Source organism: Microtus pennsylvanicus, chromosome 6 (assembly GCF_037038515.1).
Source record: "Microtus pennsylvanicus isolate mMicPen1 chromosome 6, mMicPen1.hap1, whole genome shotgun sequence".
Classification (NCBI taxonomy): domain Eukaryota; kingdom Metazoa; phylum Chordata; class Mammalia; order Rodentia; family Cricetidae; genus Microtus; species Microtus pennsylvanicus.
In genome coordinates this window covers 47429974-48583406 of record NC_134584.1, presented here as the reverse complement: position 1 = coordinate 48583406, position 1153433 = coordinate 47429974, and the positions used below count along the sequence as shown (strand labels likewise).

Sequence of the window (1153433 nt, the reverse complement as noted above, 5' to 3'; positions counted from 1 at the left end):
CTGTTAACCAAAACAGAGGGGTTGGCTTTCAGCGGCCCCCAGTGAGAATGGTGTTGGGCACTGGGATGAGGCTGACTCTCAGGGAAACCCAGACTCTGGTGGCAATACGCCTTTCTGGCTTGCTATCCACCCACCTGCGATACACCTAGCCTCGCTATGACAGAGAGCCAAACAGGCCTTGGGAAGGGTGCAGATGTGCATCAGTTTTCCCCAGTGGGAAAACGCAACATTCTGGTAACGTCATTCCCATCTGGAATGACGGTGAGGAGGAGTTAGACAGGGCTTGGCACTCAACATTACGTGGATGAGCCCCCTCCCCACAAACACATGGCAAGCAGAGGTTCAAGAGACTGCAGTGAGATACCCACGCCATATTGTGAGGCTAAGAGAGTTGATCCTGTGGGACATAGTAATTAATGGTATGAATTTCAGGGAATGATGGGAAAGTCTTTTTGATTATAATGTGCCAAGACTATGCTGGAACATTGTTAATTATTTCATTTAATCTTCCCAATGTTTCTGGGAAGTTGATGATGTCATCCCCATTTTATGGACAAGTAACATCAGACTCAGAGGGGTTAAAAGCCTGCCTGTGATTGGGCAGATGGCAGACGAGCAGTAATCATGGTGATGTAACCTTCCAATTCAGGCACCAAAGGTTACCTTTGCCTTAGTCCAAACAAATAACCCTTCTTACACTTTGGCCTTGAAGTCTTTCAGGGAAGAAAAGAAAACTTGAATCCTGATAGCAGTGGCAGGTGAGGCAGGGGCTAGAGGTGGACTCATAGTTTCTTGTATTGTTCCATGTAAAAGTGAATTTCTTTCTGTTTTTTAGATTTGATTTTTGTGATAATTTTATTTTTTCCCTTTTTATTGATTTTATTGAGCTATGCATTTTCTCTGCTCCCCGCCTTTCCTCTCCCCTTCCCTTCAACCCTCTCCCATGGTTCCCATGCTCCCAATTTACTCAGGAGAGCTTGTCTTTTTCTACTTCCCATGAAGATTAGATCTATGTATGTCTCTCTTAGGGTCCTCTTTGTTGTCTAGGTTCTCTGGGATTGTGATTTGTAGGCTGGTTTTTCTTTGCTTTATGTCTTAAAGCCACTTATGAGTGAGTACATATTTGCATTTCTAGCTCTGGGTTACTTCACTCAATATAATGTTTTCTAGATCTATCCATTTGCCTGCAAATTTCAAGATGTCATTAATTTTTTTTTCTGCCGTGTAATACTCTATTGTGTAAATATACCACATTTGCCTTATCCATTCTGTGGTTGAGAGGCATTTAGGTTGTTTCCAGGTTCTGGTTATGACAAACAATGCTGCTATGAACATAGTTGAGCACATGTTCTTGTGGCACAATTGAGCATCCTTTGGGTATATACTAAAAAGTGGTATTGCTGGGTCTTGAGGAAGGTTGTTTCCTAATTTTCTGAGAAATTGCCACACTGACATCCAAAGGGGCTGTACCAGCTTGCATTCCCACCATCAATGCAGAAGTGTTCCCTTTTCCCCACAACCTCTCCAGCATAAGTTGTCATCAGTATTTTTTAATTTTGTTCATTCTTACAGGTATAAGATGGAACCTCAGAGTTGTTTCTATTTCTCTGATGACTACGGATGTTGAGCATTTCCTTAAGTGTCTTTCAGCCATTTTAGGTTCCTCTGTTGTGAGTTCTCTGTTTAGGTCTGTACTCCATTTTTTTACTGGATTATGTGATCTTTTGTTGTCCAATTTTTTTAGTTCTTTGTATATTTTGGAGACCAGCCCTGTGTCTGATGTGGGGTTGGTAAAGATCTTTTCCCATTCTGTAGGCTGTCATTTTGTCTTATTGACTGTGTCCTTTGCTTTACAGAAGCTTTTCAGTTTCAGCAGGTCCCATTGATTAACTATTTCTCTCAGTGTCTGTGCTACTGGGGTTATATTTAGGAAGTGGTCTCCTATGACAATGTATTCAAGTGTATTTTCCACTTTCTCTTCTATGAGGTTCAGGGTGGCTGGCTTTATGTTGAGGTCTTTGATCCATTTGGACTTGAGTTTTGTACATGGTGATAGATATGGTTCTATTTTCATTCTTCTACCTGTTCATATCCAGTTATGCATAACAGCTATTGTCTATTGCCTCCTGTTTTAACCTTTAAAAAATGAAAATGTTGCAATTAATTCCATCATGTATTTGTTTGCTATAACATAGAAAACTGAATTTCTCTTTGTAAATGTAATGGACCACTGACTGGGAGACATGTTTGGACTTTGCACTAAATCTCTGATGATTCCTGAGTACAAATGGCTCAAAGAATGGATCTGCACGGGTTATGTGGATACCAACTAGAGAAGCACAAGGCTACCCATTACTGAAGTTACAGTGAGTTAGATGAGCATGTGCAATCTACAGATGTGTTTTCAAAGTGCAGTAGAAAGCTGGGCTTAAGACTGAAAGGCTTCTGATTTCCAAAGGAAGTAGCGAAACACCATAATAAGGAGACAGCAACGGCATCAGATAAGGCTGGGATTGGAATCTGGACTCCAGTATCTGCCAGATGTATGCTTTAGGCAAGTTACTTAACTTTTCCAAGCCTGAGTATCCTAATGTGCAGGAAGGAGTTAATTATACCCATCTCTGGAGGGGCATTTTAAACATTAAGTTAGCTAGTGCGTAGAAAGCACTTAGCCGAGAGCCAGTATTCATTAAACAATCATAAAGGGTGGTTACTGCTCTTATTGCCATGGGGCCTCTGGGAGGCGAGTGGAAATGAACCCTGAAGCAGTTTCATTCTGTAGCCCCTCTCTCTGGGCTCCCTCCTTCTCTGCTTGGCCTCAGCAACAGAAGGTGATAGGAGAGCTGCCTGCCAAAGATGATGGACTTTTGATGAGCCGTTTCCTCCCGCAGCAAATCAGAAAGCTTGAGCTTCCTATTTCCTGCCTGTGGCTTTCTGCACCCCGGGAAGACAGTCAACGGCGCTAATGTGTCTTACTCCTCTAACTGCTCTGCAGGTGTTGGGTAATGAGCATGCGCTGGTTTTGGCTGCCACAGAGGTTCACCTAGGGGGTCTCCTTAGGACTGGGTAGCAACACACGTTACAGTTCGGAACTGGGTCTGTTGGAAATATGATGAAAAGATGATAACAAGAGGGTGAATGTCATACAAAGAAAGGAAACGAAATAAGGAAATACGCACAAGAGAGGAGTGGCACTGCCAACCCTCCTTTGTAGGTCATGCAGTCATTTATGATGATAGTAATTGAGTCCCGACAGGCCTTTCGTCTCGCAACTGTGACATGTCACAGGGCAGGGCTAGGAACAGCCTTTCTTCCCTGGGCTATATCACAACACTGACTAATGTTTCTGTCCTCGTTATCTAAGCATAATCACTATTCTCTTTATCAAAATACATTGATTTACTTTCTGTCCGAAAAAGCATTGCATTAGAAAATGTTATGGAGTCACCTCTCTGCCTTAACATGATGCCAGCCAATGGCGGGCAACTCTGAATCCAGCAGATTGCTCAAACAAGCAGCAGGGCCGTGCATTCCTTTTGTGTCTTGTAGCTCAGGACGCTTTTAATCGATGGACCTTTTAAATTTTGCCAGATGATTTGGTTCCCACAACTACCATTCTTGTGGTGCAAAGGGCCTGAAACTATTTCATTCGTGGCAATAAAAACAGAGTTACAGGGCAGAGAAGCCATGCTTGTGAGTGGATCTCCTTATTTTGGAGGGGGAAGCATCTCCTCTGATGAGAATCAGCTCTTCAGCCAAGTGAACCCCGGGAAGTGATGGGGAAGTTGTTAAGCAAGAGAGTTAATTTTGAATCTGGATTATTGCATGCTCTGACTTCACTGGGACTGAGTGCATCACGGCCTGTGTTAGTGAGCAGCAATTAGGAATGGTCAATACAAGGGGGTTGCCCCTGTGGACTTTGCTAGAGATAAACACACTGATATAGAAATTACCGGACACTGCACTTAGACCTGATCATTCTCTGATTCCCATTCATAGACACATCCATCCCAAAGACCCTTATGTCTGACCTGTACTTCTGAGTCAAGCTCTCTCTCTTTCTCTCTCTCTCTCTCTCTCTCTCTCTCTCTCTCTTTCTTCTCATTCACTTAAAATAAGCAAAGAACTCATAATCTAATTGTTTTTATATGTTTTAAACTCAAATTTCCCTGGTTAGCTTTGGCTTTGTGCTCGGGGAAGCATCTTCCATGATTTTCTGTTTCTCTCAGTTCTCCTTACATCTACCCTTCTACGTTGTTTTGCAGAAACATATTTATGAATGTGTTCCTATTATCTTCAAAAAGCTGAAACCAATTTTTCTCGTTAAATTTGTCTGACATTGGGTAAAGTAACATTCTTTCAAAGACAAAAGTTATCATTCTCAGAGCATATGGTTTTCCTTAGCACATTGATTAGCGGTGTGGTTAATACCAGAGCAAATAGCACTTGAAATGTTCTATATATAGTCAACACCATAACATCAGCAACAACAATATGTTTTGATAGGGCGAGGTTCCTCCGTCAATACAATACAGCTCACTCTCTGCCAGGCACGTTAACATGCTTCATGCTGGTAACTGTTTACTTAATTTTGAAACTACTGGTATCTTTAAAGGCTAAAAAACACTATATTAAAATCTGCAAGCCAGGCAGTGGTGGCGCACACCTTTAATCCCAGCACTCGGAAGGAAGAGGCAAGTGGATCTCTGTGAATTTGAGGCCATCCTGGTCTACAAGAGTTAGTTCCAGGACAGGCCTCAAAGCTACAGAGAAACCCTGTTTTGAAAAACAAACAAAAAAAATAAAAAAATACAAAATAAATTTAAAAATCTGCCATTACAGAGTTGTTAGTCACTGTGAAAAGGACAGCCTGGTGCCTGGTGTCTCTACTGTACTGAGAGTATACTCAATGTTCTAACAAATGCCAGGCCATCTTTCAGAAGCTATCTAGAATCTCTCACTTGAAAAACAAAAACAAGCAAACTATGCCCCCTAAATATCCTTAACCCCTCTCTTACTGAACTCCTTGTCAATATTCCTCTCTTTCTCCTCTCATGGCTTTTCACAGGCAAAGCACCAAAGAGACTTGTGTGTTTTTGCTGCTGTTTGCCTTCTTCCCATGTTCTCTCTAATCCACTCAAGTATAAGCTGCAAACTCCACTTCTTCTGCTGTAGTCACCAGTGACCTATTTATTGTGAGACTCGATGAATAGTTGTGTCCCTTATCTTATCTGGCCTTTCAGCAGCTTTTGAACTTGGCCACATACAGTAATACGTTTTCTTCCCCTCCTCTGGGACCTCACACCCTTCCAGCTTTCCTGCTATGTCTTAGATGTGTCTATCTCTTTTCCAGACTACTGAATGTTGGACTCACCGTATGTGGGCTATTAGTCCTCCTCTATTCTATACTTTTCTCACACGTCTGAAAGACTGACACTTCAGTTTCCTCTCTATTGACAAAGCAGAAACTTGCATCTCAGGACAAGATAGTTCATCTGGACATCCATCTGCCTCCTTGATATTTCTTCTTGAATTCCTGGAGATTACTTAAGTTTAATGAGGATGAACCTGCATTTATAAACATTTTCCCCCACACTCTTGATTAATGAAAGTGTAAGCAAAGACTGTTCTTATGTTTCATGGCCACCCAGACCCAAATAATCACACAGAAACTATATTAATTAGAACACTGTTTGGTCAGTGGTTCATGCATATTTCTCGCTAGCTCTTACATCTTAAATTAACCAATTTCTATTAATCTATGTATCACCATGAGGCTTTTGCCTACCGGTAAGGTTCTGGTGTACTTCTCCTTTGGCATCTTAATTCTTTATCATGACATCTCCCTGATTCTACTTACTCTCTCTCATTATCTCTGTTCACATTTCCCACTTGGTTGCTCTCTGCTAATCCATTGACTGAAACAGCTTTATTCATCAACCAATAAAAGCAACACATATACAGAAGGACATCCCACATCACTTCCCCTTTTCTGTCTAATTAAAAAGGAAGATTTTAACTTTAACATAGTAAAATTATATATACAAAACAGTTATCAAGCAAGAATTATAGGTACAATATTTAATCTATTTTTATCTGGGAAGTTTCATATATAATTAATCTTTTATCATAACTAAGGAAAGCTAAAACTACAAGTATATATTTTTCAACTCCAAGAAAAACTCCAGAAGGATATATTACCTAAGAAAACAGAAAATGCATTGTAATCAGCTTCCAAAACTTTAGAATTTACAGAGACATCTTGCTGCTTGGATAGTCACCCAAAGTTATTCTGTAACATTGGGACATCCATCTTTAGCCTACAGACCCATAGTATCCAACAGACTTTTCAATGAAGCAAGAAATTTGAAGATCTGTTCTTCCTTGTAATGGCAGAGTTCATCAGTTGCTTTCTTCTGTGTCCTGCAGAATGTCTGGCAGTTACTTCTATTAAACAGGAACCCTGAAGGACCATCCCATCTTTTGGATAGTTCAACAGTCACTTTCTCTGAGTCCTGCATGGCCAGTTCATATAGCATGCCATCAACAGAACAGGCAAGAGCAGTTTCTTGCCCAAATGGCTATCCTTGTCACATTGAAGGCGAATTCCATAACGAGGTTCTTCAGTGCCCATCAACCTCTCTGAAATAACTGGTGCTGCTAGAAGCAGACTTGTGTCACTGTTGAGAAAAATCTAAGTTCTAAAAAACCTTTTAAATGCCATAGTCTCTAGGTCTTTGAAGTGTTTAAGATTATCTAACTGAAATATATCTCTGTATTAGCTAGAAAACCTAACATGACTAAAAGTTTGATTATTGTAGTTGTCTGTTAATCTGTATTTCTTAATTATACATTACATTTTTAAATGATTACACAAATGCATAATACTGTAAACAAGAGCAGAAATACATATACATAGTGTAATAAAATCGACCTTAAATTTTACCAATAGAGCAAGATTCATACCAATGCAAAGTATTCATTTCTATATCATATCCCCCATTTTTTTTGAAAAAATTGACTCTGACCATTAATCCCACTTATAGTCAACCCCTTTAAAATGTAAATAAACATTTACAAATGATCTTAGTTTTCTCTAAACTGCTTCCTGTTGTTTATTGGATGAATATTTTCAGGATTCATGGAGACCTTTCAGGGGCTCTTGTTCCATCAAGCCATGCTAGCCTGGAAGGAATTCACAGGTTCCCATCCTCTAGTGGAAACTAAAGCAGAACTACTTTTCCAAAGTAATATGTCTTTGGACTCAAGTTATGAAGCCAAAATACATTTAAGATATATGTTTGTTTAACTTAGAAGCCTCCACAATCAAATGTCTCTCTGTAGTCAAAAAATTCAAAGAAATACAATAATATACATAATCCAGACTCTCTCTCTTTATTCTATCTTTATGTCTCTTATTTTTTAAACAGTGTTATTTTTTTAATATTTATTTTATTACCTTCACTCCTTCAATCTATGACTGTCTGTACTCTTGTCTATACTCTTTTTTTTCCTTTCTCCCAAGCCTACACACATTTATCAAATACTATTACCCATTCAGGAGTCTTTTTGATTTGAATCTGTCTTTATTGCATATCTGTAATCATTTTCTAACTAGAAGCACTTTTTAAAAAAATGCTAAAGGGGCATAACTAGGACCAGTTCCACAGTCCTGTCTGTTGGCTCCACCCAGTCCAACATGGCAGAGATATGTTCATCCCCTTTGCAAGCCATTCTTACCACCCTAGCTCCAGGGCTGCAGTGGGTCTATGTTGCTATTAAGCAACTAGTAGAACACTGCTCACAAACTCCATTTAAGTACAGGATGTGAAAGAGCCAGAGACATTTGTACTACCAGCACATACCAGGAAGCCTTCTCTTAAAGAAACCATGTAGTTTTTGCTGCTAATGCTGAGTCAGGAAGCAGTCTCTTCAAGGAGCCATTTGTAAAGGGAAACTGCACGTTCATGCTGTTCATGCTGGTTGTGATTCTATGTATGTTTTTGCTTCTTTCTTTTCCCTGGACAAAGACAATACTTGATATTTGTTCTTATTGTATATAATTTTATATTAGGCTTAGAACTCTTTTATTTAGACAAAAGGGGAAGGTTTTGTGGAAACTTCTTCAATCAATATCCTTTAAGATACTGGCCCACTCTAAATGCAGATGAAAAGTATGTGCTGTTCTCTTTGGTGCTGGACTTTGTCCTCCCAGTGCACATAGAGGACTGAAGATCACTACCCTTACTGTGAGTTTATCCCCAAATAGATATACCTTTATTATGCTCAATTCTGGGCTATTTTGAAACTCTTTGGTATGGCAACAAAAATGTCTTGAACAGGTGAAATTGCTACAAGGTAGAGACCAGTTCCTTTAGATATTCTCTTTTCTCAACAAATATACCATGGGAGGCACCTGCCCCTAAATAAATTAATGTTCTATTTTTTTTTTAAAGAATGCCTTCTTCAGGTGAACCCAAGGAAAAACATATAGTTATCCTCTTGGATAAGGGAAGTAGACAAAACTGCCGGGGAGAAAAGTGGGATCTTGGGGGTGGGGTGGGATGGGGGTTAGGGGAGACGGGGAGAGAAAAGGTAGAAGGGAAGGAGGGGGGACTTGGGGAAACAGGAGGATCGGGATAAAGGAAGGTTGGATAGGGGAGCACGGAACCACAATTCTTAGTTAAGGGACCCACTTTAGGGTGGGCAGGAGACTTGACCCTAGAGGGGCTCCCAGGTGCCCAAGCTGAGGTCCCCAGTTAGTTCCCTGGGCAGCTGAGGATAGGGAACCTGAAATGACCCTACCCTAGAGCAATACTGACGAATATCTTGCATATTATCCTAGAACTTGCATCTGGCGATGGATGGAGATAGAGACAGAGACCCACACTGGAGCACTGGACTGAGCTCCCAAGGTCCCAATGAGGAGCAGAAGGAGTGAGAACATGAGCAAAGATGTCGGGACCACGAGGAGTGCACCTACCCACTGAGACAGTGGAGATGATCTACTGGGAGCTCACCAAGGCCAGCTGGACTGTTACCAAAAAAAGCATGGGATAAAACTGGACTCTCGGAACATGGCGAACAATGAGGGCTGATGAGACGCCAAGGACAATGGCACGCGGTTTTGATCCTACGTAATGTGCTGGCTTGGTGGGAGCCTAGCCAGTCTGGATGTTCACCTTCCTAGATATGGATGGAGGGGGGAGGACCTAGGACTTTCCACAGGGCAGGGAACCCTGACAGCTCTTTGGACTGGAAAGGGAGGGGGAGAGGAGTGGGGGGAAGGGGAGAGGGGTGGGAGGAGGGGGAGAAGAGTGGGAGGAGGGGGAGAAGAGTGGGAGGAGGGGGAGGGAAATGGGAGGCTGGGAGGAGGTGGAAATTTGTTTTTTTTCTTTTCTTTATTCTCCTTTTATCAATAAAAAAAATTTTAAAAAAAGAATGCCTTCTTCATGTCTATACCTTAGTAATTCCATATAGTACCTAGTCAGTGAGTAAAACAATGGCCTAAATACAAGTGGAAGATGTGCTCTTACCAAGTCCTGTTACTTTAGATTCACAAGGAACATATACCTCCATACACAGGCATTCCCTATAGAGCCTGAAATTCCCTTTAGAGTTTAGAATTCTCACAGAAAAATGGTGTTCCATTATTTAATGGCCAACTCACGTGAGAAATGCCAACTAATCTGAATCCTACATGTTTACTCTTACATACCTGTCTTATCCCAATACATGTGGACTCCTTATGGCAGGGAGATTTCCAAAGAAATACCAAGATTGTTGATCCAAAGGGTGATGAACTGGTGGTCATGGAACATCCTGGCCTGGGTTCTATCAGTGCTGCTTATTCTTCAGACTTGTAAAAAAAAAAAGTCAGAGCTATGCTCTAAAAGAGCTGAAGTAAAATAAACCTTTCTCTTTGTTTCCTACATATTTTAATGATAATTTTTAAACTACGACTATAAAACAAGTATTCATTATAAGAGATAGTTTGAAAGCACAACAGAATACAATGTATATTTCATTACTTATTGTTTAAATGTTTCTCTCCAGTTATATACAACTACATGTAACTATTGTGGATTTCCTTATTTTGTTAAAAGTAGAGTTAACCCACATATAATCTAGAGAATTCCTATTTTAATATAGAATATAGTAACTTTGAGATGTGGACAGTTTTCTCAGATTTACTTTGCAAAGGTTTCAGTTTCAATGTCATCTTCAGTATGCTAGACCCTCAGTTGCCTTTAAACATTTCCATTTCTGCTTGCTACTTTTCTCTCTGGCCATGTTCCTGGGCCCTTGTCATCAGTCACATTCAGACACACGGAAAAGGTAAGAATAATGCAGTCGCTGCCCAGTAAGATTTGTAGAGTCACAGTGCGCTCAAAGGTGCACTTCAGCCTTTGAAGCACATATTAATGCTAAAAATTATTTTCTTTGTTGTTGTCATGTCATTGTTCTTTTGCCTCCTCTACTTGTATTTCCTTTATGGTGGCTCTGGAAGATGAGATTATAGCAGATGTAAGGGGAGCTGGCAGCACAGTATGACGGAGAGGAGGGTGACATGTGAGGTGACCATGAATGAGGTTTTCTGCACTTTGATGAGAGGTAGCTCCAGGGGCGGTTAGGTACCAGAAACACACATGATCAAAATGACAGTGTAGTGAAGTCAGAATTTAACTGAGAAATTGCCATTTCAGGGAATTACCATCTTGCTTGTATTGTTTCCAAGGTCTTCTCTGTAATTGTCAACTTGGTTGGTTTGAGAAATGCCTAGATAAGTAAAGAACGCCTATGCTGGGTGTGCAAGGGCATTTCCAGAGAGAGCTGACCATGAAGGAAGATCTGCCTTGAATGAGGATGGTCCCACTGATGCTCTGGATTTTTTCGGAAAGACTAAAAGAGTGAAAAAGAGAGAGGGGGCCTCATGGCCAATTTAACTGTTCTATCTGCTTCGAAGCTCCCCTATCCACTTTGTCACCATGGTTTCCTGCCAAGTGCCCAGGGCCAAACAACCATGGACAGGGCCCTCTGAAATGATGAAGCAAAGTGATTCTTTTTCTCCTTTTATTTCTTTCTTTCGGGCTATTATTGTTCACAGGGCTTGGTTAATTTAACTAAGTAATATATCTATACTGACTGACTGATAATGGAATCAATGGTCCTTTTTATGAGTTACTTAAATATTTGTTTATAAAAATTTATTTTTATTATCTTAAAAATAATGTATGTCTGTGTCTGGGAGTGCAGGTGTCCATGGAAGCCAGGGACATGATGTCCTACTGGAGCTGGAGTTACAGGTGCTTGTGAGATGCTTGGCATGGGTGGTGGGAACCACCAGACCTGGGTCCCCTGCAGGAGCAACATGTGCTCTTACCTGTGGAGCCATCTTTCACACCCCTAAATTAATAGGTATTTTTTAAAATAACAGGGTAAATGCACCCACCTATGCTATTTGATAAACAACTGATATAACCATTCATGTCTGCCTGTCTAGAAATTCTTTAGAAAGAACCCCATTATAATTGAGAATTATTGGCATTGCTGGTGGTTGTCAGTGCTTCAGCTGATTGTTGGTATTAACAGAACCATGAATTCATATAGGCAAAGTGTAGGGGTGACAGTATCAAAGTATTTGTGTCCTTTCCTGCAAGGATATCTGTGTTAAACAGAGGCCTGAGGAGGGAAAAGCAAAGTCATTCATTTGTTGGAATGGCTGCCCACAATCTCAGACTCATTTTACTTTCTTTAAAAACAAAATTATTCTTTAATTTATTTTGATGTAATAATTATGGCACTTCTATCTTCCTTTTCCTCCCTCCAAACCTATTCTTAGATCCTTTCTTGCTCTCTTTCAAATTCATGGCCTCTTTTTTTATTAATTGTTGGAACATACAGATATGTGTGTGTGCACACATGCACATACATGCGTGTGCATGCAAACACACACAATATATATAAGTACAACATTCTAATCTGCAAAATGTTACTCACACACATATACTATCAGGGCTGATCATGCAATATTTGATAATTAATTGGTGTGCTCCCCCAGGGAAGACTATTTCTTTTGCTATCAGCATTCCTTAAACACCTTTCTGTAGGGTTGAAGTCTCTTGAGCTTCTCCCACACCTACGTTATGTACAAAATCATTTATAGTGTTGCCTTGTTCCGCCCATGTTTAGGCAGACATGTTGGTGAAGATTTCTATGGGAATAACTTCTGACATTCCTAGAGATGATCTCACAGCAAGCTCCCTGTTCTGCTGGCTCCTATACCCTTTCTGCCTCCTTTTCCAGAATGATCCCTGAGCCTTGGGTATGGGTGCTGTCTTGTGTGTATATATGTATATCCTTTGAGCCCGGGTTCTTCATTTGATTTGCTGTGGTTTTCTATAATAGTCTCCATTTGAGACAAAGAGGACAGATTCACTTGACACCTTGCCCGAGAGCTTAGGATGACCAGATTTTGCTTTTGAGAATGTATCATTGTTGGCAGGTATTCACAACACCCATTTCCTTTTGTGCTGGGCATCAATCTAAGGTTACCTATTCCAGCCTTTCTAGAAGCTGACCATGAATCATCCTCAACAGAGCATGTGCAGACATGTGGCTGGGGTCAGCATGACCTCTCTGATCTCTTTTTCTCTTTGGCTGGGTAGCTGTGAAGGACTCTGAGCTCTTATAGATTGAAGGAGCTGTAAAATGGAAGGCATCTAAGTCTTCAGATCTCTTCCTGAAAGACTATGTACTACAAACTTGAACTGTTACGTTGGTCACAGGTAAACTTCACTTCTGTAATGCCAGAAATATGCTTGGAATTAGCAGTTAGGGTTAGCTTACCTAGGGCAGATACCAAAATAATACCGTGTGTGTGTGTGTGTGTGTGTGCATATTTCCCTAGGCATTGCTATACAGTCCTACACCATAAAATGACCCAGACCACTGCTTATGGGACCACACTCTGCCTATCTTTATTTCCTTCAATGTATCATTTCTTTTTCCTCTTCCTTTTCACTAGGCAAGTTATTGCCTAAACTCAATATGCATTTTCACTTCTCTTTATTTTTATTGTGTGTGTGTGTGTGTGTGTGTATGTGTGTGTGTGTGTGTGTATTCTTTAGTATCTGACTGGAGTTCCTTTCTCTTACCTACCTGTTAAATAAACCAACAGCCCAGATTCCCTCAAGAACTACTTTAAATGTCACTTGCTCTCCGAAGCCACTCAAATGTCCCTGTCCTCTTGTTTTCCCTCTCCTTCCATCCATTTATCTGCCCAGCCAGTCATTTATCAAGCCTCTGCTGAGCACAGCGATGTGTCGGTTCCCAAACAGTGGCAACCTAAAGATGAATGATGGTATTATTATTCTAGACAAGGAATTCGAGATACAGTTGGACTGGACCGTCACAAGTGCACAGAAATGTCTGTGGAATGAGTGAATCTATGTCCCAAAACAGCCCAGCAGGAGGTGGGTGTCTGAGGAAGTTGGTGCTGATCCCAGCTATAAAGTAGAAATATGCTTGGAATAAAAGACAAAGGAAATTGAGGTAGAGGATATGGTACCCACCCGAGCATAAAACATGACCTGATGCATTTGGGAAACTCGGGGTGCAACTGCAGCTGAAGTGGCAAACGTGGTGGCAGGGATGAAAAATGACCAGTGGACAGGTTAGTGCTTCTTCTATATCTGTCCCACGAGTCCACACCATTACAGCAGACTTTAGCATCTCTTGGACCCAAGGACAGCAGCTAATTCTTGTCTCTGTGTCCTGGGCTATTTTCTTTTCTTTTTTACTGATATTGATGGGAAGCAACCAAGAAACAAAAATATTAATTACTAATCTTTAGAGGTGAGGTGATTCGCAGCAAGCAATAATTAGAGTCAGCGTTTATGCTGGCAAACACTATAAAGGCAGGAGAAATGCGGTTGATGGAATAGCCATGTGCTCGCCCAAGGCCAGCGTGTGTTGCATTTTGGTATTTTTCCTTTCACAAAGCAGCGGTCACAAATTACAGTTGATCAACCTGGAGAGGATGTGAGCTGAGCTGCAGCAGATCAGAGAGAAACCTTGTGGGGGTGATGAGAGGAGCCGAGTGCTGTCAAAAATCACCTGATGCCAAGTAGAATGGACCCCAAGTAGAAGCTGAAGATAACTTATTTGTACTTCCAAGAAAATACAAACAAAGGCCCACTATTTGAGGCTGAGTGTTGGGAGCTGTAAACCCCCCAGATCCTGAGTTTCTGGTGAACAACTTGTAATGCTTGCAGCTGCTCTCAGCACAAGACCCTCAAGAGTTCCTGATGGCAGGGGAGTGGTTTCTGGTGGGTTTGGCTAGGGCATGGCTATCAGTAAAGGATCCCTATATAAGCTGTCCCTGGATACAATAAAGGAGGCAATCTTGGGGCATTCTGACATCAAGGATGACCCTGTCTCTGTGTGTCTTTGTGTGTTTCAAGCTCCAGCCCCTTGCCTGGTTCACGAACTGTAGGGCAGCACATAGAGCGCAGATGAGCGTTGTGTGCTACAGCTGAGTTCCAAGGAAGAGAAAGAGAGAAAAATGAGCTTTGCTTGTAATGTATGTCTCGAATATAAGCAGCAAACGCCCCAAACCCTAGAAAGGCAATTTCTTTCATTCCCTTTCCGAAAACACAGTGATATGGGCTAAGTATAAAGAATTAGGGTAAAGGGGAAATTGTGAAAGAAACTCACTAACTGGTGGCAACACAATTAATTCTTATGGTATATCCCTCAAACACCTTTTTTTTTGTTGATGTTGTTGTTTATTTTTTGTTTTTCGAGACAGGGTTTCCCTGTGTAACAGTCCTAGCTGTCCTGGAACTAGCTCTTGTAGACCAGGCTGGCCTTGAACTCACCAGTGATTCACCTGCCTCTGCCTCCCGAGTGCTGGATTAAAGGCTTGCACCACCACTGCCCAGCTCCTCCAAACACCTTTAAACAGACACATACATGAACACACATGTTTGTGCATATGTTTTATGATGGAAATCACATTAGATGTGCTGTTTTGTTTTGAATTTTTATGTTCTTTACATTTGTGGCTTTTAAACTTCCTCTGCACTTGTGCTGGAATACTCGCACACGTGTGCATATTCATGTGTGCACAAACATGAGCATAGCTTCCTGTGGAAGCCAGAGGACAGCTTCAGGTGCCCTTCTTCAGGAACTACCCACTTGTCTTTTGGGACAGGGTATCTCAGTGACTTGGAATGCACCAAGTAGTCTAGATGGCTGTGCAGTGAGCCTCCCAAATCTGCATGTCCTATAGCAGTGCTGATATCACAAGCATATATCACCATGCCTAGCTTTAAAAAGAATTAGCATGTTCAATCCAGGTCAAGAACTTTACTGACTACAACACTTTGGCAGCCCCATTGGTCATGTTTCTGCTGTAATTCAGGTTACCTTGATCTCATATAAATAAACATTTTGTCCACTATCTAAGGAGGTAAGAAAACTTCCCCTATTTTGGTTTTAAATACAGGAAGGTGGAAAAAAAAAAGGTTTTTCTCGGTCCATGACCACAGCCCTGTTCTGTGCAGATCTGAGGTTGACTCTTATACTATAGCCATAAGCAGGCATGAGCTGGGTGGTTCTAGATCAGCAGGTGCACTGGCACCTGGCCTCACCCAAGGCTCTTTGGAATGCACACAGGTTTAAGTTGCTGGGCAGAGAGCCAACGAAATGGGAGGAAGAGGCACGGGAGAGAGATAAGCCCCATTCTAGGCACAAAGGGTTACAGGTGGTTCTAAAAGAGATGGGAAATCATCACCGAGTGAAGATCCCTGGGATCTAACAAGAACTGGGGAGGGAACAGAAAGATTATACAGAAGAGAATGAAACTATGAACATAATTAAAAAACAAAAGCCTTAAAAAGGTAGACTTTTAAAAAGACTTAATAAATAGAAAATCCTTGACAAGAAAGATTACCAAAAAGGCATGAAGTACAGACATGTTAGGAAGTTGAGGGATCTATAATACAGACAGGGTAGTAGAATGAATTGGTTATGAACGAAAATTGGGGAAATGGCAACAAAAAGTTGTTCTCTTTAAGACAAAAACTTAAGACTGGCGTAGAAGGAAGAAAAGGCTGGAAAACCCTAGAACTATTTTATGAATCCAATCAACTTGAAGCTGAAAGTGCTTCAGAGTGTGGGCACTAGTGACAGGCGGTGCTGTCCAGACGCCAAGCCCGTCCAGGTTGAAACATTCAGCCGAGGCTAGAATAGAGCGAGTGAGCTGTGCAAAGGCCTGGAAACAAGACTACAAATGTGAGACTGTGCAAGTGCAAAGTGTCTGAGGGAGCAGGAGTGAGAACAATGAAAAGGAAGAAATAAAATAACACCAATGACACCAGCGCTAAATATTCGAGTCTGCAAGACAGCTCAGCAGGTAACAGCGCTTGCTGACAGATCTGCCAAGTTGAGTTTGATCCTTGGAACTCACATGGTAAGAGAGAACCGGTTCCTGCAATTTGTTGTCTGTGCTCTATATACATGCTGTGGCTTGTACACACACACACACACACACACACACACAGAGAGAGAGAGAGAGAGACAGAGAGACAGAGAGACAGAGACAGAGAGAATGAATGAGTAAATATGTATAATTAGAATCTAAAATGTGAATTTCAGACACTTACAAATTTATGACAGCTAACAGTCACTGAGTTTTGCCATGTCCTGGCCACACAGCTGGGTCTTACATAATTGACATTAGTCAAATATCCAAAGAAGGTTAACGTCATCATGTTTTGTAGAAGAGACGGCTCAATCCTAGTGAGATTAAATGGCACAGACACAGACACAGCTAGAACAGACTTATCTAGGACTCAAACCTGATATCTCGGTATACGGTTGAATGACTTGTGAAATCTCTATGAAGAAACGGCCCCAAAGAACTCTGGTCTGGAGCAGTGGCTGTACAATCATGGCCTCATGGCCCCTGAGCCAGCAGCGTCACCTGGAAACCTGTCAGACAGGAAAATTCTCAAATTCTTCTTGGCCTCATTCCAGACCTACCAGATCAGACAATCTAGGACTGGGGGCCACTGACACCCCCATGCATTTTTGTATTTTGACAAATGCTGCAGGGATGAGCTCTATTTTAGTGCAACCAGGAAACAGGAAACTGATAAAGACCACACCAAATAAGGACTTAGGCAGTCTTGTGGAAGCTGAATCTCATTAGCCCCTTCCTCTTAGATAATATATTTGCTTTGTGTTTTATTTTTTATTACATTTATTTATGTATTTATTCTCTGTGTGTGGCATGCCTGTGTACACATGACAATTGACATGGATCAGTTCTATTCTTCCACCATGTGGATTTCATGGACTGAACTCTGGTCTTCAGGCTTGGCAGCCTTGCAGAACCTTCTAGTCAGTTTTTCCCCCCATGGTCTCATTTTTTAGACCAGTTTGGCCTCAAACTTGCAATTTTCCTGCTTTATCATCCCCACGTCTGCAATTTTAAGTATGAGCCACCACACTTGACTCTTCTAAGTGACAATGTCTATTATCTCTTAAGCTTGAATCTCTTACTCATAAAAAGAGGCTAATTAAAGCATTTACCTTTGCGTTTTTGTGGGACTTGAATAAGATTAATACAAATATTAATAAACTCATACCTGACTCACAGTAAATTTCTTTGTTGTCGATCTTCACTGTCAACTTAGCTGGAATGGTTTAGGGTGTGGGCTTCTGGGCATGCCTTTGAATGCATTTCCAGAAAGTTCTACCTGGGGTAGGATGCCCTACAGAGAATGTGGGGCAGCATCGTCTCATGGGCTAGGTGCTGGGCTGGATAAAAATGGTTAAAGGAGAAAGGTAGAGGAGCACCAACACTCTCCTCTCTGTTTCCTGACTGCGGGCACACTGAGCAGCTGCCTCACACCACTGGGTCACAGCTGAGGTCGCTCTTCCCATCATACCGCCACCACAGTGGAAGGCACCATCACCCTGTGAGCCCCAACAAACTCTGCCTTCAGGAAGTTGCTTTGATCAGGCAGTTTGTCACATCAAGAAACATCAGTGATGTGATGTTAATGTCCCCTTTACCTTTCTTTAGGCATCCTGGGTCCCTGCTGTGCTCTACTGCAGGACTGGGCAGATGTCCCTAACTGGAGCTAAGAGCAGTAGTCAGGTTTAGATTCAGATGAGCTACAAGAGATCATTTGCTAAAGCAGTAGAGGTGGGGTAGGGGAGAAAATGAAGATCTAAGAGCTGTTTATAATACAATGGTTGATGTTGATTCTTTTGCCTGATCAGATGTGTAGAAGAGTAAGGCTGAGAGTCACAGAGGTTTCTGGACCTCTAGTTTGGCTGATAGATGGATCACTATTGTAGTGGAACAAGAACTTAAGGATGGTATGGGAAATTCTTCTGTATATGTGTTGCTTTTATTGGTTAATAAAGAAGCTGCTTTTGGCCAATGGCTGAACAGAACATAGCAGGCTGGAAGAGATGAATAGGGAGAGAGTAGGCAGAGTCAGAGATGCCATGTAGCTGCAAGAGTAGAAAGACGAGAGCCACCAGTTGGAACCATGCCTCGTGGTAAAATATAAAATAATAGGAATAAGTTAATTTAAGATGTAAGAGCTTGTTAGAAATACACTAATCATTGGCCAAACACTATTGCAAATAATATAGTTTCTGTGTGATTATACTGAGTCAGGGTGGTCGGGAAATGAACTACTGGCCTCCGACAACATAGGGAAATCATATATTTGGGCAATGATTGCATGTTAATATTAAGCAAATGAGTTTATAGGAGGTTGTTGGCATGTGTGAATGTGTGTGTATGCTGTATGAGTGAGAGAGAGACAGAGACAGAGAGACAGAGACAGAGAGATAGGGGAGAATATAATGTCAGGGTGACAACCTGGTTGTCTTTGTTCTTTGTAACTGAAATTACTGTCTCCTTTCTGTGGGTACCAGTGTGACAGAAATGGATATGGATGCCACTTGGTGGATCAGGCACTGCTGGTAATACTGCATTCCACAGACATCCATCACCCACAGGCAGGTCTAAGGACAGCACAAACACAAAGAACTGCCATCAGGCGCGAGAATGTGGGGAGGCAATGAAGCCATCACTAATGAGGAGGCTAACGAAGTGGATGAACGGTGGAAACCAATGAGGCAAAGCCTACCTCCCTAAAAAACTGAGCAAAGTAAGAAAGAAGGTGTGCCAAATCATGGCTTATCTAAGTCTGGACTAGTTTTCACCTACACCATCCCCTGGTGTCATCTACACCACCCCTGGCATGGTCAATGGTCAAATTATGGGGTAGCATCATCAATTCACTTTGTTCACTGTATTATATTAAGCACCCATCAATGAAGGACCAGGCACCCTATAAGATGCCGAGAATAAAGTGTTCATTACTACTCTTATCATCACTTCTGTTGACCACGTCTCACATATGAAATACCTTGAGGTGCTATTATCTATTTAAAACTGCTTGTATTGTAAAAGCATGATCCCTGAACCCAATGTCATTTTATCTGCTATTCTTTTTTGCTGTCCAGATAGTCATGGTGGGTCTGGGTCACTGTCAACCACTTTCTTTAGTACCAACAATATTCAAGACACAGGAACACAGAGCTTAGGGATTTGTGCTGATATTTTGTTTGTGATCTAACAAAGAAAGCTTGCCTGAAGATCAGAGTAGGAACATAGGCACGAGTTAGCCACAGAAGCAGGGCAGTGGTGGCACACACCTTTAATCTCCACCCTTGGGAGGCAGAGGCAGACGGATCTCTGTGAGTTCAAGGCCAGTCCAGTCTAAAAGAGAAACAGAGCCAGGCAGTGGTGGCTCAACACCTTTAATCTAAGTACTTGGGAGTCACACACATTTAATCCCAGCACTAGGGAGGTGGAGACAGGAAGGGATACAGCTGGGTGAGGAGGTGAATATAAGGTGGCAAGAGAAAGGAGTTGAAGACATTCAGTCTGAGGACTCTAGAGACAGGAAACCCTATTCAGTCTGAGGATTTTGTAGAGGTAAAAACTAATGGCTAAGTGCTCTGCTTCTCTGATTTTTCAGCTTTCACCCCATTATATAGAACTCTGTGTTTTTATTATTAAGAACAATTAGAATTTGCACGACAGGGATCTCTTGGCCAGGCTTCCTGTTGTACCTGCGGACTCATCCACAGATACAAGGGGCTCTGAAATAACAGAACCAATATAGCTGCTCCTATGATTAAAACAGTGCTAAATGATGGAATATTCTTCATAGTTGTGGTAGAAACATTATTCCACTCTGATTCTGGCTTTCCTTCCTTAGATGAGTTAGTGTTCTTACAGCCCGTCTAGTCTGAGTAACTTACTAACTTCCCTAGAAAAGAGGTCAAGAATTTGTGCTCTATATTTTCAGAAAAATATTTTCCTGTTACTGTTGTATTGTATCCAGTATCAATGAGGCAACATCCTCACTGGTCCTTTGCACCTGAGAGCTCTGAGTGAGCTGTAAATAGGTGTTAGGTGATGTTGTTGTTGATGGTGGTGGTGGTGGTGGTGGTGTGTGTGTGTGTGTGTGTGTGTGTGTGTGTGTGTGTGTGTGAAACACATGAAAGTTCAGTCTTCAGAGTTTTCTCCTGGTGTGGAAGACAAGCCCCACTAACAGCCTTTCTTTGGACTCTTTTGGCTGTGTAGATACCCTGACACAGGTCTGTTTACCATCAGAATATGAACAGTTATTTCTGGTGCTTGGGACTATTGAGTTCTAGCCTGTCATGAGTTCTAGTCTGTCACTTTGCTTCACAACTGATGTCTCTACAAAGCATGCCAGACTCAATTTCTTTTTTTTTGAAATTTTGTGTGTGTTGTGGAATATTCCTTTACACTGTGTAAAGAAATACACCAGAAAATGGAAAGATCTTCCTTGCTCCTGGATTGGGAGGATCAACATAGTAAAAATGGCAATTCTACCAAAAGCAATCTATAGATTCAATGCAATCCCCATCAAAATCCCATCAAAATTCTTCACAGATCTGGAGAAGACAATAACCAATTTTATATGGAAAAACAAAAAACCCAGGATAGCCAAAACAATCTTATACAACAAAGGAGCATCTGGAGGAATTACCATCCCTGACTTCAAACTCTACTACAGAGCTACAGTATTGAAAACAGCTTGGTATTGGCATAAAAACAGAGAAGTCGACCAATGGAATCGAATAGAAGACCCTGACATTAACCCACAAACCTATGAACACCTGATTTTCGATAAAGGAGCTAAAAGTATACAATGGAAAAAAGAAAGCATCTTCAACAAATTGTGCTGGCAAAACTGGATGTCAACCTGTAGAAGAATGAAAATAGATCCATATCTATCACCATGCACAAAACTCAAGTCCAAATGGATTAAAGACCTCAATATCAGTCTGAACACACTGAACCTGATAGAAGAGAAAGTGGGAAGTACTCTACAACACATGGGCACAGGAGACCACTTCTTACGTATAACCCCAGCAGCACAGACATTAAGGACCTCATTGAATAAATGGGACCTCCTGAGACTGAGAAGCTTCTGTAAAGCAAAGGACACTGTCGCTAAGACACAAAGGCAACCCACTAACTGGGAGAAGATCTTCACCAACCCCGCAACTGACAAAGGTCTGATCTCCAAAATATATAAAGAACTCAAGAAACTAGACCGTAAAAGGCTAATCAACCCAATTATAAAATGGGGCATTGAGCTGAACAGAGAATTCTCAACAGAAGAACTTCAAATGGCCAAAAGACACTTAAGGTCATGCTCAACTTCCTTAGCGATCAGGGAAATGCAAATCAAAACAACTTTAAGATACCATCTTACACCTGTTAGAATGGCTAAAATAAAAACCACCAATGATAGCCTTTGTTGGAGAGGTTGTGGAGAAAGGGATACACTCATCCATTGCTGGTGGGAATGCAAACTTGTGCAACCACTTTGGAAAGCAGTATGGTGGTTTCTCAGGAAATTCGGGATCAACTTACCCCTGGACCCAGCAATACCACTCTTGGGAATATATCCAAGAGAGGCCTTATCATACAACAAAAGTATATGCTCTACGATGTTCATAGCAGCATTGTTTGTGATAGCCAGAACCTGGAAACAACCTAGATGCCCTTCAATGGAAGAATGGATGAAGAAAGTATGGAATTTATACATATTAGAGTACTACTCAGCAATAAAAAACAAGGACTTCTTGAATTTTGCATGCAAATGGATGGAAATAGAAAACACTATCCTGAGTGAGGTAAGCCAGACCCAAAAAGAGGATCATGGGATGTACTCACTCATATTTGGTTTCTAGCCATAAACCAAGGACATTGAGCCTATAATAAGTGATCCTAGAGAAGCTAAATAAGGAGAACCCAAAGAAAAACATATAGGCATCCTCCTGAATATTAACCTTCATCAGGTGATGAAAGGAGACAGAGACAGAGACCCAAATTGGAGCACAGGACTGAAATCCAAGGTCCAAATCAGGAGCAGAAGGAGAGAGAGCACGAGCAAGGAACTCAGGACCGCGAGGGGTGCACCCACACACTGACACAATGGGGATGTTCTATTGGGAACTCACCAAGGCCAGCTGGCCTGGGTCTGAAAAAGCCTGGGATAAATCCGGACTCGCTGAACATAGCGGACAGTGAGGACTACTGAGAACTCAAGATCAATGGCAATGGGTTTCTGATCCTACTGCACGTACTGACTTTGGGGGAGCCTAGGCAGTTTGGATGCTCAACTTACTAGACCTGGATGGAGGTGGGGGTTCCTTGGACTTCCCACAGGACAGGGAACCCTGATTGCTTTTCGGGCTGAGGGGCAGGGACTTAATTGGGGGAGGGAGAGGGAAATGGGAGGCGGTGGCGGGGAAGAGACAGAAATCTTTAATAAATAAATAAATTAAAAAAAAATAAAATAAAGAAATTTTGTGTGTGTTGTGGAATATTCCTTTACACTGTGTAAAGAAATGTCACTGTGATTGGTTTAATAAAAAGCTAAATGCCTGATAGCTAAGGCAGGATTTTAGAGGCAAAGAGAACACTGGAAAGAAGAAGGGTGGAGAAGCCAGACAAATGTGGAATGAGTCAGACACACAAATTGGGATAGAGGTAAAAGTCACATGGTAGAACATAGGTTAACTAAAAATAAGGGTTGATTTAAGTTATAGGAACTAGTAAGTAACAAGCCTAAGCTATCAGCCAGGCTCTCATAATTAATAAGAAGTCTCCATATGGTTATTTGAGGGATGGCAGAGAAAAATCTGCCCACAAATACAACCAAACATGAGGCTCAAACCCATGAATCTCTTGCTTTACCAACTGAGAAACTCCATTAAATACCCCAGAAGGATATACTCTTACCTGAATAAGTGAGGTTCATTGCAAGTTACTTCCAAAAATATAGGAATGAGCAGGTAAAAGGCACTGTCAACTTTATAAGTCTGTTTAGACTAAATAATCAAACTTTAATAAATCCCTATGTGTGATGTATGAAGGATGACATGTAATAATGTTATGAGGACTCTGTAGCCAACAGATTTATCAAGTCTGATCTTATCTCAACAGAGCTGTTCCTAAATCAGGGGATCAGCTTACATGTCAACTGTCCTGTAGTTTTGTTTTGTTTTTTTGTTTTTTACTTCCTCCCCCATGTCTCTAGTTAAGATATTCAGGAAATCTCTCTCGGTCAAATCTGATCTCTATTAATCTGGAAGGAATCCACAACCTTTCATCTCCCATGGAAACAAAAGCAAACCTCTCCCCCAATGCAACATATTGCCTGGCTTTCATTTTGAAGTTAAGACATTTGTAAAATATATAGGTTGGTTTAATGTGCTTGAGAGATGGCTCAGAGGTTAAGAACACTGACTGCTCTTCCAAAGGTCCTGAGTTCAAGTCCCTGTCAACAACATGGTGACTCACAACCATTTTTAATGAGTTCTGGTGCCCTCTTGAGGAAGAGACTTAGTCAGTCATCTTTATCAACTTAGACCATGAAACACAATATGGATAAGTTCAACAGAACCACTGCCCATACATGCCCCAGCAATAAAACAACAACAAAAACAACAAAAAAAAACAAAGTCTCTTAGCAGCTGTTTTTTTTTTTTTGTACACTACTAGCATTTTAAAGAATTAACGTTAACAAGACACCATATAAGATCCAGACCCCCTGTATACTTTCCATCTTTACATGGCTTTTTAAATTAATCTGCTTTCTCTTTAAAGACTTTATACTTGATTATTTTTAAACTATTTTTTTTCTATTTTTGTATGTACCAATTTTTTTCCTTAAGCCTACACACATTGTTAAACACACTGTAACTCATTTAGAGGGTTTTTGTGGTTGTTGTTTGTTTGTTTTCTGTCTGAACCTGTTTTCTTGCTTATCTGTAACCCTTTTTGACTGCACAAGCAAAACCTTAAGCTGCCATGTGGCTTAGTTCATGGTGTATTGGTAGCTCAAGCATGCAGCTGGCATGAGAGACAAGAGACAAGGAAGCCATGTTTGACTCTGTTTGTGTGTTTAGAGCCTTTTAAAAAACTTTCTCAGGTCTAATATGAATATATATGGTTGGACGTTGGGTGCCATTTGTAGGCAGATTTTTCTGTCCATCCCTTAGCTCACAAATCATTACACAGAGACTTATTATGAAAGCTCAGCCAATATTTTAGACTTGTTACTAACTCTTACAACTTAAATTTACTTTTTGTCTCATGGCTTTATTTTATTTTATTTATTTATGTTTTTTTTGAAACATAAATAATACAGGGTTTCTCTGTAGCTTTGGGGCCTGTCCTGGAGTTAGGTCTTGTAGACCAGACTGGCCTTGAACTCACAGAGATCTGCCCACCTCTGCCTCCTGAGTACTGGGATCAAAGGCGTGCGCCACCACCGCCCAGCATCTTGTGGCTTTATTACCTTTATTTGTCCTGCCCATGCTGCTTCCTCTTTATCTGGCTGGTGATTCTCTGCCTCTCTACCCTTCTTCCCCACATCCTCTCTGCTCCCCAAATCCTGCTTAGCTATCGGCCGCGCAGCTTTTTATTAAAGCAATCTGAGTGACAAGTCTTCACAGTGTAGAAAAAGATTATTCCACAAGTGTGTATGTGCATTGGGGGGGGGGGGTGTATGGTGTGTGTGATTATCTGTGTGTGTATTCATATGTGTAATCTCGGGTGTGGATCTACTATGACCCTTGAATGGAGGGCAGAGGACAACCTTGGATGTCTCTTCTCACCTTCCATTTTGTTTGAGACAAGGTCTTTTACTGGTCCTTGAGCTTCCAGGGAATCTGGCTGTCTCTGTCTCCAATCCCAGTGCAGGAGTGAAGGAATTACAAATGTAGTAACACACACACACACACACACACACACACACACACACACACACACACTACCTCAGCCAACGCTACATGGGTTCTGGGGTTCTAAACGCAGATTCTTGTGCTTGCATGACAAGTGCCTCCCTCCCTCAGCCATCTGCTCAGCCCCTCAACCTAGATTTCTGGCTTAAGGCTTTTCTTCACACACCACAGGTTCAGGCTCTGGGTACCTGGGCATCTGCATCCATTGTCCACTCCTTTGGCTATTGCTGCCCCATACTTTTACTGTGTTTTCCCATTTCTCAGATCAGAACTTGTGGGTAAAATTGCACAAGTAGTCCTTCACTGGCCCAAAGAAGGCTGGTTACCCATTTGTCAGCTGAGAAAGAGATTGTATAATTACTGAAGATTATGCATTTCTTGCAATTTTCTGTACTCTCAAAACACTCCAATGATAAGGCAAAGAGAAGGGTCCTGACCTGCTCTGCCTTTTCAGCTTAGCACTTGCTGTTGTTTAGATGCATACATACCCAAGTTCTATTGGCCTCTGACTTTGTTGTAGGAGGTTATATGAGCTAAACAAAATGAATGGGAACTGTGTGTTGTAAGCACGAGACATTATTTCTGTCAATTTTGGCTGCCAACAAAATGCCAGGCAAATTAGAAAATAATAGCTACCATTGCAAATGAGAATAAGTTATAAAATAAACTTTTTATGCCTGGAGAAAAGCTCTCCCTTTGCCTTAGCAGGGCAGCACTGGGGCCTTTGCTGGGTCTTGGTACCAGGAATCACATAAACAACCATTTGCACACCCTGGGAATCCAAGTGTGCTCTTTTCCCGGGGTCTGCATCCTTTACCTCGACAGCAATAGAGGAAGAGTTTTTAATCAGATTTATTTTATACACAGCAACTGCCTGTTTTGTCAGCAGGAAAGAAACCCAGTCAAATGGATATTCTCCTAAAAAGCAGTGTAAGCAGTTTTAAAATTAAATTGCACCTCGGAAGGCTCAGCTTTCTTCCACTTCTCCTGCTTCCCCCAGAACTCACCGCACAGACTTGGCACTGTTTGCCCTCCATTGTTTAGCGTGCTGGCAGGAACCCATGGGAAGGAGAAAAGCTGTTGTCCAATTGAGCTCTAATGTCTATGTTCAAGCCCCCGTTTAATGTCTTAAAGAAGCAAAGGCATCAAGTAGATTTAACTTGTCTCCACGGTACTTCCTGCTCTTTCCCAGCTGTGCTTGGGAGAGTCCAGACAGGGCACTGAAGGCGAAAGCGTATCACAGGGTTTATAGAAGGTTGTCCCTTTAGGGCTGGAAGGTGTGCCAAACCGGGATGGAAAATCATGGAAAAAAATACATCACAATTACAGAGGCCAGTAAGTGGGAGACCCAGAAATTTAAGAGTGTAGATGTAGTATACGTTTGAAGATCAGCATAAAATCAAGGCCAAATCTGAGTGTGAAATTATGGATATCTATGCCATAACTCAAAGAGAGGGAGAGAAGTACAGGGTGTGAGGAAGGTCAGAGCTTGGGGGGGGGATTGCCCTTACTTGGTGTTTTTAATCTTATTTAGCCCCCATAGACCAGAAGCACTGTCCTCTTCACCTACATTCTAGGATGAGCGCAATCTGCTTTATCCTTCTTATTTCCCTAAATACGTCTTTTGTCTCTAACACCTTCCCAGACATACACAGAGAAACATTTAATTAACTATCTGGGCCTGCCTTCAGGCCAGTCAAGTTGATAAAATTAGCCACCACTAGGCTGGGGCGATGACTCAGTAGCTAAACTGCTCCTGTTTAAGCACAAAGAATTGAGTTGACATCCCCACCACCTACGTAAAAGTCAGGAATGGAGGTGTCTATCTATAACACCAGGGTTGGAGCTGGGCCAGAGACATAGGGATTCTGGGAACTCGCTGGCCAGCTAGACTCACAGAAAGCTCCAGATAGGAAGAAGTTGTCTCAAAAAAAAAAAAAAAATAAGAGTGAAGGAGAAAATACCCCAAACCCCCACTATGTGAGCACAGGTGGATGAATGTGTCTGCTGTACACACACACACACACACACACACATCGAGACTCACAAATTAGTCATTACCTGGAGGCACTAAGGGCATGGAAGCAGTGATTGTAAATTCATTGATTCAGTAAAGTGCAGAACCAGGTAAATTCACGGAAGACACAGGGTGTTATCAGACTAATGTGTATCATGCCCAGCTTACTGCTGGAGAGTGCCCCCTGACCTCACAGCCCTCCAGCCAAAGCAGCTGATCTTGGTCAGTCACCATTGCACTGCCCCATCACACCCTGGATCTGGACAATATGCCATGTGCTGGCCATGAACTTGTTTCCCTGTTTCATGCAAAAACCACTAGAGCAGCATCTGTGCCTGGACAGTGCATCCCAGAGCCTAGCAGCATCATAATACAATTAACACAATCGTGCACGAACTGTTTGCCCATACAGGGGAAGTCCTTGTACATGGACTAATTCATCTCATCCTGACTGCAAACTAAGAAAGCTCTATTATTCTTCCCTTCCATAGGGAAGAAAACTGAAGGTAGACAAGTCTGTGATTTTCTGGGGCATACAGCTCATTAAGTGCTGGTTCGAGAATTCAAACCTGAAGAATTTGACTGTGGAGTTCATGGGTTCAATTCCTTTGATATATAGTCTTCTAGGTTTCTGTCTGTTAATGGTCGTTTTGCTTTATTTCCCCAATAACGGATAGCATTCTGTGTTCTGACCACAAGTAAGAAAATAGTGAGTTTGGCATCCATAATGGGGATGTCTATAGAACACAGATTCTGTAAGACATATACGTGGGTAGCTCCTAACATGGGACACATGTCTTGCCAAAAATAAAACTTATTGTAGATGTGATCATAGCAGCCAAGGCATTGCATGGCATTAGAACTGATTAACAAAGATAAAACAGACCCAAGTGCAGATGGGAACTTAGTCTCTGGCAAAGATGGCATTTAGTTAATATTAAAAGAATGTTTATTTAGTAAACAGTGCAGAAATATCCAGAAAACAAAACAACCCCCAAAAAAACCTGTAATATACCATACATAAAAATCAGATGGGCTGCATAGCAAAATATATAAATTGAAAAAAAAAAGTATTGCCAGAAATTTAGGGGGACTCTGCTGGTAGAGTCATGGTTTGGAAAAGACCCTGAAGAAGATAAAATCATAGAATTTATTCAGAGAAATGCTTACTGCCACAGAGGAAAATTTAACATATTTTACAGGAGATGTAATTAAATTGAAATATAATAAGAAACAATTTCTTATATGAGTGCGTTCGGTTCTCTAGTATGTAAAAGTATTTGTAAAATTCTCTATTTTTGAAATGCACAGAGAGGGCATCCTAAGGAAAGACAAAAATCTCACTAGAGAGAGAGGATGCTGAGCCTATTCCAACCATTTACCACCAAAACCGTTTCAGGGCTGGAAAGGGTCTGAAAACAATAGTCATGGTCATCATTTGTGAGAAAAAATTATATTAGACATTGTTGTGGCTTTCAAACATATTGGAGCCTTTGTGGAGACAAGAGCACAGGGCAAGAGGAATTTGCAGTGAGAAGATGAGAAGCTGGATATCTAATATCTATTAGAGAAACAGTTTAAGGAACGAGCGTGGATAGATACCCTGGCCCCAGTGGTATACATGTAGTATACTTGAGGCTATCGTTGTTATGAGAGCACTCAGGCAAAGTGTGAAGACACGGAAAAGGAAGGGCCGAGGATGGAATCGTGAAGGTCGTGATCTCTTACTAGGTCCAAAGAAGAATACTCAGGTAAGGTGGTAGAGCCCTGTAGGTCCAATCATTTCAACTGTCATTTTAACTAACTCTTCTTACTTGGATTGACAGCAGGCAGGGGATGTACCCTAGTACCTTTTCTTTATTCTGTTTTCATGTTTCCTCTTTAGCTCTGTTCTCCCAGGAGCACAGTCTAAGGACAGTTGCTAGAGACACTGCTCCTTGAGTTCACATTCTGGCTATATGACTCGCTAGGTGTGCGACATCAGGAATATTTACAGAATCCCTCTGCTCTTTAGTGTTACTGTCATGAAAATTGAGTTAATGCAGGCTTATCACTTAGAACATTAGCATTAGGATTATGGAGTTAATTCATGCTCATCACTTAGAATACTCACCATTAGGATTATTGCTAGTAAAGAGTCCCCATGCTGCTAAGTTATAAGCACTGTCTTATTTGACTTCAGTGGATCTGAAAAACTCTTAGTGGTAAACCCTCTAACTTTTTCCTTCTTGACTTTTACAGATGGGGAAGACGAACTTGTCAGGGCTCAGAATGTGGCCACATGTGAAGCAGGCAACTAGAGATACAGCCACAAATCCTGTTGGTGTCTGCCTAACCCCACCGCTCACTTTTAAGTTACTCTGCTCCTCTCACGATCAGTGCAAAAGAGCATCTTGTTTACATAGCATGGTGTAAGGTCACGATGTGGCCTGGGTATCTTTTTTTTTTCTCCCAAAAGTTATCTACAGTTATCTTCACTTGTCCATAAAGAAATCTCACATGCTATTTTTTCTTCCACCTCACACAATATTCTACTTTGTGGAAGGATGCTCCAGGTCTTCTGAGGTGTCAGTTTCCAGCAGTATTCTTTAAGATCTGGACCCATGTCATCCTTCTACCGCAAGTGGTCTCTGGTAGACGGAAGATGGAAATGCGTATTGTTCACACATCTTACAACCCACAGATGGCTGCAGAGACTTTCCACAGCTCCATGAGTAAAGCTAGCTAATTTTCTTCATGGGTGATGTCTGGTCTGACTCTAAAATCATTTTTCTTTTCTGGAGGGTGGATAATGTTGCTCCCTTGAGGAATAAGTTTCTAAATGAAACTGCCAGTGCCAGGCATAGCCTATCTCCCCATGAATTGCTGATCAGGGATCCCCCATGTGCTCCCAGACAAGATAGACTATTGCCATTGTTCTTGGTTGCCCCCCAGAACTAGATGACTTTTTGCTGAAGAATCCACATAACTTAAACCCAGGACACAAAGTTGTCAAGCTTGACTTAATCAGGGAATATTCTCCTTGCTGGCTAGCATTCTCTGTGCAAGAAGACCCTATTCAGGATACGGAGGGAGAAGAGTCATGCATGGTCCTCCTACCCAGCTATGAATACTTTACACTACATATCTGCCAGGCAGGATATGCCTACTGGTATGACTGTGGTATGACTGTTTTGGGGGATAATCAATTGCTTGCTGATTGAATTTGAGGTCTGCTCCATGGGAGAAATACATGCCCAGTAGGATTTACCTGCTTACATTCATGTATTTGTAGAGGTCATGGACTATAGGGAGCAATTTACTGTTAATGTTCCACTAAATGGACATAGTCAAACTGCCTTTTGAGCATTTTTCTTTACCCATAGATTAAAATTAGTGCTACTCTTGGCCGTGGTTAGGGGAGCTTGTTGGTGCAGTTAGTAAAGAGTGAATGCAGACACTGGAAACTGGTCCAAGTACGGCAAATAGGTGACTATGGAGTGCTCAGTCCTGATTGGGGCATTTATGTCACAGTCCCCAAGGCCACAGAACACTGTGGAAGAGGAAGCTATAGGACTCTAACACAGGAAGGTAAGGAGTGCTGTCAAATGCTGTCTGCCATCAAAGACACAGCTGTTGCATACTGTGTTGCTGTGGTCAACCTCTTAAGAACTGCACAAAAAAAATGGGGAACTAAATTGGAAGGAGTATCAACAGGGCTCAGAGGCATATGAGAGAGGATAAGTTAGATGATTGGGATCACAATACATGGTATATATTTATGAAATTGTCAAAAATTAAAAACAGTATTTTTTCTCATTCCCTGTGTATTGTGGATGCTATCCCTTTAGCTCTTGTCTAGTCTATTAAAACCAACACTCTGTATTTCATGCCTATATCTATTTCACCCCGCATGTTGCAGGTCAGCAGCTGACCTAGGCTTTGGAGAAGTTGGAGAGAGGTGGGTTTTGTTTCTCGTTTTCTCTTGTGATGCATTACTTCGATCTACCCGGAGGCTGTTTGCACTGTGCTGTCTCTAGGGGACTCTCACTCTTCTTGCCTGGAGCTGCCCTGATTCTCTGGTCTGGGCTCATGAACAGCTCTAATTCAATTTACAATGCAGTTACATAACTGTTCCCAGTCTCCAGTTGACCTTGATGTCAAGCAGCGGTCAAGTTGTACCAGCCCAGAGAAAGTGGGAGGACTCTCTGGTCAGCCCTTGAGAACATTTTCGCTGGGGTTCTGGAATGGAATGTGGCAGAGCAAGGCCAAACCTGATCATTAAATTATTCAGAAAGGTTGAAAGTAAGAGATGTCGATTTTTGAAGAATAGACACTGTTGACTTTTCGGGCACTCCGGTGACACTTGGGGTCCCGCTAGTTATTCTCTGACCAGAGAGGAAGGAAAAGGGCATATCTTCTCCCTTCATGAACTGCTGCAAGCAGATGAGCCTTTTGGCCTCAATAGAAGTTCTCCAAGGAGTCTTCAGCTTGGAAGCCACCCCAGGATAGACTTCCAGGACATTCTTTTCCCAAGTCCTGGTTCTACTCAGTTCTAAATAGTGGCAGGAATAACTAAGTTTTGATACATTTCTTTCTGGTCTTAATAAAACCCGAGATCCAGGGGTTTCAATAAGAGTGTGAAATTGCCAACTAAAGGCTAGTGAAATTGTCAAACATTCAGCATGTTTGAAAGTTCTCAGGGAAGAGGCTCTTTATTTATTCCGTTCTCTTTTGTCTCCTCACACTACAAACATCATCCAACATGGACAAGTCCTTGGAATATTTGCCTAATGAAGTATAACACAGGCATAATACTATTTATGAGGTTTGGGAACTGACTTTTTTTCAAGTCAATTTGGCAAAGGCAATTTTCTGGGGATTTTTGGATTTGATTTTTCGATGTCTTAATCTTATTTGAATTTGATGCAAAAATAACGCTAGATGAATATTGTACAGAGGTGCACACAGGTCCAAGTACATGTAGGTATGCTTTTTAAGTAAAGGTTTTCAATGCTTGGTATTAAACAAAGGACTATACATGTGAGCCAGGTGCTGTGCTACTGAGCCCTGTCTCTGACTTTATAAAAATCATGACTAATGGTTGTTACTGGTAGCTCACCTGTAGCAAACACATAGTAGACTGTGAAGTCTAGAGACTTCAACACAATTCTTTATCAGCCAGATTGCAACCAATGTTCTGGCTGTAAATAATTATGAATCTTTCAAATTCCCTACTTTTATTCTATATGACAGTCTAAATCCCCCTGTCATTGGTATGCTCAATAGTACATTTTAGAATTGATGAAAACCAATTTGAAATTAAAGGCTTATGATTTAGTAACTTAAAAGAAAGTTTCTACACTAAATAATTTCTTGAATCTTTTTCCCCAAAAGGAACAAATATGTCAACACATATACTGTTAGTTTTTCTAGCAATGCATAGCCCAGAAACAAGCACAAGAGAACCACTGAATCAATGTCTAATTAACTAAATTGAACTAACTGGAAATGAATAATTTCCTGCATACTGTGTATTAGCATACACACAACAACTTCAATATATCATTTTGAAATAAACATTTTAACTAGATGACTTTCTTCATAAAACCTTCAATGTTGACAAAATATCAAAGAATAGCCTACACATACTTTTTGAATAAAAAAAAAAAACAAGTTTAAACTTGTCATTCCAACTTAGAGACCCAAAGGAATTTCCAGAAATGTCAAGTCTTTGAAGCAAATGGTGACAGTCTTCTCGTAGATTTCGTTTCCAAAGATCTCTCCACTTCAAAGTATATCAATTGCTCAAGCCTTGCTTTGCAGAATCCCCAATACCCACACGCATCTCATAACGTCCCTTATGTTTGCAATTACAAAGGATATTTCACGACAGCTTGTTTGTTTGTTTATAGAAATGTCAAGTCACTCAGCACGTTGTAGTACAGAATGCCCACCCCTCATGGTTCTCAGGCATGTCTGCATGTCCTGGAATTATTGCTTTACCATGAGCTGGGGCCGCATCCACCCAGTCAGGCTGTTCTTAATTGCTTCATTTTCACAACACAGAGTCTTATGAAGTATATTTTATTTGCAGCAGGGAAAGAGTTTTAAAACTTTCTTTCTACTTCACACTGAGAATAAGTGTGAAGAAAGCAGATGGAAAATAATGAGTTTCTTCAGTACCATGTTGGCGGCAGAAATATTAAAAAAAAACCCTCTACCTTTTCTTCATATTTCAGCAATGTCAAAATTCTTTTTTGAGTGAGTTTGACTCTTGTTAGCTACCCGTCATTCCTGTTTGGGTAGACTAGATCACTAGATGAGATGCTACCCTATCACACTGCCCAGAGAATGATTATCTTAAACATGGATAAAATAAACTGTTCTCTCTCTCTCTCTCTCTCTCTCTCTCTCTCTCTCTCTCTCTCTCTCTCTCTGTGTGTGTGTGTGTGTGTGTGTGTGTACCAGGGACTTAACCTAGGCTTTTTCTTCTACATGGAACTAGCCAAGTCCTTCGCTGCCGATCTACATCCTCAGCCTAAGTGTATGACTTCTATTTTCTATCCATCCTCATCCCCTGCCTGGATACTCACAAAAAGAGTCCTTAAAAAAGGAAATGTACAGTGGAAACATCAATAAACAGCTACAACAAAACCCCAAATAAATGAACAACCACCCTACAAGAATAACCTTAAACTAAAATAACAAAAAGAAATAATGGATTACCACAACTAAATAGGTTAACTTAGAATAAGAAATGACCGAAGAAAATTAATGTAAGGTGTCTAAATAGCTATTAATTTAGATGTGAGAGTAACCTGAGGCTTATATGTTTAGGCTCATAGCAAAAAGATTAGACCTAACTAAAAATCAGGAGCCATCCCCAAACCTCTGAATCACTCCTAATTTTCCCCAAGATTTACTTTGTAGAGAGATGAGATTCTACTCTCTGAGAAAATGCAGCCCCTATCTTCTTTGTTTTGCTTTGTTTTCCTTTGCCTATTTTCAAGTTGGGATTTGGGTAACAAAGGCAGTTTATCTCCAATCTTTCAGGTTATTTTGATTTAATTGATTAATTTTCCATTACTCTTGTGTATGTCAAGCTCCACAGAATGTGTGGAGGTCAGAGGATGACTTAGGGAAACTGGTTCTCTCCATGATAATGTGGGTCCTGGGGATCAAACCTGGGACTTCAGCCTCGGCAAAGAGTGCCCTTATCTGTTGAAGCACCTGGCCAATTCTTTATTTTAAAACACATTTTGTCAATTAATGTTCGTGTGTATATAAAACATAAAGCAAATATTTAGTCATGATTATTGGATCAGATGCTGTCATCTCTAAAAGGAAAGGGAAAATGAGTTTAAAGGAAGAAGTTGAAGGGTTTCATTGTTGAAGGGATGTTTAAGGAATACATGATTCCTGAACTCAAGTCTCTGAACAATGTATTCTTGTTTTCAAATGAAACAGGGCAAGAGGCAAGTTGGGCTAAAGAAGGTAGCAAGGACAGCAAGAAAGTCTATTGGACAAAGTGAACAGAGTGTTACCAATCCAACACGGAACTCCTTTCAAGCCAGACATCTTTAACTCTTTGGAGGGGGTGATGACTTGACCTTTAATGGAGTTTAAGTTTGGCTTTCGTAAACAAAAGCTGTACTCTCAATAATGCTCCAAGGTTTACAGAAAAGAATTGAATTATGAATTTAAATTCATGAAATTCTTAGGAGACAATTTTAGTTCATTGGAGTTTTAAGGGAGTCTACCTGTATTGTTTGTAGGCTAAGACCTGAGTCAAAACAGTCTTCAAAACAAACAATATCAAAACGAAAAGACAAACTCAGGCCAAGGTTGACCAAGTTATGACTTTTCAAAGAGTGGCCACCACTCTTCTGCTCCACACCTGCTCTTTCCTAAGAATATATCTATGATTCTACGTATAATCAAATCCCTACCACTGGAGCTTGGGCAGCCAGCTCTGGCTTCAAGTTACAAGAGTGATCAGGCAGGCTCGAGGTAGCCAGTAGTCAGTAGGTAGAGGCCCAAGTGTGATTATGTCTATATTGACAAAAATTAAAGACTTCAAGTAGCTATGTAGTTAATACTCCTCTCACTACATGGCTTTAGCATGGATGCCACTTACTTAGAGATATAATTAACAAACACGCACATTACGTATGTTACATGTAATCTCTTATATTTAATGGCTATTTTAGAAGAAACTTTGGCTCTATCAGGCAATCATTTCTTTACAATGCCTTTAAACTAGTACAGGATAAAGTGCCACACTTGTGTGGCAGTTAAGCATACTTTGGAAATATCTCTAAAAGAAAGGAATGGAGCTGAGCAAAGCTAATACTATTTCAGGGATGACAAAGAAAGGAGAGGAATTGGGGGATGTGGCTGGTGGGGTGTGATGAAGCCACGGTAACATATCATGTGCACATTTGAAGTGCGGCACCCACAGATGCACATGTGCAGTGTAGAACAGGTAACATACAGTGTATGACACAGAATACAGCACATTTGTGCCTTTTTCGTGGCTTAGGCAGATAGCTCTTCCTGAGAAGCAGTGGCCAGGAGAGTCAGGGGGAGATAAGTCAGGTGACGGTCAGTGAAGAGAACACACTTTTCCAATAGGACAGTCCTCCATCTTCTCTGAGGGAATTTTCATATCCCGGGATGATCTCACATCTAACTGTGCCTTTTCTCTGTTGAGATCTGTGTTTACCAGGATCGCGATGTGTGTGGCGATCAAGGAGCATGACAGACTTCACAAGACCCTTGAGTGTGCTTCACCCCAAACTGGAAAATGTCCGTTGTGTTTTATGATGATGGATAAGCACTGGCCAACTGCCTTTCACCCAGGGTGACTCACTGAACTTATGCTTCTAAAAGGGAGGAAGAACAAGAGCCTGAAAGAAATTGTTCGAGAGTGGTACAACCATTTGCAAAGAAAACCAAACGGAAAAGCAACCAAACTCCGCGCAGCAACTTTGTTCTTAGGAACTAATTAATCATGCTGTCCGGGGGAGCCTGTCTAGCACTTGGCTTCCTGAGGTCTAAAAAAACAAATAGAATCGTGAAGAACAGAGTGTAGTGCGTGGCAGGTGTTTTTCTTTACTCTTTTTTATTTTTCTTAAAACAAAGGCAGCGATGCACTGGGGCGCCCGTAATTGAAGTTGTAAAACCAGGCAAAGTGTTTAGGCATTTTTTCTCAGCACTGAACTATGGCACGATAGTTTTTATTTAGATTGTATCTTGTATTTAAATATCTTTTCTCCAAAACAACAATAACAAAACCCTTAATTCCAGGTTGCCAACAACACTGGACTTCGGTCACGGTGGCGGACACTGGGAGTTAAATATGAGACAAATCTTTTTGTTTTCACTTCTCCTTGTGACCCTCCTGCCCATATTGTAAATTTTCCTGATGAAAATGGTGAGTCAATCTGGACACAGGGAAATCTCATATCTGGACGTGAGAACTCACAGGGCTTTCCTCAGTCCGGAGCCTGCCAGGCAGTACCCTTCTATTCGCCTGAAAGATAACCATGGCTCATTCGAAGACGTATTGTTCGCGAAGGAGGGCGATGAATGCCGGCTGTGTGGCAAAGTGCTTAGAACAGCTTCATTACTCTGCTTATTAGCGGTTCCTCCTTCCTGCCAACCCCTCACTCCCAGCGAGGCTGCTAAGAGGGATCCTGAGAAATGCGCTTCTGACCAGTTGTTCCTCCTCGACTTTGCTCTCTTCCTGATGATGAACGCAATCGTGTCTGCTCTAGCTTTTCTTCTGATTTCCTTACTTCTCCTGTCTACCGGGGGAGACACAGTGGAGACAGCAGCCTAGGTGCGAGCGAGCACGGCGACAAAGCCAAGCGAGTGGTGAGGAAAGCGGCTGCCAAACTCCATAGAGGACTCTCTCCTTTCTCCTGTGCTAAAGGAACTGCGCACCACAGGGCTGGCCTCAGACTTCAGTTTTCATAGTAGGGGTTAATTTATCTCATTCAGGTAATAGGTTTCTCACGTGTCTCTTCCTGCAGTCTTGTCGTTCTGATGGGAGTGTGTCTTCTTGGGCTCTCTCCTCCATGGAGTATAACCGTGTATATTATATATGTGCATTAGGGTCTGTGGGGGCAAATTCTGCCAACTTTGCTGAGCTGAAGATTTTCTGGAGACCTGGTGGAGCACTGTTTTGGTGTGTCTGTGAAGGTGTTTCAAGAGAACAGCTTGTGGGTAACAGACTCGATAACAAAGATCTGCCTTCAACATAGGCAGACGGAAGCATTGAACAGGGGCCCCGAAAGAAGAAAAGCAGAGGCTGTACATGCATGTCTGTTTCCTATCTGCAGACTGTGGAAGGCTGGGCCCCCTGACATTTGGACTCTGTTACTGAAAGTGTACACTTCCTGAGCCCTCAAGATGTTGGCATCAGACTGAGTTACAGAACCTGCTTCTCTGAGACTTGCTCTGAGCCAGGCTCCTGGCTCCCCTAGCTCACTAATCAACCCTTCATGCTTATGTCCCTAAAATATGTCCCAATGGCTCTTAGGAGGACCTTGAATAGCATAAAATCCAAGGTTGGCCCATCTATTCAGAAACATCTTCTGGTTGGGTACAGAGAGCCCAGTGCTAAAGATCAAAATCCCCATAGGAATCAACAAAAGTGATCTGCTTTTAAAATGAGAAGGAAAAAAAATGTGAAATTATAGGTCAGAACTAATGTCCAATATGTAGTATTAGCATGTTAATATTTTAAAGAGGGTTATTTGTTTCATTCCATGTGTATGAATACTTTACCTGTATGTATGTGCACGCACCACAGGCTTGCGGAGGTCAGAAGAGGGCAGTGGATCTCTTGGAAGCTCAGTGACAGGAGATTGTGGACCCTGTGTGGGTGCTGAGGACCCCATTGCATTCCTCTACAAGAGCAGCAAGCCCTGTTAACTTGTAAGCCATCTCTTAAGACCCTAATGATATGCTCTTTTTTATACCTACACAATTATGAAATAAATTTACTGTCCTATTTTGAGAGGCTTACCAAACAAAGATTCTCAAAATTTATAAAGATCATAGCGTGGTCAGAGGCCAAGCTCTCCCCACCCCTCTTGTTCAGCTCAGATGCACCAGGCACATCTGTGTGGGATGTGCATTAAAGCAAACCTACCTTGATATTGATCTGATGTATAATTCCTATGCAATGCTTTCTAGGCATCTGTAATGGGCATTTGCTGTCTATTCACAAACCACCTTTGTGGTTTTCTTTTATTTCCCTTTACGTCTATCTGCTATTGGTACTTCACAGCTGTTTTCTCTCAAGTTAAAGCTGGTTGGGAGCAGAGGTGTTTTAGTCTCTCACATTCACTAAAAGCTTTCTCCAGATGATGAGGGAGACCATTTCCTGACTTTCTGTCTCCTTACATCTGTCTTGGAAGTTTTTTGGGTTGGACTTTATTTTCACTAGAAAATGAAGACTTGTGTGGATTCCAAGGACTTTAGAACCAACCTAGGGTTGAGCAAATATGGAGCCTTGGCTTCAAAAAGAAATTGAGCTCTAACAAAGTCCTCTTTCTCATGGTCCTTTCCCATCCTTGGTCCCAGTGATCAGTTAGTGGTGTGGCACATATCTAAGGCATTTCACCACAACTTATTAATTTTAAACCTGTATGCCTGGATCTGAGAGTCATAAGGCAAAGACCCAGGTTTGCAGCATGATAGTGTAATACTTGGTGACGATTTTAAGACTAGTTGTATCCCCTCCACATTCATACGAATGTCACTTTGGAATCAGGTTACCGCCGATGTGATTAGGATAAGCTGAAATCATTCCGGTGGGCCCAGGGCCAATATCACTAGTGCTTTATAAGCAAGGGAGATTTGGGCACAGGCACAAACACTAAGGGGAAATGCCACATGAGGAAGAAGGCATGGATCAGACAAAGAGCCCAAGATGGGCGACTGTCTAATTCAGTCTAGACAAGAGGCACAGAATAGGCGCTCCCTCACCAAGCTGTATAGGAGCCAAACCTTCTCTCATCATCTTCATGAACTCCTAGCCTTGTCTTAGGGTCTCTACTGATATGATAAAACACCATGACCCCAAATCAACTTGAAGAAGAAAGAGTTTATTTCTCTTTTCCTTCCCCAGCACAGTCCATTACTGAAGGAAGTCAGGGCAGGAACCTGGAAGCAGGAGCTGATGCAGTGGCCATGGAGGAGGGCCGATTACTGGTTTACTCCCTATGGCTTGCTCAGTTTGCTTTCCTATATACTCCCACTATCACCTACTCAGAGACAGCATCACTCACAAACGAGCTGGGCCCTTCTACATCAATCACTAATCAAGAAAATATGCCACAGCCTTGCCCACAGACCAATCTACTGGGGCATTATCTCAATGGAGGTTCCCGCTTCCAAGATGACTCTAACTTGTGCCAAGCTGGCATGAAACCAATCATCGCGAACCTCCACACCTGTGGGACAATACTTTGCTGCTGGCGGTAGCGTTCATTTTGTGGTACATCATCATGTCAATCCTAGGAAGCTAATGTGGTCCTCGCAGTCACCGCACAAAACACTCAAACCAAGCAATTATTAGGAAGCAAACACAAGCTTCCAAAGGCATTTATTCTAAGAAACAAATATGAAAAGTGACCCAAAGGTGACATCCTGGCAAATGTTTTCATTGTGAAAAGTGAGTTGCTGCTGGAAATTAAGTAGGGCAAGCTCCCTTTGGTTTTGCTCATCCGTATTGGAAAGGGAGCGAAGTTGTTTTTTTCCGTTAACACCTCCTGCTATTTCCCTCTCTGGCCTGGGTGGTGAGCACGCCACGGTCAGCCCTCTTCATACCACTCTGCTGTGGTCACGGTTGGCGGTGACTTGATGCTGGATTTGGTGTGGCCCTTTCAACAGACTCATGTACTGGCAGATAGCCCCTTGCCACACAGAGGAATTTTTTGACCAGGTTGTAGTAATTTTCAATGAAAGGATAAACATACACGGAACTCTCTGTACTTTTTATTGTAGAAACGTTCAATATTTAGCCCTCAAATGATACATCACACTCACCTCTAAATTGCTTGGTAGGAAAACACTTTAAATGTGATATGTAGGCCTCCAAATAGACAATGGAGGGGCTTAAGTTCAGCTCTGAAGATAAAGGAGACTTTGTAGATCCTTGTATGATTTCCTAAATGGTGTGGTACATTCTTCTGTCTTCAGATATTACTGGTAAAGTTTAGTCTGCTTACTTAAAAGCATCCAAGAACAAGTGATTTCCTAACATAACCTAACCTAGAATTTTCAAAAGCATCCTATGTGAATACCCATTCCATCACAAAGAAGGCAGAAAAAACTACTATAATTAAGTGTATAGTCAAACTATGAATTAGGTACAAAACCTGATTCAGAATCAACAGTCTGGATATTTATTTGTGAAGAAAAACCAAACTTAGAATCAAGAATAAAGGCTGAGGTTGGAGAATTTGTGTTGTGAAAGAGAAATAAATAAGAAGATGCTCATAATTTGTTCCCCATTCATTCACTCATTGTATTAGTTAATATTCTCATGACTCTGATAGCAAAACTTGAGACTGTACAACTATAGTTATAAAGTAAAGGGTGTTAAAATCATATTGCTTTAGCAATATACATTCCTCTAGATTTCTCAACTCTACTCTTCAGGAGTCAACTCTTGGGTATCACTAGTCCCACTTCTACTGTTTCATAGTCTATGGAAAATAAGGTCATGAAACAAAGATTTTCATATGCTAGAAAAATATGCTTTTACACTCTAGGAACACTCATAATTTCATCTTGCTTTAGTGACTCGGAAAGGCAATGCTAGGAGAACACTATTTTGCAGTTGGTTTAGTGAATTTACCATTTCCTTAAAGGACTTGGTGAGTCTATAAAATGTGATATGACTTTATTTGGCTTAAAGTGCCAGGAAAATTTAGAATTTAGTATGCATTGGCTTTTTATTCTTTAAAAATAACTGTGAGTCCCAGAAAGATGGGAACAAATACAGAGACCTTCAGTTGGACAGTATGCAAAGTGGAGACCTTGGAAAACTCATCCCTAAATGGGCATCTCCATCAAATCCCCCCTCCTCAGCGTTCAAAGATCCATGCAGAGGAGAAGGCAGATAGAGTGAAAAGCCAGAGATAGAGGACACCCAAGGCCCTCTGTATTGTCTGGATTTGTGTCAACTTGACGCAAGCTAGAGCTATCAGAGAAGAAGGAGCCTCAACTGAGAAATGCCTCCATGAGATCCAGATGTACGGCATTTTCTTAATTAGTGATCAGTTGGGGAGGGCCCAGCCCATGGTGGGTGGTGCCATCCCTAAGATGATGGTCCTGAGTTCTATATGAAGGCAGGCTGAGCCAGCCAAGTGGAGTAAGCCAGTAAGCAGTGCTCCTTCAGGGCCTCTCTGTCAACTTCTCCCTCCAGGATCCTGCCTGTTTTAGTTCCTGTCCTCTCTTCCTTCAATAACAAACAGCAATATGGAAGTGCAAGCCAAATAAACCCCTTTCTTCCCAACTTACTTTTTTGTCATGGCATTTTGTCTCACTTGCAAATGAAAAATTAGTTTTCTTCAAGAGAATCATAGTTTGGAAACAGATCCCTCTTAAGGGGAGGTATGCTCCACGCCTAGCAGTAGATGCTCAGTAGAAAATACAACAACATCCTTGGAGGCACTTTGTCTCATAATGTTAAGCCAGAGAAATTTTTTGTTAATTTTCTTTTGTTTTATTCTACCTTAAATATCCTCTGCATAAATACTATGACTTCTAATTTGGGGTTTTTATAGGATTTCTATGTATGTGAGTATGTGTGTCTCTGTATCTATATGCATTTCTTGTGCTTTTTATTTGACTCTTTTTTTTAATTTGCTTATTTTTACCCAATTTATATATTTTTTTAATTTATCTTATTTTACTATTACTCCTTAGATACTAGTTTTATTCTAATAGACAGAAAGGGTGTGTATCCAGATGGAAAGGGAGGTTTGGAGGAACTGGGAGTAGAGGGGACACCTTCATCAAAATATAGTGTAGTAGAAAAAAGTTTATTTTCAATAAAAGAAACAAAACCATGAAAAAATTATGTCAAGTCACCCTTTTTATCTTTGCTTTTAAGCTTTTTAAATGTTATATATAAATCTGTATGTAGACCCAAGGCCCTCAGGCAAAATTACAGCTGCATAAGAATTTGAAAAGTAGAGGTATAAGAGGGCAACCCTGAGGGAGTAGGCCAGAACCAGAGACCTCTGCAGGTCTGGACCTGAGTCTGGGACCTCTGAGGGAGTAGACCAGAGCCAGAGACCTTTGTGGGATGGGTCTGATCCAGGGACTTCCACATGAGCAGGCCCAGACCAGGGACATTTAGGGAAACAGGTCTGAGCCAGCAACATAGGCTGAAGCAGGCCTGAGGCAGTGAACTCCACAGAGGCAGGTACAAGTGAACAACTGCTGAGGGAGTAGATTGGAGTCAGGGACCTCTGCTGTCCACGCCAGAGTCTGATACCTCTGAGGGAGTAAGCCTGAGCCAGGACTTCTACCAGAGTGGGTCCAAGGCAACAACTTCAGCAGAAAAAGACCCAAGCAATCAATCTCGCCGGGAGCAGGCCTGAACTACTCCTGGCATTGCAGAGTAAACTTTGTGAGCATTGAGCAACCTCCAGGAACAGGGAGTGACCAATGGGGTGACTGGATCCATGGCCCTAACTGCACCACGAGGAGCAACCATCTGAGCTTTGAATCTACTGGCACCTGGAAGACTGATCACCAGAGTCACAGACAGCACAACTACATGAATTAGAGAAAAATATGGGTAGACAAGGTAAGAATACATGTAACACAACAAAGAGCAACATAACACCAGTAAAAAACTAGTGACCCTACAACAGGAAGACTTGAACAACCAAATATAGATGAAACAGAAGGAAATGACCTAAAAAGTAACTTTAGAAGAATGTTTGAGGCCCTTTAAGGGAAAATGAAAATTTCCTCAAAGAAATGGAGGAAAAGACAAGCAAAAAAAAAGAAGACATCAAAAAATCCCTTAAAGAAAACCAAGAAAAAGCAATCAAACATATAAAAGAAACGATTCAAGACTTGAAAACTGAAATAGAGACACTAAAGAAAACACAAGCTGAGGGAATTATAGAAATAGAAATCATGAGAAACCAACCAGGAACCAAAATGCAGGGATAAACAACAGAATACAAGAGATGGAAGAGAGATTCTCAAGTGCTGAAGATACAATAGAGGAAATAGACTCATTGGTCAAAGAAAACATTAAATCTAACAAAAGCTTAATTCAAAATATCCAGGAAATATGGACACCATGAAAAGATCAAACCTAAGAATAATAGGTATAGAAGAAGGAGAAGTCCAACTCAAATGCACAGAAAATATATTTAACAAAATCATAGAAGAAAACTTTACCAACCTAAAGAAAGATATGCCTATGAAGATACAAGAAGCTTACAGAATACCAAATAGACTGGATCAAAAAAGTCCCCTCACCACACGATAATCAAAACACTAAACATACAGAGTAAAGAAAGAATATTAAGAGCTGCAAAGGAAAAAGGCCAACTAACATATAAAGGCAGACCTATCAGAATTACACCTGATTTCTCAATGGAAACAAAGATAGCCAGAAGATCCTGGTCAAGCATTATGCAGGCATTAAGAGACCACAGTTGCCAGTCAGACTACTATACCCAGAAAAACTTTCAATCACCATAGAAGGACAAAACAAGATATTCCAAGACAAAACTAGATTTAACCAATACCTAACCACAAACCCAGCACTATACAAAATATTAGAAGGAAAACTCCAACCCAAGGAAGTTGGCTACATCAACAAAAACACAGACAATAGATGATTTCACAGCAGCAAATCCCAAAGAAGGGGAAAACACACAAAATAACATCACCAACAATGAAAACTAAAATAACAGGAGATAGCAATCACTGATCATTAATATCCCTTAATATAAATGAATTCAACTCACCTATAAAGAGACACAGGCTAACAGATTGGATATGAAAACAGAATCTATCCTTCTACTGCTTACAAGAAACACACCTCAACCTCAAAGATAGACATCGCCTCAGAATAAAGGGTTGGGAAAAAATATAACAATCAACTGGACCTAAGAAACAAGCTGGTGTAGCTATCTTAATATCTAACAAAATAGACTTCAAACTAAAATCAAAAGATATAAAGAAGACATTTAATATTAGGCACAGGAAAAAATCCATCAAAAGAAAATCTCAATACTGAACATCTATGCTCTGAATACAAGGGCACCCTCATATGTAAAAGAAACACTTCTAAAGCTTAAAGCACACATTAACTCCACAAACTAATAGTGGGAGGCTTCAACACTCCACTCTCACAACTGGATAGGTCAGTCATACAACAAATGAAGAGAAATAAGGGAGCTAACGGATGCTTTGACTCAAATGGACTTAAGAGAAATCTATAGACTATTCCATCCAGATATAAAAGAATATACCTTCTTCTCAGCACCTCATGGAATCTTATCAAAAACTGACCACATAGCAGATAATAAAACAAACCTCAACAGCTATAAAACGTTGGCATGACCTTATGTATCTTATCAGATCACCATGGCTTAAAATTAGAATTCAATAGCAATACTAATTCTAGGAAGCCCACAAACACATGGAAATTAAACAATGCTCACCTGAGTCAAGGAAGAAATAAAGGAAGAAATTAAAGACTTCCTAAAACTCAGTAAAAATGACCACACAACATACTCAAATTTATGGGACACAATGAAAGGAGTGTTAAGAGAAAAGATCATAGCACTAAATGCCTACATAAAGAAGCTGGAAAAATCCCACACTAGTGAATTAATGTAATATTTGAAAACTAGAACAAAAAGAAACAAACTTACCCAGGAGAACTAGATGGCAGGAAATAATCAAATTGAGAGCTGCAATCAACAAAATAGAAACAAAGAAAACAATACAAAGAATCAATGAGACAAAGAGTTGGTTCTTCGAGAAAATCATCAAAATAGACAAACCTTTATCCAAACTAACCAAAAGGCAGAGAGAGTATATTCAAATTAACAAAATCAGAAATGAAAAGGGGAACATAATAACAGACACAGGGGAAATTCAGAGAATAATTAGGTCATATTTCAAAATGATCTAATTTTCTACTCCACAAAAGTGGAAAACTTAAAGGAAATGGATGACTTTCTGGATAAATATCACTTACCAAAATTAAGAACAGATAAGCAAATTAAATAGACCTATAACTGTTAAAAAATAGAAACAGTCTTCAAAAGTCTGCCAACCAAAAAAAGTCCAGGACCAGATGATTTCAGCTCAGAATTCTACAAGATTTTCAAAGAAGAACTAATACCAATACTCTTCAAATTGCTAGACCCAATAGAAATAGAAGAAACATTGCCTTTTTATGAGGCTATAATTACCCTGATATCCAAATCGCATAAAGACAGAAAATTACAGACCAATATCACTCATGAGTATATATACTAAATAAATATGGACTAATATACTAAATAAAATATGGGCAAATCAAATCCAAGAACACATCAGAGCCATCATCCACCATGATCAAGTCGGCTTCATCCCAGAGATGCAGGGATAGTTCAATATACAAAAATCTGTCAATGTAATCTACCATATAAACAAACTGAAAAATAAAAACCACATGATCATCTCATTAAATGCCAAAAAAGTCTTCAACAAAATACAACATCTCTTCATGATAAAAGTCTTGGAGAGAGCAGGGATACAAGGAACATACCTACACATAATAAAGGCAATATATAGCAAGCCAACAGCCACCATCAAACTAAATGGAAAGAAACTCACAGTGATACCACTGAAATCAGGAACAAGACAAAGTTTCCCACTCTCTCCATATCTATTGTATATAGTTCTTGAAATTCTAACTAGAGCAATAAGATAACAAAACGAGATCAAGAGGATACAAATTGGAAAAGAAGTCAAATTCTCACTTTTTTTCTGATGATATGATAGTTTACATAAGTGACCCCAAAAATTCTACAAAGGAACTTCTACAACTCATAAATACTATTAGTAATGTAGCAGGATACAAGATTAACCCAAAAAATCAGTAGCCCTCCTTTATACAGATGATAAATGGGGTGAGAAAGAAATCAAAGAAACATCACCCTTCACAATAGCCACAAATAGCATAAAATATCTTGGAGTAAGCCTTAACAAACAAGACCTGTATGATAAGAACTTTAAATTTTTGAAGATAGAAATTGAAGAAGACAGTGGAAAATGGGAAGATCTCCCATGCTCTTGGGTAGGTAGAATTAACATAGTAAAAATGATAATCTTATCAAAAGCAATCTACAGATTCAATGCAATGCCCAGCAAAATCATAGCAAAATTTTTCACAGACTCGACTTCATATGGAAAAGCAAACAGCCCAGGATAGTCAAAACAATCCTGTACAATAAAGGAACTTCTGCAGGCATCACAATCCCGGACTTCATACTCTACTACAGAGCTATAGTACTGAAAACAGCTGGATATTGGCATAAAAACAGACAGGAGGACAAGTGGAACCAAATTGAAGATCCAGTTATTAATCCACACACCTTCGAACACCCAATTTTTGACAAAGAAGCAAAAATAAAATAAAATAAAATAAAATGGACAAAAGAAAGCATACTTAACAAATGGTGCTGGCATAACTGGATATCAACATGTAGAAGAAAGAAAATAGACCAATATCAAAACTCAAGTCCAAATGGATCAAAGACCTCAACATAAAGCCAGCCACACTGAATCTTATGGAAGAGAGAGTGGAAAATACACTTGAACACATTGTTACAGGAGACCACTTCCTAAATATAACCCCAGTAGCACAGACACTGAGAGAAACAGTTAATCAATGGGACCTCCTGAAACTGAAAAGTTTCTGTAAAGCAATGGACATGGTCAACAAGACAAAATGACAACCTACAGAATGGGAAAAGATCTTTAATAACCCCACATCAGACAGAGGGCTGATCTCCAAAATATACAAAGAACTCAAGAAATTGGTCATCAAAAAAAAATAATCCAATTAAAAAATGGGATGCAGACCTAAACAGAGAGCTCTCAACAGAGAAATCTAAAATGGCTGAAAGATACTTAAGAAAAAGCTCAACATTCTTAGCCATCAGAGAAATGCAAATCAAAACTCTGAGATTCCATCTTACACCTGTAAGAATGGCCAAGATCAGAAACACTGATGACAACTCATGCTGGAGCAGTTGTAGGGTAAATGGAACACTTTTGCATTTCTGGTGGAAGTGCAAATTGGTACAGCCCCTTTGGATATCAATATGGCGATTTCTCAGGAAATTAGGAAATATCATATTGAGTGAGTGTAGTAATAGGGGGCGGCGGCAGGGTTGCGTCCCCAAATCCCCAGCCGCCTGGCTCGGCTCGGCTAGCTTATGCCCCAAATAATTACACGGACACTGTATTCTTTTAAACACTGCTCTGGCCCATTTCTAATCATCTGTGTAGCGCCCCTAGGTGCGCTTACCGGGAAGATTCTAAGCCTAAGTCCATCGTGGGTCGGAGCTTCATAGCGTGCGTCTTCCCTGGAGCAGGTAGCATGGCGTCTCCCCTGAGGTGTCTGCTCCGGAGAGCAGAGCTGTGGAGTCTGACCTCACTTCCTCTTCCTCCCGGCATTCTGTTCTGTTTACTCCACCCACCTAAGGGTGGGCCTATCCAATGGGCCTAGCAGTTTCTTTATTGCTTAACCAAGGAAATCAACAGATTGATATATGACACTCCCCCATCAAGTGAGGTAACCCAGACCCAGAAAGACAAATATTGTAAGTACTCACTCATAAATGGCTTTTAGACATAAAGCAAAGAAAATCAGCCTATAATTCACAAACCCAGAGGACCTAGACAACAATGGGGACTCTAAAAGAGATATACAAGGATCTAGTCTACATGCGAAATAGAAAAAGACAAGATCTCCAGAGTAAATTGGGAGCATGGGCACTATGGGAGAGGGTTGAAGGGGAGGGGAGAGGAGGATGGGATTGGAGCAGAGAAAAATGTATAGCTCAATAAAATTAATTAATTAATTAAGAGAGAGAGAGAGAGAGAGAGAGAGACAGACAGAGAGAGAAGGATTCCCCCTCCCCCCAAAAAAGAATTTGAAAAGTAGATTCAGAATTTTCTATAGATGTACAAGGTCATGCTAAATTCTCAGACTTTTTTTGTTGTTAATTAGGCAAATGATGTATTTTTTTTTATAATACAAGCTCCAGGGAAGGAAGTTTAGCTCATGAATTTTCAATATAGTTTGCATATGAACAAAACTATATCTACAAAGATATTGAATGCATTGTGGTTCGTAGTAGAAAAAACTTATAAAGAACCTAAATCAAGGGGCTTGAGAGATGGCTCTGTGATTAAGAACACTTGCTGCTCTTCAGAAGACTAGAGTTTGACTCCTAGCACCTATGTTGGGCAGCGTACAACTACTTGTGTCCCTAGCTCCAGAGATTCCTATCCCCATTTTGGTCTCAGAGGACATACACATATTTGGAATGCATTCTCACAGATATATGCATATTCACATGCAAATAAAAATAATAAAGTGAAATTAAAAAGGAACCCAAACTTGCAAAATTACAGACCTGTTAGTTAAATTACAGTTTATTTTTATGCAAGTGACTCTTCATCAACTTAATGGGTATCTGTCTGTACCCATTGATATAGGCAAAAACATTCTCCAAATGGACTGAGAAGTGGATAAGTGGTATATGGACCTATGGATACTAAATGTGAAAGAAGACTGCGTGCAGCAAAGAGAGAATCTAGCTGCCTAGAGTGAGGAAGAAATTTGTTTTTAAACTATAAAATAATGTGTTGTTGGGTTTTCATTAAAATTATGTTTCAATATTACTTAAAATAAAACCCTAAAATTCTCATTTTCATGTCAGGTAAAAATTGTAGATATAATAGCTTTCCATTGAATTAGGAAGAAATAGAGAAAAAATATGAATAGTGTCTTTTATCTTGAGAGAACTGAAACTATCTGTACTTTAAAAATTGTAGTCTGACCATTAATCCAAGTGGATTTTTTTTTGGGGGGGAGGTTTCAAGACAGGATTTCTCTGTAGCTTTGAAGCCTGTCCCGGAACTAGCTCTTGTAGCCCAGGCTGGCCTCAAACTCATAGAGATCTGCCTGTCTCTGCCTCCCGAGTGCTGGGATAAAAGGCGTGTGCCACCACCACCCAGCCTGACCATTAATCCAATATCTTTGTGTAATCTGTAACAAGAAGGATTGAGAAATAGAAAAATCTTAAATATATTGTGTGATGCTTATGAACTGCATCTGTGGTCAGAATGGCCCAGTAACTGCATTAGTGCAGTTGTGACATAGATAACTTGGCATAACCAGCAGCTCTCTAGTTGGGCATAACACCCACTCAACAAGAGGGATACTATGCCTAGTACTGGAAACTTAGCTAACTACTCCTGCTGTGAAATCCTGGTTATTGTAGGAGAATCTATAATTACTCATTTACTAAACCAGCATAATCCCTAACCACACTCTAAACATTCATCCTTCTACCAACAGATAAATGTAGTCTTCACCCTTCCTCAATGAAATTTCTCTTTGCAATAGAAGGGTAATGCTACAGAAAACTATAATCAATTAAAATGGAGACTTGTGGAGCCCAGTCCCAATGGATACATCTACAAAACACTCTGCACCTAAGGCTCCGGTAACATTGCAGAAGAGGGGGCAGAAAGACAATAAAAGCTAGAGGATCAAAGAGTTTGGTGTGAGATTGTCTTTTATAGTAATATAAAAAGCTACACATATAAACTCTCACCAACATGGCCTTTCAAATGTGAGCTGAACAGGGATGCCACCAATGAATATGTCAAACGATTGAGAAAAGCCCAACAAGGCCCCACCCTACACAAACATCTACAGGCAGCTGAAGAAAGCTGGGATAGGGAAAGACGGTCTTCTCCAGAAAAAAAAAAGACCAACTGGTTGTCCAGGGCCAAACCCCTGAAAACATACATACAGGTAACATTGTATGAACTCAATGGGTTATATTTAGGGAGACAAGAAATACATATATGCAAGTATCAACAGCTATTTAACAAAAAGAGGTTATGAATTTGAAAGAATGTGGGCAGGGTTTGGAGGGCAGAAAGGGAAGGGAGAAAGGCAATTAAATTATATTCTCAATATTAAACAGAAATATTCAGAGGATTAAGTGCATTTGCAAAATAAGTACCAAAATGAATGTCCCCCTGGGGAAAACTAATTAGTCACTGGCTTGTGTCATGGTTTGGGACACCTAAGTGTTAGCATGTGACACCTGGGCTGTGTGATTCCACAACTAACAGAAAAAATGCTACGCTGATCTTTTACTTAAGCTGCTGTGACAAGCTAGAGATTAATTAAAATTATTGAGATGCTGGTCTTCCCTGCGTACTTGACTCTCTCTTTTTTCTTAGTAGTTACTTGTTCTGTTGTCGGTTATTATTTAATAAAGGAGACTTAGCAATAGAGATGACCTCATATTTCCAGTCAGGACAGAATTATGTATTCACATTTTTTTGTAGCTCAAATGTTTCAAACAACGACAGAAATTTTAAAGAGAACATTTTTTTTTAAAAAAATCAAAACATGAAAGAAATAGTTAAAAATCATTAATATGATCAAAATGAGTTAGACATCTTCACAGATTAGAAGTTAACCAGCTGCTGATGAGAGGCCCTTGGCTGGGCACAGCTGGGTCTCTGGCTGCTCTACTGAGAGAATACCAAATGCTTGTGAGGCAATGGTGACGAGAATGGCCTGATGCCAAGGTTGAGAAAATGAGTCTGAAAACTGGACTTCCTTCAGAGGCTGGAATAGATTCACCAGGAGGTTAAAGTAAAATTCCTCCCATCGTGTTGAATGTCTAGATTCATAAAGCTATGTGAATAGAAAGACAGGAAGGAGAACTAGAGAGCTCTAGAAGTCAGGCTTCTAGTCCACTGTAGATAATGGACAACTAATATTTTCAATATTTGTTTAGCATACACGGCCCAAAAAGTAAACCTAAGGCCTGAATCTGAATTCTTAGTAGGGACGTACTGTGGGAACTCCTTCAGCCAATACCTTCAAGAGACAATTGGATGGGATAATAGGTAGATTAGTGTGAGCTTACTCACACTAATAATAATCGTGAGTAATTGAATGAATACTTATGAGCTATTATTTATAGACAATTTATATTGGTATAGATTCTTATATATTGATACAAATTCAAATTATATTTGTTAGATTGAACATGTTCCTATTTCTGTTTACAAAATTTGTACACCTATGCAAAGTTATTTTGTCATATTGTATGCATGCATGGTTCTACCTCTGCTTAAGACATTTTATATACTGATACAATTTTAAGATATATTTATCATATTTCACTATACATTTCTACCTCTGGTCAAGATACTTTTACATTGTTTACGTTTTGAGGTCATTGTCCCCATTTGCTGCACAGTTGTTTAAAGATTGTTTAATATTCTAATATGAGGCCTTACTCTTTAAGCTATATAGATATTAAGAATTATAGGTCAATAGTCATACATGTTCATCACACTTAGACTAATCAAGTTCTTTCAGTACATAGAGATTGTATTCTGCATAGATAGGTAATCTTCAATCACTTCAAAGAACTGTAGACTATGGCATTTAAATAACTTATGGTTCTGTTGACATGAGACATGATTGCTCCTGGCAGCATCCATCTATTCCCAAGAGAATGTTGGGCACAGAAGACACTCCACTTTGAGCTTGCTTTCTTCTTGGAAAAACAGGCCATTGGGCAAAGATTGCTCATGCTTTGACCACCGACAAAATGCACAGTGTCCAGACAGGACAAGCAGGATACAAGAAAAAAGACTGCCAAACCTTGCCTAGACAGGGTAAAATGGTTTTGAAATTTTTTTCTGCCCTGCAAAATGTCTGATAGTTCTCTCATGGAGCAGGAACCCAAAGGACTGTCTCTCACCTTCTTTCGAAGGCTATCGGCTGAAGGAGTTTCCACAGCAGGAAAGGAAAATGGTAATGATAGAACTGGTAGACAAGTAAGATGGCTTCCCATGCCCAGGCAAGCAACAGAAGTAAAATGAAGCAATAAAAAACACTGCTACTCAAGATGAACCTTGAATGGAGGCACCACACGTCACAGGAGCCCAGAATGCTGGCTGGATTGGTTACTTTGCTATTGCTCTAATAAAACATTGGATAAAGGCCACTGAGAAGGAAAGATTCATTTTGCCCCACAGTTTGCTAATACAGACCATTAAAGCCCCCAGTTGGAACGGGAGGCCGCTGGGTATAGTGTGTCCACAGTCAGGAAGTAGAGAGCTGTTCATGACTGAACTTGGCTTACCCTCTGCTTTTCAGTATAGGACCTGAGCCCAGGAAATGACACTGTCCATGTTTAGGTGAGTTCTACCACCACCACTGACCTAATCTAAAAGAGTTCTTACATACATACCCAGAGATTTGTCACCAATATGATTCAAGATCCTGTCAAATTGACTGTTTGTATAAACCCTATATTGGCCCAATCGGTCGTTGAAGTATTATTTCTCTAAATACAAAAAAATAAATGAAAACAGTGCAGATATCTGAAAGAAAGTTTAGTGTTAGCATACAAGGATGTTTATAGTGATACAGGAAGAATATATCCGCCCAAATGCTAAGTAAAAATGGTCAAAATTAGAGAGTTAGTCATTTAAAAAGTAATCTTAAGGATGCGGTCTAGGACATGGCAGAGAGAGAGAGGCATAGCTTTCAGTTCTGGGCTGCAGTAGAGTGCCTGCATAAAATTCATGAGGCCGTGGAGTCTATACCCATTGCCACAAAAGCAAACTTAAACAAACATACAAGCAAACACTAAAAGATCAAACAAAAATAAAGTTTAAAGTTCCTCATGCTGTGGTGACCCCCAATGCTAAAGTTATTTTTGTTGGTACTTCATAACTGTAATTTTGCTACTGTTATGTATCGCAATGTAGATATCTGTGTTTTCTGATGGTCTTAGGTGACCCCATGAAAAAGTCACTCAATCCCCACAAAGGAATAGTGACCACAGGTTGAGAACCGCTGCCCTGGACCATTATGCAGTACTGGATATTAATAGTCTAAAATACTTTATCATTCATAGCCATTAATACTTCCTGAGAACAAAGGAACCCCAAGGGACAGCGCAAGACACAAAGAACCCAGGCAGTTGTGGAAACCAGTGATGTCCTTCAGTGGGGCAGACTGTATTTTCTAAGTGTCACAGAGACGTTTCCAGTCCACACAGCTGCAGTCCTTGCTGAATGCCCACCTGGATCATGTCTTCCATTCCTGCCCTTGACCTGAGAGTGGAAGATGTTATGAGGGGAACACTGTGTGACTAGCGACCCAAGCGAGAGTGGGGGATGTTATGAGGGGAACACTGTGTGACTAGCGACCCAAGCGAGAGTGGGGGATGTTATGAGGGGAACACTGTGTGACTAGCGACCCAAGCGAGAGTGGAAGATGTTATGAGGGGAACACTGTGTGACTAGCGACCCAAGCGAGAGTGGGGGATGTTATGAGGGGAACACTGTGTGACTAGCGACCCAAGCGAGAGTGGAAGATGTTATGAGGGGAACACTGTGTGACTAGCGACCCAAGCAATGTCACTCTGTTCAGGCGTGTCTTTCTTTGGGCACTTACCCTGGGCACTCAACCACTAAGCCATGAGGAGGCTCAATCTAGTCCATTCAGAAAACCCACACAGAAAAAAGACAAGGAGAAAAACTGAGGCTCCCAAAAACCAGTCCAATTCCATGGTGCCCTGATAGATTTGCTGATGTACAGAATTCATATTTTGGAGCAATTTCTCTTGCTTAAGATTTGAAGAACAATCGGAATATTTCACTATTGGCTGTAAAGAATTTTAGAAAACAGGGCATAGTAAGTAGAACTTGTTAAGTGTTTTTTGTTGTTGCCTTGTTTTGTCTTTTATTTTTGCTTGATTTCAGAGAGAGATAAAGATTTAATAAATTTGGACTTTGATAACTTTTCATAGTTAAGTTTCTATGCTAATTTTTTAAACAACCATTACAAAAAGAAAGATTTAAGCAAAGCAATTCAGATAAGCAATGAGAGCAAGGGGGAAGGGGGCAGGGAGGGAGGGAGGGAAGGAGAGAGAGAGGCAGAGCGGGAGAGAAAGAGGTAATAATAGGAACTTCATAAACCTTCACAGAGTGCAACGGTGTAAGACCAATGTCCTGGCAGTTCAGGATTCTCACAGCCCTGGGCTGTGGTGAGTGACAGGCCAGGCCCTCACACACCTCAGGGTTTTAAGCAGGTGCAGAAAATGGTGATCTTTTCAGTTCTGAGATTTACTCAGTTCACTTTACCCTTTAGAGCTAAAGGATAATTACAGGCAGAGTCAAAAGAGCAAGAGGCAATGCCTTTTATCCCATTCCGTATCATAAGCTATAAAATAGCAAGCCTTCAAATCCACTCTCTACCAGAAAAACATGGTAGGAAATAATTATGAGTAGTTCATTTTAAATCCTAAGAAGAGAATGGTCCAGAGTTACCTCATCTAGGCTTTGCTGTTTGGTAATCTTTATTTTTATCAATCTACTCTGCATACAGAATAGCTGCCATGTGTCCAGACAACACTGGGTTCAAATTGCTCACCTCTGTTCTCTTTCTCTCAGACCCTCGCCATGGGACTCTGCAGTGGGCAAGAATGAGCACCCTGCAGAACAGTCTAGACCGGGGAGTGAGAAGACAGCCATGTTTCTGTTTCTTTTCTTTGAAATCTAGAATTTCTGTTCCATTTATTGTCATATCTGTGCCAGTGGGATCCATAAACTGTAACTACCAGATCAGTGAAAACTGGAAGGCAGGCCAGAGAGAAGCCATGACTTCAGTCAGGGACGCCTGGCACTGGCGCCTGTTTTGGTGGTATTGTTGTCTGCTTCTGCTTTTTGGATTTAGTATTTTTAAGAAAACAGAACTTCCTACATTCATTAAAGTACCATGCTAAAGAACACTATTGATTTTTCTAGGTTAGTTACTGCTTTTGTTTCCTTCTGAAAATTAGCTTCCTGTGTGGTGCTTACTAAATCAAGTTGGCACTAGGGTAACCTTGTCTCTGGTTGCTAGAAAGGCCTTGGTACATAGCAAACACAATAATGTTTGATAAACCAATGAACTCTCCAGTTGAGAAAAGAATTCTAGCCTAGTATTCCCCATAGAGTGACTTCCTAAGGGATGTTACAGAAGGAGAGGAAAACCCAAGATCTGGCCCTGGTCCTCCTAGCTGACCCCATGCCCTTTCTAGAACCTCACACTTTCTGAACACAGGATGCAATTCAGTCTTCGGATGCCTTCCTGGCTGGCCTGTCCTGTGCTCACAGATTTGGATGAAATGGCAACTACTGTTTCTGGTAGTTATGAAGCAAGAGGACCATGATACAGTGGCGTTGATGCTTTCCAACAACATTAATGACAAAAGCTGCTCGAAGATACAGGCATGTGGTCCAGGCATGGTTCTCAGTCTGGTGCCTTTGGCAACTATAGTAATTCTCTATGTAAAGGAGACAGTTTGCTGTTTCTACAACACAGAAGCCAAACAGACATAACATGTAACAACAATAGAAAGCAAATAGCGTGATGCTAATACGCTTTCCTTGAGGTAGCCCCAGACATTAACCTTGGGAGAGGATTTCCTTCTTGCCACTATGTAGACATTTATTTCTTTAATTAATATGATATGCCTTTCCTGTTCAGTGCCTCTATTAAGAACTCAGTACTCTTGGGGACATTACAGCCCATTGGGGGGAGGCGATTATTTTGCTCGTCTTCATCATTATTTCTACCAACTTTACAAACATTGCATTTACAGCACAAGGACCTCTGGAGAACACTAAAAATCAGGTAGTCACGAAAGGACAAGGGATGACTAATACCCCAGTTCCCTGGTAATTTTCTTGGAATAGCCCATTAGTAAGGATTTCCAGATTCATTGGTCAGGATGTATTCGTCTCCTTTCATCCTCACCTTTGAAAGGTCACACATTTTCTCTTCCACTTATTGTCCAACACACTAGAAAGGCAGGAGAGAAGAGCTGCACGGACAGCTGAACAGGATTGTTGACTATGATCAACAAAGACCCTCAGTGTGTGCACAGGAAACAAAGCCATCTCTGTGTGGAAAGCATGGGCCGAGCCGCCCCAGCTGGGCAGGTCAGATCAGCTCCATCTGTCTCTTTGTTTCTCTAGAGCCTCTTCAGGATTCTGTTGAACCTGCTGCTTTCCACACTTCTCCGGCCATCCCGCCACCCCATCACCTCAGGAACAATGGCAGGAAGGGCTCCTCTGTCATTGCTGTGAGGTCATTTATTTGAGTTTTTCTAAAACAATCTCCCCACATTTTTAGGTCATAAATTAAGAAAAGATTCAGATATGATTTTCCAGGGTCTAGCTGATAAATGAAGTCATCACCCCACACCAAGGAAACGAGAGAGAGAGAGAGAGAGAGAGAGAGAGAGAGAGAGAGAGAGAGACCACCGCAGATATCTACAACCAACATATCTCCAGAGCATAGAGCTCTGGAGCCCAATGGATACATCTACAAAACACACCCATACCTACCTTAATAATCCTCTCTGAGATCCTACTGAACCTGGAGATACTGCAGAACATTCAAAGAGCCAGAGGTTCAGGGAGTCTGCTGTGAGTCTGTGTCTTCTAGCAATGTCAGAAGCTACACCCATAAAGTCTCCCTAGTATGACTGTCCAAACATGAGCTGAACCAAGACAGCAGGAATAAAGATGCCAAAGTGGACAGGGAAATACCACAAGGCTTCAACTATACACAAAGAACTACGGGCAGCTAAAGATGCTGAGAGTAGAGGAAATGAGGTTCCCCAGGGAAGAGCGCACCAATAATAAGAGTAATCCAATAATAATAATAATAATAATAATAATAATAGTCATCCAATACCAAAAGGTCTTCCATGAAAACATACATACAGGTAACATATGGACTGAGCAGGTTGTACTTAGTCATACACATACATGTAACAACAGTTAATTTTAAAAATAAAAAAACGGTCATGAATTTTAAAAAGAGAAAGGATAGGTATATGACAGGGTTTGTGAAAAGGAAAGGGAAGGAGAAAATGATGTAAATATATTTTAATCTCAAAAACAAAAGAAATCTTAAAAAGGATTCCAACATGTACCCTTACCTACAAATGATGGTTATATCCTATTTATTTTACACTATACATTGCTTTGTGCTGTGTGCTCAATTTTATGCTATACATTATTTACTCTATAAAGCACACAAAATGTTAATGAAATAAAGAGAAAGGCATGAATAGATATCAGATAGTAGTTTTTCTTATATATTTTCTGGAAGCCAAAACAAATCTCATGTGTTTGTCTCCAACTTTAGAGGCTGCCCAGTAAGTGGTAGCTGGGAGCCCACTGACCAGGTGCAAAGGCCAGTGTGAGGCGACACTATTTTTTTTTTTTGACATATGTCAATCAAGAATGTGATGAGTCAACTTTGCCATATTAGGAGAAGTTAGGACCATCAGGAAAGAGTGCTGGAGAGCAAACTCAACTCATGCCGCAACCGTGTCGTTAGCAGGTTCTATACCTCTAAGCAAACCCTTTAAACTCTGACTTCATCATTGATGAAAAACAAGAACTTTCTTACCCATTTCCTCTTGGCCACAAACAGCAAGCAAAGCGATGGGTATGGAAGAGTTTGTGAAGGGCTACACACACTACAAAGGTGCTTTAGCTATTGCTCTTCCTATATTTGTAAAGATCTTTATTTGGTATATTTCTAAAGGAGTGGGTTGCACCCACTCCTGTTGTTCATTGTATCAGTAAGGCTTGTTTTTGAAATGACTTCCCTCCTGTGTTCCCTACACTGAAGCATAAATAACCCTTGGTGAAAAGTTTTAGATTTTAGTGTTTCATGAATCTCTTTCTGAATTGTTCAGTTGGCCCAAGTTTACCTGCACCTTTGGAAGACTGGGTCACAGGTGAGAAGGACAGAAGTTCACCAGCAGTAGGTGGCCACTGAACTCTTAAAATTTTGTGGGTGAAACTGAGGGAACTTGAAGTTTGTAATAACCTAAGTACATGAATATGTTTTTCTTTCACCTTGAACTTCATGAATTTGATAAATGTCAAACACTAATGTGATTTATCCAAATTGAGATATACTGTAAGTATAAAATATATATTTTATTCTGAGCACTGAACATGAAAAAACTAATTTTACATATTTGTCAAACTTCTGAAAACATTATTTTGGATATAGTAAATTGAATAAAACATACCATTAAATTGTTTCTCTTTCTGTTTTTTCATTTTTTGAGTTTTTAAAAATTTATTCTTTGAAATTAAAAAATTACGTTTTTCCCTTTCCCTTTTCTCCCTCCAATCTCTCTCATGTACACTCCTCCCCTTGCTCTCATGATTTAATAGCTTCTGTCCTCTTTTCTGTTGTTACATACTACATATTTGTGTGTCTATATACATATATGTGCACATATATAGATTATTAGTTATATAAATATAACCTGTAGGTATATGATAATTTGATTTCAGGGCCAACCACGTGGTGCTGGGTAACCAGCTGGAGCACTCCTCCAGGGAAGACTGTTTTCTCCAGCTCCAGCCTCCCTTCCTTGCCTGTAGTTCTTTGTCCAGGGCTGGGAAGACTTCTCACTTCCATTTTATCATGTCCATTGCTGTCATCCTTGTTCCGGTCCTGTTTAGGCAGCCATGCTGTTGAGAGCATTTCATGGGTGTAGCTTCCTTGACATTTTGAGGAGACAAAACTCCCAGGGGCTCGTAAGACCATGGATCTGAAAGGAGACTCTGCCCCCGCCACTGTACTAAACCAGCATGAATCATAACTGCATTCTAAATATTTATCCTTACCCCACAGACAAGGGGGGTTCTCACCACCATCAACACAGAAACTTCTCTTTGAAACAAACAGACACCATTACAGAAACCCACAGCCAATCAAACTGTGGAGAACAAGTGATCGTGAGCAGCCCAGCCCCAGCTGATCCATCCACCACACAACTGCTGCACCCAAGGCTCCAGGAGCAATGAAGAAGAGGGGGCCGGAATGAGTCACACACAGAGGATGTCATTTCATTTTTTGTTTTGTTTTTTAATATGACTACAAGAAAGTTGGAGTTCTATATATTTGGCTCACAGTATTTGTCCTTGGATACTGTTGACCAAGGGGCAAGGGTGCTTTGCTTTGTTTTTGAGAAAAGGTCTCACTATGAAGCCCAGGGTTACCTTAAGCAACCAGCAACCAGCCCGACCCAGCCTACCGTGTGCTGAGCCTACAGGAGGGAAAACACTAGTCCCAGCATGTGGAGAGAAGAATTTCATTTGGATGGCGCCATGCTTCTCTTTCCCAGAAGGCCGAGCTCCCCCCTTGGATGAGCTGCCTTGGAATTGTGTCTATTTCTTGTATATAGTGTTGGGTTTCCTACAGAGGATTCTCATTTCCCAGCGCATCAGCTACTTTACCAAGGCTGTGTTCAACTTCATCCCACGCTTTTGCTTACTTCTCTAACTTGATTCCTCTTTTCACAAGTTCCCTCCCTTCCCTTTCTACTTTTCTAGAGTTCTAGGAGTCAGAAGCAAGAGAGAAGTGTGCAGAATGTGTCTTTCTGCATGTGATGCTTATTTCAGTTAAAATGATGTATTCATTTTTCCATAAACAATACAATTTCATTCTTCTTAGTGACATATGTGTTTCTTTTTAATGGTGTGTGTATATGTGTGTGGTATGTGTATATCTGCGGTTGTGTGCTTGGTATGTATGTGTAATCAGTATGTGGTCTGTATGGTGTATGTATGTGCTATGTGTGTGGTGTGTGTGGTTGTGTTGTGGTGTGGTATGTGTGTGTGTGGTGTGGTGTGTATGTGTGGTACGTATGCAGTCTGTGTGGTGTATGTGTGTGGTATATGTGTGTTGTGAAACACGATTAATAAAAACTCAGGGTCAGAAATTGGGGTTCAAGCTGAAGATCCGAAAACAAAAACAGCCAGTCACTGGCTCTTACCTCCACTTCAGTCTGAAATGGCGGTCCTGCCTCCCAGAATCTCAGAAGGAGACTGTGTCTGAGAGCTGTCATCCCCTGTCTTCTATTCCTCTCTAGGGGTGGGATTAAAGGCGGGCACCACTAGGACTAAAGGCATGCACCACCTGATTTCCACGACAACTAGGGTGGCTACTACAATTAAAGGTGTGTGTCGTTGTGGCTACTAGGATTAAAGGTGTGTGTTATATAACCTGGTTTGTAAAATTGACCACTGGGGATGTTTTACTTTCAGATCTTCAGTCAGTCTTTATTAAAATACAATTGAAACGCCTCTGCCGTGGTGGAGGTGGTGTGAGAGTGTGTGTGTGTGTGTGTGTGTGTGTGTGTGTGGTATGCATATGGTATATGATGTGTATGTGTGCGTGTGTTGAACTTTTTCTCTAGCCACTCATCTCTTTTGAGACACAAAAGCTGATTCTACATTTAGCTATTGTGAATGGCTAGAATAAAGATATATTTCTGTGATGTGTTGTCTTAGAATCCCTTAGCTATAGACCTAGAAGTGGTTTATCTGGATCATGTGAAAGTTTTATTTTTGATTTTTTGGGGAACAGCTATACTGGTTTCCACAGTGGTTGGAATAATTCGTATTTTCACCAGCAGTGTACAAGGGTTCCCTTTCCTCACATCCTCTCTAGGATTTGTTCTTTCATGACAGCCATTCTGTCAAAGAGGAAGTGGAAATGACAGTGGTTTTAACTTGAATTTCACTGGTACCTAAGGATGACGACTTTTTTTCATACTTTTCTTTTGGCTATTAGTATTTTATCCTTATGAGAACTGTCTGTTAATTCGACCAACCTGCTTATTGGTTGAGTTGTTCGGATTTTTCATGTTTAGTTTGTTGAGTTCATTATATATTCTAGACATGTACTCTCTGTCAGGTTTAAAGCTAGCAGAAAGTCATCCCATTCTGTAGGCTGTCAGAATGAGCTACTTTTGCACCTCAAAATTCCTACTTTTGAAGTCAGTAATGCCTTCCCCCATATGCAAACCATACTCTCTTATGTTCTATGGCTGTGACGAAACATCATGACCAAAGCAACTTGGGGAGGAAAGGGTTTATTTAGCTTACACTTCCACAGCGCTTTTCATCATTCAAGGAAGTCATACTAGGAACTCAAGCTCTGCATCATTCAAGGAAGCTGATGCAGAGGTCCTGGAGAGGTGGTGCTTACTGGCTTGCTTCTTGAGGCTCGCTCAGCCTGCTGTCTTATAAAACCCAGAACCCACAATGGGCTGGACCCTTTCCCATCAACCGCTAATTAAGAAAATGCCCTGCAGTCTTATCTGCAGCTGGATCTTATAGAGGCATTTTCTTGATTGAGGTTGTGTCCTCTCAGATGACTCCAGCATGTGTCAGGTTGACGTGAAACTCTCCAGCAGACATGCGTTCTGGGGGTGGGAGCTCTATGCTCTTTTGCTTCTCACCTGGCAACTGCATCTCAAAGCCATGCCCATTCTCCATGGTGCTTAACGGACACGATGGCTCCCTTTTCTCTCTTCCACAGCAGGAAAATCTGAAGTTGTTGCAGTTTGTTCATCTTGACCCTTTCCATAGCCAGACAGTCCATCAGCAGCTGCCGTGTTTAGGATCTGCTAAGACTCTGCCTATCCACCCTACTCATGTTCTCGGAACCAGGAGTCTTTATTCCCATGTCTCATCTCAACATCTTCAAAATCACTTCTGGGAATGCACATTTCAGAAATCATCTGCCTAAAATAGATACCCACCCACCATTCTCCGTTTAACTAATTTCAAAGACTACACATCGGTTACAGAGTTCTGGCTGGTTCGCCAGATCTACCAGATCTGTGGCAACTGGCACCCATCCGCTCACCGTACAACTTCATCTCCTGCTGTTTCCTGCCCCAGAATGTTCTTAAAGCACACCAGCTCTTTATGACGTGCTGGGTCGTCATTCTGTGCTGTCTATAACTTCCCATCTGGTGCAGGGTCTCTTCAAGGTGCAGTTTAGTTATAATTTGCCACAAGAAGACTTCTTTATACCTGTAGGTGGAACTAGCATGCTTTTTCATGGCACGGAAGAAGGTTTCTGGTTTCATACAGAGAAGCTTCTAAAATATCTCGCTGTGTATCTGCCAAGATCTATCAGAGTTCAGGACTTGAAGATGCAATCCCCAAACATTGAACATCGCAGTCTTATTGCTATTATTGTCTGATTTTTGGAGACAGAGTCTCACTGTGAAACCCCAAATGAGCTTGAACTCCCAAGCACCCGCCTCTGCCTCCCCAATGCAAAGATTCTAGGTCTGTAGCATTATGTCTAGGTATCAGCTGATTGCTGTTAGATGCTTAGTGAAGTGAGTCCAAAGGCAGCTTCCCCCTAGATTGGGGTGGGAAGCCTTTACGGCTGTTGTGAGTGACAAAATGGGAGTAAGAAGAAAGTGGCCACATTTCTAATTGAAAGAAAATAATCTTGACTGAGAGACATATACACTCAGTTAACCAGTGAATACAGAGTGCAGGGGACACTCTGGCAGTCTGAAAGCTGGGGCCTGCTTCCAGTACCCCATTACTCATGGAGCATGTGTTCTTCTTAGGATGTTGTGGAATCCCTGTACCTTTAATTTTACCTCTTACATTTGAATTTTTTTTTCAGATTTTACCTGTGTAAAACAATTGTGAGTTCATGAAATAGAATTTTTAAAAGTTCACACAGGTCTGATTTTGTTTGTGATTAAAACACAACCTGGAGGATATAAGAGGAAACCAACCCATCAACCCTTGGTGTGAAGAAAAGGAACTGAAGGCCTGAATTACCTAATAATTGTTTGGAGAACGTTTTCTTATGACTTTTCAAGGTACCAACAAAATCCTGGTGGTTGCCTGGTGGTTACCACGTACTAGCTCTTTGTTTACTGCCCAGGACCCAGTGGGGGCGATTTCTGTATCAGCACTGCAGGCTTTGCTTAACTGTGTGTTACTCTGCAGCGGCAGCCATTTTTCATTCTGATTGTCCCTCCTATGAGGCCGTGTTAGTTTGAATGACTGTTGTTTAGTCTCACACTTTATTGAGACGTTTAAAAATGTTATCTAAGTGACGAATGTCAAAGCATCACCCTCCTGGAGCACCTTGGTCAAGGGAATCAACATCACGGCAGTTGACTCTTAACGCCATAGGCTTGGGTTTGGTTGTGCGGTAGAGCCAGGCCAGTTTGAGGAGTGCTGGTCCTGGGACTTCAGGTTTTCTAAGCCAAATATGCAGCTGACTAGGCAAGTTAGTGGCAGGAAGGCACACCCAAAAGGCTTGCAAATCCCCTTTGACCTACATAGATTTCACAGGTACTCGATTAGTTAGCCAAAGGCTTACGAAAGAGTCTGCTCAGGTCTCTGGTGCCCAGAGGCATGTGAAACTGTGACCAAGCAGGTGTTCCCACAGTGAGACATGGAGGCACCATAACTCAGCCCAGGAAACACAGCGGCCACTCCCTCCCTTCTCACACTTCTGGGCAGAAAATTCGCCCTAGGAAAATACAGTGTGAGCTGGCATAGCAAGATATAGTAGGCAGAGAAGCAATGACAGGAGAAAGAGCAACGGGGTCAAGACTAATAGCAGAGCAGCCGAGAAGAGGCGAGCCTGACAACCATGCATTATGTTGTCAAATGCTAAACCAAGTGACTCCCACTCTCTTTCAGACTGTGGGAAAAAGAGGCTGTGAGCGGAGTTGGGTTCCCACATCATTCCTGGGTGACCATACCTCTTCCCTTGTGAAGCGGATGAGATATTACATCAGCTTGAGACATGGACAGGGATCAAGGTAGAAAGGCTCGGACGAAGGGAAAATGGTAAATATTGAAATATGAAATAGGTTCATTCATTTGCAAAATGCATACTTTCCCCCAAAACCGTCTTCTTCACAGCCCATGCATCCTGAGCTTCCTGAGGAGCTGCCTGCATTGCCATGCGTTCTCTCTCATATACGACATAGTAAGCGAGAGAAACACACACGCACACTGGCATGCCAGATGTCTGCTGCACAAAGGGCCCAGCTGTGGATGCTCACCAGCTGTTGCCACAAAAGGGTTCCCCAGCGGAAACGAGCAGCTTCTATACAGAATGCAGTGTGCCCTCTGCTGAACCCCACTGTACGGGGGCTGGCGAGACCTCCAAGGGGGAAACTTCAGCTGCCAGTTTGATTTCTGTTCAAACACTGAGTCTCTGCAGGAGGCTCTGCACATCTTCCATGATGGGAAGACAGTTAGGGACCACTGCCTTGTTGTCAGCCACCATTCTTTCTTGGGTGCCCTAGGGCTGTCTTAGCACTCATATCTCACACAGTCACCATGGCAATGCTGGCAGGGAGCTTGGTGTTCCTCTGCTTTCTATGCTAGCCACACCAGCCTTCTTCTTCCCTGTGTGAACTCATGTCCCACCTTATCCTGAAGTTCTACACTAAGGGGCAACACAGCGGCTCAGGTTCTGCCTGCCCTATCTGCAAACTGCATCAAGGTCCCCCTTCAATCCATCCCACCCCCAATCCCTGCATGTTCTTTCCAATGGCATTGGCTTAGTTTCCTTCAAGAGTTTTATAACTACCTGAAAATATAGCCTTCCAGCTGGAGAGAGGGCTCAGCAGTTAAGAGCACTGGCTCCTCTTCCAGAAGTCCTAGATTTGATTCCCAGCACCACACGTGGATTCGCCACCATCCGTGAAAACGGTCCCTGAAGTTCTGACTCCCCATTCTGGCTTCCTTAGGTTTCAGAAATGTACACTCTGCACAGACCTAAACGTAGGCCAAACATACACATAAAATAAAATTAAAATAAAAAACTACAATTTTTCTCTGGTTCTTTGGATGTTGCTGTGCCTTGCGGTGCCTGTCTTGACTTCTAGTGAAGAGCTCTGTCCTGATGTACAGCTACTTCTGAATGAATGAATGACTGCTTGGGATGAGTTGATTGGCTTGGTCTGCATGACTCAGTTAGGCAGGGAGGAAGAAATGACTCAGCCAGGTCTTTGGATTTCAAATTCCATGCTTTTTCTTGTACACATTGCCTCTATTGCAACACATACATTTGGTTTCAGTGTTTATTCCTGGGAAAATAAACTAACTGAGACGGGAAGCATAAGGCTCCTGTCACCGTCTCATGAGCTGGAACTTGCAGATTAGTGTTTTCTTCTTCAGTTTCTCAGTCGAAGGCAGTAGTTTCAGTAAGAGGATGCAAAAACTGGACATCCCTCCCCACTGCCTCGGCAGCCATGGATGCTGCAAGGCCTCCATGAATTTGGGCTGTTTGCAACCAGCTCCCAAAAGTGAGTAGTGTCGTGAGTAGCCCTGAGGATGGCAGAGCCTTGCTGTTTCAATGTCGAGTGAGAGGATTATAATCCTAACCAAAGCCTGATGCTCACAGTCTCTGCTTGTGGACTGTCCTGCATGGTGCCCACAGTCTCTGCGTGTGGACTGTCCCGACTCCTCCATCTGCCTGGCAGATGAAATCTCTCCCTTCTGACAGCTGCAACACTTGATTAATACTTTTTATATCTCTTTCCTCACAGGACACATGCATATAAAAGATTAAACGTAATTTTAGACTCTATTATTTATTAAGTATGCATTAAGGATTTATAGTATCATATTAAGAACTTTTCATATGTAGAGTGATAATGTACTCATTATGTAAAATTTGGGATATTATACTAAGTGAGAATACCATTCATAACCTCATTCAAATTTATAGATGAAGTATGAAATCATTTAATCAAGCTCAGAAAGAAAAAGTTTACTGAAATTGTATTTCATATTTCATGATCATATTTTATAAAATTCATAGTCTAATTTGTGAAGAATGAGCATGTTTGTAATATTTAGTTTCATGTCTATAATCATATTATATATTCCAATTTTTGAATTTAATAAGATATCTCACTACAGATGTGCATAAATTATAAATCTACATTTATTCACAACACATGTTAAATACATGAAAAAAATTCAGAACTTTCCTAGGGTTTAAAAAGACTCATGTGCCTGAGTACCATATATAGAGAGAAGTGTACATTGAATAGTAGGTTAATCATTTTGTACACAGTTTTGCTATGTCTTTGAACTTGAAATTTTTGGTAGCTCTATTTTCCTCTATTATATGACTAGTAGCATACAATAAATAATATTTAATTATTGCCCTATTGGTGGCTCTTTTGTAGTTTCTAATTTTGCTCCCAGCATTGGACTGGAGAGATGGCTCAGTAGATAAGGTGCTTGCATGAATACATGAGGACCAGCGTACAAATCCCCAGGGCCCACATACCAGCTGGGAAGAATGGGGCAGACCCTCTTATCACATCATTCAGAAGGTGGAAACCAAGAGTTCCTAGAACAAACTGACTAGCTAGGTAACCCAGCATTGGTGAGCTCTGGGTTCAGAAAGACTCCCTGAGTCAATGAAATAAAGAGCTATTCAGGAAGGAACCCAGTATCATCCGCACACACATGCATACACACACCACACACACACATACATGCATGCATGCTCACATGCATACACACCACACACGTACCTACACACATACAACTTTTTAAATAATTGAAACTATCATTTATGGTTGTCATATGTACCTCTGATTACTTCCTCTAGATTAAAAGATTGAAATACCTGAATTTCTTAAGAAGTCTTGATACATTCCTACACACACTGTCTTGAGCTAACTAAATAGTTACCATTCACGATAGCTGAGACTTAGAGTGTTCCCTAAAAACCCATGTGTTCAAGGCTTGATCCTGAACCAAGGGAGTGGGGCCTTGTGGGATCCTTAGACCACTGTGGCTATACTTAAAGGGGACTCTGGGTTCCCTGACTCTTCTTTCTTTTTGCTTTTGGGCCATGATGTCTTTGCTCCACTGGACTATCCGACTATCATGCACTGAGCCCTGGCATTCCACCGAGAAGAGGACTAAACACAATGTTCAACTAATCCTAAATGAGAGCTTGAAAACTGGGAGCCAAAGAAACCAACAAAAAACCCTTTCCCTTTATAAACTCAGTACAGAAAGTTGCCTAGAAAACTGTTGACCACTGTTGTGTTGGGTGTGTCTAATGCACAGGGAAGCACAGCAACGAACTTCTACTTTAGCTCACGTTTTATTTCAAAGGAACTAAGCCTGGGACACAGGTAAGCAAGGGTCACTTGTGCTCCCACCACATCCTGGTCTTTGGCTCCCGGAAGCGACTTGACTGTGGTTGTTTTCTCATGGAGACAGCAAGTGGTGTGCTGGGGAGGGGGACTGGCTCTGTGCCAGTGTTGTCTGCATTCTGTAGCCTAGCAACCTCCACTGCAGGCCACTTCAAGGCACCAGTAGGTGTGACTGAGCAGAGAGCTGGGAAGGGATGAGTCAGGGTACTCTTGCAAATCAAAGCTTCAACATCTGGTGCTCCAGCGGAGGAACACAGACTGGTGGTTCCACGGTGAGTTTGGGCTTGGCCCGGATTATTGCGCCCCTCATCCTGCCACCTACTAGCCTTGTGGTGTGGGCAGGCATATCAAACGCATGGTTTTTTTAAAGGTCTTTAATTTTGAAGTTTAAACAAGATTATTAAGCTCTTTGACAGTTTCTGGTTACAGTAGACCATATGATACCAGCATTGTGTACTTATTTATATTTTTGTGAATCATGTTCCTATTCTTTGACCATTTATATTTCAGAAAGTTACGGTTCTTATTCATTTCATTGCATTAGCCGTTAGAAATTCCCATCTTCCTTCACGTGCATGTCTTCTCATTTTTGTATGCTTTCCAAAAGGCAGAAGCTACACACATGTATTTAGAGGACTTTATCGTTCCTTTTGTGATGCTTCCAACTCTAGGAAAACAGTTTGTATCATCAGACAACATGCAAACATTTCTCCAGCTCTTTAATATGTATTTATTTGTTGTATAAATTCGTGGATAAATGTTTGTACATGTGTACATACCATTGCAACAGAGAATCCCTGTCTTGAAAAACAAAAATATGTACACACACACACTGTGGACCCATATTTCGATATGGCACAAAAGCCATTAGCCTGGTCCGAGCTGACCATGTAGCTCTGCAGACAAGCTGTCTCTGCCCCTAACAAAGGCCAGGATGCCTGCTCCTAGCTTCTTTTGTTAAGATGTGGATTACCTGAGAAGAGATGTTTGACTGAAGCTGATGACTTAAGAGCTCAGATATTTGGTGCTTCTTTCCTTTGTAATTTGGAAGGAAGTCTTATAGAGATGCTAATTCAGGGCCTACCTGACTGCTAGATGCCGATGTGATTTGAGCCCAGGCACTTGGCTGCCTAAGGAATGGCATAATGTGTTTTCCCCTTTCCCCCCCACTCAATTTGGTGTGGGTATATAAAAGGTTTGGACAATAAACGGAAAATCTGGCCATTTTCCATGATGACGGTGTAAGCTGTGTCGGTTCTTTTCCTCGCGACTCCGTTCCAGCCGGTTTGAGGAATTAGGGAATTTATGTTGGACCCTCACGGGCCACGACAACACACACACATGCATTTATTTATATATGTATGTATAAATATATAAATACATTAAAAGACTATATGGATACTTCTTGAAAAATGGTTGTCAACCTGTAGTTTGTGACCCCTTTGGAGAGGTTCAAATGACATTTTCATAGGGGTTGCCTAAGACCATTGGAAATATCAGATATTTATTTGCATTACAATTCATAACAGTGGTGAAGTTATAGTCATAAAGTATCAACCAAAATAATTTTTTGGTTGGGGGTCACCACAGACAGCATGAGGAACTGTATTAAAAGGTCACAGAATTAAGAAGGTTGAGAATAACTGTTCTAGACACTATGCATGTTTTATATATATATATATTTATATATATATATTACACATCTATATGAAACATTAATGAAAAGTATATAAAATACTAAAAATCATAATGAGACATAAAATAAGTAGAATATTTACATACACAAAAAAATCTGTGAACAGAAATTTTTGTATAAAACTAGTTCCTTTGGTCCTATTCTAAAGTTACTTACAGAAACCTTAAATTTAGACATTTGTGGAGAATCACGTTTCTCTTGACTGCGAATTTCTTGGAACCGGAACCTTACTTCTCTATGTACTGCTTTGTTACTGGTCAAATGACTCACATATTTTGAAAAATTGAACTCAATTTCTCTGCTTCTTATGTGGAATAAGTGGGCTCCTCTGTAAGGAAATGTTTTCTATTTTCCCCAAGGGTTGCTTTATTCCTTTACTCTGACTTCACCTCCTATTAGAAGGAATGCCACTGATAGTCTGGAGGGAAGAGTACGCGGGGAATGTTCCAGCACAGCTTTCGTCTTGTGCACACAAAGGTGCAGCTTTATGAGTTAAGAATTATGCCTTAGAGTTTGAGAATTAGTATTTTGGTGTTACTTTGTGTTAGACCCTTTTGTCACAAAGGATTCTAAAGGCATAAAGAGATCATCTATCTGACAGCAGCTTCTACAATGGGGTGCCATAAACCCAGGTTAAAACTCCCCGATGTATTTATTTGACATCAAAGATTTATGCTGCCTGTGGCTATGTAGTTAGACAATTATTCAGTAAGTTTAATTGGTATAGATGATCTACATGACTTACTAAATCCTATTAGGATCTTTAATGCTATTTTTAGTTTAATTATTTTCAAAGTATTTATTACTGTTATTCAGAGTCCCCTGAATATGCCTTAGATATTTCCAAAATAATATACATCATATTGTCTCTACATATGCATGCAAGCTTTAAAACCAATTCAATATTTCAATTAAAATGTAATTAGAAAAATAAAGTAATATAAAATGAGATAGTTATTTATGTTGGTATGCAAATGAGCCATATGTTTTTCTACCCATGAGCAAGTCAGATATGTGTTTGTGTGAATAAATGTGTTAATTTTCTCAAGTGCATTGATTTTATAAACATTTTAGAAGACACACTTCAAAAGATATGGATATATAATGGCATTGACCATTTTTAAATTTTTAGTAATTAAAATGTATGTTTATCAGTTTAAGCATTGCCAAAATGTACAGTTTAGCAATGGTAAATATATTCACTTGTTCTACATTCAATTTCCAGAACTTTCTCACATTTTGGAAAACTTCTCATTTATCCTGCTCCAGTCCCTGAGAACCAACAATGAACTTTCTTTTTCTATGAATTTGCTTACTCTAGATATTTGAGATAAGTGATATATGCAAGACTCATATTTTTGTAACTAGATTATTTCACTTAAAATAATGTCAAGATTGTTGAGATGGCTGCAAAATTTCCCTTCTCTACATTTCCGAATAACATACTGGCACATGTTTTAGTGGGTCCCACATTTCTCTGTTCAGTCATCTACCTCTCAATGACTATTGAGTTGCTATAAGCAGAGCTGTTATAAATAGGGATACGCATATTTCTCTTTGAGACCCTGTTTTCAAATCTTTGGACATGTATCCAGAAGGAGAATTGCTGGGAAATACAGTTTGCAATTCGACCAACGTAGCAAGTATACTATTTCACAGTCTCGCTAGCAACATCCACATTTCATTTTCTCTCCTTTCTAACCAACATGTTACATCCTGGGGCTTTCCATTTTTATAACAAGTGACTCAGTGTTACATCCTCCTGTTGTTAGAGATGTTGAGCATCTTTTAATAGACATTAGCCATGTATGTACCACTTGCGGAGAAATGTCTACTCATGTACTTTGTTCATCTTTCATTAGGTTATTTATTTGTATATTGTTACTTCCAAAGACCCAACAAGGACCCTTTTATAGCTCAAGTAATTCTACACTCATTTCCTTCGCCTTCCCTTTTTCTGGGCTGTCTCATAGCGTTTGTGAGAACTTTTCTCCTCCCTCTATTTAACCAGAAATTATCTTCCAAGTAATGTTTCTGTCAACTAGTCTACTAGACATGCATGGATTTTCTTTGGCTTTCCTTTTGCCTGTGTAATCAGGTGAACTGTGCTGTAGTAATTAATTGTTCTACATAATTTTACTATTTCCCCAGGGTGATAAACTCTTTTAGGAGTTGCATTCTTATGTTTTCAAAATTGTACATCATCTGTAGATAAAAGCTACGATAATTATTTTTAGAAGCAAAGCATGATTTTACTGACCTGCATATTCAAATCTCTGGACTCAGTTCAGCACACAAACTTTCCTAAGTCACAGGCCATCATCTAACAGAAGACTTCTGCCGGTGGCTCTCCTTAAATGAATTTCAGACTGAGTTATTTATCTTCCCTGCATCAGAAATCCAGCAAACAACATCTGCATCTCTCTTTTTGGGAATTTCTTAAATGAACTGACTGCTCAATGAATCCAAAATCTTTCAAAACACACACACAGACAGACAGAGAGACAGAGAGACATAGAGACAGAGAGAGACAGAGAGAGAGAGAGACAGAGAGAGAGAGAGACAGAGAGAGAGACAGAGAGAGAGAGAGACAGAGAGAGAGACAGAGAGAGAGAGAGAGAGAGAGAGAGAGAGAACAAAGGAGGAGATTCTCAGCCTGCCACTGAGATGAAACAGCTTTACAGGTAAATCTCCAAACAGCAAGCTGTGCAGCAGGTAAAATTAAAGTGTTTGGAAGGGATTCAACCAGGAAGGAACCAAGTTGCAGATCCTCCCTCAGTAGTGTGTACTATATACATTGAAGTCTTTTTATAAGAATAGAGATTCCCTTCAATGTCGCCTTTATGAAATAGGTTACATTTATGATAACCCAAAAATAAGCTGACTGTTCGCCGCTCTATCAGTTATCAGCAACTCCAGCTGCCTCTCTGTCCAGCTGCACTTTCTCTCAAATCTTCCTCATTGCTTGCAGATGCCAAAGCCTCCTAGAGGACTAAAGAACCCCCAGGTCACTCACCCCTTTATTGCAATCCAGTCATGCAATTAACAGAGAGTTTTCATAAAATATATACCCAAAGGGCACAACATCTTGAATAAACATGAGTCAAACACAATGCAAGAATTTCCAGGAAAAATATAAAATCTTGTACATTCCAGCAAAACAGCTAAACCAAGGGGTTAGAGAGAACTGAGGCCTGAGGTCATGTTTTCTTTTCTTTTCTTTTTTTTTAACTTTTTTTTTTTCTCAGACTATGCTTGACCCAAGGATCCCTTGGTTCTGAACGACTGAACTGCGATGTCTGGTCAGAAACTGAGTCCTTCAGAGACTAAGGGACATGACCCATACCATGTCTACTTGTTAATTACACAGACATGCTTAGAACTAACCCCAACCACCCAAGCCACAGCCCATAGCTCCTTCATGCCACTCCGTGCAGATCTTAGATTTAAATCCTGAATTGCTCTTACTGCCACTGTTTCTTCATTCCTTTCCCTTAAGTACTTTAATGTGCTGTCCCCACCATGGCATGCAGTAGTAGCCAGTTAACTTTGCCCTTGTATTTATTTCCCAATACTGTATTAGTTCCATAGCTCTGCTGTTTCCTGTGAGTATAGAGATTGGAACAGAAACTGTTCAATGAAATCAAAGGTAAGATATATGAAGCCAAGCAGTGCTGAATGGTTGTACAAAAGCCTGTGCGAAAGAGTCCCTAGGAGCCATTTGCTGGCAATACATCTGAGGCACGGAGCTCACTACCTTAATGGCAGGGTGCAATCATGTATTCGCAAATAGGGAGGATTCAAGGCAAAGCGGAAGAGATCAACTATGAAGGTTGAGGAAATGCTTCTATCACTATGGGGGTGTGGCATACATTAACTTTTAAATTTGTATTGTCCAATATGGTAGCTGCATGCCACGTGGGCTATTTAAAGGCCAATCATTACAAAGGGATGGAATTTAATAATTCAGTTCATGCCACACAAGAGCACTCAGCTCTACCTGGGTTTTTCTTTTAGGCTACTAACCAGCTCCTAAATCATGACATGGAGCCATAATATTAGTTTGAATGGTTGGCCTTATCTTATGCTCATTTCTTGCTAGCTCTTATAACTTAACCTGTTTCTCTTTATCTACATTTCACCTCAGGACTTTTTACTTTCTTTCTGTATATCTTACTTTCCTGCTGTCTCCATGGCTGCCTGGCAGCTGTCTGGCTTCTGGCCCTGGCCTTGTTCCTCTCCTTCTCCTCATTCTGGTCTCTCTTCTCTCTTGTTCTTCTCTCAAGCCTAGGCTAGACTTCCATTTATCTGCTCTGCCTGCTGGTCTCTCTTGTCTAGCCATTGAGCATTCAGCTATTTATCAGCCCAGTCTGGTGCCTTAGGCAGGCAAGGTGCAATAGCAACACATCTTCACATGACTGCAGCATAAACAAATGTAACACACCTTTACACAGTTAAAGTAATATTCCACAGCATAAACACATGTAACTAATCTTCACATAGTTAAATAGTCCACAACTTTTCTCTCCTTTTTGTCTGAATAAAACGACAGGTTTTAACTTGAACATAGTAAGACTACACACAGTAAGAACAGTTATTCTGTAACACTCAGCTAGCTGCTGCTGTACTGGACCACACAGATGTGGGGCACGTTCGGCGTTCAAGGAAGTTTACCTAGGAAGAAATGAGAGGAGGAGCACAGATGGGGTGGTTGGGGCACGGTTGGGGCACGTAAGCACATGCTGGATTCCAGTCCTGAGTGCGATGATGTGAGCAGATGGGATCTCTGGGAGGTGATGAAGTGAGAAGGGAGGAATCTTCAGGAGTAGAAGCAGTGCCCAGAGAGCTCTCTGACTCCCTTTCTACAAGTTGACTTAGGGGAGAAGATGGCCATCTATGAACTGTGACGAAGTCCTTACCAGATACTGAAACTGGTGCCTTGCTCTTGGACCTCCAAACTTCAGAACTATGAAAACTCCAAACTTGTCATTTAAGTCACCTAGACTATGATATTTTTGCTACACTGGTCATTGAACGCTTACAGAAATGTTTATCAAGAAAAGACTGTGCCAGGTGAAGGGAAGTGAGATAGATGCGATGTACTGGACAGACAGAGCCATGGAAAGATCCTGAATTTGTAAGACCTTGTTTTGCTACTATAAACCTTGGCACAAATTAAAAAAAAATGATGCTTCTTTGGGCAGAAGCATCCCAGTGGTTTTGGCTCAAGGGTATCTGTGGTACTTGGTAGTATTCCCAAGCTCCAGTGAATGCCCCTCATCCTTGCACATATGAGTAGCCCTAGCTGAACTTGGTTGCTTATCAAGACAAAACAAAACAAAATAACTGACCCCGCCCCCAAAAACAATCTCCAAAACTAAAAAGACATGAAGTTGAAGATGGGAGGGAGACATGATTAGGGGATAAAGACTCAGAGGGGAAATGAGAATGGACATAATCATACTTCATTCATACACACACACACACACATATATACATATGGATGCTCACTACACAAATCTGACAGCCTGAGTTTGATTCCTGGAACCCATGGTGGAAGCAGAGGACTGATTCCTGGCCATTGTCCTCTGACGTCCACATGAGCAACACAGCCCATGTGCACCTGCATTCACACACGTGTGTCCACACACATGCACACAAATAAACAAATAAATAAAAGAGCAAACATTTAAATGAAAAGAATTTTTTTTAAAAAATGCTCCCTTATGCCCTTGCTAGTTAAAGCTAAGAGATCAAGATTCCCTTTTAAAGCAGCGTGCTTAAGCACGTGGTTCTAGATATGTGTGCAAAAGGATTGCTTTCCCCCAAATCCAGAGAAAGAGCTGCAGTTGCCTGGCCCCTGTAGCAAAAGGAGCCACAAGCTGTGTTGCAGGTGGGAGCTTCCTCTGCTCACACTCACTCATTGTGCCCCGGGGAGGCATGGGGTGTGAAATAATTCAATGCAACAATGCTTTTTGTATAGCGGTGGCAGACTGTTTATTTTCCAAAGGTCAGCTTGGAAAGGGTGTCATTGAATTGTAGAGTCGTACACATGAAAATCAGTTCAAGTAGTGACCTCCTGCAGGGGGTCTCAGTACGGGACCTGCTCCATTCAGCAGCATAGTTAGAAAATGGACTCCTCTCACTAATAATATGTAACTGTTCAGAGCCTAAAAAAATGACCTGTCTTTCCCACTTGGGAATTAATTTTCAGTAACAAAAATGTAGAAAGGTCCTGCCAGTGAAGCTGATCCCAGATCCTAGCCACAGTCCTTATTGGGTTTGTGCTGTTGAGTAACCTGGCCTCTCTAAGCTCTCATTTGTTCTGGAACATAGAGTACACATTGGATAAAACCCATGTTAGAACTCCTGTTTCTGCTACAGAAGCCTTGTAGAGACTTCATGTTCTTTGCTGTCAGATGCACATGAGACCCTGGACAAAACGAGAAATACTGTTTTCTAAGAGGCTGGATATTAGACATTGAAGAATTAGTGGCTCATGGAGTATGGGGTGCAAACTACGAGAGACCTGGAACTTCTCTGCATGACTATCAGGGGCTACTAGTCATGGAGGAGACAGGTAGCTCTGGAGATCCAGCTGTGTGCCAGCAAACTCCTGAACTGAAGAGACAGAAACAAGGATCGGGGTAACTATGGCAGCTGAGGTTCATAAGACCGCTTTGAGAAGAGTCTCAGAGAAAGACAGCTCTGGAGGACAGCAATGTAGCCCTTGTTGACTTCGCTATACACAAGCAAAGAAAATGACTGAGGTGGGGAGGGAACTAGAAGATGGATGGGAGGTAAGGGGATGGAGTGCTCACACAGGGTCTGAAGAGCCTCTTTCTATTAGACGGCAGAAGATTCCGTCACCTGCAGAAGGTCCAAGTACTCAGAAGAATCCTGTGTCACCAGGGAGGAAAACTAGCCCTGAGTTTTACATGGCTTTGGCTGTTCTTAACAAACCCTAAAAGAAACATGTGGAAGAAATTATTTCCTAATAACTGTCTTTCAGAACAGACATGAGGATATTTATAGGAATATAAAATATTCGTCATCTGGAAAAGGTAATATTCACAATCCCCGACATTAAAAAAATGCAAGGTATAAAAAATGTTAACAAAATACCTTTACCTATTCCTGTCTCCTGGTTTCTTTTGGAAAGTGGAGGGCCGTGCACCTCAGATTACAGTTTATAATAATAATATGACCCATGACAAGAAGATCAGTCCATCAAAGCTTACCATTAACCCATATAGATGTCAGGATTTGAAAAAAGCTGTGGGACCTGTGCTGTGTATTTTTAAAAATTAAGTAGTGGTGAGAGTGTGTGTGTGTGTGTGTGTGTGCGCGCGCGCGCGCACATATGTGTGTGTGTGCATGCATGTGCACGCAGACAGGCAGAGAACGGGAGGAAGGGAGGGAGTGAATGAGAGAATGAATTAGATTCATCAGAAGAGAACAGTGAGCTTGAAGACATAGTAATATAAAACATCCAACTAAGCACACACATGTGAGCATGCATGCACATACATGCGTGTGCACAACAAACACACACAGGCACACAGTCATATACACAGACATGCACACAAGCACAGACACATACAGGAGCTCACACACACATGCAAACACACAGACATACAAACAGACACATGGATACATGTACACACAAACACACACTCAGACATACAGATATACACATAAGCATACACACTTACAGGAGCTCACACCTGTCTGCAACACTTAACATTAAACCATGCATTAATTTTGAGATATGAAGACAACCTCAAGCAACCTGAAGGAGTACTAACTTCAGTAAAGGTTTTTTTGCCCTTATCCAAATATAAGCACAGACACAGGGATCTTCTTTTATCCATTTGGCCAGAACAATCCTCTGATTATTTCACTTACAATCCCTCTGAAAACTTCTGTAGTCCAACTTAAAATATGTTCATAGTAAATAGATTCTGTTTTGCTTTTGCTGTCAGAAATAAACATACTTTAGCACAGAAACAATCCCCTGTGCATTTTCACACTCACAATCATACCCCTACACACTCAGGCCTTTCCTGGGGGTTTGCAAATACCCCTGACCTTCTTGGAGCTTTCGCCATAACAAAGCTGAAGTTTCTTTGACCATTTCCTCTCCTGTTTATATATGTCAGGCTTTCAAAAGATTTTAAAGAATGGCTTAGCCACACCTAGGGAAAATATACATTTCTTTTCATGACTTGGCTGAAGGCCAACACATTTAAGTGTGCATTTAAATGTGTCCGTGCTCTCAAGTGTGAACTGTATTAGCAACTTAAGAAGATTTTGATTAAGACTCACTTTTGTGTCTGAAAGAAAGAAAAGAAGGCAAGCAGGAAGGAAGGAACGAACAAAGGAAGGAAGGAACGAAGGAAAGAAAGAAAGAAAGAAAGAAAGAAAGAAAGAAAGAAAGAAAGAAAGAAAGAAAGAAAGAAAGAAAGATAGCAGGTGAGCCCTATCATCTTTCCATTTTCCTTAGCTCTTGTTGTATATGGTATTTGTTGCCTGTAGTATCTCTCTCTCTTTCTCTCTCTCTCTCTCTCTCTCTCTCTCTCTCTCTCTCTCTCTCTCTCTCTCTCTCTCTGTGTGTGTGTGTGTGTGTGTGTGTGTGTGTGTGTGTGAGTGTGTGTATATTTCATTGATGCATCTCTGGGTAACATCTGGTATCTGGCAAGTTAGCTAAACAGCAATCTTCACTTCTGTACCCTTATTTATTCTTTACAAGTTTTAGAGGACAGTAATTGAATAAAGACTTCCTACACATCAGGAATAATTTGCTCCTAAAAACAATTCACTTAAACTCTTAGGCTGGGGTCACCAGAAGCAGACCCTCATGTGAAATTTTGTCTGTAAGTGATTTGTTGACGGCATGCAAGAAATTTAGGTAATAGAGAAGGGCAGGGGGAGACAAGTGAGGGTGTAATTCCAGGTAGATTCCTAAGGAGGCTGGCTCCCATTTGATCCTCTAGATGCTAAAGTGTAGAGGAACTTGGACAGAGGCGCCCAGCTCATTCTTCTCCTCTGTGTCTGTGGCCTGAGCATCCATGCTCTTTCAGAAGTCAGTCTGAGCATCCATGCTCTTTCAGAAGTCAGTCTGAGCATCCATGCTCTTTCAGAAGTCAGTTACTTGTTGATGGTGGCTTGAGAGTCTGAAAACCCTAGTTCCTTCCAATTTCCTGAATGTCTAAATGATGACATTCCAGATCAGTACAAATAAAACCACAGATACCACTGAAACACCAAGGGCATCCCAGGGCATCTGGCCAGAGTACTGGCTGTGTCTCTGGAACTTATGAATCCATCAGGCACTTTTTGGGGTACGTGACAGTTTTCAGTGCTGGGAACAAAGTCAAAAGTCAAGTGAACTCCCTCACTACCCATTGTAGTTACAGTTAAAATGGAATTGAGAAAGAAAGCCTGGCTTTTCAGCCAATAATCACAAGCAGAACATTACAAACTGTAAAATAGTATCAAAAAATTATCAAGTGCATTTATTAGAGGAGCGTGATTCAGTCTTTGAGTCATGAAGTGGTTTTCTGAGGAAGAGAATCCACAGGTCCCAATTTGGTTTTCTTGATGTATGATGAAAACTTACATTGTGTTTTCTAACTTTTTTGCTAGACATAAATCTTTTGCATACTAACAGACATTTTAACAAAATTCCCAAAGTAAAAATAAACCTCCATGGAAGCCTTCAAATAGTATGTAGGTGAAAGGAGATATCATGGTCACATTATGGCTATATACCATTATGTTTGTGTATAATAAACATATCACACAAATATAAGTACCACACTCAAATAATAAAAATTTGTAATATATATTTATGTAATAACATACTGTTATATATTATAAAATATATAAATTACAGTGTATATAAAATATGTCATATATATATATATATATATATATCACTTTCATTTTTTCCCTTTCATTTAGTGGTGAAAACCAAGCTGATCCTGTATCTTAGATATTCACAACAGTGCTACAACTAAAAATAAGTATACAGGATCTCTTTTGCATGCTAATTAGTTTCATTTGACTATATACTCAGGAGCTAGATAGTTGTAGCATTGAGAAATGTTCTGGAATATTATTTTAACTAAGCAAGGATGTGTTGCATTTGTATCTGCTGCAGAATATTACTCTAACTGTGCAAAGGTGTGTTACTTTATAATGCTTAATTTGTTTAATTATGTAACAGTGTGTTGTGTTTCTTTCACTTTGCCTGCCTAAGGCACCTGATTGGCCTAATAAAGAGCTGACTGGCCAATAACTAGGCAGAAAAAGGATAGGCAGGGCTGCCAGGCAGATAGAATAAATAAGAGTAAGAAATCTAGGCTCAAGGAACAGTAGAAAGAGGAACTAGAGAAGGGAATGAGGGAGATCATGCCCGGGCAATAAGCCAAACAACCACCAGCCAGGCAGGACACTAGAAACAGTGAAAGTAACATACATAGAAGGAAAGAATAGTAAAAAGTCCCAAAGAAAAAGGCAGATAAAGAGAAACAGGCTAATTTAAATTAAAAAAGCTAGCCAGAAATGACCCTGAGTCAGGCTGAGCATTCAAAACTAATCAGCTTCTGTGTCACAATTTGGGAGCTGGTTGGTGGCTCAAAAGAAAAAGCCTAGTACAGAGTAGATCTATTTTTCGTTTTTGAGGAATCTCTACTGTTTTCCACAATAGCTTTATAATTACATTCCCATCAATTGTATCTAAAAAAAATCCCTTTCCTTCTCATTCTGCCAACTTTAGTGATTTTTGAGGTTCTGCTAGTGTCTCTTCTCCCTGGGTTTTGATGATATCTTCTTGTCTTTTTGTTCCACTTGTGTCTGGTGACTTGACTTCTCTATGGAATATTTGTATTAGCAACTTTTCTATTCTTTTCAGGGCACAGAGTAAATCTTAACTCCTCTGAGTCTGAGTTCCTTGAGAGTTATCGTTTTCTTTCAGCCTTTGGCACTTTACCTGGATTCCCGTTTCCCACCTCTTATTGTGGATTATCTTTTTGGTGTTTAAACTATTTTTTAAGAGTAGTTGTTTCTTTCTTTTTTTTTTTCAAGAGCTTCACAATACTTGTACTTGAGTGAATTTCATTCAAGTTCATGCGGAGAAAATTCCTTAAAGCAGATCAATGGCCCCAGTCCAGGTCTTATTCAAAAGCAGTAAGTTGGGTGAAGACAATGCAGTCCGGGACTGCAAAGACAATGTAGGTCTTTGGCTCTTTGACTTTTCTATTTATAAAGTGTTGCTATGCTTCCCACTTACTTCCCTCATAGCGAAAGGACTGTGAGCTTTCCTCTGTGGAGAGGAGCGTGGCTCAAGGCACGTAGTAAATTCCCGCCGATTACTCGATTAGCTTTAAAGTCGCCAGACTATTTCAGAGCCTCCAGTATTCTCTACGTCACTGGCTTTATTGCAAGCGCGTCCTCCTTCCTAACTCACAGAGAGGCCCTTTCAGTCTTTCGCTGGGCGTGCAATGCTCTGTGAACAGTGACAGAAGCCGTGTACAACGGCAAAGATGTGTGCTCCCATCTATCCTCATGATGGAAGTGATAGAGGCCATGAACTGAGGAGCTCAACACTAAGCAGGCGTTTTGCTTATTATGAAAGATTTTCTTTGACTAAGAGAGAATTAAATTTCAAGCATCCTTGAGCCCTTGAATGTTGTTTTCCTTTTCCAAAGCATCGTTTCATTTTATAGCTGCCTGGGTAAATTTTTGCTAGCCCAAGTAGGAAAAATATTTCTGCCACAGCATTTGTCTTCTTTTCTGAAGTGGAAACAGGAAGGTTCAAAGGACGCTGACATCTCCAGTCTCCACGAGGAGGTGAGTTTTCTCACGTAAAAATCACCAAGATTGAAAAACAAACAAGAATGTTGATGGGATCCCATGCTACGTTGCAGTGCACTGCTGCATGCTTTATTAAAAAAAAAGTAAAAAATAATGATATAATCAGGAAAAGAAAAGAGAATATCATTCAGCAAACAATGAAATGTGTCCTCTGAAGAGGACAGCCTTGATTTTCCACAGCTCAAGCTGGTCTGGAATGAAATGATGAAGGTTTGCACAGTACAAGCCCAAGCACAGTTTCCTCCCGTGTCAGATCCCTCATCTCAGAACTTGACATTCTTGGTCCCTAGGGGGTGTTTTTCCTGGTAAAGAAGCCATGTGCATATCGCTTGTGATTTCTCTGCAGTAATAAAGAAATCAGTGTGTAAAACTATTCCAATCAAAGCTATAGAGACACATTCTTTTATATAAACCACCACCACAGCCAAGTGAAAGGCAACAGCTTTTGAGGCTGACGTTTTTCTCAAACTTCTGAGCATTTCTTTTAATGCGTTTGCAAAATGAACTTAGCGCTTGGCCTGAGAATAGTTTAGAGGGAGGGGTCAGTTTGAAAGAATGCTCTGGAAGGCTTCACATACTTAATGAATCTGTCGCCCTGATACATTTGGCAAGTATTCTTCCTCCTTCAAAGCCTCAGAGAAGAGCAAAGTTTCCATCAACTGGCAGGAGTTGGGGCGAATTAGGCACAGACATCATCCATGACTGTTCCCACTCTTCTCTCTGGGACTTACCTTTTGGTTCTTTTGCCCTCTGAGGACACTAGTCAGATTCTAACAGGATAGTATTCTCTACTGGCTCAACTCAGCAGCCAACTGGCAGACAGTATCTAGGGCCATTAACAAATAAAAAAAAGTATCATTTTCTTTTGATTAATGTGAAATTGGAAAATGGGAGTCAATGACTGATCGCAGACTTTACAAGCCAGAGATTAAGAAATCCCTCCTCACACTAAGAAAGACATAGAAAATGGTAACATATTGCAGAAGGGATTCTTTGGAGAAAAAAAACAATTGAATCAGTGGTGATATTTTAAAAGGGGGAAAAAAAGAAGGTAAACAAAACATCAAACTAATTAAAAGAACATCATAATACCCAGTGCCTTGGAAGAAAAAAAATTTACCATTGTTCCACTGTCAGCATGATAGGAAGGACTGGAGGGGTGCTCACAGTTTCAGAGTACTGGATGCTCTTTTAGGAAATCTGGATTTGATTCCCAGCACCCATACGACCAGTCACAACCATCGTAACTTTAGTTCCAAGAGGATCCATTGCCCTCTTCTGGTCTCCACGGGTACTACATGCACAAAATACACAGAGACATGCAGGCAAAACACTGACATGGATAAAAATATAAAATAAAATAGTCAACACCACACACCCAGTAAGATTGAGTGGGAGGAAGGTAAAATTACAAGCAGTTTTCCAATATTCTTATCATTAAAAGGGAAAATTATATGACCCTTGAAGATATGCTCTCACTGGTCAACGGGGATAGCAGGAAAGCGCCTCAGTGTGAAATGGCAAATAAATAAATAAATAAATAAATAAATGAGTTAATGGGACTCTGTTTCTAAAGACACAGCCCACTGTGTTCTTTTCTTACCTATCTCCATTTGCCATCTGCCTTCATGTATGTCTTTTTCATGACATAAAAGTGCACCTGGTCTAGGTACAAGGTTGGCTTTTGAACTAAGATTCACAGGGAACAGTGGCTTTCCAGGCTGGAACGGGCCTCTTCTTTCATTGAGCAGTTTGCACACAATGTCTGGGACACAGACTCCCAAGAGTTTGTGTCTAACAGTTACTTTCTCTGGTCTAACAGAACTGTCCTGGCTCCTGCCAGCATGGTATCTTTCCTGCCAGGGACAGTGGAACAAAGGGCCCAGTCTCCTTTCTTTAAGCTTAGGTTTCATCTTACTCAACACTTTCATTCATGCCTATTTGATCGAAACTTGGTCATATGACCACACTAAGCTGAAAAGGAGTCTGGGAATTGTAGTCTTTTAACTCCCAATTCTAGGGCCAAGGTTAAATTAGTGTGTATACTCTTATTTCTGTTCCATTCTCGTGCGGGTTTTGAATGTGTTGCTTGGATTTCAGAGCTTTTGTTGCTTTTGGGATAAAACTTTTTCAGATATGACTTGGCCTCCATTGCTAGTATTTCAGCAGCTTTCCAGTTACTCCTCAACACTATGAGGTAGCCCATATCAAACAATTAGCATAGCCTTCTCAGTTCCTCCCTGTTGAACATCTTGGTGTTAGACTAAAATTTATCTTTTTATCTTTTTTGCTTGTTATAAAAGTTGGCAAGACGCTCAAGTTTCAGTGGACATTGTCCTTTAGAGACTAAAGTGATGGACTCGCTAGCTGACTGTGTATATAATGTTTGTGGCACCGGAGACAAATTTGGTGACTTTAAGGGACAGCTAGAGAAGTCTTTGGAAAGATGAAAAGTATCAGAGAGAAAACAAATCACCAAAAAGGGGCCAGCCTTCATGTACTGTGATGTTCCAAGAGCAGAAAGAAGCAGGACAGTAGATTGAGCTTTATCCCTTAGCATTTTTCCATCTCGCAGGCATGCTTCCTGTATGCAGATCCTCAAAGCTAGAAGAGTTAGAATTTGTATGGTTTCAATAATTATGTTAAACTGGAAACTGTCAACTGAGAAGACGTATGTCTAAAGTGTAAAAAGTTAAAGAAAGCATGTAGAAAATATAACAAATAAACTAAAGGCTAAGTGGACACTTTAATTAAAAATGTTTTCTTTGTTTTTTACTGCTGAGTAATACTCTAATATGTATATATTCCATACTTTCTTCATCCATTCTTCCGTTGAAGGGCATCTAGGTTGTTTCCAGTTTCTGGCTATTACAAACAATGCTGCCATGAACATAGTTGAGCATATACTTTTGTTGTATGATAGGGCCTCTCTTGGGTATATTCCCAAGAGTGGTATTGCTGGATCCAGGGGTAGGTTGACTCAGGACCGCGAGGGGTGCACCCACACACTGAGACAATGGGGATGTTCTATCTGGAACTCACCAAGGCCAGCTGGCCTGGGTCTGAAAAAGCATGGGATAAATCCGGACTAGCTGAACATAGAGGACAATGAGGAATACTGAGAACTCAAGAACAATCGCAGTGGGTTTTTGATCCTACTGCATGTACTGGCTTTGGGGGAGCCTAGGCCGTTTGGATGCTCACCTTAGGAGACCTGGATAGAGGTGGGCGGTCCTTGGGCTTCCCACAGGTCAGGGAACTCTGATTGCTCTTCGAGCAGATGAGGGAGGGTGACTTGATCGGGGGAGGGGGAGGGAAATGGGAGGCGGTTGCGGGGAGGAGGCAGAAATCCTTAATAAATAAATAAATTAAAAAAAATGTTTTCTTTATCAAGTTTTGATAAGCAGGGATTTAGAGATAGAGTTCTACCTCTGCTTAGACTTCTTGAGAATCACTATGCCATTCCTCTGGATCTGTATTCTTACTATGTATCTGCTAAATATTCACAAGTACTTTGACTCATATTTGGATTTTTAAATTTTGTATAAGAATTGCCAACTTTTGCTAACTTGAGCATTGTTTTTACAATATAGCCTTTTTTGATTTAATAGTTTAAAATTATTTGGGGCTGGCTAGATGGTTCATCAGGCAAAGGCATTTGCTGTGCAGGCTGTCAACCTAAGTTCAGTCCCTAAAACCTACATAAAAGTAAAAGAAAAGGAGACAAGAGTTGCCTTTTCACCTCCTCATTCACCCTCAGACACTTGTTCCCCCTCACATACATTACACAAAAGAATAATAATAAACATCTTTAAAAATGAAGTTTCTATAGGCTTGTTCAATATACATATTAATAACAATAATAAGTCATCAAGTGTTTATCCGTTTCTCCACTAAAGGGGAGTTAAAGGATTGATGGAGGAAGGTCATTGGTTAATTAAATAAAGAAACTGCTTGCCCTGATAGGTTAGAACATAGGTAGGTGGAGTAAACAGAACAGAATGCTGGGAAGAAGAGGAAGTGAGCTCAGAGATGCCATGCTCCCCTCTCCCGGGAAGACGCATTAGCTTTGCTCTCTGAGGCACACGCGATGAAGCCAGGATGGACGTAGGCTAGAATCTTCCCCGTAAGTGCACCTTGGGATGCTACACACATTATTAGAAATGGGCTAGTCCAGGTGCGAGAGTTAGCCAAGAAGAGGCTAGATATAATGGGCCAAGCAGTGCTTAAAAGAATACAGTGTCCGTGTAATTATTTCAGGGCATAAGCTAGCAGGCGGCCAGGGTGCTGGGGACGCAGCCCCACCGCTCCTATTACTACAAAGGATTTCCATACTTGTGTTACTAAAGACATGACTGGGGAACACCGCTGTGTGTTTATTTACCCACGTTTGCCAGCTTTCTGTAGCAGACATCTAGAGATGAAGATTTCACACTGCAGCAAATACACTCTCCTGTTGATTGACTGCATATTGCTAAATGATTGTCTCAAACTGTTTAATCATTACTGTTCTACAATCAAAACATTAGGGTGAGGGGATTTTATATTATACATAATTTACCTCAAAAAGGAAAAAATGTTCTAAAATATTTAGAACTTATAAACAACAAAATACCATATATTATTAAAGCTAAATACATTATTTTACAGTTTTGTTTTTCAGTCCAAGTTATATGTACAATTACTTGATATACGTTCATTCACTAGGAGGTTGCATAATTCTGTTGCATAATAAATGGTAAAATGTGTGTGTGTGTGTGTGTACATTAGGTACAACACATAAATAGGCTAGTGTATTCACACCCCCAAGGATGTTTTTTAGGTGTAGTCATGCCTCTATACAAACTTAAACATGCCTCATTCTGACACAGCCAACTAACATACATCACATGTTGTACCCTCTTCCTTTGCTACTTGTAACTCTCAGTATGAAACAAGAAAGCTGGCTCCTGCTAGCTGCCATTTGGGTACAATTTCGATGGTGTCAGGATTGTTACAGTGCACCATTACCAGGCAGGACTGTATCAACTAGACTACAGCATTGCATACAGGTTTTTTCTAGTCACTTTCAGAATTGGTCAGCTTCGATCCTTTTTCCAGCACTCCCTTCAGTGACAGTGCTGTCAACACTGATATCACAGTGCTCTATTACACACAGAATGCCCCTCTAGACCCCCTTGACCTCCTGCAAGATTTCTACAAATTGCATATGTTACAATTTGTCCTTGTGTGTGAATGTCTACTGCTTTAGTTACAGGCAGAGCACATGCATATACCACTATCATATATAAGTTCTCAATGACCTCCCAAAGTGTCTTTAGTTATATCCTCTCATAAACTAAGCTCTTGGCAAGCACTCCTCAGTTTATTGTCTTTGTACCCCTTTTAAGAATGTCATATCCTTGGAGGCATTCAGTGCCAATCCCTTTACAATTGATTTCTTTCATGTAACAATATGTTGGCAAGTCTGCATGTGTGTTCATGACTCATCTCTCTCTCTTTTGCCTGTTCACTCACTCACCTGATCTTGTTTATTGCTAAATAATATTCCTTAGTTTAGTCATTCATCAATTAAAACATATTTTGGTTACTTTTAATTTTGATTCATTATGAATAAAACTCTTATAAACATCCACGTGCAGTTTTATGTGGGTGAATTTTAAAAATATGTTGGATGAACCCTTGATTAGGAGGCATTACTGTGCTGTGGTCTGAGCACATTTAATCTTACAAGAGCCTGTCTAACTGCTTTCCAATAGCACTGCCGTCTAGCATTTCTGCCAGGATTGAATGTAAGTCATTTGCTCTGGATCATCACCCATTACTATTGCTATTGCTCTTCTTATAGCCACTCTAGTTGGTGCCTTACTGTTTTGTTTGAATTCACACTGTCTTGCTGAGCCAGGGCACTGCTCTTACAGATGCTCTCTGCATGTCTTTCTTGGTGAGGACTTAGCCCTATCTTTTGTTTACTTTTAAATCGAGCTCTTCGGGTTCTTAGAGCTGAGCTTCAAGCATTCTTTGTATGTTTTAGATACATCCTTTTATACAGATATACATGTTGCAAATATTTTCCTTCCATTAATGCCTTGCCTTTCCATTTTCTTAACAGAATCTTTCACAAAGCAGACTTAAAGAAAACATTTAATAATGATCTACTCATCAGCTTCATTCTTTCAGTGGTCATGCTCTGAGAGTCACAGCTTAAAATGTCATTGCCAAATCACAGACGTTTTCCCAATTTTCTTCTAGATGCTTTCCGTTTTTTTTTCAGTTTATGTTTGTCTCTGAGATTCATGTTGACTTAACCTTTGTTAAAGATGTCAGAGTTTGCTTTTGTTTTTTGAAGTGAGGTCTTCCTAGGTACTCCAGGCTGGCTTTGACTTTGCAATCCTTCTGCCCCTACCTTATAAAAATTGAGATTGCAGACATAAGCCACCCTAACTGGCTTGCAGGTTTATTTTTATACACAAAAGCAGGCTTGATTTTATGCACATGGCTGTGCACTTGCTGAGGTCAAGCACTGGCTGCTTAGAAGAATCTCTCCTCCACTGCACTCCTTTCCCAGTCAGTGTTGGCCTTGGTGTGGCCTTTCTATCCTATCTGCTCTTTCACCAATGCCAGAATTTTTAACTTCACCTTAAAAACTAGGTAACATGAGCTCTCCAAGTTGGTTCTTTTCCACCAGGTTCCTTCCTTCTTTTGTTTCTTTATCTAATCCCCTTGCTCCCTGCTTACACTTGCCAGAAAGCGTTAGATTTGTAACCCTTTCCTGAAGTCCTGCTTTATGGAAGACAGGTCTGATAGGGACTGAATGTTTATGTCCCCTCAAATCCATATGTTTAATTCTTCAAGGATAAATGAGATTGAAGAGTTTATGCTCTGAGACAATAGAATTAGAGAGATTCCTATTTCACCATTTTTTTTTCTCTCTCTTACTTTTGGTTGTTTTTTTTTTTTCCTGTGACACTCTATCTTCCATGTGACCCTCATAGAAGTCAAATGCATAGAGCCTATTGTTCTTTGATTTTCAGGCAGCAAAAGTGTGAGCCAGACCAACTTCTTTTCTTTGAATGATATCAATGGCCATATCAATAAAAATCAGGTTAATGATTTGATGGAATTTTCCTCAGGACCCTGTGTTATGACAGTCAATATCCAGAGTAGACTGAACTCATGCCCAGAAATAAGAAGTAACAAAAGCACAGATGTTCAGCAAGTTGACCCCAGGAGTTCTGATGAAGGCCAAACCATGCAGGTGTTTGTGGTTGTCTGTCACTGGTTTCTCGAAACTTCTGGCACATAGCGAGTTTTTGCATTATTTTGGGATCCATGAAGAGCTTCTGCTGGAGTGAGGTTACACGGGGCTTGAGTGAATAAAGGAGCAGCAAATGTAGACCTTCTTGGGCCTGAGCAGACCTGCATCCCCAGGAAATACTGACGAGGTCAGTGTGGATAGGGTTCAGTGGGGGAAGAGAGCAATGGTGAAGACATTGACGGGGTAGCATGGTGGCCAGGACTCTAGCTTTCGTGACATCGAGCAGAGGGGGCTTCCTTCCTTTCTAATGGGTTCACTCTCTCTGTTGTGTTGAGAACAATGGCTGCCGATAGGGAGGTCTTCCTGTTATTTTGACAAGTGAAAATGGGGCTTACAACAGAACAGCAATCGGTATGGGAAGAAACAGAGGATTCTGCCCCCATTTTAACTAATTTATTCCATTAGTGTTTATTGAGTCTCCATTCTGTTGACTGCTGTAATCCTAGTACAAGAAATGTTATGCTGTGCAAAAAAATAATCCTCTCCCAACCTACTACCCCTTCTCCTGGATGTGTCCTTTTTTAAGAAGGGAAGATTTGGGGTTAGGCTTGGGTAGCATAGACATAAACAGATTAGTCAAATACCACCAGAAGAACACATAATATAAACCAAACCAAGGAGTGTCTCATGAAAGCTAGCCAGACAGGTAGATGGAGGCACTTTGCCTCTCTAGGTTGCGTATTGAGGAAAGTCGGCATGCTCAGTTGTCACTGTGAACTATTGATTGGGAGCAATGGGGAGAAGGCAGCCAAGAGAAGTTCTGCTGGATGACTGCCCAAGCAATGTAACTGCATGCTCATGCAGAGAAAATTATCTCCTGACTCGGCCAGCTCAAGAAAGATGTGAACATATGTGGCTAGGTAGCATGGCTTGAAACTGTACTGACCTGGATAGTAGAAGTCAGTCAAGGAAGGAAGACCACACAAGGTCTTAAGGGCCACAATACAGAATCTGAAATTTTCCAAATATTTTAGAAAGCTATAGAGAGTGTCAGTGTAGAAATGGTAGGATTTACTTGACAGTTTTCGAGATCTATTATGCTGAAGATACAAGTACTGAGCTCCCAAGCGTGCTTGGAAATCTGAACAAGGGTTCAGGAGCAAAGACAGGCTTGACAAAAACAGTTGAGGGATCACTAGTATGGATGGTTTTGGAAGAAGAAGTAAATGAAGTGACTTCCAGGATAAGTGTGAGTGGAGAGTGAGAGCCTAGAGTACAGCCCTGCTCAATCCCAGGGACCACCCATGTATCTATGTCATGGCAAGGCTCTCCTCTTCTCCCTCTTTTCTCCTCCATCCACTACCACCAGATAATTATCCCCACCATTCTACTGAGTCTGCGCCTTGTGGTCACCATTCCTTCCTCGAAGTACAAAGTAAACGAGTTAAGAGAAGACCCCATAGGAGACAGGAGTCTGGATGAGAACTAGCACAAGACCAAAGTACAGTGCTTCCCAAGAGCAGACACCCAACACACTGAGTAGTGAAAAGGTGAGGTGGCCAGGGGACCTTATCATATCTTTGTGAGAAAATGTTACAAGGTTGGCATTTGGCATCTCACCTTCTTTCTGTTTGTCTGTTTCTACTCATGTTTGTCCCTGTATTCTACTACAGACCCTTGTCAAGTTGGGCTTCTCCCAAGTTCCAGAGGTTTAGCAACCCACCTGCTTCTACTGTCAAACTTTCCAGACACTATCTTCTGACTCCTAGACCCAACCTTTAATCTGTGCTTCAAATATATGTAGTTCCTATCACCCCATCTCTAGGCCATGCATCTTATGGTAACTTGAAGTTGTGCCCGACCTCACCTTCCAACATGATAGTTACTAATTCACTACTTAACTCATCATCCTGTCATAATATTTTTAATTCAAGATGATAATGTATAAGCACTGAGCTGAAATCCTTGGGACAGTTTCCCTTCAAGAAATAGCAAACTTAAAAGGTACATAGATTTGGGAAAATATATAACTTATGAATGAATTGATCTGACACCAGACTCTCTCTGTATTAGTAAGGCTCTCACTGTATAAGCAAGCCCATGTGTGGTATGGAACAATTCTGTATTCTGTCAATTATGTTTTAATAAACACTGATTGGTTAATAGTTAGGCAGGAAGTGTAGGCGGAACAACCAGACAGGAAGTAGAGGCAAGTCAAGGAGCACAGGAGAATTCTGGGAAGGAGGAAGCCCATTCCTCTGCAGTCCTGCCCAGACACAGAAGAAGAAAGATGTGATCTACCCCACTGAAAAAGGTACTGAGCCATGTGGCTAACATATACTAGAATAATGGGCCAATATAAGTTATAAGAGCTAATAAGAAGCCGGAGCTAATTAGCCAATCAGTTTATAACTAATGTAGACTCTCTGTGTGATTTTCGTTGGGGCTTACCGGCTGTGGGAACTAGGCAGGAAAGAAACCCCAACAAGCAGGCCCTCATGTTATACATGTGCTCATTTTTTTTTTTACCTCTCAGAATTAATATAATCAGTGAAAGAAGTAGTGAGTGGGGTTACCAAGAAAGTATAAGAAGCTCTTTCTTACGTGTCATACCAAGAATGACCAAATCAAAGGTCAACAGACAAAGGGCTCCATTGCTTAGTTATAACCTCTGTACCCCGTGCTGGGCAAAGTGAGATAAAAATAAACTATGGAGTATGTCATTTGGAGCTAAAATATAGGTGCCATGCTCATCTTGAAAAACAGCATCATTATTTTGAGGTTATAATTTTATACATTTATTGAGCTTTGTAGGCTATTATTTATCTGAATCTTTTAATGCATTGAATTTCATCTTTCTAAAAATTTTTATAGGTTTAAATTCAAGTCCTAAGGATCTTAAAATGAAATTGATGCCTACCTAGAAATAGATTCAGTATAGGTATAACTATTTTATTCGAGACCATACTAAAATGGGATGGGCTTCAAATCCAATATATTTTAAAAGGGAGAAAATGTGTCTATACAGAAAGGTAGGTGAGAGACACAGAACAGACTCTCTCTAGAACCTTCAGAAGGAACCCACATCATGGAAACCTTGATCTTGGATTTCTGGGACAATTAATTTTGTTGTTTAAACTACACAGAAAGCTGCGGTGCTGTTGTTACTGCAGCCCTCACAGACTAATGCAGACCCTGGGCAGAGTCAAGTGACATTCTTCACATTATTGTAGCAATGTTTTCAGTTTCATTTTAATAAAAGTACAGCCCAGTTTGTTCATGCTTTGGAAGTACACCAGCACGAACTCTCACCCCCTTACCACTCCCCCACCCTGCAAAATCCTCGCTGGATGAGAAAACAAGCTGAGGGCTGGAGAGCTGTGTGTGCCTACACATGCTCCTTTTGCTTAAGAAACCCCAAAGAGTGCACTTCATGCGCAAAGGAGCTGAGGAAAGAAAATCCCATAGAAAACGAACACTCGCTCCTGCTGCTGCGACACCACTGTCGTATCAGACACGAAAATTAAGTAGCAATTATGCGAATGCCGTCTAGTCAGCTGCTAGTGATAGACAAAGAGACATAGCTGTGTTTTGAGTAATTGGCTGGGTGTGTGCAGCATGCATTCAAAAACCATGTCAGGACATTTTTGCATATCAGAAAACAATCTCATTAACACATTTCATGAGACACTTGTGTAGTCATCGAATTTTAATTATCCCAGAGGCCTTGGACAAGGCATGCAGCACAAACCACCCAGTAATAGAAGTAATAAATAACCTCTATATGGCCATAGGTGGTAACCATCTCATGGTTTCCCCTTTATTGATATTGCAGCACTGCTTTATTTAAGTAATTACTTTTCTATAATGTGAGTAAAATGTATTTGTGGAATTATGGGTCACAGACAGTAGAGAGCCACCATTCAGCTGACACAGTGGAATCTAGTGACAAGGGTAATGGGGATGAGGCAAAGATGAAAGAAAAACACTAATTTCTTCCGTTTTGCACTGTGGCTTGAAAAACTCTGCTTTGAAATTTTTATAAAACCCGAACAACAAACCCGCTCAAACAACAGTTACCTCTGTGCACACTTGACCTGGTTGCTTGATTTTAGGGAACAGATGATCAATGTGACTCCTTTGCGGACCATACTTATTCGAGTCGCCCCACCCTCACCCCACCAGGACATAGTTGAAGACACCTGAGCAATCATATAGCTCAGAATGGCATATCTACCCGGGCAGGCTCCAGCCCATCTTGTTTCCAATACCTGTTGGTTGAAAATCATTGAACCGTGACTCGCAGAGTTCTTGCTCAACACCCAAGGGTTTAGAAACATAACTGTCATTTTCATAGCTGGATCTGCAGGCAACGTGGAGTCTGTTATGATGGGTGAGGAGTGTTCAGCTCATCCAAGATATGATTGGCAGAGCTGCAGTACTTCAGGGCGGTTCCTCCCAATGTTTATGGAACACTATGTTTTGCACTGTGGCTTGAAGAACACTGTGTGCAGCCTATCCAAGTCCTTTGTGGGGCTGCCTGAGCTGGGAGATGCTTCCACTTTCCCCACGAGGGCCAGTCTTTGTCTTACCCAAGTCTCTTTACTGCTGAAGAGGCAGCAAAGAAGACATACTGAGAATGAGATTTGAAGTGCTTTGGATTGTAAATTGAGAATGATTTTCTAATAGAAAAAACATCTTTGGAGACTTTTAAATCACAAGATAGAACTCGATCCATTTTAGAATACCTATGTCAGTACACCTAAAAGGCATTTTAAAAAAAAATGTGAACATTCACAATGGTACTACATGTTTCAGAACTCTGTGTTCCTGTGTTCCGTTATTGGGAAATCCCTATGGCTCTTTGTGGGAAGTTTTTCCAGTCTTTAATCATAGAGTTCACAGCTCACTTGTAGGCACCCTTTTTTTGACCATTTTTGCTATTGATTCTTTTTAACCTCCTCTTCCTTCTCTGTTTGTCAATTCTAAAGCTGGTTTTATGAAATGCATTCAGATAGTTTTCAAGTGGGCAAAGGACTGAAGCTTTTAAGTGTAGCTTTGCACCAAGGTGGTCCCAAAATTGAAGAAAGACATCCCTGTCCGCCCCAATCCCTTCCCAAAGACGAAGGGTGTTGGAAGCAGTGAGACCCCAGATCCTGAATTTCTTGTAATCCCCTGATCTGAGTGCCTACAGCTGCTCTGAGCACGAGACCTTCAGGAGTTCCTGATGGCAGGAAAGTGGTTTCTGGTGGGTTTGGCTGGGGCGTGGCTATCTCTATATAATCTGCCCCTGAACACAATAAAGGGGGCGTTCTTGGGGAATTCAAGGATGATCCATGTCGTTGTCTCTCTGTCTGCGTGAGTCTGAGTATTTTAACCTCCAGCCCTCTTGCCCGATGCTCGCGAACTGGGTGCCAGCACACAAAGCGCAGACACGGGGGAGCAGTGCGCGGCAGAAGGGTCTGAATATGAGAGGCAGTTCTGAAATGTGAACCACACACAAACGAAGCCTTTTCTGTTGCCTATGTCTATTGACCTTAAACACTGAGGTTCTGAAGACTCATGTCCTTGAAAAATTCACCCATCAAGGGAATCAATTTGAACGTTTGTTTCATCCCCCTTTCCCCATGACCCAGAGTCTGTCAGAAGACCGAAAGCAGCACACTGAGCAGTGTGGATGTTAAAGCTGACAGATGCCAAGTCAAATAGGCTGTGAAGACACTCTGTGACACGAGGGTAGCCAAAGTCAGCACGCTGCTCATACCTGTTGGGGAACAGAGGGCAAAAGTTCAGCTGGCTCCGGACTGTGACTCTCCTCATACTGTCAATCAAACTGGGCCCAGGAGACTAAATCGAAATTTAATTTTTACACCATAAAACTAAGTAAAATAAAATAAAACATATAGTCCCAAAAATATTTTAACAGTTTTCTGTTTTCAACCTTAATTTGCTCACGTGAATAGGAAGCCACCCACTTGTGTGTCTTATATTGAGTTGTTGGACTTACATGTTGAAAATACTGTTTTTATGTTCATACATAAGCAGAAATATGAGAAAAACAGAAATGTGTATTTACACAGGAAACATTTGCTGAGAAGGAAACATTAATGGATGAGGAAATCCAGATTAACATAGAGGCAAAGCTATGTCAACCTCAAACCCAAGCTCTGATGGGATACAACACTCTGATGAGCCAAAATTAGGCTTCAAGATTCCTCAACTATCCCGCTTTCAACTAAATCCTGAATTATTTGTGGTAACTATTGGTTTGGCTGGATGAAAAGCAAGTAAAGGAGAATGGTATGTCTATAGCCATGCTTCTTGTCTTTGTAGATTTGTCTGTTGAGTGGTAGGGGAGTTAGGGTTAATGGTTCTAGACAACTGAAAAGAATTGGAATATCTTGTGCTTGTTTAGGCTCGTACTCACTTGATATCTAATGGAAAAGACAAAATAATAAGAATTCAGAGATAAACCTTTTGTATCTCATCAGTTCTAAAAACTCTTTCATTAAGTGTCAGTACTGTACCATTCTTTCATGAGCTCCCTCCCGCCACACACCAACACACACACATGCATACACACATACATACACGCATGCACACATACACACACACACTCACACACACAAAGGGCATGCTATGTTCCAGGTGTTATTGTTGGCTCAGAGTTAAATGGCACTGTGAAGAATTTGGTAGATGAACTTGGCTTCATAAAGTTCTCTTAGTGGGGAAAGAATGGTATCAGATATGTCAGTAAGAGCATGCTGTAGGGTATCTGACAGAAAAAGTACTAGGCCTGAAGATTAAATAAAAATGTTGCATGGGGGTTGTCAGCAATGGTGAGTTAAATCCCACAAGGTAGGCAGATAAGACATACTTGAAAAGAAATTACTGAGCAAAAAATTTAAGGGAAGCCGAACCAGATGTGGATATTTGCAGAGAAGTATTCCAAGCAGAAGAAATTGGAACAGCAAATAAAAGGCCTAAGCTTGCACGAGACAGCATTTACCAACACCAACCACCTCCAGCCATTCTCTTAGGAAAAACAATACCTAAAATAAAATCTGACTTGGATATGTGTTGTAGGGGCCTGCTTGTTCGTTTTCCTGGCTGCCCAGACTCCTGAAATAATCACACAGAAGCTATATTATTTAAATCACTGCTTGGCCCATTAGCTCTAGCTTCTTATTGACTAACTCCTACATAATAATTTAACCCCCATCTCCATTAATCTGTGTATCGCCATATGGCAGTGGCTTAGCAGCAAAGTTCTGGCATCTGTGTCCAGCAGGGTTACATGGCTTCTCCTCACCTCACTCTGCCTTCTTTTCAGCATTCAGTTTAGTTTCCCCTTGTAGCTCTACTCTTTTGCCCTATCACAGGCCAAGACAGTTTCTTTATTAACCAATGGTATTCCCAGCATACAGAGGGGAATCCCACATCAAATATGTATTGCTCTACACTAACGATGTGATGTGTTGGACTCAGTAGGTAATGATTATAGTTAACAGTATGTGGTACATCATCTTGTTTAGTTTTTTTTTGTTTTTATTTCATATGATGATGTGCAAAAAGTTTCTTTCTGAAAATACATAATCTAAATGTTTACAGACTGAAATATAAAGGCTGTCTGTTCACCCTTCCTAGTTTTACTTATCATTCAGCAAATGACCTCTAGATCCAAGACAAAGCTCATCTAATAGTTTGATAAACACTCGCAAACCCTTCTTAGTGCATTTACACATACATGACTATGAACATGTTACTTGTTCATGAATATGATAATACTGCACATTTTCTTCAATGGCTTGCGTTTCTTTCTTGGCATAGTTGGATATATTTCTGTTTAGAGGAAGATCCATTCCATTATTCAATGGAAGTGTCATATTTCATGGTAAAGATTTACCATAAATTATTTATATTCTGCACTGATGCACTTTAAAAAGTCACAAAAAATTATATCCTATTCAACTCATGAAGAACATATGTAAGTGACTGACTGAAATAAATATTCATAATTTTTAGTAGAAGTATATGTAGTTTTATATAACAACTATTGAAATTTAACATGTAATTTATAGTACACCTCAAATATACAATATAATAACCTTAGTATATATATCATGTAATGACTTTAATATATTTAGAGTTGTGTTCAATCATTACTACAAGTAATTTGAGAAAAAATTTAATTAAAACACTTTTCCATACAATATACTTTCATCAAAATCTTTTCCCTCCTCCAACCACTCTCGGATCTTCCTTATTTTCCTATCCATTCAAGTTCATGTTTTGCCTCTTTTTCTCTCTCAAAACAAACAAAACAAAAAAATCAAAATCAATCAAACAAACAAACAGCTAATAAGACTCATTTGTTCTAGGTCTATTTAGGCTGTTGACTTCATGGATTAATTTTGATGTTTGGCTGAGTCTGAAATTCATCTATTTTTTTTTTTTAGGTTTTCCAACTAAATGAAGGACCCATTTTAGAAATTGTCCCTTATAATATCCTGAGTTTCTTTGCTGTGTGTTACAATGTTCCCCTGCTCATTTCTGATTTTGTTAATTTGGGTCCTCTTTGTTCTTCTTTTGGTTAGTTGGAACATGGATCTGTCAATCTTGCTATCTTTGCAGAGTCAGCTCTTGTTTTCACTAATTCTTTGTATTGTTTTGTTTGTTTCTACTTCATTGGTTTCTGCTCTGATTCTTATTATTTCTTGCCATTGACTGGGCTTGGATTTGGTTTGTTCTTGTTTTTCCACATTTTTGAGTTGTGACATTAATCTATTTATTTGTGGTCTTTCTGATTTTTAAATGTAGTCACGTAGAACTATAAATTTTCCTAATAGGACTGTTTTCAATGTGTCCCAAAGGTTTTGTTGTGTTGTGTTTTTATTTTCATTTATGTCCATGAAACTCTTTTATTTCTTTCTTGATTTCATTTTAACCCATTCATCATTCAGTGATGAGTTGTTTAATCTTCATGAGTTCATGTATTTAGATATTTGTTTACTGTCAATTTTAAGTTTTATAATTGTCATGCGGTCAGATAGAATGATTTCAAACTTTCTGAATTTGTAAATTTTGTTTTGTGTCCAGGTTGTGATCTGTTTTAGAAAATCTTCCATTTGCTGCTGAGTAAAATGTATATTGGTGTTTGGGTGGAATATCTGTTAAGTTCATTTCATGTCTGATATCAACTATTTCTGAGATTGTCTGCTTATTTCGTGTCCAGATAATATCTCTATTGAAGAACGAGGGTATTGAAATCACTTATGATTAACTGATTGATATTAATCTGTGTCTTTAAATCCACTAATATATTTTCTATGAAATCGGGCATCCCAGGGTTTGATACATGTATGTTTAGGTTAGTAATGTCTACTTGATGGATATTTCCCATGGTTAGAATAAAATGTCCTTCTCTATTTCTTCTTATTAGTTTTGTTTAAGTCAATTTTGTTAGATACTAGAATGGTAGTACCTGCCTAATACCTGGTTCCATTTCATTGGAGTACTTTTATCTATCCTTTTTGTTAAGAAAGTGCCTATCTTTTTTAAATTGATTTTATTGAGCTATATATTTTTCTCTGCTCCCCTGCCTTCCTCTTCCCTCCCCTTCAACCTTCTCCTATGATCCTCATGCTTCCAATTTACTTAGGACATCTTGTCTTTTTGTACTTTCCATGTATATTAGATTCTTGTATGTTTCTCTTACAGTCCTCATTGATGTCTAAGTTCTCTGGGATTGGGAATTGTAGGCTGGTTTTCTTTGCTTTATGTCTAAAAGCCACTTATGAGTGAGTACATATGCTATTTGTCTTTCTCGTTCTGGGTTACCTCACTCATTATGATATTTTCTGGATCCAACCATTTGCTCGCAAATTTCAAGTTGTCATTATTTATTTTTTCTGCTGTGTAGTACTCCATTGTATTAATGTACCACATTTTCCTCATCCATTCTTTGGTTGAGGGTCATTAAGGTTGTTTCCAGGTTCTGGTCATGACAAACAATGCTGCTATGAACATAGTTGAACACACATCCTTGTGGTACTAATGACCATTCTTTGGGTATATACCCAAAACTCATATTGCTGGATCTTGAGGAAGGTTGCTTACTAATCTTCTGAGAAATGGCCACACTGATACCCAAAGAGACTGTAACAATTTTCACTCCCACCAGCAATGGAGGAGTGTTCCCTTTACCCCACATCCTCTCCAGCATAAGTTGTCATCAATGCTTTTGATCTTGGCCATTCTTACAGGTGTAAGATGGGATCTCAGAGTTGTTTTAATTTGCATTTCTCTGATGGCTAAGGATGTTGAAAATTTCCTTAAGTGTCTTTCAGCCATTTTAGATTCCTCTGTTGAGAGGTCTCTGTTTAGGTCTATACCCCATTTTTTATTGGATTATTTGTTCTTTTAATGACCAATTTCTTGATTTCTTTGTATATTTTGGAGATCATCCCTCTGTCCGATGTGGGGTTGGTGAAGATCTTTTCCCATTCTGTAGGTTGTTGTTTTGTCTTGTTGACTGTGTTCTTTGCTTCACAGAAGCTTTTCATTTTCAGGAAGTTCCATTGATTAATTGTTTCTCTTAGTGTCTGTGCTACTGGGGTTATATTTAGGAAGTCGGTCCCTGTGCCAATGAGTTCAAGTGTACTTCCCACTTTCTCTTCTGTGAGGTTCAGTGTGGCTGGCAATATGTTGTGGAAAATTTTTCTTTCTCTTTCAATTATGGCAAATAGTTTTGCTTGGTGCCTTAGTTTAGGATAGCTATCATAGTCATTTAGGTCTTGGAATGCATTGCTCTAGGCTCTTCTGGCTTTCAAAGCTTCCACTGAGAATTCAGCTGTTATTAAGATGGTGTTTCTTTATATGTGACATGATTTTTTCTTTTGTAGCTTTCAATACATTTTCAATGTTTTAAGTATGAAATACATAGTGATTTTCTTTTCTGGTCTAGTCTATTTGGTGTTCTGTATGTTCCTTCTATCTATATGGCTGTGTTTTTTCTTCTATGATCTTATCGAAGCTCTCATATATTGACTTGACATTCTTCTCCCTCATTTATGCTGTAAATTAGAGATTTGGTTTTTGTTGTGGTGTCCAGTATTTCCTAAGTATTTTAAAAAATATTTTATATCCTTTGTTTACTTGGTCTAGCTCCTCTATTTTTAAGTCTTGATATATATGTTCTGCTTAAGTCATTATGCTTGAATGGCTTTCCCTTGACTTTTCTATTTCAGTTATTGGGTTTTTAAAGTCTGTCTGTATTTCAACTTGAGTTCTCTTCAATGTCTTTATCCATTAGGTAGGATTCATGGAAAGGGCCCTGGATTTAGATCCTGGGTTAGATCTAGGGGTTGAGAAGGGGATATGGATAAGAAGAGTCAGTAAGCCTTACTGGGCTATACCCTGGAGAAGGAATAATATGTCTGTTTATATGCCAATGCAGTATTTTTAATTACTATAGCTCTGTAGTATAACTTGAAATCCAGAATACTGGTATATCCAGAACTTCTTTTGTAATTAAGGATTGTTTTACCATTCTGGAATTTTGTGTTTCCATGTGAAGCTAAGCTAAAGATTGTTTTCTAGTTTCTGTGAGGAAGTGTGTTGAAGTTTTCTCTAGGATAGCTTTGAATCTGTAGATCGCATTTGGTAGTATGGCCATTTTTGCTTTCTTAGTCTTACCAATCCATGAGAATGGGAGATATTTTCATCGTCTGATGACTTCTTCAATTTTTTCAAGGTCTTAATGTTCTTATTATATTATACAATCTTTTACTTGCTTGGCCAGAGTTATTGCAAGATTTTTTCCCTTTTTATTTTGGCATTTTATTTATTTATTTACTTAATCATTTGTTTGTTTATTGTACATCCTGACTGCAGCCTCCTTTCCCTCTTCTCTCTCCCCTCCCTCCTCCTTCTAACCCACTCTCAACCCATTCCTCCTCTGTTTCTGCTTGAAAGGGCAAGGCCTCCCATGGATTTCAACAAAGCTTAGTATATCAAATTATGGGAAGACGAATCCCCTCCTTTTGTATTAAGTCTGGGCAAGGCAATTCCATTTGAGGAATACATTCTCAAGATCTGAGCAGAGTGTTAGGGACAGCTCTGTTCCCATTGTTAGAAGTATCACAAGGAGACCAAGCCATACAACTATCACAATATGCAGTGGGCCTAGATTGGTCTCATACAGATTCCCTGGTTCTTGGTTCAGACTCAGTGAGTTCCCACGAATGAGGTTAGTTGTTTCCATGGGTTTTCTTGTGATGTTTTTGACTCCTCTGTCTCTCACAATCCTTCCTCCCTCTCTTCAGCAGGACTTCATGAGCTCAGCCTAATTTTGGCTATGGGTCTCTGCATCTGTTTCCAACAGTTACTGGATGAAGGCTCTCTGATGACACTTGGAGTGGTCATGAATCTGCCACAGGAGCTACATAGCCACTATTGCTAGGAGCCTTAGCTGGGGTCATTCTTGTAGATTCATATTTTTTTTTAACGCTATCATGAAAGATATTGTTTCCCTGATTTCTTTCTTGGTATGTTTATCATTTGTGTATAGAAAGTCTTCTGATTCCTTTTGTGCATTTTTTTTAATTTACCAGTTTGTTAAAAGTTTTTTTTTTATCACCTGTAGAGTTTTTCTGATGAGTCTTTAGGGTCTTTACTTATAGAATCATATCATCTGCAAATAAGGATACTTTGACTTCTTCCTTTCCTGTTTGTATTCTCTTGATCTCCTGCAGTTGTCTTATTGCTCTAGCTATGACTTCAAGTGCTATATAGGCTAGGTATGGAGAGAGTAGATATCCTTATTTTGCTCCTAATTTTAAAAGAAATGCTTTGAGTTTCTCTACATTTAGCAAGATGTTGTCTGTGGGCTTGATGGGAATTGCCTTTATTATCTTGAGGTATGTTTCTCCATCTCCAGTTTCTTTCTGGGCTTTATCATAAAGGGGATTTTGGATTTTGTCAAAAGCCTTTTGTTCATTTAATTAGACGATCATGTGGTCTTTGCCATTTAGTCTGTTTATGTAGTGGATTACATTTATTGATTTATGCGTGTTAAAGTATTCCATGTCTCTACAATGAAGCCAACTTGATGATGGCAGGATGGTAGATAATCCTTTGGAGTGTTCTTGAACTTGGTTTGCAAATATTTTAGTCAAAATGTTTGTATCCATGTTCTATAACCCCCCCACACACACCACCTTTTGTTGGTCTTTGTGTAGTTTTGCCATGAGTAATGGTGGCTTTAATTAAAAAATAGAAAATATTCATTCTCTTTCTACTTTGTGGAATAATTTTAAAAAATATTGGCATTAGTTCTTGGAATTTCTGGTAGAATTCTGTACTTACTCCATCTGGTCCTCAGTTTTGTTTTGTTGCTTGTTTGGGAGATTATAAATTACTGCTTCTATTTCACTGGGGTTATGGGTCTGTTTAAGTTTTTTATTTCATCTTAATTTAACTTTGGTAGATCATATATATCAAGAAATATGCTCTTTATTTTATGTTCTCCATTTCAAATGAAATACAGATTTTAAATTATGTCTGTATAGTTCCCTAAGTTTCTTCAGGAACTGTTGTAATGTCTCCTTTTCATATTTCATTTTACTGATTTAGATTCTCTCTGTTTCTTATTTAATTTAACTAAAGTTTAGTCAGTCTTATTGAATTTTTTCAAAGTATTAATTTTATTGATTATTTGCATTGTTTTTTGTTTGACTCTATTCCATTGATTTTGGCCTTCAGTTTGATTATTTCTTCCTACTTTTCTATTTTTGTATATTATTTTTTCTTGTTTTTCTAGAGTTTCCAAGTATGTGAATAGTTATTAATATGATATTTTTTTTCTCTTTCTTTCTTTCTTTCTTTCTTTCTTTCTTTCTTTCTTTCTCTTTAAATGAAGACTCTTAGTGCTATGAACTTACCTCTTAGAATTGTCTTCATATGTCCCATAGTTTTGTATATGTTGTATTTTCATTTTCATTCAGTTCTAAAAAAGATTTTAATGCCCTTCTTGATTTGTGTCTTGATCTATTTTCTATTCATTATGGATTTATTTGGCTTGTATCAGTTTGTATAGTTTCTGCTACTTTAATGTTGTTAATATCCAGCTTTAAATCCATGGTTATCTGATGGAATTCAGGGTGGTTTTTATTTTCTTCAATTTTTTTTTATATCTGTATGTGACAAATTTTGGAAACAGTTCCATAAGCTGCTGAGAAGAAAGTATGTTTATAAGAAATATATTTATAATTGGGTAACATGTCCTGTTAAGTCTATTTGATTTATGACATTATTTAACTCATATTTAAATTTCCATATTTAGTTTTTGTTTGGATGACATTTAGTGATAGTGGCATAATGAAATCAACTATTGTCACTCTGTGAGGTCAATATGTGATTTTAGCTATAGCAGTGTTTCTTTCATGAACTTGGCTGCTCCTGGGTTTGGTGAATATAGATTTGAATTTGTAATGTCCTCTTGGAGATTTTTTTTCTTTAATAAGTTTGAAGTGTCTTTTCCTATTTCTTTTGATTTTTTTTTCTTGAAGTCTATTTTGTCAAATACTGAAAGGGCTAGGCCTGCTCACTTTTTTGGGTTCTTTTCTTAGAATGCCCTTTTCCATTGTTTTACCCTAAAGTGAAATCTGTTCTTGATGGTGAAGTGTTTTCCTTAGATGCAACAGAAAAATGGATCCTGTTTTCTAGTCTGTAGTGATTAGGATGAGAATGGCCCTATAGGCTCATATGAATGCTTGGTCCCCAGTTAGTAGAACTATTTGGGAAGGATTAGAAGGTGTGTCCTTGTTAGAGGAGGTGTGTCCTTGTTAGAGGGGGTGTGTCCTTGTTGGAGGATTTTTACAAATTTTATATTTTAAAGTATTCTAATAAATATCATCAAATAATGTTCCCAAGCTATTACACACATTCCCATTACATGATCGTTTAAAATATTGAAACATTTGCACAAAACAAGGTATGTTTCATAATTTGCTCTCCAAGTGCCCTCAAAGTTAGTTGAAATCATGATACTTTTGTGAAGCTCATAATATGATTATTAGTGCCTTTATTTAATGCTGTGTATATATGATATGCTACATTTTTAAAATTTCCAAAATGTGATCATTGCTACATTGTAATTTAGCTGTTATTTCTCTCTCTTTGTCAGGGGGAAGTAAGAGTTGGATTATGTAATATTCTTAGCCAACATTGGATGGAAAATAAAGGATTAGGATTACCAGACTCCCTCTATCAGCACACCCTGTTCCTGAGGCTAAAGGAAATTGGTCTGAATCCAGTTTTCCTTCCTCTCTTCCTGCCTTGGAAATTGTCTTAGGATTCACCAAAAGTCATGCCCAGAATGTTCATGACCACTCTAAGCTGTCCTTTTCTATCTCCTCTCTGACCTTAATCCCAGTCCAAGCAACATCTCATAACTAGACAAAGCACACATTGATTCAGCCCCAAGTGAGCTTCCTGATCAGTAGAAGACGCTCGGAGCCTGCTACACTTGAAGCAAGTGCGTGGAAGCTTTCACAATTCCCAATCAGCCCTTCATTTCCTATTGTCTTGGCAGGTACAGCCCAAGCATGTTTCTAATTGTGTTGCCCTTGTTTTCTCCAAGATTCCATTAGATTATGTCAAAGAAAAATAAAAGCATAATGAGAGTAGTATGTGCGAAAATGATAGCCAGAAAGAGAGCGAACCAGTTGCCACATTTTATAAATTCTTTGGAAACTCTGCCTTTATTTTCATAAAATACAGACATTGTAATCATCTTATTAGGTAATATTAAAGTGGTGTAAATAAAATCTAAAACACATGGACCAGTCAGGTTGTGAACTCCATGAGTACCGACACTGTGACATGATCTGTTTTCTCTCTACAATGTGTGGTGCATGGTTGGGGGTTTGAGATACTCCCATTGTCTTTCCCAGTTGAATTAGTGAAACTTGAAGCAAGTTCTAAAAATGACATCTTTACCAACTATTACTAAATTTGAGCCCTTTTATTTACCTTCTAAAGGTTCTATTCCTACTTTTTTCCAGACATTGATTATACTGTGACTCTTTTATACAGGCGTCTTTTATGGAGCTGGGAATACCAAAGTCCCCTTAACAGGCACAAGATCTGATTTAGTGGATAACTTCAATAAACAAATAGTCAAAAGATAAATATCATTTGATTAAATTGTCACTCATCGCTCAGTAGCAAGAATGTAAGGCAGGGACAACATAGAGCCTCCAGACTGTGCAATGATATCCAGGCATAGCAAGGGTCTCTTGTACTGATGTGTTCATAATCCTTTACAGTGGCTTTTTAGATGTGAAGAGACCTCCATGATCACAGAAACTCTTATTTAAAAAACAAACAAACAAGCATGTAATTGAGGTGGCTTACAGTTTGGAGGTTTAGTTCATCATCATCATCATCATCATTATCATCATTATCATCATCATGGGAAGCAAGCAGCATGCAGACAGACATGGTGCTGGAGAAGTAGCTAAGAGTTCTGCATCTAGATCTTCAGGCAGTGGGAAGAGATCAACACTGGGCCTGCCTTGAGCTTTTGAAACCTCAAAGCCTACCCTCAGTGGTACACTTCCTCCCACAGGGCCATTCCACCTACACTAACAAGGCCATACCTCCTAATAGTACCACTGCCTGGTGACCAAGCATTCAAATCTATGAGCCGATGGGGCGGCCGTGGGGTGGGGGTGAGGGATTTTTATTCAAATCACTGCAATTGTGCCTTTAGCTGAGTCAGGAACTTTCTGGCAGCCTATGCATACACTGTTGCCCTCTTACTGCTGCCTGAACTCTATAGAAGTCTCTGACTGTGTGGAACTGTAAAAGTCTTCATCTCTATTTGTCATCGGCGTTTTAGCCACAGCCCAGAGCAAACCAAGGCTATAGATGAGGGATTTCAACAGCATCTATAATATCTAACTTTATGGGATCTGCCTGAGGCTCTCAGGGATAGGGGTTAAGGTACTGACATGGAGTGTGTGACAAGCCACATGGTACAGATATTCATTAGAGGCATTGTGGACATGTAAGTGTCAACATCTTGAAGAGGTCAAAATGGGCCATTTCTACTAAATCTGAAAAATATTGATCATATTTTTCCCCTAGTCCCACCCACTCTCTTATTTCATGAAATTAATCAAACTGGTTTAGTGTTAAGGCAACATTTAGCATACTCTACCCCAAATTAACCAAAGAGGAAGTATTACTTGGAAGGGCCAGTTTCTGGGCATCTATAGATAAAATTACTTAATAAACCTTGCGGAGTGGGGGGTCCAGTTCCAAGAGTAAGAGCAACTATACTAATTTGGAAACAATGTATGCTCTTTTAGACTAGACTTCACTAATGTAAGACACTTGATTTTGTTGCTAATAACTGCAACACACTTTCTTGTTGAAATAGGAGAGGCTCCCCTTTGCTTGGAATTCTATACAGAAATGTCTTAACATGTTGCCTTTTCCTTTGCGACTCTTCCCACAGTCAGAACAACAGTTTTTCTATAGCTCTTATTCTGAATTCTATAGCTCTTATCCAACAACACTTGGTTGGAACTCAGAATTGTGGAAACAAACTTAGAATTCTTCAAAAGAAGGATCTTAGAGATCATCTTATTTATACAATGATAAACAGGCTATGACAATTAGTTTCGAGGAAACAGGAATCGGATGTGAAAACACCAAGTTCTGTTTCATTGTATATATGCATGTGTATAGACTACCCATCAATCTAATCTGTGTCTAGAAATCTGTATCTCAGAGATTGATGTTCAGATATAATCAAAAGAAACACATTTATTTCTCAGGTCCAGTGAGCTACCTACCCACCCACCTCAGTGGTTTTTTCTGAAGCATGTATTAGACCTCTAATGACCTATTTATATAACTATGACAGTCTATTAGCTTAGGAACTTGAGGGTCTTCTCAATTTTATGAAGTCCAGCCCGTCTGCTCTTGCTGAAGTTCAATATTTTAATGTTATCAATACCACACAGAAATGTATGTTCAAAATTGACTCTAGGAATCCCTACCTTTTAGGAAGAGATCTATATTCTTTCTGTGGCTTTGTTATGCAGAAAATATCCTTGTTCTTAGAGAGTTTGCAAGCCTGCCTGGTTAGTCAAGATAACTGAACTGGGTTTATAAAACCAAGTCCACTGGCTAAGCTTTAAAGTCTTCTTGCATCTATCCTACAGTACATAGCATTAACAAGACGGTTGCAGATGAACTCATGTACCCAGTGGCCTAATGTCCTACTTGCTTGGCATTCTAATGTAGATAGATAATCTGTTAAAGTTTGTTGGCAATGGGCAAGAAGGACAAATCATCAGTTTAGAAGAATATACAGGGTTTTTTTTTTTTTTGGAGTGTTTCTGGGAAAGATGTTTGGAAATTCTTTAAGCAAGAGGTAAGGAAAATGATGAGGCGCCAGTATGAGTTCTCATCACTTGGACTTGTATTTCCCATAGTTGGTTATGAATGAATCTTTCTGGGGATAGCTGGAGAGATGAAAAGCCCTGGCTGATGGATCAGTTCACTCTGCGAGTTCATTCTATGCATAAAACTAACTAGACAGTCATTTACTCAGATTCCAGACTTTAGAAGTTACAACCATATAGACATTTCATATCAGAAAATTCTATATCTGGGACCACAGCAATAGAGCACAAGTCACATTTATCCTTTCTGATATTCTCAGTCTCAAGGGTAAGACATTCCAAAGAGGAGATATCAAGTCAATTCCTCATGACAAGTTCTCTCTCTCTCTCTCTCTCTCTCTCTCTCTCTCTCTCTCTCTCTCTCTCTCCATCTCCCTCTCCCCCTCTCCCTGCCTCCCTCCCTTCCTACTTTTCTTCTTTTCTTTTCTTTTTCTGGGGTGGGAATTGTTTCAAGACAGGGTTTCTCTGTGTAGCTTTGGAGCCTGTCCTGGAACTCACTCTGTAGACCAGGATGGCCTCAGACTCACAGAGATCCACCTGCCTCTGTCTCCCGAGTGCTGTTATTAAGGGCACACTCCATCAGCACCCAGCAACAGGTATATTCTTGATTCCCAAGGTCAGAGGGTCCGTCTCAGCCCCATCTGGCTTGCCTAGCTTATCAAAGCTCTATCTGTCAGAACCACTGCTCCCGTGCCTTCCATGCCTCAGACATTGCTCAGCCTCCCTTGCTGAGCTTCTCTCCCATTTCCCTTCAGTTGTACTCTGAGGGTTCATTTTTAGCTCATGACTTAACTCTTTCATGAGCTCCCCCCCCACACACACACACAAAGCAGCAGAATGCAGAATGCTTGGATACAGAATGAGGCAGGTCTGATTTTTACTTTAACTATGCTGTCTCTTAGCAGTAACACATTGAGTAAGGTATACAGGTTCTCAGGATATCACTTGCAGGATGCCTGGAAAGAACTGTCTTTTCCCTTCATTTAAAGTGCACATGAAGCTAGCTAAAGATTCTCTTAAAGCTGAAAGCACACTGCTGGACAGATAATAAGCATGTGTTAGCTAGCTCTTATCTTTGTTTGGGGGAAAATAGTAATGGAATAATAATTGAGAGAGAAATAATATCAAGTGTCAAGCTGGCCTAGAGCCCTTGAGCCACTTCCTTCTAGGCTCAGTAAATGATGACCATGCCTTTGTGTTTAGGATGTTTGCTGGCTCCTAATGACTGCTCTATTTGCATTGCGTACTTAGCAATCCTTTCTCCATTGGCTCTGGATAGGTTCTCATGGGATCTGTCTTTTTCTCTGGCTAATCTAAGCATCTATGGGAATTTGAACTCTTTTCAAGCATCACCTTGCAGGTGGCTCTTACCAGGAGAGTTACTGTGCTGAGGTGACATTAGGCGGCATAGTGAGAAATGTCCTCCGGCCATATGGTGTGACAAATGTCATGAGGTAATTGCTTCCTTTATTCCAAGCCTGCTTGCCAGGAACTCAGTGCCACCCTCTGTAACACACAGCACTAGTGGCTTAACCCACTTGGGGTGCTCCAACCCTGGGCTTGCTTTGTCCTCATGGTCCAACAGGTCTGGGGGTTCCCAGTATAAGCCCACTAAACACAGCATTCTCGTTGTATCTTGTTTACCTTTGCCTCTATTACTAGTTCTTAGAAGAGACTTTTCCTAATGTAGTTGCATGTGACTGTTCTTTTAGCATTAGTTGCTAACAAGCATCTTAAAGACTTGACTGTAATCATTTATAAGAGTTTTGGCCCCTAAAGTGTTACTTTAAAATATCATAAATTTTTGTTTCTTTGTTCTGGTGCACATCTAATTTATGTCATGGTGAACTTCAGTGACATGGATGCTAATATGCGCTGTCCTTCTTTTGATAGCGATATTACTTAATTAATCAAATACTTTTATCAGTGTTTGATCCAATCATTTTCCTTATAAGGAGTCCATACACAAAAAAGATCTTAAATAGTCTATTTTTTTTGATTAAGAGAAAACAACAAGAAAGAAAAATAATTCAACCTTAATTTCTTTTCCCTTCTTCCCTTCCTTTCTTTCTCCTCCCACTCTTTCCTTTCTTTTCCTTTCTGTCTCTCTTCCTTCCTCCTTCCTTCCTTTTCTTTCTTTCATCCTCATTTCTTCCCTTCCTTCTAACTTCCGAGGGTATTACTGTATAGCACAGGTTGGCCTCTGGCATAGTCTCCTCCTATTTCAGTTCATGTCTCGGTGCTAAGACCACATTCAGCACCGCGCCTATAACTTCCTACAGCTGTCACTTATTAGTTGACTGATTGTCTCTTTTGATATTTTATAGTAGGGCACAGATGCAAATTACCAAATGCAGTGGAAAAAGATCAGCAAAAGGAAGAGGACTAAAGCATCCATGTGTCATGTTACGTACAAGTTCAGAGTTACTAAGGCTTAAGATTTCCAGAGTGCTAATCAAGGAAATACTTTGTGATGGTTAATATAGATAATCAACTGGATAGGAACTAGTGTCACCTTGGGGAAAAATCTCGGAATATTTATGTAAGGGGTTTTCGGAATCATATTATCGAGGTTGGAAGACCTACCCTAAATGTAACCCCATGTCATGGTCTGTGATCCCTTGCTGCATCCAAAGTACAATGCTAGCCAAGCAGAAGTTGCACTACGCTGTGTTCCTGACTGCAGACAGATGTGCCAGCAGGCCCACACTCTTTCTACATAGCTGTTTTTGTCCAAAGGGTCTTCCCAACTAAAATCGACCTCTCAAAATCCACCACTTATTTTGTCACACAAGTAAAGTAAGCATATGCACAAAACAAAACAATCAATATGCCACATTACTACAGACACTCCTGATTCACTCCACCAAGGTTTCTGTTGTAACAGAAATTCTTTAATTAATAAAGACCACGGATGGTGACATTGAGACCTGCACTCTCAAGGGCTGAATGTCTTTCTTCATGCAAAGAATGCTAATTGCTTTTTATCTCAAGACTTTCATTCATTTTATGGATTTGTTTGAGTATCTTTCGTCATCACCTTTTTAGGAAATTTTGGAGAATGTCATTATGTGGGGGCATATGGACGTGTGTATGAAAATGTACACATGTTACAAAAAATGCTCATTCTCAGTTCCACATCTGCTACTTTCTTATCAGCACGGCACATGTGCGCTTGTAAGACCTGAATGTTTCTTTGGGTAAAGATGTCTCAGAGGCTTTTTCTCCCACGATTATTAAAGCTATGGAACTCACATAATCTGGATTTTCTTCGCCCTCTTCAAAGTACTGGCAAAAGAAACTCCCTGCTGACACTCTGGGTAGCAAAGTCTCCGGTTTCTTACTGGGATTTGATCATGTTTTTCTGTGGTTGTCATGTCATGTTTCTCTGGCTTTTGGAGAGTGTTAAGATGTCACTAAGATATATATTCCTTGCATTCTTAATCATCTGTTTCCTTGATGTTTCAAGATATGCTTTTATATTCCTCTGTGATGACACTAGGGAAAGAAAAAAATGCAAAAGAGAAAAGTCACAGACACTACAGTACTGTGCTATTTTTTGTCTTGTTGCATGCTAGGGTCATATGGGAAGAGGAGAGAGACTTCGATTGTTTCCTTCAGATCATTCTGTCTTGGGCTGTATAGGAAAGCAGGCTGAGCAAGCCATGAGAAGAAGCTTCTTAAGCACTCCTCTATGGTCTTTGTTCCAGCTCTTGCCTTCAGGTTTCTGCTTGAGTCCCTCCCCTGACTTTCCTTCGTGATGGACTGTAAGCTGAAAGATGAAACAAACCCTTTCTTCCAAATGTTGCTTTTGGTCGTGATGTTTATCACAGTGATTGGAAGCAACCTAGGCTACTATACCCTCATTCCCCTCTCCAGAGTGTGAGAATCTGCCAGAGACCCAGATGACATCTTAATAGGTAGGCACGCAGAGAAAAACATTGATAGGGGCAGCAGTAACAATGGTGGACTCATCAATGAAGGAAGCAGATTTTCTCCTTCACAGAAACTTTATATTTGGCATATGGAAGTTGGATTTCTGCGGGAAAACAGTCAAAGGGGAGGGAGGAATATTTACCCGAGAAAGTTCCAGCCTTCTTGTCAGAACTGATTCCCAGTTAGAGATCACCCACTTGATGCTCAGAAGAGCGCTTCCGTTTACAGCGTGTGCTAATTGTTAGATAGACAGGAAGAAACAGGATCTCTCTCTCAGCAGTGGTTTTGCTTATTTTTATCTCCGGAGGATATTTTCCTACTTTAATAAGTGTCAGGATCCTTGCGCGCGGTCTATTTTCTCAACAAACTGCCAGGTTTTAAAATTCAACAGAACGTGGAGTTGCTGCAATCTTTCACTTTTGAGCTCCGTGTGGTGGACACCATCCTGCAACTACAGAGAATTCAAGGGGAGGCAGGTCACACCGCACAGGGGAAGAAGCAGCCCTGTGACCAGGTGGCTAATGGGTGTTATAGGAACAGAGCGACATCACCGCAGGAAGACATCATGCTCACAAGCGCTCACACCCTGGAGAACAAGACCTTGCCAGAACCTGCTGAGACCAGCACAGCTTTCTGGTTCATTATAATGTATGTCTATGTAATTTGTGGCAATTATGCATCTGGCATGATGACACGACCCGTATGGAAACCTTGTTTCAGGACAGAATAGGGAAATCTGAGACATTTACCAATCCATTCTGGATACCATGGGCCTTTTCCTCCTTTTAGTTCCTAATAGTAGTTCACTGTGTCTGCAGATGAAAGCTGATGTCCCAACGCTCTGGTTTCGCTACAACTCACACTCTGAGAGTGTGTGAACTCACCCTTTCTGAGGTCACAGAGACACAGACAACTTCACATTGCCACCCTCAGGGGCCTCCGCAGGTTCCCCTAGCCTTTTAGAGACCTCACCTCAGGCCCAGGGAGGATTTGTTGCTCTGATACTAAAAATGATTTCATGAATAATCATTATAACAAAGGCGAGTTGGAAATCTCATTGATGACTGTTTTTCGTATAAGCTTCAACACTAGGTTTAAGAGAAAGGGAAGCACACAAAAGGAGGACATACCCAAGTGGGGGTAGGCACCACCCAAAGATGTGCACAGTGTGAGTCTGGGGCTCAAAGGGAGAGTAAACAATTCATTGTCTTAGCATTAATCACCTATAACCTCTGGTGACTCTCCAGTTGCATCTTAAAAGGTTGCTAGGAAACATGTCTTCTCATTCCTGCTCTGACTCTTCTGATAAAAGAGATGTAAGAAGCACCCTAAGAGATGCTTAAGATGCAGTTATCATCAGTTACAGTCAAACCGCAAGTCGCTAAGGCTGCACAAGGATTTAACACAAATCTTTTCCTCATATTAGGGCTTCCAGTGAGAGTCTTAGGAAATCGTAGGTTGATGGCTGGGAAGGGAGAAAGACAGCAGTTAATTGTGCTGGAATTCTTGCTCTGCTGCCAGCAAAGGCTTCAACCTGACTCTGGAGAGAAGGGCCTCACTCCCTTCCCATGTCCTCAACACGCGTTCTGCCTTTCTACCCTGTCTCATGCGTTGTGATGTCTTCTTACACTCTGTAATAAATCTCTCTGCCAATTCCTCACTACTTTCTCTCCAAACTGTTTCTCAGATAATCAAAAGAATCGAGAAATACTGAGTACTGGCCCCTCTCTGTCCAATTTCCTTATCTTTCCCTGGAAACTTCCTAGCCTGCAGGCTTCTTTGGGAACAAAAGAGATTGTCCTTTCTCAACTAGCAGGATCGATGGCTCTGAATAGCTCAGAAATAATGCTCCCTACCCAGAAACTATCCATGGAAAAAAGTAGCCTCGTTCACTTTTATACCTCTTCCCCAGAGGTAACCTGACCCTACCGAGTGGCCTCCTTGCTCAATGCAGGACACCCCCGAAATGTTATTAATGTGCCACAGAGTCCACTGAGACCAGCTAAGCCTCAATTGTAACCACACGTTAAACTTTTCTCCCCTGCAGCCTCATTCTTCTTGTTTCTCTGCAATTTTTTTCCATTCAAAGCTTCACATGCATGTCTATTTTTCTGGGAAAGAAATAAAAATAGTTGCTATTGGGAGTGGTTCTAAGAAATACATGATAAATTGTAGTTTTAAGCTTTATTGCCTGTCTATGAGCTGGAAGTCAGGAACCTGCAAATTGTTAAAGGTAAAATACTAATATTCCCCTAGTACACCATAATGGTGCAATTGTTTCTGCTGGTGCTACAGGTGAAACAGATTGAAATGCCAGCTGGAATAGATGCACTGCTTGGTGAATATCTCTGGTGAGTTTATAAGTAGCAGAGAAGTAATAATAAGGGGTGCATGGATTTGAATGTCTGCTTTTGTCCGTCCATGGACTAGAGGTGGATGGCAAAGCGTCGAGGAAGACTAGAGCAGAGGCAAACACTGGGAAAGGCTTTCTACAAACACAGAAAGAGACTCACCTTCTGCAACTAAAAGAAAGAACCAAATCTACCACTTAATACTAATGGAATTCACAGTCCAAATCTTTTCTCTCACAGAAATCGGTCACCAGGTCTGGGTCTGTAGCTTAGATCGGATCTCATCAGCGGAAAGCTACACATGCTTCAGTAAGAAAACACTCATGGCACCATAGCGGGAGTGTATAGGAATGAGCTGGACCCAACTAAGATTCCACATGGAGAAAGGAGCTGCGATGAAATGTCGTGGGGCTTGTTTGGCATCGGGTCTTACAAGCAGCAATAGCTTGGCATTGCTCAGCATCTCATGGGCACCGAGAAGAGTGGTGATATCTGGTGGGTAGTAATGGGGTCCAGTAGCAAGACTGACTCAGGGAGTCAGCTGATCATTTCTCCACCCATCAAAAGCATATTATGAAGAGATCTGCCAATCAGTGATTGACAGAGAGTCCTTGAACTGTACTAAAATATGCATTGTAGTTAGTAAGAAAGCCAAAGTTGAAATGTATGCAAGTGACCATCTTCAGTCCAAGAAACGGAGTAGCAAACCTGTACATACTCTATTAGAACATCAGATGTTTAGCAGTATCACTATTAGGAGGTGTGGTTTTGTTGGAGTAGATACAGTCTTGTTGGAGGAAGTGTGTCACTGTGGAGGGGGGCTTTGAGGTCCCATCTGTGCTCAAGATATTGTTCAGTGTCTCAGACCATTTCCTGTTGCCTGCAGGATGTAAACTTCTCAGCTCCTTCTCCAGCACCATGACTACCTACACGCTGCCATGCCCCACCATGATGATAATGGACTAAACCTCTGAGACTGTGAGATACCCAATTAAATGTTCTCCTTTCCAAGAGTTGCCGCGGTCATGGTGTCTCTTCACAGCAACAGAAACCCTAAGACACCACCCTCATCTTTGTTTGCCTCTCGTTCTGCTGGTACTGAAAGAATAAAGGTTGCAAATGAGAATGAATATCACTGATCCCGCCAAACATTAATCCCAATAGTAAATCTTATGCTTGATCGATCAACATGACCCCGGGAATATCATTTGGCAATTTCATTCTTCTTTCCTAGTCATATCCAATAAGTGATGAAAAAGCTCTTCCCATGTATGAAAGAAGGTCATTTACAATCTGGCTTCTGGGCATTCTCAGCTTTCTACTCCTCCATCAGAACATGGCTTCGACATTGTGCAGAATATTACATTGAACCGCTGTGCTAATATTATGCAGATTGGATTTGAAGAACATTTGTAATACTTTCATATCTGAGTGCAAGTGATAAACCTGATAAAGACTTGAATTCATTTCATATTAATGAAGCTTGTAAGAGGCCAGAAGCTCAAGTTAATGCTTAGGAAACTTCCATGAAGTTTCAGCAACGCCGCTTTCTAAACATGAGCTGAACAAAGACAGTAACAATAGGCTTGCTGCAGGGGATAGGGAAAAGACCAGGAGGCCTCAGCCCGACACAACAAACTACAGCAACTAAGGAGCTTTGAGAGTGGAGAAACAATCTTCCTGGGGAAGAGCACACCAACTGATTATCCAATACCAAACGGTCAGCCCTGAAAACATACACACAGGTGACTTATATAGAATGAGCGAGGTTATATTTATGTATTTAGGAATACATATGTACATATATGCATGTAATAACAATTGATGAAATAGAAGTCACGAATATGGAAGAGAGCAAGGAGGAGTATATGGGAGGACTGGGGGGAGAAAAGGGAAGGGGCAATGCTTTTGCACATTTGTGTGTGCGTGCATATATGTGTGTACGTGTGCATGTGTGTGCATGCCTGCTGTATGTACTCGTATGGAGGGATTCTACTTGTGAACTTTGAGAAGAGTCTTTTCAGAAACTGTCAACATTGTTTCTAACATGAAGTGCTCTTTAAATTTTTCCAGCTATGAAAGGACCACACATGATTCCTCCACTTACAAATCCAGGTTCTGATAGCTGTGTAAACTGATCGTCCTAGAAATTTTCACTACTTGATGGCAGCCAAATAACTCTTTAACAATATTCATTTAATGTCTCATTCAATTGCTGTTTGAATTGTTAAGTAACTATATGGCATGCAACATGGTTTAAATATACTAATCCAACAATAATAAAAGATAACTTATGAATCTACCTCTAAAAGGCAGTTTAGGGTTTAGAAGTATTTTCATAGGAAAAAAAATTACTTTAGTACTTTAGGAAAAATTAAAAAGTAAAAGATAAACCATAAGAGAGAAACACATAAATATGATAATAAAATTTCATTTTACACCTACTGGACCATGTACTGAAAAAATGCTACAGATAGTAAGAAATTGGTGAAGATATGAAACACTGAAAATGCTGTTGGAAATCTGAAACAATTTCTCTTTAAAACAGGCTGATAGTTCTCGAAGAGATTAAACCTATATTTGCTATATAACTCAAAAATGAAAACATATATCTGCACAAACATTTACGTATTAATGTTCATAGTAGCATCATTCAAGGCTTGCTGGGAAGGGCGAGAAGACCAGTGGGAGAGAGATGGTGGAGGATAACTGAGGATGAAAAAGATCAAAATATGGCCATGCATGAAAAATGTCATTGTGAAACCAGTGATTAGGAGTATTAGTAGATGCTAATAAAACATTTGAAAACATTGTTCAAACGAGTACAAGAGAGGACATAGCTCAAATGTTCATCAATGCACAAATATACTTTTAAAAACACGGTATACCTATACAATAAAGCATTATGTAGCAATAAAAATAAATGAATTAGTGACACTACAACACTGAGCAGGGGTTTAGGCAAGCAGAAACACCTCATGTTGCATGATTCACTTACATGAAATGTAGGATGGATGAAAATTATAACTGACATAAAGTTGATTGCTGGGTGCCCAGGATTTCTGGTTATCCGGAAATGGGGAGCGACGGGTCACTGGTGTGTGCATTTTCTTTTAAGGTGATGGAAATGTTCAGATATGGATTTTTTTTTATGATTGAATATTTTTTATTAATTTTTAGTGTTAATTTCTTTTTTTTCTCTGAAATGAAAGATGCATCTATTTAAAGCTTTCTTTTTTTTATTGATAAAAGGAGAATAAAGAAAAAAAAGAAAAAAAAAACAAATTTCCACCTCCTCCCAGCCTCCCATTTCCCTCCCCCTCCTCCCATTCTTCTCCCCCTCCTCCCACCCCTCTCCCCTTCCCCCCACTTTTCTCCCCCTCCCTCTCCAGTCCAAAGAGCAGTCAGGGTTCCCTGCCCTGTGGTAAGTCCTAGGTCCTCACCCCTCTGTCCATATCTAGGAAGGTGAACATCCAAACTGGCTAGGCTCCCAGATATGGATTTTTGATGATTTCACAGCTCCAGCAATGCAGTAAAGAAAGATTCATAGGAAAAAGAACTGTCAAATATGTGGACTTGGCTTTGTGGAAAACATATGTCAAATGGGTTGCTATCAAGCCTGATAGGAGAGACAGAGACTCAGAATATGAGAAGGGCACAGTGGTGGCTGGACGTATATGGAGGAAATGTCACTGTGACAGCGACAATTGGCAGTAGGCTCCAAGGAGCACAAGGAAGAAGCTGTCAGATGACCTACAATGGGACAATGAGCTCCTCACCTCATTGGTGATTAAAACTGAATTATGATGAAGAGGTTTCTGTTTAGCAAAGGGATAAAAATATATTTTATAATAGTAGACGTATAACATAATATAGAAATAAATTACATGTTGCAAAATGTTGTATATCAATTGTCCATGAATTGTGGGGAGAAAATATCTTCTTATGAAAACAAAGGAGAACAAACAATGGGAAGCTCTTACTTTAAAATTAAAATGTCCTCTTAGTTACAGATGCTGCTGTAGTTATCAACAAAAACCCATGCATTGAATGTGACTCACACTGAACTTAAACTCTAACAGTACTCGGCAATAGCCTACATGGTGTTATTTGAATGAATTGCTATGCATATCTATCAGGTCAGGTCAGTGGAACAGTAATGTCTGCTTCCTGTGGTCATCCACACAGGAGCCAGTCTTTGCTCAGAGGCTCTCTCTCTTCAGAGGGACTGAGACTGTACCATTTTAGAAGACGGGGAACAGCAATCCGTGGCAGGCAGGTCTTGTTGAGCCCACCCACAGTGGAATCCCGCACAACAGCTGCCCATGGGATGAGCTCTTAAGGCATAAGGCAAAATTAAAAGATTTTTCACTTCGGCACTGAAACAAAAACTATTTTTAAATCTGATTTTAAACTCTTGAATTATAATCAGCTTGTATCAGTTATTTCAGATTCCAGGCCCACAGGCTTTTAATTATTTAGGAAACAGGGTGGCATTTATTGAAAGAAAACCAGATCTTTAAATAGCATTGTCCTAGAGTGTGTTAACAAAACACCAAGGAAATTAATTATTGCATACTAAGCCCCACTATTGAGCACTTCCCTAATTCCAGATACTCTTCTAAATACTTGGTGTATGTCATCTCATTCAACCCAATGGGAACATTTGCAAATGAGGAAAATTAGACTCATCTAAAAGTAATTATACCAGATTGTGTGTGTGTGTGTTTGTCACTAATAAAAACTACTGACAGAAACAAACCTAAAGGAGGAAATGGAACTTGAACTTGGAGAGAGATTTCTATCTTCCGCTGTGAGGAAAGTATGGCCACAGAAGCATAAGGAAAAGGCTCCCTCCCAGGGCTGTAGACAGGAAGCATGAAGCACAGGCTGGCACCTTCAAACCCCTCCCCACTTGGTGACCTAACTCAGCCAGACCTCACCTGCTAAAGACCCCACAGCTGTCACAATAGGGTGCTGAAAGTTTGTCAGGAAGATTCAAGATTCAAATCTTACTAGTGAAAGGTTTGCCCAAGGTCATACAACAGAAAGTAACAAAGGAAGACAGACTATGAAACCTAGAAACAGGGTTTCTGAGACTGTGATGTTAGACAAAACAAACAAACAAATAAAAAGCAAAATGAAACATAAACAGTTGGCTATTTTTCAGATAATTGACTCTTCTAACAAGTACAGAGTTGGGCATGATGGAAACTCGTCTAAAAGTGTAAGTCTTCGCAGTAAAATGTAAGTGGACTAAATGCATAATTAAAATAGCAGATGTGAAAACTTTGAGATTAAAACCTATCCACAGCACAGATCATATTTTAAAATACTATTCTCCCATGAACATTACAAGAGGTACTAAAGAGAACTGGAAAGAACAATGGAATATTGAAGGAAGGGACTTAGAAAGGGAGAGCGCGTTCCTGGAGCTCCCTACAAGGTCTTTGATGGAGTAGGTCTTTGTTCCCATTCTGGCAGGTATCAGGGCCTGTGTTCTGGGTTAAGGTCAGAATGGCGCTTCTACTGTGACATCTCAGCCATGTTAAGATCAGGGGCGGGTTACAGCATCGTTGCTGGCTCAATTTCTACTTTTGTCATAGTGTTGACGAAATGTGGGCTCACGTGCACATTCTGGGCTCAGTTGACTAACTTTTTTTCATCCACCTTTATGAGAATAATGAGATTAGATGATTTTCCTTATCCCCCTCCCATCAGATTTTAGTACTAATATTATATCACCCTTACCCGTCAACTAGGTGTCCTTTTAAAAAAATTTTCTCCTTGTGAAATTCCACAAAACAATTATCATTATTCACTTATATCATTCCAAATATTTATCTCCTATCTTAGTATCTTTTTGTTTTTTTGTTATTATTTCTATGATTAAATTACCCTGACCAATATAAATTAAGGGAGAAACGACTTAATTTGGCTCATGACTCTGGGTGACAATCCATCCAGACAGGGAAGCCATGATGACAGGCGGTTGAGAGCCAGTGGCGTTACATTCACCTCCAGTTGCAGAGAGCAATGAATGTGTGCATGTTAGTAGTCAACCTCCTTTCTCCACTCTTATATAGCCCCTGATTTCCTGCCTAGGGAATGGTGCTTCCCACCCTTGGTGGATTTTCTTACCCCAACTAATGTAATCAAGATAATCCCCACAGAAAGGCTCTGAGATAATTTTAGATTTTCTCAGACCTCAGATGAGGAGCAAGCTCTGTGGGCATTTAAAAATTCTCTGACAAATTATAATTTATGGAATTATGATGTACAAAGGGATATTGCCATTAAGTAGTTTGGAATACCTGAATAAAGTTCATTAATATGTCCACCACCTCAGATACCTAGCGTTGATGTTCTGAAATACACAGTTGACTCGCCCCCATTTTGTATCCCCTGACAAACCTTCTTTCTCCTCTGCCCCCAGGGACTGCCACACTACTCTTAATTTGTGTGAGATTGGTTATTTTAGATAGTTTACATTCTACTTCCTAAATGAAAATACTGATTATTTATCTAATTTTATGTTTAATATCTTTTGTTAGAATTAATGTTTTCCTTTTTTCTATTATTTTCTTAAAATAAAAGCATTTATTATAGATTTTTTTTATTTTCTAAGAGTAAATTTTTCCTAAAACTGTTTTTTGAATATAGTACTTTTTATTCTTTGATCTTATATTTTTTTTTCAGAAATCTCACTTTTTCCATTTACTAAGAAAGAAGATAACTATAACATAAGTGTCCTATGCCAATGTGGTGGTCTATAGACTCATGTGTTTGAATGCTTGACCCACAGAGAGCAGCAGTATTAGGAGGTATGGTCTTATTGGAGGAGGTGTGGCCTTGCTGGAGGAAGTGCATCACTGTGGGGGCAGACTTGAAAGCCACATATGCTCAAGCTGTACCCAGTACAGAGTGCCTCCTTCTGCTGCCTGAATATCAACAATTCCCAGCTCCTTCTCCAGCACCATGTCTGCCTTTACTCTGCCATGGCCCGACACGATGATAATGGGCTAAACCTCTGAAACCGTAAGCCAGCCCTAAGGAAATGCTTTCCGTTGTAAGAGTTGCCATGGTAATGGTGTCTCTTCACAGCAATAGAAACCCAAACAAAGGTACCCAACATAAAAACAACAAATGAAAACATGGATGGAGTATTCTTGCATTTCCTTTCCCTTTCCTAGGGTGGGCTTCCTGTCTTTCTGTACAGTTTAGACTGAAGGTCACACTAGCACAAACTATTCTCCACCCCAAATATTGTGCAGCCTTTGATTGAGACATAGCTGGGAATACTGAGTTGTTTTAATCAAACAACTTTATGGTTATGCATCTTTCCCACACATTCCTAAAACTATTACTTTGGCTCCAGTTCCAGTGAGTTGAGAGACTGTTCTCTTGTATTCAGTAGACTCTGAGGTCTCAACATAATGGTTCAAATTTAAACAAACTCCCACTATCCTTCCCTTTCATGTGGTGAGAGAATGTGTCATTTTTTTTTACCCTTTCGGCCACCACTTCCTCTCCACATCCTTCATTGCATTTGTGGCTGTCATACTCTAAGCAGCAGACATTCTTCCATGGGGGTTGAGTCTCATCTCTTCAGCAACCATTTTCTAGAAATTATTTTCCTGACATCACCATCAAGACCTTTCCTAGCAGAGATCGGTGCAGTAAAAGACACCTAAACTTCTTCAAGGCCTGTGTGATATCCAGCTCAGTGGATCCCAGATGCTGTAGTGCCTCCCAGGGCTTTAGTCCAAGTCTTTTTCAAAGGTTATGTAGGAGAATTTTCCAGAATTCATTTCAGGCATCAGGACATTTGCTACATCATTGTTCTCTCAGATTTGTGGTGGGTTTTTCTTAGCTTAGGTTCATTTTTTTTCTGATAGGAATGATGGAAGCTTTACATCCAATATTGACGTCATCACTGTAACTCAGTACTGAGGTGATTTTTCTAGATGCTGCTGCTTCTGTTTAGCTGTTTTAAGTAGATTTTGATAGGTAATGGGGGAAGACCACTGAAATTGCTCTGCTTTTCTTTGCTAAATTCTTGAAGTTTTGTTTTGTTGTTTTTCTCCATCTCTTTTATTCCTATTTAAATTATTTTTGCTGTGTGCCAATTCCAGAGATATTTTGTCAAATATATGCTTATTAACTTGTCTATAACTCCTATGCACATGTGTCCCTTTATAAAATATGCAAGTATCTCATAAAATTGCAATCTATTTTATTTTTTATTATTTGAGAATTTCATACATGTGTATAATGAGTTTTAACCAGGTCCACCCATTTACGCTTCCCTCCAATTCTTCTATCCCTCCACCACTTTTTCCAATTTCATGTGCTTACAAAAACACTGATTTTAACTAGTACTATCAGTATGATCATCTACAGGTACATGGGCAGCTTTACAGGGGCCACATACTTGAATAAAATTGATCTTCTGTCCCCAGCATCTACCAATTGCCAGTACCTCCTTGGGATGGGGTAGGAATTCATACTCTCTCCCATCTGTGTTGAGATTTTGGCTGACCTGTTCTCAGCCTGCTGTGAGTCCACACTGGAGTGGCACTTGTCATATCTGGCAATCCTCTTTTGCCACAGGTGCCCACTACTCCCAGCCATTACAGTTTCCTCCCGCCCTTTGTGATGCTCCATGAGCCTTTCAAGGAGATGGGGTGTAACCGATCCATTTACATCTTAGAACTCAAGAGTCTGTTACTCTTTGCACTTGATCAATTTTGGGTCTCTGTGCTAATCACAACCAATTAACTATAAGAAAAGCCTCTCTGGTGAGAATTGGGAGATGTATTCACCAATGGATAAAAAGATACGAACCTAGGGGGCAATTTGTAACTATGTGTATTTATCATAAGAGTAGTATTAAGTTTTTCTTTAGGGCCTATGGCCCAGGAAGTCATAAATTTTGTTTTTTGTCCTTTTGATGATTCCAGCCATGAGTTCCATCTTATGGAACAGACCTTATATCAAATTATAAGTTAATGTTTGCTTCCACATTTGTGCCACTATCACACTAGTGGGTATATATTGCTAGTCTAGTCATTATTTTAGACCACAGGGTGCACAGTTGGGTCAAACTCTTGATAACCTCTCTCTTCTAGTAGAGTACATACTATTTTCTAGCACTCTGAGAGCCATCCAGTAGGAAAGAAAATTTCAGTTTGACACCAGCTCGAATTTTCCATACCCTAGGACTTAAGTATGTGATACCTTTAGCAAAAGGGTCTTACCATCAAACTCAGGAGAGTAGCTAAGAGCAATAGGAAAGGCCTATAGTATTTTTGGGAGAGGGGTATCTTTGGGATCCTACTAACCAACAATTCAAAAGACTCATACCTGGCCTGACCTGGTGGTATCTCAGGAAAGCATTATTTTACCACTATAAAGCACCTCCATGTATCTCTCTCTCTCTCTGTATATATATGCATATGTGTATGTATGTATATATATGAGTGTGTGTATACACATACACATATTTTAGTTGATGTCCATATGGCATTTTATAAGGTTGTCAGTCATCCTTCTGCCACTCCCTCCTCTAGTCTGCCCTTCTATCCTCAACCCTATTTAAACTTTCTTGTTCTAGAATGTGACGGCGATCTGGCTGCAACATCTGTTGTCCCATTGATCTCTAGGGTTGATTCTGTTGATACGGATGGCTGGGGTGTTCTCCACTTCCTCCCTTTCTGCATCATGTGAATCCCTGCTAAAGTTGCAAACTTGGTTAAATAGGATGACCTTCCTTGGTGGAGGAGGACCGGTCTTCCATCGGGGTGTATCGGTAGCTGTGCTCTCCCACTAGAACCTCTAAACAAACTCTCAGGTTCTTATATTTTTGACATTAAAGATTATGAGTCAGTTTTTATTTTAATGAACCCTCCATGGACCTGAACTTTATTGGGTGTGATATCCTTAGACAATGCATCACTTTCTTTATGTGTTTAATAAATGTGGCTTTTCATAAGTTAGATTTTAATAAATATGGAGCTTAACTACAGCTATAGCAATACACTTCCCAACTTGCTCACTTTTTTCTTCTTCTTGTTGTCTTGAATTAAGCAATTATACCGTTTCACATATGCAGAAATCTTCTCCTGGGAATAATATTGCAACTTACTTTGCCAATAAAATTTCTGTTGCAGCACTATGGCAGGAAGTAATTTTAGCGTTTTCCACTGGAAGTGAGTGCATTCCTCTAAGGTTTCCACTGCATACATTGAATATACACACGTAAGAAATCTACTGAAACTGAATGGGAACTAGGATGCTGGAAGATACTTTCTGGAAGATACACTATGTTCATAACATTGTCTTCCTTTAAGCCATCTCTTTCATGGAGGGGAAAATATAGGACTAGGAAAAGGTAACAGTGAAGATAGTTCATTAAAAGACACATTCTTTCTCCATCCCTTTTAGTTTTCTAATGCTCAACTACAAAACTAAGGAGTAATGGAGTATCATAGCTAAGGGAGTAATGGTTGTATTATAATAACTTAACTGATACAGTGCAGCTCCCAGCATAGACTCAAGTCTTTCTACAGCTTTGCCAAATGACCCCGGACCTTCTAGACATGGATAGCCTATGAAAATGAAAGCTGAAATAATGCCGGTTGCTTCTGAGAACACTGTAGGGAAGATACGTTGATCCTTATATAACCAGGGGAAACTCATTCAGTTCAATTCTGGGATACAGTTGGTAATCTAAAACCAATTGTGCTATCAACATTATTGCACTGTATGTAGTAAGGGGCCGCTTGTTCATTCCCAGTTACCCAGATCATGAAATAATCACTCAGAAACTATATTATTTGCAATACTGTTTAGCCAATAGCTTAAGCATATTGCTAGGCAGCACTTATGTCATTGGTTAACCCATTTCCATTATTTTATATTTTACCATGGGATTCATGGCCTATCAGCAAGGTTCCAGCTGGCAGCTCACATCTTTCTCATGGCATCTCTCATGGCTGGCCTCATGGCATCTCTCTGACTCCACATTTTTTCTCCTACATTCAGTTTAGTTTTCCTGCCTTGCTCTACTCTGCTAAGCCACTGGCCAAAATAGATACTTTATTCATTAACCAATAAAAGCAATACATATACAGAAGGACTTCCTACACCAACTGTACATATGACACCCATTGTTAATCAATTTGTGTGCAATTCTACCTCTCAACAGAACATTCTAGAAACTGCTTCCAGTCAAGTAGAGTCAACATGTAAGATATCATTATTCTGCAGCCTATGCCCTAAATGTTTGCTCAGTACCTATAGTGTGTTAAAGCTGAAACACCTAAGAGGATTTGTCAGGCCCTGTGGTGCTCCCCAGTTGTGTTTAGTGATGGATGCCCTGACATCATCCTTGAGGACACGAGACTAATAAGAACACCTCGAGAAACTTCAAGGCATAACTTCTATGAAACATTCTTGACTTGTTTTAATTACTCTTAGTTTTAATTACAACTGGTTCATTATTGAGATAGAACACTAAAATTCTTTTACACGAGTGACACTTGGGAAAGGTGGATGAAGAAGGCATGTAAGCGGTTTTGAGAAAGACTTCTGAAAACTTTCCATGTCCCTTCTCTGACTTGCTCTAACTTGTCATATTGAGGACAGTCAAGTTTACCTCACATCAGAACTTAAGAACACCTTGCTAGAAAAAAAAGCACACTTCTAGGTTCTTGGTAAAGGATGCATAGATTTTCATCTGCAATTGATGCATAATATTTGCATAGACCTATGACATACATTATTATAATTTACTATGCACAGTAATGATCAAGTTGAGTAGTCAGGCTTTCCAGCTTCTCAAACAGAAATCATTTCTTTGAATTAAGCATCTTAAATTCTCTTCTAGTCATTTGGAAACATAGTAAATTCTGCAGACTGTATCATGCACTATTTCTTATATCCAAAATAGAGAGTGTTTGGAAGAATGCATTTTTTGTCACTTTTCCTGCTACATATAAAACAAATATTCAATGTCAAGACTCCAAAATAGAGGAAGAAAGTTAGTAGTATTTGTGCATATCTATTTTAAATCCAAATTGTATTTGCCCCAAAGTTCCATTTTTTATAGTCATTTCCTGCTCTGGAGCCCATTTTGCCTACTGACTAAAGTTTTCTGAGGCCTAGAAGTTTCTTTCTTACCAAACCTGTTCAAACTCTAAAACCATAAAAGCAAAATTAGGACATTATTTTTAAAACAGATTTGATTTTTTTAAAAAAAAACTTTCCATGAGAAACAAAGATAAATTTTTGTTTGGAATGAGGCCTGGAAACTCGAACTAGAACAAAAGAAATGTCCAGCTTCATCAATCTCCAGTCTTCTCTGCAATGTCAGAAAAATGTCTTTTGTTGTCTCTTTGTTCTCCTCTTTTGTTGAATATTGCCCGGTGTTCTTTCTCTGCCTGTACATCTTCATCCATCCTGCCATAAAAAATAGAATGATGTTTTAGGAATTTGTTGAAACAGAATTACATCATCGGTAGCCAGCTAACAGCAATGAGCCTTATTATTGGCTCCGACATGTTTCATATTAGCTTCTGCTCCGTGTCTGCATTGCTGCTACTGATAATTCCGTGGGGGAGAATGAACAGGCCGTCCCTCTCTATGATGCTGCTACATTTTAGCATGACTCGCTTGCCTGCAGAGGGCGAGACTTTAGGAGCTGTGTTTTCTGACACCAGTCACCTGCTCACATTCTCCAGTGGAACAGCCTCTCTTCAGTGCGCGCTCTGTTCTAGAACATTGGTCAGGACTTCCTCTGTCCCTCTTTGCATGGTGAGAAAGAACTGCCTGCTGCCTCATCTTTCTGGGAATCCTGAACGTTCTAGATGGGCAGTGTTGTCCTCACCTGTGTCGAGACAGAAACTGTTTCGTCTTAAAGGAAGGAAACGGGGCCGATGTGCCTTTTCTACGGAAACAATGTGAGACAATGAAGGAACAGAATGGGTAACTCCCCGCTGGAACTGAAGAGTGGAGACTGCTGAGCCCATGTGTGATCAGTGAAGGGGTGGGGGAGGAGACTCCCACAAGGTTCTTCTTTCTTATTTTAGTTTTGGTTTGGTTTGGTTTGGTTTGGTTTTTCCTCATCAAAAACAGGGAGGAATGGAAGGCTCTTTTGGGCAATGTTTCCAAGAGAGCCTCCAAAGTCCTGAAACCCAAGATCCTAGAAGAACTGCCCATCTCTTTCCAAAGGCACAGCCATAGTGACCCTTAAAGCTTCTATCACCTCCCCCCCCCCCAAAAAAAAAGGCATTTCGCATGCTCAGCTGGTTAAATGACTATTCATCTCATGTCTCGTGGTCTGTAGTTATTGTTCCAAAATCAGGGTCGCGTGCAGGTACAGACCCGGTTCAAAGCCAGGAGGAGGAACATGAAACTGCCGTATCTGCTTGATCTCTTTTGAGCGAGCGAAGAAAGAGCGATGAGCACGCCCTCATTGCATTCCTCGCGTCTTGGATCAACAAAGGAGCCGTGCCAAATGTCAGATTAAATATTCCACAGCTGAAGTGTTTGCACAACTTTCCAGTGGCTACCATTTAAAGCAAGAAAAACAGTGATGGGCCTTAAAAAGAATTACCCTTCCTTTGACATGCTCACGGTGTTCTGCCAGCAATTGCTCCAACTTGGAAGGCCAGGCCATGCATGTCTTATCCACCGACCATGGGCGCCAGCTGGCGAATGCAGCCTCGGGTATCCATTCCCTCTAGGGGCATGAAGCCCTAGTGTGTGCCCCACAGGCCGCAGCTGCGCTGCTGCCTTGTTACACCTGTGACTGTGCTGGCTGAGGAGCTGTTCATTACAAGGAGAAATTTCCTGATTCTTGAAGTCTCTTGTCATGTTTCCACAATGAGTTTGCACTCTGTGCTGCCTGTGTTTTCAGTTTGGGTTGGCTCTGTGGGACCTCTGGGGAAACTCTAGAGACAGATCTTTTATTGAAACAAAATAATAAGTCTGAACAAATCAGTCATATTCTCGTTGGCTCTGGCAGGAACAATATTCTTTTCATCTTTATATTTCTACAGGATTGCTTAAGAGACGATGCCCTACCCCCTCCGACCCCGCCAGGTTATGTGAAGGACAAGAAAGAACAGAAGGTGCAGAACTACTCCGAGAAATCAAGGTTTTCATGTATCCCCAATTACCTTTCCCCATAATCTAAGGAAGAACTTTTTTCTCCCCTGCTTCTCCTACAAGGAAACAGACGTGCCGAGCATCATTCTCCTGGGCACAGTAGCATAGCTCACAGCAGTAGCTGTGAATTCTGACATGTGTATTGTGCTCTCGGTGATCTAGAGCAAGTCGCTTCCTCTCTCTGCTCCCGTTTCCTCCCCCTGAAAAATAGAAATCGTAAGAGAAATCCTTTGCCGACTCTCACACAGAATCGTGAGTATGTAAAGTGATTGCAGGAGCAGAGGGTGAGCCCGTCCAGCCACCAGACAGACCACAGACAAGTGTGGCTCCTTCCTCAGCAGCTGCTGCGGTCATCTCTGGAAGTCATTCTCTTTCTCTGTGTTCTCTATGGCAAGGTGGAAGGCAACCGGGGTCTTGGAAGAGAAGTTGTGTATCCTTTCTGAAATGTACTTCTCCAAAATAAGAGAGGTGGCTCAGTTGTGAAGAGTACTTACTCCAGTTGCCAAGGACCGGCTTCTGTTCTCAGCACCTACAGAGGATGGCTGGAACCACCAGAAAATTCAGCTCTTTGAGATTTGATTCTCTCTTTGACCTCTCTGGGCACCTGGAGACATGCGATTCATATAAATTCACACACATAATCACATAAATAGATGTAAGTATTATAAAAGCATTTTGCCCATGGAGGTGAAACTAGGCCAGAAGCTCTGGCTCATATTTCAGAGTCTGCAGAAAAAGCTGCCCCTGACAGGAGTATCAAGTGGAGGGGTTCCCCATGAACGATGGAGAGGCTTCGGGGTTCTGTCCTCTCATTTCCCAGGTGACCCATGTGGATCAAGAATGGAAAGCCCAAAGTTGTTGGATGATGTATTTTCTTATGACAGTTGAGGTCTGGTTTAGTCCCTGTTGGAGCTTAACTGGTCATGAAAATGGCGATCCGTCATCACAGGGCCTGTTGACATGATGCTTCAAGAACCCACACAGGGGCTTGGCACGTGCCAGCTGTGGTGGTCCTTGGATTCAAAGACAAGTCAGAAAGGGAACCTTTCCTTCCCAAGTCAGGCTACAGGATACAGAAGGCTGGCTGTCCTCATGTTTAGATCCTACGCTCTCCAGAATCCATTCAGAATAACTTTTTTCATATGTCCTTATTAGCTGACACAGAATCAGAAATTTTTGAAGCTTTGTCATAAGAGTTCAATAATTTCCATTACCAATCCTCAATAAGGAATCAAAAGCAGAAAGGAAGAGGGAGGTTTACAATGCAGCCACTGGGTTAATCACTTGAACTTATCCTTCTCCTGCTGAGATATCAGGGGCTGAAATTGTCCCAATACACCCATCCCCTCCCCAGGGAATTACAAGGAAAAGAGCTGAATGCCAGCTCCATCTTTGCCTCTGACAAGCCATGTAATCTTAGCGAAGCTCACTCATCTAGTCTCAGCCATACTTTTGTCTGGGAAAGGGTGAAGATGAAGACTATTCAAGCTATAAGTTTGTCGTTCAGACATGAATTGAACAATGCTCACAGAAGCCCTTTTGTGCGCAGAAGACATGTTTATTTATGTTGCATCTCGTAATTTTACTTTTTTGTGTTTTAGACAAAATTTCCTGTGAAATTTTTCGGTTTAATTGTCTTCCTGTATAGCCCATGTTTATAAATGCTTCAATAAAGGGGGGGGGTGGTAGAAAAGAATAGCACCAGGGAAACATTTCTTACCCCACGTCCATGAAGGGCCTTAAATGTGATGAATGAAACTGTCTTTCTAAGGACCTATGCAGTGTGCGGTGTTCCCAGGGTTGGAGATCTAGGAGGCTCTCAATTTGAACTACTCTCTACTTGACTTCAAAGAGTAGTTTCTTAACTACAATCCTCTCAGTGTAGAAATTAGGAGCACATTACTAATTTGGAATACAGACAGGAGACACTCACTGTTGATGAGAAACTGGCATGTGCTAGTTTCTGGTTGTAGCTGTTACTGTCCTATCACTGTGAAGAATGACTGACAAAATCAACACAGGGGAAGATGGATTTATGTTTGCCGATCATTTAAGAAGGGGTATGATCCATCATGTCAGGAAGGCTTCATGGCAGAAAGCATGAGGCAGGCATAAGGTCATCCAGCCAGGAAGCAGAGAGATGAATGCCGGCGTGCTTGCTCTCTCCTTTTCTCAAAAAATATTTATTTATTTATTTATTATGTATACAATATTCCATTTGTGTGTATGCCTGCAGGCCAGAAGAGGGCACCAGACTCCATTACAGATGGTTGTGAGCTACCATGTGGTTGCTGGGAATTGAATTCAGGACCTTTGGAAGAAGAGGCAATGCTCTTAACCTCTGAGCCATCTCTCCAGCCCCTCCTTTTCTCTTTTGCATTCAGTCTCTGACTCCAGCCTAATGGCTTACGCTGCCTACATTTAGGGTGGTTACACCTTCTTCAGTCATAGCTCTCTGAAAATGCCGTCGACAGACACATGCAGAGGTGTGTCAGCCAGGAATTTCAAATCCAGACAAGTTAAAATGAAGATTAGCCACCACACAGGCTTTGCTTTGAGGGTTAGATAAGCATTACAAATATATGTCTATGGATGGATATTTACTGCCCTAAGCAACAATCCAGTGAAAATGTAAAACGCTGGGTGAAAACATAGTGTCTTTTTACAATCCTCTTTGCTAACAGGGCCCATCTCCTCTGAAGTGGCCCAAGAGCTATGTCACTATCACCCCTTCCTGATATAACCTCAGCTCTGAATTCCCAGAGTCCTTTGGAAAGATCATTTTATGAGCCAGTCTCTTGCCCGGGACCTTTGGCTGCACCTCTGCCTAGAACATTATCCTCCCCAAATCCTGATTAACTTGTGTTTATTTGTTTGATAAAATATATTCACAAAGGTTACTTGGGGGTGAAGTGATTTCTTCTAGTTTACAGTTTCAGTCCACCAGCAGGCAAGACCCAGTGGCCTGAGGTAACTGGTCACATTACAGCCTCAACCAGATGAGGAGAAGAGAGAGAGAGAGAGAGAGAGAGAGAGAGAGAGAGAGAGAGAGCGCTTCCTGTATAGATTCGAGCCCCCATTAAGTGACCCACCCCACCCCAGTGCACATTAACATGTCTAGTGTTTTTGTCCTTGCTCAACTTCTGTTTAGGCAGTCATGGTGGTGGGACTTTGTGGATGTAACTTCTGTCTTTACTGGGAGACAAAGTTTCACAGCGAACCCCCTGGCTATCCAGCTCTTAAAGTATGTTTGCCTCCTGTTCCTCAAAGTTAGCTGAGCCTTCAGTGTGGGAGTTGTATTTCAGATGTATGGGTTGGGACTAGGCTGTACAACTCTTCATTTTGATTGGTTGTTGTCTCTGTTTCAGAGAAGTTTCATTGATGAGGGTGAGGACTATGCTGATCTGGGTCAATAAAGGCAAGTATTTAGAATGCAGATATGGGTTATGCTGCTTTAGGAAAATGCGAGTTGTAGGTTCTCCTCCCAGGTCTATGACATCACTAGCCCTGGGTAGCTGGCTAGATTTCAAGTACCAGACACGATTGCCCTTCTGGTGAGCAGGTCTAAAGTCCAAAAAGAGAGATCCTGGTTGCTGCCAAGGGGTGCTTGCCAGTACTGCACCTTAGGGTTATTGCATCATGCTAGTCATTGTTGTGGTTTAAAGAGTCACAGCCAGGCGGGATTGTGGTTTTCTGCCTCCTGGCTATCCCTCTGAGGTACAAGTTAAATCCCTATTGCTAAAGATGCTGGACCTTTCTTTGTTGCTTTGCACAAACTCCCCCCGCACCCCATTACATTTTACCTATTTTTCTTTAGGGCACTTCTTACCTCTGGGCATATTATTTAATATTATATATTTGTTTTGCTGTTTTCTCCTTATTTTATAGTTCTGGGCATTAAACCTGACAGGCAAGTTCTCTACCACTGGGTTATATCTTTACTCCCATTATAGATTTATCTCGCTCAGATAGAAGTTCTACACAATCAGGAGACTTCTATTTTTTGTTGTTATCTGAGTAACTAATTCAGGTTTACATATCTGTAGGTCATTACATAATACTTAGATTTTGTCTGGTGATTGTAGATCTATAGGCATTTTGCTAAATACAGTATTTTATTTGTGACTTGTATCAGTATTAAATGTGTTGGAACTTTTATTTTTGTGCATTTCAGCAGGACCATAGGCTTAGGGTCTTTAGCCAAGGCTTCTTAAGCTCTTCCCACTAGCAATACCCACCTTTTTTATTCCCCCCCCCAAAAAATTTTAAGATATCCCAGCTATCGGGGTGCCTGGTCACTTTACCCATTGCTAGGACAAATATCTTGGCAAAACAACTTCAATGATAAACAGTTCACTTGGCTTGTAGTTCCAGAGAACAGTCCATCATAGCTTAGAAGCCACGGCAACAGGAGCTCGAACTATCTGGTCACAGAGCGTCTGCAGCCAGGAAGCAGAAGGAGCTGAATGTGCTCAGATTGCTTCCCTCTTTATGTTTGATCCAGAACCCCAGCCCACAGAAATGATGACACCTGTATTTAGCGCTCACCTTCCTATTGTCTTTAACCTAATTAAGATAAGCCCTCACAGGCTTGCCCAGACATCACAGGTCAACACAGAGGTTTGTCCCACAGATGGTTCTAGATCATGTCATCTCGACAATCAATATTAACTATCAAGGCAGGTATATGCAATAGTTCACAAATCAAGCATTAACTAACAATAAGTTGTGAAGAAATTTATTTTAAGATAATTTTTGGTATCCATATAATTTATCACTTATTACAATGAAAACGAAACTTCATGCTAATGATATAGGTATGCTTGTTTACTTTTTTGCATAAATGATTAATTATAGGCTGCATATTTGATCCTACAGGGTCAAAAGCAATTTGGAATTGATGGGTATTTTGGCTTTTATAAATAATCAGTTCTAGGATTCCTGCTCCATGTACGAAACAACAGAAGTGTGCTTAGAAGCATTACAAAGTTGATGGAAATTCTGTCCCATCCTAATCCCAGCACTATTTAATATTTTTAAATTAAATTCAACTCAAAAACAATGTTTAAAGATTTCCCAAATAATTAGATGTATGTGTCTAAGTGTGGGTGTGTGTATAAGAGTACAGTGTCCTCATAGGCCAGAAGAGGATATCAAATTCCCTAGAACTGGAGTTACAGGCAGCTCACAGCTGCCTGACATGGGTGCTGGGAACTAAACACTGGTATTCTGCAAAAACAGTATACATTTTCAGTCTCTGAGCAAGCTAGATCTCCAGGCCTGAAACAACAAGGTTTTAAATCAAAGAATCTAATACAATCTAATTCAAAGATGAACTAGTGTGGAACTTATACGTAGGTGAATGATGCTAGGAAACATGTTAAAACTCTTTGTTTCCATAAAGGACCATGCTTTGATAGTCACAGACAACTTCCTGTGTACAGTAAAAACACTACAATTCATTCCTTAGCGCAAACTCCAGGCTGACCCAGCACTTAAGGCAGTGTTTGCTCATGTTACATGAATCACAGCATATGTCCCAGTAAGAAGTACACTTGCCTTTTCCCCCCAGAACCAAGGCTACAGCAAAGCCACTCAACATTGCTGAGTGTTGTCGAAACATCTTGGCTTTGCCACACATGTGCTTTACAAATACATTTTGCTGTTCCATGTTCAGAAATCTTGCACTGTTGCCAATTTTTGCGGCCATCTCCATATCCAGCTACTGCATATGGGATTACGACCTACGGGTAAGAAGCTGTTGGTTTAACATTCATTTCTCACTCTTCGAGAGGATGAGAAACTGAAGAGCAGAATATCATCCGATTCATCCCTGGTGAGATCTACTTCCTGACTTTCAAGCAAGTGCCTTCTCACAGTGTGTTTTCTCCCACGCTGAAGAGACCGGCACACTCTCCCTCTTTGTATAAGGGTCCCAACTCCAGGATGGGTGCTCCACCTCCATGACTTTGTCTCTCTCTTAGTCTCCTGAGAGTACCACCTCACTGGAAGTTAGGGTACTGGCCCCTGCATCTGGGGGGAGACACATCTGGGGGAGATACAAAACAAAAGCTCAGCTAAACATATTGAGTTTTTCAAGGTCAGTAAATTCATGAGTAAGATAAGATGCCCAGCAAGTAGTGACGTCTGTTCAGTGTTCCCGCTCTACCTGGGTCATCGCCCACTAATAACTGCTGCTTGGGGAACCGCATGACCCAGCACAAGGAAGCAGCTCTCCCTTCTGTGGTAGGGGCCTTTCTTCAACTACCAGCATGAGTGGAGATTGCAGCTTCCTTTTGTTTTCTTTTCTAAAAATTAGCATTTGAGGCTGGGAAGATAGTTGGCAAAATGCTCACCACCTAAACACGACGTTCTGAGTTTGAATCTCCTGTACTCATATAAAGCCAGATATGTGTAATAGAGCACATGCCTGTAATTCCAGCACTGGGGAGGCAAAGACAGGAAAATCCCTGTTGCTTGCTAACTAATCAGTCTAGCCGGGTCCTTGAACTTTGCTTGATTGACAGACTCTGTTTCAAAAGATAAGAGTGATGGAAGAAGACATCTCCTGTCAACCTCTGGCCTCCAAACACATACATGTATACATGCCTTCACATTCACAGAAACACGTACGCACATAAATACACACAACACACACGCGCACGATTCAGCACGGCTTCACAGCTTACTTTATAGTAGAAATTCTGCCTTCAAACTGTTATCCCATTTTCCTCTAAGTTGGAGAAATTGGAACCTCTGATGTAGAATATCATAAACAGGACACACTGTTCCTAAAGGAGGAGGAGTAGGATTGAATCTCAGATAATCTTGTCTCTCTGCTCACTCACAATGCTGGCTGGTTATCCATGCAGCCACAGAGAACTGTCTTGTGCTCTTCCTATTGGAGTTACTTACTGTAGTAAGCTTCTGCTGGGATTGAGCCCTCTTTGTCCACGTAACATCAGAAGGTGCACTTCTGTGGATTTCCAGCCCTATTAGCTATTCCTGTCTTCCAGGATTAAAAGTGCGAGTAGTTATTTCTGCCCATTCGGTGCCTGTGGAGACCTATTGGGAACGGGACTTCTAAAAGGCAAAAAAGACCGGAAGGCTGTGCTGCAAAGCCATTTTTGCTGATAATAAGTGAAATCTCTAGAGCCACAGAGAACTCATACATCTTCTGAAACATTGAAGGTGTTTATGCCCAAGATAAAACTTAATTCTACTTTGCCAAGAGTTGTGTTTATGTGTTTAAAACAACAGCAACAACAAAGCTACCACCACAACAAGACAACACAGTGACTCCTAGATGCCAGCAGAACAAAGCCAGAGGAATTTGGGGAAAAGAAATACCCCCTTGGAAACAGTGGCATGGTTCAAATACCAAAATGGCCTTCCTAATGTAAAGTAAATAAATAAAAGTGGATTTGCATTCTTGTTATTAAAAATGGCAAATATATTTATATATATATACACACACAAACAAATATTGTTTTTTCGTAATACTTTAAGGTGGCTTTTTTTGCTGAGTCAGGTGAAGTCTTTAGTCCCCGCTTATTTCTGTGACTTGTCAGGAAACCTCCGAATCCTAGAACCTTCAAAAAAAAGTCAACTAAGATTCTAAATGCAGTGAGGTTTATCCACCGCAACCTCTACATCTATTTTTAACAGAAATAAAAATTTCCTTCTAATATAACCTATCACCACAGTGACACTCTGAAACAAGTCCTTCCTCTTCCTAAATGGAAATAAGAGATAGACTAGAAAGGGAGCTTGCAGCCCAGAAACTCTCTTTTCTATGTTTGCTATTAAGGAAGGGGCTGAGCAGTGGTACTGCACCCCTGTAAATCCAGCACTCCGGAGGCAGAGGTAGAAGGATCTCTGAGGGCCAGGCCAGCCTGGGCTACTGCAACCAGAGATACACAGAGAAACCATGTTTAAAAAAACCAAAAAGAAAAAATAAATAAAAGGAAGAGGAGGAGGAGAAGGAGAAAGAGGAGGATGTGGAGGAAGACAAGGAGAAGGGAAAGGAGGAGGGAGGGGGAAGATCATTGCTTGGGTGTCATGAAGATTAACACAAGCCCAAAGTTGCATTCGAGTTAGTGTATCTGTATGCATAGCACGATGCTTCATTCTCTGTAATCACATTCCCTGTTCTGTCCTCTCTGGGGCCAAAGCACAAAGAGTCAGAATCCACAGCAACAAAACCCAAATGTTCTTCAGTTGATCACAATAAAAACATAATGAATATGGAACATTAAATTCACTCAGTAACCCTGGCACTCAACATATGTGGCAGATTAGCTCATACCTAGTGTGACATAAAGTGAAAACTCACCTCAGAAGGCCTGGCACTGTGATGCCAAGAATGTCATCACTCTTGGCACCGCTCCTTGGAAGCAGACTCATCTGTAATCTCGGTTGGGGGAGAAGGGAAGAAACACTGGACCGTCACAGCTAACATGCCCGCTGTAGCTTTTGTAACTACAATATGTAAAGTCTGGACAGGGAGAATGCTAAGTCCCTCTTAAGCACCAATGTTCTCAGAAGATCTGATTTTCTCTAGATGTAATCCACTCTTCTGCCAAAGCCAATTGTATTTTCTCCCTTCACAGAAACTCAAACCACTTTATGTGGAATAAGCTTCTTAATATGATTTCCCTATGCAGCAAAACAAAATGATTTGTTTGGGGTTCCGAATCAACTCCAGCAAATCAAGGTTAGGACAAGAATTCAATTATATTATTTTTTGGCATTGAATCCTGGACTTGAGCTCCACCATCACACAGACTCTAATCTGTCATTCCACCTCACATTAACCTCAGAAACTGGAGAAGCCACTAGAACACTGAGGCATATATAGGTCAATTTTATTGCTAGCAAATCTAGAAATGCTAGGAAATTCGTGTTTTCAAACTAACTTCTCTTTAACTCTCACAAGCTTTGCTGCTTGACAAATCTAGATTTCCATAAATTGAATTTACTTAAATTTATGTACACTTATGAGTAAACAACACAATCACATTCAATAAAGCCACATAATTCTTCATAGGGTATTGGTGGTTTGTGTTTAGAGGACAAAGCAGTCCATGGAGGTCTGTCATTAGCACTGATTTTAATAGCAAAGGACCGCGTCAATGATGGCACTTCCATCCTAAAAATACTTAAGTATCATGTTTATCCATCTCTGGGTGGTTCCAAAACGTGATTGTATGGCAGTGAGGTGGGCTTAGTAGATGCATTTTTAAATTTTTATTTTATTTGTGATTGACAAACACAACTCCATATTCTTATAGAATGTGATATTATCTTATGATACATGCATACCCTGTGGAATGAGTAAAGAAGGCTGGTTAGCATACCCACCTCCCCACATACTTAATATTGTTTTTGTAGTAAAAACACCCGAAGTCTTCTGTAGTACCTAGTAGTCACTAGATTGTGCAGTAGAACACAAGTGTTGGTTCTTTCCAATGGGACTTTCTTCTTCGAGGCTCGCAGTTTTCCTTTGCCATGATCATGTCCCTGGCAATCGTCCTTTTACTCTTTATTTTGGTGACTCTGACTACATTAGACACCACTGAGAAATGAGAACACATAGTATTTGTCTCTCTGTGCCTGCTTATCACGTAGCATAGCGCTGCCTGGGTTGATCACACGTTGCTGAAAGTGGCAGAATTTCCTTCTATTTTTAAAACTTGAATAGCCCCTCATTGTGTGTATATGCCACATTTTTGTTCGTCCAGTCCATTCATGTGCTGACGGACACTGAGTGATCTCACATCTTGGCTATTGTGAACAACGCTGCAAGGAATGAAGGAGTGCTCGTTGATATACCGGCTTCATTTCCTCTGCAAGCACACCAGAAGGACTATTACTGTGTCACGGGGAAGTTTACTTTGAGACCCTGTCCCATTATGTGCCACAGGATGTCTTGAACTTGCTCTGCAACCCAGGCTGGCCTTAGACCTGTGCTCTTCCTCCCTCTGTTTCCCAGGGACTGGAAATTCAGGCACGCATGCACTCCAAACTCAGTTCAGTAAGTCTCTTTGCAATTCTTTGGAGAAGTCTTCACACTATTGCCCACAATGACTACACTAATTTATATTCACCAAAATAAGAGACAAGGGTCTCTTCTCACCACTTCCTCACGGGTCCTTATCTTTCATCTTAAAGTCTTTAGGAGATTCACTATTGAATACAAATAAAAACAAAATGTAGAAAATATTGGGCAAGAGGACCACTTAGTGCTTTAGAATGTGAAGTGTTTTTGCTGAGGGCTCCAGTTCTGTTCCCAACACCCATGATGGGTAGCTCATAATTTCTTGTAACTCCAGCTCCAAGAGAGAGCCAACACAGGTACCTATATTCATTTGGCACAGGTACTTGAAAACCCATAGATTAGTGCAGCTCTCAGATCCCATCAGAGAAGTTTCCATGTATGGTAGATGATAGTTAACCCAAAAACTCACAACCAATTAAAATTTCGGAAATAAGTTTTAATGAAGCACGCAGACACAAATAGAATATGTCCATTACAGCCTCTCTACAAGGCTGGGTGATCATTGAAGAAGAAGGGAATGAAAATGTGGTACATTTACACAGTGGAGTACCACTCAGTGGTAAAAAAACAAAAAACAAAATGGCACCTTGAAATTTGCTGGCAAATGGATGGAACTAGAAAAAAAGCTATCCAGAGCAAGGTAACCTAGATGCAGAAAGATATAGTATGTATCCATTCATAAGTTTTATCAGACATAAAGCAAAGGATAACCAGCCTACAGCCCACAACCCCAGAGAAGCTAGCATCCTCGTGCAGAAACAGATGGAAGCAGATGCAGAGATCCACAACTAACCAGTGGACAGATCCCAAAGTACAATCAAAGAGAGGGAGAAACAATAATGGAACAAAGGGGTCAAGACCATGATGGAGAAACCCACAGAATCAGCTGACCCAAGTCAGTGGGAGCTCACTGACTCTAAGCTGACAACTGAGGAACCTGCATAGGACTGAACTAGGCTCCCTGGATGTGGGTGACAATGTTGAGGTTTGGGCAGTGTATGGGGCCACCGACAGTGGGACCAGTGGGACCAGGATCTAACCCTAGAGCATGAACTGACTTTTTAAAAAAAATTAAAAAGAACATGAGGTTGAAAGAGTTTGGAGCTGTAGGAAGTGTATCTGGGAAGAGGTAGAGGAGGAAGTAGTGGTAAAAATGATCCAAACACATTGCAAGAGATTCTCAAACCAAAAAGTACCTGGAAATGGTATCTCACTTTTTTTTTTTTTATAAACTCAGCCTTCAGGAGGTAGAGCAGTGATTTCTGAAGTTTCAAGGCCAGCCTGGACTACATGTGAGTTCTAGGTCAAGACAGGGCTTACATATTAAGACCCTATCTCAAGTGATAATAATAATGATGATGGTGAATGATGATAAATATTATTTCCCATTATTGACTAGAGAAAAAAATGAAGATGACTTCAGATGCAAGCAACAAAATTCTGAAGCAAAATATCTTCTATGAGAGAGATTTATTATATCATATAACAAGAAATCTCATCTCTGCAAGAAGAGATGTGGTGTCTTCCATTGCCAAGAGATTGGCTGAGTTCAATGAAAGAACACGTATTTAAAAAAAAAAAACCTGTCAAATAGTACGTGAGAGTGTCGATAAGGAAAGGCAGAAAGTAGCAAAGCAGGAATATGTTCCCGTCACCAGGTTTCTCCCACTTCCGCTTCTACTTTAGGAAAAGAGCTCGTTCCTAGCCACCAAAGACTTATCTTTACAATGAAAATAATTCAGCCTAAGTGTCTCTTGGGAATATATTGCTCTCATTTCCTCATTTCAGAAATCCTATTCAGCCAAGCATGAAGATAACTAAGAGTCTTTTCTGTGAGAAGAGAGCACCATTAATTTCAAAATAGCTTTATTTACTGCCACCAAACATAATGAGAACATTCATCCTTAATGACTCACCGGCCATCTCATAAGCTTCCTCATTCACGTAGGCAGGACTCACCAAAATCCATGAAGAAAGGCAGCAACGGTGTCTTTAGACTGTCCCCAGTTCTCAGTAGCCAGTCAGGTTCTATTTCAGAGTTCAGATGTGAATGCTCAAGCCAAGAACCCCCTTTGACATGCCTTGGAGGACCAACCTCTTTGGGGCTTTTTTGTTGGTTTGTTTTGGTTTTGCTTTGTTTGAGACAGGGTCTATCAGTTTAACCTTGGCTATTCTGGAACTAGCTCTGTAGGCCAGGTTGGCCTCATACTCACAGAGATCTGCCTGCCTCTGCCTCCCACATGCTGGGATTAAAGGTGTGCGCCACCACTGTCCGTTCCAGGACCATTCTCTTGCTGTCCCAGGACCATCCTCTTTGACCCTATAATAATGGTCATGAGATTCAATTTGCAACTTAGGATAAAAGATTATGAACTTGCAATCATTTTGTTTGTTTTCTTCCTTTAATTCTTATTAATCTGCTCTGTTACATGGATTTTGGACAAACTAATAGGCCCAAAGGAGCTTGGAATGTATTACCAGACCACCAACCCAAAGTCTGAAAAAGCCAGCAGGTACTATCTGAGACCTACAGTAGGGATGCCCCTGCTTTGTTATAAATTGCCTACCTGATGTTTTCACAACATATGTGTCTATGAGGGGTCCTATGCAATCTTTCTTTTTCACTTATAAATATTTTGATTTATTCTTTGAAAATTCCATATATGTATATATAACATATTTTTATCACATCTGTCCATCAACACTACCTTCCTCCAACTCTCCCTAGTGCATCACATCCTATCTCCCCCCAAACTTGATGTCTTCCTTTGGTTGTTGTTGTTGCTACCAACTTCTTGAGTCAGGTCAGTACTGCCTATATATGCATGAATGTGGCCCAAATCCCTGGGACATGGACAACCTAGCGGCACCCATAACCCCCAAAAAGAGTGACTCTCTCTTCCTCAGAAACTTCCAACTACCAATATTTCCCTGTAAAACATAGAGCCTGGGGCCCCTTTTCATTCGTGTTGTGATTTTTCCTGGCTTCATCTTGTGTAGGTCTTGCGTAGGTACTACAGCGAATGTATGTTGATGTGTGCAAAAACCATGTCACGACCAGAAGTCAGCATTTCATAGCTCCCTTCATCAGCTGTCATCTCTCATATTTTCTACCACTATTCTCCAGTGTTCCCTGATGGTGATGGGGGGGGAAGAGTTGGGGGAGTAACATACATGATTCATTACAGCTAAGGGCTCACAGTTTCTTGTGCTTGCACTTTGACTAGTAATGAGACTCAACATTAACCACTGCCCACTATAAAAAGAAGCTTCCCTGACCAAAGCTGAGATCAGGAAAAACCTACAGATATAAGCCATAATCCTGATTTACTTAGAAGATAGTTGGACACCACGATTCTGAAGGAAAAAAAAATCTCTCTTTCTTGTTTTTTTAACCTAGAATATGAATAGATAAGGTCTCTTATTTTCCAGAGAACCAACAAGATTTCTACACCCAGTCAGGGCAGGTAGCACTCAGTTCTCTGGCACATAGTCAGCGGAGCATGGGTACTAACACTGGTGGGTGATGAAGAAGATGTCAAGTAACCCACCATGCAGGTCGGATACCCCAGCATCTTGGGACTCATCTCCTTGCCTGGGGTGTGGGGTGATTTTGTCATAAAAATAATGCAAACTGTCTAACTTACTTCATCTATAATTGATCCCTATACGCTAGGATTCTCAAGTGGGTTTTATTGAAAGAAGAAGTAAATATATTTGATCTTTAGAAGTGAAATGAGGTGGCTGGGAAATGAAAGAGAGTGGGATTTGGTCCCCAGTCAGATACAAATGCTTAGCTCTCCCACCTCCCAGCTTCAGCGTTGGGTAGGCTTTAAGTAGTAGAGGGATTCGTGGAAAGGAAGCTAATGGGAAATAATCTTCAAAAGATATGGATATATAGACACAAATTTAGTATTTAGTGAGCACTCTCTGTGTACCTATTGACTTATGCATGTTCTTATTTAAACCTTTTAAGAAAGTGACCATTTCTATTATCATTGTGTCTATATATTTTATTTAATTTGATTGTATGCATTTATTGTATTCATCATACAGTGTTCCATAAGAACCTTTTTATCAGTATATTTTACTTGATTTTCATTTAACTGTGCACAGTACTGTGCTGTATAAGGACACTTTCTCATAAGTGTACCTTGCACAATGAGCAAGTTCTCCCCATAGTCCAATACCATCCTCTTCCTCCCCATCTCCTTAATCCTTTAGTTCCTTTCAACAGTTTTCCTTATACCTTCATGGTATATATCTACATCCATGATTTTATTCATACATATAAATTTAGCAATAACGAATGATATTTGTCTTTCTCAGACTTGTTTAATTAATTTATTTTTTGTTTAATTTATTAATATATTCATCTACACTTGTATCAAATTTCCTGCTATCAATATAGCTTCATTATTCTTACAGCTGAAAATATACCATTGTGCGTTTTCGTTGCCCATTCCTCTGTTGTCTGACAGCTATATTTTTCCCATAACTTAGCTATACTGACTAGCTCTGCAGGAACAATGAGATGCAAGTAAGTATCTGTGATGTGTTGACTTGGAATCCTTTGGATAAACATCCAGGAGTGGTGTATCTGGATCACATTGTAGGTCTATTTCCATATTTTGAGAACTTCCACACTGATTTCCACATGGCCAAACTAATTTACATCCCCTCCAGCATTTGCTGTTTTTTCCTTGGTGACTGACAAAAGTTTCAGCATAATATTAATGTGAATTTTTATTATGGCTGAATGTGTTTTTCATATTTGCTAGCCATTTGAGTTTCCTCTTTTAAGAACATTTTACTGGCTCGTTAGCCAATCGACTTGTTTGGTTTCTTGTTGCTAGCGTTTTGAGTTCCTTATGTATTCTTTTTTTGTATTTTTTTATTTATTTTTTTTATTTTCGAGACAGGGTTTCTCGGTAGCTTTTTGGGTTTTGTCCTGGAACTAGCTCTTCTAGACCAGGCTGGCCTCGAACTCACAGAGATCCGCCTGCCTCTGCCTCCCGAGTGCTGGGATTAAAGGCGTGCCCCACCACCGCCCGGCTCCTTGTGTATTCTAATATTAATCCCCTGTCAGATGCAGACTAACAGATATTTTCATTGTATTTTTTTCTATAGAGGAAAAGCAAAGCGAGAGAAGAAGACAAAAACTAGATGGCTTACGGTAAAGTTCTAATATGAAAGTAACAAAGAGGAATCAATTAACTTTGGATATTCCTATTTAATCCATATTTGTTGGTTTTCTCCTTTTCTTTCCACTTTCATGAAATGAAACAGTTTATAAAAATTTTCATAAAATTTAACTTGGTGAAACTTGACAACATTCAATCTGTTCTAAACTCTATGATCTATGCATTCTGTTTTCTTCTGGGGCAGTGGTTTCAGGAGTGTGTTTAGAACAGGGAACTGGGAGTAAGTACTTCTACCCACGTCTTTATCCTTTGCAAACACAATATACACAGAATTCAATTCACTGAAGAATTCTCTCCCAGCATCTTGTGAACTGTGGACCTATTTTTAGTAACTTAGGGCAGCTTTCTAAGACAGCCATGCCAGGACTGGGGGCAGGGAACAATCACAAAACAGTTTTATCTCCTATCTCAGACCTCCAGTTATATAAAATGACTGCTCCCTAAGTCTTCCATAAATGTTCTTGGTGCATTGCTCTTTGGGTCATTACTCCATGTGTTCCCATGGGGTATGGAATGTACTGAAAACCCCTGTGACAGGAGGCCCTGGGGCTGTGTCCCAGAGATGACATAACTCACTCAGGGTGTCAGCACTTCAGACAGCCACACAGTCAAAGACAGTGCTTTTCCAGAAGACCCACTGTGTCAGTGAGGTGGGCAGAGGCTGGCCCAAACACACTCTATGCAATGAAGTCAGCCCAGCACTCAGGTGACAGCCTGTGAATTGTGACCAGTCTAAAGCTTGAGAGTAAGTACCTAAAAGTTTTCACAGGAGTTTCAAAGTAAATTTTTATGCTCCTTTATTTAATAGCAGAAAGAAATGGGAGGCTTACATTTTGTGTCGGTTGTTCCATTTCATAAGCTATTTTTGATCTCTACATTTAACTTCCTAGTTCTTCGTGTATCTGTCCGTCTTTTGGAGAGTGTGCATCTTCATTGTTGCATGCTGGATTTTGCTATATTATTTTACATGCTGAGGGCCCTAAGTGACACTCTGAGGGACCAGGCTGATGCCCAAGGGATGTGCCTCACCTCTAGTCAGGACTGAAATCGCAGCAAGACTCGACTTTTTTATTTCACATGTGTCTTAGACTTGTGGCTGCTACAGCAAAAATAATACAGGCCAGGAAATTAATAAGAATAGAAATAACTCATTTGTTATAACTCTGAAGGCTGGAAAGAACAAGCTCAAGACCCTGGTGTGGCCTGTCTGGCAACGCCTTCTTGCTACAGTCTCGTATATAAGGGGTGAATGCTATATTCTTAGCACGCAAAGGAGACTAAAGACAAGAGCATCATGAAAACTAGTTCATCCAAGCCTCTTATAGTCACGAATCTCTTTCATGAGAGTTCTACCTTTGTGACTTGATCACATCTCAAGGCTATACTTGTTACTACTGCCACACTGAAGTGTAAGTTTGGGCATTTCAGAATATATGAGGAGACACATCCATTCAAGTCCCCGTAGGGCATGGACATTATGACATATGCAAAATAGCATTTTCAAACAAAAGGTTGGTGGTGAGATAAAATCACAGAGATGGGTGCAACTTGTGGTAGAGTTCAAGTTTACCGTGCATGAGGTAAACTTCAATCTTCAGCTTCAGTGAGAAAAGAAAAAATAAAATATTCTACCCCAAAATGGTGAGTGTTCCCCCACAGGAGACTTGAGAATCACTGTTCCTAAGAGGTCTGAGACAGAAAAAGTTCAAAGGGAGGGGACATTGGATGAGCTTTCTGTCCAGGATTAAAGAGGACAGGCAATGGATTTCCAGAACCTGGTTCTTATTTTTATGTTTTTCTGGTGTCCTATTGGGCTACCTGTGGTGAAATGCTGGCTGATGTCTGTGCACTGGGCCTCCCAGGGAGAGAGCCAAACTGATAGAGAGGGACCAGTGTCCTTGAGCACTGAGTCCTAGGGAGAGAGTTCAGGGAAGTGGTGAGGTCCGGCTGCTCTGGAGAGGAACTAAAGGGTGTGGCTGTGGTCTATGGGGAGGAAGAATGGCAATATCAGTTCAGGACACATGGCTCGGCTTGGAAAAGAGACCGCTACTGAACAATGTGTTTAAGATCACACACTCATTAGGAAAATGCATTCGTAGTTCCAAGTATATATGTATAGAATTTTCCAGAAGGATATGAGAGAACTATGAACACCGGTTGCCTCTGGGTGGTCAGATTTATGAGTGCTTTTGCTTTCTGCCTTTGTAACTTCCCATATCCATTCTGTCTTTGCAATGGGTGGAGACATTTTCTGGAATAGGGCTCAGGCTAAGAAAGTCATTTTGATTCACAGATGCTAAAACCTTGAGAGGAGATTCAGCCAAGATTTCAGGCACTCACTTTTAATTTCGTTTGGGGAGACTGATACACCAATTAGTTCATATTCTGTCACTGCTTGATCTCTTCTGTTTGGAAGATCAGCGATCAGAACAGCAGTTTTCGCATTACCAGATAGTAACATGTGACTCTTACGTGCTAGAGAACCTTCTCATTCGCGCTGGTCAGACGAGACTAGGAAGGGCATTCTGGTAATTAAGGTCACTAGACTTTGTCATTTGACAAATCCCGAAGTCCAGTTCTAATCCCATTCACCCACGCCGTGGACAGAAGGAATAACCGCTGAAGCCTAACCGTCCCTTCCCTCCAGCCGCAGACGCTGTGAGGCTTTGTATTATTAATGCCCTGCTGCACACTCCAGCCCTTAGAAGCTGCCGGGGTGTGCAGCCCTGAAAGAGACACTCACTGATGAGCTCCGAGGAGGTTATCCCTGGGCTAATCACCATCACCAGAACGGCACAGAATGTTCTGTGACAGGAGAATATCTACCATGAAACAACACAATTAATCAAGACAGGGCATGCATGTGGTGACCATGCAATAGAAGCAGCTGCTGTCAACTCCTCGGCTGGCACCATGTCGTCCTGCGGATGAGCCAATGCCCCGAGGAGCAGGTTGGCAGCTCTTGTAGGGATCCTAATCTCCTGTTGCCACACAGACCCTGTATGGTTGGTTGCCTCACTCTAGGGTTGGCTTGGCCGGAAAGGGTGATTTTGTTATCTTAGGAATCTTCTGCGGCCACCCTTCCAGCACATTCTGAGAGGGCGAAAAATTGTTTCAACTTCTTTCTCACTTTTCCCCCTTCTTTTTCTAATTTTGATGGTGATTCTGAGGTGTGATGGCTCCAAAGGCAATCTCACAAGATCAACCACTTTCCCATGCATTAGCACTAACCCTGGAACCTTCTATGGTTATTACAATGATATCACACACAGTTTTTAAAAACGTGGGAATGTATTCACCTCAAGTGAACATTGTGAAAAAGAACAGCTTTGAAATACAGCTCCTTGAGCTCCAGGAAGAACACCAACAATAAATATGGTAAGGATCTATTTGTTCTAAAAGATGGAATGAATTTAGAGACCTAATGTTGCTTTGGTGTGCTCTTCCCTGAGGAGGACTATTTCCCCTACTCACGGCATTCCTAAGCTGCCTGCAGGTCTTTGTGTAGTGTGGAGGCCATTCCCCCTGCACATCAGCCTGTCTATTGTTATCCTTATTCAGCTCTCGTCTAGAAACGATGAGAGCTCAATAAAAATAAATTAAAAAAATATATAAAAAAAAGAAACGATGTTGGGGAGACTGTGTGTGTGTAGCTTCTGACATCCCTGCAAACATACACACAAATAACATTATACAGATAGAGCAGGTTGTATCTGTATTTAAATATGTATACATATTTAAGGATATATGTGTATATGTATGTATGTAACAATAACTCATGAAAAAGAGGCTATGAATTTGAAAAAGATCAAGAAAGAGTATATGGGAGGATTTGGAGGGAAAAAGCAAGGGAGAAATGATCTGATAATATAGTAATAATATATAATTATTTTTTTTAAAAGGAAGAGAGTAGACATCCGATTCTTGTTGGTCTGTTTTTCTTGTGCTTTCTCCTATAAGTCTTTCTACATTTTTTATATTTTCTAAAACAGAACCATACTGCTTCCTACAGAGTAGACCTGGCACCAGCTAAGTTTAGAGCTATTCCCAAGCCGTCTGTACTATCTCTCTTGGTATCATTTTAATAGCGTCAGGTATTTTTCTACACTTGTTCTATACTCTAATATGAGGCTTTTAGATTGTTCAACCATGTCACATTTTCCTCAAGCTAATATTTTACACGTACCTTAACCTTATCCATCCAAATGAAGAACTTTTTATCAAAATAAGCAAAGTCAGAAAACAAAACAAAATAAGCAAACAAATAAACAACACACACACACACACACACACACACCTCCAAAGGAGAGATGATACCATGGAGCAAGATTTGCTTTTCTCAGAGTTCTGCAGGAAGGTTTTGAAAGAGTCAGCCTGGGCCGAAGGGTCACTTCCTTAGGGAAGACTGTTCCCTCTCTTTTCCCTGACACCAGGAAGGAAAAGCTAACAATTGGCATTCATACCCTGCTCAGAGTTTTGGATGAAGTTTTGCACGTAATAAAAAGGATACAACAAGAAACCCTGTCGGTCTGGTGCCCTAATGACAAAAACATTCTTTCCCCACATCAGAGATAGGGATCCCAGAGGCAAGGGACAAGGAACCTCATCATATCTTCTGGTCAACCTCAAGGCAAGCACTGTCCCCCATTACCAGGTCTAAGACAGGGTGGTGTCCTTAGGACAGCACTAATAGTAGGTGTTGCCATCTCTATCCAGGGTCAGCAAACTATATTCCACAAGTCACAACTCAACTGTAGCTTGCTTCTGAGAATAGCTTTACAGAAAAAATGTCATTTTTGTTTGAGTATATATTGCCTTTCTTTTCCAACACAGAGGCAACATTTAAGAGCTCTGTGTTTCCTAGAAAGTCTGAAATGTTGGTTGTTTGTCCCTCAACGTAAAACACTTGCTATCCCAGAGCAGAGCTCAGAGAAGGATATCTCAGCTTCCACCAAGGCATGGTATGCCAGGCACAGAGCACAATACAAACAGAAGGATGAGGAGTAAGTAACTGAACTTCTAAAAATGCTACTTCAAAGGTACCATAACTGTGGGGATCCTTTAGCTGTATAAGGAACACTGCAACGTAAGCAGCTTATCGTCTACAGAAGTTATCAGCCAAAGTGGCAAAGCAAAGTGGGGAGCATGCTCAGTGGGTAAGGTACTTGCTGCCCAAGTCAAACATAAATAATGGTCCAAGTTGGATCTCTAGCACTCACGGTGACTTGATTCCCCTGCAACCCTGGTGCTAGCTGGGGAATGAGATGCAGACACAAGTTTCTAGTGTGGTTTCAGTGGTCGCTCAGTGTAACTGAAATGACAAGCTTCAGGTCAATAAGAGGCTTTGTCTTAACAATAAGGAAGAAAGCCACAGACCGGTGGTTTTCCACCCTCCTAACGCTTCGACCTTTTAATACAGCTCTTCCTGTTGTAGCACCTTCACCCTGCACCACGAACTTATTTTCATCGCTACTTCAGAACTGTATTTTGCTACTGAGCAGGGTCTCAGTTCCTAAGACCATCAGAAATATGTGTCTTCCTATGTTTGCAACCCAGACGTTGATAGCCACTGCAAGAGAGGAAGAGACCCAGTGTTATTACCTGACTTCCAAAAATGTAAACGTGGGTGAGATCACCAACACACAGTTACATACTTAACAAACTTATACACCATACACACACACACACACACACACACACACACACACACGCCAAATGAGCCATTTAAGGATAAGCTACTGGATTTTAACTGTTAAAACAGGCATTAAGTTCATTGTGTAGTTTTCACATTAAAACACACCATGAACATCAAACATTTGAGGACTCTTAGAGTGTCTGGGTATCATTTGTATAAACTTGCCAGTAGTTCCTTCCAGGTTGGACAAGGAGGGAGTCAGAGAGAGAATGTTTGAACACTCACTTAACATTCATTTTCTACAGGACTTTGGGTTTTGAGTGTTTGTTTCTCTTTCATGACTCTTTTTTTTTTGATTTTGCTTAATTTCATTATTAACCAATTTAGCTAAAACAGATATTTTGATGTAAGAAGTCTCTGTGGCAGAAACTGACCTCCTATACTAGCTCACACTGCCTCATGGTGCCCAGCTGTGGCTGTCCACGGCTGCCATCTTGTAAAGCCCTGCCGGGTGGATGCCTTTACAACAGCACAGCCCTAGATTTTAAAAGTGGAGACAGGAAAAGCTGAATGGGCTGGCTGAATTCACACCAAGAGCAGAGACTGCAGGAAAGGTAAGACGTCCCCATGAGCCGTGATATTTCTGAGACTCTAATCAACTGAAGAGATGCCAGCTGAGGGAGAGTAGAGAAAAAGGAAAGGCCCTTGTGCCTTGTCTAGAGGCCCTAGAATCCAGGTTTTCTCAGTAAGCAGCCATACACCTCAGTCACTTCGTCACTCCGTGACTCGGGAGTAGCGAAGGGAAGAAGCCATCAGTAACCAGGCAGCAGTCCTCCCAGGCAAAGGTCGGAAGTAGAGAGAAGTCCACTCCTCTAATCTAATTTTGAGACGTGAAGCGTTCTTCAGAATCCAGGAAATGAACGCATCGTTCTGCCTTGTGAATTTTCACCCACCCTCCTTCCTCCAGAAGAAAGGATAGAATTGTAAGGGCTCAGAACTTAGTGGAAACGTTGCTTGCTTTTATAGTGGGATGGCAATGAGAGCACCAGCCAGGATGCTTTGGGGAATTCTACTTTCTACACATCCTCACTCCCCATTAGCAAAAGAATTGAGCTGGCACTTATGCCCTCTAACAGCTCCCATGAGGACAGCTCTGACCAGAGCTCATTACTCACTGGTGACGTGAGAGCCAAGCACATGGCTTCTGGCCAGGCACACTCTAATCTGTGAGGTCACACTGGACATCCCAGGGTCAGGGTAACCCACAGCACTGGGAAGCCTCTGCCATTTCAGCTTTTGCTCCTCCCAGCAGGAGATGGCCCTGCAGAGACAGAGGGAAGAGCAGAGGCTGCCAATCCCAGCTACTCTGTAGCCCCGTGTTCCCCCACACCCTGAATGGCTCTGGCTTCAAAGTCAGCTGTCCCAGACGTTCAGTACCATCTCACCAATTTCCCACTGGGATGCTTGATTTCTGCCCTTGGCCTCCCTTGATTGCCTTGCTCACACAGCAGACACAGACGCCAAGGCCCAGGTAGGCTATTGTCACATCCATGGCTTCTTCTCTGACCCGTGCGACCAGGGTGTTTATTTCTCGTACCTGGCCTACAGTCTCCATCTCGCACCGTAGGCTAACACCTGATTCTCGGTTCACTGCTCACCGTGCAGACTTTTGTGGGTGCAGCACCCAATTCCTACCCGACAGAAGGCAAGGTAAACATCCACGAGGTCTTCATGACTTATCAGATCATGGGATACAGTCTAGCTCAAAAATGAAAAATTATGTGAAATGGTAATTATAATTATTTGAATTAAATTAATTAAAATAAAGCTTAATGGCATTTTAAAAATTAAATAACATCGAAAAAATCGGGAAACACAATATGTAATCATTTCTTGAAAAAATATTCTTTTTTCAAAGTGAAAATAAATTTCTTTTCATACAATGTATTCTGATTATGGTTTCCCCTCCTTCAACTCCCTCCCCCAGCTCTCCACACATTCAAATTCACACCTTTCCTTTCTCTCATTAGAATACAAACAGGTTTCTAAATAATAATAATAAGATAAAGTAAAAAGCAAACAAACCAGGATAGAATAAAGCAAACTGGAAAAAAGATCCAATGAATAACGACAAGAAACACACGTAATCTTGGAGACTTACGTTCACACACAGAAATCGTGAAAACACTGGAAACCATAACGTATATGCAAAAGCTCTATAAGGAAAAAAAATGAAAAAATAATGCCTGGACAAGGCATTATGAGACAAGAAATCTCCAAGAATGCCATTGAGTTCTTTTTGTGTTAGCCGTCTACTGCTGGGCTCCGGGCCCGCCCTTAGGTGTGGTTTGCATACCCAGTAAGACTCCATTGAAGAAGACTCTATTTTGCTTTGCCAGTGCTTATCAATAGGAGATAGTTCCGGGTTAAGGATGGGGGCTTGTGTTCACCTACCCTCTGAGTGCCGGACCCCATCTGGTACAGACCAATGAGGGCCCTATGCATGCTGCCACAGTCTCTGAGAATGGATAGGTGTGGGCCTTCTTTCCTTGGTGTCCTCCACACCCTACAATCTTTCTACATCCTCCTCTGCAGGGTCCCCTGCACTTGGGAGGAAAATTTGACGGAGAATCCCATTTAGAACTAAGTGTTCCAAGGTGGCTCACTCTCGGCACGTTGTCCAATTGGGTCTCTGTATTTGTTTCCATCTGTTGAAGAAGAAAGCTTCTCTGATGTTGGCTGATCAAGACACGCGTTTGATTCCCTAGTCAGGGTGGAGTGGGGGGGGGGGCTGGGTCCACCAGGAGGACTTGCAGAACCCCTGATTTCCTGGTAGAGAGTATTAGCAGCTGAGACCTGTGTCCACAATTTATTGTTACAGCTTGAACGGCAATGAAAAAGTCAATATAAACTTTTCCCTTATTAAGGGGTATTATAAAAAATTTAAATTTAGTCTTCTCTTAAGTAAGGAAGAGTTTATCTCCGATTATTTCCATAAGGCACTGAACAGAACATGACAGAGTAGCAACTGACGTTTTGAAGATTTTTTTTTCTGAGATTATTCCCAACCACAGTGCTCTTTATTCTCCCAGTGGCATACAGAAATCAAAGCTCCAAGATGTAATATTGATGAAGCCTTCAGTGACAACCAAGATGAAGGAAAAACTTGAAACTACAAAATCCTTCCTTGTTTTTATTTTTAAAAACCGTTTTGAATGTATGGATGTTGGCCTGTATGTGTGCCTGTGCTCTGTGTTTTTGGAGTGTTCATGGAGGTCAGGAAAGGATGTCAGGAACCAGTGTTAACAAATGGTTATGAACAACCGTATAGGTGCCGGCAATGGAACTTGGGTCCTCTGGAACAGCAGTCAATGCTCATAACCACAAATCCTTTATATTTTAATAAGAAAAGATTTGAGGAACTGATTCTGTATTTGAGGTGATTTTGCAAAATTCCCCATGCAGTTTAATCATAGTATAGCACCGAGGCTAACAAATGAATATCACTACAGAGGAATAGGAGAGGAACTACACTCCCACCATCATCATAGGACATGTATCCAGAGTGGAAAGTTTCCACTGGGAGGGAGGGCTCTCTCCCAAACTGGCACCCACTCTGTGATGGACAGTTTACTTGACAAAGAACAGTACCCAAAGATCTTGGGATTTAGCAAACTATGTGGAGAAAGCCAAAAGGTGATGTGAGATGTCCTTCTGTATATATGTTGCTTTTATGGGTTAATGAATAAAGCAGCTTTGGCCTATGGCAGGGCAGAATAGCCAGGCTGGAAGGTATATATAGAAATAGTAGGCAGAGTCAGGGAGATGCCATGTAGCTGCTGAAAGAGTCAGATGCCAGAACCTTACCCAGTCAGCCACGGTCTTGTAGCGATACACAAAATAATAGAAACGGGTTAATTTAAGATGTAAGAGTTAGTTAATAAGAAGCCTGAGCTATTGGCCAAACTGTTGTAATTAATATAGTTTCTGTGTGATTATTCGGGTCTGAGCAGCAGGGAAACAGATGTGCGGGCCCCACCTACAAAGACGGAGACCTAGAGGTTTTGTCCTTGCTTTGCTACACAGTAAAGAAAATCTGATTATTTTTGTCTCATCCCATGTATCTGTGAAAGGCTCTGTGAAAAGGCAACTTTATAAGCATATTCTACCATTCACAAGAGGCTAAGAGGTTCAACTGCCCTCGAAAAGAAGACAGCAGGGGCAGGGTGAATACAGAAAGAGCAAAGAAAAGTAAAATAATAAGATGGTAGAGAGAGAAAAGGTGGGCTACTTTGAAACCTACAAAGATAGCGAGAGCCCGCTTGTTAAATGGAGCATCTCTTAAGAGGTATGGATCCTCTGAAAGTAGCACAGACTTTCCTCCAATAACCTCAACCATACCAGCTTTACTGAAATATAACTGACTATAAAATTATACTCAAAACACATAGTTTGAAAAATTCCGACATACATCATTTCTGAAGCCATCATCACAAAGTAACGAACACTCACTGGTATCAAAAGTGACCTCATTCTTGCTTGTGACCACTCCTTCCCAACACTCCCCTTCCTGTGTTCAAGGAAGTGCTGTTGTGTCTTGTAAGTAAGTTTCCATTTTTTTTTTTTGAAGTTTGTATGCATGGACCATACATCTTTTTTTTTTTTTTGACCTTTCAATCACTTTAATGCTACAGGAATTAGTAAAGGAATTTTTTTTGCATTCATATTCTTTTTGTTTTTTATTGAGAAAAGGAGAAAAAAAAACAAGTTTCCACCTCCTCCCAGCCTCCCATTTCCCTCCCCCTCTTCCCACCCTTCTCCCCCTCCTCCCACCCTTCTACCCCTCCCCCCACTCCTTTCCCCCTCCCTCTCCAGTCCAAAGAGCAGTCAGCGTTTTCTGCCCTGTGGTAAGTCCTAGGTCCTCCCCCCTCCGTCCATATCTAGGAGGGTGAACATCCAAACTGGCTGGGCTCCCACAAAGCCAGCACATTACGTAGGATCAAAACCCCATGCCATTGTCCTTTGCGTCTCATCAGCCCTCATTGTTCGCCATGTTCAGAGAGTCCAGTTTTATCCCATGCTTTTTCAGTCACAGTCCAGCTGGCCTTGGTGAGCTCCCAATAGATCAGCTCCACTGTCTCAGTGGGTGGGTGCACCCCTCGTGGTCCCGACTTCTTTGCTCATGTTCTCCCTCCTTCTGCTCCTCATTGGGACCTTGGGAGCTCAGTCCAGTGCTCCAGTGTGGGTCTCTGTCTCTATCTCCATCCATCACCAGATGAAGGTTCTATGGTCCTCATCCATTGCTGGTGGGAATGCAATCTTGTGCAACCACTATGGAAGTCACTGTTCCGGTTTCTCAGGAAATTCGGGATCAACCTACCCCTGGACCCAGCAATACCACTCTTGGGAATATACCCAAGAGATGCCCTATCATATGACAAAAGCATTTGTTCAACTATGTTCATAGCAGTATTATTTGTAATAGCCAGAACCTGGAAACAACCTAGATGCCCTTCAATGGAAGAATGGATGAAGAAAGTAAGGAATATATACACATTAGAGTACTACGCTGCAGTAAAAAACAATGACTTCTCGAATTTTTCATACAAATGGATGGAAATAGAAAACACTATCCTGAGTGAGGTATCCCAGTCCCAAAAAGATGAACATGGGATGTACTCACTCATAATTGGTTTCTAGCCTTAAATAAGGGTCACAGAGTCTACAATAGGTGAATCTAAAGAAGCTAAGTAAGAAGGGGAACCCAAGGAAAAACATATAATTATCCCCTTGGCTAAGGGAAGTAGACAAAATTTCTGGGGAGAAAATTGGGATCTTGGGGCTGGGGTGGGATGGGGGTAAGGGGAGATGGGGAGAGAAAAGTTAGAAGGGAAGGAGGTGGGGCCTTGGTGGAACAGGAGGATTGGGATAAAGGAAGGTTGGACAGGGGAGCATGGAACCACAATTCTTAGTTAAGGGAGCCACTTTAGGTTTGGCAAGAGACCTGACCCTAGAGGGGCTCCCAGGTGCCCAAGCCGAGGTCCCCAGTTAGTTCCTTGGGCAGCTGAGGATAGGGAACCTGAAATGACCCTATCCTAGAGCAATACTGGACCATACATCTTATATCTGGATTCTTTTATTTATTTTAGGATTCACCTCTATTTTAATCTATGATGTAGTCTCATTTCTTTCCTTGCTAAGTAACACTGCATAGATACACTACAATTTGTCTATTCATTATGGATGCTTGGATTGTGTTCCATTTTTCATAACCATTAATATTTCTGCCTCTGTAGAATATGTTCTTTATATTTTCTAAGACATGGTCTCAATCCATGACACAGGATGGTTTCAAACTCATGGTGATCCTTGCGCTTTAGCTTCCCAAATATTGCTATTACAGGTATGAGCCACCACACATGACCATATGCCTTAAAAATACAGTTTAATAGTTGAGTGCTGGGCCCTACACTAGGATCAACAAACCAGATCAAGTTAGTGCAGAATCATTCATTTCAGGTGCCACATATTCAGAGTGAACTTAAAAATAGGCCAGTCTTCAACAAAACAGGAATTATACTGGAACTAGTAGAAAGGGGCACACTCCACCTGGGCTGGCATCCCAAGAAAATTATACCTTCCCTTTCACAAATGCAGTGCTGTGGAACTGTGACTATCACAGAAGGCAATTATACCAGGAAACACTGTCTGCTAATATCTTGTTCCTTGACGACAGCTTTCATTTCTTTTGATTTTCTTCCCCTTCTTCTTCTTCTTCTTCTTCTTCTTCTTCTTCTTCTTCTTCTTCTTCTTCTTCTTCTTCTTCTTCTTCTTCTTCTTCTTCTTCTTCTTCTTCTTCTTCTTCTTCTTCCCTTCCCCTTCCCCTCCTCCTCATCCTCCTCCTCCTTCTCCTTCTCTGTCTCCTTCTCCTTCTTTTATTATTTTGGATTTTTGAGACAGAGTTTTTCTGTAGCTTTGGAACCTGTCCTGGAATTTGCTCTGTAAACCAGGCTGTCCTTGAACTCACAGAGATCCATCTGCCTCTGCCTCTCAAGTGCTGGGATTAAAGGCATGCACCCCCCCCCCCGGCCTTTCATTTCTTTTGAGTAAGCATCTTGGAGTCCCATGGCTACATCATGTTGTATCTACAAATTTATTTAAAGAGTTAAAAGACTTCTTTCATTCTTTTCCAAAGCAGTGGTACCATTGTCTAGTCCCCTAGTGGTATGTAATTGTCTCCTTGTCACAGATCATCTCCAGCTCTTGGTATGATTAATTTCTGTCTAATTCTACTCAGTGTACAGTGACATCTCTGTGTTTTTGACTTGATTCACCTGGTAACAAATGACCTTCTTCACGGTTCCTTTCTTACTTCTTTTCTGATTTTGGTGGACTATCTTTTTAGCTTTTCAGTCCAGTGTTTAATTGATTGAATAATTTCCTTCCTGTTGAATTCTGAGCTCTTTAAACATCCTGTGTACCAGGTACATCATCTACACGTGTTTCCTCCCACATTCAGCTTTGTTTTTCAGCTTTTTAATGATGTTTTCTAAGAACATAAGCTTTTAATTTAATGGAGTCCAACTTTTCAATTTATTCTTTAATAGACTGAGTTCTGGTGTCCTGGCTAAAACAAAAATCTTTGGCTAAAAGATTACAAAGACCTTCAATTACAGTTTCTTTTGCAAGTTTTATAATGTAGAATTTTCTGTCTAGGTAAATGAACAATTCTGAGCTCAAGTTTATATATGGGTTTAGTTGTAGATTAAAGTTTATTTGTTCATATGAATATCCAAGTGTTGATAAGACTAGTATGATCTATTGAAAGCTATTTTTATATTAAATTGCCTTTTTTGATTTGTTAAACTCCCTTGATGAGGGTCTTTGTGGATGGACTTTTGGATTCTCTATTCTGTTATATTGGTTTGTTTGTCAGGCTTTGTAACACTACCACAATGCCCTAAACTTGATTACTACAGCTTGAAATTAAGTCATATTAACCTTCCATCTGCTTTGTCAAAGTTGTTTTGCATACTATGTATTTTGTATTTACTTATTAATTTTAAAATTAAATTTTTAGTATAAATATTTTTATTGAGGTAGAAATTAATCTATAGCTTAATTAGGAAGACATTGACATGAGGCTAGAAATTGACTATTGTCGTTCATACAATGTGTCTCTCCCTTTACTTAGATATGCTTCAGCTTCTCTCTGCACACAGAACATTCTCATCTTTTACTAGATTTGTTTATAAGTATTTATTTTGTTGCTTTTCAAAATGTTAGCTTTCCTTTGTTTTAGAAGTAATGTGTGCTATACCCAGAGCTTTATTAAGGCAAACACTCTTCCATTGTACTCATAACCTGGGGTTTTGCTGTTGCTGTTATTGTTGTTTAGATTTGTATTTAGAGACAAGTTTCTCATCAAGATTCCCAGGTTGGCCTTGAACACACATTGCAGTTAGTCCTAGCAGGCCGTGACCTTATGATGTTTCTCTTTCGCAGCCTCATAAGCAGTGGGATTATGAGCCTGTACCGCTATGCCTAGATTGATGATATTTTAAGTGGGTGCTTTTCAAATTTCACTTGTTAATGTGTTAATTCACACACAGGTTCTATCAGCTTGTGTGCGTGTGTGCACACACGCACGTGCGTGCATCCTATCAGATTTGGTGCATAGCTCACCATCTCATCCCTGAATTCTGTAAATAAGCAACATATTTTGGGTTCCCTCATTCATTCATTTGTATTTTCTTGGTCTTGCTATCTTCTCTAATGCTCAGTGTTTAGAAATGACGAGAAATCTCCATGGTGTCTTCCTGACCCTATGCCATAAGCTATTTCTTAAGTGTTGTTACCTTTCTTCACTTATACCTGAAGCTCTAATATATGCTGAGTTGAGCCCATAGCATGGCACTGCTAATGGATTCCCTTCCATGAGGCAGCGGTCATCTGGAGATCATGACTCAGTGTTCCTATCTTTAGAAAGGAAGTTTTGTACAATGCTAGTATGCAAAATGATCGATCATGTAATCAATGGTGACTACTACTGGGAACTTTAAAACGGGGCCAGTAGAAATAATGACTATGACATTTGTGGCAGTTTCTCACACAATGCTGATGGCAGTTTGGTGCTAAGTGCCTTTCCTCCTGTGAGTGACAGACGTGTGTCTGTTGATTGAAGCACCAGGGATCAAGGAGTTGTTTTCTTGCCCTTCTGTTTTGTTTAAATGTTCTTTTGTAAACAATCTCTCTGGAGGACACAGGGCAGCTTCGAAGGAAGGAACTGCTCAGGGCAGCTAGGATGCCATGCTTTATTTCCCTTCCGCTATACATTCATTTAGAGATAACAGGTCATTATAAAATCTAATTTCATGCTCATTTTTTGCCTAGCTATCAAAATATGTTCTTTTATATTGTTAACAAGGAATCTGAACCAAGGAAAAATGACACAAATCAAAAGAAAGTTTATTTTTTCTAGTCAAAGGAAATATAATCCTAGTTTCAAAACTAACATGTTCTTCTGCAATCCTTTTGAAAGTGTGTATGTGGAGCGGGAGATATCAATATTCGGCTTCAATGCCTTCATACTTAAAAGGGGTAGATTGGGCTCTATAATTTAACTGCCAAATCCGACATTCATATCCATCTGGACATTTTTAAAAGGATTCTTGAGCCAGTCAGAATTGGCAGTTGGTTGTATAATCACACCTGCATATGGTGCGGAATTTATTTTTTTAATAGGCAACTGTTAGAGCATGAAAGTATTGCTTGGTGTGCCTGTACTGAGAACCCAGGCTTCAACATGTCTGCACGTGTGAATGATTATATTATATTTTAAAGCTCTCTGTTAACAGGCTTTTGTTCTTTATTGCCTACAAATCAAATTAGTTGAGGATAAAGTTCATTTTAAAATCATTTGGAAAAATGTTTTGGTATTCTAAAACTTTCTTTGTTCCAAACTTTTGCAAAAAGAAAAGGAAAAGCCACAAATCCCCAGAACCAGTGGAAGAAAAATGCATAAAGCCAAAAATAAATTAAATGTGATAAACACCTATACTAGAGGAGAATGCAAGTAGATCCATGTCTGTCTGTGTGTGCCAAGCTCCATTCAGATCCAACCCTCTGTACACAGAGATAATCTTCCATACTCATGCATCTGGGGAGAGTCTTGGCTTCAGTGAGATTGCATTTGCCTCGGTGAAAGGTGAGACACCAATTCCCTTCTCACACTTCCCTCACAGGTACAAGTCTATCCACACATCACCAGATGTGTTTCGTCCAGAAACAGAGCCAGGATATGGTGGGGTTAGACTTCAAGATGACTTCGAAAGGACACAAAAATAATTGGGAAGGAAACATGCTGCCAGAAAGGGAGCCAGGGAGAAGCTATCAAGAATCTCATTTGCTTTTTTGTTGTTGTTGTTGGTGGTGGTGGTGGTGGTCAGTGGAATCGAGATTGGGGAAAGCATAGAGATGGTCTAAAAAGATCACTTCTCATCCTCTTGCTCAGGGTGACCCGCTTCCTTAAACCAGCACTCACTGTGTGGAAGACTGGTAGAGACTGACCACGAGAGCCCATCCAAAGAGCTTTTCCAGGGGCTTTTTGGTAATCTCCAACCAGCGCAGAAGGGGATACTTAAAACACAAAAATTAAAAATTGTATTTCAGGCCCAGAATAACGCGTCTGTAGGTAACTTCTGTCTCACATGTGCATGAAACCTGTGGTTATTCTTTGATCACGCGAGGGCTTTCTTTCTCTTCCCTATCCCAATCACTCTCTCTCTTTCCCTGATTTCACTCTTCCTCTCTGGCCACACCTTTGCTGCTGACATCAAAAGGCTGCACTACCCTTTCAAGAGAAGAACATACTTTTGGTAGATTAGAGACTTCTAAGGCTTCTATAATCAGAGAGCATCACTTGAAAATAAAACCATATTTTCCAAAATAAATTTGATTGTCTTTTCTGTTGGATACAATGCTGGTCATATGAAATGTTGGGAAGAAATTCATACTTGGTTCTGACCCCCATGAAAAGAATGGTGGAAAAAAATTATTTTATGATATTTCTTAAGCAGGCAGTGAAGAAATTCTTCCTACATTCCCCAAAGGGAAGTGTTTTTAGGACATGGGTAGGGCAAGTGTCAACACAGAGCATTTTGTAATCATCACAAATCTGACTTGAGCACTCAAGCTTGGAAGGGGTGAGTGCTAATGGAAAGGGTGGGGCTAACATTTGGAAAAAGAGTTGGTATTAGCTAGGGTCATGCATTTGGACCAAGTAGTAATTACTCTTATGAGTAATTTTTGTTTCTGATGATAAAATTCCAATTCTAACTAGAAGGAAAGGGGTTCATACTATACAAAACGGTTCGATTCTGTTACTTCATGAACAAGGAAAAGTTGACAAGGACAGTATTTATAAAAATTTATAAATTATAAATTTATCTAATAAAGGTGGATCAAGCTCGACCAAACAATAAAACTGCTTCAGCAGTTTTAATGAGAAAAAGCGTTAAATATTTACAGAATGAGTAGAAGGGATGTAGGCCAATCAAGTTGCAGGAAGGGGTTGAGCCACACAGCAGAACCTGCTCTCTCCTTCAGGCCTGGCCTCAAGTCTCTGGGAAAGAAGTTTACTTCTGATCCAACCTCAGACTCCGGTTCCACTACACACTGTCTGAAATCCACCCCAGAGCAGTGGGGGTGCTACCTCTTAACACCTGTGGATAAGTCAGGGATGATTACTAAAACTCCTCAACTACAGGATGTCCCTACTTAGGGTCACATTTTCATGCATCATGTGTGTCTTCCAAACCATGCTGACTTCTCTGCTTGGAGAAAGCCAGACCATGGAAAGATAAGTTAGCCGGGAAACACAATAGTTTGTTCCTGTTCTCTAGTGTGATATTAGGGAGTGGTTCTCAACTTTGCTGCGTATTAAAACTACTTTCAGAATCCAACAGCCAAGTCCATAATGCATACAGATGTTCGTTGGTCCCTGCTGAGTCTATAAGCTCACTATATAAGTTGAAAACACACTGAGCCAAAATGTGTTCAATCCATGTATTTTTGCCTAGACCCCACAGCTTAGCCCGTACAGCACAATGCAAAGCAGAGGTTGGTTTCCCTCATGAGCATGGGATGCAGAGTTGTGACTCCATGTTAAGAAAGTACTGTATCTCACGTCACAGGCTCAGAGAAAGATACAAATTCAGAGTTTGAAATAGAATGTTAACTCCAACCTATTTAGAATTTTTAAAAAATCCTAAATTAAATCATTGAAAGTTGAGGACACTCTAAATGGAAATCTCTAGGAATTCAGAGTGCTTTGTTTTTGCTTTTGCTTTTAAATTACTGCAGGTGAGACCAATGCAGAGTCACTACTGAACCAGAGGTGGATAAGGCATGACTTCTCAATGCTATTGTACAGACATAAAATCTGGACCATTTGTAGTCCAGAATCTGACTCTACTGGTCTGACTTAGAGCCCAGGATTCTGCATAAGCCCCGAGGTGATTCTATCAGCTGTTTGGTGCTGACAAGGCTGAGCCACACCATTGGGCAGCAGGAGTTCTCAAAGTAATGGGGTGCCAGATTATTCAAGGGCTTGTTAAAATGTCTGATTCGGAGAGTGTGTGGAGAAGCCCAAGAATTTGAATTTCTCACCAGTTCTCAGACGGTGATCAAGCCACTGTTCTGGAACCCATAGCTTCAACTGATGCAAAGCTTGCTACAATGGGTTGGGATGGAGCTGAGCCTTCCAATTGCTCTTTCTACAACAGGTGGCCACCATGTGGTGTTGTTAATGAATTCAAAGAAACTTGAAGCCAACAAACTGAGGGGGACTCCGAGAAGAAACTGGAGTACAATTATTTACATCAAACCTTGTTAACCTTTGTCTTTCTCCCATCCATAAATTACTGGCAAGTTATCTGAAGGGAGTCCCAGGAGTATGTAGCTGGATGGCAGAAGTAAATAAAAGAAAAAAAAAGAACATTAGTCATCTATGTTCCAATAAATAAGATGGTTTATCGCCACTCTTTCGTCTTTCAAAAATTAGGGCAGTATCAAAATGATAAATGCATGGCAGAAGTGAACAATCTGTCACACGGTTTCCAGGGAAGGAGATTTTGAGTGACCTCCAGCCTACTGATAATTAATTCAACACACATCAGATGTTTGGTGCTTGTGCCTTCTCTTCTGTGCATTCTGGAGGAACAATTCCTGAATCAGCACCCAGTTTTTAAAAGGAGTTTATCATAAACAGGAAAGAAACAATGGTTATTGGGCAATAATAGTCTTTAAATGAGGTGCTTCATTTTAAATTGCTGTGTCAGAGTTTTATTCAAAATTATGATTTGGGCATGATTTTATACATCTTCATCCTCTTCTTTTTCCTACACGCCCATAATATTGACAGGGTACTGGAGACCCAAGACAAAGGTTCACTCACTCATATGGTTCTCGGATAAGCAAAATGAACCAGAATAAACTGTCATGAACTGAGAATCTATGACTCATATTTATGATGAACAGAGATTGTTACCCTCCCCTGCCACCAAGGGAATACAATTATACTATGTAGAAAGAAAGAAGAACAAGTAATTTTTGATTCTATTTTCATTCTCAACTTAAAATAATCAAAACGTTTCTCCACCAATATCTAGTAGTCTCTCTGACATTAGCAGATGGTCTATGAATATGGCTATTGTACTCTTGGCCTTGAATACCAAAACATATATGATGGTTTTCTTTCCCCACAATATCCCTGAAAGAGGGGCATCTGCTTGTTTGTTGTCTTGTTTTGTTGTTGGGAGGGAGTTGTTCCTTCGTTGTTGGTTTTTTCATAGTAACCAAGTTTCTGATTCTCTAAATACCAGTGGGTTGATATGATTGAAAACCTCACTCACTACTGATAATTAACTCCCTCTCTTGCCTCTTTCCACTCTGTATAAAACCATAATTAACAATATAATGATTATCTTTGGATGATAAAAATCTAATCTGAAATATTACATATATGTTACTCGGTCATCAAAGGCTTGAGTTTCCTGAATCAAGTCAGACTTGCATAGTATGAGGTTATTGCATTGACTCTACAAGTTAGGTGCTGACACCAACAAAGCTTCCTATTGACCTGCTACTGGAGGAAAGGATGGAGAAAACCTGAGAATGAAACCAAGGCTCCATATTTCAGTTTCTCCTTCCAGTACCAGTCCTGACCTCTGCATGGAGGCAAACACAACAGAAGAGAAACAGTGTGGGAGAGCATATTTTAGGAGAATCGGGTGGTTCACATTGACATGTGCGACTTCATCTATCTACTCAAAGTCAAGAGCAACCCAAACCCTTTGGAGGGACCCCAGTCTACGGCTTGACAACAGCACAGTATAATACAGAATGGCAGGGTTGGAAAGGTGGTGGGAAGCCACTGATACAGAAATAGTTGGTTACATAGCCTTAATAGAGTATGCACAAGTCCAGGAAGGTCCTGTGTAGTCTACGAGGGACACTAAAGTTCATAAGAATATGGAAAGGAAAAGGCAAGAAACAGATGGATAATGCTGAGAGAAAGACTCCAAAAGACCAAAGTACTCTCCAAAGGTCCTATCATCAAACTTCAGGGGCATCCAATCAAGTAGGCAGGGTAGCTGTCCCTGCCTTGACAACCCACAAATCATGACAATTGTTTAGTCAGATAATCTAATCACAAGGTTACATGAAAAATAAGTATGCTATTTGGAAGAGGAAAGGCTATAGGTCAGCATGTGGATAAGGATTTATCTGAGTAAAAATAAAACCTGATACTGTGCTAATGATTGAACAGCCCAAGGGACAAGATGTGCCAATGGTATGCGGAGGAGGGTGACTGTCACAGACAGGAAGGTGAACGCAGGAACCTTTGCCCCAAGATCTTGCCGTAGGAAACAGACTCAGAATCAGGATGGCAGTTTGTAATTGAGAAAGATGCTGTTGAAAAAGATTTTTGCTGATACCCAAGACCTATTGCCAATTCAGCGTTCACACATCAGATGCTGGGAGCTGTTATCAACACCATGTCGCAAGAAAACTTGGTTGAAAGAAAAAAAAACTTTTAATTTTTATCAGGTTAACACTGCTTATTATTTTCTTTTTTAAGGCAAGATAGCCCTACAGGATGCAATTGCAGATGAGAACCCCTTGCGAGAGGTAAGCATTTTGTTACAGTTTGGAGACTTCACCTGGGTACCATCGACACATCGGAATAGACAATGCTGAGGTGTACAGGGCTGTCATCTAAAGAAAGTGCATAGCGGACAATGAGGACTACTGAGAACTCAAGAACAATGGCAATGGGTTTCTGATCCTACTGCACGCACTGGCTTTGTGGGAGCCTAGGCAGGTTGGATGCTCAACTTACTAGACCTGGATGGAGGTGGGGGTTCCTTGGACTTCCCACAGGACAGGGAACCCTGATTGCTTTTCGGGCTGGGGGGAGACTTAATTGGGGGAGGGGGAGGGAAATGGGAGGCGGTGGCGGGGAAGAGACAGAAATCTTTAATAAATAAATAAATTTAAAAAAAAAACAAAAAAAAAGTGCAGAAGCATCTTTGGCCTTTATATGCTCACTCATTCTTGCTAGTCACATGTCTTCTGTAGTAGTTTTCAAAAATTCTCCAGACATTTGGAATCAGGGAAGGTTTTATCTCCAACAGGATTTGGCTGTGCATGTTTCTTTTGACACTCCTAGGTCTTTTGTGTTTCCATAGGAATTTTAAGATTATTTTTTCAATCTCAGTGAAGAACAGCGGTAGGATTTTGATGGGAATTCTATTGAATCTGTAAGTTACTTATGGTACAATGGCCATTTTCACAACATCAAGTCTAGGGATCCATGAGATGGGGGGGGGTTGTCTTTCTAACTCCTGGCATCTTCTTTAATTATTTTTCTCAGTGTGCTGGTTAGCATCAGTCAACTTGACACAAACTGAGTCACCTGGGAACAGAGAACTTCAGTTGAGTAATTGTCACGTCCAGACTGGTCTAGGGGCAGGCATGTCTTTGACACATGTTCTTGATTGCGGGTTGATGTGTGAGGGCTCAGTCTCCTATAGGCAGAACCATACCTTGGCAGGAGACCCTGAGCAGTATACAAAAAGAATATAAGCAAATTCAAGGAAAGCAAGCTAGTTAACTTTGTTTCGTCATGGTCTCTGCTTCAGTTCCTGCCGCTAGGTTCCTTCCTTGAGCTCCTGCCTTGGTTTCCCTTGATGATGGACTGGAACATTTACCACAAATAAACACTTTGCTACCCCAAGTTGTCTTGGCTACAGTTTTTTTTTTATCACATTGAAAGAAATCAAATTAGAGCAAGGTCTTAATTTTTATTATACAAGTCCTTCACCTTCTTGGTTAGCCTTTAAATGGGGAGAGGAAGGGGGTGAGTGGGAAGGATATAGGTGAAAGCATGAGGAAGTCTAATTTAAAAAGTCCTCCAGACATTTCCGAATAACTTCTGGGGAAAACAGATTCAAAATGTTCTTTATTGAGAATATTGGGTTGAAGAAATAGAAGGGAGGAAATTGCTCTCATATGTCAGAGCTTCAGACCCCACCAAGGTAAACTCATATGAGACAGAGAAATGTGTGGGATGCCAACTCGGATATAAACCCTGATGTGAGGTTTACGGAAGATGGGGACAGTCTTGGATAGTCTAGAACAAATGGACCCCTCTGTAGCTTCTCAATAGACAGAGATGCAGTCCTGGTTAGCACAGTGACCCACCTTCCCAGAGGGAAGCCATGAATCTTGCAAATTCTTGGCCCTGTGTGCGGGCTGTGGGAGCTGAGATTAATAGCTGACAAGTCTCGGTCTTTTAAAATTATGCGATCTGTTTCTGCTGTTCAAAAGCCTTGTGGGATATTCAAAGTAAATTCTCACAGCCATTGACATTTAAAACTGCAAAGAAAAGGGAGGAGAGAGAGAGAGAGAGAGAGAGAGAGAGAGAGAGAGAGAGAGAGAGAGAGAGCACATACTCCTTGAAGCGAGCTTGTAACCTGTTGGAAATCCCATCCACACCACACAGTGAGGAGTATGATCATCGTCCAAAGGTCCAAAGGTGTCTCTGGTAAAGTATTGGTCAGCATCTCTGATCTTGAGAAGTATCACGGAACAAAGGTAGAGAGGGCTAGGGAAATTAAAAGCTCTAGAATCTTTTGTTTTTCTATTAATTTTAGTATATAATGTCTTTGGTAATGTTTTTATATCAAACATTTAAAAAACAAAACCAAAAAGAATTCTTTGCTTCTGAATCAAACTTTAAGATGATTAAGTTACACTGGTGTAACTTAGCAATATCATGATGTCTCAGAGAGCTGTCACGTGCTCTCTTTTCTGCCCCAATCTCTCCCTTTATCTCTGGCTGCTGCATAGTGATTGATAGCACTGGCTACTGAGGACTCATGCATCACATATTAGGCATTTTCAAGATCAAACTACAACTTTCCCCATCCGCAATCTCAGCAACATGTTTGGAACCTTCTTCAGCCTAGGATGAAGCTAACACTGTCGTGAGGTATAGGCATGGTTTCATAGTGCCTATCAAGCACATGATGGGAACTGTGTGCCGAGATAGTTGAAGACATTGAAACCCACCTTTTCAGGTCATTCTGATGAAATGACGTTTTCATTTTTTTAAATGAAACAGAACTCACTAGAAAAAAATGCCTTCCCGCCTCCACGAAGCCTCCCCAACCTGCCACTTAGTAGAGTCTGCATTCCATCATTCTGGGCATAACTCAGAAACAGCCCCTTCTGATTGCACAAGAGAAGGTACTTCAGTGGCTGAAATGATGGGGGATTGATAGCCACCTTCTCTCACTCATTCATTATCCACTCATTCACTCTTTACTTTTTTGGTATACTGATTTAGCCACAAGCACTGTGTGCTTTGTGGATAGACAATGACTAAGACCCATGATGCACCTGCCATCCCAGACTGATGGGAAGGCCTGGCGCTAATGATCACCATTCTGTTGGGAAAGCTTTTGCTCTTCCAACTCTTTTTATCCATAAAATAATGGTCCAGGATTTTATAAAAGACAATTTCTTTCAGAGGTGTCATTTTATGAGGTGACCATAGTAACTAGGTCAAAATATTTGCTTATTGTATAGACTGATTCAATTTAGTACTCCAATAAATTTGTGTTGAAATCTCAATTCACAGTACCTCAGAATGCAGCAAATTGAAGCTAGATCCCTTGCAGAACTGATTAGAGGAAAATAAGGTCATTAGCACAGACCCTAACTCAATGTAACTGATGTCCTTATATGTACAAGAAAATTGGACACTGATTCATCACAGACAGAAGACAGGGAGATGGTTACTTATGAGTAAAGTTGATATTTAGGAGAACACATCCTCTCCTGTACTGGGATCTTCAACCCCTCCTCTCACCCCCTGAATGTGAAACAGTAAGTTTCCTCAGTTTGTGTGATTTTGCTATGACAACTGAAACAAACTAATACAGTGTATACAAAGACTTGTTCCAAAGCACTTTAAAGAGATAGACAGGATAGAAACTAGAGCCCAGACGATGTGAAAGCAACTCAAATTTGTTTTCAATATCATCTGATAGCACAAGTGTTGGAGATGCTCTGTAAAGCCTTCAACTCACCTATGATACTTTCTAGTGTTTTCTCATGTGCTATTTGCTTTCATCAATAAGAGAAACATGTAAGTCAAGCCAACAAATCCCCTTTTAATATGCAGTGAACACACATACACACTCATCCTTTCAGTTCTGATCCTTTAAAGACCACTGACTAATACAGATTGCGGTACCAGAGAGTGAGGTATTAGTGTGTGGCCTGGCCATGTTGGTTTTTGGAAGGATTATAGAAAGATTTTGGAGCTTTGGGCTGAAAATACACTAAGTGCTCAGCATCTAGAGGGCTACTCCACAAAAGATTAGAGGAAGAAGAAGGATAGAAATGTGGATTAAAGTTATGTGTTTATGCTTCCTAGTTGACAAGGGATAGAGCACCAGAGTTAGCTTCACTTGTCGATTTGACACAACACAGAATCACCTGCTAAGAGGAAACCTTAATTGCCTGCATCAGATTGGCCTGTTGATATGTCTACGAGGCATTGTGATTATTAGTTGATGTAGGAGAGCATAGTCTATGATAGGTAGAACCATCTCTAGGCGTGTGAATCTCTGCTATAGGAGAAAGCTATGTGAACAAGCCGGAGGAAACAAGCCAGTAAGCAGTGTTTTTCCATCAAGATTTCCTCTTCAGTTCTTTCTTCTTAGCTCCCCATTAAGTCTCTGCTATGACAACCTCAATGAGAGACTGTGACACAGAAATGTAACCAAATAAACGCTTTCCTCTCGCATGTTGCTCTTAGTTATAGTATTTATCACCACCACAGAAAGCAAATTGGAATTCCAGTGTAGGTTGGCTACAACCTTACTGAAGAGCCACTGTTAGTCAACAGTTGCTGGAGGGAGGAAGAAGGAGAGAACTGTGGTTTCTGTTTTATATAGTGATATAGACACTGTTGGATTCCTCAAGCTTTAGTGGGTGCCACACTCACGAACATAGAGAGAGACAACACTAACTCGATGTAGTAAATTATCTAAGAAAAGACATAAATTGGGAGGGTGTTAATTGAGGAGAGATAGAGAGAGTTGGAGAAGAGGAATTGGGGTATAAATGATCACATTGTATTGCATATATGTAATACATTTTCAAAAATAAAGACAAAAACTGAAACCAAACACTTTTTGATATATATATATATATATATATATATATATATATATATATATATATATATATATATGTAGAAGCACTTTGGTTCACCTGACAAATTACTGGGAAAGAAGAATGCAGGGTTAGAATTGTCCTTCTGCTTCTTCGAAATTACTCCCTATTGTCCTTCTTTTTCCCTAACCTTTTAATAAATTTGTGACATGGGGAAATATAATTGCAAACACATTTGATATGTTAGAAATATCATACATGTGTAAAACTAAGAAAAATTGTATATTCTTTCTCAAGATTTTTAAACTTTGAAGAAAATTAAATAAAATATCTATATATATTTTAAAAAAACAACTGTTCCAGTGTTTTTGTCAGAAAAGCCTACTAGTATAATTCCACACCAACAACTCCTCAACAATGGGGTGCTATTGTCCCGGTGGAATAATGCAGTGCTGATTGGTGAACTAATGGATTTTGTTCTTGTTTCAACTTCTCTTGCTTCTTGGTGTAGATTTCTGAGGAAATACACTAAGGTCAATTTGCAGAGTTGAAAGAAGCTGGGGAAAGCTCTCTAGAAACCACAATGATCTAGAAGCCTTGAGCTATTCAGAAGGCACACATTAAGAAAAAAAACCTACTAGGCAGACAGGGCGCTAGAAGGACATTTAAAAGAGGGTGGCTTGTGAATTCAATGCAGAAGTCTTATTATCATCAACGTTTGCATTCACACTAATGTTGTCGGGTGGAGGACATGGACAGCAGATTAATGGTTAGGTTCCAGATTCCCCAACCAGTATTCAGAAGCTATCCTAGAAGTATGGCAACCACCTCAATATCAATCCCATCAGTTCTTGAGATGGTCTACTGACACAGGTGTGGTGGTTTGAATGGGTATGGCACCAATAGACTTTTGTGTTTGAATGTTTGGCCCATTGGGAGTGGCACTATTTGGAGGTGTGACTTTGTTGGTCAATATGGAGGCTACTATTTGAGGTCTTATATGCTCAAGCTATGCTCAGTGTGGCACACAGTCTCCTGCTGCTTCAGCTCCTTCTCCAGGACCAGGTCTACCAGCATGATACCATACTTTCCTTTATAATGGTAATGGACTAAATCTCTGAAACTGTAAGACAGCCCCAATGAAATGTTTTCCTTTATAAGAGTTGCTATGGTCCAAAACTGGAAAATGCAAAAGAAATGGACAGGTTTTTAGATAAGTACCATATACCAAAGCTAAACCAAGACTAGGTGAACAATCTAAATAGACCTGTTAGTCGCGAAGAATTAGAAACTGTTATCAAAATCTCGCTTCCAAAAAAAGGCCAGGACCAGAAGGTTTCAATGCAGAATTCTACCAGAACTTCCAAGAGACCTAATACCTATACTCCTTAATGTATTTCACAATATAGAAATAGAAGAGTCATTGCCAAATTCCTTTTATGAAGCTACAGTTACTCTGATACCAAAACCACACAAAGACCCAACAAAGAAAGAGAATTACAGGCCTACATGACTCATGAACATGGACACAAAAATTCTCAATAAAATACTGGCAAACCGAATCCAAGAACGCATTAGAAAAATTATCCATTATGATCAAGTAGGCTTCATCCCAGAGATGCAGGGCTGGTTCAACATACGAAAATCTATCAATGTAATCCACCATATAAATAAACTGAAAGAAAAAAAACCATATGATCATTTCATTAGATGCTGAAAAAGCATTCGACAAAATTCAACACCCCTTTATGATAAAGGTGTTGGAGAGATTAGGGATACAAGGGTCATACCTAAATATAATAAAAGCTATTTACAGCAAGCTGACAGCTAGCATTAAGTTAAACGGAGAAAAACTCAAAGCCATCCCACTAAAATCAAGAACAGGACAAGGATGTCCACTCTCTCCATACCTCTTCAATATAGTGCTTGAAGTTCTAGCAATAGCAATAAGGCAACATAAGGAGATCAAGGGGATTCGTATTGGAAAGGAAGAAGTTAAGCTTTAGTTATTTGCAGATGATATGATAGTATACATAAGCGACCCCAAAAACTCAACCAAAGAACTCCTACAGCTGATAAACACCTTTGGTAATGTGGCAGGATACAAGATCAACTCCAAAAAATCAGTTGCCTTCCTATACACTAAGGATAAGGAAGCAGAGAGGGAAATCAGAGAAGCATCACCTTTCATGATGGACACAAATAGCATAAAATATCTTGGGGCAAGGAAGTGAAAGATCTATTTGACAAGAACTATAAGTCTTTGAAGAAAGGAATTGAAGAGGACACAAGACAATGGAAGGACATCCCTTGCTCTTGGATTGGGAGGATCAACATAGTAAAAATGGCAGTTCTACCAAAAGCAATCTATAAATTCAAGCAATCCCCATCAAAATCCCATCAAAATTCTTCATAGATCTGGAGAAGACAATAATCAACTTTATATAGAAAAACAAAAACCCAGGATAGCCAAAACAATCTTATACAATAAAGGAACTTCTGGAGGCATTACCATCCCTGACTTCAAACTCTATTACAGAGCTAGAGTATTGAAAACAGCTTGGTATTGGCATAAAGACAGAGAAGTCGACCAATGGAATCGAATAGAAGACCCGGATTTTAACCCACAAACCTATGAACACCTGATTTTCGATAAAGGAGCTAAATATACAATGGAAAAAAGAGAGCATTTTCAACAAATTGTGCTGGCAAAACTGGATGTCAACCTGTAGAAGAATGAAAATAGATCCATATCTATCACCATGCACAAAACTCAAGTCCAAATGGATTAAAGACCTCAATATCAGTCTGAACACACAGAACCTGATAGAAGAGAAAGTGGGAAACACTCTACAGCACATGGGCACAGGAGACTACTTCCTACGTATAACCCCAACAGCACAGACACTAAGGGCATCATTGAATAAATGGGGCCTCCTGAAACTGAGAAGCTTCTGTAAAGCAAAAAACACTGTCACTAAGACAAAAAGGCAACCCACTGACTGGGAGAAGATCTTCACCAACCCCACAACTGACAAAGATCTGATCTCCAAAATATATAAAGAACTCAAGAAACTAGCCTGTAAAAGGCTAATCAACCCAATTATAAAATGGGGCACTGAGCTGAACAGAGAATTCTCAACAGAAGAAGTTCAAATGGCCAAAAGACACTTAAGGTCATGCTCAACTTCCTTAACAATCAAGGAAATGCAAATCAAGACAACTTTAAGATATCATCTTACACCTGTCAGAATGGCTAAAATCAAAAACACCAATGATAGCCTTTGCTGGAGAGGTTGTGGAGAAAGGGGTACACTCATCCATTGCTGGTGGGAATGCAAACTTGTGCAACCACTTTGGAAAGCAGGAAATTCGGGATCAACCTACCCCTGGACCCAGCAATGCCACTCTTGGGAATATACCCAAGAGATGCCCTATGATACAACAAAAGTATATGCTCAACTATGTTCATAGCAGTATTATTTGTAATAGCCAGAACCTGGAAACAACCTAGATGCCCTTCAATGGAATAATGGATGAAGAAAGTACGGAATATATACATATTAGAGTACTACTCAGCAGTAAAAAGCAAGGACTTCTTGAATTTTGCATACAAATGCATGGAAATAGAAAACACTATCCTGAGTGAGGTAAGCCAGACCCAAAAAGAGGAACATGGGATGTACTCACTCATATTTGGTTTCTAGCCATGAATAAAGGACATTGAGCCTATAATTTGTGATCCTAGAGAAGCTAAATAAGAACGTGAACCCAAAGAAAAACATATAGATATCCTCCTGAATATTAACCTTCATCAGGCGATGAAAGGAGACAGAGACAGAGACCCACATTGGAGCACCAGACTGAAATCTCAAGTTCCAAATCACGAGCAGATGGAGAGAGAGCACGAGCAAGGAACTCAGGACCACGAAGGGTGCACCCACACACTGAGACAATGGGGATGTTCTATCGGGAACTCACTAAGGCCAGCTTGCCCGGGTCTGAAAAAGCATGGGATAAAACCAGACTCGCTGAACATAGTGGACAATGAGGACTACTGAGAACTCAAGAACAATGGCAATGGGTTTTTGATCCTACTACACGTACTTGCTTTGTGGGAGCCTAGGCAGTTTGGATGCTCACCTTACTAGACCTGGATGGAGGTGGGTGGTCTTTAGACTTCCCACAGGGCAGGGAACCCTGATTGCTCTTTGGGCTGACGAGGGAGGGGGACTTTATTGGGGGAGGGGGAGGGAAATGGGAGGCGGTGGCAGGGAGGAGGCAGAAATTTTTAATTAATAAATAAATTAATAAAAAAATTTAAAAAAGAGTGGCTGTGGTTACAGTGTCTCACCACACCATTAGAAACCCTAAGACATCAGGAGACCTAGCTCCTAGGTTTGTCCCCTTCAATGGTTGGAAGCCTATTCAGAGCTGCAAATACCTTCTTGTTTGAAGGATATGCAGAAATGCATGATGGGAAAATATTATTAACTGGATTAAATTGCTTTCCACAGATTCCTCTGCTTTTGTTACTTTTCTCTTTCATCATTCCAAATTAATCTCTCTACTGTATCCAACTTGATCCTGCTAAATACCTGGCCTTTCCTCAAATCCTTCCCCAGTTTCTTAAGATAAATAGCCTTGGACAAGTGTTATGATATACCTCTAGGCATATTTCAGATCATTCAGCTCACCAATCCCTTACCCTTTTCTCTGTTCTGCACTAGCTGGACTTTTCCTGTTTCCCTCAGCAGTAGGTCATGCAGGCTCTTAGTTCTGGATTTTAACATGATGTTCTCTCTATTTGATCACTGCAACTGTATTGACTTCACAATATACACGGCACACACATATCATGGATATACACACACAGCGCACACACATGCAAAACACATACATAACACACACACCCATACAGCACACACAAACACACAAGCACACCACACACATTCATTCACACATCACGCATGCAGACAACACACACAACATTTACACACATAATACACACACTAACATCGAACACAAATATGCACACATAACACACACATCAAGCACACACACAACACACTCATCATGCACATATAAAACATATACATATCATGTACACACATAATATATATCATTCACACAAATGCAACTCACAAATCATCCGCATATCATGCATGCACACATACAACATACACACAAAACAAACACAACAAACATACATCACACACAACACAGGTGTACACATATCATGCACATACACACACAGTGTACATGCCTGGAAACTACACTTAGGAGAAGTGATATGGGAGTGATTTCTTATTAATAAAGAAACTGCCTAGACCCATTTGATAGGCCAACCCTTAGGTAGGTGGAGAAAACAGAACAGAATGCTGGGAGAAAGAACCTGAGTCAGTGAGTTGCCATGATTCTCCCACTCCAGACAGATGCAGGTTAAGATCATTCCTGGTAAGCCAGCTCGTGGGCTAAACAGATTATTAGAAATGGGCTAGTCCAGGTGCGAGAGTTAGCCAAGAAAAGGCTAGATATAATGGGCCAAGCGGTGTTTAAAAGAATACAGTTTCCGTGTAATTATTTTGGATAAAGCTAGCCGTGGGGGCAGCCGGGTGCCGGGGATGCAGCCCGCCGCTCATATTTCAACAGAGTGGTGCCCAGACGTGATGGACTAAATCCACTTAAAAACCTGAGAGAGCTTAATTTTAAACAGAGAAAAAACAGAGTTTAACGCAGAGTTTTGCTCTTTGTTGGTGGCGTGCTTTAGAGAGATTTCCTGATTCGGCATCAGCAGCAGAAAAAACGCTGTGTCATTTTAAAGCACAGCTTCTTGGGGCTGTGCTGCCAGTGTGAACTCTGGCTTTAAAGCATTTCAATGGATTTTATGGGACTGGATGTTTGTGTTCCCGCTTGGGATCAGAAGGAAAGTGCTCTGAGATGGTGCCGATGGCTCAGCGCTCCCTGCCTGCACCTGGGCAGAAGGCAGAATCAGGCTTAGGCAGGCGGAAGAGCATGGCGGATTCCCGCCGACATAAGGAGACATGTTTTCACACTGTGCAGTGCTCTGCGTGTCAGATTTGGCTGTAACTTGGATAAAAAGAGTTTCTGTGCTGCATGCTCAGTCTCAGAATTAAACGGCTGAGTGCGGCTCCAACGTGGACTTGCTGTGTGCCTGGAACTGTGTGCAGCTCAGGGGCACCAAATAGATCTGAGGCAGGAGCAACTGCTCCATGCTGAACTGGGCTGGTGGGCAGGAACTACCGTAATTACTATAAAAACAGTGCAGTTAAGGTTTCAATTGTGCAGGACACAGGCGGTACCGTATTACCTGTACATGGTGCAACTTAAGTTTTTAAGAACTGCTTAACATTTTAAGAAATGCTCCTGGATAGTAAAAAAATATTACAGATTCACAATAAAACAGATTCAGACATAAAAGACCACACGGTTGGATGAATGTACGTAGGCTTGAGAGAAAGAAGAAAAAGAATATAGAGAATAAAGTTAATGGTTTTAAAAAAAAAGGTAAAGTCTTTAAAGAAACAGAGTACAGATAGTTAAGAGATTAAAAGAAATAAAGAAAAATAAGCCACGTAAAAATGAAAAGTTCACAGAGAGTCTGGATTATGTACATTGTGTTTTCTTTAAAATTTTTGACTGTGAAGGAGCTAAGTACAGAGAGACATTTCATTACATGGGCTGCCAAGCTAAACCAGAATGGATATAAGGGTATTACGATTTCAAAATTTGGGTTTAAGGATATGATGCTTTGGAAAGGGTCTTCTTTTGTTTTCACAGAGCACCAGACCCTGTGGATTTCTTCTATTCCAATTTGGTATGATAGACCACACCCTCCTGAAAGGTTGCTGTAACACCCTCAAAAAATTGCTTTGCTCAACTACCAACTGAGATGACCCTGGCACACAGGTTACCCCATAAAAAATATGATTAACAGCGCCCCCATTCAGCAGGAAGCAGTTTGGAGAGAAAAAACTGTGCCCATGTTCCCAAATATGGTTTATAAATGTTCTTTTACATTTAAAGGGAGAAATGATATAGGTATGAATAATTTGCATTGGTATGGATTTTAAGGTCAATTTTGTTATATGTATATGTATTTCTGATATTGATTAAGGTATTGTGATTGTGTAGTTCATTTAAAATGTAATGTATAATTAGGAAATATAGGTTGTTGATGGATAATCATAAATAATAGTCAAGTTTGTAGCCATGTCACTTAGATTTTCTAGATATATAGAGATATATTTCAGATAGGCATTCTTCATATCTTTCAAAGGCTGCAGAATATGGCATTTAAAATATTTTAATAACTTAGGGTTTTTCATTACAATGAGACACTCTGCTCCTGGCAGCACCAATCTACTTCAAGAGGAAGATGGACATCAAAGAGGATCCTTATGGAGTTTGATAGCCATTTGGGCAAGAAACTGTTCTTGCCTGGACTATTGCATAAACTGGACACAGAGGACCCGCAGAGAGAGGACTAATGAACTTGCCTAAAGGTGAAATGATCTTTCGGGGTTCCTGATTCATGAAAGAGTCTGCAAGACATTCTTCAGGACAAGCAGATAGTAAATGCCTTTGAAATTTCCTGCTTCATGGAAATGTCTGCTGGAAACTATGGGCCTGTAGGCCAAAGATGGATGCCCCAATGGTACAGAGGAACTTTGGGTGACTGTACAGGCAGCAAGATGTCTCTGTCATTTCTAGAGTTTTTAAAGTTGCTTACTTTTTGTTTGCTTAGGTAATATTGTATTCTTCTGGAGTCTTTGATGGAGTTGCAGAATAGATAGATAGTTATAGTTATAGTTTTCCATTGTTATGATAAAAGATAAAATAGATATATTGTAACTGTAATTCTTGATAACTGTTTTTTATATGTAATTTTACTATGTTAAAGTTAAAGCCTTTCTTTTTTGTTTAAACAGAAAAAGGGGAAATGATATGGGAGTGATTTCTTATTAATAAAGAAACTGCCTAGACCCATTTGATAGGCCAACCCTTAGGTAGGCAGAGAAAACAGAACAGAATGCTGGGAGAAAGAAGCTGAGTCAATGAGTTGCCATAATTTGCCCACTCCAGCAGACACAGGTTAAGATCATTCCTGGTAAGCCAGCTCGTGAGCTAAACAGATTATTAGAAATGGGCTAGTCCAGGTGCGAGAGTTAGCCGAGAAAAGTCTAGATATAATGGGCCAAGCGGTGTTTAAAAGAATACAGTTTCCGTGTAATTATTTTGGATAAAGCTAGCCGTGGGGGCGGCCGGGTGCCGGGGACACAGCCCACTGCTCATATTTCAACAGAGAAGGGTCTTACATGGTTTACTCAGCATTGTTTTCCAGAGTTTGATGGATTAGTATAGAGGAGTAGATAATTTTTTTGTCATACTGGAGAGTCAATAGATGTTGGTAACCTTTTAATTTTAGTTCCCTTTATTCCTTTTTTGTTTTGATTTGGCATCAATACTTGAATTAAATAAGCTTTTCCTTTTTGAATCTCTTAAAAGGGCTCCTTGCTATCACCCCAGTCCACCTTTGCTAGCAGAAACTTTAACAAAACCAGAGCAGCAATACTCAGAAGAAAGCCGAGGGATAAATAGCATATAAAAACAAAACTTTTTCTGAGGATTATGAGAGTGGTATGGAAATGTGACTCATGAAGAAGATGAAGGAATCAATAAAGGAACATGTTTCATCAAATGCTGAACTCCATCATGTAATGGGCATAATGCTGAGGACAGTGTAGTCGGTGCTGAGAACTGGGTATGTGGTGCTGAGAACTGGGTAGGTGGTGCTGAGAACTAGGTAGGTGGTACTGAGAACTAGGTAGGTGGTGCTGAGAACTAGGTAGGTGGTGCTGAGAACTAGGTAGGTGGTACTGAGAACTAGGTAGGTGGTGCTGAGAACTAGGTAGGTGGTGCTGAGAACTAGGTAGGTGGTGCTGAGAACTGGGTATGTGGTGCTGAGAACTAGGTAGGTGGTGCTGAGAACTAGGTAGGTGGTGCTGAGAACTAGGTAGGTGGTGCTGAGAACTAGGTAGGTGGTGATGAGAACTAGGTATGTGGTACTGAGAACTGGGTAGGTGATACTGAGGATTGGGTAGGTGGTGCTGAGAACTAAGTAGGTGATACTGAGGATTGGGTAGGTGATACTGAGAACTGGGTAGGTGGTGCTGAGAACTAAGTAGGTGATACTGAGGATTGGGTAGGTGATACTGAGAACTGGGTAGGTGGTGCTGAGAACTAAGTAGGTGATACTGAGGATTGGGTAGGTGGTGCTGAGAACTGGGTAGGTGATACTGAGGACGGGTAGGTGGTGCTGAGAACTAAGTAGGTGATACTGAGGATTGGGTAGGTGGTGCTTAGCTAGGGAGAATGGTCTCACCCCCAAAAGCTTGGGCTTTAGGTGAGAATTCATATACAGAGAATTCATTTCATTTTGACTGGGGTAAAAGGAAAAGCTTTGTACTGGTGTGTGTGTGTGTGTGTGTGTGTGTGTGTGTGTGTGTGTTAATTAGGCCACCCAGCACATCCCAGCCTAGAATGAGTTAATGCTTCCTTCATAAATAGATGTCTTAGCTGAGATTTGAAAGATTGTGGGGGGCTGAGCAACTAGAATATGAAGAAGAGGGTTCCTGGCTATATGCCAAAAGCCTGATGTGGGGAAATAATGACAGGCTACAAGGAAGAGAATGTCAGCATGATGGGAGCAGATGGGAGAGATGTGCTCTGAAGTGAGCAAGGAGGACTAGGCAGGGTCCTGTTCTTCAAAGGGCATGCTACAGATAGGAGCTTTATCCCAAGCATAAATGAAAACAAGTGTTTTAAGCTACATAATGAAACAAGCAGGTCTGTGTTGTACAGACCCTCATCATGCCTAGGATGGAAAATGTTCTAGTCAGGCAGATATCAGTGTAGGAACTCATGCAGAAGATCACTATGGGGCATCAAGTAATGGCACACGGCACATGATCAACGATGCAGCAGAGCAGTTGAAGGATGGCAGATGAACAGAAGAGAGTCTTAGTAATCACCAAAGGTCCTAGGATTTGTGCAGATAAAGGAGAAAAAAATAAAAGCATATATGTCTGTGGAATGAATGAATGGCTTTCCATTTATACTGCTTAGCCCACTTTATGTTAAATGTAAAGTATTAGACTCAAGCAGAGACAGAATTTATTTTTGCTAACACTGCAAAGCCTGTATGAGGGGGAAATCAGGTTGCTTTTTTTGTACTTCTTCCTCTTGCCAGCTCCCTTTCTCAAGATCCACTCAGAGGAAGGAAATGAAGAGGCAGTATTACTTAGGACACCACCATGGCTGAGGACTGCTGTTTGTCTTGCCGGTACTAAGTGAGTCCTAGGACTTTTGCAGTACAGATGTGCATTTACAGGTTTCTGGACTCCTAAGCCAGGCACACACATGCCAAGAGGAAATAGCCAGGGCCTTTTTGGTGAAAAGATTTAGTAATGACTTAACCTTGCTCACCAACATCCCTTTAGCACCTACAATGAGGGTGCTCTAGCCACTGATGATTACTCTTCTGCCTAGGTTACTTCTTGGCACAGATGCCAGCAAGCCTAGGTAATCTGCAAGAGATGTTCACCTTTTTGCCATTCTGTGTGGCACAAGTCCTGACTGCTTAGTCTTTACCTTTCTTAGCTCTACCAACTGTCAGAGGCCATGGAAATATACAGCATACGACAAGTGGTAATTCAGATGTCATTGAAGGGGGTTAATCCTGTCTAGGCCAGGCCTGCAGAATCATCAACTCTGGAAACTTTTGCTCACTTTCGCTAAAGCAGCTTGGTGTCTCCCCAGTACCTGCACTGTGGTGTGCAATCTCATTTGATGTGCATATGTAATCTCTCAATTACATCTCAATCTTATGGGCACATATATCTGTAGGTGGTCAGGAAGATGACTTTTCATTTCACCATATAATTTTGATATATAGAAAATATACTAGGACATGCTTCATAACTAGACCTATTTGTCCTACAAGGACTGTAGATACTTAAAAGTTTGCTTTGTTCCTTTTGCTCAGACTAACTGCACACAATTAGCTCACTTTCACCTCAGAGCAAGTTCAAACAAGACTAAAGGCTTTCTGTAAATAGACCATAACTTTAAAACCTTACAGCTATGCACAAGATCAGAGTCACAGGTGTCTAACCAGGTTGCTACACAAAACACCCTAAGAAAAGCATGTCGATTCTTCACTTGCCAAGTCTGCTAACAATAAGCCTATGTCTCAAAGTTTGTCATTGTGCACTGTGCACCCCCTGTCTGGCCACTGTCTTACTCCTGAAACCTGGAAACCCTCGTGTGGCCATGGTAAATGTCTCGGCTCCTTATTTGCTTACCCTAGGAATGTGCTTTTGATCAACGAGAGATGATAACTCTTGTGATATTTTTTCTTTCTTTTTTAATTACTTAATTAATTAATTTATTTATTAAAGATTTCTTTCTCTTCCCCTCCACCGTCTCCCATTTCCCTCCCCCTCCCCCAATAAAGTCCCCCTCCCTCTTCAGCCCAAAGAGCAATCAGGGGTTCCCTGCCCTGTGGGAAGTCCAAGGACCACCCATCTCCATCCAGGTCTAGTAAGGTGAGCATCCAAACTGCCTAGGCTCCCACAAAGCCAGTACATGCAGTAAGATCAAAAACCCATTGCCATTGTTCTTGAGTTCTCAGTAGTCCTCATTGTCCTCTATGTTCAGCGAGTCCAGTTTTATTCCAGGCTTTTTCAGACCCGGGCCAGCTGGTCTTGGTGAGTTCCCAATAGAACATCCCCTTTGTTTCAATGTGTGGTTGCACCCCTCGCGGTCCTAAGTTCCTTGCTCATGCTCTCTCTCCTTCAAAGCCTCCTAAATAGAGAGAACGTTTGGAGGCTTGAAAAAGAAGAACCTATGAGGAATTAAAACTAGGGCAGGAGAATTAGAATAAAAGCAGAACAATAAAGAGACTGATTCAGAAAAGCACCGAGTGAAACTGTGAGAGTTCATCCCCAGATACTCTAAGAAAAAAGTTCCTTCTGCTTGTGGTAGCATCCAGTCTGAATCCTGAAGAGGGTCTCGGGGATGGACCCCAAGGGACTTTGTTAACTATCACTTTCCAGTTCTTTGTCTTTGTAACATATAGCCTGGGGCAAACAAGCCATTCTGCTAACTATATAGCTTCCTGAGGGATCTATAACACAGAAGAACCCAATTCATATGGAGGCTGTACTACAGACTACCCTTCATTGGTTCAAGGAAGTTCAAGCATCCATCTTATTGCCTTCATGTGAAGACAGGTCAGAATTCCCTAGAAAAACACTGATTGTGTAGCTTACTACACTCTCCTCCTAGCCTTCTGTCTATAATGTTACAGGAATGTTGTTGGCTGGATAGAACTAATTCTGGGTCCTCCTAAGAAGACTTTTGAATAGAAAGAAAGCTTCTCATGATGGCAATCTTCTTCACTATAGAAATCACATTCTTGGTGTGTTTGGCCTTTATTTTAACCTTAGCCACACTGCAGGAACACAGAATAATGCCCCTTTAAACTCATTTCTTTTTATTTAAGTTTTTGAGATTATTTGAGAATTCCATATGTGAGCACCATATATCATTTCCACTCTTCCCCCTCCCCCTCTAGCTCCTCCTATGCCTTGCTCACTCCCTTTAAAGCTCATGACTTGTATTCCACCCTATTCTCCTTATAATCTACTGACTCTACTTAGTGCTGCCCTTATGTAAGTGTTTAGGCCTGACTACTATGGATTAGATAACCTATCAGGAGACTCATCCCTGAAGAATACTGGGTCTCCCTTTCTCTGTAGCCATTGATTGCCCTTAGATCTTCATTACAAGGTGGGGCTTTGAGAAGTTTCCCCAACCACACTGTCAAGTGGTATTGCCATTGTGTTGGGCTCATTTAATCAGCTTTCTTATTAAAGTTTCATAGGTGCAGCATTTTTGTCCTGCACAATGTTCCCCGAGTTTTATGTGTACAGATTGTATCGTCTGTGAGCTATACTTATCTGTGGGTATAAGGATTTAGAATATAGTTAAGAATTATATTGTTTAGGGAAATGACAGTAGTGTGTACATCCACGGTTCTCATCTAGTGCTTATGATCCCTCCAACCATGGGTAGCTCGCTGGGTTCATGGTTACAGGTATAAAGTCCCTCCTACTAAGTGAGTCCTTAGTTAAATTAAATGGCTGTTAGATGCCCCAAAGGTATAAATGTCTATAGTGTCTTATTTATATCTTGCCGTGCTGGTTGTTGTTATAGTTCATAGACTTCACTGTAAGGTAGGAGTATCTATTGATTATTTTCCTCCCTTGGCAACTTGTGTAGAACCCTCAGATACTCTGAGAGATATTCCCTGTAGGGTGGGCTTTCTCCTCAGGTCAGGTCCAGCTCCATTCCTCCAAGTCCTGTGTCTAAAGTACCATCAGCAATGCAGTCTTTTCTTTGAGTTCTGGGAGGCGACCAAAGGCAATAGCAATACTCTATATTGTTTTGGGAGTCTCTTGGGCCTAACTGACCAACAACTTGAAGGAATATTCCCCATGCCTGTCACTGTAGTTTTCATAGATATACTATGGCTCTTAGGGGCAACATTATTATCCCATGTAGCACAACTCCATTTAAACCATATATGTTATTATGTCATATATTAATAAAGCTTATAAAATAATGTTTTTCTGTGACTTTTACAAACAGTCTTAAGGTTATTTATCTCTTTCCTCCCTCTTCCTCTGTATTGCTCTCTTTTCCTCCTCTCCAGTTAATGTGGCCTGCCTAGGGTTTCCCACTTCCCTGTCATAATGAGCTTTATCCTATGCTCCTCTCTAGAGCTCCCTTCATTCCCTCACCAAATGGTCCCTTTCCACTTTCCTGGCTTCCGTGGCTACTGGAGGTCATATACTCACCCGAAAGAGTCAGAGCTGCTATGCCCAGATGAGAGACTATGTAGCCTTTGTCTCTCTCAGTGCGGATTAACTCACTCAATATACTAAAATGAAATCACAAAATTCCAGGTAGATAGAAGAAAGTGCCTTTTTATAGGCTCTCATAATTCAAACCGGGATTAACTTAAATTCTTCCCAAAATGTAAAAAGCTAAAGCAGATCATCCACTGTGGGCTGGAAGGAGGGTATACAGAGTGTTAAGAGGCCCCATGAAGATCACCCCTCTCTCCCTTTCTAAACACGCTCCCTACCACAATAGTGGAACTTAAGATGTTCTTTCTGAAGTTGGAGCAGGAGGGGTGAGCCCAGACCTGTCCCTTAAATCCACTTTACTGTAGGCTTTTGATCAGTATAAGGTACACTAGGGTGTTGAGATCAGGGAACTATGATAGAGTTAAAGGTGTGAGGAACAGGAGGGAGGTGGGAACAATCCAAAGACAATCAAGTTGTCACTCAGATGGGTCTGCAGGAGAAACAATGCCCCACTGCAGAAAGAGCTGGTGAGTCCTGGTGACCAAGCATATTAGGAAACTGCAGTAAAGTGACCATTTACCACTGTAATGAGAACGAGCTGAATTTCCTCAGCCTGGAGGAGCTCTCACTTTTGTTTGTGTTATTTCCCTTCCAATTTGCGACATCTTGAACGACGACTAATTGCTGTTTTCTGATAGAATATTTCTTTCTCACAAAAAGCGCCTTCCATGGAAATCAGTGAATAATCCCCAAGTGCTCTCAACGGGAAAGGGGGTGGTGACAAGGACGGGAAAGTAATTGCACGCCTCACACCTGCCTCCTGAAATTCATTAGCAGCTCCTGCTACCCTGACATCTTCTTTGAGGGTGTTGGAAACAATTGCACAATTGTTCCGCCTGGCCCTGTTGTCTATGATGCCGGCACTGAAGTGGCCCAGACACTGGAAGGGTTTGAGACACACAGCCTGTTCTCAGGCAGACACAGACGAGGTCTCGGCGTGCCATTCATTCTGAGTTCTCATCACTTCTCCAAAGCGAAGCACCTGTTTTTTGCTTCACAGGGCCAGACCAACACAAAACTATCAAATTAATTAACACTCGAAGGAAAAAGAACTCTGAAAACTGATTGTACTTTTAAAGTTATTTCACAAACAGAAGTTTTTCATAGAAACCAACGTGGGTGCTATAATTTAGCTTGAAGAAATACTTCATTTTTTTTTTAGAGCAAAATGACAAACACCAACAGGGAGGTTGAGCCCTCACAAAGAAGAGGTACATTTCCCTTTCCATATCCAGCTCTACTAACTTCCTCAGATACTGTGTGTGGATCCCATTTCCAACTCAGTAGGCCTACGGTTTTTAACCATGGTTGTTGAATAGAAGGATCTCTAGACTCACCAAGGAGACAAACCACTGGCGTTATGTGAGGGAGTTTCTAGAATGAGTTAACCGCCATGGAACGGCTCACCATACATGCATGCAGTACCATTGCATGGGCCTAGAGTGAATGAAAGCGAGAAGCCAAGTGGAGGCCCAACATTCACTCCTCTCTGCTTCCTGAATGTGACAATCATGTGACCAGCTCCCTCACACTCCTCCTGTCATGCTTTCTCCACACTGCTGGATTGTACTGAAACTCTAACGCAAACAAACAAACAACAAACGTCAGTTGCCCTTCCAGGTATTTTTGTCATAAGAAGGAAGAAAGGAACCAGGGCAGGGTACTGCTGCTTAGGGAGGCTTTGGCAGTTCCGCCACAGTGTACTTCATCGAGCTCACTCCGTCCATGGTACTCCTCCAGCCTGCATGGAAGCTGCCCAGATGTGGAAGTTGATTCCCTGCTCCCATCACAGACTGCCCTTCCAGGTTCAGGTCTTTGTGAACAATACTTTACAGATGAGGACAGGGTGATAATCACTATTACTACCCACAATGCTGTGTGCTTTAAAATGCCACCTGGAAAAAAATAGATACTGATTTAAGCACCAATTTTATAGTGTGAAATTAAGGCTTAGAGAAATTGACTAAAAACTGACTCTCTCTTTATCTCAGAAGTTCCATCATAACAAAATTTGTTCAAAGGTCATATGGTGAGCCACACCAAGAATCCCAGAGAAAAATATCTGAGAAGAGAGACCAGATTATTCATATCAAGGGTTCAAGTAAATCTGGTTAATACGTCTGAATGTAATTCAAAACATAATGTCCCGGGTGCAGATAGGGATAAAGAATAAGTAGTTGATATCTTCAGATGCCTGGTAATATTCATTTCAGCTGCAGAGAAAATTAGCCTGTAATAAAGAGAATCAGCTACAGTACCCTAGGACACTGTAGTCATGAAAGAATCAGTGGCTAGAAGTGTTAAAAAGGGCCAGAGAGATACTTACCACGCCAGGAGAAGTGGGGAGCTGAGATGGGCTTAGAACACTCACTGAGATTTCCACCAAGGAACAAGAAAGCAAAGGGGCATTCTGATGCAAGTTCCTCTGTGCGGCTGAATGGGACACTGGCCTTGGTCCTCTTCATCTCAGAAGGATGCTTTTTGAGGCTCTGGTGGCTCTCCCTGGTGCTCTCTCTAATTGGTCTTATATCCAGTCTTAACAATGCTGTCGGTTCTACCTGGCTTGAACTTTATTAACCTTTTTACTAAAACAGAAATTGGGCAGTTTTTCTTTCTTCCTTTCGTTGTTTCTTTCTTTCTTTCTTTCTTTTTTTGTGTGCATTTCACTGTTCACAGAATCCTTGAGCCTTGTGTTGATCATCAGTGTGAGTGAGGAGAATGAGGTTTCTCAAGAAAACACCATTGTCAACTCCAGCTAGGCTTCTTGAGGATGGCTGTGTTTGTCTAATCCTTTTCCTTTCACTTAAGTACAGTGTATGTGTTAGTCATTCTATGATATTCTCCACCGTATATATGTATGATGTATTTCTATGATTTCCCCCGCCATTTTACCCTAACCAAATACAATTTTAGAACTACTCTGTCTCCAAAATTCTTTTCATCATGGTCTCTGCTGTGTAGTAAGTGCCCCGGCATCGTTAATCTCACTCTTGCCTTTGGCTTTCCCTCCCGCACTTTGTGGATGAAGGGTCTGTAGTACAGGGTTAAGAAATCTTAACACAGATCTGAGGCAACAACATAGTCTGTTAAGTGTTTTGCTGTATCAACTTGATGACTTGAGTTCAGACCAGCACACATATAAAAATCAGGCATGACGGTTCGCTTCTGTAACCCCAGCGCTTCATGGGCAGAACCAGGAAAGGAGCCGGAGCTCTCTGATCAGCCTGCTCAGCTGAATTTATGAGGTACAGGTTCAGTGAGAGATCCTGTCTCAAAAAAAAATAAGGTGGACAAAAAAGATAGCAGAGAAACAGAGCACACTCGACCTATGGAGAGAGAGAGGTAGAACTGGAGACGTGACGGTGGTGACTAGTGAGAAAGGACCCAGATCCACACGCTGGCATTATCTAGGAGGTCAGCAGGATGATGTATGACAGCCTGAAGCGCATGCAGAGGCACACCAAACCTCCAAACCTCCAAACCTGCCATCTGGCTGCGGGATCTCCCTGGCTCTGGGCAACAATGGAGGCCTGAGATGAGGAAAAACTCACTGTCCAGATTGGAACTCCTCGAAGGATCCCCCGCCCCCAATAGCCCAAGATACCACTCGAGGTCATATTAGTGTCCACAGTCCATGTTGCTGTCCCAGGTTGCGTTAACTTGAGATTCATGTGGATGTATGTAGTCTATGGCACTACCTGACTCCTGAATGATGTGCTCAGGCTTAGTTGCCTCAGGGCACCAAGCTGAAGTGAGTGCATGTTTGAGACCACGTCAAGGCTTTGTGGTCCATGCAGCCAGTGAGGGCCATGAGTGGGTCAGTGGTCTTGATACAGCCAAGGGCTGCGTTGATCTCTATGGTCTGTGTTCCCACCAAAGCACATGCAGACCCCTGTGGGCCCTGCCCAAAATGCTGACCCTGGACGATGCTATGGACTCTGAAGCTGACGGGCAGATCCCTAGAAAACTGGCCTCACACCCCACCTGCCTATGAAACATGTGGCAGCATATAAACAGGAGGGAAGAGCTGATCCTGCCCTTCAGCATCCCACAGCAATGAAGAGAAGGTGGTGGTCAAGGATGTGGGTGCCGGAGAGCTGTCTCTCGCCACCACAGGGCTCTCCTCGGTTGATGGGTTTTGGCTTTGATGCAGGCAGAAAGACTCAGGGTCCTTAGGGGGGGCTGGCCACGAGGAATTTGGCTACACTCCAGTGAATATATGGCCAACACAAAGTGGACTTTTGGGGAGAGGGAACAGGGTAGTGGGTGTCCATGGAAGGACTGGGTGGTGAGCATGATCTGGGTCCACAGATGGCTTTCAAGTTGTTTTGAAAATAATCCTCTTGAAACTTTGAGGTCAATGTTGTATCTTGACTAAATATACAAATAAACTTGTTTATTCAACAAGGTGGAGAGTGACTAAGGAAGGCACGGTACTTCAACCCCTAGCCTATACACTCATGTGCTTATGAGACAGATAAATTCTGTCTCTGTAGATTTTAAAACATTGGCCCCACATAAGAAATCTGAACCGGTACAGAGCCTGCCCCTGCTATTAGTTATTTTTCATTTTTCGGGTAGTTTCCGTTTTATTTTCACACTATGTATACATTGTGTCTTTATTTATCTATATTACCTAGGCATGATTGTTTCATGAGAATACGCATAAGGAATTGTCTTTCTGAGACTGGCTTTCTTACTGTGCTTATCCCTGACTGTATGGATGCAAATAGAACCTCTCCCACATTCTCTTTCTCTCAGGCTGTCCCTCCTGTGCTCGCCTGTGTGTGTCTCTCACCTCCTGTCTTCCTCCTCTCCTCTTCCCATTCTTCCTTCCCACACTGTCTCCACCCTCCTTTCCTCCTTTGTTTTGTAAATATGTAACGTACAGTGAAATGTTACATATTTGAAGCATGTTGTACACAGTGGTAGGTTTCCACCACCAACAGCATACAGAACTTGTCACTCTACAACCTCTTTTTGGCCCCTTTCACGGCCCCTCTCCGATAACTCTCTGCCTCTGGGAATTCATTCCTGAATTTAATAATGTTAACTTACAAGCAACTTATATTTTAATTAATTAAGTAAGTAATTAATAATAAATAAATTTTCTTTTCCAAAACATTATATAAATGTTATCACATAGTATAGAGCCTTGTAAAACCTCCAAATGAAATTCACTCTTTACTGGGTGTGGCGGCTCATATCTGTAATCCCTCCATTTGGAGGCTGATGCAGGAAGAATGCTGTGAGTTAGAGATGAGACTACTTTTAGGGCACTCCAAACCAGCTGGAATTGCAGACTCAATAAAAGATAATAATAAAGAGGAAAATTGATATAGATATGAATAATTTGCATTAGTATAGATTTTGTTTTATTGATAGCATTGATACTAGTAAAGCTTGTAGTCATGTTAGTTAGATTTTCTAGATATATAGAGATATATTTTAGATAGACATTCTTCATGTCTTTCAAAGATTACAGAATAGGACATTTAATGTTTTAATAACTGAGGACTTTTCATGACAATGAGACACTCTGCTCCTGGCAGCACCAATCTACTTCAAGAGGAAGATGGGCATCGAAGAGGATCCTTATGGAGTTTGATAGCCATTTGGGCAAGAAACTGCTCTTGCCTGGACTATTTCATAAACTGAACACAGAGAACCCACAGAGAGAGGACTACTGAACTTGCCTAAGGTGAGATGATCTTTTGGGGTTCCTGATTCATGAAAGAGTCTGCGAGACATTCTGCAGGACACAACAGATAGTGACTGAACTGACTTTGAATTTTCCTGCTTTATGGAAATGTCTGCTGGATACCAAGGGCCTAAAGGCTGAAGATGGATGCCCCAATGGTACAGAGGAACTTTGGGTGACTGTCCAGGCAGCAAGATGTCTCTGTCATTTCTAGAGTTTTAAAAGTTGTTTTTTTCTTGTTTGCTTATGTAGTATTGTATCTTTCTGGAGTCTTTGATGGAGTTAAGAATAGTTAGTTATAGTTATAGTTTTCCTTAGTTATGATAAAGATTATTGTAACTTTTACTTGATAACTTTTGTTATATGTAATTTTGCTATGTTAAGGTTAAAGCCTTCCTTTTTTTGTTTAAACAGAAAAAGGGGAAGTGATGTGGGAGTGTCATATATCAATCTGTTGATTTCATTGGCTAAGCAATAAAGAAACTGCTAGGCCCATTGGATAGGCCCACCCTTAGGTGGGTGGAGTAAACAGAACAGAATGCCGGGAGGAATAGGAAGTGAGCTCAGACTCGACAGCTCTCCTCTCCAGAGCAGACGCCTTCAGAGAGACGCCATGCTACCTGTTCCAGGGAAGACACACGCTATGAAGCTCCCACCCAGGATGGACTTAGGCTAGAATCTTCCCGGTAAGCGCACCTAGGGGCGCTACACAGATGATTAGAAATGGGCCAGAGCAGTGTTTAAAAGAATACAGTGTCTGTGTAATTATTTGGGGCATAAGCTAGCCGAGCCAGGCGGCTGGGGATTTGGGGACGCAACCCTGCCGCCGCGCCATATTACTACAGAAAATGTGTGTTGGGCAGCAACACTTAGCACATTCACGAGACTGAGCAGGTGCCAGAGATAAGCACGTTTAGAGCAATTCCAAGAGTCCACAACAAATTCTGTGACTATCCACACTCACCCCATTATCCTCTCCCCCAGCCCCCAGAACCCGCTAATCCATCACCAAAGATTTGGTTACACTAAAAATTTCATATAAATAGAATCCCAGAGTACATGATCTTTTATGTCTATCTTCATTTACTTTGCCCAGGGCTTTCAGATTCAGCTATATTGTAGTTTGAATGAGCATTTTGTTTCTTTAAAGGCTGTATGACATTCCATTCCATGAAAACACATTTTATTTTATTCATACAACAGTTGATGGACATTGTTTCTTGTGCTTTGGGGGTTAAATTGTGCGTATCTGAACATTCTTACACTCATTTTGTTGTGAGCAAATGTTTTCTATTCTTTGGGAGTGTGTTTGTTTTCTTGGACAACTGACAAAAGTTAAAAAGTGCTGAGCCACTTTTTATTTCCACCAGCAAAGTAGATTCCTACTTTTCTCCAATTGGTTGTTGCCACCCTTCCTTTTACTCCAGCCATCCCGGGGAACAGCAGATCATACTTTACCATAGGTTTCACTTACATTCACCTAATGATCAATGATGATATTGAGCATGTTTTATGTTCCAGTTGACCATTTATATACCTTCTTTAAAGAAATGCCAAAAATATTTTGTTCCTATTACAAATTGGATTTATTAAAAATATTTTCCTTTCTTAAGACTTTTTTTCTGACATTCTCACTATGTGAAGCTTGGAAACTTCCTTCATATTGCATGTCTGTTTGTTGTTGGGCACTAACCCACACATAAATAAACTTTAGCTTTTTAATCCATACATCATTTAAAGATTTGTAGTACGTTCAGTTTGAAGCAATCAGGAATGAAGGTACTATAAACATTTTTGCACAGTTTTTCTTCATGCATATGTTTTCATTTACCAAGGGCAAAAGACTCAGGAGTAGGATTGGTAGTATATATAACATATACATACGGAAAGTATATACCGAGCTTTATCAGAAACAAACTGATTTCCAGAGTAGCTGCAGTGTTGGAGGGAGCAGGCCCTTTATTTGTTCCAGCTGCCCCCCTAGCTTACACTCGAGATAACCACACAGAAACTGTTTTAATCAAAACACCGCTTGGCCATTAGCTCTAACTCTTACATATTAGTTTAACCCATTTCTATCAATCTGTGTATCACCATGAGGTCATGGCCTACCAGAAAAGTTTCATCACATCTACCTCTGGCCACGGATCCATGGCATCTCTCGGACTCTGCTTTCTTCCTCCCAGCATTCAGTTCTGTCTTTGCCACCTACCTAAGTTCTGCCCTATCAGCTAGGGCAAGGCAGTTTCTTTATTCATTAACCAATGAAAGCAACACACAAATAGAAGGAATTCCTACACCACTGCACCATTTTGCATTATCAACAAGAATGTGAGAAAACTCATTTTTTCAAAGTTCCATGCCACAACTCAGTTATTCAAGGTTTTAAAAATTCTGAGCACTGCAGGACACTGATAACAGTACTCCACTGTGCTTTCAATTTGCCTATGAAAACACTGAATATTATTGGCCTTTCTCCTTTTCATTGCTTCACTAGAGAATGTTTATTGCCTGAGAGGAGTGTTATGCCTGTGGTGTTTTACATGAGATATCTGCCATAATCCTTGGGCATCTGCATACTTGGTCTTCAGTTGGTGGAAACATTTGGGAACAATTAGATGGTGTGGCCTTGTAAGAGAAGGTTTGTCACTGGATGCTGGCTTTAAAGTTTCCAAAGACTCAACTCATTCCCTGTGTTTTCCCTCTACCAAGCGCTTGTGGATCGAGATGTAAGCTCTCATGATGTGGGAGAATTGTCTGTATTCTGACAATCATGTTTTAAAATAAACGCTGATTGGCCAGGCAGGAAGTATAGGTGGGTCAACCAGACAGGAAGTAGAGGCAGGGTGATGAGAACAGGAGAATTCTGGGAAGGAGGAAGCCCATTCCTTCCAGTCCAGCCCAGACCACTTAAGAAACAACATGTGTCCTACCCCACATGGGTACCTAGCCATGTGGCTAGCATATATAAGAACAATGGGTTAATATAAGCTACAAGAGCTAATAAGAAGCCTGAGCTAATGGGCCAATCAGTTTTATAAATTATAGAGACCTCTGTGTGATTTTCTTTGGGATTGCTGGCTTGGGGTACCAGGTGGGACAGAAACCCAACAAGCCAGCACCTCATGTTACACTCTCAGCTGTTCTTGCTTTTGCTATTCCATCCTGGAGTCAAACCCTCTGAAACCATAAGCCCAAAGTAATGCTTTCCTCTTATAAGTTCTCTTAGTCATGGTGTTTGACCACAGCAACAGGAAAGAGACTAATAAAATGCTTATAGGAAAACTGGATATAAATTAAAGTGACTTCCCTTCTTTCTTTTAATGTCTCTATCATTCTTGTTTCATCTTATTGGCTCTTTTTCTAGTACATTTGTTACAGCACTGGTATGTCTTTAATAGAGTCTACAGTCCAGGATCGACATTCTGTGTTAGACATTCTATGGGTTTTGATAAGCAGACATGGTATATCCTACACTATAGAACCATATAGAAGTTTCTCAACCCTAGAAACCTTTTATGCTCTACCCATTCATCCCTCTCTTCCCTTCCTTCTTTGACTGGTGGCAACACTTGACCTGTTCCTTTTGTTTTTGTCTTTGTTTGTTTGTTTTGCACTTGTTTATTTATTTTTATAAAGAAAATCTTTTCTCCTTTTACATACCAATCCCAGTCTCCACTCCTTCCCCTCCTCCTACCCTCCCTACCTTCTCCCACTCCATACCCCACACACTCCTCAGAGAGGGTAAGATTTCCCATGGGGAGTCAACAAAGCACTTGACATTTTTTTATTTGTTTGTTTTTATTTTCCCTATTTACTATTTCCATGGTTTTAATTCGTCCCAAAAAGCCATATCGTTGATATTATTTGGCAGCTTTCCTTTTTGGGATGGTTTCTTTCATTTAGAAACATACGTTTCTTCCATGTGATTTTGTGCCTTGATAGTTCCTTATTTTATTGCTGAATAGTATATACTGTGTTGCATAGATACCAAGGTTAGCCATTGTCTGTTAAAGGACATTTGTTTTTTGCTTCCAATTTTTAATGGTCATGAGTAAAGCTGGAAAAATCATTCATGTGCTTTCTTTTCAGTCGATTTAGTTAAAATGAGAAGAATAAATATTGGATCATATGGTAAAAACATATTTACTTTACAAAGACAAAAAATATCTCCCAAAATGGCCTTACTATTTCGCATTCTTATTATCAGTAAATGAGAGTTTCTGTTGCCATGTGACTTATCAACATTTATTAGGCTGTCAGTATTTTAGATTTTTGCCATGTTGACAGGTTTGTAGAAGTTCATTGTTTAATTTACACCTCATTTAAAACTCACATGTTATTTACATTTGTGGAACCCTTATTTGAAATGAAATGCTTGAGACCTTTAATTTTGTTTTATTTATTTATTATTCTGGATTTGGAATATTTGCCAATTTGTAATGAGGTACCTTGAAGATGGGGCCTAAGTGCACCCATAAATTCATTTATTATTTATTGTCTTAGTAAGCAGTTCTATTGCTGTGCTAAAACACCATGACCAAGGCAAGTTATATATGAAAGCATTTACTTGGAAGCTTACTTATAATTTCAGAGAGTTAGCCCATGATCACCATGGTAGGGGGCAGGCAGCAAGCAGACATGAGAGCTTCTATCTGATCCACAAGTGGGAGGCAGAGAGAGAGATAGAGAGAGACTGAGCCTGGGGTAGGCTTTTGAAATCTCAAAGCCAATCCCCAGTGACAAGTGACACATTTTCTCCAGCAAGGCCATGCATCCTAATCCTTACAGTTCCACTAACTAGGACCAAGCATGTATGTATATATATGGTGTCTATGGTATCTATTTAAGTCATCACTCCCATATGGCCTAGCCTACAATTAAGTTAATATAACATATAGAACAAAACTACATCTTAAATCCATCCCATCACATGAGGTTAAGGATGGAATTTCCTGTTTGGGTTCCTGCCAGTGTCACTCTTGGGCGTGTGGATTCAGGATATCAGATGAGGAATTCTGCTGGTGCCAAGCATGATGTGTATGCTTACTAGACTTGCTTATCTTCTGTGGATCCGGTAAATCTTTGGCCCAGTTTTTAATTAGGCGGTATGTTTTCTCATTGTTAAGTTTTAGGAGTTCCACCGTCATGGTGGCTCACGCCTTTAATCCCAGTACTTGGGAGGCAGAAACAGATGAATCTATGTGAGTTTGAGGCCAGCCTGGTCTACAGAGCTAATTTGAGAGCCGCCAGGGCTGTTGCACAGAGAAACTCTATCTCGGGGTTGGGGCAGGGAGAAAGAAAGAAAAAAGAAAATGCAACAACAATAACAACAATAAAACTTTGAAGAGTTCCATGTAAACCGGAAACTAGGCTTTTAACATTTTAACAGATGTGCTCTTTGTAAGAAATTTCTCCCATTTTTACCCATTCTGTGGCTTGTTTTCCAGTTCTTTTATGAAACCTTCTTTGCATAGTCAAAGGCTTGAGTTTTCACCAAGCGCAGTTGGCAGACTTTCTTTACGGTCATAGGACATAGTTTTTGTTTTTGTTTTTTTTTTTCATTATTTATTAAAGATTTCTGCCTCCTCCCAGCCACTGCCTCCCATTTCCCTCCCCCTCCCCCGTTCAAGTTCCCCTCCCTCATCAGCCCAAAGAGCAATCAGGGTTCCCTGCCCTGTGGGAAGTCCAAGGACCACCCACCTCCATCCAGGTCTAGTAAGGTGAGCATCCAAACTGCCTAGGCTTCCACAAAGCCATTCCGCGCAGTAGGATCAAAAACCCATTGCCATTGTTCTTGAGTTCTCAGTAGTCCTCATTGTCCGCTATGTTCAGCGAGTCCGGTTTTATCCCATGCTTTTTCAGACCCAGGCCAGCTGGCCTTGGTGAGTTCCTGATAGAACATCCCCATTGTCTCAGTGTGTGGGTGCACCCCTCGCGGTCCTGAGTTCCTTGCTTGTGCTCTCTCTCCATCTGCTCCTGATTTGGACCTTGAGATTTCAGTCCGGTGCTCCAATGTGGGTCTCTGTCTCAGTCTCCTTTCATCGCAAAAAGGCCAGCACCAGGCCAAGATTGACAAGGTCACCAGAACTTTCTGCTCTCTTATTTGATTGGACTTAGAAGTATTATAGCTCCGAATTGTGTGTTGGCTCTCTGATGCATGCTGAGTTCCGTGCTGTGAAAATCACTTCTCTATAAAGATTGCCTCCCACTCTGCTGCAGCCCCGCTCCACCGAGCTGCCCTTGCCTCTTATCAATGACCGGTCTGTCTGCATGTGTCTCTTCTTAGGCCTCTGCTTAGTTTCATTGAAAAACTCATCTTTGCTTTCCAATACTGAATTCTGAATTACTGTGCAAAAGCGACTCAGATCAGGTAATGCAGATGTCCTAAATCTTTTGTGTTTCCTGACAAACTTCAAAATAAAATGGGTAATGATCACACAGAAACATGCTAGGGTTTTGACTGAAAGTTTTTTAAATTGATAGGTCAATTGGAAAAAGAAATCTCGATATTTTGATAGTGATGAGCCCTATTTTATGTGTATAGAAGGTGTCTCAATTCATTCAGATTTTCATTTTTTTAAAAAAATCGGGAGTTGTAGTTTTTCTTACACCCGTCCTGTACATTTGTTACGTTTAAATCTAACTACACAATTTAAAAATGTTTAATTCCAATTGTTTATTGCTGGTATTCAAAAAAGTAATGGATTTCCATATATTAACCTATAGTCAGTTGTTAATTCTAGGAAGCTTTTTCTATGACTTGGAATTTAGCAGTTGTATTATATGCAGCTTTCAGTCTTTCTTCTCCGTCTATATACCTTATATTTCTCTTACCTTATTGCCTCAACTATTGTATCCAAAATACAGTTCCCAACAGAAAAAGCAAGACCAGATTCTTAGCCCTGTTTCTGATCCTAGAAGAAAAGCACCCATGTTATGTATGATGTAGTTTGTTTTTAAGCCAATGTTATTCATTATAAAGCTTTCTCCTTTTCACTTTCTGAGAGGTTTTAAGTGTCATTAGGCTCTTTCAAAACCACAAATGGCTCTTGGATTTTGGCAAATGTACTTTCTGCATCTATTAAAATGATCATATGATTTTTTTTTCTTTAGCCTCTTGTCATGATGGATGACATTAATTTTCTTAATGTTGAATTAGCCTTGCAAACCTGTAATAAAGTCGCTTGGGCAATGTGTGTGGTGATTCTTAAACTCTGTTGCCTGTGGCATGTGTGTGTCTTCGGGAGATAGGATTCCGCTTGTGGTTTTCTTTCTTTTAGTATCGCGCCACGATTTTCGTGGCAGACTGATGACAGAGTGAGTGAGAACGCAGTCTTTCTCCTTATTTTTCTGGTAGAGAGATCATAAAGATTGATGCAGTTTCTTCTTTAATTATTTGCTAGAATTCGCTAGCGACCCTATCATGTTTGGTGCTTTCTCGTCGAAAGCTTATTAACTATTGTTTCAATTTATTTTAATAAGTATTGACCTAAACAAATGATCTATTTTTTCACATCAAAGTTCTTATATTTTTTAAATTTCAAGAAATTGATCCATTTCATCTAGATTATTAAATTTGTTGTTATAGAGTCATTTGTAATATTCTTTCATCGTCTTTTAATGTCTGTGTAATCAATACTTATTATACCTTTTTCATGTCTGATATAGCAGTTTATGTTTTTTTATCTAAGCTGGCCTTGCTAGGAGCTTATCAACTTCATTGATCTTTGGAAAGAACTAACTTTGGTTTGGTTTGCTTTCTCTGTTGATTTGTTATTCTTAATTTCATTGATTCCCACTCTAATTTTAATTATTTCTTTTTTCCTGTATGAATCAAATTTAAATTGATCTTCTCCTACATTTTTTAAGTTGCAACTTAGACATCTGATTTTTAGACACTTTTTTTTTTTGATCTGCTCATTTCATGCTGGTGATTTCCCTCGAAGGACCATCTTTAGAGTATCACAGGTAGGGTGACAAAAGTTACTTTAATTTTCTTGTAGTTCAAAGAAGTTTTAAATCTCTCTTAAGACTGTTGACACATTTGTTAGATGTGTATTACTCAGTCCTCAAGTATTTGGGGGATTACTTAAACATCTTTTTCATCTTTTCTCAATTCCGTGGTAGCTTGAAACTCTATTTGCTGTGATTTATATTCTTTTCGATTCAGTGTGTTTTATGGGCCAACAAGAAGCCTACCTTAGTGAGTGTTTTATGTGAGCTTGAGAACTCAAAATAAATGATGACATAGGCATACATATTGCTACTTATAGTGGTGACAAGTTTATGTGAATTGTGCCTCTTAATAGTTTTCATTAAAATATAATATACATGCAGTAAAATTTAAATACCCTAGATGTATATGTCAATAAACTTTTATAAAGTGAGCACACCTGTGTAAGCGATATCTATATCAAGTGGAACAACAGTCCAAGGACTCCATGACGAATACATGAGGCTTACCACTCATGGGTTTCCTCGACAGGTTGGGTGGGTGCAGTGTCTTCAGGGGGTTAGAGTCTGTGAGACAGATAGAAAAGGAGACATCTGGGAAACCACACACTTCTGTCAAAGCTGACGTGAGCAGTGAACTCGATTCATCCTTTCTCTCTCCTCTCATAGGGTCTAGATGCCCCTCCCTCTCAGACAGCACATGTATCAGTCTAAGTGATTTACTTAACAGTAACCTCTGGCTTTATCCTTGTACGAACTCTAGTACTCATGATTGTCACTCTATCGTTGACAAAATATCCCACCCACAGTTGCAGCTAATGACCCAGTAAATCTCTTTGGATCCTGTGGAATCATGGCTCTGTTAGGCAACAACAAAATTGACTTCCTCTTTTTGACCCGGATCCAGAGTCATTTTTTCTTGCTTATGACCTAGCAGAATGGTCAGACCCCAAATTATGTAAGTCGGAAGGGAAGGCTGGCAAGTCAGTATTTGTAGTTTTCTGTTTACAAGGATTTTTATTGTGTTCCCGGGTAAAACCACTGCTCCTCTGGAAACAAAAGCTCTGTCCGCACTAGGCTGTGCTCTAATGTGCAAACCAATAGTTGAGTCAATAATTACCTTTAATCACATTTAAACTTTTATTTCTTAGTCCCATTGGTCACGTTTCAAGTGTTCTATAGCCATGCATGCTGCCTGTTTATCTTATTAGAAAATGTATGTTTTCATTGTAATTAATATAGTTTCTGTGTGGTTATTTGGGTCCGAGCAGTCAGGAAACGAATGATCAGCCTCCTTTTGCACATACTCTGTGAAGAAGATATGGACAGAGCAGGCGTTGTCTGATCTCATTTCTTCAAGGACTATGTTTACCATTTAGTTCATTTCTAATACAGATTTAAACCCTTTAATTAAATTCATTAGGTGAAATATTTGCTCAGCTGTGCAGGTTGATTCAAATCTAGAAATGTGCCACAGAGAAGTTTTTATAAAAGGGAATGCAATTTGTCCAATAGCTTAGGTATATTCCTGACCAACTCTTATATCTTAAATTAACCAATTTCTATTAATCTATGTATCACCATGAAGCTGTGGCCTACTGTTAAGATTTTCCATTGTCTTTCTCCTTTGTCAGCTACATGGCATCTCTTTGACTCTGTTTACTCTCTGTCACTTTCTCTATCTTGGTTCTGATTGGCCAAAACAACTTTATTCCTTAGCCAATAAAAGCAACATATATAAAGAAGAAAAAAAAGAAAATGTATATTTTCATCATTGTAGAAAAGTGTACTGCCCAGCACTGCTCTAGATTCACGTGCTCTAACCAGTTGGAGACATAGCCAGGGCCATTTAATGGCAATTTGTTCATGTTATACATCTTTTTTTGTGTGTGTGTGTACACATTGGTTTTATTGTAACAAAGCAACTTGTACACTTCAACATTTAAAATGAGCATCTTTTCCTTCCAGTGAAAACCAAAAAACTAAAAATAAAAAAAAATTAAAAATAAAGTTACAACAGAGAATGTGAACTCCAAATAAACCCCTACAGGTTCTGCTGATTCTCCCATTGAGTGGTAGGGCTCGAGTCATCTTACATCTTAACTTGAAATTCCAATCCTCCTGCCTCCACCTCACAGCTGTGCAGAATCTGACAATTTCTGAACTACAGTAGTAGGAAAGTTGATCATGGATTCTATAGCCGTATCTTCTTCACCTAAAGTAGCTCTCTTAATGTGACATAAGATCAACTAACCAAATGTTTTGTGTGTCTTGATTTTGGTGATGGCTTAGGAACATAATTAGAAGTCAGATGCATCCTACATAGGACAATTCATGACTTTTACTAATGAGTACAGGGTCTTGTTATCTTGTCATCAAGTGGATTTTCTTCTTAAGACATGCAATCATATCACGGGCTCAGAATTACTCAGCTGACATGAGGTCAGACTCTCATCAATGACAGTAACTAGGTCCTAATTGATACAGAAGACTTTCCACCCTTTAGTCCACATGTCTTTCATTTCTTTATTACTTTTTATATAAAGCGATTTCTTTGCATAGTTGCGTTGTTTTTGCTCTAAGATACTGGAGTGCAAAGCTTGGGTTCAGACTACTTAATGAACCCTGGTTTTGAGGTCCTTTGTAAAAAAAAAAACTTTTTATTGATTCTTTGTGAATTTCATAACCTGCCCCTTAATCCCACTCATTTCCCCATCCTACTATATCTGCCCTCTGCCTTTGCAACCTCTCCTAAAAAAGAAAACAAAGGTAAAAATTGGAGAAAAGAAAAGAAAATCGCACCACAGGAGCTGTGGTGTGCCACAGTGTGTCACACCGTATACCCATTGGATCAAACAACTTTCCTTGCAAGTGTCCATGGCGATGAGTCATTGATGTAGTTCGAGGCCTCAGGCTTCTGATACACTACCAATACTGGATTTTCATCAGGACTCCTCTTGGATATCCTGTGGTTGCCCTCAGTCATGGAGATCCAACAACTTTGGTTCTATAGCATTGGCCCCTTCATGCATTCTAGAAGTTCATGGAGAGGTTTGGTGATGAGGTGGGCCAACTCAAAGCCATGGGTCTGGGCCTGGGTTGTACTAAGTTGGTCAGCCCACCGACTCTCCTGCACCTACTCCACCAGGGCAGCTCTCCCACCATGCCCTGGTGAGGGGTGAGGACAGATCTCCTGCCTGTGGCAGCTGGCAAAGGGTAGGAACATCTCTCCCACTCTCATGCCCCAAATGCCAGCTCTCTCAAGCCTATGTCACCAATGCCACCTCTACTACACTGCCTAGGTGAGGTGCCCACTCTCCTAATTGCTACAGTCAACAAGGGGCAGGGCCAGCTCTTTCACACAGCCAGTAAGGGATGGGATCAGTTCTCCAATGCCCATATAACTAGGGCCAGCTCTCAAACACTGCCCAGGAAGAGGACAGAGACCGCTCTGCCGTCTGTCACAGGTGGTAAAAGGCAGTATTATCTCTCCTTTGTCCAAGCCATCAGGGCCAGTTCTACCTTGCTATAGAGGTGAGGCATAGGGCACGGGGCTGCTCTCTGGAGTGCTGCAGCCTGTGAGGGGTGGGGCCAGCTCTCCAGCTCTCATGCCTCCAGGGTTAAGGCACGTTTCCAGTGATGTTTTAAAATAATTGTTATTGAATTCCTTCTTTGATAACTTTACCCCTATCTAAAGTATGTTCTAAAGGCATATCCCCCTCTATAATCTCTCTCCCTTACTCTTAGTATCCTGCACACAGCTGCTGCTCCTTCCTACAAATCCTTCGTGTGTGTGTGTGTGTGTGTGTGTGTGTGTGTGTGTGTGTGTGTGTGTATTGGTGCTACACCTTTGGATTGGTTTAACAATAATAACTAGAATGGGTGTGTTTATGGGAACAAGATGTGGCCACTCTCTGGCTTAGGGTCCATCTGATTTTTGTCTATTTATAAAAAGAATTCCCAAGTAAATGAACCACTTGTTCCTGGCCTCTCTCATTAAAGTACAGATCTTATATCTGTTACTATTTAGAAGGAGAAAATGCTACCTGTAATTTATCAAAAATCTAAACAGCTGCAATCTGACGGTGTTCGTGTAGTCAATATTAAGTAAATACATATGAGCAATGATTATATGACACAAACATGGGGACCTGAGATTTAAACTCAATGGCTTTTACTTCCATTTTAATTTCTCAATATATTAGACTTTTCCAAGTTCTCTTTGTGTTCTCCAACTTTTCTAAGGTGGCCTGGACAGCAGATTCTGTTGCTATAGCTCCTTCACGCCTCTCAAACCTTTAGTGCTAAATCTATTGGAATCCCATACTTTTTTCCCTTAAAAGTTTGAAATCAGTTACTTTGAAAGCTGGCTTCCATTCTTTAAAAATTACTAGCTTGAAACCCATAGAGTGATTAAAAGCATCATGACATTTTCTGCATCAGATAAAAAGTGGACAGGAAAATCATGTCCAAGTCTCCAATTCTACACATGTGACTCATCTTTAAACCACAGTTAAGTGTTCACTTCGGACTCGCTCCACTCATTAGCCAGGCATGTCAGTACACTCGCTCTGCGCATCAGACTCTGGGTCATTTAGGCATTTCATGGAAACGAGGGCATGAATCCCTCTTGTATCATAGTAATCATGGCCATTAATCAACAACATTTATTATGAACGCAGTGTTGGCTCTTACCACTTGGCTGCCCACCAATTAAAACATTTTCTTTCTCTTATGTTTTAGGTAGCAGTCATGGGGCCGCTAATACTCCAAGGCAGCTTATTTCATACGCTAGATTTCTCTACATGGAAGAGCTCATTTCTGGAGACACGATAGACTAACTTCAGCACACAGAGAAATCAATTTCAAACTGACCATGGAACATTGTCCCTTCTGGATAGTTTTAATTATGCCAGAAGGTACTGTGCAGGCTTCTAGATGAGCAGAGACTTCAATGACTTTACCTAGCATTGGAACCTGCATGCTTAATACTGATCAGTAAGGATGTGCTGCGCTGGGCAGCAGATGCCTGACTGATTGAATTTGAGGCTTTATTATGGAAAGAAATTTTATGCCTATCATTATAACCATTGCCAAAATTCCATTGCTGGGGAGGTCATGGGTCCTAGGGTAGAACCTGCTATTTGCTATTTTACTAAATGCCCATGATGTCAAATTGCCCTATGAATATGTATGTTTATTCCCATAGACCAGGACTATTCTAAATCCTGGTTAAAGAAGCTACTTTATGCAGTGGACATCTGTCTGTGGAGAGATGCATAAACGGTCAACATACTAAGAACAAGAGATCAGGGTTTCAGTCCTAAGTGTAAGTGAGACATCTAAATTAACCCCACAAATGCCAAGGCTCATGCAACATCATGGAAGAGGAGATGAAAAAATGTAATAGTCAGAAGGTACTGTGTAATGTTACCCTTCTAGACATGACATGGCTAGTGCCTACATGAATTTACACCAGCCATGGTTACCTGAACAAGATGAAGTCAGCAAAAATCAAGACATAGATGAGGTACATTATCTCCATCCCTACCCTTTCCGGAGCTCTATTCGCAGTGGATAGGTGAAGGCAAATCATTCTTTGCTGAGGATATGACTATTGGTAGGTTTCCATTGATCCAACAGATGATCCTATACACATGTATACATATATAGGCAGCAGTAACTAGATTTAGTGGGCTATTTAAAAATGACATGAAATGAGGAGAAACTAGAACATATAGAGGAGGTAAGTGGGGAGAAAATATGATTGTATTTTGCATTATTCTTGAATGAAATTCTCAAAAATGAAAGAAAAAAAGCAAAATAGGTCTTACAATGGACAGTTGAATGGTGTACCTAGGAATATATTCAGAATAAATGAATCATTATCTGCTAGGAATTTTAATTTATTTCTATTCAGAATAAATGTGTCCTTTTCTGTCAGCTAAGAGTATTTTAACCAAATTTCTAGGGAATGAGTTATTATGTTTTTATTTTTTTCCCTAATACCTATTTCTTGGTAGGTAATTGAAGCGGTCTTTAGTTTCCCTAGGCCTAATTCTGTTATTAGACTTCTATCTTAAGAAAGCCAGAAATTAATAAAACTTCTTATGTTGCCTTCTAAGAACATAAAAAGTTACATCAAAAACAATATACCTTTTGTGGAACTATTTGAGGAATATTGTCTCATCCTTAAAAATTTGCTAAAATTCAATAGTGAATCCATACCCTGGGCTTTTCTCTCTGGAGAGAGTTTGAATAAGTGCTTTGACCTCACTGCATGGTATGTGTCTCTTTATATTGTTTATAGCTTCCTGATTGAAGTTAGTTAGGACATATGTGTTTAGGAATGTATACTTTGTAGATTTTTAATTTTATGAAATCGTGCCTATTCTTTCCTTTGTGTAATTTGCCTTAGGAATTTGTGTTCCTATTTATATGTTTTTAAAACCAACTTTTCTATTGGGTCTATGTGTTTTCTTTAGTTTCTGTCTCATCATTTTATGCCTCCCTCTTTATTGTTTCTCCCAGCATTGTATTTAGATTTAGCCTGTTCTTGTTTTACCCGTTCCTTGAGGCATATCCCTAGGTCATTTAATTCATTTCTCTAAGTTTTTAATGTAAACATAGAGAGCTGTAAACCTTCCTCTTAGAACTGCCTTATCCATATCCCAGGGATTCTAACAAGCTGTGCTGTACTTTCAATTCAGTTCTAGGAATGTTTAATCATAGTCCTGCATCAGTGTCTCAGAAAACACCATTGAAAAGGGGGCAAAAGGACTATGAGAGCCTGAATACCAGAAAGATTGCTTTGAAACAGTCTTTCCAAGAAATGACTGCATAAACAAGATGGGGCTTTCAATGATTCCAGCCCTAGACAAAGAACTGTGGGCAACTAGTGAGTGCTAGAAGAGGGAGAATTTAATTAAAAATTAAAACTGTATGAAAAATTTGAAAAGATGGTATGGGATGTATATACAATGGAATTCTATTTAGCTCTAAAGGAAAACGAGCAAATGGGAAGTCTTTGCTTGAGAGTTGTCCTGCGCATACATGTAGGGAAGATACTCAAGTATTGACTTGCACATTCACAGAGGGAAAATGATTGTATGCTGACTTGGGTAATACATGTAGGGAAAATACTCAGACTGAGTGGCACCCACCAGAAGGAAGTTTCTACCGTGACCACAAATGGCCAAAACCTGGAAAATTTATTGCCAGTATCTGGAGATTAATGACCTGCTGACACACCAAACATTGTGTGGCATCCTCAGAAAGGCATCTGTGAGTACTGAGGAACAGTTTATGCTAACACAAAGGCAATAAATATCAAACCAAGAGTCAAACTGATTCCAAGTAAGTTTATTTCTACAACAACAACCCACCACAACACCCCAAACACTATACTTGGGAAACGGCTTTTAAAATGAGGAACACAAGAAGAGTCCTGTGGTGATATTTTGGTGTGTTATAACAAATAAAGCTTGCCTGAAGATCAGACTGTAGAGCTAGCCACAAGAGTTAGCCCTAGAGGCCAGGCAGTGGTGGCACACATCTTTAATTCCAGCACTTGAGAGGCAGAGGCAGATGAATCCCTAAATTCAAAGCCACTCTGGGCTACACGAGATTGATCCAGTCTAAAAGAGAAACGAGCCAGGTGGTGACGGCTCACGCCTTTAATCCCAGTATTTGGGAGTCACATGCCTTTAATCCCAGCACTAGGGAGGTGGAGACAGGAAGGAGTAAGGCTGGGCAGAGGGAGGAATTTAAGGCAGGAGGAGACCAGAGCCCACAGCATTCAGTCTGAGGATTCATAGAGATAGTATCTTGCACATTTTGTCTGAGCATTTAAAGAGGTAAGAACTCTAGTGGTTGGCTGCTCCGCTTTTCTGATCTCTCAGCTTTCACCCCCTAATATCTGAATCTGGATTTCTATTACTAAGAGCAATTAGAATTTATTTCCTAAACCTAAGTGCCTATGAGATTCTGAGTCAAAACAAGAAGCCATTGCACAACAGCATGGAGCATTAAGATGTATCAGTCTCAGTAATAAACAAATTTGATGTGATGAAATTCTTCTGTTATATTCTGTTATGGAGAAATCATTTTTAACTCCACTATAACAGTACAAAGTATTAAGGATAACTATAATCACAAAATTGTTAATGTTCACCAATGCTGAAAGTCAATTTTTTATATCAATAACAAAGCATTTAGGGGGAGCAAGACAGTACAATTTTTGAACATATTTTTATAAAAATGTTTTATGTAACTGTCATACCAACTATGAATAAGAACTAGTAGACGCAAAATAGATAAATGAAAATAATGAGCTTATCACAATGAAATCAGAGAATCATAAAGGAGGAGTTTTTTTTTTAAGCAGTAGCATAGAAGAATTACAAAATGGGCAACAGAATAGTTAACAAAATTACAATACCAAGAGCTCACATCTCAGTGATTACCCCGAGTATGAATAGATTATTCTGACTTAAGAATAGTGGATTTTTAAAAGAGGAAATTATCTGCTGAGGCGGATGTTCATGTCTTAGCATCCTTGAATGTAAGGTGTGCTCTATGAAAAATTTTAAGGATAATTTTAGAAAAACCTTGTCGACTATAGAGTAGCATTCTGCAAAAGACTTTCTTAGAGAATGAAAAAAAATGAAGAAAAAAAGAAAGAACAGAAAAGTTCTACAAAGTAAAAGCTCTTTGCCCTGAAACTTGATTCTGAGGCAGCATAAAGATGAAATATTAGCTGTAAAAAATATTGCTAGTCTGTGACCAGGAGACAATGGCATGGAGGCCAACGAGTGGAATATTGAAAATGAAAATGGGGATAGATATGATCACATTTAATTGCATGCATATATACAATTCTCAAAAAAAAAACTGAAAAAATGCAGAGAAGAACCACACAGCAAGGTATTTTTAGATTCATTTACTTAATACTTTTTTGGGCTGCCAAATGAAACATGAATCCCCTTAGCTCTAGATAAAGTACTAAGTACATAGGAAGTATACTTGGTTCTAAGTCGTTGGCCATCAGGTTCCTGCTTCTAGGGACCAATTATAAACTATGACCTTAGATATCTTCATCATGAGGTTAAAACTCCTTCAACATATATGTCCCTCTGCATCCTCTCCTGCACCTCTAGGCTCTGGTGTGCTAGATGGATGCATCTATCTCCCTGTTGTACCAGTGTGCAGACCTTCGGGTCTCTCTTTTCCTGTTTCCCTCTGACTCTGTTTAAATGCAGCACTTTCAACTGCATTCTTTCCATTGCGTTCACGCCTCACCTCTTCGTTACTCAGCTGACTTAATGCTGGGCGGACTTATCTTTCTTCCTTTGCCATCCAGACTGAAGAACTACTCATGCTATTTCTGATGCCCACTCACCAGCTTGTCACATGACCTCTGAATGCAACACAGGATATGTGTATATACGGAACCATAGCAATCCTAGTAGGAAAATAATAGCTCAAGTTAAAAATAAACCAAATGAATAAAATATAAAGACATTAGGCTTAGTACTGTGATTTGGGACAAATTAATAAATAAAAGAAATTTTAGTGACTTTTTATTCACTTATTTATTTAAAGTTATTTATTGTGAGCCTGTGCTGGGCCAGTCACATTGTTATGTGTTTAGATCAACAAAACCATCTACATGAAAGTAGTTTACACTTTATCTGATAAGGTACACCATGATTCAGTTCTTGTAAAAATTCCTTATAAAGTCAAAATTAGCAATATCTGTGATGAGTGTAGCATATTGCCATTGTTCAATAAATACTAGTTTTCCTTTAGTAAATGAACAAAGAACATTAATAACAAATGGAGCAAAAGCTTTCAATCCCACTTGTAGAAACGTGCCATTCCTAATTGGCAGTCTCCCCATCAATGAGGTTCTCATGACTGCTTCTTCCTCAGTTGTTCTTTGCTGGATGCCCTTATACTCTGATTTGATGATTCCACCTCTGTTTGCTTGCTCCCAATCCAGAGTGCTCCAGTCATCTGTAGTAAGAGCAGCGGGCTGCATTCCACCGCCCGGCTCCCAGCCACCAGCTAGCTTTACACCCGAAATAACAGCACACAAATTATATTCTTTTAAACACTGCTTGGCCCATTAGCTCTATCCTCTTACTGGCTAACTCTCACATCTTGATTAACCCATTTTTATTAATGAGTGTAGCACTACGAGGTGGTGGTTACTGGGAAGGATATTAACCTGCATCCATCTTGGAGAGGAGAGCTATATCGTCTCTCTCACTTCCCTTCTTCCCAGCATTCTGTTCTGTCTACTCTGCCTATCTAAGCTGCTGCCCTATCAAAAGCCAAGGCAGGTTCTTTATTAACCAATGAAAGTAACACATAGACAAATGACCCTCCTCCATCAGTCATCTTCTCTGACTTTTGCCTGCATCCAATTTGATGATGTTTTGCGGTTGACTGATTCATCTCTAGGCTGCTAGCTATTTGTTCTCATATGTTTCCTCGCTACATGCTAAATAAACTCATACATTTGAAACTGAAGTTGCAGCTATCATAGATCATTCTCTGGCTGTACAGAAAATATGTATTTAACTATAATTTGCAAGAAAAAATATCAGATTTAAATTAGCATTTATAGCTTAATAAATCTACTTACATAAATAAATTTGCTAATTGAAAAGAAACAAGTCACATCATGTTCCCAAATTAGAGTTTTCAAATCACATTTCTACATGTAGCTAAGTCCTTGAAATTTTCTATGGGATAGGATAGAAGTGCATCTAAATTCATTGTTGGCATTGAATCAATACTTGAAGCATTTTGGATAATTGTAATCCACAAGAGGGAGATGAAGCTTGTAAGCAACAAAATGCCAACGGAGCAGAAATGGCTAATTAGATATTTCAGCTATATGATGACAGCTTAACAAGGAATGTGCTAACAAACATTTTGTGCCTATTCAGCAAGGCCTTGGAGACGTAAAGTGAAGCAAACACAGCCCTTTGCACATTGGTCTGAGAGGGCATGGCAGACACAAAAGTGATAATGCAGAGTTTTCCAGAATTTAGCTAGTGCTCAGGGAAGAAGAGATCAGGTCATGGTATTCAGGTTTACATTGGACATCCAAGCTTACACATCATGGAGAAATCCTGTTTCAAGTGCAATCCCACTGAAAAAGTAATGGTTTTGATTAAATAGAACAGAATTTAACTCCTCTCGTCTCCACTATGCACCGGGAACACACGAGGTCAGAACCAGAAGCCATGCAAAGAACACAGTGTTCTCACTCTGAAATGCCAGAAAAGTGTAGGGTCACACGACAAAGAAAAGAAGCCCTTTTCCGTTTGCACACAGCCTGATACAAGCTTCTTGCACAGTTTACTGAAACCAATAAAATATCCATAGCAATGGAATGGATGCTGTCCAAACTTGTTTGAAGTGAATTTTAAGTAAATGTGTGGGCAGGAAGATTTTTCCATAGCCTCGGGCACGTCAAGGGAGAAAGCAATGGGGTTCAAACAGAACAAGAAGATCTTGGACTAGGAAAAGCAGGAGGCATTCAGCCTGGAAATATAGTGGAGTATATTTGTTATTTTAGACAAACCAGACTGGCCTTTTCATGAGGTGGGAACACATATTAACAATAAATGTCTTGATGTGTATTTCGTGAGAAAAGGATACATATTAATGTTTATACATGTGATTATTCATTATAGTTATGTTCCAGCTCCAGTCACTAGGTCTCAATTATTCATTACATTGTGGCTTTACTTCTCACTTACTAATCCTGCTTTGGTCTTTATGGGATCCTGAGTTGAAAAAGCAATCTAGGACATGTTAGAGCCAGATTGGATTGAGCTGACCTGTGTTTTTGACTCAGTGTGTCAAAAAGAACAACCAGGAGTGGCTAAGAGACAGTTGCAGCCAATGTTTAGTGGTTTCTGAACAGCAAGGTTACCTAGCTGCCTTTTTCTAGCCTTCACCAGCTTTGGCATTTCTGTCATCCAATCCAGGCCCCATCAACAGTACCTCTTTCACACCTGCCTAGCAAACGGCCTTCCATGCAGGGCGGCGTTGTCATGTCATCCCTTTCCTTGGCACTCATGAATATTCAACCTATTCATAAGCTTATTCTATGTGAATTTCCTGAAGCATTTGTTATGATCCATATTTTGAAACCAACTGAGGTATGAAGAGGGAGAGAGACTGAGAAAGATCGAAACAGACATTTTAATCTACCTGGCTAGGTAGATTTTGAACACACGAAGGTTAGTTCTTTGTTCACAGTTTAGAGACTATTAGAAACTAAGTATACAAACTGATATATTATAAAATTGTTCCAATTAAAGATTCACAACGCATATTCAAGTACCAAGGCTGCTGGGAGAAGCAGAAGAAGCACCATGGAGCCCTTTGATATGCAACAGAACAGGTAGGAATCATGTCAGGTGGAGAAAGAGCATTTCAGACAACATTGGCACAGGCACTCTATTGTTGTGAAATATTATTTTTAGGTGTGTTATATTTGTTTATGCTGTGGAACATTTGTTTAATGATGCAAAGATGTGTTGCATTTGTTTAACTCTGTGAAGCTGTGCTACTTTGCCTGTCTAAAACACCTGATTGGTTTAATAAAGAGCTGAATGGTCAATAGTGAGGCAGGAGAAAAAAATAGGTGGGTCTGGAAAGCAGAGAGAATAAATAGGAGGACAAATTTTGGAGAAAAGAAGGAGTGAGAAAGAGGAGAAGAGGAAGACTCCAGGGGCTAGCCAAACAGCCAAACAAACAGCCAAACAGCCAAACAAACAGCCAAACAGCCAAACAACAGCCAAACAGCCAAACAAACAGCCAAACAGCCAAACAAACAGCCAAACAGCCAAACAAACAGCCAAACAAACAGCCAAACAACAGCCAAACAGCCAAACAAACAGCCAAACAACAGCCAAACAGCCAAACAAACAGCCAAACAAACAGCCAAACAGCCAAACAAACAGCCAAACAGCCAAACAAACAGCCAAACAAACAGCCAAACAACAGCCAAACAGCCAAACAACAGCCAAACAGCCAAACAGCCAGCCACATAGTAAGAGTGAAAGTAAGATAGACGGAAGAAAGAGAAAGGAAACAGCCCAGAGGCAAAAGGTAGATAGGTTAAGTTAAGAAAAGCTAACTAAACTGAGCCGTGGTGGCACACACCTTTAATCCCAGAACTCAGGAGGCAGGCAGATCTCTGCGAGTTTGAGGCCAGCCTGGGCTACAAGAGCTAGTTCCAGGACAGGCTCCAAAGCTACAGAGAAACCCTGTCTTGAAAAACAAACAAAGAAAATCTAACTAGAAATAAGCCAAGCTAATGGCTGGGCATTTATAATTAAGAATAAGCACTCATGTGTGATTGATTTGGGAGCTGGGTGCTGGGCCCCCAAAAGAACCAAAGAGGTAAAGAACAAAAGAGTAAAAACAACCAACTATACTCTAAAGTCTGTCTTAGTGTAAAGAGAGGGGGTGGGAGTGATAAGAAGTGAAGGCAGCATGACGGGCGTTGGCCATGAAAAGCCGGGAAGAATGTGTCGGACTGGTGGAATGGGCCATGGACAAACCAGCTTATTCTATTTGACCATAAATACAAGGTATGCTTTTATTTTCAGAATATATTTTTTATTTATTATTCACAATTACCTTCCTTTAATCTAGTCTTAAGATGTACCGCATAATATAAATATGAATATGTAAAATAGGGGCAAAGCAAAGATCACCACAGTACACATATGCCCCACTTCCCTAGCTTGAGAAATGTTCGTATTCTCTGCAATGTCCTTCCGGGCTCTTTCCCCTGCCTTCTTCTGGAAGAGCAGGCAGTGTTCTTGACGGCTGAGTCATCTCTTTTTGGTTTGTAATTTGCATACCATAAAGTTTCACATTTACAAAGTTTTTATTTATTTATTCTATTATTTTTAAACAAGTTCCCACATAGCCCAAGATGGCTTCAAATTTCCTGGCCTGGAACTCTATCCTCCCATAGTAAGTCTCCCATCATTGGGATTATCATCATGGGCCATTCAGCTACATTCACTTTTTTTCTTAAAATTTCATTACACTTTTACTTATTTACTTTGTGTATGTGTGTAAAAATGTGTGCTAAGGCTCACATATACAGGTCCGGAGAACAACTTCTAGGAGTCTGTCCTTTCCTTCTACATTCTGGTTTCACTGAACCAAACTTGCATCATCAGGCTTGGTAGAAGCTACTCCTTATCCCTTGAGCAATACTGCAGTCCGTAGGTTCCTCTTTTTGTTATTTAAAGACTGTACACCTTCCTGTATAAATAGATAAGGAACTGAGACCACGGTCAAAAGTCAAACTTAATTAATTCCAAAGCCCACACTCTCTCTATTTAAGTCCTGTCTCCCTATGGAAATTAAGCTTTTCTTCACAGAATGGTGCCCTTCTCTAAACATCTTTGTAACTTTTAAAACAGGAGATGACAGTCCATGTTTTCTATTCCAACATCTTTCTTTTACATTAAAAAAAAAAAGGTTGAGATACGGGCGAGTTTAATGGTGTTAATACTTGGTTAGTCACGAGTCCCGATTCTCACCCTAGTCTGACTCAGAGAACAATGCCTTTACCCTAGATTTGTCTCTGTCTTACCTCCCAGGGACCAGTTGTCCATTATGCCAATGTCACTAGCTTAGAATTTTGCACCCTGTGGCACAGAGAGTCTGCACGGAGCTGCTGCAAAGAAGAGCGCTGAAGTTGGGATCCTGGCATTTGTGCAATCTTGTGAGGGTTATTATAACATATTACATCTTCTTTCTTGCTGCTGTAGTATTTATTTTGAGGGCTTGGGGGCATATAGTTACTTAATGTTTAATGGACTAATTATCAATCATCTGAGCCAAGAGATGTGTCCAATTAAAGTCTGAGTCACTGGGAGCTCAATTTAAGATTCAGGAATCTTGTTGGCAGTAGATCAAAGGTACTGTTTCAAGGAACTCTAAAATGAGAAGAAGAAAAAGCCTTGCTTTTGTCTTCTCTAAGAATCCAGAGATTGCTACAAAAATTAAAGCACCTTAAACCAGAGCCTGAGTACACAGAACACAAAACGGAAGAGGTTGAATGCTTTCTCCAGGGGCCTGTTATATTTACAGCCTTGTGGAGAAAGGAGTCTCCTTAAAGGTTTGTATCCCAGGCACCAGCATCACTCTTCAGGCAGTGACTTCCAAGCTTTAAGTGATTAACTCTTCTTTCCTCCCCAATGCCTTATCTGTTTGGCATTCTGAGTGAACCACCTATGGAGATGGAGCAGAATGCACAGCCAAAGGCCATTGGATTTCTAAGTATTCAAGTGAGACAGGACTTCAAAGACTGCTTGAGCCAACTCTGTTTACAAATAAGGAAACAGAGACCGAGAAAATTATTTATTAAAGGTCACAGATAAAGAGAGTGGACACACAGTTCTTCATATTACAGCAGTACTTTATTAACCGATAGTCCATATACAAAATGCCTTGCCTTCCACGGAGATGCTGTCTGTCTGAACATCCCCCTGAGTCCATTGATGTGTATAGCCTCAAGCCTTGCTTTTGTCTCAGTGCTTTTGCTGATAAAGGGGAAATGAGAGAGCTTGTCTGAAAGAAAGGAATGATAGAGCATAACACTCAAAAAAAAAAAAAAAAGAAATACATAGGGGGAACGAGCGGTTTTGCTACTCACACTCTACCTTTATTTAGTCCATGGTATCTGGAGTTTATTTGACCACAGTTTTCTTTCTTTCTCTTTTGTACATACCCACTGTTATCCATCAGCGTTATATACTGTGGAACAGAAGTACGTCACTGAGGAATTTCTTTTACATCTGGTTAACTTGATCAGCTTTTCACAAGAAATGAAGCTCTGCTTACGTGTGCCTGGAAGATCAGCAGCATCAGGGGCGTTAATACATTTTCCACCTCTGTGTAGCTGACTGGGAGTAACAGTGACTGGGAAGTATGGCGAGTCCACGACATTTAACAAATGTCCAACAGGCCCCTTAACAGACATGTGCCACTAAATGTATTCCAGAGAGCTGTAACTAGGTGATAGTGTTAGATCTTCACTTCCACCCTTTAAAGGGGAAATCACCTCAAGCTTTATGCCAATATTCTATTGGACTTTTAAGACAAATTATTTTATATCAAACATAATTCCATTCATCCTTATAGCAACCAATATTTGTAGATGTATTGAAATTTCTATTGAGTAACTTCTGTCTGAAGGCAGTTTTTTATTCTTTCATAAATGATATTTATTTAGCTCCCTTTGTGAACATACCAGACAAAGAATTACAGAATAACCTTACAGTCTAGTAGGGGAGAGAATGACTCAATCAACAAATAAACAGGCAGATAGACCAATGTAAACATAAGGTCATCTTATGCACATATATGGGTAAACTTAGATAATTCCAGGTGACAATAAGGGTTATGGAATTCTAAAAGGTCACAAATATGATAGGAATTGAGACAGTGATGTCATTTTCAATAAAGTGACCAGGGAAAAGAACTAGGAAACCTTCAGAGCACATGGCTCTCTAAATGTTGGAAGAGGATGGCTTGGGGCTAGGTTTGAGCTTTAGATTCTTATTTTGTTTTCACATTAGGTTTGAGCTTTAGGTTAAGATAAAAAGGATGTCTTACTCTGTCGCCTGTTTATTAACTTCCTAAGGTCTCAGTCTCAACCATGCTCCAGTACCTAACTGGTTTTGTTGGTCATGTATCTGTGGTGACATCAGCAGGAGCTGTGCGGTGGGTAGCTGTGACCAGGTCACCTGCTTCCCTTCAGTATGTCTCAGTTCTGTGTGTCAACTTGAGGGCACACCAACATCCCCAACTCCCAGGCTTTCCACAGTGTGAGCATCCTTCCCATAGGTGCTAGAGGCCATCTGGATGCTGTGTAAGTGCTTGATAAGAAAGGCGGGGCTTCAGCTTCAAACACCACTGCCAGTCCCATTGAGTTCTCACAAGATCTTTCCCAATCTGTCCAAGAAGAGTCTCAATTCAATGACACCTTCTAACAGAGAGTAGCACTGAGGTCAGACACTCGGACAATCATACTTAGCCAGGATTGAACAGTAATGGTTTGTTGTTCTTATATTTATCCCATTTAACATAAAAGCAAGAAAATGGAGAGATTTAAAGAGACTGTTTAGCAAACAGGAGATGTCAGATGTGAGGGGTGTCAAGGTAGACTCTGAACCGCTGCAGACAAGAAATTACCCTTGCCTCACAAATGCTGAGGTAAACATTAGACTGGCTTAGATATAACTATCGCTAGACAATGAATTTCTCCAAAAAGCCATCATTTTCTAGTTTCTATCTCTATACTATAGATGAATATTTCTGACTGGATCTACATTCTTCCTCAAGGTAATTCTAGTCTTTTATCAGCCAATATGTAGTTAAAGACCTTGCTGAACCTTCAAGCTTCCCTGAACCTCTTGAAAACTACCCCTCCAATAAAAACCATGATGTGTTATATTCCCTTTATTGTCCTTTCGATAACACTGATAATGTTTGTAAAGTGATCCATGGGGATCAGAAGATGCTATTGCAGTTTTGATTTCACCAAAGGCTAAGGATTAGAATACTCAATGCTGTTATTCTGTCCTAGGAGGGGTTGAAAAATTCATCCCAAGGCCAAAGTATTGTTAAGTAGGTCAAGTTTGCCAGCTGAACAAGCCCATCCCTTGAGTTTCATGTCCACAGATGGGACACAAAATCTCCTGAGGTTGAAGTGACATTAAAATATCTCCCTGGATTATCTATCCATTCCCCAAGCCTCAGGGTCACAGATAGAACACAAGAAGTACTGCTGTTAAGATGGTGTGAGCTAGGTCTCCCTAAGTTTAAGCATGGCCAATGTTATGCTCAAGAAGGGCCTAGACCTCCTTGGCCATGCGTCTTCTTAAGTCACCTCATTCTGTTCTAACAACGTGACTGATGAAAGAGTGGCTTGGTAACCTGAAAACTTGACATAAATCATATTATTATAGAGAAATTAACACATTAAGAGACTAAGCATCTTCTATTTCCCCTCATTTAAACACAACCCCCTCTAGCAATAATTTTTTTCCACAGATGATTTATACTATCAACAATAGTAAAGATAATTGCAGAAAAAATTGGTGACATCAATGAATCTATCTATTATATTCCCAATGAAGCAAGGCTGGATTAAATTTCCAGTTGCCGTAAATCCATTACTGGACAGGATTACAAACCAGTATTTGAGGAGCCAGGAGTAGATTATTCTTGTGGTCACTTTGTTTCCTACCTTCTTCCACAAGTAGAGTACAGATTGGTAAACACCAAGACCAATGGAGCCACAATGACTCTTAGGAAAAGAACCATCTTTTCTTCTGAGTAAACATAGATTAGTGCTGGCTCACTTTTTATTTTGTTTGATTTATGGTTTATCATTATTATTGTGGTTTTTTCCCTGTTTGGCTTTTTTGTTTGTTTTGTGTTGGACATTGGCCTTGCAGTTCATCCCCAGGACATAATCCAAAGAAAAATTAGTTTTTGGACTAGCTCCACATGGGGTATCTACAAAGGCCTACCATGTACCTTGGATGACTTTCAATTTCTCCAAAGCCATCTGGAGTCTTTAAAGTTGTCATTGTTTAAAGAAGCTTCAGCATCAGGATAGAGCATGTCAAGTCTCAGGAGAAAAGAAAGGAATGAGATTGAAGGTAGCCAACAGATGTGGGAAATCCAGCACAGCCCTCTTCAGCACCTTGCTCCACCTGCCTTTCCTCTCCTGATGCTACCACACACGTCACCTGCCTTGATTTGGAGAAAGCATGGCTGTCTCCTTTGCTAGCAATTTCTCCTTCCTATAACTCTATCTTGTCATTTAAGCCATCCCTTCTCTGCATTTCCCCTAATATCCTAAGTGTAAATGTCAAGTTTAGTCCTGAATTTATAACCAGATCGTTTTTATTTGTCCAAGCCTGTCTTACCAAATGCTGGTGCTATTGCTGGTTTGCTAGTGGTTCCTTCTCCTGTCAGGCATGTATATGCTTTTACATTTCTTCTTTCTGGGGACCTTGTGCTCTGATTCCCATTCCATCCCTGCCCCATATCTACAGAGCTCAAGATTTGAGTCTCTTTTCACACCTCTCATTGCATGCTTCAACATCTGCCATATCCTACCTCTCATTCCCTGCATCCCTCTTGCTTCTGACCTGAAACTGATTTCTGTTCACCAGCATAGGTAAAAAGCCCTGATGTTCTCTTTTTAGCCTTAACTAATTTTGATCCTTTAGCAAATGGGTATTTTAGGAAGTAAGGCTTAATTTTAACTGAAATTTCTTTGTAAAACTAAAAAATAAAAGTACAATTCCAAGAAGAGTCAAGCCAGTTTAACCCAGCCATGTTTCTCAGTGAACTCAAGTATAGGGTAATTTACCATAACAGAACATATTTAATAAAAAAAGTCCTGCCTCTACCATGAGAGCTCCACAAATATTGCTCAGGAGAGAAGGGTACATTCAGTTCAAAGTCTTTCCTATTTAGATAATGTGATATCAATTGGTAGAAGCTAAAAATAGAGCTTCCTGAAAAGGTTTGACTTTAATTTCTGTCATTGGAGATGAGACATAAAAGTTTGGTAGCCTCCTGGGAATATTCAAAACAATAAAAATAAAAGTACTTCTCAAACATAAGGTGGCTAAAAGGCACATTTAAGTTTTGAAAACATTTTATGCTATATGTCACTTATAAAAATCCATGGGCCCTACCATAAAATTGAATATACTTATGAGCTTTGAACTGTTATAGTAAGATAGTCAAAGTCCCAAGTATGGAGAACAATCTTTCAAAGCATAAAGTACTGTCAATAACGAATTCACTCATCATTTTTCACTATTTTTGGGTGCTAATAGAAATATTTAAGCATCTCTCTGTCTTCAAGGTTTTATTGAGGTTATTGAACTATATAATCTGACTAGATTATAAGTCAATATCATTAAAATGACCTGCAAAAAAGTCCATTTGAGATTATCTTGTTCCTTAGTCTTCAATGGATTTCAACTCTCATAATTTAAAAATATAAAGTTAAGAGAATTGAAATTCTGAATGTGGCAGCTATGTCACGATGTGCATTCAAGATGGGGAGTCATCTCAGGCATTCTGGAAGAATAATGTTTGAAGATGAAGGGCTTGATAAACATGAATGATGCCCATTCCCTCCCACTTCAATTTTGAATGAGTCATCCCTGTGACCACTCACAAGGTCCTTAATAATTACTCAATGCTCTGTGGCCATGTAAAATTTGACTATAGTTTGGGAACACCAGGAGTTCTAACTAGGTTCTGTAAAAGCTAAATGTTTGTTGTATTTCAGTCTTTTCTTTCCTTGGTGCCTTGATGAAGAAGAAAAATACCTCCACAGTTACTGAGTTGAACAGTAACAAGTACCTATGATCACAAGGCCCTACAATTTCCCCAAGACTGGGAAGATAGATTTTATACTTTGTTAAAGTGGTGTTTCATTGAGTCATTTCCTCACTAAGGGTCTGAGTTACTTTTTAGAAATAGAATCAAATCAATAAAAAATTGACTAAACTCTACTGGGATCTTTACTACATAATCATTATTAAACAGTAAGGATTTTATGTGGATAGAAGTTTCTGTCCTGCTTAGTCCCACAGCTGTTCAGTCCCAAAGAAACACACAGAGGCTTATGTTAATTATAAACTGTTTGGCCTGTTAGCTCAGGCTTATTATTAGCTTGCTTTTACAGCTTAAATTAACCCATAATTCTTGTTTATCTTTAGCCATCTTGCATCCTCTGTGTTTGGCTAACAACTGCATCTCTGCTTTTCTTCCCAGAATTCTCTTTATCTGCTTGTCCCACCTATACTTCCTACTTGACTACTGACTAATCAACATTTTATTAAACCAATATGAGTGACAAATCTTTACAGTGTACAAAAGCATTATCCCATAATAGTTTTATTTGGGGAGGTGGGTGGAAACCAATTGTATTTTTTTACAATTAACAATATCTTTCTCATAATCTCAAAACTCCCAAGGATTTGAAATCTATTCTTTATACATAATAAGAAGAATCATGGATGAACTGTGGATTTTTTTTCATAGGAAAAACAGAGATTAAGATATAAAACATTAATATCATACTTAAGAGAGTATTGATGAGTATAAAATATCACAACTTGAACAGTTTTGTGGTTAACCTGAATGGGGCAGGGAGGAAATGAAGAGGAGACAGACACACCAACCAATACATGAACAAAAAAACTGGGTTTACATGGGCCATGTGATCTGATAGAGATGCACCAGCAACAGCCTTAAAGCTGAGTATTTTATGTATCTGGATTGAGGAGGCAGGTTTATTATACATAGCTGAACAAGGAGAAGGTGGTAAGATATCTCTGTCGGGGAACAGTTTTATGCTGCAAACATACTGTCAAACTGTTGGCATCCTTACAGGGACCTGGATGTGGCTTTGTTATTTCCCTGATCTTGGGAAAGTTTTGCCATGGTTTGAAGCATTGGAATCCATGTCATGGCCATATACTTAACAATATACATTCACTTGGACTTTATCAGCTCCCCACAATAAAACAGAATGTCTGGTTCAGAGTCCTGTCTCACGTGTCCTCTGTGCAAGAGGATGTTTCTGGTACTACTACTACAACTACTACTACTACTACTACTTATTATTATTATTATTATTCCTCCTCTTCTTCCTCTTCTTTTTAAACATCAGATTGAACATTAGATGCTCAATATACAGGACTTTCTTCATAATTATGCTATGCAAATGTAAACATCTTCACATTTTGACAAAACATCAAAAAGGGAGCATATTAACCTTAGGTAGCTTGAAAAGTAATTGAATTTAGCTAGATGACAATGAAATTGATACTTCTCTAAGTACTTCAGAAGGGTCAAGGAAATATGAAGTTGTTTACATTTGGAACTATATTTTGAGAAACGAAATAATAGAAACTAATAATATGAAGAGCAACAACCAAATGTCCCTGTAACATATTCACTGTTTTTCTTGTCACTGTGACCAAATGTTTGGATGCAGCACAAAAGGAAGGTTTGGTATCAGCAGATACCCATTCATTCTACTTGGGGTAACTTCATGGAGGGAGTTTGCAGTACAGGAGCTTGTGACATGGCTTGTTTACAGCTTCATGGATCAAGAAGCAAAGAATGTAAGCAGAAGCAAAGCTGGGCTACAATTTCAAAGATCTAGCCCAGCAACTCACCTCCAACCATCCATTTTCTGCCTACCAAAGGCTTCGCAATGGGCCAAAAAAGTACCACCAGCTGACAACCAGTTGTTCAAACACAGTTCACGGAGGACATTTTACATTTAAACCATAATGGATGACGATGATTCTTTTTTGCTAAATTATTCTGCTATAAAAGAATGAGCTAATAGTAGAAACTTTGAAAGATAATCCAACTAACTAGTCATAATATTTAGTAATTTATAAATGCTATGTAAAACACTCTTGCTTCTTCTTCATCCTTCTCTCCTTCCTCTTCTCTCTCCTCTTCTTCTTCCTTTTCCTCAACTCCTCCTCCTCCAAAAAAGTATTAGAGTAAAATAAACATAATATGATCTAAGACTAAGTCCAGTAAAACAATATATAGACAAAAATAGTTTGAAGTATTTTTGATAGTTTGCTTTTCAGTGGAAGGATGAGCCTTTACTTTTTTATTTTCCTAAGTATTTTTTATTTCCATATTTTCTAGATAGAACGTTTGTAACTTTTAACACAAAGGGAAAAAAGTGTTTTACTCACTATCTGCCTATGTGCTGCTTCTCTGTGGAGCACCTGACTTGGTGATAGGTGAAAACATACATTCGGGTCCCAGAACCACCCACATCAGGATCTTCCTAGGCATCTGTATGTTGGAAACCACACATTTCTAGTGAGCATCCTAGGTCGTGACTGGAGAGGGTTCAGGATGCTGTAGATAAGGTAATGAACCCAGAGGATGCGTTTGGAAACTAGTTTAAGAAACTGCTATTGGGCCATGTTAGAGGCATACTATTGTATTGTATCTGTCTACACCTCCTGAGCTGAAGGGCTTCTGTAAGATGAGAATTAAGAAGGAGAAATAGATTAGCTAGTGGATAAAAACAGGCTGGGGGGACGCTAACATTTATCCTTATAGCTAAGTACTTCTCAAATCTGGCAGTCACCAGGGATGCTGTTCATCACAGTTGACCTCCTTGTACCACCATTACTGGCACCAGCTGAGAGACTGTTAATAAGCAGAATCTCAAGCTCGGAGTAGGAGGGTCATCTATCTATGTGTTACCTTCATTGCGTAATAAAGAAACTGTCTTGGCTTTTTGATAGAGCAAAATTTAGATAGGTGGAGTAGACCATACAGAATGCTGGGAGAAAGAAAGCAGAGTCAGACAGACACCATGAAGCTCCAGCCAGAGATGGACGTAGGTTAGAATCTTCCCAGTAAGCCACCACTTCGTGGTGTTGCACAGATGATTAGAAATGGGTTAATCAAGATGTGAGAATTAGCCAATAAGAGGCTAGAACTAATGAGCTAGGCAGTATTTAAATGAATATAGTTTCCTTGTAATTATTTCAGGTAAAGCTAGCTGGGCGGCCGGGAGCAGGGCAGGACGAAAAGCAGCCCACGCTCCCCTATTACAACACAAGCTAAGCCTATGGAGTTGTCATCTGCCTTTTACTGTGATGTTTGGATGACTTGCGTATCTCTTAAGTAATTGATACCTTCCATTAACATGTACCTGCATTGCTAACTCCTTAAACCCATTTATGCATTGATTGGAATTTGCTTCTTTTTTTGCTTTGTAACATTTATATTCATCATCTTACCACTAAATGCATTAGAGAAATCTGTGAATGAATGGTACCTGGTATTGACAATCTGGCAAAAAGTGTGTTTGGCGTTACTACCAAGTTTATAAAAAAGTAACTCTACATTCATTCTCTCCATATTCTTTCACAGTGCACACATTCTTCCTTGTGTCTGAAAAAGTCTTCTCTTACTGTTTACTTATGTTCTAAATGATCAGGTCTCATATTAAAAGCTATTTCTTAAGTCAAGCATCACGGTACATGCCTTTAATCTCAGCACACAGGAAGCAGAATCAGGTGGATCTCTGTAAATTCAAAGCCAGCCTGGTCTACATAGTGAGTAGCAAAACAACCAGAGCTAAGTTATGACCCTGCCTCAAAAAAAATTTTTTTTCTTCAAATTTCTTCAAATACTATTCCTTTTTATACATTTTTGTTTATTTATATTTTACATATGAGCACTTTGTATGCATAAATGAATGCCAGAAGAAGGCATTAGGTCCTATTATAGATGGTTGTGAGCCAGGCCCTATATAGCTGGCATGTGGGTGCTGGAAATTGAACTCAGGAGCTCTGGAAAGCAGCCAGAGCTCTTAACCACTGAGCCTTCTCTACAGCCCCCTCAAATATTCTTCTATTTTTTTCCATTTTAAGTTAGGCTCCCTGGTGTCCTGGATAATGTTAGTTGTCAGTTTGACACACCTGGGAAGTGAAAACCTTCATCAAAATGACCTATGGGCTCTGGAATGTTTTCTTTATTGCTAATTTATGTAGACAGGGCCATCCCACTGCAGGGGTACCATCCTTAGAAAGGTAGACATGGACAGGCAGACATGGGGTAGAAGGGTAGCTGAACATGAACCTGGGGATAGAAGTAAGCAGTATCATCCATGGGTCCTGCTTCTGCTTGAGCTCCTGCCCTGACTTGGCTCAGTGATGAGGTTTACCTGGAAGTGTAAGATGACATAAACTCCCTCCTCCCCAAGTCTATGCTTTGTTACAATAGCAACAAGCAAACCAGAGCATCTACCAGTATCCTGTTGCTTCAGCTAGCAGGTGCTCACAATGGGTCTAGAAAAAAAAAAAGATCAGCTATTCTCTGTTGCAAGAGACACCAAGACGCACCTGGGAAATCAGCATTATTAACTATGATACTGATCTATTTCTTAGTATTTTGTTTTTAATTTTTAGCCATTCAACCAAAGACTAGGTTAAAGTCTTCTGCGACACCTCTACTTTAAGTCAGTTTCCCCTTGATTTCTAATAACATAAGAAAACATTCCTCCTTTCTAATAAGGTAATCAGTCTACACAGCAAGGTAAATACATCCAAACATATTTGTTAGTGAAGATTTCTATATTTTATCATAAATTTGATCCTTAATCAATGTAACAACATAACTCTCTTAGCTTATTTGTAGTAACCTCTACCTTTTATGCTAAGACAGGCATTTCTACTTGATCCTAGCATTTGTCTGATATGGCTCTGCCTTCCTTTGGTTTTTATTGTTTTGGCTATATTTTAACTTAAGAGCCTGTGTCTTTTATTCAGAAAGTTATTGTCCTTCGTATTTGTTTCTGCAATCAAGAGTTAGTCTAATGTTAAATGTAAAGCTATTATATTAATAATTTATTGGACAGGATGGGGGATTTTGGAGGAATAGACAGATTAACATAGCCTGTCAGGGAGATTAGGCATGGAGAAACAGAATATGAAGGGAACAAGGATAGAGCACGTGTTCAAAGATAAAGCTTGCTAAACAAGCTTAAAAAGCCACAAGCAATTGAGAGAGGATTGACGTTCAATTCCTAAGTCAACAACTGCCTGACATTTTCACCACACTAGGAAAAGAAGAAGGAAGATGCAGAGCAAATGACGGGTATAATTTCCTTAAGAGTCCTCTCCCACACCTTTTTCTCTCTTCCTTTCCACTTCCAATCTGTTCACTTCCTCTTTCTTCCTCCAGTCCACACGTACTCATAAAGTTATTAACACTTGTATCGGGAGAGATCTGGGCACACAACAAGCATTCCTTCTCTGTAAAACATCTGCGGCTTGTTGATCACTAGAGCTAATCCCCTAGAACAGCCTGCCCTACGCAGTACTGTTCAATCCCTAAATACAGATCCCTGCATCTGCAGGCATGCATAGATGCTTCACTCATTCTGTGCAGCGTATTTGACAAACTCAAGCATATTTAACCCAGATTTTTTCTTAATTCAGTGCTTTTTGGGGCTTACAAAAGAATGACCTCAACACAAATCCCCTAAACACAAACAACCCTCCCCCCCCCCAAACAATGTGAGCTATGGTTTCTTTTTTGCTTCATGTTTAATTCATGCTGTAGGAATATAGCCTTTGAAGGAAAACCTTTCTTTAAAGGCTGTTTTTTTTCTCCTCCTTCTCCTCCTCCTCCTCCTCCTCCTCCTCTTCCTCCTCCTCTTCTTTTTCTTCTTCTTCTTTTCTTCTTCTTCTTCTTCTTCTTCTTCTTCTTCTTCTTCTTCTTCTTCTCTTCTTCTTCTTCTTCTTCTTCTTCTTCTTCTTCATCTTCCTCTTCCTCTTCTTTTACTAGAACCAAATACTTAAATTTAACTGACTTTAAATGAATAAGGATGCCAATAGTACTTATTTGTAAAGTGCTTCCCCTCCTAATGGTTTGATTGTTTTTGAAAGAAGATCCACTGGGAGAAGATTTTCACCAACCCCGCAACTGACAAAGGTCTGATCTCCAAAATATGTAAAGAAATGAAGAAACTAGACCGTAAAAGGCTAATCAACCCAATTATAAAATGGGGCACTGAGCAGAACAGAGAATTCTCAACAGAAAAACTTCAAATGGCCAAAAGACACTTAAGGTCATGCTCAACTTTCTTAACAATCAAGGAAATGCAAATCAAGACAACTTTAAGATATCATCTTACACCTGTCAGAATGGCTAAAATAAAAAACACCAATGATAGCCTTTGCTGGAGAGGTTGTGGAGAAAGGGGTACACTCATCCATTGCTGGTGGGAATGCAAACTTGTGCAACCACTCTGGAAAGCAGTGTTTCGGTTTCTCAGGAAATTCGGGATCAACCTACCCCTGGATCTAGCAATACAACTCTTGGGAATATACCCAAGAGAGGCCCTATCATACAACAAAAGCATATGCTCAACTATGTTCATGGAAGCATTGTTTGTAATAGCCAGAACCTGGAAACAACCTAGATGCCCTTCAACGGAAGAATGGATGAAGAAAGTATGGAATATATACATATTAGAGTATTACTCAGCAGTAAAAAACAAGGACTTCTTGAATTTTGCATACAAATGGATGGAAATAGAAAACACTATCCTGAGTGAGGTAAGCCAGACCCAAAAAGAGGAACATGGGATGTATTCACTCATATTTGGTTTCTAGCCATAAATAAAGGACATTGAGCTTATAATTCATGTTCCTAGAGAAGCTAAGTAAGGTGAATCCAAAGACAAACACATAGGCATCCTCATGAATATTAACCTTCATCAGGCGATGAAAGGAGACAGAGACAGAGACCCACATTGGAGCACCAGACAGAAATCTCAAGGTCCAAATCAGGAGCAGTAGGAGACAGAGCACGAGCAAGGAACTCAGGCCCGCGAGGGGTGCACCCACACACTGAGACAATGGGGATGTTCTATCCGGAACTCACCAAGGCCAGCTGGCCTGGGTCTGAAAAAGCATGGGATAAATCCGGACTAGCTGAACATAGCGGACAATGAGGACTACTGAGAACTCAAGAACAATCGCAGTAGGTTTTTGATCCTACTGCACGTACTGGCTTTGTGGGAGCCTAGGCAGTTTGGATGCTCACCTTATGAGACCTGGATATAGGTGGGCGGTCCTTGGGCTTCCCACAGGTCAGGGAACCCTGATTGCTCTTGGAGCAGATGAGGGAGGGGAACTTGGTCGGGGGAGGGGGAGGGAAATGGGAGGCGGTTGCGGGGAGGAGGCAGAAATCCTTAATAAATAAATAAATTTAAAAAAAAAGAAGATCCACATTGAGTGCTTATGCATATATTTTTTTTCTAAAGTTGCCTTTCCAGTTCCAGTCTGGTGACCAGAATAAGTTTGTACAATGGAAGCAACGTGGATCCAGATGCTTTTCAGTGCAGGGCCTAATTGTGCCTTTTTTCAGTGACTGAACTTAGAGATGCCACTCAATCCCTTGGACTCCAGTTTCTTGATTTCCCAACTCTAAAACAGAAGTGCTATCCTCAGGATTGTTTAGGACTGACTGAGATAGTGTCCTGTGCTTGTTTACCATGGGGAGATAAGATAAAATTATTTACTGTGGAAGAAAGCAGCCTGCACAGCAGAAACGGAGCCAGAACTAGCCATGGCTCTCACATTCCTATTTTATTACTTGCCAGTTGCATGAACATAAGCTAAATCCTTCCCTGCTCTGTGCTCTGTTCTGTGCAATCTGTAAACAGGGAAAATACAGCTAACCAGCCGGAGATTTGCTGTAAGGATTCAAATTCGTGTATATAAGGCATTTGATGATGTCTTCTATAAAGAAGATGCTTGTACATCTTACATGTTACCACTACACCGGAAACATCCAAACAGTTTTGAGTGAAACCTAAGTAAAGCATTATAAAAAAAGAGATGTGTTGTTGCTTTTCCTCCTCCAGACAGAAGGATAAGATCAGTGGAAACAAAAATGAATCATTTTAGGGATAGAAGTGTACACATCCAGTTTAATGTCCTGGCTTGTTTTCCAGAACGTTTCATTTGATTCAGCCCTGCTGCCTTTTCTACCAGGCTCCTCATGACTCTTTTAGAAGAGACCAGGGTCCCTCATGAACCTCAAAGATCTCAAAGTCTTTCTCCTCCTGTTTTCATTGCTCTATAAGCAAATCACATAAAAAATAGTTACACATGGACTTAACATCAGTGATGTCAGTTTTTGATTTTTTTCATATTCTAAGCCTAATACAATGAAATTCCAAAATTAAGCAAGTTTATAGTCCCAGGTTACAAAGAGAAACTCTTTTATCTTGGAGAAATATGATGACCATGGAAACACGGCATAGTTCAGAAAATACCCTTCCTCACTGTTGCTGCTTGGTGCAGCCTAGCAACCATCCAGAGTTGTTCAGAGAGAAAAGCGGAAGGAGCAGAAATGTCTGTGATACTTGGAATAAGCCGTCCATTAGTACAAATCAGTGCAATGGCCACTAGGAACACTTCCACTGAGGACGACTGTAGTCCGTCGGTAGCTGGGCATGAGGAGGAAGGCCTGCTGTCCCAGCACTTGAGAGGTGGGGTCAGCTACATAGCGGCTCTAACTTAATTAGTTAATTCATTAATTCTAAATAAGAAACAAGTAAAATCCTTCCTCTCCACCTGTGGTACCTATTTGCCTATTATCCTATGTTCAGCCCTTCCCCCATATACTTTAAAACAATTTTCCTCTCAAACTCACAAGAGATTGAATCATCTCTCCATAATTCTAAAATTATAATCATATGTTTGAAGCTAAATGCTGGTTAGATCTCTTATTCCAAATTGAATTAGTTCTCAAAGGCGATTCCAAATGAGTGATAACCATATGCTCGCCTCTCAGCAACAGGCACGCAAAGCTATTTCTAGGTTGTTACTTATTATGCAAACAGAAGAAACAGAAGTAGGTCCATTCGGGGGGTAGGGAGTTTCTCCTGTGTCATACTGACCACTAGAAAAAAAATCTAGACTAGGAAGCATGGCAACAGACATAATTCCTGGACAAATTATATCAGTAACACCTGCAGATCATATATAAAAACACCAAGACAGAAGCCAGAAAGGGGCCTTGGAGCACAGCCAAGCCCCAGTCTCAGAGGCCACATTTAGCGCCAGTGAAGCAGCACCGACCCGAGTTTGAATGTGATGGATGGGCCCTGCAAGGCACGGCCAGCTCATCCGTCATCAGAGCTGTTGCTCGCAGGTGCCTGTTGGTATGGCAGTGGGGGATGGAAGGAGAGGATACATTTCCACGGCACTGCAAAGCTATTAATACCTCTGGTTAGGAAACTCTTATACTTTCTCTTCTCTTAATGTACCAGAGCAATGTGGCAGCTTCTGTATACACAGGGAGAATCACTGCTTTATGTGATGGTGGGGAAAAAGGCAGAATGAGGAATCCCTCCTTCCAAAAATGAAAAGACCAGATGACGCAAAGGCATTCAAATGGCAGCGCCACCTCGTACCACCTTCAGAACTCCATTTCAGCTGGATAGAAAAGTAAATACACAAGGCCCACCTATAAATCTCTATGGGAAGAGCATGGAGAGAGTCACTTTTCAATTTCTGAATCCAATTCACAGTCACTTTCCAAATCCCAACTTGTATACACAATAAATAGCATGACATCAAATCTCAACTTTCCGAGTGAGCAACTCAGAGATGTTTAGCACAGGCAGAGTGAGGCAGCCACCTCCACTCTTCAGTATTAGATTAGCGGCTCCAACTCAGTGAAATCCTTGCACACTCCAGGCAGGTGCCCATTGGCTCTTCGCCTCTCTCCTTGACACCTCTGGAGGATCTCATTTCAGAGAAGTGTCCAATAGTTGGTGGTTTGGGACATCCTTCTTGCCTTTGGCACTGTTTCTGACGTTGATCTATGCTGCAGCATGCAGCAGTAATTGTATTAGTTAGAAGTATCATCGTTGAGACAGATACCTGACAGCAACAATCAGAGAGCGAAAGGTTCGTTTTAGTTCACGCTTCCAGTGGTTTATTCCAGGGTCTGCTGGTTCCGTGCTTTGGAGATGAAGCAAGAATCACAGTGGAAGAATGTGATAATGGAGAATTCCTCACCTTGTAGTAACCAGGAAACAGAGGAGATAGAATGGACCAGATACATGTAACCCCCAAGATATGTCTCCTACTATTAACTATTTCCCCCCAGCTGGGCTTTTATTTATTTGTTTGATGTTTATTTTATTTTATATGTATGGGTGTTTTGTCTGTGTACCGCATGCATGCCTGCCAGAATAGGGTGTCAGTGCCCCTGAAACTGGAATTACAGATGATGGCGAACCATTATGTGGGAGCTGGGAATTGAACCTTGTTCCTCTGCAAGAATAACAAGTGTTCTTAATTCCTGACCCATCTCTCCAAGCCCCGGGTTTTATCATATGGTAACCTAAGAAGAGCTGCTGAACTGTGTTAATCAATTTTTCTACCAGCAAAATATGAGGCTTTCACTGTCCCCATAGACCTGTCAACATTTGTGGGCTGTCTGTCTTCTTAAGCCTTATTAGATGCTTTAGTCAGTGACGGTGAAGGTGGAACTGTCTCCTGTTGCTTTGATTTGTATTTTCTGATGTGGAAGGATAGAGAGCATCATTCACCTCCTTAATGGTCATCATCTCGGCAGAAGTGTGATTCAAATCCTTCGCCCCCATTTCAACGTTGGGTGGCCCTTTTATCTTTATTACAAAAGATAAGACTCATTATTAAATATACAGTCTTCACATTTCCCCCTCCATTTTCTGCCTCTTCTAGCCATTTCTTATGATTGTGTTCAATGAGGCACAGAAATTTTGAATTCTGATGAAGTATGATTTCCCCTGTCTTGGTACTTGCTGTATTGCGTCCAAGAAACCAGTGCCTGAGCAAGGGGCACAAAGGTTTACCCCCAGATTCCTGTCTGAGAGCTTTGGAGGTGTGGTTCTGAGAGCTTCATCCTCTCTGGAGTTGATGTCTGCATACAGGGGAAGCTTGGGCTTTTAGAGGAGGCTGACCAGGTTTCAGAGTCATTTGTTGGCAAGTCTGTTGCCTTCACTGAATAATTCTGACACCCTGTTGAATATGAAATGGGCATCAATATTAAAATTAATCTCTGTGCTTTAAACCCCACTTATTAGCTGTGTGTCCATTATCACGGCAGGGCTGTGCTGTAGGATATTGCAGCATCAATGTGGTGTTAAGGTGTTTGGAAACTGAAAAGACCAAGATCTTCAACGATCGTCTTCATTTTTAAAATTATTTTGGCTATGCTGAGTTTATTGAAATTATAGGATTAGGTTTCCAATCCCTACAGAAAAGTCAACTTGAATTTTGGTAGAAATTTCCTTCAGCTTGTAGACCATATCAGGAAAACATACCACTTAACTATATTAACTCATCTAGCCCACGACCTTGGAATACCATCCTATTTTTGGGGGGGCTTGTTTTATTTGCTATTTGTTTGTTAGATTGTTTTAGTTTTTGTTTTTTAAGGCAGGGTTTCTCTCTTTAGCTTTGGCAGTCCTGGAACTCACTTTATCCACCAGGCTGGCTTTGAACTCATAGAGATCGGCCTACCTCTGCTTCTCAAGTGCAGGAATCAAAGGTACGTGCACCCAACTGCCAGGCTACCATTCTACTTTCGCATATATCTTCTAAAAATTCTTTCAGTAAATTTGTGTATAATTATGCATGCCTTACACTGCTTTTCTCAAATAAATCCCTAATGTAATATGATTGTTTTCTTAATCCTATTTCGGATTGCTCATTGAAAAGGAATCATTTACGATATGGCTTCTCTATTCTGAAACCTTGCTATCTCAGCTTGTCTCATTGGGTTTTTAAAGCATTTTTGGTGATTTTGTATATTAGAGAGTGTCTTGTTGGCAAAAGGCAATGACTTTCTTTATGTATTTATTTCCAACTCCCAATATCCAATGTATTTGTTTATTTCCAAACTCTTGTGATTTTGAACATGTGAGATTGTCTTATTTGTAGAAAGCGATGGCTTTGCTTATTTGTTTGTTCATTTCAAATTTCAATGCTATTGTGGTTTGAGTGCAAAAGGTCTCCTACCAGCCCGTGTGTTTGCACAGCTGCTTTCCAGCTTGTAGCCATTTTTAGAGGGACACACAGCTAGCAAAGGTGGATCTGTGGCGCAGCACTTTTAGGACAATGGCCCAGTCCTACTTCTAGTCTCAACTCTGCTCCCTGATGTGCCAAACTGTGGGGAGCTTCTGCTGCATGGTCTCACTCCTGTGACGGTTCCTGCGTCTTGATAGAATGAAACCATGAGCCAAAATTGATCTGTCTCCCCTTAAGTTGCATCTGTCTTGTATATTGTTACAGTCTGCAAAACTACTCATCAAGTTTTTATTTTTCCGTTTTGTTGTTTATATTCTTTTGCCGATAACCCTTAGTTAGAGCCTAGACCAGGCAGATACAAACATGTTAATGTTCTTCCTAATTTTGAAGTGAAAGCATTGAGTATTCCACCATCAGATCTGGTGCTAGATATGGGTTTGGACAAATGTCCTCCCACAAGTGAAGGGGTTTTCTATTGGTATTTAAATGTTTGACGATCTACAGAGAATTCTTCAAGAAAACGTAAATTTCGGTAGTGAGACAAACTGAAAGATACTAACGTTTTTGTTATTTAAAAGGTATCACGCGAAAAAGAAACTCATGAAATTCTTTGAAGATATTTGAAATGTATACTAACAAAAAATAATGGTTGGGTTTTTTTTTCTCCCCCCCCCCCAGAATATTTACGAGACTCATCTAATCTGATTGGATTATACCTGTGATTTAGTTAAATCCTTCCTTTTACCAGAAAGATGTTTGTAAAATTTAAGGGCTTAGAAATGTCAAACATTGGGACTCAACAAGTAAAGCAGATAAAATCTGCACCTGGGGCAGAAACTGGGAAACCTAGGTCATGGCTTGCGCGGGTATCTCCTTCGGGTGCCTTTCCCCAGTCTAGTGATGTCTCCATGAAACCCTATAGATCCAGGTCTTGACATCTGGAAGTCAAGGATAGGACTGGAGACAGGGAAGGACTCACTCCAGCTGTTCATCTTACAGAGGAAACTCACCATGTGCTGCCCGATGACACAGCTGGTTCAGGCCACATGTGGCTATTAATAGTGCATTCATCTTCACAACTTAGCTTTTCAATGAACTTTGGGATAATCGCTAACCCAGAGCTTCCATCTTCCAGAATTTTCTAATATCTAAGTAATTCCAGAATTTCAAGATGTGTAGGTGTGTGTGTGTGCATGCACATGCATGCACACATGACATGTGGCTGGAACATATATTTATAATAGAAATGGTTATACTATATACACTGTATACTACACTAATAGCTTATACTATATCATGCATATTTGTCATTAAAAATTGGGCACTATATAGAGTTAAAGGTAACTGGGTCACTTCCGTGTCCATAAAAACAGTGAGCAGCTATTACAGGTTAAGGGGAAAATGCTGTTTCTTCTCTCCTGAGTCAATGGTTTCAGTGGTTCAAACTTGAAAAATTAATATCATTACCTACCAGGGAAATTTCTTTCTCTTATGAAAATTAGCTATGTAAATCAAATGAATCACCTCCTGTATGGAAGAGGCTCTATATGTCACTCCTGATGGCTTTGGGACAGCTCAGGCATCTATGGCAACCCAACTGGAAGAACTAAGCGGTTTCCTCACAGCCTTTTCTTCATGGTGATATAAATTCAAACTGTTCTGGGGGTGTGGCACAGGCATTCTGAGTGTGAACTCGGAGTCTTTTTCTGCTTGAAGGATTTCCTCAAGGGGTGGTAGAGAACTGCTGTTTTAAGCATTAGTTCCAATCGTGGCATTTTCTCAGGTCCCACTGGAAAGGAGTGAGTTGATAAAGGGGTGGGGGTGTACACAGTGAGGATGCACCAACTAGCTATGCCTCACCTTGTTCAGTGACTTAGCCCAACCTCCCGCATAGGCATGGGGCCACTCTTCCTCATTAGTCTCTATACCCACAGCTTCATGGTTTTGTGGTTTTTCATCTCTCTTTTCCAGATGTACTGACATCATAGTTTGCTCTTGTCCCCAGGCATCTTTGTGCTCAGGGTACCCATCTTCACAGTAGCATCATGGCATGTGAAACAATTTGAGGAGAAAGGAAGGAAGAGGGGAGGGAATAAGATTGTTGCTCCCCATTTTGGTTCAGGTTCAACTAGACAAAGATACATGAAGAAATAAGTCAATGTTTCTAAAGAGCAGTTCAATTATAGGTTAAAAAAAAACTTTGCAATAAAGCCTTTAGAATATTTCCCACTCCATAGAATTCTATATAAAATCTGAACAAACAGTTGCTTTTAAGTAAAACAAAAATGCGTTCAACCAAAACAAACCTTTCTACATTTTCAAAAATAAAACGACTAATGATGAATTTCTATTAGAAGCCACTGATTTCATTTGTTTCAAAGTGCATGCTGTGAGAGGAGTGTTCTATGATGAGATTTCATTTAATTCCCACCCTTTTGCCATTTTTTTTCAAATCTATATTCATGTAACACATATTTTCACTTAACTTGACATGACAGCCTGCATTTTCTCACCGGTTTGTTCAGGTTGACTTAAAATACATCCAGATAGCTTGTGGATGATGCAATTGTATTGACGTGTTGTAAAGTAAGAATTCTCATCAAGAAATGTTTAAGGTTGTTTATGTGTACTATTTGCTGATTTTTCTTGCAAGACCTTATGACAGGAAGAATAATTTCTTCTCTCTATAGAATAAATCAAATATGCATTGCCAATACACAGATACTCATACCCACCAGCCAATAGGCTGACTCACTGGAATTTATACTTATGATAAAGTCATTCGTAAAAAACAAATTCAAGCTGTTTAGGGATGACAATCCCATATTCAAGTCAGTCCATGAATGGGCTGCACCGTGGTTGCTGTGAATATTTGATCATGTAAATATTCCCCCCAAAGGCTGTGCTTGACAAACCTGACGGGAGGGAAGGAGGTAGCTGGGGCCAGACAACATTGCACGCCAAATGTGCTGACTGAAGAGAACAAGCAGTTTTGTCTGGGACCCAGAGGCCCTGGCAGCAATCAAGGGAGCTTCTGTCATTGGTGGCAAAACAAAGTTTGGGTTTTTATTTTTCATTGTTTTTTTTTTTTTGAAAGGGGATGAGTATCATCATTTTTTAACATTGGCTCCTTTGTGGAACAGGCGGTCTGTTAGCACACATTTTCAGAATCCCTTCAGAAGGAAAACTAAATAGAAATGTGGCTACATGCTAATTACCCAAAAACATGGTGCACCAGATGGCCCCCAAGGTCTGCTTCAGTCGAGTAGGTAAATAATGCTTCCCAGCCCTTTTGTCCCCTCTGTAAGCCAGATTCTGAATTCTTTTCCCTCCAGTTACTGTTAATGCAAGACGTAAACAGGAAACTAGAAAGATGCATTTTATAAGAGCAGAGCACAGGGATGAAGGTAAACATTTTTCTCTCTTGCTAGATCCTAGATTCAGAATTATTTTGTCCAGAAAAAGTAAAGGAAATATAATGTTGAAGTATGAGTTGGGCCTTCTGCCAAAGAACAAACATGAGACGGTTTATTTTTCCAAAGATGCTTGATGTTTGGGCCTTGTGTATCTCTCTGAGAGAGGTGTGTCAGTTTTAAACTTCAGGATTCCTCTAGCTGGGCTGTGTAATGAGCCTTCTTTTATAACTTTAGGGAGATTTGAAAATTCATTAAGTCAATAAATAGAGCGCTGGTCAGTTCCAAGAAAAACAAAACTCACACTTTTCAAGTCTCGCTCTGCTGAGTTGCATATACGTGATAAATTCAGCAAGACATTTCATTTACTGCATATGACCTCGGAGCATGCCACAGTGGAGAACATTAACGTCAGTAATATATATGCAAACTCAAAGGGCCTGGCAGTCATCTGAGACTCTGGCCTTGGGTGTCCCGTGTCTTGTAGCTCCCCTCTCTTTTCCCTCCCCAAGCAGGTCACCGGATTCACAATCGCCGCTCCAAAGGGAACATAAGAGAAATGGGAAGCAGAAACAATGTGTAGATTCTCAGGATTTATATTCCAAATCCCTCGGGTCATCAGAGATTCTAGAGCCTCAGAAGATAAACCACTTGGACAAAGTGGCCAGAAAATATGGCTTCTCTACCAGAAGGAAGGACTCCTGTGTTCAGACTCTGCCATTCCAGAACTATCAGACCAGATGGGACCAGACAGACAGAAAAGAATCATGGCTTCCCCCTAGGGCTGGTGATGTGGGTGATTAAGACTGGATCAGAACATGGAACCTAAAGCCACGCCTTGCATATTTGAGGGCAAATACACCTGCTAGTCATTACTGATTTGGTTACTTCATTATTTATACTTAAAATACTGGGGAGTGAACCCAAGAGCTCTCACACGCTAGGCAAGTGCTCTTCCCCTAAAGCTACAGCCACAGTACCAGACAATGCTCTTTGTAAAGGTTTGTGTTATAACCATTTCACACACTTGTAAAGCTAGGGAAAGAGGGAGGAAAGACAAGAGGAATATCCAACTCGATAGTTACCATGTTCCTGCCTTCTCAGGACAAATAGGGTCTCAAAATGTAAATAAAAATGAGCTTTAGAAAAATTAAAAATCTACTTGCAAGCTTGAGTTTGTTCATGGCAGGTCATAACTACTGCATCTCCTGCCCTCCCTCCCTCCATCACTGTGCTTCTGATTCTAAGCAGAGTTTGGAACTTCGAGTTTTGCCTTTCAGAATGCAAACATAAATCTCAAATTCATTGTGACACATCCACTTCTTTCTTTTTTTACACCAACATATTATTTTTATTGATTATTTTGGAGTTACACATAATTCACCTCAATCACATTCACTTCCCAGTCTTCCCAGGCCACCCTCCCACTCTTGTGACCTCCTCTCCCCCAAAAAAAGAAAAGGTAAAAAAAGACAAAAAAAAATACTAAGTCCAATTTGTGTTGCCCATATACTCAATGGAGCATGGTCAAATGCCCAGTGGCTAGCCTACTAAAGCAAACTCAGTCCTTTCCCACCAGAAGTCATCAGCTATGAAGAACTACACTTCAGGATCCCTTGTCACAATGTTTAGGATTCTCTTCAATGGCTTCCTGTCAAGACTGTTTCTTTTTGTGGGGACAGTTAGAGGAAGGGAAAGATTTTGTCAGAGAAAACTTCTGTCTTTTATTCTCAACTGTGAGTCTACAGTTATCGATGCTACTGCAAAAGAAGCTTCCTTGCTCTTTATAGTCAACAGATCATAGAATTCCAACTGATTTCTGGTGATAGCGTGGACCAGAGACATCCACATGGCCTCAGGTATCAGCAAGACCATGAACCTCAGCATAGACTCTGGTCACAGCACAGGACATTAAACATGGACATCAACATGACCTTTGGTGGTAGCATCTACAGTGGCAACAAGGCCTTTTGCACAGACCATGGGCATCCATGGGGCATCCATGTGGCCTCCTGCAGCAGCATGGACCTCAAGAGGGCCTCAGGCGCAAAGGGCTTGCACACCACCATTTCTTTCTTTCCTTCTCAAGTCTCCCTGTGGCTTGATTAGGGTTGATTATTTTATTTCTTAGTGCAATCTAGCATTTTTGAGGGAATTCAAGTAAAATGTAACTGGAAAACAGAGTTCAGATCAAAAACTCTCCTTTTGGGAGTTTTCTAAGACTATAAAATGAAATACATTTTTAATAGGAAAATTCTTGATTCCTGTCTTTCCAAGAGAAAGAGTTTAGTGGAGAGATGGTTTAAGTAGAAGTTTATTGAGCAATACAAAGTGTAGACTCCAAAGAGAGATGGCAGTGGGCTGCTCCAGAGAGGGGGAACAGTCTAGATTCTACATGATTCATTTTAAAGACATTTTGATGAATACTTATGAAAGTTAGTGGCATATTTGTAGGGTAAAGGTCACATGATCCTTTTTCCTTCTAAAATTTGGGTGGCCCTGAGCTCCCACTTAGGGTATTTCTTTTCATAATCTTTTAGGGAAGGCCACAAAAAGGGGTGGTCAGCCCACAACATGAGTGATATTATAATAAAACTAGGGTCTTTTGAGGATGCAGATCCTTTATTAGTAAAGCTGTTGAGAGCTGGAAAAGTATCCCAGTACCCTAGTTTCTGATATAGTGGGAGCAACCAATGTAACTCGGAGAATGTTTAACTTTAAGGTGTCTTCTAATCCTCACAAGAGACACAACTCTGAGGGTACCACTGAGGTTTGCCTTGGCCACATCAAATCAAATCATGCCTTGCCTACGAAGTGTCTCTACATTCCATTGAAAACTATGGACAAGAATCCTCCTTTTGTTTTGTTTTGTTTTGTTTTGTTTTTTTGAGACAGGGTTTCTTTGTATAAAGGCCCTAGCTATCCTGGAACTCACTCTGTAGACCAGTCTGACCTTGAACTCACAGAGATCTACTTTGCCTCTGCCCCCTGAGTGCTGGAATTAAAGGCATGCACCACCACCACCCAGCTCAGAAATCATCTCTTTTTTATGAGGGTCATAAACCATCAGTTTTTAAACAATAAAGGAAAGCAAGCAAATCAACTTTTTAGAAAAGAAAGCAAGGATAAGACTTGACTGTCTATAAGATGATAATTTGGGGGAATATTTTTACTGAAAAAAATTAAAGATTTTTAAATAACCCAGCATTAAAAAGTAGTGGAAAAGATGAGCTTTTTTTGTTGTGGTGGTGATTGTTTCTTTTATGGCATCAGCAATATCTTTCAATTTAGTTTAAGTCACCTTAGTATTAAGTGGCCCTTAATACTACATAATGAGAATCCACAATAAGCTTGGGTTTTCTTTTTGCATGGCTAAGAGTATAGCTCAGGTTCCAGAACAAAACTCAACAACTTTATTGAAATAAAAACGAGACAGGTGAGTTCAAAGCTTGCTGTCTGATTTTCTTTCTTTCTTTCTTTCTTTCTTTCTTTCTTTCTTTCTTTCTTTCTTTCTTTCTTTCTTTATTTATTTAAATACTTATTAAAGATTTCTGCCTCCTCCCCGCCACCGCCTCCCATTTCCCTCCCCCTCCCCCCATCAAGTCACCCTCCCTCATCAGCCCAAAGAGCAATCAGGGTTCCCTGCCCTGTGGAAGTCCAAGGACCACCCACTTCCATCCAGGTTTAGTAAGGTGAGCATCCAAACTGCCTAGGCTCCCACAAAGCCAGTACGCGCAGTAGGATCAAAAACCCACTGCGATTGTTCTTGAGTTCTCAGTAGTCCTCATTGTCCTCTATGTTCAGAGAGTCCGGTTTTATCCCATGCTTTTTCAGACCCAGGCCAGCTGGCCTTGGTGAGTTCCCGATAGAACATCCCCATTGTCTCAGTGTGTGGGTGCACCCCTCGCGGTCCTGAGTTCCTTGCTCGTGCTCCCTCTCCTTCTGCTCCTGATTTGGACCTTGGGATTTCAGTCCGGTGCTCCAATGTGGGTCTCTGTCTCTGTCTCCTTTCATCGCCTGATGAAGGTTAATATCCAGGAGGATGCCTATTGTTTCTAAAGCTCGCTCCATGGTTCTCCACGCATTGGAGCGTATATCACCATGCCACCGCACTTTTCTCTTCCTCAAAGATGGCTCCTCTGGACCACGTGGGCCGACTTTCCCTCCTGCTTCCCTTGCTACTCCAACAGATCCAGAAATGATTCGGTCTTCTCTGCTTCATCTTTAACACTTGGGTTTACTCCAAGCTCATCGCCCAAACAGATTTTACCCACCGCTCTCCCTCTAGCCCATTCCACTGGCTCTCTTTTTTGCCTATCGAAGTCCCAATGACTCTTCGGCGCATGCTTCCAGTGCAGACCTGTCTCTGAATACTGGATCTCTATGCTAACTTTTACATTGTTCCATTGTTCTTGCATGTACTACGTTACAGGCTATCCATGTGTGGCTTTTTATTTATTTTTTTATTCTGATATTCAAATAATAGCAAATCCTTATAAAGTTTTTACTAATAAAACATAATCATTTCAGCCCTTTTCCAGTTCTCCCTCCTTCACTACCTCTTTTATCACATTGCATCACCAAGAAAGGACATATTTTTACCAATCTGGTAATCTTAATTTTCATACTAGCCCAGTAAATTTGCTTGCTATGCATAGATATTGAAAACTCTGTCTAGAGTGCCTTAGGTAACAAGGATGAGAATTTTGAGATGCTTAGGTCAGGTTTACATTTGCACCTCTTTTTTATGTTTCTTTTGTCACATTTCTACATACCTCTTGGCTGTACCCTAAGTTCAATTACCTAAACCTAAGCTCACAATTTTCTTGTCTCATACCCATTCACCATTCACAAAGCATGGTCCCTGGCCTCTCTTTTCTGTTTGGTCATTCAGTTGGCTCATTGGTTTTATTATTTTCTTCAGAATTACCTGGAGTTTTGTGGAAGAGATTTAAAATTTTTAATGTATGTATTTGAATGCTTTGCCTGAATGAATGTATGTCTCCCATGTGCATGCTTGGTTTCTATGGAGTTATGGATAATTTCAAACCACCATGTTGATGCTGGGAATTGAACCGAGGTCCTCTGCTAGAACAACCAGTATTCTTAACTGCTGAGCAATTTTACCAATCAATGTTGTTTACATTTTTTAAAGTAGCTGAATGTCCCATGTATTTATACATTGTATACTGATTAGGTTCAGATACTACTACCTCTCTCTAACTCTTCCTAGAGCCCTACCTCTCTCTCAAGTTCATGGTCTCCTTGTACTTTTCTTTTTTTACAAATAAACCGTGAGTCAAATTAGAGCTGCTCGTATACACATGGGTATTTTTAATTGCTATAAAAGTACATTTATTCCCTGACAAAACATGGGCTCGCTTTAAACACCACTTCATCTTTCATGATTTGTATCTAATCAGCCCCCAAATTTTGCCTATGTGATCCATAAATCCCCATCACCACAGGCTCAACATCTGGTTCCACATTTGTTACCCACCAAACCAACCTGCGGTGTTTAATCTTGATTGGCAGCTGGATAGAATGTAGGATCACCATGGAAACAAACTTCTGGGCTTATCTGTGGGAGAATCTGTAGAGGACTAACTGAGGTGGAAAGACCCACCCTAAATATGGGCATCACTCTTCCATGAGCTCATGTCCCAGACTTAAAGAAAGTGATGACCCGAGCATGAGAGTTCAAGGCTAACTGCTCCCTGACTAAGGATGCACAATGACAGGACTCTTCATGTGATGCGGCCAAGCTTTGCCGGTCATCATGTACTGTTCCTTCTGACCATGAGCCAACATGAACCACATGCTGGATAGTTTTACGTCACTTGACCCAAGCTAAAGTCATCTGAGGGAAATTAAGAAAATGTCTCCATAAGGTCGGGCTTGCAGGCAAGCCTGTAGGGCATTTTCTTAACTAGTGATTGATAGAGGAGGGTCCAGCCCGTTGTGGGTGGGGTCATCCCTGGGATGGTGGTCCTGGGGTCTATAAGGAAGCAGGCTGAGCAAGAAGAAAGCCAGTAAGCAGCGTCCCTTCATGACCTCTGCATCAGCTCCTGGCTCTAGAGTCCTGCCCTGCTTGAGTTCCTGTCCTGACTCCCTTTGATGATGAACAGTGATGGGGAAGTGCAAGGGAAGTAAACACTGTCCTCTTCTAGCTGCTTTGGTCATGGGGTTTATCACAGCAGCAATGACCTTGACTAAGACGACCCCTTCTGTCCTTAAGGGTTTTGGTCTGGTAGTTTGTCACTATAGTGACAATAAAGTTGTCTACTGGACAGGCATCACACATATTTACCAAAAACACCATCAGAAAGTGCTCATGCCAGATCATGGCATTTCTGTCCTTTATTGATTTATCATTTGTCTAAGAAGATGCTGAAATATGGTTCATATGGCTTCTGTGGCTCTCTGTCAAATCCTTGTGGCCTCTTGTGCTAATACTTAGTCTACGGTCATACTAGTTTTCTCTCTGTTTTTCAGTGAGTCGCCATTCCTTTCTGTCACTGAGCCTTCCAACCACTGTCCCCACTTTTTTGGAACTCTTTTTATCTTCCACATTATTCTACACAGTTCTGCTTATAATCCACAAACACAAGCTCATGGCTCAGAGCCCATATCAATGACACAAATTATTCCAAGTCTCACTTCTTATATTTTTTCTTCACATTTTGGGTCTCTTTGCGTATTTTAAATTTATCATCCTGTACTAATTTCAATGGAATGTATAAATTTTTTCTACCAGACAAAAATCCCCAGCAAGGCATAAACAGTGTCCCCTCTTAATGGCTCCTGTGCCTAGAACATAGCAGGCTCATAAACACTTATGAAACGAAACTCGGTATGACATTTAGTAGGTAACCTACTTAGTTCACTTAGGCTTTCATTCCTGGAAATTAGGGACATTAGCACCGGCTTAGAGTCAGGTTACATTTCTTCAGGCTAGTAAGGACTCATGCCCGGCTGTCTTCTGTGGCTTCAGAGGCACTTTAAATAGTTGAAGGAGCTAAGGCTGTTTTCCAGTGGAGCATCCCCAGGGGACAGCAATGTGACACTTAATCTCTTGGCCTTCTCCCATCCTTCTAACTGCCCAAGAGTCCTCAGTGGCGGTCCAAGCACCACGAAGCAAGATCCCTGGGAATTTTTTTTTTTTCAAACCGTTTCTCTGTGTATTTCCAAACACTGTTGCTTTAATTGATCCGAGTTTACAGGACTGGATTCTAATTTCAAGACAACTCCCCAAACAACCCACCACAGAACAGACCATTAGAATTACTGTAGGTATAATTAAAATGCCTTTGCATTCTAATATTGTCTCTCCCTCCCTTGCTCCCACCCACAATTGGTTTTCTCTACCAACAAAGAAACAGCTGTATGAGCAACAGGCTTCTGTCTGCGAGCTCCCATCTGCGGTTTCCTTTACACTTGTGCCAAGCAGATCTGGAAAGCTAAAACACACCCTCTGTTCAATTCTACTCTCTTCCAGCTCTCTGTGCGCACCCAAACAATATCTGAAAGATCCCTAAGTTTTCCTCTCAACTTAGCCTCCCAAATCAGTACTTCCAAGAAGGTCAGGGTGAGTTCTTATACCCCTTTGGTCTTCTGATCAATGTTATTGTCTAGAATTCAAAAGCAGTTGAGTGAGGGACAAAAGCCAGAGGATAGGATGATCCTGTTATCTGAAAAATGGATTGTCAGTGCTCAGGTAGTAAAAGTGTTGCGATGATGCTTCACTCAGCAGAGGAGAACACAGTAAGAGGAAAAAGGGAAGACATGCTGAGGTAGAGAGTCTTCGAGCAGCCGTTAACCAGTTAACCCTGAGACCTCTTTCATTCTCCACCATCCAACTTCCATGACATACTCATAAAGCGAGTTCATCCCTGGTCCCTTTAGCAAATTAAAGTCTGGGGGTGGGAAGCATCCAGCCGTCACAGTGCTGCTCCTGGTCCCTCTGCTACCGCTTTTTACTGATTTCTAGATGGTCAGTGCTTGCAGCTGTTGTCTGTGACCATTGCTGGCTGACACAGGCTCTAAGCATTCCAACATGCCTTTATGTCTAATTCAATTGCTAGCCTCCTTCTCGTCTTTAAAAACTTCAGTTCAAGTACCACCTCTTTGTAGAGCTCTCCCCTGATGCCATCAGGAAGAATCAAGCACTTAAATAGTACTTGGCTTTCCCTTTAATTGTTAATGTTTATCAATAATGCATCTCCAACCATAAGGCATGACTTTTATTTACAAGTCAAAATACTTAATGGACTATGGCTTTCCTCTTTGACTATTTTAGGCTGGCAAGTAATTCAGTGCTTCTAAAGCATGAATAGATGAATGAATGCATTTTGTTTCTTAGTGTTTATTAATTTCTTAATAGTTCAGTAAAATACACCAACAGCATTAACTTTCTGCAACATTGTATGATACCCATTGGCCTAAGTGTTCGTCATAACCTACCAATGATAGTATTGCTGATGGTAATACTTGACAAGAGTAGAAATTAAGTACAATGACCAACTTGAGTTCTCAATTTGGTCCATCATTTCTGTCATCTCTCTGGTTACACTTTTACTATTTTAAATATAAGGAACCCATTTAAACTGTATGAATGTGCAAGTTTCCTTTCCTTTGCCTAACTTTAATTTTTCCCAAATAAGGCTTATAGGATTGGTATGCCAGTTTCCAAGAATACTGAACACTGTACGTGGCAATGTAATTTTTTTTATAATGCCCAACACATACTAAGTATCAAATCTCACTTATCTGCCATTTTTAAGGACATTACAAAGCTGACATCAGTTTGATTTTTCCACTGTTATCCCTATATCTCTATTCTTACAAAGCTGTTAACTATAAAGAAATCATCAGAAGGCAGGAAATGAGAGGGAAATTGTGAAAGAAAAGTGGCCTAAAACCAGAAAATTCATCTTTGAAGAGTCCTAATATATTTGATTTCTATCAGATCCACATGCAGCTTTTGCAGAAGGGGTATCATTACTCACAATATGTCACTTCTTTGAAAGCGGAGGGCCTGACACATCTCCCAGCTGAAAAGACTTATCACCCTAATAAAGAGTTTCTGGGGCAGCCTGCCATAGAAGCAGCCTGGAAGAGGAGCCCCTTGCAGTTGTCCAGCATCAGCACCCATTGTTCACATGCATGCATGCATGCACAGATATCACATCCTCACATCTCCATGAGGGAGGGAACGCTTAAGATTTTGGTTAAATGCTTAGTTTTACAATTGTAGGGTTTTTGTTATTTGTTTTTTTGCTAAAATTAATAGGCAAAAGGCTATAAAAAGTGGTCACATTTATACATACTTTTTGATGAGTGAGCCAACCGGTCCTTTATTTCTGCCTTGTCATAAAAAATGCAATGTCTGTATCCACAAAAGGTCAGTGGTACATCAGGAAAAGCAAAGCAAATTCATCCTTAAGATTGTCATCTTACTTTCATACTCAGATACGGCTCAGATGTAGGGTGTTCCTCTAGTATTTAGGTGCTGTCTGTTGCCATGATAAGACACTTTGATCAGAACTAACTTAGAGAATGATGAGTTTATGTGAATTTCCAGTTCTAGAGGGAGAGTCCATAATCTCTAAGAGAGGCTCAGCAGCATGGGCCCAGAGAAGGAAGCTGAGAGATTACATCTTCAACTACAAGCATGAAACAGAGAGCAAGCTGGAAATACAGTGAAGCTGTAAATTCTCAAAGCCGACCTGAAATGACTTACTTCCTCCAGCAAGGCCATATTACCTCTCTAAACAGTGTTACCAACTGGGAACCGAATATTTAAATACAAGAGTACAAATACTTCAAAGAGGACATTTTCATTTAAGTCACCACATTTAGCATGTCCAGTGCCTTCTTTATTAACTGCTTACAACACTGCCAGACTATCATCATATGTTGCAAGGAGGAGGCCACTTGTTCATTTACCAGCTGTCCAGAACAAAACTAATCACACAGACTGTATTAATTAAATCACTGCTTGGCCCATTAGCTCTAGCTTCTTATTGGCCAACTCTTATATTAATTTAACCAATTTCTATTAATTTGTGTATCACCATGTGGCAGTGGCTTACTGGCAAAGATTCAGCATGTTTGCCTCTGCCCATGGATCTATGGCACCTCTCTGATTCTGTCTTCTTCCTCCCAGCATTCCGTTTAGTTTTCTCTGCCTAGGTTTGTTCCCGTACAGCTCTGTTATAGGCCCAAAGCAGTTCCTTTATTAAGCAATGAAAACAACACATAGACAAAAGGACCTCCTATACCATTCATACACATACATATACAAATAGTATATCTATATATCTTCATGAAAGAGAACATGGGAGGCAGAGGCAGGCAGATCTCTGATTCAAGGCCATCCTGGTCAACATAGTGAGTTCTAGGACAGCCAGAGCTATGCGGAGAAACTGTGTCCCAAAAAACCAAGAAAGAAACAGAGACATACAAAATGAGAGACAAACAGAGAAAACATATAAAAGCCATGGTTAAACATCTTAGATGTGAAGCCCTGATGTAGACAGAAGTTTCTGTCCCACCTGATCCCATAGTTGTTCAGTTCCAAAGAAACACACAGAGGCTTATACTAATTATAAAATGTTTGGACAGTTAACTCAAGCTTATTATTAACTAACTTTTACAACTTAAGTTGACCCATAATTTTTATCTATATTTAGCCACATGACTTGGTACCTTTATTCAGTGAGACATTCTCATCTTACTTCCTCTGCATCTGGTTGCTGACTGTGTCTCTTCTTTTCATCTTCACAGAATTCTCTTAGTCTGGTTGCTCCTCCTACAGTTCCTGCCTGGCTACTTGCCAATCAGCATTTTATTAAGCCAGTACAAGTGACAAATCTTTACAGGGTACAAGAACATTATCTCACACCACTTCTCTATTTTTTCTTTTCAAAACAAGAACTCTGAATCTAATCTCCTTTGTTTAGCTTTTTCCATGACCATTATCAATAACAACTTGTAACCAACACTCTAAACAAAGACAAACATCCATAATCCATTTTGGGGAATGCTAGTGTAGTTTTCTAGGCTACTTCCTGCTGATTGGAGGGGCTGATAATCTTATGGAGACCTAAAGAAAATCTAGAATTATGGTCAAGTCCTGACTGGAGTATTCTGTAAGCCTGGATCATCTCAGTCAGCAGTCTTGAGGCTGATCTGGATGTGGAACTCAGAGGAAACTGCAACAGAGATACTCTGAAATGAAGGACCATCTGGGCTATCTGTTCCTATTGGAGATTTTTCAGGGGGTCTGCCTTGGTCAAATCTTATTTTTCTTAACTCACAATGAATCCACAGCCTCTGATTTCCTGTGGAAACATAAGCAAAACCTCTTCTCCAAAATAACATACTTTTGACTTAAATTTTGAAGTCAAGGTAATATATATATTATTCCAATTATATATATATATATATATATATATATATATATATATATATATATATCCAGAAACATTTATAAACAAACAAAAAAGCATAGTTTCTATTTACATCTTGAAGAAACAGAATATCAAGGAAGGTTTCCTAGATGAAGAGGCCAATAACCTGGCCTTGGAGCATGAACAGGAGACACTGCTCACTTCTAGACAGACTGCTACCAAACAGAAGGATTTGTATGTATGCCCAATGGCAGCATAGCCAATGGTGTAACATGCCCAATGAACCACAAAATGCATGGCCATTATGTGCACTAGGGTAGTTTGGGATCATAGAAGGGGAGAGAAAGAAGAAGACAGCTTAATATCATACACAACCTTATGTGCTAAAGAAGTTATACTTCTTCATGAAAGCTACTGAAAGCCATTAAAGAAGAAATCAGAAAGGGACATAACCAGATTTGTGTATTGTTAGATCACACCATTTTATTTGTAGAGAAGGTCTTGGTACCATAATCATAGACAATCAAACTTTGTCCTCCAGAGTAAAGGCTCTTGTCGCACCACATGTGGATATACACAACCCCACATGTGGATGGTAGTGGCAATAGCTTCTCAGAACATCCCTCACTTGAATTCTCAGTAACACATTAACACAGACTGGGTTCAAGAAGATGAAATGCAGGCTGCTATAATAATTTAAACATGCGATGTGGTACTCAGCAAGGGTGGCATGGTGTAGAGGAGCTGGCCACTTCCACCTGAGTATTAAAGTTCTTCTTAGTCTCCTGGTGATAACCTAGTTTTCAATCTTGGCACTGTTTCTTCCTGTGCTTCTGATGTGAGCATCTCTAAGGGTCACTGTTACACTGCACAAAGAGCTTTGTGTATATGCCAATTATTATTGCTACAGTACAGGCAGATAGCATGAGGTTCATATTACAGTTAGAACCACTAAAAACTCATGGAATTTAAGTTGGCTTATCAAATTCACAGAGTTGAATGAAATGAGCAAATAAGTCCATGAACAGTATATTTAGGGTCACTTAATTAGAATTTACGCTTTATGGAATAAATGTTTTGCAATATGGTCAATGATTATTTCTAGTTTTTATTCTTTCATAAACAGTGCTATAAAGCACACTTTTGAGCCTCTGTGTGATAGTTTCTAGAGTGAAACTTATGGATATGAGCGGCAGTTATCTTATAGACATATACTGCAATATTGAGGAAGACTACATCAGTTCTATTTTAGAAACTGTTCTCAAATTAGCATTGTTGGATTCTGTGCTTGGTTTCCCTGCATATGGGAAAAGAAACCAAGATCTTTTATTGTATTTTTATTTATATAACGGACATTTATTGTGTTTTCCTAATCTTAAACCATCTCCATATTACTTGAGTAAATCTCACTGGTTCATACTTCTCTAAGTATCAATGGAGTCTGTTATATGGCATTTAATTTTATTTAAAGCTCTATATCAGTACAGGTAAGTTAGATGAATTTGCCATTTATTTGTTTTCTTCTACTATCCGTGTCTGCATTGAAGTTCACTGCAATATGTACCTCATGAAAACGGGGACTTGATTTGATCCTGTGGTAGGTACTAGGGATGACCTTCTTTGCTGTCTGCTTGCGTTTTCAGTACTCTGGCACCTCTGCTGCTTCCAGAGTAAGGGATCCATTAGAAGGCACTGGTGTGGAAGTGGCCATCTAAAAACTATTGAAATGTGTGTATAATGAATCTCAAGCTCTCCTCTGCTAGTGCAGAGCCACCTGGAAGTCCATGCCCAGCTCCCCCTTCCAGCACACATCCTCTGTGTCCTTCTCAGGAACAGTGTTTTTCAAAGACATTCCTCTTTCCTCGTTATCACACCCTGACTTTCCTCAAAACATAAGTCTTTGGAATCCAAAGCAAAAAAGTGTTTGGATAATCATGCACTGGAGCAAATCTGAAGAATAGCCCAACAAAGCAGCAGTGGAGTGGTAGATGCCAAACACGGAGTAAGGGTCTTAAAAATATGTTTCTGGTCTACAGTTCTTCTCTCCCAGCCTCACCACCATGACCACACTTTCCAGTCTCCAAACAAGTTCAAAGGATTACTCTTTATTCTTACTTTTAGCTCTTGAAAAAGTATCACTTCTCGTTCGTCTTCTTTTTTTCTTTTTACTTAAAATGCCAGTCAACAAGATCAGATTGTCACGATACTTAATTATGACTGTCTCCAGCTAAATAATGACGGCCTTTGCCATTTCTGAGCTTCTGTGTAAGAATTTAGGGATTGGCTTTTCAAATGTGTTCCATTTTAAAAGAAAGCATAAGCTCAAACTTTTGATGAAAATGTGGCTTTCATTACTTCCCTTTGACATTAAATAATCTTAAATTTTAGAACATTCTTTTTATCTTGAATTGAGACCACATCAGAATAATGGTGAGGGGATGGGGTGGGGAAGCTTCTCCTTCAGTAGCAAGTCTACAGATGTGAAATCAAAGCTGTGTCTATCAGATAACTTCCAACAATGCCAGATTGCTTCTTCTGTTTCCCCCTCATCTTCAGAATAAAAAAGAATTATGTGTTGCTCACTAACAACCAATTAAGAAGCTTTTATTATCAACCTCCTGTGAAAAACTGGCCAAAGAGACGTGGGACATCTTTTGTTGCTTCAGAGGACAACAGAAGTTCCAATTAAAATCTGAATGCTTAACATTTAAAACTATCAACCCATATAATATCCCTGATGTATCTTCTTCAAATGAACAATCCCAAACTCTGGGCCATGAAAATCTTTTTGATGATTTTAATTTAGACATTCAATACTAATTATTATTTCCATTATTGTTGTTCCTGTTCAGCTGATGCTTAGGAGGCTGTATTAGTGAGAATTTGAGTGTATAGCTTCTGGCATTCCTAAGAGACACAATCACTCGGAAAACTTTGTGGTCCTCTAGCTCTTCTAACCCTTCTGCCTCCTTTTTTTACAGTGTTCCCTAAGCCTTAGGTTCCAGAGTTATGCTGCAGATATATCTGTTGGGACTGGGCTCCACAACTCTGCATTTTGATTGATTGTGATTTTCTGCCCTGGTCTCTCTGTCTGTAGCAAAAAGATGTTTCATTGATAATCGGTGATAGCTACATTTTTCTGTGGGTATAAGGACAAATATTTAGAATGTAGTTGGGATTGGGATGGGTTAGTAAAGTGGTAGTTGTATATTATCCTGCAAGATCTATGACTTCAGTAGCCCTGGGACGTTGGAGATGTCCAGTTCTATGCATGATTTTTCTCTTGAGCAAATCTCAAGCCCAATTATGGACGTGTTGGTTACTACAATGATACGTATGCCACTAGTGCACCATTAAGGTTATTGTGTCATGCTAGTCAAAAAAAGCCCAGGAGGCCTCAGCCCTATACAAAATATTACAGGCAACAGAGGAATGTCAAGAACTGGAGAAATTGTCTACTGCAGGGAAGAGAACATCAACTGCTTATGAAATATCAAATAATTATTCCTGAAAATATACATGCAACTAATATTTCATAGGGTGAGCAAGGTTTACTTATGCATTTAGAACTATATGTATTTACATGTAAGCATTGACAACAGTTAATGAGAGGAGAGGCCATGTATTTGAGAGAGAATCAAGAGTAGTGTATGGGAGGGTTTGGAAAGAGGAAAGGCAAGGAGGAGATCTTGTAATTATATTATAATCTCAAAGGTTAAAAATAATTTTAAAAATAGTAATTACCAAGAGATTTAACTGGCTTTCTCTTCCTTCAAAGAGAACTACACATAAACCACCCACTATAACAGAAGGAATATAACTATCGTATCCTAATAGATGATGACAAAAGGAAAGGAGTTAGTAGATATTTAAATTTTCTCTCCCTCAGCTTCCACAGCTCTCCCTCAATAACCCAATAAACTTCATGTACCAAATACCTCCAGTAAAATCACCCATCTTACTTCTTTAGCACAAAGCTATGTAGTATGAAGACGTTTGTCGTTATTCATTCTCCTTGGCAATAGGACAAAGGGTAAATCTATAATGATTGCATAGAGAATATAATTAAGCTAACTAAACAAAGAAAACCTAAAGACTGAAGTAGCATCACAATAGAGGGTTGAAGAAGAATATAAAGGAAGGATAAACTACCAGGCTTCCAAATATCTGCACTGTATTTTCTTTCTTACCACTCCTTTCCAACGTGAGTTAAAATACATCTATTCTAACCAGGAAGAGCCAATTATGTAAATCTGTCTTTTTAACATAGTATGTTAACCATGGCCTTGAGAAAGAGCGGGCAGATGGCAAGGACCGTGGGAGAGCTGCCGTAAAATGAAAACCTCAGAGACCAGAGGGATCCCTGTACACGAGGGGAATGTCCCAGGCTCCTCACTGAAACAGCCTCCTCTTTGTGTTATTAGCCATTTTTATAGAGCAGCGCAAATGAGCAATGACGAGCTGGGCCCATCAGGAGTTTTAGCTTCCAAAGCACCGTCCAGCTCCGATGTTAATAATTTAGAATGGTTGCACGTCCTGAAGAAAAGGGTGGTTCTTCTCACAGAGGTCAGAGTTTGCCAACTGTATTCATTTCTGGATGCACAGCCTCATCTTCTTCCCAGGGGCAAAGATTGCAGCCACTTTCCCATGGTCTTTACTAACCGGTACCATGGGGCTCGTTTGTACATGACCGTGATGTTGACCATGCATCCTCTGCTCGCATCCACACTACCATCTTCTGTGGAGTTGGGTGGACAAGCTCTGAGTGGAATTATTTTTTTTTTTGACAGACTATGTTTCTCCTACACAGCTTTTATTGAAAAGCAAAGGCTTTCTCTCTAATTGCTATCTTCCCCATCTTCCAATGCTGTCTTACCTTCTCCCCCAACACCTGGCCTAACATAATTAGAGTGACATCCTCCTTACATTTCTCCCTGGACCCTGAAGAATAATGATGGAAACTCTCCCTGGTAGAAATGAAAGGATTTTGCATAACACTGAACACAAGAGGATATGGTTTTAGCCTGAAAATAGATACGTTAGGAAAATAAAGCAAATGAGGTAAAATGAAAAGTAGCCTGAACTTGAATTTTGGATATGATGAAGGGGTATGTCAAGCAGTGGGACGCGGATATCCCCAACACCCTTCATCTCCTCTGCTCTTCTGCTGAACAACTTGTCCTTCATGATGATGGGGTGTCTAGGGAGCCTTCCCTTTCCCAGAACTTTGTGGTTGCCCATTGCACCACGTGGGTGATAGGAAGGCTCCAGTCTTATTTTTTTTTTTTTTTGCAGCCCTTCCCTGTGTCTGCTCACTGATGAGTGTCCACAGTTTATCCAGGGTGACAGCTGAGCAGAAGTTCTGGTTCCCCTTTAAGTGATAACGCCTCAGGCCAGCCTTTGAAAAGTCACTTGGATTATATTTGTCAACGCTGATGCAGCGCGTTCTCTCTCTCTCTCTCTCTCTCTCTCTCTCTCTCTCTCTCTCTCTCTCTCTCTCTCTCTCTCTCTCTCTCTCCTCTCTTCCAGGGTTTTCCTATAGATTGTAGTTCACATAGCCACAGCTTCCTAATCTCAGAGTTTTTGTGTCTACCTCTGTCTGGATGGTATGGTGATCGCTGAAAAGAAAGATGGTTTCGTTCTTAAACAGAGCTTGAATATCTGGTTATCCGTTGGGGAGAAAAATGAGGTGGCCCTTTAATTACCACCAAATGTAAAAATTAGTTCCATATGGATTAAAGACTTGTGCAAAAAATTTTAAAATAATAAAAAATCTTTTTAAAATGCCCCAAAGCAAGGGAGACTGTCTTAACCAATTCTGGAAATCCAGACACACAAAAGAAAGTGTAACTATATTTAATTCCCTAAAACTTTAAAATGTGTTTGGAAAAGCGATTACACTAGGAAAAATATTTACAAAACATATGGCAGAGAAATGGTTGATAAGTTTATGATGTAAAGAGCTATTATAAGTGAGCAACAATGAGGAGAATGATTCCATAGATGCTGTGACAGTAAATGCAGTTGGCAGAAAGCTATCAAAAGGTGTTCAATCCAGCTGAAGCCACAACACCATAATGTATGTTCCCAAGACTGCCAAATAAGAAGCACAATAGCTACTTTTGGCAGAGATACATGAAAACTTTGAATATATTGCTCCTGTAAATTGGAAGTGTGAGTCTTGGTTGCAAGACAATCTGGCAACATCTATAAAAGTGAAGATCTATTATAGTTCATACAATTTCACTTTTATAAATTTATTTCATAGAAATAATAGCAACAATATGTAAAAAAAGATGTATTAACAAACCATTTGAAATCATTCCAGTGGGAAAATTAGTATTTATCAAAGGAAAAATGTTTAAATACGTGTCATTAAACCAAAAAACCATATTTGGCTATATTAGAAAGGGCAGGCTAGATGATGTGAACTAATCAATTAAACCCACTTATGGCTTAGCAAGGAAGCCAAGACTCAGAGACTTCATGTGATGGAGCCCTTTTTAATAAAGAAGAAGATAAAATAGTAGTGTGTGGATGATTGCGTGTTTTTAAAAATAGCAGCTTTATTGACACAATTCATCTTTTCAAAGCACACGATTCAGCACGCCATTTATTTTAACAATCATTTTTTATGCTCTCATGGGAAACTACCAGCAGAAGCCTGGGGCACCAAAATGCTGCCTCTCTATGCACAAGAGGGAAGCTCCGAGGCCTTGGGCTCTCACTGTGTGAACACACAGCCTTATGGGATGGGCACTGGATGTCCGTGGTTGTGGTCACCATGCTCCATGACAGAGGTCAAAAAACTAGGCTATGTCTCCCATTGAGCTTCTCACTGCTCAACTTGAAGGGAACACTCCCATTTTCTGAACAAATCAAAGAAGACAAGACAGGGCTCAGAATTCGACTCCCTGCTCATTTCAAATGGTTTCTGTATTCTGACATCCCGTTCTTTCATCTCTGCCTTGACCCCAGAAGGGCATGTATTTACCAGCTGGAGCAGATCACCGTGACACATGGCACCATTCCAGGAGCGCCCACCCCTTCTCCCAGAACTAGGAAGAGAGGAGTTCTGGCCTCCCAAGATCAAAATCATTCAAGTACTTCAACAAATATTAAACAATCACTCTTGCTTTCTCCCTGACTAGATAGTTCACTGTCAGCCCTTATTGAGGAGGTCCAGGGATGAGAACTAAGGCCACATATCAGGAGGGAGTGGGCATTCAACCCAGGCAGTGAGAACCCCCACCTTCAAAAGCAGGGTCAGTGGAAGGAGAAGCCGTATCTAGTTCCTCTGTCCCACTCTTGTAGTACATGGAGAGCAGTCCTGGACGGCCCTTGATAGATGAATTCTGCTGCAGAGATCCCCTCTGGGGCAGAATCCCCTGTTTAAGGCTTAACTAGAATGAAGAGAAAGAGAAAGAAGACATTAGAGAAAGCCCTTTCTGAATCTCTTCCTACACAAGAACAGCAATGGTTTACAACCGTGTATACTGCCTCTGGCTGTCTCATAGAGGACAGCCTGGGAAGGAAACAGGAAGAAAGGAGCTCATGACTGTCCACCCACTCTGGTTTCTAATAGAGGCTGCCCCTGGGCTACCAGGAAACCCACACACAAGCTACAAGATACATCACATTTGTTTAAGACAAAGGTCCTAAACTTTACTCCCAAGCTGATCCCCAAGTCTCATTTGGCTCATATATATATATATATATATATATATATATATATATATATATACTGAGTTGGAAGGATAGGCCTACCGAAGCCAGATCATGTGGCCTTACCAAGCTAGTGGAGAGGTTGAAGCAAAGTGATTTTTAAAAAAAGATGTATTTATTTATTTATTTTATGTATATGTGTGTTCTATCTGCATGTTTGCCTTTATGCCAGAAGAAGTCATTAAGTCATTAGATGCCATTAAAAATGGTTGTGAGCCACTCTGTGGGTGCTGGGAATTGAACTCAGGGCCTCTGAATGAGCTATCAGTGCTCTTAACCACCGAGTCATCTCTCCAGCCCCTCAAAGAGTGTTTTTATACATTGAATAGGAGCCACGGAATACCAAACCAGCCATGCTAAGGTGGCTGAGGCTCTGCAGAATATTCTGGCCCAAGAGATGAGAGTGACCTTTACCTGCTGCGAATGATAAGCTAAAGCTGGCATACTTAGGGGTACAGCAAGGGGGCAAGAAGAAGAGTTGCCGTGAGGGCCTATACTCCAGGTCGAGACCCTGCTACCCAGTGTGCATCACAACAAGAGGCCGGACAAGATAGAAGAGTGGAGAGGAAGACATGCAGGAGTGATTGTGGGATTGATTCAAGGGACTGTATCCATACCTAAAAGGAAGGTCAAATGATTTGTGATAAAAGTACAATATTATGCTAGAATGTACACTGAGCAAATTTTTTCCTTTACTGCTAAACCACAATGATGGCACAAGGGCTAAAGCATGAACAAAAGTTCTTTCTGGAAAGCCAAGGGGAAGAGCCAGAACCCCTGATGGATAACACTGAGCCAAGCCCCTTTCCCTTGGGCTGCTATCAACTGTATCTCCATGAACCTCAGGAAAGCCTCTGCTTGTAGATTCTGATTTCTGGCCTCTTTCTGCATAGTTGGGGTACACATCGTAAGACAAGGGTCCATGGGAATCCTTCTAGCCACTCTCAGATTCCAAAAAAATGTGAGGGGAACCATTGCCAAAGGCAATGTTCTTAGTGTCCTGCTCCCCAGAGGAGAGAAGACATAGGGGCGCTTCTAGAAATTAGCTTAGCAACAAATGGTGACCTCCACAACCTCAGATGGCACACTGAAAATGGCTCCTTTTCCTGGGTTTCCATCCCTTTTCCTGGCCCATTTCCCCCTTACCTTGGTTAGATTTTGTGTCTTGGCTAAACTAAGATGTTCTTGCTCCCCCCCCCCCCCGCCTTTTTCTTTTCAAACCACAAGTGATCCACACAGGAGCCAAAACCCCTAAGTGAAGAATATAACAGAGCAGCGAGCGTTTTAAACAAAATCATTTTGGGGAGCGGAAGAAAAGCCAGGAGGTCGGAAGTTGATTCCCGAGGTTTCTGTGCTGGTCTCCACCTCAGCCCCGGCCTGCTGGGATTATCACATTACAGGAAGGGCTTGTGCCAAGGCCAGAACAGCACTTCTTAGCTGCTATTATCCTCTGAATGGGCTCAGTAGAGCCTGCATAGTCCAAACAACAGGGAGACTCTGTGCTCTGTGGACATTGGTCCTTCAAAGGGGCTGTGTTTTCCCAGAGGGGAAGTTATTGAAATATAAAAGGTTTGTTGCCCCAATGAAGAGAGACACCATGGAGCTTGGACAAAAGACCCTTAGACATGTCATATAGTTCAGTTGGAGGCAATAGGCTCTAACAGCCAAGCTCTAAGTGATGCTTAGTAAAACAAGACCCAAACAGCATAGTGCAAAGGGATGAGGCACCAAGGGCATTGTGCACAAACCTGGCATCTCGCATCACAGGAAGGACTGTGGCTATGAAACCAAATTCCACTCCTGAGTTCCTTGTCAGTCATCAGAGTCAAGGCTAAGGTGCTTAGCCCAGTCATGAATAAGCCTGAGTTGGCGCGTAGATCTGACAAGGGTACTAGCAACGCTGGCTGGAAAGGATTTATGGGATGTCACTTCCAGCCTCATGTAAGGAAGATGTTACTAAAGACAAAGGCGACAAGTGGTGAAAATTTATGGAATGTACAAGATTCTGTAAAGTCAATAGCCTCTGGAAAGCTGAGGAAGAGTGTGAATCTGGGTACCGGTTTGACCAAGAGGAGGGTGCTCAGTCCAGTGGAGATGAAACCTACAAGTGACTGTGTGTCACCTAGATGGGTGCTGGGGACTGAACTTGGCTCTTCTGGAAGAACTGCAAGTGCCCTTAACCACTGAGCTATCTCTCCAGCCCCATTAACTTATCTACATAGTAAAAATGTTCTGTTCTGTCTTAAGTATTACACTCGTGTGTGTGTATGTGTGTGTGTGTGTGTATGCATTATGATACTGTCTTTTAATTTGAGTGTTTGCTAATTTTACATTAAATGTGATTGGTGTTACAGCTGAGGTCATTTTAACCAGCTTGCCTTTCATTTTCTCTTTGCATAATCTTCTCTTTGATCATATATTATTCTGTTCCTTATTTGTTTTGAATTAAGCACATACTTTTATTAGCTATCACATTCCCCTTACTGGCTTTTAGCTGTATTTTTGTATTGTTTTTAATTGTTATTCTGCAAATGAAAGAACCACTCAAAACGCATTATTGTTTAAAAGTTTTCCTCCCTCCCTTTGCCTTTTGTTATCATTTTCACATATTACACATCTACATGTTTAACCCTAAGATGAATATTCACTTTGTTTTTTGCCTTAAAAAAAGAGGTCACTTTTGCTCCTCCTTAGATGTATCCTTTCTGGTACCCCCTCTTCCTACCAGGTGACCTGTGTTCTGATAAGATCATGGTTAGTTGAGATGTGACTTTACCCCCCAGGAATCCTCATCCTGGGATCAGGATCTCAGTGTGGTGGTGCTGAGGTAGAAACTTGAAGAGATGGAACCTAGGGGAAGATGGTCAGGTCATTAGGAGCTACCATCAGAAGGGATACAGGCGATTCTCTTGAGACCTTGACTAATGGTTAATTCCTAGGAGGGTTGAATTGCTATGAGAGAGTAACCCTGCTTCCCAAATTTCTCCATCTCTGACTTCCTGCCCCTCAATTCTGAGATCTTGCTTTCTCCTTCCCCTGCTCCTGCCATGATATCGTGAAACAGGCAGGGGGCCTCCCCAACATCTGAAACAAGGCAGTCACTTGATGCTAGAACACCGGTTTGTCAAACTGCAGAGTAAGTCAATAAATACTCCCTCTTTCTTTTCACAAAGAACCCAGTATTGTGATTGTTGTTATCGCAATAGACAGTGGACAGTATAAATCATGTCCCTTTGTCAGACAGATTTCTTTTCATGTCCCCATAGAATAGATCTAATAGTATGAATCGCCTGGGCCTTTGAAAAGGAGCCTGTGCTTTCTTACTGGGAGTGCTGCATATGGAGTTGAGATGTTTGCATTCTTCAGGCAAGCCGCTCTGAGGTGGAGATTAGCATGCAGAGTTTATTGCCTCAAGTCTTCTCTTTTCAGAGGCTGAGGCACCAAGAGCTACTTGGCCTGTAACACAGTAATTTTGCCACTGTAAGACAGCCTGTCTAAGCCCGCTATCATTGCTGAATGTCTGCAGACTTGCTTCAACTGACTGCCTTCTCTTCCTCCCCTCCCCAAATACCTACAACCTGACCTCCAACTGTGTCTCCACTGGGACTGCTCTAGCCAAGACCAAGACAACAGCCCACAGTTAAAACAACCCAATGCAAGACCAAACTCTGGCAACACCTATACAAATTTAAAATATTTATATTCATTCACCCAGCAAGTTTACTGTAAAAACTGCAGACAAGCAAAGACTACACACACAAATGTCCTCTGCAGGTTGCTTGTAATAGCAAAACGTTAGGAACCATTTAAATGTCCATCAATAAAAGACTGGCTACATAGCAAAGGCTATTTAATAAAAGCCTGGCAAATGCTTGCGGCTGAGCGGATAAAAGAGTAAACAGTTACCATGACATACGCTTTTTGGGGTTAAAGTTTCAAGGCTTTCCTAAGACAAATTTTATTAAAGTTAAAAATAAAATCCCCCCAAAAATCATTGTTCCTGTTGAGGTAAGTGTGATAGTCACTAAAGAAAAACTTTTGGGAAAATCAGACCCACGAGAAATAGAAGTGGATATGTAACAAGAGTAGAAAGTCACTTCGGACCACCCACCAACTTGCTAATGTTTTATAGTTTATTGAGAGTGGGTATCTCTTCTCTCTCTCTCTCTCTCTCTCTCTCTCTCTCTCTCTCTCTCTCTCCCTCCCTCCCTCCCTCCCTCTCTCTCTCTCTCTCTCTCTCTCTCTCTCTCTCTCTCTCTCTCACACACACACACACACACAAACACACACCTTACTGAGTCTATTTTGCTTTGTCCCTACTCACATGTGTTTAAGGCTGGCTACTTGGGATTGGATAACTGAGGGCTTGCTCCTCGAGAAGATGGAGCCTCGTTTTCTCAGCAGCCACTGACTGTCATTAGCTTGCATCTAGGGCTTGTGGAATGCCTTCTAGCCACTTTGGCATATTGACAGGTATTATCAATATGCGGGTCTTGTTTAGGCCACCAAATTGTTGTGATTTCATGTATATAACATCCTGATGGTGTTTGAAAGACATTATCTAGGATCAAGAGTTTTGGTCTTAAAATCTTTCTGACACCTCTTTCCTGATCCTCTCTGAGCCTTGGATGTAGGGGCTACATCGTAGCCAGAGGCATGGAAGAGTCTAATACCTTTCATAAGGTACAATTGACATAAAAGGACTTCAGCTATTTACTGTAAACAACAAGACATGTGTTTATGCCCGGAAAAACGCTGACGCTCTTTTATAATCTATGGTCTGCCCTCTGTATTTTCCATTTTCCTAAGAAACCATTGATCCGTCTTGACACTGAAGACTGATCTGTTTCTTAAACTTTTTATGAGTGGAAATACACAGGCTTCCACAATGAGTCACGCCTGGCTTCTTCTAGAACTATCGAGACTCGGCTATGTTGTATATTTCTAGTCTTTCTTCTTTTGTTGGGTAGTTTTCCAGGATACGTATGAGCAAAGTCAGGGAATAGGAACAGGAAGCAACTTAAAGAAACTAGGTCCCAATCATAAGTAAAATCAGCCAAACTCAGTAAGACAAAATCTCATGTCCCTCAAATGTAAAACCAGATATAATTTTTGATAGGTATAAATGATAAAGATCTTGACATATACAAGGCATATATGAAATGATCATAAAATGGAATGACAACATTGAGAGAGGAGTAAGCAGTGTTGACTGGAGATGGGTGAGTCAAATAATACATGTAGTATGAAAACAGAAGGGGAACTCCTGGAGAACAAAGGGGAATATCATGAGGATCCAGGGGGAGGGGGAGGCAACAGTCTTAGAACAAAGATGGTTCACACTTGACCTCTTACAAAAGAAGAGGAAGAGGAGGAGAAAGAAGAGGTAGAGAAAAAAGGAGGAGGAGGAGGAAGAGGAGAAGGAGGAAGATGAGGAGGAGGAAGAATTAAGTTCCAGAGAGGAGTAAGCTTTGCTGAGGGTGACCCAAGAGCCAAGACAGACTACTTCTTAACTCCTTGAGAATGAACATGGAAAGCTTGCCACCCCCCATAAGTTTTTCCATCTGTTTCATTGATATCTGCTTTGACTGTACTACTTCTTCCCTTGGTTTACTTCATGTCTAATATACTCCCTCTTTCTTGAATTTCAAATCACTTTTTAATTTCTTTTGTGAACATGAGACTTGTAAGTTGTGAAAGAAATACAGATTTTAGGTCAAAACTGCTTGTGAATTTAGAATCTTTTCCTATCACTATTTCCTTAGCTTAATCCTCGTATGGTAAAATAACTTACCCTGTGTACTTTGAATCCCTTTAAATTTGTTAAAATTTGGTTTGTCATATTTTCTGCTGTAAATTAAATAAGGCTACAAAGACAATACTATCAAGTTCATGAAAATAAAGGATTCTGCCCAACATCAGCAGACTAGTCTTTTGGTGAGCAAACAGCATTATTTGATACCTGGTATGGGAAGTCCTTTTGTATATGTGTTGCTTTTATTGGTTAAGGAATAAAGAAACTGCTTTGGCCTGTGATAGGGCAGAGTAGAGCTAGGCAGGAAAGCTAAGCTGAATGCTGAGAGAAAGTAGGCAGAGTCAGTAAGAAGCCATTTAGCCACCAGAGGTTCTATGAGCTGCCAGCCAGAACCTTCCAGAGAAAACCACAAACCTCGTGGTAAAATTAAAAATAATAGAAATGGGTTAATTTAATATGTAAGAGCTTGCTAGGAATATACTAGTGTCATTGACCAAAAAGTGTTATAATTAATACAGTTTCTGTGTGAATATTTTGGGTCAGGACAGCCAGGAATGATGAACAGCCTCTGACTACATATACCTAACACTGTAAGCCTTTTGTAGCCTAGCTTGTTTTTTTATTTTATCATTCTATCACTTATTAGAGGACAATATTAATGTATAAAACTATAATAATGGACTTGTCTATCTTTACAATTCTACCAACTTGTCTTATGTATTTTGAAAATATGTTAATAAGTTCACTAAATGTTCCCACCTGTATGTCTTCTTGATGAATTAACCACTTAATCACTGTATACTGACTTCTTTATTCCTGAAACTCTTTACTTTGAGATATAATTCCAATTCTAATATAGCCATTCAATCTTCCTTTTGACTAGTGTAACACTGCATATCTTTTCTCACAATTTTCCCTACAAAATGGTTACATTTTCACATTCAAGATAAATTTCATTCAAGTAGATGTTTTCCTTTTTATTTAATTTGATTCCTATATTCTGTGTGTACCAACATGGCTATGTGTTGATTACATTGAAATCTTGATATTTCATTTTTAAGAATGTTTGTTATATAGTTCCTCATCTCATTTCCTATTTTAAAGCTTAATTTAAGTCTATGCATCAGTTATATTTTCTCTTACGTAACAAACTACCTTACAAAAGCAATTTAAAGGGTTGAAGGCTTAGTTTGGCTCAGGGTTTGATGGCGCATTCCATCATGGCTGGAAAGTCATGGAGGCTGGTTTGTTCAGCAGCTGGTCACATTACATCCATAGTCAACCAGCAAAGGGAGGACTGCTAACACTCAAAGGGCTTCCTTCTTCCAATTCAGTGCATAACCACGACCACGGATCGTGCCTCAACTGTAACTTCAGTTCCATCTACCTTTTCTAAACCACTAACTTTCTCTTACAAATTAAAACATGACTTTTAATTGTTACTTTGGAATATTCCAAATATACCTAAAGTATACATTAGGAAGATATTTATCATAGTTATTAGATATCTGTTATAATATGTTCTAAAATATTATTTTCCTTTAATAAAATTATTTACCATCAAAAATTGAGTAGAAACATCTACTGTGTTTTGATAATTAGAAAGAAACCTTAAGAGCAATGAAGTATTTAACAAAGCACTACTGTGAGGTGCCCTATCATAAGATAACACAAGCTGGTCAACATTAGAAAGTAGAGAATACAATTCTGGGCTGGCAGGCAAGCACAGGGGTAAAGAGGCTTGCTGTCAATTCTATCCCAGGACCCAAGCGGTGGAAGAGAGAAACAAGCCCTGCAAGTTGACCTCTGATCTACACGGGCATCCTGTCACATGTTTGGGTACATGAATGCACACGCGAGCACATATGCCAAATAAATGAATATGCAATGTAGTTTGTAAAAAGAAAAAATAATTCCCCAAATGTGAAAGAGTTGAAATAGAAAACAATTCTACACTAAGAACAGAAAGGCTCAGGAGAAAATACGCGACTCACCTCAGGCATTCCAAACTAGGCCAGCAGCATTGCTCGCCAGGCCAGTCCTTTAGGTCCAGGAAGCAGGAAAATATCTAAAACACGGGAAGAAACCTTCAGGTGTTGTGTCTGTCTGTTAGGAGCTATTCAAGTCCTTTCACGCTTTTCTTGAGAATACTGAAGTCTTCGTGGGAATCATGGCCAGTGTCTAAACCAGAGCAATGCTGGTCTCTGAGGCCCCACAAATAATGTAATTGCGCTTATAGTGCCTTTCAATGCTGTAATCTTAGGGATAAATTTCTGACTCTTTTCTAACCAAGCGGGCAGAGCTAACCAAATTCTCTAGTTGTTGTCAGTGAGAAATGCTTCCCACAGCTCTCTCATGACACACACTCAGTTTTAGAGCCCACTTAGAACTTGACAACCCTCACGCTTATCTCCTTCTGCACTCTGCCCCGCTATGTGATGGATTGTGGCTAAGAAAAATGCCTAGCCAACCTCTATCTGAACTGAAACTGCTTTGTCATGTGGTGACTTGAACGATGTTTTAAATCTAGAGTATATCTCAGAGATCAGTGGTTAGGAAAGGCTCCACACAATAGGCCTTTATCTTTTCTCCTGGATCATTAGTTCTCAAAGTTGGGCCAACTACACTGTTAAAATGGGAGTTCATGGGCTTTGCTGGACCGCACAGTGGAGAAATCAGCTTGGAACACAGCAGTCAATGTCTTACCCTTTTGCATGATTTCAAGATTCTAAAGAATGCTAGAGGCTGATTTGGGAAATGCTTTGCCTGTTAGGCCTGATTCGGGACTTTGAAGACCTACTTATAAGGGAAAATAACTTTTTAAGAATTATGGCCAGCATCTATCTAAAATGATTTCTTCCAGGGTGAATTTGTGGACACGTTCCACTGTTATTTATCCTCATTATCTATGAGATGTGAGAATTCTAACACTTATCCAAACTCTGTGGCTGATTAACCAACACAGTAACATCAAGGAGCAAAACCTATCCTTCAGTGTCCTCTGAGTTACTAGGGGACTAGCTGCAGATGACTCAGCTCTACGTTTAAAAAAAAAAGTGCTCTGAATAACTTTTCATTACACACTGCCACCTGATACAGACTCTATGGAGTATGACCATGACTTTGTACTCACACCGCCACCACTAGATCCATTAAATCTTAGAATCCTCTGATGTAGAAGAATATTCTGTCGTTACGATACACTAAAAATAGAGTTTGAGATGACCACATCTGAAATTTCAACAGCAGAGAGAATAGAGGTCAATAATTTTGGAGCACACAGTGAAGGGACTCCAGCCAGCTCCAACACAGAAACGTAGTCCTCGCAGGCCTTGCTTTTCTCTTCCATTTCCTCTGCCTTTCTAAAACCAAGCAATTACATTCCTAAAGCTAGCCACCAAGGTCTGTTCTCTCCTGACTGCCAAGGTTCAGTATCAAAGGATGAAATCCAACCCTCAAAAGTCTGTTTTGGCTCGCCTAATTCACATGCCCAATTAAAATTAAACACCTTATCCTAACACAGGTCCTCCACCTTTCCCCTTATAAACTGCCATTTTCTATAGGCCATGTCTGCCCCCTCTCTATCCTTTGTACCACTCTGGGACAAATACTTTTTTCCCTTCTCCCTTGTTCCCGTACCCTTTTTCTTTGTCCTCTATCTCTGTCTTTATCTCTTATTCCTTGCCCTCTGTCCCTCTGAGATAAATCTCCTCTGTGCTGAGAACTTGGTTTTAGGGATCCTGAACTGATACCAATTCTTTCATCCTGTCTAGAGATTATAGAAATCTATAGATGGTCAACTTAACTTTGTTGAGTCCACAGTCTAACACAAGGATGCACTTTAGAAAAGACAAATGGAATGCACTTTGGTAAAAAGAAACAAAATTTGAAAGGAAACTTGGGTCTACTGTTAATTATACAGGAAAAGACATCAGAAGGGATGTGAAATAAAAACACTTTTGTTTCAGAGTTGTCACTAGGATGCTAAGAAAAATTTGAGCGCATCTTGTCTTTAATCTTTGGAGCAGGGTATTTTTATTACATATCCCAGTTAGAGTTTGGGTTTGTGTTACTCACACAGCAAATTGAAGAAAATAGCTCATCTTGGCTCCAGCCTTAGAAAAGACCTTTCTGATTGCAGATGAGGGAGAAGAAAACTAACTAACCATCAGTCTTTCCCAAGCTGAACACTCAAGAGAAACATTAATGTTGTGTTTTACATCAGTAAGTTTTCATATCGCTTGTTACACAGCAATAAATACATAGAGATGACGTCTCAAGCTTTGTCCTCTGGGTGAACACAAATAAAAAACGGTGACACAGGAGACACAGCTTAGTCTGACAGAGTTAAATATGATGGCTGACCCTTAGGTTCTAATCCATTTTGCTTCCCAGAAAATATAATTAAATAAGACTTATGTTGTTATAGAGACAACCACCAATTTGTACCAATGGTATTCATTACATTGTTCTGGTCTGCATATTTCTATTGTGATAACACTGACCAAAATGAACTTGGGGGAGGAGAAAGTTTATTTTAGCTTTTAAGTTCTAGTCCGTTAGTGATGTGGGAGTGTCATATATCAATCTGTTAATTTCATTGGTTAAGCAATAAAGAAACTGCTTTGGCCCTGATAGGTTAAAACATAGGTGGGAGGAGTAAACAGAACAGAATGCTGGGAGGAAGAGGAAGTGAGCTCAGACTGACAGCTCTGCTCTCTGGAGCAGAGACACCATGCTGCCCACTCCCGGGCAGACACACGCGATGAAGCTCCGACCCAGATGGACGTAGCCTAGAATCTCCTTGGTAAGCCACCTCGTGGGCTACACTAGAAATGGGCTAGTCCAGGTGCGAGAGTTAGCTGAGAAGAGGCTAGATAGAAATGGGCCAAGCAATGTTTAAAAGAATACAGTTTCCATGTAATTATTTCGGGTAAAGCTAGCCGGGTGGCGGGACGCAGCCTGACTCGCCGCTCTTAGCCATGCGGGTGGCCAGGTGCCGGGAAAGTAGCCCCGCCGCTCATATTACTACACGTTATCAAGGAGGCTAAGACAAAAGCTCAAGTCAAGAACCTGGAGGTAAGAACTGAAATAGAGCCCAAGGAGGAAAGCAGTTGAGTGGTTTGCTTCCTCTGGCTTATTCAGTTACCTTACATATATAAATCAGGGTAACTGCCTAAAAATGGTACCATCCAAAATGTGCCATACCCTTTCAAATCAGTCAATCTTTCAGTAACTCAGGACTTCTCTTCCAGAGAACCCAGGTTTAAATTCTGTATCATGGACAATAAAAACCTAGTGACAGATATTTGGGTTCAAGCTGAAGATAAATAAAGCAAAGCAGCCAAGCCACTAGAGAGCTCTTACCTCTATGAAATCTTCAGACTGAAGAGAGTGAGTTCTTGTCTCATCCCACCTTATATTCCTCTCTAGTGCTGGGATTAAAGGTGTGCACCACCACTACCCAGCCTCTATGGCTAACTAGTGTGGCTGCTGAGATTAAAGGTGTGTGCAACTACTACCTGGCCTGTATTGTTGACTAGTGTGGCTAGCTTTGCACTCTGATCTTCAGACAGGCTTTATTTGTTAAATAATAAACAAAATATGACTATATTTTCCCTTTTTATCTAATATAAAAAGATTATAACTAATATAAAGACAGCCCACAGAATGGGGAAAGATTTTCATCAACTCCACATTCGACAGAGGTCTGATTTCCAAAATATATAAAGAATTCAAGAAACTAGATATCAACAAACTAAATAATATGATTAAAATATAGGGTACAATCTAAACAGTGAATTCTCAACAGAAAAAATCTCAAATGGTCGAGAAACAGAACAGCCTAGTGAGATTCAAACATGCAATAGATTTCTAACCGGAAGTTTCAAACTCTTCCACACACACACACACACACACACACACACACACACACACACGCCATAAAATACATGCTCAGAACTATCACAGACCACTGTCTGAAACTAATATCTGTGCCAGTTTGATTTCTGTTGCTGTGATAAAGCACTGATTGCCCAATCCGAAACCTGGTGGAGGGAAGATTACTTTGGAGTACAGGGTATAGCACATCATCAAGAGAACTCAAGACAGGAACCTGGAGATAGGTTCACTGAAACAGACTGCCACATCCTGCACAGCTCAGTACTGGACCCCTGATTAGGAGTGGTGAGAGAACACCGAAAAGGCAGACACACAGACATGTACACAGAAAAGCCAGGGGCAGATGGGTTGTGCATGCTCTAATGGAGTCTCACCAACACCACCGTGGTCCCTCACCTATCCACACTCAGAACTTCAGTGTGTTCATTATCTACATCATGGGGAGGTTCTTATGCATAGCTAGTCTTGGTAGGAAGTCTCTAGAGTGGAGAAGTCTCAGTCTGTAAGCACTCACAAGGAGGAAGCTGCAATGGCTTCTTTTCTACACATTGATCAGTTGCCTTATCATGGCAGTGTCCAGGTCAACAATACACATTCACTCATGACTTCACTCACTCTCAACTTCCTCTGTTCTCTGGAGTAGAGACCCGGGAAGACCACTGCTTACTGGCATGCTTCTCTTGCTGCTCAGCTACCATTCTTAAATAGCCTGGTCCCCTTGCCATGGATAGCACTAACCAAGAAGGGCTAGAGCCTCCCACGTCAATGAGCAAACAGTTATTGCTCCAGCACCATGTCTGCTTGCATTCTGTCTGTCATGATGGTCATAGACTCTAACCCTCTGGGACTCTGATCCCCAGATGAAATGCTTTTTTCATCGTTTATATTTAAAACTAATCCCTTCCACCTTTTCCGCAGTGACCAGGTTTTCTGAAATAAAAGGGTTCACCTTCCTGTGAGGAAAACTAGCAACGGCTATCATACTTACAGCACTTCCAGCTGACAAAGGATGGCCGTGAACTCCTTGGCATTCAGCCTGTAGTTGCTTACCTACGAAGCCTCCAGCCCTGGGGATCTTTTGCCAAACTAGGATTCTCCTCATTGCGTAGCTCTTGTCCTAAACAAAGTAAATAAAAATCTGGAGAAGCTGTGTGTGGAGTTGATCAAAATGGGAGTTTAGAACAGCTGGGTTAATATTTGGGGGCCCAGCCTCCTAGAAGCCTGCAGTGATTCATGTCACTTGGCTTGGTTTCCCCAGCTGCATGACCTGTGTGGCATGAATTTGAATCCACGTTTTCTAACCTCTGTGGCCTTGACTTAGGACCATCAGCACTGAGCCTTCTCCCCCCCCCCCCTTCGCATTAGCGCTCCTCCTGGCTACATGCTGGGTGACAACCAGGCCAAGGGGGAAACCTGGTTAAGTTCACAGAACAGGCGTTTTCTCAGTATATCTCCACCAAAAGAATAGCCCAAAGAGTTCAAATGTAAATAGCTCTGAGGTAAAAAGCAACCAGTAACTGAGCTTTTTCATCAACTCCATAATTTCTGACCAACCACCTAAAATTGTCAAAGCAATCACATTTCATGTAGGTAGGCAAAAAGAAAAGGGAGTCATATTGAATGGCTCTTTCTATGAGTCCTACCGAAGCAAAAGTGCTGTCCAGGTTGGAATATGTCTAGGCCCTGTGTTAAAATAATGGTTATTCTCCTAAGATTTAGAGGATGCAGTAAGTTTTCTTTGGCACACAGACCATGAATAATTCATTGTTTTGCCCCTACGAGTCAGCACAGTAACTAAGAGAAGGTATATTTAAATAGTAAAAGTCAGGTTCAGGCAGGTTCATCTGGAAGAATTCTCTAATGACATCCTAATGTTATAGAAGCTGTTTCTGAAACATGTGTGTGTGTGCATGCACACACCACACACCACACACACACACACACACACACACACACACACGGCCCAAAGGTCTTTAAGTAATAAGCATTATTCCTACTATTAGTTGTAGGGAAATGTTTGCGAGTCTTAGGGCCCCCTTTGTTAGAAAGATCCCTAAGAATTTTTAGATGTCATTCTTAGGACACTAGCAAAAATTTAAAGTTCTGGCAGAAGGCCTTTCTCCGAGAACTATAGAATTCAAACAGAAGCCTCAGTCTTGCCTAGCAGCTGTGTGTGATAAAACGCTGATACTGAAGCTGCCCTCCCCCACACAATGTGAGGGGGTGCTTTTGTCTCCCAGAGAAAACATTTTCAGAAGCATTTTGCCACAGTCTTCCCTTTCTCAAATTCCAATGGCAAATAAATATTAGTCCCTATGGGCTCATAAAGATCTCAGAGTCTAAAACAAACAACCCGTGGGACAACGTTCAATGCGATGCATGTAGACACCAATTGAAGTGGCTGCGGTTATTGGAGGAGTTATGAATGGCCAAAAACTTGCCTTTCAAAAGAACGTGTCCAGTGACGATGATATCAAGTCTTAAAAAACCAGAAAGCCTGAGACCGTTCTGACCTGAGACTCAAAAATCAATAGAGGACTCACCGTGAAGGGAAACAGATTCCTTTTGTAGCTGGAGAATAAAATGCTGGCTAGGAAGGCACGGAAAGGTCCACCTGGCACTGGGCACCATGTGTGAAAGCCAGGTGTGCCGATTCATACCTATGATTCCAGCAATCGGGAGGCTGGGAAAGAAGGGTTGTTTCAATATGCCTGCCAGTCTCATCCACACAGCAGGTTCCAAGCTAGTTTCAGCTACTAGGAGAAAGCAAGAGAGAGAGAAAGAGAGAGACAGAGACAGACAGACAGACGGACAGAGACAGACAGACAGAGAGAGACAGAGAGAGCGACAGAGACAGACAGAGACATAGAGAGGAGGGAGAAAAGGAGGAAGAAGATAAAGGGGACTAAGAGAAGGGAAGGAAAACGAGATAGCAGAGGAGGAAAGGAGACAATGCTATCTGATTTTAAAAAGAAACTAGGTCTTTTTCAAATTATTCAATACTATCTGTTGTATACCCATATAAACCTGTGCTAATCAGAGGGGATGAGCAACATGAAAAATAATTGAGATTGGACCTGCAGCTTTTAACATTGACTTGGAAAACTCCAGGCATTGCATGTTGAAGGCATTATGACTTCCACAAAACCTGACCAGTGAGCAGTGAACTCATGAAGTCCAAACTGGCTCCAGTGCCGACTGACATGTTTGATATTATTGCTATTACATTATTATTATTATTATTATTACTATTCTTATTCACAGCTGATTAGAGGATTCTACCTGTGCAAGAGAAACCATGCTCAAGTACACATGAATATTGTGGGTTAGCTCTTTAAAGTATGTGTTGTGTGCCAGACTTTTTCTGAGGAGATTCAGCATGAACACATCCGCTCACCTCAGATAGGGTACCTACTGAAAGGATCGGTGGGTGTCAGCTCAGGACACCCAAGACCAAGTTCAGCACAAGGGAGATGTATTTGGTCCAGAAGGACAACCGACAGGGAATAAGATACAAAGCGAGGAGATACAGGATGACAGAGAAGGTGTGTGTGTCTAATATCGTTTTCATCCAAATCCTCAGGGTAATGTGAAGACCTAACCACATCAAAGGCCCCCTAGGTGTGTGTTCTTTTCCTATCCCACCCAGTGAGAAAAATCTCACTTGAGTCTAAGCCAGTGGGTCTTGAATTCAAATACATCACAAACTCAGTAAAATAAAGACAGTGCTGTTAGATTTTATAATTCTAAATTTACCTGGGCCATAACACTGTGCTAAAATTATACCTTTGTTCATATAGTCAGCTTATATTTTTCTATATTAGGGGAATCAGAAATTACCTCAAAATGAGAAATATAGCCAGAAATTTGAATGTATTGACACGGGGTAAAATTGGTATTTCATGTGACTCTTGTGATGAGTTTTCTAAATTTCCAGGATTGGGACATTTTATCCCCTGGGAATCATTGTCTAAAAATCCTCTTTGGGAGGTCAGAGCAGTTACTTCAGAGGCAAGAGTGGTATTTTTAAGTCTACAAAGAGCAAATATTTCTACAGAATATTAAAAGGTATCTAATAATAGTAAATAAAATATACTTGATTTCAATTATTCAGTATGTTTCTTAGCCCCTCCATGATCTCTGTATTGGCATTGTCTTTCTGTTACTGAGTTTGGGATGTACATAAATTCAAGGCATACTGAGACCCACTGGCTTAGACTCAAGTGAGATTTCTCTCACTGGGGTAGGAAAAGAACACACATCTAGGGGGCCTTTGATGTGGTTAGGTCTTCACATTACCCTGGGTATTTGGATGAAAAAAGATATTTGAAACACACACCAGCTGCTCTGGATACCATGGAACCATCACTGAGTTGCGTCTTGGCTTACTGCGGCTTTCCCTATTGACATTCACACTGGGACTTGAAACATCCCAGCGCGGATCTTACTGCGTGTGTTAATTTGACCTAGAAACAGTCTCATGCAAATATGCTCACAAGATATTAATACTGGAAACCTAAGACCCTTAGATCTGGTTCCATGGTTAAAACAGGATTCATATTTAATAAATAAACTTCTCGGCTCGTTAACAGTTGTCCCACTTCAAATGTCCTGCCACATATTAGACGGAAGAGAACATTGCGTTCTGCAGGAGACAGCTTTGGTCCAGCCATGTGTGGAGATTCAGTTATCAGGTCAACTTGATTTACTTCTGAACTTCTGCACCCATCAAGGCGGAAGGCTACATCTGGAAGTTGCTCTAAGTATCAAAAGTATAGCCACTGAAAATTAGGTCTAGGAAGGGCAATGGCCAGGACTGGAAGCTTCTATCATGCAGACACCAGGGAAACTATTCAAGATAGCAAGCCATTAAACAAAGAATTTTGATAATAAACACTTATATTGCATTTAGTTCTTCTTGAAAAAGTGCAATATAAATAAACCCATGAAGAAACCCAATATTGTCTGAGTTTAGTTGCTTCTAGTTATGAGCCATTTATTTTCTCAATTGGCGCTAATTCTGTGTTTTCTTATCGTTTATATTATCCAACCCCCCCAAACTGATGGCGTGTCTAGTTAAGGGTCTTCTTTTATTGTAGGCCACTCGTTTTCTTCATATTTGTTACAGAAAAAGCATTACTGGCTATATTCTGTTAGCTGCACTTTAGAAACCACCCTATTCCGAATCTTCAGACACTTATTGCTTCTATGCATAAAGCCCGTCCCCATCCCGGGCCACGCAGAGCATCCAGGACCTGTTAAGCCTGTGGTGACCTCTGCATACAATCAGGGCTGAGTTTTGGTTTGCACTGCAAATTGACTCAATGACTAGAGTTGCTTGTGCAGATCCATTTTCCCCACTAACACCCGCTTTTCTTCTTAGTCTTCTTCTCTTTCTACCACAAAAGAGTTTGCTGACTCAGTGTTCTTGAAGGAACATGGGTCTGCCCAGTGGTCTCTAAACTTCTGAAAAAATGAATTAATTGGTTGAGATTGAGAGGAGGGTAGCAAAGGGAGCTAAGAAATAGGATACAGCATTGTCCTGGGAGTTGGGAGAGCTAGGTGCTGATTTTGTCCTTAACATCCCAGCACCTCCCAGGAAAAACACTTTCACCTTTCACAAAATTACCCCAATATTTGGATAATGTGGAAAATTTGCAATCTCTCCCTTCTCAACAAGATTGTCGGTTAAGTTATTTTTTGAAATAATATCGTACCTAGGTATCTCATTCAGTTCATACAAAGCAAAGCCTTTGGTCTCCTGAAAGAACAGTATCTAGGGAACTCCTACTATGAGTTTCATTAATTCAGTGACTATGAGAAACCCAGCCTGCTCTAATAACCTGCCTGTCACCTTCACAAGATTATTTTCTAGTTCCTTCCAAACCCCTGCCTTATATATCCAGTAAGTGTGCTTTTATTAGACTAGCTCCTTTTCTTTATGAAATAAAAGTAAGACAATGAACATATTATAAAGACCCGAGGGCAGAAAGCCCAGAAGCAAGGGTATGGTAACGCAGGAATATGCTTGAATCATCTTCCTTTTATAAATGGCGCAGGGAGATAGCAAGACTAAGCTAGCTCCTAAAATACAGTTTTAGACAAAAGAAGAAAAAAAACTACTCTCTATACAATTAAAAATTTCATGTACAGATAAATGATGATTTAAAAGAGCCATTTAAATTAGTAAGTAAGTAAACGAGGAAGTGGAGGAGAAATACAAGAATAGTAAGAGGAATAGTCACTGGTCACAGTATCCTTTCTTTTGAGATTATTAATCTAACAACATGTGATATGTTTCACTGACAGCTTGACTCCAATCAGCAAGCTCCTCTTTGTTTCGTTTCTAAGAATGCCCTTGTAGTTGATTCATGACAAACTTTTACAAAACCTTCATATGTTAAGTGCATCCAGCAAGGCTACAGGTGATGAAGCTGAGACACAGGAATCAATTGTATTTCTCTATCCATAAAGCAAACAATTGAAAGCCAAACTTTATTACCAACTAAAATAACAATAAAATAAAATATCAAGTATGATACTCTTCTGTATACATCTTTTTACACCTGCCACACTTCCTTGCAGTGATGAACTGGACCCTAAAACCATGAACTAAAACAGTCCCTTCCTTCTTTAAGTTGCTTTTGCCAGGTATGTCATCACATCACGGTGAAAGTAATTACTACACCTTCTCAGCCTCTTTTCTCCGGGTGTTTCTTCTGCCTACATATCACCCTTATGTAGAGTGTCTCACTGGCTTTGACTTTTTAGGTGTTATTATTGTTTTGCTTTCTTAGCCATTTTCTTCATTCTACTTTTGTAAAAAAGAAGAAAAAAAACACAAGAAAAAAACCAAAAAACATGGAGTATTGCCATGACTGTTAAGTGATGTAAATTAATAGAACAAGGAGTTCCTTCACTTCCTCATCTTAAGCTTTATATATACACCATTTGTGATGGGTGATCTTGTTAAGGGGTTATTTTGAAACAAATTCCAGGAATATGTCCCAAATTTAGTACATACCTAGTTCTGTTTCTTATAACTCCCTTGGAAATGGTAAAGAATAAAAATTGCCAGTTGATTTTAGCCAATTTGGTTTTTGTGTTTTATTATGGAAATTTCTGAAGGATGCAGATCCAGATCTAATTAAATCATTTCTCTGATTGATTTTATTGCCAAGTGAATTATATTAAATTCAGATTCATAAATCAAAATAATCATTCAGCTAAAAGTCAGCCTCACTGGAGATAAATAACCTTTTGAAAATGAGTAATGTCCAATAGTGCTAACCCATAAGGAATATACAATGAAGTCATCATTAATTTGTCAGCCATGTAATTGGGAAGCATATTTAATTAGTTATTTACGGGCCCTAAAGAAGGAAGGCTGCCGATTATAATCCCAGTCTCCATGTCTTGTTCTTTGTTTCATTTCTGAAAAGACGTTTTTTAAGACACTTCTCAGAAGAACTGCACAAGATCAAGCCAGTCAACATGTAGCATAGAGTGGGAGGAACTGAGCCCCCACCTCTCATTGAGGAGCTATCCATAGTTGAGGACTTTGGGGTGCAGAGAGTCAGTTATCTTTAAGGATCTGGTCCCTACTAGGCCAACCATGCTCTAGTGAATGTCTCCATACCCTAGAGTACATGGGTAGAGCAGGCTATTGGGTGGGCTATTTTTAAAAGAAAAAAAAAGATGGTAGATTCTCCTCCAAGAGTCCATGCACTTATAACACCAAGTTCCGCCTTGTCACTGGCACAGAAGCAACAAAGCCAAATTCTCATGGACACACACTTCTGAAATCATGAACCAAAACCTACTTCATCCTTAGAAGATGTTTTTCTTTAGCACTCTGTCACAGAGATGGACAACTGAGAAACGAAATCTCTCAGAGCAAGCCTGAGTTGCCCTGCTCCTCTTCAGTAGGGGAGCAAGTGCGTGCATGGCCTCGAGGCCCTTTCAGAGATACATTATCTTCACCTGCACTATCTTCCTCTGACCGATTACAGCATCCCTTCTAAAGGACATCGCTAAATTTAAAGTGCTTCAAATCACATGTTTGCCACAGACTAAAACATTCTGGCCCAGAAAACTGTGCTCTCCGTTGGCGTGACATAAGCACCGGCCTTGGCTGTACCCAATTTAGATATCAGAAACTTGTTCCATCTGCGCTGTGTTTATCCATTATACTCATTCGCTTTTCGCACGTACTCTCCCAATTATCCACCAATTCAGTCCATTAACTTGGGCTCCGCTGGCATAAATACATCACCTATAGCATTTACCTGCACTCGGGTGGGGCTTTCAAGGGCCTCTCGCAGGCTTTGGGTTGTGTCTATTTCCCCTCTTCCTGCTCAATTTTGTACTTAGCACTCATCACAGAAATGAATGCCGCGGCGGCAGACAAATGTATTGGCAAGAACCTAACTGCACAATTGGCCATTTAGCCCTGAAAAACATAATAATGGCTGCAAAATGGATCTGGGCCACGGGGCAGAAGCCATCCTTTAGCTTCATTCGGCAGAGCACCTGCTAGAGAGCCAACGCGGTAACAAATTGTATCACGATGGGATGCTCTAGGTCTGTCTGCCACTTACCGACCTATTATTCTTGATAACAGCAGCGCTTTCCAAAGGGAACGATGTTTCTCCCACAGCAGATCGAGGGGATTTAGAAAAAAATGTCCTATCATCCTATTTGAAAGGCCAATAAAGTAATCATCCCATTTTTCTGTGTTGTTGGGACCTTGAGAGATAATTATTAATTACTGTCGTTAGCCACTGGGCAGCTGTAGAATTAATGTTTTTAAATTACACTAAGGTACATCTGTCTTGTTTTGTGCAGAAATTATCCTATTCTGACATTTGGAAAGAGGACCTGTCTGACAGCCCTGACTTACACACACTTTTCTCACGCATCTCAAGATGTTCCCCATTGCCCCCCTTCCAGGGACCATTTTTTTTTCATAAGGATCCTGAAGGCTGAAATGTAATCTATTTATCTTTTTACGACACCCATAATATCCTGTATTTCATTATACATATCTCAGTTGTGATAAGAAACATATCTCAACACATGAGACAACTCCGGCGCTTGCCAACATAAACAGGATTATTTTGCACTATAGAAAATAAATCATTTGGTAATGATTCAAAGCCTGATAAGAGAACCACCAAATTAATAAGACTCTTACCAAGAAGCAAACCCTTGGGAACCATGACCACTCGTTTGGCAGCTCCATGTGAACAGGATCTTTCTTGATGTGACCAGATGGGGGTCTAATAGACGAATTGATGATTTCTCCACAGGGGTTAGGCAAGAGGCAAGCCATAGCCAGCTGTTCTGGCTGACAGCGCACACATTACCATTCACCAGTCAAGCTCACTGAAAAGCAGACGGAAGTAAGAACCGCTAGTTAAGTAAGTACCAGTCTGCATGTCTCTCCTGTTTGTTACTCAGAACATCTGCATTTTATCCATGGAGCCAGTGTGCACAGCTAAAAGATTCTATTTCCTAGTCTCTCTGGAACTTGACGTGACTAGATGAAAGAGGAAGTAACTGGGTGGGGCTAAAGAAGGACCTGACACCCCAAGGAGGATGCCCTGTCCATCACACCTTGCACTTAGTGCGAACCAGCACTCTGGAGGCCACCTGGGACCGTGTTGAATATGAAGGAGAGGTGCCAAGGATGAAAATGAAGATTAAGAGGAGACCGGACCCACAAGAACTATGGTGCTAAATTTTTGATCTCTAGATCTCTCATAGGGAAGAAAAAAGAAAATTATAGCGTGTGTGTGTTATGCATATTTGTGCACATTGTGTGTAGATGCCCATGCTGATGAATGCTCTTGCAGAGGCCAGAGGTCGATGTTCAGTTTCTTCCTCTTTTTTTCTCCTCCTTATTTTGTGAAACAATATCTCCCCCGAACCTAAAATTTGCTGTTCAGCTAGACTGGTTTCCCAGCACAGACCCTGTGCCCACTGCCCTCTACACTGGGGTTATTGGTGTGTGACAGGATTCCACATGGGTGCTGAGGATCTGAACTCAGGTCTTTATGGTTGTATAGCTCGGCACCTGCCTCAGCAAGCCTAGCCTCCCAAGTCCCAGAAATCTGTGTCTTTTTCACATCATAGTTGTTTATGGCAAAAATATTTTGCCAGCGCTCTTGTTGGCCAGTCAGTAATCACACTGTGAGTATTGCACATGTCTTAGACTATGACTTACAATTCCGTAGCAGAAACTGAGGTCATTGTTGCCTTCTGTCTTAAAACGTGCTTTAAGAAATGTAATAAACAGTGAGCAAATTAAATATTAAAACTTCTTTTGAAAATACACAGATACTCAGATAGTTCTGTCTCGCTACCAGTTTCCATGTGACGTTTTGTTTTATTGCTGATGAGGTTAAAAGGTCACTGGAAAAGAAACTGTTTACTTCATGAACTTTGTAATCTATAGGAACTTTCCAGCTGTGTCATGATCATACTCATGTTCACTGATGACCTCTTACAGCTGGAGGTCACCTTGCACTTCTGTGAGCTGCCTATTCTCATCCTATATAGTAGATGCTCCTGGCTAGCCGCAGAGACCTTGGGCTTTTATAGCAGAGACTCAGGGTAAGTGCAAGGATCAGGGTTCAATATGACAAGCAGAACACAGCAGCCAAGGCTGCATGGATACTTTTCTTCTTAATATTCACTTTATGGTCCGTTTTATAGAGGCGCATGGTTTACATACAGTTAGTTTCATTTCAAGGGTACAGTTGAGTGAGTTTTGACAAATGTGTATAGCTATGGTAACACTAGCTCAAGTGTGATACAAAACACTTCAAACAGGTCCCAGCAACCTCCCACGCCATTGACAGTATTAGTCCCCGGTAATCACCGCTGTGTTTTCTGTTGTTGCTGGATATTTTTGCTTATTTTGAAATTTCATGTAAATGGAAACATAAAGCACTTCCTCTTTTTGGTTTGTCTTTTAGCATTGATCATGTTGTTTCTGAGATTCCACTAGGGATTGGGGTCTATTTAGATTCATTCCTTTGGATCCTAACCTAAATAAGATTTACTGTAAATAAGTGTAACTATCTGAAATAATATAGAGGGAAGTAGCTGTAGCCCATCTGGAGGAAGTCTAGTAGCGGGATTAGTCGTTTTGTTTTAATCCCGCAATGCTAACTCTCCCTTGCCCCTCTGAAGCACAGTCATTTTCATTGCTTAGCATCATGCAAAGGAATTGAGATGAGGGATGTTGATGCCAGCACTGACACACACACACACACACACACACACACACACACACACACACACACACACACACACTGCAGGATTAGCCATCACCCTACCCAGAGAGAACAGGTTACATGGCCACCAGCAGATAAACAAATAAAAGCATGCACAGTCAAAACAAGGCTATTTGGCCTTCAAAGGCAGCAGGTTCTGCAATGTCTGACTATGTCACTGAAACTTGAGCACCGCTGAAGCCAGGGAGGCGGGTCAGTCACAGGAAGAAACTTGCCAGACTTCCTTAACAGGAGGTCTTTGGAACAGTTCAAATCGTAGAATCTAAGTGTGAAACGTTAGTTTCTGAGGTTGAGGAGACAGCAAAGTGAAGGATTGTTAATTGTGTTGGTTAGTATCTACTGTCAACTTGATCTAGAAGCTCACATGAGCCCACCCGCTGATCATACCTGCGAGGGATTTTCCTGCTTAGATTAATTAAAATGGAACCTTCCCATCTACTGATGAATCTGCCTATCCTGGGTTTGTTGTTGTTGATGATGATGATGAGGAGGATGCCATCCTTTGCTGACATCTGAATCCAGTCCTCTGATATGGACTGAAGTCCAGTGGCTCCCTGGAATTGTTGGGGCCACTGACATCTGATAGAGACTGCCGAAGCATCCAGACTCAGACTGAACAGCTTTCGGGTTTCTGCCCTCTGAGTTTAAAGGCAGCCATTGCTGGACTGGTCTCACTGCAAGCCCTAATATGTATTCATTCTCTAGGTTCTGTTCCTCCAGAGAACCCTGACCACACACCAATGACGGCACATCAGAGTTCCAGTTAAGCAAGATGGATAAAATTTAGACACACACTGTACTTATTGTCAGTGACACATTGCCATAGCACATTGAGTTAAATATTCTTAACACAAAAAAATCAGAGCATAAGTATTTTATAATTAATTCTTGATTGTGTATTGACTGATATGTTTCTAGTATTTTTTACTAATTTAAACTGTTATGAATATTTGCATTTATATGCTGTTGAGGGATATATGCTTTCTGGAAAATCAACATCTAGTAGTGGAATTTCTTGGTCATCTAATAATTTTTTTCAGAAACTCCCAATTGTTTCCTAAGTTGACTGCTCTATCTGCTGGCACCAGCAGTAAGAAATAAGGATTCCTTGGCCCTCAGTCTTAGCAATGCCTGTGTCTGTCTGTCCTGATAGTCTAATGATAAGTGGTACTAGCATCACACTGAAGTTTTAGCCTATACATTTTCAAGTCACTCGCCAATGGTTGTTGTCTTTCCATGCCCAACCGGCGATTCATAAATTCTTTTGTAAAACGCATTTTTAAAATGTTGCTCAGTTTTCATTCCTTTGCCCTTTCTTATTATGCTCTAAGGCATTTTTCTGTATTCTAGACTCAAGGCTTCCTTCTACAACAGCATTTCCTCCTTGTCTCTAAAGCTGCCCCGCTCATTTCTTCAGTGTCCATTATGATAAACCCATTCTGTAAATTTGGATATCACGAATTTACTTTTTCCACTCCAGAAGGCCACACTTTTCTGTCTGTTCTCCGGCACGTTATGTTTCCAGGTCACGCTGAACTATGGCATATTTGATAAGGCCTGTGCAATGATCTTTCAGCGGCCATGTTGTTTCCATCATCTCCGTCACTCCTAGGTCTGATGACCGAGCCTGAATTTGCTCCGTTCAATCTCTAATTGTTGGTCCTATGCTCCGAATCCTACTTTTCTGAGGAGCTGAGCTGTGCTACCCTTCTTCATAGCAGTGCCTCTCAACCTGTGGGTCGTGTCCCCTTTTTTGGGGTTGAATGACCCTTTCACGGGGGTCACCTAAGACCATTGGACAACAGATATTTACATTACGATTCAGAACAGAAGCAAAATTACAGTTCTGAAGTAGCAATGAAAATAATTTTATGATTGCAGGTGGGGAGGGGGGTCATCCTAACATGAAAAACTGCATTAAAGGGTCACAGCTTTAGGAAAGCTGAGAACCACTGCTTTAAAGCATGTGTCTTTTAATAGTTCAGTCAATTACACTGAAAGGATCGACTTAGTCCTTTTGAACTTGTTTCTTGGCGTTCTTTGAAGGAGTCTAGCATTGGGTATTGCTGAAGTTTGGCCAGAGGGAGCCTCTGCTAAAGTCTCCCCGTATCTAGCGAGTGTCTCCATCCAGGCTGGCGAACACTAGACTGTTTCCCAGCTCCACCTGACCTTTTGTAACTGGGCTGCTTGCAGATGCCAGATCTCTTCTTGTCTCCAAGCGCCACCCTGTGTAGGAACCCGGCTTAGTTTTAATCCCAAACTCAAGAACCCCTCTTCTTTCCCACAAGCAACTGCCCCTTTTTGGGGGGACCTAGGCCCACTACATCCAATTGCCTCAGTTTCCACTCTAATCTGTTACCTCAATTCAGATGCTCTACTCTGCTTCCATCTCTGATTAGGAAGAACACTTTCAGATGGAAAACCCGGTCTGCTCGAAGGCTCAGCTTGGTGTTTCTCCTGTAACAGGGTACCATCCTGCTTGTGGTTTCTATCTAAAAGCAGGCGCTTAGATTTTCTTTTTCAGATTTCTACTTATTTCCACTGGACAAGAAAGCCATTACTAATCTCACCTCTGTGACCGGAAGTTTGTCCTAGAAGAATTATTTTCTTGCCTATGATTCTGGGTTGTGATGGTTACTGAGAAGACGACCATTTGTTATGTGACGGAAGTGGGTACAGGCAAAAAGAAACTCTAAAGACAACTTGTCAGCCATTATGATAGCTTGAATGTAACTGGCCCCCTTAATCTCACATGGAGTAGTAGCACTGTTAAGAGATGTGTTTTGTTGGAGGAAGTGCATCACTGTAGGGGCGGGCTTTGAAGTTTCCTATGCTCAGGATACCGCCCTGTATCTCATGCACTTCTGGTTGCCTACAAGATGTAGGACCCTCGGCTCAAACAAACATCACGTCTGCCTGCACGCTGCCATGATCCCCACCATGATGATAACTAACTGAACCTCTGCCACTGTAAGCCAGCCCCAATTCTGTCACGCACCGCGCCCCCTTGTCGGTGCTCTGTTTGCTTAGACCCAGTTCGGGAGCTTCGGCAAGGGGGCTGGAGGTTGAGAATACAGACGCAGAGACAGACCGACAAGCAGACCTTCAAACGCTGGTTCAGAAAGCCCCTAGAATGCCCCCTTTATTGTGTTCAGGGGCAGATTATATAGAGATAGCCACGTCCCAGCCAAACTCACCAGAAACCACTCTCCTGCCATCAGGAATTCCTGAAGGTCTCGTGCTCAGAGCAGCTGTAGGCACTCAGATCAGGGGAAAACAAGTTGCTTACAAGAAATTCAGGATCTGGGGTCTCACTGCTCCCAACAAATTGCGTGTAGGAATTGCTATGGTCAAGGGCATTCGCAGAAAAAAAAGAAAAAAAAACTAAGACAGCCGTGTTTCCTTTAAAGAAAGGACTTCTAAAATCCTTTCACATTTGCTTCTGAAAATGTTTATGAACCAGTCAGTCATACCGAGAAGAACAATCCATGGTAGTGGTGTATATATTCAATTATAAAGACAGTGTAACTAGTTCAAAGAACAGAAATGAGAGGGGGAAATGGACGAAAAAAAAAAAACAAAAACAAAAAACAAGGGCACTCATTAGTCCGCCCCTTAAGGGTGTAGGATGGAGATAAGCTAAGCATGTAAAGGCAGCCTTGTGCAAGAACTTTCAAATAGGCCAGCTGTGTCCAATGGGGAAATCACCAAAGTCTGCCCCGATTGTGCTCACGTCGAATCAGTCTGCACAGACTCCCAGGATACATTGTCCTCCTAACCAGCATTGCAGCTCTACTCTGTAGATGAGTTAATATCAACTAAGGTCCTGTGGAAATGGCAATGGCCTTCACAGCCATCCTCGATAGTAGCAGTAATAGTCTGCTGGAACCCTAACCCAAATTCCCAGTGGCTGTTATCAAAACAGCTCTGGGAGTCAATTAAAATTTATAAAGAAAGTGACTGTCACGGGTTTCCACGTAACCTTTGCCCAGTTAAACTTGCCTAACCCAGAGGCGACATCCAATGATACTATTTTATACTTAGATTTTCTATTTTAATAAGATGCCAGCAGGGCTGGCAGATGTTGCAATATATGAGGGGATGTGTTCCAGGCCATAAATCTGCAGTTAGACAGTCAGGACATCACGAAGAAAATGTGCCTCGTTCACTCCAAGGTAATCATAGCCTCTAAGATTTTATGACTAATTATAAATGCGCACAGATATTTGTGGTCCACCAGGACAAACATCGTGTAGCATAATTCACAAAGACATTAACCTTGCACATTCTTATGGAACTGAGAGAACATTTCGGCATCATGAATATTTTATATCTACCATACCAGATGGCTATATGACTGGCTAAAAAGAAAAAAAATCCTCACCTATTCTGGTCACAGCTGAGTCACGCGTTGCATGTACTAGCTTGAGAACATGATTTAATACCTCCATAGACTTGAGTCTGTTTCTAAATTGATTTCATTATGCAAACTACCAAACAACCTGGTAGAAGAAAGGAAAAACAGAAGTTAGTGCCGGAGAAGGGACTATCTAATGTGTGTTGAAGGGAAACTCTTTTTCTCATTAAAAAGGGACATTTATTATACAAAGTAAAATGAACAATTTTCAATATCTTCTGATATCTATTTCATGTTTAAGCTTTCCCAGTCTTCTGACAACTGTGTTCATGTTACCAAAGCACTATAAACATATCCACCCTCCTTACCGTCTTTATGCCCCTTCCTCCCCCGCCTCTCTTCCTTCCTCACTGGCTCCTCTCCTATCTCTATGCCATTTTTGCACACAGGTCTTCTTCAGACAACCACAGTCACAGTGTTCATGATTGCTTCAGCCATGTCACTTCCAGAAGCCGTCAGAAAAAACAATATGGCACAATTGCACCGCACAAATCTCCCCCAGGGACACTAGATTGGAGAGTAAAAGCTGAAGAAAGAAGCAAACATGGCTCTAACTTCTTCCAATTTTTAAGAAAACCAAGAGCCATCAATCATTCTCACTTCTACCTGGCAAATACAATTACTATGGATTATCAGATAGTAATAAAATTATACGAAGAAATGCCATGTAGCTGGGTAATTGAGTTTAATATTAAATATAAGACTTAGAAAAGAATGTGACTAAAAGAAAACATTCAGTGCAGAATACAAAGGGTAAATTTCTTTTTTTATGTGTCTGTGCGCGCACACCTATGTGTATACATATGAGGAGGGCAGAGACTAGCCATTAGTGATTTCCTCAAGTGCTCCCTCATTGCTCTCTGTAGAATGACCTCTAGCTGAGTCAGCGAGCCCCGTGAATTATCCTCTTTTGGCCTTTCCAGAACTAGCATGACATGAACAATAATAGCCTTTTCTGTGGGCCCTGGGTATTGAACCCGGGTTTATTTGCTGGCATAACAATTACTTTTACTGACTGAGCCAATTCCCCAGTCCCAAGATTCATTTCTTAAAGCAAAAAATATTTTTAAAGTAATATTCTCATTTCTAGCTCACTTAACAACTGCGTTCTGTTTTCACATTCTCATAGTGCCTTAGTTCATCCCTCAAATAAGACCAATGTCCCAATACTATAAGGTAAGGATTTTATTAATTGCATATACATGTAATTAATGCATATATATAATACAATATATAAAGTACGCATGTTATATAACATTTAAAAATTATTTATTTTGAGAAATGTTATTACTGTTTTCCTAATCTCTTAGCAAAGTAGCAGTATATTAAGTAAGTACATTACATTGTGCTTAAATATATTAAACACAATGCCAGGTGTTTAATACAGTGTTTGGAGAAATAAATGCTAAGCAATGGGATCTTTTGACCAATTTCTCCCATTCTGATCTATTCCCAATGTTTCCAGCCCCCCCCCCCCCCGCCTGCCCCCGGTTATTTAAAGCTGTCCTCAGTCTGCTCAGACAGTTATGCCTATCCAACCATAGAGAGCTGGGGAGAACAGGACTGTGAAAATTATGTCTAATTGATCAAAATTCAGTCTATCCTGGAAAGCTTTCTTTGCAAAGCCTATGCAAAAGATGCTGTCTGATTCCAACTGGAGACATGAATAAACCTCTGGGTTCATTGCTGAATGTGACTCAGCTTCCATTTGAAGAGAAACTGGGGCATCTGCCCAGTCCCTAAGATATGTGCACTACAATCTACATGACCAGAACCCTGACGCTTCTGTTTGAATGTCTGTCTCCATGGTAGTAAGATAGAGCCAATAGTAATGATAACAGTGTCGGAATTACTCATAATAAAGAAAAATAACTGTCCAGTAAGTACTTCAACTTCCGGGGCAGCAGTACATGGCTTATCCTTTCTGTTCTGAGACCTTGTGCTTGTGAGGATCACTTCTTCTAGGAACCATGTAGCTTGCACACTCTTCCCACAGGGACAAGATGTTCCATGTGCTAATCCAAGGGTTTACAATTTCTAGTCAAGTAATTTAGGGGAATGGGATAAAATGTTACTCATTTTTTCTATTTCTTTAAAGGAGTAAAGTTCTTGGCTGCCATTTTAATGCTATGGATTTGAAAATCAGGAGAGTCAATTTCCAGCCAGACACTGTTTTTGAGTATGGCATTTAATCCTTGCTCTATACTGTCTCGGGATGCCCAGCTACAAAATCTTGGGGCACATTTTTCTAAATATGAATTCTAGAAAGATCGCCTGAATCAAGAAAGGGCTTGATGAGAATGGATTAGGTGGCCTCTAGAGCCTTATTCATAAGAAATATTTTGCTTGAAACATTTTTATTTTATTTTATTTTATTGGTTTTTCGAGACAGGGTTTCTCTGTGGTTTTGGAGCCTGTCCTGGAACTAGCTCTTGTAGACCAGGCTGGTCTCGAACTCACAAAGATCCGCCTGCCTCTGCCTCCCAAGTGCTGGGATTAAAGGCGTGCGCCACCACCACCTGGCTGCTTGAAACATTTTTAATGAGTCATGGTTAGCATGATAAGGTAAAGGAGCAAGTTTCCCAGGATTGGCAATAGATAGTCTTCTAACTTAAGGTTAAGGATCTTTCATAAGATGCAGCTGACATTCATTTTAACTAGCAGTTCTAAGAAAAACAACCTTCGGGGGAGGGGCTAGAACCCCATCTATCTTACACAGCATCCTTCCTCAACAGGCACTGGAGAGAGCTAAGCAGTTCTGTATAGTGCAGTTAGCATCCCCAGCTGGTAGGCTGTGCTCTCTCACCCAAAGCCTGATCTTGAAAATAGCTGAGCTTAGGTAAACAGGAGAAATAGATTTCTCCTACTATGTAGGAGACCTTTCTTATCATATGACATACACGACAAAACCCATGAAAACTATTTCCAGTATCTAATATATCATATCGTATATATGAATAAATACATAAATATAACCTGCAGAATCCTTTTAGTAATTGTGTATTATATTACTTCAGGGATGACCGTTTGGTATTGAATAACCAAATAGGGGTATCCTCCCTTGGGAAGACTAATCCCTCCTCTCTCAACAGTTGTTAGTTGCCTATATCTCTTCATCCAAGGGAGGGGATTTTTTTTATTACATCATTCCTTTCGGTTGTTCTGTCCTTTGTTTTCAGCATAGCCAGGAATAATTTGTAAGTCATGATTAAATAAGTCCTACAGAGATGAAATTACGAAATGCTTCAAGATACGAGAAAGTAAGGCTACTAGGAATTCATAAATGCATCTTAGACTTGCAAAGGAGTCCACAGAATGCCTAGTAATAATCTAATCCTGTATGAAATTCATTTAATAATAATTTAAAGGTTTTTCTTTGCTCTTTAGAAGATCTCTAAGGAAAATTAAATAAAAATCGCAAAATAGACTGGGCCAGGGATCAGATAGGTAACCTTCATATCCTCACATCTCCCTCCTCTCCTCCAAGCCCAATCCCCTGGGCTCACCCCCAGTGCCATAGAAAACCTACTGTAGTTTCCCCTTCCTCTGCGCCCCCATTCCCAGGGGACTAAGCAGCAGATCCTGATGTCACACCCCACTTCCTTCCCTCCTGTAGACCCCTTTAACAAGACAGGCACACATATGAGTGACGAGAAAAAGAATGAGTTGGATGGCCCATGGCCTCTTCAGAGGTCGCTGAATACCTGAAGTAAAATGCAGTTTTTGGCTAGAAAAAATTAACAAGGTGGAATTTTAAAACCTGGATCTATGCCATAAATGACAATATCTAGTATTTGAAAACATGATAATACATGTACTCCCCCAAAAGAAATGATTTTTAATTTCCAACTTCAAAAGTATACTCCCAGAGACAGTGTCTACCTTGCTTTTTCCTCAATAGTCACTTTTCTCGAACACTCTAGACATCCTAAATTACTATCCCAGTCAGGGACTATCATGTCAAGAGTAATTGATTTTACAGAGTCTAAGCTGAACAATCTGAATGGTTTTCTAAAATTAACCTTATTAACAGAACCTTTTAAAAGCTCTCTACATTATTTTCTTTCCACACACTCCAACCAACAGGTAAACGATGAGAGCAGTCAGTTATGTCAAACCTGTAACAAAGAGTTTATGTGTAGCAAAGACTGAAGTGACAGAGAAGGCCAAAGCTAGCTCTTTGCTTCTCCTGTTGATGAACAAATTGCTGGCTCTTCACATACTGACAGCAGTAAGCTTAGTTCTTAACATCATTCTATTTAAAAATAGATCATTGTTTAAAGGCATAATTTGTAAAACAAGATAACCAAATTAAATATTAAACAAATAGATACGCACACATATATGTATATTTAATTTCTTAGAAAGTATTTATGCTTTTAACAATGGAAGCAGGTAGGGTAAATGCAGATCTTACCTCCTCTACCTCACCTCCAAATCCAATCCTTTGGTCTCATCCCCAGACGAGCAGTAGAGCCCTGCCTTGGTCTCACCCCTATCCCTGCTTCCACCTCCAGAGGATCACATAGGTCCTTCCCCTCCAACTTTCTTCCCCTCCTCACTCATTGCTTTATCCAGTCCCCAACTCCAGCAGGCATTCTGTAGAGAACTGTAAGCAACTTCAGTCAGGGAAGCATGTAGTCCAATTTAGATCACCAAGTCTCTCTCCTCTAAATCCAATCCCCTAGTCTCAGCCCCAGCTCTGCAGTAGACTGCTGTGGCTTATCCTCATTGTTTGCCCCCATACTGAAGGGACTAAACAGATCCTGGTAATTCTCTTTCCTCCCTCATGGGGACACTTCCTAAGTATCAGCTCCCAATATTTAGAAATACATTTTACCTAGAACTGCCAGTGACAATACCTATCAGGATCTCAGAAGAATTCTCTACCAGGCAGCACATGGCCACGTGTAGCAAGAAGCAGAGAGCAACGTAAGACAAGGAGCAAAACACCCACTCAACAAAGACAAGACCAGATATCAACACCCAGAATGCAACCTTCCCAAAGCCAGATGCCCAGACACCAGAGTGAAAATACAATCAGCAGCATCCAGGATAATATGTCTCCACTACAGCTCAGCAATCATACAACAGGAGTCCCTAAAATGGCAAGAAACTGAAGCACAAGACAAAGACTTTAAAATAGCCTTTATGACCATGATGAAGGACCTTAAAGAGGAAATAAATAAATCACTAAAAGAAATCTATGAAGACACAAACAGTGGAAGGAAATGGACAAAACAGATCAAGACCTGAAAGTGGAAATAGAACCAACAAACTGAGAAAAATCTGGAAATGAGTAATTTAGGAGCTCCAACAGGAAATGAGGAGGTGAGCTTAACCAACAGGAGACCAGAGATGGAGGAGAGAATCTCAGGCATGAAGACAGGTAAAAGAAATGGGTACCTAGGTCAAAAAAATGTCAAAACTAAACAAATCCAGGCACAAAACATCCAGGAAATCTGAGACACTATGAAAAAGCCAAATTTATGAATAATATGAATAAAGGAAGTAGAAGAAAAGCGGGCCAAAAGCACAGAAAATATTCCAACAAAGTAAAAAAAAAAAAATCCTGAACCTAAAGAAGGAGGTGCTCATCAAGATACAGACAGAACCATCAAGTAGACTGGACCAGAAAAGAAAGTCCCCATGTCACACAGTAAAAACAGTAAACATACAGAACAAAGAATATTGAAAGTAGTGAAAGACAAAGACCAAAAACCGTATAAAGCAGACTTACTAGAATAACATCTGACTTTTCCAATGGAGACTCTAAAGACAAGAAGGCCTGGATGGGGCTCTACAAACTCAAAGAGACCATAGATGCCAGCCCAGACTACTTACTCTGCCCAGCAAAACTTTCAAATACAAGAGATGGAGAAAGAAAGACATGCTATAGTAAGGACCAGATTTAAACAGTGTGTATTTATAAATTCAGTCCTACAGAAAGCATTAGAAGGAAAACTTCAACCAAAGAGTTCAACCACACCCTAAAAAATATAAAGAATAAATAATATCAAGCCAGAAAATCAAATGAATGGAGAAAAAGCCCACAGCGCCACAATAAAATAACAGAAGTCAGCAAACACTGCTCATCAATAACACTCAATGTCAAAGGTCTCAATTCCCTAATTAAAAACAAACAGCCTAACATAATAGATCTTAAATAGGGCCCACTCTTCTACTGCATCCAAGAAACACACCTCTTATCAAGTCTTACAATCATAAAAACTCCTCAACATGGAGATTGAAAAACCAGAATTGGGTCCTATGTGCTGTATCAATTCACCTAATGAGTCCTGCTGAAACAGGTCAGATGGAGAAACGAGCTTGCACAGGAAGCCCTGCCTTTGCATTTCCAACCCCACCTTGAACTGGAGCCATTGTCCTGGATTCTCCCATAATCCCCATTCTCACCAAGTCCCACGTGTAGACCCAGGTGGTCTGCTTGCCAGGACCACTAGGAGAAGTCCTCCATGTACTAGGAGAGTCCTTGCTCACAACTGGAGACTTGCTTCACAGGGCTTGCCTTCCAACCATGGGGGCAGCCTCCTGCCAATCTGGTGCCATGGCAGAGAGGACTCCAAGGACTAGAAATGATCTGAGCATGGTTCAATGTCTTTCTTTCCTTTTGTTCACATTTTGTCTGCTCTTTGGCCATTTTGGTCTTGGTTTAACAATGAGAAACAAGAGGCAGGTCTATCAGGTTATAGGAAGTTCTCCTGCCAGGAAGTAATCACTTTCCTGAAAGTAATTCCAATTTTGTACACCTTTGTGCAACCTCAGAAATGACCTCCAACCCTCTGGCATATAAGTGGAATGTGTTGTTCCACCAGGCTTGGCCATGAGAACATAAGATCCTTTGCCATCACTTCATCTTTCTTTCCATAGATCATATCAAAACATGTACACGTGAAATTCCCTCTTTAAATGCCACCTAGCTCTTAACCTTTATTTAAAAAACGTTACAAAAATGTCTTCTCTCTGCCCTGCAAGAAGCATGTGGCATTAAGACATTCCTTTATGCTGTGAAAGACATACATTGAGGAATATAGGATGTTAGAACATCACATTTAACTCTACAAGCAAGAAGATGGCTGCATGATTTAGTCAAAATCCTCACTCACGAGACCAGAGGAGCTTTATATTTGGCTCAGCATCTTACCACCCTACCCCAATCCTGTCACCCATGTCTATCAACAGTGGGACTTTCGAACCTGTCAAAATCTTTCTCTACTCCTATGAAACACTGGTGTTAGTTATCTGAACTACACATCTCATTAGATACATTATCCATGTCATACATTCTAATTGAAAGATTCATCTTTTATAATATTAGTCAGCAATTTTTAAAATTCTAATCATTTTACTAAGGAAAAATAATCTGGTGCTGCATGAAGAACAGTATTTAAAAGGGGCTGCCTGCTGCACACCTTTACAGAAAAGACTAGTGGGCGGTGACTGCAGACGGGTAGGAAGAAAGATTCCTTTGTTCTACGGTAAGGGCTGTTCATTGTGTTTACAGCGGTAAGTGCATGACTCTACATGTGGAACAAGTGCTCTTAGAACAAAATGCATCAGGACAGAATACTCACAGAAGCTGCTTATTTGTATGATGCAAACATGCATTTCCGGGTTTAGTAATGAATTCTAGTTACATAAAGTGTTGCCATGGAGAATAGAGATCAGGTGGCTATTTTTACACCTTGTAAGTCTATAGCTACTTCGAAATAAAAACTTAATGGAAAGTGTAGAGTACATTTGATAATTTGTCTTTCTTGGGATAAGCCAAAGGCTTATTCTCTGCTATAAAATGTTTACTTGATAAATCTAGACACATTTTTCATTGTCCTTGCTTGGTCTCCTGTCGAAATGCTGAGCTATAGTCAAACTTATACTTGTTTACATATATGCATGCTTGTATATATTATGCTTACATATATGCATGTGTATATCAGAGGCGAGGACCCACATATGAAGGTGAATGTGTTTTATTTTGTTTTGCTAAGTTTGGGGTCATTTCACTTAATATTATACTTTGCCAGCCCATCCATTTTCCTGCAAATTTCATAACTGCATCTTTATTTGAGGCTCCATAGTATTCCATTTTTGTATATGTACCACATTTTCATATCCATTCAAATGCTGATGGACACTGAGGTTGTTTCTACATCCTTGCTATCATAAATAGAGCAGCCATCAACAATCATGTGCCAATATCTCTATAACAGGACATAGAGCTCTCTGGCCATATGTCTAGAAGTGGAATAGCTGAGTCATATGCTAGTTCCAGTCTTTAATTTTTTGAGGAACCTCCAAACTGACTTCCACAATAGGTGTATTAGTATGCACCTTCACCAGCGGTGAATAAGGCTCCCTCTTTCCCCATGTCTTCTCCAGCACTTGTCAGACATATTGATAATGGCGGTTATGACTATGGTGAGATAATTTAATTTGAAAAAGTCAGCAGGGATCACAGTCAGCTTTGCTAACCACAGGTCATCCTTTAAAACTCAAGCTAAATGCTACCAAGAGAAACACCCACACGGGGAAATTGAAGCAGGCATTTGGACTGACTTGTAAACACAAACTCCCTCAAACTCTGAAACGCTGTCATGAGATTTATGGCCCAGTCCAGGGCCACGAGGCCTCTTGAGAGGGTTTCTTTGCTTTAAGTCTTCTCCATGCACACATCCCATTTCTTCTCAGCGTGCTCTTCTCTCTTTTCCTCCTTCACTTGGTAAAACCTGCCCAATGCTTCTGGGTGGTGGCTGGATTTCTCCTTAAAAAGCTGGACTTCGTGCAGCCTTCCCTGAGCACCACAGGTTGGGTCACGGATTTGAGATGTGTGGCGGAAGAATTCCAGAAGGGTGTGTCTCCTCAGCTGGCTCTCTTCTGAAATGACTGCACAAAGTCAGAGTTGACTTTCGTGTGTTCAGTAACTGTGTGAGCACCTGGAGGACTCCAGCTGCGGCTCAGCCTGCTGTTGAGATGAACCCTGAGCAAACCCTACATTGCTAGCATGGTAGTGTGTGTGTTCAGCAGTGGGAACAGGAGCAGAAGAGAGATGAGGACACGGGTTAAGAACGAATTGGGAAAGTCTAGAGTTCTGCGGAGTAAATAAGGAACTTCTCTCCGCCTTAGCGTTTCTCTATATAGCAAGACCAGCGCTTGGACAGCCCAATGACTCTAATGCCATTGTTGGAAACATTGTAGTATATTCAGCAAATAATCCATGAGATGAAGAGAATTTATTTCTCTGATGATAGCTCGTTATTGTAAGTCAAATGGTTAGGGTTTAAGAGTTTTAAGGAGAGATGTGGGAAGACAACTGTCTTTCTGATTCTGTTCATAAGTAGACACATGCGTTACATCCCTGCCCTCTTGATCCAGGCCACAGTCACAGTCTCCAGACTAATTCTCAGAGTTGTGCTGCTAAAAACTGGAATAGCGAGAAATGGTTGACAACTCGGGGCCCTTCTTTGTGCTCAGTCCATACTGAAAAATTTTTAAAATATAAAAAGTGTACTCTAGGCTCCAGAGATGCCTTGTCAATTACAGTGGGGGGGGGGGATGTTTTCCTATCTTGATCTGCCTTTACACGGTAAGATTTATTGCCTGTGGAGGCCTCTGGATCACCCCAGTCATATAAACAGGAAGCATACTTCGAAATAAAGAAGAGGAGAAAAATGCCTGAAGCCAGCCAAGCACCAAAAGTACATTGTATAAGAACAATTAGTGTGTTGCTAAATTCCTATTTCCCAGGATTATGTGACTGTGGACTTCCAGTTGGTCTGAATGTGTACTGAGTTCATGAAAACCAGTCCTGGAGTCTCATAGTGGGCGTGCACAGGTTTAAGGTTAAATGGAGTAGGTGTGGCCTGTGGTAGACACTCAAGTGAGATTTTAACCAGCTGAGGTAAAGTTCCCGCGTGATAGGGAGGCGTAACAGTGGAGCACCATGGAAACACAACCAGCACCTGGACAGTATACAGGGTACCAGGAAGCCAGACACCGAGTCAAACTCGATGACATTATGGCAGACTGTGAGGCTGCAGGACAATAATGGAGAGAAGGTTTGGCCTATGTTGACACAGACAATTCTTACCCCACCCCCACCCCACTTCACAAAAAACAAAAGAGAACATGAACAAATGTAACATTTTTCTAGCTCTAAATATTTTATCTTTCCACATACAATACATGCTTTCCTGTGTGAAGTTACATATATTTGGCTACTCTTAAATGTCTATTTAATTGTCTCCTACCAATAGATACCAAAGGTTACAGGTTACACAGGGATTTTAATATTACAGTAGTTCTAAATATTACTCTGATGAGGGCTTTTGTCTCTCTGATTTCTCCTTTGAACTTTTATGCTCGACAGTGCCAAAGTCCTAGGACTATGCTTTCATCGAATAACACTGAAATTTGTCTCCAAGAGTTAGTTATTGAGTACAAAAGTAATCTGTTTTCAACAAGTAGGCTAAGAATATGGGGCACCATAGATACACGCACAAATAAGAGGAGGCCAGCTCCTGTTTGATGTGGCTAGTTTGATGGGATATAGATGAGTGGATAGAATCTATAGATACACTATGATTAAAGTGCATGAAGGGCCTGCCATGTTGTGGAAATTTTAGGAAAGGTTTTCTCAGAAAAAAACAAAAAGCAAAAATGATCTGAGTCGGAACCAGATGATTTAAGAGTAAGTAGGTGAGCATGGAGAGTTTGTGCTGAATGAGAGAGGGGAGGAGAGAAGAGAAAGGAGGAGTAGGAGAGAGAAGAAGGAAGAAGTAGTGGAAGGAAGAGAATACGAGAGAGAGAGGGAGAGAGACCATTTGGTACAATAAGAGCAAAACCAAGTATGCAAATTGGCCTCCATGGGATAATGATGTTAGAAAAACAGTACCAATCACACAAATAAGAGCCTTACCTTAAGAATTTTGTATTTAATTTCGGAGGATATAAGTGGACCTAAAGATATGAGGTGAGTTTAGTTTGTTTGTTTGTTTGATCAATCTATTTTCAAAATGAGAGATCTACTATTTCAGAAGATAGGAGAGTTCTAGAATGTGTCCACAGAAATGAGCTGCTGAAATAGAGGCAAAAGCAATCAGTAAGTTAAGAATATTTGAGACCAAGGTCTACATGGATATTGATGTGGTAAGCAAGACTGTAACTCATGTGAAGGGTTGAGTCAAGAAATGAATGAGAGCTTCCTGGTATGGACTTTGAAACATAAATACTTTCACAGAAGTGTGATTGTGCAGTGACTTGGAAGTGGGAGCAGGCATGTAGAAGGACACATTTAATTTGGAGACACTGGTATGTGGTCCCTGGAAAGAGGGAATAACCTATCAGGAGAGAGTGAGTGGGATTTTCCGAGATCTAAGAGATTTCAGTCATTGAAATAAACTGGAAACAGTCAGGAAATGCAGAAAAAGGAACATCAGTGAGGAGAACGGGATTGAAAATCAATTAGAAAAAGGCAAGTGGGGAGAAAAAAACAGCAAGAAGTAAAGGGGAGAAGCCCATAGAATGGGCTCATGGATAAACTGATGTTTGGGAACGGTAGGGATGAAAGAGGCAGAAAGAAGGTGCATCATGGGATGTTACTCCAACAACTACTAAGGCTTACCTAAAACAGTTGGCCATCACCCTTCACCCAGCTGGCAGATCAAGGAAATGGAATGAAAAGAAACATTAAAGTATTACAAGTAGGAGTTTGTGGGGGGAAACTGAGAAGAATTGGTGCTGTAAGTCTTCCAAAGTAACGGAAGTGTAAGGAGGGGGGCAAGACTCTTCCTGAGCCTGTTTGCTTCCTCCTGTGTCTCATTTTCCTACCATTGTGCTCTCGGGGACAGCGGATCATGTGAGTGTGCTTGTTGTTTATTTTCAGTGGCTATTAAGAAGTTCAAAAACAACTTCGGTCTGCTTTTATCACCTTTTAAACTGTACATGTGTTTGGGAAAAGAAATACATCCTAGATTCCAAATTAACTTTTAGTAGTCTTTCTGCCTCCAATCATTAATTTTCCTTACTTAATTCCCCCATTATGATTATTTTTAAAGATATGTCCAGTCCACTTTCTTTAAAAAGAGCCTATGCTTAAATATAAAACATTTTAATCAGTGATTACTTCAAGTTTCACACAAAGAACATACTTAAGTACCCAGTTGCCAACACTTGAGAATGAGAATTGATTGCAATAATGCTTTTAAGTGCACTAATGTTTCCAGAATTCATGCGTGCTGCCAGATTTGTATCTTGTACATTATTTAACATTGATATGTAAGTGGCTCAGACAGGTTTAGATTCAAAATTTCCATATGCCTCATTATCATTATGAGGCACAAAACCAAGTACTTTTGAGGGTCATAAGGAATACTACTAATAATTATTCCAGAGAATAAATATATACTAGGACATATATTGATCAACTTTAAGATTGCCATTTTTACTATATTAATTCTGACTACTCAAGAGCATGGGAGGTCTTTCATCTATCTGGTGTCTTCTTCAATTTCTTTCTTCAAACATTTAAAGTTTCCAATTTGTATCCCCTTGTTCTCCGTTTGGTGTCTTATTGCTCTAACTAGGACCTCAAGAACTATATTGAATAGATATGGAGAAAGAGGACAACCTTGTCTTGTTCCTGATTTCAGTGAAATTGCTGGGTGTTTCTCTCCATTTAGTTTGATGTTGGCTGTTGGCTTGCTGTATATAGCCTTAATTATGCTTAGGTATGTTCCTATATTGATCAACTTTAAACATGCACTTATGTTCAAAATTACTTCAGTTCTCTAAAGAAAACCTCAGCTTTCTTGTCTTTGACCAATTTTTGATGGAGGAAGGTCATTGGTTAAGTAATAAAGAAACTGCTTGGCCCCATAGGTTAAAACATAGGTGGGAGGAGTAAACAGAACAGAATGCTGGGAGGAAGAGGAAGTGAGCTCAGAGACGCCATGCTCCCCTCTCCCGGGCAGATGTGATAGCTCTGCTCTCTGAGGCAGAATCTTCCCAGTAAGCGCACCTCAGTACTACACACTTTATTAAAAATGGGCTAGTCCAGGTGCGAGAGTTAGCCGAAAAGAGGCTAGATATAATGGGCCAAGCAGTGTTTAAAATAATACAATTTGTGTGTTGTTATTTTGGGGCATAAGCTAGCAGGCGGCCAGGGTGCTGGGGACGCAGCCCCGCAGCTCCCTGTCTCAACAAATTTTATTTGATTTTATTTACAGGAATGGAGATTTTTATGGGACAGGACTGAATTCCAATGGCATTTGGAATGTTCATCAGGGTTTACTGACTTTGGAAAAGGGATTATAAAGCTACTAATAGTGATGGATGTGAACTCTGCACCAGTCAGTCAAACAACTGCTTAGCCCATTAAACATGTGGTACCTAGAGATAGGGAGTGATTGAATCCTGACGGGCTCTTCTATTTTTTTAAATTTTTTTTTATTGAGAAAAGGAAAGAAAACAAGTTTCTGCCTCCTCCCAGCCTCCCGTTTCCCTCCCCCCTCCCACCCTTCTCCCCCTCCTCCCACCCTTCTCCCCATCCTCCCACTCCTCTCCCCCTCCCTCTCCAGTCCAAAGAGCAGTCAGGGTTCCCTGCCCTGTGGTAAGTCCTAGGTCCTCCCCTCTCCGTCCATATCTAGGAAGGTGAACATCCAAACTGGCTAGGCTCCCACCAAGCCAGCACATTAAGTAGGATCAAAACCCCATGCCATTGTCCTTGGCTTCTCATCAGCCCTCATTGTTTGCCATGTTCAGAGAGTCCAGTTTTATCCCATGCTTTTTCAGTCACAGTCCAGCTGGCCTTGGTGAGCTCCCAATAGATCAGCTCCACTGTCTCAGTGGGTGGGTGCACCCCTCGTGGTCCTGACTTCTTTGCTCATGTTCTCCCTCCTTCTGCTCCTCATTGGGACCTTGGGAGCTCAGTCCAGTGTTCCAGTGTGGGTCTCTGTCTCTATCTCCATCCATCACCAGATGAAGGTTCTATGGTGATATGCAAGTTATTCATCAGTATTGCTATAGGATAGGGTCATTTTAGGTTCCCTATCCTCAGCTGCCCAAAAAACTAAATGGGGACATCGCCTTGGGCTCCTGGGAGCCACTATAGGTTCAAGTCTCTTGCCAACCCTAAGGTGGCTCCCTTAACTAAGAATTGTGCTTCCATGCTCCCCTATCCAACCTTCCTTTATCCCAATCCTCCTGTTTCCCCAAGTTCCCCCCATCCTTCCCTTCTCCCTTTTCTCTCCCCATCTCCCCTTACCCCCATCCCACCCCACCCCCAAAATCCCAATTTTCTCCCCAGCAATTTTGTCTCCTTCCCATAGCCAAGAGGATAACTATCTGTTTTTCCTTTGGTTCACCTTCTTACTTAGCTACTTTAGGTTCACCAATTGTAGACTCCGTGACCCTTATTTATGGCTAGAAACCAATTATGAGTGAGTACATCCCATGTTCATCTTTTAGGGTCTGGGTTACCTCACTCAGTATAGTGTTTTCTATTTCCATCCATTTACATGCAAAATTCGAGAAGTCATTGTTTTTTACCGCAGCGTAGAACTCTAATGTGTATATATTCCACACTTTCTTCATCCATTCTTCCATTGAAGGGCATGTAGGTTGTTTCCAGGTTCTGGCTATTACAAATAATACTGCTATGAACATAGTTGAACAAATGCTCTTGTCATATGATAGGGCATCTCTTGGGTATATTCCCAGGAGTGGTATTGCTGGGTCCAGGGGTAGGTTGATCCCGAATTTCCTGAGAAACCGAAACACTGATTTCCAAAGTGGTTACACAAGATTGCATTCCCACCAGCAATGGATGAGTGTACCCCTTCCTCCACAGCCTCTCCAGCAAAGGCTATCATTGGAGTTTTTTATTTTATCCATTCTGACAGGTGTAAGATGATATCTCAAAGTTGTTTTGATTTGCATTTCCCTGATCGCTAAGGAGGTTGAGCATGACCTTAAGTGTCTTTTGGCCATTTGAACTTCTTCTGTTGAGAATTCTCTGTTCAGTTCAGTTCCCCATTTTTTAATTGGGTTCATTAGCATTTTAAAGTCTAGTTTCTTGAGTTCTCTATATATTTTGGAGATCAGACCTTTGTCTGTTGCGGGGTTGGTGAAGATCTTCTCCCAGTCAGTAGGTTGCCTTTTTGTCTTAGTGACAGTGTCCTTTGCTTTACAGAAGCTTCTCAGTTTTAGTAGGTCCCATTTATTCAATGTTGCCCTTAATGTCTGTGCTTCTGGGGTTATACATAGGAAGCGATCTCCTGTGCCCATCTGTTGTAAGGTACTTCCCACTTTCTCTTCTATCAGGTTCAATGTGTTCTGACTGATATTGAGGTCTTTAATCCATTTGGACTTGAGTTTTGTGCATGGTGATAGATATGGGTCTATTTTCATTCTTCTACAGATTGACATCCAGTAATGCCAGCACCATTTGTTGAAGATGCTTTCTTTCTTCCATTGTATACTTTTAGCTCCTTTATCGAAAATGAGGTGTTCATAGGTTTGTGGGTTAAAATCCGGATCTTCTATACGATTCCATTGGTCGACTTCTCTGTTTTTATGCCAGTACCACACTGTTTTCATCACTGTAGCTCTGTAATAGAGTTTGAAGTCAGGGATGGTAATGCCTCCAGAAGATCCTTTATTGTATAGGATTGTTTTGGCTATCCTGGGTTTTTTGTTTTTCCATATAAAGTTGATTATTGTCCTCTCAAGATCTGTGAAGAATTTGATGGGACCTTGATGGGGATTGCATTTAATCTATAAATTGCCTTTGGTAGAATTGCCATTTTTACTACTGACGGCTCTTCTGCTGTCTTCTCTGGACCACTGAAATTTCTTTCACTTGATTGCATCTGCTCAATAAGAAAGAAAGACCCATGAGTTAGAAGCACATGGAGTAAAATAGCACGTGGACCCTATGAACCACGTAGGGGTTGAATCATTGGATTCGATTATGGCTTACTGTGAGCTAACAGAAAAGTACAACAGTGACCACTGGGAAAGTCAGCTCACCCCAGAGTCTAGTCACCTATGTGTCACCACAAGTAGCTTGTTGGTTCTCATTCCTGTCTTCCACTGAAGACAGAGGGGGAAAAAAAGAGCTCAGGACAGCTAGGGGATGGTAGAGACCAGAGAGAATTTCTGATAGAAATATGTACTTGTAAGTTTCTCTTCCTGAACGGAATCCCCAAGACCACCCACCCTGGAAAGATTTTCCCAGCGCTCAAATTTGGGCACTTTCATTCAGTGTATTTTAAAAAAGTATGTGATTGCTGCCCTGCTGCCCCCTTTAGGAGATGGCTCTAACTGCTTGCTGAATGCTTAGCCTATTTCTGACAATCATTCTGCTGTCCCCTCTCCTCCTAGGACGTGTGCTTCAGGGTCACAGTGACCCAGATAAGAATTCTTATCTTTGTACTGGTACAGCTGAGGAACATTTGGTTCCCAAGAAGTTTGCAGGGCCAGGAGAGAGTCAGTCCCACGAATGTAAACAAACAAACAAACTGGCTGAATGTGGAGCTGAAACTCAAAGGGACACCAAGAATTGATGTCATAGCAAAGCAAAGCGAATAGGTACCTATTAGGAATAAATTGTGGCAAGCTGGCTCGTGCACCTGGGTAATTCCATCACTCTGAGCCTTTCTGTATATTTGATGTCAACTCATTTTTCACATCTGTTCAAATTCAAGAACAGCCCAGATGGTTTGGATTACGTTGATTGAGACTTGTCTCTCTTCATATTGCTAAAAGTTAAAATAAAAAATGTACAAACTTGAGATTAAAGTTATTTAACAAGTATCAATTCCCTATACAAATATGAGAGCATAACATATCATAGTTACGTATTTATATAATTTTAAATTTATTATATATTCATAAAATTTAAGTTTATTAATGTTGATAACAGTGGGGAATGGTGTAACCTTTAAAAAAGTGCCAGCTCTATTATAAGAGTAATCTCTCAAGCATTTTGCCTCATTTCTTTGTTAGTTTTGAGTAAGATCATTAATCCACCACAAAGAAAGGTAACTCCGAGGCAGCTGAGACTAGAAAAAAATTAGCTTTAAGATATATTTCATTACTTGTGTGTTCTTTTCCTTACAAGTCTGCTCTTCCTTAACATCAAATATTATCCTCTTTTGTCTTCTCTGGAATTAGTACACTACACTCACACTTACACTTGTTACACACACACACACACACGTATACCTTACACACTGACCTCTGCCTATGTAAGGAGTACATGTGATTTTCCATCAGAGCTTGGGTCAGACTCGCTAGTTTTCACAATCAGTTCACAAGGGCAGAACTCCCATGGAGTCCATCACACCGCTCTGAAAACTGAAACTACATGGTGAAAATAAGTCGGAAAATTTACTTAAGAATACAACTGATGAGTGAAAAAGCCACAATTTAAGTCAGGATTTTTAGCCTCCCAAACCTAAAACTCCTAAATTTATTAATGGCATTCCCTAAGTGGGCCAATACAAATATTTTTATTCTTATAGCATGTGTAAAACAGATTAGCATTGAGGAGACTCCAATTAAAGGCTTCTCTAACTTCCTGCTCCTCCAGGAGATGTCTTAACAAACATGTGGTTGATATTAAAAACTCAGAGCTTCTGACATGACATTTAATAGTAATAAATTCTCCTCCATACTTTGGCCTCATGGCTCCAGTGTGTGTCCTTTGCCCTCAGTCCTGAAGTCTCTTCTGTGGAAATGGATTCCCATTGTTTCCACATTAGAATTCTATATTTCATTAAAAGAAGGAAATAATATTTGAATTTTCCTATATGTGGTAAATAATATTGTAACAAGGCATAAAGTTTGTTCTCTTATGGTTTTGCAAAGTATTCCTTTGGCTTATTCAGACAATATGTAAGTCATCAGAATTTCTCCAAGTAAATTATCTTTTCTTCATCATGTATAAGTAGCCTCAAGCTTCATTTCTCAAGAATAATATAAAGCATTAGAAATTAAGCAGGGAACATTGTTAATGCAGACTTCTTCATGATAATCAATCCAATGGACAGCTATTGTCCTGGCCCAAACCAATCAGAAAGTGTTCATTGGTCTAATGCAGCAAGTCCCCAGGTCTTTAAAATCTCACTATGCTTCTGCAGTACTTGACTGTATCTAAAGGACCTCAGAAGGTCTCCTTCTGAGACTCAAAGATAACTTTCAAATCATTTCCAAAATTATCATAAGCTGCAGCTTCTCCAACAAGAATAAAGGCAAAGCCTTCCATTGTCCCCTTGACTTACTTCTAGGGTGCTGGAATAAGCACACTGAGGAGATTCCAGCGCTCTCCTCACAGGGCTTCAGCTTCATTCCTTTCACGTGTGTCCTCAACTGTCAAGAAAATGATGCCTCGTGCTTATTTTAACCTCAGTTACAAAGGAACTTTGACGAGGACGCACTGAGAAATGATTAGCTATATTAATCATTGAACACTATATAAGAAAAGAGAAAAAATAGAATATTATATTTTTTCCCAGACAAAAATGTGTACTTAAGACAAATTTTCAAAGGACATTCCTTCCCTACCCAAATAGGTCAGTGGGGAAAGAAGCCCACATCTCACTGGTTAGCTCCACAGCCAGTGCGGGGGCTCCCAGTCTCTTCTTAGGCAAGGTTTCCTCCAAGCTGACAAGATGCTGGGGACAAGACCGGAAGCCTGGAGGAGTCTTCTTAGCCTAAAGGTTAAGCTATTCTCCTGTTCTTTCACGTATCAGTCTCAAAATGTAAAACAAAGACTACAGTAATCATATATTCACAGTTATCCTGAGAATAAAATCAGGTACTATGGCTTGGTGCTTAATACAGGCATAAGTAAGTAGTTCCTTAAATATAGTTTATTATTTTTATATGAACCCTTAGTGCTAAGAAAGGGGCACACTGTATAAAGGCTGAAAGGAGATTAACGAAATAGAAAAGGTTAAATTGGGGTGGAGGATGGGAGGATGGGGTAGATTACAGACTAGTGAAAGGTCATAACACTGATGACCTTTCCAAAGAGTCATTTGTAGATTTTGGGATACTACTTACTATGCTAGAAGTTTCAAACACACACACACACACACACACACACACACAGATCTATCTATCTCTCTATTTATCTATCTATCTAGATATAATATATTAATTTTTTATTAGTTATTTGAGAATTTTGTGAATATATAGAGAGATGACATAATTGTTATAAATATTATGTTGACAAATTATATATTCAAATACATATATACATATATGTGATTTTACAACCATCATCAGAGACTAGAAGACTCTTCTGTTTGCAGCCAACAGTGGTTAGCACAGAAACCCACAACTGGCCAAGGTGCAGTGAATAAGAGACTTCAGAATGTTCAGTCCTAAACAGGACGCCTGTACCATACCCCTTCTTCCCAAGGTTCAGGATTCATTATGACAGAAGGGAGAGAAAGACTGTAAGAGCCAGGGTCAGTGGAGGAGTACAGGAAAGAGTGCCCCCGGAGCACCACAGGGCAGCTGCACACAGGAACTCACAGCCACTGTCACAGCAGGCACAAGCCCCAGGAAAGCTCAGGCCCTACCAAGATCACCACAAAGAGAGGAAGCAGGCATGAAGCCACGCCCCCAGACAAAAAGCTATTTTAGAAGAGGGAGTGTCAGTTCTCTCAAAGAAAGACACCACTTGCCATTGAGGTCACGTGTCCAGTATACTGCAAGTACAAATTTGTCTTGATGGGTGTGGAAGAAAGAACACAGGGGTGAGCAGGAGATGGGGGAATCTGAAGAAAGTAAATATGATCAAAACACGTTGCACAAAATTCTCAAAGAAATATTAAAAAACTAATACGTTTGGGGTGTTTATTAACAAAACTAATGTTAAGACTATATTGAGATCATGAACTAGGTAGCATTTTCAACTATTTTTCTTCCTTGCAATAAAATTATCTACTATTTATAATACACCTAAACAGCTTATAATGTTGTATGAAATATATTCTCTGCTTAAATGACAGATATCAGTCTGAATATTTAACCTAAATATTATGAGTAAAAGTACTTTTTCCATTTCTTCAAATGTAAGCAGAGAATCAGTCATAAACTTGAATAAATGACACAGCACATTGTAATATCAAGGATCTTACCAAATCCTACAGAAACTATGACAGAAAGTAACCTGAAAGTATTGAGGGGTTTTCAGCTGGTTCAGGCTATACCACACTGGGTCAGGAATCCCTTGAATATATAAGAACAAGCAGTCGTGTCAAAAACGCCATTTCGTTTGTCTAAGCCGTCCATCATACTCCTTCACCTCTGAAGATTTATACTCGCAAAGTTCAGGTACCCAGCCATTTTTCATTTATGATGTGCAAGATTTTGAAGGTTGCAAACACTCCAAAGAGGAAGAAGTTCTTCTGGGTGGTCTTGGGATGGGGTCAGGGGGAGAGATCCAATTAGAAATGACATAGCAAAAAAAAAAAAAAAAAAAAACGGGGCAAGGTTTTAATCTGAAAACAGAAACAATGTTTCTGACCCGACAGAGCTATGATATGATAGAGTTCAAAAGCAAATGAATGACGTCAGTGATGCAAAGTAATTTGATGAGACCAAATGAAGAGTTTTAATTCCACACACAAGATTAATGCATTTCTCCTGGTTGAAGGCGAGAGAATTGAAAAGAATCAGACATTTATCTGACTGTGAGTGTGAAATGAGAATGACCAAGAGCAAGCGTTGACGTTTCTGATCATGGTTCCACTTCAGGCTTAGAAAGACAGCCCGCTAGTGAACAGAGCCAGGCAAGAGCTAGCAAGAATCTCCACTTTTCTCTGGCTTGGAACAGTTAACACAGAAGCCAATGAGACCAGGAAACCAGAGCAATCTTCTTCCACAACTAATATTTTGGATAGAGAAATCCTGAACCATTCCTAACCTAGCAGTAGAAGTATATGAAGAGCTTGAGAGGCATGAGAGAGAGAGACAGAAACAGAGACAAAGATAGAGAGACAGAGAGGAAGAGAGAGAGAGAGAGAGAGAGAGAGAGAGAGAGAGAGAGAGAGAGAGAGAGAGAGAGAGCTGTGTAGCCAACACGAATGTATCAGAAAAGAGAGAGTAGAAGTCATTGCCAGGTAGTCAGAAAACATCTATAAAGGGTCCATAAGGAGAAGCTAATCCAGCTACTCTGGGAGAAAAGCATAAGGCATGATGGGAAAGGACTTGTCAGGGGAAGACTGAAAAGAGTAAGAATCAGGTCTTGTGTGAGTGAATGAAGTAGCATTCTAAAATGCTTGGTCTCGGGTAATAGATGATACCTTCATCACTACTCTGAGCTCTTTCCTCCCTTGCCCTCCCCAAGTAGAAGTCACTGGTGAAGAAGGGAATAAAAGGTAGAATTAGAGTTTGTGATTTTGATTCCCAGAGCTTTGAATTGTACACAATTAGCACAACACGTAAGGAAGCAAAGGGAGGCTAGAAAACGGGAACAGAGAACATGAGGAGGAAAACTAACGAAGGGAAATCAGTAGGGATCTGTGGGAAAAGTAGGAAAAGGGAAGGGGTACAGACCTCAAGGGAAAGGGTTGACCAAGGGCCCAAAGCTCTTGGAACGTTTCCAAACACAAAACATATGGATGAGGAAATAAATAATAGCAATTTCTATCTCTGAAATGAACAGAGTTCTCCATTTCCTGTGGAAAATTGGAGCGATCTCAAAACACTGGCTGTGTTGCATTTGTTTTTCCTTACAAACGTTCGGCTGCAAGATGCTAATGCTAAATAATCTCCCTGCTTTAATTTGCAGTCTCAGCTCCATTCCAGAAGAGTTTCCCCTGTTCTAATTTTAGAACTCTACATTCTGAGAATTGGGATCCTGGAGGTGAATGGGGCCAGCCCTTATCTGATTCATAGAAACCAGGCCTCTTGAGGAGTGGATCCTGCCTATGGGAATCAATTAAGCAACGCGGTCCACACCCTATGTATCCCCAGTGGGGTGATAGCCTGGGTAATTGGCCAAGGTCTCTGATTGAGAAACGTAGATTTCACATCCCAGCTCTCCAGGCACTGTAGTGAGCCACCACATGGAAACCCGGGGCTCCGCGACACTAGCAACGATCCATACTATTCAGATAGCCCTCGAAAAGTTACGCATCAGGGCTCCCCTAGGCATTAGCCTTGTCTATGATTCTCACTGTAGACACTATCAGTAATGTGTCTCCTGCTCTGAAAATTAGGATACAAGCCTCACTCAACAACAACGACAACAAAACGTATGGGGCTTATTTAAAATCACACAGCAAGGAAGCTTTCCTAACTTCAGGTCCACTTTTTGCAAAAACACAAAAGCATTTGCCAAGGCAACCTTTACTATAAAACATTACATTGTATGGCATCAAAGAAATTACCAGAAAAATAGAAAATTTAAATACACTGAAAGACGCATGTATTAATGGTTAATCTGACTGAATATGTTTGCTTTTCACTACATATATGTATATATCAAATAGATAGATGATAGATAAATAAATAGATAGATATCGATATATGTATAAGTACTGTATACATATAGTGAATCTACTCTGTCTTGTTTAATACTACAAACATGCCATTTGAAACTGGTATTTTAAGGAAAATTTTGCAAGAAGTTTGTGTAGAATTTAAGATATTGGGAATACAAGAGAAGCATACATATTCCATGAGACCAAATCAGACCTTTCGAGCCTGTAGTAGTAAAGACCCTTTGTTGCGATAGTTTGGTATATGACTGACACCCTTACTAGGACAGAAAGCCTGACAAAAGAACCTTAAAGAAGGAAGAGTTCATTGTGGCTCACAATTTGAGAGTGAGCTCTGTAGTGACAAAGAAGTCTGGCAGCAGAATGTGAACCAACCCGCATGTTCTACACCCCGCAAGGAGCAGAGCCGGAGAAGCGCTGGTGCTCAGCTCTCTCTCACATCCAGTCTGAGACGGCAGCCTGTGAATGATGCTGCCTGTGTTTGTGGGGATCACCTCACCTCGGTTTAATATACACATTTCCTCACAGACACATGCAAACGCTTGTCTCCTGTGCGACTGTGTGCAAGCATGAGAACCCAGGTTCAAATCTCCAGCAGGTAAAAATCCAGGCATGGCTGTGGGTGCCTGTAACTACACACATACACACACACACACACAAACACACACATACATGTGTGTGCTCACACATGCACGCACACACATGGGTGTCAGCGGAGAAAGAATGGTATATGCTTATATGATGTTTTACAAGGCACATACCTAAAAACTTTCCAGAACATCATTTTGAAATTAAGTGTCAATATTTACACAGTAAAAAGATCATGAATCCCAGTCACCTTTCTTCCACTTGCTTGCCATATCCCCAGAAAAAAAAAAAGAGGATCAGAAAGAACTTCTCTGAAATGTTATTTATAAAATTTCAAAAGCACGTCTCCGAATTGCAACTCTCAGCAGAAAGAAATCACTAGTCTGGTTCGCTTGGGACCTAAAACTCTTGAAATTGGGAGCAAAGACTTTGCATTCACTGATTTGAACCCAGTGATGCCATGGAACAATTTCACTGAAGTATTTCAGGGCCGCAGTTCTGAGTAGAAGGTAAAAAATAAGTAGGACCTCGTGGTATGCATTGCTTCACTGGGCACTTCATGGAAGTCAGATTTCATACCCTCTGGGGAATGAATGTCCGTTTAGGACCTGAGACTCACAGCCCCAGAGAACAAAGCCATTCCAGGACTTACTTCAAAGCGACTCACAGGGGCAGAGCTTACATAGCGTTAAGGCCATGGATACTCCAAATCAGTAGGTATCTTAAGTCAGTCATGCCAATATTGCTAGCTAGGTAATAAAAGTGAAAATAATCCAATTTGGGGAGTTCCATTGTTCCTTCTCTTCCAAGCAGGGAGAAATGACATTATTATCTGTGGTGTTGACTGTTGAGATCGGAGCCTCAGAACTTTTGCGTGAGGCTTAAATCAAGCGCATTTAACAAGGGTCAAAGTGGGAGCCTGGGGCAGGGGTGAGAAAAGTTCACATGAACCTATCCCAATTTGGTTCATATTGCTTGCTCTGGTGTTTAATTAACGACCATGTGACATACTTTGAAAATAGCAGTGTCTGCAACTCCCTTAACAACGCAGAGCCCAGGACTTCCTCCTGTCTGCCATCAAGGTTCATTTTGAACTCCAGTTCCGTGAATCACACAAACACATTCTGTTATGGGGGCTGAAACATGTTTGTGCACCCCAGGGACTAACTGTGCTGTGCAATAGGAATGTGGAATGGGGACAGGTCAGAACCTAATAACTGGGCAAGCTTGTCATAGTCACAGTGCACAGCAAATCATCTGAAGCCAGGCTTACATGCCCTGTAATAACACCAAGGAACAGCAGACTTAAAAGAAGAGGCCCTGCAGAGGTCTCAGCATCGGCATGAAAATTAAAGAACAGAAAGGATAAAAAAAAAAAAGAATAATTACCCAGTGCCTTCACTTTTGTATTCTATAAAAGGATTTTAATGTCATTTTCTCAGAAGCATGCCTAATCCATTCGTAACCTGAAAAAAAATACACTTTACATCAGAGGAAGGTAAAATACTTCCTAAATTGAAAAACCCCCATGGGAAAACCGGCTTCTTTCTAGCTGGCTGCCTGTTTGCTTCCACGAGCTTGCTTTGAGTCAATACTGCTACTGTTGACACACAGAAGAAAAGGAATTGCTAAATGACACATAAAGAGTTGGTGTTGCTCCGCAATGCTAAAGGTATAAAAGCATAAAGCCCTGCTACCCAGCCTGCTACGTTAGCTCCAAGGAAAGCCTTTAGACTTGAAATGAAATTCGATGGTGTGACTTAAGTGTCTGTTTCCAAAACACTGAGAAGTATTTCCCACTTCAAAAATCTTCTTGATGTGTCTTTTCTGACCCTCATCTTCTATTCTCCCAATCTCAACCATTTCAAATTAAAGTATAATAAAAGTTGCCTGTTTTATTGATTTTTAACTAATATTTTGTCAGCATTGCTTTTTGTCTTATATCTTATGGCAAATAAGATTATCTCTATTGTGGCTTAAATACTAGAGGTTTTTCTGGACATGGCTATTGTGGAGAAATACACTTGTAATACAGATAATTCAACTTTGAAATAATGTCTAAACAAGACATGTTACAAAGAGGTTCAATCTGACTATTAAAGAACCTGACAGAATATCAGAATGTCCTATGCATTAAGAACTAGTGAAAGTACCAAGTTCCCAAGCGAACTTGATTGTCTCTTTCTTGTCATCAAAAGCCACACTGAAAGTGGGATGGTGACATGCTGAATTTGGGGAGAGGTGACCTAAGACCAAACATTAGTTTTGCCACATAATAGCTGTAAAAAAAAATTAATTCAAAAAAAAAAAACCAGAAACAAGTCATTTGGATTTTTTTTTTATGCCTGGACTTCTTTTCCTACAGGATGAATGACGATAAAGCCCTGTCATAGGGATGTAATGGAATTACAGTGGCCACTGTCTTGTAAACCTCATAGAACAAATCCTCAAGTACACAAAACTTGAACAAATATGCTAAGGATTCTGACTCTAATTATAATATTAGAAACCAGAAGGCCTTCCCTTTTCTGTCTCTCTCTCCAAAACTCACTGGAAGTTGAGTAAAGCAGGGAGCCTGGGAAAGATCTGGTGACACTCAGAGAGAGGTATGACGTGTATTGCGACTGAGGTCTGGGTAAGTTGAAAGGGAGGGCTGGTCTCTAATGCAGCCACTAGCAAACACCCAGTGTTAACAGGGGCTTGGATTAACCTGGCTGCTACAGGAATGAAGACAGGCAGATTGGGCCTGAAGATACCATAAACTCTAAGAGGAACATTGGGAGTCATTCCCTTCCCAGCACTCAGGCACAGTCTTCATATAGTTCAAAGGTCAACCAGTTGTAGGAAAGCCTACATTGTTCTGTAGCCAACTACTCTGTTTCCCCAAACCCAGCCTTTTTCTAATATCCACTACACTTCAAAAGAAACTGGAGTGTGAGATCACTAAGATCCTTTGTAGTTCTTAGGTAATGCTATTTGGGGTAGGTTAAACATCATTTTAAAAGTAGTTTCCTTAATATATGTCAAGATGATAGAGGCTAGATGGGAGGAGTATTGGTACTCAGTGCAACACTCTTCACGAAGAAGACAATCACAGCAAAGAGTGAAATTTGAACATTTAATTGAAATAGAAGATGAGAGATAAGCATTTTATTTTCTTAATTTTGTCAATAGCTTAAGAATTTGATCATTAAAAAGCAGCCAGAAATGTGATCCAAAATGGGAGGAAAGTAACATATGATAAATATAAGAAAATACACCAGAGTGTCTGTTAAAAGTTTGTTTTGGTTTGTCTTAGTCGGGGTTTCTATTGCTGTGGTAACACACTGTGACCAAAAGCAACCTGGGGAGGAAAGGGTTTGTTTTGCTCACACTCCCACATCACTGCTCATCACTGAAGGAAGTCAGGGCAGAAGCTCAGACAGGGCAGGGACCTGGAGGTGGAAACTGGCTTTCTCCTCATAGCTTGCTCAGTTTGCTTGCTTGCTTTTTGTTCGTTTGTTTTTGGTTTTTTGTTTTGTTTTGTTTTGTTTTTTGAGACAGAGACAGTCCTAGTTGCCCTGGAACTCTCTCTGTAGTCAGGCTGACCTTGAACTCACAGAGTTCCACCCATCTGCCTCCCAAGCATTGGGATTAAAGACTTGCAGCACCACCGCCACCTGGCCAGTGTGCTTTCTTATAGACCCCAGGACCATTTACCCAGGAGTGGCACCACCCACAAACGGAGATTCCTGACTAACACAATTGACCAAAGGCTACACCTGAAGCCTACTGGTGGTGTTCGGGATAAATGCCCTCCCTTCGCTGATACTCAGCTGTGTTCTCGTCACTCTCATTTTGAAACGGAATTTGACCTCTGCCCACCACAAAAATCGCAGAACATTCTGGTGACTTAATTTATTCATTCACTCTATTAGTAAGCTGTCTACCACTGTGGCAGAATACCTTTAAAAATGATGGATGTGTAAAAAGGTTCTTTTACTCATAATTTTAGATATTTCTGTCTATGATCTTGCTCTGTTTCTAGGCTGTGGTGAGGAAAAACTTGATGGGAGCAACTCTGTTCACTTCATGGTAAGAAGCCATGGGAGCCAGGGACAAGATACAAACCCTAAGGTCACACCCTTCCCACAGATCTGTTCCCCTCAATTATGTATCAACTCCCACACGCCTACCACATCCCAACAGGCCATCAAATTATAAGCTCAGGCATGAGTCAGCCTGTTGAGGACACCAGAGCCATTATGAGCCAGTCATTTCCCCACAGCCCCAATCCTAACCATTTCTGTCCTTGAGAACCATTCTCAGGGCACGAGCCTAAACCCAGACACTCACTTCCTGTGCCAAGTGAAACAAGAGTCTGAGAAGGCCAATGGTTAAATAATGGCAGGTGGGCTTGTATTGTTTACAGTTGCATTTAAAAGAAGAGGCTATGGTTTCGCATTCTCTCTTCTTCACAATAGCAAAGCTTTAGGGAAAATTAAGCACCCTCTCCAGTGATTAGCTCCTATAGAATCCAGTCACCTAGGAGTTTCTCTGTTCTTCTGTGTATCTTTCCTACAGTGGGCTAGACAGCCTATTCAGCCTCCTCATGGGTGTTTGCTGGTGTGATGGCTTCATATGGAAGCAAGAAAAAGGGCCACAGGGAGAGATTACTAATTGGCTGTTATTAAGTAGCGGAGTCGTTAGTTACACTACAATCTAGTAACCCTAAGATATTTGTGAGAACATCTATAATTAGGTAACTTATGTAAAATAATCTCCCATTATTTGACCTTCTTATGATCAGGTGCAGGAGAGATTCCGAAAAGACAAACAGGAAACCGAGTAATCCAGAGACAGCCTTTCCAATAGAGCAATCTCTATTTACAAATAAGCTGAGATTATAAGATCTAGTGAGCGACAAAGGGATGTCCATCTGCCTCCAGCAACCGTGCAACGCTCACCGCTCAGCAGTCCCAAAAGATCTTGAAAGGCTAATCCGCCCTCTCCACGCTAAACTTCCAGGGGAATTTTACATGATTGTTACCTAGTCCAGCTCCCAGGTGACCTCTGCAGGCTTTTTGCCTCAGGTTTGAATTTGGCCTTCCATCTTTTTTAGGTCCTCGCCAGTTGAACGCTAACAAATAAATACAACCCCTTTCTCTAAGATGTCTTTACCTATGGCTCGTTGTCCTTAGGTCTACACTGGATCATGCTGATAGATCATATAAAGATAGCTCTTAGTGATATGCCTCGTGGATGTGTCCACGATGATCCCATTTTGCATGTATGCAAACAGTGGCAGTTTCTGTTGGTAAAACGACTGCAACTGCTTCCGAGAGGCACCCCCAAAGATGCACAGGAGAATTCCCTTGTGTGACCTCTCAGCCAATTACATTTGGCTACAGATTTCTTGACCTGGAGGCTCTTGAAACACCCAAATACAGGCCAAATGGTATCCATCAGGCTGTCCTCATTCATTTCCACCTACAGGAAATGACAAACAGCATAAAACAGCCAGGAGAGAAAACACACCAAATGTAATTTTTCTTGAGCAAAGACATCATGGCCAAAGAGAATATCAGCACATTTTCCTTACAAACAAGTAAATGTGCATTTAAAAGTCAAAATTCCAGTCAGCTTTGGTCTCCTTTTGCTTTCCTTTAGAGCAGTGGTTCTCGACCTATAGGTCATGACGCCTTTGGGGGTTGAGTTATCCTCTCACAGGGGCCACCTAAGTACATTGGGAAAACAAACATTTGCATTACAATTAATAACAGTAGCAAAATTACAGTTATGACAGCAATGAAAATAATTGTATGGTTGGAGGTCACCAGGACATGAGGAACTGTATTAAAGGGTCACAGCATTAGGATGGTTGAGAACCATTGTCTGAGAGGCACAGTTCTTTCTTGTTTTGAAGGACCCGTCCCTTCATTAACTAGGTAGTCACCAACTCTCACACTTCTAGAAAGAAACATCAAGCAACCTACTGGCCCCTACTGACTTCAGTAGACACCTTTTAAGTAGTAGGCCAGACACAAGAACAGGATGTCCGTTCGATGCCCCCACTGATTGCCTTTTATAAAGCGGAATGAAAGGGGATTTCAGAAGGTCTTCAGAGACAGAGCTAGGATGCCACATAAGCACATTTCATATTCAAGTTTGCTGGGCCAATAATCTGTTCTCCCAGAGGTCACAGGAGGGAGCCAACAGAAGGCCCAGTCCAAGGACGAGCAGCCTGGCTGATCTCTGCCCTGAGCTACTCCTGGGCAGAGCCTGCCAGAGGATCTAAAATCCCATTAAAAACACATTTCTTCAGGGTAAGTCAGTACTTTTTCCTAAATAACCTCTTTATAAATTAATCCAAATGTTAGGGAAGAGAGGTTATAATACATGATTGATCTGTAAAATCATTTTGAAATTCTATTCCGAGCTCCCTACTACCCAGATTGGAAAAAGTGTATGGGGTTTGCTTTTAGTTTTTTTCCTCAGTAACTATGTGTACACAAAACATTATATCCTTCTGAGTGATGCTGGCCTCATTTCAGAAAACAGAGGAATAATATTTACTGCCCTAGACTGTTGTGCACATTCATTCAACAAACATTTATTGAACCCTACTGGGTGCCTGATACAGCATTACACAAAACAGGCAACATCCTCACCCTCCTGGAGCAGAGGATAGCAAGGAGGCAAGAATTAAGATTGGAGACAATAAGTAAATACTACCAGGTAGAAACAGTTATAAACCATATAAATGCGGCTATAAAGAGCATCTTCACATAATTAACAATGGCTTCCAAATCCAAAGCTATTTGATGCAATAACCATTCTGGAAGGAGACTCACATTCAGAATCTCCAAGGCAAGAATATGTTCACATTTCCTATAAAAGCAATGAAACACCAGCTAGGTGGCTAGAGAAGAGTGGGGAAGAAAATAAGTACCAAGTTCACGTCAGCGAAATAGAGGTGAGGACACTCTAGGCTTTGGCTGCCAATGTAGGGACTTTGGAGTTCACTCTGCATCAGGGGGCCTCATATTTACAGAATAGGGCATGGTTAGACTTATGTCAGGGAAGCAATCCTGGCTTCGTTGATGTGGAAAGGTGAGGGCAGAAGCAGTGAGTTCACTAGGGAGACCAAGGAAACAGTCTTGAGAGGGCAGGTACGGCAATGACTTGTGCAGGGTCATAGCAGAGGGACGCAAGTAGTGGCTTTTGCTGGAGATGCCCAGAAGGTGGAAGGGCTAGGTAGACAGGAGAAAACCAAGTTCAGAGTCCGGCACAATAGGCGCTCTGTATGTGTTTGCTTTAATTTCCACACAAAACCTACTGATGCACTCAACTTTTGTCAGTCACATATCAATAAAGTTGAAAAAAAATCAGATCTACTTTCTTAGTACGTTTTAAGTACGTCTTATTATTAACAGTTGCCTTTATGCTGTACACTGACACTCCAGAACTTGTTCGTGTTGTCTAGCTGACACTGTGGACCCTCTGAACACAGTCAGCATCTTCCTGCTTCCCTGTGCGGCTAGTGACCACCACCCTACTCCCTGTTTCTATGAGTATTGCTTTGGAAAATTTAAAGATTATGGGATATTTGTCTTTCTATGTCTGGCTTATTTCACTTAACGTGATTTCTTCCAGATTTATCCATGTTGTTGCAAGTAACAAAGTTGTTTTTTTACACTGAATGGCAGACTCTACTATTGGGAATCATGCTACAATGAACACAGAATACAAATAGTTCTTTGATAGTTCTTCATTTCGTTTGGCCAATACCCAGAGATAGCACCACCAGATTTTAGGAAAACTGTCATAGTATTTGAAGATCCCTCACCTTATTTGCTACCATACACAATAATTTCCATGCTCCCCAGTGGTGTTTTAAAGGTAAATAATATCAACCAAAGTCACGCATTCTCAGATAAAGAGAGAAAAAAATTGCATGTGCATCTTCTTCATCCTCTGTGGGCTCCAGTCAGTAATATACTCATCTGTAGGTGCGTTATCACATGTGGGAGAGAGAACATGAAATGCTAAGTGTTAGGAGATGAAAGAGACCGAACACAGGTAATGTGAGAGAGGACATAAAGCCATTTGTTCTTCTAACTCTAACTCCGTCATGGAGTTTTCATTTTTGGTAGTGGATAAGTCTATAAAAATACACCTTACTGTGAAATTCACTGCAAAGTTATCCAACGTGCATACTAAAATGGCTACTCAATTTGTAAAGATGTTCGCTAAGAGGTATGGACATCAGGTGTGGTTACTTTTGTGTGTGTGTTTTTATTGTCAGGGTTTGTGATAAAGTTCATAAAATTTCAAAACTAATGTTCTGGAGAAAACTCAGTGTTATTAAAAAATCAGTTTTTACTAAGTAGAGAAAATAGAGGGAAATATATCAAATGATATATATCAAATACAAATATATTTATCAAATACAAATATATCAAATAGCTAATAGCTACATATGAGATCTAAAATATTGATTTCTATTTTCTCAATATATTTATTCACTATATAAGCTTTCCATATTTTCTACAACACAGGTAAAAACTGTCATAGGGTCCTCATACCCACTGCACAGTGTGTTATCATCCGTTCCCAGTGGCCTTTCAGCTGTGGATGTTGAACAAGGAGATTGTATATAGTTGATGAGACACACTAAACCCACTAAGTAGGATGTGGCAGACATTTAGCTCAGGCTGGAAAGTTCTGTTAGTTTTACTGAAAGCAAAATAAGCATGCATTTCCAGAAGGTGGAAAGCAATCAGTGAAGCTAGCAAATGTTTTCTAGACAGCTTCCTGAAGTTTTAAGCCTCTTCTATAAGGCCATTGAAGATTTTAGGTTAATCCTAGCTAATAAGGATGGCAGTTTGCAAAGTCAGGTGAAAAGAGATGATTTCTGTAAACCTTTAACTTGGGGGCTGTTTTTAACCCATGGGGATGATGTCTATGTGGTCAGGGCAAAAGGCTGGGCTCAGTGCGGGTCAGATGTGAGAGTAAAGAACTCTATGATTTAAACAGCACCTCTGATCCCATGAATCCCAAAGCAGTTTTAAGTTGAAAGCAATCTGGAAAAGTGATTTGATGTGTAACAAATTCAAAGATACTCAGATAACTTTCCCAACATACCCTAAAACACAAGCCAAAATGACTTAAACTAGCAATCAAATTAACAATTCAAATTAATGATTTAAAAAAGTCAGTTTTGTGTGAAATTATATGTGTGCTATACATGTATTTAAGAAAGTGTGTGTGTGTGTGTATCTGTGTGTGTGTGTGTGTGTGTGTGTGTGTGTAAATGAATAGATTGATCATCTGGTCGGCAGTTCACAAGTACATGCGTGCACACACAAAACAAACAGCAGTTGCAGAACTCAGCAGTGAACATGATAGAAACATAATTATTCTGTCATCTCAAAGATATTTAAGCTTCGAGAACCTTTGCTCGCATAATCTCCTTCTAGGGTCTTTGGGGACCTTAGGAATATGTTCATTTGACTGTATTATTTTGATAAAACTTTTACTTTTTCTTAAGGAGATTTTCTGATATTGTTTGTGATTTGGGCCATGAGCAACATTAACAATACATGGCTGGAGGGAGAGATTAGAAGTTGCAGTGTGCACTCACTGGGTGTTAAATACGTACTGGACCAATAATAGATGAATTAAAATCTGAAAAAATTCCCAGACATTCAATTTCCAGAGAACTCTATCCGCTCCATCCCTTGATTAGGGTGAAGTTAGTTCAGTTTGTACTTGGTTCCCACCAAAGACTGGTTCATTAGGTCACAGCTATGGGCACAGGGACAGCGATAATGAAAAAGAGAGGCTGTTTTCCAGTTGGCTTCTCCTTCCCCTCTTTGCTGACTTGATGACATTATACTTTATTAGTAAGTACCCTGTAGCTTTAAGTGCTTCTCAACATATTTCATTTGATAAGGGCATGTTATGAAGACCATTTTATAGACCAGAAACGATTGAGAAATGTTGGGTGACAATGCAGGTCATATGGCAAAGAATGCAGAATGGTCGCATGAGACTGGGCTTTCTAACAACTCCCTTGGTGACCTTTCCCCTCCTGCATCCCTCGAAGCAGTGTAAGAGGCAAAAGCCAAGCACTGCTCCCTCATAACACACATTAACTCCAGATTATTATAAAAGCTACACTGGGGAGTTGGGGTGGGAGTGGCTGCTCCATGGCGAATCTTTCTCTTGCCTTGTACTGGGACAGCATCAACAAATAAGCCCTCCCCAGTGCAAAGAGAAAGCTTCCAAAATGAATGCTTGGTATCTAGAATAAAGGCATTGTCTTTCACACCACCAAACGGTCGTTTTCTGGCTTCTCAAGACTTCTCCTCTTTATGTGTCTTCATAAACATTTCCATATTTTGAAGAATGTGATCTTTTCTGGACTCTGGTCCCATCCCACTGCATATGGAAGCCATGAGCAATACAATTGTAATGTCAAAGCAAAAACACTCATCACCATCAAATCCTATTAAAATAATGAAGCTGACTATGAGGAGGGCCAAAGAGGCAGTCAGGCCAATTGTCCCCAAGTCCTCCACCTACAGGAATTTGTTTCCTATCCTGACTCAGAGGAAAAAGTCCTTAGACTCAGTCTGGGTCAACGGAAAAGGAAAGGTGACAGATATGAAAATGATTTCCAGAGAACAGGCAGGTCATGGCTCAGCCCCTGTGTCTCTACCATTGCTTTCGTAGTCTTCCAAGGTCTTCATTCCTTCTTTTTCTCTATTAATGGCTACTAATAAAGGGGTTTCAATGACGCCTTTAACATACCAAATTTATTTTTTTTTCCTTTATCGTATTCTCAGGCTCCCCTGGCTGGTTGCTATGGTCTGAACATTTGTCTCCCCATAGGTTGCATATTAAAATTCTCACCCCGAGATGATGGTGTTAGCTGCTGTGACTGTGTTAGGTGACAAGATCACGAGAAAAGAACTTTCATGATGGGATCTGGGCATTAGTAAAGGACACCCCTGGGAGTCACCCTGCCTCCTCCACCATGTGACAACGTACCATCTGCAAACCAAAAGAGATACCCTTGCCAGACACTGAGTCTATCAGTTTTGATTTTAGCGTTCCCATCGTTTACAACTGTGAGAAGCAAGACCTGGTCTTCATAAGTCGCTAAGTTTGTGGTACATCATGACAGAGGTCCAAGCAAACTGAGATTGTGGCCCTCTTACCCTATCGACCTCTTTCTGAAACCCACAGGCCAGTGGCCTCTAGGCCTCATGCAGATCTGGTTCCTGCCTCACTTTCCTCCTCTTCTCTTTTTCCTCTTGATCTACTTAAAGGATCTGCTCATCCTGCATCTCTGTTTAGCTCTTTTCTCCACCCAGGGTGCCAACAATAACAAAGAGATATAAAACCCAGGAGTTCTCTCCAGCAGCCTTATCTGAAAGATAAGCCATGAGTTCCTACTTGCAAATATGTTTCCCGGATTTATTTCAAAAAATACATGAGAGCAAGGCAAGGGTCAGCAGCAATTTTCTTTGGGTAGAGGCAGGCATATTTTCATGCTTAATGAGGTTGTCAAAGGAATCAGTGAAAACTCACAAACTCATTGCCAAAATCTTCCCCAAGGATGGAGCCAATACTGAAGCTTTTGAACTGTATCATTGATAGACCAAATATGAAGGACTCAAGATTCATAGGAGCACATGGTTGATTTGTTTGTCTAATAACCAGATGCATATTGCTGATCAGTCAAAAGCTAGATTGATACATAATTAAGAACACATTTTGTCAGTTGGCACTCTGTGGAGATCAGCATGTTTATCTGACAGAAGGGCAATATAACTAATGAATTTCTGATTAATGAAGTTAGAACCTCAAAGAGGAATATACTTACCAGCAGGGCATCCCATTTCCACAGGACCTCAGAGCCATGTCCCTTGGCCAGGAAGAAATACAGCAGTTACTTCTTAAATGCTTTGTTGATCTGACAAAAGTAGAGATAAACTTATGGTTTTCTCAATAAAATATTCACTGAAAGTTAATGAATAGCCCTTAGTATATGGCTCCCTTTATGACTCATTTATACAGCAAGCTAAACTGAGTATATTCGTTTCATTTCTATTCCTGTGATAAAACTCCATCACCACCGCAACTTGTAGAAGAAACAGAGCTGCTAGAGTTCATGGCGACAGGAAGACAAAGCATCAAGTGATAGCCATGGCAATGGGAACAGGAAGCTGGGAGCTTATGTCTTGAACCACAAGCACAGAACCGAGAGAGGAAGCTAGAAGTAGTGTGAGCCTTTACACTTTAAAAGTCTGTCTCTAGTGACATACTTCCTCCAGAAGGCCCACCGGCTAAACCTACCCACACAGTGCCCCCAACTGAGGACTAAGTATTCAAAGGCCCTGGACTATGGGGGACAGTTACCATTCAAATTACCACACTAACTGAATTCTGATGATACTATAAGAAATGTAAATTAGAAATAATTCCTATTGACAAGACAATGACAGTTATGCTGAAACATGCTCTTAAATGACGAAAGTAAATGACACAAGAACCACATAGATAAAAGACTCCACTTCAGGTTTTTAGCTGTCAGGACAGAAGGATTACTTTTACTGCCAGTGAGTAGAGGCCATGGAAGTGCAGAGAGATTAGGGGACAAAGTACCATTTGCTGTGCCTTGACTTTCCTAATTCGTTCATTCAGTGGACAGTTAACTTGCTCAAAGTACAAGACCTGGGAGATATGGCTGACAAAACACACAGGGATCAAGTAAGTCCCTATGCAGTTCTGGGTCCCATCAGGAAAGCACATGAAAGGGAAAAAATAGAAAATAACATACTGGAAGTTGTAACTTGGCCATATTTGGGAAGGCTAGCATTCTTCTATGTCCTATATGCTTTCATTTTCCTAGGCAGGAAGCCCTAGACTCTGACTGTGAGTTTTTCACTACTTGCAAAAACAACAAAGTAAGATCCATTCATTAGCCAAAGACAATATTGGTGTTTAAGTTAACAGGAACCTTTCTCTACAGAGAGGGGAAAAATATCTGGAATAACTGAACATATGCTGATAATTCTGCTGGCTACGAATGTGGCTTCAGACTAAACACTAGGCAATGTATCTTATAAGACATGATAATCCTCTTTACAAAAGCCAGACAAACATATGACGTGCCCATATTAAGTCCCTAAGCCTCTTGATTGATAAACCCCAATGTTTGGCTTTTAAGGCCATTGGGCTGGGCCCAGACTCATGGTTGCACATAATAAAAGATAATTCTCTAATTATGCCACATAAGCAGAAGAATAATATCCATACCTCTTAATTCATTTACCTCAGTTATCAAAAACAAATTCATTGATAAATCATTTTAAATGTACTGGTTGGTCTCTGCATAAACTGGAAATTCCTTTATAAAATAACCAGGGTTCCTCTATTATTGTAGAATTATTATGTAATGATTTTTTTTTTAAAAAAATCCAACTTTTCCTATAGCCTAAATAAATTTCAAAAAAAAAATAATGTGCTTGGGCCAATGATACATTTCCCTGGTTACCATGGAGGTTCTTGCATATAGACCTGAATACTTGAGTTTGAACCCTAGATCCCACAAGGCAGCTAGGGAGAATAGATTGAGCTCCACACACATAATATAAATTCTATCCCCTGCACTTACTTATACCTAAACCAATGTACACAAAATATTAATAAAATAAATGAAACTTGTTGCTTACTTGATTGATTGACTGATTGATTTTCTTATTTTTTCATTACTTCAGCAAAAATTTGTTGTGGTGTGTTGAAAACTGTACTCACAAAGCAGGATTAGAAAGCATAGCCTCTGCCTTCAAGAGCAATTACCACACAGGACTTTACCAAGTAGCCCAAGCGGAAATGGATCTTAAGGAAGACAGTGTCACCCGTGCTGGCCATGAATATACTAGGGTAATATAACAGGTAAAATAAGAAAGCCCAGAGTCTTATGGTAAGAACAATTAAGAAATTCTCATGTTTAGGGCTTGCTTAAATTACACATTAATTTAATTTGATCCTTTTTCCTACCATTTCATTAGGTTTTTTTTTTTCCCTTTTGCATTGTTTGACAGCTTCATACACCTTGTTTTAGTTTCCGTTCTATTGTTGTGAAGAGACACCATGACCACAGCAACTCTTATAAAGAAAAACATTTAATTGGGGCTGGCTTACAGTTCAGAGGTTTAGTCCATTATTGTCATGGCAGGAGGCATCATGGATGCAGGCAGACATGATGCTGGGGAAGTAGCTAAGTGTTCTGTAGCTGGATCCACAGGCAGCAAAAAGTGGCTGAGCCAATCCCTCTAACGATGCTACACCTACTGCATCAAGGCCACATCTCCAGATAACACCACTCCCTAGGAACCGATGGGGGCCATTTTCCTCCAAATCACCATATGTTTGTATAATGAATTTTAGTAATTTCACCCCTTATCCCCCGTTCCTCATCTCCATCTCTCGCTATTGCCACCCTTTTCAACAAGTCTCTATGTGCTCTGCTGAATTTAGCTGGAGTTACTTGTCCTACCATAAGTGGGAAGAAACTCAGTGGAACAAGAGAGATCATCTGCAGCTATACTACAGAAGAAAGTAACACTCCTCCCCTCCCCAATGAGTTTTATTCTGAGTATTTTTGGGTTCTGAGGAAAGGCTAAAGCTAGAGAGCACTGAACATGAGATCTAAGCATTCTGGTCCAATGGTCCTAGAGGGCTCGTCTTCAAGCTGTGTTCCAAAGCTTATGTGAAAACAGCCTTGTCTTCTCTGGATGAAGAGATCAATTCTTAATAAATCCTGAAAGCATATATATAGGACAAAGAGAAGGAGAGAAGATAGTCATTCTGCTGCACAGATATCCCAGAATGACCGCCAAACAGGCATTGATTGTGTGGATACAAAATACAACTTGGCGACTTGATGTGCTTCGTTCCGTTATAAGGAAGAGAGACAGCACTGGCTCTCAGCCACGAGATAATGAACATGCTTCCTTGCTCAGCACCTTGCTGTCCCCATACCAATACCCTTGGCAAGAATGATCTATTGGGATATTGTGCATCCTAACACTGAAGTCGAAAAGGTAAAAAATGTGACAGAAAGGGCCTGAACTTAGGACAAGTGGGGAATGGTGCTTGCTCCAAGACCAGCACTCAATCAACTATTTGGCGTTTGAGCTAGTCATGAATGATATTTTGCTAAATGAGCTGTAAATCAGAAAGGAAATGAACTCTGAGTCACCTTGAGGCAGATCCAAAGCACTTCAAGTGAACACTACCACTCTGCCAACTTGGAGAGACCAAGAGCCAAGAAATTTCATAGGTATCATATCTGCTGTGCAGAACTAGTGAAAAATCCCCTTCTCCTGTCCCCATCCTATATTACCAGAATGTCCTCTGCTGCACTGGCTAGGAAGACAGTGGGCTGTTTGTTCATGTTTATTTTTTTATTATTATTAGTTCATATTAATTTATCTTTGACTCCTCATTGCACGCTTTGATAAATTTTGAAATGCATGATTTTTTGTTTGCTTGTTTTTGAAACAGGGTCTATGTAGTTTTGTAGCCTGTCCTGGGACTCACTCTGTAGAACAGGCTGGCTTCGAACTCACACAGATCCTCCTGCCTCTGCCTCCCAAGTGCTGGGATTAAAGGCGTGCACCACGACTGGGCGAAACTCATGACTTTATATAACCACTACCCTGGTAGAACCACAGAACATTCTCTTGTCCTTTATACCCCAAGATTTTTCCCCACTGTTGCCCCCACTCAGTTTGCACCCACAGAGGTAGGGCAGCAAAGATTTCTATAACCATAGGACATGTGAATCCATAGAACTCCATGGCTTTCATGACTTTACCTTACATGCTTTCTGCGTCTGGTTTCTCTCCTCCATATACTGCTTATACTGTGTTTTACACATCCTGTTGGGCTGTTGCTAGTTCTAGGCTAGCAAGAATAAGGCTGCTATAAATATACTTGACTAATTCTTTGTAGGGGATAGGTATGTTCATTTCTCACAGGCCAGGATCACAGAATAGGTAGATGTACAACTTAATAAAATTATTTAAAAGTTGAAGCAATTTTTCCTTTAGAAGTTGCAGCACTAAGCCTCCCATGAACGGTGTATGAGGCTGTAGTTGCTTCACATTGTCAGCAAAGCTGGCTGTAAATCCATCATTCTAACCGTATCCCACCTGGGAGATAAAGAGTATCTCATCCTGGCTTCACACTACAGTCCCCTAGTCACTAATTGAATAGATGAGTTTTTATATTTATGGTTTCCTCTGTAAGGCATCTGTCAAAATTGTTCACCCAGTGTTAAACTGCATTTTATTATTGACTTATAGGGATTCTTTATTGTTTATTCTCTGATCTGAATATAAGACCTTTGTCAGTTAGACATTTTTATAAATGTTCCCTGTCAACCCTCGACTTGCCTATTTAGTATTTGGTGGATCTTCTTTATGATATGAAAGACAAAATTTATTCAGTTTGCTTAGCATTTTTCTACACAATGTCCCATTATCCTAGACTATATGTTGAAAGTATTTTCTTTCGTTATTGAATTACTTGAAAAATTTTAAATCAGTTACAGAGCTCTGCGATGATTGCTGAACTCACTTTGCTCCATCAGCCCAGTTTTCTAACCATAATCCTTACTGCTCTGTTTCCTTTATCACTCTGGTCCAGCCTAAAGTCAGGGAAGCCAAATTTTTTAACTGTGTTCTATTCTGGATGCTTTGTACTTTTTACATAAATGTTAGTATCAAGTTGTTAATTTTATATAAACAATACTAATTTTTAATCTATATTATATTGAATTGTTGGAGAAAAGAGAAATATCACATAGTATCATCATATGAGCCAATTTATCTAATCTCTTATTTTACCTATGAGGAGGAAAGGAGGGAGGGAGGAGAGAGAGAGAGAGAGAGAGAGAGAGAGAGAGAGAGAGAGAGAGAGAGAGAGAGACTGAGACTTCTTCCTGGTTCTTACTCTTTGTAGAACTCTGACCACTATGTATGTAAATGTCCCCTCAGAATCCATGAGGAAGAATGGATTCCAAATCCCACTAGGATACTAAAACTCCTTCTCTATAACTGGCATAATATTTGTTAGTGTGAATAACCTATGCACAACCTGCAATTTCCTTTATATCTTCTTTAGATCACTTCTCATTCCAACTACAATCTGCATCACGCAAACAATCATGGTATATTATCTAGCAGATAACGACAAGAACAAAGACTAAATGTGCTCAGCACGTATGACATTCCTTTCGCACTGTTTTTGATCCACAGTTGGTGGAATCCATGGATACAGAATCCATGAATATAGAATACCAACTGTATGCACATGTATCTTTTACATACTTAATCATTATCTAAATAATTTCACATGTAAACAAATTTTACTCTAATCCCTTGTTTATCTGCATCCCACAAAGTTTATTGTTGTTATTTGTTTGTTTGCAGGCGTCTGAGTTCTTATTGGACCCACTGACAAATATGCTGCTTAATTCCCAAACACTTTTGGCTTCCCTAAGCATCTCTCACTCATTGATTTTTTTCCCTTAATTTAAAAAACAATAATTAAAATAGCATATCATTTCCACCTTTCTTCCTTTTAACCCTGGTCATGTCCCCTTACTCCTTCTCAAATTCATGGTCTCTTTTTCTTTGATTATTTTTATTCACATATATATGTATATATAATATATACATATATATAAACATACCCTGTTGAGATCAGTTAGTGGGCTCATCCCTGGGGAAAACTGATTCTCCCTGTCTCAGTAGTCACTGGCTGCTTGTAGTTCTTTATCTAGGAGTGGAACCCCTTGAGCGTTTCCCCCATCCACACTTGCATGCCTATCAGAGTCGTCATCGTCTTGGTCTTATTCAGGCAACCAATATTGTTGCAGTATTTTGGGTGTAGCTTTCCTGTCATTTCTAAGACACAACCTCATAGCAGATTTCCTGGTCCTCTAGTGCTTACAATCTCTCTGCCTCACCTCCCCACATGTGTCCTGAACCTTCTGTGTAGGAGTTATTTATATTGTGTGTGATATCATCAACTGGAGTCGGGCACCCCGTGATCACTTGTGCCCTGTCTTTTTGCCCAGGCTATCATTTTCTGTGATGGTCTCCATCTGCTGCAAAGAGAAGTTAGCTTCCTTGACAAAGGGTCAAAGCTACACTTAGCAAAGAAAAGTAATTCTCAAAACTCATTTATTGATTACTAATGCAAGTCTGACATAGTAAGAGTCAAGTTGTTTTACAATTTTACATCATTTATTTATTTGTTTGTTTATCTTGGTAAGCCAGTGAGGTTTTGTTGGGGTTATTAACAGAAGATGGATAGGTAAGGGGTTACTTAAAGAAGCCGGGGGGACACCATTGGACTGCCGAGAACTCTTTCCCTGAGTGATGACTCTCTCAAGAAAGTTTGTTGCATCTCTGAAGCTCTCTTCTCAACTGGCAGCCTGCTCAGCAGTAGGAGACTGCAGGGTGGCTCTTCAGTCTCCTCTCCCATGAGCTCTTTGATCCTTTTCTCTGCTAGGGAAAGGTCCTTGGGAATCTTTCATGTTTCTATGACCTTTTGTTTATCTCCTGAGTCCCCTGAGCATCTCCATCCCTCCTGGAGGGCATATTTCAATTAGAAGGAAACTGTCATACAACAGAAACCACGGAAGTCACACTTACTGGTAATTGGAGTGGGGCCTTGGGTTGGTAAGGAGGATTAGCTAAATTCATGAGGGTGGAGTGTACATGGTAACACTGGTGGCCTTATGAAAAGGGACAAAGAGACCAAGGCTGGCTGCATCGTTTATTTTACAGCTCAGCACATGAATGTTGCTATATGTTCTATGTAATATTGCAAAGAATGTTTATCAATATGTACTTTATAAATGTTCATTTGTTCAAGATGTGTAGTTTTGTTCAAATCATATAATCACATGTGTGGGTTGTGTTGTTTATACAACTATGATATAGCATCTGCACATGCTGTAAGTCTAAAATTGATTCATATTTTATTTCAATTACTTGTCTTTTAAGCAAAGTAATTGATATAAAATCTTTTCTTTATATTTATCTAACTTTTTTTCTGGCATTATATACTCCCTGCAGATATGAATGTTTAGGTGATATCGCTTAATAGTAGTTATAAACTATTGTCTCAGGTAGAAGTAATAAACACACATTCATTCATTTTAATAGTTCCTGTAGCATGATTAATAAAAACCCAGAGACAGATATTGGGGTTCAACCTGAAAATCAGAAAAGCAAAACAGTCAGCCACTGACTCTTATCTCTACCTCAGTCTGAAATGGCGATCCTGCCTCCAGGAATCTCAGAATGAGACTGTGTGTGAGAGCTGCCTCTTCCCATTTTATATTCCTCTCTAGGGCTGGGATTAAAGGCATGTGCCCCTACTGCCTGATTTCTATGGCAAACTAGTTTGGTTACTGGGATTAAACGCATGTGTCACCACTGCCTGGTCTGTAAGGCTAACCAGTGGGGCTGTTTTACTCTCTGATCTTTAGGCAAGCTTTATTTATTAAAATACAAATGAAATATCACTACAAGTTCCTGTAACAGTACCAAAGTTGGAGTATCTGAATTTTGAGGGGTTAGTTCCCATCATGATTGAGTTAGCAGTCCCTTCACCCCATGAAACAGAGAAGCATTTTTTCAGTGGTTTATTTTTATTGTATGTGCATTGGTGTATGTAGGAGAGTGTCAGAACCTCTGGACTTAGAATTTCAGACAATTTATGGGTTCTGGGAATTGAACTTGGGTCCTCTGGAAGAACAGCCAGTGATCTTAACCACTGAGCCATCTCTCCAACCCCTTCAGACAAGCATTTCTTTATGGCCATACTTCTGGGCATTTTAGACCACCACTTGATTTTGTACACAGGGATTGTTGCCATGCATGTGCTTTGGTTTTGAAGCATAAGAAGAAAGACAGGGAGGAAGAAGAGAGGGTGAGAAAGAGACTTTGGTTTGGATAGGCATCACAGGCTGATTCCATGCCCTTCCTTGGAACGTTGAATATATGCTTTTCAGAGCCTGATTAAGCCAATCGTATGATTTGTTACATTGCAGTGACTCATTAAGTGCTCTTGTGTGATAGATCAAAGTATTAGAGGTTGTGCAATTGGCTGTAATTAGTATGAACACTAATAGCTCAAGAAGACAAGAAAAGGAAGTTCACTTGAGGACTGAAAGCAATCACTTTCTGAAGGAGACAGTTTTATGCTAGACTTCATGCATATCCTGCGTGAGAAAGGTTTGCAACTCAAAGAGCCCAGTTACCTGCCTTGCTCCCCTGATTCTACTTAACAGTTGTTCCAGAACATTTTACAGCCATTCAGCACTCTGCATCGATTTCCCTGCCTGAGCTGAGAAAATACGATCACACAATGTTCTCTTGTTTGATGTTTCAAGGAGAAAGTATAATTACGCTCTTGAAATGTTGAAATGTTTCAATTTTATTTGTTCTATAGCCATGGCCAGATAGGAAACATTTTTTTTTTAAAGACGAAAGGAACTTTTCTATTCTTTATTTCTAATCCGATGGAGAAAACACAAAATGTCTTCATTTACATGAGTGATACAGGTAAATAATGATCTATAATTTCTCAGGGTGGCTTGATTGACCGATGTCATCTTTGTGTAAATTGGCAGACAGTAGTTAAGAAAACAACATGGATGCTGCTTGGGCCGACTGGGTAGGGCTTAGAGATACAGGGCTACCTTAGTTAGGGTTTCTATTGCTGGGGTAAAACACCATGACCAAAACCACGATGGTCACTAGAGGAAGTCAGGTCAGGAAGTCCAGACAGGAACCTGGAGGCAGGAACTGAAACACAGGCCGTGAAGGAAAGCTGCTAACTGGCTTGCTGGTTCATGGCTCACTTAGCCCACTCTCCTATACGACTGACTTAGAACCCTTCTGCATATGGTTGTCCCGCCCGCAGTAGGCTGGGCCTTTCAGAATCAATCATTAATCAAGAAAAGGCTTAATGACTTGCCTCTCAGCCTGCCTTATAAAGGAATTTTCTCAGGTGAGAGTCCTCTTGCTAAATGACACTAACTTGTATCAATATGGAAAAATATGAATTGGAACAAATATGAATTCGTGGCATTATAGGAGCAGCAACCTCACAGCCCCCAGAGTTCTGCTGTAAACATTTGCTTCAGCACAGATCCCAGAGACTACATGGATGTATAAAAGCTACATATAATATCAGTTACTGAAGCCTTAGTAAATAGTTTGTGAAGATCCTGTATTTAAATTTTCAACTTAGGCCAATTAAAAGCAGCAATAAAATGTCCTCAGACTTTTAATCCTGATATGAGAAAATTCTTTTTTTAAACTTAAATCAGATACAAATTGGAAGAAAAGGAAGAATTTCTCAGACTCAGGAGATGAAAGAGCACAGATAATGCCTATTAACTCCTTCTAACAGATTTTTATTGTTGAGATTTGGTGCCAGCTGAGGACAATTTTATCCCTTGAGTTGCCTCAATCCTGGCATCATTGTTGACTCTTGTGTTTTGTCTCTAACCAATGGCAGGAAATACTATTGCTTCAAATACATCTGGAACTTGTCCAGTTCTTATGGGTGCCATTTGGTCTCACTACCCACGTACCATCTTCTCAGCAGATTCCTGCATCTTCCCGTTTCCAATTTTTACTTCTCTACAGCCAAAGCTCAACCCAACATCTGGAGCAACACCCCAACATCTGGAGCAAGCATTTTAAAATCAGTGTAGATCTGCTCAAAACTCTGCAGTGGTTTTGTTTGTTTCCTTTTCTTAAAGGTGCAGAAGCCAAAGCTAAATCTCTGGACTTGGATGCATGGCTTACATCAACCGACAGCTGACCTCCAGTGTCATGCCGCTGGGTGGCACAGACTCCATGTTATGCTTATAATATACAGGACAGAATAAGGTACTCCCTAGATCCAGAGGGTGATGGGGCTTTATGAGGTCAAAAGGTCTTCATCTCTTCCCTGTGACTGACTGCTTCATTCTCCCTGATAGATAATAGAAATTCAAGCAAGACCATATAACTTTAATCTTTGTTGGCTAACAACAACATATATTGCTGGAGATTTTTATATTTAAAAGTATGTGAACTTCTCTTCTTGCCAGTAAACTTGAGCAAATAAAGAGTGTAAAGAGAGAAGAAAGCACAATAAAAAAATCTTACACAATAAAGACTACAAACTTTAGCTGAAACAGTTTTATGAAGGGCCCAAACTTAAAATGATTCATATCAAACATTTAATGGCCGTATAAAAATTCAACATAAAAATAATAGTATATGTTTATTGCAGCAATTCAATACATAAATATTTTTTCATTTAATTTCAAACTTTTTATAATCAAGTTTTTTTTCTTAAAGAAACCATTACCTTCCTTTCCCAAAACACATGGTTTTGCAGCTTGATATATATTATATGCTTCTGCTGAGCCATAGTTAAATTTAAAACAGACTTCAGTGAAAAATGAATTTAACTTTTTAGACTCAATTCCATTCTTTATTTAGACTAAGGCTATTTGTCAAAACCTAATTATAGATTTCTATAAAATATTTGAATGTGAAAGAAAAAACATAATGTCTGATTATGTCTCTAAGTCATACTTACATACATAAATATATACATACATGCTTACTGAGCAAGGCTTTGCATGTTTGCTTTACTGTTTGAGATTACTGTCAAAGTCCCTACACTCTTCCATAGGAAGAAACAAAATACTCCTTCCCAAGTATGAATTTGCATAAGTGTTTTCCTAGGTTTTCTTCGTTTTTACATTGAAACTAGGAGAGGAAAAATGAGTGCTAAGATCTGAAACTGTTGAAATCCTTGCTTCAAGACAGGCACTGTGCTCAGTACACACAGGCCATGAATTAGTTCCTGAAAGGCCTCAAAATAAGCAGAGAGGTTAATAGATAAGAGAGGTGAAGACTGAGAATCTGAACTCTCACCCCTGGGGCACGCAGCAGTATAGGGCAGAGCAGCCCTGCAGGAAGCAGCTTGGCCTGAGGAACAGTGTCTTGTAGTATTTAGAAGCCTGGGAATCTGCAGACAGCCAGGATAGCGTTCAAGTCAATGAAGGCTAGCTACCAACCACCTCACTTTCACTTTCAACAATATTAAATAATGGCTTTAGACTCAAAATAAGAACTAGGGTTTACTCAAAAGGAATTTCCAGAACTCAGAGACTCTGATCAATTATCTCTTTGATTTAAAGAAGTTGTCTACAGAACACTACTTCCATGTTCTAACCGGCTTTTGTTTTTTACAAATGTTTTTCATGCTTTCAGTAACTAGGCTTTAGTTTCATCTTCAGAGGCCTGTAACTGGGAGGCAAAAGCAAGGAGAGCACAAGTTCCAATGAGACAGCACAGACCCTATTTCAAATAAAAAGGAGAAAATGCTAAATTAATGCTTGTCTAGCATAAGCAAAACCCTAGGCATAAGCCAAGTTCTAAAAAATTGATTAAAAATTAGGTATGTATTAAATATGAAATATAAAGCATATAATATACATATACACACATATAAAAGAATCTAAAATATACACACACATGCACATGTACAGACACACATACACACATACATACACACACAGAGAGATTCTTTTATTAAAAATTTATCTATTTTAGTGAAAAAAAATTCTCCTACATAGCCCAAGCTGGCCCTAGCCATGGCCTCCTAAATACTAGCTAGGTTCCTAGGCATGTGCCACCACTACCAGTTAAAAAAAAAAATCCTTTCTTTTTTTTTGTAAAATAAATGAAAATTACTAGTTTCCTTTTTCCCTTCCTTCCTTTCTTCTTCCCTCCTTTTTTTTTTCATTCTAGAACATGGAAGAATGACCAGAGAGAGACAGCTGCTGAAGGAAACACAACAGAGCATGACACTGTGCACCCACCTCGTAGGAAATCACATCCCTTTGGTGTCCCGGAGTCATTTTAGAGCGTGAGAGATGAGGCAGATATCAAGAACTTTCCTAGGATAGAACCAAAGCAGCAGTCAGAAGGTATGGGAACTGAGAAGTTCTAGATAGGGGCAGTATGGAAACTGAGAAGTTCTGTACTGGGGTGGTATGAAAATTGAGAAGTTCTAGATATGGGTAGTATGGGAAATAAAATGCTCTAGATGGGAGTGGCAATGAAACTGAGTCAACGGACATATCTGGACACACATAGAAGTTAGGGGAAATTGTCTTCATTTATCAAACAGCTTGTGACCTAGAAAAGATGACAAGTACCATCTTCTGTGTAAACCCCATCAGGTTCATGGCAGCTGCTTGAAGACCCTGTTCTCTGGGAACTTAATGATGGGGCATTACAAAGACTTTTCTATCTCACAGGACATAAAGTAGGAAGGAAATACACACCATGTATTCCCTTGTTATTGGCTGTAGGACAAAAGAAAGAGACAAACAGCTATGAAGACCGTGCTGTGTACCACATGTGTCTCACACCTCTTATTGAATAGTAATGAATCCACTGATGTAACAATCAGAAGCTATGTTTTGGAGACAAAAGAAAACATTTCTCTGATCAAGTATCTTGCAGCCACTTACTAAAAGAGGGGAGGGAGTCCTAACAGAGCCACAGGAAAGTGGAGGCACTACTATGCCTGACCATTTACATACAAGAAAAGTGTGTGGGTTGGTGCTTGCCACTCAAGAAGGACCTGGGCATTCAGTGGCCTCACATCCCACTGCATCCAGTATTCCCAAAGCTCTTCATTCTTGGATGTGATGTACATTCTGGATTCTTAATTTTCTTCCATCAAGATGCACTTTTAAATAAATCTTTCCCTTTGCACATTATTAGAAAATTTGAAATACAGTTTCCACAAATTTTCTCATTGCCCTTCCTGGAATAAGAGGCTATTTTAGAGAACCAGAGAAGAAAGCATGCTCTCCCAGAAGGACAGAACTCATTACCAGCTCTGTCAGTACCTGGGCCTGCATCTTGCTTTAGCCCTGCTTCCCTCTGGGCCTCTGTTTCCACCACAGAAAGTTGTGCTCACAAATGCTGCAATTTCTCCAAGTTCAAAACCTACCCTCAATATAAAAAGTCAAGAAGGTGGGGCTGGAGAGATGGCTCAGGGGTTAAGAGCACTGGCTGTTCTTCCAGAGGTCCTGAGTTCAATTCCCAGCAACCACATTGTGGCTCACAACAATCTGTAATGAGATCTGGCGCCCTCTTCTGACATGCGGGCATACATGGAGGCAGAATGTTGTATACATCATAAATAAATAAGTCCTTGGGCTTCCCACAGGTCAGGGAACCCTTATTGCTCTTAGAGCAGATGAGGGAGGGTGACTTGATTGGGGGAGGGGGAGGGAAATGGGAGGCGGTTGCGGGGAGGAGGCAGAAATCCTTAATAAAGAAAGAAAGAAAGAAAGAAAGAAAGAAAGAAAGAAAGAAAGAAAGAAAGAAAGAAAGAAAGAAAAAAAGAAAGAAAGAAAGAAAAAAAACTGTACTCTCCTCACTACTTTTCAGTAAATTTAAACTGCTTTTTCAAATAATTGGTTAATTTTGCTTTGTGATGTTTTTATTTACTAGCAATAAATAAACTTAGAATAAAGTTCAAAAAAAAAAATAAAAAATAAAAAAAGTCAAGAAGGTTTTGCTATACTAAGCCTAACTGATATGGGGGGTGATGTATGCTGTGAATATGTTTTATTGCCATTGGCTAATACAGAAGTTTCTTTTGGCCAATGGCTTAATAGAGTAAAGCCAGGCTGAAAGAGATATATAGAGAGGGTAGGCAGAGTCAGGGAGAAGCCATGTAGCTGCCAGAGAGAGAAGCATTGGAACCTTGCTGGTAAGCCACAGATTAATAGAAATGGGTTAATTTAAGATATAGACTGTATAGAAAGACACTTAAGCTGTTGTCCAAACAGTTTTGCAGTTAATACAGATTTCTGTGTGATTATTTCGGGAGTCTGGGCATCTGAGAAACAAATGAACAGCCTCCTATACACCTAACAACAGAAACGCTGGTAGGAAACAAAGAATAAATCTTTCCTTTGTTTCTTTTTGTCCAAATCATGAGAAACATTTTAGGACTTGTTTGCTTCCTGGTACCTGAAAGTTTTTGTTAGCGCCAGAGATCCAAAGACAGGCATCCATTCACTCGGGATTTACATGCCAAGCCCTGACAAGGAAAAGAGGGTTATTTAAAGTTGTATCCATCAAGCATGAGACTGTTCTACACTTCTGAATAATGATAGTGCTTAAGTTAAATATAGGGCACCAAGGGACAATGATCCTAAAAGTTATCCGGATAAACTTCTGTGGACGATAAGGAAGGCATGTTACTTCTTGTAGGACCACAGAGGAAGTCTGAGTAGTCTCGACTCATCAAAGCATATGAGCTGACCTTCAGAAGGAAGCCATGATTGGAGACAGGAAAGAATGAGCACTAAGGAGGAGATGCAGGATGGCCCACTATCAGCAAAGCTCAGAGGCTGGAATGCGCATGATGGAAGACAAAGAAAGGCTTGTTTGGGATGTGCTCACAGATCCTGGGAGGAAGTGGTGGTAGACAAAGGAGGTGAGAGTTTTATTATTTATATCCTATGCTTTTTTAAAGGAAAACAAAATCCAGTCATCTTCCTGATTAAGGATTAGTGGGATGTCAGGTATATTGAGAAGATGCCAGGAATAAGGAGGAGAATTAGAATTGCTTCCAAGACCCACCAAGAACTAACAAGAACCTAGCCCGGTACTATTACAGGCACAATGGCAAAAGATGTAAGAAGAGGTAATAATTATAATATCTACTAACATCTATGACATGTTTCTTCTGTACTGAGATGTGACTAGCTCACTTAAATTTCACAAATAATCCAAGAAGGGAAGTTTTATGACTTTGCTTTTGCATATAGAAAAACAGAGGCAAAGAAAGATTTTGAAAGACTTCCTGTGTTCAGTGCTGATGCATTCTGGAGCACGGTTTCTCTGCAGAAATGAGACTGATATCACAGGCCTGCTGATCGGTGACCTCTGAGAACCATAACTTGTATCAGAATTAGGAACATTTTCAATGCATATAATCATCCAGCCTAATTGTTCACTTTCCTGGATTCCAAGCTGTCTGGGAGCTTAGCAAGCCTCACCTATGGTGTCACCAGGAAGTCATTTCTAAAAGCAATTGATCGTGGGGGCTGTGATGTAATGAACAGATTGATTCATTGAAAGATTAGCAGTATAATGGCTTGCTTGACAGGTGAGATGAGAGGCACCAGGCAAGTGACATACACCTTTAATCCCAGCATGTGGGAGGCAGAAGCAGGTGGATCTCTGTGAGTTCAATGCCAGTCTGGTCTACAAAGTGAGTTCCAGGACAGTCAGGGCTACACAGAGAAACCCTGCTTCCAAATCAAAAAATAAATGTTTTTAAGAAATGAAAGAGAGAGAGACGGGGGGAGAAGGGTGCTGGACCTTTTGGAGGGGAAAGTCACTGGGATGCAAATATGAGGATTTTATCTTTCCCTGAACCCTTTCTAAACTCCCCTTCCTGTGCTTCCTGTCAGCTCTTGGGTAAAGAAGCCCCTTCCATATAATGCCCCCACCTTGCACAGTCCCAGAAACACAGAGCCAAGGGCAGAACCCACTGAAACCGTGAACAAAAATGAATTCTCCTTCCCTTTAGTTGTTGCACGTGTTTCATCACAGAAAAAATAAAACTGGCAGATACTCTGGATAAATAGGATACATAACTGATTAAAATGAACAGCCATGCTTACCCGGAGCCTGTGCCCACGTCTTCAGGTAGTCAGTGGTAAATGGTGAGCTCCACCGTGCAAAGAGCATTGGCCCTCCCTCCCCTGCCTGAGTGAGGAGTCCTTGTGTGAGTTCTGCTGGGGAAGAGTTCTCACCTAGCCCTACTGTGTGGTGGCTAATTTTGTCCCACTTTATGGGAAGGGATGAGGCTTTCTTATCTTTATCCCACATACGCCAAAGATGTCCATAGAAATCTCTCCCCAGTTTCTCTCAGCCGGTCAAACTGGCTCACAGACCTTCCTCTTTCCCTGGGTAGCATAAGACCAGCTTAAGCAGAACCAATGACAAGGAATACCCCATCCCCGCAGAAATACCACATCCCTGCAGAAGGACCACATCCCCGCAGAAGGACCACATTCCCGCAGAGGAACCACATCCCCGCAGAAATACCACATCCCCGCAGAAGGACCACATCCCCGCAGAAATACCACATCTCCGCAGAAATACCACATCCCCGCAGAAGGACCACATTCCCGCAGAGGAACCACATCCCCGCAGAAATACCACATCCCCGCAGAAGGACCACATCCCCGCAGAAATACCACATCTCCGCAGAAATACCACATCCCCGCAGAAATACCACATCCCCGCAGAAATACCACATCCCCGCAGAAATACCACATTGCCGCAGAAGGACCACATTTCCGCAGAAATACCACATCCCCGCCTAAGGAGGGGAGTTGGGGGCTTATCTTCCACTCTAACCTCCCCTACTTCTCAGAGCTAAGACTTGCAGAAATAAGCAGTCCCACTATGGAAAAACACATCAGTATTTACACAGTCGTTCCTCCATTTCCTTTCTCATTTATTTTATTGCATTTTGTTACTACCTAGCAATGACCAAAGCAACAGGAATGAGGCAACAAAAGAGAAATGCACCAAGTGATTGAGATTTAATGGTATCCATTTCTAGAAACTGAAATAAATGTTAGCTATGTAAATTTCAAAATACACACCGTTGCCCTAGCAGCAGCCTTCCCTGAGTTACTTGCCCTGTTCTCTAGCTCTCTCACACCGATGTTCCAGCCAGTGAAGTTCTGTACAGCAAAGAACATTGCTGTCCTATGATGGGACACTTTTAATTTCTAGCAGGGAAAATAAGCTATCGTCACAATACTGCTCTTCAAGTAAATGTATTGTATGTGTAATTATAAATATCTACTAATCTGTTTTAAATTGGCCCAATAATTATTGCTCCTAAAATTATGGCAATGAAACAGCTTCTGCATTTTGAAAAGCTAATCTTGACAGCAGGTGATTTTTGTGCCACTGTAAGTTTTCCAGTAAAGATCATTATCAGTTAATTGTGAGTAGCAGCTGCTTGGAATGCATATTCTTTCATGACAATGGCTTGATTGATTATTGGAGTTCCCATGGCACTATGTTGAGGATTCTCGTCCACTGGGATTTGAAAAAGACACCATCGAAATCTTTAGTATTAACTCACATTAACTCTTTCTGTCATGAACTGGCTACATAGGAACATTTTGGAGGTTAAAAAATATATAGATCTAAACAAGGCAATTCTGTATGGCTTTAGTAAGATTTCTACACTTCTATGAATGTACTTGAGCACATGTCCTTATGGTATTATTGAGCATCCTTTGGATATATTCTCAAAATTGGTATTTTGGGTCTTGAGGTAGGTTGCTTCCTAATTTTCTGAGAAATCACCATACTGATTTCCAAGAAGTCTGTACAAGTTTTCACTCCCACCAGAAATGGAGGAGTGCTCCCTCTACCCCACATCCTCTCTATTAGAAGCTGACATCAGTGTTTTTGATCTTGGCCATTCTGACAGGTGTGAGATGGAATCTCAGAGTTATTTTGATTTGCATTTCTCTTACGGCTAAGGATGTTGAGCATTTTTTTAAGTGTCTTTCAGCTATTTTAGAATCAGCTATTGAGAGTTCTCTGTTTAGGTCTGTACCCCATTTTTTATTGGATTATTTTTTTCTTTTCATGACCAAGTTCTTGAGTTCTTTGTGTATTTTGGAGATCAGCCCTCTGTCCAATGTAGGGTTAGTGAAGACCTTTTCTATTCTGTAGGCTGCTCAATTGTGTTCATAGTAACATTATTTGTAATAGCTAGAACCTGGAAACAAACTAAATGCCTCTCAACTGAAGAATGGATGAAGAAGATGTGGTACATTTACACAATGGAGTACTAGACAGCAGAAAAAAATAATGACAACTTGAAATTTGGAGGCAAATGGATGGATCATATTGAATGAGGTAACCCAGAAACCTAAAGACAAATATACTATATATGTACTCTTAAGTGGTTTTTAGGCATAAATAAAAAAATTAAAAAACAGCCTAAAATTTACAACCCCAGAAAACCTAGACAACCAAGAGGACCCTAAGAGAAACATTCATGGATCTAATCTACATGGGAAGTATGAAAAGACAAGATCTCCTAAGTAAATTGGGAGCATGTGGATCATGGGAGAGGGTAGAAGGGGAGGGGAAAGAAAGGGAGGGAAGTGGAGAAAAATATATAGCTCAATAAAAACAAGAAAAAATTAAAAATAAAATATGCACAAAATGTTATAAGTAAAAATCAGAAAAATAAAACATAAAAAGATTTTTCCACTTCTTGCTCAAAACCAGATATTCTTTGAAAACAACTAATTTAGGCTAAATATTTTATCTGAAAGATATTTTTGTGTTTAAAGAAGAACAGGGGTTCTGCAGATTTAAAAGAACAAAACCTAAGATGATATATCCCCGACATACCACAACTTGAGGAGGAACTGACCCCTCTTAGGAGTGCAGAACACACAACCAATGTGAAATGGCCAGATATAGATGCTCAGTCTTCAACCTCACCCAGTGCGTAGGTCGCAGGAGGCAGGTACTTGCTGATGAACATATGTTTGCCTCTGAGACAGGGATGCAGCTGAACACAGTAATCTCAGAGATGCTCTATCCTCTTTGGGAGCCAATTCCCAGCAGAACACGAATATCTGGCATTGCCTCTGTCCTAGCCCTACTCCCCTTTCTTCTTAAGGGGGTCCAGCTGCATGACCTTTGGAAAGCCCCATAATTCCACTCCAAACATCTGCCACATCCATGAAATTATGTGACAGTATAACCTGATCTTGTGAAAACCTACTTTAAGGGTTTAGAAGAGACATCCTCATGTGTTAGGCTTACAGTGTAGGCCAGTGTCTCAGCCCACCCTTTCACAGTGTTGGGGAGCCGTCGGAAAGTCTTTCCTAAGACTATTGGAAAGCACAGGTATTTACATTACAATTCATAACAGTAGCAAAATTACAGTTATGAAGTAGCAATGAAAATAATTTTATGGTTGGGGGGGGGGGTCACCACAACATGAGGAACTGTGTTAAAGGGTTGCAGCACTAGGAAGACTGGGAGCCTCTGGTATAGACTATCTCAGAACATTGTCCATAGAGTGTACGTCCTTACTAAACATCTCCACAGGACCAGGCACCTTGCTGGGTAAGGATCAAACACCACACCTACCCTCTAAAGCTGAGGTCAGCACACTGCTCTTTGGTGCTGCATGGTTTTGCTTTGTTTTTGTCTGCTTGTGCCTGTCTTAGTTAGGATCTATCATTGCCATAATGCACCATGACCAAAAAGAAACATAAGGGAGGGAAGGGACTGACTTAACTTAGAGTTTCACATCACAGTTCATCAGCAAGTCAGGACAGGAACTCATCCAGGGCAGGGTCCCAGAGGCAGGAGCTGATGCAGAGGCCATAAAGGGGTGTTGCTTACCAGCTTGTTCCACATGGCATTCTGAGTGTGTTCTTATAGAACCCAGGACCATCAGTCCAGGAACATCACTACCCACAACGAGCTTGCCCCTCCCCATCAATCACTAGTCAAGAAATGCCCTACTGGCCTGCCTACAGCCCAATCTTATGGAGACATTTTCTTGATTGAATTTTTTTTCTCAGACGATTTTAGCTTGTACCAAGTGGACATAAGACTAATCAGCACAGGCCCCAAATTAATAATAACTTATGTTTTAGAAGGATTTTAAAGAAAAACAAAAACTGGTAAAGGTATGCAAAATCTACATTTTGCACTTACTAGGATTTTGTTTTGCTTTGTTTGATTGTTTGTTTAGAATAAGTTCTGTATGTCCTAGTTCTATAAAGAAATGATTGGGTCAGGACGGTGGAGAAGATGCAACATAAGGGGTTATATTTGATCAAGGATTCATGGGGTTGGTTAGACTTCATCAGTCTCAAAAGACAAAGTGGGATAAAGAAAGGAAACAAAACCTCTGTTCAGACAGTAGGAAGGTGAATCTCAGAGTTTGTTGTCAATCTGTTGCTTGATCCCGACAATTCTGTGTGTAGGAGGTGGGGTCGGGTGGGGAGGGCCCTGGGAGGGAACAAGGAATATTGTGAAGGGCCTCACAATTTGCCTGAAGACTAGAGTAAGAGTAAATAGTTATCACCAAAGATTTTTAAAAGATTGAAAAACTATAGCCAATATTCAGACAATGGTACAAAAATGGATTATAAAGAAAGTTCAACTTTGACCATGTATGGAATAATAGGAACCAGATCTAACTTTCTACCAGAAACAACTTTAGAAAACAATCTAGATAAAATACAGGAGTCAAGTTTTTCAGAGATTGACAACAGGCAGTTGCCCCAAGTCTGTCTGGGGGAGAAGTTCTAGAGTTCTAGGTTTCAGAACAATAGGACAAAGAGAGTCTGCAATGAGGAGAAAAATGAACCGATAACAACCAGAAAGAAGAGCAATGACAGAATTTGTGACGTCTGTTTAAATTTCAGCCTTTATTCCAGATTTTCAAGTACTGAAGAAGCAGAGGCCCACTTGCGCACCCTCGCCGTGCCCATGACATTGCATAGACAAGACACTGAGCTTTTGAAGATGAAAGACAAAAGGGAGAGCAAAACATACACTGGGGAGGAATCACAACAACCAGGCACTATGGGAAGCCATCTCAGATGAAGCTGAGTGGGTGTACATGTATCAGCTGGATGCTCTCCTGAGTCAAGCATCTAGAGCCTTTTTAATTCAGTCATGCCCCGAATAAAGCCATTATTCAGACAGGTATGTCATTCCAGGGTGGGATAAGAAGAAAAGACCACAGGCTTCAGATAGCAGAAATAGGAAAACAGTGGTGGTTGGGTGGGGGGCACAGTTTTGTGCTGCAGGCTATCCTCCCACTGCTTTGCTCGGCCATAGGAAGATACTCTTGACTCTCTGGGAATCCCTCCTCATCCTCTCCTGATTACACGGGCTGCCATCTGTGATTTTACAGCTCACAAGAGAAAACAGGCCATGATAGGAGCTCTGTTCTCATAAGAAATGGATTGCTTGCTTGGGAAGCGATAGAAGCAAACACTAGTACCATCTACTTCATCTCTAATCATTTGGGGGATAGACTAACACCAAGAAAACAATTTAACGGCATTGCCCAGGGAGAGAGGTAGAATAAAAGAGCAGAAGAAAATTGATAGGTGTGTGTTCCCCAGAGGACAGAAGTGATGACTGAGGGATCTGAGAAACTGAAGATTCGCCAGCCACTTAAAATAGTGTGCTTCTCAGACCCTTAATAAGGCAGGCTTCCTTTTGAGTTTTGAAAGCTCTGGTGGTTTTTATTTTTATTGTCTCTCGCATTGAGCAGCTTTCTTCTGGATTCCCTTGCCTTACTGCAAGCTTTCATCCGCTTCCAAGGCATTCACAGAGCTTGGACCTCCTGCACAACGCTCCTCAAAGGGATTCTGCACTCAGTTAGAAATGCAAGGAGACAGAGAAGTTTAAGTCTAGAACAACTGCTATTTTAGGAATCACAGCATGCAATTCAGGAGAACGGAATGACTCCAAAGAGGCAACCCTTCCCCCCATCAAGGGAGTGTAACAATAACCCGTAAAAAGTAATTAAACTATTCCTAGTAGACTCCAAAGAGGTCACAAGAATTTAATTACAAACTTCATAGTTACATCATGAAAATTTACACCGACCCCGGAGACAAGAAGTCACCAAGTCGGAGAGGACTTAGTCACACAGCACATCTTGATGTCCCTCACGAGGAATCACTAGAGGCCTTCCACAGAAGCATCTTTCAGCACTTCTGAAGAGCTTTTACAGTAACCCATTCAAAGGCCCCGCAACGAACCCCGGAGACACCGATGAGGGGGTAAAGCTTCTGTTGTTGATCTGCCATGAGGACATCTAGGCTGGTCAGAATCATCAGAGCATCAGCCTGTGGCTATGCCAAGCAAAACACATTCAATACGTCAAAGGAGAAAGAGGGGAAGGGTCTTTCCAAAGATGCATTTCTTTCTATTGCATCGGGTAAATGTTTTGCCTGCATGCATGCTTGTGCACCACATGCATCCTTGGTACCCATGGCATGTAATAAAGAACATATAAAACTCTAATTCCACAAGCAACCAAGAGTTGTAACTCACTATTGAACCTCTGCGGAAGCTTGCCATCATTTGAATTGGAGCTATTTGCTGTATGCACTTCCCACATATGGTTCCTCCTCACTAATGAGAGGGCCCAGCCAGTGTTCGAAACACAGGCACTTCTGAACAGACTAGAGTATATTCTTTCAACTGAAAAGTTTTATGGGTTTTGGCCTTTAATAACATGTATATTCAATGCTACCCATTGAACACTCAGACATACATTGTTGTGTCTTATTAAAGGTTTCACTAAATTATTAGCCTTTGACAGAGTGTATGTTGCCGTGGGGTAGGTATTTCATTTCCTCTTGACCTAACTTGCCTTCCCTAGGTGTTCAGCTTAGAGTGACTACAGAGTTCTACTCTTTCTCCCTCCTTTTCCTCCCTTCCTCTACAATCCAGTTTTAAAAGGATTCAGGCTCCAAAATTTTATTCATAACCTTGGATTTAAGCCAATTTTTTTTCTCTTCATATAGTGTCTGAAGTAGTAGTTTGGTCTCCAGGGTAGATCACAAATGACTATTTAACAAATAAGACAGCCAATGTAAGTTTGCTTTACCATAAACAGCAATAGAAACGTCATTCTAATAACAGGTTGTAAGGATGAATTGGGAATCTCACAGTCTCTGACTACAAAGAGTGTCTTTGAAAACTAAGCGCAGCCAGTAGACACGATGGCAGATGTTCTACAGTGTTAAAACTCCAAAATTCAAAAGCCTGCAGACAGAAGGTAGGCGTTTTAGCCTAAAGTGCCACTCATTTTTTGCAATCAATAGCATTAAAAAAAAACTCTTTAACAACAGGTTTTTTGTGGGTCAGCATAAGAAAACTCACACCAGCATTCTCGCAGGTTTCAACCAGCAAACAGAGCCACCACTGCACATGAACTCATATTGCACTCTGGTTGGTCAAGAAAATCTTGGCAGATTTTCAGAGAGTACAGGAAAGACGAGCTGGAGGGAATGGACAGAGCAAGAGGAAGACCTAGGGGGCTTCCCAGTTAGCGAGGCCTGGGCGTTTGCATTGGTTTGTCCATGAGAACTATCCCAAATACAATACCTTGAGCTCACACATTTAAATACTTCTGTGAAAGTCGTTAGTGGAGGCATCTCTCTTAAATTTGCACTCAAGACCTCTGACTACCTATAGAATTTTTCTCTTCTCCTTTTGTCACTCTCTAGTATAGACAAAAACCACTATTCTATCATTTGCCTGGTTTTCCATGTAGAACTAATCCTTAGAGTGAAATTCAAGTTGCCACACTGGAGAGGGGAGAAGCTTGCTCCCTCCCCTTCCATTTGTTTTGTACTTGGCCTCATTAAGCAAAGGTGTTCATGCTTCCCAAGCGCGAGTATACGCTGAAGTTCTCAGCCATTCTCTTCTCTGCAGCAAGTGCTCCAACTACTCAGCCAGTCTTGAACCAAAGAGTTAATTTCTTTTTTTTTGTTTGTTTTTTTGTTTTTTCGAGACAGGGTTTCTCTGTGGCTTTCGAGCCTGTCCTGCAACTAGCTCTGTAGACCAGGCTGGTCTCGAACTCCCAGAGATCCGCCTGTCTCTGCCTCCCAAATGCTGGGATTAAAGGCGTGTGCCACCACCGCCCGGCTAAAGAGTTAATTTCTAATATTTGGATTGTCAGCACTGTAAAACTGGATCCTAGCTGATCCTTTCTCACCAACATGTTTAGCCAAAGCACACTGCCGGGCTTGTTTTGTCTGTGTGTATATAAAGTTTGTCTATAAATATTACGATTGAGATGCCAATCCAGATGTGAATGTGGAGAGGATTGATATAGGGTACCATGAACCAAGGACCCAAGATTGAGCCTATAGCTCCAAAAACTGAGGTCTGGGAGAGGAGGACACTACATGGAATAAGTGTAAGAAAAAGGAAAGGATTTTAAAGTGGAGGCGATGAAATTAAAAGAAAAAAATGTCAAAAACAGAGAAGAATAGTCAAACCCCTGAAAAGCAGTACTGATGATGAAAACAGGAATTGATTTTGTTTTTGAAACCTATTGATAATGAGTGAAAATGGTTTCTGATTTGGGGCAGAGGTTCTATCCAGGCACCAGTGGCTTGCAAGGAAAACGATAGCATCTGAGTCCTCTGCTTTGGCCTATAAATTCAAACTACTGCAGTGGTCTGAATTTCATGGGGATTTCTTTGCTGGTGGCCCAACAGACTGTGCACGATACCTACCATCACCCAGGAACTCCCTCCTTCTTGCAGAGAGTGCAGGTTCAGGAGAGTCACACATGTTGGCAATGAGGTACAATTATAACTTCCATATAGCACAAAAACAAAAGATGAATGATCACCGAAAATGCCGATCCAGCCAGCGTCACCCAGCTCGGTCCACAGCAAATGGCCTGTGTACCTAAGATTTGGTACTGGAAAGAGATAAAAAGTACTGACTTTCCCTGTCCAGCTGCACTAAAGATCATGAGATCTGTATCAAAAAGGTCACCACACAGTTTCTTGTCCCTGGGGCTTGAGACAAGGATACTGCTTTTTTTGTTGGCAGTTTTTACTAATAAATAAAATGATTTTTAAACTAAGTAAATACGTAGCTGGCAGGGCAAAGGTTCAGTGTTTGCATCCAAAGTGTAGGTGCCACATGTCTGGCCCATCTCAAGAGCTTGGCAAGCCTTCTCCGTACAATCTTCTCCCTGAAGAAAAGAGCTTAAATAAACTATGAATTTTTTTCCCTAGAATAAATTATTTGCTTCCCACTATAACCCAGGCTCACTGTGTGTCTACTCTAGTTATCTCTCCTCCAGTTTCTTTTAAAGAGTCTTTGGTGGACCAAATTCTTTCTTCTTGGTTTTCAATAATTGCATAAGTAAACACTTCATAGGCTGGAATTCTCTCTGGACAGGTTGATCAACAGCTATATATAAAACTCTTGACAATAGCGAGGTGAAACAAAAAGATGTCCTTTAAAAGATTTTTCAAAGAAAAATACACACTAGAAGATGAGACGATGTTTTTCTACATTGTGCTACACACACACACACACACACACACACACACACACACACACACACACGCAGAGCGTGCTTTCACTACCACTAGCATGGAAGTTCAGAATTAAGCAAATGAGAAATAGAGGGAGAAAAAGTAAGTCTCCTGAATCTCAAGTGTTAATGACAGAAAAGCAACTGATTTGCACACCACTTTTTTTGAAGTCCATACCATTCTGTTTCAAATTTCTAACGAGAGATATATGGTGGATGCTGGGGATGGCCTCTTGTCCTTTTGAAAAAACAAGATTTGAATCCCATGGAATTGTCGATTCTGGAAATATAAGAGTTCTAAGACACAGTGCCATCCTTAATAATGTAAGCAGATAGGAAATGAGGAAGGAAAGGAGGACAAGAGCAAGTAGTTAAACCTAAATTAACCTGTAATCCCTACATGCGCAAAGACTAAGTAACTTCCTGGATTGCTGGGAGTTGTAGTTCTATTTTATACCCTAAATTAACCTGTAAACCTCACCTGCCCAAGGACCGGGTAACTTCTTGGAATATTGGGAATTGAAGTTCTTGGAAAAAAGCAACAAAGCCTTATGAGAAAGTGTAACATGAAGGAGCCTGTTTGTTTGAGATTTTCTGTCCCACCCGGTACCCCACAACTGTTTAGCCCCGAAGAAAATTACACATAGGTCTCCATAAATTATAAGCTGATTGGCCCATTAGCTCTAGCCTCTTACTGGCTAACTCTCATATCTTGATTAACCCATTTTTCTGATCTATGTTAGCCATGTGGCTCAGTACCTGTTTTCAGTGAGCAGATCATATCCTGCTGCTTTAGTGGTCTGGGCAGGAGTGGGAGGAATCAACTTCCTCCTTCCCAGAATTCTCCTGTTCTCATTACATCATTTCTACTTCCTGTCTGGTTTTCCCACCTATATTTCCTGCCCGGCCAATCAGCGTTTATTTATAACATGACTGACAGAATACAGTCAATTCTCCCACACCAGGAAAGTACAGGGGCCTATGGTTTTTTTCCATATGAGCCCTGCCATGTGACACCAGGCCACACAAGCTGGAAAGTTTCCAGGCGGTAGTCTTGACTAACTTCTATCTTGGTCAGTATTTAAAATTACAATAAAAGCTTGCTTAAATCCATCAAAATGGTGGATTTTCTGGCGTTTTCAGGATTAACAGTGGGAACTCCATTCAAGTAATCTTTGAGATAATCTCTGACAGAGAACTTGGTTATCAATAGAAAAGAAAGAAAAATGTCATAGCATAAAAATCCAAATTGTGAGTTACTGTGAGGTTGAGGACATGGAAACCTAGAGCAGAACAGAATGTTAGGAAAAAATGACTGAGATGAGTTTCCAGCCTCCCACGGTAGAGTGAAGGTAGAACTACCAAGGCATCTGGAAGAAAGAGAGCGAAAACTCAGGCTCGAGAGAAATTTCATCCAGAAACAGCAGAATTGGCACGTTGGTTATCCTTCTAAAGGTGATGGCCATAGGGTAAGAGCATCCCTTGTCACAGAAGTATGGGTTTGTTGTTTCATACAGGTGAGAATACGTAGGATTCCGCAGCCTTACACTGAAAAGGAGCTGCAAACAGATCACACTAGCAGAACTTTGAACAGAAAACAGAACGAACATAAATGAAACAAAAACTATTTGTAAAGTTAAATATAAAAGTCTTTCTAAGGTGAGTGTGGCCTAAACACACACACACACACACACAGATTGTGAAATGGCAAATAACTAGTAAAAGTTATTTGTTTGTTTTTTTGAGACAGAGTTTGTCTGTGTAACAGCTCCAGCTGTCCTGGAACTTGCTCTGTAGACCAGGGTGACCTTGAACTCACAGAGATTCATTTGCTTCTGCTTTCTGAGTACTGGGATTAAAGGTATGTGCCACCACAACTTGCTGTGGGACAATGGCCATTTATCCTGTCATTTGTGTTATTTTTTATAATAATTTTATTTTAATAAAATAATTTTATTTTAATAAAATTCTGATTGGCCAGTAGCCAGGCAGGAAGTATAGGCAGGGCGAGCAGGCAGGAAGTAGAGGCAGGGCAATGAGAAAAGGAGAATTCTGGGAAGAGGGAAGCTCAGTCTCCAGTCGTGATCCAGCTACAGATTCAGGATTTGGTCCTGCTTTGGGCCAGAATTCTCTCACTCTTCCCTTTTCCCCCTTTTGAAATGGTAATGAATATTCTGTACCATAGTATGTTCAAAGTATATAATTTACCTTTAGATTTTACAGGTCACAATTAAGAAATTGCCTTGCATCTCAGAAAGACTTCGGACTTTGAACTTTTAAGCAGTGTTGAGGCTGTAAAGTTTGTGTTGAGGACTTTTAAGTTGGACTAAATGCATCTTGCCTTATGATATGGCCAAGAGCCCTAGGGGCCAAGAAGTAGAATGTGGAAGTTTGAGTGAGAAATGTCTCCCATAGTCTCAGACATTTGGACACTTGGTCCCCAGCTGGCACTGCTGTTGGGGGGGGGGGGCTAGGTGATGCAATCTTGCTGGAGGAAGCACTTCACTGGGAATGGGCTTTGAGAAAAACCCATGGCCTTTCCAGCTTGCTCTCTCTGTTTCATGCTCATGGCTGAGATATGAATTCGCAGCTTCTTGCTCCTGCCACTGTGCATGTCACTAGCCAAGCTGCCATGCCGTGCCACTTGTCCTTGCCACTGCCGTCATGAACTCTTAACCACTCTGGAGCCGTAAGCTCAAGTAAAACTGTCTCCTATAAGCTGTTTTGCTAGTGGTGTTTTATCCTAGAAACAGAAAGGTGAAGAATACGGAATCAACCCTTCTCATCTTCAGAGATCCTGCCCTACTTTCTGGACAATTCTACTTCCAGTTGGGGCTCATCCCTCCAGGGATTTCCAACCCTTGTCTCATTTCCAACCCTTTCACCTTCATTTAATTTGAAAGGCTCCGGCTATCTGAAAGCAGAGTCGATAAAGACAACCAGTCAAATTATTTATGGAAAGGAAAGACAAGCAACTTCAAACTTGATGCTCCTACAAGATGGGAATTAATTTGAACATGCTCGTATATTGAGTTACACACTGTCAAGATCACAGAAATGCCTGGATCATTAAATGTAATTAACACAATTATATCTGGTCTATTGGGAAATAAAGGAAACCCATCTTTCTAGGCTGGACAAGCACCTACGCTTTAACTGTAAGCAGGGTTACCAGCAGCCACGACCCAATTCCATAGGCACACTTCAGAGAAGATGAATCAAATCTGAATTCTGTCAGAGCTCTGTTTTTTTTTCTTTGGATTTCACACAGTTTTATTTTGTTTCATGCTGGGGGAAAATGAGGTCTCTAACTAGAATGATGTGGCATATAAGCAAAGCACACACTCACAAATCAAATGAAGATGATAATACATTTTTGAAAGCAAAATATTTGAATGGCAATGGATACAACATCGGAAACAACTCCATCCAGCAAGTAAAGTTAAAAATGTTAATACACCGTAAGCCAGGCTTGCAATTTGGCATCAGAGGATACAGGGATACAATCCTCTGGCAGGCTCCTGCCTGACCTGCTCTGAGGATAGCAGGGATTCAGGCTCCACAGGGTTCCTGGGCTTTTCTGTTTGCTTGTGGGATCTTCAAGTAATAGCCCACAGATAAAATAAGTAATGCATTTATTTATACAATTCCTACCAAGTTTTTTTTTCCCCTCACTAATCTTCTCTAATGAACAACTCTTTAGAGAAGAGCAAGCTGGCCATCTGGCAGACCCAACCAGAGCGGGTGTTGCAGCCAGAATAATCGAATCCGGGGATGTGATGGGGAGAAGGGCCCTGTGCTCAACAGGGTTGATCCAAGTCAGCAATTGCTGGTTAATCAGCAGCTAATTCCACTTCAGCTGCAGGAAGCCTGTAGCTGGAGGGGTGAGGGGAAACAACCTCTAAGCTTTCTCAAGAACCCAGGAGCCCTCTTCCAGTAACAATGACTTTATCTGAGGTGGAAGACTGAGCTGGCACTCCCAGCATTCTCCTGGGCCTGGAGCGCAGTCTGAGGTCCCCAACTCCACCCCACCACCCCCATGCAAGTTAGATTTGGGTTTCCCTTGCACTCACCTCACACTGATGTCCAGCTGTCCTAGCTCCAATCTTTCAATAAATATTTCTGAGTGGGCAAGAATGAATTCTAAATCTTACTTGTGTGGTAAAAGCATGAATATTCTTGGGGTGGGGTAGGGTGGGGTGGGGTGGGGGAAGAACGGTCTACATCTAATTTTTGTTCAGTGTAATGTTCTTACATTGAATGCGGGCTTCACTGGTTTAAATGTAACTGTTTGGGTTCTCCAGCTTAAGGTCCAATTCCAGGCTCAGGTCTCACTTCTCCCATTCCAAACACCACCCTCAGTGAGCCAAGCAGCCACCCGTACCCTGGAGTTGCCCTCTTCAAACTCCGCCCCTGAGAAAGCCTTCCTAAATCCAAAATCATGCCTATAGGCTACTTAAGACCTGGTAGCCATGTTTGCCATGTGATTCCTCTCCTGCCCTCCTGAAGGTACCCAGGAGTTGCTTTGTTCTGTTCATTAAGCCTACATTTAATAATGCTGTTCGCTTGGCTTATTACATTGGCAGCATCTGATTTCTGATAATTTATCAATAACTATTTATGTGGTGTGCTTCCTCTACTGGAGTGTTGTAGAAATCAGCTACCTGGCGAACCATTTTATAGTCTCATCTATAGAAGTGTTTCAAATTTATTTTAAAGGTGAAAAAATACTAAAATATTACATTTTTAAAAATTAAATATAATTATATTATTGTAATGTACAGAATGGAGATTCCTCCCTCTAACCTCTCTCATGTACCCCCCCCAGCATCCTATTGAAGTCATAGCTTCTTTCTTTAGATACACATGCATGGCTGATCCTGCCATGCTGATTGTCGTTGTGGTTCATAGGCACCACACACACACACACACACACACACACACACACACACTACCACCTGCTCAATCCCTTTAGTGTTACTTGTATTTATATGATTTTAAGGATAACCATTTGCCGTTTGCTGTTGGACAGTCTATTAGGGGATCGTTCCTGAGGATGATTTCTCCTGCTCTCAGCATTCCCTAATTACCTACCGTTGTTTTGTTTTGTTTTTAATGTTGGGGTGGAGCCCCAGGAGATTTCCTTCTTCCGGTTTCGTATGTTTATTGGTATTGTACTTCTTTGAGGCTCCTTTGAGGCAGCCATATTGTTGGGGTTTCATGGGTAAAACCCCCCTGCCGTTTCTAAGAGCTACAACCTCACAGCAGATGCCCTGGTCCTCTGACTCTCACGGTCTGCATCTTTATGTTCACTGAGCTTAAGCCCAGAAGTCATTTCATGGATTTATCAGCTGGGGCTGGACACACTCTGAGCACTCATTCTCTGTATTTTGACCAGTGGTTCCTTGTTTTGTTCTGTTTTTTGTCACTTGTCTGTTGCAAAGAGAAGGTTCTTCAGTGAGGAGGGCGCGGCCCTTATCTGTGGGCATAAACATAAATGTTTGTGGTGTCTTAAGAATTTTGCTGGTTTAGTCAAGTCGCAGTCTTAGGTCTCTTCTAAGATCCACAACTTTACTAGGCCCCGGTGGTTAGCTGGTTTCTCAGAACTAATTAAGGTTTCTCTCCTGGTGAATGGGTCTTGAGCACAAATAGAGAGCCACTGGTTGCTGTCAGTGTAAGAACGCCACTGTTGAACCCATTGGCTGATCCTGCCATGCTGGTTGTCACTGTGGTTCATAGGCACCACATCTGGTTCCATACCATAGTATAAAGTTAGTCCCCAGGAGGAGGCTTTCGAGTCAGATCCAGCTCAGATCCTCCAGGCCTAGTGCCTTCAGGAATAGGGACTGACCTTCAGTCCCTCAGAGAACACCTAAGGCAGCAGCAATGGCCTCCCCTGACCAGCAACTTAAAGCGGGATGTCTCTCTCATGCCTCATCTTGTGGTTTTTCTTAAATAATCTATGGCTTTTGAGGGGTGGGTAGGTGTCATCTGCACAAGTGTGATATTTCATTGGAAACTGTGTGTGTACACGTGTGTGTGTGAACATGTGTGCATGTGTGTGTAGAATTATATGCACTGCATATAATTTAGGTAAATAAATAATGTGATTTTTCTCTGGCATTTTCAAACCTCCTTAGTTTTATTTATTTTATTTATCCTCCCCCTGTTCTTCTAAATTGCCCTCCCTCTTCCCACTTCAGCTACCCCCCATTTAATTCAGTTCCCCTTAAAAATCACTCATGTTTTCTATTTCCATCTCTAATGTCCTCCATGCTCCCATTTTTTTGTGTTTGTTTGTTTGTTTTTTGAGACAAGGTTTCTCTGTAGCTTTGGAGCCTGTCCTGGAACTAGCTCTTGTAGACCAGGCTGGCCTCGAACTCACAATGATCCGCCTGCCTCTGCCTCCTGAGTGCTGAGATTAAAGGCATGTGCCACCACCGCCGGCTCATGGTCCCATTTTTTCCACCTTCCTGATTCGTGTGTTTATTCCAGGCTACATATTCATGCCTGAAGACTAGGAACTACCACCACAGGTAAAAGAGGACATGTGATGTTTGTCTTTTTTAGTCTGGATTGCCTCACTCAGTAGGATACAGGAAAGAAAATGTTTTTGAAAGAGGAACAGATACAGAAATAAGAAAATACTGACAGTGCTGTTCCTTGTTTTCAGTGAGAACCAAGTCTTATTATCTCATCCTGGGTTCAATTCCTCGCCATAGAGAATATGGCCCCTGGAGTAGACTATGGCACTAACCTAGCTGAGATAATGTGGGAAAGGCCTTGGGATATGGCTCACCACTACTAGTTCAGAGATGTTTTCACATGCTGGGGAACACTCATTTCACTCTTGAGTTTCTTCTTCATGGCATTATGCTTGGTCATTTTAAACATTGCGTTGGACTGTTTAAAGTACCACATGCATAATGCTGGTAAGGATTAAAGGAAATAAAATTCTCATACACTGCTAGTGGGAATGCAAATTGCTGCACATATGGAAATCGTATGGCTGTGCCTCACAGACTAGAAATACAACTTCCACTGCTCGGCATATATCCTAAGAAATGTAGGTCTGGATGTAGAGGAGACATCTGCTCTCATGCTTATTCAAAGTTTTCAGAATCAGGAGCAGTCTAGGTGACATCTGAGGGATGAATGAATAAAGAAAATGTGGCATGCATATGTAATGGATATCATTCTTCCATAAAATTAGCGAATTCTTCCATTTATACCAACACGGATGCGACCGAAGAACATTGTGAAATGATGTGAGTCAGGTGTGTAAAGACAAACACCCCTGTTCTTATTTATGCATGAAAGCTAAACAGTTGATTGCAAAGAGGTGGAAAATAGTAGCTGCTGAGGCATGGTTATGAGGGAGGAGGAAAAGAAAAAGAACAGTTAATGGGTACAGGACTGTGATGCTTAGAAGAAATTCCTAATATTGTATGACAAAACACAGGAAGATAATCATCATTGATTAAAGATAAAGATTTCAAAGTAGCTATTAAGGAGAAATATGAATATTGCCAACACAAAGAAATGATAAATACACAATTACCATGTCTTATAATTACACATACATATGCATAGAAATATTCATTTTAAAGTAAATATATATATTTTACAAACACTGTGTCTAAGGTAACAATTCAAACAATATAAAAGTATATATTTTAGCAGTCACCTTTTCTAGCTACTTATCATAACAAATGATTAATGTTGACTGTATATTTTGGGGGGGTTGCATTCATATGTTTACACACACACACAGAGAATACATATCCACATAGCTGATAAGTTCTGGGTGGTCCAGCCATCTTATTTTAGTCAGGTCCATATTGTGCAGCAGTTCCCTCCAAGATTAAAATGTTTCATCATGGAGAGAAGCTAGTCAAGACCCAGGATGCTTACTTACAGTGGGGTGAGACAACAGGATGCTCTCCTAGGAAGGGAAGCACTCCATCCTGCAGCGCCAAAGGAAACAGCTCAAAATCTCTTCAAGACGCCCCTGAAATGGACCAGGTTTACCAGGCTCCTCCCTTCCCAACCGCATAGATGCAGATAGAACTGTTGAAAGACACATGCAAACAAAGAGCTGCCCGGAAGAAACAAAGCTGAGGCAACCTGCCTGGTAGAGGCTCAGGCCAATCGACTCCTAAAAAGGACACTTCCCAATCTGATGGCCTACCTCCAGGCTGTGCAGTGTTCTCCAGGTTTCCAGCTTTCATGATCTGTCAGTCATGTTGGGGTGGAATTTGGTGATACAACTATTTTTGCGACATTTCAGATTTCCAAGTAACCCTTCACCTATACTCCTGTAAGCCACCCCAACATTGGGTCATCAAGATGAACTTCGTCAGCATCTTTTCTTTGGTCTGTTGTCGGGTCTCTGTCTCAGGTAAGAAGAAATTTGTTCTCATTTCCCCAGTAAGATCATCACAGAACACTCCAGAATGTGGATGTTGATATAAAGAAGTTCTTAGTTCAACTTACCACCAGCTGCCTACGTCTGGCCAAACCATTTCTTGTCTTCTCTCGGTGCTAATGGACATTTTCATTGCAGTCTGTGTGCACAGGCCAAGCACCAAGTAATAAGATAATGATGAATAAAGGGGCAGACTAAATCCTCCGATTATGAGGGTTTTGGCCTTGTAACAGTATGGCAATATGAATGCGATATGAGTAGAGCCAAATATTTGCATGATCGCATCAGCACATTGTAGGAATTTCTTTCACTCCTTACAGTTGGGCCACATTCACGGTGATGGAAACTAGGGCTTGGTTTTCACAGGTCCAAAGATGTTATACAGACAACCAACACGAAAGGCAAGGGCCAATGTCATGAAAACAGAAAATAGCTATCGTAAGCAGGTGTGGCATGTTGTCTTGAACATTGCTTATGCATTTTCAGGAGATGATATAAATTAAGAAAGAATGACTATTTCGTAAGGAAATGAAAAGATATGATTTGTGCTAAAGCAAAGGGTAATCAAAATAACCAAAATAAAATGTAGTAAAATAATGATTGACATTAGTAACAAAAGGAGAGGAATATAATAATTAATATACTTGCTGCCTTGCTTGGTAGACGGCTTCCTTTGTGTGGGTCAACACTTACTCGAGAACTGCTGCAATATGTCTGTTGTTCCAGACTACACCCAGATCAGCTTGGGTAGTGTTTGTGAACACCCGCGAACTGGCTGTAGACAAGAATCTTATGGGGCCAACAGGTACCTTCCAAAGTATCGATCAGTCAAGAGATCCAATGTCCTTCTTGTTGGCACAGTCCCCCAGCATAGGTCCCTGAGTCTGAATGTAAATTCAGCAGCTTTCAATGCCGCTGGCACTCTCCTCTCCCAGCCTAGCTCTTCCACTCTCCAAAGCCCAACAATATGGAGTTTTTAGCTTCGATCTATACCTTCTGGCTGAATCCACAGAGAAAGCTGAAACACAAAGCACCCTATACAGAAGCTAGGCCTGGCGGTATAGGCCTATAGCCCAGCTCCTCTAGAGGCTATGGAAGAGAGGTTGAAAGTGAGAATACTTCAAATGACCTTACGCCAGCCTAGACTCTCAAATGAGATCGTGTCTCTGAATTAAAAGTAAAAACACAAATACATTTCTCTACCGTGTATGAGGCCCTAAATTCAAGCCCCATTAGGGTAAAATAAAATTCAATGTACAATAGTTAGACTACCCCCCCCACACCCAGGCCCACTTCCTTTGCTGGCAGTACAATAAGAGGCCATAGACAAGTCCCTGTGTCTGATAATTTTTGAATATCAACCTCAAGAGGCAAATAACTCACTATCAATTTTCTTTTTCTTTCTTACTGCCCTCTCTTGTAAGAACCTGCTTGTGTATAATAGAACTCCTTCAGAAGACATGATAAGGCAAAGTATGATATCTGAGAGTTTCAAAACACAGTCCAAAAAAAGAATTAAAAGCTGCTTTTCTAATATTCAAGATAAAAGATGATTTCCTGCTAGTGGTTTAAATAAACAAAGAGCTGGAAATCGGTGTCGTTGAACGTGAGCCCGTGTTATATCACCAGGCAGGCTAAATGTTTACCTGCACTCCTTGGCTAGCCGCTAAAATCATTTGTGTGGTCAAGGTCGCCTCCCTGTCAGCTGCTTACAGAAGGAATGGCTGTGCAGGGAGGAAAGAGTATTTCAACCTAGAAAGTCAGGATGGATGGAGGGCATGGTGAGGGAGAGGACCAGTGTTGGTGTTTATGGACCGGATTGCCATGAGACAAGTTACAAATAAGACAACCTCCAAAATTGATGTAAGTAACAAAGATGACTAAAATCTAAAATGCCATGGACAAAAGGAAGGTCTGAAAGGAGCCCAGGTTCCCGACCTCAGCCCGAGAGGCAGGAACTACTGACTCTGGCTGTCTGCCCTTAAGAATGAAAATTGGGTACTGCCAGTAACTCTTGTTAATTTGAAAAAAAAAAATTAGAATTTTTCTATGAAATTTTCCTATTTTTCAATTTAGTAACTCATTCATGTTTAAGATCAATGTACCTTAAAAAATAACACATGTGTGACCTAGAATCTCCCAGTGGACCATTTTGTGGCTACCGTAAGAAAGGAAATTTCTTTTTCCCATGATGCCTTTCTTCATGTCAAAGTGAACAGGTTTTTTTTTTTAAATAAAAAACTAAAAAATGGACACAATCAATTTCTCTCTGTATTAGAGAAAAGGGAACAGCAGCTCTCAGACCCTGACTTCTAAGGGTCACTCAACTGCTACAGTAGCCGACTATCTTTTCATCACGGGCATTTATGCCTCTGGAGGTCATGGACTTCTACAGGTTTCCATGGCTCTCTCTGCTGGGGTTTGAAGAGGTGATAGTTATAAAGCTCTAGATATAGAAGCAGAGCAAAGGACTCTAAAGCTGGCTCTGCAGCCTCCTGCAGGCAAATGACTTTAGCCAAGTCTTTGAAACTTCAAGTCTTCATTGTAACGCACAGAACCTGAAGAATTCAAGCAGGTGCTTGAAAATGATGCATATCACAGGGAGTCAGACTTTCTGATATTATCTCCCGTGATAGGATCTTCATTTCCACCCACTGATGATGTGGGATTTCCCTCTGGATGCTGTGTTTACCATTTATAAATAAAGGAACTGCTTTGGCCTATAGCAGAGCTGTAGGGGAACAGAGCTAGGTGAGGAAAACTAAGCTGAATGCTGGGAGAGGGAGGGCAGAGTAAGAAAGAAGCCATGTAACCACATCAGAGACAGACCCCGGAACTTTAGCTGGTAAGCCACAGCCACGTGGTGATACGCAGATTAGTCGAAATGGGTTAAATTAATATATAAGAGTTAGCCAATAAGAAGCTAGAGCTAATGGGCCAAGTGGTGATTTAATTAATATAGTTTCTGTTTGATTATTTCGGGAGTCTGGGCTGCTGGGAACAAACAAGTGGTCTCCCTACAACAGACTGAGGGTTAAAAGGATACAACACATACACATGTACACACAAAGTTTGTTGTTGTTGTTGTTGTTGTTGTTTCTAAGATAGCAGCTCACTCTCTAGCTCATACTGGCTTTAAACTCGCCCTTAGGGTCCCCCTATGGCTACCTCCCAAGCGCTGGGATTACAAAGGTATTTTATCACTCTCACAGTTCTTGACAAAATTTTAAATTTTTCTTATTTTATTTATTTTTAATTAATTATAACAATATCACTATAATTTTTCTGATGAAAAGTCTCCCATCTTCCTTCCTTATCCTTCAGGTACCTAGTTACTGACACAGTTTTAAGTACTTGCTCCGTGCTAGGCAATGAAGAAATAAGAGCCATCAAGAATTATCCTGTCGGAAGAGAAATGACATCATCCACAGACAGATTGAAGAACGAAGCTACAGAAAACATCTGTGTTGATTTATCTTCCCCATAACGCACAGCTCGAAACATAAACTGATAAAGATTTACATCCTCACATTAATCCAATTAATTTAAACAGAATAGGAAGCTAACATGTGGATTTTGATTCAGCGACATTACTGGATTTTTATCTCGTGGTGTAAATTTAGGCTACTATTCATGAAACAGAGCAAATCTTATTTATTGAAATGTCTGCTTTTAAACTGGGAACTGTGCGGAGCTCTCCAAATCTCATCAGCACAAAAGCCAGAAAGGTTAATCCTGATTTAGCTGCCTAGACATTTAAAACTGATCAGCTGCTTCTGGCCTTTTGTTCCTCTCCACCTGCACAGATGCTCAGGGTCTCCAAGAACTCTGCTCTAATGTGCTGAGTCTCAGGAGGGCCCCAGGCTGGTGACACACGGGGACATAGAATGTTCTGTCTCCATCCCTGCTGTGCACCAAGCGGCACTGCCCGAGGTCAGGTATATTGCTCAAAAGCTCTTGAACAGCACCCATCTGCTGCAGCTTTGTATTAAGCACAGTGTGGACTTTTGTTAAGAGCAAAAAGGAAAAAAAAAACACTAATCAGAGCCCTGCTTGATTGGGGCTCAGTGATTGGGGCTGGGACACCTGCAAAATGAGACTGTCCCGCAGCCATGGTGCTTCCGGTGTTAATACAAAACAAGCCCAGAGCAGTGGAGGCAAGAGACTGATTTCCATGGAGCATTCTGCAGCTCAGTGGACCGTCAACAAGCAAAAGTAGAAAACCGTTTTCTCCAGCACACTCATTTTGACGAATCCAAACAAAGCTGAGGGCTTGGGGGAAACGGCTCATTCAATAAAGTGATTGTCTTGCAAGCATGAGGCCATGAGTTCAATTCCCAGAAGCCAGGTTTAAAAAAGGCAGATATGACACCATGTGCTTGTAATCTGAGTCCATGAGACTCAGCGGCTAGCCAGCCTAGACTAGCCTAGTCGGGATTCTGGCCAATGAGAGACCTTGTCTCAAAAGAGAGGGGTGAGGGGAAAATGCCTGAGAAATAACACTGAAGGCTGACCTTTTCCCCCCAGATACACACACCCATGCACCTGCACAAACATGCATACATACCCTCACACCATGAATACATACACAAAAATAAAAGAGTTAATTAAAGTAGGTACCGAACTGGGGGGGGGTGGAGAGGGGTGATGGACGGTCTCCAGTCTTCACAGAGAAAGAAAGACCTTCTATAGCTTATCCTTCTCCTCGGTTCATCCTGTTTCCTTCTTCCTTACACCCCCTTGGCTTCCATCAGCTTTCTGCTTGCTTCATGTTCATGGGTAAATCACACATGTCCTCTGCCTCAATTTTCATGACGTGTAAAAGGGAACAGCAACAACACAGATCTCACAAAACTATTGACAATATTAATTCAAAACTTATGGTCACTAGAGGGTCACTAGAGACCTTGGTCATTTGGGTCTTTAGGGCGGGAAGCTCCTCATTCAGAATTGGCAAAGAATCAAAGTCCTAGAGAAGTTTTCCAAGAGCAATAAGGCTAATGGTAGCTTATACGCTAGTGAGGAAAGACTTGAACTCAAAGATTTGGACATGAAATCTGAGCAGGGGATTAAAAACCAGAAGAAACGAAAGAGCCCTCAGGGGTGTCCAGTCTTTGGGGGGACGTGGGAAGTACTGAGGAAGAGCTCTGGAAATCCTGACTGAAGATTTGGTGGGTATGAAGTGTAAAAACCATGACAGAAGCCAGGTTTCTAAGAATGGGGGCTATACTGGCAAGGGGGAAAGCAAGAGAGGTGGAGAGGGCAGATGCTCTCCAGAAGCTGGTGCGGGATCTAAACAGCACCATGTTAACAGCTGTGGTGTGAGTCTGAGCCTGGTTAAGGAGGGAGGAAGAAAAGAGGATTCAGCAGATGATGTCACAGACTGCAGGGTAGGCCCGAGAACGTCACTGCCGTGCCGAGAAGATTTCCAGGCAAAATCACCATCAGAGGAGACCCTTGTCATGTGGGGCTTGTAAAGAAGGCCTTTATTAGTTCCAGGCTCAGTTGCAGAGCTATGTATAACAAAAAGATGGTCTCAGGAAGGAACATGGAGTAGATCCAGAAGGACAGCAGATGAGGCCATCAGTTGGTGATGGCCCAATGTCTGAGCATTTGTTTTTACCTCTTGTCCACCTAACCTCATGGCCGCAACTGGTTCTCCTCTCCTGCCACCGCTAGCCATTCTAAATTCTATAATCATTTGTTGCCACCTCCGCGTGCTGTGGTGGCTCGCCTGCTGCTGGTACTCATTCTTTCATTCTCGAAGGGACTGAGCCCTTGAGAGTATGATGCAATCCTTCTCAGAGCTGCCACACATTGCCGCTCACCTAATGGGCCAAGAAGCAGCAGGGGATGCCGAAGTCTAGCAAAGGGCCACCTCTGTGTCTCTTCCTACCCCATCTCGAAAACAGCAGACCCATCCCCCCTGTTGCTCAGGACTAATTGCAATTATAACACCACCAGGATGCTGACCACCAGGATGCGGATTCTTCTTCCCTGCTGTTTGTCAACAAGGTTGTCTGATGTACATTGGCGGGAGAAGAAGCCTGGACCTCAGCAGCAACTCTGTCCAGTGGAAGGTTATGCTATTTGGAATCTGGTCTTCCAGTGCTGAGAAGCCAGAGGTTTACACATAGGAAGCACAGAATCCCCTGCAGGATGGCAAGTGGATCATCTTTTATTTGCACATCTTATTTCCCAGGCTCACATAATCTGCTTAGTGTCCTAAAGAAAGTTTCAACTTAGTGTATAGCTTGCAGCTTGAAGGATGGTTGCCTTTTCTTTAAGAAAAATTGCCTCCAAATGTGTACTTTAGCATTGTCTTGGGATGGTCACTTAAGGGCTTGTCGAGACTAGCTATTTTAAAGGGTGGACCATGCAGCTGGTGCTAATAACAATGAGTCCCAGATCACCATCTCATTCTCGGTCCTTTGCTAAGAATTTATGTATGTGTTGTGTGTCAGACAGGAGAGTGTGGCTTTCAGAGACAGTGTGAGACCCTAGATAGTGGGGCTAGATGACGTCCTACAAGCAGGAGAGGCAAACAGATACCTGGGGTGGGCTCCATCTGTGAGCCATCAGCCTTTCCAGTGTGACTCTGAAGCAAATGTCTTACCATCCAGTAGCCATCTGGAATTTTCTAATATGCTACCCTGGCATGGACCTGGTTCTGGGACAGATGATAGGTCATTCAAAATGCACACTTCACCCATGTATTTCTTTAGTACACTCTGTGCCACCAATGACAAATCACATGACCTTTTTCATGACGTGGTTTCCTTTTATACATAATGAAGTGGCTTTGACTAAATGCCCCCTAGAATTCTTTCCATTTCCAACATCTTAAAAATACCATGACCCCAAAACCTAAGATGTCATTGGATGGGACGTGATGTTGCTGGACTCCTGGGCACACACACACAGTGAGCCCTCACCTTTGCAGCTTGAAACACTGCTGTGTTATAGAGCAGAAGAAGCTCACAGCAGTCTAAATCATGAAATATCTGAAAGGAAGTTTTGTTACTTTCAAGTATGACTCTATTACACAAATTAGTCTGACAGTTAACCACCCAGTAAAGTTTGGTCAAGGAAGAAAAAAATATATAAGTTTTTAGACACTAACTTTAAGTTGTTTAGAAAACAAGGGAAACAAAAAGCAATTTTAAACATCTCCACCTTGCCTTGTCTTAAGTCTCAAATTCATTCTCGAATCAGGTTTGTTATCAGATGTGACTGACCAATGAAGTAAGAATCCAGATGTTTGCTGAGCAGCGGTGGAGTTCTAAGGTGTTGGCCAGCCTTCCCTGTTGCGACCACACTTTTCTCTACTTCTGCTCTTCCTGAGACAGCCCAATTATTTTCATTTGCCCTTACATACACCCAGTGCTTTCTCTGTGGCTTCTGTTTTATTACCATAAAATGAAGACAATTGTGCTTACCTCACAATGTGGCTCAGAAGAGTAAAGGAGATGGTGTATGAACCAAGGTCAGGTGGCCTAGTGACCGGGGTGTTCACCCTAGGGTCTCTTCATTCTCTTATTTGTTAATTGTTTTATTGTCTTTCTCTGTTTCCTCCAGCCCAGTAAACAGCCAGATTCATTTGCCTAGGCTTTGGGTAGCCTGTGTATATCCAGTTTGAACAGTTAGCTAATGGTTCATTGTGGCGTTATTCCAGAAGGAGCCATTTGATCCATATCTCCGCTTCTGTTATCTTCCACATGGGCACCCTGGGTCATATGTTTAACTCCAAAGTCAGGATGCTTGAAAGGGTTCTCATGTCAAGGGTGTTCACTATTCTTCTCCCCTTTCTGCACACAGACATGCATGTCCCTTTTGTATTACAAATGTCATACACTATGAAGAGACTTTGCTTGATAGAGGTAAGCTGAATTTTGAATTTTACTCAAATTACTGAAGTCTGATTGGGGAAAGGGGGTCAACGCTCAACGTGCGCTCAAAGCCTGTTATCTGGTGAAAATTGTCACTGAAATCAGCTTGCGATACAATCTCCCCATGCTAATTTAAAAGCAGTCCCAAGGGCTGTGAGTATATCTCAATAGCAGAGTGCTTGCTTAGCATTCACAGGCTTTGGATCTCATCCCCAGCACCATATTTAAAACATTAAGATCAATAACAATGTCTCATTGAATCATTGCAGGCAAAGCTAAGATTCCCTGTGACGGCACCGGCAGATGATGCCAGGCTTGCTACGTTCATTATCAAGACAGGCGGCACTATATGGTTGCAACGTTGGAGGCAAGTAATGTCAAATCCACTAGTTGAAACTTCCAGAGGCAGTTCCAGAACAGGCTCCAAAGCTACAGAAAAACCCTGTCTCGAAAAACAAAAAACAAAAGGAAAGAAAGAAAGAAAGAAAGAAAGAAAGAAGGGAGGGAGGGAGGGAGGGAGGGAGGGAGGGAGGGAAGAAAGAAAGAAAGAAAGAAAGAAAGAAAGAAAGAAAGAAAGAAAGAAAGAAAGAAAGAAAGAAAGAAAGAAAGAAAGAAAGAAACCTTGCAGAGGCAACTACTCAGGAAATTTGAGTGGACACTGACGGCTTCACATCTCTCTCAGAGGCTCCTCGAGGTAGGAAATCTCAACTCAGAAGTTGAGCAAATCGTGGTTCTGAATTACAGCTTTGTTTTCTGCCACATCTGTGACTTTGTGCAATTGCTTAAGTTCTCTGAGCTTTGGTTCCCTCGTTTCTTCATCTGTAATAAGAAACATTCCACATAGAGTTATTATTAGAGTGAAATAAATAATGCACTGCCGAGAAAACTCCCAGTCCCTACCAAACTCCCTGTTTTCTAACAGTCTTCCTTTATCCCTAGGGAGATGGCTCCAAGATGCTCTGCGTCTCCTTGACATCTCTCAGAACACCAATGCCGTGTAACCTCTACCTCCCATAGCTTATCCCTGTGATGAAGCCACATTAAATACAGTAAGAGAGTAACAATAATGACAAAACAACAATTACGATATGTGATAATAAATGGTTAAAACATAAGAAGTTTTTGCTCCCGCAATTTTTCACATGGTATCTTTAAAGCATTATTGACTGCAGGGCACGGAGACTACTGTATATGAAGCTGTGGACGAGGAAGGTACTGCTGGCTGTGTGTGGCTGGTCAAGTTTACACAGCTTAGAGGGACAGATAAGGAAGTAGGCTCCAAGCAGGCACGCAGTCCAGCAGCCATCAAAGAAAGGAAAGAAAGATTCTAAACCCCTCCTTATTTAGATTAGACTGAGGGCAGCAAATGCTTTCTGGAAAGAGAACGGTGGTGAATAGCTTGGAGCTTTGCCAGCCCCATGTGTCTGCTCCTGCCAATGCTTTATTATCATGAACCCTTAATGATTTAAAAATAAGTCTTGGCTTTCGGGCCATACTACAAACAGGGGATGAGCTGAGATGGACAGTGAGCCATAATACACCAGCTTCTGCATTCAGCATCCCTGCCGACATACTACTTGTATTTCGTTCTCACCCTGTCCCATGGCCACACAACATTCAAGATGCCTCCACGTTTTATAACTAGATTTTGTTTGTCTTTGTAGTGTGTACTCTTTGGGTTGTTTTGTAGCAATTTCAGGATCCTTGGATTCTTACTTTCATAGTTAATTCTCTTTCCAACAGTTTTTAAAATAAACATAGAAGTCATCTGTCTGCAAACTAGCAGCCCTTGCTAAAACGGTGAATCACTTTTATTATATTTATGCGAGGGAAAAAAATATCAGCCTAATCCTTTTAACTGAAAAAAAAAATGTTGTGTAGCTTTAATAGCTAAGGATTTTCCATGGTGTTCTTATTTCCTAAATTTTCTGTGAGTATGTTGGGAAGGAAATGGGCCCTTTGCGCTGCTTAAAGGAGAACTGTATTTCTTGTCATCACCTTTAACTTAACCAGCAAGTCTCTGAAAAATTAATCAACACACCGGGGTGGAAAAAAGCGAGGGCGAAGAATTGAGTTCTTCTGTCAACTTGTCAGGCCATAGAGTCTTCACGAGCTTTTTAGGGGTTAAAGAACATTTTCTATGTCAATTCGGAAAAAGCAAACAGGAAATCAATACCATGCTCCTAAACACGGGGTGGGCCTGGGTAGACATAAGTCATTCCTCATATGCTGTTGGCCTCAGTCTATTGCGAGAATTGCTGTTCTTATATCCCAGAGTTATAGGAAATGTGGGTTTTCACTAAGCCAGATGCTGATATGATCTTCCTCATAATTGATTCCATGTGCTAATTGCTTCTGCAAACCCACTCATTCCTCTTACCAGGTGGGTCAAAATCTCTTTAGTATAATGTTGATGAAAAACATACCCCATATGTTGTATATTACACACTTGGCATCCACACAATGGAGATAGGGTCCTCCCTCTCCTCTCCTCCCCCACGATCCTGAAGGGCTGGCTGTAGTCAGCAGCTGGATGCTCTATGAGCCTCATTAGTTCCCATAGGTTCATTGCTAAACGAGGCCCCAGGCCCTGTCTTTCTGCATTCTCCTCAACCACCTGTTTCTTCTTGGGGGACTTCATAGCCATTCTCATTTATACATTCTTAAGATTTTTTCCATCATTTTCTTCTAAATAAAAGAGAATACCCTAGGCAATCTCCATAATATTTCAAATTTAAATCTGTCATATAATCCCAGCCAGGAACAGGAACTACATCCCATATTTTTTATTTTTATTTATTTATTAAAGATTTCTGTCTTTTCCCCACCACCGCCTCCCATTTCCCTCCCCCACCCCCAATCAAATGAAATTCATAATCCATCTATATCCCCTATGTGGACGAAAGTATCTAAATCACATAGAATTTTTTGTCTGAATGTCTCCTCACCTACTACTTTGGTCTTAATTGCAATTATCTCTTCAACTAATTTTACTGTCCCTACAAAACCAGAAACATACTGAAAGGGATATTATCGATAGTCAGTTTGAGAGGATCAAGATTTTCCTACGAGACTAGCCTTTGAGCATGCCTGCAGGATCACATTGGGATAATCTATGTGGAGTACACACCGTAGCTACGGTGATGCCATTCTGTAGGCACACCGTAGCCACGGTGATGCCATTCTGTAGGCTGGTGTCCAGGACAACATCAGAAGGAGACTGGGAGCTGAGCATGACAGTTTATTACCTTCTACTTCCCGTCTGCGGACACAATATGACCAGCTTCCTCAAGCCCCTGCCACCATTACATCGCCGACACAATGGACAATAAATACCCTTGAGTTGCTTCTTTAAATTGCTTTTAGTGGGCATTTTGTCACAGAAATGAGACAAGGACCATAGAGAATAGAAGTTCTTAAAATTTTGTGATCACAAAACCCAGAGGATGGCATGTAAGAAACGTAGATCACCAAACCACACTGGAGAGACTCTAACTAGTATCTGGAGCCTGGAAATACAGGCTTTGGCAAGCCTTGACTCAGATGCAGTCCGTCTTTGGGTAAATACCAAACTCAGTGGTCTAAGACTCCTTGGGAGACACTCTGAGAATCACAGCAAAAAGGCGAACTGCATTTTCTCTATACTACGAGAGCGAAAGTAACTCAATGATCATCAATTTGCATAATTATAGTTCGTAGAGGATATTGTATTAGTTAGAGTTCTCCAGAGAAACAAAATCAATTAGATGATTGTGGAGACTGCTAAATACAAAATCCGAGGGAGTCTGCCAGCAGACTGGAGACTCGGCTGCTCTGGAAAGAGGCTTAGTTAAATACAAGGGCAGGCTGCTGTCGAACAAGGCAGAACCAGTTCAATGGATGAAGCCAGGAGGCCATCTGCTAGACCATCCACTGGTGATGAGGCAATCCCTTTTTATCATGCAAGCCTTCATTTTATTGGAAAATGTTCACTCACCTTGTGATGGCTCTCTGCTTTATTCAAAGTCCACTCTTCAAAGGTAAACCTCTCCAGACACACTCTCAAGAAATATTCAGAATATGACTTGATCAAACTGGCACAAAGACCCAGGTAAGTTGTTCTTGTAAGGCAGTTTCCTCGAAGATTGAAATATTCTATCCAGTAAGGAAGCTCCCTAAGACAGGAAGTAAAGAACTCAAAGTAGCTTCAGGAAGTCCCTAAAACTGACCAGATCCACTAGGCCCCTCCTTCCCAATGATAAATAATAAAGACTGCGGAAAGCCATCTTCAGACAAATTAAACTGCAAAGAAGACATGGAGACCAGACCAGTTGCCCGGAAAAAGCAGAAACCAGCTGAGCTGCCCAGAAGAGGTTTGGAACAACTGAGGCACTTGGAAAGGACACTCTCCACCCTGTTGAGCTGCCTGCAGGCTGTGTAGTAGCATGCAAGTTTCTAGCTTTTGGGAGCTGTCACCCATGTGGGTCTGGGCTTTAGTGATGCAGCAGCTTTTGAGTCATTTCTGCTATTGCAAGTAACCTGATCCCTATTCCTGAAATCAATATTAGTAAAACCCATTGGTTCACTAGTTTGGGCTTTAGTGGTATCAGTACTTTGGTCTGTCATGGGATCACTATCCACGGTGAGTAGATATACTTGTTGCATCTCCCAAGGAAAATTCTCATGATATGACAGTTGCTGAATAAAATTACCTACCAAAGACAAGTCACCCAATAAAATGAGCCAAGATTCAGGAGTCATGAGTTATAATGCTATAACCCTCTGACTCTGATCCATCCATTTTCTAAGTGTACTGCCATCTATAATGTCTCTTTTAGTGGAAAAACATTTGTGATTGTTGATTAGTTTTAAGAGTAATGCTCTCTCTCTCTACCTCCCCTGTATCTTCTAACCAGCTCTTCCTCTCTCTTACATCCTCTTCTCTCTCAGACAAGCAGAAGAGCTATAACTAACATTTCCAATAGTGCCGAGATGAATTTCAGAGGCATGGGGATATAGAAGTCATGCTCATTTAGAGAGAAAAGGCCAGAGTTTGATGAATAGAATGACCTGATTGTCAGGAAAGGAGACACACACACACACACACACACACGGGGCAGGGAAGGGGGCTGGCTGAGGCCTCTTTCATAAGCTGAAGACTCAAGAATTGAATTGACTTTAGTTTCTTATGACATTCATTCATTAATTCATTTTGCCTTGTTAAACTATCTTTCTCTTTTGCCTTAGCATCTGGAAATACCATAAAGGTAAGAGTTTCTGAGTTGAAATAAGTCCAAAGAGAGAAATTAGTTATTGCAGACATTAATAATATCTTAACTATTTTCTAGGTATTTATCACATAAACTAGGTATTTATTATTTTTATTTCTCTAAACCTTTTGAAATAAAGTTTAAAATTACTACTTCATACCTTTCAAAGGTTTGCTTCTCTTTAGACTTCAGATTTTCAAGGTGAGAAGGCACCTATTATTTTTCATTGTTGACTTAATGAAAACTGAAAACACCCACAGTTCTTCAGGACTCAATTTTAGGAGCACATTTTGTTCATTGTTTTATTTATGAATGTAAAAATCCAAGAAATTGTTGGCTATTGGAGGGACTATGGATCTTCATAGTCCCTTTTCAAAATATCTTGATAATTTATAACACAATCTCTTAAGTCAATGTCAACCTAATGGCACCAGGGATTCATGAAGAAATTTTTTTTGCCTCTAAAAGGAACATAAATGCTTTCTAACCTTGAAAGAGATTGCTTTCCTGAGGTAAGTTTAAAGAACAAATTGTATTTATTGTTGGACTAGGAAGGGGAGCAGTAAGATGGAAAGCCATGCCTTGCACAACAATTCCAAATGTTCATCATGTTTACATGTATATTGTAATGGTGTCTTTTCTGCAGGATACATCTTGGAGAAAGCTATCCAAATGACAACATAAATATAGAGCATATAGTGTCAGGAAATGCTGTCAACTAGACCAGATCCGCACAGCAGACCTAATGCATCAGAAAACATTCATTAAAATTGCATTGCAAGTCCAAAACTATGACAACAATCTTTTCTTTTTGTGTTAGCATACATTCAATGGACATAATAGAGGACTTCCAAACAACATTTTCATAGAAATGGTGCACACTGAGCTCCTGCATACCCCATGTTCTCCCTCTTCTTGCCCCTGCCCCCTCCTGCTACTCCCCTTTGTTCCCCTAAACCAATAGTTCTCAACCTGTGGATCAGGACCCCTCTGGGGTCAAACAAACATTTCATAGGGTTGCATATCAGATATTCTGCCTATCAGATATTTACGTTATGGTTGATAACAGTAGCAACATTAAAGTTATGAAGTAGCAATGAAATAATTTTATGGTGGGGGTCACCACATCATGAAGGACTGTATTGATGGATCACAGCATTAGGAAGGTTGAGAACAGCTGCCCTAAACAGTTCTGCTACTACTCATGTATCATATATACTTACATGGCTTTATGTATCTATATAACAGCTAGGAACCATAAATAAGAGAAAATACAATATCCATGTGTCATTCTGAGACTCTTAGTTCAATAATGATTATCTCATGTCACATTCAATTTCCTGAAAGTGATATAACTTTATTCTTCTTTATGGTTGAACAATAATTTCATTTTTTATGTAAACCATATTTTCTTCATCTATTCCTCTGTTGATGGACACCTGTGGTGGTGCCATAATGTAGCTATTATGAAAAGTGCCACAAGAAATAGTGATGGACTAATGCTTATGTGATTGTTGACCTAGAAACTTTTGTATAAATTCCCATGAATAATTATGTCACTCATATGGTAAGTCTAAGTTTCAATTTTGTGAGTAATATCAAGTGTGATTTCCATTGTGACTGGAATAGCTGACTGCAGACAGAAGTTTAGATGGAAATTTCTGTCCCTCCCGGTCTCACAGACATTCAGTCCCAAAGAAACACACAGAGGCTTATATTAATTATAAATTGGTTGACCTACTAGCTCAGGCTTATTACTAACTAGTTCTTACAACTTAAATTAACCCATAATTCTCATTTATGTTTAGCCATGTGGCTGGGTACCTTTCTTCAGTAAGGCATTCCCATGTTGCTTTCTCTGTGTCTGGGGGGCGACTGACTCTCTGTCTTTCATCTTCCCAGAGTTCTCTCAGTCTGGTTGCTCCTGGCCAATCAGCATTTTATTAAACCAATACAAGTGACAAATCTTTACAGTATACAAAGCAGTATCCCACAGCAGTTCAATCAGCAGTATAACTGCTAATCTTTGTTGTTGACCAGTTCTTCTCTGTAATTTAGCCTAAAATCACACAGTTAGACAGGTTTCTAAAGCTATTTTCTAGGAAGATATCTTCTGAGTTGGTGGCACCTTCTGGTGTTGGGCCAGCTATACAGGGGTCCTGAAGAAAAGACACTGCTTTTGCCTTTCCTTGTCCACTGACCACTTGTCAGTGCATCTGCTTATTTCTGCCATTGCTGCTATTCCTTACTAACACCAGAACACAACTTCAGCCTTCCACCAGCGGTTCTTCAAAAATTCTATAGGCCTTTATAATCAGTTTGGGACTGCTGAACCATGTGGTCTGAGCAGATACCATGTTCTTAATCTCGACAGCACGCTGATAGCCATTATTGAACTACCCAGCTATTCACATAAGCCAATCTAATAAGTTCCTTTTGTAATATAGATTCATTGCATTAGTTCTGCTCCTATAGAGCGCTGTGACAAACACAAGCAATGGGTAAGAGTTCCTTTTGCCTATACTCTCCCCAGCATTTAGAAGTTGTTTCTTAGTGACTAACCTTCCGATTGGGGTGGATGTGATGTCATTGTAGTTCTAATTAGCACATCTGAGGACTAGGGATATGGAGCATTTTTCATATGTTTATTAGCCATTTGTACTTCATTGTATGACAATTTTAAATACATTCCCAACTCCTAAGTACTACCTTTGCCCAGCACCATTGTTCCACCAAACATTATTCCACATAATTTAGCCATTAACTGAGGCTTAGAGGTGTACCCATTTGTTAAACAACCATAGCACTGGATATTAGCAAGTGGGTGGTAACACGTGTGCACTCAAAGGTAAACATAGGCGAGCAAGACACCTGTTCATGCAGCTTACAGGAAAGAAAGAAGCTTGTTTCTCTTTTTCCTTCTTTTCCCCTTTATTTTTTCTTTCTTTCTCTTCCTTCCTTCCTTTCATCTTCCCTCCCTCTGTCATTCTTCTCTCCTCATTTCTTTTACTTCTCCTTCTCTTCCTTCTCCTCTTTCTCCTTCTCCTTCTATCTCTTCCTCATCTCCTTTTGTGTGTCTCTTTATGTGGCCCCAGCTGTACTGAAACTCACTATGTAGCCCAGGCTGGCCTTGAACTCACAGATATCTACTTTCCTTTCAAGTTCTGGGATCAAAGGCATGTATTTTTGATATGCCAGGCTAGAGTTTTTTTGAACATGCAAAATGAATGGTGGGTGGTGAGTATTTTCTCCATCAAATTTCTTTTGTAATATGTTCAGGGACATAAAAATCTATGTGTTTTATTCATCAAAGAACTTATCACTGTCTTATTTGGATCTGTGTGCTTTATTTTCTTCATTCTCAACTGAAGCCTCCTCTATCTATCTATCTATCTATCTATCTATCTATCTATCTATCTATCTCTATCTCTGTGTGATTTTGTTCATGACTATATTAATTATTCTTTCCCCAAATGCTGAGAGATGTAACTTAATGTCTTAAAAGTCTGCATCAATTTTTGGATTCAGATGGTCAAATCAATTGCCAATTCTAAATGTTGGTTGAATTGCCATAGCAAATATTTCTGTCCTTTGAAAAGTTGCTGGGGCTATTGGTCAGATCTTCTTCGGACATTAGCTTTTTCCTCACAACTTTTTGAGAAAGGCCCTACTTCTTAGGGGCCAATCCCCTTTAGATTCATCAATTTCTGAAGAAATTAAGAATTGTCTATATTGGGGTACATCCACCCACGGAGACGGTGGGACTGATCTAATGGGAGCTCACCAAGGCCAGCTGGACTGGGACTGATGGCGCATGTGATCAAACTGGACTCTCTGAATGTAGTTGACAATGAGGGCTGACTGAGAAGCCAAGGACAATGGCACTGGGTTTTGATTCTACGGCATGGACTGGCTTTGTGGGAGCCTAGTCTGTTTGGATGCTCACCTACCTAGACCTGGATGGAGAGGGGAGGACCTTGGACTTACCACAGGGCAGACACCCTCACTACTCTTAGGACTGGAGAGGGAGGGGGAGAGGGAGGGGGAGGGGAGGAGGTGGAAATTTTTAATAAAAAAAAAAGAAAAAACTGGATGATATCATTCCATAGTAATGTACTATTTGGATAAATCTGCTTCATTTAAAAAAATAATTGTCTATATTATAAAATTGGGTCATCAGTTTACCTGTTGCAAACAATTGTGATAGGTGATATATATGTATGTATATATATACATATATATATATGAAAAATGTTCCTTCCAAACCCTCCCTGAGTTCTGTGCTCAGTGGTATAGGATGCATATGAAATGGGTGTGTCTTCTCACCTCTAAGTGTGAAAATCTCCTGGAAGCAACAGACATATAAACAGATAATTATAGCGCCGTGTGAGGGGTGCCATACAGACATGTGAACACACTGATGTGGAGACTCCAAGGGGAGGAATTTTCCTGAGCCTGTGCGTTTTGTTATTCTTCTTCTTGCTGCCATCCCTGTCAACATGCTTCGCGACAAGTAATCATGGCAGAGATGTCTCTGCCTTTGCAGTTAGTGTGGAGAGAAGGGGATGCCTTTAGGGTGAAGCGGTTGAGGTGGTGCTTGCATAACTATCATTACCTGCTTCTGTTGGGCTTCGACCGTTTCTAGAACATTGCTAAGGACAGAGCCTTCTTAGTGGCGGTGCCAAGGAAACTATTGGGAGTTGCCAGTCATTTGAGAGAAATGCCATGGAGCACTGAATGCCAGATGGCCACTGATGAAAGTGATGAAGGCTCACACTTAGAAGTGAAGTCCAATTCCATATTTGGGCCTCTCCTTCTCTCTCGTTTGACTGCAGAAGAGAACAAACCGTGAGGATTATATTCTTGCCTTACAAAACTCCCTGTATCTTTTATTCTTTTAATGAGGTACAAGAGGTGGAGTCAAATTAGATTCACTTAGCTTCATAAGTCCAATGGACCGTCTCTTGATGAGTCAGGTCCTGTCTACTTACCTCTTCTTTCCCTGACTTGGAACGACGGTCAATGGAAGACATTGCCTCCCGTGTCTAAATGTTCTGTGATATACCTACACCTCACAGAAGAGGAAAACCGAAAGTGCTTCTGGAAGCAAGCGTCTGCTTTGCAGGAATTCGCACAGCCTCCTTTGAGGAGGACATCCTCGTTAAACAGAATTCTTTCACTAACTTTCTTTTTAGGAATAAATGCTTCTTACCTTCCCATCAGAGAGCCTCATGGGGTGGACTAGCAGTTCTGATGTTTCTTCCCCCACAGGGAAATGGTCATGGGAGGAATCAACTGGCTGATGAGCCCAGGACCTTGCTTGTTTTGCACCAGGGCTTTGTCAGTCAGCACCCTGATGTTATAACAAAATACCTGAGATCCACAGCTTAAAAGAAAGAAAGGCTGTTTCCTCATTCTGAGGTTTAAGCCCATGGTCACTTGGCCATGTTGCTTGGTGCAGTGTAGTCACAGTGCATGATGGTGGGCATGTGGTAAAGCTTGTTCATCTCATGGCATCTGCAAGCAAATGGAGAAAGGAAGAAACTGGAGCCCCAGCATGCCTCAAAGGCACATCTTCCAATGACCTAACTTCCTCTTGCTAGGCGTCAGCTCCTAAAGGTCCTGCCACCTCCCAACATGGTCACAGGCTGGTGATCAAATCTTTAGAATACCCAGACCACAGCAGGAGCCATGTCAATACTGTTGCTGGTGTCAGTGACAAGCATAGGAGCCTGTTTATGCTACAGGCAATGTAATATTGTTACCTCGTTTGGGATCGCCTAACGAACTTCAAAGCCAAGGTTTATAGAAAATGTGGCATTTGGTTCCTCTGTTTTGGGTACCCCCCAGGAGCTCTGGTGAGTAGGAAGTAGTCATATGGGGGCTAAGGTATAGACTACCCTCCCTGAGAACATTCACAGCAGATAGAAAACACTGTCTTTGGGACTAGATAGACGGCTCTGCCCTTAAGAGTATGGCAAAGGACTACGGTTTAGTTCCTAAAGACCATGCCTGGTGGCTCACAACTGCCTATGACTCCATCGCCAGTTGAATCTGACAATGTCCACTGCCCTCTTCTGGTGCCTGAACACAACACACACACATACACACACATACCACACATTCACATACCACATGCATGGACACACATGTACCCACACCATACAAACATAGCAGCACACATACCACATGCATGCACACATATATACACATACCACACACATGTACAACATATACACACACCATACACACACACTCACATACACCACACATACACCACATACATGCACACACACATATACATATCACACATATGCACACACACACCATACATGTACATATACATGCACATACACACACACACACACACCAGAAGACGTCATGTCCCTTTCTGTTATTGATTGGATGTGAAGAAGACCTAGCTAAGAGCAAGGAGATATACTTTTCAATTCATTCTGAGTACACTGAGCGGGCTGGAGGGACCACAGACATGCCCTAGTGCAAAATGTTTGCTTTCTGTACATGAGACCCTCGGTTCCAACACCCAGCACCCCAAAATCAAGAAAGAAAATAATACTTGATATAAGGAATAATTAATTATAATAGCTTCTTTTTGATAATTTTAGCTTGACTCTAAGGGGGGAAACACAAAATCTTAATAGCATTTGAGAGCTGTGAATGTTCAAGTGCCTTGAACTCCTTCCCACCAAACAGGTCTTCATCACTACAGCAATAACCTCTTCCTACAGCTCACAGGCAGCCTCCCCCTACTGGGCATGCAGGAGCAAGCCTTTAATCTTAGTGTTAATGAGACAGAGACAGGCAGGTCTCTGTGAGTTTGAGTCTGCCTAGTGAGGTTCAGTATAGCTACAGGCTACATAAGAAGATCCTGTCTCAAAGAGAAAGGAGGAGGAGGGAGAGGAGGAGAGGCGGCGGCAGCAGCAACAGCAGCGTCCCCTCACTCCAGAGCGACGTCTCAATCATCGATTCTTCCCCAGTACTCACTCTCAGGGAATTATAACAATTTGTGCATGTAATAGAACAGAAGCTCCTGTACTTGCTCATCTGTAGAAGAAAGAAAAGGCCACCAACTCAGGGTCATTTTTCCTCTGCCAATTTTAGTCCAAGTACTTCACAGGCTGGCTATGTCCAGAAGTCTCCGTCAAAGGTCCCAGTCGAAAATGTGAAGAGCAAAGAAGCTCAGAGCATGCACCTTGACCTCCATTGCTCTGGGAATTTCTTTACATTGCTGCCGGTTTGGGGGGTCTGCATGAAGCAGTGGTTCTCAACCTGTGGGTCGTGACCCCTGAGCATCACACTGGCTATCCTAATATCGGGCATTTATAATACAGTTCATAACAGCATCAAAACTACAGTTATGAAGTAGTAGCAAAATAATTTCATGATTGAGGGTCCCTACAGCTATAAAAAGTTTGAGACCCACTGAAAGGTCTGGACGCTTGAGACTTAGAGAGTTCTCCTCGCAGCCAGGTAGCTCAGCTCTCTGCACTGGCAGAGGATAGTAAGACAAAGGGCAGCATTCCAGGCAATTCAGAGGTTGGCGCTCAAAAGCCCTGAGGAAAGCAATTTTGATGCCTGGATAATCACCCCTGCAGTTCCCGAAGCTTGCCAGTGGAAACCTGTCCCAGAGGTTCCAAGCTTAGAAAGTACAGCGATTGAAGCTTCATCCAGCAGGAGGGTAGCAAGGCAATTAAATGAGGGAGCAAGCGGGGCCTTTGCCTGGAGCCGCTTCTGTTCCATCAATTGAGGGAATTTACTCGCCCTCAAAGGAAAGCTATTTCAGCACCTGGCACCCGAAATCTCAGTCTATGAGCTTTTCAGTCGTCTTTGATCTGCGTTTACTGGTTTCTGGATTATCAGGTGGTAACCAGGGCAATGAACATATTCTCCGTTGTGCTCGGCCCACAGGGCGTGATCCGCTCCGCTACGCTCTGCTCCGCTCCAAAGCTGTATTCCCCACAAGGCTAGCCTACTTTGTGTACAGGTTTGCTCATCAGGGCTCCTTTCAACCTCCACTAGACAGAAGTTAGTCGCCTCTAATGTCAGACTGTACCTATGCCATATGTCACCTTCAGTTGTTCCTGTCTTTCATCTTCCAACCCTGCAGTGATGGGCGGAGTAACAAGCAATGCAATCCAAAGAGGACGAATGACTTTGTCTTACTGCTGTTTGGTTTTCTTCGGTTAGTTTTGAGCTTTTTTTTTTTTTCTTTTTTTGAGAGGGGGGTATCTTCAAGGTCACTTCAGGCCCAAGATGCAAGTCTCAGTTCTATGAGTCAGAAAAGTAATTTCACTGATGTATGACACAGTCTTGTACATCATATTTAGTATTAGGAGCAAATGAAACATTTTATTTGATACACTAGAACTACTAGCCTATAGTAAGTGTGCAATAAATGCTTTCCCCATTCTTTGCTCCAACTCTCATTCTAGACTGCTGTTTATAATGATGTGCTCTGAAGAGACAATTATTAGACTTTCAAGAGTTAGTTGAGTCTGCTGCTGTTGCATTGGTAGTGTGAGATAGGCCACAATGCAAGTATGTTTATCAGCACGCCAAGTGGGTCTTAGTGCCGTCCCCAAAACAGCAAGAACAGCCCTTCCAGGCTTTCAAAGATACAAGCTAGCTAGTCATGCCCAGGGCCTGTTGGATCAGAAACTCTGAGAAAGGAACCCAAAAAGCAGTATTTTAATGAACCCCGTTAAAGGAGAGTATAGTTGGCCTGTCCTACGATTAGCAAGGAGATTAATGGTTGAAGTGAAGTGAGGCAGAGGGAGTGTGCGAAGGGATACAATCAGAGGGGTGATGGGGTGGGTACTGGAAGAACGGTGCAGGGACCACTGCAAAAGGATGTAGGAATTTTGCCTTGTATTCAGAGTGAGAAGGGTAGACAATGTCATTTAAATCTCTGGACAAGGATCTCCTTGGTGTGTCGAGTAGATAAAAAGTGCCTTGAACCAGGGGGATGGAGATGCACTGGTGAGAAGTAGCGGGAGTCGTGGTACAATTCAAAGACTGTTCATGTGATCTACTCAAGGTTCACATGTGGAGAAGAAGAAGAAGAGGAGAATCCGAGATGAATCATTCCCTGAGAACATAAAAAAAAGGCAGATTTTTATTAAGCTATAATGGAGGAAACGGGCTAAGAGGTGAATGGTTGGTGCTTAGACAACTGCACCACTTGGGACATTGTGAATTGGAGTGATATATTAGACATGAATAAATGTTCCCTGGGACACTCAATACGAGCTTGGAATTTGGGGAAGAGGCAGGACTGGAGATTTCATTTGGAAGTCACCAGTGGCCTGCTGGCACTTGGTGAATAGGGATAAGACAGCTGAGGAAGTGAAGAAAACTAGAGAGCAACAGGTTCCAGTTCTCAGAAATGTAGACATCCAGAAGACAGCAGAGTCAGCACAGCAAGCTACAGCAATAAGCAACCTGGCAAGACTTACCCGCTGGTGCAGTAATGGCATGAAAGTCATGGGAGTAACCAACCACTTTCTGATTAGACTTAAGGCCTGCTCCACAAGTTGAAACTTAAATCTGGCACTGATATCAGAGGCAAGAATCTATGGCTAGACACATTGTAGGCCCTAGGGAAGAACCAACTACTATTGTTCTATTAAATGGACACAGAATTAAACCAGCTCCTAATGACTTAGCATTTTACGCATAGATTAGTACATCTTTCGGGCCTCATCAGAGAAGGTGTCTTTGCCATAGATGGCAATCAACACAGAGACCTCTACAACTGATCAAGGTGCGGGGACTAAGAGATTTTGAAATATTCAGCCCTAAAGGACTCCTCTTCCCAAGGCTCAGGGGTCATTTCAGAAGGTGGAGTGGAGAGATTGTGAAGAGCCAGAGGTGGCAGAAGACTACAAGGAAAATGTGGAAATAGTGTTTTCTAGACCTGGCACAGGAGCTGCAATTCTGAACTCACAGCAGTTTCAGACAGCGTGCATGAGCTTAGACAGAATCCCAGTGTGGAGAAGGGATGTGGGTATGAAGTTCTCACCCTAGAGGAGGAACAATAGCTGCTAGAAAAGAAAGAGTCGGTGTTCTTTAAGGGTGTATTCGCCATTGTGTTGACTACACTCCCGTGCAAGATCACACATCCAAGAATATATGCACAGCACCAACTGCAATTGATGGGTTAAAAAAAAGTGCGCCAAGTTCAATACATAGGGAATTAGAGAGGGACAGAATCTGGGAGGAGTGAGGTGATGGAGGAATATGATCAAAATACACCATATGAATTTGCAGAGAACTAATAGAAAATTTTAAAAAAATGTGAAGGGCCCTGAAAGAAACGCAGTCAAGGACTATGAGATCACCTGCATGACAAAGAGGCACTCGAGAGATGAAACGATGCCTTGCACAAGTGCCTATACTTCAGAAGCGTTGTCTCCTAAGCCCCGCTTTAAAAAAAAAATTGCATTTATGCCGGGCGGTGGGGGCGCATGCCTTTAATCCCAGCACTTGGGAGGCAGAGGCAGGTGGATCTCTGTGAGTTTGAGGCCAGCCTGGGCTACAAGAGCTAGTTCCAGGACAGGAACCAAAAACTACGGAGAAACCCTGTCTAGAAAATTCAAAAAAAAAATTGCATTACGTTTTGTGTATATGTGTGAAAGGAAAGATGCACTCATCTTCAGGCTTGGTATCAAGTGCTTTTGCCCACTGAGCTGTCTTGCTGATCCTCCTGCTGCCTCTTATATGTCCTTTCTCAATGGCCAACTCCTGGCACGGTGCCCACACTCCTGACCTTCTCAGTCAAGGTACAGGATTCCAAAGCAACGCTGAGCTTCATGTGAAGGGTGCTCCCCTGAGATACTCTGTTTTCTTATCACCCACCAAGACCCTGCCGCACCCTCTTCTCTCACAGAGTAGTTTACCCTAAACTATCCACAGCCACTCCATGTCTGTGTTTTATTTGTTTTATTTTGCTCTGCTGTGGTGTGTGTGTGTGTGTTTAGCATTTTTGCTCTATCAAAAAGGACATATAATTATCTTTAAAATATAACTCTTTCTTTAACACAACCTGGAACAGTAAAACCTCCTTCATCCCAGAGTGCTTTGACAGGGACACTTTATTCAATTGCCTCCTTAAGTTTTGAAAAGTCTTTGACTCATTCCAGCAAGTGAGAAAAATAAAAAGACAAAACAGCAGTATTCCACTGGAAAAATATTGTGGTCATTGGCACAACAACAGAAATAACAGCATGATAAAAGCATTGTGTTCCCCAAATCAAGTGTATGCCTCATCTTTTTCTTAAGAAATCTCCCTGCAGTGGGGACATGTGTGAGTCATGAATGTTTGTAAGCTACACAGTGTGGCCTTGGACAGGCTTATCTCGCTGATCCTTAGTTCCCTCCTGGGCAAAATGGAAAACATTCTACCTACTCAACAGTGTGTGTGGGAGTGGTGGGGGGGGTGTCATTCTATCTCCACAACAATATGTGTGTGGGAGCACCAGCGCAATACTGACAAGCAGCGGTACCTGTCTCTCAATTGCTCTTCAAAGGAAAACAGACATGAGCAGCTCAAAGGACTGTTCCACACTCTGTGGTACCTGTCCCATGCCGGCCCCACCTCCCAGAGACTCTCTAACCTGGAAGGAAAATGTACTCGAGATTGCTTGGACCCAAACGAAGTATCTTGCCTTGGTTATTTATTTGGAGACTATATTAGGACACAGTTTCATCAAAGGAGCTCTGGTCAAAATGGAAAAATGACTTTTTAAAGGATTTTTTAAATGGTATGGCAAGCGGACATTGCTGACCTTGACTTGCCTTTCATGGCGGCCTTAACACTAACCCTGATCCTTTTCTTTAAGAGATGAACCTGGATGTCTATTTCTCCTATTACTTGGGAGCCAGTCCCTGAGACCAACAGGTAAACAAGAAATATATGAAGGTTTCTGAGTTTTTAGCAGCAACTGGGTTTTACCAGTTGTAGAAATAATTGAGCATCAATTGTCCTGTTGCCCTGATTTGAAAATGATATTCATATCAAGTAGAGCAAAATCAGGATTTATTGTGCATTTCCTATTACTTTTAAGGATCTTGAAGTCTAATCCAATAAGGGATGAAAAAGAGGAAGGATGTGGCCTAAGTCTGTGCCACCATGCCCAGCAACCAAAAAAGTGTTAGCAGTTCTCATGATAGTAACACCATTTGTGGTAGTAAATGCATTAGTTTAGATAACAATCTACTGTGACTATGCAGTATGGACAAACAAGCCCGCCATGCTGTTCTCTTCAGAAATATTAGGTCACAGAGGAAGCCGAGGACAATGAGAAAGAATTGCAAAGCACCTCACCAGATAGTATGACAAGGGAGAGTGGCCAAGTGTTTATATAGGGAAAAGTAAAGACGATCTTGCTGAAGGACATGATGTTGAAACCACATATGAATAAGAGGGGGCATGAAGTTAGAAATTTGTTGGACAAGTCTAGTATTCATTGCGATTGGAATTCAGAGAGACACACGTTTGGGAAATGGGAAGAGAAGAGTGTGCTGGGATCCTGGAGTGTTGGAGTCTAGACTTAGAAATATATCCAAGAGGAAATGCATGTTAGCCAGTTAGAGAGAAAGGGGGAAAAGGTGACAGTCCATGTAATAATGGCGACTCTGACCACGGGAGGGGGTGGTGTCCACCATAGAGAAAATGGGAGTTAAAGGGCTGAGGCTTGCGATGAAGGCAGAAAAACTCACAGGACAAGAACTGCTCTGGTCTGGAATGCAGAATCTTCCCAGAAAGAAGACTTCATAACTCATAATGTGCTGAGTTATCCAAAGCAGACTCTGTGTGTGTGGACACACACAGGTGTTCAAAGAACACTGGAGAAAAGAGCAGGCTGGAGGCTGATACATGAGCTGTGGTCTCACCGCCACTTTAGCCGAAACAGGATGGACCGTTTCTGCCAAATGCAGTTTTGACTTTTCAATGCTGTTATTGTTTTGTTTTTCTTTTTTGAGACCGAGTCTTGCTTTGTAGCCAAGGCTAACCTCAAACTCTAAATAACTGAGCCTCAGCCATCAAAGCACTGAAGCATGTTCTACCGTGCCCAGTTAAAAGGGCTCTTTCTGCAAGAAAATAGAAAAGAAACTGTCAAAAAGAGGTCTTAGAGAAGGTAAGACTGGACAGGTCTCTGGAGAAGGAGGAGACTACAAAGTATCATTCAGTACACCTCTGGTATTGATAGATATTTTTCATGGAGTGGGTATGACATTTGTATATTTTAAGTTCATTAAGAAGGAGAGTTATCAAAGTTGTCAATGATGCAAGGCAATGAAGTCAAGTAAGAATGAAACAAATTCATTAGCTTTGCATCAGTGACGTCATCTATGAGCTGCTGCAAGTTGTCTCAGTGGAGTGGCAGGGCTGAACTTGTGGGAAATTACAATGAAATAAAACAATAATAGGGGAGAATCCAAAACTATTTGATGAGGTAGTAAATGGGGCAGTTCCAAGGATGCCTGGCTTTGAGGAGGGGGACTTGCCATTATGGAGAGTTCTCAGAACATTCCCGTCTGAATAGATGCCAACCCTTCACAAAGACAGCCTCTGTGTAATGGGCAAGAAGGCAAGGATTTGCAACAAGCATCTTGGAGGAGCTGGAAGGAAGGCAGTAAAGTGAAAATAGGGATAAGCTGTGAGAAGGGGGAAAATACTTCTCAGCCTGCAAAGAGAACGTGAAAGGAATGAAAGGCTAAAGGTGATGAAGGCAGTCCATATCCCTGGGAAGGAACTTAAGCTTCTGAATGTCCCTTTGGGCAATGAAGTTCGAACACCATTCTGTGTTGCAGGCCTGGAACAGTCGGAGTTTAGAAATTGATCCCTATGATTCAAAAAAAAAAGCATATGCTTTCATTATCATCTTCATGCAAAGGAAATAAATATGTATGGCTTTAACGATCTTGTGTTTTTGAAAGAGGGATGCTTCATCTCTGGAGAGATGTGTGAATTTTACTTTATTTTTATTACACCCAAGAAGCCATGCAGAATAGTAACCTCAATTAATCTTGCTGGCAATGTTATGAGTTTCTTAAGAGCAGGGTTTATGTCTTGTTTTTACATGACTCAGTATACACTCAGGGCTCAGGTGATGCTTAATAATCAAAGTGGTTTTGAAAAGAGATGATGCTTCATTTGAGGCAGGGTTTCTCTGTGTAACCCTGGCTGTCCCAGAACTAGCTATGTAAACCAGGCTGGCCTCAAACTCAAAGAGATCCACCTGTCTCTGCCTCCCAAGTTCTGGTAATTTAAGGCATGCATCACCACTGTCTTTAATTTTTTTATTTAAAATTAAGCAAACACATTATTCATTTATCAAATACTAAATAATTTCATTCTTTTAGGCTTTCTTGCAGTGTATTTTGATGTGTACTGTCTCTACTCCCTCAGTTCCTCCCAGATATGCCCTTCACAACTTCATGTCCTCTTTCGTTTTTTTTAAATTGAGCACATATTGTGAAATGGATGTTCTCTGAAATCCTCAACACCACTTTAAGAAAGGTGCCATTTTACTGCTGAGTAGTACTCTAATATGTATATATTCCATACTTTCTTCATCCATTCTTCCATTGAAGGGCATCTAGGTTGTTTGCAGGTTCTGGCTATTGCAAACAATGCTGCTATGAACATAGTAGAGCATATACTTATGTTGTATGATAAGGCCTCTCTTGGGTATATTCCCAAGAGTGGTATTGCTGGGTCCAGGGGTAGGTTGATTCCAAATTTCCTGAGAAACCACCACACTGCTTTCCAAAGTGGTTGCACAAGTTTGCATTCCCACCAGCAATGGATGAGTGTACCCCTTTCTTCACAACCTCTCCAGCAAAGGCTATCATTGGTGTTTATTATTTTAGCCATTCTGATAGGTGTAAGATGGTATCTTAAAGTTGTCTTGATTTGCATTTCCCTGATCACTAAGGAAGTTGAGCATGACCTTAAGTGTCTTTTGGCCATTTGAACTTCTTCTGTTGAGAATTCTCTGTTCAGTTCAGTGCCCCATTTTTTAATTGGGTTGACTAGCCTTTTACGGTCTAGTTTCTTGAGTTCTTTATATATTTTGGAGATCAGACCTTTGTCAGTTGTGGGGTTGGTAAAGATCTTCTCCAAGTCAGTGGGTTGCCTTTTTGTCTTAGTGACAGTGTCCTTTGCTTTACAGAAGCTTCTCAGTCTCAGGAGGTCCCATTTATTCAATGAGGCCCTTAATGTCTGTGCTGCTGGGGTTATACATAGGAAGTGGTCCCACTTTCTCTTCTATCAGGTTCAGTGTGTTCGGACTGATATTGAGGTCTTTAATCCATTTGGACTTGAGTTTTGTGCATGTGCATATGGATCTATTTTCATTCTTCTACAGATTGACATCCAGTTTTGCCAGCACAATTTGTTGAAGATGTTCTCCTTTTTCCATTGTATACTTTTAGCTCCTTTATCGAAAATCAGGTGTTCATAGGTTTGTGGGTTAAAGTCAGGGTCTTCTATTCGATTCCATTGGTCGACTTCTCTGTTTTTTTGCCAATACCAAGCTGTTTTCAATACTGTAGCTCTGTAATAGAGTTTGAAGTCAGGGATGGTAATGCCTCCAGACGATCCTTTATTGTATAAGATTGTTTTGGCTATCCTGGGTTTTTTGGTTTTCCATATAAAGTTGATTATTGTCTTCTCCAGATCTGTGAAGAATTTTGATGGGATTTTGATGGGGATTGCATTGAATCTATAGATTGCTTTTGGTAGAATTGCCATTTTTACTATGTTGATCCTCCCAATCAAAGAGCAAGGCAGATCCTTCCATTTTCTGGTGTCCTCTTCAATTTCTTTCTTCAAAGGCTTAAAGTTCTTGTCAAATAGATTTTTCACTTCCTTGGTCAGAGTTACCCCAAGATATTTTATGCTATTTGTGGCTATCATGAAAGGTGATGCTTCTCTGATTTCCCTCTCTGTTTCCTTATCCTTAGTGTATAGGAAGGCAACTGATTTTTTTGGAGTTGATTTTGTATCCTGCCACATTACTTAAGGTGTTTATCAGCTGTAGGAGTTCTTCGGTAGAGTTTTTAGGGTCACTTATGTATACTATCATCTGCAAATAACGAAAGCTTAACTTCTTGAATTTTGCATACAAATGGATGGAAATAGGAAACACTATCCTAAGTGAGGTAAGCCAGACCCAAAAAGAGGAACATGGGATGTACTCACTTATATTTGGTTTCTAGCCATAAATAAAGGACATTGAGCCTATAATTAGAGATCCTAGAGAAGCTAAATAAGAAGGAGAACCCAAAGAAAAACATATAGGCATCCTCCTGAATATTAACCTTCATCAAGCACTGAAAGGAGACCGAGACCCACATTGGAGCACAAGACAGAAATCTCAAAGTCCAAATCAGGAGCAGAAGGAGAGAGAGCACGAGCAAGGAACTCAGGACCGCGAGGGGTGCACCCACACACTGAGAGAATGGGGATGTTCTATTGGGAACTCACCAAGGCCAGCTGGCCTGGGTCTGAAAAAGCCTGGGATAAAACCAGACTAGCTGAACATAGCGGACAATGAGGAATACTGAGAACCCAAGAACAATGGCAATGGGTTTTTGATCCTACTGCACGCACTGGCTTTGTGGGAGCCTAGGCAGTTTGGATGCTCAACTTACTAGACCTGGATGGAGGTGGGTGGTCCTTGGACTTCCCACAGGGCAGGGAACCCTGATTGTTCTTTGGGCTGACGAGGGAGGGGGAATTGATTGGGGGAGGGGGAGGGAAATGGGAGGCGGTGGCAGTGAAGAGACAGAAATCTTTAATAAATAAATAAATAGAAAGAAAAAAAAAGAAAGGTGCCATTTTAATTTAACAGTTCATTGTTTTTTTAATAATTTCATATGACATATTTTGATCATATTGACATCCTAGTCATCCTACAACTCTTTCCTGATCCCCTTCCTAACCTGATACCCCCACCTTTGAGACCTTTTTAAAAATTAATCTACCAAATTCAATTCATACTGCCCATATACTTCTAGGAATGGGGTCATCCACTGAAACATGGTCAACACAGTAAAGGCCACACCCTTAAAGGAACTGGTTCTCCTCCAGAGGCTGTCAACTGTTGGTAGATCCCCAGTTGGGGCAGGACCTCATGAGCCCCTCCCTGCTCCAGGCCACAGTGTTGACTGGCGTGATCTCCTACAGATTGTGTCTAGAAGACACTGCTTCAATGCGTCCTTCCTACCTCTGGCTCTTACAATCCTTCTGCCTCCTCTTCTAAGACATCCCCTAAGCCTGGTGGGAAAGGTTACAATGCAGGGGTCCTGCTTGTGGTTGAGCACTCCGTTAACATTTCTCCTCTGTGCTTTGATCAGTTGCAAGCTTTTATGTTGACCACTACGCACTATAAAAGAAACTTCCCTGATGAGTCTGAGCTCACACTGGTCAGTGGGTCTAGAGATACACATGGAGAGAGCAGCTTCACACTGTGTCCGTTTAGCAAAATAGCGGTAGGAGGGCCACACCAGGGGCTTCTGAGCTCCCAGGCTGCTTGTTCCTGGACAGATTTACAGACCAGGAGTGTGTTCTCTCCTGCGCACTTGGCCTTTAATCCAATCAGAAAGGGGAAGGGGTTTGTCATCCTCACAACATCCTGACATTCATGCCACTAATGCATTCGTGGGCATAGCATATCACACTAGCTAACAGTTATTATTGTGGTTCACAGAACATTGTTTATTGTTCATGACCTTTTTCCCTATAGGACTTTCTGGTAGTATGAAAACTAGCTGGGATGGAGAAAGCATCCTGGGTACCAACTTGCCCTAGAGAACCCCAAAACAATGAAAACTGTTTTATCTATTGTTCTTAGTTGCCCACCAAAACTTGATGGTAAGATCCCATTGTTGAAGATACCACGTGCTTTGGTCACAAGCCTTACAAATTCTACTAATTCAGCTAATATTTTAAACATACACATGCAAATATCGACTTTTAATTTTATTCTTCAAATCCTGGGTGCAGCAGTTTACAGGGGAGAGATAGGCTGTATAAAGCTCTGGACAACGAAGAACCACCCATGTGTATTTATTTTCACACTACAAGCCTTGATGTTAGGCATACTTTAAAATAATAGCACTTCTTAATGAATGTTCACACTTCCAAAAAAAAAAAAGCAGTTACACTCCTCATGCCAGTGTGCTGTGTACAGCCATAAGAGAGACAATTTAAAAAGTTTAGCAGGCAGTTGCTAACAAGCATCTCTGGGAATGGCAGCAGGTTCTACCAATGCACTCACCGGAGTTGCCAGGTACAGTACTGTCTGGCCTTTACACTTCTAATTTACCGAATCTGGAGCCTTAATCCTCCTTGGCTGCAATTGTAATTCACTTCCACCTAAGAGCTAGCTGTCGGTCAGGAGTTAAATATTGAGCTGACAAATCAGAAGAATGTACCTGGATCTGCTCTCCCACAGTCACTCAGCGCAGCATCTCAGGAAGGAAGCTGAGAATTTCTGACTCATCCTTAGGTGTGGCCTGCTCGGGCTCAGTTGGGGCAGACTAACCCATGACCTCTGACTTCACGCAGCAGCAAAGCTTGCAGAGGCATCGAATGTTCTGAGAGGAAACTGTTAGGCCGGTCTTCCCCTCTGAACCCTCCCGGCATAGATTATAGAAGCTGCCTGATGTCAATGCTGAGATTGGTAGGTTTTTACCAAAGCCTCCCTTAGGGAACCCCTAGTGCTCCTTCCCATATTCGTTCCCACCACAGAAATAAGTGCTTTGACGCGCTAACTTCCAGCGATGTTCTTCTTCTAGATCTAAAAGATCTGAGAGGCATAAGAGAAACATAGAGAAAGAATGAGGTGATGGTTCCAATCAGACGGTTAGCGTAATGGCACGGAGGTCTCCATGCCGGGGAATGACATCTTTGCTTCTGAGAAATTTAAGGAGGAATTACAATGAATGTTGGTAGTATTTAACGACCCCCCCTTCCCCAACCCCTCCCATATCCACCCCTCTACTGGCATACCTCACTGTCCATCAAATTGAAGTTGTCTTCTCCCCCTCCCCTGCATAGAGTCCAGTTTCTACTGTCCAACTACTTTGGGGAGTGGAGAATGCCCTGGAATACAGTCAAACTACTAAGGGTCACAACTTTAAAGAAAACTGACTCTCTTGTCAGCTATCAAATGCCAGTAGCTCCTCCAAGAGTGACAGGATTTTGTCCCACCTTATCCCCTCCGCGGTGGGATGTTGATTGGCATGTGTTGGCACAGCTCTTGTGCACGCTGTCACAACTGTTATGAATTCATATGTGTAACTACCCCGCTGTGTCCATAAATGACTGCTTCCTTGAAGTTGTCCATCGCTTCTAGTTCATACACTCTTTTCGCCCCCTCTTCCAAAGGATCTCTAAGCCTCGGAGAGAAGGGTGTACTAGATCACCTGCTTGAAATGCTCACAGACACCCCCAAATGTCCCTTGCTTCCGGTGCCACAAGGAGTGCCCGCATGCTCATCACACAAAAGTCCTATCCTTACCCCAACAGCGTCGCTATACTTTTGCAGGCATTATAACAGTTATCACATCTCCCTTGGTAGATTTTCTGTTGGGAAATTGTTATACAGATTCCAAAGTGGCCTCTGTTCTGGGGAGAATAGCTCTTGCCAAGATTTCTTGAGTTCTCACTTTTAACACGCACCCCAGGACCCTCCCCATCACAATAAAGTAGGTATCATCATCATCTACCCGATAACAAACAAGGAAGCCTGAGCTCAAGGCCCGTTAACCCCCATGCCAGCGCCACGTGTAGAAGAAAGGCTAGTGTGGAAGGCAGCTAGATGTGTGGTCCATTTGCTCTGGTTCCCATCTATGTTTGACAATGGTACTGATGGAGCTCAAGTTCTTCTGCTGCCCAGATAACACGCGGGGGACAAGACGTCACAGGCCATACACCAGGTAGCCACCGTAGTTATACTTAGGACATGGCTATGCTTTCTTACTCTTGCTTCCCATCAGCAACTGCACTGTCTGTCTCTCCTTGGCCCCAATCCTACCATTTTCAATAGATAATTTAATAGCATAAGTAGTATGGCATAGGTCAGCATCTAAGCCATCACGTAGTCACCCTCCACGCCCTCGCTTGAACACGGAGCCCCCCGAGATTTAGCTGAGCCTTTGGCACTTCCACCTAGAAATTTCCTCCTTTCAGTCTCTCTTGCTCCTATATGGCTAACAAAGTACTGGGTGGAATTCCCGGGACTTGGCAGGTTGTGATTATCTCACACCTTCCTTCTGCCTTGCTCTGGGATAGCCTTCAGAGGGAGGAGGGGCCATAGCACACTGACAACAAAGAGGCACCCTACCCAAAAGGATAACAAGACAAGCTACAAGGGCGCCCCAGTTCTTGAACCTCCATCCCGGTCTTTAGCCCCTCTCTGGTTGGCCACCATCACACGTTTTCACATTAGAAGGAATTAAATTTTCAGCTAGATTGAGCCCGTCTCACTCATTCTCCTCGGAAGCAGTCAAGCCCAAATCCTCACTTGCACAAAGGGAGCGAAGAGAACTTAGGAACAGGAGAAACATCACAGAAAGACAATTATCACATGTACTCAGTCATAAGTGGTTTTAAAACATAAAGCAAAGTAAACCAGCCTGCAAATCATAATCCCAGAAAACCTAGACAACAATGAGGACCATAAGAGAGACATCTATTCTACATGGGAAGTAGAATACATGATTTCCTGAATAAATTCGGACTATGGGAACCATGGGAGTGGTTTGAAGTGGTGGGGGGGAGAAAGAGAGGGGAGCAGAGGAAAATGTATAGCTCAATAAAATCAATAATAAAAATAAAAAAAATAAAAAAAAAGAAATCAGAATAAGCCTGGGGAAGCCACCCACCAGCCATGATAGCAAGGGAAGAAGTCGGAGTTTATGTTTCCTTGTTTTAAAGTGTTCGGAAGCACAAAAGAAGAAGAAGGAATCAAAGCCTGGGAAGCAAGGAAGCATATGGTCATTCTCTTTCATCCTGCCTCTCCAGAGCCTGTGGGGGACAGAAACAGAAAAGGCGGGAGGAATCCTCAGCTGTTATCAGAGTCCATAAAAGGTTCCAGCTCAGCCTCCTGCAAGGAGCCAAGGATGTCATTCACTCAAAAGTGAAAGGTTCTTAGGATTAACCACTGGTCCACGAGGGGCCTCTGCACATGTGAAAACCTTTGTTAGGCCTGGATAAGACTCAGCCTCTTCCCATGAAGAAGATGAAACCTTCCCTGGCTAGTCATTGTAGCTTCCACACTCCACTTCCCTCACAAAAAGAGCAAACCATACACTGCAAATGTGACCATTTCCAGTATCTTCTGAGAGGATACATCCTTTGACGCATTCACTTCCTGCTTCTTCTGAGCAGGACATTGCCTGGTATTTACATAAAAACAAATACAGAGCCTCGGAATTAAGAAACCCATATGCTAATTACTGTTCCATGCAATACCTTCCCCCAGCCAGCTCTTCTGTGAGTAAACAGCACTGCCTGCCTTCCAGGGCTTGGCAGAGCCCCAGTCCTACAGGAGTCCCACACACAGCGCTCTTGGGCTGTCTGTCAGACCTCCACAGCTAAACCGCACTTTCCTGGTGCAATAGCTGTTGATGTGGCATTTTAGAAGTGACACACAGATCAATGGGGGAGCAAATTAGCCATGGTCAGGGAATGCTCGTAAGTGAGGGAAAAGGGAGACAGCGGACCATTTGAATCAGAGCATACCGAAAGTTAAAAGCCAGCAGCTTCGGAAGAATGAGTTCAAATATTTGATCCAATTTCCCATCGCTTCAGTTGTCATAAGTGTTTTTATATTATTTATTTTGTACAGGGTCTTATAGTCCAGGCTGGCCTCAAACTCCCTATGTAGCTGATGATGACCTTGAACTTCTGTGTCTCCCGTTTGCACCTCCCAAGTGCTGGGATTGCTTGAATATACCACCGCTCCATTTATACAGGGCTCCATGCATTATAGTCACTCTACCAACTCTATATCTCCAGCCCCATTCTTGTGAGCAGCATTAGCCAGAGAGCTCATTCTGTAGACCTTCAAGAAACCTAATCTGGTATTTTCATGCCTTTTCCTTCCTCGCTAACTTCTGATTACTCTGAAGATGCTTACACATCAAACAAGTCCATCCTGGCTATCTTCCCTGGCCACCTTAATCTACCATCTTTCTAGTCCTTGGCAACTGTTTCTCTCCAGTGGGTTTACTTCTGGTCCCCTCCCAGCTAGTTTCCTAGGGATGACAATGTTGTCCTTTTTCCTGTCTACTTCTCATCCTCAAGAACGGACACAGGTTTCCAAGGACTAACGCTGGTATGTGAGGGGATAGCTACAGGAACAGACACGAAGAGAATCAACCAGAGACTGCCCCCAAGGGGCCCCAGACCAGGCCACTCCTCAAAGGATAAGAACAGCTTATGCCTCAGACAGCCAGGCCACCAAGTTACTGTAGATGAAAGAAATGAGAACTTATTTTGCTCTAATTAGATTTTGGGAGTTCAGGATCCTTGAGCATCCCCATAGAATACAACTTCCCCTTTTTCAGTTATTGTTTGTTGGATATCCTGGTCCACATCACTTAGAGATACAACTTTGGCCTCAAAGAAGGGTTGTGTCCATGTTGTCAGGAAATTTGCCTCATTGTCCTACACCTGAGTAGGTTTTAGCTTGTGCACAGTCATATATAGAATTATTAATCAAAGCCTGATCAAAATAGAAGCTATATGCAGTTTCGGAAAAGTGACTATCTCCCACAATCCCCTTCCCTTTGATTCTGATTAAAGTTTCAGAAATACTGGGAAGGAGTAAAACTTCAAAGAAGATCACTGGAGTTGATCACTAACAGTGTTCTCTCTTCTCATGGAATTCAAAATTGAAACAATCTCAACATGTAAATACAGCATCGAAGATTTCAACTAAGTTATCTTTTTTTTTTTCTTGATGAGGATTTAGGTTCTTTTCTTAACAAATTTTCAACTCAATTACTTTCATAAAATGTGTGCATTTTCAGGCTTCCTTCTCCACTGTGTTTCCAAGCACCTTAAGCTTACAGAGAAGCCCCATATTGATTCTTGTCAGAAGCCCCAATGCCTCACGGGTGGCTAAGTCTATGAGCCTAGCAAACATTAAGACTGACTCTGTTTAGAGACCTGCTAATGTTCTCATATCCGGAGACAATGTCTATATCCTAACACAGTCCCACTGGAACCTTCCTGAAGGCAATGGACTCTCTTGTTTTTGTATTTTCACTCAGCGAACAAGATTTTGCTCCATCTTGATTACTTTAGAACATATTCCAGCTCCTTCCTTCTTCTGTGTGCTTTTGCTCCCATGATTAAAACTGGAGGCAAAAGGAAATCTCACCTCACTCATTTATCCAGCAGCACTGAGCATCTATTGCGGGTTGAGCAGTGTACCCCTAAAATCCAAGTCCCCCCAAAACTTCAGAATGTGACCTTTCTTAAAAATATGATCTCTGCTGATGTAATTAGTTAAAATGAGGCCATATTGAAGTTAGCTGGGTCCTAAATCCGATAACTGATGTCATTACATAAAAAAGAGGAAGATAAGGGGTGGGGGCGTTTTCAGTGGAGACAGTGATTAGAGCGACACAGTTACAAGCCACAGAATTCAAGCTCTCACTGTCAGAGATGGCCAGGGCATAGAGCAAAGAGATGGGGCAGCCTGGACACAAGTCTGTGAAAGGAAGCAAGCCTTGCTCACAGCCCAGCGTCTGGTCTTTGAGCCCCTGAACAATTAGAGTAGAATTTCTGCCGACTGGAGCCACCCGGTTTGTGCTGATCTGGTTTGGTGGCCACAGGATGCTAACACAATTGCTCATCTTCTCCAGTCAGAGCTTCCAGTGTGAAGGGTGCAAATGAGCAAGAGCTCTTGTTCCAGTAGCTAGCTGTTCCCACGGAGAAGATGGAGGCATAGCAAAATAAACGTCTTCTTCAGAATCCGATCAATGCAATGAGCAGGAGAGGAAAACCAGAATTCCATGAACATTGCAGGTGGAGCACTGTCACCTCGCATAGGCAGTCGTCAAACTGCCCCCAACTCTCCCTTAAACCAAGCCCTACCTCGTAGACCGTCCATTCTGAGACAAGGCCTTGTCTCCCCTTCTCCTTCCACACCATGGGCTTCTTGAAGCTCACTCCCGCCCCTGCCCCCACCACCCCGCAACCCCGTTCTAATCCCCAAAAGTATCTTTTCCTTCACATGTTCCCCAGCTTGAACATGCACAAACTGAAGAATGCTTTTATCCCCTACCCCACCCCCATCCCGTTTGGGCATGACGGATGGTGGTGTGTTTCCTCACCCGTACTAGAGAGCAGATCCAATCTGACTTAATTACAGCTGGAGCTCTGTAAACAGCCGCTTGTTACTGCCGAGCCCTGCGGTTTTCCAAGAGAACACCACAAATGACAGGAAGCTGCGAGGGGAAAACAGTCCCGGCTGCCTGTGGCATGTTCCTTGTGAATACAGATACTTCCATTCGTCAACGACGACGTTGATGAAATCCGGGCGGCCAGGAGGCTGTGCTGGAAAAGCACGGCCGAGGTCTGCTGTGGCTTCTGCGTTGTAATGCTGAGGTGGTCTCTGAGGACGAATCCAAGATTCCCTGGGGAACAGCCAGACACAGAGGATTTGAGGGCCCCTCCTGCCGCCACCCATCCAGACAGGCAGGTGTCAGTGACTTCACCACAAGGTCTTGCCTTCTAAAGCGAAAATTTTCCACCCAACGGGGCAAGCTCACACAAGATGAAGGAGGACACCCCACCTTCTGTCAGAGGGAAAGCTGTACAAGAGAGAAGAGTACACAGGGCAGGGATTCTCCCCCACCTTGTCCTCAGTGGACATATGTGCGTCAGGGCTAGGGGAAACAGATGAAGTGGTACTTTGAGAAGAGCTCAGCAACATTTGTTTTTAAACCTCATACTATACATGGAAGCAGGTCCCTTGTCAAAATGCAGATTCTGAAAAAAAAAAAAAACCTCATAGATGAGACGGGTATCACAAGTTCTAGAACACAGAAAAGAGGAGGACCAGAGATAGGAGTATTGAGGAAGAGTCCTGCCCAGGAAGACTGAGTTCCCAGGAGCCTGAGACATAAGCAATACTAGACAAGAGCCCTCTGCTTCTGTGGAATATTAGATGACAGCCAGAGACAAGCTATGTTGTGTGTTAAATGCTGTTTTTCGTCCCAAAGTGTAAAATACTCCTACTTAATAAAGACCTCAGTACCCCACAATTCTGTACCCCAATGTCTTTGTTTAGTACCTGAGATCACTGCATGGGTTCATCTCACATACCCGCCACTCTGGAACCTTTGACACGTCCTCTTATTTTCTACCCCTTTCACCAAAGCCAATTCCATTCTTTATATCTGCATATTTTATATTTTATTTCCTGATTCCGTGAATAAGTACAAGCTTCTATCCTGTTCTAGTATCTGGCTATTGGTACTTCAGAGCATCTTGGACTGATCCATTCTGGTCTACCACATCGGAATTAAGTGGCGGGATCTCTTGCTTTTTAAGGACAAATAATATTCTAGCATATGGGGGACTGGAGAGATGGCCCAGCTGTTAAGAGCATTGCCCGCTCTTCCAAATGTCCTGAGTTCAATTTTCAGCAACAACATGGTGGCTCACAACCATCGGTGATGAGGTCTGGTGCCCTCTTCTGGCCTTCAGGCATACACACAGACAAAATATTGTATACATAATAAATAAACAAATAAATAAATAAATATTCTAGTATATGAATATATATTTACATGCATATCGCCTTTTCTTTTTCATCAACACACTTTATTTTCTTGTTTGGGAATTTCAAACGCGTATATTATTTTAATCAAACAACTTCCCAATTCCCTTCTCTCCAATTCCTTTCCTACCCTCCCAACTTAGCCAATGAATTCACTTAGTGCTACCTGTATGGTTAGTCATGAATTTAGGAACATATACTGGAGTATGAGTACTCACTTTGGGGAAAAAAACAACCCTGAATAAAATTGATTCTTCAACCCCAACAGCCACCAATTGTCCATAGCTCCTCAGGCAAGGATGGGAATTCACCAGCCCCTCCCTCTTCCATGCTGGGGTTTTAGCTGATTTGGTCTCACATTGGTACTTAGCAGAGAGTCACAGCTACTATGAGTCTATACATGCATTATTCCTGCCTTGTCTGGGAAATACTGTCTTGTTACAGATCTCTAATACCTCTGGATTCTTTCAATTCTTCCATTTCCTTAGCAATAGTCACTGAGCTGTGAATGTGTGTGTGTGTGTGTCTGTGTGTGTGTGTGTGTTGAGGGAGTGATATAGATGTCCCATTTAGAGATGAGTTTTCCATGGTCTCTTTTCACATTGATCTTTTATGAGTCTGTGTTAATCACCAGCTACTGAAAAAAATAAGCGTGGTTAATGAGGGTTGTAATATACCCTAATCAATGAGTACATGGGTATGGTCTTGGGAACAGTTTATTACTGTCAATTTTATTTATATTATTTTGTTAGCAGTCTCTCAAGTTTGTTCTATAACTTGGCTGTTGTAAAAACTATTAACATAAGAGTCAAAGTCTCACTAATAGTTGATACTTCAATTTCCTTTGCTATATACCATAAGAGTAATTCCTGGGTCATGTAGGAATTGTATTTTTAATTTCATTTGATTGCCATACAGTTTTCAAAAAATGGCTCAATTTACATCCCCATCAAGTGTGCACAAGGGTTTCTTTTCTTTCCTTTTCAACATGGTCAACATCTGTTTAGTCCATGTACAAGAAAGAAGCATCATAACTCAATGTACATGCACCGTTGTTCTGTGCTGTTCAAGAATTTGCACATCCTAGCCATTTTTATGTCTATCAGTGTTGAAGAAATGCCGGTGTTCCCAGGTTTGAATCAGGTATTTGGGGTGTTTGGGACACCGGATTGTAAGACTCCTTTATTCATGACTTTTGGTCTTCATTAGCTACATGAATTGCGTTTTTCCCAGTGCACAATTCTCTTTTCATTTTGCTGGTTTGTCAGGAGGAATAGGTTTAGTTTAATGTATTTCTTTTTCTCTCTCTATTGTAGCATGAGCTATTGGTGCAATTTTAAAAAAAATCATTGCTAGAACTAATGTGCAGATTTTCTACAATGGTCTTTTCTAGGAATTTGTTTTTGTTTCTTTTTTCAAGACTTTTGCTTGAGTCTTTTTTCCATTTTTAGTTGATTTTTGCATATTGTGCAATAAGAATTAATTTCATGCCTTTGCATGTGGAAAGCCAGTCTTGTCCATACAAATTTTTAGATTGCTTTTTCTATTTCTATGAAAGATGTTATTGGAATTATCATAGGGAGTATGCTAAACTGTACCTTGCTTTAGTGGTTCTCAACCTTCCTACTGCTATGACTCTTTAGTACAGTTCCTCATGTTGTGGAGACCCCCATCCATAAAGTTAGTTGCTACTTCATAACTGTAATTTTGCTACTGCTATGAATCATAATGTAAATATCTGATATACAGGTTATCTGATACGTGACCTCCAAAGGAGCTATGACCCACAGGTTGAGAACCACTGCTCTAGCATATTTTCATATATTTAATGTGAAAAATGTGTTAATAAATGTTTGGTTGTTCGTTGGTTATGCTACTAGCTATGGGATTTTCATAAATAGACCTTATTATTTTCCTTATACCCCTAATTTGTTAGAAATGTTAGCAAGAAAATATTCTGAGCATGATCAATTTTTTTTCCTGTATCATCTGAGATGATTGTCTGACTTTTGGGTTTTATCCTGCTAATAAAATGCATTGCGTTGATTGATTTGTATAAATTTAAACCAGCCTTTCATGTCACAGATAATTCTCATAGGTCATGGTACATGCTATTTTTGATGTGTTTTATTGAGGATTTTGAGATCAATGCTTCTTAATTTGTAGTGTTCTTTTCTTGTGATGAGCATCCACGGTAAACACTGGCCTTGTATGATATAGTTAGAATCATTCCCTCTAGCTTTACTTTATTTAATTGTTTTCTAAGTATTAGTGATTCTTTGAAAGAGCTGGTAGAAGTCAGCCGCGATGGCAGCTGGTCCTGGGCTTTTCTTTGTTGGGAGATATTTAATTACTTCTCCAAACTCTTTATTGTTATTATTTCACTCAAGCTTTCTGCTTCTTCCTAATTCAATCTAGGTAGGCTATGATTTCTGGGACTCCATCCATTTCCTCTAACTTATCCAATTTGTTGGCATATAATTATTTGTAATATTCCTTATGACTCCTTTGAGTTTGGAAGCATCTGCTATGATGTCTTTCCTTGCCTTTCTGGTTTTTCTAAATCTTCTCTTTATTTCTTAGTTTACCCAGCTTAGGGTTTGCTAGTCTCATTCTCTAGGGGGAAGATAAAACTATTGATCTTACTATTTAAAAAAAAATACATTATATTTGTTCTGAAATTTTTTTAGTTCCTCCTTTCTGCTAATTTTGGACTTAATAAGTTTTCTTATTCTATGCCTTTCAGCTTAAATGATAGACTATATATTGGGCCCTTTATTATTTTAAAGGAAGGTGTGTTTCGCTATAAAATCACCTCAGAATGGCTTTTGCTGCGTTTCATACGTTTTGAAATGTTCTATTTCTATTGCCATTTGTCTTGAGATAACTTCTTTTTATTTCTCTTTTGATTTTTCTTTAGAGCCTTGGTACTTTGGGAACATATTTTATAATTTTAAATTATTTGTGTATTTTCCACGGTTCCTTTCTGCTTTTGAGTCCTTGTTTCATACCATGTGGTTATGGTGAGAACTTTTCCTCCCAGTGCTAATGACCGAACCCTATCCCTCCTTGTCAAGGAGTTTTATCTACCACTTAGCTGTGCCTCCCCCTTGCAGCAGCGCCCCCACCATGGTTAGAAAGCGTATTACATGTATTTTAATCTTCCATCTCTAAAATTCACCTTGCTCTCAAACATATGGTCTGTCCTAGAGAACGCCTGATGTGTGCAAAGGGGGAATGTTCTGCTGCTCTCACAGGGTATGTTTCGCAAATGCCTGGTAAGTGGTCTAAGTGCAGCTCAAGTCTGTCCATCATTGAGTTGAAAATAATTATTGCTTCTTTTATTATTACATTTTATTATCCATTTTGCCTCATGCCTTTTAATATATACTTTACCTTTTGGATTTTTGGTATTGGGTACATACACATTGACAATTATGTCCTTTCGATCCTTTTATCACTAGACAATGAATTCCTTGATCTCTTCTACCCAGTTTTCACTTGAAGTCTGCTTTACCAAATCTAAGTCTGGGTATCCCTGCTCTTTTCTGCTCTATGTTCGGTAAGTCTCCTCTATCTCACTAACTTTTCACCTAACTGCATCCTTAAAGCCCAAATGAGTCTCTTGCACAGACTCGGATTTTGTTTTATGTATTCAACCACTCCATGGCTTTGGGTAGGAGTTGGAGGAGGCTTATTTACTTCTTTTTACACTTCTGGGGTCAAAGGCAGGACCTTTGGCATTCTAGGAAGGTTCTCCACAGCTAAACTAGGCCCAAGGGGAAGAGTTTAATTGATAGGCATTCCATGTTATTGCTGGTAGGGACAGATTTACTCCTGGTATTCTGCCACTTGTCCTCTGGGGTGAATCATTTGTTCCTTCTTTTGCTATTGTTTACATTTGGTGGTTTTTATAGTGCCAGGCTTTGAGTTTCTCCTCTTGTCCATATATCTGCTGTTGTCTTTGCTTCTCAGTTGCCATGGGCTTTTTCTAAAACATAGTTATAATGGCTAATTTCATCTAACAGCTTAACTTTAACCTTCTGTAAATATCTGAAGCTTTGACCTCTCCTTCATTTATAACTTGCCGCCCTTTACAATGTTTTACATTGTGCATGTCTTAATAATTTATAGTCACTGGAGATAATTTCCATAACTTTGAGTTTGGCGGTATATGCTTTTACCCACTAACCCATATTGCCAACCCTCAATCATTGTGTTCTTAAACGCTAAGATTTTTGGCCTGGTAATTTTTATGTACACCTCCATTGAATGTCTTATTCTGTTCATGAATTGTTTTCTTGGTTACATTACATTATCTGCTTTATTTTGTATTTTTGAGTTCCCTTATGATTATTATTCAAAATTTCTTTAAGGTAATTTATAAATGTCCATGGGGGGGATATTAACAAGGGAATTCATGTACACTGTTTTTCTTTTTTTCTCCCCATGTACTTTATTATCTACAATACTTGACTTACCTAGACTTATATAGTATCTTTTATATAGAAACCTTCCACAAATTGATGGGACCTAAGGCATTATTGGCAGGGGACATTGTTTCTGGTCCTGAATGGGCTCAGCAGTATGGTCCCCAGGAAGGTTCTTCAGTAATGATCAGTGTCAGTGTTGTATTCAAGACCCTTGGTGACCTAGGCTGCAGAGGTTTCTGGCACTATTTCTGGCAGGGTAGGACTTTCAGTGGTAAGGGCTTTCGGGGTCCCTCTGTTCTCTTTTTCCCCACAATGTGAAGTTCTAACAGGGGTCTTGTGGAGGGCGCACTTTTTGATATTAGGTCTGACACAGCTTATATGCAGCCACAGTGGCACTGTGCTCCAAGGGACAGGTGGTCAGAGTGGCTGTGGACCTGGGGTCCTAGGCTCAGTAATTTGTTGAACTACTATCCCTAAGGGGAGTTCATGTCCATCTGTAACGCAGCTCTCTCACTGAGCAAGGACTATGGCGCTGAAGAATTCCCCAATAAACCCATCTGGGGGCAGAAGTACCCCAGTCTCTCTATAAACTTTAATTCTGGGGACTAAGACAACCAATGACATGGACTGAGCAAAACTGGAGTGCTTCAGAGGTATGAGGTTCAGGAAAGAGCAATACAGTTACGATCTGGGCCCCAGAATCAGTAGAGTCACAGCTTAGGTACTACTTACATACAGAAGACAAGATATAGCGTGAGCCAGTTACCGATTGCTACCTCCTACCCACGGCTCCAGGTCCCAGGAGTAAGGGCCATGGGTGTGTGCTCACACACAGGATGCCACAGCTGCTCTCGCTGCCCAGGCATAAGTGTTTTACAGTGTCCTTGAACCCCAGGGGATAGTTTGCTATATGTACTAAGGTGCAAGCATCAGGGGTGCTTCCCGATCTGCAGCTCTGCTCCCTAGAAGCAAGAACGTAAATCGGTTCTGGCTCTCACAGATGGCATCTCCATCGTGAACCAGATCTAGAACACTCAGGGATGGAAGCAACTGGGATAGAAACAGTATGCCTCCTAGGTTTGCTCAGTGATGCCGCTTAGTCAAGAAATGATGTATTACCTACCATGTGTGTAAACAAGACAGTGAAGTCTCAGTAATAAAGGGGTGGAGTAGCCAGTGGCCTCAATAGCAGGCTGTGTTCTACTGTGATTCCCATTTGAAACAAGGCAATAAAATAGAAGCCTCACAGAGATCAGGGCGCAATGGAAGCTCCGTCTAGAGAAGTGTCACCTTGGGAACTCTAAGCAGCTTCGTAAGCTTGACCTAGAGTCACTGAGAGCAATGAGATGATTGGTAGTGGTGACTTTAGGTATCTGTGGCAGTGATGGTGCTTTCTTGCTTCCTTTATTCCATTCAGAAGTCTCTCTTGGTTTGAGCTGAGCCCACTTGGAAGTGGGGAAGCCAAAGCAAATGTGTTCTTCCTTTCTGTGGCCAGTCTGGCCTTCTGTGTCCCATACAGTTTCTCTTTCCTTCAGTCATTGCAGTCAAAATGTAACTGTTCTCTTATTGCTTGGGATTTTTTTCTATGTTGAAAGGTGGGAATTAGACACCTCCTGATGATCATCATTCCTAAGTCCACAGGGTTCTTCCCTCCCCATGTCGTACAGATCCCAGTCCTTTCACATTCCTGTGGCCCCTTTTGCCAGTATTCTTCTAAGCAAACATGTTCAGTGGCAGTGGTGTTGCCTATAAACTTATTAACAACTCAGTATCTGATGTAGGAGTCCCCTCTGTGTGCTGTAATTATAATTAATGAATAAAGAAACTGCCTTCGCCTGTTGATAGGGCAGAACTTAGATAGGCAGGGAAGACAGAACTGAACCTTGGGAGAAAAAAGGGCGGAGTCAGGGGATGCCATGGATCCACCGCCACCAGAGATAGGCATGTAGAAACTTTGCTGGTAAGCCACAACCTCGTGGTGATATACAGATTAATAGAAATGGGTTAAATAAAGATGTAAGAGTTAGCCAATAAGAAGCTAAAACTAATGGACCAAACAGTGATTTAATTAATACAGTTTCTGTGTGATTATTTCAGTTCTGGGCAGCCAGGACAAACAAGAGGCTCCTTCCCCTGCAACAAGGATCTCTGTCTGTCTGTCTATCTATCTATCTATAGATAGATACCTACATACCTATATCTCTTTCTCTTTCTCGCTCTCTCTTTCACACACACACATACACACACACACACACACACACACTCACACACACACAGAGCTATTGAATAAGAATTTGTATTTCAGCAAGATCCTCAGGTAGTTAATATGCAAGATGAAACCCAAAGTCCAGCTCCACACAGAGCCCAAGGCTTCTGGACAAATACACACTGGACACAGAGGCAATCACCAAGCAACCCAGGAAACACAAAATGGAATCAATTGCTGGGTGTTCTCTGGCCCTGCAACCGTAGGAGAGGGGTCTGAGAACATGGAATTGATTTACAGCATCATCTGGCTCTAACCTGATGAAAGCCAACTTGTCTTCCTCTGAATTGATATAATTACGAACATGAGGGAAAGCAGCTCCTCTCTTCAGGTCAAGTAAGCTTGTTATTTATCAGCCTGGGCTAGCTCAGCTTCTGATTAGCAATTTATTCTGGGTAGATAGGTATTGACTGACCTAACTTCACTCCTGGTGTTTCATTTTGTTCCCACTGGTGATGACAATTTAGTGGTGGAAACATGGATGTTTCTGTGTATATTTGCACTTTGTTCATGCTTTCCTGTTTCCTATTTTTCTTACCCCAGACAGGGTATGACTGTTCCCCACAATGCCAGGCAAAAACACACTTAACAGATGAATCTTGTCTTGAGCCATTCCTAGCACTGTTAATCTCAATTGATTATCTTGTGACCTAAAAACAAAATTGTTCTAGCTGTGTTGGACTCTCCTCAATTACACAGAGACCACATGTCTTCCTGCTGTACTCATCCTGTACTGTAATCCAGGCACAAGCAGCCGATGCTGTGCTATCACCAGCTCAGAAGTCATGTTTAGAGTTTGTTCCAAAGACGCTTGTTGGAACTTTGGATGTATCACTACAAAACGATGCCTTCGGTGGTTCCCAAGCTAGACCCCAAGAATGGGAAGTTATTTTCCTACCAGCCCACTAAGTAACTCTGGTTAATTAATCCAAATGGGTTTTTCATTAACCTAAGCTGGCGCTCAGGAAGGGTTTGAATCCAAAGGATGATAATACACATTCTGAGTTGTGCATCCTCTAAAGAACTTTAAAGGTGAGTGCCTTTATTTCTTCGCAGTGATTTTTTTTTCCAATTAAGACTTCTAGTTTTCTTTTATCCTAAAAGACACACAGGAATATTTTAATTTTTACAGTTGCTTTCCACAGATACAATCATTCTGTGGCTCACAGGTAATAAGAAGAGAGAAGAAAAATAAATGAGACACGTTTACAGAGAGAGAGAGAGAGAGAGAGAGAGAGAGAGAGAGAGAGAGAGAGAGAGAGAGAGAGAGAGAGAAGAGGGAAGTTGCACATGACTGCAAGCCTTGTGGTTCTCCTGGACTAGAAGGGAGTTAAGGGTCGCACTGATACAGGAGTAATGGACAGCTTGAAGCAGGAGCCCAGACAAATGACTGCAGACAGGAAAGATCCACCATTCAATTACCACATTTTCTCTCAGGCAGTCATTTTCTAGCGTGGCAACTTTCCCCCAGGACACATTTTGGTTTATAGAACTAGTGGGAGTTACTTCTGGCATTTGGGAGATTAGAGTCAGACAGAAATAATGCTTGAAATTCTACATGCGCCTGCATAGTCCAGGCTCTCACTCCCGCTCTCCTACTCTCTGCTCTCGCTTCCTCCTGGCTTCTCACACACATCAGGTCTGCTTCCTCATGGCCTTTATGCCTGCTCTTTCCCACACTTTTCTCTCAGAGTCAAGTGCTTTGCACCTTCATACTCAGCCAGGATTTGGTCAAATAGCATCGTTACTGGTGGGCCTTCTGTAACCTTCTTCTGTGAAATTTAACCCTGCATTGCACCTCCATCTGCCCTAGCCTTGTTTTCTATTTCATTTTTCTTCATAACACCCAGGACCTTCTGGCAGCAGAGTGTGTATTTTACTTATTTCTTTTTGTTCACTAAAATGAATCCTTCATGACAACAGTATTTTTTTATCTGTCCATTTACTGCTAATCTTTAGCACCTACAGCACGGCCTAATTTGCTAGATGCTTGGTATATATTCTTGAACGAATCAATCCATCAAGGAAAAGAGCAAGATGGATTATAATTGAAAGTTAAGTTACATCAAGTCAAAAATATACACAATGAAAGATTTATAAAGAATGAGTTCCTGATATCAATACCAGGCTGGTGAGATGGCTCAGTGGTTAAGAACTCACACTGCTTTTGCAGAGGAGCTGGGTTCCATTGTCAGCAAAAACCTGTGTCTCCAGCTTCAGAGATTTTGAAACCTTCTGCTTTCCTCTGTGGACTCCCATACTCATGTGCCCAAACCCATTCTCGCACGCACATTTACAAACACATAATTAAAAATAAATTTTTTTTAAAAATGAAAAACATGGATACATGTTACTGCCTTTATTTCTGTTCCTGCACTGAAACACCACGAGCAAGGCAACCTATAGAGCAGACTGGTTGTTTGGGTTTATGGTTGCAGAGGCCTAAGAGTCCATCAGCAGCATAGCAGCAAGCAGCAGGTATGAGGGCAGGGACAGAAAGTGAAGAGCTCACATCTAGATCAGTAGCCATGGCGCAGAGGAAGTAAACAGGAAGCGGGGCAGGACAATCAATACTCAGAGCCTCCCTACAGTGACTTATCTCCTTCGGCAAGAACACACCTTCTAAAATCCCCCAAACAGTGCCATCCTGAGGATCAAGTGTTCAAACAGCTGAGCTTACACAGGCTGTTCTCACTGAAACAGCTCCACAGCCCGTTAGAGATGCTCTTTTATTGTCATTGGTTTGTAAGTACAGAAGAGGAATGTATTGGATACTCGCAAGCGTAGGGTAGAACATCTCAATACGATGGAGCAGTGAGCGCTAGGCAACTGCTGTGCACTCTCTCACCTATACTCATGAAGAAATAGGGAACTTCTAAGTGAAGAAGGAAGATCTCATGTTGAGAGGTCACATAAAGGGGCATCTGTTTGTGTGTCTCACCCAGAGGTGTTTGGAAAGTGAATTGCCTGAATTTTGGTGAGAGTAACGCAGGCATTTGTACATCTTCAAGCTCATTAAAGGGCACACATTGAATGCGTGTAACTTGTTGTTAAGCAGTTATGTCACTGTGAAGCTGTTGTGGAAGAAAAAGGGAAAGATGTTGGCTTTACAGAGGCAGAGCTGTGGAAACAATAGGAAAACCAAACTATCTTTAGCACTTTGCTGCGTGAAGGAAGACTTTTCTGGGTGGAGCAAGGAAGAGGAGACACTTCATCCAAGCTGAGCATTGCTCTCGGTGGACTCCAGCTATCTCAGAATGAGAAGACAGTTCCTATATTGCTTTCAACAAAACCCAGAATTAGAAACGAAGAGAGTCGAGGTCTCGTGCAAGACTGGAAAAGAAAAATGACCCTACAGAGCCCGTGAGTCTCTTTTATTAGGATACAACCATAAGGTTTTGGTTCCTACTGGCAGTTTTTAACATTCTAGGGCCTCATATTCCCCCCAAATGAGCTTTTGACTCATATGAGTGATTGTAAATGACCTACAGAAGAGAATTTTCTAAGTCTGACAGAAAAGCATGCTCTGAGTCATAAATCAACAACCAGTAGTCAATAACCTAGGCCAGTTGATTGGTTGATTGATTGATTAATAAATCAATTGGAGACACGACATTGCTTTATATCTCTACATGGCCTGGAACTTTTACATAGACCTGGGTGGCCTGAAAGTTGCAGCAATATTCCTAGTTCTGCCTCCCAAGGCCTAGAGCTACATCTGTCTGCCAGCGTAGCCTGCCCCTATTTATACCTGTCTTAAGCATATGTATCTTCCAGTCCTGCCCTACCCTACATCTTATTTCAATGTCTTTTCTGGGACTGAGGACATAGTTCAATGGCTAAGAGCACTTGTTGCTCTTCCAGAGGACCTGAATGCACTATCCAGCACTCATGTCAGGTGGCTCACAACAGCCTGCAACTCATTAAATAAGCTTATTCCTTCCTGTAGCTTCCACAGGCATCCACACACTCCACACACACACACACGCCCAAGATAAAAATATTTTTTTAATTTATAAGCATTTATAAATATGTGTTCCCCCAATTCTAGTTCCTCGGTACCTGAGGAACCCCCTAAAGGTCAGAGTCACTCAACCACCTAGCTCAGGAGCCGCTATAAACTCATGGCTTCATACCAGAACATCACTCAAAATCCTTCCCGGAAAGAGGCTGCCACATGTGGAAAACCGCAACTATGAATAACTGCGGCGCTTGTGGAGAAATGATGTGTAGCACCAAGAAGACCGTCGCAGAAGATGTAGAACAACAGATGATAGAGGGCTAGACAGGCGGGAGGGATTAAAATGGTGTTTCAAGTGTGAAAGGGATGTTGCTCAGTCAAAAACAAAGACAAATCTTCCAGAAACCAGCAGCAATGTCCTTCACTCAGCCCTCAAGAAGTGATGACAAGGACGTGCCAAGTCACCACAGGGCAGTGATAGCTGCTGTCTTAAGGGGATTGTATCCCAGAGTGCTGCAGGGGGGGACAGATAATCTGATAGCTGATTTTCTTTGTAAAAAAAAAAAATGTGTGATTTGAACATTTTCAGGGCCTAAGACAAGAGTATAAATGGAAACCCACAGACCATATGCTTAAATCATAAACCAAACAAGCAAATTAGTCAATAAAAAATGTTTTCTTTTGCCATATTAACAAATAGTCCTCATTTTTGGAAGCTGAAATTCTAAGCTGAAATTGGCCCCAGAATATGGCATCAGAACATGGCATCTAGTACAACTAACCCCAGGCTCCCAACCTGGACTGCCCTCTCTCCTCTCAATAGTCATTGTTATTCAACACTTCTATACTATGTATGGTTTTTACCTTTTGTTAACTTGACACAAACCTAGACATATCTGAGAAGAAGGAATCCCAAGTTAGAAATTTCCTCCATCAGATTGGCCTGCAGGAAAATCTATGGATCATTTTCTTGATTAGTGATTGATATGGAAGGGCCCAGTTCCTTGTTAGGGCCACCCCTGAATAGATGCTTGTCCAAGAAGGCTGAGCAAGCCTTGGGAGCAAGTCAGTAAGCAACATTCTTCCAGGGCCTCTGCTTTGGTTCCTGCCCCCAGGTTTCCTGACTTAAGTTCCTGCCCTGATTCCCTTCTTGATGGACTATAAGCTGTACCAGAAATATCCTCTTTCACCCCCAACTTGTTTCGGTTATGGTAATTTATCACAGCAATAAAAAGCAAACTAGGATGCTACACAAATGGTTCTTCTAAACTGCTACCAAATACTGTTGAATAGAAAGAGTTCTACTGAGAGAGAACACAATGACAATTGAAAGTGGTGCTAGTGGTTCTCCTCCTTGCTTTTCTTTTGGGGCAGGAATGGTACAAGTCCTTTTACATAATTCTCTTTCCTAAAACATGGTGACCCAAATTAATTCGATAGATAGATAGATAGATAGATAGATAGATAGATTGCTAGATGATAGATAGTAGATAGATATTTGTTAGAGCAATGATCTTAAATTACATATATTATAAATAATTGTTAAATAGAACACAAATCATTATTTTTGCCAAGATAAATAACATAACTAGAGAAAACACTTAATTTTTTTTCACAATCAAGATCTCTAAGTTGTGGCTGGGAATCAGCTCAGGTGGTAGACTATGTGCAAAAAGCACTATGTTCAGTCCCCAGCACTGTGTAACTGGATGTGGTAAGTGTAATCCCAGAATGTCAGAGAACATGGAACAAGATCAGAAGTTCTAGGTACATAGAAAGTTTGACAACTACTCAAACTACATGAGACAATGTCTAAAAAGAGCAGGGGAGAGCAGGGTACTGGAAAAAGCAAAGCTCTAAGTTTATACAATAAGACCCTATGTAATTTTCTTCCCTAGACCTTTGCACAGATAAAGCCTGTGGTATATGACAAGACATGTCTTCTACTACTCTCCCATCATAACCAAAATGTTTATGAAAATAAATCATCTATAAACTTCCTATGTTTCCTCTGAAATCCTATGATTTCAGGTGATAGCACAGATTTACAGATCATTTAATTTGGAGCCACAGTTGTTCAATGTATACAGTATGCCTGCTGGGGAGGCCATTTAGATAGACACTCTTCCCCAGAGCAAGGCAGCCTCTGCATTCTTTCTGAGAATTCTTAAGTTTGTTCCACGAGCTTTATGTATTCCATATTTTCCTGTTTTATGCAATTTCAAAGTGTAAACATACCACAAGTACTTCCTCTTTCTCCTTTTCTAAGATTTATTTGCTTTCTTTGAAACATATGCAGGCACATCTTGATGTTCCAAGGAGCCATGGCTAAGTTGCCTGTCTGGAATCTGGCTGTTTTTAACCATGACAAGTGGCCTCTTTGTGATCTTCTGAGAAAAAATCCTGGTTCACCATTCTGGACCTGGGCAGTGCCAAGGCATCATTTTCCTAGATGTATGTGGGCCAAGGTGGAACTGGATGATAGATACTGAATATAATTTTATAAGCCTCTAATTTAGAAAAGTGTTAGATTTATGGAAAAGTTGCAAAAGGTAGAATCTCCATACACTCCTCACCTACCTTTTAACTTGTTAGCAATGCTATAGCTCAACTGCAAAAGTCAACAAATCAACATCAGTAGACAGTACTACTAGCCCTAGATTCTAGGTGCACATCCATTTCCTTGCCAATGTCCTTAACCTTCACCAGCACTGACTCCAGGATGAACACTGCATTCAGTTTTCCTTAGCCTCTGGCATGTGAAAGCTTTTTAGTCTCTTCTCGGTTTCTAAGACAGTGGAAGCCTTATGCCCACAGACAGAAGAATGACTCAGAGCAGATAAAAGACTTGACCACGAGATCTGAGACTATAAAGAGACTAAAAGAAAACAAGGAGGAAGCCTCATGACGTTTGTATGAGAAGTAGCACATACTTTCAAAGCACAGGCCATGAAAGCCCCACACGCATGCGCATACACACACACACACACACACACACACACACACGAGCCTTCATAATACTGAAAGTTTTATTCATAGCAAAGGATATTATTAACAGCACCAAAGCAGCCTGTAGAGACCAGGATAATACTCAGTCACACCTATGACCAGGAGCTCAAGATGTACAAGAAACTCAAGTTGCTCAACAATAGGAAAACAGATAAACATATTTATTTACAATGGGCACAGCAGCTGAATAAACAGTTCTCAAAAGAAGATATACAGATGCCCAACCGCGATCAGCTGTCACCCACATGTTAGGTCGGTTATTATAAAAACGCTGAGAGATAGGAAGGGTTGGCAAGGCTGGAGAGAAAGAAGAACACCTGCACACTGTGGGTGGTGCTGTAAGTGGGCAGAGCCACTGTGGAAAACAGTGCAGAGTTTCCTCGCGAAATACTTCAACCAGAATTACCATACAACTCAGCAACCCCCTTCTTGGTATCTGTCTGTCTCCACGTTCCTTTGTTTCAACAGGATGTCCAATGCTTGCATTTTGAGCCGATTTTAAGCAAAACATGTTTATTCTGCTTCCAGTTTCAAATGATGGAAGTTGACTAACAGGCCACCCCATCTCTTCAGCCTTTCTGAGCTGCTGTTGGAAGATGGTATCATGGCGGACGTTCACAGAGGAGCAGAAAACACACAGTGTGGCAGGAAGCCAGGCAGCGGGCTTTGCATTGGGAGAACTGAGTCATCCACGAGACGGGACAATTCCCTCCCTCCAAAGGGAACACCCCAGTAACCTCATCGTTTTTCACTGGTCTTGGCTTTTTAGTTTCCCCACCTCGACCCTAGTACACTAAAAACCAAGCTTCTGAAACACAAGCCTGTGGGGGAATAAACCAAATTCCTAACAAAAGCCAAAGGAATCAGACTCAATGTGAAGAGACAGCCATACTCCTATGTCCTATAGCGCATTGTTCAAAACAACCTAGACATGAAAGCCATTACAGTACCCATCAATGAATAAATGGATTTTAAGCAATTATATACACATGATGAAGTACTATTCGGCCTTTTGAGGGTAGGAAATACTATAATTTACAATATTAATGAAGCTAGCAGACATAGTGTTAAGTGAAATGAGTCAGGCATCGTGAAACAAAATTTAAGTAAACTTACTTATCTATGGTTTTAACAAATCAAATTTCTAGAAGCACAGAGTAGAATAATGGCTACCTGAGTCTGGAGATAGGAAGAAGACAGGAAACCTTGCTGGAATGGTACAGCATTTCAGCTTGACAGTATGGGAGAAATAAATGTTCTTCAGTGCACATTATGGCGACTATATTTATTAATAATGTACTGTATATTTCAAAGGAGAAGAGGGGAATTTAACTGTTGTAATCATTAAACAACAGCTGGGTGGTTAATAAAGTGAATATGTTATTTAACATGATTCTATTTTATGAATAAGAATCCCATAGAAGCCACAAATAAACAAATAATCTTCATTTTTTCTATTTTTTATTGAAAATAGATTATTTTCTCACATAATATATTCTTATCACAATTTCCCCTCTAGAGAACTTCTCCTCCAAGTTCCTCCTCACTTCACATCCTACTCAGGTTCACTCCCTTTCTGTCTCTTATTAGAAAAGAATAGGCTTCTAAGAGGTAACAGTAAAACATAACAAAATAAAATATAATAAGAAAAAACAAAAACCATCACAACAAAGTTGGACAAGACTAACCAAAAAAAGAGCCCAAGAGAAGGCACAAGAATCAGAGATCCATTTGTTCACACACCCAAGAATTCCATAAAAAGACTAAACTAAAATCCATAACATATACACGGAAACCTGGTACAGGCCCTGTGCCTGCTCCTTAGGTGTCCTTGAATTCATATGAACTTTGCTCACATGGATTGAAAGGGCTTGTTCTCCTGATGTTCTCCATCCCTCTGACCCTTACACTCTTCCTCCCTTCTCTCTGGGCTCCTTGGGCTTTGAAGGGACGAATTGGATGGAGATATCCCATTTAGGACTGAGTGTTCTAAGGTCTCTCGCCCTCCCTCCCATCTCTTTCTCTCTCTGTGTAATGTCTGACTGGGGGGGGGGTCTCTGTATTTGTTCCCAGTACAGAAGGAAGCTTCAGAAAGAAGCTGTTGCAGAAAGAAGCTTCTCTGGTGATGTCTGAGCAAGGCATTAATCTATGAGTATAGCAGAAAATCACTAGGAATCATTTTATCACTACTTTTGCGGGGGGGTGTATTGAGGGAGCAAATACAGGAAGGTACAGCTAAAATTAAAAAAGCATTTGAGAGGTAATATGAAATCTAATATAGCATAAGCATATATATACACATATATACACTTATACACACACACATACTTTTTTTACTTTCTACATGAAACCTAAAATAAAATCTAAATAACAAACATAGAAAAGTCACTGGCCTTTTCTCCTTTCCCCTATTGGATGACAAAAACGGGTACTCTTTGGGGAAGGGGGGTCAGTACAGAAGAAGGTGGGGAAAGGATAAACAGGAATAGCAAAACACAAGAGATGAGCTCTGATAGGGAAAATGGAAAGGGAGAACTTCTTAAGAAAGAGACACACAGGTAAATGCAGGAGGACGGAGGGAGGTAAAATGCGATAAAGGATATCTGGAAAAGCCACAAGGAACCTTATAGTAACAATTTACCTTAAAAACCTATAATGCATATAACTCCATGTATAAATATACATATATAGTCTTAATCAACCTTTCTCATCTGGGCAGATGGTGTGCCCTCAAAGAGTCAAAAACCACTTAACAACATCCCCAATACTAGGTATGAAAAGCCCTCTTTTGAGATGTTGGCTGGGGTCTATCCAAGACATCATCAAAATATACAGCCTACAGTAGTCTCCCTTGGGTGCACCACACAGAGAGAGAGGTAGAAGGCAAGTCCTTGTAGCAATAGACACCATGAGCTTCAGAAACAGGGCTCAGAGACCTCTAATATGGAACTGACCCAAGCACCCCTCCTTGGGAACTACCTTTCATGGGACCAGAAGGTATCATATTGATTTCTGTGAAGTGAGGCAACAACAGTCCTATCCGACTATGACGTCTATGAACCAAATCAACAAACAACACTGTGTGACAACCCTGAGGGTGCAGTAGTGGCATGAATACTTTAGCAGCAACCTTCGGCTCTCTAATGGGACTTAAGACCCGCCCCACAAGAGGGAAACCATGTGGAGCACTGGAAACATAGCCAACTTCTTTGTATTGGAGGAGAATCTACAACCGCTGCTTTACTAAACCAGCATAGTCCTTAACAATAATCTTTAAACATTTGTCCTTATATCCACAGATAAACATAGCTGCCACCCCCTCATCAAGGACACTTTTCTTTGCAAGGGACGGAGACCACGATATAAAACTACAACCAATGAAAAGGTAAAATTGTCCAGTCCAGCCCTGACAGATACCTCTACAAAATATCTCCACACCAAAGTCTCAGGAAAGGAGAGCTGTAGAGAAGGGGCAGGAAAGATTGGGAGAGAGTTTGCTGTAAGATTATGTCTCCTAGTAAGATCAGAAGCTACTCCCATACGTTCTTTAGGAACATGACTGTCCAAATGCGAGCTCAGCAAGGTTGACACCATGAACATGCCAGTCTGGCCAGGGAAAGGCCTGTGGGGCCTCAACCCTACACAGGCATCTATAGGTAACTGAGGAAATCTGGGAATGGGAGAAATGGTCTTCTCTAGGGAAGAGTACACCAGTTTGCAGCCCAATGCTAAATGGTCAGCCCGGAAAATATAGCTACAAGTAGCATTATATGATTGAACAAGTTCTAGTGAGTAACATATATGTATGTGCGCATGCACACATGCATCCAATAACATTTAGTGAGAGAAAAAGACCACAAATCTGAATGAGAGTGGGGAGGGGTATATGTGAGGACTTGGAGGGAGGGAACAGAGGGGAGAAATGCTGTAATTAAATTGTAATCAAAGAATAAAAATTAAAAATAAATTTTTATAAAGGGGTCACATACCTTTAAAAATGAAGGAATTGAAATGAGGTACCAAGATGGTGCTATGACCAAAATAATGTGGAAGACTTCAGAGTCTACACACAGAAAGCACTGCCCATATCTCTCAGGACCGCCCCCCCCCCCCATCATCCCTCTCTCCAACCCATGGGTCCCTGTGGGTAAACGCATAGGACATAAACATAGGTAAACGCATATAGGACAACAGGAAATAGGAAGAAAGACTCCATCTTACCTCTGGCCAGGAATATGTGGTCCACAAAGCAGAGTTCTCTAGTAAATCGGACAAACATCCTTAAGACAAATGGGAGACCCCGGTTAATATGGTCTTTCCTTTCCAACATCAGACTAAAGCGACAAGAGCTCCAAGAATCAGGCGTCTGTAGGGAAAAAGAACCTCTCTGGTGCAGGGAAACAGGAAACGGGTCTAGGCCCACCTTCCTGCTCTTCTCATTGTTCAGCTAGAGGAAGCAGCAGAGAGAACCACGCCCATTAGTGGTACTCCCACAATAATGGATCACCATCAGGAACCTGAAGTCTAAACAAGCCCTCTCAACCCAATTTCCTCTCAGAAAAGGAAATGAGAGATCGCCCCCAGATGGTTAATCTGCAATGTCAACTTGATTAGATTTGAAAGGCTAAGAGATTACTGAAGCACACTTTTGTGGTGTCCATGAGGATACTCCCAGCGATGGTTGACACATGGACAAGGACTCACGGATGGACCCAGTAGATGCTGGCGACACATCTAGTAGGCTGGATAGAACCGCCGTCAGAAGGAAGAAGCCTTCTGGGAGAGCTCTACTCCACTCATTTTGTTTGTTGGCTGCCTTGAGGTGGATCTCTTTCCTCTGTCATGATGCGCTGCCTTGCCGGTGGCCTAGAAACAGATGACCAAATGATTATGGAATGAAAACTCTGGAATAAGTTTATACGCCTTTCAATTATTTTAGGTATTTATCACACTGACAAAAATCTGACTAGCCTAGCTTCGAGGACTAGAAAGCTATTTTTCCCTAAAAAGAGCTCTCTGACTTTCTTAGGTGGGATGAGTGATGCTTTTTATGGTACCCCTAGGACAGGACAAACATGACAACCGTCCAGGAGTTTGGCTTTACATCACCATTCTGGAGAAATATGACCTTAAGCAATAAGTAAACTGTGTTGGATTTTTCCACAGAAAAATAACCAACACATTCCATTTTGATTTATGACCCAGATGTTTGTTGAAAAATACCTCCAAAATAAATCTGGTCCCACACACAAATCACTCAGTGTTTAGAGGTTTTACCACCTACATAACTCTCAAGACAACTCTTTTTTTCTTCTGCCTCGGTTTTATCAATATTGTGGTTGACCATCTCTAAACTGCTTTTTAGTGAGATTAAATTTGGGGGGGGGGGGGAGAGAGAGAGAGAGAGAGAGAGAGAGAGAGAGAGAGAGAGAGAGAGAGAGAACTTCATTGTCAACTTGACTGAATATGGAACCACCTAGAAGACACCCCTCTGAGTGTCCTTGAGGGAGTTTCTACAGTGTTGTAACTAAGGAGAGAAAAACCATCTTGAATATGGCTGGCTTCATCCCACGGGTTAAAGACCATAACTGAGTAGAAAGGGGAAGCAGATGAGTGCTGGCGTTCCTCTTTTCCTGGTAGGCTGAGATGTGAGCGGTCCCAGCCTCACGCTCCTGCTGCCATTAATCTATCACGCTTTTCTTATCAGAATGTGCTGTATTGTAGTGATATTTTATTTGCATTTTAATAAGCAAAACTTGCCGGAGGGTTAAAGTGCTAAACTAAGCCACTAGTGGCCAGGGAGTGATGGCACACAGCTTTAATCCCAAGAGTCAGGAGACAGAGGCAGGTGGATCTCTGTGAATTCAAGGCTGCCCTGAGCTACACAAGATTGATCCAGAAACAGATCCAGGTAGCAGTGGCTCACACCTTTAATCACAGTGCTTGGGAGTCACCTTTAATCCCAGCACTAGGGAGGTGGAGACAGGAGTGATATGGCTGGGCCCAGAGAGAAATAAAAAGGGGAAGAGACAGGAGCTCACTAGAGTGTTCAGGCTGAGGATTTGTGGAGACAGGATCTCACCCTTTCAGTCTGAAGATTTAGTAGCGGTAAAAAGCTCTCTCTAGTGGTTGGCTGCTTTACTTTTCTGATCTTCAGGTTGAACCATGTCTGTTTCTGGGTTTTTAATTATTCATGCTACACTGTACCCTCTCAAAACACAAGCCGAAAAACATAGCCTTCCCTCATAAGTTGTTGCTGTCTGATACATGGCCACAGCAATGAAAAAAGCAACACACACAAACACACACGTACACACATACCTAAATTCTGATATTGTCAAAAACACAACAAGCAACACCTACTTGTGTACTGTATTGTTTAGCCTTTAGATAAAGCTTAAAAGTGTATTCTTTTTTAAAACTCCACTATTCTTTAAAATGATAACCAACATCTTACATTCAGAAGATCTTAAGTTAAATATTTAATGATTATTTAGTAACAATGCTTAAGGGGAAACAGTAATTCTGACTCAAGAGTCTAATTAAGACTTGGTCACCAAACCAAGCATGTAAACCATCTTTACACGTGTGACAATCAATAGACCTAAACTTCAAAAATAAGTGAGCTTGAGTTTGCAGAAGGATGTTTTAATATTACTATGTCTAACTTAGCTTTTTGCTATCATGTATGTGAGAATAATTCTTTTTACTCATGTCCTTTCTTCAGAGAGTCAACTACTCTTCCCCAGCACAGACCCTACTATCAGAACAGCTGCACAGTGCAGAATAAAGACGAGATTGAAGGCCAGATTGTGGCCCGAGGGCATCTACTCAGTAGATGCATGATTTAGGCAAATAAATTCTCCAATACAGAGTAAGAATAGTGATTACATGTTACTACAAGGTTACTGTGAAAAATAATCTTCATTAGTTTGTATTTATTCTTTATCAGAAAGGAGCTAAGACAACGGACATGGATATATAAGAATAGAAGTTGGAACCTACACAGAACAAGACTTGAGATACAAAATGGAACAGGGAGCAGAGTCAATGCAACTTCAGAAAAACCTAAAGTTTAGTTCATTGACTAAACATGTAGATATTGGCTACAAGTAACCCACAAGGTGGACAGTTGTCCACAGCAAGGGGCAAAATAGACAGACTTGTGCCTACTGAAACACGAGCCATTTGTACAATCATTATACTTGTGAAAGCCTGGTCTTTAAAATCATGGCATCTCTGCATGACCACTGGTTCTCTGTTCTATACTCTTAGAATCGGAAAAGTGTTTGCAACAAAGAGAATAAACCCAACCTTGCAAGCTGGCAAAGAGAAGTATCTGGGACAAGGCTGGAAGTTACTAAATGTTATTTTCTTTTCCCTTTTTCCCTTACTCATGTCAACATCTCCTGTCCACATGCCTCAGGTGGTTAAGAGGACTGTGAAAAGCTCATTTTTAAACTATTGAATTACCCTCAATTTATCTACATTTTATTTATAATTATTAGCAACAGTACAATGTCCATATCCACCTCAGTTACATATAATGTTTGCTTTAAAAAAAGAAAAGAAAAACACCTGTTTCCTCTCAAGATGTCAACCATGATAATAAAACCAAAAGCACCTTTAAAAACTTGCTTCCAAGTACCTAAAGCCATTAATGTCACATGCAATATATCAGAGTTGATTTCTTGACAGAAGGTTAATTAGTTCTTTCCCATAGGATAGCATTGCCATAATTAAACCTATAACAACAACGAAAAAGCACCCTTGGGCAATTTAAGATATCCTGACAGTAATAAGAAATGGCAGTGGGCACTGGGTACCAAGGCGATTTTCTACTCGCTGTTGTTAAATTATCTTTGGCATATGAAAGCAAGACTCCCCATGCCAGTTGAAGTCTAGGCCCGAGAGAACCCATTAGCAAGAGAAGGAAGGAATTGCATCCTTTTTCTAATCCTCTCTTTACAAACTGATGAGAGCAGGAGACCCAAACGTGGGTTCAGTCTGCTCTTGCTGTATGCCATACCATAGCTCATTTCCCATGCATGATTAATAGCATCTGTTCTATGACCTAATTAGAGTCTGATTTTTTCATATTCCTATCTAGCCTGCATGAGGTAGGTAGGAAGGCGGAGGAGCCGGTAGACGTTGAGAGACAGCCTGCATGGTCGAGTTCCTCTTCGGGAAGCAGGAAACAAGACCTGTGGTAAGGCTGGTGGTTCGAGTACTCCCTGAAATAGTTCAGGGACATACTTTTCCATCATCTGTTCAGTCAGATGGGACTACACAGTTCTCCTAGGGCACATTGCCGGCACCATGCAGAAGATTCAGGGTGTGGTATGCAATGGCCTTGATTCACTAGGGCACTCTGGGTATGAGTGAGAGATTCACAATTCTAAAAAGAGTCCATCTTGAGCCTCCACAAGCACATGCACCCATCCATAGATGCACATATCTGCATACATCTACATACACATGCATACACCCATGTCTACATGTATCTGTATTCATATATATATATATATATATATATATATATATATATATATATATACATACATACACACACAGAGGGAAGGGGAGAAAGATTCAAAGAAGAAAGCCAGTGCCATGAGGTCAAATACCCCTGTACCACCACTCAGGAGGCATGGAAGTAAACACATGACATTCAAATACCAAACGTAGAAGTGACAAAAATGAATACAACTACCCAAGTGACAAATGAGACTAAAGTGTGTGCGTGTTATTGAAAACGCAACCCTGCACTTGCTCTATTCTCTTGACCACACTGAGCTGAGACAATGGCCAGCAGAGCTTACCTCACGTAAGTTCAAACCCCACCACCTTCAAGGCTCCGCTGAACATCTGGTGACTGATGGTCACACACAGAACAGAATGCATCAACATGGCTGCCCCCCGGTGATGCTTGAACTGCACGAAGCTGTCAGTGTGGCTCCAGAGCATGTCCCTATCTAAGTCTAGTTTCTCTTGAGCTCTCTGGACAGCCACTGGCATGGGCAATTCCCGTGAATCTGATCTTGGAGCAGAAACTTGGGCACTGAATGTGCAAGATGAAAAGAGTAGGACTTCTCAAGCTGAAGCTGGTGTCATGAGCAATCAAACGTCTAGTTTTCTTCCCCAAAGCATCTCTGGACTTTCCTGTTAGGTCTCTCGCAGGATAATTTATACTTCCGTAAATACTTCCGTCATCCCTCTCAATGATGCTGGACGTCCCAACATCTTGTCATGCTTCTTATTGGCTTCATGAAAAGCCAGATGGGCTGTAGTGAACTACACATGTGCTGGTCTGGGAATACAATGCTTAGCCACCCTTACTTTGTCTTTTTTTAAAAATTTTTTCTATTGATTTTTATTGAGCTCTACATTTTTCTATTCTCCCCTCCTCTTCAACCCTCCCCCAAGGTCCCCAGGCTCCCAATTTTCTCAGAAGATCTTGTCTTTTTCTACTTCCCATGTAGATTAGATCTATGTATGTCTCTCTTAGGGTCCTCATTGTTGTCTAGGTTCTCTGGGATTGTGATTAGTGGGCTGGCTTTCTTCTTTAGCTGTTTCCCTCATACTGTCCCTCCGAGCCTCAGAAGCTCTAGCAATGGCTCAAGAGGGACCCACAGTTGAAAAGCTGAGAACTCTGTTGCTGATGGAGCTACTGGCACTGCCACCACCACCACCACCACCACCACCACCACCACCACCACCACCACCACCACAGACCAACAAACTCCTGTACTACAACTGCAAGAATTCTGTGACCTAGCCAGTAGGGCCCATGAGAGCCCAGCTAGGCTCTCAGAGGGCCACATAAATCAATTTTTGTCAAGAAAATAAAAGAGTACACTCAAGGAACACAGTTGTTTTAATTGTCATGATTTTTCTCACGAATCTGGCATCTGCTAACATATTTAGTGGACTCCATGAACAGACAAACTAGTGACAAGTCTTTGGAGTCCCTGGGAAGTTCTATGACCGTGATGCTACGGGTTAGTTTCTCACACATGACATTTCAAAAGCTATCTGATTGGAAGGAATTGCTGATAACCTTTATTAAAATGTGATCTAAAGCAAGGGTTAGAAAAAAGCTTTAGCGTTCCGACGTGATTAAAGTATAACCTTTGCTAACGCTGAGTAATTTACCATCAGTTTCATTTCTTGTGCAATCAAGACATGAATTATTAAATTCAAGACCTCATGGGGAATAGAACAATAAGGCGCTGACCCAAAGAAGATTAAAATCCAGGTGAAAAAAAATTGACTATGTAAGACAAAAGACTCAGCAAGATATGGTGCGTGACAGATTCCACAGGAGCCAAAAGGGATTAGTAACAGTGGTGTCTGGGAGTAGGAAAGCAAAAATATCAAACAAATCCAGACATCTACCCTTTCATCTCTCAGTAACACTGCACCCCTTCCATCCACACACACAAAGGCATGTTTGTGTTCTTTATTGATTGGTTCCTGATCAATACAACATCAATCAATAATTCATTTTCTGGCTTAATTCGAGCGCCCTGTCAAATAGCCACAGTTATGATTTCACCAACATATAAGTAGGCCACTTAAACAGATTATGAATGAGATAGTCTGGTGGCATTACGACCCCAGAAGACAAACCAAGACCTCAAGACAAAAGGCGTTCGACTTTATAAGATCTTAATCTTGCTGCCTTATATGTAGCTGACAGCATTCGTGGGCAAAATGCCAGATGCTCTGAATGAAAATTTCATTGATTGAATCTAACCTCAACGTTGAAAAAATGCATAACATGAAGATAAACTCACTAGTCCAGGTCTAAACCAAAGGCCATTTGAAATTCAGTTCTGCATGCAGTAAGTATTGGTGATAGAGAGAAGAAAATTCCCACACATGTAATACAACATTTTACAGCTTAGACTTGCCAACACTGTTGTTCACTCCCCCAATGGCAGCACATTCTTGACAGCTACACCTGCTGCTGAAAGCAGAACTCTTGGAATGCACGTGCCTCAGCCTTACCATGGTGCGTCATTGTGCCATCCCAGTCAGCCCTAGGAAAATCACTGCTGGAGAACCTGCAAAGGCTAAGCCCTCTTTCTCTTATTCTTCCACCTTCTGGCTTCTCTCTTTAGCTTTATCACACCGAAACCATCCAGTCCCCTCCTTCCAGATATATTGTTTTTAATTCCTGGCAAACTGTGTTTCATTAAGAAACCTCTAGATACGCAGGAACCTAACCTGGCTCCGGTTATTAGGTGGGAAAGCCAAGGACAGAAAGGACTGTGTTTTACCTAGCCATTACATTTGCATAGATTCACTGGCAGCAAGCCTGTTCCTAATGTAGTTGGACATGACTCAACCACCAACAACTGATGAACACTCAACACTTGCCACACACAGGTTACTGTACCCACTGATGGGCACAAATGAGAGCAAAGTGCGGTGCCTCCACCTGTAGACATACTGGGACGTTATTATGGATGATTGTTTCCTTTTTCGTTGTAAATCTTATTATAAAATTTTACGGAATTTAATATGATCACAAATATCATTATGCCTCACTCTGGGGACAATTTAGGACATCTACACAGCTTTTATAAAGTTTTTTACTATGTGCAAAATATATTCAATAAATATTATATCATTGGCAACCTGAATATCTCTTTCCATGAATGTAACTGTAATATTTCAATAATTGTATATAGTAGTGATTTTATTTGTCTTTTGGCTTCAGTGCACCTCAGGAAAGTGACAGTTTTCCTACCTGTGACCGGAGCTTGTCACAGGTGTAATTGACTAAGGCCCTCCTTCTGCGTCTGGGTTGAGACTCCACAGGAGATGGTATCCTATATCAATGAGCAACCGGAATTTACCTGAGCATTACAGGTCATTAGTTGGGTGACAGTCTTTCTACTACAGACAATCTTTAAGTAATGTGTTCTTTCTTTTTTCCTTTTTTTATCCAGTATATTCACCAGAGTTAAATATGTAGCCTTAATTCTATTGTGGCAGATCTTGCCAGAAAGACTAACACAAGGAAAGACCAGCAATCAAGTAATGGATATGTGTCCCTTTAGCCCATTAGTGTTTGTCTTTGTGCTAACTCAGTTATTTTCCCTTTTATTTCCTCAGTTATGTTCAAGGGTGTTTCTTCCATATAATAAATATTTCACTTACTGCATTTCCTTCTGTCTAAATCATTGTTCTAATTCTTAATGTTAGAAGCGACTTTTTCTGGAAAATAGGAGAAGCAGCACCTTAGCATGGAAGAGCATATGACTTCTGACAGCCAATGGCGCAGGCTTCTATCACAGGGCTCGGGTCCCAAGAGGAAATGGGAGGGTTCAGGGGAATGTTACACCAAGCCAGCCCTACTTTCTGCACAGAAAACCACAGACCTCCAACACAAGAAAGGGAAATTCCCCAACCTCTGTGCCAGTTTCCAAAGCATAGAAGATGGCCAGCCCTTCTACACCAGCTGCGTTTTCAAAGACCTTTTCAAGCAGGCCTCACAGCTCTTGAATAAATCAGACCATCCTCAATTCACAAAGGAAGGTGCTGAGTCATAGGGGCTTGGCTGGCCGGCTAGGGAAAGTCCCTTAGTGAGAGAGCTGAAGGCAGAAGGCAAAGATCCTGAATCCTTGTCCTGAACAGAGGAAAAGAGGCCACCCTGCTTCTTTATTGAGTCTGTCAAAGGAACAGAAAACCAATTGTGACTCCCCAGCTCCCACAAAAGAGCAGTTTGCTGCCCTGCCAACAGCGGGATCAGAAGAAACCAAGCCTTGTGCTGAGAGTTTGCTGACCACGGTGCTGCGCTCCAAGGTGAGAGCACCCTGACAGGATGACCAGGCCTCAACAACTCAATTGCCTGCTTGGTGAGCAGTCCTCTAACACATGGCTTGCCAGTAAAAGGGGGAGTCAGTAGGTCAGCCATTCAGGCAATGTTCAAGAAGAAGATACCTTACATTAAAGCCTTTCCTTGAGGGCAAATTAACTCTTACTTCTGAATCACACATTTGGAGTCTCTAGAAGCTTCCAAGCAAGGCCAACACATCTAGTGACATAGTCTCGGTTGCTTAATGTAATTTTGGCACAATATCCATGCAGAGTTGGGGCTATACTAATGATAGCCATGAGACCATGAATTGGACAATGAATTCCCAGAAATATTCTTTAATAAAAAAAAAAAGCCAAGGACCCAGTTTTTAAATGCTCTTCATTATTTCACATCAAACAAAATAAGAAAGAGAAAGAAGTCCTGCCTGCTGCAAGTTTTTATGGCACTAGCTTTCACGTGTCTACTTGGGAATTCTAAGCAAAGAGTATGCAGCACAAGTTTTGGGAATGGAGCTAACTCTTTAAAAGCGCTTCATCTGAAGTGTCCAGATCATCCCTAGCAAAGCGGCATCCATCCTCACCTCCTCCGCAGCCTGAGACAGCATGGAAAGCTCCTGGTATTTGGCAGCTCTCCCTATCTCCCAATGGCTATAGACTGCATCTGCTGCCAGCAAGCAACCTCACCTCTCCCCCACAGGAATACATTCCAAAGGGAATGTTGTGGTTTCCCTTAGACTCCCAACAATCCAACTCCAGAAGGGCAGATATATGGGTGATACTACTTGCCTGCTTGCCTGCTTGCTTGCTTGCTGGCTGGCTGGCTGGCTGGCTGGCTGGCTGGCTGGCTTGCTTAGCCATTCAAGGCTACTAACCCTTGGCTTTGACTGCTGCTTCTTTTTGCTCAGTCAGGCCCCTCCTGTGAGATGCATTAATATAATCCATATCAACTCATTGCCCATGCTCCAGGATAAGCGTCAGGATGGTAGCCCAAGAAGGAAAAAGACAAACGCCTTGTTCTGGTTGAGCTGCTTTCCTAAGAGAAAATGACAATAAACAAAAATAAAAAGAATCAAGTCATGCCAGCTGACAGTCCTGTTAAGGGCTTTATTAAAAATGAAAGTGGGTTCTCCTTATTTAGCTTCTCTAGGATCACTAATTATATGCTCAATGTCCTTTATTTATGGCTAGAAACCAAATATGAGTGAGTACATCCCATGTTCCTCTTTTTGGGTCTGGCTTACCTCACTCAGGATAGTGTTTTCTATTTCCATCCATTTATGGGAGGCGGTGGCGGGGAAGAGACAGAAATCTTTAATAAATAAATAAATAAATTTAAATAATAGAAAAAAAAAAAGAAAGTGGGTGACGTGAAAGAAGCTTATGCTACACCAGGTAGGTGCCCAGGAATTTGGCAGTTGAGTTTTCTAAAGCAGAGCAAGGAAGGCAGAAGACACAAAACATTGAATTGCCTCAATGTTAGCGTGGGCAGAGGACAAAAACATTTGTGGCTATGGACAAAGTTCCATTAGTTTTGCAAAACCCGTCTCAGGCTGTCAGGGTACAGCAGAATTGGCCTAAGAGACAAACTTACCTTTGAAACACCTGAGGGAAATCCAACCGTGGCTCTGTAGAGCATCTCATTCAACCTCTCATTTCATAAGAGCTCAGAAACACAGCAGGATTTTCTTTCAGTCATGTGCCTTCAGGTAATGACAGCAAGCTCAGCAGGCAGGGTGGGGGCTCTGAGGATCTGGCAGATAGTCTGGCCTAGGCTAGCTTTCCTGAGACTTCTAAAATACTGTGTTCCACAACAAAGAAAGATTAAGTTATCATAGAAGCTAATATAAATTGCTCGGGATTAGCTAAATTTTGCTGCAATAACAATTCCAGATCATACTGACCTCAAGCAATTCTTGGACCTTATCATCAATCAATAGAATGGCTCTGTTATAATAATTAAATCCCTATTTGAAGTGTTCCCCAGAGGGAAAGAACAAATAAATCTACAGGGTCTTCAACTGGCACAAACAGTACAACTTGAGACTGAACCATGTCACTTTGCTAGAATTCATTGTCTGTATTTTCTTGCATGATCTTTCTCAAACTTAAGGGGACTAAAATACGCAGACCACACGTGTAACCGCAAGAGAAAGCTGAAGTGATAGTAGCAAGTAACCAAAGTGCTAGCATTAGTAACACCCAAAACTATACAGTATGCTCTGTAATCTACAGACAAGGTCCAAAAGTGGGGAAACCCTCCATAGGTACAAGGGACGGTCCTAGAAAAGCTAAAATGCATCCAGGAATAAAGCAACCAGAGAACATGATGAGGGCTATCCAAGAAGTCCTTATAATTGTTTTGACGATGGTGGAAGGAAGGGAAGGCATAAGGCGAACTAAAGAGGAGCCGTATGTGAGAAAAAGCTGAGCGCCCAATGCCAGAGCTTTAGGTCCTAGACCTAAAGAACCTTGTCCTAGTAGGAATAAGGTCTTTTTGTTTGTTTGTTTGTTTGTCTGTTTACTTGCTTGCTTCATTTTTGTTTTTTCCAGACAGGGTTTCTCTGTGTAGTCCTGGTTGTTCTGGAACTCGCTCTGTAGACCAGGCTGGCCTCAAACTCAGAGATCCGCCCGCCTCTGCCTCCAGAGTGCCGGGATTAAAGGCGTGCATGACCACTATCCAGAGACAAATTCTTAAAGGTGTTTGAAGTGTAGAAAGTGAAAAGCTTTATGATGTTTTGGGAGACAAGTCCAATGGTGACGGCCTCAAGTGAAGGTCTTATTTCTAGGAGATAATCTGCTCGCATCAAACCTTCTAGGGCCATTTCCTTGCCAGGTGAAACAGGTTGATTTAGCCCCACGCATCTCCTAAAAACAGTTCAGTAGAACTTACTTCACCCCCTGATTTATAGACACCCACTTAGCTTTTGCCTTAGAAATAGGAGCATACAGGTTTGCCGACTGTAGACACCTCAGACGTCTACAGCCCGTTCTCGTTGCCTGCTTCTCTTGGTCTTCTTGATCCTGTGCAATATGACTACAGGACCTGGTGCAGTCTTTAGAGAAGAAGCAAAACCACGCATGCTCTCCAGCCAGAGCACCACCTCTGAAGCCAGAGCCCATGTGAATATTCAGGGACCAAATGATCTTCTGTTTTCTCTTTTTCCTAGCGGAAACACGCATGTCAGAGGGACAGTGCTGTCTCCAAAGCCCACAGTGAGATGAGTTAAGAAACTCAATCCAAGGACACAGCACTTCAAAGAAACCACACAGTAGTGTTCTGGTCACATGAACTCCAGGAATATGGTGGCTATTTTTAGATCTTCAAAATCTTCCCTCTTTTCCCACATTTATCAGTCCTTTGGGATCTTCTTTGCCCAAACTCCCCAGCTTGAGGAAGTATCCCAAATACACATGAACCACATGGACTTAATGGCAATAGATTGTTTCACCACTTTTCCATGAAAATTGAAAAAAGAAAAAAAAAACAGCTTTACAGCAAGATGCCCAAGCAGCCCCACACTGCTTGTCCCGCTGTATGAAACACTGGAATCCTTCGTAAGGAAATTCTACACAATGACCTCTTCCAGCACATAGTTGAAGTGTGTTCTCATAAGGCGTGTGCTAAGATGTTTCTCGTCTAAACCCATCAGAGATCTGAAGTCTCCTGTGATTACCGGAGATTGCTATGCCACTTCTCAGAGTTCAAAAGCTAAGCAGTCACATACCACGGGGCTTCGGAGACACACAGAGCCGATGTGCTTGCCAAGCTGAAATGCTTTCTCATTAGAACTACACACAATCTGTAATTACTGGCCCGGGGAGGCTGTTCAGAGACTCCATATGCATTTCCTTCACCTCTCAAAGGAGTCAGAGCTCTGAGGCCATCCCTACCCTGCTACCCCCTACCCCATCTGGTTCCACTTGGTCAAGGTTGTTTTAATCCTATTAAAATGTCACATCTGCGTGATAAACCTTTCCACTGGGCCCCATGTATGGCCTTTGGAGGTGCTTTTGTGCTGACTCATGAAATGCCCCCTGCTTGAGACGGAGGCTCAGTTTTGCTCCTGGCTGATGCTTATCCACCGATTCTGCCCTGCTCCCCTCCACCTCACCCAGCGGGTTCTTCACCACGGCCTCGGATTGCAGTTTTACCAGGTCATTGCTGCAAAGGAAATGTTCACTCATTCTCTTCTGGCAGCTCACTTCCTCCACTAAGCCCTCGCACTGTGTCCACCTTCTCACCCCTGAAGCAACTGCTCAAGGGCCAGGAAGCCACTCGAGATCCCCTCTGCAAGGGCAACCTCAAAGACATCCATCCCTGTACGGAGCAATCCTCTCTGCTAATGAGAACATGGGTATCCCTGGGTTAGTGGTATTAACTGTGCATACAGATCACAAAGGTTCACTCTTCAAGGCATCAGGGGTCTCATGTCAAACACTAGTCTCTTCCTGAACCAAGATGCAGGATGGGACAAGGACGGGACAGCTACTATGAATCCTATTTTAGAGATGATTACACCAAGGGTCATGGGGAAGTAATACCTTGAGAATGCATGCCAATTAGAGATGGAAGCAGGAAAAAAAATCTCAGCCTGTCTTCAGAGGTATCTTTTAATGGACAACTTTCTAAATGGCCCCCAGAGAAGGATGTTCTACTGACCATTATTCTACCCGTTTTCTTTCTTCCTATGGGACAAAAGAACTCGCCCATGAAGTAGAATGGTAGGAACTGAGAGAGCAAGTAGCTCTTCATCCAGCACAGAATCAAACTCCCAACCAGACTGCAGCATACAAGAAAGGCAGGCATGATCCCATGCCCTGTGGAACCTGCTAGTACTTCCCATGAGCATATCTGTAGACACTTGCCCTGCAGACACTTCCCTTAAAAGAAGTAGTAACCACCTTGTCATATTATGCCAGTATGAGGCTTAAAATGCCCTCCATGAGGGATGGGAAGGCCACTAACTAGACCAACATGTCTAAATCTTAATGCCAATGTTTACAGAGTGGAGAGCTCTCTGGAATTCAGTTCTGTGGTAATATATATCCATGGGCACAGAATGCCATCTCTATCACGTACACCCTGCATGTTTGGACTCTTTCTACAGACTGCAATCCACCCTCCCTCATTCCTTGCTGCACTGAACCATACTACAAGGATCTCAATATCCCACAGCACCTCAGCTCCTACGTGGTCAGAATTCCAGAAGCTTCCACACCCTCCCCGGTTGGCACTGGGTATTTCCTCACCCCTGACCTCTGTTTCACCTCACTCTCTCCTGGCACCCAGTACTCCATCCCTGACTACCCTTGCCCTTGGCTCAGTCTCACAGCCCCCAGGGTGTGAGGGCGAGGACTGCCCTACATTGGAGCCCACACTTGTGTCGATGCCAAGGCAAAATTACTAAGTAGGTGATGTGTCTCCATACACCCACCACATGTACCCAATCTGTCCCACTCCTGGCTTAGTCCCTGGACAAATCCTGGCCCTGGTCCCTCAGGCACACTCAGAGACCTTGAGTAACATTTTATGGCTCGTGTAATGAGTTGCAAGTTCTCCAAACCCATTCCAACCCTTTCCACTAGCCAAGTCTGGCCTTTGCTCTCACTACACCCTCTACCAAACCCTGTCTCTGTCAAAAGAAGGTATCGCCACTTCCCCCACGACCACTGCTCTTCGGCTAACCTCTTCACCTCCTAAGATTTCATATCCGTCTATCAATTGCAGTTCTCTGGGATCTCTTTCGGAAAATTTAGTTGAGAAAAAAACATGAGGCTTTTTTTGACAGTAACTAATTTAGGCAGCAGGACACTCTGTTTAACCTTGATGGGAGTTGGAATTTTAGCTACATCACCTATAGAAGTATATTTTGACTGTGGAAGTAACTTTGTGGTAAATCAGTACCTAGCCTGCCAAAGCCCTGGTTTGATCCATCTCTTACAACAAGTAAAATAATCTTCCCTGGTGCATTCTCGACCTCTAACAATAGTTGCTTACTTCTAGTTTCAGAAGGACTCATGCTGAGAAGATGCCTCTGTGGATTAACAAGCATGCTCACATCTTTCTGGACCAAAGACTCCATCAGAATCCAGAAGGATCCAGAAACGAAAGATTGCTACAAGTGTGAGGACATTTATGAATGAGATTTTTCTCACTGCCCTAACAAGAGGAAATGAGTCATTCTACTGCCCACCAGCCAGAAACCCTTTTCTTCAGATCTGAAATATCTCACCATTCAACAGCTTTCACGTACAGTTGGGGAAGAGGAAGACAGTTACCCTTATGGCAGGTATTCAAATAAACAGACATCTCACGGACGGCACGGTGACAGAGGAGGAACGGTATGAACAGAGCATTTCATACACCAGCCTGCTGTAGAAATCAAACTCAATTTACACATTACAGCTTGAGCGCTAACACTCACCTTTACGGAGAGCCCCAAGCCCCTTTCTGCTCCTTTGTGAGCTTACAGCACTCTTCACTACACACAGAGAGGAAAATAGTGAGGTGCCGTGGAAGCTGCAGGTACTGCAGGTCCCATCAACATCTTGGTTCTGCAGGGGGCACCCTTCTTCGTGGCTCCAAGTCAAATGCTTAGCCACTTCTAGGAATTGCTTTCCTCTTTCTTTTACTTCATTCCTAGAGGTGGGACTCAAAGGGAATGTGAATCCCACAAACCAGGTCCCTGTATTTATGTGCATATTCAAAATGCTTTAGAAGAGAACTCGCATTTCAATAAACAACGAAAAAGTTCCGAAAGCCAAGTATGCACCATTGAATAGACTATCCCCACCTATCTCCCATAGCCAGGAAACAGATCAAATCCATTGATGTATCCATAATCTGATATCCCAATGGAAGGGGAATGAAGGTGGGAGGTGAGACCCTGCATGGAGGAAACTGGTCGTGAAGGGGACTATTTTGAGGAGTATATATTGTCTTCAGCTGCATTTTTAAGTTCTCAGGGCTTCCAGAAATGAATGGATGTTATTGTCACCTGTGCCCACGACCAGTTGTTCTGCCTATCACAGGACTGTTAGAATGGAAAGGGCAGCCATGGAGTAGAACATCAGAAACCGCCTTCCCTCCTTCAGGCTGCTTCTCATAGCCTTTCTCAGGCACTTGCCACACTGAAGGAAACTGAAGCGCATACCAGCCTTGCTGATTTCCTTGGTCTGCTCTGAGGCCTCCACACTGATTTCTGAGATTCCCCAAACCTCTGGCACCAGAATCCATTGTGAGTCCTAATCCAGTTTTCCTAGTTTGCTAAATCAAACTCAGCTGGTTTGAATTCGCTCTCCCCTCTCTACAGAAATCTAACACACTTGTCCGTACTGGTCTCACGTGCTAAGTTTGCACCTCCAGGCTCTGGCATTGAAATGCTGTTGCCACCTTCCTGGCAAAGGAGAGGAGGATGCCAGGCTCTTCAAGGCTGAGCACATTTTATTCACAATAACCTTGTGCCCCCCCCCTTTTCTCTATATATAATTAGTGATGTAGCATCAAATCATCTCTCTGAAGACCAAAGAACTGCTTAAGGCCACACCAAGGGGTGTCATCTCCCTGTCCTTCCCTTGTCCCTCCTGTACCTAAGCCCTATTTGCAACACTCTTTTACTTCTTTTAAATGGGTGCTCTAGCCAGGAAGAACCACCTCCGAACAATTTTATTGTACCCTGGAATTAGCCAATCAAACGTTCTCTGAAATGTTGACACTACAGTTCCAGAAAACTGACTCCCCAGATGACAATGAACACCGCCTGGTGCGGTTGAACCTTTGCTCCTGGATGTTCCAGAAGCAGCTGAGATAGTAGAGTCAAACCTATGTTCGGGCACTAACGCTACCTCCACCATCCCTGTGACTCAGAATCTCAGTTTTCTCCCCTGGGAAGTGGGGTGAGCAAGGCTGACCTAATGAAATTCTTGTTTCACATGGTGAGGTACAACAGAGGGAAATGCATGCCTGAACAGAGCCGAGGGCCAGGCTTCAGCCTGGAGTCTACTTTTCAGGAGCCCCATACACAGAAATGATTAGCCACCTAGATGGGATTATTCTTAGCAATTTACATCACCAACTGAGGTTTTGTTTGAACACCAGGTTGAATTCTAGCTGAGTTATCCCAAGAGTATATTTAACCTTTCAGTAATTCTAGTCCATTTGTCTCCTGTCAGAATGAAAACGTCCACCGTCGTATTTCTAAATGTTTTTGCATAATGAACTAATTTGAAAAGAATAAATTTTTCTAGTTCCTTAAGGAGTGATATTCTTTATATTTAAACCCAATGGTTTTATAATTCCATGATGACAAAAAATGAATTTTAGATGAAAATTTGTTTGTCTAGGGAAAAGTTTTGCTGTCCAAGAAGAGGTTTCTATACACAATGTTCTCTGCAATTTTAAACAGGAGGTCAAATTTAGTTTGGGGACAGGGATTGTTTGCTTGTTTTATTTTGTCACAACCTTAAAAAAAAATTCCCTGACAAGCCTGAACATTCAGGTTATAACCTGAAATTTAATCTGGAAATATTTATTTAAAAATTTATAAGAACTTGAGGATTAATGTCAGTACACCAGTGCTCGGGACAAACAGAGGTTACTCTGGTGACCCAGGGCTGGGTTGGCACAGCACATCTATGCCTGAGTCATTCGGTATGTGCCCCACAGTAGAGACTCTGGAATGCTCTGAAGTCAGGCTCTCACTGACAGATCATTAGGGGAGTTCATATGGCCCATCAGGAAATTAGGAATTTAGCATAAAGTGTCTTTCCAGCTCAGCCATGTCATGAGTAAGGAGGACATCTTTCTTGCTGCGTTAATGACAGGATATGAATCACCCCTACTCTAGATGGCCATGATGAGGAGCTCCCTTTTCCAGTTTCAGGGAGTTACTCTACTACAGGCTTTCTTTCTTGCCTCAGGGAGGCCCTGAAATGCTTCCCAATACTTAGAATGTCATAGTCGCCTCCTGTACCTTGGAGAGACTTGGCATGTGCGGCGAGCCCTGACCAGCAGGGAATAACACCACGACTCGAGGATCCTTCTTCAATCACAGTTTATTGAAGCGCTGCTTGGTTGAGGGAGAGCTGAAGGTGAGGGGCCCCGACCACGGCAGGAGGTGTGCTTATATGCAGGGTGTAGGCGTGTCTAGCTGGCCTACTACACAAGGCTATACAGGATTGGACGGCTGGCGTTGCTAGGCAGATTAGCAGGCAAAAAATGCAAAACAGCACAGAAGCGCTGATGTGAAAAACAACTTAGGGCATCGCCCTGAGTGGGAGCCGGCGCCATCTTGTAATGGCGGACGGTCGTCACAGTTCCCCCTTTTTGTTTTTATAAAAAAGAAACAAAAAAGGACTTACTCCCGTTCTGGTCTCCGCCTCATGATGCGTGGACCGATCAAAGGAGGCCTTAGCCAGCCAACACTCCTTCTCCAGTGCAATGGGTGCAAACCCCTGAAGGTGCAAAGGCAGTGTAAGACTGACAGAGCAATAGCATGGTCCCTCTGGGTGCAATGGCGTTAACGCCTCCAGGTGCAAGGGCACCACACTATGCATCCTTAAGTACCGCTATCCAAGCTTGAGGGGAACTGCCTGCATCCAGCGCTGCTAGTGCCTTAGCAATTGCCATCTTTTCCACCTGTCGCCTTCGAGAGATCCGGCACAGCAAAAACAACGCCAGAACAACGCCTGCAGCAAGCAGAACACCAAACATGCCAACTCCCACCCACTCTTTGAAGTAGGAAATAGTCCGTAGCAACCAATCAGTGTATCCTTCCAGGGTAATCATCTCGGCTCGAGTTTGATTAAGGTCAAGGATGCTTAGGGTAAGATTTCTCTGCAAACTTTCAAGCTGTCTAGACCAATTTTTTGCAAGCAATTGTCCTAATGCTTTTGACTCATTAGTATTAGCTAAATATGGTGTAACACATACTGCGGGAGTCTTATCCACGCAACTCATACTGATAACATTAAACAAAGTATACAGATTATTTTCTAGCAAATCTACTCGCTTATTCAAAAGCAAAATGCCAGAGGCCAGATGTTTGTTAATTGTTACCTGTACCGTTAAAGCAGAGGACGTTCGTTGAACCACCTCGTTAATAGTTAGAACAGTTTGAACTTGATTGGCCATAGCAATATCAGCTGTAACAGCAGCTGCTGCAGAAGCTACAATTGTAGTCACTATTGCTGCAGTAATACCAAAATCACGCTTCTCTCTTAGCAAGGTTACGATAGGAAACTTATTAGGATCAGCAACTACTGGCACAGGCACAAAAATGGGAATTCTCATTATTAAGGCCTTCTGGGATCCTCCATCCCAACATTGGAATGCTGTATGTCATTAGAACATTCATCATTCTCGCCGTGAGTCTTTGGCGCGTCTTTTATCTTTCTTGTGAGTCTTTCTGACACCCAGATGGGATCCGGACGTTCCTGCGGGAAAACACAAATAGCTCCCCTGGATCTCATTATAACTGGATCCGGTCCATACCATTGGTTATCAAGCACATCACGCCACATCACTTGTTGCTGTTCAATAGAGGCCACAAAAGAATGACGGTCAGTGGCCGTCCTATTGTCTGCATCTCTAATTAAAAAATTTAAAGTAAATAAGGCATACATCCATTTGCCAGAGGGCAAGAGGTTTAAGACCTCTGGGATTAACCCCCACATGGGGGGGGTGCAGAAACTGAACACACCCAGTGCATTGCGCAACAATTGCATGCGCTTGTTCACGTGAAATTGAAAATTTTAAGCGCAGGGTGTTAGCAGGAACATGATAAAGACGATGAAACTCTGATGCCTGAGAAACAGAATCATTTAAACATAGAAATGTAAGGCGTGTCGCCTTATCAACTAAGTCATTCATTGCAGCCATAGGTCCAGGCAACAAGGAATGTGCTCTTATGTGGCCAATATAGAAGGAATAATTACGTTGCAAAATAACATTTCTAATCTGATTTAATATAGGAGCTGCCAAGCTATGCATTTGAACAATCGCAGCTGTTTCCAAATAAGCAACGGCATTAACTACATAATGCGAATCAGAAAAAATATTTATAGCACAGTTAGAAAAATCCTTGAAAACTTGTAGAACTACTAAACATTCCACCACTTGAGGTGTATCAGGTGCAAATTGGAATACTTTTGAATATTCATTAGTCAATTTTAATTATATCTGTTGTTGAATATCTCTGTCCCATAGATTAATAGGAATCTGAACTACAAATGGTTAAAAGGTACCCTTCTGTTCTGGAGTCTGCCAATGTAGTGTTTTTGCACTAATTTCAGGCATCTCTTGGTAACCCAGGCCCTGTAAAGATTGAGATGCCTCCTGGAGAGGCCAATACTTTGGCCATTCCTCCCGGCGCATAACACTCCTATCCGCACCTGTGTCAACAAGGCCTGAGAACTCTTTTCCTTCAATCTTCAAGGTTAGCATTGGCCTATTGCCCAGGTCCAAGGACAAACAGGCCAAGTCAACACCTGTTGAGCCAAAGCCTTGAAGTCCTCGTTGTTTAGACTTAGCTGAAAAGTTCCCATGCAGGGAAGGGACTATCAACAATTGTGCAATGCGATCTCCAGGGGCAATCGATATGATTCCAAAAGGAGAGTGACACATGACCTTGATTACCCCTTGATAGTCTGGATCTATCACTCCCGGTAAGATTATCAAACCTCTCATAGTATTAGAAGATCTCCCTAAAACTATTCCTACGGTGTTATTTTGAAGAGGTCCTGTCATGTCTGTGTCAAGTACATGCTTTAGCTATTTCCATCCAATCTGATGGAGTCATGGCCTGAGCAGTTAATCTCTTCAGCAACGTTAATGTATAATTTGCTGAATGGCCATATGTTTGGGCTGCTTGCACCAAATCTTTAAGCTGTTTATAGGAGATTGGTTCATGCCATCTATTATTTGTCTGAGGGTCTTCGAATACAGGGAAAGCAGAGGCCAGTCTTGACCAAGTAGATCCCCGAATGAAATGACATCCGGATCTCGATTCCTCATATGATGGCGGTTTCCGCCATCATATTAGATATCATATTAGATATCATACTAGATATCACATTAGATATATATGATATTATATTAATATGATACACATCATGATATATATGATACTATATCAATACAATAATATATATTAATATAATAATATGATACATATTATGATATATATGATATTATATTAATATGATACATATTACGATATATCTATCATATTAGATATCATATTAGAGCAAACTCATCTAATAGTGGGTAGAGCGGTGCACTCGGTTCTACCCTGGGTGTGTCGACATCTCTTTTTTCTTTGGACATGTCCTTTTGTGTTTGTTTTCCTCCTTTTTTCTTTTTCCTTTGTTCCCCTTTTTCCTCATCATCCTTGCTGTCCGTCCCTGAGAGACTGTCCTGATATGCCGTTAATGCCCTTCGGCCTGCCTTGAGTGTTTCCACATTCTGATCATCCTTCAAACAAGACCGCATCAGCTTCCAAAATGGAAAAGTTCCTGCTTTGAGTGTACCTTCTTCTCTAGCTCTCACGAGGTCTTTCCCTAGCTTGTCCCAACTGGGGACGTTTAAGTCTCCTGAGACCAAAAACCACGGAGCCGTGCGATCAATGTCCTGTAGGACTTTCTTAAGAGTACCCTCACTGATCTTTAAGTCTCTCTGGCGTAAAATGGCTTGAGCTGAGTGTACAAAAGCCTCACAATGTGAGCTGTGCTTGTTACCCATGACACTTAATTACCTACACAAGATTTATTCACAAGCACGCGCTGCCGTTTTATCTACAGCGGACTTATCTTCGCTTTAAGCACAGCAACAAAGGCACTCCCGCCCAGGCATATGGCAACGAAGCCAAAAACAACACATCATAACAAAATCACCATCAGAAGAAACAGCACAGCAAAGATAATAGGGTTGATTCCTGCAATCAACATACCTGGGGACTTACCGATATCGTCCGCTTCCCGTGTGAAGTTCTGAATCCTCTTTGACCCCTCACCGTGATGCCGCCACAGAGGGTCCCGGGTTTCGGCACCAGCTGCGGCGAGCCCTGACCAGCAGGGAATAACACCACGACTCGAGGATCCTTCTTCAATCACAGTTTATTGAAGCGCTGCTTGGTTGAGGGAGAGCTGAAGGTGAGGGGCCCCGACCACGGCAGGAGGTGTGCTTATATGCAGGGTGTAGGCGTGTCTAGCTGGCCTACTACACAAGGCTATACAGGATTGGACGGCTGGCGTTGCTAGGCAGATTAGCAGGCAAAAGAATGCAAAACAGCACAGAAGCGCTGATGTGAAAAACAACTTAGGGCATCGCCCTGAGTGGGAGCCGGCGCCATCTTGTAATGGCGGACGGTCGTCACAGGCATGTAAGGAATCCATGTCCACCAGGCTGGGATTTTTAAACATCAAGCTCCCCAGAACAGGATATTATCAGAAATCTGTGAACATTTCCATGTCTCCTGTTCCTCCCAGGGCCCACATAGAAAGTGTGAAGTTTACCATCCCTGTATCAATCACGATGCGCAGTAAAAAAGCAAGAACTTGCCTACCCATCATCAGCAAGCTGTCATTAGTAAATTACAATGAACTTGTGCCTACATTTTCTGTTATAAAGCTTCCTCCCACACAACCCCCAAACAATCTGGGTCACCTGGGCAAGGCTATGTGTTCATGGAGAAAAATAAATGAACAGCCAAAAGCAGAGATTGAACATTAGTCGGTGTCTGAACATGCCAAATGCTTTCCTAAGGGCTCCAGGGGATATCCTCACTTCATTGGAAGAGAGCAGTCCTAAGACTGGTCCAGGCTTACAGCACATGACCTGTTCTAGCCCATCGCATTCTCCTTCTTGCAGCGGCCTTTGGGTAAGGCTGCTGATCTTAAGCTCAGACTCAATCAAAGGCAAAAAAAGAAGACAAGGGAATAAGAAAGAGCATAGGCACCCAAACCAGTTTGTGCCACAGAGGGAGAGTTCTTCAGCCACCTGACCAGGACAAGCTCCATCCATCCTTCAAAGGAAGCCTGTCCCTGAGCCAAAACTGAGAGCACATCCCTAGGATCCTTAGTTTATAGTTCTCAAATCCTGGGGTTCTTCCACTGCAGGAAAATCCTATGTGCTACGAAGACACAGAGAAGGTGGGGGATTGAAAGGGGAAAGGGTCATCTTAAGAAGGGAGAAGAACAAAAAGAAAGGAGATAATATGGAAGGAAGGAAAATAAGGAATGACTTTGAAATACTCTGAGCTGTATTTGAAGTCATGGGATCATTTTCTTCTCTCCAAAGTGTAAGTAAAGTGGTGATTAACACTGAGTTTGAAATCATGCTTAATTTTATTCCTGGCCTTCTGTACAACTCAGCCCCTCCACACATGTGCACAGATGGGCATACACATGCATTGATACATGCATATATGCACAAGTTCTTTTTTTTTCTACCTGCTCAGATGTCCTGGAACCTGGATTTGAATTCTATCAAAATCCTCAGAGGGCTCCCCTACCCTGCCTTCCCTCCACCCCCCTAACCCTGCTTGCTGCACAGGCCTGTATTTCCTTGACATCATCTCTCGGAGTTCCAGTCAGCAGGTCTGGCTGGCAGCGAGATGCTGCGTGATTGATTGATCAGGGTAGTTAGGGATAAAATGTGTGTGTCATTACACAAGCACGGGAGAAAAAGATTCGCCGTGCACAATGGGGAGAGCCTGTGGGCAGATTCATGACTCAGCTCTCTTGGGAGGAGGAGCCATCTGTTAGCTTAAGTGAGTGTGAGATGCATCTCCCGTTTCTAAATATCAGTTGAAGAATGTGTCCGTCAGGACTGAGTCACACCAGACCAAGCCAGGAGCACAGAAATCAAGCAGGGTCCTGTCTGCTCCCAGTTTTGTTTTTTTTTTTTTTAAAAAATGTAACTGAGTTATAACATCTTTTATAAAAACAAGTGATTAAGTGTGACTCTTAGACTAAAAAAAAAAAAATGAGCCTCACTCCTGCTTTCTGAAACTATTAGTGGTCGACATCATTGGCACTCTGACAAGACAGCCTGGGTTTCTGTTCCTGTTCCATTACAAATCACACGCTATGACCTTGGGTGACTTACTCCAGCTCTCTGTGCTTTAATTGCCAATCTTTTGAGTATAATGTGTGGGGGGAGGGTGAAGCCAAGATCCTCAAGTTCTTAAATCAGTTGAACTATGTGAATCTGTGCACACACACCGGCGTAGGACCGGCTCTGGCATGTAACGTAAACTTTGAACAGCTCGCTCTCATTCTACCACAATAAGACAGAGCAGGGGGTATTCTGAGGATGAGAAGGAAGTGTGAAAAGGTACCCAACCTGTTTTCTGAGAACTGAGATCACTACCAGAAATAAGTTCTTATGAAGGGTGTGCGGTGAGACAGGAAGGCCTCAAAAAGTTTAAAATATAGTGGAAGAATTGAATGACAAGCATTTGTTAGGTTTATATTTAGTGGCTTACTTTCTTCATCCATGGCTGAAAAGTATTTCATTTTCAATAGAATTTCTATGCTATCCATTATTAGCTTATATAGTAGATAGAAGTGAAAGGAAATCATGACGATGAAGGTTTAATTACTCCACCAGGAGGATCAGGATGGATGTTGGTAGTGGGGCGAAGAACGTAAACAAGTTCTCTGAGCAACCCTGGTCTTTTCCCTGATGAATGAGCTACATCTGTGGAAGGCCTTAGTTGAGTTCGCTAAGAGGGCGAAAATCACACTGCAAACCCCAGCTTATCCTTGAAGTGGTTCACTTAGTGAAAGGCTGGAGCTGCGTCTGTTTCACAAGGGCACTGTCAGTGGCAGTGTGGGGGATGGGTTGGATGGGAGGGGCATGGACAAAGAGAAAGGCCAGGACATTGAACTAAAACATGAGTAAAAAGATGTAACTAAGAACTGTGGCTTGGCCAAGAGGGGTGGAAGAGGGTGGTGTCTGGGTAGGAGGGAAAAAAAAGAGCTGCCCATATGTGGTGGCTACTTAGATGCCCTTTAGGAGATGAAATGATCCTAAGACTCCATCTGGAACAACTGGTTGTGTCAGATTCAAAAGAAAAGGTTCCTCAGCTTGAAATCAGTGTAGAGCACGAAGGCTGTTGGGCAATGATAATGTTAATCAAGTACCCATGTATGATGCTCTCAAGAAAATTAAAACTGTTTTAAAAAAATACGAACTAGAAACAAGCGTTCTTCTTTGGTTTGAGTGGGGAGAGGAGGCGGATTCAAATGTATTTGTACATACTGACGTTGAGAGCCTGTGCGATGACCAAATGAAGGGTGGCCACAGGTGGTTGAGACCGAATCCCGGAGTTTAAACAAAAAAGTGAAGTCTAACAAGCAGCCACAAACATGGATATCCTGCAGATTGTCTCAAAAGGCATGGTCAGGGAGAACACATACTTCACAGTAAAATCCCAGTGGGCAGGAGGGAAGGGCAGCTGACAAAGCAGTCTTGGGAGAAAGGAATGTGAACAGGGAACCCAGCAAAGAGCTGCTCTGGAACTTAGAACCTCAGACTAAACTTCTTAACATTGCCCATCCACATGCTTAAAACAAGAACACGTTCCTCCTTTGCTCTCATGATAAACAGGGAAGTAAACATTTGAAGAACGTGAAAGCTGATATTGGTGTCCTCAGACGCATGCCTGGCCAGCGCTTCCTCCCTCCCTCCCTCTCCTTTCAACAGAGCTCACCACTGACAGATTACCGTGTGTTTATACAGCCTAGGTGTAGAGTGGTATGCATATCACCTCTGCTGCTTCTCCAGCGGCGCCACCCCGGACTTGGGCTCCAGGCCAGCACATGCTGGCTGCACGCAGTTCTCAGCATGCCACATTGCAAAGTATTAAGCTTCTGCCGCTCTGAAAACTTTTATAATCTCTTCAAAGAATCTCCCTTGCAATGGACTCTTGTGGTTTGCGTGTTGGGGAAGACAGGGGGACACTCTCTTCTTAACCGTCTGAGAAATTCGTCATCACAGGAATCAGGTAGATTTGAACTTGGTCTCCACCCCTTGCTAGCCACAGGACGTCAGATGATTAAAATTTTAGTTGCCTATTTATTCGACTGTGTTGGCCCATGGAATAGAGGCTATGGGTACAAAAACTGTCCCCTTTCTTTATTCTAGCAAAATAAAATTATTTGGTTTTTTTCTAATATCTACACACACACACACACACACACACACACACACACGCACACACACACACTGACTGCAGCAATGAACCTCAAGACAGCTACTCCCACTTTTAGCCACAGGCATGGATCTGAGAAGCCCAAGGGTAATTCTGTGTGCTTTTACAATGACTTGTTCAGAAACAGGCTACAACTATGTGGAGAAATCCTCTGCCTTCTACAACAGAGCTTCAGACAAGAGGAACCCACCCTAGACGTTGCTCTGCATGGCTGCCATTCTGGAGCTACCGTGGAGGTCTTGGTTCTGGTCTTAGAATGGAGCTGATGCCGGGATAGAAGGCAGAAACTCCGGGCTGCACTTGATATATTGGATAGCTACATCAACCAACTGTGCATACTGCCTGCTTTTATGCTTTCTATGTGGAAGAGAATAATCTTTCCTATCATTTAAGCCAGCTTCCTCTGGAGAATACCGTAACTGACAAGGTGGCGATGACCCCTTTGTAGATTATAATGAAAACTGTGATTCTGTGAAGAGCTTGGAACATAGGGATTACTTAAGTAGCCTGTGCCAAGATTCAATCGTATGATCCCTGCCTCTTCAACTCATCCCTGGTGTCCATTTACAGATAGCTAGGACTGACACATTCAGTCTTGTGCAGGTCTCCTGTGGAACCGAGTCTGCAAACAGATCACATGACTTTACTGTACGACCCTGAGCTGGTGAACTACTGAATTCATAGTTTGGGGCTCGCACCACTTACTGCCCTGAGAATGTCCCCAGGTTATCTCTACAAATACATCATTCCTGAGTGGAGGACAGCCACTATTAATATCCCATTTCATAGATGGCAAAACTTGAGCTAAAGAATGGATCTGAACGTAGGCCTGCCAGCCTTCCAAGGTTATACCTCCATGCCATGCCTGATATTACTCCACTGTGCCATTTAATGTGGGAACAATGCAGCTCATATGCACAGGGAAAGATCCAGGAGAATCCTCAGTTGTCTCCAACAGTTCCTCCAGGTATAAAATCTGTGTCAATCGATACTTCTGCCAGATGGAGCCAGAGGACTACAGAGAGGGGAGGTTATGTAGACTCAACTGTGGAATCAGGGCTCATCCTGAGAGAGGGGGCAGGAATGCCAGTGTTGCAGCAGGAAGGCAGAGCTGAGCCAGCAAATGCCAGGTTCACGGGAAAGGAACAAAGATGAGAAAAATAAAGACAATACGTAGGTCCCCTCAGGTACACAAAGCCCTATGTGTCCTACTTTGCCTATTAAAAGGTAAGCGTATAGTCATTTCCGGTGCATGCGTGAGTGTGTGTATGGGGGGTGCACTATCAAGAGCACTATGGACACACACAACCATAAGCAACGAACAAAAACACCCATAATGAAATATGCTTCAACAGACATTTCCTGGATGATGAAATCACACATTTATTTATTTATTTATTCATTTATTTATTGCTTTGACACATTTTCCAAAATTTTCTTTTCAAAATGATTTTATGTACATCAATTTTATAATTAGAAAAGTAATTCAATTCCCAAAACGATGATGACACGTGTATATACAGAGCTTCCTGTTGGCCAAACTTCTACTCCATCCGTCCTGCTTCTGGTCAACCCTCTGCTCTCACAGGCTCTCTTCTCTACTCTTTAAGGCACGCACCTCCTTTCTTCTTGTTCTTCACTTCTCTTCCCTAAAGTGGTGACTCCCATTCTGAGGGCAAGAAGGCAGTCTAGAGACAGTCGCTGGGATCTACAGCACCGGGATCTACAGACCACGAGCCCCTACCTGTGTCCTGCGAAGGGGAATGGTTTACTGCAGGCAATGCCTCTACAGTGACTCCTTCGTCAGTTCATGGTGGAACTTGGGAGTAAAGGTGGTAAATCAACCATTCCAATGGGTAGCTTGAGGGGAAAGGAAAGAGTCTCTGAAAATGCAATAGAAATATTCTTGTATATCAGAAAATAGTAATTCAATACTTTCCAAGAAGAGGAGAGAAAGGGAAGGGAGGGAGGGGGAGAGAGGGAAGGAGGCAGAGAGGGAGGGAGGGAGGGAGGGAGGGAGGGAGGGAGGGAGGGAGGGAGGGAGGGAAGGAATGAGGGATGGAGGGAGGGAGGAGGGAGGGAGGGAAGGAGGGAAGGAGTGAGGGATGGAAGGAAAGAGGAGGGAGGGAGGGAGGGAAGGAGGGAGTGAGGGAGGGAGGAGGGAGGGAGGGGAAAGTGGCAATGGGAATCTTTTCTTCTTTGAAGTCAGAGGCAGAATTTGGAAAGAAACTACCTCAGGAGGCTGCACCAGCATTCCCCTTAGGACACTGTCTTTATGGAAACATCTGCAGGAAGCAGCACATGACCACAGGTTAGCAGGAGACAGGGCGACAATAAACTGGACATAAACGATATGGGTTTCCCAAATGCAGACCATTGCAGCAGAGTTTATATGACATGTGACAATGGAAATCGCCCTCCAGTTCCCCGTATCCTTAGTAAAGCCTACTGAAACTCAAGCATGAATGTGCACACATAGAGATACTTTTGCAGAAGAAAAATAACTTTATCAAAATCAAAACGGCTGAGCCTTTTGACACAAGAGAGGACCCAGGTACCCAAGGATGGAGAGCATTCTTATATAGGATGCAACTGCTGAGTTGGCATGGGTGAGACCCAGGTATCCAAGGAGGAGGTCATTTTTACAGGGATTTACCTAACAGAAGCAGGAAGGCTAGTCCAGAAGTGACATCCATATAACACAGAAATGATTTATACCCAGACCCCAGGTTGGCTCTCTGACTTCTATCTATGTGACCTTGGAGAAGCTATTTATCTTTTTGGATCCCTGGTTTTCTTATCAATAAAGAGATGAACTAGTATGTGGATCGACTTCTTTGGATCACAGAAGTCATAAAGGCGATAATGAAGCTGACGCCGGTAGCAGAGGGCCCAGAACATAAGTGTCCAATAAGCGGAGCCTTTTACATGCTGCCTGCAGTTTAAAATGTATACTGACGCTGAGGGCACAAGTGAACAGCTGGCCACAGCCAACCTGCTTGGCCTCTGACTGTCAGGTGCACTGTCTGCTGATGAAAAACAGCTGGTGGACTTCGATTAAACCACTGGGGTTTCAGCAACTAAAGTAAATATTGGCCCGGAGGAAATGTCGGGGAAATATGCATTCAGAAGGTCGCATTACTGCATGGCTGTGCACCCTGAATATTAAGAGGGAAAGTGAAACGTTCCTGCCACTGTCTGAATCTGCCGTGATTAGTTGCAGTCTGGAAGCTACACAATACCATTTTTCAAGGATTAAAGTTTCTCATTCCAAGTTCAACACACATGTTGCAGCTTTGCCTTCTATCTCCCACCAGGATTTGTAGAAGACAGCCTGAACTAAGGCTAAACAAATATATAACAAATCCAGGTCTCAATTCCAGCTGAAGGAAAACGTGAAAGTCTGCCTCCGTCAATCCAGCCCTCTGCCTCCTGCCGGGCTATAAATGTTCGCTGTTGTCCCCCCCCCCCCCCCCCAGGAGAAACAGAGGGTCTGTCTTCCATCTCTATGGGGAGCCAAGTGAGACGAGAAACGGACCCAGAGAAAAGAGCCAATTGTTTAAAAAACTGCAAGCCTGGATGTACTTGGATCTCTCAGAAAGAAGTAACTGCTGAACACCAGATTTTCAGCTATCAAAGGGCCACTGTGAAGGAGCTGAACTTCATCCCACAAGAGGGCTTTGACAACGTGATGAGAAATGTTTCCTAGGGTTTTTTTTTTTCACCTATTCTGAAAAAAATAGCAAGAGCTGGGAGAGAGAGAGAGAGAGATGAAAAATGGAAGGAAAAGGTAAACTGTCAGCTTTGGAGAGCTTCAAACTGCATGGTGAACAGAACCGTCAAGTCTCATGAGAACAGAACATTAAGGATAAGAATAAAAAATTGAATACGTGAATTTGTAGCCACACTGTCATTTCTTAGTAAAAGAAAAATTTCCTATGCTTTGGATGCAAAAGAACTTCAAATGAAAAAGAAGGAAGAGAAGAGGAGGTGGGGAAAGAAGGAAGGGAGGGTGGGTAAGATTTCATGGCTGCCAGAATTTCAGATAGCTGCAACTGAACTTTTATTCACTGGGGAGAAAAGTGTCTATGGGTGAACATAAGGATTTGCTATTACACCACTCAACTCAGGCGTTAGCAATTTTTTAAAAACACATACAAGCTAACCTTTAATGGCAGCAGGGTGCCAACTCCTCTGTCAGCTTGCTTCACCCTGCACCTCCGAACTGGGCAGCCAATTCAGGTGCCACTTCAGAGTAAAGATGCCCCACAATTAAAGGAAAGCCACACTGCCTGTGATGTCTAATGAACAGAGTCGGAGAATACAGGCAGACTGCTCACCCCACAGCACCCCAACACACACACACACTTCCCCTATTGAGAAGACTCCTGACTGTCTCTAACCACCCCTGAGGCATGGCGCCACACTAAGAAGGTCACTCATCGGGCAGAAGACATGGTTCTCGGAAGATTCAGTAATTCCCTCTCTGGGTCCAGCAAAATCCGCGGAACAAGCAACCTAAAAGAACGAAAGTCACGCTGAAAGTGAATTCTGAAACAATGGCTTTTATGTATGCTGAACAGAGGATTATTTGGCTATGTTTTGCTTTTAAAATGCTTGTGGGCAGAATGGTCCCATGAGCCACTTCTGTGGGTGTCCCCAGCAAGTTCAGTCACTGGGAACAGTGGGAGATCTGCACCAGAAACTCTCTAGCTTAGTCCCTTCTGACTCTGCATTGGGGATATATCCTTCAGCTGCTCCCCAAACAGGGGGTTGTATCCCCAAAGTCCACTTCCCATCAACTAGTTGCTTATAGGAAGGACTTTGGAATGGGCACATGTAATAAAGGGCTAGAGTCAGGGTGGAAGCCAAAACTGGTTCCCTGGGATGGCAAGATGGCTAGGTAGGTAAAAGTGGTCGCCATTCAAATCTGACAATCTTCATTCACTCCCTGGGTTTCCTGGTGGGGGAAAAAAACTGTCTCTCCAATGTTGTTCCCTGGCCTCTGCATGTTTGCATTGGCATGTTCACACCCATGCGTGCACACATGCACATGCACGCACACACATACAGAGCATGCATGCAATCATTTTCTAAAGGCCCTATGAGTGACTAGCGAGGAACAAAAAGCCTTCTTGGGCCTCACAACCTGCCTGGCTGAGATCCTGCACGGGTAGACAGACAGCCAGAGTCAGGGCTGGCAGACACTAAAGAGACTCAAGACTCAAATTTCCTAGTTCTCAGTTGTTTTGCTCAAGAGAGGCCAGCTGATTCAGAGAATGAGAGCGAGGCAGGGACACTCACATACCTGTCACGGCTCTCGGGTTACAATGCAAACGGGGCAGAGTTAGGCAAACATCAGCATAGCTTATCCCTCAGAACACATCAGAATAACCAAGTCACATCAGAGTCGGCTGGTGAGAGGCAGAGATGTTTATCAATCTAATCCAGGAGCTCTTGATATTTGGGCAGCCGGTGACCATTCCTGGAAAAGTGATAAAATCAGTAAACCTCTCCTGAGGTGGCAAGGGTCTTTCTAAAGAAGATACAGCATACTGCAATCTACTTCAGTGACTTTGCAAACTCTCCTAAGGTCTCTTGGGATCGTGAGTGGAGGACATTTAACCCAGTGGCCTCCACCTCACTTCTACCCCATTGTGAAATGAAGAAGTAGGAAGCCTGACAGTTACAAGAACACGTCCTCATTTCAAGTCACCCACATTCAGATATAGCCAAGGCTAGCTCCATTGTCCCCCACGCCATTCCTAAAGTCACCTGTTTCCACAGATTTTCAAATCGTTAAAGGAAATGTCTGCTCTCCTTGCTTATGTCTCATGGTCAACATACACAAAAATCTACATCTTCTGCGACCACCCCAGCCTCAAGGAGCCTCAGATGGAAACGCTGAGAAACCTGGACAACTAAACAAAAACACATTTGTGTTTGCGCGCGGGTTCTGGTGACAGCTGTCTGGACACTCAAAGGGATCCCCCCACTGATTCCTGTCAGTCTGCTCTAGATACGAGGCATGACCCTGTGGAGACGTCAGCCATCAGCCAGCCACATGGACAGCCACCCTTCTCTGCCCCCGACTGGGCCTCTTTTTGAAGTGGTTTCATCTTATTCCCATTAGTGTTCTGAAGAGAGCTCTGTCCTCCCACCCCCTCTCTCTTCAGAACACGGGTTGCTGTTCTTTCTAAATCAGTGGCAAGTCTTCCAAGTTGTCACGGGGCCAAGCCCCATCACCGACCACACACCAACCCCCTGCCGCTAACTAATGTGTCCTCTTGAATTTCAGGCCCAAATGGTCAACAATTATGTGGCAAAAGGCCCCTGGAAGCCTTTGGGTGTGCTCCTGTAGGATTGCAGGGCATAGAATATGTGTTTATCAGTTGGCTAGGGGCGCTAATCAAATATTGCGATGTACCATTAGATCTTGGATCCCTTTTCTTCTTCGCTTTGCAATACCGAGTCCTTAGAGGCAAAGATTCTAGGAAAAAGGAGAACACTCGTTACATAAGTCCTTTTAAACCCAAGTACTTGGGATGCTAATCGTTCCAAGACTAATCGTTATCTAGCATGCTGTGGTCATTGCTCAGCACCAGTGGCAGGAGACAGATCCCTGAAGTGTTAGCTGGACCTGTGCCAACAAGGGAAGACCATGTCAGAGACAACCTCGAAACACATAATGTAACCGTCCTACGTTAGGATTACGGCTTCCAGGCCCATTCCTACTTCATCTGAACTCTCACCGATAGTTCCTCCCAGGCAGAAGGGTTGTACACAGTATCTTCTGGGGATCACATCTGGGATCCTATAGGAGGCACGGGTTAAGGTCCAGCGTCTGAGTTGGCTCCCAAGTGCCAACTGAATCCAGAAAGCTAAAGGAAAAGCATTGCTCCTCACCACCTCGTAGCAGCTTCACAGGCAGAGCTCTCTCTCTAAGATCACACAAATGTCTCTCATTCTTACACTCACATTTTATCTGGACCATATCCAGGGGAGGAGTAGAATGTTATGGCAGGAGCTCACCCAGCAATGGAGAAGATAGGGAAACAACCAATAGCTTCCTCTGCGTGGTCTCTTTAAACATTCCTCAGGAGCACTGACCCTGGCCCAAGTGTGTGTGTGTGTGTGTTTGTATGTGTGTGTGTGTGTGAGTGAGGGGGGAGAGGGACAGAGGGAGAGAGAGGGGAGCGAGGGAGAGAGAGAAAGAAAGAGGGAGAGAGAGGGAAGGAGGAAGAGAGAGGGGAGAAAGGGAGGGAGAGAGAGAAAGAGAGAGGGAGAGAGAGGGGAGGAAGGGAGGGAGGGAGAGAGAGAGAGAGGGAGAGAGAGGGGAGGAAGGGAGGGAGGGAGAGAGAGAGAAAGGGATCAGCACACAGTGTCAGTGCACATATGCCCATCGAATGCATTGACACATTGGCCAGAGCAAGACATCAGCTGTCTTCCCTTACTGTTCTCCACCTTATTGCCTGACATGGGGTCTTTCCGTGAACTAGCAGTTCACGAGTGTGGGCTAAGATGGCTGGCCAGAGAACACTCGGGATCTGTTTGTCTCCCTCCCAATGCTGGAATGACAAACAGGCAAAATCATGGCCACCATGGCATGTAGCTACTGGGAATCCATACTCAGCTCCCCATGCTTTCAGAGAAAGCACTCTTACCCCTATGAGCCACCTCCACAGGCCCTGCCCTAGCTTTTAAAAGTCCTTTCCAAGCTGGCTGTAACCCTCCAGTGAGTGCTCAAAAGCCTACTTTAACTCATCAGCTGTACCCTCCTTTACAACAGGCCCATCTTTTTCCTATCTTGCCTGGGTAACTACCCTAGGTTCGGGGGTGATCCCTGTCTCTGCCCTTTCTCCTTTCAGAACCTTCCCTTTTAATATTAAGAACTTATTATTCACCATTCAGTGGCCATAAACCTATGAGAATAGGAAACAATTAAAAAGGCATTCCACTCATATCTTCAGCATCATTTTTCATAACCATCTGAAAGGTAGGAGCAACTCGAGTGTCCATGAAATGGATGAATGAATAAATAATATATGGCCCCTATATACAACAGAATGTTGTCCACCCTTAGAACAGTATTCAGTTCTGACACATGATGTAAGATAGTTGAACCTTGGACATGGTTTTCAAAGCAAAGCAAGCTAATCACAAAAAGACAAATGCTAGATGGCTTCGCTTACTTGAGATGCCTGGAAGAGTCAAAATCCCACAATCAGGAAGTAGAATGGTAGTTTCCAGGAAAGCGGAAATGGGAGGGTTAATAGGTATAGAGTTTTGGGTTAAGAAGATAGAAAGATCCGGAGATGGATGGTTGGATGCTGGTGATGGTTGTGCAATAACATATGTCTGCTTTACCTAACTGAACTGTTTAATTTTATGTTAAGTATACTTTGCCACAACTTAGAAACATTTATGATTTAATTTTGGACCAAAACCAAACAAACAAAAAAACAAAAAAAAAAAAACCATACAAAATGCCTTTCCTGATTGAAGCCCATGTGCTAAATGCCCACACTGAAACCAGAGATGGTTCTCGCAATTTGGTCCCTCACTTACTCACTCCCCTGTTGTGCTTAAAATGCTCTCAAGTTTCTAGTGGCTTCTAGAAGCCCGGGAGGCCATGGCGTGACTCTGAGACACAGTGTGTCCCCAGAGTCCCCCACAAGATGTGATCTTTCCCACTTGTTTCTGCTGGGATGATAAGCATTCACGGAGTGACACTCTGAGAAAGATTACATAAAAGCAGTTTTCCACAGTGCTATTTCTAGATTTGTATGAGTCATTCATTACCTTCTGAAGGGCTTGCATTGCTAATGAAGGCTTTCAATACACAATACGGCAAGAACCCTGAAAAATTCTACTGGCATGAGGAATAAAGAAATTGCTGTTTCATACTAGAGTTCATCCAGAAGGGCTAGCAGCAAGCTTGATGAAGGAGCCAGCCACTTAGGCCGTGTGGAACCGCAATGTGTCTCCTTGTCACACACAATGCTTCTAAGGGTTTATTGTGCCCATTATAGAAAACACAATGCTATTTTTTTTTCTTTTTCGGTGATATATTTCTTAAGTCCAGCTCGTGTTGTGCTTACAATGGGGTCCTTCTGTATGAGCAAATATAATTAGGAAGGCCATCATTATAGTGCCTATAAGTGTGCTGTCTTAGTGTTGAGAAGATCCCAAACGATCAATTTGAAAGTTGATCCAAATAGATTTGGGCCCTAATCCAAAACTCCTCACTGATGGCTGTTCACAGCGCAGCCAGCTACCAAAGGACTTAGACAAATTAGCATGTGTTGACCTTTCCACAGGCCTCTCACAGAGAGTTAAATATGCACGCAAATGAGATGACTCTGAAAAACTGAGAAGTTCTTACCAAACAGTACGAATTCCAAATAACCCCCATTTGGAAAGAAATGAAACCAAGACACTCAAAGATTCAACCACGTGCCCAGGGTGGCCCAGGGATGCTTTCTCCTCATGTCACGTGGATGGCATCTCATTCCCTCCTTTCACTCTTCCCTCTGGTTGCACGGCCACCACTAGAACATCCCTCCAAGTATTATGCCCAACACTCATGCAAGTTATCCTGGACATGTTTTCTTCGCATGCAATTCTTAGCTTCTCAGAACAAGAGAAGCATGAGGTGTTCAGTCAGGTCCCAGAGAAGGTCACTGAGGTGTCCGAGATCACACACCTAAGTAGGGGCACAGCAAGTGGTAGATCTTTCTTCTCTCTCTCTCTCTCTCTCTCTCTCTCTCTCTCTCTCTCTCTCTCTCTCTCATTGTGCAATCTATTACCTTTAACTCAGTGGCATGGGTGCACATGAGAATCAGACAGCTTTGAGATAATAAATGAATGGTTTTTATGGTTTTTATGTGGAACCAACCACTGTATATTTGGCTTAAAGGTGGCACCAAGTGTATAACTGAAAACCATTGTTGAGATTAATAAGGACAGCAAACAAAAGGGACAAGACCCAGGACTTGAGAGTGCATTGTCCTTCTGATCACCTGTGTATTTTATTTTATTTTTTCTGAGACAGGGTTTCTCTGTAGCTTTGGAGCCTATCCTGGAACTAGCTCTTGTAGCCCAGGCTGGCCTTGAACTTACAGAAATCTGCCTGCCTCTGCCCCCCAAGTGCTGGGATTAAAGGCGTGTGCCACCACCACCAGGTTCCGCTGTGTATTTTATATAGTCACACTTGGTATAATTTGATGTGACAGTCCTGACGAGTTCTTGGTCTTCTTACATAGGAAATTGTGTATCGGTGCCTGTGTATGCACATGTATGTCTGTTTGCACATGTGGATTGGAGGAAGACAACATCTCAAAACCAGACTAGGGATGAGAAAAGAAGTTGTTGGTCATCATTGCTTTGTTCCTATACTGAGCTAAGGCAAACAAAAACAGTCCTGGAGAGGACAAGAAAACAAAAGTGGAGGAGAAACCTCAGCGCATTAACAAGACGGTTGTCTTCTGTCTTCCTTAGCCAAGGAAAATCAGAGACGGGGCCTGGCTGCTGATGCAGCCCTGGTCTCTGCCGTGAGCCTGGCTGCTACTCCACACCTGACCCTCACCTCTGAAAGGAAGCCTGAAGGAACTTTATTTCCAAATTGTGATGACACACTCAGGTCCTCTCCAGCAAGTCCTGCAGACCATAGTTGAGTATAGCCTGCAGTTTATTTCAGTCTGGCTTATGGGTTAAGAATAATAGATATGGATATATAATTATATATAGTATATTATGTCATTCATATATTAATGACAGGATTTTAGTGAAATAATATTTCATCACACTTAGAAACTTCAAGAAATTCAAATAGTTCTGTACCCAGAAATAAAACTGGACAGGAGCACAGCCCCACTGACATGTCTCAGGTTGATTGTGTGCTATTTTGGAAAAATTGAATACTTAAGAGACCCCAAAAAGCCTAAATATGAAAAGTTGTTCCTCCCTCTCCAGGAGTATAGGGTAAAAGAGTTGAAGAGAGGGTGTTCCAGGCCTGCTGGCACAGGCCTCTCCTCCAAGTACTAGGAGTATTGGCAGGAAGGGTAGCAAGATGATAAGTTAAAGGCCAACCAGATGGACTAAATGAGCCCTGTCTCAAGATTGAAAGAAAGAAAAACAGAGAGGCGGGGGGAGAGAGAGAGAGAGAGAAGGAAGGAAGGAAGGAAAGAATGAAAGGAAGGAAGGAAGGAAGGAAAAAAGAAAAAAGAAAGAAAGGAAGGAAGGAAGGAAGGAAGGAAGGAAGGAAGGAAGAAAGAAAGAAAGAAAGAAAGAAAGAAAGAAAGAAAGAAAGAAAGAAAGAAAGAAAGAGGGTTAGGGATTTGCTTGGGAGTACAGTGCTTGCCTAGCATGAACAGGTCTGGATTTGGATCCCCTGTACACCATAAAGAAAAACATAAAAGTACAAGGCACATTCCTGATGCATTTCCCCAGGACTACAGTGTTTTCCTCCAGAAGAGACTGGGAAGGCAGAACACCCTTTGATCCTACTACTCTTGGATGCTCAGACCTGAGATAAGTAGCCTTGTCACGCAATTCTGACCCCTTATAATTTCCAAGGTCATGCAGCCATTAAACTCAGTGATCTGTGCACTTGCAGTCACCGCGTCCCTGTTGCTTGGGCCACCCTATTATCTCATGGTAAATAACAGACTGTCATCACACAAGGCTGTAATTACATCAGATAAATGGTAAGGAAGGAGAAAGAAAAATGGGCCACGCTAGGGGCACTCGGCTGAGTAGTCTGCCAGACATTCCACACGCCTCCCAGGAGAGACCTCTAGACTGCCCTTACTGGTGAGATCTTTCCTGGATGGATTTTTTTTATTTGTATTAAAGGTTTGAATGCTACCTGTTTGGGTCATGTTCAGATCAAGGGCTGGGCAAGTGTAGATGTGAGGGGGATTGGTATATTTCTACTGACTTGCCATGCAGGGCTTATACCCCAGCGCTCAGGGCTTTGAAGAGTTTATAGGATATTTTTGGAAGAGCAAAGACAATGCGGCCTTGTTTGCCAACACCATGTTCGATTCATCCCTTTGTTGACACGCATCTGAGGGACCGCATATCTGTGGGCTAAGGAGTCAGCACAATTGGCATTGTTCACAGCCGCTTTGTTGTGGCTGCCTCATGTGCATGGGTTGGGGAGGTTCCATATTAAAAGCATTCTCCACAGTGCCTGTGGTTGGATCTCTGGATTCACATCTGCATATTTGGTGCTTCTGGACATAGCAGCCCCAAGAGTGATGACTGGGAAGGAAAGGAGCAAACACAGCCATAGATGCCACCACATCCTTGTTTCGACACAAAGTCTTCACTCTTTTTCACCTCCACACCTGGGCCGAGATTGTCTAACTGTGACTTTGCATGCTCCTTGTGTTATCTGCTCAGGAAATCTGCTATTGAAACATTTTCTTCTATGTTGAAATTTCCTGGCTGCCCCCACTCTCACCTGACCTTCAAGCAAAGCCGGAAGAAGTACAGATGTGCAAGATAGGATATTTCTTGAGATCATCTGGCTTTCAAGCCTGACCTGCCCTTAGTTGTTCAGGATCCTAAAGAAAACAAAGGGCCTCCCACCCCCCACACAGCAGGAGCAGGAGTAGGCCATGAAGGAAGAAAGAAAGGTAGACAGAAATGAGAAAGAATCCCGTTCATTTATGCCTCCACATTGACATCTAGGACCTCCTTCCAGGGGAGGTCAGAGTCCTTGTGGAGATACCTGAAGAGACGTCATCTGGGTTTGAGTTAGTGTAAGCCTGTGTCGAGTACAGGAAATGAAGTCAACATTAGAAACTTCACAGCTAGATCTTAGGAGGCTTCTGCTTTTAACTTCAGAAAAGACAAAAGAGAAGTTCAGACAGATGAAGACTTTTTAAAATGTGACCTCATTTACAGTCTTACATAGGCGATGATAGAAGCACAGAAGATCTCCATCCGAGTCAGCAACCCTTGCCTTTGGATATCAGTGCACGCGCACAATCACAGTTGATGACGTAACTATTAAGAAGAGCACTGCGTCTTCGTTCAGTGAGCCAACTGGAATGGACATCAGTGAGCTGACGCTCCTGTCTTAGCAACATCACAAAAATAACATAAAATGGGATTTTTTTCTTTTTCTTTCTTTCTTTTTTTTTTTCATTTTGTTTTGTTTTGGTATTTTGTTTTTCAAGACAGTGTTTCTCTGTCTGGCTGTTCTGGAACTCACTCTGTAGACCAGGTTGTCCTCAAACTCACAAGATCTACGTGTCCACAACTGGGACTAAAGGTGTGTGCCACCATCACCCAGTTAGGGATTTGTTTCTTTAATGAAAATGCTTTCTTATGGAACCTTTATCATCAGGGAAAAAAATACAACAACAGAAACAAAACAAAACAAAACAAAATACTCTTTCTGAATAATTCTAAAAGATAATTCCAATTTGAAAGCAAATTCCGTGAAGATGAAAGATTATCACTTGACTGGATCTTGTTTCTGGAAAGAGAGAAAGAGAAAGAAACTGTGGTGGGTGGGAGAGACACAAGGAAGGGGAAAGTTGAGGAAAGGAGCTTTAGTCACAGTTGCAACCTGCTGGTGTCCACAGGTGTCAGTGGGGCCTTACTCCTGCATGTAGTTGCAATTCCTGCCTGCTGTGCCAGCTGCAATCTGCCCCCGAGATACAGTGACAGCCTCACTCACGTTCCAACAACCTTGTCCCATGTGCATCTCCTTGCATGAATGAAATTCCCTATAATGTTCCCTTCACACATCTCCCCCTCATTCTCCAGGTTTGGCCTCCCCACCTTTGACCTTTGGCCTCTTCTCTTGACCTGGGGGATGTGTTTCTGATGTTCCAAGTAAAGCTTCCCTTGCAGAAAAAAAAAGAAAGAAGAAGAAAAAGAAAAGAGAGAACCTGAAGTAGTCAAACACTTGCAAAGAAAAAATTAAAAAGGTAAAGGATCATGACTATCCAATATCAAGTCTTTCTATAAAGTAACTATAGTCAAAACACTGTGATTCTGGCAAACAGACAGTCGTATACAAGAGAGCTGAAAACAGTCAAGAAACAGGAATTCCTAGAAAATCATGAAAAAGAAATTAAAATGCATGTCCCTGTAAAAAATTGTGAACCTTTGTAGCACAGTCAGGAATTAGAAACAACCCACGTGAGAAAACAAACTGGGAAATAAAGTGCGGTCCACACATAGCTAGAACTGTGGCTCAGCAGAAGGGAATGAACTATTTATTACAGGCAGCACACAGCTTTCAAAGAGAGAAGCAAGCACAGCACCCCTCTGTGGGATCCCATTTTATGACATTACTAAATCAGCTGAAGCATTTTCCTCTCAATGAAGTAGAATCAGGTCCATGGACTCTGGACACTTGGTGGAGAGAAAAGATTAATTAGAAATGGTATACAGGAACATGTGAGGTGACAGGAATGTGCTGGTATGCATAACTATAAATGTTTCTCATTTATTTATAGAATTGTGTGCCAAGAAGAAGAAAATTAATTGCAAGTGGCCAATTACCCCATGAGCCTCTACACACACACACACACACACACACACACACACACACATTTGTATATTTTTCCTTGTAAGCTATTTTCTCCCTCATATACCTACTTAGTCTTAGATGGTCAGCAGAAAAGAGGAGCACTAGAGATGCCAGTCAAGGCAACTCAAGAGACAAGTTGCTTCCAATAGGCAGTGAGCGGAACAGTGACTTCATGAAGACGTGCTGGGGTCCTCTACTCCGGAGGCTACGAGTGTTGGGTTACACAGCTGGCGTACGGGGAGTGTGCTTTGGATAGCAGAGGAATGAAATAAACTTAGCATCTGGAGAGGAGGGGCTTGACATGATCACGTGTGTCCTATTCTAAAGGAGGATGTCTGAGGTCCCAGAGAAGGAAGGTGACATAGAGACATGCTTCTATGATTACGTAGCCACAAGCCTGAGACTGCTGACAGCCACAGGGATGGCAGCAGACGCAACTACCTACCCATCTAATAGGCAGTCCGGGTCCCTCATTAGTAACAGACCCACCCTGCTCCAGGGCCATAACTTAAACCCTGAGGTCAACAGTCAAATTGTTGGCAAGTGTTTTGGTCACAGGTTCTCCAAATAACTGGATGGTTTTAATAGCTTGAAGATGTCTGCAACCATTACCATCTGTCATCCAGTTATCTTCATCCACGGAAGGGAGGGCTACTCTTCCAGTTGTCACCTCTCTGCAATAAGGCATCCTTGGACCCAGAGGGAGTGCATTAAGGATGGGAGAGCAAAAGAGACCAACGAAGTATTGTGGAGCCGCACGAACAGTCCTGGCCTCCTCGCCTGTTTTGCATACATAAAAAAAGCAGGCCTCGTTTTGTCAGTCCAACTTCATATTGCATTTCTGTACACCCATAACCGAAAGTAATTCCCAGCTTACTCCAAGATCTAATTAACTTTATAGAAATGATACTGAAACTAGAGAAAGTTAAGAATGAGGAGTGGCTGATAGCATCAGTTTTTCCTCTGGGTTAGTTTTCCAGAGAACGAATTTGCTGATCTCATAGGAGATGTCTTTCATTTTGATTTGCTAATCTCTGTTTTCTTTTTCAGTTAGACTGAAAACAGGCAGTCAGACAATGTATAAGTCACGTCTCTCTCTATCCCGAGTCATGTAAAGGGAGTACCTGCCTCTGTTATTTGTTCCAAATCAGGGAAGGGTTACCTTAACAGACAAATTGCCCTGTCCCCCAGACTCTGGTGTTGACACCCAACAGGCTCAACGAACATCAAAGGTGTTGCCTCATTCAGCCCTGCAATTTTCCATTTTGGAGTGACTGATTTTTAGACGTTCCAAAGAATATGGACATCTTTCCCCAGATCCCTGTGAAAGACATAAATTAATCTATAAACCAGAGAAGTACAAGCCCTTAAACTAAATAAAAGGAAAAAAGTGTCACCCAGATGAAGGGAGAGAACATGAAACTAGGAATAATTACTGGACATTAGAGACAGAGCAGGTGTACAGAAGAGCGTGAGAAAGAGTGCTGAAAGTTCTGGAAGAGGCTCTTGGGCTAAGAGAGGCACAGAAACAAGAGCCACTGCCAATGATGACTGTGGGCCTAGAGCTGCTTGGCTCCGTGCCTACTCACGAAACCCTGTCCACACTACTTCACAGAGGGTCCCGAGGGAGCCGTTTGAGGAGCTCTAAACTCTAAGACCACAGCCTTTCTAGGTAGAGGCCTGTGGCAGAGCAGTTCCCAGATGCAGACTAGAAAACCAGCTTGATTTTTACTTGAGCTTCTTTCTTTCCCATAATGCTTCTTAAAAGGAAGGCTCAAGCTGATTAGAGAGACGGTTCGGCATCTAAGAGCACTTGCTCCTCTTGTAGAGGACCTGGGTTGGGTCTCCAGTACCTACATGGTGACTCACAGCTGTCTGTAACTCCAGCTCCATAGCGCCAAGAGACCTCATGACTTCTGTGGGCGCCAGACATATACATGGTGCACTTACACACCCCATGCAGACAAAACAACCATACAGATAAAATAATATCAATAAACCTTTTTTAAAAAAATAAGGTAAAGAGTGATAGAGGAAGCATCTGACCTTGACTTAAAGATCAACCTCCCAGCCTTCCAAACCAGAAGGTGACAAGTGTCAAACATATGGGCCCACAGGTGACATTTGTTTTGGTATCTCCAATAACCTGGACATCTTTCAGTCACCTGCATGATAAAGTAACATCTCAATTTGACAAGTCCTGAGAGTAGTCAACAAGAGTCCAAGCCAACCTCTCTTTTCTCGGCCTATTCATCTGCTCCTTTGATGCTCTAAGCCAGCACCACGCCCCTGGAGGCTAATTCTACTCACAAGAGAACAATGATTCCCTCATTTATATGACTAATGCACAGGGAAGAAAGGCAGAGGCTGCGCATGCACATACCTCCTTCCACCATGACAGTCTGATTATACTTAGTTAGGGTCAGTTCTTTCCCTAAATGTAGTCAATGGAACAATAATAAGAAAAATAGTGCTACTTTATTCCACAGATGTAAACTATGTTAATAATTAAACATATTTCTCAGCTTCTATGAGAATTTGAGACGGCTTCCATTTACACGCGTTTTACAACGTACATGTTACATGTGATAAAAGATGCAATTGCTTCAGTTATCAAATAAATAGGAAATGAATACAAACATTAAAAGGCCACCAAGAAACGGGCATGCTCATCATGCAGATGGGAGAACAAAGCGAGGCAACAACGTCTATTGTGGGGAGCAGAGGAAACCCTGGGTGTGTGAAGTCCTCCATGAATGTATGTTGTTAACATGGCCACAGCCATGCCAAGGACCTTAACCTCAGACCCATGGGAAAAAATGCTAAGCCTTCCCTTTGGTTGATATGCAGATGTTAGCAATGTGTGCAGAAAAAGTCTGTCAACCTTCTGCCCACCCCTATATGTAGATCCTAAAGATTGCTCCCCTACAAGGACTGTTCCTGCAAAGATTAGCTAGACCTGCCTTCTTACTCAGCTGGATACCATAAACCCTTGCTCAATTCAGTTATGTGAGGTAACCCTGCCTCTCTGTTCAACTCTATATTATAAAAACACTGAGCTTCCGGGGTTCTACAGTTTCTCCATCAGAAAGCCCTGTGCACTTGACCCTACCCTTTCTGTACGTCCCTGTGTCTAACATTTCTTCATTCCCTTGCTGTCCACTCCTAGAAATGGCAAGGACACAGCAATCTGGGAAGCAGAGTAGCTAGAAGAATTATAGAAAACCTTTCCACATAGACTCAAAATCCCCACTGCTAGAAACATGTGTACGAGAGAGACATTTGAAGGAATGGAGAGGTGGCTGAGCACTTAAAATTGTTTCCTACAGAGAAACAGACTTCACATCCCAGCACCCACATCAGGAAACTCACACCACCTGCTGCTCCAGCTCCTGGGGATATGAACCCCCTCTCCTTGGCCTCTGTGGGTACTTGTGCTCATGTACACACACACACACACACTTAAAATTTCCAAGTTTAAAGGAGAAATGACACATGAATATGCCCTATTAGTTTCCACAAATATGGTGACACCTGTTTCTGTTTGCCCACAACTTAGTTTCCTGAAACTTGAGAGTTTTGGTTCTGAAAATGGAGCAATACCTGGCAAATTAGGACTGCTGTTTACTGGTAGCAAATAGCCCTAAATTCATCACCTTGAAATGATGTATAACTGCTATTTCTATTTCTCTGAGTCGGGAATGTGGATACAGCTTAGGCAGACCTCTGTCGCATGCTGCTGCCACCACCCCCAAAGCAGCAGCCAAGGTACCAGAGGAGGCTGAAGTCTCAGCCAGTGGATGAAGATAGTTGGTTTCCCAGTCCACTCAGGAGCATGCTTGCAAGATTCCGTCCCTCAAGGGCCATTGGAACATTCAAACAGAGGCTTCTGTTATTTGCTGGCCAAAGCTGCCCTCCGTTTCTAGCCACAGCCACTTGCTCCATCAAAGTCACAATATCATTGTGTGAAAGACAGGAGTCACAAGGTTTGATATAACCTGAGCAAGGACCAGGTACACCTTCAATGTTGCTGGATTGTATTGGTTGAAAAGACTGGAGGGAAGAAGAGAACGCAGTCTAAGAAGAGAGACGAGCTGCCAGACAAGAAACAAAGTCCTGGTAACGTAAAAGGCCTAGGGATCAGCATCGCAACACCTGGAGTAAGCCCAGCATCCGATACATCTTTGTCCTACAATTTGTGTCCTCTCAACACACAGTCATCTACCATCACCTTCTCCATAGAGAAAGCCCCAGAACAAAGCCTAACCTTCTCAAGGGAGACCATGCTTCTTGGGACAACACTCTATCCATAGCTTGCAGGGCCAGGGACACCCTCCTAAAATGACCACCATCAGGGAAGGTCAAAGCTTGACATCTTCAGGAGGAATGCATGGTTCACTTGTTTCCTTTTTATTGTGATTATTATTATTTCTTCACCATGTTTGTGTCTGGTGTCCAAGGAGGTCAGAAGAGAGCCTAATAGCACCTAAAACTACAGTTAAAGATGGCATTGGCCCACCGTGGAAGTGCTGGGAATCAAACCCAGGTCTTGCAAGGGAAGCAAGTGGTCTTAACTGCTAAGCCATCTCGCTAGCCCCTCCTGGTTCACTTGTATTTCCTCTCAGTCTAGAAACGACTCACCAGCCCAGAATTATTTTTAATCATCACCCATGCTCCTTGGAAATCGATTTGGATTCTGCTCTTTAAGGGGCTGTGAGGATATATGAGCTCGCAAGGCAACCAGTGCTTAAATCATCCTGCTGCCGTAAAGACTGTCTTACTCCAGGGCCCATCCTTCTACAAAAGAGCAGATTCTTTTCTTCTTCAGGAAGTTGCTGGCATGGTGGCAGGACTGCCTCTAAGGCTTTGGGTTAGCTCTCAAGGAAGCAGTGGAGGGAGAGGAGACCCCAAGCCTAGCTTCTGCCACCCCCTTGTACTTCCAGAGCTTTAAGAATGAAGTTGACAGTTTGGTTTGGTTTTGTTTTTTTGTAGCTTGTTTGTTTGTTTGTTGTTTCTTTGTTTTCAACAATAGATTTCTGAAGCAACACCTTGGGGAACAAAGTGACCAGGACCACTAAGGCAGAGCATAATTGTTACCCATTTAAAGTGCCCTGCAAATCAGATGAAACAAAAGGTCACCTGTTGGGCCATATTGTCGCTGTTGTTAAAGTAATGGCATTTCTAAGTTTTATAAATTCAGGTGGGCCTCTCTGGCTGGGCTACAGGCCCCAGATAGGAGGAAACTTCTCCCTCAAAATGATTTCCCTCTCAGACACTAAACCTAAAGACCCTTCTCTCTGTCCCTTTTCACACTTCATCAACTTCGCTTCTCCTGGAGTTTAAACCCACCTCCAATGGAGCAGGACAGTTAAGGTCTGTAAAGACCAAGGGTGAATCTCCTGTGACCAGACAAGGGTCTGGTAGAGGGATTGGGACACCAGCCCTGCCCCAAAAGCCTCAACTTACAGTTTGTCCTGCCTGCAGAGTGTGATGGAACCAGAGCCCAGCAGACTCCTCATCAAAGAGGCCAGAGAGACTTCATCCAGCAACTGTGGGAGCAGACGCAGGGTCCCACAGCCAAACATTAGATGGAGAACTCAGGGAGTCCTGCTGAGGAGGGGGAGGAAGGGAGGAGCCAGAGGGGTCAGGGACACCAGGAGAACATGGCCCACAAAATCAATTAATTGGTACTCACAGGGCCTCGCAGCAATCAGGGAGCCTGTAGGGGTCTGACCTAGGCCCTATGCATATATGTTATGACTAAGGAACTTGCCGTTCTTCTAGGGTTCCTAACAGTTGGAGCAGGGCTGTCACTGACTCTTTCCCTGCTTGTGGCACGTTTTCCCCTCCTGCTAGGTTGTCTCATCCAGACTTTGGCCTGATCTTATTGCAGCACATGATGCTGTGTTTGATTGATGTCCCTGGGAGGCCTGCTCTTTTCTCAGGGGAAGTGGAGGGAGCAGATTTGGGGGTGAAGGGAGGTGTCATGGGAGAGATTAGGGTGAGGGGAGGGAGAGGGAAAACTGCAGTCGGGATGTAATGTATGAGAGAATAAAAATAATAAAAAACAATTTAAAGATCAAAGGCAAAATTAAAGTCAAGTATCTACTTTTACCCAGCAGTCACATGACTCCCTAGGGAGAGAGAGGGATGGCACCAGGAAACATCTGCTATGGCACTGAAAGAGTCCCTGGCTCTTTTCTCTCCCTTGGGATTAGATTCTGAAAAGCATCCTTTACTGCCCTCTCAGCTCCATGGCTGTCATGCCACAGGCTTGAGGGAGGCAAAGAACTCATTCCACATTCAACTATTTGCAGTTTTCTAGAAGCCAGGTGTGTTTGTCTGTGGAGAAGAAGGGCGTCTTTCCCATCCCTTCACCAATGGTCACGCCTCCTCTCAAGAGGGCACAGCAGGCCAACTCTTCATGAAGACTTGGGTTTTTTTCTTTAGGCTCTAGGTTGGCCTCCTTATGGCCAAGGCTCCTTTCAGTGTGAGGACTGCCACCAAACCCAGCAGGGAAAACTCAACTCGTCCTTCTCTGGGAGTCCAGAATTTTCCTTAATGTTTCTGGTGATGTTTCCAGTCAACTGTCGCAAGGACCAAGGGTGGGCTCTAGGGTAAAAGGGACACACCAGCCTCCATGAACAAAGAAGGGCCATACAGCCATTCTTTCATGGGTTTATTTAGGGGAGGAGATGAAATAAAAGGCAGCGTGTGAGAAGACCAAGAGACAGAGCTGGGGAAAGGCAGCAGATGCTGTCAAAGATCCTCTTTCAAGTTCCTGTGCGCTCAGAATCTGCAGATGTATGTTGGCAGGGCTACAGTCAGAGCGAGTCAGGAGGCAGGGGTTCACACATCTGGAAAGCATTTGCAAGGGGCAGAGTTCAGAAGTGCTCTACCTCAGCTGCCTTTGGAGCAGGCCAGCCGAGCAGACTGATGCAGGCTGTAGGGCTGGCTGCTCCCAGAGGAGTCTCTGGGGTCATTTACCTAAGGCAAGGGTTCTCCTCACTATCAGCCCAAGCCCATGGCGAAGTGGAAAGGATCATATGATGAGAGACAGGGCCTGGGGGAAGACTGGAGCAGAGAAGAGACGGCAACTCGAACTTCGAGAAGTCTGGCCGCAAGTCAAGAAACAAAATGTACTTGGATTGAATCCAGTGCATGAGTTAACTTGAGAGCAAAGAACAGCATTCAGGGGAGGGGACAAAAGGCCACTTCGCTGCATAGTAACACGCAGGGGTCATGCTCACACCACACTGGCTTTTCTCAGAAATCTCTGTACATTTCGCCTTCGTTTATTTCAAGAATGCAGAAGGTTCTCTTTATCTGGAGGGAATTACTTGCTCTCTTTGAAGAATTTATGGGGTTCTGCAGAACAAGAGAGAGAACAGGTCCCCAAATTATGTGTTATCACCCCAATGTCCTTCAGTCTCTTGCTGTCCAACATAAGGTGTGAGCCTGCCTCCCAAAAGAGCCAGATCACCCTGAGGGTTTAGCTCCCCTCAGAGAAAAAGTTTCAGGGGGAAGTCATGTCCCAGTTCAAAGGTCCTGCCCCACTCAACAGTACAAATGGTATGGCTTACAGCTGCTCATTGGCTTTAGCTTGGGGCTAAACCTCATATACCTGTGTTTGGTAGTGTGACCCCTCAAAGTGTGATAACGACTTAAAGATGCTAGGGCTTAACCGTATTGGTTACTGTGTTCCAGAGCCTCAGAAGCATCAGAGTCTGTCTAGGGAGAGAACACAGGCAATAAAAAGAAGATGAGTTATAAACTACAGCACAAAATATAGTGCACAACAGTTAGGAAATAAAACAAGTCTAGACGGATGTCCTCGGGCTCCTTACCCTCTGATCTTCCTGTCTTGATGAGCGAGACTGTCTCACAGCCCAAGCCAGAAACCAACATGTCTCCTGCTTCCTCGCCTGCTCATCTAATACAGCTATTGGATACTATTGCTAGTAAGCCCTTAGCATCTCTTCATGGGGCTATCCCCAACCTCAGCTTCCTACCCTCAGTGTACAGAACAGAATCAGTGCCGCTGGTGACTGAGAGTTAGTCTCCCACCATTAGTATGGACCTGTCTGAGTCAAGGTCTATACCAATTGACGCCATACTCAAGAGGTCTAAGAACTTTGACTCAACCCTACCAAGAACCAACTGGTCGCAGGCACCCTCCGGACTCTGTTTTTCTGATTCCCCCTGAGATATCATGCTGGCTTCAGACATTGGGGAAGAGATACATTTAAATCCAGATGCCAACTCAGCATGTCTAAGGTAAGCCTATCATTGTCTTTGTGTTGTCCAATGCCCTGTTCCTGCAGCAATTCTAACTAAAACTAGTGCTTTAATAGGACACCCCCATGCACATACAGCAAGCAAGTAGCCAAGAAAAGGGCCCACATAGATTTCCAGCATAGATGTGTGTCCATAATGTTGACAAGCATACATGTGTGCAAGTAAACACATACATACACACATTGAGAGAGAGAGAGAGAGAGAGAGAGAGAGAGAGAGAGAGAGAGAGAGAGAGAGAGAAGCATTGCTACTGAAGTTCAGAGAACCTTGAATGGCACTCAGCTCCACTCTGAAAGCCGAGTAGTGTATGTCCAGGTTAAATAATAGAAAAGCCTGGGAAGCTTTGGAGAACCAGTGCAGTCCACGACGCTGCCACATCTGGACACTGCTGGGTTTTCTGGTTCTTTGTAGGGTATTAAAGTGGATATAGGGGTCCAATACTAAATTGTTGGCCCTTTCCTGGACTCTAGTTTCAAAGAGATCAATATAATTTACGAGTGACAGGCAGGACACAAGGAGCACATGAGTCAAATCAGAGCACCAAAAGACCGCATGAGTGATGGTCCCTAAACCTCCCGCTGGATCCTCGTGACGGCATGTCTCATGCCCACCCTCTCGCAATGTTCCTATTTGCTTCCCTGTGTTCAGTTTCTTTCTATGTGCCAGCCTCCTGGCCATCACAGAGATGGAGAAGAGGCTCTCTGATCTTCCATTACTGTGAAGCCTTGCTCCTGCACACCTTCCTGTCCTCCTGGGCCATCAGCTCCATGGGGCCTGAAGACCCTTCCTCCTTTCCATTTTTGTAACATTGATCCCTTCTAGGACTCCTTTGGCTGCCACACACAGAGCTGATGGGTCGAGTTTATGGACACCATTATTGCCAGGATCTCTTCCCTTCATTGTCTAGAAGCCTGTCTCCACTTAAGCCCTAATCCTTTTTACCACTTTTGACCTAGTTCCCATTATTTTATATTTTTCCATATTTAGTCAAATAAGTCACTTGTCAGCCTGCATTTACCTTATTGGCTCCAGCTCTTCTATTGTGGCTCAAATGAGTGCCTGGTGGAATGGGAGTGGGGAGTCCCCAGGCCAATCCCAGGGACTCATCCACTCTCACATCTTGTGGACTAGATGGAAAACTTCTTTGAAAGAGTTACTAGTGTTTTTGAACTAGACAAAGGGGTGCCATAACTCACTGCTACCCTGCTCTTGGCAACCTTCAAATGGAAGAGTGCACTTAAATACATCAAATGTGGAAAACATGCAACTAAGCCCTTCCTCTACAGCTGCGAGGGACACCCATTCCTTTGTGCAAATCTGCTAACCACGATAAACAGGTATTGCAGGTAAGACAGAAGAAGACACTGAGCGAGAGAAGGAAGGCAAGCCTTGATGGCCTTCCTCCCTCCTTGCCTTCAGCCCTAGAGACCCAACTGTGTGTGTGACTGAAAAGATGAAAAGGCCCCACTTTGGAAAATATTAATTCTTGAAACATGTGTAGCACGATCAGGAGTCTAAACAAAGATACTATTCAGGGTAAACAACCTGCAGGCTTGCCCCCACCCCTTCCAGGGCATATTTGAGAAAGAATCACCTGGGTTTGATGCTCAAAGGCTTTGAAATAAGCCGAGCTTTTAATGGGTCTCAGAGCTGCTTTGATTTGCTGGAGCTTGCCTATCTGTCACCTAGGGGAACTTTTGGACGACTGAGAAGTGTTCACAGGGGTTAGTCCTAGCCTCTCTTTTGCCTCAAAATCAAGCTACTACACTGCTGTCCAGTTGGCCAGCATGTGAGGTGCTCCAGGATCACCCCCAAAAGCGGAGCTGAAAGACTCTACTAATTTGTGACCCCTGACTAAAGAGAAATGGCAGTGACTTTTCCAGTCTGTACTGAATTTTTTTATTCAAACCGTTCACAAAGAGTTCTCACTCTCAATAAAGTATCATCAAAATCTAAATATCTGCAATAGAGACAGCAAAAACGTGGTGTGCATTTTTATGCATTATATCAACACAGCCATCTGGCAGGTGGTGATGGTTGCTGTGCACGTTTATGGGTGAAAGCCTTCGGTTTTGTGAATAGCCTATCTGGAACTAGAACATCTAAGAGGGCTGGAATAAACACAGATCAAACTCAATACAAAGGCTACATTTTCAGTTTCGCGATAGGATTTTTCTCAAGTAGACACAGAAAAATGGACATAAAAATGATTATATTCATACTCAAGCAGAGAAAACTGTGAAACTTCTCAACACATATATTCCCCATACAGCCACAGGCCAACAAGGAGGATATGGAGTGTTTAATATGCTGCTGTGCAAACATTGTGTTTTCCTTTGATATGTGCTTTGCCAATCTCATTAAAATAATTAATATGTTTAATATTTTGTGGCAATTCCAAAACCAGAATGTATGGAAGCTATCCTTAAAGATTATGTCTTGTTTAGGGTTTCAATTTCTGTAAAGAAACACCATCACCACAGCAACTCTTATAAAGGAAAACATTTAATTTGGGTGACTGGCTTACAATTCAGAGGTTCAGTCCATTATCACTATGGCGGAAGATGGCAGCATGCAGGCAGACATGGTGCTAGAGAAGAAGCTGAGAGGTCTACATCTTGATCCGTAGGCAATAGGAAGTGAACTGTCTACCACACTGAGTGTAGCATGTGCAAAGGAGACCTCAAAGCCCACCCCCACAGTGACACACTTCTTTCAGCAAGGCCTAATCTCCTCCATCAAAGCTATACCTCCTAATAGTACCATTATTTTTGAAGGCCATTTTGTTTTAAACCTCACATGGGTCTTAAACAGGGTGCTAGAATAAGATGTACTTTAAAGACTGAATTCTTAGACACATTTTTTTATTTCTTTCAGATAAATTTATAAAAGCAAAGTATACATTTCTCACACATTACCATTGAGGCATAAACAGGAATTTTCATTGTATTAAAATGTGCTTTTTGAGGCAAAGAGAGACAATCCAAATCAACAAAATCAGAAACAAAATGGAGATATAACAACAGATTCTGAGGAAATCCAGAGAATCATTAAGTCATACTTCAAACCTGTGGAGTCACAAAGTTAGAAAATCTAAACGAAAGGGACAAATTTCTTGATAGATACCACTTACCAAAGTTAAATCAAGATCAGATAATTTAATTAGACAGATAATCTCTAAGGAAGTAGAAGCATTCATTAAAAGTCTCCCAACCAAAAAGCCCAGGGCCAGATGGTTTAATGCAGAATTCTACCAGACATTCAAAGAAGAGCTAATACCAATACTCACCAAATTATTGCACAAAATAGAAGCAGAAGGAACATTGCCAAATGCTTTCTATGTGGCCACAGTCACCCTGATATTCAAACCACACAAAGACTCAATAAAGAAAGAGAACTACATGCCAGTTTCACTCATGAACACTGATGCAAAAGTACTCAATAAAAAACGAAATCCAAGAACACATCAAAAAGATCATCCACCATGATCAAATAGGCTTCATCCCTCTGGGATGCAGGGATGGTTCAACATACAAAAATATGTCAATGCAATTCCTCATATAAACAAACTGAATTATCTCATTAAATGCTGAAAAAGCCTTTGACAAAATCTAACACCTCTTCATGATAAAAGTCTTGGAGAGATCAGGAATACAATGGACATGCCTAAATATAATTAAAGCAATTTACAGTAAGCTGAGGCCAACATCAAATTGGAGAGAAACTCAAAGCAATTTCCCTAAAATTAAGAATAAGATAAGGTTGTCCACTCTCTCTATACTGAATCAATAGAGTACTTGAAGTTCTAGCTAGAGCAATTCCACTGAGGCCAACATCAAATGGAGAGAAACTCAAAGCAATTCTACTAAAATCAAGAATAAGATAATAAGGTTGTCCACTCTCTCCACACCGATTCAATAAAGTATTTGAAGTTCTAGCTAGAGCAATAAGACAACTAAAGGAAATAAAGGGGATACAGATTGGAAAGGAAGAAGTAAAAGTATCTTTATTTTCAGATGACCCCAAAAAACTCCACCAGGGAACTCTGACAGTTGATAAAAACCTTTAATCAATCATATCATAAGGACACTTGGTTAACTATGTTCTTAGCAGCTTTATTTGTAATAGTCAGAACCTGGAAACAACCTAGGTGTTCCTCAACTGAGGAATGGATAAAGAAAATAAAGACAACAGGAAATTTGATGGCAAATGAATGGAACTAGAAAAAATCATCCTGAGTGAGCTAACCCTGACCAAAAAAAACAAACATGGTCCATACTTACTCATAGGTGAATATTAGCTATAAAATAAAGACCCAGAGAGACTAGGTAACATGTGGGCATGCCCGGAGCTCCCTGGGAAGAGGAAATAAGAGAGATTTTGAGAATGGACTGAGGGCAGGTAGGAATGGGTCCAAAAGCAATCAGATTGTTGGGGGGGTCATGAGGAAAAGTACTGAAAGAGACTACTGGAAGGGGGGAGCATTTCAGGGTCAGGTAAAAACCTGGCACAAGGAGATCTTGCAGGAATCTACAAGGATGTCCCCAGCTAAGACTCCTAGTAATAGCAGAAATGTAACCTGGCCACCCTCTGTGACCAGGCACGACTTCAAGTGAAGGAAGTGGGAAACCGACCCAGGCCACATAACCTTTGACATACAGTCTGTCCTGCCTATGGGATATGCTGGGTTAAAAGGAGGCTAGAGATTGAGGGAATAGCCAACCAATGACTGGTCTAGCCTAAAACCGACACCAGGAGAGTAAGCCCACCCCTGACACTGTCTGAAGCACCAGGACCCACAGGTTGGATGGCCCAGAAACTTTAGATAGAACCAAACACAACTGGGAGTGGAGGGGATGTCAATGTAATGATGCCCAATGTTATTCTCCTATATACATAAATTGGTGCCTAGCCCAAGTGTCATCAGAGAGGCTTCACCCAGGAACTGATAGACACAGATGCAGACCGACAGCCAAACATTAGGCAGAGCTTAGTGAATGCTACTGAAGAGGGAGAGAAAGAATTGTAGGAATCTGAGGATCTGAGGACATCACAGAATCAACTAGCCTTCATAGAGACTTACAGAGACTGAACCAACAACCAGGGAGCCTGCATGGGACTGACCTAGGCTCTCTGCATATACGAGACAGTTGTATAGCTTGCTCCCACTATGGGACTCCTAACAGTGGAAACAGGGACTGTCTCTAATACTTTTACTGGCTTTGGGGACCCTACTTTCATAGTGAGTTGTCTTGTCCAGCCTTAATACATGGAAGGTTCTTAGTCTTACTGCAACTTGTTATGACATGTTTTGTTAATATCCATGGGCAACCTGCCCTTTCCTAAACAGAAATGGAAGAGGAGTGTATTTGGGGGGACAGAAGAGATATGAGGGAGAGGGACTGGGAGAAGAGGAGGGAAGGAAAAATGCGCCTGAGATGTAAGTAAATAAATAAATAAATAAGATACACAAAAAAATAATGTCATTTTTCTCACACCATTTGGGCATTAGCATTTTATCACCTTTGTTAACAAGATTCCGCTGATGTGGATTGGAAAGATATCCTAGTCCTTAAAGGGATTGCAAGCATGAAATCCTGAGTTCAAACACCAGAACTCATGGTACATTAAAAAAATAATAAAAGGCAGTGCACTCCTAGGAATCATGGGCCAGCATAACTGAACTAGCCAGCTGTTAACCATGAAGAGAGCAGAGGCCCTATTTCAGAAGACATGGTGGATGACTCACGAGGTGTGATGCTGAGATGCTCAAGGTTATTCTGACTGATATGTGTGTGTGTGTACCCACACACATGTGAACGCACACACATAGGAGATATCATGATCTCACTGGTGATTTATTTACTCTCTCTTATTTATGCAGACAGAATACTCGCCCTAAATCTCTACCAGTGGACCCTGCGGAGCCCAGGGTGGCTGCAAATTCAAAACTATCCTCACCAAACCTGTCACATTCAGGGGAGGAGAGGAGGTGCCACCTCACCCAGCACCACAGCTCACTCTCCTTCCCGGGCTTACCATGTAATTATTTTCCAGAATAAGGTGTCACGTACTTCTCCCGTTATTTTTATTTGTATTTAACTTCTTAGTTGCGGATCATTCAAACTTTCCTTTATTGATTCCTGGTACTGACACCATGTTTAAAAACAAGCTCTCTTCGCGTTGTATTTTTCTTAGCATAAGGTATATTTTATTTCTTACAACTTATTAAGCCACCTGTCACAACTACTAAATGTCATATTTGCAAAACATTCTGTCAATTCACACCTCATTAAAAGCCATCTCCATCTTATACGAAAGCTGTGTATAAGCTTCTTGTGTTTACTCCTGGACCCGTTGCTGCTCTGTTCCGTGGACTTTTTTCTGAGTTCCGTGTGACTATTGTGAGTTTCAAGTTCTATAATTCTATAAATCTTATTCATATCTCAGAGGGAAATTTTCCCTTCATTATTAACAACTGTGTATGTACACACATGTATTTAGGAATTATCCTCCACACACCTTCCAAATTAAGTTTAGAATTGTGGAGCACCATTAGAACAATTGAAAGAATTGGCCGTTTTATGGTTTACTCCCAGGACAAGTAAGTTGTGTCTAGGCATCCTGGTTTTATTTGAATTCTCTCTTTTGGTGTGTGTTCTAATGTCTGCTGCTACATGAATGGGATCTTCTTGCTATGTTGATCTGAAACTTAGATTTATAGACGATGGCATCTGCACTGCAGTCGCCTGCAGATTCTGTCTCATCCCTGCATGGCTTGATTAGCAAATGCCACCCTGCTGCAGGTGTGAGCACCTTCTGCCCCGGTTACTGCTTTCCTTGCAGCTTCCTAATGGATCCTCCCATCTCCCCAGTTACCCTTTGAGTCCATTGTGTGAGTTTCACAAATGATCAAATCCCATCAATCCCCTCCATAAAACTCTCCAGGGATTTCCCATGATAGCCTGGCTAATAAGACTCTATAAGATCCAGCTCAACCTATCTTTGTAGCCTCCTTCTTCTTGTCTCTCCTTACACTGTGTAAGCTCCCCCACCCTACCCCTTTTTTATTTTCCACATAATCACTTTCTCCTCCGAGCTTTCTCATAAGTTGTCCCCTACACATAAAGGATCTTCTTCCAGGTCACTGATCTGCTTTTTCCTTCCAAGCTCACATTCAAGGTTATCTGTTCAGTGAGGTCATCCCTGACCTCCATGTTTTATTAAAATATTTACCATAAAACTCACTTATTGATCCATGTGCTGATTTATTTGGCATTGGCCCTAAACCTATCTTCTCTCACCCTTTACCTTAAAGGCAAACTTTCAAAACAGAATAATTTCTACTTGGAGCAACATTGAATTGCCAAGGACTACCGGAGCAACTGCTACTGTAGGAGGTACACAGTTATAAGCGGCCGAGTAAAGAAATCAGCAAGAAAACCACCAATCCTCTGACTTTTCATGTGCATTACTTGTTGGGAGCAGTGACATCACAGTTCAGCAGATCTGTGTTTGAATCTCAACGTTGGTCACTACTGGAGTCCTAGAGAAAAAAAAAATTGAAAGTCTTAGAATATCACTTTCTCTCGCCAAGGAAGAAGGCGATTTGCAACAGCTTCATAGAACTGGCTTAGGAACTAAAGGAGAAAGCATATACAAAGCAGTAGCATAAGCCTATGCACATAGTAGGTACTCGTGCACATAGTAAGTACTCGAGGCACATTAGTTCTTCTCCCAACCCTGAGTTGCTTTTGTTTACTAACCAGCACCTTTACTTATGTTGCCTTTTACAACTGGAGAGCTGGTAACCCAGTGCCCAGAAAACCTTATTATTAGATTAAATTAAAAGTTCAAATCAGGGGCCTACGGAAGTGGCTCAGAGAGTGAAGGCCTTGCTTAATAAGTATGAGAGTCAAAGTTCAAATTCCCAGCACCCACTTTTCTAGTGTGAGCACCTAGGGAAGAAGAGCCTCTGGAAGGAATTAACTCAACTGGTTTGGCCTGTGGACATGTCCGTGAGGTATTTTGCTGATTGCTAAGAAGGCAGGCTCAGACCACCATAGATGGTAGATCTCTAAGCAGGTGAACCTAGGCTCTATAAAAAAGGGAGCTGGGCATGTGCCTATGAGCAAGCCAGTAAACAGTGTTTCCTCCATGGTTTCTGTTTCCACTCCCTTCTCCCGATTCTGCCTTTGCTTCCTAATAGACCCTTCCCTCCCCCAATCAGAGTTTAGTCATGGCAAGAAATAAAAAAGCACAGGCTAGAGCATACAATTGAACATGAGTTCAGGCGTGAACACCACACATAAATACACACAAAATAGGTTCAAATTAGGTGCCCAATAGGAAGTGACACCAGCGGACAGAACAGACATTTCAAACAAGTTATTCCCCACCTTCAGTTAAAACACAAAGTTTGAGACAAGGACAATGGAACAAGTCAACCAATAACCATCATAATGCCGCAAGCCAACTTAGTATGGGTCTGTGATCTTACCATTGCAGCAGGGAAAATATTGTCACAGGACTCATTGAGATTATAGAAGGGAGCATTAAGCTTAATCCCCAAAGGAAGATGTGAGATTCAAATAAATTAATGATTGTGGTATCATAGAGCAATCTTACCCGATTTCCACAAACAGCCCCACATCAGGGGAATTCTACAAAGTCTGAATTATATGTAAGTCTTCAAAGCACAGTAAAGTGGTTTAGCCTTTTAAAAAAAAAGGAATGAAATGAATATTTTGACCTTGACTGTCAAACAATATGATTGATTCTTCTATACTTTCCTTTGAAGTCTATAATTGAGAAGCCATCTCATTTGAAATCTCTGTTAGTAATGCATGTGAAGTTTAAGTTCACAGATGTGACTTTTTCCTCAATTTTAAGAGGGACAGACTTGTTGCCAGAAAAACTAACAAGCTTGATGTACAGCTCTCAGAATCAGAGGTGGCCCAAGGTGGGATTAGTGTCCACTCTGCTTGAAATCCTACCTGGAAAGGAGCGGATACAAAATTACAGCTCACCTCTGCTGAAAAGAAGGTGCATAGGCACAACCATCTGCTTCTTGTTTTTCAGACAGGCAGGCACGGATAGGCAACACTGGGGTAGAAACAGCCCATCCCAGGTGGAATAAGGACCAAGCAAGGGCAGCAATTGAGAGCGGAGTATCACAAGTACACTGTACGGAAAAGGAGAATGGGGTATCAGGAGTAACAGGGGGTGTCAGGGCTAAACTGTGCAGAGGTGGTCCTAGGTGGGATTAGCGTCCACCTTGGGTATCAGGAGTAACTTTGCAGACATGGATAGTGGGGAGACTGTGTAATTGGAATTTCTCCTCCCCACTTTAACCACTTTTCTAGTGTGAGCTTGGGAAAGTGACGTTACCATTCTGTTTTTCCGTCTTCTTGCTAGAAACTAGGGATGGCGATAGTGGTAGGGAATAAGTGAAGTACCTAGTGAAATGTGTGCTGTTGACATGAGCACGGCCATGTTAAGAACCTCAATGCCTCAGCCTAGTGGAATGGCAAAGCCTTTCCCCGCGTGGGGCTCAGAGGGTGGCAAAGCCTTGCTTAGGTCCAAGTGCAAATGTCGATAGCTTGTGCCGAAAATGTCTACCACGGTTTTCGCTCTCCAGAAGACGACAGCCTGAAGATTGTTCCGCCTGCAGAGATGGGCTAAACCTGTCTCCTTGTTCAGCTGTATGCAACAACCCCGCCTCTGTGTTCAGTTGTATCTAATAAACATCCTGAGCTCCTGGGCTGTTGCAGCTTCTCCCTCCAACAGCCCAGGCAGCCCCGTGGCAGATCGTCTGTAAGTCATTCCCTGGAGATCTGCAGAGCACAGCAAAGCCTAGCTCCTTACATCATGGGCTTGTCGTGAGGATCAGTGTGGTAAGATTTGCAAGGGATTCAAGAAGCTTAATAAAGCCTGTACGTGCCTCAGTGCTAATTCAAGGAGTGCCAGCACTCTTGTTTCATGAACTCCTGTCCTAGGTATGAAGGGATAAAACTAACCCCACCCTCTCCTCTCAGTGGGGGTGATGGATAAGGCTCCTTGATGTCTTATCTGATGAAGTAAAAAAAAAATCTGAGTCAGCCACTCACATTTCTTAATAAAAAACATAGGCTTTGGCCATATTTATCAGGATCCTACAGAGAAACAGAACTGATAAAGCTGGAGCCAGACAGACAGCTGTTCTTTTGCACAGGTTCCCTGACTGTAGATTAGACCAAACTTGGGCCAAAAAAAACAAGGAAATAAATTTTTCAGTACTTAAATGTATTCAGGCATTTTCCCTCCTTGTCATCAGCCGTTAAGTGATTCAGAACGGCAGCTCTCTGTAATGCCATAGTTATCATCCCTTAAATAGGAGCATTACAGCGTCACCACCAAGTCCAGAGGCAGGGGACCCTTCTGAAAATAAGTTCTGGTGCGTCCCCTGAGAACTCAGATAGACACTCAACAGTGAGGGAAGTGAAGCAGCCTTTTGACTGTCTTCTTCTGCAAAGACTCAGGATTATTTTAAAACTGTGGTTTTGTTGTTGTTATTGTTGTTGTTTATTAAATAAAACTAAGGATGGTGAGAGCAAGAGAAATTGTGGTTCCAGAACCTAACCCCCAAGGAGAGTACTAAAGAGCCCTTTGAGGAAATCACAGTGGTCGTGGCTCTCCCAATACCCAAGGCAAAGTCTCCTCCTCTGAGAGCAGAACTCCAGGGAGTAAGGACAAAGACAGCTCCAGCCTGTTCACCACAACCATCCTGACGAGGAGCCATAAGACAACGGCAGGGAGAGTGCGGAAAATAAAACTTTACATGTCAAAGAAGAAAAAAAATGCATACTGAACATTTTTCTTCGGGATACACTATTGAGAAAAAGTTGTCTTTAACCTCCGATGGCTTCCTGCGGCTCAGCCACAGAAATCTAATTGAGGGAGCAAAGGCCACAAAAAGCCACTGTCTGCCCTGACTGTGGCATCTTATCATCGAATGCCTTTGACTCCATCACCACAAGAAACAATTATTGGGGCCCACTGTTATGTAGGCTACATCCCCCCTACATGTTTTCCTCCTCGCTGACGAGCTCCCTGCCCCCGTTATCTCCAGGAGGCACTGGACATAGACATCTTGTCGAACGTGGAATTCCACTGGCTTCCAGAATGGCAGCTGATGTGTGTGGAGGGGATGACCTAGTGTGTTTGTTCTTCCACTCGGCAGAATATAAACCTGCAGCCTGTATAGCAAAGGACGGCTACTTCTTCTGGAATAATCTTAGAACACAGACCTCAGAGTCTATTTTTTTAAGCTTTGGATTCAGCGAAGAGGTTGGCATTGAAATTGTTCACGGCGGTCACTGTTTGTTGGTGAGTTTAGCTGTGCTCTGTACCTTCTGACATTTGTTTTTGAAAACCGAACTCAGTTCATCTGTCCAAAACACTCTTCCGTCAGGATTCCTAGAGTTTTGTGGCCCCTGTCCTCTGACTATTGGCAGAGGGAAGCATGTTGGCAAAACACAGAGTGCGGGATTGGGAAGTGTGCTCAATAGTCAAAGCCCTCAAGAAGGAAAGGAAGATGAGGTGACCTCAAGTCCCCCACCTAGTCTCCCATGAAGTGACCATGAAGGGTCCTATTTCTCTTCCTCTCCTCTGGGGATGGAGGACCTTCCCTCACTCATCCTAAACATGTAGCAGTGTCCAGACCACGTATAAATAATCTCTGATCTATCATAATATCTACATTTATACATTACTTAATTTGTACTATTTCAGCCTTAATTTAATGAGCTAATTTTTTGTCTAAAACTTACTTAGATATTTTGTTAATATTTAAGGTGATAGATAGAAACATATCTTATTATCAATATTAAATGATTTTAATTAAATAATTATTTTAATAAAATAATTGTTTTAATTAAAAATAATTAAATGTACAATGTAAGACTCTATCAGCATATTCTGCTTTAGGGGACATTGTGGACTTACCCTATGTAATTGACATAAGAAATTGTTAAAAACACAACACGATACACCACAGGAAACATCTATATGCAGACACAAAGCTGAAAAGGTTCAGAAAACCAATTTAAGGCTTATTTTTCCTCATATATGAGCAATGTACTGAGTTGGCATAAAAAAAAACTAATCCTGGTAAAAGTTCAATTCGAAGGACAGAATTGAATTAATCAGTGTTCCAGCAACAATAAAAAGAATAATAACCAAGTGATGACTTACGCTACCATCAGGCCGGGACGTCTCCCTGACATTAGAACGTGTATTTGTTACCGTTGCTGGGACTCACTCAGCATGCAGTCAGCGGAGCAGAGCACCCTGTCCAGGCTGGGTAAATAATCGTTAGTGACAGTGATTGGGTTGACAAAACCTTCCCTGTGCCTGTGTCATTCGCCTGAGTTCCCCTGAAATCTCACCGCGAGCACATCTTTCTGTGGTCCGCTTATCTACTCAGATCAACACATTGATGCTGATGATGGGATTATACGCAGCAGCCACCCCTTATCCTGGGAGGCTCAAATGGAGCCTTAAAAGAGTTGGTCTGTCCCAGGATAAGAGTTAACTTAATACAGGAGAATTTTTCATACGGCCGACAGTGCTACTTGGCTATATGTTATCCATGGGACCTCTAGGTCATGATTTAACAGTTTAACCCCTGCCTCATCTCCAGAACAATTTTCAAAGTTGAGTCTTGTGTGGGTTGCAACTGACATCCATGGAGTTAAGAAGAAACTCTGAAAGACTTCAAAGGATGAGTTAAAGGAAGGGTTTCTTGGGGAAAACGAAGACTTGCACTGTAGGAAACGGAGGAAGCCCTGAGTGGGTGTATATTCTTCACATGCGCACAACCACGGCAAGGACCCTAGCCTCAGATCCATGGGGAAAAACGGCAAAGTCTCAGCCCTCTCTCCTACCCAGTGAGGCTCAGAGGGAAATAGCAAGCCATTCCCTCATAGTTCAAGTGCAAGTGTTGACAGTGGGTGTAGAATATGTCCTCCATAGCTTCCTCTCCTAGGGACATTTGCAGCCTGAAGACTGCTCCCCTATGGAGACTACCCCTACTGAAGTTGGCTAAGCCTGTCTCCTTGATACAGCTGTATACCATATACCCTCCTCTTTAGCTGTATGTAGTAATCCCACCTCCTCGAGTTCAGATCTATGCGGTAACCCCAGCCTCTCTGTTCAAGTGTAGGTAATAAACAAACATATTGAGCTTCCATAGTGCCACAATTTCTCGGTCAGAAAGTCTAGTCCACACAAAGCCCGTGTGTGTGTGTGTGTGTGTTTCTTCATTCTGTCAATGCACTAGTCATGTCCTAGTCCCTGGAACCATGTAGAGACTCAGCATTGCACATCAAGGTTTATCCTCATCCCTGTAGAAAGGTGGACCAAGCCACTCATGCTGGACATATAGAGTAGCTAACATTCCAGCTAGCTCTCCTTACATTCCTTCTAAGGGTATTTTGTGATAGTGGTCATAGAACTGACAAAATAAGATCCTGTGTTTTAGGAAAGTCCTGGCTTAGACATCAGATGAGAGAAGTCAAGCTTGGGCCTCCACCAGTCCATGGTGTCACATCGTCAAAGCAACTCAGCGTAAAGTCCTAAGGTCATTTGCTCATACCTGCTCCCTACATTTTAATATGTCATGGGAACACATGAAAAACAGTTGTACAAATTCACATTCCCTGCTTCCCTGAGTCTTGGCACAATACAACCTTATCAGAATGACTGCATGATAACCAGCTTCAAGTAAGGCGTTTTACTTACATTCTCTCCTCTTAGAAGGAAGCTTGCATATTCCCGATGTGAGAGGACCCTCTATGTGCTGTGATTACCATTAATGAATAAAGAAACTGCCTTGGCCTGTTGATAGGGCAGAACTTAGGTAGGTGGGGGAAACTGAACCGAATACTGTGTTGGGAGCAGTGAGACCCCAGATGCTGAATTTCTTGTCATCCCCTGATCTGAGTGCCTACTGAGCACTCAGATCTCTCTGAGCACGAGACCTTCAGGAGTTCCTGATGGCAGGAGAGTGGTTTCTGGTGGGTTTGGCTGGGGCGTGGCTATCTCTATATAATCTGCCCCTGGACACAATAAAGGGGGCATTCTTGGGGAATTCAAGGATGACCCGTGTCACTGTCTCTCTGTCTGTGTGTGTCTGTGTATTTTAACCTCCAGCCCCCTTGCCCGAAGCTCGCGAACTTTGGTGCTAGCGCACAGAGCGCAGACACGGGGGCGCAGTGTGCTGCAATTGGAGGTCTCCACCGAGATTTCAGCAATGCTGGGAGGAAGAAGGCAGAGAGTGAGAGAGACTCCATGGAGCCACCAGAGATGGATGCTGGGAATTTACCCTGTAAGCCACTGCCATGTGGCAATACACAGATTAATGAAGATGGGTTAAATTAATATAAAAGTTAGCCAATAGGAAGTTAGACCTAATAGACCAAGCAAGCAGTGTTTTAATTAATATAGTTTCTGTGTGATTATTTAGGGTCAAAGCTAGCTGGGCAGCTAGGAACGAATAAGCAGCTCTCTCTTCCAACATATTCCTCTACCTAGCAATACTAAATCCCTTCCTCTCTGTAACTTCTTCATCTGCTATCTTAGCACCAATACTCTTGGGTAAAACTGTGCTGATTACGTTTGTCACCAGAGACCCCAGCTCTATCCTCTGGTCTCTCTTTCTCTGTCTACTCAGGTTCCAAAGTTCCTGTGTCTCAACTTTCCCGTGCTGGGCTTTCAGCCTGACATTCTTTGACCAGTGAAACATACTGGCTTCTGGTCCCATTTTCTCCTAAGAAATTGCGATTCAGAACATGTACAAACTGACCTTATTAAATATTTCAAATATCTAGTATGCAGGAAAATGAAGGTGGAGCGCCAAATTCTGAACAATCAGAAACAGTATTTCTGAGAAAATCACACGTCTCTTACTTTCTGTCTGAGGTCGGTTTTACACTTAGAGGGGGTTTAGCTTGCTCCCGGGTCCAAACCAACAAAGTTGGAACTGTGACAGCTGTGAGCCCTTCTGACACATCTGAAGTAGTCCTATCAGGCTTCCATACTGGCCTATACCTTCTAGCTCTCCCATTACGTATGCTACCTTCGCCTTGTTGCGTGTGTTATCAGAACCGACAGATAACTTGCAGAGAAAGAAGTCTGTGGCGCATATGTACACTGAGGGCGGTCTGGAACCCTCTTCTTAACTTCATAGGGCTCACCTAGTAAGGACCTACATGCTTATTTATACAGCTAAAAATATGAAATAGCACTTAAGATCCAAAGGTCTCAGTTCGGTGCTGGGTTCTGTCTGCTTTGTTACCCTAAACTTCTCTTTTTTTCTTTGTTCTTCTCCATACTGGAGAAGGACTGAAACTCCTAAAAGGAAATGGAAAAGGCATACTTCACAAGGGATTACCAAAGACTGCAGATCTGGGCAACCCTTCACTGTTGGGGGGGGGACGGGGAAACCAACTTTTTCAAAAGAGAAAATGATATACGTACTGAAATAACTTATCAACTGATTAAACACCAAGATAAGGTACATGATTCTTCAATCCCACTAGCAAACCCACCACTAGCCAGCTCCGCACTGCTCTCTTGCGGACCTTTCGATCTTCCTTCAACAGACGCTTCTAAGGTTTCTAAAATAGTTTGTTTGAGCCTGAGCCCAAATCAACAAAGTCCTCTCTTGTAGGCCCCACCTCTCAAGGCAAGTCCTGTGGGGGTTCAAGGCCTGACAGCCAGATGCGGGCCTGACATAGAGAACACAGTGCGAGCTGCAGAGCCCACACAGAGGAACGCCTGTAGCCTCCAAGAATCAAGCAGGTACCTGTCTGGGCCTGCTGTGGTCTCCTGGAGCGGGGAACTCGAGCAAGTCACCCCAAGTCACAGCTGCCGCAAGTCCTTGGCCAAACAAGCAAAGGTCACACGGCACCTTTGAGACACGCAGGTAGCACGCCGAAGAAAATGCGATGTGATGAGCAGGATCGGCTTTGAAGACCAGCTTCGCATAGCGACAGCAAAGGAGCCTTGACGCTCACTGTGGAACCCAAGTCTTCCGAGTCAGTTCTGCACAATCAGTCTTCTTGGCTCCTTTGAAAGGCAGGAGAATTAATACGTGCCCATCAGAGCATGGTAATAAACGGCGTCTCTCTCCGTGGTTCGGAGTCAGTAAAGGGCAGAGATGGAAATGTCAGCATAAACCCTAAGTCCCTCATTTGTGTCACAGGTTTCTTAGAGTCGAGTATGGTAGTGGCACCTGGAATGCAAGCATTGAGGAGGCTGGGGCTGGGGCAGGGGACCAGAAATTTGAGGCCATCCTAGACTACGTGGAAGCCTGACTCTCATTAATTTATAAAAGGTTCTTGATTGTTCTTCTACTCTTTGTTTGTTAGAGGGGCGTTTAGGGTTTGGTTTTGATTTCTAGGGTTTTGTTGTTGGTTTTTTGAGACCAGGCCCTACTACTCTGTAGCCCAGGCTGGCCTTGAACTGACGGCCATCTCAGCCTCATGAGAGCTGGAATTGTGCCTGACTTTATTGCGTCTAGTAAGTGATTTCAAGATATTCATCGTGAGAATCAGATTATTGCATTGTTTTTCAAATCAGCTTAGGAATTTGGTTCTTTCATGATGGGTTGCCCAAGGATCCAGACTAATTCATCTTCTCAAATATCCTATCATATTTTTAAAATTCTAGTCACCATGGGACACATGGGATCTTATTTTTTTTTACAGCATCATCAAAGCATCTGGATAGTTTAAGTATGATGTGATGTATTGTCCAAACGAACTACTTAGATCCCCAATGGACTGTGGGAGCTGGTCATACACAAGAAATGCACGTATCAGGAAGAGCCACTGCCTTGCTCCAACGTAAGTCCGGGTAGATTGCAAACCTTACGTCTTTCACACACCCTCATCACACCACACACCCTCACATATACACACACATATACACACACATGGACACACACACACACACATGGACACACACACACAATCTTTCCCTCCACATACCTTCCCAGCCAGACACAGGGATCTCTACAGGCTAATGGACATGTGATTCAGTTAAAATGTCTAAGAATAAGGACACAGTTCTGTTGACTACTTCAACACAATTCAGAGTAGTAGTCATAGTAACTGTTTATACTGCTGCAGGCTCAGACCTGGCTAATATATTTTGTATCTAAATAAGGCTCATTCCTCAGAGATTCCTATTTTAATTAGCATCTTTTATCCCCCAAGCAGGGACTGGCTAATTTTTTCTATCATGAGTTATATTTACATCTGGAGCCATGCCTCCACAATCGAGTCATCCAGGAGTCATGCCAGCCACAGCTTCCACCAGCAACCTGTACAGATTTCCTCGGTGACAGGGAAACCAGGGGCCTTCCCCAGGCCTCCTGCTGTGCGGATGACGGGAAAACACAACAATGTGAAATGCAAAGTGATGGGAATTATAGAAGAGGAGAAAAGGGATCTACATGCCCTTGGGTACAACTCACTAACAAAGCACATGCTTATCCTGCTGGAGGTCCTGGGTTCAAACCCAGCTCTAAGTCAGATAGAGTGGTGGTGGCCTGGAGTCCCAGCTACTTGACAGGCTCAATTCTGAGGAGCATTCGAACTCAAGACCAGCCTGGGTAACAGAGTGAGTCTCTATTACACAACAACAACAAAATACTTGTAGCTTAAACACACACACACACACACACACACACACACACTGCTCTCTATATAGCCCAGATCTCTTTCCTTTTCTTCCTCAAATAATTCCCAATATTTTATTGGACTTTTATCTAAATAAAAATAGCAAAGTATAGGCATTTCCCTTTAATATACCTGAATTTTTCTCTCTAAACAAACTCCCAGGTTCAACCCCCTGTCCTGCCATGCAGTATCAAAGTTGTTTAAATTCTTGGGACCTTGCAGTAAGAACGGAGACGCTCTCATATCTCTTAATCTAGAAAGCTGCATGAAGGATGAGGCAATAATGCAAAGTCCTGGCCATCTCTGCCTGTCCCACTGTGTCCCCTCCCACTCCTGCCTTCAAGAACAAGATTACCTGAACCATTCTATCGACACCCCATGTTCGATGAACACACTTGTGAAATACCAGGTTTTCGTCTCGCTGTCGGTAAATGGATACCTCGTGCATGTACAGAACACTCAGACACGAATATGGTCACTCGTAAGAACAGCGGCACTGACATCAGCGCGTCACATGATAGACAACGTGCTCCAAAGGACAGAACGATTTCCCACAGCGTATTCATTTACCTACTTCCTCCGTGCCAATTTCTCAAGGCAGCCAAGAACATCTGTGACCCACAGGCTTCATGTTTCCCTTAATGGGGTACTAATTGTTTTCAAATGAATGTCCCAGTGTGGACGATGGAGAGTAGAAGCGGGTAGAGGGATAGCAAGCCTAGCCTATCACTCTGATGTCTAAAATACCACACTTAAAAAGTTGACAGGAAGATGAGATGCGCTTAATAGTCAATGTAAATTTTTAACAAGTGTTAAAGTTCCTGTTTGAATTTAAAAAGTATCGATTAAGAAACTTCTGCATCCTCTCCCAACCCCCCTAAAATTATCACTGTCTTATAATAGGGAGAGTTATAATACATTACTCCTTAAAATGGAGTGATTTTCTTCCACACTCCAAATACACACACAACACTAACACAGACTTCCAGGCACTCCTGGTGCTTGTGGGAAGACTCTGGTCTTGATACAAAGTATTTTCTGCCTTAAAGGGCTCTTTAATTTTGTTGCCCTTATTTGCTCTTTCTTTTTTTTAGGGCTTTAAAATGAGGTGTTTTAACAGCGCCACCTTGTGGTTCTGAGCCATTTCAAATGTATACAACCAGCATAGCTTCCTTCTCAGGAATCTTGTTCTTTGAAACTTTGCTTTGACTTTGTTGTTGTTGTTGCTTCTTTCCTTCCAGTTAATATTCAAGAGCCATTCTTTGCCATTAGTGCTACTAAGGATAATGACTTCATCCGAATAAAACAGACCCTTTTAAAAAAAATAAAAACTAATTTTTAAAAAGTCCTAATATAAGGAGAGTAGCACTTGCACACTTAGGGATATGCCCCTTGTCAAGCAAGGGACCAGGGTGAAGGTACAGATTAGAGATGTGTGTAAAGATACCATGGGGGAGAGAAGGACCACTGAGGGAGGATTCAATTGAACGCATTCAGGCTAACTTTCCTTCTACATCTGCCTTGGTTTTCTGGGCTGGAGCTGCTTTGAAAGCCCAAGAGCTTAGAATGTCAGGCAACTGATTCCAAGGCACAAAGAGGGGAATATTAACACCATTGATATTCTCCTCACAGCAGTGGGAACCGCAGCCAGGTGCTAAAAGGAATTGGTTGCTTATGAAGAAATAATCAAATATCCTTCTTCTTCCCCTCTCATTTCTGCAGCTTCGCACAACTCCCGGCCTCCCTTTCTCTGAGGAAAAAAAGAGTGCTTGCTACCTGGGAAGAAGAACGGTGTGAACTCTTCCCCCCTTCCCACCCAAAATCACTTCAATTCCAGACTGATCCACCGGAAACTCAGTCCAGCGATGGGCACGGATAGTCGAGCATTGAGACGGGGAATCTTGTGTATCTTTTCTTGAGATTTAGAACATTAAATCCACCAAAAGCCCTATCCAGCTATTGTAAGTTCTCGGCTCTTAAAAATCTGAAACAGACCAGGAGGTGAACTCACACGGTACAAATGAAAGAGGAGAAGACAGGGGGCTTGGGGAAAGTGGTAAGAGAATAACCCGTCAGTTGTCTGTTCAGCAGCACCCAGGCCACTGCAGGGCCGTCCCTGAGTGGAGGCCTTGGAGAACGTGACCTGCTTTAAAGGGTGAGCTGAGTTATGCTCATCATTATGTGTGTGCATGCGTGCACACAATCCCAAGGGCAAATATCCAGCTGTTGGCATACATATTGGGTTTCGCCTAAAGCCCTAGACTTGACCTTCTCTGAAAAAAAAATAATTGCTTTTTACTTTCTCAAACCTGGACAAGATATCCACAATGAGGGCGTAGGATTAAGCACTTGAACGTCGCAATTTAGAGAAGGTGTTTAACAGAGGCGACAGCCTCGCCTTGACAGAGGACAGTTGAGGAAATCACGTGCTTGAACATGATGAGGATGAGATAGTGGATGAGCCACAGGACGTCCTGAGTGGACCATAGAAACTGAAAAAAAAAAGTGTCATCCCATGAGTGAAGGTTCTGGAAGTTTTCCAAGTCTGTCAACTGTCCCAGCTGGCCTTTCTGGGTCTGACAAACTCCCAGCCAGACTGGCAGAACTATGACTTAGAAGCAAATTCCTGTTCCTTCCTGGTGACCCTATTTTACTTTCCAGTAAAGTCCCCATGTGGTACAATTGTTCCTTTATCTGCACAGGAAGGGAATTTGTGATTCCTTCTGGAAACCGGAGAGTGCCAGGTCCACTCTCCTGGATGCTGGCTCAGAGTCTGAGGACACTCAGGCCTGGAAGGAAGCCCAGTCCTGTGGAGACAGACCGCCATGCAAGAGCGGCTCTGGTCATCAGACTGGGTAAAGATTTTAATTCTTTAAGATCCGAGAGCCTCGCAGTGATCACCAAGCAGAACTTGCCATGTGTTCCTATGAAACTTGGGCCAGCAAAAGGTGACCCACTGGCCAAAATCACAATTGAGTCGTTTCAGGAGTGTGTGTCTGCGCTCATTACTTAAGTTTCCTGTACTCTGGTTTCATTCCGCGGAAGAGGTGAGCAGCTGCACCAGAACGCCTGTGCCCGCAAAGCCTACGTTGTTTACTCTGGACCTCGGCAGGAAAAGCGTGCTGACCTCCAGTTCGACAGAGAGGCCATTCAGGAAAGGCGGTGTGGTGTCCTGAAGGACCATGAGAAGGGACTCAAAGGCCTGAATTCTGGCTCTGCCTCCAGCAGAAACCAGCTCGCGAATGACCAGCGGCACATCATACAGTAATTCTATGAATTGAGCTTCCAGTGCCAAATTGATTGCCTGATACTTTTCATTTTCAAAAACAAACTCATCTTCCCATTGTGACTCGAATATATTAACTATTTAAAATAATTGCACTGGAATTGATTCCTTGTTCTTATAAAACATAGATAAATACAAAAAGATAAAGAGACAGTTTCTTGGTTAAGAGCACTATCTGCTCTTTCAGAAAACTAAAGTTTGGTTCCTAGCAGGCATCCATGAAGGATAGCCTACAGCATCTATGACTCCAGTTTCAGGGGATCTGATCCCTCCTCTGGCTTCCACAGGCACACACACACACACACACACACACACACACACACAAATAATTTTTTAAAAAGAAAGATATATATACACACAGAGGTCTAGAGACACTCCTACATAGACACCCTGAAGTACTCAGAGCCCCCTGATACACCCACACTTCATGCACTGTCCCTTACAGAGACACACGTGTCTTCTGGGGCCTCACCATCTGTGGCGCTACGATCAAAACATCACTATTCTGTTACCGGCTAAGCACAGCTGTAGAATTACGGAGATGCGTTTTTACAAAACCAAGCGATTGTCTGAGTCTGCCTCCCAACTGAAGAGAGGGGAAAGTCTAGTTCACAGACCAATTCACTTGCCACCGTGCATTTTATACAACGCACTGGGCACTGTCCTGTTTACTTGGCTTTCATACCATCTTTATGTAGTGTCTACTTTATAAGACTTGCAAATAGTTTCCAAACATCTCTAAATTTAAGGGGGAAAAAAATGTAACTGAGTGAAGCTGATTTAAATTAGCTTCGTCTGGGTTCTTCCCAGAAGCAGAGCCTGAAACAAGTTGATTTATTTTGGGAACCAATTTGAAGAAACAAGTAGAGATCTAGAAATTCAAACAGGGAACGGGGTAGAGGGGGAGCCAAGCACAGGGTCCCTAACTGGGACAACCGAGGCTCCTTCCTCCCGGGCTCCTCTGAGCCTCTTTATGGAAAGACTTCCAGTATGTCTTCCTGAAGGAAGCAGAAGGGGCAAGTTGTCCACTTACTCCCTTTACTGCCCTATGTGGATCTGTTTGGGCAGAAGTCAGATCAACCACAGTCTCAAAGAAACTCTGCCTCCGAAACCAAGAATTCTGTGATCCACCTGTAGGAGGAAGCCCATGCGTGACAACTCCACATAGCAGTCATAGCAAAGACCACAATCAAACAGCAGGCTGGGAGAAGATAAAGTAGGCACCAAAGTGACCCATCTGGCATGTGATGTTCAGTCCGTACTATGCCATCTTGCCCAAACACCATCTCTTAGAACAGTATGACTCCTGCAGCCCTTTACTATGAGAGATGCTTCTAACACATGCTCATGAATTCCCTTCGTTTATTGGCTTAAGCAGAACACTTTAGTGCGTTCAGATCAATGCTTTTGATGAAAATGAAAACATAGACTTTCTTCCATTGCATAGCGAGCAATGAATGGAGGCTAGCCTAAGAGACTCCTTCAAAACGTGAGCAGTGCCATCGAGGTGTTCCCACAGACCGACAGGAGCTTTCAAGGAAAGAACAAAGACGGGAAAGTGAAATGCCTTTGTACAAAGACTGGAGTGCCTGTGGGAAAAGGAGGAGAGATCAGAAAGGTTTAAATATGCATATGTGGGGATGCGGGGATGTGGGCAGCCAGGAGGTTGGTGGGGAAGACAGGCCCTAGGTCACGGGACTCTGGAGTCTATGTTAAGTACATTGTGCTCCATCCATTGGCATCAGAGGTCCAGGGAAAGTGGAGAGGAAGTGAGAGTGATTGTTTCTTTTTTAAAAAGATAAAAACCATCATGGTGTTTAGGTCATCTCAGAGGAGTTTTAAAAGAAAACTCAAGGTCACTCCTTTTTGTTGTTGCTGTTTGTGTTTTGTTTGGTGATAGTGGGGTGTGTGTGTGTGTGCGCGCACGTGTATAGCATATGCAATGCATGTGTGCCCGCAGGTCTACTCACCTGTGCCTGAGTTTATAGAGGTCAGCGGTTGGCTTCGGGTATCTCCTTCTTAGCCCTCCACCTTATGTTTCTAGACAGGTCTCTTACTGAACTTGGAGCTCTCTGCTTCAGGTAGATTAGCTTGGCCAGCAAGCCCCAATGACAAGCCTGTTTCTGTCTCCTCCTACATCTACTTCCTGGATTATGGTTTGCACACCAACAAGACTGACTTTTGTATAGGTGCTGGGGATCAGAACTCGGTTCCTAACGTTTGCACAGCAATGTGTTACCAAGGGAGCCATCTCCCCTGCTCAAGTGTGTGTGTTTTATGATCCCAAGATGAGAATAGATCGAGTCTGTCAAAGATTTCAATTCACAGAACATATAACAGCCTGAATTTCTGTACACACACAGAGAAATATGGCTAACTTTAGCACAAGGCTAAACGAAAACCATAGCCAGGCTGCACCCACCAGAGACTTTTATTCAAGCATGGGTCTGTTATTTATTATTTCATATTCACCATGCATTACAAATGCTAGCTAGAAATAATTTAAACCATTGGCCACCACCATTGGACCTTTAAGTTCTGTGAGGCAGGGTGATAATTCAAGAAGACTAACACCAGAACTCAACCCAGAAATTTCGACTTTCCCCATTCTGTTGAGAGGAAGATCAATCATCTCGGTATCTTGAGAACATGAATAATGAGTATGCAATAAGCAAAGCTGACTTTCTCAGCTTACATCTGGCAAAACAAATTAATTCAAAGATCCTTTCAAAATGTGAGCCAAGAAACAAGAGACAGACATGTCGGTGGAGGCATAAGATAAGGCTATGACAATTCTGGTACAGCGTAAGCAGACACAAGGACAAAGGAAGGCTTAAAGTATCTATGCACTCTCGGGACCTCCATCTCCGTGTTTCCTGGAAAATACCCTCACGCCCCGCTCTGCTAGCCACAAGCCTGCTGTTGGTGATGATTAGTCAGGAAGGTGACCCACTTCTAAACAGTGCTACAGTCAGCACCCAAGAGCACATGTGTCCTCGTATGCTGATGTCTGTGCCATTAGATATGTGCCCAGGAGGAAGACAGCTAGATCACAGGACTGCAGAGATGGCTCAGCCCTGCTCTGCAGAGGACCTGGGCTCTGTTCAAAGCACCCACATAGCGCGTCACCACTGCCTGCAGTTCTAGCTCCAGAAGTTTCTGAATCCCTCTTTTGGCTTCCAGGGACACCAGGCATGCACACGGTGCATTTACATACTTGCAGGCAAACACTCACGCTCTAAAATAATATTGGATAACTCTTAAAAGACATAAAGACAGCTGGATTATAGAGTGGTTCTATCTCTGACTGAGGGGCGTCTGTCTGTATTGTTTTTCATAATGGCTGTACTGGCTTACAATTCTACCAGCAATGTCTGAAGTTCCCTTTCTTCATATCCTGAGCAGAGCTCCATACTTTTCTCCTTCTGGGAAAAAGCCATTGTAGTGGGGATAAGGGGCTATCTCCTATCTCACTGTGGTTTTTTTTTTGTGTTGCTTCAATGATTGCTTTTTATTTGCTTGGTAGTATGTTAGGTATTCTCTTTTGATAAATAAATGATTATTGGAATCACTTGTGGGGATTTCTTTTTAATTATTATTTCTTAAAAGAAAGGACTTGGAGACATAAAACCCATATGGAACTATGACTATCCGTCAAAATATTCTAAAATAAATTGTATGCTATACTAATGAACGTCTTTTCTTTTCAGTGTGTTAAATATCAATATCTGACTATGGAGATGATATTTTTTCTCTGCAGATACTATGCTGGTCCACAGGCTAGGTCATTGATTTCTTCCCAGTCAGAAATGCTTTTCTTGGAAGATGCAGAGAAGACTCCAAGTGCAGGGATTCGGGTGAGGTGTGAATAGGTGGCACTTTGGGGGGCATTGGGCCTTTAAAGGGCGAGGGAGTAAGTCAAAGGGTGGCAGATGTGCTTCCAAACGTTAAAGACATTTCCAGGGTAGAGAAAGGCAAAGGAAACAAACAACCTGGGAGACGTTACCTCCTCCCCTGCGTGCGTACATCTCCTTGGTGCGAGGGTCTAAGTTAGTCCACCGTTTACCTGCCTTGTGATTTGACAAATCCAAAATGTGACTTAGAAACCCCGCCTTCACAGGAAGCCTCTTTTCAGCCCATTCCCAACCAGGCAGTGACAGGCCTGTCAGCTGTGGTGTACCAAATCCCAATTTTAATCCAGGAGCAGATGTGCCAGTGACTGTGAGGAAACTCCCAGTGGCCTGTGCCTGGGTCCCATCAGTTCCACGCCACATTTCCTAGTGGAGGCAAGAATCAAGAAAAAAGAGTTGGACTTAGCAACCTTCGGGTCTCCTGATGAGAAGTCAGCTTCAGGGTGGGGTGTGCACATTTATAGGCATGCAGATCCTCCCCCAATCAAATACAGAAGCATAAAAATAACTGGGGGTTGGGGGAGAGGACTTTGATCTCAGAGAACAGAAGAATGAGGTTGCAATAGATAAGGAATTCTCCAAAGGTCTGGCTGTTTGCAGGCTTTTATTTTGTAAAGGCATGGGGTGCGGGGGAGGGGGGGTCTTTTGTTTTGCAGCAGAACTATCAGTGAATGCTAAAACTCAATAGAAACTACCAAGAGTGTAGATCTGGAGGTGTGTCACCTGGAGGACAGGAGGAAAAGCGGTCACAGTCACTTGCATTTAGCACCAGATAAAATACTGGCGAACATCAGTTAAGGGAGGGAAGGGTTATTTTGCTTCATGTGTCTGTGCAGAGATTTTAGTCTGCAGTTATCCAGCTCTATCATGCGGGGCCTGAGGAGAGAACGTTCATGTTAGCAGGAGTAGGTGGTAGAAGCTGCTCCCTTCAGAGCTGTCAAGAAGCTAAACCCCAAATGTAAACAAGCCAGGCAATGGTGGTGCACGCCTTTAATTCCAGCACTCAGGGAGGCAGATCTCTGTGAGTTCAAGGCCAGTTTGGTCTACAGAGTGAGTTCCAGGACAGCAAGGCTACACAGAGAAACCCTGTCTCAAATAATAATAATTGTGGGATAAGATACTTCCTTCAAAGACCTGTGCCTTCAAAGCCCATTCAGAGATGAGGTCATCAAAGATGAACCCACAGCTGAGGCTGAAGTTTAGGACCTCCTGTTCAGTCATCTCTCTGTCTGTAGATTAGAATCAGGGCTTCAAGGCCTGATCCTGTAGAGGCATCTCATACTCAAACAGTAACAGCGGACACTCCGACAGCTAACACCTGCTGGACACTTACCTGTGCCAGGCTTGGCATTTTGCAGCTTTAACTAACTGAATCCTTCTCATCACAGCAAAAAGAAGCTGTCTTGATGCTCTTGCTGTGAGGAATCTGAGGATCAAAGAAATGAAGTACACAGTGCCAGGGCCGGGAATTAGCATCTGCAAGATCAGCCGCTTCAACCACTTTCCTGTTTGCTCTCCTCTCTTTCCGTGATAAAATTTGCCGTGGTCCTACTTCGGGGCTGTGTATGGCGAACACACTTGCTAACTGGTTTTGCTCTCTTGTTGCTGTGAGAAAACACTAACTAAAGTCAAGCCGAGGAAATGGTTTCTTTGACTTACAACCATACAATCCGTCATGGAAGGAAGTCACGATGGGCAGAGACCATGCCCATGCCGGAACACTGCTTCCTGACTGGCTGTGCATGGACTGTCCCATTTGCTTTCTTATACACCCTGGACCATCTACCAAGAGCTGGCCCCACCCACAGTGGGCTGGACCTTCCCTCAGCCATCATTAATCAAGAAATACAACACTGGCATGCCCAACTGCCAGTCTAATGTAAGAAATCTTTTCACAGGCAGCTCCCTCTTCCCAAGAGTCTCCAAAACTAACCAGCGTCCTCCATGTATTCTTTGCAAGCTAAGTCCCTGGAGACTCCTGATAAAAGAATGGTCTCCTAACAAGAGAGTGGTTCTCAGGCGTAGGCTCTGAGGTCCTGGGACTTGCTCAGAGCCTCCTGACCACCATCTTACTCTTGCTTCCTGTTCCTTCACCAGACCCACAACTACTTTGAAGATCCCCCACTGTTCGCCTGGGCCTAACAACTCCTTATGGTCACCTCAGCATCTGCTGTAAACTAGCCCTCTCTTCACACAGGGCCACTTCACAGCAGGTAGTGACAAGCCTGCCTCCTCACCTGGCCCTCTGAGGTCATGACACTGACCTTTGCAGGTAGCAAACATGGCCACACCACTGCTTGCTCAGCACTCTTCCCTGGCTTGCCTTCCTCTGCTGAGGCATTTGTGTGAAGCCACCTGAGCTCTGTCCCATGCTCCTAGTTCCCACCCTCCACCACGTCCACCTCCAGTTTGCCCAAACTAGGGCATGTTCTGTGGAATGTTCTACTCTTCACATACGGCATCTCCGGCAAACTGCTCCTACCTCAGTTTATTTTCCTGGCAAACGTCTTTACTTCCTTCTTCCTTTGGAAAAATCCTTCCTCCTTTCTACTCACAGAGAGATTTGGTTTAAGAGAAAAATCAGTTTGATTTTTAAAACCAATATCATTTTTTTGTTTGGGTTTGGTTTTTGGTTTTTGTTTGTTTGTTTTGTTTTTGTCTTCAGCTAGCTTTTAACATGATTCTTGAAAGCATTAAAGGTTTTGAATCTTCTCATTTCTCTATCCATAAAAAATGTGGCAAGTTACCATACGTTGAATGAATTTCACTGACTTAATCTTAGGAACCATTTTGTCCTGGGCAAAGCTGTCTGCTGAAGGCATTCTGTATGAAATTGATGAGCCTCATCTTTCCCTCTACTGGTTTTATAGCAAGAGCCTAAAGTTAATGGCAAACATACTCATTGTTTTGGTTCTGTTAAACACCCTGCAAACCTGGCATCAGGTGATCGACTGGTAACGAATGATCCTGCATTCCAGAACACGGTGACCGGGCATCCAGGTTGTGCTGGTTGCATTTCACGGAGAAGGTAGCTTTCCTGAAAGTTAAATCCATTCTTTGGTCCTTCTCGCTCTTCTTCATAGAAACGTGTATAAGAGAATACCATACAGAGAAAAGTAGATGAAGAGAAAGGAACAGAAACAGAAACAATGGCAGAGAGACAAAGAAAGCTCTGGATTAACCTGGCCAGGGGGCATGAGCCAGAGGCTTTAGTGTCCATACCCGGACAGAAGGTTGAACTACAGGAGTAGGGAGCAGGTCCAAAGGACCACAATGGCTGCCATCAACCTTAGCAGACCTGCTTCCAGAAAGTCCACCAGCGTGAGCCCCATCCTTGTCAACCCTCCCCTGCAATATTTCCACCTTAGGAAGCATCTTCTACCTACTTGAGAGCAGAGTATAGAAAATGTCCTCATTCTTTAGGTTTTTTTAATATTTTAAGGAGTATGACTAACTTGCTAAAGCCCGAGGGCCTTCTAGATTGTGAACACACTTCTGCCGTGTCCACCTGTGGCGTATGACAGGTCCACGTGGCTTGTAATCACACTCAACTTCCTTCATTTTAAATGTTTCACCTCTTCTTCATCCCCGTAAAAGACCTTATATTTATATTCTAAGTCGTGAGGGATCCATACAGTCTCACCCAGCTCGCTGATTCAGCTAAATGCTTCTGTCCCACAGGCTGAAGGGAAGTAAGCATTTCTTGTGGGTCTTAAGGTCCCTCCCCCAGCGCATAGCATTGTTTCAGCTTGTCTGGTTTGAACCGAGGCCAGCTGATTCTCCTCCAAGTTCCATTTTGGGTCAGATCTCAGGAGACAGCCTGTCTGGTGGTTCAAAAAACAAATACCTTCTAGCATATCCACTCCAACCTGGAGTCAGGGTGGGTCGCCACTGCTTCAGAACCTTCTTAATACCTCCTGTGCCCTGGGCATCGGGGAGGGGGGCAAACTGAAGGTGGGAAGTGCTATAATTTCTCCAGCTGAGCGTCGGGATTCTGCAAGCCGGCAGCCAGGCTGCCCAGCTTACTTCCCTGTTACACAACCGGTGTCTCCTGCCAGGAACCTATGTCATCTTCATTTTCTCCCGTTTACTCCTGGGCGTCTCCCCTCGTGACCTCAAAGCACTTTTAGCTGTCTGCCGCTATTTAGTACCTAGTCAATGGGCTGGATCCCACTAAGTTCCCTGCAAAGATCACAGAGAACGGGAAGAGAGGTTTTCACTTGCAAAGACCTTAAAATCCCGCAAGGGAGACAGAAAGGCTCAACCGCAAAATCAGCATCAGGCGCGTGGTTATTGTAGTGCATACGAGTGTTTTGTGGGCCTTTGGACTCACGGGTTCTTCTATGAGCTGCTGAGATTGTCTCCAGAGAGCCAAGCATGGCATGCCCACCAGGCAGCAGGGTTAGGCCAGACTTGGCTTCCTTATAGCTGTGCCAGCCCTCTTCCTACTTTAAACAACCCTCTTTTAAAACATTTTGGAGTTGAATCAAGTATTCTTATTGACTTACAATCTGACATAGTTATTTAATGAAAAATTACTCATCAAGTTTGCCATTATGAGTTTGTCTTTTTCTGCAAATCTTTTTAACTTACTCACTTATTTATTTATTTTGTTTAACAACAAACACATTGATGTTTTACTGAGGGTATTGGGATCCCTGGGACTAAACTGGAGTTACAGACAGTTGTGAGCTGCCCTGTGGGCGTTGGGAGTTGAACTCCTGCCCTCTGGAAGAACATCCAGTGCTCTTAACCACTGAGACGTCTCTCCAGCCCCTATAAGTGTGTGTTTTATACCAGAAAGCTCAGAGCAACTTTGAAAACATTATATATATATATATATATATATATATATATATATAAAATATACATACATAAAGTATATATATATATATATATATACACACATACACACACACAGAGGAATTTGGTATTATAAACAAGTTTTGCATGACTTATATTTTGAATTCTTTTCCAGTTTTTAACATGCATTTAGAATGTGGGGGAGGGGGAATGCATATGTGGGTGTGCATGAAGACCAGGGGACAGCTTTGTGGAGTCAGGTATGTCCTCCATTGGGAAAGAATTCAGGTCACCAGGCTCGCACAGACACCTTTGTCCACAGAGCTATGTCACTGGCCCATGGATTGTTTTCTATAACAATACAGGGCAGTTGGTAAGAAAGACTTGGGTATTGGAACAAGGGGTCATGAATTTGAACCTGCTCTTCCCCCACCTTGTGGATTTGGAAAAGAACAATAACTTTCAGCTCATGGATTTTTTTAAATAAATACAGACTGGTGTGTATGATGTACGTAGCACAGTGTTATGTATGCAGCTTTATGCTCGTCTAAAGTGCTTCTTGGAATTAGACAAGTATAAATCATCAGAATCAAACTCTTTGTTTACATAGTGAATAAGTGCTTGCAAACCAGCTGGTTATCTTTAGAAATGAAATCATGCTCTCGGGTCTTATCTGCAGACATGTGGTATGTACACCATCTGCACTGGAACCAGGTACGATTCGTACATAATCACTTTTGACAAAGGTTTAGCGTTTGACAGAGGTTTAAACTAGAAGGGATGTACACTGCCAGGGACAGAAGAACACTCTGTCCGACGAGCTCACTAGTAAGTAGCACTAAAAGTCCAGGCACAACCTGGAGACAGCAAAACTCAAGTCCATCTGTTGAGCTGAGAATCTTCTAAGCCCCATGCAGATGTAGCACGATATCCTTCCTGGAAAGTTCATAACTCCATAGTCTCAGTAAGCCACTGGCAGTTGCGTGGCCCTCGGCAAGGTGACTGACTGTTTGAAATCTCTAGGAGCAATGCTGCATGGAAGATTAGACATGCCCTGTTAAAGGGTAGGCTGCAGCTCCCTGCCCACGGCAGGGTTATTAGTAACTCTTAGGGATCACTGCTAGTGCTTGCGGTCCCCTCACGCTGTTTGAAGGTCTCCCATACACAAAGCAAACTAAGACCAGCCAAAATCTAACTATGAAAGAACAGCCAGCAAACAAACAAACAAAAAATGAATATTCTCTAGAAAACTGAACAGAGGGAAGAAATAAAAATCATAAGTTGTCCTAACAGAGCTTAAGAGAGACTATTAGTATAGTTCCTGCAGCAATTGTTAAGGACACATTAAAAAAAAAATCAGTATGAACAAATCTGACAATTCCTGACAATTCAAATAAAATGAAAAAAAAACTTAAAATACAACTTACCAAAGCCCAACATTAAATACTGAAGTCTAATCATAACTATTTACTAATTTCTTTTATTTTAGATATGTCTATTATTCACTGGCTACTCTTCCAGAGGACTGGGACTCAGTTCCCAGAATCAACCTGGTGGCTTCCAAACATCTGTAACTCCAATTCCAGGGAATCCTACACCTTCATCTGGCCTCCATGGATACCAGGCATATAGGTGGTACATACATGTACATGTAGGCAAGCATCCATACACATAAAATAAAATAATCATATTTTTTTTAAAAAAAGGTGGTTAAAGTTATTTAAAAGATGTTTAAATGGCTTTCATTTGTCTCGAAGTTTGAGGGTATTGACCACTGTGGCAGAGAAGTCACAGCAGAGGAAACTAGAGGCAGCTGGTCACGTGGTATCTACAGTTAGGAAGCAAAGAGAGACGAGTGCTATACAGCTTGTGTTTCCTTTTTATTCAGTCACAGCCCCTAACCCATGGAATGATGCCGCCCACATTTAGGGTGAGTCTTCCATCTCAGTGAGCCTAATCTAGAGAGTCTCTCATAGACATACTCAGACATCTCCAAGGTGACTAGTTGGAATTATCCTTGGAATGCTAGATTAATTCAAATCATTTGATGTAATTTTCTTCAGTGACAAGACAGAAAAGAGAACACAGAAGACCATCCCATCCGTAAAACAAGACTCTTGACGAGAGCCTGCGTCCACTCATTGCAAAGACTATCAGTGAACCAGGACTAGGAATGAGCTTCCTTGGCCTGATTAAAAGAAAACTTCGAAAAACATACAGCTAGCCTCATATTTATCCCTGAAACATTGAATGTATTCCCTCCAAGTATTGGGAAGAAAACAGATGCTCACACACACCAGTATGGGTACATCTCGTTTTAGCCAATACCAAGCTAAGGGCTCAGTCTGGAAACCATTACTTTTCAGAACAGCATGAGATCCTAACACATGTCATTTAATCTACCTTCACTAATTCACACAATGTATTCTGATGACATTCAACCTTTAACTCCTCCTGATCCACCTCCCCACTCCCACCCCTCACAACTTTACGTCCTCCTCTTTCATAACCTAAAATGATAAATATGCGGTGGTCATACATTCCCCGGTGTGGGGCAGTCAGCTAGAGTGCAGTCAGCAGATCAGTGCCTATACCTTTACAAAGAAAAGAATAAAAGCTGGCCCTCCCTTTCTAGGATGCTGTCAACTGTCAGCCGCTAACCAAATAGGGATAGGGGCTTGTCTTTGTTGGGTTTTTATTTATTTTTATTTATATGAAGAGACACCATAACTGTTGTTGAAGCTCTTCCAAAGAAAACATTTAATTAGGATGGTGGCTTACAGTTTTAGAGGCTCAGTCCATTATAATCATGATGGGGAGCATGGCAGCTTGCAGGGAGACATGGTGCTGGCTACATCTTGACCAAAAGGCAACAGGAAGTTGACTGACTCTCACACAGAGGGAAGCTTGAGCAAAAGAGACCTCAAAGCCCACCCCCACAGTGACACATTTCCTCCTCTTAATAGTGCCACTCCCTTTGGGGACCATTTTCTTTCAAACCTCCACAAGGCTTGTAAGTCTTTTTGCACTCCATACTGGAACACTGACTGGCTCGAGTGTCTTGTGCACAAAACCACAATGGCTATAGCACATGAGTGCAACCATCTGTCATGCCCAGACGATGATTTCATGCCAGTCCTCCCTGAACTCTGACTCCTACAGTCTTTATACCTTCTTTCTATAATGGCAGGACTCTACTTTTAAAAGAAACTTATACAAAAACTTCACTACAATAGCTGAATATAGTGTCTTATTGAAATGAAATTGAAAATTCTCTAGAAAGATCAGGCACTCTCTTCTTTTCTGCTCTTCATCCCACCATCAATTCATACTTACTCTGGTCCCGCTACATTCCAAGAATCTCTGAGATCCATCACTTCAAGGATTCACCCTGCTAGCACCTCCACTTTGATCTGCGAGCTCCTCCCTGACCCTCTGATATCTTTACCTGGCTTGACTAATGCTCATTTCCTATCCAGTAATATTTTTTAATCTACACTCTGCCATGTAGCTTAGTTACCTCTTCTTAGTCCCCACATTTTACCTCCTCCAAGTTTGCTGATGAAATCACAAACCCAGGACCTACACTTCTCCTCCCAGTTTCCCTCCCCCAGAATATGCACAAGTCCCCGCTATTCTCTTCTCTCTCTCGCTGACAGACATTCAGCTCTTTAGTAAACCAGTCAGAAGCGGCCTTAGGCAGAGACACATCTTCACTGTATGAACAGATATTCCAAATCGCTGTTCCCCACGCTGAGATTATACAGCCCCTGAAAGGCTTCCAGGGGATCCAGGATATGAAAACTCAGGTGTTCATGCTGATGGGCAAGCATTTTACCACCTGAGCCATCTCCGCAGCCCTTACCTTCTTGATCATCTTCCTTTTTAAAAAACCCTCTCATTGACAAAAGAAAAAAAAACAACAACAAAATAGAAAACCTCTTCTGGGATTTCCACTCTCCCTGACACAGTTAACTCCGCCATTCCTTCCTGCATCTCTCCCCTCCACTCTCAAACATATATAGACAATGTACAAGGTCGAAGTCCATGTTAGTTCATCTTCTTTCTTTACTCCCTTACCTAGAGGTGTTCATTGTAACCCTGTCCTTCTGAACAGCCAGGCTCAAATGGCACCAGCGGCTTTCTGTGTCCTGACACCCAGGCCACAACCACTGCTCTGGGTCAATTGGTCAATAGTCTTGAATAGCTGCCTGCTTTACTCCTTCCCAGGTTAAGACAGTTCTCACCAGCTGGACTCTAGCCCCCCAAACCTCCAGATGCTTTCTCATGTGCTTCTTTGTCATCTCTTCCTTTATTCCACTGCAGCTTGGGATGAGTAGCTTCCCTCAGCTTACATAAAATGGAACCCAAGACCCTGCACTGCTATTGGATGGTTCTGTTTTGTTCCCATTAGTCAATAATAAAGACTGTTTGACCAATAGCCAGGCAGGATGGGTTAGGCAGAACAATCAAACTTAGGACTTGGATGTGGAGGAGCAAGCAGAGGCTCAAGCAGCTACCCAAGAAACATGCCAGCAGACCATGGCAATACATAGATTAATAAAAATGGGTTAATTTAAATGTAAGAGCTAGTTAGCAATAAGCCTGAACCTAGACCAAACACTTCCTAATTAATGTAAGTTTCTTTGTGATTATTTGGGACCTTGCAATCGGGACAGGAAAGCACTACCTCCATTTAAAAATGGAGTGGCCCCCCAATGTGCCAAATAAAGAGAGAGTAAACTCTGTGATCAGGTCAGAGTCATTACAGGTGCCAATCAACACAGTACAGTCACAATACAGAAGGAAGCTACTGCCACTGTGGATTCAACCATTACAGCATTGACGTTTCGGCTGCTGCTGCTCATTCCCACCGCTGCCACCAATTCCAAAAAGGGATGAAAACAAAGCCACCAGCAACTCGTGTTCCTGTGGCTCGCTGCCAGCTTGCTATACCCAAGAGAACATCCTTCTCTTCTCTGAAACCCCATCACCTTGCAGTTTCTGTGCCTACAAGCACACTCAACCTGTGCCCGTGGGCTGCATGTGTCATTATGCAGTTAAAGATAAACGCTTTCCAATACAAAACCATAAGCAACATGATGAAATACTTTTCCACTTTTCAAACTGGACTGTGCAGTTCTCAAATGTAAACTTTACAGATGGCAATGTTGTGACACAATGTCCAAAGGCTGGGTGCCCGTGGCAGAGTTTTAAGGGTGTGTGCTGTCTTTATCCAGAGGTTGACTCTCACATTCCCAACAAGACACTTCCTGCTCCATATATCTGAGCACTGTGTAATGGCTGATATCCCAACTGAGGACAATAATAACTGTCTTATACATTGTTATCAATAGGATTTGAGTCTCGGAGCATGAGAAAGTGAGAGCCACCTGTCTCATCAGAAGGGAAAGCTTAGGATTAAAATCACACTTGCACAATGAGTTGCAGGTGCAATCTCACTTCTTGTTTTCATTTGACACAAGCAGACTTTGCCTGCTATTTCCTGCCCTTCTTTTTCTCTCTCCTTACCTCCTCCTCTACTCCCACTCTCTTTATTCACTTCCCTCCCTCTATCAATCCCTCCTGCTCCATCTTCCTCCCATAGAGTTCTGGATACAGTAATACACTGGGCTTGCTCTCCCTGGGATTCTCCACGTCTCGTCTTGTTCCATTTCCAAACAAATGTAGTGGCTTTTTATTGAAATAGAAGTGGTTCCCTATAGAAGGAGCTGCAGGCAGGCCTGCTTTTCATCCTGCCCGGCTCCCGCACAGCTAGCTTAACCCCGGAAACAACAACACACAAATTGTATTCATTTAAACACTGCCTGGCCCATTATATCTAGCCTCTTCTTGGCTAATTCTCACATCCTAATTAACCCATTTTTAATAATCTGTGTAGCACCACGAGGTGGTGGCTTACCAGGAAAGATTCAACATGTCTGACCTGGTGGCTGGCTCCATGGCGGCTGACCCAAAGAGGAGAGGCATGGCAATTGCCTCACTTCCCTATTCCTCCCAGCATTCTGTTCGGTCTACTCCACCCACTTAAGGGCTGGCCTATCAAATGGCCAAGGCAGTTTCTTTATTAACCAATGAAATCAACACAAAACAGAAGACACTCCCACATCAGTTCCCACTTGGTTAAAAATAATTCCAGGGTCAAGGCTCAGGCAATAAAACACTGCTGCGTGAGTGTGAGCACCTGACTTGGGTCCTCAGCACCCACATAAGAGCTGAGCCTAATGCACTTATAACCTAACACTGTGGGATGATGCAGAGACAGGCAGATCCCTGGAGCTCATTGTCCAGACTGTTCTACCCTAAACAGTGAGCCTCAGATTCAGTGAGAAACCCCGCCTCAAACACTAAGATGGGGAGTGATGGAAGAAGACACCCAATACTGAACCCCACCTCCATACACGTGCACACACACCTACATGATATATACATATACCACACACATACACTACACACACACGCCATAATTCAAAGAGAGCAAATTACATAAATAAAGAGAAAATTCTCCTGTTTACACCCTCGTCCATCAACACATCAGTCCATCAACTCAGAAATAACTTAGGCACCATTTTCTTGGTCATCTTTCTTTGTTTCCTCTACTTGCAAATACACATACACACACAGAGAGAGAGAGAGAGAGAGACAGACAGACAGACAGACAGACAGACAGAGACAGGCAAGCAGAAGGAGATAGAGAAAGAAAGAGATAAAATAATTTATGGTACATACATTTGTTGCTTTTCATAGAGGCAAAGGAAGTAAGGAACACAATGCATACACCTCTTAGGAATCCTGGGTCCTTTCATTAACAGCAGTCAGTGGTTTATAATCCGCCTATGGTGATAGATCTGCATCCCTTAGAACGGTGTTGAGCCATAGTCAATGCTAAATCAATGTCCTCTCACACGGGGAGGTCAAGGAACAGGTTCCAGCATTCAAGACTCTCAGGACACCAAGCAAAATCGGATTCTTCTAGACAGGAGCCTCGGGGATGCTTCTCCAGAGACAAGCCTCTGAAGACAAAACTATGAATGATGTCTCCTAGTACTTGTGCAGCATTTAAAAGAGAGGTTAACATCAGAGGTCACACTTCCTCAAATGAAGTTTCACGTCTCTCCCTGCGGTACTGACGTATCTAAACTACGCATGGGGAAACCCAGCTTCATGGCAGATTTTGCTGCAACTGTTATCAGAATAATGAGAAATACCTTCGACACTTCAATTGATTACACCTTAGTAGCAATGTTGAACTCACCTAAAAAGAATGAATGACACTGAGACTCCAGTCTGGCCAAAGGTGGCTCAGCCCCACCCCAGGTCAGAAATGTTTCTGGAAGGTAATGAATGGGGACAGTCCCTTGCACTTGGTTCTGGTTCCAGATCTCTCCCCTGGGGTCCTCTAATTAAAGCAGAACTCGTGAAGCTGTAAATTCCGATGCTAATCAAGGCAGGGCCAAAGGCAAGGCCTGAGAGAAGACCAGAGATGTCTGTGCTCTTGCAAGTAGTGTTTGGTACAGACTGCCTTTGCCTAATGGCGCGAAAACCATGTGATCTGGCCATACAGTTTTCAGTTCCCCAGAGACACCTTTTCATTTCCTGATGTGGAACGTGACAGAGGCCTTTCACTTGTCCAGGCCATCTGACCCACAATGCACCTGTCACACTCAGCCACCAAGGTAGCCTAGGGGTAGGATGTGGGGAAGGGCAAAGGTTTTGAAATATGGGGTTATTTGGGTGTCTGGGGAACTTGAGAAAACTTGTGACTGCACTTAGGAGGGAGGCTGGTGACTTAAATAAACATGGATCATTCCAGAACAAATAATTGAGTCCATTTAAATTCATCAACATCCCCCTTCCCCACCTCCACCCCCGCCAACGCTTTTTGTTTTAAATAGGTATCGTCTGTGTTCTCCTGGGGATGTGTACACACTCCCAAGCAAAAGTTGGGAGAGATGCCAAAGGGTAGCCCTCCAAATACTATCAAGAAGGAAACAAGAGATGCCTGACCCTCTGCTGTACCCCACTGAGAGGCTTCTGTGGGGTAGGGACTAGGTCAAAACAAAGCCAACTACTGCAGACAACTGTTCTTGCCCCGCAGCGCCTGATACACGTGACCCACATAGCAACACAGACATGGGGCACGAGGAGCAAGCCTACGCTGAGACAGCTGCAGACCCTTCGTTCTGCTTGTCGTGTCAAACACCTCAGAGCCTGACAAGGAGATTTCAATCCAGGAGGCGTGTGAGGCAATGAGGTGCAAGGTGATAAGAACAAGAGATAAAAGCGGGTCAGGCAACTGAGGGAAGAGACCTCAAAGATTCGTGTCCTTGGCCAGCACCTGGAGGCGTCCTTGGTCCTACTCTGACCAGAGGTTACCGACTTCATGGAAGCACTGTGTGACCATGAATATTTGTCACCCTAATTCCTGAGTCAAAGCCCATCTGAGGCAAAAGCTAAAGCCTCCGTCAACCTAAAGGACTGCCGATTGCTCTTGACTGTCCCATAGCAGGGCAAGGAGACAGGGCTGTGTGAAGCAGCCAAGCCAACCCCTGAGAACCCTGGGTGAGAATAAAAAGTAAAGAACAGAAGGACACCCACACCGTGTGCCAAGACTCAGACCACAGCAGAGTCCAGGCCACCCCATCCCGTCTGTTTGTGTAAGGGCCGAGGCTGATGTGGGCCATGCCTTATTCCGAGCAAAGGGTTGGTCTGAGGCCAGGGCATACAGATGGCGGGGAGGCCCAGCGATGGGCCTGAGTTTGGGGAAGGGATCAGACTCTCTCCAGGGAAGGATGGATGGCGAGGCCATGCAGCTGTTGCAAAGGACTGTGCTGTTCCGGTGGCTTTAGGGAATTAAGACACTTGGAGGGGGCGTTCAGATAAAATGGTTAATTTAGTCCAGCTTCCACTTGCTTACACCGAGAACCTCTCTGATAGTGGCAAGACGCCTTGCTGTTCTGACCCTTGGTCTCCCTCCCTCCTTCCCTGTCATCTAATCCTTTCCAGAAGACCTGTTGTTCCTACTTGCCATCTGCAAACAAAATCTGACCCTTCTGACAATTGATAATGCTGTCATCTCCACGCAAGCCATCCCATCTTTGACCTCCATCTCTGTGTCCGTCACTGTTCCTGAGGCAGAGATATACCTTTCCAACCTCAGAGGTGTCCCTCTTCCTCCTTCTAGAAACCCTAAAGCAACCGTCCCATCTAACATTTGGGAGGAGAAGGGAGAGACTATCACCTCACATCACCCTAGAACGCCCTATGCACACCGATCCTGGTGGCTGCTCACTCTCAACCTCCCACTGCTCCCCACGTTTCTCACATTCTCCAGACAGGCCCATCTTCCTCTTAGTCAAGACCACCCCACCTCAGGGACTTCCTGAAACGTTGTCACTGGGTCCTGGGGCCCTCTTTCCTAAAGGTCATAACACATCCCATCTGTTCCTTGAGGTCTTTCCTCATCTGTCCACTAGGAGACTCCACCCCATCCAGAACTATCCCCTTTGGAGGTACCCTATTTTTTTAAGATCACATTCTAATGTCATAAACCATATGTATCAGTTAAGAACAGAGATACTTCTAGTGAAGGAGTCTGTGGGTGATTTTGCCATGGTGCATGCACTAGAGAGGAAGGAACTCACTCCGTCTACCCGTATGCAATCCATTGTTGAGTGAAACATCATTTTGATGAATATGAATATGTATGTATGATAAAGTTACTATGCGTTTATTATGCATTCTCTCTCTCTCTCTCTCTCTCTCTCTCTCTCTCTCTCTCTCTCTCTCTCTCTCTCTCTCTCTTTCTCCTCAAATGTAAAACACCACGAGAAGAAGCTGTTGGATGGCCATTGACTAGAAGGGGAGCCCCTCCCTTGCTACACGAGCCATCCTTTGATACAGGTGTTGAGTGTATTGATTGAGCACATCCACACAGTACCAGGCACTGTGCCAGGACCTACAAAGGCGTGCAAAACCACGGATGGTCCTTTCTCTCCACCTCTCGGCCTAGTGCATGGAGATGGATAGTTCACGAATAAGAAGATATAATTGACTCAAGAAAACCGCTAAAACAGTCCAGGAAGGACATTGTGTTTGTGGGTAGGTAGGTGTAGGTGAGTGAAAATTACTGATAAGATTTAAGATTCACTTAGAAGATGAAACCTATATACATTATGAATTAATTGAGGAGAAATTTTATGACAATGACAGTGGTGGGTCCAGACTTTCTCATTCAAGAAACTTGGTGGTAATTGCTAATACTTTAATTGGTAGAGAAGGCTAAATAATGGTCTTCCAAATGTACTTGTACTCTGTTGTAGAATATTATTTTAACTAGGGAAAGATGTGCTACTTTTGTTTATGCTGTGGTATATTACGTTAACTGTGCAGAGGTGTGTTACTTTTGTTTATGTTTCAGAATATTATGTTAACTGTGCAGAGGTGTGTTACTTTTGTTTATGTTTCAGAATATTACGTTAACTGTGCAGAGGTGTGTTGCTTTTGTTTTTGCTGTGGTATATTATGTTAACTGTGCAGAGGTGTGTTACTTTTGTTTATGTTTCAGAATATTACGTTAACTGTGCAGAGGTATGTTACCTTTGTTTTTGCTGTGGTATATTGTGTTAACTGTGCAGAGGTGTGTTGCTTTTGTTTATGTTTCAGAATATTACGTTAACTGTGCAGAGGTGTGTTACCTTTGTTTTTGCTGTGGTATATTGTGTTAACTGTGCAGAGGTGTGTTGCTTTTGTTTATGTTTCAGAATATTACGTTAACTGTGCAGAGGTGTGTTACCTTTGTTTATGCTGTGGTATATTGTGTTAACTGTGCAGAGGTGTGTTACCTTTGTTTTTGCTGTGGTATATTATGTTAACTGTGCAGAGGTGTGTTACCTTTGTTTTTGCTGTGGTATATTGTGTTAACTGTGCAGAGGTGTGTTGCTTTTGTTTTTGCTGTGGTATATTGTGTTAACTGTGCAGAGGTGTGTTACCTTTGTTTTTGCTGTGGTATATTGTGTTAACTGTGCAGAGGTGTGTTGCTTTTGTTTTTGCTGTGGTATATTATGTTAACTGTGCAGAGGTGTGTTGCTTTTGTTTATGCTGTGGTATATTGTGTTAACTGTGCAGAGGTGTGTTGCTTTTGTTTTTGCTGTGGTATATTATGTTAACTGTGCAGAGGTGTGTTGCTTTTGTTTTTGCTGTGGTATATTGTGTTAACTGTGCAGAGCTGTGTTGCTTTTGTTTATGCTGTGGTATATTGTGTTAACTGTGCAGAGGTGTGTTGCTTTTGTTTTTGCTGTGGTATATTATGTTAACTGTGCAGAGGTGTGTTGCTTTTGTTTTTGCTGTGGTATATTGTGTTAACTGTGCAGAGCTGTGTTGCTTTTGTTTATGCTGTGGTATATTGTGTTAACTGTGCAGAGCTGTGTTGCTTTTGTTTTTGCTGTGGTATATTATGTTAACTGTGCAGAGGTGTGTTGCTTTTGTTTTTGCTGTGGTATATTATGTTAACTGTGTAGAGGTGTGTTGCTTTTGTTTTTGCTGTGGTATATTATGTTAACTGTGCAGAGGTGTGTTGCTTTTGTTTTTGCTGCATTTGTTTAATTGTGCACAGATGTGTGACACTTGTTTCACCTTGCCTGCCTAAAGCACCTGACTGGTCTAATAAAGAGCTGAACAGACAATAGCTAGGCAGAGAAGGGATAGGAGGGGCCTGGCAGGCAGAGAGAATGAATAGCAGAAGATCTCTAGGCTTGAGAGAGAAAGAAGGAGGAGGAGGAAGTCAGGCAGCTACCTGTCAGACAGATAGATGGTGAAAGTAAGATATACAGGAGGAAAGAAAACTAAAAGGCCCTGAAGCACAAGGTAAAGAGAAACAGGTTAATTTAAGTTAAAAGAGCTAGCCAGAATCAAGCCTAACCTAGACTGAGCATTCAAAACTGATAAGTGCCCACATCATGATTTGGGTGCTGGTTGGCAGCCCAAAAGAAAAAGCCCAGTACAGTATTCTAAGCCCTAAAATCCATGAATGTTACCTTATTGGGGAAAATTGTTTTAGCAGATGTGATTTAACTGAGCTTATTAAATGAGCAAATTATCAGATTTATCTGAGTAGGTGGACATGTAATCATATACACCACTCCGGGGAGCTGATAGGTGGGAAGGGTGTGATGGACCTATAATCACAGACCTCAGGGGGTTGAGCTAAACAGACTGAAAATTGGCTGTCTGGCTGGACTAAATAAAACGATCGTGTGTCAACCTTATAAAAAATAAGTTCAGAGGAATGCTAACAACATACACACAGAATAAAGAGGCAGCAGAGAGCACTGATGATGCTGGCCTAAAGATTGAAAGACGTGGCCATAGGCAAGCTTGAAAGTTAATTTTACATATTAACTTGACCATGCATGGGTTCCCAGAGGTTTGGTCAAATCAAATTCTGTGTGCCTGTGAGGTTGTTTCTGGAGGCTACTAAAGTGATTGCCCTCCTGCTCTGAGCCCTGCTCAATCAACTGGACAGAACAAAAGGGCTGAGGAGGAAGTCATTTTTCCTCTCTGACTTCTGAACTGGGGTGCTGGTCTTTTTCTTCCCCCACCCTGGAACTTAGAGTGCTTGTTCCAGCTTGTTGACTGTAGGACATTTTACATGGCAGCCTCTGTGACTGCGTGAGCCAATTCCAGATGGATGGATGGACAGACGGGCAGATGGATGGATGGACAGACGGGCAGATGGATGGATGGATGGATGAATGGATGGAGAGATAGATATACAGACACGGATATGGATAATATACAGATAAATAATATAGGTTATGTTCCTCAGGAAAAAAATCAATATATTAAAAAATGCTAGAAGCCACCAAGAGCAGAAAGAGATGACCTCATCTCTGAAGCCCACATAGAAAGGGTAGCCCTCTCAGCAGCTGGAGTTCAAATCCAGTGGAATCTATTTCAGATTTCTCTCCTGCAGAATTTTGAAAGGTCATATGTACCCTGTTGAGTCAATCCTTGTGTAGTGATATGTCTCAGAGGCCCTGGGAAATTTGCAAGATGGAAAATACTTACTGTAAGACAGGCATCAATGGTATTTTTGAAACATGAACCAAGATTCCAGTCATATACTGATTGGAGAGGCAAGCACATCTCATCTTAGACGCGCCACGTGTGTCTCACGGACTCCGCGTAGGCGTCAGGCTCCAAGGTCACCACAAATAGAAATCCAGGGGAAGGAGGGAAGGCATGCTATGCCCCGTATCTTGACATTGGAAGATCTGGAGGAAGAGAAGTCTAAGGAAGAAATAAGGCGGCATGGAGTTTTGGAGCCATGAAGAAGGAGAATTTTGGGTGGTACTGCAGTAGATTGCAAAGGGAATGGGGATGACGGATTCAAGAGCTGCTGTGGATGCAGCTGATTCTCGGTTTGCCTGGGACCGCACAGAGACCACAGGCAGTTACTATGGATGTTAGGTCCAGGGACGTTTCTTCATTTCTTGAAATGATCAAGAACTGTCCATCTATTCACCCAACTACAATTGTTGGACAGACTCCTAATACCTGGAATGTCACCAATTCCAATTTCACAATTAAATAGAAGGAGATGCTCCAGCAAACACAAGGTTCAGAAGCTGTAAATGCATTAAGCACAGGGAAGAACGGGAACCCTAACTTTTGTGGGACCCAGAGTTGTACCTGTGGCATGGGGCATGCTGGGATAGAGTCATTGTTCTCCAAACACCTTAGGGTTATGGAGATGATATCCATCTCTTGTCTCCAGAGGTAGCTAATGCCGTCCTCCAGCCACAAGGACACATCAGCAGTACAGTGTCACACCAGGTTCCCAGCAAGGGCAGGCTCCCATTTTTCAGGATTGCAAGAGAGGTTGAGGTCCTGTCGCCATTGGTGGTTTTCTCCCGGTAATCTCTCTCTGTGGCCACTAGGTGGCAGCTGCGTGCTGCGAAGAAACTAACCGACTTGGTGCTCAAAACCCAAACTTGAGCAGACTCCGGAGACTGCCAAGGTGGGGAAGCCTGGGCACAGGATGGCGGCAACGTGCTATTTAATCTGACCTCACCCACTAGCTCACATGCAGACGAAATGAGCGACTGTATTCTGAACGTTGGATCTTAATTCATATGGATTAATTTAAATATGAAGACAGATGCTCAGCTCAGTTTTTTATTTTTTGGGTTTTTTTTTTGTTTGTTTGTTTTTTCTAGACAGGGTTTCTCTGTAGCTTTGGAGCCTGTCCTGGAACTCCCTTTGTAGACCAGGCTGGCCTCGAACTCACAGAGATCCACCTGCCTCTGCCTCCCGAGTGCTGGGATTAAAGGCATGTGCCCCCACCGCCCGGCTCAAAAATAAACTTTTAAGTCAACCTGGGTATGGAAACGGGAATATGCCAACCTACTTCCTCAACTGTGAATTCTACGGCCAGGTAGTTACAATGAAAATACTGAAATTAAGCTGTTCTGTAAATGACAATGTCACCCCCTGAGTTTTGAAGGCATTGTGGGAATGCCACGGGTAAATATTCATGTTTTTCCACAGACTTCAGCCAACATACTGCTTTGGCGTAGAGATGCATTATAAAATAGCTACTTTAATAAAATTAATTAATCTCGGTCACCCCAAAGTGTTGCCATTTTGTATGTGTTTGGAAATATCTGCCCTTCTAATAAACTTGACACTTACAATGTTTTAAGTATTCCTAGTTTTCATTAGTTTTCCTGATTTTATATTAAGTAGCATTTGCTACAGTCTGTTAAGTAAAGTATATTGCTTAAAAGAAATTTAGCCTTCTTTCCTCTCACTGCTTGCTCTGGTATGTTTGAGAGGTGCTGTGTCATTTCCTGAAATAAAAATGAAACAGAACATGGGAGTGGGGGGCTCACAGAGAGGCGACAGCACTCTCCAGCCCCCAGCAGACTCTAATCCTTTCTCTACCTGTCCCAGGACTCTCCAGTCCACGCCTCTCCACAGGGGGCTACTTTCCTTCTAACCCACCCCAGCGTGTTTTCCTTTGGATGCAAACAACAGAGGGCTTCTGGATTCTACCTCTCCTCCCTCCACTGCACCCACCTCCTTCCAGCTGGATTCCACCATAATTGAAGAAAGGACCCTTCCCAGCCTCTCAACCCAGCTTGTGCCAATTGCAGAGCTGACGTGACAGGTTCTAAAGTCCTCCAGGAGCTCCCACCGTCTACTTCTCTGGAGTTGAAAAGAAAAACATTTAAAAATACAAATTTTAAAAAGCAAAATGTAGACAGTAAAAGCAATGACAGATTTTTTTTTTAAAAAAATAACATTGCTCCCTCCTTTTATCTGTTTAATGTGGGCAGCAGGTTCATGTGTGCCCCTGGCCAAATGAGGATTCTCTAAGGAAACAGCAGGGTTAAAGGAGACCAGGCAAATACAGCAACAAGAAAAGGGCTCAGGAAGGGAAGTCACAAAGGGACGAGCTGGAGATGGAATTCTCCTAGCTTGTTCTGCCCTTGTGCTCAAGACTTGACTCTGGTCTAGGCTTTCTGGAAAGCACTGAGCTAATGTGATTGTTCGGATGCTGCCCCACCCCCGACCTCCCCTTACCCACCTGGACTTCCCCACCACCGTCGTTGCTTCATGAGTCAAGAACCATTAAGAAACTTCATAAATGACCCAGAATGTTTGCATCATGGGAGTCAGTGATGTTCGGTTTGTTTGTTTGAGTATTACAGGTGAGCAAGAGACACAGTTCGGTCATCAGATGAGGAAGGATGCTCTGCTTGTATGGACGACATCTGTCAGGACTGTGACATGTGGTTAGGACACTGTGTCAATGTGGGCATCAGTCAGGACCTGTGACAAGTGGTTAGCCACTGGCCTCAACTCCGTAGTTCTGTAAGCACTGGAGAAGGAGGCTGAGCATTTGGTGTTTATCTGCTCCCCACCAATAGGAAAAATCAGATTGGGTAGAAGATAGTCTATCCCAATCCAAATTCGACCAGTTCTCAAATACATGGCCCTTTGGGGTTGTCGTTTGGGGTTGTCGTTTGGGGTTGTCACTTGGGGTTGTCGTTTGGGGTTGTCGTTTGGGGTTGCCCTTTGGGGTTGTCCTTTGGGGTTGTCGTTGTTTTCTTGACTAAGATAATTGTGTGAAAGTGGCCAGTCATTTTCATCTTATTCAGAGATAAGCATGCTTTTAAGAGCATATAATTCTCTGAAGAGCTTCAAGGCAATTACTCTGCAGGGCGAGAACAAAGCTGCTCCTGACTTTGTGGGTTACTCAGCGTAAGTTCCAGTACCAAGTCTACACACATCTTTATGGGAACCTGGAAATCCCCAGACCTCTGTGGGTTCTTGCATTCCTCATGACTGACCACCAGAACTAGATGATAAGAGATCCTATTGCTGAAGGCACCATGTTTCTTGTCTGATGAAGGGAAAGCAAGCTAGTACTGGGTGGAAAGCTTCTTCTCTGGCAGCTAGATTTCATAGTTCCAGAAGACGCTATTTAGGCTGCTGCTGGGAGATTACCAGTGGCCTTATCTGGCTGTGAACCCTATGGACTATAAGACCATCTACCAAGCAAAATGTGCCCACTTGTGCAAGAGTGGCATTAGCAGTATGGGGTAACCAACAGCTCTCTACCTGGAATTAAGGCCCATTCCACAGAAGGGAATCCATACCAGGTTCTAAAGACCTAATCAGAAACCAGTAGTTACGGAAGTCCTAGGTGCTGGAGGTGAGTAACTGAATGCTGTGGCTATCGCTCCACACTGGTATAGCAGCAAACTTCCTTCTAAATGTTTGTCTTTATCTATAACAAAAGCTCCTCCTAGCCCTAATCAGAAAAGCCTCTTCCATTTACAATGGTTCATACAGAGACTCATGGCTTCACAAAGTACTGAGTGACAGGGAAGTACTGATTCCCAAACAAGGTATCTGTATTTGCCCTTCAAAGGCGTAGAGAACACTAAAGAAGAGAAGACAGAAAGAGTAAAATATCCAGAAGACAGCAAAAAAGGGCTGAAGAATGCCACTTTCTAGGCAAGACGTAGCCATTGCAATCACAAGTTCATAGCGGTTAGGGATGCTTCCACTAAGTCTACGCAAGAATGGGCCAATCAGCCCTCAGTCAAGCATGAGTCCGGGAGGATTTCTGGGGGTCCCACTTCTCACTCATGAACTATTTGCTAACCTTTGCTGGTGGCCCTTGCTATACTCCAGTGATCACATGAATGGCCACGGTTGATCTAAATGGGTCACCAAACAAAACCAAAAGTCATGAACCTGAAAAAGGAACAGGTATGGCGGAGGGGGCAGTGATAGAAGAGAAGGGAGATAAGACAGAGTAAGGGGAGAGAGTGAGCAGGATGAATTACATGTATGACAATGATAAATCAATTTAAAAGTCAGCAAAAGCGACAACAAAAGCAGACTATATTTGTCCTTTAAATTTCAATTTTTATGGCAGATTCATCTAGCACAAATTTAATTAGAGAAGAAAGTGAAAGTAGGGTTTCAGAATTTCTTCTTCTTTCTCTTCTTGGTTTGTTAATAATAGATTGCAACAGGAACTAGCAGTGTTCCATAAAAAGACAACTATGCGAGAATTTTACAATTTTCTCCAAACCTGGAAACTGCTGATTGCATGTCTGTGCGAGGCCTTTCTCTATATATTGACATTCAGTTATTCCTGGTCTATCAGGACATATGCTTATTCAGCAATATAAAATGAAAAATATCAAATGGAAAAAAAATGTTACCAAGGAAGAGCATTTCCTCTTGTTGAAAAGTCCCAAGCTACAACAATTCTTAGCTTCCTGTTTCTATTCTACAGCCTCCACACACTTCTCTCTTTAAACACACACACACACACACACACACACGGTGTGGGTAGACACTTGTGTCCGTGCTTGGCAACACCAGAGTAACAGGCCTTGATGCATGGCGGGGAAGGAGCCACCCACCACCCCTTGACTTACTGCCAACTGGGTGCATCCTCTTAGCCAGAGCTGACCACTGGATTTCCAGACCTGGAGGAAGCATGGAGCTGAAACCCGTGGCAGAACACAACACGGATATTCCAACTGCTGACCCAACCAGACATCTGAGCTCAGAGCAAACCCATACATGTCAATGTTTAGAAGATGGGAAATAGAGAAGAGATTCTAAGACATATAGTGATCCTGCAGATATTGAGCTCTGGAGAAGGAGGAGCATATGATGAAAAGCCACAACGGGAAACAGACCAGCCGGGCTGGAAAGATGGCCCAGCCATTGACAGCACCCGCTTCTCCTATAGAGACCCTGAACTGAGGTCCCAGTACCCACAGCTTGAGTGTTCATTGTTCAGAATCACCTCTAACTCCAGCTCCTGGGGAATCTGAGGTCTCTGGCCTCCTCAAGCACTGGCACCCATGTGCACGTACCCCCACACATGCATAGGATAAGAAATAAGTAAAACATAACAGTTGAAAGTCTAAAAATAAGACACTTAACCAGGAGTGAATGCTAACAGGCAGGCAGACCTCACAGTGAAGTGATCTTCAGAAATAAAATGCAACAGAAATGAAATGGATGCCTAGTAAAGAAATACACGTGGCCTTGAAGAAAAGCAAAGGAATAAAGATGCTCCTTCCTGAGGACAGGGTGCCAGTGGGACTACAAGGCTTCTGCCAACTCCCCATCAACTTCCAGCTCCAGGGGTGCAATTCTTGCTATTGGGTTTATTTCGTTTTTAAATCAGCAGTCAGTCGCTCAACACGTTAGATTAGAACCAGAAACTGTTAGCATTTCCACAATATAATTCTTGTTATTTTGAAATCAAAACTAAGAAATGTGAATTGCTCAAAAAAAAAAAAAACGACCTTAACCCCCACTCCACCACCAGAACCCAGAACCCTAAATATCCTTTACACATCCCAACCACACAGGAGCTAACAGAGGGTTGTGTGAGCTGTGTCTTACCAGTTGTGTCTATAGAAAGGGGGATTTAGAGAGTCTATGTAGAGCAAAACAATGCTTCTCTGTGGAGTAAGAACAGGATGAGAGCTGGGTTCTAGGTCAGCAGAATTTGGTTTATTTGAAAGTTTACTGAAAGGATCTGAATTCCACTTTAAAACAGAAACTAGTGGGGTAGAAGGTGCATCTGAACAGCTGTTTAGAAAACACACGCAAATGCTTTTACGTTGCAGCCACCAAAGCTCCCCTTGAAGAATCTTGACGTTTCACTTTTAGTTCCTCAGCTCTTCTTTAGCCTCTGTGTCCTCTGCAAAGAATCCTTCAAACAGGTTGAGGTCTTGCACACGGGGAAGAACCTACTTCACGGGAAGGAAACTGTACATCAGAGACACAGGGTGGTGAATCTCGTTCGTCCATTACTCGGCCTCTATGTCCACAGCGTTTGTCTCAGTCCTACTTAACGATCAGCAGTCATTATGTGTCCTAACTCAGAGGCTCTAAATCAATGATAATTTAGGCCTAGGGCAGCCACCTCCTGCCCATCATTAGAGAGACCTATTTAGAGTAGCCTCTGCAGACAGACCTTCTCAGTAGCTCAGAAGCCACAGCTCAAGTGTTCATTGGTTAGAAGGCAGGAAATCAACACTGCAAAACAGCATCAGACTCTCGGTGGCCTCGCATATCTCAAAGCTGTGGCTTCTGAACAATTACAGAGTGTGTCTGTGTGAAGCAAGGGGAAGCCCACAGGCCTGGGGATCAAGTCAGCACGTCTTTGGCATTTCCTAAGTCCATATGTCTTTATCTTCTGGGCAGCAAGTCAGAGACTGTCCAGATGGCATCTTGATTGCTTTCCGCCCAGTTGATTAAATTTCTAAGGCTGATCACGCTTTCCAACACTCTCTCCTTCCTGGGAAAATGTGGTTGTCTGAAAGGTAAGAGGAGGAATCACCCTACAGGGTTGAAAAGTGGGAGGTTCTGGATGTAGATCCTGAAGGCCTGCGACTCCCAGGTCCAGCACATCTCATGCCATAAGGCTAAGGTTAGGGCCTTACTTCTGCTACAAACAAGGTGTGTCTTGAGGGAAATATAGTGGGGGCAAGTGATGTGGGAGTCCCCTCTGTGTGCTGTGATTACCATAAATGAATAAAAAACTGCCTTGGAATGTTGATAGGGCAGAACTTAGGTAGATGGGGAAGATGGAACTGAATACTGGGAGGAAGAAAGCAGAGTCAGGGGATGCCATGGATCTGCAGCCAGAGATAGACGTGCTGAAACTTTAGTAAGCCACGACCTCGTGATGATATACAGATTAATAGAACTTGGTTGAATTAAGATGTAAAAGTTAGCCAATAAGAAGCTAGAGCTAATGGGCCAAGCAGTGATTTAATTAATACAGTTTCTGTGTGATTATTTCGGTTCTGGGTGGCCGGGATGAACAAGCAGTTCCTTGCAACAGGCAAGAGCGTGAATCTAGAAACAGACACAGCCGCGTAGGAGTCCTCTGCTCCTACCTTGGCCTTGCTCATAACACTGAGCCATTGTGGTCTTAGTTTATTTATCTATATATTTGAGAAAAGAAAAGAACCCATGCCAACAAGTTCTATAAATATAAAGGGTATGGCATGCCAGAAGCCTAAAAGGGCACCTGGCACCTAGCAATTGTTTCCTCCATGTATTTTGTTGTTGCCCCTAACTACTTTTAAGAAGTTGCTTCTTCAAGTCCTATCCAGAATGAGGGCAAGAGTAGAGCCGGCTCATCCACACTCTTCCTATGAGCAACGGGGTATAAACGTCATCGGCTTTCATGGTTGCCCTCTTTTCGGAAGCACTCTTGAGGGGGGGACAGAGGAGGAGTCACTTGTCTTTCAGAGAAGAAACTGGGACATTCGGAAGGTAATGATGCTTCCAAGGTCACGGGAGGGCCTGTGTCTGAAGATTGAAACCTTAAAGGCTATTGAACTCTGCCTGATAAGCCTGTCGACAAAAGGGAAATAGTGGTCAGCCTGGCAATTTTATTCACCAGCTCAACCACCCCAAAGTGCTTCAGGTCGGGTGGATGGGCTGTTGCTAGAATTAGAATGAGGCAAGGATACCACTGTGTTGCTCCTTTGGGAGTTGTTGCCTACCTCTTTGCTGATTTAGGAAACTCTTCTTCCAGTGTTCACTGCTAGGGGCTAAGAGCATGATTCCACACAGAATGTAAAAAAATATTTCAAAAAGGCCAAAAGTAAAGGAGTAGAGTATAGAAACTCTTAACTCTTGGGACCATTAGACTCATTGGTTGTTCATTTATAGATTTGTCTTTGTTTTTGTTTTTCAAGACCGGGTTTCTCTGTGTAACAGTCCTGGCTGTCCTGGAACAACTTGATAAGATCTACCTGTCTCTGCCTTTGTACTGCTGGGATAAAAGGTATGCACTAACACACCTGGTTTCATTATAGTCTTTCTTAATTGGATAAATGAGAGAGATGGATTAGGTTCCTTTTAAGCTTAGTTTTAGCTTTAAGGTTTCTGATTTCAGTGTACCATTCTTAGGACCACAGTAGTGGTTTGAATGAAAACAGCTCCCATAGGCTTATAGGGAGTAGCAATATTGGGAGATGGAGCCTTGCTAGAGTAGGTGTGGCCTTGTTGGAGGAAGTATGTCACTGGGGGTTGTTGGTATTTGGAGTTTCCGAAGCCAAAACCAGGTACTTTTTCTTCCTGCTGCCTGGCACTGAGGATGTAGACCTCTCAGTTACCTCTCCAGCACCAAGTCTGCCCTCATGTTGTCATGCTTCCTACTGTGCTGATAAGGGACTAAACCTCTGAACTGTAAGCCAGCCCCAATTAGATGTTTTTCTTTTTAAGAGTTGCTGTGGTCATGGTGTCTCTTCACAGCAATAGAAACCCTAACTAAGACAACCGCTTATTTTAGATCTGAGAGTTTATTTCAGAGTACCAATTCTTAGACCCACATTAGAATCCCAACTTCTCTGTCTTTTGATATTATGTTCATTTACAGTTTCAAGGGCAAACCCTGGGGATTCCTTTAACATGTCCACCTTTATAAAACAGACCCAGTGAAGGAGAAGTTAATGAACAATACTAACTGATGGACTCTAGCAGACATGAGCATGCCAAACATGGCTCTGCAGGCTTTGCCATTCTCTTTGATTCCATCTGTCTTCCTTGCTAAACCATTAGATTACATTCCGAAAGCTAGCCAACAAGGTCTATTCCCTTATTTGGCCACTTCCTCCGCCTGAGACTGCCCACCAAGGTCCAGGTATCAAAGTATTGAAGTCCAACAATCAAAAGCACCATTCTGGCACCCTAATTAACATGCCCAGTCCCTTTTTCCTTTTATAAACTGCCATTTGTCAATGGGTCATGTCTGTCTCCTCTCTATCCAGAGGCAGTCCTTTGTTTCTGGGGCAAAAATCCTTCCTCCATCTCCTTTCCCCCTTTCTCTTCTCCCTTGTTCTCTATCTCCTGACTTTGTCTTATATTCCCTGCTCTTTGTTCTTCTGGTGTCAATAAAGCTCCTTTGTGATAAGACTTGGACTTAGGATGTCTTGTGCCTTTTACTGATTCTTTTACTAATATTTTAGTCAATTGAAAGTTCTGATCTACTGTATATCTTTCCAGAAGTGTCTATGTGTAACTGGGTAACCACAGGAAAGAATGAAATCCAGATTTTGGGAGATGTTTTAACATTAAAAATCTATCTATCTATCTATCTATCTATCTACCTACCTACCTATTTATGGTTTTTGAAATAGGGTTTCTCTGTGTAAGCCCTGGCTGTCTTAGAACTCACTCCTTAGACAAGGCTAACTGGCCTCAAACTCAAAGATCTACCTGCCTCTGCCTCCTGAGTGCTGGGATTAAAGGCACATGCCTAAAAAATAGACAATTTTTTAATGACCATAATGTAACCAGAGGAAATTACGTTTTCCACTAACATCCAGTAACGATCATCTTGGGAAAAGGTGAAACCCCAGACAAGAAATGCCAGCTGTCCTTGCATCAAAGCAAAAAGGACTCCTTCTCCTGAGTACATAGGCCAGGAAGACTCAAGACATCTCTGATATGAAAATAAGCTATCCTTGCCGTGTGAAGACACTGTGCTCTTTCTGTTGGCAGCAGTGGCACCAACTAACTACATGCTCTCCAAATACGCCATCTATTGATGGATGGTGACTGAGAAATAGTGGCGTAGGAAGATGGTCTTGGAGTCCTCATTTCCCAGAAGGAAGGTTTCCTCCTCCACCAATCAGATGATACTCTCATGGGGGGAGAATCAGAACACCGTCAATTTTCCAGTAGATTCACCCAGGTTCTTAACTACTTTCCCACACCTTATTGCTTCTATCCCAAGCAGCATTTTCCTTTTCCTCATCACATTTTCATAATTTATTAACCTTCTTAAAGTGGTATATGACCCCCTGGGTCTAATTGTTTCTTTGGGATTTGGAGAGGTTTTTTCTCCTATGGATCGTTCCATGTACCACATAAAAATATCAACATCAACAGAGAAATCCTATCTCAAAAAACCAAATATATGTATGTGTGTGTGTGTATCTCAACATCAAATTAGATTTCAGCACTTTATGGCCTGCTCATCAGCTCCTAGGCTCCACCTACAAAGCTGAGAGAGGAGAGGTTTGCCTTCACTTCCTACAAAATCAAGCAGGACATGAGGGAAGCTCTGTGTGTCACCTCTCAAAAAGCGACCGGTGTTACTGGCTCTGTGCAATCTGATAACCCCACGTTCCCATTTGCAGGAGATGTTTAGCTACATCATGAGATGCCACAACACACCATACAACCTCAGAGAGAGGGAGTCACTTTGAGGGGAGCTCTACTTTGGGCCTTGAAGCCTCTACACCTTGTATGATTACAATTGACTCAACAATTTAGAAAAGAAAAGTTATTTGGAAATATAATGATCCGAAGTAAACTTGACCATAAGTATATACAAAGAGTTAAGAATACAATTAGAAAACCATCTTGGGGGCGTGCAATGGGATGAGGAAGCAGACTTGAGCCAAAAGCAGAAGCAAAACTAAGCGTACAGAGGAGAAAGTAGAAAGCCATCGTAACGTCTACTGCTGCTCACATGATATAATAGAAATGACTCACACGGTGTTTTTCACATTTGGGTCACAATGCATATTTTAGCTTGCATGTTCCTGTAAGTGAATTAACTTTTGGATAACCACGCAGAAAGGGCTCAAAGGATGAAGCTAGGTCTCTAGGATCCTATGTCATTCTTAGATGCTAAAGACCGAAGGAAGTGGTTCTCAACCTTCCCCCTCATGCTGTGACTCTTTAATACAGTTCCTCATATTGTGGTGACCTCCAACCATAAAATTATTTTCATTACTACTTTATAACTGTAACTTTGGTACTGTTATGAATCATAAAGTAAATATCTGTGTTTTCTGATGGCCTGGGGGGATCCCTGTGAAAGGCTGCTTGTTCCCCCAAAGGGGTCATGAACCACGGGTTGAGAACCACTGACTGAGAAGCACACAAGTGACCATAAGACCTCACCAGACATGAATAGGATCGGTATGCTGGAGCCATCCAGTAAGTGACTATTGACCATAAAAGATGAATTCCATGGAGACCTCAGCGGAATCACAATATAGTTGACACTTTATGTACATCCATGTTAATAGTTCACATAAAGACACCCGAAGTTTATGAAAACTCATGGCATCTACAGAGCCGTCTCCCTGCTGATCTGGTAAGGGGTCAGTAGTATGAAGTGTTCCCGATGTCTTTTCTCAGCTTATCCCTTTCTCTCTGGAAGAAATGGTTCTCAGTGTGGATCCGGTTGTTCCATCTCCTCCTGGCTACCCCGCCCATCATGGCATTGTGAGTAGATTGGTGTTAGAATGTGATAGCCCCAGCCCCATCTCCCTCCTCCAGCTAGCCCTTTCTAGTTTTTGTTTGCCAAGAAGAAGCAATACCATCTGGAGGAAGAAGGAGAAGAGCAGATTGTCAACTCACAGCAAACGTAACTTCATTTTATTGGCTTGAGCCAATTTTGTTATATGAGTCAGTTGGAAATTATAATTTTGGAATATATTAATAGAATTTTAAATGAAGACGTCCCTTGTAGAAAAAAGTAGTCTAGGGCCAGCGTGGTTGCTAAAGGTGCTTGCTGAACAAACCTCATGCCCTGACTTCAATCCCAGAACCCACATAAAGATGGAAGGAAAGAACAGACTTCTCAAAATTGTCCTCTCACCTCCACATGAGCCCAAACACATACATACATCAATAGCAAAATAAAATAAAATTTTTAAAGAAAAGAAAAACGAATCTAATTCCATCACTAATAGTCTCAGTAAGTGATAAAGATGGGATTCTAACTCAAGTCAGTATATTTTCTGTGATATTTGGGAAGTATTTATAAACAGGGGTTGTAAGGCATGAGCTTGTGACACAGAGGAACTGGACATTTTTAACCTACAAAGGGAAAGGACTGGTGACATTATCATTTTAAATACCCATAGGGCTGGTATATATGAAAGGGCTTGAATTTACTCACTTGTTATCTTGAAGAGACCAGGACCACTATGGGTACAATATAGGGAAGGTTTTTTTACACTTAAGTAGAAGACCATAGATTATATATAAGCAGCTAAAATTAGCCAGAACAATTTCTTGAGAAATAGTGAGTTTTCTGACACTGAGGCATTTCGGGGCAGACAGGAAAATAGTGCAGTATGTTCTGGTCTAACCACAGCAGAGGAGCAAGGCCTGTGGAAGGGGGAACTGAGGCATGAAAATCATTTGAATGGGGTGACCTTTAGGAGAATATGATTCTTTACAATCTGGAACCAAATAAGGGTTTCATTCTTGCCTCTGAACTCTAAAACCTATCTTCCTATCTGTTTGCAATAGTTTAAATTTTAATCTATTTCATATTTCAGGGTATTATGCCCTGAATATTTGATCTGAATGCTGTGGCAGAAGGTCACTCACGTTCATTTATTTTCTTTTACTCTTATACACTGGCAGGGAGTCTTTTGAATCCATTATGCAAACGCACGCAAATAATATGCAAATGCCGTGGCCTCAGAAAATGACAAAATCTTACGGCCTTAACGGAGCCATCAGACCTTTCTTGAAGACAGAAAGTAATATGCCTTTTCAGAGTCTCTGGGGTAGGGGACAATTTCCCGGGAGTGATATTTACATGACATTGGAATTGGTGGCTCAGAGCAGGCTTCACTTCACATTCTTTATGTTTATGTAGGGCTTTAAGGTTAGGAAAGCATTTTCCTACATATCATCCCATTTGATCCTCATAATTACCCCGTGATGTAAGCAGGGCAGCTCTGGCTTTTCAGCTGAGAAGCTACTCTCTGAAGTGCAGTGTCAAAGGTCACTCAGTTGGTAGGCAGTAGACCAGAGGCTTGGTACCAGCCACCCTTAGGTCCATACCATAATGGATGCCTTCTCTGAAGTAAAGCGGCCTGCCATCACCTTTATTGGCTTAGACCATGCTTTTGCAATTGGTATCTTCAGAGGTATGCTTGTTGTCAAGGATGACATTTCATGAAAATGCCTAGGTACTGAGAACAGCCGGACTATAGCCCAAGTGAGATTTTCAGGCCCATTTTCAATTTCTGATGTGAGAGGTCCTTCTGTCTATGTGTTGCTTTTATTGGTTAATGAATAAAGAAGCAGGCTAGGCCTGTGTGATAGGGCAGATAGAGCTAAGGGGGAGGGGACTAAACTGAATTCTGGGAGAAAGAAGGCGGAATCAAGGAGAAGCCATGTAGCCCTGCCCGAGACAGACACCCAAACTTTACCCAGTAAGCCACAGCCTTGTGGCGATACACAGATTAATGGAGATGTAATTTAAGATATGAGTTAGCCAGAAATACACTAGAGTCATTGGACAAGCAGTGTTTTAAATAATATAGTTTCTATGTGATTATTTCGGGTCTGAGCCCTGGAAACACACAACAAAGCCTGGCGGTGGTGACACTTACCTTTGATCCCAGCACTCAGGAGGCAGAGACAGGTGGATCTCTGTGAGTTCGAGGCCAGCCTGGTCTACAGAGTGAGTTCCAGGACAGTCAGGGCTACACAGAGAAACCCTGTCTCAAAGAAAGAAGACAAAAAAAGATTGACAGGTGAACGTTCTCTATTCTGGCTGCTGTTTAGCTGTTTTAGGAGGCTACTTACTCTTTGCCATTTAGAGTAGAAGTGTGTCTCTTATGTGAGACCACCTGGATCTGAAGCCCCATTCTTCCACGCTCTGGTGATGTGGTCTTCGAGAGGCTATTTGCAGTTTCTGTAGCTATAAAATGAGAAGAGAGAGAGAGAGAGAGAGGAACTCTGGTCTGCAGGCTATTAAAAACATAAGTGGTAGCGACTTTGGTCACTTTATTTATGGCAGTGACATAGCATGTAGTATCTAAGGTCGTTGTGGAGTCTGAACTAGGAACTGGGCTCTTAGAAGCGGAATGGAAGAACAACGCCACCAATTATCTCTCATACATCAGCTGGTTCAAGGGTAGAAAAAGGCCTGTGGTCGCTAAGTATTTACTGAGTAAATACTTGAACTTTTTCTTTCCCGGCTGCACCTTGGCCATCGTAAGAATTACCACTCTTTCAATGGATTCTCTCTATTTCTTTTTGTCTCTTCCCCCTCTCCTTACTTAAACAGGGTTTTTTGCAGCCTGGGCTGGTCTCGAACTTCTTATGACCTTAAACTGCTCATCCTCTCGCTTCTGTCTCCCTAATGCTGAAATTAAGGGACTATGCCCACGACTGCTTTATTGGTGCTGGGGTGCTGAACTTGGAGTATCATGCATGCTAAGAAATTACTCTACCAATTGAGGTACAGCCCAAGGCTTCAAAACTATTTCTAAGGGAAAAGGGACCCCGAGTTGAGATTTTTAGTTCTGCTGCGTTGGCCAGGCTGCTGTGTCTTTTAAAGCTGTTTTGTTTAACTTGAGCCAGGTGTGAGGGCAGAAAGGGGGTTCCACCTGAGCTGTTAAGACAGCAGTCCTAAGTCACCTGGGCAAGAGAGAAAGCAATCCCCTTCCATAGGAAGATCAGGAGCGCTCCAGGAAGGGGCTGAGGTTTAGCTAGCACAACTGTGGAAACTGTCACCTCCCGCCCTAGTTCCCAGTTTTGCAGCCCTCCCATCTGCTGGAGCCGAGCTCTCTGCCCTGCCAGCATGCTCCAGCACTTCTCCCAGCCACCCCGAAGGACAGCTAGCAAAGTGGTATCCGACATGAATGCAGATTCCGGCATTTCCAGCCTCTCACAGGGAGAGAGACTAGAAGGTCGGGGGGGGTGGGCCAAACCCTTGAAATTGGCATCTGGCCAATGGGAAGCATCACAGTCTCTAAGGGCTATGCAACTGGTCCACACTGGTCAGGAAATGCACTGGGCCATCCTGGGGCAGGGTTCTCAGTTATTTTTGGCCAGGATGGTTGGTATGCAAAAAGAACTTCCCTTTTCTTCTTCTGCAGCGCAGACCCACAAATGCCGAGCGGTTCACACAGCGTTGCCCCTTAAGATCAACCTTCCGAGTACCTCTCTGCCTGCCAAATCGCCAGGGCTATTAGAGTGTGATTATACGGCTTGGCTCTGAGCATTAGCTAATCCGACCCAGCTGGGCTTGCTCTGGACCTGGGATGGCTCTGGACATCAGCTGCTTCTTTTTAGTGGCGCTCTTTTCAGCCAGCTGTGAAGCCATCGCCTCCTCAGATCTGACGTGCATTGAGGTGAGTCCAAACCGTGTCTCTGCCCAGCTGACACTTGCTCAGAAATTTGAGATTCGGCCTACAGACTCATGTGAACCTTGGCTTTAAGTCTCTACTGTCCTAATGAGGACAACAGGAGATAGCAATAGGGTTTGGGTGCCAAGAACAGACCCTCTCAATCCTGACACCTGAACTATGGGAGCCATTTGTGAGCCATCGTAGCACATGGCCTCTAGCCACAGAGTCCTTCAGTTTCTTGGCTGCCACAGTGAGGACTAGTAAAGACAGGCCCATTCCAGGCTTCAGAACAGTTAAAGGATCATTCTGAATGAGATTGGTTTTCTCCTCCAGTTGGACACCCTTCCGTCTGTCAGAATACCCCGCAGGAGTAACTGAGACCCAAGCCAACGCCAACCTTCTGTTTCAAACTGTAACAGTAGGAAGTTGTGGAGAGGAAGAGAGAGAGAATGGCCTCCGTCTTTTGCCACGTAAAATGATTCCACCTTCCTCCCGCTCTCCTTGACTCTGGCAAGTGGCCAGTCCCATATGGGCATGCCTGACAAAGGGTGTAGACAGAAAAGGGTGGTTTGCTAAGTTGCTTTTCTACTTTGGGACTGAAAGGAGAATATAAGCCAGGGATAGTTAGGGGCAAAAGGAATCTGAGACCATAGTTAGAAGTCAAACCATTGACCTAAACCTCAAGGCTAAGACTTCCCAGATGAGGGTATGAATCAAAGTCAAAGCCAGAACTTGAATGAAGTCTGAAACAGAAAGCTTGTTAGCCATTTGAGTGGATTCAGGCTGTTCACAGACCAAACAGATACGATACCCAGGAAATATCAAGTCAGGGATGGAATATTAATTTCCTCAGGCTTCCAGAACCAGTGCTAGAGAGTAAGGAAAATTACATAATAGGACTTATTGTTTGCCATTTCTGGAGGCTGGAAATCCAGGACTGGGGCTGAGGCAAGGTCATTTTCCTCTGAGGACTTTCTTATTGGTTTGTGATGGCTGTTGTCGTTGCTGTAGGCTAGAAGGTAGTAGCAAGGTCGTTTTCCTCTGAGGACTTTCTTCTCGGCTTATAGATGGCTGTCTTTATGTGTATCCAGTGTACCATCCCCAAGGCTTAGCTGGGTCTAAGTTTCTCTTATGAAGACATTAGTTGTGTTGGACTAGGACCTGCCTAGGTTTCCTCACTTTACTGTAATCTATCTCAAAAGACCTCATCTCCAATTATAGTCACATGAGACACAAGGTCCTGGGAGTTAAGGCTTCAACCTAAGAAGTTCAGGGGTGGGAGAATGGGAGAGAACTCAGGCTATAAAAGAAATAAAAGAAGAAAGGGGCTTCATCAACCCCAGCTTCTCCTCATTCAAGTTGGGAAGTTGGTTTCACACATCATGCAGATGGCATGAAGGGATTGGGATGGGGACATTCCCTTCTCAGTGACCAAGGACGAATGCTAGTCACGTGCTGACCGCATCCCCAGATGGGATAAGCCTCCCATTCGATCGCAGTTCCACAGAAGTGGGCTATTTGCAGTACTCTGTTCTTAACTGGGGAATTCAGCTCTCAAAACCCTGCACCTAGGGGAAGCCTGTGAGACCGCAAGGAGTCCAGGAAGGGTGAGCTTGCCCGAAAACTACAGCAGAGCTACAGAAGCCGTCTAACCACCCATGATGGTGACAGGCTTCTGAGTTGCCAGTTCCCTTTTGTACATGACCCCTGCTTTGGCAGAGGGAAGAAGGAGGAGAGGCAAAAAGAAAGAAAGTGCCTGGGGTAGGCCCTCAGTGCCATGCCTGTCATTCATGGGAGTAGGGCACAGTGTCCCAGGTCGCTAAAGGCCCTGTATAAAGACAGTGAAGACTTCCATTTGGGGTAAACACGTGGTAGTGAAATCCTTTAAAACAACGTCCCCACCTCTAGCTCGTGATTGCCCTCTGACACATGTCTGAATTGAAATAGCCTTGCAACCCATTCCATGAGCATTAGAGCTCTATTTTCTCTTTCTTCTTCTCTCCTTCTTTCCTTCTAAGCAGCAGAAGTTGAAGGCTGTTTAATGCATGAACACGATGGGCCATGTTCCAGACCTCTATGCCACGGATGAGGGGGGGCAAGCCTGGTTAGGAGAAACGTGTGCCTTTGATTGTCACGCGTGGTCCTCTCACAGTCAAATCACCCCGGTTCTTTCCACCCAGCCTTCTCCTGGCTTTCTTTCCTGCCTCACTCCACTTCAAGCATGGTCAAGCACTCATTGTCTGTCTGTTCCTGTGACCCACTGTAGTGAGCTTGTCTGGCCCAGCGTGATACTAAGAGTTGTGTTTAGGTTTTTGCCTTCTTTTCAGCTTATTAAACTTTGTTGAAGCAAAACACACATGCAGAAAGTTCACATGGCCTTTCCTAGGCAGTTAAATGCATTTTGACCCACGAACACAGCCAGGTATTCCACATGCAACTCAAGGCACAGATGTACTCAGTACCTCAGAAGCCCCCAAGCCTCCTCCAGGCCATGAGTTCCTCAAAGACATCTAGCCTTGTAACTTCTATCATCATGGTTGCTAGTACGCTCTTAAAAAATAACTTTGTACAGTAGGGACCATATCGTAGGAACTCCTTTTGCCTGAATCCTTTTGACTGGCATTAAATTGGTGACACTTTCGGATGACATGTACGAAAGTGATTTGTTGATTCCTAGTGTTCAATGACACACTGTTTGGTGGGAGCCCCCATCGTCTATTTATTCCTCTACTATTAATAGGAAACTGCATTATTTATAAGTTTTGGAAGTTATGTATGACACTGGTTTTAAGCTTTCTTGATTATGCCTTTCTTTAGAAATCAAATAAATTTATTTTATATGAGTACCTGAATAAATGTATTTCCCATAGTGTGTGTGTATGTGTGTGTGTGTATGTATGTATCTTGTAGACATCACAGATTTATAAAGCATCACTAATAATTAACAGCCCTTGGCACTGCGTGTGACGTTTCATTGCTCCTGAGTCTTGTTAACATTTGATAATAAATGTGTGCCATCCTGATGGCTGGGAAGGAGCATTTCATTGGGATTCAATTTTTATTTCTCCGATGAATTATTAAATTGAGAACATGTTCACAGTTGCTTACATAGTCCTCTCTCCTGGCACTGCTGAGAGCCCAACCCAGTGCCACCCTCCTTCTGGGCAAGCATTCTGACACTCATACACCCTACAGCGACATTTGTGGGGGTGCAGTGCTTAAGTCTTTTGCTCATTTTCTCCTTTGTCGTCTTGATGTGATAGCCAATATATATTCTTCTACTCTGAGACTTCTCTTTCAACTTTCCTAAAGGTATCTTTTGCCAACTGGAAGTTCTTAATATTATTGTAACTTGATTGAGCATTTCTTCCCTTAATTTTCAGTACATTTCTGTCCAGTTTAAGAAATCTTTTGTCTACCCCAAAGCTATGATGATATTATCCTACAGTTTCTTCTGGAAGATTTATTGTTTCATATTTCTAAGTTTTAACAGCTCAAAAACTGAGATATATATATATATATATATATATATATATATATATATATGCATGCATGTTGGGTAGAAGTCAGAACTGATATTTTAATAAATTTTTTTGCTTAAGAAAAGTTTCAACCTACACCAAGCTCTGAGAAAATTATAATAAAAACTCATGACCACTCCACAGAGAATCCTCTGTTGCTAAATGCCCCATGTTCTCTGTATGCGTGTAACAAAATTACAACCATGACCAGGCCTTTAGAGAATAGCGAATATTCAGACTATCTGGAATGCAGTGCTGTCATTGCTGCTGTTGGAATATTTTCAGGGTACTCTGAAATAGTTCCTTAGGCTTGCTCCCCACCCCCATTACAAATGGGCTCATCTTAGTCACTCTGTCCATTCAAAACCAGGTAAGACAAAGTCCTTCTGCTTCCAGGAATGGGGTGGGCTTTACTTGGCAGTGCCCTCTTTGAAGAACTCCAACTTCACAGATGCACTAGCTTCCCAGGACCAGGATGATGGGGAATGAGATGATCCCTGAAGCAGGCACTCCTTCTCAGGGCTAAGGTCCTTTGTCTGGAGACTTCTCAGCGCACACTGGTAGGGTGTGCTTCTTATCCCCAAGCTATAGCTGGTAAGAAGAGAGGCCCAGGCAAGACAGTTAATGCTGTGAGCTTAGACTTGGAGACAAGCAGGCTATTTCTGCAGAGCAATGGTTCTCAACCTTCCTTATGTTATGACCCTTTAATATAGTTCCTTATGTTGTAGTGACCCCCAATCACAAAATTTCTTCATAACTGTAATGTTTCTATTGTTGTGAATCGTAATGTAAATATCCTCTATTCCAGATAACTGTTATGTGACCCCTGTGAAAGGGTCATTCCACTCCCCACACCCCCACCCCTGCAAAGGGATTGTGACCCACAGGTTGAGAACCACTGCTGTAGAGGCCCAGAAAAAAAGGAGGTTTAATTGGGATGTCCTTCACCTGAAGGAGTCAGCTTGACAACACAATTTTAGGGATGTGTCTTCCCAAGAGGTTCCATTTGTTGTTTTGTTTTCAGAGAGTAATCTTTGCTCTGGAATTCAGTTTACCAGCCACATTGCTCAAGCTGAGATTAAAAGAAGGGGCTGGGGGTGGGGTCAGTGTTTCCTCATGCATGCATGTGTCAAGTGAACTAGACGTCTGAAAAGCTGGAAATAAGCATTCCAGTGAAATCCAAAGGCTTCCAAATTAGAAAAATGTCTCAACGCTTGCAAGGAGAGAAAATACAGTGGGATGGGAGCAGAAACAAAATAACCTCCTGATGGAAAAAATGCAAAGGAACACCTGGAGGGAGAGGGGGTTGCAGCTAGGAAGGAAACTTGCTCTAGGTAAAGAGGCCCAGCTCTGAGCCAAGCTGAAGACAAAGTGGCTGGCAGGGCACTGCTGGTCCTAAAGAAATGTGTGCAGCACAGGCATCCGAGTGGATTTGCAGCAGTTCTGAAGGGTGTGTGCAATTGCAGGCGTCCGAGTGGCTTTGCAGCAGCTCTGCATGCTATGTGCAGTTGCAGAAATCTGTGTAGCTTTGCAGCAGTTCTGCATGGTATGTTTAGTTGCAGGCATCCAAGTGGCTTTGCAGCAGCTCTGCAGAATGTGTACAATTGAAGGCAGCTGAGTGCATTTGTAGCAATGCTACAGGGTATGTGCAGTTGCAGGCATCCGAGTGGCTTTGCAGCAGCTCTGCAGGATGTGTGCAGTTGCAGTCGTCTTCGTGGTTTTGCAGCAACTCTGCAGGATGTGTGCGGTTGCATGCATTTGAGTGGATTTGTGGCAGCTCTGCTGGCACGGGCATTCACATTAAGAAGGATGGGCCCTGTCTGTAGTGCAGTCAGCCAAGGTAGACGAGTGAAGAAGCAACTTCGGAAAACTGTCCATCTCTAGGTAGAATAATTACATGGGGCTCGTGGAGCTGGGGCATGGCGGGTGTCTGCCTGGGAGAAAAACCCAAGGCAAGTGGTCCTGGCAGTGGTGGAGCTGTCTGTTGCTTTCCTGCATCCTCTGAAGGATGCTCATTCCTCTGGTCTATGCTTCCATGCTGTGCTGTTAGAATTCACCCAAAGCTTTGACCCTAGTCCTGGTGGTGAAAAAGACATAAGCTCACCATTGTAGAGCTTCTTCCAAAATGTAATCTCTATGGAACTCAAGCCCAGGAAACATATGGAACCACAATAGATGGTGTTCTGGCACACATGACCATACAGTTCTTTTTCTTTCAAAAAAAAAAATCAGTGTCCTAAGAGACTGAAGAATTGCCTTGGAGTAGAGAAACCTGTGGAAATTTGACAGCAAATGCAAGGTATAATTCCAGATTGGAAAAACAGAAAATTATCTTGGAGACCAGCAAAGTAATGGACTGCTGAATGATAAGTGGAATCAATGTTAAACATCCTGAGTTGATAATGGGTACTGTTGTTATATGTCCTTGTTCAATTTAGTCTTAATTCTTTGTGTTTTCTACATCATGCCTCCAGATCCCACCCATCCCCTACCTCACACCAAAATAAAAATTAAGAGAAAAAGAGGGGGGGAGAAAGGAAGAAGGGGAAAATCTTGTCACGGAAGCTGCAGTGTGACACAGTGAGTCACTCAGTAAATCCTTTATCCATATATTTTTATAATTAGGCATTTTTGGAAAAGAATCTGTTTCGAGGCCCCTGGTCTCTGCTGCACCATCTACTCTGGGCCCTCCCTGGAACTCTTCCTGAACATATCATTGCTGCCCTGTGTCATAGAGATCTTGCAGCCTTAGGTCCACAGGACTGATACCCTCCCTTCCCTGTGCTCCAGCAGATCAAAGACGGGGGAGATGTTGGGGCAGGCCAATACATAACCCTGGTCCTGAGCCTGAGTTCTGGGCCTGGTTCTTGGCAGGGTTTTTCAGACCACCAGCTCTCCCCTGTCCTTGCCACCAGGGTGAGCTCTCCAGCATTGCTCTGGCTAGCTTACCCCTTGCAGCAATGAGCAAGGGGTGGTGGTCAATTCTCTGAGTTTCACATCCTCAGGGTCCGATCTCCACATCTATACCTTCAGGGCCAGGTCTCCTGCGTTGCCCAGGTGAGCTGTAAGGTCCACTCACCCAATTACTACTACAGCTGGTGAGGGGCAGAAACAGCTCTCGCACCTGCCTCAGGAGCTGACCAGAGGGGGAGGCTTCTCTCTACCACCCATGCTGAGATTAGACAAATGAGCAGTGGGGACAGCTCTCCCATGTTTACAGCCTCAGGGCTGGCTTTACCCACATCTCTGCTACCAGGGTTGGCTCTACTGTGCTGCCCAGGTGAGCAGCAGGGCCTGCTCTCCCAAGTGCTGCAGTTGGTGAAGGGTTGGGCCAAGTCTCCCACCTGATGTAGGTGGCAAGGGGCGAGGAGAGGAGGGCATCATTCCCTCACCCATGCCTCTCACACAGCCTGTGAGGGGCGTGATCGCTCTCCCATTTTCATGCCCTCATAGCCAGTTCACCCGTGCCCATGCGAACAGGTCAGTCTCTGGTGCAGCCCTGGAAAGGTATAGCTTCTCTCTCCTGAGTACTTCAGCTAGTTAGTGGCAAGGCCAGTTCTCCCTAGTATTCCAGTCAGTGAAGGGTAGAGCCTTATCCTCTCTGCCATTGGTGGTAACAGTAGACAAGGACATCAACAGAGACCATGGCTGTAACAGAGCCTGAATCCAGAGATGGGGCCCAGCAGAAGCATAGCCTTGGGTAGTAATGAAACCACCCACGGCAGCCCACTCCTCATCTCTTTTGCCTCTTCAGAGATGCCTCTGTCCACAGGACATAAACTACTTTGTCTCTTTTCCATTTCACTTCATACATTTGCTCACCATAGTAGCACCTGTCTGCCTGGTGCCGCGAGGGGCTGAAGTCTCCTTGTCCCGCTTAGAGTATTATGGCTCTGGGCAGGATCATGCTTTCTCGTCACAAAGAGATCAGAGTAGTGCCCAACAGTCTGGGCTGGAGACCTCTCTAGAACCTGGGCTAGAAAGCCCAGGCTATGACATTGAGTTTGGCTGGCCGTAGCTGCATGGCATGGGGTGGAGGGGTTTCTCATATATCCTTGTCCTGAAGGAGGTATAAACAAAATATCTGTAACTTACAAAAGATTCCATTCCAAAGGACTGAATGACAGTGATTGTATGTGTGTGGTCACAGGTTCACACTACTAGCCTTAGAAAGTAAAATCAAGGCTCTCCTTCACTTTACAGCTAATATCCACTTATGAGTGAGTACTTATCATGTTTGTCTTTCTGGGTCTGGGTTACCTCACTCAGGATAATTTTTTTTTCTAGTTCCATTCATTTGCCTTCAAATTTCTTGATGTCATTGTTTTTAACAGTTGAGTAATATCCCATTGTGTAACACATTTTCTTTAGCCATTTTTTTGGGGGGGGGGTCTGAGGTACATCTAGGCTGTTTCCAGGTTCTAGCTATTACAAATAAACCTGCTGTAAACATAGCTGAGCAAGTGTTCCTGTATGATTGAGCATCTTTTGGGTATTCCCAAAGAGTCTAGGTAACAAGAAGAGTCCGGTGGGGGGCAGGTGCGAGGATCTCCCTGTGAAGAGAAAATAGAAGCAAAGTATTGGTGGACTGGAGGTGGGTCAGGATGGGAACTTGGGGAATTGAATTTAGGGGTAAATTGAGGGTGAGATTACAGAAGATGAAAATAAAGAGGGACTCAAGGGAAATAAATACCCCTGAATCTACAAGGATAACCCCAGCTAAGGCTCCAACAATAATGGCTACGCTACTTAGCCTGAACTGACAATCTCCTGTGATCAGATTGACAACTACCCCAATTGTCATCAGAGAGCCTTCATTCAGTAACTGATGGAACAGATATAGAGACCATCAGCCAAACATTAGGCGAGCTCAGGGAATCTGACTGAAGTGGGGGGGGAGAGATTGTAGGGGCCAGAGGGGTCAAGAACATCACAAGAAAAGCCCAGAAACTAATAATCTGGCTCATGGGAACTCACAGAGTCTAAACCAACAACCAGGGAACTGACCTAGACCTTATATACATATGTGACAGTTGTGTAGCTTTGTTTGCTTGTGAGACTCCTAACAATGGGAGCAGGCACTGTCCCTAATGCTAGAAGCTCCCTCGGCCCCTGGCTCAGCAGAGTTTCTGCAACCTTTACTTTCTGAATCCCATTAGTGCAGTAAAGTGCTTAGGAAGCCCAGGAGAGGCTGAACGAGAAAATAACTTCAGTGTCCTGAGCATGTATATTCAGAAGCAGGGAATCAGTAGCCTTAGGCCTTTCACTGTGATACTATAATAGAGCCGGACAGATTGGCAGATTCCCCTTTCTCCCTACTTACATGATGTCAGATATGCCAGTGGGGACCAGAAAAGAAAAATGTCTCCTCCGAGCTAATAAGATCCATAGCAACACTGAGCCCACAGCCGTCCACACAAGTTCTCTCTGGGTGAGCCACAGTCACGGGCACCAGGCACAGTCTTGTAGCATGCTTTTCCCCACCAGTCAGCTAAATCTAGATTTTAAATGCAAAGTGTGCATTTCAAGGACATTATATGGATGGATTTGTGACAGTGCCTAGAGGACTTTGGGTCTATAAACTGGAGAATAAATTATAGGGAAATATAAATATGGCATTTTCATCATCGACAGTTATAATAGCCTCACGGAATAGAAGGAAACCAGTGGTTTCCTGGAGATGCGCATGTGTCGTAGCGCCATGAAAAAGTGCACCAAGCAGGAAATGGAGTTCAGCAAAGTGATGTAAATGGTGCCGTCTAGAGAACCTCGCCATCCAGGAGAAAAGGGAGATGTGTGTGCTTCTGTCTATCCAAGAAAAATCTGTTTGTAGACAAGAGTAGGAAGGCAGCTGAACCAGAGTGCTGGTTGGGCACCCTCATGGACTCCTGGAAAGCAGGCATGTGGGAAGGAAAAAGCAGAGGACAGGTGGTTGTTTAGTTCACCTAGGATGTGAGACCGGTGATCCCTGATGCTCATGTTCTTGTACCTCCAAGGATATTTTTCTTAGCTAGGAGCCTCCCTGGGCCAGGTATACATCACCAGCCGACCTTGCTACCCACCCTCTTCCCACTCCTCAGCCACACCCACACCAGCCGCTCATGATACAGTGGTACCAGATAACCCTACCCTTCTGCGGACTTCTGATGAATAGCATTTCCTATATAGTTAGTTCCAGATCTGTGTCTTGGATTAGAAGTTTAAGAGGCGGCGCCCTTTAGATTTCAGGATCTAGCACTATGTTGGACGCAGGGTGGTTCCATAGACCCACACACAGTCTGGTAGCTACAGTCTGGAGATCCCAACAGGGAAGTAATTTGCATTTCAAGGTTGAAATCCTCAAGATCTGTGCTACTTCTTTTTCCTTTTAATAGCGTGTTAAGCAAATTTGTTACAAAGTTACCAGCACCTCAAATGCCCAGGAGGGTAAGAATTTGTCAGCAAACTCGCCTTCACAGTTCTCCCTCCTCCTTCCTGTTCTGTTTGCCTGTATTCCTTGTTTGTTGAGACAGGGTCTTGCCCTGTCTCAGGATGGTTTAGGAGTCACAGAAATCCTCCTGTCTCAGCCTCCCATATGGTGGGGTTATGGAATGATTTCTCTCTTTTTATTTCTATTTTTTGCCAGAGTGTACTAAAGCAAATCTCAAACCTGTCATTTTATTTTTAGTTACTTTAATCTGCACCTAAAGAGTCTAAGACCATTTCTTTCATCAAACCATAACCATTAATGTAACCAAAAATTCTATTCTCTCTCTCTCTCTCTCTCTCTCTCTCTCTCTCTCTCTATCTCTATCTCTATCTCTATCTCTCAAATTCATTACTTCTCAATATCATTAAATCCTGTCTTCAGAGAGCTCTGGGATTGTTATACTATGTCTTTTCCTAGCTTTTTAAAAATCATAACTAAACAAGGGTTAATATTATTTGTTTGCCTAAGTTATTATGTCTATCTTTTTCTTTTAAAATAGCTTTTCAACAGTTATTTTCTGTGCATACCCAAGCAAGCATGTGACCATGCACCATGGCGCATGTGCGGAACCAACTTGCAAGGACAACTTGCAAGAGTTGGTTCTTCCTATCCTGTGGGTTCCCAGGGAGCAAACTCAGGTTGGCAGGCTTGGTGGCAACTGCCCTTACTCACTGAGTCCTATCACCAGCCTCTCCTTTATCTCTTATCAAGAGTTTTCTTTCTTCCTCCTCCTCCTCTTCCTTTGCCCCCTACCTTTCCAGTTACAATATAGAATGTCCCACTATCTGTATTTGGGTGACTGTTGCTTTATCATGTCTTAACTGAAATCAACTGAGTCACTCACTTGTAGCCATGAAGCCAGGTCTAAAGTCTTGATTTGATTCCAGTCTATTCAGTCCCTCATGTGGACGCTTGTTTTGGGCAAGAATATTTCTGCAGGGTTCCTCTAAGGAGCACCACGTTTTTTTCAGCTGGACTCACACTGATAACAGTGCCGCTATTGACAATCTTTTCTCTCCCAGTACCAGAGGGTTGAATTCAGGCTTGTGCCCGCTAGAAAGCACCCTTTGTTTGTTTGTTTGGGAGTTGTTTGTTTCCTGAGACAGGATCTTGCTGTGTAGCTCACATCATCATTAATTCAGAATCTCCCTGACTCCCTCCAATGTGCTCGGATAAGAGGTGCACCCTCCACATTTTGACTTAGAGCCAATACCTTGCTAACAAAGTGTGTAATTTTCTTAATATCATCTAATCCCTTCATTCAGAGGTCTCTGATGGACTACAAATGTCTTTTACCAACTGATTTATTTGAATCTTAATCTAATCAAGAGCAAGCGCTTTATCATTATTCCTTGTGCTAGCTTACTAAAGCCCCGTAATGAATAAGAATGTGCACATAAACATTTTGTGCTTTTGCAAGTTTATTTTTGGGGAACGATAACTAGAAGTGGGACTGCTTTTCAAAAGGTAAATCATACATAATCTTGCTAGAGAGTGAATCAAATTACTAAATCCAATATTCATTTATATTGCTTCTCCCATCAGAAAGAAACCAACAAAACATACAACTGTGAAAATTTAGGTCTCAGTGAAATTCCTGGCACTCTCCCAAACTCAACAGAATGTCTGGAGTTCAGCTTTAATTTCTTGCCTACAATTCAAAATACGACCTTCAGCAGGCTCGTAAATCTCACCTTTCTGGATTTAACCAGGTAGGTATTTCAGCTCCTTGTGCGCTCTTGACATTTTACTTAAACAAAACCATATTGTACAATCCAAGCACTTCTGATACCACCTATAGGGCCACAGATTTATTTATCCTTCCCCAAGGAACACATTTCTGGTACTAAGATATATTGTAAAATAAGGCCAGTCAACTACGAGGAAAGTATTTCAATGGTGCTGTTAAGGAAGGCCTAAGCCAGTGGTTCTCAACCTGTGGGTCGTTACCCCTTTTGGGGGGGCTGAATGACCTTTTTACAGGGCTCACATATTAAATATCCTACATATCAGATATTTACATTACAATTCTAACAGTAGCAAAATTGCAGTTAGGAAATAGCAGTGGTTGGGGGGGGTCACTAAGCATGAGGAACTGTATTAAAGGGTTGCAGCTTTAGGAAGGTTGAAAACCACTTTTCTAAGGGTATTGATGGCAAAAGAGAAAAAAAAATCTTGACCAGATCAGATGCTGTATTAAGTGGTATGTTAACCCAATTGGCTGTTACCGGGCAATGATAGTTTAGATGAAACTCCCAGATATCTCTATTAACATGGTGTGGTTGCTGTTGTTTTGTTTGCTTTCTGATTTGTTTGTTTTCTTTTTTAAAAACTCGTGGTCTCTCTATGTAGTCCTAGTCTTCCACCAATTCACTGTGTAGACCAGGCTGACCTTGAACTCACAGATATTTTCCTGCCTTTGCCTCCTGAAGTATAGGATTAAAGGCAAGCACCCCTACATCTGGCTTCTATTAACTTTTGATCTATTTGTTATACACAAATTGGATTAAGAATTCCATCATCTATTCTAGAGGTGGAACCGTGATTCCAATTGCTAAAACATAACCTGAAAGTTGTATCTGATTGCTGAACCAATGTTTGAGAACAAAGGGCAGAAGTATCAAAAGCAAGTGAGGGCGTACACAAGTTTATGAGGAAAATGAGGGAAAGGAGGCTGATGCTTTCGTGACATCCGCATCCCTTGTAGCGGCTCTCCACACTGGCCCTTCCGCTCCTGCAGAGCGGGAGAACAAGGGACCATAGTCACCTTATAAGTGCCACTGTGAGATACCGTGGCCAATATCACTACCTACTGGTGGGTGAATGAAGGAACCATCAGCGTGCACATGTGCCAACAAAGGGATGTGCACTCCTGTGCATGTGTGTGCTATCAATCCAGTATTTTTAGATTAATATCAAGATGGTGTTTTTTGAGTCTTTACTGTTCTTCAGTTCAACGGGGCATTTTCCATGTATCATTTAACACACAATAGTTCTTCATAAAACCCTTTTGTATTTAACTGATGAAAAAAAGAGGGCAAGACTATAGACCAGTGATAGACGGTGTGCTTAGCATGTGTTAGGACCTGGATTCAATCTTTGATAGCAATTCAGCCCCTCATGAAAAATTAATAAAGGGTGTATCTTGTTCATGGTGTTACATACACATACATACATACATATATACACATATGTGTATGTATATAGTGTCTCCTATATCTTCTGTGTGATATATTTTATACTAAATGAAACAGTAAGTCACAGTTTGATTTTTACAATCACTGGGTTTTTTCCTTACAATTAAAAATAACCCCTGAGTGTTCACTCTAAAGGAGCAAAGGCTACCGAATAAATTCTAAATCAGAGTATTCAGAACTAAGGCTATTTATTAACCCAACATATTATTCTGCAGGCGTGAAGGAAAGTTCTACTTTACTTTTTAGTGATGCTATTTTGCTATTGCAGACGAGGGGTTTCTTGATTCATTGTTGTGCTGGCGTTTGTTCTTTTGTCCTCGTAAGCATGATTGCCAAATGTTCTTATCTCTTCGAGGTGCCAGATTTACTGGATACATGAAGATACCTTCCAAAGCCAGCGTCAGCTAGACACACTTGTGCTAACTGCAAACCCGCTGATATTTATGGCAGAAACAGCACTCAATGGGCCCGCGTCACTGAAGCACCTGTTCTTCACCCAAACAGGAATGTCCAGTCTGGACTTTATCCCCGTGCACAATTTGAAAAGCTTGGAAAGTTTACATCTTGGAAGTAACCATATTTCCTCCATTAAGCTCCCCAAAAACTTCCCCACAGAGAAGCTGAAGGTTCTCGATTTTCAAAATAATGCCATCCATTACCTATCTAAAGAAGATATGCAATCTCTACGGCACGCCACTAACTTGAGCCTCAACTTAAAGGGAAATGACATTACAAGGATAGAGCCTGGGGCTTTCAAGTCAACTGTCTTCCAAAGTTTGGACTTTGGAGGGACTCTCGACTTGCTGGTTATATTCAGGGGTTTGCAGAACTCTACTGTTCAGTCGCTCTGGCTGGGGACATTTGAGGACATTGATGATAAAGAAGTTAGTTCCTCGGTGTTCGAGGGCCTCTGTGAAATGTCGGTTGAGAGCATCAACCTGCAGAAGCATCACTTCCTCAACATCTCCTCGAATACATTCCACTGCTTCACCAGCCTCCAGGAACTGGACCTGACAGCCACTCACCTGAGACAATTACCCTCCGGGATTGTGGGGCTACACAACCTCAAAAAATTAGTTCTCAGCGCAAACAAGTTTGATAACCTGTGTCAAATCAATGCTGCCAGCTTCCCCTCCCTTACACACCTTTACATCAAAGGCAATGGGAAGAAACTTGCCCTTGGTACTGGCTGTTTAGACAACCTAGAAAATCTTCGTCTGCTTGATCTAAGCCACGATGACATCGAAACTTCTGACTGCTGCAACCTGCAACTCAAAAACCTGTCTCACTTACAAAGCCTGAACTTGAGCTACAATGAACCCCTGGGCCTAAAGACCGAGGCGTTCCAAGAATGCCCCCAGCTAGAACTCCTGGATTTGGCGTTTACCCAATTACGTGTTAATACTGCACAAAGTCCCTTCCAGAACCTCCATCTCCTGAAGGTTCTCAATCTGTCCCACTGCCTCCTTGACACCAGCAATCAGCATCTTCTCGATGGCCTGCCAGCACTCCAGCACCTGAACTTACAGGGAAACCGATTTCCAAATGGGAATATTCCAAAGACCAACCCGCTTCAGATCCTGGAGAGCCTAGAAATCCTGATGTTATCATTCTGTGATCTCTCTTCCATAGACCCGCAGGCCTTTGCTCAGCTTAAGATGATGAATCATGTAGATCTGAGCCACAATAGGCTGACATCCAGTAGCATCGAGGCTCTTAGTCATCTTAAGGGGCTATACCTCAATCTAGCTTCGAACAGCATTAGCACCATCCCCCCTGACCTCCTTCCCATCCTGTCCCAGCAGAAAACCATTAATTTAAGACAGAATCCCCTGGACTGCACTTGCTCGAATGTTTACTTTTTGGAATGGTATAAAGAAAACATGCACAGAGTCGAGGACATAGAGGCCACTCTTTGTGCAAATCCTCCATTGCTGCGGGGAGTCAGGCTATCTGATGTCACCCTGTCATGCGGTATCACAGCTGTGGGCATTTTCTTTCTCATCGTATTCTTGCTTTTGTTCACCGTTGCGTTGATTTTCGCAGTGAAATATTTTCTCAGGTGGAAATACCAACACATTTAGCTCAAGGTTTCCAGAGAAGGCAGATCAACGGGTTTATCAGAAGTGTCCTAAGTAAAGGAACTGTCATCCACGGGTGACCAGACTTTTCTGGTTCCTAGTGCTGGGCTGGGGTTCCTTGAGCTTTTCTGAACATGTCCTACTCATTTGAATCTCCCATGATGCTGTGGTTAGAGGCCCATGCACTGCTGTGTGAGACAGAGCCACTTCCTCCTGTGAAAAGTGACCCACAACCACTGAACCTCCAATCTGAACCCCACCCATCTGAGAAAGGAGAGCAACACGCCTCAGTGCCCCCACCCTCTGCCCAACCCGGCTATGCTGGGGCCAACCCTGTCTTTCTCTCTCTCTCTAACTTCTGACATTTTGCTTGAGGCTGAGCTCCCTGTAATTGAGCCATTTGGGAAAGTTAGGCCCCAGCAAATTCTCAATGCTCATTTCAAATGACAAAAGGTAAAAAATACAATGAATTTAAAAGACAAGACAAAGTAATAAATTCTGCTCTCGACCAGATTCTATTAGTCCCCTTGTTTTCTAAGGTCTTGAGAAACCCCTTTGTACTGTGTCAACAGTACAACACTTTGAAAGCTTCTCCCCAACCCATCCCTGAAGGTCGGATGTCATTCATTTCCCAACAAGGAGGTTTCCCTCCCCCTGTCTGCTATTCCACCTCTCGGGTTGCAAACTTAGAGGTGGGCTGTGGTCCAAACAGCTCATTTTATTCTCCAGGTTTCTGGTCCTTGGACCTCTCTCCCACAGGAACAGGGAGATGAATGTCTGGTTCCCAGGCTGGCCTTCCAAAGCCTGTTCCTTCAGAGAATGTTAAGGAACACGCTCACAGGGGAACCTTGTGTATGTATGTGTCCCTGCAGACTAGCTGTCGGGAACATGACAAGGGAGAAGAGATTTCTGTTCAGTCCAGGGGTATTCCCAAAGGCTATGGCAGTGACAGACAACATGGCGCTGTTGAAGGCAGATAGACAGAGAAGACAGGGCAGTTGACAATGTCACAACTTAATCCCTCCCAAGTCTCTGGGATGCAGTCTGAATTACTAGTTGAAACTCAGTTACTGTGATGTTTGCTATTACTGTTCCCTGAATCCAGGGAGTCAAGCAACAACAGACTGATAATATTTTTTAAACATTGCACAAATACTAAGTATCTATCTTACTTCATTTCATCATTCCCTGAACAATGTAACTATGTGCACAGCATATATACCGTGTTTTATGTTGTTAGGAGACAATACAAAGAATATGAAAAGATCATGTAATTCGTATGAAAATATTTTATTTTTGTATAAAGGACTTGAACATTTGTGGAGTCTGGTATCTGTGAGGACTCCCGGACCCAATTTCCCCGTGAAAACCAAGGGACTACTACTTAAGACCTTGATTAAATTTCCTAACCAATTTGAGGTTAGAGATGTTAGCTAATTGTGAAATGCTGGTCAAATGTCAAGTGATTGACCAATAGTGACATCTAATCAGAATGATAAGAGAAGCCACGTCTTCCCTTCACCCCCTGGAAAAGCTGCTTAGGCAGGCCACAGCTGGGATGGAGCTCTTCCCTACTTAGGGACTTCAGCCTTTCTCACATGGTCGCTCCTTCCTTTGGAAGCCCCTCTGGAGGCAGTCAGTTCTCATATCCCTGAGACTTGCAGCAAGGTTTCCTCTTCAGAGAGTGGCTTTTTCCTACATAGCCAATCCAAAGCCGACGGTGAATGACGACACAACTAGCGTGAACTCTTCAGCTCCTTTATCATCTTTATGGCTCCTCCATATCCGGAATCACGGCTGGGACATGATACGGTTTCAGGGTGTGTGTGCACATGCTCACCCATGAATGCTCACATGGACGCCAGATGTTGACGCCCGGTGACTGCTTCAGCATCTTCCTGTTCTGAGACCTGACCCCTTGCTGATCGCAGATCTATCTCCCCATGTTGCTCTACCCCAGCTCTGGGGTTTGAAAAGCACACCGCTTTCCCAGTCTTTCTCATGGGTGCTAGGGAGCTGGATTCAGCCTGCAGGCTTGGGCAGAGAACACTTTGCTCACTGAGCCTTCTCCCACAGCCCTGATGGTTTATATTGTGAATAATTAATTACTGAGATTTTGTAGGCCTGTGGTCCCTGAGGCTTTATCAGTGGTTACTACGTTGGCCAAGCCTATCCCGGCTTACCCTTAGCTCTGGTCAATATCTCCAGAGCTTCTTGCACTAGCCCCTCCCACACATTTCTCACCAGAAATACCCAGAGCGATCTGGTAATAAAGGATACCTATGCCAAACCTCTGGTAATGAGGATATTGTGGCAGAGGTTAACCCTGGATTCCTAGTCAATGATGAGTTTCTGTAACATTCCTTCCTACTCTTCATGTTGTCTCCTACTTCCCCCATCTCAAAGTACAGATGGATTCCACATTCAGAATGCCGTCTTAGGAAACACCAACCCTGTCCGGATAGCCTCCAGAACCATTCCCACCTGAGTGGCCGTTCTTTCCACCCAGAGTCAGGATGTCGCCTGGGCCCTAGCTGCTGCTGAGGGCTATGTCTGGGTTCATGGTCCAGCTACAGCTGGGGCCTGTGTGGATGTTTGTGGCCTGTGTCACCTCAGGAGACCTCAGGAACCATGCAAGATGAAATCAGAGGGCCATGCTGAGCCGGCCCCACCCTTTGCTGGCCCTGGGAAAGCTGGCCTAGCTTCTCATTGGACCCTACAGCAAGAGAGCTGACCCCTGCACATTACAGAGATGACATCCACCCCTCACCACTGGCCAGGGGGAACCAAGCCTAAGGGGAACATGCATTAGGGGAGCTGACTGAGCAGCTTGGCTACCACCCAGGCCCACACTCGGGCCTTGGATTGACCCCATCTAGGACCTGCTGGAGTTGGCGAAGGAACTGGTCCTGGGGAATGATACCCACAGGATCTCCAAGACTCGTGGCCGTTACAGGATATCCCAGAGGAGTTCCGGCGAGGATCCAGTGATGGTGGTGTACCAGAAACCAGAGGCCTTGAACCAGAACGGTGACTCATTGCAATAAACATTTGCCAGTAAAACTGATGGGACAATTTGTATACTATATGGCACACTGAAGCCCCCAGTGCCTTCAGGATGAATGAAGAGGTGTTGGAGAGGCAGGAGAGAAGGAGAAGCAAGGAGATTTTTCTGTTGTGGTGGTTTTTGCTTTCTTTGGGTTATTTTGTTTATTTCTGCTTTTGTGCTTGTTTGCCTACTTTGATTTGTTTCCTTTTGTATGTGTGTGGGGGGGTGCGCAGCAGGGATGGGGGAAAATATCGGGGGACTTGGAGGTGAGCAGAATTGGGGTGCAAGATGTGAAACTCCTAAAGGGTCAACAAAGAAGCTAAATATTAAAGATAGATAGATAGATAGATAGATAGATAGATAGATAGATAGATAGATAGATAGATAGATAGATGATAGAAAGATAAACACCAACCCATTGGGTTCCCTGTCTATTCTGTCAGATATCAGCTGATTCTTGCCTTAGGAATATATATAAACTGAAGATGGAAAATACTAATTGTGAAACAGCACTCTATAATACTTAACATATAACTTGGAAAAACCAAATCATTCCGTAGAAAACCTCTGCTTTGGATGCATTACACTAATGTTCCCAAAGTCTTAAGCCTTGGCAAGGCCTAGCTGCCCATCTTGTTCTCATTGTCAGACCCACCCCACTTGGTGCCCTGTGACTTGGCGTTCCAAAGCACCACACTGACCCAAGGCTCAGCGACAGCTCCGCTGTATTAAACACCAATAAATTCACCCCACAGAGTCAGGAAGGGAGCTTTTTGATGGCTGCTGTCAATTTTATTCTTTATCTGGTTACTAGGAGAGGATCTGTAGACATCGTGCGTTTATTGGTTTTATGTATTGCATGTTGTTGTGCCTCTGACAAGCTACACCTATAAAAATGTGTTATTATTGCATGATGTAGCCCAGTGAGCTGACCCTGCATTTCAAAGTGTACTGAAGCAAATAGCATCGAAGTCCATAAAAGCTGACTGGCCTCCATCACAAAGGACTCTCTGCGTGAGCTGCAGCTCCTATAATCCAGCAAAGAATTATACCCTTCCCTCTACCAGCAGCCATTTCTATTAACTGAGCACAGCACACTCCCAAACACAGGCATTATCTGAAAAATTCTAAGACAGGATGCCTTATATTGCTCTGATTTGTCCAACTCTCTGAGAGGACATGAGTGTAATTTTGAAGTTTACAAAAGAATGAAATAACTGGTTTGCTGGTGTAATATCAGTTAGGGTGCGAAAAAAGTTTCCACCAGTGTTTTCTCTCTTTGAATGCAGAAGAGGCATTTAAGTACAGCAATACAAAGTGGTTATCTCTAAGCCGGGAGGCTGCTGCTGGGTGTGTTAAGAATGCAACTGTCTAGCACAGTGGGGGTTAGCCTGTGGTAAAGAGGAATAGCCTAGCCTATTGTAGTTCCCAAGCCTAGTTAAACCCCAGAATCAACTGGAGAATTCTTGGCAAAACTGAAGTCTTCAACCTACCTCTGGATCTCAGCCCCCACTTTCTGCCAAGTGATTTTTATATAAAAATCATTTCTAATCTCTGTTTTATCAACCAACAGCAGAAGCTCATTAGGCTCCACGATGCACAGAAGCTAGAGACTGTCTTCATATCCCAGGGAAGGAAGTTTTCTTCCAAAAGTTGGACAGAGGTAATTGGCAAAGCCCTCAATTCTGAGGGTCAACATCCTGCCAGGCAACTTGGCAGTGTCTCTTGCCATCACAGCTGGGCTGCAAGGCACTGTCCCTGAGCACTGCTGTCTCTCTTCCCTACCCACCGTGCCGCTTGCTAACAACTTGAAAGTGAAAGAAACCATGCATTGAATATTATGGAAGTTGGAAAGAGCTGGTGGCTTATGGTGAAAGTCTATCGTTGCTCAGGAAAGATTAAGCAGGGAGGATCATGGAAGCTCCTCTCCCTTTCTACGTAATGTTCTCTGAGCGCCTGGCTGTGGCTCTACACCTGGCAAAGGACAGCAAAGGGCAAAGAGGCCTTCAGGGCATTCAAGCATTTATTCCCTCCCTGTCCTTTCGGTTGGCACACAGGCCTTCCTCATCCCTTCCTGTTTCTTCCTCCTCCCCACTGTCCTCTAGATTGAACTCAAACTCATTATCCTCCTGCCTATTTCCTGATTTGGGAAGAATGATTGACTCTATCACAACCAGTTCGGTCCCAGAGCTCTATAAATAGCTTGGATCTCCCTTTTTTCTCTTATAAATAATCTAACCACAATAATAGATAAGCGATTAAGAAAATTAGGAAACTTTCTGAACAAATGGGGAGACACTCGGTGTTCTTAGAAGGAAGAACTTAATGCTATAAGAATGTCAGTCTGCTGAAAACCAGAGAAATACATATCAAAATGAGACAAACATTAATATCAGTTAGAATAACAGCAACAAAAACCTGAAAAAGTGGGGCTGGAGAGAGGGCTTGTGTGTTAAGAGTGTTCTATCATGAGGACTGGAGTTTGGATCCTAGCACCCACATCAGGTGGCTCACAAGTACCAATAACTCCAGCTCCAAGGGATCCAATGTGTACTCTAGAGTTTTCAGGCCCTTGAACACATATACTTACACAACACACACTACACACACACAAATAAAACTAAGATGATGTTTATTTGACAAAACAAAAGGAAAAGGCTGGAGAGGCAAGGAGGTTGGGTGTGGGGTTTGAGGCACTACACGCCGTGCTTGTGGGGTTATAAATAGCTTGGTTCAGTCCCTTCTAGAACAATAATCAGTCAAATTCATGACCTGAACATTCTCCTCCGGGGTTATATCCCAAGCAAGCGTCATAGGTCTGCACAGACTTCCCTGCCAGCATTATTTATGGAGGGGAGATTCACAGCAATTTGAGAATTCATCACTAGGAGAGCATAAAAGTTTAACAGGGAAGTTGGACATGTCATAGAAGACACTGTACAGTAGTTAGAAGTGATGGGTTAGACACAACCATAGCAGAATTTTATTGTAAATACCTTTAGACAAATTAAGCTTAGACAAATTGAATTTGGCAGAGTATATTTGAGCAGAGCAGGATTCATGAGTTGGATATATTTTATTTAACCTGTGGCGGCTCAGAGCACTCCCTCCAGCAATGTGAGATTTATAAGCTGTAAGGGACAGTGACATGCAGAAACAGCTCCATTGGCCACAGCAATCTTTGCCTTATTTAGGCAAGGTATATTGAAGAATTCGCCTAGTAGGAATTAGTCTAACCAACAGCTTGTGACTGGCTGGAGCTAAGCTGCTCTGATTGACTACAACTCCGTGAGTATGTTCTTAGGTCAGGATGTATTGTACCTTTGAACTTGGTTGCAATTGCTGTTTAGAGGCAGCTCTATGCAGGGAATGGAGAAAGCCCTGAGAGTGAAATCCCAAGTGAATGTGTGCTGTGGACATGGACACAGGTATGTCCAGGACCCCAGAGCCTCAGACCCTGGGAGGAATGGCAAAGCCTACCCTCTGCATGCCCAGGATGACGTTCAGAGGAAAATGGCAAGGCTTTCCTCTGGCCCATGTCTGGTGTTAATAGCGGTACAGAAAATGTCCATGGTAGCTTCCTCCCTCTGGGTGTTTATGGCCTGAAGACAGGTGTTTATGTCTCCTCTACAGAGAGTGGCCCAACAGAAATAAACTAAATCTGCTTCCTTGATGCAGCTGTGCACTATGAACCCCACCTCCTTGTTTATCTCTGTGGAGTAATACCCCCATACATACAAACTCAATTGTTTACAACAAATGCCTTGAACTTCCAGGTAGTGTGGCTTCTCTAACAGAGATCCCAGACCACGGGATCCCAGCTTTTCTGTGTATGCGTCTGTGTGTTTGCCTTTTCCTATTCCCTCGCTGGCCCCTGCCATGTCCACATCCCTGGGACCATGATAGATCGTGTGGCTCTAAGCCAACTTAAAGACATATGTTTTCTTCAGAGGCAAACCATATTGGTGTGCTAATACACGCAAATTTAAAAGGTATGTGTATAAAACAATATATATTTTGAAAATATAACCCAAAAGATAAACCACCAACATGGTTGATTATTTTTTGGGAGAGGGGCATAGAAGAGAATGTCAGCATAAATTAGGCAAACTTTACTGTAAGATTGTACCCAGAAACTAAAGAGTAAGATGACCTCCACCTCTGCACCAGTTATATATTCTCTCTCTCTCTCTCTCTCTCTCTCTCTCTCTCTCTCTCTCTTCTCTCTCTCTCAATATGGCAAACATAAAATGAAATATGTGCTCTCCTAAATAACTGCAGAATATATTTGTATTTTGATATTCAAGCAAAAGAGAGTTCCCAATGGCACACCCACTATGGCTTCGTTATTCAGAGAAAGGGATTATATTTTCTCATTGCCCAGACAAAATGCATGACAAGTGCCACTTAAGGAAGGGTTGTTTCAGCTCAAGGTTTGGGGGTCAGTGGGAAAGCAGGGAGGCTAATTACATTGTGTACTGGTCAGCAAGCACAGAAGTGAATACCAGGACCTGGGGGCTTCCTCCTCTTATGCCCTTTAATGAGTCTGGGATTTGAGTCTTTGGGATGGTGTTGAGGGGGCTTTCCCAGACAACTCCTCTAGAAACCCACATATAAGGAGGTAAAACCAGATGACTGGGTTTCCCGAAGACTTCTGTTTCTGCAAGGCTGAAGAATAAAGAGTCCTGGCTTGAGAGGACTGCACATCCTGGAAAAAGGAGACTATTTTAAAAAATAGGATATCTTTATGAATTCTTTGAGGATGACACACAATGTAGTTCAGTCATATTTTTCCCCTGCTTGTCCTCCTAACTTCTCACAGATCCACCCACCCCTCATCCCTCCAGCTTTGTGCCACTTTCTTTTGTTTTTAAATAAACCATAAAGCACAGCTGGTGTTGTTCATGTACTCCCGGGTGTGGGGTGTAGGGCTCTCCACCAGAGCATGGCTGGCTTACTAGGAGTCCAGCCCTTAAAGAAAGTTGATGCTCCCTCTCCCAGAAGTCCTCAACTCTCAACAGCTCCTCAGTTAGGGGTGGGACTAGCTGAAAGATACTAATTTTATTAATATTTGTATCTTCAAATGCAATGATTGCACTCAAGCTTCGGGAATCACTCTGCTGTCTTCCTGCTAAAGACAGAGGGCACCATCACTGCCAGGATGAGGAAGGGACTGCATCACAGTGGGTCATTCACAAGAACCACTTTGTTTTCTTTATTATTTCTATAGTGTTCTGCCTGCATGTACACCTGCAGGCCAGAAGAGAGCACTAGATCTCATAACAGTTGGTTGTGAGCCACCATGCGGTTGCTGGGAATTGAACTCAGGACCTTTGGAAGAGCAGTTAGTGCTCTTAACCTCTGAGCCATCTCTCCAGCCCCAAGAACCACTTTGGATCCAACAAGAATAGGTGTATCTCCAGCCTCGGAAAATCACTTTAACATAGCACCACTTAACAGAGCGAATATATTCCAAAATGGCAGAACACTGAGGCAAAGATATTTATTTAGGAAGGTTAGCGCTTAAGGATATGGCCAGCCAGGCTGATACATAAATTCTTGCAGCAGCAGGCTTGCAGCGGATCCCGCAAACACCTTCATCCTTCACCTCCCTGCTGCTGACAGCCATCTCCAGGCAGAGTTTAATGAAGCAGAGGAAGTGGTAGTTCTAAGGGACGTTGGCTTCACCACGTTAATAGACTTTCTGTACAGCTATGTACCATGGCCAGTGAGTCTTTCTTCTTCCCACATCTAAGAATGCTGGCCCAGCATGGCATTGACTACACAGAGACCTGGGTTCTCGAGACAGATTCTGCACTACACAACCCCTCCCCACCTTTTGCAGTGCTCATCTACAAAGGAGTATTGTGATATTAAAGAAAATGTTGGAAGATACAAGGATTTTGGCTAAGAACCCACAATGGGTCTAACACCATAGCAATATCGTGTTTAATCACAGTCAATGAACTTTGGCTGGCTTCACAAGGCCCTGTAGCTAGATAATGAGGCCACAAACAACCAACTAGTTAAGAGTAACCAGCTGGCTGAAGAGTTGATGAGATGCAGCTTTAATCCCTCGCTCCTGTTTTTTTTATTGATACTCTCTGTTGCTGGGGCTTCTCGTAGCCTGTTCAGGGAGCTGCCCAATGAGTCTATTTCACTCGGATTTGACTATGTATGATTGGCTGAAGGGCTTTTTAACAGTCTTGAAGTGGGTGGATCCAACGCAGACTCTCCAGACCCTGGAAGCGTAGAGTCTCCACACTCAAGCCTGGCGGACATATTGTGGCCCCTGAGTCCTTGCTTTCCATCTGGGAGTCAAAAGGTATGTTTTCTCTTGGCTTCTGAAGCTCCATGGATTTGTGTTTTGTGCTATTGAGTTTGATTGAGAAAACTTTCAAATCAAAATTGGGGTTGAAAGTTTTAACCAGAAACAATACATGCAGTAGGATCAAAAACCCTTTGCCATTGTCCTTGAGTTCTCAGTTGTCCTCATTGTCCACTATGTTCAGCAAGACTGGTTTTATCCCATGCTTTTTCAGACCCAGGCCAGCTGGCCTTAGTGGGTTCCCAATAGAACTTCCTCATTGTTTCAGTGTGTGGGTGCAACCCTCGCTGTCCTGAGTTCCTTGCTCATGCTCTCTCTCCTTCTGCTCCTGATTTAGACCTTGAGATTTCTGTCTGGTGCTCCAATGTGGGTCTCTGTCTCTGTCTTCTTTCATCGCCTGATGAAGGTTAATATTCAGGAGGATGCCTATATGTTTGTCTTTGGATTCACCTTTGGGGGAGCCTAGGCAGTTTGGATGCTCACCTTACTAGACCTGGATGGAGGTGGGTGGTCCTTGGACTTCCCACAGGTCAGGGAACCCTGATTGCTCTTCGAGCTGATGAAGGAGGGGGACTTGATCGGGGGAGGGGGAGGGAAACGGGAGGCGGTGGCAGGGAGGAGGCAGAAATCTTTAATAAATAAATAAATAAAAAAGAAAATTAAAAAAAAAAAACAATACAAATTCCTCTTGAAGGAGTCTTCAAGGTCTGATAGATACTAAACTGGTTTCAGCTGGAACAGGAATAGGCCCTTTGAAGAGAGCTCGAGGGTCTCGTTTTGAAAACCGAGCTGAGTTCCCTAGATAAGAATGGCTGGATTATGGTATCATCCTAGTTTGGTTGATGCTGTGAGAAAGGCATGACCTTAGGGGTGAGTGCCGAGGGTCAGTTTGTGCTATGGAAAGACAAGAAGACTGCTGTGGACTTTGTGGTAGGGAAGGTCCAGGGTCTGGAACGCTGGCTGATTTGACTGCACGAGACTCCCAGCATGTGTTTATTGTTACCTTTGTTTGCTTGATTTTTACTGTGCATGTTGTGTTTCACTGTTCCTGTTTTACTTTGTTTTCTAGAACTATCTTAGAAACACAGAGACTATACCAAGGAAGTTTTAATACAGATGGAATTGTTTATTTGGGGGGGGGGGGGAGTTTAGACAAGGAGGAAAGACATCAAAGAAATAATAAGATTGTATATGTTGCTGCTTGGTTGGAGATGGCAATCAGGGCCTCTCTGGGCTAACAAAGAGCTCTAGCACTGAGTTATATCCCTCCAGCCCTTAGGTTCATATTCAGAGAACACATAGAAACTTTTTTTTAATTTATTTATTTATTAAGGATTTCTGCCTCCTCCCCGCCACCGCCTCCCATTTCCCTCCCCCTCCCCTGATCAAGTCCCCCTCCTTCATCAGCTCGAAGAGCAATCAGGGTTCCCTGACCTGTGGGAAGCCCAAGGACTGCCCACCTCTATCCAGGTCTAGTAAGGTGAGCATCCAAACTGCCTAGGCTCCCACAAAGCCAGTACGTGCAGTAGGATCAGAAATCCACTGCCATTGTTCTTGAGTTCTCAGTAGTCCTCATTGTCCGCTATGTTCAGCTAGTCTGGTTTTATCCCAGGCTTTTTCAGACCCAGGCCAGCTGGCCTTGGTGAGTTCCCGATAGAACATCCCCATTGTCTCAGTGTGTGGGTGCAACCCTCGCGGTCCTGAGTTCCTTGCTCCTGCTCCCTGTCCTTCTGCTCCTGATTTGGACCTTGAGATTTCTGTCCGGTAACTTTTTTAAATAGTCAAATAAAGGGGGAAAGAGCCGTTGTAGAGTTGCAACCTCAGATCAGCTAGGTTTATTTCTTCAGGCAGCTTTATGATATAAGACACGTTAGTTCAGCAAAGGAGATGCTTTCTTGCCCTTTTTATTAACAGGGTTTGTGTTGACCTCAACTGTACCAAGACTGGTTTGCGAAGCTGCCAGCGGTTAGTTAGCCTTTAAGACCTATGTTTATTGAAGGGAATCTGCATGTGTAAGGGCATTTCTATTCCTAAAGGGAACACCCTCTCTGTGCACGCAGGAGAGGGAAGACCACATTTCTGGATACTTTCCCTGTGAAAGAACAAAGACATCGCCCTATGTATCTCTGACTGGGTACACTTGAGTGGGCTTCCTGTGTGTGTGTTCATCTCTGTAGATGTTGGTCTGTGGGCCTAAAATCTGATTCCAACCAACAACCATAGGGAACAATGATGAAATCAGTCACAAAAGGGGGACTCGAACCCTTGGAGAAATGAGTAAAATGGAAAAAGGAGCAAAGAAAATATCTTCCAAGTGAAATAGTTTTTTTTTTTAATTTATTTATTTATTAAAGATTTCTGTCTCTTCCCCACCACCGCTTCCCATTTCCCTCCCCCTCCCCCATCAAGTCCCCCTCCCTCGTCAGCCCAAAGAGCAATCAGGGTTCCCTGCCCTGTGGGAAGCCCAAGGACCACCCACCTCCATCCAGGTCTAGTAAGGTGAGCATCCAACTGCCTAGGCTCCCCCAAAGCCTGTGCGTGCAGTAGGATCAAAAACCCATTGCCATTGATCTTGAGTTCTCAGTAGTCCTCATTGTCCGCTATGTTCAGTGAGTCCGGTTTTATCCCATGCTTTTTCAGACCCAGGCCAGCTGGCCTTGGTGAGTTCCCGATAGAACATCCCCATTGTCTCAGTGTGTGGGTGCACCCCTTGCGGTCCTGAGTTCCTTACTCGTGCTCTCTCTCCTGCTCCTGATTTGGGCCTTGAGATTTCTGTCCGGTGCTCCAATGTGATGGAGGCACCCTCAGGAGGACCCTTGAGATGGTTTTATCAAGTTCTGTCTGGTTGTAATGGCATTTTCTGTCATGTGATAGGCCAATCTTCAGAGGACTATAAGAGCTGAGTCCTTTGGGAGGCTCTGTCTTTAAGAAACTGGAGAACTGAGTTGTGTGGTGGTGGCACATGCCTTTAAATCCCAGCACTTGGGAGGCAGAGGCAGGTGGATCTCTGTGAGTTCGAGGCCAGCCTGGGCTACAGAGTGAGTTCAGGTAGATAAGGCTACACAGAGAAAGCCTTTCTAGAAAAAGCAAAACAAAACAAAAGAAAAAAAAAGAAAAAGAAACTGGAGACCTTTTGCTTTGGGGCTCATGTGGCTGCAGATGGATAGAAATTTATGAATGGATTTTTTTCCTAGTTTCTAGAATCTTTCTGAAGTCTTAAGAGCCCAGTTGTAGTGAATTATATGCTGAAAACTTATAAATTGTCAGATTGTTTTCAGATATTATATACTAAAGCAGAATACTAAATCAGAAGTATTAATTCTGATTTGATTGTGCATTTAAGGAGGAAGTGAGGCTGGGTAACTTAGAGCCTGTCTTTGGGAAATACTCTGATTACCTTTGACTTGAATAGAATACTAGAAATTGTTTTGAAGAAAAGAAGACTATTTACTGTTTTCACTGGATAAAAAATATGTAAAGTGACTAATTGGGAAATATTGAATAATGGAACCTATTCATTTAACAGACACCTGACTGCCCAGGTAACACATTATATAGATACAGATACCTGACTGCCCAGGTAAAGTAACAGACACCTGACTGCCCAGGTAACACATTATATAGATACAGACACCTGACTGCCCAGGTAACACATTATATAGATACAGACACCTGACTGCCCAGGTAACACATTATATAGATACAGACACCTGACTGCCCAGGTAACCCATTGCTCTAGCACCAGGAATAGATGACAAGTGGGATGGATACAGTTCCTCTGTCACAGAGTGTCATGGAAGAAAGACCTACATATGTATATATTATAGGCAATAGAATATAGAAAATTAGCAATTACATTAAATGTTGCCAGGAGAGGCTGCCCATTCATAGCCCTTGGTGTCAGTATCTGCAGATTGCTGAACTGCTGGGCTAAAGTCAAGTATGTCTTTCTTCTGCCCTTTATTTAATATGATTCAATGCGCTGGTCTGTTAGTGGTGGATAATGGGCAAATTCCGCCAGTGGAACATCTAGGAATCATGCAGTAGAGAGAAGCCGTGTGTCCTTGGGTCTGTTTGTAGTCACGAAAACAATTGTTTGATTAGAAAATGTTTCTAGACATCCAAGCGGTGTGAGGCGGGAAAATGCTGATGCCAAGTGTTCTCAACTGTTCGTAAGCTTTCAGAGGAAATGAGTCTAAGAGGTGCAAACGTTAACAAATGGTTATTGATTGTGTTTCAACTAATGATCAATTGGAAGAAATTTAAAATTTCCCTTTTGATTGCCTCAGTAACCTATTTTCCTTAAAGTTCACTGGGTCTCCATGTCTTTGCTAATTTTTAAAATTTCTCTTGCTATTGATATCCAGTTTCATTCTATCTAATCGGAAATGGTATAGGATATCATTTCAGATGTTAAACAGGTTAAAATTTCTTTTTTGACTTGATCCATGGCCTACAAATTATTAGAATTTCTTATTTATAAGAAATTGTATACATGTATGTAGTGTGTTTTAATCAAATTCATCTCCTTTCGTTCCATTCCAGAAACTTCCCTTCCCCCACAACTTTCCCCTCCATACACTGTGTACTTAAAAAAAGCAAAGCAAAGCAAAACTCCGAGTCTCATAGCATTGCTTATGTGCATGAGTGCAGAGACGTCCATACATCTTTTGGATAAAGAATAGTGCCGCAGGGGAGCCATCACTGAAGAAAACGGATTCCTCCTCTCCCAGCAGCCATCAATCACTAATAGTTATGATTTCATGACCATCTCCTGACTCCGTGGTGGAATTTTGTAGGGACTGAGCTTCTGCCAGTCTTGCGTCTGCAGTCACAGCCCCTGTGAATTCCTATGTGCAACAGCCCTGCCATGGGAGGCAAACACGCTGTTTTGCTGCAGACCTCCACTGTCTCTGGCTCTTAACATGCCCCTCTGAAGTGGTCTCTGAGCCCTGAGGGGAGACGATATGATATAGATGTGTTATTTGGAGATGATCAGTCCACGGGTTTTTTTTTTTTATTCTCTGTATTTGACCAGCTGTAGGTCTCTGTAAGATTGCCATCTACTGTAAAAAGAAGCTTCTCTGATGAGGATTGGAAAATGCATTAATTTGTAAAGATAAGAACTTATGAAGCGGTCTATTGCTGCACCCATTTAGCAGAATAAGAGTATTAGGTTTGCCTCTGAGGACCTGTGACCTAGAAAGCCATGGGACTTTTACCAACAAATGGTATCAGGCATGAGTTCTGTCTTGTATAACAGGCTTTAAATCAGTCTGAAAGTTAGACAGATACTTCTACAACATTTACGTCACTATTATACCACTATTATACCATATCTTGCCAGGCCAGGTTTTATTACAGCTCCTTGGGTTTACAGCGGAGTGTGACTGCCGGCCATTTTTCTCCCCCTGTAGCACGCATTGCATCAGCATCTTCTACCCCTGTGAAGGTTAGATAGTAGAGGTGAAGGGTCCAGGTCTGTAGAAGTTTGATGTCCCCATGTTCTGTGACTCAGCAGTGTGGTCTTCCCATCCAGTTCTGAAGGGTAACAAAGAGCAATGGCAACAGCCTGTTCTGTGAGATCTCATTGATCCCTAGCATTGGGCTGTTCATTGGTGTCTAGAGAAGGCTTTGTTGGTGCGCCCCCCACCTCTGCCCATGCCAGTAGAGGGTACCCACATGTAAACTACTTGTGTGTGTATATATGTGTTTATTTTAGGGAGGCTCTACAGTAGTGAGTTTCTATACAACAGTTTCATTGGTGTTAGTTATCATTACCAGTCCTCACTCCTCCGCCCTGTCCTCCCATCCCCCACCCCACTGAATCCTTTTCCGTGTTTTTCCTCTTTTCCCTTTATATGACTGTAGTCTATTTCCATTCGTTTGCAAGATCCCCCCCCCATACAGCTCTTCACTAGTTTCCTAACCTCTGTGGGCATTAAAACACACACTACACACCACATACACAACATACACACACACACTCACACATACAACATGCACACACACACACACACACACACACACACACACACACACACACATCACAAGCTAATATGCACATCTGAGAGAAAACACACACCTTTGTTTTTCTCCACCTGGGCTGCCTCACTCAGGTTGTCCAGGATAACCATTTCCAGCTCTGTCCATTCACCTGGACATCTCCTGATTTCACTTTTCTTAACAGTTGACTATCATTCCATTCTATAAATGAATCACATTTTCATTATCTGCTCCAGCTGATGGCCATCTAGGCTGTTTCTGTTGTCTTGGCTATTATGCATAGAGCAGCAATGAAAGATATGTTGAGTGTGTGCTTGAGTGATACAACTGGATCACGTGATGATCTAACTTTTTGAGAAGTCTCCCCATTGACTTTATAAAGGCTGTTCCAGTCAGCACCCTCACAAACAGCAAAAGTGTTCAGCTTCCCCCACAAAACTTGCTATAATTTGTTTTATTGCTGTTTGCTTTATCCTGGAAATCCTTATTTGGGTAAGATGAACTTTCAAAGTAGTTGGTTGAATAAAAATAAATTTATTTTTATGTGTATGAGCATTTTGCCTGCATGTATATATAGGCACCCCATGCAGACCTGGTGCCTATGGAGTTCAGAAGATGACATCAGATCTTCTAGAACTGGAGTTACAGACCATTGTAAACAGTTATGTGGGTGCTGGGAACTGAACCCCAGTCCTCTGCAAGAACATTAAGAGCAATAAGTGTTCTTAACCACTGAACTATCTCTCCAGGCCCTCAGAGCAGTTTTAATTTGTGTTTTTCTGATGGACAAGAATGTTGAACCTTTTGAAAAAATATTTTTAAGTCATATGTACTTTGAGAACTCTCAAAAGTTCCATGCCACATTTTTTGGATGGAATTTAAGTTTATTGACTTTCTATTTTTTCTTTTTTTTCTTTTTGTTTTTTATTAAAAATTTCCACCTTCTCCCCTCCTCCCACTTCCCTCCCCTCCCCCTCCCTCTCCAGGACAAAGAGCAGTCAGGCTTCCCTACCCTATGGGAAGTCCAAGGTCTTCCCCGCTCCCCCCAGTTCCAGGAAGGTGAGCATCCAAACAGACAAGGCTCCCACAAAGCCCATCCATGCAGTAGAATCAAAGCCCAGCAACATTGTCCTTGGCTTCTCAGTTAGCCCACCATGTCAGCCACATTCAGAGAGTCCAGTTTGATCACATGCTCCATCAGTCCCATTCCAACTGGCCTTGGTGATCTCCCATTAGATCTGTCCCACCGTCTCAGTGGGTGGACGCACCCCTCACAGTCCTGACTTCCTTGCTCATGTTCTCCCTCCTTCTGCTCCTCATTAGAACCTTGGGAGCTCAGTCCACAGTTCCAATGTGGGTCTCTTGTCTCTATCTCCATCCATCACCAGATGAAGGTTCTATGGTGATATGCAAGATATTCATCAGAGTGGCTATAGGACAAGGCCAGTTCAGACACCCTTTCCTCTGCTGCCCAAGGAACAAGCTGGGGACATCTCCTTGGACATCTGGGAACCCCTCTAGAGTTAAGTCTCTTGCCAACCCTAAAATGGCTCCCTTAATTAAGATATCTACTTCCCTGCCCCCACATCCACTCCTCCTCCATCCCAATTGTCCCATTCCCCCAAGCTCTTCCCATCCTCCCCTTCTCCCTTCTCTCTCCCCATCTCCCCTTACCCCTGTTCCACCCCCACCCCCACCCCCAAGCTCTCAATTTTTGCCTGGAAATCTTGTCTACTTCCAACATCCAGGAGGATAACTACATGTTTATCTTTGGGTTCACCTTCCTATTTAGCTTCTCTAGGATCATGGATTATAGGCTCAATGTCCTTTATTTATGGCTAGAATCCACTAATGAGTGAGTACATACCATATTCATCTTTTTGGGTCTGGGTTACCTCACTCAGGATAGTGTTCTCTATTTCCATCCATTTGCATGCAAAACTCAAGATGTCATTGTTTTTTTTTTACCGCCAAGTTTCTTCCCCTCCTATTTTGCCTGTGACTTACAGGATTGGGCTTTTCCTAGTGTTCCAGAGTTCCTATACGTTCCATTCCTGTTGAATTTGTTTGGTATTTTTTTTTAACCATGTGATCCATTTCTTCTGCTTTGTATTGGAGTCCTGGTACACACTTTTCCATTTGAGCCAATCTGATGGTGCAGCTTCCCACCAAACTTGTTTGATTTCCCAAGTCTTTTATAGTTTTATTTTAGCTCATATTTTCTTCAGAGAGTCTCTTTATCAAATTGTATTTTCATATCTTGAATGATTTCATTATTTAACTGTTTTTACAGTCTTCATTCAGGCATTTATTCACATCATCTTTCAATTCCTTGACATAATTTTAATAGTTATTCAGATAAATTCTATTTTTTAAGGAACAATATGATGGGGGTGTGAGTTTCTGGAGGAGACATATTATCTTATTTATGTTGTTTGTATTTTGTAATGGGACCTTGGCATCTGAAGTTAGGTCACTGGTGGAGTTTCTTGCTATCGATACCTGCTATCACTTTTGTTGAGAGGGTGATCGGATCTTTGTTTGTGGGTATTCCACTCTGTCAGGTTATAGGCCAGCTAAATGTTGCTTGGGTTCAGTCTTGGGGCAACTCTATGTTAATGTGCAAATGGGGGTCAGAAGGGTCCCAGGTCAGATAGAGATGGTTGTAACTTTGAGCCTAGAAGCAAACCTTTGCAGGCTTAGAAGGTTCTTGCAGCTGATCTTTAGAAGTCTGTGGAGGAGCCGGGCGGTGGTGGCACACACCTTTAATCCCAGCACTCGGGAGGCAGAGGCAGGCGGATCTCTGTGAGTTCGAGGCCAGCCTGGTCTACAAGAGCTAGTTCCAGGACAGGAACCAAAAACTACAGAGAAACCCTGTCTCGAAAAATAAAAAAAAAAAAAGAAGAAGAAGAAGTCTGTGGAGGGTTGTTTTTCACAGGTGATCTTTGGGTAGCAGGGGCTGGGGTCACAGTGGGAGTGGGACAGGGGGCAGGATGCCATGCCTTCTTCACATGCAGGTATATGGTATGGAGACCCAGCTGAGGGTCCATATCTGGAGTCAGGGTTGCAAGATGTCAGGTAGTTCTGGTGCATCTTGGTGGACGAAATGGTGGACTGGTCTGGGGCAGGGGGTTGCTGCATGGTGTCCTGTGACCATACCACATGCATGCTCCAGCCTGAGCTGTGCACTGGGGTGTGGTAAGCAGGCAGGTGGGTGGATTGGCTCTGCTGGTCCCATCTGACTTCCTGGCTCTCAAGACTCTACATAGTGTTATAGCGGCATGGTGGATAGTGTCCCATGCCTCAGTTTGTATTGTCTTTTTGCTTTCTGGTTTAGATTTTTCAGTTCAAAACACTGACCCTGTGTCACATAAATAGCTTGTAAGGACCTTTTTGCCTCTATTCTGTATGCTGCCTCTTGGTGTCCCTTGCTCTACAGAAACTTTTAGTTTCATGAGGGCCCATTTATCAATTGTGGGTCTTCTTTAAAAATTTATTTATTTATTATGTATACAATATTCTGTCTGTGTGTATGTCAGGCCAGAAGAGGGCACCAGACCTCATTACAGATGGTTGTAAGCCATGTGGTTGCTGGGAATTGAACTCAGAACCTTTGGAAGAGCAGGCAGTGCTCTTAACCACTGAGCCATCTCTCCAGCCCCTCAACTGTGGGTCTTAATGCCCGTTATTGGGGTCCTGTTCAAATTTTTTTTCTGTTCCTATGAGTTCAAATATTTTTCCCATTTCTCTCTGTGAGAATCAGGATATCAGGTTTATGGATTTATGTTTCACTCCTTGACCCCTTTGGGTTTGAGCTTGGGTAGGTAAAAGGATCAATTTTCACTTTTTTACATATAGTTGGACATTAGGCAACACACCTTTAATCCCAGCACTGGGGAAACAGGTGGGATTCTGTGAGCTCAAGGTCAGATTAATGTAAACAGGGAGTTGCAGGCCAGCCAGGGCTACATAATGAGACCCAATGTGTAATCAGTTGAAAATATTTAAGTGTATGTGTTTAACACACGTGTGTAGATACCCACAGAACTCAGAAAAAAAGTGTCATATTCCCTTGAGTGGGAGTTACAGGTGGTTGGGTATCACCAAACATGGGTGCCGGGAACTACTTGCATCTTACTGAAGAACAACAAGGGTTCTTAGCCACTGAACCATGTCTACTGCCCTAATATGTGGTCTATACTTTATTCTTATTTTGTATGTGTTAATAAAAACAATGTAAGAATATGTTCTGTGGCTATTAGATGGGTTGTTCTCTAAATGGTTTTGAAATCCATTCAGCCTATTGTTAAGGAATATTATTTTCAGGTTTGTGACTTTTGTTTATGCTGCATTTATTTAACTCTGTGAAGCTGTGCTACTGTGCCTGTCTAAAACACCTGATGGGCTGATAAAGAACTGAATGGCCAATAGTGAGGCAGGAGCAAGGATAGGCGGGGCTAGAAGGCAGAGAGGATAAATAGAAGGAGAACCAAAAACGAGGAGAGCAAGGAGCAAACAAGAGAACAAGGAGAGGAGGATACTAGAAGCCAGCCACCCAGCTACACAGCAAGCCACGGAGAAAGAAGGAAAGAAAGGTAAATAGAAATAGAGAAAGATAAAAGCCTAGAGGCAAAAGATAGTCTGGATAATTTAAGTTATGAAAAACTGGCAAGAAACAAGCCAAGCTAAGGTTGGGCATTTATAACTAAAAATAAGCCTCTGTGTATGATTTATTTGGGATCTGGGTGGTTCTCTCCCAAAACCAAAAGAATAAAACACCATACTATTTATTTTAGAAGATTCTTAGATTATTAAGACAAAAATTAAGTATCAATCTCTCGTCAAATGTGTGGTCGTGTTTTGAAATTCTATGCTGCTAGAAATGGAGAGATGGTTCAGTGGTTAAGAGCACTTGCTGCTGTTACAGGGAACCCAGATTCAGTTCCCACCACCCACATCATAGGATTCACAATCATCTGTATGTGTGTAACTTCAGATCCAGAGGGTGGGGCTTGAGCGATCCTCAGTGATTGGGGGCTTGCTGCTATCGCACAGTGAAATGAACAGGTGGATTCCAGCACCCTCACCAGGTAGCTCACACCTGTTTGTAACTCCAGCCCAGGTGATCCAGCACCCTGTTTTCATATTCATAGGCACCTATGATTACATGTTCATATCAACATAGAAACGTGCATAATTTAAACTAACCCCCTTTTAAAGTATGAAAGACATATTCTTTTGTTATTTTTTAAAAGTGATTTTGTTGGTCTAAAGTTGAGTGATTGGTTATTCCAAAATGATTGAATGGATAGTAAGGCTGTAGATTCGTGGAAGATGAATCTTATGAAAAATCTTTGTGATCAAGCTGGTTAAAATTAGAAAGTAATTAATGTGTTTCTGAGACACTTTAATTGAGCATCCATCTTAAAGATACAAGTCTGTAGGATAGTAACTTACTTGCTGTCTTACTCCATGAATAGTTTTATTCTGGAATGTGACTAAATAAATCTTTATTTGAACATTTTTGAAACTATTGAATGGAGATGAACATTAGAATTACTTGTCTTCCATACTACTTAGCATGCTCAACAAATGGTCCTAGGACTTCACTGAATTACATTTGTAATATGCTAATGTGCCCCCCAAAACCATATGAGGGCTATAGAAGTGTCTCAAGTACTGAGAAACATATACTGCTCTTGGAAAGGAAATTGGTTCTATTTTCAGTACCTACATGGGGGCTTATAACTGCCTGTAACTAACTCTGGGGAGCTGGTGCCCTCTGTGGTTAGGTAGATGCATGTGTTGCATATATGTTATGCAAACTCACCCACATAAAAATAAATTTAAAATATATGAAACTCAAATAGAAACCTAATATTCCTGGTCTCATTCCAACACATAATCTTAGAAGACTGGACGAGGCACTAGGTTTTCTTGTCAGTTCCGTGACTCTTCTAGTGAGATCTCCTCTTGTCTCTAACCACAGTGTGTTGATATGAATGAAGGACTCTTCCCTTCCGTAAGTGGCATTGGTCATGGTGCTCTATCACGGCAGTACAAGAGTAACTAAGTGTGGTAGTTTGAATGTGATTGGCCCACAGAATGTCATAGGGTGCAGCACTTTGTTAGAGTAGGTATGGCCTTGTTGGAGGCAGGTGTCACTGTGGGGGCGGGCTTTGAGGTTTGCTGTGTTCAGGATACCACCTAGTATCTCATTTGACTTCCTGTTGCTGTCATGCTCCCTGCCATGACTGAACCTCTGAAACTGTAAGCAAGTTCCCCAAATGTTTTCCTTATAAGAGTTGCCATGGTCATTGTGTCTATTCACAGCAATAGAAACCCTAACCGCCTAAAGAAACATCATTTTCTAGGTGGTAGTGTTCTCTGGCTTGAAGTGTTATTGCCAAGTAATCTCACTGAAAGGACCCTGCTATAGGTTTCTTTTTTAAAAAATTTATTTTTTATTGAAAAAAAAATTTCCACCTCCTCCCAGCCTCCCATTTCCTTCCTCCTCCTCCCACTCCTGTTCCCCTCCCCCGACTCCTGTCCCCCTCCCCCCACTCCTGTCCTCCTCCCCCCACTCCTGTCCCCCTCCCCCCACTCCTCTCCTCCTCCCTCTCCAGTCCAAAGAGCAGTCAGGGTTCCCTTCCCTGTGGAAAGTCCAAGGTCCTCCCCCCTCCATCCAGGTCTAGGAAGGTGAGCATCCAAACTGGCTAGGCTCCCAGAAAGCCAGAACATGAAGTAGGATCAAAACCCAGTGCCATTGTCCTTGGCTTCTCATCAGCCCTCATTGTCCGCCATGTTCAGAGAGTCCGGTTTTATCCCATGCTTTTTCAGTCACAGTCCAGCTGGCCTTGGTGAGCTCCCAATAGATCAGCCCCACTGTCTCAGTGGGTGGGGGCGCCCCTCACGGTCCTGACTTCCTTGCTCATGTTCTCCCTCCTTCTGCTCCTCATTTGGACCTTGGGAGCTCGTTCCAGTGCTCCAATGTGCGACTCTGTCTCTATCTCCATCCATCGCCAGATGAAGGTTCTATGGTGATATGCAAGATATTCATCAGTATGGCTATAAGATAGGGCCATTTCAGGTTCCCTATCCTCAGCTGCCCAAGGAACTAACTGGGGACATCGCCCTGGGCACCTGGGAGCCCCTCTAGGTTCAAGTCTCTTGCAAACCCTAAGATGGCTCCCTTAATTAAGATATGTGCTTCCCTGCTCCCCTATCCACCCTTCCTTTATCCCAATCATCCCGTTTCCCCAAGTTCCCCCCATCCTCTCCTTCTCACTTTTCTCTCCCCATCTCCCCTTACCCCCATCCCACCCCACCCCAAGATCCCAATTTTTTGCCTGGCAATCTTGTCTACTTCCCATATCCAGGAGGATAACTATATGTTTTTCTTTGGGTTCACCTTCTTATTTAGCTTCTTTAGGATCACAAATTATAGACTCAATGAACTTTATTTATGGCTAGAAACCAATTATGAGTGAGTACATCCCATGTTCATCTTTTTGGGTCTGGGTTACCTCACTTAGGATAGTGTTTCCTATTTCCATCCATTTGCATGCAAAATTAGTGAAGTCATTGTTACCACTGAGTAGTACACTAATGTGTATATATTCCACACTTTCTTCATCCATTCTTCCATTGAAGGACATCTAGGTTGTTTCCAGGTTCTGGCTATTACAAATAATGCTGCTATGAACATAGTTGAACAAATGTTTTTGTAATATGATAGGGCATCTCTTGGGTATATTCCCAAGAGTGGTATTGCTGGGTCCTGGGGTAGGTTGATCCCGAATTTCCTGAGAAACCGCCACACTGATTTCCACAGTGGTTGCACAAGTTTGCATTCCCACTAGCAATGGATGAGGGTATCCCTTCCTCCACAACCTCTCCAGCAAAGGCTATCACTGGTGTTTTTGATTTTAGCCATTCTGACAGGTGTAAGATGATATCTCAAAGTTGTTTTGATTTGCATTTCCCTGATCACTAAGGAGGTTGAGCATGACCTTAAGTGTCTTTTGGCCATTTGAACTTCTTCTGTTGAGAATTCTCTGTTCAGTTCAGTGCCCCATTTTTTAATTGGGTTAATTAGCATTTTGAAGTCTAGTTTCTTGAGTTCTTTATATATTTTGGAGATCAGACCTTTGTCTGTTGCGGGGTTGGTGAAGACCTCCGAGTCAGTAGGTTGCCTTTTTGTCTTAGTGACAGTGTCCTTTGCTTTACAGAAGCTTCTCAGTTTCAGTAGGTCCCATTTATTCAATGTTGCCCTTAATGTCTGTGCTGCTGGGGTTATACATAGGAAGTGATCTCCTGTGCCCATCTGTTGTAGGGTACTTCCCACTTTCTCTTCTATTAGGTTCAATGTGTTCTGACTGATAGTGAGGTCTTTGATCCATTTGGACTTGAGTTTTGTGCATGGTGATAGATATGGGTCTATTTTCATTCTTCTACAGGTTGACATCCAGTTGTGCCAGCACCATTTGTTGAAGATGCTTTCTTTCTTCCATTGTATACTTTTAGCTCCTTTATCGAAAATGAGGTGATCATAGGTTTATGGGTTAAAATCCAGGTCTTCTATACGATTCCATTGGTTGACTTCTCTGTTTTTATGCCAATACCACACTGTTTTCATTACTGTAGCTCTGTAATAGAGTTTGAAGTCAGGGGTGGTAATGTCTCCAGAAGTTCCTTTATTGTATAAGATTGTTTTGGCTATCCTGGGTTTTTTGTTTTTCCATATAAAGTTGATTATTGTCCTCTCAAGATCTGTGAAGAATTTTGATGGGACCTTGATGGGGATTGCATTGAATCTATAAATTGCCTTTGGTAGAATTGCCATTTTTACTATGTTGATCCTCCCAATCCAAGAGCAAGGGAGATCCTTCCATTTTCTGGTATCCTCTTCAATTTCTTTCTTCAATGTCTTAAAGTTCTTGTCAAATAGATCTTTCACTTCCTTGGTTAGAGTTACCCCAAGATATTTTATGCTGTTTGTGGCTATCATGAAAGGTGAAGCTTCTCTGATTTCCCTCTCTGCTTCCATATACTTTATGTATAGGAGGGCGACTGATTTTTTTGGAGTTGATCTTGTATCCTGCCACATTACTAAAGGTGTTTATCAGCTGTAGGAGTTCTTTGCTGGAGTTTTTGGGGTCTCTTATGTACACTATCATATCATCTACAAATAATGAATGTTTAACTTCTTCCTTTCCAATTCGAATCCCCATGATCCCCTTCTGTTGTCTTATTGCTATTGCTAAAACTTCAAGCACTATATTGAAGAGGTATGGAGAGAGTGGAAAGCCTTGTCGTGTTCCTGATTTTAGTGGGATGGCTTTGAGTTTCTCTCCGTTTAATTTGATGTTAGCTGTCGGCTTGCTGTAAATAGCTTTTATTATATTTAGGTATGACCCTTGTATCCCTAATCTCTCCAAGACTTTTATCATAAAGGGATGTTGAATTTTGTCAAATGCTTTTTCAGCATCTAATGAAACGATCATATGGTTTTTTTCTTTCAGTTTATTTGTATGATAGATTACATTGATAGAGTTTTGTATGTTGAACCAGCCCTGCATCCCTGGGATGAAGCCTACTTGATCATAATGGATAATTTTTCGGATGTGTTCTTGGATTCGGTTTGCCAGTATCTTATTGAGGATTTTTGCGTCGATGTTCATGAGTGAGATTGGCCTGTAATTCTCATTCTTGGTTGAGTCTTTGTGTGGTTTTGGTATCAGAGTAACTGTAGCTTCATAAAGGAATTTGGCAATGACTCTTCTGTTTCTATATTGTGAAATACATTAAGGAGTATAGGTATTAGGTCTTCTTGGAAGTGTTGGTAGAATTCCGCAGTGAAACCATCTAGTCCTGGGCTTTTTTTGGTAGGGAGATTTTTGATAACAGCTTCTAATTCTTCGTGACTAACAGGTCTATTTAGATTGTTCACCTGGTCCTGGTTTAATTTTGGTAAATGGTATTTATCTAAAAAAGTGTCCATTTCTTTTACATTTTCCAGTTTTGTGGCATACAGGCCTTTGTAGTAAGATCTTATGATTCTCTGAATTTCCTCTGTGTCTGTGGTTATGTCCCCCTTTTCATTTCTGATCTTATTAATTTGCATATTCTCTCTCTGCCATTTGATTAGTTTGGATAGGGGTTTTTCAATCTTGTTGATTTTCTCCAGGAACCAGCTTTTTGTTTCATTGATTCTTTGTTTTCTGTGTTTCTATTTTGTTGATTTCAGCCCTCAGTTTGATTATTTCCAGTCTTATACTCCTCCTAGGTGAATCTGCTTCTTTTTTGTTCTAGAGCTTTCAGGTGGGCTGTTAAGTCTCCAACGTGTGCTTTCTCTGTTTTCTTTAAGTGGGCACTTAGTGCTATGAACTTTCCTCATAGCACTGCTTTCATATTGTACCATAAGTTTGAATATGTTGTTTCTTTATTTTCATTGAATTCAAGGAAGACTTTAATTTCTTTCTTTATTTCTTCCATGACCCAGGTATGGTTCAGTAGTTGACTGTTCAGTTTCCATGAGTTTGTAGGCTTTCTGGGGGTATCATTGTTGTTGAATTCGAACTTTAATCCATGGTGATCTGATAAGATGTAGGTGGTTACTAATATTTTTTTGTAAATGTGGAAGTTTGCTTTGTTACTGAGTATGTGGTCAATTTTCAAGAAGGTTCCATGAGTTGCAGAGAAGAAGGTATATTCTTTCCTATTTGGGTGGAATGTTCTATAGATGTCTGTTAAGTCCATTTGATTCATTACCTCCATTAATTCTCTAATTTCTCTGTTAAGTTTCTGTATGATTGACCTGTCCATTTGTGAGAGAGGAGTGTTGAAGTCTCCTACTATTAGTGTGTGCGGTTTGATGGCTGCCTTGAGTTTTAGTAATGTTTCTTTTATGTATGTGGGTGCTTTTATATTAGGGGCATAGATATTTAGGATTGAGACTTCATCCTGATGAATTGTTCCTGTTATGAGTATAAAATGTCCCTCTCCATCTCTTCTGATTGATTTAAGTTTGAAGTCAACTTTGTTAGAAATTAGTATGGCCACACCTGCTTGTTTCTTAGGTCCATTTGCTTGATAAGCCTTTTCCCAGCTTTTTACTCTGAGTAGGTGCCTGTCTTTGTGGTTGAGGTGTGTTTCTTGTAAACAGCAGAATGTTGGATCCTGTTTTCGTATCCAATCTCTTAGCCTGTGCCTTTTTATAGGTGAGTTGAGTCCATTGACATTAAGTGATATTAATGACCAGTGGTTGTTAACTCCGGTCACTTTTTTAGTAGTAGAGTTTGTGTGTTTTCCTTCTTTGAGTTGTGCTGGTGAAGGGTCTCTAGATGTCTGAGTTATTGTCGTCATTGTTGGACTCCTTGGTTTGTGATTTTCCTTCTATTATTTTCTGTAATGCTGGATTTGTGACTACATATTGTTTAAATTTGTTTTTATCCTGGAAAATTTTCTTTTCTCCATTTATGGTGAATGAAAGCTTGGCTGGGTATAGTTGTCTGGGCTTGCATCCATGGTCTCTTAGTTTCTGCAGTACATCTATCCAGAAGCTTCTGGCTTTCATGGTTTCCATAGAGAAGGCAGGTGTAAATCTGATAGGTTTACCTTTATAAGTAACTTTGCCCTTTTCCTTTGCAGCTCTTCTTTCTTTATTCTGTATGCTTTGCGTTTTGATTATTATATGGCGAGGGGATTTTTTTTTTTGATCCAACCTATTCGGTGTTCTGTATGCTTCTTGAACCTTCATAGGTATATCTTTCTTTAGGTTGGGAAAGTTTTCTTCTATAATTTTATTAAATATATTTTCTGGACCGTTGAGCTGCACTTCTCCTTCTTCTACTCCTATTATTCTTAGGGTTGGTCTTTTTATTGTGTCCCAGATTTCCTGAATGTTTTGTGATGAGAGTTTGTTGGACTTGCTGTTTTCTTTGATCAGTGCATTTATTTCTCTATGGTATCTTCAGAATCTGAGATTCTTTCTTCTATCTCTTGTATTCTGTTGGTTATGCTTGTTTCTGTAGTCTCTATTTGTTTACCTAGATTTTCCATGTCCAGCTAGCCCTCTGTTTGTGTTTTCTTCCTTGCCTCCATTTCAGTTTTCAAGTCTTGAACTGTTTCCATTATCTGTTTGTTTTTCCTTGGTTTCCTAGGGTATCATTCACTGATTTATTCAATTCTTCAAACTTTCTGTTATACTTCTCATCCATTTCTATAAGGGCGTTTTTTATATGCTGTTTAAGGGTGTCAATCACTTTCATGAAGTCAGTTTTTTCTACTTCTTGATTAAGGTGTTCATGTCCTCCTGTTGTGAGGTCGCTGGGTTCTGGTGGTTTCATGTTGTTTTTCAGATTGTTGAGTGAATTTTTGCATTGGCGCCTGCCCATCTCTTCCTCCAAATGCTCCCCTAAGCATCTTTTACAGGATCAGGTCTCCTTGCCCACTGATGTACCTTCCCAGTGATGGCACTCCCCATTGATGGCTCTCCTGGTGCCTAGATCCGATCTCCATGCTGGTTGGGTAGCTCGTAACCAAAGGGCCTACCTTGCTTGCTGCAGGCAGGCTATTAAAACAAAGGAACCATCTCCTGCCTGGTTGCCCTCATGATTCGGTCCCAGCACCCAAACAGGCTGAGCTGGGTGAAGTTATGTGCCCGAAGAGGGGAGGGAGGCAGAACGGGGGGGGGGGTCTGGATGCAAGCTGGGTGGGATAGGAAGAAAGAGGCAGTATCCTGCAGGAAGATCAGGAAGTATAGGGGGGATGAGGAACGTCTGAGTTTTGTGTCCCGGGTTGCTGCTGCGGGTCAGAAACTCACTCACCCCGGTGATGGCTCTCCTGGTCCCCTGCTATAGGTTTCTGACTGCATGAAGATCTTATTTTTGGACAAGGTAAAGAATTCCTGTAATCCTAGTAGAGAAACTCTTCCTAGGACAGCCAGTTCTACATCAGAAAGAGGAGTTGTTGACTGAAATACAGGGAAGGTTTTGTCTGTCTTTGCCCTAAGCCAGGTTGTGCTAAGACAGTTGAGACAATTCAAGTAAATGCCTCAAGATTGATCAAATCAGATTGCCTGTAGTGGCCCGTTGGAAAAGAAATTCCACTTTAAGTGTGAACTTAGAGTGGGCTTCAAGGCTTCTCAATCTTTGAGTCTTAATTGCCACTGCTGAAGGCTCTGCACTCCGACATGGAGTGCACAGAATAATTGCAAACATCGGGGAGAGGTGAAGGTGGTATCTATTTTAAGCCCTTACAACACAGGTTGACGTAAAGCTTCAGAGCTTTGAGTCTGTATCTTCCAACTTCAGAGAGTCCCTAGACTCCTCACATGGGGTTCCTGTTGAAATTTCATGTCACACTGACAAGAAAAAGCTTCCCGGAAGCTTAGACATGGAGTCATTCCTCACGATACAGAACAAGGCTATCACAAAGAGGCAGCTACCAGCTTAATTGTATGTCCTGTGCTTCTAACTCAACAAGACAAGGCAAGCAATTAAACCTCTAGATGCACATTATCCCTGTGCCAGAGAACTTACCAGCCTACCAGGGAGGGAAGGTGTCTGTTTCACAAGTGATTTGTGCTGTATGTGGATAAGCACAATGACTGTGGGTATTACGTTACGAGAGGATTAAACAGGCTTGGTAAAATCTGGCCTCATCTGGCCTGTTCTTGAGTTGCCTGCCTCTTGACTCTTCTGAAAGACCCTAACTTAAGAAACATGATCCTGAGACTGCCTAATAGTTTTATTTTCTTTCTGAGCACTGTGTGCCCTCGAAGATTTATTGGTCTATAGCACAGGACAACTCAATGTTTGATCATGAGGACACCATAATGTAGAGATGATGTCTCCTGAGAGTGGAGGCACCGGCCTATCTCCTGGTAAGGATCTTACATGGTGGGGACATGGCCAAAAGAAGAATTGTTGAATGGGTTTTGTGGGAGGCCATGGATTTAGACTTGGCACATTGAACTGAAGCCAATGCACCCAAAACACTATAGTGTTTCATAGTAGCTGAGCTTGGCTAGCCAAAGTCCCTGTAGTCAGGTAATTGCTTAAGCTAGAAACAACGTATTCTATACTAATTGGCTAGGGGATTATGCTGTGGCCCATGAATCTCTCTCTGCTTCTGTTTTACTATCAGTGTAGTCGAATCACTGTCAGGAGTTGAAAACCTGCCTGATTCAAACCCGTTGTGATTTTGTCAGTCAACTCCAGTAAACAAGAAAAGGAGCCCGTCCTCAACTGTAGCTGTAGCTTGCCTCTTGTAATCTGTGGTTTCAGAATCCAGTGAGATGCTGCAGCGTTTTCTATGTGAGGACAGGGGCTAATGATTCTAATTGGGAATATGAGCTATCTGAACACTTGAGGGTCTGACCCGAGTCAGGATAACTGGCTTTCAAATATGAAAAAGTAATGAAGCAAAAGGTTTGCCAAAGCCTTGGTCACACCTAGTTTTTACTGCATGAGGTGTGTGTGATATTGACTAGAGGGGAGAAAGAAAACACATGTATTGTTTTGAGTAATGAACCAAACATACTAACTAGCAGGAAGGAGATACATTTTGAGTATTTCTTTACCACTGAGCTGCTAATATTTGCTCGGTATTGAAGGAAGCAAGTGTCTGTAGTCGATGCTACTAGAGTTGTTCATGTTGCATTTGTGTTGTGAGCCAAAATTTGAGGTGGGAAACTGCTGATTTATTAGATCTACTAAAGGGAGCCCTGTTGCAGAAAACAATTAGCTTCCTTTGCTTGTGATTTCCCACCAGTTATAAAATGTGTAATTTAGTACTGTGTGGTTCTTCTGTGTTTAAGAATGATGGTTTAGCTCATTCAGAGCAACCCAGCATTATAGGCCACTTGTTAATGGTTAGAAAGGTAGTCAGCCTGTGTGTGGGGCTGTTTCCTCAACTGGATAATAGGAAGACCATGCTAGCTGAAGGGATTATGTAGAGGTTCAAGGAAAATGGCAGGTGACAGACACTGCTAAGCATATGAAGTAGGTGAGCAAACATTAAAATTACTTCTTTCTTGCTACTCACAAGTATTCACCATCAGAGGGTCTAAAGCAGTAATTATCACACACTAGACAGAGGTAAGTTTGAACACACGTCTGACACACTCTATGCCAGCACTGCCCATTCCCAAATCAGAAGAATCACCTGCCCCATCCACTGATTACAAACAATTTTCTGATCTTCTTTCTGGAGAATAGTAATTAAAAAAAGCTTAAAATGTATTTAATGTGTGTGAATGTTTTATGTACATGTATGCATGGATTTCTGTGAACCACTTGTGGGCAGTGCCCAGGGAGGCCAAAAAGGGCATCAGATCCCCTGATACTGGATTTATAGATGGTTGTGTGATGTGGGAGTGTCATATATATCAATCTGTTGATTTCATTGGTTAAGCAATAAAGAAACTGCTTGGCCCTCATAGGTTAAAACATAGGTGGGAGGAGTAAACAGAACAGAATGCTGGGAGGAAGAGGAAGTGAGCTCAGACTCGACAGCTCTCCTCTTGGGGGCAGACACCTCAGAGAGACGCCATAGCTCAGCACATGCGATGAAGCTCTGACCCAGGATGGACTTAGGCTAGAATCTTCCCGGTAAGCGCACCTAGCGGTGCTATGCATATGATTAGAAATGGGCTAGTCCAAGTGTGAGAGTTAGCTGAGAAGAGGCTAGATAGAAATGGGCCAAGCAGTGTTTAAATGAATACAGTTTGTGTGTTGTTATTTTGGGACATAAGCTAGCCAGGCGGCCGGGGTGCTGGGGACGCAGCCCCGCCGCTCTTATTACTACTGTTGTGAGCAACCACCTGTGTGGTAGGGGGTGGAGTGTGTCTTCTGAAAGAGAATCCAGTGCTCTTAAGTGCTGGGTCATCTCTCCTGGACCTCCCTGGAGATTTTTTTAAAATTATTGGCTTTGAGATAGAGGCCTCAGAATCTGTATGTTTGATAAAGAGTTTGATAAAGATTTAAAGTAGCTATCTTCTAGGAAGTCTGAAAAGCAATGCTAACAGACATTCTCAAGCTTTGATGGGCAAACAAGTGGGCTGTTGTGTTAAAACTTAGAAAAATCAGTGGGACAGGAGTAGAACCTAGAAGCTGTTTCTAGCTTGCTTTGACATTCCAGAGACATGGGATTCTTGAGTATATTTGAACAGGGAGGTTCCTTAAACTCAAGGTGATTGCACTAACAATTATATGGAACATATCTTAAGGCTCTATTGGTGATGTCTCAGGGAGTGGGGAAGTGACTCAAGCAAAGCTGTCGATCTATAGATGGGATGATGTGGGATGCCCCCGTATGCTGTGAAGATGTTTATTAACATTGCCTAATAAAGAAGATGCTTTCACCTATGGCAGGGCAGAATAGAGTCATGTTGAAGGAGCGGCAGGGCTGTGTTCCGGCTGCCCTGGCTCCCACATGGCTAGCATTATCTGAAATAATTACACGGAAACTGTATTCTTTTAAACACTGCTTGGCCCATTATATCTAGCCTTTTCTCTCGGCTAACTCTCGCACCTGGACTAGCCCATTTCTAATAACGTGTGTAGCACTCCAAGGTGCAGTTACTGGGAAGATTCTAGCCTACGTCCATCCTGGGTCAGAGCTTCATCGAGTCTGGTCTGGAGACAAGAGGAATGGCGTCTTACCTCACTTCCTCTTCTTCCCAGCATTCCTTTCTGTTTACTCCACCTACCTATGTTCTAACCTATCAGGGCAGTTTCTTTATTAAGTGACCAATGACCTTCCTCCATCAGAGTCAGGCAGGGGAAACCTAAACTGAATGCAGGAAAAAAGAAGGTAGCATCAAGGAGACACCATGTAACTGCTGAACAAAAAGGATGACAAAACCTTACTGGATTAGTTTAAGATGTAAGAGCTAGCTAGGAATGTGGCCAAGCAGTGTTGTAATTAATATAGCTTCTGTGTGATTATTCGGGTCTGAGCGGTCAGGAAACTAAAGCACAATCTCTGATTATATAATGGTGACCACCATCTGGAGCATGGATCCACATAAGACCTAAAAAAGCTTTAAAAGGGGGGGGGGCTTCTAGACCCACAAAAATGGGAGCCAAGCACAGATTCTTGATAGCTGCATTTTTTATCAGATAGGTCTGTTTGCTGGCATCAAGCAGAGACACAGTTCCTTTAAGTGAAGGCTTCCTGACTCAATGTTATCAGCAAAAACAGTGCAGCTTCTTTGAGATATGGCTTTCTGGTTCATGCTGGCATCAGGAATAGCTCTGGCTCTTTCAGGAGGCCAAGCACTTGAATGGGGTTTGTGGGCAGCATGCTGCAAGTTACTTGGTGGTGGCATGGGCCAACCACTTCGGAGAGTTGGTATGGTAAACATGGCTCCCAGAGCTGGCAGTAAATGGACCTCTGCCATGTTGGAAAGCTGAGGAGAGTGAAACCAACAGCCAAAGTGGCTCCTCTGGCCTATGGCAGGTTAGAACAGAGCTAGGCAGGGAAAACTAAACAGAATGCAGGAAGAAAGAAAGCAGAGTCAGGCAGATGCCATGTAGCTGTTGAATGAGGATGCCAGAACCTTCCTGGTAAGCCACAATCTTGTGGCGATACACACTAATAGAAATGGATTAATTTAAGATATAAGAGCTAGCTAGAAATATGCCTTAGTCATTGGTCAAGCAATGATGTAATTAATATAGTTTTGTGTGATTATTCAGGTCTGGGCAGACAGAAAACTAAAGTATGGTCTCTGCTTACAATAGGGAATTGATTGTCTGCTCTTCTACCTTGAGTGTACATTAGAACACCTGAGGAAATAGACATGTTGGGCTGGTGATCCCTTGGTGTGGCCAGACAGTAAGTAGCATTTGACTCACTGAAGAGCTTATTAAATTTTTACAAATTTTCATCTCTACTCAGCTTCCTGAAGCAAAACAGGCAACCTTCCCATGAGGCTCATGTGGACACTAGAGTTTGACTGTTGGGCTGCCAGTATGTTCACTGTCTCTCATGAGTAGGTTAGTGGGTTTGTTTGCTTGCTTTTTTTGGAAGTGATTTCTTTGTCTCTTATATTTATCTAAGAAAGGGACTCATACACCCATTTCTATGCCATATGCTATAAAAAAGACAATTTATAATTTTTGAAAGCTATGCCCCCATCATCAGAGAGTCACTAAAAACAATGCCTTGGCCTCAGGAAAGGATGTAGTCCCAAGTGTGTTAGAGAAATACTATCACTTCAATTATTTAACTATAATTAACATTCTAAAATTAAAAAATGGGAGCTGTAGAGAAGGTTCAGTGGTTAAGAGTACTGGCTGCTCTTGCTAGAGGACCTGGGTTCAGTTCCCAGCATCCACATGGTAGCTGACATTAGTACAGTTCCAGGGATCTGATACCCATTTCTGGCTGCCATGAGTACCAGACATGCAAACTGGACACAAGTGTGTGTATGTACTCATAGACATAAAATTAAAATAAATACATATTTGAAAATCTCAAATATTACTGTATAGATAACACAGGGAGTTCTATCCCAGTGGTTACACTCAGAAAAAAAGCAAGACAGAGGAATTGAAAGCTTGGATCTCACAGATACAGATGGAGAAACAGAAAACAGTAAGATAATGCAGTGAATCCCATAGGTTGCCAGGAAAGGCTTTTCTGGGTGCCTGAGGAATATATACTTACTAATTGCAGTTATGTACGGTGCTATCTTTGGAAGTAATTGAAGGTCAGTCCCCAGTATGTTAGCACACTGGGAATACCACCCTTGGAAGGGATTAATGTTGTTCTCTTGGGAGTTGGTTTGTTCTCACAAGGGTGGCTTTTTATACAGAAAAAGAAGCCTGGCCCGAGTCTCTGGCTTCCCATATAGCTATATGATCTCTCTGCAAATGCTCCTACTGCCATGAGAGCCTCTGCCATGCAGCCCTAGCCAGCAGCTGAACAAATGAGACTGGCCAACTTTGGGCTTTTGGCTCCAGAACTGTGAACCAATAACCTCTTTTTATAAAGTACCTAGTACTAGGAACTTCCTAAAACCATAAAAGTTCCTAAAAGATGCACTAAGAGAGAATGTCTAAGGAGCTGGACTCTGATTGTGAGAGGTTTTTAAATATATAAATTAAAGGCTGTGACATAGTATGTTTATCTCTCTAGGGGTATTGTGAAGAACAGAAGGGTGTGGTGTTTTGAATAGCTATGGCACCCATAGACTCAGGGGTTTGAATACTTGGCCCATAGAGAGTGGCACTGTTCGAAGGCATGGCTCTTTATTGGAGTAAGTGTGGCTTTCTTGGAGGATGTGTGTCACTGTGGAAGCAGACTTTGAGGTCTTACCTGCTCAAGCTAGGCCTGAAGATTAAGGTGTAGAGCTCTCAGCTCCTTCTCCAGCACCATGTCTGCCTGCACACCTCCATGTCTCACCACGATGATAACAGACTAAACCTCTGGAACAGTAAGCCAGACCCAACTGTTTTCCTTTATAAGAGTTGCTGTGGTCATTGGTGTCTCTGCACAGCAATAGAAACCCAAACTAAGACAAAAGGCTAAGATCAGGACAATCTAAATCCAAGCTGCTCAGAGCAGAAAACTGGCAGGGCCAGCATGGAATAACAGTTTGTGAAACCGACTGGACAAGTGGTTTTTGTTTTTGTTGCTGCTGCTAGTTTTTTTTTTTTTGGTTCATTTTACCAAAGAGAGAAATAATTTAGGTAGAAACTTGGGATGTGATCAGAAAAAGATGGGGAACGCAGCATGGTTTGAGGGAAGAAAGGAACATTAAAGAGAATGGGAATGTGTGTGATTAAATTCTTGTTCATGTGTGTTGACATGGGTATCCATGCTATGTGTGAATAGGGAAATAAGCATGAAAAATAGTCTGTTTTGAACTAAAAGAGAATCGTGTTGGGGAATACTCGTCATTGCAGGGGCAATGGGCCGTATAAATGATGTTGGGAAGTAGACTTTGCACATAGCCACGTGGCACCGGCACCCCTCAAACCAGCGTCGACAGTGTGCGGAAGCTACACCGTGGTAGTGAGAGTGACGGAAGACAGAACACTATGAAGTGTAGATTCTTCTAGGCCAGTAGGGAAGGGAGCTGGGAAAAGGGGTTTCTGAAATTGGGGGTGATGGTTAGAGTGAGGTCGTAGAACACTTGGAGTCATGGGAGACGAGACCTCTTTCCTGGCAACATGGCGAGCATGGGTGTGTATGATGGTTAGGGGGCAAAACAAAATGGGAATAAGCTGGAGGATTTCTCCTCAAGACCAAACTAATTGTGCAGGGCAAAAAGGAAACGGGTAAACCAATCAACTCTCCAAAAGCACTCATAAAGGCACCTGAGTGATCGACCATCTGCAGTGTTTGGCATGTATATGTACATAGGTGAAAAAACGTAAAACGTATCCATCATCTTTCATGCTAAATTTTTATTCAATGTTATGCAACTGCATAAGTATAAATATTTGTTCAATATACAACAATTATGACATTCATGGGGGGATTTCTCGGAGAAAATAAGACTGCCAACACTTTATTGCACAGATCCTAACAAACCGAAGCTGGTAAATCTACAGCTGGGAGTCCTACCGAGGGGTACATCTCACAACCACATGGAGACTGACCAAAGAGAACACAGGAGTTCTACCAGCTGGCGGGGGAGATTCACAACAACAAACAGGTATCACATGTAAGCAACCTTAAGTACTCTTTACTCATCCAAAATGCAAAAACATATTTGGCAAAATGATAATACACTATACAAAATATACATAAAAATATCCTTTGTAAACAAGCCGCTAGTTGTGCTTAAAAGAAAACTGGACAGTTAGAAAGGAAAGGGCTGTAAACCGTGAACTACCTCCTGGACAGACCTGTCCTGTCCTGATGTCTGAGTAGAGAAGGATTGCGCGATTAGATCTGCCAACCAGATATGCATTATAAGTGTTGAGACCACTTTTGAGACCCATTTGAGTTCTTGTAAAAAATATTTGTTCTACAGTTTCACAATGTAGTGATTGGGGGGGGGGTGAGTTGTGTGGGGGTGGAGAGAAGGGTGAAGAGAACACTCCTTTTTCCTTTCCTTTCTCATCACCAACCGGCTTTGTAACAATGGTCAACCAAGCAGTCATTGATGCCATGCCTTTGTTTCTAGAGTGCTTACAACCTTACAAGGTTAGTTATAACCCAGAGTGTGCTCACATAAATGAGCTTATGATGGAAAGATACCAAGACACCCCCAAGGGGTCTGGTGCTAGATTCAATATTCATTTGTCGTTTTTTTTTTCTCTTACAGAACAAAGTCTTGCTATGTATCCCAAGCATCTTATAAAAACGTATCTGCATTGTGCCTTAGTATGTACTTCAGCGAGTGCCATCTTATAGTCCAAAACAAGCCATTAAAAAACTGCAACAACAGAAACAAATCAGAAAAACCCTCAGCACTAAAATGATCTGACAGACTCTACACATTTCATGGTATACAAAATTTAAATAAGGCTTAGCAAAAGTAAAAAGGATGGTCACATTCAAGCACCAAATAGCTCCAGTCTCTTTGTTACAAAATGCTGCTCTTTATTAATACAGTAATTTTTTGCATACAAATAAAGAGATCGTGTTATGAAATGCATGGAGCTACTCGATGCATCAGAAATGAATGTGAAACCCAGGAACTTGCTAAAAACAGCAAGCTTCATCTACAACATAAGGCCCCAGCTATGTATTAAAATGTATCTGATGTCCTGATTATTCTTTAATATATATGCTATGATGCCAAAATCCACCCCACCCCCTTTTCCTCAACAAAAGCAAATTTAAAACCTCTTCCAATGCCTAATGCCTATCACCCCACCTAAGTACTAGCAGGTTTGTGTGCAGGCAGTGAGTTTCTGTTTCCTAATGCGTATCACTCCACCTAAGTACTAGCGGATTGGTGTGCAGCCAGTGAGTTTCCCGTTTCCTCATGGGCACAGCTGGCGCAGCACCCACCATAACCATGTGCTTCTTGGACTCACAGCATGAAGGCCTGAGGGTAGGAGTTCAGAAAGGACAGGGAGAAGGAAGAAAGCTGACCCACAATGTGTTTCTAGTTCCTGTGGACCCTCGGGTGAAGGCCAGACACAGGACCCAGAGACCCGCAGTGTGTTTCTAGTCTCTGCATACCCTCAGGTGAAGACCAGACATAGGACCCAGAGATGGAGACAATTGCCTTTTTTGGGCCACTTGGACATGAAGGTCAAAAGGTCCCCTCCAAGGGCTGTCAAAGAGATGCCTGGCTCTACCTATCCTGGCCACTCCCTCCTAGGAGAGGGGTCCAAAAGCAGCAGCTCAGAAAATACAGGTAGCCAGATTCAGTATGATCGGAGATCCTGGTTAAATATACACACAAAAACTCACCATCTACTGTATTTAGGGCTTCCTTTCATCTTTAACTCTACTTATACAAATGGAGCCTTGAACTATCCTCAAACCACAGACCAAAACACATAGGTGGATGTGTACACACGCGAGCATGGGTAGGATTCTATTTTCACACACACCTAGCCCTGACCACTTTGCTTCACTACCACACGATGGTTAAGTGGTAAAAGACGTATCTTCACTTAGAAAAGCTTCGGTCAACAAGGCGGTCAGCAGCGAGGTACACACTCTACATCCCAAACCAAACACATTGCTAGGTATGTACAGAGAGACTTCCTCACCAGTACACTGCTGGAGAGGCAGGTTTTGTACAAACACTATCTGGCAACAGTTTTACCGGTTACGACTGGGAAGGCATCTGGAAGAAAGTTCCCTTTTTCTGTCTCTCCTCCTCTGTGAGCCCAGGAGCTCTGCTTGGAGGACATTCCCATACAATGCTGGTTTGTAAGGTGGCCAACAACCCAGTTACACGGATGCTCTGGCGGGGTCTCACAGCCCTGTAACCAAGGGCCCCGTGTTAGGAGGCCTTTTTGTGAGGACTGCTACGCAAGCTCTCCTTGCCCCTCCTCTGCCGCACCACGTAGTCCTTCTCCGAGGAAAGAGCTAGGGAGCGGTCCGTGCTTTGGGCTGGGGGTGCTCTGGTCACCTCCCTGCCCACATTCTGTTTCCTGGCTGGGGGAGGTTGGGTAAGCTCTCTCCCTCTGGGTTCCCCTGTGGCAGCAGTTACTGACAGTGCCCTGTCCCGGTGGCCGGCTGTGCTGGGCATCTGTGGGTCTGGGAGATGTGAATCCAGGGTGGAGTTGGAAAGGCGGAAGGAGGGCAGAGAGTCACTCTTTGTCATTTGGTTTCGGCCATCTCCCCCAGACTGGGATTTCCTATGGTCCCTGTTGCTGGGGGCTGAGGATTCTGAGGTACCCATGATAGCCTTGGCAGATGAGGGGCTGCTGGTGGCTGCAGTGACCTCTCGTGCTGCAGGCTGGGCCTCGGGAAAGCTGGCTGAATAGCTCAGAGATTTCTCTGGGGGGCCAGCTGAGCGGAGAGAACTCTGTGCAGTGGCAGAGGGTGACCGTTTCATACCGCTGGTCTTGCCGGTTTCAGCCAGTGGCTTCTGAGGACCAGGCCCTTTCCCCTTGGCCTCTGAGAAGCCCTTCCCCATGCCCACGGCTGGTCTCTCTGGGCCTTTGAGTCGGCTCTCACTATGGTGGGGAAAAGGGCTGGCCTCCAGCTTGTAGCCCTCTGGGGTTGGAACATAAAGTGCCTCTGTCCCTTTCTTCCCTTCCGACTTCCTGTCTCCAGGGGAAGCCTGCTGATATGGGCTTTTGTCTGTCTGTCTGCACAGAGTAGGGCAGTCTTTCACAGTGGATGGTTTGGGATGCTTTGGAGACAGGCTTTGCTTTTCACCAGGAGTGAGAAGTTTCTGGTCCACTGCTTCACTGAATGCTGGATGTCCTTGTCTGGGAGGATGCTTCTCCTGCATCTCCTGGGGACAGCCTCCATTGGTGGTTTTCAGTTTAGCATCTAGAGGACTCTCTTCCGTGTGGAGTGTGATAGTGACCCTACCTTCTCCCTGCCCAAACACATCGATTGCTTTGCCCTGGGTGGCCAGGATGGCAGGGAACATGTCCAGGGGACCCTTGCTTCCACCCTTCCCCTCTCTGCTGGAGCCACCGAGGGGTTGAGTGGCAGGCTCTTTGCCTTTTGCAGATGCAGCACTCAGTTTCTGTGAGGAGAGGGACCTGTCTGGATGCTTATACTTTGAAGGGCTGGGGTCAGGGCTAGGCCGGGACTTATGGCTACTATAGTCACTGTGCCCAGCACTGGAGGTGGCAGTGGTAGCAGTAGCGGTGGCAGTAGCTGATTGGGGAGTGTCTTGGAGGCTGGTGCTTGGCTCTGCGGCAGCGGATTTGGTCCCCAGCTCCTTGGTAAGAGTGTGGTTTGGTGAACTGCAATGCTGCCAAGCTGCCGGGTTGGACAGCTCTTTGGTGGTCAGGGGTTGTTGAGGGCCGTTGCCTCCGTGCCTCTGCAGGGCTTGTTCCTTCCTGTCGGGCTCTCTGGGAACCTGTTTCTGCAAAGAGGGGGTAGTGGAGGGCTTTTCACTCTTCTCGCTTTCAATTCCTGGTGGCTGAGGAGGGTGCCTGGTAGCAGGGACTTCGGGCTTGGCTTCTGTGCCTTTTCTTGCCTTGCCCACCTCCTTCTCACACAGAAGCCCAGCTGAGTACAAGGAGTCCTCCCTGGCCAGGGACTTCACCTCATCATGGCCATCTCTGGAGCTTGGTTTTGCACATGCCCGGGTTTTCTCTGCAGTCTGGGTCTGCATGCAGAAATCGGGATGGGTCCGTCCCCCAGGAGCACTGGCTTTACTCATCTCTGCAGGACACGGCTTCACACAGGGCTCTTTGTATACATCATCCTTTATGGTAGAACACTGACTTTTCACCTTCTCAGCTGCTTCCTTCGGACACGATTTCTCCTTGGAGGGGGTCACTTCTGGTGGCAGCGGGGCACGTATACCCAGCCTGGCTGAGTCAGCATTGTGCAGGGTCTGCCCCAGGTCAGGAACACTGGGATGGTCTTGGTGTTTGGTGGGACCACCATCTTTCTGCTGGAGGTGGCTCTCGGGGACAGTAGCTGTGCTCCTGGCCGCAGGATGAGTAGCCTTCCTGTCCTGCTTTGACTTTGATTCTATCCCAGGAGCTGCTAGTGATTCCTGGAGTCCCCGGCTTGGGGGTAGGAACCGAGGCTCCAGCAGGTATGATTTATTCACCTTTAAGCTGGCAGAGGAAGGCTCCCTCAGGCTGGTGGCGTTACTCTTTTTCCCGCTGCTACTGGGAAGAGCTGGTGACCCCGAGGTTCCCACACTGCCACTGGGATGGGATGGGCTGGGGCTCTGTGCAGGTTCTGGGGAAGGTAGCTCTGTTTTGGAAGCATGAGGTCCAGACAGGAGAGCAATGTCCAGCGTGCCCTCAATTGGCTTCAGGCATGAAACTGACCTGCCCTCCAGCTTATACTCGGAGGGGCTCTTCCTCACGGGGGATTCGGGAGCCACAAAACCTGGTTTCTCACCCCCATTTTCTACCCGGCCAGCTAAGGCTTTGAGAGGAACAAAGGAAACGGCGCTCATCTGAGATGTGTGGGTACTGTTGATGAATGCCCGGCTCTCGGAGGCTGGCATGGTCTCCTGCTGCCCAGCCATGGGCCGTACAGGGTTCCCTGGCAGGCATTCATGGGTGCTAGATGTCATCTTGGGTTTCAGGACGGCACAGTGACTATCATCTTTGTCGTCCAGTGACATTTTCTTTCGGAGGTAATCAATATTGGTCAGCTTGCTGTCCAGCTTCTCGTTTCGAAGGAGCTCTTTGGCCTGGGAGGCCTTCTCTATGTAGTCACCCTTTCCGGAAGTGGATCTGTCAGGGGTGTGGCACATACTCTCCTGGAGGATGCCAGAAGCCGAGGCCCGCTTAAAGTCACTTAGAGATTGGCCGTGCTCCCCAGGTGCAAGGCTGCACGCTGCCCCGTCTGAGGTCACCCCTTCGATGGCCCGCACGCTGGCCTGCTTGTGAAGGGTGTCCTTCAGCAGGCTGCCCACACAAGGAGATTCTGCCGCTGTGTTCTCAAAGTGACCCGACCTTTCCAGCCCCTTGGGGTACACTTTCTTCTCTCTTTCCTCCAGTCTGAAGAGAGCATAGCTTTCTGAGTCACCACCAAGGCTGTGAGGTTTCTGGTGGGATTCATGTTTTTCCTCTGGTTTCTTCACTATGACCTTGGCCTTTAGCTTGTCCCGGTCCAGGTCATCCACAGACTCTTGCCTGCCCAGCTTCCGGGACACAGGCCGCTTCAGACAGCCTTGTTCCACAGGCCTGGCCCGACTGAGGGAAGGCGCGTCACACACGTTCTCCTCCAGGCTCTGCAGCGTCACCTCCCGCTGGCACTGCTCCCTCTGCACCTCTTCCTGCGTCACCTCCAGGCTGTGCTTGCGGGAGCACAGGTGCTTCTTGTCACTGCCATAGGAGGGTGACAACTTCTCCTCAGACTGTACCCGCTTCAGCAGTGGGGAGCGGGGCGGCTCTGCACTCTTGGGCCTCACGATGTGTCTGACGATGGTTGGGGGAGAGTGCATCTTGCTGGGAAAGGCCTGAGTGATCTTGGCATTGCCCAGTGAGTGTCCCAGCAGTGGAGATGGTGACCGCTGAGGGGAGGTAGGCTGGGGAGTTGGAGAGGGTGTTCTGGCCAGGGGGGAGAGCGGGATGCTCCCAGCTGACTTTCGCCTTCCAGAGCGGTATCGCTGCCCACTGAGTTTGGGGGCCAGGCCGTGGAGTGTACTGGGCCGGATGTGCCCGGAGCCTGCTGGAGAATTGGGGGCACTTGAACTTGGTGAGCTGCTCTGGGAGGAGTTGGTACCTGGGTGTGGAAAACATAGGACTGTGAGCAACCAGGTATCTTTCTTTTTCTTCCTATACTTCTGTCTCAGAAGTTCAGGGAAGGCTTCTCACCTAAGCCTCCCCAGAGTCCTCTTACCCTCTCTATTCTAAAAGTCAGAATGATCCCCCATCGTGTGCGCTCTGAATGCTGTCACATGCCAATTCGGCCTGTTTTCCTCATCCTTGCCTGGTTTATGCCTTCCAGGACCTTTCCACTCTCTTGGGCCATCTAGGCTGGATCTACTCACCTGACGGGAAATCAGGAGTAGAGCGGTAGCTGGGTGTTGGAGACCGTGGCGATAAGCTGTGGGTGGGGGATCCGGGGAGGCTCTCTCCAGATGACAGGGATCGGTTCAAGCAGGAGAAACTTCGACTGGTGTGGAGCAAAGGAGAAGGCTGCTTGGCTAGCTTCTTGAAGAGCGATCTCCTCCTGAGTAGAGACAGGAGCACGTGATCAGAACCTACTTTCAACAACAATCCTCACGATGGTTACAGTGGTTTCACCACTGCCACACAGTGACATGACAGCTGACCTACAAACCAATAGCACGCCACCTCTGTGCTGACAGCTTCCTCACAGCTTAGGCTCTCTTCATGATCCAAACAGCAAGAAACAGTAGGGCAAGGAAGTTATAAAGTATTAAAACCCTTTTCACCTGTGAGTACATTCATGCCTTGTCTATATTGGCATGACTTAATCAAGATGAGTTTTCTTCCAATGACTGTTGTCTTGGTTAGAGGCTTACATTAAGGTGGGAGGTTTTGGGCAGAGGTTTTTGTTCATGAAGGACTGTTTGCTGTGCTTGTTCCACTGTGGGCTTGTAAATATGCCCGACACAATGTCTGCTGTGTCTTTTACATGGAAAACAGGGAGCGAGGTGAAGCCGAGGCTGGCTTATCAGTGGGCAATAATGCAAAGGAGCATTCAGTGTGAAAAGGGGTCATTATAGAAAAGTGTACGAATGCACAGCTTATCAGTGCAGTAACCGTCCACAGCTCTTTTACCAAAAAGGCCCAGGACATCCCTGGTAGTTGTCATAATGCTAACCATTAAAACATTTTTCCTATATAACCTGAAGGAAATGAAAATACAAAGGCACCCCCCACCCAAAAATACCCAGAGTGATCCTAGAACTTGTCTAAGAGGAAAATAAATATATTTGGGATAAAATGACATATGAGGGTCTAGGGAGATGGCTCAGCAGTTAAGAGCACTGGTTGCTCTTCCAGAGGACCCAGGTTTGAGTCTCAGCACCCACATGATGGGTCATGAATATCTCTAACTTCAGTTCCAGGGAATCTGACACCTCCTGGCCTCTGTGGGCACCAGGCCAGCACATGGTGCATAGACACGCATGCAAGCAAAACACCTGCACACATAAAAAGTCAGGGAGCTCTATAAACTTGTGAAGAAGCACCCCATTTTCTTCTGACTACAGAAGGACCACTTTTTACTCCTACCTGTTTAGCGTATATGTCTCTTCATAGCGTATAAAACTCTCTGTAGTGTATAGTATATAACTGTGGAATATACATCTCTTCACAGCGTATTTAACTCTCTGTAGCATATATAACTCTCGTAGTGTTTATATCTCTTCATGGAGTATATAACTCTCTGTAGCTTATTTAATTCTTTGTAGTGTAAATAACTCTCTGTAGTGTGTATGACTATAGCATATATAACCCTCTATAGAGTATATAACTATAACTCATGTGCTTACATGGTTATTTTAGTTTTTCTAGGCTAGTCTTGGGGCTTATCTATTAATATGCAACCATGAAAACTGAGAAGCTAACTTAGAAAGTGTAGGCCTGCAATCCCAGTGCATTGAAAGGCTGAGGCAGGAGGATCTCAAGTTCAAGACCTGTCTAGGCTTGTGCAATGAGTATCAACAAAGCTACTGAGTGAACTTAAGACCAGCCTGGGACCCTGAGACTTTGTCTCAAAACAAAACAATGAGAAAGGGCAAAAAGAAGGTTGAGGATGTTGCTCAGTGGTAGAGCACTTGCTTATGTGCATGAAGCCTAGGCCCAATCCCCAGTGCTTAAACAAAAGACCCCCAAAACATCACCATAGAACTCAAGTTAAACTTAGAAAGTCACCTTCTACCTTCTGACACCACATGTTGTTTCTCTCCTACTGGTCCTAAGATATCTAAAGCCGAAATATCCCACTCCCCACCAAGCCCCAAGCTGATGACTTAAAGGACTCCTGCCCCATTTGTTCTCTGCCTCATCTGGACTCTATACTGTTTTCTTGCATACACAACTGTTTTTACTGAAGCTAATAAAACACTATTATTATATCACTTCTCTTAAAATCCTATCCAAACGTCTTAGCATGAGGCTCCCAGAGTCAAGTGAACACAGGAACATGACTACGGTAGCTCAAAGGAACCATACCTGACTGGAAAGAACCGCCCCTTCTGAGCACACAGACTCGCAAATGCTTTAGTAGGTACAGAGAACGTCCCATGCTTCCCTGTCTGCCACTTGGCGTCACCTCATTAGATCTCAGTCAAAGTGCTATTATTTCCAGACTTATTTGAAAGGTTTAAAGATGCAGTTATTTGCCAGGCGGTGGTGGCTCACGCCTTTAATCCCAGCACTTGGGAGGCAGAGGCAGGCGGATCTCTGCGAGTTCGAGACCAGCCTGGTCTACAAGAGCTAGTTCCAGGACAGGCTCCAAAACCACAGAGAAACCCTGTCTCGAAAAAACAAACAAAAAACAACAAAAAAAAAAAACAAAAAGATGCAGTTATTTTGTGATATGTGACATTAAAAGATTTTCTTAATCACACACAAGACGTTTTAACTGCAGATTTCATGTGGAAAATTGCCTGTTGGTCAAGTGTATCAAAAACTAGCTCTCCTGAAATGATGTCTAAAGACTTAATCAATGACCAAACAAAGGGAAAGGGAAATCCAGTGTGGTGAGATGGCTCAGCAGGTAGAAGGTGCAAGCAGGACCACATGACTACCTGCCAATCTCTTGACTGGCTCCCAAAACGTGCCCTCTGATGCACTGTGGCATGTGTGTAACAGAAGACAATAAATATATATATTTTTTAAAAAGTTGATTTTCAACTTAACTACACCTAGAACTTAAACCCCAAAATAGAGGGTACAACTGTGAGGGATTTTTTTTCAATTTTTGCTTAATTTGAATCCACTTCTAATCTGGATCTTTGAGTTGGGAAAATAGGCCTTTAATCTGGGCCACACCTCCTGCTGGAAGCCTGTAGAAGGACATGGAAGAAGGAAGCATTTGCTCTTTGCCTGCTTGCCCTAGCCTTGCTAGCAAGTCTATTCCTTCACTGGTATTAGAGCCCAGTCCTTTGGGATTCCAGCATAAACTAAAGACCAGGTGATCCAGCCTTGTAGACTGAACAACCACTTAAGTCCTGGACTTCACAGCCAGCCATTATTGGATTAGGTGGACTGCAGCCTTTAAGACATTCTAATAAACCCCCTTTGTATTACAGAGAGAAGTTCATTCTGTAAATTGTGTAATCCTGGAGTCTAGAGAACACTAACTAATCCAACCAGGAAAGGACTATACATGGTGTCTGTACATGCTAAAGAACAATAGCAATCTTTTTACAGTGAGAGCAAGTAACTCTTTCTGCTATACATGTAATGCATTGAACCTTAATGTCTACTGTGAACTGTGGTATAACATTTCTCATAGAGAAATGCACCTTTCTCAAATATACTTGCTAAGGAATGCATTTTATCCAAAGGCTATCAACCTGTCAAGAAGGCTGACTCAACTTACCTTTCTAGACTTTCCTTCTTCTTAGACTTCTTGCTCCTTCTCACCATCCGGCTCTTATAACTGTTTCTTCTGGCGGGTCCTGTTTTGATTGATGTGTTTTCAAACGGGGTAGTGGTGATTGACACTTTATTCCCACTCTATAAAGGAGATGGGGCGGTGTTAAAAAGCAGCTCTGTGAAGAAGATCAGAACTAAGATTCAAAGACGAGTAACAAAGGAGGTGCACTGTGGAAGGGGCTAAACAACGGCACAGTCAACCAAGTCCTGACAACCCAGATGGGTGGAAGGCAAAGGAACACCTCCCTTTAGTGAGCGTGCGGTGGGTGGGAGCCTACACATTCCACATATTTGAGTCAAAGCCAAGCTCCAAATATTAGCAGGATGCTTGCCCTACAAAGGCTTCTCATACACTCTACTAGCTACCAGAAGAGCCCGCCATCTTCTAGATCTCAGCAGGGGAGTAAATGAGAGTTTGCAAAGCTTTTAACACCGAGTGTGACACATGGAAAGGGCTCTATAAATAACAGCCATCTTCATCCATATGTATTAAATACAAATGTGCCCAGGAGCTGTCTGGTCTTGCTTGATATATTTCCTTTCTTTCTCCATTTCATGTTTTTCTTTGACCTAGAAACCACAGGGTGACAAAACCGAATGAGACTTTTATTTGTAATGATGTTAGAAGGTTCCTTTCTTATTGTCATAAAACCTGTCAGCTTGCAGAGCCAGGAAGTGTGTGTCAGCCATGGGGAAAGCTCTCTTTAATCAGGTCAGGCACAGAGACATAATTCCTGGTGGGTTTCTAGGTCCTTTCACTCCATCTTGGGATGGGGCTTGCTAGGCAGGCTCTAGTGACGAAGGAGTCAGCGGCCAGGCATGGGGATGCCAGGTCGGGTGGGCAGACACTCTGGCTCCTACAATTGCTCCATGAACGTCGTAACATCCAGGTGATAAATGCATCATTTCAAAGTCAGAGGTGGCTCTGATAAACTTCAAAGGACAAGCAAGAACAAGGGCTTTGAAAAAGGCCCTTGCTAGGAAGACTCCCGGATGCTAAATTCTAAGCCATACCAAAGCATGGGAAGACAAGTGCTGTGGGAACAGGAGCATGGGAAAGCAAATCTCTGCTTCACTGATAATCTACAGTCTTTCTCCTTGATTGGGAAATACCCCATGCTATCATAAGAAGAAAATGGTAGAGCAAAATTAAAAGGAAGGAAAAAAAATCACTGGAATTTCCACTCAGCTACCACTGGTAATATTTCGATCTATTTCCTGCTGGGTTTTAATTGTTTTTGAGGAGGAAGGGTGAAAATCAGACCTAGGGCCTCGGTGCATGCCAAACAAGCACTCTGCCATTAAACTACAAAGCTACATCATACCAGGCCCATACTAGTCTTTCTTTGGGCATGTATAAATATACGCACATCTTACAAACTATTTTAATGTAATATTTGCAACTTTCCATTTTCCATTCACAGGTCTGAAAAACGATCATTAAATGTTCTTGAAGGGCATGTCTGTATTGGTTGCCTACTAATATCTCCCATTGTTACTCTTTCCTGGTTTTTAGTTCGATGAGCTGATGGTCCATTAGTTATTTATTAGGACAGTGGTTCTCAACCTTCCTAATGCTGCAACCCTTTAATACAGTTCCTCATGTTGTGGTGACCCCCAACCATCATTTTTTTCCACTGCTACTTGATAACTGTAATTTTACTACTGTCATGAATCATAATGGAAGCATCTGATCTGTGAGGCTGTGAAAGGGACAGTTGACCCTGGGAATCACGACCCACAGGTCGAGAACTCCTGCTTTACAGACCACTTTGTTGGTTTATCTCTAGTTTAGAACTTTAGAAAAGATGGTGTTTTATTATTGCCCTCTGAGTTCTAATCTCACACCTAATAGATTTGCAGAAAACATTTTAGGCAGATGGAGTTTGAATTCCTGCAGCAAGATAAGTTATATGTCTTACATGCGAAGGTACAACTTTTAAAAGTTTACTTTTACTTTAAAATGGTAGAGATTGACCTTGTGGTTTTTCAGTGGAAAATTTACCAATGAAGACTTTTGGAAGAAGGTCTTCCCATGATGGGTGAAAGGGGCAGCAAAGCAGCTTGGGTACATCTCTCCATGGTGTTGTGATCACCAGGAATGTCTTACCCCATGAGCCACTGGACCTGTATTCAAGTGCATTTCCGCAGAGTTATACTATAGTGCAGGCTAGCCCAGAATTCACAGGGTAGCCCAAGTTGGCCTCAAACTTGTGGTAGTCTTTCCTCTTCAGCCTCCAGGGGGCCGGGACTTTTCTATCTTTGTAAGAGGCGAACAATGCCACCTGGTGCTTTAAAAACACAATTTAGTATTTAAGCCACTGCCACATATAATCTTTATAACCAAGATCTAAGGGTCGCATGAGGTGATAGGTCTGTCATCCTTGGCTCAAAGATAACAAGAGTTATTCTTATTCTTAGAGTCATAGTGGTGAGTGGGACAGTAAAGTCCGGCCACTCTGTCCCTCATCCCCCAGTGCTCTTCCTTTCCACCCTGCTCCATGTGGGCAGCAGGTGCTTGGTCCCCCTCTACCTCTCTAGTGCCTGGCATAGAACATGGCCTGTGTTCATCACAGTGGTGGTCAGCAGAAGTCACATGACTTGTGGGGCATGCTTAGAGTATGGATCACTGAGAAATGGAGACATAGGCAGGATAAAATAGTAGAAGATAAATATAGTACAAATCACGAATGTTTCTCATTAGAAAACAGTGAGGAACAGGGTTTGCTGACTCAGCACACTGCAAGGCTCTGAGTAAAAGCCTCCTTCGACAAAAACTAGACCTACGTCTTCTTCTTCCACACACGACTTTTCAAAAAGCAGTGCATTTGGCTGATGTGCATGCACCAAAGACAGCCCCTCTAATAAGAAATTTACAGCGTGCAAATATTAGTCAAAACATCAGGAGGCATGGTAAAAGTAAAACAGATCGGGTGCTATTTGTGAAGTCTGCCACCTGGTGGATGCACCTAGCGACAGCAGCAGCTCTCGAGCCACAGAAACGTGATAAATGAGGGACCTCTTAAAGAGACAGTGAACAAAGGCTGTTTGAAAAACAATAGCAAAAGCAACAAAGCAGGCAGACTGTTAGATGCCCAGTTGCTTCACTGTTTCTTGAAACTGTTTTTGGAATTCGTGCACAGTAGGGGAGAAATGATTTGAAGCTGGCTGAACTGAGCACAAGAGCTGAAGACAGGTTAGCCTTGGTCAGTTTAGTAGCTGGCCTTAGGAAAGTCACGGTGGACCTCTCTTTCTGTTTGATGGTCTCGGTAAGGCTCAACTGGGGGACAGGATCTTCCTGCATCTTTTGGGGGCCCTGCTTCTCCTCCTCCATCCTAGCTCCAACCTGCTTGCATATCTTACCCCTGCGTGAGCCAAGACATCAACCCACTAGGCTCAGGGCGTACTTGGTAAGACTCGAGACCCACCCATCCACTTCGCATCTGTGCTTCTACTCACGTAGCCTAGACTATCCCGAGTCTACTTGTTTGTGCACAAAATCTCCACCATCTCTCAAGGCCTGCACAGATTAACCCCAGTTCTCATGTGCTCTTTCGGTGCATGCTGGTAGAGAGCCATCTTTCTTTCCTCTGAGCTTCTGCACTGTTTACAGTCTGTTCCTTATGCTTAGCACTGTGATTAAAGCCTAGGATTGCCACTGCTTCCTGCTGTGGGCATCAGACTATAAGGTACTGGTAATGAGATGCGTGTGTTGGAGCGGTGTGCAGTAGGCGTTGAAAGCACAACCTCTGAATCACACTGCCTGGAGAGAAACCATCCTCTTAGCAGATGGTGGTGGCTGCCTTGTTCATGTCTCTCTACTTCGGTTTTTGTGTCTGGAAAATGGGGACGCTTCTAATTATAGCATCTACCTCAGAGACTAACTGAGGGTTACGTGAGTTTATAAAAAACACAGCAGAGCCTGCTTCATTAGCTGTATATGTGTGATTTGTTAATGTTGTGTAGGATCGTGTGTGTGTGTGTATGTGCGCGTGTGCGTGCATGTGCTATAACCATGTGAGGCCAGAAAACAGATATGCATGGCTTTTCTCAGGTGCTGTCTACCTCACTTTTTGATAAAAGATCTAGAAATGCACTAGGCAGGCTAAGCTGGCTGGCCAGCAAAACCAGAGATCTCCCTGTCTTCGCTTCCCCAGTGGTGATATTACAAGTGCCACTGCACCCAGATGTTTCCCTCTATGGCGCTAGATCAGTGGTTCTCAACTTGTGGGTTGTGACCCATTTGGAGGTTGCATATCAGATTTCCTGCATATCAAATATTTACATTAAGATTCATAACAGCAGCAATAATTATAGTTATGAAGTAGCAACAAAATAACCTTACGGTTGGAAGGTTACAGTATTAGGGAAGATTGAGAACCACTGTTCTTTAGATCAAACACAAGTCCCCATGCTTGCAAGGAAAGTACTTTAGCTGAACTATAACCCCAGCTCCCTATTAGCTAGTTTTCTGTGTTGTTTTTGGTTTTCCATGATGCTCACAGTATTTAGCCCGAAGCTCTGGCTATTATCAGCGTCTTCACGGATATGGGAGGATGATAGTCATGCAATTGGTTGTTTTCTACTCCATAGAGAAGCTCCCCAGAGTTCGTGGGAAGGAAGTTATTGAACCAAGTGCTGGTGAGGCTTAGAGATTCTCTAATGCATCAGGAATTGAAACAAATCAATCTGGACAACTGGAAAGTTTCCCAGTTGCAGAGGGTGAGCCTGACGTGTGTGCTCACTTGAGTAAGGGTTGTAACTAGGACAATACTGTCTCCACCTACGACTGAAGGGTAGAGAAAGACCATGCAGATTTTTTAGAAAGACTGATGCTGTCCTTTGAGTTCTCCTGGGAGGGAAGGTATGAGCGGATTGAACAGTGCCATGATCAGCCACTCATCCTGTCCCATGAGGCTACTCTGCCAACTGCTATTCAACCAGCCTTCCTGTACAGGTAAGCCGGAGCTGCCATAATAGGTCTCCATTGAAGCTGTAAGGGAGAATGAGACCAAACGTGGAGCGGTGGAAAGCCGAGAATGCTCTCAATGTCCTCTGTACAAAAGATAGACGTAGTTCATGGGATTCTACACAACCAGGCAAGTGATCGTTCCACTGTTTCCTAAGGATGCCACCAGATGCTGTAAATACTAAGCATAAAAGATCATGGAAATGACAGTCAGGAACGAAATAGAGCTGCCACCCTGATGTGAAGCCAGCCACAGCGCGTACAACACTGCGAGGCTAGTCACTTTACACTCTTTGTTCATGAACTGCCGGTTACACTTGGAAGAAAACTACTGCGTGATTACACACTTCACTGGGACGACAATTAAATCCCTTGCATCCTCTTTGTTTCATTACATAGTAGCTTCTGTGTGCTTCCTTCATGACCAGAGGCAGAATCTACTGACTGGGTGGGTGGCAGAGCATACTGCAGCTTCAAAGGGGGCCACGGCGTGGCACATTCCACCGCGCTTGCACTCTTTCCGTGGCCCACACTGACTATACCCAGTGATGGAGCTCTAAGTTGTAGAAGGTGCCCATAGGCACTAGGTGAGGTGAAATTTCACAGAGGGGACAGCTGATTCTCAAAAGAGATTTCCAAAAACCTTTGGGGAGGGGGCTACAATCCAATTTCACAGAAGCAAGAAAAGGTATTTGGAAATCCAGTATCACATTAAGATATAAAATAAATTCAGTTCTTTTTCTTCTTCCATAAACATCTGTGTGCTGTGAAATAAACACAGGCTGAGTTAGGAGCTATTTTGCACATAGCATACTACTTTTATGAAGAATGCAAGAGCTATATATATATATATATATATATATATATATATATATATGTACATTATATATTACTATGCTTAATTTTTTCTTATTAATTTGACAAAAACTAGGGTAATCTAAGAGAAGGAACCATCCACTGAGAAAACACCCCCATCAGATTGGCCTGTGAGCAATTTTCTTGATTAATGATTGATAAAGCAGGGCAGGGCCTAGCGGGGCAATGCCACCCATGGACAGATGGTCTTGGGGCACATACAAATGAAGGCTGGGGAAGCCAAGAAGCCCAAGTCAGTAAGCATGGCCTCAGTTGCAGTCCCTGCTTCCACGTTCCTGCCCTTCTATCACCTCATGATGTACTGTAAGATCTAAGCTGGAAGAAACCCTTCAACCCCAAGTAGCTTTTATCAGGGTCTTTCTCCCAGCAACTAAGACAAATCCTATTGAAATTCCTTTAGCTTCAAAAAAAAAAAAAATCATTGTCCTAAGGCATCAGTTGGATGGATGGCAACTAAAAGAATTATTCTCCAGGACCAAGGAACCTTGGCAGTAATGAACTGCTTCACTTGCTGGTCTCAACAGTCTCCCCTAAGCTGAAAGACTCATACACGGGAGATAGGAGACAAGCTCCCAACATTCATTCTCAGTTCTTACTGAGGCTCTGCAATCTGTGATTTTTCTTGACTTTGTCGTTCTAAGACAGTTTCAGGTGCTTTCATAGACAGAATCTCAAAGTCAGCAGTTCCGTCCAGCCTCGCATGTCTGGGATGCTTGACTGGGAATGTTATTCTGCCCTTGTTAGAGAATTTAAAGGAAAAGATTGCTGCACTTAACTGAAATTTTGGACCAGAAGTATCTATGTGTAGTAGTAGGTGCGGTGGGGCTGTGTCCCCGGCACCTGGCCGCCCACGCGGGGCTGTGTCCCGCCGCCCGGCTAGCTTTACTCGAAATAATTACACCGAAACTGTATTCTTTTAAACACTGCCTGACCCATTAGTTTCAGTTTCTTATTGGCTAGCATATTGATCTAACCCATTTCTATTAATCTGCTGTAGCCCACAAGCTGGCTTACCAGGAATGATCTTAACCTGCGTCTGTCTGGAGTGGGAGAACCATGGCGACTCCTTGACTCAGCTTCTTTCTCCCAGCCTTCCGTTCTGTTTACTCCACCCACCTAAGGGTGGGCCTATCAAATGGGTCTAGGCAGTTTCTTTATTAATAAGAAATCACTCCCACATCATCTATGTGGTCCTGTCCTCCCATTGTCACTTTGGAGAATAAAGGAGGATGCTGTAGCTATGTGGTTCTCTCCTCCCATTGTCACTTTGGACAACAAAGGAGGATGCTGTAGCTATGTGGTCCTGTCCTCTGGTTGTCACGTTTAAACATAAAAGGAAACTTCTGTGGCTCATTTTAACTCTATAAATTTGCTGAACCCTAAAACCAAGGCCATTTTTTAAAATTAATACTGTGAATTAATCAAAAGCAATAACTTTTTATCTATTAGCTCGCCCTGGACCTTAGGATGTAGAGACTATTGCTTCTGGACCCTGGACCAGACTCTGAATAGCCTGAGTCTGGGAAATGACAGGGAAGGGAACAAGGAAGACATTTAAATGCATCTGTTCTGGAAAGACCTCCACACCCGCTCTTCTGCTAGGGCCTTCAAATTCCTCATTTTCTTGCAAGTTCCACAGTGGTGTCGCTCCCCTGGCATGCTTATCCCTACTCAGAGAATGTTCTTGACAATCTCTATGCTTCAGCCTGGGATAGTTAAGTTCTTTTTCTCATATGCATGTCCTGTACTCTCTGAGAGCAAAAAACACCTCCTAATCCCTGTATCAGCAATATTTATGTGGTCTCAAACATTATTTAAACGATGTATACGGGTTTACAGTTGTATACATTTATCTTCTGTCTCCCTAATGTTTTGGTTTGTTTTTGATGCTCAAATTTCTCTGGTTGGTCATGAAATAAGAGGTTGCCCAAAACATGCATAAGGAAGGGACGATGAGTCTCATCTCTGATAAAGCAGTCCTTTCCTGAGACAATTTAAAAATCAAATTCAGGTTCAGTTAATTTTGTATCTTTGACTTTATGTCTGGAGTTATCACGTGGCCAATCAGGACTCTCGCGGAAGAGCCGCCTGAGGGGGAATTTGCACATGGTTCTCCATTTATATTCCTGCTCTCTGGGATCTGAGTTGCTGCGGGCTCCTTTCGATGCTCCTTTTAAGAACTGATCCCCATGGATGTTTAACTTAGCTATGTAGATGAGAGGGGAGGAGCCTCATAACTGCTCACCATCCTTCCACTCATTATCTAGAGCGCATGTCAATACATTTGAAGTTCTGTCTTTGAGAGCAGCGCCAGCCCTGAAACAGAACCTCTAGATCAGCCTTCTCAGTTGGACAGTACTCTGTCTCCTCCTATACCAGAATAACATCTTCTGAGGTTCACCTTCAGAACTGCTGGCTCCCACATGGAATCTACGATGTGAGGTATATAAACGAGGAGGATTCGTGTTCTGTAAGACTGGTGGTAAGAAGCAAGTATAGTGCAGTCCAGGTTCAAGGACACCCTTTCTTTCACAGCATGAACCCAGAGAGCTCACAATAGCTTTGTATCATATCAGCCTTCTGAGTACTGCATCCCATCCCTTCCACTGGTGAGACAGACTCCAGGCCCACGCCACAGAGAACCTGATCTCATAGTGCTTATTCCTTAGGGTTACCTACTGCCTCTACATGGCCAGGACATAGGAGAACAGTACCTTCAGCAGAAGCTCGATGACTTCTGTGTGGACGAGTCCATGAACTGGCTCTCCATTGATGTGCGTGATCAGATCCCCAGCCTTCAGTCCAGCCTGGTGGGAGGGACTTCCTTCTTCTACATTCTGTAAAGAGGAGAGTATGTCTTCATAAGCAAACAAATGACAAACCCCAACACCTACTGTTTCGCCTGTCAGGATACTCTGAGTCACCTTGTGAACGAGCCTAAGCTCATAATAAGAAGTCAAAAAGGCATGACCCTTGTTCCAATATTGTTCTAAAGCAGGGTAATTCCCATGTTTCCTTTAAACTGTCTCAAGTGAGCAAGAATGTGCATTTTGAAAAACAAAGCTAGAAAATAAAAGACAGGAAAGAAAGACATGGAAAGGACAGGGCTGGAGGAAAGGCCCCACGGTGCAGAGCATGACTCTTGCAGAGGATCTGAGTTCAGCTCCCAGAACCTATGGTAGGTGGCTCTTAACTGCCTCTTAACCCCATCTCTGGGGTAACTGATGCTTCTGGCCTCTGGGCTTAACACTCAGACATATATGTAATTAAAATAAAATAACCCCCTTTTAAAGGATAATAACGAAGATGGTCTTCATGTTTACCCGATTGCTACATAAGAATGGGCAAGCAATTATAGAAACTGGGCAGAGTTAGGAAAACTGACTACTTGGTGATATACCCAATTCTACCATGGGAATAGAGAAAAGACTTGGATGGGGTAGTGTAGGTCTTTAATCCTAGCACTCAGGAGGCAGAGGCAGGTGGGTATCTGTGACTTTGAGGCCAGCCTGGTCTACAGAATGAGTTCCAGGATGGTCAGCTAGGATTGCTACATACAAATTAAAACCCTGTCTTGAAAAAGGAAGAGAAAAGAACACTAAAGGAAAAGGAAATGGGGTCCCACGTGCCACAGAAACACGTCAGCATCAACTATACTTTGGTCAACAGCTGTACTCTGGGCTGGTTGGAGAAGAAAACTGACAAGAACGAGCTCTGCTCTTACCCAGACGATGTGGTGCACCGTGTAGATGTCACTGTCGCCCACGTACACCCGGATGGCTCGGATGGTAAATCCATAGTTCTTCCCTGAGCTGTGGATCACAATGGGCTGGTGGGGACTGGCAGATGTGGCCGAAGAATCTCGGCTAGGGGAGGAATCCCGTGAAGAGGACGGGTCTGAAGACAGGGAGTGCGGGGACATGGGACTTCCCAACGGAGACACAGCAAACATATCTGCAACAGAGAAGCCGGCATCAAAGCGCATCCAGGCCACAGCCACCCTCCCCATGGGAAGCCCCACCACAGTCAGGAGAACAAAGAGCGGTCATAAAGCAAAGCCCTTTGTTTCTAATGGCAAAAGAATTATGTAGAAAATGCTCATGTCGGTAACAGCCATGGATGTGAAACTCAAGCCTGCTGAGGGAACATCAAAAGTCTTTCTTGTTTGTTTCTCAATACTCTAAAATTAAGAATTTTTAGTTTTCCTACACAGAGTTTTCTGGTTTTAGATTCTTTAAATTATTCCAGTGAAATAAATCGTTTATAGATGCATGTATTTATAGTGTCTCGTTATAGGAGTAAACTAAGGGTATAATGAGATATACTCTTCTCCAAATCTTATACTAAACAATTTAATGGGATTCTCCAAACACACACATGGCAGGAAAACAAGAATCAATTACCAGCTGCTTTTTGCAATGTTACTGAGCTAGAACTTATTAACACATTTCAATTGAGAAACTTAACTACAAACGAATGACTGCGGTTACAACTGCTCCTCTTCACACAGTAGCTTCCAGGAATAAGGTTTCTTCAAGGGTAAGGAGGGCCAAGATACATGCTAGGAGCAAAGCAGCTCATATCCCAAAATGCCATCTCTAGTCTGTTTCAGAAGCAATCTTCTGGGTTTGAGCATCTTTATTCTCCAAGGCTCAGAGACTGAAACCTTACCCCCAAAGTAATGGTATTTGGAGAAATATCTGGAAAATAACTAGATCAAGAGGACTCTGCCTCTGGCGATAGGGTTGGCATGTTTCTGGAAGAGGCCTGAGAGCCATTAAGAGATGCTGTCTATGTGGAACACACACCAGAGGCCTTGACTGGGCATCTGTACCACCATGGACAATAGATTCTACTCTTTATAATTTATCTGAGTATAATATAAGGTACTGTATTATAGCAGTCAGTGCAAATGAAGAAGCAAACTCACTGTTCTATCTATGCGAATGCATGTGGATCCTAATTAGTCATGAGACTGTGTGTGTTCTGAGAAGATAATCACCTACAGAGCAGGCTGAGGTTTGAATGTGAACTTGGCTGGAACAAGGCAAGCCAGGTGCTATCAGAGACGCGGGGACATAGAGTTATTGTGGTCCCAGCGAGATGACAGCATCCATCTTACATGTGCTCTGAGTCTTCTGTTGTCCCCACAAGAGTAAAGCTAAATGTATTCCTGGGACTGCTCTCTGACTCTGACTTCATGGGCCACAGTGATTCTCTATACTGATACAAATCTGTGAAATCCAAAGGTCAGGTAAAAAGAGGTCACTGGATGGGGCCCTGTGACGCGTGAGTAGAGGCCAGATCAGTCACTCAGGAGTCAAGCTGTGGGAAGGCCAGGATTCCCCTTCTTAACCACATGGTGGTCTCCACTGCCTCTACAAATGGTGCAAATTCCTCTTTATCCAAAGTGCAGGCTACTTCACCTGCTTGTACAGATGGACTAGGCTGCACTGAACTGCCCTTCCTTGTTATTCGTGCATATTTGGGCCAACTTTGAAGTATGCATGGCCATACAGACAACAGAGATAGGAGCCTGCCTCGTGGGGCTCAATGGGATGTTTCCTAGCAAATGAATTTGTGTTATGCTTTTGAAAGCATTTGTGTATATCAATTTTTTTTGTACAAATATAAAATAGCAAGTAATCTCTCTGATACATAGTTTGTATTCTTCCCAATACATGCCACCCATGAAAGAATTTAGTTTCCAATCCTATTCTCTCTTACTGAGTGATGTCATGACCATCAGTGTATGCCAAGGGAATTACTACAGACTTACTGATCAGTACATGCAAAACCAAACCATAGGAAAACACAGCAATCCCTCAAAACCATAATTAGGTCTGGTTTTCCAAAACAGGACACAGATTAATTTGCCTACTAGCTGGAGAAGGTGATGCTTAGTCCACAAGACTGGGAAAACATCTTATTTCAGTGCCTCCTATGAAGAAATTCTCTGCCATCTCCAGAACTGTGAGGCTTATATTCTGTGTCATTTCCTCATTAATTTGATGATGCAAAGCCTACCTAGCTCTCCAACATTCGAGCTGCAAACAGCTCCAGAGAGTACGCACACAGTGCGGGGTCTACAGAAGAAGTATCCCAGGGAGGGAAACTCATTATTTAGCTCATGGGGGAGAAAAAAGGTCTTAAGAAAACAAATGAAATCCGCCTTCATGGGAAGGAAACATCTCTCGTCTCACCCCCAGATACAGAAGGTAACCTGAGACAGATATGCACATGCTTTCTGAGTGCCCCGAGGTCCAGGAAGGGAAATTCACGGGTGTGTTAAGCCGAAGTTCTTGAGAGTTGTCCTGCAATCCCACCCGTGATTGCCTCATGCAATCTTGCATTTCAATTTGCATTCCAGGTTGGGGGAGGAGGGAGGGGAGTACATGCACAAATCACACAATTTCATGCGAGTCGATGTCTCTCTACCTCCGGGGATCATGAGGGACAGAGCACTGGCAGAGAGGGACTTTGTGACTTTCCCCGCAAGTCTCTTTTTCTCTGTGTTTTCTAACCGCTGCCGAGCCATGTGGGAAGTGGGTTCACTGGACGGCTTTGAGGTGTTATCTGTACTGTCCACACACTCGCTTCGCCCATTTATCTGATCCAAGTGCTCTGAAAAACTTCCAACTGTACAAAGAAGAAGGAATAAACACATTCAGGGGGAGGTAGGAGAGGGAGGTGGAGGTGGGAACAGAGAAAAGGATGGACCAACAGTGGGGGGAAACTTCCATGTGGCTCCTCAGTCCAGAAGTGCCAGGCTGAATGTGAAAAACCACTGGCTGGAGAGCAATGCTGTGGAGGAGGAAGAGATGGAAGAGCTATCCATTCAGGCTTCATTCTCCTGTACACAGTTAAGCAAGTCCTTAATGATTCCATTCTATTAACCAGGAGAATAGCTTTCTATAATCTATATTTCTGAACGCTCTGAGAGTCTCCTCCCATGGGCCTTCAAAAAAGCCATCCTATAAAGCCACTACCGCCCCCCTCAGACTGATCCCAGTGATTGACATGAGTGCTCCTAATGATTGTAATACCACTTAGTCACGCTGTAGGCATGTCTGTGTCACCGCCTCTCAACTTCCCAAGATAACATGGGCCCGGTTATATAACTTTGAGAAAGAATCAAAATGTCCCCTGGTCCTTCCACATCTGTTTTCACTCCAAGCTCCTTATGTCAAGGGACGAGATACAAGATATGGGTCACCACATTACTTAGGAGCAAACTCCATTCTCCTGGCTTTCAGTGTAGACTGTGTCAGATGCTGGTCCTCCCAATGTCACCCTCCAGCCTCTACGACACACCTTTCTTTGTAAGTTCGGGAACCCCTAATGTACAGTGGGGTTACTCTTAAGTTAGAACACTAGGGCCTTCCATAAGAATGGAAACATGTCATAGAGATGTGTGGTAACGACATTGCAAATGGTCTTCTGAATGGCTAACCAGCTCATCTTAAAAGGATGACCACACAGCATTCTCTGTGTGGAAAGCAGTTGGCCTAAATGATACACCCCCCACTCAACTGCACAGCTCTTGTCTGGCTCTAGTTTGTAGTAGGGCATTCAGCTTGGGGATCTGCCTACGGGTAGATGTGGATACAGCACCCTTGGTGGCTGTCCGCTGTGCTGTGCAAACAAGAAAGGGTTTGAGGTTTCTACAATGGCACCCACTGGGCCAACAGAATAAGGAAATCTTAAGGCAGCTCTCACTTCCTGGGAAACACACCCTCATCTACTAGTGCATCTATTCTGCTCCCTCGAGGAAATACACTGCTTGGGGGACTCAATCAAAACGGTTTCACTCGCCAGAAACTTCTCCACTCTAATCTGAGGCTAAGCTCCAGAGGAGCCACGTCCTCTCTGAGTGGGTTCAGGTGGGAGGAGTGCAAAGCAAAAAGTGCAAACAGAAAGCTGTATCTTTTTACACTAAATAATGTGCTGGGGGCATCTGAGCATCGTGGCTATGACTTCACAACTGTGACTCCTCAAGGGTTCAAGTACAATGTAGTCAAGGAGAAAAGGGAAGCAGACACCAACTTGTGCTTTCCCAAATGTCAGGAGGAATGCACAGTATTTTCTTCTCTCATCCCTCTGGCTTCTTTCCCCAGCCTGTTTTACAGCACTGTACATAAGCAAGTGCCTCTTTCGCTGATGGCAGGTAATGTCACCTTAATGTTCTCTAAATGTCAAGGGTTCCTTCTTTTTGATGGTGGAGCAATATAAAATTCAACAAATTCAATTTTACTGCAGCCACGCTTCCCAGGCTCCTTAATTACCCTTGGCTGTAAGCAAATCAACTCTCATCTCTCTAGTCTGTGCAGCCCCCAAGGTCTTGGATTATTTTTAGTATGTGTATGGGGGAGACAGGGTGAGAAAAGGAGGTTGACACTATTAATCAAAATGCATGGCAGGACCTTAGCAGATATTTTTAATTATGAAAGTAATCAATCAAGTACTTAGATATGACTCCTCCTCTCCCCCTTTACCTCCTACCTTTCTGATAGTGAGTAGGTTTGGGATCCTGAGATACGGTAGACAAGAACTTTTAATGGAGGTGACTATAGTCTATATTCAGGGTAAGGCAACGGAGAACCACATAGAGATCCCTAAAACTACCAATATGAAATACTGAGCCCCCTACATTTGATATGAATAGTAAGATATCCCTGTACTATTTTTGCAATGCTATTATCTTGGCTTCATAGTTAAGAGTCAATGGGATTGCCCAGGATAGAAATAGAACTGAGAAGCAAAAAGAGAAAAAAGAAACCCAGTAGTAATTTCCCAGGTCAACCATAAGCATATATGAAGTTCCACAGATCCATACATTTTAGGGAGACTAAAATCTAGCCTAAGAGATTTTTTTAAATGTGATTAAAGGAAAAAATAAAAATGACCTTTCACTATGAACATTCAGTTTAAAAATGTTGATGGAAAGTCTTGGAATCATTTATGCTTATTAATATAGCAATATTAAATATGGCATAACGAAAACATTCATTACAGCAATTATAAGTCAGAGCCATTTTTGCTTTTTTTTTTTAAAAAAAAGCATTAACCGACCTTACTTTGCAGAAAGATCAGCCTTTATAAACCAAATGATGTCATAAAGGCACCTAAATGGCATATTCTGGGGGAAGTAAGTGGAAGTCTGGTCCTCTAAGGAAAGCACCTCCCTGGTTAAGGGAATTTAAAACTTTAAACACTGCTGAAGACAATGGTTCTGTCGTTAGGAAGCTTATTTCACACAAAGGGACACAAGAGGAGCCCACAAGCTGGACTTCAGTCCAGCAAGATAGAAGCTTCAGGAATATGGGAGTCCATTTGCCAGAGACCGAGAAGGGTCAACTACATGCAGAGGTGGTGGTTTAGATGTAATCTGACAGCAGGGGACATTTCTCACCCCCCACTGGTGTCCTGTGAACTCCACAGTCCGAGTTCTTTGCTACAGTCAGTGTGAGGTTAGTGACCAGGGACTGGGACAATGAGGTGTGTCTAGTACAACATGACCCACTAACAGAATCTAACTCCTTCAAAGAAGCTACCATGGAGCTCAGGGCTGGAGAGAAAGCTAGCTTCATGCTTCCTCTCAGAGATGACTGGAGCCATTTTCAAAGGACACCGTGACGGCTGGTCTGTGTGACCTTGCACCTCATTCTAAGCCGGATGCAGTTCAGCAAGCTGTGGCTTTGCATCGGCAGCCATGAGCACACTCCAGAACGGGCGGGTTCTGCCTGCCACCAGAGGACTGCACTGAGGCTAGTGGTCTAAGCGCCCCCGAGGTCCAGCTGAAGTCAAGTCCGCATGCAGTATGGCCTGGCACTGAGGATGCAGCTGAGACAGCTGACCTGAGTTTTTAGGAGCTTGTCCCTAAAGAAGTGGGGCCACAGAAGTCTACAAGGGGAGAGACATTCATCCTGATGGTCTGGTTGGGTGAAGCCTGGGACTCAGCATGCTGACAGTCACTTCCCAGTAGGTACGGTGCCCGAGCAGAGTGGGCGCTGCTATCACTTACCCGACAGTGTAGAACTGCTGATGGTGCTGGCTGGAGTGGTGACCTCGGGCTCCTCCTGCGTACCCTCCTCGGGAGGGAGGACTGGCTTTTCCGGCTCCTCTCTGGGGTCTCCAGAGCAAGGGACGGCTTCATCTTGCTCTCCCTCTGTTGAGATGGCCAGCTTGGGAAGCAGGCCAGAACTGAGCTTGCATCTGTTGCTTTCTGTATCCGAAGAGTTGGACGTTGATAACTGTTGCCTTAATTAAAAACAAGAACAAGTCACGTGAACACCCCAGGAAGCCATGAAGAGCAAAGGCTTGAAGAAACCAGGTAAAGCAGTGTATGTCTAGGACAGTGGATCTGGCGATATGGTACCCAGTGTCAGCTCAGGCAGGGGACACGGGAGGAATACACGTTCTCAGCAGCAGTCTGAGATCTCCTGTACTGGGGACTCTGGAGGTGGGTCTAGGATGCACTGAGTTAGCAGCCACGGCTTATGCGGGCCCCTGGGAGGAATCTCACGTACACTTCCGAGTACTCAGAGCTCCAGCTGAGCGTCTCCGTGGATGGCAGTGTTGTGCTTTTGGTTTTGTCCTCGGTGTCGTCTTTGTCCTCTCCTGAATTCGGAGTTATTCGGTCTATACTGCTGAAAACCTGGGAGGCAAATGACCATTGTTACAAGCTACATCTAAAAAAAAGCTTGTCAGAAAGAGCCCAAGTCTCAGGAGGAAGGGAAAGACCTGAGTATACAATTAAAGTGTGAACTGGAGAAGCGTGTGGGAAACCCTGGCAACGCTGTGCGCATGTCACGAGAGCGAAGGCTCGAGGTATGGCTACGTATGCTTTTTGAGTGTAGAGCTGAACTGACAGGTCACTTTCACCACATCTTATGGACTCTGTCCGCGAGGAGAAATCGCAGATGGACTTGGGTTTGTGGGCCTCGGGATCCGTGTGGATCTCAGGCTGCTTTCAGCAGCAACCAGCAAGAGAAAAATCATACAGACAGAAAGTGTCTGATGCCTGCCAGTCTGCAGCAGAGAGGAGAAACACAAACTGCAACTGAGCGTGACTAGAAGAGGAAGTGACGATCTGTTTCAGTACCTGGAGTGGGGTGGGCTCTGTGGAAGGAGGAAGGTTACCACCAGGTGTACTTGCGTAGCCTCTAAGTCAGGCAGGTAGGTAGGTGCTGGTGGGGAGGCTAGAGTTTAGCCAGTCTCTTTTAGCCCATTTCTAAATCTCCACTCTCTTACAGGAATTACAGGAGGAAAGTGGGAGTTTGGAGAGCCCAGCATGGTGAGCACCCCCAGGTGTGACCCTCCTGCCATTCACTGTTCTCAGGAAATGGGCTTGGGGCAGACCACTATCTACAGAGTTAGAAAAGGATTAGGTTAAGGAATGGGCAAAGGGAAAACTAAAATACCTTTCAAGGTAAAGAAACTACTTAAGGTGGGTTCTCAGAGGCTAGAGGCTGGGTTACACTGTAAGCACCCACGGAATGGTAGTTAAACTTGCTTCGGGACACACCTGCCACAAGTCTCCGGGGAAATCCCTACCCCATGTTGTTCCTATAAACAGAGTGGGGTAGCCCCCGCTGATTTACAAATGCATTCTGGGTAATCACTTAGGAGAATGTACAGAGCACTTTAAAATCACGAACTGCTATAGAATTCCTAAATAACAATCATGCAAGGTGCCATGGCAACCACAACAGCAGAAGGGAGGCACCGTGCCCTCTGGGCTTATTTCCATTATTTCTGTTCCCACCCTATCTTAAAACATCAGTTTTGTTTGTTTCTAAATCTTATCTGAATTTATAGAAGGGCATCTTTTCTAAGAATCAATTTTATTATCGTCTACGATTTCCTAAACTCTAGAGTGGCTTCCTATTGCCTTTTTCCAGATAGCTCATAATCTTTATTAATTACTGATCAAAATACTTTCTCTTCCCACAGTCAGCTGTCTCCAGGTCCCCTGGCTCATGTCAAGAGCTAAGCACTATTCCTCTGTTGTGCTCTGTGTCACATGGAGGGAGGAGGGAGAGCTTTCTGCACCACGAAGCCTGTGTTCTTACATGACAAAGACATGGGCTGTGGCCTTCAAAGCCTAGCTCTTAGCTAGACCTTAGGGCAGGTAAACAAGTTCACCAGATGACAGCCATCATGAAAAGATGGCAATCTTCTCCAGTCTTTGCTTCAAAACAAAGCAGACAATAGCAAGAAAATCCCAAAGTCAGACCTTAATTTCCAGAGACACACAGTTATGTCTACAGGGTAGAAACACCTGATCCTCAAGAACATAAGACCATCCTCCCCAGCTGACCGGGGGGGTCTAAGAGCCGGAGACCTCACCCCCCCACAAAGGGCAGATGCTTCCACAGGCTGGCCCAGCTGAGCTGAGTGGCAGCTACGGGAGATCCTCCAGATTCCTGCCGCGCCTCACTTACTTTTGAAAACCTGTGCGAACAGGAGGAGAACTGCCGGATCTCCACGGTGAAGTCCTCATCGTTGGTGTCATCCTCCTCCTCCGTCTCCATGTGATGGTACTTCTCTGACCGAGCTGCGGAGGAAGGTTTCGGGACAGTCTGGGTTACTCAGAGAGTTTCCGTTTTTAGCGGAGACAACTTCACTATGACTGTCTGGAGCACAGCAGCGCTGAGCTTTCTAGAACTTTTGGGTGTGAGATCGGAAACGCCAGGCTGGAGAGGAAATGTTTTTAAATCGAGTAAAGGCCAAGGGATGTCAGGTAATGCACATACTATCAAAATAACTCGTGTCGTCCTCCGACTCCAGCTGGGGAATAAATTCCGCCTTCTGTCTCAGCAAACTGTTCCAGTCCAAGGAGCGGAAGAAGCGATGTTGCTTGACTTCATAGGCACCACCTGGAGGGGGAGCAGAGCAAGGCAGACGTGAGAGGCTGTGCCATCCACCCAGCAACAGGAAGCCCCAAGTCTTACAAAACATGTAAAATATTTATTAGCAGAGAAATAAGGAAGCCATGGAATCCAAACTCCCACCCCCTTCTACAACCAAAACTTGAAAAAAAATATTCCTATAATTTATCAGCAGGAAATCTGATTTTGCTAACAGCGGCTGCTATAGCGCAGCTTTTCTCTGTTAGTTTTTCTACGACTTCTTCCATTTTTCATAGGTTAATGACATGGCCACTTAAAATCACATTATACTGAACCTGGGGACATGGATGCATGTTGGCCCAAAGCAGAAGGGCTCGTTACAAACCCAGGAAATCCTAACAAGCTGCAAAAATGTGCTTACAGCAAGATTTTTTTTCTGGAGGCAAGGTTAATAATGATGAATTTTTCCTAAATATTATATAATGGTTACCTTTCAGTTTTATTAGATTGCTCATTAACATAGGTAAGAATCAGATTCTGTGGTTTAGATCCTTAAGTAAGGAATTGACAAACTGGTTAGACAGATTTATAATTCAGCTCACAGAATCAGTGATGGCGGCTAACGTTGAGACTTCTGTGGGCCAGGTAATTGTAGTAGCACAGTTTGGTGAGAGGTTTTTATTTATTTGATGATTTTAAGCAGCGGCTTTGAATGGCAAGGCTCATCAAAAAATGTATTTCAGCATCCCATTAAAAAAGAGGAAGGTCACACGTCAGAGCAGGCCCGCACCCTACCCCAGCACACACACTATAGATGGGAGAGAGAATGAAGACAGGAGCCTGAACACGCACCAGGAAGAACGCTCTCAACAGAACATCACAGAGGTCCATCCGACTGGCCTCTCTGTCAAGTTTTCTTTTGGGGGGCGGGGATGTAGATGCTTTTTGTGATTGACAGCCCATGCCTTTTATCCTGTCTCGTGTGGGTGCAAAAGGGGCAGAATGGGAAAGGCAAGGGAGACAGAAGCTGGGCTGGGGATCTTGGCTGGGGCAGGGATGCTCTCTGTGGTCCAGAGACATATCTCTGTGCACGGTTCCAGGTGTTCTGAAAACACTGGTACGGAGGGGAAAGAAAAAAGTGAAGCAAGCCATGCCAAGAGGGGACAACTGGCTGTTTTTTCACAAACCATGAGGATGAGATGCTGCCAAGATTCTGAGCAAGTTCTTTTCTCAGCTCCACGCTCAGTTACAAACTGAGAAACCACGGCACCGGTGGCTTCCCAGTTAGAATCTGTGGGCCAATTCTGTGCCAAGTATTAAAGTAGATAGAAAGACAGGGACCATGAAGGGGCCATGAGAAAGGAAGAGATCCTCAACCCCCACGTATCTGGTTTATTTTTCATACTGGCTGAGGGTCAAGGATTGCCACATGACTGACAAAATCCAAATTTCTGATAAAGACTCTCTGCAAAGAGGAATACCTCCTTTGCTAGATATAGCTCAAAAAATAAAAAAAAAGTATTACAGCAGCGAGCAAATCACGCTTAAGGCCAAAATCCATGCCTTGAACACTCGCACCCTATGATTTGAGCCTTATTGTGCCCTTCTCTCATCCATAAGCCCAAATAAGCCTCTAATAAGCCACCCTGTAATTTCATTCATAAAAGGTAATTCTTCTAGAAAAGTAAGCAAAGCAGCTCATAGCTTCAGATCTTTCCTTAATCTTTGAATCTGGTTATAAATTACAGCCTTTGAGCCTGTAACTTGCTGAGCCACAAAATCACACAGCTACTGTTAGGACACTTGTGTCTTTTTCTTAATGCCTGCGCCTTGATTCTGCCTTTGGGGAGGGCTGTTCTTTCCTTAGTGAGCTCCAGCTTAGCTTCATGCTATCTTATCCTGAAATGCTTTGCTGCAATGCACATGAGCATTCCACAGCCATCTAAGCACTGAGCTCCTGTAAGAATCCCTTAGGTGGCATCCTGCCCTGACAGTATTCAGCGTTGTAGATACTGTGTTTCCTCTACTTAAGAAAGGGAAATAGCCCTAGATAGGGTTGGCATTATCGGCTCCAGTTTTAGTTGGGGAAACTCAAGAAAGGCAACAGAGCATGTTAGGCTTAGCTCTTCCAGATGAGAAGAATAAGAAGGCTGCACCTCAGTCTGTCTGAAAGTATGCAGGCCCAGATGCAGTAGCACAGTCTCATGTAGGGGTAAGCCAGCCCCTTTAGGGGGCGGGTTTGCCTCGGGCGAATGCCTACGAATAAATCAGGCGCTTGTCCCTTTCTTTCCTACCTCCTGTGCTATGTGGGAACCTCGGTTCTGTAAGTTTTATTTAATCATTAAATTTGTATATATTCTTTAATATTTGCCTGTGTTTATTCACGCCGATACAGTCTCACCTCTACACAAGCGTCCCTTGCTTTACCTCTTTCTCCTGCATGAGTTGGAAATGGATCTGCTGTTGCCTAGGCCAGATAGCTGAGCCAGTTAGCAAGTCTGTTCTATGGTACCCCCCCCCCATTCCATTCCAGCCCACTGTGCCCCTTGCTTCTCTTTTAGCTCCTAATAAATGTCCTCTTAAACACCTGTCAGGGTCATTTCCTTCTGGTGCTCTTTTTATTTGGAGGAGCAAAACACAAATGCCAAGCGGGATTGCATGTTTCCCCATCCCACGACCTCTCCAGGGTTATGACCCTGAGATCCAGTATCAAGCCCCCCAATGAGAGGCCATGACAGCTATCTCGGGATGCTTAGCCCAGCCATGGCTCCATTACCGTAACTATCGATGCAGCTGCCGCTCATGGGACCCCGTCAATGACACTGCTCTGAAATTCTGGGCTATTTACACTCAGAGAAACAATTTTTACAAGGTCAACGACTTGCAAGGCACTTCCAGATGATACTGCTCCCATCCTCTCCTATCTACCCATCTACGAAACTCAAGCTGATGAGAATTCTGATTCCTTTCTGCAGACAATGACAAGCTGGTCTTCCCCAATGAGTCCCAGCCATGAGGATGTAGCTCACAATTTCTTCACACAACCTTTCTGTCTTACCTGGGAGAGGCAGTTATCAGTAGGCTTTGTTTCTCATGTATTTGTGCAGTGATGAAGAAGAAAAGATTAAAGAAGAAAAAAACAGGGAGATGATTTTGGGGCTAAACTGCTGGCTAAACAATGGGTATCAGGAACTATGTGCAGATGGCTCATGCGTGCGAGGAGGAGGGAATGAAGGGGAAGGAACTGTCCTGGTCCCTTGGGGTCCAGCTAGTTCCATCTACTGGATCCCCACACAAACATCATTGCATTTTGTCCCTACAAAAATCCTGAGATGTTCAATGTGTCCATTTTACACTAGGAAACTGAGGCTGATGACAAGAAAGAGACACCCCTAAGCACTCACAGCTGATATACAGTTGGGGTCACATCTGAACAGCTCCAAGGCCAGCCAGTGAGACAGGCTGCCACTCAACTCTCTCCAAGTTCAAGAGTATATCCAGCTTCCAGCAAAGCACAAGGTCCTGCATTGCAAGTTCTAGCTTGGCACTCCTGCACTCCCTTGAGTTTCTCTTCTTTTCTGGAAGCTTCTTAAACATTCATTATGCTCTTTACAGCCTTTTATTTCCCTTCTCAGCCTCTCCGGTGTCTCAGGCAAATATGCCTTCACACATTTTCACAGTGCGTTATTCTGCCTGCTAAATATTCGCTGAACGCAAGATACTGACATTGGAAGCAGCATGGCAGGCCTGCAGGATCCACAGCGCTATTCTCGAGGCCCGACTGGGACCTATCACGTCAGCCCTGCCAGTTTGGAAATCACTTCCTGGATGTTCTCAGAGCTTGAGTAGGACCTTTAAATGTCTCCTTTGGGTTTCTCCTAGGGAATTTGCTCTTCAAACTGTCAGAGACTGACAGTAGCCATCAATGAGAAAATGTGTAAAGAGCTAACTTGCAGCATATGATACATACACAGGGACCCTGCTGACCACAGTCTCTGGCCTATCGTAAGTCAAGCCTAACCAAAGATCCTCATATCCTTAGAGAAGGGAGAGGGCAGACTGTCAAGTGGAAAACCTCCAGACTGGCCCTTGGGGACTGCAGGGAAGGAAGGGGACTTTTGAGCTTTCTTTGGAGGGGTGTACCCACCCATTTAAATGCACTTTTCAGTCAATGCAGAGAAGCCCTTCTTCTGGGCTAGCTGAATAGGGAATCTGAACAGATATTTGTGCTATCCCAGGGCAATCTTGAGATGCAGCTGGTTCTCATATTTGGCAAAACCGAGTCAACACCATCCCTTAAGAATCTGCCCCCTCCACAGTCTTGATATGATTTTTTTTTGACAGCTGCTCTTATCTCCTGAACCATAACACACACAGATCTCTCTGAAGGCAGGTCACAGAAGGAGAGAAATAATTAGTCTGTTTGACAGGTCGGACAAGTGGAAAAACAGATAAGATGGGAAGAAATAAACTCATTTCGAGGATTACTGCGGGCTCCAAGGTAGTCGCGCCACCACCATGCCTTGGCCCCTACCCAGAAGGTATGGGACTCAATGGGGGGCAGGTAGAACACTGTGCTGGAAGCGCCACACCTGGTTCTAGAAATCACTCCTGGGTGACTTCTCATATCTCACAGTGATGCTCTGAGGGAGCATGGGTAAAGGAAACCAACTCTTGGCTGCACAGCCAAGATCTGGATGCTAGCCATCTGCCACAGTCTGTGCCCTTAACCTAGGTCTTCAATGCCCTTCCAAGGTAAAGCACTCACATTCTCTGAAAGGGACAGTAGGGATCACGAAACTCCAGCGGGTAGCTCAGTTCCATAGTTATTTCCCAGGTCAATCCAGATCTAAGCCTTCCTGGATTTGCTAACAAGGGGTCTGCAAATTCCCGTGGAAAGACTGAAGAGTCCACTGTTAGTCTATGTGGGCTACAGAGTTTGTCATGGCTACCTATCTCTGCTGTTGTAGCATGAAAGCAGCCACAGATGATAAGTCTCATGAAAAGACATTGTTGTGCTTCTGCGCTAAAAACCTTATTTATATATTTCTGATTCCTAATTTAATGTATTATCATTAAAGCTCTAATGTAATATAGTAAGTAGTATTTTTTTTAATGAAACAGGGTGTCACGTAGCCCAGGCTGGCCCTGAATGCACTATGTAGCCAAGGGCCAAGGAAGATCTTGATCTCCTGATCCTTCTGCAACCACATCCCAAATTCCTAATAGCTGGGATTATAGGCTTGTGCCACTGGGCCTGGTCTTCAGCAGTCCATATGTAAACAAGAACAGATCCAGGAGAAGAATCTGTGGTTCAACGTGGAGAATTCTGGAAATATGTGCAATCATCACAAACGGTTGTTATGGGAAACACGGGGGAGGAAATGATAGCTTCAGCCTTTCCTGATATTTCTACTACAATGGAATAGAATGAAACTTCAGACTATAATGAGACTTCAGAATAGAATGACCCCATCAAACTAACAATTTTCACTGATGAAACTACTGGTTACTATCTAGAGTATGTGCATGTACATTTAACATTTTTGTCTTACTAAGATAGGCAGACATGGTATGTCTAAAGTGTGTCTATCCAGAATATCAGGGTGAGGGGAACGCGGGGTGGTGGTGGAAGGAAGCACATAACTGCCGGCTGTAAAGCTGGAGGGGGGGGGCGATATCAGCAAGAAACAAATGGGCTATCTTGTCTATCTTCAAAGGCAATGGTTTAATTCCCTTTCTTGGGTCATGGTGCTGAGCACCACGACAGAACAGCATGGCTCAGCCCCAGGCCCTCATTTCTAGCCATCAGCTGGAGAACTGATAACCTATTTCAAAGGCTGTGGATAGAAGCCTGCTGGGTCCAATCCTCGTGAAATGTATGTTAAAAAACATAACCAAAAAGAGCGCTACACATCTGATTTTCCATTCCCAGTTATTGATGACACACGTTTTCTGGGAGAAGATTGGCACATGCCCTGGTGATGCATTTACTGAAGCAAATTAAGAGTTTCAGCTTTGCAAAACACAAAAACAAAGACTAGCTACCTATCCTAGTGTAAATGCTGTTCTAAATCACACACACACACCAAATAATATTGTTCTAATGTGCTGCAGCTATGTCCTACATCAACTAACAGATGTTGCCTACACAGAAAACATTAGCAAAAGCCTCAGATTGCTCCAGAGAACATTATTTCTTGTATATTGGCAAAAGCAACACACACGCTCTCTAACCTGTTCCCAGCCTCTCCAGCGGATTCTGCCTGAGAAGCAATGTAATCAGATCCTGGGCATCTGGAGGAGGGGCCTCATCCTTTTCAGGCCAGTTGATTTCATCTGGAAGGAAGAAAAGTTGTCTATAGCTTTATCGCTCAAAGGGTAGTATAGTTTCCCCAGCCCGGACACCCCCAGGAGGACTGTCAGACATGCAGACTCCTAGGCTCCATCCTGGTCACACTGAACCCAAACCTACATTTTAAGATCTTCAGTTGACTTCTACATAGCCAAGTTCGGACAATATTATTTTACAAGGTACAAACAGCACCGTTTTGTTTTGTTTTTTTTCCAAGGTTAAGGAAGATTAGATTATTTCAACAAATAGAACTTATCATCTACTTTATTCCTTGACAAAACCATCATTCACTTATTTCCGGTGACAGAAATAGCCCCTCACAAGTCACTCCTTCTGCTTCTTAGGAAGATTTAATAAAACAGAAACTGACCAGCTCTGTCTCAAGGGCTTACCCACTGGGGACCATCCAAATGTAAGATTTTCTCACTAGCCTAAGCTGAGAATTTGGTCCTGGCTACCCAGTTCTTTAGCTCCACGGAGGAAAAGGTGATTTTGCAGAAAGTAATTATTTCTAGAGACAAAGGTAAAGTCCAAATGTGAAGGCTGAAGAAGAGAAAAACCCAGGGAAATCATAGTAAAGGGAGTATTTAAAGTCTGTCAGATATATTAGACTACATTCTTGTTCTAAAAGAGTTTGCCTGGAGATAGGTATGCATGCTCGTGCGTATGGAGATGCAATAAAAAACATGAGTTATTTTTGTGTGCGCCTGCCTCTAGCTTCCTCGGCTGCAGTTAAATCTGATTTGGAAAATAAAACATGAATATGCATCAGAGCCGTAAGGCATCAAGAACAAAGCCAGCGTTTGCTGCTTGTGTTAATTAAACAGTTGATTCCCCTTGCCATTCAGGCCTTGGTCTGTCAGAAAACAGCCTAGTTATAAATCCATAAACAGCTCCGATATTGTAGAAAGGGCTTTCAGGCTGCAGGCAATTCAACAAATCTACTCTGTTAAAGTTTACAAATATGCCTGGCTTGCAAAGCCCATGTCAGAAAATAATAGTACGATTAAGGACTTTTCATGAGCAAAATGAATTTACCCCCGTTTCCATTGCTGGCTGTCATAAGTGCAGTGCAGGGTGGAGCAGAGGTGGCTGGTGGGGATATTGGAGATAACCTTTCAGGTAGAGAAGTCTTTTCTGTCATCTGTGCATTGAGGGAATTTATAAAATCAGCCGGAAGGGGAGCAATGGCCCCTGTTTAATTATCATTTAGGTGAGCCACATGCTCCATGACAATAGTTAGGGTCAGCATGCAGGTCAAGATCTAAAGGTTATTGAATTTTAAATGAAAGATGAACAGCTGCTATAGAAATAACATTACACATCACAACTACCAGCGAAAGCATTAACAATCTGCAGATTCAATTTCCTGCCTTCCCATTCTCATTATTTATTATTTGGTAGACATTTGTTTTAGGGTTTATTACATGTTTGCTAATTTCTTCATTGCGCCATTAGCCATTTTTCCCATTTATGTAAATGTTGCCCACATTAACCTTTTCTTCCCTGGTGCTACTTTCCTATTACAAAAATGAAGACCAGCTAACAATGAAAGCATTTGCAAATCCCATACCAATTGCTTTTGGATAAAGCAGTAGACAATTGGAAGTTGAACACACCACTAGCCCATTTCCAAATTCCATGTTAACAAAACTTCCTCAGATCAATTTCAACACACATCACTCTCTCGGGAACGCAAGAGTCAGTTGTGTGTTTCGATAAGCGAGTTCTTTTAATTTGTTGGCTCCAATGTTTGATAAAGGTTAACATTTTAGTGGCACACAACAGATTTACATTAAGTAACTGTTTCCCAGTAGTGACGTAAAGATAAGTCTTGATATTTACCACTGATGACTTGTCCAAATAGCTCTTCTGGAGTGTCCCCAAAGAAAGGCACACATCCAACCAGAAATTCATAAAGGATAATGCCCATGGCCCACCAGTCCACAGGCTTCCCATAGCCTTGTCTCAGAATCACCTCGGGGGCAATGTATTCAGGTGTACCACAGACCTAAAGTAAAATTGCAATGTTAGAATAATTGGAGTATTAGACATGAATTGAAACGAACAAGATGACTAAACAATTATTCTGCCTCAAATACACCTGCTTACCTACAAGGAAACACATGGACAGCGACCTCAAGAACAGACATTATAATGACAAAAACCCTATTTATGATGCTTAGTTTCAAACTGAAAACCTAACCTGTGCATAGCTTTATATAACACTAAGAACTTGTTTTTTTTTACATTGAAATATAATAGTGCATATTTAATCTGTCACTATTAAAGGTAGCTCAATTATGAACCGAACTGATGCTCGCTGTGGTTCTATCAGAAAGGCATGGCAGTTGCGATGGGTTTACCTTAAGTAACTTCACAATGAACAGATTGTGGGCACATGGTAATGAGGCATGCTTAAAAGGAAATGGGCCATGGCTCGGATTTTAGCAGCCGAGATTGCGCAATGCATCATGAGCTCCACGAGTACTCTATTGAGACTCCTGAATCCCTTACAAAAACAGTTTTCCATTTGTCTCTCTCACCCTCTCACTCGTGAGCAATTAGACCGTTCATCTTGCTAATAGACCTTAATGCTAGGGGAGGAATGTAGGGGGAGCGGACAGTTCAGGGAGGCCCGGGGAGACAGATGGGAACAGTTTGCACTTTATTAAATGCGAGGCTTATACAGACATCCAAACACCAGCACTAATGTGGAGAGAGCCTACGCAGGTGGATTCTGAATTCACTGGCTGCGGTGAGCTTTATATCTCTCTCCACAGACAGAGGCGCCGCCAAGCTTACCTGTTTATCTAGGAACTCACGGGCATCCTTCTCAATGTGACCTTCATAGAGATTGGTGGTCATGCTCATCAGCCCCACTTTAGATAAGCCGAAGTCGGTCAGCTTTATGTGCCCCATGGAGGTGACCAACAGGCTGGGGGACAGGAGGACAGAGAGCACGACAATCACTTTAAAGCAAACGCCGTGGTTTTAGGTCCCCCTCTTTTCCCCTTTAGTTTCTAATACATCAACCATACTGTAAAATGAAGCCTGGTAAGAGAGGGCATCGGGCAACGCTGTAGATTACTGGCCTTTGAGAGCCGGGCATAATTCAGAACATAATTCAGGGCCAGAGCTAAGGTTCCGCTCTATGTGGTGGAGCAATCACATATAATATCAGCATTTTTGCAACACTTAGAGACTCTAAAACCTTAAGCATGGAACGCTGATTCCTTTCCATTTTCATATTTATTTCCATCTATGGCCATACCACCTGATTGTGCCTGATGTCAGATTTACTTTATTTTTAAAGTTATGTGTATACGTGTGTGCATGGGGGAGGGGAGTGGGCGTGTACATGTGAATAAGGTTGCCCATGGAGTCCAAAAGAGGGCATTGGAGCCCATAAGGGTAGAGGTGGAAGAGTGAGCCACCTAATAAAGGTGCTAGGAACCAAACTCAGGTTTTCTGTAACACCAGTACTCATGACCACCAAGCCACCTTTCCAGCCATCTCTTTCCATTTTCAAAATAAAAAAACAGAGAAGAAATAATCCACAACCCTACAGCATACACCAGAAATTTAGGCAAGTAATCCATTCATGACTAAAAGGAGATACAGATTAAAAAAAAAAACCTGGACAAAAAAACCATAGTTTTTCATATTTCAACTTCCAGCTTTGATTTGAACTTCAACTTATAAAGCTTGGGTTTATTAGTTCATGCAAAGAATTTATATTTGAATATATTAAAAGATTTCACTGTAAGTGAATAAATACCATTATCTCAATTAAAAAGTAAAAGTAATAGAGGATTTTTAAGGAGCTCCTAGTAAGAGGGCAGGGCGGTGGTGGTGCACGCCTTTGATCCTAGCACTCAGGAGGCAGAGGCAGGTGGATCTCTGTGAGTATGGGAATAGCCTGGTCCACATAGTGAGTTCTAGGAAACCCATGGCTATATAGAGAGACCCTATCTCAAACAAACAAAAACAAACAGATAAAAGCTACTAAAATGAATTATGCCAATATTCTAACAGTTGTATATGAAATTGTTCTTCCCCTTCCCTGGGTTTTCCAAGCTTTCCGATGAGCATGATCTTAGTTTGTCACACACTTTTCAACACACTTAGCAGCACCTCTCATCAGTGCAGAAAGCATGGAATATTCCATACATGATGCCAAGATGAACAGCTTGGGAAAATCTACCCACATCTCCAATCAGAGCCTACAGTGAACTCCAAACTAACAAAGTATGAGTGAAATAGAATATCCTAACACGTATATGGCCATGGCAAATGTAAGGCTCATCTAAGTATGATGCCAAATACCAAACACGCCAGAAGACAGCACTATTCTACGTCACTGTTCAAAGATTATATGATAAAAAGGAAATTAATTCTAGCTTTGGAGTCATTTTCCCTATTTTTCATAAGTTCTCATTGTAAACACTGTAGTTTCTTTCAAAGATTGTATAAAAATTACCATTAAGTTACTATGAAAATAACTCATATTTTATATTAAAGAGAATTTTTTGAAACGTGCAAATAGTCTTAAAACACTTCAGGCAGAAGAAACTGTTCAGTATTATGTAAAAGAAGACATTTGTTTAATCAATGCACATACTTGTCCGGCTTCAAATCCCTGTGCACAATTCCATAATTATGCAGGTACTCCAAGGCCAAGACCGTCTCAGCAAAGTACATCCTGGCCATATCAACTGGGAGAGGGCCCATGTTTTTCATTAAGGTTGCACAGTCTCCCCCTGTGAAACACAAGACATAAACTCAGTAAGAACAGCAAGCAGGATTAATGAAGACTAGCGCTGTAGACTACGGAACTTCAAAGCAGAAAGATCGCCTTCCTAAGAGGAGGCTTTGTGAAGGCGTCATGTTTCTCATGAAGCTGCGGAGTGAAGAAAGCAGTGTGACTCTGTAGTGAACTGTGTTCTGATAACCTCCAGCAGCATTCGTGATGATAGTACTAATTTACAATGTACCGGTGTAAAACACAGATGCTAGAATTAGACGGCCGGGGTGGACGCCCCTTGGCTCTGAGCAGCTGAGAGCTCTTAGGCAAATGAGTTTGGTGGTCTTGCTTACTTCAGTGCAATGTCAGGTTAGACATGTCACCCTTTTATAGCAGAGGCTCTCAGCCCCTTTGGGGTGGAAGAACCCTTTCACAGAGGTTACTTATCAGCTAATGTAAATGATTCCTAACAGTAGCAAAATTATAGTTATGAAGTGGCAATAAAATAATTTTATGATGGAGGGTCACCACAACATGAGGAGCTGTATTAAAGGGTTGCAGCATGAGGAAGGTTGAGAACCACTGCTTGATAGGATTATTTATTTGAGACTCTTTCTGTGACAAGGAATGAGGACACGGCCTCACACATATCAAATGTGATAAAGAGTCACTATAGCAATAACCACAACAGTTCAAAAGCAAGCTGCTGGTGTGGTAGGAAGAACAATGGATGGAACTCAGGCAAACTGTTCGGGCTCGGTCTAGTACTCAGTTCCCTTTCTTGGCTGTCAATCCCCTTAGCTGCAAGACAGGAAAGGTTTAAGTAAAAATCTCTACTATTTCTTAGAGATTTACAGTGAGGGCACCCCTCCAAATACAGATCAGAGCTTAAACCACAGAGAGGAGGGTTCGTGACTCTGCTGACCTATTTACTAACTTTATGTCAACAATGATGAGGGTGGATGGAAAGGCTCAGAAATTTAATGGAGAGAGAGAGAGAGAGAGAGAGAGAGAGAGAGAGAGAGAGAGAGAGAGAGAGAGAGAGAGAGAGAGAGATTACTTTGAACATTTTAAATGCACACCACAAACTGTTGAGGAGGCTGGGCATGGTAGGTCGGACATGCCAGTAACCCTAGCACTCAAGAGACTGAGGCAGAAAAATTATAAAGTTTGAGACCTGCTTGGCTATAAAGAAGATTGTCTGTTTAAAAAGACAAAAGACGGGGAAATGTGAAGACTGGGAATACTGGCTGGATTTTTAATTTCCTACCATAGGCTAAAAGGGATGTATTTGAAACACACTTTTTAAGAAGACTAATTACGATGAACACGTTTTATGATGTGTGATAAAAGGAAGTGGGAAGAAAAAGTCCTATCACCTATATTCCAACTTTAATGACCAATTGCAGGGAGGCAGTTAGGATTAAAAGCTATTAAAAAAAGAAAACAACCTTTTCCCAAATAACACTAATTTCCCCTCTGTTATAGTCACAGGCATTTTATGAGCAATTACCAGAAGATAATGCCTGAGAATTCAGCCATCTCATGGCTGGTTTCAGTTCCTAGGTGGGGATAGCTGTTATGTGGTACAAGGGCAGCTTCAGTGACAAGGACATCCGGGTGTAGGCCCTGGGCTGTGTGCATGCGAGAGTCATGTACCTTCTACATACTCCATGACCATGCACAGGTGGCGTCTTGTTTCAAAGGAGCAATACATGCTGACCACGAAGGGGTTCTCTGCGAAGGTGAGGATGTCACGTTCCACGAAGGCCTGCTGGATCTGGTTCCGAAGGATGAGGTTCTGTTTATTGATCTTCTTCATGGCAAACCTCTGCCGGGATTCTTTATGCCGAACAAAGTAGACCGCCCTGAAATGGAGTACAGGAAGACAGAAGGTAAGGATGCTCATGGGATGCACAAGCCCCACAAGACCCTCACTTTTGGGGTTTATAACAGCTCAAACTAAGTTGCCACAGCTGAGCTGGTGACTTGGAAACATCCCATTCTAGGCCAAAGTCCTTTGATTAGATTGACTTTCTAAAAAAATTCCTTTAATAAAGATCATACATAAAGCACCAAATTTGCCTTTGCTGCTCCAAAAGGGGGCAGACAGTCCCCAGAGTGAGCTATCTCTCAAGAGCTTAGCTGATGTTTTCAGTTTTTCCACAAACAAAACAAAATCCGATATATAAATCAGAACTGGAAAGAATTAACAAAATTACACACAGATCACGAGCAACGTCCTTTCTAGCATTAGACATATGTTAGGCACGTTTTCTGGACTGACTAAAGCAGTAATTTTCTAAATGATACCCTTGGGATCTGCAAAGAGGACCACAGCCTCTTAGAGACGCTGGTCTCCAATTGAGAGTAATTACTTCCCATGGAATCTCCAGATAAATAAGAAGTGTGTGCGAGGATATTTGAGATTGTTCTGCAACCAACAGCAGCATTCTTCCCTCACTGCGGACTCCTCATGCACACCCTCTATGAACTCCAGCAGCAAATACATCTCCCAACATAACAGGGGAGGGACAGTCAGGGAGCGTATGTCCCTCCTGGCCAAGCTCTGAAGCCCTATACAGTATACAATGAATAGACTAGGCCACACTAGGTCTTTGCTATGGCCTGGTCCAGACATCTCTAGAAAGACAGGGAAGCCCCTCAGGCCTGGGATGACCTGGAGAAAGGAGTACTTAGGGGCAGGAGTCCTAAAAAACTCTACTAAGAAATGAGCAACAAGGAAAAGGCCCAGGCCTTACAGGTCACCCCACTTATTTTCACAGAAGGGCAGCTTTGACCTTCCAAAGGCAGTGTTCAAGTAAGTGATCCCCTAAAGGACCACTAAGACTGTAACAGGCTGGACATGCTGTTCTGAGAACAAAGGCATTGATTAAATAAGTAGTTTATCTAAAAAGCCCCTGATCCTGGCTTAACTACTTAGATAAATACACACACACACATGCACACACACACAATTGATATGCCTTCCAAAACAAGGAATTATGTGAACTTAGATGTGTTTTCCACCAGTGAGCTCAGTATCTCTGAGCAATGGATGGCTGGTTGCAAAGAAGGCTGAGACGCTTCACTCTCTACTGAACCAGTCACTGGGGGCACTGACATAAGTCTCAGTATATTCAAATCTCATTCCATACATATGGTGTTCAACTAGGGACTGTCTTTCCTCTCCCACCTGTTTTATATTTTCATCATATCCCTCTCTTTTCTTTGTTCACGGTATCACACATCTGTGCTTCTCTATTGTCTTTGGCCTTGCTCCCTTTCTTCATTTACTTGGTTTCCTAGTTTTTCGTTTACTCTATGATACCAAGGAAGGTCTCTTCGTGACCCTCCTCAAAATGACCTACTGAGCCTCCGGCTACTTTGGTTCCCACCATAAAACAAAACCACATAACAGTCGGCCAGCTCGACATTTGGTAAAAGCTAAGTTAGGTGTCTTCTCTGGGGTACCTGGATGCTGGGCTCCTAGAGGCTGTGTTTATTCCTTCTCCTATTCTGTTGTTTAGACTTGATATCAACATTAATTCAAGCACATGGGAAGAAGTCTGAAGATTAGACCTTCACAGTCATCCTTGGTCAGCAAATCTGAGGCCAATCTGGGCTCCATAAGACTCCATTAAAAAGATTAGCTAATACAGATAAACAGTTAAATCAATAGTTATGATTTTAATGTTAAAAATCCTCACAGATTAGTGTTTGACCACCCGATCCCCAGAAGGTGGTGGTGTGTGGGGAGATCGTGGAGCCTTGAGGAAAGAGGGTGATTGGATGGATCGGAGGTGGTGTCTGCTTCCTGGTTTATGCAAGAGGTAATATGTGTGCGGCAAGCTGCTGCCAGTATGGAAGGAGTTCAGTCACCCATACCTCCCCTGCCATGCGGGACTGAGCCTCTATGGAACAGGAACAAATCCTTCCTCCTCCAGGTGCTTTCCTCACTTCTTTGGTGGCAGCAAAGAGAAAAGTAGCTAGTAACTAAGTAGCAGATGAAGTGTAACCATGACAACCAGAGGCTCTGTGTCACTAATAAGTGTTTTGGAAGGTTTCAAAAGATGCAGATGACTCAATAAAATTCCTATTGGTTTCAGTGGGAGTGAACTTTCGAAAAGCTGACAAGACGTTCAGAGGCCGACACTCACTACCCTAAATCTCAGCTTCACCTTCAAAGCTGGGAAGCAGAACCCATGCGCTCTAAGTACGGCTCATATCAACTGTCTTCAAAGGCCTCAAAAACCTAGACGATATACACATACAGGTTAAACTTAAATGTTTACCATACACGCTTTTCTAAAAATTCCCTATTATTAGCAACTTTTAAATTAATGAGCTGGCTAGTACATAGCTCTACATCTGATGAAAAGCTTCTACTGTAATCTCCCTCTTGAAATCACTGGTTAGGATAAAATAAAAAGTCCAGATATTGAAAGTGGCGTCTAATCATGATGGCGACAGAATATGGAGACAGTCACTGAGGAGTACAGAAAATGACCTGGCCACCCCCCAAATATGATACACACTGGTGAATATTCGCTATTGAAATGGATGTCTGAAACGAGGGATCTATTTTTAAATCAAATCAAGAGCTTGAAATAGTAACACAAAAATGATCCCTGTTTATAACAGCTCACCTCATCTTCCAAGTCACCTAGACCATAACTTGCCTCCCAGCTTTTCCTTCACTATTTCACATTAAGTTCAGTGCAGAGGACCCTCAGACCTGTACTCCGAATTTTACACTGAAACTATCATGAGGTTGATGCTTTGATTTTCAACCAAGTGTTGATCAAGCTGCTGGAGGACTTGAGATTTGCTGTTGTTCAAAGTCTTGTGGTTGAGGACTTGTGGATCATTTCTGCTATGCTGGTCACTGATCACGGGGCCTTGAACATTTCAGGCAAGGAATCTACCACGGGGCGATATCCTCGGTCTCTATTTTATGTTCTTATATTTCTGTTTTGCTTTTGGAGTATTATTCTTAATGCTAAAACTTATTTAGTAGTAACTGTATATGCCACATACATCTGTTATCTTTTGCTATATGGCAATGTTCTAGATCCATTTTCATCAGCAGAGAGCAAGACCTTGAGAAAGAAACCAACGGATGAACAACTAACAATGTTGAATGCACTCTGAATGTCCTAATGACCCAGCACTGCACTGTCTGCTAAGGCTCTCTATTTGTTTCCTGGCCCCCAGCATTGCTTGGTTGGACAAGGGCATTCTGTTTCTTCCGACACAGCTAAGCCCGAGAGTGGGAAATGACATGGTGGAAAGGCAGCTGGAGACCCTTGCCCTCCAGGAGCCAGATGTCTCTCTGCCTATGTAAGGTAAGTGAAGTAAGGCGTGGGAGAGGGTCCCTGAAACCCAGCGAGCACCTGCCTCAGCAAGCATGACTCTGAAAGCCCAGTGCACAGATGAGAGCCAGCAGATCCACAAGTGCAAGCAGGAAAACATCAATGGGACATAGAAAGGAAGGGCGATCATAGCATGTGCAAACGGCTGTGTGTCAGCTGGCCTCCATGGCTCTTACTAGTAAATGTCTCTGACCCTTGAGGGGTGAGTGTGTACCCAGGACAAAAAGAAAAGTAAAATCGGGGAGAACTGTTGCAACGTCAAGTGTTTCAACAAGTGAGTCCATGTTATTCTTTTAGCCTTGTGTAGTGGTACACACCTGTAATAAGAGGATCAGAGGTTCAAAGCCAGTCTGCTCTACGTGGCAAATTTGAGACCAGCCTGGGCTAATCCAAAGGGGCAAAAATTTCTTTAAAAATATTTAAGGTCATGGCTTAGAAAGCCAATCAGTATTCAACAGAAAGAAGTTAGATCTTTATTCCTCAAATGGGATAACAGAAAGTTTTAATCAAGGACACTTGGAAGGAGAGGAGAACTCTGCAGGAGGCTCTGTGGCCCTGAGAGCCTCTTCCACAGATATCAACAACCTCACCAGGTTCTTGCAGAGAGAACACAGACACAGAGGCCAGATGAAAGGATTTACTAGCTTCCATCTTCAAAGAGTACTATGGCATGATCACACGTATGGTCAGCAAGCATAACAAGACAGTGCTGTGTGTCTTACCATGCTTTTATCATGAGAGGGTTAGCGCCTAACGCCAGCAGCAGTTGGCGAGGACCCAGTCTATCTCTGTTTCTCTGAGTCACTGATGTATATAGTGACGCCCTGTTACACAGATACCCAAGACAAGAGGAAGAGCCCAGATCCTCGACCCATCTAAGGGTCTATTTGTTCAGCTAGACGGAAGAAAGCATCATGGCTGGTTGAACTGACAGGGGTAGCTCCATTCCAATTTTAAATTAGAAATAATTCAGATAGAAAGGAGATCTGTCAGAAATGTAATGAGATATTACATCCGAGAAGAGAAGAGAGGAAAGTGGTTCTGGCTGATCAGCAGAGGCTCTGACGGGCAGCCTGTGAGCCCATTAATGACTTGGCCTGCATCCTGGGTGTTTACTAATTCACAGCTTGTTTAACTTCTTGTATATTCCCCACCATTCCCCAAAGTGTGATACACCTCATCTACTATACAGTGGTTTAATTGCACTACAAATGAGTTTACTCAACCAATTAGAACTCCAAATACTGCTAAGAAACATGCCCAAGATTTACAAAAGTCTTGCTTCTCAGAACATCTTACTCCAGAATTCATTTTACTGCTGAAAAAGAGCCGAACAGGAACAGGGCTCCAACCCTGTGCCTGCAAGATCAACCTGCTGGCTTTTTCCAGAAAGATTAAAAAAAAAACCACAAAACAAGCTGCAATAAACAACGGAAAGGCATATAAAATTGCATGCTAGAAAACTTTCAGTGAGGAAAGCAAATATTGCAAAAAGATAACATGTAAAAGCATTCATGGGCTGTATCAGGCAACATGCCATTTGACATAATCCTGAAAGCCAGTGAGGCATAGGGAGGGCTCACAAATATTTAAGTTCTTTGCGAAGTTAATGGTGTGGAAAATATTAGAGGTGAAAAACCAGTTAGGAGAAACATCCCTTGCGGCACAATAAAAACCACTTTCTCATCTGCTCCTCTGTGGATAAATGACAATAAATGTCTCAGGGATAATTTATTGCTCTTCATATACAGATGGAATTGGGATTAATACTTAATTAAGATAGAATTCTTGGGCAATCTAAAATGGATTAGGTCATAGTTTCCATGTTAATCGCCCTTCTATACTACTTACTGGTAACTCAGAATTTACTATTTACAATTTGCTATGGTCACTATTTACTCTACAGCCTGGGAAGGAAACTGTCTATTGCAGTGGTGCTCAACCTTCCTAGGCTTTGACCCTTTAATTCAGTTTTTCATGTGGTGGTAAACATTATGAATCATAATGCATATATCCGATAGACAGAATATCTGATCTTCGACTCCTGCAAAAGGGTCATTTGACCCCCAATGGGTCATGAATCATGGGTTGAGAACCCCTGGCCTATAGAAATGGATCAAGGAATTCAACAAGAGGGTATCAATGGTTCCCAGCATAGAAAAACAGTAAATGTTTAAAAACATGAAAACACTAACTCTGATGTCACTGTCACACAGATACTGAAAAACTAGTGTGTAACAGGGTACAGAAATGTACCATGTGTGTGAAGAGCATGTCAACGGATAAAACACCAAAGAATTAATTAAAAAAACAAATGTTAGAAAAGCAGTAGTGATGCAAGCCTCTAATTCTGGCACTCAGAAGGTAGAAACAGAAGGATTAGAAATTCAAGGTCATCCTCAACTACACAGTAAATTCAAGGTCAGCCTGGATTACGTGAGACCTTGTCTCAAAATTTTTGAGAAAAGAAAATCCATTATGAAAAGGGATACTAAGAATTGGGGGGAAAAAAGTGACAGGAATTTAGTGCCCACTAGAGAGTGAGAACGTGTTTTGAAGACATTTGGATGACTCCAGAGCATACCTCTCTTCCTTCAGGAATAAAAATGGATCAAGGAACAAATGCTATCTGTGGTTTTAGTGGTTTATCCAATTTAATAAACATGCTAGTATATGAAGTCACATGTGTGTGGCGTGTTTCACACAATATATAACATGTATATCAACCAAGAGTCAAATGCCTTTCAGCAACAAACACAGATTTAGTCATAGAAACAGGAATATAGAACATTTTTCTTCTACTTTATAAAATCTTTCCGATCTTCTAAAATAAGTCCTGGGTCACCAACTATGTCTTTAGGTGGGTCTTCATGTGACTTCATGTCACTTCAAGTGACTCTGGCTTCATGTTATACCCAAGGGGGAAGAAGTAGCCTTCTAAAACACCAGTCCCCGACAGCATCTACTAAACATAAGGTAAAAGTAGAAACCAAATGTCGTACTCAGGTTCGCTACAATATGCTAGAGGGCCTTGCTTGGATTACTCACCCATAGGCTCCATTGCTGATCAATTTAATCGTTTCAAAATCACTCTCTCGGGGTTTCCTTCGAAGTCTCAGGGAAGTATTTGAGCTCTGGGGAAGAGAATGTGAACAGATAAAATGCAGTTTCGATTTGGAGACACCATAATGCGGTGCTTAACCCGAAGACTATGGTGTTCTCAATAGCGGACCTGGGACCAGCTCCAAGGATCTCACTGCCCCAGCAACAACTGAGCTGCGGCTCCTAGCGAGTCCCTAGTAGCTTCATTTAAGCAAGCCCGTGATGCCAAAAGAATACATGTGAAGGCTTCAGAAGCTTAAGTTTCATCCTGGTCCTGCATTTTAATGCTAAGTCTAAAATGCCAAACCTTCCCTCTGCTTTCATTCAGAAAAGGCCAGGACAGCTGTCACCTGTGCTAGGGGAGAATGCGGACTCTCCAATCCTGACCAGACCGTATCTTTTTCATTCAGTGGACTCCCCAGTCCTGACCAGACCGTATCTTTTTCATTCAGTGGACTCCCCAATCCTGGCCAGACCGTATCTTTTTCATTCAGTGGACTCTCCAATCCTGACCAGACCGTATCTTTTTCATTCAGTGGACTCCCCAGTCCTGACCAGACCGTATCTTTTTCATTCAGTGGACTCCCCAGTCCTGACCAGACCGTATCTTTTTCATTCAGTGGACTCTCCAATCCTGACCAGACCGTTATCTTTTTCATTCAGTGGACTCTCCAATCCTGACCAGACCGTATCTTTTTCATTCAGTGGACTCTCCAATCCTGACCAGACCGTATCTTTTTCATTCAGTGGACTCTCCAATCCTGACCAGACCGTATCTTTTTCATTCAGTGGACTCCCCAATCCTGGCCAGACCGTATCTTTTTCATTCAGTGGACTCCCCAATCCTGGCCAGACCGTATCTTTTTCATTCAGTGGACTCTCCAATCCTGACCAGACCGTATCTTTTTCATTCAGTGGACTCTCCAATCCTGACCAGACCGTATCTTTTTCATTCAGTGGACTCCCCAATCCTGGCCAGACCGTATCTTTTTCACTCTGTGGCACTCTACAGATGCCAGGCGACAGTTTCTTAGATGTGGAACGCCTACTCATGTTTTCCAGAACTCTTACTATATCTGAAATACCGCCATTCTAAATGACAGCTCTCTAAACAGTTTAGCTTAATGAACAGGAATAACCTTGTCGCTTTGAGTAAGTCTCTTGTGCCTCATTCATCTCAGCAGCTGCTTAGCTCCACGAAGTCCAGAATTCCCTCTCCATCATTCTGGAAGACGCCATGATGTTGGGGTGTGCACAAGTCTCTCCTGTCAGGACGGCATCTCTACCCCCAGCACTCTGCTCATCTTTGGAAGGCTTGCACACCAACTCCTTACCTTCTTACTCTACTTCAGCTCTTCCCTTATCCTGTTACCTCTACTCAGAAAACAGAACCAGTCCCTGGCCTTAGGGCTACTTGACCTCCTCAATCCAAACAGCTGCCAGTCTCTTGCACTTCCTCTTAGCCTCTGGCTATAGGACCTGAATTTTATCATGACTTCATCCACTTCCCTGGCTTCCTCTCTGGAAGCAAGTCAAGCTGGGGACCACTTGATGGCTCTGCACAGGCCCTCTCGGCTCATTAACTCTTCCTTCCCATCACTGATGATGAAATCACTCGGATCTGCCACTGGAAAGGCTTGCTCCCTCCAAGCCCGAGTACTGCAGACTACAATTGCCAGTTTAATGGTTCTTGGAAATTTCAAAGGAACTGCAGTTTCAACACATCTCAACGGTAAAAGTTATGATAATGAAATTAGCATAGCAACTGTCAATTAGCGCTTAACTATGGGACATTTCCCTGGCCACTACACATGGAACATTTCATCTAGCTTTTATCCAGGCGGAGAAGCTGGGGCTCAGAGAACTCCTTCCCCTGACTAGTATGCACACTTTGTAAGAGGTAGTTCATTTTCAAATCCGGGCAATCTGGATCTAGAGTCTGGGTTCTCAAACCTCAGACTACAGAACATGCTCCCACCTTCCTACCCACCTGGCTTCATCCTGGCTTCTCTAAGGGTGCTCACTTCTTAGGAGAATGTCCCCAGTCATCAGGAACTCTCCCCAGTGCCACCAATGCTGCCTCTTAACTGGCATTCCTGTATCCCTTTTGCTTCCCTGTTTACTCCCTCCTCTCTCATATGAACATTCTCCTTCATTGCTCAGTGCCTTCCCACGTTCCTTAAAAAGAGGGCAACCTGCCAGGAGGTGGTGGCGCCTGCCTTTAGTGCCAGCACTTGGAAGGCAGAGACAGGTAGATTTCTGAGTTCGAGGCCAGCCTGGTCTATGGAGCGAGTTCCAGGACCGGCTCTAAAGCTGCAGAGAAACCCTGTCTCAAAAACCTAAAGAAAAAAAGCAACCTGACAAATGTGAGCAGGACCCTACTAACTAGTTTCCTTCAAGCTCTCCAGCTCTGGAGTCTTCTAAGCTGTTAGCCCTAGATCCACCTTGCATCTGAAGGGTGTGTGCTTCTGTACCTTTATGTCCTTCCTATTGCTTTTCCCATTTCAGCTCAATGGCCATGCCCTTGGAAAATCTTCTGAGACTGGCCAGCTCTGAAATCTATTCATGGAATGATCTACTAGCTCATAGTTCATGGCCATCTTTTCTTCCCAGATGTTATTCATTCTCATAGCTGCTATTTTGGTGTGTATGATATCGTTTTATAAATTTCTGCATTTTCTTAGGAGTGGGGCACTAAAATTATATGTTCGTGCCTTGCCCATAGACAATAAACATTTATGGAATAAAGTAATTAACACAGTCAAAAATCTCCAGATGCTAAGAATCAGAAGAACCGGCATCGTATTTCATCAGGAAAGATACTTACACTCAGTGATTCATCCGTCTCTGGTGTTTCTGCTGTCCCACTATCATAATTCCCCAACTGAGCCATTTCTAAGTTAAAAAAACAAAGGAAAAAGAAAAAGATTACTGAAATTGTATAAGGAGACAAAGCCAAAAACAGAAGAGAAAAAGTTCTCATTATTTAAAAAGAAAAAGAACATTTTGGTCTCTACACCAATATGCATACTCCAGTCCAAAAGTCAAGAACGGCAGCTGCCATTTTGAGCATGTTCTCATAACACTTTCTCTGGCTCTCCAGTTTTATGAATAGTCAGACCTGGGAGCATGGGCGACTGGGCCTCTGCTCCAGTGAGCAGCAGCCACTTGCTCAAGCACAGTCTACCTTGCAAAGCCTTGGGTAAGCTGGCAGTTTTGTCTATAATCCAAGAGAGGCAAGCCTTCCCAGGCTTTAACACACAGCAAAGATGCATTGGCTACAGTTTGGAGATGATTCTTGGTTGCAGGGACCAGAAGAATATATAATTCATCAGAGGTGATAATGGTGCTATGAAGCACGATTAATAAAAACTCTGGGTCAGAAATTGGGGTTCAACCTAAAGATCTGCAGAGCAAAACAGCCAGCCACTGTTTTTGCTACAGTGGTTTGCTACAGGTCCTACTTGGACCTCAGTCTGAAATGGCGATCCTACCTCCATGAATCTCAGACTGAGACTGCATTCTGAGAGCTGTCTCTTTCTGTTTTATAATCGTCTCTAGGGCTGGGATTAAAGGCATGCACCACCCGATTTCTATGGCAACTAGTGTGGCTACGGGATTAAAGATGCCTGTCATTATTGTTACTGGGATTAAAGGTGCGTGTCATTGTGGCTACTGGGATTAAAAGTATGTGTTACCATAACCTGGTCTGTAAGGCTGCCTAGTAGGGCTCTTTTCTTCTCAGATCTTCAGGCAGGCTTTATTTCTTAAAATGCAATGGAAATGCCTCTACACTGGTGGGTACCTGGGGAATGGGGATGAAAATATTTGGGCTGCCACTTCCTAGCTGAGTGACTTTTTAGCTGCAGGTTCTTCAGAAAGACACGAGCAATATTATGTCTCAGAGCTTTTCTGAGTAGTGTGTGTGCCACTGCATGCAATGCTCTTAGCGTAGTCACTAATAAGAATTAAGTGCTCATTCAATGTTGGTTGTTATTTATTAATTACATTGTTCAGAGTAGTCAATTCTGGGCTAGATGCCCAAGCTTGACACCAGCTTAAGTACTTCCCTGGTGGTCTAGTTAAAAGTGACAAAGGCATCTAATGTCTAATTGCTCAGCCCGTGGCTTGGAGAGCATCCTTGAGTTTACACAAGTAAATGAGTGAGCCTAATTTATTCAATGTTCATCTTCACACTATCTTTAAGACATGTTTTATTAATAAGGACAATGAAAGAATTTTCTCCAAAAGCATTTTTAATTTTTCAAAACTGAATGTGTTACCAAAAAGTTATAGTTTTTTTTTTTTTAGCTGTTTTGTAAGCATTTAAGATTGCTTTTTGGGCCTTTATTTCCTGTCTTCTGGGAGCAGCAATTATTCATAACAGAGAGAAGACGAGAAGCCACACTGGAGTGCTGCCTGTAGGGGAAAATGTACAAATTCCGGGTCCTGCAACAACTGGACAGTGGTGCTAAAGTCCCCACTTTAGGTACGGGTGAAATTTCTGAGTCAAACTCTGCTGAGAGCAAATGCTTTCTCAGTGTCACAGGGATGACTGAGACTTGAGTTTGACAAGCACCGCAGATACTCAGACTTGGTTTGAGGGGCTCTCAAGCAATGAGATGAGCTCTGGTACTGGGTAGCAGAGCTAGCTATAGGGATTTCTATTTGATACACAGATACTGTGCTGTCCCACACAGAGATCACGTCTATAGAAGGGCGCTCCTCCTATGTGACTTGTTTAATTTTATGGAGACACAAAGTAGCTTATGTATTTGCCCCTAGAGGACCACAGTCTGGCCTAGACCTCATTCCTGTGTACCAAAGGACAGTCCAACTTTGTCTGTTTTGATGTTATGAAGAAAAGGAAGGAAAAGTATCTCAAGGTTTGTCATCAAATTACCTGGAGACATCACATTTTAAATATTAAAATACATATTGGAAAACTATTCCCCGAATGAATCATGAAAATTATTTGGAGTAAAAAAAAATTCCCAAGGATATATTTACACAACTCAAATGTGTCAAAGATCACTACTGCTTTTTTTTTAAAAAAAAACATCTATTTAGATATAGAAGAGAACATCACATTATTCATGTGCCAAAGTTCTTCCTGTAGTGACATTTACTGCCAGGGCGGAAACCCGCACAGGACTCACTGGCTGACAAGACACTGGCCGATGCAGCCTTAGCAATGTCGCGTGAAGAGTCACTCTAACAGGCTCTGGCAGCCTCCGCTCTCCAATTGTTTTAGAAAAAAAAAAATTAAAAGATGGCTCTGTTTTAAATAGAATTTCGGCTAAATAACTGTTATCTGGGAAATCCATATTATTTGTAAACAGTGGGCAGTAATGGGATGGAGCCAGGAGTCAGCATTCGAGGCAGGAGGCTAAGCCATCATTTTGTAATGCCTGAAGAGATTTTTTAAAACTCATCTAAATACCATTAAACATCTGCCCTTTTTATTTCATTGATTTAAACCGTTTCTGAAGACTCATGATTCCGAAAGGTAAAGATGGTAATTTAAAAGCCATGGGAGAAAATCTCTCCCCAGGGAACTTTTCAGAAAGGCAGCCACCAGTCTCGGTAAGTGATGAATCTGTTGTGGTTCGCTTTCAGTACAGTATAAATTTATCTGGCATTATCTCCCAGAAATGCATGCATCATTTCCCTAGAAGCAAAGATACAACGTCCGCAAGAGCAAACAAAGCGGGGAGAGCAGGAAAGAGCAGGGCAGAAAGCTGAAGGCTCCCTAGCTTTGGACAGAAGAGAAAAGTCTCTGCGCCAACATTTACCTCCATCACAAACAATTGGGCAGGTTAAACACTGCAAATTCAATTTAATGAACCAGGAAGACAGTTTGGAGATAGGGTGTCAATGGCTGGTTATGAGTCCTTTGGGCTGGTATGCAGACCAAGTGCTGTACATACCAAACCACAAGTGTTGAATATAACAATATATAACAATGATATAACTGTGAACCAGAAGGGATGGGAGGGGACAGCAATATTAGATATTTTGAGAAACTGCTTCAGAACATTTCTGACTTCCTAAATTTAACACGCTTTTCTTTCTTTATGTGAATCAACCATGCAACCTCTTACAAGCTTTAAAAGGAGCTCTTCTTTGACCACTGGCTCTCTTGTACGTATTACGGTTTTTCTTGCTTACTTGAGATAAGTAAGCTAAAAATGTACCTCCCAATGCTGCTCTCAATTTAAAGCCATCCACTGTAGCGGCTTTACTCCTAGATTAAAGTGAAATGTCAACTTTAAATGAATGACAATTTTTAGAAACACTCGGAAAATTAAAAGTGCTCTCCAGAGGGAGACCACTGAGCTTTGCAAAAGAAGGACTCTGGGAAGACGGAATCCACGTGCTCCAGCAGACAGCAAGCACTCTCAGGACTGCAGGGCTCTAGTCCGGAGAGGCCAGCCCATCCTCTAGCTGACAAGCACTGGGGCATGTCTGTTTCCTCCTCTGTACTCAAGGATGGCTCTGTCTTTCAAATACTAACTGGGCTCCCCCAAAGGGGGCTTTTTCATAGAGATATCCAACACAAGGAAAGTAAAGACTCATTATGAAGTTCTAGATGCCATGGTCAGAGAAAGGACAAGGCAACCCTACGAGCACTCACCTTCCAGAGGGTCCTTATTGAGCCCCAGTTGGCTGATGATGTACCGGGGAATGTCGGTTTTGATTCCCTGGCCTTCTTTGGCATGGCCTTCTGCGGCTTCCAATAGGTAGTAAAATTCTTCAGGATCAAATTCCTGGCAAATGACAAGCATAGATTAGTAAATATTTTTTTGAGTCAAATAGGTCTGAGGTTTTATTATCTGCATCTTATTCACAGCATAGCTGACGTGGTTGAAAGTTACAGATGAAGAGGAAGCAGAGGCCTCTACCCAGTACAGAATTCTCACTTTATATTTGAAGTCTATTCATCGTCCAAGGCAAGGCCCGCACCATTTATCTCAGTATTTGGGAGTCACACGCCTTTAATCCCGGCACTGGGGAGGTGGAGACAGGAAGGGGTATGGGTGGGTGAAGAGAGGAATATAAGCTAGGAGGAGACAGGAGCTCGAGGCATTCAGTCTGAGGATTCATGGAGACAGGATCTTGCCACCTTCGGGCTAAGCATTAGAGGTATAAAGCCTCTCTAGTGGCTGGCTCCTTCTCTGATCTTTTAGCATTAACCCCATAACTGACTCGAGGTTTTTATTATTAAGACCAATTAGAACTTGTGCTCCATTACTGTTGCTCCTTTATGAGCTGAGGTCTCAGTGTTTTGCCTGGGCCAGCCTCAGATTCCTCAACTTAAGAGGTCCAACCTTCCACCTTAGTCTCCTGAGTAGCAGACTACTGAGGTGTGTGTGTGTGTGTGTGTGTGTGCGCGCGCGCGCGTGCCCAGCCTGGTGTGCTTTTCCCCCAAAGTCTCCCCTGCTGTGTCTCATCAGGCACTTTTATGTATTTATGGAGCTATGAATATTTCCATTTCATAAAACACGATGAATGCTAATTAAAGTGACAATGAAACCAAAGCACCTGCGACCGCTTACGTATCATGAGTGATGCCAGAAGCTGTCACACACGGAGAGAGATTAGTCGTCAGCAGAAGTTAAAGTCAATTTTAATACCGTCTTAACAGGCCCTTACAGAATTCCTCTGCCCAGATAATCAACTTTGTTTACAGTTTTGACTGAAATCTCAAAGTACCATAAAACCAGAACAAAGTTGAAAAAAAAAAAAGAAGACATGATCACTGACCAAAAAGATACAAACATTAAAGGTAGCCAATGCCTAAAAGTCTCTCCCTCCTGATCTGGATGATGTCTTTCAAATGGCCTGTCAACTCGCCTGTATTTCTAACACAATGCATTTTAAAAGTGCTAGTTGTAGGCATGGCTCACCATATCTCCGACTTCCCTCTGATGAACCTTAGCAACTCCAGAAACATGAGGCATGGGGAGCAGTTTAAATTAGGGGTGGCGTACGGTTAAAGTCAAGCATATTATTGTCTGATCATCCTGCAGGTTTGATCAGAATACAATCTGACTACTGCTTAATAACTGCACCGCTGCCAGAATGCCTTCTCAGAGTCAGAGAAGACGGGCCACGTATGGACGCCATCGTGAGCATTCACAGGTTGTAGGCCCTCCTGACTCTTTTTATTTAGCGCCCGTGGTTAAAGTGAAATGGAACTGGAGCTTCCGGATGGTCGCTACTTCCCACAGTTGACAATAAATAGTACAGTCACTTCTACAGGCAACTCACCAAGCACTCCAACAGCCGAGCAGGGCGGGCAATAACAATTAAGATCTTTCGGACTAGCTGTTTAATAAATGCCAGTTCTCCACTTTCAGAGCGATCATGGGCCTATGAAAAAGCAATGAACAGAAAAATGATACAGAGGGCTCCACTAAATGGGAGAGAAAATCAGCAAAGCATGCTAATTAGGTAATTTCTTTTAAATCAGAAATTAAGCGACTTAAAAAACACTTTCAACAGGCATTATCTCTGACGTAAATGGACACTATCAGACATCGACAAAACAGCTCTATTAGCTAAAGTTTAATTGCAAAACTTTGATTTATTATCTTTTAGAAATCAAATGTAAGGATAAGGACCTGTTAACATGAGCCATGAATGAAGGAGACATTAATTTTATGTCCAACTAAGAAAAGGATGCCAGCAGAGGCAGCTGGGCAAGAGCGTGGACTCAGCTGATGCAACACTGTGGACATACATGTCTAAGGTAGATGTGGAATGTGTCTGTTATCCTCACCATCTAACACGGGCATCTAACACGCTCATGGAATGTAGTTTATGCAGACGGTATGATGAACCTGCATGTTAGTTATTTTATCACCTCTGGGATGTGTGCAGTCCCAGTGCACATGTTAAGGAGATGTTGTTTATATTCTGATATACACATAGATCCGACGACCCTTGTGGAATAAATAACACCCAGGCACTTAGCTCAGGCACACTGAATGGGCTTAAGTGTGTGTTAAATTTGATTTTACATGTTGCCTAAACACAGTAAGTATTGCAACAGCAAGGCTCAACTTGTTAATTGTCACAGACATTTTTAATATTATTTGAAGGAATCTAACAATACAATATTAAGGCTGGCATGGGATAAAAGTCCGAATGAAAACCATTCATGTTCATTTTTTAAGGCTCTCATAATTTTTAAGGTTCTTTTTGTTTTGTTTGTATTTTCAATTGTTCTTATTGAGCTATACATTTTCCCACTCCCTTTCCTTCCTCCCCCTCCCCTTCCACCCTCCCCCTTGTTCCCCACTCAGCCGTTAAAGGCTAGGTTCACAACCAAAAATATAAGAAATTTTAAGGTTTGATGATATATATTTTAAGGATTTAGGAAAAGAAACTAATGCATTTCTGGTGCCATAGGTTATAATTTCAGAAACATTAAGAAACATTTTTTATCAAGCTTAGGAATATTCACCAATGACAAGTCCTTTCTCCAATTGTAGACAAAACTTAAGAAAAATGATTCTAACATATATACTGCATTTAAGCTAATATCCTAACATCAGCTTGCATGAAAATAAAAATGAGGAAATAACTATAGAATATGTTCTATATCTTTAGAAAAAATACCCCTCACCTCTAACACAAGCTATCTTTAAATTTTCTTCTAATATTTGTTATGCAAGAAAAAAGAATTTTGGATAAATACCATGATTATTTTGTATTTTACCATGAGTATTTCCTTTTGTAGTTCATCATTAATGAAACACAGATCTCCAAAGGTAAACTGAAGAACATACAAAAGGCCTGTCTAACTTCTTGGTGACACCTGGAGTGGGATGTTGCTATACTAATTGCTGTCTTATGAATTCACAAACACAATGACTCTCGAGGACACTGAGGTACACCATTGTTCTCCCCAAAGGAGAAATGGCCAATTCAAACTGAAAATTTCCTTTCAAAACCCATAAACATGATGACACATCCCAACTTCTAACAATTACCAGCTATGTCTTACTGCAAGACTTATGAACTCTATTAGCTCAAATAGTATTTTATTTGCCAAACTGGTGCAGGAAGACCAACTTCACTAAAGCAACACCCAGTGAAGGGGCACAGCATGAGAAGAAAGTGGCTTCATGGTCTCTTGCGGTGGCTCCAAAGGCGCTAGAGGAGTCCCTGGGTCTGTATTGTAAGTATTGGCCACTATTGAGAAAGACCTGTGACCCAGATTTGAGAGCTAGGGTTTCCTTTGTGTTTTGTCTTCTTTGGCTAAACACACCTTAGTGAAAAAGAGACTGCAGACATAAAAGCATTCATTTGAAATTGACCTCAACCTGGGACTTTAAAGGGTATCTGTTAAATCAGGCTATTCAAGCCATAGGGGGATCAGCGCCTGGGGTTATGCGTAAGATTGCCAATGGAAAAGACAGGCTTGCTGGGCTCAGAGTGTCACATCTGGGAAGGGACAACAGCTCGCCAGAGAGGCCACAGCATGTTCCCACAGCTCTGCTCTCCCTAAAAGGAGCATGTTCCTCTCAGACAGGTTTGCTCCAGGCTCTGGGCTCATACTGGCAGTGTGCCTCTAAAGGGAGACTGAGTTGTTGTAAATGATGGAAAGAAACTGTATCTGTAAAGAGGCATAAGGAAACATCCTTACTTCTTCCCAACAACAACCTTTAGGCCACTTGTATACGTGCTTCTCCGGCTCAAAGAGAAATGTCTCTAAAAATTAACCTTTTTCATCTGTCACACCGCCCACTCAGAAGATCCTTGAAATGCTAAGATTTATTTTTAATTGCCATGAAACAATCTGCCATGTCTGCCATACATCAACAAAAATATAGGGGGGGATTTTCATCTAAGTAACTCTGGGTATTGGATCTACCTCCTTCAGGAACTGTCTAGAGAGGAAGGAGAACACACAGGACTAAGCCGGTCCTTATGATGCTACCATGGGTGGCCGCTAAACCTCTGGCACTGTAAGCTGCCACCTCCATTAAATGGTTTCCTTTATAAGAGCTGCCGTGGCCATGGTGTCTCTTCACAGCAATAGAAACCCTAACCAAGACAGAGGCAAAGCCCTCAGTACTCAAAACTCCAGTTAAGAGTGTGCTAAGTTACCTGAGCCATGTTGGGTTTACCCACCACTGCTCCGGAAGGCTACCCAAATACAAAGCTCTCTGAGAGGCAGGCAGACACATGAATCTTAAGTCTGACCACAAGCTGCTGGTCTGCGATATGCATTGAAAGCCACTAAAGTCCAAGGGACTGTCATTCAAGACAGACAACAAGATCACCAGCCGTGGGAGGAGAAGCAGGGAAACAGTGAGATTGAAAAAAACACACTCATAGAAAATGCAAGCTGGGAAGGAAACCCTCATAAGAAACAGGGAAGAAATGATGGAGAGGTACCAAGACGAAAGTAAAACAGTTAAGGGATGGAAAGGAGATGAGTGTAGGAGCTGCAGTAAACTGAATGTGGATCCTAAGGGCAGGACATCGGTATCATGGGAGGCATTCAAAAGTCATTCAGGGGATAAAATATTTGGGAACTTCTACATGTTGCAAACCATTGTAGGTATGCAAAACAAAATAAAACAAAAACACGCGGCTCTGCAGAGTCCTCATGTTCCAGAAGAAGTACAGTCCATGGCTAGTGCTGGTCCATGCATCACCATCAGTGTACCAGTGCCGTGTGTGCTGGGCTCAGTACGACTAATCCTGAGCAGTCTTCCCAGTGAGTGCACATGGCCAGGATACGCTGGTACATGGCCATTCCCAGGCACCTCCCTTTTCGCTTCAGTTTACGGCAGAACTGGTTTACGTCAAACAGTCAACTAGTAATCAGCAAGCCTGAAAGCTGTACGTCCCCTCCCTGACAATCTACGGAGCACCGCTTTCGTAGGAATGGGAAGAACCATGGTGAAAATGCTGCTGGGAAAAGAAGAGGAAATGGCAGCTGCCAGCCAGAGAGGCATCTGCTCATCCTGCCAGAACTCAGCCGTGTGGGGGGAAGGACGGATGGGTTGCTCAAAAGTAGGATGTTAGTTTTTGCCTTCAGTTTAGTGGGATTACTTATAGTCATTCAGAGGAGGAAAAAAAACTGTCAGGATTACATTTACACGGATATAATTTATGCCCCATGAGACACATAAACACTATAAATCCACATATAGGTTAAATAGGTTCCCCATGTAGGCTGCGGCCAATCAACTTCAGTCAGAAGAGCTGTATCATACACTAAATGCTATTCCTCTGACACATTCCCTTCCCTTCCTAGGTGTTATCAGGAGCCGGGCATGAGCGTGTTAGACGGATGGGATCCCCTGTTTATCTGTCATTTCGGAAATTGGCTATTTTGTTAGAGGAAGAATTAATACTCAGGAAAATAGAAGTTGCCATTTACTACCCAACAGCACATGCAGGTTAATTAATAGGACACACAGTCCAGTAAAAGCCGGCAATTTTCCATTTAGCTTTTTTAGATATTAAAATTAGATAGCTCCATCAAGCAACTCGCATACACTCGGGCAATTTATAATTTTATAGGGAAAGTTGTGGGGGTGGGGGTGGGGAATGGCTGCTTAATAATCCTTCACAATCCACTTATCCTAGAGTCATAGATCGTTGGGTCCCAAGGTCCCCGTAAAGATGATTACATTAACTTTCTCCTACTATACATAATGGCCAGAGCCAACTCACAGCAGGTAGCAAGCAGTTTAGGCTTGCTTGCACACTTGCTGTGCGTGTCTGTGTGTGTCCCCCTTCCCACGCCTCATGCTTTCCTGGAATGTGAACTCCACTTTTTTTTTTCACTATTTTTAAGCGAATGGTTTCATAAAAAAATATTTTGCCAAAAGGAAGGCAAAACAAGTCAGAAGCAAGCCACGTGGACGGCACTTTGCTCTCACCTCCTGGAGCAGCTTATCTAACTTGTGCTGCAACTCAAGGAAGTATCGTGACGTGATGAGGCCCTGGTGGGATTTGTCCAAACAGTCGCGAGCCAGCTCGATGATCTGATGGTGGGTGAAGCTCAGCACCCCATCTGCCAAGGGGAGGACATTGTCTGGGGAGTAGCTGGTGATGATTTCCCTTAGACGTTCTTCCATCTGAGCCGTAGCCTGTTGTGGGGGACACACACATAGGTGTAACACCGGGAGATACGCACGAACCACGCAACAAGCACTCTTCCATCTTCCCAGACCCCTCTGGGTTATTAAATAGACTCCTCAGAATTACAAGTGAAAGAAGCCTCATTTGGGGGCCTGAGTGCAGCTCACTGGCAGAGCACTTGGCTAGCGTGAGTGAGGTCCTGTACTCAATTTCTAAGTACAGTAATAACAACAACACACACAGGAGAAAAGAAACTTCCCTTCTCCATGCTACAATCACAGCGCACACACGTCAGTATGCATTAGTTTGAGCCCACTGACTGACACCACCAAGAACGAGTGTGAATGTTGACTGTGGGTATTAACGCTGCCTCTGAGAACCTCATCAACCACTGGCCAAGGCACCCGATGATACTACAGGAAGATGTGTACATGTGGGGAAGGAGCCGTACAGAAAATTCCCGTGCTTTCCACTAGGAAGCTAATACTGCTTTAAAAATAAAGAGAAAGAGGAGGGGTGTGTGTGTGAAGAAGCGGGAGATACCTCCTCATCAAAGGGAATATAAATTATAAACCTTTGAGGTATCAAATGAAAAGGTGTATTTCTGGCCATCGATTCCCCTCTGCTGATGTCTCATTGAATGCAAGCTGGTCCACATAAGCTTCTTGAAATAACTCTAAGGTGTTTGTGGAGGGCTATGTTCATAGACCCTTCAGATGGGTTATCAAAAATATGAAGTATTTCTTTAGTTGTTATTCCAAACTCAGGATTGTGCCAGAGTTACCCAGTATGAGCCAAAAGTTTGTTTTCTTGGCAAGGTTTCAGTGTGACAGAAATATACACATAGCACTCTATCCTTAACTGCAAACGCTGTCCCCTTAGCTCACGGCCAAGGGGATACCCTCAAAAAAGATCTACAATTTTCTTTCCACCCTTCCTTTTCTTCCCTGTGATTGCCTACTGGCTAATCAATATTCCTGGTCTACAAGAGCTACATAGGCAGAGAGATTATTTCCTCTTCCCTCTGCTCTGCTCTTAACATTGAGCCTCATTAACTAGGCATAGTCAATATCTGCTTTCCTGGGGGGCAAGCGACACGTGGTAACTAGGTAAAACAGTGCTAGTCAATGCCATCGATGGTAGGTTCATGACAAGTAATAAGTACCCTGCTCCTTGTTTATGAATCCTAAGACCTCCCTTTGTTCTCATGCGCAGTAGGTGATGGCCCAAGTATTGTGGGGAGGTGGCCTTTGCCCTGCAGAGCCACGTGGCTGAGGGGGCAGGGAACTGAGGTTGGTGAAGGGGTCCCTCAGAGAAGTGCTACTGGTCACCAAACCCGGGAAGAAGCCTTCACACTGCATTCTGGCTTCGTTCTAACCCCTTTCACCAGCTGAGCAGCAGAACATGCCAAGGTATCTCTACTGCTATGGTAACAGGTGTAGAACAGAAGATGGGAAAGGAAAATGAGGTTTCAAAGAATAAAAACAGTGTTCAGGACACAGCAAGCTATGGCTTCTGAGAAAAAAAAAAAGGTGCTCTTGACAATCGCACAGTAGATGAGGAACATAGGTTCAAAGAGTCCAAAGGGTACAGAGCCTTTGAGGGTGGAGCCTCTCCTCCTGTACCTGCCAGGGCCCCCGCTGCTGGGTACCCACCAGCAACATGCACCACACAGGGTGCTGAGTTCTCAGCAGCTGCTCGCTTCACATCTGTTTGGTTGCTTTCTCCTCCCAAGCAGGCTACGGTGCTATTTAACTCAAGTCATTACTGGGTTGGACCCTCACTTGTGTTAACAACACCGTCTTGCAGAGGCAAAGCCTGTGGTGCTCGATCCCTGAGGAGCCAGGCTTCTCCATTCCCATCCACTTACCTTTGGGAACCTTTCTTTGTAGACATGGTTCATCATAATTATTTCATGGTCACAGCAGGCCGGGGAACGTCCAGGGCTGCAAGCAAAGCAAATTACCCTTTTAAACCTGCCGCAGCATGAGATGGAAATGAGCCTTTGATTTATAAACAGCCAGTTGCATCGGAAAAGTACGGTGCAACCCTCATATGAAAAGCAGTTGTCTTAGGTAAGGAACTGCAAGGTCAGTCATTGGCACACCCATACGCATACATACCTCAACTCACACAGACACCATGGATAGGATTCATAACACAATGCTACAGAATAATTACAGTCACGGTACTCGGTCAGGAGATGGCCTCGCGGGGCGGTTGTGTCATGCACGTGGCATGAGCTTGTGCAGTTGTGGCAACCAGTCAATGAATCGCAGTATCAAACAAAATGGGGAGGCTACTAACGACAACATCCGAGACACATTTAACGATGCAATTTCACCCTTCGATCATACACCTGTGTTCGGCCACACACCACCAGAGAGGCAGGGAGCCTTCCATGGCACAGATGTTGTGGGGAAATCCATTTTCCACTCTAACAAATATTTATTTAGGAGGCTGAGGTAGGCATTATGAGAACGGAAGCATGCAACTGTTGTGTTCTTCTGCACGGTTGTCACTTTGTGTCCTTGCTGGGAAGGTAGCCGCACAGTTTGGGGACGTTTATGTTCTTGGATAGATTTAGCTTAGGCTAGATGCCCTGGGTACTTCTGCAAGAAAATTAAAAGTGGAACCCCTGCAATAAACCATGGTGATGCTAGATACAGTGGCAAAGTTTTTATTTCTTTTTTATTCTAGATCTCAAAACAATTTCACATATCCCTTAATTATCCAGAATGAATATTTAAGGATATTAAGTTTATGATACTATATGAAGAGGGAAGATACAGTGGAAAAAACCCCTTCTTGGTAAACCCCCATGCTGAACTTAATACCTAGCAAGCTAATCTTTTTAAACAATAAATCTTTAGCAGATCAACATATACCAGTTCTGCCCATCAAGATTTCATGCTGTTGATGAGGAGACACAACACCCTGACTCCATCTTCTAGGAAAGACCTGGCGTCCAGCTGCTGGAGCAGCTGGGCAAGCCATCAACAGAAGCCTAAAGCTAGCTATCTCTCTTCCAGGCTAGCCCCAGCTGTGGGAAGGAATGTCCCAGGGTGTCAGCGCCTCCCTGGAGGCTGCTATAACAAGGCCACTGACTGAACAGCTGGAGCAAGGGTGTAAATGGAGGGATCCCAGGCCATGGTAAGCCAAAGCTGATGGGCCTGTACCATATGGTGATGACCTTCTGCCCAGGCCTGCTCTCCGCTTTCTATCCACCAATGAGAATCCCCACACTTTCCCAAATATCCTGCACAGGCCTCCTGGATGGAGACACTGCCACCTGGAGACATAACTGTGAAACCTACAATTCAAAGCAAGGTATGAAACCAGCCCTATTCAATACTCAAAGGACTGCATTTGACAAGCACAAAACTCAGAAAACACCAAGTCCTAAGAATGTGTTCATCATCTCAGAGAAAGTAAGACTTAGGTGGGAATACAGAATAAGAAGACTAAGATGGGTTTTATACAATCTAGGGAAAATATCTTTCCATTTATTCTCTCCTCCCTTTCAGCAAACTTCTCCCACTTCATATGACTATATGAACTGCTTGCTCCTGCACCATCACTAGTTGACCTTGAACTTTCCGTAGCTAGACATTTTTACAGATGGTCCCCAAGGCTTTCGCAGCAATTAGCCTCTTATGAAAACATAAAAGAAATATAAAGCCTTTTTGTGGTAATTAACAATGTCATCTATTGCTGGAATATTACACTCATATTTGTGACAACTCACAAATCAGGGTGCACACATACAAATTAAAGAAATGGTTGAAAACAAACAGTTTAAGTCAATACCAGTCTGGGTCAAGTCTACGCACCTGAGACTCCGGGAACGGGGACGCATGGGCGTGTTCCTGCATCGGTTCTCAGTGGCAATGCTCTCAGTGGTACAAAAGTGTTTGGACAAGAAGTGTAGTTCATCTGGGGTTGGCTGATATGGTAACTGGTGCAACTTCTCCTGGGAGGAACAGGATGACTGGAAAGAAATCAAAGTAAAGTTAGCAGCCCGCCTCCAGAAAAAGAATTCTAGAGACAAATGTGTGTTGGGCAAAGGCACTGTTTTATGTTGATTCTATGACATAACAGCAACTATAACCTAGATGCATGAAGTGACTCTGCTCTGAGAGTTCAACATGCCTCCTAGATGTCCCCGATCTGCCTGCAGCTGTCCCAAAGGCAGCTTCTTTTCTGGGAGACCACCAAACCTGCGAGATGGACGAAAGCCAGCAAAAGCCCGAGGAAGAAGGCAAAGCCCGGAGCGGGACTGCCATGATGGATCAGCTCTTGCTGAAGAGACTCCTGCTGCTGTCCCCAGCAAGCACTCTGACTTGTAGTAAGTAACATGACGATATGCTGTGAGATCATAGGGTGATGAAAGCGCCCTCAATAAGCTCATGCTGTTCTTTGATGCCAATGCTACCCACGTGTGCTATGAGCATAAAGGAAGGACAGAGAAGCGGATATTTTCCTGAGTGATATCACTTCTTTATTGATTCTGGAGTATTTCTTTCCTTTCCTTATTGTGGGGTGGGTGGGTATGGGGGGAAGAATGTTCCTTCTCTACTGAACAGCTTTGGTAGTCCTGAGGCTTTACCCCTTACCATAGATTTACTCCTTAAAAACTATCCCTTCCTGGGCTAGAATTAAAGGTGGTACACACCTTTAATTCCAACACTTGGGAGGAAGAGGCAAGCGGATCTCTGTGAGTTCAAGGCCAGTCTGGCCAATAAAGCAAGTCCCAGAAAAGGCTCCAAAGCTACAAGAAAATCCTGTCTTGAAAAACTAAACAAAAACAAAACAAAACAAAAATCCCTCAACATCTGGAATGTGATGGAGAAGGCACGTAGCTAAAAATAGAAGATTTTTTAAAAGAACCTGACTTTGGGAACTGCACAATGAAGGAACTGTTTGTTTTGGGTTTTAGGAGTGGTAAACTCAGTAAATCAATGCTAATAAAAGATGTTGAGAAATTTGGGATACAAGGAAACACAACTAGAATAAGCATACTTTTTTGAAAGGTACTCATTCGAAAAATGTCAGTTCAAGCAGAGTTCAAAACAAAACAAAAAGACAAAAAGACTGTCCTTATAAGAGTCACCCTCCATAAATACCGAATACTGAAGCACCGCAGCGCAATAGTACTCAGAATTAATGACCAGAGCTGAAAACAGCCCTGCACCTTGAAATTATAAAACGCCCTGCTAAGTCCACAGTAAGATAGACAGGGATTTTTATAATGTAATGAGATTATTTTATAAACCATAAAAATGAAAACACTAGAAAAAAAATTATGAGATAAACCAAAGCTATATTCAGGATAAACAAGCACTCCTAAAATACTTCCACTATGAGAAAAGGAATAAAACACATGAACTAAATCAATTCAGAAAGTTGGGCAAAGAATTGTAAACATCAAGAAGCAGAGGTAACTGCAAAGATAAGGAAATTAACAAAATGAAAAATGGGAGAAATTTATACAGGGGGCTGAGGACGCAGCTCAGTGGTGGAATAGTTCACGTGTACCAGGCGACAGGCCCCAGGCCTAATCCCTAGCACAGGAAGAGCCCAAACCCAACACCCACACACACCCACACACCAGAGAGGGAGGGGGCAGAGTGGAAGAACTAAAAACAAACAGAATGCATACACTTGAGAGAAACAGAGAGAGAGAAAACTAAAAACAGTATGCAAATTCTCTCTCTCTCTCTCTCTCTCTCTCTCTCTCTCTCTCTCTCTCCAACACACACACACACAAACACACAAACACGCACACACACACACACACACACACACACCTTATCTGTATCTTCTTAGGTAAATCCGCGTCCACACTTATGTCTGTCTACAAACCCACTAAGTTTACAGCAGTCACTCTGGGTAGCAAAGCACCATCTGAGCAGAGAGGGACTCATGAAGGATATTCAGTCCACTTAGTGTGGATGTTGACTCAGGTTGCTACGGAAATACTGATATCCTGGATTATGACTTGCTGGTTCTGTGGCTGATGGGCTATTGTGTACAGGGCAGCGGTCAGGCTGTCTTTCTGAAAGTGAAAGCTAATTTTCAAATGCAGCAGGCTCAGTGTTTTTCACTGAGTGTGTGTGTGTGTGTGTGTGTGTGTGTGTGTGTGTGTGTGTGTGTGTGTGTGTGTGTGACAGTCTTTCACTGTGCCACTTAGGCTGGCTTCCCTGGTTTCAAATGATCCTCCTGCCTCAGCCTCGGAAAAAGCTAGAACTACAAGCATGCACCGCCACACCTGACTCTCGTGTGCTTATTGAAAAGATACCTCTGTTGAACAAAGCCTCCTTGGCTCGGCACTTTTAGAAGAATGTCAAGACAATACAGAAGTTTTCCAATATACTGTTTCACTACTTCCTATTTCTCCCAGTGTGGGGCTAGCGTGTTTCATTGACTAGTTTGCATATGACTTTTGACTACACCATAAATCAAAGCCACTCTCACAGAATAAAGATTTACACTAAAATCTGCTACCCCTCCATGCAGTTAGACTTCAAATACATTTTCTACATGACGACACCACTCAAACATCTCATCTCTGGGGTCACCACTTTGTGAAGACTCGTCCTTATATGCATGCATAAATTCCTACTTGTTATTACTAAAAGAATATGATCGATCAGCCATACCTCATATTTATGGGTATGTAAACTCTTATTTTCATTCTTTCCCTCGGTGGAAAATAATTTATCTAGGGAGAAATATCTCCCCACTACTGCAATTCCATATTGCTTATTTCAAAAGTAAAAAGTATGATGTGAATATTAGCATATAGAAGTTCCACAAATTAATTTTCACTGCCAAATTTCACACTAAAAGGACTGACAATACTAAATGTTCTCTGGGAGGAACAGACTAACTGTATACGACAAAAATCTGTCTAATTTTGGAACATAACATTTTTCACACTTGGCAATTCTGAAGTCTCTGTAATAGCCAAAAGATATTATAACATTTACATTTCAGCATGAATGGGTCTGGGGTTCAGCTAACAACACAATTATTTGTGAACTTCTGAATTGCATTTGAAAAGGCTTCTAGTTTTATCTGTATATAATCTATATTCCTTTTCCTTTAAAAAAACGTACATTTTTGATAGGCGAAATGACCAATAATTAATGAGACTTGCATGAGTGATTCAGCTGGGGAGTGAGAAAGCAGAACCTCTAAGTCACCAGCAGACACAACTGTGCTGATATTTGAAGGGTAAGGACAGAAACCGACACAGAAGCTTTGTAGCTTTCCATTGTCCATTCTAGAAATGAAGGAAGAGAAAAGCTACCCAATCTCCGCCACAGCGCACACAGGCCAGACCCAATAGTCCTTGCTTTTGGCGAAAAGAAAAATTATGAAAACTAAAATTTCATTTTGAAGGAAGAAATGGGAATTTGAGACCTATAATTGCCTCCCACCTCCATCAATACATAAATCATAAATGTGTAAGAGAAAAGCTATTAAAAATGCCTTGGTGTGTGTGCGTGTGTGTGTGTGTGTAAAAATGGTCTCAGGGTTTCTTTTAGACATTTGATCTTTAGAGACATTTGTCTTCATGCAGACCACCCACAAAGCCAAAGAAATGCCACTCACACGGCCTAAAAAGAACCATGACATTAGGGTCTGGATCACTTGCTGTACTTGTATAGATTAAATAATGGGACGAGTAAACAGCCCCTCAAATAATTTTCTCTGCTTTAGATTTCTGATACATAAAATGATGAAAAAAAACCCAGCAGCAATATCACAGATTATATTGCCAGCATGCAACAAGCCCCGACGCTTTGGGGAGCTAAACTAGTGCCTATTTTATAACACTTATAAAAACACAGTTTAAAAAATTATTTAGATCCAATAGTCTGACTCAATGTACCCTCCTCACCCTTTACTCATTCATGTTAAGAAAGTGATAACACAATTACTAGAAAAAGGTGCATCTGTACTCTCCAAATTTTCATGCGCAAGACAGATTTGTCACCTGAACTGTTATTACCTTCGACTGAAGGCGATGCAAGGTGATAAAGTTGAGAATATAGTCAAAACCCATGAATTTTAGCTTGTATTATTAAATGACTATAATTTAATAAAAGCTAAAATAAAGTGGGGATGTACCTAAGGAAGTCACAGAACAAAGAATGAGCGCTCTGTTTACTTGTGGAGTGGTCCCAGTGACAGGCACCCCAGGGTCTGGGGAGGGACAGCACTTACTCCGTCTTAAATTACTCTGCGCGGAGTCAGTTCCATCACTCATTTTGGCCATCAGTTCCCACATTTTCACATCTGAAATAACCAGTGATGGCCGCTGCTATAATGGTCAAGTAAAAAGCTCACGGGTACTTAGTAACAATTTTACCTACTGATAACACCCAGGGTTTTACCCACGTAAAGCCGGTGTGCCATGGAACCTACTCAGAAAAAATGACGCAAATGGACAGGAAACTCGCCTAGCACAACAAAGTGAGAAGGAAGACAGGAAAATAAATGACCTATCACCGTGCACTACTCTAAGGGGACGTAAAGCGAGCCCAGCAGATGTCAGCAATTTGGTACCCAGAAATCCAACATTACACTTGGGCTTCTGGAAACACAAATGTGAAGGCCCCGGGAGGGGGAAGGGAGACAGGGACTTGCTAGTTTATCTAGCAAGTTTTAGTTTCTTATAATTTGAGCATTCATCAGTAGCTACGTGCTTAGCACAATGCTGGGGGTAGGCATCCCTGAACAGCAAACCATGGATTTTGACAAAATGAGGAGGAACTGAATCAGAAAAAGCTCTATAGTCTCAGGGACACCGCCTGAGTTGGTGGTTGAGAGCAGTCAGAACCCCTCCCCGGCCTTGGACAATTTATGCCCCGTAGTTTGGAAGCTTTCAGCAACAGTGTGCTCTTCTGGCATTTGTTAGTCCATCATCTGACACATATCCCATACCAAGGTAGAAATGTGGGCTCCATCTTGGCCTTCCCACTGGGAAATACTCAGAGAGGAACACAAACTGTGGACCAGTTCTGCGGTTGTGAGATGAAAAGAAAACCCAGGTACTTACAGAGACCGTGGAGCTTGGTGTATTTGTCCCATAGCCTGAGGAGGGGAGTGAAGCCAGGGACCAACGACGCCCGTCCGTCCTGTGGGACAAAGCTCAGTTAGGCCAATGGTGGACAGCTGATACCAGAGAACTCCGGTATCTCTAATCAAACAAATGACATCAACATGGTCTATGAGGATGTGGGGATACCTGGGCACAGTTAGGGTAAACAAACATTATACAGCAGGTTGCCTTTTATTTAAATGGAATCAATACAGCCAAACAAGTAGAAAGTGAATGGGCTGATCCATAGTATTGATCTCTCACTAATACACTTTGACAAAATGAATACAGGGGATAATTACAATGGTCAGACTCAGCAGATTCAAAGCAACGCAAGCAGAAACAGGAGGGATCATGGTCTATGAGGGAACTGACAACCGGCCAATGATATTCACCAGGGTCTTCACGCCATCAGTGTGCAAGACCTTGGGGCAGGCTCGTGGCCCACCTCTTACCTCTAAGGGTATAGTTTTCCTTATTGTAAACAGGTGGAGAGAGCACTGGGCTCCTGGTTACTTCATACTAAATGGCAAATAACTTTATAGTCAGAAAGCTTGAAACTCCGGTTTTGGGTTTTGGAAAATGACTGCTTTCTGACATGGCCTGGCTTCATATTGTTAGAGCAAAGGCCACGTTCAGAGTGTCTAAGCATGCAGAAGACTCTGACCAGTCACTTGAAGGGCCAGAGGAAAACTTTCTACTCAGAATGGAAACTCATGCTAAGAGTGAGTCTCCTGCTGAGTCTTAGAGACCAAACTGTCACATTCCTTCCAGAAAATGGCTTCCACCCTTGAATGGAAGGTAAATGGTGGCTTCTGAGCTGGACTGTAGGTATAAGTCAGTGTCACCCAGGGGCCTAAAATGAATTTAGGCAGTGGTTATTAGTGGAAATACTGCCAGCAGGGCAAAGGGCAGAGGAATTTTCAGGTATTTCTGTTATTCTAGAACTTTATTCAAATTTTCAAATAAGATCATACCATATCATAAGTTACTGGGGAAAGAAACACATGCAAAATTTTAAGGTGCAAAACAGGTAAAACATTTTATCAAAAAGTAGCACCACTATATTCTTAGCACAGGATCATGCAGAGATGCTCTGCAATTCACAACCCTGTTAATTTACGGAGGGAGCAACAACAGTGGACAAGGGCTAACAAAAACACATTCAAAGGAAGCTGATATCACAGAGCTCCATGGCAACAGACTTAAGCTGGAGAAACTGCAGTTAGATGCTGATACGGAAAACTGCCACTGTAGCTGAGAGTCAAAGAAAGGTCTTTCTGGCTACCATGGATGCTACCTTCAGTAAAAGCAAACGGTCCACAGAAACAAGACGGAGGTCAAGCGAACACATTACAGAATGACTACAATAGATTTTAGTGAAATTTACCTGTCATTTCTGTGGTCATGATTGGAGAACAATTGAATCAAATGTTTAAAAAAGAAGAAGAAGCAAAATGAGATGTTTATAAATAAACCACAGAAAAGGAATTGGGGCACTTAAGTCATATATTTGTTTAAGAAGACTTTTACACAAGTGAAAATGTTGACTATTTCTGAGGAAAATAATTAGAGTATGCAAGTAAAAGATACAGCCATCAGTTAAATGGGACACAGGCAGCTCTTCTATTCCGCTACCTACTAAAATCTTTAAAAAACAGTGCATGGATTTTATATTTTAACTATTTTTAATTTAGAAGAGAAGAGGATATGGTTTGAAAAGAATTATTCAGTCCATTTAATAGCAATTATCAGGAACTTGTCTCTGGAAAGAGGGAGGGACAGATTTTCCCCCACCATGATTTTGATTTGTGATTCATTAACTCCCTTTCCCTCAGGTATCCACAGACGTATTTCAGATGGATGAACAGTTCCAAGAGGAGGCATGTTCTTATTAGTTCTGAAGCATAAATTACATTTGCTTAGTCCAGAAAACACATAACTCGGAAGATGTTTAAACAAGAATGTGCTCAGTTCTTGGTACAGCCATGGACCAGAAATAATTCATGTCTCATGAAGTTCCCCAAGTTGCCTGTGTCTGTTTACTCAAATGGAGCAAAAGGACCATTGTGTTCTCATTACCATGACAACCACACATCAGAAGTTACTATATATGCTATACGCACTACTGAGGGGAGAAAGTGCCCCCTTTCCAAGGAAGCTATCACACAGGCACTATTTGGATCTGACTAACAATGCTGTCTTTTCTGTTCAGTAGCTCCCAATAAAGCAACACCCAAAGACAACATCCACATCTTCCCAAATCAACAAGGCTCTTTTGAAAAGAATCTTTTCTTTGTGGGAGCAAGTCTTAATGTTACATCAAGTAAAAGAAGTAAGAGAGGGAACCATCTGATGAGGACACAGGGCATAAAGAGATTATAGGCGGTGGTGAGGAAAATCAACTCACAAAACATTTAGATTCAGATACTACACAATAAAGAAAGAGTGGAATGCTCTAATACCAGCCTGACGTTTAACTGTATGAAGAGAAAACAGGTTGGTATGTTTAGTGATGATAGTCACCTGGGGCAATACACTTGTCTAGATAATGTTGGGTCAAATTAAACTGTACCAGTCACCAACTAAAAGCTGCTCCAGCTCCAAAGAGTTGTAAGGCTAACAGGAGGTTACCCTAGTGAGTTGCTGGTGTCCAACGGTCTGAAAACCTGAAGTCAGAAGGCAAACTTTTTCTAATTTGCTTATAGAAATATGTTCTGAGGTTTAGCCAGGCAAATAGCAACTGGGTAATGAGAAGACGATGAAGACACTGAATGAAGGGCATTGGATTGCCAATGAAAGCCAAGGCAATTTAGTGTGCCAATGCCCAGCATCTGACAATGGTACAACATTACCTCCATCTTACTGTTCAGCAAAAATGTTTAGCACAGCTAGATGGGCCCTTCAGTGTATGGACCAAGAATCCTTCATCTTTGGATGAAGGTTCTTTGGACCAGAAGCATTTTAGGTTTAGAATTTCTGAATTTTTTTCTTTCAAGGTATTTCCAAATCTGGTGAACATCCTCAATCCTAAATCTGCAGCTTTTCTGAGCATCCATTGCTACTTAGAACAGCTCAGTGATTCCCAGTAAGTTTCAGATCCAGAGACCAATGAGATGGCTCAGTGAATAAAAACATTTGCTATGCAAACCTGAGCACATATGATCCCTAGAAGCCACATATGTTGTGGCACACTAATGAGTGAACACACATGCGCATATGTAGAGAAGGGGAAGAGAACTTAAATTTAAGGGTTTCAGATTTTTGAATATTTGGGACCTTAGATTTTTCAATTAGGTTTTACATATACTGTAATTAACAATATGAGCCAGGTGTTTGTGGTGCACATCTTTAATCCTAACACTTGGAAAGCAGAGGCAAGCAGACCTCTGAGTTCAAGGCCAGCTTGGACAATATGTCTTGAACAAAACCAATCTCTGTGTGTGTGTGTCTCTCTCTGTCTCTCTCTCTGTCTGTCTCTCTCTCTCTGTGTGTGTGTGTGTGAAGTATTTCCTTATTCCAAATAGAACACAACACTATGATTATTTTTCTCTCTAATTAAATTCAGTATGTTAAAACCTGTCTTGATAGGTTTACCCTTGATCTTTTTATTAAGTAACAGTGTGTGTCATCATACTTTACAGTGTATAATTGAACTATTATGCTACCAGGGGTGGAACAGGAAAAATGTTGAACACTTAAGGTCAGAGAAGATTAGTAAGCTGAACCTTTGTGCCTTCACCCCAAAATGATTTCAAAGACAGGGCCACCTTTCCTCTACTGGGCTAATCTATAAAATAATGAATGTAAGAATCTCAAACTAGCATTACTTCATAAAGGTTGGGTGACACACAGCCAGTGGGAGGCAATAGCGCACCCAGGCGGAAGGCCTAGGTTTCCTGAGGGGAAACCGTCTCTAAGCAGCAGGAGTCGGCAGATGTTAGGTAGAAGGCGTCGATCTGAATTCTCATAATGAACACGAGGCTCTATTTACCTGAACAAAAGTGTAAGACAACGATCACTCATGTCCTAATCGAAACTAATCCTTTTTGAAGAGTGTGGAAGGAGCCTCAGCTGGTAGCTCCTGCAGCATGAAGTGGAGGGCTCCAGTGGTAATCTGCAGTCACGGTGTATGGTGTATTTGTCAAAAATTAACATGCTAGTAGGGCGGGGGGGTTGCGCACGTTTCTGTAGCACAGAAGCCAGATTCATCTGTCCTCTTGGTCTCCCACTTAATTATCAGATGCTCTTCATTTTTATAAATCTGGCAGGATTAAGAGACTGTGGCTTCTGACATGTTTTAATACACACGGCAGTGAGATTTGCATTCACTTATTACGCGGGGGAATTGAATGCACCCACCCTCCGTTTTGGAGTACAGAGGGCACCTGTTTACTGACTGGCACAGCTCCCTTCCGCACAAGGAGTAGTGAACCATCATGAATTCATAGTCACTGGGCAGACTGACTTTCCAGGGCCAGTCAGCCCTGGCATCTCTCTTGTAGCATAATAGTTAAAAATCTTAATTTAAAAAAAAAATAAAAAAGGTTGGATCTTAAGATCCACATATGGGTCCTGGCAAGCTCCTTGAGATGGTGTGTTAATCGCTCTTGTACTAGCCCCACAGTGGGACACACCGAGGCCTTGAGCATATGATGGAAACCGGCTGTGGTAATGGAAGGACAACCATGTCTTCTTGGATTGGGACTTCGAGTAGAATCTTAATCATACAGAATTCTGAAAATGCCACTGGAATCTGAATTATCATATAGAGTTCTGAAAATCTTCTTCCTAGGGTTTCAGAATATAAAATGTATCACCTGCTGACATGTGTGCACACTGCCAGTGTGCTCACTAGGAATGTGTAGAAGAACAAATGCATTTAAAAACACACCTATATGATCTGTAATCATGTAAATACTATTCGAATTCATTTTCGGGTATAATTAAGTCTCTGAGAAATTCTTCCAAATAGACGGGCCATCCAGACCATAAGTTAAATTGATTCTGATCATTAGGAGACCTGAAGAGGCATTTTGCATTCTGTCTTTCCTGGGTGGAGAAGCCAAGGCACGTATGTGAGATGACTGAAGGGGAAGTGGAGACAGGATGTCTGTCTGAGGAAAACACACTGATTCTGCATCCAGAAGAGACGGCTGAGGCCACAGCAGGGGACCAGCCTTGGCAAGCTTTAGATTCTTCTAAGTAAGAACACTTCCTCTTAACTCAGTTCCCCAAGAGCAGAGGCATAGCTCTTGAACATTTGCTGCTAATTCTAAGAACAATATTAAGAGAAAGAGAGTGCTGGGCAGTAGTGGAGCACACCTTTAATCCAAGCACTCGGGAGGCAGAGGCAGGTAGATCTCTGAGTTCAAGGCCACCCTGGTCTACAGAGCAAGTTCGAGGACAGCCAGGACTACATAGAGAAACCCTGTTTCGGCCTCCCCACCCCACCCCAAAGAAAAGATCGCAGAAAACATCCTAACAATCAAAGCATTGCTTTATCTCAGATCTGTCATTTAATTTAATTGCTGGTTAATGCCCCCAAATTCATACCTTGTGATCAGGGTCTCTGTTTTACAAAACGTACAACGTATGATAACAACAAAAGCTTGTACCAGGACATGGATAAATAGAGCCTGTATAGCAACCACTCAAGAATTTCAGTAAAAATATGCTAAGGCTGAATCGTGCATAAGGCATGCTCTACAGATGGAAGAAAACACAGAGAAGAACCTCCATGTCATAACTGGGGCTCACATTCAGCTAAGGACCAAGAGGCACCCTCCAACTCTACCCCACGGCAGAAATCTTCAAGACAACTGCAAAGCAGGTGTGTTCTAGCTAGCACGGTCCTTTGGTAGGCGAAGTTTTATGTGAGAAGGAAAAGAATCTCCCAAGACAAAACCCTGGAAGAGTTGTGGCACGGCAGTGTTTGGGAGGGAGAGAGCAGAAATGGGATCCCCTGGGAACCAGTTTATTGTCCCACCCATATGCAGTCCTTACCTCCGTGCGAAGGAGAAATGGGCTGAGGCACTGGGGGAGAAATTCCTTGGACTGTCTTGCGGGCTATTTCCTGTGGAGAGCAAAGGAGACATGAATAATCTCACTCTGTTTTCCTACCTTTATCCACATCCAGAATCTTTTTGGTAATCAGCTTTCTTACAGTCCCACAAAATGTCATTTCCTCTAACAATGTTTTAGCTTTGCCTGGAGCAAGAAATCTGGGAGGCAGGAGAGGTGGGGGGTGGGGTGGGAGGGCACTGAGTTCCAGCACAGCTTCCCAACTGGTCAAGACATAGGAATACATACAAATTATCAATATGGCTGGCCCCAGTCCTCTGGATATTTAATAACCTAAGTATTCTGGTCTGTAGAATAATGAGTATATATATGTTTTGTATTGTGCATTCAGATGCTAACACTTGGATGGATGTTGAGTTCATGCTTTTTATTTGGCGGAGAAGAAAAAGAAGTCTTGAATATAAAGGCTTCAAAGTATACATTTAAATGATGGATGTGTCAAAATTAGTCATAAAGTATGAGGGAGAACCCAGCCATCTGGACCTCTGTCTAAAATGTCCCAGGCTCTATCTTAGCACTGCTGGAAGAACCTGGCAGGATTACCCTTGTCAATATTTTCTTCAGCAATCTCTGTGTCTCTAAGCAGCTGGAATGTGACTGGCCAGGCAGACGCTAAAAGCCTTGGCCAGGCGGAGAAGGCAGCAAGTGTCTCTCAAGTCCCCCACAGAAGAGGAGGAGCACTGATTGCTCACAGGAAGGAGGGCAGCACCCCTGGGGCTTGTTACTTTCTCCATTAGCCCGCTCAACCTGCTGCTGATCATTGACAGGGCTTGGCAGGCAGCTGGCGAGGGCAAGTTCAGGACACTCCAGACCACGCTGCTTCCCCTGCATATTTAATTAGAGGCACAGCGTTGCCGGGGGACCACTTGGGAACAGAGCTGGTTTCAGTAAGGAGGTGAGAAAAGGCTGCAAAGTAGCCCTATTGGTTTCTTGGAAAGTGGAAAAATAGATCGTGGAGAGATAGACAGATGCCTTTCATCCCCCAACAGCAAGGCCACTGTCCCATCACTGGCTCCTCAGTGATGAGTAACCACTGTAGCCAGCTGTAAGGAGTACAGACCTCCAGTTTCAAGTCCCGCCCAGCTGGAAAGGTAAACAATTTGCTATTAGTGTGCTAAAAGAACAGCCCAACACCTCAAGGAGGAGAAGTTTAGTGCTACCTTGAGGACTTCTTAGACTGCCACTGAAATTTTTCAATTAACTTAAGGTTGCAAATTTTATAGTGTTGTCTTCAGCAGATGCTATTAACTTTATGACAGGACAATCAAAGCCAGTCAACGGGAAGCGCTGAGAAGCGGTTTCTTTATAGAGAGCCAGGCAAGGAGCGGTTTCCCTGCCACAGTGAAATTTATCATGTCTGTGCATCTGCTGCTCCCAGGGCCCCTGGAGGAATGGATTTTGCTTTTGCTGTCCAGTAATCCAGGATTCATTTTGTCTGTTTATCTGCACAGCAAATTAACTTATTTTGATTTCTCTCAACAGCACACCCCTTCTCCCACTCCTAATTTAGCTTGTGTGCTGCTCGCTGCATTCTGTAAAAGCGCTCAATAATTTCAAGATGGCTAAAAGCCCTTGCTTCCTAAGGGGGGTAATCTAATGCCTGGAGTCACTGGAGAGAGGTTGTTTTTCTTTTCTTTTAAGTTTGGGGAATATATTCATGTTGCTTGTACACCATGGGGAACAAACTACCAGTAAATTATTAGTTGTAACAAAAACAATGGCTTACTTGAAGCCAAGACCTTCTGACAACAATTCTTTCTGCCTCATTCACAAGAATAAAGTAAGATCAGGGGAATCTGGCCTGATCCCTAGCCTGTCTTCTCTGTGCAGAAAACACTAAAGCTGGGGTTCAAATGTGCCAAGGGAAAACAAAGAGCCCATTCAATAGTTTTTACAAAATGGGGGTGGGGGAAGAACTGAGGGATGAGCTGAAAATGATTGACCTCTAGGAATCCAGCTACAATTTTATAAAACATTTTATAGCACATGATGATCTTTCAGTTTGAGGACAGAGACAGACAGAAGACTGATCAAACCTGTCCTGCGAAGAAATGAAAGCTGCCAATACTAATACAAAGCTGCCAGTAGCCTTCCCCAGACTTGGCCTCGGCCCCTGGGCTGCCTTTCCAGGTACCACTGAAGGTTCGTTTTTCTTCTCTCTCCTTCACTGCCATAAACCCAAACCCTAGGCTCTTTCATCTTCAACCTCAAGAGCCATCTGCAGAATTCTGCAGATGCAAGCTGAAAAGCTGAACAGACATGTCTATACCATTCACAAAAGTCATGTGTCGCTTAAGAACTAGACTGTTCTGAGTGGAGTTACTGCGCCTTTTTGTCAATGTGTGAACATCACAGAGTGAACGTCAACAAACTAAAATGACAGCATCAGTAAGTGATGTGATGTTTGGGGACCACAGCGGTACACAAAGTCTATCCATGTTTTGACAACAATGACAAGGTTTTGCTGGGTTTGTGCAGAAAGACTTGGGATGTTGTTGTGACTAGACTATCACTGACATCCTATAAGGCTTCATAAGGTATTAGAGAAAGACAGGTACTAAGTCGCAGGGCAGTTCAGCAAGCTTCAAGTAAGATGGTAGGTGGAAACTTCCGGCAATTAGAAACAGCTCAGTCAGAAACACTGCAAATATTAAGGCAGTCCCAGAGACAAGCTCTCCAGCTGACGAAAATACAGAAGGGTACACAAAATGGCTGAGGAACTCTGTTTATTGGTGTTAGGTAGTGGCAGGCTGTAGAGATGCTTGGATGCAACAAAGGAGACGGAGCTGGACCAGCACATGTAAGGTCAAGAGAAAGAATTTCTGTGGGCAAACCAAGAGTGATGGTGACGCGTTAGAACACAGAGAGTGAACACTGTGTCGCCACTCCGGATGGACTGGCGGGATGACATGGCAGAACAGCCCACTAATAGAGAATCTTGAAGGTGGGTGGGTTTGGGCACTAAAACAGGAAAGGGTAAATGAATACTGTATAGATGTGTAAGTCCTGCACCAAACAAAATTCAATTGTCCCTGGGGAGAAATGATAAGATTCGCATGCTAGAGTTACGGAAGTCAATCATGGAAGGTTTCATTCTTATCTGAAATAAAAACGAACTTCTTTTTGGCTTCTCAAGACTTAGCCATACTATTTCGTTCAACAGCATGCACACTGCTGTGAATTTGGGGTTGGAATTCATGTCATCTGCGTTCTATGAAGTCCGCTCCGCTGAACACACGAACGGCGCAGGTTGAGAAGAGTGAGCGAGAGGGATTGAAACTGGAGTCCTCCACATGACCTTCACTTCGGGCAGCCCCGCTCGCCACATTCATCCACCCATCTGCAAAGCAATACCTGAGAGACTCTCGAGCAGAAACCGGTGCCAGTTAATTCTCTGCCCATATGTGCAGACTTGCTTGTAACTCACGTCCTGCTGCTCCAGGGATTTGCGGGCTCTTGGATGTTGGAGAGCTCGGACACTTTATGGACTGCCAGTATCCCCGCTGATGCTCCGACCTGATGAAGTCAGCCTTCGCAGTGGTCGGGCATTGGGTAGGTAATTAACACCAAGATACCCAAAAGGCAGAGGCACGGCTAAGATGCCAGCAGTGTGTCGGAGCCTTGCTTTACCTAACGGCACGACACGGGGCGCCTCATTTTAGAGGCAGTTATTGTGAAGAAAGCGATTTCCAGATTAATTAAATTGTTTGATTGCTTTGTAATTAGGCTGGAGAAATCCTGTGTCTTCGCCACAGAGAAGCAAGCTGCAAATCTTTTTAAAAGGCATATGCTTTACCCACTATAGATTATTAATGTGCTTTTAATAGCTATCCGTTCACAAAATGACAGTTTCTGATGCCTCAATTTTCCATAAGAACAGAGGGAATCCAAGAATTAATGACCACTGCCATTTGAAACTCCTGGTGGATCAAAGCGTAAGCCCCCCATTTGAATCCTCGTTCTCATTACTTGATGATCCCCTCAAATGAGCTGTGACATTTCGCACCGTAACAATCAGTGTGGTGTTTTCTGACGGTGTCGAGGGTCCTCGGCAACACATGGCCACTGGCTCACAGCCTTAAGAGCAGACTGCACAGGACCAAACCTAGGGCCTCCTTGCAGGATGAATGCCGGCAGAGCAGGGCCTTGTAAGATTTAAAAAGGAACCTCCGGCAGAATAAGCCACTTGAAATCACAGTTCAAGTCACCAGCAAACTTTGAGTGGATCCCACTGGACCGTAACAGGTGATGTGCGAGGGAAAGTCAGAGATCTGCCTGTCACTTAGACACCTGTCTCCAAAACTGGCTCCTTTCCAGAGATAATTGTGAAATATTAATTAAACCTGGGCAGCTGTTTAGGCCCTAAACAACCAAGGACTACCTTTGATTAGCTGACAGAGGTGGTGTCTCTGGCAAAACGGTACGGTGCTCACTGCAGGCCGGTGAATGAAGAACACAAATATTGAACACAATATGGATGTTCAAGTCAAGAGCAGATTATTCACAATGCATTAAGGTTTTCTTGCAATGTGGGTTTTCTCTGCCTAAGCCCATCATGGTCAGAACCACTGCCCACTGCTTGACTAAGTCAGGCAAGAAACTTTTATTCATCCCCTGCTTCACCGAAGGGAAGGACATGGCAGAGATGTTTCTAGCTGTTCTGTGGTCACTGGGCTGCAAGCCTCTGGGACAAGAGCCGGGAGATCTGTCAGGAAGCTGCTAGTATAGACAAGGGAAAGACAACTGTTTGGAAGCAGTACTACAGATTGCAGGGAGGTACTGGCCAGAAAACCAATGTGCTTTGTTAAAAAGTGGGACTGAATAGCTCTGGCAAGGGAGCAGTCAAGAATGCTTTGTTATACATCTGACTGTGGATCAGTGTCTCGCTCTGTCACCATCAGAGAAGTTTCTTCTTGCTGTAGATGGGAACTAACACGAGACCTACAACTGGACAATGTGGAGAGGCTGAGAGCCTTTGGAGCGCTCAGTCCTCAATGGGATGACTCCATCAAATCCCTCCGCTTACGGCTCAGGGATCTATGTGGGGAAGAAGGGGGAAACATTTTAAAAGCCAGAGGTGGTGGGTGACTCCAAGAAACCTAAAAAAAAAAAAAAACGAAAAAAAAGAAAGCAGTTCCTTCCAGACATATCCGATGCATGTACAAACTCAAAAAGATTAGGGCACCATGCACAAGGCTTATACAGGGTCCCAGCACTGAGAGCAGGAAGTGGACATGAACTCCCAACCCTAACCAAGAAGAATCTATAACCAATACTTGCTGGCAAAGAAAAAGAAATCGCTTCTCCCCAATCGAGTCTCAATGGGTATAATAACCACACTCCATAGCATGCCTGGCAGTCGTTGACCAATTCAAAGTAAACTCAAGGATATTTTTGCAGACTTTTTTGCTGTGGAATATTCTTTTACATTGTGTGAATATATATCACCATGATTCATTTAATAAGGAAGCTGGACAGAATAAGATTAGGTAGGCGAACCAGACTAGGAGAATGATAGGAGGAAGAAGGGCAGAGTATGGGGTCACCAGACAGACACAGAAGGAGAAGGAGATGAACATGCCATGATAATAAAGGTACTACCATGTGGCAGAGCAAAAATAAGGAATATGGGTTAACCTAAAATATAAGAGCTAGTTAGTAATAAGCCTAGGCTATTGGCCAAGCATTTATAATTGATAAAAGCCTAAGTGTGTTTATGTGAGAGTGACTGTGGGACAGGAAAACTCCACCTATACTTTTTGTCTCATTTTGCTTTGTTTGAGCAATTTCTGTCTTATTGATCGCCTTACAGAGCAAAACTTCAGGTAGCTGGAAATGCATTTAAATGCATTCATATTCATATGCATGCAACTATAGACAACGGTTCTCAAGGGTAACATTGCTCTCAAAGTAACAATACTATTAGTGGCACCTAAATGTTTAATAACTTTGTTAGAGTTTTCTTATTACACCTAAGAACCAGTAACTTATTTTCACTTCAGGTTACTTGTTGCATAATGACTTAATGTCGTTGATTTATTTTCAGACATGCAAACCAGTTGACAGAAAAGATATGTAGAGAAGCAAAATTTCATGGGGTAAAGATGAAAATTTAGGTAATAGTTGTAATTGTTCTGTCTACTGAAGGGAATACAATGACTGCATATTCTGTTTCACCTGGGTCTTCTGCTCACATATTTACAGTCCAAAGGGCCGATGGTAAGTTCTGGATAAATACACAGGTACATACAAGGTTTCCTTTGTACTTAACTTAGTGCCTAACATAGTAAACCTGAAACACATTGCTTTAGCTTTCAGATTCAATTAGTTTAAAGTTCTTATTGTGCATGGTGCACTGAGTTCCCAGGGAGAACAGAAAAGAGGTAAAGAAGACACAGTAACCAACAACCTACTGATAGAAGGTGCATAATATCCATCATTGATCATCTTGCAAAACCCATTCTGGAGCTTTACTCATTCAAAGAAGACATTTACCTAAATCAAAGTCATCAAATGCATACAAATTCATTTTCTAAACTCTCTCAACAGTGGTAAATTAGAGTAAACAGGTTTCACAATGGACTTACGACACTCACATATGTAATGTTTTCTAAGGAGGGAGTGACAAGGTTATAGAAACGGAGGGAGCAGAAGAGAGACCCAACAAGAGGTTGACTCCTGTGTCATGAGACTCCCAGAGGTCACTGTTTCCGTTCCATGCAGCCATTCCTCTGGAATCTGTGTCCTGCATTTGAGATGCAGCGGCACTGACATGGGTCCCTTGGAGATGTGCTGTAATGGGATCCTGAGAATGTTTTAGCTTTTCATTGACCCTTCCTTATTACTCCGAATTGATGTCACATCTCAAGGTGATCCCGACTGAAGGCTGGTGAACGGCAAGAGTGATGAAGAAAGGTGATTTGGGGCTGTGTGTTTTCCTCCCATCTTCAGCAATTCATCTTCTCAGCAATGGAGAAGAGATTGCATTCACCCTTTGTTGAAAGTTCCTGAGTTGTGTTTGTAAGGTCAAGGAAGGGGAGGCAAGAACACAGCCACTGGAACAGATATTTCTAACTTCCATGCAATTACATGGAACTTGATTAGTGCTATTAATCTTAGATAACTAATTAGTCCCCGAATCTGGGTAAAACTGAGTTAAAGAATACAGCAGTGTGTGCGTGTTATTATTTTTCCTATCTGACAGGAAGGGATTTCAATTCCTTAACATAATTAGATACAAAGAACTTCCCTTTTATCCTGGAAGAGGGGGGATGTTATCAGGAAATTGGTTCTGAGACTGTTTGCTTCTCCTGCTAAGTCATTTGCAGTCACAACAGAGGCATTTTAATGAAAGGCTGTACCTCCATATGACTTCGTAAATGTACCAGAAAGGTGATTCTTATTATAAACCTTTTCCTTTAGTTAAAGAATGAATACTAAAGCAGAGCTGGTCCTATTTAACAAATTCTAAATGCTCCTGTGGAATCCAGTGGGTAGGAACGGTATCTAGCAGAGCAAGATATATGTCAGGGTTTTTCTTTGAAATAATTATTGTTTGGGCTGAAAACTTTCACCAACCTATTCCTTCACAATAAAATAATATGGAATGAGCTGGGAGTCTTAACAGTCAGAATTCTTAGTGTCAGCTCTCAGAAACCACACGGCTCTTGGAAATCCCTAAACACTGAGACTCTCCTCCTTCTATAACATGTTCCCCACACTTCCTTTGTGTTCCCTTAGATCAATGAAGGAAGGGCTCTCAATGTGTGCTGCATACTAAAGCCAATTTAGGAGCCTTAAAACAGCTGATGTCCAGACCTGGCTGCACTCCCTTTGAACCGGAAGACTGTAATAGGGGGTGGGGCTTGAGAAGCACTCCCTAGGCTTTGCTGATGTACTGCAGGTCACCCGCCCTTTAGAGCTCTTAACTAGGACATACCTGGATTTTTGTTCCTTTGCCCACTTTTCTCTGAAACTCACTTTCCCACTCTTGGGTATATTAACTCAATGTCCCTTTTACATATTCCCCTCCTTCTGACCTCTAAGAATTCTCCAAAGGGCAGTTAGCTCTGAAATACTCTCCCTAGCAACACAAACAAATGCTACTTTGCCATGTCAGCACTTTCAATCCCACTTGCCCACATGGGGCTCTCCTGGGTTAATAAAATAGGGCGGAGTTCCTGTATAACAAAGGATTCCAAGTTCCCAATGGGTTCCCGAAACCACAAACAGAACAAATACTATATATGCTATGCTTCTTTCCTATTCATACATACCTCATGTTATAGTTTAAAACACATTACGTACCGGAAGAGTTTACCAGTGTTACAGATGAGCTATGAAGTATCCCTGAAAAAGATTCATGTGTCAAAGGCTTGGTTCCAAGCTGGTGACACTATTGGGAAATGACTGGACCATAAAGGCTTGGATCTAATCAAGGGATTCATTCATTGATGAGTTCATAGCTCAGTGGGCTATTCAGACATGGGGCCTATTTAGCAAGGGTAGGTCATTTGAGGTGTGGCTTGGAAGGGAATATGTTGTTGCTGGTCAGTCCCCTTCTCTCATCTATATCCTCCCTTCCTCCCTTCCTCCCTCCCTCCCTCTCTCCCCTCCCACTCCTCTTCCTCTCTCCCATAATCCCACCACGAATTGAGCAGCTTTCCCCTGCCATATACCTCTGCTATGATTCTGCCAAGATGTTGCCCTTATCACAGGCCCTTAGTTATGAGGTTCAGGGACCATGGACTGAAATGTCTGCAACATTGAGACCAGATGAAACATTTCTCCTTTTCAGGGATCTTCCCAAGTATTTTGCCATAGTCGCAAAAACATGACAACATAATCACAGTCACATCTATTGTAGTGGATGGCTCGTTTCCTGTTGTTGTTTCCTTATTAACTGGAGAACGTCTGCCTTCTCAAACACAACACTTGAAAGCTTTCTTTGACTTATCTAGACTGGAGTCACTATTCAGGGAAAGGAAGGAGACTTACCATATTCCCTGGGATGCTGCAGACATCTGCCAAGGGCCATGACTAATAATGGACGGGATGCAATATGGATGTCTTAGGCAGGATAACGCAGAGGAGCAGTGAGTCCCTCATGCTCCTCCAAGGGCAGGTGAAGAAATTACAGGCAGTTTACCTCTGGGATGTCCACTTAATAGTTTTCAATACTTAAATTTAATATTTAAAGTTCACCAGGGGTAACTGATATCCCAGAAAGCAAATTCGTGGGGGGAAGGATATATATCTTCATACATATGCGGTGGCAATTCTCTTCTGCGTGCGCCCACACATATCTGTAATTTCTTCCTTCCTCTTAAACAGCAGTCCCCAACCTATGGGTTGTGACCACTCTGTGGGTAGAATGACCCTTTCACGGGGGTCCCCTATCAGATATCCTGCATATTGGATATTTACATCATGATTCATGAAAGTAGCAAAATTACAGTTATGAAGTAGAAGCAGAATAATTTTACAGCTTGGGGGAGGGGCTCCCCACAACATGAGGAACTGTATTAAAGGATGATAGCATTGGGAAGGTTGAGAAGTACTGCTCTCAAGCAAGGTGGCTTACCCTACATGAGCTAAGCTAGCTGTAATTCATATGTTCCTAGGTTAAGACCTAAAGTATTTTAACAAGCAAAACATAGGGAGAAAAAAATTTTCACTAACCATAATGTTGTTTTACTATTGACTTTAATCATTTTAGTCAAACCATTTTTCATTGTTTAGCATCTGACAATTCACGAGCCACATTTGACTTAAAATCTGTGCAATTCATGTTTCTCATTTTTCATAGCCTATTACTTTAGTCATGTGATATTTAAAGTTACACTTATCAAGACAGTTAAAATCATCCATGCAGCTTGGTTTCAACAAATGACTGTCAGAAGCAAAACTAAGGTCACTTAATCTAATAATCATGTTATTTCTCGTAGAAAATATGCCCCATAGGAATATGCTCATTTAGCTCCACATTCTGTGATATTCTAGATATGTTACTGTTTGCCTATGGTGGTTTTAGTAAAGAACTTTAAAATATTGATGAGTATGGTACAGGGAATGGCTTCAAAACATATAACTGTGAAGCTCTTTAAGCACAAATACAAATCTTTTGAGAGTACTATCTTATGAATTCACAGGTAGTAATTTATTGAGCCTTCTGGGCATTCTGAGGCAGGAAAGAAGTTGTGACTACCCTTAAAAGGTATACTGGATATAGATTCTCCCCCCAGTTATCATGACTTCACTAGCACTGAGTAGTTTGCTCAGCTAGCAGTACCAAGCAGCATTTTCCTCTTGTGGAACAGGTCTTACGTCCAATTAGAGAGTTGCTGGTTACCTCCAACTTGTGCATACCACTTCATCGCCCTTAGAGCTATGGTGCTATGCTTTGATATGGTCCTTAGGCAGCATAGCTGGGTAGAACTTTGGTTGCCTCCCTCTTCTGGGAGCTTGCATGGTGCCTTCTGGTACCATGAAAGCTAGGCAGGGAGCGCTGCAGAACAGGAGACAGACTTCAAGAGCCAGAGAAGGGAGTTTGTTGTGAGACTGGGTCTCCTAGTAATGTCAGAAGCTACACCCATAAAGTGTCACCAGTGTGACTGCCCAAACATGAACTGGACAAGGACCACGACAATGGACATGCCAAAGTGGATGGGGTATAGTCCATGAGGCGTCAATACTACACAAAGAACTATAGGCAACTGGAAAGCTAGGAGTTGTAGAGGTGATCTTCCCCAGGGAAGAGCAGACCAACTGATTGTTCAATGCAAAATGAAAACATACATACAAAAGTAACAGTATAATAACTTAGCAGGTTATAGCTGAAAATATAATATATACATATAATAACAATTAGTGAAGAAAAAGGGGGCTATAAATTTGAAGGCCTTAGTGGAGTGTGGGGAGAGAGGAAAGGGAAGAAATGTTGTGACTATACTCTGAAAATAAAATAAAATAAAAGCATACTAGAATCCTGGAAACCTTCTTTGAATGAAAAGAGCACACAAGGTGCATATTTTGGCATCTAAATGAGTGGACAGTTTTTATCAGGAGTCAATTTAATCTGGATACTGCTAAATTCAGAGAGCCAAAGAGCAATGGTTCCCCCTATGCGCCCTTCAAGTGATGCTGGCAGAGGCAGTGGGCAACTGGAATGCTAACAACTCTAGAGACCAGGTTTAAGCCAGAGCTTTGTACTCTGAAAATAATGAAGAGACCAAAAGTGGCCCATGTTCGGATCAATAAAACATATGAACAAGTGTTCAATATCCCTAGCTATCACGGAAATGCAAATTGAAAGTACACCATGATTCTGTCTCACTCAGTCATAATGGGCGCCATTAGGAGAATAAACAACAAACACTGGCAAGGATGAGGCCAGGAGGGACAATGGCTGACTACTGGCGTGAATGTAAATTACTCTTTCCACTGTGAAGATCAGCAGGGAGGGGCCTTGTCTACTAAGAAGAACCATGAACTACATAAGGCCCAGCTCCATTCCACCTGGAGCACACCCATAAAGGTCTTAAATTAGCACACCATGGGGACATCCACATCCACTTACTGTCTCAGTAAATACAGTAGCCAAGATACAGAATTAGCCTTCATGTTCATCCACTGATAAGTGGATAGAGAAAACATGATTGGGGGTGGAGAAATGGCTCAGTGGTTAAGAGCACTCACTGCTCTTGCAGAGAGGACCCAGGTTCAGTTCCCAGCATCCGTATCACATGGCTCAAAACTGCCTGTAACTCTAGTCCCAGGGGATGCAAAGACCCCTGGACTCTGTGGACACTTGCATACATGTGGTACACACACACACACACACACACAAACACACACACAAATAAAAATACTAAATATTTAAAAACAAAAATGTGGTTATACACAATGAAATTCTATTTGGTCATAAAGAGGGAAAATACACAATTTTACAGAAAATGGATAGAAATAGAGATTATTTTGTTCTGCAAAATATGTAACTCTCCAAAAATAAATATTGCATGGTTTATGTCATATGTGGGACATATATAACATGTGTGAAGAGACACAAAGGTGGGAGGGGACAGTTTGGAAAAGGGAAGGGGCAGGCCTACGGAGAGTGAATGTGGTCATAATATATGATAAAAATGAGTAAAAATGTCATAATAAAAAACTTACCATATAAACAATGAATGTTAATAAAAAGATTTTTAAATTAAAAAGAAATAACTAGTATCTATGGAAGTCAGGTCAGGTATGGGTATAGGATAAGAAATGACCAGTGTCTATAGGAGTCAGCTCAGGTATGGGAAGTGACCAGTGGCTATGGGCATCAGATCAGGTATGGCTATAGGATAAGAAGTGACCAATGTCTATGGGCATCAGATCAGGTATGGCTATAGGATAAGAAGTGACCAATGTCTATGGGAGTCAGATCAGGTATGTCTGTAGGATAAGAAGTGACCAGTGGCTATGGGCATCAGATCAGGTATGGCTATAGGATAAGAAGTGACCAATGTCTATGGGCATCAGATCAGGTATGGCTATAGGATAAGAAGTGACCAATGTCTATGGGCATCAGATCAGGTATGGCTATAGGATAAGAAGTGACCAGTGGCTATGGGCGTCAGATCAGGTATGTCTATGTCTGTAGGATAAGAAGTGACCAGTGTCTATGGGCATCAGATCAGGTATGTCTGTAGGATAAGAAGTGACCAGTGGCTATGGGCATCAGAGATCAGGTATGGCTATAGGATAAGAAGTGACCAGTGGCTATGGGCGTCAGATCAGGTATGGCTATAGGATAAAAAGTAACCAGTGGCTATGGGCATCAGATCAGGTATGTCTGTAGGATAAAGAGTGACCAGTGTCTATGGGCATCAGATCAGGTATGTCTGTAGGATAAGAAGTGACCAGTGGCTATGGGCATCAGATCAGGTATGGCTATAGGATAAGAAGTGACCAGTATCTATGGGTGTCAGGTCAGGTATAGCTATAGAATAAGCCCACGAAAATACTGCTGTATTTTTGTCTTTGGGGCTATAATGTGGCACACTCTGAACCAGGATTCTCCCACAGTGGCCAGAAGAGAAGACCAAAGGGAACACAACAGACTGCTCGTGACAAGAAGTGCAAAGCCCTGAATTCTAAAAGGAGGTGGTTGTATCACCACACAGGTGTGGCCTCAATCTGGGCCGTGAAGGATGGTGGTAAGAAAAGACATGGAAAAGAAAGGGCCATGGAGGTGAAGGACACTGAGCAAGCAAAGGGACAGTCACAAAAGTAACAGCCTGTTTTTATAGATTTGAATCAGACTACGAAAGCAATTCCATGAACACAGCAAAGAAAATGCAAATAATTGAAGTAGTTAAACAAAAGACTATTTTTTAAAAATTCTCTCATAACCTCTGACTCTTGTTCTTGGTTTACTCAAATACATTTTTTAAATTATGGTTCTAGGAACAGAATCCAAAATCCCCTAAACCAGTCTCCCACTCAGAGACCTCAGGCTCTTTTCCAGACTCTGGGCCTAGCCTCTCCTCTATTATTCAGACATAGCCTCTTTCCACAGGGTACGCACCTATCAGAAATACACACATGCGTGATGTCATGAACCGCCCACATAAAACACAGCCCACAGATTGTAGTGCCATATATAATGCTTTATTGGTTTCTACCTTTTGAAGGTTCTGTGCTACTGGCTGTTTTCAATAATCTAGCAATAACCTTTTGTGTTAACGCTTCTAAATCTTTAGGCCATCATTTTTTAGTAGCCAAGAAAATTCTAATAGATACCTAGCACAGTCTAATAGTGAATATCGGCGTTGGTTTTGATGTTTTGATGATTCACTGAGTAGCCACTGAATGTTTATGTGACTATATCCCAGGGCTAAGTTCCTTCACGCAGAAATACGGGGTCATGGGTACATGTGTCATCCACTTTGGTCTCTATAGCCCCATTCCTCTTCCAGAGCACAGCACTGCAGTCATACTGGGCACAGGAGCAGGCTTCCCCTGAGCTGCCCATTACGACATGATTTTCAGGCTTTGTCAGACAGTAGATGGGAATCACCCTGTTTGATAAGTATCTATGTTTTTTTTTCCCCTCAGATTTGCTGTGGTATAGTAATAAAACTCTATTTACGGTCTATTTGTTTTTGCTGTACAAATATGTGATTGCCACAATTAAACTAACATACACATCATATGTTTAGCATTATTTAAGTAATTCTGAGTGAGGTTAATCACCTTTTAGCATGCTGACCTTTGTTATTTATTATTTTATTTTACTTTACTTGTATGGGTATTTCGCCTGCGTGTACGTCTGTGCACTACTTGGATGCCTTGTGCCCACAGAGGTTAGAAGGGGGCATTAGAGGCTCTACAACTGCAGTGACAGATGGCTGCAAACTGCATGGAGATGTTGGGGATGGAGCCAGGTCCACTGGAAGAGCAGTCAGTGCTAGGCCACTCTCCAGCTTCCTTTAGTGTTTCTTGGTTGTTTGTTTTGGAGTATTCTGAAGGAGTACAAAGTACCTGATTCATTTTTAATTCTCCTGGAGCTCTTGCTACTTCTCACTGTTTCCGCACTGAAGCAATTCTGTCAATACATTGAAGCTATATTGCTCATTTCTCCTGTCCTTTCGTGTGGTCAGGGTAACTTCCCTGAAAAAAAATCTCATTAAGCTTATATATTTATCCTTTATGACTACTAGGTTTTGAACATTATTTGGAAACTTCCCTTTCTTGAAAATTACTTCCTAAATGCATCCATGATGTGCCTCATATTTTTATGATTCCTTTAAAAACACATATAAAAGCCGGGCATGGCAGCACACGCTGCTATTCCTAGCACTTGAGAGACAGGCAGCTGGAAGCCCGGTCTACATAGTGAGTTCCAGGCTGACCAGGCCTACATAGTAAGACCCTATCACAAACACACAAGAAAACCACTTAAAAACCTACACGAGGGTTACCTGGTATCAGGTCTAGGGTAGCAGCCTCGGTTACCTCTTCCTATGTAGTTAATGAATGGACACAGTGACGGAGTCATTACCGCTTTCCCAAGGATTCCAGCAGGATGCACCGGAGACTGTGAAGGGCTTGGCTGTCACAGTTGTAGAACACTAAGACAGGCAAGGGAGGGTGAGGAGAAGATGATGGATGAAGCCTGGGGCCAGCTGGATGGTCCCCGGGGCCACATTCCAGGTGATTCTTCACCTGGCTGAAGCGCCTAGTTTATCAAGTACTCCAGGTGGTTCTTAGGTACACCAGACCTCCGAATCTTAGCCTTTGAATGGTGAGCTTAACCTTGGCTTTGCATTAAAATAGCCTGGGGACACTGGGATCCCCCAAAGCCCAAGCCACGCTGCAAACCAATTAAGGGAGAACAGGGAGGAGGTGACTGCAACCATCAGTTATTTCTAAGGCTTCCCGGGTGATTTCGGCGTAGCTGCTTCAGATTCCGCTTTAAGAAAAAGGTAAGTTTTACGGCCTCAGTTGTCCTCCAGCCTTACAATGCGTGGGAAATCTCTAGAGAGCTTTTTAAAAGATACACACTGTTGCCAGGTCAGACACCTGAAGTTTCTCACTTAATTGGTCTGGGGCCTGGGTCTTTAAGCGCCACTGTTGGTTCTGACGTATGCCAGGTTTTAGGCCCCACGATGGAGGAATTCTCTCACTGCCAAGGCAGCACAGTCATCCAGATAGATGGGCACCCTCGTACCCCCGTCCCAGAGCTGGGGTGGAACTTAGGCAATCTGTATTTCGAAGAAGCTAGCTCTTGCTGCAGCCGCTGTTCTGAGGACCCCAATGGGAACCTCTCTGCTGTATGCCATACTCCCGAGTGTTGCTTTAGTTAAAAGACATAATAAAGTTCCTGGTTGGTTTGGTTTCCTTATAAAGTAGCTTCAGGGTAGAAGAGAGGGTCAATGGTGGTGGAGCATAGGCCATGAGAACACGCAGAAGAGGACTCCCAGCGGCTTTGGCTCTGGACCGGGAGTCGAGGTCTAAAGCCCACTTCAGAGGTAGGAAGGATGCAGTAAGAGGTAGTGCCTGAAGTCCGGTATGAGGTACACATGCGTCATCTTGGTAGATGGAGGCAGAGGAATCAGGAGTTTAAGGTCAGCCTGAGCTATGCGAGACTGGAAAAAGTGAGAGAAACACAATGGACAGATTTGGTGAAACGCATGGAACTGGGCAACCCTCGGATCTGAGAGGCCGGTGGCGTGCGGACGGAGGGCCACTAAACAGAAACAAGCACCTGCACACAGCAGAACCATCTCCGCTAAAGATTAAGCTGTGGGGAAGATCAGCACACACCCACGCATGAGAAAGCATACTGACAGGGCACGTGACTCAAGGGATTCTGACGGTCACCCTGGGCAAGGGAACAAAAATGTGTCAGCGTGGTGAGACAGAGGGAGAAAAGAGTGCGAAAGTTGCCACGGTTAACTGTGCAGGCTGCTCAGGCTGAGGTGTGTGTGTGTGTGTGTGTGTGTGTGTGTGTGTGTGTGTGTGTGTGTGAGAAGTCAATGGACCTGTCCGCACGGAGGTGAGGGTGGGTCTCCTACAAGGACACCAGGTGTGAAGGAGAACACTAAGACACCTATGTGTTTATTTGTGTGTGTGTGTGTGTCTGTGTGAGTAGACATGTGTGTATGTCTCTGCGTGTGCGTGCACGTGTGTGCATGTGTTGTGTGAAGTCAATGACCTTGTCCACAGGGAGGCGACGGTGGGTCTCCTGCAGGAGAACGCTAAGACGCCAGGTGGGAAGGCCCAGTGATGTGCCACCACCATTATTCTAGAGCAACGCTGAATCTGAGATAGCTTCCCAGGGAGTTTGAAAAGGTCTTGATGACTGTTTTTCAAAGACAGATAATAAAGATAATGAATAGCAACATCTACATTTGGTTTTTAATTAAGCTGCAATTTCAAAATAAGACACTTCAAATGTTCTATTAGTTAATAATATCACGGCAGGATTTTAAAACCCTGCATTAAAAATGTGCTATCGCTGTAAACTGGGTAATTTCCAAGTGAGGGGTTAGCTGGTACATCTCATGATAACCACCTGCTGAAAAACCTCAACCTTTCTCCCTTACTTCAGAGGATTTACAAGCTTGTAATCTTTACAAAGGACAAGCTTAATCAGGGATGCTTAAGCATTTTACATTTGATTAACATATATAAATACCTGAATACATGTATTTATTTAATGACATGATTTTTCTATGTACCTTCAGCAGCCTCACACTAGAAATCCTCCTGCCCCTACCTCAAGTGCTAGGGCTACTGTGTGTGTATGTATGTATGTATGTATGTATGTATGTATGTATGTATGTATGTGCATGTATATTAATGTTGTTCCATGTGATATCCCAATACATGCATACAACTTGAATTGAAGTAAATTTTTTGAGACTAAAAATAAAGAAGAAAATGGATCCATTCATTTTGGTAATGCTTTCAAGAGCAATGAACTAATTTAAAAAAAAAAGACATTTTCATTCAGCGGTAGAAGTCATCACAAAGATTCCAGCCCTGGGTGAGCTGTGGCAGATGCACGCTATGAGTGGACGTTAGGAGGAAGGCGCTGGCATCTGTACATCACCACCGTGGGGCTGACTAAAGCGAAACAGAACGGAGGAGGAAGCACAGCATTGTTCCTGATCCTGGGAAAGGCCGCCCATAAAACAGGAGGCAGATGGCGAGAGGAGAAGCAGGCACACACGGGATTGTTCTGCTAAAACATTTAAAACCCATATGAAGGAACTGCTCACTTTTAAAATAACCTTTTAAAATGTGATACGAAAAGGTAACACAATCATGGTAGGAGACTTGGAAAATGCATTAACCAAAGAAGTGAAAAACTAGTCCTTTTAATATATTTTTGTGATATTTTTCATCACCCTATTTTTGATAGTGTAAACATGCATATACAAACATATTTAAATTGGGTTATAAGCCATATTTTTTGTGTTCTGTTTTTTATGACTAGGATGCAATTACAATTCTCCTACACACCATAAGCTTCTTCTCAATTTGTTTTTCTTGGTGATATGGATGTAGTCCAGGACTTAACACATGCTGAGGGCACTTTCTACCCCTGCGCTACACTCTCATCCCCAAGTGATGAATGACGCAGGTACATGCTGTCCTACTGTACAGGACAACAGTTTAATCCTCTTCTGGCTGCCCGATGCTTAGGTCAGCTTCAGCTTTGCATTATTATAAATCATGCTGTAACCAATATCCTGAAATGTACTTGAGTATCATTTCCTTCTATTACACTTCCTAAAAGGCAAAGAATAGTTTAAGCAGTACGAACTCTTTTTAGGATGAGGTCATGGTTCTCTGTGGAAAGACCCAGTTAGCATCAAGGCATGGGGGAAAAAATCCACTTCTCTCTATGACCATTAAAATGAGTATTACCACGTTTATCTTTTAATGTTTGCAAAGCAAGTGAGCATGGATTCTCATCATTTTGATTTGCATTTGATTGGTGAGACTTAATTGTCGCTTGTTCATCTGATGGATCGATGTCTTGATTCTCTTTGCTCCTTTCCGGGCTCCCTGTTCAGGTTCTCTGTGCATTTACTTCGTGGGGCACAGGAGTTCTTCATACATTCATTTTAAAGAGTCTTAGAAGTTACCAATACCGTCTTCTCATCCTCAGGTATGCGTGTTAATACTTTGATTTTATTCGTGGTGTTTTTAAACTTACAGCATTCTAATTCTGAGTTAAGATGCATATTTTATTCTTTAAATTATACGGATGTGGAGGTGTGTGATGGGTCAATGTGCGTGAGTGCCAGTAACCATGGAGACCAGAAGCACCAGATTCCCTGCAGCTGAAGTTACAGATGGTTGCAAGGAACTGAACTCAGGCCCTCTGCAAAGCAGTATGAACTTTTAAATGCTGACTCGCCTCTCTTGACCAGTGGTTCTCAACTCTTTGGGGTTAGAACACCCCTTTCACAGTGTTTCTCAAGATCATTAGAAAACACAGATATTTAAGATTCATAACAGCAGCAAAATTACTGCTATGAAGTAGCAATGAAAATAATTTTATGGTTGGCGGTCATCACATGAAGAACTGAATTAAAGAGTCACAGCCTTGGGAAGGTTGAGAACCACTGCTCTGGCCCCTAAATTCTTGATGTATTAATAAAGTCAATATTTCCTTTCCAGGGAATTTTCCCTACTTTATCATGCTCTGGAATTATTTCTTTTATACAGGAGAAAGTATACAACTTTATAATTTAAATTCCATATTAAAGGATTATCATGTATTAAACGTTTATATATTAATTTTATTTTTCAGGGGAAATTCGAGTTACACGGAAGTTGTTTTAATATGCAGCGTGTAGGCAGTTCACTTTAAAAATGCCTCATTATCTTAACCAACACAAGATTCTGGAGACGCTGCTACTTCTTTCTTGTTAGTTCTGAGGTTTTGTCACCACATCTTCATCAATCCCTGTCAATATTCATGGTCCATCTTGAATGGTCATGTGGGTTATTTTCACCATGTGATATCTGTTCATTTCAAGCCAGTCAGTTCAGACTCACTGAGTTTCTCTGGCTAACTCTCTACTCAAGTTTCCAGGTGTACCCTGGAGTGATGTGTCACAGTACCACAGTAAGTGGCTGTCTTCGTGGTCATGTATTATGTTCTAGCAGCTTCCTCCTGTAGGAGGAGCCCCCTTATCTTGCTTGAGTCCTGTCTTCCTGAGGTTGACGCCACCATCCACTCTTCCAGATGTTCCTGTAGTTAGAAGATAGACACTATGTCCCGCTAAGTCTAAACTTGACATTGGATTCAAAGAAACTAGCATGAGGGTCTGCCAGAGGAATCTGCTTGGATGGCAGAAGGGTGGTAGAAGTTTCTAGAACCCAGCACCTCGAACAGCAATATCTGTGACTCTCTCTGCATACTGCTAACTCATGGTCTGGGTGTTTCTGTGGGTTTCATAGCCACCAGTACTCACTCTGGTATTTCTCTATATTCTAAGGTTTATCACATTCTGCCTCCAACTGAGGAGTCTATTCTGTGTTTTCAGTGGTGGTAATAGAGTAAGATATGTGTGTGTGTGTGTGTGTGTGTGTGTGTGTGTGTGTGTGTGTGTGTGTAAGTGTATGTGTGTGTATGTTGTGTGTATGTATATGTCTTTCTGTGTGTATGTGTGTTTGTGAGCATGTGTGTGTGCATGCATGTGTGTGTGCATACATGCTCAGGAAACCCTTATGGGAAGTCCCACAACATTTAACCTTTCCTTCTGTGAGAACAGCACTTATCTTTCTATTAGTCAAGATAACTCAATTTTCAAATCCACTTCTGTTTTTTGTTTTTGTTCTTCTGTTTTCATAACAATCCCTTTCAAGGCACCTTCCCATTTTTATGGCACATACTTCCTGCTCATTGGGGGAGATCTGGGGGGAGGGTATGGGAAAGAACATGAAGTATAATCATGAATTCGTTCATTTCTTCTATAATTATTTGGAACTGATTATAGATGTAATATATAACATAATTTCTGCATATCTTCCTCTTACATGGTTGACCTCATCCCCTTGCAGTTTAAGGCACATTCACTTAGTTCCCTTGGATTGTCTCGATTATTCATATCACATAAACATAATAAAATTTAACAGTTTTGGACTTAAACATTTTATTTCAATTTTATGTATCACTTGAGTATGAAGAGCTTCTAGAATAAAGTTAGACATTAATGAGGAGACATTTTAATAAAATATTTCTAATATTTCGCTAGAATAAGATAATGACCATTAGTCTAAATTAGGTGGCTTATTGGACTATGACACTCTCCATTCCCTCTCGCTTTCTAAAGGATTTTTAGTAGAAATGGATGAAGACTTTTATCAGATGCTTTTGCAACATCTACTTAGACAAGAACTTGGCCCATGGCTAAGTTTTAATATTGTTCATAATTAACCAACATTCCTGAAATTGTTGTTCGTAGACTGTTCCACTACATTTTAACATTTATATTTCAAAATGTAGTAAATCTGTAATTTTCCTACTCTTTACTGTGCAAGCATTTTTTTAGTTTCATTTATGACACATGAGGAAATCACTGCTGCCTTTTCATTCTGGAAAATTACTACCTTGAAACGTACATGAAGTACATCCGGACACTCATGTACTGAAGTCACAAGTTAAGGGGAAAAATACACTATGAGTTCTTTGAAACTGGCTGACCTGGAACTCACTCTGTAGACCAGGCTAGCCTCAAACTCAGAGATCTGCCTGCCTCTGCCTCCCAAGGCTGGCAATAAAGGTGTGCAGCACCATGCCCGGCTTCCTTTCTGCTTTAGAAGTTGAGAGTGTCGACTGTTATCAGACCCTCAAATCCAAAGATCACGTATTCTGTAAAGAACACAAAGTTCACAGAAATCAGAGCTGAGAAAAGAGAGTTTTAAAGAGTTATTGGTGGCGGTTAAGTATATAAAATTCATTTATTCTGAAAGTGCAAAATGTAATAATATGAAGCTTCCCAATTTCCATTTCCGATGCCAATTCTAGCTGTATATAAACTCATGAAACTGTGTAGAACTTTGACCTGGTTAATTTCCATATGTAATGCTTTTATTTATTTTCAATTTTTCAGTGTAAAGTTTATAAAAACTACTGAAAATGCAAATAGGGCTTAGAAGAATATTTTAAACAATGTTAGAAAAAATGGAAATAATCCAATCGCCTCGTTTAATAGAAAAACCAATTAAGGCTAAGTCTGAAGACAAGAGAGAACTCTTCAAAATCATATTTGATTGTGGGATGATGACGGTAAAGGCTCTAAAAATATTCATGTATCATGTTTATATCAAAGGGGGAAGGTAAGCCTGCTCCATAAATGTGAGGCTGTACGTTCACGGTTCTAGTGCTGAAAGGATGAAGCCCTTCACAATGCCTGTTCTCTATAGAAATTCATAGGGGCATCTGCATGGGAGGTTCTCCACCAGTCTGGAGGATGTTGGCAGGAGAGGATGGTTTCCCTTAGAAGAAGAATTTTCTCTTCTCAAACCAGTGTTTCCCAGGTAGACGCTATGCCCTAAGACCATCCTGGAGTTGGTTAGTCATTCAGGAACGTGAGGCTTTACCCTGTTCATCTGTTGACGCCGCTTTACATGCCATGAAAAGAGAGTTCATTTATAAAAATAAATCTAGAGGTTATTCTGTCTTTATAACTACTATAAAATTATGCACAGCAACAAATATAAACGTGTATGTTCCTTTTTGGAAAAGTAAAGCCTGCTATCCCCACCACACTCGCTATTCTTTGACAGGAGGGCAGAAGACACACAGAGAGATGGTGCATGAACTAAATCTTCTGTGGAGATCTCCTGGGCTCCCCAGGCTCCTCAGGAAGGCATCTTCAGGGAACATTCCAGGGCCTTCCAGTGCAAAAGATAGAGACTTGGGGAACACGGTTCAGTGCTGGCCCCAATTCTAAGCAACTCCAGAATACTTGGATGCATGGATCTTGGTTTTCTAGAACTTGGTTTCCAAGTGTGTGTGTGTGTATACATACATAACCAACTCTTTAGCTCAGGCAAAAGATTATTCCAAACCCAAAATGTAAGAGACTGCGCTCCTCTGAGAGAAGACAATTGTGGGTAAGGGGAAGTGAGGCCAGACTCCACACAAAGGCAGCCTGTGAGGAATGACTGAGGTTGTGACCAAGGGAGCTAAACCCTTAATACCACTCATTCCCAGTCAGCTCTAGGCCAGACCACTAAAGGCCGTACGAAAACGTGAAACTATCAGCACAGAGGGACCATATTCCAGTGACAAGACAGGGCTCAATGAACCTGTGCTCTGATTTGCCTCCTGCTTACACATGGCTTCTGTGTCACACATCAAGTGGATCATGGTACTACTTTAGAAGTTCCTTCGAACCTCATTCCGCGGCATTTCCTAATGCTTGGAGAGCCGTCACCTTTACACAGTGAGATGCAGCTGCAAAGGTGAGCTTTTCTACTCCCAAGGGGGAGATGAAAGACCTTCAAATGCACCTGTAGGACAGCCCCAGGGTAGTGTGGCTCATACATGAAGGGATGGATAAAGATGCAGGTTCCTTACTCCGGGTCCACCATCTGTCACCTACATCCTTAGTTCATTGGCACTAGCTAGCGATTCCAGAGCAGAGGCATCTGGAAGGAGCCCACTTTAGTTACAGGGCAACTGGAGGTTTCTATTGGATGGCATAGTCCTCGGGGCCTGCGAGGAAGACAGCTCTGCAGCCTCAGGAAAGACCACCTTCTTCATTCCTCTAACACCACCAGGACACTATGATGTCACCAGGCACCCAATTCCTGGAAGTTTAGTAGAGCCGGCTACTGTTTTAGTTACAGAGAACACACTTAGGAGGTGCTCACATGGGTGTCACGTTATTGCGGTGCTTATAGCACATTCCTGACCCTACTTAAATGTCATTTGCAGCAAGGCTTAAGGAACTAGCTTCTAGAGCTTCAAAAATTCAGGACAATAACTACTGCCCCAATGTCACAAATACAAGACAATAAAAGGTTATAGCTTTATGGTTTTTACTTTATTATTACATTTATATTTATATTTTTGGGGGCAGAGGGGACAACAAGCCAGGGCACACTGTGGAGGTCAGAGGACAATTTGAAGGTCTCAAGGATCAATCTCAGGTTGTAAAACTTGACAGCAAGTATATTTACCCAGTAACAGTATTGCCAAGGTTAGCACTTTAAATGGCACTTCCCAGATGAAGCCAACAGACTAGTACCAGTTAACTGTTGATCATAAACATTTATGCACTATGCTATCCATCATAATGCTTCCTATAGGAGCAAAAAATTCTGGAAATAGTTGAACTGTCACAGCACATTTATAAAATAGAGTATTAAAGAATTTAATGATAAGGAAAAATACTCCCATTTATATGTGTGGTATATATATAATATACAATATGCTTATATGTGTATATATTTATAAATATTCATATATTGTGTATTCTGTATAAATAAGTATATATACAGAAATGTTATAATATGCATGTACACAAATACATTTATACAAAATATATGTATTTCAGTATATGCCCCCAAATGGTAAGTAATTGACTGGAGTAGTAATTACGACTTTTGCTGAGTTTTATACTCCGTACATTTTCATAAATTTTGCTAATATTTTAGATTGAGCATAGACAGCTTTTAGAAATAAAAAGGACTTCTTTAAAAAGTTCATAGAAAAATACCTAAATATTTCAAGTATTTTTTTTTTCAGGCAAAGGTTAATTCTTCCTTCTGAAACTGTACATCTTTCTTGCTGTGTTTCCTCTCCAGTCGAGGGAAACCACGGGCTGCTCGCAGCTCCAAGGGAGGGGTGCCTGGCTCCTCCTGCCTACACTTGACCTCCAAACTGCCTCTGGTTCCCACCTCAGAGCTCAGATACTTGAGCGTTTCATCGCCGGCTCTGTAATTACCCAGTGTTACTCCTAACATAAAAGCTGAGATCTTGAAAAGCCTGCAATTTACATGGCTTTTGTAGAGTGGCATTCACATGCTGCTGTGGTAAACTCAACAACCTGCCTTAAAGCATCTTTAAAGCCGGAATTGTAATTACGCCGAAGTGAGTGAGTTCAAAGTCAGAGATGACATTGCTGTACACGATACTTTAATACGCCAGGAAGAGAAAAGGGCTTCTTAGACACATGTACTTGAATTTAAAGTACAGACCTCACACTTTTTTACCGAGTGTCCGGCATGCATAAGGATGGGCGCTTTGGTTATACTGAGCATGCGGCCTTCTGGAGACAGAGTCAAGACAAGCTGGCCGTGCCCCACAATAATTGGGGTCTCCAAGTCCTTTGATCTCTATGAAATTGGACCTCTATGGAACAGTTAGTTGGATATTGACACACGTCCACAGATCCTCACGGGGCTTACTGAAGACAGTCTGCATTTGCATACGGCTGCAGACTCCTGACTTCTGGGAGAACTTGAGGATCAGATGAGGGTGAGGTGGAAACCCACGAGCCAAAGCCACCGAGAGCCACTGTGACAGCTGCTAAGCTGTGCGACCATTATGTCTGAAAACCTGTGGGTGTGAGGCCACCCAGCAGGGACTGGAAATGTATGGTTTAGCACACAGAAGAGGCACAGCCACGTCAGAAGGCGGTTTCTCGTGACACACTGAGAGGTCAGAAGAGCTTATTTCCCCAAATTAGAATATCTGAACTTGCAGGGATGTAGAAGTTAGAATCATGTCTGTTATCTATACTATTAAATACACTGAATTTATTTCGCTATAGTCACTTACTAAATCTCAATATTTTACAAAATTTGAAAGTAAACCCACTCTATTCTTTCAAGAAAATTGACCTTTTTATTAAAAAATTGTTCTCTTATCTCTCTTCCCCCCTTCACTGCCCACTGTCCTCCACTCCGTGTGTGTGTGTGTGTGTGTGTGTGTGTATATAAGTACATGCCATAATGTTTTATAGGTCAGAGGACAGATTTTTGGTGAGTCAGTTTTTGCCTTCCCCTTGTTGAGGCAGGGTTTCTTGTCTCTCCCTACACTGCATACTCCAGGAGCTTGCGGCTAGTTCTCTTGGTTTCACCTTCTATCTTGCAGCAGGATTTCTGGGATTACAAATGCATACCAACGAAGCATTCCCCAGGTTTGTGAGACAATGGCTTTGACGTTTTTAGCCATCTCCCCTGCCCAAACTGGGCATTTTGATGCTCTAGCTTCTCCAGAATTCTTCCCTAAGCTTGGCATAATGATGCACGCCTAAACCTAGTACCCAGAGGCAAAAGCAGAAGGATCACCATAAGTTCAAAGCCAGCACATGCTACATAGCGACTTCCAAGTCAACTTGTACTATACAGCTATACAATAAGACTTTGCTCAAAAAAGAAAAAAAATTCTTCTCCATTAAAACTTATAAAATTTATAAAGAGCCGGGCGGTGGTGGCGCACGCCTTTAATCCCAGCACTCAGGAGGCAGAGGCAGGTGGATCTCTGTGAGTTCGAGGCCAGCCTGGTCTGCAAGAGCTAGTTCCAGGACAGGAACCAAAAGCTACGGAGAAACCCTGTCTCAAAAATCAAAAAAAAAAATTACAAAGATACAGTTTCAGATATCCTTAGCTAGGTAAAGTGCCGCTGTCTTGGTCTGTCTGACTTCTCTTAGGATTTGGGAGGGTGTAGCTGGGTATCATCTTAGCAACTGACATTAGTAAAGCCTTGGAATGGAAGGAACAAAGGAAAGATTGCTAAAAAAAAACTCTTTTCTGTACCAGAATAGCCAGAGCTACACAGAAAAACCCTATCTCAAAAACTCAAACAATTAAAGTAATTAAGACAGGGCGCTACGTGGGGCTTGGTGTGGAACTCAACATGGCGGGGGGGGGGGGGGGGGGCGTCTCCCTGTTTGCCTGGAGCCGGATTTCGCCCTACAGCACGGCAAATTCTGCATACTTCTGGTCTCAAGACTGGGAGCATTTTTATACCAGCAGCTGTTTGTCCAGAAAACATCTGCCAAGTGCCCGACTTGATCCAATTTTCTTCACCTCCTTTCCTTGCCTTCTCTTAGATTCTGGCTGCATTTTCCTTCTGCTTCCTGCTGTTCAGCTTCCCTGTGGCCAGTTGTCTCTCCTTACCTCTGCCCTGGAGGCCCGGCCCAGGCTGTTTTCTCCTTTCAAACTCTCTCTTTTCTGAGATTTCCTGGCCTCTCAAGGTTTTACCTGGCATCTAAGAAAATAACTTCCAAGCCAATGCCCAAGGCAAAAACTCAGACTCTCAGGCACCAATCTCCAGCACACTTAGATGTCTCGCGGGCCTTTCAGCTCAGTATGAGCAAACCAAATGCTTACTTACTAACTCCAGTCTGTTTTCTTGTTTCCTTCATCATGGGAACCACTTTTATACCCCTTCATACACTCAGCAAGACATCTGGCAGCCACCTCTCTGATCAACTCCCTCTCCCCCCCTACAGCCAATCTTTCACCAAGAACTGTCAATTCGAACTTGAAAAGTATATAATTAAGACCCAATTGGGGCTTCAGCAAACCTAAAGACAGGCCATAGCTGATAAACACATCCATGCATGTAAGGGGGGGTGTGCATGCACACATGTGGCCACGCGCACGTACGCATGTGCGCGCACACACATGCATGCACACATGCACACACACGGGGAAGACACAAACACATAGAGGAGGGGGAGAAAGACACACACACACATTGGGGGGGGAATATACACAGGGAGAGGGAGGGAGACACACACACACACACACACATGGGTGGGGTGGAGAGGGAGGGAGAGACAGAGACTGAAATTCTGATTAAAAACAAAAAATGAAAAACCCAACGACCACACCAAACAGAAAGAAGACCTCTTCTGACAGATGAAGAAAAAAAATCTTCTGCCAAGAGTCTCACGCTTTTAAAACAAACCAACCAGGCACTTGTGATGCACAGGAGAACTGAAAACAAACATTAGCAGTCCCTGCACATAGCTTTAATTTATAATTTAGGAGAAAAATAAGAGCCAAAGCAAAGGCCATCATAGTCACCCTACTCCTATACTCAGATTAAAGGAATCTGGAAAATGCTAGTTATTAAATTATTATTAGGGGCGGACTGCAAGTAAACACTGCAGTTTGTGCCATGGACCAAAATGACAAATGCAGGTCACAGGGCAGATGCATCTGCCTTAAGAATTAGCAAAGAATATTGGTGTTGGTTTGCACAGCCAATTAGTGATTCAACACAAAGAATTAAAAAAAAAACAGGGAAAATTGACTGACTGACGTCAGTCCATCTGATTTTATCATTTTTTTTCCTTAAGCAGGAAGGGCAAGATGTGTCATGGCTCAAGCCAACAAATGCCATTACACAAAGGCTAAAGATTAACAAAACAAAACCAAACAAAAAACTATGAGTGCAGCCTGGGCTCGAAAGGTGGCATTCTCCATAAGACAGAGAAGTGAACTTATGAAATATTTGAAGAAAGATTGAAATATTGTTTCCTTCAGATAAGAACCAAGTTAAGGAGCCTTGCTTGGGGGCTTGCTGAATGTTTTATACTATTAGACGAGTCCAACGCCACCCTAATAGCTTAAGCAGGAGAATCAACTGAGGCTGGAGAGAAGTTAGAGGTCAAGACCACTGGCTGCTCTTCAAGGATCTAGGTTAAGTTCCCAGCAGTCATATGTAACTCCATGTAGGGGGATCTGACGCCCTCTTCTGGCCTCTCCGGGAATTAAAAACACACACCCAATGCACAGGTATGTATGCAGGCAAACACTTTTACACGTAAAATAAAAATTAAGACATGAGAACCAACTGGCAAAATCATATAACCTGTTTATTTCAACCAACATTAAGGGAGGACTATATGTATAAGGAGGACTTCAAGGTACCCTGGACTAGAGACTGAGTTTTACAATTTAATAACAGTGGATGAGTATATCCGAAATGCCTCTGGAGGATTATGGAGATGGCTCAGTGGATTAAAACATTTGCAGTGTGAGCCTAGCTGCTTGAATTTGATCCCTGGAACCCCCACAAGGGTGAAGTAGGACATCACCTCTCCAACAGCCCCCTGATCTCCACAAACACACCATGGAATGAATGTTGCCCACACTCATACACAGATAACACAAATACATAAATACATATCCCTCTGGAGCCAAAACATTAAGTACAGACTATGTTTTAAAAAGCCATTATATAGGGCACCAAGAAACTGTCTTCTTATCACGAGCGATAATCAATTTGCCTCTGAGGGCACAGGCTCTCACGCTGCCTGTTCCCCCAATGCAAAGGAAGACAGCATTTCAGCGCTCGTCACGGGCAAGCACCTCTATGCAGCCAAAGGAGGTCACTGCCTTGCTGACTGAACACTTTAGTAAGAACCTAGAAAGTAGGTTCAAAAGTTTGGGAAATAATATTTCATGCTCAGAAAACCTGCTCCAGGCATTTGAAAGTCACAGGATAAAGGGAAGGAAGGCACCAAGGGCCTCAAGGCTACGACCCTCCTGGCACCTGATCTCCACTGGTATTTGAGGCGCAGCCACCTTTACTGGCCAAGTCTTTCTCACCAGCGACTGTAATTCACAAGTGCAATCCTCTCCTGTGTGTGCTGCAAGGAAGCCACCAGGCACCAGGAAGTTGCTTGGATAACCACCCCCACAAGGCTGGCAACAGAGAGAGGAATTGCTTAGATGCGTAATTCAACCTTCCCTTCTTCCTGGGCTCACCTATGAAGTCCAGCAAAGGGTCAGAAAAACTCTCACGTGCTCAGACACCTGCTCCTCACTTGAGAAAACCATCTGCTTGCTCTGTAATGTCAAGCACACAGAAGGAGGGGAGGGAGGCCGTGAGGGTGAACAAGCAGTAGGAGGGCTGGCACAGGGATGTAAGCACCGGGAGGGGGAAGTGAAGGCAGGAGGAGCAGGGCCAACCGTGGCTACATAGTGCCTTTCAGGCCAGCCTGTGCTACAAGAGACTTTGTTTTAAAAACTGTGTGTAATAACAGAAATGGAAGAAGTTAGGGGAAAAAAGTAAAAAGACTAACAGATTGGGCTATTAAAAATTGAAATTAGGGAATAAGACAATTTTTAGTAGTCAAAAGAACCATGAAAAAAAAATGGCAAACTGAAGAAGACATTGATGAGACCACAGAAGTACTGATGGCTCATTTCTTATAATCAGTTTTATTTTAAAACATTTACACTTGTCTTATTTATTGTATTCACATGGACACAGAGGTGAAGAGACAACTTTTGGGAGTTGGTTCTCTCCTTCTCCTATGTGGGTGTTAGGGATAAAACGTACGTGGTCAAGCTGGGGGCAGGAACCCTTGCCCACTGACCCATCTCACCAGCTGAGTAAAAAAAGAAAAATTTCAAGGGAGCATGCAGGGGTTCTTCTCAAAGAGTAATAGTTAATTAAATTATAAAAAATTAAAATAGCAGCCACAGATAAAAGGGCCAAACAGTGGTGGCTCATGCCTTTAATCCCAGCACTCAGGAGGCAGAGGCAGGTGGATCTCTGAGTTTGAGGCCAGTCTGGTCTGCAAAGCGAGGTTCAGGGTAGCCAGAGCTACACAGAGAAACCCTGTCTTGGAAAAAAAATAAAAAAGGAAACACACACAATACACAGAGAGAAAAGGAGAGAGCTGTCAAGTATTTGGTTGCCACTGAAGGCCTAAAGCTAATGTTTCTCGAAGTCTCATCTCCTAGGTTAACAGGAAGTGTGCTGCTGGCATGGAGGACAGTAGTGACGACTAACACAGTGATGACCTAAGAGACGGCTTTGCACACCGAATTCTCTCTTAACCCTCCTCTGTTCTGGCCCATCTCGGGAGTCCTGTGTCCCATGCTTAACCTCTGTGTCAGACGTGCAATCATCGTCAGCAGCACAGCTGTCCCTAGAACCACAGCCTCACCCCTAGCCTTTCAGTGTAACCTCTGATGAATGAGTCGTGTGGTCAAGATGAGCCCACAGAAGAGCTGAGCCACGGAAGGGAGAGGCCGATTTTTATGTATGGATCAAAAGGAGATATAAAAACAAGTCCAGATGAGGAAAGCCTTCACGGTTTCCTGCAACACTGAAAATTCTAACTTTAGATATTTACATAATGTCTTAAAGAGTTTCTCTCATCCTGATTTCATGATGAGGAAGTGACCATATCCAAGGTGTGCATGTCAAAATGTCCACAATGACCTGGATGGAACTCACTGAGGCAGGATGTCTCATCTCTACCCCTGTGTGCTGACGGCGCACTTTCTCTGCCTTCCACTCCCTGACTCTCTCTTACCTCAGTTACAACTCTGAAGTGGTGTCTGGTGAACAGAGCTGACAGATACAGTGGAGACTGATCCTTGAGAAATGAAACTCCTTCATAAACAACATACATGTACATATACCACACATAAAAGTACATATAGGAACTATGTCATGATGTATTCACAATTTAATGGAGACTTTGGGAATATTCCCTTTGGTTCAGGGATGCTTGCTTGGAGGGCTGGGGAAGAAGCACAGTGGAAAGGCGCCGGGCTAGCACCTGCTGGCTCAAGATTTCACTCTCAGAACCATAATGGTGGTTAGAGTACCAACGATTCTTTGAGGTGCCCAATTAGAAAGACATAACCCTTTCTTTCCTCTGGAAACTCTCATGAAAGTGAATTACAGTCACTGGTAAATTCACTAAAACAAACAGAAGAAACAAAGAAATGAGTATCTTGACCAACAGGAATAGACTTATCTATCACCTTGGTTTGCTAAAAGCCGGGTTCCTGGGTCTCTTATTAGCCTCCATCTAGTCTGAGGGTTAAAAGCCACTCTCGAGCCCATGTGTTACACATTTGAATTAAAATGTAAATGGACAAGACGCTGCAATAGGCAGAATCTCCTCAAGATTTCCATCCCTTCGTTATCCAATCAGATGTGAACACAGGCCGGTACTACGCCTAAGGGATTTTCCAGTTGTAATTGAAGCCCCAAATCAGCTGACCCTAAAGTACAGAGATTATCTGGATGGGCTCTCGACAAGGAAAGAATTTTCTCTGGTTGAGGGAAAAGAAGTCAGATTTGAAGCCCGACAATGACTGGATGTACCACGGCTGGCTTTGACAGTAGAGAAGGGCAGGTTCTAGTTGAAAGCAGCCCTGAGGACAAGACTAATCTAAATCTGTCTGCAACCTGTGTGAGCTTGAAGTGGGCACTTTCCCAGACTTCAGGTCACAGCCCTGCCCAACCAACACCTGATTTTGGTTGTATAATACCCTGAGCAAAGAGCCTAGGTGAGCCTGCCCAGACATCTGTCTCCACAAAACCACAGGATTAAGAAATGCATCCTGTTTTGAGCAAGCAAATTTTTGGGGATCTGTTACATGGTAACAGAAAATGCATTTTATTTCCTTTTTGGTTTTAGTTTTAAAGCCTTGTTTTTTTATTAATAATTAATGCATGGGGGCTAGAGAGATGGCTCAGTGGTTAAGAGCATTGCCTGCTCTTCCAAAGGTCCTGAGTTCAATTCTCGGCAACCACATGGTGGCTCACAACCATCTGTAATGAGGTCTGATGCCCTCTTCTGGACTGCAAGCATACACGCAGACAGAATATTGTATACATAATAAATAAATAGAATTAATACATGCTAATTTCTGAACCTCCTTACTCCGTGCAAATAAACACTGCTCACAACTTCCCTCTTTTTGCACATTCCTCATGAATACACAAGAGTGTAAACAGGGGCACATATACACTAAAATGGATAGACAGATGAAATTACAACATGCAATTTCCCCACTTATTCGGCTATCTTTTTTCCTTTATGACAGTATCCTGCCTTTATGACAGGATTACATGCCTTATTATAAACCAGCTCATCACCGAATGGTAGGTTAAATAAGCAATGCTAACATGTGTAATTTCCTATTGCCCTAGAGGAATATAAAAAAGAAATATTCCCACAAATAGATTTATTAAGTCAAAGGGTAAATACATTTCACATTTTAAGCAAAACCACAACTAACATAACAAATTGCACTGATTCACACCAGCACCTGCACCAACCATTGCGCTGATTCACACCAGCACCTGCACCAACCACTGTGCTGATTCACACCAGCACCTGCACACCAACCATTGCATGGACTCACACCAACACCTGCACACCAACCATTGCATGGATTCACACCAACACCTGCACACCAACCATTGCATGGATTCACACCAGCACCTGCACACCAACCATTGCGTGGATTCACACCAACACCTGCACACCAACCATTGCGTGGATTCACACCAGCACCTGCACACCAACCACTGCATGGATTCACACCAACACCTGCACACCAACCATTGCATGGATTCACACCAGCACCCTGCACACCAACCATTGCGCTGATTCACACCAACACTTGCAGCATGACAAACAAGCTTTTCTCCATCTTCATGATGTTATTGGATTTAACAATGCAAAGCTGCAGCCTCCTCTCGGTAAACAACAGCATCTCACTCTCTTGGCTCAAATTTGTCTCAGGATGGCAGCGACATTACATGTCAAAACCAATTTTTGTCTCCTCCTCTCCCATGACAGGCTGTTTACGGCATTTTCTGTCGGCCCACTCAGCACTTGCTAGCCCTCTCGTCCAGCTCTTTGTACATTAAAGCCATTAGGTGGGCAATTTCTTATAGACAAACATATATCCCACATTTTGTTTTCTTTTCACTTTTCTTATGACACCTGATTTTTTATTTTGGGAAATATACACTAATATCTTCCATTGGATGTTCTGAACGAGATTTAATACTCTGAGTCTTTCTAGAACTAGGAGCCTGGCATTTTTCTACTTTTGTTCTTTTTTTTTAATGACTGTCTGTCTTCTTTCAGGGACCTCTGATTCTTTGAAACATCATATGAATACTTCTCTTCTGCTGAACACTCCTGACATAAGCAATTAATGCAGATGATCCGCACTGGACACATATGTAAGACGTATGGGCCAGTGGTCAACCTGCATGTACCTCCCTTAGGAAACAAGGAGGGGGCCTCTGGAAGACAGATTAATAGCATCTGAGAGTAGGCAGGCTTTCTTCTGTTGTTTTCACAGTGGCATCTAGCCATCCCCACCAAGCACCCTGGATCGAACACAGAGACAGGAGAGAAGAGGTAAGCCATGGGTAAGGCACACACTAGCAAGACCCCAGGGCTGTCCTCTTCATTTACATCTTCTTCCCTTTTACGACACAGAAATAGGTCTCTGGCAGATGGCAATAAATGGCACTGCTCGCAAAACATCTGACAGACGTCTATTGCCTCTGAGTAGCAACCTGTTAGCTCTGTCATGAAGAGAAACACCCAGACCCCGAGCAACAGACCTCTGCCTGTTCAAAGCCCTCAGATCACATCTAAAACCAATGCTGAGGTGGAAAAAAATCCAAGCCAAGGAAATGCAGTAAAAAACAATTAAAGGATCATTAAAGTTTTAACCACATATTCTCTCTTCTCTCTAAAAGAGCTGAAGAAAATCAAAGCAATAAAAGACTAATCAACAGACACATAAAGGTTGGGAACTGAGGACCAAAAGCCACAAAGAGGAGGAAGATGACACACTTTAAAAAGCTGTTGAGTTATACTTACAAAACAGAATCTATCATTCACTTAGCAGTCAGTAAGACTACCAGGCCCTAGGCTGGATACTGGAAGAACAGAATGGCTTACTGCACACAGTTCCAGGCCCCAAAGGATCTGTCCTTGCCTGACCCTCTGTAGGTTTCAACTATTGTGACAATCATGTAACAGAATTGTTAAAATCCAGCTGGTGTAGTGGCACACACTTTTAATTCCATCACTCTGGAGACAGAAGCAGGTAGATCTCTGAGAGTTCAAGGCCAGCCTGGTCTGCAGAGCAGGTTCCAGGCCAGCCAGGGCTACACAGTGAGATCCTGTCTCACAAAAAGCAAAACATCAAAATTATAAAGAGTAATAACAAAATAATTGCATACTTACTCATGACTTCGCTTTGGAAATATGTAAAATTACAACTGCCTCATTCTCTTTCCTCTTAGGTGCCTCCCTCATGTCTCTCTAAAGAACTATCAGAAAACTGGTCCTGAAAATTAGCTCATTTCCTCTAAATGGAGTAACCAAATAATGGCGGATACCAACCTCCAACTAGACATCTCTTGCCACCAAGTAAAACCTTCAGCACCAAATGGGATGTCTTCATCACACCCCTCCCCTCGGAGCTCAGAGAACTACGTGGAAGAGGCAGAAAGACTGGAAAAGCTAGAAGGGATGGATGGATTGCACCAAGGAAACAGTGTCTTCCAGACACAACAGGACTCACACACTATAACAAAGACTGTGGTTGCGTGTCCAGGGTCTGCACAGGTCCGTGCCAGTTGAGGTCCCAATACTGAGAGGGAGATTGGATACTTTCTCCCATCCCTAACCAACAAGCTATCTCCAACTGACATCTACTTGCAAAGTAAAAATTAGTTTCTCCAATGAAGTCTTGTTGGACACACAAACCACACTTGAGGGCAGGTCCTACGCACAGCAGTAGAACACAAAATAAACTCAGTAGTAGTTTAGAATTTTTTTGTCATTTCTTTTAAATCTTACTAGTCTTTTTCTTGTGTACCATGGTGTCAGGTTTTGTATTTGTATGTGTGTGCACACATGTGTATATGCACTTCTTATACTTTTTCTTTCATCCCTTTTATTTGTTTATTCTGGTTCGTTCATTTCTTTATTTACCTGTTCATTTTCTAAAGAGATACAGAGAAAGCAAGCTAGGTATGGAGTTGAAAGAGAGGGGAGGATCTGGGAGGAGACGAGAGAAGGGAAATCATAATTATTGTATAAAAAACGTGTTTTCAAATAAAATATATAACTTATTTCTCTTATCTGTCACTATAAACTTACATATATGTGTATATATAATACACATAATACAGTATATATAATATACATAATACAAAAGTTACATATTACATGACCTCATATACATGTGTATGTGTGTATATATTTGTGTGTGTATTCCTAAGCAAAACAATACCCACAGCATCACATATATTGATGGGAATGGTTGAATGGTTAAGCAATATTCTTTTGCAATTTGCTTCTGTTGCCCAATACTCTATTTGAGTTTCAACCATGTAGACAAGTGCGGGGCTAGTTCATTTGTTTTCTCCGTGTGACTGGATCATAGTTCATTCATCCATTTCCCAACCGACTTAGGCTTTAGGCTGCATGGAATGCTGAGCAATGATGAGCACCACCACCGCTGGAGTTGAGCTGCTGCCCTGGGTGCAAGCCCCTTCTCCAGAGCTCTCACTGGAGGAGACATTTCTGCACCCCTATATCAGAATTTTAACAATCTTCTTTTCATTCAGTCACCTTTAAAGTTGTTTTTAATTTTTTCATTTATTTACTTAGTGTGTACGTGCAGGCATGTGCACAGCATATGGGTGCAACCAAGCATTTTTGGAGGTCAGAGGGCAAATAGTGACAACTGAATCTCTTCTACTGTGTGTGTTCCAGGGGTCAAGCCCAGGTCATCAGGTTCGATGATAAGTACCATTACTGCCCACAGACCCTTTGACACTTTTTAGTTCTGATAATAGTTAAGGGGAAAAAAATGTCATTCTAAAGGAACATCTGCCTGTTCTTCTCTTCGTCTACCCATAGATGAAGCTTAATTTTGCACTGTAAAGACCTCTGTAGCCAAGTACTGCCTGCTGGACAGCCAGGCATGCAAGTCTTGAAACCAAGATCATCTGAGGTCTCATGGGCGTCAGATTAGAATTTCCACTGGGAGCCATGGAAGCAGGGCTAGTACCTCATTCAGGAACCCATCCTGGACATATCTCTTACAGCCAGATCTTCTACCTCCTAAAAAGACAGGCAAAGCTCAAAGCCTTTCCACTCCTCAATGTTCACCTGCTTTTCCATCTCTCTCTGCCTCACCAAGAATTCATTTTTCATCTTGCATACTTTCTTTCCTCATTAAGTGCATGTTCCAGATTAATAAAAATGGATTGGTGTATTAAACTAATAGTTAATGGTATCTTCTCACAAGCATACTGAGCCATTGCTAGACCTTAAAATGCATAAGTAGAAATCAGTTACTAGGTGTCTGCTTTTCCTGTTTCTTTAGTATATATCAAGCATGGCCATTCCAAATAATAGCTACCTCCCGAGAGCTCTTTCTTTCATCTCTCTGCTATCTTCGCTGCCCACATCTTGGTCAAGTGGGTTCTTAAAACTCTTTCTGATTTTCCTATCGGAATCAGACTTTAGACAGTTTTGAAATCAAAAGCATAGGCAGAAGTTTCCACTGAATAGTGTTAGTGATATGCTTCTGCCTTCCTTATAATTCTATAAGGACTTGAGACCTCCAGCCTCTCCTGACTCTTCATGGTCTAGAAGAGCGGTTCTCAACTGGTGGGTCGCGACACCTGTGAGAGTCGTACTATCAGATGCTCTGCATATCAGACATATACATTATGATTCTTAACAGTAGCAAGATTACAGTTATGAAGTGGCAATGAAAATAATTGTATGGTTGGGGGTCACCACAACATGAAGAACTGTATTAAAGGGTCGCAGCATTAGGAAGGTTGAGAATCACTGAACTAGACAATGACCAGCTATTTCAATACAAGAATGAAGCTCAGTTTTAGGAGGACCAGGCTGAATCTTTCTGAGCACTTCTCTTCCTCATACTGTCATGTTTGCAACCCCTAAAGATGTTCCTAATGGAGGCACAGGTCAGACAGTGTTACAAACTTCAGCAACAGAGAAAACTTAATTGCAAAGAACTTGATCTACAACGGAATTTTAATCTGCCATCTCAGAAAGAACAACTTAGTAGTAAAACAACAGTAAAACCTAGGGAGATAAAAGAGACAGGATTGTTTTAAAAAGATAAAAGAAACAAGACTCCAGACAGAGTCCTCTGTTACCTGCATGAGCAGAGAGAGGCGAGTGTGGTCTAGGCAAAGCTGGTGACTGGCCATTGCCTATCAAACTTTTCCGGTTGCTTGTTCGGCAACTGTCAAAAGGAAAGAAAAACCAGGTGAAGAAAAACACCAATAACATCCGAGCAAGTTCAAAGCTGACACAGACGAGGATGGGCACTCTCCAGGACTCCCTCATGCTGTTGCTAACAGCACAGAGAGTTACCGTGTGCTCACTAACATGTGGTTGAAACCTATCCCCTGAATATGAAAGACCATAATAGGTTCAACATTTATAACATATTCATAAAGCACAGCACCATCAATATTCCTTATCACAGAAGTGCCATAATCAAATGTCTTCTCTTGGCTCATGTCTGCATCTGTGAATATGATCCATGTCATACACGCAAGTGACAAATTAAGGATTCAGATTAGCAAACCACAGGTAGCATCTTTGCTGACATGAAATTTCTAATAGGAAATCATATGCGACAAAGCGGATGACATTAATCTTACAATGATGCACTAATTAAAAATCTAATTACTTAGACAACTTTCATATTCGTGCCTTTTGTCAATAAAGCAGTCGATGCCTGTGATAGATGCAGCTCAGCACTCATTCATTTTTCATCTGGTATACTACATTTCAGAGTCCTTGTTAAGGTACATGGTCGAAAACAGAAACACAGACTCCAGTGTCTTAAAACAGCAAGGATAGCATCTTCTCATTAGCACACTTATCTATTGGCTGGAACCTGAACATCCAGCCAATGGATTAACATACATGGATATAAGGCACCCACTTTTCCCATTTCTACCAGTAAGGAGTTATCAGATGAAGAGTTAGATAGCAAAGTAACATGCACGAGCATCAAAAAAAACAAAAAAAAAAAAAAAAAAAACACATGCACAGTCGAGTGGTGGTGGTGCATGCCTTTAATCCCAGCACCTGGGAGGCAGAGGCAGGGAGATCTCAGTGAGTTCGAGGCCAGCCTGGTCTACCAAGCGAGTTCCAGGACAGCCAGGACTGTTACATAGAGAAACCCTGTCTCAAAATCAAAACAAAACAAAAAAGATGATAGCAAAACCAATATCCGGTAACAGTGAAGTGGATATTTTCTTGATTTCTTTGCCTTCCTTCAATATATATTAGCCCTTTTATTCTCCTTGACCAGTGCAGTATCCAGAAAGGGTAATGGATCCAAAGAGACGCCTCCCTGACTTCACCAAAGAGTGTTCAGGGCATTCTGAAGCTACACAGGCACCACCTTCCCCTTCTTAAGATTTGACTGTAATTAGCAGAGTCTTGATTCACATGAGGCCCCCGTGAGGCCATCTTTCTGAAAGTCTCTAGATGAGATGGAGGATTGGACATTTCTGGGTTCATATAAAGTATCTTCAAACAGGTCTGGGGATGATGCTGGTGACATTCCAGCTATGCAGAAGACTAAAACCGAAGGATCACATATAAGACTGACCTGGAGTCCCCAGCAAGTTCAAGACGGATATGTGCAATGTAGTGAGACTCTTTCTCGAATTTAAAAAAGCTATAAAAGGATCGCGAAATAGTTCAGTAAACGGATGCTTGTCTATCATGTAAGAGAACCCTAGGTTCAAATCCTCAACAACAGAAAAATAAAATAGACCATTTCAAAGGGTTATTCCTAATCTTCCAAGAACACATTTCAAGCCTGTACCAATTTCTCTAGGTAACACTGGCTGGGGAGCTGGTTTACTTGATGTCTGCTGCCTGTTATCACCGTCAGCATTCCCATGCTTAGCATTTAAGGTCAGACCGCATGGTTTTCTTGTCCTGTCACAGCAATCAACATCCCCTAGCACTATCTGTGAGTTTAATTAACATCATGTTTACTTAGCCTTAAAGAAGCTGCTGAATAATGATAGACCCCTGATAGTTAATTAGGAAGGTAGACTGTGATATTATCAACTCATCTATCAAGAACTGTATTCTCAAGCTATTAAATTTATAATCATTAAGTCAGATAGTCTGATTGTTTTTAAAAGATACTGCAGAATACATGTGGTGTTAATTCAAATTAATGTTTCTTTTCACTTCAGGAAGGGACCATAAAATGTACCAGTCTGTCAGTGTTTATCAGAGATATCAGAAATGATAAACTCATAACCTGGAGATTTCAGCGAGAAAAGAAAGTAAAAATCAGACTAGTTACTACAAAAATAGGCATTTTCATTTTTACATTTAATATTTAATCTATGTAATATATAAATGCTCTCTTGGCATATTTAATTATTAGTGTTCCTATATGTAAATAAAATGAATGAGAAATGTGTGTCAACATGAACAGTAACCTAGTAAATATCTTACTTATGAATGTTGATATTAATTAATTAATAATAATAATGTCACATACTTATGTGAATGCCCTAAAGCTAAAATTAGGAAGAATTATTTTGTTAAAAAAATTTGCAAATGAGTTTTCCTAAAAATCAATATAGACTGACCTGTATATTACTGTTACAGAAAGCAAAATAATGGGAAAGTAAAATAAAAAACTCGTGCAATTACATCAATTATTTAAAGACTATTAGCAAGCACTAAAAGGATGATTTAAATGCTCTTGGAAAAAAAAACCTGTATGTAAATCCTGAAAGTGGGTTTCACTGAAATAACAAGAGGCCTATCTCATCGCACATGGTGGAATTTAAGTGTCCATAGCCTTTGATACCTTCCATAGGGAGCTGGAGGTATTATCAAAATTGTCACTCCCTGGGAACTTTCTGAACTCTCTCAACAATCCAAGAGGAAGCCTTTAAACACAAGCTGCTTCAGTGTGGTAACCAGAGTGAGGAAATACAGGTCACAACAGAGTCCCACGAGTACACAAGACACACCTCTATATTTAGGACATAGGATTTTGACTTCACAGTGACTTTATTGCTGAGATTCTTAAAGCTGAAGGGGCATTTTACTGTACATTGAATCGTGAAATACCTGGAACATATGTGTGTTTGTGGTTGCCTCCTCTCCTGCACACACACACACACACACACACACACGGACACATGCACACACACACGAGCACGGCTCCTTCCCTTTCATCAGAGAGATTGAGTTTCTCTCATTTCTCCCCAGGGAGTTACCCATGGGAAAAACAGGGACATCCAACCAAGTCTAACAGTAATACCACATCTCTTCCTCATAAATCTCTCATAATTCATCCCAACTCCAGAACTGGAATTGTCAAATGTTTTCTCTACTTTGGATCCTCAGGTGCACAGGTCGAAAAAGAAACTGGAGAGACTTACACACTCATGCTGTATCTGCTCCACCCTGAAATGCATTCTTCCTGGCTCCTTAAGATAAAGTCCTCTTCCCATCCTAGCCAGGCTCCTATCTCATAGTCTAAGCAGTGTCCACCCCTCCAAAGCACCTCCACTGCAGTCTCCAGTGGAATCAACCCGAAAGAAAACTTACTCTTCCAGCACACAGTTGGCTATGTTTACCTGACAGAGTTCAGGGGGTGACTGTCCTTGTTTAAGCCACACAATAGCATACTATTATCCCTTCCTTATAAAGCCAGAATTTAGCAAGAAGACAGTTGCATACAACTTGAGACAAAGGCAGAGATAAACTGGATTAGGACAGGGGCTGATCATCCACAGTTAGCATTCTATTGGTCATCCTCTGGTTCCTCCCTGAAAACATCCACCCAGGGACAACAGGGACAAGGATGAAGTTCAGAAAGAAGAGTCAGTCTCTCTCTCCCTCTCTCTCTCTCTCTCTCTCTCTCTCTCTCTCTCTCTCTCTCTCTGTCTCTGTCTCTCTCTCTGTCTCTCTCTCTGTCTCTCTCTGTCTCTCTGTCTCTCTCTCTCTCTCTCTCTCTCTCTCTCTCTCTCTCTCTCTCTCTCACACACACACACACACACACACACATACACACACACACACACGGCACAGAAAGTGCACCCTGCAGACCTGGGAGGAACAGGATGATGGAAAAATGACAATGATATTTTGAGTGAGCTGGGCCGGCCAGGCACTGAAGACTGGGTGGGGGGACACAAGCAAGAGAGAATCCTGAGTATAAGAAAGGCTGTCATTCTTTTGGATAGCAATTGAGGGCAAACTTTGGAGTGATGTGAAGCCAATAAATACAATGGAGTATTGTGACTGGTTGCAGTATTTCTGCGCTGTTATATGACACGAAGCTTGAACAGGGTACCGCTCCTGCTCTTGAGACAGTTCCCAACTCTTTTCTGCATAGTCATAACTGCTAGCAGGCCTTCCATTTGTTTGGATGACAAAGAAAACGTACGCAGGTTTCATATCTAAGTCGGATCAGACTCGGTGAGGACTGAGACATCTGGTTATCAGGCTGATGGAAGGCAATTCTGGTCCAGAGACCCACACCCCATTTCTGTCTAAATTATCTATAAGGTCAGGTTTCTCTCAGAAAGGCTTGGGGGCTCGGTGAATGTTTGGCACCTGGATGAGCCACTTGTCTCCTGGTGGGAGAACCTATTACCCATCACCTGCCAGGTCTCTGAAAGTCCAGCAGGCCATGATGTTTTCCTATGATTCCAAGTAGCTAAAATTCAGCTCAATTTTAATTTACATTTACCGTGAGACACGAGTTCTTAACATGTCTGACCATGGTAAGACAACCCAGCAGACAAACCCCCACTGGCTGGAATTTTTCATCTGGAGCTGAATGGAACGGTCAACGCTGAGTACAACCTGTCACTGACCACCAAGAAGAGAGCAGAGAAGCTGGCTCCAGCTTATTGCTATACCTTGATGAAGAGTCGGATAAATTTGCACGGGAGACCAATTACAGACCAAAGCTGCACTCTTCAGAACATCTGATGACTATTTCCTCGCACCACGGTTGAATCTGACCATGTGAATATTCTTTAAACACAGAGGACTGAAGGGGTGGAGACCGGCAAAAACGGTCTAATGAACTGCCCGATTAATGCTGTTATATACACAAGAGATGCTTCAGCCTCCATATCTTCAAAGTCAAGGGGTTTGTCCACATGAGAAAAACAGTAAGAAATTAGTTTCCGGGTCCAAGAAATGTTTTAAAAGAGAGAAAAGAATCCAATAGTTCAAACCACTCTAAGATGAATAATTATATCATTTGCTGTATCTGTTACAAATCTTTTTTAAAAAGAGAATTTTTTGCTCCCTAAATATCTTTGGACTCATGTCCCCAAGCTGTCCTCAAATTTCTGACCTTCTTTCTATCTCCCAAATATGATGTGCTGAGATTCCAGGCTCAAAACATCACTGCTGGTATATGTGTTTCTGGGAGTTAAACCTAGGGCTTCCTGCCCAATAGGTCAGTACTCTACAAAGTACATCTCTGGCTTCCATTCATTACTAATACTGCAGCATGTGTATGTGAATGTGTGTGTGTATATATATATATATATACACACATATATAATATATATTTACATGTACATATATGTATATGTATTTCATTAGCAGAGTTATGTTATAATTTTACATTTTTACTATTGCTTTCATATATCAGGAGGAAAACACGGATACGATTTGGAATTGGACACAAAGGAAATGAATGGGTTCCTCTAAAGACCTACACATCTCAGACTTCCTATTGACCACGTAATAGTAAAATACATTGCAGTTAAAGCTGCTATGATCTGGGAGTGATGCAATTGTTCCTGTCCCTGAGTCTGTCTGCTTGAAGTTCAACTGACCCCCTCCATAGCAAGATGACCTCAGACATTCAAAGTCCTATAAGGCAGAAAGCGGCTTCACATCTACAGTAAGTTCATTTCATAATTTCTGGATGCACGTCCACATATGTCCCTTTAAAAAACTCATTAGTATGTGTCTGAGTATGTACCTAGTCCTCTAATTAATTAGTAAGTTAAATAAAATCTTTGAATATGTTCACTTCATCTGACAGCCATGTTTTTAACTTCGGGATAAGCTATAGCTTAGCATGCAATATGCACTATATATTTTGTAACAACTTTTTTTCTACTCAACATTGTAATTTTGAGCTTTAACCATGGCAACATAAATATGGGTCTAATTCATTTATTTTTTGAGATTATCCATTTGAAGAAAATTTTAGAACTCTTAAGTGCACTAAAATTATAGATCGTGGACATTTCTTTCTTCTCCTTGCAACACTGAATATGAAGGGCTCTGTGCGTCTGAAAATACGATTTCGAAATTCTTAAGAACGTATCTGAAGGAAAAATATTGTGCAAAACCAAGCCAATGTTCCTTAAGTCTTTGGACACTTTTCCCTACATCCTGGTATTGTTCCTCCCACCCCAAGTCCCTATCTCTACCTTCTTCCTGTTGACATTTCTCATAAATAACTCTTTCTCGTGTGGATCAAGCAATCCCTTTTCTGGGCATCTTCAGTCGGCATCGCCAACACTTTAATTCAATAGCGCAAAGTCACACAGCATAGCTGCCTGAGTTAAGCACAATTCCTGTCTGAAGGACGCAGAAAGTAAGCCTTCATGATCTCTCCCTCTGCCCCACATGTTTGTCATTCATTACAAAATGATATACCTGCTGAGGTCTTCCCTACGGCTCATTAAATCAAGTCTTCTTAGACTTTTGTTAATTCATTCAATAAACTATTTGCTCAGTGCGGAGATATATTAAGACAGACACTGTTTTGAACAAAGCCATGGCTTCCTTCTGGAGTGAAGTAAATACCGCACACGATATACAGCAACATTCATCACATGTGGAATGATGACGGAATAGAGATAATTCAGAAACTGGAGCTTGGATTACAGGTATGAGAAGTCATGACTTTAAATAGATGTTTAGGAAAGGTGGTATTTGGTAAAACGAGGAAGTGAGAGAATAAGCACTCAGAATAAGCAAAGGCCCTGGGGTAAGTGGGTTCCAGGAACAGAAGCATGTCAGTGTGCCAAGAAGGGGATGAGCGGCAGAGTAGCCGAGATAGCTGGGCAGTAGAAGGACGACGAGGCCCAGGCCCGGACTGCAGACCAAGGTATAGGGAATCTGAATTCAGTCAGAGAAATGGAACCTGTTAAAGTTTCTAACCATAGTCTGACTTTAGTTTTAAAAAAATCATTCTGGATGCTAAGCTGAAGGCAGAAGCAGGGCAGGCAGTCAGGAAGCAAGGCCGACGTGCCTCCTAGAGGCACTCTATGTCTCATGAGCCTGGTTTGAAATATAACATTTCCCTTTTTGAAACTGAGCAAGATGGGGCTGGAAAGATGGCTCAGAGGTTAAGAGCACTGGCTGCTTTTCTGGAGGTCTTGAATTGAATTCCTGGATCACATGGTAGCTCACAACCTTCTGTAATGCGATCTGATGCCCTCTTCTGGCATGCAGGCACACATGCAGACAGAGTATTCATTCATATAAGATAAACAGAAAAATCTTTTTTAAAAAACTGAGCAAGATGGCCCCAGATTCAATGAGAGCACTAAATAATATTAGCCCCTGCCTCCAGGATGCTGAGTGATAGTCAGTGTGTACGCTGTGATTGGACCAACCCAAGGCTTTTGGCCATTTTGTATTTGCACAATGACCATGAATAAGTTACAAGGAGATGTCTCTACTGACCAGGTTGATTCATGAGATAAGCTTCTCCATTATGAGACATTCTTCCTAAAGGCACGAATCACACTAGGAATGAATAGTGGCTCGCACTGTCTTTGTTTATAAACAAAAAGTATAAACAGAATCCAACAGCTACAAAAAAGTCTGTGTGTTTAAGCTTTCAAATGTTCTGAGGAAAGTAACAGGAAAAATTATATATATTTATATATACACATATATGTATAAATAAATATTTATGTGCATATATATGTATATATGTGTGACCATATTCAGTACTTCTTGGAAATACCAAGAAGATAAGCCCATCCTGAGGTTGAGCCTGATTTTCAGTCTTCACAAAAGAAAACACAGAGAGATGAACATGATGGAGGAAGGTCATTGGTTAAATAAAAAGAAACTGCTTGGCCCTCATTGGTTAGAAGATAGGTGGGAGGAGTAAACAGAACAGAACGCTGGGAGGAAGAGGAAGTGAGCTCAGACTCCACAGCTCTCCTCTCGGGAGCAGACGCCTCAGGGAGACGCCATGCTCCCAGCTCCCAGGCAGACGCACACTATGAAGCTCCAACCCAGGATGGACAGAGGCTGGAATCTTCCCGGTAAGATTCCTAGGTGCGCTACACAGATGATTAGAAATGGGCTAAATTAATATGTGAGAATTAGCCTAGAAGAGGCTAGATAGAAATGGGACAAGCAGTGATTAAATGAATACAGTTTGTGTGTTGTTATTTCAGGCATAAGCTAGCCAGGCAGCCGGGGTGCTGGGGACGCAGCCCCACCGCTTCGTATTACTACATGAACATACAGATATTAGGAAGGCAACTACCCAATGAAACAAGTATCTAAGGAATATGTCTTTCCTATGCATTAAATTCCGAGAGGAAGAAAAGGAGAACCCTCTCTAAAGCCTCAAGCATATGATTGTCTCACTACTACAAGTATTCTCGGCAAAACATGGAAAAGAGGCATAAACAGGCCTGCGCAGCAATCTAAAGTATGAGATGAAGCACGAGTCAGCTCTTGAACTATTTTCATAACAAACACCAGCATCCTTTGTAGCAAACAGTATATTATACACTGCAAGTTATCCAATCATTAACAGATTTCATTCATCATCTCTTAATGGATTTTTTTAAACTTTACGTCGTCTAGGAACAATGAGATGGCTCTGCGGGTAAAGACACTGGCTGCCTAACAATGCAAGCCTTACACCCTGGAACCCACATAAAGGTCAACAGAGAGGACCAGTTTCATAAACTGTTCCCTGAATTCCACATGTGCCCCATGTTATGAACCCTCTAATAATAATAATAATAATAAAAGTAAAAATTTATAAAAGTTTAAGACTTCTAAATTACTCTCCATTTTATAGCCCTTTCAAAGATAGACAGGCCAGAACAGCCACTGTGATATGGCTGATATAATGAGCTACAGGGTCACATTATTACCATGTGATTGACGGTAGCCGACACTTACAACATGGTAAACATAGTATCTCTCTGGGACCCTGTCTTAATCAACATTAGAATCTGGAATTCAACATGGTGTTTAAACTTGAGAAACGATGCCCTGTGGAGAAAGATCATATTCTTTAAAATACCGAATCCCTTTGATTATCTATGAAAATAGAGAAAATAAAAATTATTTAAATAGAGACATAGTAACAATGTGGGCTGGGGACAGCGCTGAGGACCAGATCCAGGCCTGGTACACGGTTAACATGTGGTCTCTCTCGCTTAGTTACACCTCAGCCAAAGGTACACTAACTATTTTTTTTATTTTGTTGTTTAATATAGGGTGTCACTATGTAGCCTTGGCTGGCCTGCAACTTGCCATTTAGTCCAAGCTGGCCTAAAACTCGTAGACATCTGCCTGACTCTGCCTCCTGGGCAGATGTCTGCTTCTTAAAAACATGAGCTACCATGCCTGGCTATAAGGTATTTTGAGGGAGTAGCTAAATACCATTCCTGCTTTAAGAAGTTTGTAATTTAACTGGAAGTACTAGTCGAATTTATAAGACTCAACTGGTCTAATGTGATAATTAATGTAGTACATTCCTACTGGATGGAGCCAGGCTGCACAGGCAGCTAAGAAAAACCTGGAGGCTTCTTACCGGAACACCCATCACTCTGAGAAGCATTACGATGGAGTCTGCAGATTAAGGCAGAGGGTAACTCCAGTACCAATATTTCAACACCCTTCAGATTTTTGGTGTGGTTCATTAGTTACAGGAATCATAAGAGGTGCCTACCTAGGCTGCAAACCCTCTCCAGGGGGAGGACTCACATCTCCAGGGTGAGCATCTACCTACATGGGTTCTTTAAAAGCTAGGCGAGTCAATGATTGACAAGCCTGTTGGATTAAGGTAATGATGTAATGTAAAGATGAAAGACATCAAATGAGGAGTGTTGGGTGGAGGGTGGGAAGAGGGGACTACAAAGGCAGATAATTATTATCTCTAGTCTAAGAGCTGGGGGGCTCGTCTTGGAAAACTGCTCAGAGGGCTGACTGTTGCCCAGAGGTTGCTAGGGCTCATTCCAGACTCCAAAGGTTCTGCCAAGATAAAGAGATGCTATCACCTGGCTAGGCCTACTGGCCTTGGGGCCAACAAAGTGACAAGGAGTAAGGGTGGAGGAAGAGGCGGACTTAGAGGAGATTGTTTTCCAGCTGGAGGGAAGGTCAGGATTAAACTGCTAGGGTACAAACACCCAAGCTTTTGGTAGCTATGTCAGGTGCCAAAGACAACTCTATGGACGGACACACTGGGGAACTGAGGAAAACGAGAGGCGCCATTAATTACCCGTTCTCAACCCTTCCCAGCCTGTGTGTGTTGCAGGGAAGGGCTGGCCTCAAACTCCCGATCCTCCTACCTCAACCTGCCAAGTACTGGGATTCCAGGTAGAGGCACCATGCCTAGTTGCTTTTTTGTTTTTAACTCCATGTTTTTTACACAATATGGGAATATCAGTCTCCCAATTTAATGTTTCTTTTCCTAAGTAGCAGAAATGCCAATTCAAATCTGAATATAAAAATGACTCTAGTCAGTTTAGTGGCAGTAATTATCCCAATTAGTAAAATAGACATGATAAGAAATAAATATTTGAAAATCAAAATTTTGAAAGTAGTGGGTGTAAAAAAAATCGAATAGTTTAAATCTAGTGTCCCAATCTTCCTTTATTAATCTTCTCCTGCTGTATGTCATCTATGTTTTTGTTTCTTTGAGACAGGGTTTCTCTGTGTAGCCCTGGCTGTCCTGGAACTTGTTCTGTAAACCAGGCTGGCCTGGAACTCAAGAGATTCACCAGTGTTGGTACTAAAGGCATGCACCACCACTCCTGGCTTTACTTATACTGGTTTTAAGAAATGTCCATTAGCATTAGAGAGCTACTTTGGAAGGTGTTCTCATACTCAAATTTTATGATATAAAAATATATTATATTTTTAAATATATATAGTTTCTATTCAAATAAATATATTTCATATATACATATAATTCATATATTCATAAATAATAAATGTAATTCATATGTGTGTGTATCACAGATGAAATAGCATAATACTGATTTATCCATTCTACCTTTCTTCAAATGGAAACCTTAGGCTGAGACTATAGCTCAGAAGCGAGTGTACGACCAGGATGTGCGAGGCCTTAGGTTCAATGCCTGTACTATAAACAAATACTGTCACTAGAGATGCTCAATCATTACACATTATTATACTTAAGATGAACAACCAAATAGAAACCATTCTCTGTGGTTTCCAGGACTGGCCCACTGAAGGGATCGTGAAATGGCTTTTGCATGACACTCAGCAGAAGTTTACTTCAACCCGGAATGAACAGCCTGGAGGCTTAGCACCTTCCAGCTCAAAGGCATTTCGTTTTTCTATAGCAGTCTGGCATAGCGCTCTGCCCACCAGTGAACTGTCCCTGATCCTATTGCTGCTGCCATTGGAACACAAGCACAAACACGCAAGGGCCCTATCCGAGCTCCACTTGGTTCTTTCTGCAAGGCAAAGTCATGTGGCAGGATGCCAGTCTCTTCTGCTCAGTATGGTTTGTTGCTGGCTGCTCCTAATTCGGTATCTTGCAAAATGACGTTCTGTTAATGACATGGATGTCAAAGCTGTGATAATGGGCAGAAGTAAAAGAAAGTGTTTCCTAAATGGAGGAGCAACAGGAGAACTGCCAAGTGGGCAGTAAAATGAGTTGTGTGCTTGCCCCACGCTTTTGCACTTGGTCCCTTCCTATTTGTTTGCAACGTGAAAGGGAAGGGGCACCCTAAGGGGAGAAGAATAGCTCACCTTGGTGAGAGCACAGAAAACAAACACACACAATAAAAACAAGGGGTCAAGGGAATGCTTTCTCTTAATTAACTTGACAGATGTCTTTTCTTTTTCTCATTTGAATCCAATGATGTTTTCTAGGTCATTCTTTTCTTTTGCCAAGAAGGAATTGGCAAAATCCGTTCTGTTGCTGAAGACAGGAGGGCTGGTGAGATAGCAGAAGATCCTGGGCTGCAAACTCCTTCTTATGCAATCTGGGTGATGGATGCTCCTCCAGGCTATCAACTGCAAGCCCGATAAAAAGAAGCTGGGGTCTGAAAGAGGACCAGTGATGTATGAAGATAGTACGACCCATTCGTGCCAACCATAGTCAAAGAAAGAAGCCACGTGGCTCCTATAACCGGGGCCCGTTAATGACTTTACACGTAAATGTATAATTCTGTTTTCACAGGGGCCCAAGACAGCTCTATTTTTTACCATAATGGAGTTCTTAGAAGAAGAGATTCACAAAACAAGGGTTACAACCAGCACATACTTCCAAGTCCATTAAAACCTCATACCCCTATTGATCTGCAGAATGGTGATAGGGTTATCAACTGTCTGCTGGGTAGGGTCACTTACAAAGGCTGAGGCAAGATTACTGTTGGTCTGAGGTCAGCCTGGGCTACAGGATAAGATTCTATCTCAAAGGAGGAGGAGAAAAGAAAAGAAAAGAAGAGAAGGAGGAGGATGGAGAAAGATATACTACCAGCTAATACAGAAACTAAACTAAATAAAAATATGTAAAGAAATTATATCAAGTGTCTTGTGAATATTAGCTATAAAAATAAGGTATATATATAAGCAATGGCATCCTGGACTACTTAGTGAGCCTATCTCAACACACTCACACACACACACACACACACACACACACACACACACACCAAGAAACAAACAAACATTTGGCCTTTCTCTCTTGTACATATTTTCTCATATATCTATGCTTTCCTACTTTGAATTTTACATTCAGGTTTTTCCTTCAAGGATCTTGGAACAAGAAGTATACCTTGGCCCACAGAATTACCTTTTTGAATCCAAACAATGAGTTACACAAGAACTAAAGAGGCCAATTCCAGGGCAGCAATGCTTTAGTGAATGTAAATATTAGCCTGGCTAGAGAAAGAGTGTAAGTACAAAGAGGCTGCATAAAAACCCAGACAAACAAAAGGTTCAGAAGTAGTAGTGTAGAGAATCCACCCACGCACACACTGGCCGAAGACTTCCAACTGTCGGAAGGAAGGGAGACCAGCAGTCAGCATTCACGGTTCAGACCAACTGTTGAATCCGTGAGTATCAGCCCATCTTCACCCAAAGCCTGCACCCATTCAAGGCACCTAACATCTTTTTCTGGTACCATACGCTCCAAACAACCTTCAGAAAGTCCACAGAGCCCCTCTTCCCCCCAGATGAGCAGCAAGAGAAGTAATAAAAATTTTACACTGACCAAGTGTCCATTATACTCCAAAGATTTAATTTTTCAGAGCATTCTATGAATTGGACTTATTTCAATTCATAACTTTATAAATATGAAAACTGAAGAACTGAGAAAGTCCAAAACCTGTCCACGATCCCACAGGTAGAAAGTGGGTGACTGGGCAGCTAAGTGGGGCAGACTTATCTCTTGAGTCTGTGTTTTGAACCGTCTCTGCTGGTTGTGCCTAAAGTTCAAGGAATACTTGGTTAATACCAATGATGTTTGCTCTTACAATTGAATATGCCAGCATTCTGCTGGGACATGTTCTTAGTAACCATGAACCCAGGGAGCATCAACACAACCAATCTTGAGCCTATAGCCTGAAGGTTACGCAGGGGATGGATCAAGCTACCAAATATCACATTAGCTTATACTTTCTGAGAGGTAGTAAGCCTGATGCAGGGGACAGATACTCCAATGTCACCAAGCAGGGACAGAGCTTGTTTTCCCAGGTTACATGCTTTCACACCCATGGTAGACACACAATAGGCCTACACACTGTTGGCTACTCATTCTTCCACAGTGTATTTTCACAGATCCACAGGTAGACTCAACACATGGATCATCCTCGCCCCTGCCCAAACCAGCAGGTCTGGACACAACCAGGGAAAGAACTCTGTTGATACACGTGTGTCAGTCCGTGTGTCAGACTCCTTGTCCCGCTGTTTCTGAGGGACTTACCGAATCTAGACTTCTGGATCTAACTCTTTCTAGGATGGCTTGTTCACATCTTCATTTCCAGAAGATGTAAGAGTGCACAGAAATTCGGTGTGTGATTTCTAACCCCTCGCCTTTTTGATATAGGGCCTTGCTATGTACCCTAGGCTGGGCATAAACTAAAGATCCTCCTGCCTTTACCTCTTGATATTGGGGTTACAAATGAGTAGAATGTGCCTAACTACACAAAGTATCCATCTATGCACTGTCTTTACAACTCCTAAAACCTTACCCAAATTCTCCATCCTTTCCTTGTATAGTCTTCCAAAATGGCACTCCTGCTGGGAATGGTGACACACATCTCCAATCTTAAAACTTGGAGGCAGAGGCACGGGAAACTGTGAACTTCAGCTTGTCTCAAATCATGTACACACACACACCCATCATTCATACATACATACATACATATATACATACATACATACATACATATAAGATATAATGTCTCCCATTGCTTATCTTCCCCTTTCTTGCTGCTACTCTCAGAGAACACATATGTGAGGAATCTGTATAAAAACATCCTGTGATTCAGATAAAGTTTGGGAGGAATTCACATGAAACAATGTGCTTGGGTTTCTAGGGAAAAGCTCATCTCTGGCTTGCCTCTTACAGGCATGGCTACCTGTTCTCTGAGGCCCAGCCTTGTGTGTAATGAGCTGACCTCATCCATCCCTACTCTTGAATTTGGTCCTTATAAGTACCTTGAGCTCCAGAACAGCAGACCGATTCTGCCTCTTCCCTGTGCTCAGCAGACATCCAGCCTAAACTCACTCTGTACTCCCCGCAGTGACTCAGGAGTTCCTGTCCATTGTGTCCCTGGATTCCTGTTTATGGTTATGGAATCCTGGCCTCGCCATGGAAACAGGCTCAGCTGAAAGTCAATGGTGTAGAATGGGGGTGTCCTACCATGTACGCTTTTCATAAAGAAAGGGGTCTTGAATAACCCACTGAAGTGAGATTAAACTGCACGCCAGGATGTCAAGTCTGGAATTACAATTCCCCAACATAATGAGAACAAGCCCTTGAGACTATGAAGAAAATGAATGTAAAATCTGCCCTTGCCAATTTTTGCCCATTATTTTTCTAACTCAACCTTAAATCCGACTGGAAGATCAAAACACATATGAAAACAAGATGCTAAGGCCATCTAGAAAATGAAACCTGCCGAGATCTACCAAGTAAGCCATTCCTTGGGCTTTGTGGTAACACCGTATTTCCATTCAAAGTATAATCATAAAATTGTAGGGCATATTTATGTAACAAAAAGCATTTTCTGGGTTCTTAAATTGAGGGTCTCTCTACACAGGCCTGGTCTTAAGAAACAGTGACACAGAGTGCCAGCTCTCCTCAGAGCCCCTATTTATGAACAGGGAAAATGAAATGGGAAGGAAAGCAGTAAGTTGTTATGGTCTCCTTTCAGTATGAGGTGTGCTTGGAACGCATCAAAGCGGCAGATAAGCAGGTGACTTTAGGCCCCTCTCACCTGCTGGCAGCTGGAGCTCGCCTGTGTCACAACTCAGAGAGTTGGCAAGTGGCTGTCAGTCTGCTCCGTGACTGAGCCCAAGGAAAGGGAGGCGAGCTCCAGCCCAAGGATCAGAAAGATTTGGATCATGACCCAATAGTGCAAAGGCTGTCATTCTAGGGAATACTATCCTATGGGGGAAAATGCTGGACTTTCTCACTATCAGGGACTTTAAAGACCACTGACTCAATCAATCCTGCAATAAAAATGCCACATCGGCCAGTTTTGCTTTTTCTTTATGCCTGTGTCCTTTTCTGCAGAACTGTATATTCCAAACTGTTTTGCTTCAGCCAGTCTCGTGAATTTATTACTACGGAGTAAAAGACTTGTCTCTTACAGTATGGAGCCAGAGCACAGTAAGTGTAAGTCTGCCTCATGAACAATACAACAACCATGTGATACTCTATGTATCAAATAACACGACTTTGTTTCTTAGCCAGGCCTGATGGCCCAGGCCTATAATCTCAGTTACTCTACTATACCATGAAAGTTTCAAGGCCTGACTGAGCTAAGTTCAGGGTCAGCCTGGGCAATCTAGTGAGATACTGCCTCAAAATGAAAGTCAAACAGAAGGTTGATTATGCAGTCAAAGGTTGGGTGTTGGCCTAGCAAGCATGTGGCCATACATTCAACCCTAGTAGAAACAAATAAAAAAAATCTTAATTTTACTAAAAAATGAATTATATAGGCACAATATTTGGAGTTAGGGGACATAGAGCAGTAATAGGACCCTCACCTTGGAATGGGCAAGGGCCTGGGTTCAATCTTTAGCAATACTGAAAAGGGGAAAAAAATTAGCAACTTTTAAATGCAGGGAAGGGGATGAGTAGTAAGCAACAGGCAACCCTGACCTTTCCACAGACCAACAGCAGCCTTGTAAGGCAGGGGAGGCATCACGACTCCCGTCCACCTCCATGACGCAGCTACCAACCTAGCGCTGTTGTTTCAGCTCAACTTGTTTTTCAGCCATGCGTGTAGTTTTTGTTACCTCACCAAAAATCCCCGACCAGTGTTTTGAAGGGTGTCTTGCCCCAGGCTGAGGAGGGCTGCAGCCAGGATCTGAGAGACCAGCTCCTGAGTGTGCAATCCGGAAATCTGGGAAGGGAGACATTTCCCTGCATTTGAAAAGGGCTCTATTGTTTGGTTAGGAGACTTTGTGTAATATAGGTAGGGAAAAAATAGATGAATAAAACAAAAATTGGTCTACCCCAGTTTTCATAGTAGCCACTGTTAAAAAAAATGATCAAAGACAAAAGAAAATAAGTCACATAAAGTTATTTAAAGTAGAGAGAGATTTCACTATACAGGTGCAAGTAGGCTAAATTGTGTTCCTGTTTTAGGGTAAAACACTTTTGGAAGTAATACAGAAAGAAAGGGTGCTTAACAAAGAGCTTTTTGTGGGGGTGGGAGTTCAAGACAGGGTTTCTCTGTGTTGTTTTGGAGCCTGTCCTTGAACCTGCTCTGTATACCAGAGTGGCCTTGAACTCATAGAATGCTGGGGTTTAAGAATGGTAGAATGCTTGGGATATCTCCAAGGCCTGGCTAAAGAGAAAAAATTTTAACACTGAAAAATGAAAAAGAAGGTGGGGGTGCTGCAAAGGTTCCCAGGAAGATTTGTCTTAAATATGTTAAACACAATATATAATCTTTCTGTAAAGTAATTTTTAAAACTCTGTGATTCTATTAAACCGCAGTAGAACCAAAAGTTAACGTTTGTGAATTAATAATTGTAAAAACTAACTCTCACCTGCAATCATTCTGGCCCATGAGGTCACAGCCTTACTTCACAAGTGAGTCATTTTTCAACTGTTAAAACTTCCTCTCAGAGAAACAACTTTGATTCCTGACCCCTCCCTCTCCTGAGATACAACTATATCTCAGAAAACAATGACATGTGTTTACCTCATCTAAGAGGAAGGGCTAACCGGCTGGGACAGAAATGAGGCCAGCTGCTTCTCGAATCTCTATGTGCTGTTTTGTAATGGGCAGGTCCAGGAATGGAGGGAGGCCTATGACTCTCCTTTAGCGTGGTGCACAGTGGTTTGGTTAGTCTGGCCACCAAAGGCTTTGTACGGGAAACAGACTCTAGTTCCAGAAGACCAGGCAGAGGTGCCTGGACTGGGTCCCGAGGAATCCGAGAGGCCTGAGCCCATGGCCGCTTCTCTCTAGAACACTCAGCTCTCTCCCTGGAAATGATGGTCACCCTCCAGGTTTTGTTTCTTGGCAAGCCAGCTTCCCACCTACCTCCTTTCATATACATATCCTTTTTATTTTTAACCTTTTTTTCTAAGATGACATAAAGCAAAGGATCTGTAGAAAAAAATGAGTCTAAATATTGTGAAAAGAAGCTACAACAAGGGTATAAATCAACACTCAGGAAAACACTGCTGAAAATGGAGATACAAAGCATGACCTCGTGCATGCTTAAAGCACGCAGGATTCAGAGAAAAATCACTGGCAAGGAGATGTTCACAAATAATAACAATAGCCATGACTTCTCAGTGGTACGAGCACGGGGGGGGGGGGCGGGGGAAGGGAGGTACACATATGCTTTGGCTGTCAGAAAGTTTTATGATTAGTCTAACCTCTTAATCTGGAAAATGTGTGGCTAATAATGGAAGAACCACATGACTTTGACTATTACTAGCTGTCATTCCTACAAAGAAAGGGAGAGAGATAGAGGCGGACAGCAATGTGTTCTCTAGCTGGCTCATTTACTAAGCTATTCGTTGTGGTAATCTGTACCTAGAGGAGAACGAGAGTTTTTCCTTCTCGTGTTCCAAGAAGACTTCGTGCTTTATGTCCAGGTTCCTAGGCCTTGGAAGAGCCTCAGAGGGTTTCAATTGCAGGAGGAGACACAGCAGTTGGGAGGCAGCCCAGAGGCGAAGCCCCAGGTCCTTCCCTAAGGAGAGAGCAAACTCACAGAACTACAACTGCAGGAAGGGCAGCGGGCAGAACAGCCCAAGCCAAGATAGGATCAGCTTTCTTAGGCTTTGGCAGGGAAAGGGAGAGGCCCTGAGACCTGCCTGTGCAGTTGACTGTATGAGTGATCAAGACTTTCTGACGCTGAGCCCCAGGAAGCGGAAGATGACAGGCCCTGTGGTCATGAGTGTGACTTCGAGAGAGTAGAGCAGGGCACAGACTAAAAACAGGAGTCACCCTCATTTTGAAAGTGCCAGTTATCACTGATCCGGCCCGTGGCCGTCACCATGGAGCACTGTGTCCCAGGTTAGACAGGCGACATCACTGCATGAAGGCTTGGGCTACAAATGACAGCGTGAGTCTTTGAGCAGGTCTCAATTCTGGGGTTCACCTCATCTGACCACACCATAAGGGCTACATCAAGTAGTTACAGAAATAAAAATGTCTCAATCCCCCTCTGGCTGAGAAGAGTCAGCCCTAACTTACTCAACAGCTACTGGAAATATCAGAGAATTAACTGCCTGGCCCAAGAAACTGCCCATACCTGTCATTTTATCAGACAAAGCCGATCCTCCTGGAGGACTTGATCTAAAATATGAAGACCTAAAGAGCACAGGGAACGGAGCCTACAGTGTGTTCCTGGAGGGAACTGCTTGTACCCTTTAGTTATAGTCTAATAGCTGCTCTGCATAGCTAGAGAGGTGGGAAGAAGTTATTAATGATCTATGGAGAGCTATAGCCAGACTGGCAAGCTGGACACCAGAGAGAATGAAGCCCAAAGGAAAAAAAATGCCTCCATTATTCAAAGTTAGAAACAAAAGAACCCTAAATCCAAAAGAGACAACAGCTACCGCACAAAAATAAAGTTAAAAAAGCTGGGTGACAGAGTTTGAACGTGGGTGATTTTTAGGGTTCACTCAGAGCCAATAGACCTTCCAATGGACTGTTGTTTGTGCTTTACAAATTAAGCCCTAGCTTCCATGAGGGCCACCACAATGAAAGCATTGTCCGCTAAAAATGTCCACACTTCCTATGGAATCTCTCCAGCGCTCCAGTTAACCTGCTAGAAAATGAAGAACTCTATAGACTTCATCTTTTCCCAGTTTTATTGTTAAATATATTCATCCGTTTGGAGCCTTAATTACTGAATTTCTATTTGGGTCGTGATTACCATACTGCACTAGAATAAAAAGTGTCTCACATTCAATTTACAGAAAATGAACATTGTCGAAGCTCCAATATGGGATGTAACTAAACTCTCCGTCTCCCATGGTAAAGAAAGACAAAGCTCCCAGGCCTGGGGCTGTAATGTGGACTGGGTTGTCTGTCCCCACTGCAGCTGGCATTTCAGAAGGCCACCAGCTCTCGCTGCAGAACTCAGGGCTCTAGATCTCACGGCAAACGCTACAAATTAGGAATCTAGCATCAAAGAGCGAACAGCAAAACCTTGAGGCATTGGAATCCTGGCCCTGCGACTTCCTCCCACCCCAATGCCTGCAGTGTCCTTGGCATGGGCCCCATGCAGTATCCTTGGCGTGGGCCCCTTCCACTTCCCGCCTGCGCCCTTTCCAAGAGCTGCTGAAAGGCCATGCTTCTGTGGTGACAGGGAGCATGTGCTTGAGTCCTGTTGGGAGTTCAAGGCCCGGAAGTGACGTGCTGGCTTTCGGCATCCACATCTGCATAAAATCTAAGGAACAGCTCTGAAGTCTCTAGGTGTGACTTCTGAGGCCACCACAACAAAAGACCTAAGCCTATTTTGGAGGGTTCTTTCCATTGAGGAGATTGTACAAAGCCAGATAAGGCATTTCATACTTAAGTCACTGGCCAACTGGCTTATATTCGAATCTCTTGCTTGAAACGTGATCTGCTCTGACGGGAAGGCTGCTCTCAAGAGTCTCCCTCATTGGAAACCAAATAGATGAGCAGGGCTGTATACTTCCGGGGAAATATCATTGTAGAACATATACGCATCTCCATATGGACCTGGAGTACAGATATGAACTAACAACACAGCACTCTGGGATAACAAACTGGTTGCTTTTCTCTGAAATCAATTTATTTTATCAAAGGCCGTCTTCCCACGGCAGACCACAAGTTAATCTGTTTCTTTTTGTTGCAAAAAACTAGATCATCCTAAAAAAATTCACAGGCTTCCGCCCCCCATTGCTCCACAGCACAACCCTGCCTCACTACAGGCGGCCCCTGCGCTTCTCACTTTGACCAGAAGCCTCCATCTTTTGGTCAGAAAGCACAACCTTTTCAAAACCATAAACCATGTCTGTGTTGCCATGTACTGTCTACTTGGAGGTGGCTCACCCTGACCCTGAGTTTGAATTTATAGTCTCCTTCAAAAGGAGAAGTATCTTTACCAATCTGGGGGGGGGGGGGGTGGTAGAGATGAACACAAAGAAATTGGGATCCCAATAAAGGAGGCTTACAAGGCTAGCTCAGTCAGCTGATACTGAAATTCCACTCTGTCACTTTAATATTGGTGGCTGCCATCTTTTAAACAGCACTATCAAGTCAGCAGGGGCTGCTTCTTCTTGCTGTTGGCATTGAGTTGTTCACAGTTAGCTGCCAAGAGTGAGATGGTGTTTCAAAAGAATAGTATTCCACTCCTCAAATAGGGCTTTCATTCACTACTTTATATTTCCTTCTAGCAAAACTACTCATCCTTAAGCTGAAAGTCTTTGTAAGGATAGTCAGTCCAGGGCAAAAATATTTACTCATTATATGGATGCTAAGGGAACTATTACTACTAATATGCCGCTGTTTGCGTAATGTTACACATGGCATAAACTAGTGTAAATCCGAGTGGCTAGCTATCTGGAGTCATTCTGAGCATGGCTGTGTGTTCCTGTCTGAAATGTGTAACACCCATCATTTTCGTTTTTCTGGACTCAAACCCCATTCTTCTCAAAGAAGGCAGATCATTGTTCCCAGGTCAACACACGTGATCACATGGACTAAACTCTCTGATTGAGATGGACAAAACTTTGATGGTTAAAAAAAAAAAAAGAACCAAAACAAAGCTAGGCAAGCAGAAACCCGTTCGTGTTGGCCTTGCTGTGGAGTCTTCTGATCTCCTGCAAACTCAAAATGGCATTTCAAGACAGTCTTGCTGGAGAGTCTCATCTTTGCTCTCCCGGGAGAGACTGTAGGTCCCTGTTGGGGAGCACCCTTTCATTGCTGGAGCAGCACCTTAGGCAAGGCGTGGCTTAACTGAACACTTAGAAGTTTTGAAGAATTAAGCAAACAAAAATAAGGGTGGGGAGAGGGTTTTGTTTTCTGACCATAGAGATGATAGTGTTTGATATAATAGGCTTTGACTGACCTTCCTTATCACACCCTTCTTAAAGTGGGCAAAGCTCCCGTTTTGTAATTTTCTTCTAGAAGTCACAGACTTTTCCTTAGGAAGCAGCAGCTGTGCTGAGAATCATCTAAAGTCAGACTCTCCTGACTCCCAGGGGCTCATTTTTAAATGGATTATAGGTATAGCAGTATTTACAGAACGTAGACAACCATACATCTCCTAAAAACAACCTATAGGCTAACGTGTTCACCCCAGCACGGAGCATGAGGTCTTGGAGGGGAGACAGACTGCTTCTGCCCAACAGGCACACCTTCAGCGCTGGAGACAGAAGTAGGTCAGGATGAGTAAGTGAATTTTCCACTGACTCATTTCCACATGTTCAGTGCAACAGGGGACACCGGGGATCCAGTTCCTCACCTGGAAGAGCCAGACAAATCTGTTCTCTGAGGAAAGCAGCCAGACCGCGAACCGCAGCAAACAACAAACCCAACAGGAACCTCCTGGCTTAGGAAACTGACAGGTGGGACTGACTGTAAGGGGCAGAGAAGGGAGGTGACTCTTGCTTTTCTCAGCTAGCCCATCACCGGCATCAGGCTGAATGGGGCTGTACCCGTTCCCATATAGCTGAGGAATCAATCCCGGTAAGCAGTTTTTCAGTGTTTCATTTTGGATGCAAGAAAAGCAAGCAAGCCAACAAAAAACCTTCTACTTTCCATGGATAGCAAGGGAAACCTGGCATACTATTTCTAAACACCATCGCATTTATTTCAGCGCAAATAGAACATACCACTGTAAATGTCAAGTATTCGTTATCCGTTATGTAAATGAGGCCAAGCCGCTCTTTCCAACTTACTTCAAGTTCAATGCATGGACGATAGGAGCCCCCAGTCCCCAGAAAGAACCTACAACATATCCTTATAAAATTTCGAAGGGCAATAAATCAGATTAAAGAAGTGACAAGAGATGTCACAAACTCTGGGAAACTCCTGGTGTCTCGTGCTGGAGTGGCTAGGATGCTGACAGTGTCTGTCTGTGGAGGACACAGGTTGTGGTTATATGCAAAGGGATGGTTACTACCCACCAGGAACTTGTATGACATAGTTCTGTTGTAGAAACGCGTGCTTAGCTCCCGTAAACCACCCCCCACAGAAGTCCTTAGAGTGCCCTCCTTCGCACGGGCGAAGGCACAGACCTCACCTGGCGCCACTACCGCCGGCTGACACCAATTGCTGTTCCCAGCACAGCTAGTGAGCTCTGCAGCACCATTCAGACTTTGAAAAAAGACACCACCCATTATCAGCAAGTTCTGAAACAATCCCTGAAGCTATAGAAAGGAGGGAAATTTCTTTTCATTGTCACAGTTGATCGACACAGGACCAACACCCATGACCCCGGCCTCTTTAGCACAATGCTCTATTGAACTAGCATTCTAAATAAAAATATAGTTTTTGAGATACCTAAGACTTTATAAAATGAGACATTGTTAGGAAGAGTGACATAAATATCGAAGACAGGGAAACAGTGGGATATAAAACATTAAGAAGGCAGTAAGCACCATGCTCACACCATGCCAGGCTTCAGACTTAACTTCCTTCGAAACAAAGCTTCATAACAGAGGGAGAAGAGTGTCAACTTGACACAGCCTAGTCACGCGGGCTGGAGAGAAGCACATCTGAAGAGCGACCTCTATCAGGCTGACCCATGCTCATATCTGTGACAAACTTTTTGACCTGACGTGAGCCCACTGTGGGTGGTACCACCTCTGGGCAGGTGGCCCTGGGCTTTATAAGGAAACTAGTTAGGCCTAAACCAGTAAGTGAGCTAGGAGGCAATACTTCTCCAGGGGTTCTGCGTGACTCCCTGCCCTCAATGATGGATTGCGACCTCTAAGTGTAAGCCCTTTCCTCCCCACTGTTTTTGGTCTGAGTGTTTAATCACTGCAACAGAAAAGCAAACAGCTTTCCGATCATGCCCTCACGTCTGATACAAAACAGGTCTTACGGAAAGCATCATCCCCGGAGCTCTGATTTGCCTAGAGAATGCTCTGGAATAACATTTTACAGAAAGGAAGACGTGTTTATTTTCCTAGCTAAAATGTCACCAGATGATCTATTTTAGACTCCAGTGCTATGGTTACCTCCTCAGAAACCAGAAGGATGACTGTGCCATTTTTCAGCAGCTATCTAATAACCATCAAATGCCCATCTTGGAACTATTGCCGTGGCTAACCTGGTTCAAGCCGAAGCTTAAGAAGAAAACAAGTCTACACGATCAAGTGTTATGGACTGGCGGGTCTCATGTAATCTAACCAAATAGTTACTTGACTTGGAATTTAGTTGTACGGTTCTAGAGATGTGCTCGAATATGCCTAACATCTGACATTAAGTCATGTAACATCCTAATAGATTTCAACCTTAAATATGTCTAGGTTTTAATGTAAATGAAAACAGTTTATCACATGAAAGCCTGAAGCAGGTAAATTCAGAGCGGATCAGAACGGGTAAGAATGATGAATGAATCTTGTTCTCGGATTAATTAGCACAGCTTTATATAACCCAGCCTTCAAGCACACAGCCAGCCACTCCAGTGATGCTCAACAGGAGTGAGCAGGCACTCATCTTCCCGCCCCAGCCTGTTTCACATGAGGAAATAGGACGACCTTGTAAAATCCTACCATTCGCTAGCCGCCTCCTTGTCACTTCATAAGGTCATAGAAAACATACAGCCAACGGAGGCTTGGAAACAGGAAATACCTTTTGTCCTTGTCAAGAAAAGTAGGAAAACAAGATAAAAACATGGGGGCTAATGTCCATAATCTCTGCACTTGAAAGCCTGAAGCAGAAGAAACCGTGTAACTTTAAAACCAGCCTGGGTTATCATGGAATCCTTGGCCAGCCTGGATCCAATACTGATCCAAAAAAAAAAAAAAATCTAACTAATTAGCAAAAACCCCATAAGCATCATCAAAAAAACTCAGCAAGTAACCCTCATTACTTTGCCACAGAATTTGTGTCTTCAATCCCTAACATTCTCTACCTTGACCTCATATTTCTGAGAGACTTAATGTGAGGGACTAAGAGTTTCCTCAAATACTCCTAACTAATGCCAAGGAAAATGTGAGTATTAAATTTCAGTTGTGAGCCAGATGTGGTGGTGCATGCCTTTAATTCCAGCACTTGTAAGGTAGAGGCAGCCAGATCACTGTGAGTGTTCAAGACCAGCCTGGCCTACATAGAGAGTTCTAGGACAGAGAGAGCAAACAAACAAATAAGTTCCTTACCATATCCTCCTATGAGAAAAGCTATTTAAATCCCACATAGTGTGGCAAACAAAACACACACGCCTATGGGAGCACAACTATATGGCTCTATGTCTATGGCTGCTGCCCCTCCCAGAACAGACTACTTAAATGGGGGAAAAGTTGTCTCCCATTCCCATCTCCACTCCGGGAATCAAACAGGGCTAGAAAGATTAGGACCAGTTCTAGGTCTAGGCAGCTCCTGGAGAAGGAACAGTCAACACTAATTACCTCATTCATCTTTATGAGGATGACTCAAGCCCCAACCTGGAACTCTCTGCTATAGTCCACCTGGACCCACATAGCCAACATCTCCAACTCAGATGTCAGCAAAACCTTCAGCTCAATGACTCTCAAACTGAGTTACCACCTTCACCCAACCTGTCCTGCTTCCCTGGTCTCTGTTTGGTTACAGGCTTGAGCAGTAGCCTGTTGCTTGCATTGTCATTGTGGTTCTGCCTCACTTAACTCATCCAATTAGTCACCTAGTCCTAGGGATTTGACTTCCTAGACATCTGCCTTTGCTTCTAAGGCCACCATTCTGCCCATGACCTCATCCATTGTCTGCTCAGAAGGGTGTGATGTATACTTTACCTGGGACTCTCCATTGCCCAACTCGAGTCATCCTTTCTGCCAGGAACCTTTCTGTGTGTCTTACTGATACCCAGGATAAACTCTTAGGTGGTTCCCTTGCTCTTGGAACACACTGCAGACCATCTTTTACCATTCTGCTAGAATCTCACCTTATAAGCCAAAGCATCCTCACACAGCTTCATGTTCTATTTGCCTGCAATATCCTCTCCCATCTTTCACTGGCTTTGCTGACACCAACAGAGTAGATAGCCTACTCTGGAGTTATGTTCCTCTTGGATGCTCTCAGAGACCTCTAAAATACCCCGCCATGGCAGAGTTGGTAAGAGTAAGAATATTGTTTGTGTGTGTGTTTCTCTGTGTGCATCTATGTCTGTCTGCCTGCAAGCATGCCTCTCTCTCTCTCTCTCTCTCTCTCTCTCTCTCTCTCTCTCTCTGTGTGTGTGTGTGTGTGTGTGTGTGTGTGTGTGTGTGTGTCTCCTTGTCTCCTTTGTACCTATGCCACCCTTAATACGTTTGTCAGGAAGCTCTCCACTTTCATGGACTTAGAAGGCATCTGTCTCCTCAAGCTCTCCATAGCAAAATGCCTAGCACCTAGAAGGTGTTCAAGTGAGATAACTCAATTGGTGACAAATTAACACTGAAGACAGAGAGCCAAGCACACTCAGTCCCACACTCTGAACCTCCTTCTCCCAGAGAGATCTCTCTTGCTATAGACATATTTTTCTTAAACTTAGAGGGAAGATATTTTCTTCTGAATTGCTTAAAGGAAACAAGACGCCCAACACCTCTTCTCTCAAGCTTTCTTTTCACGGGCAACCTATAACCTGTTTATAGATTGGAAACCTCTGAGCAAAGGGCTCATCACTCTTCCAGATTGTAAGCCTACTGTTCATTATGGCAAGGGAAGTTTCTACTCAGGATTACTGAAATAAAGCCCAAAGGATGCTCTTACATCTTTGATATGCTTTCGAGGACCAGGGTGTCATGTCTCAGACCTCATCACTAAATGACATCTTTCTACACTCATATAGTATGGTACTATTATCCATCCCTAGGCTTTATAGACACTCCAAGATTGCATGTACCTGTGGGCACAAACAGGGATTTTGGTACAGATCAAGTCCACTTGGCTTCCACAGCACAGCTGGGACTCTGAAGACGACAAAGCGCATCTGGATGAACTAGTGGTCAACACGGACATAGTTTACTTTGTAGACTTATTAACTACTATGTATTTCACCAAGTTCCGCAATACAAATAAATGTAAGTGGCAGGTAAGTCATCTATTTTAGTACAGCATTAAGGTGAAAAACTGCTCTTTTCTATGCTAATTATCTAAACCGTGTCATTAAAAATGTACACAGCAAAATCCATATAGAGCTTTTAGCAACCACTCTGCTAACTTACAATAATTCCATAGACACGGCTTTCTGATGAAGGTAACTTTTAATAATCTTCTGTTAAAAAAACATTAAAAGTAAGACAGACTATAGTTATCATGATATAGTTAGATGTCCACAAATAAAGATAACTGGCCAGGTTATTAAATCCAGGTTTTTTCCCCCCAGAGAATGTCACATGCAAATGCATCATGATTAAAAGAGAAAGAAGGTGACAGAGAGCCAAGGAGGCAGGGGGTCCTTGGCATCTCCTCTGCGTTGCCCTCCAGTCACTGAACATAAAGGATTGGTTTTCTAGCTCCGTTGATAGAATTTCGTGGTCTCGAGTATGACGGCAGGGAAAATTTTACCGAAGGGAATATGATGTACAATTATTCTGTTTCGTGATGAGCAACATGAACGACCATGATAGAAAACTGTAGGAAAGCAAAGGATGAGTCAATAGAAGATATCGATCCCTGGGAGGAGCTGCGAGAAGAAAAGCGGCTTTCACTCTATGCTTCAAGCCTCCCATCTAACTTTGTAGAGGGCCTTTTAACCTGAAAACTCTGTGTTTACAAAAGCATTCTGTTTAATGCACCTTCTACAAGCACATGCGCAGAGAGTACGGCAATACTCTCCTGCCCTGTCTATCAGGTGGCATATCGGGCTAACCTGGGTGGCTGCACAGTCAAATGCTCGCTCCACTCCTGAAGAAAGGAACATGAGATGCTCTTGTAGTAAGAATATTGTACGTCATTCATACATATTTGTAACTTTTCCATTTCTTTTATTTTTCCATCTCCACAACGCAAAGCTGGGAAGCGGATACTGAGAAGACCACGCCTTTCCTGTCTGAAATGCTTAGCCTCGTGTTGTATGCTACTTGCTTTTTTCAAACATACTTGGATCTTGATCATTCAAATACTTACGAATTCTGAGAAAGACACCTACTGTGAGACTAACAGCAGCACTGGCTTTGGTGGTGCATACCTATAATTTCGGTGCTGGTGAAGTGGAGGTAGGGGGATCTGGAGTTTGAGTCTAGCCTGAGCTACAGAGCTAGACCTTGCTTTGAATGACAACCAAAAGTGCTTTGTCATTACTGGCCTGTACTAAAGTTTTCTATGTCTCTTGGAAAGGAGGTTAGTATAGTACATGGTATTTACAAAGCTCCACTCCACTGTGGGCTTATAACAAACATGAAAAGCCTGTGGTTCTAACAAACACATAGGAAGATATTGAGAGATACAGGCTCCTTTGATGAATTCAAAGATATAAATTACTGCAAATACAGTCCCACAATCCCCAGCCTTTGGGTTCCTCCAAAGTCATCTGATCAGGGTTACTGCTGCCTCCACTACTCGTGTGTTTCTTCCAAACTTTCCAACCCACGTGATAGGTGCAAATAACAAGGCTGTGATTTTCTGACTGCTCACTTCCAGGTCAGATGAGTCTCAGGTTCCTTGGCTGGCACAGCAGCCCTTCCCTCTGCCAGTTCACAGGGCTAGTGTCCGGACACCCCAGAGGCCATCTACACCAAGCTTTTTCTGCTAGTATCACCAAGAAGCTTTGAATCCAGCTATTTCTAGTCTGGAGTTTATAGCCTTGGACAGAGGCACACTAGTAGATACACTGAGCCCATGAACTTGGGCTGCTTGAATGAAAACAAATATAAAAAAGTAAACACATTAAAAACTCTACTGTTATAAACCAAAATGAAACTAACTGAATCATGACATTTCCTCCACTTACAAATGCTTATTAAGCCCCCTGTGTTGGGAGCAGTATGTTCTTGTCACCAAGATAAATCATGCATGTTTTCATATGCTATGGCTGCTGTACATACATGGAAAATAATATCCACTTATGATAGTGGTATATTATTTGTGTTTTAATAAATAAAGCTTGCCAGAAGATCAGTACAAAGCAGCTACACTAATCAGCCATACAGGCCGGCAGTGGTTGCATACACCTTCAATTCCAAGGGCCACACTAGTTAGCCATAGAGGCCAGGCAGTGCTTGTGCATGCTTTTAGACCAGCACTAGAGAGGAATATAAAATGGGAGGAGACGGGTCTCACATTCAGTCTCAATCTGAGGATTCATGGATGCCTGTTTCTTTTCTATTTGCGCTCTCTCTCTCTCTCTCTCTCTCTCTCTCTCTCTCTCTCTCTCTCTCTCTCTCTCTCACACACACACACACACACACACACACATGCAACAGGAACCACCTTCTTTCAAGGCTCCCCAAACAAGCTGTGGTAAGGACACATGCACCACGGAATTAAAATCTGAGAAACAGAAACCCAGTTCACTTATTTTCCATCAAAGAGAATTACTCCCGACGATCTCAAAATAGTAAAGGAATGTCACTGAGTAGTATTTTAAGATTCTACAATCCTTTCTAGAAAATGTACTCAAAACTTTTTTTCATTTGCCACAGGGAGCTAAGAAAGACAACACGTTCATATGAAAATTAAAACTCTTGAATGAATTATACACTCAGTAATGGCTACCATTTAAAAAAAGAAATAAAAAATAAACAATAGATGCTGGTGGTGATTTGGAGAGACGGGAACTCTCCTGTACCATTGGTGGAAGTGCAAGATGGCTATGATTCAAAATGGCACAGAGGTTCTTCAAAAGTCACAAACAGAATCTTCCTATTCTCCAGCAATCATCTACTGGGTGCACACCCCAAGACATTGAAAACAGAATCCTGTAGAGCTATTTGCAGACTCATGTTCACAGAAGTACACTGTTCATCATAGTCGAAGGTGGAATGAACCCAACTACCTGTGCAGGGGTGCTAAGTCACCAAACTGGGGCAAATACTCGTGCAACGAATTATTATGCAATCTTCAACAGGCGCGCTGACACACATGCTACAGCATGAACGAACCTTGATGGCAATGTAAAAAAAACTGCCAGCCACCCAAAGACAAATACTGAATGATTCCACCCGACGTACCCAATGGGTGCAGAAAAGGTAGGTGCTGAGAGGGAGTGGAAGAGGGCGTTATTAAATAAGTTTGGGGTTTCTGTTTTAAAAGATGGGAGCCGTTCTGGAGCTCAGCTGTAGGAAGAGGAGAACACGTTCCACACCAAGCTAGGCAGTGACTAGAAAAGTAAACCGGGATGAGGGCGGACATGAAGCAGCTTCCTGCAACCCAGCAATCTCCCATACTCCCATACATTTGTAAATAACCCAGTCTCTCAGATGCATTATTAGAAGGCTGGGTTAGGAGCATCCATTCCTGTCCCATGATCCCTCTCTTTCCCTTGCAGTACATACTGAGAAGAAGCACTTGGCCATGCTGAGGTGACAGAACGCTCAGGATTCATGGAGATGTGTCTTCATATTGATTCTCCAGCCGCCACTGAGGTCTGTCATGTCCTCGAGGGACAGAGACAGAAAAACTGATTCCATAGCTTGCAGAATTCTCACAGGTGACAGATTGGGACGCCCAAAGTGTAGGCATGTGTTAGCATGTTACTGTCTGGCTTCTCAAAGAGTCTCCCAGACATACTTAGCCAGGTATGGCCCACAGTGTTGAGTTTTCCAAAAGGAGAAAAAGAATTACCGGAAAGCTACAGCCAAGTCTAGCAAGCATTTGCTAACTCCTTTATATGGCTTTCTTACCAGGAATTTAAATTTTAACCTTGAGACTGGATTCAAGCAGCTGGCAGAGAATATATAACTTAGAGCAATTATATGTTGTAATTCTTCAGAATATTTGTTGAGCCTCTTTATCCAACATGATCTTAAACCTCCAGCGCATAGTTTTAGCGCAACAGTGCTCCACTCTGGTCCGCTTAGATCCCACCAAAGCTACACGGCGACCTCAGTCATCTGAATAACTGTATTTCTCAATAACACACTTGCACCAAGAGATGGCTATGGCTATTCATTGTGAGTAATTTATGAGGCTGCCACATACTAAGAGATGAGGGAAGCGAAACTATCAACTCCCCCTCCCCCTCCAAAAGAAAAAGAAAAAGCTAAGTGTTTCCCAAGGTCTCAGCATGGAGGCTCAATCTTATTTCACACACACAAATCAGATCAATTGAAGATAGAAATGCATTATACATTAGACAAACAGTTCCGAACTTTGATAAAAAGCAGACTTTGGAGTGGGCATTAACAGCAATTTGCATTTAGTAATGTTTCATATTTGAACATTAAATGTGTTAAGAGAGAAAAGAAAATTAAAAATACATGCGCAATTGCATCATTCAAATATTGATTGCAGTCTGAGAATCGTTCAGAGCAGCAGCGAAATTCTGTGGGGGGGGGGTCCCTAAGACAATATCTTTTATCTAATCCCTTGCCTTGGCTAACCACTTCCCTCTATGCCTTCAATTCTACAGGAGGAATTTACATTTTATAGAAGGGCTTTATCTTAAAGCATATGCAGTGTTCATTCCAGACTTGAATTTGGCGACGACAGACCTACTGTCACTTTTCACTTGAGAAAATATGGGACACCAGACTGCCAACCTAGCAATAGTGCATCACTGCAGGATGAGAATCACAAACTTGGAAGCACCTCAAGTAGACATAAAAACTCCTTGGCGCTATGTATTAAGATTCATAAACATGTTCGCGTCACTCTGGCCTAGAAATCTCTATTCTGGGAATTTATCCTAAGGAAACAGCCCAAAAGACAGAAAAGGCGATGTGCCTGAGTATGTTCACCCAGGCGTGTTTCAGTCAATAAAGCTTTATTAAGTGTCTATTATGTGCCAGGCTCTTGGCTGGCACAAAGACGACAGGCACCTCGAGACATGCATGATCAGATGAAAATTCAGATAAACATACGTGGTACGGAAAGGCACTGGGGTAGATGCGAACAGGGAGCTGATCTCCCAGAAGCACAGAGATACTGGAATACACTGGAGGAAGGCAGTGAACGCGGTGGGTGGCAGAGACTCAACAGATTTTAAGGTCATGATCTTATCACATCTTCACAGTATTTGAAGGCACAAGTTCATGTTAAAAGATTGAGCAAAAATCATTGTGATGGCTCAGAGGGCAAAGGCACTCACTTCCAAGCAAGATGACCTGTTGGATCCCTGAGACCCACAGGGTGGAAGAAGAGAACCAACTCCCACAAATCATTCTCACTTTTCTTCTTTTTTCCTCTTTCTTTTTTGTTTTTGTTCTGTTTTAATAGAGGTCTCACTATGTGACTCTAGATGGCCTGGAACTTACTATGTAGACCAATGTGGTCTTAAACTCAGAGAAGCCCACCTACGTCTTCCTCCTGAGTGCTGGGATTAAAGTTGTGTTCCATAAAGCCCGGCTATAAATTGTCCTCTGACCTCCACAAGTGCTTGGTGGCATGTGCTCACGGCACACGACATGTTCTGTTTCTGAAAACCCATCATCCCATGATTGGTGCGTGTGTGTTTGCACTCACAGGTGAGGGTACACGTGCATATGAAGGCCAGAAGACCTCGGGTGTCATTATTCAGGTGCAGACCACCTTTTGTGTGGTTTGAGACAGGTTCTCTGACTGGCCTGGATCTCAACAAGCGGTCTACAATCGCTGTCTAGGGAGCTACACCTCCTCAATGCCCTCCAAATCCTTAAAGACAAAATTATTGTGTGTGTGTGTGTGTGTGTGTGTGTGTGTGTATGAGAGAGAGACAGAGACAGAGAGAGACAGAGAGAGAGAGAGAGAGACAGAGAGAGAGAGAGAGAGAGAGAGAGAGAGAGAGAGAGACAGAGAGAGAGACGGAGACAGAGAGACAGACAGACAGGTGTAGGGTGCATGTGCCATGCATGCATTCGGAGACTGGAGAACAACCCCTGAAGACAGCTTCCTTTTACCACCTTTATGTGGGTTCTGGGGATTGAGCTCAGGTTATTGGGCTATTATGTCAAGCACTGAGCCATCTCACCAGCTATTCCAAAGCTAAAAAATAAAAAACACAGAAAAAAAGCATATTGCGATCACAACAGCCTCAGCAGCTCCAGAGCCCCTCATCTTTCCTTGGCTTCATGGGGGAGACAGTGATCAATCACAACTCTCTTCCAGCACATTCCACCATGCTCTATTCCCAGCCTGAGTTTTCTACTAGACACGAGGGTGTCCCTAATTAAATCTGCTGAGGAATTCTGAGTTCACTGTGCTTAAAAGGCAAAACAAAACAAGCACAGGAAAAGCCCTTATTGTTCCTTTGAGAACTCTATTACTTGTCTCAGTCGCTTCAGGAGCTCCGTCGTTACACTGCTCAAAGTCTTTTGTGAAAGACAGTCTTTGTAATTTCTAAAGACTATAATGTGTTCACAGATGAGAAAATTTCAGTTTTTAGGTGGGGTAGGCTTAAAAGCCTTTGAAGGAAGAGAAATTAGATACATTTAGTCATCTACAAAGAGAAATAATCTCAACTAACATTGCAATCTACACTACCTGCTGGCATTTACACATGGATTAGCAAAACCTCCACTCTATAGCAAGCATGGCAGCCAGTTCAAGTCATGGCATGCTATTAGCGGTGTAGGGGAGACATGGAGCTGCATGCTCTTCCATTTCTGTCTTGTGTAGTGGCTCAGGCTCCGTCCAGCTCTATTCTAGAAAGGTCATGGTGTTCTGGGAGGGTTCCTGGGGAAGGCCCTGCCTCAGCTTCCTTTCTTCTGAACTGAGTGGCTAAATAGAATGGAACTTGCTACAGAGGATGGAACTCATGACAGGCGATGGGAAGAGGAGGAAACATTTGTCTACTGAGGGCGTAAATCTGTGAGACATGTCCTAGGCGAGCAGTGTGCTAAGGTTTCAGAAAAGGTCCACACTAAGTGTTTCTGCTCTGTAGCCGAGGCAACCACAGGCAACCCTAAGCAAATGGCTGAATCTGCATTTTAATAAACATAATCTACAAACCACATCAGGCATGCAAGTTGGAGCTTGCCTGCTCCTGCCTAGAGGCTTCACAATCTGTTTTGTCTAAGGTCCAGAAAATGTTGTTTTCCTCAGAGGTGAGGTGACCTGCCATGGTCATGTGCCTAAGACAACATGGAGTCAGGTTCCAACAGAGGTCTGTCCAAACCCAAGTTCTCAAGGCTTGCTACTCTAAAATCAAGGCCTCTTTAGCTGACTCCAGATGAAAAAGGGTTGGCTGTAGGGTGACAAGGACGCCAACTCAAAATCCATTCCAGGTAACACTACCTGAGCAGAGCCCACCTGTTATGGAAAAAGAAAGGACACAAAAAGTGCTGATGAGCTGGCCAGTGGTCGCATACACCTTTAAACCCAGCGGTCAGGAGGTAGAGGCAAGCAGAGCTCTGTGAGTTCGAGGCCAGCCTGGTCTACAGAGCTAGTTCCAGGACAACAGCTATGGCTGTTACACAGGGAAACCTGTCTCAAAAAAATGAAAACAAACAAACAAACAAAAAAAGTGCCGATGTGTGTTGTGGTCAGATGGCTCGGCAGGCAAAGGTGCTTGCAGCCGCACCTGACAACCTGAGTCCAATCACCAGAGCCCACAAGGTAGAAGGAGCAAACTGACCCCTGGCAGCTGTCCCTGACCTCCACACCTCTGCCTCATGCTACATGGGCCCGTGGGCATGCAAGCACACACGTGCACACACACACCCCAAGTAAATGTAAAAAGAGAAAAGAAATACAGATAAAAATACAGAGGGGTGGGGTGATAGGCAAAACTTCCTCCCAAGTTTCTGGAATATTCATTACTATGCTCTTACATTCTAGGGGAAAGGCATCAAATTCTTTGTCAACCTGTGCAGATGATGGCAAACTTAAAATGTGGTCAGCTCCTTGGAGTTTTAACACTCTCAAATTTTGTGAACTTTACCCACTGATCTTTACCTGTCCCGTGGACTGAACCATACAGATGTGTTAAGAAAGAATATGGCATTTGGTCTTTGCACTCCGTGACCGATGGGAGGAAAGGCAGACAAGCAAAGAAGCAAGCATTACCCACTGCTCGGAACTTCTACTCCTGAGCCAAAAGAAACTGTGAGCTCCACAGGCAGAGGTTAGTGCCTGGAGCTCGAGGGAAAACAAAATGGACGACATCTATGAGTGAACCTTAACCTGTTCCTCCCCCTTTTCCTTCACTCCTTGAGGGATTAAAGATTTGGCTTTCACCATGGATGTGCTACCTGAAACCTGCCAGCAAGGTTCAAGTCCATCTCTGTCACTTGCTTTGGTGGCTAAACATTAGTTTTCTCATCTTACAGTAGGGGAGGGTGTCAACTCTATGTTCTTGGCCGGCTCATTTTTAATATAAAATGCAATACACTCAGCTTAAAAAAAAAGTAATTGCCTATATGAACTTATATGTCTGTCTATAAATTTTAAAACATACCATGGAAGAAACAGTTCAAAAGAGGTTTCCATGATTAAAACTATAGTCCTTTTAAAACAAACAAACAAAAAAATATCAATTACAGTTGCATAGTTTATTTCTGAAAATTAAATGATTTTTTCCCACCAAGGAAGAAGGGAAAAGAAAGAGGTGTAACAGATGGATTCATTGTTCCCCTATGAAGAAGAAACATTTCTGCAACTTAAAAAAGTATATTAATTGGCCTGCCACCTGGCAAGCCTGCTCACATGCATAAAGGATAAAGTTGAGATCTTGAAATTTAACATTTAAGCCTGTGGGGAGGCGGCAGATGGAACTGGAGCCAGCATTAGTAATCTTATGAAAATGGGCGCTTCTCGAGACCAAAGGGCGAGAAGAAGAGAGTACGACCTAAGATGTGAGACCTTATACAGCTGCATGACAGCCACCACAACACAGCTGGGTACCAAGACAGAGGCTGTAGACATACCCAGGACTGTCCCCCTTTCTTTTCCTTGATACCATTTTGTTTTGGTTTGGTTTCTCAGAACCTGTGATTGAACCCAGGATTTTGCATATGCCGAGGCAATCATCTGCCGTGAAGCAATACCCCAGCCATATTTTGACTTTTTAGTTGGACCTAAGGCCTCACTAAGTCCATCCAGTTGATCTTGAACTCACTCTATAGCCCATGCAGACACTGAACTTGTAATCCTCAAGCCTTAGCCTCCCAGTGAGCTGGGATTACATCAGTGACCACCAACCCTGGTTCCCAAAATCTTTCACAGCTATTTCTTAAATTTTCTATAAATTGAACCGTTGTAAATCTAGGTATTTAGAAAGAATCTCAAAAGGGGGAAGCAGATAATAAAACAGGCGGTAGAAAAAGATACTCATTTATGATATGTGAAATCATTTATGCAAATAGTCACAGAGAAAAACAAAACCTGCACGGTTTTAAATCTGCTTTTATCCGAGCATTGGCTTTGGGGGCAATTTTTCTCCTTAGGGTGATTTTATCTTCCTCATTCTTGTCAAGTTAACACTTCAGTGCTACACAAACTTCCCTGAACTTTAAATACAGTAAAACATTGGAAAGCCTTGGTTGTTCACAAAGCAAATATGGCCCTTCAAAGTCCATCCTTCGTAAGATGCATGTTTGTTCACTCTTCTTTCTACACAGATTCCATGCTTTCAGAACTTACCAATACCCACAATCCATGCTCCAAACCCCCAGCCCTGCACACGCACATAGTCTAAGTAAAATTTCTCCTTTCTGGTCCTGTTTCCACCCCAAATAACAACCCCAAATTATTTTTAACCATTTTCTACTTGCCAAACTAGTTATCTATAGGTTTCTAGTAACTTCATCTATGCTAGCATCAGAGGGGCTATTAAATATTAATATGAACCACACAAATCCATGATTACACTTTTCTTTCAAACATCTCACTATTGTGCATCTTCCTGCTACTTCATTTGACATTATCAACCACGCAATAACAATCATATGTTGTTATTTTCCCATAACAATTAAGTTTAAAATGATGATAAATGTAGCAGGGTACTGTGGATGCAACCTGGAAACAGGAGGAAAGGACTTTTGGGAGAAACTATTGTTGTTGTTACTGTTTCAGAGACAGGGTCCTGGAACTCACTAGGTAGCCCAGGCTAGTCACAGTCTTTCAATTTTTCTGCTTTAGCCTTGAGTGCTGGGATTCTAGGCATGAGCCACAGCACAAGGCTGAGCAACTCTAAGTTTAATAAAGATCTTCGTTGAAACAAAAAGGGTACAGGGGCAAAATAAAATATCCTTCTGATCCTATATTAATATGATCAGACCATTAAAATATCTGAAGCTTGTTGAAGGAACAGAAATATTCTGTATATTCCTTTTGGAATTAGTGACTGTTAACTGTTAGAACTTAGTTAACACAGTATCTACAAAGGAAACTTGGCCATCTATAAACTATCTATATTAATAAACATGATGACAAAATGAAACACACGCTGCTGTCTGAACTTTCTCTACAGTAAGTTGGCTCTACCACTACCTCCTATGTGAAGACATCTGAAGCTGTCTTGGACTTAGGTTAGTAGTCACGAAAACACCTTTAGCAGTTAAACAGTACCCCCAAAGGGAGACTGATCTCCTACTGTCTTTAGAAAGGGGCAGTACTTCCTTCATAAGGGCTCAAATCCGGGAGAAGGGGCTCTGATGGTTTAGAGAATTTTGGACACAGTACTTCTGTCTTCTGTATGCTGTAAACTATTTATAGTTTATTCTGATAAAGTTGTTTTATACATTTCAAAGCAGTTGCTTCTTCAATCTCTCAGTAAAGTGATTTTCTCAGAGGAAAAGTATTAAACTAAGTATCATCAACCATGGCCCTCTTAAGAAATTAGCTTAGCATATTATCTTCTTTTTTCCTGGTATTCTCCTGGCACTGTCAAATAAGATGCAAGAACTTTTTTCTGTTCTAGGCCACGAACTACATGCACCATCCCACTGGCAGGGATTTCAGATATGTTCAGAACACCCACGCTCATATGAATGCACAGGCCTTTATAACAGAGGGGAAACTCGGGAAACTAAGGCTGGGTGCAGTGGGGGAGTTCCTCCCTGAAAAGGCTGTAAAACAGCAGCTGTTCAGAGCCACATCCTCAGTGAGGCCTCCCTGGAAATGCACAAGCCCACTCAAACACCATTATAAGCCGTGATGCGTTAAGACGGGGAAATTGCTGGAGCGTACATATACAATTTCCACTAATGGGAAGGAGAAGCAGCAGGTGGCAATTTTAAAACAAAGTAAACCCTACTTCTGTTTTTCCCTCCCTCCCCTCAGACAGCAGGTGGCATTTCTATAGCAAAGTTCAAAATTATCGGAGCTCTCTGAGCCACAAATATCTCCCAAATCACCAAGCGGCTGCTTGTTTCGTAAAATTCACACACCGTAGCCTTGCTTCACCAACATTACTTTCACGAATTAGACCACTGCTGCAGCCCACTTCCACGGGAATTGGGGTGACCAAGCTCCCACCAGTACTCACCACTTAACACTGGTGAGAGGTGAGGACCACTGCATCACTTCTCTGAGTCTCCACTTGTCATCTGTATCGTCGCTATGACGCTGACACCTCTGCAGCACCATGTGAGGATGTAGTGCCTTTCCCATCAGCTGCCCTCGGCAGATACTCTTCCTGCCCCTCCCCCTTAGCCGAGGCTGCTGGTCATTGGACACCACTCTAATTATTTGTCTACATTTCTTTGTAACCCCACTGAACTGGGCTACTTAATTAAAAGGAGCGTGGCATACACCATCTTTGCGTCCCAGAGAGTTAGCACAACCCTAGTCATGTAAAAAGGCACTGCGAGTTCTGGGGACAGAAACAAAAAACTGTGGCAATGTGGCAAGCCCTGGGCCTCGTCCGTCCGCAGAAGTCAAACAGTGCAATTAGGTTATTAGGTTATCAGGTTTCAGAGGGTGATTCAGGCTCATCTGCAACCTCCCGGAGCAGTAAAAGGGTCACACAGAGATGTATGACTCATAAGTCACCCCCTCTAAGTATTTTTAACTGTAATTAACTTCCCAGGTTTCCGAGGTAACTCCTCCCGAGCTTGGCTTCCCTGTCTTCTGACCCGGTTTACAAACACTTGGCTTCTGTTTAGAGCTTGTAAGGCAGCAAAAGGAGTTACCTAGCCTCGGGACTGGGGTTCCCGCCCTCCTTGATCTAAGTCCTAGTGCATCTTTCAATCCTCATCTGTGACGAGCAGACAGACAGAACAAAGCAACAGCAAATCCAAAAGCACTTTAGTCTAACAACATTAACGTAGCATTTAAGATGCATACACACCTGGGACTTCCCATTGAAGTCCATTCATGCTGGGCCATGAATACCCTCCAACCATATTTCTCTATTAAATAGATTTGAAACCAAACCTGTTAAGTGGCTGAAGGAACAGCTACAAGCCACTGCCTGCTGGACACACCTATAAGAACGGAAGGTTTGCAAACGCAGGCTGTCTCTCCAGCTTCTGGCTGCGTATGCCACTCACATGGGAACTAAAGAACTGGCTTACTGCAGGACTCCAACCTCTCTGAACAATAGGTCATGACGAGCTTCCTTAATGCCAGAGCAAGTGTTTAGAAGTGATTTCTGCTAACTGAAAGAAAGTGTAAAGGGCACATATATTTACTCTGGCTTAGATTCAATACCTCTGACTGTCTCTCGGCGCCAAGAGTCCCTTTTCCCTCATGGATTCCCAGCCTCGGTCCCATTCCACAAATGTGCTTAGAGCCTAGGAATGTCATAAAATTATGGTATCACACGAATGGGTAACAAGTTAAGTACCTGTATTGTAACCCACAGTTTACCCCAAGCGTGATGCGGGATGGGAGACTAATATTTAAGGGGATTTCTCAACAGGGAAGAACTCCCCAGACTGCTCATAGGGAGCTCCTGTAGGAAGGTATTAAGTGATACACAATCTTCACAATGTCAAAAAACCAGAAAGCCTGCTTGGTAGGAGTTGGCATCAAAGTGATCAGATCTAAGAAATGGGCTAAAGGGAGCAGGTCTCCAATCTAGGCCTGAATTCTTAAGGAGGTGCCACTGGGCTGGAGAGATGGCTTAGTAGGTTACAAAAAAAAAAAAAGCATTGTAGATCTGAGATCAGTCCCTGGGACCCACATATTGGAAGGAGAGAAGGGACTCTCGAAAGTTGTCTTCTGCTATGTCCACTCAGAAACACACACACACATGCCCATGCATGCACACATACTAAACTAACGAAATACTAAATTAATCAAAATTTTAAAAAAGAAAAGCAACATTGTTTTCTGAGCTTAAAAGTCTTGATTTCTAAGGCTAATTTGCCCAACTTCCATCTACTGAGGAGTAATGGTACACACCAAAAATGTGGCAGCTGGTGCTTACTAAAGTCGTGACCTAAACATCTAACCCCAGACACAGAGCCCCCAAAACACACGGAGCGTTATGATTCATAAGCACACCAGTTTCTCCCACAGAATCTGCCATGCAAACGTCCACCCAAAGCAGCCTGAACTTCCCCCCATGCCCATCTGCCACTCTGGCGATGGGAGACAATGAGCTCTCTCCCCATTCAGGGAACTACCGTAGACAGGAAATGTAAATGCACAACCATTTGTTCAAAATGCCAAGGCAGGTGACTTGCAGGTGACTGGCCACCTGCCTGCCCTCCAGAGAAGTACAGCAAAGCTCGCTTGGGGTGAATGAGTTACCTGTTTATGTGGCTGGGCATTAGGATGAAGGGAGGTAAATGGATAATGGATCCCCATGCAAACATCAAATCGACTCCGTCTATCATTAACTCAGGTGCCTGGTGTTTGGTCTAGGGAACCTATTTGGAAGATCCTTTGGGTTTTTGCATCAAAAGTCTAGAATTTAGCCAAGTCAAAGTAATACTTTTACAGGAATTCTTTCTCAAGGTCCAAGATCAACAAGCCATCAAACTCAGACTTAGGAAACAACATTACATAATAGCCACTTAATGGCTATTGTTCTACAGTACAAAGGGTTCATTTGGCATTTCCTAGAGAGTTTTCCTCAGTTGGTAGCTTTTCCCACGACAAACATACTCTCCCTAGCCATGAATCTATAAAATCAAACATTTAATAACTGTAATTTCCAATGTACAGAGAATCCAGCATAGTGTGTTCTACAAGAAACACACGTTGAATGTGAATGGGACATACATGTTTTTATGTAAGGTTTAGGTACAGTGACTTCCTTCAGATTTAAAAGCCAAGGAAGTCAGTGGTGGGTAGGTAATCCTCCAAGAGTGACTTTTTTTTTTTTTTTTTTTGCTGCCATAGGTCAAAGCAGTTTCTTTATTAACCAGTGGTAATAAAACATATTCACAGCATACAGAGGACAATCCCACATCATCTCCCCTTTTCTGTCTAAATAAAAAGGAAGGTTCTAACTTTAACATAATAACATTACATATAACAAAACAGATATAAAGCAAGAAGTACAGTTACAAAAATTTAGTCTATTTGTGTTTGGCAAATAAGAAAATATTCTATCCTATCTTTGTGAGTCACAGTCAATTCTGAGACATCAACCTGTGCTGTAACATTTAAAATTAGGCTGAATGAAGCAGGAACGAACAAGCTTCTACAGTACTCACTGATGGGGGAGTGTCATATATCAATCTGTTGATTTCACTGGCTAAGAATAAAGAAACTGCTAGGCCCATTGGATAGGCCACCCTTAGGTGGGTGGAGTAAACAGAACAGAATGCCGGGAGGAAGAGGAAGTGAGGTCAGACTCCGCAGCTCTCCTCTCCGGAGCAGACGCAGGAGAGACGCCATGCTACCTGCTCCAGGGAAGACGCACACCATGCCCCAGCTCCGACCCAGGATGGACTTAGGCTAGAATCTTCCCGGTAAGCGCACCTAGGGGCGCTACATAGATTATTAGAAATGGGCCAGAGCAGTGTTTAAAAGAATACAGTGTCTGTGTAATTATTTCAGGGCATAAGCTAGCCGAGCCGGAGCCGGGCGGCTGGGGTATTGGGGACGCAGCCCAGCCGCCGCTCCCCCTATTACTACAAATGACGCCCAGACGTGTGGCTAACTGAGTCCACAAAAAACTTGAGAAGGCTTAAAAATAAGGGAGAGAGAGTTTAACACAGATTTTTGCTGTTTGTTGGTGGCGTGATGTAGAGAGATTTCCTGATTCGGCAACAGCAGCAGAAAAAACGCTGTGTCATTTCAAAGCGTGGCTTCCTGGGGCTGTGCTGCCAGTGCAAACTCTGGCTTTATGTTTGTGTTCCCGCTTGGGATCGGAAGGAGAGTGCTCTGAGACCATGACGATGACTCAGAGCTCCCCTCCTGCTCCTGGGAAGAAGGCAGAATCAGGCTTAGGCAGGCGGAAGAGCATGGCGGATTCCTGCCGCCATACAGAGACGTGTTTTCAGACTGCACAGTGCTCTGCGTGTCAGATTTGGATGTAACTTGGATGAAAAGAATTTCTGTGCTGCGTGCTCAGTCTCAGAATTAAAGTGCTGAGTGCCGCTCCTACCTGGTAGCCCCAAGAGGCTTCCTGACTCAGCTTTAGCTGCAAAACCCTGCGGCTCATTAAGAGGTCCTGCCACAAAACACTTAAAGGGTGTTGATGAAAAGCTGAACGCATGCTTTTCGGTTTTCAGCCGTAGCAGGAAAAAAGCTGTGCCGTTTAAAAATGCCGGCTTTCTGGGCCATCCTGCCAGGGCAAACTCTGACTGTTTGAGGCAGGAGGGCCGGCTACTGAGAGAGGACTTGAGTGTTGTCTGTTGTAGCTTGCTGGCTGGCAGGGACCTTGAAAAGCCAGTTGTGGCTATAAACATGGCTACAGCCAGTACTTCAGCCATGAGGCTGGGAAGCTAAGGATCCAGCCGTCAAAGTCACGCCTTTAGTCCTACTGATATTGCTTGGTAAATTAAAGGCTCTTGTGGTCAGAAAAAGAGAGATATACAGTAAAGAGAGATTCAAAGACAGAGAAAATTTCTGAACGGTTTAAAGTGTGTTAAAAATATATGCAAGCTGAAAGTTGAAGTTCTTAAAGCAAAAAAACAAAAAAAGGAAGAGAGTTGTTGTGTGTACACACCTTTAATCCCAACACTTGGGAGGCAGAGGGAGATAGACTTCTGTGACTTCAAGGTGTGGTAGCACACGCCTTTAATCCCAGTGCCTAGAAGGCAGAGACGAACAGATCTCTGTGAGTTCAAGGTGTAGTAGCAAACACCTTTAATCCCAATGCCTGGGAGGCAGAGACAGGCGGATCTCTGAGAGTTCAAAGACAGCCTGGTCTACAGAGTTATTCCAGGTCAAAGATGTATGCTCAAAAAGCAAAAAGTTAACCTAGGAATGTCACAGCTTAAATCAAAAGTGCTCCTGGATAGTAAAGAATTGCAGATTCACAATAGGACAGATTCAGACCACTGAATGAGTCACACTGTTGGATGAATGTACGTAGGCTTGGGACAGAGAAGAAAAAGAATATAGAGAATAAAGTTAATGGTTTAAAAAAAAAAAAAGGTAAAGTCTTTAAAGAGACAGAGTACAGATAGTTAAGAGATTAAAAGAAATAAAGAAATATAAGCCGCGAAAGATGAAAAATTCACAGAGAGTCTGGATTCTTTGTATTATTGTGTTTTCTTTAAAAATTTTGACTGTGAAGGAGCTAAGTACAGAGAGACATTTCATTACATGGGCTGCCAAGCTAAACCAGAATGGATATAAGGGTATTATGATTTCAGAATTTGGGTCTAAGGATATGATGCTTTGGAGAGAGTCTTTTTTTGTTTTCACAGAGGATGAGACTCTATGGATTTCTTCTATTCCGATTTGGTATGATGGACCACGTCCTCCTGAAGGGTTGCTGTGAACATCTTCAGAAAATTGCTTTGCTCAACTGCCAACTGAGATGAAACTAGCACACAGGTTATACCAAGAAAGACCTAATTAACGACGCCCCCATTCAGCAGGAAGCAGTTTGGAGAGACAAAACTGCGCCCATGTTCCCAAATATGGTTTATAAACGTTCTTTTACATTTAAAGGGGGATATGATATAGATATGAATAATTTGCATTAGTATAGATTTTGCTTTATTTATAGAGATTTAAGGTCAATTTTGTTATATGTATAAATGTTTCTGATGTAACTTTTACTTGATAACTGTTTTGTTATATGTAATTTTACTATGTTAAAGTTAAAGCCTTTCTTTTTTGTTTAAACAGAAAAAGGGGAAGTGATGGGGGAGTGTCATATATCAATCTGTTGATTTCACTGGCTAAGAATAAAGAAACTGCTAGGCCCATTGGATAGGCCACCCTTAGGTGGGTGGAGTAAACAGAACAGAATGCCGGGAGGAAGAGGAAGTGAGGTCAGACTCCGCAGCTCTCCTCTCCGGAGCAGACGCAGGAGAGACGCCATGCTACCTGCTCCAGGGAAGACGCACACCATGCCCCAGCTCCGACCCAGGATGGACTTAGGCTAGAATCTTCCCGGTAAGCGCACCTAGGGGCGCTACATAGATTATTAGAAATGGGCCAGAGCAGTGTTTAAAAGAATACAGTGTCTGTGTAATTATTTCAGGGCATAAGCTAGCCGAGCCGGAGCAGGCGGCTGGGGTTTTGGGGACTCAGCCCTGCCGCCGCCCCATATTACTACAACTCACAGTGAAAAATGGGCCTGCTGAGCTCAGTTTTCCTCCCTCGAGTCCCATGACCACAGGCGGCTTCAGCCATGTGATCCATCAGGTGAGTGTCCCCACCCCCGTGATTTGCCTGGAATCTACTTCATTATTCCAAAAGACACTTGCAATATAAACATCTGTGTCAGGTTAGGAACTCCAGAGTTGTGGGGAACTGGTGCTCAGCTCTGAGGAGGTTGAGCTCTTATGTTGAGATGTGCGTTTTACCTGACATCACAGTTGGTGAAAGATACTACACTAACAAAACCACAGCCACTAATAAACTGAAGACCAAAACAGGACCAGGATGGAGAAATCCCCAAGGGTTCTACGATAAAGCAAACAATGGGATGCTTCAGAAAGGAGATAAACATTAACCCTGCCTACTGCTAGAAATCCGTCAAGGCTGATCAAAGCCTAAAGTCTGCTCTACGTTCTTCTTTTCTTTATGACTGTTGAGTTTGACATCAGTGTAATTACCTTCTCTAATAAGCATGCCCAATAGCCATTAAGTCTAGCTAAAACTCCCTCAGGTCCTCCTATTCTATAACAAGGATTAAGGTCAACATTTTTAGAATTTACAGCAAGTTGTTGATGGGCTGTCCCTACTTTTCAGGCAGATAAAGAAGAAAGAAAACAGAAAGTACCTGAACTACAAATATTCACAGCCCGTGGGAACTTTTATTTAGAAATTTCTCTAGTTACAAAATGTACCCATGTACCATGAAAACCACATGTTAATATATAGCCAGTTTCTGCTGACAGAGAGTGGCGGTTTAACAGGTGGGGCTATGCACCCAATTCTACTCTCATCCTGGTAGCCCCGGGCCCGTTCTTAAATATCTTGGCTCTTCTACTTACTTACCTTTCAAAGAGATTATTCAGTTGTCATGATGTCATATTCCAATGACTGGATGACATCCGGGGAAGCTAGGTCAGGTTAGAATAGCTTTGTGCATGCTCACACTAGAGCTGGGTGTGCCCAGGACCACGCTAGGGAGTTCAGAAACTCCCAATCTGAATCTTCCTAAGAGATGAGCCACTTCTTTTCTAACCAATACAAAGATGACGACTACCCAGAGTTATACAGCACCAGCGCAACACCAGGCCTTTTTCTCTATGGATATCCTCACACAGGGACTCGGGATTTCTTGATGCCAATATCTATCAACTTTTTAGTCTCTATCTCAAAGTTATGACTCCCCTGCTTTAAAGATACTATTCAAACTCCTGATACCAAGATGGGTTTGTAAAGAAAACAAAGCAAAATCATAAAAGATTAACACATTTGATCCCCACTTTTGACCTGCCTGTATTAATATAGGAATATACTACCTCCCTATCACAGGCTCCTGAGGCATAAAACAGCCAGACAGAGAAGCCCAAACACAGTATCCAGTGCTATTCAGTTACAGGATGAGACTTCACACCTCTCCTCAAAGTACACCTTCACATTCTCATGGTTTGTTTTCAAGAAGTTTCTTTGGAAACCTCCTTGGTCCACTTTTCCACATCCCTCTCCAATGGTGCTCCTCTCCCACTCTTGGCCTTCCTCTCTCCTCACCTGACCGTTCCAGGCAGGGCTCCCCCAGACAACCTGGGAGCTCCTGTTCTAAGCCAGACTAGCCTTGAGCCCATAGAGATCCACCTGCCTTTGTCTCCTGGTTGCTAGGATCTGGTCAACTTTAAGGGGAAGCTCAGAGTCAGTAAAAAACGCCCTGTTCTATGAGGAAGCCTAAACCCTCAGCACAGGGTATTAAGAACCATAAATGCCAAGGTCTTGGAGAGGCGCCCTCTCTTTCCTGGCTGGGGTGTTCATCGAAAAGGTTGGGCAGGGTGTGGCACAGGGGAGGGGCTACACGACAGCTCCAGGGCACATTAGCCAAGTGGGAGCTCACTGTGGATGAGAGAATGGCAGGGCGAGGCCTGCAGCAATAGCAAGGTAGAGTGGAGAACAGGAAGACCTAGGGATGAAAGGAAGCTGTTATGAAACAGGCCTGGGCAAGGCAAGGAGTGGGAGGGAAATGGGCCCAGGGACTCAGGGAGGGGCCTAGCCTGCAGGTCAGGCGTGGAGAGGCAAGGAGGAGCTACACAAGGGGCCAGGTTTCAGCCACCTGTGGAACCAGCTGCGGAGGGGTGGGAGGGGGGGAGGCCTAGTGCCAGGGCTCAGGAGGGAGCTCCCAGAGAGTGAGGGGATTTGGGGACACCACACAGACCAAGCCCGCCTCACACTTGCAGCAATCCCCCTGCCTCATCCTCTTGAGGAGGCCACCACACCCAGTTGACTCAAGGCTTTCAAGAGAAACCCCAGCTGTCAGCAGGGGCGGGAAGGGGAGACTCACAGGCTGTGGGAGGAACCTGAGCTTCCAGGGAGAAGAGAAAAAAGGAAACTTCTGTCATTGCCAGTTCTGGGGATGAGGCAGCCATGGAGGGAGCAACAGTGAGTCAGGGGAAGTGATTCAAGAAGGCTGCTGGGCTGCCTGGACATCTAAGACGTGCTATGATGATGAATGACCACTGGATCTAGCTGCCCACAGAAAGTGGTCACCACCCCGTCTGCATTTCCTGGCTTCACCCCATTCCTGCTTGTCAAATGTCTGCTCTGAGCATCATGGGACAGCTGCTGATGCTGTGGGTACTGAGGACCCCACGTGCCATGGATAACACACATGCAGACACCTTCATCCTCAGGGGATATTTCCCCCTTGAAAGTCATCTCTTCTGTCCCCAGCCTCATCTCTGCTCAGGCCCTCAATGAGGCTCTGTTCCTCCCTCAGATTATGTTAATTTACACCTCCCGGGGTATGAATGATGATTTCCAGGTAACACCATCCCTATACCTAAATTTCAACCTCCTGTCTGGGGACTTTCGTTTTGTCCTGCTTCAGAGCCTTTGATGTTCCCAGACAGTTGCCCCCAGATGTTTCCCACAGCCTTCTGTCTCCCTTTAAACATTACCTTCCCTTCCCAAAAGACCTTCCCTGGCCAAAGCTTTTAAAGCAGCCACCACTCCACGCCCACAAGGTTAGTGTCTCTCTCTCTCTCTCTCTCTCTCTCTCTCTCTCTCTAAGTTCTTGCTTACAGCTGTTGGAACACTGACCTCAATTTGGCAATGGCTTTTTTAGCTATCTGTTTACTGGTGACGGTGAGGCACAGTGCCTATTTTACCCACTAACGCACCCCTTGCCTCAGCCGGAATTGGAGGCAGGAACAAATTCTCTGTGGTCCTTAGAACACAATCAAAATCCCCCAAATGTGTTTTCCACTGTCCATGGGATAGAAGGAGCAACCCTAAGTATAGGTTCTCCTTCTCTTCTCCCATCCCCCACTGTCACAGGTTTGGTGGTTCCAGACTGCCACCCACGTGGCCCTCAAGCCAGAAACACTTGCCAGAGCCATCATGGAACCCTCATTTGCCCCCTCAGAGCCAACGGCTCACAGACTCTCATGGTATCTTTCACTTCTCTTTGTTTTAAACTTAGAAAAAAAATGTTTCAGCGAGGCTAAACGCAGCGGCTTACTGAGCAGAGTGCTGCAGAACCTCCAGACATCCCCCTTCCTCCACTGGATTCTACACTCCCTCAGCTCTCCTCGGCCACATCACTGACTACTCATCCCCGGGCAGGCATGACAGTGGTGATGTCAACAGCTATGATTTACTTGGAGTTTTCATTCACCAGTAATTGCATTAGGAAAATGAAAGGCTCATTAGCCAAGCTGGAGCTGAGAGGAGAGGAGAGGGCAGCAGAGCAGACCCTGCTAGGGACGGAAGGAAACAGTAATGACACTCGCACACATAACCCAATAAGGAAGCTACTTCTTCCTATTTCAAAGATGGAGTAACTCAAGTTCAGGAGCATGCACTTGCCCAGCACCACGGGGTCCAGGGTTAAACTCAAGTGTACTAAGTTCAGATCCGCCCTCCTCACCCTTGCCTTTTCAGTGTAGCTCCAACGTCCATTCACATTCTGGTTCTTTCTGCTCCAACAAGACTCAGCTATGAGTCTTCCTTGGTTTCTGCATCACCACAGTCACTAAGCCTTTGTTAACAGCATTTCTGCCCACTCTGAGAGGGCACTCTTCTATCCGCGAAATATCAGCTTATCTTTCAGAACCTCCTCTCCCGGCTCCCTGGATCCAAGTCTCATGTTGTCCCAGTGTGTCTGCAACTTACTGTGCCTTAGTTTATAAGGATGTTCTTTGCATGTTTCACAGACAGCATGCGCTGAGCTCTCGTGAGCCACACACCCAGATACGCAGTAGGTGCTCAACACCTGTTGACTCACCTGGACTTCCAACCAGAGAGGTGAGTGCAAGTTTACCGTGGATGTCAGGGCAGAACGAAAGTCCATTTTCCATTGTTCTCATATATACTTGACCAAAACAAACAGAAAAACCCCAAATCCTACAGATGTTCCTGAAGGGAAGGGGCAGTGTTCACAAACATTCAATCTATTTTGACAATTATGACAGTTAAAAAATCTTTGCGCGTGCCTGCTGCTTGGAACAACCCTAAGTAATGCAAACTTAGAAAATGGGGAAAACAAAACAATAGCAAGAAAACTTCTTTTACTCCTTGGTTCTTACAAGTTGGAATCCTCAGAAAATATATTTGGAAGGTTTGCTTGATGTGATTTAGAGTGAACTAGACTGTGTGTTGGCCTGGAGAAAGGTTTTCTTGATTTGGCCGGGGAGGGACTGTCATTAGGGTTTGGAGAAAAACACCTAAGCCAATGACAACATGCCAGATTTAGGGAAATTGACAGTTAAAAATCGCCAGTGGTAGCACAGACCTTTAATCCCAGCACTTGGGAGGCAGAGACAGGTGGGTCTCCATGAGTTCAAGGCCAGCCAGGTCTACAAAGGGAGTTCTAGGACAGCCAGAACTGTTACACAGAGAAACCCTGACTCAAAAAAAAAAATGCAAAAACAATAACAAATGAGAGAGAGAGAGAAATAGAGGAGTGGGAGAAAGGAAGGAAAGAAGGAAGAAAGAAGGAAGGAAAAAAGGAAGGAAAGAAGAAAGAAAGAAAGAAAGAAAGAAAGAAAGAAAGAAAGAAAGAAAGAAAGAAAGAAAGAAAGAAAGAAAAAGAAATCAAGCATCTCCAGGCCCTCTAGAGCATTTCAGGACAAGCAAAGACCAACCAGGAAACCCAGAGGAGACATGTGACCCAGAGGAGACATGGCTGCAGGACACTTGACCTCCTCTTCACCAAGTTTTTAATCCAATGGGAAAAGAAAATGCACTCTAACAGGTGCTGACGTGGATGCCCGCAGCTCCTTTCCATTGTCAGAGATTCCCAACGGATGGCAGGCATATCTACAGATCAATGAAGTTAAAGTCGCATTCAGCACTTACTTCATTCTCAGCAGAGAAGCTAGGAAGAGCCTGTCTATGAAGTTCAGATCTGTGTCTCTCATGCAACAGAACAGTGGTATTGAGATGGTTTGAGGAAGTGGGGGAAAGAAGGAAGGTGTATGGACAGACAGCCACACGAAAACCATTTCAAAGGACTCTGGTCCTTAGTTTGCATATACTCAGACAACCCATGCCTCCTATGGCTGTACTACATTTGGTGTACAAGGATTTCGGTGCCATCCTAAATATCTATGTGTGAAAGTCAATCTGTGTGCCCCTTTCCCCGGGAACTCCGGGAGTTTCAGGCCAGGCAGGACACCGAGTCTGTGTGAACGGAGAAATGAACAAGGTTGTGCCAGGCTGGACCAGCAGGACAACTGCGACGAAGCAAACCCATGGCCTGCATGGTGACAGCATCTGCCATAGCTCAGGTTTTTAAGGTGTGAATGAAGAAGCATCCGATCTTCTGTTTAAGTGGTACATCGTTCCTATCCCAATGAGTTCTATGACGCTCACTGACAGGCTTAGAGCTAAATTTCACTCCTAGAAGTTGGTATTTCCTAACAGGTAACAACAAAGTTCGATGTGAACCAGAAAAAGTAGCATCTATCACACAAGTCAGCTAGTGTGCAGACAGGTCAGTAGCCCAGTAGAAAAGACAGCACACTTTGGAATAAAGAGATCCTTTGGAAAGGACAGACTTCCCAGGTACAGAGAGAGAGACTTGGAAAAATCAGGATCTAGATCCATTAAGAGACATCCCAGAAAGGGAAGGTCACGGAATATGCACACATTTCCCACATGCTTGGGGAAAGACACAGCTGACCTGCGCAGCCACACACACCACAGGAGGGTCTCTGCCCTTTCAACCTTCCGTGTCTACAGACAAGCTGAGCTCCCTCATCTGAGAACTCAAAGTCCAAACAGCCAGAAAATCACAAACTGAGTACGTTCCTACGTTTTGGGTTTTAGAGTTGTTTCTAATTAGAGACGTTCCACCAGTGACATCTATACACATATTCCGAACTCCAAGAATACCTGAAATCAAAAATACATTGTTTCTAAGCATTCTGGATCAGGGACGCTAGATCAGTAAGTACAAAGCAAGGCTATCCTGTTGATAGACAGTAAGTAGATGGGTGACTGCTGAGGTGGTCTGCGGGGCACATTTGCAAACACCAGACTCCAAGAAAGGAAGAACAGAACCCATCTTTCTGTTTTCCTGAACTGAAGACATACGTCCATGACTTGGAGAGTGAAAACGGCTCTCCCCAACTCTCCTGGCCCAGGTTACATCAGACTTAATTGGAGTGAGCAGGCTAGACCAGATACTGTCCTAAGACACAGGTCTGTCCAGCCTGAGAATTCCTCACGCAGCAGACTCTTTCCATGGGACCATCAACAGGTGGGCAGGGACGAGGAAAAAAGGTTCCACCTGCTTTTCAGGACCAGACACACGGGTACAATGGCAGGGCCTCTTTATCTGGCTCCAGGTGAGGGCGGAACTGTGGCACAGTCAGGACTGCCCTCCCGGGAAACAAAATGCTCTAACCAAACAGAACAGGTGGCGTTTAGCATGGCAACACGCAATGGCCCATTCACAGAGATTCTGTATTTCTCCTCAACTTTACTTGTTATGTTGAAAATTTGGGGGCATGGAGGACACAGTGAAAGAGCCCAGGTATATCATAAAACAAGCAAAACAGCTGAAGAATCCAATGGGATTTAGGGATGTCAGCATTGTTCAAGTTGCATTAATATGATCTTAAAATCTTCCAGATCTCTCTCTCTCTCTCTCTCTCTCTCTTTCTCTCTCTCGCACACACAGATATCAGCATGTATATGATTTGTGGATGTTTATATGTATATATGTGTGTGTATGTACTCTAAGCTACAAAAAATACCTTAAAAATTCAAAAAGAACCAGGCGGTGGTGGCGCACGCCTTTAATCCCAGCACTCGGGAGGCAGAGGCAGGCGGATCTCTGTGAGTTCGAGGCCAGCCTGGTCTACAAGAGCTAGTGCCAGGACAGGCTTCAAAGCTACAGAGAAACTCTGTCTTGAAAAACAAAAAAACAAAAAACAAAAAATCAAAAAGAAACATGACTAACTTTTGGAAGCACTTTATATCTGTATTAACACTATCCATAGCTACAGGTATTGCTCCACCAAAAAAGCTATTTTTTTGTATTTCTCTAAAGAGCAGAGAACAGAGATTGCAAAGTTCCAAATCTGATAGTCGGCATCCTGTTTATTTGACGTTTCAAGCATGTTCGCACGTATATGCCAAACTAAATTTTGATTTTCAAAAAGAATCTGTATTTACACAATGGCGGGGGTGTAACCCTCTAAAAGAACATCAACGCTACTGGAAATGGGGATGAGACATGCCTTCTTTAAATCATAATCTCACTCCAGCCATCTGCAAACACACTCTGACCTCCCTTTCACTTGCAGAGGGAGTCCCATCTCGACTCCCAACCAACTCCACCCCACCTACAGCCATTCTGTCAAATACATAGTACAAATGAAAGACCAGCCCTATCTGAGTAATAAATGTCAACAAAACAATAAAAAGTCAAAATGCTAAAGTTGTACAGATCTTCTTTAAAAGCAGTCAGTGAGAAATAGGATCACTGGGTTATCTCTGCAACACAGATTGGCATCTTATAAATCGATGGATGGAATATCTGACGTAGGGGAGCCTCCAGGAGGTTCTCTATATGGAATGCCAGTAGGCCCAGGTCTGAGTGAATGAAATGATAAAAATACAAGTAGATAAATGGACAGAGACAAAGCGCCCCATTGCAAGGCAAGGTCTGATTATCCACACTGCAAAAGAATTCTGAGCAGAGTGCTCACGAAACCCCAGGAAGCCCCGCAGAGCAGAGGAACCACTGAAACAGAGACATTCTCCCCCTCCCCCAAGAAGGTACAAACTTTTCAAACTGTCACCAACAAACAAACTGCCAGGTGCGGTGAGGACCCGGCAGCTCCCAGCTGGTAGAGAAAGCCTTCCCTACTCCAGAGGAAGATCCCGCGTTTTTTACCTTTGTGTGCGCCGAAGTCTGTTCCCACTCCTCAAATGAGGCAGAGTAAAGTTTGAGAGCACAGTCCAGAAATTGGGGTCAGACATATCCATAGCTTTCTTTCTTCAATTCACTGTGAGTTCAAGGCCATGAGTTCAAAACGGAGATGGGAGGAAAAATAAAGGGGGAAAAATGTCCCAATTATCTATTAGCTCCCTCCAGAAAAAAAAACGTGCGGTGAACTGTGGTCTCAGGAACAACTCGGTGCCTGTCTGAGAATTACCCGTCCGGTGCTGGCCTTTAATTAGTGCACAGCCATCTGAAAGGTTCAGGAAACTTATTTCCTCTTGTGTTTGCCCTCTCTTAGGAAGCCCCGGCCAGCTATAAACAGTAATTACAAGAGTTTAGCCTGCGTTCTGCTCAAAATGCTGTCTCGGTGTGATTCAGTCCAAGGTACTTTGTCATCTGTTTGGCAGATACCATTTGCAGCTCCTGGGGGGAGGTGGTGGGAGGACTATTTTAAGTCTATGGTTCCGGGAGGCTGTTGCTTATCAGCAAACCCATTCACATCCGAACATGCCCAGTGCGAAGCTTCCTTTTAGCGTCTACATACAAGGAAAAGAATTTGTACAGCAAAAGCTCCTCTTGCCCTCCCCTTCTGGGAGGAAAAAAAAAACCAACACCATAGAAACTTGAACGCACTTTTAGAAGATTGGCCTATCGGAGGACTTGAATCTGACACCTTTATGTAGGGTCCAGCTGGAAGGAAGGTGGCCTGGCTCTGGCACAGTCCCCAGCTGGGCCTCCTGGGGAAACAGAGAGGCCCCCTAGTGTACTCTGCCCAGGAGCAGGCGCAGGGAGCATCCTCGCAGCTCCCCTATCCCAGAGTGTGAAATGGATCCGTCCCTCAAAATAAATAAATAACTCCAGCTGCTGCGCCGGAACACGAGTGTGTGTTGTACACACCTGAAGGCTTGGGTGAGTCACCGTAGGACCTGGCACATTCGGAGGGAAGGCCACAATTGTGCCTGATGACCAGGAGCTGACACAACCTGTTGTCTGGGAGAAACACGCACACGCCAAGCCACTACACTCACCAAAAACCTCAGAGACACAAAATTCACGAGTTTACACCCACTCGATGGATGACTCCAGTGCACACCTGTTTGGTCTCACAGACTCAAAAGATGGATCTATTTTATGTCGCTTATCACATTAACACATACTACCTGGAACTGATTTAACAACTTCAATTCTTTCCCCTTCCATTAAGTTAGAATTTGAAAGGAACATAATTAAGGGATGAATCTGATTGTTTTCATTTTGAAGAAACGCACAGTATTTAAATAACTTATCAGACCACAAATATTCAAAAGTATATAAAGAAAAAATTACAATTTAAATTATTTACTTTTAATTTAATATGTATCTCTATATATAAATATATAAATTTGTAATATATAAATCTTGTGGTCCACAGAAATATTTTCTCACCCCAAGACTCCAAAATAATAATTGTGTTTGTCTGATGATAATTTTTGTTTGTTGGTTGGTTTGGTTTTTTGAGACAGGGTTTCTCTGTGTAGCCATGGCTGTCCTAGAACTCACTCTGTAGACCAGGCTGGCCTGAAACTCAAGAGATTTGCCTGCCTCTGCCTCCCAAGCACCAAGATTAAAAGCATGTGCCACCACTATCTGGCTGATTTTAAGTCATTCATACCCACAATACCACTTTCTTCCAGAATCTCCACAGATTTTTGCAACTTGTAGAAATAAAAGAAAATCATAGAATCCGCTCAATTTTACACACAAGCAACAGATCTTGAGCAGTTCAGTGACAATAGACTTATCTTCCAAATTGCTAAGAGCTTTGGCTCAGTGTCTTTGTCATCTCTAAGGTCATCTATCCCTTGTTGGTTTTTGAATGTTTTGAAGTACAGCCACCCTTTTGCACTGACAGCTTCAAGCATACTCACAGTGAAAATATGTGAAGAATACCCAGGTGTGGTGGTGCACACTTGGAATCCCAGCTTTCAGCGGAGGCTGAGACAAACCCCTGCCTGGGTTCTAGGACAGTCTGCTCTATACAGTAGGACCCTGACTCAAGAATACAAAGCCAAAGAACTAACAATAACAACAAACCTCATATATAAAACTGTGTGACTAGTGAACATGCATGCTCGCATTCCCAAAACAATATGTTACAGCAGTTATTTACTCAGCTTGCATATTTTATTTTATATTGAACATTATCTAGAGAAAATTTACCATAAGTGGGAGGATGTGGCACTCATATGCAAATATTCAGTCTTATAAAAATGTTGTTAAAGTTTTTAAATGTTTATTTGTGTACATGTATGTGCCTGTTTGTCTATATGTGCTCCGTGGCACACAGGTATCCAGCAGTGGCCAAAGGAGGGCATCACACCCCCTGGAACTGGGAAAATAAGACAGTTGTGAGCCACTAAATGTGCTGGGTATTCAACCTGCAAGAGCAGCAAGTGTTATAAACTGCGGAACCATCTCTTGGGCCCCATTTGTAGGAGACTTGGACATCACTGGTCTCTGGCGTCCTTCAAGATCTCTAGAATTTGGACCCAGTGGATACCTACTGGTGACTGATCATCTAAATGACTGTTCAGAGGCAGATAAAAAGTAGCTCTGAAGCCATAGAAGGACTTCTCGCTAGTGACAGTGTGCCTGGGCCATTCTCACTAGTGACACTGTAGCCTGGGCATTCTTTGCTTTGGAGGGTTTCCTGTACTTTGGAAAATGTTGGACAATATCCTAGACTCTTTCCACTGGATAGCAAAAATGCCCATCAAAAATGTCTGCACACACTGCCAATGCCATTTTGTCGGGGGCCACTGTTCTAGACAATGGCTCTGAGAAAGGTGTCACGTTGTCTTTGAATCTGGACTCAACACGTAACGTGACTTTAAGCAAGTTACTCCATCTCTGCCTGTTTTCCCTAATTATAATATAGGTCCCTAACAGGACCAACCTCTGGGAGTTGGCATACATAAAGGATAATGAGATGACACATATAAAACCCCATCAGTGACTCAGCACTGACAATATAAAGACTCTAAAAGCAAGCTTCCTTCCCTCATTGTAACCCGGAGCTGAGGGCACTATGGCATGTTCTGTGCTCACCAGGCCCGGAAACTGGGTCTACCCAGTGTGATGGCAGTCACACTGGACTCTGATTGACTGTTGCTGCCACCTTCCCTACAGCATGTGACTTTCTCAAGGTTAAGGCTATGCTTTATTGCTCTCTGTATTTCCAGAAACCCGACAGCTCCTAACTTACACAGACATTTTTAAAGACGCTTTTTGAATACACAGTTCCAATATCCAGGTGTCTACTAATTCTATGATATCCAAAGTGACCAGTGTGAACAGATGCATCGGTGCTCTCATAGAACCCCAAATTCCTCACAATCCTCCAAAAAGATTATTACATTCTTAAGACTCTCTCTCACCAACTCATTGTTCCCAAGAGATGGAAAGATACTAGAGGCAACATTCCTCAGCTCCTAGCGTGGCATCGGGAAATACCACCGTCAACCACAGGAAAAACTCCTGCTTGAGTACCATCCTCACATTCTACAGACAAACCAGACTTTCTGAGATTTCTAATGAAGAGGGGTGACTATATATCATAGCTGCCATAGAACAGCAATCAAGAAGGTGAAAGAGGATTTGAAAATGTGCTACAAAAATCATGAATCCAAGTATATCTCTGCTGAAAGAAGACAACATTTGAGGGTTAAGAAGTAAGTATCAGACCCCGTATGGAGCTAGGTTTGCATCCACAGAAGAAGAGGAGGAGGGGTGGAGAGTTGGGGGGGGGGTCAAGTTTCCTAGAACAGTTTTTAGTCACAAGTCGGAGATATACATAGAGTGAGAATTCAGTTCTGGATGAACTGAAGACCTGACGTCTGTACTTCCCAACTTTCACATCCTCCACGGTCCTTCTAGAAAAGTTCACGTACTTGGCACTGCCTATGAAAATGGCAGCAGCTAAAATGAGGACGCTGATGAAATCAAATCTTTATCTTTCCTCTTCTCTGCCTCTGCTCTCAATGTTGGGCAATATCTCAAACTCTCAGGTACTAGTCACTACTGTTAAGATTTTTTTCTCATTATTTTTCTTATTATTATTATTTTTTCTCATTTTATTCTTATTATTAAGTGTGGGATGAGCATACATCTGTGCAGGTGCCCGAAGACTCCAGCAGAGGGCACTGGATCCTGCTGACCTAGAGCAACACAACATGGGTTCTGGGAACCAAATTCTGGTCCTCTGCCAACAGTCGCCCATGCTCTTATGTACCAGGTCATCTCTCCAGCCCCGATACTAGTCATATTAACTAAATATATTCTAATACTTTTTTACTGAAAGCTTCTGGGAAGATCTGGAAGATTTCCACACCGAAAACATAAGACTAGGTAAAGTACCCACACAGCGAGTGATGAATTACCTAATCCAGAGCCAGTTCGTGATAGATTCCCACACTCACTAATGATAAGAGTAGGTGTGACACTCCAGTGGAACCTGTCTTCTAACCTGTTTGACTTGATTCAGGAACCTGTGATTCAGAAGACGAGGCAGTCAGTAAACACGGGATTCAATTTGTCAGAACTACTGACATTTTTCTACAGACAAAATAATTACAGAGACAGAAAAGGAAGCACAGTTGAATTGCAATTGCGATCGAGCTGTGACTGCAGCACCAAGAAGAAAGTTCTTAAGCAGAGAGCTGGTCTAGGCCAACACACAGACACTCAGGCAAGGGCTCGCTGGACAAGCAGGAGACCGACACAGCACCGGAGAGCGTTTGGGATGCAGACTGCTCACTCATTCACCAGAAGGGCACTTGCAGCCGCTGCGTTTCCAAGGAGGGGAAATGCGATGGAAAAATAAGCTTGTCATCCTACTGGGCCGCTAGCTCTGGAAGACGTGGTGTACAATAGAAGGTCTCCTCCTTCACGATTCATTCCCCTTGAATCTTAAAAACACATGTCCTCCTTACAGACTTCCTGCTCTCCCTCCAGATCAATGCCACACAGAATGGCGTGACAAGCTGGTATCTACAGACTCTTCTCAGCATACTAGGAGGGGACTACGTGTCCTGGGACAAGGTGTTAGGACTGGGATGCTGTGCTCGGGAGAAAGAACACAGAACACAAGGAAGAACAGCAGGTTAAAGAAGAGTCTCCTAGTGTTATTAAACATATGGGTGCCCACAATACTCAAATATTAAAAAAATAAATGATGATGAACTGGTAGGGATATATTTGAATGCTGAAACCCATAGCAGACAATAATCACATTGTTATCATCCTAGGCCAAGTTAAATAAAAGTAGAACCATAAGTTAAGATAAAGTTGTGGGGAAAACAATTAATTAGTAAGACAGTTGATTTCTCTTTCCTAACAATTTACCAGAGAACCATATATAAACCTCATTGTTCTCATGATGGACAAGTTGGAAATGGTGACAGGATAGGACGAAAGAAGGGCAAAATGGGAAGAGGATCCCAGGAGAAGCAGAAGTTTGCACAGGTAGCAGACAGCCAAGTAACTTCAATAAATCTAAGAGAGAGAGATGGGAAATGAGGACTTTTCTACCCAAAGGAGCTCCTCGACATGTCTGCTGGATAAACATGGTGGGTTGATATGTATGAAGGCTAAGAATGGTGGAGCAGGCCTGGGGAGCGGGCAGGGAAGCACTTCTAGGAAGGAGGCCCTGGCAAGTGTCTGCTCTGTCTAGCAGGGGAAGGCCCTGTGAGAAGGCCACAACTGAGTCGGAGAGCGCGCCCCCCAGAGGAGAGCATGGCATGCTACCAGAAAAGGCCATAGGCAGGAGGTTACTGGGAGATCCATAGCTAAGTAGTGTGCAGATCTGAATGAGAATGGCCTTCATGGGCTCATAGATTTGAATGCTTGGTAACTAGCTGGTAAAACTGTTTGGGAAAGATTAGAAAGTGAGGCCTTGGAGGAGATGAGTCACTGGTGGTAGGCGCTCAGGTTCTAGGAGTCCACCTATTCCCATTGAACCCTCTTCTCCTTGTCTCTTGATACACGTTCTTTCTAGTGCCCCAACACAATTTGCCTGCCTGCCTGGGCCATGCTCATGCTTCCTGCCATGATGACTACAGACTTTAATCCTCTAGAACCGTGAGCTCCCGCATTGAATGCTTTAGAAGCTGCCTTGGTCATGGGATCTCTTCCTCGCAATAGAACGGTAAGACAAGTGGGCTTCTTGACTCTAAAACAGCCGTCTGGGGTACATATCAGCGTTGCATGATGTTTTGATCACACTCTGACAATAGAGTTTGCTTTGACTCAGAGAGCAGAGCTAGCCGCTAGCTGACCAAATTTAACCATAGAAGTTTTGGAGGACAGAGGCCAGATAGAGAGACAGAAAGTAGTAAGGCAGGCTTACCGAGAATCTCAGTCCTTTTGGATGGAGGAACAGATGAGATAGGAGGTTACTGGTCGGTTCTCTGATAATACAGGTTCTTACCCTGATATCTGACTCCCGATTTTTTATTGCTAAAGAATCATTAGATAAACATGTCATATCAGTAAATCACAGTAACACAGAGCATGAGCCTCTAACAAGATATCAAAATAATCATGAAACAGAGGGAGAGCAACTCCTAGAAGTCACTGCTCTCTCACATACAGGAAGGCTTCACTTAGAGAGCAAGACTAGATCTTCCTAGCCTTGAGCTGAACTCTGCAGCCGTTTGTTCTGGGTAGTCTCTTTGTAAGCATGGCACCAGCAGAGGGTGAGACACATCTCTCTCCTGGGTTCTATCATCGGCAGCGCCTGCACAATAGAGGTCAGTCCCTATCAATATCCACATTTGCTTCAGATAAGTTCTCCTCAGAGAAGAGCTCCTTGCAGGCTGGGGCTCTCCTTCCTTCATCTTTAAATCTTTAATACCATCAGTGGGTTGAAAGCTAAAACAAAAGAGAAGCAAAGACAGAGAAATGAGCAAGGGGTCGAACAATGAGGGCTGTAGTCAGTGAGGCTAAGAAGAGGCGGAGGGTGAGCTTGTTCACAGGTCAAAACTTTAACAGGTTTTTCCTGCCTGTTCCTATTTGAGTGTCACCGATCCGTAAGTCCATTCCATTATTTACATGTGCTGGATGCACTAAGAACATCTATCTATTATCTCAGACTCTAAAATGCCACAAAAGAGGGACCTAGGCACATGCATTTAATTATGAGACGGTATAGATATACGATCAGTTAGAGATGAAATGCTAAATGCTTTTTTTGGTGGCTGCAGTGAGCCCCAGTCAGTACAGAATACATCTCAGGATGGAGCTAACTTCAAGGACATGGTGCTACTTGATCCAGAAGCCTGGGACCAAGGTCCATCATTTCTCATTCCGCTTCCGAGCATGAATTACAGCGCAATTATAAGAAGTGACAATTTGGTTGAAGAGAGTCGGTGTAGTTATATTTAGCCCTTTAGAGCGGACACCAAGACCTTTCTGTAACATAAGATTATGGTTAATTTATCAGTTCATCTTTTCTCGAGTATTTTTCCAGGTCAGATAACTATGGTTAAAGAAAATTATCCCCATTAAAATGGGAGAAAGGAGTTACAACGAAAGTACCACAAAGAAGCATGCAGACAGAGGTAGAGACGGTGCTTCTGCAATGAGAAGAATGTTACTCCATTGTTAAAGCTGATTCAAACTGTCATGGAGCAGGATAACATGTCGGTGAGGACATGGAAGTTAGCCAGGCAGTTTCCAAGCAAGGTTCAGCTGAGTTTCATTAAGTTCCATAATTTTGATACTGTTGTTCTTTTGGGGAAGACCGCACATGCGCAGGGAATACAGTGTCCCACAGGACTACAATTCCCAAAGGTATTCGGCAGTCCATGAAAAAGCCACACATGCGCAGAGCATATTGCCCATGAGCCTAGCTCCCCCTTAAAAATGGGGAACGCCATAACTCGCCCCTTTTTTTCTCTTCACCCCCGTCCCTCACCTGTCGTCACCCGCCCCATTAAAGTTTACCCACGTGGAACCGCCGTGCATTTCCTGTTTCCTTTCCAACTCCGCGGAAAAAACAACAGATACCAATAGAAGTTTTTGAAAAAATGTTAACTCATAGGGGCATAAACAAAATGTCAGCCATGAATAGCTATCAGAGAACTGTGATTAAAAATATCAGATATAATTTTTACCTGTCAAAGTTTAAAACACAATCATTCAATTTCAGTGAAGGCATAGGGAGACAAGTACTCTGTACCAATGTTTTATAATCAATTTGGAGGATGAAAACACACATATGTATACATATACACAAACACATACTGATAAACCAGCCCTGCCTCCATCTTAGTCTTGAAAGCAGTATTGTAGTAAAGACAAACTAGGTTCATTCTTGTTTATAATTAAACTTCTGCTCCTCAAGGACTGGGCTATGCCCCATCTATAAACCTAACTATAAACGGTTCTATACTGCCTGATCCAGGAAACGGCAACCATGCCTTTGTTTCAAGAAAGTTGTTATGACTACCTTGTTAGAGCCAGCCACCTTTTTATGGCCACCTACCTTGTTATGACCGCCTTGCAAATGTGTCTTTGTTTCACCAGAGGTTGTTATGACCAGCTTGCTATGTTCTGCTTCTGTAACCCTGCCCATTTGCCTGCCAAATCCCCCACTTGGGAACGCCCTTCCCCTCATCTTGCCCACATCCAAAGCTGACCTCTTGAACCCTGCCTCAGTGGGGAGTAACCTGTACTAGTGAATCAAATGTTTGCTCTCATGAATGTGGGTTGGCGGTCTTTCTCCTCACGTCTTTGGAATTAACAATATGTACAGATGACAAATGTGTGGACACTATCTAATACAATACTACATCATATGGAGAAGATTTTCAGGTATGGAAATGAATTCAGCCCAGCTTATGATGCATAGTATTGGTGTGTGTGTGTTGGGGAGGGTGGGTCTGAAGGTTCGAAAGAAAGGCAATCTGTCCTAAAACAGTCAATAACTGGAACTGAAGGAACCGACCAGGACAGTAGCCTGGATAACGGATTCCAGAGGCGTCCAGGCTAAACTCTGGAGAGCCTGTGACTATGGTACCTGCATGGCAAGAGCCATTCTGGGGATGTGATTAATGGAAGGGGTTCCAGGTCACCCACAGTGGCCCTTAGGTGCAATCACCACAGTCTCTCTAAAAGAAGGGCAGAGGGAGGTAGGAAGAGAGGTTAATGCAGTCAGAAAGGGGAAGGGGGACAAAAGCCCAGGAATGCAAAGAATGTGGCTGGAGTGGGGGGAGGGGGACTCCTGCCTAGGCCTTTTAGCTCAGTACAGGGAAAGTGACTTTGGGCTTCTGACCTCTAAAACTGTGAACACGTGAAGCTCCAAGAATCTACTTACTTTGTCTGTCTAGGTGGTTACAGTAGCCAGAGGAAGCTAGAACAATGTTTTTACAATATGGATAAAATGAGAATTGCTCCTGAAGACCAGAGCGCAATGACTGTTTAAAACATTATATCAAAAATAAAAATAAAGCATTTCAGCGACCATCGGTGTGAGATTATACTTTTATTATTTAAACATTTTACATTTTCATCAATTATTATCTGATCTCATGCAGACTATATCCCCAAGGGTGAGCTGAGCTTCTGATCCTCCTGCCTCTACCTCCCAAGTGCTGGGATCACAAGCACCAGTCATACTTGGTTTATGAGGTAAAGGACAGCAAACCCAGAGGTTCCTACATAATAACTAAGCACACTGCCAGCTAAGAGGTTCACTAGCTAATTATTTTTAATTCTAAAAAAGTCTAATCTCAATTTCCAAAGCCAACACAGTGGGCAGTTTCGTTCTCATGAATGGGAGGCAAAGCTAAAGAATTTACAAAATTAAGAAAGAGCACATGTTCAGTGACATTTTCATAAATTGTGATTGATGTTTTTGACACCGGGAATAAGACGCATATGTAAAGCTCTATGGGCCTTGAAAATACATACTAAAAATGCTTTTAAAGAGCAGCCATTCCTACTCCTGGGACTTCTATAATATAAAAAAATGAAAAATCTCACTGTCTTCCAGGTATAAATCTTTACCTGTCTGTGGCAACTTGGCAAATGGGTATTTTTGAAGCCAGTTGGGTTATAAATCTGCACAGTGTTTTGTTTTACATTGAATATATGCATTGGCTATCTGCAGACCGGTGGAGCTGTGCATTTTATGCAAACTGTTTTGAATTCGAAGTCTGCTTCTCCATATTACACTGCACACTTTCTTCTTTCATTGCTCATAAATGACAGGAAGCCGCCTTGAAAATTATACAGGAAAATATAGGCTAAACCTGACAGGCCTCATTGGAGCTACTGAATGGCTGTAAGCCAGCACACATAACTTTATTATCTTCTATGGGCCTAAACATTTCCAACTTTACTGTCTTTCATTACTTAGGTTGTGATGAAAAAGGCAGCACAAATTTTTTGGTACCAAAAACATATATACAATATATCAGATATATTGTCCTAGATTTTATAAAAAAACACATAACAAGCACCACGGTGATCATAAAATGGTTTTTAAGGAGATATTTTACTTATTAAGAATTGTAGCAAGAGTCACTAAAAGCAACCAAAGATACAAAGCAGACGAAAGCTGAGGATTTAATTACTGTGAAATAAAGACTGTCCCCATTAGTGACCCTTAGGAGATCAAGTGCATACAAAGTTATAAAGAATAATATAACCTTTATAATAATCATGGGGAAAAGTAGGAAAGCCAGTTGGCATGCCCATAGAAGACACTGGAAAGCCAAAGAGAAAATGCTGCTTAAAAGTAGCAGGAAAGGGGAAAGTAGAAAGTTTTCATAGCACAGAAAATGATAAAAGAACAAAGCAAAATAATTTTATTTTTTTTTTAATTTTTGCTTTTTTGAGACAGGGTTTCTTTGTGTAGTTCTGGCTGTCCTGGAACGCACTCTGTAGACAGGCTAGCCTCAAACTCAGAGATCTGCCTGCCTCCGCCTCCCAAGTAAAACAGAACATTGCCTCTGGGCTCTCCCCTTGGTGATGGCCGTCATTTCTGACCTGGATGAAGTCAGTGCCCCCTCCTGCTTCTCAGTCTCCCTACCACCACTGTGAAGCTGTCCCTCCCACCCCATCCAGTCCTCATGTCTGCCTGTGGTCCTATCACTGACCTCAGAAACAACGTTCAACAGCTCAGCTTTGCTGCCCAGTAACACTTCTGCAGGTGGTCTCTGTCTCCCAACACTGACTCATTTCAGTAGGAAATGCAGATTCCTGGCCTCCTCTTTGCACCAAATGCTTCGATAGAGCCTCCCAGCACGTCAGGTGACTTCTGTAGACTTTGAGAGGCACATCTCAAGAGAATTAAGATGTCTTCTGATGGGCTATTCTCTTATGTCATCAGTCACTATCTCTCCCGCTTAGTCCCTGGATGGGGGCCATCTTGCGGTTTATGCTTCAACAATAAAACATGCACTTGTCCAACATACCACATTACTTTTGGCTCCCCGGACACAGCGAAGCCTGCCACACATTTAGCACAGTCTGGTCCCTGTTTCTAGCATTTCCACCTCCTTTGCTTGGGAACCTTCCGTTTGTCTTTCAAGTGAGAGCTGGAAGGCCACCCTCCAGCAAAGTTTGTTTGACTTTCTCCTGCAGGTTCCCCAATGCATTTGTGCATAGCATGCCTCCTGTACAGCGATCACTCTTCTGCAGCATGAGGATGTGTTTACAGGTCTAATTCCCTACTAGGCTCTGAGCTCTCCAAGTACAAGGACAGATGCTATTCACCAGCGAGTGCCTCAAGTACAAAGTCGACACTCAGGATGAATGGATATATACACATATTATTTTCTAAGCTTCTGGAAAAGAAAAAAGCCAAACCTGTTCATTTTCTCCTAATTCTCCAACTGCTACATACAAGCCATGAGGAGGCATTTCCAAACCCATGGTGCCTTTTGTCACTTGGCTAGCTGGTTTGTCTTTCTTAAAATAATAATTATATATATATATATATATATATATATATATATATATATATATATATATAAGTTTTGGTTAAGACAGGGTTTTTCTGTGTAGCCCAGGCTGTTCTGGAACTTACTATGTAGAACAGACTGACCTCAAACTCATAGAGGTCTGCCTACATCTGCTTCCTGAGTGCTAGGATTGAGGGTATGCACCACAATGCCTGGCTTGATTTGTTTTTATTTTTTAAAATAGCACTTGAAAAAGTATTTTCTATGTGTACTGGTGTCTGTAGAAATATGTCAGATATCCCAAGTATGCCTAGTTCCTGAGGAGGTCAGGAGACGGTGCCTGATAACTGGGAACTGGATAGTTGTGAGAGACTCCATGGGTGGCAGGGATTGAACCTAGGTCCTCTGAAAGATTAGCCAGTCTCTTAACCACTGATCCATCTCTCTACCCTTAGTTTAATTTTTTTGAGCATATTGAGTGCTTAAATGTACAGACATGCATCATGTGCATGCAGTACCTATGGAAGCCAGAAGAGGGCACTAGATCCCCTGGAACTAGAGTTACAGATGGTGTGAGACACTATGTGGGTGCTAGGAATCAAACCCAGGTCTCTGCAAGAGCAGCCAGTGCTCTTAGCCACTAAGCCATCTCTCCAATCCTCAGATAAGTGCTATTATTATAAACAGTCTTCATAATGAGAAACAAAAATAGCAATACAAATTTAAGTGGATGACACTTAGGTAGATATTAATGCTTTATTAAATGTATGAACTCCAAACTTGTATTAGTATCTTAATGCTCCTATACAATAAAGATGGCTGAAGTACAGTTTTGTTTTGTTTTCTGAAAGGATGGCTAAAAACAGGAGCTTGAGCAGGGTGACCTTTTTCCAAGCTTGGAAACTCAATCTTGCTGGGAACAAAATCAACACACACAACTCCAAAAGAGAAGATGAGAATTCAAGGTGTTAGATCAGCAGTGCTCAAGGTTATGACCTGCTGGCCGCTACCCTCACAGCCTACACCTTCTGGCTCACGTAGGTCAGTTCCATTATAAATTCTTCCATCCCTAAATGGAGAAGCTGCAAAGGCAAGTGGTCTAGTTGCCTGACCTGAGCACACTCTGGCACTCAGATACTTTTGTGGGCACCCTCTCCCCAACACACCACTGATGGGGAAAGGCCGCTCATCACGGCAGAGTCTGAATTCCATGAGCACCTATGGGGAAGCTTCCCAGCAGGCAATGGCCTCCACCCCATCTCTCCATCCCTCCTTTCTGGAGCAGAGAAACGAAGATGCAGAGCACTGAGAGGCTGCTTGCTACTGATGTAGACACTCTAGTTTCCTCAGTCAAGAGGGTGGATGACCTATCCGCTACCTATGCAGGCACCAAAATAAACGGCTTCTGTAAACTGATACCGCAGCATGGCAATCGGCCCCAGAAACCCAACAAAAAAGGACTATGTTATGCTTCTAATGATAATCCTATGGATACGCAGGAAAAAAACGGTGGGATTCAAATAAAACTAGGAAATTTAATTATTTTATTCTTGGTATGGTTTTCCTGGGTCTTAAAACATTCTTTAAGAAGTTGTTTCCTAGCTGGGCATGGTGGCACATGTTTTTAATCTTGTCACTCAGGAGGGAGAGGCAGATGGATCTCTGTAAGTTCGAGACCAGCCTGGTCTACATAGTATGTCTACATAGATAGCCAGGGCTGATAGACTGCTCTATAAAAGTCATAATCAGACTGTTTCAAAAAAAAGCTCTTTTCTGGTGTTTAGCGAGTGATGTCATCAGCCAGTCAGCCTGACCACCAGCTCATCTTTCTGGAATCAACTCCAATGACTTTCAAATAATACTGTTTGACAGAAAACCAAGCAGGTCCAAGGCTCTCTCCGGGTGTGTGTGGGCAACCATCACCTGTCCCAGGAGTGAGGCTTTCATTTGCCAGAAATGAAAAGCTAATCATCATCATCTACTATGTTGAATGGTATTAGATATGACTGTCAAACTCCTTTCTGTCCATCCCCAAACAACACTTTCATTTGTTTATACTAATAAGCATCTAGTAGAGGAGCTTCAAAAAACGCCACTGCAGAATACCTGGCTTCAAAAGAGCCAGCTGGTAATTATCACAGAAAAGGCCTTGAGCTACTTCCGTGAGCGGCCAGGAACCTGCAGAACACTGTATCAGTCCATTTTCTGTTGCTACAATCAAGCACCAAAGAGTAGACACTCGATGAAGAAGAGAGGTTAGGCTGGCTCACAGTTCTGGAGGCTGGAGAGCATGGCATTAGCTTCCCCTCAATTCTGGTGACATAAGTGTTCAGTTGGAACCCCTCCAGCTCACTTCTGCCCAGTCTGAGAAGCCTCATTCCTCTCTCCAAACCCCACCAACTTTGAACAAAGGGAAGGCACCGAAAATGCCCACTTCAGCATTCTTGGTGACTATGGCAACTTCCTCCCCTGAAGTTGCCAGCCCCACCCCCCAAGTCCTTGCCTAAAGTGTTCAGCTGTTGACCATACTTGGGCACAAACCCACTTCTTGCCTACAAATTATAAAGTCTTTAGTATAATGCTTTTATTCTCGGTGAGCGGCTTCTCTGGCCTTGATCTCTGGGACTGGAGAACCTGCCTGGGTCCCACATTCTCTTGGCATCACCACTATGAGTCCCAAGGTCCCAGCATGTGAATCTTTTGGGACAAACTCAAAACGAACCACTATAAACCTAAAAGGAGGGACTATTTGCTAATTTTAGTTTTACTAGAGAGTGAGACAAGGAGTGTGTAACAGAGGTCTGTCTCTGTGCCCAAATCATTAAATCTCATAGATGTGTTCCCAAGACAAGACTACCCATCCATCAGCATGTCACCAAAGGGTTGCACCCATCACTTCATAAATATGCAAACAAGGACACTTTTGAAAAGGGTGAAAGCAGATTTCGTGGCATTGTATAAATAGAAACTATGCCATACATTCCTGACTGTTTTCAACATGGTATATACTCAAGGGCAGCAAAGAACAATGACAAAAGGGGTCACAATAAACACACGAAAAGAGTACCCAAGTCAAAAAAGGACACATAGTTTTGTCTTTTTCCCCTTAAAAGAATTAATTGTAATTATGTCTGTACAGGAGTCTACAGGTAGGTTTGTGCAAGTGAGGGCAGATGCCCTTGGAGGCCAGAAGAGAGTGTTGGATCCCCTGTAGCTGGAGTGGTTTAAGCTGCTTGGCATGTGTTAAAGTTGGTTGTGAGCTGTCTGGATGGATGCCAGAAACCAAACCAGGGTCCTCTACAAGAGCAGCAGGGCTCTTAATCACGGAACCACTTCTGCAGTCCCAATGGATTTTCAGTAACAGCACAGAAGACTGTGCTGGTCCTGAGGCCTCAGTAACAGCCATTCTCCTAAACTGCGGGGACTTCTGGACAACCCAGGCCACAGTCGCTTGAGCAGGGAGGCAAATTCAGTTCCTGCATCTCAGAGCCACACTACGCTGTCAGTGAAACGAATCTAAACCTTGCTGTGTTGCCTTTTTTATCCGAAGGAGCAACACTTCAGGATGGAACTAAATTCATAAAATGCTATTCTCTTTCCCAAATGACATCTAATCAACTTACTAAATATCAAATAAATAAACAAATAAATCCTGGAATGCATTCCCATCCAGAAGTCTCCAAGACTAGCCTAGTGACTTGCGAGAAAGTTTCACAGAGATGCATCCAGGATGCTGGCAAGGGGGCTTAGCAGTGAGGAACGTGTTCTTGAGTGGATCCAGGATCCATTTCCAGCACCCACATGTGGCTACAACCATTTCTAGGCATGCACATGGTACGCATAAAATACAGGCAGAGAAAATACACACCAGATATTTTTAAAAAAAATAACATAAGTATGGCCAGTCACATTTATCATCAACTGGGATGAAGTGATACAGAGTATCCAGATGGCTCTTGACATCCAAATATGAAACTGGCATAATAAACAAAAATAAACAAACTTAAAACCTTGACAGCTTCTAAGGACATAGCTGATTGTTTTAAACGGGTCATTATTTTTATTTCTTTGATCAAAGAGAATAACTAAAGTTTGACTACAAATCCACCTATCAACCATTAATTTCAGTTATGGGACAATCTTAGCCCTGACCACACAAAATCCTCCAGAAGGTTCTCAACCATCAATGAATTTTGAATCTCAATTTTACTTTCTGCAACAGGGCTAACTGTAGCAAGAATCAAACTACAAAGGCAAAATTCTTAGCTGTTTCACGTGTATGTGGTCTCCAAATATCTTGACACAGATCAAAGATTTTTTTTTTTAATTTACAAAAGTAAGACATGAAAAAATATTTAAAATAGAGATTTAAGAGAGCCTAGAAATACTTTTATTTTTAACTAAAACAAAATTACCATGTCAATTTCCTTGTTAAAAAATGTTTGGTCCCTTGGTTTAAAAAAATGGTTTAGTGTTTTTTAGTGTATACTTGGGAAGTTCCTGAAAAGCTTATCAAAAACTGAATTACTTTTATTAAGGAAACTGCTTTCAGAAGTCTGTAAGGAAAGCAAGTTACGCTTCGCCATACGAAACAAAGATGTTCTCAGGACCAAACCTATGTACTGATGGGGATTTTGATCAAATCCTACTTCTGCACATCCAATCCCAGATATTACAGGCTATGACATCAGTGCTGAGGTTGTGCATCTGGTCCCACATACCACAGGCTCCCCAGTTGTTGACATACACCTGGGTTGCCACACCCATCAGTGAAGTAGTGAGACCTCCGGCTAATCAGTGTCAAGTGCGTCTCCCACATGCTCAACACTTCCTCTGGGTTTGAAGACGAGAGCTCATGTCCCACAAGGACAATACGGAGCAGGGAGCTGGGATGAGAGGCAGATACAGAATGTTCCAGAGACTCAGAGAGAAGACATAGCATGGGGCCATTTAAACACACCGAGGTCCTACATAATCCTCTGGCAGCTTCACCTGACGTTCTGTCAAACACCTCACAGTATTCTGGCATCCTACATCAAACAGTTCTTTTCAACCCATAAAGCATGTTATGCTTAATATTTTTGCTTTAAATCTCAGCAGTCTTCACACATACTTAGAAGATGGCAAAGATGTTGATGAAAACAGTTTGCAAATGTAACACTCCTGTGGATGTTAATGTATCTTCATGCTTGAGGAGAGGCGGTGTTCAATCTTAGCACAGTGGAGAACACAGATGCTGGAACCCTTGCCTGGGTTCATAACAACAGACCAGCAGGAGCAGACTGCAGGAATTCAGTGACCTTAGGGAAGTTGCTTAGCCCCTAAGTACCCTACCTCACAGGCTGCAAATAGGATTATGTTAACAGCTTGAGCATTAAGAATAGTGATTAATGTCCTAGAAGTTGGAGTCATGACCCACCTAGCGGACAGAAGGATCGCCAGCATGGGTTGCTGAGGTGGTTTGCATGAGAATGGTCCCCACAAACTCATACATTTGAATGCTTGGGCCAGAGCTGGCAGGACTGTTTGGGAAGGACTAGGAGGCGTGGTCTCGTTGGAAGAGGTGTGTCACTGGGGGAGCAGGCTTTGAGGACTCAAAAGCCCACCTCATTGCCAGTTAGCTGGCACCTTTCCTGCTTCTGATTCCTATTTTCAGAAAATGAGGTGAGCTCTTGGCTACTGCTACAGCACCGTGCCTGTCTGCCCGCCACCATGCCCTGACTAATAGTCACAGACTCTAACGTCTGGAAGCACGAGCCCCAATAAACTCCTTGGTCATGGTGTCTTAGCACAGGGGAAAAAACCAACCAAACAAAGAAAGAAAAGAAAGAAAAGCAAAGAGCCCATTAGGAGGAGCTGTCTTGAAGGAAATGGATGAGCATTTAATTTCACATACTAGAGAAACATCTTTAATTCTACCCCTTCTGCCTCTTGATTCTCCTCAGAAGAGAAGCAGAGATGCCCCCAAGGCCAAGGATAAGCTCTTCAAAGAGGAGGGACAGGGTCAGAGCGACTTATATCCTTCCCCAGGATAAGCACTAGAGTCACTTCCCTCTAGTGGTAGAGCTATGCAATTACATCGCCTCCAGCCTTCCTCTTCTTCCTATCTGCAGTAATGGAAAAACTTCAGAGGACAGTAAACTTAGATGAAAGCCAATGTCAAGCCAGTGGAGTAAGGCAAAGAAAAACAAAGCCTTGAGCTTTTGGAAAATAAAGCAGTATTAAACATTTCCACAGTGTCACGCATTATGAACCTCAGCGTCACAGAGAGAGCAAACCTTAATTAAATGCGACCTCATTGCAAGTGCTTAATACTGACTTCAGTGTCCTCAGAGCACAGGCAAAGCAGTCCACATGATAAATAGCTTTTTGCTTCCCTAAGTTTTTGTAATGGATGAGGCTCATTAGTTTACATAATCACCCCAAAAGTGGGACAGCGTTCCTACTGTCACTGCGGTAAAATATTAATCCTACCAAGCCAAATATTTGACATGATCTGCTGGGCTTGAGAATTTTCCTTCAACCATTAACTTCTCAGAGGTAGGAGGTGGCACGAAAGAATGAAAAAATAAACTCGCGTTTTCCACTACAGTTTCGTTGTGTAAGGGATTTATTACAAAGTAGTTGGGGTTTCTTTGAGAGTTACTGAAATTATCGCTAGCAGTTTATGTCCTAAACCATTTCAGCCATACCAGTGGCTTTCCCCTGTGAAAGGTCCTGATTTGAAAGGCACATTGTACATGACTTGTCAGGGTGCATGAGATGCTACCCAAGGAGGAAGGAAGGGAAGGTCACTAGAGCTACTGTGTTGTTACCAAAGCTCGCATTTAACACCAACAAAGTCATGTCCCAGTTTCCTTCCCTGAGGCTCCACACCAGATGTCCTGACCACTGCAAGAGTTCTCCATCAGACAAACTGGGAACTAACTAGCCTTCATTTAGCTCATTTCCTCAGTGCCCTCCTCTGACACCAAGTGGGTGAGTCCTTCACATTCTCTCTAGAATACAGATGAGTCCATCTGCATCTCCCACTTCATCTAAGCAGTGTGCTCTCTCTCCGGCATTAAAGCAGAGACCTTCTCCACTCCACTGGATCCTTGATTGATAGTTGATGATCAAAATCACTTCTTGAAATGAAGGTTTGTATGGCTTTCAGGGTACCTGCCACTGCCCCTGCTTCTTTGTGTCATTCTCCAAAGCATCTAACAAAAAGCTGAAAGATGTGTGGTTCAGGTTCCTCTCCTGCTTCTCTGTATGCACACACACACACACACACACACACACACACTATTTTACCTTATAATATAATATCCATTAGCTGATATTATAGGTGATACCTTGGAAAACCTTGTATTTCCCTGAAATCTCCATCTTGCATATATTTCATAACAGTCATGCAATAAAAATATCCCTTCTGCCATGAAATCACAATATGATATAAGAGAAACAGCAGAAAACGTCCCTGCCTTTTTCATTAGCATTATAGCAACTATTTACTCAGCCTCTCTGTTAAACTGATACAAAAATTAGGGCTCAAGGCCAGGTGAGATGGCTTAGAAGGTGAAGACACTTGCCACCCAGTCTGATTCAATCCCAGGGACACACAGGGTGAAGAGAGCTGGCTTCTGCAAATTGTTCACACACACACACACACAAACACACACGGAAAAAACAGGACTCAGAGGGATTATGTAAATGGCTTCAAGCCTCTTAAATTAAATAATAAAGCAGCAAGTAACCAACCCACATGTGAGGAAGAAACAGGCATGATGCTGGGATGGGCTGAAGCCAGATGACGCTGCATCCTTGCACCTTACGTTTATGTCCCCCCAATGCTACCACTGTGGGAAAAAGGAAGACTCAAGGTGATGCTAAGGCAAATAAAGCCAAGGTGCAGGAGAAGCTTCTTATAAGATCTGCAGGGTTGTTTGATAACCGTGCTCCCCCAAAGCCAAAGCCCAGGCCTAAAAAGGCCCCAGCTAAGAAGAGAGAGAAGGTACCAAAGACAAATGGGGAAAACTGATGCTGTCAAGGATAGGACCAACCCTGTAAAAAACAGTGGTGCTAGGGTTGGGGCAATGATTCAGCAGTTAAGAGCTCTGGCTGCTCTTCCAGAGGTCCCAGGTTCGATTCCCAGCACCAACATGGTGGCTCATGTGGTAGTCTGTACTTCTGGTTCTGGAAGGTCTACTGTCCTCATCTCCTTGGGCACTTTGTGGTACCCAGATATACACCCACGCAAGATAGCCATAGATATAAAATAAAAATAAATTTTAAAAGGAAACAGCAATGACAGATGAGTCACATAGCATTGAAGGAATGGAAGAAACTGTGGTAGTGTGTGCATTTTAGTGACTGTTGACAGCTGGGGTATGTAGAGCTTAAAATACCAATTTTAATCACGTTTCATCAAAAATGTAGAATTTTCTTTTCCTTTCTTTAATGTTACGTTGTTAGTACGAATAATACTTCAATGTTCTTTAGGGAAGGGACATATCTCACTAACAGAATATCTCCCAAGCTTGATGGATATGAGAAAAACACCCTTTTCCCCCTTATTCCCAGGGAAGAATGCCTTGAAGTTGACACACAAGGCCACCCTGGTACAAAACGCCTTGTATGTGAGGAAAGGCAAGCTTCGCTTTCACGCCATCTTCTCCCTCCACCATCAACACAGACAGCTCCAGAGACCTGCTGCTACTCACTCCCCTGGAACTGATACTGCTGGTGTCTCAGGGATCTGGTCTTCACAGTGACAGCCCTGAGATGGCGTCCCTCAAAAGAACAGTGGCTCTTTTCTTCTTCTTCTTTTTTAGCTTGGATTTTTATTTTATTTTATTTTTATTAAAAATTTCCGCCTCCTCCCCGCCTCCCTTTTCCCTCCCCCTCCCCCAGTGGCTCTTTTCTAAAAGACCATGGGTCTTCAAATTGCTCATTCCGCCATTTTAATTTCATCTCCTGCAAGGCAGGGTTGGCTTGTGAAAAGCTGTTTAACACATTCTCAACGTGACATACCAGCCTTCGCTCTAAACATCCCATGTTCAACAATATTCTCAATGTGACAATATCAGCCCTCGCTCTAAACATCCCATTTCCAGAGCACCACACACAGATGTCACTGGGTTTCATAGTAGCTTTTTGATTTTGGTAGACCATATAAGGGAGTGTGAAAGTCAATGACTGGCTGCTCATGTCCTGTCCTGTCCTGTCCTGTCCGAGGAACAATGATTATGATGAAAAGGATCTTTAAGAAACCTGGATACAGACTGAAAAAAAAAGTTTCTTGCAAAGGGAAGTTATTCAAAAGGTCTGAGTGAGGAGGAATGGATTGCTGAATAACCTACAAATCACCTCTAAGACAGCCTCTTAAATTGCAGCTGCTGTCAAAGCCAGGACAACAAGATCCAGTCACATATGGCTGTCTGTAAACATGGAGAAAACAGACTTCAGAGAAAACTGACATTGAGTAATGACTCCTAGGCAAAATTTACAGCTTATGTTTTTGTTTGGTTGGTTTGTTTTATTGTTGTTTTTTCCTCTTCTTCTTTTTTTTTAAGCCAGGGATCTTATCCACAAGATGTTACCCACAGATATCTTCCAAAGCCTTTTACCGAAGAAGCTACATGCAGTTATGTAGAACAAATGAAAAATTCAATCCTTCCCCATGCAATGATCCCAGTCTCATGGTCAAGGCAAAGCTCACCATGGAGCTCATTAGAGAAAACTGCTATATAAATGCTGTGTGCTAAATGAAAACCATAAGCCTCTGACGAATGGGACAGCGTTCCTCAACACACATTTTACTGTACTCCAGATTGACATTAACATGAAATCTAACTCGACAGTGGGCTCAGTGCCGCTAGGGCAAATTAATCGCCAGTGAAAGGGCACAGGGCTCCTACGGTGGTTGCAGACAGGCAACCGCCTTTGAACAAATTGCAGATAGGTGCTGTAATGAGGGAGAAAATACGAGCTAACACAACTGTAGTCAAATCAGTTCCTGCAGGAGGCAAAGCGCATTAACTGATGCGATGATATCTGCCGCCAAAATACCAGCCAGGGAGAACAAGAGGCTGTCAGAGAAAGGCGCTGCTTCTTCGCCACGACAGCCCAGGGACAGGCTTCGCTGCAATACGGCATTCTCAAGGGGAGCACAGGTTTTCTTTCTAAATGTCAGCTCTTTAAGTGATTTTTATTGATGTCAATTTTTTTTTTAAAGGACTCACTAGTTATCCCGGACTACCAACAGGAGACTCCACCTGCTTGTCATGATGGCTTCAGCTGCACTCACCTTGATAAATAATAGAAATTTCCTGCCACCCTCAACTCCTCTTTCATGACCACGGGATACTGGCAACAGTGTCCAGATCAATTCATATCACTCAAGTGCATGGCTAAGCAAACTTTCAGGCAAGGGAGCTACTTCATTAAGTCTTCGCTAGAATCAGTTTAGGACCTCCAGGCAGAAGAGAAGATGCAGATGTTGAGGGCCAGCACAGGCTTCCATAGTCCAGAATGGGGTATGGCTGTTGGAGAAAGAATGTCCCACCAACCAAAGCTAGACATGCAAGGTCACAGAAGAAGAGATCAGACCTGCAGGGCCTTGCCACTTGCCCATTTAGGAAACTCTTTTCACAAGTTGTTTCCTCCTCGTAAAGCCTTACCCTCCTTATCTTTATGATGGAGGTACCACCACCACACAGTCTACCCATTTCATTCCCTCAAAGTTGAAACCTCAAATCACTTTGGGGCTGCTTCAAACACTACAAACAATGATCGGGCAAAGTTCAAATGATCAGAGTTAAGGAAGACCTTATTGGGCTTTCACGCGGTATGCAGGAGAGCTAGAACGTGGGAAGCATCTCTCTCTGCTCTAGAGAGTGCTTCGCAATTATGGAGCCAAATTGATTCTGGCAGAGCCTTGGAGTGTTTCATGCATCTCTGGGAGCCCAGCCACCCGGCAGTCCTCAGAACCTAAGTGGGTCAGAGAGTCTCCCTGGGGAACCGAAACCCCAGATTTCAATGGGGGGTGATTAGCCTGGCTCTGCTCTGCATTTCCTCTTAAGCACAGAAATTAATTCGTGGGCTGATGGACATATGCCTTTTATGCGCAGCGATGTGGGAACGATTTTTAGAGAATCCTCTGGGAGGCTATGACAACACAGTGGGACTTTTCTCACTGATACAATCCCTCAGGTTCCGCACAGGCATCTCGGTCCTGATTTGGGGCGACAGTCTAGAGTGGGTGCTGCACACAGTGGGTAAGAGTCACCCTCTCCCGTCCGTCACCACAGTAAGGACTGCTGAGTGGAAAACCAAGTTTTTAGGCACTGAGTGCAAAACAGAGCCTCAGAACCCTTCTCAACACACAATTCGCTGTGGGTCCATCAGCATGGCAATCAAAAGGAAACATCTAGCGTCAGCAGTCCTTAGAATAATAAGTCATTTATTCATTCATCTGGATTCATTATGCATGATTCAAGTGCATGAAGGCACTACTAGCACATAATTTTATTTTTCAATCAATATATTCCACTATTCTCTTACATTTGTAATTGGCATTAAGAAGCTTAAAAATAAACAGTACTTATCCATGTCACACATTGTATTGGGTCCATGGGAATGGCAATGGATTCCAACATTTGGCCTAAAGAAACCACGTTTATAACCAAATAAGCTCCCCCACGCTCATGTGCACTGATCTTGGAAGGTTCCCCTAGTGCTATTTACTGCAGTCTCTCATCTCTTGAGAAAACACAAAGCAGTAACAACAAACAGCCTGGGCAAAAGACACCTTGTGATCCTCTTCCTTGTAAGAGAAACCCTCCTATCTGCTAGAATTCCTTGGGTTGCTCCTATTATCAACAGCAGAGGTCTTTCCTCAACTCACCTGACCAGATCAGTGTAGGACTGCCAGAGCCTTTGTTCTGGGACTGCAGACTACTTAAAGCTCTGAAAGGGCAGCCCAGCAGAGCAGAGTGAGATGTGGAAGGCGAGGCCAGGCATGATGTCACAGAATTCTCTACATTCCAGCCCTCTGTTAGGTCATTGGCGAAACGCAGTGTGTTTAGACAGGAATCTAGAACCCACACTTTTCAATGTGCCACCATAACAAGGGCTACATTATATGGTGCTGTTATATTTTCTGATGACTGGCTAAGATCATCAACCATTAACTTAAACATTTCTTATAAACTTCAGATCAAGAAAAGACAGTCAGTCTGGTGTGATGATTCATGCCTTTAATCCCAGTACGTGAGGGACAGAGGCAGAAGAAGTCAAAGACCAGCCTGGGCTACATAGGGAGTTCTAGGCCATCTAGAGCTACAAACAGGTACCCTATCTTTAAAATAACATGGTTTCAAAACCAAAATGTTTTCTTTCATCAAGAAAGAACAACTGTGCTTCACTGTGCCCCTGAGTATCAGAGATTCTCAGTGAAATATTGACATTAGGAATCTTACTCAAGGGTCAAATGTAAAAACATCCTAGATAAAATCTGAGTTCTTGCTCAACTTCCTTTTAACAGAGCTGATATGATACTTATATTTTTGTTATATACTCTGTGGCTCTAAGTTGTAATATAACTCAGTCATTCAGTGTTGTGCTGTAGCTGGCTACAGCTACCAGGCCAGCCTTGGCACACAGGGCACTGACCTCAGCCAGATGTGACTATCCAAAGGGCTGTCAAAGCTAATCATTTACATCTGGCTCCCCAGATGTGATTCTGAAGTGACGAAACAGGTTTTTTGTATCTAAATAGAATTGCATGCCCGGCCAAGTATCTTGAAGTTGGGGAGGCAGTTTTCTCCTCAAATGACTTTACACACACACACACACACACACACACACACACACCCCTAGAATCACAGTGCATGACAATGACTTAGCCTTGACAAACTAGTGAGGAAAACACTCCCTAAGTATGCTGAACGATGCATAACAGCTGCCTATATTCATAATCTGCAGGCTGTCCTAAACTGAAAACAGTCTAAATATATACAGCCTCACACTCTTAATGGCTTCACACGCTGCCAGGCTAGTTGAGTTTTAACAACTGGTTCTCACAATGCCCAAAGACATTCTTTAGCACTGTCTACAGAACACCCACCGATGAAATTATTACCAGGAAGTCAACCTGATGTCAACCCACATGACCCATGGTAGGTTCCACAGCTCATTCTTAGTAGTAGAAAATCAAAATAATTATGTCCTTACACCCACAACCATGGACCCTTCTCTAACTAGGGAATCTAGAAGGTAGAGGGTCCACTTGGAGCTTTGACCATCTGAATGCTTCTGTAGGTCAGAGCTCTGGGTTTCCTTCCTTGTGACTGGATTCATGAATTCTTAGTGCAAGCTACAACCGAACACACTTGTGTTCATCTTCCAGCTAATATCTGGCCATAGCACCTGTGTTTCCTGACTCCCAATCTAAAACATGGAACAGTGGAGTAGCACAGGTTTAGGAGAGCGCCTGCCTCCTGACTCACAATTAGAAATGGGCCAGCAGACCTCTGTTGATGCCTCCCTACCTTTCTTCATCTTAGAACGCCACCCCTAGCTCAGGCTATGGTGCCAGGACATCCCTACTTGGTCTGGCCACCACGAGTAGGGCTGACATCACTCAACACAAAACAATTCTCTAGACTTTTTCTCTTCTATGTGTATGTCACAATTCTCCTTGGCTATCTATCTTCCAGTGGGTCCCATTAGCTCTTCCTAACCCTCCCCATGGTTCCCTTCCTCTTCTCACGCCGCCTTTCCCTTTCTGTTCTCTGGGCTTTTCTGTGCATCCCTTCTTCCACTGCATTCATCCCAAGCACCTCCAGTGTAATAGTCCTGGCGAGCTACTATTTGTCAGAATAAAACCCTCCAGACTCTTCCTAAAGCTAAAAAAGCAAATAAGCAAAAACCAAAATCCCTCAGGACTGGCATACGAGAGTATACAATCTCATCCTAACCCCCCTTTTCCATGGAGCCCCCTCTCTGCTCTTATAGCATTATACAAGCTCCTCAGGGTGTGGCTCATTCTCATCCCTGCACAAGCTGCCAGCAGTCCTTTCATGTCCGTCCCTTTGTTCCTCCTAAAGGATGTTCTCTCCTCCTCCCTACGCACTCCCTAGACATCCATCCTTCATAGTCAGGTTCAAATCCTGATCCTGCATGGGGTATCCTCTGGTGACATCACTCATGTGACAATCCTGACACGACTCAGTGGCTGCAACTTTTCCACACTAAGAACATCCTTCAGTAAATTTTCTGGCCAACTGACTAATATACTTCAGCTTACAAAGTTCTACAAAGAATTCCAAAGCCACAATTTCACCTGCTAGAAAGGCAATTTTAGGGCTAACTTTTTTTTAGTAGACATGACACTTCCCCCCCTTTAACAACTCACATGAGGATTTCCTAACCTTGTATATGCTTAAGCAACTGTGTGACTTCTAAACAGAGGAAGAGAATAGAAGGGTCCATTCTATTTAACTAGAAAGATTATTTCTGCTTCTAGCACTATGTTAAAGGATCACAATAACGTCAAGATGTTTTCATTTCATTTTTATTCACAATCAAACTTACAAAGTGGTATGATGCGGCAGTCCCCTCTGTGTGCTGTGATTACCGTTAATGAATAAAGAAACTGCCTTGGCCTGTTGATAGGGCAGAACTTAGGTAGGTGGAGAAAACTGGACTGAATGCTGGGAGGAGGAAGGCTGTCAGGGAGACATGATGGAGCGCTGCTGAGATAGACGTGCTGAAACTTTGCTAGTAGGTCATGAGCTCATGGTGATGTGCAGATTAGTGGAGATGGGTTAAATTAAGTTGTAAGACATAGCCAATAAGAAGCTAGAGCTAATAGGCCAAGCAGTGATTTAATTAATCCAATTTCTTTGTGGTTATTTTGTTTTTGGGTGTCCGGGACAAACAAGTGGCTCCTTGCAACAGTGGTGGAGTAAAATAGTGCCTCAAAATAAGCAAGCAATGTAAAAATTTATAGACATGTGTGTAGTGGTATTTCATTTGTATTTTAATAAATAAAGCTTGCCTGGAGTTGAGAGAGAACAACAGCCCCACTGGTCTGCCTTACAGACCAGGCAGTGGTGACACACCTTTAATCCCAGCACTAGAGAGAAATATTAGACGGAAGGAGACAGCTCTCAGGTAGTCTCATTCTGAGATTCCTGGAGGCAGATTTACCATTTTGGACTGAAGTACAGGTAAGAGCCAGTGGCTGGCTGTTTTGCTTTTCTGACCTTCAGGTTGAACTCCAATTTCTGTCACTGGGTTTTTATTAATCACGCTATACATGTGATTTTAGAAACGCATTGCATTGGCTGATTATATCCAGACAACACGAACAAAAACTACACTGAAGTTTCCAAAGGGCAGAAAACGGAAACAAACTGCCTCTGGAAACAGGATCTACAAAGGGTTCTGAGTTCTGAGTTCAAATGCAGTCACTGCTATCTCTCAAGACACTGAGGGAGAAATCAATTCAATGAATTAAACACCATGTTCTCTTTTCCCACTATGCAGACACGGGCACAGCATGTGACTGTCATTGCCACACCTGCCTCTCACACTTCAGCCATTTCCCAGACACATCTGAGAACTCCCTGAGGGAGACATGGGATCCTTCCAATGGTCTCCTCCCTGGGACTGTTCCTAGCTCTCAGAAGCAGAGGGACTGCTGAGTAAATTGGGAAACACAAAGGGCCCATTAGTGGGGTAAGAAGTTGGCAGCAGCAGCCCAGGTAGCCAGTGCCATGTTGCTCAGAGCACAGGCCTGCTGCAGGAGAGGGCTGGGAAGCTGTGTTACCTCATCCACGTACTCTTTGGCATGTAACACGTCAGGCAGCCACTGCACATGGAAACCATGACCGCTTGAGAGAACTGCCAACGTACAGTCCTTTAGATAGGAAGGGCTGCATTTCTCCATGCAGAGAGACAAATCTAAAGTCTAGAAATTATAAAAGCCCAATACGAAAATAGGGCAACCCCCCCCCCCCGGCACACTGGTCATGTTCTCATTCTTTAAAGATCTATCCCTTTCTCCCAAGCATCCACAGTTCCTACCACATGTCTGTGCCTGAGCCACAGTGGTCTGTGAAGCATCTCTGAACCATCACTAGGAGCATCTTGTGCTGGGCTCATCTTTCTAGAAAAAGGCTGGGTGATCTAGCGAAAGGAGATCCAGGCTAAGAACAGGGAAGCTGCTCCACGTTCTGTGGTCACAGGACTCCTGATGGAGCCCTTGTTCTTGCTCCCACTATGCACTGTGCTGCCTTCATTGGGCCCACTGGATGATCACAGTCAGAGGAAAGGTCCAGCCACCAGCACACCTGCTTCCCTGGGCTGCTCTAACACATCACTGCCAACTCGGGAGATTGGGGGTGGGGAGGAAATCTACTTTTGCACGTTCTGGAGGCCAGAAAGCAGTATCACGAAAGCCCAAATCAAGGTGACAACAGGCCATGGTCAATGAAGGCTATGAGAAAGAATCTGTCCCTTGCCTCTTCTAGTTTCTCCATGTGGTAAATCTGCCTCGCTTACTGAACATGTGTACGCATACATACACAAACGTGTGACTGTTGCGTGTCGATGTTGGATGTTTCTTCAACTGAACTCCACTTATTTACTTCCTGACTTCGAGACAGGTCTCTGACTGGTTCTGGAGCTCCCTGAGTCCACCAGACAAGCAAGCCCTTGGGATTCTCGTCAGTCTCTTCAGCCCTGGGATTATACAGCTGCTACGTTCAGCTTTTTACACCACTGTGAGGAATTCAGCCTCAGGTCCCCATGCTTGTACACCTAACGCTTTACCAGCGGAGCAGTCTCCCCACCACCTCCCCACTCTCTCGGAAGAACTCTGAGATTGAACTGAAGGACTATAGGATAATGTAGGAGAGATCTCGTCCTTCCAAGATCCTTACAGGAACCACATCGCCTAAAGCTCCTTTTTCTTCATGTAAGGTATAGTTCCATCAGTTAGGATGTGATATCTTCAGGGCCACCATTCAACTGTGACACGAAATCACCTACAGTAAGTGGGCCATGTGACTCCTGCCCCTCACCCTCCTCTTAATTCTTAGCATCTCAGTAGGATAGAAATTCTCTCAAGTCACATTATGCACATTAAAAGTCCCATTAAGGCTTTTATTACATTAAGTATAGAACACCACAACCCCAGTTTAGAAGGCTTCATTGTACTCGAGTTTTAGTTACCAACATTAGATCTCATGCAAAAAATTTCTAACATCGTCAAGTGTTACATTCTTTTTTTTTTCCTTTTAAATTTCTAAAATAGCCAGACCTTCTGTTCGGGGAAGCTGGAGAGGAAGAATTGCATCATTAATGCTCCACCGTCAACTGCCAAATGCTGGAATGAGTGGCATTTGTAATGTATGGTTGGTAACAGCTCCGAGTAACCCCAAAGACAAAGTCACGGAACTGCTCAAAACTGCAATAGGCTCCTCACAAATGGCCGCGAGCTGCTTGCAGTCTGTCTGATTCAGCTCGTCAACAGATAATCTGAAAGAACTTGATGTGTGCTGGCAATACGGATCAACTCATTCATCTCCCTAGCGAGCCTTTTTAAGGGTGTGGCATGCAATGCACACTAGGGACCAGATGGCAAACAAAATGGGCCAGTCCCGGCTAACCTGGAGGTCTTATTTGGGTCAGAAACAATCAACACCAAGAACAGCCAATGATGTATGTCAGGTGAGAAGGTTCACTGTAGGTAGTGTCATGAAGCAGAGGGGTCCGATGAGGTGTTCGGGCTGCTCTGCTGCAGTAACATTTAGTACAGACGGCAGGAGAGAGAAGCACGGGCCCTGTGTGGGTGTCCTGTGGCTGTTCTGGACAGCCAGAACACCTTGCTGTGCTAGGAAACGAGGACACACTCCAAGACTAATGGGGTCATGTCAGAAGGACCCAGAAGCAGCTTCAAAGGCACCCCACTGATTGATCTTAGGACAGCATGATGGCCCAAAGGAGGCATGATGGTGGTGAACTGTTATATACCAAATAGGTATGTGTTTCCTATTTTCTGGTTGAAAACTATATGAGTTAATGGGAAGATGCCTCAGATTGATGGGAAAGGAAGGAGAGAAAGTTCCTTAGCTGATGAATTAGAGACAGATTTGGAAAACTGTTACAGATTTCAGTACCAAAACCTCATCCAAACAAGGTCATCAATGAATGTCAAACCCAGGGCAGGTAATTTTTTTTTTTTTTGGTGGAAAAATACTCACAGGAACTTAAAATGTCTCCCTAGTAGTGTTTAGGAAAGCAGAAGGGACATGAATGGAGGGAACCTTAGGCACAAGGCTTTAGGCCTCCCGACGAGGCCAGGTAAGACCATCCCTGCCTGTTCTTGCCAGGTATTGGGCTTCCAGCTTCCTGGTAAGGAATACTTCCCCCAGTCTCACCAAGTATCTTGAACCTGGGTCTGAACAGGAGGGGACCACTGCACAGCAGAGGTTGTGGCTAGGTGAGTCCTTCACTACAGAGTGGGGACACACATCCAAACTGTCAACGTTCAGGAATGCAGGGAAGGGGGGGAGGATAAGTTTATTGGCTAAAAGAGGTAAAGGCACGTGACAATTCAAGGGAATTTCTGAGTTTTAATTGGGTCCTGAATTAAAACAAAACAAAACAAAACAAATAGACAAAACAAAACAAAATCAACTTTTAGGCCTTAATGGAAGAACATTTACCTAGGATGCACAACACTCCAAATTTGATGCCTAGTACCACTCAGAATAAAAACAAATACAAATAAAACTTTTATAGATGGCTGTGCCCCCTCCCCCACCAAAAGGCCCAAATAAAGACCCTTGATATCACCACTGTTATAATGCTTGGTTTGGGGGTAAATAATCACCCTAAGGTTAGGAAGGAAAACACATTTCTTCCTAGGAAATGTGTCCTAAAATAGTCAAAGGTTATGCTTGATACGTCTGAAAACTACTGAAGTACCTACAGGAGATGAAAGGGAAGGAAGGAAGGGGGCAGCGGACAAGCGTGGTGACGGCTAGCTGGAGAATCAAGGAAGTTGACTACAATACTCTTCTAAAAGTTTTGGAGATTGGGATTTTTGTTTTTTAATCAAAGAAATAAGAGGACGTTCCAGGAGTAGAAACCTATTAAGTTCCAACACTGAAACCTGCCTAGAATAGTCAAGAGCAAGCAATGTGGCCCATGAAAATGAATGAGGCAAGCTTGGACACAGGATGTGAGCAAGGGTGGGAGGTCACTAGAAGGTTCTGAGCAGAAGCCTGCTCGGCACTCCCAAAAGAGCTGGAGAGAGACAAACTGGACACAGGCTGACTAAGCAGGAGGTCTGGTGGAGGCTATTACAAACACCTATGGCTGAGTCACAGTAACCAGACTAAGCTTGTCTCCTACTCCCTCCCTTCCCTTCCAACTCCTATATGCATTTGACAGTAATTCTCAGACATCCAAATGCGTAGCCTTTGAACACGTTGACATGTATTTCCTATGAATGAGTGTGTTTTCCTTCCTAACCCTAAGAGCAGGGGCGTGAAGTCCATAACAGAGGAGGGCGCACTGTCTTCATTTCCCATTTTGTGTTAATCTACCCAAAAAGCAACTGATGGGGGAAAGGGTTTATCTGATTCACCGTTCCTGTTAGAGTCCATCACTCAAGGGAGGCCAAGGCATTAGGAACCTGAAGAAGACGGTCATATAACCACAGTCAAGAAGAACCAAAGGGCAATGGGAAACTGAAGAAGTTGGTCATATCATATCCACAGTCAAGAAGGAACAGAGTATGATGAACCAATGCACGCATGCTGGTGTGGAGATCTCTTTCTCCATTTGTATATTGTCCAGGACCCCTGCGCAGGGAATGGTGCTAGCCACAGTGGGCAAACAGGCGAGCCTCCCACTAATCAAGATGATTCCCCCATAGTCACACACAAGTTCAATTTAACTACATATATCCCAGTTGAGTCTAGACTGTGTCATGTTGACAAAGCTAACCACGACATACCGTTAACAGGACTTCCCAATGATTGTCACACATACAGACCCTCACCAACACGCATGTACACACTAAAAGAAAATTTCAAAGGCAGGGCATTAAAGATGACTTGTGAGCCAGGCCCAGGGGAAAGAGAATTATTGTGAGTTCAAGGCTAGCCTGGTCTATATAGTGAGTACTAGGCCAGCCAAAGCTATATAGTAAGACCCTGTTTCAAAAAACAAAACAAAAACCCAAAATAAACTGATAAAAGTAATGAGTTTAGGACTCAGAACCTGGTCTAAAGTGAGTACAGGCAAATCTGTATTTTACTTAAAGAGCAATGAAAAATAAATTTCTAATCTATAGTGAGAAAATAAATGCTCCTCTCACTGTGAGGTATCTCTATAATGTCTTCTTGCCTGTAACCAGAGATGGTTCAGTTGAGTAAATGCCAAGGAAAAGGATGTGGAAAAGTAGAAGAATTCCATGAGCTGCAGCTCATCTCCCTTTCTACCTGGGGCCATCAACAAAGCCATCCCATGCTCATCAAACCTCATCATTCTCTGTCACATGCGATTAGAATCTGCAGCATCTTCGGTAGCAAGGTTGGACTTTGCCGTTCATCTGGAATGCTGGGTTTCCAAGAACAATAGGAAGCTGAGAATATTAAAACAGAGCATTCTTCTGGGAACAGTTCACAAATGTTCCCTAATTAATTCTCACAACACCCCCAAGAGGTATTATTATCCACGCTACTGCAGGGGAACCTGAGAGCTTTCTCGCCCTTCAATTCTGCATTTGTATGACTCTGCAAGCCGAGATGTCTCTGAGCTTGACTATATCACCATCTTATGCTTTCACAGAATATCACAACTCCATTCTCTCATCAGCACGGTGGGTGTTAATGGCTGTATCCACATTTCTTAAATATAGGAAACAGGTTTTTTTTAGTGATGTAGAATGCCATTTTTTTTCTAGTCACAAAGTGCAACATGGGACAGAGCCTTGAGCTCAACACACACAGAAGTGCACAGACACAGACGCACACACAGACACAGACGCACACACACACACAGACACACACACAGATGCACACACAGACACAGATGCACACACAGACACAGACGCACACACAGACACAGACGCGTGCACACACACACACACACACACACACACACACGGTTGGATGGACACACATATACACACATTTGAAAAGGTAGATATTATTTTAATTTTCTTCTTTTTTTATTTTCTTCACTTACCAAAAGAACCACCAGTAAGAGATAACGAAGAGATAATGGTGACAACTTCACACGGTACTTTAAATATAAACCCAAATTCAAAGAGTGAGCTCAGTGGAGTAGTCAGAATATTTGGACCATGAAAGGGGTCAATAATGGACAGAGCTGCCAGGGCCGAAGGAAGGGTCCTGGCCCCTTGCAAATGGAACGGCATACTTTTCTTCGGTCATGAAGAGGACACTCTCCTAATAGGGCTCAGAGGACCCGCCAAAGGTCACAGCAGTGGTGAGAACATTGCTACCCTAGGCAGGAGAAGGCCGGCCCAGCTCAGGGAGCTCACTGGCTCCATCCTGCTCAGTTTGCAGCAGCCCAGCTCTTGGGAGCTTCTGGGACCCATGGCCTGGCTGCCAAATGAACCCAATCTGACCCACATTACACCATCTAGACTCTCTAAAAATAATCTGAAGAGGTGAAGGGGGCAGAGGATGGAATAATGCATGCAGAACCAAGCAGCGGTTTCCCCGAATGACAAAATCCCTCTCTCTAAATGGAGTATTATATTCTGAACACATAATTGCAGTGACTGCGAGTGGTGGGGGCTGGGGGGAGGGGAAGGGTGACACAGCATGCGTATGCTATCGAAGAGCAGCGAGGCTCTGCAGCCAGGTGCTGAGGGGAGGATGGCAGCAGAACATTCCACACACTGGGAAAACAGGAAGGAGCTGGAGTTTTAATCTGGGGGGTGTCAAGGTGCAAGAGGCACACTATAAGGGCAAACATGATCTGGACCTGGGCAAAGTGGGAAATCCAATCTCCAGGCAAGGTCTCTCCAGGCCTCAAATGTCAAACAAATACAGTTCCCCCTCCTAGGCACAGTGTCCATGTGAGAAACCCAAGAGTACCACCAGACACGAAGGGCACTGTCTCTACTAATGCTGGAAACTGAGCCACTGTACACGCAAACACCTAGAATGCTGATTCTGGGGTTTAACCATGTCAGTAAGCAGAAAGGCAAATGTAAAAATATAAGCAAGTGGCAAGCAAACACAGCCACCAGGACAAGCGACTGGCTGCTGCTCCTAGGGTCAGTGACACAGGCACACACAGAGGGTCTGCAAGGACTGATATACTCCTGAGACTCCATTGTCCTCAAGGCCTTGCTTGTCACGTCATCTTGTAAGACGTTGTCCCCTAATTAGATTGTGTTTCTGTACAGCAAATAAGCTTATGAGGTTATGATGTCCATTAATACATAATGCATAAATACGTGCATATATATATATACATAGTTAAGCTAGGTGTGGTGGCGCGCATCTTTAGACAGGACACTGAAGGGTAAGATTTCAAGTTCAAGGACGACAGGGACTCTATAACAAGAACGACTATGACCCAGCAAGGCCAAAGGAAACCATGTCTGTTTTACGCATGCTCATCCATTGTACACGCCACGTGAAATCTACGACCCCACAACTCATCCCTTCCTGGTAACCACAGAGATGCATTCCTCCTTTGCATCCTTACAAAAACCAGCTGTCTCCCAAAGGTGACGCCTGTAAAAACGTGGCAAGGATGGGATGGCTCAAATGCAAACACGCTTGTCTACACTGCTTTTGCCACCTTTTCAGTGACATCGAGGCTCTCTTCCTTCCCATCTCTGCTTGAGCCACGCCCACAAGCTCAGCACTGCGTGTACCACAAGCATCATCTCTGGCTGGCAGAGCCACTCTGCACACACAGACTGCATTACATCAACTTGGTGCTACAGAGTAATTCAGAAATAAATCTCGGGAACATATAAGGCAATTCATTACACCACCACATTCACAAAAGCACAGGAACCAGCATCCTAGAGTTCAGAGAAACTACCATCTGCTGCCAGCTTTTTCAGATTTGTGCAATGTCCTCTCCGAAGGGAAACGGGGAGGGCAAGCTGAAAAGACAAGTGGCTGCATTCATCCTAACAGCAAATGCAACGGGAAGGGTGCAGTGGCTCTGTAGTCAGGTGACACGCGAGTGAGAAGAGGACACAGTGAGGTTCCCTGTGAGGAGGAGACACAGAAGCAGAACATACTGCCGTACACTTGGTAAACACTATGTCTGCCCCTCACCATGGCAACAAGTGAAGGGAAGGGATCCAGGCAGCCGTGGGTACCCAGCAACATTTCCAGCAGCAAGACAAATGCTCTCGGAAGGATTGCATGAGCTGACGTTGTTCAGAAGGCTCTCCCTGCTAAGGCACTGCCTGCTTTTGTTGTCCACCACATGCCATGTTCTTGCCGCCACGATTTACACTCAAAGCTGAGACACTACTGTTCCTAAGTTGCCACTGAGGTCGGTAATTCATAGAAGGAGACTAAACATACAGGTCCAAGAAGTTCACAATGGACTCAAGGTCACAAAGCTTGTAGGCTTTGGGATACTGACCAAGACTCAAGCATTCTCCTAGTGTTTCCATTCAAAAACTCAAATGCCTCAGACCAGGGAGCTGACATGAATGAGTGAAAGAATGAAGTGCTATCAGCTAAGAACTAGAGAAAAGGAGCCCACAGACCGAGGGCAGCAGTGACGCGCTCAGAGATAAGATACTGCCAAGGCAAACACAGACTCACCGAAGGGCTTCGGTTTCTTACAAGTAACTCCAGATCCCTTCAATAACAGCTCTTTATTCTTTTTCTTTTTGTGCATATTTGTATATGCATGCAACTGTGTGTGTGAGTATGTGTGCACATATGTAGAGGTCGGAGGTGTATGGTGCATGTGTAGGGGTCGAAGGACAACCTCAGGTGTCAATCTTTGACTTCCACCTAATCAATATACATATATATATATATATATATGTATATATATACATATACACACACACACATATTAACCACACTGTCTGACTGGTGAGCTTCCAGGGATTCTGCCCTCTCCCATCCCCTTATAAGGATGCTAGGATTATAGACATTTGCACAATATGACCAATTCTTTATATAGGGTTTGAGCATTCAAACCCAGGCCTCATACTTCCATGGCATATACCCACTGACCTATCTCTCAGGCCCTTCTCTACTTTCTTCAAACCATAATCAACAACATGGCCTTTATTTAGTATCTAATATTGATGCCCCTCAGCTTATAATGAGGCGCTGTCCCAATAAAAACCGTAATAAATGGTCAGAACCAACTATCTTCTTGGCCTACCAACAGCATCAGTTTGGCTTTTTCCCTTCTTGATCATAATGCTGGCTGGGAGCTCCCACTCACTACTGCTGGCCAGCACAACAGACAAGATCCTCCCACACACCACTAGACTTGGAAAAGAACAATATTCCAAACTTTACGGTTCCCACAGAACACATTCACATTTTTGTGCCATGGAAAAGTCACCATACCACTAAGTGGAGCCATTGTAAGTTGGAGACTCTCAGGACATGCTAGGTGCTGTTCTGGGTACCAGAGAGATGGTAGAAAGTGAGGTCCTCTGGTCCTTCCCTCCAGAGAGTATAATCCAATTCTCTTCCTCAGTCCGTCATGCCTTGATTTCTACAACACTTTTTCTGCCCCTCACCCTAGCCCAGCACAGTCTCCAGCATATGCTGGGGTGCGCCTCACATCAGGTGTATCTCTTTAATTTGTCCTCTCCGTACTGATAAAATTGCTGCTCCCTGGTCTGTGTTCACATTTTGATAGCCTTTGATAGCTGACACTCACAATTTAGGGACGCATCACAACTCAAACTCTGTATTTCAAGGCTTCAGGACCACTCTCCGACACACCTGGTACAGAAGCGCACGTCATGTCCGGAGCACAGACTCAAATCCTAGGAAATAATACACAACCACTCACTCGGCTGATACCTGTTCATGGGGTCTCTCCTGTATACGTGAGAACTGTTGAAGATTGACGAATATGCGTGTGAAGGAGACAACGTGTGCTCTCCTGGTAGAGTTCACAACACAATGACGTGGATTTTCTCAGCAACAAGCACTACATTACACAGGAAATACAGCATGTGTGTTTCAGTCACATCTGAGAGAGATGAGGGACATGGGAGAAGCAAGAAAGAACAGAATCCGTAAGCAGCACAGGTATCATGGAAATTTCAGAAAGGCCACGGCTGTCTCAGAAATGGAGAGGGCAGGCATGTACCAAGGACACTTAAGGTCCTCACGGTGCTTTCTGTCACACTGGCAGCTGATAAACTGATGTTCAGAATTAAATTCATACCTTACTTGTTTAGGAACTAAGGGATGTGTTAGTATCACCTCTTTTCTCAGGATGGTTGGAAGACTATAAAACAAACTGGTCAGAACGTGAGACCAGAAGGGCCTCTGGACTATAGCCTCATGTTCCGTTAGTGCAGAGCCCCCCTCGGCTTCTTCCGGGCTATGTGGGTATCTAGCCTCCCCAATGGACGGTCGGGGGTTGGGGAGCCCATCATATCTTCAGAAAACTTTCTGGGAAATTCTTCCTCTCACACGGGGCCCAAAGTTGTGTTGCTGGCATCTTCCCAAAGAGCAAGTTTGCTCAGCAAGAGAGCCGTCTGGAAGCTTGCAGCTCTCATTTCTGGCCAGCCGCCTGGAAGGCTGACCTGGAGAAGCCCACGGGGACCTGCCGGAGAAGGAGAGCTGACTCAGCCGTCAGTACAGCCTGCCTCCTTTACCATGAAAGGAGCAGACTCTTCCACCACCATATTTAGAAAGTGGATGTCAGCACCTCAAAGGGCACAACTGTCAGTCTCCCCTGCACCTCCACACACACTCACAAGAAGGGCACAGGGGAGAAATCTGACCCGCGGCAGCCCAAGGGAGAAGAGAGCCATCCGTGGTGTTATAGATACACTGGTTTTCAATGTCACAAACACATTTATATTCCTACAATTTATAACATCAGACCATCATCTTATAGCAGACACTTTAGAGGGCACTATCAGAAAAACGTGTGTCCAAGCTGCCAATCCTATAACTCCTTCCAGAACAATGTGTTCTGGGGCAGACTCATCACTAGGTCTTGCCTCCCAAACTCTTTTAGGTTCTGGCCCAGCTATCCATGCCGGAAACCTCAGCTTCTATCAGCCATTGAAAAATACCTACTGAATATCTCCAATCTACACCTCTCTTTCATCAGCTTCTCTGACAAAGGCTGCCATTCACCAAACCTGTTTGCTCCTTTCCCTCAATTCAGGTGAGCCCTATCTCATTAGGTGTGACCAGAACGCCACGTTCCTCGTGATGGAATGTGCACCAGCATCAACTACATGCCATTCTCTATGAACTTCCAATCCACCGGTTAGGTTTTTGTGCCCAAGGCAGCCTTGAAGGCATGTGTTACAGACACTATTGGTCCCTGAAGGGAGCGGATCCTTTCCATAATCCTAGGCTGGTGAGTGACGAACACAATTGTTTGTGTGGAAGCTGGTCCACTTTCACTGGATGGTGGATTTCTTAGCGGCACACAAGTTGATACATCTCCGGCTCTTATTCATTCATCTGTTCTTTAATAAACCTTTCTCAAATGTTTACTGCATTCCATTTGCTGAGCAAGGCTCTTGGGAAATAAAAGAGTCTAAATGAAAGTCACGAGGTCTACCTAAACCAGATAATTAAAATTCTATTTAAATGATTTCATAGCAGTGTGGATGTCTGAAGTCACCAACTGTGGAGCAAGGTTGAGACTTCAGCTTGAGTCTATGCTATTAAGCCTCTCTCGGAGTTAGTATCCCTATCTGTAAACAGAGGCAATCCCCCCTTCGTGGCTGGCAGTAGTAGATGGAAGTGAGTGAAGAGCTGTCGTTTAGTAGTCAAGGACCTACATAACATGGTCCCAAATCAAATTAATCATATTCTTGTTTGTTTTGTTTTTGAGACTGTCTCATGTATTCCAGGCTAGCCTCAAGCTCGCTATGGAGCTGAGAACATCACTGAATTTCTGATCCCTGTCTCTACTACCAGAGTGCAGGGATTACAGGTTGCACCATCGGGCCCAGCATTATGTGGTGCTGAGGATCAGATCCAAGGCTTCGTACATGCTGCTAATTAAACATGCTACTGCCTGCTACATCCGCAGTAAATCCTAGTAATCTCTCCAGGAACAACCCTAGGCTTGTCTTCTACTCCACCCTCCTAATAGTCCTATCAGCTCATGATTTTCTAAAAGAAGCTATTACATTTGATTGTTGTGCGTATATGAGTATGTGTGTGTCTGAGTCTGTAAGAATGCATATGTATTCATAAGAGGGTGTGTGTGTGCGCGCGCGAGCGTGTGTGTAAGCCATAGCACACATGTGGAGATCCAAGGACAACTCGCAAGAGTCGATTCTATCACATGGGTCCTGGGGATCAAATTCAGGTCACTGGGCTTGACAACAAGCATCTTTAGCTGCTGACCTATTTCCTTAGCCCAGTACTGACACAATGTTTCTCAAACACATGTTCTTATCTCCTAGATTGGCTAGACTGGCTCTGTTCTGTGTTTTGTTTTGCCCCCCCATCCCCCATCGGCAATGCTAAACTCCAAGGATAGTCCAGATAAAACACTTTAGTTCATACAACGTTTCTTCACAACACTTCAGAACCTTGCCTCCCTCTGCTACCACAGCATCCTGCCTGCTTGCACTCTGAACAGCATCCTGTCTTAGGAAAGACACAGAAAAGCATAAACACTTAGAAGAAACTTCAGCATCTCATGCTTTGATCACCACACTTGGATAAATTACAAGAGCAATGGAATTCTCCAGGAAGAGAAAAGCATTTTCCTATGTTTTAGGATCTATTACATCTAGATGATGCTTTATAAAAATTATTACATATAACTTTCAAGTTAAACTTTACTTTTACATTAATAAACACAATGCTATCTATCAGTAGAAGACTAGAACCAAAGTTCAAAGTCATTAATTCATTTCCCTAGTCAACTTTCCCACACATTTCCATTTAGTCTTACCTTATAAATAAGACAGAAACAAATACGTAAAACTACGTGAATACCATCCAAAGATTATAAGTTAGTATTTTCAAAGCACTTGTTATGAATGGCAAATGTATTCATTTGCTTATAGAAAATAGAGTACTTATCAGTGCAAGGTTATCTTTCCCAACTGAAAGTCAACTTCAACCAAAAGACTGATTCTGTGTTCTTTCTTAAGATTAAAAAGGAATAGCTACATTGAGTTCTCGGGGTAAATATTCTGATTAGACACATGGAGGTTCAAAGATACTAAATTCAAGAAGGTCCATTAGAATATATATATATATATATATATATATATATATATATATATATATAAATAAATAATAGAGCAGTTAGTATTTTCTATCATGCAACCTCATAATAAGCTGTCAAAACGTGCCCCAAAGTGTATGTGTTGAGCTTGGTGATGGGAAGTCGAAGGTGGGGCCTAGCTGATGGAAGGGGAGGGCACACTGGGTTCCCGCCTCTTCCTGTCCGTTTCCTTGCTGTCAGGCATGAACAGCTTCGCCTCCCACCATCATACTCTGCCTTATCCACAGGTTTACCAGATAAGACACTCATCTCTCATGCTAAATGTCACTTCCATAAAAATAAGTAAAACCCTATCAGCTGAAATGCGCCGAAGTTCAAAGCCACCCATTAACCTTCACAGGTAAGAAATTCTTTCTCTCAGACTCCACAGTAAGAGCCTGAAACCAGGAAACAAAATGCGTATTTCCTTCACGTGGTTTACCTCAGGCATCTCACAGTGACAGAGATCACAAACATGGGGTTCTTTAGAAGTTTTCTCTGGTGAACAGAGGAGAAAGAAGGGAAATCAGTCTATGAGTAGGGGGTATTTAAGTCCAAGTCTGAAAAATGATTAAAAAGACAAACCCTTTAAATTAATACTTGATCCTAAAAGGCATAGTGAATCAAATAGTTTGTGGGAACAGATAGTATGATATGATAGCATAAGTTAGGAAGTAATAAATTATATCATCCTAAGGAACAGATCAACACTTAAAAAAATAATTAAAATTTCCATTCTTTAAAAATACAATTCTTTGAGAACTTCCTACTATGTACTTTGGTCACATCCATGGCCTACTCTTTGCCCCGACTCCTCACGGGCCCAAGTCATTTCCTATGAAAACCTAGCAGACATACGGAAGTGACAATAACCCAAGACCATGTGATGTTCCCAAGTTGCAGTAGAGGGGACGAGCAAAGCTCTCAGTGGCTTCCCTGTAACCCAGTAGGCAAGGTCCACCAGTTCCCTCACTGCATATGGTACCAGGCAGGCACCAATTCCAAAGCAGGTCCCCCATGTGCTGTGCGAGGCAGACTGTTCCAGGACTGGGTGGTCCCCGGGAATCAGAGAGCAAGCAGCCCTGGCAGGCCCTGGTATACTTGCTTACCTCCAGAAGCGAAAGGCTGAGAGAGGACTAGAAGGGCTGCCCGGGCTGGATGGGGTTGGACTCAGGCTCCTCGGAGTGAGACTGCAAGTTAAAATAACATCATTCCGAGTGGGAGAAATGATTACAGTACAAATAGCACAGCTCGCAGGAGGGACCGGGCTCCCCTTGGGCCCGAATCACCAGGGCCTGATTACCAATAAGGCCAGGTAATCATCAAATCACTTGCCCTTTTCAGCTCTAGAATACAGAACAAGGTGGCGGCTTTTCTGTGGAAAATTACATTTTAAAAACTACAGCTGCCATTTGTATTTGAGCCTTTTCTTTGTCACAGAGCAACCTGTCTGTTATTGCCATAGTGAATTTTGCATCAAAGGCAATCGGACGTAATTTTATATGGAATATACATTGAGGAGAAAGCTTTTCTAGACTGAGACTCACTGGTGAATCTAGAGCAGAATTGGAGGGAAATGGTGATCAGACAATGCAGACAATCAGGTTAAATGCAGAAGCTTTAAAAAAAAAACCCAGATATTAACATTTTCATCTAAGACCAAAAGTATTCTTAAGTACTCAGAGAAAAGCAAAACTTCCTCATAGCAATGACCCAGTATTGGTTATTTTTCCTCAGCCTCAAGGACAATGCTAATAAGGCTTCTCATGCATATATATTTATAAAAAACTTTAAAATTTTTCACATGTATCTTTGGACTATTTTATACATCAGAGACGTTTTTCTTTTCTTTTTGCCAATGCAACAATCACTGGGCCATTGCGATACTTGCTCCCCAAAGTCACCCAAAACCACCAAACATTTCCAGCAGCCAACTCTCAAATATTCATCACAAGGTGGTCCAAAAGAGCCATTTACCCTTTGTGATTTGAGCTCCATGCCTGTTCCCTGGTAGAGAGGTAGATACATATACTATACTATCTTTTTCTTGTGTGTGTGTGTATGCATGTGTGTGTACCGATGTGTGTATATGTGCACGCAGGTATGTTTGTCCATGTGGTGCACACGTGGAAGCTAGAAGCTGTCTTCAAGTCGTATTCCTCCACACCTCTGCACTGGATTTCTATGAGTCAGTTGCTCTTACTGAACCTAGCCATTTCACCCCCTGGGGCCGGTTCACTTGTTTTCACCCCCATAGTCTGGGGCTATAGGCATGTACTTCAAGGCTTGACTTTTATAGGGTACTGGGAGTCAGAATTCAGCTCCTCATGGCTTATACAGTAAACACTATGTCTCCATGGTCCTGAATACTATACATTAATGATTTTACCGATAGATCTTATTTTTAAAAAAAATGGGATTTCTTATCAATTCCCATTTTTTTAAAACGGCAAAATTAGACAGAACATTAGTTATACAGCTACTAACTCTTAGGCAGAAGTGAGCCACAGTGATGCCTGGTTTACCACCATGTACTTCTTAAAGGACTGCCTCTCTGTTGATGGGCGATGGTCCTACATCATATTGTATGTTCTTACCTTAGAGAAAAGGGTCTAGGAATGAAGCGGCAAAGTGGGTATTTCAAGGCCACTGCATCCTTCATTGGGTGGCAGAGATAATTGTAAACGGTAGCCAAAATTAGTTTGAGTTTATTATTGGGACCTTTCTAATACCGTCTTGGTCTCCCACTGTGTGTATAATTGAGAGTTGGCTCCATGTGTCACAAACTTAAGTGTGATACTGGCAAAACACCTCCATTTATTTCCTAAGGCATCCCAACAAAGGCGAATGGCTCTGAAAACCACCATCCAAGTTGGTGCCAGGACCCAGGAAACTAAGGAGTTGGACTCCGTCTGCCCTCAGAGCACTTCAGAAGCTGCTGTTCTGAAATATGCTGTACTTGAACTTAGCAGCTCATTGGAAACCTCTCAGGAATGCTCACAGATACATCACTCATTTTTATCTGAGTCCCACGGAGTCTTATCTGTGATGTCCTGTCCTAAAATAGCCATGCACAGGCCATGACGCCACACTGTCTCCTGACAGAAACATGGATGATGGGTGCTGTGAAGGGTTATGAAGCAGATGTTAGTTACCCTTATAAAAACTAAATGACTTTAAAGGGAGTAGAAAGTTGCCACAAATTTCTGCAAAAACTGACAACTGGTTAATTTCTACAATATTTGTTTATTTAATATCTCACTTCTAGAACATACAGTGAAGAAACAGGAATTGGAAACTGGCCCTGTGTTATTGGAAGATTCTGGACTGTATCTACAGGGCACAGAGGATGTTCATGTACTATTCCAGAGCTGCGGTACCTAGGGAACAAACTCTCCTGAAAGGAAATCCGATTGTGTCAGGAGATAGAATTCCAAAGCTCTGCTGCGTTTATTTGGTTTGTGAGTTGAGACCTTGCCATGTGGTCTCTAAATAATTACATTAAATACATTATGTATGCTTTTAACAGTATCAGAGTGAAGGCTCTCTTCTAATATTTCTAATATTTCTCTATAGTGCTCAGAAGCTGAATTTACTCAAAGATTAGTTTTGTCTGTGAATGAATGCAAAGCTAGCTACATATATTATGACCTTATATTCCAAGGTAAACAAAATAAACGACATGAGACTATGTCAATGGCATGTACACATAATCCTGTATTCTGCTATCTATGGTCCTCAGGTGGCCGCAGCAATCCAGAGGCACAGTAACATTTGCCACCCAGATCAAAAAGGAGCCATCTGATATCCAATCAAAACCCAGGGAACCCCATCCTCAGCTGACTCCTGTATCCTATGTCATTATGAGCAACTTCATAAACACTGTGACAACCTCTCAGCCTTTCAAGGATAAAATGAAACATATGTAACAATCAATTGTACTTTTTAACGTTATTTTTAAATGTCTTCTTGTATTATGGACAAGATGTTTAAAAACAAAATAAGACAAGAAAATGTTTAACGTGAAATGAGATTTATCTCTTTTCATTTTTTTGAAATCCGAAGAGTGTAAGGGTGCCTGACTCAAAATCAGAGGTACAATTCTCACAGAAGGGTAGTACTCCTGGGTCCTACACCTGCAGCTGTGGGCAGGGGAGGGAGGGAAAGGCAGAAGGATGCAAACATATCTCTAAAACATTCCAACAAAAATAGAGAGCTTAATACTACTGGGGGGGGTTGGGTGGAAAGACAACCATGGCAATGGGCAAATCGCATCCGTGTGCCCCTTATGACAAAATGCCACATCTGGCAAGAAGCTTGGGAGAGCAACCCAACTTTTTAATAAGTGAGTATTTCATTTGAATAAAATAAGCACAGATTTTTAAACGGAGGGCTGGTTTAAAAAACATTCACTAGGATGTTGTACATCCAATGAAGTATTAATATGGAAGATAATCTCTCTTGCAAGGTGCACCTACAGAACTCCAAGGGAATGATGGCCACTTAAGGGGCGGACCTAGTCCAGTATGATGTTATAGGGGATGTACAGATCTCACAAAAATATAACCCCCTATCTGTGCCGTAAATGACGAGATATTTATATTTTCCTACCCAATTCCTGTTTTACTGTTTATTCTTTGAAGTGTGTCAGCGCAGACTCGCTCGCAGCGTCTGCAGCTTTGACTAACAGATTTAAAATAAAAATTTGCTGACACGTCCTGCAACACAGATGTCTAACTTCTGCGCCACAAATCTGATGTGGACATTTTCACGTCGTTGCATCAAATCAGAAGACAATAAGATGTGTTAATGGGTTAAAAAAAACAATGAAGAAGGAAAGGAGAAAGAAAAAAAAACTAGCTAAGCAAACACAGACCCCAACTAGGTAAACACATTGCATGCCATGGTTGGAGAATGCAGAGAGGATGCTAAATGTTCTTCAGTTCATTAATATTCTGCTGCACTGATGAAACATGGATCACATCTAATGAATGTCACAAATAACCCTTCTCCTGCACGCTCATCCATCCTGATGTTTTCTATTATTCAATGCAGACAGGGGCCTTTCTTCAGAGACAGGCGTCATGAGCATAAACAAACAGTAAGAGGAGAGGGGAAAAAAGCCAGCTATACCATGGCCTACTGATGCATTCTTTCACAATGAGCTGCTAAGATGTTTCCAGAACTGGGGCTCAGCAACTTTAAATATGCAGCGGCACCTTCCCTCCGACTGCAATGCAAAACGCTGGGTCTGGGTTTGCACATCGGCTGGAACCAAATGCCATGCATTTAAAACATGTTCCTCTACCTCACCCTGCAGTGCTCTGAGGCTGTCAGTGCAAACAGATGCTAAATAGCTATTGGTTCCCCGGAAAGGGAAAGCGAGTGCCATGCAGAAAGCATTAAAATATTAAAGACAGACAATACTTACTCCAAGGTCAGCCCCGGAATCTGCAGCCTTTCCCGCTGGGCTTTCATGGTTGTTATATGTTACCACGCTCTATTGTAACCATGACACGCACTCTCTGCCTGCGTCCCGGTGATGACAGAGAGCCAAAAGGAACCTCTCTAAAGGACTGGACTAACAACCTCTCAGGGGGGAGGGGGATCCGGTAAGTTTGGGTCCTTCCACCTCCAGCGGAATCAAGAGCTGTCAGCGGCTTTCCTCAGGTTAACTGTGGTGCGCACTGCACTGATTTCGTTAAAGGAACGAGGCTCGCAGCTCTGCATATCAAGTAATTGGTTTCTGATTTTTTTTTTTTTTTAAAGAAAGTCGCTTCACTCAGAGACCCACTTTTTACCTCAGTGAAATGAAGAGTCCGTTTCCCAGTGCAGACTGGGGGAAAAAATATATATATATAACAACAGTATCATATGTACAAGAGTTCATCTAAGCAAGATGTACACTACCCCTCCCCACACAGCAACCCTGTGAAACTCAGGATCTCAATCTGCCATCCTGAGAAAGCTGTGCTTACCCCTTCCTTGGAGTCCACATCACTCATAGTCCACAGGAGATGAGGGACGGCGCCTGGTGAGAATAATTGGGTCTTTTTTTCTATATATGGCAATCACCAGAAAGAGGAATAAACTAGCTGCGCTAATCTGGGGGAAGTTGAACTCTGTTTTCCAGCAGAGACTTCTGTGAACAGGCACAAGGCGGTGGTGGGGAAGTACCAATGAGGAACGCGAGAGACAGGAGCGAGAATTCTTAATTGTAAAAAGCTGATTCTTGAGAACACTACAACAGCAATCTAATAGGAGTTAGGAAGGAAAGAGACAGCAGATATTTTACCAGCCAGCAAGTTTCGTCCTGTATTTATTCAAGGAACACAGGCTTTTTCACAGTATTCAAAACTTGGCACTAACTGTACTTCCATTGTCGTGTATGAAGAACACATCTGAATCACTTCCCCTGATGCATTTTAAAATGTTTTAAAGTTTGGCAGCTACTGGTTGGTTGAAAAGAAACACCAGAAAAAAAAATCGTAACTTTCTTTCGTCAATTTTTCTAAGTACTACAAGGTCACGCACAAATGTGCACACAGACACACGCACACACACACCACCCTAGGTGATATGGCATGTTCACACAGCTACATCCCAAGACTGCGGCCATGCTCCTTAGTGATGCAGGAGCAGCAGCTAAGGCGCACAGACACTGGTAGCATTCCGCCCAGATGCTGGTGTCTTTACTCTTGCCATGGTACTGTGGTGCAGACCGTGTCCCATACAAAGGGCCAAGAAGGGAAGCAAGGGCTGGATGCTCCCCAATACCTGTGACTCCATCTGGCTTCTCGCCAGTCTTCACACCTCTCCTTGTATTACCTTTCTGTAGCAACTGTAGCTCTCCAGAGCTGAGACCTGGGGAGCAGAGATTAATGGAGAGTCCCAGGACCACACTGAAGCCCTTACTTGCCAACTTTCTCTGTGAAAATTGCTGATTTTTAACTAGTCACCAACTTAGCCAACTATCTTTTAGAAGCATCAAATTCAAGCTGAAAGTACACCCATTGGATCACCATTGTCTCTATAGGGGGTGCAATGGGGGGTATAAAGCGGTTATAATTTAGTAAAAGAAAAAAAATACGAAGAAATAATAAAAAATTATATACCACAAAGAGACCTATTTTAATTACAAAAGCTGATTTAAAATTATCAGTGTTGTGAGTTTTTAAAAAGATTTTTAAAAATCAGTTACTTATAGCCAAAAGAGGTAAGTTCTGAAATTCTTTAATTTTCATGGAAATTTTCATTTTAGAAAATATTTTCTAATCTAATTCAATAAACTTCTGTACACAGATCTTCTCAAGTGACTTTTAGTTAGGTATGCCAATGGGCTATAGGCCGTTCCCACTTGCATTTCCTTTGAATACTTCTTACTTAATATATTCAAAATTGGAGCCACTAGCATGGCTGCCAACCCCCAGGGAAGCCTCCTTCTAATGTCTGATGTGTAGCTTCTCCTGATTCTTCTGAAACCACCCACATCCAAGGCACATGGTTACTTAGCTGGATTAATTTCTTCAACTCATCTCTTCAGTGTTTTTCCTAGGTACCTTCTTTGTTGTAGGGAGCACAGAAAATCCAAAGTGGTCCTTTCTGGAATTGGTCACCTTTCCGAGCAAAACCTCCAATAACTTCCCTCTCATTCTCTCTAAGAGCCAAACACCAAGACACTTGGATCCAGATGAGATAGTCAAGCATGAATAGAAGCAACAACATAACAAGTGTCTGAGATGAGAAAGCATAAGAAAAGAGGCAGAGGAAGAGGGAAAGAAGCGGGGATGCCAGAGATGACCCCTCAGTGTTTTGAAAAGGGAGAAGAATCAAACACCTCCCTTTTCTTATGCACTATGCCCTAGATAGGGAAGTGATTCTCTCATGCTGCATTCCCACCTGACAAAGAAGAGCTGGTAGGCCCAGAGCAATGCTGTTTTCCAAGCCCTCATGAATCAGTAGATCCAGGCTGCGAGCACTGATGACTGTTGACGCCCTGGAGAGATTTACACTGGACATTATATGTCTCCTGAGGCAATAATGAGATGTAGTCTTACCAAAAATGTCACAGAGCCCTGGAGAAAACCGAGCTTCTATATCAAAATATCAGTGTGCAGGAAGTAAATAATGTTAAATAGTGTCAGAGACGTGACCAGCCAAAGCTAGAGGTAAAAGTCAAAGCAAGGTTTCCTAAAATAATAAAAAAATTGTTCTATACAAATATTTTATGCAATTATTTATATAATTATTTTTAATAAAAGAAACAAATTTATGTAATTATTTATGTAACATTTTTAATAATAGAAAAACAGATTTAAAGTTGAACATATAAGTCTAAAAAAATCCTTATGATACATAGCAGCCAACTATAACCCATGAACCTTTTATGGGTCCTGACATCAAAGACTATAAACAGTTAATCAGACATTTCAAAACTAATCAATATGACACAGATATTACACATGCATATTAAACAAACATGGAATATTTGAATCAATATGCAGATGCATTTTAGCTGCTTTTCTGTTTCTGTGGTAGGGCATCCTGACACAAGCAACTTCTTAAAGCAGAAAGAGTTTATTCGGACGCCCACTTCAAGGTTAAGGTCCATCATGGCAGAGAAGTTCAGCTGGAAAGAGCCTGAAGCAGCTGTTTCTACCACACCAGCAATCAGAAAGAAGAGACCTATAAATCCATGCTGTTGTTCAGCTGCCTTTCTCTACTTACACTAGCCAGGGAACGGCGCCACCCACAGTGGGCAGGTCGCTCCCAGTCAATGAACAACACAGCCAAGATAATCCCCCACTGGCATGCAGCTCAGAAGCTCAGCTCCTACATGATTTGAGAATCTACCAAGTTGCCAGTGAACATCGGAGTATGTAAATATGTGTATACAAAAACAAATACGCACAGAGGGGACATCTGGGGAAAGACAATTACCTTGCATTGTCACATCTCATGATCATCTTTAAGTCCTTATTTTTCCAAGATGTACAAAAAATAGTCACAGGTGAAATAACAAATACGAGGGTTTGGTTCCAATTTAAAAAAAAAAAACAAATAATGGAGAATAAAGAATTGGCTGTGGTTTACTAAGGCTTTTTAAGCCTGGGTGATAGAATAGATAAGGGCTCATGTAATTCGAGCTGGTATCCAAAGATCCACATCCCTGCCCCTCCCCATCCCCATCCCCCACAGCCCTTCCCCCTGTCTGCCCCCTCCCCCCCCACAGGTCACCATTTGTCACTGATGCCTGGTTCACATCTACCTCCTTCCCTTTGGAATTATTCTTCTCTTACTCTTTGGATCTTAAAGGTACCCCCAGTGGCCTGTAAGTCCCCAACTTGTGAAACTACTTGAGGTGGGGTGGAACCTTCGTGGTTAACCCTAGTAGTAGATAGGATTTAGGGCACAGGCTGCACCATCTAGAAGACAACACTAATACCCTGGCTCTTTCTCCTGCTTTGCTTCCTGGTTGCCATGAGATTACAGGCCTTGCTGGGCCATGATGAGAGCCTCTGTACACTCACAGAACATCAGATCTAGATTACTATGCTCTGGATATTGATATCACTGGAATGACGAACAAAACACATTTTTCCTCATTTTCAGGTTATTTATTCATGGAAAAATGATGATCCGCTACCTCACTACCTGGACTCTGACCTTTCTTCATACCCTGCCTGAACTACCTGGAGACACAACACTCCCACACCTAGTGCTTCCTTCTCCTCATCCTGACATATTTTTCTCTTTAGCACTTGTCACCACTTGTATTGGGTTGTCTACCTGCATGACTGGAGACTCATAGAACAACACTGATATATGTTATGGCTGTGTATACCTCCAGTGCCAAGGATAGCTGCCCAGTGCTCCCCCCAGAACAAGCTAAAGAAGAAAACATGGAAGAATGGCTTTCTCTGTGTGGCAAAGCCATAGATCAGAGAAGTTCACCCGAGAGCAGTGTGACATGATTCTCATGGGATAAAGGTAAAGGACACTGTTTTACACTGCTTTGGAGGAACTTTGGGGGGGCACACAACAGGAGCCTTCTTTTGTTATAGGAACAGCACACCCTTGCCTGATGTAGGATTTCCCTCTGTATGCTGTGATTACCATTAATGAATAAAGAAACTGCCTTGGCCTGTTGAGAGGGCAGCACTTAGGTAGGTGAAGACGGAACTAAAGGCTGGGAAGAAGAAGGCAGAGTCGGAGAGATGCCATGGAGCTGCCAGAAATAGACATGCTGAAACTTTGCTGGTAGGCCACAACCTCAGGGTGATATACAGATTAATAAAAATGGGTTAAATTAAGATGTAATAGCTATCCATCAAGAATCTAGAGCTAATGGGCCAAGCAGTGATTTGATTAATACAGCTTCTGTGTGATTATTTTGATTCTAAGCTAGCCGGGCGGCCTGAAACAAACAAGTGGCCCTCTCTTGCACTTGACATTATGCATTTTTAATGAATTCAGTGCCATGGCTTATGTTTGGATCTTTCTGTAAGATATCCTGAATAACAGCTGTAAATAAAGTTTTGCAATGTTTGGGGACAATTCTAGATTGACATTCTGGGATATGCAGGAGGACCCGCTGCTACTGGCATCTAGTAGGTAGAGGCCAGGATGGTGCTGAGACATCCTACAAAAAAAGAGATGACAGCACCCCCACAGCAAAGAACTACCCATCCTCCAAACAACAGTGCCCCTCGAAATTCTGAAGAAGAAACAGGGGGCATCTCCAAGATGCTTAGCATCAAGGACCTGTTTTCAGCATTTAGATTCTAGTTTAACGTCCCTCAGTACAGGTGGAGGTGGGGGCGATCATCTTATTTTTCATACTCATTTTGCATTTCGGATTCTCAGCAACCTAACTAACCTCAAAGTGTATGGAGACTTTTGTCCTGTTCAAGGGGAATGGCTTTTTATAGCCAGAGCCCCAGAAGTACTTCTGAGTCACAGAAACCTAATTACCAAGGAATCCATGCCATTCCCAAACAGCAACCCAGATAAGAAACTCAGCTGAACAAGAGGACCCAATATCGCATAAAATGTGCTCCACAGCTGCTCAGAGGGCAAAGTTTAAGAAGCTCACCGAAGTGATTCCAAATACACAGACCTGAGGTGCATGGACAAAAGGCACTCAACCCAAGTAATTTGGCTTCTCCAGTGAAATTTATGAGCCAGATCTCTGAAATCAATTTTTTTTTATTCTTTCCTCCTGAGTTGTGGGATTCTACAAGGCACATACAAGATGCAAAGCCAAGAGTGAAAGGGACAAACATTCTTGATGAATGTTCAACTATCTGTAGATTCTTCCAAGGAGAACACAGTTGAAGAAAACTTTCAAAGAAGGCATACTATAGGAGGTTCTTTCCCTTTAACAGCCACATAGTACAGTAAGGGTTAGAAAGGTATCAACATGAACTCTCAAAAGCTAATACCATCATTCATTTAATAAACGTCTATTCAACTGTGTCTGCTCCAGATGCAAGAGATGCAACAACGGATGAGAGCAAAAGGGTCGTCTATAGGGTCACTAATCAGGGAAGCTTGATAAGGACATACACAAGATGATTTCTGATAGCTGTGGGCTGATGACATCTCGATGACAGCAAAGGGCTAGATGGTGTCTTGGCTCAGGGACTCAGGGACTCAATGATGTGTAAAGGTCACTGCTGGGTTAACTTGTCAACTCACAAATATTGGGAAAGAACGGTACAGCAGGGTGGGAGCATCCACAGCAGGGGTTCTGGACACTGGACCAAGACTGGCTCATTTGATGATTATCAAGAAGCCCTGCCTACAAAAGGGGCAGGCAAGGGCTTCATGGGGGATGCAAAGATAAACAGTGAGTACCTGCAGGTCCTGAGGGTTGCTATCAGTTGGAGAAGCAGGAGGAAGTAGAAGGAAAATTAATGTTTGACACTCTCCATGACTAGGCTGTCAGAAACAGGTTTTATGGGGGAGGAGGTGCAGCTCTTATGGGTAAAAGCTGGAGTTAACTCTTCAAACAGATTCTTTATAGGACTCTCTCCAGCTGCACTGGGCAACTAATGTGAGGTTGAGTATGTGTGACATCTGAGAAGGACACTGATTAAATGTTTCATGTGTATGAAGACATTAGAGAAACACCATCCCTAAGCTCTGTGCCAGGCAGCTCAGGACAGAGCATCCAGCTCTTGAGGCCTTTCTGCCAGTCAGGCAAAGCTTGTCCTTGCTGTCTACACCGCTGATTAAAGGGACAGTAAGGAATCTAAGGTACCGAATTAACTATCAACATATCTCTTCTCGAAAAGCTGCGGAGGATGTTCTGAACAATGATGTAAATCATTCAGGAGAAACACATGAGAGCAAGGAAAAGGCAGTATGCAGACAAAGGCAAAGAAATCCCCAGGATGCTGACAATGACCACCAAAAGGAAATCCCCACAGGAAGTTGCTGATGTCCCAAGAATATAGAAGGTGACTTGGCCCAAAGAGCGGAGAACTTAGAAAGCAGCTTAAATATAAGACACAGTGACAGTTTATCTGTTGCCATTCAGACTGCAGAAAGCACAAAGGAAGGTTTCATATCGCTGTAGAATATGGAAAAAATTCATGAGAGCTAAATAAAATCCAGGCAGAGGAAAACAGCCCAATGATCACCTCTAAAAAAATATACAGGAAAATAGAAATATGATTAGCGTGGTGATGCATAACACACTATGTACAGAATACTGGCCCTCTGAAGATGTTGTTACTATGTCAACCTGTGCATAAATCATCTTTTGTTCTTTTTGTTCTTCAGATTCAAGCTGAGGCATGAAGACGATCTTGCACTTTTGACATGCATTCAGCATAAACCCCAGAGTCCTTACAATGCAGAAAAGGAGAGTGTTAAAGTTGGAGACATGGCAGAAGCAGATTTTCAGATGATACCACCAAGGCTAAGGAATTCTAGAAGCTTCTAAATGGAAGAAAGATAGCCCTTGACTCTACCCAATAAGGCCCATTTCAGAGTTCTGGTCCCTAGAACTGTAAGATGACAACTCCGTGCTATTTTAAGACCAAGTTTAAAGTAATTTGTCACTATAGCAATCAGAAACCAACATGATCATACCTGGGGTAATATACTGAAAACTGATTTAACAAGAACAAAAGAAAACCTCACCCTAACAGTGCTGCCTTTAGATGGGAAACTGGAGAAGACTAAAACAAATTCAAACACAAGGTGATGCGGGATGAGGGAGCAGAATGATGCTCTCCTGTATCCTAAATGGCGTCAATATGTAAAGACTAAAACTAACTGATACCAGGAGCATCCTAAATACATTCCTGAGACATGTGGAGAATATTATTAGAGAGCTCCTGGGAGGGGGTAAGATGGGAAGGTGGGGACCGGTGAGACACGGACTCTATTTTTCATAAAGTTAGTACCATTATTTAATCTTTAAAATTCTCCCTATACATTGTATTTTGATAAGAATAAAATTAATGTTAAAAAGAAAGATTAGCTGCCAGAGAGGCTAGTAATTCCCAGCCGTATCTCTGCATTCTACTGTACTTGCTTTTATTGAAACATCATCTAATTTCCTTACACTTTTTATCTACCATATTCAGCCAGACACAAAGGTATTTTTAAAATGGGAGGAACACAAACCTTTTCCAACACTAAGATTTAGTGATTTTTCTCTCTCACAACAGTATCTCTTTCATAATCAATGCGAATGAGAGCCTTTGTAAACAGAAGGAGAATGAAGGCAAGCAAATAAAATGCAAAGCAAAACTCAGAATCGAAGGGAAATTAATGCCCTCCATACTCAGCATTGACAACAGCGGTTGACACCTGGAATCCCAGCATTTGGAAGGCTGCTGCAGGAAGATTGTAAATTCAAGGCCAGCAAGGACTAGAGTAAGATTCAATCTTATAATATCAAGAGATGGAGATGTGGAACCCCTGTCTCATATGTTCAAGGCCGCACCAAATCTCCAAACAGAACAGAATCCCATGCCCTTCTTCATGTGATAAAATCACCAAGATGCCTGACACAGTGGCATAATCTTTAGTGCCAGCACTGAGGAGGGAGAGGCAGACAGATCTCTGTGAGTTCTAAGACAGTGTGGTCTACTTAGCGAGTTCCAGAACAGCTCGGCTACACAATGGGATCCTATTTCAAAACAAAAAGAAACATGCTAAGACATGATATCACAAAGTGGGAAATTATAACTCTCTGGAGGAAGCAAAGTATGCTTTTTACCTAAAGTGCCCACCTGTCTTTAGGATGCTGTAATTTTAACTTTTATTCTGCAGTAAGACTACAGCAGCCCACTGGAGCTACACCTAGGCTTTTTTTTTTTTTCTTTGCCAGCTGTAGACTAACAGTCCAGCAGCCATGCATCCTGCTGAGCTATGCTCCAACACCTTGAACTCCAATGTGTGGTGCTTTCTCTTTATTCTTGTGGCAACTGTATTCTAAGTTAGTTTGAGATATCCCCTGGCTCTCCCCATCTCACCAACTTTGGCTCTAGTAAACACTCTATGTGCAAATTTCAGGCTCATCCAGGCAGTGGCACCCAGGGATATATATACATGATTCAAGTTATGTTAGGGACAAAAGATAAAAGATTATTTTCCTACTACGTGTCAAGATGGGAAATTAAATGCCCTTGTCTGTTTTGCGACCATGAATCTGGTATCCACAACAGCTAGGCAGAATGAACAAAGACAGGAACAGAGTTAGGTGTTAATTAGTCAGGAATCAAGTCCTACTTGAAGGCTATACACCCAAACTGATTCTGTGATATAATTTCTTTTAGGCCAATGTCGGCAGGCTGTATTGTTACCTGTCACACCAAGCTTACCAAATGAAGCAATCAGAAAGTTTTGCGAGCAGAAAACTATCCTCATTTTAAGATATTAAAAAAATAAAAAAAACTATAGAAAGATAGTATCTAACGATAAAGACTTAGTACGATAACAGTGCTGTTTGAAAAAGCCCCAAACTAGAATTCACATAAATGCCGATCAATAGTAAAACAGCTAAATACACGGAGACATAGTTACAGAAAAGAATGCGCTACAATGGCACGTAACACTGTCAACACAATTACTGCTGGACGTGAAATGTCCCCCACAGGAACCCCAGTGGCTGGGCTTGAATTGAGAGGTTGGATGGTCTTTAGGAGGTAGGATTTAGCTGGAGGAAGTGGGTTGCCAGGAGGCAGACCTTGACAGTCATACCCCAGCTCAGCTCCTGGCTCTTGTCTCTCTGTTGCATGACCTGCTGAGATTGAGCTGTAAGCCCCCATGAGCTACAACATGCCTTCCCCACCAAGGTAGACTGTATTTCAAAATCCTGAGCCAAAATAAACCCATCTTCCTTGAGTTTGCTTCTTCTAGGTAGTTTATCACGTCAATAAGAAAAATAACTACTAGGAAAGATATCCTATGGGAAAATAAAATAGTACTGCCACGACAAAAATGCTAAAGTGATTCCTCAAAAACAAACACAAACCTATCCCACTGCTAGGTGGGTATATACCTCAAAGAAATGAAAACGGGACCCCAAGTATCGCTGTCCGATATGAAATGAATCCTACCATTTCTCGGAGGCATCCAGAGCCATCAGATTCATAGAGAAATAAAAGGAAATGAATGGCCACTGCCAAAGGCCAGCAGTAAGGATGGTATGTTAGTATTTAATAGTTCAGGGTCACAGCTGGAGACCATGAGAATGGTCTAGAAATGGGCAGTGCTGATGGTTGTACAACAGGGTGAATGTAAATAACACAGAATTGCGTAGTTAGAAATAAATGGATCAAATGGAAATTTCACGCTACACATATTTTACCACAATTTAAAAAATACCCACGGAAAAAAGAAAGTGTAGCTGTCTGCCCTTCTCTTGGACTTGTAAGTCAGGATTGACAGTGAGGGTTAAGGAGGAGAGGGAGAGATAATGGCAGAAGCCACGGATCTATACTGCATCTTACTTTGTTGCATGGGCATACTCCATTTGTGAAATCCCACAGGCTTGTGAACCTGGGGGTTCCTAAAGTCTCAAGCTCCTCCTCTCCTAAGAGCAAACGATCTATTTGTGAGGGTTCTGGGTCTCTAGGCTCCCCTTACATTCCTCTCTCTTTATATTTTTATATTCAACGTCATCCTGTCCACAACTAGGTGTGATATAGAAACATACACCTATCTACTAAGAAACTACTTGTTACACCAACTTAAGAGGCAACATAGGAAGTGGAAGTAAATTAACACCAACAAAACAAAAACTGAAAGACAACCCAGGGAGAAAACACAAAACTAGATATATAGAAAACACAGATGCCCAAGTGGTACACTGTATGAGCTGTCTGTGGCCAACATAAGAATACTTGGCAACACCACATAGGGAGTGCATGAACCTGAACTTGAAATGAGATTTTCCCACACTGAAAGCTGCAGTCTTCCTACTAAAAGCTGCACTTTTCCAAGACTGCAGTGTGGACACGTCATGCTTGACAAAATGACTCCAGAAGAATTGTTCTAGACAGTACATGCAATATATTTAAGTCAAGGCAAGATAGTTATTTTTAGTAACACTTAGAACTGTATGGTGTCAAGTATGGACTAGATACATGATCCTAAAACAATAAGTGTTTTTGAAGAACTATAGATGTTGCATGAAATCAAAAGACATGGGACTTGGCGCATGCCTTTAATCCCAGCATTCGGGAGGAAGAGGCAGGCGAATCTCTGTGAGTTCGAGGTCAGCCTGGTCTACAGAGCGAGTTCCAGGACAGGCTCCAAAGCTACAGAGAAACACTATATCGAAAAGCAAAAAGACATGGGATTTCTAAAAGCCTTAAAAAAATAAAAATAAATAAATAAACCCCCAAAAAACGCCAACCACCTTTGAGGTCAGACCTGATAAAAAAGTGCTTCTGCTCTATACTTCATAATATGATGACCAACTCCTGTTCTGACAGATTAGCAGAGCTACAGTGGATGCATTCTGTTCTTGTCGACTGCCTCGTTACAGGCAGTTCCATCCACTTTACACCACGAAGTGGCTGTGAAAGAACCCAACTTTCATTGGAAAAGGGGTCCCTGGAATAGATTATCGCCATAATATCTGTCAATTATTTTATGAATCATACAGGGGCATTTGTATGTGTGATGCTCAGTGAGAATTTGTCAAAGTAACTACAAACCTGCCCAGCCTCTTGGGCTCTGGTTGAGTGCCAAAGGCAGGGTGTCATTCTTCCATTGCCACACCACCGTGTCCTCCAAGTGTGCCGTGACTGTTCTTCATGGTCAAGGCACATTCTGAACGTTTCACTTAGGGACATGCACGGAATTGATTTAGCAATGAGAAGGAACAGCCATACAACAATGTCAAACTACTGAGGAAGTGTCATCTGTAATCTTTAGGGACACTGGATTCTGAAAGCTGGCGAAGACAGCATGGGAAGAGCGGCACTGTAAAAATCACCTTTCTCCAATTCTTCTCCTTTAAGAGTCTACAAAATTCCAAATTAACCACAGCTTTTCAACTGTAAACACCACGGTGACCTGACAACCTATATTAAGTAACGTATCCGTGTGTGTTTTTGTTTGAAGCCATGGGAATGAAAATGCCAGATTTCTCTGACTAGATTCCATCCGTGCCATGGAGACTAGCAAAGCAATGGAAAACACACTTCTTTTTATAAGGAATGCTGGCTAACCGTTATTCCTTTAACAAAGACTGTGGGTACCACTATATGCCAACCACTAAAACAAAAAGCTTAGTGTTCCCTAGTTTAAAAAGGTCTTATTTGCTATATCCTGGGGAAAGGCAAGGGGAAGGGGAGAAAGCGAAGGGAAAGTTGGCCCACACTCCTTTGCCTTAAGAACATTTTTTTTGGTGATACTTTTGTCGTTTTCTTCCAAGTTCTACTAGACAGATTAATCAGAAGACAGGAACGATTAATGCTTAGACGTTAAGTACTCTGTGATAGCAACAGAACAAATAATGCTGTGTTCAGACACAGCCAGGCAGCACAACACAGTGGCATGCTATTCTCCATCTGTCATTTTCACACCGTTGTCTGCATACACTTCAAAGTCTTTGAGAAGAATATGCCGTTTTCTCCTCCATCTTCCTGATAAGTCAAACAGGCTGCAACGGTTGCCTTGCAAGTATAGAGACAAGCGGGGCCTGTTTGGTACCACAAACTGGAAAAAAAGCAGGTCGGTAAGAAAACACAGATACAAATACTACTTTCTAATAAGCGGACAATTGCTCAATTCCCACTTCTCCAGGAAAAGCAAAACAAAATGATAAACTTCTCATGCAAGCGGACCACCTACTTGGTGCAGGAAACAGGGAAATAAACATCTTGCCGAGCCTATAGGAAGGGGACCAGCTATCAACTCATTACTGAGGCAGACATAGGAATGGAAGATTAAGATGCTGAAAAATACATGTTTACCAATTTCTCCAAATATCAAATAGTATTAAAGTATTTGAGAGGTCTGTTAACTTGTAATTACATTTTAAAATATTTTAAATTAAAATTTATTCGGGAAAATGTTACTTGTAAATTTGTGTTTTGTAGATTTTTTTTTTTTTTTTGGTTTTTCGAGACAGGGTTTCTCTGTGGCTTTGGAGCCTGTCCTGGAACTCGCTCTGTAGACCAGGCTGATCTCGAACTCACAGAGATCCGCCTGCCTCTGCCTCCCAAGTGCTGGGATTAAAGGCGTGCGCCACCACTGCCCGGCTTGTAGATTCTATTTTAATAACTCTAATTTCTAAGAATGTGCTAGAATGAGTCCTCCCTTTAACTCTTATACCTCAGCTTCGCGGACTCCAACCCACCATCATTATCTCTATTTTAAAGATGAAGAAAAGATAGAAAACTAGGGATTTATGCGTCTAAGGTGAATCAATCAGGAAGAGGGTTGCTATTGTTGTTTTTGAGTCATGGTCTCACGGATCTCAGACTGGCTGGTCTCAGACTTTCTAGGCTGCATAAGATGACCTTGAACTTCTGATCTTCTTGCCTCTTAAATGCTGAGGTTACAGGTATCACCACACCGGTTTATAGATGAGAACTTTTAGAAGCATGCTTGGGTGCCAATATTCTTGGGAGAAATGACACTTCAGGGATCTTCCCCTTCTCACCCACTTAAATCTATGCCTTTGTAATATTCTTTACCATCAGTAACAGACTGGAGAAGTATACCTTGGACAGATGATTGAAATTGCTATAGTCTAGGAGAGGGCTAACTGATGACTCGTCTCAAGCATGGAAGGTGCGGTAGGAAAGCATCGCCTACGTCTGTGGTGTACACATCAAGCACAGATCCACTCACATCCACGCTGGCTTTGTTACTTCTGTTCTGAGAGTGAACAGCACACTTGTGGAGCTCTGATGCCACACCCACTCCCTTCCTAGCACGTTTTCCTAACTCACTCTAACACCGAGAATCTGTGTTCCGGTGTTATTATTCTCACTCAGAAATACCTTCATTCTTTATGGGTTCATTTGTTTCCAAGTGCCAGCATCTCCATCTTCAACTATTCAACCATCAGACTTACTGATAACCCTCAATGCTCTTCCCTTTGTCATGGAGTATGACCTACAAACAAACATTTGATTCATTAAGAACCATAAATACGACATATAACATGTATATGTTCAATACCCATGATTTGAAACACTTTGTGATCAAAGACTCCCTAAATTTTAGCTTAGAAAAGAATGCCTTGCCCTCCTTCATCATATTACTTCAGTATGATATTTACTTACTTAAACATGTTTTCCTTGACCTAACCTAAGCCAGAGGCCCACATTTTCTTTCACCACAGCAGCCTTCAATTCTCCCTTCAGAATACCCATCAAAATTAGGAGCAATTTTAAGTAGTAAATATAGGACGACAAAATTCCCATGGGGTGCGAGACTGAATACTTCGTCACTATTTTACAGTAAGTGTTTTAACATAGGACAGATGGAGTAGATAAAACTTAATTTGTCAAAGTGAAGAGTTAACTAATTATTAAAGATTGCAAAAATGTTTCGTCAGTTTGGGGAAGGTTTGCCCTCTATTAGGAGACTATTTTAAGAAAGCGCTGTTACTCCTTTTGACTACAGAAAGCAGAGGCCAGAATTACTCTTGATTACCTTGTCAAGTCCAACTTGCCATCCAGGCTAGTGATGGACGGCATTCAAAAGTCAGTGGGCATCCTTTGTGAGTGCCAACAATGGCAGGCCAGCTCATCAAGTGCTCTGGAGAAGAAGGATGCCCTGTGTTAGGAAGGGCAGGAATGCTTTGCTGTCACTGTGGGCATGAAGGAAAGGCAGAGAGGCTGACTTATAAAACATAGATTTGATGCCTGTGTAGGCAAAGCTACTCAAAATGATCTGGGTTCAGTACCCAGAATTTGCATGTGTTGACAGAAATCCTCTACTCTTTCTCAGATTCCCTCAAACTTGAAATCAGATCATGTATCTTCACACGATCCAATACAACTCAGGCTTTGGTTCTGTAACAGGGAATCCACTTCAGAGTAGACTGCAGGTTCTTATCCTCAGTCTCTCTTTCCTTCCCAAGGCTCGGGACGTTCAGGAAGTCATTCCTGAGCTTGCTTATTCCATCCTATGGGCCATCAGGCTCCTTTATTACCCAATGCCTTCTTTACCAATAGAGCACAGGTGGAAAAGGGTCTGTGGCACTTGGTTATTGCTTAGAGAAATGGCCTTCTCTACATGAGAACCTTGTCATTTTGATGCTGTATTTTCTTTGCCTTTTAGATGGGAGATATATTAGAGCTGAGAAAGTTTCTAGATTACACAAGAGAGTTGGACGAGTATGAGGATGCATTTTAACCAAGTTTACATGTTGTATCCTCACATCACACCTTGCACACTATTCAGTCTAAATAAGAATCCCTAAGCTGTATTGGAATTTTCTAAATAGCTGAGGCTAGTATTGAACTCTTGATCTTTCTGTTTCAACCTCTCCAGTGCAGGGATTATAGACACACATTCTGGAGATCTAACATTAAACTGAAACCTGAGCTAAAAAAAAAAATCTAAATTCCACCTGGACATCTTTCCGATAGAGTCTAGGCATACAAACCATTCTTTTGCTCTAAGAAACAGCATGGCCAAAAGCAATTGGGAGAGAAAATGGTTTATTTCATCTTGAAAATGACTGTCACTGAAGGAAGTCGAAACTTGAAGCAGAAACTATGGAGAACTTCTTCTTACTGGCTTGCTCCAACACTCACTCAGCTATCACTCTTACAGAGTTCTTCATTCCTACATCCTACATAGGGATGGTATTGCCCACGGTGGATGGGGCCCTCCTACACCAATTAGCAAGCAAACACATGTTCCTAAAATATGTCCAGAAGACAATCTAATAGAGGTAATTCTTCACTTGAGGTTCCCTCTTCCCTATGTTAAGTTGAAAGCCGACATCAGCTGTCACATTGTCACCTAGCATTTTGTCATGCCTATCACAATTAAAGGGTTATTCTACCTCTTAATACAAGAAATGCCTTGCAGGCTGAGCAAGGATTACAGCCTGAACTATGGACAGTTCAGAATAATAGCAATTCTAGAAAGAAAAATCAGCGGGGCTACGGAGTGCCAAGTAGTTACACTGAGATGAACGCTAACTTTCCTTGTGTGGACGACAAAGCAAAACCGAATCACTTGAACTCTAACTAGTCAAAAAATACTGTTAACCCATTGCATTGTGATTGCTGTCAAAGATCAGGGACTCGGAATCCAACTGGCTTTCTAAGAAAGAAAAGGGGGGAGATGTAGACATGTTTTCCTTTGTGGGGAGACAAATACATTATACAAAGAAAACAGAATAGCAGGACTCCTATCTTTCCATGTTCCTCTGGGTCTGGTCTGAACACTATAGAGACCATAAACACCATCTAGAACATATAATATAATATAATTTATATATATTATATTATATATTCGTTTTCCAGAGTCCTACTTCTTCTGGGGCAGAAACAACAATAAAGAATCTAGAGGTGAAAAGAATTAGTGCATCATAAAAAATAGAAAAGAAAAAACCCACTCTGCATTGACTGCCCCTAAGAGAATTTACTCACACACTTAAATTTATGCAGCGAGTTACCAGAAGCCTCATAAATACTGGACCCATAATCAAGCTGTAATCATTCATTTTATTTACATTTCATTAGGGGGCACTAAGGTAATGATCTCCAAAAGATTTCACGGCAGCCAATGAAAAACTGAGTGGACCTCCAAAGGGGCGGGCATAAAAAGAGAATGTCGTTTTGTCCCAAAGGCATAGAATTATTAAAAACAATCTGTTTTAAAAGTTACTGTGTGCTTTTTTTAAATGCATCCTCGACTAGTAATTGCATTCTAAATTATTTTCCCTTTCTACATTACACGTGAGGTAAGACCCAAATCTCTGACTAAAGAATTTAGGCTGGACTTGCAGCCTTACACGGGAAACAAACTTGCATGAAATAGAGCCTGCAACAGAAATTTCCAGTACACCTATAGCATTCACCATATAGTAGCACTTGTCATTTCCTGCTGGCAAAATCCATGACAGCCTCCCAGGCTCTTCCACGGCAATTTGAATAGCTACACAAAAGGACAGCACACAGATACACTGAATAAAACATCCGGCACCTACTCCTTTGAAGGCTGCCAGCCATACATTTTGAATCACCTGAAATGGAGATCAAAAGGGAAGCCGACTTATTTATTTATTTTACCAGAGGCAGTGGATGAGGGGGGGAAAAACTGAAATTTAGGATTGGAGGGAGAGAGAAAAGATCTAAATTTAAACAAATATCAAGAGCTTCTTCATAAGGTCCATAAAGAAATCTAACAGTTGAATCATGAAGTAGACCAAAGCAGTGGTTATAGGTCAAGGGTAAATGAAGGTGGGCATCCCCTCCTTCTCTGGCTGTCTGCCTTCCTGGTTGCCCTTTGCCTGCGCTTCCACAAACACAGCCCCTCCTGTATGCAGGGCAGAAGCAGAAGGAGGACTCATTTCTTTCTTTCTTTTTAAATCTTTACTTAATTTTTTTGATGCAATATATTTTGATCAGACCACTTCCCCCCTCCTAGTATCTCCTCACCTCCCTACCCAACTTTATGTTCATTCTCTGTCTCTCTGTCTCCGTCTCTCTCTCTCTCTCAAACAAACAGCACAAGAAGAAACAAAACACATAAATGAATATAAAAATGAAAGACAGATTTCCCCTTTCCTGGCAACTATCAATTGCAAATAGCTTCCTGGTTGGAGATGGGAAGGGCTGTGGTTGAGAGCTACACTTTCGGTGAGGACTCTCTCTGAGTTGATTCAGCTTCTCCCTCTTTTCCCAAGAACATTTTAAAGATGGAAAGAATGTGATAGAACTCAAGACAATAAACAGAGAAAACCAGAGTGAACCACCTTGACACTCTCCCGCCTCAAATGTAGATGGGATCTGACGCGCGCTGCCTAAGCAATATGTTGGGGGAAGTATTTCAAGGGACCTGAAGGAGAGCCGTGTGAGCCCAGTAGGGCATCATATAACCCATGCACAGGTATATCACGCATGACTGGAAAGTATTCTACGAGCAGGTAACAATATGCTCAGTGTAGTACAGCTACCAAGTAATGAGCTGAACTTGATGATTCCCAGGCTCAGTGTGGAAATGCTTCAAAACTCAAACAGGCATGGGAACTGAAAGGTGTGGGCAGCATCCGCCTTGACCACTCCCTGGGCAAGCAAAGCCTTGCGATTTTCCCCTCCTTGGAGCTGTTCTTCAGGAGACAGCCATATGTGTCCTTTATCTCCATAGGGATTAAGTGCCCAAAGTTAGGTTTGTTCAAGAGCATGGGAATTTGCCTGTCTTGTGTTACTTAGCTTCTATGAGGAAATGAATTCACAGTTTTTCTAGAACCACTTGAATTGGGAACAGCTTAAAAAAAAAACTCATTGGAAATCTGTAAGTGTCCATGAAAAACAAACAAACCTAAACTAAAAAAGTGAGGCTTTCTTAAGTGATGGGTTTTGTTCCTATTATTTTTCACCTGGCAGTGCCCACAGAGGCCGGAAGAGGGCATCAGAGCCTCTGGAACTGGAGTAAGAAACAGGTGGAAACTGCCTAGTCGGTGCTGGGAACCAAACTCAGGGCCTCTAGAGGAGCAGCCAATGCTCTTACCACTGAGCCATCTCTCCAGCTCTACCTTTATTCATCTATAAAGTAAACGTTTATAACATCATCAACAGCAAACTATCAACAGACAATGTATTTATTTTATTTTGAAAGTCAAGGGTATGGCAGGCAGAATTCTCAGAAGACCTCTAGTGCCCAGCATTCTTGGGTTAGACTGCCAGTTGGTCCTGAGTCCTGCGGACAGAACCTGTGAAACAAAAATGTAAGCTACGGCATCCAGGAAGAAGTTATGAATCTGTAAACAGCCACTTGACCCCAAAGCAGCTTCTCTTGGGTGGATCCTTCCAGTCTATATGAAACATCAGGAACCTGGCTCTGTCAGCCTCAAGGGCCAAGCAAGCTCCACACTCAAAAGGGACTGAATTCTGCCAGCTACTGGGAGAGCTTGGGAGGGATCCCACTGAGAGAGCCTGTCCAGACTTCTGCTGGGCAAAGCCGTGAGACTAGCCCTGAGATATATTGATAATTTGCTACACTGTGAAATGAAATACTAATGCAAACTACGACATATACGTATGTTCTTATACAACCAACCTCGGGGATGTGCGATCTGAGAAGACACTCGGAATACACACACCAGCACGAGAAAGGAAGAGGAGGAGGCAGAGATGAGGTTTATTGCATGAGATACTATGTTAGCAGCTTGCCAAATATTACCTGTTATGAGGGAAACTTAAAGAAATAGCACTTTCTATTGCTCTAATGCAGAATTCCAATTGATTTAAATAATCAGTTTACAGGTTTCACATCCTTTCATGGAATTTAAACTTCCTTAGCATGACTGGACCCCTGCAGCGAGCAGAAGAACAGCGTCCAACGCCGGCCTTAAAGACTTGCATGTTAAAAGCACGAACAGCAAAGGGTACGTAACTGTGATGCTGAAGGAACTATACAAGCTTGTTGGTTTGTCAGAAGGGGCATTCAGGACCAATTTTCTCTACTGGAGAGAAAAATGTACGCATTATTTTAGAAACACATACTGCATAATTGATGTCGCATCGAAGAAAGCATCAGCAACACCAAAGATATTCAGAAGAATTGTGAACAGTGAGCTAGTTAAAAAAAAAAAAAAGCAAAATCGGGAACTTGAAAAAAGAAAAAAAAAGTAGTTGTATGTTGTTACATATAAACTTTAAAAAGTCAATAAAGCATGGTCAGTGGTGGTGGCGCACACCTTTAATCCCAGAACTCGGGAGGCAGAGGCAGGCAGATCTCTGAGTTCGAGGCCAGCCTGGTCTACAAAAAGAGTTCCAGGACAAGCTCCAAAGCTACACAGAGACACCCTGTCTCTAAAAGCTAACACACTAAATATCAATAAAGCAAAAAGTAAGGAATGTCCCTGGAATCTAAAAACTCTTGACCTCAACATAAGACCCACTAGCACTACAGCAACCCCCAGGGGGTCCCTAAAAGCTGACCTTGACTTTTTAGGGAAGACCAATGAGTGCAAAACACACACTGCTATTTCAAAATTAGCTCATCATTTCTACCATTTATCACATTCCATTCTAACTTGGCTCTTTACCATCTACCATGCATGCCAGTCATTGCCTCTAAACATTTGAGAACACCGCTAGAGGGGAAATGAATCCCTATTCCCCACATGAACACGTTTCCTAGCAGTGCAATGGACAGCCCAGCGCTCCTGGGGACAGAATGAAAATATTCAAGTAAGTGCTACAAAGTTTTAATGCTGCTTTAATAATTCCCACTTACAGACAGGAGTGGAGGAAAGGCGTTTGCCATGTAATTTCATGAAACAAATGAACCTCTTGGGATGGGCTCGTATCATAATTGGATAGAAACATTTCATCTGTCTTGCTGTAGATGACAAGATAGATAACAAGCACTATTTGGCACCTGAAACTTCCCTTGGGTGAATGCTGATTTCTAAAAAAAAAAAAAAAAAAAAAAAAAATAAGCAAGAACCTTTAACTATTCTTTCAGTCTGCTCTGTGTCTGGTATCCAGCGCGGTAGCCCCAGTGTAAGCAGACTGATGACCTTTCTAGAAAAGCCAGCTCCAGCTTCCTCTTGTTCTAACTCTATACAGTCACATTTAATTATGTTGAGTGGATGCTATCACCAACCTCATTTCACTGGAAATGAAATTAGAACCTAGAAAGCTTATTTAAATTGTCTAAAGTTAAGCGGGAACACAAGTGACCGAAGTGGGATGGTCAGCACCATGGACGGACTGTTGATGTCCTGCTAAAATTCCTTATGGCAAAACCCTAACCCGAGGTTTTCCCAGTACCAATGGTAAATACTATGTACATGTACATACGCACTTGTATCCACGTGTCCGGGGTACTGGAAATGACTATGGGGCTGGAGAGTAGCTTGAAGGTAAAAGCACTGGCTGCTCTTCCAGAAGACTTAAGTGTGATCCCCAGTACCTACATGGTATGTCACAACCAACTGAAACTCCAGTTTCATGGAGAACCAACACCCTCTTCTGGCCTCCATGGGCACTGCATGCTTGTAAGGCCAAACAACACACATGAAATAAAATAAATAAAATCTCTTCTAAAAAGAAAAGAACTTCACATTTATGAACGGGGTTTAGAATATGAAAGCCAACTCTTTCCTTTATGTATTCCTTCAGTGCAATTTCAGCATACAAATAGGGCCAGACATTTTCACTATAAAATAAAAATGTCATTAATATATATATGTGTCTAGAAAATACACATAATAGAAATTATAAAAAGGTTATTGTGGTAGATATGAATATATGCATATATATATAATTTTTACAAGTGGATATGGAAAAATACAAATGACTCCAGAAAATACTGTGACAAATATATATGTGTGTGTGTGTGTGTGTGTGTGTGTGTGAGAGAGAGAGAGAGAGAGAGAGAGAGAGAGAGAGAGAGAGAGAGAGAGAGAGAGAGAGAGAAGGCATATGGAGCTCAGAGGTAAACATCAGATGCCTTTCTCAGTCACCCCCATGTTATTTTTTTGAAAGACTATTTACCCACAGTGACATTCTCTCTGGTGAGAATTTACTTTCTTTCTAAGTTCAGGACTAGAACATGGCCACTTATCTTCTCATTGAGTAACTAACCAGGAGAGCAGTCTAACGATGGAAAGAGGCAGGCTCCTTCAAATCAGGCAATTTGGAATGCATTTTCTTTTTTCTAAATAGCAAATAACTTTCACTTAAATATGAATGAGGAACTATGTGAAAAATTATTGTGTAATTTAAAAATCTATTCCGTTATATGGGTTGTCAAAATATCTCTTACAAAGAGTACATTTTATATCAATAGATTACACTCATCTAAGCTGGGCACCAGAACATTCTAGTTATGTTACCTACCATCTTCATTGTGAGTGGTGCCCTGAGAATGACCTTTAGCATGACATGACAAACTGGGAAGTTCAATGGGAAGAAATAGTAGAAAAAAATTATCCTTATTGCACATTATGTAATTTTACATTTGGAAAGTCAATTGGAGTCAGCCAAAAATTGATTGTTGAAATTGATGTGTTAATTACCCACACATGTAATGCTCAACAGGTTTGATACCAGTGACAAAAGATGTGTTCATAATAAAACCATCTTTACATGAAGATAAAAAAACACAATGTGGGAAAACTGTAAGCAAACTTTTAGCAGTGTACATTTATTGTTCAAAGTGGTGGGTTTCACAATGAAATTTTTCTGTAGGTCTATCATATACTTTTAGCATGTTTGCTCCTATTTCCTTCTTTCACCTCTTCCGTGCCTTTCCAAACAGGCTCTGTTCTATTTTCATGTTATAGGTATGATCATTCTATAACCTAGGTTCCATATATGAAAGGAAAATGTTATATTCTTTGGAGGGGAGTTCTGGCTTATTTTGCTTGATATTCTATGGTAAAATCTTAGCAAGGAATGTGGGTTATCTACAAGAGGTGAAAGAAAAAATATCTGTCAAAGCAAACCTAAAATCAGTATCAGTAAAGTAAATGCAAAGAATTCACAGACAGAAACAGTGGCTACCACAGGATGAAACTCTTTTTCCTAATGCAATAAACATATTGGTTTGTTTCCAAGTTGGAACTGACCCAGGGACTTACATCCGCCAAGCAAAGCATGCTACCCCTGAGCTACGTCCACGACACATACATTAATATGCCACAGGAATATGCAGCATGGTGGGAACCCCAGCTAGGACTGCTTCATTTATCTAGGGGAAAAACCTTTAAAAAGAGATCAATCTGAAAACCAGGAGCAATTACGAAAACAGAAGTCTAGAATCATACAAAACAGGGAAGCACTTGTTAATGAAAATATGGATCACGTCCTAGAGAAGCTAAATAAGAAGGTGAACCCAAAGAAAAACATATAAGCATCCTCCTGAATATTAACCTTCATCAAGCGATGAAAGGAGACAGAGACAGAGACCCACAATGGAGCACCGGACTGATATCTCAAGGTCCAAATCAGGAGCAGAAGGAGAGAGAGCACGAGCAAGGAACTCAGGACCGCGAGGGGTGCACCCACACACTGAGACAATGGGGATGTTCTATCGGGAACTCACCAAGGCTAGCTGGCCTGGGTCTGAAAAAGCCTAGGATAAAACTGGACTCGCTGAACGTAGCAAACAACGGAGACTACTGAGAACTCAAGAACAATGGCAATGGGTTTTTGATCCTACTGCACGTACTGGCTTTGTGGGAGCCTAGGCAGCTTGGATGCTCACCTTACTAGACCTAGATGGAGGTGGGTGGTCCTTGGACTTCCCACAGGGCAGGGAACCCTGATTGCTCTTCGGGCTGATGAGGGAGGGGTACTTGATCGGGGAAGGGGGAGGGAAATGGGAAGCGGTGGCGGGGAGGAGGCAGAAATCTTTAATAAATAAGTAAATTTAAAAAAAAGAAAAAAAAGAAAATATGGATCACGAAATGAGCAACATCTTAAATGTAAGGAGACAAAATGAAACAGTGGCTAAAGGAGTATAATCTGGAACCGGGAAAAGAAGGCAACTAGTTAACAAAATGAAAGTTCATTCAAATATGCACTGACATCAATTACAAATGTATTAGACTACATTTGTTTTGTGCTTACAGGGTACCAGACTCCACTAGGTATCACAGAATCAACTACGAAGATTAGTCTAGTATATAATAAATCAAGTAGTACATAGGAGAGAACACAGAGGCATGCCCTCAACCCTGTCAGTAAATAATGCTATGGTCTGTAAGAATGAAGGAACTCTTAGAGAATTTAGAAAGGGCTGTGTGCGTCCAGTTCACTATGCCCCTTCACACAAAGATAAAAACACCTGCTAGCTAGAAGAAACTCCATTTATAACAAATTGCAGTAAGAATCTCAAAATATCATGACTGTTGTCTTTCCTGTACAAAGAGGCTGGGCACTTGTCTTTCCACCTCCAGGGAGTGGAAAGTCCCTACGACTTGTCATTTGCGGGACTGAGGGGAGAGGAAGCAGAAGGGCATGTTTATCCCAGAAGGACTGAAGTGAGGAGAAGGGAGGGTGCAGGCAGTGAGTGGACAGTCAAGAAATGGGCAGAGGTGGGGAGACGGTGCAGACACACAACTGAGTAGTCAGAGAACGAACGGCATGTGTACTTCCTCTAAGTAGCAAGGACTGAGGGCATAATACTAAGAATCCAAACATGTCTGTGTTGTGACTTTCTGAAAGCAAGGACTGGTATAGTCAGGATCTCCATGCGGAAAACATCCTAACAAAAACTGTATTTCCAAGAAAAGAAATAGAGACTTTATTTACCATTGCCTTTTAGTTTACAGTCAGCTTGTTGTATTTGTTTAATAAACCTTCACAAAGATTCACACATACCAGGAAGAGCTCGAGAAACATCTACAGTTGTGTTTCATCTATCTTCGTCAAATCCCACGAGTCAAGCATCACGACTACCTGTGCAGTGAAAGCATGCTGCGAACAGGTGGCTTTGGACCCAGGTTGGTACAGATGTCCGCTGGTCGATTCCCTTCACCCTAAGCATCATTCCCCTCCCCAAATAAACATCTTCTACTTTGAAAACAGAATAGTAGAAGGATAAGACAAGGGAACCCAGTAGTGATCAAGACAAAAATCTGAACCCTTTCTTTCAATGACGAACTGTGAGACACAGAGCAAAGTTTAATGACACTCCTGGGCCGTGGTTTCTACTCTGCAGAGATAATGCACTCTAGCCTCAGAGCTCCAGGAAAGTGTGCAGAAGGAGAAGCACCTAGCATCTGCGGAATGTAGAGGCTAGAACTTCAGGGCGTCGGCTCGCGAGTTGGTGAAGCTCGAACTGGGAAATCCACATCATAAACAGAAGAAAAGGCCAACTAAGAAGATGGCTCGGGGAGTCTGAAGGCTATGAAGGACAGGTAGGTCAGAAAAGGGCAAAAGTGCAGATTCTAGGGGGTTGTAATGAAGCTTCAGGATTACAATATAATTGGCTTCTGCCAGCAACTTGGAAGATGGTAATCTGCCTCATAAAAGAGCCGGTAACAGGAGTACAGCAACTCGCATGGTATAAACATTATGCCACATAGCATCAAAATCTACTGACTAATGACAAGCTGAGAAATAGGGCTGGGCTGGCTGCGTCAGACACGTGTGTGGCCTCTCTGCATATAAAATTAATTGAGAGGCTAATGATTGTGAATGTTTTCCTTGCAATCCCAGCAGCCCACACTCGCTGGCACCCAGCATGTGCCATGTGCAATGCACAGCAACCACACCACTGCTCGTGACTCACAGTGACTTCTGTCATTCTCATTTCAGCAGACAGAAAGTCACACAGCAGCCAAGCGGCAAGACAGGACTAAAAGGAAAAAAGGATGCGATCTCACAAATATGGAGTCTCCCCGGAACATCTTCTAGAGACAGACTGGAATCTGTGAGTCAAGAGCTCTGTATGTCCACTGCCTCGAGACCCTGCCCCCGTTTACTCCTCCTAGGGCAGGGTGGTTCTGGACTCCCCAGTGCAGCCCTTGGATTTCACCTTTGCTTCCAGGTTAATTCACTTGCAGCAGATGACAAAGGTCTAGGCAAGGCTAATTTCCTAACAAGAAAGCAAAAAATTCTGAATACCAATAAAAAAATGTACAGCTTTGATTCAAATAACTGTTTCAATAAAGAGCAAGGAGACAAATATTAATCAAGTACAGGCTAACCGAATTAAAGTATAAATATTAAACAGCCTGTGGGTAAGTCACATTATACCCAATTAACCCATTAAGAGTAAACTTACACCGAGTCTGGTCCATAGTTTATTACATACCAGTTTTCTTCAAAACAGAGTCTGAAGGGAATTTTGACAGGACTATGAAGAGCATCAGCCTAACAAATTTTGTTGCCATGTCTCTGTAAGTCTTTCCAAATAGGAACCACGTGATCACCACCCTTTAATTTCAGGCGGCCCCATAATCTCCTCGTGGCACTTCCATACATACTAACGGGCAAGTTGGTCAAGTGTGACTATTTCAATTGCCCTGAGCTAATGAGAAAAGACCAGAGACCTAATACATCATGAAGACTGAATGACACCACGGGGCACAGAGGAGTCATCACCCATGGCTTTCCATCAGCAATGCTATAAGAGGAATAAGCCTCACACTGAGTAGGAGAGGGATATCCACTAAAAGCAACAAGCAGCCAACAGCACACACATGCTGTGACTCTTTCAGCGAAGCAGCGTTAATAAGGAATCCTAAGTTGGCATTGTTTTAAATTCTGCTCTCTTAAAAGCTGTTACCCTTGTTTTAATTTGTTCTCATTGTACACAGTTAGCCACAGAAGTTTACGCCTGGCCTTCTTCTTCGTATATAAGTTAGTAGTAAAATATACTATGTCAGTATTTGGAAGGGAGACAGTATGAAGAAGTCTTTCTTTTAGAGTTTTTAAAATTTATGCATTATTCAAACTTGAGGAGCAACCTCTAAGTCTTAGGATTTCGATAGCAAATAGGAAGACTTGCTCAGTTTGGCAAACACTGACTCCAGCCAGAAGTCGGCAGATGTCTTCATCAGCTGTTTGAGCGTTAGAATGCAGAAACGCAAGAAACAAAGCAAACACACAAAATAAACAACAACAAAAATCCTTAAAGCAAAACAGAAAAGGGAAGATACCCACGTATCAGCTTAGATATCCTACAATTGATGAATGGATACAGAAAATGTTATATAATCAATAGTATTATTCAGTCATAAAGAGAGAAACTGTGCCATTTTTAGAAATGTGGATAATCCTGGGGACCACCAAGCTAAGCAAAATAGTGAAGACATACAAAGAAAAATGTCACATTTCTGTGTAGAATCTAGGTTTAAAGTGCGTACGCTAGACGTGAAAAGAGAAGGGGGTGCTGGGGTGAGGAAGGCCAGCAGTGGAAACAGTGCTGGGAAGGGAGGGGAGGAACAAAGGACGTGAACACGGACAAAGAGCGTGATGATGCATGCGCGAGGCTGTCTCCAGAATCTCACCCTTTGCACAACTAATACATGCTAATTTAAAAAGTCCAAGTGTAAGCCAGGGTTGGACCCCGAGGGACTTAACTCAAGGATCCTTAACTGCCTACATCCAAGGACACAGGCTTAGGTGAAAACTACCGAAAGAAAGACACAGTATCCAGACTCTAGAATGCAGTCCACCAAGTCCAGGAAGAAAACACCTGAGCAATGAGAGAATCCAAACAGTGGCATGAAGTGGGTTATTTTAGTCAATTAATACATAGAGAAGAGATGGTGGCATGCAACCAAGAAAAACAGCAGCTGGGTCAAACCACTGAAAACAACATTCTGCATGGGGGGGGGGGGGGGACTCGAGAACAAGGGCTGAGGAAAATTTAAATACCTGACTCGAAGCCTCTGGATCCTACTGAGCCAAATGAAACCAATTCCTCATCATCCAGGAATTTATTATTATTATTATTTAAGACAGGGTCTCACTTAGCCCCAGCTGTCTTTGAATTATCTATAGAAGATGCCAGCCTTGAACATGTGACCTTCCTGCTTCCACGCCCCCCCCCCCAGTGTTATGATTGCAGGGCTGCTGTACAAACAGTTCATTCACATGTGGCTGAGGTTCAAACCTAGGTTCTCATGCATGCTCGAGAAGCACTCTACCGGCTGAGTTACATCCCCAGCCATCCGTGAATACTTTTATTTATTTTATTTATATAAAACTTTCCTATATAATAGGGCCAAAGCAGCACAATATAGACTCAGGTAGTTATGAGCAATTTAAGCATTTAGTTTATCCCAACTAAAAAGAGACAGACAGAACGTGTACAAAGCTGGATGTAGCAATAAAGGATGAATAAGATCTATAAAAGGTCAGCCATAGTACATTCAAAAGGGCCAGAAGCCCCCTGGCTTCCTAGGATCTACTGGTTACAAAAGATGATTCCTGTCTGGAGGAGAATTAACGAAAACAACCTACCAGGAAACTAGAAATAAGCATTATGAGCTGTGTTTACTGGATGATGAAGAACCATGGAGTAATATTTTGAAACCCTCAACGCAATGTTTTGTTGAGACTTACTTAAACCAAATGCAGACTCTGAATAAATGAAAGGATTTAATTGCTAAATTTCATGGTGTGTCACAGGGAAAATAGCAAATTTCACTCTACCCAAGATTAATAGAAAAATCAGAAAGAAAACCTGTGCAAATTATTTACATAGCCTAAGTAGATATCAAAGATTGCAGACATGCTCTGAGAAACAGAACTAATCGCCAGCCTGTGACCCATGCATAGCTAATTACCGGGCCCAAGGTGGAGGAAACCACCAGAGCGGCATGCAGATCAGGGTTTCATTATTTCTATTGTAAACAAGAACCTGCCATGCAGAGCGTTTAGCTCCAAGTGCAGTCCTGACACAAGTTCATTACGCCCCACCTTTCTCCCTCTTAGTGCTCAGGAGAAAACAATGCTCTGCCCTGACAGCCATGACCTGTGGACACTTGAGTTCTCACCCCTTCCCTGGCACCAAACAGTGCACCTGAAGACCTTTACAGAGAAAAAAAAAAAGACCTTATGAAGTTGCCACCTGATTAAGCAAATGAGGGGAGAAAAATGAGACACTTATTTCTAGGGTTGAACTCCCCTCTTCATTCTCCAGTTTTCCCAATGGAAAGGCCGACATCATCGAAACGATGAAGTTTCTGGATCTTTCTGATGAATGTGGAAGAGCTTTTCCTCCTGATAGAGACTTCCCACCTCTAGCAATTCACTTCGCAGCTGACAAAGGGGCTCAGCTATGAGAAGCCCGCCTTGGTTAAGATTCATAGACAACTGAGAAGGGAAAGTGAACTGAAGGGGTCACATGTAACATATCTTAGACATGAGGGCATTAAAGATGTTCCTGGACCACCCCATTGTCCCCCTGGGAATACAATGAATAAGATCCTGCTTTTACAGCATTCCCGCAATTCCCTGTGGTTATCATGGCTTCTGCGACCCCCTGACATACTTTAAAAACTTCAGTGAGACAGTCCAAAGGGATCATCCAGGGACAATTCTGACTCCCATTCTGGTTGTGATTTCAATGGGAAGAGCTCACAGCTCTGCACTTTATCTTCCACGGCATGTGTCATAACATGCTGGCTTCCTGGAGGCCACCTCTTGGTCAATATGATCTGTAAATAAAAGAGTGGTGGAGGTCGAGGCCAGCCTGGTCTGCAAAGCGAGTTCTAGGACAGCCTGGTCTGCAAAGTGAGTTCTAGGACAGCCTGGTCTGCAAAGCAAGTTCTAGGACAGCCTGGTCTGCAAAGCGAGTTCTAGGACAGCCTGGTCTGCAAAGCGAGTTCTAGGACAGCCTGGTCTGCAAAGCGAGTTCTAGGACAGCCTGGTCTGCAAAGCGAGTTCTAGGACAGCCTGGTCTGCAAAGCGAGTTCGAGGACAGCCAGGACTGTTACACATAGAAACCCTCTCTCAAAACAAAACAAAACAAGAATGGTAGAGGTGATGAAGAACATGGGCCACAAATCCTAAGTGATCTTTGGAGTGTCTAGACGGGTTCACAACTGGAAGCAGTAATTAACCAATGAAACCCAATGTGATGGTGAACTGAATCCTGTTTTGTTGAATGTGTTAAGCAGACTGTTTGAATCCAAGCTACTACTCCCCACCAAGAAATACAGTATACAGAAAATAAAACACTCCTAGCCAACCAGCACAGAAGTTCTTCCCTCAGGACAGAGAATCTAGGTTCCCAGTAAGAACTGAGAAAGTGAACTTACAATTGCCAAAGTTGACAGTCTGGGAGAAAAACTCGGAAGATAGGAATGAGGGTTGGGATAAATTTTGAAAAGCCTTTGTGAATATAAGGTCAAACACAGTCAGGATTATGGTACTCTTTATAACACAGTGAGTTAATGAAGAGCAGATATTAATTGCCACATCAGTTACCTAAGCAGAAGGTACTGGTTAGTGGATCACCTAAGCGTGACTCTCAATGATACACTTAGGAACTGACTGCCTTGTTACAGATAAAATAAGTCCTATGAAGCTCCATTTCCTTTAAATCTTGTACTCATGAAATTGTTCCATCTCTGGGGACTTTGCTGAGGATCCAAAGACACAGAATAGCATGAATAATTCAAGATGGATAAGGATGCTTTGCGTGACCTTTATTTACCCTGCAGCTGCATGGAGTGGGTCCCCTTCACAGGACCCAGAGTCTGACATTGGGCCTGACACAACAGTCCTGTACTCTGGCATCTCTCCCCCTTGCAGGCTCCCACAGCACTGCTGCACCACACTCCTGCCTCTCCTGGCTTCCTCACGGGGTCCTACCGCCTCAGAGAACATCACTCTGGCACTAAAAACCAAGGGGACCCAGATGTGGTTACACAGAGGCAGTGCATTCCTGCCTGAGACATTCTATACACATACACAAAAAGAGGCAAATGTTTATTATCAGAGGAGTTTTTGTTCTTTGAATTATTTCAAGCTTCCCAATCATTCTTCATTTACTCTGCTCTGATACATGTCCAATCTGCCTGCATCCTTTGTCTTTCTATTCATAGCCTCTCTCTTCTCCTCCTCTCCTCTTTCTGCTCACTCTCTCCTCCCCTGCCCCCGCCACACACACACACACACACACACACACACACACACACACGTGCATTCTTACATTTTATTGGCCTAAATACAATGAATGTGTGACTTAAGATAAAGACCAGTCTTTTTTGGAAAGCACAGTAACTTCCCCATAGGCTCAGCTGCATGGAGCTCATGACGACTGCACTTCTTGGCTGATTATCAGCCAGTAAGAGTCTCCATCGTCTCCTCAGCTCTGTGAAATGATGATAGAAAACAGTGGCGTGTTCTCAGCAGGGCTTTCCTTGCCAACGGGCTGCTGCTGTCACAAGTCGATGTTTTCTGGCAGGAAGTGGCCATGCCAACACCATTTATGGTGGCAGGCAACAGAGTGAGAATACAAAAACACGAGCAGCTAGGAAGGACACTGCTTCATAGTGTTCCTCTCCAGCTCACACAAAAGAAGCCTTGGGGAAGAGCCGCCAAGTGGCGCAGCAGCCCAGGCCTTCTTCTGCTCCTAGGAAGAAGTTTCCTGTCCTTCATTTTTCTTGGACCTCTTCTGTCCACATTCTATGGAGGGCAGTGACTGGAGATCCTGTGATGAGGATCTCTCTGTGGAATAGGTACAGCTATTAATTGAAATTAATTGATAATTCTAATAAGTAACTCAAAAATAGCTTATTGCTTTCTCAAAGAGATTCAGGAGCAGCTGGCCAGTCTAGGGATGCACTGGTGGCTACCAAATCATCCGAGTCAAAAGACCTCCACTTTCCAGTCAACCATTCTGAATGGTCCAATCTATCCATCATGTTTGCCTCAAGGGCCAAGCTGGTTACTGGGGTTCAGCCAACACAATTGTATTCCCTGACAGGAAGAAGTGTTGCGAGTAAAAGGTCGCTGCTAGCTGGCTTTCCCTCCAACAGCTTCTGCTTGTATGTCAAGGGCCAGAACACAGTATATACACCCTCCCAATAGAATATAGCTTACAGTTGTATAGCTGAGGAAGCAGCCTGATAGATACAGTCCCTCGGCTAAGTGCTTTGGGTGTGTGTGTGTGTGTGTGTGTGTGTGTGTGTGTGTGTGTGTGTGTATAATCAGAGTTTATCAGTAAGACAGAAGGGAAGACTGGCCATCAGTATATAACTGGATGTATTTACCAGCAAGCAGTCACCTCTACCTTGGAAAAATTTGAACCAGGAGAGCATCTTGATCCAGATACCATGGAGACACAACTAGTGAATACAATAACTATATTCTAGCATGGAAATGTGCACATGCTAGATAATAGGGTTCCCTATTGCTTTCCCAGGGTGCCCCAACACGGAAAGAATGTTCAGACTGTTAAGACAGCTCCTTTGACCTACTCCAACTCCCCAGCTCTTCTCAGCATGGCTGTGCTAAAACCCATTGCCCACGCAGCATTATAACAGTGGAGACTCCCAGGCACTCCCACACAGCACTGGTGCACAGGTAATGTAGTCGAAATAATATTCATTTGCCATCATCTAACGTGGAATTGATTGGATTTCAACAGATTAGTCTTTGGTCTAATGAGGTGTGGAGTAGAGAGGGTTTGAAGAGAAGGAAAAAGAAAGTACATCAAGGACCAACTCATGTTTGCTGCTTGTTTTGCTACCTGGCAAATGTCCTTTCAAATGTCTTCTCCCCAGGGAGAAGGCAAAGACACTCTACCAGCAAAGACAACCTTACCCTGGGAACACACACCAGCAGGTGGAATCTGCCTTCCAGCCTTGAGCAGTGAGATGGGAAAGGAGGGGAGTCACTGTTCAAGCTGCATTCCTTAAAAACTCCTGACTTTTTAACTCTCCAGAACTTTGCTTGAGACCCTACCTAAAACAGTCTTTGCAAATGGACTTAGAATGGAGTCATTGGAGTGACTTTCAATCAGTATCACTGAGTCCTTATAAAAAGGAGAAATCTGGACCCAGAAAGGGATGTGCCATGAGAAAAGTTAAGCAAAGGTAGAGCCAAGGAGAGCCAGAGGCTGCCAGCAAGCCACGGGAGTTAACTTGTGATATCCCTCCCACTGTTAATACATTCTTTGTCATGGATCCCACAGTGGTGGTCAGAGAGATGTGGAAGAGATTTTCTGTTACCATCGTCAGAGGCAACTGCCGCAGGGACCCCTTGAGTTCGGATGTCTACCTGTCAGAATGGAAGGCAATAAATGTCCATTGCTTAAGTCACCTGGTTTGCAGTGCACGATTATAGAACCTGAGTAAATGACAAAGGGTGTGGATGTGGCATCTTCATCCTCTCTCCGGGTCTAACACAGTTATTCTTTTCTTCTCATGAGACCCAATCTTTACATGCATCTCCCTGCCCATCTCTGTCTCATCCTCAAGCTACTTCTTGGACTACATAATGTTTGGTCACCATCACTTATATGCACAGGACTATGCCATGAAGTGAGAGGTGTCTCTAAGAAAATCACTGATTGGCAGGTAGGTCAGTAGTAAAGGAAAGATAGGGAGCTTTCTACCCTGGCAATGGTCTTCCTCCTCTACAATCAAGATGATTCGAAGCCAGCTACTAATGTTACCTGTGTTTCAAAGTCTATACGCATGCTAGCACATAGACACATAGACACATAGACACATAGATATCAACAGCGTATGTAGAAACAAACGGTCTGGATGAAGAAAGAATTAAATGCAAATCATTATTCACAGTAGCCGCTCAGTTATTCAACAAGCTCAAATATGCACATGCATTTTATACAGCAATGTCTCCCTCCTGAAGGTAACTTTCTACTTCTCTAGCATCTCATCCATTCCTTCTGCTTCCTGCCCTGTGAGATGCCTGGCAGAGGCTAAAGATCTGGAGATGCAATCAATATTCTTTAACGATCCCTATCAATAGGCTGGGGAAATACCACTCCCATGCATATCCATCCTCTTTTATTGTTTTCTTAATAAAAAAAAAAACCCTAAGAAGAGAAGAGCATGACGAAAGCCTTCCTGTCCATCAATAACCCAGTTTAACAAATCAGATACACAAAGAGCTGAAAGCCCCCAGGGACCCTTCCCTCTCCTCAGCTCCCTTCTCTTACCCCAGAGAATTCGGTGACTTCTGTTCCTAAGTGTGTTTTTCTACTTTCCCTAGAAAAGCAACGCTCCTCAATGATGGCACTCAGATGCCAGAGCCCCGTCGGCTCCTCCTCCCCCCCCTTAATCCAGTATCTTTCTCTTATCTAGAAAAACCAACCAGATTGCATCCGCTAATAGCTATTCTCAGCTCTGTGACCCTCACCCCCAAAAAGTGGTGATGCAGGGAGTTCCAGCCTGTTGCACAGGAAATACGCTTCACACAGCATTTAGTTCTAGCCTATTCAAATCCATACTTCTGTTCCTCTGCTGAAAATGTTGATCAAAAACCTCAGGATAAACTGAACCTGAGATGACAATGAAATTAAACTAGTATCTCTTATATAGAGGCCTAGAAGAAAAATCAGTAACTAAGCCATCACTATTTCTAAACTAATAGACTGATTGATTGGTTGACTGATTGATTGTGTGTGTGCGCAACTGACCATAAAGACAGAGTGCAATTTGGTGGAGTCAGTTCTCTGCTATTATGTAGGGTCAGGGTATCAAACAAGTCATTGGTGAGGCTCAAGAGCAAGCGCCTTTGCACACTGAAACATCTCATTGTACCCCCTCCCTACTTTTTAATTAAAAATTATATTTTATGTGTATGGTTGTTTTGTCTGCATCTATACACCATGCATATGCCCTGTACCTACAAAGAAAGGCCTGAAGAAGAGGTAGGACCCCTAGAACTAGAGCTACAGACAGTTGTCAGCTGTCATGTGGGTGCTGGGAATTGAACCCAGCTCCTTCTGAGGAGCAGCCAGGGCTCTTAACCACTAAGCTGTCACTCTAGTCCTCACTTCCAAAAATCTTCTAAAGCAAATCCATTAATCTCTCTGTTCTCAAAAAAGATCTGAGATTAAAAACTAAACTATACCAGCCTAGAAACGCAACTAGAAAACCCAAATTCCAGCAGTGCATTCTGGGGCACAGCACACTTCCCATGAAACGAGCATGAATTCCAGTTATCAATTATTCAAGTAATGGATGGGCTTTTGCCATGAAATTGCCACAAGGTAGAGGAAATATATGACTTCAAATCACAGCAAACCATAGTCTTCAGGTATCTGTGGGGCACCTGTTAGCTGCTAGGTACATTCCAGGCATGAACGACACGGCAAAGACCCTGCTCTTGGGGACCCTCCACTCTGGCAGGACAGTATACACACTCTGACATGAATGATACCAACTGAACAACTCTGAGGCTCCTTTCACAATCAATAAGTCACATGACAAGTCACAGTTTGGCTAAGAAAGGTTGCTGCGCAGTTCCTGGGAGCTCTCAGTGTTACTGCCAAACAAAGACAATTGGTTCTATTCTCTGAAAAGACACAGAGTCTATGTTGATTCCGGGAATCTATTAGAATGTGTTGCTCAGAGTGATTTCCAGTGCATAAGATGTAAAACTTTTCTGGAACCTAAGCTCACCTCAACAGTTGAAGGGAAATATCACCTGATATTTCATAAAATGCGACACTAAAATTAAGCACTGTTTTCTGTGTCCAACAGGTGGATATGACTTCTAGAAGTAGCTAAAGCACAGTTCTGATGCCTATTTATGTCTGAAGTAAAAAAAAAAATGTATGGCCAAATGGAGCATTGGACTCAATGACAACTGGTCAACCCAGAAACTACTTGCCAACTAAAAAGAAAATGCATGGCAAGAATCAAGGATCATCAAATAAGTAGCATATAGAACACAAACACCTGGAGAATATCTTAAAATGTGTGCAGAAGTACCATGTTATTCTATATATTACTATATTTTTATGATGAAAGCAATCAGAAAAAATGTATCAATGCCTTCTTATCTGTAAGAATTTACCATGAAAAAATTTCACAGTAAAATAAATTGCTACCTCTTTTCTCAAATTTAAGACTATTAACATTAACAGAACCTGAAGGAAACATCACTTACTGCCACAAAACACAGCAGTGAAAGCTTTCATTTTTATTGATTTATTTTATATGTATAGCTTTCCCTGCATACCATGTGTGCCTGGTGCCCTCAGAGGTCAAAAGTCACAGACAATTGTGCACTGCCACTTGGGTGCTGGGAATTAAACCTAGGTCCTCTGGAAGAGCAACCAGTGCTCTTAACCATTGAGCTACCTTTCCAGCCTCATTTGGTTGCTTTTGAAACTTTATTCCACCCCCAAGTAATAAGATCAGGGGATGCTGAATGCACTTCTGCCTGCCTGTACTGTCTAGATCCCCTATACTAATCAACTGTAAATCTGAATTTTGTTTAGATAATATTATTTAAATTAGAATTTTCTACAAAGAACAATTATCCCCCATTAAAATAATATCGATGTTCTATTTCCACTCAAAAGATAGGCCACAATAACAAGTATATATACATCAACACATTCTCTAATATGATCCTCAGAAACGCTTCCAGGGTGAAATTACTTTCCTCTTTGAAAGGATCATAAGAGTTCAAAGAGGTCAAAACATACAAACTCTTCCGAAATTAGCTATTTGAACGAAATAGCCTGGTGCCAGATCCTCAACCCCTTCTGCTGTGTCTGCTCATCAGCCTCACATCTGATGAGGCGGGGGAGAGGTGGCAACAGGGAGACAGCAGGAGGACCAGGTGGCTTGGTTTTTAAACCCCTGTCACATGCTGTTCATTGCAGGATTAAAGGGCTTCTTGATGAAAAAAACAGCTAACTCTTTTTATGATAGGCTTTTTCTTCCTTTGGCTGCTGGTGCGTTGGGAGCCGAAGAACAATTTGTCACACCTATGAACTCCTCTGCCTCCAAGGCCAAGTTTCACCAGCCCCCGCTGAACCACTAGAAATATACGACCGTGTCCTTAGGCGTAGGCCAGTGTGCAAGGTCACACATCTAGACAGAGTGATTTCTACAGCAGCCACAAACATGTAAGAGTACCTGTGTCCACTCTGTCATCATTCACACCACAAAGGGATGCAGGAGCAACGGGTACCCATATGGGTACCACATGGAACCTTTAGGGATTCAGAAGGACACTGATCCAGGATTTCAGTAATAAGCTAGCGGACCTGACAGCTTGATATAACTCCCTACTTCAGAAAGAACCTACAATCCCAAGAAGCACCCCCATCACCACTGATCCTTCCTTGCCTCTGGAAACACCCCTTCTTTCAGTGACTGATACTGAGTGACAGCTTGCATTTATTTCTAACACTCTTGCTGCCAATATCTGGCCATATTGTCTTTGATTGACCCCCCCCAAGAAGAGGCAAGCATGAGATTCCCTAACATTAATGCACCCCAAGAGAACAATTCTTTGTGCCAGGCTCATGTTGAGTATGGAAGCCTTCAACTACCTGGCATTCCTTTTAATCAGTTACCCTGCTTTGGGGATCATTTTACAAAACCATCTGGCTTTGCAGACATCAATGCAAGGCCTATGAAAACCCCATTTTCTACTGTGGCCCTCAATGGGGAGCAATGAGCTTCAAAGTGTGTTGAGATCCCATGGCTCTGCTGCCCAGAATAGCTTGCTCAGATTGCTCATTGTTCAGGCTTCCAGGAGATCTGGCCATCTAGGAGATAAAAGGATACTTTTGAAAGCTCCTTGGGAAAGAAAATATTTGTTCAGTCAGAGTGTCCCCACAAATGTGATCTTACGCTCCACAGCGGGAAGCCCGGGGAGATGAAAATGTGGCGGCCTTCACAGACGTGGTGGGGACCTGGTCAGATAAATGGGAGGTTGGGGACATGTGCCATTCTAAATTGGAGGATGCTAAGGTATCCGCCTTCCTGTGAATATCCCACTCACTCTTATACCTTTTCCCATACTTCAGGACGGCATTAAACAGAATTACTTTGACTTTTTTTTTGTTCACCACTGAATACAACTGCAATTATATTTAAAATATCTTTACTTTCTATCTCTTGGACGCATTCACTTTTGAAGTTTTCTATTCATGCATTTCAATGGCCCTATCTCTTTCTTGGCAGTATATTGGCCTTTAACAAATGCAATCCTGAGATGGGAGCTCTCCCTGGCTCTATTTTTTTTTCTTTGCAAGTAGTTCTTTCAGTCATTAGAATATGAATGCGAGCCGAAAGGACAGGAGAAAACAGAGGAGACTGACATTTAAACATTCACATGGATAGAGACGCTGTGACCACTAACAGTGAGGGATCAAATCTGAAGTGTCATTTTAAAGGTGGTCCTTTGACATGGCTTAACCTAGAAGCTAAATGCAGCTGGAGACACTTGTCGCCAGCTCACAATATGTTTCCCAAATGACGGAGGCAGCCATTCTGCTTTAAGGCACAGAGCGTAAGGGTCAGCAACTACTGACCCAGTGGCTTTATATGTATAAATGGAGCAGTCTGGACTCTTTTTTTTTTTTTTTTTGTGGCCAGAAGACCAGTCAGCAGGCATGACAGGCACTCAGATGACAATTGTAACTGATTTACAATTTCCCCATTGAGCCAAGGGACAGGGTAGGGCCTGGGCTCTGAAAGAATTGATCTCTCTGGGGGAATGCCATGCACTTCAGCCCAAAGTCAGCTGTTTAAAATCTAGGCAATATGGAAGTCGGCACTGATGCATCAAGATTCTGAGACCTCCTGTGTGGAGGAGACTTGGCATTTTCTCATAGTGGACTCAGTAAGACAAAATAAAATAGGAGGATGATGCTACTTCATTTCTAAGCAATTTAAGATGATGCCAATGAATGCGATACTTAACAAGAGAAACATTTTATAACAAGATCAGGGCAATAGGATTTGATTCAAACCATGCTGACTGAAAGCACAGTTAGAGGCAACCTTCGTGAATCATAAACTGATAACTAATACATGTAAGCCTTCCTCTTAGTTTTAATTTACTTTTATTTTATTTATTTATTTTGAAAGTACAATGCCACACGGGTTGTTTCCATTCAATTAGATCTGGATGAAGAATGCTTATGAATGGGGGCAGGAGAGACGTCTCAGTGGTTAAGAGCCAGATCACTAGGGTTTGATTGCCAGCACCCACATAGCAGCTCACTGCAGTCTGTAAGGTCATTTCAGGAGATCTGACTCCTCCTCCTGTCCTCAGCAAACATTGTGCACACAGAGTACAATGGCACACATGCAATAAAATAAAATAAAAAAGAATGCCTATGAATGAAGGCTCTTAACTCTTCAGTTCAGAAAGGTTCCCTGACCTTAAGGTATTACTTTGAATATAACATCTAAACGGATCTGGAGGGAAAGTGTCACTTTCTGGTCAACAACAACTTTATTTATTTCATATCTGTATGTTAAACTCTGGGACTGTAATAGAACCATAGCTGAATTATTTAAATAAACATGCAGGGCTGGGGGGTGCAGCTCGGTAGGTACACACAGAGCCTGTGTAAGATGACAAAGGGCATGGGCACTGATGCCTGTAACCTTAGCACTGAGGTGATGGAGGCAGATGGATCAAAAGTTCAAGGTCATCCTCAGTTACATAATAGCAAATCTGAGGTCAGTATAGGCTAGAGAGACCCTGTCAAAAGCAAAGGGCCTGAAAGATGGTTCAGTGGGTGAACATGCTTACTGATTAAGCCTAGCAACCACAGGTTGATCTGAGAATACACAAAAATGGAGACGGAGAACAGGCTCCACCAAGATGCCCTCTGCCACACACACACACATACAAACACACACACAAAAAATTATAAAAACATTTTAAAACGAAATCAAATCAAATAGATCAGCGTGCATGATTTTTTTTTAACTCAGCGCTGCAGTTTAAGAACACTACATTTCTTCTTAATTCCCATGAGAATTATTTATTTCTAGGACTGCCGTTTACCTCTTTCCAATCAATCATTTCATATGTGGCCATCATAAGTAACCTGTGACACCTTGTGCCACTGCAATAACTACAGTGTTGTCCCTTCAGAAATACACAATATGCCATGGCCCCCTACCAAGCTGTGCCACAGGTGGTTTTCCAGGCATACCTGTTTAAAAAAGAGATTCTCTGCCCTAGTTTAAACGTTCCTAACTCTCAATGAGTGGGTACCTGGGACCAACTCAAGACTTTAAAGACTTAAATTATTAGGAAAGAAACTTGGCTTCTCTGTGGTTAATCTTACGATGTACCCTTTGGTGTTTCTTTTTTGTTTTGAATCAAGATTTTTCACTACTGAGATTCTGTCTACACTCTAAATAGGATTTTACTTTAAGATAACAATGTGGAGTTTCCACAGGGACACATATAATTACATCTGACATCTACTCTAATTATATCTTTTTATATTTATGATTATCATCTCTGTCAGTTGTAATGATGATTAGAACTTGGGTGCAGGAAACACTCAAGTTGGTGAAAACAGTTTATATAGAAACCAGGAAATGTGATAAGCCTTTTATTTAGCACGTTTTGTATCATTTGTCAATCTTTGCATATTTCATGACTAACTCTTGGCTTTCAAGAGGCTTGTCTTGTTTTCGTGTCTTATAATTACCATTTTCTTGATGCTGGTTATGATTTAGATACTGGCCAGCAGAAAATTGTTCATTTTGTTCCATCTGTCCTTTATGTCTCAGTTGCCACACATCACTGAAAGCATTCTTGCTCTTTAGCAACAACAGAAAAAAACAAACAACAAAAAACTGTTCTGCAAACAACAACATTCTGCCTGTATTAACCAGGACCTAGTTATGTTTTAAAAGGAAGTCCACTGCTTATTGCTCACCAGTGAAAAGCAAAATTAGAGAAATAAATTGGAGGAGAGAGCAGTAATCTGAATGGGTACAGAAAAATTCACAGAAGGAAGAAATAACCGCATCGCCTTTTTTAGAATAAAAGGTTACAATTAATGATCACATAGAGAAAGCTTCAACTATTATCATCCATTTGACCTCTGAATAACTTAATGTTCCCCTTTTTTCCTAAATTACCATCTTTATTACTTATATGTACACAGAGAAGTGTCTTCCCAATCCATTTCTTAAACTAAACTACCATTAAAATTAGCAAGGTTTTCCCTTTTCATTCATACTTGTATTATGTCTAAGCATAAAATTCAATGCTTATAATCCATGAATTATTTCATCACCTTAATAATGGCAAAGCAAGTGATTTTTTTTTACTTAAGTAAACACAGGTAGAATCCTACCTGGGAATGTCCTTCTAATTCCACAAGAACAATACATACCTCACCTTTATTTGCATATATATTAATGTATAAACTAATATTACCATTATTTTACTAACAGGTAAGTGTGTATGTGTTTTCTTAGACAAGGTCTCACTATGAAGCCCTGGCTGACTTAGAACTCACTGTGCAGACCAGACTGGCATCCAACTCACAGAGATTCATCTGCTTCTGCCTTCCAAATACTGGGACTAAAAGGTATGTGCCACCACACTTAGAAACAAAGGTGATTTTAATGTGTAACTCCAGTATTTAGAATATTTTTAACACTTAATTTTATGTATTTAGATGCAAGTGTGTAAGAATGTATGTGTATCTATGCATGTGCATTCTCAGAGAGCTAAGAAGAGGACCTCAGGCTTTTTGAAGACTGAGTTACGTGCACCTAAAACCACCTGATTTGAGTGCTGGGATCCAAGTCCAGCCTTCAGCTTGAAGCAGCAAATGCTCTTTTTTGTGTGTGTTGTTGTTTTTTGTTTTTTTCGAGACAGGGTTTCCATGTGTAGCCCTGCTGACCTCAAATTTGCTCTGTGGGCCAGGCTGGCCATAAACTCAGAGATCTGCCTGCTTCTGCCTTCCACGTGCTAGGATTAACAACATGCGCCAGCACTTAGCCACTGAGGTATCTCTTATGATACTCATAGTCTTCTTGAAAACAAAAAAGTATTTATTACTTTAACACTGTGCCAATGGACGTTTTCAAAAAGCTATTAAGGATGCTCATGAATACAGGTAAGCCACGGTCATGTGACTACAAACTAATAGTCAAGAATTATCTTAACGGACTCAAATACTAGACAGTTTTCCCCAAAACTTCAAGTATGATAGTTTTCAAAAATCCACGAAATGTTCCATGAACCAAGTCATAAGACAGTCTAAGAAAACTGTTATGCACTTCAGAGGTAGTGCCTATCCTCACCATTGAGTCTACACTCTGCACCAGGTGAGGTCCAGGGGTCTTCATGATTTATGCAGAAACAGAAATGCCCATCATTTATGTCACCACAGTCACTGAAAGCTTTATGCACATGAATCTTAATGCAACTCTCCAGTGAATTCAAACATCCTGTTTGTTTTCCTAGTTCTGCAACTTGGAAGGATTGAAGGATTGAAAAGGTATCATGCAGAAAACAAAATCACATTTAAAGAATTAGAATGGATAGAAGAAATAACTTGCAGTTTATGGAAAGGTATTATTCTAATCATTGGCATCAGGAAAAGGGACCCTCCAAACTGAGAAATATCACTTCTTCTTGGTTCTAACCGCTCTGTTTTATTACCTTTCACATTTAAAACATTTGTGAGCAGGGCACAGTGGCACACCCCTCTAATCCCAGCACTCTACATAGTGAGTTCCAGGCCAGCCAGGGTAACAAAGTGAGAACCTGTCTCAAAAAATAACTAAGTAAGCAAACAAATAAAATTTAAAATTAAAAAACACAAGAGAAACAGTTAAACAGCTATGTCAAAATTTCTCCAAGCTTAAATTGTAAATCAGCATATAGAAAATTAAAAACAGCTGTGAGCTGTGACACAGAGGAAAACAAGCTTACCATATAATTCAGGTTCCTAGAGAGTCCCAGCATAGAACTAGGTCGGTACAGACAGACACAGAGTCATCAGTACAGGCAGTTGAGACGTAGACCCAAACACACATGCCATCTTGCCACGTGACAAGTGTTAACATTTCAGCCCCATGAGAAATCAAGGGTCTTGGAACAGCAAGAACCTGGGTCATGGGTTATGCATCTGAGAAACAAAACGATATAGGATCCTACCTCACGTCACGTGCAACACTGAAAATTGGATTAACATCTGGATTTTATTTTTAACGAGGCAAAAATATTTAAGATGATTTCTCGTCATCTTGAGGTAGGCAAACCATGTGGAGCACAACAGAAGTCTCGGAAATCATAAAGGAAAAGACATATTTGATTAAGCAATTAACAATTTCCATTTGACAGAAGATATTATATCCAGAGTTATGAAAAAATCACGAATATGTTTTCACACATATAACAAACGATTAACACCTTGAAAGGCTGGGCTCCTAGAATCTGAAAATGGAAAGATGGGCCACGAAAAGGGAATGAAGACAAAAGAAAAACAGACATCTGACACACAGAGCAGACTCAGCCTTAGTGGCAGGAGAGAAAAATGAAAAATCGATCCTTAGAGCAGCAGGGCTGGCAAGAATTTAAAAGGGGGGCATCCAGTGTTGGAGAAGATGCAGGAAATGGGAGGTGACTTGCTATTCCTCTGGGCAATCTAGCAATCTCTATTAAAATTAAAAACACACATACCATTTGACCAAGCAATTCCACTTCTGGGAATCTACCCTATAGGGGAAAAAAGGACCAGTACCTAAGTGTGTTAGCACAGAGCGTCATGGCAGCATTGCTGCTGTGCACAGGCCTAAGTGTGTTAGTACAGAGCGTCATGGCAGCATTGCTGCTGTGCACAGGCCTAAGTGTGTTAGTACAGAGCGTCATGGCAGCATTGCTGCTGTGCACAGGCCCAAGTGTGTTAGCACAGAGCGTCACGGCAGCATTGCTGCTGTGCACAGGCCTAAGTGTGTTAGTACAGAGCGTCATGGCAGCATTGCTGCTGTGCACAGGCCTAAGTGTGTTAGTACAGAGCGTCATGGCAGCATTGCTGCTGTGCACAGGCCCAAGTGTGTTAGCACAGAGCGTCACGGCAGCATTGCTGCTGTGCACAGGCCCAAGTGTGTTAGCACAGAGCGTCATGGCAGCATCGCTGCTGTGCATAGAGCTGGCTCACTCGTATTCATTCTTGGTGGCTTGCCCATATCTACATTTTTTTCCCTGTTTTCCTCTCTGCGTGTTCACCATATAGATTGGGCAATGCAGACTATACTCCGTTTCCAGGGACTCCTAAAGTGTTTCTATACCACTGCTCCGTGGGAAACAATCCCAAGTCATTTACACAGCTGTAACCTCCTGGTAATCATGTTCTTCAAAATTTAAAAAAAAAGCAAAAGTAAAAGGAATTTCTTTATAATTCTAAGATTTAAAACCTATATATCTAAGAATGGACCCAAACAGCATTTAAAGGCATCAGCTTTCTGTGTGCGCTCATGTAGACGGATGGGAACAAACACAGCATGTGGAGGCCAGCGGCAATGTTGGGTGTCTTCTTCAACTCCTCTCCATCTCTACTGGTTGGCTTATGTCAACTTGACACAAGCTAGAGTCACCAGAGAGGAAGAAGCCTCAATTGAAAAACTGCCTCCATGAGATTCCTCTGTAAGGCATTGACTTAATTAGTGATTGATGGGGGAGGGCCCAGACCATGGTGGATGGTGCTATCCCTGGGCGGGAGGTCCTGCAGTCTGTAAGAAAGCAAGCTGAGTAAGCCATGTGAGGCAAGCCAATAAGCAGCATCCCTCCATGACCTCCGCATCAGCTCCTGCCTCCAAGATTTTGCCCTGTTTGAGTTCCTGTCCTGAGACCATGGATGTGGATATGTTCCACTTTGACTAAAGGTCAGAGAGTTCAAACCCATCTTCGCTCCTTCAAGAGCAATAAACAGGAGATTTGACCCAGGGTGTGGCCACCTACAGGATGCTTGGCCTAAAGTGTGGTCACAGCATGTCCTGCCTAAACAACAGAATACTTAGCTCAGCATATAGTTACTTAATGTTTTGGGTATTGAAGAGGTAATTACTTTGTTCCTTGTCTGTATCATGGTAAAGATGCCTTGCATTCTTCCCTCCCTTTTGGACTGGGATATATAAAGCATATGGAAAATAAACGTGGGCAGATTCAGTAAACACTGGGCTGCCCTCCTGACTCTATTCTGTGTCTCTATTTCTTTTGCATCTCTGTTTTTTCTACCTGCCATTTCTCAATTCTCATGCTTCCCTCCAAGCACGAACAGATAAGCTGGGTACAACCCGGCTGATGTTGTCTCCTGGACGCGGGATATGGCAGACTTACTTCAATGATGAGCCGTACTGTGAAAGTGTAAGCTGAAACACAATTTCCTCCTCACCTTGTTTTCTGGCCACAGTGTTTCAGCACAGCAATGGAAACCCTAAGATACCATCTATGTTTCTGAGAAAAGATCTCTCACTGAATCTTGTGTTCAGTGACTAGCTAGACTGGCAGGCATTTGAGCCCTACGAATTCTCTTATCTTCATCTCTCCACCACTGGGATTATAGGCAACCTACTTTCTACATGAGTGCTGGCCATTTGAACTTGAGAACTCAGGCTTGAGACATCCACGTAATCCAGTAAATGTAATTTTAATACCTCTGTTCTAACCAGAGAGATGCTCCCAAATTCTTTCATTTCAATGTGGTATTAAAGAACTGTGAGAAAACCCACATTCCTACATATTTCAACACAGACTAGCCTAATGGCAAGAGCTCAAAGTATTCATGGTTAGGGCCAACCAAAGGGAAACGATCACGACAGGAGAATAAAAGTTATTGCCTGGGTGAAAATGAATAAGGAAAATAAGAGCCCTGGGGACAGTTGGTGCACGGCAGTTATTAGAATCCAGGTCTGCATGAACAATCCTGACCCCTGACTGGATCTGGTGCGGAGTCTGGACTTTTCAGTCATCCGAGCTAGTTAGCGCTCTCTCTGACAGACACTTAGGGCTAGGTTTCCTATTGGTTGCAATCAAAAGCTGACCAGTCAACAAAGTTCTCAGTGGATACCGCCATGTCTACGCAGAACTGTTCTCTGGGCGGAGCTAACTCAGATGGCCCAAATTTCTACATTTATTCAAAGGACCCTTGTGCTCAGCTACCTTGATCTGGTAACACTGGGGAGATTTTTCTAAGAAATCCTTAGTGGAGATCCTCAGGCTGATACTTGACTACCCATGGCAAGTGTCTAGTGACCATGAGAGTGAATCTCCTAGACACACCAGGCCCAGAAGTTCTCAGAGCAGCTATCACCTCTCGCTCTGATTCCACTTCCGCATCTGTTCCTTCCTCCCTGGAGAATGGTTTCCAACACGCTGGGCAGGTGACTGTTGGTGGCTGGGGACAGGGCTTTCCATGTACACACGAGGACATTGAACATTATTCTTGGCTTCTTTTTACAAGAAAGGAAAGCCCTGTCAACACCCCAATAATTAGGACAACCCACGATCTCTCTAGACATGGTCAAGTACTTCCAGGGAAGGGAAGACAACAGCAATTACTTTGGATTTCCTCCTTTCCTAGAACAATGACCAATTCAACTGGGCAATAGACATTGCTGTGCTATAGGACACAGTGCTTGGGGTGTGAACATCCTTCAGGTGTTCTACAGCACAACCTTTATGGGCCTTTCCTAGGTCACTGAATTTTGTCTAGTCAATCATCCTTTTTCACTGTCCCCTTAGCATAGAGCCTGGACTCTCACCGCTGTATTTTTTTTCTAGAAAAAAAAATACTGCGTCTTCCTTCCAATTCTAGATTCCAATCGCTGTCTGTGCTATTCTAAGAAATGCCCTCCTGGTCATTCCCTCTGGACTTCTCTGAAAGGGGTTTTCCGATGAAGGATGTCCTCACTTCCGTCTCTCACTCCCCAGTTCAGGTCCTGGACCCTGGGTCACTGGTTTCATCCTTATGCACCATCTGAATGCCGTTCTGTCCCCACCTCTCTATACTAACCCATCAATCCCTCTAACCCATCTCACGTTATAATTACTGCGGACCTACCACAGCTCCTCAAACTAACCTGCAGTTTCATGCAATTGCAGGGACAAAAAAATCCCAGTAGAAGCAGAAAGACTTCCTCTAAAGTTTAAGAACCCTAAGCAGCTAAATAAACAACTCGAAACTGCATAAAGGATCAGTGTCACCACCACCAAGGGACAATTGAGCTTTGACAAAAATATACATTATTTCAATGACCAAAGGACAGTTTGCTCAACAAATGGTACCAGAAATATTAGATATGTATATAGAAAAATAGGAACTTTTACTCACATCTCTCTTGATGTGTAAAAATCAACTCAAAATTAAGCACAGATCTAAACATATGAAACTCCTGAAAAACAGAGGGGGAAACTTCTGTAATTGTGTAGATTTTACAGATTCAGCACCAAAGCATTTGAAGAATAAATTAAAAGACCATCAGAATTCAAAACATTTGCTCTTCTGATTATAAAGAGAATAAAAACTCACAGGCTGGGAGACTTCATTTACAGATTCAACATCTCTTATCCAAAATGTTTGCAACTTCAGAATTTTCAGACAGCTGACTGTTTTAGATTTGGGGATGCTGGATTAGGGATGCTCAGCCTGTAGCAGATTTATTTCTAAAGGCCAAAAATTACCAACCTCCCCAGTGTCATCAAGAAGCGAATGGATAATCAGACAGTGGCATCGCTACACAACACAATATTACCTAGCAATGGAAAGGATTAGTGGCGACAAACGCAACATTGGTTAGAATGTGGGTAGACTTCAAAGTAGTATATTAAGTGAAAGAAAAGTCGCTGGGTGGGGTGGAGAGATGTTATTTCCATCACATTTTAGGTGGAAAGCATTGATAGCAGCTTGGCTGGGGGATGCATGGAAAGAAGGGACCTCACAGGGAAGATGGGCAGTCAGCACTTGCATGCTTCATTTCTGTATTTTTTATTTTGCAGTCCTAAGGACAGATATGGAATCCCACGCATGTGAGGCAAGAACTCTATCACTGGCCATCTACGAACCCCAAATGTGGACCCGAAACTAGGTGCACTTTCCTATATGCCAGTGAGGCTTCAATCAAACTATCGTCTTAGTGGGAATAAAAGCGCAATCTACATGGTAGACCATGTAGGGCTACCACATGCCTGGGGACAGCTGAAGTGGTTCATGCTACATGGGATTCCAGAAGAGGAAGCAACTGGAGGGACTGGCTGTTTTTCGGTCTGCTCTTGTAAAATTCTGCTTCAGAGCAACAGAATTCCCAATTCTTCGGTATGTGATGGAATGCAGCCTCGGTACTGTGTAGTAGTAGATGTGACGTGCACTACACTGGATGTGATTAGGCAGAGTGGGAAGCGCTGAGTAGAAGATCTTTGCTATGATTCTCCTCTTAAAACTCTGCCAGGACGACCATAGCCATCACTATTAATTGCTCCTCACAATGCATAAATGCGGCCACTTGGAGCAAAACACATGGAAGAAGAAGAAGAACAAAAGGAAAGATGGAAACAAAACAGGGTTTAAAACTAAGGAGCCTGAATTCTCAAAAAGAATAATTAAGTTATATGCTTTACCTGATGTTTATGACAACATTTGTCCACCATTCCACCAGAACCACCTACATTAACATACAAATTAGTACCTTAGGACGGCACCTTAAAAGGCAGCACAGTTCCCTTAAGATGGGAAACCCGCATACTGAGCTATTAATTCATCTCAGCACGTGATGTCAAGTGCATCAAACACCCTTCAGCTCTTCCAAGGGCTTCTGTAGCCTACGAGGGTTGCTTTTAACATTTAAACTACTGTACCCTAGGCACGGGGGATAAAATCCTGTTGTTTTTTTCTTTTAGTGACTGACTCTCAATTTAACACAGTAAACACTGTGTTGTGTCCTGAACTACAAACCCCTGGCGAACACACCTGTATGCCCTTGCCAAACAAATACAAAATACTTGTAGCTTCAGTAAGGAGACCAAGGGGACCAGAGAAAAGAGAAATCCACAAGCCAGCCTGTACCTACCCAAAGGGTAAGTCACTGTTCCCTGAACCTAAAACATTATCATTTCTTCAAAGCAGCTACACTTGCGGAAGTCATACAAGGCTTAGAGAAAATGCCTCCCTTGGTTACTTAAAAAATAAATCTCAAAGCTTACCTCTAAGCTGACTTGTCTCACTAAAAACTTATCCGGTACCACCACACTGAAGGCTCCCACCATAGAAAATCCACGTGCAGGGGGAGCTGGCACACAGCACTGGAGTCTCCACAAGGTTAATCCTATGGATCTCTCTGACATACTGAAGGTTAAAAGTCAGCTCTTCTTATGTATTAAGGGTGCAAAGGCCATCTGACATTATTTTTTCTTCTTCTTTTCTTAGACAGGGTCTCACATAGCCTAGGCTGTCCTTGAACTCAGCAAAGGGGACCTTGGACTTCTGATCTTCTTGCCTCCACCTTCCTAAGAGCTAAAATTACACAGTACTGGAGACTGAATACAGCCAATGCTTTTGGCCAAGTGCTCGAACAACTGAGCAATCTCCAGAGCTCAACACAAGGTTTTATGTTTTGTTTTTCTATGTGTGTGTGCGAGAGTGCACGAGTATGTGTCCGTGTGTATGTCTTTTAACAAAGCAAGAGCACTTTATGAAAGCAACTACAAGATAGTCAAATACTTCTTAAGAGATTATATTGTAAGCAGTTCAAAAACATTTCCCAAAATTCTATCACATATTTAGACTTATTAATCATAGAATCTGCTTTCTGGGGACTCGAGAGATTGGTCAGCAGTGCTTGCAATGTATGCATGTAAACCTGAGTTTAGGTCACCAGCACCCATGTAAGAGCCTAAAGCAGTACTGCATGTCTGTAAACCCAGAACTAGTTACTGCAGCCCAGGGCTTTACTGCCTGGCCACACCAGGGAACACTGTGAATTCAGATTAAGTAAGACCTTGCCTCAAAAAGGGGGGGGGGATGACAGAAGACTCTCAACATTTGCCTCTGCTCCCACATACATTGATGAGTACCCCCATACACACAAATGCATGCATGCACACATACACACAAACACAAAGACTTTCCTATCTAAAATATTAAAACATAACTTCCTAGGTGAGATGCTACCTTTTTATAGCTATCTGACAATCAAATTTATATAGTCAATCAAACCATTAGTTCCCTTTTACTCATGTCAAGAGGACTATCTGTGTAGAATTTCCTCAGAGAGGAAATGTTGTCTGAGTACTATGTGAGAGGAAGCAGGGCTCAGATGGCCCTTGCGGAGGAGGGTGGGGTAAGTAAAAGACTCCATGGGCATGACTCACATTCCAACATGCTAGTACAGGGATGTCCTCAGTTTTACACGGAAGAGGTGCCTTTTCATAACAATAGGTTAAAGACAAAGCAGGTATAGTCTTGGGGGGAAAATGTCCCAGCCAAATCTCAGAGGGTGAGGTTCCTTTTTCAGAAGAGGAAAGAAAGAAACCCCCAAAGCACCTTTGATTTTCCTAGATCCTTATGTCTGACTGTTACCACTCCAAAGAGTAAGGCAAAAGGACTTGGCACCTCCTAAAGAGGCACCAGAGACACAAGCGAAGCCCCACATCTTCCTGTCAGAGGGCCAGATTTGCTTCTAAACAATGGGGTAAAGAGAGAACAATACTGAATTCAGACGATGGCTCACATGTCTAGTTGGGTAACCACAGCTGGGCACTACAGCACCCTGACTTGGACAGCTGTCACTGGTCTCTTTATCCTTTTGGGGTACACTTTGTTCCTGGAGGTGCTAGGGGTTTGACTAGTTTGTTTTCCATCAGCAGAATAGTAAGTGAAAAGCTGTAAGAACCCGGCGGACTTGGAGAATGCTAAAAGCGGCTTCACTGAACACGGTGAAGGAAGGCAGACTCTGTAAAGCCTACTCATTGTCCGGTCCACACTGTGAAGGCCGATGATAAGCTTTATGTCTCCAGAAGAAATACCCACGGACTCGCTAACACTCAAACACACTGGTATCAAGATGAAAAGATCACACCTCAGTCCCTGCTGTTGGGAACCCCAAATTCTACTCATGTTTCACAAATAATGTACTAGCTGAGCCCCTCAGGTCCCATCCCCTCTTAGTTGCTAGTTACTCAGTGATCTAATTTATCAAGTTTAAGTAAAGTTTCTCTTAAGGATTCTCCCAGCCTTGAAATCCTATGACTATATTTTTCCCATAGTCTTCAACACTTACCTGTCCCAAACCACAGTTCCAAAAAGTGTTCTTCCACAATGCTGAGGGAGAATGGATTATTATGGGAAAGAAGCTACTAAGCACGGGGGAACTGGTACTCTCACACCACGGTGCTATAGTGACTGTCTCCACTGTATAGGCAGAAACCTGTGGTTATAGGGGTTGACCACTGTGTACAGTGTAAATCCTACCCAAAGCCATAAGGTCATCTGTCCCCTTCAACGCCCCCCAGAAAATGTAACAAAACAGCCTCCTAGAAAATGCTACTGAAAACCATTTGGAGTACTTCCTCAGGGCTGGCTGGAGAGTTGGTTAGGAGCACTACTGCTCTTAGAGAGGACCTGGGCTCAGTTCCCAACACCCACACCGAAGTTCACAACTATCCGTAACTCCTGTCCCAGGGACTCTTGTGCCCTCTTCTGACCTCCATGGGCACCAGACATGGTGTATACACATGCAAGCAGGCAAAACACTCATACACATAAGAAATAAGTAAATCTTTTAAAAACATTTTAAAAGAAGAAGAAAAAAGATTACTTCTGCTGCCAACAGGCTACAAATAAATGACAAGGGGCATGTCATATTTCCTGCTCCCAGCCCCCACAGCCACACTCTATGAGCTGAAAAGAAATCGCCTATGGAAAACACTTCCCAGATGCTGTTGAACTCAAATTTGCTAAAGTTATTCTAGTAAGTATGACATTTCAAACCCCCCCTTCATGCAGATGAGGACCCCAAACTGGAGGACCAGTTTTACCAGCCTAAACCCCAAAGCTTGCCTTTACAAAACAAACAAAATAATGGTAATTCTCAGCTTAAAATGGTGTTCTGAATATCCTTTAAGCACTGATCCCAAATCTCCATGTTTAGAAGAACACATGGATTTTGGTGATCCTAAACATGCTCAGGATAACCCAACCTTCTCCCCTGGAGAGGAAGGACAGTCTTCCTATAATTTCCAAAGGGAAGCAGTCTCCCTCACCCCCTCCCTGCATTGTCTTGTTCTTCCAGCCTCCTCACTCCCCACTGCAGACCAACTCAGGCCTGAGAAGAAGGAAGGCTGCAAATGCATGCCAAATGCCACACTGGCTGCTCGATGAATACATAAATGCAACTGACTTTCTCCACAGCCCGGATTCCTCCCTTTACTCTATGATATATTACACACACACACACACACACACACACACACACCCGCTCTCTTTTTATACAAACATGCCACTTTAAATGCTAATTCAGACGCAACTCTCAATTTTTTTTTCTTCGTTTTGTTTTTGGATTTCTAACATTCAACGTGACACTGGACTTCCATTTGGCTCTGACAGTAGATACTCTGAGTTCTTCAATATTTGTGGGGGTGGGAGGGTTAGAGAGCGCTACGGAGAAAATAAATTTGTTTCAACACATAGCCAAATATGGTTTCTATGTCCTTTATTTTGCTTGAATTAAGCCACTTTCTTCTCTTTCCAGAAATGTTGCCTTCATCGTGCTGAAAGTCTCACAAATCTTTCTCAAATGTATTGCAAAACCAAGGTGATTCCCTCTCCTTGCATTCTGGAAATAACCTCATTTTACCCAAACTACTTTTCGAAACAACCAGGCAAGGCATTACATTTGAAGTCTTTTTAAAAAGCACACAGAACTATAGATACCAACTGCATCCACCCAAGCCTGTTCAATGACTTAGGTTATTACCTCGCTTGTCTCAGGATGAGGAACCTCAAGCTCAGAATTCCTTGATCCAGTGCAGGCAACTCAAATGCAACGCCTGTAAGGCACACTCTGGTCTCAAGTCCAGCATTTCAGCTTCACTTGGACTTCCAGGGACCAGCACTACTCTCTGCTCTGAGGGTCCTAAGCACTCTCTGACAGCAACCTCTCCCTCTGCACAATGCTCATTTCCCATAGCATCCCTGGATACTCTTGGCTCTGCCAATGTAAGGAAAACAGCCAGAAAGAAAAGGAGTGTGTTATCGCTTGTGCATTTATTCATTTATTGATTTAGCAACCATTTTTCAACATCTCAGACCTCCGGTGGACTGGTCTCTGACCACTTTTGCTAAAAGGCAAGTGACAGGGTGACTAAGTGTGTGGGAAAGCACGGTTGTTGTGCTTCATTCTGTGTCTGTCTCCTTTACTTTGGTGTTGGCACAGGGGAACAACTAGTGAGGTCACACACTGGTGAATACACGCTTATCTTGTTGGAGGAAGACCGTTGCCCTCAAGAGACGGATGTTATGAGGTCACCTTGCAGAGGCAGGAGAGAGACTATGAGCAAGCCAAATGGGCTGTGCTAGGTTTACCCTCATCTGTTCTCCCCAGCCTATGAACCTCCGTTCTTGCCCTTCCCTTTCTTAGTAAGTCTAGAGGTTCTTTGGAGCTGCTTGGTGGGGCTCATTTTCAAAAACCTGAGTTAGCCAGTTATCAGACAGCAAGTTGGGTCCCGTATCTTTGGGAGGTTTGCTGAGCAAAGTGGAAGGTCTTCTGAATTATTTAGGGATCTGCTGGTGTGATCAGAAAGCTTGAACTGTATAATCTGTATGCTGGAAATTACCAGGGGGTTATTGAGATACACAGAAAAATGAGTGTTGTCTGGGAGATCTATACTGTAAGTTATACAGACATGAGAATACTAAGTTTATGTTTTCTTGGGGCTCCCTAGGATGAATTACGAGTCCTTTGTAAATGTATGATGTAAATGTATGATGTAAATGTATGATGTAAATGTATGATGATTATCTCAGGGTGTATCTTAAATCAGTGTGTTCTTGTGTGCCATATTATGTATTAACATATTCGTCTATGATGACTGAATTGAAGGCTGAAACAATCCGTTGGCTGTAGCAACACCTCTTAGAGGTTCACCAACAGGAAGGACTTCTGGGCTCTGAAGAGAAAGATGCTCCCCTTGGCCCACTCTAGGTATCTCTAGGTGACTAGGATCTTAACAGAGGTATCAGGGATGCCGGATGCCATGATATGTAGCACTCTCATAGAGATTTACAAGAACAATGAAACTGACTCCCAGGAGCGACTTGGGGGTGAATGGGTCCCTTTTACGTTTCTATTTCCAAAATGGCTATGTTGAACAAATCTCCGCAGCTTCTTACAGTTACTTGCCTCTTCAGTTGGCATATGAGGACGGGTGGCCAAACCTAGCATGTTGAGGCAGCCAGATTTCAAGTTCAGTCCCACGGCCTGCTCACCAGAAGGAGCCCATTAAAGAGACTTCTGCTGTACCCAAAGGCAGGTGCATGTAAGTAGAGAACCAAAAGGAAAACAGCTCCGGGGTTCACGTGAATGAAGTTCTGGTTCTAGGGAGTGTGGCATCAGAGTAGGGGGTTGGAGATGGGCACTGCTTTACATATGGCTAAGGAGCTGGGCTTCCGACAGGCCTATCACAGGCTATTTAGACTCCTCGTGTGCGCATGTCTACCACAGCCAGCGTTGGTGCCCGGAAGCTACTTTCTGAACAGTGAAAGGAAAAGGAGAAGAAATGGGAGTTGATGAAGATGTCAGTGCTGTTACTAGATCAAGCAGTTAAAATGGAAGAAGGCACTGCAACTGACTCTCAGGTGCCATTCCTCAGCATGTACACATCCCTTCTAGAGTCACCACAGACATTAGGAGCTGCTTCTACTTCAGGTTCCTGCGCTGGGTACCCTAAAACGCATCTCTAACGCTTTTGTGACCAAATATATGAAGCTGAGAAACCATCCAAGTATCATTCATTGTTTCTACAAAAATAAAGAGGTAACTGCCATGCTTTCATACATCCCAGGCCTAAAAGGCTAAGGCTCCATGCAAGAACACACACGGTAAAGCTCACAGTTAAACAAGGAAGAGAAGGCCATGTTAAATAGTAGGCAGAGCCAGGCGGTGGTGCACACCTTTAATCCCAACACCCGGGAGGCAGAGGCAGGTGGATCTCTGTGAGTTTGAGGTCAGCCTGGTCTACAAGATCTAGTTCCAGGACAGGCTCTAAAGCTTCAGTAAAACCCTGTTGAGAAAAACAAAACAAAACAAAAAAGCAGACAGAATCTACGGCTGAGCATAGTAGTACAATTTCTTTTGCTTTGTGGAGAAATCTGAAAACCCATTAAAAGAAGCTGGAGGGGAGGAGGTGGGAAGAGCTGGATCCAGCCAACTTCCTACTCCTCTCTCCAGGGCATAAACACTACAGAGACACTCTAGGGAACTCAGTAAGAGAGAGAGAGGGGAAAAAAAAGCCTCTATCCTAGGGGGCTTTATTTAGGCAATTAACAAAACACAAAGGGAGCCTTAAAAAAAGAAGTAGCAACTGCCAGGGATGCCTGACTTTTGTTCCTAACTATCCGTCCCTCACATCTTTGCCTTTGTCACTTTTCCCCTTTCTTTGCTTAAACAAAAGAAAGAAAGAAAGAAAGAAAGAAAGAAAGAAAGAAAGAAAGAGACTCCTCTGCAACAGTGTTCTATTTTAAAATGTCAGGCAAGGCCTCAAGAGGAGATTGACAGTCCTAACACAGAGTGGTGATCAACCAAATGAAAATCATGTCAAGAGAGGCCGTGTGTCCCAGGCTGAATTTATGACACCAAGGACATACGGCTGCACTCAGCCTCAGGATCTCTGTCCTAGCAGACAGGTGTGGTGCCGCAGCAGGCTGCCTGACTACGGGAGGTCGGCTTGTGTCTGTCTCACAAACAGCAACACTGGAGACATTCTTGGGTCAGGCATTTGCTGGGCAGGAGAACAGCCCAAGTAAAGTTCTGAAGCTCAAAGTTATAATTCATCATCAGAAGCGATTTTAAGAGCCCCCAAACGTATCCACACTGTTCAGTATATGTTCTGGCATTAGCCAGTAGGGTCCAACACAGGGAACTTAAAATATCATAAAAACATGAGCCATGTGGGGCAATCTTCACCAAGAGATAAAAAAAAAACACCAAGAAAAACAATATACTGTTATGATATATCCTCGTACTTGAAGAATATTTTTTAAATATTAATATCTATGTAAGTTATTTTTAACCCTAGGCAAAGGTTTGGTTAAAAGCTTGAATTGTACTTTCACCCAATCAAGAATGTTGTCATAGAAGAAGTATTATAAGCACTTACATCCTTAACCACCACAGGCACATTAGTAATACATGAAGCTCCCTTATAAGAGTCACACGAGGAGCAGGACAGAGCCAGAGATCCAGGCAAAAACAGGCCTGAGGCAACAAATTCCACAGAAATAGGACTGAGCCAGTGACCTGGGCCAGAGTGGGCCTTGAAGTGGAAGGAAAAAATTGCTCTGAGAATCAGGGACCAATGCTTTCCTTGAATGGAACAGAGAGGCTAAAATCCACCTAACACAGCAATCTGGAGCAGAGACAAGTCCCAGGCCTTAGAGAAGTTTAGAGTTGGAAAGCCTCTAGGAAACCTAGCTGAGGTCACTTTTTATCTAGTAACATCTTCCTGGAAGGCAGCCCCTGCCACCTTCCTTGCCTCTTGTTCTTTGCACTACAGAATAAAGGCCTTCATCCTCTCTGCCACCTTTTAACCTTTATATAAGGCCCCACATGTTAGCTCCCATGGAAATGACTGCAGGCAAAAAATTAGAGTTAGATCTGAATTATATTTTCTAGGAAATACCATTTGCTTTTACAATCTCTCAATCATGAGGAAGCTTTTTTCCTGTCTTTTATTTATGATAATTTTATTGTAAACATAGCATATGTATATTTTTAGGACTGCATAGACAAATGTTATTTTTAGCTTATTCAAAACAGTACTCAAAAATCATAAAGAAAGCTAACAAATTCAATTAAGTTTCAAAGTGGTAGAAATGCAATTTTAAAAAATCTTCAAGATACACAAGTTAGAGGCAGTAGATACATCAAACTAAAGAGGCCTCTTCCGAGGGCACAGCCTGTGGCTTTGGGAGCAAGGACAGTAAGGCTTAGGCTGAGGCCTGCACAGTTTGTTCACTGCTAACCTGAAGGGTGGGGGGAAGACCCAGTCTTCTGCAGAGGAGCAAAGGAGCTGAGAGCATCCCTAGGAGGCATTCTTGCAGTAACACGGTAAGGAAGTGCCAGCAGGAAAATTATGTTCTAGGACTCTGCTAAAATCAGCACCTAAAAGCTATGCTGTCGGCCTTCCTTGGCTTTGAATTAGAATGCGCCTGGCCCTGTTTGTGAAAGCATTTCTTTTTCTCAGTGTCAGGAAGGACCATGCACGCAGAGCAGATTTAGTTACTGGCCCTCTGTGAGGCATCCGCCGAGGACACCGAGGGCCATGGGGTTTGGAGCAGCCACGTCAGGCGTTGTTCATTCTTTGAGGATAATCATGGCAGATATAAAATTGTGTTTTCAGCGAGCTTGACTCCTGTGGAAATTCACTAAAGTAGGTAGCTTTGTGCTGACCTGTCTGACATGTTTCAGTCTACCACCCAATAAATCAATTGATTTTTATTAGAGAAGGGACTTTAAACGCACAGGCTCCAAATGCACTTACTTCATTATTCTTTTTTTATTATTCATCATTCCATTCTTCTCAAGTGAAGAAATATATATTTCATTTCTCTAGCACGTGTTTTCACATCGTTCACGGCCATGAGCTAACGAACATGAATGGAACGGTGACTTCGCTGTGAAAGCAACATATGGCTCTTATATAGATAAAATGGATTTCATTTCTTAATTTATAGGAGCTTTCGATAGCGACTGGAAGCATGCTAACACATCTAAGGATGACTATAAAGGCACAAACCAAATCTGACTTTTCAAATAAAGCATAGGAGGAAAAACCCAGGGTGTTTTAAGAATTAAATAGAAAGAAGAGAGAGAATAAGATAGTTTGCCTACAAAGAGATCCCATGTAGGTTTTCTACTTTTCTCACCTCTGATTTCTCATTATGATGAGAAATAGCAAAAGTGTAAGTTGGGAACAGGCTCCTAACCCTGACGGAAAAGGAAAGCATTTAATCCAAGGATACTTCCTAATGAAGGACCAAGCCATTAACTTCCAGCCAGGAAGCAAGGCTAGAGGCTAGAGACAGTTGAGGAAATTTTGCAGGAAAAATGACTTGTTGCCCATCTGGCGGCCTAAATGTGTTTCAAAAAAAGGGGAGGGGGGAATAAAATGGTCTACAAAGCAAGTTCTAGGACAGCCAGAGAAATACTGTCTCAAAAAAATAAAAAATAAAAAAGGAAATAAAATGTTTGCAGACACCATGTCTGACATTTTATAAAATTTCACCCAAAAGATGACCACAGTCACCACATAGTTTTTTATTACTCCACAGTGGGATTAGCTAATTTTGTCTTAAATATTCTTTGTATCTCATATTCCTAAATAACTTTAAAAATTATTTTTTTTTTTCTGAGACAGGGTTTCTCTGTAGCTCTGGAGCCTTTCTAGAACTCGGTCTGCAGACCAAGCTGGATTTGAACTCACAGAGATCCGCCTGTTTCTGCCTCCCTTAGTGCTGGGGTCAAAGGTGAGTACCACCACCACACGGCAAAAAACTAAAAATTTTTAAGAGTAATTACACCACAGACTTCTTCGACACAAACCAGATAGAAAATCCAAAGAGTTGAAATTCAGTCTTTATATAAGAAAGCTGGGTATTCTACAGGTAATGAATAAAATATGAAAGGACAATTATACTCTGGAAATAACAGATTAATACAACTGTTTTTTGTGCAAGTAAATAATTGGCCTTAAACATGAAAGGTGGAGACACATTACCAAGAATCAAATCAAGATCTGCAAATCTAGTATTTAAACACAAAAGTGTCATATGCACCCTTTCAGTGACACCTGGCTCTAACATTAGGAAGTGTAACTGGCTCAAAGACCTCATCCATTCAAGCGCAAAAAAAAAAATCCATAATATAAAGAACAATTATAGATTTTCAGAATCCATGGACAATCATTAACTCCTGATTAAGGTTACCTTGTCTTATCTGCAAATTAAATCACAGGATTTGCTTGGCTATATAATGGTATTTTGAAAACTTAAGGTCCATCCGCCTAGGATTTAGTAAACATTTGAGTTTACAATGCCCACAAACAGATCCAGTAGATTATAATGAAATCATTACTCTTTGACGTTTACCAATAAATTCATGTTGTTTTGTTTTGCTGATCCGGTAGCTCATCACTCATTTTTTAATTGTCATCAAAGGCCGACAGATAATAATCACATCACAAACTAGACAAAAGAGAGTAAGGAAAGAGTCCATCTACTTACAGGCTTCCTCGTCGGGGGAGGCTCAGCTCCTTCTGCAAAAGAGAAAACACACATGGGAGATGCCACATCAGCCAAAGTCATCAGAACAACAAGTAACACGTTTGCACATTCTTTATCAGACTTGACTTGACCTTGTTGAGACACCAAAGACTTTGATGACATAATTTTCTGCTGGATCCCTCCCAAGACTGCTCTTGTTACACAAGAAAAGAAGCCTGAAGGGGCAGCTTATACTACAAACAGGTTTATCCAACTTTGAAGCATAAAACCATTCGACCTTCAAAAAGCAACTTGAGTCAAATACTGGGCTGAGTAGCACTGTCCTAGGACTGAGAAAAGTGGGAAGAATCAGGGGACCTATGCAGACAAGAAATATACAGAGGCAGAAGAAATTTCAGAGGGTTATAACTAAGTGAAAGGTGAAATGAAAAGGGCAATTAAATCAGATTATTTAATCAGGCCAACTTACCCTCCAAGGAAACAAATTCAGGCAAAATGCTATGCATATAAAATACTATACTCTGTTATTTTAAAGAGAGCCTGCAAAGGGTTTTCTTCTGGAATTACTTCTCAAAACAAATGGCATTTATTACTTAGGTATTGAAAAGTAGGTTAATGAACCTCTAACAGGTAGCCAGACAGCCACAATTACTGGAGTGTTGATATTTCCAAAGCCTGCTCTCACACTTATCTCAAATTAAGATCATTATCTACAGAATCACAGAGAAGCAAGGGGGAGAAAAAACACCACAACCAGGCAAGAACCAGGCAAACAAACCACATGCAAAATCCTGACTCAGAATACTTCCACCCGCTACAGAAGGTGTAGAGACCCACTCCTGGAGGAGGATTACTGGATGGCAACAATTAAAGAATAGGAAGTCGTGAGTCAGCAGCCAACATAAACCCCAAATGCGGGACACTACAAATCTAGAAGAGTCTAAATTTGGTCACTCATCCTCAGAATTCTCATTTATTTGGCATCTTCCAGAGGCTCCAGCATTCTCTTTGGAAAGGTGTTTCTTCTACGGCCACACCCACCTATTTTTATTGGCTCCTGAATGTGTCAAGGACAACGGTCTCCATCATTTCTAAACAGCACAGCTTACAGAAAACGGCCTGGAGAGCACCCCAGGAGAGGCAAGGGATGGTATGTTACATGGGCTTTAGACATGAAGATGCCTTTATATGGAGTTACCATAACCTATCTCTGGTCAGTGCTGGGGTAACAATCCGTGATTTCAGAAACAAAGCATCCTCCCCCACACAGTGAACATTTTTTCCTGTTTATTTTTACATTTTTTCCCTTAACTCCTTGATTATCCCCCAAGAAATGATAGTATTTGCTAGGCTGGCTTCCTGATTCTGAAACGGAAAGGCATCTTCATTAACCAACGACAAGAAGCCAGTCTGTACCCAGGACAGTCTCCTCAGGGGCTGGAATGCACTCAAAAACCCAACGAGCAACTTTCTGTAGAGGAATTGTTGATTAAGAAAACACTAAAATTAGTTTTGTATTTGGGCTTTTCATTTTTCTCTTACAGAACTCTCTAGAAGTCATAATTCATCAGGTGGTGTCTTTTAGGAAACAAGTGACTCCTTGTACAGCCAAAGGCCTAGAGCCCAGAAAGTTAACATTGCTGTGGCAGAAGCTTGATCTGATGGCGGCATAGATGATACCAGAGGCGTTATTAGTAAGAGCAAGCAAGTAATAAATCAGATGCTATAGCAACTGTATATGCAAATAGAAGGCCCGGAAGACAGAAGAAGGAAAGGTCCAAGCGGGTGACTACGGTTCAATCATCGTCCCTGAAATGACCCGACCATAAACTGGCTACTTTGCTCTCGGAAAATGCTGCTGAAATAGCAAGATAAGGGGATAAGGATCAGCTCTGTTTTTAATCAGAAGCCTTTCCAAAAGCCTGGAATTACAAGTTCTAAATACGGAGAAAGGTTACTCAAGCCGCTCCCCTGCACCACAGGATGGAGCCTGAGCTTCCGGCATGAGGAACAGAGGCCATTTAATAGGCCACTGTCCGCTGACCTGAAGGCACCATGCTCACCAAGCTGAAGGAGCTAATCCACCTGCTGGCTTGAATGTCAGGATCAGGATGGGAAACTCAATTTGGTAGCAAATTGGAATCAGAGGTGATGGTAATAAAACTGGAGAAGTGAATGTGCCGTGGCCAAGACCTGTGAACAACGGTCTGCAAATACCAGGGCGGTCAGCAATTGAGGCCGAGCAGGCAGCAGCTACCACCCTAATGTATGGAGCCCACATGCTAATAAATCAGCACAGGTCAGACATAAATGGACAGCATCGAGGCATTTTACTGCCTAAGCCCCCATGGTACTCCATGTTGGTGTCTTCATTTGATTTCCTTAATGTCAGGATAAGGATAACTAGATAAGTGGTGTGGTATTGGCCCAGGCCATAAACCAAAGAGAGAATTTGGTATAAGGGCACATGTGTTAAAAGCTGTATTAACCAAGAACTAGAAGTGGGAGGGATGTGGGATACAAAGGAAATGAAGTGGCAAGAAGCAGATATCTCAACTAAATATGTTATTAATTATTACTAGACTGAGAACATGTTTAAGAAGATTAAGGTTTTAAATAATTGTTTTCATGGATACCGATTCCTCAGTGATTTTGTTTTAGGCTTACATTTTGCTTGCTTGTTTATTTCATTTGTTTTAAGATAGGGTCTCAGGTTGGCAAGCCTCCTGTCTCAGTCTCTCAAGTGCTAGGATTATAGGCTATGAGCCACCATATTTGTTCTCAGTGGCTTAATATATTTTATAATGTCATTTATCATTATTTTCTTCTTTGCTTCATTTATAAAAATATTAAATACTTATGTTGAAAATCAGTAAAAAGCATGAATAATCTTTTCAGAGACTTGTCTTTTCTTGAGATCTCTCAGTAATATTGAGAGTGGCTATGTCTAGTATACATATACATAACCCTAGCGCTAAGAAGGCTGAGACAGGAAGATGTTTTGATCCACTCTGGGCTATAGCAAGACCCCTATTTCAAAAGGGGAGGAGACAGACTGACAGACAAACTGAGGCTATCAAAAGTTTCCTCGAATTTAAGAAGAGAACCTGTGCAGAATTCAGGATGACAACAGAAGTTCAATGAGTGAGTGTGAGCCTCTGTCAGTCAACCGCAGCCTCCAATGGGGAAGAAGATTTCTTGCTTTATTCATGAAGACAGCAAATTGCAGTGCTGTATATGGCTAAGAAGCTCTCACAGATGTAATTTAAGAAACACTTACAGTGTTCAGGTATTAGGTAACTATATATACACAAAGCTAGTGCGGGACAATTCTGTATTCTGTCAATTACGTTTTAAATAAATGGTGATTGGCCAGTAGCCAGACAGGAAGTATAGGTGGGACAACCAGACAGGAAGTAGAGGCGGGGCAAAGAGAACAGGAGCATTCTGGGGAAAAGCATGTTCTTTCCTGCAAGTCCTGTCAGATACCAATGAAGCAGGATGTGACCAGCCCCACTGAAAAAGGTACTGAACCATGTCACTAACATACTAGAATAATGGGTTAATATAAGTTACAAGTGCTAATACAAAGCCTTAGCTAATGGGCCAATCAGTTTATATCTAATGTAGACTCTCTGAGTGGTTTTCTTTGGGGCTTACTGGCTGTGGGAACTGGGCAGGACAGAAACCCCAATGAGCTGGCCCTCATGTTACACAATGTAATATCACTGCACACCCCACATATATTTAGAGAATTTCTGAACTATTCTTTTAAGAAATCAGGAAACTTAGTCTACGAGTGAATGGAGACACACAGAGATCCAAACAGTGTTGTCCACCAAGTGCTAGTTCTCAATTTGCCTTCGCTTGAGGAGGGCTGCACTCAGTGACTAGTGACTCCCTTCCAGGAGGACGCCACAGACACCTCTTTGACCAAATGATCATTCAACATCACGGGAGCAGGTCGTAATGATATCAAGTACCCTCTGATGGAGGATGAGGTCACTTCTCACTTTGGTTGTCTTCCTAAATTTCTCTAACTCTACTGTCATTAGGAAAAAGCATCATGTACTCAGAGAGAGAGAGAAAGATCCCAGTGCCTGTAAAACAAAGCCCACGAAAACGTAAGGGAACAGAAAAGAAACTATCAGAGATCAGAGTACACTGACGAGGTAGGATGCTAAATTTGGTGTAGAATCTTGGCTTGGATCCTGGATCAAGAAAAGCATATCAGTTCACAGCCCAGTGATAAAAAAACAGTTGAGCAGAACACAGGATTAGGTTGCTAATCATTTAATCCCAGCACTTGAGAGCCAGAGGCAGGTGAATCTCTATGAGTTCCAGGCCAGCCAGGGCTACACAGTGAGACCCTGTCTTCCAAAACCAACCAACAACCCTATGTCTGTAGTTGAGTTGTTAGCAAAGCACTAGTGTGACTTTCCTCGTTATGACAGGGTATTGAGGTTATGTGACATGCTATGTTGACATTGGGGGAACCTGGGAAGAAGATATACAGGAATTCTCTAATGTTCGAGAAATCTAAAATTACCTCCCCCCAATTGAAGTAAATTTAATGGGGGATATTGGTGGTGATAGAGGAAAGATATGAACAAGTAATTAAAATATTCAAGTTTGTTGAAAGGCTTGATTCAGAAAGCTATAGAAATGGTCTAAGTGGGAGAAGACTGTGTAGACCAGCAACGAAGATTAGGTACTTCTATATGACGAATTGTATCTACACTGTACTAAAGAGCTGGAAGTGGAACATAAAAGAAAACACACAGAGGAGTCAAAATCAGGGGCCCTAGGTATGCGGAATTTGATGGAAGAGAAGCTCAGCACGAATGTGTGACATCAAAACTGTCCCTATGGGGCTGTCATACTGAAGGCGGACAGATGGATGAATCTGGGTCCAGAAAGGGGCTGGGACTAGAAATGAACGCTGGAGTCCTCAGCACCTTGGATGGATGGAGAGTAATAAGCACGGGGGGCAGGGAAGAGAGGAGAGTTGGAAGGAGATGAGATGGGCAGGAGAGGGACCCATGGAGACACAAGAAAGGGGTGCTGGACTAGCATGAGCTGGGACTTTTCAAAGCAACAGAAACTTAAGGGGGCTGACATGGAAAGGTTTTTTTTTTTTCCTGTGGTCCCAAACCATCATGCTTTATGGCAACAAAATGACTGGGCAGTGTCGGAAATCAGGTCAGAACCTGGAAGTTCAAGTCCAAGAACACTATGGTTAATACACCTGGAAACATGTCAGAGAGCGCCTCCTGCAGGTTGTGCCTTTAACTGTCCCTACCAGCTTTATCTCATGACTTGTGGCCGGTTCCTATGTCATATGGTTGCTTCTGGGTGTCTTGCTCCAGCTGCCAAGTGGGCCAATGAAAAGAATACGAGCTTCTTTCACAAGTACAAAGAGAAGTAGGGCTAAAGCCACCAAATTTATGCCCAGGGGACTCCCTCCAGATAGAGTTGGGGACTTGAAGATTATGTAGCTTGCTTCCCCCAAACCCTGAAAACAAACAAAATGGCAACAACCAGAACAAACTATCTCCCAGAACCTTCCAGAAAGGAGGAGGCTGTGTCTTCCTTTAGTCACCAGCATCTTCATCTTGACACCTGCTAGCCACTATCTCCCTATTCATTTAAGGAGAGTTCAAAACGCCAGGATGCGCACAGCAGTGGCATTGCAGGCCACAGATGGGAACGTATGATGTAGGGGACAAAACAAAATGCAGCCTACTTAAAAGCTACTCAGGGACACAGACCCAGATGGGTAATGAACAAAGAGGCTTTGGCAGGTGCAAGGCTGCACAGTCTCACCTGGGTGTGCAAACGCTAACAGGGGAGAGAAAATGACAGGGATGAATCATTCTGCTCAAACAGAAGTTCTGAGCGCTGGTCGGCTTGGCTGAAGTGGAGATTCTGAAACCTGACTATACATTAATGTCACCCGGGAAGTGACATTAAAAATACCAGTGCCTTAGCACCACCCTTAGAGAGCCAGAGAGAGAGAGAGAGAGAGAGAGAGAGAGAGAGAGAGAGAGAGAGAGAGAACTGTAGCAACTGTTCATTAGAGGTTAGTTATTTTAAATCACTTTAAAGTCTACCGGTTTGCATAAACCTTACGCTTGAAGAATTTTTTTTCTTTTTAAGAAACATTAATTAACTAGGCCGTCATTTCCATAGTGAGAGCTGAGCTGTGGTGTTACTTGCTGTGTGAGCGGGAAGTGGTATAGGTGAAAGACCTATACACCAGTCTGACAGGCACGGTGGCACGATTCTACAGCCAAATGCTCGCTGCCAAACATGGGCGGAACAGCAGCCAGGGGTGGGGTCACCCAGAGGGCAGCTCTCCTAAAGGCAGGCTTGGCTCACTTTCTTGACTCTTACCAAGTGTCAGGCCTGAAGGCAGAGGACAGAAAGGCTTCTGTCGTAGAACTGAACCACATAGTACTCCTTCCTTCTGAACCAGAGAAGGCAACATTGATTCCCAACCCTTGAAAGCTTCGGGAAACTGTCCCGAAAACACACAGCTTTCTGGACGAAGAAAGTAAAAATAGAAAAAGTAGATATTTGTAGAAAAGTTTAAAAATGTCCACCTTTACCTAGACCACACCTGTGAAATCCAAGGGGCATGGAGGCAAATACAGGATCCCAAAGCATCCCCTTGCTTCGTGCTAGTTCCCCTTTTCTATCTACAATCATAAAAGCAGCTGGTTGTCTGGACAGGATACTGAGCACTGCCATGGAAAAGGTCCACGGGACACTAGCTATTGACCAGAGGAATAAGCCCATCAGATAACAGCGTGAAAAACTAAACTGAGGGCTGGGAGCTGGCTCATTTTGGTATCAACACTTGCTACATAAGCACAGAACCCTGAGTTCAGATCCCCAGTATTGACCTAAAAAGTCAGGTGTGCACAATACACCCGTAACCCCAACACTGTTGGGGATGAAAACAGCAGAACTGTTAGGGCTCACCGGCTGCCAATCCAGCACCAGGCTCAATAAGAGACCCTGTTTCAAGAGGTAAGGGTGGTGACAGAGCAGGCCACCATACTTCTCTTCTGGCCTCAACTCACATGCACAGGCTTGTACATATTCCTCCACATATACCACACACACACACACAGACACAGACACACAGACACAGACACACACACACAGACACACATCATCCATTTTCCTACATATATCCATTGTGAAAATAAGAGGATGTCAAACACTTCCTATTGCTACAACAAAATACCTATGGTGGAATAGTTCTTAAACACAAGAGGTTTGTGCAGTTCATAATTCATGAGGTTGGAAATCCAAGTCAGAACATCTCTTGGCCTCATGGTGGACGGTAGCAGGGCTTAGAGCATACGCAGAACAGAGTACGTGATGAGAGAGAAAGTCAGAGGGACTTGGGGGCCAGGATAACTCTATAATAATCCACTCTTGTAGGACCCAAGGTTCCATCAGAGGTTCAGTTACACCTCTTGCAGATGGCATCCTGTATTTGGCCACACCCCCCTGAACACATCCTATCCTATGAGTACAGCATCCCTGATAGAAATAACTAATTACTTCTCAGTAGGTTCTAACTTTTTTTTTGTTGTTGTTTTTTTCGAGACAAGGTTTCTCTGTGGTTTTGGAGCCTGTCCTGGAACTAGCTCTTGTAGACCAGGCTGGTCTCGAACTCACGGAGATCCGCCTGCCTCTGCCTCCCTAGTGCTAGGATTACAGGCGTGCGCCACCACTGCCCGGCCCAGTAGGTTCTAACTTTTAAAGGTCTCGTCTTCTCTCTATGCTGACATGCCAAGAACCTAGCTTACAAGAAATAAACCTTTGGGAAACACACCAAAAAACCTTATCCCAAACCACAGCCAGTGTGCCAGAGAGGTGATGTGAGAGGCTGAAAAGAAGGGGGGTCATCAAACAATGGTGAGGATGATGTGGGGGACAAAGTGGACATCAGCTTTGCCCGAGCACAAGGGAAACGGACACATTTTCAGAGTAAACGTGAAGTTATTCACTTGTGGGTCTATAAATTCAGTTTCCGTGAAGGCAAAAATCTTCTGTCAAGGGTGAAGGCAAGGGCACATTTGGGGATTAAAGCAAGCGAAATGGGTTTCCTTTATTCAATCACACACTTTTTAGTAAAGGTTGACATGGCAGAGACCATGCCATCTCTGGGAATCAAGGACTCCACTCAGTGTAAAATGCAGTGTGAAAAGGCCCAGGATATAGGAGGGCTCTTCAATGTATTCAACAGCAAAGGATGGGCATGCTGGGTTTCCTGAGGGTCAGCACTGCCCCTCATCCACGTGACATGCCATGCCCTGTTATACAAGATGGCAACTTCTGTTGGAACCAACACGGTCCATAGCTTCTAGGCAGCTCTCAACCTGGGGGGCAAAACAACCCTTTCACAGGGGCTGCCTAAGACCATCAGAAAACCCAGATATGTGTATTACAATTGATAATAGTGTTACAGTTATGAAATAGTAATGTAAATAATGTTACTGTGGGGGCCATCACACCAGGAGGAACTGTTCACAGGGCCTCGGCGCTAGGAAGGCTGAGAACACTGCTCTGACTAAAGTGAGCAATAGCAGGGCTCATTTTCCTTGACCAAAGGAACGAGTTGAGAGACAGTATGTGGTCCAACCTGGACAAAGTGGATGTAAAACGATGTTTGCTTGGGGAGACCAGGAAAGAGCATCTCTTCACCTCATGGTGGTGGATGGTAACAGCAGCTGGAGCGTGTGCCTCATCCAAGAGAGTTAGCAGGAGAGGCAGGGAGCTAAAGATGGGCATCAAAGGTGAATGGGAAAGACGGGGAGCAGTCAGGCACCAGGTGACCCTTGTGAAACAATGGATCCAGCCTTGCATATTTCTGGACTTTCAGGATAGGTGAACCAAAGAAGTCTGTTGTGGCTTAAACCAGTTGTGTTTTGTTTTTATGATTCAGCGATTCCCAAGTGTCACAATACTCTGCTGGTGTCCTTTGCATGGTCCTTCTACTGTAAGGAGAAGGTTAGCTAGGCAGCCTCAGGGCGGGCTGAGGAAGTCCTGCAGGGATGGAAGGTGGAGGGCAGGATGGGTAGAGGTGAACCCTTAGAATGGCTGGGAAGTACAGAAGAAAAAGAACTCAACAGGAAAGAGTGCAAAGGCAGGGGTGTGGCCACATTATGGATTCTATTCAAAGAGCCTGCATTTGTTCTGTGCAAGGGGGACTCCATGGAGCACATCAACAGGAGAGCATGGCCAGGTGACCGACGACAAATGAGTAGGGATGTCTTAGAGGCCCGATCTAATATCCTGAGAGGATGGCTGAGCACCAGGACCAAGGATGAAGTAGAGAAAGGCAGGCAGTATTGGGCAGGCTAAAGATAGGTCTGGGCACACAGCATCGCAAGGGTACGAGAAGACATGCTTGGCTTCTGGGAGAGTCAGAAGGGCCATGATGGACAAGAAGAGAGTGCTACCCATAGACGAGGAAAGGGGGCTTCGGGATGGAAAAGCACAGAGGGCTTTCAGAAGACAGAAACTGAAAATCTGAAATTGACTAGGGAACAGTTGAATGTGTAAGTTACCAACAGGGTTCCAGAGTACAGGAGCAGGGACAGGGCTGCAAAGATACGGGCAAAGCCAGTCTCCCAGGCTTGTGTGGAAGTTAGCATCGTGACAATCTCCTTTTCTACTCTGCACGTTCCACATAAACGGTGTGAGTCTACAATGAATTCACCTACATCACAAATATCATGGTGGACGCTGACTTCCTGCATGTTGGCAAACACTGGCTTATGTCATCTTCACCATTATTCCTGTTTCACCAATGAAGGAACGGTGGCAAATGTCTTAGCGCATCCTTAAATCTGCACCTGCCCCCTCCAGGGAACAGAAAGTGCCTTCCTTACCAGGGCATAGCTGGGTGTATTTGTCCCAGCCTCCCCTCATGTTGTCTTCAAAGGGACTTCAGAGGGGCTAGTACCCTGCCAGCATCTCTCGGAAATGAGAGGCACACCTGACTTGGCCAGCTTCTTCTAAGCAGATTTCACACTTCAATTGCCTTTACAGACTCTGATTTTATTTGAAGCACAGTCCTGCGAGCATGTTACTTTTTAACACAGACTTTTTCCTCCAGTAGAAAAGGCATAACACGCCAAATAATCAGCTAACTCTAAGTAAATGAGCAAGAAAAACAAGCTTCCTTGCCAATCAATTACTGTGGTTTGGGAGACTTCCTAACGCATTATGCCCTTGATGTCAGAACATCAATCCTGGAAATCAGGCACGTGTGTTCTCAGTATTGCCAAGGAGACGTCCACTGGAGGCTAAGTTGGTGCGCTTCTCTGTAGAGCTCTGCTGAGCAATAGCAAACACATATGTGATCAACAGCTGCACTTCACTGAGTGTCTACTATGTGGCATGCCATGTGCACGAGCGACCTCAAGGTTAACAGCTTCTGGCCCACAGTCATATTGTACATGATGTGTTCAATTTCACAAAAAAACAAAAGAACTCTTTCTAGGGAAAATTGTTGTGTCCATTTCAAGAGTTACAGAAACTATTGTGGGTCATACTGGAAAATCAAGCTTTCTGAAACAAAAGAAGCTACAACAGAAAAGAAGATTAGATCCATTGGGGTTAATGCTTAAAGATATATTTATTGTGTTGGGGAGATGGTCCACTGAAACCATCTCAAGGATCTGAGTTCAAGCACCAGAACTCAAGTTAAACAAAGAAACCCAAAAAAACAAAAAAACAAAAAAAAACAAACAAAAAAAAAAAAACAAGGAGGTCCCTTCTTAAGTTAGCCCGAGAGGTCCTTTCTTAAAAAAAAAAAGTGATGGTTATCTAAGGAACATCATCTGAGGCTGTCTCTGGTTTACAAACACACACACACACACACCACATACACAAAATAAACACAAATCCATCATACACAAAAAGACAAACTTACGGCCACAGCTTTATTCCAATACAAGGCAATGCTACAAAGCGCCCTGCAGAGCCTCCCCTGCCTTCTTCACAACTCAGTCTCCTGAGCTACAAAACTAGGCTCGCCCACCCCATCCCAGGACACATCCAGAGCCACAACAGCGTGCTCATGCTGCTCTGTGCTGACAGTTCCCAACACCCTAGATGCCAGCACTTCCACCTTAAATATATGCTCAGACTCTCTGAGGGAGGCAGGCAGGCAGGCCTACATAACATGGGTCAAGGTCATGAGCAACAGTCCAGACACCTTCATCCTGCTGGTCCTGAGACTTGAACCTGGCCTCAGTTCAGTGAAGATTCCAGCAAAGACACACCCAGTTAGTTATTCTATTAAGAGGGCCATTCTCTATTTGGACATCAAACACCAATTCAAGATGTTGAATGTAATTGCTCTTAAGAAAATGCAAATTGGAAGTTCCTTCAGCATCTGGATAAAAGCAAGGTCACTGTGAGCAAGATCTGACTTCTCTTTCTGTCCTTAGAATAAACTTAGGAAGCCTTTTTGATAAATAAGCATATCAACCCTGCCGCTTAACTGTGTTTCTTGCTACTGGGGCAAGCCTCTGACCCTCAGTGAGCTGAGATAAAGAGGCCACACTGCACAGCTGTGCCCCACAAGGCCCCACAATGCCTTCCCTTCTCCCACTCATTACCAGCAAATTACAGTAAATTCAAAATATTGATCTGCAAACCCCTATATGGGAAGAAAGTTACCATCGACTTTTATTGCTTACTGTTGGGTCCAATTCCCTGGAATCAATAAAAGCTACAATGTTCATAAGCTTCTAAGAAGAGAGTTAATATAGTGGATATGAGACACCTTTTAGAATCATTCTAAGTCTATAGGATTCTCCATCAGCACTGGGGCAAGCATCCTCAGTGTTCGAAAGTCCGATTTGATTTCAAAGTCTTCTCATTACCCAGGAAAATGCCCTGGGAAAGAAGTGAGTATCAATGCCAGGGAATGAAAACGAAGCAATTAGGAAGAACCCCGCCAGGCAGAGCCTCACTCCCGCCTCCCGTTCTCTCATTTATGCACCCCCAAATCGCTGCCCCACCCAGTGTGGATTACTAATCATTGTGCTCATGTTTTAAACAGCTATCTCTCAAGCCGGACGTCAGATGGGTTTCACTGACCACTGAATTCCACGCCCCATCCGGGAAGACCAGTTTGCTGACAGAGTTCTCTATAAACAACACTTCCACTGCCCCTAATATAAAGAATCAATATCCTTTTATGAACTGATTTTCAAAAATCAGATAGTAATTCTAAGGTTCCATTAAAATTACTGACAACCTTAATACAAAAAGAAAAGGCTTTTTATAGAACCCGGAAGCAGGGCAGGAGAAGGCTGTCTGACCAGGGACAGAGGGTTTAAACCCTCTGGTGAGATGAATCATTTTTATTTACTAAGGCTACCTCGTGGTTTATCCAGCAGTCACTGTTCTGAAGGGCTGTTTTAGTGAGGAAATTTATTGGTAGATGAGCTCAGGGGAGCGCTTGAAAAACTCTATGAAGCTAATACCCACAAGTCTACTTTCTTCAGGCTATTCCTCTCTATTTAAATGCAAAAGACAACACAAAATATACATGCAAAATGAATGCAGGCCATGGAGATTAATGGCTCACATATTCAAATAATCGATAATGTGAACGTAAGCCTCTAACAGGACTGAAATTTATTGTAAAGACAGATGGCTCAGTAACATAAACAGTTGATTTGGATGTATTTCACTTAGGAAGTAATAGATCCTATTTGGGACAGAGTAAAGAATCTGACATTTTCAGAAATATTTTTTAAAGATTTAGTGTGTGTGTGTGTGTGTGTGTGTGTGTGTGTGTGTGTGTGTGTGTGTGTGTATAAGAGAGAGGCTAAGTGCTGTGTGTGTGTGATGCGTATGTGGTGTCTGTGTGTGTCGTACATGTGTGTGTGTGTGTGTGGTTATGTACACATGAGTGCATGTGCACTCAGAACCCAGAAGCAACAGATCCCCTTGGATTTCAGGCAGTGGTAAGCCTCCCCTGCCCAGCCCCCCACCGCCTCCCCTCATGTGGATGCTGGGAAGTGAACTCGGGCCCTATGGGGAAGTAACATGCACCCTAACTGCCGAGTCATCTCACCAGTATACTGAACTTGAATATTTTTTCCTTTCCTTTCTTTTATTTTTAGTATTTTCTCTTAGTGTACAGATAGAAGCATGCTGGAATTGGGACCTGCGAGGAAGATGGGTGCCCTGTCTCCTAGATCACACCTTTACTCCAGTACCACTAGCAAAAATGGTGCTACCACGGCCACTACTGCAGGGCTAGGCTGTATCATGTGTGTCCTCACTGGCCTCTAGGAAGCCTTACCACGATCCTGAAACATGGAAAGATTACCAGTATTTTCCAAATAGGGAGGCTGAATCTCGAAAACTATGTGATAGTCTGCCAATGCCCAAAGCATTGCATTAAGGACAGCGGAGAGCAGCCTCTGTCCTTGACGATGCTGTTCTAATGCTGCACACTCACTGTGGACAATTCTGTCATACCCATTTTCATGTGTGAGATACCCATTTTCTATATTCCTTGCAGATAAGGACATGTCGGGTTAGACATCTTCCCAAAGTCCTTCCCACTGACTTCTACAGTCAGCTCGAACTGTAGACCTAACACACAGCACATGCCAAGATGGCCCAGATGCCCTGAGTGAAGGCGTAGTTTCTGGTCCAGATACTAGGACCAAGGAGCCTGTAAGCTGACCAATGTTCCATCAGAAACAAGCTTTGGAGACATTGATTACAGATCTGTCAATTTGTTTCCCTTTTCCTAAAATAAATTTGGGGGAGCTTCACAGTGTGCACTAATGACTTTGAAGTTAACCAAAGAGACTCGGAGCTTAATGGCATCGCATTTGTGACAGTTAATTAGCAGAAAATATTTCCATGCAGGGAGGTTTTCTGCTTTTTCTAAGCATCAAAAACGATAAAAGGCTCTGGGGTTTTAATTGCTTCTTCCCAAAGACTGACTTCTGGTCTTTTTGCTGAAAGACACAATCCTCCCTTCGAAGTCAAATGGTCCCTTGTGACTTCCGTGATCACAAGGACCCCGACTGGGGTGGACATTTGAATTTGAGCTTGAAGAAGATGTTCCTAATGTAACTTATTGTTGTTATCCAAACTAGAAAGAGATTTCCAAGCGGTAGCTCTCTACACTCGCCCCATATGAACACAGCCACACGCAACACTGGTGAGGGGGGAGGGCGTCCACTCTGGTTTCCATGGAACCGCACCTAGAAGGTCCTTTCGTAAACTTAACAAGCACACTAGACAGCACTGGCTTGATGTGTACACTGCACTGGAGCAAAGGTGTGTGTCCTTGGGCAGAATTCTCTGGATTGCCTTGCAAGTATGAAATGGACTACTGAGTCCGGATTCTTTCCCATAGAACATAGCTGAGAACACAATGACTAAACCACATGATAATGTCAAAAAATGTAAGCAAAGCGTTGGGCAGGGGAGGGAGACAACAAACTTGGAAGCAAGACAAATCTGAGCCTACTGAGGCTGGGGAACCAACAAGGTCACTCAAAGCATCTCATTATTTAGACAAGTTGATGAATTTGTACCCTCCTTTTTTTTTAAAAAAAAAGCCTCTATCATTTTCATACTAGGTTTAAACAGAAGAAAAAGCAAGCAGAATCACACACATTTAACTGTGTTATCAGTCAAAATTCCAAAAGAGTGGCTAAACAGGACTGTGAAAGACTCGCATGCCATTGAGAAATTATACATATACATAAACATATTTTAGAAGTTGAGTCCCATATGACGACCCATGCATCCTTGGGATCATCAGGATGAATGAGCTGACAGGGTGGGGTGGGTGGGCAGAGTCTCCAAAAAGCAGCAAGGTTCAGTGGATCAGAAGACTCCAGAGTCTGCACGGCAAGGTGAGCGCCAGCCTCATTTTGCCCATGACTTTGGGCAACTTGTGTGCCCTGTCTGTGACTCTCTTTCATCAGTGGCAATTACAGTTCTCTGTTGTTAGGAGGATTCAATAAAAGAATACACATAAAACGTCTAGCAATGGATGTGGCCCAGAGCAAGCCCTCTCCCGTTGTTACCGTTCGATCTGAAATATGTATGCACACATCTGACACGGCAAGCCCAGGGTTTTGCCTTTGCAGAATGCCAAGGATTCAGCCATAATGAGTTATTATGCTGATCTATATGTTCAGCACACCAAAAGACAGATTAAAAACTAGTAACGAATTTAAATACACTCTAAGCCTACTTCAATGCAAGCTTAGAGAATCTATTCCATTCTTGTATTATTGATAGGACTCTCAGGTGCTTTCCAAATAGCTCTATTTAAACCCAAATGGATTATCTAGGCACTTGAAATTGCCATTTATCAAGCATGAAGACCACCTCTTAATGAAAAGCAAACTTCTTAAAGGGCTCCAATACCATCCAAACACATGCTGCACATACCCGCATCTGCCCCAAGCGCTCTACAGCCATATATTTTAAGCAGCTCTTATTTTTTTAAGTCTTATGTGGCTTTCATTAATTTACAAAGCAAAAAGATTATAGTTTACTATGCCCAGGAACTATATGTTAGATCCCTTGTGTCTGATGCTGCATTTTCCTGAGCCCACCTTTCGTCAATAAGCAACAGTGTTGCTTTAACTAAAAAGTGTGGAAAATTCTGATTGAATTTTCCACTTCAAAGTACACAGAATAATTTCATCTAGCATGCTGTGTTAGAAAATCTATGCTCCATTCTGACCTCCTGTTGCAGCCCATTTCGAGAACTGGTGATATACCCTATCACCCTGCATGGCTGGCGGAGTAGAGTAAACATATTGGCTGCAAAACGTTTTGAAAAGCTCCCTGCTCCACATAGATCCCCGCTACTGTCAAAAATCACATACGTGCTTGCATTCTGTCTGTGCAAAAGCATGACAGAGCTCTAAGAGAAATTCCCACAATAAAGAAAAGTAGCTACTTGCAGAACACACCACCTAAACCGGACTACCAAATGCTTGCAGTGAGAGGGGAGGGAGAACAAGACTCAGCCTTAGTGATTCACCCGGAGGCAGATAACAGAAGACATTGCTAACTGTGCCCTTCTTTAATTCAAGATTAAAACAGAACGTGATGAGATTTCCACAGATAGTGCTGAGAAACAGTACACAGTATTACGGCCTCAGTACACGCAGAAAGGAAGGTAACATATTGGTTAACTTTCCCTTTACTCTGCAGTTTAGGCAGTTTGTTGTCTTTTTTTTTTCTTTGAGGGGAGATATGACAGCTGATCAGCTTATTTTCCTGGACTGGGAAGCAAGGACAGTCCTTGAAAAAGTTTGGCAGCTGAGAAGAGTACACTCAATGAAATGCATTAGCGCACCAAGTAGAACACCTAAGGAATGCTGTTGTAACCACAAAGCCTTCCGGGTTAGAGCACTTCTCTCATGCCCTCACTGAAGGCAGTGAGAAAGATGCATTTCAGGTTCATGGAACAGCCACCTAATTGGGAATTTTTCATGTTCCCTGAATCAAAGGGGCACAAAATCCACTGAATTTTACATTTCTACAAACTATGTTCGGAACTTCCATTGATGTTATGATCTGAGGAGAAAAATTTAAAGTCTACAGTGAAAACATTGTGTCCAAGTAAGACTGATGTAGGATTCCCCTTTGTATGCTGTGAATATGTTTTATTACCATTGGTTAATAAAGAAGCTGCTTTGCGCCTATGACAGCACAGAATAAAACAAGGTGGGAATTCCAAGCAGAGATAGAGAAGAAAAGAAGGCAGAGTCATAGAGATGCCATGTAGCCACCTAAGGAGACAGATGCCCAGGAACCTTACCAGTAAACGACAAGTCTCATGGTAAAATATAAAATAATGGAAATGGGTTCATTTAAGATATAAAAGCCAGCTAGTAATATGCTTAAGTGATTGGCCAGGCAGTGCTATAGTTAATAAAGTTTCTGTGTGGCCAGGAACAAACTAACAGCCTCTGACACACAACACACTGATCCTGACCTGTCTAGTAGCAGAGCTTCCCTATTAACTAGGACCACAAAACATCAGGCTGGGGACAAATGCTGCGCTCTCTTCTCTTCTCTCTCTCTCTCTCTCTCTCTCTCTCTCTCTCTCACACACACACACACACACACACACACACACTTACTTAGGTTTAACTGAGTCCTACTTTTAGTATAATGCTAGAATAACCACAAAGAAGAGAAGCCAGTAAGATCAAACACACTGACACAGCTTATTTTGAAGAGGATGTGGAACAAGGAAACACTCCTCCAATTGCTGGCAGGAGTGCAAACTTGCACAGCCACTTTGGAAATCAATATGGAAGTTTCTCAGAAAATTGGGAATAAATTTATCTCAAGACCCAGCTATACCAATCTTGACTATCTACTCAAAGGATGTTCAATTATACCACAAGGACACATGCTCAGCTATGTTCATAGCAACATTATTCATAATAGCCAAAACTTGCGAACAACCTAAGATGCCCCTTAACCAAAGAATGGATAAAGAAAATGTGGTACATTTACACAATGTAGTATTACTCACTTAAAACATTGTAAAACAAACAAACAAACAATGGCATCATGAAATTTGCAGGCAAATAGATGGAACTAGAAAAAAACATCCTGGGTGAGGTAATCCAGACTCAGAAAGACAAACATGGTGTGTACTCAATCACAAGTAACTATTAGATGCAAAGCAAAGGCTAACCAGGCTAAAATCCACAGCCTCAGAGAATCTACAAAACAAGGAGGGCCCTAAGAGGGATGCATGGATTTCCCTGGGAAAGGGAAATAGAAGAGATTTCCTAAGTAAACTGGGTGTGGGGGGATGGGAAAATGAGGGATCAAGTTGGGCAGGTTGGGGGCGGGACAGAGGGGGAGAGTGATAATTGGGGGTGGGCTTCGGGGGGTTAGGGAGAAACCTGGTGCCAGTAATCCACAAAAATGACCCCCAGCTAAGGCTTCTAGCAATAGTGGAGAGGGTGTCTAAATTTACCACCTCCTGTAATCAGATCGGAGACTACACTAATTGTTATCAGAGAGCCTTCATTTAGTAACTTATAGAAACAAATGCAGAGATCCACAGGCAAGCACTGGGCAGAACTCTGGGAATCCTTTTGAAGAGAGGGAGGAAGGATTGTACCAGCTGTGGGGGGGAAGAGGGGCATTTCAAGATCATCATGAGGGAACCCACAGAAACAATTAACTAGGGCTCATAGGAGCTCACAGACTCTGGACCCACAGGTAGGGAGCCTGCATGGGACAGATCTAGGCTCTCTACATATGTGTGACAGTTGTACAGCTTGCTCAAAATTTGTGGGACTCCTAGCAGTGGGATCAGGGCCTGTCCCTAACACCTGAGCTGGCTTTTAGAAACCTAGTCCCCAAATTGGTTGCCTTTCCCAGCCTTAACACAAAAGAAGGAGCTTCATCCTACCTTAATCAATATGTCATGCTTTATTGACACCAAAGGGAGGCCTGCCTCTTTCTAAACAGAAACAGGAGGAGGGGATGGAGGCAGCAGGAGAGATGGGGGGGCAGGACAGGAAAGAGACTTCAGGTTAGGATGTAAAATAAAAAAAAATAATTAATAAAAAAAATTAAGAAAGACAAGTCAGTTTAATGTCACACTATGTACTCCCTATATGCTTAGTGAGTAACTTTAACTCCTAGTCTGAGACTCACAGTGAAGAAAGAGGTGAAGTGACCTGTGCTGTAATGCAGCAAGGTGTTAGATACAACTCGCAAGACTGCAGCAACAAATCCAGACGAATCTGAGAACAAGGACCACAGAAACAAAGGTCTGGGTCACCACAGTGATCAACTCCCTAAAGAAACAAATTCGAGTCACACAAATGCATGACCATCACAATGGGTCTACAGTTTATGTGAAAGGCACAGTGAACATGGACTACACTCCAGTGTGCTTCTACCAGTGACAGGAAAGCAGAGCGTGGATATCATTGTTCTGCCATCAATGGCCAAGGCTTGTCTTTGTTCTCCTTTCTCCATGACAATATTTCCCCTTTCTAAGACTTCTATTGTAATGTGGACAATTACAGCAAGCCAGTACTCACAGCAATGTGACCAAAGCTTAGAAGCAAAGTTCAAAAGGAAACATACAAGCTTGGCTGGTTCCTCCTCCTGTCATTCCACCAGGATTGGGAGTGGCCATGGGACTTTTCTGTCCTTTAAAGAGGTTTATTACTACTCAAAAACTTGTAAGCCCCAGTTTCAGGCTTGTTGTTTTGTAAGATGGGGAGTGGGGGTCTCACTGTGATGTGCAGGGTCTTGGTGTTATCATCTAAGACAGAAAAACAACTATGCTGCAGGACACAAGCAAACACATGACACCATGAAAGAAGACAGAGACAATTTCTGCAGAAAGAACTAAAAGTATGAACAAAAAGGGAAAAGCCAGAATTCAGAATACATCAAATACATCAGAATGGGGCTGGAGAGATTGATCAGAGGTTAAGAGTCTGGCTACTCTTCCAGAGGTCCTGAGTTCAATTCCCAGAAACCACATGGTGACTGACAACCAACTAAAAAGAGATCTGTGCCCTCTTCTGGTCTGCAGGCATACATGCAGGCAGAACACTGTATGCATAATAAATAAATATTTTTTTTTTAAAAAAAGGAGGAGGTTGTGATGGTGGTCTACATTTAAAAAAAAGAATACATCAGAATGAAATGGGCAAAGCAAAGGGTTGATGCTGAAGTAAAAACAGTAGAAATCATGAAAACTAAATTGTCAAGAGAAAAAGAAAAACCAAGACAGGACTTTTGAGGATCTGTGGAATAAATCGTACCACACAATCTATGCCTGGTTGGAATCCCCAGAAGAGAAACAAGCCAGTATACCATGGCCAGTGTATTCCCAAACTCAGTAAAGGTCACCAGTCCATACCAAGAGGCACAAGGAAGCCCAGGCAGAACCCAAAGAAAACTATATTTAGCCATTTTAGTCAAATCGCTTTTTCAGGTAGAAAGTGTGTCAAAATGTAGGAGGTAATAGGACTGGGTGTTTATCAAAGTTACACACGTGCACCCCACATACATACACAAACACACATACACTCATACTTGAAAAAATGTCGAGTAGGCTCCTGTGTGCCTTTCATCTCTGTACTCGGGAGGCAGAGGCAGGAAGAGTCTGAATTTGAGGCTAACCTGGGTTACATGTAGTGCCAGGTCCACTGACATACATGGTAAGATCCTGTGTCAACGATGCTAAATGAATGATCTGGCCAAGGATAGGTCAAGACTCTGAATCAATTACAGAAAGATTAGCAAACTGGTCTCTGAGCAGCGAGTGCCTCTGAACTGCGCCCCTAGAGCACCGCTGGGAAATACTCCTTCCAGAACTCTACCAGAATCCACAGAAGCAAGGAAAGACTCAACTAGCCTTGCCTGGGCAAACATTTGAGTTCCTTTTCAAAGCCATCATGTTCTAAAGCGATTTTGTTTCCGCCTCTCGGATGGATGCACACAGAGATACAGAGGACCCAGAAGCCTTTGAAGGCAAAGGGATCCTTGGAGTTCTTTTTCATAAATCCACAAGCCATAATGAGTGGCCACTATACTTAACCTACCCCATGATCTTTTCACCTCTGAATTAAAACGTTCTATGCTCATGCCAGCAATTTTCCTGGAACACAGGCCTTTGGTGAGCCTAACTCTTATGACTCTGAGATAAGGCAACATCTACAACTGTGTTTAAGACCTAGGAAAAAAAAATTCCTCCAAGAACAAGAACAGTTGGGCACTAACAATTTACCCGTATATATTGGACCTTTATCAGCCACACAAATAAATAAAGGGCACAGTACATCCATATCTCTTGGAAGTACCCAATCTCAATACATATCTAACCACGAGGATGGTGGGATGAGGTAGTAACTAGGTGGGAACTGGTTTGGGAGCCCTGGATGCTGCAAGCAAGAGTGTGTGAGAGAGAGCAAGGGCCAACAAGACAGAACACACAGCATTCATACGCTAGGAATGAAATACCCCAAATGAAGAAATCTTTCTGATTTTCATCATAGCATGCAAGTGAATTCAGTGTAGAAGTTCCAATAATTGAAATATTAAAAGCCACAACTACTATTATCTTTGTTCTTGCTCCTTAATGTAACTTGTAACCCAATTACGGCCTTTCCTTAAGCACAAAGGGGGAAAAAAACAACTGCCACTTTATTGGGTAATAAATTAGGATGAGGCCACTTACATTCCTAATTATATATATTTATTGGACGCTGTGTGATGATCTCATACATGTATATAATGTGTGGTGGTCAAAGTCACACCATTAGCATCTCCTCCTTAAACATTCGTCATTTGCTTACGTTGGGAGCCCCCGAATGCCTTTTCCTGATCTCGTTGTGAAACGAGTAATAAATTCTCATAAACGATGGATAACTTACTGTGTTGTCAAACATTAGGACTTATGCTTCCTATCTGACATGATTATGGTAGCCATTATCTACAAGCCGCAGCATGAAACACAAAGACTTTGCAAAAGGCAGGAGAAATTCAAAGCATCCTGAAAACCCCTAGTGAGATCATAAGGAGAAGCTCTGGGTACTAGTGGGTGATGGTGTTTCTATTATCTTTCTCTGGGTGCTGGTTACAGAGCTACCATTGATCTATGACGGTTTACTGATATTTGTATTCTTCTGGGTGCATATTACTTGACAGAAACAGAGTGTCTCACATGTAGTGGCTATTTTCTTACTTGAAATATCTCTGTGTGTATGAAAGATAGAAGGAGGACAGAGGGGAGAGAGATGAAGGGAGGGAGGCAAAGGGGGAGGGGAGAGAGAACACGGCCGGAGGAGGAGGAAGAAGATGGCAAGGACAATGACAATGACTGGGACAGGATTTAAGAGAAAACTGACTGCACTCGCCTTCAAGTACAACTACCAAGTCCCCAGACCCAGCCACAAAAAGGATGCTTAGTACAAATTAATGGAACTGAATTCTAAAATTATTTTTCAATTTGTCATTTTGAAGGGCTCTAGTACTGTTTACATACGCCTTGAGGGAAGCAAGTGGAATCCACTTTCCATAGAATTATCTGAATAGGTTAAGTAAGACATCAAGTTAGAAAACACTGGGATAAATTCATGGCCCTTTCTTCTCTATCTTGTCCAGAGGTCTCCTACCCTTTGTTATAACAACTTGGTGAATGTAGGCAAGATGGTTCAGTGGGTAAAACTGGCTGTCGTATAAGCTTAATGATCTGAGTTTGAGTGCCAGAGTGTACATGAAAAGCCAAAAGCCATGGCACATATCTGCAATCCCAGATTGTAGTTTCTGTGTGATTATTTCGTGTCTGGGCGGCCGGGAAATGAACCAACAGCCTCCGCCTACAGACTCCTAAGCTAAGGGTCAGAGTGAGGAAAATGGCCTGGAAGCTCACACACGTACAGAGAATGAGGTGCAGCAGCCTAGAGAGACATCTTTTCACAAGGTGGACAGTGACAACCAACTGCTGAGAAATTGTCCTCTGACCTCTACCGCATGTACCACGGTGTTTATGCCCTCTCACGATAACAATAAAGGAAGGAATTAAAATTTAGAAATGAGCGGATATGTTTTAATAGTCCATTGTTAGAAAGATCTAGTTAGGAGGCAGAAGTGATCAGGTACCTATGGGATATTTGGAAGTAACCCAGGAAAAGAATAAATACTGGGTTAGAAAATTCTGGGTTTTTTTTCCTTACAATAAATTCTCTCTCTCTCTCTCTCTCTCTCTCTCTCTCTCTCTCTCTCTCTCTCTCTCTCTCTCTCTGTCTCTCTCTCTGTGTGTGTGTGTGTGTATGTGTGTGTCTGTGTGTGTGTGCATACACATGCTTGCTTCTTTTTGTATATACACCATGTATATGCCCATGGAGGCCAGAAAAGGGCATCTGATCTCCTGGAACTGGAGTTAGGGGTGACTGCGAGTCTCCAGATAAGGATTCTGGGAGCCAAACCCAGGTTGTCTTGGAAGGTAGCAAGTACTCTTAATCACTGAGCTATCTCTGTAGCCCTGGGGTGTCTTTTTCCTTTTCTCCCTCTTCTGTTTTTTCCCCCCATTAGGCAGCATCTTGCTATATATCATAAGCTGTCCTCAATGTTTTAACTCTCCTGTCTCTATCTTTTGAGTAGAATGTCTGGAATTATAGTAGACATGTGCCAGGAGGCATGGATACGGACTTCTTAATGTTACATTTAAAAACCATAGATGATGGCTCTGTTCCTTTGTTACACAACAATAACACATTTTACTGTATGGAGATGGACACACACCTATAGTATCACAGATGTGAACCATATACATATGTGTGTGTATCATGTTGTACACCTTAACCACATACTGAGAATGTTAATTAAACTCAGCCTTGAATAAGTAATATATTCACATGTATAAAGAGATATTCAATTTTTTAAAAGTCCATTTTTAGTATTTCCTATGTTCCTCTCCCAGACAAACCTATGTTTAAGGAAACACATTAAAGCTCTCCCTTTTGATTCTTCCTTGATCAGATCTTCCCATGAGAAGAGTGTTCACTTTCTCTCCTAGCTCCACAGCTCCCATGGACCAAGTGAACTACAGTTTGTCCACTCAGTTAACTTCTGAAAGCCATTTGGGTTATTTCTAATATTTTTATATTAAAAGTTATACTTAATGAATAATCTTTTCTTTGACTCATTTCACAGGGATGCTGGTGTATCTGACAGTTAACCTTCCTCACCGAAACGCCTGTATATCCAGCAGTACACATGTACGTATTTCGGATTAGCACTGCTAAATGTCTTTCTGAAGAGCTGGTAGTAACTCATTCCCATCAGCAACATTAAAAAACATTATCAAACATGTAGATTTCTTAGAATATCATAGAACATACTTTAATTTACTTCTGAAGGCAGTTGAGACTTATTCTTACGCAGAAAGTTATTTTCGATATTAGCTTTTCTTTATCTTGCATGTGTATATACGTGAATGTGTCATGTGTATATGCAGGTGTACATGTCTACATGAAGGGGGATTATGTGTGTAGCAACCAAAGGTCGGGTGTTCCTCAGGAACTGCCCAGTGTGTGTGTGTGTGTGTCTGTGTGTCTGTGTATTTACTAAGGTCTCTTATTGGGAACTGGGGCTTACTGATTAGTCTAGGCTGATTGGGAAGTGTCTCCCTCTCCCCAGCACTGAGCTTACAAATGTGTGTCACCATGTTTGGCTGGTTGATCTGGTCACCTGGGACGTGGGAAGACACTCTCCTTGTAGCGTGGCTTTGTCATGTAAACTGCCAAAGATGTCCCAGGAGCTGAAACTGAACATCAGAGACAGTTGTCTCACAGATCTGAAGAAAAGCCAGAGGAGAGACAAAAGCACTACCTCGCTGGCCACTGTGAGGTTTTCCGATGATCTCAGACTGGGCATTTATAGATCCAGTTATTTGTACCTAACTAATGCTGGAGACACCAACTGGCTTACCTTCAAATATCAGGAAGCCTCTCAGCTCAACAACGGGTCTACTTTCCCTCCCAAGTTCTCAGCTCTCAGACTAGAAGGGACAGACCGAGGGGAAATCAAAGAAATGATGATCTTGCTGCAGTTTCTGTTGCTTTCACTTTTAAAGCCCCATCTTTTACAGAGTGCTGCTTCTCAGCATAACAAGCTATTGTCCGGAGAAAAGACTAGGCATTTTGTTTCCCGTGTCTTTCAATAGTGCTTGTCACCTTGTTTAGTGATCCCAATGCTGTTAGCATAAGATTGCTCACTTTGTCGAAATTCCTCAAGCTGTATCCTTAGAAAACTACACTATAATTTAGTCGGGTTTTGTATACATATATATGATAGCACTGGGGGAAAAAAAGTCTCTACAAAAAATGAAAGAGCCGGGTAGTGGTGGTACACACCTTTAATCCCAGCACTCAGGAGGCAGAGGCAGGTAGATCTCTGTGAGTTTGAGGCCAGCCTGGTCTAGAAGAGCTAGCTCCAGGAGACGCAAGCTACAGAAAAACCCTGTCTTGAATAACCTAAATAAATAAACAGATAGACAGAGAGACAGACAGATAGATAGATATAGTTGTTATTGCCAGGCATGCCAAGAGGGCACCATGTATGCAAATTCTCAGAGCCTCTCTTCATCTTAATGGTTAGTAATGGCCACCAGAAAGCAGCAAGGTGGCTAAGAAAAGGAACTCAGGGGCTGGAGAGATGGCTCAGTGATTAAAAGCATGTGCTGGTCTTGCAGAGGACCCACGTTCATTTCCTGTACCAACATAGCAGCTCATAACCATCTGTAACTTCAGTGCCGGGAAATTCAGTACCCTTTTCTGACCTCTACAGTCATAAGGCACACACAGGGTACATATATGCACACTGAGGCAAACACTCGATTATCATTTTATATGTGTGTGTGTGTACCTTAAGAAAAAGCAAGGACTTGAGCTACATGTGGTGGCTCGTATCTATATGAGGCTCATGCATGCAGGAATCTTGGGCAGGAGGGCAACCTGAATTACATGGCTACATAGCAAGAATCTGTCTCAAAAAGCCTAAAGAAGGATGAATGAGATGGTATAGGAGAGGGAAGGAGGAAGAAGAGAGGAGAATGAGCAGAGGGAGGAATTGCTATGTGAGGGGAAGACTATGAGGAATTTATAAATACGTCCAGTCCCCACCAGCCCACAGCCTATCTACTTCTAATGAGAAAGAGAGTGTTAGTCTTTCATTGCATTGGTGATGGGGGTGGGAGAGGGAATGAGAGGACTCCAGGGTGAACTAGCCCTTGCTAGGCTTCATAGCTAATTGTGATTTCAAAGCTGTAGTGCGACTGCCACAGAGAAACACAATAGGACGCCTCCACCTTGCCTGGTATCACATTCCTGTTGTTAATCCTGAGTTTCGCAAGAGAAAAACCAGTTCCACAATTTTGAGCCAAATTTGATGTTGGCTTTAAGCTTTAATTATATACTGATCGGGATGGGCTCTGGTCAGGACCACTCTCTGGAATTCTAGCGACTGGCGACTAGTCATCTGGGCTTTTTAGGGACAAAATCATACAGCCACCTTACTTCCCATGTGCCTTTGCTACTTTCGAAGAACTACAACTCCCAGCATTCCGGGAAGTTACCTGGTCCTTGGGCAGGTGGTGCTTAGAGGTTAACTTGGGTCTAACACAGAACTACAACTCCCAGCATTCCGGGAAGTTACCTGGTCCTTGGGCAGGTGGTGCTTACAGGTTAACTTGGGTCTAACACAGAACTACAACTCCCAGCATTCCGTGAAGTTGCCTGGTCTTTGGGCGGGTAGGGCTTACAGGTTGACTTTACCTCTTGTACTGTGACTGAAAAACTACTGCAGGTGATCACAGAACACGCATGACTAATTCTGATGTTGTTAAAAATTCCTAGCCCTCAAAGTCCTTTCTGACCCGAACTCATGGATCTGTCCCTGCTCAGGATCAGAGTCATGGCGATGCTGCGACCGTGCCATTATTTATTTGCCCATTAAACAGTTGGCAGGTATAAAGTTAAATCCTGCAAATACATTATTTCGTGCCTAACTTATGGGTAGGTATACAAAAATAGACTATTAGAGGTCTATTGTATTATATATTAGTCCTCAAAGACCTGAATATTTTGAACCCCCATTTTACGGACTAGGAGAAAAAAATCCAAGAAAACATAAACAATGTTTATCTAAAGTGATGGTTAATATTGTTTATCAACTTGATAGGATCTAAATTACAATGAGATAAGTCTCCAGGCTTGTCAGCGTAGAACTGTCTATATCTCATTAATTGAGGCTGGATGCCCACGCTAACTGTGGACAGAGGCATTTCATGGGCTGGAGCCTCGAACTGCATTAGAATGAGAAAGCGGGCACCCATTGCTTTCTGCTCCCTGACTGAAGATGTGGACCGGTCAACAACCTCACAATCCCGCCACCACGTCTTCTCCACCACGAGGGGCTGTGCCCCCTCAAACTATGAGCCAGCATGAGCGCTTCCTTAACTTTCTTCTGTAGTTTGTCACAGCAATAAGAACAGCAACTAATTTACCTACTATATGAATAATAATCCTAATTTAAAGGGATTATTACAATTTGGCATTAATTGCTTTAACCACACCGTCATTATCTCACCAGACTCTCAAAGGCAGCATAATGAAACCGAAGCTGTCTTGGCCTCTGTTCTGTGAACGCGAAGACTAACACCAACTCGGAGTGATTAAGCAATTGGCTGCAGGTCGCAGTTAATAAGTCTCGGAAATGGAGATTCATGCACACTTTAGTGAAAATCAAAGATCACTGGTAGATGGCTGATGTAGAAGCACACAAACAGAAATGATAAATTCCCTCAAAGATTTCTATTAGAAATTTATGAGCCCTAACGTTCTTTATTTTTTTAAAAACAAGTTTCCATAGTGCAACATTTTATGTTTTTTTTTAAAAAAACTTTCTCAGAATAATTATGGCAACCAGTTTCCTATCCCCTCCCCATCTTTCTATGTCCTTAAATATAGCAACGAGTATTGCATCCTCCAAAAAAAGAAAAAAATTATTCTTTAACACTTGCAATTTCTGGGACTAGGAAGGTGTTAGTCACCATCTAGAAGCTCCATGCATAATAAGGCTCCTAAAGGCAGATAACTTAAAGCCTGTCCCCTCAATGCTCAGGGGAAAGAAGTCAAGCTATTTTCTTTTGATATGTCAGAAAGAAAGGCAATCCTATCATTCCCACTGTCTGTTTACAGCATTTCTGTAACTATGAATTCCGGTTCCCTCTGAACAGGGGTTTCTAAGGTCTCCGAGAAGTTTACTCTTCAGGTAGGTAAGAATGAAAAAGGATCAATCCTAAAAGGTTTATACTAAGGAAGAAGAGAAGACCATCTGCTCTGAGATAGCTCGGGGCTGATTTTCCCAGCAGGGAAGCCCAAGTTTTATAAACCTCTTTCTCATTAGAGAAAAGGAGAGAAAGTGCTGAGAATTCATATAAAGGATTTCCAAACCCTACAGCCAGTTCAAATGATATATCTTTACAGGCAGATTTCCGTGGCTGGATTAGCTACTGGGGTAGCTTGGGGGTTTGTTTCATAAGGAAAGATAGAAAGTCTCAATGCTTTCTGGCCTTGAAATGTATTCGATGCTCTGCCTCCCACCATTTGCCCTCACCTGCCCAAATTTTCAATACAATCTCTATGAACCTATTTATTCTGGATCAGCAAAGCCTCCGATGTAAAATGACAGCTCACGGAGAATAAATCTTCATCATCCCTTTGTGCTGAAATGCCAGGAGATTTGAAAGCTAATCCCCTGTGAGCCTCCTGTCCTCTTGTGCCCACCAGATCGTGTCCTCGATGCTCCCGTATCAAATTGATTTTTATTTAACAGAAGCCTTTAGCAGCTCCCACAAATGACAGCTCCGTAGTCTTTGAACTATTATTCCTACTGGCCGTTTCTGCTGCATTCTTTGTTCGTTTGCTGTGTTAACAGCCTTCCAACTGGGGGGGACGGACAGGTAAGCATATTCTCAAAGTGGACGATGTTTCTAGTGGTCCTGGTGGACAGGCTTAGCCAGTATGAGGAGCACCACTTGTCTTTGATCTCCCTTGCATGCTTTATTTGTATTCAAATAAAAACAGATTTAAAAGTTTGTTTTCCTGAGCCCAAAGCACAAAGGGCTTTTTAGTTTCTCAGGCAATGCAAAAATCTAGGCTGGGGTGGTAGTGGTGTGTGTTGTGTGTGTTGGGGGGGGGGGGGCAGGGAACTCTTTAAACATAAAGTGAGCTTCCTATTTTCTGGTCTGTATTTCCCCAAGAGTGTGGAAGTCATTCCTCTTTTTTAAAAAATTAGCTCCCCCTGGAGACTCTGGTAGCAGTCCACCTAACAATGAGACTGCAGGACGCTGTGAGGAGCGAGAGTGAAGTGATTCAGAGAGGGAATTTAGAATCGAGACCTGCCATTCAAAAGTCCCAGAAAATGGCAAAAAGGATAGATAGCTTTAAGTAGGCTTGATGGAGAAGAAAACCAATCTCATACACCGATTAAGAGGACATTTTATACGCGCTCGTCGTGTCAAAGAGAACACTCAGGACACAGGGGCTCGGAGTTAAATGGCTACCCAAGGCCAGAGAGCTGGCTCGTGACAAAGCTTACAGTAGAACCAAGTCTAGTGGTTTTTGCTTTTTGTGTACCATGCCATGCCTCTCTGTGAATGGAAAGCTGTTCTACCTGGCTACATCTTCTTCCCAGACTGTGAAAGGCAGACCCTGACAATAAAATTAGTATTCTCAAAATGCCTGACAGTGGGCTTACCACACATTGCTTCTGACCCCTGGAACATGGGAGCCTGCAATTTCTAGGAATTCTTTGCAACAACTCAGGTCACCCAGTTAAAATGACGCGGTGCAGATTAGAATCAAGGGTGCTTACAATAAAAGGTCACTGCCTACATGAATGCTCATTTCTGTTTCCCATTTATTGTCCAAGTCATTCACCCTCGGAGCCAACAGTGGCTTTCCCCAAATCTCCTTAATAGCTAGGGGGAATGTAGGAACTTCTCAGATTTCCATTTCTGCAATGTTTTGAAAAGGGAAGGATGCTACCTTTCAAATCTATTTGGTAACACGGATGAACCAATTCACACAGCACAGCAAGGCACCAGACATTGCCACTGCAGTTTAATGAGGTCCTCTGAAAGTTTCTGTAGATAAGAGGTCATGATTCTTACTCTAAATGGAATTTTAAAAAGCCTTTTATTTTTTTTGGCCATAAACAGAATATTAGTTAATTTCTAATTGAGTTCATAGCACACTGCACATGAGACACGGTATCTCTCAAAATGCTACCATAGAGAGAAATGGATACCAGACCCAAAAACACAAAGGTGCATACCAAGTTGTATCCTTAAAATACCAACGACCAAGAAGTGTGTATAACAAGATATGCTTAATTTACACAGTATCTTAGCCACATTAATTATATCTCATAAGTGGGCATGAGAAGAGTGTACTGCTTTCTAACCTATTGCCTACATCAGGAAAATACACTTAAAATTGTGTGTGTGTGGAGGGGGTGTGCACATGTGCGAGAGTGTTTATGTGCATGTGTGTGCTGGTGTTCTGGGAGGTCCTGATGTCAGATCCCCTGGTACTGGAGCAGGAGTGTCAGGCTGTTTGAGGTCTTGGATATAGGTCCTAGGAACCATCATTTGGAAGAGCAACAAGGACTCTTAATCGCTGAGCCATCCAATCTCATAAAAATACACGTCTTACACGGTAAAGTCATCAAGCTTTCTTAAAGCTACTTTATTTTTTTCTTATACATATTAACAGGTTGCTAAGTAGTGTGGGACTTGGGGGACATTCAAGACCCTTAATAACACAGCAAAAGGCCATGGCATCTATGTCCATTTTGAAGAAATTGTAGCATACGCAATGTAGTGTTACTAATGGATTAAAATGATAGCTTATACAATGTCAGTAGCTCTAATCAGGGTTTTCTTGCTCAGGGTGATTGGCCAGTATTATGTGGAGATGCCTGTAGCTTAGTCCATACCACAAAGTCTGGCATACTGAAGGAAGTTTCACTGATAAAATAAAAGTTGATGAGGTGGATGCCTAAGAGAGGTTTTTATTATTCAAATTAGTAATATTTAAATAAGCATGTAAATTGACAAAATTATTATAGAAGGCATAAGACTCCAGGAACCCTATAAGTTTTCCCCTCAGATGTGACACCTGAGGTCCTGTTATGAATGATCTTAGGTCCAGTCAGAGAGGGAAAAGAGTCCATGTGACACCCACTACAGAGTCCTGCGTGTAACACCCACTACAGAGTCCTGGGTGAGACACCCACTACAGAGTCCTGCGTGAGACACCACTACAGAGTCCTGCGTGTGACATCACTACAGAGTCCTGCGTGTCACACCCACTACAGAGTCCTGCTGTGACACCCACTACAGAGTCCTGCGTGTGACACCCACTACAGAGTCCTGCGTGTGACACCCACTACAGAGTCCTGGGTGTCACCCACTACAGAGTCCTGCGTGAGACACCACTACAGAGTCCTGCGTGTGACACCCACTACAGAGTCCTGCGTGTGACACCCACTACAGAGTCCTGCGTGTGACACCCACTACAGAGTCCTGCGTGTGACACCCACTACAGAGTCCTGCGTGTGACACCCACTACAGAGTCCTGGGTGTCACACCCACTACAGAGTCCTGCATGTGACACCCACTACAGAGTCCTGGGTGTCACACCCACTACAGAGTCCTGGGTGTCACACCCACTACAGAGTCCTGGGTGAGACACCCACTACAGAGTCCTGCGTGTGACACCCACTACAGAGTCCTGCGTGTGACACCCACTACAGAGTCCTGCGTGTGACACCCACTACAGAGTCCTGGGTGTCACACCCACTACAGAGTCCTGCATGTGACACCCACTACAGAGTCCTGGGTGTCACACCCACTACAGAGTCCTGGGTGAGACACCCACTACAGAGTCCTGCATGTGACACCCACTACAGAGTCCTGCGTGTGACACCCACTACAGAGTCCTGGGTGTGACACCCACTACAGAGTCCTGGGTGAGACACCCACTACAGAGTCCTGCATGTAACACCCACTACAGAGTCCTGGGTGAGACACCCACTACAGAGTCCTGCGTGTGACACCCACTACAGAGTCCTGCGTGTGACACCCACTACAGAGTCCTGCATGTGACACCCACTACAGAGTCCTGCGTGAGACACCCACTACAGAGTCCTGCGTGTGACACCCACTACAGAGTCCTGCGTGTGACACCCACTACAGAGTCCTGCGTGTGACACCACTACAGAGTCCTGCGTGTGACACCCACTACAGAGTCCTGCGTGTGACACCACTACAGAGTCCTGCGTGTGACACCCACTACAGAGTCCTGCGTGAGACACCACTACAGAGTCCTGCGTGTGACACCCACTACAGAGTCCTGCGTGAGACACCCACTACAGAGTCCTGCGTGTGACACCCACTACAGAGTCCTGCGTGAGACACCCACTACAGAGTCCTGCGTGTGACACCCACTACAGAGTCCTGCGTGTGACACCCACTACAGAGTCCTGCGTGTGACACCCACTACAGAGTCCTGCGTGTGACACCCACTACAGAGTCCTGCGTGAGACACCACTACAGAGTCCTGCGTGTGACACCCACAACAGAGTCCTGCGTGAGACACCACTACAGAGTCCTGCGTGTGACACCCACTACAGAGTCCTGCGTGTGACACCCACTACAGAGTCCTGCGTGTGACACCCACTACAGAGTCCTGCGTGTGACACCCACTACAGAGTCCTGCGTGTGACACCCACTACAGAGTCCTGCGTGTGACACCCACTACAGAGTCCTGCGTGTGACACCCACTACAGAGTCCTGGGTGAGACACCCACTACAGAGTCCTGGATGTGACATCACTACAGAGTCCTGCGTGTGACACCCACTACAGAGTCCTGCGTGTGACACCCACTACAGAGTCCTGGGTGTCACACCCACTACAGAGTCCTGCGTGTGACATCACTACAGAGTCCTGCGTGTGACATCACTACAGAGTCCTGCGTGTGACACCCACTACAGAGTCCTGCGTGTGACATCACTACAGAGTCCTGCGTGTGACACCCACTACAGAGTCCTGCGTGAGACATCACTACAGAGTCCTGCATGTGACATCACTACAGAGTCCTGGGTGTGACATCACTACAGAGTCCTGGGTGTCACACCCACTACAGAGTCCTGCATGTGACATCACTACAGAGTCCTGCGTGTGACACCCACTACAGAGTCCTGCGTGTGACATCACTACAGAGTCCTGCGTGTGACACCACTACAGAGTCCTGGGTGTCACACCCACTACAGAGTCCTGCATGTGACATCACTACAGAGTCCTGGGTGTCACACCCACTACAGAGTCCTGCATGTGACATCACTACAGAGTCCTGGGTGTCACACCCACTACAGAGTCCTGCGTGTGACACCACTACAGAGTCCTGCGTGTGACACCCACTACAGAGTCCTGCGTGTGACACCCACTACAGAGTCCTGCGTGTGACACCCACTACAGAGTCCTGCGTGTGACATCACTACAGAGTCCTGGGTGTCACACCCACTACAGAGTCCTGCATGTGACATCACTACAGAGTCCTGCGTGTGACATCACTACAGAGTCCTGCGTGTGACATCACTACAGAGTCCTGCGTGTGACACCCACTACAGAGTCCTGCGTGTGACACCCACTACAGAGTCCTGCGTGTGACATCACTACAGAGTCCTGCGTGTGACACCCACTACAGAGTCCTGCGTGTGACACCACTACAGAGTCCTGCGTGTGACACCCACTACAGAGTCCTGCGTGAGACACCACTACAGAGTCCTGCGTGTGACACCCACTACAGAGTCCTGCGTGAGACACCCACTACAGAGTCCTGCGTGTGACACCCACTACAGAGTCCTGCGTGAGACACCCACTACAGAGTCCTGCGTGTGACACCCACTACAGAGTCCTGCGTGTGACACCCACTACAGAGTCCTGCGTGAGACACCACTACAGAGTCCTGCGTGTGACACCCACTACAGAGTCCTGCGTGAGACACCACTACAGAGTCCTGCGTGTGACACCCACTACAGAGTCCTGCGTGTGACACCCACTACAGAGTCCTGCGTGTGACACCCACTACAGAGTCCTGCGTGTGACACCCACTACAGAGTCCTGCGTGTGACACCCACTACAGAGTCCTGCGTGTGACACCCACTACAGAGTCCTGCGTGTGACACCCACTACAGAGTCCTGGGTGAGACACCCACTACAGAGTCCTGGATGTGACATCACTACAGAGTCCTGCGTGTGACACCCACTACAGAGTCCTGCGTGTGACACCCACTACAGAGTCCTGGGTGTCACACCCACTACAGAGTCCTGCGTGTGACATCACTACAGAGTCCTGCGTGTGACATCACTACAGAGTCCTGCGTGTGACACCCACTACAGAGTCCTGCGTGTCACACCCACTACAGAGTCCTGCGTGTGACACCACTACAGAGTCCTGCGTGTGACACCCACTACAGAGTCCTGCGTGTGACATCACTACAGAGTCCTGGGTGTCACACCCACTACAGAGTCCTGCATGTGACATCACTACAGAGTCCTGCGTGTGACATCACTACAGAGTCCTGCGTGTGACATCACTACAGAGTCCTGCGTGTGACACCCACTACAGAGTCCTGCGTGTGACACCCACTACAGAGTCCTGCGTGAGACACCCACTACAGAGTCCTGGGTGTGACATCACTACAGAGTCCTGCGTGTGACATCACTACAGAGTCCTGCGTGTGACACCCACTACAGAGTCCTGCATGTGACATCACTACAGAGTCCTGCGTGTGACATCACTACAGAGTCCTGCATGTGACATCACTACAGAGTCCTGCGTGTGACATCACTACAGAGTCCTGCGTGTGACACCCACTACAGAGTCCTGCGTGTGACACCCACTACAGAGTCCTGCGTGTGACACCCACTACAGAGTCCTGCGTGTGACACCCACTACAGAGTCCTGCGTGTCACACCCACTACAGAGTCCTGCGTGTGACACCCACTACAGAGTCCTGCGTGTGACACCCACTACAGAGTCCTGCGTGTGACACCCACTACAGAGTCCTGCGTGTGACACCCACTACAGAGTCCTGCGTGTGACATCACTACAGAGTCCTGGGTGTCACACCCACTACAGAGTCCTGCGTGTCACACCACTACAGAGTCCTGCGTGTGACACCCACTACAGAGTCCTGCGTGAGACACCCACTACAGAGTCCTGCATGTCACACCCACTACAGAGTCCTGTGTGTGACACCCACTACAGAGTCCTGCGTGTGACACCCACTACAGAGTCCTGCGTGTGACACCCACTACAGAGTCCTGGGTGTGACACCCACTACAGAGTCCTGCGTGTGACACCCACTACAGAGTACTGCGTGTCACACCCACTACAGAGTCCTGCGTGAGACACCCACTACAGAGTCCTGCGTGTGACACCCACTACAGAGTCCTGCGTGTGACACCCACTACAGAGTCCTGCGTGTGACACCCACTACAGAGTCCTGCGTGTGACACCCACTACAGAGTCCTGCGTGTGACACCCACTACAGAGTCCTGCGTGTGACACCCACTACAGAGTCCTGTGTGTGACACCCACTACAGAGTCCTGTGTGTGACACCCACTACAGAGTCCTGCGTGTGACACCCACTACAGAGTCCTGTGTGTGACACCCACTACAGAGTCCTGCGTGTGACACCCACTACAGAGTCCTGCGTGTGACACCACTACAGAGTCCTGCGTGTGACACCCACTACAGAGTCCTGCGTGTGACACCCACTACAGAGTCCTGCGTGTGACACCCACTACAGAGTCCTGCGTGTGACACCCACTACAGAGTCCTGCATGTGACACCCACTACAGAGTCCTGGGTGTGACATCACTACAGAGTCCTGCGTGTGACATCCACTACAGAGTCCTGGGTGTGACACCCACTACAGAGTCCTGCATGTGACACCCACTACAGAGTCCTGTGTGTGACACCCACTACAGAGTCCTGGATGTGACACCCACTACAGAGTCCTGGGTGTGACACCCACTACAGAGTCCTGGATGTGACACCCACTACAGAGTCCTGCGTGTGACACCCACTACAGAGTCCTGTGTGTGACACCCACTACAGAGTCCTGGGTGTGACACCCACTACAGAGTCCTGCGTGTGACACCCACTACAGAGTCCTGCATGTGACACCCACTACAGAGTCCTGCATGTGACACCCACTACAGAGTCCTGCGTGTGACACCCACTACAGAGTCCTGCGTGTGACACCCACTTCAGAGTCCTGGGTGTGACACCCACTACAGAGTCCTGCGTGTGACACCCACTACACAGTCCTGCATGTCACACCCACTACAGAGTCCTGCGTGAGACACCACTACAGAGTCCTGCGTGTGACACCCACTACAGAGTCCTGCGTGAGACACCCACTACAGAGTCCTGCGTGAGACACCCACTACAGAGTCCTGCGTGAGACACCCACTACAGAGTCCTGCGTGAGACACCCACTACAGAGTACTGCGTGAGACACCCACTACAGAGTCCTGCGTGTGACACCCACTACAGAGTCCTGCGTGTGACATCCACTACAGAGTCCTGCGTGTGACACCCACTACAGAGTCCTGCGTGAGACACCCACTACAGAGTCCTGCGTGAGACACCCACTACAGAGTCCTGCGTGAGACACCCACTACAGAGTCCTGCGTGAGACACCCACTACAGAGTCCTGCGTGAGACACCCACTACAGAGTCCTGCGTGTGACACCCACTACAGAGTCCTGCGTGAGACACCCACTACAGAGTCCTGCGTGTGACATCACTACAGAGTCCTGCGTGAGACACCACTACAGAGTCCTGTGTGTGACACCCACTACAGAGTCCTGCGTGTGACACCCACTACAGAGTCCTGCATGTGACACCCACTACAGAGTCCTGCATGTGACACCCACTACAGAGTCCTGCATGTAACACCCACTACAGAGTCCTGCATGTGACACCCACTACAGAGTCCTGGGTGTGACACCCACTACAGAGTCCTGCGTGAGACACCCACTACAGAGTCCTGCGTGTGACACCCACTACAGAGTCCTGCGTGTGACACCCACTACAGAGTCCTGGGTGTGACACCCACTACAGAGTCCTGCATGTAACACCCACTACAGAGTCCTGCATGTGACACCCACTACAGAGTCCTGGGTGTGACACCCACTACAGAGTCCTGCGTGAGACACCAATACAGAGTCCTGCATGTCACACCCACTACAGAGTCCTGCGTGTGACACCCACTACAGAGTCCTGCGTGTGACACCCACTACAGAGTCCTGCGTGTGACACCCACTACAGAGTCCTGCGTGTGACACCCACTACAGAGTCCTGCGTGTGACATCACTACAGAGTCCTGGGTGAGACTCCCACTACAGAGTCCTGGGTGAGACTCCCACTACAGAGTCCTGCGTGTGACACCCACTACAGAGTCCTGCGTGTGACACCCACTACAGAGTCCTGCGTGTGACACCCACTACAGAGTCCTGCGTGTGACACCCACTACAGAGCCCTGCGTGTGACACCCACTACAGAGTCCTGCATGTCACACCCACTACAGAGTCCTGCGTGTCACACCCACTACAAAGTCCTGCGTGTGACATCACTACAGAGTCCTGCGTGTCACACCCACTACAGAGTCCTGCGTGAGACACCACTACAGAGCCCTGGGTGTGACACCCACTACAGAGTCCTGCATGTCACACCCACTACAGAGTCCTGCGTGTCACACCCACTACAGAGTCCTGCGTGTGACACCCACTACAGAGTCCTGCGTGTGACACCCACTACAGAGTCCTGGGTGAGACACCCACTACAGAGTCCTGCGTGAGACACCCACTACAGAGTCCTGCGTGTGACATCACTACAGAGTCCTGCGTGAGACATCCACTACAGAGTCCTGCATGTCACACCCACTACACAGGTAAGGGACTCTGATCCCAGAAAGTTGTCACACTGATCCTGAGCAAAACTTTTCAAAACAGATTTGAGCAGAGTGCTTTAAAAGGCTGGCCGGGCCTTCACTGAGTCACAGGGCAGTCTGGGAATGCCTCCCTCCACTGACCCGGACTGGGTTTAATAAAAGGCTAGGCACAGCAGAGCTCAGGACCCTTAAATTGCTGACTTTAGCAAATCTTCACCCCAAATCTCAGGCACTTTCTGTGGCTCCTGCTATCTGTCAGAGAGAAACAGTTGTGGCGGGAACCTGAAGCAATGGCCTCTAGAGAATTAGGAAACCCTTAGGAAAGCTACACTGAGAACCAGGGCAGACTCAAGCCCTGACAGCCCCAGGAAAGGGAAATCCACCTGCCAGGTATAGAGTTCACAGAGTTCTGACAACTTATCTCACACCAGAGATCTCCAGCGCTGTTGTGTTGGACAGTACTTTGAACTCTCATCTAAAGTAAATCCTTTTCCTTTAACTTATTTATCACAGCAGCAAGAATAGAAGCTGAGACAAAGTCCATGCCCCCAAATCATAAGGGAAAGGTGGGGAAAAGCGACTAAGACAACATGTAGGATATAAGGGCAGCTGACACTGGGAACTAACTCACTGCCTGAGCTTTGGGCAGCTCTATCTGCTGTGGAGACGCTAAAGTGACTGGCCACATGGTGATGCTCTACTGGGTATCTCTTTCCAGCTCTGAGTTCAGTGACGTCACACAGGTCCTTGACGGTGCCCATGGCTGAGAAGACACATGCAAGAAAAAAACAGCTCCTGCCACAAACCATGGTTTGTCTGGGCTCAGGGCAGGCTGTTAAGTGTTCACTGGAACATCACTGGTGTGTGTGATCTTGAATACAACACTTCCCCACCCCACTACCACCGAGAAACCAAACTGTCATGCGCATTGGCCGCCCGAGGCGACAGGACACACTCACTTTTGAAGCCGCTGGGTCCACTAGTCTCTGGCGATGTCGAGCTGAGTTGAAATGGCTCTTCGGAGGCTGCCCTTCCTGACAGCGAATGGAAGATGGGAAATGAACGCGAGGTGGGAAGGGGGAAAGTGGGCATGGGATGATGGGAGAATGGCCAGAAAAGGAGAGGACAGTGTTTAACGGTACTGTACTTTGTTTAAGCTGAATATCCAATAAGCATGCACACGTGTACACACATACATACATCATATCACCCCCCAAAAATGACATAACCCATGCAAGTCATTATGTTAAAAATAGCCAATATACACATTTGTGTAATAACGCCACAAGCCCCGCCCAGGATTCAGATATTTCACAGCATACGTCTCTTTGCTAGCAGCTGATCGTACTAAGGAAAAGTAGAATACTCTATTCCTGAATCCAAAGTCCACCTTCCGAAGAAAATGACATTATGAAGCTTGTTTACGGTCAGACTTCGTACCTAGTTGATGTCACCTTAATGCTGTAGGGACCACAGTCTTCCTCCTCACTGTGAAAGAAATATCAGCCTTAGAAACATCTCTCTCTCTCTCTGTTGGCCCAGCAGAATTCATCTTTTCTGACAACCATCAATAACTTCCCTTAAACGTCTGTTACCATTATTGGTTTAAATAGGGACTTATATTAAGTTTATTATGTACATTAAAGAGCCGTCTCTCCTTGAACCAACACTGTTATTGGTCACATATAAAGACAAAGGAAGCAAGCACAAATGGAACACACGGAAAGCTTAACCCTTACCACCCCTCACTGGATAACACACACACACACACAGAACCCATTGGTCTAGACTTGAAAGACAAAACTGGGAACAGAGTCCACTTGCACCTTTCAAAGGTGTACAGTAAAGAGTGATAAAGAAATGTTACCCCCAATAAGTGTCAACGCCAAGGATGGCAAGATGAAAAACAACAGAGATGGTCTCACAAAACCTCTGCTGGGGACATGGCACAGTGGCAAAGGTCCTAGTCTGGTACGTGCTAAAACCCTAAGTTCAATCATCCCCAGTATGGCCAAACAAAAACAAACAAAAAAATACCTCTGGCCTTTAAAGATGCAGTTTGTGGGACACAACAAACAGCTAAATGACCCTGAGATGAAAAAAAAATATTTGCTCAACTCTATTTTAAAAAGAGAGATGGAGGAGGGGGAAGAGAAAGAAGTCGGGTGCATAGGCTTTTAATCCAGCACTGGTGAGGAAGAAGCAGGTGGATCTCTGTGAGTGAAAGACTACCCCGGTCTACACAGTGACCCCAGGCCACCCACGACCACAGAGAAATACTAACCAAACAAACAAACAAAAAACTTAAGGAATGTTAAAGACCCAAGGCTGTGGTAATAAAACCGGTAATGTAGTGCTTACAATTCTCTTTGAAACACTGTTTCCTCCGAGCAAGAATTCCTCCTGGAAGCAGCTCTGTGACTTTGAAGGCACCAGTCATGCCTGCTTCAACTGCAGCCATTGTGGCCACCGTGTCCAAAGCATAAAAAGCATACAAGTCGGGATCATTATTTTTGATTTCTAGAGCCTATCCTGGCATCCTGGCAACATATATCTTTTTCTCTATCCTTTTCTTAAAAAATAAAAAAAAGTGACAGCCAGCTGGCTAGAACGCCTCCCAAAGCTTCACCTCCACGGCTGATATTCGCAAATACTCACCATTTGGCAAAAGTATGGCTTCTCCTCTCAGCAACATTAGTAGTGTTTTTAGAGGAGCAAAGAGATTTGTTTTTTTAAAGAATAGCAGATTATTTAGTTTGATAACTTCAAAATTATCATTGAAATTTAGCAGTTTATCAGATTGGAGTTCCGGTGCTTTTTCTCTTTTCTCTCAACAAAAGAAGCTATCAAATAAATCACTGTTTGTATTAATACATCTGGAGAACCCCCACCCCGATTGACCTCCCTGAGGAGTGATCATAGCTGACTTAAGATTCCAGTGCACAATGTCTGGCTCCCCCACATCTGGGGGGAAAATTAATCTCAGCTTTAAGTATACAATTATAGTCAATGTGCAAATTAACTAAATCCTGAGCCTGTAGTTTATTGCTCTTGTTCTGACGTGGAGGTGAAAATGTTATCTTTTTTTAATTAGCTAATTGTACCGTGAACTCGGCAGGAGGCAGGCGTGGATATTAAACCCGAGATCTGAATGCTTAAACTCCCACCTGGCAGAAGGCTGGTGGAGAACGAGCACACACATCCTTTGGGAGGTGAGGGCTGGCGGCTTCGTTCCTCATTTATCACCAGGACAATGAATCTGTAACAACGGGCAGCTCGCGATGAACAAATAGGTGTATGAAACAATCAATGGAGTTACACAGAGATCTCGGGCATACATCTTAATGGAAGCCAAGGAAGAGCCTGCAGTATTAATGTCATTTTAATGAATTGCGTATGGGGTGAAAATAAAGGAATCGTGAACTGCTCAAAGCACGTTTTCCTCCACACAATTCTTAAACTTTACCATTAGTTTCCCATAGTCATGCCATGTTTTCTCTGGAGTCGGGCAGCTAAACTGCTCCCTGGCTCCAAAGTTAGTTTGGTGATCGTGAAACCCTGTGGAATTTGCAAATGTAAGGCCTAAGAATCTAGGTGGAAATTCTTGAGAAGGACTTTGTTCAACAAGAAGGAAGGGGGTGCCTACGCCTTCATTTTCAGGGGCCCTAAATGAACATTTTCCCTTCCCTTTTGCCACTCTCACTACACACCTATAGGGGAGGGGTGGGTTCAAACAATGCATGTCCTTGCTTAGTCATGTAAGCTTAATGGTGTCATTTCAGTTATGCATTAAGTGTGCGTGCGTGTGTGTGTGTGTGTGTGTGTGTGTGTGTGGTGCTGGGGATGAAACCGAGGGTTGCACGGATGCAAGCCAAGCATTTTATCACTGAGCTGCATCACCAGCTTGTCTGTCACACATCTTTTTTAAAAAGCAAATAAAGCTTAAACAGTTTCTCCGAAAACCAACTTTCTAGATACTATGGCTTAAATACCAAAAGGTTTGGGGATTGGAAACCTCATCCCTGAATTCATATTCCATGATTACTTCAGGGTGGAGCCTTCTGGAAGGACTTACAATTAGATGAAGTTATCAGGGCTGGACCTCCACGACGGCATTGGTGACTTTAAGAGGAAGAAAGATCTGAGCTGGCATGTTTGCCTGTCTCTCCTGTGGATGGGCTCACCAAGCAATGCGACAGCAACAGAGGTCTTAGGAGCTGAGGAGCAAAGGACAGTGCCATGCTCTGACTTTCCAGCTTCCAAATGGTGAGCAGAGTAGAGAGATGAGAGATAGACAGACAGACAGATGAGAGACATATAGATGAGATATACATAGACAAATAGATGATAGATAGATAGACAGACAGACAGACAGACAGACAGACAGATATGGATGATAGGTAGATAGATGATAGATAGATAGATAGATAGATAGATAGATAGATAGATAGATAGATAGATAGATAGATAGATAGATAGGGATGATAGGTAGATAGATGACAGATAGATAGATAGATAGATAGATAGATAGATAGATAGATAGATAGATAGATAGATAGATAGATAGATAGATAGATAGATAGGGATGATAGGTAGATAGATGACAGATAGATAGATAGATAGATAGATAGATAGATAGATAGATAGATAGATAGATAGATAGATAGATAGGGATGATAGGTAGATAGATGACAGATAGATAGATAGATAGATAGATAGATAGATAGATAGATAGATAGATAGATAGATAGATATGGATGGATAGGTAGGCAGAAAGACAGACAGGCAAGCAAAACTTACGTATTTTCTATAAATTGTCTCTTCTCAGCTCTTTTCTTATAGCAACAATAAACACACTTATTTGCTTGGATAGTTTTCTATATTCAAGAAAAACAGTAAACTCTATCACTCACGCCAACACTAAAGGCAAAAATCTGTGTCTTCATTTTTCCCTCATTTGCCACATCCCAAGAACTGGCTTGTCTTCCTAAACAGCAGCCCTCAGAGTCCTGGTATCTGTCACTCCAGACTGAGACATCAATCTCTGGGTACCATTTACCTCCTGCCTAATGACATCAACATCAGCAAAATAACAGATTGGACCTGGGTGGGTCCCACAGGGTTCTGAAGTAAATGGCTTATTTACATATGCAAATAAAAGGTCTTCGCTGTAAAGAGCTGGGGAGGAAGAGGGGCTTGGGGAGTAGAATGCCTTGCCATTAGTTTCAAGAAACAAGCACATTCCAAATTTGCTTAGGTAGGCTCAGCCAAAATAATTCTGCTATGATAACCACTAGTAACAAAAGCAGCAATCCTCAATTATGTAAATAAACCATTAAGATGACAAAGGAAAGAGAGTTGGTGTGTGCACAATGTAGAAATTTAATGAGACATATTTCACTTGATGGTAAATGCTCCCACCAAGCCTTCACCCATTTGATAAACTGTTTAAGAAATTATTAACATCCCTTAACACTACAGATCATACTTTTTAGAGAAATTATTGTTCCCTTGACATCGCAGATCTGATAGCTTAGTACTTTAGCCTAATGTGCAACACATAAACATATTTACAAGACCGCTTTGTGGAAAACAATACATCAGGTGTGGAGTAATGGGTGCCCAGTGAATTTAGTTGCTCACAGCCAACTATTTATAAAAGTCTAATTCTTTAAATCACACATAAGTTACCCTTGCTCAAAATAAGAGCCTCAAGGAAAATTTAAAATTAAGTGTGCCTATAATTTTCGGCATGAGTCTCATTTTTCAAAAAAACAAAAATCTATCCTTAGATATTTCCTGTCTCGAGATTTTCAAACGAGGAAGGGAGAAGGCGGAAAAGCACACAGTGGGGCATAAATCGCTCAAGGGCTCCTAGACTACTCCTTCAAAGTCTACTCAGAGTGGTTTCCATTCTAAAAGTCATCACATGCATTCTCAGAGGGAGAGAAACTTCTCCGCCCAGGTCTGAGATGGTCTTTGTCTGCCATGGGGACCTTCATCCCTAATCAAAGTTCTTATTAAACACTATACTTAAGTACAACAAAGCTTATTTCAAATAGATACCACTACAGAGATACTTGAATATCAGTAAAGCAATCTAGATAGGACATCACAAGGTAAAAATACTCCATGAAGATAAATTGATTGAGAGAATTCATAAGCCAGGGAGACTGAACAATTATTAAGCATATCAAACAGGATCAGGAAGCCGGAACACTGAAGGAATGTATCACCTAAAAGACGGGGCACGTTTTCCATTGTGGCATCACAGTTTTCTAAGCCACATGGGACTCATCACATAATAATTTATTAAACCTTCTACACATTAGTAATACTAGGAGGAAAAGATCAATTCTTTCACAGTTTTTCAAAGTCAAGTTTTTAAATTAGGTCAAGAAAGATGGAGAAACCAGGCCATGGAAAAAGCTACTCCACATCCCAAGAGCGGAGGACGGAGGCCATCTAGGGCCTTCCCACAATTATCCTCATTCTTTAGATTGTGAATTAATTTGCCAGCACAAGCCGTTTTTCCTTGTCTATTTTATTCTTTTTAAACAAATGCTGATCTCTATCAGCTAATCTGATGATGTGATGGGCAGAGATCAGCTGTGTGTTAGGATGCCTATTGAACAGGGAGAGATGCCCAGGTCCACGCCAGCAAAAAACAAAACAAGGTCATAAAAGCTCTCACAAAAGGAGCGGCTCACAGGGTGTGCTGAGACAGGGGTCATGTGGTAAAGGGTTTATTAATGATGCTTCAGGCTGTATCCTAAGTCTCTGGTCATTATTTTTTTTCTTCCTCAGATCCCTATACGTCATGTGCTGTTAAATATTCTACATATATTCTTATTTTAAAAACAGCTTTATTTCAGAAAAATGATTCCTTTTTTAAATAAACTAACACTGTGCCTGGTGGTAGCACTTGGGAGGCAGAGGCAGACAGACCCCTGAGTTCAAGGTCAGCCTGGTTTACAGAGCAAGTTCAAGGACAGCCAGGGATACACAGAGAAAGCCTGTCTCAAAAACACAAAGACAAAACCCACACACAAATAATCCAACATTTTAAATTGTGACAAGGAGCTTCATGGTAATAGCTTGAAATCATGGCTTTGTTATACTAGTCACATTTAGTTCCTAATGCATATTAAAAATGTATAATAAGTACAAAATTAAAAACATCTGTGCACTGACTGGTGCTGTTCCATATATACTAAATAAAGTCACTGTAACTAATAGTGTCTACTGAAATTGGTTGACTGTATTTTGTGTTTAGTAAATATATTTATATGTAATATTAATTTATATATAATATATTAGTTACTTTTCTTGTTGCTGTAACAAAATTCCTGAGAAAACCAGTTTAAGGAAGAAAGAGTTGATGCTGGCTCAGGGTTGGACAGTACAAGGCACCAAGGCGTGCTGGCAGGAGCGTGAGGCAGCTCGTCTCATCGCCTCCATAGTGAATAACGAATGTTGGCGGCCACCTCAGATTCTCCCATTTCTTCAGTCCAGGTTCCCAGCCCACATTTAGGGCAGATTTTCCCACCTCAGTCATGAAAGTCACAGGCTTTGCTCTGGCCATACTGGTACTGGAAAAGTCTCCCTTTCTGTGTTTTGTCTAAGTCAAGGAGACTTGCGTGTGCTCCTCCTGAAAGATGAGCACCCACTTTCCTTCTCTCTTTACTTCCTAACAGACCTCACACAGCAGTGGTTCTCAACCTGTGGGTTACGAACCCTTTGAGGGTTCACAGGGGCCACCAAAGACCAGCAGGAAACACAGATATCTATGTTACAATTTATTCCCATAGCAAAAGTACAGATATGAAGTAGTAACAAAATGATTTGATGGTTGGGTCACCTTAACATGACGGACTGTATTAAAGGGTTGCAGCATTAGGAAGGCTAAGAAGCCCTGCAATATACTATCTATGTGCCTCTCTCTCCTCTCTCTCACAAGACCAGAAAGCATCTCTCATTTGCTCTCTACCTCGTCCAGCTGATGCCCATAAACACTTTTTAAATCAGTGATTGAAGGGAAATTTTTATATACAGTACAGAGTTACACACACCTGGGGTTCCAGACAGAATTTTGCAGGATAGAGAAGGCATTGTTGGGTTAGGGGGAAGGGTCCTGAAAAACATTTTACCAAATCCTGAGTAACTCTATGCTCTTAGGCACAAGAAAAAAAGTGGGTGGGGGGGGCAGTGTTGCTTCCAAAACCTGAAGCAAAGAGCTGGGAAGGGGGGATTTTGTAGGACAACATTCAGTTGGCTTGTGCCAGTGCCACAAGGGGGGAAAGGGGCAATTATGGGAACTCATTCCACCAATAGCCTAGGGGTAGCAGCTTTAGGGTGTGGCTTCTTGTCTCTGGGTGACAACTCAAGGGCTCTCTTGGTGGTGTGCAGTTGGTTCCCAGCTCCCCTGGGCAAAATGGAAGGAATCTGCACCTGGTTAAACCTTGTCCTGTATCAGTGAGTCTGTTTCCCCACTGCACCCCTTAATAAATGTATATATTTATTATAAATAATAATGGTACACATTACAAGCAATACTTCTTTTTGTTCTTACTGCTCCCCTCCAGTCTCCTGCTAGGATCTCCACAAGGGGCCAGGGCCCCAAAGGCCAGAAAGCCTTAGCAGACAGTAGCTGAGGTAGAAAGAGAAGAGAGACAGGGGAGAAAAAGGACGAGAAATGGGAAAGAGAGTGAAACAGGCACAGGAGAGGGAGATAAGACACAAGGGACAGTGGAGCAGGAGTCAAAGAGAAGGCAGAGGTGCCCGGCAACTCTTGAGTCACAGTTGGCAGCACCATGGGATCTGCTGCTCCCTCTCCTCCCCACCCACCCGGTCATAGCTTCTTAACCCTCAGACCTGGCTTCCCGTTCAAAACTGGTTTGCTCTTTCAGAAACGCTGTGGACTGCGCATCTGCCATGAAGAGAGGAAAACAATTTGGGTAGAAAAGCCACCTAGTGCGTTTCTCCCATGGCTTTCACGTTCCAAAAACTGCTGAGGATGCAAACCAGAGATTATGCATGAAGCCCACATCTAATCACGGGATTTCTCTTTCGTCAAGGTTTCACGATAACGTGATTCTCATAGGTATCAGTCTCAAGCCCGAAGAAACCCTGGGATTGGATTCCTAATAAAACCCTTCCTTTGAATGCAAAGTTGCTTCACGATGCTGCTGTACCTCAATTTGTCTTTTCAAGTTATTCAACATTAAGAAAGGAGACAAGCCAGTCAGCTCATCTCGTGTGTGAGGACGGCAGGAGCTGGGCCTCCTCTGAGGGAGAATGAGAGGGGCAAACCCTACAGAGAACAGAGGCCGCAGTCTCCAGCCACTGTCGGGGAACCTCCCTGGCCACTCAACCCTGGCTGCAGATCCAGGCATGCGGACAGGGAGGTCCGGATTCCCAAGATCTCGCCTAAAAGCCAGCACAATCGTGGAAAGTTTCTAAATGAGCAAATTCAATTATTGAGTTCATGTCATAGTTCAATTTTCTTACAGGCTTCAAAATATGTGTGTTTGGGGATTCGCCGTATCGATGACCACTTAGAAAATATTACTGCTTATAGTTAGCTGTCCACAGAGAAACATGGCTTACACCACACGCTACCTATCAGTCAACGCTCCTTTGTCAGAGCATTTCAGAAAATTATATATTGATTCAAATTAATGAATTTCATGTCAAAGACCAGTTACCATATTTTACCATAGACACTAAGTTTATGGATATAATTACTGACTGCAGCTCCAAAAACGGCGCAATTCCGCTTCAGCACATATGTCAACCCACTTAAGTAGCTTCCATTTAGATAAAAAAAAAATCTAATGAAATCACATGCCACACATTTTTAATGAGAAAAATTACAAGATACCTAAATTAAAAGAACCAATCCCCCACAGGGAAATCTGGGGGGAAAATGTTTTAGGTAAACCAATTTTCTGAAGGCAAAATAAAAATTTCAACACCGCTCTGAGTCGCACCCAAAGCAAATTACTGCCAGCAAGCAATAAGGCTCTGATAATGAGACCTGATTAGGGTGGAAATTAAGCAGGAGACAGAGCAGACTCTTCAGAGCTGTTCTGATGGAGTTCATCAGTTTAGCAGACATGAGGTGAATGACCAGGGTCCCCACAAAGAGTGGCAGCCCAGCCTCGCGGACTGCAAGAGGACGCTGTTTAAACGGTCTCACATCTGGCAGGAGCTCATCACGTGGGTTCGTTTATAAAAGAGATGCCATGCTCCACCCCCACACACCCAGAACCCCCAACACACACACCCCCAGAACTGCAGCACGGACTACCTGACAAAGTGCTGCTGAGCTACAGCATCCTGGCCAGTGAGCAGTGTTGTGCACTTACACAGGGTACACCAAGGGTGAATTCGTCTCTCCCAATCGTAAACAAGGACCCAGAATTTAGAAGATGCAAACATGACACACTTGGAACAAATACGAAAAGAATTAGACCCAGGTTCAGATCACAACATACTGCTATCCTTTTATCCTCTCATCTTCAGTTAAAACCTACTTGTACTGGAGAATGGAGAAGAAAACTGAAACAAAGGTCTATTTGGTTTCTTTATGAGAAGAAGACACAGCCCATGTGGCTCGGTAAAGAATGTCTGGGAGATCCATGGTGAGTTCCATACTGATTGTGTGTGCCAGCAGAACCCCAGCTTCTCCGCGTGTAAACTGAAGCTATGATAGTTAGTTTCAAAGGGTCAGAAGACAAAAATAAAACGTGTATCATGTTCAGCATAGATCTGGCTTGACTCAACATGTAGCTCCTGCTGGTTGTTAATGGTATAAAGGAAGTTAGCTGTCAGTAACTTTTCATTTATGCTACCCTACTATTGGCTCCGTTCACTCCCTTTACACATAACTGTTCCTATGGAGTTTTGAACACCTTCTACATTGCTATGTAAACAGCAGCAGAACCTACACAGGGCTTCAGTCCAAGGCACTGCAAGAACCACCAACATCTCAGATGGCCTGTCTTCACCTAAGGAACCACTTCAGGCAGAGGCAGTCAACAGGTTTTCCCCACCACCCATGTACGGTAAAACCCAGGCCAGCCTTTGCAAACAAATGAGCAGACGGCAGGAAGCAAATGGCCACAGAGCTACCTGTGAACACCTGACAGAAAGCAAGGCCTTCTGTTCTCTTTCAGCCTGCTATCCTGGCCACAGCGGAAAAGACCACAGCATCTTTCTCAGGCTGAGCCTTTCCAGTCTGATTGTCCCAGACGCCCGACAGCCTGAAAAAGAGGAAGGAAACACGCTGCACAACCAGCAGACACAATTCTGTTGTTCTTTTTGAAAGGCAGAGGGTGGGAAGTGGCAGGAGGGAAACGCTGCCGCCGCCTGGGAATCAAGTGAGGGCAGATGACAGAGGGAGAGCAAGCACAGGAAGTGTTGGGAAAGAAGAAACAAGAAAGGCTGCTGACGAAAAAGACTCTAGCTAAAAAGGAAAAGGTGTTCCCTGCCAAGAAAAACGTGCTAATCTTATGCAGCTGAATGAGATATTTAAAGAAACATTATAGGACTTTTGTCTTTAACTCCTTAATTCTTAATCCTGAAGGCATACTTAATCCAGAATGACCCAGGACTCAGTGCTCTGGGGGTCACCTAGCTCAAGGAGTATCTAAGGAACAATAAAACAAGGTCAGGATGATAGATTTTGTTGCTTCAATCAACTTGCAAGTTCCTTGAAGCAAAGGAAAGGTTCTTGCAGATATGTGAACATACACACATATACCTAGGACACACACACAGGAATACAGACACACACACACAAACATACACACACATACACACACATACACACACACACACACACACACACACACCATTACCATGTGCTAGGATTGGCGGTACCCTCTACGTATTAACTAATATTTGTAAGACATAGGCACTAGTGTTAAGCTCATTCCAGAAGAGAAAATAATACATGCATAAAGAGGTTTTAGAATGGAAGAGTACCAGGAGGTTGGGGAAGATGGGAGACAAGGAAGGGAAGAAAAAGAACTCACTAAGAAAAACAGACTGGGTAGCTGGGGACCCAAAGCAGCCTTTCACATTTAAAGGAATAAAGCAGGGCACAAAGACAGTACAAGACACATTAAGAAAAGACATGCTTAACCAGGGAATGATATAGCAAGAAACTCACTTTGATCCTGGAAAGAGAATTTTGATTTACATTTCTTAGCATATTCCCCTATAAAATCAGATAAATAAAAACTAATTTCAAAACAAACTCTTGAGTTGGGTATGTAGCGTAATGGTACTACAGGTGCCTAGCAGACACAAGGTCCTAAGGTGAATCTCCAACATTAGAGAAAATGTATATAAACCAAGGTGAAACAACAAAATAATTTCATACCCATCACAAGAGTAAAAATTTAGGAGAATCAAAATACCATGGGCCAGTGACTATAAGAGAAAACTGTGACCTGCGGGCAAAATACACTGGCTCAGGAGCTTTGCCAAGTTTATTCTCCATATTGATTAGACTGAAGATATAAATGCCAGGGCCAGGTATAGTGGTAAAGGCCTTTCATCCCTATACCTAGAAGGCAGTTGTAGGTGGATCTCTGAGTTCAAGGCCAGCCTGGTCTTCATAGCCAGTCAAAGTTACATAGCAAGACCCTGTTTAAAACCAAACACAGTAACAACAACAAACAAAATGTAGATGCCAGACAATGCAGTAATCCTGCTTCCTGCCCATATCCTAGTCATACGCCTGTGTCTTCCTATGTTTGGCCCCGTCTCCCATAAGTTCCAGTTGGCGCCACTGTTTTGGGGAGTTTGTAGGTGGGGCTCAGCTTCAGGAAGTGGGTTAGTAGGGAACAGGCTTTAGGAGTCATAGCCTGGCCAGCTTTGGGTTCCAACTTTCTACTTCCTGTTGTTACTGACTCCTTCAAGTCTTCATGTTTTCCCAACCATGCCTGACCTTTTGATATCACGACACTACCCTGCCATCTACAAAGCCCATGGGTGAAATCATGTAATTGAATTACTACCACCATCCACCCCTTTTCCCCAAATCACAATCAAATCTTACAAGGTTTTAGGTAAGTTTTAGGTTTTATGTTGGACTACCTTGATAGAAATCCACATGGGCCATAACTAGATGCTCCACGCATATACCTTCTAAGCTATGAGCCAAAAGAAACCTTTTCTTGTCGAGGCTGGTCCTGTTAGGCATTCTGCCACCCTGACATGAAAGGTAACTGCACAGTGACGGACAGCAAGAGGCCGCCACATGAATGCCTTCTGAAGACTCCTCACCATGGTAAACAGCAAACAAGGAGCCCAAGAAACACTTGATAGCTTTTATTGTGAGAAAGATAGCTTTTATTGTGAGAAAGAATAAGAAGAAATTTTCACATGAAGAAAACAAAGCAGTACTTAAAAGTGAATGCACTAGGTCTAGATGACTACGAATACATACACATATATGCATACATATGTATATACACACATATATATATACATATCTATATATATGAACAAATTTTGAGTGACAAGAAAACAAATTCAAACTATTTGTGAAAGACTAAGAATACAGACGAGATATATACGCCCACACCAAATGATGTATGTAGCGGTGGCTGGTTCTCACCTGAAGAGCAGAGAATAAAACACTGGGGCAGGTTCTCATCCATTTTCATCTCTATTCTGTTGCAACATCTAGTTGTATTCATTTAAAATGCTATCCAAGGAAAAATGACAAGTCATAAACATTCCTTACGTTTAGGTATCAGCTGTAGTTGTTATTGTTAGATCATCCTCAAGTTTCCAGAATTTTATGAACTTTTCATAAATTGTTTTATGAGACCACCTTTATAACTAACCGGTTAGGTAACTGGGCAGCTAAAACTCTTACCTAGGTCGAGACTTTAAACAGGACATTCCGATTTAATAAATAGCACGATCAAAAGATTATCCGACAATAATAGCCCAAAGCTGTCTTTGTGCAAATGCGCAGCATTTGACTCCCATCAGATAAGAACAAAATCAGAATCAAAATCAGGAAGGCCATCACCCGTCCGTGTGTTTCTTCCTGATCGAGACAACACACAGGCTCTCTAATCTTTTCCTCCAACAGCACTGACATTGACCGGCATGTGTGAGGGCAATTAATAATTCCACGCTGAGATCCATATCTTTCTTTTCTTCTTGGTCAAGTGCAAATAGTAAAATAAAACACCAGAAAACTTCCGGGAACTCCAGTGTAGAGGAGTTATTATTTAAATTGTACGTCTTCTATGTGCCTCCCCCTCCCGTCCTATCACAGATGAAGGTCCCACTGGAGACTCAGCCTTTGGTCCCTCTCTGCACCTTAAATGGACAACACAGTGGCCTCCATGTCATCCCCAAGGTCTCCCTTTGGCCTCCCTGAGATGCGTGAGTCTCAGCAGTGGTTGAATGTTCTCCAAACTCATGGGAGCCTGCCAGGCCCACAGTGAGCTGTGGATTCCTATGGGACAGGCATCAAATGGGGTGCAGGAGCAGCGGTGGGATTAATGCTTCAGCTTTCCGAGAAGTCTTTTGGTGGATCACCTGCGAAGGTTCCTTCAATGTTTCAGGAGGTCCTAAGGCAAAGGCATCCCTCACAGTTAACTGCAGTGACGTTATATTGCCTCTCCTTCATCTTCCTCATCCTCTTCCTTGCGCCTCTCTCCCTGAACCTACTATGTGAGAACCCCTCCCATAAAAGACCCTCAAGTCCTCCACCCAGATCTGCTTTCAGAATTCTATTGAGGAGAATGAATTTCCTTAGTTTAAGTCTAAAAGTTATCTTCTTTCTTTTCTTTTTCCTTTTTCTTTCTTTCTTTTTTTTTTTTTTTTTGGATTTTTTGAGACAGGATTTCTCTGTGTAGTTTATGTGCATAGTCTCGAGTGCGTGTACACACACACACACACACACACACATACACACGCACACATATACATTCTGTTGTGCCAGCTGATACCAGCATATGCAGCTGAAACAGCAATGCATGAGGGAGAGACAATGGCTTCTTTCTGTGGAGATCTCTCAGGTTGTGAGCTCTTAGATTCCACTCCAACTGTGGTAGATGCCATTCAAAAACCTGGCATCGACCTTGTTTGTAAACACCTCTCCATGGTTGTGTGATTTAGTGATTTGCTTCTGTGGTGGTTTGAATAAAAATGGCACCCACAGACTCACAGTGAGTGGCATTACTGGAGGTATGGCCTTGATGGAGGACGCGTCTCACAGCGGTGGGCTTTGAGATCTCAGATGCTCAAGCCAGGCCCAGTGGCTCACTCTCTTTCCACTGCCTGCTTTCCAGATGTAGAACTCTCAGCTACCTCTCCAACGCCATGTCTGCCTGTGTGCCATTGTGCTTCCCATTAACCATGATGATAATGGACTAAACCTCTGAACTATATGCAAGCCCCAGCTAAATGCTTCTGTTTCTAAGAGTTGCCTTGGTCACGGTGTCTCTTCACAGCAATAGCAAACCTAACTAAGACAACTTATAAGAATCAAAACTCATGAGGTGTCATGTCTGGGACTTTTAGAGAAGCCTGGGACTTTTGTGCCATTGATCCCCTCTTGCACATAGAGAGCCTCTTTGGGGAGAGACCAATTAAACAAGAAGTCAATGCCTTGACTGGAGCTGAGGTCTTTAGTCCATCAATACCGCTCAAAGGTGCTTGAGCCAAGTCTTTCACCAAGCTTGGATGATGGCATCCCCAGCCAGTATCTAATGTTAGCTAGATAAGAGACTGTGGGCTATATCACTTAGCTCACAAAAACCATCAACAATATGAATAGAGACTATATGGAGTACACCAGAAGTCTAGTCTTGTTCTAGCATGCTCTTATCCAAAACACAAATGGTAACTTAGAAAGAAAGAAAGAAAGAAAGAAAGAAAGAAAGAAAGAAAGAAAGAAAGAAAGACAAACAGACAGACAGACATATTTGGGCTGGAGAGCTGGGTCAGTGGTTCAAAGCACTTGTTACTCTTGCAGATGATCTGTTCCTTTTCCAGCATACCTATCAAGCAGTTGACACCTGCTTGTAACTTCTTCAAGAGCATCGATGCCATTTTCTGGTCTCTGCAGGCACCTCCAGACACACAGTGTGCGCACACACACACTTAAGCCCACATACATGCTCATACACATAAAATAAAAAATAAAAAGACTGGGTGTAGTGCACACACTTTCAATCCCAGCACTCGGGAGGCAGAAGAAGGTAGATCTTTGAGTTTGAGGCCAGCCTGATCTACAGAGTGAGTTGCAGGAAAGCCAGAACTGCATAGTGAAACCCTGCCTCAGAAAACAAACAAATAAACATGCAACAAACAAATTAATAAAAATGGCTTGGTTCTAATTTTTGTGGAAAATGTAAATCTGGCAGCAAACATATTTACATAACTTCACAGTCGCTTTAAATAATGACATTACAGTTGCCTAAGTAATACTAAACCTATAAGTAACCATGAAAAGGACAATTAAAATACACCTTACTGATATGCACACCTTATGTTCAATGCAAGATACTTTAAGGTTTATTCCATCTGCTCAGGGCACAAGTATATATTTAGAAAAGAATTCTGATTTTCTTCTCCAAGAAACGTCCTACAGGAATCAGGCCTTTTCCTTTTATTCATTCAGTGAGCTATTCCCACAGGCAGAGAATGCATGAGGCAGGGAACTGGAAGACGTCATAGCCAAACATTCTGTAATAAGTTTCCAAATCATCCGCATGGAAGTCTACGTTTTCTTCATTCTTGTGGGACTGGGTGGCCTCTGTCCAAACTCAGTAATGTCTAGGATAAGCATAGAGATGTAGCTGAATGAGATTACTTCTGCCCTCTGTGGTGTCCCCAGGGGACAAAGTAGAAAAGGACACACTGTGGCCAGGAGAGCTCTTTTCACTCCTCAACAGATGCTTTTTGGTTCTGCTCCTTTTTGTTTTATTTTTAAAAATTTAGTATACAAAAATTCCAAAAGCAAAAAAATTCCACAAAAAAATGAACCAGACTCAAACACCAGTTAATTTTAAAGCACAGCACCAGGCTTGCCCACAGCACCAGGCTGGCCCACAGCACCAGGCTGGCCCACTGCACCAGGCTTGCCCACAGCACCAGACTGGCCCACAGCACCAGGCTGGCCCACTGCACCAGGCTTGCCCACAGCACCAGGCTGGCCCACAGCACCAGGCTGGCCCACTGCACCAGGCTTGCCCACAGCACCAGGCTGGCCCACAGCACCAGGCTGGCCCACAGCACCAGGCTGGCCCACAGCACCAGGCTGGCCCACTGCACCAGGCTTGCCCACTGCACAGTGAGCAGCCACCGCATAGGAAAATGCAGAGAACCATGGCCATTTTGATGGGGAGGAAAAAAAAAGACACAAAAGTTGGGCAGGAAAGGAAGGGGGTAGAGCTGAGAAGAGTTTGGGGTGGACCTGAATATGATGAAAATCCACTGTACCAAATTCTCAAAGAAGTAAAAAAACAAAAAACAAAAAAAACGTGCCCATTTAAAATAAATGAAAAAGACGGGTAAAAAGGAACAATTCTTCAGTGAGGAATTTAACTCCCCTGCAACCACATACACACACCCCACACATGCTTATCGGGAAGACTAAAACAGATAAGTGTAACCAAGGCCTATGATATAGAAAATGTGGGATATATATGCTACAAGCTCAGCAAGAAAGCTTTCTGAGAATACTTCTTTCCTAACCTTTCCCTGGGAAATCGGCTTTAACTAACATCAAAGGGACACGCTCATGAGAAGCCACACCTTCACCCTCCCACTCACGACACAAAGCCACAACGCAAGGAATATAGACAGCAGAATCTGTGGCCTGGTGAATCATAAAAAGCCTCGAGATTGATATTCATGTCACCTGTTATTTGTTGATTTATTTGTGAAGCTGGACTACATTTCCCAGGCTGGCCATGAATGTTTCTTCTCTCCCCTTGTAAGAATGGGAATACGTGTGCACACCCTTGCATCAAACCTACACTGAGGAACTTTTAACCTCTTGGTCTCACTTCAAGTTCCAAAGCAAAGGACCTCAGTCGCTCTTAAAACAGCACCCCATCTTCATTTTCACAATGCAGTATTACATTCTTCCACCTCATCTCACATTTTCTGGGTACCCTGTCTTCACTCATGAAAAAAATGCAGATAATGAGAATCCTCCTCAGGGTAGAAAGCGTTTCCACTTTCTTGGGTTGCCCTTTCAAGATGACCGGCAGCTCTGTAGATTTTCTTCTTAATATACACATTGAGCTTTAAGTCTGGACTGCAGTTATAATTTCTATGTAAAAGGCCTATTTTTCCTTCTAATTTGGAGGGAGGACAGATACAGTGCAAAACAATCGATATCAAATCTCAGCTGTGCGAAATAAATGTCTTTCATATCACCCTCTCTGTCAAAATCACCATGGCCAGACCAGGGTGTGAGCAGGGAGCCCGACTACAGCAGTTTAGGAGGTCTGTTCAAACAGATGCAACCCATGACGTCCAGGGAATCTGCTGTCTCTGATGCTCAGCTCCCCCTTCTTGAAAATGGGATTAATAGTGCCGACCAGGATCATTTTGAATGTTAGGGCCAATGCACAAGGCTCCTAGCAAGACCATGAGACTTCAAAGCTGATCATCAATATCTAAAGCTGTTGTCTATTTTCAAGATACTCCATCACCCTTTGCCCAGTACTTTAACTCGAGGGAAATTAGTATCCATTAAAAATACCAGGGAATTAGCTTCCTTAAGTTATAGGAGAAGATTCAAACGGAACAAACTTCTAGAAGTTTCAGGCTCTAAAAAACCACAATAAAAGCAAGCACCACTTAGCAAGTGTGAGAACAGTCTGAAGGAAGGGCATAGATAGAAACTGTTCTCAAAAGGAATTTCTCCACAATTCGCTCCCGCTCATCTTAAAAGGCAAAACTGCACCCAGGAAACACTGCTCCAAATGGAGACTCAACAGAGAAGCTGCATACACTGTAATAACCCAGTGATATGTAACCGCTATTAAAACCAAAAGGGTTTTAGATATGTAGCGCAGGTTTTTAAGACACTAAGGAAATGGTAACTCTGAAGAGTCGTTTCCTAAGGAATGCAAAAGACAATAAGCAGCAACAGTAGCTCACACAAATTAAACTGTCCTGTAAGAGCAATGGCCAGTGTGCAAAGAATGCATCGGAGGCTACTTAAAGCATCCTCCTGGCTCTTGCTATGGGTGTTAAATTTCCCGTAACAAAAATTGGTAACTAACAGGTTGACTCAAATTGCCAGGCGGCCCCATCATTTAGAAGGCTGTTCCTGCCCACTTTCCTATTAAACTTCCGTGAGGAGTGGCCCATGCTTTGTGCTGTGTCTTTGCATAGAAGGACATAAATATCAGATAGGTATGTAGATAGATACAGCTAGATAGATGATCAGATAGATGATACATACATACAAACATTCATACATATATACATACATAGACAGGCAGACAGACAGGATCGGATAATAGTTCATATGCACAAAAACTCAGTACTAATTTGAGATATTAAGCTAAAATTCCATTTGCTCGTAGGATGATGTAAAGCCGTCTTATAAAGACCGGGATTTCCATCTATGGAGAACGCTAGTGGTCCCGCACCAGTATAATATATTATACAGCATAATAACCACTGAGCATCCGTGGGAAACCCCACTCTCTGCTCCAAAAGAAGATCCCTCCCACTCGCGTACAATTGCTATTTTAAAGTCTTAACTTTGTTTAAATGTTTAAAAATAATTGAGAGAGCTAAGGTATAAATGCTTAATTTGTATAGGCCCTCAACTAAATCCCAGCACCCCTGCAAAATTGCTGACAAGAATTGCAAACACAAGGATGTATGCATGCACACACGCACGCACACACGCACGCACACACGCATGCACACACGCATGCACATGCACACACACACACACACGCACGCACGCACGCACGCACACAATGTTTTCTTGAGCCTTGAGTCTGACAGATAGAAATGGAATCTGGATGCCTTTATCAGAAGATAAGCTCTCCAGTTGGTCCGCAAGCCATCCTCTGCTCCCCCCCACTGGTTTTACAGATATCCATTTTAGGCCTAGTCTTGGGTTACCGTCACTCTCCAAAATATAAAGCAGAAAAATTTAGAAATACAGATTAATTCAAATTCTAGACAACAAATAGAAGCCATAACTTGTGACCGGCTTTTAGAATTTGCTAAATATGAAGACTCAGGTTAGGTAGGCTATAAATGAGCTTTCTGCAATGGGATATCTGTTAGGGACTCATCTCTTATTTAAAACCTTATGACAGCCAGGCAAGGTGGCTCACAGTTGTAAACATGGCCCTGGGGCGGTTGAGGTAGGAGCATTGGCCCATGTCTAAGGCCAGCCTGGGCTACACAGTGGGAATTCCAGACCAACCGACACTATAGACCAAGGCCATGCCTCAAAACAAAGCAAACCACATCAAGTCAGATAAGAAAGTAAGCTGGAGGGATGGTTCAACAGTTAAGAGCACTGGCTGCTCTTCCAGAGGTCCTGAGTTCAATTCCCAGTGACCACATGGTGGCTCACAACCATCTGTAATAAGATATGACACCCTCTTCTGGCCTGCAGGCTTAGGTGCAGACAGAGCACTGATTACATAATAAACAAATAAATAAATGTTTAAATAGTTAACTGTTTAGTGTGACCATGCAGAAAGGCAAAACCAGCCATGTGCAGGAAGCCCAAGTGGCGACCTAAAAGAAGACTCAAGGAGCCTGAATGACCACACATCATTCCTGACCTTCACTATCTCCACACCCAGGGCTCTCTCACATCACTTGTTTACAATGCAGTATTCTTAGCCAAAAGATGAAGTAATTAATCAAGACTGAAATGTCCTCTGAGCCTCAAAACCCTATTATTCTCTAATTCTGAAGCACTCCAGACTGTACCTGGTGAGGAAAATACTTTTTTTTGTCTATATTTGGATTTTTGTTGTTTCGTACAGTAAAGATCTTAAACTGCACCCTGGAAGGGTAAAAGAAGCAATGAAAGATAGACGCAGCAAATTCTTCAGCAGGAATTCTTTAGGGAGCCAGGATGTGCTGAGACAAGAATCCAGAATTTATCATCTTTCTTCTGGCTGATGTAACCAGCACAAACAATTGCCTCACGCCTGTGAGGTAATGTGCTTTGCCAAGGACCCCACTGCTCTGTATGCTGTCCTGGAGGCTCTCCTGTTTCATACGTACCTTTTATCAAATTAAAATTCTTTTTAAACTTCCTGCACTGGTTATAAAATAGTCGATGATGTAGTATCACAAAAGAATGGCCCAACAGCACAAAGAGAATACTGATCACCTCACATCCAAGCCCTTGAAAGAAACATCATCAGCTTACTTATCACACACCTGGTCACACTGTGGACAAAACAGGGAAAGACTGGTTTTCTTCATCTCACGAAGCAGATGGTCAGAAGGAAGAAAAGGAGGCTGAGAAGTCACACTGGAGTCTGATGAGAACAGGACAAAGGGCTGGGGCCATCAGGCGGGGAGAGAGAGGTATAGAACTGAGGGATAGAAAACAGAGATGAGATGAGGCATCAGGGAGGGGTTAATACAAGAGAGAAAAATCTGAGCACAGGGAAGATGTGGGCAGAAAAGAGGGAAGAAAAAGGAAGAGGAGAGAGGAGAGAAAAGGGAGAGAGGATGCTGGAGAAGGAAAGAGGCTGTCCCAGAAGGAGAGCAGAGATGCCTCCTGGGCATGCACAGTCTTGATGGATTTAGGTTGTCTCCAGTTCCTTCCCCTCCTGCGAGGACAGGAGACAGAATGAAACAAACTGGGGGGAAATAGGCAGAAGTCTCCAATCTCCACCAACTCTGCGAACCACATTTCAGATTCAACCTCTAGGTCACTGAGCCTGTTCAGCTGGTGAAGCCCTCATCATAAATCAAAGATGCCCCCAAAGAACCGAGGAAGCCTTTAACAAGGGCACCCTCAATTAACCAGCATTGAGATTATGCATGTAATTATCTCTCACTGAACCCAGCAAGGTTCCTAATGTTAAATTCCATCTTATCCATGAGGACATGAGAAGCTCACACTGCTGAGTATGCCGCATGCAAAGCAAGTCCCGTGCATATGATACTCAGAGAGGCACAGTGGCCACGTGTGAATGCCCAGCCTCAAGTATGCTTTAGTCTGCAAGAGTGGCTATGGGAAGTGAGCGGCCGACCATAATTCTGAGAAGAGCTTGTGAAGTAAATGTGCTGGGCAGGAGGAGAAAAGAGGGAAGAAAAGAAGAACAACAAAAACTGATTGCTCTTCGAGCTGATGAGGGAGGGGGAGGGAAATGGGAGGCGGTGGCAGGGAGGAGGCAGAAAACTTTAATAAATAAATTAAAAAAAAACAGCAAAAACAAAAACCAACAAGCCATCCAGGCAGGATTTCCTTGGCTACTACTTCCACCCGTCTTGGAGAAGTATCTGAGAGCTGGGGGATGAACGTGATCCTGGAGAGCAGTCGTAGTTAAGCGACTATAAAGAAATAATGCTGCAGGCTGCCTCGTGGCTTCTGCTATTTATCACTGACACATGGTTTAAGTTACACATTATAGTAACTTGGGCTGGCTGAGCATCGAGGAAGGCATGCCTGGTAAACCGTGACTTGCCAGGCAAGTGGAAACCTGCTGGCATCTAAAAGGCCAGCAGAGTTAGGAGCATAAGACACCAGTTCTTCAAGGGAAAAAGTCTTGAGACAAATGGAATTGACAATAATAGATTCGCCTTCTATAGTATGTCCTTTTTGATCTTTTCTAATCCATTCAGGAACCAAGGACCTTGTGGAAAGACATATTTACATTGTAAATATGTAGACAGGTTAACCAAGACAAAGGCAAGACATTTTATTTTTAGGTGCCCACAGTGGCCACACTGGCCACATTAAATATATAACAATAAATAAGTACTAAATTCAGAATGAAGAAAATTTCTATCTTAAGGAAATTAAAACAGCAAACTTTGAGAGTGCATTTTATTCAAGTGACAAAATGTCTTGAGTGGCCTTGATGAAAAGGATGAGAATGGATTTGCTTTTCAAGACTGTAAAAGACTGACCCTCTGGTGTAACTACAGAGTGTGTGTGTCAGGACGGTATGACATGGCAGCCTTAGGCTGACTCTGAGGCCCTGTTTCTTTTCCTCTCCTGATGGTTCTTTGCATCTGTAAACTTCCTAGAGCAAGCTTTCTTCCTATGAGCAGCTCTGTTCTACTGCATGGCTCTGGATTTCCCTGTTAAAATCCAGCAAGAAAACATATCTTTCCCAGAGAGCAGCCAGGGTCTAAGGAGGTGCCTAGGAGAATGGGGGGCCCATGAGGTCTTCAGTACCAGGGGAACACATCTGTAAATGCATGCTCTTGATGTGGTAGGTAAAGCCATGCAGAGGCATAACTCTAATTCAAAACCATTTTCCATAATGAAACGAATGAACTTTCCTACATGAGCCCCTCAGATGGTTGCCTACAAGGGCTAAAGTGAGTTCAAACAGCAACGATGACTTTAAGTCTTTTCGGCCTTAGTCACTTCTGTGTACCAGAATGGCTCTCCATCAACCAACTGTTCCTGAGAGATTTCCAGACTCCAAGAAAATGTTCTAGGAATTTTACAGCACAATATACCTTCTTCTGTTAGAATTACATAATTTTTAATTTTTAAATTGTGAATTAGGCCTGTATTTTCCAGGTCCCAAGTTACTCAGCCTAGAAAAAAACAACAAAACAAACAAACAACAACAACAAAAAAAAAAAAACAAAATTAACTTCACTCCCACAGACCACAGTTCCAACTGGTGTCCGTTTCAACCCCCTCGTGAATCAATCTCCACAGTCCATACTCTCCCCATAAGCCTACACTGGGAAATTGTAAAATTACTTAGATTTTTCAGGGCATTGGAAGAGTCAAGGTGAGTGAGCTCAGACACTGAGCCACATTTCTCTCTGGCTTTCCGTGTTTCGTCTCTCTAATGGAACACTTGATGATGGCTACTTATGGCAAAAAAAAAAAAAAAAAAAGTTTATTTAGCTCGTGGTTCCAGAGATTTAAGGGCCAGGTGCTAGCATCAGGTGGCCTCTAAGAAGAGCCCATTTGCAACCATGAGGAGCTTTGGACAAGGTGGGAAACGGCAAGGAAGAGTAGGAGGGACCAGACTCAGCTAACTCAAAACAGCTAACTGGGATCCCATAGGACTTTCCATGGGGCTCTAGCTCTGAAAGATCTCATCAGCCCCACATCTCTAAACCTGAGACCAGACCCTAGACACACGGACTCTCGGGCACGTTTAAATCCTAGCACACAGTACTAGGCATCCAACTTCTAGTGAGTGTGTCACAGCAAACTAGCCTGCTGACCCCAGAGAAACAGGAAGTGTGAGGTCCTCAAGGATGAGGCCAGCCCACTGTGATTTTAATCCAGACACCTTGGTTCGTAGCTAGTTGCTGTCACTTACTAATTCTAGGAATTAATGAGAGGCTAGGCAACTCCACCGCCTCCTCCTCTGAAGATACAGGAAAGCACTGCCCCCAGGGGCTGCTGTGAAAATGAAAAGGACGATGCAAGTGAAACAGTGAGGATGTTGCCGTGCACTTAGAGCACAATAAATATAACATTTAAGATGATTACACAGGATGCTCATTTTCGGGAGCATCTCTGAGGTCCCACAGAATAGGAAAAACAGTTATACACCGTCCAATGCATGACTGTCTGTTAACCAGTTTATCTATCCCTTCATGAAATGTCACTGGATGGTGGACCTACTGTTTATCATTTAATACTGGTCCTTCTTCTCGGCTTGTGGCCACAAGCTTCGGAAGAAATGCCTTCTTCAGTTGTCTCTGTCCTCACAGCCTCCATCTAGTACATAGTGGAGATCAGAAGCCACAGATGTAGGGAGGTCCCCCCCAAAGGTCCCCCTCACTTCTCCTGCCTTGTGACTGGAGGACTTCATCCACTCTATTGACATTAGCAAGTAAGTCCAACCACAAGAACTTAACTGCGTTCTGCTGTCTAAACACGGGCACCGACATACCCTGGTTTACATATCAAAATTCCCATGAATACCTGTTTTATGGCTTGCGTGTTTTTTTCCCAAGCAAGCAGCCCTTCCTGGAAATAACAGAATTTCCCAGAGTGTAATGAGAGCTGATAAGGTCACTTCTGATGCGGCTCCCATGGCTTTAATTAGTACGTCTATGATAATACCACCTGTATCTCGGCCTCCAGGCTGGCTTTGGACTCATCTCTCCAGGTGAGATCCTTCTCGCCTGCTGCATATCTCCCCCAAATTTTCCACTGAGACCCAAAGTTGAACAGCAGTAGGTGGAAATCAGTTGCCAGTCTCCACCTCTGCGCTCATGCTTCTCGTAAACCCACTGTCATTGGACAAGCGTCCTCTTTTGTGCTCACACGGCATCTCAACACATCCACCCAGTCACTAAGTGCTTACTGTGTGGCTGACAAGCCATCCTAGCGACCACTGTGTGTTCCATTTCTGACCATAAGCTCCCAGTAGGCAACAGGAATCCAGTCTCGCATGAACATCATATCTCCAAGCTTAGCAAAGCCCAAAACTGCACAGCAAACACCTGTTGGGTGAGTGGCTGAACGTTCCTGTTAAGACTGGCCTGGTAATGTTGCCAGACCACTAAAGCACTCCCCACAGACCACAGGTTAATTTCAGGAAGAGATGGGATGCCAAGAAGAATGTAACTGACCCATTTTGCTTGTTTGTTTATTTGGTTTTGGCAGGGCTATAAAAATTCAAAAAAAAATGCTTCCTCAAATCAAATCAACATGATGCTGTGTTCCTAGAGTAAGGACGTCATTTTTAATACGGATGGAAATAACACTCAGTCACTATACGTCTATGTATGAAAGTTTAAGCAATAATGAGAGTCCGGGAGCGATGGAGCCCAGTGTGGATGTGAGATCTGCATACGCCAGAAGCCAACCATCCATGACCCTCACGGAACATGAGGGTTCCATTAACACACACAGTCCGGACTGGCTGAGACCAGCTGTTAGGGATGAATGCCAGACTTCACACCAGCTTCCAGTTCAGAACAACCTGAGGAAAGTGTCTAACAATGACAGGAAGGACTAACATAAAGAAGGACGCCCTCCTAGTGGGGAGGCAGGAAATGATGCTATGCAGCCTCTGCTCAGTGTGGCTGCTGCTGGTCACCCAGCTTCTATTTCAACAAACCGAAGGGGGGTGGATGCGAACAGAGGTCACGCATAAGTCAGTAAGAGAGTCCAATCCAGGCAATTTCTATAAACCCCTGGTGCTACAGAGCAGGGCACTGGCACATGTTGATCCACATCCCCATGAACATTTGCTATTTTCTCTGAGCCATCAGCCCTTCCCAGAAATGACAGAACCTTCAGGGTACGAAAAGAGCTGATCAAGTCCTTTTTGACATGGCTCTCACTGACTGACAGAATGCTTAATTCAAAGGACTGCAAACAGTCCTCCCCAGGGAGACAAGACTTAACAAAGAATTCCACTTAAGCCTGTGTTCCTTCTACCAAACCAGGGCTGAGTAGTCTAGGATCAGGTAAGAAAACCACTCTCTCTTCTTGTGAGTGAATGAAGTGGCCACAGCTTAGGGAAACTAGCTGGGGCAGGGGGAGACAGTGACAGTTTGGGGGTGGGGGTGATCGCAGAGCAGATCAAATGATAGGGGAGTTATGTTACTGACATACAATATTCTCCCCAAAGAACTTGACAAATGAAGTCATAGGCTCGATAACACAGGTGAGCAGACAGTGCAGGAAAGAATACTCCCTTTCAGGACCACTAATGTAACAACTCTCATCCACAGAAAAGAAGCTTTGACATCAAGGCTCCATCTCACAAAAGCCTTTTAAGCGTCATGTACAAAAGGGCAAAACAGCACAAAGTTGCTTTGATTTTCTACCCATTTCACAGGGAGGGGATTTAACAATAGCACTGCTTACACACAGATCTGGGTGGGTATATAAATGCACACACGCAGACACACATAAGAGTGCAGTTAAACCCTAGATTTCCAGGTATTCTGACTGGTTAAGCTGGCCTTGGCTAGTGTAGTGTGAGAGATGCAAAGCTTCATTCATGAAATTTTAAATAATAGTAATAGGATTCATCGAGACACACAAGCAGAATTTAACTGTAAAGCACATGAATAAAGAATGTGCATGAATTTTGAATGCTTATTTTTCAGAAGAAAACAAAGAACCAAACGTCTGATTTCTCAGAGTCTCGAAGCATAGCCTGGATTTGCATTTCAATAGCTTCAAGGTAAGCTCTGTGAAACTGGCCAAATGTATAGGCTCGCGTCTCGCCTCCAACCCAGATCAGCCAATTAGTTACTGGAGAAAGTGGCTGAGTGGAGTTGATATTCAGGAGCTCAGACTCCGGTCACACAGATGAGCACCAAAGTCATCTCGAAGCAAGTGTGCCGAGGACACGGTTCTCAATAAAACAGTCCAGAGTGGCGGCACAAAGCGCAGGCGCAGCTGCTATGGCCAGGAAATGGACACACACACGCACACACACACACACACACAAGCCACAGACAAGGAAGAAACAGCAACACATACAAAAATGGGAAAACATTAAAGTAAGAGGACTGAGGGCCAGTCTTCTGGTAGAAAGGTAAGCTTGTTCATCTTAGTCTATTTCAAACTAAACCAGTTTCAATGCCATCTACAGTATGTACAGCAGGTTAACGCAGGCATGCTGTATACCGGAGTACCTTGGGACTCCCCCCTCAGCCCTACCCAAGTCGCCCTGTGGCATGTGGGGAGGTTGAGGGGATCCTAATACGAATCCTGCAAGCCTGAAATGAGGCTTTGATGTACAGCATGAGCCACGCCAAGTCCCTCCTCACTTCCCAACCCCGCCCCACCCCCATTCTTCCTGCCTTCCCTTATTCCAAAGCACTAACCTTTTGAAAGCCCAGATAGCACCAGGCTAGGTATTTGAATAACCTTCTCAGTGCAGAGCCCCTTCCAAGGGCAGCCTATTCTTCCCTTCCTCAGGCTTTCTTATTTACTTTTAAGAAAAACAGGGTTGTTAGATCCTGCAAAGCCCAAAGGATGAGGAGTAAGGTTCCAAGCAAAAACCTTGGAACTAAAAAAAAGAAGACTTTCAAGAAATGAGACTACATATGAAACGAGAGAATGTGTGGACAGTAAACATGGCAAACCTGCAGTGCTCACACCATGGTTAGTGCTGAGGTCTTAATGGATGCATTCCCCTCCTCAACCCAGACATTCACATGTTGAAAACCTTAACCCCATGTGATATTTCCGGGTGGGTCTTTGACAGTAATTAAGGTTGGGTTAGATCATGGGGTGAGGAGTTCAGGATGAGACCAGGGCTTTTACTAAAATGAAAGACCCAGTATGTTTTCTCTAAGCACTCAGCCAGATAGCTAGAAAGAGACACCAGACACAAAATCTGCAGGCACTGTGATCCTGGACTCCTCAGCCTCCTGTGAGAGATGACTGCACCGCTAAAGGCCCTCAGCCATCCTTCTGCTCCAGCAGTCCCAAGGACCAGCAGGGAAAGTTGCCTGCTTTAAGTCCTCATAGGAATCCTGCCAAGTAAATGTCACTGTTTAAAAACAGCAGAGAAAACAGAACCTCCAACAAATGAAAGCAGTGCTCCAGAGTCACATGTGGCAGAACCTTCTGGAAGCAGACATGGAGGCCCGCACGCACAATAGTAGCCACAGCCACCATGCAAGAACGCAGTGCGTCCTCCCCGTCTCCTTGACATCGGCCACGGTAATTTACATGCACACGTCATGTTTCTCTCTACAACACTGCCCTGAGTTAGGAATCATATCTTGCTGATAACAAAAGCAAAGCTTTAAAAGAGCACCGTGCCTAAGGGAAGAGAGCCAACACACAGCAGGTCAACGAGCTTGGGAGACCCTGCAGCCTCTGCACTCAGCCACACAGAAGCCTGTCCTTGTATGAGTCTCTCCTGTTGTCATACACCCAATACCAGACGGCGAAAGTCAGCATGTAGGTCTTCAGGTCCGCAAGGAGAATGTGAGTCTGCTGGTTTTGACGCCAGACTATCAATGGGCAGCGGATGCTCTGGCCATGTTCCCCTCAGGAGAGGTCCCCGGAGACAACCCCGTGAAGCTGCACAGACAAGCATGTGACAGACAGATGACTGGAAGTAACAGAGCTGAGCTGAGCGTCAAGCCAGGAAAAGGGACCTGTGCTGACCACAAGGCCGCATGAAGGGAATGGATCTAGAGCTCTATTAGAGGAAATATGATTACTGCACGTCATCAAATTTGACTCCTCTTACATCAATGCTTCATAGTTCGGTTACTATACATAATGGGAAATGAATCAGTGAGTTTCACCATTAATATAAGGAAAAAAAGCTTTAATGGAAAACTGCAAATACTGTCTCAAACAGAGAAACAAAAAAACTTGCAAATACTGTAATTAATCATACTATTGGTATATAGTATCAATAGTACTACTGGTAAATACTGTCATCAACAGTACTATTCGATTTATGTTCACAGTAATCTTAAACTGGGAGAATATAACATAAATTATTCTCATCATTAAAAAAATATTATAAAAATCGCCAAATGAAATAGATCAAAGCCTATTTCTTTTTAAAAATATTTTATTTTTAATTTTGTGTTTCTGTGAGTCTGGTGTGTGGGTTTGTGCACATGAATGCAAGTGCTTGTGGTGGTCAGAAGAGGGCGCCAGATCTCCTGGAGCTGAAGTTACAGGTGGTTGTAAGCCACCCAGTGTTGGTGCTGGGAACCAAGCTGGGGTTCTGTTCAAGAAGAGTAAGTTCTCTTGAACACTGAGCCAACTCTCCACCTGGAGCATCAAGTTTTTCAAAGTCTCCTAGTGCTTCCAACAATCATTCTGAACTTGGGACCTAATCTACATGTGAGTGCCCACAGCTTCCCTAAGGATTTGCATGCTCTGGACAAGGAAATGCATGCAGGAAGGACTGCTAACAAAATCAAGCCAGTGTTCTCATGCATTAGCGTCTCAAAAAAAAAAAAAAGCTCAGTATTTTTATTATCAATATGACTTAATGGCTTTGTGTACACATTCACAGGTGCAGAAAGAAATTGGAAAGAGTGTCAGAAAACTGATAAAAATGGCCCCTTTCATCACATGCCTTTCTAAGTTGAACCCTTTATCTTCAATTACAGACATTCCATTCAAATGGAACAAAAGTTTCAGCAGAATTTGATATAATCTCACTTAGGTTTTAAATTCCCGCACTGTTTCAAGCAGTATGGCACCAGCCTCATCATCTTCATTTAAGGCCGAATTGCTTTTTCCATTACAGCCTCGCTCTCACCCGAGATACTTCATCTGCTTTTCAAAAGTGTATTGGAATGAGACTCGTAGGCAAGTTGTCCAAGTTGGGAACAATTTTCAAAAAGAAAGAAAGAAAAAGAAAGAGAGATACACACCTTCAAAGCCGGATACATTAGTTTCAAGGTGTGCCACTAAAAGCATTAAGCTACTCTGTGCACGTGAATTTTTAACCATTCCTGCAAAATAAGCACTAAGATGCTCATCGTGGTATAATTCTCAAAACCACTCTAATGTAAATCTGCTCATCTGGGAGAATCTGTATTCCCTCTTTACTTGTGGTCCAGGTCAGTTGTTTATTAGGGCTGATGACATCAGTCCCTCCTCTAGACCTCTCTCTCAAGAAGACCACAATGACAAAGGCAACAGGTCCCTGCATGCTGCCGCCACATGGCTCCCACAGGTGCCATGCGTCTTCTCAACATCCAAGTTGCTTCTACTTCTTGTTTTTATTTGTCTCTGCTCATGAACCCCTAAAGCCTGCGAGTCACCCACCCATTCTTTCCTGCCCAGTGACAGGTCACTGCATCCTGTTGACATCACCCCAAATTGCCTTTTTTTTCTTTTGTATTTCCTCTGCTAGCACCTCAGTCCGGCAGTGCCGCTCACCTCTGCACTTCCAATCTGACCGCTGTTGACCCTGTTTCTAGTACTGGGCTCTTGCAAGCATTTTCCATAAATAGCTTATAGCTGCTAAGATATCTATCTCTGTGCTCTCCTCAAAATCCTGCAACGGCCTCCTAATTTCAAGTCTAATCCCTCACTGTGACACTGTTACCAGAACTTGGTTCTTCGCTTCTTCAGCACACTGTCTGAAGCCCCCTGTACAGGGTGTGCCTACCTACCAGCCATGCCTTGCACACACTCTGTGTGCATCCTGCCTACGGTGCTCTTTTGGCCTACTCGATACTTACCTGGCTTCCACTATGTGACAGAGGGATTCGACCACCTTAGTCATGACTGCCGTGAGCCGGAAGTCACGCTGGTTGGAAATTGCGGCCATCCCCACTAATCTGTAAATTCCTCCTATGTCAGTTCTTCATTACATTCTCTTTGCTCTGCTAGAGTCTACAGGAAAAAACACAAAGTATATACGGAAGACAAAGCACGGGTCTCTGAAAGAGACCTGCTCAACAGAACTATCATCATCATCATCACTGCTGGCATTTTGTTGTTAAACGTCTCTGGAATGGAAGGCAAAGGATAGGGGCTGTTATTCGCCGCATGCAGGAAAAGCAGACACAGTCGCAACCCATGTAAAATAATAAATATAAGAACTAAAATAGGTGTGCTGGTGAGGAGTATCCATGAGAAGGGGGTCCATTCAAAATTGGGAGCATTTGTTATCTCTGGCATTTGGAGCATGCATCCAGGAACAAGGCAATTGGCGCCCTGCGCCCTGAGGTGGTTTTCTGATGCACACCATAGAGCACGTGGCAACGACTGTAAAAATGTACAAGTGCACCTGCACACTGGGGTAATGAGCTAGGCTGCCTCTAGCCACTCCCACTGCAATAAGCATGCCCCCGAGTGGGTGACTCAATGGTTTGTCACCGAGCTTATCTGGGAACTCAAGAAACAATACAGAGAGTTTACACATCCTTCCCCTATGTGTCCATTAAGGAAACACATCCCACATCGCTGGAAGGAAGGAGGCCGGATACAGAACTGTGTGGCTTGAGGGTGACAGGGATCCTAAGCCCCCAGTAACAGAGCATCTCAACATCCCTGCTTGACAGCACCCAATCCCTGTGCACCAAGTCCAGAGCATAGGCAAACTCAACGACAGCAATGGGGATGACCAAAGTTTCTCTTAAACAATGAAGAAATAAAAATAGTCTTTTGTATTTGTATTTGTATCATAATGAAATGCATCATATGTTTACTATAAAGGGAATGAAAACAAATACAGATTTCTCACACCACCCAGACACGAGAGAGTTCATCTGTTAATGCATTTTCTTCTTATTTGGATGACTATGGTGAAGGAAAACAAAATACATGTTAGAGGTTAGTTACGACGGACGGGTGGTTTTCACTCTGCCAATAGCTGATTGTGATCCATCTTTAAGAACTCTGCAAATAAGTGTGCTGCTGAGACCACACCGTTAGCAAGTGGTAGAAGTGATGACTTTAAACACTCCAAAGCACACACAGGCTCGTCTCCTGTCCCAGTAGGCAGGCCCTGCCATCCACACTCACCCACACGCATGCACACTCGAGTGAGCATATACACACATACTCCTGCCTCATAAGCATGTATGTGTTCGCATGTGTGGGTGGTACACATTTGAAAGAAGCTTACATGGTTCACACGGCTGATAATCGGCTCTCTTAAACACTTGATGCACTGTCAGCTTTCCCCATGTCACCAAACGCATTTCAACAACATGGTTTTAATAACAGTTTGTACCTCATGCCATCTGCCAATCTCCCTGCTAACGGTCAATGCAAAAAAAATGTAATTCTAAGAAATGGTAGTAATTCCTACTTGTGTTTCATAATTTATTTGAAATATGTTTCTAGTAAATCCAAACAGCCTATTTGCTTTTGTTAGATTCTAGTGCCAGCAATAAAATGATTGGCTGCTTCATGCATATCGATCCTTCGAAGTTCATGTAATTCTCAATTTTTATAGTTTATTGATCAGTTTGTCTATTAGCTCCTTTAGTCTTCTCCCATTCTTTTAACTAATGTCATTGTTTTGAGTTCAACACCGTCACAGTTTTAGGACCTCTCTACTCTGAGGTTTTCTTTTCGATTTTTAAAAGGTAGAATAAATAAAACCACATGACGCTTCAAGGAAGCAAGCAAGAGCAGAAGAATAAAGTTCTGTCTGCTACACATGCAGTCAGTTCTGAGCAGCTAGCACACAAATGTGAAGATGGGCTGGTGGTCACGGGGCTCTCATCTGGATGAAAAGATGCTCACTGGTTCACCTAGGGAGGGACGACAGCCCGCTCATGGGTCAATTCATCATATGGTCCTAATTTAGGGACAATGCCCAGCACAATGGATGGGAGGAAGGGTTACAGAACATAAGAGACAATCTCAGTCCTTTTCTTCATCAGCTCTCAATAAAAAGGACTTAAGTGTTGGGCAGTCATTCTGCAAAAAGACCTCTGTGAGCAGCCAACAAAAAAGGTCAGTGCTGGAGATCCTGCGCTGGGACCTGCTGGAGGGCGATCTGGCAGAAGAATCAGCAGAGTTCTCCTGGGCTCGTCCCTTCCCACAGCGCTGGGCCCCCGAGTCCCTCTGCTTCTGACCATGCTTTATTCTCAGGGTCCTCTGCAAAGGGCCAGGGGGAGTAAGACCGGAGCATCTGAGTCATCACATGGTTGACTCTGTCTTCTTCACCTCTGGGTTCTGTTACCCACTGTTCCCTTTGGTTCAGGAAATCAAGTTGCCCCTTGTTGTTTCTGGTTCCTGCACGATCACCTTAGCTTTTCTCATGCTTCCCGCACGGCTTCCCTAAATCTCTCAAACTCATCTATGCATGCCATGAGTCTATCGCCTGGACATGGAAGACACCCTTATTGACTTAAAATTGCACTCTACAAGACTTTGTGATAATACGGAAGAGAGCTAAAGTTAACAGGGAAGGTCCCGTGTGCTAACACTGTGCCAAGAGATTGGCCATCCCCCACTGCAAGTGTTCACCTATGCTCTGCAGATGCAAATGCTAAGATTCCACACCCTGGGTGAGGAAATATTCCATATCACTCAACACAAACCTGGTTATAAAGGTTTTTTTTGGTTTTTTTGTTTTTTGTTTTTTTGTTTTTTCGAGACAGGGTTTCTCTGTGGTTTTGGGTTCTAAAGTTTTTAACCCTCAATAAGTCTACAGTTTTAGCATAAATGAAATAGTTAAGTAATGTAATAATTTAAACATATAATAATTTAAATATGATATAGGATTATGTATGCAAATAAAACAATGAGATACTGCAAACATTAGAACGGAATGCAGTAATTATAAAAAAATTCTAAGAAAGCATGTGAATTTCCTTTGTCTATAATAAGCAGGAAGTATTTGGGTAAAATAAAGAAAGGTGGATTAAGAACGATTTTGCATACCATTGATCCTGTCACTCAGGGGACAGAGGCCAGGACAACCTGGTTCACATAGTGAGTTTCAGAACAGCCTAGGTTATGAAGAAAGAGACCCTGTATCAGAAAGAGAGAGAGAAGGAGGAGGAGGAGAGAGGAGAAGAGAGGGGAGGAGGAGGAGAAAGGAGAGGGGAGGAGGAGGAAAAAGGAGAGGGGAGGGGAGGGAGGGGAACTAATTATAGAAAGATAGGATGCATGTGCATTAGATATCCTAAAGCATGATGGGAAAGGAGGAGAGAAAGGCAATGGAACAGAGTCTTGGCAGGCAAGAGATAACACTAGAAAAGAAGACAGAGACACACTGAAGAAGGCACATTCACTCTTAAGCTATCTGAGAGTAGAAGAGAGGTGTGGTAGGGACTTCGGGAAGAGGGCTGAGAAGGAGGCTGGAAAGGATAGGGCCCTGAACTCTGAGGATAGCAGACATTTTGGCAATCCAGATGTGAAGAAAGCTGGCCCTAGACTCTACATACATTCACAGAGATCAACACGGCTTGGTAAGAAGATGCAAGCGAAGGAGAAATAAAACCTGAGAACCAAGGTAACACAGAGAATTACTTTATCATTCACAGAACTACCAAGATGATAATGTGCTAGGTCCTTACCTATACAAACCAGGATCTAGTATGCAAATTGATTAATGATTGGATTGATTGATTGATTTTCCAAGACACGGTTTCTCTGTGTAGCCCTGCTGTTCCAAAACTTGCTCTACAGAGCAGTCTGACCTCAAACTCAGAGATCCACCTGTCTCTGCCCTGAATACTGGCATTAAAGGCATATACTACCAGGCCCGGCTACAAACTTATCTATTTTGACATCAATAACATTTTTTATTACTAAGATGAATGGTTCTTAGAGAAGAAGCTAATTTTTTTCAAGGATACATCAGCATCACCCACTGTGGGTCAGAAAGCTATAGAATCACATCTGTCTCCAATCCCAGCAGAAAGGGAACTGCTCCCATGTATAAGAAATACCACTCATATGTGCTTCGTATCTGTCTAAAAAAAAGTAGGTGCCATTCATAGCAAAAATTCATTTATGATTCTTCTGGTCCCAATGAAACCTATAGGCTTTTATAGGATTGCTAGAGAAGAAAAGTATGTGGTCCCAATAAGGCATTCATGTTACCTTGAGTGTGTCTACTATGCTCTTCTAACTAGATGACTCCAAATAGCCACCCAGGGTCTTCAAATGAGGAGGAGCAGAATGGTACTCCCCCATAATGAGAGTGCTGTTGAATTTCAGGTAAGGTGTAAACACACCTTTAATTACATTTAAATTGGCACGGAAGGGTCACTGAGACGCTATGACCGGAACGACCTCCATTCAAGCACAAAATAGAGGTTGAGCTGATACCCAGTACAAACAGATAGATCTGTCTGCTTCCCTGCTTTCTAAACTTGAATTCCAGGCAAACATCAGAGACAACTAAGACACAGGAGACAGATGAGCTCTTTTTTGCTTTTTCACCAAAGGGTGTGCTGCAGGTACAGGTAGAGAATCAAAGAAAGCTCAAGCAGACTCACTAGGAGTCTGAAATATGAGCATCTGGGTATCTTTCCTGCATCACGAACCAGCGGAGGAGGACCTGTTTCCACATCCACATGGTACCTGCTGCCTTGGACGTAGACTTTCAATGGAACATTTATTTAGTGGAGGGAAGAAGAGCAAGAGAAGACCATGCCTAGCCCGGCTCAGCTCAGCAAGATTGCAGGGAGGGAACTGTGGGAAAGCCTTCCTCAGAGACCCCATCCCTCTCAGACACCTGCAACTGCCTCAACGACGCTGGGGACTCATTCTTCTCCAGCCTTGGAGCCCATCACGTGGAGGTAATTCCGGATATTCTCATTAAAACAAGTAAAAGAAAAACGTACAACGGAAATCACTGTAACAATTAATTTCCCTGACAGTTAAAAAATATGACCCACAGATGAGGGATATTAGGCCTGAAAGGAGCCAGTTATCTTTGACGAATTGGACCTGTCTAGAAATTCAAATTGCCCCAAGTCCAAGGTCTGACCAAGTCCATCCATCTGTTACTTTCCCCCTGTTTTGAGATGCTGTCTGAGAAGTTTCCAGAATCTACTAGTGGAAGCCATTGGGACCTCTCCTCACACTCTCATTTCAGAAGCAGGGGCACAAGTACTACCAGGGGCAGTGGACACTAACAGTTCCCACACAAGAGGGGAAGATGAGCAACTCGGTGTGGCTGCCACCGAGGAGACAGCCACACTCTTGAGAAGTTATTTTCTCAAACTCAGAATTTGAGAGACGTTACCAGCACGCCTGTTCTGAAGAGCTAGAGGTACCAAGCTCTTAAAATAAGTTTCAAGCACACTGAAGGATTCTGCTCCGAACACATATTGCATTATTGTAAAATTAGACTTTAGGAAATTAGAATAGTGTGTACTTCAGATTTCTGACACTAAGCTTTAAGTTATTTAAAGAGCTGGCTGGCTCCACGCACTGTTCATTTATCCAATGCATAAAGTCTTATTCTCCATACTACATAAAACCTACATATTTATAATCACCATGATCTCTCTAATCAATGTTTACTAGCTTCCTGATAATTGCTCTAACTTAAAGATAATATAATACCTGATATTTATTGTATTAGGTGGCCTTTAACTTTAAAACCTCAAATATACCCACATCTTTATTTTAAAAAAAACACTCAAGAGTTGTGTGTTATAGTATGCCATATTACAGAAAGGTAAGTAGAGCCCACAGGAGAGACAGCTCTCTCAGGAGGTACACAGAGGGTCAGTCAGAGGCGAAGTAAAGACATGAACACTTGCTCTTGGCTCAGCTCACTCAGGTGTCTCTCACCAGCACCCTGAATGCCCCACATAGCTCTACTGAATGTTAACCCCACTAGGTGGCGTTGCTCTTACAAGTTCTCCAATAGCGTCTGTTGTAATGCAAATGTGGACTTGCTTATTGTGTTCCTTCCCCACACTGGAATTTCTTCCAACAGCCGCTCTGTTCACTGTGTACTACTGCTTTGAAAAACACCAATTGCCCACATATATATATATACACACACGAGGCGAGGCGAATGAGGCAAGCAGGCTTTGTTTAAGTGGGTGGCCAGTTGGAACAGAAGAACTTTCAGACACTTCTATGCTATTTCTCATAACGAGAAGACTCTGCTTCTCACTCACAATACAAAGTAGACACTTGGGAGCCAGGATACACTAGAGGACATCAGGGACCCAGGGGCAGGCTTATGACAACCAAAGTCTAGATTAGAAAGTTCCCCTGTTTTGTTATACCTGGCTTTAGAAAGACACAGCTCTGATGATTTAACTTCCAAAAAGGACTCCTCTGTTCCTAACACTGAAAGTCAGTGGGACCCACAGCCCTGCAGAGCACCCCAGCTTCCAGCATCTTAGGATGCTGTTAAAATCCAACATTACAGAATGAAAAAAAAAAAAAAACTACAAAAAATTTCTTCTCAGACATGTATCTTAGAACCATCTAAAGTGAACTGCAGGAAAGAAAACACTGATAAATTGCTATCAATTAATAATGAGGGGCACTCCTGGAAGTTCAACAGCCTATCACTGTTTTAACAAAGAGCCTTTTCCATATTTAACCAGTGACTCTGGAGAGGGCAGGAAGACAGACAAACAGCTGCGCCTTACCACAACTTTATGGAGAGGATGAAACAAAGAAAAGGAAGTCCACAGCAGTGACTAACCACACTGTACACGCACAAACAATGACCACAGGACTCTCCGAGGAGGTCATCTGTTTACTTAGGTCCGGAACAATAGACGGCATTGAGCCCCCAATGTTTTCAATCCCTCTTTTGTTTACCCACAAATAATCTTTTGGCTTGCCCACAACACTATAATGTTAACTCAACATACAGAATGTCAAGTATTAGCAACTGGCAGGACCCAGTGACTTCAAAGGTCACCCAGAAAGCCTTTCTAGACGTGCCCCCTAGTCTGGACCCTAAGAGAGGCATATTGTCTTAATTTCAAAAATCATGAATAAGAGTTTAATGACTGTTAAGAGTCTTCCCTAAAGGAAAAAAAAAATCACTTTTATACAGCAAAGAGCCATCGGGAGGTAAACTACTAATTTTGACCACATTTCAGCTGTGGCTTCCTTAAACCCAACAACTGCCAAGCAGACTTTTTTTTTTGTCAAGTTTTTATATTTGCTAAGTTTTCACTTGGCATAAACTTGTACATTAAGAGGCAGAGTAATTTAGCCAATCTTGGACACGGAAAAGCCGGCCAGGAGACACGCTCCTTTCCTGGCCTCTGAATTACAGGCAACTTTGACCCAGTTGCCAGTAAAAACTTTCATTCCACGGACAGGTAGCCGCTTAACAGCTGCAGAAACCAGCCCAGCAGCCATACAGATGCCTCCAGGAGGAGGTGACCCTGGTGCCAAACTGAGTCCCGTGTTCCCAGAACTAGACAGAGTTGCTTCTGCCACAGACTTCTCTGACACTTGATAAAACCCCAGAGCTGATATCAGCTGTCACCACCAGCCAAGATGGAACTATTTCTGAACAACCATACCAAAGTGTTGAACTAAACGTCCTGCCTATTGTCTCTGACAAAAGACCCTCCCTCACTGAACCCCGCCAAGTGTCAGCCCTGTGACTAGAGCCCCAGCAGACCTCGGTGCCAAGTAGATAGTAAGAACTGAGCACATAGCCATGCCCAGCAAAGGAACGACACGACAGAGGAACTTTGAAATCCTCCATGGCTGGCCACTGACAAGGCTGCGTGTTCAAGAACGGAAGGTTCGCCTACCTGGAGCCCTCTCCGTCTCAGAATGCTGGACTCATCCATCTCCCTCTCTGCTTTCTCTGAGCCTGTCGCCACAGTCTGGCCATGCTGTACTACTTGGCCACGCTAATTCACAGCCTTGCAGCTGCTAAACACTTACATCACGCTCTAGCTGATTGGAGCCTGAAGTCAGCTGGTCCCCGCTTAGTTATTCTCTCCACCAACTTCGGAGACCACGGATGCTCGCAGTTCGCCGGGAGAGCGCAGCAAGTGGGCTCCGACAGACACCTAATGTATTTCTCCAGCAGGCAGAGGAGGCTCTCTCGCTATCAGACTGGTAATCGTGGGATCCCTGTTTTGTTCCTCCAAACGCTGACTGGTGGTATTCCAGGCTTTAAAGCAGGTAAATGGCTTTCAAAGCGGCTTTGGGTCAAGCGCTTTCTGAGGTCAAAGTGGCTAAGTAAATCAACGCTGACACACACCTCTGTCAGAGCAGCCGCTGATTGGGACCGGTGAAGAAGAAAAAAAAAAAAGAAGAAGAAGAAGAAAGAAAAAAGCCAAGCAACCGACAAACAAGCAAAAAAAAACAGGGCAGCACAGCTGGTCAGTCCAGCGGCACCACCACACCTGGCGCTTGTCTTTTCCACCACTATCAAAGAAAATAAAATGTAGCAGAAAATCTAAGCCGCTGCCTGGATCCAAACCCGAGAGCTCAGGGCGCGGCTGCTCCCCAGCCCGACTCTAAGGAGCATCCCCCACCCCACCGGAACTCCATTCCTTTACATAAACATCTCTCCGGCCGGCCAGATCCCGACCCTAAGACACACAGAGAACAGGTTTTAATTCCCCCTGCCCCCACCCAGAACTTAGTTCTGATGATACCTGACCAACAAGGAAAAGGGAGGAAGGCAATCTAAAGCCTGTCATTAGCCGGGGTATTAACCTTCTCACAGTCTTATAGCTGCTGGGGGGTGTGGGGAGGTATTTCCGTCATATGCAATTTCACAGTTTGTTTCAGCTTGTTTACTCCCCTCAGCCTCAGCTTATTGCAATTCAGAGCAACGACGAGATGAATATTAGGTTTTCATTACTGGCATGGCACAGGAGTAACAATATACGATGCCATCAATTTATAATAAATTATTCCTCCTGTGTCTACTCTAAAGATATTTAAATTGAGGGAATTGTTTGGTCCTCTGGGAGACAGGCACTCAGTGGTATGTCTGAGATCCACCTCCTCAGTCCCTCTGTCCATTGACAGAGTTGTCCCCTAGAAAACCATGGGAGAGCTGCCATAAAATTATTTAAGATATCAGCAATTCTTGCATTTCTAGCCAATCCAGAGATCTAGAGATCTCTAGGTGTAGGAAGAGAAGAAAGGTCTGGTAGCCTCATACAGACCCCCCCGCCTCACGGGCGCTCCTTTTCTGTCAGCACGCCAGTAGCCTTGCTATCAATTGATTAGATTATGTCATTAAAAATAGCTCTGGGATTTAGGAATCTAAGCACTGAGCAAAATTGATTGTGTTTTACATCGCCAGTCCTTGCATACATCCGCAGACATACAAGAGAAGTCCAGTCAAATGTCCCTTAGCAGAGGCTCAGCACACAAGGGTCAGAGCATCTGCCACTTAGATGTGTTCATTTGCTACCACTTGAGGTAGAAAGCCTCGGAGTTTTTAGCCCTGGCTTATATGTAGAGAAATGATGCCACCTCTACAAGAAGGTGGGGGGGGGGCGACAAAACCAGCCATCACACAAATCAAATCACACCAATAAACGTGAGCATAAGCCGCAGTTCGAAAAAGATTCATTTAAAGCTGTAAATTCATGTTTAAAATCAAAGGTATAAAAATAGTCTGCTCTTTCTTTCTTTACAGAAAGAGAGCCCAAGTTAAAGACAGCAAAACAGGCTTGTGGAGGTGACCAGGGAAAGGGCTCCTGTTCTCACCACCGCTACCCCCAGCACTTTGAACTCTTCCTGGAAAGTGAAGACGAAGAGACCTTTTCAATGATGACCACAGGAGCAGCACCAGTGTCCCCTTCATTTTCAAGTAGTCCTGGGAGAAGCACCAAAATCTCCCTGAATTACAAGAGCCCTCTTGGACAGAGCCTGGGCAGCGGGGTAGCTGGTGTCTATGCCTTTCAAAGTCCTTGCTCTCTGCCCACAGACCAAGAAGGAAGGCATACTGGTTTTAGGGGAGAAACGCCTTTTTTCTTTAAACCAAAAAGCTCAACTCTCAAAAGCAAAAGTCAATCATGGTTCTTTCACTTAACAAACTAATGCGTTTGTTTGTGCTCACCATGGTGCAAACATGGAGGGCAGAGGACTTCTGAGGGAGGGCGTCTCTCCTTCTGCCTGTTGGATCCAGGGACTGAACTCACTGCCACAGGCTTGGAGGCAATTATCTTGACCCACTGAGCCTCCTCAAAGATCCCCTTTCCCCAATAATATATATAATATCTATCTATCTATCTATCTATCTATCTATCTATCTATCTATCTATCTATCTATCTATCTATCTATCTATCTATCCATACTTTGCTTTAAAGAATATGATCTTCAGCCTGCCAGTGCCTCTAGAAAAAGTAAAGTCTTTGGTGGAGGGACCAAAGCTCCCACTAAAAAGAAGAACATGGAAAACATTTTTGTTCTTGGAATAAAGACCACATTTTCCCAGCGGAGCAGGTGGGGCAGGGGGGGGTCACAGTGTCTTTTCTGGGACCAGTGCTGGAAGCTGGTGGGAAGTACTACGGGAAAGAAAATGTTCCGGGGACACGCTGGGGACACACTGTCAGGATGCCTGCTGATGTGTGTCCCTGATAAGCAGAGCCCGGGCAGCAGGCACCTTGACGGCAGACCTTGACGGCAGAGCCGCCTGACGCACGGGGCTAATAGGACTGTAGCTGAGGACGCAGAGTTTGTCTCTTAACAAAGCGATATTCTGAGATAAAAATCTAGGTTAGCATTCTACCCTTAACTAAATCTAAGATGAAGATTATAGCCATCAAATCTAGTATGAAAAAAATATCGATTACCTGTCAAAATGTATCACTTTGAGAAGTGATAGGCGTACATTTTAAAAAAACAAAAACAAGCCAGAGGCAAAAACATCTGGGACAAAAATGAAAGGCTGCTGAAAAATCACATCAGGCAATAATGGCTCAGCAGAGGGAACAGTAAAGGGGAATTGCTACATTTACCCTTTGCTATATATTTTCTCATCAAGGTAAGCCATGTGTTAAAATGCAATAAAAACCTCAAGTGATGACACTATTCACAGGTAATAATTGGGATCCAGACTAATTTCCATTAATAAACTCATTTTTTCCTGTGATTTTATACCTCCCCAGAATGCGTTCACAATGCCGGGAGTCAGTTCACAAAGTACTTTCGTCCGCACACTCCACCTTTACCCTGGTGTTCAAATAAGGAAACCCAGTGGGCTTTGTCATGCATTGAGTCTAAATCAAGGGGCTTTGTAATATTTGATTTAGAAGTTTTTATATGAATACAGCACAAACCCATCAACTACTGGCCTCGTTTACCTCATGAGATACTCAAAATCCATGGTCCCTACCACAAAGGTAAATATTACACTCCAATAGTTATTGCAGCTCAGTATCTCCCAAAGGACAAAAACAATTCAGAATTCCAATCAGGAAAAGGGGCGTTTGGATGCTTTTCACAAAGAGGGCAATGGAGATTTGTAGCCACCGTCACAGTGTGGCCTAAGGATTCAGGTCTGCTCCGGTGAGGTGTCTGTTTATGGCACCTTTGGAAACCTGTCTGCAGGAGATCTACGGTGGTTACCCTGAGTCAAGGTTACCTTTGATTGGATCCATCCTCTGGCAGTTGAATGCTCACTGAGTTTGTGAGAATGCATGTTTGTTTTTATAAAACAAAGGTGTGGGAGGTTTCCAGACCTACCCTCTGGGCTCCACTCCACTGGCTCCATCTACTGCTCTACGCAAACTAAGCCTTGGCCTTTGAACATGTGTATACCTAGAGGCCTGGCATCGGGTAGGGCGAGAGTCTCACCCCCCTCCCCAAAGAAGGCTGTTTCTCCCTCCTACTTGCTACTTGAGCCAGGATCACGAAGGCAGAGGAGTGCCTGCCAGTGTGTTGGCTGCCCCCCCCACTCCCACCTTATCCCTCAGAGCCTGCAGAATGCTTTTAGCTTTCTAGCATCCTAGATGGGTTCATGAATAAGTGTGTGGTGACAGCTACTTCTCAACTAGGGGTACAGAGAACCAAAAATATCCCAAGCATCATATCCTGTCAGTTACTGAGAAGAGAGATGAGGCTTCCATGTCTTATCTGTTCATTTGCCAGGGAAGTCAACGTTGCCAATGGATACATTCCCCCATTAAACCAGTAAACCATTCATAAAATCACCACTGCTAGCCAATGAATGTGTTTGCTGTCTTTTTAATTAAAAAGTTATGGGGAATATGGAACACAAAGGAGAAGATCATTCATGAGAAAGGCATACAAAGATCTACTGTGGTAACAATGTCCCTGTGTTAATCTGAAAGTGAGAAAGAACCTTGAATGGCAGTAAGAACACGGCCATGAGCTGGGCAGTGGTGGCGCACGCCTTTAATCCCAGCACTCAAGAGGCAGAGGCAGATGGATCTCTGTGAGATCGAACCCAGCCTGGTCTACAAGAGCTAGTTCCAGGACAGGCACCAAAGCTACAGAGAAACCCTGTCTCAAAAAAAAAAAAAAAAAAAAAAAAGCATGGCCATGAACTTCTTTCAAGAGCTTTGTTCCAATGCGTATTTCTGTGCTCGTACTTTAATTCCTTCTTAATTTCTGTATTTCCATCTCTTAACTTATAAGTCACACTGGTTGACATTTATTGATCAGCTACTATGTGTCAACCAGTCACTTCAGTGAATCCCCACAACAGCCCTACAAACCAGGCAAACCCACTCCCGCCCCCACACACTACAGATAAGGAAAGTGATACTCACAGAGGAAGAGAACATGGAGAGACAAGCTAGTGGGGAATGCCTCTGCGTCTCCTCTCAGTCTGAGCAACCCTTGGGTCTCCGACATCTCAATTACATACCTCTAAACACAGCCAGCACTTAGTTACAACCACACTATCTACACAACGCCAAGGGCATTCCCTCAGTTGCTGTGCCAGGCACAGCATATGTCCCGGGGGTGGGACAGTACTGGCAGCTCTTTATTTCCTAGTTCGGTAACTTTTTTTTGAATTTACCACCAGGAGAATGCTCCTTAAATCTCCCTTTCCTTTTCAGCATATGACTCAGAGCAGGGCTGCTCTCCTCTGAGCGGTTCTGGGAAGAAGAGGGGAAATCCCAGTTGTGAGGTTACTTTGTTTTCCAGAAGCCAGCCAGCACTATCCAGGCTCTGCCATGAACAAGCCTACAGGCTGTGCAGCAAATACTAACTCCCTGGAGCCTCCCTTTCCCGGGTGTCAGGGTACCACGGTTTTGGGCAAGAGGAAAGGGAGGAGGAGTGAGCTGATGGGAAATACGGAAACTAGCACCTGTGTCCTGGGGGGAAACCCAGTCCAGCCCTGTCTGGGAAGTCTCGGCCTTCCCAGGCGGTACACAAGAAGGATTCGAGCTGGTCTTCTGCCTTCCATACATGATCACTGCATAGAGCATCTGCTTCTCGAGGCTTCTGGGGCCACTGTCCTGGCCTCCATTCTTTGATTCTGCTCACGAATCCACTAGGGGATGAGGAGAGGGCCAAAACATCCCATTAGCACGTGGCCATGGATTCACTCTCACCCGTGGGAAGGTGGAGTACAGCCAACACCCGGGAGCCGGAACGTGCATGCCTTAAGGCGCACTCTGATGCTGTCTCTGATGAGAGCAGACCACACTCTTAGAGGAGTTGGACATTCACCCTAATACTGCCCAGAATGCATACTGAGTTTTGACGATATGAATGTTACCAGGGTTGATCCCCCGAGAGTATTGGCCACTTATCAAAAGAACACACAAATGAACCAGGTAGTAACTGTGTCATTCATGCTCAGAAGTGAACAGCGCCCTAGAAATGGATCCACTCCATCTCAAGTTCCAGCAGATTCCACTCAGGGACAAGCACTGTGGCCACAACTGATTCTCTCTTACATTTGAGAATAGTCATTTGAAATGGGATAATTCTAACCTCTAAGGTAAGAATGGATTTGTTTAACACACACACACACACACACACACACACACCAAGCATACCATACAAATCTGCTCCCCAAAACAATTTGAAGCCCATCAAGAAGACTCAAACAAAGGGCAGGATGCCTTCTAGTCTTCTAGAGTCAGACATAATCTTCCTCACTCAAACAGAATGTGAGGACCTAACACCTTCTCACTGACAAAACTCCCAGACTCGTGTTTTCCAAAATACGTATCATTTAATTCCAATTGCAGGTGGGGTCAGTAGCAAGCATACGTCCATGAAATATGCTACAGTCCATGCTTCTAGCATTGAGTTCCCTTTCCACCCCACCTACAATCTAAAGACCGCTTCAACATATGCAACCTGTGATTCCTGCTATGAAACATGCATGATTTCCCTTAAGGCATTTCACAAGAAAGCTGCATTGTCTTGACGTCTGCATCACCATTTTTTATCTAATTATTTCTGGCATATTAGCCATCAAATCACTACTGACAACATGATAGGAATCATGGGATTGAAAAAATTATATCCTAGGAGGAAATAATAAAATATAAATCACATACATAATTTTCTTTTGAACATTTTAACAATGACACCCTCATATACATATGAAATATAGCAGACTATCCTCATAAATGCCCTGACATCAATCACAGCAGGAAAATATTCTCTACTTTGCGAACACACGGATCCAACAAAATGTAGCATTTCTAATAAAACCGGGTAATACAACTTCATTTTTTTTCATATGACATTTATGAAGATCTGACAATTGGAAAGAGCACCGGTACATTTTTTCAATTACGTCCCTACATCTCTAAGTGATGCACAGCTAACAGTGGGACAATGAACTGGCACTATCAAAACTCCGTGTTTCGTTTCAATACATAATGGGAATGGGTGTGTGAAGTGACAGGTAGTGACGCTGTGAAACACTTCCCAACCACACACACTTCAGACACTCCTATGCTGATACGAGACCGATTCGAAGGGTGCCTGAATCAGCTAAGTATTTTAGAAACCTGATAAAACAGATATTCCTAAAAGGACCACCATGAATAAGACAGATCTAGAGACAAAATTTAAAGGCTGCGTTGTTTTTAAACTTCTGAACAGTATACCTATCATAGTAGATTTGTTGATTCAGAGATTATAAAAGCACTATCAGCTTATGTACGTTCAACCTTTTACATGTATGTGTGTGTGTGTCTGTGTATGGATGGATATGTGTACAAGTGCATGAAAGCACTGTCAGGCTATATACATTCAACTTATATATATGTATGTATGTCTATGTGTGTATGGATATGGGTACAAGTACATGAAAGCACTGTCAGGCTATATACATTCAACTTATTATATATATGTATGTATGTCTATGTGTGTATGGATATATGTACAAGTGCATGAAAGCACTGTCAGGCTATATACATTCAACTTATTATATATATGTATGTCTAGGTATGTATGGATATGTGTACAAGTGCTGGTACCTGCAGAGGTCAGACGCACCAAATCCTCCGGATCTGCAGTTATACGCCATTTGAGCCACCAGATATATAGGTGCTGGGAACTGAAACTGGATCCTCTGGAAGAGCACCCAACCACTAAACTCCATCTCTAGCCCCGGACCACTTTTTCTTTCTGAGCCTATGGTGACAAGATACTAAATTTTAAGTTAAATGAAATGTAACCTAGATGAACTTCTATGAAAGTATCTAACACAAAGTGTGAAAAAAATCTATGGAAAAAAATGGAAAGTTGTTTGTTTGTTTGTTTTTACCTTGGAATTTAAAAGCCTAGTGGGTAGGCAAGCTGGTTCAGTGGCACACACCTGCAAACCTGAATCAAATATCTGGCATCCACCATAAAAGTAGGAAGAGAGAAGCAATCCAATAAAGTTGTTCTCTGACATCCATCCACATAGTGCTCACACATATATTTCATCCATGCATACACGCACACACACACATATACACACACACACACACACACACAGAGAGAGAGAGAGAGAGAGAGAGAGAGAGAGAGAGAGAGAGAGAGAGAGAGAGATACACACACATTCAATCTAGGCTTTTCTTTTCAGGCAAGAATACAAAAGTTTAGAAGCTCCCCCCTGGATCTTCCTTCCCATTCCACTATAGCTCACATTTTCTTGAACTAACTTTCAACCTGCACTAATATGTCATCCAATTCAGATACCAGCAGGAAAAGGGTTGCCACCTGCCAACCAGTTTGAGGCTGGACGAGAAGTCCCCTTCGGGACTCTAACACATTGCACAATGAGCGCTGTGTGCCCCACTTCTCCGCGGCATTAGCTCTGTCTTCCAGCATCACCTAAATGAACTCTTTGAAGAAACACAAAATGGGCTCCGGATGCTACCTCATCAATCCTCATTGGCTTCCCGCGAGCCACTGGAAAGGGAAGAAACCGGTTCAATTTACCAATGTGGAAAGTGAGACAAAGAGGCTCCAAGAAGAGCCCAAGGTCATGAAAATAGTAAAAAGGAGCAGTTAACAGGAAAGTCCAGGTTCTATAGCCATGACCAGGGTCTGCGCAGCCAATGGGCCCCCCAAAAATGCCCTTATCCCCCTCCACTTTTCCCTTCCACCCACTAGAGTAACAAAAGCCACTCAAGGGCAAAAGCTGCCCTGTAAAACTCTTCAGCAGTCAAACAAACAAATGGAAAACCAAATATATGCAAAGCCACACACCGGCGCTGAGGGGAAGAAGCCAGCCTTAGGTGACCAGACAGGATATGCACAAAAGAAGAAGTCACAGTAAGACCACCCAAGGACACACTTGTTAGGGGGAAGAGCGAGGAAACACAGTGCTTAAATCCTAAGTGAGCAGAGCACAGCTAAGTCGGCTCTGGCTTTCACTGTTGGTGGCTCTACGCTATAAACACATCGCTATGGAAAATACCCCGTGGAGTGGTACTGTCCACTTCATCCTCGGCTCTGCCGGAGACCCCGATGAGTGGTCTCACTCTTTTTAGCTTCCGGAAAACAGACACGTGTGTAGCTTTCCAAACTGTTTTAAAAGCTGTGATGTTGTGGATGTCTACTGTAAACATCTGCAAAGATGCAAATAAGCCATACCTAATTTTAAAGAGCAATGATTTATGACATTTATTTTTCATATACTAAGATATGAATGTATTTTGTGATATACAGGACCTAGAAATTCATATTAAAAGTCCTTTTAAAAATTGTTCTTGAAATTGAAGGGTGGCTTTCTTTAGCCAAAGTCAACTCAAAAAGATCTTCTCAAACAATGGTAATAAATGTTCAAAAAAAAAAAAGTTAATCACTGGGGTGGGCAATTTAATTTCTTACATTTATTTTCTCTCTAGTGTATACATGAATTCCATAGGAGTGCTAGCAGTGTCCTTAAAGATCAAGGAATCTATTTCTCTAGTTTTACTCACTGATACAAAGTCATTCTGTTCTATCTGAAATCCCCAGCTCATTCATTTATATTCATTAATCTTAATGATATCATTAATGCACAATGTGTTTCACAGAAACTAGTCGTATTTTGCCAGAATCAAACATTAACAATTATGCCTCCCATTATCACCTAATAAAATAAAGTAAAATGTAAAGTGTCCCAGGCACACCAGTGGATATTTTGATATGGTAACTAATTTGCATTTTTAAGGCCACAATAAATTGGCCAGATTATCATCAATTAGAAAAATTAATATTCTCTAGGTGAAGCACTGGGAATTACTGCTGAAGGTCCACCGCATTTTCCACTCGATCCCTTGATCTTTATTGAATCCAAGCTTAGCCCTCCTTGGACCCCTTATCTAAAGCTGGCTTTTGTGACTCAAGCTAATAACACCCAGCTCAACACATTCCTCTTTAATTTTATGTACTTATCACTGCTTTAAGGAACGACAGGAGATTAGGGACTCTGTGCTCTTCAAGTAGAGAAGTATCTCCCTATTCCTAAATCAGAACTGAATGGATCGATCTGTTGAAATTACAGTCTTAGTCATTTTTATCCCCTCAATTCAGAAACTAATCACTACGCATCAGATGTCACGATGGATTTTGAGAACAAGGAGGGGAAAAGACTCGAACTCTGGTTCTAAGACACATGAATGAACAAACGAGAGAGGGAATGAACAGAGAGAGAGAACAGTCCGGCGAGGCGGTGTGCTGCTGAAGGCTGAAGAAGAGAGGGTAGCGGGAAAGCAAGCTGGGAGCAAGGAAGGGTTTGGCATCGGAGGTCAGCACAGTCAACCCTGGTGATTCTGAGACTTATCAGCTTAGAACCACTGAAGCATCCTTGATAAATCCAAATAGTTGAGGCTGTCGGAATCACCATCTTCCAGGGCAGGAAGGCATTAGGAGTTTCTGACGGTCCCCAGGAGAGAGTAGAGTAGATAGGTCAGGAACCGCAGGAAAAGGAAATAGAAATTCTCAGTGAGGCAGAAAGGTTGTGGGCAGAAGCTTCTGGAAGCTGATCAGGCCAGGAGAACAGTGGGACCAACGAGGGTGGCAATAACACGTGACAGCAGGCGGGGCACAGTGGGCCTCTCTAACTAAAGCACCTGAACTTGGATACTTATAAGGTCCACAGAGCAAAGTCTGACATATTCCGCCCCTTTCCTGCTACCTAAACGGGCAGAGAGCATCTGCCTTCTGTTTTTTATACTCCTGCAGATTTAGTTCCAGTATCTTCGAGGCCATCTTACTACTCTCTCTCAATGGCCTTCTTCAGGAAGAGGGGGATGGCTGAGGGAAGCAGAAAGGGAGAGAAACACGGAGTCTTGTGGCCATAGAAGAATGAGGCTTTAATCTTCTTTTAGAAAGACTAGCGTTTACACAGGAAGGCCAGGTTCTCTCTGCAAGCCCTTCCTCTAAGACCCAAGGTCACTGGAGTGGGGCCGCCCTGCCCTCTTTGGCCTTCCTAGCCGCACTACATAGCTCGATTATTAAAAGTAAACAGGATCCTTCGTCTCTCCTTTCCCCGGGTGCTCTCCAATGCCACCAAACTCAGGCGACAATTTCATACCTCACCTGACAACCTTGGAAAGCCGTCACGGCTCTCCTCTTGAGAGAGCGGTAAGGATGTCTGTGAGTAGCCTGTTAATTTTATTCTTTGACTGCCCTCTGCAGAGAACAGCACACAACAGGATGAGGATATCTGGGCTGTTTTACCTGCAGATAAAACTAATAGATTAAATCGGATTCTACGGTAGTTTCTTTACCCTGAATCGTCAAGAAAAATACAGGGTTCTTTCTGGGGAAAATATAATGAAATATAAAAAAATTGACTAGAAAAGCGACGAAGGAAAAAAAAATCCTTATTTTGGGTCTGAAGGACAAGTTTTAAAAAGTGTGTCGTTAATTTTATTATTTTATTTCCAGAAGGGAGACTTGCATAAAATATCTACTTCCTTTGCTTGCTTCTAATGAAGCACCTTTGGCCATTTATATATAAAAACCACAACTAATACACTCTCAGCATGGAGCTATTCATTTAGCTGTGGAATTTATTTATACATGAAATGAGTTATTGATAAAACATCCAGTAACATGAAGTCTACTCCTTCAAAAAACCAAACCCATGCCTAACGTGTTCCATTAATTTCCTTTAAGTTACTGGCCGGAATTTCTCCAGCTCAAATATATACCATCTTCTGATCCTATTTCAAATATGGAAACCTAGGATACAAAAGCCTTGTCCACACTTTATTCCTTAAGGCTCAAAATACTATCAAGATGAACAAATTCTCTCCTTGGCAGCAGAGCTCTGAAGCCAACTCCCGCGGGGAAAATCTCCATGTGACGTCATAAAGCATTTTAATCTGAGATTATCCCTTCAGTTTCGAATGAATAGCTCCATGTGTTCTGCTTCTCCTCAGATGGCTTGTGAGTCACCTTGTAAACAGGGTGCACCTTTCTTTCACATCCATTATGGATGCATCCTTTGAAAAAGAAATCGACGGTTTGGCTTGCAGCCACTGCAGAGGCCATTTGCTGATGCGCCACCTCGTGGACAAAAGTAACAACTGCATCGGGTGACTTCATTGTGGCTCTTTCCACAACAGCTTTTAAAAACTCTTGGCTAAATGAGATGAGGGAGGTGAAAATACTTCCCAGGTCCTGAAAGACCCACAACAGGGCATAGAATCTCAGGTCCTGAAAAACCCATAAGAGGGTACAGAATCTTGAGGCCAGGACAGAAGTGACTTGGGTCACCTGTTTCTCTACTTAACAGCACACAGACCTCACAGCAACCACTTCCTTGCTTTTCCCAGGGGCCATTGCATCAGCAAGGTTAAGACTGTCATGAACAGGTTCTATGACCGCATGATTTGTTTGCAGATCAGGTATCTATCTGGGCGCTGTCTTGTTTGAGGCTCCAGGAGAGAGAGAGATGGAATGGTAAGATGTGGCAGGTGAACACCTCTGTCTGTCATTGTAAAATCGCCCCTGTATACCCATCTGAGCCCAGAGGTCTGGGATCAGATGTGAAGATTTATTTACAGTGGTAACAGGCCAGGAGGACAAGTTAAGACCATCTCAGACTCTGTCCATTGCCCACCATGTGCTTCCAACAACACACTTGATTCCGTAGGCAATCCAAGAGTAGGGTGCTCAATGCTCTATCTGTCCATGAGATCATCAGGGTGTGTGTGTGTGTGTGTATACACGCGAGTACATGGTACATGTGTTTGCACATTTGCTAAGCACTGAAACCAGAGCTTGGTGCGGGCAAGGAAGGAGTTCTACCACTGAGTCACCCTACCCTCTACAGCCCAAATTAACAGTTCTGTAAAAGGCACACTTAAACTCTAATCTCCTATCTTTTACTTTGGTCATTCAGAAGCAGAGATCCAGAGGAGTGTGGCAAGGTTCAGCAACAGGACCAAAAGAAACTTCCTTCTTCACCCGCCTTTCCTTTAGGGAGAGGAGTCTGGAGTATGAGCCGTCTATAAAGTGCTCACTGTGTGTGCACGAGAACCCGAGTTCACATCCTCAGGCACCTACCTCACATCTGCGGTCCCAGGAGCTTGCTGGCCAGCTAACTCTAAGTTCAGTGAGAGACCCTGCTCAAAACTAACCAGACAGCGATTGAGAAAGACACAGACACCAATCTCTGGCCTCTGTAAGTATGTGCGCGCACGCACAATGAGAGAGAGAAAGGCAGACAGAGAGAAGGGGAGGAAGAGAGACACAAAGCCCATGAGAAGGGCACCTGAGCAAATGAAACCTGTCCCTAGTTCTTTCCCGCACCCCTCAGAGCCCTTGGGAAGATACTCTAATTAATTGCTTCCTTTGATGTCTCTTAGTTTCTTTAAGGGAAGAGGAAACACATTCACCTGTTTTTACTTCCATCATTTTAGTTCCGATGGTTTTCCCAAATCTACAGAGTGTAAGACTAGAATCCCCCCCCCCATATACACCAATTGTGTACATTTCTCTGTGATACTGTAGATACTTGGTTTTTCAACTTTATAATACATCTTGAAATAAAAAGTTCTCCCCCATAAGGTGCTAAAAGGTCAATAAATACATGCTGAGAAAGACTCCTGGAATAGGCCTTTAGGAATCACGCTATTTAAAAAATAAATAAATAAATAAATAAATAAATAAATAAAGTCTCCAGGAAAGACTTCTTCGATTATAACTGTCCAGGCTGAACTCCAGCGTCCTTCCCTTTCAGAGCTTTGGGTCAGGCACTTCCGCCCTCCATCTGCAGATGCGTCCACTTAGCCCCCGCCATGCCCCACCAGCACCAACTCTGTACAGACAATGCACTATACTTTACCATGGGAGAAAGACGAGAGAATAGTGAAGGCAGGGCCTGGAGGGAGGACCGGGAAGCAGTCAAGTGTGGTCAATAAATTCCCCAGCAGACAGCTCCTCTCCAGGGCAACACAGAGATGCTGCCCTCCACAGCAAACCTACTGCAAGGTCTCAGGGCCCCCCTCCTACCCGCCTTCAAAGGTCTGTCTTGACTCCTATTGCAAACATTTATGGATTCCTCTTTATAACTTCTGCTGTTCATCTCCTGACGACCTAAGAGCAAAGATCTGACCAAAGCCAGTGGTGGTGGTGGGGTGTGCGGGGGATCCTTACTTACGGTTACGTAAGGCTTCTCAAGATGGCTAACTCTTTAGCAGTTTCAGGCAGGCTGAGAATATATATGCAAATTCTGCATTTCACAAGTCATCTCTTAAGGTGAATACTGTTGTGACAGGGTCAAAGTGACCCAGGCTGGCCTCCAGCCTGCTGTGTAACTGATGATGACCTTGAACCCGTGATCATCCTGGTCCCATCCCAGATATAGAAAGGCTTTTGTAAATTTAAAAAAAAATAGCTTGGCCTGGTGGCAATCTCTACAAGCCTAATGATACAAGATGCTGAGGAGAAAGAGGACAATTTTAGTCTAGCAACTTACTGAGATCCTGTCTCAGAAAAAGTAAATACATAAAAAGATGGATGGGAAGTAGCTCAGACTTATCTAGCCAGCAGGAACTGTCTTAGGTTCGACCCCAATGCAGCAGGAAACAGACGTCTCCAAAATCTCCTTACAAAGCAGTAGAATATCAATGTTCGGTAGCACATCCTGCCGCGACTGCGTCCCTGACCCAGTGTGCCCAGCAACTGGTTCTGGGCTAAAAACACCTATCCATTGTGTTCTAATACATAAGCCACGCACGGTTTCCAACTGGCTGTATGATACTTTTTTTTTTAAATAAAAAGTCTTTTATTCAAAAAGGTATTCTTTATTATTATATTAACTGTGTGTGCATATTCTCATGCATGTCTGGTCAAAGGACAACTTGCAGCCCCCATGTGGGTCCCAGGGATCGAACTCATGACCTTACGCTTGGTGGCAAGCACTTTATCCATTGAGCCATCTCGCACACCGTACCCACTGCTCTTCTGCCAGTCTTTACTATGTAGCTCGCTACTGTTCTATGCTTCCTGGACCAAGCAAGGCCCTGGACAGTGGATAAAAGGCCGAGTTGTCTGCCAGCCACCAATTGCTTCCTTGATAAACCAGGATGGCCATGAACTCCTCCTGTCTAACACACTGAGATGCTCTGATAAATTATAGCGGAGATACACACCACAGTATTGATTCCTAAAGCCAGCAGGTCCTCTGTCAGTCCCTGCCGCATTTGCAGCTGTCTTCGCAATATCTTTTCTCCTTCCTGAGACAAGTGTCCAAACACCTGGCAGGTACCACTGCTTGAGGGATGTGCAGTGCCTTCGTCACTTGGAGTCTCGAGTCTTTGCGGCTCCTCTTTGTCTGCACTCACTTGGCCCTGTACATATGACTGACTACACCGAGACCCAACAGATGGCTAAATCATGATGCTCACCAGATTATACTTTCTGACACGACCAGCCGCTAAAATGCTCGCGATAACAGATGTGAACCTATCTGGATGTATTATATGTCCTATCAAGACATTAGGAATACTCTGTGGCTTCCCCAAGCTCTGAAACACATCCAATTCATCTGACTAAACACAAGGAGCGATGAGCACAGGGGAGGGGAGAGGCACAAAGGACAAAGGACCTGTTTTCCCAAGTTCCCCAGATCACTTCTGCTAAGCTTTATGTTTTAATTTAGTTTGCCTCTTCAGCATTTATTTCTCCAATTGAAAACATCCATGGATCAAGAAGATAGCTAGTCCTAAAATTTTTCATTCCCAGTGGTGCTATTGGAAAACAGAAGCCAGAACACTGATGTGGGGGGTACATAATCTTCACTAATTCTTAAACGAACAAGATGCATGTGGCCAGAAGCCATTTATCCTGTGCCGCAGCCAGGCTAGGATTCCTCTGCAGTAGAGCCAAGGGCAGCAGAGCGTTGCTGACATCTCTCTCTAAAGCTCAGGGACCACCATGCAGGAGCCCAGGTGTGGCTCAGAGAAGCCAACACAAGCCCCAGTGCCTGGCAGATTCTCCAGGCCTCTGGCCAGGACTTGTACAGACTTGGCCACCAACTGGAGAGGTCCCAGTGATGTTTTTCCTGCAAACAGTAACACACAGGAGCAGAGGGAACAGGTCCTTGGTCCTCCTAGTAAAAGCGGCATTGACATAACCTCCGCTTGCACAGCAGGGTCAGGTCATCAGCGAAAGCCTATCTACGCGATGAGCTGCTTCCCTTTCCTCCCCAGGCTCAGGCACGTATTCATATGAAGAGCTCTGCATGCAGTTGGTCTCCTACCACAACTGCCACAGAACTCTGCACTTGGAGAAGTTCTAATTCGGGGAGAGCATCCCTTTCAGACACAACACCAGCAACCCCAAAAGAAGGCAGGGAGCCCCGGGGCACAGCGTCTGCTGTCTGCTGACATCTCACGTCTGTTGTCACTCAGATTCATGACTTTGGCTATGTCAACAGGCCACTTATTTATTCATCAAACCCATTTCCTGTTATTTCTGGGTAGAACACATTTCTGAGCCCCCAGTACCCCTGGGCGTGGTTAGACAATAAAATCTGGTCATGTGTGCTGACCCTCAGGATCTGCCCCAATAATATTTCTCACACAGGCCTGACTTATATTCCCCATTTGTTTTCTGGATCCCCCAACACAAAGACCATCGTGACACATGGTGACGAGGAGATGATAGCTTGTCTGTCAGCCTGAGTTTCCGAATGACTGTGTGGAGCAGAGCATGGCCAACTCAAACAGCCTGGAGGCTGTCTGTGTTAGACCACATTTCCTCGTCGGTCTCAATACAACCCAGAGCATGCTATGGTATCCTGTACCCCGAGGAAATACTGGGAGAAGACGTACCTCACCGACAGCCACACTCCCACTCACTCCAACTAAAAAGATTTATCTCCCACACAGTCTCACATCAAACACAAGGTAAGGCATAACCACAAGGCTTCAAAGCTATGGTTTGGGAGTCTAAACCGTGGGGGGCTGGCTGTTGGTGTGAAGGCACAGCCTGCCGCTATTCAAAAGGACACCGCAGAACTGCACGTGTTGCCATGGACAAGCTTCAGATTAAGGTAGAAAGGCAAATAGTAAACACTGCTTTAAAACATTGGAATTAGGGGTTGCGGGGCTGGTTCAGAGGATGAGCTGGTTCTTGCAGAGGAACCAAGTGCTGCTCCCAGCATCCACACTGGATTGCTTACAACTGCTTATAATCCAGCTCCAGGAGGTCAAACACAGCTGGCTACTGCCCCGCCCCCCATGGACACCTACATTCACCGGCACATACCTACACACAGAATGAATGGATGAATGAATGAATGAATGAATGAACCTTGTCTGTCTGTCATGTGTGGTTTTGGAGGATTTTTTTTTTCTGAACCAAATAACAAGAAACTAACAGAAATGATACCTGGGAGGAGAAGGTTGAGGGAGATAAGTGAATTATTTTATTTTGTACCCTTCAGTATCCTTGGAATTTTTAGTATTGTATTTATATTACTTTTTATCAAAAGGTCAACAGGAATAAAAGCACCGCAGTCTCTTATTCACACATTTCTGCATTGAAAACAAATTACTGCTCAAATGTAAATCAGCAGCAAGGGGAATCACAACAACAAAATGGCCACACTTCCCCTAAGTCACCCAGAGAGAATGACTCTCAAATGAGGACCCTAGGAAACTGCAGATCAACTGCCAATCATAACTATAAGCTCCAGTCTGCGTGGTATCGGGGTCATCCCTGACATCTTGCATCAGCCACAAAGACAGTCCCACTTCCGTTAAGGATAATGAGTCCCACCCAGTCTTCCACAAGTCACAGCCACAAGGCTTTAAAGCCGAAGGTTGGGAACCCAGCCCCTGGGGACTGGTCCCCAACGCAGGGAATGGTGTTTGCATATGAACAAAGGCTCCCCCGCTGTGTACTAGGAAGGGGACCAGTTGCAAAGGCATTTCTGACGACTGGTGTCTGGAAAAGTGCCTGAAAGCCAGAGCATCTAAAAGGATGCTCTCTTTCAGAGGAACTGCAGGTCTCTCCTCCAAATCCAAAGCAAAGGTCTCCACTAGTCTACACATGACACCCGCGGGTGACACTTTGGTTTCAAACTGTGAAAAAGGCCATCAATAAAAAAAAATGTGGCGTGAAGGGGACCTCGAGATGCTGGCACAGAAGCAGGTTAGTAAGTTTGTAGTGAGGGAAAAAAAAAACTCCATTTGGGGAAAATTCAGGGTCCCATTAAAAAAATATCCTCAGTACAGAAAGAACTTCAACCACACAGCTCCCCAAAATATCCTCAGTACAGAACGAACTTCAACCACACAGCTCCCCAAAATGCACCAAAGTGCCTCTTAGAAAAATGAAATCATTAAATTTGCAGGCAAGTGGATAGACCTAGAAAATGGAAGGGGTGAGGAACCCAGGCCCAGGAAGACACATGCCGCACGCTCTCTCTTATCTGCAAGTCCTAGGTCCTCGCCCTCAGATCTGAGTGTACAGAGCAGAGTAACCACAGGGTAAGAAAAGCACAAGAGAGGATAGGTGTGTTCGGGGACATCGGGGGAGGACAACAGGATGCGGGTGATGTGCAGCAGGAAGCTGAATAACTAGATGAGAGCTGCAACTGCAGAAGGGAGGAGTGGTCAATGCCAAAGGAGGAGGAGGGATGGGAGGAGTGGTCAATACAGAAAGGGGAGGAGGGATGAAGGACAGATAGCACCAAAGTGTCTGATAAAGCTGTTTAATATTTCCCTAATACACACATCACATAAGTGTATGTGTATATACATACACATGTGCACACACATATATATGCATGTATGTGGACACCATATGCATGTATGTGTGTATACCATATGCATGTATGTGTGTACATCATATGTATGCATGTGTGTACATCATATGCATGCATGTGTGTACATCATATACATGTATGTGTGTACATCATATGCATGTATGTGTGTACATCATATGCATGTATGTGTGTACATCATATGTGTGTGTACATCATATATATGTATGTGTACATCATATGCATGTATGTGTGTACATCATATGCATGTATGTGTGTACATCATATACATGTATGTGTGTACATCATATGCATGTATGTGTGTACATCACATGCATGTATGTGTGTACATCATATGCATGTATGTGCATCTTAAAAGAAGTTAAGCCACTTGGGCTGACCATGTTTTCCATAAGAACCACAGATTAACAAAAACTGCAGTACCACACACGAGAAACCTCCTTATGAACGGCTGGACAGGATAGTCCAAGTGACTCCCAAACACTATGGGTTAGCGATGTAGCCCTTGGTTGCTTCGGAGGATGCCCCCCCTGCCACCCCATTGCTAAAGACAGCATATACTTAGGCCACAGAGCAGCGATGGCTCAAGCTGGATTTGACCTGAAAGTCACTTGACTATGGTTTAGCCTTCATGGTTCCAGAAAATACTATGCAAGCTGCCGAGGGAGGGAAGCAGTTAAACAGTCCGCCCCTGCTGTAAATGAACCACGACAAGTACTATTACTATATGCACAAAGGTTCAATAAGAGGCGCCCACATTAGTGGGTTAGTGGCAACCAGCAGCTGTGTATCTGGACTTAAGGCCCACTCTACAGAAGGAAAATCATGCCTGGTACTAGGAACCTCGTCAGCTTCCCGGGGCTCATGAGGTCATAGACCTTAGAAAAAAATCCACTACTGCCACCCTGCTAGACTGGCAGAATGCCCTACATCTGAAGCTGAATCTTTCACCCACGGCTGAGGAATGTAGCTACCACTCTTTAATGGAGAAAACTCTCTTTATAGCAAATGGAGACTATCACAGAAAGCCACAGTTGGGGCCAGGCGGTGGTGGTGCACGCCTTTAATCCCAGCACTTGGGAGGCAGAGGCAGGGAGGCAGAGGCAGGCGGATCTCTGTGAGTTCGAGACCAGTCTGGTCTACAAGAGATAGTTCCAGGACAGGCTCCAAAGCCACAGAGAAACCCTGTCTCGAAAAACCAAAAATAAAAAATAAAAAAAGAAAAAAAAGAAAACCACAGTTGGACACAATGCAGAGATCAGGGAATTGTGGGAACCTCAGTCCAAGCAGATCTCTATCATAGCTCCTGCATCTGTGGCTCAGGGGGCACCACAGAAAGGGGGGGGGTCATGTAAGAGCCAGAATACCAGGAAGTCTACTGTGAAATAGTCTCACTTAGAAATAGCTGTACAAACAAGACCAGAACAATAGTAATATTAATGGACATAATATAAATGGAGAAAGGCAAAAGTTTCCAGGGATTCCACCCCTAGACAAACTACAGGCAACTCTTTGACTACCGGGAGAGGGAGAATTAGCCTCTGCCAGGGATGAGTCCCTTTAATTGTGGTCCAGTGCAAAGTGGTCGCGCTTGATACCATATACACACAAACATCCAAAATAGACTCAGAAGATTTTGTTTTATATGTATACGTGTGTGTGTATGTGTGTGTGTGTGTATGTAGGGCGGGGGGAGTGATGTAATTATTTCAATTAAAACACGCATCTACATCTATCCGTCTGTCTGTCGTCTGTCTGTCTGTCTGTCTGTCTATAAATAAGTGCTTCTTAGAATTAAGAGCCTGGCTCATCTCTTTGGTTTGGGTTTCAGTTCCACAGCAAAGGAGAAAAGGCTGACCCAGAGCACGGCTCCATATCTAGAACAGTGGTGCCCGTAGAGTCACTCCGCGTTTAAACCAAGAGAACACCATTCCACGGGCACATGCGTTCTACAGCACAGCAAGCATTTGCTTAAACACTGTGAGATGTGTGTTTGTGAGACAGCAGGAGACACCAAGTGAAGACCAGAGAGCTGTAATGTGAGTGGGTACCAGGCACTTTCCCATGCAGACCCTGGGTCTCACAGGCTTCAAGGAATCTAACATTACATGGGGGGAGCAGGCAAGCTCGACAAAGGGAAAGACTACAGATACAGTCCAGCGTGAGAGCTTGCCAGACAAGCTCAAGCCCCTGGGTTTGATCTTCTACATCTAATGAATGAGCAAACGAATGAATGAACTAATAAAGAAACGTGTGATCTAGTACAAAAATTGCAACAAAATAAACAGTACTTAAAGAGCTGAACATTCTTTTATTTCCTCATTTTATTTTATTGAGAGACAGGGTCTTAAGTTCAGAATCCCTATGTAGTAAAGGATGACCTTAAATTTTGGATTCTCCTGCCTCAACCTTCCAGATGTTGGGATTTCAGGCATGCACCCACATATCTTTCCTAGCCAAAAATATATCTGATTATTTTATTCACCGCTATAAATATTTGATATCATGTTATGTTTTTGTTAGTATTCATTAAATAGACTTAATAGTGGAATTCACTGTGGCATTTTCATACACCCATATAACATTTTAACCGCACACACACACACATACACACACACACATGCATAGCCCCCATCCATTTTTAAGTTGAGATGCTCAAAAAACAAACAGCTGCATAGTCCACGTGGCCCAAGTAGCCAGCACCAGATGTGGCTCAGGGACGGACCATGTCACCATCTCAGCCAGCTCCAGATGTGGCTCAGGGACAGACCATGCCACCATCTCAGCCACTGTGTCATCGAGAAGCACTGTGCACAAGCCCTAGCAAGCAGTTCTTTGAAAACGACTAGCCGGAACGCTCAGACTACACCTTAAAGCAATGCTTTCGTAATAAAGCTCCTCGGGACTGAAGACAACTGAGCAGAGATTCCCAGCTCTAGCTTGGCAAATTAAAGACCTTGACAGGGACACCAGGGAAGGGATGGATAGTCCCCTTGGAGACCGTCTGTGTAGTTTCAAATGCACCTGGAAACAAAATGAAGGGCAAGGGAGATGTGTGTGGCAGAGACCCAAGGCGACAGCCAACTCTGTTTTTCTTATGCTGCCTCTAGGCAGAGTGAGGGAGATGCTGCCATCTAGAGATATCTAAGGATGTAGCTTTGATAGCTGTGCAGCTCACAGGGAAAGGGGGGCAGAAGCGGAGGACCTCAGCCTGAGACCGGCATTCTTTCAAGATGATTTTGCCTCGGCTTGAGGAAACAGCAAGAAGCCCACAACTCCCATGACTGCATGAACGCAAATTCCCCTGGACGAGGAAACTGGGAAATGAAGGAGAAGAAAGAAGTCAAATAAATGAGATTTTGTTTTGTTTTAATAGCAAGAAGAGGAGGATTGGCAGCCACAGTGAGACACGTCACCAGGGACTGAGGGTCAGCACCTCTGGAAACCACTGGACTCTCAGAGTTATGAACTGCAGAAAAGGAAAATGAGGTTAGAGTGAAAGCCACGGGGAAGAATTAAAATCACACAGGCAAGAAAATAAGGCAATATGAAACTCAGCCCAAGACTGGCATCTTGGGGCAAACAAGAGACGCAAGTAATGAAAAAGTATGTATTCGCTATCGCAGGGTAACAAAGCCCACCACGTGATAAGGGAAATCCTGTACGTAGAAAAGAGGTTAAAAATGACTGTACATCTACATGATTTCCAGCCTTACTTTTAAAGCAAATTCTCGCAATCATCTATTGGAATTTACCCTACTATAATAGGAAATGACTAAACTGTAATTTTTTTTAGTGAAAAATGACATAATGATCTAGCCCTGAATTTCCCAACTGACAAGTGTGACCTCAGATCCTGAGACAGGAAGCTAAAGAGAGTTCTACCAGATCAAAGACCATGCCTTTATTTGCTCTGATAACAGGTTCCAATGAAAAGCTTGCTCTGTTGATAGAGCTCAAACTACAGTCATAATCCCAGTGCTGCCTGCGCTACCCGTCAGCCCATGACAGGTGATGAGCTTCCCACTGTAGCGAGAACATGAGCCACGAGCAACGTCAGTCAGCTGCGTCTACTTCATTCCACATCAAATGCAGATTGGCTTAAAATACCAGACAAGTGGGGACCATTTGGTGATGGCCAAGCCCCTCCCCATTCTCATGGGATGAGAAATCCAAGGGCTGTCAATATGATGGATGAGGGGAATTACTCCTGGTGTGCTGTCGGTGCCCACCCCCCTCTGAGCCAGTCTTCTCATCAGCACTATGGCCCAGGGATGTTCTGGGCACCTTAGGATGGAGGAGGCACTTCAGAAAAACAGCTTGGCACAGCAAAGTGGTACTGTCCTACCTACCCTTCCTACTTCTGCTTTGGCTGGCTCTTGCAACACTGTAAGCAAATAAGTTTCTATAGAGGAAGCCAAGTGAGTGAATTCCTAACTACAAACTACAAGGACGTCTGAGCTCTCCACTATCAGAGCCCACAGAAGCTTCAATAATCGGCAAAACCAGCTACTCAGAGGGCAGCCTGGTCTTACAGCCCCGCCCCCCCACTCCCAAACTCTTGACTCCTGGAAAAAGTCTCAGTCTCTGGAGACCTGCTCCTTTTATGACCCAGTCTCACAGCCTGGTTGGTGTCAGCAGGCATCAGTGGGCACCACTCAGGGAGTCACGTAAGCACCCTGGTCCAGCGCAATGCAGAGCTTAGGTGGGAAACAGAAGGCACAGGTCCCCTCCCATCGACCCAGAGTCCAAGGATTCTGGCTACATGAAAGAAGTTGCAATTCTATAGTGTCACAAGGGATTTTTTTTCCTTACTGGCTTTCAAAGAAGATGATGATGTTATGTATGGGGATAGAAAAGGTTTAACAGGAGGAAAAGTCTTCACAATACAACCCGAAATAAATTCAATGCCAAAAATTCTGAGGCTCCCCTACTAACTAAACTAGATGGTGCACATAACAGGAGCCAAGAAACTGAATGATGTGGTACAAATACAGAGAGACGTCCAAATTAAAGGGAAAACATACAATTGGGAATTCAGCATAGGCTAAAATGGTGTTAGAGATTACAGAGGGAAAAAACTGTGGAATAATTATGCTGTAATAACTGAATGGCCACCTGGAGGAAGAATAAAAAGTGGAAATGCTCTTTATTCCTTAAAAAAACTAAATAAACCCCTAAATGCTAAAGCCAACATGCAAGGATAAGAGTAACTCTTAGAATCAAGGAAGAAAAATTCCATCTTAAGCATCACATCAACTCATAGACCACTGGAAAAGAATAGAAAAACCACTGACAAAATCAGCAAAAATGTGATGGGAAAAGATGATACTAAATAACATTAAGATTGGAAAAAGAGTCTGGTCTCCTGGTGGTGCAAGCTATTACATCCAGTACTCTGGAGGAAAAGGCAGAAGATCTCTGTGAGCTTGAGGCCAGCCTGGTCTACACATCAAGTCCCAGGGTAGCCAGGGCTACAGCAAGACTCATCTCAAACAAAAGACTGAAAAAGGCCTCAAAATATCAGATACTACCCAGAAAACATGTGAAAATAAGATAAACTATTAAATACACACAGAATCACAAAATGCCAAACTTAAGAAAAATGTTAAAATATGGTCTTATTACTAAGAACATCCGATTTGTCAAATAATCCAAAATCTAACAACTCTAGACAACATTCAGAAGACAAGACAAATATAAAAATATAAAATGAAGGAACTTACTCCATGAAGATAAAATTATTGCTCATAACTACTCCTCCCTCCATTCCCCACTGATGTCTGACTATAGGCCCTGCTCTGGTCATCAGGAGAGGTGGCACAGTGACAACTCCACGTTTAGTAGTCAGGGAAGAGTGTCTGCCTCCAGTATAGGGTGAGCCTTCAGCCAGGAGCCCAGAGAAGATGTATACAGAGACATGACTAACCTGCAATATGGACACAAGCCACCCAGGCCAAAGGTCCAGAGCTCACAGCACAGGCAGCTGCAGCTGTTATGCCTAGACACAGCCGGCCACTCCGAGGCCTGTCTCTGGAACACGGACTGGTTACACAACAGGATGATAGACATCCCTGATCGGTTCAGGGGGTTTGCCTTAATATTAAAACCAAAAAGAGTACAAGGTAATACCATTTGCAAAACGATGGAAAAATCCTAAACAAAATGCTGCTTTAAGTCAATTTGGCATTTTCCCTCAAGAATGTGAAATTAATGATTTTTTAACATTATCTTAAATGAAGCATTTGGTAGCTTCAAAGAATTTTATGATTGTATTGGGCACCAAACCCAGGGTCCTAAGCATACTGAATAAGGGTTCTATACCTGAGCCACAACCTCAGTCTAGAATTCGGGATAATTTTAAAAATCAAAGCCAACAGGAAAAGGGGTATTGTCTACATGATAAAGATCTCGCTCTCCCACAGACCACAGCATTCCCCATTGCTGGCATGAAATGATGAGGGCACTAAGTTTACGATAAAGACAAGGACGTGTTCTACCACTGCTCCTATTCAACTCAGTCCAGCAGGCCCTAATTAAGAAAAGGAGATAAGTTTATTTAAAGACTGGAAAATATAAAAATGCTAGTTATAAGTGTCTATGACTCTAAGCCTAACCTACAGATAATAACTAAAAATTACGAGGTTTAATTAACTCCAAAAGCAGCATCTTGAAGCTGATTAAATTACCCTGATACTTTAGCAAACAGGTGAAAATATTTATTTGTAAAGGATATTATTTAAAGTCCCAAGGGCAAGCTTAACAAACAGTATACAAATTCTAGAAAAAAAAAACCTTATTGAAAAACACTAAAGAAGTCCTAAGTTAATAGAGCAATATACCATGTTCTAGAATAGTAAAACTCAACATCATAAAAATGTCAATTTTCCCAAATTGATCTACAGATTTAATGTAATTTTAATCAAAATCCCAATCAACACACAGAATTTCACAAGTAAATTTATACAGAAAGTAAAAGTGCCACAAGGCCCTACACGCCAAGGAGCTACTGTGACCTAGGGGACCTTGCTTAAACAGTCATTAAGACTTGACATGAGATCCCAGTAATTAAAAACGTGGGACACAGAGTCAGACAGAGGGATCAGTCATGCAATAGAGAACCCAGAAACAGTCAAGTGTACTGAGAACTACGCAAGAAACACCAGTACTTGGCCGTCTGTTTTGGTATGGTTTATTCTGCAATGGACAATGATGATGTCACGATTATCCATATCCACACCAGGACTCCATGAGGTTAAGTGATAATTCTCCAAACTTTCACAGAGAAGAAATGTCATTGCCAGCATCTAGTGCAAACAAAGCTTCCCAACCTCAAACAGGCCAGCCTTCTTCAACGTCACTTTGTTTTAGAGTACAGCTACCAAGTAAAGCAAGACAAAGAGCCTGTGCATTAAGAATGACAGTAGCTCCTGGAAAAAAAATCTCAGCAGGCAACTAGGTAGAACCTAATAAATGCAAGACAATTAGACAGTGGTGATGTCATAGGCAACCATTGGAAGAACCGAAAAGGATGGCATAGCAGACATAATACAGATAAACTGCCAGCTATCTGCTCACTGAGGGTCTGGCTGTAGAAGGGGGATCGCTCCACTTATTTCAGACCCCAGCATTACAACAACGTGTCCTCTAAGACTTCCTTTCTGGGGATAGGCTGACCCCACCCAATCCTATGACAGGGAGAAAGAGAACAGCAGAACATTGAACAGTAGTGCCCCTGAGAACTGCTCGAAGGTGAACCAGGTCCAACAGGAGTTGTGCTTTCAGTCTGGGATATAAAGGTGTCTGCAGTAGGAAAATTGGGCCATGGGAAGGTCATCCATGGCGAGAAAGCTCAATTGGGAACAACCGCTGGCTGCCTCAACTCCCAAGCCGGTTTCTGATGGATGTCCTTAAGTGCCTGGGTGGATGTTTTCCTATCTGTCGGTCACTTTCTATTCGTTCTTTTACTTGTTATATATTTAATAAGCTCACTCATTCCAAACAAGAAGGAAGGCTATCGGAGACCACCCTCTGAAATGTACAGAATAAAGCCAACAGGAAATGGTCTTCTCTTCAGAGAAAACCACACACAAGCCAGACCACGAGTCCATGGAACTGAGGGAGGGAAACTGAGCCATTGAGGATGACCATGACAGGTAAGGTGCTGGGAGGATCTAGGTGGGTCACAGCTGGAGATCCACTGAACCCCCCTCCCCCAACATTCACTCAAATTAGAATTTGGCCACTCACACCGATATCTTTTATGGGGGGGGGGGGGGATCCAGAACTCTAAAACACCACGCTCAGCATCTGTACAGCTGTTAACCCTAAATCTTCAGAGCCATATTTAACACTTCATGCATACAAGGTGGGGTGAGGATTTGGAGCCAACCGCACAAATGCTGTATTTTCAAATCACTAGAGCAGAAGGTAAATCAGGTACACCTTGTACCATAAAGTTTGTTTCCACAGAGCTGTAATTCTGTGCCCGGGCTCTCAAATACTTAGTTTAGTTATGTGAAATTCCTATTAAAATGTTTTACGTTCTGAGTTCAGTTAATAGCTTAATTTTTTTTCTAGTAGTTTGTTTATGCCTAGCCTCCATGAATACCAAGAGAAGCAAGCTTTAAATAAAAATGAAACACATGAAAAATGGCGTTTTAAAGAATGGAAATCAAATTAAAATCTAAATTGCAAATTTCATAACATGTATAAGAAAGCAAAGTTAGAATGCCAAGAAATGCTGAAGGGGGATATACTTTGGAGGGCCATAAACCAAACGATAATATTAATTGCAAGAAGAAGGCTTATTTAAATGAAAAGGCCCAAACCGAGGCTTTTCATAAGCAACGGTCCTGACTTCCATGCCTAACGCGCCAATACTGTCTTACTTCCTTTTACATAGCTAACCAATTAGAGTGAATTTCCAGCTTTATTAGCCAGCGATAATTTGTTATCTTAGCTAGTATCCTGCAGCTTCTCAGGCAACAAACACATCTCTTACATCAGGAAAAGAAAAAGGAAACAGAGATGGCCTAATGTTTGAATACACGCATTTAGGGCTCTGATACATTCTAATCAACATAATTAGCTACGCAGCAGTTCTCACAATAGCCGTTGACACTTGTGGCAGGTTAGTGGCAGATAATGACAAGTGTAACAAAAATGTTTTTCTATTTAAATATGAATTTAAATTCACCTCTTCAAAAGAATAGGCGGGTTTGGCTTCATGCCATTCAAACCTCTTTTCAGTAATGAGGCTAGACATGAAGAGGTTAAAAATTCAGGTCTTCAGGATTGTCAGGAGGGGGCTTTATCAACTAAACCTTTCACTGGTCCCAGTTCCTAATTTTTAATCTCCTTATTTATTGTCATTGATTTTAGACATTGCATATCGGTGTCCGCGCTGTAACTTGGCTGACATGCATCAGCGATGAGGGCTGGTGTCGCTCCTCCCAGGTACGCGAATAACTTTAAGCCTTCCATGTATATCCATTCTCCCTCTTCACCTACCCCAGGACACTCAGCCTTCTCCTTGACCTGGCAACAAAATGGTTGCCACCTGGCAAACTCCTCCCTTCACAGCCCCCCTGAAAGCCTCCAACCAACTGGTAGGTTGCTAGTGGGGAGTCTCAGGCATATCAAAATATTTTGAATATTATCTGTAAGTGCATGAAAAGCATTGGTTTGCATTATTCTTTTAATGTGTGCACATACATGTATACATGTGCATGCCACAACACATATGTGGAGGTCAAAGGACAACTTACAGGAGTCAGTCTTTGCCTTCTATTATGCTTGTTCTATTGTGCGGAGCCATCTCGCCGGCTCCATGAATATCACTTACAAATACATTCATATATTAGGAATTCCTACTGAAGAATGTTTTATCAGTGGGGTGGGCCACAAAAAATACCTGAGGTCCAATAAGTATCCTCTAATTATGTTATACCTGGCAAGTAACAGCAAAGTCTGGCGAGGTAAAGGAAAACCAGAAATAATCGCATTATCTTTGGTAAAAGAGATGTGACTGTTTCAAAGATCCAAATACACATGCACCATGCAGATGCTATGCAAGACGTCAGCTGACAAGACAGCAAGAGTCTATGAAGTCATTCTTCTACTTAAGTGAATAAAAGGCTGTCCTGGGATCCTGGTTAACACTTTTCTGTCATCCATTAAAAAGAATGAAAAGAATGAATTGGGTTTATTTTATTTTTCCCTTTTAACTCCTAGTCAATTTTTTAATGTTTTTAATGGTACCATCCTCTTTAGGTTTACTGATTGTTAAAAATGTCACACTCTTCCTTCTTCAGGACCCCTGATCTCAAGCAAGTTTTATGCCTTGCAAATTATCCTGAAGAAAACATGGAACCAATTTTAGAGGGGCATATCTTTCCATGGTCAGCACTGTAAATATATTTAACCATAAACCTTAAGTATGCATTTAATAAAGTAAAAACAAAATTCCCTGATACAATAAATAATTAACTCCTCTTATTCAAGAAGATAGTAACAGTCAACAGTGGACTGTGTTTTTTATTTTTTTTTCCTTTATGTGTATGGGTGTTCTGCCTGCATGTATGTCTGTGTACCACATGTGTGCCATATAGGAAGGCACTGGATATCCTGAGACTGATGGTTGAAACCACCCTATGGATACTGGGAACTGAATCCAGGTCCTCTGAAAGATCAGCTAATACCCTCAACCACTGACCCACCTGCCCACCCCATAACTGTGCCTTTATGTGCTCCAAGTGGATGCTCTTGCATGTATGGCCTCACTTGATGCTAGAAAACCACACAGAATAGTGCTATTAATATTCCTGTCATTGAGAGGCATGGAGGAGTTAATTCCTCGGTCAAGGTCATGCATCTGGCAGGTGGCGCAATAAGGTTTCAACCCAGGGAGCCAGGCCCTGGAGCACACGCTCCCAAACATCATTCTCTTTGGATTTTCCCCTGTGTATGTGTGCGTCCATGTTGGTGTCAATCTCTATTGCTCTCTATCTTATTTTTTCTGAGCCAGGACCTATCACACGCTGAGCCTAGAACTTTCCCTCTCAGCTAGGCTGGCTGGTCGGAACAAACCTACCTCCACTGCCCACCTCCCCAAGAGCTCGGATTATGTAGAGACATGCACTCCTACACTTAGCATTCAATAATTAAGTTCGAAATCAAGTGCTTTGAAAACATCACAATTGAGATCAGGTCACCGTCAATCCTGGTCTCTCTGAGGAAGGGGAGAGGGTTACCTGTGGCCTAGCCCAGCCAGGACAGTCTCCGCTGGCAGGGTTTGCTATGGAAAGTCAAGTCTTTGTGTTAGCTTCTGTTCTCATGACCCAACAGAAACGAGTGAAGTGCGGAGAAGTGAGAGGCTGAAGTGGTACTTCCGCTGTTTTGTTTTTGTCTGTCTGTCTGATCACAGGTCAGGGGATACAGTTCATGAAGGTGAAGGCAGGGCTGCTGGTGGCTGCATCCCTGGCTGTGGGCACCTAGGACAGGGCTTACTTCTTACAATATAGGAGAACTAGGAAGCTGAAAGAACACTGGGGAAATGGAGCCAGGCTACAATCCTCCATGCCTGCCCAGTGACCCACTACTCCCAGCTAAGCTCTGCCTCCTAGGTTCTTCAATTCCCCCAAACAGATTCATCACTGAGAACCATGAGTTGAAACACAAGAGACTACGGGGGACATTTCACATTCAAACCACGGCAGCCCTCAAAAGCCAGGTTAAAGCGTAGAATGGCCAGGATGGTGGTTCCGTTTCCACTAATTCTCACAAAAAGAATGATTCTCGAGGTATTTATATATACACATCTATGTTGACCCATGGTGCTTTAGAGCCCAGTCATTACTTACTGAGTAGTGAATACACACGGAAAACACTGGGAGAAGCAGTTGCAGTTCTCAGTCTTTGCAGGACATGGTCTTTGCGAGACAGTGATTCAAATTCTAATGGAAGGTCAGCCCACAAGAAAGGTACGTATCCAAAGTAAGATAGACGAACGATAGAAGGAATGAACGCCCAAGTTAGGACGATACAGACAGGAGACCCAGCAGAGTTTGAAGCAAAGATCATCCGTAGGATGAGGTCAGAGCTCCCAAACCTCGAGGAAGGACTCTATACTTATGCACAGCCACACACCCGAGGCTTCATTTGTGATTGTCGTTAAAGATAGAGGCTGATGTGCCCTGACCAATAAAAGAACACAAACAACAAGGTGGACTGGACCACATGGCTGTTCTTCAAAGGAAAGCAAATTCACCTAGTATCTGATTACAAAGAAGAGACCTCAGCAGATCTGGGAGACCATTACTAACAAAACAGCCTTAATTTCCTTAGACAAATATCCCGGAAGTATATTTTAGCCATAGACAAAGCACTCTTTCCATCCTTGGAGGCTTTCTAAATAAAAAAGAACTCACGCCACTGGCTGGTTAAAGCTGAACCAGCCACAACACAAGAGCATCCTTCACGCTGGGAGGTGGGATGCTGATGGCGTTCTGGCTTTCTGGAGAAACCCACTCCATTGCCACGACCCAGGAGCCTTGGAGTTTTCGTGTAGTCCTCTGCCTCCTGACTAAAACCATCATATAAGAAGAAACAACGTTGCCCCTGTCCCTTTCTACCCCTTCTGCCTATCCCTATCCCATGGGATCCATAGGTCCACCATGACTTGAGGCTTGCCTGCTCACTCGGTTGTGCTCACAAAGCGTTTCCTGAAACCCGCAGCCTGAATCGTTCTCTGGCTTCCACGAATTCTCCCAGCTGTAAGTGATGCTGCTGCAGCTCTCATTTCCCAGAATTCTTCTTTCAACCAGCCTTACAGTTCTTCAGAAACAAGAACAATGCTACATCACTTCTTTTTGTTTGCCCACATCACTTCTAAAAAGAATTTAATGGTAGTTGTATAGTAGGGCCCCAGTAATAGTCTATTAAGTGACAAATGAACATAACAGGGTATACAGCCATTCAGGTGCCAATAAACCAAGGATGAATATAGTTACTGATTTTTCTCATTATACTGGCCATAGAAGTGTTTGTAACAAATCTTTTACTAAGTGTTCAATTCTTAGAGCACATTAAAAAAAAATTCATATTGGAGAGAAAAATACCTTTATAAAAATAATGTGATATCATATTTATCCAGTATTCTATGCTTACAAATCACAACAGTACTCATAATAGGAACATAAACAGCCAGGGGTGGTGGTGCACACCTTTCATCTCGGCATTCAGGAAGCAGAGGCAGAAAGATCCCTGAGTTTGAGATCAGCCTTGTCTACAGAGCAAGCAAGTTGCAGATAGCCAGGGCTACACTGAGAAACCCTGTCTCGAAAACCAAACCAGATAAACAAAAAAAGAAAAAAAAAAGAAAATTGTGAAAGTCTTTAAAGAAGATTAAATCTTAGGAAATATCAAAAAATTGATGTTAAAATAAAATTGCAAATGTAATTGTGAGGAAAAAAAAGAAAAAAGAAAAGCAATAAAGGTGGTGGGCGTGGTGGCGCAAGCCCTTAATCCCAGCACTCAGGAAGCATGGGCAGGTGGGTCTCTGAGTTGGAGGACATCCTGGTCTACAGAGTGAGTTCCAGTATACCCAGGACTTCACAGAGAAACCCTGTTTCAACAAAACAAAACAAACACACATCACCAAGCAAAAACCAAACCAAACCACCAACAACAGGAAAAAAAATAAAGAATGGGACTAGAGAGATGGCTCAGCAGTGAAGAGCATCTTCTGTTCCTCCGGAGGACACAAGTTCAGGTCCTGGCACCCACACACATTCGCAGCATTGCTCTTTTTGATAGCTTTCGCTTCCCTCCACAAAGGCAAGCAATTAAAAGAGGACATGCATTTCTTGTCTTTAGCCGCCATAGACTACGCACATGGACACAATCCCAATCCGCAGCTCCCCCCCCCCCCCGCAACTTTCTCAAATGCCCTTGATAACAGGAAGTCCCCAGTTGGTCGGCCTGTCACACAGTGAGCTGCTCCAGCAGGCAGCCCGTCCTAATGAGAAAGCACAGCGCACGTACCAAGAAGGACTGCTTTCGAATCTTTTTCAGGATGAACGGGAGGAAAGACTTAAGACGTGGGAGGTTTTAAATGACTGTTCTAGGTTCAATTTTAGTCCAGAAAATAGTAACTCTTCAACACATGGCATTCTGTCTCCCTTCACAGGCTGAGCTACAGTGCTCTTCCCATGCAGGCTGCTGATGACACTGTGGGCATCTAAGTACACTTAGCATGAAGGGTACACACTAGAACGTCCCTTCACAGAGGCAGCAGCTGGATCACAGTGAGGATTTGATAGTCCACGTTTAAGCTGAGTTTTGATTTACGGACTCATGTTAGAGGGCTCCTCTGTGGATGGGCCCAGGTGAGCCCATAATGACATTTATCTTTGTGGATTAGGCCTGACCTGTAATAATCTGCTCACGGCCCCCTACTGCTGCTTCAGCACTGAGTTATGGAAATCCCTCCTTCACTATAAACAGAACCACGCTCAGAGGGTAATGGCTGTGAGATGTATGACTCTTGGAATACAGGCACTCCTGAGACCCTGATTATAATGTCCACAGCTGAAGGCACTGTTTCACAATTGAGATTACTTCTTTCCAGATGAAAAAAAAATTCTGAACCGTGGAATATAATGCCTTTAGCTACACATACTGTAATCACACTCAGCGATTCCTGGATCCCAGGAGCGATCCAGGTTCCCGATAGAGGGTCTGGTAAGCTGATTTAGGGAATGCAGGGGAAATGGGAAGGAAGGAAGGACTAACAATGCTTTTTCACACTTGCTACATCTGCTGACTTTGTGTAAGAATTCAGTGCGCCTAAGAGTTATATTGACTTTGCAAATGCATATATTTAAAAGAATAATTATTCGTTGCTAAACAAGGCAGAGAAGTTTGTTTTAATTTTTTTAAGCGCATACTAACAGCTGGTAGGAGTATATGCAATACACTGCCTTAATATATAAACAATGCCACAGAAGTTAGACAAACCCTCACAATCTTATCGGTTTTGCCCTGATCATCCCGCTGTAAGGATCTACCCCAGGAGATGCTCTGGGGTGAACAATGGAGTGGACGCATCACCATTATTAACAGTAGGAAAAGCACAGAAATAATCTAAATAAGATTTGCTGAGATAAGCCCAAGCGCTGGAATATTATGCAGCCTTTAAATTGAGTCATAACGGCTGAGGAGAAATGCTAATTCAGAGATGTATTCCACAACACTTGTTAAGCAATTTATCCAAGGCATTCAAACCGCTCCTACATCAATATTTAATAGGCGCGCTCTTGGAGTTAACTAATTAGACTTCAGATCAGGTTTTTGTTTTTGAGCTAGGAGGCTAATGAAGTATTGATATAATATTAAATGACTGTAAATAAAGACTGCACCCTAAATCGACGCTGGCATCCTGTCTCCACATTGTGGATGAGCCTAAAAGGGGAAACGCATTTCTGCATACGTTTAGTCAATTTTCCCAGACTCCTCACAATACATTTTTGCAAATGGAAAAGATGAATATTCATTAAGGCTCTTAGCATATATTACAGCTTAAATAGTTTGGTTTTAATATTTATAGTACATCATGAAATACAATTTTTCCATTAAGGGAAATGGGTATGATATAAAAAGAGAATCACCAAAGAAACCGAATTTCACCATGTAACCAAAAGCTTGAAGTTGAGGAGCAGCACTTGACAACACCGTCCTTGTTTAAAGATGCCTCGTAGCCTGGAAAACTCTCTCAGGTTGTTAATTTGGTTTTGAGCACAGGTGAAAAACAAAGAAACAATGAGATAATCCAATCACACAGAAAGAAAGGCCATAACTAATTATTTGGAGAATGAGTTTGCTTTTGTTCTTTCTAATAGTGCCATCCAGCTAAGCCTCGTTCCCAGCCTCATCTCCAAGACACGTACTCCCCAGCAGCTACAGAAACACGGAGGAAGGAAGACTTCTTGAGCAACACGCACAGTACAAAGTTCTGCCCAAAAGTCTACTCATTTACTCCCTATGAAAACTGTATAAAGTTAGGACAGCCCTGAGCCCCATTCCACAGACAGAAACCCTGAGGCCCATACAAATCTATGTAGAGCTAATAAAAGGGAAACTCTGGACTGGGCCTAGGATAGTATGTGCCGAACTGCCCTGCCCTCCCTCTCCTCTCACTTCCAAATGAACAATTATGGCTTAGCTTCCACACGCACGTTCACTAGGAGCTTCCCTCTGCCTTGAAGAGCAATGCCTCAGCATGCTGACGCAACAGAAACCGAAACACGGCAGACTAAAAACAGCAAGCACACGAGACTCAGTTCTGGGGCACCAAAATGCATGGAAAGGGGATTTCTTTGGTGCATTCAGCACATCCTCTGAGCTCCCATGATGAGTCCTGCACTATGCTCGGTACCAGGGACAGAAGAAAAACTACCTTTGCCTCGGTGTAAGTGGCATCCGAGTAATAAGAGACACAGAGTGAGTCTTCCTCAAGCCTGGGTCCTGCAGGCACTCAACAGACTACAGGCGAAACCATGTCCGTACTGCACGTGAATATACTGTTTTCTTCCCATCACTCCTGATGCCATGCAGTATGTTAACTACTACAAGCAGGATGAGTTAAGGTACATGGGGTAGTTACAGAAGCTAGACAAATAATAGGCCATTTGCAAGAAGCAACACGAGCATCCCCAGATCCCTTCTCCCATGGACATATGGCTACAAACAAAATAATAAATGATACAGCATATTTGAAGGTGGTGAAGTTAGAGAGGAAGATTAAGGCTGTTGGGTGTATATCTTGCAACATAGGGAGCACCTTCAGACAGATGGTCAAGGAAGACCTCTGGGATACAGAATGTGAGTGGAATCTTTAGATAAACACAAAAGATGAGGCAGGCAATTCAGGTCCAGTACAACTGGAGAGATATGTAGGTACCTGATTTTCCAAGTCCCTCCTCCATCCATTACAGCAAGTACAAAACCAGTAAATGTTTCTCATGATTGGCCACATCCACCATCTGGAAACGTCAGTCACTGAGGTTCACAAGCATATTTTCCAACCAGGACTGAAGCAGGACCAGTAGTCCTTCTTCTGCCTCCTGGAATTTCCATCTCTCCTGCCAGAAAGCAGCATCTGCACAAATCCCCCAGCTCCTGACGACAATGACTTCTTTGATAAACTACCCATGTGTGTGGGGAGGGACAGAAAGATGGAGACAGCAAATGGGAAAATGAGTTTTCCCCTTCAGATTAATGTATATGAAGTATACATCTGACACCTCATCAGCTCTCCCGGCTGGGGTCCCAGCGGGCAGACACTGGCTGAGCATGTATTCTGCCAGCTACCAGGCTACTTAGGATGAATTGGCAACATGCCATTTATCTAAAATGCCCAAAGTGTCTGGGAGAGGGAACACAACTACATCTAGCATTGCCAAGGAAAACTAGACACTTCGGGCTAGAAATTAATCTCCTCCTTGAGAAGGTAGTTAGCAGAACCTTCAAATGTGCCGATGGCTTTGAAAACACTACAGGTCATGCATTTGCTAAAATTCATACCCGCCAAATCACACGGCCTTCATTAATATCTCGCTAGCATGTTCTCAGCTCGTAGGTAAAAGGTCCATACTGAAATGCGAGTTCTTTTGATGTGACAGAATTTTGTCACATCAAAGGTGGTGCCGTCACTTGGGCACAACCACTCTGAATATCTTTATCTGATTCTCCTACACCTTGACAAATCTCTCTTCAACTTAGTTATTAGGGGAAAAAAATCAATAAAAAATTTAAACCACCATGACTACATAGCTACATGAAAGCAGATTAATGAACACCCCTTGATTGTGGACAACGATAATCATGCTACAATTTTGTCATCATATTTTTTGAGTGGCTGACATACACTAATTGGGATTTGGCCTGTTACATGGATTTTAAGTCACGATTGTAAGATACACATAGAACAAAGCCAGAGGTTTTAGATGGATGATATCATTAAACCCACCAATCACAGTACACAGTCATACCATCACTTGACCTTGAGGCTAGAGAAACCTGACATTTTTTTCATGAATAAGTATCTGTTACTTCATTACTACTTACTGAATTCCTCCTACATGGAAGGCACAGTGCTAAGGGCAGGAGGGAACAGAAAACGAAGTCATCTAGTAAGTCTGTCCTCAAGAAGCTTCCAGTCACACAAGGAGAGGTTTAAGTATTCAAAGGTATACCACGACTGACTCTAACGGGGTTGGGAAAGTGAGCTCAGAGCTCTAAGGGGATCCCAGAGGTAAGGCCAGAGGCCAGGAAGGCAGGAGCAGTACGTGGGGGGGTATGTTCCACGGCACAGAGCAGCCCCACAAATTCTGCTCATTTGGAAAACAAACGAATGAAAAGAAAGAAGGAAAACTAAAGGGAAAGAAAACGAGGTGTCTGACAGTTGTCCATTCCCACCTCCTCAGCACCATTCTCTAGTCAAGCTGTTACTCTTAATCAACGAAAATAATTTAAACCCAACCCACTCCAAACATGACAGCCACATGGAACAGGCTAAGCTTTAAGGCGGCAAGCTATGCAGTCACACAAATGACCCTGGCAACCAAATAGATCTTAGTGTGTACCACAAGAGATATACTGAGGCAGGGATCTAGGCATACCATAACAAACCCAGGGAGTCAAGATGGGGCTCTGCCTAGCAGGACACCTTGACAACCCCAAAGCAAACAGCTTAAACATACTCTGTGTCCAAATTTAGCCACAGTTCAGACACCACAACTTGAAGCTTTATGAAGCTTGTGGGTGGACCAGCTAGTAATGTAAATGATTCCTTGCTAAGAATGTTCTCTGGCAAGTTTTAGTGGATATTCCTTTGATGCTATCTATGAACATCTCTTATCTTTGGGTCCTAGTCCCAGATACTTCAAGTTGTTTGGGATGCATGTGAGCAGCGGAAACGTCAGTTGGTGTCTGGGCATGTGATCACAGACAGCATTATGTAGTCAAGAGTATCTGGGGCAGAGTGCTTTCACCAGAATGACTGACATTTCACAAGAAGCATATACATAATATTATTATTCGAATGTGAAGATTACACTGTTTCAAGTACACTATCAGAAATCATAAAATGTGAAATCATAAATGTGAAGTATTTTTGTCTGAGAAAAGTAAATCCCTACAAAGAAGTAATATTTTAAAAAATTCCTCCAAAAAAACAATTCAGTTGGAAGGGGGCAGTAGGGGATGGTGAAGGAGGAGGACGAGACTCCCCACTACCGCTTCTGTATCTTCTCTGGAGATCATTATTCCATACATTCAGATTGCTAATTTTTCTGAAAAACCCGAAAATTTCAGAGTCAAATGGGCTTCACAAACGTTGAACATGTCTGCATTCTGCAGTTGCTGATCAGGTGGATAGGATTTGAGGAATTAAAACTTACCCAAGTTTATACATCTCTTTAATGCCAAAGCAGGACTTGATTCTAGACCAAAATTACATCTCCATGTGCTATAACATGTCCAAATAGCCAATATAAGTTCCCATCAGTGAATAAAATTATAAACTACCATAACATACTGATTTATATGCATTGTTTACATTTTTGTCAATAAGAAATATTTAAAAACCTATTATCATACCACACAACTTTACCACTGACCCCAAAATAACTTGTATAGACTTTTGTTTTGTTGTATGGTTTCATGGTTTTGTTTTTGTTTGTTTGGGTGCAGAGGAATAAACCGAGGGTCCCACACAAGCGAAGGAGGCACTCTACCATGGAGCCATAGCCCCCGACCAAGTCAGAAAGATTTTACATAAGTTAGAATAGATATGTAAGTATCTGCTAAGGAGTGGGGGGAAAGACTCAGCAGATATAGTGATTGTCACTCAAACATCAGAACAGGAATTCAAAGCTCCAGAACCCAGCATGGCAGCTGACTGTAATCCCAACACTTTGGAGGCAGAAACAGGGGTCCCTGGGCAAGCTGGTTAGCTATGAGAACTGGAATCAGTGGAATTTCAGGCTCACCGAGAGACTCTGACTAATAAAGTGGAGAGTGATCAAGAAAGACAATGATGTCAATTTTTTGCCTTCAAACATGTGCATATACATATACACCCACTTCTGTGAAACCACATACATGTGCCCATGTATGGGCACACGTGCACACACACACATTTTTAAAAAGTTGTCCCGCAAGAAAACAAAAATTTTTAAGCATATCGGCTAAAATAAAAGTTACACTGGGAAAGTAAAAAAGAAAAGAAATTCAAGTCTATGCTTGCAACAAATACATAAATATGTTTTCCCTAGTAAACATGGAAAGTCTCTCTTTTTTTTCTGTGCAGGGGATGAAATCCAGGACATCCCACAGGGCTCCATTCCTAGCCCTCGATATTTTTAATCAACATAAAAAAAGGATACTTCCAAGAATCGTCAACAGATGCTGAATTCAGGAGAAGTTTTTGGCAAGAAGCTGTTTGTGTAGCCTAGCCTATCTCCCCAGACAGCTCGTACATGCGAGAGAAAGTCAGTGGTAACTACTACAGAACAACCAGGCAGCACCTTGATGGGGTTATCCAAATTAACAGCACCGTGAGGGGCAGAGAGGCATCATGCACCTGTCAAAAACATGTCCTGAGGACACATCACCAGTTCTCAACTTGGAACAGGAACACGCAAACCAGAGTCTCGCCATGGACCAGAATCTTGCCATGGGAGATCAGCAGACAAGCACAGTATGAAAAAAATGGCTATAAACTTTCTTCAACAATGCTGATGTCAGAAAAGACGAAGCAAGGCTGCAGGAGCACACCAGATCAAAGAAGAGCAAAGAGATGGAGACCAGACCTCCACAGGCCTGGTGCCACGCTGCCTCTCCCGAGGGCAAAGGACACCGTCGAACCCACGGGTAAAACTGAACCAGACTGCTAAGCAGACACTGGACTGTATCAGTGAGAATACTACCCAAGCTGACAATTGCCGGCAAGGGCTGTGGTGGACACTCATGATGTCCATACACTCAGAAGTCTCAATGCATGCCTACATGAGTATGCGCGCACACCACGTACACGTGTGTGCAGGAAAACAATGACGCATGCTGGGCAGGCGATCTGAGAAGGACAGACGGGCGCCACCTGTGCTTTGCTTACTCTCAGACTTTTCCATACTCTTCCATTTTTAAGAAATGCTTCTATTGTTTGTTTGGAGTTTTTAAAGTCTAGAAACATTTTTACTTTCTGGATGGTGAAGGGAACCAACACAGAACTAAGTAGAGATAGTCCACATTTTGGGGTGGGCAGGGAGAAACTGGCATACAGAGACATAGACATGCCCATTGCCCAAACTGTGGCCAATGCTATGTGTACAAAAGTGCAAATCCGGTTACACTTGACAGATCCCAGGGAGATAATGGCCAGGGCCACTCCAACAACACAAAAGATACTCACCAAACTGGCCGTGAGGGATGGAGCTGACTGGCCCAGAGCCTGGCTGCGCATGCGCACGAGGTTGGATGTCTCGGTTGAGGCAGGCCACGCCTGTCCTGCCACGGGGTTTGGAAGGAGGTACCTCCCTGTTGGAGCAGAAAAGAAAGAGTAAGCAGCAGGCCCAGGGTGCAGTGTGGAAACAGTGGACAATTCCAAACCACCTCTCTTCTGCATCCTTTCTGCCATGCTCAGTAGCTATGCTGATTTCTAGCAACCAGAGAGAAATGTTTTCATTAAGTCAGGAGACACCACGGCTGGTTCCAACCCTGACTTCCCACTGAAACCCAAGCAAATCACGTCATATGGTGCACGCGGGGGGGGGGGGGCTTCATTGCCACGAGAATGTTTTGAACACATATGTAAATACACAATGTCCTCTCTCATCGTCACAAAAATAAATGTGCTGTGTAAGTGATGCTGTCAGAAGTCAATCTAATATGGAAAGCAAACCAAAAACGAGCTGGAAGGGGCTTTAAAGTGGAGGTCGTAACCAACAAAAGAGGTGGAGTTCTCTCAAGGTGAAGTGGGCTGGCGGCCCTTTCCCCAGCTTCTCCCGGGGAAGTATAGGTGGCTGTCCAACCGTGTCCATAGGATACATAGTGGTATCCATATGCATAAATCAGGATATCAGTGTCAGTCTAGGTTCACTGTGTAATTTCCATCAACCTTCTACTCTAATGTGCATACACAAACACACATACACACATACAGAAATACACACCTGGACACACATACACACACATATACACATGCATCTGTGCATGCATGCACACACACACATATATATATACAAACCTGTACACAAACATATATACACACATCTGCACACACAGATACATATACACACACCTGAACACACACACCTGCACACACACAAACACTTTTAGAAGTCAGCCAGCTGATAGATCCACACTGTAGTTTCTCAGGACACAGGCTAGCATGCTATCAACACAGGAGTTTGATTTCTTTGAGTGAATGAAGTTAGAACACCCATGACTATTAACAAAGGAACAGTGCTTTAATAAACGCGATGCCTGATTTTATCTACTTTGCCTCACTCCTAGTACCGTGACTGTTACTGAATGGTGCAAAGAGGAGTGCCATTCCCTTGCCAGAAACAAGAGAATTAACAGAGAGACTCTCATGTGGAGGCTCCAGTGGGCTCTGCAGAGCACAGAGCTCTCGTCCTGGGTCAGAAGGGACGCAGGCTCCCTCTCTCAATCATGCACCTACCAGGCATATCTGACCAGTTAAAAACGACTGTGACATAGTACATAGTCTATCACCATGGTTCATGCTGGTTCCCAGAACCATAGAAGCTAAGCATTATGGGTATCATCCATCAACCATCAGGTTAAAAGATCTAATGCTTTATTTAACTAAAGTACTTTCAGAATTTCAAAGTACTTCAATCATGGAAGAGAAAATGGCTTCTTGTTTGGCAAAGCAGCTCATTTACTCATTGAACAGTACAGAACTAAGGATGAATGAGACTCGCTGCCATCATCTTGTGCTGGATGGAAAGGATGCTGGGAGGGCAATTTAGTCATCCTCTCTGGACACTGGCTTCTCTGTCTCTAAGATGGACCTGCTAGAATCAACCACGGAGAGTTACCAAGGGGGTTTTGGGTGAAGTACTCATATTGCCCACTTGGCTATAGCATTAAGTAGTATAATGGAAAAAGATACTTTCAGGTTCGGTTTTCCTTCTTAATCACCCAAAACCAGGAAATGTACATGTGTGGGAACAAACTCACCTGGACAACAGCAGAGAAAGTCACTCTGACATGCCTGTGTCCTTCCTGTACACTTTCTATGAAATAGACTTTCTTGAATACATGGGATCACACTGACTTTGGTCAGTCACTCCCCATCAGCTCCATACACACAAAATGTGGCTTTTTTTCTCTTTCAAGACAGGGTTTGTCTGTAGCTTTGGAGCCTGTCCTGAAACTCACTCTGTAGACCAGGCTGGCCTTGAACTCACAGAGACCCGCCTGCCTCTACCTTCCAAGTGCTGGGATTAATGGCGCGCACCACCACTGCCTGGCTAAACCATGACTTTTTAAAGTACTTACTGATTTTTGTGTGTGAGTACAGGTACATGCCAGCCATGGCATGTCCATGGTAGTCAGGGGACAAGCACTCTAGGGTCATTCTCACTTCCCACCTCTATACCAGTTCTGGGCTTGAACTCAAGCCATGAGGCTTGCTCAAGAAGTGCTTTATCCATGGAGCCACTTTGCTGGCACCAGAATATGACTTTCCTCAACCAATCACACAACTAGAAGACGAAGGTCGCCAGTGACAACGCACACATCATTAATGGCCTCTGTGCATCTGATGGGTTTTGTGGAGGAGTGTTACATTTAAAGTCAGAAGCGTGGAATTTTTCTCCTGCCTTAACTTGAAACCTGAGCTAGAATCTCGACTAAGACAGGCTTTAGGACCTACCGCCCAGGTCCAGAAGCAGGGCATCATTGAGAACTGAGAGGAAAGCCACAGGCTGTATTTAGGAACACAGCATTCACACAGTGTGAAGACACAGTTCTTTACAGCACAGACGTAACTCTGAAAGCTATTCCCTTTTCAAACCACACCGGCTCGCTGAGTGATCTGAATGACAGGCTTGGGGAAGGACGTTCCTAAGTCTTTTCCCGTACCATATGTCGTCATTTCCTTCAGGTTTGGAGAGAGGGGCTACTGAAGCCAAAAAGTACTAGACAGCACAGTAATGTGGCGTGGGGAATCCTTACTGGGACATTCTTTGAAGATAGGCCTTTTTTAAATCCAAGAATACAAACACTTAGAAAACCTGATTGTTAATAACAGAAAGAGATTTTAGTTCACTTTTAAAAATTTACAAATTGGTTTTTCATGTAGTCAAAAGGAATTATTAGTGTGTTCCTGAGATCCCAGACATAGGAAACAGGGTTATTCAGTTGTGTTCCTACAGTTCCTGGGAAGGGCATGGCCCTTGGTACATGTTCAGTAGCTGCAGATGGATGGGATACAACCTAACTCTACCAGCCAAGTAACACCTGACCTGGTCTAAGCGGGAAGCATATCAGTGAGCGGAACCTACAATCCAGCAAGGCTTTGGTGCAACCTTGTCTACAAGTCTAGCCTTATGGGTAGAGACTGTCATCTCCACTGCCAATGTAGATGAGTTCCGTAGCTAGGCAAGGGCTCACAGCCAAGCAAGCAAGCTGCCAAAACCACTGTGCTAGCCCCTGGGCCCCACTTCTAAAGCAAGGAAATAGTTACCACATATGCTTAGGTAGACATACGTTATAAATTGAGAAAATGAGTTCTACTCATAAGAAAAGTGTGTGTGTGCGTATGTGTGTGTGTGTGTGTAAGTGTGCATCACCTGGAAAAATAGGAACAAAATTATCTAAGCAAAAGGCTTGGAATCAGAGAAACTTGGCTTCAAATCCGGTTCTTCCTAGTTGTGTGTTATCAAATTGTTGAGCTTCATACATCACAAAGTATGGCCCTCCTCCTCCACCACAGCGGTGATAAAATACCCTCTGCTGGCTGTGTTCTTAACCAGGTCACTTAAGACAGAAGGCACAATATTGAGTAACATTAAAATAAGTAACTTTTCTTTTCATGGAAATAGCAAAATTATCATTCTCTCTGTAGGAGGAAATGGTTGCCTCAGAAGCCTAGCAACATCAAGTTTGGTCCTCAAAACCCATATAAAGGTGGGAGAAGAGAACCTATTCCACAGACTTATTCTCTAACCTCCACAAGTACGCTGTGGCGCACGCGTGCACATGCGTGTGTGTGTGTGTGTGTGCGTGCATGTTTGCACACACTCAATAACAACAACAATAGTTTTAAGAAGAATGTAAAATTTGAAACTGATCTGCCGGGCAGTGCATTTTGCTAGTTCAACTTGAAAGCCTAAATAGAGAAAGCCTGGAAAGAGCCCCAAGTGCTGCGACTGCAGTGACTGGGCGGTGTATGGGGTTGTGCTGAATGATCCCGTGTCTGTACATAAAATTTTATAACTTTGCTTTGGATGTTTTATCAAAAATGTGTTCCCCATTATAGCCCAGCAAACTGTCCCAAACACATTCCTTCTACCCGTCCAACTGACATTTCCTAAGTGACAGTGGCACTGGTGATGGTTACAGATGTCTAGAGTCAGGAAGAGGTGACGGGAAATTAGAGCAAAGGGGAACCATGAGGACCTCCTCAGCAGAGCCAACAGCTCCTGGCTAACCCTCTGTACAGGATGCTAATCTGTGAAGATCTCAGATCATTACACTGAGGCAAAGCCGGACTGGACAGAAGCCACTAACAGCAGAAGGAATGCCAAGAGGGGCCAAAGCCAGTGTCCTTTTTTCACATGAGCTGCCCTTCCCTTTGAAAATCTGCCTCTTGTTAAAGCTCCTAGGAGCTTTTGAAAATATGGAGAAGCTTCTGGCAATAAGACCTGAAAAGGCGCTACCTTGCCTTTTGCTGACATCACTATTAAAGCTAATTCCACACCTTATTTGCTGCCTTCATACATAGATTTTACCTCGTTCTGAACAAAGAACAAAGGTTTGCCTTCAATTTTTTTGCTACCTCAACAGGGCCTAACCCAGAAGACGACACTTAGATTTAATAACTACTCAGCCACTTTCTGTGCACGCATCTCAGACTCTCTTTAAACCTAACAGGATGTAAAGGCCACTGGCAGCCATGGTAAATAATAACTACTTTGGCTGTGGGTGACACAAAGGTCAGACTTCTGCATCTCATGGCTGAACCCCAAAACTGATTCGTTTATTTATTCCATAACCTTCTCCAAGCCTCAGGCTCCTCATTTGTAAAGTGGAGGAAAACCAACAGGCTTGTTGTAAATCTAAAGCAGAAAATACATTACAGAGTTCAAGACTCAATCAAATCAGCATTACATACAATGAATACAATACAGATTATAGTGAACAGGAAAATCAAGTTATGATACTAGGAAAATTAATATGTAAGTACACAGGCACGCACAGAATGAAATGTTTCTAAGTCATGGGCTAGGTTAGAGCACAGATGTCACTATTCTTGTCTAGGTCTTATCCTAACGAATCACACAAACGCTACAGATTAGACGGTCTGTTAATACAACACATGGGATACATCCTTCCTGCCTGGACCCCTCTTAGTGTTAATAGGGAAGAGGGAGTAACAGATGGGTCTAAGGCGATCATTAGAAGGTACTAACACAGTGCTGTAGCTAGGAGCAATCACATCAAACTTCATATAAATTTACTTTCTGATGACTATCAAGGGCTTCTAAAAAGTGTGTTGCTGTTACATTCATGCATCATTTGCTGCCTACGATTTAAGAAAATCAGCATCTGTCAACAGCACTGTTCAGCTGCATGGGGTGGAAATGAATGGATAATACCACTTCCAATGTGTCGTAGGAGAGGTGAGCTTGCTTAGCAATCTGGCTGCTTATTTTAATACCAAATGGAGCTTGTTGTCACAACTGGAATCGTGATTAGCACCAGGCTCTCGGAAAACCAGTTTCTAGAACCCCACGATGTGCACTGAAGCTCTCCTCGGTCATTCCCTACAGACAGAACTAGGGGCGTGGAGGCACGAACCAAAGGCCCATTTTTAAAGCTGGGACCAGTTGACCCCGATCGATCCCAGAACCTGACAGGTCTCAAGCACTGAGGTCTAGCTACATCATTTGGACTACTGCAGTTGTGTTGGCCATGGGAACTCGCTCCACTTAACCGAGAGAGCCAGAGCCCTGCCCTCATCTAAGGTTCACACTAAAGTAAACATTACTGAGCATAGATGCAGGCCATACCCTGGTTCTAGGTAAGCTGTTTATCAAAGACTCTCTTAGAAGGGGCTTTTGTTTCTGCCCTAAACTCCAAGACAATGGAGAGGCAGCAACTTTATAGTTGCATGCTTTCAGACATGAGATACGTATGTGTTTTCAAATCACCCCACAGGTGGGACTATCCCTCAGAAACAGGAAAACACCAATTCAGCAATAATTTTAACAGAATGGCCATATAAAGAATTAAATATAGCCTCGAGAGATCTCCTTTATCATCAGGGAATCATGGTACCTGACTAGATTTGAGAGTTTCCATTAAAAATGTTCCATACCACCTGGAGGGCCTCATAGATCTAGCCATCAGTCTATAGCCTTACATTTGGGGTTATTTCTTTAGGATTGTAACCAGGATCTAAAAGGGAAAAGAAGGCTGAACAACTACATTTAAAAAGTACTGCTTCCGTCTGGCTTCTAGTACTCTGCTTCTCTCTCTCTAAGGCACCCACCAACAACAGTCAGAAGCTAGGCAGGGTGGCCAATGCCTTGCTCTTGGTGTTTTTGAGGAGGCAGGGGGACCATCCTTAGGATTCAGTTCCAGTTCACAGAGCATGCAGAGGACCGAGGATCGCTACCCTTACCATGAGTTTATCCCCAAATAAATAAACCTTTGTATACTCCACTCCAGGCTATTGTGGAACTCTCTGGCGCTACTACAAACTGGTGCCCATGTGGCCTGAACCACGCCATTGCCCAGGCCTGTGTGTGGCCTCCTCCCACCTCATGTAGCTGAGCTACCCTGCTCATGGCTTGGCTTGGTTGACACTGTGACTTAGCGCTCTTTGACCACCCCCCCCAAAGGGGTTGTTACTCATAGGTTGAGAATCACTGACATAAATGAACCATGAAGATATAATGCTAAAGTAAATCAGTTAGTCAGATGTTGTTTGACTCCCTTCCCACAAAGTACCTGTAATAGTCAGCTCACTGAGACACTGTAACTATGGCTTCTGAGTCTGGGGGAGGGGAGAGAAGTCCTTGCTTAATTCATATGGAGTTTCAGTGTGGAATGATGGGATTGTTCCAGAGATGGATAGTGGCAGTGGTTGTACAATGATATAAATGTATAAATGTATTTAATGTGATGAAATTATGCACTTAAAATGTTTAAAATGTTGAAGCGCATTATGTATCTTTCACTACACATTTAAAAAGTCTCTTTGGCTTAGCTAAAATCCTCGCATCTTTTATATTAAAAAAAATACAATGAGATACTCAGATTTTGTTCAAGCAGATAGCTACACAATCCACATCAACTCCCCCTATTGCAAATTATACTTAATAGCCCACACCCTTCCTGCCATAAACAGGGAGTGAACCTTTTAAGTGCTCTCCAAACTTCAGAGGAAAGATTCAAGCCCACGCCAAGTCACTGGCGGGGTCTGGGCAGAACCGATGACTCGGTAGCCACCGCCCTGGGTATCTTCCATCATTACCCAGGGATTCCTCCTCCACGACCCATTGCTCACTCCTAAACATTTGCTCCCTTGTCGTCAGGACTCTCATCCCCACCGCAATGACAGCCACCCTTTATCCATCCTCGGCAGCGCCACAGCAACACGGGGACATGGCTCCCTCCATCTTCCCGCTCACATGGCTGACTGCCTTCCAATTTCTTGTCCTCCCTGCAAAGGAATGGCTAGACAGCATCAAAAATTCTGCTAAATCACTCTTCTTAAGGGCTTACATAAATACAGCTTGAGAAACCAGCAGACAATTGACCAGAGTGCTACATTCCATTCATTTCTATACTGAGCTGCTTTTCAATCCTTTTAAAAATCGTGCAGTGTTTTGTTGACACAAGAGAAGTTCAGAGCACAGCCTTGACCTGCGCAGTCCTTGATACCACTGCCCACTCGCCAGCAGTCTCCAGCTGCCACAGAAAATGGAAACTGGATACAAGAGCACACACATTTTCAGATGATGGTGTTACAGCTGACTTGGGCCTAACAGGGCACTGAGGTCTTCCCTTCATTAGCCATGTGACTCGGATTCACCGAAAATACTTCATTTTCCTTTCTGGTATAGCACCAACAGCACACTCTATCTGACGTAGTCATAGGCAACACTAATAAATATAAGAATCCAAAGACCAAAGTAAGAGAAAGGCTTTGAAATAAGCTTAGAGCACAGGGGGCAAGGGGCGCTGGGGGTGGTGTGGCGGGTGGTTTGGAGGCCAGCAATTAACAATTTCACATGCCTAGAGAGACTGGGTAGATGACAAAAGTTTTAGAGAGGAGCTAAAGCCCAGGACCACGCTGACAGAGTGCTAAGAATTATGGGAAAGCAGCGGAACACATAGACCTATAACATGAAAACCAAAGCCTCTGGATAACCACGACGTGCTGGAGGCCGGTCTGAAGCTGTCCCTGACATGGCCAACCATAGCTTCAGCTCTAAACCAAAACCAACTTCTGGCACAGGTACTACGGTGAGGCACTTCAAAGACACAACGGTTCTGCACACTCAGTCTAACACAGCCAGCCTGGTACTCATGCCATCTGATGACAACAAAGGCGTAAAAACGTCACCACAGTGCCTTTGTAAAGGGAGCAACTCAAAACGGTACTTACACGCAAACTTACTTGGCCTTCCGTTTGTTTTCCCTTAACTTGTACTTAGAGCAGTGCTTCTTATCTACCATGATTACCCCTCAGTCTAATCCTAGGATCAAATCAGTTAATGCACACATGTAGTAGGGCATGGTAGGCTGCGCTCCTAAGATTCACCTCCATCACTACCCTTGGCTGAGGTAACACCCAGCAAATTCTCCCACTCTGTAACATCACCCAACCGTGGCCACCAACTCTACCTACAACACCAAGGGAGACTCCCCTTGGGCAGTGCTTGTTTGACTTAAAAATTCTTATTAAAAAAAAAAAAACTATTGGTTTGGCTCCAAGCTCTGTTTGCACAGATCAAAGGCAAAGAGGCAACTGGAAATGGGTTTGCAAAGCCGTGTGAAATAGAGCCCTCTGTAATGAGGACACTTTAGCAGGCCACAGACACCAGGCAGCACTGCCTGGGAGGACTGGGTGAGCCAGGGCCTGGAGGAGGTGGGTGGTAGCGCTAGTAGCAGCTAAGTGACGCTGGGCAGAGGTCAGAGTTAACGCCTGCAATCTGGCCTCCCTCCATTGGGGTATTGAAATATAATTCAGGAGAATGAATTGCTAGACATGTCTAAGCCTCCTGGGAAATGACAGATATTGATGAATGTTGCTGGCAAGATATATGGAAGGAAAAGGCAAATAAATAGAACAATTTTTTTTCCCTCAGAGTCATTTTGTGGATGTGCGGAGCAGCTGTTAAAGCACTTGGCAGCCCACCTCTTCCTTCCTTCTCCCTTTCGGTGTCTGATTCCGTCTCCCCTGTCTGAAATCTCCCTGAGGACCAGCACCTGCCCCCACCCCAAGATGAACATTAAATACCCAGGAATCATCTCTTCTGTACCCATCCTGCCTGTTCTCAGCCCAGTGACTGGTGTCCCTGCCACAATTTCCTTCCATTTGAGTGTGTGCATTGGCTCAGTCAGATCCCAGGAATGTGTCCAGTTTCTTAACTCCTGAAGTCAGACTGCTGATTCCAGTCCCACCCCATCTGGCCCCAGTGAAGAGCTTCACAGGCTAAATTTAAACCCCTAACCCCACAGTAGCTGTCTGACCTAGTCTAGGCTTTCTGACACTTAAAACTTCCATTTTCTGCGATTGCTGGTCATTTCAGACAGTGATGGCAAGAACTACCTGGAGAGGTAAACAGAGAAACCATCACTCTGTGTGGCAAACCATAACCTGACGTCCTCTCCGCTCTCCCGAGGACGTAACTCTTCTCTGCAAGAATTCCGCCTGTGTCATGGAATAAGCCCACCCCAGAACTGGGCACTTTGGGGTCAGTGATTCTCATTTCAGTTGGGACTCAGGAGTGCAGCTGGGCGGGCAGGAGGCATGTGCTTGTATCCTGGCTCCCCACTCGCTAGCTAGGGAGCCCTGGGTAAACAGCTTTCTCCTCTGACCTTGATTTTTCTGATATCTAGTCATGATGAAAGCAGGCAACATATACAAAATGCATAATACTCGGTGAACACACAACCTATGCTCAGGAGCCATTCGAGGCCCCTCTGGACACCTCACCCTTCTGGGCATCATTGGAAACCAGAGATACTGCTTCATCTCCCACCGCACTGTGTCCTATATGTGGGCACACAAGTACAATGATACTTATTTCTAGGTATCAGATGCTCTGCTACCTTGTCAACTCCATGCCCTCTAAGACTGCAACCCACATCACACTGAGTACAACACCACAGCCCATACCTAGAGCCCACCGGACTTTTGGAGAATCGCACTCACCCCTCCGCTCCTCTCTGTCTTATTTGTGTCTCTCATGGTTTCACAGGTCCACGTGATCTGGAATGTTAAAATCTGGTTCCCTCCCTCGTTTCATGACAGCAACAACAAAAACCCTCAAAGGCCTTAAACTTAATATGGAAGGCTCCGTGCCACTTCTCTGGCTTTGATTTTTATCTTTTAAGAAGTGATGTGCGAGAGCCCACCATCTGCACAATATACCGTAGATTTCAGAGGGAGCGCCTACTCTCAATAGACTAGACAATGAGCTGTGCTTGCTATCTTGCTTTTCAGAGAAGTTATGAAGCCTACTCAATAACTCTCCTCCCCATGACCAGATGCTTTGATTGATGTCACCAAATGTCACCCACAGCCCTGTGATGCTAAACACTGCTGACAGTTGCCCTACATACCAACAGCTATTATAAAAGCCAAGGAGAAATTGGGGACCAGGAGCCTTACAAGATAAATAAAAAGAACAAAATCAGTTTTAGAGGGGATAAAATAAACTCCACAACACCAAATATACAGAAATTTCCAGGCAGGTCCAAATTCCTTAATAGGCTTCCTATTTAAAGGAAAATTTTATATACATTTTCTTTCACATAATCTTGTGTATTTCCTTGGAACAGATAACAATTCCATGTTGGGCCTACTCTAAACAGATTTCAAGTTCTTTCATCTCAATAATGATGCCTAAGTATCACACATAAAGGTTGTTATATTTTTGTCTTAAGAACTGTTTGTTAACGTTGATTGATGGATTAAGCAAGAAATCTAGAGTGATCTTTATATGTTTTTTTTTTATGGTTATAAGGCAAACATTGTTTCAGAATACCATACGAATCTCCTCTCTCACACCAATGGCAAATATTTCAAGGTCCCTATGCCTGTTGTGAGAGGTCCCTGTCATAGCTGTAGAAACTGTTCTCCAAAGTCAGCAATTGCCAACCCCACTTGAATCAGAACAACAGGATCGGGCAGGAAGGGGAGCATTGTTACCCAAGCTGCAATCCCGTCTTGAATTAAATCTTCACAATCCCTAAGTGCTTTAGAAACACATCATAAGAGTGCTTTTACATTTAAGAAAAGAAAACCCAAAACCCAGATTAGCATCATGATTATTTCAGCACTGTCTGAAAATGAGCGGCAGGCGAGGGGCAGGAATTCAGCCTTTTCATTTCTGATCTATTACTTAGCGACTGACTACTTCTAAAATCTCACATAACATTAAGTAGCTGCGAACTCCAAGGTCACTGCCTGGTATTGTACAGTAACAGTACCACCAGGCTCCTTAATATTCTCTTTTTTGTTTTTCTTTTTTTTTAAAGAGAGAATTCAGCCATGTTTACAGGGAAATCAATGGGTTGAGATAGGGTAGGGATGCCATTTGGCCATTTCTATCAACTTCTGAATCATCATCTCTCACGTTTGAAAGCCCAATTATCTCCTGATAGCCGTCCCTTCAAATACATTTATTCTTCAGTTACTCGAATCCACAGAGAGCCCTGTGAGTACTGAATTGCATTGTAATAGGGCATGTGCACACCAACTTTCACACTGAGAAGTCTATCACATATCAGATCTGCCTGGAGTCTGTCATCTGTCATTCACAAAGATGGTCCTGATTCCCACGTAATAGAGAGACTGGCGGGGAAAACAAAACATGCCAAGGACACTAAATTAATGTCTGTGTGTTATGCCTTCGGCCCACTGTCATTCACAGCAAACAAAGACCTACGAGACATGTCTGATGATGGCTAAATAGAGAATCAGTCCAATGTTTGATGAAAAGATGACCAAATTTAAATACAAATACAGGAAGCCTAAGGAGATTTGGATTCAAATACATCCCAATTATTGCATTGAATGCACATATACTAAAACAGCATTTCTTTATTTAAGATGTAACTGGGGACCTGTAGGCTACCTAGCAGCTCTGTTACTGAGATTTGGTCCTTGAAATATGTGAGGCTTTTCTTGGAGGATACAAGAAATCCTCAAGGAATTCATAAGCAAGTGAAAGGAATGATAGGTACGCCAGCAATGGAGTGTCGGAGCAATTTATCCATCAAGAAGGGGACAATACAAGAAGATGGCACTGGGAGAGCAAGAGAAAAGTGGTAAGATCAACAAAAGCCATAGAAAGCTGTTTGGAAGGGAATTTTGTTTGGTTAGTGCTGCCCAGATCCAACCCCAAGTCATACACATGAGCATCAAGACTGATCTACACTGACCACTGAGCACACCCCAGTCCCGGAATAGAAAGTGAATTCAGGAAACGTCAGTTCATTTCCCCTTTATACACCAAGGGGTAGAGAAGCAACACTTACCACTCCAGGAACACGCATAGCTTATTGCTTTTCTTTATTAAAAAAAAATGCTATTTCTGTATACCAGTATAGTCAAAAACGAGCAAAGGAGAACAAAACCAAACCAACCCCCATTCGTTAGGGTTCCTAGCAACCAGAGCACAGAGAGGAACACAGTGGGTTCCCTAGCTCTCATTATTTAATAAGAAAGTTCAAATTTATCGGACCATTCTAAGCCTTTTCCTTAACCTGACTTCAGGGAAATGCTTTAGATACTTTAATAAAAGGGGCTTCCATCCTTCAGAGTAACTTAGAGCAAAAGTGGAGGCACTCCTTCCCTTAAAGACCAAACACAAACCTAGTGTTAATGGAATCTTTGTATAAATGCATGCAACACATTAATATCCATGCTTAATGTTTACACAGGGCTTGCCTTAGCAGCCAGGGAAGCCGTCTGCCCTAACACGGAATCCTTCTCAAAGTTGTACTACAAATTTACACTGGCTGTGATTTCTTACTCAGAACCTAAACTAGGTGATGTGTAAAAATAAAATAATTCTTCCTCATAATTTCAGAGGCTAGGAGGTCCATGAAAGGATAGCTGGTGTGTACTCTGATAAGGGGCTACTTGTTGTGTTTCCTCTGGCACAAGGCAGGTCAATTAACAACCCATTCACAAGGACCTTAACCTCATGGACAAGACAATCGTCCCAAGACATAATCATTCCTAAAGACCCACCTCCTGCTGCTAACACTTGGGCCACTCTGGAATTTGGGGGGGGGGGATATTCAAACTAAGACTTTCTGTGTGTTCCTATCAGGAAGAAGCAAACAGATATTTAAATATTATTTTTCCCTCTTCTTCCGTGAAGAATGAGCAGAAAGCAAGGAGGGGCCTTACCCCTCCCCTCCACCTTCTCTTCAGACTCAGGTCTGAGACAGGTACCTGAGATGGAACCGTCAGAGAACAGAGATTATCTGTCTAGGCGGACACAGGGAAATAAATTTAGCCCTGGCAATATGCACTGATTAAGTCCCTGCATGACAATGGAGCATGACAATGACAAATGCAGGCCACCACCACCAGCATCCCTAATGCATCAGAAACACTAATTTTTAGACATCTTTAAACTTTCCCACCGGTGGCGTTTGCACCTCTTTGCCTTCTCTTTCTCCTGGGGAGCTAACTATGAGTCGATATCATTTCCATGAAGTCAAAATAATGTGGACACCTCCAAGGGCTTTGACTAGATAATGAAAACATGTTTTGAGAGGGGGGGGGCGGGCCTGGCAAGCTCAATGTCGGGGCAAGGGACGGGACTCTTACTGGCACTAAAGGAGATGGCAGAGTCTCTCCACAGCCATGGGGCAAGTGAGCTGTGAAGGGGACAGGGTAGGGGAGTTAGAGGTCTAGAGTGTGAGAAAAATTAAGACATGCTGTTCCGAGCAAAGGGATTCCTTACTCCCTCTCTCCGTGGGAGATGAAATTTACTTCTTAAGCACAAAGACTCTGAGAAAATAAGGCATGTGTGCCTGTATCCCACAAGATGCTTGCTCAAGCTTGAAGCCCAGTGTAATATTCTTAAACAACAGGGCCTTAAGAGGTAAGTTTAGTAACAGTTGGGTATCATGGAAGCCAACTCTCTCCACACTGGGATATTTACCTGTTGAGGCAGGTTTTATAACTCGATTTGTTTTTACATTCATTTATTTCGTGAGTTAGCATCCATGTATGCATATGAACACACATGACATGGCACACATGTGGAGGCGAGAGGACAACTCATGGGGGTGGGCTCTCTTCTTCCACCATGTTGAATACAGGGATAAAACTCGGTGTGTGTGTGTGTGGGGGGGGGTCAGGCCTAGTGAGAAACGCCTTTACCTGCTCAGCCATCTCACCAGCCCCAGGCGCCACACACTTAACCATATTATTATCAACTGAACTTTCCCAACCGCCCCCTTCCCCATTTTATACTGTCAGCTCTAAAGGAGCTACACAGTTGTGGTTCAAATAGGGAATATACGATGTCACTGGCTTCCTTTCCAAAATTGAAAAGTATCTAATTTATGAAGGGTCAAAAAACAGCTGGAACACAGTCAATTTTTTCGGCATGGAGACCTTGTAAGCGCCAAGAAACAGAGAAGCAAAGGGAAGCAAACTTGTGGGTGTGAGTCCCTGGCTCTGTCCATCCCTCCCGCTACCATCACTCAGTGAAACGGACAGAACCCAGATGGAAAATATCAAGAGAGCACCTCGAAGATTTCGCTGCCCCTTCTAAGTTTCTAAATATACCAAACTTCAAAATATTACCATTTCAGAGACTGCTGATGTTCAGCTCATCCCAACCATTATTCATTGCCAAACATCACCCAAAGCCCATGTTCCAGAAATACTATTTTTATGAAAATATGGGAGGGAGATGCAAAACAATGGATAGTAAACAACAATAAAAGGAACGTAATGATGCTTCTGCAAAAATATCAATGCCTGCAGTCAAGCAGGATGGTACGCACTTTTGTACCTGTGATTCCAGCCAGCTCAAGGCCGGCGTATGCTACACTAAGACCATACCTCATCAAAACAGCTTTCTAAAGCGCCAAACCGCAATTGGTGTCTTATACTAAACGAAACTTCAAGAGAAAACAACTTGAATTTTTGATAAACGGATTGAGCAGATTGCTAAATCCTTGGGAAGAAGCAAAGTCTATTATGTGCAGGACCACCTAGAACATGAGCAACACCTAGAACACAAAAATGCCTCGAAGGCAAGAAAGACCGAGTACAAAAGAAATTAGCAAGAGGGTGGAATGAGGGAGCCTCAAGCACTCTGGATTTAACATTCTACAGATTTTTAGCTACTTTATATTAGATTTATTAGCCTATATGGTGTAGACAGGCCCTTATAGAAATACTTAGGTGCACACCATTGCTGTGGGGCAATGGTTTGTACCCTGTCAATTGTATTTTAATAAAATACTGATTGGCCAGTAGCCAGGCAAGAAGTATAGGCAGTACAAGCAGGGAGCAAGTAGAGGTAGCGCAATGAGAACAGGAGAATTCAGGGAAGAAGGAAGTCCTATTCTATAGTCGTGACCCAGCCACAGAGCAAGCAAGATGTGAATGCCTTGCTGAAAAAGGTACCAAGCCACATGGCTAACATAGACAAGAATAATGGGATAATATAAGTTCTAAGAGTTAATAAGAAACCTGAGCTAATGGGCCAATCAGTTTATAACTAATGTAGACCTCTGTGTGATTTCTTTGGGACTTAACGATTGCAGGAACTGGGCAGGACAGAAACCCCCCAGTCAACACACCATCTTGAAAAATCACACCAGAACAAACTTTAACCACCAGTAGACTCTTGCTTGGTGGCCTTCAACTGGATATATTGGATATGGGCCAATAAACATGTATGAACTGCCCCAGAAAGTTTTTTCTGTCCCAGTGGAACTTCAATGCCACACTAACCACAATCTGGGGCCCAATCTTACCACTTCCTCTACAAAGAATACTTCAAAGACCTACTGAGAAATCAGACTTTCTGTGTAAAACATCATCTGAATCAGCACTCAGGACTACGTCATAAGTTATAAGTTTTTCAAGCTTTATCAGGTACAGAATTGTAAAATGATTTCTGAAGGGGCCAAATTGGTCTCTGGAGCTCCTTCACATTCAAAGGAAATAGCTCTGGCTTTTATTTATCCTAGGGAAATGCAAGCAGTACTTCAAGTCCTCATCAGCTTCTTCTCCCATCCCATCACTCCTGACCTCTCACCTCCTGCATCACTGGTGCAACACAGCTGAAGGAGAGATGTGTGCTTCCATGAGAACCACGTCACTCGTTTGGGAGCACAGTGCAGCCACTTGGCAGCTCAGGGCTGGGAACTGGGGTGTGGGCAATGACTCCTCAATAGGCCATCTGCAAAGGCGATGAGCGGTAGCAGAAGGCTCTGTGTCAGTGTCGCGGGGAGGCAGCATCTGCCAGAAGAGCCAGCTGACAGCTGTGTGTCCCATTAAGTCTAGGTCTCTGGAGATCTTTCCCTGACAAGGAAAAACTGCAGACACTTCCACAAAAGCATCAAAACATTTGCCCTGAATGGCAAATGCCTGGATGGCAAAGAAAACACCCAGGACAAAAAGTGGCACCCATTCTGTGAAGACTATGAACGGTTCCCATGGCTTCTTAAAACTCTGTGCTCTTGCCAAGATGAAGATGCCAATACAGTCGCCTCTAAGTTACCCAGTGATTTCCCAGTCTGAGCACAGGCATCCTCTAGCTTCCCAATCTCTTGCTGATGGACCACACAACTTTGTACCCGGTACAAAGGGGGCAGCACACCAACTCAGAAGAATTCCCGCCTTTGGTCATGTGCCTTCAGCAGAGAGACTCTGTAAGTACTGAGAAACAGAAGAGCAAATGGAAGCCAATGCATTAAGTCAGCAAAACTGTAGATGTGAATCGTGTGTACATCTGGCTTTGCCATGCCCAAGTCCCACGTTCCAGGCTACTTTCCAAGATTCCACCATCTTTGGCTCAATCACTGCAGAATGCCACCATTGATGCTAAAACTTCTTCCCATTTCTACATCGCTCAGGTCTGCCTTTCCTAGCATGCTCCCGAATAACTCTTGACCAGAGCCATTAGCTGCCTTCAGTGGGACTAGTGCTCCCAAAGAGACTCATCTCCCTAGAGTCTGGACCTTGTCAAATACAAAGTCAGGATTCACTTCCCATCATGCCTTAGACTCCAAGAGGATTCTCAATGCTCCTAAGAAATCCTAAATTCAGAATTCCTTTCTATTTCCTACCAACAATTTCATAGTCTTCTCTCCCTAACTCCCAGAGAACCCTTCTAACATCCTCCCAGGTCTCAATAATACAATGAACCTCAAAACTTATTAAACTGCCTTGATTGTTTTTTTTTTAAAAAAATAGTAAGCTCACTAAAACCAGCAATAAGGAAATGGACATTAAAAATTAAACTTCTTGACAACCTACAGTCCCCTCAAGCACAACATCCCACCTCTCTGTCCAGGCAGGTCTGGCATATTATATGCCAGAGTCTAGTTCAGTCCTGTGGGTTATGACTCCCCTGGGGTCAAACGAACCTTTCACAGGTCTCTCATCTCAGACAGCCTGTATATCATATATTTATATTAGATTAATAATGATAGCAAAATTGCAGTTATAAAGTAGCAAGTAAATAATTTGAAGCCTGGGGGGTCACTACAAAAGGAGGAACTGTATTAAAAGGAAATTTGAGTTGGACGATTCCACATGATCTTCCCATTCACATACCCTTTCTGATTTCCAGGTCTATGTGAGTCTCACAAGCAGCTCCTTGGCTTACTATAGGTATGCCTGCTTGCACGGACCCAAACATAAATAACTAACAGGCCTCTCAGGTTCCATTTACAGCCTTTCCACCCACCCAAGTATTGCATATCTTGCACCAGGGTCTAGTTGTAGAAAACCACGCAATCCTTCCCTCCCTCCAGATCTACGCTCAAACTCAAGGATAGTACCAGAACACATATGTTGCATGCTAGCCCCTATCCTGAGTCTACCAGACTTCATTCTACCTAAGCCATATCCAACCTTCAGGCTGAACATGGCCAAATATCTGTGTTCTGTGATTACATCAGACATGGAATTAACAAAGAAGTCCACAATTCCAGATATCATCACAGAAATACAAACAATATGAAAGACCAAGGCTGCATTCTCTTGAAATCCACCAGTCCTACAGAAATGCTTGCCAGTGTGCATTACCTAGATGAACCCCCCAAAATCACAGAATTTAAGAAGAACAATCATAAACTTCATCAAAGAACTCAAGGAGTTTAGTGAACACACACACACACACACACACACACACACACACACACCAACCAGCTCAATACACTTAAAGAGAATAAACTTAGAGAATAAAAGCCTGAGTGATGTTCAAGGAAACAAATAATGAAATTGACAAAGACAATCCAGGATTTGAAGACAGAATTTAATAAAGAGTTAGAAATGCTGTCAATAATTCTAGATGGAATCGAAAAACTCAGTAACTCAACTAGAAAACTCAAGGGAAAATTTTACAAATAGAATGAATCAAGCATAAGACAGACTATCAGGACTCAAAGATAAAATAGAGGAACTGGATGAAATAAGCAAAATTATGAAAAGTTTAAAAACATAGGAAAATAATACACAAGAAATGTGGACACCATGAAAAGATCAAACTTCAAATTATAGGGATAGATGAAGGAGAAGAATCCCAGGCCAATGGAAGAGACCAAATCTTCAACAAGATAATAGAAAAAAAGTCCCTCAACTAGGGAAAGACACACCCACACAGATACAAGATGCACACGGAACACAAAATAGAGAAAACAAATATATACTTTTTTTGTGTGTATATATACACACACACATACACACACACACAACAACAACAAACAAAACTTCCCACAACATAGTTAAAAGTATATAGAACAAAGATTATGAAAGCTACATGAGAAAAAATACAGGTCCCATACAAAGAAAAACCTATCAGAATCAAAACTGACTTCTTAACGGATACTTTGAAAGTCAGCTTGGAGCAATGTAGCAAAGTCCCTAAACACCATGAATGCCAACCTAGACTAATGTACTCAGGAAAACTATCTGTCACAGTTGAAGGAAAAGGAAATTTTCCATGATATGAACACTAACAAATTTATATACAACAGATCAACCTTTAAGAAAATACTGGAAGGGATACTTCAGGCTGACAAGAGGAATGAACATGGCCAAGAGACTATAGAAAGTAACAAATGAAGCTGTAATTACCACTGACAACAAAAACAACGAAACAACAATACAATGACTGCAATCAAGACATACCTTTCAAAAATACCTGTAAGTATTCATGGCCTCAATTCTCCAATCAAATGACAAGACTGCCTGAATGGATCAAGAAACAGAATCCATTTTCTGCTGTCAACAAGAAACTCAGCTTTAAAAACAGCGCTACCTTCGATGGACAAAAGTACTCTAGTCAAATGGGATGAGGAAACAAGCAGATGTTGTTATCCTATATCTGACAAAACAGACTTCAAACTAAAACTAATCAGAAAAGATTTTAAAGGACACTTCATTCTAAAGAAAAGAAAATTTAACTGAGAAGGTATTATGATCTGAAACTATGTGTTTCAATCCCTGATGTACTGAATTTCATAAAAAGTGTACTACTGATATTACAGACACAGACCAACAATCCTTTAATAATAGGTGATTTGCATACCCTACTTTCTTCATCTGGACAAAAAATAAGCAGAGGAACATCAGAAGTAAATGGGATCATACATAAATGGACTCAACAGTTATCTGCAACATGTTCCACACAAACACCAAAGAATACACATTCTACTCAGCAGCCCATTGAAGCTTCTCTAAAATAGACCATATTATATTCTGTAACACAAAAGGAACCTTAACAAAATCAGAAAGATGGAAATAACTCCATGTATCCACTAAAATTTAAAATGCAATAAAATTTAAAATAGTCAGCAAACGAATCTCTAGTAAGTACGGAAACTCAGAGATTAAACAACTCATTACTGAATGACGAATGGGTCAATGAAGAAACCAAGAGGAAAATGTCATCCTCTGCACTTCCCACCAGGCTCCTGTCTCTTTCTCCATACCATCCCAGCTCACACCTTTCGCAGTACAAGTTCTACAAGAGCTATGGATATTATTGTTTACCCAAGGATTTGCTTTCTCCAGTTCCCTGTTTCCTCTTCACCTTCATTCCCCTAGCATATGCCTGCACTCTACTGCTCTCTCCAAGGTCACCCAGTAAGTATACTGTTAATTCCAGTGACCTTTTCTTATCTTCATCTTTATTTGCCTACATGACATGGTCTGATATGATCTCCTCAAAATGATGATTCATTTCTGTGACTCCACAATCCTATTGGGCTTATGAGTATAACATGTTTCATGGGTATCTCAAACCAAATCCATGCCCGATGGCCTTACTGAAATCTACTTCTCCACAAACTCTTCAACCTGGTGGGTGCTACCCTTCTTTGCTTACATGTATCTGGATTCTAAGCTATAGGACAGCAGGCCCTCATTTCCCAGAATGCACAACATCCACCTTAGGGTGACCTGTGATTAAATGATGGATCCTGATAAAAGTATGTAGAGAGAAGTATGTCTCTGTCAGCCTGGCTTTCTCCTTTCTTTCCACCTTGACCAACTGGAAATAGAGTTGCAAAAGGCCAGTAAGAGCCTATCTGGAAGGTGGAATGTGAGCATGTAAACCACCATAAGGAGAGCAATCAAGCCCAAAATATTTCCCTTCAACAGTTACAGTGTAAAAAATAAGCTGCCACATTGTATCCCAGTGAATAGTTACTAAATACCATGGGAGCTTTAATTTGAGTATTTTCAGATTTATCAAGGAAGCTAAGGAAACCATTAAGTGACTAAAGAGAGACTCACTCACCTCACTCCAACATGATGACCTCCAAGCTAACTCTAAAAGGGAAAAACGCTTCTTGGGAATTGTGTTGTTTTTCTTTTCTCTCTTCAAGTAAGATGATTAAAATATTCCAGAGCTAGGCTGGGGGTTTAACTTGGGGGTAGAGCATTTGCCTAGCATTCTTGAAGCACTACAAAAATAAGATAGTCAGAAAGACAGACAGGTTTCATTTCTAAAGTCCAGGAAAGCAAAACTTCTCTCTATTTTCCCCACTGACACACAGCATTCTAACAAGTTTTAGGAATCCCAGTCAATACTGTTTACAAGTTAATCCGTTAATGCTACGCACACATTGCATTCCTATACAATCTATGGGAATATATTGATTCTGCTTTTCTTTATATTCTAAATGACCCAAACATCCTTTAGCAAAGAGAAGTGACCCCCCCCCCCAAGAAAGGGAGCTTTTATTCTAGCTGTTAAGGTTACAACACACAAGACAACCAGGGAATGCAGGGTATGGAGTGGGGGCAGGAGCCACTCATTTGTGTATCCAGAAGGCAGGATTCAAAGATTCTCAGGACTGCAGCTACGTGGCTGTGAACTGTCAGGCACAATACCGTGTATCTCTGCCCAGACTAAAGGGCTTGTATAATGATTAGAATAGCACTTTCCTTCCTCATCAGGGGGCTCCAAAGCTCAGTCACTGTTTACACGCTGCTTCTATCTATTTAGCAAGCAGCAGGCCATGAAGACAGAAAACATTAGCTTAAAAAAATATCAGAACATGATGGGCATAGTAAGCTGAGTCTATTGTTTAAATGTCAGCCCTGAAAGAAAAAAATAAAATCAGCAACCAAGCTGTGTTTGTTTCCCCACCTTTTAACCTAATACTCTGATAATTCAGATCTTTAGTTTGGGAAGAAGAATTTCACAACTTCAAACATGGATGTCATTAATTCAAAACATGATACAACTACAGGCCTTCTGATTTATCCTTTGTGAGGCTTTGTCTTTTCTGAATTATCTACATTGAACACATACTTTTATAATTCAGAAATAGATACTTTTATCATAAAGAACTGCTTTAAAAGACAGGAGCTAATTATGGTGGACTGAGTCCTTAATCCTAATTGTCTTAGCATTACATTCTACGTCCTTGCCCAACAACCAGAGTAGAGTGCGCGTCCATAACTTGACTCATTCCGACCAACAGAAAACTAACAGTACAAGGCTTACAAATGTTTGGAAGGAGTTTTCACAGACAGACTTCATCTCTCATGCTTCTGACTCTATTCCTTGTGTAGCTGCTGATCTGAGAGACAGCGGACCAAGAGCAGATCGAACTCTAGGCGAATACTGTAACCATGCCTACTAGAACTAAAATAGGGTTCCACATTCCAGAATCCCCTCAGCCATGTAGCAAGAAACTCAGAGTTGTCTGCCAATGAGCATTCTGAGAGTGTATGGCATTAATATTGCTGACATAGATCACTGAATGATGCAAATGAACAGTAACAACAACAAAAACACTGGGGTGAAATTTTTCCCTGTGGATTGAATTGCAGGGTATAAAAAAAGACCAGTACACCCTTCACGCGCCCATATAAGAAGGGAGCCTGCTTAATCATCAAGCCAGTTTAAAGAAAAATTCTTTAGCACAGTAGTTTCCTTCCCTCCTTATCAAATATTCAATTGTTTAATTTTAATTATAGGAAATCTTATGAAGCATGTAATAGTTTGAGAACATTCGGCAACAGGATTTCACATTAAATATTATGACCCTCTTTCACTGTTCAAAATTATTTTTTACAACACGATTTTCAATGTTTACAATTGTTTGCCACTCTATATATTCTATAACATGTTTAGTCAATATCCTCTTGGCAGATATTTAGATGACATGTAATTTTAATTATTATAAATAGTACTGCTCCAAACATCAGTAATGCTAATTTTCCACACATATTCATGACTGCTTGCTTGCAATGAATTCCCAGAAATAGAACTGCTGGGCTAACAAATGTATGAAAATAAAGGTTTTTTTTATATGCATTAATTGCTCAGATTTAATTTACTTTAATTAAAGTACTGGGAGCCCTACAGATTGAGTCACAGTCCCAGATTCCAAGTAAGCAAAGATTTCCCTATCTAAAATTCATTCTAATTAATCCTGCTGGAATTTAAAGTTTATTTAAAACCTGCTGGGTACCTGCTATGCTAAAGAGCTCCAGGGTGGCTGTGTGCCTGCCTGGGCATAATCCCTGGTTCTCTTGTTCACAAGCAACACGCCTGTGCCTCAGTGTCCCCAGCTCTAAAACAGGGCTGAGTGCCTCCCTGTCTCATGGGTTAGATAAGTCAATAAATGTAATTCACTGAAAGTATCCCTTCCCTATTAAAGAAGAGTATCTTAATATTTAGTATCATTGTGGATAAATAAATGACTAGTTCACAAATTTTTCTGAAAAGCTAAAAGTTTAGTGAATTTTTCAGTTATAATTAAGCAGTAATGTTTTCAAACTGTAAGCTAAGCCTTCAGAAAGTATTTTACCTTAATTAGGTTCTGGCAATAAAGAGTCTAGGCTGGCCTCGAACATGCTATGCCCATAAGGGACCCTGAACTCTTGGTCCTCCTATCTCCCCCTCACACCTGGCAGCTCACTGTTGTAAGTATAATACTACCAAACCAAAGATCCTGGAGCTGAACCAAATTCAAGCGATGGGAAAGTGGTTGGTCTTTGAAGTAAAATACTAAGCCAGGCATAGGGTTCTGGAGGCAAAACCAGCTTTCTCATTGTACGCTGAGCAACAGGGTATGGCCCAAGGTGAGGTCACACGGTTACTGTTGCCTAAAACTAGAAGACAGTTTGTTCTTGAGAATCAAAAACGATGCTTTCTTCTCTGAACCCCAATACCCTCTACTTGTGCAGGCAGGACACCACACAGATCTAATCCTTTCATCTCACATCCTATAACAAATCCTGTAATCACAGCACTCAGGAGGCTGAAGAAGAAGGGTTTCCTGAATTTAAGGATAGTTTAGGCTACACACTATGTCCCAGGTCAATCCAGGCTACAGGGTGAGGCGCTGCCTCAAAACACAGAAAAAGATTTTAAAAAGCAAAAATCGAATCAATGAGAGCATCAAGCTGACCTTAGCGAGTTTACCTTCTTGCACCAACTCCAAAGCCCTAGTTCGGTTATTCACAGCTGCCTGTTGCTAGGCTACGTGCTTCAAACATGTTTCCTTAATAAACCCTTACCTAAGCTATCTTAGGTAAGGACCAGTTACCAGCACTTTCTCCCACCCCCAAAATCCCAACTTTCAAGGACCTATTTTCCAAAATAGGCTTCTGTTCAACGGTTAAGGATCTTCTAAGGATGACTAAATGGTGGGATTTTTGGTTTTTTTGTTTGTTTGTTTTTTTAATGATCTCACCTAAGATTTAAGCTCCCAGAATAGCTGTACAGCATCCGAACTATATGAGGATAGACTCGATAGAGCCGCTAAGAATAAGAAACAGGAACCAGGTGCGATTACCCATTCTCAAAAAGCTAAAGGCCAAGTTCCATGCTCCACGTCGTACTGCTGCAAGATTTTGAATCGTTTCGAAGCTTTTAATAAACTACTTGGGAAACACAAAGGTGAGACTAATTACTACCCAGCTGTCAAAAACTATTCAACTGAAATAAACTTTCTAATTAAAATGACTAAACGGGGTGAATCTTAACCATCAGGATTTCACTTCCCTTCCCATCAGGTAAGGGTTCAACCAAGGTGAGACTGAGCCCGGACGACTTACGAAGGTGATCTGCCTCTGTGAGGGAAAGCAAGAACGGTCCTCACACGCAGCAGGGAAGAATCAACAGAAGTCTACTGAAAGCACTGGTTTTGAGACAGGGTCTCCATACGTAGCCCAGACTGGCCTCGAACTCAGAACCTTCTTGCCTTTGCCTCCCAGGGCTTTTATGACATTCATGTACTACGATGCATGCAGAGTTTAGTTGTGTGTGTGTGTGAGAGAGTGATACACATGTGTCACGTAGATATGCTCACACATCTACATGTAAGGGGTCAGAGGTCGACAGCAGCGTCTTCTGCTTTGCTCTCCATCCTACTTTGAGACGAGGACTCTCACTGAACCTGAAGTTCACCAGTTTGACCAGACAAGTTGGCAGCAAGCCCGGGACCGTCCTTTTCTCTTGCTCGGTGCTGGGAATAAAGATGAATACTTCTTCCACACGGGTGAAGTACCTCATGCTCACACAGGGGCACTTAACTGACTGAGCCATCTCACTAGCTCTGCAGTCTTTTCTTTTTTCCTTTCTCTTCTTCCCTGGGCCTGATCACCCTCCCTCCATCCCAGCAGTGTGACTCTCGGGGCGAACTGCCCCAGCTCTCCTGACCATGTATGTGGCAGCAATATTTCCTTTCCTCAGAAATTCCATTACCAGGAAGTCAAAGCCCATAATTCTAAAAGAAAAAGAACATAATTCGAAGTATTTTCCAGATCATTTATGAATCGGCAGGCAAAACTATCCTATGTAGACAAAACTTCCTTCAGGGTTTAAAACTAATGATGTTTCTTCAAAATATTTATGTTTAGAAGAAAAGATCACTAAAATGAAACAGAAAAATACCTAATCTGTAATGTGTTAAAGTTGAGTTCATCATGAAAGATTAAACGTGAGTCATTTCTAGGGTATGCTTTAACTTATCCTTACTTGGCTTTTTTTTCCAAGCTAGAATAAAAGTTATAAATAAAAAAGTATTTATTATAATTAATATATTTATACAAAATATAAATATACATAGAGGTTATTTTGGGTTTTTTTTTTTTTTTTTTTTTTTTTTTTTTGGTTTTTCGAGACAGGGTTTCTCTGTGGTTTTGGAGCCTGTCCTGGAACTAGCTCTTGTAGACCAGGCTGGTCTCGAACTCACAGAGATCCGCCTGCCTCTGCCTCCCGAGTGCTGGGATTAAAGGCGTGCGCCACCACCGCCCGGCTTGGGGTTTTTTATATTTGAGAAAACTTCAGTTTTAGATGGAACATTTTCATCTCCACTTTATTTATCTCTAATACATATTTTTATGTTCAATGAACAGATAAATATACAGACTCACAGACTACAATATTCTTTTCTTTGTTTCATTTTCATCTTTATCTTTCTTTCTTTTGGTGGTACTGGGTTCAAACCTAGCGCCCATGAATGCTTGGGCAAGCATCTTATCACTGGGCCGCGCTCCAGCCCTGGTATCATTTTCAATGCATACTCGTCATACAGAATGGCTAGATCAGGGTAACTGTCAAATTTCTAACCTCCAGCACGCAGCGTTCCTGTTAGGAACATTCTAGATCCCCCCCTACCTTCACTTTAAAAATGGAATTGCTGCCAATCAGTGGCCAATGGTGTTACAAAAGAACAGTTATTTTGTCTGTCTTGCCCGCCAACTGTTCTCCCTGCAAACCCCACTTCCCAGGCTCTCACCCTCACTCCCTCACAGACGGTAGCATCCATAGCTCCCTCAGAAGCAACATGCAGTATCTGCTTCTATGCCTGACTGGAACAGTTAGATTACTCACCTGCAAGTCTGTGTTAAACACAGGGGGAGAGGTTTGATAGCTATCTTACAAATGAAGATAGAAAAGCACTCAACAGAACATGCTCTGTGTTTCTTACATGCTATAGTGAGTGCCAACTGTGATTTCTAAAGACCAAAGTGTTGAAGGACCCAAGACTGGACCCAATATGGTGCTACTGGGAAACGGTGAACTGGAAGAGCTGGAGTCCAGCTGCAGGTCTTCAGGTCATCGGGGCCATGCTCTTAAAGTGGCTTATGGAAGCCAGTTCCCTTATCTTTCTCTCTTTACTGATCAATCTCATTCCACTGTGTGTTTCCATTATAATGCGTAGATTTGCAATGAAGCCAAAAAAACCTCTTTTTATAATTCAATTATCTCAGACACCAGTTAGAGTGATAGGAAGCTAACAGAAAATACAAAAGAAAACTACAGTATCATAGGACCATGGAAAGACTAAATTCACAAAGACTGGCCAGACCACAGGCTGCTGAGGATGCGCACAAATCACTCTGCTCTCCCACTGCTGGTGGGAGTATACAGTGGCTGGATCTGAGCATCCTGTCAGCTCCTTATGAACACTTACTATTGATACAATAATACATACATATTGTATCATACAGGTGTGCTGAGCAACAGAAAGTGGACACGGCACACAGACCGTGTGGCCCGCGGAACACAAAACACTTAGGATAAACCTCATCTACATTAGCTAATCCACAGTATCCTTGGGACAACGTGTGTGTGTGTGTGTGTGTGTGTGTGTGTGTGTGTGTGTGTGTGTCTGCACCAATACTGGGCATAAAAACATTTTATATTTGATCATGCTGGTAGTAACACTAAAATACAAATTTCACTAAATGCATTTGTATACATGAAAAATATGACCAGGTCATTGTATATAAACTGTATTCCACAAACGTTTACTACTCAAGTTCTTCATTTAAACTGCTTTCTGGACTAAAGGGTTTGCAGGCAGGCTTTCAGCATCCCGCAAGAGCAGCACAACTCCTCGGCTGACCCACGTCACCTGGACTCACCCGTGAGGGCTCCTCCCAGGCTCCCTCGCCGCAGCTGCTTCCCGTCAGCACTCAGCTGTCTCTTATACTTCAGCGACTTTCCAAGGCCACAAGCCACGTCTGGGTTGCTGCATTTCCGAAACGGCATGGGTGGCGGAGATAGTATGTGGTCGAGCTGGAGAGACAGGACAATGACATCATTTCCAGGGACACTCAACACAACGGGGTCTCAGGCTCTCCTCTTTGCGCCTCCTTTTCTAAACACACTCCATCCAACCCCGTTCTTAATTTTCCTAGTTTGGGAAGTTCTAGATTTCGTTCTTGTGCCTTCCTTCTCAGAGTCAGTATTGCTCACAGCAAAAGCACAGTACCAGATTTTGAAGGAAGGTCACAGCACATGAGTAGGTCATGAGATTAAGTTGAATAGATTATGACCGCAATTTTTAATGCAGCTAAATAATTATCATCAAATTCCAACATGGGCTGGAAAAATGGCTCAGTCAGAAAAGTGTTTACTATGAAAACATGAAGAGCCAAGTTTGTTCCCCAGAATACCTTTTTTAAAAAAAACAAAAAAAGCCTGACATTGTGGCACATGCTTGTAATTTCAGCCCTGGATGGGTGAGATTGGTTTTTGGGCTTGCTGGCAAGCTAACCTATCCCAACTGGAGAGCTCTGGGCCAATACCTGGAGAGTGATTCCTGAGGTTAACCTCTGGCATACACACACACACACACACACACACACACTGCAAATAGGAAGGTATAATTTCATGACTGAATTATACATGTATGCACATGTATTCTGGACCCCTATATAAAATACGTACTTCTGTGGACCCCATATGAAACATTGCTATATAAAAACAGATAAATTTCATATATTGCTCACACACATACACACACAGAAGAGGCATTTCTAAGCCCTTAATGGAAATCAATAATCCTTATACCACTCTATAGCTCTTCAAAAAAGAAAGCCTGTCACAAGAATCAGAGAAGCCGAAGTCACTTCAAGAGACAGCTTTCTAAAGAAGGGTCCCCTGGGTTAAAACAGTCATGTCAAGATCTGCTCCACTTTCACGAGAACACCTTCAAGACCTTAGGAGAGCAATGCCTTCTAAATGTTCACATGCAAGGAGCAATACCTGTGTGTCTTCTATGACAGTTATAAAGGACAAAAATATTTCTATGCACACACATGTGTCCTTATCACTATTAAGAGCCCCCAAAATGTGTACAGAAAATTCCCGTTGTCACACAAAAGGGTAAATTTCATACAGTTGGAAAAGCAGGATAAACTTGGACAGCACAGCTAAATGCCATTTTAAGGGAGGTATCACCACAATCCATTTGGTTTTCGTGGGAAAAGATTGGCACTTGGGTGTCATTATCTGGTTTGTTTTTAAGACTATTATAGATGTTCTTATAGGAGGAAGCATGTCAAAGGCTAAGTCATCCATCTGTCTGACCGTGTGCTATGGCACATTCAAAATCGCTGCATAAAGAAAACAGTGTCTGCTGGTAGGTACCCCCTCCCCACACAGTTGAGACTGAACCTTCATTGGTTCAGCTCCACGAGATGCGAGCTTTCCCCCAACCTCGACTGTGTTCGTCAGCAGCACGCAAAGGACTCGGAGCACTTCTATTAAGAACCATCTCTATCTCCCAGACACTTGCCGTATTTCATTGCCTGCTGGTATTTTAGTGAGAGGACCCGAAGAACGAGCAGCCCACCCACTCCGGGTTCACATCAGGAGGGGACGGGACCCCAGGGGGCACTTCTCAGAAACAGTCCTTTCAAAGGAGGAGCTGCAGTCATCTGAAGGTGTCGGCCCAGGTGCTGTTCATGACATTATGTGTCCACTTAAGGGGCCTCCGAGGAGAGATTCCTGTCTAGCCTTAGACATTTTGTCCTTAAATCTTACTCCGGAGCGACTGATGCAGTGCCCCATCTGTAGTCCGGATGCAGCCGCTCCATCAGACCACTCAGAGAATATTGGGGCCCTATTGTTCCCTATTGTTGGTACCAAGTATATCCTTACCCATGTGTCTTTTTTAAACTGCTTATTACTATTATTGTTGTTGTTGTTGTTGTTTTACATTGAAAATTTTCGGGAGAAAACGTGACTATGTAAGTACAGAATGAATTCAGTGGGAGAACGAACATCCTCAGTCTGTGTACCAGGGCACAAATGATATCCTTTCCCCATTTGGCTTTCACTCCCTTCCCCAGTACACACAAGCATATGCACCCCTACCCCCCTCACAGTGTCTGAAGACCCAATCAATACTTTAGCATGCCTCTTCTAAGAACATAGATAACCTCTTAAACTCATCTCTTCTATAATCTATATATTCTTATACAGCATCTCCAATCTTTTGAATTAAGGTCAAATGGAAAAGCCAGGAAAACTACAAAATAAGGCTCTTTTATATGCAGACTTAATAGTAAGTTGCTCTTTTCCGTGGCTAGGAAAATTGCAGCCACAAGGTGGCAGTGTACCATAGACATTCAGCAACATGTTCCCATGCCGGCTCCTGCTAGTAAATGTACCGAGAATGAGAGGCCGCCCGCCCTCAAGCCATCCAACGGGTTCAGGTCCACTCTGCTTAGCTATTTTCTCTTAATTACTAGTGGCAGCTGCATAAAACACAAATATTTATTGTTTAAGGTCCGTCAGCTTCTGCTACCCGTTTCTCATTCCCTTGCAGAATTACAGTTAATTACTCTGGGGATGAGTGTTTTATCACAAAACAACAGAGGGTAGAAAACAAGTAGAAGACAGAGGGGGAAAAAGAGGTCTTTCCTAAGTAGGAATACTGTGATCTCCTTAGATATTTTCAACAGCCACAAATGACATGGGACATCTGTGGAGGTGTGGAGGGAAGAGAAGGAAATTAAAGTGTGTGCAAGAGAAAGAGAGAGAGAGAGAGAGAGAGAGAGAGAGAGAGAGAGAGAGAGAGAGAGAACAAGCTCCTTTTCCCATTACAGAAATGAAGTGCATAGGCCGGGGTTTTTCATCAGAATCACAGCCTCAAGAGAAGACTACTATTTTAAACCCGGGAAAATTGAGGCAGTGAACAGTGAGGGCTGAAAATGTCTCAAAAACAGGAGAAAAACCTATAAAGAGGGCAACGCTCCCAGAAACCACTTCCCTCCTCTACCAATTCATACTCCCCATAGGGCTCTCTCTAAACCTATCATTCTTCCAAATTCTCTGCACTGTCAGTGCCTTTAGTCTTTCTATAACAATTAATCAAAGCTTCTTAAAATGGCCGCTGCGGCCTGGCACTTCATTTTCCATTTTTTGCTGGGATCCCAACACTCACGATCCTTTAAAAAACACTTCATCACACCCTAGAGCTGACGGTACATATCAAATCTGTCACCTAGAACATTGCCGTTTAACAGATCTCCATTTAATGTTTTCCAACTTTTCCATACCCCAAAGTCGGCGCTCTGCAAGTTTAACCAGAGGATGTCCTGGAACTCTCACTGTGGCTCATGGTCACAGAAGCATGGGTTTGCTCTGCTCAGTCAAGCATTTCCGGGGTCCCTCCCCCAGCGACTTCAGGCTGCTCAGAGCCCAAGCGCGTCCTGTGTCATCTAGCGTGCTGCTAGCCAGGAGCACCTTTGTCATGGAAGTTGTCATCAGAAGATACGGTTTTCCTTTATCCATCAATAGCAAATAGGGATTTCTGGGGACTGGACTTTCTCAAAAATCCCTACCTTGGTTTTAACAAAGCTGTTCTCCCAGTATGTTTAGGGCATACCAGGAAAGGGTCCATTTGCATATAACTAAATTTATAATTCAGAAAGAGGTGCATCATGCCACCACATGTCGAAGATGGACCATTCCTCTCCTTCAAAGCCTGTTCGGGGAAACACAAAAGTGTCTTAGGGAACCAAAGGTGCATGACCAAGAGAAACCTCGTCTGGATGTGACCGGAATTCACAAAATGACTGATCCTGGGACTGCTGACAATCATCTGTGTGTCCCGTAACTGTCCCCTTGTTTACCGTCGGACAAAAGGCCGAGGAAAATAAAATCCATCACGGTTACATGTGACTTGTGTCTTCAAAGATGAATACAAGATGAACACAAGGTCTTTATGAGAGCCTTCTCCATCACTTGGACCATCTGCAGACAAGGACCATGGGTATATCCTCCTCTGCTGAAGTCCCGCCCCCCAGCCTGGTGCCACCTACCTACCTCTCTAGTTCACAAGGTAACCATCCACAAACACCAAGCTTCCAGCTTATTTACTCTCTCCTGCTTGATCTTCAGACACTGCCCCACCAGGCACGCCAATCCTCCCACTCACGGTCTCTGAGCATTTACAGGGATCTCATGAGGAGAAGGAGACAAGCTCAGACAGTAAAGAACCAAACTCACTTATTCTCACTATTTGGGACGCAAAGCTTACGGTCAGTACTAACTTCTCTTTCTCATCCCACATTCCAACAGCGTGCCTGCTAACTCATCCTTCAAAATACACCTCCAAACCCACTCACTTCATCTGTCCCACTATCCACCTTGTCCCTGGCGACCTCTTCCAACAACCTGCCTGCTCACTAATCTCGGGACAGTCACCAGTAACAGGTTTTCAAGCATATGCCAGATTCCCCAGCTGGTCTGCTGGAGGAGCCTTTCTTGGTTTCTCCTTCAGCCAGAACGAACTTGGTGCTGACACACTGGCCTGCTAGGACCTCCCACCTGCTGACCCCAACCAACACTCTCCACTGCTCTCACCCACACCTTTTGCTGCAGAACTGCGATGACTCTGGACATCTTCCCGTGTTTTTCTCCTTCCTGGGAGACACCCTTAGCTAGCCTGTCTGCTCCACTTTTCCAGGACTCTGTTCAAATGAGTCTCTCTGGGAGCTCCAGTGCTAACTAACTATGGAGACGACCATACTCCTCACTCGATTCCTTTCTTCATAGCATCTACTGTCATGTCCCATATGAGATCTTTTTGTTTTGGGTCATTCTTCCTCGGCATTGGTGTGAGTAACAAGAAATTTTACGTCTGTTTCTTCTGCGGCTTGATGCCTACAATAGCGTTCGAGGAAGAAAGGAAGAAAGAAGGAAGGATGGAAGAAAGGAGGAAGGGAGAAAAAAGAAAGGAAGGGAGGGAGGGAGGAAGAAAAGAAAGAATGAAGGAGGAAGGAAGATTTTTAGTAGGAATAAATGAGTTGCTAATGTCTGTTACATAGGGGTATTTAGTCAAAATATAACAATAGTAAAACAGATAACACATGCCATAAAGAACACAGCAATAAAGAGCCTTTATTGCTGAAAAATATAAGAAATTACATTAAATGTAATCAACGTGAAATTCTACGAGTCTCCAGTACTTTGACAAAATTGAGCTCTTCACGTATGGGAAGAGCCTTAGGTTATATCAAATGGCATCCTTTAAAAGAGTCTTTTATATATACTAAACTAGTATGCTAATTTTTGAACAGGGCTATCTCTGGAAGGGGATCCCTAAATAATGAATTACGCGACCTTTTAACTGTATCCCTCCTGGCGTATTCGCTCGTGTCCATCAATCCAATGTCTCCCGGTGTCATCTCTCTTTCCTGTAATTCCGCACGCATTCCCAAGACGTGACACACATGCATTTTAACGACACATCCAGAATGCATGTGCCCCGAGGCTGAAGTTCACGAGTTCAAAGGGATCACCAATGTCATCTGCATTCATAATAGAACCCGACACTGAAGTCCTTTTAGTGAGGAATGACTAGTGAAGTAAAAGCTAACATGAAAATGTTACTTAGTTATTCCGATTCTTGGTATTAAGTAGTCTAAGAACCAAAAATCAAAACCACCTGAGTTATGAAGCTGTATCGATCTTGCTGATAACTCTATACTTGCTTTTTCTTTTCCTTACCACCCAATAAAGAATCCAACAGGAAACTTGGAATGACTTTACTGTGTTTTAGAATTAGATTTTATTGTTAAGACAAAGTCTACAATCAATATTTTAAAACCTGGTAGGATAGCCTTCTGTGGCTCAGACAGTCGTTACAGGATTCACCTTAATTCCACAGTGGCTGGACGATCCCACGGGAGCTGGCACTTAGGTGTCCCCCATTAAGGTATTTAACCCTTAATGCACCTACTCTTCACCTCAGAACATTACTAATGCTCACACTTACCTTCTCAGCTGGGCGTGAGCACTGACAGATTTCACACGTGACAGTACTGGACACCCAGAAGATAGAAAGTGCCCATTCGTGTGTGCTGGAGTTACTTTCTGTTTTACAGGCACCTCTCCCATTCTCTCTGTGAAGTTTGTACATGCAAATTAAACCTGCTATGACTTTACCCAGGACAGCTGAAGTGAGAGTTTGGTTTAAATTCCTCTACAGTTATCCCAGGTCACACGCCTCCATGCTGGAGCCTGGGGTGCCTGATATATGAGAAGTCACATTTCCTTGTCCTGTGTGTGTCGTCGCTATGCTATCTCTTTTAGGACGAATCTTGAACCCCTCCCAAATGCTCAGGGACAGAAAGGCCACCTCCCAGGCAAGCTATTCTGTCTGAAGAGAAGATCTCAGAGGTGGTGAGGACAGAGGGATGATACATGAAAGGGACGAGCACATCCAAGCAATCCATGACCTAAAATATCGGTGCTCACTGTCTGGCTGCCTTCCCAGGCGCAGTTCAGACGATCCTTCTCTTAGCTGGCCAACAAGGGCTGGTCCCTTACTCAGCTGCCCTTCAGAGCCACATCTCTCAGGGATCTTACATCTGTTCCGCACTATCCAAGAATACATAAAAAAAAATACTTCTCATTCTTGGCACTGCCTAAAGAATATGCTATGTCCCCTTACTGCATCCTAATATCTAAATATTGACCGGTCAGGCCACCAAGAGAGTGGCAGTCCTGACCATTCTGTATTGGGTCTGTTAATTGATTTTGCTGACAATCATTCCGGATTACATCCCCCAGAAGACAGGCTTCCGTGAAATGATGCTTTATGCAACAGTCCTACAAATCTGGCTGCTCAGACCCATCGTGGACAAGTAAGGGGTGCATATCCCTGGGCCCTAGTCAATGCTCAGCTCCATTTATGAGCATTTACTAAGCTGTTTTGTTGTTGTTTTCTTATTTGAAACAGTCTCTATTCCCCGGTAGTCTCAAGTTCAAGACCAACCTGCCTTGGCTTCCTGAGGATTAATATAGGTGTGCATAGCTGTGCCCAGTTTATCAGGCAGCAGTATGGCAGGCTGAGTGCTAGGCACAGGTGTAAGCAAGCAATCAGTAAACAACACAGACTCACTAGGGGCTGCTGTCAAGGCTAAGAGGGAAACACTATGAAGATGTTTTGGATGTCAGCACTAGAATCAGTGTTGCTGCTGCTGGGTGGTGGGTGGGCTTTCTCCTGGGAACTATATACCTAGCCAAGCTTCTCTAGACACCTGTGGCAAAGTCCCTCACTCCTAACCAGGAAGTGGAATGTGTCCCATCTCCAATCAAAACTTTATGCAGAAAGACTTCACTTTATCCTCCAAAGTAGAATTTTTAGTTTGTGGAGATTTCTGTCTTTACACACACACCCTTCTCTCTTTCTCTCTCTCTCTCTCTCTCTCTCTCTCTCTCTCTCTCTCTCTCTCTCTCTCTTTCTCTCTCTCTCTCTCACACACACACACACACATAAACATCCACACACACATACACAAGCACATACATATAGATATACATGCTTTCTCTCATACACATATACAATCGCATACACACTCACATATGCACACATACACACAAATGCATACATAAACACACATACATGCTTTCTCACATACTCACATATACATTCACATACACAAATACATACACACAGACACACACAAACCCACACATTCTCTCTTTCATACTCCCACACTTCCCCCTCCCCCACCCCCCCGCCACACCACTGTCAGTGCTTGGAGTCATTCTTGGATTTAGGATAACTGTCATGGCTGAGTCCAGAAATGCCACTAAATTATCGATTTATCCTGCCAGCCACAGGGTAGACCCAACAACAAAGACTTAGCGGAGCTGTATGTCAAGATGTCGCTGTTGGGTTCTCTTGCTCTATGCTTGCTTTCTTCTTGTCTGTCTTCAGTTTTGAATTATTTCCCCCACAAAGTTATGTGCTGTGGTATGTCACCTTAAAACCTTTGAGAACAAGCTGGGTGTGGTAGTTTGAATGTAACTGTCCCCTATAAGGATATAAAAAGTGGCACTATTAGGAGGTGTGGCTTTGTTGGAGGGGGTGTGGCCCTATTGGAGGAAGTGCGTCACCGAGGGGGCAGGCTTTGAAGTTTCTATGCTCAAGATACCACCCAGCGTCTCAGACACTTTGTTGCCTTCTGATCAAGACATAGCCAGCACCATATCCGCCTACATACCACCATGCTCCCTGCCATGATGCTAATAGACTGAACCTCTGAAACTGTGAGTCACCCAGTTAAATGTTTTCCTTTTAAGAGCTGCCATGGTCAAGGTGTCTCCTCACAGCAACAGAACACTTGCTAAGACAATGGGGGACAGTGACACAGGCCTGTAACCCCAGCACTCAGGGGGAGCCAGGAGAATCGGAGTGGAAGGCCAGCCACTGCGACATAGCATTTGAAGCCAGCCTATGCTACAACTCGTCTTAAAAGAACTTTTGAAAGGAAAATGAAAATGGTAGGAAAAAAATAGAATCAGCAAAATTATGTTTACAAGGTCTAATAAGTCAACAATTCCCCAAATACTAACTCATTCGAACGATTTTACTATTTATTGAGATCACTTTCTCAATGAAAGGCCACACTGAAAAAATAAAAAACAAAACTCTTCGACAGAATAGATTTAAACTGCAAAGTGTACCAGATACCAATATCGTTTTCTATTTTTGATATCAGGTGGGGGTGGGCAAAATCCAGAAATTGGAGATTCACCTGTCTCATCTTCCAAAAATACTGGAATTATAGGCATGTACCCCCCCCCCATGCCTGGCTTCCATCTCTGATTTCATAATTACTTCCTGGGATCACAAACTTCAATTAACAATATGAAGTAAGTTTCTGACACGCCATAAAATGCATTGTTAGATCAAACCACAATGGCCTAAACAGAGCTCTGAGCAGGTTCCCTGCTTAAGCCTATGGATTATTTCCTTCCCTCCCTTCTGAGTGAGATATGTAAACTAGCAGTTTGATAACGGTCTCTCATTTGCCTGCCAACTCAACTTCAAGGAGGTCAACTCCTTAGCCCATGAGTATCTCCACACACACACACACACACACACACACACACACACACACACACACACACACATCCACCACCAGCAAGAGCGCATAGTCCCTGCCCAAGGAAGGGTGCTGTGCAGCGGGCATTTAATTGCAACTGAGTATGACGTGTACGTTAAGCCGCGAGTTCAATCACTGAAAGATGTGAAAAACAGAGCTAACAGCATCTGACAGCCTCAAAATGTGGCATTTACCCATGCACTTTTCAGAATATTAATTGGTGCTTAGCGTTTGGTTTAGGAACAATGACACAGGGGAAAACAAGGGACCTGTACAACTCGACTTTGCATATATGGATCTCCCGTTTCCTGTCGCTTTAATATTCCAGATGTTTCCCTGACCTTTATTTAGGAATCTAATCTATGCCTGCAGTTGTTTACTTATCTGAAGTCATTAAACTCCCTTGATACCATCCTGTCCCCACCAGCGATGTAACTAAAGAGTCTGACCCTGGTTAATAAGCAGGAAGAGAAAACACTTCCCCCGGGTTATTTTCCTTCAGTATAAACCAGAATGGAAAAGTATCACATGGTCCCACAGAGCTGACATTATATGCCTGCTTCCTCTTTTCTCAGCATTAGGTTTTTTTAATATTCCTAACTTACTGAATGAGGAAGGAGAGATGCAAGGATTCAACATCTTCAGCTCCATAGGACATAACCTCATGGATCAAGACCAATATCCCTGACTCCAAAGCTCCGTTCATTTTAGTGTTCCAATCCATCTCCCTGACCGGGGCTATCATGGTAAAAACAGAAGAATCTGGGGAGCCAACAGAGAATACTCACAAGAGAACACCCGATGCTGAAATCCTGGTGTCACCAAGTACAAATGATCCAGCTAAACCCTAGGTGGTGGCCTATCAGATGGCTCCCGTAGCACAGTGTTCAAGAATCACAATACGTTAGCAGTGTAGAGCAGAAAAAAATGTATTTAATCCAATTTCCTGATATTACTGGAAGTCCAAGGCCCAGGAAGATACAAAGACAGTTGGTACATGAATCCAGACCAGAACCCAAATGTCGAGGCCTGACCCATTTAGTATCGACTGTGCTTCCTTGGGTTCTTTGCCTCTTGAAGCTTCAACGTACCCAGCACGCTGTTGCTCTTATGACTAACTTAAGTGAGTCCCTGTAATTTTCTAATTATCCACATTCTAGCAATCCAAAGTTGTTCTAAAAAATGACCCAAATGCTCATTATAGATAGACAACAGCTAAGGACTAATGATATAAAACAGAAAGGATAATGTTCGTGAACAAAATTGCTACCACAAAACAGTAGGCACTGAGACGAACTGGGACTACGGAGCTCTAAGTACAGTTGTGGTCTGGCAACTTATGAATTAATTCTCCTTACTGGGCTGTCAGAGCAATACTGCATCACTCAATGCCTTCACTCACAATTGCTCAGACAGATCACGCTCAGCAACTCGGGAGTATCTAAAGACATGCTCATTTTCATTATTCCTTGGGGTTTCCCCTAAATGTCTATCTTTCTTTATCCATCAACTGGTTTGCCAGGGCCAGGTCCTCAGAAGCTGCCAACATGCAGGAACCAGGAATGTGGCAAGGGAGAGAGGTCTGTACTCAGAAACAAGTATCTAGAAATGGAACAATTTTTCAAGAACTCTCTTATTTTCATTTATGTAGATAAGTGTGCCCTGTGTGTACGTATGTGCAGGTACCCACAGAGGTCAGAAGAGGGCACTGGATCTCCTGGAGCTGGAGTGACAGGTCACCTATTGCAGGTACAAGAACTGAAGTCAGGTCCTCTTCTCGAAGAGGGGCAAGTGCTCCTAACACTGTGCCACCTCTCCAGCCTAAATGCAAACCATTTTTAATTCCACCTAGAAAATAAAGATTTCCTCATGGAATTCTTATGGATCGAGATTAAACCTGAGTGTAATACAATAAGACAATAAAATACTGACTCTTTCCCATTCTTCCTACCCCTTCTCAGACTCATCTTTTTTACTTTTGTCAAATTTGAGACTTTTCTTCCATCACATTCACAAAACCGAAAGTAAAAACTATAAGAGTTGTATTTACTTATATTTTTTTGTGTGTGGGGGGGGGGCAAAGATAGAAACTCTTGTAAAATAACACCTATACTTTTTAAATAAACCTATACATAAATATTCATTTTTTAATTTCACATTAAGAGAAAACAGGTTTTTGGGGTACGTCAGCAGCAGAGTTGAAGCCTGAACTCTGACCCAAAAGGCCAAGTGCAAGTTAAGAATCATGTGTCACAAATTCCCAGGAGCCCAGGGGTATCATCAGGTTAAAACAGACACGGCTGAGAAAGATAATCACTACAACTGTGGCAAATGGTAATGGTGAATGGGCCGCTTCGGGGACTGAAGGGAGGGAAGGACAAGGAGGACTGTCTTTATCAGCTTTCTTTCCTCTTCAGGGGAGGAAGATAACCAGGGACTGTGATAGAAGAGTAGAAGAGAGAGAAAGAAAGGACTGGGGGGGAGGGCGATGATCAGTAAGAGGAATTCAGAAAACACAGCAAATGTCCTGAATGTTCCGAGCTTGCGAGTTCCCCCGGAGTCCCTCTCCTTCCTCTCTTGGTTGTCTGTGAGAGGACCAAAAAAGACCCAGCCTCTCTCTTAGCAAAAATAATACAAGAAAGTGATGTCAACACACATTTATTATCTGATTTAATGAATGGACTGTCGAGATGGCTAATTTTGTCAGTGACACGCGATCTACAATTATCTGGCAGGTGAACTTTCTAGGCACGTCTACAGTTGATCCTCTAGACTTCTTCAGTTGCAGTGAGAAGCCCCACCCACCGTGGTGGCACCATTTCCTGGGCTGAGTCCTGGACTGAACAGAAAGGAGGGACAGCTGTTTTGCTTCTTGACTGCGGGTGCATGGTGCCGGGCACCCTGAAGGGTCAGCCAGTGCCTTCTCCGGCAAAAAAGATGAACTGCGACCTTTCCCTACAAATTAGAACAAGCCCTTAGCCCCTTATGTGCTTCTGCCATAGCATTTTATTACAGCTACAGGGAAGGAAACCAAGACAGTTAGGAAATGTTTACTATGAAATAAACAATTACAAATAAATTTCACAATAACAAGTTTTTAAATGATTTTTTTAAAATTTAAGATAGTTTTGCAAATTCCAAGGCCTTGAGGAATCGGCAGCTCCACAGCTTAGCACATAGTAGGCCCCCTGCCTAATTTCGAGCGGACCAGATTCCCAGCTGTCTGTCTACCCTGTTTCCTGGAGTAGGAAAATATTTTTTCCTTCACAGTTACTACTCTTCCTGTCCTATCCTCCCAGAACTTGAGGTCTGTGGACTACTGGACCTTGGGCTGGCTTTTCTTGCTGCTGAAATTCAGTCACAGCTGAGCACCTGGCCCACCATGACGGTAAATCCCCATCCTGGCGCACCTGGCCCACCTTGAAGGTAAATCCCCATCCTGGCGCACCTGGCCCACCACGACGGTAAATCCCCATCCTGGTGCACCTGGCCCACCATGACGGTAAATCCCCATCCTGGCGCACCTGGCCCACACGGTGCCAAGTGTCTGCCCTGCCTCTACTAAAGCTAGGCTCTGAACGCTGGGCTTGATAGAACTCTGCTTAATAATGCCGGTGTCTAGCTTCCCTGTGTGTGGTTCGTAGCCCCTGAGAGCTGAACCCCAAGTCACCCTTCCCCACCTGGACTCCCAGTCCCTGACAGTCAGGCCACCTGAACTGGAGAACATAAAAAAAAAAAAAAAAAGCAAATGGCAGAAAGTCACACAAAGGAAGCAAAGAGGATGTGTGCGAGAAAGAAAACAGGGAAAGAGAAAAGAGGAAGTAGCTTCTCTTGGAGAAGGCTGACACTGGAGATGAATCCAGCCAAATGGATCTTCATATTCTACTCTTCATTTGGGTTATGAGCATGTGTGAGATTTGACTGAGCCTTGAAATTCTACTTTGCTCGCCAACCAGGAAGCAAACTCTCCCACACACGTTTCTTCCCCTGGAAGGTGGAGCTCTGTGCAGGACCAAGGCTCCCTCTGCCAGGAAGAAGGTCAGCCTCAAGGCTACAAGAGCACAGGGTGGATTGAAATGTTGTCGGCATCCACGTGCCAACAGACCAGGAAAAGAAGTTTTTTTTTTGCTTTTGGTACAAGCTCTTGACTCCACAAAATGTATTCACCAGAGCCGTGTACGGGGTGATAAATAGAGAAAAGCGTTTACTGACAAGAGTCTCTGGAGTCCTCCAAGCTGCCCCTAGGGACCCGGAGAACTGTCTAAATAAGACCAATGGGGCTGCTGGGAGCAGCTACAAAGTGGGGAGGGTTTATCATGGGCTTTCTCCCCCTCACGTGCACACACAGAGGAAATCTGGACCTATTAGTTAAAATCACACCCAATTTTAGCTAATAAGGGTCCGAACTCTTTACTCCCCCCCACCCAAAAAAAAAAACAAAAACATATCAGGGCACAAGACCTTTGAAAAAGAAGCTACCGTGTAGACCAGTTCCTACCTCGGAAAGTGTGGCCACGCTGACCTCGACAGAAGTCTGAAAACAGACTCAGGTGAATGAGCCACGGAGCCACTTAACACTCAGCTTCCGACCTAGCTTGGTCTTCCATGCCCTGGGTCTATACTTTACCTTCCCACTCCCATCTCACTGGTGAGAGGATTCTGTGCCAAACTTGTGTATATCTGAAGGCTGAAATCAAAAGATACGCTAAGAGAAGTTGCAGGTTTGAACTTCAAATCTGCCTGGGAGCAGAGAGCAGACCTCTGCAGACACTGGAGTGTGCTCTTCAACAGATCTAATGCTCTAGGAAGGAAGGGGGTGAGGATGTCGCGAAAAGGGACAGAGGGTGGTGAATGGATGCAATGGATGGGTGGAATCATTTCTAATGCTCATTTATGTTATTTGTAACCAATATATTTAATTTTATATTTTAATTAGCCAGTAGAGGAAACTCAATGCTTTCCACACAGAGAAGTGATGTTAGTTTGAGGTCATGGCTCTGCTACTGGCTCTAACCTGATTTTAATACACTATATACATGCATTTCAATACTGCAATGTGAACAGATATACAATTATTATGAGCTGATTAAATATAATTTTAAGAACCCAAATCAATTCCATTTTTCTTATATGAGGATTTTAAGCAATGGTTTTCTCTGGCATGTATTTCTTTAAAGATTAACTAACCTCAACGCATACCATGGGAAGCACAGCTTTGACCAATGAGGCCACATCTATTTGATGGGTCCAGGTGGGGAAGCCCAGCCCTCATTATCCATGCATATCATCATGGATGTCAGAAGCCAGGCTTCCACCTCACCAGCATTATGGTCTTTGGTCTCCCATTCCACATTCCTCTAGAAGCTAAACCATCCTTCTCATCCCTAAGGAGCCTCGGTACAACCTATCTTAAACCACCACAGCCATTAACATCCACCCTTGACCGTCACCACTAATGCCATTCCAGGCATCGGCAAAGCACGGCTGTGCACCAACTAAGACGCTGATGGACCACGGATCCACTTACGTCTTACACATTCAATGTGTGAAAGTGTGTCTGAGTAGTGTGGCAGTGATAAAACCCACAAAACTTAAACTATTAACTGTCCAGACTTTTATAGACCAAGCTTGCAGGTGCCTGGCTCATTTAATACATTAACCAAGCATTGCCTATGCTGCAAACATTGCTGGATAATGTGGTCACTAACCTAACTTTCTTTACAGAGTAACACTGACTGTAAAGCAAAGAGGAGAAAAGGGATCAGACTGAGGACATTTGAACACTGGGAGTTAGAGGTAATTGCTCTGATGGGGTTAGGGATAGAGACACCTGCTAGAGACACAAGAGTTGGAAGGCAGCTCTGCAGAAAGTGAGATTTCCAGACTAAGGGAGTGTGGAGTACAGGGCCCAGACATGAGAACAGGTTTAACATATTGGGGGAAAAAAAGCAAGCAAGGTGACTAGGAAGTGTCATTTATCTGTGCTCTCGTTGCCTGGCCCTCCCCCATCAGACCAGGTACCACTGCAACTGCTCCGTCCAGGTCACCCCTTTGAAGCTCTGCAGCCCTCTGACACATGGTTCCATCTGGGAGTTTAGGTGAGTCAGCAAGGGTATCGAAGTTGTGGTCATCAGCAGCTGCTGACTCTAGCCCTTCCTGCACTGCTTCCCTGCCATTCAGACAGGTGGCCCCAGCACCCATGGTTTCAGCCACAGGCTTGCAGCTCCAAGGTACTGCTGAGGGTGGTCCACACTGACACAAGCCGACTGAGGCATGAAAGCAGCTCCCTGGGCCCTCCTTCTCTTCAACTGTGTGTGCGTGCGTGTGTGTGTGTGTGCGCGCGCACGCTTAATGAGGGTCTTACTGTACTTCTAGACCACCTCCGCTCCCCCTGTTCTCCAAGCCCCTAGAGACTACCCCCAAAAGAAACAGCTGAAATAGCAGAAACTCCCCACAGCCAGGAAACCACACAAGAAAGAAAGAGAGAAATCTGTCTTTGCAGCAGGCCTGTGAGCAAAGACAGCCACAGGGAGATGAAGTTCAGAGAAAATACCCAAGTGGAGAAATGATCTGCCATGTGCATTTCTGTGCAGCATGGCGCAGAATGTGCTGAGCAGCCCCACAGCAGGCAGGATTTAGACAGATGAGACTGTACATAGCCCCGCACCGTGCAACTCAAGAGCAACCAAGAAACAAGGCAGATTCCCAGTCTTCCTTGCTCTAGAGTGTATTCTCCCATGGTCACTGCCCTCCCCCTCCCGTATCTCTTTAGAATTGACATCAGCCTCTGATACAGTGGTTTCCAACCTTCCTACTGTAACCCTTTAATACAGTTCCTCATGGTGTGGTGAGCCCCAAACATAAATTATTTTGTCGCTCTTTGATAACTGTAATTTTGCTAGCATTATGAAGCGTGATGTAGATGTCTGATATGCGACCCCCAAAGGGGTCGGAACCCACATGTTGAGAACCGCTGCTCTAATGCTTTCGTCTCAAGCATTCATGTGTGACCAGAGAGCCCTGTAGCTTAGACAAAAAGGAACACCTACCCACAGACACACCCAGCTACCCTCAGTCAGCTAAGCCTCCTGCTGATGGCTCCTCACAATTTCCTCTACTTATCCAGAAAGACCCTTGGATAAATTCCCAGTGTAGCCTTCAACATCATAACACCAAGACATTCCCAAGCTCTTCACAGTAAAGTTGCACAGCAGCAGGAACCAGAGGAGAAAGAACATCAAGGATGTCACCTACAAAAAGCCAAAGTGCCGAAAGACGTGGGAGTAATGGGGGAAAGAACTCAGCCTATTGGGGAGGGAAAAGAAATCACAAAATACTACACTGACATCTGGGTCTAGGCACTTGGTGCAGAAAAACACAACGCTGTAACTTGGTCAATGCATTACCATCTTGTCCCGGGCCTTATCTCTCAGCTACGACCCTAACACTCAGCAAAGTGGTGGGTACAGTCAACTTGGTACAAGAAGCTCTCAAGGTCACAGATTCCCCAAGGGGCAAAAATATGCACCATAGAGGCAGAAGAAAAAGGCTGAAATAAAGTTGCAATGACCCTTCTGACAGGAAATGATGCCACTGGCCATTTCAGACTTCCTCAGTGCGGAGCCCAGTCTCTATCACCTTGTGAAAAACCCCTGTCATCACCCTCCTCTCCCACAAGAATCTCTGCCCTCAGAGGTCAAGGAGAACAAGCCAAAGTGACTGTTCCCCACCCCATACACAGCTGAAGCAGGATGGAACTAAATATCCCAGAGTCCTCAAGGAGGGAACAGTGGGATTATCTCTTCGGAAATATGAGATAATTTTACATCTGTGTTACATAAATGGCATTTCACTAAAATGTGAAATAAATGTACCATATGTAAATATGTGTCCCCACTGATGAGAACAGGAAAAAGCAACAAAGTCAACCTTGAGAATTTCCGAAAAACTTGGAAATGGTTGTTACACAAATCACACAAACACAATTAAATGGTGGCATTTTTCATTTGTTAATAAGGCACAGTAGCTAATTAGAGAAAAAGAAAGATCTATAGGAAGATGACAATGAAGGCATCAATAATTCAAGACTTCAATAACTGCGCTCAGAGAGGGAAGGGATCTACCTGAAACCTTCCAAAGGCTTTTATAATTCAAAATCTCAGGGAGTCACAGTATCGCATGCTCCAAATTTAGTCAAAACAATGGCACTTAATCAAGTTTGAACATGGAAGGTCAAAGAAGTTAGATGAAAGGAGTACAAGCAACCAAAGTATTCAGCACAACCAAACCCCAGAAGTCAGGGAGATGGTTCCCTCAAAAAGTGCTTGCCGCCCAAGCATCAGGATCCATGTTCAACCCCCCAGAACTACAGTATAGTTTTAGGGTGTGGTAGAATGCTTGCAAACACAGTACTTGGGGGTGAGGATGGCGACAGGGATCTCTGAGGATTGTTGGACAGAAGTTTAGCCTTATCACTGAACTAACAAAGTGACCCTGTCTCAAAACGAAGTGGATGCCCCTGAGGAACTATACCCAAATCTGATGTTTTACCACTATGGACATGTGTGCACATGTATCCCCAAACACATGAACATACATACACACTCTCTCTGTATTTACACACACACACACACACACACACACACACACACACACACACACACTTCAGAAGACAGACCCGAGTCACAACACTTTCACTGTAGAAGAGAACATGTTGAGATCACCTAAACTGAGCTACATAAAAATATGCTCAGAATAAGATTTCTCCCACTCCCACCTCTATCAGTTCCTGCTGTTTTATTCCCCAAATTAGAAGCGCTAGTGTGTGTCACTCTCTGGTAAATCTTCAAAGACTGAAGGAATTCTTGCACATAGTAGATGCTGGAGCCACCAGTCCTGAAGAGACTATTTTGAGTGTTCCACCTTGTAGATACAAAAAAATCAATTATGAACTCTACCAAATGAGTATGAGAAAAACAGATGTGCATCTCGCCCATGCTCATGAGCCCTTCCTCACCTTGGTTTCATCAATTCTGGATAGGGACAGGTCCATCAGCATGTCCCAGACTGAGGACAGAACCAAGTAGAGTCCCAGTCATGAGACATGAACCAGAAATAACTGAAACATATACACAGAAGCCACCCAGAGTCCAAGGCCCTTAACTGCCCCTCTTGGTTTAGAGAACGGCCGTGTAACACACTTTGTAGCTAAGTGGGTCTACCAGGCTGACAGAGCTCCTACAGCGTGCTCTCTGAGGGGATCTGCTTACAAGCAAGGCACCTCTTTCCTTCCAGGTACTAACTGAATCAAATCTCTGTTCTTAAAGAATGCAAATGACAGGGTAGAGTCTACTGCAGAACAGGGTTTTCATCTGCTACACTGGCTCCTGCCTCAAGCCTTTCTGAAGACTGGTTTGACGGATCAAAGTCAAGAGAGTGACTTAGAAGTTACGCTGTGGGAAGTAATCAATACCAGCAAAACAAAGGCAGCCCTTGCAGGTGCTGTGCTCAGAATCCTCTAAAAGGCTTCCAAGTCCTCCCCAGAAGCACAGCCTCCCAAGGACGAAACACAATCAGGATGGTCTAGACCCAGAGAGGGTCCAGGAGCCAGTGATGAAGGGACCAGTGCTCAAAGGCATCCAGCGCTAAGCTGAGGCTCTCTGCTGGTCAGGGGTGGTGCTGCACGAACACCACTCCGGGGAACTTCAAGGGTGATGTTAACATCTTCTTCTTGGGTGCAGGCCAAAGTTTGGGACTTACTTCTAAGGAGCAGAACACGGCATGAACGACGCGTGACTTCTAAGGCCTGGTTACAGTAGGCCAACTCCTTCCCTGCGCATACTTCCACTCATATCTCATGTTCATGCAGAAGAAACTGCTATCATACTCCATACAGTCAGTCAGCCCTGGGGAGAGGTCCACCTGGGAAGACTGACCTGACAAAAGCTTGCAGCTATGTGAGGAAACCATCTTGAAATTGCCCTCTCCAGCTCCTGTCCAGCCCTGAGTTGGCTGCATTCCTGGCCACAACCTCAAGAACTGATCTGGAGCTGAACAGTTCAGTGAATTCACTCCCGGTTACTACCTCAGAAAACTTTGTATTCTAACTTCTTGGTTTTGGTTTTTTTTAAGCTGCTAAATTTGGAAGATAATTTTCTATACAGCAAAAGGTAACTAAAAGGTCAAGAGTCCTTTGGTCTAAATACATACATGTTACATAAGTCACATGTTCACGGCGACTTCATGCAACCAACCACACGCCAACTCTGCCAACATGTCCAAACAACTATAGCATTGCCTGCTTCTTCTCATAGTTTCTTGTTTATCATATTTGAAGGCAGAAGAGCAGTCCCTGTCACAAAAACATTCCCTGTCAGCCTCCATTGGAAACCAGTTTCATTTCTTTTATCATACCCTCTAAGTGGGCCTGCACATGATCATGATTGACAAAAATAAATAAATAAATAACGGCAAAGAAAACAGACATATTATCTGTACCTGATGACAGAATAAATAATACTACTTTAATCATTATTCATTTCTACTCCTTTTCCCAAAAAGATCTGTGACAGTCCTAGCAGGGACCTCTTTCTCCATCACTGGCCCACTGTGGTTGTTCTCAGTTTGTTTAAGTTCATCAGAACCTATGCTTCACTCTCTTAAGTAATTTATTATTCACAAACAGGATTTCAGTGACTGACAGAGTAGACTATATCTTCGATTGTGCGTGAGCAGACAGGGAAGTGTATATAAGCCAAGGCATACACGAAAGAGCAAAAATGAATGCACTGGAGCACTCTGCTTCTCCCAGTGCCGTGTGCCATCTCCTGCTCTTTCCCAAGTGGGGGACATGGAATAGCAGGGGGATAATTAGCGACTGGTCGACATTGGTGGTAGAGTCACCAGCCAATTCTGGATGGGAAAAACAAAACTGGGGGCAATAATGTACCTTCCAGGTATGACTAAGATGAGGCAATGCCAAGGCCTACATGACATGTGAAAATAAGCAAGGACAAGTAACTTCTCCAGACCCTCTGACTCTAGCTGCTAGTTCTAAGATTAAGCATTCTCTGTCACTCTGTCTCAAAGCAATAAAGGAAACCTAACATCAGAAGTTTGAAAGGTGATAAAGGTCATCAAAGATGCTTTTTGTCCAGAGAAAAAGAAAGGTGGGGTGCATCACCTACAGAGGAACTCTTTTCAATTCCATTCCAAACTCATTTATCGAGTCCTTGTTCAGTGTGAAGACACTAAACCAACAAAGAGTGACAAACCAAAATGGCCTTAACCGTGGCAGGTCTTGGGTCCCTGAGTAAATCCTCGACAATCACGGTCCCTCTGCTCAAATAGACGCGCACACAGAGATACAAAACTTTATGTACCAGTGGAAGTGGTCAAGGTCCACGGGTCCTGGCACAAATAATTCCTCAGTATACAGAAAGAGAGGAAATGGAGAATCAAGTTTAAAAAGTACATCATATAATTTCAAACATTAGACACTAGGCTAGTCTCTCTTTAAGGAAGATCAACCATCATCTTCAGCTTCATCCAAAACTAAAAATCAGGGGACAAATTACACATGTTTATGAAATTAATATCGTATAGAAGTCACATCCACTAATTTTCTGGCAACAATGCTTATAGATATTACTTTGCCTGATCCATTTGGAATATAAAAATATTCTGCAGTCTAAAGACAGAAGCTGGGGCCTCTCAGTATTTTCAACGGCATAAATAATTTTTGGTTATAATATCAGTAGAAAAAAATCACTTCAATTTTTCATTTTTCAAAAGGCTCAGTTGCTCTAGATAAACGATATTTACGCTGTCAGAAAGAAAACATGAATGACAAGTAAATTGGGCACCAGGGATTTAAAAACAAATCCTTTTTCACGGTTCCGAACTGTCTTCTGTGAGACAATTCTCAGGTGCAGTGCAAAGACTGTCCTAAGGGTGAGGCCTGAATGCTGACGGGTGTCAAATAATAACGGACCAAATGGCCAAAACAGGGACAAAGAATAACAGTGAGGCTGGTGGACCCAGTCGGGACTCACAGAAAACAGACATGGAAGAGAACACAAATCGATGCCTCCCTACTCTCTCTAGTGCAGGACTTTGAGCCACTCCTGGCTGGTTAACTCCAAATTCCAATTTCAGTTCTCGGTTGTGCCAATCTCATTTCAAGAGCCACAAAGCCATCCGTGGCTGCCGTATGGGGCCTGCTGCACAATACATATTCCCACCATCTCCACAAGTTCCACTGGAGGTCTCCTCCTAATAAGGGGAACCTAGAAACTTGGAACCCACTTGTTCTCAATCAGAAAGTCCAGAGATTCAGAGATAATCACCTTTGGTTAAGTTCTACTATTCATAGAGAACAAAGGATTGAGACAAAGGAGCTAGGGAATAGTTCAGAGTAAAACTTCTCTGAGTACAATGAAGAAACAGCCCACAGGACATGGGCTGCACATGGAGCCAAGTCTCATCTGAGAGGCAGTGTTTCCAGGCAGAGGATTATTCTTCCCTGTCAGACAGTAACAACATTTTCTGGACTTCTAATAGCATACCCTGGAGAGAAAAGGAGTTTTGAAACAAGAGGACGGGGATGTGTTTCAAGAACTCAGCAGAGAAGGATGAAAAGGGAGGAGAGGAAAGAAGGATGCAGAGATGAAGGAGCATAAGGAAGATGGGAAGGAAAGGAGAAAAGATGGAGAGAGAAAGAAATACAGATGCAAGACTTATTTCTAATCTTCCTATTTTCCATAACCACATACTGAAGTCACAATTTGTTTAACCAGAAGCATCTGAGTGCCAGGGCGGCGGTGGCATATACCTTTAATGCCAGACAGAGGCAGGCAGATCTCTGTGAGTTCGAGGCTAACCTGGTCTACAGAGCTAGTTCCAAGACAGGCTCTAAAACAACACAGAGAAAACCTGTCTTGAAAAACCAAAAGAAAGAAAAGAAGAAGCAGCACCTGAGGGTGCTGTGTGGCACAACTGTGCCTGGGGAGATGCAACAGGGATGTCTTTGCACCCCAGATAGAGAACCCACAACAGAATGGTGGACAGATACCACCAAAGTTCAACTTGGTGAACCAGTGAGTTTTACTGGGGTCAGTTAGGTGAATATGGGTAAAGGGCTACTTAGAGGAATCTGAGTCAGGGGTTACTTACAGGAGCAGAAATGACTCAAAGCTGCATCACCAAATCCCACTCTAGCATGGGTGACGGCTCACAAAGCTGGGAACCTGGAGCACACTGTACAGCCTGCAGGCAGCTCGACAGGTTGGAGAGGGTCCTTTCCAGGTGCCTCTCCCTGGTTTCTGCTTCCCTCAGAGTCTATTTTACAGCATGGCTTTGCACATGAGAGTGGGCTTTCAGCTTTCATTGTTTACCCTGGCAGGGAGAGGCCTAGTGAATCTGATCAGTTTCAGGGACTTCCTGAAGCTATTTTGAGTTGTTTACCTCCCTACTTAAGGTTGCTTCCTGCAGGATAAAATGTTTTAATGTGGGAGGAAACTGTTACAGAACAGCAGACGGAAATGCTTAAGAGGTTTACTACCCATGAAACTTGGAATTTCATTCACGGATTTTCTTCTCCACAGAAAAACTTCATAATATGCCTCTTCATTCCTCTGCTGCTTCTGAAGATAAAGTCTGTTTGAAAAGAGGATCTTTTCTTCGTGTAGATCTTTTTTATAATCCTAGCACTGAGGAGTGGGAGGTGAAGGAAGGAAGATCTACTATACCAGTTAAAGGCTAGCCAGGACCATATAGGATCCTCACCTCTAAATAGACAAATAAATAAAGAAATAAATAAATAAAGCATATTGGTCAAGAAAAGAAAGGGAAGGGAGGAAGAAAGAAAAAAGGATCTTTCTGGAAATCCTCACTTTTTCACCCCAAAATTAAGACACTAGACAAATTATCCAAGTTTGCTTATCATTTTGGGTCTGTGTTGTGTGACACTAAAGCCTATCCCCAAACTTTTCTGCAGCTTCAAGAGATTGTTACCCTGTGGGGACTGCAAAAAATGCCTCACCCAGGAACCAACTGGTAAGTGGAAGGAGTCTAACACACGGCAACAGAGTAACAACTGTTTTTAAAAAGCAAAAATGAAAAGGTGACGGCACAAAAATAGGGCAAGCAAAGTTTGAACTGCACTGTTTTACATTTCTGATAAAACAGAAGGTGTTAGGAAAGCCTGACGACAAGGTTAGGTATCACCTATTATCTTGTCACAGAAGGGATCATAAAGGGGTAAATCACAGAAAGATTTAAGAAACTTAGTCTTATGTAACTTTAAAACTTACTTAACAACAAAAAAACAAAGCACTAAGAGAAATATTTTATTGTCTGGAATGCATCCCACTGAAACACACAAGTCCAATAATTTAACTATAATTTTATTCTAATGCAACTTTTTTGATAGTCCCTATGATAATTTCATTAGGCAGATATAAATTATGACCCATTAAACTAATTATATGACCAAATTACAGGTTCTAGCCTACTACTGACTAAGAAAAGTTTTTTGCTGTGTTAGGAATTGGTAAATGGTCTACCTAAAAAGAGGGAAACCATATTTGTAGAGATGCAATAGGAAAATACACGTATGTATGAACATGGTAGTTAAGGATGAAGGTCACAGGGACAAGGAAAGCTTTAGAAATGGAACTATGTTATTCCAGAGGAAAATAATGAAAGGAACAACTTAGCTGGGTAAAGGCCAGAAGAAAGCTGCTAAACTCCACGAACTACCCTTGTCTCATCAGATCCGTTTCTTTTTCCACACAGCTGGAACAGATTGCCTAACCAAATGAAAATCCTGTGTCTAGGCCCCAATACAGATGTCAAACCATCTGCAGACGGATGATGCACTCACTTGTTGTCCATTTAATGAATCCGGTGCTGACTTCCTAACAAGTGCTGGATCTACAAATACCACCAAGAGTGTTTCTACCCTTAAGAAATCTCCGTTCTAAAAGCTAGCATGCTACGTCAATAACAACCACCTCACAAAATGATGGGCATTAGAATAGGGAAGTACACCACCAACCCCACATCAGACAGAGGTCTCATCTCCAAAATATACAAAGAACTCAACAAACTGGTCAACAAAAGAACAAATAATCCAATAAAAAATGGAATACAGACCTAAACAGAGACCTCTCAACAGAGGAATCTTAAATGGCTGAAAGACTTAAGGAAATGTTCAACATCCTTAGTCATCAGAGAAACGCAAATCAAAACAACACTGAGATTTTATCTTACACCTGTAAGAATGGCCAAGATCAAAAACACTGATGACAACTCTTAGAGAGGTTGTGGGGTAGCGGGAGCACTCCTGCATTGCTGGTGGGAGTGCAAACTGGTACAGCCCCTTTGGATACCAGTTTGGTGATTTCTCAGAAAATTAAGAAACAATCTTCCATAAGACCCAGCAATACCACTTTTGGGTATATACCCAAAGGATGCTCAATCATACCACAAGGACATGTGCTCAACTATGTTCATAGCAGCACTATTTGTCATAGCCAGATATACATTTATTTGTTATTGGTCTTAGGTCTTGAACATTTGGGGATTTTGTTGGTAGTAGTGTCTTTTGTTGTTGTTGTTGTTGTTGTTTGTTTTTGTTTTTGTTTTGCTTTTGTTTTTGATTTTTAAGACAAGGTCTCATTATGTAGCCTAACCAAGCCTTGAATTCCTGCTCCTTGAACTCCTTTTTTCCTGGAATTACAGATCTGATGCACACTGGGAAAGGTGTTTATAACCCACTGAGCTGAGGGTCAATTACCTGATTCACTAGAGGTAGTTCCTCTATCTGGGAGGAATAGAGAGAAAGCAGGGCAGAAGTAGCCCGCCTGCAAATAAGAGAATGTGAAATAACAAGAGCATGCACGCAAAGAAAGGCACCAACTTTAAGGGAGAAGAACAGACACCAGAGTATAAGCCGCAGGAAGGCAGACTTTTCTCTAGGAGATCTGCCAGTGAAGAAATGGTGGTTTAAAGATCAAAGTTAAACACCAGAGGGAAGCCAAAGCTGAATGGGGGAAACACAGGTTTTTTGTTTTTGTTTTTTCCTGCTGTTATGTTTTAGAAATGAACAGATGTAACCTAACAAGCAAGTGAAGACTGTTAAGGCAAGAAAAGCTGGTAGTCTGCCATGCGCTAGACGCTCTTCAAAGAGAACCAAGTGACATCCCTGGGAAGATGACACAATTAGGCCATGATGACATGTTCACAGGACACCTCACTCTCTATCTCATGTCTGACAGAAGCGTGTCAGTGACCCCGGGGCAACAGCTGCCCTGACAGTCAAATATTGCTCAGTTGCATCCAAGGCCACGTTGTCATAATGCACGCCATGATGAAACATGGGCATTTGTATATAATTGTGGTTCTCCTTAGAGGTCAAAATTCCCCCTCTCATCCATCACTCATCTGTGGTCCACCCATAATGGTTTCTACAAACCACCACTCCCATATTTTCTAGACATGGGTCAGTGTTTGCTTTGTTTTGTTGAAACAGAATTCTTGCTAAGTTGTTCACACTGGTCTTACAGGAATGACCCTCCTGCCTTAGCTGCCCCCCCCAAGTACTTGGATTACAAGCATGTGCCCCCATACACAGTGAGTGCTTATTTTAAATGTAACAGGGCTAGGAGGATGGCTCAGTAGGTGAGGGCTCTTGTCTCTAGGCTTAGTTCCAGCCCTGGAACCCACATGGTGGCCAAAACTGACTCCCATAAATTGTCCTCTGATCTCTGAGAGCACATCATGACATGCGTATGCATACACATGCACACAAAAGCATGCACAAGTGCAATCATGTGCATGCATACACGCATGTATGCACGTACACACACACATACATGTAAAAGATTAAATTATATGTGTAGCTGGTGACAAATTAGACTAAAAATCCCAAACTCTACTTAGATTAGAATTTGATAACTGCTTCTGTTTTCAGGATAATTTTTAGTCAATAATCCCATTTCATTCCAATTTATCTTTCATTTCCTACAATTTGCTTTACGATACTCTTTTCTCTTGTTGGCACTTATAAGTCGGCCCATAAAGTCAAGTAGCATGTGATCAGTCTGCATCTCCATTTATGATAGTTGAATTAAGTAGTAATAAAACCACAATAAGGAAAGCTGCAGGGACAGTCACCTTCGGTATTGTATGATCAACTTCCAAAGTCTACCTTTTACAGAGGCCTTGAAAGAATTTTGTAGTGTAGGCTTATCCTGCTCTGAGCTGATTAATGTGAGGAAAATGCTGGACCTGAGCTACTGCTCAGAGTCCCCTTAAATTACCAGCGATCGGCAATCCGTCATCAGCAAATATGCTGATGTCAAATGTCCTTATAATAAGCTATCACATTTTCAAACATTTTCCTCCATTACCTAACCACGAGATTTGCACAATGCACACAGCCTGCAGAGAGGAGAGTAAATGAAATATTGGATCTTGGTTTAAATGAACAAACCCTATCCCGAACAGAAGGGGCAGAAGGAATGTATAAATTGAGAAAAGAATCACCTATTCATCTTCATCAATAGTTGACACCATCATCATTTGGGCCTCTAAAAAAAGATGTTTTAATTTGCCAGGAAGAATACATCTCTTCAGGGAGGAGATTTGGGGATTCAACCATGAATAATAATGAAGTAAGCAGACTTCCTTCCTATGGAAATCCTTGTGCTGGTCTTTAGCACAAATGAGATTCTAAGTTGTGGGGCAGGAATGGGGGGGCAGGGGCTCCAGCTTATTTATTCCACGTAAGCACCTTCATGCTCATCAACCATATCTTCCGTCCTCTCACTCAAATTAACATTAAGACCAGAGAAAAAATATAAATATTCCCATTGGTATTGGCCAGCTTGTACCAACAACCCTGGGTTCAAAGAACAACCACTGTTCATGAGTCTGCTCAGAGCCCTGCCTACAAAGTTCCTCTTGCAGGAAATCCAAGCCCTGATTGACAGATTCCTCTCATCATTACCCTACTCCCTCAACTAATGCAAAGCATTCTCTTGGCATCCCCGGCTTGCAATAAATCATTCAGATTCACACGAAAGCTCAAGCTCAGCATTTATTAATTTTAACTTACTTCTGATACCTATTATCAGTTATGGACAATGACAATATTTCTCTAAGCCCATCAATTTCTCCTTTGCACCTCGGAAAGCAGAGAGAAGGCAACAGTGTGTCTGACCTTTCCTGGTTTCCTAATCATCGCTGCCTCCCGAGGGGGTGAGGGGAATTACGGGAGTCCCAGAGCATTATGCAAGTCAGGTAGACAGAATGCGAATCTGGGTAAAGCAGACTTAGAGTAAGGAGCCTTCAATATGCAACAGTGAAGTGAAGTATAAATCAATAGAGAATGATTAAAACACTGCTCTGTGAAAGGCCTGCATAGTTAATATACATTCCATTATGAAAAAAAGAATGTGGCCGTCACACCAAATGCGTGGGCATGCAGAGCAATGGCAGTATGACCCAAACTGTTGAAATACATGGGACTTTAAGGAACGGAGCTAATCAAGACCATCGTGCCTTCCATTTGGCTCAATAAAGTCCCTTCAAATACTCATTTGTTATTCAAATGTCCACATTACACATACATAGGCTCCCGGTCCACCCAGAGCCCCTGCCTTCTAACAGTACAGCATTTATCAGAGAGCCCCGCTTCAAAGCTCAGTATCAATAAAAGCCATAGGATTCCTACTGACTATAGCGCAAAATCCATATCTAAATACCCCTAATTGTACAATCATTGCACTCACTGGAATAAACATACACTGAGCCTAGCCTTCCTTTGAAATGGATCGCATTAAATGCTGTGCCACCTCTCTCCCTCACCCCCACCAGAAGAGCTAAATATCGTGAGGTTTTTATTCAGTTAACTTCTTTGAAACTAGAGTATCATGTTTACAAAGGAGCAGAAACTTCCAAAAGGGTGATGGTCTCTGGGGCATGAGGGGAACAAAGGTTCTCACCCTGGTTCCCCTTCCACCGGACCCACTGAGAAGGGACTGATCTTTGGATGTTATTTCTTCCAAAAGTTGTGTTTACCATTGACTGGAAGTTATTGGGGAGCCAAAAAGGACGGCATCACAAGTTTCACTAGGGAACACGTGGCGTGTTCTTCCAAAGGAAAAATAATGCCACCTCATCTTGTCTCCTGCATTTTTACCCCAGAGTGAATGGGAAAATGTGTCTCAATACAAACTTTCCTGATGGAAAAGAAAGAGCCTTTGTTAGTGCCCCGTTCCACAGGCATTTTCTGAGCTACTTTCTAATGCCCACTGCTCTAAATGAACCAGCTGCATACAGTCATGATTTTCCCATCATTCAAAAAAATTTTTCATGTTCATAACACCGAACTTAGTCATACAAAACACAGTATAAAGCCGCCGTGAAAATAACAATAGGAAAGCTAAGCTAAATGAGTCGAGATTTTTATACTTAACTATCATGGGAGGGGCATAAAGCCAGCAATACTGAGCAGTTCTGGTCACTGTAAGCAGATTCATGTGTTATGGCAGGGAACTGATGTCCCTTGGAAGCCACCCACAGAACTCTCTCAACTTGGATGTACTTTAACATCTTTCTTCTTCACCTCAAATGCAGCTTTATTTTTCATGGAAATTTCTACTCTGTTAAAAATTCCAGCACACACCAAGAAAGGAACTTTAATTTTAGTTCTTTCTATATCTGAGACTCAGAACATTTCCACATCTCCTGTGCTACTAAATAAAAGAAAACACAGAGACCTGATACCAGGAATCTAGCAACACAAAGGAAGAAATGGCAGACATCACTTAGAAAGGGTACTCTGTACACAGGGTGTCACCAACCCCCACCACTAAACAACTAGAACAAGTAGACGGCCTCAGCTTCTGTTTTGGAAGTGAAAAAACTTTAAGTCATTTTCTTGGTGAAAACCAACAATGGTTTGCATCATGGCCCCAGTTAGGCCCCACAGACAAACACCAAAGGTATAGGCATTCTTTTGTCATGCAGCCCCCACAGACAACTCTAAAAAGAGTACCCATGTGAGAAATAGAAACTTAATAGCCATGGTGAGATCTGAGGCGATATCACTAAGTCCCTGGTTTGGATAATGTGTTGTGGATTCATGACATCAAGGCCTTTCCAGCACCTGAAACCTGCCAATCTGTATTTGGTTGTAGTGGGGAAGGGGCTGTTTTAAACAAACAAAGGAATACAAAGAAGAAAATCAGGACCCTCTTCCTTTCCCTTGCAACAAGACAAGGCAAACCTATTTCCAACATAGCTAACCACCTCTCGGCAGAGACGATCTCTAGGCAGCTGGCTGGGGCACGTGCGCCTCTTCCACCAACTGCTTTCACTGTGTCATGTAGAAATAGGTTGGCTGAAACAGTCAGCACAGTATTTCCTCGGATAAATATTTCTATCATGCACTGAATCTGGAAATGTCACTGAGCCCTGCCCTTCTCCCCTCCCCTCCACTGGCTGTACAGTGTCTCCTGACTGACCACAAAGGAGCTCTAGGGGGAGGGAACAGCTCACTCACTGGAGTACAGCAGAGAAGCCGACCAGGTGTTTTCCACCACGCGGAAAAGATTTAGTGAGTCAGGGGCAGCATGGAAGAAACTGAAACAGAACGCAGTAGAAAGTATGAGTCTGCAACACCTAGTAGTAAAAATTAAACTGCTTCATAGCAAGTGTAATACTATGTAGCCTATATATAATATATATTTATATATACACTTATATAAATATAAATTATATCCTCTCTCTATATCTATCTATCTATATATATATAGATATAGATATATACTACAGGCTAAAAGCTACTTGACTCCTCTCACCTTCCAGCCTCCAGTGCAAGCGAGTTCTACTGGGTATACTTTGACGGCTATCCTGACCTCTCTACCCTTCCCTGTGCACACTAAATACAAGGAATGTCAAGATCTGTCACAGACCCTTCAGAACAACCTCAAGTCAGCCTCTGTTACACTGCAAAGGGGAGAGTCCCTTTGTCAGAATGATGCATTCTAAATGCACACCTGACCCCATGGATGCCCAGTTCAAATGACATTCCAGGTCTTCCCTCAGATTTCATCTCAGACTTCCCATTCTCGATGAAGTGTCCTTATCTAAACCAGACCAAAACAAAGACAGCACCAATAGACAAGACAATGTAAAGGAGAAAATCTCATGAATACCACAACTGTAGACAACTATAGGCAACCAAAGCTAGAGTGGGAGGAAGAATTTTCCGCAAGGATGAGGCCACTAATTGGTTATCCAATACCAAGTGGTCGTTCCTAAAATCATATGCATACAACTAACGCTAAATACAGCTTGTATTTATATTTTTAGAAGTGTGTGTGTATGTGTGTGTATGTGTGTGCATGTGTGTGTATGTGTGTATGTGTATGTGTGTATGTGTGCGTGTGTGTGCGTGTGTGTGCGTGTATGTGTGTGTATGTGTGTGTATGTGTGTGTGCATGTGTGTGCATGTGTGTGCATGTGTGTGTATGTGTGTGTATGTGTGTGTGCATGTGTGTGTATGTGTGTGTATGTGCGCGTGTGTGTGTATGTGTGCGTATGTATGCGTGTGTGTGTATGTGTGTGTATGTGTGTGTGTATGTGTGTGTTTGTGTGTGTATGTGTGTGTATGTGTGTGTATGTGTGTGTGTATGTGTGTATGTGTGTGTATGTGTGTGTATGTATGCGTATGTGTGTGTGTATGTGTGTGTGTGTATGTGTGTGTGTGTATGTGTGTGTGTGTTTGTGTGTGTATGTGTGTGTGTATGTGTGTGTGTGTTTGTGTGTGTATGTGTGTGTGTATGTGTGTGTGTATGTGTGTGTGTTTGTATGTGTATGTGTGTGTGTATGTGTGTGTATGTGTGTGTATGTGTGCGTATGTATGCGTGTATGTGTGTGTGTATGTGTGTGTGTATGTGTGTGTGTGTTTGTGTGTGTGTATGTGTGTGTGTGTATGTGTGTGTGTTTCCAACTTTCTTGCTTACTTTCTACTTCCACAACCAAGAATGCTAGCTTAATGTCTGCCAGTTTTATTACGGCTATATCTCAATGATTAGCACACGAGAGGGACGAAAAATATTTCCTTAATGGATAAACGATCAAACCCTATTAATATCAGAGGTCAGTATTAATTCAGCTCTGAGTCCGCGGCCCTCGCCATGCCACCTATGGCTTAATTAGTATGCAATAACTGTTTCCATTTTCTAAAGAGTGAAAATTGAAGCAATGTGATAAATATAAGTTTTCATCTCATATTCTTGTCCTTTGGATACAATAACATAGTGCTCTAAGTTCAATCATGTAACTAAAAAAATAAAGCAGGAATTTTAGGAATCACCTTACACATGGCATGGATTAACCATCTAATTTTTTTATTATATATTGAAAATTTTTCAAATTTTCAACAAATAATAAATATATATCACTTCGCCCCTTCCCTTTCTTCCCTCCAATTCCTCCCAAACCTATACTTTCTTTAATTAATGTTACAAATATATGCACAAATTATGTAAACCTAAGTACAGGGAGTCCATTCAGTGTGGCTTAGGTGTATATGCATATGAATTCCAGACTTAGCACTGGAATTGCATAACCAATTAGGAGCCCATCCCTGGGAGAAGCTAATTCTCCCTCTCTCCTCAGTTATTAGCTGCCTCTTCTGTGTAGGGGTGAGACCCTGTGGGATTTTCCCTGTTCCGCATTAGCGTGTCTACTACTGCAGTCTTTGCTCGGTTCTTGTCTAGGCAGCCATATTGTTGAAGTATTATGGGCTCAGCTTTGCTGTCATTTCTAGGAGACACAATATCACAGCGGACTTTCCAGTCCTCTGGTGCTTGTGAGCTTTCTGCCCCTGCTTCCTTGATGTTTCCCAAGCCTTAGGTGAAGGAGTCATGTAGTTTTATCTGTTGGGGTTGAGCTTTCCCACAATCCACTGACCTCCTTTCTGAGCAGCGGTGGTTTTCTGGAATGATCTCCACTTTCTGTAAAGACCTGCGTCTTAGATAAAGGGTGAGAGGAGCACTTACCTGGGGGTATAAGGATGGGCTTTAGGATTTACATTGGTCAATAAAGTGGTGGGAGTAGTAGGTTCTCTTCCTCATTAGCCCCAGGAAGTCAACTAGGCTTCTAGTACCAGGCGTGACTTCCCAGCTGTTGAGTGGGCCTTAAGGCCAATCAGCCAGCTGTTGGCTACTGCAAAGATGTAAGTGTCACTAATATACCTTTAGAGATTATCTTGCCATGCTGGTCATTGTTGCAGTTCATAAGCATCACACCTAAATAAGACTACTGATTGCTTCCCTGCCTGGGCATCTTACATAGAACTTTTTATGTAAGCAGACTGCAGGAAGGAGACTAGACTTTCCCATTAGATTCAGCATGAGTCGCCTGAGTCCTGGGTCTAAAGTGTGAGGGACCAATAAAGACTTACCTTCACCCTCTGAAAGGCAACCAAGGACAACAACAAAAATCTATGTTGTTTTCGGAGTTACTTGGACAACCCTGACCAGTAACTTGAACAGAGGATGCTCACATCTAGTACCGAGGTTTTGTTAGGTAGTTTATGGCTCTTGCAGGGAGCACTGTCATCCCAAGGGGCATGAAACCTACACACACACACACACACACACACACACCATACCATGTATAATTTCAGGTAAATATAAAACAATATGATTCCTTGAGTCTTTATCAAACATCCTTGGTGTAATCTGTTCTTCCTCCTTCCTCTCCTGTCTGGGATGTCTCCTTCCTCCTTCATATGACCTGAATCCTGCTGTTCTCCTCTCTAGCCTTCCCCCTAAGAAAATCCTAAATTAATTACTATTCTTTTGAAAAATTTTTTCTTGGCATGACAGTGTAAAAGGCAAAAGCTTCTAATATCTGTATTTTTCAGCATTCATTTTTTGTTGATTCTAGGCCCGTAAGTCAAAGACAGTTCGAGCATATGAGCAATCAGGCATCTTAATTCCGAGGGTGAAGAAAGGTTTTGCTTAACAATAAGCAATGAGCACATCAAATATGTATAACCATTTAAAAAATCAAATTAAGACTGTAAGGAGAATGATAAAATATGCATATGCTCTTGAAGTTTAAAACTAAATCTCACACATGTACTTAAGCAATTTCTCCCAAAACGCAAATTTGTGACTCATACTTGCAACTGAAAAATAAATGTCACACCCTTTCTAAAGCTGATTTCTATAGACAATATGATAAAAAGTGCACCTCTTTGTCCTCCAAACAAAACTGGCAGGAAATAAAATGATAAAACCCGAGAAATCGTATAATCAGAAAACTATTACAAAAAGAAATTGCTGCCTCTTTAAAACAACACAGTATTTCAGCAAGAAAAGGCACTGTCAGATGAACAACTAAGGACACAAACTTTATATCCTCAAACAGAGAAGAATGAAACCTCTGAGGAGATATACAGAGATGGTTTATGGTGGGACCTCACACTTAAACACGCCGACTAGAAGTATCAGGTGGTCTACAGTGGGACCTCACACTTAAAACATTCCAACTAGCAAGTAAAGTATCTCTTTATTAAAAAAGGCTTGAAAAGACACCCAGATATCTGGCTTCCCTCTCTTGCCACCTGTACCCTAGGCGACAGGTCTGCATTGCATAACGCACAAACACTCTCCCACTACCTAGATAAAGCAAGGGAAACCCGAACCAGCTCTGGAGTGCCATGCAGGCAACCGCATTTCTCCTGGACAATTTCCTGAGTGTGTTTTGAACTGAAAACTTGAGACCTCACAGTAACACGTGGGTTAATGAATGCTGTTAGCCCAATACACAAAGCCCTGCTTCTGGGTACCACGCCTTGTCGGTGTATTTTAAAGTCAATAACTTGCACCCAAGAATTTAACATATGGTATACTTTACAGAAGCAGTTAAGAACGAAGGCAGCAGGGGTGTTTCCTCTACGGGTATAGAAAGTTCCTGTTAACGTGTTACTTACCAACCTGGGAAATACATAAGCTCTCTATTTGCTGGAAAATAAAAACAATGACATAAAATAAAATGACAGCTTTTATATTTTATACCTTTGAGTCAAACTTCCATAATGTCTCCCCTGTTTCCTTTCATCCCACCAAGCCCAGAAATAACCAAGCCATGGGACTGGCAACAGAGGTGGGTTGTGGGGATGTGACTGCTTCGGGGAGAATCTGCATACTTTAAGTTTCACCATTGCCAAATGTTCTTCCCAAAACACTTCCACTGAAAGGAAGGTGGTGGTGTGTGGGGGGGGGGGGGGGACCTTGGTCTAAGAAGTCAGCTTCATGAAGCATAGTAAATTGTATTATTTCCTCTTAAATGTCCTGGTTAAATGGGAAAAAAAACAATATGTAAAGATTACAAAGTAACAAGGTTTTTTTTGGGGGGGTGAGGAGGCATAAAGGGTGGGGGCTTGGGGGTAGGACAGTGAGTAAGAATCTTTATTATGCACTGCAACCCCTGGGGACCAGAACTCAGATCCCGCATGACGAGATGGGTGTGGTTTGCACAGCCTCTAACGACCACACAGAGGAAGGCAGGAGGCAGGAAGATGTCTAGCGCTTGTCAGCCGCCTAAAGATGCAAGCCCCAAGTTCAGGAAGAGCCCAGCCTCAAATGCCTAAGGCACAGGATGATAGAGAACACTCTTCTCTGGACTCTGCATGTGTCCATAGTTGCACGCACCCCCTACACACGTGAGCATATACATGCATATACACAAATGAAAAGTCAACCATTACTCTGGACAGAACTTCCAAAAACTCACGTCATTAACTGTGTCTCTTGAGTTAGGGGCATAGCTCAGGGACAGAGAGGACTTGCTTATCGTGCAGAAAGCTCTAAGTTTGATCTCCGGCACTATAATAATGAAAAAAATTAAAGTGAACTAGTAGAACCCTGGTGTTTTTTATTCTATCTACTTAATTAAGTTCTTGGTGCCCTTTATTCCCAATTTCTCAGTAAAGATTTATGAAGGAGAGAATCATCTTATGATTATACATCCCAAAGCCAAAGTTGCTGAAAACACAAGTTCCTGCTAGAATCTCAAAAATGTCTAATGTGACGAAAAGGCAAAAATGTGCCTATGGGAGCTGGGGCTGCAGCTCCTTTGCCAGACTGCTGGTCCAGTACGCACAGAGCCCTGAGTTTGATTTCCAGGACGGTCTAAACCAGGCATGGTATTGTATGCCTGTAATCCTAGCCCTTGGAAGATGAAGGCAGAAGAAATCAGAAGCTGAAGGTCATCCTTGACGACATCACAGATTTTAGGCCTGCTGTACAGCAGTTTCCTTGGAATTGGCACATCTGCCCCAGGAGGAAGGAGGATCAAGGGACCCAGGAGGTAAACAAGGGGTCTGGGAAACTGAAAACTTGGAAGACGAATGCGGAAAGAGGCAGAGCGAAGAGATTGCTCACCAGACTGTGCAGAGAGCCCCAACTTTTGCAGCATTTGGGAAAGGTCGCCATGCTGACGTGGGTTTTCAGGGATGGGTCTGCTTTCAAGTCATTCCTTCTCTGGAAAGTAACACCACACCCAGTGACCCCAAACACTGATTCACCAAGTTAGTCTTTGGGATAATTGTGACTTTTGTATGTTGCGTGTTTCTTTCATTGGATGAGTAGGCGTGTGTGTGTGTGTGTGTGTGTGTGTGTGTGTGTGTGTGTGTGTGTGTGTGTGTGGTGTCTTCCCAATGGGGGAGGATGGAAAACAGGAAGGGAAAGGAAACGAAGAATAGCCATGACCTACTCACAACCCACCCTGCTCTATCTTATTAGCAGACTTCATTGACGGAGGTAGGAATTTGCTTTCTAATTCTACCACTGCCCTGATTCAGACGCAACCCTTTCTAACTAGAAATTTGGCAGCTGTCTCATTCTCTGCCTAAGATGCTGAGCTGGGTCCTGCTTCCCACAACGCTTCTCCCTCCCTGAGCAATGATGAGTACCTCCCTAAATGGCCATCTCTATCCACTCTGAGTTTCTACTAATCCCAGAAAGCTAGTTAGAAGCCGAGCACAATGAGGATGCCGAACATCAAATTTTATGAGCTGCAGCCAGTATTTCTCACAACAAAGCCAGGGCCTTAATTTACTCATTTATTTGACACATATTCATTGAGTCCCCTCTACTGGAACTTAGTGCTTAGGAAATACTGGTTTAAAAACAAAACAAAATAAAAAAGAGACAAAGATCTCTGCTCTGGCGATCCCAGGGATTTACATCCTAATATAGGAAGCAGACAATGAACAAATTACTAAATCTTATCATTTCGTAGACAATTAAGAAGAATATACAAAGACACAAACCAAAACCCACCTAGACCTAGGCTGATATGGCTGGGCATTGAAGAGAGGCCAGTATGTCAGCTGGTCCATGTAAGATCCAGGAAAAGACAATATCCAGTGAAGTCCCAGTGGGTGAGGTAATAACCTCGTGGATGTCTAGAGAAGAGATCCTAAGAGAGACTTCAAACATCCAAGAGGCACCATATTCCCAGCCTATCAGAAAGCAGGAAACGCTTGGCTGGAGTGGAGAGACAGAGGGAAGGGAAGAGTGGGTTGTGTCTGAGAAACAATAGTTTGATGTGAGAACATTGGCTCTTGCTGAGTCCGCCTGGCTGCCGTTTTGAAAGGATCCTTTGGGCAGATCTGTTTAGCTTATATTATGGTAGGAACACGAGGGAGGTAACAGGATGGGGAAGAGACTACAACAGTATAGGATGACTAGTTAGAAAACGCCTGATCCAAAATGTGGCAAAAAGCCTTATCATTTTAAGCCCTGGCATAACACAAGCTGAAAATTCCACCCTTGGCCTTATGTGACAGATCACAGTCAAACCCAAGTACACTAAAAATATTGTTTAACATTGCCTGCAGAAGCTGGGCAGTGGTGGTGCACTCCCTATATCCCAGCGCTCAGGAGGCAGAGGCAGGTGTAGTTCTGAGTTCAAGACCAGCCTGGTCTACAAGAGCTAGTTCCAGGACAGGCTCCAAAGCTGCAGAGAAACCCTGTCCCGAAAAATCAAAAACAACAACAACAAAAACCACCTTACTTGCAGGCTATAAGACTCTGATAAGACTATGCTTCCTTATGCAAGTATCTTGTTATATATGTAAATTTCCCAAAATCTAAAAGCAAAATACTTCTGGTCTTCTGTAAGCTTTGCAGGACTGGGAGACACTGAGGGAATTGCTAAAGCACACTTTTGGGTGTGTCTAAGAGGGCATTTTCAGGGAGAGCCAATGAAGAAAGGCTCACCTTGATAGGGAGTGCCATCCCACAGGCAGGAGCCTGAGTAGAATCAGAGTGGGGGAGAGGAAAGCCAGCATCTAAAAGCTCCTTTCTCCCTAAGAAATGCATCTGCTGTTGTGGCTGGCCACCACCTACACACATCAGACTCGAGTCCTTCCATTCTTCAGTACAGTTTTATACAACGGACTCTCCAGGAATATGTTTTTGATGGGTGGAGGAGGAGACATTCAATCCTGATTGGGAAGGCATTGATCTCCCATGGTCTGAGGCTGTCAGTCTCTTTAAACTGAAAAATTACCAGATTCTCTACCTCTCTGGCGGTAGAGAATTCCCAGCCCCCATCACATAGAACAATCTAATCAATCTCTTTTCACAATTGTTGGGTCTACTCCTGTATAGACCCTTGACTAGTATAGGTCCAGGAATGTTTGATGAAATACTCAGCCTATACTTTCCCTAAAAGGTAGCTGTGATGTAAACCATAGTAGTAGGTAGTCACTAGATCCTGGCGGGGGCGGGGCAGGGGAGTTAAGAAACAAGAGAATTGTGTAATGGCTTGGATATGAAATATAAAAGAATAGCCAAAGATTATCTCAACATTGTCTGTGAAACTGGGCAAAGGAAGCAGCTGCCACTGGAGCAGAATTGACCGACAGAACAGCACTGGGAGGTGAGTGAGAAGCTCAGATCAGGACATTCTGATCTGGAGGTACCTCCAAGGCATCCAAGCCAAAACTACTAAGGAAATAGTTGTCAACAGTTGTCTGGAGTCTCCGATAGGTCAAGGCTAAAGACACAAACTTGAAGTCTAGGCGTAAGTAGGTATGACCACTTTACTAGATAAGATCACAAAGTATGGGGTAGAGGTATACAAGACTGTATGCCAGGCCTTCCCAGCATTTTGAGATCAAGGAGGAGAGGAGGAACCAGCAGAGGAAGGTGAGAGTAAAGAACACAATGAGGTAGGAAGAGATCAGGAGTTTAAGAGAGGGAGAACCCCACAGGACAAAAGGGCCAACACCAAGTGTGTCATGTAAAATCTGATGTGAGAACTAATGCCTTTCATAGTTCAGCGGCTGCTGGAGGCAGGTTGGCACGGGTTTGATAAAACAGACTCTATGGAGAAAGAGGGTGAAAGACTTAAAAAAAAACTCTTCGGGAGAGATGTCAAATGACCCTTTCACAGAGGTCACATAAGACCTCCAGAAAACACAGGTATTTATGAATCATAACTAACAAAATTACAGTTATGAGGCAGCAACAAAAATATTTTTATGGTTGGGGGTCACCACAACATGAGGAACTGTATTAAAGAGTTGCATTAGGAAGGTTGAGAACCATTGCCCTAATGGAAAGTCAAATCTTGTCAAAATGCAGAGAATAACCACCAGAGGAGTGGACAACGCCAGTGGACAAATCCACGACACAATCCCTACGACGATATCTTGGCAGCCATCACAGAAAGGTCAGCAGAGAGACTAAGGGGTTTGATGAAAAGAGCATCTGTTGTGAGGTAGGGCAGGGAAGCTGCGGCCATGAAATAAAAACAAAATGGCTACCTAAACAAGACCCAACAATGACAATACCAGCTGAGATACTGGTATGGATGGTGGGGGTATGGATCTCACAAGGTCCCACTCCCGGATGAAGAGCTAAGGGGAATTAATGACTTCTGAGGGAAGGTGAATGATCTTCGGCGGGGATGAGCCCCATTTTTAGTTATCCAGTATCAATGGCAAATGGTCAGCCTTAAAATCATATACATGGAGGCAACACTAAACGGGTTTAGCAGGTTGTATATTGTGTGTGTGTGTGTGTGTGTGTGTGTGTGTGTGTAACAACAATTTTAAAAAATGGAGATACTATATGAAAATGTAATAGGTTTTGAAGGTAGAGGAAGGATAATGAGGGACAGAAATTGATAATAGAGGATGTAGTTGATCGTGTATATTGTATACATGTTTGACATATCATAATCGACCCATTAGTTTGTAAATGTTAATAAAATGAAAAGGGGCAAATAAGGAGCAGAGATGAAATGGCTCAGTCAGTAACTGGTTGCTCCATGAGGGTTTCAGTGTGGTCCTCAGAAGCTACACAAAGAAGCCATAGTAGTTTAGGCTTCTAACCCCAATGCTAGGAAGATGAAAATAGGCAAACCCTTGAGGCTTGCTGGCCAGCCAGCTTCACCTACCTTGTCAGCTTCCATACTGCTCCTGAGACGGCACACCTCAGTTTGACCTCTGACCACCACACATTCCCCCAAACACATACACAGATGCACACACACACACGTTCACAAGATAAAGTGGTTTTTAGTCACCTTAAATTTGTTAAATAAGGAAAAGTTAAGTTATTCTCCTTAGCAGACTGGAAAAAAAAAGAATCACTGCCAAATAAACTTAAGAGAACCAAAAGAATCATTAAAAAGATAAAAGAAATTTGAGGATTAAACTATAAACAGGAGAACAGCTGTTCCTGGAAAAGATCAATAAACCACGCAAATCTCTTGCAAAGCTCATTAAAGAGAGAAGAAAGAATTTCACAATGTCAGAAATGAGAAGATGAATAGAGTCAGAGAGACAAAGGAGACTTAGCACATGGACAAAGGAGTGCATATGCTGTTGCAGGGAAAGTTATTAAACCTTGGAGGAGAAAGATGAGTCATGAGAAAATATCAAAAGTGACTCAAGTTGGCTCTGAATATTTAAGTAGCTACAGTGTTAAGAATTAGCACGATGCTGTCAATGACCTTCTATATAGGACAGAGAAGCAGCGCCCATGAAATCTCAATGATACGCAGTCTATACAAGACCTGGGATCTCAAAACAGAGAATTATTGAAATCTCAATAATACGGCTGCCTAAACAAGACGTAAAATCTTGAAATGGAGAATTAGTATGCTATTTAAAATATGGGAAGAGTTGGGTTTTTCTTCAGCAATGTAGCCTCCCAATAGGCTGCTTACAATTCAGCAGGTGACCCTATATCATACACACACTAGACCCGGCAGCTTTAAAAAATGGTTGAGAATGGGTAGGAGGGCTTAATAGAGTTTGGAAGAGAGGGAGTGGGGATAGACTGATGAAAACATTATAAGTACATATGAAATTCTCAAACAATAAATATTTTTAAATTCTTAGAAGGTATAGAAAACCAAGGAATTTGCCACTTCACTTTGTATAACTGAGGATAATCATAATATCACAACTTGAAAAAAGAGCACAAGAAATAAGAATCCATATGTATAAGTAGAAATAAAAAATACTAGAACAATTGCCAAATCACATGCAGTAAAATGGGATCACACAGATGTCAAAATTGTATTTGAAAAAAATCATTATTGATTTAAAAAAAAAAGGGACAAATTCACATGTTGGTCACTTAACCAACATCTGAGATCCTAATTCTCAAAATCCCAGCACCTTAGAAATACAGAAAAGGACTCACTGGGGGCAGGCGAGAGGCTTGATGGGTAAAGGCACTTGCCACCAAGCCTGACAACCCGAGTTAAGTCAGTGTAGCTCATACGGTGAAGGAAAAGACTGATACCTGTATGCTGTCCTGTGACGTATCCTCCCCCATCAACACACACAAACATACATGATGTAAACAAAGAAGTGTAGAAAATAATTTCAAAGTGTCCATCAGTGTTAGTTGTTGCATTATAACTATGGTTGCAGTCGAACAAGATTGTTTACTCCTACTACAGATATTTAGCTCTGTAAAAATAGTGATTCCAGTTCTCAGGGCAGATGACGGCATAACGACCATGACTACTCATAAAAATTCAGGCAAGTTTATTATAAATCTTTCTGAAATACAGCACCAAATGCTTTAAGAAGAAAATCCTCGTCTGGCTGCATTTGAACTATAGAGCATGTCTCGGTGTTTGCTGGAATTTCAATAGCATCAAGAAAAGTACCCATACAAAGACTTGAACAGTGGGGTGATACTACTTCATTTGTGAACAGTTGGGGGGGGCAGTGAATAATCTATTAAACATTTGTTTTTAGTGTCCACTGAGCTGGTTAAAAATTAGAAAACTTTCAGCTCAGAGGTGAAATGGCAACTTTTAAAGCTTTCCCCCCAAACCCCAGCTTTTTTTTTCCTCATGCTTTCCTATTTAGTGAGGGCTCATTGGAAATAAACTAGTTAGTCTCCAAAAAGAGTTAGATAAATCCCTGGTGCATAAGTTGGTTTTTTGTTGGTAAAATGCCAAGGCGAAATGGCTTCATGGAGTAAAGTTTTATTTTGGCTCGCAGTCTCAGAGGTTTCAACGTATGTTGGCAAGTTATGAGGAGCTAGACAGCTCCCACCACACAAGCAGAAAGCAGGGGAGAGAGTTCCTGTGCTCTAAGGCCTCTTTCTTCTTCCCTTTTTTTTCACCTCAGTCCCTAGCCTATTCGGATGGCCCTGTCTGCATCAGTGTGGTCTTGACTCTTGGCTAATTTTCTGTGGAAACACTCTCGCTTTAATAAGTTTTACTAACCTCCTTGGTGCTTCCCAATAAAACTCTTCAGGTTTGAGTACATTTTACAGTTGCCAGGCAGATGGAAACATCCAAGGTAGTGCTTTCCAGAGGCGGTTATTCCTACACAAGGCACGCCCACACTGTCAACTGCAGGTGGAAGGCTCATTAAGAAAGGAAACCAACAATTCAGAATAGCTTCCAGAAGTTCCTGAAACTAACTAAATTCACTAGGTACCTCCTTCCCTGAGAATATATAATTAGTGATAAAATCATTCTCAGACCTGCCAACCTGCACAAAAGACTTGTAGACAAGCCCAGCTTCCTGGAAGGAGGAAAGATCAGCAGAGCTGCCTTGAAGACTCTCAGACAAGCTGAGCCACCAGAAAATGACACCCTCCAACCTGTCATGTGCCTGCAAATTGTGATGTGTGCTCCAGACCCCAGCTGTTACGAGCTGTCACCTATGCTGTGGTGATCTATGGTGATGCAGTTGTTTGAGTGATTTCTGCCCCTGTACAGAACCCATATACCCGCAAGCAATCCCAATAAAGCTCATTGTTCACCATGTTAGACTTCTGTTTAGATTTGCATCTGTTCTTTAGTCTGTTGTTGGTTCCCTGTCTGGAGTGAGTACATTGTACACATCCCCAGAAGCAGCTCATTCTGCATATGAAAGGGCTCTTGCTTCCCCTCCAGTGTTGGCTTCTGTAACTCCACTGGTGATAAACAGCCACCGAAGAGTGAAGTCTAGGCAGCTAAGCACATGCAGACATTAGTGACAATCATGTCAGGCTATTATTTTGAAATCACAAGAAGCACTGAAAAGCAGGACTGGAAGTCAAGCAAGAAGCACGGAAGAGAAAAACTATACAGCACAGAGAGAAGCAAAGAAGAAACAAGACCTCAAATACGGGGTACAGTTGAAGAAGAGCAACTGCGGTGAGCACTGTCAATGTGATACAACCTAGAATCACCTGGGAAGACAGTCTCAATGAAGAACTAGCTACACTGGCTTGGCCTGTGAGCATGTCTGCGGAGGACTGTCGGACGATTGTCTTGAGGCAGTGGGTTATGTGGGAAGACTCAGCCCACTGTGGGTGGCACTATCACCTAGGCAGAGGGTCTTGAACTATGTGAGAGTGGAGCATGAGTGCATTCGTTTCCTGCTGCTCTTGACTATGCCCGTGATGAGTTTCTTGGGCTCCTGCCGCTGTGACATCATTCCTATGTTGGACTGAAATCTGGAATTACAAGTCAGATGACCCCTTTCTTCCCTAAGCTGCATTCTGCCAGGGTCTATGCTAACAGTCACATAAAAGAAACTAAAACACCTGACGGACTCATGACAGACTCCTCCTCCTAACAGTGAGCCAGTCACACTCCTGACAGACTTCCCCCAAACAGTGAGCCAATCACACATCACACTCCCGATGTACTCCTGACCGACTCCCCCTCCTTACAGTAAGCCAATCACACTCTTGCGCCTCACTATTCACTATGCAGCTTAACTGGTATCAGACTCAGCAAACCCTACAAGAGCCTTCGCTAAAAATGGCCACTACTATGAGGCCAGACACGGTGGCATCTGTCGGTTATGCCAGCAATGCTGAGGCTGAGGAAGAAGAATCCCAAGCTAAAAACCAGGCTGAGCAACACAGCAAGATCTTGGTTTTTGTTTTTCTTTTTTGTTTGTTTGTTTTAATAAAAATAAAATTGGGAGAAAAAATAATCAACTAACAAAATGCAGAAAATGGGGGAGAGAACAGGAACCCCGTTTAATGACCTTGGTGGTGGGCTCAAAAACTATGTCAACACAGGAAGGCAAAAATGGGAACTTAAAGACAAGCTCCAGACATTTTTTAAAAACTCATCCCTCAAAATGCACCCCCTTTTCTTCCAGAGCTTCCTCAGCAGGTTTTCTGATTCGTAAATGTCTGTAGCCTGTGTGTTCCTCACACCACATAAACCCGCAGGATTCTGCAAAAGAGTCTTCAGAAGCACGTTTAAAAGCCACACAGGATGTGAGCTACTGTACAATGGCCAAGAGCAACAAAACCCTGTCCCAGCTGAAAGGCAGTCCCTTCTGTCCCACTAAGGGCTCAGCCAGAGGAGGTGAACAGCCCTGGGGAAGTGGTGGGAACCAAGCCTGTGCGCACAGTCTCGCACAGTCTCATGGCTTCCTGCCTTCCCTCAGGCAGTTAGGAGCAGCACCCTGATCAACAGGGAATGACCAACAGAGGAAAACCTGAGCATGATTCAAGTCGGCAGAAGGAGAGAACCACCTAAGAACATTTTATAAACACAAACCTGAGGGAGACATCAGCCTCGGCAGTACTAAACTGAGGCCCTGGCTGGGGGGTGGGGGGGCACGGCAGACTGGAGGACTAGGAAGAGCTATTAAATGCCTTGCAAGCTCCCCAGGGAGAGCACAGACAGTCACTCAGAGTGGAGAGAGAAATTCGTTTCTGAAGGCTGCTTTCCAACTTAGGAAATTTAGCTCTCTGCTTTTGTAATCCCAAGAGACTCCATGGCTGGGGCCGCAGAGGGTGTAACAATGTGTCAAAATGAATTCATCAGATATGCAGCTCACTCGCGGATCACTAGAAAAGAATCCCAACTAAAAGCAGCAAAGGAGCCTCTGCTTTCTGGATCTGAGCATTCGCTGCTACTGGGAGACATTAAAATATTCACTTTGCCTTACCATTAGGTAAGAAAATAAAGAAACATTTGAACAATTATAGAAGAAACACACGCACAGGCACACGCACACACACACGCACACACGCGCGCGCACACACACACACACACACACACACGTCTTCTCAAAGTATGGGAAGCAGCTTTCTCTCCATCTGAGTGCCAGCCATCTGCACAGAAGTGAATTCTTTCTCTCAAGTTCCAGAACACAGAGAAAACTTCCAGTACCTAAGCCTTCCGGGTCCAAGCTCATCCAGGAAGAACACGTCTCTTCAGGGGTCTAGTGAGCTCTGGAAACCTCCGCTTCCCTCAGAGCTAGCGCTCCTGTCAGGGAACGGCCTGCAGGCAGCTCTCCTGGAGGCACAATTCTGTACGCTTCATTTGTGACCTGACTTTACTTCACTAAGAACCAACTATTCATCAATGGAGAACTGGCTCATTTTGAATGGTCTCAGAACACAATACAACCAACAAAGGTGACATACATTCTGACCATCCTGCTCTTCTGTACTGATGAGTGGCATCAAGGTGATGGCCCCAAACAGAAAAAGAGACAAGAGCAAGCCCGGAAGACTGGACTATAGAAGGGTCTGCCCCCCCCCCCAAAGCATTACGAATACCAGCTCTGTCCTAATGAAGTTCTCGTCTCCTATCCAATACTGCTCATCTTAGGGGTAAACAGTGGTGTGGAGTCTGCTTTCTGACGTCGTGTGAATACTGACATTTTAAAATGAAACTGCTTTTACTCCAGCTCTTAGACATGTCCATTGTTATTTAAATATCACAGTGATTTTGCTCCTATGATCCATATTTAAAATACACCCTTCCTTTCATTCCCATAGTTTCAGCTTCCTCTCAAGGGCGTACTTCCATTCCATTTCCACCACAGACTTTTACCCTAATGCAATAATTTTATGCTTTGAGGTTTTATTGATCATGCTCCTATCAGGCTTCTCTGCAACAAAACAGAAAAATTAGCTACTTCCTATGGTCAAACTTCCTGTGGTCAAATGGATCAAAGTGTCGTGAACTTCATGTGCATTTGGGGGCCACTATAGTTCTTAAACGATGCAACTTAGCAGACCTTGTAGTAATCAAAACTTAAAGTATAAACATAATTGTCTGGCAGTATATGTTTTTTCAATGTGCTAAATAAGGATGTTATCTTTTCTCTAATTGGCTCAAGTATCCATGACAGTGTTTTTACTACTAGAATGAGGAATGTTCCCACAGTAACCCTTCTCTTTGTTTGGTATTAAAAAAACCCTACTCATATAAATAAGTTGACAGGCACAAAAGTGTTATAGGATTAGTATTTAATTGTTTTGTCTTCCGTACATTTCTGCCCCTCCAACTACAGTGATGAAGTAAAATCTTACATTTTCATTAGTATCTGTTGACAAACTAGTCAGAGTCACCTTCAACTTAATTTTTAAAAGTCACTCAATTTGCAAAAAGATTAATTTTCACGTTAATATATTCATTCCGTTCCTAGACACTGCAAGGATATTCTGATTGTCCTTGTGTCTGGTGCCCTCCCTCAAGGAAAAAGTTTTATTTTCCAGTGGCAATCCGCCATACCATTTGAGCAAAGTAGAACTGGGCATGGCAGCATAAGCCCATAATCTCAGCTACTCAGGAGACCAGAACAGAAAGGAACAAGGTCCAGGGCCTGCCTGGGCTACAGAGCAACTTAGTGAGGCCCTCTTTCATGTCATCAACAACAAAATGAGACGGTGATGTAGGATGACTGCGAGCTCCAGATTACAGCTCTGGGGGAGATTGTTTCTTAGCATTTGAAAGGTCCTAGGTGCGATCTGCTACACACACACATGCACGCACACACGCACGCACACATGCATGCCCAGGCACACATATGCGCCCCCCCACACACACACACAGAGTTTGATTTGATCTGGGCAAGATAAAGCCAAACAACACATCCCCACAGCAGTAACACACAAGTGTTTGTTCCTAGGCAGAACTAGAGTAAGAGATAACGTTCAGGGACGGGAGAGGAGCACACATTCCCCCACCTCTACCTAAGGAGCTATTAGCAGCTCATGGCTACCCGGAGAGAGAGGAGCTATTTGTTGCCAAGAGTTGGGCCCTGGGAGGTCCCACATCCATACACATAGAAGCAGTACTAACTGGACTTAATTTTTTAAAACATGGATATAATTAGTAGTGAAAACGTAAGCTCCACAGTAAACCCCACTGGTTTAGAATGACTCTTCTCACTGTACAGATGTTGACTGACATGTACACACTTTGGGTCTGACTATGTGCTTGTCTGAGTGGCTTTGATGCACCATTCCTCTTTTCTAATTACTTACAAGGAGGTGATTTTTATATATTTATTTTTTTTTAAGGGAACATGAAGTTGGGAAGGGGATTTGTTGTATGTTAGGTGTTCAAGAGGAATTGTGGGAAGGGCAAGCAGCTATGGTCAAAACACAATGTATGTATTCATGATATGTTAAAAAATATACTGAAAAGAAAGAATTCACAGAGAAGTTACTGGCTCAGAGTATTTCCACAGTGCTCCCTGAGGGCCGAGCTCCTTGGAAAGTCATCATGCAACCCCAGGGGTTAACAGAGTCACATGTGTTGACCCCAGAGACCAGGATGCCAGAGGCCTGTCCCTAGGTGGAAGACACAGATTTGCATAGCCAGAAGCAAGAGAGAATGAGAGGCCAGCCTGGTTTACAGAGCAAATTCCAGGACAGCCAGGGCAGTTACACAGAGAAACCCTGTCTCAAAAAACAAAGAAAGAGAGAGAGAAACAGAATATGAAGGCAGAGAAGCCAACCCCCTGTACTGGAGCAGAATGCAGAACAAGACCAGCAGACATAGGTAGGATCCTAAGCACAGAGCAATGACTCTTTAGTGGCCCAAAAAGGCAAGTGTGCAGGGGTCAGGAGCACATGGTGTCGAGGGAGACTTCAGAGAAGAGGCAGAGAGCAACAGCGGTGACAGTGAGAAGTCCCAGTTCATCATCTTTGGGTTTTGGAGTGTTGCAAGTATGGGGAATTCCCTTCCAGGAGGGACTACCAACAGAACAGAATGGATGCCACCTGGAGGAAAGCACAGGCTGAGGCGAGATGCAGAGCCAGGAGAAAGAGGAGCTAGTCTGTGAGCCATGTTGTAGGGTGACCCAAGGCTTAAACCAGATGCCAGCACACACACACCCAGTTCCTTCCTACTATCTTCTTGTACCAGTAGAACATTCTTCTCAGTTCTGGGATTTCTAAAGCCAAAAACCTCCATTCTTGTGTTTTCAAAGAAAAAACACCCTAACCCGATAGATTGATTCCAATCCCCCAGCCAATATCGTGCAGAGGCAGGGACCGGATGCTTACAAAGCTGTCCAAGCACCAGAACAAACAAATATGATTTTCACATACTGGCGTAACTAGGGGTGCTCCTTCTACATTAAGTAGTTGCACAAGAGAAGCCAGCGGCTCCCTTGTGGTACCTATAATCTAATATTTAGGAGGTTGTCAGAGAAACCATGACACTAGTCACATGAAGAGAGAGAGGAAAGGACAGAAGGGGAGAAAAAAAGAAGAGAGAGAGGGGAGAGAAAGGAAGGGAAAAGAGAGTTATAGAATAAAGGGGGGGTCATAGAAACAGAGGGATTAGGAAAGATAGCACAATAAAGAATAATACGTGAACCCGCTGTGGAGCTAGAGAGGCGGTCCAGCATGAGGATTAAGAAAATGGTTTTATCTAGACTGGTTGAATGTGGATGATGGCTTCACTATAGAACCAGGTTTGCACTTGAGAAGTGTTCCATCTGCAGAATAGGGATACAAGAATACCTCCCTTAGGAGATTATTGTAAGCACCGAGTGTGCTGATACATAAATTGGGAATTTCCAAGAGCATCAGGCACATGGAAATGGGTTTCAAGCATTGCATGTTTGGAGAAATAAAGGGGGTAGGAATGAGGGAATGGGTGGAGAAAAATAGATAGTGAAAAACCTACAAGAGTAAGCATTTCTGGATGAACCTCACTAACCTTGCTCCAAGTTAATAGGAACTATCTTTATATTGTGTTCCTTGTTGAAAATTTAAGAATACAATGATGCAAATTAATGTCCCCCAAAGCACAGGCTTCAGTAAAGGGAGGACTAGAGACAAGCAAAATTGACCCATTTCATCACAGTCTACACATCTCAGGGGTACATTATGGAAAAGGCATTCAAACGCCGGCTAATGATTTTCCTCTTTAAAGAAAACTACAACTCTCAATACCTTTTTAGTGGAGATCACTTGGAGTGATGATTTTGGCTAGGGTTTTCAAAGGTATCCCTTGGAACTTTATTTATTTGAGACCTCAAAGGACTGAAATTAAGTCAAAGTTAAATCCATTTGGAAGACTTAGGGCAAGCACAGAAAAAGCCAAAGGGACTTAGAACTGTTAATATGTCACCTGCAGAGTGAGGCTCCCAGCAAGACTCAAATTCCTCTAAATAAAAGACGCCCTTTTCTCCCACCGTTTTCTTTCAGGACTGCACATAAACACGCGGTGGAAAACCGTAGACTCTATCCAAAATGTCTAAAATGGGGGCTGTCACTAAGTTCAATTCTGTGGAAAAAAACTTCCAGATCTAAATATACTACATTCTTAACTTATATAAAAATCTGGCATTCTCACTGCCAGGAGAGGCGAAAATTGGTAGGACCACTTTGGATAACTAATCCCCCACACCCCCGTGTTCAACGGTTGAACTTAAACTTTTCACCTATTCCCTTATAAACTAATGGGTCCCATCCATGACATGAGTCACTTCACGGATCCAATCAAGGTTTTCAGCTTATTGATAGTCCAATATGGTGTGCACCAGGGAAAGCTATATGCTGAATGTTTATCAACAGCCTGATTTTCACTCTATGCTGAGCTGCAGCAGCAGCCAGCACTAAGACAGCAAGGGCAAACAATCACAGAGAAATACCGCACAGTTCGTTATGATGCTTGGCAGAGAGCGAAAAGTCCAGCATCATCAGAACAGGTAAAGGACGGTGGAGTCCACAGTGAGTACAGGGTGTGGAAACTGTGTGACATCATCACAGCCCTGCCAAAACATCCCCAGTCCTATCCCTTCAACCTCTGAACATTAATGTCTGTTCTTTGATGGTGAAAATAACCTGTATTACCCATGTAGGCCCTCGGAGAAATGGCCGGAGGTCCCATAATGAGACGACAGGATCCGATGACCACTGAGGGTATGGGAAACATTAGTGGATAGTGGGCTGCTGTACCTCGAGGGTGGAGGGGCCACGGTGGATGGATGCAGGCAGCCACTAGAAGCCAGAAAAGAGAAGCAAACGGCTTCTCCTCCCCTAGCAGGTCCCAAAGGAACAAGCTCTCGAAACATCTGGAATGAAGCTCAGTGTGGCTTACTTTGTACTTCTGAACTCAAGAGCTCAGAAAGAATTAATATGTACTGTTTTAAACCACTGGATTCATGAGCATTTGTGACAGTGGAAATAGAAAGGTAAGATAATAATACAGAAAAAAGAAAGGTAGACTATTGTTTCATGCCCAAGAATTCTCCCAAATTTTTAACAAAGGAAACCAGACAGTCAAGCAACTAAAGGATGACAATTCATATCAAGTTAGTGGCAATGCCAAATTAATTCACAGAGCAGAGGCCACAGTGGTTACCTCTCGGGAGATGTGCTAACTTGAAGGAGGTCGGGGGCACTGGAACAAGGGCTTCTTGCTTAACATGGGCACTCTTCACATGGATCCCACAGAAATTTAGATGAAACACATTCAGCATGCATATATATACATATACATATATATATACATATATAAATATATGTAAAAGCTGTCTTTTCCCACACTTTGTTGACTTTGTTTTTTAATCATTATATCCGAGTGACTCATAAAATAAGTTCCTCTTGGGAAAGTCATGCCTGGAAGCAATCCCAAGCCGGACTGTTCTCACACACCAAGGGAAAGAAACTAAGTTATGTCCTTTGACATCCCAAAGAGCCTTTCCAACAGGAAAGGGGATAATGAAGTTTCTGGCAAGCAAAAATCAGCCAATGATTCTAACATAAGGAAGACAAAATACCTTCACAACTAAAAAAGAAAAAAATATTTTAAATCCAGAATTCTATTTTTCAAAAAATAATCACATTTTATATGAATAAAAATGATCTAAGAATAGAGTAGAGAAAAGGCAGTGAGCTCTGGGCTAAGGAAGAAGCAATCTGTGTGCAGACCCACATCTAAGGAGCAGGAAGAAGGGGAAGGGATAAACAAGACAACATCTCCTAAGGTCAAAGTGTTGCTACTATAGCTTCCTCTTTAGTAATCTTGTCAATAGTAGGGTAAACGTCTCAATGCTTTCACCTTAACATGGTGTGTGTGTGTGTGTGTGTGTGTATGCATGTGCATGTATGTGTGTATGTGTGTGCATGTGCGTGTATTTGTGCATGGTGTGTGCACACATGCATGCATGTGCGTGTCTGTGCATGTGTGGTGTGTGTATGCGTTGTGTATGCATGTGTGCGTGCACTTGTGCACATGTATGTATTAATGGTGTGTGTGCACATGTGCATGCATACATGCGTGTGTGCGTGTGTGTTTGTGTGCGTGTGTTGTGTGTGTGTGCACATGTGCATGTGTGTGTTGGGACACACACTACAAATCACCGAGAGAGCTCAAAACAAACATCTAATTCTCCCTCTAAAAACATCAAACTTTGCTTCTCTAGGCAAACCACAACAGAACAGATCTGCACATAACCATGCTCGCTATTTTGATAATTACAAACGACTAGCACATAACAAGCAGAAGAAGCTCAAGAGAAGCCCTAACAGTGGGATCAGAAAGAGGCTGGGCACACAAACCCCACATGGGAAACACTTCAGCCAAGTGCCAGGATGTTCAAAGGCCAGCAATGTTTTCTTGCCTTTCATCACAAAAGGCCAGCTATCACGTTGGTCAGCTAGTCGCAGGTATGGGAGGCAGTCAGTCTATCCTGAAGTTAGAAGCACACAAGATCCACTCACATATAGGTCACCAAATTCTGACAGGGTTCTTCATTTTCTGAATCTTCCTGCAAAATCCACCACCGCTATATGAAACTCAGAGAAACCAAGAGTCCCAAAGCTACTGAGCCTAGAGGTGCGGCTTCAGTCTGGCCATGCTACCAGGAGCCATCTTGCCACTGGTGAAGCAGTGTCAGTTTTAACAGGTGGATCTGGAACTTTGCCTCATGCTGCACAAACGCAGAATGTGGGTGCAAAACGGCACTACATGTAACCGGATTTAACTGGAACTGTGTAACCGAATATAAAATAAGTGTAGTTATATATATAAAAAGGAGAAACCTACATAGTTAGAATGTCAATTTGGCCATAAAATTCATTTTGATGTTTCAAACTGAATACCCCTAAATGTAACAGTCAAAGCCCCAACATCCTTTCTCTGATGCCTCAGAAGGCACAGCACTGAAGACTGTAAGCTTCACAGACCAGAAGATTCATCAGTGCGAGCGAAGGAAACAAGTAAAGCATAGGTAGTGTCGGATGCTTCCAGTAAAACCATTCTGGTTTTAATCAAGATGTAGCACATGTGGAAACAGAGAACCCCAAGCTTGAAATCACCTGAAGGCCTAATCAAAACCCTTACACTTTCTGTCTGCACAGATCAACATCACCTTCCAATGTGAAATTCTGCTGATACTAAACACGCTTTCCCATTATTTTGCAACTTTCTAATGTGATGTTTTCCCTTATCGCATATTTTTGAAAATACTGCCAACCACTCCAGGAAATTAACCTATTTATGGTCCAAAGTAACTCACGGAAACCTGAAACCATGGTTTCAATGGTCTTCTTGTTGTTTTAAAAGGTCCATGGCTATCTGGGTATTCAGGTGCATGCTTAAAATTCCAGAGCTTAGGAGACAGAGGCAGGAGGGTGAGCGGTTCAAGGCGCACCTTTGCTATACAAGGGTCCTGGGTTACATTAGACCTTTCCTGGGGGGGGGAATAAGACAACAGCACACATCTCAAACCTCAGTCTCAGCCAAATGTGCTGCAGCTCACCGTCCCCCAGGGAAATGATCTAATAACAGCAACTGGAAGGCCAAACAGCACAGAACTCCAGCTATAAACTCGGTCCTGACAAAGGGATCAGAACAGTCTACAATGGCTACTGCATGCCGGGCACTGAACAGTCTGGTGCAGTGTGCAGAGTCGGATGTGTGATGAACTCCAACACTGGGTTGCCTTGGTCACCATGGGACGCCACTTTTAACAACAAAATCAAACACGGTCTAGTCACACCCTCTTTCCACCATCTGGTGATGGAGACTGAACAGCAAACCCACTTGGTAGATAAGGAAACTCAAGTCCGGACAGTTAATATTTGCATCAAGGTAGCCAGACTAGGTGAATAAGCCAAGACACTAACCTCATCTTTCAATTTGCAACCCTGTTCTCTCTTTCCACCGTTCCATCTTTTCCGATTATTTTCTTTCAGTGTTGGGGATTGAACCTGGAACCCTGCACATGCTAGGCAAGCACTTTACCACTGTGCTATACTATACCCATTGCTTATGTAGAAAATGGATCCACCACTACCATCCTCATGCTTGTGAAGATCAGAGTGCATGTGTAAAAGATCTGATTCATGTGGAGCATCAAATGGTGGCTGTTGTTATTACTGATGATAACACAATCTCTGGTCTCCTAAGAACCTCCTCACAAAACACAATCGAGTATACACTACCACATGAGATCAACCTTACATAGTAGCATCATTTAAATGTGAAATGTCCCCATAGGCTCATGTGTTTGAAAACCCTGTCTTTAGATAGTGGAAATTTGGGGGCTGTTACAGTACCTTCAGGGGGTGGAACCTTAATAGAACAAGCAGATCATTGGGAAAGCTGTGGGGGTTACTAGCCAGATCAAGCTTCTAATCCAAGTTTGTTGCTGCTTAGTGTTTCTGGCCCACTGTGGTGTGAGGAGTCCCAGCTGTATGTTCTATCAGCATGAACTCCATCATGCTTTTCCTGTCCTGATGTGTCCTGATGGACTGTGCTCTATCATGAACTCATAAATCCCCACTTCATTAAGGTGCTCTGTCAAGTATTCTGTCACATCAATGAACTATTTATGTCTATACAGAAAGTAAACATAAGAGGGATCCAGGGTTTTGAAGCCACCACTCTGCCACAGTGCATGCCCTTCCCTGGTTTCTGTCACTTTCCCACACTCCCAGCTGAAATGTGTCCTCCTAATTATTAAAGCTCTGTACGCTCAAGTTCTAATCCCCAGGACCTCAGATGGGCTGTGATGGGACCGAAGCCTTAAAAAATGATGGCTAAATGAAGTCATTGGGTTGGGCTGTAAGCTACTCTATGACTCACTGTCCTGATAAGAAGAGATTAGGAAGCAAGCACAGAAGAGACCAAGAGAAGCCACCAATAAGAAACAGCCAACTCCAAGCTAGGACTAAGGCTCCAGGATAAAGTCAATCCTGTTCTGACTTTGAGTTTGGAGTTCCAGCTTCCACAAGAAAAAAGGATATTAAGTTTTTGGTGTTTAAGATCCTAATTGGTAGAACTTTATTCTGACAGTCCCTAGCAAGCTGTCTACATCTACCAGAGACAACTCTCATCCCCACTTGCAGGCTAGGAACACAGCACACAGCTAGGCCTCCATGTCACTACACCTGGTACCCAAGGACTCATTAGGCTAGTATCTCCCAGCATTTGCAACATGACTAGGTAGTTCACAGGCCTCCACAAAGAAATCCTGAAAACCATGAGCAGGAATGGGCTGCTGGTGTCAGGCTGACACCTCTGAAGAGGGAAGAGGTAGGGGATGATCCTAAGGTCTTCCCTCAAGAAGCAAATCAAGACACTGATGTAATGCTGTGAACATGTTTATTACCATTGGTTAATAAAGAAGCTGCGTTGGCCTATGGCAGGGCAGAATACAGCAAGGTGGGAAATCCAAGCGGAAATAGAGGAGGAAAAGAGGAGGAGTCAGGAAGATGCCATGTAACTGCCCAATAAGCAAGAGGTAACAAACCATGAGCCTCGTGGTAAAACATAAAGTAACAGAAATGGATTAATTTAAGTTGTAAGAGCTAGCTAGAAATATGCCTGGGGCATTCACCAAGCAGTGTTATAATTAATATAGTTTCTTTGTGATTATTAGGGTCTGGGCATCTGGAAATGAAAGTGCAGTCTCCTTTTACAAGACACAGAAGATGTGGCCTTGCCATCTGAAAGCCAAGAACACCACAATTTATACTGTTAAGCCCTACAGTATCTTTTTTTTTTTTTTTTTTGAGACAGGGTTTCTCCATAGCTTTTTGGTTCCTGTCCTGGAACTAGCTCTTGTAGACCAGGCTGACCCCGAACTCACAGAGATCTGCCTGCCTCTGCCTCCCGAGTGCTGGGATTAAAGGCGTGCACCACCACCGCCCGGCCCCAGTATCCTATCAATATGGATGGCCATGAAGGAATTTTATTTTTACTACATTTACTATTCAACATTCACATGTGGCTTAAGGACAAAGTTTTTATACTCAAAAAATTAATAAACAATGAGTAATTCAGCACCACCATCTAAAAGCCTAAACTGGACCCTCCTGATTGCCACTAGAGAAGCAAATCTATTTTGCACATGATGGCAGTGATTCAAATCCACAGGGCCAAAGAAGGCAGTGATCTAACTGCGGATGAAGAACACCTAGGAACTGCTACTTTGACTTTTGTCTGATTCTTTCAAGAAAGTAGCAAAGTAACTATTTTTTTTCTCCCATCCTTACATCCTCCTAACATATTTTCCAACAAAAGACATTGTGGGCAACATTCATTGTAAGAAGTAATAAAGGTCCCTTCAAGGAATAGACAGCGTTGGGCATGATGACATACACAATGGGACCCCACCTCAAAAACAAAAACATAAGGAATAATACTTATGAGGCTTCTATTCTGCCGCGTCTTCCCGTGCATTTCAATGTCAAATATTGAGCCGCATTCCACTTCCCGTGCTGCTCTAAACAGGGAACATCTGGCGCTTGGCTGTGTCCTCTGACTCACCTTGGAGGCGGCGTCATCAGGCATCTCTTCCTCCCCAGGTGTACACTACCGTCATCAGCAGGTGAGTATGGCTTAGCTCACCTCAGCTCTGCGTACTCCCGAGTCCTCTGTACTGTGGAGGATGAACTAGACTCTGGAGACAGGACATTAGTCTCTCTCGAAGGTAACTTCCTGGATCAAGTTACCCACAAGGCTTCTTAAAATGAAGATTCCCAGGCTGCACGTAGACTCCAGCTTCAGGTAAGGCTCCAGAAACTTCCTATTACTCCAACTCCCTGGCTGACTCAGACAGCAGCAGGGAGTACCTGCTTAGGCATCCGCTTCAGATCTACAATACTCACCACCCTGTGGCCCTGGGAAAGCCTCTGCTCTCTAAGCCTTGACTCTCCCTACACAGGAGAAATAACAATGAAACCTCCTCCAGAGAGGTACTGAAAATACAACCTACATAATGCCTTCGACACACTGCCTAGGACAAAGCATTCAGAGACACCGTTAGCTACTAACATGATATGCAAAAAGGACTTTCAATTTATTAATTTTAGCTGAGTGATTAGCCTTTTATTACAGCAAAATGAATGTACTGGAAGGGAGCTGGGGGAACGTGTTCGCTGGTGACAGACCACGAAGCTCTGGGCACTCGGTTATTAACTAAAATTTCACAGCAGATGCAGGCGCGTGGCTGCAAGAACACACGAATGCAGCTTTGCAGTCAATGAGGTTTTCATCTCACTGCCTCTTAAATGGAGGTGTCACTGCCGGCTCAGGGGACCTTACAGTCATTCCTGTGAAACACAATTTGACTTTATGGCCCAATATAACATCACAGCATTCGTTGGATAATTATGTATTTGTCTCAGTTTTTTTTAATCAGTTATATCTTTTGTTTTCATCTTTAAAAAAAAAATCCCGATGTACTAGTAAAGCAGAGATGAGGAACACACCTGGGACTCCTGGAGGCCTGAAGCCGCACATGTATTTAATTACAGGGAGGTTTCTGCCATTATCATTCTGCACATGCTCACACTCTACCCATTAAAAACAGGAGGGAAAAAAAGGAAGCTATAGGGAAATGCAGACAGCACACAATAAGTTTAATCTTTACATGATCTCCAACGAATTTGTGCAAGCAGAATTCTAAATTAACTACACATAAAGAAAGCAGGAAACCTGCCCCCTCTGCCCTCTGCTCCCCAGAGACGGCTTCTGAGGCCTTCTAGACTCTCCTCCAGGAGCTAGGTCACCACATGAACCAGGGGTGCTAAGGGGCTGCAAGCCATTCCTGCGGCTTGGTCGACACAGACATCCCTAGGCTGATTCAGGCCAGTGCAGAGTCCAAAGCCCTCATGCTGGACTGACTACTGACAGGACCTCAGGAGCTCACAGCCACTGCAACGCACACAGCTTCTCTACTGCCCTGAAGGACAGTGAACAGGCGGGAAGGAAGGAGGAGCGAGAGGAGGAGGAAGTATGGCATGGGCTGCAATTCTGATGAATTTGTCACAACTGATCGGAGCTGTCGAACAACAAAACAGAAATGAGTGTAGGAAAGAAGGGAAAATCCAGAAAGTCTCTGTTCTCATCCACCACTGGAGCAAATAAGCCAGGAACAAAACTATAATGCTGACGAGAACACATCTATTCGGCCTTCTTTCTCCCTACTAATCACTAGCAAATACCAACAACCCTATCTGCCTACAACACTAGCCACTTTGCACATATGCCAACAAGCTGAGGGTATTTGCATGTGCTAATGTTTCAGGTTCTTATAAATGTTTTAACTCAAAATAGTAGTCTATGCGTTTCCAAAACCTCTCATAGTTTCCGATTGCCTAAAGGAGTTTACACCGTAGCACACAGACAAACACAGAGTTCACCCTGCGAGAGTAGGGTTATATAGTCTAGGGAAAAAAATTTCTGGTCTTGCTGGTCACAATTCCCTGTCCCTACAGCCTCATTCCTACCACTGATTCAACTTCTAATCCCAAATACTATTTAAAGCATAAAATAGTTTAATAAGAACGATTATATTTTAGCCAGGCGGTGGTGGCACACTCCTTTAATCCCAGCACTCGGGAGGCAGAGGCAGGCGGATCTCTGTGATTTCAAGGCCAGCCTGGTCTACAAGAGCTAGTTCCAGGACAGCCAGAGTCGTTACACAGAAAAACCCTGTCCTGAAAAACCACACATACAAAAAAAGTCTGATCATATTTCATATTTCTTTCGGATGCCATGTGCCTGAGAATCGCACTGATGATCCATACTGGAATTTCACTTTTTAAAGTTTTAACCTGAAAAGTCTGTGTTTCAGTACTTAAAAAGGTCCTTGACAGGTAAAAATTTATGTTTCTGGGCATTTTCTTTGGAACAATAAGCTTACAAGGTTGGTCAGTGTACCACCATTTCCATCTGGGAAAAGGACAGACAGAGGTTAGAGGTCAAGTGACTCACTCAAGACCATGACATTCTGGCATCAAGATTTGACCTCTAAATCCTTCTTTTCTAGATCCATCATGACTTTTCCTCATTATTCATGTTGTAGTCATAGAAAACCAAGATTTTAAAACAGGAAAAGCCTGCTAGTAAATAAAGCCTTAGAGACAAACGCACACACCTAAATAGTGGTGTGCTTGAACTCTCGCGAGACTCCCTGGTGCTACATCATAAAACCAAAGCTTCACGTGCTGCAGACTATAGAGAGGCAAACACACTTGGTGCTGTCTAGCATGAAATACAGAACAGCAGGAGAGCCTTACAGTGAGCCGCACATAGGATGCACAGACTTCTCCGAGACAGATGCTAGCATGTACCTCACTAACGATGAAGGAACAGAGGCAGGGCACCACCAGAAAAAAAATAGCCAGATACTGCTAGAGGTCATACATCAGAGCCAAAACCTCTTGGAATGCACCTAGTATAAATCTGTAGAACAACAAGTTGCATAATTTACCTCCAAGGTCATGAGAATCACCATGCACACACCCAACCTACTTCAGCTCAGCCTGGTCAGTTACTAAATCTCTCAATTTAAGTTACGTACCATTTGCTGAAATATGTTCAGAATATATACTAGTGACTTCAATATTAGTCCTGAGTAACGATAATCAATATCTATTTTAGTCATTGCTAAATTATAGTAAATGACTTATTCATGATTAATAAGATGTAAATTATATTATCAATAACTGCAAACCACATTTATAACACAAATATTTAAAACATTTGATCATCACATCATAAATCATGCCCACATTCTACGTCTTAGTATATTAATATTTAGAGATGTATTAGATTACATATTGAGCCATTTATCTCAGACAAGCAAAAGAATATTGAAAGCCAGGCATGATGTCTCATACTTGTAACCTTAGAACTTTGGAGGCTGAGAATTGTCACAAGTTTGAGGCCAACCTGGACTTTATAGCCAATTCTGGGCCAGCCTGAGCTACAGTGTAAGATCTTATCTAGCAAGTGGGCAAATGCTTTGAAATGTATCTAGAAATTTGAGTGAAGTGGGACGCTTATTTGTTTGCCTTATTTGTTCTGTTTTATTCCCTGGTCTCATTGGCTGTTAGAGGTAAAAGTGTCCGCAACAGGAACACCTCTGCTCTAGGAGGAGCTGACTCTCCCAAAGGCTCAGCCTGCCTACAAGCATTGCATGGACACGCTGGAAAAGACAAAGTAATGCTCCCTAAGGATGAATAAAGCCTTCCACCGAGCATGTTCTTTCTGCCTCTGTGACACTCTACCTTACAAAATTCCAGTGGGCTACTCAAGCTTAATAAAGTCTAACAATTTCAATTCAAAACATTTAGTCAGATCATATTGGAATTTAAGACTTAAGGGATCTTATCAAGATTACAGACAATTTGAATACTAAAAAGGAAACAAATATTCACATGGGGTTCCCACTAAGAGGGGGAAAGGATCAGAATGCTTCTTTATAACCTACTCCATACCCTTCTACACATAGATGTGGAATCTAAGAAATGCAGGCTATTATTCCATTCTCAGACTGCCATTATTTATTCTCTTTGCTGCCCAAGGAAAAAATATAATTAGGAGCTTCCACTGTGTTCCTAAGGCCTGTGAGCCACAGGGAAAGACACATCTATCAGGTCAGAGGGACAACAGGAGCCAGGCGACATGAGGAACACTGCAAATGACTGCATGGCTGTGACCACTGCGGTCTGTATCAGAGCTGTAGTTTCACAAGCCAAGCTATACTGATCATTCATTCAAGAAAAGAAAAAGCATTGTGTACCCACACTGAAAGAAACGCTTTCATGGAATGGTGACTTGGACAAGGGCTGTTACAGGTCAGGGCATGAGGGCCTTGGAGATCAGGAAGCAGAGCAACATGTTACAGTGGTGGTGTTACCTTAGCCAAGCCACCCAGGAAATTTTTACAAGAGTGAACATTTCACTGGGAAATAATGAGGTGGTCCAATTGCAAGACCTAAGACATAGCACTGACAAGAAACAGCAAGAGCTCTGATACTACAGGTGGGTAGTAATGAGGGAAGAAGCAGAGTGGCTGTGGAGATGACGCTAGAGTCAAGAGTATGAAAGCTGGGTCACACAGAGCCAGGATGTGGTACAAAGATGGTCTGAACCTAACCTGTGCTGAGATGTCCTAGCAGACAGTATGCATAGGAGAGACACGACCTGGTTTGTGCATTATGCAAGACATGAGATACCTGATGGAGATTAGACTAGAAGGAAGGAAATCTGAAAGAAGACAGACCACAAAATTCAACAGTTCAAAGTGGGTGTCCTAGATTAGGGTTTAGCAGTGAAGGAAGGTTTTTAAAGGCAGAGACCGCAGAACCTGCAGGTAGAAACAAAGAACACAAAAGAAATAAATGACCCAGAATTTAAGATCTGAGGGTTCAGGGTGGTGTTATTTATGAGATGACCAACTAAGAACTCTAGTTTGCTTATTAAGATGTCTACTCAAAATCAAAGTGGGTCTTAAACTTTGAACTCATGGGGAAAATCCAGGCTAGAATGAAAGATAAGGGAGGAGACACAACATTGACTCCCAAATGGAGCAGTAAGGCAAGACCCGGATAACTAAGTTTCTTAAAGGAAATGGGGCCAGGTATCTAGATTTCTTTAAAAAATCATCTAGATAAAAAGGGGAATTAAAGACAAACGGTATACTATTCTAACCCTGGTCAGATGGCAGCATGAGAAGTAGCTATGAAAGGTATCTATCTCCAGACAAGGAGAAGGGAAGCAGGATCCAGAGGCACAAACTAATCCTAAGGAGGGAGTAAGGTGGACAGGAGTGGGTGAGACAGGTCAAGAAGAGAGAGCGGAGGTGAACAATCATCTCAGAGAATGGGGGAAACGGGACAGCAGTGCTGAGCTTGGACCAGTGATGCTGATCATGCTACTATCTCCAGGCCACTCAGCTGTAGGTACTGAAAATGTGGCTATGCAGATTTCAGCAAGGTAAGGTGGAGATAAACCCAACCCACTTGGAGAGTAAGAAATGTAAGACAATTTTTATTTAATTTATATAAGGCATATTTTGATTTAATTTTCTGTGTCAGAGAGTAATGGACAGAGAACTAGAAGGAGGACGAGTAGACTGGCTGTTTTAATGTACAGATGAGTCAAGAACCACGAAGAGGCGGTTAGACGACGAAAATTCTGGTCCTCAGATGGTGGAGGTGTGTGTGTCCCCTTGGTGTTGTTGCTTCATAACAACAGATCTTGAACATGTTGGCTTCCTATGTTTTGTGCACCTTAAAGGTTATCAACTGATACTATCTATCTATCATAAAGCTTGTGGTAACATGTTCAATATTTACCAGATTAGACATTAAGACAGACCTTTTATAATAGCTCAAAATTCATCATTATAAACAAAAATTCTATGTTTAATTTTTCTTTTTTTTTAAAAAAGGCATTGTTTAATGTGTTAGAAAATCTCTTTGATATCTGGCTTAAAAGAAGACATTTACTTTCTCAAATATATTTCTTTGCCCAGGGCAGGACATTGAAATATAATAAAAACAAGTTATTTTACAGTAGAGTTTGTTGAGTTGATGAGGGGAGTTAACTGTAACCCCTAAAATACATGTAGGTACTCTTCAAAACTATACTAAAACTCAACAAGTGATAGTTTCTTCAGATTTAGTCATAGTTGGAATTTGAAACCATATGAATGAAATTTCTATGTTCTTAAATCTGTCAATTGCATTGCACTTGGACGGCTCTTCTGTCTATGCGTGATTCTGTGACATCATGTGACATTCATGTGCCATCATCTGGAGCTACTCAAGATCTTCCAGAAACTCATATCTCAGAAGAAAACGTTCCAAGTAGAGAAGCTTGGAGGCTCCGGACAAAAGATCTAAGGTTTTGAACTTTTAATTTTCATGTGAGCCTTAAAATGTATGAAAGGCAACCAAAAGTATATTAATTGTTTTCTCTTGAAGTGAGCAGCCTGCTTCTTTACTTTTGAGGAAAAAAATGTGCCAAATGCTTCTGTTGGCTAATCCAATTATTTTTGTCCAGAGAACTGCGTTCCACCCAGGGAAGAACATGGCTTGTTGGGCTCACAATTCACACAATCTCATGAGCACTGTTCCTTGAGATGGCCACCACTTTTCACTAGGCAGAAAAGTTCTCACTTAACCTTGACAAATATTAAAGAGAAGTGCTATTAGGGTGGAGATGTAATAAAAGTTGATGATTTTTTTATTACAACTTCATCAAGCAAAGCTGGCCTGATTCACCGCACGTGAGTGCCAGTTCAGGAGTACAATGGCAGCCACACGGTCCGGTGTTGAGGTGCAGGCAGCTTTCCTCACAGGTGCTTTGGCCTGTTAGTGCGAACGTCCAAACAGCACAAGAACGAAAACAATGTGATTCTATTGGTGTGACTAGAATTTTGACCTTAAATACCCTTAAAAGAACCTACTGAACTCCAAGACACTGAAGGAACACAGTCATAACCCCACCAGCCCAAGGTGTGAGTGTGGTGGGAGTATGGGGGTGGGTTGAGGTCAGGGAGAGGGCAAGGCTGGAGGGAGGAAGCACAGAACCTTGGAGGCAACAGTGCTGATTTGATTCTCACTAGGAGGCTCACAGAAACCTTAAGATAAAGGCAGCTTAGAGATACTGCATTAGCAAATGCTGGGTGTGACCAAGAGTCTAAAAAACTTCCTGATGTCCACAGTTGGTGTTCCGGTCTGATGGAAGGTTCTTCAAAGACGTGTGGGATTTTAGAAAAGACAGAAGGAAGGGAATAATAGCTGACAAGTAAGAAGAGCCAGGGAAGAGAACCTCAGATACATACGAGGAAAAAGGAAGGGTTTGCAGCCTACAGGAATGAGCGAGGGAAGGATTCCAACACTCCTAGCACACCATGGCCATGGCCTGGCTCGCAAACAGATCACACTGAATCTCGTGAAAACTTCCTCGGCGTACTCCCACACATCTTCCCAGTCCTAGAACTTTGCATTCAGAGATCCCCCAAGTGAGTCCTGGACCCCATAGCCCTCAGTGCAGTTCCTGATGTCTGCTGTTCGGTCTCTTTCAAAAACCAACAGCAGGGGTGGAGGTGGAGCTCAGTATGGAGCACAGGATTAGAGTGCAGGTGACCCTGGGCTCAGATCAGTCTCCAGCACCAAGAAAGAAAGAAAGAAAGAGCCACCAGCAGGTGATTAAAAACGCCACACTCCTAGTCGGGCAGTGGTTGCACACATCTTTAGTCCCAGCACTCAGGAGGCAGAGGCAGGCAGATCTCTGTGAGTTCAAGGCCAGCCTGGTCTACAAGAGTTAGCTTCAGGACAACTAGGGTTGTTACACAGAGAATCAGGGAAATCTTGTCTGGGGAGTCGTGTGTGTGTGTATGTGTGTGTGTGTGTACACGTGCCATACTTCTAAACACCTTTCCAGTTGAACTTGATGTGTAACCTCTATAAAGTTTCCATTCTAAGCCAACTTAAATAGACCTTGACCCACCATCTCCATAATCGTGCACATATAGTCTCTAAAACCTTATTCTCCTTATAACCCCCTTTGCTACCGTTACTTCACAATGCAGGCAAATTCCACATGTTGTTTATTTTGGTGTCGTTTGGCTTTAAGTTATGTTGTTTGCTTTTTGGTGACTACCACAGCCTTGGGTAAGGGTGTTCTAGCTCCGAAAGAACTTTCTAGACTATTGCTCTGCCCGCAGCTCCCTCTGGTGTCATCTAGATTGAGAACTTAAAAACCAGGGCTAGCACAGAGTGACATGCTTTATAAGAGATAGAACTAAATCACTCCCTAAAATCACAGTTGATCATCTTATTACTGACTATGGCAAGTGTATTTCTCTCATATCTTTCTGGCAGAAGAAAAATCAAATGCACTTGCTTGTTCAATATTTTCATTTTCAAATCCAGACTTTCTCTAAAGGATTGACTTTATGAAAAAGAATATGGAAAATATAGCCTTTATTTTGTAACTTTCATTACACATAACATTTTCACATATACAAAACTATTTTTGATTTGGAGTGTTTATTTGCCTTACAATATACTATCAATGTTTATAAAGCCTGTATGATTCTGATGATTACAATCAATCCTCAACTGTTTATTGAAAGCAAGCTACAATGTAAAAATTATTGGCAAGTCTGAGGGTCTGAATGAGAATGGTCCCCATAGGCTCAGATATTGGCATGCAAAGTCCCCAGTTGATGAACTGTTTGGGAAGAATTAAAAGGTGTGGCCTTGTTGGAATAGGTGTGTCCTTGTGGGAAGAAGTGTGGCAGCTGGGGTGGGCATGGAGGTTTCAAAATCCCATGCCTGGCCCATTCTCTGTCTCTCCTCTCTCTCCTCCTCTCTCTCCTCCTCTCTCTCCTCCTCTCTCTCCTCCTCTCTCTCCTCCTCTCTCTCCTCCTCTCTCTCCTCCTCTCTCTCCTCCTCTCTCTCCTCCTCTCTCTCCTCCTCTCTCTCCTCCTCTCTCTCCTCCTCTCTCTCCTCCTCTCTCTCCTCCTCTCTCTCCTCCTCTCTCTCCTCCTCTCTCTCCTCCTCTCTCTCCTCCTCTCTCTCCTCCTCTCTCTCCTCCTCTCTCCCCTCTCTCTCTCCCCTCTCTCTCTCCCCTCTCTCTCTCCCCTCTCCCTCTCCCCTCTCTCTCTCCCCCTCCTCTATCCCCCCCCTGCCTGTGGATCAGGATGTAGCCCTAAGCTACTGCTCCAGAACCATGCCTCACTGCATTTGCACCATGATGACAAGAGACTAACTCTACAAAACCATAAGCAAGCTCCTAGTTAAATCTTTTCTTCTAAAAGAGCTGCCTTGGTCATGGTGTCTCTTCACAGTAATAGAACAGTGACTAAAGACTGCAAAGATGACGCAGTGGCTGGGCTGGGAGCTTCCCAACTCACAACAAAGGCCCTCAAACTGACATTTCCAAAAACAATGTAGAAAATAAAATCTTAAGAAGTCTTATAGTAATCTCTACACTTTATGGTCATCCATTGTTAGAGTTCATCTGAAAGTTTCTGATGAAGTAAAACCTGAAAGAAAGCTTTGCATTTATATTTTTTTGTGATAATCTTTCATTATTCACTTTATAAACATGATTGTCTAACACCATGTCTCTTCTTAGCTGCTGGACTGCTGCCACCAAACTACTACATAGCAGGCTGGAATACTTACTGCAGAAGAATGGGAGAGCCAAAGGGTGGTGAATGGAATACAAGCAAGTTCACTGTTACATTAGAATGTCTACCCAGTGAGTTGAATCAGGTCACTACCTGGGAGCAAAGATCCACCTTCGTGTCCCATGATGCATCTCTCCTACACAAAGAAACACCAGGGATGGCAGCAGGGGATTGGTTGTTCTGCAAAACAAATCTAACCTGCATGGCTCCAAAGAGCTGGAAAATAAAGCTATTGAAAAGAGACCTATCAAAAGTGAGTTTGAACAGATGTGAGCCCAACGGAGGTGACGCAGGGAGTCCAGGGGTAGGAACAGTAATGAGAAACATAAGTGCGCACAAGTCAGCTCTTCACAAAATAAATCCTCTATGTGGCTTTAGATGCTTTTAATTTATATCTGCCCGCAATGCTCTCAGGGCTGTGAGTCAAAGGGAATCATTCATTAAACTATATAAGTCAATAAAATTAAAATTATCAGCTTAGACATTCATGATTATTACCATAAATAAGGGCAAATGAGTTCAAATAAATAAGAGATAGCCACTATTAGTGCAATAGAATAAAAATCTGTCCTCGCTAAGGATAGCTAGAATGAACCCTAACCCCAATGCGAGGGTGTCAGGCATCACGTTGGGAGGTCATGACCTTCCTCAGAGGGACTGGTGCCTGCTATAGTAAGGTCTTGAGTGTCCCGTGAAGACGTGTGTACTAAGGACTAGGTCTCTAGGATTGCACTGTGGGGCAGTGGAACCTCAAAGAGATGGAGCCTAGTGGGAGAGGTTTAGGACATGAGAGACGTGTTCCTGAAGGAGACAGTGAGGGCCCTGCCTCTTCTTCCTCTGTGCGCCCTAGAATGTGATGAGATCAGTGGGGCTGAAGTGCCTGCCACACTCTGTGCACCATCATGTGACTCCTTGGTACAGTCCCCAAAACAATGCGGTCAGCTGGTCACAGACTACAACCTCCAAGTTTGGGAATCAAATAAACCTATAGCCTGCAACCCCTTCCCCTAAGGTTCAAGAAAAATCAAAGGGAGTAATAAAAAAAGATTTTAAGAGCCAGAGGACCAGGATGTATGCTCCAAGAGAGGGTCCTCTCGACATGATATGGGAGTTATACCATAAAATCTCACAATATGGTTGCCTAGACAAGACCCACATGAAGATATCAGTTGACATGGAGTTGGGGAAATTTCACAAGGTTCCACTCCAAGATGAAGAGCTATAGGCAATCAGTGGCTGTTGAGGAAGGGAGAATCAGTTTTATCCAGGAGCTAGTCCCCTAAGAGGCCATCCAATCCCAAGAACCAGGCTTAACCACAAATACACAGGAGATACATATGAGCAGTGCTAAATGGACTCAGTAAAGTATGTGCACACACATAATTTCAAAAAAAAGAGGTCATAAATTTGAGAAGGAGTGGGAGGGATGGGAGGAGCTAGAGTTAGAAATAATGTAAATACAGTAATCGTGTAAAGAAACTTTTCTCTGCAAAAGTTGAGTACCTCAGGTATTTTGCTACATGACAGGAAAATAGCTAGGACAATGTTATTCTAAAAGAAACCCCAAAGAATTTTCCCTCCTCTTCCAGTAGACAAGAACTCAACCACCTATGAGTCAGAAAGCGGGACCTAGCAAGACATCAAGGATGCTAACAGTTTGATTTTGGATCTCCCCTTAACCTGTGTTTGGCTACGGGAGTCTGATAAGACTGTAAAATGAAGCTGTTAATATAATTTTAGACACCTGTTCTGAATTTGTTAACTCAATTAAGTCTGTGCATATTAAACATGACCTGAATATCATAAGAGATACTTCTGTGGATTCAGCAAGAATAAAGACATTAAGGAACTTGGGAAACCAGGAACTTAAAATTACATCATAGCCAATCACACTGAAAGGCACTGTATCCTCAACAAATCATCTCCAAGGCAACCAGAATTCCCTATTTTTCATGAGAGAATTCTTTGCATGTATTAAAGAATACAGTTTTCACTGTACCAACTTTTCAGAAAGAAACTCACCCAGTACTAATGATGATCATTAGCAATGTCAGCTACACCACTTACCTGGGTCTCGAATCCTGGCAAAGGGCCTTGAAGTTATTCCTCATAATGCTTCCATCTAAGGACGTTATTAGGAGGATGACTAAAGTCCTGTGGGCACCATGATACGTTACTAGCACAATGCACTCAACAGTCACAGAATGCCTAGACTGACATAAAAATGCCCGATTCTTGTTTGTCAGTCTTAACTGAAAGCAGCGACCAATGCTTTACTCCAGGATGCCCCACAGGCCCCCGTGCTGGAATAAGACTCGCGGGTCCTCACGTGGCACCTCCAGGAGGGCCATGTTCACACTCGTAAGTGCAGCCTGGATAGTACCTCCACCAAAGGTCACACCCCCAAACTTCCAGACAACAAAGAGATAGATACCAAGGCCCTTAAATAACTGCTCTCTTCTTTCAGAACACAGAAAAACTATCCAAAGCCCACAAAATTGTCAATGGTTTGGAAGAAGTGACCAAAGCTAGGCAAAGAGAAGGGAGCATGGATGTCATTAGGAGCATTTTAATAGTTGAAGAAAAGAGAGTTGAAACCTTTTGGAAATTGAAATTAATGGTTTAGTAAGATGAGGATCAGCCAGGAATGGTGGACGCTTTGGCAGGAGGGTGGAGAGTTCCGGGGTTGGCTTGGGCCATATAGACCCTGTCCAGAACGAGAAGGGAAGAAGGGAAAGAGAATGGTGTTGCTGCTCAAGACTAGAAAGTAACAAGCTGAAAAACATAGGAAACATACAATTCCTCAGTAAGAGTTATGAAGTTCTCTGTAAGAGAAACACAAAAATTAATCTCTTTCTAAGATCTCAGAGTCGTAGAAATACTTAAGACACAGTAGTACTAAGTTTTCCCGCATTCAAATATGTCTATGGTCATTAATGAACCTTTAAACTAAAGATTCTGCTAGGAAAAAAAAAGTTAGAAAGCATAAAAAAGCAAAATGACTTCGCCAAGGCCACATGTGAAGTAAGATGGGGATCCAGAAGTGGAGTTTCCTGCAGTCAGCAAGTCTCTCACCTCACACAGACTATTATTGCTAATGGTGGTTAACACATTGGAAAGGCTTCAGAGTTAGCCACATCACCTGCCTGTAATACACATTCTGCTTTCCAGCAGAGGGAGTCAAATCCAGGTAAACCAAATCTTCCGCGAGAGCTCCAAAGTCCAAAGGATCTATGGCATTCCTCAGAGGGCTTCAGAAAACACGGTCTGAGAGCCCACTACCCGCTTACAAGACATACACTTTCAATATGCATAGTTCCATGCTTGGTGAATGTAGTCAGAAAGGCAGAGCCAATGTTACATGATCACTGGAGATGCTATTCCTTCAACCTCAGAAGTAGACTAACACCCCAAGGTTACCCAGCATGCCCTGGGCAAGGGCAGGCTTAGAAGCCCAAATAGCTCGGGAGACACTGGATGTGTGGAGATCAAGGTGAGCACAACGCCAGACCGGTGCTGTACTGAATTAGGCAGGGAACATAGAGCTGGTGTTGGTTTAGACAGGAAAACAAAGTGAAGCAAGCTGACCATCCAGGAAGAAAGAGTTCAACTAACAAGAGATCAAGAGCCTGGGGCCTCAGAGAGCAAGAGGAGATGAAAGCATGAAACCCTCCACAGGGCTCCACAGAAACCCAACCCACCCAGCTCCGCAGGAAACTGGGCCTGCCTAGGGGGAGCATTGCCCTCTTTAAGAGCTGAGAGGTGTTTCCTAAGAGACCAAAGTTAGGATGGCAACGCAACGTGAGGTCAGAGAGCATGAAGGAGAGTGCGGAGTGGTAGTTAATAGTTTTCAAGAGTGCGGTGGGCTTTCATAGAGATCAAAGTAACCCAACTGTTTTCACTTTCTCTAAAACTTAAAATACAAAACAAGCAACTGTGCAAACAGAACAGTCCTAGTGTATAAGACAGTTACTTTGGGACCTCAAGATGCAGCTTTTCAACCTTTTTCCAAGGACAGAGTACATGCTAAAATGCTTGGGGAAAGGTCATTTTGTGATTCTACTCATCTATCTATCTATCTATCTATCTATCTATCTATCTATCTATCTATCTATCTATCTATCTACCTACCTACCTACCTACTTACCTACCTGAGATTGCAATTTACTATCTATCTGAGATTATAATTTAATTGTATTTTAATCTTACATTTCCTCCAACCAAACCCTCCCATATGCCTCTCCCTTCTCTCCTTCAAATTCATAGCCTCTTTAAAAACAACTAGTTGCCTGTTGTATGCATATTATATTTACATATATGCACTTGTGTATGTATGTATATATACACATATACGCACATTTATACATATATACACATATATGCATATTCATGTATGTATGTGTATATATATTCCTAAATTAAACCTGTTCAGTCTGTATAATGTTACTTGTAGGTATGTTATCAGGGCTGACTATTTGGGACTGGACAAGCAATTTATGTACTTCTTCCCCGGGGAAGGCCACCTCCCCCATTCCCAGCTTTCCTCAGTTGTCTATAGCTTATTATGTACGGCTGAGGCCTCGAGGGCTTTCCTCCATCCACACTGGCATGCTCACTGGTGTCGGGGGTTCTATGATGATGGTGACACATCAGGGGTGTCAGCTTAATTACAAAACATTCCTCCTGCCATCAACATGATGTGTCACCAGGAGATGATCTTGGGAAATCAATTAGTTCCCTGACTTTGTCATATTGTAAGAATCATCATGAGATGACAGAACGGATCTCACTTAGACCAAACAACAGCTTTCTGTGCTCTCCCACAGCCTAGGTAAGTATCCAGGAGAGTATCGCCCCAGTTCTCTGTCCTGAAATCACCCAACTTACATGTCCCTGCAAGCAAGTCCTCCCCAACACGGCAGTCATGTGACCTCCTATTATTCCAGAATTACACTTACATGACAACCACTCCCTACAAGGGAGTCCTCCCCAACACAGCAGACATGTGAGCCTCCTTCTATTATTCTAGAATCACAAAAGATAGGTTCTATCTAACTAGAAAGCCTCTGGGAAGCTTTTTTGTTTGTTTGTTTTTTGTTTTAGAGACAGGATTTCTCTGGGTAACAGCCTTAGCTGTCCTAGAAACCAATCTGTAGACCAGGCTGGCTTTGAACTCACAGATATCTGCCTGTCTCTGCCTCTCAAGTGCTGGGATTAAAGGTGTGCACCACCACAGCCCGGCTAAAACTGGTTCATTTCTAATCCAAGGAAACAGAGTAAGGGATACCACACAACCATTCTTCCCTCCCACTCCCTATAGCTTTAGGTTCCCAGCATCCTCACCTGTTCTGTTCTTACACAAGTAAGACTCAGATCATCTAAACTTAGCCTATTTCCTTGAACATATCTAAAATGAGACAGGACTGTTAGAGGCATGGCTTCTGGAACATTTCTAAGACTGATTTCTAATAGGTGTGGAGATGTCAAATCACTGCCAAGCCACCAGCATCAGGGGGCCATCTTGGAAAGTATGCCATCCCCTTTGGTGAACAGGCACAGACTTCAAGGCAAGAGGTATCGGAACACAGAGGAAAGAGAGCTAAGGAACAGAATCTGAAGGATTGCATGACCTTACCTGAATGCGGAGTCGTGCTGCATTTGTGTACATAGCAAGCAAACGGTTTACTCAACACAGAATATGTTGCTGTTGAATATTTCTAATACATATAGTAATATATGCAACAGAATAGCCCTATATCCAATATGGGGCTACTCTAGCTACTTAGATCACCACACATTCACAAAGTGACACTGTGCGCTACTCCTGTGCACCTACAAAACTGACAGAGCATCTTCAAGCATAAACACCAGCTAAACTTAGGGTCAATGTCTGCTTTACTTGCTTTTTACTTTTTGAAATTTCACACACACACACACACACACAAACACACTCCACGGTGCCTCTGTGAAGGTCCAAGAACAACTTGTGGGAATCGGTTATCTCCTTCCACAACATAGTTTCCAGGATTGAACTCAGGTTATCAGAACTGATGACCAGCACATTTGCCCACTCAGTTATCTCGTTGGCCTCCACTGTACAGGATTTTAAATATAATATTCTAATTATTTAAGAACTTCATGCATACATAAAATTCATTTTGATCATAAATAAAGGGGAAAACTTAGCTAGGTAGGCTAAAATACAATATTTATATCTTACTTTTTAAATTCTGATTAAATCCCTTCTATACATAATTCAACAAATCAGACACGGTGTATACATATAAACTGTAATGCCTATGCACAGCAGTCACGAAACATAAGTCAAGGGGAGGGGTGGGAAGGCAGACAGGAACAGAAAAAAAAATATAAAAAGTGGAGTTGAGTTCAAGAGAGAAGTGAAGGGGAAGATTGCTGCTGTAAAAGCAATCCGAGTGGGACTTTTACAACTGTGGTATATGCCGCTCTTAACAGCACAAAAAGAGAGCTACCAAGGGCAAGTCGCCCTCCTTGGTGTGGAGCTAGCTGAGAAGCATAAACAAGGGGCCTCCTTGAAGTCTTATTAAAATACCTTCAGTTCCATGACAGTGTTTATTCAAGATTTAAATCTCCAAATTAGTAAATGTTAGGGCTCTGGTTTGTTTACTCAGAAAGGCTTCCCTACGCCTGTGAGCATCTTCAGTACCCAAAGCATACAGAGCTACAACTGTAATGACAATACTGGTACTGGGCCCAACACAGATCGCCACGCCAGATGCTCTTCTTGACGTTCAGTATTTGTCTGAGAACTATGAGGCAAATACTGACACAGGCTGACTTTACTGAGAGAAAACCTGAGGCTCAGGGAGGTTAGTGGTATTAAAGTCACCAACTGATTAGTAGACACGGAAGTTTCAGCTGGGTGACCTGACTCCTGAGTCTTTCATATTAACCTCTGCCATGTGAATGAGTCAGTAAGACTCTTTCCTGGGTATGGAACTTCACTAGAAAATATACCTCTCCTTGGAGCAAAGGATACCAGGTTAGAACTCTTTCCTAGCTATAGCTCCCCAGGACAAATCAAAGGGCCAAGACACAGCTATTCTAGTTCCTTCTATGAGCCCTCCCCCACTAGTCTGTAGAGCAATGGTTCTCAACCGTGGGTCACAACCCATTTGGAGTCACATATCAGACATCTTCTATGTTGAGTATTAACATTATGATTCATAACAGAGTAAAATTGCAGTTATGATATAACATGGCTGGGGGCGGGGGAGTCACCACAGCATGAGAACTTTATTAAAAAGCTGCAGCGTTAGGAAGGTTGAAAGCTGCTGCTGTAGAGGACCACTATCCCAACGGGTGTGTTTTCTTCTATTACAGAAGGGGAAAAAAACCCTAGAAAGTCAAGTCAGCAGTTACATTGTCTCCATTAAAGCAACAATTCAAATGTTTTGCTTCTGAGGGCTGGCAGCCTTCTTCCAGTGCTATTCTGTATCTTCCGGTCCTTGCCAGTTCACCACATCATCTGTGCACAACTCTTCTGGCCCTGCAGGTAACAAGCCATACCTACTTTCTTGTTCTCACCCTTCGGAAACCTACTAGAACCTCAGCGGCAGCCTCAGCCTTCCGACCTGCAGCTGTCATGGAGAAGTACGCACTAAGTAAATTCTCGCTACTGCACACTTCCTTTTCCTATCATTGGCGGTTTATTTTTGGAGATGGTCTTTCTGCGTAACCCAGCCTGGTCTGAAATTCCTGGAGGAAGCATTCCTCCTGCCAGGGCCTAAGATGCTGACTGCTGGCATGTGCCATTCTCCCAGACTGCAATATTTCTAAAGCAAAGAAGTAACCTTTCCTTTAAACTCTTCCCCCAGTTCTCTACTGTAAACCTTAAAAGTTATTAGCCTGACTCTTCCCAGGAACCCTGGGATGCTATTAAAAATCCTTCTGCTTCTCACTGACAAGGCGACTGCTACATTTTATATGGGAGGCTAATTAGACACGTGACTGGCACACAGTTCTTTAGGCATTTTTCATCCCCGATTCACAGGCAAATATGTATGTATAAAACATATATGTGCACCTACAACTACATTCACAATGCATATATGTAAATATTTAAATTCCTTCCAAAGCAATGTATGCACCTGATTTCCAAACACGTTTAATTGAACCCGCTGTCCCTTCAAATGAAATTTCTACTTAATTGGTTACTGTGTGTGAATTATTAACTAGTGCTCCTTGAGAATAGAACATAAAAAAAAAAAGAAAGGAAAGCTCCTGGTACAGCTGGAAGTGACATCATCTCCCCATCTCCATGGCTGTACAACAGATCCATTCCTTCCACCTCCGGTTTTGTTGTCAGCCTCCGTGAGCTCTGGACACATGGTCTGAATAGGCATGAGGGAGGAGGACCCCTTTAGACCTGCATCCTCTTCTGATGGAAAGATGCTCAAAGTCTCCGCAGAGCCGGCACGACCTCAACTTTGCCAGAATATGAAGAACCGCCACCAACACTCCTTTACCATGTCTTCTGCCCTGTGCCTTTTAGAACAGGTTGCTACATGTATTAAAGTATCACAACCAGGGCTGGGTTCCTAATACCAAAAACAAAACAATACTTAACCATCATGGAAACATCTCTACTTCAGTACTGCTAAGGTTTCAATGTGTGCACCCCAATTCTCATGTTGGAAAATGAACCCTCAAAGTTGTATCTTAGTAGTTTGAAACTGGGGCCTTGGCAAGCTATTAGGATTATGGATGAGGCCGTGAGAGTGGTGGCCCCAAGATGGCAGGAATGTCTTTATGTAGAGGAAAAGAGGCCCAAAACAGCACACCTGCTCTGTCACATGTGAGATGACCTTCGCTGTATTAGGACACAGTAAGGAGGCCTTTGGCAGGTTTCAAGCACATGCCATGCTCTTTAGCTTTCTAGCCTTTAGACCATCGATTCCTTATCCATGACTCAGTTGTCAGTGTTTGTTATGAGCAAAAGCAAAGCTCTAAGAGATGAGGGTGAAATCGCCATGAGTCCCGGGTGCTCTGACACTGCGTCACTCAGGAGGCGTGGTGTCTTCCTTCTCAGCCCCATCCCCCACTCTCCACCTCAGTTCTTTCATCTTGTAGTTATTGCCCGTGTCTCAAACAAACATGAAGCCCGCAGGATATCCCAGTCCATTTTACTGGGCCAAAGGGAACACATATATTTAGCCTTGGTCTAGTGGTGGCCTCCAGAGCTAGAAATGAGCACTAGGAAGAAGAGCCTACAGGGTCTAGCTTACCGGGTAGTTCACTTAGGGACAGCAGCTTGGATGTTTATGATAACAGGCAGCAGATGCTGGGATAGTCTGGGAAATGCATATAACAATATATATCTTATAAGTGGCCATTGCCAACAGAAACATTTAGTCATTTAAAAGAGCTGTCATAGGAATCATGGCCTCTGTAAAGACTTCAAGAGTTCTCACTAGCTTTCTTGTTTAACCATTGGCAAAGTCAGCAGGTACACTTTCATATCTAGGAACATGAGCAAAAGAAGTAATTTATTCTTTAAGTGGTAGCCAAAATGATACTGAGAAGGCTGTGGCAAAAGAGTATCTTGTGTTTAGAGCCAGTGAGGTAACTGCAGATTGGTCAGAAGGGTGCCAGCTTCTGTGTTCAGAGCTCAGGGTCTCGTTTCCCCATCAAGGTAAACCCTGAGAGTCTCACCTCTCCCCTAGTTCCCTTTCTTCCCAGATCCCACTGTCCCCTTCTCCACACTCTGCTCTATCCAGGATTGCCTGTTACCACCAGCCAAGAGAATATCCAAAGAGTAAAACAGGACAGACAAGGCAACTGCTTCAAAGACTGGCCTTTGCGGAATTAGGAGCAGGCTCACAGGATGATTTGTCCACACCCCCTACTGCCCCTTCAGGTAAGCAGGTGGCTGCCAGTGGTACCTGCTCTCAGACGGTGCTAATTCACCCCACTCATTGCCTCCTGACCGTCAGGAATACCTAGCCTAAAAATCGTCCCAGCGCCATTATCTAATTCAGCAATTAGATAATAACTGAAGATAGTGCCCACTATCGTACTCCTATTCCAGTTATGAGTCACAGGAAAGTCTAGTCCAAAGCAGGCCTGCCTCCACAACCCTCACAAATCTGAATCTGCCTTGATTGTTAGATTGTCTTTGATGGCAAGCTAAGATTCCAGATCAGCACGAGGACCACATCTCATGTTTGAACACATTCAAAACCGGATTCATTCCTCACTCGGTTCTTCAAGAAGACACAGCCAGAAGAAGCCACTCAAAGCGCAGCTTGCATCTGGAGAAACAGGGATTAAAAACAACCTCGGTGGCAGAGAGCAGAGCCCCTGAGCCAGGAGCTTAGCGGGGTGAGGGGAGGAGGGCAGAGGGGGCGCACCGGGCAGGGGGTGCGGGCGGACGGGGCGGGGCCGGCGGCGGGACCCACTGCTCCTCCCCCTAGGGCCCCCCCGCGCGGCCCTGGTCGCCCGGGCAGCGGCGGCGGAGGAACTCGCACCCCGACCCCGGCAGGCCCCGTCAGAGAAGCCCGCACAGATCCCAGGAAGGTGGTGTCAGCATCTGCAGCCGTGTCCGACGTTGTCGGAGCCTCCGCGGAGGACCCAGGAGAGTCGGACTAGGACCAGGGCCCCGGGCCTTCCCACCCTCCCTATGGAGAAGCCAGCTGCCTCAATGGAACCCCAAGGGCCTCGGCCCGCCTTGGGCCGCGAAAGTGTCCAGGTGCCCGATGACCAGGACTTCCGCAGCTTCCGGTCAGAGTGTGAGGCCGAAGTGGGCTGGAACCTGACCTACAGCAAGGCCGGCGTGTCTGTGTGGGTGCAGGCTGTGGAGATGGATCGGACTCTGCACAAGATCAAGTGCAGGATGGAGTGCTGCGACGTGCCAGCTGAGACGCTTTACGACGTCCTGCAGGACATAGAATACCGGAAGAAGTGGGACAGCAATGTCATTGAGACTTTCGACATCGCCCGCCTGACTGTCAACGCCGACGTCGGATATTACTCTTGGAGGTGTCCCAAGCCTCTGAAGAACCGTGATGTCATCACCCTCCGTTCCTGGCTCCCCATGGGCACTGATTACATCATTATGAACTACTCAGTGAAGCATCCTAAATACCCACCTAGGAAAGACTTGGTCCGAGCCGTTTCCATCCAGACGGGCTACCTTATCCAGAGCACGGGGCCCAAGAGCTGTGGGCCACCTATCTGGCCCACGTGGATCCCAAAGGCTCCTTACCCAAGTGGGTGGTGAATAAATCATCTTCAGTTCCTGGCTCCCAAGGCCATGAAGATGTACAAGGCCTGCATCAAGGATCCCGAGTGGAAGCAGAAACACCAGCCACACTTCAAGCCATGGCTGCACCCAGAGCAGAGCCCGCTGCCCAGCCTGGCGCTGTCAGAGCTGTCCGTGCAGCACGCGGACTCCCTGGAGAACATCGACGAGAGTGCTGTGGCAGAGAGCCGCGAGGAGCAGCAAGCAGGCGGTGCAGGTGGAGAAGGCAGTGATGACGACACCTCACTCACCTGAGTACAGCCCCTCTGCAAAGACCGAGACAGGACTGGGGCTGAGCCCTGGGGCACTGGGCCTTTCTGCACTTCCTCCCTTCCCCCACCTGCCTTCTGGGGGCACTGGGCTCCTGCTCAGGGGGCTGTGGCCTGACTGGACATGGCCCCAATAAACAAACCACACAGCCCCCCCCCCCAAAAAAACAACCTCAGTGGGTGTCCCTATAGATGAGCAGCCCAGCAGGGAGGCTGGGAAGTTATGACACACTGTAACCCACTTCTGGGAATTATAACCTAAGTAAAGGTCAGTCTTATTTGTTTCTTTGCTGTTCTTATATGCCCTCCTCTCTTCCCATTCCCCCCAACACACCTCACCTATCCCCAGTTCCACACCCACTCCACATCACAGGGATTGGTAGCTGACCTGTGAAGCCAGACACCAGAGGACAAAGGAGAAGTGTCTTTATTATCTGAAGCCTGGCCACCTGTTAGCACAAGTAGGTCAAACACCATACATACCCACTCATGACATACTGCCCAGCTAGCCAGTCCCCCTGTCACTTCTGAGTCACTGTTAACTAAACGCTGATGCCACTCAAGGAGCCCACACAAGTTGAGCTAACAACAAGCAAGGCCATTTGAAAAAGCAAATAACAGAAAGAAGACAGAGCTCCTTCAGAAAGCAGTGACAGCTGAAAGTAAGTTTTTGTTGCTCTCCTTCCGTGAAGAGACAGCATGGGATAACAGAGGAGACGGCTGTGTTTGGCACTAACCGTCTCCACGGTCGCTGTCACCGTGCCTCCAGCCCTGTCTTTCCAGCCAGGTTGTGCCTTTTAGCGTGAGAAACATAAACAGAATTAGGGCCAAGGAAGAACAATGAGGATGTCTGCAGGAAACAAGGACGGAACACTAGTTAATCCTGGTGGATTTCCGCCCTGATTTCAAACATCAGCGCGGTGACAAGACACCCGAGGAGCTTGCTGGAAATGCAGGCCGCAGATGACCCTACCTACCCTCTCTGCTCTGGAGGAGGCCCCAGGTGATCAGATGCAGGTGGCCATACTCGGTCAAACTCTGACTCAAGTCACCTTTCCCAGCATCTGGGACAGCTAGTCTGCATTGGCTGGGAGGCCTGAATTTAAGTGGTAATTCAGTTGCTCAGAAATTACAGGGCCTGCGGTGGGTCATTTCGTCTTTCTCGGCTATTCCTACCAAATGAGGAGCGCAGAGATCATGAAGGGCCGCTGAGAAACACTGCCCTTGGAAGCTGGCTTTTTTTCTAATGGACCCCAAAGAAGATTTAGCTCTGTTTCAGAGGCTCACAGAGCAAGCAGCGCCTTTGGCCTGCATGTTTGTGGACCAGATACAAACGGGAAGGAATGACTGAGCTGGAGACTTAATTCCTCATGGAATCACATACGTTCTCTACCTTAGTCACCCGGAAACCAAAGGCATGAACCACCATAGTGGGGGGATCAGAGCTTCATGGTGCTGCCCAGAAGGGTGTCACCAACCTCCATGACAGGAGGCCTGTTCCCTTGGGTTCTGCAGACAGAGTGGCCTGCCTTCATGTGTCCTTACTCTGAGTCAAGAGAAGGATCCTGGCAGATTGTGTGCGAAGAAAACTTTTGTCCAAACCACCAGCATGTTGGTATAGTGGTGCTGTCTGTTCTCTACACCAGGCTTGACTTTTGGAGAGCAGGTGCCTCCCCCCCCACCCCCAAATGAGCAAATGCTTCAAATGGAGCAGCACCATGCAAAGAGCCTCCCTCCCCCGCTGGAAGTGCGGTGCTGTTCTCTCTGAAAGCAGGGCTTCTTTGTGCAGTAAAGCATCTGAATTATTAGGGGATTTAAAGGTGCTAGAGGGGAAAGGTCATGCCCTAAAAATAAGACCTGTGGTTAGCTCCAGGTCTCCGTGAGAAGTGAAATTGACATCCTCATTCCCTCTTTAATTCCTGGAGGAGGGAACACTGGCAGAAGGAATGGAGGGGACTGCCAATGAGGTTAGGGGGAACCCTGGAGGACAAAGGAGACAGTGAAAGACAGCACAGACAGGGGTTTGCCAAGTGCTACCTCCCCCTTCCCTTATTCTCTCCCAAGACAGCCAAATAAATTAGATCACAAACCAGTGAGTCCTATCAGAAAACAAAAATCAACAGAATTCTGCCTCAGTTCGGTATGCACTTCCAGTACGAGAGGAGCCAGGGACTAATAAACTGCAAGGACCATGGGCTCAGGGCAGGTTCATACCCGGTGTCTCCCCAGCTCAGCCTCCCACTAAGATGTGTTCCTTCAGGCTTTCCGCAGAAGCCCCATTCCACTAAAGCTAGGTAGGCTGTCTGTCTGCTCAGGATCTGAGTTCCCCTTTCTTCTGTGAAGTGCACATGGTCCACATTTATTGGAAGGAGATGCAAGAAGCCAACTTATATGAGAGTTTGTGAATTCAGGTATAGTGGATAATAATATTTTAGATAATATTGCTGTTAGATTTAGAATCAGGAATACTTCCATGCTGAACTTGGGAGTCGGCACACTGCTGTGCGATGGAAGAGGATGAATTCTGTCCATCCCACGGTCTGGGTTAAGACTAGAGGAGGCCTGCACATCCGTGCCCGCTGCAGAGGCTATGTAGGAAATCAGTGAACTCAGAAGCATAATTAATCCCCATGCCACACTGGGGAGCCTCAGCCTGTATCCCCTGAGATGCCTGTCTGCCTGCCCTGCCTCCCTCTTAGCATCTTTGGAGGGGGAAGACAACCAGGCAGTTCTCCGCATCGGGCTGTTGCAGGGATGCCTCATTTACAAGAGCTAAGTAGTGGTAACGGAATGGGAGGCTGGCAATAACAAAGAGGAGACTCCACCATCCTCTGCAATAAGCAGGTCACAATTTCTAGTCCTCTGGAAGGGAAAACGTGCAGGGAAGCCTCTGGGAGACCATACCTGCCCCCAGGCCACCTCCACAGCAAGGACTCTGAAACATCTCCCTGAGCACAAGGCACCCTGGATGCCCACCAGAAGCCAAGGAGTGGCCCAATTGATCGCTCTGACCATGTTTGATGGATTTTATCTTTAAAACACGACTTAGCTCTGCCCTGTCCTCGCCAGCCCTTATCACAGCTTTGCTCTGCCTTTCTCTTTCCCTTTCCCTGAACTACCACAAGATCCCGACTCCAGCCTCACAGCATCTTCTCCTCACTTCAAGGTCAAGGTAAGCCTTTATTCTCCCAAGCTTTATTATGGTTATAATTGAATCTTTGCCCAAAACACATCAGACAGAGAATTAATTTCTGGAATACATCAAAAAATTTTTAAAAATTAAATATACCAAAAATCATCTAATCAGTAAATATGAATGAAGAGAGAATGTTCAAAGACTGTACAATGGCCAATAAGTGTATTTTAAAAAAATATTCCCACGTTTTTAGCAGGGAAGTGCAAATCAAAACTCTAGTGAGATTCTATCTCACACCAGTCAGAATGGATATCATAAGGAAAAACTATAACTTCTAGTGAGAAAAGGTGGGGATGGGATCCTTTACTCTGCTGGTGAGATCACAATCAGGTACCATCACCATAGAAACCAGAATGTTCCACTCTTGGCTACCAGGGAACCTGAGTCAGCTATGGACAGAGATGCCCGTGCATCCATGTTTGTTGTAGTGCTGGTAATAACAGCCAAGTAATAGAGTCAGCTTCGATGCTCGCCAACACATTATGGATAAATAAAATGCTGTATGCAGGCATAAGTGGTTCATACCTTTAAGTTCAGAGCCGACCTGGTCTGCATAGAGAGGTCCAGGTCAGGCAGGGCTACATAGTAAGTCTCAGGGGGAAAAGGGTAATAAGAAAATACAGTATATGTATACAATGTTTTATTCAGCCAAAGAGAATAAAATTATGTCACCAAACCATTTGCAGAAAAATGGATAAAACTAGAGATGATATTAAGAGAATAAGTCCGATACAAAGAGGCAAATATGTTCTCTCTCTGCTGTAGAACACTTTCTTCTGAGCACATGGCTTGAAATGGAAGCCATAATAACCTGTACCGGACTCTGCCAAGATTGGCCCCACTAATAATTCCCCATGGAAAAGATGGATAAAGACATCCACAGGGCAGGTGTGCATAGGTCTTCCCCAGAGATATGTAAGTATCAGTTCATAGTCCTGGGGAAAGGAGACTCGTCGTAGGTGATGTGGATCTCTGTAAGCCCCCCGATGTTGTGGTAGATAATCTACGCCTTCACCAATGCTACTCTAAGTAACCCCAGTTTAACAGGCTCACCAGGCTAGACCTGGGGTGACATGGTGACTCTCGCCTACTGCTGCTGCCTGATCTGGGGTGAATACGTGTTTGTTCACACCACCCTAGGATTAGTAGACAAGCATGCATATTTGTGATCTAGTCTAAAAACACACATAAGACATGAAATAGAAGGGGCAGGATTTGGAAAGAAGAATAGGACCAGCAGAAGAGATGGACAAGACTGAGAAAATGGGTGAAATATGGGTCAAAGTGTATTTTGCATGTATTGTCCTAATGAGGCTCTGAGCTCAGTACTCTGAATCAAAAGGAAGTTATAATGAAGTCTATCACAAATATGTGCTAGCAAAACACAAAACTGCATTGATAGTGCAAATGTTCGGCAGGTGTATATATCTTACAATGACTTAATCATGAGCCTATCACCTCATATACTTGTCATGTTTGTGGTGAAAACATTCATGCAGGGCCTATTTATCAATTTCCATTTTTACATAATTAGCTGGAGTCACTTTACAGCAGTCTAGAGGACTACATGACTCATCCCTCCCGGACCTGGTCCTTGACAACCACCATTCTCCTCTCTGCTTCTCAGCATAGTGTTTTAGGTCCCACACATTAGTGAGACCATGCAGTGTCTGTCTTCCCTATGGCCTGGCTCATTTCACTCAGCAAAATCTGCTCCAATCCTTTCCATGTTGGGAAAGAACACACACTCTAAAAATCTCACTTCCTAGTGCTTACTGGCATTAGATCCTTCAGTCCCCCAATACCGACGGAAGCAGATACTCAGGGGAAGCAGATACTCAAAGTGCCGATGTCACAGTAAGGTAGACCTGGGCAGACCTGGATGGCGTCACAGTCAGGTAGACCTGGATAATGTCACATTCAGGTAGATCTGGACGACATCACAGTCAAATAGACCTGAATGACATCACAGTCAGGTAGACCTGGGCAGACCTGGACGATGCCACAGCCAGGTAGACCTGGATGATGTCACAGTCAGGCAGACCCAGACCCACCTTGCTCTGGTTCGTGATTCCTCCCCTGACTCAAGCCAAAGTTTAATTTTCCAAGTCTCATGACAGTGATATTAGGGTAGAAACTTGGTGTTTAGCAGTGGGGCCTCTGGGAAACGGGAACACCAGGACAGAGCCTCCATGACTGAACTCCCATGGTTTTATGAGGAAAGGGAGAGAAACACGAGCAGTTAGCGCTCCTGCTATGACGGGACGGAGATGTGAGACGCCCTCACCACAACCTCTGCCTTGGTTTTTGGATCTCAGACCCCAGAACCCCGAGACAAGACAGATCACCTTTTTCTTTATGAAATATTTTTCCCTAGGTGTTTTACTTATTAAAGCAGCAAATTCTAGCTAATACACACCACCAGAAAAATCACCTCAAGGGGTAGAATATTGTACAGTGGCTCTCACAATCTGCATTTTCAACGACTTCTCTGGCTAATTCTGATAGAGCGTTACAAGAATCCTTCCCTGGGGTTTCAAATACAGGTTTCCCAAGTGCAAGACCAGCAACCCCATCCCACCCCCAGTCTCTGCAGGTGCTGTCCTGGACTCTCTCTGCCATGGGTCTGGCTATTTTCTACACGTTGTCCATATATATTGGCACATTGTCCAGACTGGACTCATATATCAATTCTATGAGATCACCTCCTCAAACGCACAATTTTTCTCTGTACACCCCAAGCTTCGCATGGCTAGTATAACATATTTAATTGTATTCCCCATCTCACCTACAAGTCCCAGAACTGTGAGCATGATACTCTTTTTTTTTTCAGTCATCGCTGGTACCCTACACACAGTAGGCACTCGACAATGTACCCCACCAGCCATTGTTGTTGTTGTTTTTAAATAAATGCACAAGTGAATAAATTTTGAGCCAATCCAAAATGGCTGGAAGGCACTGTTTATTCTCGGATGGTCTATCATTATCTCAGAACAGTAAGCTCAAAAGACACCGTAGAGAGCGAGGAAGAGAAATGCCAAAGGAATGAAATTAGTCCCGCGATCAGCAACGGACATTTTACAAGGCCGTTTTTGGTGACTGCGTGCTTCCAGTTGTTCTAACTTGGGGAGCCTTTACAAGGCTGTAATTTTTAGCTCAGGCTGCCAGCTAACTACTTTTATGCTAATTTCTCTCAATAAATACGATTGCTGGGGAAGACACATGTGCTTGTTTGCATCGTAAAGGCCAAAAACCTTGAAAGCACCGCTTTTTCAACTTTTAATTTCCAAACTGGGTGTTGGGCCACCCTCTCCTTGGGCGGAATAATGGCTACAGGAGGCACCATATAAATGTCCAGTAAGCAGGGTGGTGACGACACAGGCTGAAAGCGTACAGACCCTCCCCCTAGGTGACCTTCAAAAGGGATACGTTTTATGAACAAACAAAACCCAATGCTGGACCTGTTAGCCCAAATCCCCAGTATGGAATGATAAATCAATATGTAATTTTCTTAACAGAAGCATTATTTTACTACTTCTTTATATTTTCTAAAGTATGAAAGAGACTTCTCTAGGGTTCAGGCAAGCTAAATTCCCCTAACAATTACCTTTATAATTTATTTGATAAGCCAGGAAATTTTAACACCTTAAGGTTAAATATAAGCTTAAAATAAAATGCCTTCGGTGTGGGGGAGCTGGCTACTCACCTCCTAAGGAGACATCACTTGTGTAATGGCAGCCTAGTGTCAATTAGGAAAAACCTTTCCCTGCAGCAAGGGTCTGGATGATGGGTTTACGATCCCATCTCTTCAAATCAAATATTTATTGTCTCGTGTTGCTCTTTATTAAGGCATTCCAGTACAGCTTTATGATGAATTAATATTCCCAGCTCTGAAAACTCTTCTGAGTGTTCCACAAGCATCGTGCACATATTAAAATTTTCAATAGCCTGCCGAGGAAAAAGAGCCTTGGGGAACATCGTCTGCCATTCAGGGAGTCTGAAGACCCGTGGAATTAATAGGAGCAAAATTGCTTGTGAAATGTTTAAATCTCCCTGACGAACCAGCTGGTCACACTAGTTAGTGGTCACCAGTGACCTGCAGCTTTCTACTTCCCTTCACAGGCGGTCAAGTTCTTGGTGCCGTGATCTCCTCTCTTTGCATCTGACACCCATCCACGGCTTCTAGCTAGTCACTCCGTAGTAGGTAGCTTCTGCCACTACCTACACTTCTACCTCCAGATACATGCCTACATTCATAGTCAGCTGCCACATCTGGCTCTCCAGGGGAACAACTCATTGTTCTATCAGCCCTAGCACAGCAAGCTTACAGGCGCACTTGTTCCTTGGCCACTCTGTCCCAACCAGCAATTGTGAATGTGACCAAATTAATGACTATTTTACATGCCATCTGAGCTACACAGAGTGGAATGGGGCAGGAGCTTCTCTTGTGATGGCCATTTTGTCTCCACTGGTGTATATGATGACCATTAGCATTTCAGGAGATTGGCTCTTACTCTGTGTTTTCATTCAGCTGAAGGGATTGAAACATTAAAAGGATTTTCACGCACAGTGTTGCTAAGTGGCTATCTCTTTATCCATTTCATAGAGGGGTCTCAATGTTCGAGCATCAGAACAAGATGTAATATTTATATTCTATTAAGTTCCAGCCTGTTAAATTGAGCTCTTTGTTTCATCTCCCAGGGATCTAGTTGGATCCTAATTCTCTTCATCTCTTTTAGTTTATCTTCAAAAGCAGATTTGATGAGCCCTCCTCGATGTTTTCAGCCAGTTCATTAAGGGGCCAATTTTCCTCCCTTGAGAGGCCTAAAGGTATCACGTACAGTACCAGTATCTGACTTCAATCAATTGTGACTTGTACATGAGTCTTGTGGGTCTTTCTACCATTAAAAATAATCATTTTTATAGCATCCTTTAACTGAGTACAAGTTTCAACTGGTAGGAACGGCTATAGTTCACTATGCCATCTTCCAATGGAAAAGCCGTCTATCATTCCTTACCAACTGCCCAGTGTTTGAGTGTCCTTCCTATTCCTGGGGCTTCTGTCCATGAGATAGATCTTATGGGGACTGGAGATCTTCACCTTAGGGAAGAAAGAAGGAAGCCAAATATATACATGGCCTTCCCAAGGCCAGGCAGCTTGAGCATGGAGAGCCTCAGTAAACAGTCACGTCTATCAAGGCCTCTGGGTTTAGAAAGAAGGCCATTGGTAACTTGGCATGCATACATGTTACTGACTCGCAGAGTCAAAACAAGCAAACAGCAGTGCATGCCCAGACTGACTCCATTCCCTGAGGACGAGCTGGCTTCTTTTAAGCTCCATAGCTTCTCTGAGAGCCTGTGACCAGCTCTGTGGAGTTCTAGTCAAAACATCCAGCATCCATGTCCTAATACCCAGAGAGCTTCTGCTTTTGACAATCAAGGACTCTGATAACAGAGTCACAACTGACTTGGTTTAGAAGTCGGCCCAGAGTCCTTATCACCAGAGCAGAATCCGTATCTCGGCCGTTTTTGAAATTGAGACATGACTAATGCTTGCTCTCCAGTTCCCAAGGACTGCCGGCTGCAATTTTAGCAATTCCAGCCATGGGTTTTCTCAGGACACTGGGACACAATCCATCCAAAACAAAGACTCTGAACTCACTGAGACCAAAGGTGCATTCATGGGATCCTTTCACTAGCCTTACTTTTCTAAGCCCTCTTGCCAAGGTTTCCCCTACCTTCCCACTCAGTTTGTCACCCTTTGTCTTTAGCAAAAACAGAAAAGGCAAATCCCAAACAGAATGTTCTCTTCTCCACAAACTGTAGATACTCCAAGAAGGAGCCTTGTATTCCCAGGCTTGTTCCTCCCAGTGAGTAAGCAGGTTTTTTCTACGGGATCCCAGACACACAACAACCCAAGTAGGTACAAAGGAGAATAGTGACTTTCTCAAGAGTTTCCACCTCCCCTCCCCCAACAAAACTTAATCATTACACTTTGGTCTAGTGTAAGTCCATACAATGTTTAATTCTCACGCCATCCTGCCCAAGATTAGATTCTCAAAATTCCCAAGCAGTGCTTTTATTATATTTTTAGGAAAACCTCAGAGTCTATGACTCAAGGAATAGCCCCACTGGCAAGTTTTAATTCTCACATTATAATTCAAAAACCTTCTTAGCAGAGATCAACTTAAACTGACACACTTGACTTCCCATTTCAAACATCGTATGTGCTGGGCAATGGTAGAAACATACTATATGATTTTTTTATTGTGTACTCATAAAAATTCAAGATGTAATATTCTACAAACGACCACTTGCTTGTGCTAATAAAAGATGAATACAAAAGCTATGCAATAATGCAAATTAAAAGCAATATGAAATATAGAACGTGATGTATAAATAACATTCAAACAACACTGCACAGAGGCCCATTCGAATAAAAGATGCACATTAAAGTAACTGCCCATGGGAAATGGAGGGCAAATAAAAATCGACTGCAGGATAAGAGGGGAAGGAAGGGGACACCATTTAATAAACCCTTCAACTCACAAAGCAAAGGCAATATTCCCTGCCGTCAGTACTCTGGGGAAGATTTTACTTGGAAGGGAGGATGGCTGTGCATGGACACATTTGATTAGGGCAAGCCGCACACACCAAAACTCACGCACACGTGCGAAAGTCAATCGCTTTTTATTTCATGTTCTCATTTGTTGAATAGGATTTGGACTCGAAGCAAACCAGATATTACATACCACACACTATGTGTTTAGAATAAACAAAACCTAGACATTTGAAAGGATGTGAGAGAATCAAAATAACTGTACACATTTTGGTCAGTTTGCAACTGTGCTAGAAAAGGGATGGATTGAAGTTTGCCAAGGTAAGATATTTGACGAGGTGTTTTTATAAACCCAGGGCACTTTTTCCCAATCTTAATTACATAAAAACCTTAAAGAGTTGAATGTTCTTAACACGATTAAGGTTTTATGGAACACACATTCTTGAAACAATTGGTGAATCAGTTAGCTTCATTTTCAGGATTAAATTAAGGGAAAAATTAACTTGGATGTATGTTCTCTGCTGGATGGAGCTCAGTTTAACCTCTCATAGTTCTCTCTCAGCTACGAACATTATAAGAATTGTTTTATAATGTTAAGATGTTCTAATTCTGTGGGGTGTCAGAGGTTAACCCTTCAAAAACAAAGAGGCTAAGATCTTACTTCTACAGCAAACCGGTATTTTATAGACACAGTGAACACCTACAAAAAAGCCGTTTACACACCTTCTTCCTTCTCCCACACACTAACATTGCCTCTCTGGCAGGGGGAGTAAACACGGGACCTGGTTCTGACCAATGAAGTGCTCAGGAAAGTTACTACTTGAGTCTTAGGGATTTTTTTTTTTTAAATAAGGACAGATTTAGCTGACAAGGGATCCTCTGCCTTCATCCCTCCTCTGCCTTGCGATTGGAACACAGGAGGGGCTGGAAGTGCAGCAGGAAGATAAACCCGTGAGCAACGCTGGTGGGAAGGAGAAACCAAGACTCCTCTGAGAAACATCACCAGCCCAAGACACCTACTTCAAGATTTCTTGTTAAGGGCAACAGGTAAATTTCTTACAGTTAAAGCCATTATTGTTGGAGTTTAGCTGAATACATTTCTACTGAATAGAACAGCAATTGAAAATACAAAAGCTATGCAGTGATGTAAAGAACATTTCAAGCACCAAGCAATGGTATTTACTATGGTAACAAATTTATGAAAATTCATCTGCTCAAAGATTAAACAGCGACACACAGAGTAAAAGAAGTTGCATCAAGGGTGTAGACCTGTGTGTGCGAACAGTGACAAAATACTTTCTTTGCAGATCAGCGTATTTTTAAGTGAAAGGGAACACTATTGATTGATGCTTCAAGAAGGAATAGAAATCATCCTAGCCAAGCCACAGTGTAAGGACCATCCCAGCCAAGCTACAGCGTAAGGACCATCCCAGGCAAGCTACAGTACAGGGCCATCCCAGGCAAGCTACAGTGTAAGGGCCATCCCAGGCAAACTACAGTACAAGGGCCATCCCAGGCAAACTACAGTACAAGGGCCATCCCAGGCAAGCTGTAGTATATAAGAGTGGTGTTTTCATCTGCTAAAATTCTTTCAAGTGCCATTTTTATCTCACAGACTTAATTACAAAATAGCAAAAAGTAAAACTTTCTTTCCTCTCATTAACCGTGTAACATCAGCTCTTGCCCTTCTTTGGGATATGCCCTGCTCTAGTTTACAAGGGAGTTAGTACAACCAAGCCATGAGACATGCAGCTGGACCCCTCCATGAAGCGAAGATCTCTTCCTAATAGATACCTATATGCCACCGACTAAATCTAGCTTTTCAGAGAAATTCTCCAGACAAAATTGCCATGCAGACTAACATATTTTTATCTGAAACATGAGAATACAGTTAGCATAATGACTTTTTAAATGGCTTTCAAAATCCTGCTTTGTAAGAAACTATGGAGCAAATGATCTACCCATGAGAAAAGTAAATTAAAGATTAGATGTGAAGAAATTGCAGGAAATTATCCTGAATATGACAAATAACATTTGAATAATGTTTCCTAAAACTCAGAGCCAGGCATGACCAAAAGAACAAAGAGCTATGACTAGCCCAAAATATCAGCACCTCCAAGGGTCATTTCTGCTCAACCTTGGAACATTTATTCCTTTATTTCCTGTTAAATAAGATGAGAATACATGAGACTGTCATGCTCTATAATAGACTCACGGAGTACAGAAGGTTAATTATCACACCTTCCCTGGGACTCACCCCAGTTCTGCAGAGCACGCCACCAAATCTTCAACAATGGCATTAGGAATCCCTGGCCAGCCCCTCAGCAACTTGGCTTCCCAGACTCATCGCTCATCCCCTTGCCCACTCCCTCAATGCGGAACACACACCCAAGCTCGCATCTGGAAGATCAACCCTGTCCCAGTTTCTCCTGGAACACTCTGCTTTCCTCATTCAAGGCTCGACTCAAATGTCACCTTTTCAAGGCCGAATCAAGTGATCCAAGTCAAAAGTCCAATTTCTCCCTCTGTGCCTTCCACTGTTCTCTCTCTCTCATCCTAGAACTACTTCCCCATGTCCATAGGTCCCCCAGAAGATTCCTCTTCCCTGGGGCAGGACCAAAGAGTTGCATTGCGAAGATCCACTCCAGCCGAGGCTCTGGATTTGCGCTCTTCTCACCTTCCCAGATGCTGGTCAGCCTCCACTCTGTTCTGTTCGCCTGACCCTCCATCTGCTGAGTCCCGGCGAGCTTGCACACACACAACACTGCGCTACTCTTGTGTTGTAGAGTACCCCCCACCAGATCCCCTCCCACAGCCACCATCCTCGGCTCTGATCATCTCTCAAACAGCCCTAGGCACGCCTATTCAGCTTTTCCGTCACTGTTAAAAAAAAATGCTGAGGACAATCATTTTGTCTCAGTTTTCTAGAGAACAGTCCAGGAGCAACTGGCTCCATTTGTTTGAAGCTTGTGGTAGGCAACATGTCCCGAAAGGGAGCACCTCGCAGAATAAAACCACCCAGTCCATGGCCAATGGGAAGCAGAAGTAAAGAAGGGACCAGGGCTCCATAATCTCCCAACGACCTAAAGCCTTCCTGGATGAGTTGTCAGGTAGCCACCCAGCCAGACTCTCTGAGAAGGCAGGTGGGCAACTCCTGTCTCTTCCAGACTCACTTCCCTGAAATCAGTGTGAGACATCACAGATGCTGTGTGTCTCAGGCCATTCAGTGGTCTGTTTCCAGAGACATACGAGCCGGGGGGGTTAGAACAAGGAAAATGCATTGTGTATGCTGTCTTCACTGTTACTAAACTCCTCCTTCTTTGAATTCTGGACATTTCTCGGTGGCTGTTGAGAGAGAGAGAGAGAGAGAGAGAGAGAGAGAGAGAGAGAGAGAGAGAGAGAGAGAGGGAGGGAGGGAGGGAGGGAGGGAGGGAGGGAGGGAGGGAGGGGAGGGGAGGGGAGGGGAGGGGAGGGAGGGAGGGTGAGTTTTCTTGTGGCAGATGTGTGTTTTGTGTGTGTCTGTGTAGGTGTGTCTGTTTGTGAGGGGTGTCACTTTGTTTTCCCCCTGGATTCCTCCGCTCCAGCTTGGATGCTCTGCTAAGTTCCACTGTTCCCAACCTCCCAGCGATGTGTAACCAGAGTCAGTCTTCCTCCAGATTCTCCGCACCGCCTTTCATTATGAAAAGATCTGTATGTGAGGTCTGGAGAGATGGCTCAGCAGTTACGAGCAGTTACTGCTCTTGCAAAGAACTGGGTCCCATTCCCAGAGCCCACATGGTAGCTCACAGCCATCTATACCTCCAGTTCTAGAGGACCTGGTGCTCTTCTCTGACCTCTGAGGATACCACGCTTGTACATGGTGCACATATACATATGCAGACAAATGCTCATGCCCATAAAATAAAATTTAAAGATAAAAGTGTATTTTACAAACAGATAGTCTTCCACAGACAGCAAATCTGATGCCCTGTGTGTTCCCTTAAGAAAAATATAAAAGTCACATTACAAACATTTCAATATTTACCCAGTACCATACACTATGTTAAGTGTTTGGCATGAGTTAGCATTTAGACTTCATCACACCTGGGTATGAGTGCTGTTAGGGTACATAATTAACCCAGAACAAGATCCTGCCCTTGTGGAACAATTCCCCTCTGGGGCCAAGGTTCTCTGATCCTGAAGCACACCCTTTAGCACAGCGGCTCTCCACAGCCCTCCGGTCCTTTCCTCCACGAGCACTGAATTCCACGCCTCTCTTACATGCCCACATTCACAGGAGGGCTCCTCACACCAGGTAAACCTCTCTGGACACTGCCACACAGTCAAACCCAGAGGTGTGATTCTGACATGACTCCACATCCCATCAAGCTGACAGTGAGAACCAATCGCCACGGGCACAATTATCACCCCAGGCAGGAAAGCCCTGCTCCAAGCCCTTTCTAAAAAGGCAGAAAGAGACGCTGGGAGATGGGGTTCCACACAGCTTGAAAACACGCTTCAAGCAAGGAAGACTGAATGGTGTCAGCTGGCAATTAAGCAGAGGAAATAGGAACACTTAAGAAGTTTGCAAGTGAGTTTTTCTCAAAGAAAAATTCTGTTCAAAACTCCACTAAAAATTAGACGTAACTACTACATGAAGTTTCCTGACCATGGATAATTTTTGCCTCTGTGAAGAAGACCACGCCAAACGTGGGATTTCTAACTCTACTTCCTTATTTACAATTCCTTAAATCACAAAATTGATTGCAACCTGTGGTCTGGTTTGTGGTGCAGAGCCATGGGCCAAGTCTCTGGTCCCATGGGGTCACTTCCTCCTTGACATTCCAGGAGAAGACTTCCCTTGATATTTGGCAAACAGGAAAAGATTCAATAAAATATGCAATATAATATTCAAAGCCTGAGTTATAAAGTAAATCACCAATTGTGATGTACTTTTTTTTCAAAACTTACCTCACTGTTGACAATGGATGGGACATTTAATTTATGATGAATAAGTGAAAAGAAATTACATCTTCAGGACATTGACAGCAAATACAATTGTCATTTACTGGAGGCGGGGGGGCGGGGAAGAGTCAATATTCTTAATAACGGCAGGTTCATTCCAAAAACTGAGGTATGGAGCAAAGTGATCAATGAAGTCACTGGCAGTGCTCAGAGTGAGGTATGAGCTGAGCAACAAGGGAGGAAGGAGGAGCTAAACCAAGCTCAGAATTTATAGTTGGGGGTCAAGGAGTCACTTTAGATACTACCGCAAAACCAGGCGGTAGTGGTGCATGCCTTTAATCCCAGCACTTGGGCAGCAGAGGCAGGCGGATCTCTGTGAGTCTGAGGCCAGTCTGGTCTACAAGAGCTAGTTCCAGGACAGGCTCGATAGCTACAGTGAAACCCTCTCTCAAAAACAAACAAACAACAAAATTAGGTACTACCATGAAGCATTTGGGGGTTGGAAGGTGCCACAAAAGATGAGAGACAATGAGAGGACAGGGCCGACATAAACAGATAACCAACAGATAACCAAAGATCATCACACAGTTCAAATTACACTGGATCTCATGAGAAAAACAAAACAAAAGCAGGCCCCTCATGGAGCCAGATGCCATGTAATCCCTTACAGTCCTTCCAGGTCTGGGGGGGGGGGGTTGGCTCCAGGATCCCTCCCAGGGAAAGCGAATGCACTGATGTTGAAGTCTTTTATATAAGTCAGGGATGCATTTGCATAGAACATAACACTGCCCTCCTAGCTAGTTATCTTGATCATGCGTGCACACAGCCCCACGCTGATCCTTACTCTAGATACTGTTATTCTTGATTAGCAAGATTCACTCATCTGGCCCTTTGGCCTGCTATACCAAACACATTTTCTATGCTCAATCCTGCATTTCCTGTGACCCTGAATATAGTGCAGTAAATGCCATGGAAACAGTGCTTATACAGGATTACTCAAGGAATGACAAGGGAAGAACTAGGCTGTTCAGTACGGACAGGAGGCTTTCAAGTTTTTTTCAGTGTGTAATCAGGTGAGTCTAACCACACGTAGCCCATTGCTATGGAGGGCCAACGTCTTCCCCAGTGAAGCAATGAATGAGTCTTGAAGGCTAAGTCATCTGAGAACAAGGCATGAATCAAAGACATGCTCACATCATCCCTAAACCTTGTATCATGCCTTAAGCATGGGACAGGGCACGGTATGCCCAACCCACTTCCAAACTAGCTCCTTTTTCTGAGTAAAGCGGGTGCTCTGAATAGAAGCTAAGCAAAAGCAGACAGGCCAGACAAACCTCCCTGGTCCTCACACTTTCATGACCCTGGAACATACCCTTCCTTCTCGGAAGCCCAAAACAAGGTTCTGGCCTTTGCCCTCTAACTCTGCTGCTTGATAGCTGGATACACACAACCATATTGCTGCTCTGACCCTACACATGGCCTCCTTCCCACAAGTCCTGGTGAGCTACCCTGCTACGTGTGTCCCTACAATCCAAGGCTTATGTTACACGAGCCTTTGCGGTACTCCATTATAAATATCCATTTAGTCACAGCCCCTTCTCAAGCCATGTCAAAAGTTTATTCTGAAATTTCATTTCCATGTTGTAGTTGTCAAATGGCCTCTCATTTCTCAGCCCTGTTAATTTATGGAGAAATACTATTGAAAATTATAAAGTCCCAGCCACATGAGTTATAGGGGCTTCTGTGTCAATCTGCGGGCTTGTAAATTTTATGGAAAAACAGCAGCCCTTGAAAAGAAGAGACACTAAAGTGGTTTCGTGTTTATTTCTATTAGATGAGACACTCCAGCCAATTTCTCCACTAAATTAGCTTTCCTTGCCATACCGCAGCCAACGTGATAACAACGGCCCCAAAGGCTATACATCTTAAGTCATAAGAAAATCAAATGTGCAGGAGGGAAGATTCCATTTTGGTTTTGGCATACCACACAATTCATTTGGTGTGATTTGTGCAATTTCTCCCACACTGGAGTTTCCAGCGACTCATACAGCAAAGCGTAGATGATCAGATACAACATTTTAGAAGGAGTGGCACACTTCTTCCTGCTGTCCAGGGCTATGCATACCTAAGCACCATCACACACACTTCAGAGTCATCCAGAATAAAAGTGCGGCCAAGTTTGGAAGACTCCGGTCAAAGGACATTTGTAAACACAGTCTTGGCAAGTGCAAGACAAGCTCAGAGATTCGGGCAAACACGAGGTGAGATGACTGAGGTCATCACCTTCTTGGACCACAGTGACCTCGACGACAAACTGGAACTGTCATGTTGCCAATAGTCTAGGGACCTGACCCTAGGAAAATTAAATAGAATTTCATGCAGTAGAAGTCCAGGACTAATATTTAAATTCCTAATGGGAATCTAACACACAATGTAAAAATAACTCTTCTACCAGAGAGAGTGGGAAAAAACTTTTACAGAATATTTTCTTTGTGTGAGATGCTATGCTAGGAACATGTGTTGGTTCCCTATTTCTTTAAAATGTTTTTAAAGATTCAATTTGTGTATTTTATGTGTGTGAGTGTTTTACCTGCCTGCAGGGTTATTTGCCTGATGCCTGTGGAGGTCAGGAGAAGGTGTCGGATCCCCCAGGATTGGAGTTACAAACAGTTGAGAGTGGACATGTGGGTGCTGGGAATATAGCAGGGTCCTCTGCAAGAACAACAAGGGCTCTTAACCTTGAGCCTCTTCTCCAGCTCCAGTATTTCTTATACTTCAGACATGAAAGGTCCCCGTTTACCCACCCAAGAGCTATAGAAACGGATTAGAGTAGGTACTGCTCTTGGAGGGGCCAAGTTCTGTCTCCAGCACCCACATCCTGTAGCTCACAACTGCCGGCAACTCCAGCTACAGGAGACCTGACATCCTCATCTGGTCTCCATAGGTACTACACTCATATGCACATATTCCCACACAGATACACAGATACACACAGATTCTCTCTCTCTCTCTCTCTCTCTCTCTCTCTCTCTCTCTCTCTCTCTCTCTCTCACACACACACACACACACACACACACACACACAGAGAGAGAGAGAGAGAGAGAGAGAGAGAGAGAGAGAGAGAGAGAGAGAGAGAGAAAGGTTCCCCAAAAAGCGTCATGTATTAAAAACTTGGTCCACAGCTGGTGGCCCCACTAAGAGGTGAATGAAGCATTAGGCCACTAACTGTACCAGTGCATTAATCGGTTGACAAGCACACAGCCAAGAGGATTCTTAGGCCTAGGAAATAGATCACTAGATGCTTGCCTTTGGAAGTTTATCTAACCCTTCTTCTTCCCTTCCTACCCCTCCCTCACTCCAAACCACCATGGAGTATAAGCTTTGCTCTAACACATGACCCATGCAATGATATTCTGCACTACAGACAAAAACAACACAGCTAAGTAACCAGAGACTGAAACCTAAAACAAATCCTTCTTCAAGTTGTTTATCTCAGGCGTTTTGTTACAGCGATGGAAACAGGAGCGCACCTAAATGTAGGTACTAACACTCCACCCCACATTTCACCAGTAAGGGAACTGAAGCTCGGAGAGGCTAAATAAATTCCATATCCAATCAGTGAAGAAAATGTGATTCCAACCTCCTGCTGTCTGTCTCCCAAGGTGGTTCTCTTGGCAATGACTCTGTAGCCAGATGCTGGCACTAGAGGCATCTCCATAAGTACCAAGCAGGTGTATCCATATTCACTAGGTCTCTGGGGGTGCGGTGGGGTGGAGGCAGAAGGATTACTACAGAATAAAGAGATTATTGCTTAAAGGGACTAATAACAGAACAAATCAGCAAAGGTGAGAAGCACAATTTACAACAGTCCTCTTCCTGGGCCTGGTAGCATGCGCCTATCATCTCAAAACTTGAAACACAGAGGCATAGGGACTGCCTCAAGTTGGAGGTCAGAATGGACTACTCAGTGAGTTCCACAGGCCAGTCTGAGGTAAATAATACCCTTCTAAGGAATCATATTAGTAAGGTCTAATTTCCTCATAATTACACAATTTAGAGCTAAATAAGACCCCAGGACATTTACGCAGAATCCCAGCATCATCCTCACCACGAGATGCCAGCTAATGTTACCTACAAAAGGCCGCAGTAACCTGGACAGCACACTTAGAAGATACAAATGAAGACAATGAGCAAGCAAACAAAACCTAAGAAGTTGGACAAGCAACTGTCCCCACCACTCCTATTCCAGAAGTTTCCAGCACTTCTCCTACAGTATGTAGGCATGTCTACCATCTGCAAGAGAAGACAAAGCTTGTTAGTCCTCAGGTCTCAAGCTATTACCTTACTTCTTCCCTTTTCTACAAAATTGTTCAAAATTCTCTCTCTCTCTTTCCATAAATATGTGTATTCTATTCCTTTTTTCTGAGTTTTAGAAGTTTCTCAATTACTATCTCTTCAAATATTGCTCTTTCTCTTCCTTTGGACTCCAACATGAATGCTAAGCCCTCTTACCTTGTCTGATAGATGGATAGAGATGGACAAACAGAGATCTTCTGCTCTGTTCTACACTTCAGAAAAAAGGTGACTGACTTATCTTCCAGCTAAGTAAATCTCTTTTCAAGTGACTTATCTTACAAACCATCCTTTCAGGACTCTATTTTTTTCCATTCTGACTGTAACAGTGCCATTGTCTCTACAGTCTCAAGTTCTCTGACAAAAATCTCAACTGCATCTCTTCATTTTTCATACATAATGGTTATTTTTAAGTTTGTGCCCATTTCCTGAATTCCATGCTCATCTGTTTCTATTTTTGAACTCTTAGTTTCCTCTACGCCCTTCAACAAGACTCCTTTTCCACCTTGTTATCTATATACAATCACACTACCTTCATGAACTTATCTGGTCTCGTGGGTTTAAATGTCTCCTATGGTGGTTCATTCTCATTATGCAATTTGACATTACCTAGGTCACACATGTCTGGGTGTATCTGTGAGGATGATTCCAGAGAGAGCTAAATGAGCACTGAAGACACACCCTGACGGTGGACAACACCATCCCATGAATGAACATCCATGAATGAAAGACAGAGAAATAATAAAAGGAAGAGGAAGAGAGGGAGGAGGAACAGGAGGAGGAGGAGAAGGAGTAGAAGGAGGAGAGGGAAGAGAAGGAGAAAGACAAGGAGGAGAAGAAAGGAGGAAGAGGAAGAAAAGAAGAATGAGAAGTAAAAGAGAAGAAGAATGAGGAGGAGGGGGAAGAAGGATGGAAAGGAGGAGAAGGAGAAGGAAGAGAAGAATGAGGAGGAGGAAGAGGGGGAGGAGAAAAGGGAGCTGGAGAAATGGATCAGCATGTACAAGCACTTGCTGCTCTTGCAGAAAAACAGTCTGATTATCAGCCTCCATATCTGGCAGTTCACAACCACTTATAACTTCAGCTGCAAGTGACCCAAGATCCCTCTGGTCTCGATGAGCATGTGCACACACATGTGCCTATGCAGACACAGACACATACATACTCATAAGCAAAATCTTTTAAAAAGAAAAACAGAAAAAGCAAGCTGAGCAATGACATACCTCTCTGCTTCTTGACTCTGTTACTAGGTCTCATGCTACCAATGCCACACCTTAGCTGTCATGACAGACCATATATCCAAACTGTGTCAAAAGAACCTTCTTAAAGCTGCTTTAGTTAAGTATTTTGTCACAGCAATGAGAAAAGCAATGAATACATCTTTCTGATGCCATTAGCTTTCAAATTAACATTTATAGTCCCTCCTTAGGTTCACATGTTTAGATCTCATTATTTAGTACATATCTACAGATGGCCACTTCATATGTACTAATATACCCCAAATTAAATTGATGGTTTTCATCCCCTTCTCCAATGCAATCTTTCGCATGCTGGTAAAGAGATCGTACTCTTACTCTCCAGACCAGGACCTCTGGAACCTTCATCCTCCTTTTCTCTCATCCCACATTTCCTGGCTCACTGAAGACATCACAATGTACTGGAACCCTCACCACCTCTAACAGCCCCGCCCTCACCACCCCACTCACCTCCTCCTGCACTCACTTCCCTGCTGGTCTCCTCCTGGTTCCCCTAGTCTTGCCACAATCTATTTTTAGCACAGTAGTAAGTGTGACCTCAGCCCCACGAGCTAAGAATATCATCCACTCCTTTGCGGAAACCTTCTGTTGTTCCGTCTTTTCATGCAGCCTACGAAGATGTTAAGCTGGCCCAGGGGTGCACATCACCTCCCTCTTCACATCTCTGAATTTGCCTGCCTCCTCTTTGTCCCTTGCTCACTACTCTCCAGTCACAGTTCCCTCTGAGATGCTCCTTAAAACAGCTCAAAATGTGAACATTCTATCATTCCGGGGCTCAGCATGTTCTATTCATGTTTCTCAAAACCATTTTCTCCTTCCCTCTGTCCTGATCAGATGTTGCATTTTCAGAGACCTCTAACAAGTGACCATCAAAATGAGCAACTGGTCCCCTCACCTAAAATGTCTCTTAGCCTTCTCTTTTTGTTCCACTAACAGAAACGTAGCTTCCATTGGAAGGGGAGAAAGGAATAATCCAAACTGTGTTTTTCTATACACAATCCCAGTGATCAGACTGTGAAGAACATAGCTGATGTTCCAGAGTGCAAATTCTGAGTGCAGAATTCCCATTGCCACTACTTCACAGAGATGCTGGAGGAGCACCTGATGCATATGGATTTGGTACCCATAAAGAGTAGGAAGTACTAACCTCAAGTGCTGGTGCCTGTCTGTAATTCCAACACTCAAGATGCCGAGGTAAGATAGTCTCAAGTTTGAGATCAGCGTGTCCCATGAAGGAAGAGCAGATCTCAAAATCAATTCTAGATTCCAAGCTTTTTGGTGGCAGGAATTTTAATCTGTCCTGTTCGGTTGCTGAGAAATCAAGGAGGCATGAGACTGAGTCCTGAGGGAAAAAAGGATACTGATTAACTGGAACCTGAATGAAATACTTTTAATGACAGAGCCATTTTATACTCTGACTTCTTCTTGAGGTACTAACACATCTGCATATACCATACACAGGAAGGCATGAGAATACAACAGAGAGAATTCAGCAAAGAAACATCAAAATCATCAAATACCCCACAATGAAAATAAATATCTCTATTGAAGCACCTTTTTTTTCCCTTTAAAAGCACATTCTGTAGCTAAACTATCTATGGTCGACACATAGATTTGTTCTTAATTTCTTCTTTTCATTATCTTTAAACAGATGGAAGCAATAAAAAGCATCCAGCATGCTCGGCGTTCTAATTACCAGGCTATCGCTCTTCTAAAATGACACTGTCCCTTTGACTTTAAACTAAGCTCCTTACGTGCCCTAAGTGCAGCGTATTAAGAGCTCTTGAGCATATTAAGAAGTACCTAAGTAAATGAAAACCCTTGACTGCATTATAATATTTAATTAGAAAAGAAAAGGAGTCTGTAATTATGGGACTTTACATGATGGAAATGTGAAATAAAGAGCTTAAAATCAAATGACGCGGCCGACTATTGAAGAGAAGTCTTTGCTCTCCCAGCATTTTGATTGTCTATGTTTTGCATGAGGAACTGAAGACTATTGCTTTATTATTATGTCCAATGAACAAACCACAGAACTCTCAAGACAGAAATACAAATGGGAAAGGGGAGTGAGAATGATCCAAACTGTATTTTTATGTGAATAATCCCAAGGATCGATCAGTGTGTAGAGACACAGTGCTACGGAGTGTATATTCTGAGTGTGAAGTTCTCATTTTCACTACTTTATAGTCAGAATATAGAGGAATGCTCAGACCATAATATGTGATCATAATCTCTGATTGGACTTCTTCTCAACAGGAGGTAAGCCACACCTAGTTGATGGGGGATTCCCCTCTGTATGCTGTGAATATGTTTTACTACCATTGGTTAATAGAGAAAATGTTTTGCCTTATGGCAGGGCAGAATAGAGCAAGGTGGGAAATCCAAACAGAGATAGAGGAAAGAAGATGGAGTTAAAGAGACGCCATGTAGCTGCCGAAGGAGAAAGACACCAGAACCTTACTGGTAAGCCACAGCCTTGTAGTGATACACAGACTAATAGAAATGGGTTAATTTGAGATATAAGAGCTGGTTAGGAATATGTCTGAGCTGTTGGTCAAACAATGTGTAATTAATAAAGATTTTGTGTGATTTTTTTCAGGTTTGGGTGACTGGGAAAGAAAAGAACAGTCTCTGCTTATATCTAGTAGGAGAAACTTAGCCAACACTCAGGCCTAGTGAAGTCATGGACCTTGGAGAAGAAACTACAATAACCACTTTACAAAATCAGCATCCTCCCTAACTACATTCTAAAGGCATTCTTATGTCCACCAGTAAAGTGTAATTCTTATCCCTTCAACAAGGAAAGTTCTCTGTATGACAGACAAAGACCATTACAAAACAAAAACAAAAAGACACAACTGATCAAAATGCTGAGTTGTGGAGCCCAGTCCCAATGACTACATGGCTCAGTGATCATTTTGGAAGAGGGAATGATTGTAAGAGCCAGAGGAACAGGGAATTCGTTGTGAGATTGTGTCTCTGAGAAATATCAGAAGGAACACCCATGGAATCTCACCAAATAGCTACTTATTTATAGCCTGGGATGACACCACTAGGCATGCTAATGTGGAAAGCGGGAAAGGTCAGGAGGCCTCAATCTTAAAGAACTACAGGCCACCAAGGAATGCTGAGACAGGAGAAAACAGCCACCCCCAGGAAGAGAACACCAAATGGTCAGCCCTGAAAGTGTGCACACATGTGCAAACACACACACACACACACACACACATACATATAACATGATACAGACCATGCATTTAGGAATGTTGAGCTATATAGATAATCAAGGAAAAAGAAACCATAAATTTGAAGAAGAGCAAGATATCAGTACATGAGAGCATCTGGAGAGAAGAAAGGGAAGGGAGAAATGACACAATTATAATCTCAAAAATAAAAAACCTGTTTATGAAAGAGTATAAATCACATAACTCCACGAAGCAGAATAAAAGATAAAATCTATTTTTAAATACAACAAAGTAAAAATACCATTAAAACATACTAAGTGTTAACCTCATATGCATGACTGTAATTCCAACACTCAGGAGGCTGAGGCAGGGGGATCTCATGCTTGGGATCAGTGTGTCCTATGAAATGAGACCCTATCTCAGAAACAAAAGCAAACAAAAACAGGAGTGTACCAACCAGTGTACTAGGTACTGGGAACAGAGGCATTTTTCAGACCCATATGTCTTAACTACCATCATCACTAGAAAAGTAATCACCTATAATCCATGGCTCCCTTTGACTTTATTAGCATCTATAATGTGAATTTTAGGCACATTCAAAAAAAAAAGCAAGCATATACAAAGTTCTACTACAGTTTTTCTCTTTCTTTGAAAATAAAAATTTATACCACAAAACACACCTCCTAAAACTGAACCATTGCTAAGTGTGTAATCTGCCACCCTACCTTTAGAAATATTAAGAAATTTCTCTGTAGGCTATTTTCCTTTCCCAGTTACTTAGGGCACATGCAAGTGCCTACTCTGGTTTTATTTTATTTTGGGGTCTTCTTCTCAATGGATGGAATGTTCATTGCATCATCTCAAAGCTGATGTGGCAAAAAGTCTCACAGGCTTATTGGAAAGTCCTCAGGCCTAGTGTAAGAACACACCCTGGAGCTGGTTGCCAACCGCCTTTTTCTTATCTCACTAGCAGAGTTCAGATATATTGCAAAATAACAACATGCCCAGACCCCCCCCCCACACACACACACACAAAAGACAAAACCTCCACATTCTCACATCTTTTCTGTAGTTGAGTGTCCACAAAATATTCCTAGCCAGTGACATGAGTTAAAATGTTTTAGGGCAATTACAGAGTAGAGATACATAACTCTGACCTTCTGCCTCACCACTCCTGGTGAGCAGAGGCAATACCACAAGTGTAACAGCCATCTTTTTGTTTTTAATTTTTAAAGCAATCTTACTTTACATACTGATGGAGGAAGGTCATTGGTTAATTAGTAAAGAAACTGCTTGGCCCTGATAGGTTAGAACATAGGTGGGTGGAGTAAACAGAACAGAATGCTGGGAGGAAGAGGAAATGAGCTAAGACGCCATGCTCCCCTCTCCCAGGCAGACGCGATGAAGCTCCGACCCAGGATGGACGTAAGCTAGAATCTTCCCGGTAAGCACACCTCGGTGCTACACACATTAATAGAAATGGGCCAGTCAGTGTTTAAATGAATACAGTTTGTGTGTTGTTATTTTGGGGTATAAGCTAGCCAGGCAGCCAGGAGCCGGGCTGTGGGAAGAGGCCCGCAGCTCATACAACAACATACCCATCCCAGTTCCCTCTCTCTCCAGTCCTCCTGTTCTCCTCACCTCCTCCCCACCCCACCCTCCACCCACTCCTCAGAGAGGGTGAGGCCTCCCATGGTTACAGCCATCTTAAGGAAATGAGGAGACAAAGCACTGAGAATGCCTAAAGGACCCAGATTCCACAAGGCCATACCAGCCAGGAACTGCTATATTCTTTCCTGTCTCATGAGAAAAGGTGGACACACTGTGTTCAGACTGTCACTAATTCCAATCCCCCATAACCTACATATCACTGATAATTGATGGGCTAGAGGAAATAATCTCCTTCAGTAACAATTTCCCTAAAATGTATAATGCATTGTGTTTTCAAAAATAAGAAAGCACTGGATGAGAGTATAAGATTTGTCACATTTTAGCAGGACAAAAGTATTGGGATCCTGATTGGTACTAAGAACAATTAAACATTTAAGAAGAAACAGTCTACCGGGCAATGGTGGCACATGCCTTTAATCCCAGCACTCAGGAGGCAGGGAGGCAAGTTCATCTCTGTGAGGCCGGCCTGGTCTACAGAACTCCAGATAGGCCTCAGAGTTACAGAGAAACGCTGTCTCAAAAAATGAGGGAGGGAGGGAGGGAGGGAGGGAGGGAGGGAGGGAGGGAGGGAGGGAGGAGGGCTCTCTAATAAAATTAACTAGAAAAAATTATACTGGGTTTGGGAAATCCAACTCCCATTAATGAAAAGTCTGAATTATAGTATTTAATTGCTTTACTATTATTTTCATATTAGTAAGATAATTATATGCACATAAATAATGCTTCTAAAATATATGCTACCACTCCCAAAAAGTTTAATCATAAAAATTAAAATCTCACCCAAAAGCCACAGAAACACCTGACTATGCAACAGAAAGTGTCCCTAGTGCGCAGTCAGGAGCTCACCCCAGCCCACCCGCATTTATGACTAACATCAAGACAGGACAGGACCTCTTAGTAAGCATCACATATGTTCTTTGGGTGAGTGGTGACCAGCCTGGAGATGATGGGGTGAAACTTCACTCTGTGATCCACAGGTAGACCAGAGAGGCTCAGGCCAGAGACAGACCATCTCTTGGCAGTTACTATACACAAGCCGTGTGCAGAATGCAGCCCACCTCTATAGACACTCTTCTATATGCTGAGGGGGTCCCCCCACCATTCCCGACCAGAAAATTACTTATTGTAAAAAGACCCAGGACATTTATCCCCTCAGTAACTGACGTCTTTAGCGGAGTGTATGCGAGACACAGCAACTGTGTTGACATAGCGCTGGTCCTCTGGCTGGACTATACACTCCTCATTTAGACGTCTTCTTTGCGGCGCTAGAGTCTGTGAAAAGAAAACCCTCAAATGATGACTGAATGACTTTAATTATGATATTCCCTATTGCCAACATTAGAAAAATGCATCCAATTTCAAGTGACGACTTATTGAGAATACTTAAAGCCAAGCTGCCTTAATAACGAAGGCTTAAAGGAAAAAGTTGCGCAGCCTGCCTTTTGGCCTAGAAATCATCTACCCTTGAGCATCACACCACTTCCCATAGGAAAACCATGTCAGAACTCGTGTACACATATGTTTATTCCCTGTCTAACAGGTAGATGGGTGGGTACCGCCAGCTATTAACAGCCGACGGATTCCAAACAGCATCTTCGGGTCTCACTACTGCTTACCCCCGCCCACCTGTCAGTCAGAAACATCTTCCTGCTGTGGTGAGGATGCACGTCCTTATTCTGCAGCACCCCGACACTTCTGCAGCACCCCAACACCAGGGCAGAGCCCAGCACTTCCGGGGCATTCAAAAGTTGTGAATGAATGCGCCTGAGAAGAGACAAGCATCGGTCCTGGAAGACAGCAGCCTTTCCCAGGGCACCCTGCAGGCTCAGAACGCATATCTTACCAACAGCTTTTCTAGGCACTCAGTTCAACAACAGGGCTAACTCCCTCTCCTCTCAGGACTGTGTTCTACTAGAAAGACTGTATGCCCGTAGTTACGGTGGCGATTCCACTTGCTTAGCTTTAACTTGATATTGATTCAGAAGCAACGAAGGGGAGGGGAAGCCCACAGCAGTTCTGTAATTAACAGCTGGCCTTAAATAAAACTGGGTTGGAAATAGGCTGGTCTTTGTGACACCGTTTTTCTCAAGTGGGAGCCACTATCCCCTTTAGTCTAGACAGGCTAATCTAAAAGGTTCAGCTTGACAATCGCAGGTATTTTCACAAGGGTGCCTGAAACCACATGCAGCATATAGCCTGTGTGCACGGCTTTGTGCCAGAAACTGTCAAAAGCAGAATCACAAAGCCCCAAATCCTCTGTTACTCTTTGGTACTCTAGAAACATATCCCATGCCATGTTCTCCTTGGAGATCACCAGCTCCTGCTGAAGTGGCATTAGCAAGTCACCTGGCCACCAAGTAAACTATGTGGACAACCATCCTTGTGTTCAACATAAACACACGTACCCCAGAAAAGCACTGTGGAGGACTTTACGAAACTCTTTCAGTATCGTACATCCTTCCTTTACTCTCTGCTTTGGCACCCCCTTCCCACACTGCGCAAGCACGTTCCATTTTCTAAATCATTCCTAAATATTACCACACTGGATTATGATGGAGGAAGGTCACTGGCTAATAAAGGAACTGCCTTGGCCCATTTTATTGGTTAGGACATAGGTAGGTGGAGTAAACAGAACAGAATGCAGGGAGGAATAGGAAGTGAGCTCAGACTCCACAGCTCTCCTCTCGGGAGCAGACGCCTCAGAGAGACGCCATGCTCCCCGCTCCAGGGAAGATGCACGCTATGAAGCTCCGACCCAGGATGGACTTAGGCTAGAATCTTCCTGGTAAGCGCACCTAGGGGCACTACACAGATGATTAGAAATGGGCTAAATTAATATGTGAGAATTAGCCTAGAAGAGAATGGGCCAAGCAGTGTTTAAATGAATACAGTTTGTGTGTTGTTATTTCGGGGCAAAAGCTAGCCGAGCAGGCGGCTGGGGTGTTGGGGACGCAGCCCCGCCGCTCTTATTACTACAGGATTATAACTGACGAACCCAGATATTATCAGTAGCCAGGGTGTGTTTCCCCATCATCCCCACAGGTATAAATGTAAAAAAAATGACAGGCAACAAAGCAGAAAGGAAGGACCTAGCAGCAGCAGCAGGCCCCACCGCTGTGTGGGAATTACACCGCCCTCGATGACGGAGCTTACACATGCATCTCCCATTCGGGACCATACAGTTATGGAAGCAAAATCCGATTAACTGAAAATGTATACAGGGAATTATTCTGCAAATCCTGATTTCACTTTCCATTATAAAAGGCTGAAGAGAAATATTGCTACTCGATCAGGAGGAAATGGGATATCAGCATATTAATAAGGAATGTGCAATTTCTTCTCCCAGCAAGATGAAGCAATGTGATGTTTATTCTATGAGGGCACAATTAGAATGTTAAAGGGTCCCTGGGCATTGTCCGATTGTGATCGGTGTGCAGATTGCTAAAGGATTCAAGACTCCGGAGATAGTCTCTTTGGTGATAAGACAGTGTCCTCTGTTAAAACAATGATAATTTTTATCTATGCTTGTCACCCAGCAAACTAGATAGGCTATTGATTTAGGATAGACATCCAAATACCCAAACAACAATAAATGCTGACTGGATTTGGTCATTACTAGAAGACCAAGACAGATATTTTATTCACCTGATCAACACTCAGTCTATGAAGTAAAAATAATTTACACAACCTTTGAGCATTTCTTTTATGTTTCTCATTTTTTATTGAATCTTCTCAGAAATGCAGTGAATATTTGCTCTATAACTGCAAAAATAAATAAATAGATGAAATAGAGATTTGATACTATGAGGCAAAGTAAGACATATGGGCTCTCAAAATACAATTTTGCTGGAGAAAAATGAAACCAATATACTCAATATTTGAACTTACAGGCATTATATACCCAAGAATTTCATCTTGCAGGTATAAACAAAGGCGTTTTTTTTCCTTCATAAAGCACACAAGAAGGAAAATATTTTATTTTGTAATTTATAAAATATATCTGAACCTAACATTTAGGGTGCTTCAAAAAATAGGAGGGTTTTCTTTTTCCAGAAAGTCAAGTCAGATGAGGGAAGGTGTGTGCTTGCTATACAAAGAACAACTTTAGAACGGTCTCTCAATTGAAGAGAAAAAGCAGCCAACCTAATCAAGTGGGGTTATCATTGTTTCTTTAATCGAATCTAGAGTCCTACCCACACTGTCTTCTGATCAATAAGTTCAATGCTGCTTTTTTCCGAATTACACACACACACACACACACACACACACACACACACACACACACACCAGATAACCCTGAGACAGATGGCTGATGCATACCAACTTTTTTCACTGCGAAGCAGAGTTCACATACCCAGGGAAGCTGCTGCGATCACTGAATAAATGAGAAGGGGTTAAATGTGGAGTTTAATGGCACTGAACTGCACAACATCCTCAGCAGCAGGCAAACAGGCAATTTCTAAGGAAAACACGCTACAGGCGGCAGATCCAATGCACAGAGCACAGTCACATCAGCTCAGAGGTATTTAAAGGGAAAATCTAAGTGAAATGGGATAGGCAGTGATTGGGCCAGTGCCCAGAGAAGCACAAACCCAGAGGCTCTTTTCTGCGCCCGGCCCCTCTGCAGAATCCCCCAGCAGCTCTTTCCATCCCAGTGCAACTTCCTGTCCTCCTGTGATGTCACATGCCTCACTTTCGTCATTACCATCATCTTGGTTCATCTCCTTTGAGAATCCATTCCTGTTAGACACCACTGTTGGACTTTTGAAGTCATCAAACATTTAAGGGCTTAAATTTTCAATACTTTCCAAGTTAAAAGAAAGAAAGAAAGAAAGAAAGAAAGAAAGAAAGAAAGAAAGAAAGAAAGAAAGAAAGAAAACCCACTGGGGGGGGGGGGAGCTTATTATTAACGGCTTGTGGGTTTCGTTTCTTTTTTTTCCACGTTACCACAGTAAAAGCTCTGCATTGTGCCATTCTTTACACACAGCATAGGTACTGCCTACCACACTTTGAGCGGGATTGGCCTGTTTATTAATGAGCCAATCCTCTCAGCATGAGTGCTAGCACAGATGCACCTTGCACTGTATGAGAAAGTGCAGAATAACTTTGGAGTGATGCTTCTTGCAGACTCCTTCAGAGAGAAATTAATCTGAGTGTTTCTTCTGGCAGAATACTATCTTTTCTATTCTCACTCAGGTATTGATATTGGAGGGCAAGCTGGCTCAAAGATTGGTTTGGCAAGGAGAGGAAGGGAGGGGAGGAAGGGAGAAAGAGAAAGAGGGACAGAGAAAGGCAGAAAGAGAGAGGAAAGAAAGAGAAAGGAAGGAATAAAGAAAGGAAAGAGAGAGAGAGAGAGAGAGAGAGAGAGAAGAAAAGAAAAGAAAAGAAAAGAAAAGAAAAGAAAAGAAAAGAAAAGAAAAAAGAAAAGAAAAGAAAAACCTTGGACAAAAGATTGCCTTGCATCATCAAGATCACAAAACTCTGGCAAATTCACTCCCCAAAATGGACTATATCCTAACTTTCCGAATATCATTCTATTAATTCTCCCCCTTTTTTTGAAACTGCTTTTTTGCCTCCTCTTATTACTGTTTGGGACCCAAACAGTAGCGTAATTATCATTTTTGTGTGTATGTGTCTGTACATGTTCATGGGTGTGCATGTGTATGTGTGTACAAGTGCATGCAGAGGCCAGGGTTTACATCAGATATCTCCCTCAATCATTTATTTCTTATTATTCAATCCATTTTATTTCTTTTTTTTTAATGTATGAGTGCTCTGTCTACATGTATGCCTTCAGTTCCCACTACAGATGGTCGTCAGCCACTATGTGGCCACTAAGAATTGAACTCAGGTCCTCTGAAAGAACAGCCCATGCTCTTAACCACTAAGCCATCTCTCTGGCCCTCCATCTTATTTCTTAAGACACAGTCTCTCACATACCCTAGAACTCGCCTAGATTTGCTGGCTAGCACATCTGGGTGATTTTTCCAAGCCCTCCTCTCCAGAACTAGGATACAGTAATAATAATCCTAAGACACCCTCCCCTCTAAAACCAGTTTATTCCAGCCCAATTTCTTTCATGGCCAGTATTTATTTCATTTTTCTTCTTTAGCCAATATTGTAAGATGCACGAGGGAAGGGATCTAGATTCATTCAACAGAGAAATCCAGCTATCACCTTTAATGTTTCAAAAACACAAAACAAACAGTCAACACATATCATCAGTTGGATAAGTCAAAAAGTCTTACGATGTTCATTGCTATATGGGGCTGGGGAAAAGCTTTTATATAGAGCTTAAAATGGTGAGGCAAACAAGCCATACTAGAGCAGGAGGGATGGCTCAGTCTATAAGCTTTGCAAGAACAGAGACTTGAGTTCAGTACTCTCAATTCCCATACAAGAACATGGTGTGATGGTGTGTGCTTACAGCCCCAGCACTGGGGAGACAGGCAGCTCTTTGGAGCTCACTGGCCAGCTAGCCAGTGGTGAGCTTCTGGTTGATAAGAGATACTGTCTCAAAAGAGGTAAATAGCAGTTTTTGAAGAAGACAACCAAAGTTGTACTCTGGTCTCCACATACGCATGCATCTGTATACACACACATACACACACACGTGAACACACTCTGTCTTTAAAAAAAAAAGAAGCCAAATAGATGACAAGAATTGCTATTCACACCCATTGGGAAATATAGCATAATTCAGTCCCTTTGAACAAGCCATGACATCACAGATACTATGTGAACAAAGTCACATGGCTTTTAAAAGGCAACCAGGTAGCAAAACTTAAAATCTTACTAATTTAAATGATCTAGTGATGATTTAGTATGGAGAAGCAATGAAAATGTTTGCCTCAGCAGAATAAGCATTCTCCCTTGCATGTACAAAAACAGAGTTCAAGATGGTGTTTGCTCATGCCCAAATTTCCAAAGGTAATTCCCAAAGCCAAACATATTGTTAAAAGAAAAGCAGGCAACATGGCTAAATTAACTATCATTTAAAATAATAATAATAAAGAAAAACTATGTTGGTTATCTTTCAGCTTGTATTAAATGCTGAAGACTGTTGGGTTCCATAGTATTTAGGAAGATAAGTGGATATTATCATAATACTCTTTACAATGTTTCCTGAAGTAAGGGAAAGATTCTAATTATGACTCTTTGCTGACAAACTATATTACTGTAGTCTTAAGATGTAGGTAATAGAAAGCAATTATTTTAAACAGGCTGGAGTAATATAAATAATCCGAGCTGATGGTCTTTTGGAGCTTAAAAAGCATTTAAATGTTTGCTATATTGTGCTTAGCCACCTCTTTGTTGCCAAGGAAATAAACACAAAGAAAGCCAGAGGGACAGGAATAATCGACAAAGGCACCCCACCATTGGCTTTAGTCAAGTTATTCTCTATAAGCACAAATGGAATGCAATTAGCCCTGTAGGGTTATCAATAGGGGTTGGTCCAGAATCTCACTTAGATTCCCAAATCTGCAACTGCTCAAGTCCCTTTGGTAAAATCAAGTATTTACACAGCCTCCCCACGGCCTCTTGCATACATTATTCATTGTGGCAATGTTGAGGATCCAACCTAGAACCTCACTCTTGTTACCCAAGTACCGCTGGGCTACATTCCCCTCCTGCATACTTTTAGATCACCTCGAGGCAGCTCACAACAAGGAACAACGTGTAAATGCTACATAAACACAGTTACACTGCATTGTTTAGGGGCGATGACGAGATAAACAAGCACACTGCACATACCCAGCGCAGAGGCCATTCTCTTTGTGAACACTATTTCTCTGCCAGGAAGTGGTCCAATCTGCTGATGCAGAACTGCAGATGCCAAGGACCATCCTTACAAACGTCTGGCACCACGTAACCTGGTGGAGCCTCAGTGAACCCCTTTTGTACAGCTTACACTTTGGCACTCACTCGGACCCCAACAGGCCCAACTGTTGAAGAACATACTACATTGCATTCTAGCACCCTGGCCTTGAACCAAGGCCTCTCCAGTTCCTCATCTTCTAATCTGCAAAATAATAATAATTAATAATAGTCAAAATATCCCCCTCACTGAGAGAGCAATAAGATGCCAAAGGCCATAATTCATATGTGGGTACTCTCTCTTGTTCACCATCCTGGGGCTTGAATCAAGGGTCATGTGGTACACTGGTGGGCTACATCCCAGACCCAGATGGATACTTTCTAAAGTATTATTACAAACAGATAAGTGGACAGATATACAACATGAAGGATACAATGGGTATTTAAGAAGGAAATTCAGTCCCCTTATGTGCTACACTCATTACCAGGCACTTTGGATTCCAAGAGTGAGCAAGCAGAGCACTGTGATGTCTACCTGTTGGCTGAGTACTTGGACTGCTGAAGGAGGAGAAAAGACTGTAAAGCCTGCTTCAATCTGGGGAGGGATGGCAGGAATCAGACACGTGCTTACCGAGAAAGGCAAAGAGGGGCATGTGAAAGGAATGTAAACTCAGGATGCAGAGGCAGGACAAAGACAAGGTGAGCATGGATGCGCACTCCTGTATCCCTGGAGTAGCTTCATGGGACCAGGAGAGACTTCTCCCGTGGAAGCGATCCCTGTGCTGAGAATGTGCTAGTGGGCCCAGCCAGAAACAATAAATACTAAGTACATTTCTAGAGTGGAAAGAGGTAGAGCTCCTACAAGGAAACTGGGCAACATGTGGGAAGTAACACTAGGTGGAAATGCCTCACAGATGGCCTTGGACCGCTGCCAGGGTGAGAGGCTGGAAGAGGTCCCATTCGTCCACATGACCCCAGAGATGTGCACACACTCAGGCATGGATGGTCACTCTTGTTCATCATACTTGACGTTTTATCCATTTTCCTGCCGCACAACCCTAAACACATCCTTGGAACAAGACTCAGCAGTTGAAATGTGATCAGCATTTCAGATGAGCATCCATACATCAGCATGGTTTACAAATGCCAAGACCTCTGCACTAAAGGACCCAGCATTTGCCCATGGGTTGCAGGAAACACTACATCACAAAAATCGGAGAGCCGTGTGCTCCAACCATGGGTAGAAGGCCGACATAGGAAACATCACCCAGTTTTAATAGGTCTTTTTAAGTTTCCAAAGCATGAACCTATTACTTATGCTATAAGTATAATGTCCAAACAGCCAAGCTAAAATGAGCAATTTTAAATAGAAAAACTCAACTTGAAGCTTTCTCTTAAATTTGACCTTTCTTATTTAAACAACTTCAATACATATTGAGTGGCAAGTCATCACAAAACAGCAAGTCTGACACAAGAATGCTGCTTCAAAAATTAATTTAGCAAGTATGACTACTCTGCAAATAATGTAAAAAAAATAATAAAAAACCAACTTCATTTTAGCCACATGGGTAAACCGGGCCCAGTAAAGTCATTCTGCTAGATGACAATTCAAATATTGAAACACGGGAGGAAAATAGAATATTTGACAAGGCTTTCATTTAGAAACATCTCAGGATCCAGTTCAATCAGGCACAAATCTATTCTTCTGAGATTGTTAGCCTGCAATGAAATATTAAAATTAATAAGGCCATTTTCTTAGGAGACACGGGTAAAAACTCAATAGAGATGCCACAGACAAGACAGAAGAGTTTAATTTAACAAAGAGAAAAGTAAGTTAAATTATCGAGCCATTACTGTCTTTCTCTGTTACCATTAAATACACACCTAAGGCATTTTTGATATGAAACCCAAAATACAAACTGTGGAAGTGACATGACTCAGTGCCCTGCTTTATTTCCCTGCTTCTACTGGATATCCATCTTGAGGATCCTGAATATTTGATTTTTTTCCCCAGCAAACATTTTTCAGCTCAGTCGCCTCTCTTTCATGCCAAGTTAAACTCTCCTAAGTCTTCTTGTTCTAATCATAGCACACAGAACTCCAGTAAAAATAACCGAGTAAAGCCTCCCCAAAATGACTAGAGCAAAACGAAGTTCAAAACTTAGATTATATTTTTTCATGTTATGTCCACAGTTTACCACATCACCACAGAACCTGAAATAGCATGGAAATAAAGAAACACAAACACACACACACACACACACACACACATACACCATGCAAATGAAGTCATTTCCCTCAAATTATAGAATATCAATAATATAAATTACTTATCAGATGTAATTAAAGTATAGGTTATTAGAGCTAGATCTAATCCCCAAGCTGTCTCCACTCTAGAGTTCAGCTAAAAAGAACCAGATTTTGTCTTACATGCAAAAGACGGCAGAGGTGAAAGCATGCAGCAGAATGGGACAAAGCAATTATGGTAACACAGGCCGCCAGAGGGAGGAGCCAGGCAGAGCCTAATCAAGTCTTCCCCCGCCCCGAGCTATTCCACATCACTTTCCTGTCAAAGGAATTTTGATTCTAAATATCATCTTAGGTTATGATACAACCTCTTGGGCTACAGTTAGATACTTTTACTGAACCATTCATGGAAATAAATCAATTCTAAGTAATTCTTTGTTTTTGCTATATAAAGCATTACATAAGTTAACTTTGCACCTTCCATATCCAGCAAACACATACCTTTGCTCTGATCATACTGAACACCAATGCCACTTGCTAAAAACAGCTTCCTGGGTATTTTAAAACTACAGAGAAGACATATTTAGATGCTGTGCTTAAGGACACAGGGCAGCCGCAGGGGAGCATGAGAGGAGGGGGTCTCAGAGGGTGAAGTAACTTTCTCCTGGAAAGGGCTCTTCCAACCAAGCATTTCTTTAAACATCTGAAGAGTTACTGGGTTAGTACAAACATTTAAGTGATGTCCCAGCTGACAACCCTGGAGCCAAGCTGCTGAAAAGCAGGCCAAGTTTCTCCAAAGAGGACGAGGACATCGGCTATGAAAAGGCTGTCAGGACTCGGGAGGTAAAGGTCACTAGAGCTTGTTTCTGAGGCGGGGACATTTCCAATCCCTTAACTTCAGCAGTTAAGCACACTGGGAATACCAATCTTCAATACTTTATATTTAGAAACAAAGAGTTCCCGTTGGAAACCAACAGGAACGGCTTGAAGACACAGCAATAGCGTGGTTTAAAGTGACTTCAAAAGGCATGCAAGGTGCTTCAGAAATGCTTCATATGTCAAGAGCACTGGCTGTTGTCCCAAAGAACTTGAGTTTGATTCCCAGCACCCACACAGCAGCTCACAGCCATCTGTAACCCCAGTTCCAAGGGATCAGATGCCCTCTTCTGGCCTCCTCAGTTATCAGGCACATGGAGTGCACAGACATACACATAGACAAAATATCCATACACATAAAATATGAAAATAATTATTTTTAAAAGTCACGAATTCTTGCTCACACTGACAAGCTCTACAGATTATAGCCTTTGAGCCTAGGCTAAAAAGCATGGAATGGTCTTGGGTAAAGTCTTTACTTAGGACTCTAGTATCATGACTTACTAGATCTACTCCTACAATTGTGATAAATGATTTCCTAAAGTACTTGTGACACATCTGACATCATCCACAGAACTGAAGAATAAGCTAAGCACAGACTGGAGCTAAGTGGAAAACAAAGGGCACACAGATCTTCAAATGCTTGGTGTTAAAGACACTAAATAAATTAATAACATCCCTAGGAACATAGATAATGAGGGTCCTATCCTTGCTCACCATAACAACACTAGCTTTCTGGAAAAATCGCATTAGAGTTATACCTTATAGCGTGTTTTTGTTATTCTTACATAAGCTAGAATGACAAGTTAAGCAATGACAGAATGTCACTTTTTAAAGCTAGCAATTGAAGGCCATTTTTAGCACTTCAAGAAGTGCAAGGCTTCCGCAAGAAGCATTCAAATCCGAGTCTATAACTGGCACTTAAGATCTGTGTTGGGTCACAATTCAATATCTGATGTCTGCCTGGAACCAGGGGCGTCCTTTCTCTAGAGCCAAGCAAAATAATTTAGCACAAAATATGTTTAAAGCATAACCTTTAATTGCGATCAATGACCAGAAAGTTCTCTCTTCCACATAACCGACTAAATGGCAGGAAGAAAGGTTTAAAGACTAAACCAGTACAGGCTGGCAGCGAAGCAAACAAGAGAAGGTGAAACTTAACACAGGACATTGTCTCAACTGTCATCTAAACTCTGCCACATCCTACGCCATCAAGCTCAATTCCAGGACATTTCTATATGTTCGAGAAAAGTCAATACATAATAAACGTAAGATAAAAGATCTGACTACCTAAATCTTATGTGAATAAAGAAGATATTTTTCTCTGAAATGCTCTACAATCCAAGATGTGAGGGAGGAGAATGAACCGAGAGAAACAACTTGTGAAAGGAGGAAGGCGGGAGAAGAGAAAGGTGGAAGGGACTAGATTTTGAAGGAAAACGTGGATGCGGCGTTCGTGTCAGCATGTGTGAGCACAAACACATACATGCTACACCGTGTGGTTCATGTGTGGAGATGGAAGAGCAACCTTTAGGTGTCAGTCCGTGCTTGTCCACCTTGATTGAGTCATGTCCTTTCGTCACTGCAGAAGCCAGCTCAGCAGGTTCTGGGCTTCTGGGGTTTTTCTTCTCTTCCCTTCCATCTGCCTTTAGGGAGACACTGGGATTGGAGACATTACTGCACCAGGCTTTTCTGGGATATCTGAGGATGCAAACTCAGATCACCCAACTTGTGCAACAAGTGCCAGCCAATGAACCACCTCCCAAAATGTGAACATCTGAAAAGTCAAATTTCACAGGGCAATTCTAAATGGTGCAAGAAAACCTAAGCAGTCCAAAGGGGCTTGTTATAAATACATGTAGCTTTATACTGAACTTATCTCTGGTCTAAAATGCTTTGTATTGTTATACACATTGGGCCTGATGACATCACATATGCACAGATGCAGTTTGTTCATATTATCCCCACATTCATCCCCATTGCCTGCTCTTGTCCTCTCTCTGCACTCATGGATTCTCTTCATGAGTGAATTCTCCTCTAGTCTCCCCTCACGCCCTTCTATTTTTTAGTGAGCCAATTGAGTTGAACCACCACTGCTTACAGAACCATATGTGAAGGGTTGTGTAGAGCACCACAGACCCCTTTAGCAGTGGCTACAGTCCTGAAGGACATGTCTCTCCCTCCCCCATCAATCACTAACTTCAGATAAACTCTCGGGTGAGGATGGGGCTTCGTAAACACCTCCTCCCTCCCTGATGGGTGTGTGTGTCTGGTGTGCAAGTGACTACAGGTGCCGCGAATTCAGGAGTGCAACAACCACGCCATGCCCAGACAAAGCATTCCACACACCATTCTCACACTTGCTCTAGCTCTGGTGTTCTTCCGGAAAACTCCTTGAGCCTTGGCGAGGGTGACAGAGATGCTCCATTCATAGCGCCTTGGAGAGGGTGATAGAGATGCTCCATTCACAGCGCCTTGGAGGATGATAGAGATGCTCCATTCACAGCGCCTTGGAGGATGATAGAGATGCTCCATTCATAGCGCCTTGGAGAGGATGATAGAGATGCTCCATTCATAGCGCCTTGGAGAGGATGATAGAGATGCTCCATTCACAGCGCCTTGGCGAGGGTGACAGAGATGCTCCATTCACAGCGCCTTGGCGAGGGTGACAGAGATGCTCCATTCACAGCGCCTTGGCCAGGGTGATAGAGATGCTCCATTCACAGCGCCTTGGCCAGGGTGATAGAGATACTCCATTCACAGCGCCTTGGCCAGGGTGATAGAGATGCTCCATTCACAGCGCCTTGGCGAGGGTGATAGAGATGCTCCATTCACAGCGGCTTGGCCAGGGTAATAGAGATGCTCCATTCATAGCGCCTTGGCGGGGGTGATAGAGATGCTCCATTCATAGCGCCTTGGCGGGGGTGATAGAGATGCTCCATTCATAGCGCCTTGGCGGGGGTGATACATATGCTCCATTCATAGCACCTTGGCCAGGGTGATAGAGATGCTCCATTCACAGCGCCTTGGCGAGGGTGATAGAGATGCTCCATTCACAGCGCCTTGGCGAGGGTGATAGAGATGCTCCATTCATAGCTCAGCAGTAGACCATCATTTATTCTCATCAACTTAACCATCTCTGATTCTCTGTAGCTAGCACTGCCCCCAAAAGAAGATGCTTCTGTGACCAAACCAGACAGCAGCGCTCATCTGTGCACATGAACAGTTACTTAGAAGACCATTTGACCGGCACATCACATCCATTTAGCAAGGCCATGATCAGTAGCTTCCCCAGCCATGACACTTGGCCTGGGTTTATAGTGTCAGACATCAGTTCCCTCTGCCAGAGACATTTTAATTCCAATCAAAAAGCTCTTGGTTACCCCAACAGCAGACTTGGCACTGGGCACTGATACACAGTCCCCATGATCACCTGCACAACAGACATGCACAATCCCATCATGGGGGAGGAGGTACTCACAAGGCCCCGTCTTTCTCTGAGAATTTATTTGAAATTAATGCTGGATGGGGGAAAAAGAGACATGTCCTTCAGTACTGTAGGCACTGATAAGGTGCCCAGGATCCTGTCTTGGCTGGCTAGTCAGTAGTGGTCAGGGTCCCCAGCTGAGTTCTTCTCAAGTAACCTCCATGTCACCTTCTGGTTGTACGAGGGTTGGCCAGCAAGGACAGTGGAATGACCTTGAGTGATTTCAAACTTTTTTTTTTTTTTTTTAGAAAAAATGTGTTGAAAAGTTTTTCTCAGGGCTGGGGGAATGGCTCGACTGGTAAGGTATCTGCTACACAAACCTATGTACTTGGGTTTGCATCGCCAGGAACCCCATGTGAATGTCAGCCATACCAGTGTGGGTTACCCCACTGCTGAGGGGAGAGAGACTGACAGATCCCTGGAGCTCGCTGGCCAGCCAGTCTAGTCAAGTCGGTAAGCTCCGGGTCACTGAGAGACCCCACCACAAATAAATAAATAAATAAATAAATAAATAAATAAATAAATAAATAAATAAATAAGGTAGAGCAACTAGAAGACACATGATTTTGAACTTGTGGTCTCCACATGCACCTGCCTAAGTAACACACAGAGACACCACACCATTGGCGCACACATATGCTCTCAAGTCTCTCTATGTGCAGCTATCTGCTTCATTAACTACAGTGAAAACACTACAATGTTCTACTCGGTGGTCAGTTAAAGCAAAACTGAAAATAAATATTCTGTAACTGAATAACCAAATACACCACCGCCTGCTGTCAGCGGAGTTCTTACCTATTAAACTTGGCCACCATTTTCCTCACCATTTTAACAAACTGACTAGGATAAAGTTCTCCATCCCTTTCAGTCTGGGGGAAATAACTACATTTAGGATGTTGTGTTTTAAATAGCTGTCTATAAAATCATTGCAGATACAAAAATAATAGACAAAAAAAAGCCAGGAACAGGGAAACTACAGCTTGTGTCCTCAGATCCTAATATAGCTTTCCATGGTGCCTGTAAGAAACGATTCAAAGTGCAGTTCCCCAGAGCCCTGAGCCTTAGTTCCTTGGATTCATCGGATGTAAGGCAACAGAGCTAGGTGATGGTTCAAATCCCGCCCTGCTCACATGCTCTGAGAACCTGTTGAAAGCCTTGTGATTCTCACCCCACCCTCGACCCTCAAAACAGACATGTGTCCAACCTTTCCTCTGTGGCTCTAGGGAGGCAGATATCACCTGCTCCCTGAAGCCATCACTAGCCTCACCTCCAATCCTTTCCTGGGAGGTTCCTAAGACCCCACTCAAGTCTAATATCACGCACAGTTACCTCCACACTCCCTCCCCAAATTAGAGGACCACCATCCCCACCACATCCCAGCATGGCTACAGTGATGGTCAAAGACACTTCAGAGAGCTAAGAAACCGCCTAAACATAGCCAATTTCATTTTTAAAAATCAGCTTTTTCAGTTTGATTATACTTTTGGGGTTTCTTGACTTTTTTTTTTTTAACATGGTCTCACTGTGTAGCCCAGGCTCGCCAAGAGCTCATTATGTTCCCGCTCCAGCTTTCCAACAGCTAGGACTGCAGGTGTGTATTGCCACGCCTAGTAACATCTACTTCTTGTAACTCAGCTATCACTCATTAGAAAGGTGTCTTGTGCTTGTCTCCTCCATAGCACGGCCTGGGAGATGGCAGTGTGGACCCCAGCTCCTTTGGGGCCTGACCATTCCTATCTGTAGCCCTTGGAAGCCAGTGTAAAGGAAGGATGTCCTGGCGAGGGTCACTGTTGCTGTGATGAAACAGCATGATCAAAGCGACGGGAGAGGGGGGGGGGCATTTAGCTTATCTTTTATCAGTCATCACTGTTCGCCATCAAAGGAAGTCAGGACAGTTACTCAAACAGGGCAGGATCCTGGGGACAGGAGCTGACAGAGACTGTGGGGGAGTATAGTTAACTGGCTTGTTCCATATGGCTTGCTCAACTTGCTTTCTTAAAAAATCAGGACCACTCGCCCTAGGGTGGCGCCACCCACAATGAACTGGACCCAAAGAAAATGTCCTGCAGGCTTGCCTACAGCCCATCTTATGGAGGAATCTTCTCAAGTAGCTCACAACTCTCCAATGACTCTAGTTTGTGTCGAGTTGACATAAAACTAGGCAGCACAAAGGAATTCTCTCTCTCCCCCCATGGAGTAGAATTCTTAAAGCTGCAGTTGCTTCTTTCCTAGACCTCCATAGAAGCTGTGGTGAACCAATAAGATTTCTCTCTCAATAATCTGAATTAACAAATGAACTCCAGTAAGATGGTGGGCGTGTGAGAGCTTCGATTGCTGCCCTGAGTGAAGACTCTGGTTCACACTGCGAGAGTTCGTAATAAACATTTTCATCCTTTGCTTTGTCTATTGCAAACTGGCCCCAAAGCCAGGAATGTGCTAGATAGTCCTCAACTCTAAACTCTGGGGAAATGAAGGCCTGATCACTAATCTCTTTCACATAAAGTTGTTTGCTAGATTCCAAGAATTTAAGATTTGGCAAGCTACTGGTATTATTCATACATCTACCTCAAAGAATCTAAAGTTTCCACTCAATCTGAAGAAAAGAAGAACCCTGTCAAACTGAACTTCCCCTCCACTGCTAAAATGCCATAGATTCAACATCCAAAGGAAAAAAATCAACTTGAAAATGAACATTTACTGAAAACCAAGGACTTGGCATTACCAGACTTGGTAATTCAAGGAGCCAATAGACATCACTATAGCCTTTGCTCAAAACTCATTTTATCATTGTCTCCTCTGAAAGCTTTTTGGGTCACTTGAAGGTGATAAAAATCATGTCAGGATTCTCTTTCCAAACAAGTCCCTTAGAATCAGGACCAACAGCAACAATGAGAGAGCAAGTGAATTTTCCATTTGCATTTAAACTTAATCATGGCTTACACAGAAAGAAAGCAATTTAGAAATTTAATATTTGGAGGGAGATTGAACTCACAGGAATTATGTTGCTCAAAAAAACGTTATTTTGACTAGCAAAAGAAAAAGATGTCAATGGGGGGAAATTTGGCATAGAAAAAGCAGCTGAAGTCAGAAGGGAATTGAAAAATGCAGCCTGAGCCCTGGTGTGAAGGTGACGGGACACGGATATGTTACACTCAATATCACAATCCCTAAGAAGACCATCTCCTTCCAAATCCCTCAACTATCCACTGGGTTTCATTTGTTTTACATTTATTTATGTGTGTGTATGCTTGTATGTGCATGCTTGTATGTGTGTGTGTGTGTGTGTGTGTATGCATGTGAAAACATGCACGTGCATGCATATCATGTGTATGCCGGGGTCAGAGGAGAGCTTGCAGCAACGGGTCCTCTCCTTCCCCCCCATGTAGGTTCCAAGAATCACTCAAACTGCCAGGCTTGACAGCAAGTGCCCTTCCCCACTGACCTATCACTGCCTGTTTAGTCTCACTCTGTTAGTTCAATGGCTTTCTTGAACATCACACATGGGCTGTAATACTGGAAGCATAGATCTGTGTAGGCATCATAATACTAGAGATCACAGCACACAGTAACCACTTCATGATATGATCCATCAATAAGAAAGGGAGTAGCACACAGGTTTCCCATTGTCAGCACTCCTGCAAATCCAAGGAGTCCCCTTCCTCTAAGAAATACGCTCCCCTGAAAACAGAAACAGATTGAGTATCTTCCAAGTCTACCACACATGACTTTTTAATATTTAATTCTATAATGTTAGATAATTGACTTAACCACACAGAGAGAGGGAGTGGGAGAGAGGGAGGGTGGAAGGGAAAAAAAAAACATTTCTGTCCTGGGATTCAGATGTCAGCCATCTATCTGTTTGAAGTATCATTCAGTCCACTGAAAGAAAACTCAAATGATCCATATTCTGACATCCACACTGAATGGATCTTCACAGCAAAGAGAATGTGCCCATTCTCAACCCCAGAAGAGCAACACCCAATGGTAGAGGCAACGTAGCCCAACTCACAACCTATAAACGATGAAGTGCCTGATTTTGTTTGAATGTTCCCAGAATTGAGAATTCTCAGGATGTATAATTATGGACAGTAATATAATTGTATCTAATAATCCTCAGTGGAAAGAAGAATAGGGATAATTTTACAAGATGTGAAAAATGTCATATCTAGACAGAGTGGAGAAGCAGTGCTGCCTCTGCTCGGAATTTGCTATCGTTCTTGTTCCTTCTCTGTCCCACCCACTTGCCCACCTTCCCAGACATCATTTCACTACACCAGTAAATTTCAGGATATGTCTCTCCAAGATGACAGCTCTTTTGAAATGTAACTGCAATATGGTTATCGCAGCTAAAATTCAACAATAATTCCTTCAGAGCAAATATCCAACCACAGTTTTTTTTTCCCAATTGCTTCAAAATAGCTTTGATATGCTCAGACCAAGACAAAAATAATGTCTACACGCTACAACTGATTCAAATATTGGAATATTTCTAAGTCTTTTTTTTTAATTCTGAGGTTTCTCTTCCATGGTCTTATTCCTTGTAATTTATTTAACTTGACCTTCGTTCAGATTTTGCTGACAGAACCTCCATGGCCACATGGCAATTAGATCCAAGATTGAACAGCATCTGGTTCTTTTTCATTTGTAAAATAAAATAAATCAGGCCAATAAGATGGCTCAGTGGGTAAGGGCACTTGCCACCAAACCAAAGAGCCGGTTTGGTTTCCAGAACCTACACGGTGAAGGAAGAGAACTGGTTCCAGCAAGTTGCCCTCTGACCTTTACACAGTGGTGCATGCATACACAATATAACAGAACACAAAGATAAGTGATCCTACTTGGTGTTGTGTATTTCCATCGATAGGTATATTATGTCTACATGTTGTCAGTGTGTGATATTAGTGGCAATTAATGGTCCATTATTTCACTAGAGTTCACAAAACTGTAATATTCCATCTATCAGTTCTTCATTTGTTAGCTAAACAAACAGAAACTCTGATCAATTATGTCATCACACTGAAGTGCAAATCCAATTGGAAAGGCGGGATAAATAATTCTGTTGTCCCCCCCCCCATTTATCACTTTCATAGTAACAAGTTCATTTCTTCTTTCAAAGCTTGACTAATAGTTGTTTTTATACCATTATGAAGCCACAGATTTAAATACATTTGATGTTTTTCAGTTCAGTGGGATTATTTTTATTGACCCTCAGACTTGTACATGGACAGCAGTGAGAGACTCCTGAATCCTTCTGACAGCTCCTTGTAGACCAGGGTTACCTCCTTGCTCTCTGAGTAACAAGCTGTTTCTCATTCATGATTCCCATTTCCATCCCCAGACCTAGAGTTCGCTACACTTCCCAGCAGCCCGAACTCCTTCAGAAGGAGTTAGTAATTAGAGACAATCTGGCTACAGAGGGGTAGGCGGGGAAGAGACAGAAATCTTTAATAAATAAATAAATTTAAAAAAAAAAGAAATGCTCGTTAAAGCTGGATTGCCATTTCCAGGCATTCATAGTGGGTGAGCAAACAAACATATTTTCAAAATAAACAACGCGTAAACTACACTATACATCTAATAAAGGGCTAATATTTCAAAAATAAAGGCAGCTCATCAAACTTAACATTAAAAAATAATGAGCAACACTTAAAATTACCTTTTCTATGTATTTCTACGGTGGTGCATGCCTTTAATCCCAGCACTCAGGAGGCAGAGACAGGTGGATCGCTGGGAGTTTGAGGTCAGTCTACAGAGTGAGTTCAAGGACATTCACTGTGTGTGTGTGCGTGTATGTGTGTGTGCATGTGTGCAAGTGTGTGTGTGCACATACACATGTATTGCACAAGAGACAATTCTCAATAGAAGAAATTTAACTAGCAAGAAGACTTATGAAAGGTGCTCCATGTCTGTAGCCATCAGCGACAGGCAAATCAAACCCCTATGTGATACCATCTCACATCTGTCAGGACATCTCTTATCAAGAAACAAGAGTCTAGTGCTGGTGAGGGTGGAGAAAAAAGGGAACCTCAGTATACTGTTGGCAGGAATGTAAATAGCACAGCTACAACAGAAAACAGTGTGGAGATTCCTTAAATCACTGAAAATGAAAGTGCCCTGCAATCTAGAAACCCAGGAACTGAGTACGTCAAGACATGAAACCAACAGCCAAAACAACACACCAGAGATGTCTGCATACCGTCTTTACTCAGTTTACCCATAATAGCCAAGAAAAGGAGCCTAAATGACCACCACCACTGAATTCCCAAATGACAAAGTAGGAAGGTGTGTATTATATATAACATGTATTTTAATTATTTATAATTAATAATTTATAAATACAATTTGTTATATATAACTATAATTATATATACCATTTATATATAATATATAAATTAACCTATGAAGAAATACAAAGACAGAAATAATGTGATACTATTAAGCCTTTAAATAGGAGACCCTAGGATGGGGATGTGGCTCAGAAAGTAGAGCGTTTGCCAAGGATGGATGGAGACCTATATTCGGTCCCCATTGCCATATGAACCAGATGTGATGGCTTCATTCCTACAGTCCCCATAATTAAGATTATACTTGGCTACACGTTGAGACCAAGACCGGCATAGACTATATAAGATCCTGACTGAAAAGAAAATTAACTTTAAAAGGAGATTGTTTTGTGACAATTTTTGACAACATGGCTAAAACAGAAAGACATTATACTGAGTGAAATAAGACAGGCACATAATTGTTTTTTAAAAAAAAACTGCATAATGTCTCTTATCTGTAGAATTAAAAGAAAAGAAGTACATAGAAAAAGAAAGAGCTGAAGGGGAGATGTAGTTCAAAGAACATAAGATGGCAGCCATGGACAATAAATCTATCTAGAGTGAAGAAGGCACAGTGTGAGGACAGCCGTTCACCCTGTGAACAGGAACCTCACTGAGAGTGGAGTTCAAATGTCTAACGACAAAAAGCACATGGGATGGGGGTATGTTGATTAGCTTCACCGTACTGATCTTTCAGTGTGCAAATGTATATCAGATCACGGTTTATACCTTCAATACATAGTTTTTAAAACATGGATTCTTACTAATATTGACTTCAATTTAAGAGTAATGGGTTCTCCATCAATGCAAAATCCAACATCAATATCCCTTTTCACAGGCATCCCAAAGGTCCCAGTTCAGAACGGCAACAGAACAGCTATTAACTTGCTTTTGTCTCAAGTTCACTTCTTTCTTTCCCAAAACCCATCTATCGGAGCGCCTAGGGTTCAAGCCAGGACTGCGTTTCTCCTCTCTGCACCCGCTCCTATGCAACTCATCAATGGCTATACCACTAACTGTCTTTATGTGGGTAGCCACAACCTGACATCCAGTGCTAAAGGTTCCAAGCTCTTGACTCAGATACCCAGGGATATTTACAATTTTAGCATTTGGAGGTCTAATAGGCATCCCAAACTTAACATGGCCAAAGAGAATCCTTACCCGTGAAATAATACAAATCTCCCTCTTTGCCCTAACCCATGTTGGTAAATGCCACTGTTACTCAAAACAAAGCCCGAATGTTGCCCTTGGCCTCTGCCTCTGCTCAGTCCTCCAGTTCTGTTGTCAGAAAGCCTTGCTTCTCCCCTGCTTTCAGGGTTCTCATCTCCCTCTCTGATGCTACCTTCTCTAGCATGCAAGCAACTTGAATGGCCTCCTCACATACCTCGCTCTACATGATTCCCGGCTCAGCATCCTTTCATGTGATCCTTGTAGGTACTAATTGGATCCTACCATCCTCAAGCTGAAAGTCTTTCTTTTGCACACTGAATGAACTCCAAACCCTTGCCAATATGCAGAGATTTTTTTTTTCCTGCTTCCTCTCTTGCTCTTTAATTAAGCCACTGAATTCCCTGCTCTCTACACTGAACCTTAGTGGCTGCCACCCAGCCATCCAATGTGACCAACTCTTTGTCTCTCAACCTTAATGCACATGGCTCCTTTACCCGTGACTGCTTTACAGAACGCTGCTCCCATCCTGACCCCTCCCAGTCTCTCATCCTTCCAGGTCTGTGCCTCAGCATCCTCCTCTCCAAGAATCTTTTCCCAAAGACCCTGCTAACTGAACTCACCTCTATTATTCTGACTTTCATGTGGTTATGACCCATCTATCATAATACCTTATTTTCTAGAAAGGGTCCCATGTCCTCTCCTGCTTCAGTGGGAAACTAAACCATACGCACTATATTACCCACTAGTAACCAATCTCACAAAAATTACTCACAAAATATCAACCCCAGCCTCTCTCCAGATTCATTGGCCCTCTTTTTCTAGTTTATATGGTAGCAGAGTCTTTTTTTTCCTCTAGAAGCAAAGAAACATACATCCCAAGTTCTAATTTTACTTTGCAGTCCCTATGTGAAGGTCACATGACTATTCCACTTATTAATAGAAAGGAAGAATTAGCAGAGGGAAGACCAAGCAGCAGCAAGAGTGAATTCAGGAACCACGAGCTGGGACAGCAATGACACCTCTGTTTTCCTCGACCTAACACCTAGCATCCCCACTCACAGGGTCAGGCTAAAAGTGCACACAAACCTGAGGTTTCCACATCGCGTTATAGTGTAGAAATCTCCAACCATCATCTATCCTTACAACATCTCAGAAATGACAGCAATTATTAGAGCTGCTAAAGACCTTGTCAGCCAACGCTTTAATCAAAAAGCAGATATTTTTCTAGACACAGATCTTTTAATATTTTGATAACTATTTTACAAACTGAGTTTCAAAGTATTTCTTCTTCGTTAGTTTTTTGAAAGAAATTGAAAAGGATAGGAATTAGACCTTTAAATTTCTAGTAGATTTTTTTCAGCATTTTGATGATAACTATATTTCAGGATAATTGGTTTCTTTGTCGGGGTTGTATTGGGGCTTTTTGTTTTTTGCAGTGCTGGGTATCTAAGGACCTCACACACGCTAGACATGCACTCTACCACTGAGCCACACTGCTAGTCCTAATTAGCTTCCCTTGGAACTCTTGTTTATTTTCTGTATTCTACATTTTGCCAGGGACTACACGCTGATGCTGAACTGGGACAAGAGAGGCGGAAAAGACCCAAGGGAGGGAGAAGAAGCCTAGCTTTGACTGGCTTAAACTCACGCCAACACTTTGCCACAAAGAAAACAAAACCACCTTGTTGCTAATTTTAATGTTGGCCTTCCGCTTTCTCGCAGCCAGACACCTTGTTCTGCCTGTGCTGAAATGAAGAAACCCCGCTGCTCCTTCCTGAGAACACCCTGCACCCACACTGCCAGAGGACATAACAGCACAAGGAAGCTGGGTAGCTATTGAGCTAAGGCTTGCACCAAATTTAAGAGCAGGGAGCACTGGCATATTCCTAATGGTGTTGATGATACAGAAACAAACCATCAAAACCAAAAGGAAACAGAGAAATATACCTAATGCAGTATTTCAAAAAGATAATGTTTTAAAATAAGAAAAAAAAGACTAAACAAAACTTTTAAGTTTTAATTTTCGTCCACAGTATATTGCTAACTTTATTGGAAAGGGATCAATAGTCTAAAAATATACAAAGCTCTTACATGTCCGTGAGAAGGGATGATTGCCCAGCAGAAAAAATGAGAAATAAAACACAGCAAGTTAGAGAAGGACAAACGACCACAGACATTCTTTCCAGCTTAGTTAGTCATCAAATGGAAATAAGAGGATATTTCATTTCTAACAATAATTAAATAGTTAAAGACTGTGATTTGTCACCTTACCATATTTCAGGGTAACAATGTGTTTAAAAAATAACACCTCTGAAATTGGGTTAGCAGTATGAGAAAAATGGCCATCTGTGGCATTGCTTCTCTCGAGGACAATACGGAAATGCTGATCCAGCATCTCACAGAGGTTCCCATTCTTTGTCCCGCCAATTGGACTTCCATGAGTTTCCCCCAGGAGGAAAGGCAAACAAGTGTGCAAAGACTGATGTGAAAGTTTAACCCGAGTGTGCTTTACAGCAGCAGGCTCAGAGACGGAACAGGAATCATCCAGTGTCCAACAGGAAATGAAATCGTGATGTATCTATTCAACATGAAATCACTTTCTAACAGTCTTGTTTTCACTCGTATGGAAAAATACTTATATATGAAGTGAGAAAAAAACTAGACTACAGATCACATGCCTTTCATGAATCATGTCTTGGCTTTACAAAAGGTCCACGTATGCACATAAAGTAGGGCCAACGTGTTCACAGCGATGCTACCTCTTGGTCCGGGGTATCATTTATGTTTATATTTTAATTGTCTAGAATAGTAACAATGTATTCTTAGACTATTTGAAAAGGTAGCATTTCCATGTTCCGAATATTCTAGAACAAGGAGAATAACAAGAGAGTTCAAGGGCAAAGAGTGCTTCCCACAGGGCCCTCAGCTCCTCACCTCACAAAAACAGTCTCTTCAGGACTCAACATGGCTGTGTGTGCCACGCGAAAGATACAGCAAAAGAAGACCGCAACCTGTGTGCTACATACAGGCAGACAATCCCAGGGTCCCTTCACAGATGGCTCACAAATCTGGGTTGAGGGACTGTGGCTGACGTGACACGAAACCCCCCTTCCTTCTGTCATCTGAGTCAACTTTAGGCCACTGGAGAAGCAATTTGGGCTTCATGGCTGGTTTGTTTGTTTAATTAATTTCTGTTAGCATATATTAATTATAAAAATAATGGATTTTACTTTGGCATGTTCATGCATGCATGCATATAACATACTTGGATCATATGATCTGTTCTTGCTCTGAACCCACCAAGGTTTGTCACAGAGAAGGCCGCCACTGCTTTGCCTCCACAGACAGAGAGTCTATGGAGATTCTCTCTCCTCCCTCGCTGAAGTGTTATAGAGAGCAGAACACAAAGGTGTGAGCACTCCCCACTCCCCTCCTCCTCCCCTCTCCCTCCTTCCTGTCCCCTCCCCTCCCCCTCCCCTCTCCCCTCCTCCCTCCTCATCCCACTCCCCCCCCCACCGCTGTGAGTAAAGAAGTCGGGGGGAAAATCGACCTGAATTTTTCAAAACATAAAAAATGATGGAACCAAGGCTGATTTTAACTCTTTAAAAAGAAAAAGTCAAACAACAGCATCAGAAAGCTGATTACACACACGGTCTGAGGTCCCACACACAACAGTTAAGCCACAAATGGGGCTTGTAAGCATGACTGTAGATAGCTTGAGGAAGAAACAAGATCCATTACATGGAAAACAAGGTTCATAAAGAAACAAAAAGCAAATAGCAAAAAAACAAGTAACCCTAGGACAACAGACTTCACTCCTCAGTGAGCCAGCCCAGAGGCTTCTGGGAGCATGCTCACTGGAGGGACCTATCACATGACCCTCCCTCGAATGAAGAGTCTCACAGGGGTTTTCCTCCTGGGTGTGCATCCCCAGAAGCTGCAGGCAACTTGGCATCAAAGAACCAAAAGAACCCCGAGCAAAGGGCTAACGGTAGGCATCAGAGCTCAGTGGCCAGGGGCTGAGGCAATCCTGCAGGATCAGGATGTCTACACAACTAGACGACAGGCATCTACTAGAAACAAACTAATATCAGTCAGGCAGCTTGTTTGGAAAATGAACCAACCAACCTAGAAAATAATTCGGTAATGTGCCGGAATTCTCAGAATAAAGGAGCCAAGTCCTGGTTCCCCAGCTGTCACACACAGCCAAAGGCGAACGCAAGGAACTCTAGCAGGATGGAACGGTCCAATCAGATTGCAGACAAGTTGGAGATGAGGGACAACTCCAGCTCCCGTAAGGCCGAGCTGAAGAAAACTCAGATGCCGGAGATCACTGTGCCGACCAAAGAGAGCACTGAGCAGGGAAAGAGAAGTGAAACTCCCTAAAAGCCTAGACTGGAGCACTTCCCCAGCCACCCCAGGATTGTGGATGTGCGAGTTCCCCACTTCACATCACATCCGAGACCCCCGTGTGATGTGGAGGAAGCACCACCAGCAAGAGGGACAAGAGCCACAAGTGCACCCTGGCACTGCACGCGGATGCCACTGACCCACGGGTCTCTGAAGGGGGACCTCCCACACACTGACCAAACTGACAAACTTCCAGTTTGCCCTATGATATTATAGAAAATTATTTATAGGATTAATGAAAATAAAGCATGCCCCATGGCAAAACGAAAAGATTTCCCAGCAAGTGGGGAGCCAATGCACCTGTGTCGCTGCCACTGTCTATGAAGGTCTAAGCAAGGAGTGCGAGATCAAAATTAAAACTCCAACTCCAGTCAGGCAGAGCACAGAGCCTCCTCCAGGTAGAACTGAACTTTTCTAGGGTTACTGAGAATCATCAAACACCTACCTCAGTCTAGTGTAGAAACCACACACCCACACCCACAGTCTGAGCCTGAGGATGGGGTGGGAGAAATGGGTGCGTGCGTTCTTCCTTCTAGCAATGTTTCAAGTCAGCACCACTTCTTCAAAAAGGACCTGTTCATTGGGATAGTCAAAATCCCCACCGGGCTCCCAAGGCCAGGCTTCTATAAAACACTCTAAGTTTGATATATATAAATATACCCCTCTACCCCTTACCCCCATGTGTCGCTTGCTTAGCCTACAGTTATGGTGACAGTGGCCATGCGTTCTTAAAACAATCTGTCATGTGAGGTAGCCAAAAGCTCTGTGTCCTCTCTGGATAGACAAGATTATAGCACTGGGGAAATGATTCTGCAGTCGTACCAAATCAACCCCACAATTGGGGAAGATAAATACCAAGCAATAACAACTGGTTAGTGGGCTACAAAGGAAAATTAATATAAATGACTGGTTACTAGACAGAAAGGAAAAGGAAGTGCCTGTACGGAAATAAATAATATAGCGAGAAAATGCACTCCGTGCCAAACTTGAAATCGCCAACGACTTTCAAAAGTGACATAACACCTTGCTGGAAATTTGTCATGCACTGTCTAGAGTGGACTGATGGTCTTTTTTGAAAATCAGGTTAACTGTGTGTGTTTGTGTGTGTGCCTGTGTGGTGTGTATATGTGCGTGTGAGTGTGTGCGTGCACACATGCCAAAAGAACAGGATCCTTAACTAATGGCGTTGCAACAAAAGCCAAGCCCATGGGTAAAGTTCTAAATGGTCCGCTATGATGTGGTCCAGGTGTACAGCTCGTGGAGACTGAGCGTGTGAAATAAACTCTCATGGTTTTGGAAAGACCTTTGTGCTTGCCATCCAGGCAAGGCTCCACACATCATTTCCCTCCCGTCGGAGTTCTTCTGGATATAAGAATTGTAACCACATAAGCCTCCGTAGGGACAAACTCATAAATAGAGGCATCTCTAAGTCCAAACACAGGAAGGACAACTGGGCTTTGGGAGGAATTCAAACCACAAACAGTACACTGTAGGAATCATGACATCAGCTCTGTAGTTTCTCCTGCACACTCACGAGGCCCGGCTGTATTTTCCCCACTTCAACCTCTCCTTGATCACTCTGCTCACTCAGCTGCCTGCAAGTGACCCCTGAGGCCAGGTCCAAAAGATGGCCTTAATGCCAAGTTATGATGGCCTCTCAACCAAGCTCTCCCCCCAAATCCAAACAGAGTCCTTGCTGACAGCCTGAACTCTTGTCCTGGGCTAATGTGTGATCCTGTCTTCTCTTCTGCCACTGGATAGCAGCAGGGACTGCAAACCACAATCAGGAAGGGAAAGAATGTGCCCTGCAGGGCTCTGGGTGGCCGAGCCAGGCCACTCTGCAGGAGCATCTGAACTCTGGGTGCTGCTCCCTAGCCTGAGCTGCAGGGCGATGTAGAGGGGTAAGGCTCCTGAGCCCTTGCAAACCCACAGAAGAATCTGCTAGCTAACCTCCCAGTTCCCAGGTAACAATGGCTTCTTTGCAACCCTTCGGCCTAGGATTCCGCTTCTGAGAGCTTTCTCTCTATTGGAGGGCTTATACCAGCACTGGTCTGACTGTGGACATCCAACTTTCTGCTTCTTACAAAGACGCTTTCCCATCAGGTCAGACCTGTGCCCTACACCAGCATGAGCTCATCTTAATTCTATCAGCAATAATTCTCTCCAAATAAGGCAACACGCCGAGATACTGGCGGTGAGGACTTCAAACTATAAATTCTAAGCAATTATAACCCACAATGCCCACATTCTTTGTATGGATATTTTGACAGGAAAATAATCCAAAGGAGAACATTTTACAAACGGAAAGGTTTAGTGAGCTATTGTTGATAATGACCACCCAGGAGCCAGCAGCCAGGAAAGACTCTCAGACATCCCTCAAGACAGCAGAGCACAGCCTGTGACGATTGAGGGTCTCAGTTTTACTTCCTACATATAGTTCAAATCTGGATCTGCCCTGGCTAGCTAAACAGCCCTGGCCAAAACACCTAAATGCTCTTGGTGGAGTTTCCTCATCTGTAAACTAGGGAAAACTCTTTCTTCACAGGGATTTTATTGAGGATTCAATAGAATCTCACTATGACAATGATACAAAGGGCCCAAGTGCTAAGTTATACTAAATAGTCTTGCTATTGTCAAGTTACATGTGGAGCAAACTTCTGTTATTAGCTCCACAATGCCCAACGGTCACTAACGGCGTTGTATCCAAATCTGTCTTATGTGTAGGCGTGTTACTGGAGAGTGTGCCACCAACACAAAGCCTCCACAGCGTTGCCTAGCACACAAAAGGTATTAAATAAATCTCCCCCTTCTCACCCACAGCTCACTGCCACACCGATCCTATCAGGCTTCCTCTCTTTCACGCAGGCAAACTTCATAAGCAAAATGTAATATTAAAGTTGAGAGACCAAAGCAGACATACTATACATGAAAACTCCAACTTCCAGGATTTCTTTTAACTTATGGCTCCGCATGACAGGTTTGTATACAACTCCTGGCCTTGGTTTAGAAATCACCACCCAGCCCCCGTTACCAGAACATAAATGAAATTATCAAGTCCATGTACTGCAATTCACTGACGTCATTCCTAAGTCGTAAAGTTCTTAGTGACAACATGTTCATTATTAGACCCAGAATCCAACTAACTAGATTACCTACTTTTTAATTCCATGAGATTGAGACCAAAAGAATTTAGATTTGTAAAAAGGAATAAACTACTGTGGGAAAACTATTTTTGAAACGACAAGATTGAAAGCATCCAAGTCCGAGGACAGACAGACAAAGGACAGAGCATCCTTGCACAGTGCTCCCAAGTGCATCATTTATAGGGCCGAACACCAGCTCCCCTGGTGCCAGCAGGGCACTAGTATGAATCAACTCAGTACCCAGAAACCTATATGGCAGCACAGAGTCAGACACCATGGCAATACTGTAAAGTTCTGGTACTCTCTTCTGGAATGAACTCTGGGGTATGAAAAAAAAAAAAAACCAAGTACTAGGCTAATCTGTCCTCAAACGGTCCCAGATAGTCAAAGTTTAACTTCACATACTGAGATAAGAAAAACCAATGAAGGCTTTCCAGGTAGAATCTTAAAGAACCTCTGGAGAAAATGATAAAGTTTTTTCAATGTGTGCTCTCAAGAGCTTGTCAATTTTTTTTACCTCTTTACTGAGTTTCCCTGACACCTTTGTTTATACTGTTTCAACAAAGCGTGGAAGTAAGAGCAGGGATGAACTTTAGTCACGATGCCACTCCCCATGATAGAATCCCCAACCAGCCCTCCCCATCTGTTTTCCTAAGTTGCTTCTCTGTTTCTAGGCACTCTGAAGCCATGCAGCCACCTTCCCATGAGGCTGTGGGACAGTACACATGATCGAGTTTGAAGAGTTTTGCAACCCTTTTCAGGCAGAACTATGGACTGGATTTGGTCTCCCTGCATCCTGATGGCTGGTTTGCAACAATTCTGAGCAGCCATTCCCACCCTGCTGAAATCACCATGTCCCCAGGGAATGCACAGCAACACAGAAGCTACATTTATTTAGTCTGGAGTTCGGTCCTATTTTCGGTGAGGGTGGTAGTGATGTTTCATTTTTCCTAAAATTCTCAAATGACTTTAATATGTAAACAGGCAGAAAACTACTATTCTGATGTGGTCCTTTCTCACCACGAAAGGTCAGGTTTTACATGAGTGTTGGAGCCTCCACCCCATCCTGAAGCCCACTATTCCATCCTTGCTCCTAGAAGGTTAATAACTAACTTGAACGTTTCATTCAAAGTTTCAAAACAAAGATGCATCTTAACTATTTAAACATGAACACTAACTACTCCTAGGCAGTCTTCACAGATGATTAAAACTGCTAAACACTGGCTTTACCGAAGTTGTTTGGGTATTAGCCAAGACATCCTTAGTCATTTTTGCAACAGTTCCCAACAGCCAGAGACAACGAACAAAGTCATGATCTGACACCATCTCAAAGTGTTCCCCAAGACACTGAGCTATATTAAAGACACAGACGGGAGGCAGCAGATGGATGCCCCTTCAAAGGCGGAAGAGCACGGCCAAGCTTACTGGAGACCTTCACAGAGGTACGGGTGGATGGGCACAGGCAGAAACAGTTCCTAATGTTAACTATGAGATGCTCATCAGTTTGCTACAGTGAACAAGTCAGACAACTGGAAACAGAGAAAGAAGTAAGTCAGGATTCCATCCGAAGCTTGCCCAGATAAGATGAGGGCAGTGCCAGCCACTCCAGGATGGGAAAAGGATCCTAGAGGACATAGGCTCACTCGCTCGTTCTCCAGTGTTCAGTAGTCATCAGTGCTGAAGTCAACACTGACAACAGGTGCTCTTGTACACAGTTGCATGTGCTGTGTGTGTTTCTTTTAATCTAAAGGAGTACAATAAAGGCGGTTAAGCCCTCTCTTGTTACCCCTCCCTGGTACTGATCAGCATCCACAGGAGCACAAAACCCCACCGAGCTTCTTAAATTCCTAAGGGGCTCAGGATGCACTCAGACCAAATTGCCAGAAGTGTCATATAGATGTTCTCTCCCAAATGGTAGCACTGACTGAGCAGCTAATGTAACTGTACTTTGATCATGACGCTTGAACGTCAAGCAAAGTTCCCTGTAATTCTGAAACACGTTATTAGGGATTGTCCCTGAGGACACTCTTCATGATCTTCTAACGGATTGTTTAGGTTAGCACACGGAGTAATAAATCCACAGCATCTTCATGCCTGTGTCACTAGACTTTGTTCTCAATTGTTCTTGTATCCCAACCCATCCTACCTGTGCCTGCTCTGCACAGGAGCTGCTTTCCCTCCGCCCTTCACAGCCTTCTCTTCTGCTTTCCCAGTGCATGGATTCCACTTTCCAACCTCTTCTAATTTTGTGATCTATAAATGCACATACTGTGGTACCCATGCACACACAATCTTAGATCTGCGTTCTATATGGAAGAGAAAACAGCATGATCGTCTTTCTGAGTCTGACTGATTTCATGCCACATGATAATTTCAGGTTCCATCTAGTTTCCTGCAGAAGTCACGACTTCATTCTTTTTAACTGTCTCTAGAAAATTTAATTTTACATGGACAAAAATTCAAACGTCTACATGAAATTCCATTGTGAATATATACCACATTTTCCTTGTCATGATTCATTCATCTTCTGAAGACACCTATGCTGGTCCTGTTTCCTGACTCTTGTCTGTAGAATGAGCGGCGGGCTGCGTTCCTGCCACCTGGCTCCCGGCTGTCTGGCTAGCTTATGCCCCGAAATAATTACATGGAAACTGTATTCTTTTAAACACTGCTTGGCTCATTAGTTCTAGCCTCTTAAGGGCTAATTCTCACATCTTGCCTAACCCATATTTAGTAATCTGTGTAGCACCAGTCTAACCGGGAAAGAGTCAACATGTCTAACCTGGCAGCTTGCTTCATCACGTCTGCCCTGGAAAGGAGAGGCATAGCGTCTGCCTCACTTCCTCCCAGCATTCTGTTCTGTTTTCCCCGCCTACCTATGTTCTGACCTATCAGGCCAAGCAGTTTTCTTTATTAATCAACCAATGAAACAACAGATAGATAAAGATCCTTCTACATCACTTGTCCATGAGGCAACACCAGATGTGGCTGTGCAAGTTTCTCTATGGTACGATGAATTGAGTCCTTTGGGTATATACCCAAACCCAAACTGTGCCATATGGTAGGTCTATTTTTTAACCTTTTTTATTATTATTTTATTTTTGGTTTTTGAGTCTGGGTTTCTCTGTGTAACCCTGGCTGCCCTGGAACTCATTTTTTAGACCAGGCTGTCTTCGAACTCAGAGAGATCCACCTGCCTCCACCTCTTGAGTGCTGGCATTAAAGGTGTGCACTACCACCACCAGGATATTTTTACGTTTTTAAGGATCTGCCACATTGACTCCCATGATGAATGCCCAAGCTTACATTCCCACCAGCAGTGAGTAAGGGCTCTTCCTTCTCAGTCCTTGCCTGCACATGTTGTCATTTCCATTCCTGATGACAGTCATTCTGACTGGGATGATGGACTCTCAAAGCAATTAGGACATTTCTATGCTAATACTCAACGTTTCCCTTTGGTCAGTGTGGGAAACTTCTCAGTCTTCAATAACAAGAAAGGCTTCTCCCAAGCCATAGCTTCCCTCAGAACACAGAGTCAAATAAAAATCCTGTTTTCTTCCTTGGCTACTGTGACGATTTATCTTGTGACCTTGGTTGGATCAAGAAGCAGCTGGAGGACAGCACTGCACTGCTCTGGCTGGCTGTGTCTGTGAGGATGCCTCCAGAGAGATTAGCCAAGGAGGGAAATTATGTCCTGTGTGTGCATGGCACTGGTCTGTAAGCTGCAGGCCTGGGAGCATTAAAGGTTGGAGAGGGAGCAGCTGGCCCAAGCACCCTATCTGTCTCAACCTCCTACCTAGCAACTGCCTGCTCCCTGCCATGACATTTTGCCAAACCATGAGCCCAAAGTAACAGAGCCAACAGACCCTGGACTGAAATCCCCAACTGTGAACTCCCCCCAGAAAGCCTTCCACTTTATAGTAGGTACTGTGACATAGCGCTAAAAACCTGCCCAGGCTGCTGAAGTGCGCTGAAATTCAGAACCAGGTATGATGCTCTTCAAATAAGCACACAGAACCAGTCTTGAACATTTTTACACACTAATCTCGACCAAGTTTTATTTTCTACTCTACTTGAAAAGCTCCCCTTTGCTCGAGCTCCTTGATCTATTATATCATCTGCATGTATGTAGAGATCTCTTCTATGATCTGCAGGATGGAATTCAATCTAAACACATAATCAACTTGCAATTTCAACAAAATAGAATTGACAATCATTTCCTCCTTCCAAAAATTAAAAAAAGAGACACTTTTCATTTCAAAACACTAAAAGATGGGATACACCAATGGCATTATATCCAAAGGAACTGAAATATGTGTATAAAGACTGTTCAAACCCCCAGAAATCTGAAAGAGACATGTGAACACACCAGTGCTATGATTCAAATAAGCAAGACCCCCACATCACAGAGCTTAACCATGAAAGGCCACTGTAAATGCTGTAAGAGTACTGTTGGCCTTTGGTTTTGCTTATTTAAAGGCCCTGACTTTTACTATAGATCAGGATTTCTCCACCTTCCTGATGCTCCGACCCTGTAATACAGTTCCTCATGTGTTATTTCATTGCTACTTCATAACTGTAACTTTACTACTGCTATGAATTGTACTGTAAATATCTGATATGTAGGATAGCTGATATAAAACCCCCAAAGGGGTCTTGACCCACAGGTTGAAAACCACAGCTATAGAAAAGTAGCTGATTCTTTAATACTAAAATAATGATACATGGTTTAGACCAAAGAAAAGATTCCAGGGATTAATATACCTCACAGACACCCAACTAAATAAGCACAAAAAGTCCTCTTCACAAACATTTTGCTTCTACACTATCATAACATCCGTAAGAGAGGACTTCCCCACATAGTGAAGACTCAGTTCTGACTCTCACTTCCCTTAACCTCTCAGCAGTACTGAACAAATTGAACATCACATCTCCCTCCTCAAAAGTCCACCTTTGCTTGCTTTTGCCAGACCACAGATCTTGGGCATTCAACATGGTCTCCTTTGATACTCACAAAGAATATGGCTACCCCTTTAACTGAAAAGGCATTGTTCCTCTGTGTTATTCCCTCTCTGAGGAGTATCTCTTTAGCCTCAGAGTCCACTTCAGATGATTATAATGAAGTACCAGGGGTAATTAAAGGAAAGCGGTCATTATGTCTCAGGGTTCAGAAGCTTCTAGTCCAAGGTCACGTGGCCCTATTGTTTTGGGCTTCTCCTATGCACATAATGGTACAAACACCTGGTAAGACCAACTGCTTACCTCATGAGCTAGAAAACAAAGGAAAGGCTGGAATCCCACAGTCCTCCTTGAAGGCACACCCCCAAAGAATAAGGACCCTCATCTAGTCTCCACCTCCTAAAGGTACCACAGACTGAATAACACCATCCTTTGACATGTGGACACCTGAAGAATGTTCATGCTTATTATAGACGTAGGTGTCAACGGCGTTCATATTCGTTTATCTGACTTCCTTCTTCACGGCTTTATTATCTAACTGACAGCTCTGCCCCAACACCTTGTAAGGACTGTATACAATTCAGCACAGCATCTTAAACACTTCTCTAACACTTGAAAGCATTAGTTCTACTAGAACAAATCATGCTTATGCAAGTACTATATACACATATCATTGCCCACAAACCACCATACTTTTGGAAACACTCTGCAGATGTGTATGAAGACACTTTACAGGACACTATAAACTGATGTGACTATCATAGCTCTGAATGGAACTTTACATGTTATTTATACAAACAATGACAGAGGAACCCATGATTCTTAAATTTATTGGGATATCAGTGACAATCTAAATATCATTGATAACCTAGATATTGTATATAGTCAGGAGCTGTACCACTTGGAATTTATACACACAGTAAAATGATTATCAAGTATAGCTAATCAATACATCTATCACTATTGCCTCCATGGTGTTATCATGTGTGTGTGATGAGAGACTGAAGACCTAAATTAGCAGATATCAAGCATACAATCAAGTATTGAAAATTCTCAGCAGGCTGTTGCCAAATCTTCAGGACTTACCCATCGCGCTTAAGACAAAATTTAGACCCCTTAGCCAACATCCCTCTCCCCAAACACTGATAATCATTCTCTGTTCTGAATTCCACACACCCATGAGATGAGTTTTCCTGCAAGTTGCCCTCTAGCTCTACCATGCTACTATAAATAGGATGTCCTTCGTTAATCCTGAAAACAGCATATCCACTTTCTCTACCCAATCATCTGCTCAACAACATTTGGATTGTTTCCATATCTTAGCCCTTGTGCATGACGTTGTTTATACAATGAACACAGGAGGCAGCTATCTCTCTGTGATTCAAATTTTGCTTCCTTTGTATGTGTATGTATAGATTTGTGTGTGTGTTTGTGAACAAATTTACAAATGCAAGCACGCACATGTGCACATGAACACACACACACATATTCCCAGAAGCACAATTATTGATCACATGATAGGCCTCCTTTTAATTTTTGACCAATGATGCTTTTTTCCACAATGGTTGCATGGACTTCTATTCTGCTAATAACGTATGATGTTCCCTTTCTCCACATCTTTGCCAACACCTGTCATCTTTTATTGTTTCATGAATTTCACTTAATTTTTAACTGATGATTACTGATACTGGGCACCTTCTTGTCTACTTTCTAACTGTTTGACTTCTTTCACAGAGTCTTTTTAGATCCTTTGCCCTTTGCAAAACTGGATCATTTGTATTTCTGGTATAAATTGCATTAATCCTTGAGTGTTTATCTCCTCAGATATTCAAATATTCTCGCTGGCTATACTGTCTTCTACACGGGTTATAATCCTGCCTAACAGGATAGCATGGGGTAACAGGCTAGTACCTAAGAGTGTTTCTGTGACAATATACTTAAATTTATAAATAGAACACTTGTTTGAAACATATTTTTGCTAAATACAGAAACACAGACCCTTTAAAGCGTAAGGGAAACTAAAGAACCATAACCTTCCAGGTCTTTCTATAGTCTGGATCCTCCCCACTTATTTCAATCAATTACAGACTTCAGGATGTGATTTGTAAAGGAGGTAAAAAAATCAATCATACATCCATGAACAGAAGCCACAGAAAGACCAGATGAGAGACCAGAATTAGAGGAGAAAATACAAAGATTCATGGTCTGGTTTCTATGAGAAGAGAGTGCCATGCTTATACAATAAACCCCTGATAACATGTTTCCATGTTTCCTCAACTGTACAGGAAATATTTAGTCTGTTATAATTCCCCTTGACTGTTTCTCCTTTTCTGTCTATGCTTCTGGTGTCATTTTCAGAAAATGTGTGCTTACAGTTGAGAAGTTTGTCCTTATATTTTTTGGGGGGTTACAATTTTGAGCCTCATGTTTAAGACTCTGAACACCCTTCACACACTACATACAAAGTCAACCAAAACTGGGCCGATTACATTGTTTTACACATAGATGGCCTTCTACGCACCATTTGCTGGAGGCTTCTCTTTCCTTTTGTGTTCTTTTTGCTGTTGCTGTTTTGTTTTGAGACAGAGTTTCCCTGTGTAACATCCCTAGCTGTCCTGGAACAACCTCTTGTAGACCAGTCTGGCCTCGGACTCACAGACATCCACCTGCCTCTGTCTCCCAAGTGTTGGGATTAAAGGCATGTGCCACCACCACCAAGCAGCCCTTTGTATTGGACCTCTGTTCAGAATGAGTTCATGACAAATATAGAGATTTCTTTCAGGCCCTCCATTCTGACAGACCAGTCTGAAAGTTTTATGGCATTAGCAAAAGGTTATAATGATAATGGAATCTGAAGGCAGAAAGCATGACTGCCTGGTGTCGTGGTTTTCTTATTCGAGAGTGCTTTGGCTGTTTGGGGTCTTTGTGTTTCATTCTGAATTTTAGGATTTTTCTATTTATGTAAAGAAATAACTTTGATAAGAACTAAATATTATATATTAATATTATATTCTAAATAAAAATAGGTTTGCTTTTAGTGTGGCCATCTAGCAATCTTCACCCTGTCGTTTTCCAAGCCATTGCCATCTCTGTCTCTTTTCTAGATTTCAATAATGACTTCTGATAGCCTCATAGTTTCCAATCTTACATGTTTTGAATCTAGATTCTTTCATTGTTTTGTTTTGTCTTTGAGAGAGGATTTTTCTGTGTACCACTGGCTGTCCTGGAACTCACTCTATAGTCCAGACTGGCCTCAAACTCACAGTGATCCACCTGCCTCTGCCTCCCAAGTGCTGGGATTTCTGTGCAATCCAAGAATTTGAGCCATCTTTTCCTGGTGTAAATTTCCTTCGGTACCTTACGAATGCTTAATGTGTGCATCTCTATCTCTTAAATTTCTAAGTGTTCATTCTTTTTGTTGCTGCTACAACTCAATTTTCTTAACCTCCCTTTCATATTGTTTGTCATTAATATATAGATACAGATATTAACATATGAAAAACGGGGTTCTCTTAAAAATAACATCAGTAGGGTTACAATTGTTTTTGTATCATCTAAGGCTTTCCATATGATCATGATATGGAATCAGCAAATAAAGGAAATTTTTTGTGCATTTTTTTCTTGCCTGATTGTTCTGCTTAAGACTTAACATTATATAAGCAGAACTAAGAGAGAGGGTATCCTTCCCTTATCTATCCTACATTTCAAGAAGACAATATCTTAGTTTTTTTATGTTAATCCCAGTAAATATGATGTTAGTTTTTGTTGTCTTCATATATGGTCTTTACTGATTTGAAGTAAGTACCTTCTAAACCTTGTTGAGTTTCATTCATGAAGATTGTTGAATATTTTTTTGAATGTTTTCCCTACATCAGTTAAAACAAACATGTGGTTTCGCCTTTTCATCTGCTCATGGAGTATATAAATTGATTGATTGATGTGTGTGGTCTCATCTTTTCATTGCATGGATAAACCCAACTTGGCCATACTACAAAATCCTTTTTATATGCTGTAAATCCAGTTTGATAGTATTTAGATGAGAATTTCTGCATCTATGCTCACTAGAGATTATAATCTGAACATCTTGGGGGTTTTGTTGGGTTTTTTTTGTTTGTTTCTGTTTTTTTTTTCTACCATTACCCTTAGTGCCTGGTGTCTTATAGGTACCTAAAAGTTAGTTTCAGTGGAGAAATAAATGAGTGATGAATTGGAATGCATGGGCTAGTGACCTTGCATTAATTTTTATCATGAAACATATAAGAAAATGCTCAAACTATAAAAAGTGAGGGAAAGAAATCAGTATAAACACTTAGTAACTGCAGCATAACTACCTAGACCTAGAATGTAGCCAACATCTTTCCGGTCGGGTTACTCAGTATGTTGCTTTCACAGGGGAAATTAACCAAAATGCAAGGTGGAATTAAATCTGCAGGAAGATATTACTTACTTTTAAAAGGTCCTGGTTTTCTGGACACAACACTTAGTCATCTCGTCCCTTTTTCTCATACACTAGAGTATTTCAAAGCGAAGGACAACCCCAGAACCTCACCATGAAGCCACTATGTGGAGACGAATGCCACTTAAGTGAAATTGCCTTAGAATTGTGTAACAATCTCCTATCACTTGAGGTCCTCAAGACTGAATTCCACCCTGCAAAGTTCTGTGTAAATCTGATCTCATTTTCCTTAAGCATGCCTGAACTCTCGGAGCACAAAATTAAGACAGTCACCCTCAGCTCCTCTTGTATAGCTCTCCGATTTTATTAACAGGGCACTGCTGGCAGTACCCAGAGAATCCAAGGTTTGGGAAAAAACAATCTATTTAGAGACAATTCTGACCTAACTACAGTGCCATCTCCCATCCATGTCTCCCCTGCTCTGAATTAGGGGAGACATATGCATTAAAACAGTATCTCTCTTACTTAGAATGCACCTGCTCAAACTGATTAAGCCCAACTGAAGTCATAATCCTCCACTTTTGAAACCACCGCCCCTCTAACAAAATGAGTTATCACATCGTGAGAACGGAGGAAACAAAAATCAGAAGTGTGAAAAATGGAACTGCCTGGATACGAGGATGGGGAAGAGTGGGGCAGACAAGGGGCGGGGATAGGAGAAGACCAGAGAACAACTTCTAGCAAATATTTCCTCCAGAAATTCGCGGAGACGTTAAGGCACAAGTCACAGACAATTAGCACTCCATCCAGGAGGCTCCAGGAGGCTAGTGCCCGTGGAGGAGCTCAAGTCTCCTCCATCAGAAACACTCCCCGGGGGTTGACACACTCAAGGCCATCAGTTAAGGTTGGCTGCCATAACACCCAGTGTTACGGGCCATCTGCTCACACCAATTTCACACAGTCATGACTTCCCCATTCATAATCGAAGGCAAACACTACACAACTTTGTTCAGAATTCATCACTGGGCTGAGCTTTTGAGATGTATTAATTTGCAGGCATGATTCCAAGCAGTTTTAAATGCGGAAGCTCAGCAGCTAGCAAGGCAGAGGTCCATGTATTTCCCTGGCTCACAAAGATGTACCACAACACAGTGTAATTGCTCTACTATAAGAATGCTACCAAGGGCCAAAGGGCCCACCCTCCTACTGCATCAGCTTACACGGGTAAGCATAATGGGCCTCGATCTGTCCTGCACAACATCTTGAGAACACTGTACTATAATTACTGAACAACAGTTATTTTTAAATATTACTCCTGTGTTCAGTTCATCAGAAAGAAAAAATAAATACTTAAACATTTCACTCAGTCTTTAAAGTATTGAAATTTAAAGTACTTTCAACACCTTTAAAGTGCTGAAATTCCGCTGTAATACAGTAGCCTGACTTCATAAATTATTTTTTCTATTTTTAAGGTGTAAGAGCGTATACTACAGGGGTAAATTTACAAACTGGGGGGCCTGGAAAAATGACTCCATCAATAAAATGCTGGATGCCTGAGTTCAAATAAGGACATAAGAAGTGTGCATTTAAAAAAAAAAAACATGGCTGCAGGTGTCTGTAACCCCTGCATTTGGGATTACAGGTTAGGGTGAGAGACATGCGGATCCACAGAGACTGGGGGCTCACTGGCAAAATAGTCTCTCATAACTTGTGACGGCTAGGCTAACGAGGGACCATGTCTCAAACAGGCAGGTGAGATAACATCCCAGGTCACCCTTTGCCCTCTATACACACACCCACACACACAAACGCACTCACGCATACACATGTGCCCACACATACACAAAGCACAGAAAACAGATCCGCTGGATAACATTTTCTTTCAGACTACACAGATAAACAGAATATCGCTGTGGTAATAAACGGGTATGCAAAGTAGTCACCTAGTAACACATGCACAAGTTTATTGAAATATAAAATATTCCCCCAAAATGAAGCCTTCTGAGACTATGCATAGGAATATCTTGGTTACACGGAAGCATTGGGAAGAAAATGAGTTCATTTCATTTCTCTTGGCAAACTCACTTAGGCAGACACATGAGCCTCCAGTATAGATTCACCAGCGCTCGTCTGTGCCCACATATCTGAGGACAATGTATGAATGACGAGGGGAGGGTAGACACAATTCGTAGAATTCTACAGGACCCTGCGGGCATTAATACCACAACATGAATTTTCATGAGTTTTCAAGGAGGAAAAAAAAATATGCTCTAACGCAAGGCTGATAAGACCTGACAGCTTCCAGCAAATGGAACGTACGCCCTGGGCTCGCACTCACCACGGCCCTGCTTCCTGGGTGGCACAGGTGTAATCCAGTGCTCAGCTGGTCTTCGCTGTGTTTAGGACTGAGGGCCTCGGGAGTTGGAACCCTAGCAGGCCCCTGGCACTAACCTGTTTATGATAAGGCTCAGACTTTCTGTGACTCAACACGCTAATAACAACCAAAGAATTGTGTGAGCACCTGTCTCTCCACCTGCAGGCTTCTGGCTTAGTTTTCGTCCCCCCATCCTCCTCCACAAGGGGTAGCCTTGCCATGGGGTGGCAGGCCAGCATGGGAGCTAGCTGTGAAAAGAACATTCCATCTGTGCACGGCCCCTCTGACTTATTTTTATTTTATGTGCATTATTATTTTGCCTGCATGTCTGTCTGTGAGGGTGTTTGATCCCCTGGAACTAGGGTTACAGGCAGTTGTGAGTTGCCATGTGGATGCTGGGGATTGAACCTGGATCCTCTGGAAGAGCAATCAGTGCCCTTAACCACTGAGTCATCTCTCCAGCCCTTGGTAACCTTTTAAAGCAATGTGTTGGTCGCCCTTCATCACAGGAAAAAGTGTTTTGTTCTATGACGGTACGGCCTTACTCCTCTAAAAGTTAGGTTGGGGTAAGGCTACAAACACATGAGGAACTTTCACATACAAAAAAACTCGTACGCAGCACAGTGTATAGAAACATGAAAAACAATGCAGACAGAGCCAAGGAGCCAGAATCTGTGGTTGTCATTGGGGAAATGTCAATTGCTGAGTAGCTGTAGGACACAAAGTGAACTATTGGAAAGTCAAGTTCAAGTTCGAAGCCCAGCCCCTCTCTAACCAAGGGCAGCAATGCCGTGAGCTCTCTGAAACCTCCATGTCCTCATCTGTGAGGCAGGGCAACCCATCCTCTCACAGACCTCCTGTGAGGAAGGGAATGGCCGACGCACATGAGCACCTTGAACAGCACCTGCTCCTCACAGGCCCAGTCCACGACACTGGGCAGTGAGCATCTCTCTCCACACAACAGAGAGCAAGTCTACAACCTGGCCCTCCAAAGAACTCCAGGCCGCCTAGACTATGTGCAGACATGCAGTGTTAGGGTCACCCAGTCAATTCCTGACACAACCAAAGGCCACAGCAACACCAATGTAGCCAAAGGGCCCAGAGTCACTCCCCAGCACCAGGTCCCTGTCCAGCTCTAACTGCCAAGAACACAAGCTAAATATTTGGTTTACTGTGTTCCAAACCTTGTCTTCCTGTCTTTCTTAGTTTGACTTTTAGTTCATGAATGGCCATTGACCTTATCAAGCCTCTGTCATGGGAAGAGCTCCATCCAGGCACACTGTGGGGAGCGGCACACTGAGGCAAGGGTGTGGACAAGCGTGCAGGAGAACCAGGAAGACCCAAGGCTGAGAGCCACCATTCCCTGTGAGCAGGCTCTCCCAGACCTCTAGAGCGATCACTTTTAGCTGCTGAGCCACCTCACTGGCCCTTTGTTGATAGATTTAAAGCCTTCCTTTTCAGCCATATGTGAATGAGCATTTCCAAAGGCTCAGCCACAATGGTAAAAGAACATTTTTTTCCCCTGGCTTTCTATGTTTTTATAGTACATTATTACACAGATTGTTGAGCATTGCAATTCAGCAACCAATTGTGGGAAGGAGCTGCCAGCAAGCAACGCTGTCAAGGAAATTAATTAGTCTGGGGAAAGAAAGGGCAGTTCTTAACTGTTTATACAAGACAGAGTCCGTCTTCTTGCCCAAGATTTTGCAAACATGTCTAAAAGCCTGTCTGCTCAGAGACTAGAGTGCCCAGTGCCCATGCCCTCTTCAGAATGTCCCTTTCACACAAAGGCCACGGCCGGCCACTCACCAGGAGCTTGAGAAGAAAAAAATCCTGCTTCAGCAGGCTTTCTAGAATACAGAAAAGAAACTCTCACCTTCATGGGGCCATCGATTGGCTTTCATCGTCTCTACCAGCACTCTTGAAGACAACCAAAATTCTTTCAGACATCTGTTTGCCCCAGTCCATAGACACTTACTGGTCCAGCTGGCCCAATTCCAGGAAGCTCTCCCTAATGGGTGACCACTGGTCAACCAGAACTCCAGACCTCAGGGAGTGAAAACCATCTCCGACCCCGAGTTGCTCATGTTGACCTGAAGACATCAGCTACAATGTGAAAAACTTGTGCTCCACACCTATCCACAGTCCCCAAGGCCCAATGAGGGGACCCTGACCTGACAGCCTCCTATTGGTCTTCTGGTGGCCAGGACTCCTTTCAGGACTGCCACGTCCCTTGGCCTACAAAGTACACAACAGAGATGTGTGGTACGGTGAGAGGCCACTCATGTGTCTATGACATCACAACCCACAGATACAAGACAGATACAGTGTGTTAGCGGATCCATGGTTATGCCCAATGTAAGGAGCTGCTCCTATGTCGGGACAAGCAAAGGGGAAGCAGGAAAGAAAAGAGCTGACAGGTGGCCTCTCAAATAAGACCCACTGAGCTCTGGGAGCCCTCTCCAATGCCTAGGTTTCAATAATTTAACTAGTAACAAAACTGCACATGGTAGCCGAACCAGATTTCAAGGCATCTCTGGAAGCCAAGTTTTAATCGTGGGTACAGCAGTCACCATGTCCCATGTGGCTCCCTTACTGTAACCTTCAACTGGAGACAGAGTGGGTAGAACTTCTTAGGGATGAGACTCCCCAGAAGGCTCGTCTTCTCCCTCCCTATCTGCAACTGCAAAAAGCGGGTCGTGAGAGATCTGAGGCTAGAGGACTGGAAATAAAGTCACAGGACTCTGTGGTCTTAGAAACCTCAGGAAGCTCAGGGTCATCAACGACCACAGCCACAACTACATCAAGACAGAATCCATGTGGGTCTTCACGGGTGAGGGCTATTCTTACCAAAGACTTGTGGGGGTTAGGGGGAGACTCCTTAAGAGAGGTGATGGGGTGAGGGTATTGGGTGACTAAAGTGGTCTTTGAAATTCCAACTTGGAAAAAAAGAAAGCATTACTCTAAACTGGGAAGAACTGGAAACCCCGAGAAACTAAAATTTCTCTTCAGAGCCAGAGCAGAAAATGAATCCTAAGTAAATCTTTCAAAAAAGAGATCGTTTGGTAAATTCTTACCAACTCAACTCTGGCCTCACAATTAACAAAAAGTTCAAGATAATTACTTTTAAAAAGTACTGGTGCAAAAGAAAAACATATAGGCATCCTCCTGAATATTAACCTTTATCAGGTGATGAAAGGAGACAGAGACAGAGACCCACATTGGAGCACCGGACATAAATCTCAAGGTCCAAATCAGGAGCAGAAGGAGAGAGAGCACGAGCAAGGAACTCAGGACCGCGAGGGGTGCACCCACACACTGAGACAATGGGGATGTTCTATGGGGAACTCACCAAGGCCAGCTGGCCTGGGTCTGAAAAAGCCTGGGATAAAACCGGACTCTCTGAACATAGCGGACAATGAGGAATACTGAGAACTCAAGAACAATGGCAATGGGTTTCTGATCCTACTGCATGCACTGGCTTTGTGGGAGCCTAGGCAGTTTGGATGTTCAACTTACTAGACGGGGATGGAGGTGGGGGTTCCTTGGACTTCCCACAGGGCAGGGAACCCTGAGTGCTCTTCGGGCTGAGGGGGAGGGGACTTAATTGGGGGAGGGGGAGGGAAATGGGAGGCGGTGGCGGGGAAGAGACAGAAATCTTTAATAAATAAATAAATTAGAAAAATAAAAATAAATAAATAAAATAAAACTATCACACAGATGAAAAAAAAAATACTGGTGCAAAGATTGCGTAAGCACCTTAGGACACACAGACCCCTGTAGAAGGCATACACAGTAAGTCTGATGAGAAAACTAGGAAGCCATAAATAAGCAGCTGGTTCGCTTCATACCAGGAATTTTAAATTGCACAGGCACAAAGAATCACCCAGAAACATGGGCAAACCAAACTGCCAATTACTATGCTTAGAGAGAAAATTGGAAGATAACCCTAAGAACCTATGGGACCCTGGGGGAGGCTTTGGGGATTCCTATTACTAGAACTCATCTATGAGCTATTTTCATGGGTTTTCTCAGGAGCATACCTCGCGGACCAATGAGTTAATCATAGACAACTTCCTTTGATCTTCCTAATGCTTAAAATGGCCAACTCACCATGGACAGTCTGCTTCTAGAGTAAGTTGTTAGGTCTATTATTCTGTGTCTGGCTCCTGCCCAGGGCTTCCTCCCCTTGGCTCACCTGCTCCTGACCCTCTCCCCATTATGGTCCTCTTTCTGGACTTTTTCCTACCTCTGGCCTTCCTCCTACAGCTACCCCTCCTCCCATCACCCATCTCCATCCCACCGCTCTTCCTCATCTTCCCCCTTCTCCCTCATCCTTTCTCAACAGCCCTGCTTCTCCTCCTAGGTCTTCCTTCCCATTCCCCACCTCTTCTTCCTCCTTTCAGTCCCCCTCCCTATAGCCCTCCTCCCCACAGTCCTCCTGCTCCCCCAATCACCCTCTACCCCTCAACCTACTCTTCTACATTCTCATCCTCTCCTTCCTCCCCATGGTCCTCTCCCCACCCCAGTCCTCTTTCCCATAGTTATCTTTGATTTGTATCACGTTTTCACCTGCAGATGCTGCACTGTGCACATCGGGATTAAGTACTCCACCAGTACTGGACTGCTTTGGGCACACGACAGATCCCTTTTTCATGTGCTTCTTGTTCCCTTCCTTCCCCAGCTGCCCACTTCCACACAGCGATGCAAGCAGTGAAAGCCAACAAGTGATTTGTGCCCTGACACACACATGGAGGTGGGGGGCATCCTTTCTGCCCTGACACACACGTGGGGGGAGGGGCGTCCTTTCTGCCCTGACACACACGTGGGGGGAGGGGCATACTTTCTGCCCTGACACACACGTGGGGGGAGGGGCATACTTTCTGCCCTGACACACACGTGGGGGGAGGGGCGTCCTTTCTGCCCTGACACACACGTGGGGGGAGGGGCATACTTTCTGCCCTGACACACACGTGGGGGGAGGGGCGTCCTTTCTGCCCTGACACACACGCGGGGGGGGGGGGCATCCTTTGTGCCCTGACACACACATGCGGGGGGGGCATCCTTTCTGCCCTGTCAAACAGGCAGAGGGGGAGGGGCATACTTTTCACAGCAGCTCTACCCCCAAGGAAGGTTCACAGCCAAAGTGGTGTGGGAGGAATACCAAACCCCATGTCCTCTAAGTGGCTCTTCACCAGCATCTGCTGTGTGAAACACTGTAAGTGAGCACCCTAGCTCTGCCTGAGCCTCTGAGGGCCTAGCCTTAACTCCAATGCTTCCTTTCTGCCCTCAAAGGTGTAAGCCAGGGGCTGGAGCAGTGATTCTCAACCTGTGGGTCTTTACCCCTTTGGGGGTCGCATATCAGATATGCTGCATACCAGATATTTACAGTATGATTCAAAACAGTAGCAAATGGCCGTTATGAAGTAGCAACAAAATAACTTTATGGTTGGGGTCAGCACAGCATGAGAAACTAACTATATTAAAGGGTCGCAGTTTTGGGAAAATTGAGAACCACTGGGCTGGAGAAACGGCTTGGCTGTTAACAGTGCCTGTTGCTCTTACACCGGACCTGAGTGCAGTTGCCGGGATCCATGTCAGGCTACTCACAGCTGCTGATAACTCCAAATTTGGAGAATCTGATGCCCTCTTCTGGTCTCCTCAGGCACCCACCTGCAGAAGTATAGCACACACATCCCTAGGCACACACACATGCACATGAGAGGGGAAAGTCTATTAAAAAGTGAAAACCAACAGGCAAAGAGAAGAAGGGAGTTCCCAGAACAAGAGTTGAGCCCAAGCGGTTGTCTGGCCCCAGCCAGCTCATCACACCATCACTAACACAAGAGAACTGCACAACTGAGTTAGGATTAAAATGAACCAAAGACCCAAAACCTCACTCCAATCAAGCCCTTATTTTCTCAGTTCCTAAGCAACTATTTGAATCACAAAAAACTTAGAGCTACCTGGAAAATCCAGATTATTTTGACTGAGACCAGTGGTGAATTACTCAAGAGTTCCTTGACCATCCACGGGGCTAGAGCAAAAGTTTAACAAAACATACTTAGCTATTCCCTAATATAATCTCCTAGTTCATGCCCAAGCCAAGGAAAATTTAGAAAGCAGCAGTCACTAAATGTACATCACTGGGTATTCTGAAATATCAAAATAAGTGTCCAAACCCATGGATAGTGTTATCATAGCCACCTGCAACGTCTCCATCTGACGACAGGTTTTTCGGGGCACCGTGAACATTCAGCTTCTCAGCAGGGCCCACACCTGTCATCACGATTCATTTGATAAAGCCGTACTCATCGTTTAAGAAAATCTGTGTTTCCCTTTGTTCTTAATTACCACCAACGATCTCTGAGGGACCTGGGGGAGAGGCTACCGGATCACTCACTACAGCCTGGCTAAAGCAATTCGGACAAAGTCTGGCTATCACTTTTAAGAGAACAAATGCACTAATTCACGACTCATTTGTAACTTCCTCATGAGAGAAGGACAGAGACTGGCTAGCCATACTTGGAAAACTGAGTATGGTTCTAAGCACAAAAAGCCCCCTAGACACACACACACACATCACACACACCACACACCACACACATCACTCACACACACACACACACATTTAAATGTTTGGTCCCCTTTGAAATGAGGCTCTTACACAGTTATTTTAAGCTTCCTCTGTGGGAACTACATCCCACTACCTAAGGGCATGAGAATTTAATGGCTGCTAGCGCTGGGGAGTCAGGCACACAAATTAGAATATTAGTTGTAAAAAGGCATTTCATTCACAAAGAAAATACTGGGTACTAATGTCCCTTAGTTTTATTTCTAGTAATAGTAGTTGCCACATTAAAAAGGAATTCTGAAGGGGTCTCTAAAGGGACAATCCCATCCCACCAACATGGAGACTTTGCTGTTCTCCCTTCTTAGAAGTAATTCTAATTGTGGCAGAAAATATTTTGCTCTGTGTTAAAATTATTTGCCCACCATAGATGGGACAAATTCTTAAGCATTCATAAAGATGACCCAAAGACAGAAGAAAGCCACTGTCACATCTCCAGAAGGCTCCTTGGGGTCTGTCTTAGTTGGGGTTATTATTGCTATGATGAAACAAAAGTAAGTTGGGAAGGAACCGGTTTCTTTGGCTTAAACTTCCATATCATAGTCCATCACTGAAGGAAATCAGGACAGGAACTCAAACAGGGCTGGAACCTAGAGACAGGAACTGATGCAGAAGCCATGGAGGATGCTGCTTACTGGCTTGCTCCCCGTGGTTTGCTCAGCCTGCTTTCTCATAGAACCCAGGACCACCATGGATGGCCCCACCCACAATGGGCTGGGCCCTCCCACATCAATCACTAATTAAGAAAATGCACTATAGATGCATAAAGCCCAATCTTGTGGAAGCATTTTCCTAACTGAGGCTCCCTCCCCTTAGATGACTTTAGCTTGTGTCAAGCTGATGGAAAACTAGCCAACACAGAGTCACCACACGGCTGAGACTGGAGGTTGACTGTGTGGATTCTTGGTCCTAGCTCACCTGTTTCTCATCTGAGAGCACCTGGAACACGAGGCTGTTCTCCCGGGTGGGGGAGGGGATAAAGATTGCAATCTACCTGCAACACAAGCACCTGACCCCTGAAGCCTCTGAAACAGCATCCCAAAAAAAACTCACCACTCATGTTAAGAACAAAATCCAGACTGGAAATGCACTACCCGGATTCCCCACAGTTTATCATCATTAGGAAAGAACCCGTTTATAGCGTAGGCAAGAACCGCAAGCCTCTGTCTTGCACGTCAGTAAAAGGCAAAGACTAGTGAGTTCTGATATATGTTAGCAAACAATGTGTCCATGATGAGGGCAGGAAAACTCTGGGGTCCTGCAAAGGGCAGAGAGGCACTAGGTACCTTGGAGATGGAGGATACACAAATCTTTTAAACATGAGCGATCAGAAGCTATTACTATAGGATTTAGGCCTAAATAGGCTTGTGACATGAAGCCTATGAAGAATAACTGCAGGAAGAAGGCAAAGTCCACACTGGTTTTCTTGGTTTGGACCTGAAGATCCTACTACAATTCAAGAACAACATACAAAGAAAAATCCAATAGAAAGAACCAATTCTTCAATTACAGGTTCTTGGGGCTAATACTAAAAACTACCCTTTCAGATCCCACTGAGAATTGTAATTTTTAGTATTGAGATGTATGTCTCCATTTTAAAAGTGTCTCAACAGATAACTGCATCATAACACTGCCTAAGAACTGTCCTACCTCAAAAACAGCTAAAACTGGCAGGCGCTGGGAAGGAAGAGGAAGACACCTCCCATTGAATAGGTTTACTGGGTATGATGAATCAATGTGAAGCTTATAAACAAACCATGCTTTGTGGGCTTAAATCAGCCTAACCTAAAAGAATCATGAATAAATCTACTGATTATTTCTGCTAGAATATATGTACAAATCTTAAATGTCTACACACACACACCAGCAGCCAATCAACTCAGATCGTGTCACGATGCACGCAGGAATCAGAAGATGACCACCACAAACACATGGTCTTACTTATCAGTTGCATCCTGGCAAAGTCTGTGGGGAATGATCGTATGCTCACGTTCACAGACCAGGAACGGCAACAACCAACTGTCAAGTTTGTCAAAAGGAAAACGTTACTAATCAGTTCTAGAACTCATCACACGCTGATAAAACAGTGAATTTTAGAATTTTCACAGAAAGACTACCACACCAAAAACAAAAAGAAAATGGAGCAGAGCTAAACAGATTCTGGTTTTATCATAGGTGAGGATGAAGAGCCTAACCAACTGCCCAGTGAGGAGCCAAGGCAAAAGGCACCCATACACTGCGGACAGAACACCCAGCGGTCCTGCAAACATGTCTGCTTGTCCCCAGACTAGTGGGCACAGCTGAGGATCACTGTCAGCCATGAATGCCACCAGAAGTTAAAGTGTTCAAGATTATGGCTGAAAATGGCTTTTTACTATGTTTAATTGTAACAAATAACCAAGAATTAGCCTCCCAAAAGACAACCTCCCAAAGCCAACCAGAGAATAACTAGTTCCTAGTCAACTTCCTTCATTTGCAGACACGCACTCCAAGCCCTTCTCTGATGACCTAAGCTCCAGGAATCTAAGGAAGGTTCTCCAGACTGCACACTCTTCTGTCACCTGAAGGGGGCCCATGCCTGCTTAAGTAGTAGTTTGTTAACACAAGCACTCATTTTTCTCAGTAAGCATCCATTCACACCCGCCAGCCACAGCCAGCATTCGACCATTCAGCCAGCATTCATTGTGCACCGCGTCACACATCCAGGCCACAGAGATAGTGATGAGGACGGGAGGACTGTAGTATCCCTCTATGTCTCCTCGTACCTGCCCCTTTCCCACCTCTGCCCTCCATGGTCCACGTCCTCCTCATTTGTATGCCATCCAGGGTGGAAAGTGAACCAGTTTCATTATACATTCAATTTCAAAGACTTTTGTGAAAACTAAATGGGTAAGGCATGAAAAACCTTCAGGATAGGTCAAGTTTGCAGGCAGATATAAGTAATCTCCTGAGTTCTAGAGGCTGAGGTAGAGGGATCACAAGTTCAAATCCAGGCCAAGAAACCCTGCCTTAAATCAATCAATTAATTCAGAATGGTACTGATTGCGTCTTGTACGACGTGTAATTACCATTATCCACTAGAAGCCGTGGGTTCTCCTCTCTACGGGAATATGGGTTGATATGGCATTGTTCCCATCCTGAAGATGTCAGAACCTAACAGGAGGGAACAATGATCAACGCTAACCTCTGTGGCTAAATTGTACACAGCAGGCGTGAGAAGGCAACTGAAACAATATAAAGGGAGTTATGCAAACTGTAAGCACCCTACGACTCATCCAATACCCAAAATGACACAGAAACAACCCTCAGAACACAGAACTGCAGCGCAGAACATCGGAGGAGGAGAAATGAAAAGCTCCAGTTGTATGATCGGCACGCATAATCTTACTCCGTGTTCACAACCTCAACAGTTCTCAGGGATGACTGACACCCGGGGCGAAAGCCCCAAAGCCCTGTGAGATGACCAATCATTGAACGGACAGCAGCAGCAACGAAAAAGCTTGTTCAGCACAGAATGATAAAGCAAGAAAATGCACAGCGACATCACAGAGAAGGAAAAAAAAAGGTAAGCGCAAACAGAGCTTTCAAACTCATCCTTAATGACTCACTGCAGTCAGTAGCCAAAAAGGGGCTTTCTTCCCAGAGTATCCCGTTTGACAAGGGTTGTACTACTGTCTTGTAGTCAAGTTATTTGTCACAGACAAGGAGACCATGTTCTACAGAAGATTCTTATGACCAAGTCAGGAATGTGAAAGGGAAGAATTAGGAGTGACAGGTAACCTAATTCACAGAAAGAAAATGATGACTCAGAAATATTATATTCATTCCTTGAAAATTTCACACACACACACATACGGTGTGTTTTGATCATATTCATGCCCCGTTTTCCACTTCCAACTCTCCCTGGACCCACACATTTTCTGTTTCTAGGTTCTTCAGACTCCCATGCCCCCCCTCAAATACTCCTCCCAACACCATGTTTTTTAAAAATCCCACAGGGTACAATTAGTGCTGCCATGCTGCCTACGTGAGTGGGGCCAGCCATGGAGCGTGGCAACGTATCAGTGACCCACGCTCAAAGAGAAACGGCTTTCACGACCCCAGCAGCTTCAACTGCCCACAGCTCCTCAGTCACGGATGGGCCTTCCTGAGCCCCTGCCTTAGTCCTGCCAGGATTTGGAGGACTGTTACTGACTTCAGCCCATGCAGGTCTTGCGCGTGTAACTACAGCTGCTGCAGATTCGTGAGCTTAACAGCCAGGTCATATCCAGAAGACAGCAGAAATAATTAAAACAGAACGTAAGACAGTAAGAACTCCGCAGGTTCCAGAAGCACAGAGGATAGCCAGTGGACTAACTCCTTAGCCAGTTCTATGCACCCAACAGAGCTCTGCTCCCTGGGTGGAGTGACCCAAAACCTGTACCACTCCCCAGAGCCAGCTCACTCTGAATGTCTTACCTTCAGGCTGCTCACATATCTAAGCCAAGTTCCTCCCATCTGAACTCTTTTCGATTTCAAAAGCGGGGATGTGTAAAACCAAGGTGCTAAGGACATTTTGAAAAGGAAAATCAGGAGCCCCCAGAGGTCTCATTTCTGGTGACTCTCTTGTCCTACATCCACAGAATTAACATCATAGCTAGGACCTACGCATCACAATGGGCTAAAGCTCAATTCTAAAAGGTCTTAAAGGTACTTTGTGGACTATCTCCTCACTAGACAATAGAGAAAGAAGACAGCTTCTGAGGGTAAGTTATCTGCTGGGGAAAAAAAAAGAAAAGAAAAAAGAAAAGATTTTCCAAGAAAGGCATTGTTATCCCAAATGCCACTATCAAGGCTATTTTTCAAACAGTAGATAAATAATTGAAGGTACTGGAGCTTAGTACAATAAGACAGGCTTCTGATACATAACCAGTAACTCTCATTCACCAGCATGCAGTATTTTTTCTTCGCTAACTTAATGATGTGCCTCAACTTACTGCTCTGATAAAGGCCATGAGGACGTGAAGATCCATGTATCCCTTGGGTTCTTCCACCACGTAAACTTGACTCATTTGAGGCCAGCCCATGTCCTCCTAAAAGTGGACCTTCCTGCACTTCTTTCTCAAGACTAGCGTCCGGGGCTGTGGAGCGCTCTGCAGAAACTCCTGTGAGAAGCCAGAGAGGTGCTTCTTAAAACCTAAAACCTGGCCGAGGGCTCAGATGATTTCAATGAAGCCAGGGGCGTTAACGCGGCGTGAGTGAAAAGGCAGATCCGCTGAGTCAATGTGGTGTGTGTCTCCATGGAACCAACAGATCCACAAGAACTCGCGATATTTGACGCCCAACCTTCATGCACAAACTGGCTTTGACTACGTCTGCATACCACGTCACAGTGAGTGGAATCCGGTTGCCATCCTTGCGTGACTCCGGTTTTAGAAGTATGGCTTCTCAGAATCTAAGTCTCAAGAACAGAGCAACACAAGATTGGCAATGCTAATTCCAACTCGACTTTCTTTCCCTACCGCTGTGGCGGAACGGAGGCCCTTCCTGAATTGCCTAGCTATCCCCGTGTACAGAAATGCCTGGAACCACAAGTGATCCGAAGGCCAAGATGTAACGGTATCTTCAGATAAATACAGAAACACACGAAATCACCACCCAGGAAAGAACACCATACTTGACTTCCCCGGAAGATTTAAAAAAAAAAAAAAAAAAAGGAAACCGAGTACCAAGGCGAAAGCTCAACGATCCACACCTGACGAGTTAGTTAATTCATGCTCGTCCACCCAGATCAAATTGGGCTCACTTGGGAGGTTGCTCTGTGCCGAAAGGTGTTAAATGACCAAGTTCCGAACGTTAGAATTAAAATTTCATTTTCCACATGATAGCCTATGAAATCAGTGAGGAAAAGGAGCCAAATGCGCCCGCATCTCTATCTTCCTTCCGGCACGCCCACCTTTTCCCTTGCAAGCGCCCCCCCCCCCCCCATATCATCACAAAGCATTTGGGCTGAAAGGTTCAGCGGAAGTGAGCGCCATAATCAAAATTATATCGACTGTGTCTGAGCGGAGAACTGATGGGTTAGCAAAAGACTACGGGCCTGGGATACACATTCCTAAGCTGTCTCAGACACGTGTCTAGTTAGGAATATAATTCATTAAATAAGCAAGAATAGTCTGCAGTGAGAGAAGAGCCAGAAATTCCAGGGGGCTTCAGACAGGTTCTACACCCTTCCACCACAGGAGGCAGCACCCTGTAGAGTCTGCTGACCACAGTCCTGAACCTACATTCTGCTACTTTAAGGCTGGTTTCTCCTGACCCTGGAGCCAGGTAACTCCTGTGCAGTCCTCCCCAGGAATTTGGGGACAGGTGAAGGAACACAAATACGGGAGGACAAATAAGTGCCCAGAGCTACAGGGTCAGCAGTCCCCTGCTCAATCCTGTGTTTCACACCAGGCTTCAGCCTAAAGTAACACTAGCGATACGAAGCCACGGATAAAACAGTGGGGCACGCAGAAGACAGCAGAAAACTTTGAAGCCAATGATACAAAGCTGTGCAGGTGCCAGCCTGAAGCAGCGCAAGGGCAGACACCCAGTCACCAGAGGGGAGAAGAGCTCCACTAGCCAATCCAGCAGAATTCAGATGGAGCCAACAGCTCCTGGGTTACGGCAGGCTCTAGTGTGTATACTGTCTCAAAGGGAGAAGGGGAGGATTTTTTTTGTTGGATTAACTTTGCCTAGATGAGTTCTTGAATTCTCCAAAGTTCCACTGATTGTCCAGATTTCACCTCTGGGAAGTCGGGGGTGGCTTCTCACCTCTTCACCTCAGTACTTAGGAGAACTGGATATGACCTTCAAACCATCAGTCCACCTCCATCTTACCCCCTTCTCCACTCAGGAACCTTCACTTGGAAGCTTGGATGAAGTTCCAGTCATCTTTCCTGCCCGCCACACAGCTGACACCACGTTTCTGTCTAGTGATCGGGTAATTTACATATTCCTAGAGTCCTTCTGGATATTGATTGATAATTGATCACTAAGAACAAGTTCCCCATGGAAAAGAGAGGCGGCATTTTCACAGAAGGGCTAACCAATCATGCACCGTAAACCTTGCTGTTATGATTTCATAAAAATGTCCTACCCATGAAATTAGTGGCGGTACACGTCACATATCGACCTACGCAGAGAGGAGAGAGTCTGCCAGGCTTCCGTCAAAGTGTCCTCACAGCATAGCCCATCCAGAGAGCAACTTTGGGGCAGTGCTTACCCCTTTCTATGGCGGTGATGGCACCAATGTTCTCCATAAACCAGCCTTCCCCGTTCTCAGAAATAAAGCAAATGTCATACATCATGCTGGAGGGGAACCAAAGGCATCACATCCTCTCAATGACCCTCAGCAAGAGGTAAATGGACTCAGGACTAGGAAACCTAGATGAAGTTGTCTTTTCTAAGTGACTGGATGAGAATCAGACCTTGAAACACTGGCTGCTTGCTCTGAAGGGATGAAATGCGCACAAGGCCTTTCCAAGCAAAGCCAGAGAACTCACGAGCATGATGAGAAGTGACAGGGGGTGTCTTTTATCTAAAAACACAATCTTCTTTCCTGAGAACATACTGTCAACTCTGCTCAGCTCTCTCCTAGTCCGGGCCACATGACTATGGACCCTTCCTATTATTTGCCATAGTCATTCATATCTGTGCCCCCACGTCCATATTCTCCCTCAGAAGGGCAAACTAAAACACAAGAACAAATGAAACAAAACAAAACCCACTGAACTCACGCTCTGTACCCACTAACTCTGAGTCCTCAAATAGACTCCCTCCTGCTTCATGATATTAGTGAGGTGTAAAGATCCGTCATGCTCTGGAACACCAGACGTGACAAAGGAAAAGGCCGGGCCTTCCCTCAATAGGAAAAGTCATCCCAACAAGCCAGACTCTGGTGCATATGTTGGCTCGCTAGCTAGCACCATGGTTCCTGCCCACAGTGGGCACAATCTCAGAGCCCATCCCGCCCCCCAGGTTCTCCTCAGGTAAATCTGTTTCTACACCTACTATGGAAATTAGCACTTGTAAGGGAAGGCTCTCCTCCAAAAGTTTCTTCTTAAAACACTATATAACACAGAACAGTCGTACCATGTTCTCTGAAATAGATTTAAATTCTTTGCCAACTGTCGTTCATATCTGTTTACCTGGAGCCCCTGAACTATCTCTCCTCCCTCTTCCCCTCCCCATCCTCACTCTTCCCCTCCCCATCTCCTCTCTTCCCCTCCCTAACTCCCCTCTTGTCCTTCCCCTCCCCATCTCCCTCTTCCCCTCCCCATCTCCCCCTCCTTATCTTCTCTCTTTCCCTCCCCATCTTCTCTCTTCCCCTCCCCATCTCCTCCTCCTCATCTCCTCTCTTCCCCTCTCCTCCACTTCCCATCTCCCCTCTTCCCCTCCCCATCTCCCCTCTTCCCCTCCCCATCTAATCCACACACTCATCATCACAGGGCCACTTTCTGGAATTCTCAGTTCCACCTCAGGAACTTGTAGACAGGCTGTTCCTTCACTTCTCAACACAGGCTTTGAGATTCCCGACTTCCTTCGGATACAAATCTCATCGGGCCACACTTTGCTTCAAATCCTCCAGCGGCTTCCAGTGCCCTCCCTTAGGATGAAGTCCACAGGGCCCTGTCCGGCTCAGCTGTGCCTTAAGTCTCAGTCACCTGCTCCACGCTCTCCTTTGCTCCGTGCAGAGCAAGCAGCCCACAGTCCCTGCAGGAGCTGCCTAGCTCTGCTGCCCTCAGTGACGGCTCATTTCTGCTCTTTCCCTTCTTCTCCTCCATCTAACGTCTGCTCATCTTCCAGGTTTCAGCTCATGGATTTCCAGAATCTGATCGCATACTCCCTCACAGCCGGCTGCCTTTGTCACCAATTAATTAATAACTGTGTGTTTATGTCTACCCCCTCAGTGCAGGAGAAGCCCCGTGATGTTAAACCCACCTCTGCCCAGGATGACCCCTCAGGGCGGGATTACATATATATCGGTAGGCTGACTGCTGTTTTCATCTCATGGCTCGCGCTGAAGAATCCAGTCAATAAGCAGCCTAAATAATAAATATGCCAAGATTCATGCACTTCTCTTTTCAAATTATTTAGCTTCTGTGATTAATAAAATATAAAGTCTATGGAAAAGCATGACTGAATTCATGGTTTCTTTTTGTTATTTATTCTCATAACCAATAAAAATCCAAAACCTATCTATTATATGACTGTCATGTGGGGAACCCCAAAACACAAACCCCCTTCCAAATGATGTTTAAGGCCGTCCTCCCATTCAGGTACCACTTAATAGAACAGTTTAGAACCACTTCCCAACTGTGCCTATCCTTAATAAGGGACATTTTCTCAACTTCTGTCAATAAAATATGTCCCTTGGTGCAGCAGAATACAACCAGCTGGCATGCAGTAAGCTGACAAGTCCTTCAACTACAAAGCCCCCTCTGGCCATTCTGGGTGGCTCTGGAAGCTTCCGGTTCTAATGCACAGCCTGAAAAGCAGGTGTGACTGACTTGACTTTGTACACATTTTTTAAAATGCCCTAATACTTTGAGCCACAAGGTGTCTGTTTGCTTGCTAGTTTGTTTGCTTGTTTTAATGGGAGAGGGGCCACGAGCCTGGTGCATCCACATTCACAACAGACAAACTAAACAGACAGGTGGTCAGCCACCCTTCAGTCAAACAGACCACTAGTGTCAGAGGCATCATTTGACATGTGCTTACCAACTTCCCACTCATGTATTAGAGGCAGGTACTAGGCATCCAGGGTAAAATTCCTGCTCTCAGTGAGTTCCCAAAAACAGCTACCAACCGTTACCTCATTGGGATCATGAGGTGCTTTGGGGGAAATACAAGGTAGACTGCCTTAGAGGCCTGTGGTCCTTCTCCTTCCCACACCCCCAGCTGAGGACCGAACCCAAGGCCTGTTCCTGGGTAAGCACTCTACCACTAAGCTAAATCCCCAATCCCGTGTATGTGTGTGTGTGTGCGCGTGTGTGTGTGTGTATGTGTATGTGTGTGTGTATGTGTGTGTGTGTGTGCGTGTGTGTGTGTATGTGTATGTGTGTATGTGTGTGTGTGTGTATGTGTGTGTGTGTGTATGTGTGTGTATGTGTATGTGTGTGTGTATGTGTGTGTGTATGTATGTGTGTGTATGTGTATGTGTGTGTGTATGTGTGTGTGTGTATGCGTGTGTGTATGTGTGTGTGTGTGTATGTGTGTGTATGTGTATCTGTGTGTGTGTGTATGTGTGTGTGTATGTGTGTGTATGTGTGTGTGTGTGTGTGTATGTGTGTGTATGTGTATGTGTGTGTATGTGTGTGTGTATGTGTGTGTATGTGTATGTGTGTGTGTGTATGTGTGTGTATGTGTATGTGTGTGTGTATGTGTGTGTGTGTGTGTGATGCGAGCGTGCGCCATGTTTCTTTTTCTTTTTTCATATCTTTTATTAAAAATATTTATTTTTCATTTTACATACCAACCCCAGTTCCACTTCCCTCCCCTTCTCCCCCCTCCCCTTCCCCATCCCCTATCCCACTCCACAGAGGGAGTGAGGGAGCGATGGTTCTTAACCTTCCTAATGTTGAGACTCTTTGATACAGTTCCTCGTGTTGTGGGGACCCCAACCATAAAATTATTCTTGCTGCTACTTCATAGCTGCAATTTTTCCAACTGGTATGAATCATATTGTAAATATCTGATATGCGGATGGTCTTAGGTGACCCCTGTGAAAGGGTTATTTGACCTACAGGTTGAAAACCACTGTTTTAGGGCAAATTGCATAAATAGGGGGGTTCAATCCTCCAACCCAGATTGTCGATCAGAAATGCAGTGTGCAAGCCCTCAACACAGAGAACCCCACATTCTCAGACTTGCAGGACAGAAGGCTGACGTTGAGTTTATTTGCTGTTTGTTTTTGTTTTTAACAAAATTAGGTCACCCATCTGCTCTGACTCTTGTGTGTTTAATATTAAGTATAAAAATGGCTGTGTTGGTAGCTCAGTGGTAAGTGCTTGCCCAGTGCATGTGAGACTGGAGATTTTCTCTCCACAGCACAGGATGGTATCTATCAACGCCAACATTCAACTGGTTTGTAAGACACCGAAGTCCAAAGACCACAGGTCTGACTGAAGCATGTGAGACTTGGTCCGTGTACACGTCTTAGCAGTGGGCTAGCCTGTGACACAGATGGAGCACTGAGACCCTTACTAGATATATTCAAAACAGCATTAACAGGGTTGTCAAAAACCAGCATTGTCGGAGTATGCTAGGAACCAGAATTTCCTCACATTTTAAAAGCAAGTAGAGCGAGTTGGTATTTTTAAAAATTCTTTGGGAAAAAAAATGGATCTCCCAAGTTACACAGCAATTTTTAAATTGAAATGAATTCCTTACCGTCCTATGAGTCGCTCTTAAGCCTTCTGATGTTTTATAGTACATGCTACAGTGTAACTAACACCAGACCCAGGCGCCTTGTCACAACACAGCCTGAAATAAACAGAATCCCCCCACTTATACTTATATAGGGGGAGTGAGCCGAGAGCTGGAGAAACAGCTCAGCAATTAAGAGCAAGGACTGCTCTTGCAGAGAGAGGGTCAGCGGTCAGTTTCTTGCACATCGGGTGGCTTACAACTGCTTGCAACTCCAACTCCAGGGGACCCAACATGCAATGCCCTCCTCTGGACCTCAGCAGCGCTTGCACACACGTGTGCACACTTCATGGACATAATTTAAAAATAACAAATCTTTTAAAAACAGGGGTGAAAAAAACCTCAGATTCTCTCAAAGGAGATCGTACATAAACTATGCATCAATGGAGTAACAAATCAATCCAAACTCTGAAGTTCAATTTCACAACATTTTATGAGCAATAAACTTAAAAGTTAATATTCACTGACATTTTACTTGGCACTCAATATCAGTTTACTACGCTGAGATTAAGTCAGATGATGGGTACAGGTGTGAATTAAATGTCTCAAGATTGGGGAAGGGGGAGGGAAATGGGAGGCGGTGGTGGGAAAGAGACAGAAATCTTTAATAAATAAATAAATTTTAAAAAAAAGAGTAGATTAATATTGCTCCCATCTAAGAGGTGAGAAAACTGAGGCTGACAGAGTCGAATGGTCCACAAGCAAATACTTCCAGAACCAGAAAGAAATCAAACCCAGGCATTTCCATGAAATGGGGTGTTTTTAGCCCAGCATTCCTGAACCTTCTACAACAGTAATATAAAACGTGCGGGTTTTTTTTCTAAGGAAATGGAAAAAAGAGTTTTTATTAATTTCCCAAAGCCACAATTCCACAAAAGGCCCAATTCCACAGTTCCAGCCAGTATACCACATCGGCTCCTCATCAATAGTAGGAGCCACAAGACTTTGGTTTTGTTTCAAAATCCTCAGGGCAAGTCAAGATTTCACCCCATCACCCCCTGTTAGGCTAAGTCATGCCCCGAATTGCAGCATTGTCTGTTTACATCCAGTCCTGAACTTCCGCAAACAGTGGTCAAAATCATTCAGCCATCTGAAGCACAAAATATGTCTCACTCCACTAGTCTTCACTGCTTTGATATCATTATGCCCATTTCAGAGGAAATAAAACACTGTCACCCTGAGGGGAGGCGATAAATCAACTATGCAATCGGGATCAAAAATGAGAAGTTACCCACGCCCATCCCCAGAGTTTCAAGACCTTGTGTATACCATGTCGGCAAAACAGAATCATTAGGTTAAGATAGCCAGTTACCCAGAGCCAACATGCTACATCAAAGGGAGATGTACCCAGGAGGAAGCACTGCTCTCTGCCAGCATCTAGGGTGGGCGTGTCACTTGACAAACTCCTGGAATGACTAAACTCAATCTGGAATTTAGAGCTATCCAGAATTCCAGATCAGAAACAGCATTCACGTCAGCGTGAACTTTACCTCGAAATTCTCCACTTTTGACTACAGAACTGAACGCGTAAGGAATGAAATGCAGCCAGGTCTCACAATTCAGGAGCAAAAGACTCCTAGAAAGCAGGTCTCCATGGAGACACCTGCCTGAGATCCGGGCAGTCCCACAGGCATCCAGGAAGGAGTCATGGCTACCACCAGAGACTTGGCCAACCACCAGTCAAGGCTCCTTCCATCTTTGCCAGGCTGGGACTTGCCTCTGCTAGCCTTGTGCCAGATCCAGCCCCCGTTTCTAGGCTGGGCACCCAGGGGGCTAGTACCAGGACCCTGGGTTCTGTTTACTTCTTCTAGGGATAAAGGCAATTGTTTCCTAGCGCCAACCCCAACAGAGACGGGAAAATACCAGCCTGGCACTGCAGAATTAATTTCACAAGGAGACTATGCTAGGGTTATGTTTTATTTATGGCTCTGTCTGATCAAGATGATTTCTCCCAAAGGAAACATCCAGAGCAAACAATCTTAAAGACTTGGAGAATCTTCCTTCTCTGTCTTCCAAAACATGAAGGACTGGGAAAAAGCAAGCCAGATACAGCAACCTAGGGGATCATGAAACTCAGTGTGTCAAGAAACGAACCAGAGTTTGGATGCACAGCCTTCTAGGAAATGAGGTTGGACAAAGTCCTCTGAAGAAGGTTGGATACCCGGTATGGTGACAGCGCTCCTTTAAACACTTGAGTTCGAATGGGAGCTGTAGGCGCTCAGGTGTGTGCGATGGGCTTAACGTTGGGCTTCCCGAGGACGGAAGGTGAAATGATCCACCAAAACCATCCACAGGCGACCCCAGAATACCCTAGTCTCTGACACCCCAAAAGTGCAACCCGTAGCCGCCACTGCCACCCGCGTCCTAAGCTCCGGTCTCCCGCTCCATCCAAGACTTCAGTAGTTAGCGACTCCCACTTCTAGAAATCGGATCTGAGTTGCAGGGACAAGCCAAGCTTTCAGATCACATCCTGACGTTGGCAACCCAAGCAGATGCAGATACGAAGGGATTGGCTCTGTGACATTTCCAAAGCACATCGGGTAGCCCATGTAGAAAAGCGCTCGGGGACAACCATATGAAACCAAGGACCCTGACTGTCACTATCCCAGGATGGTTAGCTGAATGCCTTTAGTTCCCTCCCCTCTCCAAGGCACCGGCGCGTGCAACGGGGTCTGAGGTGTCCCTGCAAGGGGGATCTAGAGGGTTCGGGATGTGGACAGGCAGGGCCCACCTCCTCGTCCTGCTCCTCCTGGGATGCGCTGCTGACCCGGGGTACCGGCAGTACCGCTCCTCCGGGGGGCGGCAGCGGCAGGGCAGGAACTCCACGCTCCAGTGCCACGCGCGCGGGAGCCCACGCGGCGGGCAGCCGGGTTCCCAGGGCGCCGCCCGGCGGCCGCGGCGGCTGAGACCTGCAGGAGAAGCGGCCGGGCTCCCCTTCCTCCGACAGAGTTTCCGAGCCCGAGGACGACTCCTCCGAGGACGCGGCTGCCGCCGGAGGGACTAGGGTTCGGGTGCCGTGGCCGCTGCAACCACGGGGCACCGGCTCAGGCGCCTCGGAAACTTTCTCCCCCATGTTCCTCTCCGGACCAAAGTGCCGCCCGAAGGGTGGCGGGACGCTTGGCACCTCCCGGGGAAGACCCGGCTGCTCGGCTGCGTCTGGATCGCGCTGAGGCTCCCGTGCTGCGGGGAGCGCCGCCGGCGGCTACATGACCGAGGCAGGGCCGCAGGAGCGCGTCGCCAAGTTCACGACCACAGTGGCTCGGCTGCTGCCAGGGAGTCCCGCGCGCAGGGCCATGCCCGCCGCGATCGGCGCTCCGCGCTGCGCCCGAGCCGCCGGGACTGCGGCTTCTCCGGCTAAACCTGCCTCCGGGACGGAGCGGAGGAGACGGGCAGCCCGCGGAGCCAATAGCAGCGCAGGCGCGCCGGTGGGCGGAGGCTATGGATCCGCTGGCCGCGCGGGCGTCAGGTAGGGGAGGTGGGGCCAGGCGCCGGCCACCCGATCCCATGGCAGCTCTGGGTACGCGAGGGAGCCCCACGGCGCGGACCCAGTGGGACGGGCACAGAGCCCGCAGGCTCAACCTGGGCTGGAACTCTGAAGTGGGCGGGGGAGTGGCCGTCCGTCCTTGGGACGCGCGAGAGAGATGGCCTAGTGAGGTCAAATCTTGGAGAACTGGACTTTGTCTCCAAAAAGTGGGACCAGGGAAAACTAAGCAGGAGGAAGCTTCGTGAAGAAACGGAAGCGCACGGCCCGGCACGCGCGCGCTCACACTCCCACCAGTGTGCAAAGAGTGAAGTCTATGATGGAGCGTGGGCATCCGGACGGGGCTGACCTCCACCCTCCTTTCTGGTTAAACTTCTTGCGCCTCAGTTTCCTCAATTGTAAAGGGAAACATCGACGCCGCTGTTGTCTGGCAATGAGACTAGAGCAAAATAGTCAGCAAAGTGCGTGGCTTGAGCACAAGCCAAGGTCTCCAAAGATGATTTTCTGTATTTCTGCTTAGAAACTAAAGTTAAGTCAAAGGCACGCGCCTGTAGCAGAGGAAGAAAACAGCTGATACCTTGCGTTTAGGACCGAGCTCGGTAAGAACCGGCCCTGGCAGCTGTCTGCGGTTCTGCCGCTGGGTCAAGACACATTCTTTCTGACCGGGTTTCTCTAGCCCTGGATGACAAAACCACGATATGCCGAACCTGGCTTCATTTTCCTCCCCTCTAAGAACAAGGAGAAAGATCTTCCACCAAAGGCACCAACACAATCGCCTTAACCTTTGCAGGGTCGTGAATTCCTGGGAAGCCAGTCCGGAGTTAGGCAGTGACTAATAAATGATTCCTACTTGCCTTCAGCTCCGGAGCCTTCTGAGCTCCACACTGTGACCTGGGGTATAAATTCAGCCAGCTCCCATTCCGCAGACGTTGATTGAGATGTGTGCCGCTTGGTTGCAGGGGATACAAAGATGAATACGGCAGGTCCCTTGCCCTTGAGGAGCTTGTGGTCGGGGGAGAGATTGATACTGCATAATATCACCCCATTATTCATGTTTAAAAGCTCTGGTAAGTGCTATAGTGTGCCGTGGGAGAAGAGGGGGAGAATTATGGCGAAGCCATAGCGGATCTTCAAGCCCAGAAGTCCTCCAGAATTTTACATGTCTGTCACAACAGGTTTGCCAAGGGTCCTTAAGAAAGGGACTAGAGTTGGAAGCCCCGTTGGCTAATGAGCCCTTTTATGCTAGCGGCTTTGTCCTGAACACTTTGGTACTGTCTCTGGAGGGGAAAGCAGTAGGATGTGACTGACCCTCTGGCTGCAGACAGCTGTCAGAGTGGCATTGTGACACGACGGCATGATCCAAGGGGATGGGAAAGCCTGCTGAGGTAAAAGGACATTCAAGAGACTTAGCTAAGTGGTGATGGAGAGGCTGAAGAGAGCGCAGTGGGGCGGTCTGGATCCACCTCCTGGGCCTCACAATGACTTCCCTCCTCAGAGTACCGGCCTTTATCTGAGCCCCTATGTGGTTGATTCAGCTCAGGGGACTGAAATACAGATTTAAGCAAGCCATTCACATCAAAGAAGAGGCGGGATTGCCTCTCCGTTCGGGAAGGGGTGCAGCAAGGACATGGTTTGAATCCTAACAGCAAAGACAGGAGGTTCATAGAACCAGAGCTTCTTCAGGGAATGACCTTGGAGTCCTGGCAGACACTGAATGGGACACATTCTGTTGGTAACACTTTAGGGATGAAGACACGGGGTCTATGAAGACAAAGAGCTGGTCAAAGGTCACACAGCAAGTGAGCAGTAGCACTGTGGTTGGTACCCTGAGATCTGCTTGGGAAAATGCCACTCAGAACAGTTTTTTAATCAAAAATACACATATGTGCATATTAGACTATAAATAGCCATAGAAAAGGAATGCCTGTTGCCTCGGTTCATTACACACACACACACAAAAATCCCTTTGGTCACTTTTTTTTTTTTTTAACCCACAAACATTCATAAGATCCCATGCCAGGCAAGGTTTAAAAGCACTGTACAAATGCTATTACACTTAATCCTCATGTTGATCCAGTAAGGTCGCTACAATTTTTTTTGATCTTCTTTCACAAATGTGAAATACTGACATCTAAAACAGAGAAGTTAAACAGTTTGCCTAATGTCACACAGCTAGCAAATGTTAGAGCCAAGATTCAAAATCAAACAGTATTCATGCTCCTGACCTGTGCTATTCAAAGTCAAAAATAGTATTTATTAAATATTTCAAACCCTGATCCTAAATAAATACATTTTACATTGCAAATCACGGCACACATATATACACACAAGTGCAAGTAAGAGTTCACGATTTAATGCCTTTTGGGTAAACAATGCATCCTGAAATTTTTATTATTTTTTTTTCTGATAATAAGCCAGCTAGTTGTGATTTACTAAGTGGAGTTCCCATCCTGTTGTCAAACTTCCAGTTTTTCAAAGCAAGCTTGGTCATCACACTGACAGTGTCTGCCTAGGAAAAACGATGACTGCCGTTTGGGTTAAGACTTTCCAAAGCAGAACGGGGCAAACTCAAAGCATGAGTAGAAACAGACGATGGTCAGAAAGAACAGGTCCCTGAAATTACCCCAAGTAAACACATGGGTACATCCCGGGATATGGCTAAACCACCGGTCCCAAGTCAGTTTACAGTCTAAATCCTGCAAATCAACTTTCCTTTCTTAGGAACGTCTGAAAGAGGGTCAGAGCAGCCAGCATGCCAGATGTGTGTTCTCAGTGATGAAGCCATGGCCTCTGCACCTGTATGGTCTCTGCCTGTCCCTGTTGTGTGGGCAGGACGGGGTGAGAATGTCATCTGACTGGCAGATGAAGGATGTCCTAGCACATGGCATCACCCGCTTCATCGATTCCCAGCACTGGGGCCTTTCTTCCAAGCATTAGGTTGAGGGCTCAATAAAAACAGAAATCGGTTCTTGTTCTTTTTTTTTCTATAAAATGAGATCATCATAAACTCAGAATGAACCTTTTTTTTTCCTTTGCAAAACTCAGTTAATACGTTCCTAACTACTTAATGCACCGAAGCTGTTAAGTATCAGCTTGTCTTATGAAAGGTGATGGATTATCTGCCTTTGCTGGGTTAGTTTTATATGTGCTGTTAATGCTGGGCTTGCCTCCGCCATCGGGGCCGAGATTGTGCAGGACTGAGACAGAGTGAGCACTGACCAGAAGGCGGCTGCTGAGGCATCTGACGACACAGTGCGGCACAAACGGGACAGTTTCTGCGCAACCATCCGCAGGTGGGGGTGAGGGAGCCCACATCTCGTCTCCTTTGTTTTGTGTCTGAGGCTCTAAGGAAGGAGGGGGGTACAGTACAAAGTCCCAGAAGGCAAGTTGAAGGATTTCAAAATCTTGGTGGACAAGGCCTGGGAGGAAAGGCAACAAGTATTATAGCCATCAGAGTCACTCACCTAGAAAGTGAAAAGGGTGGGAAACCCAGCTCTGTTAGCTAATGAAAACACACCATTGATGAACCAATAGCCTGTAATCTTATCTAATGCATTTACATGTCTATTAGAGGTAGAATGTGTGCCAGAGATCACCAGGGAAACAGGGATGCTTGTTCCCACCCAAAGATGTAGGTTTCTGCATCTTCATGGGACTAAACACTCTCCAGTGAATATGCACTGGGTATCTGAAAGCTGAAGGGATGCTACAGGTGACCCTCATTTGGAAAATCAAAGCTCTTTAGTAAAGGGCAAACTGGTCCATAAAATCCAGATATATGTGACTAACTGCAGTTGGGTCTTCATGGACCTTGTATTACTCTCCTGGAGACCAGCCACCTTGGAGTGGCTTAGTGGGTGGACTAGAATATGCACAAGCTAAAAACAGCTGGGAAAACTGCGCTAACGCAGAAAAAAAAAAGCCAAAGACAAGGTCCCCAGAGGGTTGTGTTCAAACAAAGTCCAACATCATGACCTACTTCCCACAGCAGACTCCCACCTTTTGTATCCGTCTTTTCCAAGATGAATAGCCCCATCTGGGAGTTTTGTTAGGCTTTCAGCATGAAAATGCTCCTTTATTGTCACGCTCCATGTTTCAAAAAGATGTATCCAAGATCCTCTGCCTGTTGAGGCAATAGAAGACAAGGAAAACACTTCCTATTTTTTTGTTCATTGTGGTGGTTTTCCATTTTCGCTTCTTAGATCAATCTTGACCTTGTCTACACTGTGTAGCAAGAAGACCCCTTTTGCCATGAACACCAGCTAATTAGAAAAGAAATGATGGGGGCAGGGACATAACAAACCCTTGCTTTCTCAAAGCTGCATGGCCTTTGCAGATCCACGAGTGATTTTTAAGGTGCTTGCTACTGGAGGTTATGCGATCCAGCCCTCTTTGCTTTCAGAGAGCAGAGTCTGCCTGACAACCATGATAGAGAAGCAGAATCTAGTCTCTCACCCAAATCTGCAGAGACAGACAAGATCCCCAAAGGTTTGAGTTAGAAAACAGTGCTCAGGTCCATTGGTTCTCACCACAACTGCTCATTAGATTCACCTGGTACCTTGACCAAATCTTGATGCTGAGTGCCACCCCAGAGATGCTTATCTGGCTTGGGATGTGACTTGAGGATTTAACGAGTTCCCTAAATGGGAAGTGATTGGTGTTGGGTGCTGAGGTAATGGAAATAAAAGGTGAGCCTGGAACAACTCTCAGTGTCCAAGTTCAAGAACTGCTCAAAGAAAGAAGGCATCAGAAGGTGGCAGGTACTAGCCTAAAGGAGGTCTCTGTGGCCAAGGCTGGGAGAATTTGGGATCCAAACAATGATGCTGTTGGATTTTAAACCACAGGACAAAATAAATATTCAGAAGTCCAAAGTCATAAATAATTAATGAACCACAAAGTAACTAGAAGCATGGGATATTGTTCAGTGAGAACTGTTCTTACCTAGTGTGTATGAGACCCTACATTTGATCCCACCCCTATGGTGTATGCCTGAAATCCCACTACTCCACAAGGAGTGGCAGCAAAATTTGTACTTCAAAGTTGTCTTTAGCTATGTGAGGTGGTTTAAAAGAAAATGGCCCCCAAAGGCAATGGCACTATTGGGAGGTGTGACCTTGTTCAAGGAAGTGTGTCACTGTAAGGATGGGCTGAGGTCTTTTCCTCAAGTTTCTGTCAGTGTGACTATCAGTCAACTTCCTGTTGCCTGCAAGACATAGCACTCTCGGCTCCAGTGTCACTTCTGCCTGCGTGTGCCTTGCTCCCCATCATGATCATAATGGACTGAACCTCTGAAACTGTAAGCTCAACTAAATGTTTTCTTTACAAGAGTTGCCACGGTCATGGTGTCTCTTCACAGCAATAAAAATCCTAGCTAAGGCACTATACAGCACATTCAAGATAAGCCTAAGGCACACAGTACCTGTATTCTTAAAAGAAGAAATAAATAAAAGTAGTATTTAGAGAAACAGAAACTTCTTAAAATAGAATTCCAATAAATTTTACTGGGGAAAAGAGCAATGAGAGAAATAGAAAGAAAATAGCAATAATGTGGCAAGACTCAAAAAACAAGATCTACTAAACTGTTCTGGCAGGAGTTTGAAAACAACAGGATTCACATAGACCCAGTGTTCTGTAGCAAGGTAGTCATCAATACAAAATGAAGTCTAGTGACTTCACAGTGGAGAAAGCCAGCAGACACCAACTTAACCAACTAAATGAGTATTACTAATCATAAGACATGCAAACGCCCAGACCCATTGCTAGAATAGACAACACCATCTCTCTAGTACACATAACAAATACGCATAGCCTCACTTCATCATGAGAACTGAACACATGACTAACCCAAATGAGGGCATTGCAGAGAAGTACTTCAAAGGTCTCCAGGTCATGGGAGAGAAGAAATGTGTGAAGAACGGTCACACCAACTCAGAAGCTACAAAGAGATGGGAGAACCAGGAACAACAGAAAATGACCGCAGTGGTGAAATTTTAATCAAATACAAGTTTGAGTAAATGATATTGGGACAATTTAATCTCATATTGTTGATATTTGTGGGTATAATTATCTCCTTAGAGGAAGCAGGGTTATGGATATTAGGAACACTACATTTTAAAACTTTGTGCTGAGTGTAAAATTAGTTGAAGATACATAAGTCAAATGCAAAATTCCCTCTGTAGCCCATACCCTCCTTTCAATGGCATTTTCCTGTCTTGTCCTCACCAAGAGGCCTTTCTTGGGGCAGGAATAGTTATAAAAGAAACAGTATCAATGATCCTAGCCAACATCTGTGCAGGAGGATGTGCATGGTAGTTGCCATGGGAACCACACCATTGGAGCAGCGGCATCATGGTAGATGTCTTTGGAAATGGGCTGTGGAACTCTGCTTTCTTTTGTGAGAGTATCTGTGTTACTGTGAGTTTTCATTGCTGTGACAAGTATCTGAGCAAAACCAGTTACAAAGAAAGAGAGTTTATTTTGGCTAAGGTTTCAGAGGTTTCGGTCCATGATTGCCCAGTATCACTGCTGCACTCCTGTGGTGAGGCAAAAGAGCACGCATACAAGAGAGTGTTGCAAAGCAAACTTTGCAGCTCAGGGAAGCTGGGGAGCAGAGAGAAGAGGGGGGAGACCGGAAGAGCACATTTTCCCCAGTGATGTCCTACCTTCCATACTTTTGCCATCTCCTCTCTATTCAAGTTTTAAGTCCACCAGCAGCTTGAACCATTTACAATTTCCTGTGAGCCCATCACCTCTTTAAAGTCCCACCTCTGAACATTGCACTAGAGACCAAACCTTCCAATATAAGAGCCTTTGGTGGGGAGGTGGTACCGTATCTAAAACATAACAGTGTCCCAAACTATCTTTAAGCAATTTCCTGTATCTGCTTGGGCAGTCATGGCTTTGTGACTCCAGGAGTGAGCTATTCTTGGATTTCGAATCTTGACAAGTATCTGTGGGTGACAGTATTCTGTGAACAATAGTATGGGTTCCCTCTTCCCAACTCCACCCAGAGAATGTGGCACCCTCAGTTCTTTCTGGGGACCTTCTCTCCAGCTTTGCTTCTGATTCTGTCAGACACCAACGGAACTTCCTTCTGTTAGCTAAAGTACTGGGACTGATAAATAAGAGGTCCTAAGAAATATGGGTTTACTGACTCAAGTCCACTGGTTACCTCTCCAGTTGGGAATAAGCTCTGTATAAGCAATTCAAAGTGTATTGTGATGCTAAAATTACAGATGCATTGCTGACCTCAGTCCAGGTGCTGATTCTATACAAATATTAGGAAATAGTGCATCAGGTATGAGACAGAATCCTTCTTCCTAGAGATTAAAATATTAAGAAAAACAATCTAACTGCAAAAGAAAGACTTTACTCAGCCCTGAGAGAAGCAGATCCTAGTCCAACATGATGCTGGAATTGTCTGTCTGTCCTCCTACTCCGTGGTGAGAGTTTTCAGGGAAAATTGATAGTGGATCTTACTACCCAGCATCGCATGTGTGCTAAGCCCCAGCTCAACACCTGGCACATGACAGTTCATAAGAAATAGTTGTTGAGTGAATGTATATTATTGCTGCCATGTGACATGGAATAGCTTTACTGAAAATTTATGTGTATCAAAACTGCTAAGTCAATCAATATTAGACTTTCTCACAGCCAGGCAGTGCTCCCGGTAGGCAGAGGCAGGTGGATCTCTGTAAGTTTGAGGCCAGCCTGATCTACAGAACTAGTTCCAGGACAGATAGGGCTGTTATACAGGGAAACCCTGTCAAGAAAGGAAGGAAGGAAGGAAGGAAGGAAGGAAGGAAGGAAGGAAGGAAGGAAGGAAGGAAAGAAAAGAAAAGAAAAGAAAAGAAAAGAAAAGAAAAGAAAAGAAAAGAAAAGAAAAGAAAAAAATTTCTCACATATCTAGGTTGGTACAAAGAATCCAGAGTCTTTTAGTAAGGGAAATCTTCTATTTATTCAGTAAGATAAATGCCAGTTCAACCCACTCTTGTGGAAGTTTCCTTTCACGATTTGCCTGCCTCTTTAAACAGCCTTCTAAGTGTGGCTTGCAGGTGGTTAAGAATAGGGTGGGGTCCTTGAGGACCTCTTGAGCCTAAGGCTGTAAGAACTCCCTGCTAGGAATCAAGAAGCCACTCAAGTTGGGCTGTAATGGGATTATCCCCTCTATTTGTAGAAAGTCTGGAGCTTATGGAAAATCCATCCAGGTTTGGGAATATTACAGTGTTGTTTGCTTGTTTGTTTGTTTACACTTAGCCCATCATAAAATCCATGCAGGGGCCTGTGACAAGTAAGAAGAAAACATGAAATGGTAGAATACTTAGCATCAGGAAAGTCGGGGTCTCTGGAAGAATCAAAGACAGAAGCTCTGGAGTAAGTTTGCAGAAACAGGCCCCAGAACCTCAAAGCAGAGCTGGCAAAACAGGGAGAAGCTGCTTTTGATGACTCCAGAACCATGCTGCCTCTCTACCATCTGTGCCTGCAGAATGGGGGCCCTGCACGCCTCCTGCCTCTGCACATAATCCTCTCTCTAGCATGTGCATCTGATTAGCAGACCTAAGTCAGATGACTGCATCCCAGAGGCAAAGGAAACTGAGAAATGTGGGGGTTTCGCATTCTATCTTGGGAAGAC

General features: G+C 42.8%; 2 protein-coding genes and 1 pseudogene across 11 annotated transcripts; 2 read left to right on the top strand and 1 right to left on the bottom strand.

The window, feature by feature from the left end:
- The first annotated feature begins 511085 nt into the window (after positions 1-511085).
- On the top strand, positions 511086-527126 carry Cd180 (CD180 molecule). Its single transcript, XM_075976172.1, has 3 exons — positions 511086-511348; positions 522881-523047; positions 524888-527126. Exons 1-3 carry the CDS (start codon positions 511259-511261, stop codon positions 526614-526616), a joined length of 1986 nt encoding a protein of 661 aa, XP_075832287.1. The 5' UTR covers positions 511086-511258; the 3' UTR covers positions 526617-527126.
- Positions 527127-562405: 35279 nt separating this feature from the next.
- Positions 562406-1144491, bottom strand: Mast4 (microtubule associated serine/threonine kinase family member 4). Of its 10 annotated transcripts, XM_075976161.1 has the most exons (30): positions 1144052-1144491; positions 979810-979963; positions 952177-952301; positions 873440-873514; positions 834850-834881; positions 676735-676823; positions 639174-639243; positions 633126-633204; positions 627889-628046; positions 625926-626001; positions 623854-624063; positions 619217-619318; positions 617580-617712; positions 613770-613837; positions 610889-610974; positions 604125-604333; positions 602343-602481; positions 600524-600656; positions 599564-599729; positions 597601-597702; positions 591268-591390; positions 590956-591068; positions 589039-589166; positions 588534-588769; positions 584948-585148; positions 582234-582463; positions 581224-581346; positions 572609-572745; positions 569079-569260; positions 562406-568810 (listed from the first exon to the last, which is right to left on the bottom strand). In XM_075976161.1, exons 1-30 carry the CDS (start codon positions 1144391-1144393, stop codon positions 564930-564932), a joined length of 7902 nt encoding a protein of 2633 aa, XP_075832276.1. In that variant the 5' UTR covers positions 1144394-1144491; the 3' UTR covers positions 562406-564929. The 10 variants fall into 10 exon arrangements, with proteins under 10 accessions (XP_075832276.1, XP_075832277.1, XP_075832278.1 ...); XM_075976162.1 differs by lacking the exon at positions 873440-873514; XM_075976163.1 differs by lacking the exon at positions 584948-585148 and having other exon boundaries at positions 1144052-1144490.
- LOC142852820 (START domain-containing protein 10 pseudogene) lies at positions 1055906-1056872 on the top strand (annotated as a pseudogene).
- Positions 1144492-1153433: the final 8942 nt, after the last annotated feature.

Excerpts from the sequence above, each read along its gene's own strand:
- Cd180 (XM_075976172.1), top strand. The coding sequence starts at position 511,259 with ATGGCTCTGGACATCAGCTGCTTCTTTTTAGTGGCGCTCTTTTCAGCC. Across the intron at positions 511,349-522,880 it reads CAGATCTGACGTGCATTGAG|AAAGAAACCAACAAAACATA; the intron begins GTGAGTCCAAAC and ends TTCTCCCATCAG. Across the intron at positions 523,048-524,887 it reads ACCTTTCTGGATTTAACCAG|GTGCCAGATTTACTGGATAC; the intron begins GTAGGTATTTCA and ends TATCTCTTCGAG.
- Mast4 (XM_075976161.1), bottom strand. The coding sequence starts at position 1,144,393 with ATGGGGGAGAAAGTTTCCGAGGCGCCTGAGCCGGTGCCCCGTGGTTGC. Across the intron at positions 633,205-639,173 it reads CATTTCTCCTTCGCACGGAG|GACGGACGGGCGTCGTTGGT; the intron begins GTAAGGACTGCA and ends TTTGTCCCACAG. Across the intron at positions 624,064-625,925 it reads ACAAAGAAAGGTTCCCAAAG|GCTACGGCTCAGATGGAAGA; the intron begins GTAAGTGGATGG and ends CCCCCACAACAG.